Source organism: Crocodylus siamensis, chromosome 10, assembly GCF_052110815.1.
Source record: "Crocodylus siamensis isolate JL-2025a chromosome 10, ASM5211081v1, whole genome shotgun sequence".
Classification (NCBI taxonomy): domain Eukaryota; kingdom Metazoa; phylum Chordata; order Crocodylia; family Crocodylidae; genus Crocodylus; species Crocodylus siamensis.
Genome location: NC_143404.1, coordinates 28,095,497 through 29,248,929, shown reverse-complemented (window position 1 = coordinate 29,248,929; position 1,153,433 = coordinate 28,095,497). Strand labels below are relative to the sequence as shown.

The window sequence follows — 1,153,433 nt, the reverse complement described above, 5'->3', positions numbered from 1 at the left end:
TGTCCACCATTCCTCACTGATGGAAGTCTTCAGGGGCACTTCTGAGCTACTGCTTCACTCTGCTGAGCAGTTTGAGCAGCTCTTCTCAGCTCTTTTAAGCCCTGCTCTTCTCTCTTCTCTGTCCTGGATGTATTCCCCTTATGCTGGGCATGCAGCTCTTTTTATATGCTCTAGGGCTCCACCCCTGAAGTCTTCTGGACCTGAGTGTTGCAGTCTTCAACAGGTCCACAGGGGCAGGGGGGAACTCCTCTCCCACTCCCCTCAGGAAAGGGGTGTGACAACTCCTCTTGCTGCCTCCTGATTGAGGGATGACCTCCACCAATCAAAACAGCAAGATTTCAAGCCTGGGACTCAACCCAGGCTCCAAAAGGCAAGCTTCTACATAGAAATAAACATTAGGGCTGGAAGGGACCTTGGTAGATCATTGAGTCCAGCCCCCTGCCCCAGGGCAGGAAGTCAACTAGGGTCATAGGATGTGCTTCCTGGCTAGGGCCCCAGTACACTGTGGAAAGTCAAGGGCTTGAAAGCCTTCTACAAACTTCCAGGACAGCCTTCTTGTGGTCATATTGCCTGTCCCAAACAGGTGGCTGATGTAGCACAGGCTGACAGTCATGGTGAGGCCCATTAGCCTGACTTCTATCCTGGGGAAGATCTTAGAAAAGTTTATTAAGGAGGCCATCCTTGAGGGACTGGCCCAGGCTAACATTCTAAGGGACAGCCAGCATGGGTTTGTTGCGGGTAGGTCTTGTTTGACCAATCTCATTTCCTTCTATGACCAGGTGACCTATCACCTGGACAAGGGAGAAGAGGTTGATGTCATATATCTTGACTTCAAAAAAGCTTTTGATCTGGTATCCCATGATCACCTCTTGGCCAAACTGCCCAGTTGTGGCTTTGGCTCCACCACGATCCGCTGGCTGGGAAATTGGCTTCGTGGTCGGACCCAGAGGGTTGTGATTGATGGCAGTCACTCATCATGGTGCCCTGTGACCAGTGGGGTCCCTCAAGGCTCTGTCCTGGGACCCATACTGTTCAACATATTCATTAACGATGTGGACATTGGAGTCAGGAGTGGACTGGCCAAGTTCGCCAATGACACCAAACTTTGGGGCAAAGCATCCACGCCAGAAGATAGGCGGGTGATCCAGGCTGACCTGGACAAGCTCAGCAAATGGGCAGACGAGAACCTCATGGTGTTTAACACCGAAAAATGCAAGGTTCTCCACTTTGGGAGGAAAAACCTGCAGCACCCTTATAGGCTCGGCAGTGCTACGTTGGTTAGCACTACAGAAGAAAGAGACTTGGGGGTCATCATTGACCACAAGATGAACATGAGCCTACAATGCGATGCTGCGGCTAGTAAAGCGACCAAAATGCTGGCGTGCATCCATAGATGCTTCTCGAGCAAATCCCGGGACGTCATTCTCCCCTTGTACTCAGCCTTAGTGAGGCCGCAGCTGGAGTACTGCGTCCAGTTTTGGGCTCCACAATTCAAAAAGGATGTGGAGAAGCTTGAGAGAGTCCAGAGGAGAGCCACGCGCATGATCAGAGGTCAGGAAAACAGATCTTACGATGACAGGCTGAGAGCCATGGGACTCTTTAGCCTGGAAAAGCGCAGGCTCAGGGGTGATCTGATGGCCACCTACAAGTTTATCAGGGGTGACCACCAGGATCTGGGGGAACATCTGTTCACCAGAGCGCCCCATGGGATGACGAGGTCGAATGGTCACAAACTCCTGCAAGACCGTTTCAGGCTGGACATAAGGAAGAATTTCTTTAGTGTCTGAGCCCCCAAGGTCTGGAACAGTCTGCCAGAGGAGGTGGTTCAAGCACCTACATTGAACACCTTCAAGAGTAAATTGGATGCTGACTGCAGCTGACTTCCTGCCCTTTGGGCAGGGGGCTGGACTCGATGATGTCCCGAGGTCCCTTCCAGTCCTAATGTCTATGAAATCTATGAAATCTATGAAAATCTATGAAATCTATGAGCTTGAGGAGGATGATGGTCTGCACAGGGGGCAGATGCATGGTGATGGCCTGCAGCTCCAGGTATGGACCAAGCTGGTGGAGTAACTCCTGAAATCTGGCCTGGGTCATCCAGAAGGAGTCCAGCCATTAGTCATCATCCCAGGTATACTGGATGATGCAGCACCACCAGTCCCAGCTGGCAGGGTGAGCCCAGAAGTGACAGGGCCAGAGGCCCAGGAACTCATGGATGGCACCCATAGTAGCACCCATGTGGGTGCCATCAGTGTCCCTGCCATGATCCAGGAGGCAGCCCAGGGACTGGTAGCTAATAGCCCAGGTACATTGGGCCACAGGCAGGGTCATGAGCTTTGCCATGTGGTGTGGGGGCAGACAGGATTGAGGCCCACCTGGGCCAGGTGGCAGTCACTGTGGCTGCAGAATGTGGCAAGTGCAGCACCAAGCAGAAGCCTGCAGTGCTGGTAATTGCTGTAGGCATGGAGCAGCCATGGTGTGCTGGGCACAGGGTCTAGGGACAGGCTGCAGACTACTCTGGGCCAGAGAAGCATGTGGCCAGGGAACAAGGCATGAAGCAGCCTTGTAAACAGTGCCCTTAGCATTTGGACAGCTATTTCTGGGGCCTTCATCTCCCCCTGGCTGCTGCAGGGGGGCAGAGCAGGAAAGGAATAGGCCTGGACCTGCCTATTCCCATTGGGAGAAAAATCTGTGCCCAACAGGGCACATGTGAAAACGTGGGGAAAGTTTACTGTGCCTTAATTGCATAGTAACTCTAAGGCACATTAATAGCATGTGTAGATGCACCCACTTTGTAGTAGAATTGGACAAGCTTTCAACTGGAAGACCTTCTTTGTCAGTCACCATCTGAAAAAGACCTGACAAAGAGTGTCTTGCATTTGCTTGTCTAACTATACTACACAGTTGATCCAATAAACTGTATCATCCTAAGAAATCCTTGCCTCTCACATAATTTCTGGACCATCACAGCTACAGCATCATTCGTCTGCTACCAAAACTTTCCAGTGACTTTGGATGGTGCCTCAGGGCTCTCCTATTAAGTGATTGTCAGCACCTTCTGCACCTGAGGGCAGAAGAACAGCTCGGGAGAGACCCCTAGTGGCAAGAAGGGGGAGGCTCAGCTGCCAGTCACCAGGGCAGCCAGAGTCACAAGTGCAGGTTGTTAGGGCAACCAGTGGAGCCAGCTGACAGGAAGGGGCAGGGCCTGGCCCATATAAGCCCAGGCAGGAGGCTAGTTCCCCTCTGGTGACTAAGGGAGGAGGAGCTTGGCTAGTACAGACGGAGGGGAGAACTATGACTGTGTGAGTGTTCCCCTGGTTGCTGCTGGGGTTGGAGTGTTTTCCTGGTAGGGCTTGATTGTTGTTTGGCTGGATGGTCTAGCTTTATATGTTATAGCCCAGGGGCTTTGTGTTTTTGTGTTTACTGTTTTAACTGGAGGACTGGGTGAGACTATTAGGGGTTGGAGGAGGCCTCATAAGGGCTCCGCAGTAGCGTGGGGATCCTGGCACCAGAGAGGGTGCAGCACTTGGGGTGCATTGGCCCCAGCCCCAGAGCAAGGGGGGCAGTGAGGAGCCTGGAGAGAGACACGAGAAGCAAGGAGCCCCAGGGCAAGGGGGCAGTGGGAAGCCCCTGAGAGAGAAGGCAAGGACCACGTTAGTACCATCTGCAAGGCTTGGGCTGCTAGTGTAGGGGTGGAAAAGGAGCCACAGATAGCGCCTCCTGGTACCACGGCAATAAAGTGGGCCGCCTCCTGCTAATTACATCAGTCCATTAATCAATTAAGATCAAGGCATGGCAGGTGAGTAAGCAGGTGGTTGGTCCATAACAGGAAGGTGGAGCCACCAATAAAGATACTCCTGTCACTGTGATCAATGATTTACTCAATGGATTTCAGCTAATGTGAAATAAAGTTCAAGATGGTGAAGAGCTCAGTAACATAATCTACATCTAAGAACCTAGTTTTTGTTTGTGCTGTCCACCTACAAAAGAGAAAAGGTAGGGCTGTGATTTAAAATCAATTAAATTATTTCCTGGTATTTGTTTTTATGTTTCTCCTTCATGGAATGTTAAATCCCATAGAATCCCATGTCAGTTTGATATGATTTCAAGCCGCCTGTTTCAAACACCAGAGGAAGTGCAATATAAACTATGCTTTTGAAGTCATTGCAGCAGCTTGGTAACATACCCATTTGTACCCACTTTGCAGACGTGAAACTGCAGCCCAGAAGTTATTTACCCAAGATTTCACAGTCTTCAAAAGACAGACGAAAGAACATTATAAAGCATACCAGCCCCTTTCTCTAGTCACTTCTGCATCTGCTTAAAACTTTAATTTATACATAGATAGCATGTGTGGTGGCATAGAAGGGGCACTACTATGCAGAGCCACCCACCTCACTGTGCCAGGCCCAAAAACCTCACTTTAGAAGTCTCCCACGGGGATGCTACAGCCAGCTGTCCTTGTTCCTGGAAAACACCCACAAGCCTGGGGTAATGTTGCCACCACCCAGGCACTGGTCTTGGTTAGGGTTCTGTGCATCCTGATGTGCACAGATTCTGTGAACCTTGGGGCCTTTGCCCACAGTAATATTTCTGGGTGCCCACGTTCTCCCAAGATAACCTCGGGTAAGACTGAGAGAACATAAACAGACAAGCTCCGCTGGCCAAGATGGGAACAAAAAAAAAAGCTTGTCTCTTCCCCCCTCCACAGTAAAACAGTAAGTCATGCTGTAACCTGATACCTTTATTGAGCGGGGGAGAGGAAGGGGGCTAGAACAAGGAAGTCAGAATACACTTTGAACAAGCATAATCAATCAAAGACAGACTTGGACATAATAATCCTTTTGAATGTGTCTGGCTTAGACATAAATCCTAACTCCTGGCTAATTTGCAAGTTTTTATTTACGGAGAATCATCCAGCCAGCTGCCTCGAGGCACTTTGCTTGTGGCTTCTCAAAATGCCCACCAGAGGAGGACAGTGTTCCCCCGTCCCCTCAGGAATTTATCCAGCCAGGTCACCTGGTTGACCAGCCTGGAGAAAGTGAGAAAGAGAGAGAGGGGGTTCATTTGGAATGACCCAAGTGAGGGGTAGAGAGAAGGGGATTTCTTCATAGTATGTACATAACATCCAGCCACAGATCACCTGATCTGCCTTAAGAGTCCTTAAATACATCCTTTTTTTGGGTAATCATAGTACTAAGATTTTAATCAACTTTTCTATCTGTAGGCATGTGAGTTGAAATTCAGTATCTTTAAAATATTAACAGAGTTTTCACATGGATATTTTCTAATTTGATCCATCTGCTTCATGTAATTACAAAGAACAGTTACCCTGTGGTATGCAGGCAGTCTCTGCAGTGTACACTAATGGTTCCATTATCTGTTTCAAATTAAGCATGTGCTGATTTGATTCAGCAATTACTATCTGGCTTGAGTTGTAGTCATTATATTTAGATGAGTAATGGGGCCTGAACTAAGTATTTTGAGCCACACAGTAAAACAATGCAGCTATTAAGTCATGAGCCACTGGATGTCACTGTCATTCTATAGATGCAGAGCTCAATGTTAGCTTTTGGGAAGGTGATTTTGAATTTTGATTTTGGTTAGTTTTATAGCAAAATCAGCTGCAAGAGCTTGCCTTGTAATTAGCAATGTGGTTGACTTCTGTAGCATGACTAGTTAGCATCATAGGTAATTACTATACCTTGGACACATCTATATGTTGCCCCCTGAATGACGTGTGCCTCCTGAGGCTGGGGGGCACAGCAACCACCTGCAGGTGGTGGCTGTGCTGTCTGCAGTGAGGGCGTGGCGGAGGCAAGTGGGGACCTCCTGCAGGTGGCGAGGCAGTGTCAATGGTCGGGGAGGGGGGGAGGTGGCAAGCTGGGGGCAGCAAACAGGGACCACCTGCAGCCACCAGTGGCCATGTCAGCAGTAAGAGGTGGGGGGCAGCAACTGCCCACAGAAGCCAGCAGCAGCTTTGGGGGTGACCAATCTCAGGAGGGGCACATGCCCCCCGTGCCCCCCATGTGTCACCTATGTGTTGCCTTATGACACTATAGCAATTCATTACATCAACAAATGACATGCTACAGCAACATTGCAATCATGTGAGTCTACAGGTGATCAGCAGCTGCTTCACTATAGTGATACACTCCCCCATTTTAGCGGGAAAGGGGTGGCTGTATTGTCACCACTTCCCTTCGGTCAAATTTCCCAAGCTGCAAGGATTCCCATGGCCGGGATGCCACAGCTCTACAGGCTGTGTTTGGCCTGTAGGTCAAGGGTTGAGCACCCTTGGTTTACAGGACTGGAGCCTTATAGGTGTTGAAGCTGTAGCTGCTTCCTTTACACATGCCTCCCAGCATCAAAATTGTACTCTTCCTTTAGATCTTCATATGCTTCTAAGCAAAGTTGGTCTGGGCTCTCGCTAGACATTGCTTCTAGCTTTGAGCTTTTAAGTGTGCTTCTGGAAGATCTGCTATCTTGATTGTGATGTGGGCTTTTGCAATTTAGTTGTCTTAGGCTCCTACATATACTGTGTTACCAAGCTACTCCCAGTTGCAAGTCTGCTCCCTCCAGAGTATATCTCAGTGGGTTTCTCTGGTTTATGTTTCCCCTCTATAGAGGCATGGTAGGTCACACTAGAGGCACAGGTTTTGCACTTAGGTTTTTAGAACTGCAATGACTTAGTCTCAAAAGACACGAGTTCCTGATGTTTTAGAAGATATTTTAGAACCCCCTCCTTGATAAATCTATACTTGCCATAGATTCGATTCATGTGTTTTAGTTTCCTGCATATCTGCAAGCAGCTTCAGAGGCTCATTTGGGTGCTGAAAGTTTGATTCTCCTTTGAGATAAAATGAGAAGCACTTTCCTTTTGCCTAGTCATTCCTCTTAGCCAATCCATTGGTCCTTCAGGGGAAGGATTAAGCTACAGTGAATTAAGGCCACTATACTCTTGAAAGAACCTCTGCCTCAGAAGAGGAGCATACACTTCTGTAGATATGTATGAGCTGAAGGTGTTGCATTGGTCTGAACATTCTAAAATTGCATTGGTCCTAAACATAGCCAGAGCATTTTGGTCCCAGCTTTTAAATAGTTAAAGAAGATGTAATGGCTACCTGTTACAAGCATGGCATAAGATACAACCCAGATAAGACCCTGGAAGATCTGACCTTTTGAACTGCTGCAAGAGTTGTGCTTGCTGTAGTCAAGACCAAGTGCTTCACAGGAATATGCGGTGTATACTAGCCAATTGCCCATCAAGAATGATGGAGGGGCAGGTGGGGAGGGGGCTGGGATGGAGTGCCACCACCTAACACCCCATGCTGCCGCTGTTCAGCCTCTTGCAGGGAGTGGGGTGAAGGACCCCCTATCCGGTCCTCGTCACGGCTTTGGAATCATGGCAGCACTGCCCCCATGCTTGGAGCACTCTGATTGGCTGTTTCCATCAGCCAGTCAGAGTGCAAATAAAGCATTACGGACAGGCAGACAGACTTAGGCTATTATAATATTAGAATTCTGAGGTAAATGCGAGCAATTTCAATGATTGGCCGATGAATGTATTGAGTGTGAGTGAAGATGATTGGCAGATGCTTGGTAGACAGTGATTGACAGGCTCTTTACCCAGAATGATTGGATGTAAGTGTTGTGTTTTTGGGGAATAAAAGCCTGCTGGCTGAAGCAATCTGTGTGTGGGAGTGTGGTTTGAGTGTGGGCACGAGTGGGTTTGTCTGAGTACTCATGTCTGAGTACTCATGTAGTGGTGTTTGGTGATCTGTATCTGTGCTGTCTGGTGTTTGTGGATTGTTATACTTGGCTGTACCTGAAGCTCCATGGTATGAATTGTATACATGCTTCCCATGCCAGACTGAGCTGTGGTATTACTGCAAACACCCTGTTCCAGGGGTGACCTCTGATCCAATTGGATATTCTGTTTGACTCGATTGATTCTGACCTTGGATTGCTACCATTCGATTTCCTTTGTTCTTCTGGATTTGAATTACTGCTGATCACTGTTCTCTGTTTGCTGTGTCCTTCTGTGTTACATTTGATAACGCATTACCCTGTGCTATGTTACCATGCGTTCCAAGTTATTTTCTATTGTTACCACTGTTTTGTTTTTCCTTTCCTTTATTCCCTGGTGTCTAATAAATCCTTTCCTATTTGCACCCTCAACCTTGTCTCTGTGTGTCAAATACATTAATGAAACTCAGGCCAGGCATCCACCCAGTAACATGTTGGAGGATACTCTGTTGGTCAGCATGATCTGACCCAATCTTCTCTTGTTCCACTACCAAATCAAATTCACTTCTGCACAGTCCAGTCTCAAATTTGGCTCTTGCAACACTAACATTGTGCCCAGTCTAGGCAAGTGTAAGATAACTATAAATCCTAGGGTGCTTTGTCTAGATGACCAGGATCAGCCCTCGTGCATATGATCAGAATTTGTCGTGGCTATTAAAATGCGATGTGTCTTTGTGTATGTGCACATACACACACATGCACGCACACACAATCTACTATCATATATATGATGGTAAATTGTGGCTTTCTTTTGGTGGTTGCGATTATAATTTACCACACAGAATACTTTAAATATACTGGAATGTGAACGAACTGGACTTCTATTGTGTAGTGGAATAGTTTACATTTCTGCGTTTCATAGTAGAACAGAACTCACAGAGGCAAAAATTGAGGCATTTAATGGGTTGCATATACACATAAATACATGAAAACTGAGCAGGCCTATAGCATTTTTCTTTTCTGGCGGGGGACAAAGGGCAATAAGTTAACTTGCTAAGATCTACTGGTTTCAGTTTTATGTTTTTATTTATCACATTGAATTCCTGGTTTAGTTAGGTTTTTTTTAAGTAAATGTGTGATCAGCTTTCCAAAAAATTCAGATAACAAATGATGGCCTTTCATTCTTGTGGTGGAGTACATAAGTAACATAAATTGGAGCAAAAAATATTTAACCCTTAGTAACTGAGCAGTCAGTTACATCAAGAGCAAAGTAGTCAGAACTGAAGTCAGATGACAGGGGGGTCATAACCACGGCTCCACAGGGTCTGTTGTGGCTCTAGTGTTGTTAATAACTTAGATAGGAGCATAGAACAGTGTTGATAGACCATCTTTTTCAGCCCCCTGCTCAGGGTAGGACCATCCTGGCCACATGTCTGCCTAGTCTCTTGAAGTCTGGAAATAGCGATTCTATAACTCCTCTGGGTAGCCTGTTCCAATGCTTAACCACCCTCACAATGAAAGTGGCTTTCAAAAATCTGAAAAGCTGCCGTAAAGAAAATAAACATTGTCTTCCCTTGCCTCTGAAGGAAGGGCAGGTAGTAGAAAGTTCAAATTATGGTAAAGCAAATTTAGATCAAATCTTTGGAAAATCCTTCTGTTTTATAAGCATGTGGCCAACAGAACAGCTACCTGGCAGTTATAGAATCTCCTTCACTGAAGTTTCCCTAAACATCTGTCTGGGATGGTTTAGGAACAGTAAATCCTACATCTGGATATGGGGTTGGACTTGATTACTCTGATTTTTGTATATTAATTCTTTAAAACTATATAAGTAAATAAGACAGATGAAAGATTTCTTCTAGTAATCTAAGTGCTTGGGGAAAGTATTAGATATATTGGGAATGAAAAGGTAACATGTGGAACTCTAACAAGCACACTTCCATCAAATCTATTGCACTCTTAGATACCTAGGGTTTCCCTTCTTGCTTTGTAGCTGAATCAGCTCCATGAACAGTGGAAGAGCAGCTCAGGGCTGGCCAGCTGCCCAAACCAAAAGCATGAAAGGCCCTGACCTTTTCAGTAAGGGACAACTTTTCCATGATTAGTTGTTGAGTTATGTGTCTGCTTTTTTTGTTTGTAAGCTGCTTTTAGCTGTTTGAGGGAGAAAGGGATATGACTGAGGCAGGGCTTGGTTATAATCCATTCCTACCCTCCCATCTTTCTAAAGTTTCTGCCTTGTCAGGCCTACAGCTTCAAACACATGACTATCATGGTGTCTTCCACACAGTGCTGCTGTTCCCAGGGGCTGGATTGGGTCTGCCTAAAGTCTCCAACAGTGCTTAGACCGCCTTCTCACTGATACCTGAATGGCTGGCTCCTGTTATCTGCCAGCGTACTCCTTCCTATACAAGACTAAGGAGAGGAAGTGTCTGGGCAGAGACTGGATCAGCCCCCCCCACCAGGACCCCCGCAGGCTCCAGGGAAGATGCACCCAGGCCTAAGGTTAGTGATGATCTAGTCAGGGAACTTCTGGAGGGACTGAACATATTTAAATAATCTGGTCTGGACGATCTCCACCCCAGAGTGCTGAGGGAATTAGCTGAGGTCATTGAGGGACCCCTGGCACAGCTTTACAAGCACTTGTGGTGCTCTGGTGTGGTGCCAGAGGACTGGAAAAGGGCCAATGTGGTTCCCATTTTCAAGAAAGGGAGGAAGGAGGACCCAGGAAACTATAGGCCAGTCAGTCTTACCTCGATCCTCAGTAAGCTTTATGACCAAATTATCCTGGCGCATGTTCACGAGGGGCCAGCAGGGGAGATTATGCTCAGGGGCAACCGACACGGGTTCATTAGAGGCAGGTCCTGTCAGACCAACCTGGTGGCCTTCTACAACCAGGTCACCAGATCCTTAGACACAGGGGTATCAGTGGACATTGTCTTTCTGGACTTTCAGAAGACCTTCGACACTGTCTCTCACCCCGTTCTCATTAAAAAACTGGAGGACTGTGGCATTGACACCTACACAGTCAAATGGGTCACTAACTGGCTGGAGGTCCATACTCAGAGAGTGGTGGTGGATGGGTCATTTTCGACCTGGAGGGATGTGAGCAGGGGGGTCTCCCAGGGCTCAGTCCTCAGGCCCGCACTGTTCAACATCTTCATCAGTGACTTGGACGAGGGGGTAAAAATCACCCTGTTCAAATTTGCTGATGACACTAAGATGTGGGGGGATGTGAGCACGCTAGAAAGGAGGAATAGGCTGCAATCAGACCTAGACAGATTACAGGGGTGGGCAGATGAGAATAGGATGGCTTTCAACACTGACAAGTGCAAGGTGCTGCACCTGGGGAGGAAGAACCAGCACCATACCTACAGGCTGGGGAACTCCATTCTTATCAGTGCAGAGGCAGAAAAGGATTTTGGAGTCATCATTGATGCCAAGATGAACATGGGCCGGCAGTGTGGGGAAGCAGTTAGGAAGGCCAGCCGCACCTTGGCATGCATCCACAGATGCATCTCAAGCAGGTCCAAAGAGGTGATCCTCCCCCTCTATGCGGCACTGGTCAGGCCGCAGCTGTAGTACTGCATCCAGTTCTGGGCGCCGCACTTCAGGAGGGATGTGAATAACATGGAGAGGGTCCAGAGGAGGGCCACTTGCATGATCGGGGGCAGCAGGGCAGGCCCTATGAGGAGAGTCTAAGGGACCTGAACCTGTTCAGCTTCCACAAGAGAAGGCTGAGGGGGCATCTAGTGGCCTGTTACAAACTAGTCAGAGGGGACCAGCAGGCATTGGGAGAGTCTCTGTTCCTCCAAGCACTATCAGGAGTGACTAGAAATAACGGTCACAAGCTGGCAGAGGGCAAATTCAGACTGGACATCAGGAGGCGCTACTTCACTGTCAGGCTAGGATCTGGAACCAGCTTCCAAGAGAAGTGGTGCTGGCTCCTACCTTGGGGGTCTTTAAGAGGAGGCTAGGTGATCACTTTCCTGGGGTCATTTGACCCCAGTACTTTTTCCTGCCATGGCAGGGGGTCAGACTTGATAATCTGCTCAGGTCCCTTCCAACCCCTACCAGCTATGACAGATGGACTAAGCCCTTTATTATATTAGAATTGATGTATGACTGGCACTGCTCCTGGCCAATTAATTGGACTCTCAAGAGATTGACAGGAGTGATGGGACCACTGAGAAAGAAGGGGTTTGCACCTGTGGGTCTGTGTGCAGTATGTGTGTGTTGGGGTTCTCTTGGTGTGTGTCAGTGGGGTATAATTGTGAGGAGCTTCTGTGAATGTAGTTGTCTGAAGTATGGTGAGAGATTGTCTGCCACCATGAGGTGATTGAAAGTTGGGGTGTGAGTCTGCCTGGTTGGTTGTTGGATTGATGAATTCTGAAGAGGAAGCCTTTGGGAATTGGATCTTAGCCCAAGGAGACCAACCTGCAGGATCACCAGAAGGAGGGTAAAATATTACCTCAGCCTCAGTTGTGGAGAACCAAGTTCCCTAAAGGGATACAGGTGAAACTCCACTAGGGGGAAGGAGAGAGCAAAGGCAGCTGCAGTCCACTGACAGACTGAGACAGAGAGCAGCGAGCAAGTGCCCGCCATCTGGCAGAGCACAGGTCAGAGCTATTCTGCTCTCTGTGTGTTTGTGTTACTCAGGCTGCCTGTATTGTAGTGTCCGTAGACTCTATGTATGTATGTTATTCACCTGTTAACCTGTCAAGTTCATGTGTTCATTTTTGCCACTTATATTACAATATATTCTTGTTATCTAACTTAAGACTCCAGTGTGTGTGTGTGTGTGTGTGTGTATGCAATTTCGAGCTCTTAGTGGAGTCAGGCTGTAGACTAATACTAGCATTATAGCTCCACAAGTCCCCCGTTTTCTGGCTGAGATTCCTAGATTGGCTTATGGAATTAACAGAATCTTGGCCCTTTGCTGGAATCACCTTGAGTGGCCAAGTTTCAGATGTGTTTAGCTAAACAGTTGTCTATGTGTGAGGCTGTGTAGCATGTTGCTATACACCACAGGGTCACCTGCTTCTCACGTGACCCCATGAATCTGTATGCCTGCATGAGACTGCCCTGAGGGGATAGGGAAGTGCATGGGGTGATCCATGGGGCACAATATTGGGAGGAAACTTCAGGGAAATGGGGCACGGAGGGGGCAGTGGGTAAATGGTGCCAGGTATTTCCTTCTGCACAGATCCAACACTTCTGTTGGCCAGTCTGTGGTAGGGTGAGAGAGCACATCTGGTAGGCCAAGAACGGTCAAAATGGGAGGGCATCCCTGTTTTTCCCCACTGGAAGGAAATCTACCTTTCAGCTTTGAGGAGGTGATCCTGTTAGCCTCTTCAGAGGCCAGAGGTCCCTGGTTGCTCATGAGCTCTTTGGAAAAGGCATTTTTGTGCCCTGAGTTTGAGGGGCACTTCTGCAAGAAAATACATTGGCTGGGGCATTGCTTCCTGGTATGCCTGTAGGGAAGTGAAGAAGAACTGTACTGTAGGGTTGTGTACAATGTATCTTTCCCTCCTTCATCCCTACCTATGCTTTGGTCCCACTTGGGTTGTATGATGGATCACATATAGTTCTGGGCCTGATTTAAATGATCCCTTAGGTTTGTTGATGCAATGTATCCAGAGTCTGATCTACAGTCACTTTGTATACTGTAGCACTATAGGGAGAATGCTGTGATCTTCCTAGGTCAGGCAAGGATGTGCTCATGGGTACTTGCAAAACATGATAGCCAATGGAGCAAGTGTCCTTTTGCAATCTGTAGCAACAGTTACTTGCATCTTGTAGGAGCTGCTAGTGAGGGAGCCTGTTGTCTCCTGTGTGACTTGTGTCACTCACAGCATGTGGCTTTCTGAAGGTGCTGTTGGTGTTTCTGAGCACGCTGAAATACTTAGTGAATGCATACAATCATCCCCTTGCTTCTGTGGCAGAAGCTTAAATAGGGCAGGATTTGTTCATCTTCAGAGAGACATATTTTTCCCATCCTAAGACACTATGTGGCAATAGAGGTGCTATAGGATTATCCTTTTATTGTGGCCATTTAAGTTAAGATGTGGCCAGCAGCTACACTTCAGATATCTAGTGAGTAAAACAGAGCTGTTCTCTATATCTTTAAGTAGATTGCCTCTGTTTTCTAGTCCCTACAGTAGTGCTCAATCTGCTTATGTCAATTCACATCTTTATTTCTGATCACTAATGCCATCTAAAGGCCAGAACCCAAAAGTTGACTGCATTTGTCATCAGCCTGCCAGCAACAGCTTCAGTTTTTTGGGATAAGCCAGTGCAAAGCTAAGGGTGAAAGAAAAAGGACAGATGAAAAATACTCAGTGGAAAAAAATTGTGAAATGACTTAGCAGAATTGGTCAAAATATTCCAGAGCTCAGTTACATTTTATGGATGCTGCGAAGCTCTCCGGTTAAGAGTTTCTTCTATTACTGTAATGAATAAAATAAACAAAGACTAGTAGAACTTGAAAAAAGAGGTAACTGCCTTTTCTTATTAGGAGGGAAAAGGAGCACAGACAAAATCTGCAAAGGTTCTATGCGTGTTTAATTTCCCTGGTAAATATGTTGCTTCTAGGTGTGCCCATGATCAAATGGGTTAGGGGGACACTGGCCGCATCTACAGAAGTACTAAATGCCTGCACACTAGGTGGTGTTACTGTGCAGTAGCATCTCTGCATGGCTTCATAGTGACTCTGACTGTGCAGTAGCTTGTTACTACTGTGCAGTAGTTTTGCATCACAGTTTGTGCTCCAAAACACTACTGTGCAGTAGTAATGAGCTATTGCATTGTTGAAAAAGCTGGTTTTAGTCTTTGAGGGGTTGTCATACTTGGGTACTACAGTTGTTCAAGAAGTGCTGCTATTCAATAGCATGCATTTTTGCTTTTTCTTTAGCTAGTATATCAAGCACGATCTCCAATTTACCACAAAAATCCCATTTTATACAGAATCCTATAAATGCTTCCTCCATCAAGGTAAATGCTAGCTAGAATGTTAGTATTTGTTTCCCTATGTAACAGCTGTCATCCATTCAGTTGTTAATTGGCCCTTTATCACCTCTCCACTGTTTTCTTTCACCCACCATGCTGAGATGATGTTGAAACAAACAGGGGGAGGCAGATGTCCTATTAATGGGTTGAAATGACTGAAGTTCTCCAAAGATATTTACAGGGCTCTTCCTCCCTACACCCTGGCCCTAGCCAGGGGTAGGGCCAGGTCTGGGGTCTGGGCTGGCAGGAGTGTGGCATATGCTTCTCCTACATGGGAGTAGGTGGGGTTCAGCCCCATGAGGCATGCCATGGGAGCAGCTGTGGACCAGATGGGAGGGCAGACTGCGCCTGCACCTGTCCTCCACTCCCTCCCCCCACCCACAACTATGAGGCACAGAACGGTAACACAGTACCCTAAAATAAAAGGTGGTCCATGCTCCCAAACAACCTACTCCTGAAGTTTAAGGAGAAAGGCAAAGGGATGCAGGGAAACACAGGAATACAATGAGACAAGATGGGTTAGGATACTAAGTAGTAATACTTCAAAGCTTGGATATCATCTCTCCCATAAGCCCAGATTGCTTTTTCCTCTAGACCAATATGGCTACAACCTGGATACCTGACACACAGAAGATATCAAATTTTAGCCGATTTTTTAAAAATGAAATCCTCGTATTTTCCCAAGGAGGGAACAACTATGACCACCTGAAACCTGAGATACTGCTTCTGCCTTTGTTCAAGCTAATTTGCACCATCACAGAACCTCACAAGAGAGGTGAGAGACTAATAGCTAAGACCTACCTGCCCAGAGGGATTTTCTATTGATTCCTCTGTGAAATCCTATGAAATATGAACTTTCATTTCTACCCAGGAGAATTTTATAATCTTTTCTCCGATGCCTGATGAAGGCTGTTTGTGCCCCAAATCTTGCAATTAAAGATTTTTTTTTTTTGCAAAAATCTTGTTGGTCTAATAAAAGATATCATCTCTCCCATGAGCCCAAGTAGTAACACTGTCATTCTAAGTGTTCTAAGCTCTCAGGACTTAGCGCACAGGCAGCCTCCCACACACTTGCACCCCTCCACAGCCCACCTCACCTCCCCAGATACTCTACACCTTCATACACATGCCCCACAACTCCCCACACACATATACAATATACAAAAGTCAAAATTTGCTTTGAGTTAATATGCCAGACCATCCAACATCTTGACAGATGAAAGGAGACGTGACAAAGTCAATCAGTTAGTGGTGCTTGGCAGTGGTGTGGGAGAAGAGCCAGATATGCAAGTGGCCAACCTTCCTACAGTGGCTACAGGTCCATTCATCAGATGGAGGTTGAAGTACACACTGCTTCCTGGCTTCCCCACAGGCCTTAGCCTGGGCTCTCTGATGGTTCTCCACAGAGACTACACCACCCTTCACCTGGCTTCTCTAGACTGAGTTGTTGTGGACAGGGTTCTCCCAATTGTCAGTGGAAATGGTGAATTTTTTGAGACCTTGCTTGACCTTATCACAGTATCAGAGCTTTGGCCTTCCCCTGCATCACAGGCAGTTCTTGAGCTGGCCACAGAGCACAGCCTTCAGCAGACAGTCTTGAGGCGTACGTTCCATGTGTCCCAGGCAGTGAAGCCTGCAAGTGTCCAGTGTAGTCGACATAGACCATAGGCCAGTGCTCTCAAGAATCTTGTTGTTGGTGATCCATTGGTCCCAAATGACTCCAAGGATTTTTCTGAGATGGTGAATATGGAAGCTGTTCTATATCTGCTCCTGCTTGGAGTATATGACCCAGCTTGTGTTCAGGGTTAGCAGCTTGTTGTTCAAGACGTGAAGTAAGTTTGCCAAAAGTGACAGAGGCCTTGCCAATTCTCACATCAAGTTTGCTATCGAGGTTAAGTGAGCTGGTTAGAGTTGGGCCAAGATAGGAGAAGTGGTCTACATTATCCATAGCTTCATTACTGAGGTAGATTTTTGGGTCGGATGTTGGTGCCCTGTGACATGACAACTGTTTTGTTGATACTGATTACCATGCTGAACTTGGTACATATATCAGAGAACTTGTTCATCATTATTTGCAGTTCATCAGGTGAGTTAGAGATTAATGCAGCATCCTCTGCAAAGACTTCATTTCTGAGCTACTATGCAATCGGCTCTATATATGCTATTGAAAATAAACCAGAACAAAACTTATTTTTTGAAATAAAATCAAATTGTGTTACAGTAGATGTTTGATTTTTAGTACATGATTTTCTTCTGTAATTTCTCTAAATTATATCTTCTAAAATATTTTGTTTGTGGCCCTTGACAGCTCACTAAAACTCATTAAGTGGCCCGCTAGCCAAAGTAATTGCCCGCTCCTGATGTGTAGACTCTGTTTGTGTCATCCTATCAATGTCAAGTGTTTGAAGGTTTTGGAAACATGTAAATTTTGACCCTTGAATCACTGGCTGGAAATCTAATAAAATACACCAAATGGTTACCCCTTTCATTTTGTTACTTATTTTACCTCAGCACCTAGTCTTGGATCAGGAGTTCATTATGGTAGCTGCTCTAGAAAGGGAATCCTACATGAGTTACTCTACAGGGAAAATAGCAAAATTTTTCCCAAGACACATTGTCCTTCCCAAAATAGGTAAATTAATTCTGCAGTGCTTAGTTTAGTAGTGTTGATGTTGGCATGACTTGTAAGCAGTCTCTTCAGGGACAGAAATGAACCTCATCTCTCTATCTTATTTGCAGCATTACATTGGGTCACTTGAAAGGATTGTCAACATTAGGTTTACGGTGTTAATTTTTAGTTTTCAGGATCCATTGTCAAGGGCAACCAGCATGGTTTCATTAAGGGCAGGTCATGTCAGACCAACCTGATTGCCTTTTATGATCAGGTCACAAAAGTTTTGGATGCAGGTGTCACCGCGGATGTAGTCTTTCTGGACTTCAGCAAGGCCTTTGACACCGTCTCCCACCCCATCCTCATTAAAATACTAGGCGACTGTGGCATTAATGCCTACACAGTCAGATGGATTGCAGAATGGCTGAAGGGTCGTACTCAGAGGGTGGTGGTGGACGGGTCATATTCGACCTGGGGAGAAGTGGGCAGTGGAGTCCCCCAGGGCTCGGTCCTTGGGCCCACACTGTTCAATTTCTTTATCAGTTATTTGGATGACGGGGTGAAAAGTAACCTGTTTAAATTTGCTGATTATACCAAAATTTGGGGTTGACGTGAGCACGCTAGTAGGGAGGGAAAGACTGCAGCAAGACTTAGATAGGTTACAGGGGTGGGCTAACAAAAACAGGATGCGTTTCAATACTGACAAGTGCAGGGTGCTACACTTGGGCAGTAGCAACAAGCAGCACACTTATAAGATGGGAAACTCCCTTCTTGAGAGCAAGGAGGCAGAAAGCGATCTTGGAGTCATTATTGACTCCAAGATGAACATGGGTAAACAATGCAAGGTTTGAACAATGAATGGTTGAAAGGGCTAACCAGACTTTGTCGTGCATCCACAGATGCATCTCAAATAGGGCCAAGGAGGTGATCCTCCCCCTTTTATGCAACACTGGTCAGGCCACAGCTGGAGTACTGTGTCCAGTTCTGTGTGCCCCACTTCAGGAGGGATGTGGACAACACTGAGAGGGTCCAGAGGAGGGCCACCCTCATGCTCCAGAGACAACAGAGCAGACCCTACAATGAGAGACTGCAGGACCTGAACCTGTTCAGCCTTCACAAGCGAAGGTTGAGGGGGGACCTGGTGACCGCCTATAAACTTACTAGAGGGGAACAGAAGGGTTTGGGAGAGACCTTGTTTCCCCTAATGCCCCCTGGCATAACAAGGCATAATGGCCACAAGTTGTGGGAGAGTAGGTTTAGATTAGACATCCGTAAGAACTACTTCACAGTTAGGGTGGCTAGGAGCTGGAACCAACTTCCAAGGGAAGTGGTGCTGCCTCCTACCCTGGGGGTCTTTAAGAAGAGGCTTGATGCCTTCCTGGCTGGAGTCATTTGAGCCCAATTTTTCTCCTGCCCACAGCAGGGGGTCAGACTTCAAAAAATCTACAAGGTCCCTTTCAACCCTACTTCTATGATTCATTCCTGAGGCAGTCATTAGGAAAACTTTAATGCAAATACTATGATGTAACTGAACACTATATCACCTGCTTCTGCCTTGGTAGCATTTTTTTCTTTCACCAACACTAAGATTTCATATTCTTTTGACCTCATTACACATATGTAGAAGATTCTGTGTATGTCCTGAGTCTGTTCAGTAATGAAGGTGCCATGACACTGACCAATAGCAATTTGTGCTTGAACCTGAGTAATCTGATTCCTGTAACTAATAGTTTTTTTTAGTGATTCTTATTCCTCTCTGAATTTTTATCTTTCTTTCTATATTTCCTAAAACGTTGGTCATCTGGCTGCAAGTGGCTTCACCAACTCCAGAAATCAGCTGGAGTTAAGTAGATCCAGTCAATGTAGGCCTCTACATGAAAGATTTGCAAAAGTACTTTCAAAGCATCCTAGAAAGTTTGGTTTCTATTCCCTGCTCTGCAACTGGTATGCTCTGTAGCTAAGACCACAGGGCCAAGATCTTGCAGCAGTTTTAATTTCTAAGTTGGGTTGGGATATCCTTATGTTCTTGGTCTTGTGTTTTGATGGTAAGCTCCTGACCAAGAGATTTTTTTCCCCCTATTTTGTACAGTATACAATGGGGGACAAGTTAGTGCTCTTCAGTGATGGGATATTACAAATAATAAGTCAGTTCAGTATTCCTCTATCTAGATACAATATCTGAATTTGAGGAGAACAGTTTTCTCCTGAACAACAATTCAGTGTATATTCCTCTGGGGCAGCTTTGCTTCAACAATTAAGCAATTAAAGGAGATGAGAACATAACACAGTTGTATTTCACATTGAACATTGATGTTCTGTGTAAACTGAGAGGAAAGTTTTCAATTATGATTTTGTATTCTACTCAAGCTTCAAGTAAATATAAGCCACAATAATACAAGGGCAACCCTTTTTCTTATGTGACCTTTATCTGCTGCAAGTCTAAGATGCACGGCAGAATAATTAGTTTGAACATCATGTTGTGTATTTGTGCATTGAAAGGATACGAAAGTGTTTTATGTATACCGAGTAATGTTTTATTCAGGGCAGTATTGCAGAAAATGACTTGATGCTGGTAAATTAAAGCTGTTTTATATGAAATAAAACAAGGATTTTATCAGTTGATGAGATCTGTTTACAACCAGGTTTTTGCCATTCCAATATGCTTGCTCATGCAATAGAAGAAGAAACAGATGATTGAGAGCTTTGTGTTAAAGAGCCAAAGTTAAACCAGGTTTTATATGAATAACTTTCTCCATAGACCAGGCCAAATTGGTTTCAAACAAACAAACAAACAAAGCTGTGAAACTTGAGGTTTCAAAGATCTGCAAGAAAATCTTCAATGTTATCTATGAAGAGCACAGTTCTCTAACTTTAAAACTGGAAGTTGCAGGTTTCTTGGGAACCCACCTTACTAATTACTAATTGCTAGGCATTTTTCCAGTGTCAGTAGTTGATTGATACAGAAAAGTCAGTTGCATATGCAGGCTTGAGTAGGCAGGGAACCAGGAGAGAAAATGGTTGGGCAGCCTGATGTAGGTCCACTGACATTTAATGTAGCCCAGCTGGTGCCATTTGACACATTTTTCTTGAGTTGGGCATACTGTACTACATCCCTTTTAGGAACTAAGGAAATCTAGCATATCTATCAGTGACTGATAAGGACCTTTTTTGAAATTGCTGTATATAGTAGTCCATGTTCTCAAATATTCTGGCTGCTGTATGCACTTAGGAAATGGAGGCTCTAACTTTAAATGGCCAGGGTCTAATTCCCTTTTTCCCTCACCCCTTGCATTACATCTTGCCATTGTCCTTTGTGGCAATGTGTCCGTTGAGGTAGTACAAAAAACAGGCACCAGCTTCCACCATGTCAAATCTTATCAGAACAAAAAATGCTACTGTGTAATTCTATTCCACTTTTTCTGTTGGTTATTCTCATGCTTGCATTTGGGTTTTACCAAAAAAAAAAAAAGTTTCTCAATCTGTATCTATGTTATGGAATTTTAGGTGAAGTGTGTCTTTCATTTTTAAACAAAGATAGAAGTTGCTTATTTCCCCCTTTATTTCCCCTCCTCCCTTCATTAATTATTTTTTTCCCTTTTTACGCTTGATAGAACCATAGAAAATTAGGGTCGGAAGGGACCTTACAAGGTAATTTAATGCAACCCCCTGTTCAAAGCAGAACCATCCCCAAATATATCATCCCAGTCAAGGCTTTGTCTAGCCAGGTCTTAAAGACCTCAGAGGATGAATATTCCACAACTCTGAATAACCTGTTCGAGACAACTTGAGTTGTCTATGATCCATATCTGTGGACTTCCAATAGTATTCTTTTCATCAGTCTCTGAACTCACTGAAAATTAGAGAGAGGAATTTGATTGTTCAGGTTTAAATAGAAATTGTTGTTCAGTTCTGTGGCATCTTCATAGCTGTGGACTTGGAACACAAAAAGAAGCTTCAGTTGCATATCCTAAAGTCAGAGGAAGAGATCTCACTTTGAATTAACCTCTTCTTCTGTTGTGTCTTATTGCATTTTCCATGCACTGTCCCTTTAAGGCCAAAGCCCTTATTTTCAGCACTGCAGGGTTCAGTTTGTTTTGTAGCAGTTTTGCAGCACCAGGGACTCCATTTTCCCTGCCACAAGGAGCCAGGGAACATATTCATGTTTCCTGTCAGTCACCAGAACTGGGCCGGGTCAAGGTCAGGGACAGAGCAAGTATGAATCATTCATACATACTAGGGCCACTGTCAAGATCCACTCTGGATATGATTCCAGAAAATTATATTAATAAATACTTGTTAGTTCAACACAGGAGTGTCCAGAGTGTTGCTGCTGAACTCACAATGTAACACCTTCATTACATTGCTTCATTACATTACATTGGGCTCTAAAAAGAAACAAGAGGTGCCAAAACTAGTCCCTCCCCACCCACACATGGTTTCCCACTGCAATATTATTGACATCTTTGGAGCTATGCCAGTTTATACCACCTGAGAACCAGTTCAGGCCAGTTTTCTCATGGTATTTTTAGAGACTCTTTCCATATGGATTATATACAATGTGCAATTCATCAGCAAGCAAGTTTTGTTTTTATGCCCATAGCAAAGACTGAGGACCGAGTCAATATCAAATCAGCTACATTTTTTTCTTAATCTTGAAAACCAATTCTTATGAGCTTCAATGTATCAGTATAATAAATTAGCAGTCTATAGTATGTTGTTATAGACACCATGCTGTTGATACAGCCAGATCATTTTGCTGCTTGCAATAGTTTCAGATTTAGATAGATGTTTCAGCATGCACTTCAAAGATAAGATGTGTAAAAGCAAATCTGTCAGATCCAATGTTGCACCTTATCTTTTCAAATTTAGAGCAGAAAATTTTATTTAAGCATCTCACAAAGTATTTAAATCTGCACTTGCCCAAGAATCCAAACAACTATTGAAGTCCTATGAAACTCAAATACTTTAAGTTGATCACTGAAATTGAAGATAAGTATATTTCGGAGGCTTTCGGGTGTTTTTTTTAGTTGATATACATAGGAAACTGAAGAAGCCAAGAATTTGTAGGATGTACGTCCTTGCTAGGGAAGCTAATAACTTCTCATTATTATCCCCAGAATTATCCAAAGTAACAGTTAAAGTTATGGATGTGAGAAACTTTTAACTAGTTTGTTTGTTTTTTCTTGTTGCCTGCCAATATTTAATATGGCACAGGAGCCCTTGTTATGTTAAATGCTATATCAACACAGGGCAAGGAATACAAGAGTGGAAGTTTGGTAGTTTGTTCAAGTTCTCTGTTTGCAGGCAACTATTAACCAAACAGTCCAAAAAGCGTCCCCTCTAAATGCAAACAGGACAACAATGAAGCACAGAACTATAACACAATACCCTAAAATAAAAGGTAGTCCATGCTCCCAAACAACCTACTCCTGAAGTTTAAGGAGAAAGGCAGAGGGATGTAGGGAAACACAGGAATACAAGGGGACAGTCTGGGTTAGGATGCTAGGTAGTAACACTGTCGTTCTAAGTAGTTTGTTATCAGTGGTGATGTGTAGGGAGTGCATGGGGTGCCCATGCAACACCTGAGAACATTGGTGCACCCCCTTACAGCCAGCATTCTCCACTTTGGTGATGGGCAGGGGGTGCAGATGAAAGCACTAGTGCCCACCCTGAGAGTGCTGGCTGCGGAGTGGGGGTGCCAGGCACTGCTGACACTTCTGAGCCCACCCCTGGCCCTTTTGGGTGCACTGCTGGCACTTCTGGGTCAGTGTGCACAACTGGCAGGAGGGGGGCTGTGCCCCCAGCCAACATGATTGGCTGTGGGAAACCCCCCCATCACTAACTGGCTGGTGGGGGCCAAGTGCCCCACCCCCCCAACTCAGGAGGCTCCAGTCACCCATGTTGCTTATGACTTCTGAGGAAAGGCTGTGGGTGCAAACAGAAGTGCAAGTCCACGATGTAACTAAGAACGCTTTGCAGGAAGTGTTCTGAGTTACAACAGTCTCCTGGACCAAACAGAAGTCCACTGGGGAAAAAGGAGTGGAATCCAGTTGCTGGCTGCCAGATGGCAGCTGCTTTCCCCTAGCTATGGCCTTTCTCCTCCCTCCCAGCTTCTCCCTGTTTCAGAATGGGAGGCGGGGAAGGAAACAGAGGGAGCTCCTTCTAGGGGTTCCCCAGCTGGCTCAGGAGGGTTGGGTGGGTGAATTGGAGCCCCTCTCAACCTTGGGGGGGGCTCCAATACATCTGCCCCACCCTGCAATAGGGGCTGAAACCCCCCCAGACCAAACTCCCTCTGCTTCCTTCCAAGAGAACAGCTTGAGGCTGGGAGGCAGCACAGACAGAAGTTATAGAAGATGCTCTGTTTTGAAACATCTTCTTCTGACCACTCATGCAATGTGGGCTCAGATTTTCACCCAATCAGCATTTTCAAAGGTATATGCAACCATTCACTTGCATTTAGTCACAGATGTAAACTGCTTTCTGTGGCCAGATTGTGCAAAAATTGTCACTTCTGTCTGTGCCCTGTATGAGCTGAAGTTATTTAGTCTAGAGAAGAGAAGGCTGAGGGAGAATTTGTTAACAGTCTTCAAATACCTATAGGATGATTTAGAGAGGATGGAAATGGGTTTATATCTGTGGCTGTAGGGAACAGAACTCTATAGGAGCAATAGCCTTGAGCTTCTTCAAGGAAAATTTAGGCTGGAGATTAGAAGGAATTTTCTGATTATGCAGGTGATCATGGATTTGAAAAGGCTACCTAGGGAAGTTGTGGAGTCTCCATCCTTGGAGGTTTTCAGGAGCAGATTAGATACACACATAGCTGGGATGGTTTCAGACAGGGGTGATCTTGTTTTGAGCAGCGGTCTGGATTAAATGACCTTGTAAGGTCCTTTCCAGCCTTATTTTCCAAGGATCCCAATGATAATTATATAGTGGAACATGATGAAGTAAACATTCTGGTCCTAAAATAGGTCTAATGAAGTTCTGAGCTTCTTCTGTTTCTACTGCTTGAATTGTTAAGCTCCACAGCCTATCAACACCTGGACTTGGAGGTGCAGCCCTTGAGGGCCATCAAAAGAACCATGCTGGTGTCATCTCTGATGCCATACACAGCTACCCAGGGATGGAACGGATCCCAGGAGGACACCACAGACTATATGGTGCTGTGAAGTGAGGCCCTGGCTCTGAGGTCCTGAGCCAGTTTGCCTAGAGCAGGCACTCTGACACCGACATCTGTGAGGGCCTGGTGGGCCACATGCAGGAGCACAGACACAACCAGTTGGTGCCAGTGCCACTGTGGCAGAACACCTGTGGTGTCTGCCACTTTAAGAGCTGGACTAAGCAACTGGCAGGTATGGGCCTTTCTCTGATAAGCAGTCATTTTAAGATTCAGGTCAGCAGGGCTGGAGGCAGCAGTTTGCTGCCTGACACCATGGAAAGACCATCTCTTGGTGGAACTGCTGCTGCTACAACAACTCAGAGGTGAGGGAGAGGCTATGGGGAAGGAGGAGGCCTCTTGGTCCTGGGTTTGACTTGAAACTGCACCCTGCTGGGGAAGGGTGGCCTAGTGGGGCTCCTAGTGATGTGGGAGCCCCCAGGAAATGCAGGCCAGTTACCTCCCCAGGGAAAGGCGAGGAGGGGTGCCTTACCCCAGCCTCTGCCTTTAGGTGGGTTATTTAACACCGGAGGCAGTAGAGGGCCAGCACACCCACGTGTGGCATCTGAGCACAGTGGGTGTGAGACCCCAGAAAGTGTGTAGTGGGGCCAGGCATGGCTTTAGCCACCTGAGCCCATATGGGTTGCAAGACCCTGGAAAGTGAGTAGTGGGGCCGGGCATGGCTGTGGACACCTAAGCCTGTGCAGGGTGCAAGACCCTGGGGAATGAGTGGTGGGACCAGTACACCCAGAGGGCACCTGAGTCCCAGTGGGGTGTAGGACCCCAAAGTGTGAAGTGAAACCCTGAAAGCAAGGAGGCCAGTGTGAGGTGAATCCCTGAAAGCAAGGGTCTGCAAGGTCCAGGTAAGCCTTTGGGCACCTGAGGCCAAAGGTGGACCGGAGGCCAAGGAGAGGCCCTGAGAATGAGGGGCATGAGTAGGGGTCCAAGGAAGGGGCATTATATTTGACGGCCAGGGGTAAAATAGGCCCACAGTTGAGCAACTGTTCAGTCAATGTGAGAGATGCCCAAGAGACTGCATCAAGGCTGACTAGAGAGCTAGGCCTGAGGATCTCACAGAGTAGGGCAAGATGAGTGTGGCCCAAGTGGTCAGTTGGCAAGAGACTGGGTGAGAGATGGTGGCACGTAAGAGGGCCTGGTAAGAGAAGGGTGGTATGAGTGTGGCCTATAAAATGGCAGTGTGAGAGAGACACAACTGTGTGTTTGTTGGGCGTGGCCTTGAGCTGGCGACTGAACAGCATGCCATCTGCAAGGCTTGGGATTCAGTATAGGGGTGGTTGGAGCTGCATACTTAGGCCCAGGAGAACAGGGCATTCAAAGGGCAGCCTTCTGCCTAATTAAGATGATAATTATTTAACAACAAGGCATGGCAGGAAGGTAGCATGCCCAGAGGCAGGTGGGAGATCAGTACTGGCTGGTAAGGGAGTTCCCACTTTGCCAGAGTGACTTAAAGGTCAAGACCCTGTGGGCATAGTGGCTCAGTGTCACCAGCCACAACTGCTGGTCGAGGGCAGGCTGCAGAACCATGTCCTTTATGCAGTAGCTGGACCACATCCTCACAGGAGGCAGGAAGCAGTGTTAAACATTATTGAACAGCCAGTGCTCCCTCAGCTATGCAGGCACAGGCCTCTCACTTGTGGAGAAATGCATTGATGCCAGCAGTGAAATCATCCTTAGTTGCTGGGGGCAGGGATGTGTAGCATAGGCCAGGCAGCGGCAAATGTTGCAGGGAAGCACGGGCTTGGCCACTGCACCACTGAAGCAAAGGGTCCCATGCCAGGTTCTCAGGTGTGCCTGGGGCATCATGACAAGAAGCAGCAGGGCATAGTGAGTTGGGCACTGCTTGATAAGCACATATTGCTCCTCATGGCATGCCTGAGACACTGTCACCAGGGGTATACTCAGGGAGTAGGGCATGTATGGGGGGAGGGAGTCCCAGGGTGCCTCTCTGCAAAGGCCCCCTGTGGGGAGGGCAGGGGCACCTCCAGCTCCATGACCCAGTCAGTCAGGAGCCATAAGCCCCCCAATCCTGAGTGCCATAGGCCTGGTGACAACGGAGGAGACTGTCTGGCCTGTAGGAGGATAAGGGCGGGGGAGTGGATCTGGCTTAGTGGTAACAGGTGCTGCCAGGATTCAGGTCTGTCCTGGCCTGAGAACAGGGTGCGAAAGGCAGGCTGCCTGTGGCAATCACCAAGCAACCCACCTGCCCCTCTGAAGCAAATGGGGATGGGAGACATAGCTAGCAGCTGCCTGTGCTGTGGCCTGCCTGGATGACTTACCATGGTCCCTGGGCACCCATGCATGCACGACCCCCAATCTGAGGCCAGGCAGTGCCCACATCCTTAGTATACTGCATGTTATCTCAGAAATATTGCAAACTCTCACAAACAGCCTCTTTCTCCTGGCTTTGCAGGTCCAGCAGCTGCACGCAGTGGGAGGCACCAGCTGCCAGTGAGCATGTGCTGTTAGGGTCCCCACCAGTCTCAACCTGGGCCCTCTGTATACACCAGCTCCAGCAGTGGCAGACCCAAGGCAAGACCCAGCTGCTGGTCACCATGGTAGAGGAGTGGCTGATGGACTAATGGGCCTGGCACACAAAAGACATTGTGCACAAGTGGGAGAGGGCTGCACTCAAGGTGGAGAGGTCCTGAAGAGAGAGACCAGGCAGATCAGGAATTCAAGGTTAGGCTCCTGACCCTCAAGAAGAGACGCCCTTAAGAGGATAGCGGAGGCCCAGGAACAGCAGACCACCTTGGTGGCCAGAGCACTGGAGACCATGGAGAAGGACCACTAGGTGCTGGACACCATTCTGGCCCTGGCATCCATCTTCAAGAGAAAGAGTGGGGTACACACCAGTCCCCCTCCTGTAGGGCAGGGCCCCCCAAATCCCGGGCAGGGCCCCCCTGGCCTGAGAAACCAGCGTTCCCCAACGGCAGGCCCACTGCGCATGCACGCAGTTTAAAAGGGCCCGCCAAACGGAGAAAGAAGAAAAAAAAAAAAAAAAAAGGCTCAGTTAGGCTCCAGAGTGGTGAAGAGATGCGCGGGTGAAGCCCGCCGCGCCCCCGCTCCCCCGAAGCCCCCCAGACACCCCCTCAGCAGCCGCAGAGCCCCCTGCTGACCCCCAGCACAGCCGGAGGTAAGCGGGCTCGTGGTGGGAAGGCGTTAACTCCTCGCTCCCTGGGAGGAGGCCACTGCCTGGTGCCGGGCTGGGTCAAGCCCCCGCCCAGGACCCTACTTGGCCCAGCCCCCCAGGAAGCCCTGCGAACAGGCTGCGTAAACAGGCGCTCGAGTTAGCGTGGAGTTCGTGCAGGAGAGGGCGCGGGAGGGCACGAGACCCTGCCTGCGACCCCCCAGAGTAGTCAGCCCCAGCCATAGCCAGCCTACCAGAGGCGTGACACGGATGGTCACGCGCCGCACCCCGAGGGTCCCCTCGGGCTCTGCGGCCCCACCATTGGGCACCTCAGAGACGGCCACCCAGACAGAGCCTGTGGTTCTGGGCTCCACGCAGATGGAGCCCCTGGCTCTTGGCTGCGGGGGCTGCCTGTCCCTTTTTCAGGCTCTGGGGCCCGGGAGCATGGCCACCTCCCCTTGTGGGGTCCGCTCCCTACTGCGGTCTCTGGCGCGCCAGCTGGAGGAGCTCCAGGCCACAGTCCAGAGACTGCGTGCCATCAGGGACTGCGAGCAGGAGATAGACTCCTACTGCCAGGCCCTTCTTCCCCGGGAGCCGCAGGGGAGAGCACCGTCTCCCTCCATGACTAAGGAGGACTCTGGGACCTCCCGCTCTGCCCAGTCAGGGGCATGGACCAAGGTGGTCAAGGGCCCCAAGGCCCGCCACACCAAGGCCCCTCCCTTGCCAGAGCTTAGCAACAGGTTTGCACCTCTTGCAGCCCCAGCAGAGCCTGCTCAGTTGCCAGCTCCGGCAGGCAACCCAGTCTCGACCGCAGGTACTGGCCCCACTCTCCCCAAGTCAAAGCAAAAGGTGTTTGTTGTGGGAGACTCCATCCTGCGGGGCAGTGAGGGGGCAATCTGCCGCCCCGACCCCTTAGCCCGGGAAGTCTGCTGCTTCCCAGGGGCCCGCATCCGAGACATTGCGAAGAGGATCCCGCAGCTCCTCCGGCCCACAGACCACTACCCCATGCTCCTTATTCACATGGGCACCAATGACACGGCTCGGAGCACCCCCAGCCAGGTCATGAGGTGCTACAGGGAGTTGGGAGCAGGGCTTAGGGGTCTGGGAGCTCAGGTGGTGTTTCCATCGATCCTCCCAGTCTCGGGCTATGGGCTGAGGAGGGAGAGGAGGATCCACGCAGTGAACCAAAGACTGCGGAGCTGGTGTCATCGGGAAGGCTTTGGCTTCCATGACCACAGCCCGCTCTTTGGCAAGAGAGGCAGTGAGCTGCTGGGAAGAGATGGCCTCCACCTCTCTCCCCTGGGGAGGAGGCTCTTCTCAGCCAGGCTGGCTGACCTGCTCCACCCGCTGGGGGGATGGGGGGACTACTGCCACTGCTGGCCCGCTGAGCGACCCTTGCAAAGCCAGCAGACCAAGGCACTTAAGGGAGCCCACCCCTGCCCCAGCCCTGACACAATCTGTGGGCAAGGCAAGAGCCCCTAAGGGCACACTTGCCTGCCTGTACACTAATGCCAGAAGCCTGGATAACAAGCAGGAGGAGCTTGTCCTCCTGCTCAGTGCAAAGAATTATGATGTCATTGGGATAACGGAGACCTGGTGGAACTATACCCTGTACAGGAGGGATCGTGTTGACAAAAGGGGTGGGGGTGTAGCTCTCTATGTGAAGGAAAGCTACATGTCCCTGCAAGCTGATGTTCACGACTGGCATGGACAGCTAGAGACCCTCTGGGTAAAAATTCGTGGGAAAAATGGCACAGGGGACACAACGGTGGGAGTCTACTACAGACCTCCCACTCAAAGTCCTGAGCTTGACCAGGAGTTTCCCCGGGAACTGACTGAGGCCGCTTGCTCCAGGACCTTGGTTGTCATGGGTGACTTCAATTACCCGGACATCTCCTGGGAAGATCACTCAGCAAAATCCGAGCGGTCGCAAAGCTTTCTCTCATGCGTGGATGACCTCGACCTGACTCAAGAAGTCTATGGGCCAATGAGAGGCAAAGCGCTGCTCGACCTGGTACTGGCTACGGGGGGATGACCTAATTGGCAACCTAGTGATCGATGGGAAGCTGGGTGACAGCGACCACGAGCTGATCACCTTCACCATCCGCCGTAAAGCTGGAAAATCAGTCAGCAACACAGAAGTCCTTGACTTCAGAAAAGCCGACTTTGACAACCTCAAGAGGCTTGTCGGTCAGGCCCTCAGGGACCATGACCCCAGGGAGATGGGAGTTCAAGAAGAGTGGTTGCTTCTCGAGGAAGCAATCCTCAATGCACAAGCTAAATCTATTCCAACATGGAGGAAAGGCAGCAAGAAGGCACAGCAGCCCTCCTGGCTCTCCAGGGACCTAGCGGACCTCCTGCAGCTAAAAAGGAAAGCCTACAAAGGATGGAGGATGGGATTCACCTCCAAGAAGGATTATTCTGGGCTGGTCCAGTCCTGCAGGGAGCAAACCAGGAAAGCCAAGGCCAACTGAACTCCAACTAGCTTCAAGCATCAAGGACAATAAAAAGTCCTTTTTCAGATATGTGGGGAGCCGGAGGAAAAGCAAGGGCAATGTTGGACCCCTGCTAAACCAGATGGGGCAACTGACAACTGACGCCCAGGAAAAAGCCAACCTATTAAATAGGTACTTTGCGTCAGTCTTCCATCAGTCACACAGGATGCCCATGCCTGCTATGGGACAGGGAAATCTGGGTGATGGGGATCCCCTACCCTCCATCAATGCTGACCTCATGAAGGAACACCTTGAGAAGCTGGATACCTTCAAGTCAGCTGGCCCTGACAACCTGCACCCCAGGGTACTCAAGGAGCTGGCGAGCGTCATAGCCCAGCCCCTGGCACGGGTCTTTGAAAACTCCTGGCGCTCTGGTGTAGTGCCCGAAGACTGGAAGAAGGCCAATGTGGTGCCGATCTTCAAGAAAGGGAGGAGAGTGGATCCGGCTAACTACAGGCCCATTAGCCTGACTTCTATCCTGGGGAAGATCTTAGAAAAGTTTATTAAGGAGGCCATCCTTGATGGATTGGCCCAGGCTAACATCCTAAGGGATAGCCAGCACAGGTTTGTTGCGGGTAGGTCTTGTTTGACCAACCTCATTTCCTTCTATGACCAGGTGACCTATCACCTGGACAAGGGAGAAGAGATTGATGTCATATATCTTGACTTCAGAAAAGCTTTTGATCTGGTATCCCACGATCACCTCTTGGCCAAACTGCCCAGTTGTGGCCTTGGCTCCACCATGATCTGCTGGTTGGGAAACTGGCTCTGTGGTCAGACCCAGAGGGTTATAATCGATGGCAGTCACTCATCGTGGTGCCCTGTGACCAGTGGGGTCCCTCAAGGCTCTGTCCTGGGACCCATACTGTTCAACATCTTCATTAATGATGTGGACATTGAAGTCAGGAGTGGACTGGCCAAGTTCGTCGATGACACCAAACTTTGGGGCAAAGCATCCACGCCAGAAGATAGGCGGGTGATCCAGGCTGACCTGGACAAGCTCAGCAAATGGGCAGATGAGAACCTGATGGTGTTTAACACCGAAAAATGGAAGGTTCTCCACCTTGGGAGGAAAAACCTGCAGCATCCTTATAGGCTTGGCAGTGCTATGCTGGCTAGCACTACAGAAGAAAGAGACTTGGGGGTCATCATTGACCACAAGATGAACATGAGCCTGCAATGCAATGCTGCGGCTAGTAAAGCGACCAAAATGCTGGCGTGCATCCATAGATGCTTCTCGATCAAATCCCGGGACGTCATTCTCCTCTTGTACTCGGCCTTGGTGAGGCCGCAGCTGGAGTACTGCGTCCAGTTTTGGGCTCCACAATTCAAAAAGGATGTGGAGAAGCTTGAGAGAGTCCAGAGGAGAGCCACGCGCATGATCAGAGGTCAGGAAAACAGATCTTACGATGACAGGCTGAGAGCCATGGGACTCTTTAGCCTGGAAAAGCGCAGGCTCAGGGGTGATCTGATGGCCACCTATAAGTTTATCAGGGGTGACCACCAGGATCTGGGGGAACGTTTGTTCACCAGAGCGCCCCAAGGGATGACGAGGTCGAATGGTCACAAACTCCTGCAAGACCATTTCAGGCTGGACATAAGGAAGAATTTCTTTACTGTCCGAGCCCCCAAGGTCTGGAACAGTCTGCCAGCGGAGGTGGTTCAAGCACCTACATTGAACACCTTCAAGAGTAAATTGGATGCTTATCTTGCTGGTATCCTATGACCCCAGCTGACTTCCTGCCCTTTGGGCAGGGGGCTGGACTCGATGATCTCCCGAGGTCCCTTCCAGCCCTAATGTCTATGAAATCTATGAAATTCATACTGCCTGCTGCCCTGCCCCAGGCCCTAGCCTCACTTGCCCCTGGCAACCACTTGCTGCTCACCTGCAAGCCTCCAGTAGGCTTGGGCTGAGTTGCAGCAGCACCTCCACTGGCCAGATCCCCCAGCCCAGCACCTGCCCCAGGTCCCCTGAGAGCAGGCCCCCATGCATGGACCCACCCCTGCAACTCACCCTGGCTCCATGTAGTGTGAGAGCAGGAACTGCCCACAGTGGGACCAACACTGCACATGGACTCTTCTGGCCCTGGTTGCAAGGGGCATCCACCTGCAGGGGCAGAGCAGCTGACACCCTTGGCCCTGGGTGAGACCCCTACCCTCCAGCCTCACCACAGTGTGCACACCCAGTGGTGCGGCCAGATACCAGAATGCTGGGTGCCTGTCCCTAGGTTCTGCCCTCTAAGTGCCCCAACCACTCTGCCCCCGTCCACCCAACTTGGGAGGGCACAGAACACACTGTAAATAGTCTGCACAGGGAAGATGGTGTTTTATTGGTAGTGGTTAGGGTGGTTGGTGAAGGGGTTCTGTGGTTCAAGAGGGAGCAGAGATTGGGTCAGTTGGGGATGGAGGGGGAACGGGGACTGGTATTGTGGAGGGGAATAAAATGCTTTTCTGAAAATTGTCTACAGTGAGTGTGGTGCTGGTGTTGGCATAGGTTCTATGACCCATATATCCTGTTCTAGGTGGACCCAAACCTTCAGAACAGCCATGACCTCTACATTCAATAATAGGATAACTTTATTGATACACAATGATAGTAGATAAGAATAATGGAAATGATTCTATATCTATGAGTCCCAGGGCTATCATCAGAGTCAAGGTACATCTGGCTAGCATATGAATTTCACCCTGAGGTTCTCTCAAATTTCAGATGTCAGCATTCTGGGGGTTGGAAGCTGAGGCTCACCCAGTGAGATGAGTGAAATGGCCTGGTGATATGCTCTCTGTCCATCGTGGCTTTGGGTTCTCCTCTCAGGGACCTTTTGTTGCTCTGAAATCTTTCTTTTTGTATGACTCTTCATCTTTGGGCATCATGTCTGGGGGGGGGCTCAGTGGGGCCCTGGGGGGGCTAGTGGTCCCTTGTCTGTCCCTCCTGTGCACAACTTAGGGCCCTGGAGGAGCAGGTGAGGGAGCTCCAGGCTGAGGTGAGCAGGCTGACGGGGATCAGGGATGCAGAGGATGAAATTGATACCTATTTCTGTTCTCTACAGGCCTGGTCACCCACTGTACAACCCCCACAGGAGACTCATCCAACGCAAGACTGGCAGAAGGTGTCCAAATCCAGAGCTGCTAGGCCTAGAGTGGTGGAAGCTCCCCAGGTAAACCTGGGGAACAGGTTCGATGCCCTGGCAGCTGTGATGGAGAAAGACAGAGAAACTGGCTCCGGTGGAAACAATGCCACTCCCCACATGACAAAGAATGGGCAGAGAGAGAACACCAGCAGGAAGAAACGCCGGGTTCTCATCATAGGAGACTCTATCCTACAAGGACTGGAAGGTCCCATCTGCCGGCCTGACCCCATGACATGAGCAAGAGGTCTGTTTCATGCCTGGGGCTCAGGTTAGAGACATCACGGAGAGGACCCAGCCTACATCTGACCTGCAGACCAGTACCCCATAGTTGTCATCCATGAGGGGATGAATGACGTGACCCAGGGTAACCCTGACCGCATTATGAAGGATTTCAAGGCTCTGGGTGACAAGCTTAAGGAGACAGGGGCACAGGTGGTATTCTCCTCCCTTCTTCCAGTGAGTAGGCGGGGACAGCAACACACAGCCTGCATTGGCGAGGTCAACTGGCATTTATGCAGTTGGTGCCGCCAGACATGCCTTGGGTTCCTAGATAATGACCCATGCTTTCGGGTGGGGGACTTGCTGGGGTGGGATGGGCTTCACCTCTCTCCTAAAGGCAAGTGTGTCTTCTCTCCAGGTTGGCTGATCTCATACAGCAAGCTTTAAACTAGCCTCCCCGGGGGAGGGGACCACAGGAAGATAAGGAGATACCACCCAAGCAAGACAGGTGACAAAAGCAAGGAGTGCCCAGGTAAGGAACAGGGGTCCGGACAATCTCCCAAATCGGGGGGGTGGCACACACAGCTAGGCAAGGCCTTAAATGCCTATATACCAATGCTCTTAGTAGGGGGAATAAACAGGAGGAACTCGCTCTCAGAATAGCCAGTTCAGACCCAGACATAATAGGGCTTACAGAAGCATGGTGGGATTCATCCCATGACCGGGCTGTTAGCATTAGGGGCTTTACAGGCGGGATAGAGAAGGAAGGAAAGGTGGGGGTGTGGCGCTGTATGTCAAGGAGCAATACACATCTTTTGCCACAGAATGGGGTCAGGGGAGGGGCAAGCTGAAGTGCTCTGGGTCAAGATACGAGGGGGCCGTGGGGAGAGGGATCTAATGGTGGGGGTCTACTACAGACCCCTCAACCAAGGGGAGGAGCTGGACTGGGAATTTTCGGGCCAGCTTGCAGAGGCACTTAAGGCAAGGGATGTAGTTGTCATGGGTAATTTAAATTACCCGGACATCTGCTGGGAGGAAGAGTCAGCCAGGTCAGACCATTCCAGGACATTCCTGGCCGAGATACAGGACCTCCACTTAATTCATGAGGTGCACAGTCCCACCAGAGGAAATGCCCTGTTGGACCTGGTCCTGGCCACAGGCAACAACGATCATCACTTGCTGGAATTCACCATCCAGCGCAGGGTGTTAAGGGCCTGCAGCAAGGTGGTAGTCCTAGACTTCAAGAGGGCCAACTTCAATGAGTTGAGATTAGTGGGAGAGGCGCTGGGGTTCTTGAGAGCAGGGGAACTCAGTGCCCAAGATGAGTGGTCATTCCTTAAGGAGACGATACTCAGGGCCCAAGGGGTGACCATCCCAACAAGAAGCAAGGGGGGCAGGAGTGCCCGAAAGCACCCCTGGCTCACCAAGGCTGTTTGGGAATGCCTGATTGCCAAAAAGGCGGCGTACAACCGGTGGAAGGGGGATGCTATCTCCAGAGAGGAGTATACCTCCTCTGCTCGGGCCTGTAGGGGGGCTGTCAGGAAAGTTAAGGTGGACATAGAGCTAGGACTAGCATCCAAAATCAAAGATAGTAAAAAGTCCTTTTTCAAATATATAGGGAGGATGAAGAAAGCACCGGGAAATGCGGGACCCTGCAAGACTCTCCTCTGGCACAACCGCCAGATTGCCCAGAGAAAGGAGATCTCTTTAAACAATTCTCCACCTCCGTTTTCTTGGGCAGGGACCAGGACTTCCCCACCATGATGCAAGACGGACTTGAGGGAAATGCCTCCAGACCTCAGGTTGGGGAGGACCGGTTTAGAGAGCTTCTGGAGGGGCTGGACATGTTCAAATCAGCGGGTCCAGATGCTCTCCACCCCAGGGTGTTGAGGAAGCTAGCAGGGGTTATTGCAGGGCCCTTGGCATGGCTTTACAAGTGCTCAGGGTACTTGGGTCAGATGCCATATGATTAGAAGATAGCCAACGTGGTCCCCATCTTTAAAAAAGGGAGGAGGGAGGACCCGGGCAACTATAGTCCTGTCAGTCTTAGCTCAATCCTAGGGAAACTCTTTGAGAAGATCATCAAGGAGCACATCTGTGATAGGCCAGCTTCAGGGATGATGCTCAAGGGCAATCAGCACAGTTTCATTAGGGACCGGTCATGTCAAACCAACCTAATTATCTTTAATGATCAGGTCACAAAAGCTTTGGATGCAGGTGTCACCGTGGACGTAGTCTTTCTGGACTTCAGCAAGGCCTTTGACACCGTCTCCCACCCCATCCTCATTAAAATACTAGGCAACTGTGGCATTGATGCCTACACAGTCAGATGGATTGCAGATTGGCTGAAGGGTCATACTCAGAGGGTGGTGGTGGATGGGTCATATTTGACCTGAGGAGAAGTGGGCAGTGGAGTCCCCCAGGGCTCGGTCCTTGGGCCCACACTGTTCAATCTCTTTATCAGTGATTTGGACAACAGAATGAAAAGCAACCTGTTTAAATTTGCTGATGATACCAAAATTTGGGGTGAAGTGATCATGCTAGTAGGGAGGGATAGACTGCAGCAAGACTTGGATAGGTTACAGGGGTGGGCTAAGAAAAACAGGATACGTTTCAATACTGACAAGTGCAGGGTGCTGCAGTTGGGCAGTAGTAACCAGCAGCACACTTATAAGATGGGAAACTCCCTTCTTGAGAGCACGGAGGCAGAAAGGGATCTTGGATGAGGGGGGACCTGGTGACCATCTATAAACTTACTAGGGGGGACCAGAAGGGTTTGGGAGAGACCTTGTTTCCCCTAGCGCCCCCTGGCATAACAAGTAATAACGGCCACAAGTTGTTGGAGAGTAGGTTTAGATTAGACATCCGTAAGAACTACTTTGCAGTTAGGGCGGCTAGGATCTGGAACCAACTTCCAAGGGAAGTGGTGCTGCCTCCTACCCTGGGGGTCTTTAAGAAGAGGCTTGATGCCTACCTGGCTGGAGTCATTTGCGCCCAGTATTTCTTCTGCCCAGGCAGGGGATCAGACATGAAAATCTCCAAGGTCCTTTCTGGCCCTACTTCTATGATCATTGATTGGCCTCCCCATTGTTGTCATACTGTCTAAATTCTGCCTGTTAGGTTTGTGAAACAAAGGAATATGCTATCACATGCACATATCCTAATCTGGTCTATCCTGGTCGTCTCCTAATTTGATCTGGTCCCCAGAGCTGGAAATCTCTGGAACACCTTGAGAGGCTGGATACCTTCAAGTCAGCTGGCCCTGACAATCTACACCCCAGGGTACCCAAGGAGCTGGCTAGCATTATAGCCCAGCATCTGGCACGGATCTTTGAAAATTCCTGGCACTCTGGTGTAGTGCTGGAAGACTGGAAGAAGGCCAATGTGGTACCTATCTTCAAGAAAGGGAGGAAAGTGGATCCAGCTAACTATAGGCCCATCAGCCTGACTTCTACCCCAGGGAAGGTCTTAGAAAAGTTTATTAAAGAGGGCATCCCTAATGGACTGGCGGATGCCAATATCCTGAAGGATAGCTAGCACAGGTTTGTTGCGGATAAGTCTTGCTTGACCAATCTTGTTACCTTCTACAACCAGATGGCCTATCATTTGGACAAGGGAGAAGAGATTGATGTCATATATCTTGACTTCAAAAAAGCTTTCGATCTGGTATCCCATGATCACCTCTTGGCAAACTGGCCAATTGTGCCCTTGGGTCCACCACAATCTGCTGGCTGTGGAACTGGCTCCGTGGTCAAACCCAGAGGGTGGTAATTGATGGAAGTCAATTGTCATGGTGCCCTGTGACCAGTGTGGTCCCCCAAGGCTCTGTCCTTGGACCCATATTGTTCAACATCTTCATTAATGATGTGGACATTGGAGTCAGAAGCAGACTGACCAAGTTTGCCAATGACACAAAACTTTGGGGCAAAGCGTCCACACCAGAAGACAGGAGAGCAATCCAGGCTGACCTGGACAGGCTCACCAAATGGGAGGACAAAAACCCGATGGTGTTTAACACTGAAAAATGCAAGGTTCTCCACTTTGGGAGGAAAAACCTGCAGCATCCTTATAGGCTTGGCAGTGCTATGCTGGCTAGCATTATGGAAGAGATTTGGGGGTCATCATTGACCACAAGATGAACATGAGCCTACAATGCGATGCTGCGGCTAATAAAGCGACCAAAGCATTGGCTTACATCCATAGATGCTTCTCGAGCAAATCCCAGGATGTCATTTTCCCCTTGTACTTGGCCTTGGTGAGGCCGCAGCTGGAGTACTGCACCCAGTTTTGGGCTCCACAATTCAAAAAGGATGTGGAGAAGCTTGAGAGAGTCCAGAGGAGAGCCACGCGCATGATCAGAGGTCAGGAAAACAGATCTTACGATGACAGGCTGAGAGCCATGGGACTCTTTAGCCTGGAAAAGCGCAGGCTCAGGGGTGATCTGATGGCCACCTATAAGTTTATCAGGGGTGACCACCAGGATCTGGGGGAATGTTTGTTCACCAGAGCGCCCCAAGGGATGACGAGGTCGAACGGTCACAAACTCCTGCAAGACCGTTTCAGGCTGGACATAAGGAAGAATTTCTTTACTGTCCGAGCCCCCCAGGTCTGGACTAGTCTGCCATCGGAGGTGGTTCAAACACCTACATTGAACACCTTCAAGACACATTTGGATGCTTATCTTGCTGGTATCCTATGACCCCAGCTGACTTCCTGCCCTTTGGGCAGGGGGCTGGACTCAATGATCTTCTGAGGTTCCTTCCAGCCCTAATATCTATGAAGTCTATGAAATCTGTGACTAACAAGACAAGGATAGCATGATGACCACAAGGAAACCAGTCAATAGTACCTGGAAATGAAGAGTCAGAGGAGAAAGAATACAAAAGGAGTTTTCAGAACCACAAGTTTACATTAGCCGCTGATCTCTAAGGTTGTCAGATATTCAAGCAAAGAACCACAAGTTGGCACTCACATACTGGCCTGACACATTGCTTGCCTTACTTACACCCTGGTCACTGGGAAATATTCCAATAGTGTATTCTATAAACATCTTGCTTGCTTTGCCTGCATTATTCTTGTTTCCTATGACTGTATATCAATATAATTTGTCTATTGTCAACTGGGGGGGAGTTGTGGTCAGTCTAAAGATTGGGCTTGCCCAGAACAAGGGACCTGGGCTGGGGTGTACCAGTGCCAACACAGGGGGTCATTCATGTGGAGCACAGTGTGCCCCAACACATCTTGGAGGGCACCACAGACATCCAGGACAGCCTCCCTGGTTGTTGCCATGCCCATGCTGAAGTGGTGGCCAACATAGTGCAAGCTGGTGGGCATGAAAAGCTTGAGCTGAGTAATGTCCAGCTAGGTCTGTTCAGGAAAGGGTGGCCACATGGTGGTGGTCTGCCATTTCAGGTGCAGGTGGAAATGATTGAGGAGCTCCTGGAAGGTGGCCCAGGTCATCCAAAAGGACTCCACCCAGTGCTCGTCATCCCAAATGTGCTGGAAAATGTGCAATCACCGGTCCTGGCTGCCCAGGCAGGCCCACAGATGGTGGGCCTGGAACCCCGGGAGTTCATGAACAGCACTGGTTGAAGCATCCTCATGTGCAACATTGATGGCTATAAAAGCTTGGCCAGACCTACACATAACATTGAAATTGTTAAATTGCTAAAACAGTACATTTAGCACAAAAATGTAAGATTGCTGCTGGGAACATGTGAAAAAAAGCAATCCAAAATTGATCTCATTTCCTGTGTTAATTGTAAATCTACCCAATGTTTATAATGCTAAATCAGTCTATGTGACTTCATTTAACCTACCTACCTCACTCCCATTGTCTCCAGTGGCCTCTGATCCTCACTGCCTCACATTTGCATTCACTAATTAAGGCATATTTCACAAAATAGGCAGTCAATCTCTAAAATATTTATTATGCTAAACCAGTGTATGCTCCTGAAACTCACACCTATTGTATCCAACAACCTCTGATCCTTATGACCTCCATTTACATTTTAACAGACCTGCTTTGGTCTAATAAAAGGTATCTCATGTGTCCAAAGAACCTTGTAATATCTTCCCTTAATCAAGGCATCTGTCTCAAAACAGGCATTCAGTGTCTGTCATATACCTCCATAAACCATTTGATGCAGCTATTTTTATTAGGCTCTATTGTTAGAACATCTACTGAAAGATAGTATTCTGTGATCAACTTCTTAAAGGTACCTCATTCAATCAATATCCAATCCATTTGATTCCAAACTGATCAAAAGTTTGCAGAAATAAAACAAACACACAAACAGGATACAGTTGTAATATGTTAATTTTGTCCTTGCCTGCTTTGTTTGGACTTTGATTAACCAACTATCAAGAAGGAATGCTTTGAAGCTATACAAGTATAAGAAGGAAAGTATTGCCAGCAAAAAGTGGGCATCTTCTTCAGAGGAAAAGGAACACTGCAACCTTCCCCCAGCTGCACTAAGGTGATGGATCCACGGTTTGAGAAAGCTGAAGAGAAACTAAGCCTGCTTCTGGCCTGCATGAGTAAAGAATTTCCTATAGTTAATATGAGGACTGTGTGGTAAGATACCTCATTTATTAAATATTAAAAAGTGTTTTTTACTTTTATAGCTTGTTGGCAGTTATTAAAGCAAGCCTTTCTGCTGTTAATCAACCAAGTCTTGTGTCAATTCTTAAAGCATTAGGTTTAAAAATCCAGTTTGTAAGTGCAACAACGTTGGCATCCCTGTTGGGGTCCAGATGGTAGCCCAGGGGCTGGGTAGCAGCTACTGGTTTCAGGGGGTCTCAGACACCATGGTGAGCCTGGCCACAAAGCACAGGGGGCAGCCAGGGCCAAGACTGACCTGGGCTAGGTAGCAGTCACCCCAGTGGTGAAGTGTGATGAGCAGGGTGGCAAGTAGAAACCTGGGGCATGGGTTGTAAGTCCTGGAGCAGACATCATACAGTGGGCACAGACTCTGGCAACAGAGTCAGAGGAGGCTGTGCCAGCATGCTGCAGCCTGCTCCAGGCCAGAAATGCAGGTGGTAATGGAGCAGCACATAGGGCTGGCTTTTAAAGAGAACTCCTGGCCACAGGCAGCTGTGGCCTGAGCCTCCAGGTCCCCTGGCTGCTGTAGGGGGCCAGTGCAGGGCCAGAGGCGATCTGAAGCCAGCTAGTCCCATGAGGATTAAGTCTGCCCCCAAATGGCCTCACTTCAGGGAGGGTTTACTCCATAGTAAATTACTGTGAAGTAAATCCATATAGCACTAATTGTATGTATAGATGTGCCCTGTGTGTATCAAGCCCAAATATTTAAAACTATCAATCTTGGCCATACCAAACCAGCAATTATTTCCATCAAACTGTGAGGTAGAAAGAAAAAATATGCTTTTTTGTCCCCATAAGTATCTGATTCCAGAATAATCAGTTGTCCAAAAACTTCCCATAACTTACTGAGTAAAGGAGGAATGTAGATCCTCTAGATAGGGCAGACACGATAAGCATCAGCTTGATTTGAAGCTTTCCACCAAAATCAATCCTCTTGCTTGATTTGACTTAAAAATTATGTTGTTATCAGTGGGCCATGCTTTTAAAGCCCCATACCTTTAAAGTTGCTGCTTCTTTTTTTTTGGTGGAAGGGGGGAGGGGGAGGGAGAGGGTAGAAAAGTAGTTAAGGACATGTGGCCCAAAAGTATTAAAGAAGCAGTCATGTCACTGTATGGGAATCTTTTCCTTTGCTATTTAAATTTATTCTCTACCACTAGCTGTTTTATGTATGTGGAAAAAACTTACCCCAGCTGGGCGAGGAGCAAATAGGGCAGGATGCTGCATTTGAAGCAAAGCACAGTGAAAGTGAAACCGTGGAGGGTGAAGCCGCCGTGGGAAAAGATAAAAAAAAAATGGCCGAGTCAAAAGGAGCTGAGACTGGCTCCCCTGTTAGCATGGGCATGCTTTATGGCAGCGTGCCGGGACCGATTGGTTGACCAGGCCCCTGGATCTCAGATAAAAGACCCGGCAGAAGACCAATGGGAGAGACTGGAAATGAGGTCTCCAACTGGCTGGGAAGGAGCCAGAGCAAGAATCTAGTCCCAGTGAGGGGACCTGGTGGTTGCCCCAGGAAAGGGCTTCTGTGAGAGGTCAGGACCAGAGAGAGCCTGAGGACTTACCTATAGAGTCTCCATGGACAATGGATGAACACAGTGTGGACTGGAGCCTGGCAAGACCAAGTAGGACAAGAATCCATACATGACTGACCCACGGCAAATACCAAGCCCGGAGAGAGGGCAACATGCCAGGGGACAGAATGGCACAGAATCAGGGCAATGCATAGATGAGGCAAAGGGAGCCGTAGAGAGCACTCAGGTTAAAAACATCGTCCCGATCCTACAGCTATAAAATTCAGAGAGCCAGAGCACCAAAGCATATGGTATAACAACTCTGACAATACAAGTGATGACATTGTGCCTGTCTCTGTTTGATTATCTACTCCTGTGCTACTTTAGCATGTGCGTCTGGTTTTGAGTGCGATGATGCCCCTTACAATCCTGGAAAAGCCCCTCGGTCACTCCCGGGGAAATCCCAAAACTTTCCTGTCACGACTTTGGATGGATCTTCACTGGTGGGAATTCCCGTTGAGGGGACTTCCAGAATTGTTGTTTCCCGGCAGATGTATGTGGGGTTCAACCTCCCCAACACCCCATCCATACAGCAGCCCTTGAGATGAGCCCCAAGATCTTTATGTGGCTTGCCTTCTGGTAGTGTCAGTTCCGAACCTTCGCGCTCCTTATGCTCTTCTCAGTCCAGCCTTTTTTTTCCTTCCTTTTTTTTTTTCTTCCTAAGCCAGGGATTCTGGCTATCCCACCTTGCCCCAGTCAGGTTCTTCTGCAGCTCTTCACTGTGCCACCTCGGGTCCCATGCTCCTGTGCCACTCACTGCCAGTGTGGGACACTTCTTTTGATCCCATTGGTGCTGACACCAGTCTTTGCGTTGTGTCTTCCTAATCTTGCCAGCACTGGATGCCCTCGGCATGGGGGATCCTCACCACTCCTCCCAGCTTCCCCGCCATTCCCTCTTGGAGCCAGCTTTTGAATCCATGGGGCAGCATCTCCCACTGACGTCACCCAGCTCCAGCTACAGATAAGCATGGCTAACAAACTGTGCAGGTCTTTCTTCTGTCTCCCCAGATCATCGGCATCCTAAAAGGGGTAAGTTTTCTTCTTTTTCAGGGTTTTTCTTTAGGGGTTGTGTTCCCCTTGTCTCAGGTTCCCTGAAAGGTGGGGGTCCTTGCTGCCTTGTGCTTGTACCCCCATGACAGACATCTTTGGTAGGCATTAGGAGGGGTGTAGGGGAGGCAGAGCCCTAAACAGGCAGAACAGCTGAGACAACCAAAGGGAGGCACCAGGAGGGATGGGACTGAACATCTTCCTCCCAATTAAGATTATTTAAAATCAAAGGCATGGCAGGTGAGACCCCCTGCAGGCCCATCCTAAAGTCATCCTACTAACAGAACTATTTCTTCCCAAAAGCACTGGTGAGGTCAGAGAGGAACCCCCATACTCAATGGCCAGGTGAAAGGCATGGGAGATTACAAGGTGCTTGATAGCTTTTGCCAAAAAACATATGTATGTTGTTATCTGAGTTACTAAGACCCGAATAAGTTTGTAGAAGCCCCAACTGACATTGGGCTTCCACTACATTAGATTCTTTACATACTTAAAATCCCTGCCTTAGTTCTTTTACTAGAGGATAGAGAGAGAGATTAATTTACTTGTTCAAGATCACTACATGTTGATGGGAAAGCCAGAGTTATATTTCTAGCCTTGCGGATTTCCATTGGAGTACACTTCATTTTCCCTTCTCCCATTTTCCATCTTCGTGATATGTAAAAGCTTCAGGAAAGCTCATAAGCTAAAACAAAAATATAACAAGTTGCTAAACAACGTAAGCATAGAACCTTAAATAAAGGAGAGTTCATCCCTGGTTTGAATTTATATTAATTAATTTTGGTATGAATGGCTCTTGTACAAATGGATTAATCAAGTTTTAGCCTTTCTTTTCCTTTCCTCTGGAACTCTAGCATAGTAACTGAGGAAACTGTGCATTTACATACCCATCCATTTACTTTATTTTGTAGGAAATATAGAGGAATATCAGGAAGTTCAATATTTGGCATTCAGCTTTAAAAAATTAGGCTGCCTTCTTGAATTCCAGAGTAGGAAATCCTTATAGGTTCCTGCCAAGTGGAATGTTTACACAACAAGTGATGAAAAGCAATCATCTGAAATTGAAGATTTCAGAATGTTTCTCTTCAATGATCTGGCAGTCTCAGGTCTAGTCCAGATTTCAAGAATACAGCTGATGGAATGCATGAGGATACTTTAATCCTTACACTTAGTGGTTTGGATTTTTGCTCCAATAAAACTGCTGGGTCTACCTTCTTGTTCTGTGTCAATCAATGAACATCAGTGCAAGTGTGCAGCCTTTGTTCCTAAATGGAGAGGGAAAAATTCGCAATGTATTTTCAAGTCATGTATACATCCTTTCAAATCAGTAGACCAGCTCTTAAATCAGTCCAAAATCTATCAACTCTTCCTCCCCAAAATGCTACTGCTTTATTAGGAATTGATAGGCATGTCTACATGTGCCTTTCTTAAGTGGGCTTAGCCTAAAAATTGCCAGTTTTGAGGTATGTTAAGGGCACATGTCTACATGTGCACACCCTTAACGTGCCTTAAAAACTATGATTTGAGGCTATGTGAGCCTAAATTTAATACCTGTATAAAGCAGGTATCAAATGTGGGCATAAATAGCTAAGTTGCATTAGTACACACGTAGTCATGCTAATGTGCATTAACATGGTTTGCATCAAGAACACACTGCATTAATGTGCATTAGCATGTCTGCACATGCACTAATGCTACTTAGCTATTCGTGCCTGTTACAAGGTGGCTAAAGCACCCTGCCATGAGCACACAAAGACTAAAACAAAGGAAATAAACTTACCAAGGTATGCCGAGGAAATCATGGTGTGCCAGGGCGGGAAAGACACCACACCCTGACTAATTAAAGGAACCAGCTGGGGCTGCAGCAAACCCAGGTGTCAGGGTTTGAGTCTGAGATAGGTACAATGGCACGTCCAAAGAAGAGAGAAAAAGCCGCGCTGAAAAGTTAAAGAGAAAACAGCTGGGTTAGGAAAGCAGCAAATTGGACACTGCCATAGTGGACCCAGCTGGCCAGAAAGGAAATTTAAAGGGATGTCGAGGGAGTGTTGGAGGTCAGATGGAAGAAGGGGGAGATGAGATGAGAACAAAGAAGACAGTGGAGACCGAGGAGAGAGAGAGAACTGACCCCAGGGCTTAAAGGAAAGCTCCAGTCCCCTGACTTACCTGGTGAGAGCCTGCAAAGAGGCAGAAGAGGCTGCTACTCTCAGAGCAGAGGCACAAGTGCAGATTGCTAGGGCAACCACTGGGGAGTCAGCTGACAGGAAGGGGCAGGGCCCGGCACATATAAACCCCAGGGCTGAGGCCAGGAGGGGAGTTCTCCACTAGCAGCCAAGGGAGAAGGAGCTCTGCTGGAGCCAGCAGAATGGAGAAACCTGCCAGCACCAGCAGCTCCTGTTTCCTGTTACAGGGTGGAGATTTTCCTGGTAGGGATTGAATGATGTTCAGCTAGATGGCTTAGATTTTAGGTTATAGCCCAGGGGCTTGAGTTTTCTGTTTGTAGTTTTATAAGACTAGTGATTTGGGTGAGGCTATTAGGGTTTGGAAGAGGCCTCATAGGGGATCCCTGGTGGCATGGGGACCCCAGGGCCAGAGAGGTGCTCCTGTCACAGGTCCACAGCTCCTGCATCTGCCCTTATCAGCTGGCTGCAGCATTATAGGAAAGCAACAACATGTCCAGAACACCTGGAGTGGCTATGGCAGGGTGTTAACAGTGGTCCCTGATTTGATTCAGCAAAGATTCAGCCTGATTTGGTGGCCAAATCCCTGAATCACAATTGAATCAGGAGACCATTTAATCTCTCTGAATCAAATTGGAACCCTGCAAATAGATTTGGAGAGATTCAGTGATTCAGACATAGACACAGCTTTAAATGTTTTTTCTACACACCTCTAGGTAGCAGGCAGCTTGTGAATTCTGAGATGCTGGGGCAGATGGAGCATTGAATTGGGGACAGAGGCCTGAATCAATTAATTGAATCACTGTCCCTGACTGAGGCCAATTCTGAACCTGAATAAATACTGCCCATTTTGCACACTTATACAGGGGATGGGGATGGTGGAGCCCTGTGAAAAAAAGCCATCTTCTTAAGCCTAGAGCCAACACTTTTTTCTCCCAAAAGTGTTTTGGCACCTCTCTTTCAAACATCAAGGTGTGGCAGGAGATTTTTTGAAGGACAGAACACTACAATCCCAAGAGAGAGACAACTCGGCTCCATGTGGTATGCCACCAAACCCTTACAGCACCTAAATGTAATGAGCCTTAATGCACATTAGTGCATCCATATGTATAAGCATGCCTAAAGTGCCTTAATGGACATTAAACAAAGGTTTGTTAAGTTTAGGTGTGTGTAAATACACACGTGGACACACGCACTGTTAACTAAGGCCTTCAGATAATAGAGAGATTATAAGGAAGTAGGGATGTGTGCCCACGTGGCCTTGAACATCCGGTCACGGGCCGCTCGGGCCCAGATGTTCGGTGGTGTTTGTCTGTCCATCCCCGATGTTCTACCGAGTGGGTGTCTCCTTCCGGTATAGCCTTTCCTCAATCTCACCTGAGACCACTTTGAATCTTGTTCCAGTGGTGGGTGTCCGACTACCGGGGGTCTCTTGACTACAGGGTGTCTGTCTGGTGATCTTCTGTGAGGCTCTTACGCCCTGCCTTGATGGGCTCCAGATGTCTTTCGGCTGGTTCCCTGACTGCTGAAGCCCCGTGTACGCTTGCAGAGACAGGCTATAGGTCTGCCGGACTAACCCTAACTCCATCCACTGCATCTCATGGCTGTCTAGCCTTGCCTGAGGCTGTAAACCTCTTTTAGGTTTAAACAACACTCAGGTTCCATATACCTTGCCCTGCAACCCCTCCAAAAGTGGGAAACATAAACAAAAAAAAATACCAACAGAGAAATACAAAGATACTAAGAGAGGCCCTCTGCTCTCTTTACCGCCTGCTCCCTACAACAACAGGCTCCAGGCACGTGAGGTCCCTAACTAGCCCTGAACTGGGTCCAGGCTAGACTGAAGGCTACTGTGTCTTCCTCTCCACTCTTCACCTAGCCTGTGGGTTCGCTGGAACCTTGGTGATCCTTCTCGGTACGCTTTCCCCACATCCCCCATCGGGGTGGCTCTATACTGCTGGGGCCCATCTTCTGCAACCCCTCACACTGTTTATGCCCTTCATCCCCCACCTGGGGTGCCTCCTTGAGCCCTCCTGAGCCCACAGTGGTCCCACCTGGTCTGGTGTTTTGGCATCTGCTGGCCCCTCCGGCTCTTCAGTGGTAACCCCGGGCGTCCAGCTCCTCCTGCTCTTCCCTGTCTTCTAATCCGGGTCCCTGGTCTGGACAAGGTGCCTCTGATCCCTCACTTCCTGCGCTGCCACTGCATCCTCCTGTGCTGCAAGAGGCAGTTTCCCACACTTTCCCCCCCTGTGGGGGCTCTGGGAGAGACTTCCCTGCTGGTGCTCCCGCAGGTCTCTCACCCTCCCTCTTTGCCAGCTGCTTCTTTTATCCCTCCCGCCGGCTCCTGCATCTGCCCTTATCAGCTGGCCGCAGCTGTATAAAGACACAGCTAACTTGCCATCCGGGTCCCACCTCCATCTCCGGCTCCACCACAGATCCTGCCGCAGGTAAAATGTTTTTCTTTTCTTTTCTTTTCTTTTTGTTTTCTTCTGAGGGTTCCTGCCCTTGGGACTCCCCTGGGCTCTTTGGTGTCTTTCCCTCTGTTCCTCCCTGTGACAGGATGGAAGGGAATGCACAAGGTCATCAAGTCCAGCCCCTGCTCAAGGCAGGATCATTCCTGAGTAAACCATCTCAGCCAAGGGTCCATCCAACCTGCTCTTGAATTTTCCCAAGCATGGAGATTCCACAACTTCTTTAGGTGGCCCATTCCAATATTTGATCACCATCACAGTCAGAAAATTCCTCCTAATCTCCAACCTAAATTCCCCCTGGTGCAGATGGAGGCCATTGTTCCTAGTCCTGTCCCCTACAGTCACAGAGAAAATCCTATATCCATCTTCTCTAAAACTGTTGTCAAATCCCCCCTTAGTCTTTTCTTCCCCAGACTAACCCTAGTTATTTAAACCTTACTTCAGAAGTCTTGCCTTCAAGGCCCCTAATCATTTTTGTTATTCTTCCCAGGACTCTTTCCAAATAGTACATATTCTACTCTAAGCGGGAACCCAAATTTCACACAGGACTCCAAGCAAGCCCTCACTTGTGCTGTACAGAGCAGAAAAATCACTTTACTTGATTTGCAAGAGATACTTCTGTTAATACAACCCAGAATGCTGACTTTTTTATTTTTGCAGCAAGAACACACTGTTGACTCATTCAGCTTCTGATCCACCATAAGCCCCAGGTTCTTCTCTGCAGTACCACAGCCTAGCTAGTTGTTCCCCAGTTTGTTCCATCCTGTGGCAGGGTACTGTTGGTGCCTGCCACTTTAAGGGATAAGCCAAGTAGCCAGCAGGTGTTTGATTGTGGCAGCCATTTTAGATTCCTGACTGCCTATATAAACAGAGCAGTTCACTGCTAGCAGCCAGGCAGTAACATCATCTGGCTACAAGGCTCCATGCAACATCCTGGAGGTAAGGGTAGGAGCTGTAGGGGATGGTTTGGAGGTTCCTGGTCCTGGTGCTGACCTAAAACTTCACCCTGCCAGGAGTGGGTGGCCTGGTGGGGTTCTCAGTGGTGCAGGAGCCCCCAGGAAATGCCAGGCCAGTTATCACCTCAGTGAAAGGTGGGTAGGGGTGCTTTAACCCCAGCCCTGACCTTCACATGGGCCATATACCATCAGAGCAGGGTAGGCCAGCTAAGCTTCAGGAAGTGCCTGAGATGGCTCTGGGAGTGACCCACAGGGGTCCAGAAGCTTCCAGAAGCACTTGAGCTGGGAATGGGGGATCCCGATCCCTAAGTGCAGGCATGAGGCATAAACTCAACTGAGGGACTCGACTGGTCAATGCTGGGGCCAGGACTAAAAGGGTAAAAAGGGCCAGGGGCCCACCACGAAGGATGCCCACGATGAACAAAGAAGCTCAGGGTCCTGACTGGCCTGAGATGAGGCCAGGGCTTATATGGAAGCCAAAGGTCCCATGAGTGGAGCCACAGCTAATGGGTGAAGGGGACAGTTGAGCCAACTGTCTGAAATGCCATCTGCGAGGCTCAGGCCACAGTGTAAGGGTGGAATGGGGCTGCAGATAGCCCCCCCCCCCCCCCAATATCAGGGTGTAAAATGGGCAGCCTCCCACCTTAATTAACAACATAATTAATTACAACAAAGCATGGCAGGAAAGACACGTGGGCGGTGCACCCATAGGCATGTAGGAAACTAGCTCTTTGGCAAATCAGGGACCCCCACTTTGCCACACATCCCTAGTACAGGACTTTGTACTTGTCCTTGTTGAATTTCATCTGATTGATTGTGAACTGTTTCTCCAGTCTATCCAGGTCATTCCAGATCCTAGCCTACTCTCTGGGGTATCTGCAACTCCAGCCAACATGGTGTCATCCACAAAATTGTGAAGTGTGTACACAATCCCTTTGTCCAAATCATTAACAAAGATGTTGAACAGTACTGGACCCAGGCCAGGCACCTGAAGAACCCCACTTGATACCTCCTCCTAAGTAGACATTGAGCCATTGATGACTACTTGTTGAACTTGATCCAACCAGTTATGTATCCATTTTACAGTATTTCTATCTAGTCTTTATGTCCTTAGCTGGTTACTGAAAATGTCATAGGAAACGGTGGCAAAAGCCCTGCTAAAGTCAAGGTATATCATATCCACTGCTCTCCCGGCATCCACAGAGCCTGTTGCCTTATCAGAAAAGAAAATAAGATAGGTCAGGCATGACTTGCTCTTGGTGAATCTATTCAGGCTGTTCCTCACGATCTTGTTCTCCTCTGCTTGCTTCACATTAGGTTCCTTGAGGAGCTGCTACATGATTTTTCCAATTATGGAGGTCAGGCTGACTGGTAATTCCCTGGATACTCCTTTATCCCTTACTTAAAGATGGGCACTATATTTACCCTTTTCCAACCATCATTTGTGATGTTGATCTCAAGTTCATTAATACGCCAGCAAAAATCAACATACTCCAACAATAACATTAAGTGCCTATGGATTGACAAGGAAATTCTTCCAACACAAAATAAACCATTGAAGATTTGAGATTAGCAGGTATTTTTTCAAACAATGCTGTACTGATTTTTAAGTTATAATTTGTTTAAATTGTACCTTTTTATTTTCTTGTACTGCAAATACAGTGGGGTCAAAAGATTAAAGTTACTGACTAATCATTTCAAAATAAGATAGTTGATTTTCTTTTTCTTTTTTAATGTGAAAATTAGAATCCTCTCTCTCAATCATATTTTCTGAAAGTCAAAATGAATTGCAAGTGACTCAGAGTATTATCTTTGTGTTGGGAAGCCAGTGCACCATTTAATTCTAAGCTTTTCTTATCAAAAGAGTGAGAATACTCCCAAAGAATGCATATTTTAAACAGAAAAGGCAATTAAAGGCTATTGTATACTTGATCAAGGTCATTTCAAAAGTATGCAGGGTTGTTGGTTGTAACCATGTTGGTCTAAGGACATAGGCAGGCAAGGTTCTTTGGGTAGATGTGATATCTTTTATTAGACCAGCTAAATAGTTGGAAAAAAGTTCTTTGCAAGCTTTTCGGCAGAGTCTCACAATGCCTAAAGAAGGGTGTTTGTGCCTAAAAGCTTGCAGAGAACTTCTTTCCAACTATTTACTTGGTCTAATAAAAGATACCACATCTACCCATTCCAAAGATATTGTGCTCTGGCTTGTTGTGCAGTGGGAAACAAAAGGCTATGAATTCATGAAGTTGTGTAAAGATAAATTTTATTTTCATCCTTTTTTGTTCATTTTTAACTTTCAGTAAAAGTACTTTGTGGTTTCTGGAGAACTGACTTATTTTAATTCCATCATAATGCAGTGGTTTTATTTAAAGGTAGATTTGACTAGTGCTACAACACTATAATAAAAAATTGTTTGTATGTATTTCCTAAGAAGCTATTAATATGTAGTTGCAACAGGGGGCAGTCCTACCTCACCTGCCACACCTTGTTGTAATTAAATAAATAGATAGTTCTAGGCGAGAGGCTGCCCAGTTAATGCCCTAGTATTCAGGGCATACTACACAACTCCAGCCTTCCCTTATCATGTCCCAAGCCTCACAGGCGTTACTACTGTCATCAGTTCTATGCACCCCATTAGCACTGAGTCCTCTGGCTCCTGTGCCTCTACACCACTCAAACACCGAGTTCCCTGGCATCTGGCTCTCTGTGCTTCTCTCTCAGGTGCCTGGCTCTCTACACCCCTTTGGCTCTAGGGCTCTCTGCAACCCTCTGGATGCACCCTCTGGTGCTAGGGCTCTCTGGCCCTATGCCCTCTCTGGCATCTGGCTCTGCATGCCTCTCCTTGGCGCCTGGCTCTCTGTTGCCCCTCTGGTTGAGCCCATCTGGCACTAGAGCTCTCTCTAGCTCTATGCCTGACACTGGGCACTACCCCAAGTCATGTGCCCCTTTCTCTAGGCACTGAGGCCTCCAAACCTGCCCTTATAGCCTCATCCTGGTCCTCCAGTGCAATCTGTAACAAAAGCATAAGTCCCTGGGCTATAACTGAAACACTATCAATGCCAACAATGCTATGCCCCTTTAAGGGAACGAACTTCCATCCTCAGGCAACATGCCCCTAGCCTAGGTACCTGGGAGACTCCCTGGAGTCTTGCAGCACATGGACAGTAAAGCAAGCAGCACCTGGTCTCAGGTAGCTTCCTCATGCGGAGTGTCCCTACTAGCTACAGCCTTGGCTTATATGTCCCAAAACCCTACCTCCTTCTGGTTATGTGATATCTGCAGGTGCTCCCAATTACCCCCTTAGGCCTGTGTTAGGCTGTTACCCTGGCAACCCACAGCTGGGAGCTGTGCTTAGCCTGCAGAGCTCCCTGGCCAGGCTGTTTCAGCCTTAAAGGAACAGGCACATCTTAGTGCCCTGCTACATGTAGAATTTTAACTTTAAAATGAAGTATTTAAAAACAAAAGTTGTTTCTTTAAAGTTTTTACAAGGTTATGCTTTATAATTATTTGAAAAATGGTGTAATTAAAGCTTTAAGTGCTAGGAAATGATAAATTGTTTGAGACCAATAATGTTAGAGAAAATTGAGTATTGAGAGAACCAAGGCAAAGCTTAATCTTTCAAGGCAAGGTTTTCCTCTGCACTCCACACCTCAGTTTGGAGTAACTGTAACTATATTGGCTATGTTGTTACATACACATTGCCATTTGTGCCCTTCATACATTTTGAGGGAAGGAGATAGAAAAGCAAAGGGCACAAACTCAGTCTTTTAGACAAGTGCTATGTTGTATCAAGGGATATTCTTTTCCCCAGCTCTGAAACCTTCACATGAAGGAATGCTTCACTTTCTCAGTAAACAAGATTAAACTTCCTTTCTTGAGATCTTTTATCCAACATTTTGGTATATTAATTTTTCACTTTTTCCATCATAACTGTTAGGGTATAGTATATTTGAATGAATGCCTGATGCTTTACTCAAAGAGCATGTCTTCACAGACACTACACTAATTTTTTGACAATTATGGAATAGGTTTATAATTAAACTATTTTTTTCAGTTGCTCTGCCTCAGGTTCTGTAGGAGCTTTATACTGACTTCCCATAACCTAAAATTTCCAAAATTCTATAGTTTCCTTTAGGTTCTCCTTAGAAGATATAGTAGGCTAAGACAGAAAATTCCCACAAGGGGGAGCCGTTTCATTGATCTTCAACTAGTTTTTAGTTCCTTTCTGGACAGTATAGACAAAATAAGTTTGCTTCATGCAATATTTTATTAATTGTAAAATGTTTTGTTGTTGTTGTTGAGTGCTTTGTTCTTGTTTTTGTGGCTGTGAAAGTTGAAACTAATCTACTAAATTAGTTTTAAGTAGTTGTCACTTGTACCTGCCTTTTCCATCAGTTTAGAATTTAGGTCAATGCATTGCTGATAAATTTACTCAGGATCTCTGTTATGCAGACTTAAAAAATACTTGCAGACTTAAAAAAACTAGTTTACCAATATTTGTTCTGATTTTCATTCTTTATTCTTTTGTTTGTCAGACAGCTTATGCCAACTTTTTCAGCAGTACACAAAAAACAAGATGCCGCCTTGTGAGTACTACAGATTTGATCATCAGAGCATAAGTGACTTCTTAATATAACTTCAGAAGTGAAGTGTTTAAGGTAGCAATGCTGGGCAAGACAGTGAGGATTGTTCTTACAACAGAAGCTAGAGAATTCACTTTTTTCACACAAACCCATGTGAGTAAAAATTAAAAATACCTCTTTTTAGATAAGTTAAGCTGACTGAAGAGACATCTCCAAAAGTTCATGTGAAGCCTGCCTAAACTGAGTTTATCTTCTATCATTCATGTAAATTCTTCAGCAAAGCCCAACAAAATACTAAGGACCCATAGATGATTGCTGTGTAGAAATATAGTATAGAAATCACTTCAGTCTCTAAACTGTGTTAAAGAGTGACAAGTGCATTTTGAAGAACCTTGACAAAGTCTAGATGGCACTCTGATGCTCGTCACTAGAACTCACCCTGCCCAACTCTCAGGCAGTAAAGGAAGGGCTATATAATTGTAGGTTTGGCATTTCTTCCTCTGTAGAGTTCTAGAAACATTGGTGTTTCTGCAACAAAGGGTGCAGACAGAAGTTACATTTGTCATGCAATTGGTCCCCTGAAAGCACTCTACACACTTGGCTGCAGAGCATTTAAAAGTGGCCTATGACACATTAACCCTCATCAAATGAAGGCACTCCACTTCGGAGCACTTTTGGGAATTTCTGTTCCCTAGGGTTAATTTGTCACATGATTGGGGCCGGACTGCTGCAGCCCAGCCTCATACCTGGAGCTGTTTGCAGGGAAGGGTGGATGGAAAGAGGAAGAGGAGGGGGAGCTGTGGTCTGAGGGTTGCCCAGCCTGAGCTGAAGGGGGGCAGATGCAATCCCCCGACTTGCAGCCTCCCCCCTGCCCCACCTCCTTTAGTTCAGGCCAGGCAAACCCCGGCCCACTGCCCACTCTCCCTCCCCTCTTTCAGTTCCTTCCTGCAGACAGCACCAGAGCTGGAAGTGGAGATGGGGCGGCATTAGCCCAACCCTCATTGTGCAACAGGCAGACAGGCTGAATTCCACCCCCCCCCCCAACCCAACAGGCAAACATCTGTTGGGTTGGGAGACTCACTTTTAATCATGGCACTTTATGCAAAGCACCATGAGTTGGAGCATGGATTTGCATGCTTGTCAGCACCCAAAGTCAAATATTCCTCTTGTGTAGCTTTTGCAGCCATGAATTCTGATAATTTCATTGGAATGGTTTGTGGATGTCTAATGGTTCAGATTAACCAACATATAGCCCTTCATAAAGAGGGACCTACTGAATTTGGGGACCTACCCCGCCACACCAATTTTTCAGGCAGAATGCAGGGCCCAGCAGCGATTTCACAGGTGCAGCATCGCTCAATGCCTCTGATTAGTTGAGAAGCCCCAGTAGCCCTGTCCCTTGCCACTGATTGGCTGCCTGTTGAGGGCTGCCTGTCATGAGGCCCTGCATCTCAATTGGTAGAGAGGGGCAGACCCCCATGACAGGCAGCCCTTGCAGCCAATCATCAGTGAGGGGTGTGGGTGGCAGTCATTATTTGCTGGAAGCCTTTGAAGTGGGCAGGGGCCCCTTCCACCTTCTCCATCCCAGCCCTTAAGACTGACGGCTCCCTTTAGGGAGCCAGCATTTTCTTTTTGGTAAGTTTTTCTTTTTTTTTCCATTGATTTCATGGGCAACGACAGATTTTGCAGAATACACGAAACTGCAATTTCAGTAGATCCCTCTACATAAATGCCTCTTTCCCAGAAACAGCTGTGGGAGGGATTAATTTAAGTTATGACATTAAAAAACAAAGAATGAAACTGATGTATTTACGCAATGCTGCCATTACAGGCTTTGCTTTGGTTTGGTATGCCTCATTTATATTATAACCTCATTTATATTATAACCATAGTTGTTTAATATTGTAGGAATAACATCTCCTATGTACGGATACTGCCAGGCTCATCAGGTACTTAGAAGTGCAGTCAGGCATAGAAATGCATACTATGTTGCTTTGTTTTTTAAACCTCCAAGAGCTATAGGCCTGGATCTTTATAAATCTCTGTTTAACAGTCTAGTGTTTACTGGGTGTGAGGTATCCAAGTTTATAAAAATCTCAAAGTCTGCTACTTTGTTTTCTACGTACATTGTTGGTTTCAGCAGCCTTTAAGGAATAATAAAAATGCTCCTGTTACTGTTGCCTTGCTTGTTTTGCTTTCCTTAATCAGTAAATGCGGGCTCTTATGATTAGCTATAGCGATTAAGCAGAACTGTTAATTAAATTTAAATTTGAAATAGTTTTGATTTTTCTCTAGGCTGGAAAAATCTGAGTTCTTTCTGAGACCTAGAGAATGGAAAGGGGAAAAATAACATTTCCTAGTATGTTGTATTAATGTTGGGCCAAGTTTTGTTCAGATTCATTTTAATGAAAGATAGGAATGAACCTATTGAAGCTAGTGGTATTGTGTGTTTTCAGAAACAATATAGATCTGGGGACAAAGATAGTATGCACATTGAGAGCTTCCTGGGAGGGCAGTCTTATCAACTTGTGGCACTTCTCTTTGCAGTATCTGAAAAGATCTAGTACAAAGCTGAGTACCTCATTACCATTAATATTTATGGTTGTTCAGTGCCATATGGTTATGTCATAAATCTGAATGTATCAATGTTCTTATCTCTGATAAACAGAAATCAAAACTAAATGAAGTCCTAGCCCATGTATGAATTGCATCTGATTTGTAACTTGGCAGCTCTTAGCCACAGGAGATCAGGTAGCTATTGCAATCTTTTCCAGAAGAGTATTTCTTTTAAATGCTTCTCTTTGCTTAAAGGTACCTTTCAGATCAAATGCCATAGAGCTTGGAAAAGCTTGATTAAAACAGGATGCTGCATCACATTCCACTCAGAAGAGAAGTTTTTCTGGAGCCAGTATAACTGAAGGATAGATGTAATTATTTCACACTTTATGTAACATACTGAAATCCTGCCAATATAACAAATTACATGGGCCAGGATTCCTGAATATCAATAGCCACAGTGCAAGCTGACCTGCTGTCAATAACTCAGCTAATGTGCTCAGAAACTCAAGATAAGTAAATTGTTTTCCTGCTTAACTTATGTTCTGCTAGTCAGGCCAGCTGGTGGCCTTCTTTGCCAAACAAGAAGTTTACTAGTTCAACATTTGTATATATGCAGCCAAGACCTGAGGGAGTGCACTGTGGCACCATTAAGCTTGTCTGTCTATCCTCACCAAGTAGTTGGTCCAATAAAAGAGATCACCCACAAAAATCCTGGTGTGTTGCCTTTTCTCTACGTCCGGGGTTTTCAACCTTTTTCGGTTGGGGTACCCCTGGCGGGGAGCCCCCCAGCAATGGATTGATTAGTGGGGGGGGGGAAACAGCAGCCAAACAACACATACCCCTGATTGAAAACCCCTGCTCTAAGAACATCACAGCTACAACATCACTGCAGCAGTACCAGAGCAGACTCTATTTAGTTACTTACAACACTGTGGGTTGGATCCTGCCCCTGTTGGTGTCACTCAGTAATTAGGCTTTGATAGCAATCAGGATATAGCCCTATAGAAAGAACTTCGTTACTAGTACTTGCTTTTTACTACATTTTGCCTAGTGCAAAAAAAATTTAACATGACAAGTATATATACCTTAGACTAATCAACTTGTCTGGCCAGGAAGGTTGTCCTAAGTAGCTGGACATGAGTTAAGTAGAAAAACAATTTACTTACCTTGAGTTTATGAGCTGAATTAAGCTTTTGACAGTAGCCTGTAAATTTTACCATGTACTTTTTTATAATGCATTCCTTTTATTTTAGGTCTTGTAGCAGAAACACTGCTAAAATATACTAAAAAAATTAGTATTTTGGCACCTCCCCACAAGGCAGCAGAGCTGCTGCAGGCAGAGGCAGGCCAGCAGAAGCATGAAGTGGGGCTCAGTCTGGTGGGGAGGTAGAGCAGCACAGTGCACTAAGAAGGTGGGTGGGCAGGCACTGATCCTGCTCCCTGCATTGCCTGGCTCAGCTCCTCCTGAGCAGCAGCTGGAGGTGGGGGATGGTAGGTTGGGCACTGGTCCTCTTATCTGGGGCAGCTGCTGTGAGTATAGGCTGCTCGTGGGTGTGGGTGTGGGTGTGGGTGTGGGTGTGGGTGTGGCTCCCCCCTGACCATAGCACCCCAGGCCATTGCCCATGTCACCTACCCTGAAGGCTGACCGCATTTATTTAAAAACTTTCAATCCAATGCTAAGGACATGAATAAGCGTAATATACTCAAAGTGCATAGCTTCAGGAATAAGAAGGCAGAAACTTGTGGAATTGGGGCTGTTTCAGAAATCTTGAAACTGACTGCTTCTTCTCAGTTTACCTAATTATGCAGTTAAATGAGATACAATTAGGTTACAAAGGAAAGAGTGGGGCTGAAAGATGCCATTTATTCATGTAGTTTATGTACTTCACCAATAAGCAGATAATGCACCTCACCATATCTAGTGTGTGGAGTACAGGCAGGTCACTTAGGGCATTTTTAGATGTGTTTCTGATGCAGGACCAGGCAGTTTTAATCTGTGAGCCGTGCTAATTAAAAGCATCTGCATGTTGTCTATCAGCCGCACAGCACACCTTCACACTGAGAAAATGGTGGCAGTGCTTGAAATAAAGCACATCAAACATGCTTTAGTTTGAAGCGCGCTACTGCCATTTTCTCAGCACAGTGGCATGCTGTGCTGCTAATACACATGACACGTGAAGCTGCCAAAGTATATCAATTTACGTGTTCTAGCAGACTCAGTTAATCAAGTCTGCTCTGACACACTGGATTTCCAGTCCATCACAGCAGGCTCCCCACATGTATTTTAAGTGCTCTTAGTCTTAGGAAACAATGTCATTAGTATAGCTTAAACTTAGAGTAATTCTTATCTGCCCACCTCCCGTTGAACTTACTTTTCTTTATGATCTGGACTAGAGCTAAACACCCTTTCAAAAGATTTTGGATCATGACACAAAAGTTTGTCAGTTATATAGGGTACCTGTGTAGAGTTAACAAGGCCTAATAAGGTACTAAAACAAAGCCAGACCTAGAGGAAGTCTCCTTGAAAAACATGGCTTGCCTCTAAACCTACTGCATTAAAAAAAGTCCTGTTGGCATATCTAATGTGTTCAGATGTTTAAGTTTTTCTGGCATAAAAGGAAGCATGATATAGTACTGAGATTCAAGGGCCTGAGTTTTTTTTTCTCCCTTAGCCACATACTTGTGTGACAATGGACAAGTTACTTTCTGTCTCTCTTTGCCTCGCCTTCTGTAATGAGATGATAATGAGATTCATGGGCTTTTTCAATGTCTTGTGTGTAGTATCCTCATGTGGGTGCGTACACTATTTTTCTTTGTTATTTTTAGTCACCTTGAAGGGAAGCTGAGAGCTAGTGAATTTTCCATTGGATCCCAGCTTCCCTCAGTCATTGTCTTCCCAAAGCAGTGACAATGAATACTGTGTCATGGTAGAATACCCTGTTTATCTCAGACAAGTTTTCTCCCATCTTCCCCCAACCTATTTTGCAGCAGGGTCCCTGTCTTGCACTGTAAGCTGTAATTCCTTTCTAACTCTGGCCATTCCAAGCATGTAGTTCCAGTAGGTAAGCTGGCATAGTATTCATACATCTGTTAACATTTTAACCATAAACAAAGGAGGAAGAGAAGGCATATTCTAGCCTCTCACTGAGAACACACAAATCAAAATGATCTACAAGATTTTTGACTGACATATCACAAGGGAATTTGTGAGCACAACTGGTATTTAAAACAGAGAGAGAGAGAGGAGAAGAAGAGAGAGAGAAAGATGGGTTTTGTTACATTTGGAGGCAAAAAGTGTCATTGGGAAAGGAAACTAGTGTTTTCTGTTACACCACCCTCAGATTTTTCTTTGATCCAATGAATTGTTATAGTTTCCAAGTGAAATGTAATTATAAAGAATGTAGACCTCCATGTGGCGTAATCACAAAATATGTTTAGAAAAATAAATCACTAACAGACAGCTTTTTTGCTGTTGCTTTGAAATTTTTTAATTGGATTATTAGCAGATGTTGTCATATCTATTGTCTAGGCTTACAGCAATCTTGCCTGCAGAAGGGAACAAAAAGGATGTTTGGTGAATGGGACTGGTGGTTCATCTTCTTTTCAACCAATGTGATAGAGTAAGAGGACAGTTACTGAATAAGATGTCTCTCATATGGAATATTCCTCATAACTAAATTAAGAACCATTTAGGATTTACAACGATGGAACTTTAGCTTTGCCTGGGGGTGTTGTTTTTACTGCCTCTACTGTCAGTCAGTCATCTGCTGGAACTTAGCTGTATGAGTTAAAACTCATTGAACTGCCTACATGTTGGAGCATTTTGCCCTGCCCACCTGCTCTTACACAGCATAGATGAAGGCTCTGGAGTGAGACAGCAGAGAACAGCATATGCCTGGGTGCTTATCTGGACTCTCTGTTTCAGGCATATTTCTCAGCCAGTGGTCAGGACTAAGCTAACTATCCTGCTGAGTTTTGGGTTCTGGTTGGTGCAAAGCAGAAGTAAGCAGGGTGTTCTTGCCACCGTTGGCTCCAGGCATGCAATGTGGACATGGCCTCTAGGTTGATCACACCTTGTCTTAAGAAGTCGAGTTTGCTCTGCTTGTTCTGTGTACTACCTGTCATTTTAATCATCCATTTTTACTAACTTATCCCTAGGCTCTCCACTATGACACTTTTTTTTAAATATGGTTCCATTGTAGCAGCAATATCATGGCTTGCAGCCAGGGAAAGAATAAAATTGTATGCAATTAGTAACCATCACACAACAATAAGGAATGGATTAAGAATCTCACCTAGACTGTGCTTCTTATTGTTAAGTTTGGCAGTATCATATCCTTTGGCTGCTGACAGATGTTATACTTAAGATGGGATTAACTGGTTAATCATGTCTTGAGCAGTTACCTGGCTATGCATTCATTCAGCTAATGGCATGATAAAATTGGGAATCAGCCACAATGTTGTTACACAAAATATGCTTGACACATTGCTTTATATACATTTTGGGTGTGTCTACACATGCATTTAAGCGCAACTGAATTTAATGCACATTAAGCTAATGCGCATTAACCAATTTTTGCAAGATATGCAGGGTTAGTCCCAAGTCCCTGGACTTGGCACTAAAGTCAGTCCCAAGTGTCCCTGTGGCCACCAGGGTGAGCTCCAGCCTCCGGCCACATGGTTGCCATTTGGAGCCTCATTGAAGCCAGAGCCAGCTGCCAGCACCTGGCAGCCAACTGGTAAACTCTGATTCCTGGCCAGTCCCTTCCCTGGCCAGAAGCCATGCATCTAGCTCAGGGGCAGCACACAACAGCTTCCTCCTTGCCCACCCTGCCTCCCCCCGCCAGGGCTGGCCCTGCCCCTGCCAGCGACGCCCAGTGCCCTGCTGCTCCAATCCAGCCCCTGCAAGTGATGACCAGTGTCCTGGGCTCCTGCTGACCATGGTGCTGGCTTTACTGGCCCCAGCAGCCCTGCCCCCCCCCCCCAGAACCCAGACAGCTACACAACAGCCAGTGGGGGCCAGGACACTGGCTGCGGGAGACTCTGTCTGACTCCCTCCTCCTGCACTCCCCACTGTAGCCCACCTGCCCACCACCCACACACTCCCTACCCCCTGTTCACACCCAGGGCCACTTGCAGGACACACACATGGGTGAAACAAAAAAACTATTACCCTCGCAACACCCACCCTCATCCCTCTCCCTCCCCACTCAATGAACAGAACTCCCTCCCTCCTTCCCCCTCAATCAACAGAGCCCCTCCACCACCCTCCCCACCCACCAACAATAAAAAATCCACTTACAAGTAGGAAACTATATACAAGGGGAAAACTATATACAACAAGAAAACTATTTACAATATTATGGATCTTCAAGCCCAGAGTGGGGAGCTGTAGTGGTGGGGGCAGGGGTAAGACCTAGGGGGCAGGGCCCCAAGGCAGTTGTCCAGCACCCCAACCCCTGAATGTTCCCTGGGGCTGGGCTCAGGCTGACACCCTAGTGGCAGGGCAGACCCAGCACTAAACTTAGTGTCAGGTCACATCTACACATGCATTAATGTGCATTAACTAATCGTGCCTAACTTTGATGCCTGCATTTGCAGGTATCAAATTTCGGCATGGTTAGCCTAAATTAACGTGCATTAAGGTCACACACATATAGATGCTTGCCCATGACGCACATTAACTTAGGCTAATGCACATTAATGTGTCACATGTAGCTTTGTGGCTGGTTCCTTTCATACCTTTAATTGAACGTGTGGCCAGTGTTCTCAGCCTCCAAGGCATACCAGAAGCCTTAAAGATTTGAGTGTTCCAGAGGCTGGGAGTGCTAGACAGCTGATCACCTTGCTACAGAAATATTAGTAAAGAGCACATGCCACAACAGGCAAATGAATGCCATGATTTGAGATTCTTTTCCTCTTACAGTTCTTCCTTGGACTATCAATGCTTACCACAGTTAAAATTGATATTGAAGATTGTCTTTTTTAAATACATTTGGTGTTTTAAGATAATCAAGTTTTCACAGCTATGTACGCCATCCATTCCATTGACCCAATCCTATAGAAATGAAGTAGCAGTCTTTCACTCAACTCCCCAACCTCCCTGAAGACTTGGAGCTTGCGAGAACATATTAGTGAAAAGCAAAACTTTATGCAGAAGTCCAAGGCAAAGCTTTAAAGAGCCACGTTGCTTCTAGCACTACTATGGCCTCTGCCCAGTGAAGGGTTGTCTAACTGAAGTAGATCCACTGATGAAAAATAATTGTAGCTAAGAAAGGTAAGGTCTTTCTGAACATACTGGGCAGTGAACCAGGGATTGGCACTGAGAGAAGTAACTTGAGTAATGGCCTGGGATCATGACAGAGTTAGAATGTTACTTTTTTTTTTTTAACCTTCTGCATGACTTCACAAGCTTGGGCTCAGTTTTTCCCTTCACTACACTGATGATTTTATCTGGCTGTATGGTCTTTAGCCCCATGTCCTGCAATAAGAGTTAAACCTTTCAGCTAAAGCTAGTTCATATCCTTCGTAATGAGTTTTGCTTTTAATTATCAAAACTGTGCTACACCTAGTATTCCTACTCTAATTTGGTGTTATCAGGGAAAAGTTTTGCCACAAAGGTTTACAGGGGGGTTTTTTTTATGTGCTTTACCAGGACTTCCATTGATGGAGTTCATGCTACTAATTTTTTAGGTAAGGACTAAGTCATTTTTAAGGACGATATAAAGTTGCATACATGACAGGAGGGCATGACTGGTAGACAGTGCTGCTACTGGGTACCCTGTCTGGGTAAATGAGGGTGATTGGCATTCAAACAGGAGATAAATAATTACAGAAAAGTGGCATCTACTGGAAGGACTGCATAACCTAACACATTTTAGTACCTAACATCTACTATGCTGTAGACCTGAATTATTTTAACTGAAGTATCACAAGGTCCCCAGGTCCATTGTAATGGATGAAGTACCAGGTTAATTTTCCTGACCTTGGTTTCTTCAAATTTTAGACCCTTCCTTAGACCAGTAGATTTAAAACAATACACCTACAATTCTCATCTGCTCTGTGCTTTATTGTTGTGAGGCTCAGTACAGTTTCTCCAGGCAATGATGAAATAAAGATATTTTAAATGTTGATCTAGTTTTTGGAACACTATCCAAAACCATATCCAAGTAACTACTAGTTTGGGGGGCCATCTGCATTATTTTTCCACTCTACGGATAGGATGTTTGTTCATCTCTGGCATTTGAAAATTCATAAGGCCTCTTGACTCATTGCCTGACTGTGTTTTGGCACTGAGAAGCAAAGGAAACAAAGGCAACAGTTTTAGATTATCAGATATAGTAATATCTAAACTTTATCATGAACAGACTGTCTCACTAGGAAGTTCTCCCACGTGGAATTAAGAAACAAACGAGTGTCCTATTGCAGCCTGTTTTTTCCATTACAGCTGCTTTAATACACAGGGTGGTCTGGCTCCATCAATTCACTCATAGTCAAAAACTCCGACTTCTCTAGAGCTGGATGCCATGGAAGAGCCATTTCCCACCATGTGACGTAGTGCAAGGGTAGTTCTAGTATTAACAAAAGTGGCAGTGTTCATAACAGAGTGTATCACTTATCTATTCTGGCTCATCAATCTGTATGCTCATGACTATATGCTCTGGCTCATAAATCTATATGTTCATTAGCACCACATGACTAGGCACATAATCCTCCTTCTACTGCTATTATTGGAGAAAGCCATACTATTGCTAAGCAGAATTAGTGGGAAGGTCTCATATTTTCTCTGCATAGACACAGGAGCATTGGAAACTATAATGCTTCCACCTGCTGTACTAAAAGGCTCAAAACTAAAGACTTTTGCTAAGAAGAACCAAGAGCAAAACAAAATGAAAAAAAAGTTAAAACAATTGGTCTGCCATCTATTGATTTCCATGCCCAAGGTGCTAGCTCAGGGCTAGATTCTAGCTTTAAGAACACATTTAAGTTATATACACAGAGACAGTGCAATCACATAGAGAGGCTGAGCCACCAGCATCCCACAGCACATGGGAAATCTATTAAATGCATAGATTCAAGATAGGAATGGTGGGGGAGTAGCTGTTACACCTGTCTGTGAGATTACATTTTGACACAAGGAAGACAGTTCTCCTTTGGCACACAAAAAATACCTTCCCCTTCCTTGCCTCCACCTCTTCTGTGGGTTTGGATGGAACAACTACAGCCTCCTTACTGTAGACAACCTGGCAGGTACAGGTGCTAGAAAAAAGCAAGGTCTGAGATTTGTGTGTGGTTAGAAACCTAGCTGAAAGCTTTCTAGTCGGAAACATACATTCTTTTCTGATCTACCTCCTACACAGATGAGATCCAATTGCAAGAATGTATTATGTGGACATCACATATAATGGAAAATGTGTTTAATTCTCTTCTGAGCACAAAATCCTAGAGCTGGCTTTATGTAGATATGTGTGGAAGAAATGCTATCCAGAACCTCAAAACAAAGGACTAAAAACCAGAATCCAAGACTAAATACTAGGGGTGTGCAAAATGGAGCATATTCAATTCAGATTCAGCCTGAATCGAGAAAATGATTTGATTCATTGATTTGGATCACTGTCCCCGATTCAATTTGACCAAATCTGAATCTGAAGATTCGATGCTGATTCAAAGAATCAGTGATTCAGCCATAGGCACAGCTTAAAATTTTTTTTTCTACATACTTCAAGGTACCAGGCAGCGCTCATAAATTCTGGGATGCTGGGGTGGATGGAGCATCCCACAGGAGCGTGGGGGACTCCCAGCTTGCTTGGCGGTAAACCAAGAAGTGCTTCAACTCCTGCCCTCCTTCAATTCCAGGTCTGCTGGGAAACATGGTAGGGGCCCCCCCTCACAGCTCCCTGGCTCAGTGATCAGCCACAGGGGGGCCCCAGACCCAGGAGGCACCAGTCACTATGCTGGGGGGGGGCACAGAGGTGCCCCCCTGCACACTCCTCAGCCAACCCAGAAATGGACCAAAAGTGTTTCTGGTCCACTTCTGGGTCTGCTGCCAAGCATGCTGGGGAGCCCCCTGCATTCCTGTGGGATGCTCCATCTGCCCCATCATCACAGCATTAATGAGCTGCCTGGTACCTTGAGTTATGTGGAAAAAAACATTTAAAGCTGTGTCTATATCTGAATCACCAAATCTTTCCAAATCTCTCTCAATCTATTCAGAGGGTTCCAATCTGATTTAGAGAAATTAAAGGGACTTCTGATTTGATCTGGATTCAGAGATTTGGCCACCGAATTGGGCCAAATCTCTGATGAATTGAATCAGGGACCGAAGCTTCTCATAGCCCTACTAAACACAGCCATCTGCTCCATTGAGCAGTTTGCTGGGTACTGAAAGGGCTCCTATTTATAAAGAACCAGCCATATCCATGTAGGCAACTAATCCATCTGGAAATAGCTAGGTTACTGTCACCTAAAGCGCAGTTTACCTGGGCACTAGATTCATTAGTTTGGTGTAACCTGGGACGCCAGCAGCTGAGAGGCCATTCTGAACTTCAATATGTAGTGTGGGAGACACAGCAGTAATTGAATCCAGGACAGCAGATACTGCATAGGCAGAACTGAAACATTACATAATCTAGACTCATTCCCGACATTTATTTATATGAAACTAACTGCCTCTGTCATGGCACAGGGGAAAAGAGCACAATCACAAGGTTAAACTAAAAACCTTTAATTTATTGGCAGCTAGCAGTTGTGGCCAGAGTTAGAAGCACTTGATTTGTTCCCATGCTCAGCTCTGAGCATTTGACCCAAGGATATAGTTGACAGAAATCAGCTAAAGCTCCTTTGTTATGTAAATACATAAATTAAGTTTTTTTTCTAGGTTTACATTAAGTTGTTTATTTTTGATTTTGCAGCAAGCCCATTTTGTGTGTTAGTGCCACTTATGTAAACCAGCTCTCAACCATACAGTAAGAGCCATTACTTTTGAGTGTACTGCAAATCTAAGCATTTGGGCTAAAGGAAATTATTCACTTCATAATAAATTTGGGTTTTTGACAAATCTTGATTAATGTTTCTTTTCCCTTTAATAGGCAGTAGAACACGGGGGACTACTACATTTACCCCAGATTTAAGCCCATACTGCATAGCTTTCACAGATTTTCCAGTTAGATTTTGCCTTCTTTTACTTGGCTTATGTTGGGTTACCATGCATAAATGATTGCAATATGGTAGTGTCAATACTGTGAGATTAAGCCTAATATTCATAGTTTCACAAATTTCTCCCTGTCACTCCACTCACCCCAGCTGGGACTTCATAGTTAGTTTCATAGTTTCATAGTTAGTAGGGAAGAGACCCTAGTCCCTTCATAGTTTCATAGTTAGTAGTCAGAAGGGACCTGAGCAGGTCATCAAGTCCGACCCCTTGCCATGGCAGGAAAGAGTACTGGGGTCAAACAACCCCAGCAAGGTGATTGTCTAGCCTTGTCTTAAAGACCCCCAAGGTAGGAGCCAGCACCACTTTGCTTGGAAGTTGGTTCCAGATTCTAGCTGCCCTGACAGTGAAGTAGCACCTCCTGATGTCTAATCTGAATTTACCCTCTGCCAGGTTGTGACTGTTATTTCTAGTCACTCCTGGTAGTGCTCGGGGAAACAGGGACTCCCCCAATGCCTGCTGGTCCCCGCTGACTAGTTTGTAACAGGCCACTAGATCTAGATCCCCCCTCAGCCCTCTCTTGTGGAGCCTGAACAGGTTCAGGTCCCTTAGCCTCTCCTTATAGGGCCTGCCCTGCTGCCCCCTGATCATGTGAGTGGCCCTCCTCTGGACCCTCTCCATGTTATCCACAACCCTCCTGAGGCGCGGTGCCCAGAACTGGATGCAGTACTCCAGCTGCAGCCTGACCAGTGCCGCATAGAGGGGGAGGATCACCTCCTTGGATTTGCTTGAGATGCATTTGTGGATGCATGCCAAGGTGTGGTTGGCCTTCCTGACTGCATCCCCACACTGCCGGCCCATGTTCATCTTGGCATCAATGATGACTCCAAGATCCTTTTCTTCCTCTGCACTGATGAGAAGGGAGTTCCCCAGCCTATAGTTATGGTGCTGGTTCTTCCTCCCCAGGTGAAATACATTTCACTTGTCAGTGCTGAATCCCATCCTATTCTCATCCACCCACCCCTGTAACCTGTCTAGGTCTGATTGCAGCCTATTCCTCCCTTCCAGCATCCCTGCATCCCCCCACATCTTAGTGTCATCAGCAAATTTGAACAGGGTGCTTTTTACCCCCTCGTCCAAGTCACTGATGAAGATGTTGAACAGTGTGGGCCTGAGAACTGAGCCCTGGGGGACACCACTGCCAACATCCCTCCAGGTCGAAAATCACCCATCCACTACCACTCTCTGGGTGCGGCCCTCCATCCAGTTAGCAGCCCATTTGACTGTGTAGGTGTCGACACCACAGTCCCCCAGTTTTTTAATGAGAACAGGGTGAGAGACAGTGTTGAGGGCCTTCCGGAAGTCCAAAAAGACTATGTCCACTGCTACCCCTGCATCTAAGGATTTGGTGACCTGGTCATAGAAGGCCACCAGGTTGGTCTGACAGGACGTGCCTCTAATGAACCCATTTTGGTTGCCCCTAAGCATAATCTCCCCTGCTTGCCCCTCATGGACATGTGCCAGAATAATTCTCTCAAAAAGCTTACCCAGGAGCAAGGTAAGACTAACTGGCCTATAGTTTCCCAGGTCTTCCTTCCTCCCTTTTTGAAGATGGGAACCATGTTGGTCCTCTTCCAGTCCTCTGGTACCACACCAGAGCACCATGAGTGCTCGTAAAGCCATGCCAGGGGTCCCGCAATGACCTCAGCTAATTCGCTCAGGACTCTGGGGTGGAGATCGTCCAGACCAGCTGATTTAAATACATCCAGTCCTTCCAGAAGTTCCTAAACGAGATCCTCACTGACTCTTGGCCTAGGTGCGCCTCCCCTGGGGCCTGATCTGGTCCCTGCTCAGGAAAATGGAGGCAAAGAAGTCATTAAATATGTTAGCTTTGTCATCTGGTGTGATGACCAAATTTCCTAGCGTGTCTTGCAGGTGCCCCACGTTACCCGGTACCTTCTTTTTGTCCCCTAGGTATTTAAAAAAGAACTTGTTGTTGTCCTTGATCTGGGAAGCTAGTCCCAGTTCCATTTCTGCCTTCGCCTTCCTGACTGTCCCAGTGCATCCCTGAGCAACCGCAGTATAATCCTACCTGGTGAAGACCCCTCCCTTTCATTGGGTGTATGCCTCCCTTTTAGCTAGAAGACATTCTTGGATGCTTCTGGTGAGCCATGGGGGCTTTTGCACCCTCCTGCTCCCTTTGATCTGTGTTGGGATTACCTCTCTTTGGGCTTGGAAGATTATTTCCTTAAGGAACGACCACTCTTCTTGGACACCTGGCTCCCCTCCCCTCCGGGACCTCAGTGCCTCCCAGACTATTGTCCTTAGCTCATTGAAGTCCACCCTCCTGAAATCTAGGGCTGCTGCCTTGCTGCAGGCCTTTGCCACCTTGCCCTGGATGGTGAATTCCAGCATGCGATGATCGCTGTTGCCCAGGTGGTCAAGCACCTACAGTCCCCTCACCAGGTCATCACCCGAGGCCAGCACCAGGTCCAACAAGATTTGAACTCACATGGTAAGCAGAAACTCTACCACCCAGCCACCAGTGTTAGAGTATGCTAACATTTAACTAATTATTTGCTTTTGTTAACAGATTGCTTAGTATGTCTGCATTTCTTGTCTGTGAGATCTCCAATTGTAGATCACCGTATTTTGTCTACAGTTTTATTTGCTTTACTGGAAGTGTGTTATAACAAAGAGTGGACAGTAGGGAAATTGCACTGTAGGAGTACATACAAGCGTTGCATTTAGATTGCACAAACTGCTCACATTGATGTTACAACCTTCCACCCCTAGCCACTCACCACCGTCCCAGCACTCTGCTATTCCTACCACCCCAACTCAGCTATTTCCTGCCCTCCCTGCCCCAACCCAGCACCTTGCCTCCAAATCCTACCAGTCCCCACTCTCCCCCCACCAAGTTCTTTACCTTGGGCTGCCCATGCCACTCCCAGTGTTGGCGAATGCTTGCACATGCTGGTCCTGTTTTAGGATTAGGTGGTTTAGGAGAATGTGTCTAAACTTAAACTGGGCCCTACAAATGCTTATTCACACCCTAAAAATACCTAAATTCTCCAGTGCACCTGCATTTGTCATTGAGACATTGCATAAAAACATGTCAAACTTTGAATACAAGGAGTGCACAATTAGGAGGGGAGAACAAGCAAAAGGGAAATGCATGGTAATGAGACTACTCACCATGAATAACTAGCAGGATGTGCACTGTCTAACCACTTTTGAAGGCAAAAAGTGAATTTGAAGAACAGTATGATAGCTTTATGAACTTAGAGTCTCTTCCACACTTAAGGGAGGGGAGAAGTTGAAACACCAGAGTATTTACTAGAAATTCTGCCAGTTTTGCAAGCTAGAGAAGTGTGTGTACACTGACCCCACATGCGAGGTAAACATCTAGGATAGGGACAGAAGTTACACATAAACCAATTTAAGTGATCAGAAACTGGTTTAAACCTGTAACAGAACAAAAGTTCAGTACACATAAACCAGTTTCAAAATGGCCAAAACTGGTTTAAGATAAACCTGATTGAATGTAGTATCAGACTGAACTGATTTGGGTCAAACTGGATTATGGAACTTCTGTCCCAGATTCCTTCCCAGTTTAAGTTAAATCAGAGTCCTCCAGCATACCCTGCAGCCCTAGACTAGGGCTGTGATCTCTGCTCCAGAAAGTAGACTGGCCCCACCCCTCTGCTCTCTAGTCTGAGCAGGGGCAGGGGTGTCCCAGATGGGTGGGAGGAACAGGGATGTCATAGCTGCAGCATGGCCCAGTGTACCTGGATCAGGGTGCTACCCCTATGGCTTCCCTGCTGCTGTCTGCCTGCCTGGTGGCTGACCACAATTCAATGGCATGGGCAACTCATACCAGTATTGCCAGGGTGGGCCCCACTGATGGCAATGGCAATGGCTGTGGGGAAGGCACAGGGGTAGTTCCCTGCACCTGGCACCTGATACATGGGGCTGTGCTATGTATGCCACTGCTGCTGTGCTGGGGAACAGTGAGCAAGGCATCCCCAGCTCAGTGCCCAGTGGCCCAGGACACACAGGTAATAGGGCTTGGGGCTGAGAGGGTGAGCCCATACCATGCACTCCACTGTGGGGGTCAGGGCCATCCCAGACCCTGCTTGCTAGTGGGTAGAAGGGGCCACCAGGCAGGAACTTTCCTTTATGGAACTTTGCTTCTGGGCGCCTCCCTCCCCCAGTTGGGCCTTTGCTCTTGGGCTGTCCCAAGAAAAACCTGGCCCCAGCAGTTGGGAAGACACAGCAGGATCACCCACTAGTTGGGAGAGGGGCTCTGGGGATACCAGGCCATGCCGAGCCACAAACAGGGGGAAAAAGCTAGGCAGACCCTGGATGGGGTCCCTGAAGGCCAGGGTGGGGGTTTAAACCCCATCCCCAGTCATATTCAGACTGCTGGGGCCTGGCCATGCCAGACCCCAGGGTTCCCTGTAGCCTGACGGGAAGGGAAGGCTCACTCTAACGCCCCCAGCTTCTAGCCTGAGCCACTGCAGGCATGTGCATGCATTTCTGGAATCAAAATTGAATATCTATTCACTTGCAAATCAGTTCAATCTACAAAGGTTAAACTAACCTACAAAGACCAAATCAATTCAGGCTCTCGCTTTTTGAATATGTGTCCCTAAACACTTAGCTGAGTCTGACAAAATAGCCTATGGGGAGCCTTTAAAAAGTAAGGAAAAAAATGTGGTTTGATGAATTAGAGAAGGGGAAGGGATGGGGGTCTTATGCTGTCTAGTCAAGTCAAGAAAATAATATTCCTGTGGTAGTGCACATGTATTTAAATGAGGCAAATTAACTTTTCCTGGTGCATGAAGTTGTATTAATACAGATGAGGGGCTGAATGCATTTTAGCATCAAGACAAGTGGCTGTGTATTTGGATGTAGTTTAGCTGGAAACAAAAATTGGGCCTCAGCAAGTAAAATGGTGATTGAATTAAAAATTTTTTTTTTTTTGTAAGTGAGCTTAAGGTGGTCATTTCTGATATACATGATAATGTCAAAATGTTAGGTTAGGATGTTTGGTTAGCCTCTAGGAGCAAAGGAGTCAATCAGTGGTAATCTTGGCTATATCCTGCTAGAGCACCCAGGGATGTGCACTGATAAGAGCCTGTGCAGTAATGAGACCCCTGCTGGTCAAACAGCAATTGAAACTATAGGATTGGCATTTCTTAGCTTTGGAATTTCATGCTGATTTACAGCACTCATCTTTGGCAGGGACTAAAAGGGAAGCACTCATCATTAATGTTGGCCTATCATTTTTGTAGGGGATAGTTGTTGAATTTAGGTCAGCTTTATTTTGTGGATGTAGGCACTGTACACAAACCAAACAACATAATAATGGTGTGCTCTGTCGAATTCTAAAGCCTGGTTATTTGGGCAGTCCTAGGATGTAGGTTCCACTCCTGCTTTATTGACTCTTTAATTCTAATGCCCATTACCTTTAAAGGAAATAGAATTTTTACAAAAGCCCTGCAAAAAGTTCGGTTGCATCTTTCTCAAAGCACATTTGTATCCTAACTATTTAAAATAACCTGCTTTTTGTTATGAGCTAGGGTGCAATGAATCCTCTAATTAGACTACTGCCATGGACAAGGGTCAGATCTGCAGATTCAAGAACTGGTTTAAAACCAAAGAGTTATCTTGGTTTTTGGTGTTTTCCCTATGCTTAACAGGAGCACATTTTTCTATATTAACTGTGATCCACTCATGTTTCAGGTTTAAAACTTGAGCATAGATTAGTAAAGTTGGATACAAGTGTACTGTTTAATACTGGTATTTGAAATATCTGTGCTATGACTAAGGACACAATAGTGTTTTACCTTGATACATAATCATAGCAGAGGAATTTATAGGGTCAAATAACAAATCTGATTTCTCAAACTGAGTTATCAAAAGACAATTTCAAATCTTGACACTGCATTGGCATTATTTCAAAGTTTTCACTGCCCCACGCTCCTTGTGTAGTTTTAAGTATAATGGAAACTTGCATGACTTGGTGATTTGTTTGGGAATGATTAATTCACTAACATATATAAGCAGTGACTTGCCACAGTCTTTCTGTGCATTTACATTTTAATTCGGCTTCATGTTGGTTCCTATTATATTAATTTCTATACTAATTTTCAGTGCTGAATGTCTAGAAATTGTTGAACATCTATTTAAAATGCCACTGAACATCAGCACTTCATTTAAGTGGTATTACTTAGTCTATTTTAATGTATGAGTATGCAGACAGTATAATTTTACAACTACTAGTGTAGTTACTATTGTGGTGGTCTGTCTCAGAGGATTTTATGCTAAGTAATTTCTCTGCTGTAGGTCTTCCTTACTGAATAGTATTATTTTCACTTCCTTAAAGTCTCAAGGGGTTCAGAACGAAGGCATTAAAATTAAAGTTTAGCTCAGTAAGTTACCCATTGTCTGCAAAATAGTCTTTGGGTTTAGCAGTCTGGCTTTGTGAGCTGGCATGCTGTTCCTTTTATTCATATTTAAACTGAAGTCTAATCTACAGATTTAGGTCAGGAGTGCTCAACCTCCAGCCCACAGGCCAGATCCAGTTCACAGAGCCATGTCATCTGGCCAATGGGGCTCCCCACAGGTCTCAAAACTTGGCAGCAGGAAAGGGGTGGTAGGATTACATGGCCCTGCATGCTAGATAAGCTGGGCTGGACCAGCACAGTGCCTGATTTGGCTGCTTCAGGGGGCCAGAAGTCTGCTTTAGGTGGTCTGAGAGATTGTTTTAAGTGCTCTGACCAAGCTGTTTAAATTAAGGTAATTAAACATTAATTTAGGAAGAGATATCAAACTTTTAAATAGCCTCTTCCCATAAATTATCCAATAATTGTGCCAGATGCATGATCCTCTGAGATAAACCTGACTTAAGTAGATATAAATCTATTCTCTATACTATAAGTAGGATTTGTTCTATCTAGTTAATCATCTCTTTTTAAAAGAAATCAACATCTAGTCCGTCTTATTATGGAGGCATCTTTTGGAAACTGCTACATTGGCTAAAGTAACTTTCACATTTGAATATTTGGATGTAGATTTCTGTTCTTGGGCAAGTTCAACAATGTTGTTTTTCATTAAATTAGAAGTCCGTCAGCATTTTTGTGTCATCAGTTCATAGCAGCAGACAGAGGCTGTAACCCAGCCATAAAGTCTAACTTAGTTTAGCTGACAAAATGTTTCAGCTGGAGAAATCATCTATATTTTTAAATAAACAGGGTGTCCATTTAAAACGCAGTAAAACAAGTATTGTTTTGAAATTCTTAACTGCGCTTGCTGTAGGAAAAGTCCCTTGCTTTGAACACTGCTGAAAATATTTTACTGGACCATTAAATAAAGTTTCTTTTTCCTTTGTTCTGAAATACAATTGCTGACATTTAGTTGGAAAAAATGTATCCAACCACAAATATAGGGCATAGTCCTTGTAAGTGTAATTCATCTGACAAACCTTTATTTTTATGGTCTGTCTTATTTTACTTTTCATATCAAGCACACTGTTCTTCAAGCCATTATTTGGTGGACTGAAAGCTTTTTAAGCAGACTTTTATACTTGCTGTCAGGTATGTGTTGAAGAAAATAAGTGGCCATAGTATGGTATGGCTTAATATCCAGTAATTTTAGAGGCATTCAGATACAGTGTTAAACTTATTATACCTATGTTGTATACTCCCATTCCCTTTGTTGTACACAATACAGCAGGGGAGGTAAAGGATTCTAATCTTAAAATTTTGGAGGGTTAAAACTGCTAAAAATATTCATCCTCAGTTAAGTAAACCATAGAGCAAGGGTTCATTTAGGGCGCGGTACTGAGCAGACCGAGGTGAATCACCAAAGAATTGTTTATCCTAATGTGTCTATCACAGATTCCTTGCTCAAATAGTGTCTGGAGCCTGGCCTTTAAAATTGATTTCAGCTGGCTTCTGGCCTGTCTGACCACTGGAACAGCCAACTGATTTTCTGTAAGCATCAGTGAAAACATGAAACCCATATGGTAAATGTTTAGGCAGTTCATTTAAACAGATAAATATTCAGTGATGCTATTTGTTACATCTAACAGTATCAGTTTCCATGGTATGAACCAGGAACTTTGCCCCACCCCCGTAAGCCCCAGTGATATATATACTGAATATTTATCTAATTGTACAGCTGGGTCAATGGGAGGGGGGCGCGGTTAGTCAACTTCTACCAGATGATAGAACTCGCAACCCTACTGTAAAGTCTTGGCTAGCAAATATCTCTAGTGTAGACTGAGTTTTATAATAATGCCAATCAGGGATATGCTTTTTTTAATTATACCTTCTATGTCAGCAAAAGCCATAGTATCTATACATAGTTCTGATAACACATGCCTGTCGGTACCCAAGGGGTCACTTCTGTTTTTCCTTTCTCAGCTCTTCCTCCAATCCTTTCCTCTTACTTCTGTCCTCTGAACGCGTTCAGAATGTAGTGCCTGCAAGGAAATTCTTCAGAGAGATTAGACTGACTCATGCTTATCTCAGCCTTCAAGTGTATTCTCTCATGTTCCTGCCAGGCTAACTTTATTTCACTTGGGAATACCGTTTTTCTCCATTGACTGGCATTTCAGTCCAACCATCTTCCATTCATTCTTCCAGTTACTGGGCCCTTCAGTCAGACTGCCTTCTAGTCTACTGCATCTGACTACTTGTCTGGCCCTTTATCTATAGTTTTTGTAGGACTTGAGTCCTGGCTGGGAAGCGGCCAGCTGCCCAGCCAAACATTTCCTTTTTGGTCCTAGCCAAAGTTGATATGCTTCATCACATTCTATTTGACCCTGGAATCACCACAAGTGGTATCTGTGCTGCATGGAATAAAACGTTTACTGAATGCTTATTAATTTCCTTTGATTTCATGAATGCAGATCCCTATTTATTTTAACTAGTGAAACTTTGCCATCTGGCTGCGAAATCATAATTGCTTTAGGGCAGAAGGACAACCAACAGTCAACAACAGCAAAGTTGTAGATGATATTCTGAGCTGAAGTCTCTGAAAGACTAGGAACACAGTTAACCAGTGGTTAACTGGTCTGAACCTGAACTGAAGATAAAAATGATCCAAAAATTTGGCATTGGGGAGCAGTAGCAGTAAATTGCCACTCCCCTGCTGCTAAATTTCCAGAACCAGGAGAAGTCACATAGGAGAGAAGGCATGGGCTTGCACACTAGACTGGGGTGCTGATCCAGGCATGTGGGGCTGTTGCGGGGCTCAATAGTTTGAGCACCATTGGTTTATACCATGGAAACTTATACTGTTAGATGCAACAAGTAATTTGCTGTTTCCCAAAGTCAGTGTTAGACCACCCATAGTTGTTAAAAGGGCACTTCCAGCAACATTAAATTTTTTCTGAGAAATGTTTGTGCCTTTCTGATCGTACTTCAATGGGCATGTAATGGTAGCAATCCTTGTATAATAAGGAAATGATGAGTGGGATGTGTGGCCTGAACTTTGAACTTAGGGGAAAACCCATTACATAGAAATATTCTTGCTTCCAAAACTTCATGCCTGTTCCCCTAAAAATAGGAACCAGACTGAATCTGTTCTGTACCATGCTGGCTTTTAGAGCAAGGTAGTGATGTAGGCTGCTGACAGATGTGAAAAAACCCCCAAAATGTGCTTTACTGGAAGAAGCAGCACATTAGTTCAACCCAGCTTTGCAGCTTTGGGTGCTTCAGTGGGGCTTTTATCTAATAGCTGATTCAATCAGCTAGAGCACCCGATCTATATAGACATTGGGTGAGCTGGGTCCAACTAATGTGCTGCCTCTTCTGGGCATGTGCTGGGCTTAGTGTGGGAACATGTGGAGTTGAAAATAAAGTGCCATTTTGGGGTTTTTTTAATGTCTGTAAGTAGCTTTAATGCCTAGGGCAGTGGTTCTCAACCTTATTAGACTCAAGGCACTCTGTGTTAGACTCAGCACCCCTCAGAAAATTTCAGCTCTTAGTTTTCACTATTTTTTACTATAGAAGTATAGAAGAGCAATTTTTCTGTTGCAAAAAACTCAGAAAGATGACAGCAGTACAGAATGTTTTAACACTACGAATTCCTTTTTGAAATCTCTGGGTTTATCTTGTTAATCATGTTTCTGCACATAACAGTGCTAACATTGCATGACAGCCTGTGACAACCTTGAAAAGATCTCAAGGCATCCTGGTTGAGAATCTCTAGCCTAGCATCATAATTTCCTGCTCCAGGGACTAAGTGTTCAAGCCTCGCCTTACCTAGGTGAGATGTTTACTGCTCAGGATTGCCGGGGATGATGACAGATGACCCAGACTTGAGCACAGGGCTGTACTAGATGACTTCTTGAGATCCCTTCCAGTCTTGTGACTATGCCATGAATGCACACCTCTTCTGATTCTCTCTGTCTGTGGATTATAATTCCTTTTCATAAAAAATTTGCACAATTGTAACATAATAGCCACAACCTGAGTAAGTGCATGCTACTTTGGTGTTCTTGACTCTCTGTTTTAAAGTGGGATGTGATAAATGATTTTTTTTCTTTTATTCTCTTAGAGGTCTGATTCATAGGGCTCCTATACACGTGCAGGGAGCTGGCTTTGATGCACTGGAAATCCAATGTGTCAGAGCAGACTCAATTAATCGAGTCTGCTGGAGCATGGAAATAGATGTGTTCCAGCAGGCTCTAGCATCATGTGTATCAGCATCCCCACGCTGAAAAATGGTGGCAGGGCACTTTGAACTAAGGCTCATTTAATTAGCTTTAATTCAGAGTGTCCCGCCTCTATTTTTCAGCTTGGGGATGCTGATACACTTGACACTCTGGTGCTTTTAATTAGCACGACTTGCTAATTAAAGTACCCCCACCTAACCCCACCTCCTGGAGCACGTGTAAAAATGCCCATAGTTTGAGCTGTTGAAGGTGGCACATTCACAAAAGGACTAGGAGCTACAGCTGTGAGTGACCACTACAGGGTGACCCAATGTGCACAGGGGGAAATTGCTGGCCATGGGGAAAACCACAGACTCAGGGCAGAAGAGAGAAGCTGGGAACCCCCCTCTCCACCCCACCTCCCTCCCAGCCCTGGACCATCCTGGATGCACCTCCAGCTCCTGAAACACCTCTGGTCTGGCAGTCCTCCCATTTGATCCCCAGGATTCAACACAAGTACCACTGGTGAAAGCTCTCAAGGGTCTTAATGTGGTGTCAATAGATGGTCCAGGCTTCACTGCAGTAGAGGAAGGTGGTCAGCACGACAGCCTTATAAACCAGGACCTTCATCAACTTCTGAAGATTTCTATTTTCAAAGGCATGTCTCAGCTTGAAGAAGGTGGCACTGGCACTGTTGACCCAGTGCTGGACTTCTTCATTGATGGTAGCACATTGAGCAAAGTGGCTACTGAGATACGGAAAGTGCTTCACATACTCCAGAGCCTCCCCATCTATGTAGGTAGTGCGAAGGATGTTCAGCTGCCTAAAGTTACTGTGAAACAAGGCTGGTAGGGGGCAAGTGCTCAAGGTGGACAGAAGCTGAGAGAGGGGCTGAGGTCAAAATAGAGCCTTGAACAGGTCTCTGACTCAGCTGGACTCATGGGCTGTAGCTCAAAGGCAACAGCCTGGCATCAGTTGGGAACCCACAGTTGTTCTGAAACAGGGAGATGCTGAGGTCAGAATAGTGTCTTACATGGATCTGAGACCTAGCAGGCTGCATGGTTATAGGCTTGAAGGCAACTGCCCAGCACAGGTCAAGGATCCATGGGGTGAAGCCAAGGTAGAGTTTCACATGGGTCCAGGACCCAGCAGACGGCAAAGCTGATTACTTTCAGGCTGAAGGCAACAGCCCAACATGGTTTGGAGACCCCCTGGGGCTGAAAGAGAGGGGCTTGAGGCCAAGATAGCCTTATACGTCCAGGATGAGTAATTGTAAGTTGGAGGTGTGGGCCAAAGATGAGTAATTGGAAGCTGGAGACAACAGCCTGGGGTGGGTCAGGCACCCAGGGGCTAAAACAAGTCATTTGTTGGATCATCCAGCCTAACACTGAATGCAATATGCAAGGCATGAGTATGGCTGTGGAGGGCAGCTGGAGGCCACAATTATTGCTCTCAAGACAATCAGGACTTGCAGGGCCATGCTTAAGAGCAGTCAGGCCCAGTTTTTGACAACAGGAGTCCAGAGGGGTGCACAGAAAAGTAAGTGGTAGTTAGAGTCCAGTTCAGGGCAGCACCGGCAGAATTGCTCCAGGCCTCGGGGTTTGGGGGAGCAGAGGCAGTCTCCCAACATAACAGAACATTGACATCAATGCATAGCAGGTAAGGCACCAAAGAACTAAACTAGGGCAGGATTAAGGTGGCCTCTAGGGAGCATCACAGGCTCCCTCAGGGGCTGATCCTGTCACACACAGGTACATGACTCTACCACTACCAACTGTGTCAGGACACTTGGGATGCCTACCATTTTAAGAGGTTAGGCAGTTTGCAAAGCCACTGGCAGGTGAGGGACAGGGCTAATTGAGAGTCAGCTGACCTAGGCAGAGGGCAAGTGAGGCTAGGCTGGGTAGAGGAAGCCACCTAACTCAGGAGGAGGACTGGGCTTACTGCTGGACTTCTCTCTGCTCTAACATCTTGGAGCCTGCTGAAACAAAACCACCTTAGCGGGATGGCTGCAGCTGCAGAAGGCCAACATGCAGGGTAACACCTAAAGCAGTCTGGAGGTTGGGGAGGAACTAAGGGGAGGAGGAGGTTCCTAGGGTCCAGAGCCCGGATTAAAGGGGCTGATATCATGGGACTAGAGAGGGCCCAGGAGATCCCGAGGAAGGGCTAAGTAAAAAGAAAATAAATGAGGATGCTATCTGTGAGCCATGCAACTAGCCCATAAGGCAGTGACCATGGACAGGCCTCTGTGCCTAACTTCTCTTCTGTAAAATGGGGCATAATGCATAGGGCCATGCTTTGAGCTTGTTATAAGTTGGTGTGGCTCTAGTGACTTTCATGAAACTTTATTGATTTATACCAGTTGATGATTTAGTCTATGAACTTCCTTAGTTTTTGTATCTTCTTCTAAAACTTATTTCATATATTGAGGATCTCATTTGTATTGCTTGTTGTTGACTGAAATAAAATTACTCTTGGCTGGTGGTGTCTTACTGGCCACTATTCACATTTATAGGAGTTTGTGTTCCAAAGCTCCTTGATAAATCAGAAGGGGAAAAATGTTTTGTTTTGTTTGTCCTCCTCATACCATTAATCCATAAAGAACTGCTAAGTCTTGTAAAAGCTAAGCAGAGAAAAATCACAGGTGCTGTATTCTTCTGAATCTATTTCTATCTATCTGCTTTGTAGTCTTATCTCCTTATTTCTGGGTAACCTTTCAGGTACATTGAGTTCTTACAGGGAGAAAAAAGGTTATATAAAAATTTCTCAGGAGGAAGGTAGGAGACAATTACCAAAATCCATTTTAAAGATTTCCTCGTCTAATAACCTATTACGTACTGTTCATCCATTCAAACGCTTCTGCTCCCCGTAACCTAAATGTTTTAAGCAGGCCAGTTAACTCATTATGAAAACTCTTAGTAAAACCATTATGAGCAATAATTATAAATAAGAGAACTTGCAATGGAACAGGCTCCAAGTTACAAATCTATATAAGCCTTTAAACCAGTGCTTCCCAAACTTTTCCTCAGTGTGACCCCATTTATGGCCCCATTTCTGCAGCATGGCCACTCACTCCCAACCCACAGTCCCTCACCCCCACACTCCCTTCCACTGATTTGTGACCCCGTTTGGAAACTGCTGCTTTAGACTCTGTTCTGATCAGCTGTGTGATGGGTGCTGGTTATCATTAAAGCAAGGGTTTTCCATAAATGATTTAAGTTTTTCATTTTTGCTGATATAATTAATGTTACGTTTATTTTTGGTTGCCTTTGAATAATAGTCTTGAATTCAAGGGAGGAAGAAGGTTGGATTTGACTTGTTTCCTGTGCATTCAAGCAAAAAAACTTGTATAGAGCAATATTTGAAATCAAATTAATAAATGTTCCAGATGTTCACTTTTTAGAATATAATTTGGTATTTTTCTGGTTCTGAGATGGTAAAACCCCTTGCTGAAAGGAGTACTTCTGGGGGCAAGGGGAAGGACTTCTGGTGGCAGAGGTCAGGGGTTAGGGAGTGGGACTTCTGGTCACAAGATGGCGACCAGGGGGCAGGGCACCTGTCAAGGGGCGGGGCTACCCATGCAGCCCTTGACAACTTACCAAAACTTGGTAAGTCACCCTCCGCCCAAAATAATTGCCTGCCCTTGTCCTACATGCATATGCATGCTACCCATTTCTCCTTATACTCCTCAGCTGCATCAGCCTTTGAATGAAGGCAGCAAGAAGTCAACAATCAATTACCATCTCTGCTGCAAGTGGGAGAGTGAAAAGCCTCCCTTACTGTAGAAAAGTGGTAAGTGTGTGCATGATTCCCATTACTATTGTACTGAACAAAGAAATCTCCTGATGTGTTAATAAATCTAAGTAAATGAACCTCATCGTGTAACTTATATCCTTTTAATACAAATACTGTTCTACAAAACTGCTCACAGAGCCTAAGCAATAGTGCCAGTGCCAGGTAACATAAAATTCTTGCTTTAAAAAAAACCCTATTAGCCTGAAACTTCTTGCTCCTATAACAAGTAGTTTTAAAGGAGTAGTTCTGAAACTGAATTAATATGAAATGTATAGAGTGAAATCTTGGTGAAAAAACCCCCAGAAGTTGTATGAAGGGTAATGGACAGATGTCAAAGAACAGAGACCCATACTGGAAAGTATACCAAAGACCAGCTAGAAGCCCCCTCTACCCTGGTATCTATTTTTATAAACTAACTTATGTAATATTACCTGAGCATAAAAGTGTAGGTGAATCTCCATCACTTGCTGCTGGCATTGCTTGAATATATGTAATGAATTTTATAAATACAGATTTGAAAGTTGATTTTTCATGTGGGCCACCACACGGTCATCCACATGATCAACTGTCTAATGTGGTGAAGCCTGCACCTCTACAGACAGTGATCCATTTTGCTAGACATTTGGACTGGTACTGTATACAATAGAACTTAGAAACTATACTGAGAGAAGCAACATAAGTTGTATTGTTAAGAGAACAACTGGCTCATTTCCTAGAAAAAATGGGAGTTTGTTTAAAACTCAGCATACTGCAAAAAAAAAAAAAAGAAAAGAAAAGAAAAGAAAAGAGAAAAGAAAAAGAAAAAAAAGAGGACTTCTTCCTATTTCTCCTTCCTGCTTTGTGATTATGGAAAATTTATTCTTTTGGAGAAGAATAGCCACTAAGCTTGCATCTCCAGATTACAGTAAAGGATGCAGTGGATATTCTGTATACTAGAATTTGCTTCAGAGTAGTAAAAATCATGTACTGCTAAATCTTTTGTTGTGGCTTTAGGTGTACACCCAAATTTGCCTGCCAGTGTTAGCAGAAACAATGAGAATTTGGGTACTTATCAAATTATCTTTAAGACCAGCTTGCTGCTTCATGATCTATGCCAATGGGGGCCAACCTTCTTGGCAGGTATGACATAAATTAGCCCTGTGCCTTCCCTGAGTGCCACTCTGATCCTCTTACCCTGCCTGATCTTCTGTTCTATTTTCTGCTTCCTGTACCATCTGGCACTCTGCCCGTCCTACCTCCCCAACCCCCGCATCACATGCCAAACACAGAGCCCAATGTTTCAGCACATATGCTGCAGTTTGGCCACCCCAATCTATGCTCTTGAATGTGTAAGACCATTTTAACAAGGAACAAGATCATAAACAAATCAATCACTAGTTGAACTACCAGTATCTAGTGTTAGCTATTAAAAGTGACCCTAGTCTTTCACTTATGTCTTTTATCAAAAACCTTCTTACTCAACTAAACAATTTGAGCTACATTAGTAATATCAAATTGCCCAAACATTATGTTAAACTTGAACTACAATCTTCATACGCCTCTAAGTAATGCTCTCTACTTTTCCAAATTACTGTCATATCCAAATGGCTTGAAAGTAGCTCATGTCAGTCACATGTAATTAGCAAAGTGAAGCCTAGCATGTTGTAAGACAGAGTAGGACTGCATGAACAATTACTGTCATCAACACATAACCTTAGCATCAGTGGGCCTTAAGCCTAATTAGGCTTAGCATAAGTAGATGACAAAAGATAAACTTTAGTCTCAGTTTTTCATAAATGTCTTAAATGATAAACAAGTAACTGCAGATATTTTCTGTAAAAATAAGTTTACTGTACTATTTTTAAAATATATAAAATGGGAGGAGCATGTAACTGCAAAATTAATAGGAATAGCATGGCATATCAAGTCAGTCAGCATGTATTCACCAGGGGTAAGTCATGCCTGACCAACCTGATTGCCTTCTATGACATGAACGCCGTGTGCTCCGGAGGCTGCGGGGGCATGGCAGTGTCAGCAGTGGGGGTGTGGCAGTGGCAAGTGGGGAGCTCCTGCAGACAGCTACAATGGTGTCAGCGGCAGGGCGTGGTGGTGGTGAGCACTGACCAGTGGTCAGTGCCCACCCAGAGATGGTGGCAGCAGTTAGTGGTGATTGGGGACCACCCACAGACACCGTGGGCAGTGTCAGCAGTGAGGGAAGGGTTGCAAGAGGTGACCACTTGCAGGCACTGCCAGCAGCGGTGGTGCTTTTCATAAGGGGTGCACCGCCAGTCTCAGGGGGTGCATGTGCACCCACATGCACTCCCTACACATCAGTGTTCTATGATGAGGTGATTGGCTCTGTGGATGAGGTGAGATGAGTCAATGTGGTGTATCTTGATTTTTAGCAAGGCTTTTAATATAGTCTCCCACAGCATACTTGCAGGCAAGCTAAAGAAGTATGGGTTAGATGAATGTACTGTAAAGTGGATAGAAAACTGGCTGGAGCACTGGGCTCAGAGAGTAGTAATCAATGGCTCAATGTCTAGTTGAGCTGCCAGTATCAAGTGGAGTGCCCCAGCGGTCATTCCTGGGGCTGGTTTTGTTCAAGGTCTTCGTCAAGGATCTGGAAGATGGCATAGGGTGCACCCTCCGCAAGTTTGCAGATGACACCAAGCTGGGGGGTGGGGCTAGGATTCAGAGTGACCTAGAGAAATAGGAAGATTGGGCGAAAAAGATTCAGTAAGGACAAGTGAAAAGTCCTGCACTTAGGATGGAACAATCCCATGCACCAGTATAGGCTGGGGGCTGGCTGGCTGGGCAGCAGCTCTGCAGAAAAGGACTTGGGGGTTACAGTGGACAATAAGCTGAATATGAGCCAGCAGTGTGTCCTTGGTACCAAGAAGGCCAACAGCAGCCTGATCTGCTTTGGTAGCAGTATTGCCAGTAGGTCAAGGGAAGTGATTATTCCCCTCTATTCAACACTGGTAAGGCCACATGTAGAGTACTGTGTCCAGTTTGGAGCCCCCCACTACAGAAAGCATGTGGAGAAATTGGAGAGTCTAGATAGAGTAGGGCAGCAGAAATGGTCAGAGGGCTTGAGGACATGACTTATGAGGAAAGACTGAAAGAACTGGGCATATTTAGTCTAGAGAAGAGAAAACTGAGCAGGGAATTTTAATAGCAGCATTCAAGTACCTGTAGAAGGGTTTGAAAGAGGATGGAGCTAAACTATTCTCAGTGGTGGTAGATGACAGAAAAAGAAGCAAGTCTCCAGTTGCAGCAAAGGAAGTTTAGGTTAGCTATTAGGAAGAATTTTCTCACTAGGAGGGTAGCAAAACACTGGAACAGGTTACCCGGAGAGGTAGTGGAAGCTGCATCCCTGGGGGAGGGTGGTTGAAAACTCAGCTAGACAAAGCTTTGGCTAGGATGATCTACTTGGGGATGGTCTTGTTTTGAGCAGGGGGGTTGATTAAATAACCTTCTGAGGTCCTTTCCAACCTTAAATTTATCTGATAAGCTAAGAACAGAAGTTTAGATCACAAATTAGTTTTAGATCTTAGCAGCTTGAAGTGTGGAGCCCTAAATTGAGTAAAATGTAATGAATATGCATAATAACAAAAAGTATGACATCAAAGTTAGCATGTCATTGTCATTTGGAGGGAAACTTGGATGAGATGGCAGTCAAATTAGACTAATTTACACAAAATTCACACATCTAGTTCCCAATGAAGACTTCAAAGCAAAAAAAAAAAAAAGGCTAATTGAGTATTGTGTGTAAGGACTAGATTTTGACAATGAAATTGTTAGTCAAAAAAAACCCTGAGATAAACATGCCTATGACATTTTGGTTAAGAGTAACTTAGAGTCTATATCCTGAATTCTTCAGGTTTGTGTTCCCTTGATTAGAACTTAAAGCTAATCAAGGTTAGTTTACTCAGCTTTTAGTAAGACTATTTTTGGATAAAACTTGAAGTTTGACACCTGAAGACAACAAGAATCTAACCTTCACTATATAAAAAGCATGATGAAACAGTGAAGTCATCTCGTTTCTTAGCAATGTTTTCTTGCATTTCTACCTCCCTTCAGCATATATGCAATTACTTTACTCTCCATCAGATTTTGTAACCTTGATACAAAGTTATACAGTACAGTGAGCTGTTAGTATATTGAAGCCAAAGCAAATGGTTATGTGTAAAAGTTCCTTTCATCAGTGCAAGAGTGGAAGCCAAACCCTATGCCCTTCCTTGATGTGTCAAATTGAAGATAAACACAACTAGGGAGAAAAACGTCTGGGAAACCAACACAAACAGAGGTTGGTCATTGGAAACGTTGTAAGTTTACAAATAGTTTCCAAGCTTTAAGGCTGCAAACTTAAACAAACACAAGTCTCCCCAGACACTTGAAAGCATTTCCTACTAATTGAAGAATGGCCTGTGAGGACAAAGAGGAGAAATAATTAAGCTGCAAAATAAAACAAAAGATATGAAACTGAAATAAGCAGTGATTTGTTTCCTTTCAGTTTCTGTGCCTTATGCTTCAAAACTTTATTTTCCTTGGTCAACATCCCCATCCAGGCATTTAGAGGGTCTCTTATTTTTGATGTTTCAATATTGTGATATTTAGCACTATTGAGATTTGTGCAAGACTCCTCTTAAATCTCTGAACCCTCAGTCCAACATGGTCAGCAATACCAAAAGGTTGACCACAAGGTATTTTTTACTCCTCCATTTACTCAAGACAGTACAGTAAAAAGCACCAAGTCAATCTGAGCACATACATTGGTTAAGGACTTGAGCTACAGAGACCAAAACCAGACTTGATTTTATGTTGTAAGTATATTCCAGTACAGTGATTTTCAAATGCTTTCATGTTGCTTTTAGTACGACAGACCCCCTAAATCTATTCTCAAGACTGATGCAGAACCGGATGACCAGGCCCCACAATGGTGGCACACTGCTTCCTGGCCCACTCCGCCATTAACTGCAAACTCTTTGCTGAACCTTGGTCCAAGTACAAATTGTCAAAAAGCCCAAGGCTGAATTAATTCATTCTTTGCAGGTTAGTCTAAGCTGCAGAGATTAAATTGAAATAGAAGTGAACAAACATTTACCTTTGATTTGGGAAATGCAGCCACATGTCTGCAGTGGCTCAGGCCTGAAGCCGGGAGGTTCTAGAGCATGGCTCTGGTACACAGCCAGCATGGGCTGCGTGTTTGCTTCTTCTTCCTGATGCCCCCGAGGTTTTGGATTTGCAGTCCAAAAATCAGAGTAGCAGGACTCTGCATGGTTGCTTATCACTTCCTCTTCCTGTCTCCAAGTACCTCTGGGATTTGTCCACAATCACAGCTCACAGTAAGTTTGAACAGGGGAAGGAGGGTTCAATCCCCCCCCTCCCTGGCCCCAACCTCCAGCCCAGGTTTGCCTGAGTTCCCCCTCCCCCACAGAATGGGCTGCATCCCCAGCCCGGCCTGCCACCCCACCACACCCCCTTGTCAGCAGAGGTGTGGGCCAGCCCTGCTCTCTGAAGCAGGCAGCCCAGCCCAGTCCAGGGCTGCAAAATGCTGGTGCTGGGGGACTCCGATTTAACCAGGAAGCAGTCTGGGACAGAAGTTTCATAAAGTAGTTTGGCCTAAATCAGTTAAGTCAGAGTTATGGTTCAAAAGAATGTGTAGCACTTTCAAAACATAAGTTTAAATAACTGTAACCCCTGACTCTACACAGTATGATTAAAATTATATAACAGACAATGAAATAAACCACAATAAAAAGGTCACATGTGTTTAGTTTATATAAAGCAAAGTATTCAAAATAAGTACATTATATAGAATAAAAGCAGTTCATTTCAAGCATTTTTAATCAGATTAAATGAAGGACCAGGAAAATTCCGCTTCTGAACAACTAATCTGTTAAAGACAATTTTATCATCTTTCTAATACAACAGAAGTTGTGTCGGGGGTTTAATAGATCATGCACTTGTTTGTAGGATTACTACATCAAGGTTTCAAATCTTAAGTTATTACTAGCTTTCTTATGAAGCAATTATATTAATAAATCAGGTTATTAAATACAGCTAAAGTCTAGTGCTTGTAAGCAAAAATAATAGGTTTGTACGGACCATCAAGGGCAAATTGATCCTAAACCCTCCATTGTGTTACAAATATTAGAAGCCTTTTCAGTAAAGATCTCTGCTTCAGAGTATATGGAGCTGAAATGATAGTTAAAGTTTTTTCCACTTGGCCTTAGTGGGTGTGAACCACACAGAGGTCCAGCTCTCTAGTACAGCTGTCATGAGACTTTGGAGGACTAGAACATCATTGCCAACCTGGAGTATCTGTTGGCTTTTTTTTAGTTGCTGAAATCAAGAGTTGCTAGAGCAATACTGCAAGATGCGGAAGGAAAAGAAAGCCTGTTATGATCCATTTCCTGTATTTGAACTTACTGATGTCACTGTGTCTTTTAGAGCTGTGTGAATCTTTGGTAGCTGATTCTATTTGGAAGAGATTCAGGCCAATTTGGCAGCCAAATCTCCTAATCTGAATCTAATTGAAAGACCTAATAAAAGGTCTGAATTAAATCGGAAGCCTCCATATTGATTTGGAAAAAGATTCAGCGCTGCTTCAGAGATTTGGCCATAGACTAAACAGACAGCAGTCTTCACCACGCTGGACACAGATGCTTCTAGCTGGTAAGTCTGTTGTGGTGGGCAGAGGGGGGGAGGGAAGGTGCATGGGGGAGGGAGGGATTGGAGCTGGGGCTGGGGCTGGGGCAAGCTGCCCAGCTGGGGGGGGCATGGGACTCAGACAGGGGGACAGGGGGGCATGGGAGGTGGGATGCGGGCGCAGTAGAGCTGGGAGCAGGGGCTATGCCCTGTTGCCACTGACCCAGCTGGGAGTTTGGGGGACCAATGCAGATGTGGCTCACTCTGGATGGAAGGGGGCAAGTGGCAGCAGGGCCTAGCCCCTATTCCCAGTGCTGCCATGCCTGCATCCCACACCCCCCAGCCCTGGCTGGGCAAGGGGCAGCAGCAGCTACATCCTGTGGGAGGCGGGGTGCAGGATGCAGGCACTGCCACCACTTGCCCACCCAGGGTGTGGGATGTGGGTGCTGCCGCTGCTTGTCCAGCCGGGGGCCAGGAGCACATGGGATGTGGCAGCACTGGGAGCAGGAACTATGCCCTGCTGCTGCTTGCCCCCTTCCATCTGGAAGCAGTTGTGTCTGCATCATGCTCCCCCCACAGCTGGGCAGGCAGCAGCAGGGCATAGCCACTGCTCCCAGCGCTGCTGCATCCACGTCTTGCACCTCCCCAAGTCCTGTGCTGTCCTGTCCCAGCTAGGCAGCTTGTCCCAGCCCCAATCCTTCTCTCCACCCTCCACCCACCAGAACAGACTTACCAGCTGAAGGCAGCTGTGCCCAGAGTGGTGAGGACTGCTGACTGTTAGTCTATGGCCGAATCTCCAAACTGGCGCCGATTTTCAGATCTGATTCAGCCAAATCAAAATCAGGACAGCTATTCAAATCTCTGAATCAAATTGCTGCTCTTCCAAATCGGTCAAATCCGAAGCAAATACTTCCCTCTTTGCACAGGCTTACTGTCTTTATAGTACCCTATATAACTGCCAAAGAATTATTTATTTAAGAATACTTGGTGGTAGTCATAATGTGAAAAGTTTCCTAATAGTAGATCCTAAGCCAAGTACACTTGCATCTATGATTTGAACAGGACATAAGATTTCATAGCCTATCCATAGATTTTGAGTTTGGGAGAAATAAGGCTATTTACTTTAAGTAACTTTCCAAGGAGCTAATAAATTTACATCAAAGTCCTGGTGTGTCTTGGTTTAAACTGCTTTTGCTATGGTGTAACACAATTGAATTATTAATTCTGACTTATACTAACAAAGCAGGGAAATCAGACACTAAATACCTATTTTTCTTTTTTCATCATTGCATTAGATAGCATATTGGAACTGGTACAAAGCTGTAAGGTTGTGCCATGTCTCTTTTGGCCTGAAAGCCAGTCCTATTTTATTTCATAGATCATGAGTTGATACTTAATACTAAAGAGAGAAATGTAGTTAGTCATATTACTCTGAAGTCAGGTGGAAGCCAGGTTAGATTTGCACTTATGCTGTGTCCATGCATGCAGGCATGTGGGCTTGCAGCAGCTCAAATAGCAGTGGAATTTGTGCCGGAGATTTGTGCGTCAGCACACGTGTCTGCACATACACTTTGTGGGGCAAATTGTGTCACTTGGAGCAAACTAACCCTGCTCAATTCATCCTGGATCTGCAGCTCGGAGCAGCTGAAGGCTGGGGCCAGGACCTGTGCTGGCCCCAGCAGTATAAAAAGCCGCCCTAGTGAGCAGCTTCAAGCTACTTGTCCTCAGGAGCTTCTGAAGCCTGGACAGTGCCAGCTGGACTGCTGCAGTAGTCCTACCTAGAATTGCTTCTGCACCCTCTACCCACTGTAGGAGTCTGGCAGTGGGGGCTGTTGCCTGGCTGTGACTTGCTGACACTTGCAACAGCATCTGGCCCCTTGGACCTGCAGCCCCATGTCTGCACACCTGTCAGACCTGGATGGGGACTGCGTGGCTGTCTGGGCGGTGAAGCAGGCACTGCAGCAGAGCTACCTGCACCTCTGGGCCACCTTCCAGTGAGCCGTGGCTGCACAGTTGGCATTTGTGTGGCACCATTGCCATATGTCCTTGTAACAAAAGGGCATCCTAGAGGTCGCCATGTTCTCCCCTAACACCCCCTTTACCATGCCAAGTTAGGCAAAAAGCACCCTTGAGTCTCACCCACCGCGTCTTTGATATTAATGTATAATAGAGGGCTGCCTTTCCATCCTCTCAGATGGAGTTATCCTGTTATACACCGGCCCCATTCTGTAGTGGGTGAGTCGGTGCACCCTAGCCTTATGGGCTATGCATGGCTCCAACCACCCCTTTACCACACCCCAAGCCTTGCTGATGTAACTGACATTCTTCTGTCTCACTCCACCCCCTCTCTGGGGCTTCTCGCTGCCCCCGCTCTGGGGCTGGGGTTCCCACACTGTTGTGGGTCCCCTATGAGGCCTCCTCCAATCCCTAATAGTTTCACCCAAACCCCCAGTCAAACAGCAAAGAAAACACCAGCCCCTGGGCTATAGCATAAATTCATGCAGCTCAGCTAAAACATCATTCAAGCCACCCCAGGTGTGCTCCATCTCTCACCAGGATCAAGCTGCTTGTGCATTCAGGTCTCCTCCATTTACTTGCTCAGGCAGAGTTCCTTCACCCTTGGCTGCCAGCAGGGAACTGCCTGCCTGGCCTCAGCCCTGGGGTTTAAATGGGAGCCAGGCCCTGCCCCTTCCTGTCAGCTGACTGCTAACAGGTATGGGTCACTGGCTCCCTCCGGTTGCCCTAGCAACCCACACCTGGGCTCCTTCCTCACTGCTCCAAAAGTAGCAGGCACCTTAGTGCTCTGCTACAGTCCCCCAGGCCTGCCATCTGGGCAGCTATCACCTGGAGATGTGCTCATTGTGGTGGCCTGCTTTGAACTGTTGAAGCATGTCCTCCTGGCCTCAAATGGCCAGGAGGTCAGCCACCTTTTTTGCCCTCCAGCTGGGTCTCCAGTGCCAATCCTGGGCAGGCTTCTCTGCCTGGTTCCCAGCACTTTCCCCACTAGAAGGAATCCTGGTGTTCCCTGTTTAAAAATAGCAAATTCTCTGATTAAAAAATCCCAGATTCACTCATTTAAAATACCCCCAAATCTGTGTTCTTCCATGATTAAAATGAAACTCTGCTAAATTCTAAACATCTATATGCTTTGGTGTTTGGTTTTAGTTTTTTTACCATAAAAATGTCAGAGCTCCCCCTGACCCCTTCACTAACAAGGATGTGGGGGACCGCTGCCCCTGCAGTCACTGCTCCTGCTAGCAGGTCTCATCCTGTCTGGTGGCTGGGTATGCAGGGTGTGAGATGTGGACCCCTTGCAGGCAGAACCCCGTGGCAGCGTGATACTGCCTGAGACCTGGGGGCTGCACATGGTGAGTGGAGCTGGCCTGGTCCAGCCCACTAGTACATGCCTTCAGACAGGACCAGGTCAGCTCCTGCCACGTCCTGCGGCTCCTGTGTAGGTGGTGATCTGCAGGTGGTGGCAGAAGCTGTTCCAGTCCTGCACTCCATTTGCACCTCCCTTCAGCACACAGCAGTCCCAGTCCTGCCCGGAAGTACATGCTAGTGGGCGAGGCCAGGCCAGCTCCATTCACCATGTACAGCTCCTGGGTTTTGGGCAATGCTGTGCCACTGTGAGACTGTGCCTGAATTGGGCCATGCGTGCCCTGACAGCTCGTCTGGCTGCTGCTGCCAGCACCAGGGACTGTGCACTACAGGATGGTCAAGGGGCAGCCACATGGCAGCCCCGTTATCAAACTCCCTTCCACACACACAACCGCCTCCAGAAACCCCACAATCCCCCCCAACCTTATATCCCTGCTTACCAGGGACAGAGCCTGGATCCAGCTGCTGCTGCAGCCTTGCCTACTTCTATTTCATCCATCATGCTTAGCCAGTGTGCTGGAGCAGCAGGGGCATGCAGCAGCCATAGAGATGCTTTGGTGGGGCTCCCTTTCCCCCTTAATCCCCCATTCCAAAGATGGCATGGGGAGTAGGGCTCCACTGTCAGCTGAGGCCTGCTCCCAGCCATGCTGACAAATGTTAATGAAGGCACTCCACTTTGGAGCACCTTCATCTGAACCTCCATATAATGAGGGTTCTGATTCTCACACAATTGGCTATTTTTGAAGTGCTCTGCAGCCATGCACTTCTGTTAGTGCATGGCTGTAGAGAGCTTTCAGTGGCCGATCACACAACAGACTGTCACATCTTTCAGTGCCCATAGACTAACCAAAGTAGATATAGCACAAACTATAGCACGGATGCTGTGAAAGGAAGTGCACAAAGCTATGTATAAGAAGTAGAGAGAAAGCTGAATGCAAATTCCTGGCAATGCTGTGGGTTCAGTGAGGAAGTAACAGGGGATGAAATCCCACAGGTGCTTACTAATGGGAAGGGAATAGTCAAGGCCATTTATCTCTTGAAAGTCTGTAAATGCCATTTATCTCTTGAAAGTCTGTAAATGCATCTACTGTTTTTTTCCATATATTCCTTCCCCCTCCTCTTACCATAACATGTAAAAGAGATCTCCTGTTGGTTTTCACTACAGTGTCAAACCTATATCTTAATGTCATGCTCCAGTAACTTGATTCTTAGTCCTGCAAGGAACAAGTGTGTCTGATGTAAATGCAGTTCTACCAAGTAAACTGCTTATTTGTTTTTTATAATTGAATAATGGAAGGACCTTGTTACACGTTACTGTGAGCCACTCAAAATGTTGATTAGTGTTAGTGCTAGCTCAAGTTGGAAGCAGTCACTCATTTAAGCCAGCAAGAGCTTTGAGGACTAAAAGGTAAGAATCTCCCCTGCCCCTTCCCCACATACCTGTGGCTGCCTGCACAGTCTGTCCCTGTGGGAACAGGAACAGAAGGGTTAACCTGCCTGCCCAACACATGGCCACAGCAGCTTCCTGGCTGCTGCCTGGCTGTTACTCTGTTCCTGTGGGAATTGGTGAAAAACCTGATTTCTTTAATTAAATGGGGGTAAACCAGTACTGCAACTGACACACTGATATTAATAGTACCTGATCTTTAACAAGAATTCATTGGGATTTTTAAGACTACCTTTTAAACAAATGTTTTTGCATTGGCTTAAAATTGCAGGAAAAACTAAACTAAAATTCATAGAATATTTCTGGCTGATCCTGACACCTTTTAACCAGATTAGCAATAGGATAACAGTAGACTAATTAATGGTATTAATACTGATTGTCTTCAGTAGAAGTAAAGACAGGCCTGGAATATCAATGCGTAAGGTAGGATTACAAGCAAGATTTGAAAAGATTATTAGTGAAAAGATTATTAGTTCTACCAATAATTACCATCATAAACTTCTCTAAGTAGAATAATGTTGAGAAATAGAACTATTAATATCATATATGTCATATGGCTAATGTCATATTGTCAGTTAAGCAACTGAAAAGCCTATGTCAAGTTCACCCTATGTTACCGGTAGTTAACTTGAAAAGAAAAGCCTTTATAGCTTTATAGTAAGTCGCAGGGTCATAATAACATTTTAAATGTATTTAGAAATTGATTTTATTACCTGAAAATTCTTTCAGTGGTGGCACACTGACTAACTAGTTTGTCACTACTTCTGTTTTAAATGCGTATCAAATGAAAAACTATGAAGTACTAGTTATTAAACTATTAAAATTTAATTAGAAGACTTCATTAATAAAATGTTAAGAAATCTGTAAACACTATAAATTCAAGGTTGAACATTAGTAAAATTTAAAATTGCAAAGCACGTATTATGCCTTTGGACTGCTAGGGTATGTCTACACATGCAATTAATACAAAGCAATAAAGTCCAGAGCTCATTGCTCTGGCATCTGTTGTTCTTGGGCATGCCATTTGAATGTGCACCTGGGACCACAGCATATTGATCTGGGTTGGAGCAGCCCCATCTGGCAGGAGGCCCTGGTGGATCGCCTGCCAGACCAGGGCTGTTCCCCACCTGGTTCTAAGTGGTAGCTGGCAGGCTGCTCCCACAGTGAAGCACCCTTGTGCCACAGCCAACTGGGAAAGCATCTACACATGTGCTGCTACATAGTAAAATACTCTGCAGCAGGATAGCACTTGTATTTATATTTTATAAGTATTTACAAGTACTATCCTGCTGCAGAGTTAATTAGTTTGAAATTTGGCCTGTCCTTTAATGTCGCCAAGATGAAGGTTCTCCACCAACCCTCCCCAGGCCAGCTGAACATCCCTCGCTCTATCTACATAGATGGGGAGGCTCTGGAGTATGTGGAGCACTTTTCATATCTCAGCAGCCACCTCCCTCAATAAGCTACCATCGATGAAGAAGTACAGCACTGGGTCAGCTGTGCCAGTGCCACCACCTTCAATCTGTGACACTGTCTTCAAAAATAGAGACCTTCAGAAGCTGCCAAAGGTCCTGGTTGACAAGGCTGTAGTGCTGACCACCCTCCTCTACTGCAGTGAAACCTGGACTGTCTACCTACACCACATTAAGACCCTTAAGACTGTTCACCAGTGGTGCTTGCATTGAATATTGGGGATCAAATGGGAGGACCGCTGGACCAGAGCGTCCTCCATAAAGCTGTGTCTATCAGCACTGAAGCCTTGCTCCTGAGAAATCAACTCCGATGGATAGGCCACTGTGTCTGGATGTCAGAGTACCACCTCCCTCACCAGATTCTCTTTTCCCAGCTCTCCGTTGGCCAGTGCTCAAAGGGCAGCCAAAGGAAATGGTACAACGACACACTTAAGGTCACCCTCAAGCACAGAGGCATCGACACCAATGGCTAGGATGAGCAATCTGCTGACCATTCAGTGTGGCACCATCTGATCCACCAAGGTTCACACCACTTCGAGGCCTGACTCAATACTGAGGTGGAAAAGCAGCGGTGGAGGAAGGAGAAGGAGACCAACCTAGGGCTGCAAATCCCATTCCCCCATGCAACAACATGTCCTCATTGCCAAAGAACGTGTATATCCAGAATCGGGCTCCTCAGTGTGAGGGGCGCAAGCCAGGCTGTGGCTATTGCCCCGGTGGGTTCTATCCCCTGATGTTAAGTTGCAAGAGGGAGAGGTAGACTCGTAATGGTTCCAGAAAAATTTTATTTGATTTCTTACTTACGCACCACCGGTGTGGATATGGCTGCACAGGTGGTTACACTTGGATCTTTCTCGGTTCAGGTGAGGGATGAACAAACAGAGAACTGAATGCTGAGTTCGAAACTGAAGACAAAGATAAACGAGCAGTTGATGCCCGAGTGCATAATCGATTGCCGAAGAGTCCGGAGGCAGGAGAAACCGTGGGAAGCTGGCCAGGCCTACCCAATGAGCAAAGAACGCTCGGGCTTCTCTCTGGGTGGAAGCTCAACATTGCTTTTATAGGTCAGATGACAAACATAATTTCAAGCCCTGATTGGTCACATTTCCGCACTAAAATGTTCGTGGGGATTTTCCACAGGTGACGGGGTTTCACCGGCACATGGCCAGGGGCCATGCAGCAATTCAAATAGGGGCTTTCTGGATTGTGTGGAGAGTGCTGACGGCACCTGTTGCTGGGCAAAGCTGGCAGAGTCCAGCTGGAGTGTGACACTCAGTCACCTGAGGGCCCATCAAGCCTGATAGACATCATCTTTGACTCTGAGGGACTGCCAACAACAGCTTGCTGCAGGGTTAATTAGTTTACTCCTGCCTAATCTGGGTGCACATGTAGCTGTGCAACACTTACTGCAGAGCTAATTAGTCTACTCCACAGTAAATGTCTCATGTAGATGCACCCCAAGTAAACTACAAACTTAGAAAGAACCAAGGATCATCCTGGAAATAAACCTTACTATAGAGAGAAATGTGGATATTCCAGTTGAAATATCTACTACTGAATATTACAGAAATGTGATGGGTACACATCTTAACAGTAGCTCTGTACAGATGGATTGCTATTTTAATGGAAGTTATCTTAATTCCCCAAACCAGAAGTTGGCAATGTTTTGGAACCTTAGGGTACATGTACACACCACAATACTTACCCTTTCATGCACTGTAACTATGTGTCTATTTGCACAACCAGGATTTCCTGACATTTTAAAGTCTTAAAACAAAAAAAGCATTGAAGTAAAACTGCTTGGATGTAGTTTAGTTTGGCTCACTGCAAATTAAAGTATTATGTCTAAAGATTTGATGTGTACAAACACAAAGGCACTCAGAGGCATGTAATTGCCCTTTTTTTCCACCAGGTAGAGCTATGCTGTTCATTAGTTGCCACTTTGGATTACTGCTGCTATACTTTTTGGCCCCTGCTCATCCCGCTGCCCTGCTCCCAGAGCTACATGCAGGCAGGGCATGGTGTGGGGATCCCTGTCCGGGCAGCGTGGGGAAGCTCATCCCACTGTCCTGCACTGCAGGCAGTATGGGGGGGTATAGGGGGTGTGGTATTGGGGGGCAATATGGGGGGTATGGTATGGGGGTCCACCGGGCGGGGGGGGATAGCTCATTCTGTTATTCTTAGTGGGTTTTGGATGGGGCGCTTTAGGGGGGTCAATCTTTCTTGCAAAGCTCCCCAAAGGTGCTTCCCTCTCAAGTCTGGCTTGCCAGGATCCCTGTATGTTAACATTGAGGGTACCACAAGCATGGCACTTCCCATCCCCCCGTCAACAAAGAACCTCTCAAAGCTACTCTCAACTCTTTTTGCACATTTTTGGGGGGTCTCCAGCAGGGTGAGAGGGCAGCTGTCCTGGGCACAGTTTGGGTGGGGGGCACAGTAAGACACGGATTCCAGGGCACAAGGCATCTTAAGCTGCCTCATTCCCTCCCCTGCCCACCCCACCCAATCTTCCATGCTGTTGTTAATCAGCTTGGGCATTCCCTGGGGTTTGACCTTCTCTGCTATTTTGTGTGAGCATACAAAAGACAGGGGGCAGATCATTTATTCTCTTTTATAGAAAAAAATCCCTTAATGTTTTATTCACCATTTTTTATTTTTTCATTAGTAGTAGTAAACACATGAGTGATAATTACATTTGTAGAAATCCAAGCACTCACAGAACAGCACAAGCAGTATTTGACACATAGATAACTAAAATTTCTTTAAATCAAAATATTGTTCTACATTGACATTTATGTAATTAAATAGCTTTAGTCACAACTAGCATGGAATAGTTATAATACTTTAACTTGAGCAACAAAGACTTATTTTTGTAACTGAAATTTTAAAATGTATGGTGGTCAAGTGCTTGATAGTCAGTTTTTTACTTTTAAAAGTCACCAGTATTTTTATGAAGAGTTGCATTGTAGTTTCTGTGTTTGTTTGGTTTGGTTTTGTCTGATTTGTGGTTTTGCATTTCTGTTCTACACATTGTGATCAAGCACTAGTTGTTTTTTTCAACAGCACCTTCACACTGCAAGTATTTCCCCTTGCAATTTTGTATTACTCTATTTTATATTATTCTGATGATTTCTGATTATTACTTTGAACACCCAGCAGGCACTAGGAAGTATGCTAATTGCCTCCCTGGCTAATTGCCTGGGTGCTGACACCCAAGAAGCAGTAGGAAATATGCCAGTCACCCACCGCCCGGGCACTAACACCCAGCAGGCAGTGGGAAAGAGGGGACCCCACTGGGCGGTGATTACTCTGATTATTTCTGAGTGTTATAATTACTCTCATTGTTTCTGATTATTACATTGAAAACCCAGCAGGCAGTAGGAAAAACAACACTTGCCCACCCCCCAGGTGCTAACACCAAGCAGGCAATAGGAAAGAGGAGGGCACTTGTCCCCCGCCCCCTGGGTCTGTATAGTTTTGTGAATGCTTATTTATAGCAATAGTCACTTGATCAGAATGTATGAAAAGGTGCTCTACATTGATTTGTAGTAATACCTAAGGAAAAAAAGAGGGCACCTGCCCACCCCCTCAAGCATTGACACCCACCATGCAGTAGGATAGAGGGCACCCCCCCAGTGTGCTGATTACTCTGATTATTTCTAATTACTATGATTACTCTGATTATTACATTGAACACCCAGCAGGCAGTAAGAAATATGACAGTCACCCACGCCCTGGGTGCTGACACCCAGCTGGCAGTAGGAAAGAGGGCACTCACTCCACCACCCGGGCTTGTATGCTTTTGTGAATGCATATTTATAGCAATAGTCACTTGATCAGAATATATGAAGAGGTGGGTGCTCTACATTGACTTGTGGGAACACACATTGCTTGTGGCACACACTCAAGATGGGAAGGAAAGAGGGCACTCACCCACCCCCTGGCCACTGACACCCAGCAGGCAGTAGGAAAGAGGGCATCCCCCCTCCTACCCCTGGGGGCTGATTACTTGTTATTTCAGATTATTATGATTACACTGATTATTTCTAATTATTACAGCAAACACTCAGCAGGGAGTAGGAAAGAGGGCACTCACCCACCCCTTGGGGCGCTGACAACAAGCAGGCAGTAGGAAAGAGGAGGGCAGTGTTCCACACACCCCCTCCCCCACTGCCCCGGGTTTGTATGATTTTGTGAATGCTTATTTATAGCAATAGTTGTTTGATCAGAATGTATGAAAAGGTGCTCTGCATTGACAGGAAGGATGGAAGGAAGGAAAGAAGGCACTCACCTCTCCGCCCCTGGGCACTGACACCTGGCAGGCAGTAGGAAAGAGGGTAACCCCCCTGGACACTGATTACTCTGATTATTTCTGATTATTACATTGAACACCCAGCAGGCAGTAGGAATGGGGGACACTCGCCCGTTCCCTCCACCCCCCAGGTGCTGACACCAAGCAGGCAGTAGGAAAGAGGAGGGCACTGGTCCCTCCCCTGACACCCCTGGTTTTGTGAATGCTTATTTAAAGCAATAGTCACTTGATTTGGAATGTATGAAGAGGTGCTCTTCATTGACTTGTGGCAATGAACATTGCTTGTGGGAAGGAAGGAAGAAAGGTGTTAAACCCCAGACTTAATCAGTGCTTAATTAGCAGTGCTGAATCAGTGGGTGTCCCAAAGCCCAAATCAATGTGTGGGTGGGTGTTGGCCCCAGGCCCAATTAACAGACTAACCAGAGCATAACTATCACCATCCAATCAGCCTGGGCAATGTATTGGCAAGTGACTAATTAAAACCAATCACTCAAAATGCTTAGACACAGGATTAGAGGTGGATGTCATTTTCTTGGACTTTAGCAAGGCCTTTGATACGGTATCTCATCCTATTCTCATAAATAAGTTAAAAGGCTATGACATGGATGTTTACGAAGTTTGGTGGGTGGCAAATTGGCTTAGAGATCATACCCAGAGAATGGTAGTAGATGGGTCGGTATCAACCTGGAAGGATGTGGGTAGTGGGGTCCTGTAGGGTTTGGTCCTTGGACCTGTACTCTCCAATATCTTCATCAGTGTCTTGGATGAAGGTGTGATGTGTACTCTGTCCAAGTTTGCAGATGATACTAAATTGTGAAGTGAAGTGCACACTCCAGAGGGTAAGGGAGACAGGCAGACCTGGGCAGGTTAGAAAAGTGGGCTGCAGTACAACAAGGACAAGTGCAGAGTGCTGCACCTAGGGCACAAAAAATATCCAACACACCTACTGACTGGGAAGTGACCTTCTCAGCAGCACAGAAGCAGAAACAGATCTTGGAGTCGTAGTAGACTCCAAGATGAACATGAGTCATCAGTGTGATGAAATCACCAGCAAAGCTAACCGCACTTGTTTATGCATCAGCAGATGCATGACAAATAGATCCAAGAGGGTGATACTTCCCCTCTATGCATCATTGGTCAGACCACAGTTGGAGTACTGCATCCGGTTTTGGGTGCTGTACTTCAAGAAGGATGTTGATAGACTCAAGAGGTCCAGAGGATGGCCACTTGTATGGTCAGGGGCTTACAGAATAAGCCCTATGAGGCGAGACTGAGGGACCTGGACCTCTTCAGCCTCTGCAAGAGAAGGTTGAGAGGTGATTTTGTGGCCACCTACAGATTCATTAGGGGGACACAGCAAGGGATCAGAGATGCTCTGTTCACCAGGGCGCCTCTTGGGGTAATGAGGAACAACGGTCACAAATGGACAGAGAGCAGATTTAGGCTAGATATCAGGAAAAACTTCTTCACAGTAAGGGTGGCCAAAATTTGGAATGGGCTTCCCAGGGAGGTGGTGCTCTCCCCTACCTTGGGGGTCTTTAAGAGAAGGCTGGATAGGCGTCTGGCTGGGGTCATATGAACCCAGCACTCTTTCCTGCCTAGGCAGCAGGTCAGACTCGATCTGTTGAGGTCCCTTCTGACCCTAGCATCTATGAATTAGGGAGCCAGATGCAGGAAGACAGGGTAACATGAGGCTTATTGTAAGGAGCACCAAAACAAGTAGTGTTGAAGCCATCGGTTACTTAGACTTCTTTGCCTTTAACCCCCACCCATCCAGAACCAGCTCTGGCTCCCTGAGCAACAGTGGTGCCCACCTGGCCCTGATGGCATTAGTGCACCCCTCAGCTGACTCCACTGTGGTTCAGAGAACAGGCTCAGCTGCAGTGCTCTTGGCTATCTCCTGGACAGAGGCAAGCTGAGCAGAGCTACTTTGCCGTTTTTCGGGTGGCACCTGCTTTTTGATGCTGTGCTTCTGCATGCAATGCAGGACATCCTTTATCAACTTGTGTGGCTTGTGGGCATTGACACAGCACTGTATGGCCATGTCCAGAAACTGCCCTGTGTGGTCTAGCAGCTACTTCAGGAAGTCAATTGTGTTGTCCACAATTCAGTTCTCCCAGTCCTCATCTCACTGAAATGACTCCCAGATTTCATCCCATCAGCCGTCTGCAACTGAAATTTGGATTTGTGCTGCCTTGACTAAAGCCTCCATCACGCTGTCTCAGGACTATCACTGCCTGCAGCATATATACTTCTAGCACCCTACTGTAGTGCAAGCTGGGGTCTAAGGTTCGGAGGCATGTGCCCAACCAGCATCAGGTGTGGTAGCTAGTAAACAAATGAAAAAAAGTGTTCCTGGTTTGGTCACATTTCCTTCCCCTACCCGCCAAGCATTCAAGAGGATGCTGACAAACCTCCACCACCTCACAACCCCACCATGAAGGAACTGCTCGCAAGCTCCAAAACAAAGCCTGCAAGAGTGGCGCACATGGAAACCACTTTTAAGTTTACATGATATGCCTGACAAGGAAAATGTTTTTTTCTGAGAGGACATTGTTTTTATAGCCAGGAATGTTATTGCAGGTCAGGCCTTTTTTTGGATGAGATCAATAACCAGAGTGAGGAGGCACACACAACAGCTATGCTCCATTTTCTGGGTAGATTGTTCTTGGGTGTGGCTATCCATTGATATGGTATAAGCAGTTATCCTGAAGCCAGAGTTCTCCATGGTAAGTACCAACACACTGTAATGGGGAAAGGCTCTGTTGCAACAATCTCCAGTGCCCAGGGGTTACTTGTTGAAATACAGATAAGAGGTCACTTGCAATGGTAATCAATTGAATGCAGCTCCTTAGACAGAGTTCCAGGCCACATTCCCTTCTGATTGGTAGTGGTGCTGTGATTTGAGAAGCTGCTCTGCTGCATACGTTCAATCAACCTTGCTTGGGAAAATCCATAGGAGATGATGGAGGAGGACCAAATGGAAGTCCAGGAAGAAATGTTTGAGGACAGGGAAGTGGAGAATGGTGAAGAACTGAGTAAAGAATCCAAAATGGAGAACCTGGATGACATGGGTGAGAAGAAGGAGGAGGAGAAGGAGGAGGAACTCTTGCTAATTGCCCTGCTGCTGGCCTTGGACTTAATACAAAATAGGTGCAGCTAACGATAGCAGCATATGCACTGATCCTCTCTCTCAGTGCTTGTGATGAAGAGATGCCTGCATGCAGATGCACCTCACAAAAAAAGACACTTATATATGTGGTGAAGTGGGAGAGCAAAGAGGCACATGAAGAAGTGGAAGCTGATAGGGATTTGTGGATGAACCTCAGAGTCTGGGCCCATGAGAGTAGCTTGGATTTGTGGCAGCAAATCGTGCTGACCACTTGGAACAATCAACTGACTGGAGATGTTCTGAATGACCAGGGAGATGTTGAATCATATTATCTTGATGCTAGGGTCACAGATTGTAAGGCATGCATTGGGCCATGTCCATCATGAAACTGGCCACCCCATTCAGCTTCCAGTATATCATGAACTAGTTCGGTGTGGCTCCCTGCATGGCTGGGCTGGTGACTCGCAGAGTATTCCAGCTGCTGCAGGCTGATTCATGCACATTTATAACGGGTGGGCCAGCAGCACACATGATGCGCGTGTGTTCAGATACTCTCCACTGCCTGGCCTCATGGAGAAAGGACACTATGCACCTGGAGTCCCTAAAACAATGATCCATGGTGTTGCTATTCCCCTCCTTATAACAGCAGAAGCTGCTTACCCCCTCAAGCCCTGGCTCATGAAGCACTATGGAGGGCATGTTATGGACCCATAGAAGCTGGTTTTCAACTACCTTCTGAGCAAATACAGGGTGGCTGTTGAATGTGCCTTTGGCTGACTGAAAGCATGGTGGAGGGCACTTAACTGCAGGCTTGAACTGGAGCTAGAAAATATCATGGTCTTTATAGTGGCAGCCTGTATGCTGCACAACATCTGAGACCTGCAGAGAGGTTTTCAGCCAGTCATGGGCTGACAAAGTATAGGAGGAGGTAGACTTGGGTATACTGGGGTAGGGTGTGGCCTGGGGTAGGGCTTATTGTTTGCAGGCTGGCATTGGTCTGAGGGGGGAGTGGGCACAACTCATTGTACAACACTACCTAGACAGACTGAATCAGCCCTGCAAAGGGTTAATTAAAACTCGTATTGCTCAGCTGGGGGGCAGGCAGGGGTAGGATGTGGAGTGAGTGGTATGACCAGCCTGCAGAAGTCCAGTTTTGGTTTGTGTGTGGGCAGCAGGCAGGGGTGGGGGAGATGGGGTTCACCTCCATAGGTTGTTGGGAGGACCAAAATGTTCCTAGAGATGCCTGGTCTGTCCAGCCGCTTCTTGCCCAACTTCTATATCAAACTGAAAAGAGCACTCTTTGGAGTAAAGAAATGGTCTCCATTCACTACACCATTATTGTTTGTTGAGGTGCTGTGATGCTGACATAGAAAGATTTGGGGGTGAAATATGGGGGCGGGGCAAGCAGTCCATATTCAACACCAACATTCAACCCCAACCCCAACACCCCACCATTTCACCAACATTTCACAAATGCCCAAACATTTCACAACACCCCAACATTTCACAAAGCTGTATGCCATGCAAAACACACAATGCCATAGGAATTCATAGCATTACAGCGTCACTGGGCAGAGAAAGGGGAGAGGTGGAAGCAGCCCTTGTCAGGGGTCCCCATGGAAACTGTTCCAAGCCTGTACAGATGGGGAACGCTGAGAGATGTAGTCCTAAAACATGGAAAGCTAACAACTGTCTGACAGAGCCGTGCAGGAGGATGAGGAGCTGGGGCAGCACCCACTCCTCCCACCACATAGAAATGTATATTTCTTATATGATATATCATTTTAAAAAATCATATATACATTTACATTACTTTCTAACACAGGGAGGTGAGAGGGGATGATGCACACGGCTTGCTATTGGTATCCCCACCACGAGGTTACCTGCTCAAGACCAGATGAAGCCTAAGGGGCTGCAAGTGGAAGGGTTTTGGGGTGCTGTGGCTTGGCAGTGGTGGGGCGGGGAGTGGGAGGGATTTAGCATGAGGTTCCCAGAGACTGTGGAGGGAGGGAATTAGTAATACTGGGGCATTACTTACTGGTGCTGATGAGCTTGCACTTCCTGCTGTAATTCATTAGGAAAGACAGCACTGGGGTAGATTGGTATGTGGCTTTCCCTGCTGGAATTTACAGGGCATTGCACACCAGCCTTAATTCTTTCAAAAGCCCTGTACGTGCAAACACAAACCCAATGCGCCAAAATGAACAAGTTAAAATTTTTAAATCCCTGTTAAATTAATGAGGATTAAACGCCGTGGTGTGTACAAGTGCCCATACACTAGAATAACCCAGCTTGGGTCTGAAGCAATCCATACTTTTGACCTGGCCACTCCCCTGCAGCTGCCACTGCTTTTCCTTGAAGTTACTTCACCCTGTCCCTCACTGGCATTGTGGGTGCAGCTCTCTACTGCTCAGTCCTGGCATACCTCCTTGCCATCTTGCCCTGGCACAGACATGGGCAAAGCCCTCCCCAGCTTTGCAAGCTGAACCTGGCCTTCAAGCCATATGTTGCAAAACCCTGCACTAGGCTGCCTTGAAAATGCTAGTAGATATATCTTTTTATTCTTTAGTTCTAAGAATCAGTTTCAGGACCAGTGTTTAGTACACTAATGGGAAGAGAAAGTGGTTATTGGGGGGGGGTGTTTGCTGAAGATTAGATATGATTTTTTTAAGTGAGAATAGAGTTGATGAATTTTGAGTGGGGTGGGAGGGAGAAACAGTGATGTAAAAATTTTCCATGTTTAACACGTCAGTTAAGATATAGAATTCTGGGAACAGTCAAGATGGGAAGAGCTGCATGATTCCATTAAAATGTCTCCTAACAAGCACTGAGAGAAAACGTAAAATTTCATGCCTCTTAAACTCAGAGAACTCTGTTTTCGATATAAACCTAATAAGTAAGCTTTAATGATCACTCCTAAAACCCCAACTATGAAGGCTATGACCTATATTTGGATCCTTTGCCAAGTATTATGGCTTGAATCCATTTCTAGTTCCTACCAGTACTGAATTAGGTCATATCCTTCACTAAATTCTCACAATCTGCTGTGGTGCTCAGAGGGCAGAAATTAAGGCTTCTGAAATGTTCTTTGTAGCTGGTTACCTAATTTTGTGCTCAAACCTCCTGATCAAGGAAGAGCAGCTGCCTGCATTCCCACAGCCACATAGCAACATAGCAGAGCCATCTATGTTATGGCCTCTGTAGCTGCACTGAGCTTTCAGCCTGTCTCCCCTCTGCTGCAGTACATACAAGATGCAGAAAAAAGTGACAATTTTCACCTGATCTGGCCCCTGACAGCACTCTACAGTTATGACCAAACACAAGTGCATGGCCACAGAGTGCTTTAAAAGGACGCGATCCTGCAACAATCTGAGCCCTCATTGCATGAGGGTTTAGATGAAGATGGTTCAAAATGGAGCACCTTCAGTAATTTGTCTGCGTGCAGTGGGAGCAGGGATGGGTTGACACAGATCAGTCCTGCTTACAGCTCTGTCTTCAGAATGGGATGGGGGAGGGAGCAGAAGGATTTCAGTCTGGATTTTTTTTGGCCAGCACTGCAGGGTGGAGTAGGTGTACTGGATCCTACTCCCTCCTCCAGTGCTGGCTTAAAAAACCTCAGCTCGAACTCCCTCCACTGCCTTCCCCCACCTCCCATTCTGAAGACAGAGCTGGGAGCAGGGCTGAGCTGCATCAGCCCATCCCTGCTCCCATTGCAACCAGACACAAGTTACTGAGTGGGCTTTATTTTGGAGCCTCTTCATCTAAATCGTGATGCAATGAGGCAACCCCCAGAACAAGCTTCCCCCCAGCCCATTCTGAAAATAGCATCAAGGCTGGGAGGGAGGAGGAGCATTGCTAGGGGAGAGTGGCTGCAGGCTTGCAGCCACTCTAAACAGCATCTCAATTCCTTTATCTCTGGACCCAACAATGAATGTCTGTTGGGTACATGGGAATCATTGCAACTCATGGGGCTTCCTGCAAAGCACCGTGAGTTACAGCAGGAAGCTGTTCTTCTTTCTGTGCCTATAGTCTCTCCTTGACTGTCTGCATTCTGGCAGTTTGGGAGTTTCTCCCCTCTCCCCGACTGTCCCAAGGTATCAGGCCCAGGTCTCACACCATATGGCACAAGGGAGACAGAGACGCATACAGTTGTAGTGTCGATTGTAATCTGTCTCCTTCCCGTGACTGTCCAACTTTCATTACAGTATCCCTCATACTGCCTGTTTAGTGGCTGTTGAGGATGACAACTCTGTGATCACTCCACAAATTTTAATTCCTTCCAGGGCTGCTGAACTTCCAAACTTTCTTTATATTTCTACAAAAGCCCTGCTGGTGCTGTCATACTTAACGAAGGAGATCACAAAAGTTGCTAAATGGTAACTGATTCGTCTTATGGTTTGGCAGATAATTTAATCTGATACCTTTAAAACAAATTATTTAATGTTTACTTGTTGCTATTTTTATCTATTAGTTGTTATGTGTTGTATTGGTAAGTCTGCATGCAAATTGTTCTTGGCTTCAGAACAGATAGAAGTAAGGTGTGAGCAGAGCTAGGCAGGACTTTCAAAGTCAGTACATCTTCCAAAAGTGCAATAAAGTCCTGGCAAGGAAAACATCCGCTACATGTTATAAGTTCCATATGTCTAAAAACTGGTGACATACAAAAATTGTTTACGTTAAAATAATTGAGTAGAATAGTGAAAGTTGCACAACGATATAGAAAGTTCCTATTGGCTTGAATAAAAATTGGAGTATACTTTTGGAGACAATTGCTATTGCGAGGTAACAGTTGTTAAAATATATTCTCAATCTTATCATTCTTCTTAATTGTGTGCATATTCCTCAAGGGTTTGCAGTATGATATTATATTAAACTTGCATCTACATTTAGTATTCCTTGTTGAATATGGAAGTATTGTTAACTGATTAACTAACAATCCTGCATACTGAGTACTTGGCTTGTGTAGGAAGTTCAGTGTGGGCACTAGCCATGCTAGCTTAGTCATTTTGATTCACTAATTTTGTTCTGAGGATATCTCTACAAGAAGAGTAGGGCATTTAGCCTGACCTGAAATCTCTGAGAAGTCCTGGAATGTTTTTGACTTCTGCCAGCTGTAAGCTAAGATGGATGCTACAATACCAATATGCAACACACCTCTTTTATTAGATACCAGGCCAAAACAATTGTTCTGACAGACTGCAAGAAGGACTTGTTTGTGAAGATTTTGGTTTGCTGCTGGTTTGCATGTAGAAGGCCAACAGGTGTGTTCCAGGTATAAAGAAAAACCAATACACTCAGAGAAAATCGCTTTACTACTTACAGATTGTGTCTATTCTTGATATTTCTTTTTTTGGTTTTGGTTTTGGTTTTTTGGATACTTTTTCTTCTGACAAAGTTCTGACAAGTCATTCTCAAAAAGGTTTCTATATAGTGCATGTGTTTGTGTGAGAGTGGTGAGAGAGGGGAGTAATGGGGAATGAGGATATAGAGCACTCCAAAAACAAAAAGTCCATGTAGTTAGTTATATCAATTAGTAAAGGTTGGTCATAGCTGTATCTGTAACTTCATATGGCACAAGTAAAGTAATATTCCCTGTGACCTGAGGGGCCCAATTGTGCAGGCCTTACTCAAGTAAAAAGAAGGCAGTGCAGAGTGGCACTGGACTTCTGCCTGATTTCAGCCTAACATGGCTAGCTACCCCTCTCCTACATAAAAGTATAGTTCATGCATAAGCAGTGGTGGCCTTAGGGTTGTTGGGGCCTAAGGCAAGGACCCCTTTGAGGTACGTACTCAGGTAAATATTAACCCACCACAGTTATATCGTGGATCTTTTTAATATTCTTTGAAGGAATTAGATAAACAGTCAAATGTTAAAATGCAAATAGTCACTTCTTTGCAAAAACTTTACACCCAAAAACATTTAGGCCCCCTAAAGTGTGGGGTCCCAGGTGATCACCTGGTTTGCCCTCCCCTAAGACCACTACTGGCATAAGAACAATTTAATCTTAATTGGGATGTCCCATTTGAAATCAAACAGTGCTAACAGAAAATGGAGGGATAAGTTAAGGATGTGATTTCTAGAAGTTAGATCTCAGACTTTAATAGAAACTGTGACTGCTGACTATTTGGAAATCTTTGAACTAGCTGAGAACTCTAGTTCACATTGACTAAGGCGGGAGGTCATTATTCTACACTTCAGAAAATCAAGCTCCAGATGTTGCAGGTGAGACACTCAAATAGAGGTACTCAAAATGTGCCTACACAGTACATTTCTTCTGCATTTCCTGATGCTCTAAATAAGTACACTCCCTCTGTGTCCAATTTGGAAGTTAGTTAACAGTGAATTGCACTGTAGCCAATTACCGGTGTTGCCTCCACCACTCTTTCATGGTAACCAAGCAACTGTAAGAATCTCTGACTTAGACCCCCATTAAACATTATATCTACCATTTAATTAACATAAATTGCAATATGACACATGGTCAACAAATTCATCATACAATAAAATGGAATATCTTTGCAGTTGGAGGTGTGGCATGGAGGTCCCCAGTCCTCAGCAGCCCTTGCTGTGGCACGTGCGCAGCCAGCTGTATGCATGTCATTGACAGGTCCATGGTGCAGGCAAATGGGGATCCAGGAACTCCCTGATCCACAGCTGCCTGCAACCTAGTGCACAGGCAGCATACTATAGGTGTGCCTTTCAAAGGCACACCAAGGCTGCACATACAGCTTTTAAATATCTGAGCACCTGGGGAGTCTAGGGGTACCAGGTCTGTGGTGCCAAGCTCCTTGCATACCGAGAGCTTAAAGACATGCTTGCAGCCGGGCTGCAGGTGCACCTTTTGAAATGCCAAGGCACCTAGGGAGCCCAGGCCTAGAAAAGACACGCAAGCAGTGCAGAGCTGTTAGCAGTCATGTGCTTGAGATCTGATAATTATATCCCCAACCCCCAAAAATAATGTGTCCTGCTCTGTATGTCAGGCAGGGCAGGATGCAAGATTTTGGGGATCTGGGATAAAGTTTGTCAGATCAGTTGTGCAACGATATTAATGTCTGGCAGGGCTGTTAGTGTTCTATAAAACTGGTGAACTCTGGAGTTCTCTGTTACGCTGAAGGGTTTTTGTTTGTTTGTTTTTAAAGTATCTTCCCTTATTTGTTACATTGTATTGAAGATTTTCTCTTACATTAAAATCTATAAAACATGTATCAAACAAAAAAGCATACTCTATTGGTTTGCTAAAATACATTTTGCAGGAAATTCCTCAGATCTATAATTAATGATAATAAAATTTACAGTCTGTTAAACTATTTCTTTTCATGTAGTAAAGCAATGAAGCATCTTAAATTTTAGCAAATATTTTCATACGAAGTGACATGAGGAAGATAAGAAAAAACCTTAATTTTAATTTAGGATGACCTGATGTCAAACTAAGTTTTTTGCTTATATTTAAAAAAACCTTGAAACATGTTGGAGAAAAACACTGAACAGAGAGAAAAACATGCTTCATTTTAAAAATGGGATTAATGTACTGTCTCTATCTTAGATTTAGTCATGACGGTTGCAGACTGTTCCTAATTTAGTAACACAGTAGATGGATTGGATTTGACATTCAAACCCCTCTTTTGTTCCTGATGGAACTTTTCAATATCTATGACAGTTTTGTGAGGTCTGACTTTCTTTTGAACCAGTAGAGAGAAGCATCCATTTGTAAGACTGACTCAGCATCTTAGTCACTCTCCAAGGATTTTTAGCCTTTCATCAGTGTTTTGAGATCCTCCAAAACTATCTGGAGACAAAATAAAATGTTTGATTGAATTGTACTCTATTAAAGGAAAGAAAGTTTGCCAACTAGAATTTTAGAAAATGGTAAATAAAAGTCGATTTTTAAAATGAAGACAAAGTAATTGAATTAGGCAATGATGCCCTGCACAAGTAGAGGAGAAGACCACGAGCAAATACTTAGTCATCCAAAAACTATTTGAAGACCCTAACCTACTAGCGAACTACAGCCCTGCCAGATCCAGTGTTGAAATGCCATGTCTAGCTTAATCTCAATGGTATTAAGCTTCAGGTACAATCAATTTAGTCTTTCTGATACACTAACTTTAACTTAGCTTTAATTTGTGTTGACAGGGCCCTACTTTCCATCCAAGCCTTTGTCTTAACTGTCTTTATCATCTTTATAAGAGGTATAAGGAGGAAAAAACTAGCTAGCTATAAGAGGCCAACAAATGAGGGGGTTTTCTATTTAAAATGTAAATAGTTATATAGCTATCTTCTTTGCCTTATAGCTTTCTTTATATATATTAAAAGTACACTGGGGCCCTACTGTTGTCTGCACATGGCATGCTTTTGTACACTAGACACTCTTTTCCAGCATCTTCTGAGCTGAACTGAGCATGGTCCCAAGTAGGAGGTCATCTGAAGTTCAACCCACAACCTACTTAGGCTATATATATGTGCATATCAGCTACTCTTAAAAACAGCCACACAGGTGAGACTGAGTGATAGTTCCATGGACTCAGACCCAACCTCACCTCCAACATAGATTCAACAAATATTAGGCCTGTGCAAGTAGGCAGCTATTCGATCTGACTTCAGATCTGCCCACTTCAGATGCCATTTATCCAATCCAGAGCTCTGGACTGGGTTTCCGCTTCCATCTGGCCGAAGCAGCTCCAAAGCTTCATAGCCGCCTCAGAGATCTGGCCATAGGGTATAATGGGGAATCAATGAAACATCTATGTTTTTTTTGTTTTTTGTCTGATTTTGATGAAACCTGTAGGGATGGTAGACTCTGATGTGAGCATGAAGCCTGCCAAGTTTCAGGAATATTGGTGCAGGGGGTCGGGGGAAAATATACCCCAAATTCTTGAAAGCAAAACTCATGTCACTTGCATGTATTATACCACAGGGGGTTGAAAACTGCAAGGATAGTAGCCCTTGATGAGGCCATGAAGGCTGCCAAGTTTCAAGGAGATAAGTGTAGCGGTTTGGGGGAAAACTGTACCTCAAGCTGTGGACAAGCAAAGCTCGTGACATGGGTGACACAGTGTGTGTTAAAGTGCAGCAGGATGAAAGCTGCAGGGATGGTAGCCCCTGCTGCAGCCATGGCGCCTGCCAGTTGTTGAGGAGATAGGCAGCAGTCTGAGTGAGCAGCCAAGGAGGCAACATTTGACTGGGTTGCTCCTGTAGCATTTGGAGGTAAAGGGTGAGGCTTTGGGGAAAGAGGAGGCCTCATTTGCCCTAGGTAAGCCATGATATTGCACCATGCTGGGGGCTGGCAGGGCTCCTAGTGGTGTGGGATCCCCCAGGAAATGCCAGACCAGTCACCTCACTGGTGAAAGGTGAGTGTGGGGTGCCTCATAACCCCAGACCCCACATCCCTGGTGGGTTCAATCTGCACATGGGGGAGCCCAGGCTAACAGGAGCCCTGAGGCATGGCCCAAATTGGTGGAGGGACTTAGAGCAGTGCCCAAGCTCTTTGTGAGCCCTGTGGTCATGGAGGCCTTGAGAGGGGGCCAGACACAGCTGCAGCCACCTGAGCCTCACATGGTGCAAGACCCAAGGGTAGAGGGTCAGGCAGCACTACAGCCACCTGAGCTGGATGGGGTGGTAGATCCCAGAGGAGCCCCAGTGAAGGGTGGTGTGTGCAGCCCCAGCAAGGGGACAGTGTGGGGATGTAAGACCCTAGGGCCAGACATGGCTGTGGTCACCAGAGCCCCAAGGGGTGTATGATGCCAGTAGAGCCCCAGTGAGGGGGCCGAGGGCTTGGAGCCCAGTATGTGTCTGTCTGTGTATGTATTTGTGTGTATAAAGAAACAAGCAGGGCAAACCACTGGCAGAGACATCTGTGAGGCATAGGACACATAAGGGGTAGTTGGGGCGTATAAACATTTCCCTGTTACAACTCAGGGAATTCAAAGGGCAGCCTCCTGCCTATTTAACATCCAATTATTTAACAACAAGGCATGGCAGATGAGCAAGGTGGGTGGTTTGTTCAGACACAAGGGGTGGGCTGAAGCTAACATTGGGCCTGGTAGTTGCCCTTGTTACAGTACTTAACAGTATATAGAAGCAAATATTTTCAAGACATCTAAAGGTTTCAATCTCCATGTACTTAACCAACATAGTACTGGAAGAGATATTCAGGGTCACTTGATCCAAACACATGCTAGTCTTAATCCTCCCAGACCAATCCAGCCTCTTAACTTCCAGTGAAAGAGATTACACGGTTGCCTTTAGGTATTTGTTCTGTGGTTCTAGAGTTAGTATTTTTTTCCTGAGATGTAAAGTAAAACTGCTTTGCTGCAGTTTAAACCAATTACTTGTGTTCTACCCTCTTTAGTGAGAACAGTTACCCCACTTCTTTACAGCAGCTTTGCTAACATTTTAAAACTGCTATCCCGTTTCCCTTCCCCACACTCCTATCCTTTTTCTTTCCTGCCAAAAAAGCATGCCTAGCTTGCAATCTTTCCTCATTCTGTTTGCATTCCAACCCCTTTATTGCAGCACAAGCATAGAGGGTCACATGGCTTATTCACTCTATCTTGAGGCAGAGTAATGATTGGAACTAGTCTGAAAATCAACATCATGGAAAAAATTCCAGATGTAGACATACTTACCAAGAAAAATTGACTCTGCATAAACTTACAGCCAATCAGAAGATGCAAATGGCTACATAGTGACTGTTTCCTTTCAGCCAGACCTTTTCTAATTGGTCTCTTATATTTACTTTTCAATTATTACAGGGGGAGGGGGAAATGAAACATTCATGTAATAAAACCCTTCCTCAGACAAATGCTATTTTGTTTCAGTTACTCTATCATGTCAGAATACAGGTTTCCCTTGCTTTATGTGGGTTCTGTATGTGCAAATTCACTCTTAAGCGATTACCGTTTTTATACCAAAAATTTGTTATATGTGAGGTAAATGCACTCTTATGCAATCAATGTGGTGGAAGCCTGCAGTCAGCTGCTTTGTGCGGTGCATTGTGGGAGTGATTCACATCAAAATATAGTCCCTTGTGTGGATCTCTGCTCCCCACTTGCTGTCTGCAACGTGTTTCTGTAGTTTCCATCCCCATTATGATAACATTCACCACCACCCTGTACTTGTATACTGTCTGCTGTTGGTGAGCACCAAAGTTGTCTTGCAAAAGTGGTGGAAATGTGTCTGGGGGTCAGTACAGTCGAGGTCTTGGAATGTATTCCTATTTGTTACACTGTAGAGTGGGTTCTCTTTATGTGAATTCGAGTTATGCACCGTTTTCCAGGAACGTATGTACAGCATAATTGAGGGAAACCTGTAGTCTATTAGTATTTATTGTGAAGGAGCCTCCTTCATCTTCTGTGATCAGTTCATAAATTTGTATGTAATGTGTTAGCACTGAAGTTTAACTTATCCCTAGTGTTTCTTTTTCAGGTAAGTGCAGACAGTCAAGAAGTCCCAGGCAGAATCAGTTCAGTCTAGGCAGCTTCCTCTAAGCTGCATGGGTTGAACTGATAACCAACTGAACTGATGTTCACTTTTCAATTGGGATGGGCAGGGAAAAGCCTGCACTGACCCAGGCCAGGAGGTAAGGGGTGTTAGAGCACATCTGCCAGCCTGCTGGCAATTGCCAGCTCAGCCAAGTATCCCCAACGCCCTGCTGCCCCCCCACAAGTGTTTAAGGAGCCCCCTGTTTAGGTGCTGGCCTACTTTGGGGGAGTTTTCCCCCAAAGCAGCTTTGGGTTTCGGGAACGGAAAGCTTCTCCTCAGCTCTCTGAGGCTGCTCTGGGCTGGGGGGACCTGGGCTGAGGTGGGGGAAGTCCCCAAGTCAGGGGCTTCCCAATGCCCCCGTGCTGGGCTGCATGGGCAGGCACCTGGTCAAGAGGACTCCTCCCTCCTGTGGCAGCAGCTGGGAAAGGGAAAGGGGAGCAGGCTGGGCTGAAACCACAGGGGCTTTCCCTCCCTCCACATGCTGTGTAGACCCTGGCTACAGTGGGTCTGTTCCCCTGCCCATTCTGTCCCTATGGGCTGACAGACGCAGACTAAGGAGCAGAGGGGCGAGGCAGTCCCTGCTCCACTAGAACAAGCAGCATAGTGAAGGGCTACAAAGCATCCTGGGATGCTGGGAGATTGTGAATTAAGAGAAAGGGGTCTGGGACAGAAATTCCATAAACCGGTTTGACCTAAATTGGTTATGTCTGATACTACATCCATCCAGGTTTATCTTCAACTGGTTATGACTATTTTGAAAGCAGTTTACGTGCGTTGAACTCTTGTTCTGTTACAGGTTTAAACTGGTTTCCAATCAGTTAATGGTTTACGTGTAATTTCTATCCCTAACCTAAAATCAGTTCATCATTTTGATTTCATATGTGAGACACTTGACAAAACCGTTCATGTGAAATATTGTTAAAATCAGGGAATGTATGCAAACATTGGTGGCTTTTATTGGTTAAAATTCCCTGTCTCTTGGTGAAGTTACTGTGTTAAATGGAGATAACTGGGTTCTACAGCCTAAGCTTACATGAGCCTAGACTTTTCTTCAATCATCCAGACTCCGCCCTTTATCTGCCTAAATCTTAAGATCTCAGCCAAGGGATACATCACTGGAAGTTTTTCTAGTTGCACACCTGACAGAACTTCCAGGCCAGTTCTATAAGAGCAAATCATTGAACGAATCCTCAGCCAAAACTTCATGTAACATGCCCTAGATGTGGCCTGGGTGCACCTCTGAAACCTATTCCTCATGGTGCTCTCATCCCTTCAGGTTTGCTTTCTGCCCCAAACCTTTTCCTGCCATCTATTGCTTGATCACTCAGAACCAGCTAAGATGTGCCAGGAGCCAACTCCTTGGCCTGTAGCATCTTAGCCTTACCCCAGTTTCACCCAGCTTTTAGCAGAGGGGATTTTTCCAGCTAGAAGAATCACACCATTGTCTTGTTATGCACTCCGAAAAGATAAATCTCCCTCCCCCCTCCTTCCATGGAAGAGGCTTTCCCGTATGGTCAAAGGATCTTGACTCACTGACAAAAAATGGGTTAAAAGATAACAAAAAGATGTATTATCCAAAAAACACAACAAGCATAAGAAATCAGTACCCATATAATAAAAGAACAAACAACAAAAGATGATATCAGAACAATAACCTGTCCTTGCCTTGCATTTTAAATCCTAGAGCACAGGTTTGACTCAGCACCCTAGTGGATATACTCCAGTGTTTCCCTATGCCCCATGAAAAAAAAAAATGAAGAACCTCTTCTTCCCTGCCAGCCCTCTTCCCCCAAACTGTCCACCTCTGTGATTAAGGCAGAATTTAAGTACACTTTTTTTTTTAATCTGGCCACTTGCATACATCTCCCACTGCATTCTTTGAATGGCCTCCACTATGCACATAAACTTCCTGCTCACCAAAAGGTGCATGTTTACCAAACTAAGAGTTTTTTTCCTGATCTAATTAACACCAAGAGAATAAGAGCATCCTTTCAGATGTAAAGAATAGTAATCCAATATACTGTCTCTCTTCTCCCCAGTCTTCTGAATAGCCAGATGTTACTCTTGCCATCCTCTTATTTTAAAATGCAAATTCATCATTGCCTAGAAGAGCCTGGTTCCTGTGCCTCAGAGCACATCAGCAAGGGAGATGAGTAAACACTTTGTCATGTGTTTAATTTTTAAATGATTCTCCCCAAGAGTGAATAGATGACAAATACTGAAGTTAATCATTACCCCACTAAAACTTTTGGCTATAATATGAAGATGTATCAAAATGACTTTTATATAAAATATTGCAATGCATATGAACGCATGTGAAAATGCTGAGCATAACTTGAGGTTGCCTATCTGTGAAGACTCCACATGACACACCAGTGAGACATCCTCAAGAAATCACATGGCACCCTCACAAATCCATCAGATGATAATAGGGTTTGTGACACTGCTCATGCACTTTGTGTGTATTTCTGCAGGTTCACTCTCCAAGGAGGCTCTATTTCATTTATCAAGTATGCATATGGTTTATACTTGGGATTTGTTGAATGAAAATTTAAATATAAAATAAAATGCTATTAAAGGGTAACCAAAACCACCTACAACTGATGGCAAAGCCTGGTCCCGTTTACAGGAAAATAGATGTTTTCTTCATTTACCCTAATTTCTATGTTTAGTAGAGTACATCTTCAGAACCAAGGTGCCAGGTTGGGGCTATATATCTAAGGCATTTGTTATCGGCCATGGTTGAAAAATTGCTTTGAAACTGTGCCAGGAAAATATAAACCTAGCATGTGGAACACATGGGTTCCATAGGTAAAACCTCAAGGCCAGCTATAGTTTTGGAATTTTTTTGTACAGCTTCAATTCAGCTTGTTCAATTTGCATAATTATACACATTGCCACTTGGGAGGTCTGCCTCCATGTATGTACGAGCATTTAAAGGCAATGTTTTCAATATCTGAAGTAAATGTAAACACATAAACTTCTCCTAAGAAGTACCTGCATATGTAAAAGGCTGTCCAGTTTTTGTGTCTTTTTTCATATTTTATTCTAGGTTACTCATGCATTCCTTACAATGCTGACTCTGGAGATGAGAGGCTAAGAAGGGGGGAAAATAAATAATTACATTATTAATAGTTCATTCATGATAGATTTGTTTCCACTGTATAGTTTGTATTTGTTTTTTAAGAAGCTGGCTAAGTGAAAATGAGATCAGTGGATTTGTTGTAGTTAATCTGACCAGTAAATCAAGCACTCGTCAGATATGAAAAGTTTGTAGAATTAAAGTTAAAAATACATCATTCACCAGGCTCAATTTCCTCTAGTATCATATTGTCTTAATTAAGAAATATCTTCAATGCTGAAGCTAACTTAATAGACGCTTATACAGTAGGAAACCAGTTAAAGGCTTCTATAATAGTATAAATTATTGCCTCAAAATTAGTTACTTGATACTGCAGTCACAATATCATGCAACTTTTTCAGACTAAGTAGCATGTTAAGTGAGTTCAATATTAAGAAACTAACTTGATTTTATCACATTAGCATTACAGCACTGCTTTCATGACATAACAATATTTGTCACTAAGTTGTGTTGTAGGCGTACTATTTCATTATCTCTGATGGGAAATCATTATCTCTGATTTTTCACTGAAGTAAGCAAATAAGATGAAAGCAGTGTCAAACCCCCCACCTGTCACATTTGGGAAAATAATGTTGTTTTCCTGCGGTATCTTTTTCTTACCAAACCCTGGAAATTTTACCACATTTACTAATTTTTGATTTTTTGTGATCTATTCAGTTGTACAGTCACATCAGGAATGGGAATTAGTATCCAGTGAGTTTCCAAAGCAGTAGCAAATGCAGGCTTTTAAAGGTATTTTATTCCTGTCAGGCTGGTTAGGAAAGGACCTTTTTCCTTCATGGTCTTTCAATTACAATTTGTCAACCCAATGCACTGAGCTGTTGTTTAGACTTTATATATATTTTAAATTTTTTATACATCATGCCATCTATTGATGGCTAGGTTAATTTAAGGTGCATTGAGGCATTTCAGCACAGCAGGTTAACTTACTTACAGCCCATTGCTAACATGCCTATGCTGGTTCTGATGCTCCATTCTTTAACTGGGAAGCAGCATCTCCCCTGCCTGTCCAGGGACAGCTCCTGTGGGATCAAGTATGCAGAGAGACTAGGAGTATGCAACAGGGTTACTGCTGCATGCCCAGAGACAGTTTCATAGAGCCTCGATCTTGTATCCAAATGGCAGCGGAGGCACAATCTAGTCCCAGAACATACATTGAAAGCAATATGCTTTAGGGAGTCACACAAACCAGCCATGCTTTATCTAAAGCAGGAGCCTCAGTAACCTAGGGCCCACAGGCCAGATACTAGCCCATGGATGCATGGTTTCAACGACATTCAGTAGCTTTGGCTGTGGATGCTCTCGCCATGCTGTCGCAGGGCCAAGTACCAGCCCTAACTTGGGATGGCTCGTTCTAGCCTACATCTGGGAAAAGTTGCCTACCCCTGGCCTTAAAGGATTTGAAATGCGCAAGTACACATACTGCATAATACAGGAAGACCCAGAAAGTGTAACCCCTCAGATCTTCCCTCATAAGGCAATCACTCTTTCAAATCAATTTTTAAATGTGATTCATGTTTTAATGCGACTTTAATTTAGTTTGCTAATATTGTTTTACTAGTACTGGACTTCTCTGAACTGACCATCATATTTCCAGTTGTTTCACCAGGACTCTGTAGTGAGAGACTAACCTTTGTTACGTGTGGGGAGGTACTTCCTACCTGCAGCCCAGACCAACTCTTGTCTTTTTGTCATGCCTTGGAAGCTGACATTTTAAATTGCTCTCCACTTCTTCTACAAACTCTTAAACTGATGCAGCTTACCCCTACAACAACTAGGGGATAGTTGCATTTTGATTTCTAGTATTAAAGCAGCCCATATTGGCTGAACCTGTTTTAATGTGGTTAGCAAACTAGTTATATTCCCTTCCTTCCTCAACCCCCTATGAGTATTCATTCCTTCCCTAAAGTTCAAGGTATAAATAACATGTCAATATAAGCATACTCAGGGAAGACTAGAGCTGCTAGGAATGCTAAAACAACTTCATTTTCAAAAGGGACTGGAGTGGTGGGGACCATTAGTGCTATCCTCTTGGGTAAGGATGTAGCATCTGAAATGGCCTCAGCACACTTAGCAGAGTAAGGAAATTGCTTCCTGTCATGAACATAAACGACTTCAGGCTACATGTTTGCCTTTATTTGAGACTGCAATGCAATTTAAACAGCAGTTGGCTACTTTGCCACCATCCTTGTGTAGGAGAGAAAGATTCAGATTTGTTTTTCAAGCGAGATGATTGTCTCTTCTGTTTCTGCTGTTCATCCAAGAAAGCTTAGTCAGATGCATTTAATGGAGGTAAGTGACATTTGTTCTTACATTGCAGGTAAAAGTTTATACCAGACAGTCCAGGAACTGACAGGGTGTACCAAGCAAGAGAGCATGTTTTTCCCATTTGTCAGTCTCTGTGACTTACTTTTGAATGAAGAAGTAAAAACCAAGAGGAAAAATATCCAAGAAAGCTATATTTGTGCAAAAGAGAAGCTCCCTCCTGATTCGAGACACTTTTTTCAGTCATTGTAAATGAGTATCATAACACTGCCATGGGTCACTATTTTAAATTGATTGCCTTCCCAGGAGCTACACAGCTATATTGTGATTATAACTCTGCCATCATGCATCTCAAACCTGCATGAAGAAAGGTTGAGAGCAGGCCAGTCACTCATTCTCATATGACTTTCTTGTTTCTGTATGGACATAATACTAGGGAAGCTGTGAACAGGGAGAGTGCAGAGATCTCTCTCTTGGGGCAAGTTCTAAACTACAGAAAAAAGTTGTACATAGACTAAGAAGGATGGTACACCTGAGACCTGGAACTTTCTCTTAAGAAGAAAACAGAGATGATGGATTCTTCACAGGTTGTACAAAACTTCTAGATGTGCTCAATTTAGCAGTGTGATGAGAAGGCATGCTAGAAGTGAGTGAAACCAGGTAGACAGGAACAACAAGATGGTGAGGAGAATTTATATCAGAAGCCGTAAGCAGTAATATAATGGAAGCAAATAAATGAAAAATCAAAGGACTACACCCACAATTAGTGAATGCCTTGCAGAAATTCTCCCATGCCTTGACCTGAACACAGAACCATTTGTTATGAAAGAAATTAAAGCAATGAAAGAGCGAGGGATAGGAAATTATCTGACATGGACAATGCATGTGCTCCTACAATGAAAGGTCGGAGCTAAAGAATTGACTGGCTACTGAACATTAGCACCAGCATATGGGAAGACCTAACAACTAGAAGAAGGGTTAAATCTAACTGCAAAAGAGAGGAGATCTGACAGGTGGTAGCAAATATCACAGGGCAGTATAACTGTTGGTACGAGGGAAAAAAAAGTTTATAGCATGATGGTATTAGTGCAGATGAAATCAGAGATAGGTAAGTAGCTCAGAAAGGAGCAAGCAGGCTTCAGATAAAGTATATAATGTACTGGACAAAAATCAGTTTTGTGAAATACTCTAGAAGAGGCATGAAGATACAAAATGTCGTTCATCCTTACCCTTACTAATCCTAAAAACCCTTGGACTGAGATAGTTTATGGAATGTGGCAGTTAACTTTGCTTCAGTGATCTTTTGTGGTGTTTTAATAACAATCCTTTATGAAAACAGTGACTGTTCTATGAAAGTTCACCAAAAAACCAAGGCAGTTTAAGATGGTCACAGTACTCAGCACAGGATATGTGCTAGTGCCTTACTTGCTGGTTTGTTTGTTTCATTTTTAGTTTTGGACTGGTTAAAAGAAAATGTTGAAGGGGCAGATAATATGTTATTCCTTGGATTAACAATAGGGGCACATTCCTACAAGTGTGCATATAGGGTTTGTGGCACTGTAAACCTCTGTGGCACTGCAAACTGCACATGCACATGTTTTTTGACTCCAAGAGATCCCCATGTCAAAAAACCCACACCAAAAAAAGGCAGGGTGGTGCACACAGCATTCATCACCCAAGACTGGAGCTTTGCTGGCCAGAGCCATGATCCAGCTGCCAGCCAAGCTCTGTGCACCTGGATTGCTGCTGCTGCAGCCCTGGGAGACCCCCAGGACTCCAGGTAAGGCTGCTGGAATCAGCCTAGGTACTGGCCCCAGCCTACCCTACCCCACCCAGGGCAATTTGCTCCATGCCACTGTCACAAATGTGCCACTGCTAGTTGTCCCCAGGAAAATGCACATTCCCACTCATGGGGATGCACCCTAGGATACTTAATACCTACATTTTCACAGATGGCATTCAGGAAAAATCCAAAAACCAGCAGATGAGGGGCGAAGGGGAGGGGGCATGTAACATAGAAATTCACTAAAAATTACAGAACCATGACTGAAGAATAAACCCAATCTGTTGGTCAGGAACTAATGCAATAATGAAGAATTCAGTTTGAGTAGTCGTATTGTACTAGCTATGAAATCCATGGGAGCAGAAACCAAAGAAAAGAATATATGAACAGATTATGGAGAATCTTGAATAAGCATATTATCATTATAAACTTAGAACATAGCAAAGTAATACCCTTGCTAATATATGGAGCAGAAGCATGAACAATGCAAACTCTTCTTGTAAAACGAGTTGCTTCTAACTTGGTGTCTACAAAGAATACTAAGCATTTAAATGACATACAAAAAACTAGAACTCTTGGTTCCAAAATGATACCTTTTATTAGACCAACTGGAAAATGGCAAGAAAACTGTCCTTTCTGCAAGCTTTTGGGATCAAATTCCCTTCATCAGGCTCTGGGAAAAGTATAGATGGTACAAGATGGTAAAAAGTCCCCATAGGTAGGAAATAAACTTCATTTTTGCACAGAGGGAGCTGAAGATGGAAGACTGTCCTTCTGGGTCCATGACAGGGACTTTGTGAGCGGTGTTGAGTAGCTTTTTCATGTGTTGAACAGATAGAATTCCTTCCCTGGAAGTGTCAGATGATAGGCAGAGAGGTAAAAAAACTTCCGTGTTGTTCTGCAATGAAGTTTAAAATAAAAAATTGGCTAAAATTCAGTATCTTCCATGTTTCAGGGGTGTACTTGGTAGCTGTGTTGGTCAGAGACAAAAAGACATAAAAAAAAAACTAGAGTTCATTTTTCAAAACAGTTCTGTTTTGGTAACTTGAATCACACTATTATTATCTAAAATGCAGTGCTTTATGACAAAGTTTTGTTTTAAGACGGCAAATATAAATAGATGATTTCATGAAAGATATTGGTTTTGTTTTACCAACAGGGAAACATTTATGGAGGAAAGAATTTGAGGGCCCATTTCATTTTTAATGGTGGAAGGTATAGGCAGGGACTGATTTGCTGGTTTTAAGTGGAGGTGTAAGTAACATGTTGAATACACTACTTTGAATGATTTGAGTCTCTTGGGAGACAAATGCATTAAAGCAACCAGTAGAAATCTTTTGACTTGAAGATGCTAACTTTTTGCTCATAGGCAATTATTTGCAAAGGACTTGACATACTACAAATAACTGTTCTGGACAGTTGCAGTTTCATTTTAAAAGGAAATTGAATAGTTTGAATTCAGGATTAACACATCACAATTAAATTGACATCACTACTGCAATGGATGTAAAAATGTAGTTAGGAACACGTTTCTGGGTAGTTCAAGCTTCTCCATGGTCATGGTAGCAGATGGTGCTGATTCTGTCAGTGCCATATATACAATATGTAAGCCTTCTGCCAGGCACTTGTCAGCAGCAGCAAGGGCCAGGTTCAAATTTTAGGGTACCCGATACGTTTTCACTGTGACTCAAGCCCTCACCCAGAAATCTGGGCTCACTGAATTTGGCTGGGGTGTCCCACATAAACAAAACCCCCTCCTTGCAAGCAGGGTAAACACAAAGGACAGACTTATTACAGAAAACAAAAGCAAGGAAAACACCCATGCCCCGGCAGTCTGGTACTTGGGGGTTCCCTCAAAGGCTAGTTCTGGGGTCTATACCCCTATACATTCTCCAGCAATGGGCTGGAGAGAGGCCCACCCCAGAGAGTCCTGAGCACTGCTTATTGGGTTTGTTTCACTGTGGGAAGCTGCTAGGGAGCATAGGTCCTTCTACATTGCAAAGGGCCCCTCATTGCTCCCTGGAAAGCTGTAGGGTGCTGATCTCCATTTCCACATGGTGAATTTGAGGGGTTAACTGTGACTTCTGTCAGCATACTGCACTCCAAAATGCCTAGTCCCAATCCCCAGTTCTGCTGGGGCAGAAAACTGCAGAAGAACTCAAAGAAGGACTAGAACTTTCTTCACTGGGCCTGGACCAGGCCATTTTTTGCTGAGGCCTGGGCCAAAGTCTTTAACCTAACCCAAAATGAGCCAGGTCTTGACCTAGCCCCAAACTGTCACAGGCCTTTAATCCTGACCAAAAACCACCAGCAAAACTGCCAAGCTCCAACCCTGGTCAGCATCCTTCAGGGATTAATTCCCCCAGGATATTCTCCAACTCAAAACCCAGGAAAAACAAAACGGAACATACAATGAGGCCATCGGTGACTGGTAGGGGAGGCATGGGGCTGCACATGCTTCCCCTGAAGGGGCTGGTGCCCTTCCTGATGGCCAACATTAATGCTGTCAGTAGGGCTGGTGCCGCCCACCCCTCCTAATAGTGCTGCTGCTGGTGGCTGCTTCTGTGGGTGCCCTCCAGATTCAGGAGGCACCAGTCGCTAATGAGCTATGTTGCAGCAACAAAAGCTGCAACAGGAACAAAGTGTGCCATGCCCTCAGCATAGCCCAAATGTGCCAAGTCTCACCCTGGCCCAATGCATGCCAGCAAAACTGTCAGGCTCCAACCATTGTCAGCATGCTCCAAGGATGAATACCCCCATGGTATTATTCCACTTAAGGCCTTAAGCCTGACCCAAATTTGACAGGCCTTTAATCTTGGTCAAAACTGCAAGCAAACTGCCAAGCTCCATCCATGGTTAATTGGCTCCAGGAATTAATATCCCCACAGTATTATCCCACTCAAAACCCAGGAAAACAAAAGTGGAAAAAAAGAGGGAGGGAATAGGGGTCTGAAACCCTGAGACCCCAGCTTTCTCTCTCTCTACCTGAGGCATAGCTTCAGTTGGCTTCTCCAGTGAGGAAGAAGGAGGGGGAGGGGAAGGGTTACGATATTTCCAGTATCAAAAGAGAGGACACTTGTGAGGAGGAGTGGAGGGAGGAGCATATGATTGTGGGGGGGGGGTAGTGATACGCCTGTGCCCTGCCTCTGCCCCTCATTTCTAAGCCCCTACCCCCACCCCTAATCCTGACAGCCTCCCTCTCACTCACAGCCCCCTGGTCTCCAACCCTGCAGCCTCCTGCTCCCCAGTGCTGCCAGTCCCTGTCACTTCTGACCCACAGCCCCCTGCCCTGAAGTCTGCCAGTGCCCCACTCTGGGCCCACAAACCCCAGCCCAGCCAGTGTCCCTCACTCCTGACCTGCAGCACCCTGCCTGCGCCCCCCAGCCCTGCTGCCCAAGCAACTCCCATGTTTCATGCATGCATCCACACATACAGTGTCTCTTTACCTGGGAGTGTCTTGCTGGGACCTAGGCAGAGAGCATGTGACCAACAGCCAATCGCCTTGCCCAATGCATCTCAAGCAGGTCCAAGGAGGTGAGCCTCCCCCTCTATGTGGCGCTGGTCAGGCCGCAGCTGGAGTACTGCGTCCAGTTCTGGGCGCCGCACTTCAGGAGGGATGTGGACAACATGGAGAGGGTCCAGAGGAGGGCCACTCGTATGATCAGGGGACAGCAGGGCAGGCCCTACAAGGAGAGCCTACGGGACCTGAACCTGTTCAGCCTCCACAAGAGAAGGCTGAGGGGAGATCTGGTGGCAATTTACAAACTGGTCAGGGGGGACCAGCAGGCACTGGGGGAGTCCCTGTTCCCCTGAGCACTACCAGGAGTGACTAGGAATAATGGTCACAAGCTGGCAGAGGGTAGATTTAGGCTAGACATCAGGAGGCACTACTTCACTGTCAGGGCGGCTAGGGTCTGGAACCAACTTCCAAGAGAAGTGGTGCTGGCTCCTACCCTGGGGGTCTTTAAAGGGAGGCTGGATGAACACCTTGTGGGGTCATTTGACCCCAGTACTCTTTCCTGCCATGGCAGGGGGTCAGACTTGATGATCTGCTCGGCTCCCTTCCGACCTTACTGACTATGAAACTATGAATGCTCCCAGCCCCAAGGAGCCAGCCTGGGAAAGCAGAGGAAGAGCAAAAAAACCCAGACATTTGCTCACAGTTTAAAAAGTCACCTAGACATGAGGACAGGGGGCCAAAAAAAAAAAGAAAAAGAAAAAGTACATTTCTGGGAAAACCTGGATGTATGGTAGCCCTAGGGAGGAGGATGGGCCAGGGAGCGGGGGGTAAGACCCCTCCCCCCACCATGAGGAACAGTTTCTCCCTCTCCCAATTCAGCTTTTTATCTCTCAGCAGCCCAGGAGGAAAAAAAAGAGCCTTAGTTGAGTTGCTCCCATGTACCTGGTGTGAAATCAAAGCTTTTCCAACCAGGGCTTTTTTAGGCCTTCAGTTTTTCTTTCTAGACAATTTAATTTTTTTTTTTAAAAGAACACTTCTCCATTCAGCCAATTAGGCTAGAGGTCTGCTCTCCCCCTGCTTAAGTGACAAGAAGCCAGGTGTCCTCTTTACAGTAAGCAGCAGGGGGTGAGTTCTAAACAGAAGCCCAGACAAAAGGGCCTATTTGCCTCAAGTATCAGGGCATAGCAGGGAGGCTGTTCTGTCTACATGCATACAGCCCTGCATCTTTTCAGGTCACAAGCAGAGATGAGACAAAATTGTGTCTGCTCTATCATATATGGTACATACTAAACAATCTAAAGTCTTGCTTTGCAGTACAAAATGGCTTCGACATTTTGTGTGGTTTACAAGTGCAATTAATAGCGAATGTAATGCAATTGAGAATTTTTGAAGCTGAAGGTCTTCACTTTGCACACAAAATGAAGTATTCTTCATAAACATACTTTTACACCAGCAAAATAAATACTCAGTTATGGAAACGTGTCCCCTGAAAGAATAGTGTGCATCTTTATGTATAGCCAATAGTTTTACCAGGCAAGTAATATATATATAAATCTGTTAGCTGTTGTACCACTATATTTGGTTCTTTATAACTAAAGCCAACAACTCTATAAAGGTCTTGTTGAATAGAAGTTTTTTTGTTTTGTCATAAGCAAATCTCTCAGAACTTCAACAACAGGTTTGGAAGGTTTTTTGTCTGTTTCCATTTAGCTAGTATTTCACAATGTGCTGAAATTAATAATTCAGGAATTGATCTTGGACTTAGCCACTCCTTAGTTGACGTTTCCTGGAAAATGAGTTGGAAATGGTGCAACACTTAGTCTTGATTGTTTAAAACAATTTTATTCAGTTATGCTTTTCATGGGAAATTAGTTTGGTCTTAAAACTGTCACTGATGGTGGTTTGTTCAACATGCAGTAAAGGAAGTAAACATTCGTATTATGAAATAGCCATCAAGAGGCTGCAAATGTCATCTAATTCTGAGGAACATGGGGTAATGCTTCAGAAACAAATACTTATTTCTAACTGTGTAACACTTTACACCATGTGAACATAAGTGTCTTTATATAGTGATGAGTATCTTTAAATAGAAGTAAGTGTATGAATTAGCACAGAGGTTTACATTTTATAAGTAGTTTGGTCTCACAAGCAATAAAGACACAATGTACAGATTTAAAACTTTTTTTAACCTCTGCTAGAGGACTGCATTTATTTTAAGGCAGCAAAAGTTAACTTTTCACCTAGCAGCTTCAAGGTTTTTCATAATTACTAACAAACTACTTGATGCATCAATTGCCAGTTTGTATATTATCCACATTAAAACATTTGAAAAAAACAAACAAACTGATAGCAGAGTGTAAAATATGAGGTGTCAAAATTGAATAAGTTCCATATTACCAGAACCTTATGTTCTACTATTTTGTCTACATTGATTTTGAAATCTTGTAAAATGAGAAAAAATCATTAATTCTGCCATTAATTGAACACAGCCAGGGTAATGAAGCATGATAACCTTACTTAAGGCAAAAGTGCCAGTTATTTCTGGACTTCTGCTAGACAGAATTTGCATTCCTTGTAATGAAATTAATCCATTAACATAACATCCATCCAACTACCAAGGCAATCTATTACCCCAAACTCCGTAAGGCCTGAATTCTAGATGGTTGTAGTTAAAATACAATTTCATTACAAACAGAGGTTTGCATTAATAAGGTTGCATTAATACATTTTTATATTACCATTAAAACTGACAAGAGCAGAGGGGACCCTTAAAGCTGAGTCTGTTGAGGTAACAAGGTAACCGACCCATAAGGGATAAAGATCCAGTCTCACATGTAACCGATTCAGCCCCTCCTTTCTCAGTGGGGCATAATTAGTGGAGATATCCAATAGCTCATTTAGTTAAATCTGTTCAATAAAGAAAGCAAAAAGAAAACTTGAGAGAGGCTAGGTTGATGGCTTGTTGTTTGCCGCTTTAAAACAGGAGGAACAAGGATAGTGTTCAAGATACTTTGAGGAGTGAGGAAAAACAGCGTAAGTAAGCACACAAATGATGGGTGCTTTGTCCTGTAAATCCTGTGGGTAGATGAGTGAATAGCCCCTATGGAGGCAGACTTCCATTTTGTTGGAGCTAGTAGGCATAAGAGAGAATTGAGGAGAGGTAGGGATTCTCAGGTTAAAAACCCTGACTATTCTTCAGACCTTAAGGGCAGTCAAGCAACTGCCCTGGTATCCTCCAGGCCATAGGTAGGTGTGGGCTTTCCTAGCAGGCTAAAGGGTCCAGATCCAGTACATACAGTCTATTTCCAAATGAATGTAGGAACTGGTTAAGAGTCATGTTCTGTGTATGGAGGGGGATATGATGAGTACTATGGCTGGTAACAGTCTTGGTCTTTAGACTGTGGTATGTAGGAATGGTTTCATACAGATGCCTTGGGGGCTAGTAAGTTAGGAGGGATGCTTAACCAGATTTTCAACTACCTTCCCTTAGTAGAAAAATGGATGCACAGATGAATGTTGCTGTTGTTCAGTCTTCTTCAGCTGAAAGTGAAGAAATTTGGGCAATAAATTGCTTCGTGAATCTACAGAAGCCTCCAAAATACAGGCAACATCCATGAAGTTACAGCCCATAGTAAAGTACATTTGTTAGAGGATACACTTGAATAAATACTGGAGTACAGTACACTTGGATATTGGCAGACTCATTAGTCAAGAGACCCTTACCTGCCATCCTTGTAGACGTGGTACAGAGAAAAGAATCAGTTGATAAGACTGGAATACAGGTTTGTACCAAAGTGAAGACAGATCCCTGGAAAAAGGAGTGTCATAGCTAGAAAGGGGAGAGGGGTTTGGATGGAAACTCAGTTCCTTGTCCTGTTTGACAGAAGATAAATTTGGTCCAGGAGCTGCTGCTAATAAAGAATAACTTTTCATATGATAAGTTATAGATGAATTGCAACAAACCAGGTTGTGTCTATGATATTGCCTTCAGCTCCAAATCTCTCTCCACTCTTCTCCTGCGTGTCCACTTCTTATGCCCTTAAACCTTAGTCTGGCTTGTCCCAACCCAAGCCTTGAAGCTCCAGTAGATGAAGTATTAAATAAAACAAAGTCAATCCTGCTTTTTCATGGGTTCATGATATGAATACAAGACTGGGAGTTAACTCAGCATTACTGTATGTATACAAAACCCTGTAACAACCATCCCCTTCTTCCCACCCTGCCCAGGATTACTGAGTTAAACACAGGTGACAAATTTTCCTTTCAGATGCAAATACATGCACTCCTCAGGTAAGAATAATATAAATGTTTAATTTTGCTTTTTATATAACTTTTGGCAGCAGGGGAATGAGCCATGGGAGCTAATGTTTGGAACAGTAAGCACAGTATTGTACAGTAAGTTTACAGATAGCCATCTGGACCCCGGGGGTTCACAGCTGGGCCTACATGGTGAAGTAAGTGAGCTGTCATGGCAACAGGGGCATGCCCTGGAACCAGTTGATGCTAATCTGAGCTTCACCAACCATTAAGCAGCCCCATGAAATGATTATTGTATTCTTGAGTGAAAACAATTTGAAATTTTTAAGAAACGGACTTTAATGTGAAGGCAAAGACATGTAGGGAAAGCCTAATCATCTTACTGGGATGACTGTACATTGGTGTGAAATGCTGCATTGGAAGCTCTGTATATGAACAGGCAAGGCTAGAAGATGTATGGATTATGAATAATGGAGAACCTTGATAATTACCCCCTCCTCCCCTGGAAAGATCATAATTATGTAACAGCTGCAAAGGCTCCCTTGGCTGCAAGCTGAGCCTGAGTCATCCCAAGAGAAGCTGATTCCCCACCTAGGTCAGAGCTGTGCAATCATGTACCCAGGTACACAGATACCTAGAGAAAGAGTGGGAAGGGATTGGTACCCAGGTACCCAAAGAAAGAGTAGGGAGGGATTGGTAAGCTGACTGGGAGCTAGGAGAAGCTGCCTGGTCAGAAATCTGTGCAGGGACATCCTTTGTTTGAGCTGGAAAAGTTCATACTGCAGGAACAGAGACCTGCAGAGGGAATCCACTCTCTGCATGTGGAGGTGTTGGGGGACAGCCCAGACGGGGAGCAGGCTGTGAGAATCCCAAACCTGCATGAGTGTGTGAGGGGGCACTTACACCTCCTGCAAACACTAGGGGTTATTTTTCAGAAGGAGACTAAAGAAAAAAAAGCCTATTACCTGCAGCAACTGATTAGAGACCTGTTGTTTGCTGAATTACCAAGGAAGACCAAAGAGTCCACTTTCCCTGAAGCAACAGAAGCCTTGTCTCTGCCATCTAATGGTGCATCATAGGTAAAGATGTGTTATAGGAATTTATGGTTATAGGAAGGGGATTGTGACACAGAGGGAAATCAACCTAGGATATCGGAGGAAACTATTTTAAAGGGTTATCACCAGGTGTATGTAATTATTGAGGTTGTTTGATGCAAGTGGAATTATTCACCTAATCTTGCAGTTGTAAATTTTATTCAAATTGTTAGTTTTACTATTAACTATTGATATTATATATATCATTATATATATCTTCTTTTGATTAATCATTTATTTTCTGTACATAGTTGTATATACTAAAGAACCCAATGTGCTTATTGGGCATGGACCAAATTCTTGGGTGGTGAGAGAGACACCTATCCATGGGATGCCTAGGACCTAGGGTTAGTGAGGATCTAGTCAGGGAACTTCTGGAGGGACTGGACATATTTAAATCAGCTGGTCCTGATGATCTCCACCCCAAAGTGCTGAAGGAATTAGCAGAGGTCATTGCGGGACCCCTGGCACAGCTGTACAAGCACTCATGGTGCTCTGGTGTGGTGCCAGAAGACTGGAAAAGGGCCAGTGTGGTTCCCATTTTCAAAAAAGGGAGCAAGGAGGACCCAGGAAACTATAGGCCAGTTAGTCTTACCTCAATCCTGGGTAAGCTTTTTGAGAGAATTATCATGGCACATGTCCACGAGGGGCCAGCAGGGGAGATTAGGCTTAGGGGCAATCAACCCTTCATTAGAGGCAAGTCCTGCCAGACCAAACTGGTGGCCTTCTATGACCAGGTCACAAAATCCTTAGATGCAGGGTTAGCAGTAGACGTAGTCTTTCTAGACTTTTGGAAGGCCTTCAACACTGTCTCTCACCCCATTCTCATTAAAAAACTGCAGGACTGTGGTGTCAACACCTACACAGTCAAATGGGTCGCCAACTGGCTGGAGGGCCGTACCAGAGAGTGGTGGTGGATGGGTCATTTTTGACCTGGAGGGATGTGGGCAGTGGTGTCCCCCAGGGGTCAGTTCTCAGGCCTGCACTGTTCAACATCTTCATCGGTGACTTGGACGAGGGGGTAAAAAGCACCCTGTTCAAATTCACAGGTGACACTATGATGTGGGGGGATGAGGGCACGCTGGAAGGGAGGAATAGGCTGCAATTAGACCTAGACAGGTTACAGGGGTGGGTGGATGAGAATAGGATGGGATTCAACACTGACAAGTCAAACATACCTCTCTTGGGGAGGAAGAACCAGCACCATACCTACAGGACAGGGAACTCCCTTCTCATCAGTGCAGAGGCAGAAAAGGATCTTGGAGTCATTATTGATGCCAAAATGAACATGGACTGGCAGTGTCGGGATGCAGTCAGGAAGGCCAACCGCACCTTGTCATGCATCCACAGATGCATCTCGAGCAGGTCCAAGGAGGTGATTCTCCCCCTCTAGGAGGCAATGGTTAGGCCGCAGTTGGAGTACTGCATCCAGTTCTGGGTGCTGCACTTCAGAAGGGATGAGGACAACATGGTCAGGGGGCAGCAGGGCAGACCCTACGAGGAGAGGCTAAGGGACTTGAACCTGTTCAGGCTCCACAAGAGAAGGCTGAGGGGGGATCTAGTGGCTGTTTACAAACTAGTCAGAGGGGACCATCAGGCACTGGGGGAGTCCCTGTTCCCCCGAGTACTACCAGGAGTGACAAGAAGTAACGGTCACAAGCTGGCAGAGGGTAAATTCAGATTAGACATCAGGAGGCGCTACTTCACTGTTAGGGTGTCTAGGATCTGGAACCAACTTCCAAGCGAAGTGGTGCTGGCTCCTACCCTGGGGGTCTTTAAGAAGAGGCTAGATGAACATGTTGCCGGGGTCGTTTGACCCCAGTACTTTTTCCTGTCATGTCAGGGGGTCAGACTTGATGTTCTGCCAAGGTCCCTTCTGACCCTAACATCTATGAAACTATGAAACCTCAGTCAGCAGACCTGCCTGAGGGGCCTCCCAGGGCTACTGGCATCCTGAGGACCCAGAATCCGGCACATTGCCCAGCCTAGTATGCCGGCATGAGTTACAATTATTAGTTGAGTTCAGGATCAGCACAGTACATCTCTTCAATTAACAAGGAAATATATTTTGACTATAAATACTGAGGTTTTGCCCAGCCAACATCAGGGTGTTCCTCTGAAAGAGTAACTTGTGCTGTATTCCTGCCACAAGGAAGTCAGTGCATGTGTGTGTGTGCATGTGTGTACTGATATGTATCTTTGCTGAGGTTGGGAGATGCATCTCAGCTGGCCCCATAAATCTTGTGATATAAATACAGCATAGGTATAAACCAGATGTAGACTGGGCAAAGGCATCTATTTGAGAAAAAATCTAGGGGAGGGGGTTGATATGACAGAGCAAGAAGGGGTGTGCCCTCTCTGATTTAACTTTCTTGAGGAAAGAATAGTGGGGTCCCACCAGGTGGAAACAGTGGAGGAGAGAGTTGTGACCTATACAGAGAGTTATTTCCAGGCATGGAGTTAATAAAGTTGCAGACAGAAACCACATCCCTTGCATTTTTGTCTGCCTGCTTGCCTGTCCAGTATAGCTTTTCTATCAGAATTGCTATGCTGCTGTGCATGAATGTAAATAACTTTCATTCCAGTTTTTATGTTAAAGAAATGTTCTGGCTGGTAAGTAGTTTTGTCTGCAAAACAAATTCCGAACAAAATTCCTCTGGCTAGGGAAAGCTCTTAAATATCATCAAAGTGTAGAGCTTTTGCCTTGAGCTTCTTTTCAGTCATGCACAGTCTGTGTATGCTTTTTTTTTTCCAAAGCCCTTCATTTTCCCATTTGTTTTGGGTTTGTTTTTTCCGAGCTGTACCTGAAACTAACTTTGACTGTGCTTTCCTTCACTGCCAAAGTGAACTGAAGAGATCTAGCTTGTACAGGTCTCTCTTCAAAAAGCCCAGGTTTCGATCCTTCCCTATGACTGAGCTTGTACTAGCTTGTTTCCCCCATACTTATTGTGAATGATGGTTTTTTCCAAAATTTGAAGATTTAGCAGAAAAATGTCGGTTTTACTACCTATTACCAATTAATATGGTAGCAGATAAAGGGGCATGGGGCAAGTACTCAGACGTTGAAGATAGGAATTGGGAATTCAGGCTTGGTCATTCTCTGTGTACAAAATAAGGGAGTAAGCAGAGGGAGGACACTTAGTCATAAGTGTCAAAACCCTTGAGGTACCTCATCATCATTTATTTGTCAGAACAGCCCAGCATGGGAGCCTGATAATCCTTGATCAGGCTTCAAAAATCTAATTTTCCCAGTGACTTGAAGTCTTTGTTAGTGCATTATGAATAGGGGATGAGTGCCACACTTGTAGGGGAAGAAAAAATGTGGAAGGGAACCATGGAAAACCAAGCTGAATTCAAAAGTATAAAGAATATGATATAATTTGTATAAAACATTTCCAAATTAAATACAATGAATTGCTTTTTAGAGACACCTGTAACTTCAGAGCCAGTTGATTTTTTTGGCGTACTGGATTATTGTGAGAAATGACTTGAGTTTTTTCATTGATGAAGAAACACAGCCACTGCTTGACATAGAACCTTGAAATAGCTAAATAGAATAACTTAATTAAAAGTCTCAGGGCATTTTCTAAATAATATATCTAAGGTAACGTTACAGGTTGTGTCTTGTTCAGTTTAATTCTTGGAACTCTGTTAGGTAGAACTTGGTACTAAGTAGCTTCTGAAATTTGGGGAGCTAATGTTTCTCTCTCTATTGCTGTTTGAGTCTTTTTATGCTCGCTGAAAATGAGTGGGAAGAGATTTTTAGGGCATGTTCAAGAAGTTTAATAAAAAAAGAAACATAAACCCTTTTCCCTACAAAAAAAAAAAAACAACTTTGATTTTGCTTCTTGTATCTCAGTCAAAAATATGCCTGTCCGCAGTACACGTGCCGCAATTAGAATGTTGCTTAGGCCAGATCTGATTAACTGAATCTCTGTGCCCCTGCCTTAGCCACCTTCACAGCACAGTTCAGAGTATATACTGCATATATGTCTCTAAGCTTGTTGTGTAGGAGTGTCAAAGAAAAGGTATGAGAAAATCTACTGAACTAATCCTCTTTTAGGGACTTTCTTCTTGTGAGGTTATATACTCTCTAAGCACTGAAAAATTCTTTTGGCTACTTTCTGGATGATAGCTTTGAGTATTAGAAAAGGACACTAAGGCAGTGTGGCAACCAAACCTAAACTATCCTAGTTATTACCAGGGATCCCGGTTTTTATATCTAAAAATCACAAATTCTCTTATTAAAAAACCCCAAATCCATGTTTTTTCACAATTAAAATGAAACTCTATTATATATATAGGAATCAGTTGAACACAATCTTTTATTGATATATTTACAATTTTAAAGCTATTTGGAAGCCTACCAGTGTGTCAGTTATTATAATAAAATACATTCTAAATACCTATACATTTTGGCTTTTGATTTTGGGGGGTTTTATCATGGAAAATCAAAGTTCCCTCTGCCCCCTTTGCTCACCAGGATATGGGTCCAGCTGCAGCTGTCCGTCCTGCCCCACCTGCAACTGCTTTGTCACACTGAGCATCCCTGATATGCTAGTGTCCTGCCCGTGCAATTGCCCCTTACTTTCAAACCACAGCCCCTCAGGTACGTTGGTGACCGTCACACCTAATCCACAGCTACCCGGCCCTACTGGTGCTCCTCACTCCCCACCTACAGCCCCCTGGTCCTGCCAGTGCCCCTCACTCCCCACCCACAGCCCCCTGAGCTCTGCTGTTGCCTCTCACTTCCCACTAACAGCCCCCCACCCCTCCCAGCCCTGCCAGAGGGGGCCCCCAGCTACCAGGGCTATGGGGCCAGGGATCTGGGTCCACATCCCCCTACCCTCCACCTACCCCTAGCAGTGCCCGAGTCCTGGCTGCTACCTGTGGGAAGCAGTGGTTGCTACAGCAGAGTGGAGCTCAGAACCCAGCTCCCCCTCCTCCATGGACAGCACAGCCAGAGCAAAGCCCGTGGGGCCACCACCCTGGCTGGGCAGCAGCCCCAGCCCTGCCCAGCTCCCTCCCTCACTTTGGGGGCCTCAATGCCCTACCCGACTTACCTGTGGGGAGCTGTGGAAACTGCTGTCATGCTGCCTGGCTGCCACACACATGCACATGGCACTTTTTGCCTGATCTCCCTCCTCCCACTCCCCACAGCCCCTTGCAGCCTGGAACTCTGCCAGCCTGCTAGGGGAAACCCACTATTTTCCATGTTTTTCTCCTTAACAAGAGAAAATCTGGGTTTCTCTTCTTAAACTGAGAAAAATCTGTTTTACTGTGCTTTTCCATGGCAAAACCCAGATTCCTGGTTATTACACATCCACTGATAGGTAGTAGAACGCTCCTTTAAAGAAGTAAGAACTTGAAAGGTGTAAGAAACTAATGTGGTCATCCTGTATGCATTAAATCCTACAGACTTCCTAATTTAGCTAAAACTAGCGTTGGGGCTGAAGACAAGATTATACCAGGAGGAGAGGTGTAGGAAACAAGACTTCAAATAATGCCACTAATATTGTTCAAATTGGCTACATATGCTACATTAAGTCATTTATAGAGTGGCAATATATCATGTTCTGAAAAAAAACTTATGCTAAATACTGGTATTAGAATGAATAAACTGTACCTCATCCTTGGCACAGTATAATAATGCAACTGTAGAAATAACGTCATGATCTTACAAAGCAAAGTTAAAAGAAAAAGTTGCAAGGGTATACTGCAGGTTTTATGGTTAAACTCGCTAGGTTAAAATAGATGTTACCTTTGTGCCACCATAAAAAATGTTATGGCAGCACAAAGACCAAGCAAATAGATGTCAGTAACTCTTGTCATACCACAAATACCTAAAATTTGTGGGTATGATGAAGGCGGTGACATTTCTGTGACTGTTATAGCTGACATCTGTTTGCTTTATTGTGCCAGATGCTGGCAGCCTAAGGCTGCCCATGCTCTCCAATCAGGCACTCCTGGGGCTTGAGGGGCCCAATCCTGTGTTCCTTGAGAATTCCCATACAGGATCAAGCCTCTCAAGTGCCTTCCTGCTCAGCTTCCTCCCCACCCCTCAAGATACACCCCAAGCAATCTCCTGGGCATGTCTTTAAGTGGGGCACCCTCACTTTCCTTACTTATAGAGATGCACTTTGGAGATTCCTTGGGGGAAGTCATTGTAAGAAGAGAAAGATAGGTCTTCCTGGTTGCAAAGAGGCAACCTCTGGGGCACATCTCTAAGAAGGGATTCCAGCTTTCCTCTCTTACAGAGACATGCCTCTGAGATTGCCAGGATGAGTCTCTGCAAATGGTAAATCCTGTTTTTCCTCTCTTGTAGTGATGTGCCTTAGAAAATCTCTGAGGCATGTCTCTATAAGCAGGGAACATGTCATCTGTTGTCCTGCATGATTGATCCCCTGCCTACGGTGGGACAACGGGTGACATACATTCCACCCAATGAAGCAATTCAGGACATCTTTTTCATTTCATAGCTTCATAGACATTAGGGCTAGAAGGGACCTCTGAAGATCTTCGAGTCCAGCCCCCTGCCCCAGCAGGGGTCATAGGGTACCAGCAAGATAAACATCCAAATGTCTCTTGAAGGTCTTCAAAGTAGGTACTTGAACCACCTCCAATGGCAGTCTATTCCAGCCAGACCTTGGGTGCTCAGGCAGTAAAGAAGTTCTTCCTTATGTCCAGCCTCAAAAGGTCACAGAGGAGTTTGTGACCATTCGATCTTGTCATCCCTTGGGGCGCTCTGGTGAACAGATGCCCCAGAGCCTGGTCAGCACCCCTTATAAACTTATAGGTGGCCACCAGATCACCCCTGAGCCTGTGCTTTTCCAGGCTGAAGAGTCCCATAAAGCCTATTTTCCTGACCTCTGATCATGCATGTGGCTCTCCTCTGGACTCTCTCAAGCTTCTCTGCATCCTTTTTGAATTGTGGAGCCCAAAACTGGACACAGTACTCCAGCTGCAGCCTCACCAAGGCTGAGTACAAGGGGAGAATGACGTCCTGAGATCTACTTGAAAAGTATCTAGGGATGCAAGCCAGAGTTTTGCTCGCTTTACTAGCTGCAGCATCACAGCGATGGCTCATGTTCATCTTGTGGTTAATCATGACCCCCAAGTCCCTTTCGTCCATAATGCTAGCCAGCATAGCACTGCCGAGCCTGTAAGATGCTGTGGGTTTTATTTCCCAAGGTGGAAAACCTTGCATTTTTTGGTGTTAAACACCATCAGGTTCTCATCCGCCCATTTCCTAAGTCTGTCAAGGTCAGCCTGGACCGCCCTTTTGTCCTTGGGTGTGGATGCTTTACCCCAAAGTTTGGTGTCATTGGTGAACTTGGCCAGTCCGTTTCTGATACCAATGTCCACATTATTAATGAAGAAGTTGAATAGTACAGGCCCAAGGACAAAGCCTTGAGGGACCCCACTAGTCACAGCGCACCATAACGATTGACTTCCATCAACCACCACCCTCTGGGTCCGACCATGGAACCAATTCCCCAGCCAGCAGATCATGGTGAAGCCGAGGTTGCAGTTAGCCAGTTTTGCTAAGAGGTGATCATGGGATACCAGATCAAAGGCTTTTTTAAAGTCAAGATATATGACATCAATCTCTTCTCCCTTGTCCAGGTAATAGATCACCTGGTCATAAAAGGAAATAAGATTGGTCAAGTAAGACCTACCCACAACAAACCTGTGTTGACTATCCCTCAGGATGTTGCCATCGGCCAGTTGGTTAATAATGATCTCTTTGATAATCTTTTCTAAGACCCTCCCTGGGCTAGAGGGCAGGCTGATGGGCCTGTAGTTTTCCAGATCCACTTTCCTCCCTTTCTTGAAGATAGGCACCACATTGGCCTTCTTTCAGTCTTTGGGCACTTCACCAGAGCACCAGGAGTTCTCGAAGCTCAGTCCCTGGCATGGATTATGATGCTAGCCAGCTCCTTGAATACCCTGGGGTGTAAACTGTCAGGGCCAGCTGACTTGAAGGTATCCTCTCAAGGTATTCCTTCATGAGGTCAACATTGATGGAGGGTAAGGAATCTCCCTTACCTGGGCCTTCCTGTCCCGTAATGTGCAGGGACGTCCCTTGGAACTGGTGGAAAAGCAATGCAAAGTACCCTGTTAACGACTTCTGTTTAACTCCTTTGGCATAACTTGGCAAAACTATAGCTGGTGGAGGGTTTTCAAACATATGAAGAAATGTACCTTGTTACACACTCAGCAATGCATGAAACAATGTCTCTTTGGGTTGGGACTGGCTGAAATTCTTCCATCCTTTATGTCCAACTCTACCCAAACTACATAAGGGTAGAGTTGGTCCAATAAAAGATATAATCCCAAAAAACCCTTGCCTCTTGCATAATTTCTGGATTGTCATGGCTACAACATCACTCTCAAGCTAGTTTTATATTAAGTCTCATGCTTGTCTATCACTATAAAAGCTGAAATAATTCTAGCCAATCCCAGAAACAGAGACAAATTTCACTGCTCAGAATGTAAGTCCCTATGGACCTAGTCTGTGATAAGTTTAAATTTCCATTTGTAAGAACAAATAATTTCTCAAATATGTTCTGCTAGGGGTGGGGGGGTTTTCACCTCTAAGGGGCTCTGAGAGCTGCTCTAATGAAGGTGCCCATAGTGTCACATGAATTCGATGTCCCGCACTGCAAAATGTTGGTGGGGATGCTTTAACTAAAACTTTCGTGCCATTTTGAAGCATGAGGACATTGAATTTTGAAGAATGGGGATACTAAATACCCATGATGCAGAGGCTGTTGGAACATGCTAATTAGCCTGCTCCAGCAGATTCAATTAATCAATGAATTGAGTCTGCTCAGGTATGTGCTAATTAGCACATCAGAGCAGATGTCCGGCTGGTTTATAGGTGCCCCAAGTGATTTTATGAATCCCATAATGCCCACACAGAATAAAGTTAACATTAAGGCCTTTTTTTAAAAAAAGAAAAGTAGGGGGTTGATTGATGTAAATACGGTATAAAATTGACAGAACAATCTTTATATTCAACGAATATGCTCAGATCTATAGAAAATTAGTTAGTTTCACTATGAAGTTTGAAATGGCAGTGTACTGGATCAGGTCAGTTTTTGGATTTAGAAAATATAGGAATAAAGCCAAAAATGTTACTCCTTTTGATGGGATATTTTAGAATTATCCAGATGTCCCTCCATAAATAGAATAGGATCCTACTTTGTACGTAATTTCATTGACATCAGTGAAACCGTTCATAAGTAATACAGTAAATATGGCAGAATCTGGTCCTTCATTCATTATGCATGTTTCAGTCAGTCTGTTACTCTAATGTAGGATTACTCTGTAATAAAAACAGTCTATTGATTCCACCCCCCACCTTCCTCCAAGACAAACAAACAGGCTGTGAAATTCTTTCAGTGTTTTCATATTAGGAATCAATAGATGTTTTGATGGTTCCAATCCTTAAACAATTTGCATATTTAGCTTTAAAATAAAGCACATGCATGTGTGGGTGTGCGCGCGCGCGCGCGTGTGTGCGTGTATATAAAATGAGTTTTGGTTACTACCTAAACACAGTCTGTCTTAGGAAGTTTCAAATGACTAAATTAATGGCTTTTTTATATTATTCTTAAAACATTTCAAAAGCAATAAAAAGAACTGAAAACACGCACAGATAAAAGCAGTATCCTCCAGCCTCAACTCCCTCCTTCATTTGAACAGTTAAGACAATAAGGATAAACATTTCATACTAAATTTACTAGTTTGTAGGCTAATGCTTTCACTTGAATCAATGTTTTTGAGGGTTGACATTTTAGAGTGTAGGGACTCAATGTCTGATGTACACAAAAAGGTCAGAATGATTCTAACATGATTGTACTTTTATCAAGGACGGATTGTAGTGAACTCTTTTCTTCCTGTCAATGTATATTTTCAGTCTACTCCACGGGGGTGTTTCTGGAATGCTTCCCACTCTTGTCTTCTTAGTTATGTCTCCATGCTGTCACTAGGAATGGATTCATACTTCATTTGTGTTGTTAAGTCTTCTCAGAGTTGCAGATCATTCTCAGATTATGCCAAATGTCAGTTAACGCCTATGAAAACACTTTATGTCTGAAAATATATGAGAAGTGACAATTCTGGAAGACCATGGTGCACAGTAATGAAAAGGTTTACATGAGCAGCCAGCTGTAGGTAGTACCCTGGAATGTAACAGCAAATTAACAGGTCCTTGTTCTGATGGCTGGAATAGGTATGGGTGAACCCCATATACAATGGGCCTGTGCGAAGCGGCTAGTATTTTATTCGGATTCAGAGGATTCAAGGAACAGTGATTCGATTCAGTGATACAAATCATTGTCCCAAATCGATTTGGCCAAATCTAATTCGGAGATTTGGCTGCTGCTGAATCTCTGAATCATGCAGGCCCATCTCCTACCCGCTCTCTCAGCCCGGCAATGGCTGCTCCCCAGTTCTGGCCCTTTAAGGAACTGCCTCCCCAAGCCCCAAGCTCACCGGGTGCTGCCCAGTGAGGGGCAATCCCCAGTGGCCCCGCTGCCCCATGCCATGTGCTGGGGCTCTGCCACAAGCCCCCTGAAGCCTGGAGGCCACTGCAGGAGCTGGTGAGTCTCCTGAGTATTTTTTTTCTTACAAAATTTAGGCTTGCTTTTTCTGGCCAGGGCTGGGGCAGGCAGGGCAGGCATGGTGGGGTGGGGGAGTGGGCAGGGGTCAGGGGGCTTGTGACAGAGCCCCCCATGCAGTGTGGGGCAGTAGGGATCACCCAGCAGCACCCAGCATTTGTACAGCTATGAACCTGAAAGCCTAAGTGATTACTCCATTCCGAACATAATTTAAGAGGCCTAGAATGATAATGGTTGTTGTGATAGTCCCTGGTCCTTTCTCCTCTCCCCTCCATGCTACTGAATACAAGACAAGCTTATAGGACAGGCAAGAAATCAACTAGCATCCATTTTTTGTTCATGAGGCACAGTATCTTGCATTATGTGTCCTTAGATATTAAGAGTCTGCAAGGTCTATAATGACAGAGTAAAAGGTGGACGAAGGAGGGAACTTTACCAAGGCACAGAATTACTGCAGAGTTGCTTACTTCAGAAAAATTGCAATCAACACTTTAATGCTTATTCTTTCATACTGAAATGTTTCCAGGTCAACTTCATCAAGCTGGCTTAACACTGTGGAACACCCATGTTCCAAAATTATAAAACAGGTGTTCAGAAACACATAATTCTGGCACATAACTTAATTTCATTAAGAATTCATGCCTGTCTGAATTTTATTGTTTTTGCACAATATAGTATATATAACACGGATTGTGCGGATTTCATAAATATTTGACATAAAGTGTAACATGTAACTAGAGCTTAGTAGCAGTGCTATGCAGTTAAGAAATTGTCTGTCTGTGATTGGAAGAAGGGGCTCTGTGGCATTGAAAGATGAAGGCTCTATGGCATGCATGCTATCTATCTACTATAGGACCAGATTTGTAGAGATGTTCTACAATAATCCCAGGTCTTTCAGTATTGCCTTACAGTAACTGATCTTAAAACACAGTGATATCTGAGTAGCTGTTATGACACCTCAATGGGCTGTCTTCCTCATTCACACCATGGTAAGCACCAATGGACAGATTCCATGGCTAATATCACATGACACTACTAGCAACCTCAAGCTTGCTTTTTCTGCTGTGGAATTAAAATTTTACAATTTTATTTGGTCTAATTCTAGTTAGAGCTACTGATGGCAAAAAAACTGCTAAATCAGGGAGCAGAGTTCTAGACACTTGTCTTTTTGTATTTGACTGGGTGCTTTTCTTTTTTAAATCACCCATTAGTGCTTGGATTTATTATGTCTCTTAAAAGTAATGCATCTTAACTTGACAGGTATATAAATAGACCCTTACATATCTAACAATTGCAAGATATAGTACCTCTGTTACCCAAAAGTTTCCATCAACTTTTCTGCCAAATATAACTTCATAAATGAAGGTAAGCTGAACAATCAGTTGTTCATCTTGATACAGTTTGCCATATAAGGATAAATAAATAAACCTTAAGATGTGGGATACTGGGTTCAGAGACCTGAGTGAATTATAAATGCATAGCACATATCTAATCAATTTTGAGTTAAGTATTTTGTAAGAAAATACTTTACCATAACAATTTTTTCAAGAGCAATTACATCACAGTGGTGTTCAGCCAACATAAATATTCCCCTTTAAAATGTCATCAACATAATTTATTTTGCTAGAGCCATCGTTCAAAAAGGTGTGACATTTCTTCATAATTTTAGTTTTAGTCTGTGCTGGCCATGACCGTATTTAAGACTAAGCCTGTCAATAAGCAGTGATGTGTTCTTAGTTAACAAAGCTTTAGGCTTCCCTGGATGTCTTCACTTTATATGATTGTTGTTTTAACACTGAAAGAATATGCCATCTGATAATCTATTGGGAATTTGTGCGTACCAAGTAAGAAAACACCAGTAAAAGTGATTTTACAATTTCATGGAACATGCCGTGGTATGATACTGTTGCTAGAGTTTGAAACATCAGTCAAGCAACTATTTAAGTCTAAATTAGTATGGTAGTGTGGAACCATGGGCAGAAATACAATTCTATTTCCTTTTTGTTAGTCTAAAATACAACATTTGTTCAGGAAGACTCACTACAGCCTAGTCTATAGATTTTTTTTTTTTTTGACCAGACAAAACTATTTACATAGGAGCACAGGTTTTAAATTATTTTCATTTTGTCAAAGCTATTGCATTGCTTTAAGCTTTCTAGTGTGGAACCTATTACACTAGTGTACAGTTGCCCCATGCTACTACAGTTTATTTGGTGCATATACACCAATATATACCAGTTACTGCATGCCTAAACAGATATAATACCACACATTTACAGGGATGTTTGGCAGTAATTCCTCTGCTGTAGTTAAAATGGTAGACCATCTGGTATAGACAAAGGCTTTAGCCTATAGCAGCTCACAAACTCCGCTTAATCCTTTTGAGTTACTGTCTTAGCTAGAAGTGCACATTGTTTCTGTAACTTGAAGATTTCAAATTATTTGGGCCTTAAGTAAGAGTATTTGGGAGCATGCTAAGTTATTGGGTTTTTTTCTTTTAAGTAATTTATCATGTTAAGAATGGATTTGAGTAAATTAAACTTACATTTAATGCATGAATTGGTCTTGAACAGCTTTGGTTCCATATTAAGTTTAATACCAGCAAGGCTGCACAACCACTGCAACAGTTGAGCCTTTTGCTAACATGGCATGGTGCTCCAATGGCCTCAGTCTCAAAGAATACTTGGTTGTGCAATATGCTGTGAATGGAAGTGTAACTGCATTCCACTGTTTTACAACTGGAAGTTCAGAGCAGTTTTCATGCATGTGGAACAAATCTACAATACTTAAACTGAGCATGGAGAATGTCCACAGTGAACTGTGAGGCTAGTGATCATAAAACTACAGTATTCAACTGACAGGTATAAACAAAGAAGGTGCTACAGTCAATTATAATGCCAGCAATCCTACTTCAATTCTTCATTCTAAACACAAAGCTGAAGAAACAACGAGCTGTTGGTTGTGGGGATCATCCTTTACTGCCTAATTCTGATGCTAAGTGATCCCATTAACTCTTTTGGAAGGTAATAAGTAACTTTCCACTGCCAGTGATTCTTTCCTGGAAGACATGATGAACAGTGGCAGTGGTTGTTAGTAGCTTGCTTTATGTTTCTGGGAAAGAGCTGTTCTGCTTTACTGACTCTTTACTGGCAGGGCTCTAATAATGGGCTTCCTTGTTCTGTACTGGTTGCCTATTAATTTTTCAGGTTGGCTTTTAAAGACATTCTCACCACTAGTGTCCTAAATGTTTTGGGACCTGCCAGATTGAGAAACCATGTTTCCTATGAGGATGTTGTCTGAGCTGGCATATATTTATTCATAACTTTTCAGAATATACCTCTATTGCTTCCATGTGCCCCGGACTATTGCTTTCAAATATGTTCTGCACATCCACTCCTGTTCTGCAGACAGCAAGATTAGAAAAAGGCAACAAAATCTCTCTTTGGGTGCCTCCTGCATCCCCTCTCAAACTTGTTAGAGAAAGATCTTGAAAGCAGAGGTGAAGAACTTAACTGCTTCGTTGTTAGGTATAAGGCAAACAGGCAGGGTGTGCTTATAATGCTGCTGAAATGGGATAGACATACCCAAGGACTCTGTTAGCACTAATATAGTTAGGATTGGCTGGTATTCTCAAGGCTTTAAAACAGATGCTTTAAGAGCTGAATGGCATTAATATATTCATTATAAGAATCCGGTAATAGCAGGTGCCACAAGTGAAGATCTGTTGATTTAGGGAGTGACGTGGTTTCCAAACTAGACAAGGGATTTTCTTTTGGTCTCTAGGTCACTGTTCCAAAGGCCTGTATGGAGGGAACACTTTAATAAATGTATTTCATAATGAATACATGTATTTCATAATGAACTTGTCAGCATCTTAGGTGATATCTCTTCTCATACTTTGCAGTGTACAAGAATAAAATAGCCATGTCGCTAAATTGTATTTGCTTTCTTGAAAGCAGCCTCACAACACTTTACTACAGGGGTGTTCAGCCCCTGGCCTGCAGGATAAATCTGGCCCGTGGAGCCATGTAATCTGATCTGCAAGGCTCCCCGTGGTTTCAAAAATTTGGTGGTGGGGAAGCAGTGGCAACTCCCCTGCGGCCATATTTCCAGACTTGTGGGGAGCCCCATGGGCTGGATAGCATGGCCCTGTGCATAAGATCAGGTGTGCAGGGCTCAATCCTAGTATATTTGATAAGGGTGTATGGGGCCAGGTGGAGATGGCATAAGACTGATCCAGACACACATGGATCCAGCCTGTGGACTGGCCCCCCACCACTCATGTGGCCAACAGGGCCCAAACATTGACCACTACTGCATTACTACATTATGTAAAAAGCTTCATTGCTGCTGAAATACCTGTTTCTATTTGTGTTTGCAAACATGTGAATGCAGACCCTAGGATTTAGAACTCAGTCTTTTTCACAAGCATGAATGTAGCTCAAATATTGTACTCCAGACATGTTTTTGTTATGAATTCTTTGGATAGTAATGTGTAGCAATGAATCTGATTTGACAGTATAATGATTAACTACTGCAAAATGTTCTAGTATGAAAAAGCATACATTCTGAACTGTTCTTTTGAAAGCATTAATGTGGGAAAAGGTAGTCTTAGACAGGAGTGATGGGAATTTTAATATTCACACTTAGAAAAGAAGTTTAAAGAATCTGAACTGTTCTTTCAAAAACATTAAGGTGTGGAAAGCTGGTCTTGCAGACAGGAGTGATGGGAATTCTAATGTTCACACTTAGAAAAGAAACTTAAAGTAAACTGAGAGCTGAAAAAAATCTCAAGTAAGAATAGAGTTAGAGATCAACTTTGCAAAATGAGTGGAAAATGAAATAGCCAAGGTTTGGTTGTGCTGCGAATAGGAGTCTGGCTGGGTCACTCAGACAGTCTCTCAACATTTTAAGTGATGCTTACAGGAAAGCCCTACTGAGTACAATGTTTAAAAGAAAAGACCCAACCCCTTTTCCCCCAATACACACACAAGCCTTCTACAATATTTTTAGACAATTCTATCAGAGGCAATGGAAGTGTGTGCAATAATTCTATTGGGCCAGTCAGAAAGCCTACAGAGAGCTTATTTTTCTAATAGGTTATGTAGCTTTAAATGTGTGGAAGTAAAATGTGTGGAATTCTATCATTATGATTAGGTGTTGTGTAAATATATCTTCTGCATGGTGTGATAGCATTTATAAAGAGATTAATGCAATTGACGTTATAACAGCTTTAATTTTATCCATCTGTCATTTGAGCCAGTTTCCTTTTTGGATCGTCTAATAAAGTGCAAACTCTTGAGTAGCATTGTGTTGGTGCTGGTTTAACTTGAAAATTAGTTTAAGGTGCAATTATGTATAATCATGTTTCCTCCTTAGATCAAATTAGAGGTCCTTCCAAAAGATAGAGAAACGTTATGCTCATAGAACTGTTTTCTTTGAATTATCAGGCTTATTTTGATTTCATATACCAAAATAACATGTTTAAATTAAAATAATTTGTATTTGTCATGATTCAAGGTAATTATTAATAAGCTGTACAGTTGGAATTACAGTACCCAAGCAGATGGTTTTAAAGTTAAAATGGGAATACACAGGAGCCATACGTTTTTTTCAAAAGGTGGTGTCTTTGGCATTGATTGAGGAAATAAGAGCCTTCTGATTTGACTATCAGTTCTGCCCTATTTTGATGAATGTTTCAAAATGTCACCATACCAATCCAGTTTTATGATTCAGTATAACAATGTTTATAATTGAACAAAACTGTATTTAATGTGTTTTATATATTTCGTCATGATTAAACACTGGTTGTATTCAGTAAGTGTACAGTGTACTCCATTTAGACACATATCAAATAACTACATAATTGTGCCAGTTGCATTATTTTTATGTATTGCTTATATTGTAGTAAACATTGGTTATCTGCATGTTATGAAAGTGCATACCATCCTTTGGCCCAACAGTCCATGTTGTAATGTAATTATGTACTTGAAACAGAATACAATTAGCAAAACTGATTAGAAGCAATTTCAGGGCTTCCAAAGTAGCCTTGAACTGTCTTGGTCCTGTCCAAAAGTCATGCCCACAACCTAATAAATAATGCACCACTTGGAAAGGTTATCACTTCAGCAGGTTGACTGATGAAATCTCCACATGTGACTGTATTTTTTAGACATGACAAGCAGGACAGTGTTATGAGGATTCAAAACCATAACTTGGTGGAAGAGCTTTTTAGCTTTTCCACATCAATCTTGGTTTGAATAATACTTTTTTGTCTGTTACTTTATCTAAAATACTGGTAAATACCATGCTGAGTTACATAGGATGTGATAGCCCTTTATGTTTAAAACCAAAATAGAAAATGGACATTTCTGCCTCATACCTGTGTTTAGAAATATTGCTTCCCTGAGGGTTGGCTACATTTTTCCCCCTAAGCTGCAAAGGCAGAACAGGAATATTCATTGTTCTTCATGGTCTGTATGTTAAGGGATTGAAAGTTTTATAGATACTTGAGATGGGTGTCTGCTATAGACTATCAAACAAAGAGGAAGAGGCTCGTTAGGTTTTTCTTAAACAACTAATAGGAGTTTCCAGATAGTAGAAGCTGATTGTCATGACTTCAGTTCCTGTGACATATGCTGGAAGGATAACAGCTGTACACAGACAGTCCACTAAGTGTATGGATTACATCAGGGATAACTTGCTTTTGTACAGGTGTTAGAGAACCTAGTCAAGGGAGCTTCTTCTCTATTTGCAGTTCACAAAGCACATCCTAAGGAAAAGGAAGGTGTACAACAGAATAAAGACAGTGGACTTCAGAGAAACAGACTTATTTGTAAACTCTGTCAACTGGTAGGCAGGATCTCCTTCTGGCAAGTCTGTGGGGAAAAAGAGCCCAAGAGAGCTGGATGTATTTTAAAGAGGCCTTTTACAGGTACAGGAACAAAATAAAGAAAGAACAGGTCCCAATGCAAAGAAAGAATAGGAGGTGCAGTAGGAGACTGGCCTGGCCTGGCCTGGACTGGCTAAATAGGGAACTCTTGTGTTTCCATTCACTTAAAAGAATCTCACAAAAAGTGGAAATAGACATATTATTAGGGAAAAGTATCACATGCAGGGAGAAAACTAGGAGGTCAAGGTATGATTTTACCTCCATGCCTGATAAGAGTACAGGGCAAGTCCTCAAGTAATCTATTTCTAGGCATCTGAAAGAGAAAAATGGGATCAAGAACAGCTAGCATGGATTCACAAGACCAAATCATGCCTGACCAACCTGATTTCCTTCTATGTTAAGGTGATAGGTTCTGAGGATGTGTGGAGAGCAGTGGATGTGTTTATACCTTGATATAGTCTCCCACAACATTCTCATTAATAAGCACATTCTGGATGAAAGTAGTCTACATAACTGGTTTGATCATCAGGCTCAATGACTGGTCATCAGTGGCTCAATGTCTAGTTAGGAGGGGGTATTGAATGGAGTTCCCAAGGGGTCTGTCCTGAGTCTCATATTGTTTAATATCTTTATTAATGATTTGGAGGATGGGATTAAGTGCATGCTTAGCAAATTTGTGGATGACACCAATGGGGTGGAATTGCAGACCCTGGAGTTGGAGTGTAGGGCTAGGATTCAGAATGGCATGGAAAAATGGTCTGAAGTCAATCAAATGAAACTCAACAGGGAAATGTGCAAAGCCTAACGATTGTATGTACAAATACAGAATTGGGAAGGACTGGCTAGTCTGCAAAATGCCTTAGGGGTCACAGTGGACTATAAGCTGAAGAAAGGCCAGCATTATGCTCTTGCTGCAAAAAAGGGCAGTGATATATTGTATTAATAAAAATGTCATGTGTAAATCAAGGAGAATAATTTTCTCACTACATTTGACACATGAGTATTGTGTCAAGTTCTGGACCCCTTATTTTAAGAAATATGCACACATCAGAAAATCCAGTGGGGAGCAACAAAGACTATTATTTACCCTGAACAAGAGAAGACTAATGGGGGGGATTTGATAATAATCTTCAAGTACCTGAAGCATAGGGAGGACAGAGATGGACTATTCTCTATAGTGGTGTAATGCACACAAAATATACAAGCTCTTTTGTACTGCAAAGCTGTTCCGGTTTCGTGTTGTTACAGTGGCTATAGGAGATTAGGCAAGGGCTGGACTTCATATCCCAGCAGCTCCTGCCTGTGTGGCAGGCTGGTTTCCATGGAGACCCCAGCAACAACCACACTGTGATAGTGCAAGGCCAGAGTTTCCATGGAGGCCAGCCCCAGCAGCGCTGGCAGGGTGTCCAGCAGGACATAGAGCTCTGGAGCCCAGCTGGGATCTTGGAAAGGTGACAGCATGGTCTGGAGCCAGGGAAGAGCTGCAATCCGCCTGGGAGCATGCAGGCTGCAGATTGCAGCTGTGCCCTGACTCTGGACCAAGTTGTCACCACCACAAAATCCCAGCCAGGCTCTGGAGCAGCTCCTCACCATGTCATGTGCCCTGCCAGCAAGGGCAGTGCTAGGGGAGGGTTTGGGGGACTATAGCCACCCCAAAATTCCTCCTAGCCTTCCATAGCTCCCTCCCGGAAGCACCACCACTGCTACTGCCTGCCCTGGACAGGTGGCGGCAACTGACCCCAGCCTGCTCCCATCCGCATCACAGCCCCCCACCAACCCCCCCACCAGGAAGAGGCTGGAGCCACTGCTGCCAGTCAGTGCTGCTGGGACTGGTCTCCATGGAAACCCAAGCCACATACCATCACAGCTTGGCTGCTGCTGGGGTCTCCATGGAAACTGGCCCTAGCCATGGGGGCAGGAGCTGCTTAAAAATGGAGTCCACTGCTGGCTGGATCCAGCCCATGGGCCAGAATTTGCCCGCCCGTGTTTTAAACAGAGATGATCCTGCTATGAGGAGGGAACTGGACTAGAGAATCTCCTGAGGTCTCTTCCAGCCCTGTGGTTCTTTGAGTTTTTAAAAATTCTTGCACCTGAGTAGGAGCTGGCAAGTTCTGGTTTCTCCATATTCTGTATTCTAGCACTGTTTACAAGTCTTGCATTGGCTGGTTCATACTCACTTCATCACTTGTCCACTGTTCCCTGTTCTGCTTTATTCGTAGGAAAGAAAATAAAATAGGAAATCTCATGTTAGACATTTGAGGGAATGTAATTACTTCAGGAAGGTGATGGTTTCCAGGAACTTGGCTGAAAATAAAAATGACATATGCACATGTTCTTCATACACAGCAGATTACTTACCACAGATTGCAAGTAAGTGTGTAAAATGTTTGGACCCTTCTTTGGCAGAGGCAGCTTCTGTTGTCATGGCTTGCTTCTGTCATTTTTCCTTTTTCTTCATGTGAACATGGTCTTGCTCAACTTTTGTTGACATCATTTTGTCTGTTTGATACCTGTCATAACAGTTTCTGTGAGCTTGCATTAGTGTGATTTTTTTTTGTCATGTTATCATACATGTGTGAGTAGGCAGTTTTCTTGTTGTCTTAAAACAGAGGAATTTGACTTGTTCTTGTCACCTGTATCTTAATTTCATTTTTCTGTTGCTATTTTCCTTCTCATTCTTAAAGCCTTTCCCATTAAAATGGATGGCCACATCTACACATGCAATTAATGTGCATGAATAAACAGTAGAGCAAACTGCTCAACATTAAACTATTCCAGGGCCAGGAGCACATTGAGCCAGCAAGGAAAAGTTTAGGCAAAGGATCCTCCTGCCATGCTCTGCCCTCCTGTAGGGGGGAGCTCCAGGGGCCAGTACCTACATAAAATGACACCACTGGGCTGATGCTGGGGCTATGTTTATATTATACACTTCTGTTATGTTGGTCAGGCATGTGTTAGGTGAGAGTGTTGACCAACATAATGATGTTGGCCAGAAATTACTAAAGTAAATGCAGTTATACCAGTTGTACCACTTCCTACTTGTTTTACTTGGTGAGCACTGATTTTGCTCCACTGACACAAAGCATCATTTTGCTGAACTAGCTGCATCCATGCTCTATCTAGCACAGTTTGAGCAGCAAAGTGAAGCTAGCAATGTGTGCGGCTGGTTCAGGCTAAAAACTGGTATGCTTGCAGGAGCTCCTTTAAAAGGGAAGAGAGGTTGCTGCAGTGTGTAAGGGTGCTCAAAAGATGCTCTAAAATTCTCAGGGATAGGAAGACCAGCTTGAAAATTGATACCTTACATTGGAATCTGGTTTAGACAGCTGGGTGCCAGCCCCGTTCCATAAAAGGCTGCCCCATGCTTTGGTCCCCAGCCACATGTTTCTGTAGCACTAAGCAGTTTTCATCCTGCTGACACAGGCCTTCAGGATGCTGTCCTGGGAGTCTGTCTGCAAGGCACTCTTCCTCCAACCCCCATAGTAGGGCACCTGGGTGGCTGCCCACAGACCCCAGGCCCACAGTGCAACCCCAAGCACATGCACACTTCAGAGAGCTTGCAGCAAACCCCAACCTTTATTCCCCTGCACAACACAACAGACCCGCCTCACAACAACAGACCCTGTCTTCTCCTACCTCCTAACAGCAGATCCCCCGCAAACCCCAACACACACCACCAAAAAAGCATCCTGAACCTGTAAAACTATGTACAGTATCTATTTCCAACTGTCAGGTGGTGTCACAGAGCACTCAGGTGCCCTGCGCCTGAGAGCAGAAATGGCTCGGGAGAGGCCCCTAGTGGCAAGAAGGGGGAGGCTCAGCTGCCAGTCGCCAGGGCAGCCGGAGTCACAGGTGCTGGTTGCTAGGGCAACCAGTAGAGCCAGGTGACAAGAAGGGGCAGGGCTTGGCCCTTCTTAAGCTCCTGGCACGAGGCCAGGAGGGCAGTTCTCTGCTAGCAGCCAAGGGAGAAGAAGCTGTGCTGGAGCAAGCAGAGTAGAGAAGCCTGATGGCATGAGCAGCTTCTGTTCACAGATACCAGGTGAATTCCCTGGTAGGGATTTGAATGATTGTTAGCCAGACGGCTTAGATTTTATGTTATAGCCCAGGGGCTTGAGTTTTCTGTTTGTAGTTTTATAACACCAGAGGACCGGGTGAGGCTATTAGAGGTTAGAGGAGGCCTCATAGCGGCTCCACGGTAGTGTGGGGACCCCAGTGCCAGAGAGGGCACAACATTCAGGGGTGCACTGACCCCAGCCTGAGAAGGGGAGCAGAGGATTGGGAGGGGGCCAGGTAAGGCCGAGGCTGCCTGAGCCCTAAGTTCAAGAAGCCCCAGAGCGGGCAGTTGCAAGAAGCCCCAGAGCGGGCAGTTGCGAGACAAGCCAGAGAGTGCCAGTGAGGGCGTAGGCTGCGAGACAAGCCAGAGAGTGTCCATGGGGCATGGAAAGGGAAATCAACCAGACAACATCCGGTACATCTGCGAGGCTTGGGGCATGGTACAGGCGTGGTTGGAGCCAAGCATAGCCCATAAGTCTGGGGTGCACCGAGTCACCCAAGATAGAACTAAAACCGGGATACATCAGGGCACTGTGTCAGAGAGGACTAAAGGCAGCCTCCCTTAAACATTGTTAAGATCAAAGAAGTGGCGGGCAAGATGGTGAGGGTGCTTTAACACCTACTTGGCATGGTAGGGGGTGCTAGGGGAGATCATGGCCACCCCTAGGGCCCTGCTCGGTTACAGGTGGGAACAGTGGGGAGGAGGTGCCTAAGGTACAGAGCCCAGAGGGAGGCACCTGGCACCCTGGCCTCCACTGACACTACCTCCGGTCTGGATGCTGCAGCAAGGCCAGCGGGCTGGGAGCTGGGCTGGGAGTCCAGTCCACTCAACCCACTCCCCCTCCTCCTCCATGGGACTGGGGTTAGCAGGGCCCACATGGGGAGCCAGCCCTTCCATGGACACCTCCCACTCAGGTTGCATGGAGCCAGGGTGAGCGGTGAACAGTTGATGAAACAGGGAGTCTGGGCTCCAGATTCAGAATCCAGAGCAGGGGCTGGGGCCCATACCCACTGTGGTGCTGAACCTCCTGCCACACCCACAGGGTGGGCTGAGGCAGGCCCACTTGCGGCTGCCAGGGATCAGGTGGGGCTAGGGCTAGGACCAGGGTCTGGATACTGGGCATGGTGACAGACACTGCCAGGGTCAGCACTGTGTTAGCATGATAGTTCTCCAAGCTGGTGGCCACTGCCCAGTACACCACATCATGCTGTTTCTCCTAGGCCTCCACCAGCCTTTGCAGGAGGGCATGGTGAACCATGTGGTCCTTGCAGTCCTCCCATTACAATGCCTCCCATATCCTATGGAACTGATGGTGCCATGTATGACTATCTTCAAGCTGCTATTTGGAGAAGGTGAACAGTCACTAGAAGACAGCTGCCTAATCCTGGCTCTGGTGCTGACAGAGCCAGTGCATACAGCCCACATCTGCAGAGGCTGGAGCCATCCTTGGGGCTCCATTCCACTAGTGTTAAGTGCCTCTCCTCTGCCTGGTGCCGGGTCGGGTCAAGCCCCCGCCCAGGCCCCTACTTGGCCCAGCCCCCCAGGGAGAGAGAAGAGAAGGAGGGGGTACTCACCAGTCCCCCTCCTGTAGGGCAGGGCCCCCCAAATCCCGGGAAGGGCCCCCCTGTCCTGAGAAGCCAGCGTCTCCCGAAGGCAGGCCCACTGCGCATGCGCGTAGTTTAAAAGGGCCCGTCAAACAGGGGGGGAAAAAAAAACAAACACTCAGGTAGGCTCCGGAGCAGTGAGAGACGCGCGGGTGAAGCCTGCTGCACCCCCGCTCCCCCGAAGCCCCCCAAACACCCCCTCAGCAGCCGCCGAGCCCCCTGCCGACCCCCAGCACAGCCAGAGGTAAGCGGGCTCATGGTGGGAAGGGGTTAACTGCTCGCTTGCTGGGAGGAGGCTGCTGCCTGGTTCTGGGCCCGGTCAAGCCCCTGCCCACGACCCTACTTGGCCCAGCCCCCCAGGGAGCCACGCAACCGGAGCTGCGCAAACAGGCTCCCGAGTTAGCACGGAGTTCACGCAGGGAAGGGCGCAGGAGGGCATGAGACCCTGCCTGCGACCGCCCCCCCCCAGCCATAGCCAGCCCCAGCCATAGCCAGCCTATCAGAGGCATGACACGGATGGGCACGCGCCGCACCCCTCGGGTCCCCTCGGGCTCTGTGGCCCCTTCATTGGCCACCTCAGAGACGGCCACCCAGACGGAGCCCATGGTTCCGGGCTCCACGCAGACAGAGCCCCTGGCTCTTGGCTGCGGGGGCTGCCTGTCCCTTTTTCAGGCTCTGGGGCCTGGGAGCATGGCCACCTCCCCTTGCAGGCTCTGCTCCCTACTGGGGTCTCTGGCGCACCAGCTGGAGGAGCTCCAAGCCACAGTCCAGAGACTGCGTGCCATCAGGGACTGCAAGCAGGAGATAGACTCCTACTGCCAAGCCCTTCTCCCCCGGGAGCCGCAGGGGAGAGCTCCGTCTCTCTCCACGACTAAGGAGGACTCTGGGACCTCCCGCTCTGCCCAGTCAGGGGCATGGACCAAGGTGGTCAAGGGCCCCAAAGCCCGCCGCACCAAGGCCCCTCCCTCGCCGGAGCTTAGCAACAGGTTCACACCTCTTGCAGCCCCGGCAGAGCCTGCTCAGTTGCCAGCTCCCGCAGGCAACCCAGGCTCAACCGCAGCTACTGTCCCCACTCTCCCCAAGACAAAGCGAAAGGTGTTTGTTGTGGGAGACTCCATCCTGCGGGGGACCAAGGGGGCAATCTGCCGCCCTGACCCCTTAGCCCTGGAAGTCTGCTACTTCCCGGGGGCCCACATCCGAGAAATTGCGGAGAGGATCCCGCAGCTCCTCCGGCCCACAGACCACTACCCCATGCTCCTTATTCACATGGGCACCAATGACACGGCTCGGAGCACCCCCAGCCAGGTCATGAGGTGCTACAGGGAGTTGGGAGAGGGGCTTAAGGGTCTGGGAGCTCAGGTGGTGTTTTCGTCCATCCTCCCAATCTCGGGCTATGGGCTGAGGAGGGAGAGGAGGATCCACACAGTGAACCAAAGACTGCAGCGCTGGTGTCATCGGGAAGGCTTTGGCTTCCATGACCACAGCCCGCTCTTTGGCGAGAGAGGCAGCGAGCTGCTGGGAAGAGATGGCCTCCACCTCTCTCCCCTGGGGAGGAGGCTCTTCTCAGCCCGGCTGGCTGACCTGCTCCACCGGGCTTTAAACTAAGCCCGCTGGGGGATGTGGGGACTACTGCCACTGCTGGCCTGCAGAGTGACCCTTGCAAAGCCAGCAGACCAAGGCACTTAAGGGAGACCACCCCTGCCCCAGCCCTGGCACAATCTGTGGGCAAGGCAAGAGCCCCCAAGGGCACACTTGCCTGCCTGTACACTAATGCCAGGAGCCTGGGCAACAAGCAGGACGAGCTCGTCCTCCTGCTCAGTGCAAAGAAATGTGATGTCATTGGGATAACGGAGACCTGGTGGGACTCCACCCATGACTGGACCACGGGTATAGAGGGCTATACCCTGTACAGGAGGGAACGTGTTGACAAAAGGGGCGGGGGTATAGCTCTCTATGTGAAGGAAAGCTACATGTCCCTGCAAGCTGATGTTGGCGACCAGCATGGACAGCTAGAGACCCTCTGGGTAAAAATTCGTGGGGAATATGGCACAGGGGACACAACGGTGGGAGTCTACTACAGACCTCCCACTCAAAGTCCTGAGCTTGACCAGGAGTTTCCCCGGGAACTGACTGAGGCCACTTGCTCCAGGACGTTGGCTGTCATGGGTGACTTCAATTACCCAGACATCTCCTGGGAAGATCACTCAGCAAAATCCGAGCGGTCACAAAGCTTTCTCTCGTGCATGGATGACCTCTACCTGACTCAAGAAGTCTATGGGCCAATGAGAGGCAAAGCGCTGCTCGACCTGGTACTGGCTATGGGGGGACAACCTAATCGGTGACCTAGTGATCGATGGGAAGCTGGGTGACAGCAACCATGAGCTGATCACCTTCACCATCCGCCGTAAAGCTGGAAAATCAGTCAGCAACACAGAAGTCCTTGACTTCAGAAAAGCCGACTTTGACAAGCACAAGAGGTTAGTCAGTCAGGCCCTCAGGGACCGTGACCCTAGGGAGATGGGAGTTCAAGAAGAGTGGTTGCTTCTCAAGGAAGCGATCCTCAATGCACAAGCTAAATCTATCCCAACACGGAGGAAAGGCAGCAAGAAGGCACAGCAGCCCCCCTGGCTCTCCAGGGACCTAGCAGACCTCCTGTGGCTAAAAAGGAAAGCCTACAAAGGATGGAGGATGGGATTCACCTCCAAGGAGGATTACTCCGCGCTGGTCTGGTCCTGCAGGGAGCAAACCAGGAAAGACAAGGCTGCAACTGAACTCCAACTAGCTTCAGGCATCAAGGACAACAAAAAGTCCTTTTTCAGATATGTGGGGAGCCAGAGGAAAAGCAAGGTCAATGTTGGACCCCTGCTAAACCAGATGGGGCAACTGACAACTGACGCCCAGGAAAAAGCCAACCTATAAAATAGGTACTTTGCATCAGTCTTTCATCAGTCCCATGGGACGCCCATGCCTGCTATGGGACAGGGAGATCTGGGTGATGGGGATCCCCTACCCTCCATAAATGCTGACCTCGTGAAGGAACACCTTGAGAAGCTGGACACCTTCAAGTCAGCTGGCCCTGACAATCTGCACCCCAGGGTACTCAAGGAGCTGGCGAGCGTCATAGCCCAGCCCCTGGCACGGATCTTTGAAAACTCCTGGCGCTCTGGTGTAGTGCCCGAAGACTGGAAGAAGGCCAATGTGGTGCCGATCTTTAAAAAAGGGAGGAGAGTGGATCCGGCTAACTACAGGCCCATTAGCCTGACTTCTATTTTGGGGAAGATCCTAGAAAAGTTTATTAAGGAGGCCATCCTTGAGGGACTGGCCCAGGCTAACATTCTAAGGGATAGCCAGCACGGGTTTGTTGCGGGTAGGTCTTGTTTGACCAATCTCATTTCCTTCTATGACCAGGTGACCTATCGCCTGGACAAGGGAGAAGAGGTTGATGTCATATATCTTGACTTCAAAAAAGCTTTTGATCTGGTATCCCATGATCACCTCTTGGCCAAACTGGCCAGTTGTGGCCTTGGCTCCACCATGATCCGCTGGCTGGGAAATTGGCTCCGTGGTCAGACCCAGAGGGTTGTAATTGATGGCAGTCACTCATTGTGGTGCCCTGTGACCAGTGGGGTCCCTCAAGGCTCTGTCCTGGGACCCATACCGTTCAACATCTTCATTAACGATGTGGACATTGGAGTCAGGAGTGGACTGGCCAAGTTCGCCGATGACACCAAACTTTGGGGCAAAGCATCCACGCCAGAGGACAGGCGGGTGATCCAGGCTGACCTGGACAAGCTCAGCAAATGGGCAGACAAGAACCTCATGGTGTTTAACACCGAAAAATGCAAGGTTCTCCACCTTGGGAGGAAAAACCTGCAGCACCCTTATAGGCTCGGCAGTGCTACGTTGGTTAGCACTACAGAAGAAAAAGACTTGGGGGTCATCACTGACCACAAGATGAACATGAGCCTGCAATGCGATGCTGCGGCTAGTAAAGTGACCAAAACGCTGGCTTGCATCCATAGATGCTTCTCGAGCAAATCCTGGGACGTCATTCTCCCCTTGTACTCGGCCTTGGTGAGGCTGCAGCTGGAGTACTGCGTCCAGTTTTGGGCTCCACAATTCAAAAAGGATGTGGAGAAGCTTGAGAGAGTCCAGAGGAGAGCCACACGCATGATCAGAGGTCAAGAAAACAGATCTTACGATGACAGGCTGAGAGCCATGGGACTCTTTAGCCTGGAAAAGCGTAGGCTCAGGGGTGATCTGATGGCCACCTATAAGTTTATCAGGGGTGACCACCAGGATCTGGGGGAACGTTTTTTCACCAGAGTGCCCCAAGGGATGACGAGGTCGAACGGTCACAAACTCCTGCAAGACTGTTTCAGGCTGGACATAAGGAAGAATTTCTTTACTGTCTGAGCCCCCAAGGTCTGGAACAGTCTGCCAGCAGAGGTGGTTCAAGCACCTACATTGAACACCTTCAAGAGTAAATTGGATGCTTATGTTGCTGGGATCCTATGACCCCAGCTGACTTCCTGCCCTTTGGGCAGGGGGCTGGACTCGGTGATCTCCCGATGTCCCTTCCAGCCCTAATGTCTATGAAATCTATGAAATCCAGCAGCTAGTTCTGCAGAGCAAGGGCAGAGAGGCTCACTGTCAGTTTGCAACTTTTCAGAGATAACATGCACTGTACACAGGGGATGTGCACTGGCCACCCTCAGTTCAGGGGTCTTGTGTGCACAAGCACCCTGGGACTATGTTAAGTTACCCAAGTGGCTTGTTCCACAAGTAGCTGCCAGACAAGCCTTCCCTTCCCATTTCCACAATGGAGGTAGGTGGGCTTGCCACAGGCAGGCTGCCTTCGCCGTACCCTACCCAGGCCAGGCCTGCCCCCCTCCCAGCATCTCCTATAGTGGCTCCAGAGCAACTCCCATCCTTCACCTCCTGACAAGCCAGGCACTTTTCTTCTGTGGCACCAGGTTCTGGGGATCAAGAGCTCCCAGCCAACTGGCACGTGGACCTGGTGACACCTTCCCATCCCCACAAAGGGCCTTTCTGGGGAGGTGGCCCCTGCCACACCTAGGGTATGCCTCAAGCATGCCACTGGTCAGAATCACCTGGGTGCACAACTATGGGATGTTTGAGTGCTCCAAGAGCTGCTTAATCCACTATGCCCTGCTGCTGCTGATCGCAGTGGTTCCCCGGGTACAGCTGAGAACCTAGGGCAGGGCCCTAAGCTTTGAAGGCACCCCAGGCAAGCCTGCGCTTCCCTGCAACATGTGTTGTCACCTAGAGGGGTATCTCTGCCTACACTATGAGTGCCTGACCCCTGCCACCAAGGAGAAGATCACTGCTACTATCAACAAGTTTCTTTGCATGTGATAGGCCCCTGACTGCCTAGCTGGGAGCCCACTAAGCACTCAATAAAACCCCGAAATGCATCCTGCTTCCCTGCATGTTGAGGAGGAAACACTGGTGGATACTGTAGAGAGCTCAGCCAGTTAGGGCATGGAGTGGAGGGGAGGAACCCCCAACACCTCTGTATAGGGCCTCTGGATCCAGGCACACAGCTCAGAAGTGGGCAGGTGAGCTGGCATGGGTGGCCACAGTGTTATACAAATTGTTTTATCTTTCTACTTTATGTTATTGATCCTATTATATCATCTGTTATTTATTTAATGAATTAATTTGTCTATATGTCTGTCTACATCTGTTTGTCTGTATGCTTACATGTGTTTGTTTGTATAACTAGTGTGTCTAAACTTATATTTTTGCATTTAACAATCAATAAATGCGGCATTTTGCCTTATCCCCTTATAAGGTTTTGTTGTTTACACAGTTAAATTTTCTTCTTTTGCTTTCATGCAAAAATTCCCGTTCTTTCACCATTCACCCTCTCATACGTACTCTTATGTACACAGGGCATACAAAGTTCATTTACTCATGTCAAGCGTGGAACAAGCACAAAATGGAGTTTTAGTTGTTCATAAAAGACAAAAATAAAGCTAATACAATCATAGAGGTTTATTAATTTAATACTATTATCTTTTAAGCATAATTTAAACATTTAAACTAATATCTAAAATGAACTAATATGTAAAAATTCATACAACAGCACGCCCTACTCTGCAGCGCTTTAACCTGTGTGGGGCTTAGCAGGTGCATGTGGCAGCCACTCCTGGCAGTCAGATACTGCCCCTGCCTCTGCCCCTGCCCCTGCCCCTTCCCCTAGAGATGACGTCCGGCTGGGCAATGCATCCTGGGGTAGCAAGGCACAGCATGTTGTTGGTCGGGCAGTGGCCCCCTCTGCCAACAAATTGGAGCTGGTATCTACAGGGAACATAGCTGCCCTGTCCTCCTCTCTGGTGAACTGCTGCTAGAGTAGCTGGGGCAGGTGGTTTCCTGGGCTGCCCAAGCTTCTGGGTGAGGCCAAGGGCAGGAAGCACACCAGAACAAGCCCCAAAGTGCCCTCCAGAAAGTTTTCCTGGCCCACAACCCCTGGCTCTGGCTTCTGCAGTCCATCTGTGCTACTGAAGATGTGCAGGGCCTTGCCAGGGTCCACGAGGGCCAGGATCTTGTCTAGCTTCCAGATGAAGGCCATGGTTCTGAAGGTGACTCCAAACTGTCTGTTGTGGTCCCTGTCACGGGATGGGGTCCTTAAAGATGGCCGCGATCTCCCAAGGCCCCTTGTCTGTGTCAGTTCGGCCTGATGGGCACCCTCAGTTCTCGCCTGCCATATCTTTGATGGAAAATATAAAGTAGGGAAGCTGCCTTTAAGTCCTCTTGGACACAGTTTGCTGGACCTCTGACCCCATAGGCTCCTGGACCCCTTGTGGGTCCCATTTTACAATGGCTGTTTCAGGGCACCCTAGCCTTATGAGCTATATGCGTGGCTCCAACCATCCCTTTACCACGCCCCAAGCCTCACTGATGTTACTGACATTGTTTGGTTTGGGCTTTGTTATAATTTGGCCCCCTTGTCCTCCCTGGGCCCTCCACAGCCCTGTCTCACTCTACGCATCCCTGGTGCTTGGGCTCTCCACGGCCCTGTCCTCCCTGGGCCCTCACAGCCCCGCAAAGTGCTGCACCCTCTCTGGCGCTGGGGTCCTCACGCTACTGTGGGTCCCCTATGAGGCCTCCTCCATCCCCTAATAGCCTCACCCAAACCACCAGTCTTATGCAACAATAAACAAAACACAAGCCCCTGGCTGTAACATAAATTCAAGCCGCTCAGCTATAACATCATTCAAACCCCACTGGGGAATGATCCGTCCCTCAGCAGTATCAGAAGCTGGTCCTGCAGTGAGGCCTCTACCCTTTGCTTGCTTTGGGGGAGCTCCTTCTCCCTTAGCTGTTGGCAGGGAACTGCTTTCCTGGCCTCAGCCCTGGGGTTTATCTATGAGCCAGGCCCTGTCCCTTCTGGTCAGCTGACTGCTGGCAGGTGTGGGTCACTAGCTTGTTCTGTCTTCCCTGGTAACCCACAGCTGGGGCTTCCAACTCACCACTAGGGCTCTTCCCCTAGTAGTTTCAGCTCTTCATCAGGGCACCCTAATGCCCTGTGACAGTCCCAGATACAGACCCATTGCACTCTCAGGGCCTTGGCCTTCACGCAGTACTGGTAGTCAGTCTGCTGGTATCTGTGCTCCTGCATCTGCTGGCTCATGATATCATAGATGTGGGTACTGATCTGCATGGCATGGGAGAACTGCCAGTGTGTTGAGAGCAAATTACAATGCTCGTGGCTGGCTCATGTCAGGTTATGGGACCAGGACAGTTCAAGTTGGTAAAGTTATTCACAGATGAGACTGTAAGTAGGACAAATGATGTCATTCTGGTCCTCAGTTTTGTAATTTTTCATATGACACCCTTAGGTATAAGGGACAGAGTGCAGTGTGCACATTTTGGGCATGAGTGCATCATCCAAAGGGCAGTGAGCACCAGCCCTTTAAAAGGTTTCTGTGAGGGCGGGGCTTGGGCATCTGGTATGGCTGGTGTTCCATGTGTGAGGTGCAAGGGTACACTTGTGAGAGAGATTGTATAGAAATGCCTGAGGGCCTGTAAGGACTGATTGATAGAGAGACAGTGATTGAGGGGACTGAGAAAGAGTGATTGCTTGTGTGAGTGGGTCTAGATCTTCCGCAGAATCTGGGTCCTCTGAGGGGAGCAAGGATCCCTGGAGCAGTCCGAGACCACTCCTCAGCACACTGCTATACTCAGTCAGAGGTTGACTCCCTGACATTTTTCCCATCAGGTGCATAAGGGCTTTCGTAGCGGCCTTACTGAGTAGTCAGTGAGTATCCCCCCATACCTTGGGAAGGGACACTTTAGTGGGCTATCTTTTCTGTCATATACCCTTGTAAAAGACCAGTGACTGGTAATAAGGTAAGGTAAGCCCTGGCACTGGGTCTGAAGAGGCAGACAGAGCCACCAACAGCAGCGGTCCAATAAATCTCTCTCGTGATTGTTGTCACTTTGTTCTGGTTATAGGATTTATAAGACTTAGGAATACTTAGTATGAATGTTACTGTTGTCCTTTATATCTGTTTTATGTTTCTTTAATAAACCATTTTGTTCATGTACCACAAGCCTTCCTCTTACTGATTTTTAATTAAACCAGTGACAGATACAGACAGGGCTAAGACCCACCTTACCTTTTGGGGAGAGATCTGAGGAGAAGCAGTTGTTTAGGCCAGCTTCAAGATTTGGTTTAAAAGGTGTGATTTTTCCCCAATGAGTGGACCTCCATGCCCCACCATGGCCCAGCTGGACCCACAAGAAGATGCCTCTGGGCTGGCAGAGAGCTCTGGGGTCAGCCCCAGGCTCCAGCTGGAGGCAGAGGAGCTGGCTCAGGCTCCAGTGTCAGCCTTGGGATCTAGATGATGGCAGTCACATGGCCTGGGCTCTGGGGACAGCCCCAGGCTGGCACAGGGTTCTGTGGTCAGTCCTGGGCTCTGGATGGTGGTAGCCATGAGGCCCAGGCTCCAAGGACAGCCCCAAACTGGCAGGAAGTGGGGGGGGGTCAGTCATGGGCTCTGAGTGGCTCCTTTGCACAGCGGAGGAGCTGGCTCAGCCACAATGCTCCTGCAGCTGCTGAGCCATGTGGCTCGGCAGGAGCATGGTGCCTAGATCAGTGTCTAAATGTGCTTTTCTGTACAGTAAAGTATTCTGCAGAAGGATAGTATTTTATTTACAATTACTACCCTGCTGCAGAGTTAATCTACTGCGGCCTAATAGGGCCGCACATATAGATGTCAAGTAATTAGTCTACTACACAGTAAACTTCTCATGTTCGTGCACCCAATGAGTACTAATTTGCTTTTGCCTCAGTACACAGGGCCTAGAATCTTTTATTATTTTAGTGGGAAGTATTGTGGTGGTGATAATATGATTTCTGAAATTCTGTTTTTGTGCCTTGATGTGCTCTAATATCACTTGGCTTCAGTTTGTAGACTAGTAAAATCTCTTTTCTTTCCTTCATGCCCACTCTTGCATTGCCAGACATCTATCTTTATTTTATGTTAATTTATACAGACTTATACAGAAGAGCAATGGTAAATGTACACTGTTTCAGCTTTCTGAAATATTTGCATAATTGTTTTTTTAAAAGATGTGTGTAAAAGAACTTTACTCCACCCAGAAAATAAATAAAAATGAAAAGGCAGTGGTTGGCTCCTGCAGCCATAAAAGAGCAACTCTACAAGCCAAGGCCTATCTAATTTCTTCCAGATTCATGGCCTTACCTTTACAATTAATTTCCTTCCCTCCCTTTTTTCCCTCCTCACCCTACTTCCCCCAGCAGTTTCACATCACAGAAATATGCAGCAACTTTGACACATGACTTCTTAACTGTTAAAAATATAAATACATATCCATGAAAGACTTCAAGTGAATTTTCAGGATGCAAACAAAAATCACACTTTTAATTGCAGTTCAAACTGCCAGTGTCCAGACATACAAGCTGTATGAGAATATTTAGAACTCATGAACTTTTTCAAACAATCCATGTGGAGAATTGAGTATTATTTTAAACTGGTTCTCTATGAGACACTTTAGTGTTATGTGTGGGCACCCAGTTTTCTGTACGTTGTGTTTGGTTGGTCCTCCAAGCAACTGGCTGCTCTGGTATGCAGCCAGAACTCTACTGCCCTAACCTCTGTTGCCTCAGCAACCTCAGTGTTCCCAGGTGGCTACAGCTCTCTGCTGCTCTGAAAGAGCTGGTCAATTTCCTTCCCTTGTTGGCAGTGGAGCCTTTATCCCCAAATCAGGCTGGGATGCACTGAACCCTGGTCAAGTTACTGTGAAAGCGGTACAGAAAATTGCAATTGGGCTGATTACTTACTACTACCCCCTGGTGGAAGTTTCACAGCACTGCAGTGCTTACAAAAAGGTTCTCCTTGGAACCCTTAGTATAGGGGCAGGCAATTATTTTGGGCAGAGAGCTGCTTACTGAGTTTTGGCAAGCTGTTGAGGACTGGATTGGTAGTCCTGCCCCTTAACAGGTGCCCCAACCCCGGGTCACCATCTTGTGACCAGAAGTCCTGCCCTTAAGCGCCCAACCTTTACCAACAGAAGTCCCTCCCCTTGCTCCCAGAAGTGCAAGGGGCTTTGCCATCTCAGAACCAGAAACATACCAAATTATATTCTAAAAGTCGAACATCTACAGCATTCATTAATTTGATTTCAAAAAATATTTTTGTCCTGATTTACATGTGTTTGTGTAGTATACACAGAGATGATTGCACAATACCTTAAAATGAAGTCTTACTCTTGTGTATTGTGGGGGGTGGAGGGCATGTAGGGTGTGAGGAAGGGGGAGGGTGTGAGTGTGGGGTGAAGGAACATGTGGAGGTGTGTGTGGATATGTGCAGTCTGGATGGGTATGGGGGTCTGCATGTATGGCAGTGTGAGGGGGTGTGGGTGCATGTGTATGGTGGGGTGTGCTTGTGGGACTCACCCTATGAACACACACATGCACACAGTCTCTCCTCTTTTCTAGGAAGGCTAAAAGGTTCTCTTTTCTAGGAGGCTATCAGCTTGTCATACAGCCATGCACACAAGTTGTACAAATTAGTTTCAGAAGTACAGTCCTTATTATGCCTTTGTTTTTAATATGAGTCATTATATTCAATTAATTTTTTTCCATTTAGATCACAATTGGCAAAATATGGCGATGAGTCAGATGGCATAGCATTAAAAGCCTTGCCTGTAGGTTGGATTAAAAAAATTCCAGCTGTAATATGCTAGATTGCCAAAAAAAAACTGGCTGTCAAGTATACAGAAGTGACTTCAGGACAGTGTTGTTCACACATTCTTGGCTAGAATTAAACATTTGAAATATTTAGTAAACCAGTGGCTTGCTTGCAGAGGCAGTGCACCCAGTGCAAAAAGAATCAGACATTCAGAAGACCTTAGTTGTATTCCTATTGTTGTTGCTTGACTTTAGTCAGGTTGCTTAACTTCTTTGTGCCTATTTCCTCAAAAAGGGTTTAAACACCATTTTTGATTTGAGATGGTAGCCTTTTAACACAAGACCTTTCATTTCAGCTTTTGAAATACTTTATTATTCGTTAAGAAGTTCTGTTTGGGGAATGGCCGCCATGCTTTGTACTGTAAACAAGGCAACAAATTTGACATGAATAGTTCATGTTAAATTCTTGGGTATAATTACCTGTCTGTAAAAGGTGATACTAAAATGTGGAGATGTCATGGTAGCAGGCCTGCACTCACAGTGCTACCAGTGGCCTATCCTACCCTGCCCTAAGTGTGCTGCATCAGGGTCTACTCGCCTGCCACGACTTGCTGTTACCTGAGTTTTCACCAGAAGATGTTCAGTGTTTCTTGACAACCCTGGGACCTTTAAATGCTGCTTCTTCTGTGGAGCTCCTTACCTCCCCTTCACCCCACCACTTTCCACTTAGGTGATCTGGTTTGGGTCCCAACAGGACCTGTGTATGCTGCAGACACCATCCATTCTTCCTGGGACAGTTCTCTCTGTGCCTCTTAATAGGCCAGTAGTCTAGGCATCTCCAGTTGTAAAACTTGCAACTCAACAATACATGAGCTGAAATTCTTTCTGCGATGTAAGTGAGCATGGCAATGATGCTTGCTGTGTCTGGTGCCTCTTTCTGGTGCTCCCACCTATGTGTGGTGTGCCTTGTATGGCAACCGTGTAATTTCCATGCCAGAGTTATACCCCCAAGAACACTGGGCTCTGAATAGGTTGGCACCTGGCCACATCTTATAACGTCCAGTGCGGCATTCTCTCATGCCCTTGTGACCCCTAGGGGCCTGACGCAGCCTGATCATGGATTTCAGTGTCCAAGGCCAAATCAGTGTGGCAGGCTGTGCCACCATGCTCCCCTGGCAGGTCCTACCAATGCCTTCTGGGCTGCCTGCATCCTACCGTGGTTATCTTGCATGTACCTGCTGGCCATGTCCGGTGGGGGTGGAGTCTTGGTGGGATCTAAGCTCCTGGTTCCATCAGGGGCTTCTGGGGCCTAGTCTTTTTTTCCCAGGTGTCTGGTCTTCATCAACAGTGTCTGGTTTGTCAGGGCTCCTTGCCCCTGGTGAGTGAGGGCTCAGATGCTGTCAGGAAATCCCTTCCTGGTCTGAGTGGCTGTACTGCCCTGTGGTCTGCCTGCTTGCAATCCCACTAGCCTGTGCTGACTGGAAGACTTCCAGAAGCACAGCAGGTTCTCCCTCCTTCTCCCTGTCCCTGGGACACTACCACCAAGCTCCACTTGTCTTAGGAGCTTTGGGGGGCCTAACCAATCCATGGTCCCTCTTCCAGCTGCATGGTGCTGGCCAGGCTGCTCGCAGACCAGCAACCTGGATATAGGCAGCATGGTGAGTAGGCCCTAGCCTGCCACAGTCATCTTGGTGGTGAGTTAAAATTAAAACTAGTTCTTTCAAGTCAGTCCTAAAAAATTTCAGCCTAACATACTTAAGGTGGACACCTGAATACATAAATTGAGATTTTCAAATTCAGTGAAATCTTTAGACACCAACTGAAGGTGGTCATGTTGTACAGCTGTACTCTTACTCAGGCTATGCCTTTGCAAATGAGGAAGTGTGGCCTGGGAGGCCCCTGGCAGGGGATTCCTAGAGCACATGTATCATACTGCTGTGCCCCAGTGCAGGGCATGCATCTGCAGACAGGGGAAACTGGGATGTCCCACAGGATTAGGCTCCTGAAGCCTTGGGAGGAATAGAGACCTGGCACTGCAGTTCAGTAGGGGGCATCTTTCACCTTATCCAATAAAGCAGATAAGCTGTAGGGGTGTGCAAAGCAGGCCCTATTTGATTCAGATTCAGATTTGGCCCGAATTGGGGACAGTGCTTTGATTCATTGATTCAGATCACTGTCCCCGATTTGATTTGGCTGAATCCAAATCTGAAGAGTCAATGCTGATTTGGAGAATCAGCAATTCAGATACAGACACAACTTTAAAAGATTTTTCTATATACCTTGAGGTAGCAGGCATGGCTCAAGAATGTGGCGATGCTGGGGTGCATGGAGTGTCCCACAGGAGTGCAGGGAGGCCCTCCACATGCTCGATGGCGAACCCAGAAGTGGACTGGAAGTACTTCCAGTCCACTTCCAGGTCTGCTGCCAAGCATGCTGGGGAGCCCCCTGTGCTTCTCCATGCGCCCCAGCATTGCAGCACCCACGAGGCCCTGCTACCTAGAGGTATGTAGAGAAAACATTTAAAGCTGCATTTATGTCAGAGTTTCTTAATTGATTCAGAGGGTTCCAATTTAATTTGGAGAAATTAAAGGGTTCTCTGATTCAATTCAAAGTTGGAGATTTGGCCACTGAATCGGGCCGAATCTCCTCCGAATCAAAATCTGGGACTGAAGCTTCACACAGCCCTAAAAAGCTGTGCTGGAACACATCCTAGCACAGCTGATCCAGCCATTGCTATAATTTCAACCAGATAGTGTTGAAACTTAATGTGTCTAACCTAAAGCATAATTTTGAAATTAGTATTTATTTTGTGCATTTGTAGTTGTGGCATTGTTGGTTGAAACTAGAAGAATATCAGTGTCTGCAGCACTACTTACATTTAGATAATGTTAAGTTTCAGTAATGGCTGACAAAGGACATCTGGATAATAAACTGTATAACAATCAGGGTTCATGCTTCTTGGCCTATAACATATAGCCAAAAAACTGTACTGTAAAAACACAGTGTGACGGGATCATTGCCCCAGTGGCCTTACCGTTCCTGCCTGGCTCAAACTCTAATCCCACTCTCCCTAGTTACTCATCTGCCATACCTTGTTCTTAAATATTATAGGTTGATGTGGGGAGGCTGCCAACAGGCCTTAGAGTCAGCCTTAGTCTCAATAAGCTCCCACTGGGTGTCTCATGAGATCCCACTGGCCTTGAGCCAACCCTCAGGCTTGGTAAGTCCCTCTTAGCCTAACTATGCCACTGTAGGGCACCAAAAGCCTTAGAGGCAGATTGCACAGCTCCATCACCTCCCCTATACCATGCCTCAAGCCTCATACAAATTCTCTCTAGTTCATGTAAATTAAACTATTTATACACTCGGCCCCTTTTGGCCTTGGGACCTCCTGGTACCACATGCAGCCCCTCCTCTGGGTCCTCAGATCCCCTGGTCCTGCATGCAGCCCCTCCTCCAGGCTCTTGGACCCTCTGGTCCTGCACACAACCCCTCCTCCAGGCCCTTGGATATTTTAGTCCGGCTTGGCCTGTTCTGGGTTCAGGGGCCCTCTGGCCCAGATCAACCTTTCCCTGGGTTCTTGGACCTCCTGGTTTGAGTTTTCCAGGCTCCTGGGCTCCTCACTGGGCCCCATCCTCAGTCTGAGGGCTCCTGGGTTACTGGTTCTCTAAGTAGGCCTTGAGCCTGCCCCAGCAGGGCTCAAGGCTAAACTACCAGTCTAACTCAAATGAATAAGAAACATCATTGCCCTCTGGCAGACATCTCAAACCCTCTAGTGGTTTAATATAAACAAAGGCCACTTGCCTGTAACCCAATCTTCTCAGTCCAAGGAACTTGCCTCTGTTCCCAGGCCTGCAGAGTTCTTCAGAGAAAATCCAGGTCCCTTCAGGTTGCTGGAGAGAGACAACCTAACCAGTGCAGGCTCCTGGGTTTATATAGCTCCAGCCTGAGCCCCCTTCTAGTCAGGTGAGTCCCTCGTTAGCTCCCCTCTGCACCTTCAAGCAGCATTTCAGGGTGCTTGCTCATCCCAGTTCCCTGCTACGAACAGGCCTGAGGTGTAAATGTCTAATCATGTCACTGTTAGAAATGGAATATTGTTAGAAATGCACAGCCTGCATCTTACTCTTGATAAGAAAGAAATACTGTCCAAGGCTCCTTTCTCTCTCCCCCTCACCCGCCTTAATCTTTCTCATGCCTTAGTCTTTCTCATGCTGATTACAGAAGCTGGAATTCAATTGACTGTGGCCTTGGGGTATGAACTTTTGGCGAACTGTTGTAGTTTCTGGGCATGCTTAATGAACTGTTGCATATTCATCTCTCCACCCCGCATACTTAAGTAGCTAATTATACTATACATGCGATGTATGTAATGCTGTAACTACATGTATGCTTGTACATGTATGAAACGGAAGTAGCTGTAAGAGTTCCGGTGTCTGCACACGTACTCATGAGAGAGAAGATAAATTCCGCTTGCAAACACGATTAGTTTGTCAGAAGCTGATTTGGGCATCAATGCCCCACTCTGACCTTGTTTGCAAACAAATACATCCTTTTGTGCCGGCTGATGTTTGTGTGTCTGTGATCTTTGCGGGCCTCCAGAGAAACGAACCGCTTTTGTGCAACATCACAACCAAAGTTTCTCTTAGACAATGAAACATTCCAGTACACTACTTAATTTTTTAAAAATGACTTCTGCTCAATAAGTTTGGCAAAACAAATATGCCAGGACAACGGCTGAGTACTGTGCTGAACAACTTTCTGGACTGAAAATCTGGGTCAAAAAGGCTAATGCTTTTTACCCAAAGGGAAAAAGTTTAGGAGAAAGGCACACTGTCATAAATGAGCTTGGAATTCAGGAATCAAAGCACAGTAGTAATCTGCTTTTCTAACTGGGTAAAATCACCACTCAGCTATATTACCTATTAAATACTGATGCCATTAATTGCCTTTTCAAAAATTAAAGGCGGTGCAAGTATGCCTAAATTGCACTTAATAAGTCTACAGTTGCTTGGGTAAAATGTGTATATGCTCAGAAGACAAAATTCCACTCTCAACTTTCAAGGTTGTGTGTTCATAGAGAATACCTTTCCATTCTTTAGATGCAATTAAGATATCTCCCAGCTAGATATAGACTGGGGATAAAAACCTTGAAATCAAAATTGAATTTGTAAAGAGAAGGGAAGAATGATTTTTTTTTGTATTATTCACTCTTTTTTATTTTGTAGGCTTATCCTGTATAGTATTGTGGAGGTAGTTCAGCATCCTGACACTTGACAGGACTAAAATGGCCTCTTAGGCCTAGATTTGCCTTGACATAAGTAGGCTAAGAGTACATTCATGGAGTTATGCAATTATATGACAGAGAAAAGGGTTTGATGCAGCTTGTTTTTCTGCAAGAGTCTAATGATAAAAATACTTGTTATGGATAAAAGGGTTCATTATGGTGCATTCCACCCATATCTGAAGCAAAAGGTCCGTTACTAAAAAGAGAGAAACAACAATAAAGTGAAGACAAACCCCAAGATGTTGATGAAAAACAGAAAACTGGCTTAATTGGTAGCTACATGACTATAAATATTAACACCCCCCTACGTGCTTTTTCCCTTCCTCTCTCTCTCTCCTTCTCCTTCCCTTTTCCTTCCTGTCCCCTCCCCCCACTTCCCTTCTCCTCACCCTAATGATGCCTGAGAACTGAAGACATCTTTTCTCCCTTCAAGGAACCTTGTCCACTCTGGAAGTCTGGCCAGCTCCCAAGTCATGTATTATTAGGACTGGTAATATACAATTACTTGCTTGCTAAGATCGTATCTTGCTAAGATTACCGAAACTGCTAAGATTATATCTATATGCATGCTTGGAGTTAATACTTTATAATGCTCAATAAAAGTGATTTATTAAAGAGATAATTGGGTTCTTGTTTAGAGAAGATAAATAGATAACTGGGTTCTCATTTGGAGGAGATAACTGGGTTCTTGTTTGGAGAAGATAAATATGTAACTGGATTCTCATTTGGAGAAAAGAAATAGGTTCTGGTTTGGAGATGACTGAAGCATACTTTAAGGCAATATTGATCCTCCTGTTTGCTCTCTCTCTCTGGGAGGAGAACCAGATACCCCCCTGGTTCTTAGGTCAACAGTATCTTCGACTCTTGTAATAGGATCATTTTCTGATTTGTCATTTTTGTGGTTCTAAAACTCTAGCCGTTACATGTAGTATGATATTCACTACAAAAACAATAGCCTTCTCACAAGTAAAGGCAGTGCAAGTATGAAATCTATGACATCTAAGTAATGTAACGGGGGGGATGAGTAGACCCTCAGAATGGTGTCCACCCCCACTAGTCCATGGCATGAGAATATCAGCTGACTGAAGGGGCACTGTTCTACTGCTGTAGCAGCAGCAGCAACAGCCAGAGCAGGTTAACTGTAGTGCAGTAGCAGCAGCAGGGGATTCTGAGACCCTGGACAAGGTAAGACTTCCTTTTTCTCCTGCTGCCCCTATTCATTGGCAAGGTTTTGCCTAGGGTGCAAACCTTGCTGTTTTTGCCACTGCTTCTCACTCACCTCTAGCTATAATTCCTTTAGTTCTTCAATGTATCTAGAACCTCTTCAGTTACACATGTTGCATTTCGATTTATTCCTCCTGGTTCAGTGTACTAAAGGTAGTTAATTGCAGACTTAGAGAAATTGAGCCAGATGTACTGTTGTGCTCAATACCCATGAGGCGCATCTACATGTGTTCCTATGGCACTGTTGTTACCATGCCATCATTTAGTACTTCCTTTTGGAAGTATTAAATGATGCTGCAGTAACTGCCCATACTGTGCCGTACTGCTGGCACAGGTTGATTTTTTAAGTCACTATGTCACTGTTGTAACATGCTATAATGAGGGAGTGTGTTGCTGTGGCGACATGGCTATGGTGTCATACTTTGTGCCCACCAGTGCTACATTGCCATAGCACATTGCTATAGCAATGTAGCATCTCATGTAGATGCACCCACTAATGAGAAAATGGGTGGTGTGAAGGGCTCCACTGGGGTGCCCTGTCCTGAAGTTGCCCCAACATAAGATTACTTAGTGGCACAGTGCATAGATGCTACATCATGCCAAGCAGCACTTCTAAAAGGACAAGTCAGGCATGGCTGTACATAGGATAGGAAGAAAGGAGAGCAGCAGAGTATGGACCCTGGACTTCAGAAAAGTGGACTTAGACTCTACTGGGGAACTGATGGGCAGGATCCCCTGGGAGACCAACCTGAGGTAGAAAGGAATCCAGAAGAGCTTACTGTATTTTAAAGAAACCTTATTGAGGGTGCAGGGACAAACCACCCTGATGTCCAGGAAGAATAGCAAATATGGCAAGCGACCAGCTTGGCTTCGCAGAGAACTCTTCAATGAGCTTAAACACAAAAAGGAAGCTCACAAGAAGTGAAAGTTTGGACAGATGTCTAAGAAGGAGTATAAGAATATCGCTTGGCCATGCAGGGATGAAATCAGGAAAGCCAAAGCACAGTTGCAGTTGCAGCAAGCAATGGACATGAAGGGTAACAAGAAGGGTTTCTACAACTATGTCAGCAACAAGAGGAAAATTAAGAAAAGTGTGGCTCCCTTACTGAATGGGGGAGGCAACCTAGTGACAAATGAGGAGGAAAAATGGTGAAGTAGTCAGTGCCTCTTTTACCTGAGTCTTCAGAGAAGGTCAGCTCCCAGACTACTACACCAGCCAGCACAGTTTGGGGAGGATGTGAGCAGCATTCAGTGGTAAAAGAACAAGTTAGAGACTGTTTAGAAAAGCTGGATGTGTACAAGTCTATGGGGCCAGACGCAATGCATACAAGGGTGCTGAGACAGTTGGCTGATGAGAATGCAGAAAAGCTGGTCATTATCTTTGAAAAGTTGTGGTGATCAGGGGAGGTCCTGGACAACTGGAAAAGGGCACATATAGTATCCATATTTAAGAAAAGAAAGAAGGAGGATCCAGGGAACTACAGACCCGTCAGTCTCACCTCAGTCCCTGGAAAAATCATGGAGCAGGTTCTCAAGGAATCGATTTCCAAGCACTTGGAGACAAGAAGGTGATTAGGAACAATCAGCATGGATTCACCAATGGCAAGTCATGCCTGACCAATCTGATCACCTTCTATGATGAGATGACTTGCTCTGTGGATGTGGGGATAGCAGTGGACATGATATACCTTGACTTTAGCAAGGCTTTTTATTCAGTCTTCCACAGCGTTCTTGCAAGCAAGCTCAGAAAGTATGGGTTGGATGAATGGACTGTAAGGTGGACAGAAAGCTGCCTGGATCATCGGGCTCAACAGGTAGTGATCCATGGCTTGATGTCTAGTTGCCAGCTGGTATCAAATGGAGTGCCCCAGGGCTTAGTCCTGGAGTTTTGTTCAATATCTTCATTAATGATCTGGAATATGAGATGGAGTGCACCCTTAGTAAGTTCATGGATGACACCAAGTTGAGGGTAGAAGTTGAAATGCTATGGGGTAATGTTAGGATTAAATGCGACCTAGACAAATTGGAGGATTGGGCCAAAAGAAAGCTCATAAGGTTCAACAAGGACAGGTGAAAAGTCCTGCACTTAGAAGAATCCCGTGCACCACTACAGGCTTGGGGCTATCTGGCTAAGCAGCAGCTCTGCGGAAAAGGACCTGCGGGTTGCAGTGAACAATAAACTCAGTATGAGTCAACGATGTGCTCTTGTTGCCAAATAGGCTAACAGCAAACTGGGCTGCATTACTAGGAGTTTTGCCAGCGAATCAAGGGAAGTAATTATTCCCCTCTATTCAGCACTGGTGATGACACATTTGGAGTACTGTGTCCAGTTTTGGTGTCCCCCCCCCCCAACACACCCGCATGCTATAGGAAGGATGTGGACAAGCTGGAGAGAGTCCAGTGGAGGGCACCAAAAATGGTGAGGGGGCTGGGGCACATGATTTATAAGAAGCATCTAAGGGAACTGGGTTTATTTAGTCTAGAAAAGATAAGACTGAGAGGAGATTTGATAGCAGCCTTTAACTATTTGAAAGGTGGTTCCAAAGAGAATAGAGCTAGACCTTTCTCAGTGGTGGCAGATGACAGAACAAGGAGCAATGGTCTCAAATTGCAGCAAGGGAGGTTTAGGTTGGATATTAGGAAAAACTCTCGCACTAGGAGAGTGGTGAAGCATTGGAATGGGTTACCTAGAGAGGTGGTGGAATCTCTATCCTTCAAGGGTTTTAAAAAGGCCTGGCTCAACAAAGCCCTGGATGGAATGATCTAGTTGTGTATAATCCTACTTTGTGCAGGGTTTGAACTAAATGACCACCTGAGGTGCCTTCCAGTCCTAATTTTCTATGATTTTATGATATGATTACCCTTTTTCCAGCATGCTTCTGTAGTTTCCCTATATATATAATCAATTCTGTCATGAAACCAGAAAAATGAAGAGGGCAAAGGGATGAATTTTCATAAAAGAAAGAAAGAAATATACAAACTTAATTTCATACCATCTTGATAAAGACTTTTAAACAACTATTTTCATTAGATATGGCTTAATATTTATTTTGTATGTCATGAGAGTCTGTTTACATCCCATAAAAAACCCTGGTTTCTATATCAGTCTTAATGAAGAAGGCCTCTTGTGAGTCTACAGAATAGAATAATTTCGGTGTTGGCACTATCAGATGTGACTGTACATAATTTGGGTGATTTAGGGCTATGTAACTCTTTGATTTCTGCTTTCTTCTTCAGCTGAGCAGAAATAAGTTTAACTTTAACTATCCAGTAGGCTATTAATTCTGATGTTGTATAGTGCATTGCCTAATTTATATATCCTTTGCAGTTCTTAAACTCCAAATCTCATATTTGGCCTTCAGTGAAAATGAAAGCTTGACCTTTATTAACATTATTTCCTGTCTCACTCTTTGTTGTGGGGATGTTATGTTGGAAGACACATACTTTTCCTCAGTTAGTCTTAGAAAAATAGATCCATCTGTGGTATGAGTGCAGCTTTCCCTGATGTTTACGAGGCATGATAGCAAACATGATATGTAGTGAAAGAGGCACAGGGCCTAGTAGAGGTCACTGTAAAGGAAAAAAAATATTTACAAGCCTTAGTTGTCAGAGGAGCAATTGGTAGTTCAATAGGACAACCTAAAGAAGTAAGAGCTGCTCTAAAGTCACTTCCAACCTCTCCACACCTTTCTCAGGCCTAAGAAATCTCAAGTACAGGCACCACTTCACTTATAGGCTAAGTGTAAACAATTGAAAAGCCTGAGGCTGAATTGATTAGTCAGTGCTGCTTAGATTGAATCAATTAGCAAGTGAACAGACATTCAAATTGATTCTGGAAATGCAGCCACATGCCTGCAATTGCCTAAGCCAGAAGCTGGGAGGCTCTAGAGCATATCTCCCTGCTTGGCTGGACCAGACAGCTTGAGGCAAAGCTAGCTTGCCCATCCTGCAAGGGGGTTTGCAGGGGAGGTGCAAAGTATATTGGGATGCTGGGGAACTGTGAATTAATCTGAAAGGGCTCTGGGACATAAATTCAATAAACCATTTTTACCCAAATCAATTAAATATGATACTACATCCATCTGGGTTCATCTTAAACTAGTTTGGCCATTTTGAAAGCAGTTTTTGTGCACTGAACTTCTGTAATGTTACAGATTTGAACCAGTTTCCAATCACTTTTATTGATTTGTGTGTCATTTCTAGCCATAGACCATTCCTGAAGTCACAGATCTTTTCTTTACATGGCTTAAAGGAGAATAAAGACCATCTCAAAAAGAACTTTATGCAGCTTGTGAAATTTTGCCATTAAAGTATCAAAATATTCACTACTCCAAAGGACGGAGAAAAAGCTAAATAGCTTAGGGCTGTTGTACTTTGGCAGGCTTACCCTAATCAAAAAGTGGTTTCTAAAAATGTGGGTACAGATTCATGAAGTGTCATAATAGAAAAATGAAAGAAACCAATTTAATCCAAACAAAGTTGTACTGTTAGAATTGAAGTATTGTGCAAAAATCATGCCTGGTAAACAGGACCAAAACTGAAACATAATAGATAATACAAATTGGTGTATTGGAATTTAAGCCTCCTTGGTGGCCTAAGTAATGAGGAGATGATCTATTCCAGGGGTAGTCAACCTGTGGTATGTATACCACAAGTGGCACAGGAAACTTCTGTGTGCAGCATGCAGCAGATTGGGGAACACAGGGTGCATTTACACATGAAATTAAGGTGAAGCAATAAACTCCAGAGGTTTTTGAGCCAGAGTATACTGCTCCTGGGCACAGCATCTACACACGCACCTGAGATAGCAGTGATTTGAATTGGAGCAGAGAAGGCCTGGGTTACCTGAAGGCACAGGAGGTCAGCTCTGGGCTCCAGGTGACAGCATTGGCTGGTGGAGGGGCTGGCTTGGGCACGAAGGGTTGGAACCTGCAGTCATGCAGCTAGGCAGCAGCCAGGAGTCTGGCTCCCACCCAATCACTATCTACACTTACACTTCAGTGCAGTTAATTACTCCAATTAGAGTTAATTAGTTTACTGTACCCTAATACTGTTGCATGTGTAGACAGGGATGTTGTACTATGGAGCTAATTAGTTTACTACACAGTAAAGCACATGTATAGATGTACCCACAGTGGCAGATATGGCAAGGAGCAGAAAGCAGAGCAACAGATCACGCAGGAGGAAAAGAGTGAGGAGAAGGGTTCAGAGTGGCAGTCAGGGAGGATGTAAGGTTTCCTTGTGGCATGCCTACCAAAAAAGGTTCCCCTCTCCCAAACTGCCCCTAAGAGCTGTTTGATCCAGGCCCCAGGAGGATCAAATGGCATGAGGGACAGGAGGACTGCTAGAAGCATATCTTATCATCATGGCTGTTGCTCCCTCTTTCTATGATCCATTATGATGTCACTGGGACTTGATTTTCCTGACTAGAATAGGCTAGAAAAGGGGTGGACAAAATATGGCCCACAGGCCAGATCTGGCCCGCAGAGGGGCTTTGTCCAGCCCGTTGCAGGTCCCTTGGTCCCACCTGGCTGAGGTGCTGCCTGGTCCTGGGGTGTCCTGCCACCCCCTGGGCATGCAGTGGGGCTGGGGCAACCCTGCAGTTGGACTGTCTTTCTAGGCAGCCCAGGTGGCAGCAGCTCCTGCTGGCTGCTGCTGCTGGCTCCAGTGCCATGGTAGTGGCAGGGACCAGCATGTGCAACCTTGACCCTGTGCACCCTGCATCTGCTCTGGGCTCACCCATCCAAGCTGAGCAGCGACAGCATAGGACAAAAACTGCTGCTCAGCGTGGGGTAAAATTGGGCCCTCCCTCTTGCCACAGCCAGCACTTTGTAGTGTAGCTGCCTGGAGCCTGTGTGGGGCTTCTCTGCATCTGCACTGCATGACCTCTGCCTCTGGGCTGCCTAGTGGGGCAGCAGTGGCAGTGTAAAGCTGATGCAGGGCAGGCCCGCACAGGCTTTGGGTGGCTACAGCAGAAAGTGCAGGTAGTGATGAGGGGAAGGGGCCACTTTTACCCTGTGCTGAGCAGCAGTTTCTGTCCCGTGCCACCGCTGCTGAGCCTGGGCCCCAGCACCTGCTCCAGGCTCACCCATCAGAGCTGAGCAGTAGCAGGTGGTGTGGCAGCTGGGCAGAACCTGTTACTCAGCATGAGAGTGGGTGGGGAAAGCAGCCCCTCTTCCTTGCCACTGCTGGGCATTTCTATGTGCAGCCGCCCAGAGCCTGCGCCACACCAGGGTACCCTGTGTCTCTGTTACCACCACCTCCTGCCTGCCCAGTGCGGCAGTGGTGACAGTGCAGAGCAGCTGCAGGGCAGCTCAGAGGCAGCAGTGAAGGAGACACAGGGCATCCCGGCATGTCATGGGCTTCAGGTACCTGCACCAAGAACTGCCTGGTGGTGGCAAGGGAAAGAGGCCACTTTCCCCCTGCACCAAGCAACAGTTTCTGCCTGGTCACCACAGTTGCTGCTGCTGCTCAGCCCCAATGGGTGCTCCTGGAGCAGGCGAGGAGGAGGGGATGAGCAGGGCATGCCATGGCTGGGTGATGCAGAATGAGTGGGCTCAAGGTGCACTGGGGCTGCACACTGTTGGTGGTGGTGGGGAGGCACCACAGGGTGATCAGGTTCTGGGCTGTTGTGGTGGGGGGCAGGTTCTGACCAGCTCAGGTGGGCATGCGCAGGGCTCCCATACACACCCCACCATACCCACAAACCCTCTCCGACAAACCCCACAACCACACCCTCCCCTGCACACAATCACACACCTCACAAACACTACACCCACCCACACCTTTCCCCACACACCCCCTCTCACACCCGTGCATCTTTGAGGGTAGCCCCTCTCACTGTTACATGTGCACCCCACCACACACACCCATCCCAAGCCACCCTCTTCTTCCACACACCCCACATCCTTCCACAAACCCCATATCTACACACACAGACACCCACTCATCCCCACGAATCCCTCATACCCACCCACCCCATCCACACATCTCCCCACAGCATCCCCCACACCCCACATACATGCCCACAGCCCCCTCAAACCCCATGCCCCCCCACCCATATCCCCCACACCCCACAATATACAAGAGTAAGACTTCATTTTGAGCTATTATGGAATCACTTCTATATATACAGTGCAAATGCACACAAATTAGGACAAAAATATATATTTAAAATAAAATTAAGATATGTTATTATGGATGTTCGATTTTTAGTATATAATTTCTTTGGTTTTTTTCTGGTTCCAAGATAGCAAACCCCCTTCCCAAAAGGAGTACTTCCAGGGGGAAGGGGTGGGACTTTCAATATCAAAGGTCAGCGGCTAGGGGCAGGATTTCTGGTTCCAAGATGGTGACAAGGGGTAAGGTGTTTGTTAAGGGGCAGGGCCACTCTTGCAGCCTTCAACAGCTTGCCAAAATTCATTAAGCAGCCCTCCAGCTGAAATAGCTGCCCACCCCTGAGCTAGAGAGAGGTAACTGATGACATTGCCCTCTCTTTCAGTTTCAAATAGGACTTGAATTACAACTGAGAGCCTGCCTTACTTTCCTCCTGTTTTCTGTTTAAAAAGTTTTGACTAACTCAGAGAAGACATAGACAAAAAATGATAGATAACATCATGTACTATGTTTGTGCTTGTCCATGAGTCAGGTTGCAATTACAAGTCAGCACCACAAAAAGAAGCTATGTTTTCTATATTTTGTTTTTCCTATTCATCTGTATGTGTCCAATGCAAGCAAGATCACATTTTCACACTGCTCTGACTCTTGGAACTAATTTCTCTCTTTTTTCCTGAAAAGAGCAGGTTTTTACTCTCTATAAGATAGTCAAGCAGTATGTGTTCCTCAGAAAAACTCTCTACATTTAGGTGGAATAGAAATATGATGTTTGCACTGAAAGCCTTAATCCTTCTACTTTTTAAAAAGCTTTAATCATTTTTCTATATGTTTAATTATAAATTAACTTTTTTCTTAGTGGCTGTTACCAAGGCTCTAAGCAGACAATGCTCTTTGTACTAAGATTTCTGAACCAAGTTTAACTACCGTACAGTGACACTCCAATGTATGCCACACCCCTGACTCGCTGCAACCAATTTCCTCAGTGTCCACTATCTAACTTGCCCCGGGAGGTTACTAACACACACCTGCAGCCTCCTTCCAGGTCTTTGCCCCATTTCTTATCTAGTTATCTCTGGTGCTGAGGGACTTCCTGCTTCCTTATCTCTGTCTCCTGTCTGCCACTGGGACAGACTTTGCTTCTGTTGGGGCTTAGTGGCTTTGCCTTGGGATTGACTTTTGGGATTGACTAGCAGCTTTGCCTTGGGATTCTGCCTTCTCGATCTCTCTAGGTACCTGTTCCAGTTTCAATCTTTGGGTCTCTAATCTCCTTTTCTACTGCTGCTTTCTTCGCCAACTCCTTCCTGTGATCTTTACTTGCTGTATACTGCATCTTGGTTCAACCTGCCGTTGTTCTCCAGTCTCTTGGCCTTGGGCATTTCACCCTCTGCATGCCACCCTGGCAGGGCCGGTCACAGATCCTGTTTCATGTTCTAGACTGTTCTCTCCTCTGCTTAGCAGCCATGTCTGCCCACTTCCTTTCCAGTTGCCCAAGATGGTCTGTCACTGTCAATATTCTGGCCTCATGCCTGTTGGTGAGTTCTTCCAGATTTCTTAGTATACTTTTCATTACCTCCTGGTGCTTGCTCATCCACTTGTCCCATTTCTGGTCCAGGCACTTCACCTGCTGGGTTGGTACTGTCTCATCTCCTGGTTTTGAGCATATAGATTGATCTCTACTCTCTTGGAACTGCAGGACTTCCAGCTTCACGGCCTCAATATGTTTTTCAGCCTTGGTTAAAACTTCTATCTCCCAAAACTGATCCTAACACTCAGTTCTGGCTGCTGCTATGTGTTCTGTTAACTGTATTTCCAGTGAAGCCACCTTTCCTTTCAGCTGATCTGTAGCTTGCAGCTCCCCCCACAAGGTCTCTCACACTTCTTCCAGACACTGTGTCCAGTTGTGAGCCCTTTGGAGTTCTTCTCCAGCCACTGCCAGTCTGGCTTCCAATTGCTGTTCCTTTTCTCCTAAGGTCTCCTGCAGTTGTGTGATCTCCCATTCTAGTGTCAGTACCTGATTTACTTTGGTTTGCACACATGCCTGTAGTTGATCTCTCTCCACACTTATAGCCCCCTCTCTGGCCATGCCTGCTTTCAGGAGGGTACTCAAAGACTGTATCATTCCTTCGAGTTGGTCCTTTTCCACCTCCACCTTTTATACCTGGGCCTGTAACCTGTCACCCACCTCTACTCTGCCTCTCACCTCTGCCTCAAAGGAGATCATCATGACCTGAAGCATTTTGATCTCTTCCACCCATTCATTGGCTGCCACTATCTCTGTTGACATCACTCTCTCTTCAGTCTCTTCTTATTGGAAGTACTTCTGTTGCAAGCTTTCTAACTCCTCTTACAGCTCTTCTACTTGGTCTTCTCAATGCTGCAGTTGCTTTTCTATGGACCCTATGAGATTTTTTGATTCGTCAGTGCATTGTATGCACTCCACCTTTTATGCCATCTGGGCTATACTGGTTTTGGGTGGCTTTGTGGTCAACACTACTATCGCTTTCTGCATTTTGTATAACTTCTCCTCCTGCTTTCTATTCTCTTCCACTTTGCTCAGGATGAGTTGTTCTAGCACTCAAGTTTTCTCAGTCTCTGCTGCAATCAGGTACCTGACCTCTTTGGACCCTCCTTCCTTCTTCCCAGATTGCAAACACAGCTCCATGCAGCCACTTTTGCATTGGTCTGCTCATTTTTGGACTTTACTATTTCTAATTCCCATTGTAAATGGGCTGCTCTCTCCTCAACCTCATCTGCCAGCAACTGCCAGGTAAGGTCCTCTTGCTTCCAGTCTTCCATGGTCTCTGTCTCTGCTATGGTTATCTCCCAGCCTTACTCTTTCCTGGCCTGGACCTGAAGTCTTTCCTCCTTCAGTCTCCTGCAGTGGTATTTTCTGTTCTCAGCTCCTTCTCCTGAGCTCTGGCACCACTATCTTATGATAAACCTCTCAAGGATTCTATTCTGACCCAAGGTTTTGTTCCCCTTCTAAGGAGTGTGGGATTCTTCCCTGTGCATAGCTGGTTCCTGGCAACCAGCCATGCCAGGAACCAGCACAGTGTGGGGTCCCCAGGGATGGCCATGATGCCCCTGGGGTTCTGTGACCATGCCAGCTCTGCCCTGAGGGCACCTTCTAATCTCACCTGCCATGTCTTGTTGGAAAAGTAATAATTAGGGAGGCTGCCCATGAGTTTCTGCACAGCCATGGTCCTGTGGAACCCTCCTAGACTCTACTGGTCTTTGGGGCCCTCACCAGGTCCCTCTCCAAGTTGGTGCCTCACAGGATACCTTAAGCCTTATGGGCTAATTGCATGGCTCTAAACCTCCCTTATGCCAAGCCCCATGTCTCATGGGTGTTATACCACTGTTGTCACCTCAGTTGGGGCCTTGGCCTACTTTGCCACTGCCCCGTTAATGTGGCTAGGCCTTCTAGTCCAGGCCCATGGTGTTGGACCTGGATTTGAAGCACTAGCTCCATTCCCTCCTTTCCTGTCACTGGGCCCCTGGCCCCTGTCTTCTGTGCACCCGTGGCACTGGGCTCTCTGGCCCCTGTATTATTGCACCCCTCTGGTGCTGGGCTCTCTGGCCTGTATGTATCTGTGCCTCTCTGGTGCTAGGCCTTCTGGCTCTCAAGTGCTGCATCCTTTGACTGCTGCACCCCCCTGGCACTGGGCCATCTGGCCTCTATCTGTTGCACTCTCTCTGGCACCAGACTCTCTGCCCCTTGTGTACTCTGTGCTTTTACAAACCCTCCCTTTTACAGGCTCTATATCTAGTTGATCCCCAAGCTGCCTTTTGACGTGGCCCAAGGCAATCATGTGCCTCCTCTGGGCACTAATGAGGCCTCTGTACCTCCCCTCAGCCTCATCCCAAACCACCAGTTCAGACAACAATACAGACATCCCCTAGGCTATAACATTTTCATATAACATAACAATAATGATAGGGTAACATTCTGTCTCCTTAAGAAGGCAAACTTCTCCCCTAGTCTAGCAGGGTACCTTATGAGTTCCAGGAACCTTGTGAGTCCTGCAGGCAGCAGACCCGACAACCAGACATCTCCAGGAAGCTCTTTAATGCAAGCACTCCTTTCCCTGGCTGTTGCCAGGGAACTAACCCCTGCCAGCCCCAGCACTGCGGCTTATATGTGCCCAGGGTCCTGCCTCCTTCTGGTCAGCTGACCATGTGCAAGTGCCAGCTAATTCCATCATTAGCCTGCTGCTCAGGCAACCTGCAGCTGTGGAGCTCTGCCTAGCCTGCAGGGATCTCTGGATAAGCTGCTTCTGCCCTTAAAGGAGCAGGCATGTCTTAGTGCCCGGCGACAAAGTGGTTTGATTATTTTCAAAATATGTGATTGAATGTTTGGTATTTAATGGGAATTCCATGTGAGAATGATGGTCATGCTTGGAAGTTTAACTACCTTTACAAAGTTTAGCCTGTTTCTTGGATGTAGACTACTGCATATTATAAATCTTTATGAGGTAGTAAATGGAAGCACAAAGGTTGTGACTTGAATTAAGTCAGACCCCAGAAGGAATAAAAGACAGATTTCCTGACTCCTGCTGTATTGAAAGGGATTTTTCAGTTTAAGGTGATGATCTAATAAGAACTTCATGACTTTAGGTAAGTGAACAATGAAGACATTTTATGCTGTTTATCACAAAGCTTTTCCTCCAAAAATCACTCTGAGTCAAAGTCTGAAAACTCTAACACCACCCACATGTTAAATGTAATTATGTTCTTTTTGCTACCTTTCAAAAGAAAAAATGCAGAAAGCTGTGTATATCTGAGCAGAATAAACAAATTCATACACTGAACTGCAAAACCAACCACAGTTCAGGTAATGAAATGTTTCATATTAATTTAACACTATTCACTGTAATTTGCACAAATAGCAAGCTTAACCTAAGCAAAAGCCTTTACTGGATTTTTCCAGCAAAGTGGTAAAAATACACCTGCCACAGCTGTTGATGGGCCACAGGCATACCCTGTCCCCTTGGGTTGTGTCGTACCTGCGCCTACTTTTCTGCCCCGGCTTGTTGTTTACACAAGGTATAATTTTGCTTGCCTGGAGGTGATGATCAGTGGTCACTTGAGGGTCCAGGTGCGATTCTGTTGAAGTCCCTTCTTTGGGGTTGCTCCTCCCCTACACCCCACCTCTTTCCACTGAGGTGTTATGATCAGCCCTGGCAGCATCATGGCATGGTGACAGGGCTTTTCTTTCTACACTGGGTTCCTGGTCAGAATGGAAAATGTGAGCATCCTGCTGCTACTTTGTAGTTCATCAAAATCACAATGAAACCAGTAACTTAAATAGCTCAGACTGGGCAGTGGGCAGAGCAATGATGCCTCCTCAACAAACAATCCCTTTCTTGGCTGTGGGTTGATTCAGTGCCTAGCACACCCACCACTCACCCATCTTTGGGCCCCCTAGGCTTCTTGGGGGCAGCCTTTCTGGCCATGGGTTCCTCCCATCCTGGCACTGGACCAGCTATGACACTGCCTCACAGTAGCCACTGCCATGCTTCTCCAAGGTTCGCAGTTTCACCATCCTTCTGCTGGTGTGTTCCAAACCCATGGGCATGCCAGCTGGACGTGTCGTGTTGGTAAGTCCCCAAGCTGGGGTTTCTCCCTGATTGGCCCCTGCAGGTCCCACTGGCATGCCCTCTCCCAGCCCCACCTGACCTGGGTCCTTCTGCGCCAGCATATGCATGTGACTTGGGGTCCTGTCATGCCTAGGATGAGCTTATCACTGGCCACACTGGGAGAGCTAGCTAGGATAGAAGTCTTAAATGTTAATACATGTTAAAGCATTGGAGCAGGCTACCCAGAGAGGTTGTGGAATTTTCATCCTCAGAGGTTGTTAAGACCTGAGTAGACAAAGGGTTGTTTGGGATGGTATAGCCGGGACTGGTTCTGCTTTAAGCAGCGGGTTGGACTACATGACCTCCTGATGTCTCTTTCAACTCTAATTTTCTATGGTTCTATGATTTTTAGACTTTTCTTTGAAAATGTGTGGGATAATACTTAATCCTGCTTTGGTATAATTACAAGTACAAGATAAACTAGATAACTCAATATGTAACATGGGCTCCTTAGCTAAATTTTGGCTTGACTTTTCTCCCTCATTGATTGGAGAAGGGGAGCCTGCAATTACTACCTATAACATCTGCATATTGTTTCTGGCATAAAATAGTGGAACCTGAGATGTCCTAAATACTTTAAATTATGGTGACAGTTTTCTCTGACCAAAGGGTTAGCTTCTATCTCAAAGTAAGAGCTGTTGGTCCTTGGCTTCCTTATTAATAAGGTCAAAAAGGAAACTTTAACTTCCTGCCTATGCTTCTGGATATTGTTTCGAATTTTCCGCTTCAGGCCTGTGAAACTTAGTCATCAATTAGCTGTGAAACTTGTTTTTTGAACCACATGTTACTCCTTGTATTGTTTTTCTATTTATCTTTCCAAGAGCTGACTGCCTCAGCCCTTCCATACTAGCTTATTTGTGGGACAAATGGATAAACATGACATAGTTCAGAACCAGTGAAATTCTTAACAAAACTTTTTCTTTTTTTGTGGAATAAGTGGAAATGGCTTTTTCATTGAAGACATTATCATCAGCTTTATTTTTACAGGACAAACTTATATTGTTTTAGATACCGTCACTTCAGATTAAACTAAGGGTCAAAACACTTCCAGCTAGCACATCAAAAGCATATTTACCTTAGCAGTTTGATCTTCTTGCTCCAGTGTAATAATTAATTAAATGTACAGTGACTTCTCCATTGCTTGGAAATTTTAAAGATGAGTTTTATTCTTTGAAGCATAGTTTGCCAAACCACCAACAAGAAAGATGTCTGTTGATCCAGTAGAAAATAGTTTCATGTCAAAATAGTTGGGAAAATGTAATGCTTGGGGTGGGGGACAGGGATGGATATACCCCTAACTTAAAATGGATCAGCTGTTGCAAGACATCAGGAGAACAATGGCTAAGAATTTAGACTACTAGTAGAAACAATTACTAAAATGTTGCTATGTGCCACATAATGAATTTGTTTTTTTAATCTAATTTTAGGACTGGAGCACTTTATTATTTTTAATTTTGTACAAATACTTATCTTCAACACAAATGCCTTCAGTATCTCGTGTAGTGACTTCAGTATCTCGTGTAGTGGCAGCAAAAAGAAAAACCTCCTTAGTCTTTTGTTTTCCACAAATACCTTTTCAAAACAATTTAAATTTTCTGTCTAGTTCAATACCCTATCTCAAAAGCCTAGATGGTCTTGCAAACAGACAGCAAGGTATAATTAACACTACCCAATATGCAGGACCTGTGCACACTGATAGTGTAATTTGTTGATTTTGGATTTAAATGTGTTTATAAAGCTTACAGTAGAAACAGGACTCATTTGGCAATTTCTCACTTAAATTAGTATAATATAAACATTAAACATTAGCATTGCTTAATACTGTGTGTAGACACAATGAAAAGCCACAGAGAACCAACTTTGGAAGAGACACAAGACATGAATAACTAAATAAACAGTTTACAGCATAAACACTCCATGGGTCACAAAACATGTTGTATCTTATATGACTCATAACCATGTGTTAAAGAAATGTGTCCAGAGGGCTACCAGGGTGGAACAAATTTAATACAATAGAACTCGCTTGCATTTGCAATGCTTTAATAAAACTGCATTTTTTCAGTTTCTTCAAGGGCAGTAACTTGAAGATTTACCACACTTAAAATACTTTCAGTCAGAGTAGTGGGCATGGCCCATCATGGATTTTAGTTTGTTAGCCCTTTCTTTTGGACTTGAAACTTTTATGCAATATTATGTAAAAGAAACAGGAATGAGAAAAGGGGTTAACTTTCAACTGTTGATAAGAAATGAACTGATAGGAAAAGGTTGATTCCCTTTTTCATGGAGAGCAACATGGTTTTTATCTCATTAAAAAAAAAAGGCTAAAGGGGCTTTTAACATAGCTGTGATTCTTAAGGTGTTCCTGAGGGAAGGCCCAATCTTGTTGGCCTACAAAGAAATCCTGGTAAATTTTGTAGCACTTTTGCCTCGTGTGTACCCTGTGTTTCTGCTGGTACTCTATTTGACACTGGCTCTTTTTTAAAATACACAAAATCATCTTTGGTTTGCCTGACATCTCAACATTTAAATGCACTAATGCAAAGTAATCCATTTGTTAACTACATATTTTTGTTTCATGGTTTGTAGGACAGCATAGCATGAACTGAACTAACGTAGCTGATGTTAACATAGAGTGTAATAATAGTGAAATATAACCATGTTAATCTTGTCCTGTAAGCAATTTGAAAACTCCATTTCATGTCCTTCTGCTTGACATAAGTGAATGAACTCTGCATAGGCTTTATGTATGACTGCATGTAAAAGGGTGAATGGTGAGAGAATGGTATAGGGATGGGAGAAGAAGATGTAACTGCTTATGTAAGCAACAAAGTGCCGAATATAAGTTACCAGTCTGTAAACTAATTAATAAGTGGCTGAAGAATCCTTTTTAGGCCTAGGACACAGAGAAGATGAGTTTCAATACTGACAAGTGTAAAGTACTGCACCTAGGGAGGAAGAACCAGCAACATACCTACAGGCTGGGGAACTCCCTTCTTGTCATCACAGAGGCATAAAAGGATCTTGGAGTCGCTCTTGATTCCAAGATGAACATGGGCCGCCAATGTGAGGACATGGTCAGGAAGGCTAACCACACCTTGTCATACATCCACAGTTGCATCACAAGCAAGTCCAAGGAGGTGATCCTCCCCCTCTATGTGACATTGGTCAGGCCACACTTGGAGTACTGCGTCCAGTTCTGGGCGCTGCACTTCAGGAGGGATGTGGACAACATGGAGAGGGTCCAAAGGAGGGCCACTCACATGATCAGGGGGCAGCAGGGCAGGCCCTATGAGGAAAGGCTATGGGACTTCAACCTGTTCAGCCTCCATGAGAGAAGGCTGAAAGGAGATTTGGTGGCCATTTATAAACTTGCCAAGGGGGGCCAGCAGGCAATGGGAGAGTTCCTGTTCCCCTGAGCACTACCGGGAGTAACAAGGAATAACAGCTATAAGTTGACTGAGAGTAGACATCAGGAGGCACTACGTCACAGTCAGAGCAGCTAGGATCTGGAACCAACTTCAAGGGGAATTGTTGCTTGCTCCTACCCTGGGGGTCTTCAAAAGGAGGCTACATAATCACATAGCTGGGGTCATTTGACCCCAGTACTCTTTCCTGCCCATAGCAGGGGGTCAGACTTGATGTTCTGCTCAGGTCCCTTCCTACCCTACCACCTATGAAATTATGAAGATAACAGAAGAAGAAATGCAGCCATGTGGGCAGCAAAAACACTCCAAGGCTAAGAGAAGCTGAAGACAAAAGAAGAACAACCGCAAAAACAGAAACTGGGCATGGAAAAACCCCAAAGCACTGAAACAAAGGATGCCAATCCCTATAAAAGAACACTTTGAAAACGCCAAGTTGGGTGAGTCTCTTTCTCTACTGCTGTTTCACTGGAGCACATATGCATCTGTTCACCCCACTCCAGCTGTTACCTTCAAATCTGCTCTGTTCAAATCATCATCATCTATTCAATAAGCCCAGGTGGGCCACCCTGGGCTGACATTGAGCAATTATTGCTGGTAACTATATCTGGTGTATCCATAGATGAAATGGTTGTTTTGTGTACGTGTATGCCTATGTGTAATGATGTGTATGATGAGCTGTGTGTGTTTGTATGAATGGTGTGCCCAAACCTCTATGTCTAACTCGTGTGATCAATAAATGTAGCACCTTGCCTTATTCCCCTTTATAAAGTCTTGCTCATGATTTGAACAATTGGCAATTTGAGTAACAACAGCATATGGAAATAAAATTAGTGTGTGTGGATGATTGATAATCAAGGATCCTGCTTTTCTCTGATAAAACAATCCCCAATTTTTGGATTAAAAAAGTAACCAAACATACACATTTTTCCATTATTAAAAGGAAACACTACTATGTGTATATCTATATATTAGTGGTGTTTCATTTTAATAATGGGAAAATGTGAATTTTGGGTTACTTTTTTAATGCAAAAATTGGGGATACTTTTATCAGAGAAAACCAGGATCCCTGGTCATAACCTTCTTAAACTATTGTTCAATGTCAAATAACCTCTGTTGATAAGCAAGGACCAGATTTTTGCACAGCTTCTTGAACTGATTTTTCAATGATACAGTTATATTTTTCATCTTACAAAAGCCTAGCATTTAAAGGCAAGTTCATAACATATAGAGCTGTGTGAAATTTCACCGCCCATTTTGTTTCAACGCTGTTTTGAGCTGTTTCAACCTTGAAACAGCAAAGTCAAAACAGAACAGGCAGGCTCAAAACAGGGTCGAAACAAAACAGGGCAGGTTGAAACATTTCAAAAAATTCAAAAAGTTTTGAGTTTCGACCAAGAAGCTGGGATATGGGCTTGTCCCGGGAAGCAAAGCAATGAACAGGACTCACCTGCAGCTCCGGACGAGATGCGCACGAGGAGGAGGGAGGAGCTTGCGCAGTTCATTAGCCGCCTTTTTGTTCGATTGTGACAAGCTGGTGATGTCACAGACAAACGCTGGCCAGCAGCAATAAAAAAGGTGGCTGTGGCTGCGGAGGGGGCAGATAGCCCAGGCGAAGAGGAGCAACCATCACCACCAGCAAGAGGAGCATCTGCGGCAAGAAACGTGGAGCCAAGAGAGCCAGCTGGGACGCGGACAGAGCGGAACCAGACCTCCCGACTGGAGACTGCCTCGGTCAATGCTGGAGCTGGAGGCACGGCACCTGAGGATGAGGTTGGAAGAGTACCAGGGGGTGAAGTGACCCACAGGTGGGGTGCCGGGACAACGGGGCACAAAGCCAGCCTCACCAGGGAGGAGAGACCCTGGGAGACCCCCAAGGGGGTACAGTTGGGGTGGGCATCGCTGCCAGGCAGACAGAGTATTGAGCAGGAGGGAGGAATGCTGGAAATGATTGGTCCAGGTCGGGCCAGAAGGGAGCCAGGGAGGGCTCGGCGCAGACTGCTTAGAGGATAAGGAGACGCTGGGCGGTCAGCATTTTTTTGGTTGTTTGGTTCGTTTAGGCAACCCTGGCTAAGGGAGAGAGAGCTAGGGGAGTGCGCCCACAGATTGAGTTTGAAGGGAAGCCTCTGTAAAGCCATGGTTTCCTTTGATTTTCCTTTCCCCGAAGGGAGAGGTGCAGGCGAAGAGGGCTATGAGGCCGAGCCTGCTGGTGATCACCACAACTGGAAGCTGTGGTCACTTGGACGCAGGCCAGGTGGTGTCGCTCCAAGGCTGGGAACAGGACCAGCAGGTGAGGGACGCACCATGGCGTGAGGCCAGTGTGTAGGGGTGGCAGTGACTGCTGAGGGACCCTGGGCCATGGGTTATCCCATAAACCGACCCCTCACACTGAGCAACATCAAGTCGTGGTGGGCGAGAACGGGGTTGGGGACATGGTGAGAAGAGAGCTACTCCGGCACCGACAAGATCCCAACAGGTGTTTGACATCTACCTGCAAGGCAAAAACCGCTCGAGAGCAGTTAATTGAAGCCCGGTGGTCACAGGGCTTATCTTCAATGGCTTGGCTTGCTTCCCTGCAGGGAAAGAGAAAGTAAACTAAGGGGAGGGAGGAGAAGGAGAGGGGAATGTGGTGGGGAAGGAGTGCTTTCATTATTGACATGTGTAGCTAGCCAATGACTGTCACCCTCCCCTGAGGTCCCTTCCAACCCCAGTGCTCTGGGGCAGGGACAGAAAAACTGCATAAAAGGCAGCATTTTTTGAACTTGCTTTCTGCCTTGGGTGACTTACTGAGCTGTCTGTTTTAGCAGCTCACTGTCAGACCACTATGGCTAGCAGCACTGATTTTCTAAAGGATTCCCTGCTTGTTACCCTAGCCAGAGGGATTTCAGAATACCTTTTTCTTGTAGGTGCTTTTATTTTATTATTATATTCATTGATTTATTCTTTTGAATTTTATACTTATTTTGCATAGGGTTGCTATAGAATTTACTCTATATAGGAATTTACCACATATATTTGTTTAAATACATTAATTCTTTGCACCACACCAACACTTGAATTTATATACACAGACACATATATTTCTGTCACGTTCATAAATCTCTTCACTGCACCAGACCTAGCTTGGAGTTTATATACACAGACACATATATTTCTATTGCGTTCATAAATCTCTTCACTGCACCAAACCTAGCTTGGAGTTTATATACACAGACACATATATTTCTATTGCGTTCATAAATCTCTTCACTGCACCAGACCTAACTTGGAGTTTATATACACAGACACATATATTTCTATTGAGTTCATAAATCTTTTCACTGCACCAGACCTGCAGTTTTGAGTATATATAGGAACACAAATACACTTATATATTTCTTAAAAAGGAAGACCTGGAACACCTCATGAAATGTGGTGAAAAGGCAGGTGGCCACACTGGCCAGCCTTCAGGGAGGGGTGGAAGAGAGGGTCCCACCCGTACCAAACTAAGACACAACCTCTTTCTTCCAGCTAAAATGGAGGAAATAACAAGGAGAGGGGAGCAGAGCTACTGCCACTGCCTGTGCCCGAGACTACATCCGCTCCATGCTCAGCATCCATAACGCCCCCACCCCCACCATGACAACAACCACAACCGACAGCACCAGCACTAGCACAGCAGCGTACTCTACCCCTATGTCACTTCCCATGCTGAGACTTCCACTGCCAGAAGAAGAGCTGGCACTGGATCTGGACCTCAGTGCCCTAGCAAGGGAAATTCTAGGGGGAGGGGGAATCAGCTGAGTTTGTGCTCACCACCCCTCAAGTTTCCCTTCAAGCCAGATCTCCTTCCCCAGAAGGCACTTTGGAGGAGGTTGATGAAGAGGTGGAGGCAAGAGGCTCAGCTGAATCCACTTCTCCTCTTGCTGTGCCTCTGCCTGTTAAGGAGGCAGAAAGTGCAGCAGCATCCACAGATGCACCTGCATCCCAGAAGTGAGCAGATGGTATGATCTGGGATCATTTTGAGCTGGCAGACGGTCCCACATACACTATCTGCCTGCACTGCTGAGCCAAAACTAGCTGGGGAAAAGGAACAAAACATAAGAGCACCTTGGGGATGCTGATGCATCTCTGCAAGCACCAACCCCTTGCCCTTGCTCCTTCTCAGCCTGGCACCAGTAGGAGCATGCCCAAAGGGAAGTCCCCCACTCACTCCAAAGTCCCCCCAAAGCAGAGGCAGGCCACCTTGGACCTGTGGGAGAAAAGCGGACAGAAAGGGGGGGCGCCTTCCTAAGGTGAGTGAGCTCACCCACACAGCAGCAGAGATCATGGAGGCCATGAACTGCTTGGCGCTGGGGTGGCTCACTGGGCAGGGTGAGCTCACCCACAGGTTCATGTTCACTGACAATGGGGGCAATATGGTCAAGGCGGTCCGTGATGCCAACTTTGTTGGCATCCACTGTGTGGCACACAAGTTGCACCTTTTTAGGGATGCCTTGGAGGGGGACAGGGCTGCCAGTGATGGCACTGCCACTACCATTGCAAGCTCATTTCAAAATGCAGGAAGGTGGCAGGCTACTTCCGCCAGATCATCAAGGGGAGAAAGATGCTGTGGGATAAAAAGAGCTGAACATCCCACAGCACAAAATCATGCAGGATGTGGAGACTCAGTGGAACTCCACATACCTGATGCTTGAAAGGCTGGTGGAGCAACAGAAGGCCAACCATGAGATGGCCTTGCCCGGGGAGATCAGGATCAGCAGCCCCCTGAACAGAGCTGAGTGGGATACCATCTCCCAGATCTTGGTGGTCTTCAAGCCCTTCCTTGAGGCCACCAAGAGCCTCAGCACTCTGATGTCCTTCTTAGCTAGGTGATTTCCATAGTGAGGGAACTTCAGATCCAAATGGAGAGCTTCCAGGGGATCAAGGTTCCTGGCTGGGGCAGGCCACTGTCACCAGACATGCAGATATTGGTGAGGCTGTTGAAGGAGGGCATCAGGAAATGGCTTGATCCCTTGTGGTCCAGTACAGTCCATGTGCTGGCTGGCATGTGTGACCCAAGGGTGAAGGGCACCGTATGTGGCAGTCAAACACTGAATCAGTGGATGGAGGTGCTGGTAAAGGAAGTCAGGGAGGCAGAACGGTGGAGGTGGGGGAACGTGGAACAGGGGGATCTACTGTCTCATGCTGGCACGCCATCCACAATCCAGTCTTGTCCTCCACCACAGGTGCTGCCAATATGGGTTAAGGACATGGCTTGTATGGTGGGGTCCAGAGCCACCAGACCCCAGCATCAGGCAGGTAGCACTCACACCCTGGTGGCTGCCTATCTTGCCGAGGATGTGGCGCTCCTGCTGTGTGACCCCTTGACATACTGGGCAAGCTGCATCCAGGTGAAGCTGGATCTGGACAAAGTTGCCCGGGAACACCAGTGCTGTCCACAGACCAGTGTGCTGAGAGAGAGGGTGGTTAGCATCACTGGGGATGTAGTGATACCCTACCGCACCTGCTTGGATGCTGGTTTGGTGGAGCAGCTCGTGTTCCTAGAGGTGAACCTCCCACTGTTGAGGTTCCCCAATCTCCAGGTGCAGACAGACTGGATGCCACCCTTTTCACTCCATCCACACCTACTTTCTTTTTTCACTTTTTTAAAAACCAGGTAATGCCCTGTTCTCAGCTGGAGGGGGCACTAACTGCATCACCAGTCAGCAAAGGAAGAACATGTTCCTGCTGAGCTCGTTCCCCTGCCAGTATGAACTTGGAGGTCTGGAATGGAGCTATGGGGGAGGAGGCCCCAGATCCTGGGCATGACCACTAAAACTGCACCCTGCCAGGGTAGGGAGGTCTGGTGGGACTGCTGGTGGTGTAGCAGCCCTATAAATGCCAGGACCAACAAGGTGGGTAGGAGGTGCCATAACCTCCAGCTAATGTGTGCACGTGCGCGCGCACGCACGCATGCACGCACGCACACACACAGAGTCCTGGCTGGGGAAAGCCCAGACCTGTCATGTCTTTGATAGGTTGTCATGGCTTGCTGGTTGTAGTGTAGTTGTGACGCTCCCGGTATGCTTGGCTTAGCTGCCCGGGATGCCAGCTTTTGGGTTGGAAAACCCTTTGTCAGGTTGAGGAAGTACCTGCAGTTGGTGTGTCTCCTGGTCCTGGATGGAAGGAATAGTAAAGAAGCCAAAGGCCGGCCTGGCCTCTGCAATGCAGACAAGAAATCCAGTCAGTGAAAATGGAAATGGAGGTATCAGGGGGTCAGGGGCAGGCTGGAGTGGTGGGTGGTGGGGAAAGGGGGATGTAGCAGTGCAGGTAAAAGTTCAGAGGTGTCTGGGGAGTCAGATGTTCGGCAGGTTGCAGTGTGTTAAAATTCCACTGCCTAATCTAAATTGAGTCCATAAGTTTCTATACCGAGGAGACTGATGAAGTGAAGTTCATAGGCCCAGCTATGAAAAGTGGTTTGTAATTTGTTCTCTCTCAGGATCAGGCCTGAGAGACTGGAGGAAGAGTGTTTTTTTGGCGAGGAATGTGCCCCCACAGGTAGTTGGGTTTTGTTGTTTTTGATAGATTCTGGTGTGTAGTTTGTGGGGGTACTAGACATAGTTGGCAGGTTTTGTGTTTTGAGCTGTAAGAAGTTGGCTTCAGTTTTGGTGATGGGGTTAGGTGCTTGTTTGAAAGTACAAATCACTTTTCAGAGCTGGGCCTATGAACTGCACTTCATCAGCCTCCTAGGTAGTAGGTACAGAAACTCATGGGCTCAATATACAAAGTAGAACTCTGGCAGCCAGTAGGTGCTTGATTGTGACGGACATTTTAGATCTCTGGCTGCCTTTATAAGCAGAGCAGTTTGCTGCTGGCAGGCTAGGCAGAAACATCGCCTGGCTGCAAGATTGTATGCAACATCCTGGGGGTAAGGGCAGGAGCTGTAGCAGGTGGTTTGGAGGCTTCTGGCCCTGGGCATGACCTAAAACTGCACCCTGCTGGGAGTGGGTGGCCTGGTGGGGCTCTCAGTGGTGTGGGAGCCCACAGGAATTGCCAGGCCAGTTACCACCCTGGTGAAAGGCAAGTAGGGGCACCTTAACCCCAAACCTTACCTTAGGGTGGGTTACATGAACCATCTGATCCAGGAAAGGCCAGGTAAGCTTCATGAAGCACCTGAGCCAGGAATGTGGGACCCCAATCCCTGAGTGCAGGCAGGAGGCATAGACCCAACCAAGAGACCCGACTGCTCAATGCTGGGACCAGGATCCAGATAGGAGTCAAAAGGGCCAGGAGCCCACCATGAGGGATGCCTATATAGAGTGAAGAAGCTCAGGGTCCCAACTGGCCTGAGACAGGGCCAGGGCTTAAAGAGAAGATGATGGTCCCAAGGAAGGGTCCACAGGTAATGGGTGAGGGGGACAGTTGAGTTAACTGCCTGAAATGCCATCTGCGAGGCTTGGGCTATAGTATAGGGGAGGAACAGAGCCACAGATAGCACCCCCTGGCATCGGGGCAAGAATGGGCAGCCTCCCATCTAATTAACACCTCAATTATGTTCCATCAAGGTGTGACAGGCAAGACAGGTGGGCGGCGTGCCCAGAGGCAGGTGGGGAAACTAGCACCGTGGCTAGTCAGGGAGTCCCACTTTGCCACAAACATAAAAACACAAGATAAGCCATCACACACACCGTGAATAACATATATCCATCCAATACAACTTCTTTACTTCTTGCTGCCAATTCCTTTATAACAAGAAAGGCTCTGTGATAGTTCTGTTTGGCTACCTTAGATGCTGCTGGTGCTGCTCGTGCTATGTTATTTTTACCTGCTGCCATTTACAGTGGTGGACTCAGACGAGGCTGTAGGGGAGGAGGAGACCTCACTTGGGCACACTGCCATGTTGTGCAGAGGCCCCAGCACCAGGAAAGGGTGCACCTGAACACAAATATACCCACCCACACCCACGCATCCACACGCAGAGTTGCACAGTGAGGGCACACCTAACAGACACACACTATGTGTTCCTACTTGAGGGGAAAGAAGGGTCTGACAGTTCCATTTGGCTACCTTAGATGCTGTTGGTGCTCTTGCTGTTGAGTCACCTACTTTAGTTTTACCTGCTGTTGTTTACAGTGGTGGACTGGACTGAGGCTGTAGGGGAGGAAGAAACCTCACTGGGGTACACTGCCATGTTGTGCAGAAGCCCCAGCACCAGGAAGAGCGCCTGAACATACACACAGTGTCATCCACCCATGTTACGAGTTTTGCCTGTCAACAGCCAGAGGTGCAGGGCCCCAGAACCCAGAGTCCCCCAACACCTATCTCATTGAGAGTCAGCAGGCTTTGTGCCCACAGCAGGGCCTAGCATCCAGGCCTGCAGTGATTCCCCACCTCCTCTGCCCGAAGACTAACACAGTTGCACAAGCAACCATGTCGCAAGTTTTGCCTGTCAACAGCCAGAGATGCAGGGCCCCAGAACCCAGAGTCCCCCTGCACCTATCTTGTTGAGAGCTGGCAGGCGTCATAGCCACAGCAGGGGCTAGCATGCCTGCAGCTTTCACCCTGATGTGCCTTAACACAAACAGTGTCACCCATGTCAGGAGTTTTGCTTGTCTGCAGCTTCAGGTGCAATTTCCCCAAACCCCCTGCACCTGTCTCCTTGAAACTTGGCAGGCTTCGTTGCCTCATCAGGGGATAGCAAGCCTGAAGTTTTGACCCTGCTGTGGCTTAATGCATACACGACACAAGTTTTGCTCTCAAGATTATGGGGTGCAGTTTCTCCAAACTCCCTGCACCTATCTCCTTGAAACTTGGTAGGCTTCATGCCCTCAGAAGGGGCTACCATTCCTGCAAGGTACATCAACATCAGGCCAGAAATGACAAAGTTATAGCCTGTTTTGACTTTCCCCATTATATCCTATGGGTGAAATGTCGAAACAGGCTCAAAACGTGAAACTGTTTCGATGGAATGATATGGAACAGCCGTTTTGACTTGAAATAAAGTCAAAACAAAACACTTCCATCGAACTGTCGAAATGCTGGTCGAAATGGAACACTTCCATTTTGCACAGCTCTAATAATATACTTTTATCTGGCTATTCCAACTGTTAGAGAAAATATTGGTTTCTCAGGGGTTTAGTTAAAATAAGCATCATGAAATTATAAACATAATGTTAAACTTGTTTCATTCAGTGGTTTTCCTGTAAAACACTGACCATTCCTCACAAGCTAAAATCTTAGATACCATTTTTTCCTGAAAAGAAAATGAAGATCCCTAAGAATCCAATAGACATTGTAGAATCAGCATGTTTTATGGATCATGGCTCATTGTTGTTGGATGAAGCATGCAGAATGAATTTAGCATCCTTTTAATTTGTTGTTGTTGTTTGTTTATCAGTGGTGTACTGGCATATCTGGGAGTTGTCATTGAAATATGCAAATTTAAGTGAGATAAATAGCAAACTGAATCTAGAATCTTATGTTCTTGATGCTTTAACTGAAGTAACAGTAACTTAGTGATGAGATGCATCTGTTTCACCTAAATAAAAGGCCAGATGCAAGTTAAATGCCTGGGGACCTGGATAAAACTTAGTAATTGAAACCAGTAACAGAGGCCTTAGCAACATTTCAGGGAAAGGATAGCACAGTGGGTTAGATCCCTGAAATGTTTATATGCTAACACAAAAAATATGAGGGCCAAACAGGAAGAATTGGAGGTCCTAGTATACAAGCACAGAATGGTGATGTAATTGGGATTATGAAGATATAGTAGAATAGTCCACACGACATGGATGAGTATAGCTTGGTCAGGAAGAATAAGCAGACGTTAAAAAAAAAGGGGAGAGAGTGGAGGTGTTACCCTCTATATAAAGGTGCCCACTTCTTTAGAGGCACAGTAAAAGTGGAAGATATGTCTATTGTTAAAAACTAATGGATAAAGGTCAGAGGGGGGAGCAGGTCCTGATGAGCATGTGCTATAGGCTTCCAAATCAGGAGGAAGAAATGGATGAGGCCTTTTAAAACAATTGTTGGAAGCTTATGAATTACCGGACCTGGTTCTCATGGAGGACTTGAATTACTAGGACATCTGCTGGGAGGGAAACACAGCAGTGCATAAGCGGTCCAGCAAATCCCTGGAGTGTGTTGGAGATAACTTTTTGATACAGATAAAATCATGGAGTCATAGTGTAGCAAGGTGCTGACCCTGGACCCTGCTACACCTGCTCCTTGAGAGGTATCTGGTTGGGAAGTATGGCTCCTGGTATGCCTGAAGCCAAGGGAAAAATACAGTCCGGTGCCAAAGTTGTTTAAGCCAGACACAGTGCAAGCAGGTGCAGCTGAGGCTGGATCCCATAGGACACTGGGAGTTAGCAGTCTGGCTTATGTGAGCCCCTGAAAAGGGGAAAGTGAGGGGAGCAATTACTTTACTGCTGGCGCAGAAGCATGAACTGGGAGTGGAGACTGGGGAAAGATTCCAACCAGAGAAAGGAGAAGGTGAGAGACTGACACCAAGGCAGCTGCCCAAACAATAATCCGTAAGGGTATTGGGCTCCCCACAACCTGACAGAGTAGAAATAGTGCCCAAGAGGGTGAAGGGAATCCCAGTCCACCCTGAAAATGAGCATGTGCTGGGATTGCAAATTGATTTAAAGAGACAGGACAAAGAAAATGAGAAACTGATAAGAATTGATGATAACTGCAGACTGGATTATTTCAATTGTTAAAATTAATAGAAGTTTGATTGAGAGAAGATTAATTGATATTAGAGATCTATCAAACTAATGAGGACCAAGACTTGATCAAGAACTGTGTGTGTATGAATCAATTATCCCAGAACAAACCCAATTGAGAAGACCAGGCAATTAATAATTGATTTGAGCTGACTTAACTCATCAAGGACTAATAGTTCCCTGTTTCGTCAAGGGACTGGAGAGACCCAAAGCTAGGTGGTAAAGACCCATATAAGTAGACGTAAAAAGGAGTAGGCCTATAAGCTATTAACAGATTTGGCGGGAGGAATGAACCAAAGAGAGAATCCCAGGTGAAATCCCAAAGTGAAACCCTGTTCCCCAAAATCTGATTAGGTGTGTGTTGGACCAGGTTGTAGGCGAGGAGAAGCTCTGTGCATACACCTTACAGGCTTCCACCATTTCGACCCCCTAACGAGACATCTGCCTCTCTTTTTCTTTACCACTAGCATCCTAGCATGGCAGGTGGAAAAAAAAAAGAGAAACAGTAGAGAAGTGAGGAGGTGGCAAGCAACGGTTAAAAGAGTGACTGCTTACACAAAGAAAATTAAGTTTGGTAGGAATCTCAGGAGGTCATTTAGTCCAACCCTCTGCTTAAAGCAAGACCATCCTCAACTATATCACCTCAGCCAAGGATTCGTCTAACTGGGTGCATATACACAAGACACTTTATTGAGCATTAGACTAATCTAATGCATAGTAAAGCATCACCGTCTACATGTCCATGGCAATTACTGCACATTAGTTAGTATAAAATGCCATTTGCTAGTACCAATGCATACAGCTACTAGAAAAATGGCACATTAATTAACATGCATTAGTGCGTGTTTAGGTGCTGACCAGGAGCAATTTGCTCTCTGTCTATCAGCTGAGGCAGCAAGGGGCCACAACTCTTGCTTGGGTAAGCCCCAAGCTCCAGGGACAACTGTGCCAAGCTTGGCATTTGCAAGGGCTGTCTGAGGACAATTTGTGGATGAACTGAAGGGGCGAAGGCCATGGAGATCAGTGTGATGGCAGGCACACTGTGCCAAGAATGGAGAGCCAGGATCTGTGCCTGCTCTGTTCTCCCACCTTCTTCAAACAGCCTCATGGCATGTTCTGGGCTCATTAATCTGGAGGTGGCTGAGAACATTTCTGTTCCTGCAGTTGAAGTGAAAACCAATGGGCTGGCCCCTGGCCCAGGGCAGCTTCCCAGCTGTGAAGCCAAGAGCAGCTCCTCCTGCCCCTCAGGACTGCAAGCCCATCCCTGGGCTGGCTGCTCGCACACACCAAAACACATGAAGCCGCCCATGCAGCACTTGGCTAATGCCAAGATGCCATGGGAAGCCACCCGGGGCTGACAGTACCTCTCCCCTGCCTACCTTCCCACACCCTGGAGGAGCATCAGGCTGGCTATCCTGCTGAGATGCGCTGATTTCTAGCACCTGTATCTACAGGTACTAGAAAATGGTGCATTAAACTAATTTAAAGTGCAGTAATTGTTGCACATGTGTAGATGGTGATGCTTTACTGTGCATTAAATTAGTTTAATGTGCAGTAAAGTATCTCGTGTAGATGCACCTGGTTAGACAAAGCCTTGGCTGGGATGATATAGTTGGGGATGGTCCTGCTTTCAGTAGAGGGTTGGACTAAATGACCTCCTGAGATCCCTTCCAACCCTAATTTTCTGTGTCTAAGCAGTCACTCCCTTAACCATTGCTTGCCACCTCATCACTGCTCCTCTGGAGTGCCATTTCCCTTCTTTGCAACAAGGACGCACTGTTGGCTCATATTCAGCTTATTGTTCACTATAACCCCAGGTCCTTTTCTCCAGAGCTGCTGCTTAGCCAGTTGGTCCCCAGCCTGTACTGGTGCATGGGTTTGTTCCATCCTAACTGCAGGACTCTTCCCTTGTCCATATTGAACATCATAAGATTTGTTTTGGTCCATTCCTCCAATTTGTCTTGATCTCTCTGAATCCTAGCCCTACCCTCCAGCATATCTACTACTTCCCCCACCTTAGTGTTATCTGCAAACTTGCGGAGGGTGCACTCTATCCTATCTTCCAAGTTGTTGATGAAAATATTAAACAAAACTGGCCCCAGGACAAACACCTGTGACACTCAACTTGATTCTGGCTGCCAACTAGACATCAAGCCATTGATGACTACCACCTGAGCATGAGGATCCAGTCAGTTTCCCATCCACCATTCATCAAACTCATACTTCCTTAGCTTGCTTGCAAAAATGTTGTGGAAGACCATATCAAAAGTCTTGCTAAAGTTGAGGTATATCACATCCACTGCTCTTCCTGCAACTACAGAGCCAGTCATATCATCATAAAAGGCAATTAGATTGGTCAGGCATAACTTGCCCTTGGTGAATCCATGCTGACTGTTTCTAATCACTTTTATGATGATAAATGATAGAGGTGATAGATGATAGAGAGGCCAGCTTGGCAGGAAGCTCTTGATTAATTGCTCGAAACAGGAAAGATTGCATTGAGAATGTAAAGGTGGAACATAACCTGGGTGACGGTGACCATGAAACTATGGAGTTCAATATTCTAAGGGGAGGAGGGAAAGAGAGCAGCAGAGTAAGGACAGTGGATTTGGAAGAGGAAACTTCAAAAACTCAGTTGACTGGTGGGCAGTATCCCTCGGGAGCCAACTGTGAAGGGCAAAGGAGTCCAGGAGAGCTAGCTGTACTTTAAGGAGTTCAAAGTAGTGTAGTTTTAAGGATGCAAGAGCAAGTATACAAAATATAATGGAAGAATGAGAAGTGCAACAGGATATCCACCTGGCTAGACAGTAATGTCTTCAATAAGTTGAAACTCCAAAAGGAATCCTATTAAAAATGGAAATGTGGTCATAGTACTAGGGAAAAGTATATCAGTGTTGCATGGGCACAAAGACAGACAATTAGGGAGACCAAGGCCTGATTTGATATGCAGCTGATAAGGGACATAAAAGGCAATAAAAACGGATTCTACAGGTATGTCAAAAGTTAAGAGGAAGACAAACCATAGATCCCTTATGGAATATAATCTAGTTATGGATAATGCAGAAAAAGATCAAGTATTTAATGCCTTTTTTACTTCAGTCTTCACAAATAGGGGTAGGTACCAGGTAACAAGCCTACTTGGCAGAAAAGGTAGGCAAGGAGATAAGACTATAGTAGTAAAAGAATAGGTTAAGGATTGCTTAGAGAAGCTAGATGACTTCAAGTTGGCAGGGCTAGATGGGATAGATACCCCCTAGAGTACTTAAGTTATTGGATGAGGTGATTTCAGAGCCAGGGGCTAACATCTTTGAGACCCTTTGGAGGTCAGGTGTCCATCTTTAAGAAAGGGAAGAAGGAGGATCTACATACCAGTCAGTCTGACCTCAATACCTGGAAAGATAATGGAGTAGGTCCTCAAGAAATCTACTGTGAATCACCTAGAGGAGAAAAAAGTGATTAGGAACAGCCAACATAGATTCACCAAGAACAACTAATGCCTAACCAGCCTGATTTCTTTCTTTGATAAGGTGACAGGCTTTGTGGATAGGGAAAGAGTTGTGGATGTGATATGGCTTGACATTAATGAGGCTTTTGACACTGTCTCCTATGACACTCTCATTAACAAACTAAGAACATATAGACAAAATGAAAGTGCTTTAAGCTGGATATATGACTGGTTGGATCATCGTAACCAGTCACCAGTAGCTTAATGTCTAATTGGGAGGAGGTATCAAGTGGGATTTCCCAGGGGGTCTGTCCTGGGTCTGGTGTTGTTTAATATTTTCATCAATGATTTAGATGATGAGATTGAGTGCATGCCTAGACAATTTTTAGACACCACGCTGGGTGGATTTGTAGACACTCCTGGGTTAGTAGTCAGAATGATTTCAATAGACTGGAGAAATGGTTCACAATCAATCAGATGAGATTCAACAAGGATGAGTGAAAAGTCCTGCACTTAGGATGGGATAAATGCATGCAGAAATACAGACTGGGGAATGACTGGCTAGGTTACAACACTGCAGAGAAGGATCTGTTGGTTACAGTGGACCATAAGACAGACTAACTCTTCCATCTGCCTCTGTCTCAGAGGGCTGTCTGTCTCTCGGGGCTTTATGAAAAGAGGCTGAGAGCCATGGGACTCTTTAGCTTGAAAAAGTGTAGGCTCAGGGGTGACCTGGTGGCAGCCAATAAGTACTCCTGGGGTGTGCATCAGGATCTGGGGGAATGTCTGTTCACCAGAGCACCCCAAGGGATGACAAGGACCAACAGTCACAGACTCCTCCAAGACCATTTTAGGCTGGACATAAGGAAAAACTTCTTTATTGTCCAGGCCCCCGAGGCCTGGAACAGACTCCCTCCAGAGGTGGTGCAAGCACCTACTCTGGACTTGTTTAAGAGGTGTTGGATGCTTATCTTGCTGGGATCCTTTGACCCTACCTGACTTCCTGCGCTTGGGGCAGGGGGCTGGACTCAGTGATCTCCCAAGGTCCCTTCCAGCCCTAATGTTTATGAAATCTATGAATATGAGCCAATAGTGTACTACTGCTAAAAAACAAACAAGCAAACAAACAAAAAAACCCATCAGCAACTACTGGGTTATATTAACAGAAGTGTAACTTGCAAATCAAGGGACATGATGTATCCACTCTATCCAGCACTGGTGAGGCCCCCCCTAAGTACTGTGTCGAGTTTGGGGCCTCACACTTCAAGAAGGATGTGGACAGTTTGGAAAATGAAGAGCAACAAAAATTGATTAGGGGCCTGGGAGAAAAGACTTATGTGGAAGGCAGAAAGAGCTAGGGCTATTTTAGTCTGGGGAAGAAAGATTGAGGGAGGGATTTGACAACAGTCTTAAAAATCCTGAAGAGCAATTACAGAGAGCATGGACATGGGCTTTTCTGTGTGGCTGCATGGGATAGGACTAGGAGTAATGTCCGTCAGTAGTGGCAGGGAAAATGTAGGTTGGAAATTAGGAGGAACTTTCTGACTATGCAGGTGGTGAAGCATTTGAACAGGCTACCTAGAGAAGTTATGGAATCTCCATTCTTGTAAATTTTCAAGACAGTTGGGATGGTTTAGTCAGAATCTTGCCTTGAGCAGAGGGGTGGAGTACAGGAAATCCCTTTGAACCCTACTTTCCCGTGATCCATAGATCCGTTCTATTATTTTTCCATTGTTTTCTATCTTTCATTTCTATTATGTCTCTTAACTGTCCTAGAAAATGTTATATAGTATGCTAAACTCTGTCATACTGTCATACTGTTGACATCCCATGCAGTGCATAGAGTTTAGTTTGCCCAGTATGCTGTATATTATCTTGGGTGTTTCTCTTTACAAACAATAAAAGAAAGGGACTACGTCCAAAAGATTTTGGGTACAGTTGCTTTTTTCAGTGGGATTAAACAGCTGTAAATAAAACAAAATAGAGCAATCCATTACCAGTCAGATAATGACTGTAGTTTGCTTGGAAATTATACCAATTAGAATATTAGAAACTAAATAAACACAACTTCTGCATATTAGTGTAGTAGTATGGTAAGTATAACACAGACTCCTTTCCAGCATGTCACAATCCAGATTAGATAGGTCCTGTTTAAGGTCAATAATGTGAGTCATTTTCTCGCCCACAATGTTCTCGGTGCCTTTGATAGGGAGTTTGTGATGTAGGAGCATAGACTCTGTTAAAAGGTTGTAGTTGTAGATTAGGCAAGTAGGTCATCTTCATTATAGAATTTTCTACCCAGCCATTTTTGCGACCTCCTGTATATGCATTATGAAACACTTCACTTAATCAAATGGCATTTATTTTCTTCATGTGAGTTGTCAGCAGGGTTTGAGCCTCTGACCTTAACATCTTGAAAACAGACCTCTTCTGTATGAACTGGAAGAGTAACAGCAGAACTTTTCTAACAGCCCCAATTACCACTAGAGGGCAATGTGACACAGTTTGCCAGGGGGTTACACTACTAATGATTAGCAGTATTATGTTGAAAGTCAGAATGCCAGTGTCATATTCTTTGGAAGAGATGTCCAATGGCTTGAACAATGGTTACAGTTAGCATAGTTAATTGCATGCATTTCACATACTCTGAAATGGTGTGGTAAAGCTGTCAAGACTTGTGTGTTATACTAAATGTAAAATCTGTTTCTAGCTTTTGTTAAAGTAAGACTCATGCTTACTCCTGTTACGATTCTTGGTAGTGCTTTAGCTTTGTTTCTTTTTCTGTTAAAGTAATATCCCAAGATACTATATATAATTTACTATGCTGTAATGAAGTTGCTGCTTCCCAGACAATTGAGTTAAGGGTTTCAAACTTAAATGGCCTCAAACAGCTGGATTTAAATAGTATCCAGACTTCCAATGTGCACATCACTATCCTCAGGTGCCAGAGCAGTATGAGGTGTGGAGGATCTGCTCCTTGAGTTACTCTGAGCACCTCCTCAGAATCATAAACTGATCAAGAAATGTACAAGAACATGAACCCTACCAGGTGAACTATATAAACTCCACTATGATTAATAGGTTCAACATTGTGGCTGGGTTCTACCAGCTATATGAACTTGCCAGATGAGGTCCTTAGGTGGAGCCTGGCATTGACTGCACTGCAAACTAAGCTCATAGAATATACAGTGTGTGGGGGATAGCTAGCAGTAAAGTATTTTAAAAATACTTTTATCATTTCCAAGCTATAACAGGGAAAAACAAAGTTGCTGGTAGCACATTATTGGGTTGTTTTGTTTTGTTCTGTTTTGTTTTGTTTGGGGGGGGGAGCTCTCCTGAAAAATGAGGGCCACATTGTGCAAATGTACACATAATACATGAGTGCTGCCATGAAAAAAATAGTATTTATTACTTTGCCCTGTGCCTGTCACCTGTTGCTCACTTTAGACCTCAATTTCCCTCTCTTTTGCAATGACCTCAAATTTTCATTGCTGTCTATATTGTAAGTAAAGCAAACATTTCTTTTTCTTTTTTTTTTTTTAAAAGCCAGATAAACCAAACTGAGGCTTAGGTTCTACTATATAGTGTTTGTGAACTGATATTTCTAGTACACATAAGTCATTGATGCTTCTTTGCCATAGGGGTAGGCAAGTATGTGCTATCTTTGACAAGGCCTACAAATTTTAATTAACTTGAGCAGTATTTCTTTTGACGCATTGCCAATGGTTTTAGCTTAATCAAGAAGCTCCATTCATACCGCTGGAGTTATACAGTATATCTACTATAGCGGTGCCTACTGTTTGTAATCATAATGAATATGCTTGTTTAACTTTAAAGGTGATGGGAGGGTGGGGGATTTGGGGAAGTTAGGCATAAATGTATTGGCCAGCATGTAAACAAATTTCAAACTGCTAGCTATGTTCCTTCATTCCAACAAACTTGTACTTTGAACTCTTTTTCCCAGGTCAAAACCTGAGATTCATTTTTAATTTTAGAGCGTAGTGCTAAGCTTATTGGCTTAGGTCTAAGCTTTAGAGAGGGATTTATAAATATGCTCTAATCCTTGGGAACCTGTTTCTAACTAATGATGTTTCAAACGTGATGAAAATCCAAAAGTTCTTAGAAAGAAAAGATGTCAAAGCTGAAACAAATGAATAAATGATTAAATACATTGGTTGCGTCTGTCCCTGTGTTGTTATAATTATATTTCTAAATGATGAAAAAGATTTATTAGAGGAAGATTTTGCAGCATTTCCTAAGGGTGTTCAAGACCAGAAATCATTTAATTTCTCCTAAACCAACACTTTGGGTTTGTAGTCAATCAAATCATAGTCCTAGAGATTAGGATGAAGGTCATGTATAGTGGCATTGAAAAAAGTCAGCAACATGGTATCTGCAGATGATTTTATGCTTCAAGTAGCTGAAATGACTGAGAAGGTTAGGAGCTACACTGGTACTGGTACTTAAACATACAGCTGTAGACACAGCAAATTCAGCAGTCTCAGCTGGAGGTGACACCTCTGTAGTCAGGTTCTCATCTGGGAAGAAGGGGACAAGGTTGCTAGCAAACTAGAGGTGAAAGGTCACTTTGAGACTGCTGTGTAGTCATTTAAGGAAAGTGACTAGTCAGCCAAGAATCTAAAAATACAAACCACTTGGTGAATGCATGTCTTAATGTGTTTATGGGATGGGGGTAAAACAACATCATTTTGGCCACGTCTAAATGTAGAGTACCCTCGCCTTCCAACCAGGGTAACTTCCACCTTGCCTGGATTGAGTTTGAGCCAGCTGTTTCCCCGACTATCACTTCAGTAGTGATGGCTCTTGCATCAGAGAAGAGATAATGGTGAGTGTCACTGACACACTGCAGCTGAGCCGTCTGTTTCTGAAGTGAATACTTAAGGGAAAAAGTGTAGTATGGATCCCACTGGTGAAAAGCAGTGCTTACTTTCTATGCTTTCAGTCCTGAGGGGGTAGCTGGCAGAGGGAGGGGGGAGCTGAGTGCAGTGCCCTGTTACAAACAGCAGAGCTGAGGAGGCCTCAAAATTGTAGACAGGCATAACTAAGAGTGAGGTACAGACAGGTACACTCTGCATGTCCAATACCTGACTCCATGCAGATTTTAAAGATAGGACAGTGTTGTAGAGCTACTGAACCATGTCCTCCTGCAGGGGACTGGTGCCTTCCCCTGATTCTGGAGTGTAAGTGACTTCCCAGCCAACTCCTCTGCCGGCACTTGAATTCCTTATTGAATCTAGGCGTTGTGGCCAGTGTTACGCAGGCATGAGCCCACTTGTCCATTATGCTCATACATAAGGACAATGCAATTGGCTGTTTATGTAACATGTCAATATGTCAGCACACCAGGACTTGATCAGTGTCCCAGAAGTGGATATCATATGAAAATGACCAACTGTATATAAAGTAACTCAGTATAAAACCACAGGAAAAAAAAAAGTTTTATTCTAGACAAATTGTCAGCCAACTTGGGATGCCTTATTCCCAGGCGGGGGTTGGATTTAGAATCGGACTTCACATGCACGAGCTCCTCACTTGCAAGCCAGTCTGGTAACTTGCATGTTGAGCATAACTACAGTGGTTTTTGATAGTTTTCATGAGGGAGGAGGTGGCGGTGGCAGTACCGGTTCTGTAGTAGATCTGGGCCTCCAACTATCCAGAACATTGTAAAACAAAACAAAGGAGTGGAAACTGCATCTAGTCCATACTACTTGGTCCAGTCCACTCAGATTTTACTAACTGAAGTTAAAATCTGTTGTGGTTATTTCCAGCCCTTCCTCCCTTTTTTAAAAAAGCCCTTACTTATGGATTGGTTTGGAAAACTGCAAATTTGACTTACACTCGATTTTTCATGGAAAAGTTTTAAAAAGGGCACACGGGCTGTCAGGGTCAACTTGAACCTGGCTTGCGGGCGGGAGCTGGAGCTAGGCTCTGGTTGTGCTCCTCAGGCTGAGCAGCAGAGTGGAAGCAGCCCCATTCTTCATGGAGGCCCCGGTTGCGGAGCCCGATCCCGCTGCACAACCTGAGGGGCAGCGTGTGGGAATGGGCCTGGTCACCCGCTCCCACCTCTGCCGTCTACAGCTGGCTCCTGCTAAGAGCTGGCCCTTGACCCCTGCTGGGGCCTCGGGTGCCAGCTCCCAGCCTCTCATTTCAGCCTGGCTCGCCGCCTCATCCCTGCTGGGGGCTCAGGCCGTTCCCTCCTGCCCTGCCCGCGCCGTCACCCCCCGGTGGGAGGCTCCTGGGCGCGCAGGTGGAGGCGGGCGCGGCGGCCCGGGTGCGCTCCGGGAAGGCGGTCCCGTCGGGGGGGGGCTCCTCGCAACAATGGGCGCGGCGCGCGGGGCCGGGAGCGCGGCCGCTGCCCCCGCCCCGCTCCCCTCCCTCTTTTCCAAAAGTTCGGAACTTTGCCGACGTCAGTGGGCGGGCGGCCAATGAGCGCGGGCGCTGATATTTTGGGAGGGGGGAGGGGCGGCGCGCGGCGCTGCGGTGCCTGCCTGGCCGCCCGCACACTGCATGGGGAGGCGGCGGCGGCAGCGTCGTGCGCCCCTTCCCGCGCCGCTGTCTTCCGCCCGCGGGGCTCCGCCTGCGGCGCCGGGAGCGGCGGAGAGGAGCCCGAGCCGCAGCCGCCGCCTGCCCGCGCTACCTGCCCCGTCCAGGTTGGCGGCTGTAGCGGCGCGGGGACTTCGCTGGGCGGGAGCCCGGCCGGCGCCCGTGTGAGCCGCGGCGGCGGCGCGGGGATGGTGGGCGCCGCGCTGCCCTGAGCGGTGGCGGGACGTCCCCTGCTCGCCGGAGCCGCTGTCCCGCCGGAGACCATGGTGCCCGGGGCCTTTCTGTGCGTGGGGCTGGCGCTGAGCGTGTGGGGCCGCGCGGCCGGCTGCCCGCACAAGTGTACCTGCAGCGCCGCCGCCGTGGACTGCCACGGCCTGGGGCTGCGAGCCGTGCCGAGGGACGTGCCCCGGAGCGCCGAGAGACTGTGAGTACCGGGCCGGGGGGTTCGGCTTCGCGCTCCTCTGCGGCCGCCGGCGGCTCCAGGGGCCGCAGCCGCTCCCGCGGCCGGTCCGCGCTGGGAGCCCTGCAGGGTCAGGCAACGGACTGGCATTGCCCGCCTGGGTGCCGCACCTGGGGGCGCCTGTTCGTTCCTGCCGGGCACGGTGACCGCATCCCCATGGAAACCTGCTCTCCTGCCCTGCCTTGAGTGCTGCGGGCTGGTGGTGGCATTGAACCATCTCCGGTTTCTGCCGTAAAGTGACAAAGCCGAGTGGTGGTGCAGGGAGCCCAGCTTCACCCTGTCCTCGCCTCACCCCTCGGTATGCCCCAGGCAGGGGCGGGTTGTGGGATGTTTCAGACACTTGAGGGGAACAGGTGAGCGCTGCCAGCCGCGTGAGGAGCCCCGCGATCTCGCAGCCCTGCTTTTGTGAGCATCAGCTGCTCGGGGGAATAAAGCAGCAGCGACAAACTTCACTTCATCTCGAGTGAGCTCACTTGAGATGCAGTGGTCCGCTTCTCTGATGTTGCTTAATATGTTGCACGTGCATTTTTCAGCTAGGCAGTGCTATAGAAGTGCAGTAGAAGGCTTTTCTGAAACTCATGGCAACTCCTTACCTGGGTTCCATTGACAACACACCAAAGTGCAGTTCAACCTGCTTTGGAAGGTGCAGTTAATTATTCCCAAAGAACTTTGAAAAAACCGAGCATGGTGCATGGAGTGACTGCCCACTGCATTTCGTTTTGGTCAGTGGTACAGTTTTATACGAGAAAGCTTGCTTTTAGACATTTCATCTGATTTTCATCTGCCAGACTTAGTTTGTTGCTAATTGAATGTTAGTAATCAGCTATTTACTTTCTGGAAAGGGTTAAGTTTGATTATTGAACGAAACTTTGACTTGAAACTCAGGGAAGTGGTCAGCAATAGAAGGAATTAAAGAAGCTAAGAAGTTGGATCCCCTAGATTACTGAGACAGTGAGTAACAGTATCTCTCTGTGTGGCTCTAGATTCCCCAGAACAGTTCTCCTAGCTGAGATAAAATGCAAAGATTCAAGAGCTAGAAGTTGAAGCTTGTTCATTTCAGGCCAGAAGTAATGTTTTGGTATTAGAAAGTTCTGTGTCCATCAGAATGATTTGCCAAAGGGTGGGGTGGATTTGCTGTCACTTGAAGCCTAAGTCTAAAAATGTTTTAGCTCAGTTGCAAGTTAGAGTTTAAGCAGGTATTATTGGGTGAAATGTAATGGCTTGTGCTAAACCAAATGTTAGGTTGAATGATGGTAATGGTCCCTTTGGGCCTTGCTATGAATATAAATGTGTAAAGGAACAAAATCTGAGAAGCAGATGACATGTAGGAGACACCATAGCTGAAATTTCTGGTATAGAGTACAACTTGAGAATATTTTAGCTTTCGTATATCTTTATTTGTTGTATGGAGTAACAAGCTTACTTCAAATAGTAAACTATTGAGAATCCATATTGCTGGAAGCTAACTATTTAGTTAGTCACAATGTCTAATTTTGATTTTTTTTTTTTTTTTATTGCATAGTGTGTAAACACAGACTTTTCCAAGTGGGATGTATGTTTCTGTTGAAGTGGGATCCAAGCTTGCAAATTTGTCATGTAATAATTTACTCATGTACAGTATTTACTAAAAGCATCAGGTGACTGCCAGGTAAAGAGGAATTTTTAGGATTGTCTACTCAGTATATTAGTCCATCTATTTTACTGGGGAATGTCTATTGTTTATTCTGGAACTCAGTCTTTTATGACTCTTTCATTGGTTGCATAATATTTACAGAAATGTGATGTTCTCAGAACTAAGTTTTATCTCAAATCCTAATTTTAAATTGCCCATAATACAATATCTTTCTAAAGGTAGACTTTGTAATTACATTAACTTGAAATTCACTGACTAAATAAGTTTTATTACAATAAGTTATGCATCCAAATTCCTTCAGGAGCTTATTCAGATGCCTTATTTTTTCTGCTTAATGCTTTTCAGTTGTTTCTTTTGACACATGTATTCTTCACATTAGGTTATTGTCCGGGGCTTGAAATATCCTGTTAACATGCACATGTATCTTAGAGTCATCTTTGGCAGCTACTATTGGTCTTAGCTTTTCCATTAAACTCTAGAGCCTATCAAGGGACCTGACAGTGAAGCAGCATTGAAATTTCAGTGGCATCTCTGGATAGTCTCATTCAGATGTGTAGTCTTCATGTAGTATCTTTCACTATTTTGCTATGAAACTAACTTATGACTAGAGGAAGCATAAATGGTGCTTAAATGGTTTTAAACTTTAAATGATAATGCTATTCCTGTTGCTAAGAGCAGGATGCAAATAGCTTTTGTTTTTCAAGATGCCCTGAGAAGTGTTTCGTGTACTTCTTGATGGCTGAGTGCCACTGTAACTAATTTTGCATAAAAAGAATGCTTTGCTCTTTCTCCATCCAGGTAAGCTGTAGGCTGCACATGTCAGTTTTCTTGTTTTCATTTTAAATTAGCAGGAGATCTAACATTACCACTTAAGATATTTTCCCACCAAGCCCTTAGAGTTATGGTTGTACAAGCTTTCCAGAATATTTGGGTTATTACGGCCAAGCTAAATATTATTTAAATTTGCGTGTTTAAAACTAAATCCAATGAAAGCTGAACTAAAAATATAATGAAGTCCCTGCCCTAACATGAGAGCAGTGCACATCATGCAGTTGGGGGGCGGGGGGGCGCTAGGCTGGATAGGATCCTTTTCCAGTACATCTATGTTCAGGATGGTTGGCTAGTACAGAATAGGAACCTAAAACTGAACACTTGTACAAGCTCTGCATAAGGTAGCTCTCAATTTTTTTCAAGGAGATTAGGATAGTTCTTGCCAAACAAAAACTGTTGCTTATACGGAACTTCTTTAAAACTGCACAGTATAAGTCTTCCTGTATCAAAAGAAATGTGAAGTCACTGGTGTTTTTAGGAAAGTCAGTGCTTTGCCATTTCTAATAATGAATGTGAAACATAGACTTAAAAAAATAAAGTCTGGAAACTGCTTCTCTTGGAAAGGAAATTGTTGTTGGTAATTCTTTCCAAGGGCTACAATCTGCAGAGCAGAGTGGCCGCAGAGATGATACGATCCTGAGAGCTGGACTGAACCTTTTTTTTTTTAACAATTTCATTCTCCACAGCATTTAAGCATAATATCATCAAGTCTATATAATACAGCACGAAATGCAGAAATGCCTCACAACAGTCTATGCTAGTCCCCTTTTCTTAGTGGTCTTGCTTTGTTCCTGTACAAAGCGAAAGTAGCAAAAGATTTCACTGTGCTTATTTTTATGGTGTAAAGATGTAGCTGAACAGAGAAAATGAGTAATACCTGAAATGAAAACATTTACCTTGAAGTGCAGAGTAAATAAGACTGGATTTATCTTTGTGCAGTGAAAAGAGCCCACATGTATAACATCCCTTCGATTTAAATCCAACAGGGGAAAAACGTGACAAATGATGTTTGACAATGGTATTATACAAAAATTAGAAAGTGGGTTGTTTATTTTTGGCTTTGGTTTACCCATAGAAATTTAAAGAATACCAGTGACTGGGTATACCACTCACATGGTGGAATGCCTTGGATTCTTTCATGTATTAAGTAGGCACTGATCCCTCCCATGCTTAAATGAACACTTTCTGTTTGCACAGAAACATGAGCAAATCCCCCAAAAGTGAGTTTACTACTTGGGATACCTCCATGACAGGTATCCTAAGTAATGGAGTGAAGTACTTGCTTAACAGCTTAATTGTTCGGCTGTTAACAAGTATTTGTGCAGCATGCTTGACCTTTCTAAATATGTGCAACTATTATTCAGCCAAGGACAAGTAATGTGCTTAACTCTAATGAAGTATTATTATAGTATTTCTCTGGTGATGTTAAGTTGTTCCTTACATTCTATCTTTTCTCCCGAACGCATCTTGGTATTACTTCGTATATTTAGCTGACCGGCAGAGTGTACTTCATTTTCAGCAGTACTTTGTTTCTGTATTCAGGGCTATACCTCATATTATTTTCTCCGTAGAACCTTGACTGACTATTCAGGCCCTAAGAGGAGAGGTGGTGCTATACTTGAAACTTAGTTGTTCAGACAAAACCATTCACAAAGCCAGTTTTGGTGTGAGGCGATCTGGCATTCACTTGCAAATTGTTTTTTACTGAGGAAAAAACATCTCTGCTTGTTTGCAAGTTTACCCTTTGTATAAGGATCATGAAAGCAAAAGTTTTACAGTAAATCAAAAATTGCCTTGTAACACCTTTTGCATAGAGACTTGACTTGGTTTCTCATGGGGATGTGTCTTGGGAAGCTGTTCATTTGAGATACACAAATGATTTATCTGCATGGTATTCCTGAAGATCATTTCCACGGTTTTGCTTTTTAATGCTGAAAGAATTGGAACAGATTACAGGCAACAGTTACAGGTGATGGATTTTATTAATTTCCTTTAGATAAAATTAGAACTGATTATGCACAGTATGAAACTGGGCTCTGTACAGTGTCTAATAATAATAATAATGGCAATACAAATATGAAGATGGGGATCCTGAGGCACAAGTGCCTTGACTAGCTGAAGGTCAGTGGATCCACCTGACTGCATGGTACCATTTGCGGGCTGTTACCTGTAAAAACATAAGCCTGTCTGAACCAGTTAGTTTCTAAGGTGCCACCTTGCCCTGCCTTCTGTTCCTAGTGGAAGACAAATGAGAAAGCTGGCTACAGCTATTTCAGGCCAATATCCAGCTTCTCTGAATGTAGTGCCTGAGTTCATTTGACCATTCTTAGTGGTCAGAATCTCCCATGAACGAATATGTATGTACAAGCACATCTTAAAGTGAATTCAACACTGGTGAACCGTTGGCTGAATTTATAGCAAGGAGGTTAGGGTCTGAACTATTTGGTGGTGATCAGGTATTGGTGAGTGTGTGTTCTGGATTGGTAGAGCAGAGTGAGTTTATCCTCCACAGTGACGCTCATCACTCTTACGCTATGCTTAAATATTGACATTCAAATTAACTACTTAGGAACAATTTGGGCATTTAATCATCTGTTTATTATGGAGTGTTTGTATGGCCTGGGGTCTCTGTTATGTAATCATTAGGGACCTACCTAATTCACGGCAGAAGTGCAGCAGCTCCTTTAATCTTGGAAATTGCCCCAGGCACCCTCCCCCCTCCAGCTGAATGGTGGAGGGGCCCAGATGCTCACTACTGATTGGCAAGGAGGTGAAAACTGGTTTTAAACATGGCACTGCTTTGTCTCTCAGCCAGTTAGCATCAAGCTGCAGCAACACTGGGGCCCCTCAGCCAATTGGCCTCTGGGGGGTAGGTGTGTGGTGAACCTGCAAGATTAAAGGAGCTACTGTTCAGCCTGCTTCCACCGTGAATTTGGTAGGTCCCTAATTATCGTGGTATTTTTGGTTTAGGAGTGGAGTTGCTGAAGTTGTATTAATTTTTCACCTGCTTCATTTCTGTTCTTGCTAAAGTTAATCTAAGCTCTTGTCTTGAATGTGTAACTGCAGTGTGTGTTTTACACACATTCAAGTATTCTAAATACAGAATATAGATTCTGTCATGTTAATGTTCTAGCTCTTACAAACTCTTCTCAGTAAGAATTTATTAATATAGCAGTAGTGTCTCAAACGTTTTAAGTCTCCTTTTTGTAGACCATGTTCCAGCTTTATTAGACATGTGGTTCTGGCTGAGAGAAACTTGCTATCTGAGGAACTCATCCTGGTGGGGGAAAAAAACCTCTTTTGATGTGCTTAATTTTACTGCCCTGACTTCCCCACGTTATCTTAAATGGCATACTTGTGCCCACAGGAAAGCTCTTGCATGCTTGCTGGATCAGCTCTCAGCCTATTATATTAGGTGCTTGTTGCTTAAACAGAAGAAGGGGCAGGAGGATTAGCATTGTGGTTATAATACCAATAATTATGAGGGGTTAGGAGTGTGCACAGATGTTCTTCTGAACAAATACTGAAACTTCAATAGGCATCCTAGGTCAACAGCAGAGTCAAGGTAGTCTGCCATTGGTATGGTATCTGTGTTAGAGGAGAGTGCATCAAAAATGAAGTTGGCGTAGATGCATTGATTTTATTCCAGAGAGAATTTATTCTGTAGTAAGGAGCAGGCGCGTTATTTATTCTCTGAAGCTGTTTGACTGCAGTAGGTGCTATGCCTGGCTGCATGTGGCAGAGGAGCAGGTTTGTGGTAGGCAACGAGCTATTCTGAAGATGAAACTAAGGGTATAGACTTAGACACATTTGAATTGCAAGATGTATTGTGTTAAATACTTGTCCAAATCTATCCCAACCATGTACTTGCTCAACTAAAATATATCACCCCTAAAAGTACTTGGGTCTGACACTGCTGAATGGTGACTCTGTACTTTCTGACTTGTAATTTTATGTGAACTGAGTAACTTACAGCAGTGTAAGGCCATGTCTTGTGTGTCTGCTCTAGTTCTACCCTGGAGTAAAGGATACTTTCTCCAAGGTAAATGTCTTTCTATGTCTGCTCTGTTAAAAACATTAGGAAGTATCAGAGCTATGATGCTGCTTGTTAGAGCTGTGCAAAGTGGTCCTGTCCTGTTTCAACTTGAGTTTCAACATTTTGACGGAGCAGCATTTCATTTCGAATTTCATTTTGATTCGAAACTGCTGTTACGTTTCGTTTTATTGAAATGGTTTTGCTGTTTCAACGCTGTTTTGACTTTTTACCCATAGGCTATAATGGGGAATCTTGAAACAGCATTGTCATTTCTGCCCTGATTTGGATGAAATGTGCAGGAATGGTAGCCCCTTCTGAGGGCATGAAGCCTGCCAGATTTCAAGGAGATAGATGCAGGGGTCCAGGGAAACTGCACCTCAAAGTCTTGAAAGCAAAAAACTCATGTCACGTGTACGTGTTAAGCCACAGCGGGGTCAAAACTGCAGGCATGCTAGCCCCTGTTGAGGCCATGAAGCCTGCAAGCTTTCAAGGAGACGGGTGCAGGGGTTTCTGGGACCCTGTACCTTTGGCTGCTGACAGGCAAAACTCGTGACATGGGTTCTTGTGGGACTGTGTCTGTTTTGGGGCACAGGGTGGTGAAAACTGCAGGCTTGCTAGGCTCTGCTGTGGCCACGAAGCCTGCCAGCTGTCAAGGAGACAGGTGCAGGGGGAGTCTGGGTTCTGGGGTCCTGCACCTTTAGCTGCTGACAGGCAAAACTCATGGCAAAAAGACATGGGTGGGTGACAGTATGTATGTGTTAAGGTGCTCCCTCACTCAGCTGACACCAAGGCAGAAAGCAGAGCTGTTCAAACAATCCTGCCTTTTATGCAGTTTTCCCATCCCTCGCCCGGAGCACTGGGATTGGAAGGGACCTCAGGAAAGGATGACAGTCACTGGTCAGCTACACAGTCAATAATGAGAGCACTCCTTCCCCTACCTGCTTATCTCCACTTCTCCCTCCCTCTCCTTACTTTAGTTCCTGTTTCCCTGCAGACAAGCCTAGTTTCAGCTTCGGAATTCAAAATGTTTTTAAAAAAGTTGAAACGTTTTGACTTGCCTTGTTTTGTTTTGAGGCTGTTTCAAAGCTCTCTGTTTCATTTTGATTTTGCTGTTTTGAGCTCAGAATGAGTTGAAACAGTGTCAAAACGAAACTGCTGGTGAAAGTTTGCACAGCCCTACAGTTTGTGCACTTGTGCTTCATTGAAACTGCTAGCTTTAGAGCTCCTTAAATAACTGTTGCTTCATACAAAAAGAATCTGTTGTATGAAGCATGATTAAGAAGCCAAGAGTCTGTCTTCTTGTATAGAACAATTCTCTCTCTTTATTTTAGGCATTACCCAGAATTTAAAATATGTACACTACATTTTTGATTGTTGGTGTGAGAAAATAAGGGTGCAACTAAATAGCCTCAGGTTATCCCCATGCAGGCCTGAACTGATTGATGCAAGTGACAAAAGAACATTTCGTAATGGACTCTAAAGTGAATCTTTAAAATAGAGAGAGAGAAAATGAGAAAGCCGACAGTAATGGGATAGTGTACAAGTAAAGAAAAACTTAGCAAGTTCTACAGAGAAGGATCCAGTCATTATTCAGTGGTCTGCTACTTGCTGTAACCAGCGTAAATCACTAAAAATTGAATTAAATGTCAAAGAATCATATAGAAAGGAGGACTAGAAGGTCATCTAGTCCAGTCCTTTGTTCAAGGCAGGATGGTCCCTGACTAAACCATCCTAGCCAGGAGTCTATCCAACCTGCTTCACAAAATTTCCAGGGATGGGGATTCTACATTTTCTCAAGGTAGCCTGTTCTAGTGCTCGACCGTCCTCATAGGACTTTCCTTGTCATTGCTAATTTAAATTTCCTCTGCTGCCGCCAGCTTATAATTCTGTCCCCTGTGCCCACAGAAATTGATCTCATAGGGATAATGGAGACCTGGTGGGACTCTACCTATGACTGGGCCACAGGTATAGATGGCTATGCCTTGTACAGGAGAGATTGTGTAGACAAAAGGGGTGGGGGTGTAGCTCTCTATGTCAAGGAAAGCTATGCATCCCTGCAAACCGACACTGGCAACCAGGGTAAATGTCTGGAGACTCTCTGGGTTAAAATTTGTGGTGAACATGGCACAGGGGACACAATGGTAGGAGTCTACTACAGACCTCCAAACCAGGATCAAGGGCTCGACCAGGAATTCGCTGAGGAACTGGCTGAGGCTGATGCTCCCGGTGCGTGGTTGTCATGGGAGACTTCAGCTACCCAGACATTTTGTGGGAAGAGTACTCAGCCAAATCCAAATGGTCACAAAGCTTCCTCATATGCGTGGACGAGCTCTGACTCAAGAAGTCTATGGACCAACGAGAGGCAAAGCATTGCTTGACTTGGTACTGGCAACAGGGGATGATCTAAACTGTGACCTAATGATTGAAGGGAAGCTGGGAGATGGTGATCGTGAGCTGATCACCTTCACTATCCACCATAAAGCTAGCAAGTCAGTTGTAGCAGGGCACTATTGGTGCCTCCCACTTTAAGAGCTAAGCCAACCAGCCAGCAGATGCTTGATTGCGGATGCCATTTTTTATCTCTGGCTGCCTATATAAACAGAACAGTTTGCTGCTGGCAGGCTAGGCAGAAATATCCTGATTTTAAAAAAAGCCTTTGATCTGCTGTCCCATGATCATCTCATGGAAAAATTGGCCAACTGCGGCCTCGGCTACATCACAGTCTGATGGCTGGGGAATTGGCTCCGAGGTCGGACCCAGAGAGTGGTAATCGCTGGAAGTAAATCATTGTGGTGCACCGTGACCAGTGGTGTCCTCCAAGGCTCCATCCTTGGGTTTATACTCTATTAATAATGTGGACATTGTGTCAGAAGCAGACTGGCCAAGTTCGCCAATGACACCAAACTTTGGGGTAAAGCGTCCACACCTGAGGACAGGATGGTGATCCAGGGCAACCTAGACAGGCTTAGAAAATGGGTGGATGGAAACCTGATGGTGTTCAACACCAAAAAATGCAAGGTACACCATGTTGGGTGGAGGGAACCTGCAGCATGCTTATATGCTTGGCAGTGCTACGCTTGCTAGCACCGTTGCTGAAAGGGACTTGGGGATCACAATTAAGTACAAGATAATTTTGAGCCACCAATGCAGTGTCACAGCAGGTAAAGTGAGCAAAACTTTGGCTTGCATCCATAGATGCTTCTCAAGAAAATCCCAGGACGTCATCCTCCCGCTGTACTTGGCCTTGGTGAGGACACAGGTGGAGTACTGCATCCAATTCTGGGCTCCACAATTTTAAAGTGATGTGGAGAAGCTTGAGAGAGTCCACAGGAGAACCATGTGCATGATCAGAGTGCAAGAGAACAGGCCTTATGATGAGAGGCTGAGAGTTATGGGACCCTTCAGCCTGGAAAAGCGCAGGCTCAAGGGTGGCCTGGTGTCTGCCTATAAGTATATAAGGGGTATACATCAGGATGTGGGGGAATGCCTGTTCACCAGAGTACCCCAAGGGATGACTAGGTCAAACGGTCACCAAGTCCTTCAAGACCATTTCAGGCTGGACATAAGGAAGAACTTCTTTACTGTCCAAGCCCCTCGGGTACTGGAATAGACTGCCTCCAGAGGGGGTGCAAGCACCTACTCTGTACTCCTTTAAGAGACATTTGGATGTTTATCTTGCTGGCATCCTTTGATCCCAGCTGACTTCCTGCCCGTAGGGAAGAGCCCTGACTCAATGACCTTCCGAGATCCCTTCCAGCCCTAATGTTTATGAAATCTGTGAAAAACCCCATCTCTCTCTGTAATCACCCTTCTGTACATGGGAATAGGCGTTAAGAGGCGAGACAAGAGCCATTGATTTTGTGCAAGTGTAGATGGGTGTTGAAGTTCCTCTGATAAGAATTTCCGCTGATAAGAATGGAAAAGATTGACAACTAGAGGCCCATCACCCTCAGGGGTTTACTTGTAGTGACTTTTTAAATAACTTTATGCTCCAAGGTCAGGATTGCTGCACAATATTTAAATATCATCTTCTCTCTGAACTTTTGAGTTGATAGAGCTTTGCAAAACTAAGTCATCTTGAGATCTAGGATCTCCTGAAAAGGGGGTTTGGTAATTCCTAATTTTGATGCAACTAACTTTGCTTCTTTTTTTTTTTTTGATTGTCCTGTGAATCTCTAAATGTAGATCAGTAGCTCATTGCAAAATAGTTTCATAAGCATGAGTGGTTACAGTAACATGTCATGCCAGATATGCAGGTGGCGCAAGTAGTGTGTGGGGGGAACAAATCTTGTCTACAAGAACTTCAGTTGCATAGTAGAATTTATAATTCACTTAGTGCACACTGCAGAATTAGTCAATTCAGCAGCATTTCATCAAATTAAGCACCCGAAATGGGTGGGTGTGGGGAATTGGTAGGGTCCAAAAGGAGTTGGGAGGAGAAATAAAGGGGGATCAATGGAGCAGGAGCCACGTGAAAGTTTACAGGTCATGTTGGCTCAATATTGTGCTCCTCAGTGCCTGGTACATCATTCTCTTTGATCAGATCAGTGGGATTGTTTTTCATAAGATCAGTTTGATTATTAGAGTGCCTGAATATTAGTTTCCCATAGTTGTTTGCTTATTAGAAGATGTATTTGCTTGTGTACTGTCTTACTGGCAATGGCATGAGGTTGTACAAAGTGTTCTAAGGCAGTGGTTTGTAAAACTATAGGAGCAACCAGACTTTATCAGAGAATTAATTAAGTGCTTAAGTTAATGAGATTCCAGATGCTTAAAATGTAATTGAAAAATCTCCAAATGGAAATATGAAATGTTGGAATAGGGCAGCACATACTTTTGTAAACATTAAGGAAGGAATTAAAGATTTATTATTTTTTAAAATAATTATCCAAAGCTCTCACATTTCAAGATATTTGTAAAACCATTTTGTAGCCATTCATAGGTGGCCCCAGCCTCTAGTGCATGGGTGGGCAAACTCTGGCCCGTGGGCTGAATCAGGCCTGTAGCAGGTTCCATTTCCCAGCGGCCCTTGCCCACGTTGCTGCAGCAGGTTTCCTTGGAAACCGCAGCAGTAGTGAGGCCATGACAGCATGGGGCCGGGGTTTCCACGGAGACCAGCCGGAGCTACAATAGCAAGGTGCGCAGCTGGATGGGGAGCTGCTCCAGGGCTGGGATCTTGTGGTGATGATAGTGTGGCCTGGAGCCAGAGTGCAACTGTGATCTGATGTCCGCATGCCAGGCAGCAGATAGCGGCTCTGCCACAGCCCTGGACTGCACTAATGGGGCAGCTGATTCAATCAGCTATTAGATAAAAGCTCCAAAAAGCCCCGCTGAATCATGCAAATGATACAGATGGTGGGGAGCTGGGTCGAACTGATGCAATTCCTCTTCTAGTAAAGCACTGTTTTTTGTTTTGTTTTGTTTTTTTCCCCTACATCTGTCAACACCCCTTATGTTTAAGTGAAGCAAGTTCTGAAATGGAAATATATATGCTTGTTAAAATTACCAGTGGGTAGTTGGGTGGAAATATTTCATGAAGCAAAGATCCTCATATGTTACATTTTTGTTTACCACTGTTTGGAGTTCTTTGCTGACATACTGAATTGATGCAGTACAACTACATGCATATATGTCTCTGGAACCAGCTAGTACATGTTGAGTATAGAAGAGGAAATAAGAACTGTTGTTGCTTATAGGGAATAAGCAGCAACAGCTTATTTCCTAACTGCTGTAGAAAATGAAGTAGGAATGGCTAATTAAAAATTACAATGAAATGCAGAAAGAAATAGCAAGAAGTTTAAATGAAGCCCAAAATTGAGCAGCTTTTTTTTTCGGACGTCACAGTAGATCTCCTCTGTGAATTTCTCAGATCCGTGGAAATGGTGACTAAAATGATGTAGATGGCTGCAGTTTTCCCTTTCTGTCAGAGAACCAGTGCATCTGATATTCTGCTTGTGAGGTCATGTTCTATTGCAGTTATAATCTTTTAACATATATTTTTCCATTGTGGCATGGTCTTAGACTGTCAAGCTGAACTGCTGGTTTCTTTCCTCCTTCGTATGTAGGAATTATAAAGATGCCAGCATAAAGTTTACTCCTTGGTGAGAACATTTTGTATCTGCTGCAGTTCTCTAGGAGTTCATGGAGACTGGAAAAATCATCAGAATTACTTAAAATTAATGGAGCAGATATCTAAATAATTTGGGTGCTTTTGTACACAGTGCTGCTATCTGTGTGTCTTGCAGATTTGATTTGTCAGCATGGGACTGTCTGGGTCAGGATGTTAATAGTGTACAGTTAGGAACAGAATTTCATCCCAAGCTGTTTTTGGTTTCTTGGAGTTTAGCATACGAAGGTCTACTGCAAGTCGGTGTTGTAGCTTCATAGTTATGGTGAAGACAAGTATATATAGTCTGTAAGCTGTCTGAGACCACATAATATTTTAGATATGAAATAAGTAACTAGTGGTCTTGTACTGTTTTCATGAGGCCTCTGAATGGATGAACTATTGAGAAGAATAGGCAGCTAACATGAAAGGCTATTTTTCATATTGCTTAGACAGCAAGGAAGTTCTGCATTGAGTCAGATTTGGAAGTTAATTGTAACCCTGAGGGACCAACACATACTCCTTGAAAGGAAACCATAAGTTATGAAACTGTGATGGCTTATAGATTTGGCTTATTTCAACCCATAATGTAATGCTGACAGAACTATGCAAGGTTCTTTCACACACTCTAATGGAGGCCCTCCAAACCAGTTAAATATAATTTAATTTGATAAAATTATAATGAGAAAATAAGCTTATATCTTTTGTACAATTAGAAATAAGTTTCTTTCTAAGAAAATTCTGTATAGCCTGTAGTAGGATGCATTACCCAAAGCATGGCTTCAGGTCCTCTTGTGAAATGGATAGAAAGCTACAAAAATGGCATGCCAGCCTTGATGTCAGACCAAGGTGGAGCATGGGCTTTGTAGCGGAATGGGATTCAGGATAGGCAAAAGCACTTAAGAAGGTGCGGAAAGGTTAAAATGATGCCTTACTATCCCCTGTGTTAAGACCTACAAATTCTGTGAATGTGGCTCAAGAACTGGACTCTCAAGTTGCCTTGAGACTCATCAATGAGCTGTGGTAGAGATTGGCATCAAATTGAGGGTTTGCTGCTGTTGCCGATGTTTGTTTCTTGTTAGGAGTCACAGTATCAGGATGGAGTAAAACTGAGGGTATGGACAGGCCTCTGCACATTGCACCACAGTGAAAATGTAGCACTTTAAGAGCTTACAGGTATTCTAGCCCCATGGCTGGAGAGCTAAAATGTTGCCTCAAAGGTGACTGCTCCAGCCAGGGGGCAATGGGTGGCTGCCTCCTTGTGTCCCCTGCCCCCTGTGGGAGCCTGGTTACTGACAGTCTGCATGCTGCCAACTATCAGCTGGCAGCTGCTGAAAAGCAGGAGCTGCCAAAAAAGTCCCATCATGCTGGGGGGGCAGAGCCAAGGAGAACCTCACTCCTTACCCATGTTGTTCCTGGTATTACCTCTGCTACTACCAGAGCCCCAATAGTGGGAATTCTGTTGTCACCACTGCTGTTTCAGAAGTCCTTACTCTTTCCCAAGCTCTTGAACCGGTGGTAGGAACTGTTGCTGCTGCCTTAAGAACCTGGACTCTTGCCAGGGCTCTGGACTAGGGAAGACTTTCAAAAAGCCTGAGCCTGAGTTGATTTAACCTTTGCAGGTTAGTTTAACCTGGCTAGGATGAACCAATTTGTAACTGGAAAGACATTCTCTCTGGACTGAGGAAATTCAGGCACATGCCTGCAGTGGCTCAGGCTAGAAGCCAGGGGCAGGGTGCTGGAGGAGCCCTGCCTTCCCTTACACAGTGCTGACCTGAGGGGAGCATGGCCAGGGCCCGATGGGATGTTCTGATTAGGGAGTTCTGCCTACAGTATTCCAGGCTTTTTCTCGCTTGCTGCTCAAGGGAGCCAGATCCCAGCCTCCCCCTAGCACTCTGAGGCAATGAGAGGTGTGCAGTGCATACATCCATTGATATGGAGCTTTTCAATGTCCCTCCTTGCTGCTTTATACTGTCTGCAGCTAACTGACAGGCAGGCAAGACAGCAGGGGGTTGATAACTGTGTTTTATCACTCCATCAGCAAAACAACAGTCTCTCTCCATTAGTTCAAAGTCTTCTTAAACAACTTACCACAGGGGTGGGCAAAATACGGCCCACAGTCTAGATCTGGCCCATTAGGCCATTCTGTCTGGCTTGTGGGACCCCTAAAAAAATTTAGAAAATATTCATCTGCTCCTGGATGCCTGTCAAAGACGACAGGAGACAGGGGCAGCAGGACCCAGGGGAAGTCAGTAGCAGGAGACAGGAGCCCAGCCCTGCCCCACCCCCAGCCATTTCCCTGATTTCTTGCCCCTGCCCTGATCCAGCACCACATGGCTCCCAGCTATATTGCTGGACTGGGAGCAAGGGGCTGCTCCTGTATCGGGGGGGTGGGGGTAGCAGGGTAGGAGGGGAGTGTAGGGAGAAACTGTGCATGTTTTTGTGTGTATGTTCATAGGGGAACTCCCACATGCACACCCCACCATACACATGCACCCAGACCCCCCATACACTGCCATTCACACACCCCAGGCACCCTTCTCCCATACATATCCCCCCACAAACCCCATACTTCCCACGTAGCTACACTACACTCCCCCCACACATCCCCCCCCACTCCCCATACCACCCACATCTACTCTCCCTCATCCCACAGCCACATACCTATCCATTCCCAATAGACATGCACAGCACCCCACAAACCTATACCCCCCACAACATGAAAGAACAAGACTTCATTTTAAGCTATTATATACAGTCACCTCTCTGCACACTGCATAAACACATGTAAACCAGGACAAAAATATTTTTTGAAATCAAATTAATGAATGTTTCAAATGTTCACTTTTTAGAATATAATTTGGTATTTTTCTGTTTCTGAGATGTTGAAACCCCTTGCTGAATGGGGCACTTCTGGGAAGGAACTTGTGGTGGCAAAGGTCAGGAGTTAAGGGTTGGGACTTCCAGTCCCAACATGGCGAGCAGGGGCTGGGGCACCTGTCAAGGGGCGGAGCTACCTATGCGGCTCTTGACAGCTTGCCATAACTTGGTAAGCGGCCCTCCACCTGAAATAATTGCCTGCCCCGGTTTACCAGCTGACCTGTTGATTAGCTCCAAAAAGCCCTAAGCAGTTACTGTTCTGTCTCCCTGTCCCAGTGAAACTGGAGACACACACACACACACACACACACACACACACACACACACACACACACAGAGATATCTCTTGGCATTAGCTAGCATACCACATGTCTAGGGTTGATGAGGATGGGGTCTATGCTGTGGGAGATGGGAGGGAGGGAGGGAGCAGGGTGGGTTTCCTGATTGAGTAGTGAGGGGAGGTAGGGCAGGGGGAAGCCAGGTAGACCCTGCTGTACCTGCAGTCTGCTGGAGCTCCAGCCAGGGAGCAGAGGGGAGGGGCCAGCTCTGTTGTGGAGCAGAGAGCTCCTCCCAGCCCAGAGAGCATGCTGGGATGCTGGTCGAGTCTGGCTTATCTTAAATCAGCAAGGGGTCTGGGTCAGATCTTGCATAAACCAGTTTGACCCAAATCAATTAAGTCTGATATTGCATTCAACCAGGTTTATCTCAAACTGGTTTCATCCATTTTCAAACTGGTTTATGTGCACTGAACTTCTATTCTGTTACAGGTTTAAACCAGTTTCTGATCACTTAAACCGGTTTATGTGTAATGTCTGTCCCTAGCCTTGAAGTGGCAATGAACATAGCAGGTTTGTAACAGGGCTTCCTGACAGCCTGCCCAGTAATGAGCTATCAGTGAGTTAGCCATTTGCCCTCTCTTCCTTTCTGTGGAGGAGGGGAAGAACAGCAGGGGACTGAGAGATGCTGGTGGCTCTAGAAACTCCTGTAGCATTGTATTTAACTATGCAGGTGTTACATAAAACATAGCACTACCAAGAAGTTCCTCTTTTCAAGAGGTACTATTCTGTAACACCTTATTTGTAGTGTTTCAAATGACTAGACTGGCTACACACTCCCTTATTGTAGTGCTCCAAGCTATGATGATGTACATACTGTCACAAATGTAATGCTTGTTTCTGGTGTGCACATCAAAGCAGTTCTAGAGGTACAGGCAATATTGCTGCTTGAACACTTTTGCTGAAGAATTTCTTGCCTCAGATGCATGGAAACCATTTATAGCAACATAAAGCAGAGAGACTGATTTAACAGTCCTTAAATAATTCCGTATCTACAAGCAGAGAACTTGCCTACACATGCTGTTAGCCTACCTATTAAACTCCATCCTTACGACCATTCAGTTGCCCCATGCTTACATGCCTGGGCATTTTGCGTGATTAGTAGGGGTTTAAAAAGGAAGCCAAACAGGATTATTGTAAGTGATGACTCAACTGTCATTCTAGAAGGTGGCTTGATTCAGCAGAGTCCTACAGTAATACACTAAAGAAAGAGTAAAAGCTGCCTTTCCCAAGAATTTGACTTGCCTGAGTTACTTGGAGGAATTGACACAATGTGAAACACCAGTATGTCTTCCTGTTTATCATTTAATTCTCATCTGATGGTTTGGCAAGGATTGCTGCTCAGCTGATGTGGCATTTAGGGAAAAAACAAATTATACAAATTGTCTGAAATGGATTAGGGCATCTCCACAGTGAATTCATGGTATGTTATTTAATTTTAATGCTTGCTCTTGAAGCCTAAATAAACTAGAGTCACAAGCTTGCTTCCTGTGCCTGAGAGCTCTCTTAGTTCCTGGAACTGAATGCTGAGTGAAATATCTCAACGTGCACTTCGGATGTGATTGGATTTAGGATCCTATGGACAATTTTAAGTGCTGACCAAGTACTTGATATTGTGCAAGACTTTCTGTAGACTGAGAGTGGGGAGTTGATTCAGAATTTAAATAAGCTTTTTGGATTATATTTTCACTGTTTAGTTTAGCTCTAATATAAACACAAAATGTAGAGGCATAGGCAGTATTACAGCTGGATGTGAGTTTATTCATGTGGCATACACTAGACACACTTTTAAGAGTTTAAATTATGTTTGGAATGGCACATATGATAGAGGAAAACCCCTCAAATACTATGTAAAACTCAGTTTTCTTAAGTGAATGATAATTAATTTTGCTGACACTCTGTATATACGGTCTCTACAACGTTGAGATCCTGATCCTATCCAGGCCAGTAGAAAAGGTTTCTTTGACTTCGGTAAGGCTGTAATTTTCACCCGTTGTATTTTTGTCTTGTGATATTGGGCTGTTTTTGCTTTATGTAGCTTAGCTTTGTATGGTGGCTTCCCAAATTATAGAGACCAATAAATGGACCAATAAAGATGCTTCCTTTTATGAAAAATATATTTACTTGGATGGACACATGGTGCTTATCAGTGAGATGTACAATCAACCACATGAAACATGAAATTACAGGGGTCTGGAGAAAGTCTTCAATTTTGATTTTAAAAAAGGCAACAGCATTGGCTATTCTGAGCTTTCATGGAGAGTTCTCCAAAAGGTGGAGTAAAATGTGCTACTAAAGCATGATATTATGAATTGTAATTATAGGGGCAGCTTAGCTTGACAAGAATGTAGAGGAGATGCATGGCAAACGGATGTGGTCTTGGAAACCTCAAGAGCATTGATGTAATCTTAAAAACCAGAATCTGGTTTTCCTGGGTAACCACTCAAGTTAAATGTTGCAGGTCAGCCTGGGAACCTTGTTTGCATCAATACAGATTTGTGTAGCTTGTTTTCATTAGACTAAATCAGTGATTCTCAACCTTTTGGACTCAAGGCACTCCTTGATGGGCTCAAGGCACCTGTCAGAAAATCTCTGCTTTTGGTTTTCATCTGTTTTTTTACTACAGAAAAATACTAAAGCGTTGTTTTTTTGGTTTCAAAAAACTCAGAAAGACCACGATGGGGCAGAATATTTGTAATACTGTGGATTCTTATTTGAAATCTATGCATTTGTTTTGTGAATTGCTTGCATACCTAACATTGCTAACCCTGTGTGACAACTTGCAGCACACCTGAAAGGATCTCAAGGCACCCCAAAATGCTGTGGAACCCTGGTTAACAATCATTGGACTAAACTATTCTGGGAACTAATCTAGAAACGCTGCATGTGGGAGATGTCAGGTTGAGAGAAGGATTTGTTAGTTTAATTTTGGTTCTGTGAATGTTATATTGTGTTTAATCTCTCTTTTGTATGTATTCCTTCAGTGTGGCTTCGAGCACTAAGCTTTGTAGCATGAACTTAGCAGCTACAGTTCTTGAGAAGTTCTTGTGTTGACATCGAATAACTCTAATGAAACAAAGAGTTTTCTACCTGCAAACCACTGACTCTGATTAACTCTCTCTTGAGAAACCTGTGAGGCTTAGCTGATACCTAGAAATTCCCTGCAAAAGTATACAGACAGAAAAAGTTGGTTTCAGATGAGCAGTGCTCTCATAGTTTGGAGTCATTGCGCAACTACAAACAGGAGTGATGAATTTAGAAAGTAGAATCCTTATTGGCCCGTGTACCAGTACCTCGGCCAAGTTTGACAGTGTGATGAGGACACTGATGCAAATTTCACTGAACCTGTTTGTTCTATGCAGATCTATAATTTTTTCCCAGTACTTTTTAAAGAGTGAAAATATTTGTGGTTAAATAATTCCTATGCTACATTGTTATTTGCTTTGCTGCCGTATAGATTCCAAAGGAGTCAGCTGGGAAACTAGCCACCCCCATTGCCTGGTATGATCATGGAGGGGAAACAACTGGAGCCTCAGAATGGCTGAGGTACTTGTTCAGGGCCTGAAGGTTGTCAGACTACTGTGTTTTAAAGCCGAAGATGGTTGTGGTTCAAGCTTGGGAGTGTGCCAGAGCCGGGAGAGGTGCTATAGTTCTGGATTACTACCCAGCTCAAGAGTATTAAGGAAATGTTTGGGATTTAGTAGTTGGACTTAGTGGTGGCCATCCAGTGAAGGGAACTGGGAAATGGCTTCAGTGGAAAGTGAAGGCTTCAGTGGAAAGAGAAGTCTATTGGGAGTGTAACAGTCTGCGGGAAGACTACTGGGAGTGTCCAGCATCCGTGGGTTGGTAGTTTAAGGAGGAGTCGATCAGAATTGTTCATGTTCTACATGTTCTGTAATTAATAATCTGAATCTTGGTGATTTGAATTCAAGACTGAGGCAAGAACTCCAGTTGTAATTATCTTGACTTCCAGTTACTAGGTATGGCATAGCTTGAAAAAGATGCCATTTCTGATGCTTGAATGTAAACTCTTCCCTTTAAAGTGCTGCAAGTCCACAGAAGTTAAAGATTTTCCAAGATGAGCTATTTTTTTTAAGGGAGTATTGGGACTAGAGACCAAAAAGGAGTGAGTGAACTTGAGCTTAGTTTTTATTGTAATAAATGCCCAGTCCCACAATAATATGTATATGCAGTTCTCACAAATAAGGTGGATTCTGGTGATAACAGACTTAAGATTTTTTTTTTCAATGTGTGCGGGACAGAAGAGTAATTGTAAAGTTTTTATTGTTCAAACAGTGCAGCAGGACAAAAAATAATACAAGTACTTCTAAGGGTATTTGAAGCTGCATTATGCCATGTATCAAGGAATGTTGGAGACGCTTTAAAAAAAGTATTCAAATGTCTGGCTTAAGTTCACTAGATTGTCTTCGGAGAAGAATGTAGGATTAAGCAACTCTGAGGAATTCTTGCTATGGAGTGGGGTTTGCTCCAATTGCTTGAAATATTCCTGTTTGCAATAAGCATGCACATTGTGTAACTTATTCTTCAGCATATTTACCAAATGTGTATTAAATTAAAGAGTTATTAGAGCATAGCAGGGCATCTTTATAGTTAAAGCTTCCTTTACAGTAATAGCTTAGCTTGAATTCACTTTATTGATGTTTATACAAAGTATGCATTCCATACCATTGCAATCCATGTTTATATTCCAGTTGAAATAATTACATTCCATTGTCTATTTATTCCTATATTCTTAAAGCTGCCACTATACCTATGTTAAAAAGTTAATAGTTCTTTATTTTTCCTTGCTTAAGTTATATGCCAAAAAGAAAAATAAACTGACTAGAGAGTTATAAGAACATTTGCTTTACTAAAACTGGTGTGCGGGGAGGTCACAAGTTCATTTTGTTTTCCTTTTTGTATAGGTGAATCGTAGTAACAGAAATACTTAAACTAAGACGGAAGAGCTATACACCCACCTTCCAGTTTCTCTCTCTTCTGTGTTCCTTGCGATAACATTCTTTGAACAACTAACACCACACAGCAGGAACAGGGCTCTTGTATACATTGGGGTAAAAATACGGCGTGACGGCCCCAAATGCCAGGCAAGATGCAGGACTTGTCTGCTGCATTGAATATTGTCTATAACAACATGTTCTTGTGTGAGTCTTTTTTTAAACAGTGGAGGTAATTTTAGCAATAAATTTAAACAATTTTTAGACTTGGTTTCCAAATGTCTTAGGAAAATATGATATAAAGAATTACTATTTCATATTCAGGAAAGGTCTGTACCAGTTCTGGTTCATATTGATGTATCTGAAAGCCAATGTAGATTAGATATGAACAGCTAGATTTTTTTGTAGCTGGAACCAAACTAATTCATAGATTGTAAGGCTGGAAGGGATCTCAGAGCACTGTCGGGTCCAGACCCCTGCACCCAGCAGGAAAGACCATCCTGGTCTTCTCCTTGAAGATTTCCAGGGTAGGCAATTGCACCACCTTTTGAGGGAGCTTATTCCACAGTCTGGACACCCTAGTTGTGAAGAAGTTTTTCTTAATGTTGAGCCTGAAACAGTCTTCTAGAAGTTTGTGACCATTACTCCTAGTTTTCCCCAAGGGTGCCCTGGTGAACAGTTGCTCACCGAGCCCTTGAGGTACACCTCTGATGTAGTGCTAAGCTGCTACCAAGTGCCCTCTCAGCCTTTTTTCAGGCTGATGGGTCCCAGATCCCTCAGCTTTTCCCTGTATGGCTTGCTGCGCAAGTCTCTGATCATACGGGCGGCTCTTCTCTGGACTCTCTTAAGCTTTACCATGTCCTTGTTAAAGTACGGTGCCCAGAACTGGATGCAATACTCTAGCTGCGGTCTCACCAATGCAGAATAGAGTGGAGAATCACTTCCTTGGTTTTGCTGGGGATGCATCAATTGATGCATGCCAGGGTATTGTTAGCCCTGCTTGGCTGCAGCATCAAATTGCCAGCTCATGTTCATACTGTGGTCTTTTAATACCCCCAGGTCTCTTTCATTCGTAATGCTGGTCAGGTTGGTGTTGCCAAGCCTGTAGGTGTGTAGGGGATTGTTCCTCCCCAGGTGGAGCACTTTTCATTTCTCGATGTTGAACTTCATCTGGTTTCAATCTGCCCAACTTGCCAGTGTGTCTAGGTCCGTCTGTATCTGCAGGCTTTCTTCAAGCATGACCATACTTCCCCATAATTTGGTGTCGTCTGTGAACTTGGCCGGTGAACTCTTCACCCCCACATCCAAATCATTGATAAAGATGTTGAATAGCACTTGACCAAGCACTGACCTCTGTGGGACACCCCAGTCACTTCCCGCCAAGATGACACAGATCCGTTCATTAGAACTGTCTGGGTTCTACCCCGTGGTCAGCTTCCTACCCACCTGATTCTCTTGCAATTAAGCCTACAGTCTTCTAATTTTCTCATGAGAACATTGCTGGATACCAGATTGACATTATACACCTCAACTTCCAAAAAGCTTTCAATGTCCTCTCTCTATCCAGGTGGCGAGTGACTTGATTGTAAAAGGAGATGAGGTTGATAAGACAAAACCTGCCTGCGATGGAGCCATGCTGGCTGTTGTTCAGAATCCTACCTTCTGCAAGCCTATCACACATAGACTCCTTAATGAATTTTTCCAGGATTTTTCCCTGGGATAAAAGTTGGGCTAATTGGGGTATAGTTACTTGGGTCTTCCCTCCTCCCCTTCTTGAAGATGGGCACAACATTGGCCCTCTTTCAATCCTTGGGGACTTCCCCAAATTGCCACAAGTTTTGGAAGAGATTTGCCAAGGGTTCTGCGATTTACTTTGGCCAACTCCTTCAGCAGTCTTGGATGAAGTTTATCTGGTCCTGCTGACTTATACATCCAGTTTCTTTTAATTAATCACACACCAGTTCTACAGCAATAGTATGAAGGCCGTCATTTGAACCCTGCTTATTCTGTACCCTAGCTGGTGTGATTTTTTCCTTTTGGCCCAGTGAAAGACTGAAGCAAAGTAGTCATTCAGGAGTTCAGTTTTCTGCTGAGTGCTGGTGACTAGCTGGCCTGGGTTGTTGAGCGATGCCCCACACTCCCATTAGTTTTCCTTCTGTTCCCTACGTACCTAAAGAAGGACTTCTTGTTGTTCTTGATTCCCAGTGCTAATTTTTGTTCAGTTGTTGCCTTAGCTTTTCTAATGTGGTCCTTACAAGTGTGGGCCATTGCTATATAGTCTTCTTTGGGGGCTGTTTCTAGCTTCCGTTGACTGTACTTCTCTTTTTTCTTTCCTAAGAGGACCATGATATTTATGTTTAGCCAAGAGGGCTTCCCAGCTCTTTTGCTATGTTTTCTCCATATGGGAATGTGTGACGCCTGTCCCGAAGAGGCTTCTGGGAGGAAGCCAAACTGACACCCCGGGGGGAGGGGGGGGTCAGCTTCGCAGAACCTAGAAGCCATGGGATTGTGACCTAATGCATCTGCTGACCTCCTCATATTAAAAAGGAGAACAGCTCTTGAATGAGCTAACGGCTCTGGAAAGTACCGAAACTAACGGCTCTGGAAAAGGGAACTGCGGCATAGCTTGAAGTGACCTTACCTTGCTTTGCAACATGCGACAAAGCTTGCTCTAACCTGTAAATGGTGATAAGGCTAGAAGCTTTTATGTGATTGGAAGATCCAAAGGGAATAGGAGGGAGTAAAGGTATAAAGGTTATGAGAACTAGGCCCTGGGCAGAACTACTGTGGGGAGGACAAGGCTGAGGACCCAATAAAGGAGGTAGTCTCACCACCCTGGATGCAGGGTGGAGTTCCCAAGACCCATCGGGTAATTACTCAGAGCAGGGTGGGGGAGTGCCTTTCCTCTAGCCCGACGCACTTGTGGCTTGAAAGCTTTTGGTACTGATTTAATGTGTGCTGTTTTGGTTTTCTTTCAATAAAGTTATACTTGTTGCTTTGCCTTGGCGTGCGACCTGTGGGTTACTCACCTTCCCTGGGAAAGGGAGGGAGCCCTTACAAAATGGACTTCCTTTGTGCTTCAAGGATCGCATCCTTTAGGAACGACTACCCTTCATGCACTTCATAGTTTCATAGTTTTGTAGTAGCTAGAGTCGGAAGGGACCTAGGTAGATCATCTAGTCCGACCCCCTGCCTTGGCAGGAAAGAGCACCGGGGTCAGATGACTTGTTTCGCCTTCAGTCCCTGGTCCCGCAGCACATTCCCTACTAGTTCAAAAACCTGAGCTTTTTGAAGTTTGCATTTTTGAAGTCCAAAACTTCAAGCCTGCTATCCAATTTGACTGCCTTGTGACCAGACCATGAACATACTGGTTTCATAGTTACTATCACCAGGCTGTCCTCTATGTTTAAGTTGGTCACCAGGTTATCCTATAGTCAACCACTAAGCTTTGTATAAAAAGAAACCTAAAATGTTACTTTGTCACAAACACCAATAGCAAACCACTAGCATATGAAGCAGAATAGTGACTTGAAGTAACAAAGTTTAATTGACTAACGAGACAATTGGTGGAAAAGCTCTTACTATTTATTTGTGGTGGAGAGCCAGGTCCTCATTGGCCTATGGCAGAAAATGGAAGGTTCAGCTAGAACATTGGTTCTCGACTTCTTTAGATTCAGAGCACTCCCCACAACTTCATTTGAATTTGGCAGTACCCTTGAGAACCAGTGTTGTGCTGCTCAGCTTACCTCAGCGGTCTTTGTGAGATGGGAATGTGTGGGACGTGCACATTAGAAACCAACTGAATGTTGAATCTACTGATAGCATCTACTTCATAGCTTTACTTTATGTTCCAAATGTATTCAGTGTTGGCCAGCATGCCAACACTTCTACCCACCCTTCTGGTTGGAATAATTTTATTTCTGAATGCCCTAGGTCAAATACACTAGTTCTCAACTAGGGTACTGCTGATACTACCAGATGAAAGTGCCCCACACACCTTGTGTACAGCCAGACCAGGAAGGGTTGGGACATGAATGTGTGCTTTTGCATCCAGTAAGGTTTTCTAAAGCAGATGGGAGTAGGTACCTTCCATTCCCAGTCCAACCTTACACCATGTCTTTCAGAAAACAGACATGCGGGACAGGTATAACTGTCCCATCCCTCTGTTTCCCAGAGAAGTGAGAGTATGCGTGTGGTGGACTGGGAAAGGCTGAGGCAAGAATTGGTGCTCCTTCCTTATTGTGTAACCCTGCTGGAGGCAGGAACATGTGCATTCCACAGCCCATCCCAGTCTGGCTGTCCATGAGGCACAAGGGACACTTTTACCTGGCTGGGGTGGTGGGATCTGCACTGCAGCACCTCCAGAAGGGTTTCATGGTACCCCAGGGTGTTATGGCAACTCTGTTTGAGAATCACTGCTTTGGAAGATGGGGTTTTAATCTGCTATTTCACCAGCAGAAAAGTTGAACCTGGATGCAGAGTTCTTCTGCAGCTGGTAATGGACTGAGCTTAGTGTCTAAAGGAGAGGAGACTGAGGTTGGAGAAGAGAATAAACTGTTGCTGGATAATAAGAGAAAATTACTATAGCTTTGAAAAGAAGGATTTGAAAGCAGCCTAAATTTATTCTACTTTCTTTCAAGCTGTATCTTGAAAAAGAAGGATGTAGCTGAAATTTGAATCTGCAATCTGAAGCTTGTCTTCCTATAAAGCTTTGCTGTAAAAAACAAACCCTAAAACCATAGTAAAAACTAAAAATGAAATGTTGCTGAAGGCAACTGATACAATGCATTCATATCCCCAACCTTTGCTGTAAAAAAACAAACAAACAAAAAACCCTACTTTTTGAGCAGGAAGGTATGGATTCTTTATTTGAAAGTACCATGTCTGTTTTAGATGATGTTTTTCAGTTTGGCAGTAGAGTACTTTGATTCTTGATACTGGAGCCAGCACAGTTTGAGAATTTCAGTGCATCTTTTTCTTTCTCCAATTACCAAGGAATATGGTTTCAGGTTAGAAATAAATAGATTGTATTATATGGGTCACCTAGTACAATACTTTTAAATAACTAACATCCTGTTTTAAAAGTTGTTGTGCTTTTTTTGTTTTTTTTTTTTTTTAATAGCAGTAGATCTTTCATTTGTCTTCAGTAATCTGTTTTATGTGCTTCATGGATATGATTCCTGATATTTAGCATTCACAATAAAGATCTCCAGCAAAAGGATGATGTAATTTTTGGTAGGTCAGGTAGTATGTAGGTCTAATTCCAAACTGCATTCCTTGTTTAAGGTTTTTAGTGTTGATGGTAAACCTTTTAATCAGTCTTTTTAAAAATATTGTATTTTACAATGATGCATAGAAAGCTCAAATGTAAAAAATGTACTAAAAGTGAGTTGTTAAAAGTCAGATCTTTTAAAGGCATTCTTTGCTTTGCTTTGATATCCCTGAAAACCCATAGGTAGTTCATAACCTTCCTGTGTGTCATCACAATGTCGCTTAGTTATCTAAATAATGTGAGGTTTGGAGTAGCAAAAGAAAGAGTAGAGTTTGTTACGAACTTTCTTTGCTTTTGGTGGACATGAAGCACTCCATAAAACCTTAAAAAAATAAAACCCAACATTTCTTTTACATTACATAATTGTCTTTTGGGAGTGATTATGATTTGGACTAGAAAGCGGAGAAGTTTGCTATGGCAGAAATTCTAGTGAGTGCTTTAAATAAAAATCAGTTCATGGCCACAGAACAAGAAACGTATGCCCTTATCTTAAAAATAAAATGGAAATATGATGGAGGAGTCTGTCTGCACACTTGAGAAACACATTGGAACTTATCTCTCTCCTTAACTTTAGATTTATGCTACTAATAAGGCCCAGAGTGGGGTGAACAAGGTTCAGCATAACAGGCATCCATACCAGATGGCTTGTGTGGCATCTGTGCGTAGGATAGGAAGTTGCTGAGAACAGTGCCAGTGGCTTCTCTTTTCCTCTGCAAATGCCATATGAATAACTTTCAAGAGATATGTTCAGTGAGGTAGATCATTAGAACTTTCTCAACACTAACACTTCATTTTTCATGTTGTGAACACAGTGCTACTACATACACACTGAAATGTTGGTCCTGGGTTGTGAATATACAGTACAACTTCATTATAATGAACCCCAATTTATAGCAAATGCCTACTCTGAACAAATCCAACAGGATAAACCATTTTCTATTATAAAGCAGCAAAAGGACAAGCTGTATTATAGTAAACACCTCTTCTAATGAACTTTACTCCTAATCCTTCCTGCCCCCTCTGTTTAGCAGGACCTGGGTCCAGCTGTGCTCCATTCCACTCTCCAGCCAGGCTCTGCAGCTGTGCATTCTGGCCTTGGACCCCCATGTGCCACCCTGGCTGGGTAGTGCCCCTAGCTCCAGTCCTGCCCAACTCTCTCACTGTGGGGGTCTCAATTACCCACCCCTCCAGTTTTACCAGTGGGGAGCTGCTGTCCATGCTGCCTGGCTGCCACATGCACGTGTCTGCGTTCACTTATAAATGGTGCCCCTTGCCTGATTACCCTTCTCCTACACCCCCCAGCCTCTTGCAGGCTGGAACTCAGCCAGCCTGCAAGGAAACCCACCATTTCCCATGGTTTTTCTCCTTTAAAGGAAAAATCCACATTTCTGCTTAAAATGAGAAAATCTGCATTTTTCTGTGGTGAACAGAAAACCCGGATCCCTGGTTGTGAAGTTGTACTGTGTTTGTCTTTTAGTAGCATGATATTAATAACACCAAGGTCACAGGTTTGATCCCCAGTTGGACTAGATGATCTACTGGAGACTCTTCCAGCTTTACTTCTGTATGAATAATGGTCAGGAAATAATTGCTATTAGGACATTCCCAATTACCACCTCCACACTGACTTGCATCTCTGTAGTTAAAGAAATACTCAAACTATCTTTCCAATGAAATATTAGGTTTCTTAATGTTGCAGACTGATGCTTGGTTTTCACATTTTAAAATCTGACCTTCTGGAGCCTCAAATTTTGTGAATTTTGAGCTATTTCTTATAGCCCTTGGTGTGCCATAATAATGCTTGAAAATACAAACTTTAAAGATAAGAGGGTAAAATTAATAAAACATCATTTACTGTTTAAAGTTGCAACATGTTTTAAAAATGACTATCTTGACTTAATTTTGTAGATTAGGACTTTTTGTATAGACTTTAACTTTATTACTGAAGTAAAGAGAAGAAATTGTATCCCAAGAAAAGGATGCCTTTTCATGTAAAAGAGTAATTGTTTCTCCTTGACATTCAAAATGAATTAGAGGAAAAGCACTTCCAAGGTGCATTTTTACCAGGTTCCCCATATTATCCCATTGCTAGATCCATGTTGCTTGAACAGAAAGGGACGTGACTTGCTGAGAATAGCCTTTGAGGCTGAAATGGAAGGTCAGAGGCAACGACTTCTCATTTGTCTACCATAGAGAGATCCTTGAGCAGGTATTTAGGGTCTAAAACATTGGGATGTGATTTGAGGACACAGGAACTGGCTGACAAAGAACTTAGAAATGGGGTTGGAGGAACAGACAAAGTATGAGACTTTCCAGAGCAAGCCCATCCACAGTCTGATGGCAGGATCTTCAAGTTACCCGCTGTTTTGTCATCTGCAAAGAGATGAGCTGAAGTTGCCATAGCTGAAGAGTCCAGGGATACCTAAGTGATGGCTTTGCTTGGCAAGATTGTTCTTCATGCATGAGTAGAGAACGGATTTCTCTAATCAAATTTGAACCTAATGTTTTCATTCCATTCTGCTAGTCCCAGCATAACATTCTTAATTAGTATTGTACTTAGAAGTGCTTATTTTTTATTGCCTGTGCAGTATATTGTTTTGTCATGAACTAGAGTAAGGTTGGTGTTTAATGGATGTGCAAGGCTGTTCTTGCTGACAAATGCATAACTAGGGAATTTAGTGCTCTGGATAGGCTGCGGGGTGTGGGCATGTGCGAGGTGCACAAGAGTAGCAGTTACTGTGGTTCCCTGGAGGTTGCCTTTTGGCACCTGCTGTGGTTTCATACCTGGGCTGGTTCCATGGTAGCCCACCCCTACTTTTGTTGCTGCTTGATGAGGAGGCGCAGCACACTACTAGAGTGGTCTGGAGTACCCAGGCATTTAGTTCAATTGTAGTATAGTGACTGACTATTCTTAAAACTACTTGGGTCTCCTTAGAAATCCCAACAGTAAGGGTTAGGAACTCAAATCTCATTGTATTCCCATCTCCAAAAATGAAGGGAAAAAGCACCTGATATAAGGGAGAAGCGGGGCAAGACCAAAATGCATTTGATTCGTTATTTACCTATTCAGTTTTTAACTGAAAATATAGTTTGTCCAGCTTGGGGAGATGATCAACAAGTTTCTAATTTTACAATTTACTTTGTCTTAACTGCATTTTTGATATTTACTTGAATACCTTAATAACAGATTTTCTGTTTATTTTTATTTGCAGTGATTTAGAAAAAAATAATATCACAAGAATTGCTAAGACAGACTTTTCTGGGCTGAAGAACCTCCGTGTTTTGTGAGTATCAGACTAAGTTTACTTGAAAATTATTTCATAGACTTTTAGTCTTCAAAATATAAGTACCTGAAATGACACATAGTGATAATTTATTCTATTTTTGTCTTCTGTAAATATAGTCTATGATGGGCAACTACACAACTGCACTGAAACATTAAAAAAATAACCAAAAGCATTAATTTTGACCCCATACTATACTGTAGAGAAAATTTACATCTGAACTTAAATTCAATGCTATTTCATTGGTAGCTTCTTGCTTTTTTTTTTAAATAAGCATTTATGATAAAAGCTGTTCTTCTACTCTAGAATGTTTTGTAATTAATTAAATCAATTTATCTCTGAGCTATCTTTGGTGCTTTGAGTTTCTGAATTGTTTACAGAGATGACTACATGTGGAAAGGGCGACTATGGAATACTTGACAATTAAAAAGTTCATATCTAAAGAAAGCAGTCCAAAGCTCCTAGCCAAATATTTATGATAAAAACCCTAGTCATGGCTATAACCTGATCAGTTGGTAACCGTTCAGGTTCCCACTATTGATTGTAACCTTACTTGTGAATCTTTGGAAACATAGAAATTTCCTGGGGTAGGTGGGAGACTGGGGGATAAGTGGAAGTTGTTTTTCCTGAAGCTGGTGTGGGAAGGATTTGATTATATTTTTCCAGTTCCAGAGAAAATTCTGGTATAATTCTGGTTCTCCCCAAGTTCATTATAATATTTAGTGTCAGTGAGTTGTCTGTCTTGATGGTTGAGGATGACTATAGTTCCACCTTTGTTTAGTAGTTTGATTACTATTTCAGTGTTGATCTTAGGGACTGTCTAGCTTTTCTCTCTGAGGGAGAAAGCTTGTTGTGGTCCTGGCTTTTGTTGAGAATATTACTGTGAGCTTTTTTCCTGAAACAGTTGATGTAGTGGTCCATCTGGTGGGAGGCGTCCAGTCTGTTTCAGTATTGTTTGTCTTCTCAGTTGTGGCAGCAGGGTTGTCAGAGGTGGTTTGAGTGAGACTGGAAGAGTGCTTAGTAGCAATAAGTCGCACAGTGTCAAAGTATCATTAGCTTTGAACGGGGAAAATACTCTTTAGTTCTTGGATTTTCATAAAGTTTATTAAACTGTCAGTTTATTAGCTTTCTGCCGCCGCCTTTTGACTGGAACAAATTGATTGAAAACATGTCTCTCTTTTTGTAGTATGTCCAAGCTTTTCAGTAAAATTGGGAAACGCTTAAGATTTTAATGGGCATTATTTTTTTTCCAAGCCTTTCTAGCCAAATTTTGCAAAACTAAATCCAAATAGTTTGGACAGGTTTCAGATTAATCTAATACTGGGGACTGAAGTGCTAAAGTTTTTATCCAGATCAGTAGTTTCCAAAAAGGAAGGTAAGGAAGGTGTTATGGGGGAGGATGGCTGCAGGAGGGTAAAGTTACTGTTTCCCTGTTTACCTGAACAAGCAGCAGTCAGCAGTGCATGTATAAACCAAAAGTTAAAAGAAATAAGTCTTCCAATTTCATATACTTATCCTCTACAGCTAACCTAAAAGGCTGATAGCAGTTTTTATTCCATTATTTTAAAACTTCATCCTATATCATGCAAATCATGTAGCTGTTACACTGATTTTTCTAACATTGCAAACTGATGAACAGTATTGAATACTAGCATAATGAAAATGCATATGTTGTCTTCTGTTCCTTCAAAGTGCACCAGAGATTCATACTGTACTACAACCACTACTTCCATAATAGTGGTGTGCTTCCCCATAGGATAAAACTAATTGATTGGAGTCATTGGCATGTATCCCAGCTTTCAGTAGTACTGTAGGGTCTCTCTCAAAATGATATGACATGGTAGTATGATTGTCGATAACTGATTATTTTGAGTACTATATACATATTGGCTTAATGGTACCATTCCTGTAATGTAGTTGCAATCCGACAAAAACAATGTTACTTACATGTATAATTTCTCCATTTGAGTGTTGCTTCACTTCAATCGGATTACTATTTGAATGGTCATCATATTTCATTAGCTGTAAGCTTTAGAGCAAAAAATTCATCTGTGTCTGACATGATTGTGCAGCCATTTAATTGACTAGTATTTATTTAGTATAGTAGACCCATAAATGTTGTGAGATCTGCTTAGATGCAGAATCAGACCCAACATGGTGTTTGGCACCAACATTAGACTGCGTGTATTTTATCCTGGTCTATTATTCAAATATATAAGGAGAACAAGCTTTACCAAATTAAGTTTAAGAATATGTATATTTTCATAAAAAATCTATTAGGCAAAATAAAATTCCAAGTATCTTTGCAGTAAGACTTTTATATAGACACTAATCTATCTTAAAAGTAGGAAGACTACATATCAGATTTTTCTTCGTCATTATTCCCATTTCCATAACTTCTGTTGTGAACAGTAGGAATTCTTGTGCTTTAAGGGCTGCAAGGTTAAATGTCACTGCTGAAGATGAAAGAAGAACTCTGAAAACTAGCATTTCTAAAGAAAAGTGAAGTAATTTCAGTGGGTTTTTTTTCATGGTTCCATAACTTAGAGAGGCATCGTATTTAGTTTTATTCCAAGAATTCTTCTGTGTATTGTAATGTTAATATTGTGAAAGATGGATGGCAGTAGCTCAAACTGGATACTTCAAGGCCTGAATGGTCTGGCTGCAATTAAGTGTGCACTGGAGCTCATACAAAGGCTGACTAACCACAAAGAAAGAGTATATGCTTGCTTTTATAACATGCCCTTGTTTGCTTTGGTGGATCAGAATCAGAGGGCTTAGTACCCTGTGGCATCCAGTTCTGTGTACTTTCTTTTAACTTCAAGAAGGTTCAGGGCTTGGTCAGTCTATAAGCATCTATATGAGGGAACAGTTGGTTTTGTTGACTTACATGGGATGCTACTGAACCTGCTGGAGACAAAAAACCTTTTTTTTTTTTTTTTAAATTAATATATACCGATTGCTGTGCCTTAACTTTTGGTTTGCAGCCTTCCTATGTGTAGCACTGGTATGTGATACCTACATGAGCCTAGTCCATGATCTCCAACTTCGCCTTCTATTTCTGGTCATTGTGCCTCTCTTTGTCATAACAGTAACATCCTGGGATTTATGTTGTTCCCCTGCCTCCCTTCCTCAGTTTCTTGGGCACTTCTAGGTCTTTCTTGCATTTCTGTGATTTTTATGGGTATGTACAGGTGTTAAATTTAGATCAACCCAACTAGGGTTAAGTTAGGGCATCTGAGTAGGTGCACTAAATTTAGATGGAGATAGGGTTAATACAATGTCCTGAATGCCTGTGTGTGTTTGCAGTGCAGCCCCAGGGCTGGGAAAGCCTTGCTGCTCACACCAGCCTTGGGGCTGTACTATTCTTCGCACCTACTCTGCCTTCCAAACCCTGACTGGGCTGCTTTCATTCCCCTTCTCTTCTCTTGCAGACCCAGCAGCCCCTCCCAAACTCACCAACTCCACTGCAGACTCCCTAGTCCCCTCTGATGCCTCCTGCCCCTCCTACCACCCTGGGCTCCCTACATGGCTCCTGGGAGGAGCAAATGGCTCTTGGCAGTGGCATATTCCTACACTCACCTGCTCCCAGTCTAGGTGTAGGTAGCTTAAAGTAAGCCACCTACAGCTGTACCAGGTGTAGTGAACTCTGTTTGCACCCTATGAAGCCCTACTCTTAGCCTGTCTACAGGTTTTCAATCATTATTTTCCAGTTTTTTGGATTTTTTTTTTCTTTTGTTTACTTCTTCCCAGTTCTGGCTCCTTGTCCTACTTGGTTCACTTCACGTTTTGGCTCTCTTTTCTTCTGCTGCTCTTCATATGATATACTTGGAAACAAACCTTCCTTTTGGGGGTATTAAAGGAGAAACTATGCAGTTTTGGTGTTTGTAAGGAGTTTAAAGAAGAATCATCCAGCACAGGAATCTGTGCTCCCTGTACTGCCAGCGTGGGTGAAAAAAACATTCTTTGCAAGTATTTGTTCACCTACTCCTTGTAATTTTGCCTTTGTTCCTCTTACTCGTTCAGTTTTTTTCCCCTTCTCCCTTACAGTTTGCTCCATCTAGACCAGGTGTCAGACCTTGATTTTTTTGCCTACCTGTAACATGCAGTCTCATTGTTGCTATTCAACCAGTATCTCTTCAGTTACCCATTTGGCTGTCTGTTTCCAAGATCCACCTCCTAATTATTTGAATAAATCTCCTGAGATGGGCTAGGTGAAATGGGACAGCTGCTAGCAGTAGGATAGTGGTTAGAGCTTCAATTATAATTGCTTATAGTCCTTTTTTTTTGCCCAGATACCATAGAATTTATTTATTTCCTTTCACTTCCCCTGTAGATCCATGTGACAGGAGACAAGTTAAGATCTATTACTGCTTTGAGCATTCCTGTGGGAGCAAAGAAATGGATACCCTGCCAGGGGAGCTACTTTTGGAGCACAAAAAGAAGCCAGAAAGTTGTCTTAAAAGGATCCACTGGCTTCTGTACTCCCTCTCTTCAGGCCTTACCGAGGGACTGCTTTTGTACTTGGAGTCTGGCTGTTCCTCATACCCATTTCTGTTCTGTATCCAGTGTTGTCTGGTACCTCCACCTCTCTGAAGTCTTGTTGAAGTTAGTGGGAGACATGGTGTGGAAAACAGGAGTTCAGCCCTTTGTTTGGCACCTCTTTCAGTAACTCATACTGCAGATAGACTGTTTTCAGTAGCCACAAACTGCTGGATATTTGCATGCTTTAGAAGTTCAGACGAGTGGGAATCAACTAACTTATGAGCCACTTCTAGCCAAGTCTGACAACTTGTTCACATGCAATGTACAAGTAGTCTTAATGCTTGGTCTTGATTCAGTGCCATGCATTAATCACCTGATGTCAACTGCAGGCCTCAATCCTCTATCCTTATATAGAATATATAAATTAATGGAGTAGTGGTGGTAGAATTTGGCCTATAAACAAACCCATTATACAAAATATTAATTGGCTTGGATTATAAAAATTTAAAAACACTTATGTGGTTACCAGCCTTATCATTTCTAATACAATATGTAGCCATGTGAAATTTAGCAGTTTTTTGTGCTTTCTAGATCTTAAATTTGTATCTTCTGATCATGGAAAGATACCAAATAGTTGTATTCTGTAGAGGTCTCTTTTATCACTCTCACTTTTCGTGTAACTGATATTTGCTGTAAACTTCACTTTAAAAAAACATGAAAAGAAATGAGAGAACTTTCTATCTAGATAATATTTTATTCTATTATTATGATTAACAATCAGTATTTCTGTTATCACAGGCATTTGGAAGAAAATCAAATCAGTGTGATAGAACGTGGAGCTTTTCAGGATCTAAAGCAACTTGAACGGCTGTAAGTGTACTTCTTTTCTTCTTAAAAAATCTGAAGTCTTCTAACTTCTTTAATATTTTTAAAGCTTATTTTTAATATTGTAAAACTATCATTTGAACAGGCCTTCAGAGAAAATATGGCTGTAGACTTGCCATAACTAGTTGGAGGCTGTATTAAACGTAATTGTCATTGTTTCTTGTAACTTGAAATAAATTAATAATTGTTTTCATTTTCCTAGCACACTTGAAATTTCACAATTGTTTATTCTAGATCATAAGATGCCAGTCTAAATTTCAGCTTATTGTCTGATGTTATCAGGGTGACACTACTTTTTAGTATACTAGTCCTTATTGGTTGTCTTTGGCAGACCTTGTTACCTTTGATGTAATGGATGCTGCAGTTGTATAAATGTTCCCCATGTTCACATGACAGCTCTGTCTAGGTCTTAATTTTTTAATGTTAGATCTATTATATGCAGGGCCACTGATACTACATAACAGGTCTGCTCTTGCATCTGAAAATAATAAATTTACTTCCAAATTCCATTGTTGTTGACTGTTATATGATTGTGAGTATTTGTGTGTATTAAGGCATAGTATGGGAAAATAGCCATCTAAATCAGGGGTGAGCAATTATTTGGTCTGGAGGGCCATTTATGGAATTTTGGTGAGCTGCTGCCGGGGGAGAGGGGTGGGGTGCTGATCTGGCCCAGCACTGGGGTACTGACCTGGCACGGGGTAGAGGGTCACAATTGATTCTATTCTGTGATCCTGGCCACCCATGGCCCCATCCCATCTGCCCAGCCAAATGTGTCCTGCCCACAGGGATCCCAGGCTGGTCTCCATGGAGACCTAGTGGTGGCTGTGTGGTAGTGTTCCTGCCTACGTGGGAGATCTGGGTTCAAATCCCAACTGAGATGACTTGGAGTGAGTGAAATAACAAGAAGCAAATCTTCTCTGGAATTCACCATCCAGTGCAAGGTGGCAAAGGCAAGGCAGCAGCCCTAGATTTCAGGAGGGTGGACTTCAATGAGCTAAGGAGAATAGTCGGGGAAGCACTGAGGTCCCAGAGGGGAGGGGAGCCAGGTGTCCAAGGAGAGCGGTCACTTAAGGAGATGATCCTCCAAGCCCAAAGAGAGGTAATTCCAACATGGATCAAAGGGAGCAGGAGTGCAGACAAGCCCCCATGGCTCACCAGAAGCATCTGGGAATGTCTCCTAGCAAAAAGGCAGGTGTACACCCAATGGAAGGGAGGGGCCATCACCTGGGAGGACTATACTGTGGTTGCTCGGGGATGCAGGGGGGCAGCCAGGAAGGCGGAGATGGAACTGGGACTAGCTTCCAGGATCAAGGACAACAAGAAGTCCTTTTTTAAATACATAGGGGGCAAAAAGAAGATTCTGGGTAATGTCCCTACAGGACACGCTAGGAAACTTGGTCATCATACCAGACGACAAAGCCAACATATTTAATGATTTCTTTGCCTCCATTTTCCTAAGCAGGGACTGGAACAGTCACCCCCCCCCCCCGGGATCCCCTTACACCCCAGGGGAGGCACACCTAGGCCAAGGGTTAGTGAGGAACTAGTTAGGGAACTTCTGAAAGGACTGGATGTATTCAAATCAGCTGGTCTGGACAATCTCCACCCTAGAGTACTGAGGGAATTGGCTGAGGTCATTGCAGGACCCCTGGCATGGCTTTTTGAGCACTCGTGGTGCTCTGGTGTGGTGCCAGAGGACTGGAAGAGGGCCAATGTGGTTCCCATCTTCAAAAAGGGGAGGAAGGAGGACCCGGGAAACTATAGGCCAGTTAGTCTTCCCTCAATCCTGGGCAAGCTTTTGAGAGAATTATTCTGGCGCATATCCACGAGGGGCCAGCAGGGGAGATTATGCTTAGGGGCAACCAACATGGGTTCATTAGAGGCAGGTCCTGTCAGACCAACCTGGTGGCATTCTACAACCAGATCACCAAATCCTTAGATGCAGGGGTAGTAGCAGTGGACATAGTCTTCCTGGACTTCCGGAAGGCCTTCAACACTGTCTCTCACCCTGTTCTCACTAAGAAACTGGGGGGCTGTGGTGTCAACACCTACACAGTCAAATGGGTCACCAACTGGCTGGAGGGCCGCACCCAGAGAGTGGTGATGGATGGGTCATTTTTGACTTGTAGGGATGTGGGTAGCGGGGTCCCCCGGGGCTTGGTCCTTAGGCCCACACTGTTCAACATCTTCGTCAGTGACTTGGAGGAGGGGGTAAAAAGCACCCTGCTCAAATTTGCTGATGACACTAAGATGTGGGGGGATGTGGGCACACTAGAAGGGAGGCATAGGCTGCAATTGGACCTAGACAGGGTACAGGGGTGGGTGGATGAGAATAGGATGGGATTCAACACTGACAAGTGCAAGGTGATGCACCTGGGGAGGAAGAACCAGCACCATACTTACAGGCTGGGGAACTCCCTTCTCATCAGTATAGAGGCAGAAAAGGATCTTGCGAGTCATCATTGACATGGGCTGGTAGTATGGGGATGCAGTCAGGAAGGCCAGCCACACCTTGTCATGCATTCACAGATGCATCTCGAGCAGGTCCAAGGAGGTGATACTGCCCCTCTGTGCAGCACTGGTCAGGCCGCAGCTGGAGTACTGCGTCCAGTTCTGGCAGGGGGTCGAACTTGATGATCTGCTCAGGTCCCTTCCAACCCTAGAAACTATGAAACCCTGCCCACCTGCTCTGACTGTGGTGTGTGCAAGGTGGATGGGGTGGGTGCCTGGGTAGTGGGGCTGGATTCACTGGTAGTAGTGACACTGACAGGAGAATCCAGAAGGAGCTGCTAAAACTGGGGCTGCTGAGAAGCTGAATCCAGCTACCGCATTGCCTCAGCCCTGCTGTGCATCTGGTAGTGGTGGGACTGGCTCTGCATCCCACAGCTCAGCCTCCTTGTGCCTGGGCCAAGCAAGGTGAAGAGACCCACAGCAGGCTGGATAAAATCCCTTGGTGGGTCGCATTTTGCCCACCTGTGATCTAAATGGGGTGCAGGAGTGGGGGGTGGAGAGGGTGGAGGGCTGTCTGTAAGGTAGGGGTGGTCTGTGTGTGTGTGTGTGATATTTTTTATTAGATCAACATAGTAGTTAGAAACTCCATGCTTGTCACCAGTGCCTTGTTCATGTTGGGGGAGCCCCAAAGCTATGCCTCGCAGGGGCTCTCCAAAAATCGTGGGCTGGCCCTGTCATTAAGAGGAGACTGGACAAGCACGTGGCTGGGGTCATCTGACCCCAGCACGCTTTCCTGCCCAGGGCAGAGCGTCAGACTCGATGAGCTACTAATGTCCCTTCTGACTTAAAAATCTATGAAATCTATGAAAATCCTTAAGATACTCATTTTTTAAAGGAATTTCAAGAGTTTGTTACAGAGAGTTATGTAGTACTTAACCATGCATTGGACTACTTTTTTTTGTTTTAGGCCATCATAGAATGCCTCCATAATTCGAATATTCAACTTGAATTCAAAGACTAATTTTCTAGTTAAAAATATTAACTGCAAAATAACTCATCATTGACTCTCCTAATGACAGAATAGTACATTATCTTGGATTACCTCCTTTGGAATGGAAATATGAAGTTATACTCCCTCAGTAAAAGATACCTTGTAATAGTACTCTGCATTCACTAGTTAAGATTTGTTAGGAGAAGAATAATGAAATGGTGAGTTTGTACATTGTGTTTAGGCAGTTCTTTGGGCAGAGCTGATAGATAAATTTCTTGATGTTGCATTCTTCAGAAAAGAAAACCTAAGCAGTAATTCTTGACATTTTTTAAATCATTACAGATGCTTGAAGGGAAAACCTTTGTTTTCCTCCTATCTTTGTTCATCTTCCTATCTTCAGGTAGATAAAGAATCCCTTTAAAATGAGAAACAAAAAGAATATTTGGAAAAAGGCAAATGGCATGGCCTAGATAGTTGCTCAGGGACTTTCCTAGTGTTTTATACTTACCTTTTCAAGGAAACATGTCTGGATAATAAATATAAATTCAGCATCCTGTGAAATCAGAAATAAGGAAATTTGATACTCTTAACTGCTAGAGTATGTGATGTCTGAATTCTTCTCCATCTCTTCCCCCCCAAAAAAACTTTTAACTTGGCCAGTTACATGTACTGTATATCTGCTTTTCTTTTAGGATTACCTGTCATTAAAATATTTTCTAAATGAGTGCACTATGGATAGAAGGCTTGGAAACTCACAACTTTTTGGTATTTCAGTTTAAATCATTTTTAGGTGATGACTATAAATTATTTTTTTTCAACTAGTCAATGGACTTTGGAGAAGGAACTGCGGAAAGTCTGGCATAACTTAGAAGGGCTAAATTGCAACATGTTAGGCAATATTTAAAAGCATTTTATTAACTATTGTCAAGCACTGCAAAAATGTTAATACAAAAAAGTATGATGGCTGAATTAAAACTGGCCTTTTCCATTTTATTTATTTAAAATAAGAACTAAAATATCATTTATACTACTAGTGGCTTACACAGTTGGCTTCTGATCTCTTAAAGTGGATGTAAAAGTAATCATTACCATTTTTTTTTTTAACAAAGCAGCTGGAGTGGATCAGACTTCTTTTAAAAACCAAAAAAAAAAAAAAAAAATTCCTGGCAAAATTTATACAAAATAACAGTGAAAATACAGCTTTTTTTTTTTTTTTTAATGTAGATTATTTAAAAGGCATTGACTGTAATCTTGAATGAATATTAACTTCTCTTGATGTTGCATTTATCTATATCTCAAACCAAACCCATCATTTGTTAGCTAAAAATAGAGAGAATTTTTTGTGAAATGTAGTACTTGTATTGTCCATCTTCCCCACTTATAAATAGATAAGCACCATTTATAGGTACCAGCAGCTAACTGTTGACAGTTTTTTTTTCAGTTACTTTTCTTAGAATCATAGAAAATTGGGACAGGAAGGGACCTCGGAAGGTCTAGTCCAACCTCTGCTCAAAGCAGGGCCATCCCCTTCTATATCATCCCAGCTAAGGTTTGTTTAGCTGGGTCTTAGAAACTTCCAAGGATGGAGAGTCCACAACCAGGGACCCAGAGTCTTTTGACATTTATTATTTTTACTGGACTGTTATAATACCTAGTATAATGTTTGTTATTGTTCTTATATTGTTTTTTCTTCATTGTACAAATTGTTAGTTGATTAATACATTTTAAATGGTTGTTTAACTACTGGTCTGTTATCATCTATTGCCAATACTTTGTTCAAATCAAACCAGGCTGGCGGGGGGGTGGAACTAAAGTTGAAGTGACTGCACTCCCATGTGTGAGAAGTCTTTGGTAGAGGCTAGCTGGATAACCACATGATTTTTGTAGCAACCTATTCCCACACATAACAGTTAGGAGGTGCTGGATGATTGAAAAAGAGCAAATATAGTGCCTGTCTTTAAGAAAGGGAAGAAGGAGGATCTGGGGAACTACAGATGGGTCAGCCTCACTTCACTCCCTGGAAAAATCATGGAGCAGGTCCTCAAGGAATCCATTTCTAACCACTTGGAGGAGAAGAAGGTGATTAGGAATAGTCAGCATGGATTCACCAAGGGCAAATTATGCCTGACTAAACTGATTACTAGGGCTGTGCAAAATTTCACCGGCTGGGTGATCTGTTCCAGTGCTTTACTATCCCCCTCATGGGAGAGATTTTCCTATTATCTAACTTAAACTTCCTTTACTGCACCTTCACACAGTTGCTTCTTGTTCTGTCATCTGTCACCACTGAGAACAGTCTGGCTTCATTGTCTTCGGAACCACCATTCAGGTAGTTGAAGGCTGCTATTAAATCTCCCCTCAGTCTTCTCTTCTGCAGACTAAATAAGCCCAGTTCTGTCAGCCTCTTTTCAGAAGTCATGTGCCCCAGCCCCCTGACCATTTTTGTTTTCCACTGCTGGACTCTCTAGTTTCTCCACATCCTTTCTGTAGTGGGAGGGCTAAAACTGGATGCAGAACTCCTGATGTGGCCTCACCCATGACAAAAAGAGGGGAAGAAACCCTTCCCTTGATCTGCTGACAATACTCCTTCTGATGCAACCCAGCATGCCATTAGCTTTCTTCACAACAAGGGCACACTGTTGGCTTATACTCAGCTTACTGTGCACTGTAACCCCCAGGTCTTTCTCTGAAGAGCTGCTGCTTAGCCAGTGAATCCCCAGCCTGTACTGGTGCATGGCACTGTCCTGTCCTAAATGTAGGACATTGTACTTGTCCTTGTTGAACCTCATGACACTTCTTTTGATTCAGTCCTCCAATTTGTCTAGGTCTGTCTGAATTGTAGTCCTACCCTCCAGCATATCTGGAGGGTATCCTCTCAGAATCCTAGCCCTACCTCATCTTTGTGTCATCTGCAAACTTGCTGAGGGTGGACTCCATCCCATATTTCAGATTGATGATGAAGATATTGCACAAAACCGGCCCCCGGACCTACTTCTGGTGCACGCCACTTGATACCGGCTGTCAACTAGACACAGAATCATTGATTACTGCCCTCTGAACCTGATGATCCAGCCAGATTTCTATCCACTTTACAGTCCATTCATCCAACCTGTATTTCCTTAGCTTGCTTGCAATAATGTTGTGGAGATGGTATCAAAAGCCTTGCTAAAGTCAAGGTAAATCATGTCCATTGCTCTCCCTGAATCTCATCATAGAAGGTAATCAGTAGGGCTGTGTGAAATGGCACTGTTCCATTTCAACTTCAGTTTTGAGGTTTGGATGGAAGAGTGTTTTGTTTCAAATTTCATTTAGAATTGAAACAGCTGTTCTGTTTTGCTTAATCGAAACAGTGAAGCTGTTTCAATGTTTTGCCCGACCATCAGGCTTGGGAAAGGAACTCAGCCCAGCTGGGCTGAGGCCCCAGCCCCAGCTCAACCATCACGCTTGGGCTCTGTTTCTTTCCCCAGCCTGTTCTCAGTGCTTGGGAGGGGAACTGAACCCAGGCTCAGTTCCTTTCCCCTGCTCTGTGATCCGCTTCCTGCAGCCTGGCGGGAGATGGGGAGAGCCAGAGCTGCGCTCCTGAGTATTGCTGGGAGCACAGCCCTAGTTCTCCGCTGTTCCCCGCCACCTTGCTGCTGGCTGCTTCGAAACTCAAAATGTTTCAAAACTATTGAAACATTTCAACTAGCCTCGTTTTGTTTTGAGAATGTTTCAAAGCCCTTTGTTTCCATTCAATTTTGCTGTGTTGAGCTTGAAATGAGTCGAAAAAGTGTTGAATTGAAACAGCTGGTGAATTTTGTCAGGCATGATTTGCCCTTGGTGATTCCATGCTGAGTATTCCTAATCACCTTCTCCTCCAAGTGCTTAGAAATGGATTCCTTGAGGACCTGCTCCATGATTTTTCCAGGGAGTGGGGTGAGGCTGACTCATCTGTAGTTCCCCAGATCCTCTTTCTTCCCTTTCTTAAAGACAGGCACTATATTTGCTCTTTTTCAATCATCCAGCACCTCCTCACTGTTATGTGCAGGAATAGGTTGCTACAAAAATCATGTGGTTATCCAGCTAGCCTCTACCAAAGACTTATCTCACACACGGGATTGCAGTCACTTCAACTCTAGTTCCATTCCCCCCCCAAGCCTGGTTTGATTTGAACAAAGTATTGGCAATAGATGATAACAGACCAGTAGTTAAACAACCATTTAAAATGTATTAATCAACTAACAATTTGTACAATGAAGAAAAAACAATGTAATTAATGGATAAGAACAATAACAAGCATTATTATAAGTATAACAGTCCAGTAAAAATGATAAATATCAAAAAACTCCTCTCCTTCTGCTACTTGCAACATATACAGGCTCCACTTAACAGTGTGCTCATTCGGGAATCTGGGTTCTCCTCCTCTTGCCAATTACTTCAGTCAAGTAAACCACAATCGAATACTGGATACCAGTTGCACCCCAATCAAACACTGGACTCGTTTATATGGTTCAATCACACCACGCTGTCAATCATTACATGAACCAGTCTCATTTGCTAGTGTGCTGTCAATCATTCACTTAGCCAGTTAGGTCCAGGCAACTGTCCAACAGTGTCCATCTCCTCGTGAAGCTGCTGCTGTCCTTTTGTGCCAAAACTATAACTCTTTTTTGCCGTCCTGGGCATGTTCAGCTACTTTAAGTGGGTCATGATGTCATGACAGGTGACAAGTTCATAAGGCCAGAATGGTCTGTTTCTGTTCTGTAGTGAGTATGCTCAAACTCAGTGTAAACAACGTAAGTTATTGCCTTAAGCAATGAAGTTAACAGGCTGGGGACAATGTAAACTAGTCTAACACAACTGCCACAAGTTTTTAAAGTTAATGGGCAGCGACTGCAGTCACATCAGCCAACTCTCTCAGCACCCTTGGATGCATCACATCTGGCCCCAGGCACTTGTACACATCCAGCTTTTCTAAACAGTCCCTAACCTGTTCTTTCATCACTGTTGCCTGCTCACCTCCCCCGGCAAACTGTGCTGCCAGGTGCAGTAGTCTGGGAGCTGACCTTGCCTGTGAAGACTGAAGTAATTTTAGTAATTGAATGAATTCTAGTTTTTGTTACATGAGTGGAACACATCAAGGCATTTGTTTAACAGGTGTCAAACTTTTGTCCAAAACTGCATAGTAGCTGAGAGAGTGTGAAGTTGATTGGTAAAGAAAGCACTGAATACAGGTCACAAAGTGGGGAGCTGCACGGCAAACTTGAAAATCAAATGTTATTGCAGATGGAAACTAGTTATTTCTTAATATGATATATTTTGGTTCATCTTTCCAAGTAGACTGGGTTTTAAACATACCAATTAAAGAGAGGATTAACTTTTATATCCTTACAGCTATTTTTCATTAAAAGCCCAATCTTCAGAATTGGTGAGGTCTTGCAACTTCAGTCTCATCAGAAATATAATTTGAACAAGCACAAAATGGGCCCTCAGCAAATCTGAAAAACAAAGCCGTTTCTTGTGCTTTTTCATGAACAATAAGTAGTGTTATACTGCTTTCTCTGAATTCCTAGATACCAAAACAAGAAGACTATGTACATGAATGTAACTTATGTACATAGCCTGCCTGTCTTAAATTTCTTTTGGGCTTCAGTTGTGGCCCAGATCCTGCAATCCCTGGCTCCCTGTGGGTGAACCCTGCATTTGTGTAGAGTCCTGAAGTTGAGGCTCCATGAGCATGTAGGTATACTGATGCTGGGACTGGGGTCCTTTAAACAATATCAGTATGTCTGCTGTCAGGTTTGACAGGTACTGATGTTATAGCATTATGAAATATGTACTATGGCTTCACTGTGCTGTTTTCCAAAATGTGCAACTAACTTACATCAGCTGAGAGACTTGTTGTGGCAATCCCCATGTGTCCCTACTCACTCAGCAAATGTTTAAATAGCAATTTTTACATTTTACAAAAACATGACTTGCCCGTCAAGCTTCTATTTAATTGTGTCACAGTGAGTTTTGCTCATTTATGCAGGTAACACTTTATAACCTCTTGAGTAAATTATTCAAATCCTTGTTGGTATGTAAAGAGTCTCAAAAGATGATGTCTCTTTCTTAGGTCTGTTCCTTACATGCATGTCCTATCATCTGATTCTTCATGATTGTGGATGTGCCTTTGGGTGCCTTGAGTCTCGCTGGTGGGCAGGATGAAGAGTACCTGCCACACCACCTTGCTGCTACCTGCATCTTCCAGAATATCTGCAAGATGGGTGGGAGTCTTTTGTGAGGCATAGGAGGAGGAGGCGCAGCATTCCAGTGTTCCCAGGACCAGACAGGGATTATCTGCTCATGGGACATCAGCAGAGCTTTCATGCCCCCACTTTCATTACAGAAGGGAGCTCTCAGTGCATCCTCTGTTCCCAACCAACCTGTGCTTACAGGAGCAGTCTTTTTCTTTTCTCAGTGTTTGCATGGTACAAGTCAGTTGGCATTACAGGGATGACATTTACCACTATTGCTAGGGGCCCCTGCCCTGCATGCCTTGCTCATATTGCAGGAGATGGTCCCTCAGGAGGTGACTGAGTCCTGGAAGGGGTCTCTTCCTTTGGCGTAGCTGAATAAGCACTATATTTGGCTCTGTTATGATGACCTGATGCCCAAGGTTGCCGTCTTGATTGGGGTGGTTATTGATGCAGCAGTCATGTCTTTTTGAGGGAGAAGGGAAGTTGTTTTGCAGGGTTGGGGCAGGGGGGCACTGTTTGGGAACCAGACTGGGCTGTGAATTGGTACTGGGTAGGAGGGATAGTTTGGGGCAGTGATTGCTGGCACTATGAGACTCGGTTACCATGCTCCTATGGAATTTCCCCTGTGATTTGCCAGCAGGACTGCCCAGATGCCACCTGCAAGCCTGCCCAGATGCTTGACCTGGGTGTCACCCTGGCTCCTGGATCAGGTTAGCTAGTATTATTGTTCCCTTGTAGGATTCCTGCCTTCTCATCATTGCCTGACTCGGAGAGGGTTAATGGGTGGACTGAGTGGGGGAGCTTGGCAGAGGGCAACTTTTTTCTGGTTCTTCCTGTGTTGGAGCTCAGGAGTGTGGGTATGCCTCATTTCCTGTCAGTGCTTAGGATGGATTTGGAAGAGTGTTCAGTTGCTTTTGTTAGCTGAGGATAGCCCTGGGCTATATTGAGGATGGTGTGACAGACTGATTTATGCCCCTCATGCTGAGTGATGGGCTAAGAAATGTCCAAGGCAGTGGGCTGCATGCCTCAGGTGCGCTCATGAGGAAAGGAGGGAAGGTTGGAGGGTGATTTGTCTCTGAACAAAGAATTCAACAATTAGCACCCTGGACCCCGTTCTTTGAGCAGACCAAGATGGGGAGTGTACCACCTCCACCATCCACCCCTTGCTGTCTATCCATTGGGATCCCACTTTTGGAGTTTTTCATCACAATGATGAAAAACTCAGTAGGCACCTTCTGGAGGCAGGGCTGTAGAGAAGGCTTGGGGCTGGTGAGGTACCATTGTTTCACTACCTTCTCACCCTGCTGACTATGGATGTGACCCACCTTCCATCATTGCCCTCTCCCCTGGGGACTTTTTATTTCCCTTGGTGCCTGGGTTTCTGTCACAGCTTCACAGTGCAGGACACAGCTGTACCTGCCCAGGTGATGGGCTATAGTGGCTCAGTCCCAGAATGAAAGCTGGAATTGGGAGGAGGGTAGGCACAGGAGCTGTACGACTCCCTACATTGGGACCAGGACTGGTAGGTAGTCTGGGCATTTGTGATAGGGCCACCAAGGAAACATTGAAGGAGTGGGAGCAAAATACCTGCAGTACTGACCCAAGAAATGGCATCCCTGGGTACCTGAGTTATCCCACAATCAGCAGGGTTAGGGACCAGGGTGGGGTAGGGGGAATGTTTCTGTTGCAGAGACCCACTGTAAAATTGCTCCTGGGCCTCCTGCTTGCACCAGAGGGAGCTGAGTTTCCCCATCTCCATGACTACTTAGTTCTGTGTCCAGGCTGGGTACTGTAGGAGGATGGGAAAGGGTCTTCTATGGTGTATGGCAGGGGGTTTCTATGCGTAGATGATGTTCTAGATGTACATGGTTGTGGGTTCCTCTCACTCTATCTGGGTGTGGCCCCTTTTCTGGAGTGACCACAGCTGCACGTACCAGGCTGCTTCCTCACCCTTCCCCCTCCCTCCCTACAGCCTCAGACTTTCCAGGGACTTCTACCTTACATCTCTGAGATACCAGGAGTGCCATGCCCCCCATTGGACTCAAACTTTCCGGGGGCTTCTACCTGGCAACCATGAGGTGGCTAGCCATACCTTACCTATTCCCAGAGTTTCTATCCCCTTCTGGGACAGCCATCAGTCTTTGTCACACCATCCTCCTTATAGCCCAGGGCTGTCCTCAGCTAATGAAAGCAATTGAATGCTCCTCCAAACCCATCCTACTGATTTGGGCCCCTCTTAGCCTCAGCCATCTCTTGGTATTTCATCTCCAAGCCCCTTGGGCTTGTCTTAGGTCTTCTGTCACCCCCTGGTGTTTCTGACCCTGGGCAAAGCTGCTCGTGGTTCTGTCCAGTCCTCCCAGCATCCTTGACCCAGGGCAAGGGTGCTTTTCAGGGACATATTTCTGCTAGTAAACAACCTCTCACCAACAGCCTAGGTTGACGTGACCCAGGTAAGTACCTGCTGGCAATGAACAAACCCCAGAGGCAACAGGGTCCCTGTTGGAGGAAGGGCCCTGGGGCTGCTGGGGTGCCCCCTAGGGCCACCCTAATCCTGCCTGCACTCCCAGTCCTCTATATAAAGCACCCTTGTTTGTTACCTGCCACACCTTGATGTTACTTTGTTATTGAGTGGGAAGCTGTCTCTGAGTCTGGAGTGTTCTTACTGTCCTCTACCAATCTAACTGACACCTTGACGTCCTTGGCTTTCTAATTCTACACTACTCCATTCCCTGCAGGTGTCTCCCTCTGTCCTGGCATACCTACTGGTGCCCAGCTGGCAGTCTGAGCCAGTGGTCACTACCTGTGGGTCAAAAGGCTCTTATTTAAGCCTTAGGGCTTTTAGTTGTTGCCTCCTTCCATTCCTACAGCCACAGCCATGCCTCACAGGGGTTAATCTGGTCACAGGTTGGTTCTTTTGAACAGACCTCAGACCACATGGTTTTAGCCCCTCTTTTCTCGGGCTGTAGTCTTACAGCCATGGCCTACTGATTTGGGCCTATCCCCCCTAGCCTCAGTCTTCTCTTTGGTATTTACTAGATTTAGTATACCGTGGACATGTCCAAAGTTTTGGTCATGTCCCATTTTTAGCCCAACCTAGGTGCTCTCACATGCCTATGTGTTTGGCTTGAACTAAGTCCATTTATGTCAGTCTAAAAGTAATGCCTATATGTACCCACAGTGTGTATGTTAGTGTAACATAAACATGGCTATAGAACTACTGAATTGCTTCATAAGAAAAAAAATGGCTTTTTGCTTGGGCACTGCAGTATTTATTATTGTTACATGTAAGACAATGACCTAGAAAAGCTAGCAGGCATTAGGCAAGTAAAATAAGGCACACGATGCAGAATTAGAGGTATAGTAACATTATTAGATATGTTGTTGTTGTTAGAAATGTATGAATAGGTATGACTGGCCCAAAATACAGATTAAAATCCCTCCCACAGCCAGATGTTGTACATCTCGGTGGAAAAAAAATCATGATACAAGATGGTCAGTAACTTTGACTTTTAAACGGCCATCTGTCACATAGCTCTGTTATCTTCAAAAGGGTAGACTTTGGCTGATTGTTTCTTCTTTCTCAAATCAGTTTCTTTAGCTAGAGTAAAGAAGCTCAACATCTGCAAACACTAAACATGTATTCTTTGGGGGGGTTGTTGTTGGGTTTTTGTTTTGTTTTGTTTTTTTAATAAAAACTATATGGTATGGCCCAACTGCATCTCTCCAAACTTAGGAAGAATAATTAGCTCTTGGGGTAAAGAACTTGGAAGCTATGTTTTAATCCTAAAACTTATGTGACGGTGTTTTTGTTTGTTTGGGTTTTTTGTTTGTTTTTTATTTGTACTGAGATAGAGGCCAAATTGAATTTGACATCGAGCTGGAGAGATACTACTGTGTGTTCTGTTTCTATAAGCTGAATTCCAAACTAAGGTATAAAGTTTGGCATAATGTGCTGTGTAACCATTATTAGTAACCTAGGAGGCTAGTGGAGAAGAAATAATAAATTTTCAAGAGGGTTCAGAATCTGGATTTCATATATTAGGATTGAACAGCTTTAAATAACTCATGCAATACAAAAAGCATCTTCCATAATTAATTTGCTCAGTGGAAAGATTCTTTAGTGCTTCAGAGTAGTGGACAAAATAATAACTATATTGGACACTTTTTCACTATTGTAAACAAAAGCTTATGGCAGCTCTGTGGAAGCCAAGACAGTTATGTGGTGTTTATCCAAGGTTTGTGGAGTATGCAGTTTAAATATTCTTGGAGCTCTATGCACTATATTTATTCTTTCATTTTACCAAGCCATATGAACAAATGGCCAGTGTAAGGCTGGGAAAGAAGCTTATCTGGTTTATGCCTCAGTTTCTCCATGTCTCTTCCAGAAATCTTAAATAATCTGGATAATTTTTAGTTCTACAAGTAAATGAACATAAAAATCTGTGATCATGAGGTGTAGTAGGACATATACATGCATTTGAATGGATTTTAGACTGCGGCCTTCATGCACTTAAGAACCCCCCTCCCATATCAGTGGCTTCAGTTGCAATAAATCCCTGGTATCCTTTTAATAAAATCACACATCTCAGTATAAGTTCAGTTGAAGTTGATAATACATCTTTGTTAAGTCTCTGATGTTTTTAGGGAGGAAGTTTTCTTGTAATGGTTCAGCGTTCTGTGCTGCTATACTGGTTCAAACAACCAAAAGAAATGTTTTCAAGCTATGACTTTGCTTCTCTGTCAGTATTGCAGACTGGTTGTCCTGGAAAATTTCACTCTATGTTATGTTGCTTATGTTCCAGTAATTTAGCAAAGTATTAGTCATTTCTGTAAATGACATACCAGATATGGTCAGGAAAATCAGTGTTACACAGGAATCTTTCCCTAACTTAGCTGTTCCCACAATTCGAGTACCAACTAGATAAAAAGTTCCCCCCTCCATAATTTTTATTCATCCAAAATGTTCTTGTTGGAAAGGCATGCTTTCATCTCTTAGGCATAACTTCCATATAGAGTCAAACTTTTCAGAACAATTGTGGAATTGGTGGGTGGTGGGGGAAGCAACACCAAAAACCTGAAGTACAGCCCCATTCATACAACATTCAGTTTGCATAGTGAAAAATGCCACATGTTGACTCTCATCCATTTGAGAAATGCCAACTGCACAGGGATTTATGGATGTTAATAGAGTGAGTATTGTCCAAGAAAAATCACACTTCAGTGTAGAAATAATGGTTGGTGGGCAATGTTATGTATAAAGTGCACTGAATGCTCTTGTAAGAAGCCTTTAAATGAAATACTCAACTGCTTAAGCATTAGTCTCAGTTTGCCACATGTAATGTAATCTGATGTTTAGTTTAACTTTTACTTTTTCACCCATTATTGAAATAAGCTACTTTTAATTTTGGGTATTTTTGCTGTTTCATTTGACATCATAGAACTTCATAGAGTGAGCATGTTGATGCAAATCAATTAAAAGACTTAAGTAGAATTCCATAAATAAAATGTGTGTGTCAAATTTAGTAATCCACAAGCTAAAAAACACCAAGGCAGCAGAACCCAGATTGTGTAGTAGATAAATGCACAAGCAGGATAATGTTTGTTGAAGAGCCTAGAACAGAGATGGGTATTACAATGTGCCCTGTTTTTTAAACCAAGCAGAAAACCAAACTTTTCCTAAGGGGCCTCAGGGGAACCTCTTCACACCATAAAAACACTGTTGGGAACCTTGATTACACACTGATTTTATTCAGTTCCTGGAGCTCTCAATCCCTGAATTGTCCATATATTTAACACCTGAAACTAGTTTTAAGTACTCTTTAGGCTGCTTAAACTTACACCACTCTCTAGTCAAGGTTTATCTCTAATCTATGCTGTCCAGCTCATGTTACACTAACATGTAGACTCTCTATGCTACACCATTAGTGTAAACACCCCACCCCATCACTCTGCTGGCCTGGATCAGGCCCAGTGCCCCCCAACCCCTCTACCTTCCCCAGCACCCCAGATCTCTGCTCACTACCTCCCCCTCCCAGGTGCCCTGCTTACTTGTAGCTGCCTGCACTCTGTTCTGGGGAAGCAGGCAGGGTTAACCTGCTAGCCCAGCAGCTGTTGCTCTCTGGGCTGGGCTCAGCCTGGAAAAGAGCAGCAGACTGAGGGCAGCCTGGAGTGGGCAGGCAGGTTAACTTTTCCTTGCCTGCTCTCCGAGGACAGATAGTGTGGGCAGCCAGAAGTAAGTGGCAGGGGGGCAGGGAAGGAACCCAAGGGAAACCAGGGGAACCCTAAGGGGCAGAGGAGGAAGCCCAGAATGGGAGTGGGAGGGACTTGAGCAGCTCACAGTAACATGTGACAAGGCCCTTACAGATTTGGTGATAAGCCTTGAATGCCTGAGATGATAATAACTGTCACTGTGTGGCACACTCTCAAGCACTGCATCAAACTCCATGACAGCTGAGATTCTTTAGGGAGAGATTTCAAATTGTGCTGGAAAGCAGTGGATCAGATGCAAGTAGAAATTATGGAGTTCTGATGTGATGGGTGGTGGTGAAGCAACCCTTAAATTGAAAGCAACTTTCTGCACCAACTTTTGTTCCTGAATTAAAATCTTATTGTGCATTACCATGCACAATATTTTGTGCTGTCTTCTGTCTTTACATGTTACAAGGCTCCATTTTAAAAAAAAATGCCTTTGGGTGCAGTTCTGTTTCGAGTATTGAAATAGAGAAATCCCTTTAAAGAAATGAGTAAATATTATTGAAAAGAAGTAGTATTGCCAACCTTAACAGGAGCAAGACTGATTATCTGTGCTAGAATTCACTTTAAATAGTGCCCTAAAAGGCAGAAGATAAATATAAAGAAGAATTTGCTGGTAGTTTGGCATTACATATCTCTAATACAAGAATATTTATTTCCAAGCTATGTCCTGTACTTGCACTGAATTTGGTGTTAAGTCATGGATTAAAGGTAGCATATGTGATGATGAACAAATACCTCTTATTTAAATATAGTTATATTTTCATCTGGGGACATGCAACTTGGATTAGCATATGTATAGATGTTACGTAAGTAACAGTATTGAAATGAGGATCTATTGCTTTAATACACAGACAAAACTTTATTTGAGAAGTTTTAGGTTGGCACTTAATAGCCAACTGAGGGAGGGAGAGAGAGGTTTTTGGTCAATCACAGCATCAGGGAAATGAATGAAAATGTCTGTCTTCTTAAATTTGGTACCCTAAACCACCTATGTATCACTAACACTTACTTTGCAGGCAAAAAGCGTCATGGAGACACCCAAGATTTGGCCACTGGCATCAATTAGACCTCACGATCTTGAGGTGGCAAAGTAAAAATCACTGATGAGAACAAGCAGATATCGTGCTGGGTCAAACATTACTTAGACTTTTACTCCCATGAAACAGACATTTCAGAAAAGGCTCTGGATTGACTTTCAACTCTTAAGTGTACTGGCACAGCCAGAGAAAAAACTTAGAGCCAAAGAACTTAGCAAGGCCATAGACTCTCTAGCAAGTAGAAAAGTAGCAGGGGGAGGATGGCTTCCCAGCTGAAGTTCTTAAGTGCTGCCACATCTTCATTTATTTCTAGTGTGCTGCTGGAAGCAAGGTTTAATACCGTAGGTCAAGTACCCCGGGACATCTGTGATACTAACATCATCACTCTTTACAAGAACAAGGGAGACAAGGGTGACTGCAACAACTGTAGGGGAATCTCTTTCCTCAGTGTCACAGGGAAGGCTTTTGCTAGTCGTATTGAAATGCAACAACTTGCTGATTGTGTCTACCTGGAATCACAGCATGGATTCAGAGCAGGGAGATGAACAGTGGACATAATATTCTCTTTATGCCAACTGCAAGAAAAATGCAGAGAACAAAATAAGCCGCTGTATATAGCATTTGTTCACCTGACAAAAGCCTTCAACACAGTTAGCAGAGCAGGTTTGTTTAAGGTCCTGGTAAAGATTGAATGCCCCCCAACATTACTCTGCATGATGAACTCCATCCATGACAGTGTGCAGGCCACAGTTCAGTTTGAAGGATCAACCTCTGACAGGTTTGAGATGAAGAGTGGAGTGAATCATGGTTGTGTTCTGGCACCCACACTCTGAGATCTTCTTTTCTATTCTGCTGCACTACACTTTTGATAGCTTGAGGAAGGCATATACCTTCACACAAGATCAGGTGGCAAACTTTATAATCTATCACATGCAAAGGCCAAGACACAAGTGAAGCACATACTTACTAAGGAGCTTCTTTTTGCTGATGATGCCGCACTCACTGGCCATGAAAAAGGGCAGCTACAAATACTCATGAATGACCTCTCCCACGTTTGCAGGATGTTTGCCCTGACCATGAGCATCAAGAAGACTGTGGTCTTAGGGCAGGATGTTTGCCAGTCAGGATCTATCAGGTTTGACAACACACCTCTCAAGGCAGTGAACAAGTTCTGCTACTTTGGTTCTGCAGTAACTGACAGCCTGTCACTGGATGAAGAATGAAATGTGCACATTGGAAAAGCAGCTACCACTTTCAGTAAGCTTTCCAAATGAGTCTGGAACCATACAAAACTTACAACCTAAACTAAGCTGCTTGTGTACAGATGCTATGGTCATATGCATATCAAGAAAAGGAGCTGAACAGCTTCCACCTACATTGTTTACAGTGTGTCATTGACATCAAATGGCAAGACAGAATAGTTAACACAGAGATCATTGCCATAGCCAACCTGCCAACCATCACCATGCTACTCGAACAGCGGTGCCTATTTTGGCCTGGTCATCTTTGCAGGATAGAAGATGAGCGCATCCTGAAACACTTCCTGTATGGGCAAACTGAAGGTGGGGAGAGAAGAGTAGGGTCCTCAAAATTGCACTTCAGATATGTCTGCAAGCAGGATATGAAGGCTTTAGGAATTGATCCAAATCTTTTGGGAGGTTTTTAACAGCAGACCAGACAAAATGGCACTTGCTTCTCAATCATGGAGTCCAACATCATGGCAAGAAATGGTCACTTGAATTACAACAGAAATGTGACCAAAGGAAACAGCCTGTCAATACTGTAGCCCCTAAGGCCATGTACACCTGTGACCACTGTGGCAGGATCTGCAAGTCTAACATTAGTCTTTACAGCCACAAGAGAAAATATACTACCAGTCAGTAGAACATCTTAATATCCACCATCACTCACTGGTGAACGGATGCCATATAGGTTTATGGTTGATTCCATTTACCGTTAAAATTCTTCACCTTAGTTCTAGATTCAGCTTCCAGCAATCTAATCTTTTTATATCTTTGTTTGCCTGGCTGAGGATTGTTCTTTGATCAAAATCCTGGTTTCCGTATGGGTGCTTGATGACACAGAGAGAGTCATCCCTTAATCTCCTCTTTATTCAGCTGAACAAACTGAGCTTTTAAGTGTCATTACAAGGCATATTTTCCAGTCCTTTAATAATTTTAATGCCTTTTCTCTGAGCCTTCTTGAATTTTTAGGATGTCCACAATTGTCAAAGGATTCTGATAAACTTAGTATGGTATGTATTCCAGCAGTGGTACCAGTGCCATTATATAACCTTCACGCTTCTTCTATTCAGTAGGGCTGTGTGAAATTTCACTGGCTAGTTCATTTTGACACTGTTTCAACTTGTACCAAGCTAGAAACAGCCAGTGAAATCAAAATGAAATGAAGGGCTTCGAAACAGTCTCAAAACAAAACGAGGCTTGTTGAAACATTTCAAAAGTTTCAAAATTTTGAGTTTTAAAGCAGCCAGGTGTTGGGAGACAGGGGAGAACCAGGGCTGCACTCTCAGCAGGTCCATGTGGCTCAACTGGATGGGGAACACAGCCTTGGCTCTCCCTGTCTCCCACAGCTGGGCTGCAGGAAGCTGATCACAGTGCAGGTGAAGGGAACTGAGCCCAATAGCTCGGTTCCCCTCCTCACCCCTACCATTGTGTTGGGGAGGGGAACTCAGCTCAGCTGGGCTGAGTTGCCTTGCCCAGCAGGATTGTAGCGCTGGGGAGGGGAACTGAGTGATCAGGTTCAGTTTCCTTCCCCAGCTTCCCATCCCAGGCAGCAGCACCTGACTTCCCTCCTTTATCTGGCAGGCAGATTGGGCCCACAACCCCAGGAGGACTGGCACAGCCCCCACAGCCCTCCCCAGGTTGTGGCCCCTGATCTGCCTGCTGGATGAGAGACACTGTTTTGAGCTTCCCCATTATATCCTATGGGTGAAAAATTGAAACAGCATTGCTGTTTTGACTAAATGAAACGGAACAGCAGTTTCGAAGCAAAACAGAATTCAAAATGAAATTCTGTTCAGTCGAAACCTTTGAAATGCAAGTCGAGATGGAATGGTGCCATTTTACACAGCCTTACATTCAGTATCCCTCTTTTAGTACATTGAAGGATTGCACATTTGGCTAATCTCTTGCACAGAGAGGTCATGTTCCATTGTTTATCTGTCATGATGCTTAAGTCTATTTGGAGTAACTGTTTTCCAGAATGGAGCCACTCCCTGCACTTTTGAGATGTGTGATACTTTTGTGGAGTCAATATTTTTCTTCTAGGTTCTATTTAGTTGATAATTTGTGTATTTGAAGACTTCAGAATATACATGCCATTTAATTCAGGCCTATTTCTGGTATAATATAAAATTCAGGCCTATTTCTGGTATAATATAAAATGCATCCTTGGAGCCTGTCATGGGGTGGAGTCTTCAGGGCCATGTAACCGTGCCAGCTTCGCCCTGCTGCTGCCTTCTGGTCTTTCCTGCCACGGAAAATAATAATAAGGCTAAAATAATAAGGTAGGAGGTTGTCCACAAGCTTGTGTGGTCATGGTCCTGCTGAACCCGACTAGATTCTGCTGCCTTTGGATCCCTTGCTGGGACTTACTCAAAGTCCATGCCTCTTGAGACATCCTGAGTCTTATGGACTAGATATGTGGCTCTAAAACCGCCTCTTTATCATGCCCCATGCCTTGCAGATGGCTTTTAGACATTGTCTGTAGTGATCAGGCCTCAGTTTAGTTCAGCTTCTTGTTGTACCTGGACCCTTAGCCTCAGTAACTGCGCCCTCTGGCACTGACGTCTCCTCACCTGCTGTCACTATGCCCTTTGATGTTGGGGCTGTGCACGGCAGTGTGCCCCAATGAGGCCTTCTCCTCCCCAGTACCCTCAGTCCAGCCCACCAGATTAAACAACAAAAAAAATATGAGCTGCTGGTCTATAACCTAACAATAATAATGCTGCTGACACCGGAGGCCACACTCTGCACCTTTAAGAGGGCCAGTTTCTCCCTCAGCAATGTGTGCCTCCTATCCCCAGGAACTTCAGGACCAGCAGCCAGACAGGCAGCCAAGCATCTCCTTGGAGCTTTTATGCATGAATGCCTTCCTGTCTGGCTCTTGCCAGAGAACTAACTGCCTTGAGCCCTGGGGCTTATATGTGCCCAGGGCCCTGCCTTCTTCTGGGCAGTTGACTGGGTGCAGGTACAGGCTAAGTCCCTGAAGCAGCCATGGAAACCTGCACCTGTGGGGGTTTCTTCCTGGCTCGTAGGGCCCTCTTTCTAGGCAGTTTCTGCCCTTAAACAAGCAGACACACTTTAGTGCCCTGTGACGGAGCTTAACCTGGAACTTATGTATTAGAAGTCCAGCATAATGCATCTATTGAATGTTGAGTAGCTGAGAGTGAACAAAAGCTTTTAGGGGAAAAATTGTTAACCTAAACAACTTCTCCTTGGGCAGCGTCCTTTGGACACTGATTAAAATAGGCATACCTCAAATTGGATACCACTTGTCATTTATTCTGTGCAAAGATGTCAGTTTATTGGTTAGCCTTTTTAGCTGGTCTTGGTAAAGGAAATCATGCATGCTGTGTTATATATCATGGACTATTGGAGGCCACTAATGCCCCTTACTATGTCTGTCTACAGCTAATTAAATAGTTAAGTACTGATTGGCCCTACAAATCTTCAGTCTCTTTCTTTTATTGCTGATGTGAGAGTGGGGTTTTTTCCTCATTTTCTAAACATTCAAAAAGTTGGCGCCTCTTCTGCAGAGGAAACCATTAGCAGCTCTGTCAACAGGTTTGCACAGGAGGATTCCAAATACAACAAGAGTGGAAAAGAGGCAAAGGGCAGCTAGGAAGAAAGCAGGACACGTGTTTCAGTAAACTAACTCAGTTTGTATTAGTCCATCTGTCCAGGGCTGCAAAACAAAATAGTTTATTTTAGCAAATTTCATAATGAACAATCCTAGCCTCATCAAAAACATTTTTATAGCAGGTCAGTGACCCATAAGAACTCAAGGAAAAACAATTTTTTGATCAGGCTTAAATACACAAGAGGTTTTTAGCTACAGAATCCCTAAGCCTTCAAAAGCAGGGGTTATAAGAGTAAATGAAGATTCAGCATAGTTATAAAAAATTCCAAATGATTTCTTAACATTTATCACTAATCAAGGATATTAAACATGGTTCTGCTGTGGTTTCTTTGTTTAATCTTTATTGTACTTTAAGGGGATTAATAAAATGCTTTCATAAACAAAATAATGTGGGCTTCAACATCATTGCTCTGTTAATTATGGAACATTTAATAGCTTGTCTTAGTAATGCGTAAACACTACCATATTAATGGACTGGATGCATATTCAGAAGTATGTTGTTTTAGCTTAGTTTAAATAACTTCACCCACAGAAATTCTGCCTCCTTTTCTTAAGATGATTGACATGAGTGAGCTTACCTTGATATCCATCACAGAACTAGCGTGTGTTTGATCAGATGAATTGCATCCTTTCATGAGTATCTGCTCTCCCTAATCTATCCTAAACAATTACTCCTCCTTTAATGATGCAGTGTGTATGGTTAAATGTATGATGTTTACTGTGGAGCTGCCTAACTAGCTCTGCAATAAAAACTCAGTGTCTACATGTGCAGCCCTATTAGGCCACAGTAAATTAGTTAACTCTGCCGTAAATTGGTACTTGTAAACACAGGCTTCTGACAGATGTGGAAAAAAATGCACTTTACAGGAAGAAGCAGGAAGTTGTTAGTTCAGTTCAGCTCCATAGCTTTTGTATAGATCAGGCACTTCAGTGGGACTTTTTATACTTATCTGATTTGCTGATTCAATCAGCTATTGGATAAAAGTGCCAAAAAAGCTCCACTGAGGCACCCTATCTATACAGATGTTGGGCAACCTAGGCCCACCTAATGTGATGCCTTTTCTGGGCATGCATTGGGTTTGGTGAGTGGGCATGCCAAGTTTAAAATAAAACACCATTTTGTGGGGGGGTGGAGAGGAGTAGGTTGTCATTTGTAGATAGACACAAGTACTAACCTGTGGCGGTGTGTAAATACTGATGGGGCTGGCTGGGGCAGGAAGGTGCTTCAGTATGGGGGCTGCCTGCCAGCTAGCCGTGCACTGGAGCTCCCTTTGTGCTCTGGCCAGCCCCTTTGCAGCATGTTGGCCAGGCTGGGGGCAAGGTGGGGAGCAGACCTGGGCTGGCAGGCTAACCCTGGGTTCCCCAGCAGCTGAGGCTACTCCAACCTTGCTCAATGTACTGTGGTCCTGGGTGCATGTGTAAATGCAGTATCTGGGAGCAATAAATTCCAGCACAATAAGTGCCAGAGTTTATTGCTCTGTGCTAATAGAACATGTAGATGCACCCAGTGTCTTTTAATTCTTTCTTAAACCAGCTATTGATGTTAAGCTCTTCAAGTCTTAGCTTCTTAAATCACATTTTTAAACTTTTGAATCCTGTGTTTCCTCCCTTAGTCATGTCCAGTTTGTCCATATATTTATGGAACGGGAGCACCTGAAACTTAAATGTTGCAAAAGGATGAAAAGATTTCATTTCCTAAATTGTATGAGTTTTACAACTCACTTTTAACCTCTTAGGGCACATCCACTCATGCAGGCATATGTGTTTGCAGCAGCTCAAATAGAAGTGGCACAAATTTGAGCTGGAGATGTTTTTCCTCAGCGCATATGCCTGGACATGCACTTCTTTGTGGGTCAAATTGTGCCACGTGGGGCAAAATAACCCTGCCCAGCTCCTCCTGGATCTGCAGCCAGGGGGAGCTGGAGCCTGGAGCCAGCACCTGTGCACTTGCCATGTTTCTACTTGCCCTGGCATGTTAAGGGTGTGTGCCACATGTGTTGGGGCAGCAAACACATACAGAGACGCTCTGGCCAGAAATCGGAGCGTCTCTCAAGAGGATTGGCTTCCTGCTTACCTCAGGGAATGGTTCGGGACTATGTCCCACCCCACTTTTTTTTCCCCTGTGGGAAGCTCAGCACTGTACTTAACAGTGGACTGAGACTCATAATAGGCTGCACAGCTTACACACACACACACACACACACACACACACACACACACACACACACACACAGTTGTACTTGCTGTACTCTAAGGCATTAGACCAAGTGATATACAAAGACAGACCCTACCATCCTTTCTAGGAATAGAGGTAAGAGATGATGAAAATCACCTGCTCCATCAACTGTTAAGTGAATACCTGAACAGATGGAGGCTTAAGAGGCCTAAAATCCATTAATCATTTATACATGAAGCCCACAAGCTCCTTGAAGAGTTTGGGAATGCTAAACAAAACCAGTGGGCAGCAATGGAGTGGGCCAACCACTAGGAAAGGTCAGACCTATTCTTACAGTATTCTATACCGACACCAGACAAGTCCCCCATTGGGCATGACCTTAACGGTGAAGTAGGGTCAAGCTGAACAGACTGAGATTTGGATATCGATTCTTGAGAACAGCACTTCAGAAGAGGAACTTCTTGGGCAGCCCCCTGTATGAATGCGGTTCACAGCACTTAACTGAAAGCTGCACTCTTTACAAATGCCCAGATGGGGCAGATGGAATATACATATTGAGCGATAATACCAAACAGTGGCTCATAGATTTGGAACTTGATATCTGACACCATATGTAAGAAGAAATGTTCTGACTGTGATAGCTGCCTTGTTTTTCTGTTTCTGGATTGGAGGAAAAGGATGACATAGAATATATCAATATCCAAGTTTTCAAAAGGGCCTAGGACTAACAAATTAGCAGCATGCTTCTAGAGTTTACTATGCTTTTTGAACATGATGTGTTTTGCTACTCTAGCTAAAGGAAATGGGAACTATTTAGTGCTTGGGTACTATTTTGTGATGGGTACTTCAGGAAATAAGCCTGTGCATTTGATGCCCTTCTGGGGTTGGTCAGAAGTAATTATTTATATTGAAATGGATCACAAATTGGATTTTTTCAATTGTATATGATAACATATCACAAAATAGACACACTGTACATTTTTATACTACAACATAATGGTTAGTTCAGTTTCAGTCATTATTTTAAAGCACTCTTATCTTTGGGTTATTCTTAAGGAAGAATCTCTTAATAAAAGCGTAAGTCAGGATAAATGTGATTTATCAATTCATACTTCTCATTTATTCACAGTTGTGATCTCTCTCAACATAACTATGTTAACAGTATGCAGTTAGGTACTAGTCCGGATTTTGTCTCCTTTCAGCTCTCCTTAGAGGATGTGTCCTTTCTGAAGACCTCAGTTTAATTTGAGGAAGGAGATGGTTCTCTTTGTTTTATTTAATCATTAATTATTAATACCAGGCTTACTTCCCAATGTTCTTCATCTATTATAAAAAAAAGATCTATTTATTATTCCCTCCACTAGCGCTATTTGCTATCAATTGCTACCACTGAGATAAGGAAAATAAATTATCTTTTTCAGAAACAAAACAAAAAAATAACAAAAGAAGATTAAAGCTATGCTGGCTATATTGCAAGTGTTCTTGATCATTTTCAGTTCTATTTAGTGCTTCTAAAAGGGCCAGCTTGATTTGAACTGGATTTTTATCAAAAGAAGTGACAGAACTTGGGAAATATCAGAAGCAGTTGACCTATTTAACTTCTGGTGCTTCAGCCCTGGCGTAAAGTAACTACTTATTCACATGATAAAATAATTTGGTGACCATGTCTTTTCTGGCCTTTGCACTTCCAGGCTAAGCCCAGACAGTCAAAAAGCCCAAGGCTGAATTGATTCAGTCTTTGCAGGTTAGTTTAAGATGCAGCGATTAAATTGAAACAGAATTGAACAGACGTCTACCTTTGATTCAGGAAATGCAGCCACATGCTTGCAGTGGCTCAGGCCAAAAGCTGGGAGGTGCTACAGAACAGCTCTGGCATGTAGCCAGCCTGGGCTGTGCATTTGCTTCCTCTTCCTGGTGCCCCTGAGGTCTCTGGGATTTTAGTCCAAAACCACAAGAGCAGGACCCTGCAGGGTTGCTTTCTTTTCCAGCTTCCAGGTGTGTCTGGGATTTGTAGTCCAGTCACAGCCAGCATTAGGTTTGAGTGGGGGAAGGGGTGTTTTAACCTACCTCCCTTGCTCCAGACCTCAGCCAGGGTTTGCCTGGGGCAGGGAGCAGCCCCCTTCCCCCTGCAGCCTGGGCTGCATCCCCACCCTGGCTTGCCCCCCACATTCCCCTCCCTCATCAGCCAGCCCTCACTGCTCCAGCTAAGGAACAGGGGGGTGGAGCCAACCCTGCTCTGGAGCAGGTAGCACAGCCCAACTCAGGTCTGCAAAACATGCTTGGATGCTGTGGGACTGTGATTTAACTTGAACCAGGAAGGGATCTGGGACAGAAGTTTTATAAACTGATTTAAGTATCTGATCACTTAAACTGGTTTATGTACAACTTCTGTCCCTAGCCCTACTGAGACTGGAGAGGGATCGAAGGTTATGGACTTCTGATGATGTTGAAATATCCTTTAGGAATTGGGCTGAACTAACCAACCATTTCTGTGTTTCCTATTAAAGAAGCATAAGATAACTACTGATATCTATTGGTTTTTCAGATGGAACTATTGAAAAATGCAAATTTTGTGAGGACCCTCCCAAACCAGGATTTTTTTTGGGGGGAGGTGTTTTGTTTGTTCTTGTGTGGATTTTTGGGTTTTTTTGTTTGTTTTGTGTTATAAAGACATTTGCTTTACATCTTTGAATAAGCAAAATGTAGTCCTTAAGTTTACGAAAGGCATTGTAAGAAATTCAGATAGCCTGGGCCAAACATCAAGCATGCCCGTGTGTGTGATGGCACACTACTGAGGTAGCTTGTTTTGAACAAATGAATGTAAGTTTTAGCAGGCAGTGATAGTAGGCTAGAGCTTGCACTATATTACAAGCTGCCTAAATTGTTAATTTCTTAAAGTCTGTAAAATTAGGCAAAGCAGGTTGAACTTAAACCTCTGAGTTTATGTAATCAACTAATTTAATTCTGTGAAACTCAGAGGTACTTAAACCTGGGATTTTCCTTGCAGTTCTTTTTCCTATTTCCTGGTTTACAAGATTTTTTGAGGGTGTTCAGCTTGTTAGTATCAGTTATTTATTATTATCTTCATTATTTCTGCTTGTTCTTTTCCCTTCAGTTTTGATTGTCCTCATTGCATTATTTTTTAAGGAGAGATGGGGAGTTAACTTGGAATGTATGTAATGGCTGGAAAAAATGCTTCAAGAAGCAAGTTTTTATTTTGGTGATTGTATCTTGTATTGGACCAGCTGTATAGTTGGAAGAGATGTTGCATCAGCTTTCAGCCCCAAAGTGCCCTTCCTTAGGTCTTTGTGCCCAAAAGCTTGTCTAACATTTCCTCCATATTACATAGATTGTACAAAGAGAAATATCAGTAAAAAAAATCCCCTGCTTCTCGCATTTCCTTGACTATCCTGTCTACAGTACTCTCAGTCCTACAACTTAATGCATCAAAAGTTTATGGTAGAGATTTTCTCACTTGGGTTTCATAATTCATAAAACTCAGACACCTAGGCTGCTCAAGACAAGTTAATAAATATCTATTGCTATTAGCTTGAGAGTACATGCAGGAATTTTAAACTTTTTTCATAGTTATAACTCAGATGAATGATCTGCTCTCAGACAGAGGAAATTGAAGCTTAACATTTACAGCCAGCATTGCTCCCTTTCTCTATAAGATACTGCATGCGTTAGGAGCAGCCAGGAAAACTAAGAAATTCTTGAGTAATTCTGAAATTAAAAATTGTAAATTATATGTAAAGATGTAAATTCTGTGTGTTAATTCTTTGTAGAATGATTAAGTTGGCTAGCCTTACTTATTTGTTATAACATTGATATGTTCACTAACCAGAATCCTCCAATGGAGGGTGGTGATAACATTTTTTCCATCTTATGAAGCTTAACTATTATTTTTGACAGCTTTCAAACTGTAAGATTAAGGCCACCATTCTGTAGCATACGTAATGTAATGGAATTCATGTAGACATTGTTGTTAAACCACAACTCCCTTTAGTGAAGTACAGTCCTGTTTTTTACTGTTGTGGGAAAAGCCTATGTAGTAACATTTGCATGTACATAGACAAGCTTTCATTTATTTCAAACCATAATCCTATGTTTTGGACCTCATGACCATCTTGGCAGAGTAGCTGAAATTCTGTTGCATGTCGTTAACCTTTCTCTCTTCTTGTAAGTAATACAAAGATGTGGTAATGGAATATAATGGACAACAGTGACTCTTTTCTTGGATTTCAACTAGTGTCTCTTTTAAAAAAAAAATGCTCATCAGCATAAAATACTAGTAGTAGTAGTAATAATAATAATATTAGTAATAATAAAAATGACAATTAGCAGTGTGTTGCTCCAAGAGCCTTCCAAATTATGTTGATGGAACTTAATGTTTCCATTTTATTCTGTTTCCGAGTTCAGAAAATGCACTACTTTTAAAGGATAAAAAACTCCTTAGTAACTCCTTACAGTTCAGTAACTACTGTCTTTTTGTCTGAATTTTCTTTCAAGTTCTCTCTCATTTTTATGGCTTCTTGGTTACACCCAAGCCTGTCACCTGACTGCTTTGCTTTTAAACCAGCTCTCACAAAACAGTTTGAACTACATTGTGTTCCCTGAGGCTGCTTTCCAAGAGAAATACAAGGATAGTTTTAGTAACAAAAAGAGAAACCAAAGTTTTCCCTTTGCTCTAGTTTGTATGTGGTTCTACAGCCTCTTCTTCATGCTGCCCCCACCCCCTCAAAATTAAATCAAACGTTTTTAATGTGGAATAAAATAAATGGCCAAACTGGGTAAAGAACCCAAGGTCCCCTTGGATGGCTTTCAGGTGTCAGTAGCTGGACTCTCAGGTCTACCCTTAAATATTCTGTAGGTAAAAAATTCAGAGCACACTCCCATTTTTATTAATTTGCAGTTACAGCGTAATGGATTCCACAGTCGGTAGCCATTTAGAAACTGGTCCTAAACAGAAGCCAAACATGCTTTTGCTGTGTTTAAAGTGTTATCCTTTTAAATGTGGCATAGTAACAAATCTATCCTATCTATCTGTCTCTTGAGGAAGATTTATATCTAATTTCTTGAGATGGGGATCTCTGGCAATAGCTAGCATCTCCTTCAAAAGCAGCTTTCTGCAGATAACCTTACCGGCATTAAAGCAATTAGAATTTTTTTTGTGAAAATATACTTTTTTTGTATCAAGGGGCAGTAAGTAGTTAGTGGCAGAAACTATATGGGCAAAATCTTGAAGGCAGTGGGAGTCGCACATATGTAACTGAGATTAGAATTGAGTCAATAATAGTAATAATAAGGCTTAGTACAGCTTGAGCCATCATGGCTTGCATTCATCAAGGGTCATATAATGTAAGTCATTGTTATTAGTTAGCCCAGCTTAGATGATACTTGAAAGGAGGTAAGAGAACATACTTATATATTTATTTTCTGTTTCATTGAGGTTCTTCTACTGATAATGGGCCAGGCTTGTTTATAAAGTAGTGACCTATTTATGGCAGGGTATTAAAACTTTTCTGAAGTTGCTCTACCTGGGGAGGCAGGTGGGGGAGGAGAGAGAGAGAGAGAGAGAGATTTTTTTTAAAACTAAGATGAGAATGAAACAGAAACATCAGTGTTAAAACAATATTATAGTTGAAGTTGTAGGTACTCAAGACGTCGGCAAATAACTCACTTGGGGCACATCCACACATGCAAGCATGTATGCCTGAAGCAGCTCAAGTAGAAGCGGTGCAAATTTGAGCTGCGGCTTTTTGCCTTGGCGCATGTGCTTGGACATGCACTTTGGTATGGGGCAAATTGTGCCACTTGGGGCAAAGTAACCTTGCCTGGCTCCTCCCACATCTGCAGCCAGGGGGAGCTAGAGCCCAGGGCCAGCACCTGACCTGTCCCCAGCAATACAAAAATTTGCCCTGTCCTGGCCCCATCAGTACCAAAAGCTGCCCTGTCAAGTAGCTCAGGGCTACTCATTCTCAGGAGCTTCTGGGGCCCAGCCAATTGGTACCTGGGGATACTACCCCTTGTGCCAACTGGACTGCTGAAGCAGCCCTGAGAGTTCCCTGCACCGTCTACCCACTGCAGCAGTCTGGCAGTGGGGGCTGCTGCCTGGATGTGACACCCTGCGCACCTGCCAGACCCGGATGGGGACTGTTCAGCCAGTAGAGGCCCCTCTGGGACAGCTGCTAGTGGCCTGTGGCTGCAGGGTTGGTTTTTGTGCAACACTACTGCCATGTATGCCCCTTACCTGGCCATCTGGGCAGCTATTGTCCAGAAGACGTTCTGGGTGTGGTGGGTTGTTTTGAACTGTCAAAGCATGTCTTCCTGGCCCCAGTTGATGAGGAGGTCAGCCACTTCCAGCTGGGTCCAAGGTGCCAGCTCTGAGCAGGCTCCTCTCCCTGAGTCCTGCCACTTGCCTCTCTAGCAGAAATTCTGGTGTTCCCTATTTGAAAACTGAAAAATCCCTGTTTAAAAAAATCCCGAAGTCACTCTTTAAAATACCCTGAAATCCATGTTCCTCCACAAGTAAAACAAAAGACCACTATATGTATATATAGAGAGAGAGAGTGAGAGACGGACAGAGATTAGTTGGGCAATGTTTAATTGATATATCCAAAGTGTTAAAGCAGTTTGGAAGCTACCAGTGTCTCTATCAACATAATAAAATGAAATGTAAATACTTATATGTTTTGCTGTTTGCCTTTTTGTTTTTTTTTACTATAGAGCAATTAGAGCTCCCTGCGACCCCTTCACTAACCAGGATGTGGGAACGGCTGCCACTGCAGCCACAGCTCCTGCCAGCAGGTTTTATCCTGTCTGGCAGCTGGGCATGTAGGGTGTGTGCTGGGAGGATGTGGAGTTTGCAGATGGAGGGTGGGAAGGGGGGTGGATGGATGTGGGTGGCTGTGGAAAGATGTGGAGGGCCATGGGGTGTGAGGGGACTGAGTGGGGGGGCTACTCAGGAGGGGTGAGTGGGGCAGCTATCGGAAGGGTTTGGGGGGCAGGAGGGGGATGGGGCTGGGCAAGGCAGTGATCCGGGGGGGAGTGAGCAGGCCTGGTGGCTGTCCCCCATGGTCTCCTTCCCCCTCCTCCAACCCCTACCCACCCCCTACTTACCAGGAAGAGCCTGTGTCCAACTCCCTGTGGCTGGCACTCTGCACGGGAAGGCAGCATGCTTCAGTACTGGGGTGAGGGCCAGCCATAGAGACACTCTGGCTCGCTACCAGAGTGTCTCTGTGGAGGACTCAGCCTCTGGTTAACTTGTTCTGGTGATTTTCCCCTCTATGGGTTTTTGTTTGTTTGTTTTTGTTTTTGTTTTTTTTATCTCTGCATATCCAGGGGTTTGATTTTTGCCCTTGCACTATAGATTTGCAGTGCTGGGAACATTTTTTTTTTTGTTCCTGCATGTGCCTCTTGCAGCATCTCAAAGGGCTTTAATATGGTGTAAGACACTCATGCATGCTTGTGTGGATGCACTCTTAAGTGTCACCACCCCATAGTTAAGGGGGAATAAATAGTCTGATAGGATAGGGATTAAGGTTTGCAGCATATTTGTGAGAAACTGAAAACTTTCTATATATTGATTTGTTGTCCCAAGTTTTCAGTGGCTATAAATTTAGTGGTCTCCCTCCAACTGAAGAAAGATTATAGTAGGGGTGCACCAATAAAGATTTTGTTTTTGGCTTATGCTGATGACTGATTATAACCAGCCATTTCAGCTGATATGCAGCCTGGCAGCTAAAAGAGCAGTGTCTGGTCTGTAAGTCTATGGGGGGAAGGAGTGCAGGGGGTGGGGGTAGGAGTGAAGCCCCTATAGGGAGGAAGGGAGTGGGGTAGGGGCAGGCGCTGCCTAGCCAGGGTGGAGTATGGAGTGGAGCTGCAGGCAGCTCATTCGGGGGACAGATTGAGGTGGGAAGGGGGCGCAACTCCACGCTGCTGTGTGCACCCCTGGAAGAGGTATGGGGGCATGTCCCTCCCCTGATTTTGTGCATAGGGCAAGGGGTGGGCTGCTAGTTGCAGGCTTTGGGTTAGGGGCTGTGCTGGCTTCTTCTCAGTGGGGTTGGGGCTGTACTCAGGATGGGTGGCGACAGCACTGGAAGTGGGTAGCTGCAGGGTGGGCTACAGCCACCTTAAAATTAATCACAGCCACTCCTTCCAGCAGTACCACTGCCCACCCCAAGAGCAGCTTGGCCCAGTTCCCCTGCTGGGAAGAGGCTGGTGCAGCCCTCATCACCAAGCGCACAGTGGGTAGCTTCCCTTCATTGTACCCACAAATCCAGGGGGGTTTGGATGCCTCCCCCGGGGGGGGGGTGCAGCAGCAGGGAGCTGTCCCCATCTGCACCCTCTGGACAAGCTGCCTTCAACTTTGCCCTGCTTCTGGGGCTGCATTTGCAGCCGTGGCTGGGCAGTGTTTGCCCATTCCCCACTTCCTTCCTCACCATGGAGGCTTTCATCTGCCCCCTCTCCACCCTTTCCCTGCCCTGTGCCCCTTCCCTCCCACAGATTTATCAGCCAGATGCTGCTCTCCAAGCTGCCGGGCTGCATTCCTGGCCATGAGCATGCTGTGGCTGTGCACGTGCACGTGGCATTTATTGGTGATGTTGTCAGCTACATCAGCCAAAAAAAGCCAATTGCTGATAATGTCCATTTTCCTTTTATCGGTGCTGATACAATATATGACCAACATGTAGGTGCACCTCTAGATTTTAGTTTTCTTGGTGGGCCTAGTCGCACTGTTTCTGTATAGCAAATAAGCCTTACCTGCAGAGCAGCTCTTACACTTTCAATGTGGTAGCAGCGTCTCTCACACAACAAACAATTCAGGACATGACAACAAGTATAGTCTCTTCTCCTGTATGTTTGATGCAGGGGCTGGCTACTGGAGACTACATGGGAAGCTCTGGGTAGTAAGAGTATGCTTGGCCAGGGGCAACATGTAGGGGGTGCACAGGGGTGCACATGCACCCCCTGAGAGCGCTGGGGCATCCCCTGCCAGGCCGCACTCCCTGTTTAGCCAGCAAGCAGGGAGGCAGGCGAGAGCACCAGTTCCCCCTCATGAGTGCTGGCTGGAGAGCAGGTTCACCAGCACTCTGGTGGCCACTCTGCTTCTGGAAGTAGCTATGGGAGTTCCGGAAGCGCCTGGCCACTCTTACGGTGAGTGAGGTTAGTCACAAGGACCCCCCCTCCCCCAGTCAGTAGGATCAGCTGCCAGGGGAACCCCCCCTGGTTGCTGACTGGTGTCGGGGGGGCACGTGCCCCCCAACTTGAGGCACCAGACACCCATATGCTTGGCTGAGTGGAAAGAGGCAGCGAACAGACTACAGGAGAGCTGTTCAGTTCCTGGCATGTATGCAGCCCTGAGCACCCTGCAGCTCAGAGTCTCTGTGCCTGTCCCACTATGGCTCCTGCTTCTCCCTGCATTGCTTCCTTGCGAGCAGCTGTAGTTTGTTCTCCACATGCTGGTCATCTCTGACCTCTTCATGGACACCTGAGAGCTGCCACTACCATCCAGTCCTGGCAGGGCTGACTCTGCTAGACTATCCTTACAGCAAGCAGTTCCATGAGACTAGTTTAGGGTGGGGATCAATCATGCCAGGGCACTTCTGGGAGATCTCACACTCTGTGCCATCCTTAAAAGTATGTAATGAAACCCATCACCTTGTTGAAAATCACTGTACTATAGTTATACATTTAGGATCATGCTGTTTATTCTGATGTACCTCTGAAACACCCTTAAGAACAGAATGAAACCCTAAAATTTGGTTTTGGAAAGTATGTCAGTACTCTTCTACTGTGGTAATTTTATTAAAGGAAATGAGTGCAATACATTGTCTTTGAGAGCAAATAAATAAATAAATCATGAATTGTGCTGGTAGGTATCTCTTACTGCTATACATAAAGAAACATTATTCTGTTTCATTTTTTGCTGTTCTTGCCCATGTAGTGATAATTTCTAATAACAATTTCAAAATAGCATCTCAATATTAATTTTTTATTCACATCTAAACTAATCAGAAAGAAGAGTTTATCAACAAAGTTTACTTTTTGTATCTTTTAGAAAACTCATGAGTCTGGAGAGGAACTTAACTGAGACAATAGGGTAACTTTTATAGGACACTGTAGTTTGATAGTAACACAGCTGCTGAAACACCTGGAAGCTATTCAAGAAGATCATTGGATTCAATCCACAAGCTGGCCATTTTATTTATTTCTCACTAAAAAAGAACATCTGTATTTTAGTTTGATGGGAAAGCAGGTTTTAAGAATTTGGTTCTTTTAGAATTTACTTAAATTAGCCTGTTTTTTTTTTTTTTGCCAGGCAAAAATAAGGTGGGTGAATAGGGAAGGGTGCATGATGCAGGAGATAGAAACTGGTATGCAGACACTGGTTCCACTGTAATGTAGGGAGTTAAAAAACGACATGAGCAAATGTAATTGAGAAAGGAACCAGACTCTGGTAGAAAGCCTGATTATAACAATAGTGAGGTTTTGTAATCTGGCTACTTAAATGTGAAAGTTTAATAACTGTATGGTTATCTTTACTTTTTAGCATGCAGCTCTGAAAAATAAGTCTCTGCTTATTTATAGTTGAGGATTTGTCATAGCTGCAAATCAGGGAATGTCTGGGTATCTGGAAAAGCTTAAAGGATCTTTATATGTATATTTATGTGCATGTGCAGTCTGTGATCCATTGGAAAAGAAGAATGTCAATGAGATAATCTGACATTCTGTTTGAACTTGCTTGCAACAAAAGCAGAAGCCACTTGGTCCAGATCATGATTATCCAAGGTCATTTTAAAAATTGCGGGTAATTATCTATGAAATTATATACTGTCTATAAGAAGAGTATGTTCTGGTATTTCCTTAACAATGTATGCTTTTCAAGATTTTCTTCAATCCTGTTTGGCTAGCTAAACTAATAAATAAAAGCAGGAGTAATATATAAATCATATTCCAAGAAAATAGATATTTGAGACTTCACCTCAGTCTTAGGTGTGGTGAATGCATAATAGTAAAATAATTCAATATAAACTGCATTAAAACAGTGATATGCTTGCCAGATGAATCAGTTGGTAAGGACGTGTCAGAATTAAGGCCACCTGCCCACTGCAACTTCTTCCCTGAGTTAGCTTTCATTCAGTAGTCTTTAATTTCATTCACTGTATCTTCACTCAAAAACAGCAAGGGCCCTAATGTAGATATTGGCTTGTCTTGTATATATTCCTCCCATATATTATGTAGAAGCTGGATCTTCAAAATTCCCTTGCACTTCAGTTGTTTGCTGTCACAGAATGTCTTGTAACTGCATTCTAATATAATAAAGGACTTTAGTCTGTCTGTCTGTTTGTAACGCTTTTGGTCAATTGTGCATGTGCCGCTGAGAGGGTGGGTGACAATTGGCTGCGTGGGCCTGGATGGGGAGGAGGTGGGCACACGCACCCAACAGCTGGCAGGGAGTGGGAGAAGGTGGGGACAGAGGGGAGTGGGGAGGGGAAGGGAGGCAGGGGAAGCCCCATTGCTCATGGGAGGAGGTGGGCAGGGGGAGGGAGACCCCCACACTGTTGGCTGGAGGAGGAGGTGGTGGTGGTGCAGGGAGTGTTTACATCGCCAATGCCAAAGGGTGAGCAGGGGTGGGGCAACCTTGTAAACACTCCTTCATTATTTTAAATCCATCATTCATGACAGGCAATTGGCTATTATTATAATAAAATGTACATGCAGATTACACCAGCACTTATAGAGCACTAGAAACTATAATAAAACTAAACCAGAAGTGTATGGATGACATGTTCCTAAAATGGATAGTGTTAGACCATAATGAAAAGATTTCTAACATACATGCAGTTGAATTCCTGCCTGTGAGGGTTCTTGAACATAAATCAAGCTTGTATGGAAGCACAACAATGTATAACTCCTCTGAAGTATTAAAAATTACAATAGTGAATATGTTTTTGTGGGTATCAATGAGTTTATGTACTTATAGCATGTGTACAAGCAATACATTTACATTGCCCTAACCCAGGGGTGGGCAATTATTTTGGGTAGAGGGCTGCTTACAGAGTTTTGGCAAGCCATCAAGGGCTGCATGGGTAGCCCCTTGATAGTGCCCTGCCTCATGGTCACCATCTTGAGCAGAAGTTCTACCCCCTAACACCTGACCTTTGCCACCAGAAGTCCCTTTCCTTGCCTCCGGAAGTACTTCTTTCAGCAAGGGTGTCTGCCATCTCAGAACCTGAAAAAATACCAAATTATATACTAAAAATCAAGCATGTACTACAGCATTCATTAATTTCACTTCAGAAAAACTATTTTTGTCCCGGAGCTGGTGTGGGGCCCAGGCTGAGCAGTGGCAGAATGGGAGAAATTGGCACTCATCACAGAGAAAGGTGGTGCCTCCTGCTCCTGCTGAGCACCAGTTTGTTTTGTGCCCCTGCTGCTCAGCCCAGATGGACAGGAGTGGGGTTTGGGCTGCATGTGCTCACCCCACCTTTATCACAGGGCTGGGGGACTTGGAGTCAATGGGCATGCAGGAGCCAGTGGCAACTGGGCAGCAGTGTGGGGCCCGCACCAGTGTCCCAGGGCCAATGCCAGCAGAGCCCAGAGCAGGGAGGCAGGAGCATGGGGTCCTGGCCGGCAGGCCCAGCTAGGCTGGCTCCCCTCTCTCCTTGCTGGCACAGCCCAGCCTAGCTTCACAGACCATGGCCAACTTACTCCCGACACTCCGGCCACCCCGCACAGGCCCTGCACGCCCACTTGCTTCCACTCTCTCTGTGGCCCTGCTACAGCTTTCCTCACTTTCTGCCCACTTGTCCTCTGCTCTGGCATCACGTGGCTCCTGGCTGGACTGTGGGTCTCAGCAGGAGCCAGTCCAGCCCCAAGGACTGGGGCAATTCCTGTGGTCCTCTCCTGCCTCCCTGCCCGCCTGCCTTCTTGCCTGAATGTCCTGCTTTGGTGCAGAAAGGTACGAACAACCCCACGGTCCCAGGCCAGAAGCCCCTGCCAGGCAGAGGCATCCAGCAGGAGGGAAGGGCTTGGCAGGCCTTCTGATGCAGGCTTCTGCCATGACTTCCGCTGGGTCCTACTGCCTCTGGCTCCTGTCATCTCTGGCAGGAGTCCAGGAGCAGATAAACATTAATTTTCTAAATTTTTTAAGGACCCCGCAGGCCAGATAGAATGGCCTGGCAGGCTGGATTCAGCCCATGGGCAGTATTTTGCCCACCCCTGCCCTAACCAGTCGAAATGGCTGAGTGTACAAGTGTTTACAGGGCTTATGTCATCCTAAAATTGGTGCTTCTAGTCTGAATTAGCTTTTGTCAGGTGAGAACTAACTTTAGATTGGCATAGGGTTAACCTGATGTAACATGGGTTAATTTGGCCTAGTAAATAACTTACATAGATTTCCAGCACAGTTCCATGGATTGACAGCCAGGCATTCCCCACAACCCTGGGGCTGTGTTTTGTTTTGTTTTTTAATGCCCCTCTGACCAGCTCACCCCAGACCAGGCAGCTCTTCAAATCCTGTCAGCATCCTCCTGCTTCTGCACCAGTCAGTGGCGAGGCATTGCAAACCTCATGTGGCACGTGCACCTGTGTGCCATGCTAAAAAAAGCAGCACCAGCAAACAGTGCCTGGCTGAACAGAGAAATGCTCTGGCTGTGGGCCAGGCTCTCAGTGGCCAGATCACTACCAGTGCTGCCCCAGGAGGCCCCCAGGTGCTGGCCCCAGCCTCCCCTACCCCACCCAGGTCATTTTGTCAACATGATGGAGTATGTGTACAGGGATATGTCCTGGGACAGAAAGCAGTGGCAAAAGTATGTGCCACTACACCTTTTCCCATGCATGTGTGCAAGGCTGAGAATGCATCAAAGGAGCTGTCTTTGGATTGTGATGACTTTCTTCACTGAAAATTTTGATGACTGTCAATAAAATCCAACAGAGATTATATATATATATTTTTACAGATTATATCTGCTCACACATTTAGATAAAAACCTTTGCTTCAAGCACTTTAATATAAGATTGTATATGTAACAACATGCTCATCTAAGGGGCTATTTAGTTACTATCGGAGCATTTTTTGGACATGTTGATGGCCCTTCATTTTCTCCTTCATGGCTAGCTACGTTTGTAGCAAAAAATAGGTTGGATCTCAATGCCCAAAGGTTGGTTCATATTTGTTAGAGATGCATGAGGTTGAGTATTCACAGACTTCTGATATCTTAAAAGAATGGTCTTTTGTCCATGTTTATGGCTTCAGAAGAAGGTAGAGCCCTTGATGGTGAAGGGAATCAGTAACTAACCTTGCATGGCAGCATAAATTGGAATTTTCCTTTATAAATTGTTCAAGTAGTTACTGGCTTTCATTTTTGCTTTAAAATGGGTTGGAAAGAATGCAAGCTGCTGGTATGCAGACTTTTAATGAATGTGGCTAGAGTGAGTGATGACAAATTAGTTCTGTCTTTAGGAAACTGTTTACCGTATTGCTCTGCTAATATACAGCTTGACTTAAAAATGCAGGGGCCACCATTGGAAATTTGTTTGCATTTAGTCAGATAGGTAGCTTGGTGGCAGTACTTTGATTTCCCGATTTGTGCTTTTCATTGGTTGCAGTGAACGTTGTTCTGAAAATTGTTTAGCAGCAGCAGGGGTAATGAGTCAAGAAATTGCCAGATAGTTTCTGATTATAGATTGTCAATTTTTTATTAGGTAAGTTCAACTTACAGTTGATTTTTAGTCTTACTTGAGTGCACACTTCAGAGAGCAAACTAGAACCCTTCACTTTTCTTTGGAGTGATCATTATTGTCCAGTAATTCCCAGTTTAAGTATCTGGTTGTAGCCCCTGTTTCCTAGTTTTGTAAACACAAAGCCTAGGGACAGAAAATACATGTATATAAGTGATCAAAAACCGGTTCCAATCTGTAACACAGCAGAAGTCCAGTGCACATAAATTGCTTTCAAAATGGCCAAAACTGGTTTAAGATAAATCTGGATGGATGTAGTGTTACTGATGTCAGTTAAACCAGTTTATTGATCTTCTGTCCCAGAGCCCTCCAGATTCAAATAAGCCACAGTCCTTCAGCATCCCAGGATGTTCTGCAACTCCCTGACAAATTTCCCCTCATGGGGTGGGTGGGCTAGCCTTGGCCTAAGGTGTCTGCTCCAGCCAAGCAAGCAGGGAAGTGTGCTGTAACACCCCTCCAGCTTCTGGCCTGAGCCACTACAGGCATGTGGCTTCATTTCCGGAATCAAAAGTAAATCCCTGTTCACTTGCTTATCGGTCCAGTTTAGACTAACCTGTAAAGCTTGAATCGATTCAGCCTCAGACTTTTTGACTGTACTTAGCCAAAAGGCACAGCTCTATTTGCTATCTCTGGGAGTCTGTGAACAGCAGCTTATTAAAAAGTTGAAGAGAGTTGAAACTGTTTAATCAAAATGTATATGTTGTTTGTTTGTTCATCCAAAGATATGTAGGGAAAATGGGTGAAACATCACAAGCTTTCATATGCCTGAGCCTTAGCTATGCTGCATTTATTACCTTCCAAGTGCTGGGTAAGCTCTCTGGTAATACTTGATAATGTTGACTGACCCTGAAGCACTTCGGCTCCTCTGTCTGCCTTAATTCCAGCCTAAACTTGGAAAGAGTGAATATGAAAGGGGCAGGGTAGCTATCACAGGTGCAGCTCTCCTCAGAACCATTACAAAAAGGGTGCACTGTGAATGTAACGTGTTAAGGAAGACTGAAATTTGAAACCATGTAATTGAACGAATACAAAGCACATGGGCATCTACCTTGAATACTCTGCCCTGTTTTACCAATACCTCCTACAATCCAGAAAATATATCAGGTTATTGCAATAAGTATTCTCTTAAGGGCCTTTGGTATTTTCCCTAGAGATTACAAATTTTTAATTGTTTTGTTTCCTGCTCTTTCTTTTTCTTACCTCCATACAGTCAGTCAAATGCATATTTAATAGATAATTTGAGGTATGTACAATTTATTTTTATAATATTGATCCTAGTATCCCACAGTAGGTGTTGCTGTTTTTTATATTTGTGTACTGAAGCCAGAAGTGTTTTGCATTTGGCACCGCATAGCATTTTCGGAAAAAGAGACACGTGTCCCTGTTCAGGAATTATTTTCTGAAAGAGATGTGTGATGTCATATGCACTGCTTCTGGGTTCACTCAGCAGCACCTAGTGTGGGATACCTGGCATCAGTTTTTTCTCAGTGAATAATAACAACACAAATCCAAAATTATCTTTGTTTTTTTTTACTATACTCACAAGCACAATACCCCCTGCACTGCTCCCTTGAAGCGCAGAGAACAATTGAATGTGCAGTATGTGGCACTGCAGGTGTGTCTGCAGTGCCACATATCGTACAGCTGCGCTTACCTGGATGCACCAACATGACCATCAGCAACCACCATTTTCCCACTGAGCATGTCTCACTGACTTTCCCAAGACAGACACATTTTGAAAAGCTCCCTTCTAAGTACAATGGGGCTAGACCTGCAGCATTACAGGAAGGAACTAATAAAAAACTGGGGATGTATTATATAAAGCTGTCATTGAAAACCATTATGGTTTACACAAAGGTGCAACCAAATTGTGTGTAGTCATTTGTATGTAAATGCTCTCACGATGCCCAAGTACCACAAGTATAGACTTTCTCTTAGTATTGCTCTGTAATGTGACTATACGAATGAAAGGGTTGAATGTTAAGAAATGTATTTGACAGGTAGAAGTACACACAAATAAAACTCTTGTTCTGATAAGCTTGAATCTGAACCTGAGTTCCACAGCTCAAGCTCTATTTGCAGAGAATGTGATGGATACCAATGTAATGATTTTTGAAAGAACTGTAGTTTAATGCAGCAGTAACTTTCCTGTGAAAACACTGAATCATAAGCAGGCTAGAGCAGAAAAAGTCATGACAAAGACATTTAAATGAATATGTAGACTTATATAGAGTTACTTGAATTTTTTTTTCCTTTTTTTTTTGGTACACATAATTACCTGCAAGACTTGGATGTTTGCAGTCTTTCTGCATTAAAAAGTGCATGCTGTAAATGGACTAAAAATTTTAAGAAGTTGTGAGATGCAAGGAAATGAACCAACTTTGGATATAACCTTGTGGTTGCAACTCCTTGCCAGTGGCTTAGTCAGATTTAGACATATTTTGATTTTCTGCTCAGCAATTAAATATCCTGACTATTATCCTTGCTAGGAAAAAAAAGTAGTTTTACTTACTGAAAGTGGAGCATCCTTAAGATACATTTCAGCATTCAACATTTTACTGAAAGTGATGGCACATAAATCCTTCTTAATGCTCTAGTAATATTGGAAATTTATTCTTTCAGTAAGTGAATCAAAACACTTCTCAAGATGTAGACAATACAGGCAGAATAGGTATAAAGTTATTCTAGAAAGCTGTGCTAGAACCTCCTCGGTCTTTCACGGCAAGTAACACAGAAACATGATTTTTGGAAACAACATATTTGCTCTGTAAAGGTGAATGTAGTGTCCATTGCAGAACTAATAAAATATTGTCTGTAATTCATTGTTTCACCTGTCATCTTTTATAATTACATGAAATATCCCATCCCTAATTTTAATGTAGTATTTTACTTTTATGTTACTTTACATAGTGAAGTTACAAGGGAAGTGTCTTCATAATTATGATTTTTGGCTCAGATTTTCTCTTTGTGGTCATTTCAGTGGCTTTGCAGCAACTTTATAATCTGGACCTTCTATTGGGTGTCTTCATTACTGTAGTCAGAGATGGCCTCAATTTTCTATAAAATGACTGCCTTTGGCAACAAAATTAGAAGTGGCCATAAAATGCCATAAGGCATCTTTTTTTTATTAAGAGACTTTTTCTCTGCTGATTTCAGGGGTGTATCTTTGCTACACAGTTAGACCCATCTCATACATGGATGTTTTATCAATTTTTCTCCACGTGCAGATATCTAGAATAAAATCTTGCTTTTGACTAGGATTAGCTGAGGGTGTAGACTAGAATGCATGCTCTGTTCTTCACTTGGACTTAAAGTTCACTCATTTTGTTGTGAGAATGGAAGATGAATCATTTGCGCGTTGGCCATCCTTCTGTACCAGCCCACAGTTTTCCTGTCCGTGTACAGGGCAGAGTTCTCCTTCTGTTTGAGTGAGAAATATAAAGCAGCAGAACCTGGAACTGAAATCAGGATAACTTAATTTGGATAGTGCTTGCAGAGGCCTGCTCTTGGCTGGCATGAGTGAAACTTGATTCTCAGCTAAGTCTTTGGCCCAGGTCTATAGTTAGGACATACACCTAGAAACTTCTCCTATTGTTTGATGTTAATCTTAATTCTATTCTTATATAATAAAGGGTTTAGTCCTCCTTTCTGTCTGTCCATAATGTGCTTGGAGCACTCTGATTGGTTAGTGAAACAACCAATCAGAGTGTGGAGCACCACCATGACAGCAGGGATGGAGTGGGGGGCAAAGCCAGCTGTCATGGAGGAACTCTGCTGCCTCCAAGGAGCAGGACTGAAGGAGGGGGAGGCGGAGGCCAGAGATGCTGGCAGCAGCAGCAGTGTGGGTTGCAGGTAGATGGGGATGGGGGGGCAAGCTTCCCTTCCCCCTTCTCCCCTGCTCCTGAGAGGTAGCAGCATGCAGGGTGGTGGGTAGCAGTGCTCTGCCCCTTTGGCCCCCCACCCCCACCCCTGGGTCATTCTTGACGGGCAATTGGTTAGTTTCTTAAATACATTTTTAAAAAATGAATGCCTCCACTCTGGATGCCAGCTATGCTTTTGGAAGTTCAGTGTGTTCACTGTCTCCCAGGAGGAATTTATCTCATAGCAGGTCTAGGAGAGGACGTAGCAATAAAGCATTTAGTGTTGTTTGAAATATAAACATAGTGCAGTTTTATGTTAAATAAACTTGACCTTGAAAAGTTCATGAGATAAACTAATTTATTCTTCTATTAAATAAATAGAAACACAGCATCCAATATTATGCACTGGTATCCTTCTTTTCCAAGAATGGGGTGACATCAGTATAGCTGCCAAACTTTGTATTGCCTGTTAAAGGGAATGCATTAGGAAGAAGGGAGCAGATTCCTTAATGTTCCTCTCAATTTACACAGAACTAACCAATACAAACAGAATGGAGTCATCCTTCTCAGTGGCACTGTCCTGCCAATGTTTGCATGCTGGACTCGTCCATTAACACCATCTCTTTCACTTAATGGCTGTGCAGCAGTACAGGCTACAGACATGACATGCTGTCACAGATAAAAGGCTTGGCCCTGCTTGTGGAATTTCAATCCCCCTCTTCACCCGGGAAGTTTGGTTTTGAAGAGAATGCTTCTCTTGTGCAAATGTTATAGTGAAATGTGTACTGTTCATGCTTTCATGTTCCACTTTTGGGGAGCTGAAGAGTGGAATTTGTCCTGTCCTGTAGTGGCATTTTTAATATTTGCTTCAGCTTCTCACTTCACTCTGAACTTAGAGTTTACACTGAGCTTGCTTTTTTGACTGACTGTCAAAGAATCTACTGACATGTTGCAGTGAAGTAGAGTCCTCAGAGATATGGTGTGTTTAGAATAATTTAATTTACCTTTCATTCAAATTTGGCACTTATCTGTCAAGTTGAGGAAGTAGCATTAATAAAAGGCCCTTTAAACTATATATTCTTCAAAGGAATTATGAAATTTAAACACTTACTTAATTGACTCTCCCCTGTATAAGATTTACAAAACTCTACTTTAGAATGTTGAAGCCCAAGATGCAGACTTTCTTAATGACCTTTCATGGATATAGGGGCTTTCTCTCTAATGAAAAAGAAGTGTGAAATGAATGAATTTGGAAATCAGGTGGGGAAACTTTTTAGGCCTTGCTGTCAATGGCATCCTGGTGTTCAGTGAGTACTGATGTGCCAAACTTCCAAATTCAAATGCATCCAAGTTTATAGATGTCAATCATTTTGTTTTTGGAGATATTTTAATAATGTGTATTTCAACATATTATGCAGTGTTTGAAACTCTGTGAACTTCTGGTACCTTATTATATGCTATTAAGAATCATAATAGGAGTAAGGGGGAAAAAAAAACCTTCTCAAGGGTAGGCCAACATAATCCTGTAGGATAAAGTAAAATCTTTTTATACAGTGTGATAGAGATGACCTGGGAAGAGAACTTATTCCAAAGGTTCAACCAAGTTCATAGCATTCTTGATTTTAAAAAATGTTTGATATATTTGGTTCCTGTGAATAATACATGCAGTTCTAGCCACATACCCTATAAGATATGACAGAAATACTTCAAATTATTAGTGCCATGAAGTGGCTCTCTGCTGCTTTGAAAGTCATACTTGAGTTAAGACAAGGTCATGAAGTGGTTAAATTTCATGGAGGAACCAATTTGCCTAAAACCAGGGCACAGAAGCATAACACTTGGCTTGGATCAGGGGTATCAAATTTATCAAACCATTTGGGTTAATGTAACCATAGAAAGTAATCACAATGAGTATAAAATAAAGTGAAATGTCTAAACATTTCTATGATTTGTCATGGAACAGCTTTTGTAGTCATTGCTTAGTTCTCTATATTAAAAAAAAAAAATCAGATGAAATAGCTTGAAACTGGTGATGGGATATGGATTCTTGCACCTCTAGCCCAGCTGGAATTACATCAGAGGTAGGTTTAACCAGCAGACAGGCCTGTGTGAAGCAGCTAGTATTTACTTTGGATTCAGATTTGGCCAGTCGGGGAGAATGATTTGATTTGGTGATTTGAATCACTGTCTTGAATCGAATCAGTGTATCTGATTCAGAGATTTGGCTGCAGCTGTATCAGATGAATTTCTTAATCACACAGGCTGCATCCCCCACCCGCTCTCAATGATGGCCTTGCCCAGCCCCAGCTCCTGGCTCTTGGAAAAAACAAAGAAACCCCGCTCACTGGCTCCTGCCTGGTGGGGGGTGATCCCCACTGCCTCGTGCTGCATGGGGGGGCTCTTCCATGAACCAACCCCTGCTCGCTCTCCCAGTCCCTCCCCCCATGCTGCCCTGCCTACCCCAGCTCTTGGCTCTTTAAAAAAACCCAAAAGAACAAACACCCCCCCGGACTCACTCCTGCCTGGCGGGGGGGGGCAATCCTTGCTGCCCCCTGATGCCCTGCACTGCACAATCCCCCTGAAGCCCCAAGGCCACTGAAGCAGCTGGTGAGGTCAGGGTTTTTTTTGTCTGTTTGTTTGTTTGTTTTTTTAAAGGGCCAGGAGCTGGGGTGGTTGGCACAGCCACTGGGGGGATTGGGACAGTGAGTGGGGACCAGGGAACTCATGGACGAGCCCCCCGCACAGCATGGGGCAGTGGGAGGCAGCTGAGATCACCCCCCCACACCTGGCAGAAGCTGGTGAGGGGTGGCTTTTTTTTAAACAACCGGGAGCTGGGGCCAGGCACGGCAGCCATGGGGGGCAGGCTGGGGGAGTGGGCGGGGGGTACTCAGGGGGGCTGGAGAAGCAGGCAGGGGATGGGGCCTGGTAGGGGTCCCCTCAATGGTTCCCTCCCCCACCCCCTGCTTACCAGCATAGAGTCCGGGTCCAGCTCCCTGCCGCATCTAGAAGGGACTGCCTGAATCTCTGAATCTTTTCCAAATCAATTCAGAGAATTCCTGAATATTTTCCAAATCAATTCAGTGAGCTTCAAATCTATTCAGACCTTTTCATTTGTCCCATGATTCATTTCGGATTTGGAGATTTGGCCACCAAATTGGGCTGAATCTCCTCTGAATCGAATCAGCACCCGAAGCTTCGCACAGCCTTAGCAGACAGCTGTCAAGTACATGAAAATCATTGGCAGTCTCTCCTGTTTTTAGTAGATAAATCATCTTGGCATAATTGCCATTAATCAAGAACTGCTGGTAATCTTCAAATAGAATGTGGACAAGAATGGCGCTAAAGATTGGATCCCTCTCTGAATTATAATGATTACTGATCTGAATCAAAGCTGAGGCATGTTGATGGAGGAATTTTAGAAGCCATTCTGTGATTAAACAGGACTTCCAACTCTGGCATGGATAATCTTGGACTCTTCACACAAACTGGTTTTTTTGTTTGTTCTGCTCCTGAAGTTTTGTAAAATGTGAATGAAATCCTGCCAGTGATGTGAGAGAAACAAAATCTTAAGGTTAAGTCAGAAAAAGAAGGAAGGAGGAGGAAGATCCTTCCATCTCATGTTAAGGGTTCCTCAGGCATTCAAGCAGGTTGTATTGGGATTGCACCCAGACACTTAGGTGCTCAATAAGTGGAATAGGATCTGGGCCACTACAAAACCGGAAGTCTAGGGTTAGCTTCTTCATTTTGTTAATAAACCACTGTTTCCTGACTGCATATTATCTTTGGCTCTACTAGTTATTTTTTGGCTGCAGACTACTCTGCACAGTTACTTGGGAAGCTTAATTTGAATGACCAGAAGGAATGATTTTTAAAGAAGATGGACCAAAGTGGACTACACCTTTGTATGAACTCCTGCTCAGAATTAAGGGGTCTTAAATATTTTTTAGTTTAATTTTTCAAGTGTTTTCAAGTTAACTGAAAAAGCCATTGCACTTCTTAGTAAGTGTGTTTACACCAGGATTGAATGTGGTTCAGTTAATCTACTTTACTTTAGGGCTGGGGACAGACATTACACACAAACTGGTTTCAGTGATCAGAAACTGGTTTAACCTGTGACAGAGCATAAGTTCAGTGCACATAAATCAGTTTCAAAATTCCTGAAACTGGTTCAAGATAAACCTGGTTGAATGTAGCATCAGACTTAAATGGTTTGGGTCAAACTGGCTTATGCAGTGTCTGTCCCAGACCCCTTCCTGGTTTAAGTTAAATCAGAATCCCTCAGAATCCCAGAAGCTTTGCAGCCCTGGGCTGGGTTAGGCTGGCCTCGTCCCTCTCTCTGCTCCAAAGAACAGGCTGGTCCTACACCTCTCCTCCATAGCCAGAGCTGTGGAGGAGACTGTAGGGACTTCACTCACTACTAGCTACTCAAGCAGGGTTTTCCCCTCTCTCCCTCCGATCTCCCACAGCTTGGACCCTAGCCCCACAGACCCTAGGCATGTGGTATGATAGCTAATGCTAAGAGGTGACTGTATGTGTGCATCTCCAGTTTCACTGGGACAGGCAGACAGAACAGTGTCCACTTAGGGCTTTTTGGAGCTAATGAACAGGGCAGCTGGTAATGTGCCTCCATTCCTTCCTTGGAAAAAGCTGTTTAAGAAGAGCTTGAACTAATGAGAGAGGCTTTGTTTTGCTGATGGGCTGATAACACAGTGGTTTGCTAATGGGCTGATAACACTGGTTTTATCAGCCCCCCTGCTGGTTTGCAGCCCTGTCAGATTTGGAGCCAGGGAGAGGGGGATTGAAAAGCTCAGTATCATCAACAAAATCGTGCATTGCACACACCCACTTTGTCTCAGAGTGCTAGCCCAGGGCTGAGGTCTAGCAACATTTCTGCCCCTTGAGCAGCAAGCAGGGAAAAGCCTAAGAGGGTGCAGGCCAGGGTGAGGTTTAAAACCCTAAATCAGAATGTCCTTCAAGGGTCTGGCCATGCCTCCCCTCAGCTGATCATTGCGGAAGAGAAGGGAGGGCTGCTCTAGTGCCGCCCCCCCCGTCAACCTGGCTTCTAGCCTGAGCCAATGCAGGCATGTGCCTGCATTTCTGGAATGAAAAGGGAATGTCTATCTACCTCCAAATTGGTACAAGCTTTGCAGGTTAGAAAACCTAAATATCCTCCACTTGCTAATGCATTTCTTTACAATGATATGTCGTACTTCATTTATTACTGTGTTTAGTTATTATGTTCAGTAGTGAAATGAGGTGGGTGATTTGGGATTCCAGCTCCAGGCAACCACTTAGAAGGGATACTAGAATGGTAGCTCCCCAAGAGGTCTGGTACAGCAGCTCCATGCTGTGGCTATGGAAGCAGCTGCTGGGTGCAGGGACTACTGCTGTAGCAGCAGCAACAACTGGGGCTATGTGCTAGTAGTAGCTGAGGACTCTGACTTCCCCAGGAAGACCATGACCCTTTCCCTCACACTCTGGTGCTCAGTATTCCTGCTTCCCCTCCAACCATGCTTTGCCCAGGGTACAATCTTGATATTTATGCCTCTGATTAATAGTATTCAGTTGCCTCTGGAATCAGCTAGGGAGTTTAGTACTTAAATGATTAATTGATTAATTTTAACTTTTTTTAATGGACATGGCTAATACAGAATACAAGATGTGTCAAAGCTTCCAAATTCAACTACTTGTCTTCCTGATATTGGGAAGAGAATACATATGACTTATTTTTTTCCATTCTGTTTCAGAATTTATTCATATGGTAGCCATGTGAAAACTCTAGCATTTTAGTCCCCATGGCCTTACTCTGATCCCTGAGGAAGACCTCTGGGGCCAAAACAATGGAGGCTTGCAATGCAGCAAAATCCTGAAAAACATAGAAAATGATAGGAGTGCTTACCATGAACAAAACTACAATATAGTTCCTGGAGGCTGTCCCTTAAAGCATCTCTTAAAGGAACATGTAGCTTTTTGGGAACACAAACCACCACAACTTGTTATTAGATCTGGAAACAGACAAGACACCCCCTGAATGCTGTGGCGGGGGAAAGAAGGAAAGAGGTGCTTAAAACACTTATGCTTTGTGTTATTTATGAGTTTAAAGTCAGTTTTTAGTTGTAGCTCTTGCATATATTTTAATTGAGGTCCGTCAGTACATTTACATTACATTTTACTGAGGTTATGGATAAGCAGATAAATGCTTCTGCTGTAGACTATGCTATTTAACCTGTGTTTTTAAAATGAATTTATTTGTCTGCATTAAGCTGATTTTAAGTTTTGCATGGTTGTCTTAAAGACAGATATTTTTGTAAATTTTAGACTGGATGATGGACAAAAATGGTTTTATAGCTGGCATCCCAGGTTTGTCAATATCACTTACTAAATGCAGTATAGTTAACTAGAGAGAGAAATTAAAACACTTCTCCAAAAATGTTATCAAGTACTTTTCATAGAATAGGTTCCATTCTGTAACATTCAATCTAGATGTTAAAGACGTATTAGAGTGTTTACGTACTTTCCATGGTAGCGCTTAGATTTCCAAAGTTATTGTTTACTGTCCAGCTTTAAAAAAACCTCCAAAACAACTTTCATGTATCTGTGAACAGTAGACACAACAGGTAGTCTGGAAATCATTCTTGGCTAGCTGAAACTACATGTTTAGAAAGAAAGATAAAATTCAGATATCTTCTGGGAACTATTTTTCAAAGCACTGACAGTACAACATGGTGGCCATATAATTCAGATGTTAGTATCTAGGAGAACTTTTAAAAAGTATTCAAAACCACTCATATACATTATAGTACTTAAATTTAGCATTTTCTATTTCACCTTTTCCCAAAAAATGTAGACAGGTGGCCTGGCCTAAAGATCATATGATATACTCATCTTCTATATAATTAATATACATAAAGTCTATAACATTCTGTATCAGCTTAATACTATAGCTTTTTCAGTCCTTTTTTGGGGGGGGGGTTGCATGTGTTTTGGGAAGATGGAATAAGTTCCTTGGCTTCAAAATAATTCTGATATGTTTTTTGTTTTAACTTTTATTCTCTTTATTTATTTAGGCGTCTGAACAAGAATAAATTACAGGTACTTCCTGAGCTGCTTTTCCAGAATACGCAGAAGTTAACCAGATTGTAAGTAGAGTTTGATTTTTTTTTTTAGCATGTACTTTATGTGCCTGGATTCATTGTGTGGGTTGTCTGTGTGTTTTGGAGACTTCAGCTGGTTGCTTTTAGTTATATTTAAGATATTTCTCGGTTTGAGCAGTTGAAATAAGGACGTTTTTAATCATGATTGTAGCTATGTGCTGGAAAATAAATATTTGAAGGAAGGAAGCCACAGGTTACTTTTCTTTGTTTCATAGTGGATGAAGATTCAGTGTGATGGCATCAGTGTTAGTATATTAATAATAGTCTATGTAGAGCTGAAGAGTAAGTTCAGTAATGGAAAATCTTTGGGCTTGGTATAGTAACTGTCCACAGAAAGAAAGTCTGTTCTTGTGGTATTTTAATGGTATCATTGAGCCAAAGATAAATGCAGATAACTTAGGTTGGAGTTGTGCTTTTTGTATTTGAAGAACAAATATTTTCCATTTCCCAAGGTGCACTGAAGATGCCAAATGATAAGCTATGTAGATGGGAATTAGTTTGCTTCAACACAAGGAGAAAGAATAAAAGAAATGAGTTTAGAGTTGGTGTGCTTTTCTCAATCTAAGCCTAGTCAGCAGAGTGTGATGATGGCAATGGATATTTAAGTTGTGGGTGAGCAATGGAGTTGTTGATGGTTCTTCTATGTAGGGAGTAGGATTGCATATTTCTGTGAAGAATGCTATTACTATATTAATAGGGAGGCAAAACCTCTTCAAAACAGTTTTACTTTAACCTGCAAAAGCTTAATTGCCAATTCATTTTCACTGTTTGAGAAGTTTGCTGTATGGTTATTTCTGTTTCTCTCTGTGTGTATGTACAGGTGTATATGTATATATATTCTTTTTTTAAGGGGTTATTTAGGTTTATGGAAGACTTGGTCTTACTGGTAAAATTGTAAAGTTACTATTAGGCAGTTGAAAGTGTGCTTTATCCATGTGGTATTGTAAAAATTCTGTTTTAATAACTCTTTGTAATCAAACAAAATCAACTCAACCCCACAGTAACTTTTCCTTCTTGTAGAAATGTGAAACTCATGGTGATGAAGGTGGTTGATAAATGGAGGTTTAGAAACGGATTCACCAATTAAAAGTAGGCTATATCAGTGTTTTAAAGCAAAAGAATTGGGTAGTGTTGAACATGCTTAATTCAAATGCAAAGACTTCATTTCACATAATGAATTCCTTCATGTTATATTTCCAATGTGAAACACTTACCCACCTTGCTGAGAGCCCTTCCATTGACTTCTAGCAGCAGCATGGTTCTAGCAATAAAACCTCATAAATGATGCCTGCTTTTTAGTTTCAAAATCTGTCTGCAGAAATGTAAGTCCTGTTGCATCTCACCTGGTCTTGGAATTAGTTTTAGCACAACTTTTAAACACACTGGAAAAGATCTGCTGAGTGGAATTTCTAAGTCTGAATAGTACATGTGCATGTGTGCTAAGATCCTTCCCGAAAGTTTCTGTAAATTCTGCATGTTGAAACTGCTCTTCTAATGTAAACTATACACTTCATTTTACCTTGCAGATAAAGCCATCTCCATTATATTTATACCTGACTTTATACTTATTTCCTAAAAGGTTGATCTCTCATACCCTCTGTATACAAATGGTAGAATTTTAATGGTAAAACTCTGTAGAGCTAATCCATAGGTTTTAACAAAGTCTCAGTTATGTAACATGCATAAACCTCCTTCATGGATAATTGTACTGCATGTGATTATCATTAGATTTAAAATACCCTCTCCCAGGTGTATGTTTAATTACCATTTCAGCATGTTGATTTGTAAGTAGGCTGAGCATATCAGGATCTGACAAAGGCTGGTCTCTTGACTGAATTCTGGCTTCCTACATCAAAAGATAAGATAATTACCATCCTTTTTCCTTGATTTCAGTTGTCAGTATAACAATTTTGAGAGATTTAATAGCTGTGTGTATGTCAGTTAGCATGTACTTGTATTATGAGAAGTAAACCTTTAATTTAAGGTTCCACGGAAAAGTAAAAGTAGTCATGTATTTTGAAACAGAAATATATTTATTTGATTGTTTAAATTTTATAAGGTAAATTTACAATATTTACTCAAATATAAGACAACCCTGATAATAATACAACCCCCCCAATAATTAGATTGTACATATGGAAAATTTATAAATTTGTTATAATTTTCCAGGTATAGAATCGAATTACTGAACGTTTGCCTTGAATTTTTCCCCCTCTCACTACTATAGAAGAGAAAAAACATCTGGGGGAATCAGCCCCATTTGCCCTATGCACCCTTTCCCTTGCAGTCCCATTCCATCAGACCCTGCTCTCCCTGATCACATGTAAATGATAACAAAATTTTGAAAACACTGACTTTGAAAAAAACATGCCTCTAGTAATTTGCATATTATTATGCATACCCATAGGCTTGGTTTATCCAGTATTGATGCATTTTACCTTTTCTGAAACTGCTGCAAGTTTTGGTACAGGTACTCCATAAACACACTTTTAAGCAGCACTTGGTACCTATGTATATCTAGTACAGACCAGGTGTTCTCAACCTTTTTTAGCAAGTGTATCCCCCTGGCCCTGTTCCTGGGAATGAGCACAGAGACTGAGCTGAGGTGGGGGTGGGGAGACGCTGCGGTGTGCCACATGGAGCTGGCAGTATCTGGCATGCCCCTCCCCCTCTTCCAGGTAAGAAGCAAAGTATAGGAATGCGCCTCCATGCCCCAGGGTGTGCTCTGTCCCTGCTCCCATGTACCTCCTATGGCCTGTCTAAATACCCGTGGGGGTATGCATATCCCCAGTTGACAACCCTTGGTATGGACTTTTTTTTTTTCTATATGCCTGGTATTAGACTATGCATGATCTTGATCCAAAGGGCTCATGCTTTATCATATAGTTCATTGGACTTGGCCCCATTAGAGTCAGTAGTATTTCAAGCCAGGGTGACTCCTCAGTATGTGTGTACTCCAGATTACCCTTGCTTTCCCAAAGCATAAATGTATTAATTAACCCCCCAATTTATGACTGGAATTGGGTGCTCTTGTCTCAAGTCCTGGGAGCCTTCAAAATATTATATGCAGATGAGGCAAAGGGCAAACTGGTCTGGCTCCACTCATAGAGAGGAGCAGGGCCACGCTAACCGTATGTGACAGGCTGAGAGGGGGAGTCGGGGATTCTGGGTAAACTACTTGGGTTCCCATTTGGTGATTGCCAAACATTTAAGGCTGGTGAAGAAACAGGAATACTTGGAAATGGGAAGGAACAGCTTAACTGTGGGAGTGAAGAGGAAGTCAGAATGTATTCAAAGTAATGGATCATCATGACTTGAAAAAGATTCGGGACTGAGGGGAACTGTACTCACTGACCCATATACTTTATTCAGATGAACTGCACTAACCTATCCTTGTAGTAGGTTCCAATCAGTATGTTTGCCTAATATGGACCATGTGTTTTATAGTCATGCTCAGTTTTGGCTATATTTAATCAATTTCATAATTGGTTTTCATTGCTGAGTGCAGGCTACTTTTAACAGCAGTTTAATGATAGACAATGTATTTAATGAGGTTTCTTTGTGTATGAATGTAAGAGGGATTTTTCTCCCATGCTGACTGAGGGGGATGATGCACCTCGTTTTGTGATTAAATAAATATGGAGCTGCATTATTATGTAAGACAGATAAAAGAATATCAGTTTTACCCTTGTATATTGCCTCCTATCAAATTATATTAAAATGTTGTACCTGTACCTTCAATGGCTGAAGACACTCAGGGTTTTGGTGAGATAATCAGATGTTCTGCCATGGTCTTTGTTATTAGTAGTAGTTAGATGTTTTTTCTTTTTGTAGTGTCCTTTAGCTAGAAGGCAATAGCTTTTTTAAAGGGTACAAATGTTAACAGAAATATCAGATTTTAAGTGGAACATATAAGGTACACATGTAAACCACTCAATATTATTGCTGCATCCAAAAGTAGCAATGTAGGTCTGCTGCATATGCTTCAGTAATACAGGGCTCAGCAGCATCTACCTACAGGGGAACGCCTTGATGAAAGATTTCCTTTTACATTTAACTACTGATTTACACAGCAGTTCTGATCCTGCCTGCAGTAGAATCCAGGAATTTGGAGCCTTTCCTCCTCATTTTCATCCTGTGAGTCTGAGCAGAGTTCAATAATGCCAGTCAATTCCACTTGAAATAGGATCTGTGGGTAAAATGCTTCACTGGAGAGGCATAATGATAAAGCCTCTTCTTTTCCAGCAGCTGATCTGGACTTTCAAGAAGAGAGAGTGCTTAAGATAGTGAAGAAGGGGAGTAACATAAGGGAGGTCAAGATAGAAACGAAATTGGAAGAAGTGATTAGGCTCAATATGGAGTAAGAGAAAAGTAAAAGGGGACAGATGGAAGAAAAAAGAAAAGACAGTAATACTTAACAGATGAATTTTACTAGTTCTGGTTATTGACAGCACTCAGATACATACTATGTGGGCTATCACTGTTTTACACTGGGCAGCCCACTGGGTTACTGAGCTATAAATAAATTCAGTTTTTAAAAGTTATAACCTATACAGTCCATTAAACGTCCAGATAGGTAGGTTCATCTCACTATAGCCAACTGATGCTTCGAAATCTAGTGGGTCAAAATTACATAACTCTGCATAGCACCATAGGGCAGAAGAGCTTGCAGGCTCATACATTCTATTTGGATGAAAGCTCAGTCAGTTTGAATCAGTGTTTTATCTCACTTGGGTTTGAATGTGGACCTTTGGCATCTCCATATTTAAGCCCAGGCACCACTTCAGTTCCAGCTCAGCCTCTGCCATGAGGTCTCCAATGGAGGATCACATGACTTGGTCATCTTGTCCCCCATTGGCGCTACAAGCCCCTGATTGGAAGGCTTTAAACCCCTCCCACTTGCTGCAGGGTTTTGTCCCTGCCATGGCACTACTGGGTGCAGTCCTGCTCTGACTTCAGTTAAACCTTATCGCTGTTTTGAATCCCCTGGTCTGCTTGTACTGACCACAACCCTGTCTCGATCCTTCGCTTCACGTTTTAGAACCTGGACGGATTCCTGTGGCCTTGGATTCCACTCAGGCAAACCCCAGACTTACTGCAAGCCACTATGACTGCCTTTGCCACAGTCAACCCTTATACCTGTGGCAGATTTTTTAGGCCTAAGAAAAGGTACAGAAAGGTGCCACCCATTTTTTTAAAATCAACTAGCAGTTGAGGGTAATAACTCCATAGTAGATTGCAGTTTCATCTGCTTAGAAGTAGCATTGGTAAGAACTGCTGTAGATGGTCTGTCCAACCCAGTGTATACTTTGCTTATTCTGGCCCCAGGTATAGTTTCATGAAATACTTTCAAATGTGTTCAAAGTTAGCCTAATGTAAGTGAAGATTTTTTTTTCTCATAATCATACTCTGGAGATGTCACTGAAATTTACAGTCTTGAATTTTGCCAGTTAGTTTAATGCAGGAACAAAGAGTTTGCAGGTAGATGTGTGTGTGTGTGTGTATGTGTGTGTGTGTGTGTGTAAAGACATGGTAAATATTTTTTGTAATACTGTCAGTTACTTAAGAAAATCATTATCCTACTAAATACTTGCTTGTGTTCCCTAAAGTAAAGGAAATGCAGGCTTCTTCCATTGTATACATGCCAACAATAAAACCCAAGTAATTGCTTTGGACACCATTGCCTTTTTTCTGTACATGGCAGAAGAATCTAGTGCTTCCTTGTAGTTCTGAATTCTCAAATCGGGAATAAAGGAATTAACACTTATCTCAAAGTAGGTTTTACCTAAAAGAAAAGTCAAAAGACATTGAAGTTCATTTCTAGGGAAATTTCATGTAACTTTTCTACAAAGGCCATGTGTAGACAAAATGAGAGATGTGTGTGAACAACACTTTAAAGCAGGCTAAATGCTTTGCAGTGCTTTTAATGGTGTTGGTGTTTGGTTTGCATGCCTCGGCAGCGCAGTGCGTATAAATTCCAGCCACTGTAGGAAATCCAGTGGCGTAATGCGCTTAAAATGACTTGTAGCACCTTTGAGAAGTTTTAGTTTGATGCCCCTAGAGCTGCGGGGTGAAGCACTGGGCTCCGTGCAGCTCCACACCTCTGCAGGAAGCCCTGCAGGCAGCCTGGGAAAACAGCTGTACCGAAGAAAAGTGGTGAGCCTGATTTCCCTGCCCTGCCCTACCCCCTCCGGAGCCTGCCTGCCTGAGCTGCACGGGGGCCTGAGGGCAGGTGCCACTTGTGGTGGAGCTGCAGTTGCCATAGAGGGAAGCACTAGCACCCCCCTGCAGCCCGTGGACTGCACCTCCCCCACAACATGGGGGTTTAATCAGCCCTAAATTGAAGCAGTATTTTTTTAAAACCCACCGCTTCAATTTAGGGCCCCCATTTCATCTACACACACCCATAGGTACTCTTTTAGTAATAATCAAATGTTTCCAACTATCCAACTTTCCACTGGTATTCATGATGGGAAGAACTTTTTTTTTTTAAGTTTCTTCTTGCCATTGATAACTTGAAGCTGTTTATCACTATTGAGATTTGCCCAAGCTGCATATGAAAATTGGAGCCCTCAAGCCTGCACTTGTCATTAGGTGTAGTTAGGGCTGATGGCCTTTATGGAAAATCTAGTGCAGGTGTTGGCAGTGTATTTGGGCAGAGTGCCAAAACACCCACTGTCTTGACTTGTAAAATGTTGGCATGTCAGGGGCTGATGGGGGAGCTGCAAGGGGTCAAATCCTTGTTGTGGCAGTGCATCCCAGTAGTGTGCACCAAGAAAATGCCTTTGCGTGCCACACTCTGGCACCCGTACCAGGGGTTTCCTGTCCCTGATCTAGTGAAACATCCCATGTTGGGTGCTCATTAGGCTACTGTGTTTGGATCCCAGCACTGATTCTTTGTGCATTTTAAGTTCTCATGAGCTTTTACTCTATATTTCAAAAAGCACAATAGGTATATACAGAGCTGAGTAAAAACAATACAGTGCTTTATTCTCTATGTCTTTCTTCTAATTACTTTGGGATTTGGTCAGAGTCCTACAGGTTCTAATATATTACTTTTCCTCCAGATTGAGTCCCTTTCACCCTTTCTTGACATGCTTAAAACTGATTAAACTCAGTCTTCCATAAATAGATTTTTGTTGTTGCTAATTTCAAGTAATATGCTTGCAGTTTCTTTCATTCCTCCTCTTAGTAAGTAATCTTTACAGTCCATTCTATTCAGATCTATAATATTTTTTTGAATAATATTTTTATGCGTCTTAAGGAATTCAGGGACTAAAAGCTAAAATTATATCAAAGTGAAAAACTATGTCATTTGTATATAAACGTTTTACATGTCTGTTGTTGCTTGGATCTCTTCTTATTTAGATCTCTCTTCAAAAGAAAATGCACATTTAATCTGAAAAATGATGTTCTATTAAGAAATATACTTCATACATCAATTTTTTTTAAATGGTATCTGTTAAAAGCTTTGAAAAGAATTTTATACTTTTCCTTTTTAGGAAGCTGTTTCATTTCTCCTTTTGTATAATCCTTCCTTTCCAGATGTCGTTGAGTTAGGCTTGGTCAAATTTTAGATGAAAACCCCACAGAGGAGGAAACCTGACTTTATACTTGAAATGAATGCTCGGTCATGTTGGGAGGCTGGAGACAGGAGGTGAATGAACAGGAGCCTGGACACAGCTCTGGAGACATTCCTCTGCTGTCCCCTGCTCTCCTGAGGCTGGAGATGAGCAGGGGGCTGGAGACAGCGCTGGAGACATTCCCCTGTTGTCTCCAGCCTCCTGCTCTTTCCCCTGCTTGTCTTCAGCCTCAAGAGGGAGCAGGAGGCTGCAGACAGCCCCTGGAGACATTCATCTGTTGTCTCCAGCGCCCTGCTCCTTCCCCTGATCCTCTCCAGCCTTGGGAGGCTAGAGACAGTAAGAGAAGGAGCAGGGGGCTGGAGACGGTGCCAGAGACATTTTCCTACTGTCACCTGCTCTCCTGAGGCTGGAGACAGCAGGGGAATGTCTCTGGGGCTGTCTCCAGCCTCCTGCTCTTTTGTTGGTACTGCCAGTGAGTATTTGGGCGTTGGAAGAGCCAGCAGGGAGCTAGGGGAACAAACGTGGTACAAGGGGAACTAATGGGGAGTGGAGGGAGCGAGCCAGGAGCTAGGGGGATGAATTGGGGGTGGGGAGAACAAACGGAGGTAGGGGAATGAACAGGGAGTTGGGGAAGATCCCTGCCCTCCAACCCCCTGCTTACTTGGCAAAAGCCGGGTCCAGGCCTCTAAAGCTTGCACTGCTGCCTGCCCAGCACGGGCAGGCAGCATGCTTCAGGACTGGCAAAAGGACAAATTACAGAGACACTCTGCCAGAGCATCTCTGGAGGACTGAGCCTCCAGTTGCCTGAGGGCACGGTTTTTTCCCTTGGATTTTTGTTTGACCCCTGGATAGCCAGGGGTCTAATTTTGTCCCCATGCTGCAAGCTTGCAGCACAGGGAACATTTTTTCATTCTCTTACATGCCTCTTGCCCCATCTCAAAGGGGCTTGAGACGGGGCGAGAGGCATGTGCGTGGTTGTCTGGACGCACCCAATGAGTTTCTTGTAGATTGGTATATAAAAGATTTTGAGGCATCCATTTTGAAAAGGAAGACTTTGGAATGTATTTATTTAATGTTTACTTAGCTTAAAGGAGAAGAGCTTTAAGGTAATGCTCAAGATAAAGTCTCATGATTAATTAGTATAAATAATATTAATTATTCTAAAGTATAGATGTATTAAGCTATTTAGCTTTGTGTTCCAAAGGATTTTTATAGGAACCTACATACCCACTGTTGAAGCTGATATGCAAATTATGTGGATCTACAAATCCATTTAAAGTTAGACATGTGGTCTAAGGACAGCCATTCAACAACCCTGAGCCTGAATTGATTCAGTCTTTGCAGGCTAGTCTAATCTGCAAAGCTTGAACTGATTTGGAGGTGGATAGACATTACTTTTTCATTCCAGAAATTCAGGCACTTGCCTGAAGTGGCTCAGGCTAGAAGCTGGGCGGCACTAGACCAACCCTCCCTTCCCTTCTTCAGTGCTGAGCTCAAGGTGGCGGGTGTGGCCATGCCCCAGAAGGATGCTCTGATTAGGGAGGGGTTTAAACCCCCACCCTGGCCTGCACTTTCTCAGGCTCTCTCCCCCTCTGATAAAATCACAGTGTTTATCAGCCCATCAGCAAAGCAGAAACTTCTCTTATTAGTTCAAGCTCGTCTTAAACAGATTTTTCCAAGGAGAGACTGTACCAGCTGACCTGTTGATTAACTCCAAAAAGCACTAAGTGGACACTGAGAATGCTTAAAGCCAGAAATCGAGGTGGTCATCAGACAAACAAAGAGTCCTCAGAGTTTGGGCCACTCATAACTAGACAGAGAGAAGAGAAGCAATGTAAACATTAAAAATACACTACTAGTAAAGGGGGGGAGGTATTAATAAAAAGGAAAAGGCAACAAAACTTCCTTAAGCCCTGCAAAAAAAAAAGATGCCCATAAGCTCATTTCACACTGTGAAAAATGTGTTTTGATTTGTAATATAGTATTTTTAATACATTAAACAAAACTTAAAATTCCAGCGGTTTAGAATTTTTCTTTTTGTAGATTCCAAGGGGGTGGACAGTTTCTGCCTTCAGTATGCATAATGACACTTCTATAAATGGTCAAAACACAATGGCATAGTAAAGGCTAGGTATTTAAGGTCTTTGGGTGTCTACACAAGTTTTAAAAAATCTGGCCCTAACAAGACAACAGATACACTTTGGTTTGTTTTGCTTTTCACACCTGAGGGCAACCCAAGGTACAATACTGAAAGAAATATTTCTTAGGATGAGAAACATTAGACAAATAAACAAAATTAGTGTTTCAACCAAGATTGAATCACTAATTACACTTGAAAACTGACAGTTGGCTTGGTTGGAGTGTACATGTTGTGTTTCACCCATAATGCAATATTACTTAGTCATCAGTCAACAATGCAAGACAGACACTGCAAAATGGATAGTTCAGATTAGATAAGACTATGGAGGTCTGGCATACTAAGGTATGACAACAACAACATCCTGCAATGTGAGAATAGAAAGATCTTGACACTTAAAAAGTAAGCATGACAACAGAGAGCCTAGAGTATTTGGACACGGGTTGATTGGGGGCAAAACTTTATGTATGGCTATGTGCATATAGCAAGAGACAATAGCAGAGTTAAGATATCTCACTTCAGTTCTGGAGGTATATGTTTGAGCCTGGCTCTGAGCTCGTGCTGAAGGCCCTTGTTGATCTAACTGTAAAATGTATGTCTGGACATTGCAGCTGTAGAGTCAGAGGTTGCCAGCTACTGCACTGCCTTTTGTGCAGCTGGTTATAAAAATGGGTGTCTTAACCATGCTAGCTCATGAGTCTTAGGAGGACTTCTGAATTTTTATGTACAACATTTTTTCAAAACCAGAAAAACTTAGTTTTGCAAGTGTTTAAGCAGCACCATCATTTATAATTAGTGACTCTCTTAGAAGATATGCAAGTAAATCATACAAGTAGAAGGTAATGTTATAGTTATTACATAGTTACTTTGTGCCAAAAAGAGACCAGATCTAATTAGTACTATGGAATTGTCAGATACCAAAAGGTAGAGGTTACTGAATATTGTCTTGTATGATCTGTAACATATACCAAATATTTTTAGCACAGATGAATTTACCAACACAATTTATCTCTTGGGAAAATGTCTTTATTTCCTGTGTAACAATTAGACTAGTTTGTATGTTATTGCACACTAGGTTATCGAAATAAGACAAGTTAGCATTTCTTGTAGCATGCAGTATTCAACTAACTAAATGGTCTTGAATACTGATCTCATACTGATACTCTGGGAATATTTTTTTTCTCAATGGGCAAGCTACTTAGCCGTCTCACGTGAATGAGTATATGTAATAAATCTAGTAAGTTCAGGTTATTTGCATTATAGCAAGGTACCTTACACATATTTGTCTGTGAAAATCATCTTTCAGTATAAGAAAATATATTCAGAATGAAACCTGTGTGCTATTTTCTCCTTTATTAGATCAAGGCCCTGCAGCCTTAGTCATTAACAACATAATGTGTTGGTTACAAGGCTTATAGTCCCCGCTTGGCACATGCAATGCCAACTGTAAATCACCCAACTGTAAACTAATGCATTCCATTGAGTTTTCACTGTGGTAGCAGTAATAGCAGTAGTTACATTATGCTTTATGTTCTAAAAGCACTGTAAAAACATTAACTACTCATCAAAGTAGATGGAAGAGGAAAGAGCATTATCCCCAATTTTTATAGATTAGGAAAATAACAGAGGATGAGATTTGAACTAAGACACTTGGTTGGTTGTAAGAATTAGATTAGAGTCTTGCCTTCAATCTGTTCTTTGTTATTTTGTGGTAGAGTGACAAATAAAGCTGGCAGCAGTTGCACACATGAAATGATGGCTCAGAACAGTAAAGAAACTCTTAGAGTTTTTGTTCACTTATTTATTTTAACCTGTGTAGTACATTTGTCTGCCTATCTGGTTGATTTATTGTTTAATGTTGAAAACTATGTTTAAAACTACTCCCATGTTTTTTTCTTTCATAGCAATTGTAAACTAAGGACTTGTAGTCCATATAATATTTTATTCCTCCCCAAAGAAATCTGGCTTCACCATTCACTTAAGCTTCTTGCAGGGCGGGGGGGTTGAATTACCCAGAAACAGTGGGCTCAATCTAAGTTAGTTCATATGAGGATGTGAACTAGCTTAGATCAGGAACAGGTTAACCAAATCTATCAAACACCTGTACACATTCAGAATTGAAACCTGGGTTGGGAAATCCCAGTCACTTGCCCCAGGTCCAGAGCTGTGGTCTTCCTAACCACTGACTCTGATTGGTTGACTTTTAGCCCCCTTGAAGTCCCCCAGTTGTGGACAGACAACACCCTCTCCCAGCCCCAACTGCCCAGATCCTGCCAACCCCACCCTCCAGACTCACAAACCCCCTAAATCCCACCCATCCCACTCCCAACTCTGAGTTACACATACCAGGTTCCCCACATGGCTCCTGGCACTGGTGAATGGCTCTGTAAACCATTCCCAATCTATATTCAAGCAACTTTAAGTAAGACACATGAACATACACTGGATGTGGCAAATGACTGTACACACCCAGAGAAGAGACACAATCTATAAAAACAAGACAATTAAGCTTCTTCTAAGTTTCTCCTTGAAGTATTAATACATTTAGGTCGATCAAAAAGTAGCTTTAGGTCGATCAAAATGCAACAGCTGTACATACATTTTACTGCTTCTTGTACAGACTTAAATAAGTTCAAAGCAGGATTTTCTGAAAACCTTTAAAAATACTTTTAAAATAGTTTAGAATCTTGATCTTTGAATGTCTAATTTTAGCCTGCATCATGATCCTGTGACTACTTTAAAATCATCTTGAAATGAGGTTTATAATAGAAATGTTGACACCTGCTGAAAAACCTGGTCATCACAGAACCTAGTTTTTCTGTTTGCCACAGAAAAATGCAGAATCTACATTATTCACATTATCTGTTGAAAGTGCAGCAGTGTCCCATGGCGAGCTGCACCATTTTTGCTCTCTTTTATTTTTTCTGCAGTTTTTGCCTCGGCCAGTCAGCAGCAAGGGGCCATGATTTTTTGTGTTCTTTAAATGGAGATTTTTTTTTTTTGGCTTTTTTTCAATGGAAAAGTAGGCTCTCTTCTGATTACAAATGTGTGGTATATCAGAAATCTAGATGCTTCAACAAATTTCCTTTAAATGATAATTTTATAATAGGCACTTGAGGTTCACTGTTGTCTTTTTATTTAATGCATATTTTACATTATAATCTTTGGAATTTCTTTCCTGTTTATGTTCCAGTTTTCCTTCCTGTGTTCTGAATTGGTTTGTGATGTGCAATTCCAAGTGTGTTATCCATTTGTTCTGTACAGAGAGGGTTATAGGTCAAATAATTTCCAACAGCATTTACTGGAATTATGCAGCTGTAGTTCTGCTTATTGAACTGACACATGTATGAGGGCTGGGCTGGACTATCAGGTTTGATATGCCAGATTCTGCCATTCAGTTCCACAGCAGATCTCAAGCCAGATATTGGTGTGCCAGCCTCTCCTATTTGGAATTTACACATGCTCAGTATAGATTTAGCAATGATTACTTACTCAGCAGAGTATGGACCCTGGACTTCAGAAAAGCAGACTTTGACTCACTCATGCAACTCATGGGCAAGATCCCTTGGGAAACCAGATGATGAGGAGAGTTGTTTAGGAAAGCTGTCTGTACTTTAAAGAAGCCTTACTGAGAATGCAGGAATAAAACATCCCAATTTGCAAGAAAACTAGCAAGTATGGCAGAAGACCAGTTGGCTTAGCAGGGAAGTCTTCAGTAAAATAATTACAAAAAGAAAGCTTATAACAAGTGGAAACTTGGGCAAGCAACTAGGGAGGAGTATAAGAATATTGCTTGGGCATGCGGGGATTAAGTCAGGAAGGAGCTGTAGCTAGCAAGGCATGTGAAGGGTAATAAGAAGGTTTCGACAAGGATGTCAGAAACAAGAGGAAGATTAGGGAAAGTGTGGGTCCCTTACTGAATGGGGGAGGCAACCTAGTGACAGAGGATGCAGAAAAGGCTGAAGCACTCTGTATCCGCCAGGCTTTGCTCCCTCCTGAGGGCAAAATGGATGTTCTTTCACCTCGTCACCGCCCCGCTCTCTCCTGCCATGTCTTGATGGATCGCCAATGATGGGGAGTCGTCTGATGGGTTCTCTTTGCTCGGGTCCACCCGATGGTCGTACACGGGGCTCCAGCCACCCCTGCACCCCCGGCCTTATGCCACCTTCTGGAGCTGGCCCTGCGGAAGTGGCACGTGGCTCCTCTTGCCCCTCTGCTGCCTTCCTTTGCCCCTTTTCCCTATCCTCAGAGGGTCGAGCCTCTATAGTTATGGATCTGGCTCCAGACCCTCAGTCCCTAGGATCTATGTTTCTCAATGGGCTTGGGCATCTGCAGTCCCCGCGATGGCCCCGCCCCAATCTGGCTTCTTCTTATGGGCTCTTGCTGCCTTACCACGCCCCAAGTGCACCTGGCTCCGGCGGGTCCTCTGTGGTGACTTTCTTTCGCCGCGCTCCAGTCCTGCCACCTCCTGTCTGCTGCCAACCTCCTGGCACTGCCACCGGCTCCTTTTATCCGGCTCCTTCAGCTCTGGCTCCTCGTTCCTCCTCGGATGCCACGGGGTCTCCCCTTCCTCTGTTGGCGGACTTCCCTCTTCAGGGCCATCCGCCCCGATCTTCGCAGCTGCCACCGCTTTTATCTTTGCTGGCCGGCGTTCTCTGCTGACGTCACTGGCCGGCTGCAGCTGTATAAAGAGCCAGCTCACAAGCCGCGCGGCTTTCCCTGGTGCGTCGATTCCTGCTGCTAGTAAGTTTTCGGGGTCACCCCGGCCCCCGGGACATGCTCAATGCTTTTTTCACCTTAGTCTTCACAGGCAAGGTTAGCTCTCAGACTACTGTACCTGGCAGCACAGTTTGGGAGGAGGTGAGCAGCCAACAGTGGTGAACGAATATGTTAGGGACTGTTTAGAAAAACTGGACATATACAAGTCTATGGGGCTGAATGGGAGGTACACAAGAGTGTTGAGGCAGTTGGCTGATGTGATTATAGAGCCACTGGCCATCATCTTTGAAAGCTCATGGCTGGCTATGAGGAGAGGTCCCAGATGATTGGAAAAGTGCAATGCTCATATTTAAGAAAGGAAAAAGGAAGATTTAGGGAACTACAGACCAGTCAGCCTCACCTCAGTCCCTGGAAAAATCATGGAGTAGATGAGGGGCAGGCAATTAATTTGGGTGGAGGGCCGCTTACCAAGTTTTGGCAAGCTGTCAAGAGTAGCTCCGTCCCTTGACAGGTGCCCTGCCCCCTGGTCACCATCTTGGAATGAAAGCCCTTCCCCCTAACCCCTGACCTTTGCCACTAGAAGCCCCTCCCCTTGCCCCCAGAAGTACTCCTTTCAGGAAGGGGTGTTGCCATCTCAGAACCAGAAGAATACCAAATTATATTCTAAAGAGTGAACATTTAAAACTTTCATTAATTTGATTTTTTTAAAATATTTTTGTCCTGGTTTACATGTGCACATGTAGAGCACATAGAGGTGATTGTATACAGTAGCTTAAAACAAAGTCTTACTCTTGTATATTGTTGGGGTTGGGGTGGGTATCGGTTTGTTGGGGGATGCGGATATGTGGGTATTTGGGGAAGGGTGTGGGTGTGTCTGTGGGGGGTGGATGTAGGTATGAGTGTGGATATGTGGGATGTGGGTGGTGTGGGGTTTGTGGGGGGTATGTGTGTGGGGGAGGGTGGCTGGGATGTGTGAGGGGGTGTGGATGTGGAGGTCTGCATGTATGGCAGTGTGAGGGGGGTGTGGGTGCATGTGTATAGTGCGGTGTGCATGTGGGCCTTGCCCTATGAACACACACACACACACACACACACACACACACACACACACACACACACACATATATACACACATACATTCCCTCCCTATACGCCCCAGCCCCCCGGTACCGGCATGGCCCCATGCTCCCAGTCCAGCGATGCAGCTGGGACCCATGTGGTGCTGGAGCAGGGCGGGGGCAAGACATTGGGAAAATAGCTGGGAGTGGGGTGGGACTGGGCTCCTGCCTCCTGCTGCTGGCTTCCCCTGGGTCCTACTGCCCCTGGCTCCTCTCATCTTTGACAGGCAGCTAGGAGAAGATAAATAGGAGAAGTAGATATGCTGGAGGTTAGGGATAGGATTTAGAGTGAGCTCAACAAATTAGAGGATTGGGCTAAAAGGAATTTCATGAGGTTCAACCAGGGTAAGTGCAAAGTTCTGCACTTAGGACAGAACCATCCCATACACCAGTACAGGCTGGGGGTGACTGGCTAGGCAGCAGCTCTGCAGAGAAGGATTTGGGAGTTACAGTGGACAATAAGCTGAATATAAGCCAACAATGTGCACTTGTTGCCAAGAAGACTAATGGCATACTAGGCTGCATTGGTAGGTATATTGCCAGCAGGTCAAGGGAAGTGATTATTCCCCTCTCTTCAGCACTGGTGAGCTTACATATGGAATATAGATTTCATAGATTACATAGACATTAGGGCTGGAAGGCATCATGGGAGATCATGGAGTCCAGTCTCCTGCCCCATTTGATGCTCAGTTTTGGGTCCTCCACTACAGAAAGGATGTGGACAAATTGGAGAGAGTCCAGCGGAGGGAAGCAAAAATGGTGAGCAGACTGGGGCACATGACTTATGAAGAGAGGCTGAGGGAACGGTGCTTATTTAGTCTATGCAAGAGAAGACTCGGGGTGTGGTGGGATTTAATAGCAGCCTATTGAAGTGGGGTTCGAAAGATGATGGAGCTAGACTGTTCTCACTGGTGGTAAGGGATAGTGAACTGAACATTATGTTAGATATTAGGAAGAATTTTCTCAGTAGGAGCATATTAAAACACTGAAATAGGTTACCAAGAGGTGTTGTTGAATCTCCATCCTTGGAGATTTTCAAAACCCAGCTAGATAAAACTTTGGCTCGGATGATATAATTGGGGCTGGTCCTGCTTTGAGTAACCCTTGCTTTCTATGATTCTAGGTCACTATAGTGCCTAAAGGGATTGCTATACTAAATAGTCTCTTAAGGACACCTAGAATTGACAAAAAAAAATAGATTTTGAGAGAGTTATCACAACCTCAGTTCTTCAGCAGTCAACTCTAGCTTCATATGAAGTTGTAAATCTGAAATCCTGGCTGTGTGTCCTAACTGGGATTTTTTTCCTTAATGAACATGAACAGATGCTGATTTTTGAAGAGCCAACCACTTCATAGGTACTCCTAACCACCTAATTTCTTTCCCACTGTAAAGAAAACAGACAGACAAACAAATACGTCACAGGCTGTTGACTAAATATCCACTATCATTTCACATTAAATCAAGACCCTGACAATTTAGCTGTTAAATTAGTTTGAGTTACTGGGTATTGCCATGGCAGAATAGTATGGGTCATAATGGTGTGCTGATGTGTTTTTTTTTCCCCCACATACAATAATTGTAGTTTTAGCATTTATAGATCATAGTGGGTCTGTTCAGAAGACAGTAAATAATTACAATAAATGCTTGCTGGTCTCTCGGGAACACTTGTGGCTTGAAAAGATGTGCATTAGTTCAGAAGCACATACTGCAGATTGCTGGGTGACATTTATTCCATTTATCAAGCTGGAGCCATTTTATTGCTTGCTTGTTGCTCTGGTGGTAAATGGCATATTTAGAAAAATTGTGTCTGGAAATGAAGTGTCTTAGGTTTCAGAGCCTAATGGCATCTTTCTTTTCTGTCTTTTTCCCAGTGCAGACATAGGGCTCTTTTTCTTTTATTTAAATGAAAAAAAAAGATTTTTCATATTTTTAGCACTGATGAGAACGAAAAACAAATGAGGCAATGTCAGAAAGTAAGTAATTGAGGCTCCATCCTGGATTCCCTTCTCTCCCTTGTGTCACGTTAGTTATTTAAAATGAATTTGTGCAGATGTCTTGTTTTTCTAAACAGAGAAGGGGGTGGAAATCAGTGTAGAGGGCGTACTACATGAAAATTTTTCTGTGGTTTTAGGGCTCCATTTCTTTTAAGGGCCACCTATTACCAAGTTCTCTACTGAGCAGGTCATCCAATTACGTAAACATTTAAAGCAGTTTGTGGTAAAGGATTGTACAGTTCCAGAATAAACATTGCATACAATAGTTAAATAAATGGTGGTTTATTGAATGTAAGCTGTTCTTCACTGACAAATGTAGAACCAGACTGTTCTGTTCGGTCTCCCCTATTTTTGAAAACAGGAAAATTTCACTGTGTTTTCTGAGAGACTCTTCTGAGTTGGAATACAGTGCTAGAAACCTTCTTGTTTTTAACTCTAATTTAGCCCCAGTGTTCTTTGTGGACTTGGCCACGTTGAAATTTGCCTCAGGTTTTCCGCTTTAGGAAAGGGCAGCTCAGACTAAAATTTGAACATCAAAATTATTGAGTACCACAGTTGGGTGTGTCTTTTGAAGGCTTCAGATTGAGAGGTTATATTCTCACTATCTTTGCTTGAGGCAGAAGAGTCTCACTGTTTTCTCCTTTAAAGCTCAGAGCAGTGTAGTGGGCAATTTGCTAGCTTCTGAAGGCTGTGTGCCTAAGCAGAACATGCTTTGGTGTGTTTTTGTGCTCTCAAGCCTCTCAAAAAGGGTGGTTTTCCTTCAGTTTCCTGTGTGGAAATGAGCAAATACCAATAACATTCAGTACGCAGTTACTTTCCACAAAGTTAAACATCAACTTCCATCTAATTATCTCTAAAACCCAAGAACGTAAAAGCTTCTTGGAAAATGCTGTGCCTAGTGGGTCAGCAAAGCTAAGCTACTTTGGATGAAGATTAGGCAGGAGTTGAGAATGTTGATTGGAAAACATTCTTTTTGTGTATTTGAGCTTTGGGTATATTTTGTAATAAATTCGACTGCATTCTAAACACTGACATCTAACTGTACTTCTTCTGGGGTTATGTTATGAAACAAAAATACTGCAGTGCAATATGCCCTCCCCATTTTTGTTCAGAGAATATATCTACACCCTCAGAATAACCAAAGCAGGTAAATTGCATGAGTGACGCTTTGATTGGTACTGAATGATCTCCTATGGTGTGTAAACAAAGCAGGCAAGAATCCTTGATTTTTCAGTTTGTGTTACCACATTAACTAAACCCAGAGCTGAAGGCTGGCTTCCAAAAGGAATAAATAATATCATCTTTTCCAGTGTTTCATGCAGTGTTTAAGTTTGGACAGAAACAGAATAATTGGCAAAACCATTTCAAGGTGCAGGTGTATCTCAGTATCTCAGCACTTCTAGGTAATTATTTTGCTATAACTTACCACATTATATAATGACTAGCCAATTGCCCATCAAGAATGGTGCAGGCCTGGGAAGGGTTAGGGTTAGGGCCTCACCCCTTTGCTCCGGCCCCTCAGTCCCCGCTGTCATGGTGGCGCTTCAGTCTGCGCAGAGCACTCTGATTGGTTGTTTCAGTAAACATTGCGATTGGCTGCCTGGATAACCAACCAGAGTGTGAATAAAGCATTACAGACAGGCAAACAAAGTAAGGCTTTTATAATATTAGAATATTCAGAGTGTGTACAAACCATCTCAGTTGAGTTTAGAGGTAATTTTTTTGTTGTAATCCAATTTTGGCTGTTTGGAACTACAAAGATAGACTTTTTATGGCAGCTGCCTTGCTTCAGTAAAATATGAGCAAAGCGTAAGAAGTTCTAATTATCTAGGACTGAGATACCATTTTTGCTGTTAGTCTTTACAGGGATAGTAGATTAATAGAAATTAGAACTGCAGGTAAAGTACATGATTTGATTGACTTTATTAATGGAAGACTAAATTAGCTGGGATCAGGGAAGTGACGCGTAAATAAATATTACAGCCCTAAGTATTAAGGAGAAACTTGAATAGTTACTAAGGAAATTAAACCTGCTCTATCTTAGGTGGTGGTAGATTATGGACCTATGCAGTGAGCCATTTTCTATTGTTGGAAGGAAATTACTATGTTTGGAGTTTTAATTGTTTGTTTACGATATAATCGTGTACACTTAAAACACTTTTCTGGTTTAAACTAAGGGATGTAAAAATCATGTGGGCTTTTTTAGAGGCTTAGTTTGAAAGCGTCTTCTCTGCAAAGTTCAGTAGTCAGCAGGAACAGTTGCCTTCACCACTGTCTTTCTGTGTTTCCCACTATCTTACTAAATACGATGAAACCTTCCACTTTGACAGACTGGAAAGCAATAGGTCAAAGCAAAGGGGAGTAGCAGCTACAGCTGATTTACTCTTTAGTGCTCTACTGACATATATACATAACCCAGCAGGCTTATCATGCTTTTATATGTGACAATTAAGTGCACAAAAAAGTTTGCTCGATAAATGTGTAACTTGTTTCTGGTTTTGAATCCCTGCCTTACTCCTGAGATGATTCACATATCAAGGCTGTTATATTGGTGTCTTTACTTGAGCAGAACCCACCCCCCACCCCCCAGATCTCATTTGTAAGCTAACAATATAGAAGGGAATGGAATGAGTTCTTTAGAATGGTGGCGTAATTCCATTTTTCCACTGTATGCATTTATTGGCTGGCTACCTAAAACTAATTAACAGAGCTTCAATTTGAGTGTTAAATTCCTATGCTAATTAAGATGGTTCTTTTCTCAGTGCATGCCATGATTACCTATGCCAACATGAAAAACTTTTATTAATAGTGTATGTTTTAGGTATCACTTGCTAACTACTTACAGAGTTCTTGGTCAGACAGTTTTGTATGGAAATTTACATTAGAGTACTGAAAAGACTAAATATCATGGTAAACATAATCTGTTGTGTTTATTTACTGTGCTTTATTTGTCTTAAGTGTAAATGATTAATAGTTTGAATTCCTACCATTCTACTAATAAGCTAATATATTTGAAGATCTTAAATTTGCCTTGTTATGAGGCAGCTAATGGCTTATGGTTAATATATAAGCAAAACCTATATTTTTTGCCACTATGGGCTACTGCTTATGACCCAAACCCTGCTATGAGCCGCTGCCCCACACTCCCCAGCAATCAGTGGATGCTGGGAGGAGAATAGATAGAAAAAGGCAGGTGCTAGGACCCCTGAAGGGATGGGGGAAAATGAGTAGGAGGCTCCTCTGCAGCATCGGAGAGGATCAACTGATTGTGGCACATATGGAACATGCCTGAGGATGCCTCTTCTGTTGCTGTGGTTGGAGCATTGTGCCAATTCCCTGAGCTGCCAGAAGCGTTAGGTTGCTGACCGCTACCACAGTCCATTTATTGTAGTCAAAACCTTATTCAGGAAAAGGGCAAACCCATTTACATAGGCCACATATACACATTCAAATGACCTGGGCGAATTCTTCTTGCTTTGTTCTCCTGCTAGAAAAACTTACCTGGAGATGACTGAACAGACCTTTGAGTGCTGAGCCCTTGAAGAGCAGACAGCTTGCAGTGCTGATGCTGTGCAATCAGGGGGACCCTATGCATATATCTGAACATACTTTGCAGGCTTCCTCTGTCTGCCTGGAGACAGATGGCAGCAATGCACAGGGCAACCTTGATTGGCTGACCCAGACTGCTCAGAGTCAGCATGTCTGTCTCTGTAGCCTCTTGTGAAGAGGCATGTTTTGCTCCCTGCTCAACTGGAGTAGTAGAGTCTAGTTGGGGGGGTGGGGGAGGGAGGGAAGAGGAAGAAAAGCACCCTGGAATGCTGGAGGACTGTGGTATCTTCTCTATGAAAGATAAATTACACACACTCACTCACTCAGGAGCAACTTTTCTGGGACCTGGTTGTTCCCAGGTTATTTTTCTCTTGGAGCTGCTCTTGTTGCTCTAGGAGAAAAATCCTGAACATCTGTACACTCGTGGTTTGTCCTGGGAGAGCAGTGATGCATGAATCTAATCATTTTTCTCTAAAGATAAGCAGGTTGTTTCATGAGACAGACTTAAGCTTTCCTTCTGTCAAGACAACATTTGGTTTAAAATAAAAGAGTGCCTGTGCAGAATACTGTGGCTAGGTTTCTTGTTTAAATTTGAAACCAGATCTGGTATCTGCTGCTGAGCCACCAGTTTGAAGCATCCTCCTAATGCCCATATCATCTGGCCCTGAGTTGTTCCAAGGGGAGTTCTGTCTTGAATGCATTTGGAAGGTGAGATGAATTGACATGAAGAAAAGAAATTGTAAACCTGTGGATGTAGAAAATTGCCTCCAGAAAAGGAGGAGTACTAATGAGAACAAATAAGAGCCCAAGAAACCTGGTATGTGGTTAGTTCCGCGTGTTTCAGATATATTTCATAAAGACTTGAGCCTTGTCAAGTCAGATCCATTTCAGAAAGCATTAATTATTTACATTTATGTCTTTCTAAAATGAGTAGATTACTTGAGGATTCATTTGAGACTTTCACGTGTAACATGTGACCTTTATGCAAATGTAGCTGTCCACTCACTAGGTTTGTAGCATCTATTCTCCACAGTCAACCTCTAGGAAGTGTTAGGTGATAAGAAAGTAGTTTGCTTAAAGAGTGAAGCAGTGTTGCAAATTCACTTCTAGAGTGGTGGAGCTATTGGCACAACTTGCCCTGTTTTTCCTACAAGGTGTATTCATACTGTGTTACCTAAAATGTCATTGCTTGAATACAGCTTCCAAACCAAATCTCAGTGAGCAAAAGAAGATCATTGTGATGACCAATGGGTTGCATAGATGAGAAGTAAATCTTTGCACTGGACACATCTATGTAAGAATCCTCTGCAAAGACATGTAATATTTGTGTAGGTACTTCTAAATAGTCATACTGCTAAGTATTGTAACTTGAAGGTGTTGTCATGCCCAGTAGGGCTGTGTGAAGCTTCGGTCCCCGATGCGATTTGGTGGAGATTCAGCCCAATTTGGTGGCCAAATTTCTGAATCCAAATTGAATCGGAGGACCCTTTCAACTCTGAATCGAATTGGAACCCTCCAAATTGATTTGGAGAGATTTGTAAAGATTCAGCGATTTGAATGTAGACACAGCTTGAAATGTTTTTCCTACATACCTCTAGGTAGCAGGTGGCTCATGAATGCTGTGATGCTGGGGTGCATGGAGTGTCCCACATGCAGGGAGCTCCCCAGCATGTTCAGCAGCAGACACAGATGTGAACCAGAAACACGTCCAGTCCACTTCCGGGTCAGCCGGGGAGCATGCTGGGGGACTCCCCTGCATCCCCTGGCTTGGCAAATGGTGCCTCCTGGGTCTAGGGGTGCACCTGGGGTCCCCCCACAGCCAATCACTGAGCTAGGGGGGTGCAGGGTAGCCCCCACTGTGCTCCCCGGTGGACCCGGAAGTGGACTGGAAGTGCTTCCGGTCCACTTCTGGGTTTGCTGGCGAGCACATAGAGGCCCCCCCCATGCTCCTGTGGGACGCGCCATCTAGCCCCGTGTCGCAGTGTTCACAAGCTGTGCTGATACCTCAAGGTATGTAGAAACATTTAAAGCTGCATCTCTTTTCGAATCCATGATTCTCTGAATCAGCAGCAAATTTTCAGATTCAGTCGAATCGAATCAGGGACAGCGATTTATATCAACAAATTGAATCATTCTCCCCAATTTGGGCTGAATCCGAAGCAAATAGGGCCCACTTTGCACACCCCTAATGCCCAGTAGTAAGCATGCAATATTATATTAATACAGATTGAAAGGGAGTGGTATGACTCAACATGGCTAGGCAAAGCTTCCTAGCCAACTGTTGGTATAACAGATTTCTCATTGATTTGGCCTGAGAATCCAGGAGCAAAGAGAACTCCAACAGGACACTCTGGTGACTCACTACCTTGATAAACAGACAGATGCTTTCAGAGGGTGGTCATGCAAGCTCTGCCAATTTTTAATAGTGCCTTTTTATCAACCTTCACTTGTGTTTTACAGTGACAAAATAAAACTGTGGGGAAAATGCTGTGACTCAGCTTCTCTGTAACCAGGACAAGCTCAGATGACTATCATATGATAAGAACTATGTATAGAACTCTCAAAACTCACTAATTGTGGGCAGTTGGCTTTCCATCTTCTAAATCTTAGACCTATTCTGTTAGCACCAAAGTGCTAGAGGTATTTAGTCCCTTGCTGTTGAATTCTTGGATTTAGATTTTTCTGGCTTTTATTTCTATGAATCTGAGGTTGGTGAGCCATTGTTTCTGTTGCCCTATAAAAGAACTGGCACATCTCTCAAGGTCCGTGTGCGTTTTGTTGAGCTATGCAACAGGGAATCCTGTAGGTGACTGGCTTTGCAGTTGCTAGTAGATGTCAGTGTGAACAGAAAAGCCCTAGTTCTCTTCTATTTGGCTTGCCCAACAAAGTATAAATTAATTTTTTTTTAAATCAGTGGCTACATATCTTATATTTTCTCTCTGGAACTTTTTCATGGGCTGCATTTTTATGGCAGTTGAAAATCATTGTGGAAGACACAGTTGTATAATTGGTCAAAAATTGACTGGAGGTCTTGTGGCTAGTTTTAGAACAAGCAGTGAATTCAATGCCTGCAGAATTTAATCACTGCAATTATGGGACAGCGTGGAGTAAATTCTGCCTTTTGTCTGTTAGAATGGGCCTTAGTAGAGTAGTTAATTTTATACATTGAGGAGATTGTCCTGTTTAAATATACTGTACTTAAATGAGATATGCACAGTTTCCTTCTCGAACATGCTGGACTGACACCGCTGGAGACAAATTTTTAATCTCTGGGCCAGACCAAGCAAAGTAAAACATACCTTGATTGTTTAACATGCCTTTAGTGAGATATGCCTTTAAATTTCTCTTATTTAGTTCCTTGTTCATCTTAAGAAGAATTTAGTGAGGAGACTAATTTTGGGGGCTAGCTGTCCTCATTATTTTCTGATAAGCGGTGCTGAACTATAATGGAAACTTATTCAGACACTAGAACACAGGTCTGAGTTTTAAACCACCGTTTCAGAATGAAAGCCTGTTTCCCATCCACATTCCCCTTAGCCATCTAATCATTTAACTATTGCGTCTCAGAACAGTAACAAACCCTGTAGACCTGAATACAGTAATTTATTTATTTGAAATAACCTTAAGCAGAGGTTATTTTTGATAAAGTGATGTAAGGCCAAGTGCTTCCTTGTGGTGGTTTGGTTCCATTCTAGAAACTAAAGTGTATTCAAAAGCAGGTTTAGAAAGCCTAGGTTGGATTTTTCTGGAAGTCCTCAATATATTTCTCTAGTCTAATGTGACATAGTTGATTAAATGCATTTCAGGAGTTTGAAGGTCACAGAGGTAAAAATTACTATCCCTACAAAATATTCTGTCATCTGATAAGCAGCCCACAATCTTAGTATGGTTTGAATGTTTAGCCTCAAAGATGGAACATGATTTATTTCTGATTTGGATGTGTTACTTTCAGAAAGGTGAATATGCAGCTTGACCTATCATGGAACTGGTAGGGCGGGGCGGGGGGAGGTGGTAAGGACCATAAGTAGGGCCAGAGGACTGTGGGAGGGCTGGGGAAGGGAGTAAGGGGCACCAGCAGGGCCGGGTGGGCTGTGTGAGGGTAGTGAGGGGCTTTTCATTTTAATCACGGATGTTGGGGTTTTTATCAGAGAATTTGTAAACTTCTTATTTTTTTTTAATCAGAGAATTTGCTATTTTTTATCAGGGAAAACCAGGATCCCTGCATATAAAACATTGTGTGTGCTATAGAAATAAAATAGCTAAGAGAAAACTTGTTGGCTCCTGGTAAAAGAATGTTCTTCCAGCAAAGCCATTGAGCTGTTTTCATTACTTTGCACTGGGCTACAAAATGAAGTAAAGTCACATGGCACACTTTAGTAAGATGATTGATCTCGATTCTTTTGCTCAAATAAATAATTCTTTTGATCTCAATGGGACTGTTGGAGTGAGGATCATTTGCATTGTTAAAATTTAGTGTCCTTAAAGCTCTTTCTCCTCCTCTCCCAGAAGACAGATTTTTTTACGCGAGTTGCAAATATTTTTCAGTGATTTAAGAAAAAAAGTGTTTAATGCTCACAAGCATTCTGTTGCTGTGTTTTCTCTGTTTTCTAGTATGGTAATCTGCTTAAGGGTCTGTTCTTTGGAGATGTAGCTAAGGGATATCCAAACTCAGGAAATAGCTTGAATAGGGACTGGCTTTATTCCTGTCTAATTATGTTTGTGGGGGTTAATTCTGATGCTTGTTATGAGCAGTCAGTATGCCAACTGTACAGTTTCAAAATGATTCATGAACTGCAAGAAATAAATCTTAAAAAACAAGCATATAAATCACATAAATACCTCTTCTGTATGTAGTTAATTGAATTAGCCAGTATTGTGGCATTCTTGTCACTTTTTACTACAAAATCACAAGGAGGATTTTTTATGCAGTATTTCATTACTGCTAATGACAGCATCAAGGAAAATCCTGCATCAAATTGTTGTTTCCTGTGTGACTGGAAGTCAGTGAAGTTGCTGACTACATTTGAAACATTGTTCTTCTCCAAGACGTAGAACTAGTTCTACCACAACACATTTTTGTGTGCTGTGATCATTGTGGATACTGGTTTTCTCTGTTTAAAAATCCCAAATTCTCTGATAAAGTCCCCTGCCAAAGTCTCTGATTAACCTCCTCACCCCCAGTCTGTGTATTTCTGTGATTAAAATGAAATGCCACTATACATAGATATCAGTTGAGCAGCATGTTTTATTGCTTTATTTACCATTTTAAAGCAATTTGGAAGCCTACTAGTGCCTCAGTCATTATCATTGTAATAAAATAAATTCTAGATACCTATTTATTTTGGCATTTGATTTTGTTTTTGTATCGTAGAAAATCAGATCTTCCCTGCCAGGATTTGGGTCCAGCTGCAGTTGTTCCCTGCTGTTGCTTTGTGGTGCTGAGCAGCCCTGATAAGCTGGTTCTCTTCCCCTGCCCATGCTTTTACCCTTACTCACAAGCCATAGCGTCCTCAACCCTGCTGGTAGCCCTCACTCCTGACCTGCAACTCCCTGGCCCTGCCAGTGCCACTCACTCCCAACTCACAGCCCCTACCTCCAAGCCCTCCTGTTGCCCCTCACTCTTGACCCATAGCCCCTGGCTCTGGGTCCTCACTCCCAACTCACAGGCTCATAGTTTCATAGTTTGTAGGGTCGGAAGGGACCTGAGCAGATCATCTAGTCCGACCCCCTGCCAGAGAGCTCGAGGGGCTCTCTGCCCCATTGCCCTCCCTCCGGGGGCCTCTATGGCCCAGTGGGTAGGGCCCAGCACAGGAGAACAAAGAGGCCCAGTGCTGCTGCTGCCACTGGGAACATATACCAGCTGTGCTATAGTAAGGAGCCCCCTATCTGCCCAGCTGCTGACAGGAAGTTGTGCCCCCTGCTGCTGACAGGAAAGAGGGGGGTGCCTTGCCAGGGGCTCTCAATGATGGTGGAAACTTTCCACCCTCTGGCACTGGGTCTCACCTGCTGAGCCACAGAGGCCCCTGGGAGAGGGCAGCAGGGTGGGGAGCCCTGAGCCCTGCAAGATGCAGCCCACATCTTCACCCACCCAGCACACATATCTAGGGGTTGTATGTACCCCCTCCGTTCCCCTTTCTCCAGGGCTAGGGACAGACATTCAAAAAGCCTGAGCCTGAATTGATTCAATCTTTGCAGGTTAGTCTATACCAGGTAGGCTGAGCTGGTAGAGACACAGACATCCCCTTTGGACTGAAAAAATGCAGGCACATGCCTGCAGTGGCTCAGGCTAGAAGCTGGGGGGTGCTAGAGCAGCCCTCACTTCCCTTCTCTAGTGCTGAGCTGAGGCGGGGGGCATGGCCAGGCACCCGCAGGATGCTCTTATTAGGGAGGGTTTCCCTCCCCCTCTCCTGACCAGTGAGGGAGCTAGCATGGAGTTGCACAGCATTTATTTACACAGCAGGGAGTTACATAGTGTTTATCTGCCCATCAAGAAAAAGCCTCTCTTATTAGTTCAAAGTTCTTCTTAAATAGTTTTTTCCAAGGAAGAAATGGAGGAGCATTACCAGCTGACCTGTTGATTAGCTCCAAAAAGCACTAAGTGGACACTGATCTGTTTGACTTTGTCCTGTCTGACTTACACAGATACCTCTCAGCATTAGCTAGCATACCACATGCTGGCTATGGTCCATGCTGTGGGAGAGGGGAGGGGGAATCCCTGCTTGAGCAGTGAGTGGTGGGGGGAGAGGTGGAGGCCAGGCAGACACTGCTGTGCCTGCAGTCTGCCAGAGCTCCAGCCAGGGAGTAGAGGGGAGGGGCCAACTGCTGTGGAGCAGAGAGTCCTGCCCAGGTCTGTAAAGCATCTGGGATGCTGGGAGACTCATTTAAGTTAAATCAGGAAGGGGACTGGGACAGACATTGCATAAAACGGTTTGATCCAAATCAGTTAAGTCTAATACTGCATTCAACCAAGTTTATCTCAAATCGGTTTCAGCCATTTTCAGACTGGTTGATGTGCACTGAATGTCTGTTCCATTACAGGTTTAAACTAGTTTCTGTTTACTTAAACCAGTTTATGTGTAATGTCTGTCCCTAGCCCAGGAGTGCAAGCAGTGGTGAGGAGCCAGTCCCCTTTCTGCCCCCTGGATGAGCTGCCTATAGCGTCTTCCTCTTCTCCCAGCTGGGTCCCATGGCTGCGCATTCCTACCGTGGCCCTAGGCCCTGGCCACTGTCCTGGCTGGGCAGGCAGAGCCTCCAGCCCCACCCCCAGCTGCCAACCTGCCCCATTCTCTCCCTCAGTGTGGACACCTCAATTTCTACCCCCCCCCCCAGACTCACAGGCAGCTGGGGGAGCTGTTCTTCATGGCAAATGGAAAGCCCAGATCCTGGTGATCATACTTCCTCTAGTATTGAGACACGGGAGTTTTGCCTGCCTTTTGCTTCTGCTGCCTTCATACACAATTCTTACAGGCTCTTAAAATAAACAGTGGAATTTTTTTTCAAAATTCACATTGTGACAAATGTACTGGACTCCTCATCTTAATCTTTCTGCAGTCTGAGTTTGCATATTGGTCCACAGGAAGCACTTGAAGCAAGTAGCTTTATCCCTCCCTCCCCTTTAGACTTTAATATATTTCCTGTGCTTTTTCACATTTCTGTGAAGATTGTGGAACATTAAAAAAAAAAAATCCAGGGCCCAGGTACTTTGCAGCATGGTGCAATTGACCACATTTAAGACATTTAGGTTTCCTATGTAGTTTTACTTCTTGTGCTGACAGATTTTGTGTTTACAATATTATTTCAGAAGGAAATAACTTCTCCAAATGAATTTGTATATATTTAAGTTGTATGCTTCCAGTGCACATGAGTACTTTGCAGATTTTCCGGAAACCATAAAATTGGAAAAATTAACAACAACAAAGGCTTAATAAAAATAAAATGCTGGCTTCCCAGTGGGAGCCAGCAGTCCTCACTGACAAGAGGGGAAGGCGCTAGCAGGCAGGGCACATGAAGGGCAGCAGAGAATATGGCTGCTGACCTGTGGTCCCTCCCTCCCCCTACTGCAGCCTCTCTGCCAATCAGTGATGAAAGGTGGGCGAGATGAAGAGCTTCCAGAAGTCGAGATGGAGGCCTCTTCCTTGTCCCTCCTTCCCCTCCAGGGCCGCCCTGCCAATCAGCATCGAGGGGCGAGGGTTCTCTGCCAATCAGTGCCCAGATGCAGGGCCACTGTAAAATGTCCACAAAATCTGCTTTGTACATCATGGGTGGGCTGTGAAAAACCCTTTGTCTTGCCATAGTTCAAATAGGTCCTTACACATGACAATGTTTCCAGTTACACTAAATATCACTGAGTATATCTGATTATGTTCAGAATGGTAGTCTACTAGAACCATATGAATCTTTTTAGTTCTTTTTTCCCCCATCAGTTTTGCTACATGAATACAGGGGCAACAGTGGTATCTTGGCAAGACCATAGGAAGGTCTTACAGTGCCAAGACCTTTGAGAAAATTGTTAAGGATCACATTTGTGGGAGACCAGCAGGTAAAATAATGCTAAGGGGCAACCATCATGGGTTCATAGCAGGCAGATCCTGCCTGACTAACCTTGTTTCTTTTTACGACCAGGTCACAAAATGCTTGGATGAAGGAATAGAGGTAGATGTTATTTACTTAGATTTTAAAAAGGCCTTTGATACAGTGTAGCACCCAATTCTTATAAATAAACTAAACAGTTGTAATGTAAATTATTACACATTCCAGTGGGTGGAAAACTGGCTTATGGGATGCACTCAGAGAGTGGTGGTGGATGGGTTGGTTTCCACCTGGAGAACTGTTTGCATCAGAATCCCCCAAGGCTCTGTCCTGGGACTGGTGCTGTTCGATATATTCATTAGTGACTTGGATGAGGGAGTAGAAAGCACCCTGTCCAAGTTTGCAGACAACACCAAACAATGGGTGTAGGTAAACAAACTAGAGGGCAGGAGCAAATCCAGGTGGATTTGGATAGGCTTGGGAAGTGTCTGGAACAGAATAATAGTATGTAGTTTAACAAAGATAAGTGCCATGTGCTGCACCTAGGAAGGAAGAATCATCAACACTCCTACAGCCTGGGAGGAACCATTTTAAGTAGCACAATTGCAGAAAGGGATAACCCGGATAACCCGGAAAGGGTTCAGAGTAGGGCCACCCATCTGGCTAAAGGCCTAGACAGAAAAAACCCTATGAAGAGCGATTGAGGGATCTGAATCCCTTCAGCCTCCACAAGAGAAGGTTGAGAGGCAATCTTGTGGCCATCTACAAAGTCATCGGGGGGGGACAGCAGGAAATAGAGGATATGATATTTACCAGGGAGCCCATCACAGTAATTAGAAACAGCGACCACAAACTGAAGGGGAGCAAATTTAGACTGGATATCAGAAAAAAAATGTTTACAGTGAGGGTTGCCAAAATATGGAATACACTTCCAAGGGAGGTGGTGCTGTCCCCTTCCTTGGAGGTATTTAAGAGGAGATTGGACAGACACCTGACTCGGGTCATCTGACCCCAACAGTCTTTCCTGCCCAGGGCAGGGAGCCAGACTCGATGATCCAATAGGTCCCTTCTGACCCCCCTCCCCCCCCCCCCCCCAAACCACTTCCCACTAAACATCTATGAAATCTTGGGTAAAGAATATTATTTCTCAGGTCTGTACTCTTTTAAAGTCAAATACTATAATCAGTGAAGATCATGGCATTCTCCTTAACAAGCTAAGGAAATACAGACTAGATCAGTGGTTCTCAACTTTTTTTTAGAGTCAAGGAACCCCTCTGAGGTTGCTAGCTTTTGGCTTTAATTTGTTTTTTGACTATGGAAAAATAATAAAGCATGGGGTTTTTTTGTTGCAAAGAACTCAGAAAGACCACAACAGATCTAAAACCTTTTAGCACTGGAATCTTATTAGAAATTGTTGGGTTTAGCTTGTTAATCATATTTGCACACCTAACACTATGTGGCACTCTGTGGCACCCTTGAAAGGCACCACAGTACCCTGGTTGAGAATCATGGGACTAAATGAAAGTACTAAAAGGGAGTATAACTGATTGGATCATCATGCTCAATGAGTAGTCATCAATGCTTCAATGTCTAGTTGGGAGAAGGTATCTAGTGGGTTTTGCCTGGGGTCTGTCTTCGGTCCAGTAATGCTTAACATATTCATTAATGGTTTGGACTGTGGAATTGAGTACAAGTTTAGCAGATCAGCAGGTTACACCAAATTGGGCGGAGTTGTACACTCTGGAGGGTAGGGTTAGGATCCAAAATGGTTTAGTTTTGGGGCACTAACAACCTAGGCTGGGCTGCCTAATTGTTGGCTGCACCTGCCTGGGGCCTGGCAGCACTATCCCAGCTAATGAACCAGCTGGCCACTGGTAGAGCCTTCTGAAGGCTGCTGGGGAGAGTAGCCTACCCATTTTGTTCTACCTGTGACGGCAGATGGAAGGCCAGCTAACAGCTCTTCTGAAAGTCAGCTCTGAAAAGCCTTTCTGATCCTGTGCTCTCTGGTCTTCTGGTTTTCTTATCCTGCTCAGCTATGTTCCTGTACTCTGGCTTTTTGAATTTCCCCAGGTAATTCAGTCTCTGACTCTTGAATGTTACCTGTGATTCAGACTCTGCTCCTGGATTTCCCTTTGGATTTGGTAACTTAGCATTTGCCTTCTGAACATTGACTAGATCTGTATTTTGGACCCCTCCTGGATCTGGTTATTTGGTCCCTGATTCCTGACCCCTTGCTCTCCTTGTAATCTGGACTCTGCCACTAGCTCCTGACAGCACCCCATGGCCTAACTACTAGGCCAGACTGTCTGACAACCCAGTCTTTACAGCTAAACTAGAAAAATGGTCCTCAGTCAATGAGATGAATTACAACAAGGACAAATGCTAAGTTCTGCACTTGGGATGGGATAATTGCAGTTGAAATAAATGCAGACCTGGGAAATGAGTGACTGGGCTGCAGTCCTTCAGGGAAGGATATGGGAATTTCAGTAGGCCATAAGCTGAATATGAGTCAACAGTGTGCTGTTGTTGCAAAAAAGACAAATGGTATACTTGTTTGCATTAACCCAAATTTCCGTCCTTGGAAATTTTCAGGAGCAGATTGTAGTAGTATTAGAATTATGTTGTAGACCTTGTGGTCCAGGAGTTAATGTGAAAGATAAGGATTTTTGGGGGGTGATAACTTTTACTGGACCAACTGCATGATTGCAATAAAGTTATAGAATCTTTCAAATGCAAGGCATTCTTCCTCAGGTCACTTGTTCCACAGTGAGTCAAGATAAAAAGTGGGACTTGAAAGTTATAAATGTTGAAGTAATATAATGAAATGTTATAGACTGGAAGAGAGTCTCTGGGGAAGACTGGGCTTTGAATTCCTTGTATATTAATGGGATTGTCTCTCAGAAATGAGAAAAGGAAATTCAGGAAAGTTATTTTCCCCTAAGGCACTGCAATTGTGTTAAAAATTCTGGAAGAAAATGTCAACAGCATAGACCTGAATCTAGAGTACCCCTTGGAAATCAGAAGTGAGTTGTCCAAGTAGAAATGTGTCTGGAGAAGGTCTGTTGCATTAATTAATATTGGCCAGTGGTTCAAAGCCAAAGTTTGATCGTACCCTTGAGATGAATATGTTAAAGCAAGCAGTTCTTTGGGCTTTCTACTTGGATAATAACTTTAGAACACGATCACCCTTGATGTTTAAAACACTTGAAATCTTATGCAAGGACGTTCCATTTCTCTGTCAAAGCGAAATACTCAGATTTGAAACTGTTCCCCCTCCAAATCTGCCTGCAACCATTAGTGGGTGTTCACTAAGGTGCCAAAGAAATACGTGTATTAATACCAGACTTGTGGAAAACATCTGCTGAACTTTGAAACTAGCGGCACACCAGTTTTTGTCAAATTTGGACACCAGTGTTTTGAATTATATAGCAATGATAATGTGTTGATTGCTGGAGTAATTCATTGAACATACAGCTGGCTGTATCCTTTCTGGCAGATACAATAGAATGAGTTGGCTATTATAGTGACAGCATGAGTTGACTACTAATTTTTCCGCTCAAATCATTCTGTTAATGTTCTTAAGTTCTTCGCTTAAGATTGTAAAAAAGCTAGTGTCTGTTTTCTCTTTCAATTTATTTTACTGCTACCATATGAGAAAGTTGAAATCTTTCTTTAATCAATACAATTTCAGAATTTGAGAAACAAGCATATTGCTTACTCTTTTAATCTTGATCTAATTAACTTTGTTCAATATTAAAAAGCATTTGCAAGTAACTACTTAGGTACTACTTATCAGTGTACTGGGTTGCCTAAATTGAATGAAGTTTTGGGCTGTCATAATTAGCTGTGTAAATTCAGATTAATAGTCACTGTTGATTTAAGCTGTGATGCAATTAGTCTGACCTCTTTCCAGTTATAGGCTCTACTCTGTATTTGATATGGTGGTTTTGGGAAGTAGGAGAAATGATTGGATTCAAAAGAACTACATTCATATTGAAGAGTGTATGCTGAAGGGCAAGTGTGTATACACGTGGAAGGAATTTCACACCCTCATTTCATTTGAATGCATCAAAAACCAAAATGTTTTCTTTCAGAGCGAGTTTTTGGATGAGTAACTATTAGTTCAAGTGCCCTTTCTTACTTTGGACTTGTCCTAAAACGGTGATAGCCAGCCTGCGGCATGAATGCTACAAGTGGCACAGGCAGCTTTTTGTGTGCCATGGGGTAGTTTAGGGTGGGGATGGGCAGCACAGTGGTAGACAGGACACAGAGCAGAATGAAGAGCAGTGGGTAGGGTATAGAGCACAGGGAAGGGAGCAGGAAGCAGTGGCTCAGTTCAGTTAGGAAGTACATGTCAGGGAGTAGAAAGCAAAACAGCAGACCAGTCAGGAGAAAGGGACCAGAGTAGCTGTTGACAAGGGCACAGGGCTTTTTGTGGTGCACCTGGTAAAATAGGTTGGCTCCCACAGTGCTAAAACACCAACATTGGAAAGAATAACAACACTCATCACCTTTTATTAATATCAATAAAAGTATATAGAAGGAAATTGGAATCTTTATTGACATCTGAAAATGAATGTCAGCAAACTAGTAGAGAGATTGATATAATTAATTGGTAGATATGGATAAGGCACTAGGTAAACAATCAGGAGGCTTTGGTTCCCTTTCCAGCATTTGACCTTCCTCTGAATTGTCAGTAGCATGATCTAATACTTATAAAACAAATACATTATTGTGAATGAAAAGATAGGAGCTCTCTTCAAGACTTCCACAGCTATTATTGTTTAATTAATGAGCAGTGCTTAAAGGCTGTGTGTGGGCTGTACACTATACAGACACAGAATAGTACCACCTGGAAATTCCCCTGCTGCCTTCTCTTCTCAGTCAGTGTAGCCTTGGTGATTTGGTTATATATATATGCAGAGAATGGGCGATGGCCGTATACCCAAGAAACTCTTGTATGGAGAACTCTTTAGTGGGAAGACCATGTGGGCATCCTTATTTCCATTTAGGAGATGTTTACAAGAAAGATATGAAAGCAATGAACTTTGAGCTGAATGACTGGGAGAAGACTACTGAGGAATTGAGTGCTTAGAAATGGTCTTTTAAGTGTGGAATGAAGATTTTCAAGAAAAGAAGAGCCCAACATGCAGCAGAAAAAAGAAAACTCAGGAAGAATCCTGCACCATATTAGGGACTGTGAGCTATGAACTTCACACATGACAAGTCCAGAAAGGACTGTCACTCAAGAATTGGGCTCCAAAGCCACACATAGATGTTTAATGAACTGATGCTTCTCTCAATGTAAATCTAGTATCTTGAAAGACAGATGGATGCCTGCTGACAAATAGCTGTGAAAAGTGGGAGAAGGGAGTACTATGTTTACTTGAATTCAGCAGCGGCTTGGGTTAATTTAAGATGATCCTCCAAAAATTAGATGCTAGACATGGATAGTTATTAGAACTTTACAAATTTTCTATGTCTGACATCTAAATATTGTGGGTTCATCTTATATTCACAGTCATCTTAAATTTAGGTAAATACGGTAAACTGGAATATATGCTAGTTTTACATGCAAAAATCTAGAACTCTTGGTTCCAAAATGATACCTTTTACTAGCCGAACTGAGAAATGGCAAAAAATTATCTTTTTCTGCAAGCTTTCAGGCTCATGTGCACTTCCTCAGGCTCAGGGAAAGTTCAAGATGGTAAAAAGTCCCCATATGTAGGATATAAACTTCATTTTTGCACAAAGGAAGCAGAAGCTGGAAAACTGTTCCTCTGGGTCTCTTCGAGAGCTTGCTCTTTGTTGTGTAGATGAAGCAGGATTTCTTCCCTGGTGGTGTCAGATGGCAGGCAGGGAGGTGTAGAAACCTTTCACTGTTGTTCAGCAATGAAGTTTGTAGTTCAAAATCGGCTAAAATTTGGGATCTTCCATCTTCTAGTTATACATTAGGCCTATTGAATAGGGAAATATTCAATTCAGATTTAGCTGATTTGGAGGACAGCGATTCAATTTGGATATTCAGATTACTGTCCTGAATTGATTCAGTCAAATCGACTTTGGAAGATTTGACTCTGTTTCGGAGAGATTTGGTGATTCAGATGGGCTGGGGAGAGGCAGGTGCAGCTGGGCAGCTCCTCCGGCTGTGACTGCCTCTCCCTGGGTGGGGGGAGCTGTAGGAGAAGCCCCCATGGATGCCCTGCCCAGCCCCATCCCCCTGCCCAGCACTTAAAAAATCCCTGCACTCAGTAGCTGTAGCAGTGGTAATTGGGGCCTCTGGGCACTCATGGCAAAGCATCCCTGTGCAGCCCCCACTCCCTGATCTCCCCCCCTGCCCATCCCCATCCCTGGTAGGGACCCTCTGCCCAGCCCCAGCAGTCTGGAAATCAGCAGTAGCAGGGGCTTTGGGGCCAAGTGCCAGAGCCCCCCTGCACACAGCCCCACTTCCCAATCTCCCTCCCCCTGCCCAGTCAGCCCTGCCCCTGATGGATGCCCTGCCCGGCCCCAGCCTCCCAGCACTTTAAAACAAACAAGAACACAAAAGCCCCACACTGCCGGCTCTGGCAGCAGTGATTGGGGTCCCTGGGTGCTCATGGCAGAGCTCCCATGCACAGTGCAGGGCAGTGGGGATTACCCCACCTGCCTGGCACCTGTGCTGCCTGGCACCTGCACTGCAGGTGCCCCACAGCATGGGTACAGCATGGCTTGGCAGGGCACTGCACGCTGTCAGTGGCAGACAGTGGGGATTGCCCCTCCCTAGTGCCAGGCAGGGGGTATAATTCCCACTACCTCCCACTGCCCTGTGCTGCATGGGGGTACTCTGCCATGAGTGCCCAGGGGCCCCAACCACCACTGCCAGAGCTGCTGAGTGCAGGGCTTTTTATTTTATTTTTTTTTAAAGTTTCATAGATTTCATAGATATTAGGGCTGGAAGGGACCTTGGAAGATCGAGTCCAGCCCCCTGCCCGAAGGGCAGAAAGTCAGCTGGGGTCCTAGGATCCCAGCAAGATAAGCATCAGATTTACTCTTGAAGTCGTTCAGTGTAGGTGCTTGAACCACCTCCGGTGGCAGGCTGTTCCAGACCTTGGGGGCTCAGACAGTAAAGAAATTCTTCCTTATGTCCAGCCTGAAATGGTCTTGCAGTAGTTTATAACCATTCAACCTAGTCATCCCATGGGGTGCTTTGGTGAACAGACGTTCCTCCAGATACTGGTGGTCACCTCTGATAAACTTATAGGTGGCTATCAGATCACCCCTGAGCCTGCACTTTTCCAGGCTAAAGAGCCCCATGGCTCTCAGCCTGTCATTGTATGGTCTGTTTTCCTGTCCTCTGATCATGTGCGTGGCTCTCCTCTGGACTCTCTCAAGCTTCTCCACATCCTTTTTGAATTGTGGAGCCCAAAACTGGACGCAATGCTCCAGCTGCGGCCTCACCAAGGCTGAGTACAAGGGGAGAATAACGTTCTGGGATTTGCTTGAGAAGCATCTATGGATGCAAGCCAGCGTTTTGGTTGCTTTACTAGCTGCAGCATTGCATTGCAGGCTCATGTTCGTCTTGTGGTCAATGATGACCCCCAAGTCTCTTTCTTCCATTGCGCTAGCCAGTGTAGCACTGCAGAGCCTATAAGGATGCTTCAGGTTTTTCCTCCCAAGGTAGAGAACCTTGCATTTTTTGGTGTTAAACATGATCAGGTTCTCGTCCACCCATTTCCTGAGCTTGTCCAGGTTAACCTGGGTCGTCCTCCTGTCTTCTGGTGTGGATGCTATTCCCCAAATTTTTGTGTCATTGGCGAACTTGGCCAGTCCACTTCCGACTCCAATGTCCACATCCTTAATGAAGATGTTGAACAATATGGGTCCAAGAACAGAGCCATGGGGGACCCCACCGATCACAGGGCACCATGACTATTGACCACCCTCTCAGTCCAACCACGGAGCCAGTTTCCCAGCCAGCAGATTGTGGTGGACCCAAGGCCACAATTGGCCAGTTTCGCCAAGAGGTGATCATGGGATAGCAGATCGAAGGCTTTTTGAAATCAAGTTATATGACATCAATCTCTTCTCCCTTATCGAGGTGATAGGTCACCTGGTCATAAAAGGAAATGAGATTGGTCTGTGCTGGAGGCTGGGCCAGGTGGGGGATGGGGATGGGCAGGGCAGCCATGCGGGGTTCTCTTGTGGTTCCTCTAGCTGTGTCTGCTTCTGCCCTGGTGGAGGGGAGCTGTGAGGGCTATGCCCTGCTGCTGCTGCTTGCCAAGCTGGTGCAGGGGGAAGTCCTGATGCAGGTTTGGCTCGCTTTGGGCAGCAGCAGGGCATAGCCTTCACTCCCAGCACTGCCACTCCCACATCAGCACTGGGTGCAGGGACTCTGCCCTGCCACCACTTGCCAGCTGGTGCAGGGTGCGCAGGATGTGGGTGCGGCAGTGCTGGGAACGGGGGCTATGCCCTGCTGCTGCTTGCTCCCTACCGCCCAGAGCGAGCAAAGTAACAAGTTTAAACAGCTATGAGTAGCATATACGTGACATTTAGATGGGAAAAGCACATAAGGTACATCAAAAGGTAACTTTTAATATTTAACTTGATAATGCGGTTTTTCTACTCTATAATTATCCATATATTAACAGGCTTCGGGGCTCTTCTTAATGCTTGAAAGAAAATTCCAAAACTGGAAAATGGTTTTTGAAAAACATTTGTATGTCTGAGTTTAATTTCCTTCGGTTTCTAAAGACAGAGAATGAAGCAAATCACACAAGATTTGAATTATATAGACTCTTTCCAAAACAGGTGACTAAATTCTAATTCCTTTTGTTCCTGTGAGTACAGTGAATTTAAGTTCAGCATATACCCAGGTGCTGACACTTAAATATGGTCATACTGGCCATATCTACATGTGCAATTAATGCGCACAAATGTAAGTTCTGAAGTTTTTTGCTTCCAGCCAGGCTGTCCACAGAACATGGACCCTGGTTAGAGCAGCCTTGGACTGACAGGACCCAGGGGTCAGGGTGACCTTCCAGGGCTGCTGCAACTGGGTTTCATGTGCTGTGGGTCACCTAGTTGAGGCACAAGGGTGTTTAACCCAGGGTCTGCTCATGTAGCATGTGGAGCCCAGTCAGAGAAGCCCTGAGCTGACGAGCTGATTCCAGGATTCCACTCTCAGCCCAGGGTTGCTGGAGCCAGGCTCTATGTGCTATGGAGGGGCTGGCTGTGGCATGAGGGTGCTTCAGCATGGGGGCTGCCTGCCAGCTAGCCCCATACTGAAGTATCTTTGTGCCCCAGCCAGTCGCATCATAGTCTGTGCATGCACTGCAGCGCATGAAACAATGCCGCCACCGGGTAGTTCTTGTGTTTAGCTTGACTACCCTGCAGTGGCGTTTGCTTAAAGAGAGACAGAGAGAGTGAAAGAAAGAAACATGAGTAAGCCCTGTGAACTTAAAATGATAAAGCTACAAATGTTTTTATGTTCATTCTGACAAAACCTGAGTAAGGACACAGCAACAGAGATGAATGGGACCATCTGGACTACATATTAAATGTAGAAGATTTTGCACTGTCATTATGTGGCCCTTAAGTAGAAGTGAGTAGACTGGTGAAACACTTGAGAATGCTATTAGGAGCGATTTAAAACTCTGATTCAGAAATCCAGAGGTTTACTGGTTGAAAGGTTACTAATTTAGAGCTTTCCTAATTAAAAAAAGATTTAAGTTATTGCCAGTTCCGTTTACTGAAAAACAGAAAACAGATCAGGTTGAAGTTTTCATAGTTTCTAGGGTTGGAAGGGACCTGAGTAGATCATGTAGTCTGACCCCCTGCCATGGCAGGAAAGGGTACTGGGGTCAAACGACCCCAGCAAGGTCTTCATCTAACGTCCTCTTAAAAACCCCCAGGGTAGGAGCCTGCACCACTTCTCTCGGAAATTGGTTCCAGACCCTAGCCGCCCTGACCGTGAAGTAGCGCCTCCTGATATCTAACCTAAACCTACCCTCAGTCAGGTTGTGACCATTATTCCTGGTCACTCCTGGCAGTGCTCGGGGGAACAGGGACTCCCCCAGTGCCTGCTGATCCCCCCTGACTAGTTTATAACAGGCCACTAGATCCCCCCTCAGCCTTCTCTTGTGGAGGCTGAACAGGTTCAGGTCCCGTAGCCTCTCCTCATAGGGCCTACCCTGTTGTCCCCTGATCATGTGAGTGGCCCTCCTCTGGACCCTCTCCATGCTGTACACATCCCTTTTGAAGTGCGGCACCCAGAACTGGACGCAGTACTCCAACTGCGGCCTGACTCTTGCTGCATAGAGGGGGAGGATCATCTCTTTGGACCTGTTCGAGATGCATCTGTGGATGCATGCCAAGGTGTGGTTGGCCTTCCTGACTGCCTCCCCACACTGCCGGCCCATGTTCATCTTGGAGTCAATGGCTGCAAGATCCTTTTCCACCTCTCTGCTGACAAGAGGGGAGTTCCCCAACCTGTAGGTATGGTGCCGGTTTTTCCTCCCCAGGTACATCACTTTGCACTTGTCTGTGTTGAATCCCATCCTATTCTCATCCACCCACCCTGTCTAGGTCCGATTTGAAGCCTGCTGCTTCCTTTTAGTGTGTCCACATCCCCCCACATCTTAGTGTCATCAGCAAATTTGAGCAGGGTGCTTTTTACCCCCTCGTCCAAGTCACTGATGAAGATGTTGAACAGTGCGGGCCCGAGGACCGAGCCCTGCGGAACCCCACTGCCCATGTCCTTCCAGGTTGAGAAGGACCCATCCACTACCACCCTCTGGGGAAGGTGCGGCCCTCCAACCAGTTGGTGACCCATTTGACTGTGTGGGTGTCAACACCACAGTCCCCCAGTTTCTTAATGAGAATGGGATAAGAGACAGTGTCGAAAGCCTTCTGGAAGTCCAGGAAGACTATGTCCACTGCTACTCCCGCATCTAATGATCTGGTGATCTGATCATAAAAGGCCACCAGGTTGGTCTGACAGGACCTGCCACTGATGAACCCGTGTTGGTTGCCCCTAAGCATGCTGTCCCCTGCTGGCCCCTCCTGGATGTGTGCCAGCATAATTTTCTCAAACAGCTTGCCTAGGATTGAGGTAAGACTAACTGGCCTATAGTTTCCCGGGTCCTCCTTCTTCCCTTTTTTGAAGATGGGAACCACGTTGGCCTTCTTCCAGTCCTCCGGCACTACACCAGAGCACCATGAGTGCTCGTAAAGCCATGCCAGGGGTCCTGCAATGACCTCGGCCAATTCCTTTAGAACTCTAGGGTGGAGATCGTCCAGACCGGCTGACTTGAATACATCCAGTCCCTCCAGAAGCTCCGTAACTAGTTCCTCGCTAACCTTTGGCCCAGGTGTGCCTCTCCTGGGGCCCGAGGGGGGCCCAGCAAGGAGGTGGCTGTTCTGGTCCCTACTTAGGAAGACGGAGGCAAAGAAATAGTTAAACATGTTAGCTTTGTCGTCTGGTGTGACGACCAAATTTCGCAACGCGTCCTGCAGGGGCCCCACATTACTCGGGACCTTCTTCTACCCCCTATGTATTTAAAGAAGGACTTCTTATTGTCCTTAATCTGGGAAGCTAGTCCTAATTCCATTTCTGCCTTGGCCTGCCTGACTGCCCCCCTACATCCCCGAGCTACTGCTGTATAGTCATCCCTGGTGATGACCCCTTCTTTCCATTGGGTGTACGCCTCCCTTTTAGCAAGGAGACATGCCCGGATGCTTTTTGTGAGCCATGGAGGCTTGTGTGCTCTCCTGCTCCCTTGATCCTCATTGGGATTACCTTCCCTTGGGCTTGGAGGATCGTCTCCTTAAGGAACGACCACTCTCCTTGGACACCTGGCTCCCCTCCCCTCTGGGACCTCAGCGCTTCCCCAGCTATCCTCCTTAGCTCGTTGAAGTCTGCCCTCCTAAAATCTAGGGCCGCTGCCTTACTGCATGCCTTTGCCACCTTGTGCTGGATGGTGAATTCCAGCAGGCGATGATCGCTGTCGCCCAGGTGGTCGAGCATCCGCAGCCCCCTCACCAGGTCATCACCCATGGCCAGCACTATGTCCAACAAGGCGTCTCCCCTGGTGGGGCTGTGCACCTCCTGGGTTAGATGGAGGTCCTGCACTCTGTCTAAGAACCTACATGAGCGGTCAGACCTGGCTGACTGCTCTTCCCAGCAGATGTTTGGGAAGTTCAGGTCCCCCATGACTACCACATCCTTAGACTTCACTTCCTCTGTGAGCTGACCTAAGAATTCCTGGTCAAGCTTTTCTCCATTTTTGTCGTATTGTCGTAGCTGTGATGATCCAAGAAATATGCAAAAAGCCAGGATATTTTTGGTGATGATCTTTTTATTGTAGGAACTGTATACTCCAGAGAGATTTTAGACAAGCCTTTTGGTGCAAAGTGATCTTCCTTAAAACAGGTAGTTTATGATTATAACCAGAATGTACTACAGTATAAAGTGTCCTTTTAAAATGAAGCAGATTAAAATTAAACAGGGGAATCTTGCTGGTGGGAGAAGAGGAGAAGCTAGGGGGGAAACTAGGAGGAGGAAAAAACCTCCATATAGAATTAGAAAAGATGTCAACCATTTCATGAATAAAAAGGAATTTTGGGTAAATTATTAAGTAGGAAACGTGAAGATAAATTGTAGGGGAAATGATGGGTTCTGATCCATCAGAACCACAACAAAGGTTCCTGCTGATCTGTGGTGTGGTGGTGGAAATCCTAGTGGTATGGTTAAGACACCAAATATTGCCACTACATTACATTTCCTTGTGAAAGGATTATGAACTTAGCATATGACAAATGGTACCTGATGGTTAGAAGATGGTATTTAGAGGTTTGTTCTTGGGAATTGGCTTGTAGGTAAAGTAGATATGTATTACAACAATGTTCCAGGACAAAGGCAAAGGCTAATTCGTTTCTAAAAGCCTGTTTGTGATGCAATTTCCTTCAAGGTCCACTTGTCTGATATAGGCAAGCAGCAAGGAGATGCACAGGCCGGGAAATTGAAGACATGTACAACACTGTTCCATAACACGAGATAAGGTGGCATTAGGTCACAGTGCCCAATTGCAGAGCCCTTGAGACTTCTGGTCTTGGTAAATGGACCAAATTAGGAGGACACCAGAAACAACCAAATTAGCATCTGTTGATATGATGGGTTTGTGAAACAAAGGAATATTCTGACAGGACAAAACATGGATAGTAGGCCTGTGCAAATAGGGAAGTATTTGATTCGGATTCAGACTTGACCAATTCAGAGGACAATGATTTGATTTGGAGATTCAGATAACTGTCCAGAATCAATTCGGCTGAATCGGCTTCAGAAGTTTTGGCCCTGATTCGGAGAGATTAGGTGATTTGGCCTTAGACTATAATGGGCAATCACTGAAATACCTATAACTTCGTTAGATTTTGGCAGATTTGGATGAAAACAGGGACGGTAGCCCCTTCAGAGGGCGTGAAGTCTGCCAAATTTAAAGGAGATAGGTGCAGGGGTTTCTGGGAAACTGCACCTCAAACTGTTCAAAGCAAAACTCATGACATGTGACTTTGTGTATGTGTTAAGGTTCAGCTGAATGAAAATTGCAGGGATGGTAGCAGTTTATATGTCCCTCCCCCAGAGCACTGTGATTGGAAGGGGACTCAGGGAAAGAACACAGTCACGGCCAGCTACAGATGTCAGTCTTTCCCTCCCTCCTGCTCCCCCTCCCTCTTCTCAGTTTCTGTTCCCCTGAAAGACTGCCTTCCAAATCTCTGAATCTTTTTCTGATACTTTTCCGAATCAATTTGGAGGGGTTTTTTTGTCTCCCAATTCAATTCGGATTCAGTGATTCAGGATCCAAATGTGGCCAAATCTTCTCCAAATCAAATTGGTGATGAAAGCTTCGCGTACCTCTAATGTACAGTATGATGACCACAGGGAAACCAGTCAGTGATGCCCAGATATGAAGAGTCGTCAGAGGGGGAGAAAGGATACAAAAGGAGGGATTTCAGAGCAGCAAAGGGTCTCTGAGAAGGGAACCTGTGGCCACCATGGACAGAGGGCACACCACTAGCCCATCTCACCCCCACCCCGCACTGATTGGGCCTCAGCCTCCAACCTCCAGGCTGCTGACATCTGACATTCAAGAAAGAACCTCAGGGTGAAGCTCACATGTTGGCCAGGCGTACCTTGACCCTGGGACAACTCTAGGACTGGTAACTATAGTATTGTTTGCATTATTCTTATCTACTATCAGTGTGTATCAGTAAAATTTGCCCATTTTCAAATGGAGAAACTGTGGTCAATCTGAGCATTTGGTTCAGCCTGGAACAAGGTATCTGGGTCATAAATCCAATGCCAACCGTACCATGAGATTTTTCTTCACTTCCTTAGCAGTTTCTGGTATTATCAATTTTTGTGGCAGGATATAGAATGGCGTGGATGGATCTTTGCTGTTATTATTTTGTGGTTATTTCCATTTTTTCTATGGCAAGTTTTTTGTCGTTGATCAGAAAGAATGAATACATTTGAATTTCTTTCTCTGTCTCTGAATAAATTGCTATAGTAGGTCCAAGGAAGCAGGAATAGCAGATTAAGTGTTGGACTAACTTAGGCCTTTGCATTATCAACTTGTGAATCAGAAAATTACAGACTTTTCTCTTAGCTGTGTAAAGAATTCACTTTTTAGTGCATTTAAGAGTAGACTGTTTGATTTCCGTTTTGGTAAGTGTTCACGGGTGTCACTACTTAAAAGGCAGCTCTTCAGAGCAAATTGCTCATCTGGGGGTGTTTTTACTTGTGGTTGTGGGTCAGTAATAAAAATGTAGAAAGGTTTGCAGCCTTGGTGGGTCTTACGAGACTGCGGTATTTCAGAAGACTGTCTAGGGGAAAGGTGCTATGATTGACAGCCTGGGGATATAGCAAATAGTTTCAGTATGGTTTGGTAAGTGAAGCTGAGAGGGCAAGCAGTGGGAAAATTCCAGCTATGTCATGGGAAATGGCCATGGCCAGCCTTCTGATTAGCAGCAGAGTGAAAATTCTCTGGGTCATTGCCAGGGTTCAGGAGGGCAATGTGCTGCTGCAGTATCACATTAGTGCCATATTTCATTTCTTTAAAAAAGGAGGAGAATAATTGCATCTTATTGAGGTTAGGCTTGCTATCATTGTATTGATGCTAACGTGGACAGACAAAAACTTATAAAGGGTGGTGGGGAAAGGGAGTGGGTGAAGGATATAGGAGTACATGTGGTACACACTCAGAGTAATCACTGGTTTGCCTTTAATGTCGTCTTTAAAATTCCCTCATGATAATTCCTGTTTTTTTCCTCTTGAAATCTTATTATGTTAATCCATAACTAAAGTATTGATCTTGTATATTGAGACACCAGAGGAAAAGCAATTTGGGAGTATTTGTTATCAAGTATTAATAGGATAATCCAGCAATAGTTATAATCAAAATTGAAAACGGGATCCAAACTAAATAGATAATTGTTTTAAATCATCAAGTTATGTTACATTTTATTTATCAAACATGGTTTGCAGGCCAGATCTTGCCCTCTGTGCTATTCTGTCAGCCTTGTACTATCCCATGCTGTTCCACAGGGCCCCTGGAAGCAGTGGGGTGAGTGAGAGCACTGTCAATATAGACTCACTCTCCCTGAGACTGTCAGGCTGTTGCTGCTGGAGCCCCATTGCAGCTCCCACCAGCCCCACAGATCCAGCCAGGGAGGAACCCCAAGATCAGAGTGAGTTTGACACTAGGGATGTGATAAGTGGTCAGTATTCAATTAGGATTCAGATTCAGCCCTACTTGGGGGACAGTGATTCAATTAACTGATTTAGATCACTGTTTCGATTTGATTCGACTGAATCTGAAAATTCAATTCTGATTTGGAGAATCAGCGATTCAGCCATAGACATAACTTTGTATGGTTTTTTTCTACATACCTCAAGGTACCAGGAGTGGCTTGTGAATGCTGAGATGATGGGGCAGATGGAGTGTCCCATGGGAGCATGGAGGGGTTCCCCTGGTGCCCCCCCAGCCTGGTAATCACCCATGGGGGGGACCCAGGTGACCGCTAGACCCAGGGGGCACCAGTTGCTGAGCCGGGGGGGGATGGGCCGGGGGGTTTCCCCTGTGCACTCCGCAGCAGATCTGGAAGAGGACTTCTGGTCCACTTCCAGGTCCGCTGCCAAGAATGCAGGGTTTCCTCCCATGCTCCTGTGGGTTGCTCCATCTGCCCCACCTTCTCAGCATTCACAAGCTAACTAAACTTTGTAATATCTTCACACAGGTGCATAAAGCACAATCTGTTTCAGATCTAGATGTGAATGTAACTGTTAACATAATGGGAATCATTTCTATGCCCTGATGTCCATATAGCGTAAAAGGGAAATGTGGCAAATGAATGACAAGCCTAGGTACACTCTGAAGTGGCAAAGATTTAGACTAGATGAACAGATTTTGTGTTTTATTTATTTTGAAACTGCATAATAGAGGGGTGGTTGGAGGATGCATGTGCCAATGTGTGAGTGAAGTGAAGGACTGCATTGTTCCTTCAGGAAACTACAAATATATTTGATGTGAGAAGAAAATACAATGTATCTATTTATAGCAAGGTATCATGTCTAAAGTGAGGAAGAAGACTAAAGAGTAAGCTCTTTCACATCAGAACCGTATCTCTCTTTTGAAATAAGTAACTATTATGTTTATCTTGACAAGAGCTGAGTGAATATGCAGCAACAAAGATGAATTGTATCATTTGTACTATGTATTAATTGTGAGGTTTTGTACTCTCATTAGGGTCTCAAGTAAGAAAACTGAGTAAATTAGGGATTGGCAACAGCGTATTAATCTCCTGTCAAGTTTTAATTGGTAGATATTCTTGAAGTCCTACTACCACTGCTATAATTATTTTTGTATTATTGCATATGTAATACTGAGGTTCTGGAAGTAAGTTAGAAGCGTGTATTTGTTCAGCTAAGGAACTGCAGACTCCAAAAGTAAGCTACAGTGGTGTATGAATGAGGTGAAAGAACCTTCCTAGTATATTGTGAAGGAATTTAGGAGTAAAAAAAATAAGTCTTTTGCCTGCACAGAAGAGATTTTAGCTCAAACAGATTTCTGACTTATTTAAACTACAGCCACCCTCCTTTTTTACTTAGATTTAGCCAATCTCGGTGATTTATTTTTAGATGGTAGGATTGTTGAGCGGGGCTTGTTTTTGTTTTTCTGCCTCCATACGATGAATCTCTCAGTTGACCTTTTTGGCTTTTTTGGTTGCCTTTTAAAATGTTTGTATTCATTCTTGTAAAAGACAGCCAAGCCAGGCTGATTATGTAAAGATGGTATTCCAGAAGGGTTTTCATTTGACTCTAAAGGTCATATATAGTCATTATTCATGTTTCAGTAGATAGCTTTATGCTACCTATCAGTTCCACATCTTATTTGATGATATTAACATCTCTAGAGATTTGTCTTGCCCAAAGTCCCTGTGACTTAAATGTGAAGACTTATTCTTAATCAATTTGTTGTATTTGTGGCAATAATTTTACTCTGTGTAGCAGCAGCTGTCCTTCCTATTCCGTTAATACAGTTGTGCTCAATGCTTTGGTCCCCTGATCCAAATGAGTGACATGGGACCAGTTGGTGGACCAGACCAGAGCCCAGACACTTGGATCCAGACCATGCTGCCCCAACTTGGGCCCTGTGTACCAGGACTAGGGCGTCAGGACCCTATGCCACCATTGCATGCAGGGATCAGGCTCCAGTGTCTTGTGCCATCTCTTGCCCGGGACATGTGGGAATTGGGTCCTGGGTCCCTATGCTGCCTCCACCCAGCCTGGCATGCCTGCATCAGACTCTGTGCCACCCTGAACACTGGATGTAGCACACAGGGCGAGGGCCCACAAGACTTCCTGCAGACCGGTGGGATGGTCCATGAGCTGGAAGAGAAGGCATCAGTGGCCAGATCTGGCCCCTGGACCGAGGGTTGAACACCCCTGCCTTAGTAGTTCTTCAGAACGCTCAGCACTGTCTTCTTAATCTTTACATGATTAAGATAAAGTAAAAATTTTCTCAGGCTTCTCCTTATAATCTTTTATAAATCCCAGGTATTCCTGTTTTCGTTACGTGTTCTGACCTCTGTAAACCTCTTATACTAGGACAATCACAAGTGCCTGTAGTATTTCATTTGTGACAACTAATTACACACAGTTTAACTTCCTTTGTTCTGAATTAAATACGTGTTTAATGCAGCCCAGAATTTTGTTTGTTAAAGTGCTAACTGTGAATAGCAGATTTGATGAACAAATGAATAATTGAAGATTTACTTACAGAAGTAAGTACTGTATTTGAGGACACGATATAAAAATATGTACAGTGATGGTATTCTTATTTGTACTAGTAAAAAAACCAAACCAAAACAAAACAGCCACATACAACAAATGTTTTGTGGAGGGCTTCTGTATTGGGTTTAATTTGGTACCACTGGATGTTCACTGGTTGAAATCAATAACCTTTGTGTAGCCTTAGAAGGAAAGGAAACAAAAGGACTAACACAGTTAGTGTTTGTGATGAGGTTTCATGTATATTGTCGTCATGCCCAACAAATATGTGTTTCCTAAACTGGGAAAGATGTTGTATGTGCCAATATTAGCCCAAGAAACCAAAGTGCTGAGCAATGCAATGCAATTGGTGTCTGTGGCCTGGACACTGTTAGCAGTTGGCTTTCCTTTCACTTTTATTTTGTGCATCCCTACAGTTCTAAAGCAGTGAACAATATTGGTATTATTACTTTAATCCAGATCTATGGTATGCTTCCTTGCTATCTCACCTTTGGTGGTCTGGCCTCTTCTGAGCCAATGTATATCCAGATTAAATAGGTTTTGGGGAAAAATCTTGGCAGTTTAAATATGTGGATGGAGCATGTAGGGGCAATAAGTCAGTGTGGGAGCTCTTAAAGTGCATAGTACTGCAGTAAAGAGGTTGATTACTAAGGCGCAATACAAAAGCATCAGAGACCATGTGTAGAAAGGAGTTTCCTAGAAGTCTTTGAAGCTGTGAGGAGAGGGCCAAAAATCAGGTGCTATTTAGATATCAGGTTTAACTCGGGCGATTAGTGGTAAGTAGAAGCCTGTAGAACATCCTTTTTGAAGTAGCTCAATCTGTTTGTAGAGAATCAATCTGTTTGTTCATCCTTGTTTATAAATATATTTAAAGTAGGGGAATCATCTCATTGCTGTTGACACTTCACGTAAAGAACTAACTTTTGCTTTTGTGAAGTTTGACAACCAAGTGTTTGTGGGACAGTATATAGTATACAGCTTTCTATAGATGCATATAACATAATCCATGTAAATAAGTTTCCTATTTTAATTGTGTGAATCACATAATCAGAATTCAAAATTTGAGCACAGCTGATTTAAATTTATCTAGTTTTTTGTATAATATTATACATCAAATATTTTGATCATAGATAAGATAAAGAAGAGAATATGTCGGTAATAACAGAGTGAACAACTCAGTGTGAGACAGCTTGTCAATGTCTTTCTGTGCCTACAGAAATTGGCACTTAGCCAGCCATTGACTGAGATAAAATCTACAGGAAATGTGTAGCAATTGAAAATTGCAAAGAAAATGTGAAAATATCCGCTTGGTAAAAATCTTACTACAAGTAAACTATTTTCCCTTTTAAAGACAGTTTAATTCTTATAATGCTTCGAATTTTTGATCAGTGGATAGGAAAATAGAATTAAACATTACCCAGCTAAGCAGTAGTGCCCAATATGGCTCAATTGTAAACTCACAAAAATAGAATTTTCTTACATTTGTCAAAATGTAGCAAGGCTATAAAGCCTTGCTTTTTTTTCTTGCTCCCAAACTTGAAATATAGAATCTAATATTCCAATATATATCAAATGACACATCACATAAGCTTTACCAGAAAGTTTGAAAACAATTCCAGCTTCCTTTGTTTAAAACCCTGACAAGAAAGCTCGTGCATTGGAGAACTTTTGATCATATTTTCATGTCAGCGGTGCCTGCACGTTTTTATTTTTGGTTAGTTTTTAAAGAGAATGAGTGTTTCAGTGTAATGCGTCTTCAATGAAATGAAACTAGTAAAGTTCAATTTCTGGGAAGATGGAAAGTGATGTGGGCTCAAGGAGCTATTACAAATAAAAACATGAGCCCTTAAGCCAATGAAAAGTTTTTTAAAAAGGGGGAGAGAGAGCATGGGAAGGGGAGACTATTTCACAGAGGGAGATTTGCTATAAATTGTGCATTTAATGAAACTGCATGCTGGGCTCAGAGATAGATATATATTGGAGACTGAAATAGTATGTCACTTAAAAACAAGAAAAATCTGCTTCTGTTTAAATATAAAATCACTTCGCCCTAGCTACCTTGCTGTAATTGTAGTTGTGCTGTGCCAGGCTTCCCAATCTGTCTTCTCAGCAGGAGTGTTTGCAATGTCCGTTAGAGACTCTGTATGGGATCCCTGCAGTTTTATGTCGTATTCATTCCAAATATTCAGAATTTCTGCTCAGCATTTCTTGAGACATGTACAGCCCATCAGTGCAAGATATAATCTCCCTTCATGCTGAACCCAGTAAAGGTAAATAATTGCCCATTCACAGTAATAGCCACAAATCATAAGGGCTACTTCACACAGTTTAGTTTGAAGGAAGTGCTCTTAACTGTACAAACAGTGTTTGATAAAATGAGAAACACTGCATCCTGTCCAGGTCTCTTATTCCAAATACTTCCTCAGACCTGAGGAAGAATGTCTTGCATTTGAAAGCTTTTCTAACTTTATCCCAACTACATAATTGATGAAATAAAAGATATCAGCCTAAGAAATCCTTGCCTCTCACAAATACTAGAAAAAAAAGCTAAAGAAAGGCCAGGGCCCCCTATTTCCATCTTGGAAAGTGTGGAGCTATTGATATCCTCAATGAGACATAGCAGGTAGAGCTGTTCGAAACGGCTGTGTTTTGTTTAGTTTTATTTCAGATTCAGCGTTTTGGGGGGACAGCGATTTGTTTTGGTATTTTGAATCACTGTCCTTTTTCACTTCGGCTGAAACTGTTTTAGAATTAGGACGGTGTTTTGGCCATAGGGTATACCAGGGAATCACAAAACTGCCTATAACCTGTATTATAATAGTCATTTACACCAAAATGGCTTAAAGGGAGTCATATATTGCTTTTTTGCCTTTTCCCTGAGATCAAGAATAGATTAAATGATCAAGAGGTACCTTATAGTATCTGACACCATATTACTGCCCATCACTAGTACAAAGAGAGCCAGCTGAGACCATCTGCTGTAAGTGAGGTGGGGGGACAAGACTGGACCCCCTACCCCAACGTCAGAGACTTGCAAAGACTCCTTGAACATTCCCCACCCCAGCAATTACATAATATATGCTAAAGCCAATAGATTTCATAGATTTCATAGAGACATTAGGGCTGGAAGGGACCTTAGAAGATCATCAAGTCCAACCTCCTGTCCCAGGGGCAGGAAGTCAGCTGGGGTCATAGGATCCCAGCAAGATAAACAACCAATTTTCTCGTGAAGGAATTCAAAGTAGGTGCTTGAACCACCTCCGATGGCAGGCCATTCCAGACCTTGGGGGCTCAGACAATAAGGAAATTATTGCTTATGTCCAGCCTGAAATGGTCTTGCAGGAGTTTATAACCATTAGACCTTGTGGTCCCTTGGGGCACTCTGGTGAACAGATGTTCCCCCAGATCTTGGTGGATACCCCCTATAAACTTATAGGTGGCCATCAAATCGCCCCTGAGCCTGCAGTTTTCCAGGCTGAAGGGTACCATAGCTCTCAGCCTGTTGTTGTAAGGTCTGTTTTCCTGACCTCTGATCATGTGCATGGCTCTTCTCTGGACTCTGTCAAGCTTCTCCACATGCTTTTTGAATTGTGGAGCCCAAAAGTGGATGCAATATTCCAGCTGCCTTTTATGACCAAGTAACTAAATCCTTGGATGATGGTGTCGCCATGGACATAGCCTTTCTAGATTTTAAGAAGGCCGTTGACACTGTCTCTCACCCCATTCTCATCAATAAATAAGGCAACTGTGGCATTGATGCCTACACAGTTGAATGGGTAAAAAATTGGCTGATGGGGCGCACCCAGAGAGTAGTGGTGGACGGGTCATACTCAACCTAGTGAGATGTGAACAGTGGGGTCCCCCAGGGCTTGGTCCTTGGGTCCACACTGTTTAACATCTTCATCAGCAGCTTGGACAAGAGGGTTGAAAGCACATTGTCCAAGTTTGCTGATGACACTTAAATGTGGGGCAAGGTGGACACATGTGAAGGGAGAGAGAAGCTGCAACTAGATTTAGACAGACTACAAACATGGGCAGATGAGAATAGGATGGGGTTCAGTGTAGAGAAATACAGGGTACTGCACCTTGGGACAAGGAATCCACAGCATACATACAGGCTGGGGAGTTCCCTTCTTGAAAGCACAGAGGTGGAAAGGGAACTTGGAGTCATTATTGACTCCAAGATGAACATGAGCTGCCAATGCCAGACCTCAGCCAGCAAGGCCAGCCATACCTTGTCATGCATCCAAAGATGCATCCCAAGCCCATCCAGAGAGGTGATACTGCCCCTCTATGCGACATGGTCAGGCTGCAATTGGAGTGCTGTATCCAGTACTGGGTGTCACACTTTAAAAAGTATGTGGCCAGCCTGGAGAGAGTTCAGAGGAGGGCCACCCATTTGGTGAGAGGGCAACAGGACAGGCCCTATGAGGAGAGACAGAGGGACCTGAACCTATTCAGCCTTGGCAAAAGGAGGCTGAGGGGGGACCTGGTGGCTGCCTACAAACTCATCAGGGGAGATCATCAGGAAATAGGAAGAGCCCATTTCTCCCCAGCACCATCTGGGGTGACAAGGGACAATGGTAATAAGCTGATGGAGATTAGGTTTAGGTTAGAGATCAGGAGACAATATTTTACAGTTAGGGTAGCCAGAATCTGGAACCAACTTCCTAGGAAAGTGGTCCTTGGCCCTACCTTGGGCAAATTCAAGAAGAAGTTAGATGATCACCTGTCTGGGGTCTTGTGAACCCAGCATTCATTCCTGCCTGTGGCAGGGGGTCAGGCTAAATGATCTGATCGGGTCCCTCCTGACCCTAGCTACTATGATACTATGGCCTCACCAAGGCCGAGTACAATGTGAGAATGACGTCCTGGGATTTGCTTGAGAAGCATCTATGGATGCAAGCCAGTGTTTTGCTCACTTTTCTAGCTGCAACATCACATTGAAGGCATATGTTCATCTTGTGGTCAGTCATGACCCCTAAGTCCCTTTCATCCGTAGTGCGAGCCAGTGTAGCACGACCGAGCCTATAAGGATGCTGCAGGTTTTTCCTCCCAAGGTGGAGAACCGTGCATTTTCAGTGTTAAATACCATCAGGTTCTCGTCTGCCCATTTCCTGAGCCTGTTGAGGTCAGCCTGGGTCGCTCTCCTGTCTTCTGGTGTGGATGCTTTACTCCAAAGTTTGGTGTCATCGGTGAATTTCGACAGTCAGCTTCTGACACCAATGTCGACATCATTAATGAAGATGTTGAACAATACAGATCCAAGGACAGAGCCTTGAGGGACCCCACTGGTCACAGGGCACCACAACGATTGGCTTCCATCAACCAGCACCCTCTGGGTCCTACCACAGAGCCAATTCCTCAGCCAGCAGATTGTGGTGGACCTGAGGCCACAGTTGGCCAGTTTTGCCAAGAGATGATCATGGGATACCGGATAGAAGGCTTTTTTGAAGTCAAGATATATGACATCAATCTCCTTTAGCTTGCCCAGGTGATAGGTCACCTGGTCATAAAAGGAAATGAGATTGGTCAAGCAAGACCTACCTGTAACAAACTCATGCTGCCTATCCCTCAGGATGTTGCCATTGGCCAGTCCGTTAAGAATGGTCACTTTGATAATCTTTTCTAAGACCGTTCCCGGGATGGAGGTCAGGCTGATGGGCCTGTAGTTAGCCGGATCCCCTTTCCTCCCTTTCTTGAAGATAGGCACCACACTGGCCTTCTTCCAGTCTTTGGGCACTTCACCAGAGCACCAGGAGTTTTCGAACATCTGTGCCAGGGGCTGAGCTATGATGCTAGCCAGGTCCTTGAGTACCGTAGGGTGCAGTGTGTCAGGGCCGGCTGACTTGAAGGTGTCCAGCCTCTCAAGATGTTCCTTCACGAGGTCAGCATTGATGGAGGGGAAGGAATCTCCCTCACTCGGGCCTCCCTGTCCTGTAGGACTGATGAAAGGAATTTGCCAAATGACTTGGAAATTCTTACAGTCTTTCAAACTTTGTACCAATGCAGTTAATTTGCATGAGGGCCTGTCTTTTTCTTTATGTAATCTTGTATTGAGACTCTCTAAAAACTTTACCTCTGGCTAGCATAGTCTGCATGACTAACTGTGTCTCTTAAACTGTGCCAATATACACCAGCTACGTGCCTGTGTATCTGCAATACATAGAGCCCTGTATTGTCTTGCAACTCCACTAAGTCATGCAATCAATGACTGTAATTTTAACATTTTCCTAATAAAGTTTTATTTACATTGTGCTGTTCTGTAGAAAATAGTAACTGATTTGTCTAATGATGTGTCTTATCTAATAAAGCCACATTAAAGGACAATTGCAGATAAAACTGAGTTAGAAATATATTAGGATTTTAATTTTGATAAACCATGTGAGAGGTGCGTTTTATATGCTTTCCTCATTGTAGTTAAAACCATGCTAAATTGTAAAATGCATGTTATGAACAGTTACATTGAGAATATTTATATTTTCCATACAGTATTTATTGTTCAAAGTTAAGAAAATAATTTTCAATTTTTAGGCAGAAATGTTACTAATATTGCCTTGTAATTGAGAAGAAAGAAAAGATTTTATGACTGTGTTCAGTGTGTTAAGGGCGGCATGATGCATGTTTTTTTAAACAGTTACATTTTTCCAGCTAAGAGGTACATATTTGTAAAACTGCTTTCCCCTTAAACTAAACTAGCTTAAACTAAATTAGCTTCCTTTTTTATCTATGGATTCATGGCTGTTAGTTGCAAAACTATTTCATTAAGAGACCATTAATTTAGCTACTCAAAGCAAAACAGTGATAATTATAACCTTAGGACAAAAGTCTCTGATTAAACATAATTATTTGGTGCATAAAGACTGCACTCCTGCAGATCACCGGGACAAGACTGGAAATAACACAGAGTTTTACACACACACAGGTTCTTAGAAGCTATTAGTTCTGTCTTTTTCCCTTTTTTTTTCCTAGAAAAGGTAACATTTTGGTTTCATAAATGTCCATTCCCTTGTAAAATGGGTACAGTTATTTATTTGAAGGGCTTATATGGTGCTGGTGCTGTTCATTTTTGCAAGTTCCAGATCTCACTGTGGGGTAAAACTTGTTTGTTCCTTTACTGTGTGTCTTGGAAGCCCTTGGGTACTTAAGCCTCTTGATAGGTTTACTGCCTTTTACTAAAAAGCAATCAAGCTACATGGTTTTGACAATTGAGATGCCAGGAGTCATGCTTGTTTTAATCCCAAGAAAAGTGTGGAAAATAAGATGACAGAGAATATGATGTTATAAATGGATGTTATAGTTGAGAGGTCCCTGAAAATATAGAATGAACTATGATTTTTGTTTGAAAAGTAAAATATCACTGTTAGTAGATAATAGATCTGGTAAAAAAAAAAGAAGGTAAAAACAAATTATAAAGCCTTTATAAAGTGGCGTCCATAGGGCTAAATTTAGGACAACATTTCTATTGTATTGTGGCTGTGTTGAATTCCCATTATGAAGCAAAGCATATAAATATAAAGGGGAGATTTTGGATATTTTATTAGTTAAGCCTCATCTTACTCCAGTTGTTTGTTACAAAGATTATGCAATTTGGATATTTTAGTTTCTGACTACTGGCAAAGATGTTGTGTAGATACCTTTGAGAGTAAAAATTGTTACATTGGCCCAGGGATTGCAGGAGGGAATAGCAGATCAATAGGTTAAGAAGGCTCTATGAATAAAGAAGCTTTATTGCTCTGTAAGTTGAAATCCTTGCTCTTTTGAGAATAACACATGGTACTAGGAATGGGGTGCGAAGAAAGACAGAAAAATGGAGCTTCTCAGAAATCCAGAGGAGTTGAAGCTGTCTAGCTATGGAGCAGAAAACCGTAAGAAATGTAAGCAGAACTTCACCATATCTATGACGGCTAGCAGAGCTACAGAGAAAGAAGATGCACTCAAGGTAGCTATTTTTTAAAACTATAACAGGCTCAGAAGTTCTGTCTTTGTATAATTGCCTACAACTGTCAAAAGCAGATCAAAAAAGCTATGGCACAGTAATAAGAAAGTTTGAAGAATATTGTATACCTAAACAAAATTGAACTTTTGAATGGTATAATTTCCATATGAGATAGCAGAAAGAATGTGAGGCAATAGAGGAGTTTATCAAAGACGTCAGACTGCTGAGTCAGACATGCAACTTTGGAGACCTAAAAGAGGCCATGATCAGAAACCAGTAGTATTAGTTATAAGGGATACAACCCTCAGGAAAAGATCGCTAGAGGATCCTGAGCTTAATTTGGAAAAGGTAGTTAGAATGTCAGGCTCCAGAAGCTGGAGGAAAAACTAGAACAAGCTTTACTAGATAGGATTGCAAGACTGCAAAAACCTAAGGTAACACACAAACAATACAAAAAGGAGGAGCTTGCTATGAAGAAGGCAAGCAGAGGCCAAAGAGAGTTGCTTAAAGAAACAGTGGTCAGCTACAGATTCTGTGGTGGTTACTACAAACCCATGCAATGCCCTGCATTTGGTAAGCACTGTAAGAAATGCAAAAGATTCAGTCACTTTGCAGGAGTTTGCAGAAAGGAGCAGGATGCACTACACAAGGAACAGCAGGTGCATGCTACATGCAACAAGGAAGAGGATGAATTCCTCATTGGCACAATGCAAGAAATAGTTCATTCTTCTGAGAATTGGACAATCACCCTGGACACCAATAGACTAACGGTAACTTTTAAATTAGGTACAGGGGCACAGGGCAATGTAATACCACAATATATTATTAAAAAAATGAAAACTAAGCTTGTGTACTGTGAAAATAGGAAAGTGAAATTTGAGAGTATATAATGGGAATGATTGCAACCAAAGGTGTTTGTGCACTGGATGTTAGACAGAAGGGTAATATAGTAAATGTTCAGTTTGTAACAGTCCCAGGAAAGCTAGTGCCAATTATTGGGTTGTAAACATGTAAAACTGTAGGTTTAATTAAGAGAATGGATGCACTGAGGAGCAAGAACATAGAAGAAGAGTTTTATTATGTGTTTCAAGGCATAGGGAAACAAACTATCAACTGAATACAAGAGAGAATTATGAGAACCAAATACTCTCACCATACACGCTCCAAGAAATGTTCCCCTTGTACTAAGGGAGAACCTGAAAAAGGAATTAGGTAGATTAGTTAACATAGATATAATAGAGGTCATAACAGAAAAACCCCCCAGTTTTCTCTTAACACTGGTCATAACAGAAAAAAAGATGGATCCTTCAGATTGTCTGGGTCCTAAGAAAATGAACAGATACATTAAAAGGGAGTATTTCCCCATTTCCTCTAGAGAAGAGGTTTTTGGCAAAATGGGAGAATCTAAATATTTTTCCACTTTGGATGCCTTTTCTGGGTTTTGGAAGTTCCCTTAGAAAAGAATAGCACTAGATTATACACCTTCAATAAGCCCTTCAGAAGACATTGCTTTTGTAGGCTTTCTTTTGGATTGTGTTCTGCGTCTGAAGTATTTCACAGAAAGGTGCAACAGATTTTTGAAGGTCTTGGTGTAACTATGGTTTTTATTGATGTATTAGTTTGGGGAAATACTGTGGAAAAACATGACTTGAGGCTAAGAAAGGCACTGGAAAGAGCTCGCAGAGCAGGTTTGAAACTGAACAAACAAAAATTAGATTCCTCCTACAGAAGAATGCTCAGTGGATATGGGAACATGAACATGAAGCTGAATTTAAAAACTTGAAGGAAAAAATAATGAAAGCTCTGGTACTAAAACACTGTAACCCTAAAGGACCAATTAAATTGTCAACAGATGCTTCTAAAGAGGGCATTGGAGCAGCTTTGCTTCAAAAACATGGAGATAGATGGAGCCTAGTGGCATATACGTCTAGGGCACTCTCTAAGTCAGAGTGTCTATGTGCATAAATTGGGAGAGAACGTTTAGCTCTGGTATATGTCTGTAAGAAATTTCATATATGCATCTATGAGAAGCCTGTGATAGCTGAAACTGATCATAAACCTTTGGTAACTATAGCAAAGAGAGTTATCAGACATGCCACCCAGATTTCAAGACAAGGTTCTTTGGGTGAATCTGATATCATTTATTAGACCAACTTAAATAGTTGGAAAACAATTATTAAGCAAGCTTTCAGGTTCAGAAACCCTTTGTCAGGCTAAGGAAGTTTCAGCAGTTGGTGTGTGCTCTTCCTGGATGGAATGAAAAGTAAAGCAGCCAGAGGCTGGGCTGGTATGCATGCAAGACAGGCAGTCAGTGAAAATGTAGCTTGAGGAGTCAATGGGTGAGAGACAGGCTGGGGGGAAGGGGAGAGGAGATCTAGACATTATAACTTGCCTGGCATCTGACTGCCCAGGTATCTCTCCACTATTCATCCCCCTTCTCTTTCTTCCTCCCCCCTCCCCCCCAGTCTATGCTGGTTGGCCTGGAAAACATACACCTAGCCCCTACTCTCAGTTCAAGGAAGAGCTGTCAGTAGTGGATGGCATTTTGTTCAAAGGCTCACAACATATTGTTCCAGCAGTGCTAAAGAAAGACATGTTAAACAGAATACATGAGGGGCATCTAGGCATTCAAAAATGGAAAAGGAGAGCAAGGGGTGTTTTATATTGGCCCAACATAAATAATGACATAGAATTATTTACAGATGCTGTAAAGGCTTGTACAACATGCCTAAAGTACCGATCAGCACAAAGGAAAGAGCCCATGATGATTATGGAAGAGCCTGTAGCTCTGTGATATCAAGTGGGCATTGACTTAATGCATGCAGGAAAAACATTATGTATTAGTGCTGGATTATTAATCTCACTATCCTGAAATTCCACTGCTCAAAAGCACAACAGCATACCATGTCATAATTCACATTAAATCAATTTTTGCTAGACATGGGATCCCATAAATTGTAAGAACAGACAGTGGGCCTCAATTCAACTGTCTTGATTTTAAAGAGTTTGCAAACAAATATAGATTATGTCTCAACACTTCAAGTCTTAAGTACCCACAATCCAATGGTCTGGTGGAAAATGAAGTACAAATAGTGAAGAAATTGTTGAAAAAAGCTACAGATTCACACACCAATGTTTACCTATCACTCTTAAATTACATGGCAACACACATGAAACATGGATGGTGCCCCAGCAGAAATGTGGTTTAACAAAAAACTCAAAACCAGGCTGCCAAATTTTGTGGATGATGCTCATCACATGAAAAGCAAAATGTGAAAACATTTTTTTAAAAAAATGACAAACTCAAACAAAAATGATACTATGACATGGGTTCCAGGGAGTTACCACAGCTACACAACAAAGATATAGTGCTTATTACAGATGGATGAATGTAGAAACAAAGCACTAGTATCCCATCAAATAACTCCCAGATCCTATAAAATAGTCGCACTGGAAGGACACGTATTAATAAGGAACAGATGACACTTGCAGCTCATAAAGGGGAGAGAAGTAGCATCACAAGATTCACCAAAGGAAACTGAGCTAACAACAAAGCAACAAGAAATAACAGAGGAGATTGAAAGTTACACAGAAATAGAGACATTTGAACAAGGAAATCAAACAAGAACTGAACCAATAAAGATTGAGAATGCAGAGAAACTGAGAAGATCACTTAGAGCTAAAAAGCCAACACAAAGGCTAACAGACCTGTTAAAATGTGCTTTTTAACAATGGGTTGAACTAAACTCCCAATGTTCATATTACATGGGGAGTGTTATATGTAAGGAGGGAAGTTATGTGGATACTTTTAGAAGTGCTATGTATAAGTTATTACTTTGGCCTGGGGGATTGAAGGAGGGAACAACAGATCAGTAGGCTAAGAAGACTCCCTGAATAAACAAGCTTTATTGTACTGTAAGTTTAACCCCTTGGTCTTTTGAGAATAGCACAGGTCTCTTATGAAAAATAGCAAACTAGAATACAGTGCCCAATATAGCTCAATATGTCATGATCAAGTAGGTCTGGGTATCTGCATCAATCAGGAGGTCTGCTGGATGTGAATTTGATGCTGAGGCTTTTAAGAGATTGCAAGCCTTGGAAAGATTGACTTCATATTGTCTGCATTAAAGGAAGATGATAGCTATTTATCTGAACCAGCTCCTAGTGACACAGGTAGATATAACTTTAAAAATCAAGCAATTTACAAGAAATTATGCTGCATTTTTCTGTGTAGTCCACACTTGTATACCAAATAATGTTCTGTGCAGTTGTCAAAACCATGTTGTAGGCACATGACTTGCCATAAAAAGAGTATACTTGAGCTTTGCAAGAGACCCGCAGTGACATAATTGTAAATCATAGTGTTATAAGATAATAAGTTTAAGGTATCTTTGATTACCTGATATCAGGCCAGACAAATGCAGTATTTTGCAGATGAGTGCTGCAGTACAACACTTATTCTGGTGGATTTCTGTCCATTATATTATTTGCAAATAAATTCATTTGGCAACATGTTTTTTCTTAAACTGTATCTCTTCTCTGTAAAGAACAGTTAACTTACTAATTTGTTGTTGGGTTAATGTGTTGGCTACAAAGGACCAACTGACGGGATCATCATAAATTCTAGTTTATTGGATGGGAAGTGAAGTTACCAATAAAATCATGAATGCAAACTTTGAGTTATGGGTAGTACTGGCCACCTTAGCGCACATGCGCGCACACATGCACGCACACACGCACACAGGCACATTCAACGCCATGTAGTATAGTGTGTGGTGGCTGCTGTAGTGATTGTGAGCACTGGTGTCAGTATATCTACCTCTCTGAGGCCCTGGAGTCTGCTGTTGATGGTCAGCTTCCTTCAAGGTGATGTCTTCTCCAGAAGGGGGTTGCCTCCTTGTCCTTCTGTCTTGGTAGGTGAGGTGCTGGATGAGAGGGCACCACTGAGGGTCACGCTTCACTGCCTTTTATCCCTTTCTGGAAGACTTGTGTAATCCCCTATCATCATCTTGGCTACCCAAACTGGAGGTTGCTGTCCCATGTGGGTCTTGAGTAGTACCTCACAGCTGTTAGTCACAAGGGTCTCTGGCTGCTGGTACCTGAAGTTTCAGGAGTCCGCCCTTGACTTACTGACTTAATGGTTGTATTGTCGTGGGTTACAGGAATAATCCATAGGGTGAGTGCTCAGTTCCAGGAATCAGTTCTTTAGTTTGATTAGCTTAAAATGGAGTTCCTTTGGCTAGGTTGTTGTCTACTGATGATCATCATTCACTCGCATTCACTCAGCAGATGTTATCACTTTACAATTACAATTTCAATGCAGTTTTAACAATGGTCCAGGGTGTAACTTCATTCTAGGGGGAGTACATTCCTTAACAGTTTGAAAGTATAAAATATAAAATACAAAATGCCATGGTAAAGATGAGACAGATTAAATATGAAAATGCACTGTGAGAAATATATAAAAATGCAATGTGAAAAGATTGGGAGCTCTACATATGGTAGTGAGGATCAAAGGCTACTGGGGACAGTAAGTGAGTTAGGTTAGTACAGGATATATTTACAGACTTTGCAGTGGATATTTTTGTTCTTTTGTTTTCTTTAGTGACACTGAGCTTAATTGATATGTAGATGTAGTTTCTAGGTTTCTCCTGCAGAAAGCCACTTCACCTTTCTGGCTTGCCCTGAGTCTTGCCACACCCAAGCAATGAGTATGCTAGGTCTCTGTCAATACTGAGAAGGAAAAGAAATGCACAAAATGAGGAGGGAGGGGTTTCAAGCAAGAAGGGGCTTCTGTTATATACATGTCCAGAAGGTAGATGTACAAAGGGGGCTTTCTGCTACAAATGTAGAGCCAGAAGTTCAGCATTTGATCTGCTTAGCTATATACACAGCTCCTGTTAAAAAGATTGGGAGCTCTACATATAATCCCACAAGAGATTAAATGAAAACTAGCCAGATCATTTTAACTTGATTATAGCGGACTTAAATTGTTTGCTAGGATGGTGTTGGCAGGAGCACCCAAGATACTTGTTTAAATCCCTTTGTCCTTGGGCATATGAGAAAGAAACATATTTAGTAAATAATTACTTCAGCAAATTATTGTCAGATTTTGGTTTTCTGTAATTCATTCATATTCAGATTTGATGTATACTTCCCCATAGATGTTGTACAGTGGATTGTTTTGAATAGTTACAGTTATTTACACCATCAAATATCAGTGCTGTTTGGTGGTTTGGAACCATAATCTTGTTTGTGTTGTGAATATTTTCACTTACCCTCCCATAACCTGCTCTTTGAAAATTCATTTCCAGTATTTGTATAACATTGACTGTTTCCTTGAATGTGTCAGTTGGTGGAGTTACTAGAGGACTTGCAAAACAGTTACAGGAGAGAAAATAAATTTAAATAAAGTATTTTTTGCAGGAAAACATAGGCAGCTGTAGTAGGAGGGGAAGAGAAACCCGTGACTTCTCTGTTAATGCTCTGACTGCAGGACCTAGTAGAGAAGAGGGGCCAGGCAGTTTGGTTCTGAGCTGGACTAGGTGGCCTCTCTCTCCTCTACTCTCCTTTCTTCTTGCCAGATAGGTATCCAGCAATGCCTATTGAGTCAGGTGGCGGGGGGAGCACATGACTCGATAAGAGGGGCCATGAAGTTTGGCTCCAGAAAGATCAGGCTCTCAGCTGGCTTCTTCTGGGGGTGAACTGCTTGGCTCTTAAGTCAGGTGGGCCTCAGCCAAACCTGACTCAGTGGGCAGCTTGTCTACCACAGGCCCTCTGCCTTGTGCTTTTCTTCATTTAAGACATACACCCCAATTCAATTTCCAGCTACTTTTTATTTTTGTTTATGAATGACATATGCAAGTAAATAGTTATTCAAGACGGAGCACACATTCAGTTCAGAGTCAAGAGAGAGCCACTGTGAAAACTAACAATGAAAAACAAGAATCTAAGCTCTAGCATTACATGAGGTGCCTGATTCATGCATGTGGTGAAGTGTTGATTGTTAGATAAGTCGTTGGCTCAGTCGAGCTGTTATCAAAATTTACCATTATATATTGTTATTTAAATAGCATGATGGTTTCTCTAGAATTACTGTCTAATTGTTAGTTATCTATGAAACTTACCTTCATTTTAATTTTTAAGTCTCATTTAAAAATCATTGTTTAGATGTAGGGGCTCATTTTTACTGTAAATAAATTGAGGGATTTGGTACTAGTTACTCAGTTTTTATAAACATAAATTTCAGATTCTTCATAGAATGTCTGTTCATGACTTTAATAAAATCTTTCAAGTCTTTAGGTGCTGAATTACCCTTTCAACTAATGACGTACTTAAACATAGCACAGAGCATATGCAATATGGGTACATAGAAGGGACCCTGTCCTATATCAGTTAGTTGCCTAATAACGTTTGTCTTTCACTGACTGAAAATCTCTTCTATGCATCACACAGGGGCATTAATTCAAGTCATTTTTGGGTGATTAAACTGTTGCCTGACTGTTTGCTGAGTTAAGCAACACTTTGTGCTTGTTCAGGAAAAAGCTGTCTTTTTTTGCTCAAAGGACAGTGTATGTAATCTTGTCAAGATTTTGTCTTTGTAGGACAGTGGAGTAAATTTGCATTAAATGGTCAAAATGGTAGCAGCCTGTCACAGCAGGATCTATTGCAGACAGTTATGTGATTATTAAATTACTTATGTGATTAGAAACCAACCCCAGTGATTTAATACCCTTACTAAACTGGAAGTTAATGATGTGTTTGCAAATGATTACTTTTGAATAATCATTAATGTAACTTGAGTAGAAACATTGGAATTGTCTTACTGGATCAGAATGTTAGCCAGTCTTATTTTACTATTCTGTCTGAAAGTAACCAGTGTGGACCCTTCTGAAGAATATGTCAGAGGACATAGCGGAAAATAAACTGTTAATATGGCCAGCCTTGGGCATGAAACCCAAGATTCTGTCTGCCTTATTTAGTATAAATATGAATGTTTTGATTCAGAAATGCGTATCAGGTGCTATGTGCTGCAGTTTAATCCTAAACTATGGAAAAAATATTTCTTTTAATGTTTTGAAATTGATTGCCTGTAGATTTCATTGGATATACAGCATATCTGAACTAGCTTTCTCTGGCAGTCTTAAGACCAAATCAGATCTTTCCATTGCATTTTTTTGGGTTTTGATAGTTAGTTTTTCTTACCTGAACTGCTTCTTACTGAAACCAAGTACGTGTTGAGTGGAGACAGAGTGGAGAGACTGTATTTAAGAGTAGTTTAAAGTAATTATCCAGAGAGAAGGAAAACCAGATTGCTCTGACTTGGTGTACTAGACTTAGAAATATGGTGAAACTACAGTGTGTAGAGTTTGCCAATTTCTTTTGGGTATGTGGAGGCATGTGCCACAACTGATCTACGATCATGCAGCTTGCTTTAAGCCATTTGACCATAGATTGGGAGCAGCTTTCGTACATGTTCACTGGTGCTAGAAGCCCTGCCAGTAATCGGATCTAAGTAACTTTGGCTGGGGGGAGGGCTGAGTGAGATCGGGAGGGGGCCAATAGCTCTGTGGTGGCAGGTTGGGCGGGGGATTGTTCATCCAGGACTGTGGGGGTTGAGAAGCTAAAAATAGCTCAGTCAGGTTTGGGGTAGGGGATAGGAAGAGCACAGCCCCAGCACTAGGGGCAAGTGGCTGGGCTTTTCCAGCCCCAGGGATATACTCCAATTGTGTGCAGATGTTCGGTAGGTTTGATTAACATTGTAATCAATGTACATTGTAATATCAATTGATTACATGCAGCACAGTGAACTCAAGGAGCAGCTCATAGGACTCTGATGTGGGTCTCGCTCTGCAGCCTATTGCTAAAGGGCAGGTATAGTGGTGCATGCTCCTAGAACTACCCATTTGGGAGCCTCAAGTCCCAGACTATCTGGCTATGGTGAAGCCTTCCGAAGAGGGTGACACTGTAGACTTTGCTTTGTAGTTAATAATGTTTTTAAAGTATATTTAGCATTTTCTTTTGTTTTTTGTTTCTGTTCTCTGTAATACATTGAGTTTTTGTGGTTATACTGCTTGTGAGGAGAGGTTTTGTTTATATGGGTCGTCCCAGCAGATTTAGTGTTCCCAGATGTCTGGGTGCAGGCTTGAGCCACTGGTATAATTTATGGGGTAACTTGAAATGTGAACCTTGGCCATTTTTGCTGCCGACCAGTGCCTGGCAGAAGGGTTACACCAATAAATGACACAATTTGCTTCTTTGGTTCCTGATTTTAGAATATATCCCAACCCCCACCTTAAAGAAAGGATGAGCTCCTTTAATATTATACCTGTAGTGTTACCCAAGTGTTTTTGTATTTCAGTATCTGTATTTTGGTAGTATCACACTTGCAAACATCTGGGCCAGTTCTTGTTGCTGTCCAAGATACACCAAAAAGTTCCTGTTGCCTCACCTAGGTTCTGGGTATGGTTCCTGGGATGCCACACATCCTAGACACTTCATGTTTTTAGGAGGACTTAATCTCATACTTGGCTATGACTTTGGAAAAAAAAAATCCTACATTCTGCTTTCCAAAAGCAGTTTTATTTGGGGCAGGTGGTATGTAGGAATATGCAGTATATTTGATATTTTTTCTTATAGCATAAGGTACAGAAGTTATATGATCATGATGTCATAGGTCTCATTAAAAAATAAGTTAAATTGCTAATCTTCCTGATATAGAGAAGTGTTTAAAAATTATGAGATTAAAAGTAATCAATTGAAAAAATTCTTACGTAATTTCTATTGTTAGAGTAGTGGGGACCAACATTTTTGGCAGATGTATAACAAGGTAAGCTCTGTTCTTTTTCTAAGTGCCACTCATCCCCTTTTCTGACCTGAACTGCCTTCTGCTCCCTGTCCTATGCTCCTTGCCTGGTCTGTTGCTTTTTATTCTCCCTGCCTGATCTGTTACTTTGTTCCCTGCTTCCTCCCCTGTCTGCCATGCACACAGGCTGCTTGTCACTTGTGGCATGTGTGCGTAGGGTTGGCCACCTCCATCAAGTGCAGACATTCGGAAGGTTAAATCACGTTCAAAATGGTGGCCCAATTTAAACTTAGTCTGTCCTAGTGCCGACTTTACACTTACAGAACTGGTCTCAGTGACTGGCAATCAGTCTAAGCCTGTAGCAGAACAGAAGTTCCATACGCACAAACTTGTCTAAAAATTGCAAAACCTGGTTTAAGATAAACCTGAATCTATGTAGTATCAGACTTATTCGATTTAGATCAAACTGATGCATAGAATTTATGTCCACTTCTCTTGTGCAGCCCCAGGGTTGGGAAAACCCAGCCACTGGCCCCAGCCCTAGGGCTCTTCTTTTCACTGCCCCGCTTTGTGTTTTCTCACTGGTCTATTTTTTGCCCCCTAGCCCCTTGGCCCCGCTACCTCTCCAGCCAGTGCTTTCAACTCTCATCCCACAAGCTGCTCCAGGTGCAATGATTTTTCTGAGCATTTGCCGCTGCCAGAGCTGAGCACATAAGTCCTGGGGGGGGGGGGGGGCAAGAGTGACGGGAGTGTAGGTTCTCTGGGGGGGAACCCCACCCCTCTCCACCCACAGTTTGTGCCTCCCCCCCACTCCTTGTGGGTTGTGCCTGCTCTCCCTACCCCTCATGTGTTGCACATGGCCCCCTCACCCCACCCACGGGTCATACCTGCCCCTCTTACTCCTTGCAGGTTCTGCCTGCTCTTCCACCCCATCTGCAGGGTGCACCTGCTCCCTCTACCCCTTGTGGGTCATGCCTGCTTTCCCAACCCACCCATGGGTCACACCTGTCCCCTACCCCACCCACAGATCATGCCATCCCCTGGCAGATTCCCAGCCCCCTGGCTGGCCTGCCACTTCCTGACTTACCTGATATTGGGTAGCCCTTTTAAATTAAGTTAACCTCCTCATGCCCTTGAATGTCTGTATGTGGCTCTCTAGGTTAAAATGTAGCAGGAGAGGTGTTTTGCTGGGTTGAGGTTAAATTTCTGCTGTGATGTGGCTGTGTTTTACCAAGAGTTTGGTTCTTTTGATGAATTTATATGTTTACTTTATCTCGTATCAGGAGATATTTCCTAAGTGAAGTGTGTATATATATGGCTGGGACATGACACAGGCAGAAAGGTTTTTGTGTATGCTTTGAGGTAAAAATAGGTTAGAAGAACGTGATCTAACATACTAGAATCCTTGATCTGTCATACTAGGATCATTGGACAGCTTGCATCAGCTTCAAGAGAGCAGAGAAGAGCTTTTAAATGATGAGGATGACAACAATAGACGCAGTATATTTAAAGAAAAATAGCATTTTAGAGGAAGCTTGATTTATGTGTTCAACAGGCAGCAGCTTAGCCAGATTCATCATGGTTGGAAACAGCCTGAAAAATAGTACTTTTGTACAGTTTTTAAGTACAGTAAAAGCTCTGTTATCCAGCTTCCACCAGGAATATGAGATGCTGGTTAATCAAATATTCCAGTTAATCAAATGTCCACCGTCTGGTGCACTCCCTGGCATCAGTGTGCCAGGGGACAGGGAAGGGGTCTGCGCTCAGGCTTCTTTTTCCTGTGCAGGCTGCTTTGCCATGGGCTGAAAAAGTGGCAAAGAAAAACTTAGCTTGTGGCGGCGAAATGGGAAGTTCCCCAGAAGTGGTACTTCAGGTTTCATTTTTGCCACGTCGCTTGGATGCCAGTTAATAGAGTTTTCTGGCTAATAAAGTGCTGGTTAACACAGCTTTTACTGTATTTGTTTCAAAGTGGCTAAAGAATTGCCAAGAAGATGCTTAAGACTAGATGCTTAAGATGCTAACAAACTAGTCGGGGGGATCAGCAGGCACTGGGGAAGTCCCTGTTCCCCTGAGCACTGCCAGGAGTGACCAGGAGTAACGGTCACAAGCTGGCAGAGGGTAGATTTAGGCTAGACATCAGGAGGCACTACTTCACGGTCAGGGCGGCTAGGGTCTGGAACCAACTTCCAAGAGATGTGGTGCAGGCTCCTACTCCGGGGGTCTTTAAGAGGAGGTTAGATGAACACCTTGCTGGGGTCGTTTGGCCCAGTACTCTTTCCTGCCATGGCAGGGGGTCGGACTAGATGATCTACTTAGGTCTCTTCTGACCCTAGAAACTATGAAACTATGAAGATGCTTGAAAATTTGCCCCCAAAAGTACTTTAACTGTTGACCATCATCTTTGTGTATCCTGTAAAAAAATAAAAAAATAAAAAAATAAAGCAAGTGTCCTTGAGCAAGGATTATAATTTCAGCAGTATTGCACAATGCTGTAGTGTACTCAGGTTCATACCACTGGTTCATTGTAGCATGACATGCTATCAGAATCATGGACTATCAGACACCTATCCAAGCCAAGAGCTGGTTTTATGTTGAAGTAAAATAACCGGTCCAATTAATTGTTCCCTTAAAATTATATTTCTAAATAAAATACCATTAACAATTGAGACATCATTAAGTTAACAGAAGTCCAATATTTTTCCATACTCCATACCCAAAAGAATATCACAGTACGTATCCTTAAATAGCTAAATAGCACCTTGACATTGATTAGTTGCATTTCTGTCATTAATGAGAGATAATGACTGGAATGGCACATGTCCAGGAAAAACAATCTACTATAAAGAGGTATTTACTTCACTCAGAGAATTTGAGCTGTGGTTAAAATATCAATATTTGTACAGGAAAGTATTTGGCATGGTGTGTGTCCGAAATACAAATAGAAACCTTATCTTGTATGTGAGCACTTAGGTATTTTCATTGCTCATCACAAAGTTATTTTAAAACAAGTAGCTATGGTTCTTAACCTGTTCAGCCTGTAGTTATTAGATACACTTTTATGGAAGAGGTTTAGGTAAATCTGTAAAATTATTGGATAAGTGCTGTGCGGAATTTGGTCGCTTTTAATGGATTTGTAATTAGTTGATTACAGTAGAGCTAATATTTGGAGAGACATTAAACCTTTGTCAGCAGCACATTTGACTACTCATTGAGTGTTATAGCAGAAGCTCTTCTGTACTTTGATTAAGGCTACATCAGTAATTGTGTACAGTCTGCTAAAAAGCCCATTTGTGGCCCCTGGCATATATTACACTTAAGATCTGATTAACCCAGTCACATGTTCATACAATAAGATGCACAATAAAACAAGGAATAAACCACAGAGTTATTACACATATTTTATATAACAACTTTGTGGCTGGTTGCCATCACAACGTACATAGAATATGTAGCCAGGCAGATCAGCTGATTGGCGCCTCAACCACCAGGCACACCAGAGCCCTTGACTCCAATGCATTTCTTACGGTAGAGGCCCCAATTGGCTGACTGCTGCTTTGAACCTCAGGGGTGCACCAGAGCCCTCGACTCCAATATGCTCATCCTGGATTGGTACTTGCTGGTGCAGGGGGAGCCCGAAAACATGATAGGGCATCAGATTGTGGGAGCTGATTCTTGATCCTGCAATCATGTCTCATGCCATGTTTGTGTAGCTTGGCAGGAGATATGGTTGTTAGAATTGGGGGAAGTAGGAAGCTGGGGGAAATTAATAGATATGCTGGAGGGTAGGGCTAGGATTCAGAGAAACCTAGACAAATTGAAGGATTGGGCTGAAAGAAATATCATGATGTTCAGTAAGGACAAGTGCAAAGTCCTGCACTTCCAATGAAACTCGGTACAGGCTAAGCAGCAGCATCAGAAAAAGGACCTGGTGGTTACAGTGGACAGTAAGCTGAATATGAGCCAATAGTGTGCCCTTGTCGCTAAGAAGGGTAACAGCATACTGGGCTGTATTGATAGGAGTGTTGCCAGCAGATCAAGGGAGGTGATTATTCCCTCTGTTCAGCACAGGTGAGGCCACAACTGGAGTACTGTGTCCAGTTTTGAACTGCCCACTACAGAAAGGATGTGGACAAATTGGAGAGAGTCAAGAGTAGGGCAACAAAAATGATTAGGGTCCTGGAGCACGTGACTTGTGAGGAGAGGCTGAGGGAGCTGGCTTATTTAGTCTAGAGAAGATAAGACTGAGGGGCGATTTAATAGCAGCCTTTAACTACCTGAAGGGTGGCTCCAAAGAGAATGGAGCCAGATTGTTCTCAGTGGTGGTAGACAACAAAACAAAGAGCAATGGGCTCAAGTTGCAGCAGGGAAAGTTTAGGTTAGATAATAGGAAAATCTCTCCCATGTGGAGGGTAATAAAGCAATGGAACAGGATACCCAGAGAGGCTGTGGACTCTCCATGCTTGGAGGTTTTTAAGACTCAGGTAGACAGCCTTGGGTGGGATGATATAGTTGGGGTTGGGGGTTGGATTAGATGACCTCCTGAGGTCCCTTCAAACCCTGATTTTTCTATGATTCTGTGATCTGCTAGGGTCCCATGGGTGACATTGTCCTTTTTTTTTTATCACCTATTTAACAGTTAAGATTTCTCTTTTATTGGTGTCCCAAGTACAAAAGGACTACTTAAGTATCATCTCTTAATATAAAGTTGTGGTGTTCAACCTTTTTGACCAGGCAAGCTGACTTTCTTTACATTTTGCATTATATTGGGTTTTCCCAAATGCTCCCAGTACCCATAAATCTTTTCGTTATAGAAAACCCCAGAGCCAAGCCAAGTGATTTTAAGGTATTTGTTATTTAAAGTCATTGCATGTTTTCTATCCTTTAATAGGTTGCTAAATACTTTTATAGAACCCTAATTTTGTCAGTGAGTACTTCAGCCTAGATAAATGGGAGGTTGCATAGTTTCTACTATCTGCTTTTGCATAGTAAAATGGTAACTTTTCATATGTGCCTGAGTTCCAAATTGACCCTCTCTACAGCTTTTTTTGGAAGGTGTATTAATAATGAAACATAGTATCTCAGGCACTGATTGAACAGGACTGTTGCATGTAAGAATTAAAGTCAATTCGTTTGAACAGCTTGTGTTGTACGGGTACAAATTGCTTGGCACATACACAAGGCTCCAGCTCTGTCTGAATGGTAAGAAATTATTCTGTACTAATTATTTCCGTGCATTGTGCATCTGACATTTAGTTGCAGAAATAAAAGTTTGTATTGTTTTTCCTTTTTTTTTTAACCCCTTTTGACTGCCTGACAGGTAGCTTTATTTCCATTAGCTCTTATTCACCTGCATTGTCTTTATGCCAACTTGTCATCTGCAATAAAAATGTGTTTCCATGACAGCTTTCATCTGAAACATTGCCATCAAGTTGCAGACAATAAGCAATGTAAACAATTGACACGGATGCCAATTTCTTTCAGTTTTTTAGTCTTTAAAATAAAAGAGTTCCCCTGTCACCCTTGACTGATGCTGAGCTGGATTTTTTTCAGTAAATTCTGATGTGACCTTTGTGTTCTCCATGGAAACTATCATCCTAGTGACACTGCCATACTGGAGCTGCTATTACAGCGTATCTGAATCTATATGAAAACAATTAAAAGATCCCTATGAATATAACAGTGACAATATTTTGCAATCCAAAGAGATGTTAAGGTTTTTGGAGGTACTGAGTTAATGGTAGCTATGACACTAAATGAAATCTCTATTACAAAGAATCAATTAGCATTTGTTGAACTGAGATGTCAGCTAGCAATGGATTGATGCTGCTATAAGAGTCACTATCAGCAGACTGACAAACTTTGTAATATGATATATGTTTGATTTTGCAAGATGTGTAGCAGTTAGCATGCTTGTATTGAAAAGCAGAATAGGGAGCTCAGGGCATGTTTGTTATCTGTCTGTATGGCTGAGGTGTTGCACCTCAGGTGAAAATATTAGGCACCTGTCTGGGTGCACTGTTGCGTAATAGCTGCTGCAAGATGAGCAAATTAAATGTGGATGCCACCAATAATTTGAGGCCAAATGCAAATTAAATTGTATCCAGGTGCAAGTACAAATCAGAAAGAATACATGAAACACGTTAAAAAGCTATTTTTCTGCAGAAAAAAATAAACTTAATCTGGGAAACTCCTGTTTCAGCTGAAACATCTTCCTAACTGAATATGGGTGGTAGATTTGTGAGATGGTTAGAACAGTGCCTTTCTGTACTGACTAGGAGAGAAATGAAGTATGGATGTAGTTTAACTGGGAGTGCAATATAACAGTCTTTGTGATCTATAGAAAATGTATTTATTCAGGACCCAAAGTAGGGCAAAGATTATTTCTCAGCATCTTGACTGCAGGCATTAATATTTAAAATGTTAAAGCCAAGAGGGCACATGATGCAGGAAGGATTTTGCACTACAGATCTGTTTAATCTAACAAAATCAACAGAAGATATGCTGGCATTTACATTATTATGTGCTGGATAAACTCTCTAGCTGGGGTAGTTCCTGCTGTCAAAATACTTGGTAAACTGAAGCCCTTAATCCATTATAGTTTTATATAACAGTAATTTGCCTTCAAAATATTACATTTCCATTGAACAGTCCTATGGTTAATAATGAAGCTTCACACACATCTGCTGCAACAGGCTTATGTCTAAAGAGAAACTGAGGTGTGCTGAGCAGATTTGAGATGACAAGCTGTTGGTAAACTTATTGGCTCATTGTTTTGCACCTTGGATTCATTGTGTTGACATGTGTGAGTATTTAAGCACAGCACAGTGGCAACAGAAACATGCCAGTTAAAATAATTTAGGGGCATACAGGTGCAGTGCCAAACATTTTCAGTTCTGTGGCAGGAGACTTACTCAAGAACACTTGATTTTCAAGTAAAGTTCATCTGCCGGTTGATGTGGCAACTGAATGTCTATTATTTCCACTTAGAGTTAGCAGGGCTATTACAGATTCTGTGGGCTGCAATAGTTTTTCCTATAGTTCCTTCTGTTGTCAGTCATTAGTTGTTTTTTCTTTGTCATTATGGAGTACCTGCCTACTGCTTGTTGGAGCTGTTGGGCTGTCATGGAGATATTCAGCTTCTCCTATGAGCACAGTCATTGGAAAGAGATTATTTGTAATTGTTTCACATCATTAAGTAGAGCTGGTTAAGAGGAAAATTCTAAGCATAATCTGCCAGCTGTTTTTATGTGCTTAAAAAGCTACTGATGCTGTTCAGCTTCCACTAGCCAAGTTAACACAGAAAAATAAGCGAGGTCTGAACAGCATACTTCATTTGAATACTTGTGTTTAATTTATCTATCAAAACTCCTTAAGTTTCAAGTCAAGTTAGGATAGTTTGCAGTAAACTCTTCTAGTACAAACCTCCATTTCTTAACTGTACATGAGAAGTCTGAACTTTAAGTGCTGTGCTAACTGAGTGTGTATAAACAAACCAGCTTCTGGTTTATATTTGTAATATTTTCCTACCATTTTGAAAACTACATTTGACTTCCCTGCTATGATGGTTTTGTATGAACACCTAGAAGGAGATGGGTATTTGAAACCAATGTCAAGAGGCAGTCGCTCTGGTGTAGGATGTTGTTATGCTTTCTGAGGATCTGGGGAGAGAAGCAGACTTTATTTTTTAGGAGGTGATGTTACTCTGTGCAAAACCCATTAAGAAGTGGGACTTTGAGCTTCTGGATATGGAGTTTCTGTTCAACTGGCTTACTGGTTTGTACATGAAGAAGTGATAAAACAGTCACAGCATCATAGGTTTTATTGGTCATGTCAGTCAACCTAAGGATAGATATCAACACATCATTAGTTACAAGATTATGCCTCAAAACAGAGCTGTGCATGACATTGTAGCTACCACTGTAGGGTATCAGCAGCTTCTCAAAAAGGGGAAAGAAGTGAAAACAGTACATGCCATATGGATAAGAGCTGAAGAATTTTACCTTGGAAAACTGTGATGTATGTTCATTGAACTGTGCTCTTGTATTTCAAAGAGGAAGGAAGGCCTTTGACACACAAGCTCTGTATACCAAAACCATTTTAATTAAGGTCATGCTGAAGCAAGAAAAGGAAAGGTTGTGTAATAACACTGGTGAATTCTCAGCTTTTTGTCTATCCATAAACTTTGAAGAAGGAAAAGATACATTAGGTAAGGGGTTCGCAAACTATCGTATGCATACTCCTGGGGATGCACAAGATATCTTTGGGGAGTACACAGAAGAAATTATATAGTGATGAATTTAATTTTCATTATAATAATTAGCATTTAAGCGGTTAAAAACATATGCTGGTAGGGGCATGTGGGCAGCTGGTAAATATGGAAGGGGTTACGCAAAAAGAAAAAGTTTGGGAATCTCTGCATGAGGTCACCTAACCCATTGTCCTGCCAGTTCAGAAAAACACAGTATTGTATCAATGAATGTTTTGCCCAATGCAGTTGTAAATGAGCTGTGTGTATTTTGTCAAAATGTTGCTTTTTAGAGAGGATATAAGGTTGTTTTTTGAACATTTTAAGCATTTCCACTTTTAGAATCAGCTTGTACATAGTAGTGGGAAATAATAGGAAAGCTTTCTGAAATGAGAGAAATGGAAAGAACTACTGCAGGAAGTTAGCTATCATTAGGCCACAACAAATTGGACAAAAATATGAAATGCCGCATGGCAACAAAAATAAGTAATGCTATAAAGGGCAATATCAATGTAATCTTTGATATGCTGTATAAAGAAAACCATTTAATATGGTGTACTTTAATCTTTTTTTCCCATTTGAATTGATGTCTAAAGCTTTATCCTCTTCATTTCCTTTTTCAAAGTCTATGGTTAGGCAAAGCATAACTTTTTCATCTTTTTCATAGATTTAAGGATCTATAAAGCTCTAGTTTGTCTTTTATAGAAGATCATTTTATGATAAATTAAGAAATAGGCAGTAAGTATGCTAGTGGGTGGCTATGCATTGTTAGGGTGAACAGATAATTAGGACTCACTGAATCTTGTATAGATCTGTTTGGGCTATACAAAAATGATGCCCAAAGCAATAACATTGGTTCCACCAAATGGACTAGTAGCTAAACAGTAAGTCACGTTGGATGGCAAGGATATTTTTTCTGGCTGTCACTTGGAGGAAATCTAGAAGCTATGAAGGAGTCTCCAACAGGTGATTTGGTCAAAGGAGAGGTAGAAGTTTCATAGTTTCATAGTTGGTAGGGTCAGAAGGGACCTGAGCAGATCATCAAGTCCAACCCCCTGCCATGGGCAGGAAAGGACGCTGGGGTCAAACAACCCTGGCAAGGTGTCTATCTAACCTCCTTTTAAAGACCCCCAGAGTAGGAGCAAGCACCACTTCCCTTGGAAGTTGGTTCCAGATCCTAGCCGCCCTGACTGTGAAGGTGCTTTTGTAGTAGAGGCATTTTTGTTTAAGGTAAGGACCTGCTGAGTAAGTAGGTAATGAATAATATAGGAGAAGGAAATCATTTTGGGACTACCTGAAGCAGAAACTGAGGCAAAAAACGTACATCAGATTGTTTATTTTGTCTTGATGTATATACCTCTTTTGCCAGCTAAAGCAAAAGTACACTAAAAGCTTTGTTATCTGGCATGAGTGGGGTAAGAGGGTCCCGTTTATCTAAAAATTCCAGGTATCTGGGTTTCCATATGCAGTGGCAGCATGGGGTGGTGGCATCTGCCGCCGCATGCAAACTCCTCCCCCCACCCATGTCCAGCCATCTGAGTGGCACCTGTGCAGCCCACAGAGGGGAGCTACTGCCCTCACCCCCAACTCCCCAGGCCCTGCTCAAGAAATACCTGATGCGCTTACTGGAAGTTCCGGTTAATGGAATATTCTGGTTAGTAAAATGCCAGTTAACAACTTTTGCTGTAATTTTATTTAGAAACCCTTATAAAGACTTTGCTTGATTCAGTATTCTACTCCTGGAAAGAAAAATTGTAAGCAAAGTGCCAACAAAAGAAGAAGCTCTGGGAAAGTGCCATGCTTAAGTTATTTTGTAGTGTGGCAAGTAATCCTGAGTTCTTAGAAAAAATAGTCTCATGGTCCTTTCATACCTACTCAAATCCAATAAAAGTCCATTGTGCCCCCCCCCCCCCGTTAACATGGGTGGGGAAAAAAATCTCCTCATCCTGAATTTGAGGACAAGCCCAGCTACAGGCAACTTCTACAGCCTTTACCAAGGATCGGGGCAGAGTCCCAGCTGCTCGCTCCCCTCCAGTTGCCTCTCCCCTACTGCCTGCTACTGCTTCTTACCTGTCTTCTCCCACAGCTGTTGCTTACCCTCTGCTCCAGCCCAGGGCACAGAGCTCATACTTGTTCCAGCCCCTGCCCACCTACACATCAGTGTTGGTGGGGTTGGGGCCAGGGCTGCTGCAGCTGCTGCTGCTTGGCTGAGCAAGAGCTGGTACAACCATGTGCTCTGTGCTTGGACTGGAGCATAGTTAGAACTGGGGCCAGGGGATAAGAGGTGAGGGACAGTTCCAGGGAGTGTGGGCAAGGGGCACAAGTGCACGGGGGGGACACAAATGGGGAAGGGCAGCAAGTGCTAGCAAGGGCAGACACTGTGGAAAGACAGGCATCAGGATGCCTAGCTAGGCAGGTGGCAGGGCAGGTACAAGGGACAAGCTACTTGATTCTCCCGCCCCATCCCCCCGACTAGATTTCCTACCACTGCTTGCCCTAGTGCAGTGGGAGGAACACGATGAATTTAAGAGGATTGTCCAAAATTTGATTCTGTACATGGAAAAATGCCACCCCATTGGTTGGGTTGTTTTAAATTCAGAGTAGTCTTAGATTCAGGTAAATATAGATATCTGTGGAGGGTAATAGTCTGTGCCCAAAAAACATAGTCAGAGTGGCCAAGGGAAGATGTAGCTACAGTCCACTGTATCCAAAGATGTTAAAGCACCATCACTCAGTCATAAGAACATAAGTACTGCTTATTTACTGGATTTTTCCATAGGTCCATCTAGGCCAGTGGCCCACTCACAGGGGGAAAATGAATTTCCTGTCTTTTGCTTCTTAAAAATTTTCTACCTCTTGCTCTTTTGCCTCTCCAACTTCCAGCCTTCCTAGGTTTAAGAAATTCTGCTTTAGTGGTTGTACCCTTTTCAACTGTGTCCAATTACTACCGATGGACCTTTCATCCACGAATGTGTCTAATCCCTTTTAGAACTGGGTTAAACTATCAGGCTTCCACCTCTTGTAGGAATGTGTTCCATGAGTTATTTATACACTGTGTAAAAAACATTTAAAAAAATCCTTTTGTTGTTTTTAGACCTATTACCTAATAGTTACATTTCATATCCCTAGTTTTTAGTATAGCGAGGAAGAAAATAAGTGCCTATCTACATGCTGGGCAGTGTTTAGTAATTTGTTACCTTTCATTGTCCCACAAGTGTCTTTTCTTCTAAGCTGAAATTTTAGTCTAAGTACCATTTCTCATTTGACCCTGCCCCTCCCCCCTGCAAACACTGTCCTGATCATCCTTATTGCCCATTTCTGTACCTTTTAAATTCTATATCCTTGTTGAGATGGGAGAACCAAAACTGCTTGTATTATTCAAATTGTGGATGCACCATACTTCATACATTTTTACAAATTTATAAAGTCTTATAAATTTACAAGTTACCATATATTTATCATGACATTTGTATTGTTTATAATTCACTTAATAATTTCTGTCATTTTATTTGCCACCTTTGTCTGCTTCTGAGGTATGAGGTTGTTTTAAGCAAGCGGTCCACAATGGCTTTAAGATCTCTTTCATGTGTGGTAACAGTTACTATAGAGTCCATCATCATGTATGCATACTTTGGGTTATATTTCCCATGTGCATCACTTTATACTTACTGATGTTGCATTTCATCTAGCATTTTGTATGTCTGTGTAGTCTTCTTTGGTTATTACCACTTTGAGTAATACCACTCTTGTTGTCTGCAAATTTTGTTACTTTACCACCCCTTTTCTAGAACATTTATGAATATATTAAACAATACTCATCCCAAAATGTATCTTTGGGGAGTCGCACAGTTTTTTACCTCCTTTCATTCTGAGAAGTGATGCACACTTCAAGGTAGTAGCGTGCGTTCATAACAATTGTTTTATGACCTGGAAGCAGCACTAGCATGAGTGCCCCGGGGACTCCTGCTTGCTTCTGCTGCTGCTGCCAGTAGCAAAGGCTGTGTGCCGTGGGGTACAGTGTATGGGGGGGGAGGAGTCCACAGGTCCCCACTGCCCGTACCCATCCCACCTTCCCTCACACCTACACTCTCTACCCGAACTCCACATTCCTGCCTCCCCTTGAGCACATGCTCCCTGCTTCCGCCAGCCCCATGTTATCTGCTCCCACCCTGCTGCTTCCCTACCTGATACCTAGAATGAGTGCTGCAGCAGGGAGATGAGGAGATGCTGAAGGTCAGGGAAGCCAAACAGGTCCCCTGGCAGCTGTAGCAGTGCCAGCAGCAACCCTGCCCGGAAGCTGTCTGCTGGCTGGGTCACCCTTCCACACACCCGGGTGGGAGAGAAGCATGGGGGATTGGTGAGATACAGTTAGTTGGTGGGTGCCTGCAGGCCAGATGGAATTTCCTGGCTGGCCAGATGTGGCCTGCAGGCTTTATTTTTCCCACCCTGCTATAGGGTGTAAGCAAGTGTTCATTGCACCTAGTTTAAGTTTAGATGACTTGCTTTAAGCCTCCTAAGCCTAAACAGGGAGTGGCCCATTCAATCATTTATCTTGCTGGCAGTGGTATGGGCAGCCTGAGGGTACATAATTCAGGGAAGGGAGGGAGGCTGACAGGACTGCAGAGAGGTTTGGTTGGTTCATGGTGGGGGTAGGTTGTCCAGTCCAGAAGTGGATAGCTGTGCAGGTTAAAAATAGCCCAGTCAGGGTTGGTGGGTGTGTGGGAGGGGGGAGGCTGGCACAGAGCAGGAATACCACAGTCTTAGGGCTGGGGAAATTGGCTGGGATTTCCTGGTCCTGGGGCTGGCCTGTAAACACATGTGGGCATTCACTAGATTGGGTTAACCCATTTTAGATCAGGTTAAACAGGTTGGTCTAAAGTTAGTTCACCTCCTGAAGTGAACTAATTTTCAACTGGGTGCACCATTTTTGGGGCAATTTAAACCCTGTGAATGCTTGAACTCCCACCCATTTAGATTGACATAACCATGGTCGATTATGGTTAATTTGGCCTAAATGTAATGCTTGAAGGTACCCATAAAATCTAGTATCTTTTTTACTTCTGACAGTTCCCACTAACAAATCAGTGCCATGTGATAAACGTGATGATTGGGCACTTCTAATTAGAGCGGCTCACTAATTAAAGGACCCTCCCCTATGCCTTCCGGAGAACATGTGAAAATGCCCAGAGTTTGCATATCTTTCTACCACTAATTGAATCTAAATATTCCAACTATTTGAGTCCCTCTGACATAATTCACTCAAAGATGTTGAGAAGAAGAGAGTAGGATTCTCTGTCATACATGAATGTTGAATTTAAATTCTTTACTTGAAGTACCTCCTACTCAGAACCAACAGTGATACCATTGAGGTCTTAATGGCATGTGGACTGACATAACTTAAAAGGAAATGCTGAAAGAGCGAGGACTGTTTCGCCTGAGAAGAGAAGACTGAGGTGAGAAATTGCTAAGTCTTCTACAATACCTGAAGGACAGTTTAGAGAGGATGAAGATGGGCTTTTCTCTGTGGCTGTAGGGGACAGGATCAGGAGCAATGGCCTCAGAATGCATCAGGGGAAATTTAGGTTGAAGATAAAGAGGAACTTTCTAATTTTGGCGGTCAAGCATTGAAACAGGCTGCTTACAGTAGATGAATCTCCATCCCTGCAAGTTTTCAAGAGCAGGTTAGACAGATAATTGAGTCGGGGATGATCCTACCTAGAGCAGGGGGGTGGAGTAGGTGACCTCATGTGCGGTCCCATACAACTGTTCTTTCCTGGGACCCTGTGATTATGCTTTGCCATAAACTCCCCTCAAGTTTCATACCAAATACAATCAAAAGAGGGTTGTTTTTTTTTAAACTATAAAGTTGTGATGCAGCTCTATTCAGTGAAAAATATACTGACTGTCAAGTATCTCAGAATACAAATCGGTTTGGTTGTGATGCCTTTGAAACTGTTATATAATTTCTTTATCTGTGATTTCAGTTGACTAAACAGGATGTGTAGCAGTATCATTCTCCGGTGAATAAGGAAGCTTTTAGTTCTCTAATTACTGTATTCTGTGTAAGTAACATGTCTAGCTAATTGGGACTAAAATCCATTAGCCTGGAGAGTTTCATTACCTAGCAGTCCCTCCCAGCAAGGAAGAGCTCTCCCAGAGCTGTACACCAGCTACTCAGAGATGGTCGTTGAAGATGTTTGAAATTAAAGCCAGTGTTTCCTCTTGCCAAATCATTAGGAGCTCCCTAAATTTAAGAGATCATGTAATGTTATTTTTCTTAATATATTCTGCTACAACTGCTTTTCTGTCCACCAGATGGGCTCTGTATCCAAGCAAATGTGAACAAATGAGTTTTGACTCTGTCTTTATGAGCTCTGCTTAACCATTTTTTGTTCACACAAATGTGAGAGAGGCTGGTAGTTCATAAAAAATAGGTGCTAGTAAGAAATAGGGGAAAACAAACCACAGTTTTGATTCTCCAGGAGGAATAATAATAGTCCTTGCACTACTATAAAAAATACCTGAGGAACACAAAGGTCAATAGTGTACTGTAATTGCAATCAGGCTCAGCTCACTTACTGCCATTTTCCTTTGAATGGTGTATCTTTATTAAGAGATCATTTCTGCTTCCGATGACTCCAAATAGAAGGCTTTCTTTTGTCACAAAAGGATTAGTGTGAGCTTACATGCCCAGAGTTCTTTGATGCTGTCATTTGAGAGTATTTTGTAATTGCACTTTTTGGCATTGCTGTCCACCTGGAGATATTGTAGAATAGGAAACACTCCTGTAAAACAATATCCTGAATGGGCAGCAACTCATTTGCTTCATCCTCAGAGCGACTAGTGGAGATTTAACTATTTCAAGCAGGTGTTTTTGTTTTGCCATCAAGATAGATACATAGATATAATGTGTGTGTATCTTTTATTAAAGAGATTGAGAGCTGGTAACTATCTTCATAACTATGACAAGTACCTGCAACTTTTATCTGTTAAAATGAGCCCTGCCTATGACCCTGAGCTAATTTTCTATTTTTACCCTCTTCAGGAAAGTAAAAGTCTTACTGAAGTAACAACTGAAGAAAAACAATGTTAAGACTTAGATAAGGTTCTTCTGGAGATGCTGTGATTCTCTTGGAAGAAGTATATCAAAGTTATCACTGAACTGAGTAGTAGCATTTACTTGTAAAGTATCTTAAATGGATAAAACAATGGTGTAAACATGGAAAGAAAACAGGATGTAATGTACACTATGCTTACTCAAAATGCAAAGGTAAAAATAAGGTTTCCTGTCAAAAACCAATTTCTTAAAAGGTTCTATCAGGTCCTTTGAAAGGAAACCATATTGTTAAAACCATTCTTTCTTACTTGTGATCTTTACGAGTCCTTTGCAACAGAATTGCTCTATTGTTTTTCTCTAGTCAAAAAAAAAGTAAAAACTAAGACCTGGCATTTTCATACAGGGTATCTTGAGTTAAAAAGGCTGAGAATCAATTTGTTAGTCTCTTAGGGTATTTCTGTGCCACAAACCTTGCCAAAAAGGCTCTCAGATGTGCCGTGCTGTTTAGGGCAGTCTGTCTTGTGAACCCAGAAGCATTATTGCTAAGTTTTCATTGCACTGGGGATAGGGTAATTGTCACTGCTGAGTGATAGTGCCAGTTAGCCTGATTGCAGTATCCCTTAAATGTGACTGATCCCTGGCCAGCGGTTCAGTTAACTTTTGTTACAGACAGCAGATGAGGCTTATAAGTGATCTCACAATGCCTTTTAATAGCAGGTAAAAATCTGGAAGAAGCATATCTGTGTGACTGAATGCCAGTTCAACAATCAATATTATGAAGATTTGGAAATATAATCATGGTAGAATTGGAGTGATGCTGTAGCTGTAATGATCTAGGAATTATGCAAGAAGTAAAGGTTTTTGTGGGTGATATTTTTCATTGGAACAACTACATGTCTGGGATGGACATACACCAGTTTTTGAATGTGAAGCATTCTTTATCAGGTCCAAATCTGACCTGTGGGACCATTGGATCATCCAACCCAGACTTGGGGCTTCAGTTGCAGGCTGTCTCCCAGTCCTATCTGCCTAAAGTCAGAAGATGCTGGCTGTATACTACACTGTTTTCATACTTCCTGTATAAAATGGAAAATGTTCATATTTTTGATCCAGTTATTACATTTTTACGGCTTATGTTCCATGCATTTACTAAGAATAGAGTACTGAAGAAGAAAATGTTTTAATAATGGAAAAATGTTATTATAAAAATATATATATAACAATGTTTTGTGCTCAGTTTTTTTTTTATGATTTGGATTATGCTATTTAAATGTATATTAGTATGAATTAATTAAAATCATCCAGTGATCTGTGTGTTAATGATCAAGTGTGTGGAATTGAACACTTGTCTTTGTTGATGTGTCCCTGAAAAGACGGTATGAAAAAATAAAGTATGGCTTTTGTTACTACTTCTTAAGCCTATACAGAAAATAAATCCCAAGATCTGAAGTAGGTAAAAAATTAGTCTAGCTCATATTCATAGTAACTCTTTAGGAGACTCCATTTATAGAATAAGTTTTGTAGTTGGATCAAATTTATGGTCTAAAGGGACCTTGACTTCCTTTATATCACAGACCATTATTTCACCCAGTTTTTCCAGTACTGAGTAACTTTCCCAACTATTTCAGTCTGCAAAGAACTAACCTGAATGTTTGGGGCCAGAATAGAAGAAGATATCACCAGTACTTGAGGCCTATTCAGTAAAATAGTGATGTTAGTACCTATGCACTGTGTCACAGAAAAAAGTGCAAAAACAGAGCAACAAATTACCTTTGTATGGTGTTAAAGCATTGCTCTACCTTATTCAGCATCTTGCCTCCAGCTGGGGCCAGTCACTGAGAGAAAATTGTGTGTTTTGGTGGCAGAGGGGGGAATCTGACCACCTGCAGATGACCATTTGAAGCCCAGATTTTAAGCATGAGATTTTATTGTAGACATTGTCTTAATACTAACATAGAGTGCTTACCATAAATTTATAATGCTGGTTATTTAAAGATAAAAATCTTTTGAGTGGAGCTGGTTCAACCTGTGCATTAGACAAATTTGTGGCCAGGTAAACTGTAGCAAATGTTCATTATGGCTAAATACAGAAATTTGGGGCCTTAGGGGTTGGTTAAATTGATTTAGAATGGCTGCCCAATATCAGGTAAATCAGGATGGGGGTACTAGCCAGGGGTTGGGGGTCCAACAGGCTGGAGGAGTTTGGAAATCTGGGGATGTGCGACCTGCCAGGGGGGAGGGAAGCAGGCACGACCCATGGGTGGAGTGCAGGGAGGTACGTGCAACGCATGGGTGCGTGGGGAGAGCCCCACAGTGAACCTACGCACTCATCCCTCCTGCCACCAGGACTTACTTGTTCAACTCTGGCAGCAGCAAGTGTTTATAAAAGTGGCTGCACCTGGAGTGGCTCATGGGATGGGGACTGACACTGCTAGCTTGGGTGGGTGGGGAGCAAGGAACCAGGGGGCAAAAAATAGACCAGTGCAGGGGAAGGAGGAAGTTAAAAGAGCAACCCCAGGGCTCTTGCCAGTGGCTAGGTTTTCCCAGCCCCAGGGCTGCGCAGAGCATGGGAGCTTGGTGCCTCCTGAGTCTGGGGGGGGCACCCACAGAAGCCAACAGCAGCGTCAAGGACGGGGCTGGTGAGCACACACAGAAGCCTCTGGCAGTGTTGGTGATGGGGACGGCCCTGTCATGGGGGGTATGTGCCCCCCCCCCACATGACCCTCCCATTGGTCACCTCTGGCACGGGAGTAATGGACAGAAGTTCCATACACTGATTTGACCTAAATCAAATGAGTCTGATATTACATCGATCCAGGCTTATCTTAAACTGGGTTCTGCACTTTTTAGATCAGTTTGTGCGCATGGAACTTCTGTTCAGTTACAGGCTTAGACTGGGTCTGTAAGTGGAAGGTCAGCACCAGAATGAGCTAAATTTAAATTGGACAGCCATTTTGAACCCAATTTAATCTCTCTCATGTCTATACTTAGCCTCAGTGAAAGAACTCGACTACTTGAGACTGTCTTTGGCCAAGAGGAATGCTGAATTGTACCTGTAGGCTGTTGACATGAGATGAGAAATCAATGAAGGAGTAAATGCATTGTCCTTGGTACCATTTGTTTTGACGATATACAATGAGGCTGCATCTTAACTAAAGAAGTCTACATTTCATTTTGAAATAGTCAATTTGAGATGGCTATCTAAAGATAAAATCCTAGAGATAATGAGGTAATGGACTTTTTACCTTGATGTAGCTAGCTGATGGCAACCCTGCCCTGAATCTCAGCTAACTACATTGAAAAGAAAAACTACAGTGACTTGTCTCCATTAGGATTTTACTTGTTAGCTTGCTAAACCAAAAGCTGTGAGGACAGCTTCAAATCCTGTTTCATAGATGAGCTGTTAGACTGTACAGCATGCAGGCTTTGCAGAAATCTCTAACGGGAAGCTCAAGCCTTGTATTCAGAAATGCATATTTCTCTTTGTTTGCTTCACGAAAGGGTCATGCTACAACTATTTCTGTTCACCTATACAGCATGGAACCAACACATCCTCCCCTTATTATCTCTGTTTATTCGTCTGCACTCTGTCAGTGCATTGTGTAGTCTTTCTCTTTCCGTTTTAGCTCTTTCCTTTGTATCTAGCTGTTTTGCACTTCAAGAGTTTTCCTGTTGGGCTTATAGGAGACTCTGTAGCTCACCCATATATTTTAAGAAGACCTGTGATTATTGTGCGTTCAAGATTGCAGATGGTTGGCATGAGAACCTGTGCCGGTTATCTGCTTCACTTTCTCTTTATTTAGGAGCTCCCTTGAGATCTGTGAATGATATCCAGCTTAAAGAAAATGTACATACATTCATGAGCTCAAGTAATAGGGAAAAGTACAAATATCCTATGAAAAATAACCTTTACCTATCTTTGTTTTGAATTTGTGACTACTTAAAAAAATTATTAGGAATTGATCAAAATCAGCTTAATTCTGGCTTTACTTTCTCTATGCTGCAACATAGTTTTTCCCATTCATTCTTTTAAAATACTGTCCCAGACATACTGTGAAGAAGAAGGGTTGCTCATGTAGAAAATATGTTGAAATGCAAACCTGGACTTAGTCAGAAAGAGTTACTGGACTCATTTTTACCCAGGGTTTCAACTCATTGTAAGCAATGAACACCTGGGCTCCTAGCCAGCTGGCCAGACCTATATCATCTTTGTGTCTTAGCAAAAGCAGATGGTGTAGTTGCACCTCTTTTTTGGAACTATTAGTCATATAATTTAAGGCACTGAAGGCATTTACCCAAACCTTGGTTGATGGTTGCTTTTATGAAAGTTCATAATGCTTGTAAATGAACGGTTAGACTGAGTTTTCTGATCGAGAGGATTCAGGTAGTGTCAGACACAGATGTAGCCAATCACAGTGATACTCAAGTGTGAGGCTATCCATTTAGTACAAATGAAGCTTTGAAGTATGGAGTGTCAACTTTAGTCCTTTTTCCTAATATTTTAATCAAATCAAGTGGACCAAAGTAGATGCTATTTAGTTAGCACAAGTGGTTTTTACAGATGGAAACAAAAGGACAGTTTTAAGATTAAAGATGAAGTTGGGCTTGGATCTGTTTGGTTTTGATTATACCACAGACTTGAATGTGATCTCCATTGATTTTCTTTATCTGTATGGTTAGGGTGACCAATATGTCCTACACTGGCTGGAACAATCCCAGATTTCGGAGGCTGTCTCAGTGCTCTGTTGGAGAAAATAGAAACAAAAATCCTGGGTTGGTGGGCACCCACCCACATGTGCCTGGCTCTGAGACAGGAGCTGGGCACATACAGGAGGGTTTGGGCTAATCCAGGATTTTTGCTTCTGTTTCCTCTAGAGAGCCCAGCCATTGGGCTGCTCCCTGGTCTAGACTCTACTGGGAAGACAGCTCTGTTTGCAGCCCATCAGAGTGGGGGGGAGAAGTAGCTTTGAGGTTGTTGCCCAGCCCTGCTCTTGAGAGCTGTGGGGTTAGGAGTTTGTGTGTGTGTGTGTGTGTGTGTGTGCACGTCCTTGGCCCCATCCTGCTCTTGGGAGCTGCAGAGTGAGGGGGATGTGCGCTCATGAGACATGCTGTCCTGTCTGGCCCTGCCCCCTAGTGTCTCCCCTACCTCATCCCAAATTTCCATCACATTATTATGGTTACCCTATGTATGGTAGATGGGAAGTTCATGGGGAGTGTCATTTCTACTTATTTAAGTTTTTATGTGTCCTACCCACTCTATATTGTAATGTTATCTCTTCTCCAGCTTGGTTGAGCAAAGTTTTTGCTCAAAGCAAAGTTCTCCAATGCAAAGTAATTTGCACTTCTTAGGAATTTAAAACGTATAGTATAAAACTTCTCTTCACATTACCTGGCTGGCTGGGATCTTATGACCCCTCCCACCCCCAGTGCTCATTCCTGCCCATGGCGGGGGGTCGGACTCGATGATCTGTCCAGGTCCCTTCCAACTCATTGATTCTATGATTACAGTAATCTGTTTGTACAGTCCTGTGAGATCAGAGTGCATCAGTAAGTCAAAGCTCAGCCAGGCTGTGGACTGCTCAGTGTAGATGAAATGTCTAGAGATACAATCCATACGATTCTAAAAAAAATAAACAGGGTATTTTACAAATGGTAGTTTTTAGCGGTGTTTAATTTGACCAAATTAATATGAGTGGATTCTTCATAGACAGCGTAGCGGACAGATCACCGCCTTTCCTTTCCAGTTTCTCCAGCCTCCCCAGCAAAAATGAACCACTTGCAGAGCTCATCACTACATTTTGATTCCAAGCAATAATGGCACAAGAGCTTTTCAAATACTTGGAAAAAACCTTTATGTCAGTTTTCACTTTTCTGTTCTAAGAAATTGCTGAATAAATTTGAAGACATTTTTTGCTCTTTTTTTAAGGGCATGCAGCAATTAGTCTTAGAAAACTTCGGCCCAAATGCTCATTTTAGTCAAGAAAACTCAGAAACATTTCCGTCTTACAGGTGGATGTTACTACCAGCTCTGGCTCTAAGATGAAGTGTACAGTATATCACTAAATTAGGATGTTTCTTAACTGAGTTATAGGAGTTTTCCCCTCCTTCCCAGTCCATAACCTGTGAATAATGATGTATGATTTAACATGACCTTGTGAGGGTTTAACAGTGTGAATGATAGCCGATTCTAATCAACTCTGTAATATTATATTGTAATGAGAGGGTCCAGCTGGGCCTTGGTCATGCTCTCCTCTGATCAGCTCCCTGTGGAAGGGAAGGCAGGGCTGCTCTGGCACCCCTGGCTTCTAGCCTGAACCACTGCAAGACATGTGCCTGAATTTCCTCAGTCCAGGGAGAATGTCCAGTTTCAAACCAGTTCAGAACCTGCAAAGATTGAATCAACTCAGGTTCAGGCTTTTTGAATGTCTGTCCCTCGTCTAGCTCACTGAACATCTGTGAATGTGACTGTAGAGTTAGAGTGACCATATGGGACAATGTAAAATACAGGACACAGTCCCTCTCGGCACCTCTCAAGTCAGCGGTGCTGCTGCAGGTAGAGGCAGGGGTGGGGCAGTGTGGTGCGGTTCTGATATTACTATTTAGGCGGCTGTTGGAATCATAGAATGATAGAAAACAATTCGGGTTGGAAAGGATCTCAGGAGGTCATCTAGTCCAACCCTCGGCTCGAAGAAGGACCATCCCAGGTAGATCATTCCAGCCAGGGCTTTGTCAAGTAACCTGTCCCAGTGTTTCACCACCCTCCTAGTTTGAAAGTTTTTCCTAACATCCAGCTGAAACCTCCCTTGCTGCAACTTGAAATTGTTGCTCTTTGTTTTGTCACCACTGAGAACAGTCTGTCTCCATCCTCTTTGGAGCCACCCTTCAGATAGCTGAAGGCTGCTATCATATCCCCCTCAATCTTCTCTTCCGCAGACTAAATAAGCCCAGTTCCCTCAGCCTCTCCTCGGAAGTCATGTGCCCCAGCCCCCTGACCATTTTTGTTATCCTCCTCTGGACTTTCTCCAATTTCTCCAAATTTTTTCTGTACTACAGCCCAGGTCTTCAGTGACAGTCCTTTCTGCACTTACCACATTTGAAGTTCATATCACAAAATTGTGAATATGATGCAGGATTCTTCCTGAGTTTCTTCTGTCCTCTGTAAGTTGGGCTCTTTCCTCAAAAAATGAAACAATTACAGTGAAAAAGGCATGTTTCATCTTAAAACAACATTGTGCAAAACTTTTCTCCTGAAGAATTTTGAATTTTTTCCCAAAATTTTCAGATGTCATTCTGACTTGAAAATGAGCCACGTTTTGCAACACTGAAATCTGTTAAAAAAAGGAATGACTATTTCTTACATATATATTTTGGCATGCCAGTGAAATAAAATATAAAAACAAAAGCTGCTTTTAAACACTAGCCCAGCTTAGCCTGGCTTGCTAGACACCTGTACAAATTGAAGGGGCTTCTGGAAGATGTCCAAGCTTGGGCTTCAGTGGGCCTCATGGGTGACAGGGAGTTCTACAACCGGAGAGGGACTACCAGGTTCTCCACACAGTTCCGCTAATTACACATCTTAAATGGTTTCTTTTTGTTTAAACATGGTTAGCCACTATGTCTTTCCTCTGCAAATGTAAGCATCTCAGTTGCTATGATTTGGGTATTTGACATTAAAACCTACTATTCCCAAAGTAAGATTGTTGCCTGTCAAAGCTATATTTTTTCCTTAGCACAACTGTGCTATTCTTCCAGCTGAACTGATTTATAAAGGTTAACTGTGAACTATTTTTCAGAAGATAGTTGTACCTGCTTTGAAAATTGCATTTTTTCAGAAATGCCTTTTAGGAAAAACAGCATTAAAGAAATTCATACTAAATTAAATCACATTTAAGTGTTTGTTTTCGGCATAACTTTTCTTGGCAGTGATTAGCCAGTTAATTGGAAGTATCTGTAGTTTTGTGTGCACATCCAAATATGTTAGAATTTTAGTTTATGCTGCTGAAGTAATGGGAAAGCAGGAGTTATACACTCAGTGGAGTTCAGAAACTGGTTCTAGGCTTAATTTTACCATGTGATAAATTGATATGGAAAGAATGCAGATGTCGAGGATTCTTAGGATTAGAAACCTTGTGCAAATCACACTATCAGATTGTTTTTGGGTGGAGCAAGCAGTTTCATCTTCAGCTTTGTGCTGACTGGTGAAAAAGGCACTAAAGCAGGGACCCCATCTGTAAATTGGCAGAGTTAACCCTGGTCAAATCAGTGGGTGCAGTTTATATACTTTCACTATATAGTTACTTATTTTCTGCTCTGGCACACAGGCTGTGTTGCATGATATCTTACTTCTTCCATAGTTTACACTAAAAATGTAAAGGCTTTTAAAGTTCCTAGCATTTTATAATCCCTGAAGAGTCATCTGGTTTATAACCCACTTCTAAGCCTTTGTTGGTTAAGAATTTTTTGGTAAAAACTCGGCACTCCTGATGGCACATCTCTGGAAAAAACATGCAAGTAAAAGGAATGGTGTAACAGAGTCAGTATGCTTAGGGAGATAATGGGAGTAACATTGTACTGTACAAGTGGGTGCACTGCTGTGACTTATACTGTGAGTCCTTTTCTAAAGGCAATAATAGCAATGTATTTCCATGAGTCTGTGTAAGAGTGTATGTCTATAAGTCTAAAGAATGGAAGCTTCCAAAAATACTACACCAAACTCTTACTGAGACAGTCTTGTTTTAATTTTGGTGGTTGGAATAATGACAGTTTAAAGAGCAACAAAATAAGCAGTGTGAGTTCAGCATGCAAGATTGTGGTTTGAGGCCTCTGTTTTTGTAATCAAAGCATGTAATAGAATCTGATTGTGCACAAAATTATACTTCTGACAGCCTTCATTTTATATTCTATTTAAAAGGATCTCTGTATCTGAAAATGAATAACAGTATAACCCAAAATAAAACCAACTTCAGATGTAATATTGTTTGGCAGAGCATTCCACAGCCATTCTAATCAGGGACTTAAAATCAATAAGAAAATGGGATATACCACTAATTAGAGATGGTGGTAAATTCTGCCATTGGGATGTCAGCACAAACGCATGTTGTAATAATGCCCTCACTTGCTGAAGTTACTTTTTCACTTTGAGGTAGGTGTGCTTTTAGGAAGCAAATTCATCAAATGGGTGAAGAAAAGTCAAGAGTTCATTCTTGCTGGCTTCTAACTTGGATAGAAAAGTAAAATATTCTTAGTAACATAAACGCAATTTTTATGGACATGTTGCCTGAGTAAATCTTCACTTAAGTGATCTTTATTCACTGACCACTTGTCTCTGCAGATTCATCAACCTGTCAGGTGAAGAATGGCCATTGAACATCAAAACAACATTTTGTAATATATTGTTAGTGTTGTTTTGGAAGCAAACAAAAAGCAGAGGTTTTTGTAAATTAAATTTTGCAAAAGTTTAAATGTAATTGGAATTTAGAATTGCATATTTCTCTCTCATCTATACCTAAGTTACATAACCAGCAGACATCAACTCCTGGAAGTTATGTCAGAGCATAGTTATCAGTGTGCTTTAGGTGAGCTTTTTTCTTTTTTTTAAGTACAAGCTAAATCATAAATGTTAGATTTTTTATTAATGTATTTTATTTCTGTTTCTAGAAAATGTAAATATTTCCCAAAATTCAGGACTGTAACTTACAGTACAGAGTCTAAAATCCCTGTTATAGCCTTACTGTTAAAAAAACTGTCATCTTAGTATAGAAATGCTGGTTTAGTGACCAACTGAAACCTAACATTGAAGGGCCACAAAGTAAATCCTCTTCTATTTTGGAAATTACTTAATTTTAGTCTCTTATGTTGTGGGTCTGTAAATGATCTGCATCACATTTTAGAAACACCTTTTAGGTAAAAATTGTATGTGACAGGCTAAAAAAGAATCTAGAAGAAATTTTCTTATATAAAATAACTCATTGATGTCAGTGCTAATGGGAAGCCTAAAATCTAGAGATGACAAATTCAGGTTTGGATTAGAGATGTGCGTTTTCAAAGATTAGAGATGCTTGGATTTTAGTTTTTAAATAAGTCTATCTCTGATTAAGCTGCTGTTCCTAGTTACTGCCTCTCTTGGCTATCCCAGCAGAGGTTGTGAGGACATGGAGAACAGGCGAGGGAGAGGGTGTGCCTAGAAAGGGTTGTGGGGGCAGGATCTCATTTCAGTCTTGGGTGCTTTCCTCCAAGGTTAATGCATGTTATTTAGGGCATGAGTAACATAATTTTGAGATAGTCTAAAGAGGCACTGGAGTCCTGTTGGTTTGTACAAGGAACTCAGATTCTGGACCTGTCTGCCCAACACCTTTCAGAAGCGTTATCTTAACTTGAAAGGTAATAGGTAGAAGGCCAGGATGAATTGGAGGGTATAATAATATGCTATTTTGCCCTCAGCAAGTGCTTTGACTCATGCAAAAATCAGGCTCAGTATTTAGTCTGTTATGGTGGGAGCAAGATAAAGAGTGTTATCACCTGAGAAACCTTAAGCACCACTGCTCCTGTGTGGAATCACATATCTGACTTATACGAGAGATGTCCATTACACTTGATTGTCAATTTGAGTTGTTTTTTGGTTGCTCTTCAGTTAGTTATCATCTTGCTAAATTCCTGAACAGCCTTCAGAAAACACAGAATCATAGAAATCATAGAAAGAAGGATCAGAAGAAACCTGTAAGATCATCAAGTCTGGTCCCCTGCCATGGGCAGGAGGAAATTGATCTCAAATGAGCTCAACAAGGTGCTTGTCCAGCCTTCTCTTGAACACCACCAGGGATGATGACTGCACCACCTCTGCTGGAAGTATGTTCCAGATTTTGGTTTCCTGTACAGAAGAGAAGTTTCTCCGTATGTCTAGCCTAAACTTTTCCCAAACTAGCTTGTGCCATTGGTCCTTGTCCTCCCAGGGGGTACTTTTTGCTCTCCCAGATCCTGGTGTTCTCCTTTGACATATTTGTAGGTGACTATCAAGTCACCCCTCAGCCTTTTTCTTTACTCAAACTGAACAAACCCAGATCCCGAAATTTCTTCTCATAAGCCCTATCCCCCAGGCCCTTGATCATGCGGGTGGCCCTTCTCTGCACCCTTTTGAGCTTGTCCATATCCTTCTTGAAGTGCTATGCCCAGAACTGGATACAGTACTCCATCTGTGGCCTTACCAATGCCGATTAGAGGGGGAGGAGCACCACTCTGGATCTGTTGGTGACACATTAGAGTTCTATTTGCTCTGTTGGCAACTTCATCACATCAGCAACTTATATTCATCCCATGATCAGTTGTCAATTGTCACCCCAAGGTGTTGGTTGTCACCAACGTTCCCTCTAAGCTGTGTGGCGTGCGCAGCCGTGCTCATGTCGTGCTGCCAGAAGTGCCTGTGTGGCCACGCACGCCACGCAGCTTGGTGGAACGCTGGTTGTCACCACCAACATCTATTTGTGTTTCTATTTGTGTTTCATAAGTGGGGGCACACGGCGTTTATGGATCTGTTCATGATAGGCTGTAGTGGAAATAATGACAGGCCAACCTCACACGTTTTCTAACATATGGAAGTTTTATTTAAATTTTATTGAATGTTCTTAAGTATCCAAAATAGGCTTGTAAATGTCAAAAGCATGAGGTTTCCTGAACAATGTGATCAAAAACGAAGTGAGGGAGGCTTTTGGGGTTTTTTTTTTTTTTTTTTGGTGGGGGGGTTATTCTTTGTTTTGTTTTTTAACATTCCAGAGAAAGCTATGAACTCATTATCTAGAAGTGGGAAAATGGTACTTTTCTTTAGTTAAATCATGTGTAGCAATCTTTTTTTTTCTCCATATATGTGTATTAAACTGAACTACAGCAAAGACTTTACATGCAGAACTTCAAGGCTGTACCCACATGAGCATGAACATTTGTTTCTCTGGGGACAAAAAGCAGTGGCACACCTTGTCCCTCTGGTGTGCAGCAGATTATTTGGGGCGGGGTAGGGGAGGCTGGGGCCAGCAACTGTGCTGATCCCAGTAGCCTTACCTGGAGTCTTGGGGACTTTGGGGAGCTGCAGCCATGGTGATCCTGCTGCTTGGAGCCTGGCCAGCAGCTGAAATGCATCTTTGCCTGGCCAGGCTCTGGTTTGGGGCGGTGTGTGCTGTACCACTTTTTTTTTGTATGTGTTAGATCCTGGGGTCAATGCCCCCTCCCTCCCTTGCACTGCTACCTTGCGGGGCAGAGACTACCTGAATGTGCGGTGTGTGGAACTGGAGATGGGTCTGCAGTGCCACATACCGCATGACCGCACTTGTCTGGATGTGGCCCAAGAGTTTAAAACACAGGGTTCCTTATTTTAAAATATTCAGAGATAAAAGGCTACACTAAGACTAATTCCAAGAAGGAACTTGGGTTCAGACATAATTCTTTTCCTATTTCCTGGGAAAGTTCCTCCTTATAGTTCCTTATTAGGTGCACTTGTTTCTGCCATTTGGGTGCATTACTTTTGTTGGATCATATATGGGAAGATGGTAATTCTCCATTCCTTGCTCACTTGCTCCAGAGTCACATGGACGGTAGACCAATTCTGAATTACTCAATTTTTAAGCAGTTCCATTTGAAGATTTAAAATGAAATATTAAGACATTTTGAATACAGCACTGAAATGACACAGAGTAGGAGGTTTATGCTGGCACATATTATTTCACATGTGTTGATAGGCTTGTAGAGGATGCCAGGCATGTCACTTACAATTTACTGGGTATGCTGTTTATTCATGTTCTTTACTAGAAATGCAGAAAACTTGGCATCTCAGTTAAAGGGCATCTTGTTAATTAAGTGAATTTTACTGTACCTGCCTACAGCTTGTTCTTCTTCCCAAACGAAAACTGACTATTCTCAAGCTTTTCTCAAACTTCTGATTCTTTGTGCATTTTATTTGAACACACAAAAATGATCCATATACTCATATGACCATTATGCAGCACAAGCGCTAAAGAGATGTTGTTTGTTAGAGGAAAAAGAGACAGATGTTTTTTGTAAGAACTTTTTGAACCTCTTATAAAAAACAGAGCAGTATTACTTGGCAGTGTAATCTGTGCATTGTCTTTTTGTTTATAACTGCATATACTCTGGTTGCTCTGCCAGTTATTTGGACACTTCACTAAGAAAATACAAAATAAATAATTAATTCTATAGTCAATGGTGCATAAGAGTTAACACAAAACAGTTATGAAACACTTGTGCTGAATCCCAGAAATCATCTTGAAGGATTTTGAGTCTTACCTTGATTCCATTGAATCCTTTTAAGTTTGTTTGTTTGTTTGTTTTTTGGTTATACCAGTGTGGAAAATATAGTAGGTCTCTGATTACTAAAAAAAACCCCCAACCAAATTGAAAGCGATTATGTGATTAAATTTAAATTATTAGAATACAATGGGTCACAAAATATTTGGGACTTGTAATGCTGAGTAAAAGAGCCATGAAACTTTTTGTAGCATCCCATGGCCAGTGTTGATAATGGTATCATTTCTCATTTCCAGGTGAAAAGGTTTTCCCTATTTTGGATAGCACAGCACATACACACTGGCCTATCCAGTACAGCGAATGTCAAAATAGACAATATTAATAAAGTTCTTAATGCAGTGAAATAACCCCTCTATTTATTTCCTCAGCAACCTCCTAGGATGGATAATGTTTCACTAACTGCTTAATTGGGAGAATTAGACTGGAAAACTGCCATATTGTTCTCTTTTAAAGAGTGCCAGGAGTGAAGAGATACCAATTGTCATGTCAGTGGCTTAATCAGAGCTATGTCTGTACATCTGGGAGATGTTCATCTGTTTTCAGTCTCCTCCCCAGGTGGTTAGGCAAGAAACCAAGCTCCCTTCTGTTCAGAAACCACACACACAAAAAGAGCTGCAAACATTGATCGTTTGTTCCCTTTATTGTTCAGTCACCAACCAAGGGTAGTTAGAGGAAAAAGAATATTTCTGGAATATTGAGGCTACAATTTAGTGGAATAAACCACTGCTCTATATTATGGCCATCTTTAAAACGTAATTTGGCATTTCCCTAAAATACAGTATAAGAACTAAGTTTTGGCAGAAAATGAATGCTATACTCATGACTGAACACTGGATACATATGTATCCCTGGATGTTGTAGTATTTAAACTTCTTCATAAAAGAAGTTTTGCTTAGCAAACACGTGTACAGACTGGGAAGTAAAAAAAATCTGCCAATTGTCTTATTGGTGACAGAACAATAAAGGGAACATGTCTACTTCCTTTTAGCTACTGATGTAATAATGGACCAAACATCTTAAATGTATGCATCAGGTAGCTGAGATTTATCTAAAGTACATTTAATATGAATACATTTAGTGTGAAAATGAGAAAATGTTCGATTAGGGTCCACCTCCCTGCCTTTTTTTACCAATGAGTCTTTCACAATGTTTTGTTGCAAGGACTGTTTTGTGTGTGTGTGTGTGTGTGTGTGTTTGTGAATAGATATGTACAGATAAACTAGTAAATGTTTTCAGATACCTACTCAAACATACATCGCATGATGGATAAAGTAAGTGTATACCCTGTTAATTATCTTACTGTCATTAGGCTATTGCAGGGGTGGGCAATTATTTTGGGTGGAGGGCTGCTTACTGAGTTTTGGCAAGGGCCGCATGACAGGTAGCCAGGGGAAGATAAATGTTAATTTTCCAAAATGTTTAGGGGCCCTGTGGGCCAGATAGAATAGCCTGGCAGGCCTCATCCAGCCCACGGGCCACATTTTGCCCACCCCTGGGCTATTGTATCAAGGTAGTTGCTTTTTATCTGAAATTCAATTTTCTTCATGGTATTGTAACTTTGAGAAGCAGTATCTTACAGTTGATAGTAATTGGTTTCATTTACGTGATGCACGATTTAGGAATCATGGCTACCCGAAAAACCTTTCCTCCTTTTACATGTTTTCATTAGAGGGGTGTACATTCTTTCTGTTCCTGTCTGGGGAATGCCTCCCTTGGGAACAGGTGACCTTTGTTTTCCTGCATTAGGTGGGGGGGGACCTTAGCGTTGATCGGAACTGTTCCTGTTGGATCCCCATTACCTCAGCTGGGATGCTCTGCTGCCCTTCTGCTGCAGCCTCACCCTGGCCTGGCAGGCATACCTCCAACAGAGACCCCTGGGCCAGAGCCTGCCATTTCCAGAGGTGATGCAAGAGTGCCTGGTTCATAACTTAGCCTTGCAGCAAGGGGCATGGAGCCTCATTGCTTCCTTGGTCAAGTTGCACATAATCAAGCTGACCCATCTCTTCATCTTAGCTTGTTTGACCGGGGCTGGGCTGGGCTGTCTGCTTTAGCAGAAAAGGCATGGGGGAGAAGGTAAGGCAGGGACTGTCCCCCACCCCCCCAGGCAAACCGCAGCTGGGGTCTGGGGCTAGCGAGGGGTTTAAACCACACCTTCCCCTGAGTACAGAGCTACCCTGCCCTGCTAAACTTACTGAAACTTACCGCTGGCTGTGACTGGACTACAAATCCCAGAGGTACCTGGAAACAGGAAAAGGAAGTGATGAGCAACCCTGCAGAGTCCTGCTGCTCTGAGTCTGGACTGCAAATCCCAGAGACCTTGGGGCAGCAGGAAGAGGAAGTGAACACACAGCCCATGCTGGCTATGTGCCAGAGAGTAATGCTGTACCACCCTATGGCTTCTGGCCTGAGCCACTGCAGGCATGTGGCTGCATTATCTGAATCATAATGCTTGTCCAGTTGTTTCTCAGTTTAATTCTGCAGCTTAGACTGACTTGCAAAGACTGAAACAGTTCAGCCTCAGGCATTCTTAGCCACAGTCTGTTCTGTCTGCTGCCAGATTTGTTTGGTGTAGTAAAAGGCAACAAAACTCATTTTATAAGTATGCTAGAAGTATGAGGAAAACCGAACTGAGTGTAGATCTCTTGTTGAAGTGGAAGGACAATTTCATAATAGATGATGCAGAAAAGCATAAAGCCTTTTTTATTTCAGCGTTCACAAATAAAGTTGTTTATGAGATGATGGTTATAGTTAGCAGCAAGGACAGGGAAGGAGTGCATAGAGTAAGTAAAGAAGGTTAGGGATAACTTAGACAAACTGCATGGTTTAAAGTCTGCAGGGCTGGAATGGATGTATCCTACAGTACACAAAGGACTGTCTAAGGTAATTGCAAATTGTTGACTATTATCTTTGAGAACTTGTAAGGCACGTCCAGACGAGCACACATATGCCTCTTGCCACATCTCAAACCCCTTTGAGGTGGGGCAAGAGGCATGTGTGGGAATGAAAAAAATGTTCCCTTTACTGCTGTGGCCCTCCAGGGGCAGCTGAGATCCTAGGTAGGGGGGCTGTGACCCTCCAGGGTTCCTGGGACCCTGGGGTGGGGGGACTGGGGCCCTTGTGGCCTTCTAGGGGGGAGCCAGAATTCCATGTGCTGTGGGGGCAGGGGACCTACCCCTCCTGAGCAGGCCCTCCACAGGGTCCCCCACACCCACAGTGCCTCTAGCAATTACTCCACACCTACCAACACACCAACCCACATCCCTACACACACACACACAGCTTCCCCCACACTCCTTCCCACCCCGTTCCTGCAAATACCACACCCATCATGTGCGAAGAAAACCAAAAGTACACATCAATACATAGGTATTTAGAATGTATGTTATCATGATGACAGAGACACTGGTAGGCTTCCACATTGCCTTAACATTGTAAATATACCAATAAAGCATTGCCCAACTGATCTCTCTCTCTCTATATGTGTGTGTATATAGAGTGGTCTTTTGTTTTAATTGGGGAAAAAAACATGGATTTTGGAGTATTTTAAAAAATGGATTTGGGATGCTGCTGCAGCAGTCCAGCTGGCACATGGGGTAGTGTCCCCAGGTAGCAAGTGGCCAGGCCCCAGAAGCTCCTGAGAGCGAGTAGCCCTGAGCTGCTTGTCAGGGCAGCTTTTTGAACGGGTGGGGCCAGAACAGAGCAGCTTTTTGTATTGCTAGGGACAGCACAGTTGCTGGCCCCAGACTCTAGCTCTCCGTGGCTGCAGATCCGGGAGGAGCCAGGCAGGGTTATTTTGCCCCAAGTGGTACAATTTGCTCCACAACAAAGTGCATGTCTGAGCATGTGCACCAAGGCAAAAAGCCCCAGCTCAAATTTACACAGCTTCTATTTGAGCTGGTGCAAGTGCACATGCTTGCATGTATGGACGCACCTGTGGGCCATGTCCAGATGAGCCTGCCTTAAACTCCTGTGAGGCAGGGCAAGAGGCATGTGCGCGAGTGAAAAACTGTTCCCTGCGCTCCAAGTTTGTAGTGCAGGGATAAAATTAGACCACTGGATACCCAGGGGTCTAAAAAAATAAAAGTTTAAAAAAGCAGAGTAGGGCAGAGTCCCAGACTATGCCCTGAGGCAACTGGAGGCTGGGTCCTCCACAGAGACAGTCTGACTGCCAGTGTGTCTCTGTGGTTGACCCCTCCCCCTGGTGATGAAACATGCGGCCTGGCTGAAACGTGGCACCAGGGCTCCAGTGCTGATGAGTAAAGGGTTGGGGGGGGGGCTGGAGGAGGTGGGAGGGGACCATGGGGAGGCCTCTGCCCTGCCCAACCCCACCCCCCACCACCCCCTGAGGCCCCCTCCCTCTGCCCTGGCTGGCCCCTCCTCCCGCGAGCCCCCCCGAGGCCCTGAACCTCTGCCATACCTGGCCCCATCCCCCTGAACCCCCCTGATCCCTGCCCACCCCATAGTTTAAAAAAAACCCAATCCCCCACCAGCAGTTACTGGCAGCTTCAACTGCCATCTGGCTGACTGGGGCCCCCCCTGCACAGCGCAGGGCAGAGGTACAGCCCCAGTGGCCCCAGCCTGGGCCCTCCTGCCCCCTCTGCTGTCCTGAGGCTTTTTTTCCATTTTTTTCTATTTTGTTTTCTTAAGTGATGGTGCCTGGGGTAGTGGGGGTGAGGGTGGGACTTGGTGGGGCAGCAATTGTGGGGGCTGCAGCTGGTGGGGGATGGGGCCAGGTGGGGCAGCAATTGGGGGGCTGGGTGGATCATGTGGGCCTTGCGGGTGGGGTGGTAGCCCCTGTTAGGGTGCTGTTTCCTTTTTGTGGGAGCCATAGCCCTAATGGGGGGCTGTAGCTGTTGTGTGGGGGTTGAACCCCTTGTGTGGGGGTGGATCTCTTGGGTGGGGGCTGAATCCCCTGTTGGGGAGCCAAACCCTTTTGTGGAGGCCTAACACCCTCTTGGGGGGCCGTAACCCCTGTGCGGGGGTCATTGCCTCTTTGGGAGGGCAGCAAAATATATATTCATGAATTCATGAAACATGTATTTAGAGTTCACTTTATTATTATGATAAGAGACATGGTTTAAACACTGTAGCTATATCAATAAACCATTGTCCAACTGATTGCTGTCTCTGTCTCACTCTCTCTCTCTCTCTTTATAGTGGTCTTTTGTTTTACTTGTGGAGGAAGATGGATTTGCGGGTATTTTACAGGGTGACTTTGGGATTTTTTTTTTATCAGGGATTTTTCAGTTTTCCAATAGAGAACAACAGAATTCCTTCTAGGGAGCCCAGTGGCAGGACCCTGCTTGCTCAGAGCTGACCCCTTGGACCCAGCTGGCTGTGGCTGACCTCCTGGCCAAATGGGGCCAGGAGGACATGCTTTGACAGTTCAAAGCAGGCCACCACACCTGGAACCTCTTCTGGGCGATAGCTGCCCAGATAGCCAGGTAGCGGGCACAAATGGCAGTAGTGCCACACAAAGGCCAACCCAGCAACCACAGTCCACTGGCAGCTGGCCCAAAGGGGCAGATGCCTCTGCTGGCTGTGCAGTCCCCATCCGGGTCTGGCAGGTGCGCAGCAGGTCACAGCCAGGCAGCAGCTCCCACTGCCAGCCTGCTCCAGTGGGTAGAGGGTGCAGGGAACTCCCTGGGCTGATTCAGCAGTCCAGCTGGCACAAGGGATAGTGTCCCTAGGTACCAATTGGCTGGGCCCCAGAAGCTCCTGAGACCTAATAGCTCTGAGCTACTTACCAGGGTGGCTTTTTATACTGCTGAGGCCAGGACAGGTACTGGCCCTGGGCTCTAGCTCCCCCTGGCAGCAGGTGTTGGAGTAGCCAGGCAGGGTTATTTTGCCCCAAGTGGCACAACTTTCTCCACAACAAAGTGCATGTCTGAGCATGTGCACTGGGGCAAAAAGCCCCAGCTCAAATCTGCACCGCTGCTATTTGAGCTGCTGCAAGTGTACGTGCTTGCATGTGTGGACGTGCCTGTAGAGTCCAAGTGATACAACTGAAAAACATAGTGCCCATCTTTTTTTAAAGAGATAGTAGAGGATATGGGGCATGTGGTCAGTTTGATCTGGAAACCGTTCAATATTATGGAGCGGGCCTTCAAGGAATCATATTTCTAAGCATCCATCACTAAGCAAAGTGATCTGGAACAATCAACCTAGGTTTGTAAGGAGAAAGTCATACTTAAACAACCTGATTTACTTAGAAGACAAGGGAGTGGGCTTTAAGGATGGATAGACCATTAGAGGTGATAAAACTATATGATATACCTTGAGTTCACTAAGGCTTTTGACATTCTCATTAGTAAGGTAAGCAAATACAGTCTAGATTAAAGTACTATAACCTAAACAGTATATAAAACTATATAACTGATTAGATCACTGTCCTTAGAGTAGTTATCAATTAGCAGGAGGCATTGAAGTGGGGATCAGGGTTCCCCAGGGATCTTCTGCTCTGAATTTCAGTACAATTTAGCATCTTCATTAATGACTAGGGGGATGGGATTGAACAAAAAACACCGAAAGAAAAGCCAGTAATATATTGGTAAAAATTATAATAGTCTCACAAGTCACAGGAAGTGGTTCTTCCATGGCATGCTACACTGGTGAGGTGTCATTTGGAGTACAGTATCCACTTTGGGGTATTGCATGTCAAGGAAGATGTACACAAATTGAAAGATTCCAGCAGAGAGCAACAGAAATGTTTAGAGAAAAAATGGGAAGAACTGGGATTATTCAATATGGAGAAAAGAAGGGGTAGAGGGAAGGGGGCGTATTTTATAAATAGGAACCTACTAAATTGCCATTTCACAGATTTCACAGAAACCATGAAAAAATGCTTTGTGGAATCAGTGGGAAATCCAGGATTGGCTACCTGCTTTTACTTGCATAATACCATAAGTACAGGGGAGAAACATTGGTGAGGACCCATTATTTGTAATGCTGGAGTTCGAATTTGATTGTTTTGTACTCATTCATTGTATATACAACATTGAACATGCAGCAACATTAAACATATCAAAGATTTGTACATAGCTAAGTTCATGCTAACCTGAAAACAAAGCAAATTGCTTATATATTTCATAGTTTCATAGTTTCTAGGGTCAGAAGGGACCTGAGCAGATCATCTAGTCTGACCCCCACCCCTCCCGCCATGGCAGGAAATAATACTGGGGTCAAATGACCCCAGCAAGATGTTCATCTAACCTCCTCTTAAAAACCCCCAGGGTAGGAGCCAGCACCACTTCTCTTGGAAGTTGGTTCCAGATCCTAGCCTCCCTGACCGTGAAGTAGCGCTTCCTGATATCTAGCCTAAACCTGCCCTCTGCCAGCTTGTGACCGTTATTCCTGGTCACTCCTGGCAGTGCATCGGGGGAACAGTGACTCCCCCAATGCCTGCTGGTCCCCTCTGACTAGTTTATAACAGGCCACTAGATCCTCCCTCAGCCTTCTCTTCTGGAGGCTGAACAGGTTCAGGTCCCGTAGCCTCTCCTCATAGGGCCTGCCTTGCTGCCCCCTGATCATGCGAGTGGCCCTCCTCTGGACCCTCTCCATGCTGTCCACATCCCTCTTGAAGTGCAGCACCCAGAACTGGATGAAGTACTCCGGCTGCGGCTGGACCAGTGCTGCATAGAGGGGGAGGATCACCTCCTTGGACCTGCTCGAGATGCATCTGTGGACGCATGACAAGGTACGGTTGGCCTTTCTGACTGCCTCCCCACACTGCCGGCCCATGTTCATCTTGGTGTCTGTTATGACTCCAAGATCCTTTTCCGCCTCCGTGCTGACAAGAGGGGAGTTCCCTAACCTGTAGGTATGGTGCCGGTTGTTCCTCCCCAGGTGCAGCACCTTGTACTTGTCACTGTTGAATCCCATCCTATTCTCATCCGCCCACCCTTGTAGCCTGTCTAGGTCTGATTGTAGCCTGCTGCATCCTTCCAGTGTGCCCACGTCCCCCCACATCTTAGTGTCATCAGCAAATTTGAACAGGGTGCTTTTTACCCCTTCATCCAAATCACTGATGAGGATGTTGAACAGTGCGGGTCCAAGGACCGAGCCCTGCGGAACCCCACTGCCCATGTCCTTCCAGGTTCAGAAGGACCCATCCACTACCACCCTCTGGGTGCGGCCCTCCAGCCAGTTGGTGACCCAATTGACTGTGTGGGCATCAACACCACAGCCCCCCAGTTTCTTAATGAGAACGGGGTGAGAGACAGTGTTGAATGTCTTCCGGAAGTCCAGGAAGACTATGTCCACTGCTACCGCTGCATCTAATGATCTGGTAATCTGATCATAGAAGGCCACCAGGTTGGTCTGACAGGACCTGCCACTGATGAACCCGTGTTGGTTGCCCCTAAGTATGCAGTCCCCTGCTGGCCCCTCCTGGATGTGTGCCAGCATAATTTTCTCAAACAGCTTGCCTAGGATTGAGGTAAGACTAACTGGCCTATAGTTTCCCGGGTCCTCCTTCTTCCCTTTTTTGAAGATGGGAACCATGTTGTCCTTCTTCCAGTCCTCCAGCACCACACCAGAGCACCATGAGTGCTCGTAAAGCCATGCCAGGGGTCCTGCAATGACCTCGGCCAATTCCTTTAGAACTCTAGGGTGGAGATCGTCTGGACCGGCTGACTTGAATATGTCCAGTCCCTCCAGAAGCTCCATAACTACCGTATTTTTTGGACCATAAGACGCACCTGACCATAACACGCACCCAGTTTTTATGGCAGGAGAGACTGTGTGCCGGTGGCCGGCCATTTTTATTGCCGGCTCCCGGCCACTGGCACGGGCGCCGGCTTCGGGTGTAAACAAGCGGCGGGTGTCCCCCTCAGGCTCCGCCGCCTCCGCGGGCAAGCTCCGCCCTGTCTCCCCGGGACACACACCTTCGGACCATAAGATGCACCCTCGTTTTCCCCCCACTTTTGGGGGGAAAAAAGTGCGTCTTATTGTCCAAAAAATACGGTAGTTTCTCGCTAACCCTTGGCCCAGGCGTGTCTCTCTCTGGGGCCCGAGGGGGGCCCAGCAAGGAGGTGGCTGTTCTGGTCCCTAGTTAGGAAGACAGAGGCAAAGAAATCGTTAAACATGTTAGCTTTGTCGTCTGGTGTGACGACCAAATTTCGCAACGCGTCCTGCAGGGGCCCCACATTACCCGGGACCTTCTTTCTACCTGCTATGTATTTAAAGAAGGACTTCTTATTGTCCTTAATCTGGGAAGCTAGTCCTAATTCCATCTCTGTCTTGGCCTGCCTGACTGCCCCTCTATATCCCTGAGCGACTGCAGAATAGGCATCCCTGGTGATGACCCCTTCTTTCTATTGGGTATACGCCTCCTTTTTAGCAAGGAGGCGTATACCCAAAAACTCATGGTTTTAAAATATTTCCTTGATGTGAGAAAGGGTTTTATTGCAGTTACCTCTAGAATGCCTGGTTGGGTGGCTCATTGCTGGTGATTAAATTTTAGTGTTTGGCTAATATTCTTGCCACCTGAGCACTTAGTACTTTGGCATTTAGCTCTGAGAGAAGATAATTTCTTGCATCAAGCACCAGTAATTTTCAATTGGAATGCTAGATATGACCACATAGAATTTAAATTTTATATGTATTGAATTTAACTTCAGTGAAATTAAGTTAAAATTTTGTGCCACTGTGAAAACTATGTATGGAGGATCTGTGTGGCATAGCTTAGGAGTAGCTCCTTAGCCATAAATCAGTTTTCTTCTCTACTCAGTTCAGTGGTTAATACTGCTCTTTCTGCTTCCCACGAAGCACAGGAAGCCCATATAATGAATGGAAACTTAATGTTGGTAGGACTTCACCAGTGCAAATCTCAGAGGCTGCAAAGATTCAACTTCTATGGATATGCAAAATTTAAGCCAGGACTTTTTTATGGGTGAATCCTAAAAAATAAGTAATATCACATCCCTATTTAATCCTACTCTATCTTACCTCTTTTTCGCTTTCTGTACAGGCAGATTGTGTGCTTTAGGCTGCCACTTTTATTGTGCCTCTTACTGTAGTTGCCATGATATAAGCCACAATATAAGAAGCTGTAGCTCATATTACCTTGATTTAAGTCATTTGAGGCTGTCTGTCACGAATGGTATTTTCAAGTCCACCTTATTTTATACTTTAAATCCATCTTATAACTATTCCAGGTGCTGCTCCAGAGCTGATTTCTGTAATTCATAGACATACCAAGTTTTTTTAAATGTGGTGCTTCTGGTTTTAAGGGGCGGTCTGATTTGAAGTGTAAGTTGTTCTTTGAGAATTTTTCCACAGCTTAAATTGCTATATATTTACAGTGATGCATATGAGTACTGGAAGTAGGGCCGATATCACAGCTTTAACGTAACAGTTACTTTATTGTGATTTGTTCCTAATATAAAATTGTGAGGTCTGTGAAAAATGAGCCAAGCAATAAAAACAAGTTTTTCTATATATAATGTGACAAAATAATGACTACTTATGTTCATAACTCCAGTATCTGAACCTCTTCCAGTAAGATACCAAGCACTATAACTTGGCATGACTGCTTTTTCTTATCTTCTCCTCAGGAGGAAAAATATGTGAAGTACTTTGGGTATTCTGTTTAAAAATATAAGTATTGGTGATAATTCGTTTAAGAAAGTAAAATGAAAGAAACCCAATATTACACTTGGAGGGGGAAATAGTGAGTTTGGTTGATGTTCATTCTCTTCTGAGTTTATTCTACAGCAGTGATTCTCAGTTGGGGTGCTGTGGCAATTTTAAGTGTGATGAGATTACCATTTATTCCTCATCTGTACCTGGCCCCTGGATGGGGTGGTAGGTGCTTGATTTTTCCTTCCTGCCCAGTTTCTACATGAGGAGGTAAGTGATTGCTCTTCTCCAACATCCCTCTCTCCCAGCTGGCTCCTCTGAGGAGTTAAGTGGTGTATTAAATTAATTTTTACAGTGGGGTGCTGCTAAATACAGAAAATTTATGGAGGTACGGTCTTGAGTCTAAAAGGTTTAAGAAGCACTGTTCTACAGTTTCCAGTCATAGCATCATGGAACAGAAGGGCTGGAAAATTGCTCAGGAGGTCACCTAGTCCAGCCCCTTGCTCAGATCAGGATCATCCTTATCCAAACAATCCTATGCAAGTGCTTGCTTGGGAAAAGTTTTACTGTGCACATGTGGTCAAGTAGTTGACTCTAGTCTTTAACATTGGCTTTAGGCAGTTTTGTAGAAAATCTAGGTCCAGACCAGAATGCTCTTTGAAGATAAGAACTTTGAGCCAATATAGAGTGGGGACCAAGTTTGTTTTATTTAACTTTTCTTAGATGATAAGACCAAGAAAAATAACTGCAATCATCTAGTGTCTGATTTCCTACATAAGGAGATGTTCCTGTCTTGCAAGCCACACAGGAAGGCAGAAGATGGTGGAAGTGAACTGCTGATTAAGTACATGGTGTAAGATGAATAGTTTTGATTTTGTTAGATGTTTGTTCTATGGAGATGTAGGGGTGTATGCAGTTTGAATGACATCTGAGTAAAAAGTGAACGAATCTTATAGGGAACAGGCTCCCTGTAGAGTTTGTACCCTTTGATCCCCTTCCCCTTTCATAAGTTTAAAGCCCTTCTGACCAGAGTAGTCAGAGGGAACCAATGAGCACTCTTAGCATATCTTTTAAACAACCATTTATAATTTATAGGAATGAATGTGAGGAGGCTAGTGACAGAGCTAGAGTTTTCTGTCACTCCACACTGACTGTATGTCTATAGGTACTGATTCCAAAGAGGTCATTGTTCCTTGGCCTGAACTATTTTAGCCTTCAGAACCTTGCAGGGTTGCATTAATTAAAAAGATAGTAGTCGGGTACTACTTTAGTGCTATCCCGTTTGTGTACACAGAATCTACACCAAAGCCTGTCTCACTAACCACAATGTGAAGAAACTTCAAGCAATTCCTTGACAACCATTACCCTTCCTGTTAGTTCTGTACCCCAAGTTGCACTGTCTTTCTGCTCTCTCTCAAGGGTGGGTCACGTTCATGACCACTTCATATGGAATCTGCTTGCCTTTCTTTCTGACATGCCAAATAACCTCTAGGCCCACAGGGCTTACCTTTGCATCAGCCTTGAACCACAACTTTGAGTAGTGACTTTGATTGATTGTTTCACATTATATCATGATGAAAGGGCTTAATTATTTCTTTGATTTAGTTTGAGGGAAAGTGCTTATCGTACTGTCAGCTTTAAGTAGGTCTGATTGTTCACAGACCTACTTCACAGCAACCATTAACACCTTCCTCATAACATCCTTCCTGTTTTGAACATTGTTTGGTCTAAATGTTGTTGCAACTGTTGAATTACTACTGCAGGCAAACCTGGATCTTTCATATCTGAATGGTTCGAAACCTACTTGCTTCATGGTAGATTGCTGAATAAAAAAAGGATCCACCTTGCTATTTGCCGCAGCTATATGCAAACCTTGTTTGCGCACTATCATATTGGGGAGTGGGGGGAGTGGGGTATGTTAAGGAGCCTAAACTTAGGGAATAACTGGGTTTTACCCTACTACTACCACCACTACTACTACTATAGTGGTCAAAATTTTATTATTCTGTGCTTGTCAAGGCTTACTTCTTTTGTTCCTTATTCTAAGTAGTGGATAAATAATAATGATTGCAGTTATAATTTAGTAAATATTGACCTACGAATAGTGAACACTACAAATTAACTGAACATTTTATGTAATATGACAGTCTTATCTTAAGGGTTAAAATTAATTTCCTCTATGTTGACAGTTCTCAGGGATGTTACTGTATTTGTCTTATTAATTGAAATGATTTTTGGTAAGGAAGAGAAAAACAAATATCCTTCAAAAGAACTATAATGTGTAAAGTCACTAAATGTTTCAAGTATTTACTAAGAGCTTGTACCCTCAAACTAAAATAAATTATAAAGTTGTAATATACGGTATATAAGAGGTATTCAGGTTGTTCACTGTCTGCTGTAGAATTAAAAATATATATTGTTAGACCCCAGTATCCAGAATATAGGAATTATTTTCTTTAAGTGTTTTTAGCAACTGTGTATGCTATAAAATGGAAGATAGATCATAGCTTTCTAATCTTTTAGCTGTAGGAAACGTGGTGTTCCTTGTTGCTTTACACAGGTGTTTCAGTAGAAAGATCCTTACTGTTTCATTAATGAGAGACTCATGTTATATGTAGGTTCAACCGAAGATTTATATGACTTCTTAATAATAACATAAATAAGAGCCATTAGGACATGGATGGGTCCTAGGGCTTTATAATGACTGAGAAGTATCCATCCTAACTTCATACTGTTTTTTGTCCATTAGCACAAAATAAGGATTCAACACTGCATAATTTCCCTTCATTATATTGTCTATTTGACAAATAAATCGTTCTTTTAATTTTTCCCATTTTATATTATATGATTTTCTTCCTGAACTTTTAAAAAGGATAGGTTGGCAAAATTTTTGGGCAGAGTGCCAAAAACACCTGCAGCCTCAACTTGTAAAATGTTGATGTGCTAGGGGATTGGCGAGGGGCCTGATCCTTGTGGCAGCACAGTCCTGGTCCCTATCCCAAGGTGCAAGTGCCAAGCAAAATGCCTTTGTTTGCCACACACTGGCATGTATGCCAGGTTGCTTTGCCCTTTTCTGGCTGGGTGAAAAAAGGCTGTATTAATGTGAGGAAATGGAAAGCAAGAATGAGAATATTATAACTCCTTTCCAAACTGCCACTATTTTCAGAGGTAGAATATATTAACTCAGGCCTCCTATAGAATTTTCCTCTTCCTCCTTGCCTTTTTAAATAGACTATTAATTTTAACTCTCCTAAACAGAATGAAAATGCAGTGGAAGTTTGAAACAGGCTTTCAAAATATGATATTCACTTGAGCATGAAATTAGGCAAAAGTATTTTTCTCCCTGCCAGTGAAAAATCTTTTGTAAGAATGAATGTTGGTTTTGGGGGAAATGCTAAGGAATTCTGAAAGTGAACTCATTCAGTATTTCTTTCCCTGAATCTCTCCTCAGTATGAGCCAAATTATTTGGCTAAAAAAAGTAATCTCTCTGTCTCATTTCCTTTTTTTTCCTAAACTTTTTTAGAAAGACTAATAGAAAATTTTCGTTTGCATCGTTTTGAGTTTAAATCAATAGGAGGCAGATCCCAGCTGCGGATGGGAGTCTTTTCTATGGTTAACTACTGTATTTACTTGAATTTAATATGACCCCCCAATAATTAGATTCTATATGTAGAAAATTTATAAATTTGTTAAAATAGTCCATGTATAGAGTCTAATTATTAGAGGACCATCTTTAATTCATACCTCCCCCATTGCTGCAGGGGGGTAGGAAGTTGATGAGGGGGTCAAGCAGCTTGCCCACTGTTTGTGCCAGATCCCCTACCACTACTGCCCCCTGCTTGCCCTTCCTTTCCCCACCCCCTTTTGCTTTTGTGCCCCTCCCCCCAGCCTGTGTTCCTCGCTTCCCCCCCCATATCTTCTTCCCAACTTTGCTTTCTCTGCCCCACCACTCCACCCCATTACCCTTGATCTACACTGGCAGACTCTGTCCCTGTTCTAGCCTGGGGCACTGAGTATGGCCCCAGCCTGGCCTTGTAGGAGCCAAGCCAGCTGCATACTGCTGGTACATATATAGACTGGCCTGGCTTAGTGTCTTAGGATGCAGTGTGGAGGAAGCCTACTGGCATGGAGCAAGGGTAAGGGGGGAGGAAGAGGGGCAGTCAGGGGAGCAGAGGATGTGTGAGGGGTGAGGTGGAGCAAAGAGACTCCAAGGGAGAAATGGCAGGGTGCAGGCAAGGGTGTCAGACAGTGATTTTGGCTTTGGCTTTGGCCCTGACCCCAAAATTGAAGCCCAGATTGCAGAAGCTGCCTGCCTTGGTCTCCCTCCTTCTCCTCTTCCACCCCATACCTGAGTCTAAGATGAGGGACTTTTCCCCCATGCTAAGTGTGGGGGGTCATCTTAGAAGTAAGTAAATACTATAAATTATTATTACTGGCTAAAATATTGAGCAGTCTGTATTATCAAAAACATCTTTGACAAGAATCTGATATCTATATAGGAATCTTAAAAAAATCCCTGATTAGTGAAGAAATGCCTGGCTATTTGAACTAGTGTGAATATCAAAACTTTTAAAGAACAACATTGTTACCTATTTGTGTCACAACTAAGCAGGTATAAGAAAAGCATATTAGAAGTATTTCATATAACAGAAAAGTCTTTCCATAGTAAACCTTTCTACATCTCAAGTTCTGGCTTTCTGTGTATAGAGAGAGCCTCAAATATCTGAAGACTAAAGAACTGCTGTAAGTATGGGAGGGGAGAGGCAGGGGGGAAGGTAGATAGGTAGGAGCTTTGAATACTCCTATGTCCCTTGTGGTAGTTTTGCTAGGTAGAGTTGACACAGATATGGGGATGGAAGCAAGGTAGGGTAACATATTCTGGCATAGTATGTATTGTGTTTTAGGGATAAATTGTGAATTGTCTATTTCAAGTTAGTTATTCTACTATAATTCATAATGTAAACTTCTTTTTCCAAAGAAGGATAGCAAAGAAACACAGTAAAAATGCATCATAAATTTTTAAGGGCAAGTACTATGAATTTTATGTTGGTAAAGCACCAAGTACAGCTATTTATAACCATAATAAATCAGCTTCTGTTGGTTTTACTTAATTGCATGGCTTTTTTATTAGGAATATATGCTAGGTCAAGCTACTTTGCAACCTTGTTATGAAATGCTGGTGTTGATGTGTACAAGAACTGTTGCTTTTTAACCATCACATTTGCAAAGTTAGACGGATTTCTAATTAATTTTTAGATGTGACATTTGTTACGAAGAAAGTGATTTTGATCCAAAACTAAGTTGGTTTAACAAATGTGTGACGCGTACTGTAAGTTTAATAGGCTCCTTCTGGTTATAAGAAAATATTACCTGAAAAGTTGTGGTAAAGATTCTAAAGTACATTGGAAAATGTGACTTAAGCATACAGTTAATTCATAGTTTAAATCAGGGGTTGTCAACCGGGGATCTGCCTACCCCTGGGTTTACTTGACAATAGCAAGGGGGTATGCATGGGCAGGTGGGGATGGAGCACCACCCCATGCTGCTGTGCAGGTGCCACCTGCTCAGCCAGATTCAGGGAGTGGGAGAAGCTCGCACACAGCGGCTCCTGCTGTTCCCTATCCGGCTGCATGCCACCCCTTTCCCTGTTGGTGGCCAGGGGTACACTGCTCCACATCCGGCTGCCTGGGGGTACAATGATCAAAAAAGGTTGAAAACCCCTGGTTTAAATAATTAAGCCAATCAATGATATAGATAGGGAGTATCTTCTACGTGTTAACTTTTTGAGACTAAAATAATTAGGGGGGAAAAACCCTCTTCTGTTGTGTATGTTTTTAAATTATTTCATCTGCTGGTCATACAAATATGTGTTTTAGGGACATTATGATTCACTGAATTGGGTGTTATATGTTTCAGTGTTAATAATAAGAATTGAGAATAATAAGAATTAGAAAGCATGTATTATAAGTGAATTAAATGCAGTGTATGTTGTGGGACAACCTAATGATGTTCATTATATTAAAACTAGTATTATTTTTGGAATTAAATGCTGAAGAACCAAGATGTATGACAAGTTATGAAACTGTCATTTCAGTATTCAGACTAGACTCAAGGAAATAATAAAAGAATAGTCAGATGTTGTGTACTGTGGTGAAGGCTAAATACAGTTAACAAAAACAGATCTCATGACTCCCCTGGAAACTCAAAGTAGGCAAGAACAAATCAATTCAGGAAGTTGTATACTGAGTGTCATTTCAGTGGTGGAACTCAAGAGAGCCTTAGTTCTTTAAGGAGAAGAAGGTAATGCATATATAGACCATTCCTTTATAGGGGTGTAGGTTGTAGGTGTGTAGGTCTAAGGACATAGGCAGACAAGGTTCTTTGAGTGAATCTGATATCTTTTATTAGACCAACTTAAATAGTTGGAAAAAAAAATTTAGGAAGCTTTCAGGTACATCTTCACTGACTGCCTGTCTTGCATGCATACCAGCCAACCTCTGGCTTCTTTATTATTCATTCCATTCAGGAAGAGCACACACCAACTGCAGAGACTTCCTGAGCCTGACAAAGTGTTTTTAAACCAGAAAACTTGCTAAAAAAAATTTCCAACTATTTAAGTTGGGCTAATAAAAGATACCAGATTAATCCAAAGAACCTTGTCTGCCCATTACTTTCTAGAAATTTCTTCTATATAGTAGTATAGAACAGCTATGTATTGACACTTCTGCTTAATAACAAAAAAGTGATACTTGTAGCCCCTCAAGGACATCTTTTTAGCAAAGTTCAATCAACATAGGTACTAAAGATTTAAGCATATCAAAGGATACCCTGTAGAAAAGGTTTGGTATCAAACTCTGGAGAGAGACTCTAGATGCAGCCTTGATGCATGACAAGAAGGAGAAACAGGGGTCCGGGCAGACTTCCCCCATAGTCAGCCTGGGTTGCTGTGTACTTTGGTCATGTGCAGACAGTAGATGCTGGAACAGAAGAATTTTGGTGTATGAGCAGTCCGTTGCCCCTCAGTGATGGAGTGAGATGTGGAGTGGTGCAGTGTGGGATGCATTTGAAGACTGACGAAGCAGTAGTCACAGAAAGCTTAGTGTCTGAACATAACGCTGAAGTGGTTCATGGAGGACTGGTTCAAAACAATATCTGATTAACCAAGTATATTTCAAAAGTAATGTTCTGAAAGGTTTAAAACATTCTATTTTGGCTTGGACATCTGGATGCATGTGTTTTAAACTCAGTTTATAACAGTCTCAGTATTATGCATGTCTGCACCCTTACTTTTCTTATCTATCTTTAATATGAATGGAGTGAGATATGATTGTTAATTATATATTTTAATAGCGTATTCATCTAGATCAGAAATGCCAACAAGAGAACTCTTTGCTTCCACCTGGGTGTGTCTACCTGGCCATTAGATCTGGGAGCAGTTTACTTGCGAGTAAATGCTCCTGGGCAGGCATCTAAATGCGTAGGGAAACAGGAACAGATTTGCTGCTAATAGCAGTAAACTGCTTTCCCCTCCTGTGGCCCTGCAATGGGCCCATGCCACCACCAAGGCACTAGCCCAGTTTTGGAGGGGGTGGGTTGTCTGTGATTGGGGCAGGGGACTTGGAAAGAACTGCAGAGGATGGGCAGCTATTCCCATTCCCCTGCCCCAATGTGCTGGTGGGGCAGCTAACAGCGAGCCCCCAACTGGGCAGGGGTTCTCTGCCCAGGTGGGGGCTCACTACTAGCTGCCCCACCAGTGGATTGGGCAGAGGGCTGGGACCTGCCCCACCCACGCAGCTGTTTCCAAGCCCTGTGCCTTGATCATCCCAGTCATGGGGCTCAGGCTGGGAGTTAAGAATCTCCTAGCCCCCCACTCCCTGATCACAATGGCAAAGCAAGGGCAGGGAGATATGGATCTCCCAGTCTCCTGGTCCCCAATCTCAGTCTCAGAATGTGGGGCTTGGACTTTACAGTAGGCAGCTCCCAGGGGCGGGGGGCAATCTTCCATCCCCTGGTGGCCAGCTGTCGAGGAGCGGATTTGCTTCCAGTCAGCGTCTACATGCGCGCTACTGTGCAGTTAGTAATTGGAAGTACATTTCCCACTTGCATTTTCAGGTAGTAAATTTATTTGCAATAAATGAGGTTTACTTTGCAGCAGACTATGCTACTTCACATTAAATCTTCTAGTGTAGATGCATCCCCTTTTAAGTTGATATGGAATTAACACAATTATTTCTGGAGTTGCAGAAGATATTGAAGCACTTGAATAGAGTAGAAGACTGCTTTATCTCTCTGCAAGTTTTAAAACAATAAAAATGCCAAAAGGAATGTTTAACAGGTAGATTAGATAAATGGGATTAAAACTGCAATTCTTTTATGTCTCCGTGATACCGGTGAAAGGGCAGTCCTGTCTTGGTCAGTCATGCTCTAGTTTAAAATAATATAGAAAGCTTTATTCATCATGGATTAATCTGGTCATATGATCTTACTTGTAAATTGGCAAAAGCAGCAATGAGAAAGTTTAGTAAAGAAGATAAATTATAAAGCGTAATCAGAAACTTTCTTTAACATTTAAATAACCCTCTTTTCTGTTTGTTCTCTGGGTTGTAGCAATGTAAAAATGCATAAGCTATTTAGTAAAAACACAAACTGAAAAGTGAAAGTAACATAACACTTTGAACAGAGTGTTTTCTAGCATGTTAACTTTAGTTAATAAGTTAGAATGGGAAATGACACAATGCTTAACTAGAAATACTTCATTCTGGTGTCTAATCCTTGTCCCAAGGACACCACGGGTGACATGAAAAATGCCATGAATGTAGCAAACCTTTGACCCTGCAGAGGTGGCAAGCTGCCTGGATGGTTTAGCTCCAGGCTTGACTAGTAACTGTCAGACCTGCCTCTTGACCTTTTCCATGTTGATTTTTCTTTTGAGCTGTGCAGTACTGATGCAGGTGTGTAGTTCCACACTGGAGGCATTTGGGAAATGTCATCTGCTTCTTTTTCTGCTCCTATCCCAATAAAAAAAAGCATAGGAGAAGAGGGGAAATTGGAAAATATGGTTTACCAACTTTATAGTAGAGTTTTTTACAATTAGTAACCTAATATTTAGGTAATTGTTAGATTGGGCCACTGGCCATACATTTTTTTCTACCACTAATGAGTTTCTTAATATTCTTAATCAGAGAAAAATGGCAGGTTTCGTGTTTTGTTATTTATAATGATTGTCATGCACATGGAAGTGCATTACATTGATAATATTGAAGCAGTCAGCTTGTTCGTTGTCCATTCATCATCTTTGGAATAATTCAGTTCTTCTGAAATTGATTTGTATCTTAACTGTTTTTCCATGGTTGGAAGCTAGTGACATATATGCACATTTTGTAAGAATCTCTGATCAAGAATATGCTAAGCAAACTGGATAAAGCCGAGTTCAGTTACTGGTAAAACAGATAGGGGTGTTTTGTAAGGGAAGGTCTATTTGCAAGAGTGTGAGCCTTCAAATGGGGTTATTTATGACAACCGCATTTTTCATTCAAAGTAAAGACTCCAAAGCCCCTGACAGATGTTACATACATTACACTTAATCATTTAATTGTGACTTAATCATGTGTTAAGTAGTTACCTGGTCACACATTCAATCAATTAATAGCGTGATAAAGCAAAAAATAATCACTAAGTAACTTACTACACAAACCATGTGTAACAACTTTGTGGCTGGTTCCTATCTTGTGGCCAGTGCCCAGACTCTGGAGCATACAGGTGCCTTTCCAGACTCTTGTGTGCTCCAGATGCTGGGCAAACCCCCCACAGCTGACTGGGGCTCTCAGCTTCTCAGCTGAGGGCTCCTGATCAGTTGATCAGAGCTCCCAGTCAGGAGACCACAGGAGACAAGCTTACTGCTTGCAGTGCAGGTGAAGACTGGGATTCAGCTCTCTCTGGACCAGCAATATAGGGCCATTAGAGCTGATGTGGCATGGCAGGAAACACACTTGTTGGGATCTTGCATCAGAACTCACAGCACCTTTATTTTAATGTCTGACAGGGGTGTGAACGAAATAAAACTGAAATGTACTAAGTAACTATTAGGAAAATGCAGGCAGTTAAATATTTGGCTGTTCATTAGGACCCATTCTCAAAGGTACTCCTCACAGTTGTTGGAAAGCATACTGAAGGTAAAAGAGGACAAAATCATGTGGAAGGACAGAATCATATTTGACAGGTTAATACCACTCACTTTTGTATTTCTAAACAAGAAGCTTTTAGTAAATTTCATAGGTTAACTTGGCAAGAAACTAAGACAGGCACTTGATAGTTTAAATGATCATTTTGGAAACTGGAGTTGGATCTTGTGCCATGTACACAAGATAGGTTGTTTGTTTTTTGGGTTTTTTTGGGGGGGGGGGTTCACTTGTCCCGTCCTAAGGGGGTCGGCAATCAAGAACTGTGAACTATATTCTGTCAAACTGACATAACCTTGAGCCTTACATTTCCCTACATATGTTGTGAAATGTTTTCCCAATGATTTTCTTAGCCCCACGTGTGTCTGTAGTTGTTAAAGTTGCAAAATATCAGTACTTGTGTCTTCAAAACCTGAACATTTCATGTATTTCTTATTTTCTAAATGGTCACTCAGTATAAAATTCTATTAGGGAATCAGAAATTAAATGTGTTACAAAAAATTTTGAATGATGAATTTGAAACTTGAGTATTAAATTATATTTTCTTGGGTTGTGTTAATAGGCATGGAATAAAAAGTTCAGTGAAATCTGCAGCTGTTGGCTTAGTGTTGGAAATATTAGATTGTGGGGAGGAAACGGGGTTGAACTAGATGACCCTGAGGTCTCTCCAACCCTGTAATCCTAAATTTCTGCCAGGAATAGGAGAAAATGTGTGAAAAGAAACAATCTGAAGTCAAATTGTTGACCAAAAAGCATGTGAGCTACCTTTTAGTATTTTGTCCCTGTGATCTTGGCGTTTTTTTATTTATTAACAAATACTAAATTGAGTTGATCAGTTTATGATATCTGAAAATGAATTGTGAGGAAGAACAACCCTAACAAAAAGTTGATAAAAATCCACTGTTGAGATGCACAATGAGATCTTTATGATCAGTCTTTAAGTCCTCCTTAAATGGAGCATTTTACTGTCATGAAATGTACTATGGAAAATGATGAAAACATGATTTTTCTCCCCTTTTTGCTAGTGCATTTATCATTTGGGATACTGCTATTTAGTGAATAAACAGTTGTCTCAGTAATTTTGTTAAACAGTAGAAAACAATAATTAACTTATCAAATTAACCATGTAAAATACATGTTTACAAACATTCATAACCATTTTACTTTTGTGACCTCTTTTTTGATGAAATCCATGAAAATGAAAAAAGGTAGCATAAAGGTAAGTGGAGTTTAAAATGTAACAAGACCAATTGTGTATTTGAATGTCAGAATTTTTCTTCTCTTTAAAACTTATATGTGGAGGTGTTAGCCAGTCTGCAACATTAGAGACCTAGGAAATGTTCCTAATGCTGATTTTATGTCCAACTTTTCTTTGTTTATCTTAAGTATTGTAAATGCAATTCAATCTCTTATTCAGTTGTCAGACCTGTGAAAGTTATGTAAAGCACACACTAGCAGGTTAGGAAGAAATTGGAAATATATGTGGAATGATAACTAATTATTGGTATGATTTAGGAAATATTTAAATAATGTCTAACTTTAAGAAGGTAAATGGTAGGAAGAAGAAACAGAAAAAGCTATAATTCCTGTCAAACCTGACCTTTTGTTTCTTTATTTTCATTTTTCTGTTGACTCCCTGGAAACTGTGATCTAGTCCCTCTTCCATACAGTGCAATGATGTTCTCTGCTGCATTGGGAGCCATAGAATCTTATTCTCTGTCTTTATTTATCTTCATAGAGGAATGGGTAATAGGATCATAAATAAGTTGAACTGGAAGGGACCTTACAAAGCAGGATCATCCCTGACTAAGCTATCCCAGCCAAGTGTCTGTCCAACCTGCTCTTGAAAACTTCCAAGGGTGGAGATTCCACTGTTTCTCTAGGTAGCCCATTTCAATGTTTGACCACCTCCATAGTCAGAAAGTTTCTCCTAATCTCCAGTCCAAATTTCCCCTGCTTCAGCTTGAGGCCATTGCTCCTAGTTCTGTCCCCTTAGCCACAAAGGAAAGCCCATCTCCATCGATGCTGCAGTGGCCCTTTAGGTATCTGAAGACATTTAACAAATATCATATAGGTCTTCTCTTTTTGACTAGGGACATACATTACATGTAAACTGGTTTAAGTGATCAGAAACTGGCTTAAACCTGTAACAGAACAGATGTTCAGTGCACATAAGCCAGTTGGAAAATGGCTGAAACCAGTCTGCGATAATCATGGTTGAATGTAGTGCCAGACTTAACTAATTTGGGTCAAACTGGTTTATGTAATGCTTGTCCCAGACCCTTGCTGGTTTAAGTTAAATCAGAGTCCACCAGCATCCCAGCATGCTCTCTGGGCTGGGCAGAGCTCTCTGTTCTATGGCAGAGCTGGCCCCTCCCTGGCCAGAGCTCCAGCGGAGACTTGCAGACTTAGTGGGTTCTGCTGGCTTCCCCGTGCTCCCCCCCCCATACCACTCATTGCTTAAGCAAGGATCCCTTTCTCTTCTTTGCCCCAGCATGGACCATAGCCAGCATGTGGTATACTAGCTATTTCTGTGTAAGGCTTCAGCAGAGACTGCTTCGCCCTGCCCTACCCCTCTTCACTGCTCAAGCAGGAAATCCTCCCCTCCCATCTCCCACAGCACAGACCCCAGTTCCACAGACCCTAGGCATGTGGTATGCTAGCTAATGCCGATAAGTGTCTGTGTGCATCTCTCTCTCCAGTTTCACTGGGGCAGGCAGTCAGAACAGTGATTGCTTAGGCTGTTTGGAGCTAATCAACATGTCAGCTGGTAAGCTGTTTAAGAAATTTGAAGTAATAGAGAGAGGCCATTGTTTTGCTAAATGGTTGATAAAGACTGTTATCACTATCAGCCCCCAGCTGGCTTGCTTGCCTGTCAGTTTGCTGTATGATAAAGCAGGGAGGGAGATTGAAGAACTCTGTATCATCAACAGATGCATGCACTGCATCGCCCCCTCTCCCCCTGCCCTTACCTCAGAGTGCTAGCCCGGGGCTGGGGGATGGCAACACTCCTGCCCCTTCGGGGGCCTGACCATCCATATCCTCCTCAGCTCAGCTCTCTGTAGAAGGGAAGGGAGGGCTGCTCTAGTGCCCCCTGATTTCTAGCCTGAGCCACTGCAGGCATGTGCCTGAATTTCCTCAGCGCAGAGAGAATGACTGTCCAGTTACAGACCAGTTCAGCCTAGCTAGGTTCGATTAACCTGCAAAGATTGAAGCAATTCAGGTTCAGGCTTCTTGAAAGTTTGTCCTTAGCCTTCCAGACTCAATAACCCTAGTTCATTCAGGCTTGCCTCTAATCATTGTTTTTGCTCTGTGCTGGACTCTTTTCCAACTGCCCACATCTTTATAAAACTCTCTGCAGAAGATTTTTTTTTCACATGGATTTTAACACAGGGAACCCAGCTACTAATGTTCCAGTGCAAAACCAGAGATAATATACCCAGAATTATTTTGATACATAAATATTTAAAAAGCATTTTCCCCTCTCACATGGTTTTATTGGTAAGTGAAAAATACAGTTGTTTCTTAGCTTGTAGAGGTAAACCATGTTCTGCTCCGGTTACTTTGAATTAAGACAGGTATTTTTCACTTACTGTTGTTACAAAGATCTACATTCCCATGCAAAGTATCCTGTGTAAAGCTGATGTTAAACAGATGACTTTTGAAATTGATTTGCTAATTTACATTTTGTGGTATTCAGAAGACAGTCAATTTGTACTGAAGCCATCACAACAGGACATCATGTCAAAAATCTTGACATATAAGGTACCATATATATAATATATGATTGTATGTGGCTTTAGAATGTAGTGGCTTTAGATCAACAGTTATTTTCTGAATTAAGTTGTTAAAGACAAACACCATTTATCCAAATGTTAAGTGTGTAAAAAAAATATGTAAAAATCAAAGGATGTCTTTACACATGCTCCAACGTGGAGAGGAGCATTTTAATTAGAGGTGCTTTGGGAGCCACTCTAATGAAAGTGCCTTCAGTATCTTGTGTATTCAGTGTTCCATGTTTCAAAAGTGCTTCTGCCACCTATTTGAAGCACAGGGACTCTGAATACAGGAGAAGCCAAGGCCACTGGAGCATGCTAATTAGCATGCTTTAGCAGACCAATTAGCACACATCAGAGCAGGCATTGGGCACCTGTGTAGGTGCCCAAAGTTAATAGACAGGTGTCAACTGCCCTTTGCCCCTATAAGAGGCTTTGCCTTTATCTTTGGCTGTTTAACATTATAAATAAGTACTTTACAAGCAGGGTAATTCCTAGATCAGTATTTTGAACAGAACAGACTTAAAGTGAATCAAGGAAGTTCAGGTATAACCTACAATATGGTTATGTATGCACTTGGCTTGGCATCACCACCAAAACGCAGATAATAGGATCTGCCACCAATCTCAGTCTTTCACAATATTTGTGAACTGCTGTTTTCTAATATGAAACATTTTTAACAGCATTGAACTTTGGGGATCATTTTCCTGATACATATATTACTATTTCTAAATTCTGCATCATCTTGGTGTTATTTTTATACCTTCAGTACTGTTAGGAGATAATCTGAGCAGCTTCTCCCTACTTTTAGTGTGGGAAAATCTAGAGCAAGAATTTAGAGTGATCACAAGCCAACACAAGGGAGTAAGAGCAGGAGCCTAAGGCTACTTTAAAGTGTACCAACCAGCTCAGCTGGTTAGTTTTGCCACTAGGACTCATGGAGCACAGACTGTATCCAAAGTGTATTGGTTTTCTTTTTATATAATGTTTATGTTTTAGGTCAGTATTTACTTTCTGTACCTTCTTTAGACTTAAAAGCTGATAAATATTTTCTGATACTGGTCAGTTTGTTTTATATATTGCCCAGCAGAATAGCTGTTGTGTGAGAACTTGTCTTCATAGACCTGAGGATTTTCTAACTGTTTACTGAGATTCTACTGTTCATTCATATAAATTTTATGCTGACACCTTATGATCAGACCTGAGGAAGAATATCTTGTAGTCAAAATCTTGTCGAACTTGTCCCAACTACACAGTTAGTCCAGAAAAAGATATTCCCCATAGAAAGCCTTGCCTCTCACATAATTTCTGGACCATCACAGCTACATCATCCATCACCCTTATACTATTAATTACACCCAAATATTAGCATGTGTTGCTAGTACTTACTGAGTACAGAGGAATAAATGGACAAATATGCAGCCAGGTATTCTAGCTGTCACATCTACAGGTGTGTAACATCTTGCTCTTCACTGATGGTAACAGAAGATTTGAGAACCACTAAGAGTAGTACCTTGTTGGCATTCAGTGTGTGTGTGTGTGTGTGTGTGTGCGTGTGTGTGTGTGTGTGTGTGTACACCTTCACACCTAGCTTCTCCAGACCTGAGGGCTATTTTACTGACACATTTTATTCTGCTCTTTTCACGTTTACATTTTTGTGTCGTTCTTTCCCTTAACTCCTTAGGTTCAAGTCTGAATATTGACTAATCATCAGTTAACTGCAAAGATGAATGGGAATTTTGTTGAGAGATGCCACGAAGTAAAAGTTACCTTGTGTACTCCAAACAAGTAGATTTCCTTACGTTTGTAAAAAATTTAGTTCTAAAAATCTAGTTTATTTTCCTTTGTTTCCCCTGTGGCCCCCCCTAGATAAGACTCTCCAGATTGCCTGAGGAATTGGGATTACTGACTCTGAAAATGCATTAGCTAGCCATGAAAACATCTCACCTGTATTGTATATATTGTTCTGTGCCTACTTGCCCCCATTAGAATTTGAGCTGAATCTGAGTGCTAGGCTGCATACAGAGACAGCCTCTTTTTTTGAAGAGGCTCTAAAATAGATTGTATTGATGTTCTTTGCTTTCTTATTCTTTTAACTTGGGACAACTAGTCAATTAAGTGTTTCACTTTCACTTATCAGATTCAGTACTAAATGTCACTCTACTGTTAAATAAATGGGTCAGGGAGCCACTGCCACAAATCACTACTGTCTGTCAGTGTGGGAGGGACACAACTTCAGGGAAAATACTGATTTTTTTTTTCTTTTTTGTATGTCTTCATAGGAATTCCAGAATAAATACATTTGTAGTCCTAATTCTATGGGTCTTTGCATAAAAGTTTGTTTTTACTAAAAGTCATACTTTGAAGTGACACAACCTTTGAGGAAATAATCTATAAATCTGTCAGAATCGTAACAAGCAAAAAATGAGATTTAATCTTTACAGTACTAAAGCACAAATTAGGCAGGCCCTGATTAATATTGTTACCATGTATTTCTAATATAAAACAGGCCCTAAAATTAATTAGATTTCTCTTTGAGGAAGTGGTATCTACTATAACTCCTTATAAAAAATATACCAGAGATTGGAAAGGATAGTTTTTACTTTAGGTTGCTGACTTTCTGTATACTGCAGCCGTTCCTGTAAGTTCATAGATTTCATAGGCATTAGTGCTGGAAGGGACCTTGCGAGATAATTGGGTCCAGCCCCCTTCCCAAGGGGGCAAGATAATCATCCAAATGCTTCTTGAACATGTCCAGAGTAGTGCAAGGACCACTTCTGGGGGTAGTCTATTGCAAACTCTGGAGACTCAGATGGTAAAGAAGTTTTTTCTTATGTCCAGTCTAAAACAGTCTTCCAGCAGTTTGTGACCATTTAACCTTGTCGTGTCTTGGGGTGCTCTAGTGAACAGATGTTCTCCCAGATCCTGATGTACACCCCTTATGTACTTATAGGCTGCCACCAAGTCCCCCTTGAGCCTACACTTTTCCAGGCTGAAGAGTCCCAGGCCTCTCAGCCTTTCCTCATAAGGCCTGCTCTCCTGACCTCTGACCATATGTGTGGCTCTCCTGTGCACTCTCTCAAGTATCTCCATGTCCTTCCTTAATTGTGGAGCCAAGAATTGGATGCAGTACTCCAACTGCGGCCTCATCAAGGCTGATTTAAGTGGGAGGATGGTATCTTGGGTCTTACTTGAGATGCAAGCCAGGATTTTGTTTGCTTTGCAGGCTGTGGCATTGCATTGGTGGCTCATTGATTTTTGTGGTCAGTCATGACCCCCAAGTCTCTTTTGGTCATGGTGCTAGTGAGTGTAGCACTGCCGAGCCTATAGGTAAGTTATTTTTTCAGTGAATGTTAAACTTCTGTTCTCATAGTGAAGACTACCATCAAAGAGAGATGCTGCTTTGTGGAAATGCTGCTTTTTGTTTCCCTTCCCAAAGATGTGTAATTCTGTAGGATACTACAGACAGGGTTTTTGTTTTTAACCTTTCTCTGTAATTACTTTTCACTAAATTTTCAGAATGAGATTTGTTTTTACTTTCTTCCAGAGCTGATTTCTAACTTCTTTTAAAGCAGCAACATAGCGACATTGCCAGGTACCCAGGGCACAGTCAACAATTCAGTCCAGTAGCTGCTGACAGTAGCGGGGTGGGGCTTGCCCTCACAACAGTATTATTACAGTTATATTAAGCATACCTACCTTATTAAGCATTTTGTTAAATGCTTGCCAATTTATAACTTGTTTTTCACATTTAAAAGAAGCTAAATTAAAAATGGTTTATATCTTTTAATAACTCTGACTAGTCTCAATTTACAGAAAATAGCAGATCACATTTTAAAAAATAATATCATAATATCCTATCTTGTACTTAAATATTTCACAGTTGATTATTTAAAATAACTACTAATCTACAGAAACATCTAATGAAGAAATGATGTGGGGTGCATATAAGAAAGACTATAATTTCTGTACAATTCTACTTAATGGTAGCAATTAAAAATATATATTTTTAATATTTGGCTTCAGGGTTAAGTACAGATCCTCCAAAAGCCTGAGGCTGAATTGTTTCAATCTTTGCAGGTTAGTCTAATCTATATAGATTAAATCAATAAGCAAGTGAACAGAGATATTCACTTTTGATTCCAGAAATGCAGCCACACGCCTGCAGTGGCCCAGGCCAGAAGCTGGGAGTTGCTATAGCAAGCCTCTCTGCTTGGCTGGAGCAGACAGCTCAGGTCAAGGCTAGCCCACCCACCTTGTTGGGGTGGGGAGGAGGGGGCTCCAGGGGAGGTGCAAAGCATCTGAGGCTGCTGGGGGATTATGAGTTAATTTTAATCTGGAGGGGATTTGAGACAGAAGTTAAAGCAGCAGATTTAACTTAAATCGAAAGTCTAATACTGCATCCATCCAGGTTTATCTTAAACTGGTTTTGGCCATTTTGAAAGCAGTTTAAGTGCACTGCACTTCTGTTGTGTTACAGATCTGAACCAGTTTCTGATCATATATACTGGTTTATATGTGATTTCTGTCCCTCACCCAGGAGAGTTTTATGGGTGTGACTGAGAGCCAGCAGTATGTTAAAACTATGCTGCTTAACTTTTTTGTGCGTGTTCTAGCCTACTTAAGAGAAAGCTAGTATGTTTGCTATATAGAGAGAGATTCCTGAACACTTTTGATTATTTGTCAAGGGTATGTACAGATCCGTACAAGACGGTCATAAATATAGAATCAGTGCTTTAAGAACATAGAATATTAATTTCTATCTTATGTTTGGGGGGGTGGTAATAGTGCCTGCAGCCATGTCCACACTTAAAGTTTTTTATAACTAAAATATAACTGCAAACAGAGCAAACTGACCTGCCTTCAGATTTTTCTGTAAAATTACTCTGGAAAGGCATTTTTTTATCTACACAAAGTTGATTTAAGTTAAGTAAAATGATTTCAAGTTCATTCAGCTTCTCTTTTCTAAATGTGTCAGTGCAGTTTCACTTATCAAATTATTACTGTCCTATGGGTCTCCTTGCCCTGCAGAGAAAACAGAAATCTGAGTCACTGGGAGGGTTCTGCGCAAAATGAGCACACACTTTTGCAGGGCAACATAAACAGAAACTCAGATACCTGCCAATTGATATTAGAGCCCTTAATTAATTTGCCTATATACACTTAAAATGTTTCTTGCAGTGGCAGATGATAGTTACTGTAAAACCTGTAAGATTTCTTACTATATTATGAAAGCTGAATGAATTTAAGAAAAGGATTTAGCTTTACTGGGCTGGAATGGGTTATAAGTATCCATGGAATGGTTTAGGAATGCCAGGCTTGTCAATAAAGAGGGGATGCTGTAAGACTGGCTTTATGTTCTCCAGTAGCCTGTGATGTTTCAATGCAGTCTTGACAGTGTTTTGTCTTCCCTGCTGTGCACAGATTGAGTGCATATAGTTGGGTAATTAAACTTTGAACCAATAAACAGATTTGAGAGGCTAATGCTTTGAAGACCTGGAAATCACAGGGACAATTTCCTGTTTCTTTACTTCAGATAAAGCTCAACATGGAATCTCAGCGGTTTAAGAATGTGTTAACTTTAACTAGACCCTTTTCTGGGGTCCAACAGCAATTGATTACTGTTTGATGAGCAAATATATGTGACCACACATTATTCTCTCCTTTTGTTGCTCTGTAAATCTATTAAATGTGACTTTTTAAAAAAGTTTAAATGGTGCAAACTATAGTATAATACGAATTTTGTTTCTTCCCACACCAGCAAAAATTCTTATAATTTTTGTTTGAATAGAAGCTACAAGATAAACCTAATTTCTGTTACTCTGTGAAGGTTAAAGCATCCAAAATAGATATCTATATTAATACAGCAAAATGAGAGTTGAGACTGGCATTTATGAAGTTTCATTTTGAGGGTTATGTGTTTGTTTGTAGGGGGGAGGGGTTGACTCCTTTAGCTGCAAATACAATAATGGAAGAATTTGCAGGCTTGAGTTTGTTGTGCTAGTTACTGGATTTGCCCTTGGTATGACCACTTTGGAGGCAGTAGATCTTTGAAAGGATTGCCAATTTGTGAATATAGTTTAATATATCAAGTTGCTATTTGTCATGGAGGCCTAATGGTTGTTTTTTAGTTATTTATGTCAAAGAATGTACTTGGCTCAGCATCAAAACTGAGCTTCCAAGGTCTCGTATATACTTCCTATAGGAGGAACAAATCTGAACAATATTTCTCTGATAGCATAATAAAGTAGAGTATGCCTTCAAAGTCATTGATTAAATAACTTTGAACTGCACATATCAGAATCAGAAACAAATGAATGTTATCAGGACAAGCTGTAGATGTGATATCTTTTATTAGAAAAACTGAGTCGTTGGAAAAAAGTTGTCAGCAAGTTTTCTTGTGAAGAACTTTTTTTTCCTACTACACAGTTGGTCTAATAAAAGATATCACATCTACTCGAAGAACCTTGAGTGCCCATGTCCTTAGACCGAGATGGTTACAACTGAAAACCAGCATCATGACACATTAGAATTTGCTGTGAATGTTATCAGTTTCAAGTGGTGATATTTGATGGTATGCTTTTGGGATTTTGGTACTGTCTCAGGTGTGATGCCTTGCAAAAGATTTGCATTACTCAGTGTCAAGAACTATTATAAGGTAATACACCTTCCTGGAGAACTTCTCCCTTCTTCCTCAGAAATATCGTGCAGACAGAGGTATCTGTGTAGATTAACAAGTATTTCCTGTTAAATGTGGAAAAGGGGACAGGTGTACAAAATATCTTTGTTACGAAGAATTTTTATCTGTTTGGATTATATTTGCCAAGTTTAATTTAAAAAAGAGTCCCTTGATAATATCAGAACTCTGCGTTTCTACCTCTTCTTTTCCTTGCTCCACTTACTTTTAATAATAGAAAAAAGGAAGCACACCCCTCAGGAGAGATCAGGAGCCGAAGGTAAATTTCAGAAGTAGAAAATTTTTTTTGTAAGTGGACAACACCTGGCTGACCCTGGGTTCTTTGAATTTGGCCTGAACATTCTTTGCAGTTTTAGTGTAACCTATGGCTGCTTTTGCCCCCTGGCAATTAACAAGTCAGCACCAGACCTCTAAGATTTTTCTTCCCAATAAGTGAGAAAGTGGGTGGTGTGTGTATTTTAAGCACTTTATATTATCCATTGTTGTTCTTGCTGTTAGAAGCAAGCAGGAGGTCAGCATGGGGCTAGCCAGAGTGACAAAACTAACAAGCTGTGGGTCATCCTGCTTTAAAAAACATGTGTGCTCAGAGAAAATTAGGCAGCATTTTGATTCTGCCTTGATGGGTATAATGCGAAGAGGACTGATATATATCTACAGGCAAATTCATTCAAGGGATTGGTTCATCTGAAATTAGTTGTTTTGCTACTACATGGTAGACCTATGTATCTGCATGTATATTTGTCAGTGTCTTTGACCTTGGCATGAAATAGATTAAAATAATTTCATGGCATGTGGAGGTGGCTTAAAGGGGGTTTCATTTTTCCGTCTTTCTTTTTTATTCTTTTACTGTAGTGATAAGACTTTACCTTTTAATTGCCTGAAGCATTTTATCTTTATACATTATTTTCTTGTGGAAAAACCAACATGGTAAACAGTAATTAACCTGATAAGAGAAAATATCCTCAGGTACTATAGTATTTTAGTTTTTGTAGCAAGTAATTGATATTACGGGAAGAATATAAGATGGCATGCTAATTACAAGGTTTCTTTAAATTTTTCCTACAGTTGTTTAAAATTAATGTTTTCAAAGACCACAAAAGAAGCCTCCTTGAATAGATTAAGTAAAATGCCACCGTTCTAACATACTAGTGGTTATGTAGGATATTTGGTGTGCTCATTACTGCTTAAAAATCATCAAATGCTGCTTCTGGAGTCCATATCTGTTTAGATTTAAATTAAATAAACCTCTAAATATATAACACTTACAAATAATAACTCTCCAGTTTTCTGTCATGTTGTTAATTTACCCAAGTGAGATGTGTTAGGTTCTAATTGGTGTTAAAAAATAAAGCTAATCAATGTATTTAACTTGATTTCCATTTCTGAAAATCATTTAAATTCTTTGGTAACTCTTAAAAGTGATTAAGAACTGAACTATTAGATGAATTAAAAACAATACTTTGTGGATTTTACAACACATGGTAAAGAGGCAATTTCACAGTTTTCCACATTGTCCCTGATCCTGAAAGCGCATGACATGTTGCCAGACCTCTGTGCCTTTGCCTGGCCCATCCAGCTTGAAAACTCTGTATGGGAATAGAGTTCCCTTTTGTTGGTGTTCTAACACAGTACTAGGGGGATTTTTTTTTCAACTTTGATCTTATTAGCATAGAACTAAATTGAACTGTTTTGTGGGTTTTTAAAATAAAATACAGAAGTGCTAGTATTATTCCTACCCCCCCCCAAAACAGGCAACCCCTGCTTAATGCTGTTTCACTTAGTACTATTTTGCTATAACACTCATTTTAAATTGATATCTGATTTCACTTAGCGCTCAGTGAGTTTCCTGGTAAATCTTGGAGTCACCATCTTGGGTCATTAAAAATGATGTGGTCATCAGCTTGGGTCATCAAATACTTTCGGTTTCCCTTAATGCTCGTTTTACTTAACACTCTTTTTTTCAGGAACCCAGGTAATCAGCCCTGAATTTCAATCCCGCTGAAACCTGGAAGTACTCGAAATTTCATAAGAAAGTCTACTCTCAGACAGCTTGCAGACCACACAGCTTTAGATAAGCATTGAAGTATCTGAGACTTGGCCAAGCCAAACCTTCCAAATGGCAAGTGTGTACAGGCACACAGGCAAAGCAGTTCACACTTTTTGGGGTGAAGCCTCATCAGGAACTTTTCCCAAAATATAATTTGGGCGCTAAGTGGGGGTTGCTTGTATCCAAGAAAAGTAATCAATTTTTAAAAAGCAGTGTATGTGAAAGTTGTTTCATAGTAAATGAAAATGAACGTGGAAAGGAGAAAGAGAGGAGATTATTTAAGTGCCAACCCCTCCTAAACTATTTATAAAATATTAGGTTTGTATTATATAGCTAAAAGAATCTACAAAACATTAAAGCTGCAACTAAAACCAGTGGGCTAGGGCGTTTGATACTCAAGGTAGATGGGAGCTGAGGGAATTGACAGTAAAGCATTGTAAAGTTTTTGCAATAACTTAGCTAAGAATTGCTGTTTAAATAGGGAAAAGGGAGTTAAACCTAAAACACAAACTACAGTGCCACCGGGAAAGTGAGATGCATGGAATGTTTCCTTTTGGGAGAGCTCCTCCCTTCTTACCCTTTCTGCCCAACCCCTTCTGTTTGTCCAGTTCTGGTGAGACTGCAGGTACTTCAAGAAGTAAATCAGGTCATTATTTCCAAAGGGGTGAAGAAAAGTGAGCAAGTGAGGGTAGGACAAAGGAAAAATAAATATCTGGATAGTTTAAAGGAAAGTCTTTCAAAAATGGATCATACCAGTTCTCAAACTTTCACAGCATTGAGTGAAAGATTTACAATCTGCAGCCCCTGCAGAACTAGCTCTTGCAGCCTATAAATCTTTGCACTTTTCCCAACAATAGAACCATTGGTGCATATTGTTTGTGCACCTATGCAAAGCTTGCTAGAATAAATTGATTTCTGTGTTAACCATTATGCCTTCTTGCATATAGAAGTGTGTAAGACAGCAACACTTGCCGGCTACCATGCATTTTTTACTCATTTCCCTATTCATAGATGAAGAAATTGTTGGGAATATCAATATACTAAGCCATGTGTTAGTTAAAATGTTGGCTAACTCATATAGAAGGACATGTAAATATGCACACATTTCATAACTATATTTTATATTTCTCTTGATGACTTTGCATGTAGCAATAAGAGGACCGGTAGTTGTTAACTGCAGTTGTTATTAACTGCAATCTCTTTTGATTGGATAATAGGCATGGATAAACTTAGATAAATGAGCAGTGTCATCAGCTGAGATGCTTTGCAAGCCTTTTAGTATAAAAAAATTCAAGCAATTGTCAAGTAATGACAAGTTATTCTTCTATAGCAAAGAGCTTTACAAACCTGCTAACTGATGAAAAACAACTAGGTTCAAGAAGTGTTGTGTTCATTTTGCAGAAATGAGGAGGTAAATGAGTCTCAGTTCAGATATGCTTATTGCCTGCAGTGCCTGTTGACAGCAGTGAGAACAACAGCTGCTCAGGAGTTCTGACTATTTGACCCTAAATTACTTTAAAAGGTCATACAGAGCCTCACTGGCATAACTACAAATAGGTCCTACCACTCCTGTTTCCCATATCCCTGTTTTAACAAGCTTATCAAGTCTTTTTTCTATAACCGTGTTTTACTTTCTCTTGCCCTTGAAAGAAATGTGGCTTCATACAATTAAGGACAGAAGGACACACATACACGTACCCACACACTGGAAAGAGGCATGTACAGCTAGCTATTGAACATATTTTATAATTGCAGAAACTGATAGAGTGAGGAGCTCTTTATAAATATTTAAAGTAACTGTAAATACATACTACTTGGGTGAGGGGGGGAAAGCTGACTGATTTTATGTTGAGGGAGGAATTATCAGTCTGTGTTCTCGGTAGGCTGAAAGTTGGTTAAAGAACTGTTCCTTGTTTATGATATTTGATTCTTTTCACTCTACAGAAAAGTTCATCCTCTTAAAAGAAAGGAACTCTGAGTAGTTTCAGTAGATTGTAAAGAAATTGCTGATTGCTGCAACTCCACCAGAATACATAGCACAGAAAAATCCTTACTGGCTGCCATTCATCCAGAAACAAACCCGAGTTTGTGAAGCACTTAAAGGGATCTTTGCTTTGCACAGGAACATCACTATTGCCATATATTGTAGAACAACCACTTCACCCTATTAACATCACTAAGGTTTTATGAGGTATAATGAAGATAAATGCTTCCAAGTGAATCTAAAACTGTGACACGTAAATAACCAGGTGGGAAATGTTCTCCAAAAAGTGTCTGTAGAGCTCGGATGAGAAATATTTTTTTCACACATGCCTCTCAAATTAAAACTCCTGTTTGAGTTGCTTAACTAATAAAAATCTCTGACATACCTCAGAGGCTCTGGAATATTAGGAGCAATAACTGTCCTGAATTATTGTCTTTTCCTGTTTACAGTGTTATTTTTGAGTATCTTACTGTGGGTAGAGATTTGACTACAGAGCAGTTATTAACCATTTTGCTGATTGTGGAACTCAAGGTTGAACAGAGGATCTAAAATACTTAAGGTGATAAGTAAGTTTGTATGTATTAAGATGCTGGCTTTAAGGATATGTAGAAACTAGACTGCTGTGCTTTCTAATATTTGAGAAATTATGAAGGATTAGTGCACAGATGTGATGCCTATTACGAGGAAATACTCAGCAGAACCCATTTGATACAGAACTAAATGTTTGTGGTAGAAAATATGCTCTGCTCAAAGTATTACATTGCCTTCTCCAGTCTTTAGCTATTTCAATAAAAATAGTATGTTATGTTTTTCTGAGACTGCAAAAATCAGGTGCAAAAGTATTTGTTGTTAAGTCAGAGAGAAGCAGCATTGTAATACCCATGAGAACCGTGCTCTGAAATACCATAAAGGTTATATTTTTCAAGTTTAGTTTTAAATGTTTGTTTTAAATCAGGGTGAATTTAAAAGTAACTTTCTGAGTTTTTTGCCTCAGAAAATGCCATCCATTTTTTTAAGGCAATAAAAAAAAATAACGTCTAGAAGGACATCATGGTTTTCTTGTTATCACAATATGAATCTAGAACTTTCCATGACATAAAAAACAGACAAAGAACTTTATATTATTCCATTTTAATTCAAGAAAGCAAACTTTATTAAAAAGGACATGAGATACTATCCTTTGGCTCTTAGCCTATCTTGCTAAAGCAAAAGTTTTTCTTAAAAGCAATGAAACTGAGTTGGAACCACAGCAAGTAGATCAATCTCAGTTAATGCAGGTTATGAAATATGATCCTTCCATTACAAGAGTTTTAAATGATGTATTGTTCATAGAGCAGGATGTTGGTTCTTGACAGCTTTTGTTCTGTGGTTTGCTTTCTCATTACTAAAGTTTTCCAGATGTTAGAGATGTTTAAAATGCAAAATTCCAGTTAACTTCAAGACAGAATAGTGATTTAAGAAGTCAGTACTATTGTCAAAATATACCCCTCCGCTGGTTTGTACTGGACTATACAAAGCCCTGTTAAGCTACATGTTTCTGCTGAGAGGTAAACCAGTTAGTCCCACTTGACTGCAAAATCTGTTATAAAGCAATCTCTTTTAGCATTTATAATACTCTGTGTGTCTCTGTGTATGTCTGTCTGTTGGTGTTTAGCAAGACAAAAGCTGTAGGCTCAGACTTGTTGATTTGCTGTAGGAATTTTTACCCTGAAAGCAATTAGTGTCTCCAAACTTGATTAAAATCAGTTTGGCAGCTTCAGATTCCACAACTGTAGGCACGTGTGTGTGCAGGTAAGGGTATGGAAAGGCAAGTCACTGAATGATGCATTTGATGGGAATTCTGCTATTGTAAATAGCAGGAACAGGACTGGTTACTTAATCTTCTGTGCAAAATTTGTTATCCTTCACTGCCTAGTGTTTGTAGAGCCAAGTTTGTAGATACATTTAACTTAGGGCACTGTATTTTCACTTCCTACCACTCTAGTTGTTTCCCCAGAGGGCATGTGGTTAAATGTAGGAAAGGCAGCTTTTACTACCTCCTGCACACACTAATATTTATTTTTTAAATGTAGCTAGTATGTTCAACTATTAAAACAGTCAGTTCAGTTTTTTAGATGAATTACTCTTGTTTAATAAACTATAATTAGGCTTGGCAGGATTAGATTTTTATTGGGAAGAATCGATAAGCATCGATTTCACCCCACACTCAGACTGACAAAAAATACTTCCATCATTAATAATCAAAATCTATGATGGCAGATGGAAAACTGTGCTGGATGTAATTTGGACTTCATGTCCCAGAACCCACAGGGGACTGGGAACAAAGGTAGAGGAAGTGAAAAAGTGGGCGGAGCTACAGGTGATCAGAGCCAGGACTGATGCCAGCTCTTCTAGTCAGGTGGGAGCAGTCCTACAGTAGTTATATTTGTCATTAATAAATTCTCTACCCCCACACTCCTAATTTTGCACAATCAATAAAAAAAAAAAGTTTAAAAATAAACATTGATGTTATCCATCAAAATTATATTAAAAAAGCTAAAAGTTAAATTCTGCCAAGCCTAACTATAATGTTAAATATGTGTTTGGGATACATTAACAAAATATAAAATAAATGTTATTTGGTTGTGTCCCGGGGCATTCAGATAAAAGATCCCCAAGCCACTCTCTGTGGGTTCCGGGGACAGGAACTATGGACAAAAGCAAAAAACCAAAAAAATTACTTACCTGCAGCAGGAGACATGTTGTGGCAGGAAAGAAGAGTAGAACCTGCACAGGTTATAAGCCGCACCTTTATCCAGCTGAAGCCAGCTGGTGACGTCACGGCCACTGGCCGGCGGAAATAAGAAGAATTGCTGCGGGAGAAGCGGTGGGAGCAGGAGAGGTGACGGAGGCCCTCCATATCAGCAGCAGCCGGTGCTTGTATAATGTGGAAAGATCTGGTCAGGGAGCAGCAGCAAAGTCTCCTTGCTCGGACAAAGGAGAACCCAAGCCCTGAGGGCTAAAGGACACTGCAGGCACGCCAAAAGAGGACGGCACTGCAGGCTGTACTCAGCGACGTGAAGGGAGCAACAGTACAGAGGAAGGGTCCATAGCAGACCCAGGGGAGATGATGGGTCATCCTCCTGAATACTCTGAGGTACCAGGTACAGAAGACAGGTTGGCGGTAGCACAGCCGAAGAAACCCCCCAGGAGGGGGGTTGAGGGGACCCCATTGAATTTTGACATTGGGGCTGGTAGAACAGCCCAATAGGCCACCCAGACTCTTATTTTGGTTTTTGTTCAATTTTCTTTTCCCCTTTTTTGTGAGGCAGGGACAAGGTGTGCAGGCCTCATGAAATGAGTGTCTTAGTTGAGAAGAGCCCTGGCATGGGGAAGGGAGTGTGACCAAGGAAGGCCGGCATTGCAGCTTTCTTTCCCTTTTTTTTTTTCCCCTTTGTTTCGCGTTCCTGTTTTTTGTTGTTTCCCCCTCTCTGGGGTTATTCCACAGGGGGAACTAGTAGGTCTGTGGGCCACTGCTCATGAAATACACACAGGACACTGTCACAGGATGGGGTCCCTAAGGATGGCCGTGTTAACCCTAAGGCCCTTCGACCATGCTAATTCAGTCCGCTGGGCACCCTCAGTTCTCGCCCACCACATCTTGATGTATTTTTATAATATAGGGAGGCTGCCTTCATGTCCTGTTGGACATGGCCTTGATGGATTTCCCTGAACCCCGTGGGTCCTATTTCAAAATAGGGGTCCCAGGACACCCCAGTCTTATGGGCTATATTTATGGCTCCAACTGCCCCTTTACCATGCCCCAAGCCTTGCAGATGGCACCACTGTTGTCCTGTCTAGGCCTTTCTGTAATTGGCCCCCTTGTCCTGTCTCTGGGCTCTCCGCAGCCCTGTTGCTGTGCCCTACTGTCACCTGGGCTCTCCGCAGCCCTGTCACTGCACCTCACTGGCACCTGGGTCTGTGCACCCCAGATGCCACGCCTCTCTGGCATTGGAGTCCCCATGCTGCAATTGGCCCCCCAGTGAGGCCTCCTCCTTCCCCAAATAACTTCACCCAAACCACCGGTCTTATAAACAGAAATCAACCTGGAAGTCCCAAGTCTATAACATGAACTCAAGCTGCCCAGCTATAACATAATTCAAGCCACACAGAGCTGCTCTGTCCCTCAACAGTACCAGAAGCTGCACTTGCCATCAGGCCTCTCCCCTTTGCATCCTCTGGGAGAGCTCCTTCCCCCTTGGCTGCTGGCAGAGAACTGCCTTCCCAGCCTCCGGCCTGGGGTTATATATGAGCCAGGCCTTACCCCTTCTGGTCAGCTGACCGCTGGCAGGTGTGGGCCCACTAGCTCATTCAGGCTGCCCTGGTAACCAGCAGCTGGGACTCCCAACTCATTGCTAGGGCTCTCTCCCTAGCAGTTTCAGCCCTTTAAAGGAGCAGGGCACCTAAGTGCTCTGCTACAGACACAGAACCAGAGAGAGGCATTGAGATCAAGGAAACATCTACACCGGAGGGATGGCCGCCTTGAGACCTGGTGTCCCAGGGTAGGTTGGGGTGTAGGGAGGTGGATCCCCACAAATGATCCTCAAGCGGAGTACCCACCCCAGAGGGACCTCCGGCGGCTCATCTCTCCCACTGGTAGTACATTCAGAGTCATGGCAGGCAAGTTTGGGGGTGGCCACCAAGGCGATATAGACCTACTTTAAGGGCTGACTGAGTCCGTCAACGGCTGCTCAGGAATCTTGCTTCATTCAGTGCAAAAAATGTATCTGCTCCAAGGAGTCAGGTATCCAGGTTGTAGCCGTATTGGTCTAGAGGCATAAAGAATCAAAACTTGTGGCAGAAGTAATATCTTTTATTAGACCAACTAGATATGTGCAAAAAGAATTGCAAAAAAAATTAAAGGTAACCTTAATTAAGTGAATTAAAGTAACCACACTTAAGGGGTAACCTTAATTGGTAGTGCTAACACTACCTATAATAACAAAACAGTGTAAACTTAAAAGGCCTTATGAATCTTACACGGTATGCCTCAGTGGAAGGGAGCAGCAGTACAAGGCACTGGCGTGGGATAAGATCATTTGAGTTCTGTTCACAAGGTGGTTGTTTTGTTGTACTCTTACATGACCTTGTATAAAGTATGGTACCTCTGAGATGCTTCATTTTATTCTCCGAAGTTCTGTCTTCTCAGTTGTGAGCCCATGTAAGCTTGAGCTTCTAGATGTTACTGAATTATAAATAAGAAATGATAGTAAAAAAATTCAAATAGATAACTGTGCATGCTACTTCAGAGAACCACACCTTTTCCTGTGGGATTTCTGAAGTAGCTGGGGGTTGGGTTTTCTTTTGCAGCTTCAGTTTGGTGTGTTGTGTTCTGGCTTCATAGTGACTGAATAGTGGCACGAAAGGGCAAGCAATATACTACTGTATAGATTTTGGAATGCGACTTATGCAAATCTGGGAATGGGCACTTAACTGTGTAGTTTTTATTTGAAACAAAATGTATGTTACAGTGGCCTCTTGCTTCTTGAGTTTTCAAACTCAGGTGTGGTTAAGCATCTGTGTTTTTGGACCCAGCTTGCACAGTTGCTTATTTGTCAAGTGTAGTAAGAGCCATGTAGCTTAATATTCCCAGTTGGATGCTGTGACATTTGCTGCTTCAGAAAGAATGTAGCCATTAAATATGCTTTAAATAAATTTCAAACAAAGTGTTTGCTGTGCCCTGAAAATGAATTTTCACATTAGTAATACCATATTAAAACTACTTTTCCCCAATTATGTCTGTAATTTCAGCAAAGCATTTAAATATCTCATTTCAACAAATGTGTTTGTGTTCATAGAGCATAGTAATTTCCTTTATACTGTGTTGATCCTAGAGCAAAAAAAAAGTGGGGGGGATGATGAATATTTCCTGAGTCATAATAAAACTAAATATTGTGGATAACCTATACAAATAGGAGAGTAACCCCCACCTCTCCCTTTTTCCCCCTAGTATGTTCTCTGGCGAAGTGACTATTCTTAAAGCAGCAATAAATACTTCTCAGTTTTTTTTCTGGATGCTTCATTTTTTCTATTTGTTGTCTGGTAGTAAGAATAGGTAAAAATGTAGGTGAACTGAAGGAATTTTGATTCATTAATGACCCTGACAGAAGCAAAGATCCACAGGTGAGAGCAATATCCTCTTGTCATGTACCTTTTCAGTGTGATATGGTAACTCATCACAGTACTCTATTCTTTGCTTTAGTCAGTCTTTTATGAGCTATGTTTCCCTTCAAGGCAGCATTTTGCTTCTGCTTTTTTCTTGAAATGTTCTATTAAGCCTGAGACCAGTCAGGTTATTTTAAAATCATTGCTGAAGTAATTCCTCTTCCATGTAGAATTGTGAACTTCTGTGTGATTAATAGGTTTACATCCTGAAAAGACCACATTGTGTGTGTTTTTTTCTGAGGTTCACTTCATTCCTGATGAAGTGGCTTGAATGGGCATTGATGATGTATGAAGGTGTTTCAGAGCACAGATATCCAATGCTGGTAAAATTTTCCAGGATTTGTCTATATTTCAGGTTCTACTACTTTGTGCTGGTAGTGACTCATTGGACCCGAGTCCTGGCATAGGTATAGCCTAGGTGCTCTGTTAATGAACATGTGTACACACTATGGGAAGTTAAAATAGACTTAATAGCTTCTCTTCCATTTGAATTCCATTTACACACTGGAGATAAGAAATCCTTTTTTTTGGTCTCTGCAAAATAGAAAGTTCTCTTAAAGCAGGATTTATTGTAGCTGTACAGCCACAGGAGAAATAGTGCTTACCAGCACTAATGGTAGAAATTTCCCAAGCTGCACAGTTCACTAGTTTATATTACCTAACAGAAAGATAAGCCATGATTCTTCTTAAAGAGTGTCTTTTAATTAGCTTTTTAATGGCTTCCCATTGATTTTTCTTCTGCATGAGTACTGTTGTATTAGTTCATTACTGTGATTTAAAAGCCGCTAATAATGATCATAACTAAACAATTACTTCTACGTATTTCAGAATAGTGTGATCTCCTAAGTGTTATGACTTTCCAGGCAAAGATGCCTGTCACCTTTTCTTCACGTGGTAATAAAATAGCCCTTTCATAAATGGCAGAATTGAAAGTTATGCATGTTTTCCTCTCTGTGAAACATAAGTGAAAAGTTGAATAACAATACACACCTTTTCCATAGCTTTGGACTTTCCCAGTCTAGTGTCAACGTCTTCATTCTACAAAAGAGCAAACAGGAGTGCTGGTCTCACAGTGTATGACCTTGCTCAAGACCATACTGAGACATGATCAGACCTGGGACTGCCTGTCTTATGTTCTACCACACCTTTGTGAGAAACAGATATTGAAAATGGAGCCAGCACCATTTTTGTTGAATAAATTTAATATTTATGAGGACCTTGGAAGCACTGAATCTTGTACTATGACTGTGTGAGGAAAAGAGATGTAACTGAAGAAGGATTTGAGGGTAGGGGATATCCTCAGGACAGAGGATGTAGTAACCTCTTCAGGATTGTGGTGGTAAAAGAAGTCATGTTATGGAGAGTCTGATTAATCAGTTAAATTTCAGAGCAGAAAAATGATTCTTTGATTATATTTTGGGAAAAGTTGCTGATGAGACTTTACCTCAAAAAGTGTGAACTGCTTTGCCTGTGTGCCTGTACACTTTTGCCATTTTGAAGGTTTGGCTTGACCAAGTCTCAGACACTTCAATGCTTATCTAAAGCTGTGTGGTCTGCAAGCTGTCTGAGAGTAGACTTTCTTATGAAATTTCGAGTACTTCCAGGTTTCAGCTGGACTGAAATTCAGGGCTGATTACCTGGGTTTGAAGAAAATAAACCTTCTGAATAAACTTTATCCCATGTGCACAGAGACTTATTACAGCACAGTTGATATTGAATGCTAGTGTGTTGACGTAACTTTATTTTTGTTTTAAGGCATAATACTTTTAAGCGAGTACACATGATAATGAAGACTAAAAAGGCAAGGATTTTTTTAAGAGTTGGTCACAGTTCAGACCTCAGGCATATAAATTTTTACAGTGTGTATATAAGACAAAAATTTGGAAGGCATTAATCTTCCAGGCAGAAGTAATTTGGCTGAGGTAACATTTAAACTGGCTGGGTATACCATACTTGTTCATAGCCCTTACATATTCATATTTGTATTCTTAGTTAACTTATTTTATTTGATCTATGCTTTTGTACAACTTTATAGGGATGGAGTGCTAATTGGAGTATATTGCTCCTTAAATAGAAAATAAACCAGTGTCAGGCTACGAAAATGCACTTAGATCTGTTTGTCCATTTGTTCTGAACAACTGCCCTAATGGATGTATGTACAATAAAGTACTAATACCTGTACTCATTCTCAAAACCTTTACACAGTTGGACAGAATTTACATATGACAAAGCTGTACCACAAATAAGCAACCTGGCCACTAAGCCCTTGGTATTCTGTTGGTTTCTGTATCCCTCATGCTGTAATACTTAATATTCTTACTAGTTCTAGACAATCAGTACAAAATTTGTGAACTTCAGCTTCTACACCCTGAGTTTCTAATTTAATTGAACTAACTTGGTTTTATTTTATGCTGTTTCAAAATTCCTCTTCCTCTAGTAAGCTGTTTTAGCTTCCTTTTAAGTTAAATTTAGTTTTATTGGGGCTATTCAACATAAAGCCAAGAAAGTACGTATTGTTTTTAGCAGTAAGGCTAAAGAGGAAAAAATGTCAGTAAACTTGAGGCATTTGTGTATAGTTCAAATTATAGCCTTCCTCACATTATACGTTAACTAGTAAAGTGTCAGTCTATATTTTGAAAAATGCATAGCTTATTACAGTTTAATATAGAGCCTTCCTTGAACTGAGCTCAGCCACTTGCCATGATGACTTCAAATGAAGGAAGAGCAATTAGATCCTTGGTAGGCAACCTTAGCAGACTTCCCATAAAGAATTATTTATTGTTTCTTTCCTCTGAAGAAAGTTCTAACAGAAGTGGTGCAGACAAGTTTTCTGGAAGAAAAATAATCCAAATGATCTGTGGAAAATACAGTGAACAGCAGAAGGACAGAAGTCTGTATAGTACTCTAAAGTGTTTATACACATGCTCCAGGATGGAGTGGAAGGCGGTTTAATTAGAATGGTTCTAAGAGATGCTCTAATTAAAGCACCCACAGTGTCGCATGTATTCAGTGTCCCATGCTTTAAAAATGGTGGTAGGGGTGTTTTAACTAACGCTCATTTGATGTTCTTTAGTTACAGCTCCCCTGCTGCCATTTTGAAACATGGGGATGCTGAATACGCATGATGTAGAGGCTGCTGGAGCATGCTAATTAGCAAGCTCCAGCAGACTCAAAGTAGACTCCATTAATTAGCATACATTGGAGCAGAGTTCAGTCACATGTATAAGTGCCCCTAAATAACAAAGGGCTTCAACTGAAAACTTTCACTTCCATAAGACAAGACAATGCTACAAAATATACGCTAGGCTTTATCTGATATGAACAAACCAGGAGTATAGGGCAACTACTACATATTAAAACATGTAGCAGATAAGTTTCACTATAGTGCATGGAGGTGGCTTATTATTATTATTACATATTATATACTATATATAACAGCAGCAACAATATCAATAAACAATATTACTCTTTGTATTAATCCCCAACATATATATTCCTGCTACTCAGCTGATTCACCTTTCAGCAGTTAAGCTTGCAATTACTTTTCATGTCTTAAATCTAATTTTAATTCCTTTGTTCCTTATGAGTTCAGCTCAGGGAATAAAGTTGTCCTTAAAATTGTCCAGTTATTTTAAAGAGAAAGATGCCAAAGAAATATTTTTTTGGCACTTAAAGAAAATTTACTAAACTTTTTGATCTAATGATAATTTAACATGTTACCAGATTTGCCCATCCCTTTGGAGTATGCTCATTTACTGCGGTTATGTTTCTGGGGTCTCTGTAATTCTATCAATGTACTGCTTGTGTCACTTGTGTTTCTATACGGAACTCTATCTCTCTGTTCTGCAAGTCCTCACCCCCCAGTGGAGCTACCTTACAGGGTTTAGTTTCAATGGGACTGGGTTCCTTCAGCCACCGGACTCAGCACAGGATCGAAGCACACCTGAGCCGGGCCAGGTCAGTCAGCATTTACAAGTTGACACCTCATATTCCGCAGACTCAGCACAGAGCTTAGTGCAGCCGGGCAACAATCAAATGCAGTCAGACACAATGCACACACACAAGTTAACAGAGCAAGTCTGAGAGGTCAGGGTTACTCAGCATTTACAGCTGACACCTTCATGTGCCCCGGACTCAGCACAGGAACAGAGTATGTCTGAGCTGGGCCGGGTCAATCAGCTTTTGCCAGCATATGCCCCAGCTCAGCACTTCCCAATTTTTTGTCCCAGTTGTCCTGGTACTAACTCCCTTGATGAGCAAACCCCATGGGATTTTTGGGAATTACAGGGATCTTTTGTCTTAGGTAAGTGGAGCGTTGCTGCAGAGCAAATGGGGAAGTCGAGGACAAGAAAGATTAAATGAGGTTTGGAGAGAGAGAGAAAGAGAGTATGGCAACTAGCTTGACCATAAAAGTTATTTTATTGCCAGGTATATTAAACTTGTAATGACACTAGTAGTAATAGCCATACAAAATTTCAATTGGGTATTTGGGGAATTGTAGCTCAAGTTTGATCAGCAAAAGTCAGGTTAAGAAAGCTGTCAAGGGGGAGAGAGAGAGTTGGAGTCTCGCCACTCAGTGAGGAATGAACTGGTGGAGGTTCCCAGGTGTTTGTTGGAGCTCGTAGACAAGCTGCTCAGCTTAGGGTCCAGACTGCTTGAGATAGGCAGAGCCCCCAGCACTATCAATGAAGATATTCCAGGCAGAAAAAGGAGAAGGTGAAGTCCCAGTAGAACTGGTGCAGCTTTTGGATCCAAGCACCAGAGCAGAAACTTGAGTTTGGGTAGGGGCTTTTGTAGAGAAACAACAATGGTTCAAGGGAGAACACGGGATTTGTTTATGGCTCAAGGAAGTATACAAGAGTTGTTTTGTTATGCTGGACAACGAGAGCTGATCATTCCTAGCTACGGGCAGATTTACCCTGAGGGATATCACAATACAGACAGGCAGATTCAGTGTTTTGGGTACCAGTAAAGGAGTCATCACTAGAATTGGTTTGTTAAATGCTGAACTGGGTGTGTGCAGATGTGGGTTGATTAGCATTTGGAGCGGGGATCCCCCATCATGCAGTGCTCCACTGCCTCTGGTCCCAGAGTTCAGTACGGTCGGTTTTCCATTCTGAATGCTAATAGAGGTGCCTCTCTTTCCCATCTCTGATATGATTGGGACTAGGCGAGTTGCCACCCTGTTTCATCTCCAATGCAAATGAGACTAGAGAAGTTCTCTTAATCCTGTCACCCTTATCTGGAGGGATTTAGGTGCCTCAGTCACTGCATCATCATTGCCTTTTGTAAGTCCTTCTGATCAGTTCTGGTTCAGGCAGAGGTGGGGGTGGGGTGAGAGCCCTTTGTGAGTCAGACAGGCTGGGTACTGCACCAGGGTTACCCGGGAACACAGAGCTGACAGGTAACACATGTTAGGGTAATAGTTTTAGCTTGTATTTGTTTTAATGTTTTTCTTGTAGCTGCAAAATGATATTTTTGTGCTTCCCCACATTTTAATTAATCTATGAGGGTGTTTTCTGGAGGGGGGGAAGAGGTTTTGTTTGGCTTTTTAACAGAAAGAAAACAAATTGTAGTTAAGCTATAGGCTATTCTAGGTGTGCCTAGTTATAAATCTGCTTCTCTTCTGCATTATATCAGCGGTTCTTTTGCCACAGACTTCAGTGAGCAAGTCTTTGGTTGATAAGAGACTGTGTGCATAGGCATATCTAATAAATTGCATTATAAGTTGCTTTGGAAATTAAAGGATTTTGATTTCTTTTTGTTATAACTTTTAGAAAGCAACACAGGTAAGTGTCACAGCTTATTTAATATGTTTTAAAATACCATTTGCAAATATCACTTTCCAAAGTTATAAATCGTTCAATAGCATAAGCTAGTATTACTGATTTTCAATAGGCTTAACTAGACCTACTTTTTACTTTTCTGTATCTAACTATGCAGAGTGATCTTGTCAAGGCTTCTGTCATTTGGAATTTTTAATTTTTTATTCAATAGAAACTATAGTCTCTCTTGTGAGATCTACGGTTTGATCCTGATTAGAGGAGAGTAGAAGCCAATCAGATTAGAGGCTGTTCATTTGTACTATACAGTATTATTCACTAGTATTTTAAGTACTTCTCTTGCCTCTTCAAATAATTTTCTTGCAGACAATCTTTTTCCTTTGGCTTTCTTAATTATTTCAGTATCATTGATTTAAAGGAGCATTGTTAGTGGTCCTTATTTGATGTCCAGCCATAATCATGATCAAATGTGAGACTTTTCCTTTTAGCATCCCACTTACCTGCAGCCAAAACGGACTCTCACTGCATACATTGGAAGCTTTTTATGTGATGTCTTGCATTGTAAATCTGAATTTCTGTCAGTGTTAAAAACCTCTGAAATGCAGAGGGAATTTAAATAATGATTCAGTCGTGGGGGCAGGTGGTTGTTCAAGTTGCTGAATGTTCATCCTGCTGTTAACAACTTGCACATTTATATTACAGTTCAAGAAACAGCAAGGCACCTGGAGAAGGAATATAAGGTGTTAACAACCACTACAAAATATTTCTTTAAGGGTACATTTCCTCTATTTCCTGTCAACATAAAATCTGAAAACAGAAAACTTTTATTAATCCATACAATCATTTATCTTTATAAACTGTTTTTAATTTGTGATAAGAACCTGAATTTCAATATTAAATATTTGCATAATTTAAATTTAAATTTAAGTGATTCTTACGTCTAGTCCTTTAGGTTCTTAGTTTCCCTGTGCTAATTTAATTCTTAATATATTTTAAGAATAGATTTTACTGTAGATTTTACTTAAAGGTGGATTTTGCAGGAACACTTCCATTTGCATCTCCGTAAGGGCAATAATTTATTCATAAAAGGGGCAGCCTCAAGGCTATAGACAGGCATTACACACAAACCAGTTTAAGTGATCAGAAACTGGTTTAAATTTGTAACAGAACAGACATTCAGTGCACATAAACCAGTTTGAAAATGGATGAAACTTGAGATAAACCTGGTTGAATGTAGTGACAGACTAAACTGATTTGGGTCAAACCAGTCTATGCAACATCTGTCCCAGACCCCTTCCTGGTTTAAGTTAAACCAGACTCCCTCAGCGTACTAGCATGCTCTCTGAGCTGGTTGGGGCTCTCTGTTCCACAGCAGGGCTGGCCCCTCCCCTCTTCTCCCTCACTGGAGCTCTGGCAGAGACTTGCAGGCACAGAGCATCTGCCTGACTTCCTCTTGTTCCCCTTCTTTCACCCCCCGCTGCTCGCAGCTCAAGAAGGGATCCCTTCCTCCTTGTCTCACGACATGGACCCTAGCCAGCATTTGGTATGCTAGTTAATGCTGAGAGGTCTGTGTAAAGCAGACAGGACAGTGTCTTTAGGGCTTTTTGGAGCGAATCAACAGGTCAGCTGGTAATGTCCTCCCTTCATTCCTTGCACAAAGTTGTTTAAAAAGAGCTTGAACTAATGAGAGGGGCTTTCTTTTCTGATGGGATGTTAAATGTTGATAACAGAGCTGATAAATGCTCTGTTATCAAGTGAGGGGAAACCTCTCCCTATTTAGGGTGTCCTGCCAGGGCATGGCCATGTTCCCCCTCAGATCAGCACTATAGAAGTGAAGAGTGGGCTGCTCTAGCACTCTCTGGCTTCTAGCTTGAGCCACTGCAGGCATGTACCTGAATTCCCATAGTTCAGAGGGGATGTCTGTGCAGTTACAAACTTTTAGGTTAGCCAAGTTAGATTAACCTGCAAAGATTAAATCAATTCAGGCTCTGGCTTTTTGAATGTTTTCCCCTAGCTCCAGTGTCCATACAGCCATGTTGATTGAACCATATTAAACCTCTGTCAAAGCTAGTATGGATCCCTAGATGTACGTTTATTATTGAGAATCTCCAACATACGCACAAATGACCAAAATTACAAGATGCCAGCCCTACACACAAGTTTTTCCACATTCTGTCATCTGAAGCAGTATTTCAGTACATTATATTTGCACCCTTTGCTGAAATGAATAGCACATGAGCCTTCACAGATGCAAATTTCTTAGAGATCTAAAGAGATATTTGGGGATAAATGTGTATACCTTTCAGATAACTCTTCAAAATATAAAATTGGTAACATCATTTGGAAACTGGACCCTTGTTTGGAAATTCTTTATTCCATTCCTGGTGAGTCGATTACAGAGGTACACGGTATTATCTTAGGATGTGTGCAATTGTTACGCTTAGCTCAATAGAATTGAGTTTAGTGCAGTAGAAACTCTAGGTGTGCAAGTGTTTGTAACATCTAATTTGCTCTAAAAATGGCATGCACAGTTCAAAGTTAGACCTTGTCTGTTAAAGTCAGACAACCCTAACTCTAGACTGAAAGGAGTTATACAGGCAAACCCTGCTTAACGCTGTTTCACTTAGCACTGTTTTGCTGTAATGCTCATTTGAAATTGATACCTGATTTCACCTAGTGCTCAGTAAGTTTCATTATAATGCTTGCAGTCGTCATCTTGGGTTAATAAAAACAATTGCGGTAACCGTCTTGGGTTATCAAACACTTTCGGTTTCATTTAACAGTCAGTTTTTCAGGAACCAATTAAGAGCCCTAAGCAGGAGTTGCCTGTATTAGGTTAACGAACACTTTTATTCCCTATTGATACAAGTTACTCCACTTTCAGCCAGCATCTCACCATGCATTAACTCTCACTTCCTCTAAATCTCCTTTTTGTCAGGGCTGCTGTTCAGGCAAGTCTGGTTTGGCTGAGCACCTGAGTTGTTACACCTGGTCCTGATCCTTGGCTAATGCAACTGCCTCAGTTCTCTTCAATTGGATTGGGTTGTGAAAACAATATTCACCCCTTATAAGCACAACTGCAGCTACATGCATGCTTTCACAGAGCCTCAGTGTATTCTGGAAAAAGCCTCATGATCACTCCTCTCTGGTTTCCCTGACATCCTGACTCAACTTGGCTTCCATGACCCTGACTTTGGATTGTCTGTGGAGCTCAGCACCAGTTCTCTGACTTTTGGCTTTTGATCTTGGCTTATGTCTTGGACATAACCTGTGTCTTTTGGATCTTCCCTCTCACCTTTGGTAACTTGTGCCCCTGCCCTGCTGAACCACAGGTTGCTTCTAGTGGCCTAGCAGAGGCCCAGCTACCTGCGTCTCAGCCAAACCTTCACAGCAAAGCCTGACTCCTCACCCATAGTGGTACAGGGCATGGATTTACCACTATGGCAGATTTCTGATAGTGGGATGCTGACTGCTTTTCAGGGGCTACAAACCCAGATTATGACTCTGCAAGCCCAATGCTTCTAGGTTCATCAGGGCAGCCAGCCCATTCATCTTACCCTGAATCCCATATTGTTACCTGAATAATTTGATGGGAATCCCCACTGCTTCTGCGGATTCATTAATCACTTTTTATCTTTGCCCCAGAACCTACCCATCAGATGTGGCCAACCTGGGACTGATCATCAATGATTTGAGTGGTGACACCCTGGCTTGGACTCTTTCCCACTTTTGCAGTCAGCAGAACCCCTCCTTGACCAAGTGGAAGACTTTATCCCACCCCTTCCCCCTGACCAGAAGGATAGAAGAGAACATCACCTGGCCCCTGGCCCCTTCACCCTTGCACGCAGAGCCCTGTAGTTATTTTTGATCTGCTTAGGCCTGGCAGTATCATTTGTTCCCACATGGATGAGCAGCATGGAATATAAGTCACAAGGTCAGATGAGTTTTGGTAATCTCTCCATGACATCTCAGATCTACGCAAGCAGCAGACCCCCGAAGACAACAGGTCGCGCTGGCAAAATGGATGCCTCTGTCCCCTACAGAAGGGAGTCTTCAACTACCAACATTCATAGCTTCTTCTGGGTGGATATAGACCATTGCCTTCCAACTTTTGGGATGCCTGGCCTGGCATCTTCTACCAATAGAACATGCTTCTTCTGTTCTGTTGCTAGGGCTCTATATCTGTTCTCCAGGCAAACCACTGCATGTGGTTATGACTTCTGGTTGCTACTAGAGGTCGCAAGCTTCCAGCTTCCACCATCCTTGGTGTTCATGTCCTCTTTCTTTTCTAGTGCTGCCTGTGGTGGTACTTCTTTCGGTGTCCTACACATCTCCTTCAGCATGGACTCGATGAAGTCCTTGTGGTGGAGATGCTTTGGAGCCTCACCACGTCCTCCTGTAGCTATCTTGCCTGCTTCCTGAGGGGAACCACCAGGAGGCACTGCTTATATCAGACACTTCCCCACATAGCTGTCACTGGAAGGAACCTGCAAGCTGCAGTGTCCAGGGCCAAACCAGTACCTGGGTGGAAGTCGTGGTGGTGAACCGTCCTGCCTGACAGCATCTCACAGGTACAAGCAGAGGATGAGCTGGCAGTGGGATTTCTGGGCCTCTTAATCTGCCATCTCTCTCTTCCTGCCCCTCTTTCCAAACAGACCTTCCCTAGCAAACTCCCTTGTATGTGGTCTGTTCACTGTTCCTTGATCACAAAAGGTGCTTTTTTCCTTGTTAATGTGCTTCCTCCCAACAAGCTTACCATGAAGGCAGGAGAAAAGAGAGTTTCTAGGCAAACTCCTTAATGAACTCCCCCTCACATACCTCTTTCTCTGAACTGTTTTTAAACAGGGGACTCAAGTATTAGCTTAACTGCTGAGTTTTAGCTACTTACACTAACTATATGTAGGTTAGTTACTCTTCATTAAAAAATAACTTACTTTAAAGGGTTCCCTTTGAAGAGGTGGGCAATGAATTCACTTGCTAGCTGCCATTTGCTTCCTCTGGTTGCTTGCTCCCTGGTCACTGTGGGACCTTTTATACCTTCCTGAGACTGGCTCTGCTCCCTTTTGTCAGACACAGGCAGCAGTTACGCAGTACTTACCCAGCTATCAGCACTCCCAGCTGCTCAGAACATGCAGCTAAACACAGAGCCCACCAAACAAACAGTAAGCCAAATACACAGGCAGCCCTGGCTCACTTACCTTCCTGGAGCAGGATCTGGTGCCTGGCTCTTTTTCCTCTTCCCTTTCCTTCTCTTGCTCCCAGTGAACTGCTTGCAAACCACCCTTTTTGCTGCCCCTGTTTGCTCTGTTTGTTGCCCCGGTTCACTCTTCTATTTGTGATATCGTCTCAGTCCTCAGGAGATACAAAAATTGTCAGGCATAAAATTTGGGAAGTACTCTTCCCTGACAGATGGAGCCAAGGCCATTACATTCAGACCACTGAAGTTCAAAAGCTACTTTGCCCTTAATGGAGTGTTGCAATCTCTTTGAACAGGAATTATTGGCTGCAGAATATGAGTTGTCAGGAATCTATAATGGTAATCATTTTGACTTGCAGTTAGGAAATGATTTGAGCTCTGCAGAAGTAGGTGCCCAGATAATCTGCCAGATTGGCTTGCTGATTTTGTAAAACTTAAACTACGTTTTTCATCCAGGTAAGATCAATAGGTAGGGTTTTTTTTTTTAATTTTCCTGAATGGCAGACTTTAATTTCCTAGAGCTTGTAACATTTTCTGTTTGGTGTTTACAGAGCTCCTACATTCCATCTAACTTAATAAGGTCTTACATTTTTGAAGATAAGCCTGATGAATCTATGATTTCCTTAAACCAGATAACATTGCTTTGGAGTGTTTGATATATCTTGCCAAATATACCTGAGCTGTTCATAAATTCCTTGAATCAGATAGTCTGCCTTATGGAAAGTAACAGTTCTGAAGGGTATATCAAGGGCATTTTGTAATTTTAAACCAAAGCTATTAGCTTTACATAATTTAGAAGTTTATAAACCCTGCAAAGTTGATAAATTATCAAGTTGGTAAATATCCCTGAAGTTTAAATGGCACAATTAACCACTCAGCCTCCATTGGAGAATCTTGTGTGGGCAGACAACTATGAGAGCTCTGCAGATAGTTGCATTAGCCTGTTTTGGAAGGCACCTAGAGGAGGGGTGAAGCCTTCACGGTGTGGGTGATAGCTAGCAGCAGTGCTTCCTAGTAGAGGGTTGTTTGTTACTGCTAGCCCCTCTCTACATATTACATTTATGTCAAGATGAACATGTTAATCATGGCATAACATATAAAGGGTGCTACATGTGCGCCTAGTTTAAGGTGCAATAAAATGGGAAATTCCACATGTATTGTAGGTAGAATGTTTTTATGGCTCACTTGTATGGTATCTTGGATTGAATTTGTGGCTGGAGGCTGACAATCAGTTGGTTGTTGGTCCTGGGGCCCAGACTGAACTTGGGCCTAGAAAGGCCCTGGGACTGACAACTGATGATTGTTGTGCCTGGTCAGGGAGTAGAGGAGGTGATTGGAGGGTTTCCTCCACTGGGGACCTTAAAACGCCTACTGGGCAGCTTTAGCTGGATTTCCTGGCACAGGGAAGTAGAGGCTCCTGGAGGGTATCAGACGGGACATGAGACTGCCCAGGAGGTTGTTAGCCCTGATGCAGGCATCTGTCTTTCATCTTACCAGGCAGGGGGAGCTCAGGCGGCTCCCCTTGGCAAGTAGTAATAATACTACTGGGAAGTGATTCCTGATCCCCAAATTGCACTTCCTGCTATAAACATGCAGCATAGCAGGAGGCTCTGTTGTCAGGGATAAGATCCCATCACACTATTAAATGAACATGTGCCAGGGGTCTTATTTTTAAATGAACTGTGTTATAGTTTCTGGACTCTGGCTCTTTTACTTGATGAAGCCATCACTAGATCTCATTAATGTAACAGGTTTTGAATGGCTTTTTTTGCATATGATAATTCAGAAATAGGAGACTTTCCAACTTCATCTGATTGTTCCTCCCCTCTCTGCTTCACCAAGACAACTCTGAAAATGAAAAGGTATGCAGCAGGTGCTTTCTGTTAACAGAAGTTCTTATTGCTCAAGGACCTACCAGTGGAACATTACTAATTTAAAAACAAAACCAAAAAACCCCCTCTCCTTTTCTAAAAAAAAGAAGTGATGCAGAATCACAATTGAACTTCTAATCATGTTTCCTGAACTATAGATGTATCACAAGTGAAAGTTGTTTGTTTGTTTACTTGTTTTTGTCAACAGGACTTAACGTGTTCAGTTTTAAAAATTGGACTTGTTGACGGGATTTTGTTTGTTTTTCGTGGCAAAGGTATCAAGAACTTTTTCCCTCTTCCCTTTTACCTTCCTATGAACGTGTTTTATCTTGTGTTAGGAGGAATGGCTCCAACTTACCTGAAAACAGCTCCTTAACTAGATATTTGGGAGGATAAAAATCTCAGCTGAAGATACTTCAGGGGAGGTTGCTTTCCTAGTTAGAACCAAAATATGCAACATCTTTTGGTTTTCCTGGTGCTGATGAAATTCACTTTGCTTTTAAATTTTCAAGTTTAGCTAGGCCAGTTCTGTCTTGCCTGTTGAGTTCACTTTGGTTCATTAGAGAAAGGGAGGTTTTCTTCGGAGTAAAAGATGTATACTGTATGTGTGGTTCATTATTCTGGAGCCAGCTCAGCCTGCCTGAGGTTTAACACCTTTCCTTTTAGCCAGGAAACTTTGAGTTGGTAATAGTAGAATGTCTAAATCTATGCAGACAAGCAAAAACTGTAATTTATAGTTTGTATACACCCATGATAAGTCGGAAGGGACCCAAGTAGTTAACATGGTGGTTGAGCTGTAGCTAGTCAAATAATTGTATCACACCCGAATGTACACATAACACTCTTGTGTTTACTTAAGCTCTGTTGAAAGCTTACCCTTTCTCAGCTCTGTTTCAAGTCTTCCTTTAAGGCTGCAGAAGAAAGACAGGAACTGGCTATGACTGGATGATGAGTGTATCAGTAACCTAATAACAGCTTCATTTTTCTATTTTAGATCCCCGTTTGGGCCCAATGTGTAATTTTTGTGGTTTTGGCCAAGGAGCTTCCACGGGACATTCATGCCTTGGCTCTCATAGTTTCTAATCCTGTTTTTGGAGTCACAACCTTTTCAGCATTGGTCCCATAGGGCTCTGTTTTAGGGGTTTTGCAATCAATCCTTTTCTTACAGAGAAAATGTACTTAATGTGCTTATAAATGGAGGGTGACTGCAACCCCCACAGTCTGTTTCAGGCTTAAGTGAACTGTGGACATATTCAGAGACTGCAGAGGCTAAATATCATATACAGGGGATGTCTCTGCCATACTCGTTGTCCCTAAAAGTAAAACAAAAAGAAAACATGGCCTCAGCTAAGATTTATTGGCTGAAGGCACAAGGATCATAGAATCATAGAAAATTGGGGTTGGAAGGGACCTTAGGAGGTCACCTAGTCCAATCTTGTGCCCAAAGCAGGACCATTCACAACTAGACCATCCCAGCCAAATCTTTGCCTAGCTGGGTCTTAAAAACCTCCAAGGATGGAGAGTTCACAACTTCTCTGCATAACATGTTCCAGTGCTTAACTACCCTCCTAGAGAGAACATTTTTCCTAATATCTAGCCTAAGCTTCCCTTGCTGCAACTTGAAATGGTTGCTCCTTGTTCTGTCATCTGCCACCACCGAGAACAGCCTAGCTCCGTCTTCTTTCAAACCCATCTTCAGGTAGTTGAAGGCTGCTATTAAATCCTCACTCAGTCCTCTCTTCTCTAGACTAAATAAGCCCAGTTCCCTCAGCCTGTCCTCAGAAGTCATGTGTCCCAGCCCCCTCACCATTTTTGTTGCCCTCCTCTGGACTCTGTCCAATTTGTCCATGTCCTTTCTGTAGTGAGTGCCCCAGTTGATACCCGAGTGCTACCTTTTAATAAAGAAGTGTGAGCTACTCTTTAAATCCCACCCTCTACCCTCCCTATCCCTAAGTCTTATCTCTGGGTGAGGTGGAAGAAAAATAAACCCCAAAGACCCATCTTTCTCCTCTTTTTCAGGGTTAATAATAAAATACATACTCTCAGAAAATAATTTCTTCCTGAAATGTAGTATAATTTTTACCTGCTTTGTTGTTTCCTGGGTTGCCAATTTATGTTTATATTTGCTGTCCTCCATTGGTCTTTGGGAGCTAGGCAATCAGTGATGTGTAGAGCAAAATCTGCTGAAACTGTCTTAACTTGCTGGCAAACTAGGAGCAAAAAGAAATCAGCATGGGTGTCCTTACATTAGTTAAATGGGTCAGCAAAGAGCCAATTGGGTCCTGTGACAATGGGCAAGCTCAGGGCCAAGTCTCAAGTTCGCCTGCCCGCCTGTCTGTGGGGCAGTCCGCCCAGTCTCACATGCCATGACTTTGCTGTAACAACAAACTGGTGGTAAATGTGGGAGGCTTTCCGTTACATGCCCCGATGCCAGGGGGCACTATCTGTCCTTGGATGGCTCTGTACCATCCCTACATTGTGGCCCATGCCTTGCAGATGGTATCATAAGTTCTTAATGACTCTGGCCCCAAACTGGGCCCCATTACACTCTAGTCTGGATCCCAACTAAATCCCTCCTAATCAGGCAGCCTACTCTGCCTTCATCAGGCAGCCAAGCTCCCTGACCCCTTCTCCCCCTCGAGTGTGGCCCCCCCAGGACCTTTGGCCACACTGACCCTGGCCTCACCTCCAAGGCCAGTTGGAACCCTAGGCCCTTGGCTCTGCATGCCTTGTGGTGGGCCCCGGCCTTTCAACCATCCTGTGTGGGATCGTAGAGAGACAACAGCAGGGCTCCAGACCACCAAGTGTTGACCCTGAGATAGTGCACAGTCACTTGGAAGGACTGGATGTGTTTAAGTCAGCAGGCCCAGATGAGTTCCTTCTGAGGGTACTGAAGGCACTGGCAGATGTCATTGCACAGCCACTGGCAAGAATATTTAAGTACTCGTGGCACATGGGCCAGGTCCCAAAGGACTGGAAAAGGGCCAATGTGGTCCCTCTTTTCAAGAAGGGGAGGAAGGAAGATCCAAGCAACTACAGGCCAGTCAGTTTCACCTCCATCCTTGGTAAAGTCTTTGAAAAGATTATAAAGGCTCATATATGTGAGAGCCCAGCAGGGAAAATTATGCCGAGGAGAAACCAGCACGGGTTCATAGCAGATAGATCATGTCTGATTAATCTAGTTTCTTTTTATGACCAGGTTACAAAACACCTGGATGCAGGAGTAGGGGTAGATATTGTTTACTTAGACTTCAGGAAGGCCTTTGATACAGTATCACTGGCTTGCTCAAGCTGTCTACTCAGCACCTTGGTGAGTGGTGCTTCTTGCTTCCTTAACACTTGTTCAGCATTCACTTTGATTTTACTTTTAATAGCTGATAAACTGTCACAAGACTATGCCTCAAGACTTGCAGTTTTAAATGACTCATGCTTAAGTAGGCAGAGGAGTAATATTTTGTCTAGACACCTCTTTTCATGCTTCAGCTCCATGTCATTTAGAGACATGGAGCTCACTCTCAACCTGTTTCCATTTCATTTATAGAAATGTAAATTCATGGTCTGAATTTCATGTTACTGGGCAGTCACAGCTTCCATTAACTTCAGTTTGGACTATCAGGGTGTTTATACACGTGCTCTGACACGTTCTAATTGGAGCGCATTGTAGCAGACTCAGTTAATCAAGTCTCACCATCATTAAGTGTCCCATGTTTCAGAATGGTGCTGGGGGCACTTTAACTAAAACTCATTGAATGATCCTTAGTTAAAGTGCTGCGTGGCCATTCTGAAATGTGGGATGCTTAATCTATGTGATGCAGCGTCTTAATTAGAGTGGCTGCCTGGGAGCCACTTTAATTAAAACACTCCTTCCCACCCCAACCCCAGAGCACATGTATAAACACACTCAATGCTTGAAAGGCTCTTTGTTGTAGTGTGGTTAGCAGGTACAGTTCTTTGTTCTCTAAGTGGAGGGGAGGGAGGAGGAACATGGTGGATTGCTTGGACTGGCTCTTTTAGTATCTTTACAGCAAAAGTTCTATTCAGGTGTGGATTGAAAAGAGACATTACTTATGTTCCTGTTATACTTACTTTGCATGAAATTCTATATTACAGCTTTCCAGTTTTTAATTGAAATTAAAAGTCTAAAATTAGTAAGTGCTCCTATTGTAGATTCATTTGACTAAAAAAAAGACAATCCAGTCAGGTTTTATGCAACAGATCAAGTTGTATTTAATTATACCTAAACTGTACCTTGAAAAAGCAAACCTATTTTTATTGTGCATAAAAACCTGTAATTGTTTACCACAATGGAAAGAATGCTAATGCCCTGTATTAATATTTTGCATTTAATGAAACCCAACATTTTTAGTGGAAATAGTTTTAAGTATTAGTTAAGAATATCAAGTATTAATACTACTCGCATATAAAAACACGGGTGCTCTTAAAACAAAATATTAGTTTTGATTAAAACCAGTTGTCATGTGGGAACACAAATCCTCCCTGCTTCTTATAACTAAGAAGACAGGGTTTCTAGAAAACATTTTAATAGTTTAATTACATTAAGGTATTAAAATAAATTTTAAAAGAGTGTGTCTCTGAAGCTTGTAGCATGCTTGAGAAAATTTGCATATCATTCACATATACTTGCAATAAATTATTCCCACGTGAAGACTAAATACCACAATATTTCTTTAGTCTTGATTTGACATAAGGGAATAGTTTATTGCTTCATATTCTGAATTGAAGTGGATATTATAACAAGTAGGTTTTTTCCTAACTCCACTAGTGAAATTGACATTTCCAACTTATTTAACTAATCTGTACTGCAGTCAAGACCTTCTTTCTCTTGTTCTCTTTTTCTTTCTTTTTCTGTAAATATTTTTGAGATAAATTGAGGCTACTGTGCAGTGGTTACACAGTGATGCAGAAAGTGTATTTTTTAGTTGCAGCTATATGTGTTGATACTGTTGCCAGTGCAAGTCTTCCCTGGGAATCTAACATAGAATCATGTGGATACTTTGTTTCTCACCTGGATCAAATTGGCTGTCATTATAGAGGCTTTCTCAAAACTTACAGTGCTCCCTTCAGTGGGAGTGGTTGCCTTGCAGAGAATGGAAAGCTTTGTTCAATATTCACCAGGCACCATCAGCCTCTGCAAGTTGTTGATTAGGAAAAAACCCAAAAAACATAGGTCAGAAAAAGGGCCACACAACTAGTGCACCTGAAATTTGCTGTTACACATGTATGAGCATGAAGCTGGAGAAAACCAAAATGCTGGAGCTGCTACAACCATTGGTTTGGATGTGTTGCCGTCAGATGCCACAGATCTTGACGCGATTGTTGTGTGAGGGGGATCTGGGACAGAAGTTCAGTAAACTGATTTAACCTAAATTGGTTAAGTCTGATACTACATCCATCTATGTTTATCTTAAACCAGTTTTAGCCATTTTGGCAGTCAAAAAGGAGGCTGAACCGACTCAATTTTCACAGGTTAGTTTAAGCTGTGTAGATTGAACCAATAAGCAAGTGAACATTCACTTTTGAGTCTGGAAATGCAATCATTTGCCTACAGTGGCTCAGGCCAGAAGCAGGCACTGGTTTCTGGCCAGTGGGAGCTGGTGGGGAGGATGAGGGGCTGCTAGAGCATTCCTCCCTGGTTGGCTGGAGCAGACAGCTTGGGCCAAGGCTAGCTTGCCTATCCAGCAGAGTTGGGAGGGTTATGGGGGAGGTTCAAAGCATCCTGGGATGCTGGGGGACTGTGTGTTGGCTTGAATCTGGAGTGGATGTGGGACAGAAGTTCAATAACCTAATGTAACCTAAACCAATAAAGCCTGATTCTACATCTATCCAGGTTTATCTTAAACTTCTTTCAGCCATTTTGAAAGCGGTTTATGTGTATTGAATTTGTGTTACAACTTTGAACTGGTTTATGTTCACTTACACAGGTTGGTTTATGTATATTTTTTACACTGGTTTATGTATGGCATGTTTCCTACCTAGCCAAGAAGGTAGAATGGTGATTCCTGATATTAGTTGTCTATGTGAATTTCATCTGCATATTAAAATGAAGATCATTCTGGGCCCCATTGATCTATGTTTCATGTTACATTTGGCCTGTTCAATGCACTTTGGCCATCTTTCGGATAAACAGTGGCCACAAGGGAGAATCTAATGTATTTTGCATGTGTTACCATCCCAGTGAGATATTTAAGCAGCCGTTTGAACTTAAGAGCAAGTTAGTCTCACAGAGTTCATGAAAATAAGTTATCATTCCACAGGATGAAAGGCTAAGTTTCCTGCTGCCTTCATCCAAAGGAGTGTTGAAGCTGGCAGTGCAGCTCCTTTAACTTAACAGATCAATTCTTCCATTACCTGTCAGAAAAAGAGTTATAAAACTGAAACTATGAAATGAGCAGCTTCAGTAACCAGCATATCTGTTCCAAATAGGAGTTGTTCCAAATAGAGATTTGTGTCTGGAAGCAGATTAGGTACTGAAGCCAATGCAAGCTTCATTTATACTTAAAAAAAACCCCCAGAAAGGCATACCACCTATGCCAGCACTTAACAGTAATATTTGAGAGGAGTCCAGGTATCTGCTATATTTGCTGGATATTTGGAAGTTTAAAACTCTGTAGTGGATTGATAAAATAATTCAGTTTTATTAAACAGGCTATAAAGACAAGTCTCTTAGTTTGGTCTCTGAGTCTCCTCTTGGAAGGTGATAATTGTGTGTGTTAAACATTTTGAGTTTGTTGATATGGCATATGTGCATAAAATAGAGTTAGACGCTGAAGTGATATATTAATACTATGCCTGCTGCTTTGCATTTGATGGCATAATTTAAAGATTAAATTGTGGAATTCACAAACCCAACATAAAATCTCTCTTACTTTAAAATGGGAGGAATAAATCCTCAGAATTATAGTTCAAACAGTCTACATGGTAGATAAGAGTGTGGGGTCAGGGGTTAGGGTTATAGTTGGGGGTACTTAATCCAGCTAACAGGAAATAGTATAGGGAGATTTGAAATCTTATGTACCTCATAGATTTAGACTGCTGGGATTCCCAGTCCAAGCCCCTGCCTAAGTTGTCTCTCAGGAAGAGATGATTGGTTCACTCTTTTCTCATTATAATACACAGATAGAAGGGGAGGAATTTGAACAGGGTAACTAGTGACCAGAACCCAGGATTGGCTCTCTTAGTTTCATAGTTTCTAGGGTCAGAAGGGACCTGAGCAGATCTAGTCCGACCCCCTGCCGTGGCAGAAAAGATTACTGGGGTCAAATGACCCTAGCAAGATGTTTATCTAACCTCCTCTTAAAGACCCCCAGAGTAGGAGCCTGCACCACTTCTCTTGGAAGTTGGTTCCAGATCCTAGCCGCCCTGACCGTGAAGTCGCGCCTCCTGATATCTAGCCTCCTGATATCTAGTCTCCTGTTATCCCAGAGGAATATTCTCAGCACTGGGTTACAGAGAGTTATTCCTTCTCATTGGTCTTTAATTTTGTACTTCTGGTTGTGCTGTGGCTCAGCTTCAGTAGGGAGTATGGAGAATACCCCTGTCCCATCTTGGCCTCTAATCTTGTGGTTACAACACTTTCCTGGGAGGTGGGAGATGTGGGTTTTTACCCTATCGCATTGAGAGGCTTAGAAGCAGAGGGAGTGGGGCTGGGTGTGGTTAAATGAAGGTGCCCATGCTCCATTTAGAATCTTACCCCAGGTACCAAGACAGGCATTACATGCAGCCTTTCATCTCAAGATTACAGAGAATTTTAAAAACTATTGATAGATACAGCACATTTTTACTGAGGCCACAGACTTGCTCTAGCTTGTGCTGTGAATCACTGATGGAGCTGGGAATGAAATCTAGAAGACTGACACCAGACTGTAGCTCACATAGTGTAATGTGGAAAAAATGTTATGCTTGAGGAGACCTTCTCAGGAAGATGCCATGAGCACCACAGGGATACCAGGACAGAGCAAACTGCTCTATGAAGAACAGATTGTCCCTCAGGGTAGGGCCTACTGCTCATGATTAGATAAAGGAGCTTAATAATTGTCCAAGAAGGCCTGGATAACTTCACCAAAATTGAACTGTTTGAGGTACCTGTTTACCGGGGGGGGGTGGGCAATGTTACTTTCTACAGACATGCCCAGAACCTTCAGTAAGCCAGTATTTTGCAGAAAAGGCTTATGTTGGAAACTATCCTAACGCCTAGCTATCATATTTATCAAATTAACAATATTAAAAGGCAGTGCCATATAAAAATTGATAGAATCCATCTTTTCATCAATAAAAAACCTTTTTCAGGTGTCAGAAAATCTTAAGCCTGTATTCTTGGAGAAAGCAGCTTTCTCTGCATCAGATAATCGAAGGTCTCTTTTCCTGTTCTTTGAAATGTAGACATGTGGGTGTTTGCATTAAGACCAATACACTGTAGCTGGTATCCCTTACAAGTGAGCAAAGTTAATAAAAGGTGATGAATTGGTATTTCAATGGTGACACTTGGCAGAAATTCAGGAGGCATGGCTGTGACTTTAGGGAGGAAACCACCACTTTCCTTACACTTAAAACCTCCTTTAATATCTTTGGGTTCATACAATGTGATCATTATCAGGACTGGTGACCAGCACATAGAAGAAACCATGTGTATTTGACTAGCTCAGCAATTTCAGTGTTTACTGATTGTTGACAGAAGCATGTTCTGATTGCCTTCCTCTTCATCTTGTTTCATATTACTATTTCTTCATTATATTGGCTGTTATTTGGAGATTACCCTGGTGTTCCTTTTTCTATGGAATATCTTCTCATGGTTTAAAAAACAAAATTAAAAATACACCTTGAAGTGCTTAACTGGACTTAACAAACTGTATGTAGAACTAAAGGGAAATAACCAGCCATTCTAATCTACTCCTTTAATTAGTCAGTGTAACTTAAATGGAAAAGATAAAAAGACTATAGATGCCCATAGATTTTATATAAAGTTGCTAAATACCTTTTGACCTCTGTGTAGTAATAAAATACTGTGCAGCTGTCTTAGATGTATTTGCTGTAGCTGAAGATATGAAGACATTTCACTAAAACATCTGGCATTCATTGTATTTCCTACAGAGAGAGCAGAGGGGAGATATACAAGGCTTTTGGCCAGAACTTCATTTGCAGCCTTTCATAGTATTACATAGGTTAAAAAAAAACCCCAAACCCAAACTTCTGTATTAAAAGTGCCGGCTTGTGAAGTATGAGAAAAGTAGCAGAGTGGAATCTTAAATAAAGGAAAATAAATACACACCCATGATTAAAACATTTTAAGTAGTGGTATGTGGAAATCATCAGTCAACTCTTTCTGGAGAGGTGGGAGTTCTCTGTATTGCGATTCAAGTTTAATTTCATGGCATTTAGCCTTTTGAAGTAAATGGTTGACTTTGATTTCCCCTCAATACAGTATAACCAGGGATATGTAAATAGAGTCTATGCGTTAGTGATTAAAAGGCACAGATATATATTTTTTAGTTTGTGTAAAATCTTATATCACATGTTTGTCTAAATTTTATTGCTGGAAGCTTCAATTTATTTTTGTATTGTTTTTGATCAACCTAAATGTTGATTTAGTGTCTAAAACTCTTTTAAAACTTTTAGAATATTTGTTGCAAACTGACCTATATATGCCAATTAAGTCAGAGCATTGGAGATGCTTGTTGGGTTCTGTGCCAGATCCAAATTGTCACATGTATGATTTTACTGTCTAGTTTTTTCTAAGAACTGATGAGTCTATATCTCTCTGCTTTGCCTAATTATCCCATGCCCCCTTAACTGCTTTGTATTGATTCCAATTACCAGGACTGACATCTGCAGTAGAAGGTAAAACTAATCAGCTAGAAGATCCCCTGTTGTGAATTCATTTCCTCCTTAGAGCCTGTCCAGGTCTGTTGAACACTTAAATAGACAAGTATAGATACAGACAGCATGGATAGGTTTAATTTATACTTTTCATGCAAGTCCACGCTTAATGTTTCAGAAAGTAAGGCAATAAATTTTAAAAAAGCATGTCATAGTCAAGTTGAGACAATTTTTAAGTCTTTGTGACAAATTTGAAATAAAACCTGTTCTTCTATTCCAGCTTGTGTATTGTCCTCTGGTGCAAATCAGCAGACTTTGTTAAACTCTCGTGTTTGCAATTTACAAAGTGCCTGAGAGCAGGTAATGGGGATTTATATTTGTATTGATGCCAGGCTCCATTTCTGGGTTGGGTTGAGATTCTTTTCTGCAAAATCCTAAATTTCTGAGAATGCTGTTTCTAAAATAAGAAAGGTAAGGATTGATTAAGTGCCTACAGTGATACGTTATATAAATATGTAACACAGACAGTTATTTTTGAATGAAAAGTTGACCACCTCAAACTGAAGTCACTTAACTTGGAAGACATTGAAGTAACAGGAATTATCACACTAACTGCAGTAGGATTGCTGGTGACGGACAATATCTGAGCAAACAGGCCCTTTAATTTTGCTGCCTAAACAGGACAGCAACCCAGCCTAGAAAAAAAGATCCTTAATGGTTTATGTATTTTGGTGTGAAATAGAAAGATGAAGAAGCAATAGTAGTATTAATGCAGTGATACAGCCTTAGTTTTCCATACCAAATTAGAAATAGTGAGACAGTGGGTGAACTACCTTCTTATGAATTTTTACTGAAGCAGAAATTCAGAGGCATAAGTAATATGCTGTTCTCAGTGGTGGCAGATGACAGAACAAGAAGCAACAGTCTCAAGTTGCAGCAAGGGAAGTGTAGATTAGATATTAGGGAAAAAACATTTTCATTAGGAGGGTAGTAAAGCACTGGAACAGGTTACCAAGAGAGGTTGTGGAATCTCTGTCCTTGGAGGTTTTTGAGACCCAGGTAGACAAAGCCTTAGCGGGGATGATGTAATTGGGGGTGGTTTGCTTTGAGCAGGGGGTTGGACTAGATAAGCGGTTCCCAAATTCTGAAAGATTGCACACCACCAATTTAAAGCAACACAACATTAAGTACCACCAGCAACTTTTTGTCATATAATTATAATCAATCTGTTAACATGTACCATTAACAAGTTGTCTGCATAACACTGGTGGTACGTGTACCACGACTGGGAACCGCTGGACTAGATGATCTCCTAAGGTCCCTTCCAACCACAGTTTTCAATGATTTCTAGTATAAGGTTTGTGCTGTGAGTTGATGTTCTCAAAACTGGTGGGCTCTGTTGCACTCCTGCCTACTGCCTTGCCATTGATTACCATTGCTGTAGCTGCTGAGTGCTGCTAGCAGCAGTAGGCCGTGGAGAATTTGCCAGCAGGAGAAGCAGCAGCTGCAGTATGGGAGACAGGAAGAGAAGTCTGGAAAAGAGAAGGCTCAGGGGGATTTGCTAAGTCATTTTTAATTCTTGAAGGGTGATTACAGAGAGAATGGAGATGGCCTTTTCTCTGTAGCTGTAGGGGACAAGACTGGGAGTATGGCTTCAAAATATAGCAGGGAAAAATTAGGTTGGAGCTTAGGAGGAACTTTCTGACTCTGAAACTGGTTATGCATTGGAAAGGGGTACCTACAGAAGTTGTGGAATCTCCATCCATGGAAATTTTCAAGAGCAGGTAGAATAGATACTTAGCTAGGATGGTTTAGTCAGGGATGATCCTACCCTGACCCAGGGACTGGATTAGATGATGCTATGAAGTCCTTTCCAGCCCTAGTTTCCTAAGATATTATGACAGGCCTTCATTCTGGCACCTCCTCTAGGCCAGCATTTGGGACAGATGCCCATCTCCCCTCTCAGTTCTGCTATTGAGTATATTACTACAATTTTTAGATGCCTTACTGAAACTGATAGCTCTGACAAAAAGGCCCAGCAAATGAAGAGAAAATACATTTCTGACTAGAGATTACGGACAACATTTTTCCCTAGAGAACTAAATATTGCATCACAACTTTTTGCAGTATTGTAGCACACACAGCATTTGTGATACCTCCAAATCTTGATCAATTATGGCTTTTTGTCCCAACTACATATACACAGAGATAGTGGTGCATAGCTTGGCTCTGATGCATCAATGAAAATGTTAGTTCAACTTATTTTTTGCTGCTATATTTAATTGCTTTAATGAATCTAAAGACATTTTTAAACTCTTTGGTATCACAGGAGGAATATGGAAGTCCAGAAGCTTATTTCAAATTCAGCCTTAATTTTGGACAATATAGTTCTAGTAGTATGGTGGAGGAACATTTGTACACAATTTAGCTTGCTATTTTAATTCACTTGCAGAAAATGTCCTGGTAACTGCAGTGAAATTCAATCCATAAAGTAAACAGTGTTTTGAACAGATCTCTAAAACTAGCTCATTTGTATTTACCAAATTAGGGTTGGCATTCTGTTACATTTCCATCATGATGGATTAATTCTTTGTCTTAACATGCTAGACAGACATGGAAATTTGGGTTTTATTCTTAAAACTGAAATGACCTGGACAGCAAGAGTTGTTATTACAAGCATCTACCACACTTACTTAAAAAGATCATTTTCTCCTTAGTGCAAAGGGGGAAAGCATGATTTTGTTTTATTGCTTATTGTCAGTAATTTGTGCCTCCTTTTAAGCTTATTTTAGCAAGGGATAATCAATGTAATGATGGTGGCAAATAGGTTTCCATGTAGCAATCTGTGTGTTGTAATCTTTGTTTTTCCATGTTCTCAGCATTTCATTTCACAGAGTGAAGGTGCTGTTGGTAGGAATTAACTGTCTTTGAATTAGTACTTTTGGTTTTCATTTATGCTTTTGAATGCCCATCACAACTGAAAGTGAAACTGCTAAAGGATGAAGGGTGCAGCTACTCTAGTAGTTTTTGTGAAGGTCTCAGAAATCTCTCAGAGCATGTTCATATGACTTCATTCAGGATGTAAAGATTTTACCTAAGTCCTTTACAGAGGACTTAAATACATTAAGTGAAACAAATATGGAATGTGAAAGAAACCCTCCCATGAAAATACTCCCTTTAGGAGAAGTCCATATCCTTGTGAATTAAGAAGAGCTTAGACATGAAGATTTCTACAGGGTTATTGGTCTTGGATCCTCTGGAGGTGTGCTGTCATATACCATCTTATTAGAATAGCAGTCATCAATATTTATGTTTTCCTGTCCTTCTGTCATGATTTCTTTTGGTTTCACAGTATTCTAAGTACCAAGACTTGTGCAGTGGTGTAGATATGTTGTGGGGAGGGGTCAGGAGAGAGAGGGAGAGAGAGTTGACCTGGTCCACCATTTGGTTGGTGTTGCTGCCCATGGCAAGGCAAGGTGCCTCAAGATTTTTCCCCAGCTCTACAACCTCTCTCCCTGCCCCTGCCCCTGCCCTGTCGTGCCCCCAACCTAACAGGGTATTTAGGCCTTTGATCACATTTGGAATTCTTTCATGGATGTGAGAGAACTGCAGTGCTCATTATAGTTTTGCCATCTAAGGACTACCTAGATACGTCATTCAGCAAGCAAGGAATGATTTTCTAAGTGAAGGAATGGGCAAGAGCTGGTCAGTGGAATATCTACTTCACTGTTCCATGAGATACGTGAATTGTCAACTAGCAAGTGACCTGTCTCTATTACCCTTTCTTTTGGTGGTGGGGCGATGAGGAGGAGACATTTCCCTTTCACCTGAAGATCCCCAGTCCTTGTGAAAGAGGATCATAGCACACTCAGGAGGTCATAGAGTTTAATTCTGCAATCAAAGTTTTCCATGCTGCTCTGACATTACTGACTATAATTGGCAAAAAGGAAACACAATTTTTCTGACTGCATATTTGTTCCTTGGAAAAGCCTTGTACCATACTGATATTCCAAGTGTCTATTTAGAGCATTGACTTTCATTAGTTAACATTTGAAATGATATGGTAATGGAATGGTAATTATGGTTATTTTGCAACCAAAAAGCCAGATGCAAATGCCTGTTTATTTTTAAATAAGAGCTTAATTTGTGCAAAATTGACCCCTTTCTGTATTCCCACCATTAGTGCCACAAAGAAATTCCTACTTACTACGGAGGAGTGAATTTTGTTTACGTTATTTGGTTTACCACTTCTCTTTCCTCATCCCTAGCTTGATCTACTGTCATCACCTCAACATGGATGTTTCAGTATAGGAGTCAAAATGTTAGTGAGCATATGGATTTAGGCATTAAAAGGAAATTAAAGTTGGTATGAGTAAGGTATAATATAGATGTCCCCTATTCCTGCAACATTAATTTCAGTTAAGTAATCTGCAGGGTATCAGTCTTGCATTTCCTGGCACAGTCCCATATGCATTGGTTCCAGGGGATTTCAGAAGGCCATCAGTGGATTATGGGAAATATAGTAGGAAGACTTTCTTTTTCTGCTACTGTATATCCCACATATGCTAAAACATCGTAGATTGAACTGGTTCTTAAAATTGCTGACATTTTAAGATGCTACTGAAGTGCTTTCATGCTAGATGTGAAGACACATGCTAGATGTCAGGGATTAATGATATCTTAAAATGCTAAAATTCACCATTTTAGGCAAGACTTAAAAGGTTTTGCAGAGAAGGAGCTTTTGCAAGCTGAATTTGTGATTAAAATTATTTTTCCTATGACTTAGGCATTGATTGGGATAACAATATGAAACTGATGAACAAGAAGATTTATTCTCCTGTCCTCTTGAACAGAGGTTTAGGAGGCAGGATTACTGTAATTGTGGGTTAATTCACAAAATATATGTAATGAAATACAAATACATAATAAGTATAAGAAGCCTTCCTATAGTTATCTCACAATTTATAAAGATTTTTCTCTTCATACTAGTCTTAAATATTCATTCAGGATCTGCTGTAAACAATCAGGAATATTTTGTTGCATTTTCCAGAAGCCAACAATCAAATATTTTTTACTTGGCTGTAATATCTAGGTCTTCTGTTTTCATGTTCACCTTATTGGCTAAAGTGAGGTCACATAATAATGTTTCTGAGACACTTCTGAGGGATTTAATGCTTGATATATTGAATAATGGGAAAGCATTTTCCATCTACTTACTGTGCTACAGTAATACATATATGTAGATAGATACAGCTTTTGTTTACCAGCACTGAAATTATGTATTTTAACAACATAAGCTGAGTTTCATAATGGGAGTTCTCATCTTAGTCTTCTCATAGAGAAGAGTCCTTATTACATTCCTGATATAAACACTGTAGCTTCCATGGATCTTTAACAGAGGAACTATTCATTTTTAGGAGGATTTGTTTTTCTCAAGGAAACCTTAGTACTTCCTGGCTAATAGGTCCATGACCAGTTTTTATTACTCTTGTTCAAAATAAGGAAAACTGCCATAGTGTGTCAACTTCCATGTCACAACTTGTGAAGGTAAGATGCTACATAACATAAAGGTGGCACATCAGAGTTAGTCTCGTGCTCTGAATATCTTTGAATACATAGATAGAAATTTAATAGTTCTGTTATTTTTTAACCCCAGTAGAAAAATTCTATATGGCAGAGAGCAGAAATTAATGTCAGAATGTGGCATTAAGTGCCTATATCTAGAAGGCTGCAGTGAGTTCTGCCTGGAAGCACTCTGAGTAAGCATGGTCAAAAGGGAATAAATAACAGGATTTTTTTTTCCAGTAGGTAGTGCTGTGAAAATCTGGTACCAAGTGGGAGACTGAATAGTCAGTTTCTCTAAGCCTTGTTAACACAAGGCAAGTGAGAAGTCTTTAGATAATTTAGTTTGCTCACAAAATATGATAAGAGCATTTCTGTAAGAATCAACAAATGAAGAATTCTGGCTGATGAAATGTGGTAAAAAGGCTTTGACCTATTATACTCAGATGGTAAAAGAAAGCAATTCATGATACGTGTCCAGAAACCATTTACAGGCCCATTGTGGGCTTGATAAATTGAATAAAAATCTCCCCAAGTAAGAGGAAGGGAAAAAAATCTGTACTAGCTGATGTACAAAAATGGTGGTTTTGGGGATTTTCTTAGAAATTTGTCCTGGGGTGGAGGTATGCCTGAGTTAAGAGGAGGGCTCAGAGGTGTATAATAGATTGATACTATGTTTTACTGCACTCAAATTTGGCAAATGTATTTGGCTTCTCAGCCAAAAACTTGTCAATTTGAGAGCAGCTGTGAAAGGCTTAATAGTGGACTTCACCTCTCCTGCTTCCTACCTGAGAGAGAAGCTGGTAGGCCTCTTGCAGAAATATCTCCATGGCTAAATGCAGACAGTCAAAAGGCCTGATGTTAAATTGATTCAATCTTCACGAGTTAGCTTAAGCTGTGTAGATTGAACTGATAAGCAAATGAACAGACATTCACTTTTGATTCTGGAGATGCAGCCACATGCCTGCAGTGGCCCAGGCTAGAAGCTGGGTGGCAGTAGAGCATGCTTCCTTGCTTGTCTTGAGCAGACAGCTTAAGCCAAGGCTAGCCTGTCCACCCTGGAGGAGGGGAGAAGGTTCCTGGAGAGGTTCAAAGTATCCTACGGTGCTAGTTGCTAGTTAACTTCAAACTAGAGGGAATATGGTGACAGGAGTTCAACCATCCAGGTTTATCTTAAATTGGCTTTGGCCATTTGGAAAGCACTGAACTTACGTTGTGTTACAGAGCTGAATGAATTTCAGATTACTTATACTGTTTTATGTGTAACTTTTGTCCCTAGCCCATGTGTCTGTTCTTCCATACTTCTGTTGCAGCCAAAAACATCACCTTTTCTACTCCAATTTTGGAGGGCTAATTTTGGGAAAGTATTCCTATGGTAATTATTCTTCTGAATGTATAGTTTGTGGAGTATGATGTTCCTGTGTCTCAGGAAATCATTGAATAACTCTGCCTCTGGGAAACTTTTATATTGAATATTTTTAATCAAGTTGCTCGAATAATTTAGGCATAGACATCTGAAGATGATCAAAACTGATTATGGATTTAGGAAAGAAGGAAGAGAATATTTACTTAGAGAAAAGAACTGTTAGAATATCAATTCTGGAAACTAAGAACCATGGACATTATAAAGGCAAACAGATTGATATTTCTTAGTTTGAACACCTTTTCTTTCCATTTGACCTTGCCTCCCAGAAAGATTTCAAATATTTTTTTAACTTTTCTTCTTCCCCTGAAAGCCTACTAGTAAGTCCCCTGTGCTGTTAATACAGAAAGACTATGTTAGACTCTGCCCCAGAGCTCATTGCAGAGTGTTGTACTTTGTTGGTTGTTCAGCCTGCTATTGAGACTGAGTATTCAGGGTAACTTTTACAGTAATATTACTTGTCAGGTGATGGACACAGGTAAGTTAGGGAGGGATCAGCTAAATGGAAAGAAAAATGAAGGTAGAAAGGATGTTGAAGGGAAGGAAGGTGGAAGACCAGGAGGGAGAGAAGAGTCTTAAACTGTGTGCAGACATTCAGGGAGGTTAGATGGAGCAAAAAATTGCTGGCCTGATCTAAATTAAATCACTTGGGGAGGTGCACCATGTTAGACCAGGAATGGGTTAGCCCATTCTAATGAATTCATGCATGCATTTGGAGCACAGTCCTGGGGCTTGGAAAACCCAGACACTTGCCTCTGCCCCAGGGCTGCATTCTTCCTCCAATGTCCCCCAACTTGACCGGGCTATTTTTACCCCTATTCCCCCCAGATGGGCACCCCTCACTGTGGACCTTCTGCCTCCACAACGCCCTGTGATCCTGCCTGCTCCTCTCCCTACCCTGACCGATTTACATCAGGTTTCCAACATACATGTACACAAGTGGGACCTGATCTATGATCATGTGGCTTAAAGTAAGCTACTTGACTGCAGATCAGGTTCCAGGACCATCTGCACATGTCTTTACGGGTTTGGGTGTGGAGTGAAGCTGAGGTAGAGACTAGGAGAGAGAAGAATTGATGCAAATTGCCAATCAGTACAGGGCAAAGAATCCACTCAAAACTGCAGACTGTTGCCTGCATTTGTGAAGTTCCTGCTTTGGCTACTTTTGCTGTTAGAACTGCAGTTCTCAATCTTTTGAGATGCAAGCCATCCCTTGGAAAATTCCAGCTCTTAGCTTTCATTCATTTCACTCATTTTTTGGTTACAGAAAATAGAAAAAAATTATGTTAGAAAGAATTCAGGAAGCCCACAAAAAGTCAGAATGGTTTGGACCCTGTGGATTCCTTGTGAAATCTCTGGTTTATCTTGTGAATCATGTATAGGTGTTTTTACTAAAAGCTATAATATTGCATGACTTTATGGCATGCTTAAAAAGATCTCATGGTTCTCTGGTTGAGAATCACTGAGTTGAAGTTTCTGGTTTGAGTCACACTGCAATTTTTGTGGGGATCATGCGGGAGTGGAAGGGAAGTAAGATACTGCTTGTGGAACCCAGAGTAAAGGGATTTCCCCTGCATAGTTTTGGGTTTGGGAGTAGTGTCCTCATTTTATTTCCTTATCCAGTATGGTAGACCTTACCTTGTCTGTGTCTTCAGCTACTCTCACCAGTTGGAGTGTCTGGCCTCTTTGTACTCCCATGTACCCTATTTACTCTAAAACAAGACAAGGGTTTTTTCTGCAATCAGCATAGGAAGAAATAAGGTCCTCTCCTCATCATGTAAATGCTGTAACAAGGTGACACTGCAACCCCATTACTGATGTGTTCCAGAGTATCCCTTCGGGGTCAAGGATGGGGCAAGCAGAGAGAGATGCCTGCCGTGCAGGTGAGGAAAAGCCGGCACTGGTGATCAGTTACTTTAATTTTCACATGCAAAAGCCTGGCTTTCACAGGTAAACCTGCAGGGCTGTGGGATAAATGGAAGCCGCTTGAAGCAAGTACCTGCCCCCAGGGGCACAGAAAGGAAGAGAAGCTGTCCAGAGGATTGGGCAGCAAGACCCAAGATGGACCAGAACTGGTGAGAAAAAGCCCAGCCGGGCAAGGAGGACATGGGCCAGTGAGATAGGCACTGCCAGATCCTGATATCCAGGAGAGGTGAGAGAGAAATTTTATTTACTGGGGATAAGGTGATCACTGGGACGCTGACAGGGAGGCAGGAGCCAAAACCCCGGATGCGTAAAGAGCAGGGTTCAGAAGCCGGCTCTGGAACACTGGAAAAGTGGCAGTGTGCCGCTTAAAGAGAGTTATTTAATAAAAAAGAACCTTTGTAACCAGTTAAAACTACCTGCATTTTTTTGGGTACTTTGTCAGGGGGAGGAGGGTGTTAATTACATTTTTCTCCCATCATAAGTTATGGCAGGTGAGTCCTCCAGACGAATTTGAGGGCAACATTCCAGAGCCTCCTACAAATGCATACAAGAAAACTTCATTGAATACATTGCCTATTTTTAAACTGCTGTTCAAAGCAGCATGTGCTCAGTAACTATGCAGTTGATTAAATGAAACCAACACTGAGCACTACTATAAAATACACGGCCTATATTGGGCAAACACGCTGATGGAAACCTACAATTTTTTAATGTTGCGAGTGTGTGTGTGTGTGTGTGTGTACACACACAGTAAAAGCTCTGTTATCTGGCATCCCCCGGGAATGGGGGATGCCAGATAATAAAATTTGCTGGTTAATTGAGTGGCCCTGGCCGCTGCTTCTCCCGCCACATCTGGGGCATCCTTCCACCCCTCCCGCTGCATCGCCGCCCCTCCCTCCACATTGCCACCTGTCCTGCGGGTCCTGCAGGAAAGGGAGGTGACCCCACACAGCCCTGCACAGTCTGTTATGTCCCCAGACCATGAGGGCTCTGAGAGACCAGAAGTGCCGCGGTGGGCACTTCCAGTTTCGCTTTATCTTACAAGTCGGAATGCCGGTTAGTAAAGCATGCCAGCTTGTAAGATGCTGGATAGCTCAGCTTTTACTGTATAAAAACTATGTACCTCTAACAACCTGTCAAGTGAATACTGTTTCACTTGGCAGATCAAAACATACTTTGACAGTTAAGCTATTGCAGTCCTGTTATACAGTTTGCATCATGTACCTGCACACCTATCACCATTCCAGTGCTATCGCTTCTGTTCTTTCAGAGGGTTTGCCTCTGAAAAAAACTATGCCAGCCCCTCTCTACCATATGCATTCTGCCATTTCTTTCCCATCATCCTTTTCTGTCTTTCTGTAGTAGTAGTACATTTTACTCAGACCCATTTTAATATAGTCCTCGACTGTGAGGTCTGAGTATCTATTTATGAGTAGTTTCCTGGCTTTCAACAGGGCATACCTGAAGCAGGAAATGAATTGGTTGAAGCAAGCTGTTGGGCCCCTTGTTGTTTGGTCAAGTGCCCATAGAGGACTGTTTCTCTGGTCTGGGTTCTGAGGCATGTCACTACCAAGAGGAGTTCACGGACTTTCTTCCACACCTAACTCAGATCACAGGGGGGTATAGCAAATCTTGGGGTGGCCCACTCCATAGCCCCACCTCCCAGTGCTGCTGCCAACCTCACCCCTGCTCACCTTGAGCACAGCAGGCGGTCCACCCTTGCCCAGCACACAAATCAGGGGGGTATATGCCCCCCATGCCTCTCATGGGGGTGGAGACCCACACCCCTCCCCACCCTCTTGTGCCCCCGCACACAGCTGGGCAGTACGTAACCCTTCCCCTGCCCCAGTCCCACTCCCTTCCTCCCTGTGGGAGCCTCAATCTGCACCTCCCCCCTTCCAGACTTACTGGCCAGACACTGCTCTCCAAGCTGCCAGGTTGCATATTGACTATCAGTTTGGTATCAGCTGATATGGCTGTTTAATAATTGACAATTAGTATCAGCCAAAAAAATCTTTATTGGTGTACCCATACCTAAAAGTGTGTTTATGGAGCACCTGTGCCAAACCTTGTAGCAGTTCCAAAAAAGGTAAAGTGCATCATTTCTAGGAGAACTAAATCTATGAGTACTATATGCAAATTACTGCAGCTATGTTTAATTTCAAGGTCAGCATTTTCAAATTTGCTTCTCACTTCTGTGCACTCAGGGAGAGCAGGGTCTTATAGTAAACTGTGTCAGGGTGGGGGGAAGATGGAGAAAGGACTGCAGGGGTGAGAAGCTGGGGAGAGGCAGAGAGCAAGGGTGGATACCTGACTCCCCAGATTTATTTTTTCTGCTGTAGTGGTGGGAAGGAGAAAAATTCAAGGCAACCCTCCAATGGTTAGATTCGATACCTGGAAAATTATAACAAATTTATAAATTTTTCATATATAAAATCTAATTATTGAGGATTTGTCTTATATTTGGGGTTGTTTTCTGTCTGAATAAATACAGTAAATGGTAAGTGCCTAAGTCTACCTTTTCTGTATAAATTCCTGTCTCCCATGAGCTGGGAAATGCACTCTCACTCTCAGTTTAAAGAAAAATGATCTTACTTGTGACACTGCTTTAAAAATAGGAATAAATGGCTAATTAAGCCATTCTGTTGACCAGTGGAAAACCATGTCTCTGTTAAATATTGCCATAGTTAAGTTCTACCGAAGGATTCCAGATGAAGTTCTCTTTATGGGTATTGAAGGGTGGTATTAGCAAGGCACTGTGTAAGAAGGGTTCTTGATTTCAAACATTTCCCAACTCCATCCTCTAGAGCCCACAATTAAACTTTTCAACTGTACTTCAAAATACATCTTAGTTAAGGCTGCTGAGAAGGGTGCAGTTCAAGCTGTAATTTTTAATTTTAGAAGATACGCTCCCAGAGGATTGGACAGACACCTAAAGAGATGTAAAAGTTTTGAAGAAATAGAGTTCAGGGATGTTGGCAATGGGAACAGAAGGCATAAATGGAGTTTAGAAGAGTGTTTGGGGGTGAGAAGGCACTACTTACACTGACATTTTCACTCTCCATGAGGCTTTTTTGAGGAATTTGGCATCGACCATTTAGATTAAAATGACAACATTTTAATTTAATACTTAGGCTGATAAAAAGCATTTAAATTATAACACTGGTAGAGCAGATGGGCACTGCATTTGTTAGAAGGGTTCCTTTTAGCACATCTGTCTTTGATAACTTCTAATGCAGGGAGTCAAGCCTTTTGAGATTAATTGATCTCTCAAGCAGTGTTTTTAATAATGCAACTGAGGACTTTTTTGTTATGTAGAGCAGTCTGTACTGGTCTTGGCTTTGACGATTAAATTAATTTTTCATGAGTTTTCAATGCTTTAGGCTACTGTGAAACCTCTTTTAGCTTCTGAGGATTTTTTAATGTGTGGGGTGAACAGTGTTAAGCTCTTCCATAATCAGAAAGGTAATCTAGGCATTTTCCCATGTTTTTATGTTGAGGTTTTCTCTTGAAGAAGGGGTTTCAGTGGGGCTTGGAAATCTCCAAAGGCTCTTACACAAATGACACATTCTGCTTTCAGGTAACACAATCTTTTCACATTTTCTCTCTTTGCATTCATTGACTGGTGGGTGGAGGGAGAGTAGGTTTGTTCGATTTCCACCCTACAAAGGGACTTTATTCAGTTACTCAGAACAACTGGAAATGTTAGTGTTTAATGAAAATGTGCCAGAGCAAACTTTGCAGATGCACTGTTCTAGTATACTGGTTCCCAGCTGCTCATGTGTACTCATAGTAGTACTAAATTGGTACATTAAAGCTGTATCTTTATTCCTTATTGTAACAGACATGTAAACAGTTTTGCATGTAGTTGTACATATAATATATAATGTGTCACATTTTTAAAAAAATAAATAAAAATATAAAGGTGTAACTTTTAATAAGAATCTGTGTGGAGACCCAATAAATAATTGCTGGCCAGGTGTTATGTCCTAGTGCATGGTTGGAAACCTGTAGTCCATGGACTGGATCTGTCCCACCAAGCCATTTTATCTGGCCTGCATAACTGGGGGCGGGGGGCGGACTTCATTAGCATTTGGTGGTGCTGCCTCCTGCTGATAGGTGGGTGGTTCGCCCACACCACACTGCCATCTGGATCATGGCCTGGTGGTAGGAAAGAATGGCATGGTCATGGCAAAAAGGTTGTGGTGACCCCTTCCTAGTACTCTCTCAGCTATTCAGTAAAATGTGGTTGCTTCAGACTCTGGTCTTTTGTAGCACAGCTCCATTGTGGGTTTGAATACACATCCTTGAATGGGAGTAGCCGTGCTCTGGCCTGTTTGTGGGAAATCTATTTCAGATAGGCTAGTACCATAGGATGTGAATTTGTGGGATCCAGGTCAGGTTTGGGTGACTTAGTGTAAACCTTAGTTGGGATCTTGTGCAGGCAAGCGCGTGTCACTTTCTGGAGGGAGGGAGATGCAGGTAGCTGGCCGTAAGAAGTTGCAGAGGAGAGAGTGGCAGATTTGAGGGGAGTTGGTGGGTCCGGCAGCTCTGTCACAGGGAGGGGTTGGCAGTCTGGGGAGGATAGTCAAAGGGATGGGGAATAGCACAGTCAGGGTCAGGAGTGTTAAAACAAAACAGCACAGACTCAGGACTGTGCTAAGCAGCTGTACCCTTGCTAGATAGGATTAACCCTTTTCTGATCTAAAATTAGTTCATCTCTGAGGTGAATAACTTTAGATCAGGTGTGTCATTTTTAGGGTCATCTAAGCCCCATGAACGTTTGCACACCAGGGCATTTAGATCACCCTTGATTGATTAGGGTGATTTAATGCAATGCTTGAACGTACCCATAGTCTGCAAAAGGCTACTGCTTTTTTGCAGTATATTCATAAGGCAACTAATTACTTTAAAATAAAAGTGAAGGTATAGAGAGATATATAGAACTGAAAATGTGAGGAAAATGCTTGGACATTGGAGAGAGCAGGACCTTATGAAGAGAGAGTGTGTCAGGGGAGGAAATGCTTGGCAGCTTTAACAGATACTAGGGTTAGAGAGAGAGTGAGGGGGAGAGAAAATGAAGACAGTATGAAGGAAGACCTAAGTTCCATGATTAATTTTTTAGGAGTGGGAAATTTGTAGAGAGCAGCTAGGGAATGGGAATAAGTTTCTGACAATCTTTATATTCTGCAGAGGATAGACTTTGGTAGGCCAGTCATAAAATAGACAGACTGACTACATCACAGTCTACCTCTTTCTTACCAAAACAGAAGAAACCTGTTAATTTAATTAACTGTATGTTGCTAGACTTAGCTTTTCTGTAACTGTAATAGGTATTTGTTATGGAGGATTCCACAAGGAACTGGAAAATGCAATAGTCATAAAAATCCTAGATGGAGTCCAGACCCCAAAGGAGCCTTCTGATCTTAATCTTACTCTACTGATTAAATTAATGTTCAGCTTAGGCAACCATTCAGCCTGAGCGTAAAAGAGAGAGAGTGTGAGAGAGGCTCTGCTGACATTATTTCCACCACTGGAATGAATTCACCAAGGGCATATAGGGCAGTATGTTTTGAGCAATATGCAACTGTGTTACTTTTCTTCCATGAGGCACTCATCTGGCTTCTCCAGGAAGCACCACTTTAGCTGCAAAGCTACATAAACGAAAGGGAGAGGACCAGCAAGGAGCAAATAAGGGTTTAAATTTGCCTGAGAATTACTTCATAGTTTCATAGTTTCTAGGGTCAGAAGGGACCTGAGTAGATCATCTAGTCCAACCCCCTGCCATGGCAGGAAAGAGTACTGGGGTCAAACGACCCCAGCAAGGTGTACCTCTAGCCTCTTAAAGACCCCCAGGGTAGGAGCCAGCACTACTTCTCTTGGAAGTTGGTTCCAGATCCTAGCCGCCCTGACCGTGAAGTAGTGACTTCTAATGCCTAATCTGAATTTACCCTCTGCCAGCTTTTGACCATTATTTCTAGTCACTCCTGGTAGTGCTCAGGGGAACAGGGACTCCCACAGTGCCTGCTGGTCCCCTCTGACTAGTTTGTAACAGGCCACTAGATCCCCCCTCAGCCTTCTCTTCTGGAGGCTGAACAGGTCCAGGTCCCTTAGCCTCTCCTCGTAGGGCCTGCCCTACTGCCCCCTGATCATGTGAGTGGCCCTCCTCTGGACCCTCTCCATGTTGTCCACATCCCTCCTGAAGTGCGGTGCCCAGAACTGGATGCAGTACTCCAGCTGCGGCCTGACCAGTGCCGCATAGAGGGGGAAGATCGCCTCCTTGGACCTGCTTGAGATGCATCTGTGGATGCATGACAAGGTGCAGTTGGCCTTCCTGACTGCATCCCCACACTGCCGGCCCATGTTCATCTTGGAGTCCATGATGACTCCAAGATCCTTTTCTGCCTCTGTACTGACAAGAATGGAGTTCCCCAACCTGTAAGTATGGTGCTGGTTCTTCCTCCCCAGGTGCAGCACCTTGCACTTGTCAGTGTTGAATCCCATCCTATTCTCATTTTGCGGGAGAGAAACACTAAGGTACTGAGACAGCCAGCAGGTAAGGTTGTAAGTTATAAACAATTTATTGATGAGAATGACCAGGTAAAGTAAAGCATTTTTTTAGAGGTAGATAATATGGGGAAAGGGGTTTCTGCAATTCATCTGTTGCCCATCATTCAGTGACAGCTGTGAGAGTTCAGAAAAAGACAGTACAGTCTTCTGGTGACAGTGGTATGTAGTGGGGGGATTTGCACTTGTGTGTCCTGTGTTGTCATGTCCCAAGAGTCAGTGTCCTACTGTGTGGCCTGTGGGTGATACTGAGCAGACTTGGAGTTGCATAGCTTTTTGAGACCTGACTATATTAGACTATAATTAAATCTTACAATCCAACATGAGGAAGCATACCTGGCATGCTGTTCCAGGAGTTTGGCAGGAGATAGCGGTGACTGATAGCTGTAATAGAGACCTTGCTTTTCCCTTGCTCCCTGGGGCATTAATCCGCTTTCCCCTTTTTCTTGGCTCAGCTGTAGTCTTTGGTATGTTGGAGCTGATATTCTGCCCAGCTACATAGGATGAGGAGCAAAGTCCCTTTTTGGTGTGTGGTTTGCTCATCACACACAGAGGAGAAAGGGCTGTAAGAGGATTCTATCCCTCTCTTGGTGCTGGGCTGGGGCAAATGCAGCTATATTCATGATGGAGCCTGTCCTGAAGTAGTAGGGCTGCAAGTTGCAACAAGCAATGACTGTGAAAGCCCTTTAAGAACATCTGGTTGGAAAGTGGATAAAAAGTCTGTATGAAAAATGAAATAATTTTTAATCTCACAATGTTCTGACTAGCAGTTCTTCTAATCATGAATGAATGTCTCGTTGACAATAAGGCTAAGCTAGTGGAGAACAGCTTTAATTTCCTTTAAAAGTTTATTTGATATTCCTTATGAGGGTTATGCTCCAATAAGAAGTTCCCAGGCTTGGGCAGTGGCTAAAATATGTTTTGCACAAGAAATTTCTGTTCCTTTATTAAGAGATAATTGATTGAGGTCATAAGTTTTGAAGAGTCTTCAGAGATTTTTAATCCAGCACCTTCATGTGAAGCTCAGTACATCAATGAGACACTCTCCCATAGGAGAGATGGAAGAGTAATTGAGATGCTGTACCAGCTGGAATCCAGATGAAGAATGCATTTGGAAGCTTAATCACAATTATGTTCTACACTAAATATTCATCTGCTTGTCTCCCAAAATGTGCAGGAAATGAAGTTGTCAAGGGAGATGAGAATTTTTTTTTTATAGAAAAGGAAATATACACCTACATGATCTTAAACTGATTATGCAAGAGAGATCAAACAGCATTCAGCAGTTTATTTCCAGTTTAATTTTCCTTGAAATTTTCTAAGTATTTTTATGCTGTGTAATAACTTTCATAGTTTGTAAGATGAAGTGCTCATGAATGCTTGGGTTTATCTACCATGAGATAAAAGATTAACCTTCTTATATAGGCATGGGCTTTATTAAATATTTATGCAGAGATGGTGGAGGTGTAAAGAGACCAAAAATATTTGGGCTCTCTAAACTGAGATGACAGGTCATGATTCTTGATCTGTTTCTTTTGCAGTGCAACTGAGAAACTAGTATAAACACTGTGGGCACGTCTACACATCACCCTACAGTGACAGAGCAACATACTGCATAGCCGTAGTGATCATGTGGGTCTACATGTGATCACCAGCTACATCGCCATAGTGGCGCACTCCCCTAGTATAGTGCGCTGCTACAGTGACGTAGCAATGAAATTTAACCATGCGTTGCACGCATAGCACAGTAACCACTCATACTCTGTCATATTTTAATACTTCCAAAAGGAAGTACTAAAACACAGTGCCATAGCGATGTTGCCTGTATACAGTGACATGTAGACACACCCTGTGTGTACTTAACAACAGTTATATTGCATTAATTTGTAATTAGAATTGTGACTACTGAGCTTCTCTGGAAAGTAGGCCTAATATCTATGCAGCTGCAGGTCTAGAAACTGCTGCATCTAAAATCTTTATGTGCATTTGAAACTAATTTGATGTAATCTCATTATTTCAGTTTACTGTAGCTCCAGAACCGACCACATGACCACTTTGCATGCATTTTGACTTCTTCAAAAAGTTACACCATGTGTATATGCAATGTAGAATGACTTGCATGAAGTTGTGTTAATGTAGCATAGGAGAATATTATTCTGGGTGCACAATAAATTAGATGAACTTTCTGATTTCTATTGTGACAATGTTTTGAATATATGTGGTGTCATTACACGTAAACTTAGTTGTTCTGCTCTTATGAAATGGATGATCATTAACAGAACTTGCACACCTGGAAAATATGAAAACTGTATAAAATTCTTTGTATTTTTCAAAGACACCTTATAAGCTCCCTTTAAAATAATATTTAATGTTACATGCATTCAGAAGATTTAAGTTTATTATAAATTCTGACTAGCTTGGTTTGTATTTGATAATGCTAAAATAAGTGGCTAACTTAAAAACTTGGCTATGTGACATGCACAGGGCCAGCCTGGCAAGCTTTTGTAAAAGCTTAGTTCAGAAAATATATGGGAATTAGCCAAAGATTTTATACTTTCATGCTTGTTTTAACTCCTCTATTAATATGAACCAGAGCAGTAATGTAAATTAGCATAGCTTCTCTGAAGTCAGAGGTGCTGTTAATAGTTTCCATCACCTGAGGAACTTCCTTTTGTGTGCAATGTTTCCTTTCCAGCTAATGTTTTTGGTAAATTTTTAAATTTGTCTTAATGTGATAATTTTACCCATGAGTATAACTTATCCCACCTTATCAGCCTTTGCTGAAAGTTGTATTTTCACAATTACAAATAATATCTCATTAATATCAACAGTATGCAGTATAGGGCATGAATTCTATACTATGCTTAAGTTTGAGTAATACATTTGTATGACATTGGGTGTTTGATCTGTAGTATGATTTGCCTGTTGCATATCAGATTGTGATAAGTACTATTTCTGAGTACAGGAAAAAAGTTCAGGTTAATGAATTAGTTTGTTCTAAACCCTTTCATCTATTTTTAATTGTATTTTTACACCCTAAAGCTCTAAATGTAAAATAAAACTGTGAAGTCAAACACACAGAAATTAAGAAATGCCAAAATTAATCTTGATATATAGTGTTGTCTCTTCACCAAACCAATCCCTATTTCTTTCCATCTTTGGTGTATCTCTAGTTCCTCATCCCAAACCCAAACTCTGTCTCCTTTTCTAGTCAGTACTGGTCCCTTATTGTCTGCTCCTTCTCTCAGTCCACTATCTTCACTGCCAGGCCATCTCATGGCACAGATTTGGCCCCATTGAAAATGAATTGAGCTATTTTCTTCTTGGCACTACTTGGGCACCAGCATTCTGAATGCTTGAAATACAGGATAGACCATCTTTCTACTCTCAGTTCTGACCCTCAGTGTCACAGTGGGTGCATCTACATGCCCAGTTTTTGTGCCTGAAATTTCTTCAGTGAAAATTCAGGCTCATTAATGCACTCCAGGGCACACATCTACAGGTGCACCCCTGTCAGGAGCAAATTGCATCTGACAGGAGCAGCCCATTCAGGGATGCTCCTGTTTTACTCTACCCCCTGCAATAGGCAGAGGGAGCTCCAGGCTACCCTGGGTGCCAGCCCCAGAGGTAGCAGGGGGCACAGGGGCCAGTCCTGATCCCACACATGGACAGGTAAGGTAACTCTACTCAGTGGGGATGCTGCCTGCTAGCCACATAGGGATTAGGAGGGTCCCAGCACCCACATGAACAGGAGAGCTGTTCCTGCTTGGGAACCACATGTGGCTGGCAGGCAGCATCCCTGCTGAGTAGGGATCATGTGAAAGGGAGACAGCTTCCCCTGCAGCTGGCACATTACTGTTTCATGCACCCCTACCCACCACATTGGAGCTTAGTAAGGTAGTAGCAGACCCACTACTGCCTGGGTTGACTGGAAGCAAATTGTCTGCACATACACTACTGCACAATAACTAATGCTCTGTTTATCTAGTACCTGTATTTCCTGGTACTAGCAAAGGGCACATTAGCTTAATTTACTGCACAATATGTTCTGTGCACATGTAGATGATGATGTTTTACTGTGCATTAAGTTAGTCTAATGCACAGTAAAACATCTTTTGTAGACATGCCCTGTGGTTCTTAGCAGCAATTACAGGGAAAGTCCTGTTCAGCTCCAATAGCCCTGGACTGGGAACATGCCCAATGAAACTCGGCTCAACTCTAAACAATTTTCTATAGTTTGCTACATGCAAGAAGGCTCATAAAATTTGCAAAATGTAGGTAGTTTTTAATGGAAACAGTAAAAAACTATGTATCTGGCATCCTAGCATATAGGCACTAGAGGTTCTCATCAAAATTACTCTAGGAAAATTTTGAGCATTGGCAAAATATTATTCCGTAACATTTAAAAAATGGATCAACCCTTTTTACTGAAGATTTCAAAAATCAGCAAAATGAATTCAGCACAACCAGTTTGGTGAAATTAAAGCAACTGAAAAGTGGGGTCCAATAACAGGAAACGTTTGTGCTTCCTTAACCACTTGGACTATGTCATCATATGTTCTGTCAGCTGAGTTTATTTTTTTGCTAGTTGCATAAACCATGGTTTCAAATCAGAACCCTACCTTTTAATTCTGATGCACTACTTCTGATCAGAAATCTGAAATGAATGTACAGTTGCTAGTTGTAATGGATCTTTACCATCACTTCTCCCAAAGTGATTGGTCACCAGGATCCCTGATTCTGTCATTTTTTTGGTCTTGAAATTAAACTACAACACTTGGCTGGTATAGCATTTCATGTGCCCTGCAACTACCTCTTGATAGATAGTATTATTTCTTTATCAGTATGCAGCCTCCAGATTGTCATCATTTACTCATTCCTCCTTTTTTTTCCAATTAAAAAATGAAGAGGTTCATTTACCGGGCTGTTGAGTACCTTAGCTAGACTGTGATTTAAGCTAACCACTTAAAGGTACTCTTATCTTGAATGGGACAGGTTTTCTGCTCAGCCTTGAAGTGATTTGCTAGATCAGGGTTTAATATGGAACTGTATTTTTATAAAGATGGACTTATAAAGGAGCCCTTTTAGTCTTTAAATATTTTCTCAATTAAGTGCCTGCAATTACAAGGCAAAAGCCCAAAAGATATGGTTTTGCCAAGATTGCTTTTTATGATACTACTGAACTAGACAAAAAATTTTAACTGTGCCCAGATTTTAATTGAAAGTAAATAGTGCCATAATATATGATTTTTTTTGGTTTCTTAGGATTTTTCTGATATGTCTCGTCTTAAAAACCCTGATCTCTTTTATTAAAGAAAGAAGTGTAGGTACACACACAAGCACATGCACACTGGAAAGTTTTGTAGTGAAAGTAGTATGCATATGAGAAAAGATGGGCATTGCACTATTAAGATTAGAAACTGTATCAAATACCAGATCTGGCATTTGGAAAAATTCTGATTTGGGTCCATACCCATGCTTTACATTTTGGGTCCATTCCTAGCAAAAAAACATTTGCCCAAGATTTCTGGTGTTAAATGTAAAAGAGCTGAATAGTTGGCATTTAATATTGTTTTTAGAGGTGAAGTTTCTTTTTAAGAGACTTGCTGAATCATTTTTTTTTTCATTAAGTTCCCTGTCTTAGATACTGGTTTTCTACCCATGTTTTCCATTCATTTGATTGGGGGTAGTCTGGATGCATATACATGTTATGCTACAGTCAAGTCTGGTACTTGTAAAATTACTTTTCTGGATGGGGAAGTGTTAAAATAGTTACCAAAGTCATCTGACATTTTTGCCAGTAAAAGACCCTGCTTGAGTTGCTCTTAATTTTGCCATCTGTTTGAGCTGAAATTTACCATGCCAGGTGTCTACCTCCAGCTTTTTTTTAATGCCAGCCAAAATGAGACAAATGAGAAAAATTGTGTTATGAAATGTTTGTGTCCTTTTTTCTCACCAATTTTAGCATCCTAATCCTTTACAGAAGGACTGTCTAACTTCAGAATGACTGGGGGCACCATACCATGTGGGACCACAGTTGGACAGCTCTGCTTTAGAGGAAGGACTATATATTTTGTAGAGACCTTGTTTCTGAAATGTGCCTTTTGCTGCTCTACTTAAACTACTGTAGTGTGTCCCAATTAAACTTTTCCAAAATCCGTTTGCAGTCATCTTTACTTTTAGTAGCAGAGTTGTTCAAATATGCCAGGTACACATGGCATAACGCAGCCCCACACTGGGAAGTACTTACTCTGTGATTGTAGCTCCGGCTGCTGGTCTAGACTCTACCAGATCTGGTAAAGCCAGAATTGAGGTCAGGGAGCCAAGGCATCCCTTGGTTATGTCCAGACAGCATGGAATAGAACACTATCTAACTAAAAAGCAGAGAGGGTGAGCACTGCAGAAGAGTCTGGAAGGAAATGTTGAGACAAAGGGTAGATTAGGAACAGGGAATGGAATTTGGGGTGTAGTGGAGGAGGGGAAAGGGAATCTGGGACTGGAGACTAACATGGGAGGTAAACTAGAACTAGCTGGCAAGGACAATGAGTGGGTAAATGAGGACTGCAAGTAAGGAACCTTTAACTGGGAGCAAGAGAGAGCTCAAGGAAGGACTTAGAGCTAATGTATGGTTGAGAGACCATAGTCAGGGGAGGGGTTTGGTGGAAGATTGGATTGGCTAATTTAGATGACTGCGGCTAAAAACCAAGGAAAAAAGGGGTGAAAGAGGGAAAGGAAAGAGACATGAGAAGGAGCTGTTGTAGAATTGGTCCTGCCTGAGCTGTGCGGAACAACTTGTTAACAGCATGCCAGAGCATGTAGATGGCATACAAGAGCCCTTGCGGAGAAATGTGTTCGTGGGGATCAGTAGGGATAAAGAACCCGGATAGAGATCGTGGATAATGTCTGAAGATTACAGTGATAGCAAGACTTAGGAAGAGAGGCCAACAGATTGAGAATGATGGCAGCTTGGGTCTGAGTGGGGCCTCTAGAAGGTCGGCATGCAGCTTAAGATTCCAACCCTTGTGACTAGCAGTATCAGCTTCCGCATGATTTCAGTTGATTGAATTTTGATTTGTTTTTTGTTTGCTCTTTTGAAAAAAGATCTAGAAAATCACAGTTACTTGGCTGATATGGTTTAGTCAGGAATGATCCTAGATACTAGACTAGATGACCTTGTGAGGTCCCTTCTAGCCCTACTTTCCTATGAGCCTATGATTGCACATGCACACACACACATGCACACATACAAACTTCAGAATAGTGTTAAGGTTTTAAACACACAAAAATTAACATGTCAGAATTAAGGAACCTCTGCAATAGTATTTCATCCTCCTTGTGCACATGCACTACAATATAGCCTTACCATGATAACAATGTTTTCCCCCAGGACTCCTGCTTCATTCAGTGCACAGATAGACAGACACTGCTCACTAAATAAGCAGATATTCAATATTTTGTCTTTTTTATGTCTTGTTCAATTTGTAGTCCCAGGCCTTATTTAATGTTTATTACTACACTGCTTTGGAAACAGAATGATGATATTCTTCATATCTGTTCTCAAAGACTAGGGAAAGACATTACACATAAACCGGTTTAAGTGATCAGAAATTGGTTTAAACCTGTAATAGAATGGATGTTCACTGCACGTAAACCAGTTTGAAAATGGCTGAATTGAATTTGAGAGAAACCTGCTTGAAGGTAGTATCAGACTTAACTGATATGGGTTAAACTGGCTTATGCAATGTCTGTCCCAGACCCCTTACTGGTTTAAGGTAAAACAGACACCCCCAGCATCTTGGCATGCTCTCTGGGCTGGGTGGGGCTCTGTGCTCCACAGCAGACCTGGCCCCTTCCCTCTGCTCCCTCATTAGAGCTCCAGCAGAGACTGCAAGCACAGCAGGGTCTGCCTCGCTTCCCCCTGCCCTATCCCCCCCTTGCTGCTCACTGCTCAAGCAAGAACCCCTCCTCCCCCATCTCTCACAGTATGGATGCCAGCTCCATAGACCCTAGGCATGTGGTATGCTAGTTAATGTCGAGAGGTGTCTTCTGGTTTCATTCTTAATCTGAACAAAACTGCAAGCAACCTACTTTGCAGCTGAAATCCAACCTGCCCTGGGCAGTTGCCTAACCACAGGCCATAAGTCCCCTTTGGTCTCTCCCTACAGCTCTTTGGAACAGCTTGGGTGCCAGCCAGTCTGTCTCCTGCAGCCATCTCCCTCTGGAGCTCCACTCCCTGCCACTTCCAGGGCCAGCCTGACTGCTTTCTCTCAGCCACTGGTCTTGTGTGTCCCAGAACCCCACCCTGTCTTGTCAGGTGGCTCTCCAGGCACACACATGAGTTTCCACTTTATCTTGATGGCCAGCCTGTTCCCACTTGCTGCATCTTCGCACACATGCTTTCAGCCTTCACTCTTGTGCTGCCTAGATGTCTGCCCCTGGGCTGCTTATTGCAGTGCAGTTTGCTCCCTACATCAAGTTTACCCTGAAGTGCTCTCCCCTCAAACAGGAGCCTCTGGATCCCTGTTACAGCTGGTTCTATCTTTTAGCTGGCTTCCATGTTTTCTACTTCACCAGAAAAAAAAGTTAGTAGTAGTACAGAATGGCTGAGTGCTTGCTTGGCTCCTGGATTTTGTCTGCTGGGGTGGGCTTGGCCTGCCACACTTTACACATGCTACAAACACTCTCCTGCACTGAACTGAGGCAGAGCAGTGGGGCTTGGCATTAACATACTATTGAAATACCTGGGACAGTGCATGTTTCTTAGAGCTATTACTTCAGGATTTCTGTAGATTCAGAGAGACAAAGCTCTTCTGATGTTTTGGGGAATCTATATACAGCTCGTGAACTTGCTTTGATGTTGAACTGTATCTCTATTAGGCTACAAAGTCCCTTTTGGGGACCAAATGGGTGGCTAGAGAGTGATGTCTCTGCCTTCCCTTTCTTTTTATCTCCTAGTTAGATTGAAATTCCAAAGGGTGGTGACACATCTAACATTAAATTTCAGTGGTTCTAAATTCATAAGGATCAGAAGAAATATCCCTTAGACCAGGGGTGCAGATCCAGCCATAGGTGCTTTTTCATCTGGCCTGCAGGGCTCTTCACAAATCTGTGGAGAACCACATAGGCTGTGGTCCTGCATACTAAATGGGGCACTTAGAGTTATATGGGGCCCAACCCTTGTCGGTCTGCAACTGCAGGAGGAGCTTGCTGTTCCCATCCACCACCCTGAGATGCTGCCGCCACGTGTAAGACACCCTGCTCTGAATCTGGCCACCTCCAACCCCTCCACACAAAGGGTATGCTCCTTAAAAATGTTGAAAACCCCTGCCTTAAACTAATGAGGAAATTGAAGCAGAGAATTGCATGTAGGTGTTTTCATTTTGTTTGGCTCTGCATATTTCTTGTACTAACTAAAGGCATGCAGAAGGGTAAAGTTGCATCTTATAGACTATTTCACAGATGCATAAGCTTTTGTAAGAAATGAAGAGTGACATTTTTTTGAGGGGTGGGGAGAGGAGACCTTACACAGTCTTTGTATCTGTTGCCTAACCTATCACATGCCCTTAAGGAGAGAACTGTTAAACCAGAATGCCTACATGGTTGAAACCTTAGAAAAGAGAGTACTTAAATTACTGGGAGGAGTCTGAATTATCAACACAGGTCCTATTAACCTAAGGCAGCTGGCCAGAAAGGTTCCATATCAACAAAAGCTAATGGAGAGTCCGTCCCATGGAAGAACTCCAGAGAGGTCAAGGAAAAAACTAGTACTGTTGTTTGTTCAGACCAAAGTAAGTTTATGAGCACATGGGCCCAAGGTCTTTGCTAAGGCAGTCTGACTGCTTCTGTGGTTACTCTTAGGTCAGGTTCTTCAGATTGGGTTAACCACAATGTTAAACAAAATTAATGCTACTTAAAATGATAGTGGAATTTCTGACGGAATTGCACAACTCAAGGAACTTGTCCAGACCTTCAGCGCTTGGGTCTTAAACCAGATCTCCTTTGTTATTAGGGGCACAGACAGAAGTGACAATTTTCACCCAATCTGAGCACAGACAGTAGTCTATAGCTGGACCAAACAGAAGTGCACAGCTGCAGACCACTTCAAAATGGCAAATTGGGAGAAAATCTGAACCCTCATTGCATGAGGGGCCAGATACGCTGTTTTGAAATATCTTATCTTCTGTAACTTGTATCTGCACTGTAGGAATAATGATCTGTCTGAAAGGAAGTAATGGTGTGTCCAGGTCAGATTCTGTCCCTCACCTTCATTCATAGGTTTGATAGTCCAGAGTGTTTTGCCTATGAAAATATGGTAACACTGGTTTGAACAGAAATGAGCAAAAAACTGAATAGGTTCACAGTATAGAATTTTGAATCAGAGCAACTGTAAACATGCCTAATGCTTTGTTGCAACAGCAAATTCACTGTAAGTATTCGCTTTTCTTGCTTTGTTTGCTGCCAAGAAATAGCTTGACATAAGCTTTTTAGATGTAGACGGCAGGGTAGAGATGCACCTTTATAGTGACAGAATCAGATGCATCTTTTTCATGAATACTTATGCATTTCTCATTCAGTTAGTCTATAAGATGCATCTCTGCCCTGCCTTCTGCTTGACTTAAGCTTAACATGTCTAAAGCCCCTGACAGATGTTACCCTTAAGTCATAATTAACTGGTTAATCACATGTTAAGTAGGGATGCACGAATGTATTGGTTGGCTATTGGATTGGCACCGATAAAAGGAGAAATGATGCTATTGGCTATAATCGTAGCCAATAATTATGGCCATGTTCCAGGAGCACACAGGTGAGTGTAGTGCAGTCCCTGTGTCCTGCCACCAGCCCAAACCCATGGCAGGACTACAGGTCCAAGTGAGCAGTGGGAGTGGGAGGGGATGTCAGAAGCCACAGGGCACTGTGCTCAATAAAAAAGAGATGGTTACTGGCTCCTGCTGCTGCTGGCATGGCAATGGTGTGTGAGCAGCAGGAGCCTGAGCACCAGGGCTGCCATGCAGATGGGATGCATGTGGGCAGGGTAAGGTGCCATGTGAGAGGACATTCCCTCCACCAGGTGCCTTTGCAAAAGTGGCTTCTTCTTAGCAGCCACAGGAGCTCGGCTGTGCAAGGCCCTCCAGTGCTGGGACAGTGGCATTCTCTGGAGCTTCAAACACACCTAGCACCACTGTCCACACAGGGTTCACCCTGCCCTCCTGGGATGGCAGCTGGGACTACATGGGAAGTGGGACTGAAGATAGGAGCCATGGACAAGGGGCCAACATGCAAAAGAATAAGGCGGTCACCTCATCGAGGGCTGGAGCAGGCAGGAGGCATGTGTGTGTGTTTGTTTATAAATGCAAAACAAACAATAAAAAGGTTTGCTAGTAGTTTAAAATGCCTTGCACTATAACTAAATATCAATTATTGGATTGGCATTGGCCAATGTGGTTGGGTAATCATTGGCTATTGATATCGGCCAAGAAAGTCTTTATTTGTGCACCCTTAATCCTAAGTAGTAACCCAGACATGTGTTTAAATAATAGTGTGATAACATGGGAAATAAGCTGCAAAGTTATTACATAAAATATATGTAATAACTTTGTGGCTGGTTCCTACCATGACTCTAACTGAATGTGTGACAAATGTCCCCAGCCTCCAGAGCACCCCAGGGAGCACCTTTCAGATGATTGGTGATCCCAGCCAGCTTGCTTGCCAATGCAAGAGGAGCCCAGAAACATAATCCAGCTATAGGGTGCTAGGGGATCTGGCACACGATCCCACAGTTGTACCTCTTGCCATGCATGTGTGTGGCATGACAGGAAGCGCAAACGTTGGAAACACATGAAAACCCATCATGCCTATAATTGGGCTGCCCAACTATAATCAGCAGCCCAACTGCCCCTCTTTGTTTGGAAGTAGATACAAATGTTTTAATATTGATTGTTTGCATCAGCTGGAAGAACAGTAGATACTCAGTGCAGTTATTGTTTCCTTGTCAGATGCAGAGTTAGAATGCAAAAGTCTCAAATTATAGTTGGAGTCTCATAAAATGAGGCAGTATTTTTGTGCTGGTCAGAAAATTCACTTAAAAAAAGGCAATGACTTTGGAAAGACTCATGCAACTGAAATGCCCATGTTAATATTTAGGCTTAAAATGTGTAGCTTCTGGCAAAAGCTATACAGATCTTTTGAATGAACATGACATTTAGGAGTTCAAAGATGAGCTTTTAGTTGCTGGTGAATGTTGTTCAACTGTAGTTCAGGCATCATTAAAGAGAAAGTAATGAATTGCATTTATTTTAAATGACAAAAGCTGTGTGTAATTAAAAAGATCTAATTTTGAGGAAGTAACTGAAAAACCGACGTTATGCCAAAATATCCCATGATGCATCAAAAGACCCAAACAGCTAAAGATTGAGTTATAACCTATTGTGTTTCTAATCCCTGCTTAACATTTCACATAAAAAGAACATTGCCCTATTCAGAAATTAAATGTTTTGTATTTACATTTTCTTTATGCAATGAGAAGGAATGAAGTCATTCCACTGCATTTTCTTTTGCTTGACTGACATCTGATTTCACGCTCTTTAGTCAACTCTGAAGTAGTATTTTCCATAATAAAAAGGGATTTGTTTTCCTTTATATGTTTAGAACCTAGCACTTTCCTTGCATCTCCAGCCAACATTTTAAATGTGTTTTTAAAAATTTTATAGGCTCTAAATGTATTGTGTTGAATTACATAACCTAGTTAGGTTTTGAGAGAGGTTGAGGCTGCCTTTTTAAAATTATCAGAGCAGTAATAAATGCTGTAAAGCTAGGGTGACCATAATAATCTTAAGGGAAATCCAGGACGGAAGAGGGCTCCAGGAGGCAGCAGCGTGTGCACACACCCACAGATCCCCTGAGCGGGTTGGGCAGGACAGTGCAGCCTATGTCCATACACCCCCCCTACCCTATAGTTCCCAGGAGTAGGGCACAGCATGCCCATGTATACATGTATCCCCCCCACATAAGCGCAACCCCGCAACTCCTTCCCCCCCAACCTTTCCCCTTCCTGACTCTACTGTGCAAGCCACTATTCACAGACCAACATAGTCTGGACCAGGGCTAGACTTCCTGGAGAAAATTGAATCAAAAGTCCCATATTGGTGCAAACCCACCTGCACATGCCTGGTTCCTGACTCAGTTGTGCCAATCTGCTTCAATTTTCTCTAACACCCAGGACATTGAGACAGTCTCCCAAAATCCAGGAGTGTCCTGGCCAATCCAGGACATATGGTTACCATACATAAAGTATTTTGTCTGTTATCTCTGCATATTTGCTGTCAGTAATATCAGACAGAGCATTAAGATATTTATATTTAAACTGGCTGTTACACTATGAAAATCTGGTGAGGAAGACACTATATTTTTGCTCAGGCAGATGCATCCTATCTCAATCTGCCTTGTGGAGTATTATGGCTAAGTCCTTCACGTTTTGCTGCTTTTTTCTTTGGTTTTAAGGTAGGGTTAAAATCAGATAGGTGTTCACCTTTTTCTCTTGTGGGAGTAAGACTATAGCTAACCTTTTCAAACGTACCTACCTGTACCTAGGAACCTAAGTCCCATTGCCGTTCAATGAACTTTCAGAAACTGGCACAAAAACAAGTTTCCATGAGGTAAACCAGTGTTTGGATTCACAGCATGTCAGCAGCACAATAATAACTGTCCATGTGCACACTTGCATTGTGGTAAATGAAAGCAGACCTTTTAGCTGTACTGTTCAGTGGATCAGCTTTCATTTACCCTTGGGTGATAACCTGCACAGAAGCAGATCAGCTGTAAATCCTCACCCTTGGTTGTTTTGCGCTGTCTTGTTTGTGTGCATATTAGGCTCCTAAATGCTGAAGACTGTCTGCATGGTAGACTTACCAGGCCTGGCAGCAGCACCTAGAAGCATACTGCATCTTCATGAGAAATAGGGTATCTTTATCCATGAGGCACTTTGGGTGGAATGATTTGCACAGCTGAGTCAGTGGGCCTGCTAGCAGGCTCTGTGCTACTTTGCCCATGTGAAGCGCTGTAGAGAGGTGATGCTTCTGGTTCAAGAGGCAGTACAGACCCTGATAGCAGATATGAGGACACTGCTACTAGGCCTGGGTAAGTTTGCTATAAAAATGGTTGCTCTCAAAATGGGACATAAGAACCTAAATAAGTAAAGTCCTTTGGAAAAAGTTACCTGTGAACTCCATGTTCCACTGTCAGAGGAAGGCCTCTTTTCTGTGTCAAGTGGGCTAAATGTTTTCTGCTACAAGATTTTTAACACATTAGCTCATTTTGGCCTGCTATGGCTATTTTTTTTCCTCTTCATCCCCGTGGTCCCTCATTTGTTGCTCGGTGATACAGTTTCCCTCCATCTACGGGCTTGGCCTCAGAAACTTGTTTTGGAGTGCATAGTCATGCCGCTGGACATTGGTATGACCATAAACTGCAATCTGACTGGAGGAGTTGGTGGCAATGTGGTAAGGGAGGGTAGCTCCTATAAAATACCACAATGTTGCATCCTCCAGAGTAAGGTGAATATAGAGGGTCTTAAAACCCTAGTCTCCACTGCCTTGTGCATACTCCTTGGTTGGAGAAAGGCTAAAGGACATCCCCTAACAGAAATGTGCCCTAGCTGAGGCATTAGGCAATCAGCAGAAGCTCTAATCTGTTGCTCTGTGGCAGAATCTACAGCCATCAAGGCTGTCTCAGTGGTTAAAGAGGGGGTGCAGGCTCCACTCCTCCATACTCTTGCCTAGGTATACGTGCTGAAGGTCTTGGTGTGGTGGTCTCATAGATGTCTTTTCACAGATGTCTTGTGCATACACCACGATTCAGAGGATCAACGGTTGCCAAATATGATATCATGCTAACTTAAGTCCAAAATATAGCCGGTTGTTCACACTCTACCTACCTAATGGAAGACTAATGCCATCATACTTATTTTGTCCTTAGGAATGTTGTGTACAGTCTTGAGGACCTCAGACTTTAACAAATTAAAAATCCACATGTTTATATAACATCTTTCATCTGAGCATTGATTGTTTTAGAGAATTGAATGATTGGAGCTCCTGTGCTTAAGGATGCAAGGTGCGAACCAGGTACAAGGATAGAGACAAAATACTAACTTTGAACAACAGCCTTGCAATCTAATTTTAAACCTCATCATTTATTTTGCATTCCATATCTTCTGGCTGTATGTGCACTTTCTGTTTGGGTAATAGGTGAAATGACAGACGCCATCTTACTGAAATAGGGGTCTAGCTGCTGCTATATTTTTCCTGAATTAAGGATGTCCATCATCTTCAAGGTTTTGTCCAACCTCCATTATAACGAATGTAGCTTTGATTTTTAGAATGGCACATTTTTCTTCTTTCCCCGCATAACACTTTGGTCATCCTCTTCTTTGTTGTTTTTTATATCTCTTATCTTTGTCACTTCATGTGCTGTTCTTTTAATCACATTTTATGCACAGCCCCTAAACCTACTGCAGTAAAGTTTTATATTCCTTTAGATTACTAAGAGAGAAAACTATACACTGAGAGGCTTGGGTAGGACCCTGAACAGCCTGTTGCTTCTTTCCATGAAAAAATATAATATGCCAGAGCAAACTCGATGTCAGTGGTTCTCAAGCTTTTTAGACTTCAGGCACCGCTTGGAAATGCCAGCTCTTAGTTTCCATTTTTATTTTGACTACAGAAAAATAATGGAGCAATTTTTCTGTTGCAAAGAACTCAGCAAGTCCACAGCAGGTCAGAATGTTTTAACACTGTGAATTCATGTTCAAAATCTCTGGATTTATCATGTGAATCACATTTGCACACTTAACAGCACTAACGTTGCATGGCACCCAACAGTCATGCAAGGCACCTCAGGATCTCAAGGCATCCCAGGGTGACATGACACCCTAGTTGAGAATTACTGTTTTAAGTAATATACAAGAATATCAGTTTAGGTAGCATGTTTCTCTTTTTGAATTTATTTATATAGTTATACAATGTTCAAAGTAATGAAAATACTATTAATATTGATAAATATAGTTACAAAGAATAAAAAAGGATTTGATTTCCTGCTTGCTTTAAAGCACCAATCTCTTTATTCTTTAGAACACGTGTTAATTCTTCCTACATATTTGTTTACTTTCATATCATCCAAGCTTTATGTCAGAGACAGAGAAACAAATAAGGTTTCAGACTACTCCTTTGAATTTAAAGCACTTCTAATAATTGTTCATCCAAGGTCCCCTTGTACCAAGGTACATGATCCCTATTATTAACTAGAAATATGTGGTGCATTTCCTTTGACTTCCTTAGTATGTAAGGAACTTCAACCTGCCTTATTACTTGGCACTTAAAAATAGTTAGGTTTTCTTTAATTATGACTTTTGAGATGGTATGTAGTTGACTATGCTATAGATAATATACCCTCTTTGCTTTTTTCTTTCATTTTACTTGTTTACATAGTTGTACTAGTTACAGTGGAGGGAGAAGATCTTGTACTTTCAGCTACATTACTGCTCAGCTAGCATCAATTTCCAGTGAACCAACTCATATTAGAAATCCCCAGCTTCAGAAGATTACTCTTCAAGGTTGGAATAAGACTATACATTTAAAATAGTTCTATCTGAAAGTGGAAGTCTGTCCACAAAAAAGGAAATAACTATCCAAAAAAAGAAATATCTTGTTGTGCAGAATGTGCAGAGTTATTAGAAATGGCCCTTTATGTGATTCTTTCTTTATAGTAAAAAGTGAACAGGGCTCATTGATGTTTGCTTGCTTTCCTCAGTCCCCAGATCTCAGGTACAAACACTGAAGCGTTTATGAAAAATAATGTGTGTGGGGAGGTGAATATGATATCAGGATTTTTGAAAAGCCTTCCTGTGAGGTCAAGTATCACTCTCATTTCAACCAGTTTGGAGTAATAGGAGTTCTAGCATCAACTCTTACTTCTAAGTGAGGGCACAGATACTGCGGCTGAGGATGAGTGACTGCCTTACACTGCCTCTGCTCAGCCATGGGAGCCAGGCAGCGCACCATTGCACCGGGCAGTGCATCTGTGGGGTGGGGGGGTAAGTAGAGCAAGTGTAGTGATGCTTCCCACTGTACTCTGGGAGAGGCATGCACAGCCATGCACCCAGGATTGGCTCCCAGGGAATCATGTCATGGGGCTGCTGCTGCTGCTGCTGGAGTAGACCTGCTGCTGCTGCAGCAGCAGTAGTAGGCCAGAAGGTAAACCTTCCCTTCCGCTCATCCACTGTTCCCTTTCCCTGCCCTTCCCCTTACAGGGGTTGGCACATCTCAGTGACTGCCCCCCACTCCGGCTTGCTGCACCTCTTGGCAAACTGTTCTAATGTAGTATTTTGAAAATACTGTGGGAAGAGCATAAAGTTACCAGGGGTATAATTCCCAAGTGGTAATCCAGGCTCTGACTCTAAAAAGCTTCTATACTCATTTATGCAATATTATGAATTATAGCATCCCTCTGAATCCATGGCAGGAAATTGAAATCAGAGGTACCTCTGAGCAAGGTTAAATTGCCAGGAGGAAGTCACCAGGAGAAAGAAGGAACGGGAATCTCTGTTGGAATCAGTGCCTCCGTGTCTGTGCGGAATTTTAAAAGCTCTTTGTCTTGTAACATCAGGGAATGTTCCCAGCCTCCGTGCATTTAACTGAAATGTATAGCTCCTTTCCTAAACACAATTTTACTTTGCTTCAAAGAATTTAGGAAACACCATCCTGATCTTTAAGACTAAGGCTTCTAAATAATTTAATTTGTGGATGTGAGGTAGTGGGAATAGATTTTTTAATTCACTGTAACTTGACTTTTCATTTTCACTATTAAGTAGTCATAATTAACTGACACTCTGGGGCTGTTTTTCTTATCTACTTCTCTGTTTTTTCCAATCTCTTGGGCACAATTTTAATCAGTATGGTAGGTTGTATTGGGTTTTCTTGTCTCAAGAGCCCACCCCTCCTTCACCCTTCAATTTTTTCCAACCTCTTTATTTTGCATGTGAAGTGGAAGATTTTATCCAAGTTACTTTATGGTTTTCATACTTAATATACCGTGCAAGTGTGCAATTTCTACTAGCTTTGCTAAAGGGAATTAGATTAAATCATTATGCCCTGTAGGCCTGGCCCATACAGAATTTATCTGTATCTATTTTTTTTATATACAAAAAGTGTTGGAAGCAATAATTGCATCTAAAGTTCTGGCTGGGACTCATCTTCAATGTGAAGTTTCATCTGAAGGCATGACGTTTATAAGGAAAATAGCCACCTGCTGAAAATCTGAAAACAAACCTACGTTCTGAATTATATAGCTTATTAGTATGTTTCTATAAACACGAGGGTTTTCATTCTAAAAGGCTGTTATTTTAATTCCCGTCTGTTCCAGTGTCCTCATGTGTAATGACTTAAAGCAGAGGATTGATAATAAGGAATAAAATCCATATAATAGCTAAATAAACAATGTTTTGTTTGGATTGTGCTTGATTATTTTGCTGTCTCCAGTTGGTGGTGGGCACAAGGATGTGTGTTCTACCATGTCTTCTAGTACAATGTGCTCATTTGTTTGGGGAAGAAAAGTAAATCTTAGCTCTGAACATGAAACTAAATTGAACACACAGTTAGCTATGCATGTTGAACAGACAATCCTTGTCAACTATCTGAGGCATTGTATTGAAATTAGAGCAAATGTAATGCTATAAAGATAAATAACTGGTTAAAAGAAATGCATAGCAATTAGGTAGAGCAGTAAGCATTCAGAAATTATTGTTTTTAAACTGATCTTTTAGCTTAATGTTTACTGAAGGTACCAGAATGCCACTTCTGAAGACTGAAGGTCCTTATTCTTTTAATCAGATGCAACACAGAGAAATACTTAAGTTCCTACACACTGCTGTAAAGGTTTTCATTAGTTTTGAAAGGACACACTTTACGCATATTTAATCTGTATTTTTTTCTACTGATACAAATAACTTGTTTGTTGGTTCACGTGCAGTAGCTGAATTGAGTCAGGCATATGTCCATTAGGGTGCCTATAGACGTTGTTGTTCAAGTCCCAATCGGAATGCTCCATTGTTGCCTCACTGTCATGTGTGTTATGCCCTGCATGTTTCAAAATGGCTGCCAGGGCACTTTAAACCTTATTGAATGAGCTTTAGATAAGCATCCCATGGCCATTTTGAAATGCGCAGGGGCTTACTACATGTGACAGTGAGCCATTTTAATTAGACCAGCTGTCCGGGAACCACTCTAATTAAAATGCTGCCTTCTCCAAGCAGGTGTATAGGCAGCCCTAGAAACTAATCCAAGAGCGTTAGACTTATCACACTCATTTCTACATGGGGGAAGGGGTAGATATAGTAGGACAGAGGGGTCCATGATATGGAAATAAATTATTCTAACTTTGAACTGAAAATGTGGAAATGAAAAATCATTTGTCCCACCACTAGTCCCCTGAGTCATTAAGCCTTGGATGCTACTCCACCTATTACGTATCTAATTGTAATCCTATTCCACCTTTTCTGAGTCCATGAAAATCCATTAATGCTTGTAAGTGGTATCACCTCAACCTCAAAGCTAAGATGCAAAAAAGTAGCGAGTAGAAGGAACCACCCACCCTTTTCATTTACAAGTTTTCAAGGACTTGAGTAGGATGGAATAGTATCTCATTTCAGTGCCAAAGTCCATTTAGGCATCTAATAGTAGATGGAGTGGGATCTGGTCACAGGTATCTTTAGACCTGATTCTTCAGTGAAACCATCCATATTTTTAAATAATTTAAATATATAATTCTTTCATATGCTAAGTTCTGATAATACAGTCAAGGTATTATGCAACTAGACCTAGTAATAAAATTGTTTTTTTCTTCAATGCATAGTGATATGGAGAGAGAATTGAACTGCTGTTAGACAAAAAGATTAGGAAAGATGGTGGGAGGCATTTTACTCAAAACTTTTAACTAAATGTTTTTAGCTTTTGAATACCAAGGGTTAGAACTGCTGCTGAATTCCTTTTGTCTGTCTATACACTAGGCACTCATCCATGCTGACTACCTTGCCAAACAGACTTCAGTTTTAATGTGAGGGGACCACCCTGCCTGTTGGTGAGGTGTGTAATTCTGTCTCAAAGAAAAGATGCTGAGCAGAGGCTGCTTATTATGTAGAAGTGTATGTGGTTTTCTGACAAGAAATACTTGGCAGTCTGCAGAAAATATTAAACTCCACTTTACTTGGAAAGACCAAGAGGACTTAAATCCATAGCAAAATGTCTGTGCTTCATCTCCTCTGCTCTGTGTTTGTATTAAAAGTCTTAATTCAGTGAAGGGGGAAGTCTTCCCTGAAGCTGATGTGTATCTTCTTGTCTGGATACTAACAAGCCACCCCTGCTAAGAATTACTGTCATTTCTGGCTTTTAAAGATGCTGGTATTTAAGAAGAACACATCAGTTTGAATTAATGTGACACGTGGTTTCGAGGGGGAAAAAAACCCATTTCGGAAAGATACTTCCTATTAAAGTCCATCTGTAACCAACCCTCCACCTTCACAGATGATTGTTTGGTAATTTCTTGTACACACAACTTCTTTCTGCCTTTATAAAATATAAAACATTAGTGTGTTAAGTGCTGTAATAAGCAAGTTAAAGGAAGAAAATTCCCAGTATTAAAAATACACAATTTCATGGTCACACGCTTAAGCCAGTAATGGAGCAGTTATTGTAAATGTCTTGGCATCGGGTGTTCACTTTAAACAACAGTTATTAGGGCTTGGAATAGTGCCACTATAAAGCAGGATGTTTCAATTCTTCCATTAAATCCTTTTTAAAAAAACATTACTGGCCCTCATATTGGCTGTTTCAGAAAGGTGGTATGGCATGAGAAGCTGGCAATGGAAGGTTTGGCCTCAAAGTCATCGTCTTTTCTTTTTTATGTTTGTAACTAAGATAACCTTAGCTTTCAATTACAAGTTTATATTTACAGTAACATAAAGCAGTTACACATTTTCAAAATCTTGCCAAAAAATAACATCCTCTGGCTTCTCAATGCTTTCTAATTGTTGCTTTAGGCTTCCAAACAGATTAATTTTTTGAGAAATGGAATCTGTAGCTAGATTGTAAATCTGTAATTACCTAGTCATGTGAGTTGTTGGTTTTACTTCTTTTTCATACAATCATTTTGTATTAAAGAATAACTATTAAATATTTAGAAATGCGGGATTTTTTTTTTTATTGTGTCAGTTATTAGCAGCATTTTGGCCCTTGTGAAAGGGGCTTGATTGATGGCTCTGCAAACTGAATTCTCAGCAGAATGAGTGTAGAAAAGGTAGCGACCCTGAAGATTCCACCAATGTTCTCCAACTCGACTAGTACGGGGCTTGTTTCCAGATCCTACCTAATACTTTGCTGCTTTGCTGACATTGCCAATGTTTGGCAGTTAGGAGCGACTGTGCTTTGTAGTGTTTGTCCTTTGGACCCTTGCCAGCTAGAAGTTTGTCCGAGATAAGTTCACTTTGCATATGCAGCTAACTAACACAACATGGAAATAGGGAAAGGTGCTGGCAATGTCAGATAATTCTTGTAATGTTACTTAAGTCAGCAGCTGTTGAGGAACTCTTTGTCAGTAGTTCTGAACTCCTACTTTGCACTGAATGTGAAGAGCAGAACTATGTTTCTGCTTGTTACACTGATAAACTATTGTTCAATTACTAGTCATGCAAGTGACAGTCAGTGCATGGTTGTATTATGATCACAATATATTTTATAAAAATTTAGAGTACAATATTCAAAATATTCCTAAATCACTTCCAGTTTTTAGGCTTCTACATCTGATTTTCAAAAGTGACTGTGGCATGTATCTTGAGGGCATGAGCACATGATTGAGTTACCAGGAAGAACCAGAAGGCAGGGATTTACAGAGTAGCAGCTTCTCCACAGCCTTGTGTGCACATTCTTACCCTGCAGCATATGTGAGTTACACTATAGTAAATTCCTCTTCAGTTAAACTCATTGAAAGTCAAAGAGTCTTTGGGGTCCTCTTAGGGTTAAGCATTTTTAGAAAACTAACTATTTTCTGAAGCTGTTACTGAACTTCGCTTGAAAACAAAGTATTTGCTTTCTTCAGAAGCTAGTTTTCAGGATACTAAACATAGTGTGAGAGCCTGCCTCTTAACCCTGTATCGCTATATTCTGCTGCAAATAAAAAATATTCACAAATTCAGAGAAGTTATTCACCATTTTGCAAAGCTGTATATTGTGGCTTTTACCTATATAGGTGTTTTGTTTCAAAGTTTCTATTGTCTTTACAACTCACCCTAACAATTGTACTTTAACTTGGGAAATGTTATGATCTATGCAAGCTCTAAGAGGAGACAGATTGCAGTTCAAGGGCTATAGAAGTCTCAGTGCAATTTACTGAAACTCTTCCAGCTAGCCAGAGGGGAAGTAGCCAAGGGACAAGGTTCCAAATTTAAGGAAACAATGATAAAAGGCCGTGCATCATTTTATCCCGTTTCAGGTATGACACTTTTTTGGAATGAGATAGTACATTTGCACTGAAATCATTTACATTGGCAACTCCAAGCATTAAAACCCCCCATGTGATTACCTATAAAATCATGGTATGTGTGTGGGGGAGGAGGGGTATCCTTCAGGGGAAATTGGGTAATAGGTTACATCTTTTCTCTGCAAATGTTAGGGCTAGATCCTTTTTTCAGTGAAGTGAGATTCTCATATAAGGATGAGACTCCTGAAAGGTGTGTATTTAAGACACCAAATATGGAGAGACATGCAGTAAAATTGCTATAGCTGTCAACACTGAGTATCAGTGTGTACAGTACTTGAGTGCTACTTCTTCTCCAGATGAATCAGTGCTAGTTTGAACTGTTCAGAAGGAAAACACTTCAGGATATGCTTCAAAGCCAGCACTATATGGCACAGGAACTGAATAAGTAAATAGAAAGCAATTCACTTTTTGATGTGTTTTGATATGCCTCTAGGAATTTACAGCTGCATATGAATTTTGTGTTTAGTGTACTGTATGTGTTTGATTTAAGGGCAGCATCATAAATATTTGTGTGTGTGTATTTACCCATTTCTGCATTCTTTGTTTCTCTGACTATATATATTTTCTATTTATAAACTGCATATCACTTTTTTGCCACGTTGATTGGAAAACTAATTTACCATCTGGCATGGAAACATCAGTGTGTCCAGGTGTGGATAGGAAATATCACTGAACTCCTGCTGCATTGTATAAGTTTCAAACTCAAATGATGCTGTGGAAATAAAAAGCATCATGTTTGTGAACCAGTTTTTAATTCCATCTCCCCTACCCCTCCCCAGCCAAAAATGCACAAAAGCAGCAAGGGTTGAGTCACATACTCAGTTATGCTGCTTGGTTGCCTGGCAACCTGCAGAAGGGGGCATAATAAAGAGCAGAATTGCCCGCATGAAAGGTCAGAAGTATGGATGGCAATTTCAGATGAAATAAGGGAGGCTTGCCACGGCATTTCAGTAATTCTTGGTTAAATTAGAGATGCACCTGAACCAAAACCCAGGATCTGCACTTCATTTCTATTCCTTATAAAAAAAACCCAGAACCCTGCATTCATCTTGAGTACCTGACTAAACACTCTGAGATGTTGTTTAGCAAGACATACCCCAAAATGGTAGGCATTATTCGTTGTGACCCTGTCATCCTTTTACACTGAGTTTCCCCTCTCTTCTCAGTGGATACCCCATAGTCCAGGAGACCCATATTTTTGCTGTGGCTCTGGCAGGTCTTACCTATAGGAATAAGTTACCTGGATGTGACTGGGGAAGAGGTCTGTTTGCTATTTTGTGGCCAAGTGTGAAGCCCCATATAGGTCACTATAGGAGGAGAATCTGTTTTTAAAAGTCCCCTTGGACTGAAAGCAGCTCCTAAATTTAGGAGGTGCTAATTGCCTTCTTTCCATTCTTGCCTTGTCTATTATGTCCTCAAGTATCTATGGCAAAGTTCTTTCTTTTTCTGTCTGTTCCAGTATTGGAATACTTTGTCGTGCTGCTCTAGCATTTCTGAAGAGAAAAGCAGGGTATAATTTTGGTGTTATAACTGTATAAATCATATGACTCTAGGAAGAGTTGTAGGTGGTGTCACTTAGTTCAGTAATTATCCCTACTTTTATAGTATCTGATCTCATCACTATGTAGCATTGAACACCTTCAGGCAGATAACATGCATGTATGGGTATGGATGTGTGGCAGTGGTGAATTATGTTTTCTCAGTGGCTACACTTAGACCAGGCTCTTCCATAATCTCCCTGGGGTCTCTGTCAATGGCACATGCATAAATAAGATCCTGGTTTGGCCAAAACAGTCCCAGATTCTGTAGGTCAGTCCCAGCTGGTTGGTCAAATGTCCTGGGCCGGAGTCTGGCGGGGAGGTGGAGTGGCATGGTTTACCAGGCAGGTGGGCAGGCAGGCACCACTGCCACTGTGTGGGAGCAAGGTGGGTGGATGTGTGGTCACCCTGTCTAAGATGACATATCTGAGGTCCCTACTTTCTTTGCTCCTGTACGGTGACAGCAGTGCTGGCCTCTGCAGCTGACTGGAACACCATGCCACTCCTACTCCCTGCCAGACTCTGGCCTGGGACTTTTGACCAACCAGTCGGGACCAGTCTATCAAATCTGGGACTGTCCTGGCCAAACTAGGACATATGGTCACCCTATGGAACATATCGGGGGTGAGGCCTCACTCCTGCTCCTTTCACAGGGCTCTGAGCAAAATGACTCCCATCTTGCAACTTCTCTTTCCCACTTCCCCTCCTGCTAGACCTCAAAGCAGTCAGGAGGCTGTAGTTCAATCCAGCTCTCTGGTTCTGGTTTTCCTAGGCCTGGAGTTACCTCACCCCTCTTTGCTTAACCCCTTGCAACTCAGGGGCAGGGGTTACATATGGTTTTGGCATTGTTTGCTTGGCTAGAATTTTATTAATTTTTACAAGAGTAAATTTAATTAAATTGCTATACTTTTTAAAATCTAATTTGCACTGAATATACAGGTTTCATGCATTGGTAGCTTTGCTTGTTTACTTAGCAATTTGTTAGAGTAATTTAGTTCGTGATTATTTTATGATTACTGACACTTTGATGCTGTGCCACTTTCTGTTGACAGTCAAAATCATGTTGTTGACTCTGGGGTTCTCTAAACTTTCCAGTCTTTGAACCATTTTATGCATTAAAAAGCTCAAGCAAAAACTCCCCTTATTGACCTGCCAAACCTTGACATTATGATTGTTCTCATTCCTTATGCAGAAAGCAGTAACACCTCCTGTGTTATAGGCACTTTCCAAGTATAGAAGAAAACAAAGCTCTTGTCTTGAAATATTTCCAGTATAAAAGCAGATGAGGATAAGAAAGGTGGAACGTACCAGCCACGTGATTGTGGGGGCAGGGGGCGTCAGACACATGCATCTTATTAGTCACATATTTGTGCTTCCTATTGTCAAACCTTCTGTTCTCCAACCTTTCAGAATTTATTTCTTTTATCTTACTGTGTTAATTCCAAGTTTCACACCCTCGTAGCCCAGCGCTGTCCCGCACAGCTGGAGTCTGCAAGGCACAAGGCAGGGAGCCCCCTCTAAGGCTGGGGGTCTGGCCAGCATTGTGCTGGGGGGGTTGTTCCTTCTCCCACCTGTGAGGGCAGGGACAAGCCCTACGGGATCATAGTGGGGAGGGGGGAAGGAAGGAGGGGGATCCTCTCTCTGTGCCAGGGGCAGAGATCCCCTACTGAGGCTAGGGGACATAGGCAGCACCTGGCTGGAGGGACTTCCCCCCCACCCCCCGGGAGGGTGTAGCAAAGGGTTGGGGGGAGTGTGGTAGGCAGCCAATCAAGGATGAGCCCTGCTTGGCTGCAATTGAGTGCTTTTGGCAGTGGCCGGCAGACTGGGAGGCATGTTCTAGTCCCCCCTGGCTACTGGTATGGGCCACTGCAGGGATCCAGCTGCTTTTCTAGTTTCAAAAGTGAATGTGAGTTCACTTTATTATTAGTTCAATCTATGCAATTTAGAGAAGACTGCAAAGATTGAATCGATTCAGCCTGGGGCTTTTTGACTGTCTGTACTTAGCCTAAGTGTTTAGACTGGCATGTGTCCTCATGCTAAAACTCATTTCTTATAAGAATAGAGTTAGTGGAAAGAATTATTAAAAGCAATTTTAAAGGTGTAAAGGAATCAAAAAGAAAATGGCGAGAAAAAAGTACTGTGTGGATGTCCATAGTAACTTAAGTCTGTTACATGTGTATTTCCTTGGTAAGGTTTCTTAGTATTACATATTTGGGGAATGTCTCCAAGAATAAAGAATATCAAATACCATGGATTTTATGATATGAGACTTCAGGTATATGTGATGCTTTATTCTGTTATTCTTGGTATAATATACATTTATGTATATATGGACCTTTTCATTAAAGGGAATGTCTTCTGTTTGGAGACTGATTAATATACAGTGGGCATGACTACAGTATAATTGTTTAAAAATATTTTATTGTTTTCAGTACCTGTTACCCTGAATCAAAGCAACTTTCACCATATAGATCTGTGCAAAGTTAAAGTTGTAGTTTAACTTGCAATTTGCACTTAAGTTTCTGCTTGGCTTGAGAAAAGATACTAAGATTTGTTTGCTTCCAGTTTTCCTTTTGCTTCCACTTCAAATTTTTATTTCATTAACGCAAGAAATTATTTTTACCCAAATTTTTCCGTTGCTTCTGAACTTTTAATAGAACTTTCCTTTAATTCCAAATTGTTCTATGGGATTATCTAAGGACTGCATTGTGGTGTACATTGGTTAAGTTTCTGCCTGCCTGTTCTCTCCCAGAGTAGAAAATTACAGTATGGGGGGGAGGGGGCGGGGAAGGCCACAGGTAGCAGTGATTTAGGGTTGCCAGTGTCCCAGGACATAATGTATAATGAAGAAAACAGACTAGACTACAGCAAGTCTGAAGTTCCTCCATCTGCTCCTCTGTTTTAAACATTGTACAATAATTTTGCGTATCTTAACCATTGAAACAATGTCTTTTGCAGAAGGATCAGATAGTGTTATAGTGTTAGAAATGCTCTACACACTTGAATTTTATGTGGCTGCATAGAAAAAAATTAAAATGTGATTTTTTTTTTGGCTCTGTTTTGTGTTTTTGTTCCAGAATGTTAAATTGGATTCCCCCAGCATCCCGGCATGCTCTCTGGGCTGGGTGGGACACTCTGCTCCACAGCAGGGCTGGACCCCCCCCTTCTGTTTCCTGGCTGGAACTCCAGCAGAGACTTGCAGGCACAGCAGGGTCTGCTGGCTCCCCAACCCCTCACCACTTGCTGCTTAAGCAGAGATCTCTTCCTCCTCTCTCCCACAGCACAGACCATAGCCAGCATATGGTATGCTAGCTAATGCTATGTAAAGCAAGTAGGACAGTGGAGCTAATCAACAGCTCAGCTGGTAATGTCCCTGAATTCCTTTCTTTGGAAAAAGATGTTTAAGAAGAGCTTGAACTAATGAGTGAGGCTTTGTTTTCTGATAGAGTACTAAACGCTGACAACACAGCTGATAAATGTTCTGTTATCAAGCAGGGTGTGGGGGAGACACCCCTTCCTAATCACAGTGTCCTGCCAGGGCCTGACCACACCTCCCCTCAGCTTAGCCCTCAGAAAGGGAAGGGAACTCCACTCCAGCACTACCCCCCCAGCTTCTAGCCTGAGCCACTGCAGGCATGTGCTGACATTTTTTTCAGTCCAAAGAGGTTGTCTTTGCAGTTACAAAATGATTTAGCCAACCAGGTTAGACTAACCTGCAAAGATTGAATCAATTCAGGCTCAGGCTTTTTGAATGTCTGTCCCTAGCCCTTATTAATTCCTTTGTTGTGGTCTGGGAGGAAAGTATATAGTATATTGCTCTGATTACAAGTATACCCTTTTCTCCATTAAAAGAACCATAAAAATTGTACTGCACGTGTGTGTAGAATAGGCCTACAATTTGGATTCCTGCAGGATTTCAATACTTTAGTATATGCAGTAAAAATAAGAAATATTTTCAGCGCACTTTTTCTTGTAGTGTTGTAGTGTATTTAACTCATTGTATCCTTTTCTTGGTTATTTGATTGTCCGGTAGGATTTTGTAAGGGCAATAGAGGTTCAATTTCTGCATCTATTATTATTCTCCTATATTATTGGGAAAAGCTGTTGTTGTTTTTTCTAAACTTGGAAACATAGTGCCCACTTATATGCAAGGGTCTGCTTATGATCCAAAAATATGGTATTGGAATTTCTCCATATTTTATAGGTGTTTTGATTTCTGAAGTTGATGAATAGAGACATATATTGAAGTGTCTGTTGGTCCACTATGGCATTTTGGCTTCCCATTAGACTTGTTATATCTTTTTAAGTGGTACAAGTGAAACATTTTAAAAGCAAGGGTGCAATTAGGTTTCAGGAATTTCTGTCAAACCAAATTTCCAGTGTGATGTCAAAGGTTTAGCTGTTCAACTTATGAATGAAAAATGCAGAATTGTGTGGTTATTTCCTACATATCCTATTCCCATTTTGTGTCTGAATGTAAGTATGTTCAATTCTCTATTTTTTTCTTAGCCCTTACTCGTCTCTGCAGGCACATTAGAGACATTAAGGCTACAATTCCAAGCTGGTTCAACCAGTTTTTGTTCTTTAAAGGTATGCACAGATCAAATTATTGTAAGTATTCTAAAAAGTTTGTATTTCTGGTTTTGTTCATATTTACAAGAAAAGCTTTGTCTCTGAATTGAGTGTTTTTGCATTCAGGACAGATGGAGAGAGGCTTTCACTGGTTACAGAACAAGCTAGGATTGTAAGTGGGGCTCTCTAGGATGGGGCAATGAAGGAAACTATGAGGGACTGAGGTTTTTCCTCAGGCTTCTTCAGATGTCTTTGCTTGGCAGTCTTCCCAGCAACTAGAGTTGACTTCATGGGTTCCTGAAGTTAAGCTTCAACAACTAAAGAGACTACAAAACTTGTAATGACATTGAAGCTTCTTCATCCACTTCTAGGTAGAAAGAGTCTATTATTCAGCAAACACTGGTTCAGTGACAGGCTAAATATGAATGGCTTCTTTAAGAGTCCATCTATATGGGCAGGTAAAGGTATGATTAGATTGAGTGCACAATCCGCATAATCACACCTCCTGCCATGCCACACATGCATGGCAGGAGGCATGATTATGGGTTCGCAAATCAGATCCCATGATGCCTTATTGCTGGTGCAGGGGCCTCTGTACAACCAACCAATGTGTTTGTCAAGAGAAGCAAAGCACAGATCATCTCCCGAGATGCCCTGTAGTACCACAATGCACCCCACATGATCTGGCAGCACAAATACCAGAAGCAGTGGCTTGGGTAGAATATTGGAAACAGACCATATAGGAAGGTTGGATTGGAGACGTGACAAAGAAGTTGGTGGAGAGGGAGCTTGGGATCAGCCTCCCTCCGTCCCAGCAAGAAGCAAGCTCCCATGGCTGGGAGCCACCTCAGTTGATGCATTATTTTGTGGAATAACTATGTAGTTTATTCCTCTTTTTATCACATCCTTGATTGATTGAAGAAGTGTCCCAGGTGACCACTTAAGGTTTAACTAACTGGTTAAGTGTAACATGTAGATGGAGCCAGCATCATCATAATGCTAAATTAATTTCTGAAAGAGTGTCTTATTTTAAGCTGCATTTTTTTGTGATGTTAACTATCAGTGAAGAGATAAATAGTGGTGACTCATTAATGCACTATCAATACATAGACTGTGTATTACAAAGTAGTAGCAGAAAGTCTAACTGCTATGCACAAATGCAGTATTTTGTTTCCATAATAAAATAAAATGGGAAAACCTAGTGTATCCAGTGCATGCCTGTTGGCAGAAGGACCAGAATCCCAGTTCCAGTGCCCTTGCATGTGTGATTGATTGATGTGTCTGTTGTAGGAAGTCACTGGGCAATACCATGCTTATTTTTTTTTTAGACTAAATAGTAACAAAACCTGAAAATCACCAATGAATAAAGGAGCTAATATGGATGAGTATTTTGAGGTGGCCAATATAGTCCTACCCAATCAGGCAAGGTTTGAGGTTTGAAAAAACACAACTGAAATACTAGTACAATAATGCATAAGGTTGTGTGGGATTTGAAAGGATATAATAGAAGCAAACAAAGATGGTAAAAGTAGAGATCAAGATTGGATTGGAGATAGTGGAAGGTATATGTTGTCCACAAAAAAACTAGAATTAAATGTAAAGGTCACAGGATAATATTATACATTAATGATGCAGTAGCTTGTGAATAAATTGAGTTGAGGTCAAAATAACTTTGAGAGGATAAGAAAAGTGGTTCTTTTGGAATATTGCTAGAGATCTGCTATAGATGCTTAGGATTGTATATGGTGTCATGGGATGGGGTCTCCAAAGATGGCCATGATCTCTTAGGGCCCCTCGACTGTGCCAACCTGGCCCGATGGGCACCCTCTTTTCTCTCCTGCCATATCTTGATGTAATTATTATATAGGAAGACTGCCTTTGCATCTAGTTGCACAGGCTCCAGATGGACTTCGCTGAACTCTGTGGGTTCCTGGACCCCTTGTGGATCCCATTTCAAAATAGATGTCTTGGGATACCATAGCCTTATGGGCTACATGCGTGGCTCCAAACCACGGGGCAGGGCATGGTCCCCGACTGTGCCCTCAGGCAACTGGAGGCTAGGTCCTCCATGGAGATGCTCTGGCTGCCAGAGCATCTCTGTGGTTGCCCCTTGCCCTAGTGCTGAAACTCATGGCCGGCCAGGTTGGATGTTTCAGCACCAGGGCTCTATTGCTGGTGAGTAAGGGGTGGGGGGGTTGGAGGAGGGGGAAAGGGACTGCGGGGGAGACCTCCGATGGCCCTGCCCACTTCTCTGGTCCCCCCCGAAGCCCCGAACCCCTGCCATGGCTGGCCCCTCCCCCCACCAGCCCCCCCGAGGCCCCGACCCCTGCCACAGCCGGCCCCTTCCCCTGCCAGCCCCCCAACCCCTCCCCTGTCCAGCCCCATCCCCCCAAGCCTCCCCATCCCATCCCTGCTCACCCACCCCGTTCTTTAAAAAACAAAAAAAACAAACCCCAGCACTTACCCTCAGTTGCAACTGCCGTCCGGCTGCCAGGGGCCCCATCGCACAATGTGGGGCAGGCTGACATCCCCAGCGGCCCCAGCCAGAGCCCTCCTGCCAGGAGGACCCAGAGTGCCCCTACCCCTGCTTCTCAGGTAAGCAGAGGCTTTTTTTTTCCTTTTTTTTTTTTTAAGTGATGGTGCCTGGTGTTGTGGGTCTGGAGGTGCAAGTTGGGGGGTGGGACTAAGTGGGGAAGCCATTGGGGGGGTCTGGGGACGTGGGTGGGTGGGATTGGGGGGCAGCCATTGGGGGGCTGCAGCAGTTGGTGGAGGGTGGGGCCAGGTGGGGAAGCAAGCGGGGGGCTGGGGTGGGGCATGTGGGCCTTGCAGGGGGGGTGGTAGCTCCTGCAGGGGCCACTTGGCTATCACATCTTCTGGGTGATAGCTGCCCAGATGGCCAGGCAGGGGGCACAAATGGCAGTAGTGCCGCACAAAGGCCAACCCTGCAACCGCAGTCCATTGGCAGCTGGCCCAGAGGGGCAGATGCCTCTACTGGCTGTGCAGCCCCCATCTGAGTCTGGCAGGTGTACAGCAAGTCACAGCCAGGCAGCAGCTCCCAGTGCCAGACTGTTGCAGTGGGTAGAGGGTGCAGGGAACTCTCAGGGCTGCTTCAGCAGTCCAGCTGGCACAAGGGGCAGTGTCTCCAGGTTCCAATTGGCTGGGCCCCAGAAGCTCCTGAGAGCTAGTAGCCCTGAGCTACTTGCCAGGGTAGCTTTTTATACTGCTGGGACCAGGACAGGGCAGACTGTCATACTGCTGGGGACAGCACAGGTGCTGGCCCCGGGCTCTAGCTCCCACTGGCTGCAGATCCGGGAGGACCCAGGCAGGGTTATTTTACCCCTAGTGGCACAATTTGCTCCATAACAAAGTGCATGTCCGAGCATGTGTGCTGAGGCAAAAAGCCCTGGCTCAAATTTTCACGGCTTCTTTTTGAGCTGCTGCAAGCGCACATGCTGGCATGTGTGGATGTGCTCTGTGTGGTACTACTGCCATGTGTGCCCCCTGCTTGGCCACCTGGGCAGCTATCACCTGGAAGCTGTTCTGGGTGTGGTGGCCTGCTTTGTACTGTCAAAGCATGTCCTCCTGGCCCCATTTGGCCAGGAGGTCAGCCACAGCCAGCTGTGTCCAAGGTGTGAGTTCTGAGCAGGCAGAGTCCTGCCACTGGCCTCCCTAGCATGAATTCTGGTGTTCCCTATTGGAAAACTGAAAAATCCTTGATAAAAAAATCCCAAAATCACTCTGTAAAATACCCCAAAATCCATGTTCCTGCACAATTAAAACAAAAGACCACTATAAAGGGCGAGAGAGAGAGGGAGAGAGGCATAGACAGTGAACAGTTGGGCATTGTTTTATTGATATATCTACAGTTAAAGCACTGGATGTTGGGGGGCTATGGCCACACAAGAGTTACAGCTCCCCAACAGAGGCTAAATGGCCCCCACAGGGGCTACTTCCCCACCCCCCGCAAGGCCTACATGCCCCACCCAGTCCCCCAGACTCCCCAATGGCTCCCCTGTCCAGCCTCACCCCCCACTTGCATCCTCAGGCCCCCATGGCTGCACCCCCAACCCCAGGCACCAGCACTTAAAAAAAAGCAGTCAGAAAAAAAAAGCAGCCAGAAAAAGAACCCGGGAAAAAAGCCCCTACTTACCCCAGGAGCAGGTGTGAGGGGCCTCTAGGGCCTTCTGGCAGAGCACCCCGCCCCCCCCGGGCAGCAAAGGGCAGGAGGCCCCAGGCTGGGGCAACTGGGGCTGTCCCTCTTCCCCCTGTTGTGCAGGCAGGGCCCCAAGTGATTCTGACGGCAGTTGGAGCTCCCGGTAAGTGCCGGGTTTTTTTTTTTGTTTTTTTTTTTTAAGTGAGCATGGTGGGAGGGACAGGGAGGGGGGGCTGGGGTGGATGGAGCTGGGCAGGCCAGGGGTTGGGGGGGCTTGGGCAGTAGGCAGGGGGTGGGGCTGGGCACCGTGGGGCTTGTGGGGGCTGGGGCAGGCACTGCAGTGATCAGGGGCCTTGGGGGGTAGGTGGGGGTGGGGCTGGGCACTGCAAGGATCAGGGAGTCAGAGGTGCTGGGGGAGCTGGGGCCGGGCACTGTGGGGATCGGGCTGAGGGAGTGGGCGGGGCTGGTGGGGGAGTCCCCCCATAGTCTCCTCCCCCCACCTCCAGCCCCCCCGACCGCTTACCAGCTCTGGAGCCGTGGTACTGAAGCACGCTGCTTCTACACCAGGGCAAGGGGCCAACCACGGAGATGCTCTGGCAGCCAGAGTGTCTCCCTGTAGGACCCAGGCTCTGGTTTCCTCAGGTCACAGTCATGGACCGCTTTTTTAAACTTAAGGTTTTTTAGACACCTGGATATCCATGGGTCTAATTTTCTCCCCGCGCTGCAAGTTTGCAGTGCGGGGAACATTTTTTTGTTCCCACATGTGCCTGTTACCCTGCCTCAAAGGGGTTTGAGGCGGGGCAAGAGGCACGTGTATGTTTATCTGGATGCGGCCTTAATGTGCAAAAGCCTACATTAGTGTGGTGGGCAAATCCCATGCTGATGTGCAGTAGATTTCATCTAATGCTCATTAACGTCACTATTAAAACATTTATGTCTGCTAAGGCGCAGTAGCACTGATTATAGTTAATTAAGTTATTACCTGTCATTACAGGTACTAAATTTAATGTGCTCTAATTACAATGCATTAGTGAATGTGTAGACTCACCCTTTAGGTATATAAGAGAAGGGTAACGTCATATATTCACTGTGGTTATTGTAAGAGTCTGCAGGTGAAATCAGGGATGTTGTGCCTTGCAGATGTACATATGTATATATTGGAGGTGATTGCATGTGGTTAGGTAAATAAGTGGATAAGGGCAGCAGTATTCACAGGAAAAAAGCAGAAACAACAACTTATCTTGAAAGTGGAGGAGAAAGAGAAGCATGTTTACATCAGGCCTTTGAAGGTGGCGGCAAGCAGCTTAAAATTTAATCCCATAGAAGTTGAAGGATTTAAGGCAAGGGAGGTGAAAGGTAGGAGACAAGCATGGAAGGCAAGCTTTGTGACTGCATTTTTATGGACTAAGAAAGGCAAAAATGTATGTATTTGGAAGACCAGAGATGAGAGCTGCAGGGATCATGAGAGTAGCAAGGAAGTAGAATGATGGACCCTGAATGAAAGTTGTCAATGGTAACAGAAAAGAGGACACATAGGTGAGGAAAAAGAAATAAGGTTGGAAATGACTTGGATGCATGAGAGAAAGAAAATACCTGGGAGGATTTTGAGGTTATATATAACTGCTAATTAACAATAAATACCTCTCAATGAAAAATTACAAATTGTAGGAGTATAGTAAGTAGGGCTAGAAATTCCAAGAGAAATTATGGAGTTTTACGAAGTGGCTTTACTGTATCATCTGATGAAATTTTCAGTCTGCAGTGATCTATTGCATATTCCTGTATGCCTGTTATGACAGATTGAGATGTTGAAAACTCATGAGTCTGTTGTTCCTTATGTGACACTCTTCAACAACCTCTTGTATTGCCAGGGGCACGGCGCTGCCATAGACCTAGCCGCAGGTCATGTATTAAGCAAGCAACTGATTCAATTTGGGTATTCGCCTAAGACAAGGAATAAGTAAAAGAAGTCAAGCAGCCCTTGAATGTTGAGTAACGTGATACTTTGGATAGGTTAGGATTTTAATAAACATCAAGGTACCCAGTTTGAAAGCTGAGCTTGGAGTTAAGACTCTAGAAAGAAGGGTTGAATTGCAGTTTTAATTACAATACTAAAGGGACCTCTGTCCTTATGCTTTTGCAAAATTTGGAAATCATAATGCATTATGTTCATCTTTGTTTCTCTGTCTGGGGATATGTTTCAGATATAGATTGTGGGGTTTTAATGAATATTTATGAATTTTACTTCGCTGAAAAGAAGTGCAATCTTCATAAAAGCAGAAAGTAAAAATGGTTTGTACTCAGACAACATAGGCTATCCATATTATTAAACCTAATACAGTGATCAAGCAAGTTTTTCATTCTGTGTCTCCTCATGCAATGTCTGGCTTCTGCTTCCCCACCCCGCTAAGCAGGTATTCCCCTGTCCCTCACAGACACCTCTCAGCATTAGCTAGCAAACCACGTGCTGGCTACCTCCCGGCTGTGGCAGACAGGATAAAGGCAGAATCAACAGATAGCTAGCTGGTAATGTCCCTTGATAAACATTCCCTGCTGGGCTGGTCAGGAGGTGGGGAACCCCTCCCTAATCATGGTGTCCTGCTGGGGCCTAGCCACACAGCCCTCAGCTCAGCTGAAGGGAAGGGAAAGGAGGGCTGCTCTAGTGCCCCCAGCTTCTAGCCTGAGCCACTGCAAGGCATGTGCCTGCATTTCTGGGGTGTCTGTCTGGTTACAAAATTGATTTAGCCTAGCCAGATTAGACCAACCTGCAAAGATTAAACCAATTCAGGCTCAGGCTTTTTGAATGTCTGTCCCTAGCCCCAGTGTTAGTGTCCATGCTCTGTGAGCACTTTAATGAGTTTGGGCCATATGCAACCATCATTTGAACATTAGTTCCCTTTCGGTTTAGGATTCAACTTTGAACCCAAAACCCAAGGATTTTAGCAGTTGTCAGCCTTATTATGCAATAAGCAGTAATCTGTCCACAAATAGTTTGAATGCTGTGTTGTTCTATTGAGCTTGTCAAATGGAAGAAGAGAAGGAAAAATGTTAACTAGTGGATGGTTATGTGCCTCACCTGTTTGATGCTGAGGAAAGGAGGGAATATTTGATGATACTCTCCAGATTGTCTGTAATGATCCCTATTTGGCTTGTGTAAGATACATATGATGCCAAACTGTCTGTTTTGTTAGTCAAAATGTCCATTCATGTAAAGGTCTGTTTAAATGCATTTTTAGTTAAAAATAGCACAGTTTAATTAAATAATTGTATATTGAATGCAAAGAACGAACAGAACCTGTAGCTTGGAGGATTACGTGCACATAAACATATAGGCTCACTTCTCATGAATATGCTTAGCAAAAATTCCTGAAAATTTTAGTTTGCAGGGAGTTTCCAAGGGTCAGGCCATGTGATCTATTGTGAGTGTCCTTTTAGTCAAAGTTAAATGATTTTAAATCTTACCATTGATTAATTCATTTTAATCTCTAGATATGTATTGGAATAAATAAGAAAACTACTTTCAAAAGCTTGCTTTTCTCTTTATGTAACTGTTGTAAATTTTAATGAGCCTCTTAATGAAATCTGAGCATTTAGTAATGGCTTTACATTTACAAGTTACCGGTTGCTATGTTGGCCTCCAGCTAAAGTCTTTATTTTTGTTCTGGTTCTACATTATTACCTATTGACCTTTGCTAAGGTCAGGTTAGTTTGATCTTTAAGTCCCTTATGCTGTGGGTCATGTTCGTGTGATACATTCTAGCTCAGCTAAAGTTACAAATAAATCTTGACACTGAAATGAAAACAGTGGAAAAAGGCAGTTCTTGGGAATTACAATCAACTGTTTGCCAGTCAAATATCTGAGGTCAACAGCAGGTTTGCATATTGAACTTGGTTGTAATTTTCCTTCATCCTTTTTTTGGTTCCGTGCATCGTTTGAGTTGGTTTCCTAAGCAGTTCCAAGCAAACTGTTATTAATAAATGCTCATGTCTCTTGCATTTTTCAATTCTGTCATGAACAGAAATTGAAGAAATGAAATTGTGTAGTGTCTGCAGCAACTTCTTATTCTCTCTAACCTCAGGTGTGCAACTAAAATGAAATCAGACATGGAGCATTTGTGTAGTTTTTACGGTGACCATCTCCTGCTCAGATGACATAGAATATGTTTAACATGAGTTCTTGTGCTCATTAAAGAGGAACAGGGTGTTTTCTGCTTCCTACTGGATTAAAGATTTGTGTGTCTGGTTCCCTGCTGTGTGCAAAGCTAACATCTTTTATAATTGCAAAAGCAGTTGTATCAAGATTGGTAATCACATAATATGACATCGTAAATTTGTGCTGTTTGACTTTGGTTTTCTAATGAAATTTAAAAACATGATAAGGTGTAATGGCAAGAGCAACAATTCAAGCTGAAGCACATAGATGTACTGGTTTTTAACTAATCCACATTCCTTATCCTTTTCCGTGGCCTAGCAAACAAATCACAAGGGGACAGTCTCTTTAATACTTTGCACAGCTTGCTACTTCATAAATCACAGTCAGCAGGTCAACTTTACTCTGAGGTTGGGCAGTCAAGTGAGCTTATTGTCTGTCAGTGGGTGTCCTAGGGACAAAAAGAAGATGAACAAAAAAGCAGTAGCCAGGCCAATAGGTCCTATGTTCCAGCTACTACAAGCAGTGAAGATTTACTAGTGTTCTCTTGTCTATGTGAGATTATTTGCTGTCTCAGGTCTTATTTACCTAACTTGGACTAAGGAGCCTAAATTGTTCGAGGAGAGGGTGTTAGTTTTTCCTTCTCTCTCTCTCTTTCTCTGTCTAAACACTTTTAGTAACTAGGATCTGATATAGGACATAGTGACTTAAAATTAAGCAGGCTTCTCAAGAAATTTTTAACTATACCTGGGCCAAACTTACTATTTGGATGTCAAAGCATTGACTTCAGTTACTGTCACATTTCTGCTTCCTAAAAATTGTTTTAGCATTGCTACATCCTTTAGATCCCCCCCCAAATATATTATTTTCAGTGGTCAAGGAGTAATAAATGATACCATAGGTTAAACAATTTACAATTCTTTGGAATACAACTTGCATATTCAAAATCACACTCTAGTAATATTATAATTCAGACAACCAGTGGAATTTATTCTCACTGGAATATGAAACGCCCCAGGTTCAAGCCATTGTACACATCAGCATAACTATTTATTATTCTATCAAGTAATAAAAGATGCTGTACATTTACTGGCACTCTATCATAGAGATTCGTATGTTGACTGCAGCCTTCCTGCAAACCAGTAATAAATATTTAATAATATTGGAGTATAGATCATTTTTCTAAGTGAAAAATATTTATTCTTCCCACTCAATGGTGGGCAAAGAAGCTGATTTGATCTAGCTCAAACTTCAGAGAATCTGGCCAATGGGAGAAGATTTAGTATCTTCAGCATCAGAATATGTTTTAAAAAAGTAGGATGCAGTAAAAGAAATAAAGAACATTACTGAAATCTGTTTATGACTTTATCTTCAACATACTTTACCGTAAGTTCTATAAATCTACTCAAATACTATAAAATATTTGGGCAAGTACCTGAATTTTGCAGTTTGTCTCCATGTTTGGAGTAACAATGGCAGGTTGGAGAGAGTTACCACAATCCTGTACCGTTGACACTCAACTTGATTTCAGAGTTTAGCCCATTGATTATGTTCCAAATAAGATAATAGCAGCCAGGAGAACAGGTCGGGTAGTCTCTAGTGTTAACCATAAATGTCAGAAAAGCTCATTTACAAAAGAAGTGCTCCTGGTTATGCTTCCCAAGAACTTCAGTCTCTTAAATCCATCATGCTGCAAATAGTATTTACGTGATACTTTCTGGCTTAGCTAAAATTGCAGTGGAAAATGGTTATTTAAAATGGCAAAAAGCCAATGACTGTGATTTTAATGCTAGTCTCACAATAGTTGATGTTTTTCTTGAAGTTGCAGTTGTTGTAATCTGGTTAGTACTGGAGGATTTCAGTTTTCATTTAAAAGGAAAAATAAGAAGTATAGCTCTCAGTAATTTAACAAAAAGCTCAAATCTGAACTAAATATTCCAAGGCTGGAAGGCAAATGCAAAAAAAGTGTGTTTGATCTCATGGTTTTAAAAGTCAATTGTAACATTTTTTGTGGCTTGATAGCCTAATTCAATTTGGGTTGGCAGTATGGGAACTAAGTCATATTTATCTCAGAAAAATAATGGAGAGAAAAATCATTTGTGGGATTTCAATAGGTCCATCTAGAGATCAGAATTTCATATAAAATGAATCTGAGTGGAAAAAAGAGACTTAATGTTTAAAAAACTGCAATCCAAGGAAAAAAGCGCTTGTAAAATCTTTAAGTCCAGTTTTTAAAATGATGTTCTGTAATTAAGTTCTCCTTTAGATCTTGTCTCTCACAATTTTATCCAATATATTGCTTGTCTTTCCTTTCTCTGATGTTTGTTTCATTTTTCGTGAGGGATAAGAAGTAGAGGTGACCTAGTATTCAAAAGCTTCAAGGAATGTTGGACCTGGCACTAAGAAGAGAAAATGGCTGGTAGTGCAGTGGGAATGGTGTGGAAAGCTAAATCCTTTGAGTGCGTCTTAGAAAGGAGAAAAATGGTCAGCTTTTATAGCATGCTGAAAATGGAGAGAGAACTTACGATGTATTCTTTTTTAAAAAACAATTCTTGATGATTATTGTTTAAGTTTATCTTTGACGTATCAAGTATTCATTACATTACAATTCTGAATGCGTCCTTTCCGTGTGGGAAAAAGTAGAATTGTTAAACTAGTAAATAGATATTATCTGCTCCCCCCCTCCCACACACACAAAAGGCCATAGTTTGGAAATGTGTATTCTTAATAACTGAGGCCCATCTTTTTTTCCATTAGATGTTTTAGTGACAGGATACCATATAAACATATGGTGCATGCTGTGCACTGTGTTCCAGTTCCCTTTTTTTGGGTATGTAGTGCATTTCTAGAGCATGCACAAGCAAATGAGGAGGGCTTTAAAGTAGTGAGAAGGACTTTAAATTAGGATCACCAGAGGGATGGAGAACAAAGCCCTGAAGTAAGCTGGGAAGAGGGTGACCTGGAGGAAGCAAAAGCAGGAGTAGGGAACAGTGGGAGCCTCCTTATTCTTCCTGAGAAAGTTGGGCAATCAGCTAGTTACTTCAGGTGTCTGTACATGAATGCACAGAGCCTGGGAAACCAGCAGAAAGAATTAAAAGACCTCACACAGTCAAGGAACTATGATGTGGTTGGAATAACAGAAACCAGGTGGGATAGCCTACATGACTGGAGTATTGTTGTGGATGGGTATGAAACAGGGGTGGGCAAAGTCCAGCCTGTGGCCTGGATCTGTCTGGCAGTGGACTCCATTTCCCAGCAGCCCCTGCCTGCAAGGCTGGGACTGGTTTCCATGGAGACCCCAGCTGCACCTGCACTGTGATAATGCAAGTTTGGGGTTACCATGGAGACTGACCCCAGCTACGCTGGCAGGGCAAGGCGAGGGACTACTCTGGAGCCATTTGGATCTTGCAGCAGGGGCAGCTTGGTCTGAGGCCAGGGCAGAGCCGCAATCTGCAGCCTGCATGCTCTGGGCAAGGGCGCACAGGCAGTGGATCACAGCTTTGCCCCAGCTCAGGACCAGGCTGTCACCTCTGCAAGGAGCTGGGGCAGAGCTGCGATCAACTGCCAGTGCACCTCTGCCCAGAGTATGCAGGCTGCAGACTGTAGTTTTGCCCTGGCCCCAGACCAAGCTGCCCCTGCCATAGGATCCTAGCAGCATTAGAGCAGCCCCCTGCCCTGCCCTGCTGCATGACCTGCCAGTGTGTCTGGGACCAGTCTCCATGTTAACCCCAGACTTGCACTATTACAGTGCAGGTGTCGCTGAGGTCTCCATGGAGAATGGCCCCAGCCATGGAGATCCCAGTTGCACCTTGCACCTGGGCAGGGGCTGCAGGGAAATGGAGTCCAGCTGTTGGCCAGATCTGCCATTTTGTCTACCCCTGGTATAAACTATTCAGGAAAGACAGGCAGGGGAGAAGAGGAGGAAGAGTTGTGTTCTATGTAAAAGAGTTGTATGATTGCTCAGAGCACCAGTATGAAACTGAAGATAGGTCTGTCAAAAGTCTCTAGGTTAGGGTCAAAGGGGAAAGCATCGAGGGTGATGTTGTGGTGGGTGTGTGCTATAGGCCACCAGATCAGGAGGATGTGGTGGATGAGGCTTACCTCAAACAGCTAGTGGAAGTTTCCAGATCACAGCCCCTGGTCTCATGGGAGACTTCAATCACCATGGCATCTGCTGGGAGGGCAACACAGCAGTGCACAGTTAATCCAGGAAGTTTTTGGAGTGTTTTGGGGACATCTTAGTGCAGGTGTTGGAGAGGCCAAGTAGGTACCATGCTCTCCTGGATTTGCTTGCTCATAAACAGAGAAGATTCATAGTAGTGGATGACAACTTGGGCATCACTGACCATGGGATGACTGAGTTCAGGATCCTGAGGAAAGAAAGGAAAGAGAGTAGCAGAGGAAGGATCCTGGACTTGAGAAAAGCAGACTTTGATTCACTCACGGAAACTAATGGGTAGGAACCCCTGGGAGGCCAGTCTGAGTGGGGAAGGAGTCCAGGAGAGCTGATTTTATTTTAAAGAAACCTTGTTGAGGATATAGGAACAAACCATCCCGATGTGCAGGAAGACTAGCAAGTAAGGCAGAAGACCATCTTGGCTTAGCAGGGAACTCCTCAGTGAGCTGAAACACAAAAAGGAAGCTTTTAAGTAGAAACTTGGACAAACAACTAGGGAGGAGTATAAGAGTATGCTTGGGCATGCAGGGATGAAATCAGGAAGGCCAAAGCACAACTGGAGTTTCAGCTAGTAAGGGACCTGAAGGGTAAAATGAAGGATTTCTATAAGCATGTCACCAAGAGGAGGAAGATCAGGGAAAGAGTGGATCCTTTACTAAATGGGGGTGGCAACCTAGTGACAAATGATATAGATTTCATAGATTTCATAGACATCAGGGCTGGAAGGGACCTCGGGAGATCATCAAGTCCAGCCCCCTGCCCAAAGGGCAGGAAGTCAGCTGGGGTCATAGGATCCCAGCAAGATAAGCATCCAATTTACTCTTGAAGGTGTTCAGTGTAGGTGCTTGAACCACCTCCGCTGGCACACTGTTCCAGACCTTGGGGGCTCGGACAGTAAAGAAATTCTTCCTTATGTCCAGCCTGAAACGGTCTTGCAGGAGTTTGTGACCGTTCGACCTAGTCATCCCTTGGGGCGCTCTGGTGAACAAACGTTCCCCCAGATCCTGGTGGTCACCCCTGATAAACTATAGATGGCCATCAGATCACCCCTGAGCCTACGCTTTTCCAGGCTAAAGAGTCCCATGTCTCTCAGCCTATCATCGTAAGATCTGTTTTCCTGACCTCTGATCATGCATGTGGCTCTACTCTGGACTCTCTCAAGCTTCTCCACATCCTTTTTGAATTGTGGAGCCCAAAACTGGATGCAGTACTCCAGCTGTGGCCTCACCAAGGCCGAGTACAAGGGGAGAATGACGTCCCGGGATTTGCTCGAGAAGCATCTATGGATGCACGCCAGCATTTTGGTCACTTTATTAGAAATGGCTGAAGTACTCAATGCCTTTTTTACCTCAGTCTTTACAGGCAAGGTCAGCTCCCAGCCTACTGCATCTTGCAGCACACTTTGGGGAGAAAAAGAGCAGTCAACAGTGGCAAAAGAACATGTTAGGGAATATTTAGAAAAGCTGGGTGTGTGCAGGTCTATGGGGCTCAACACAATGCACTTGAGGGTGTCAAGGGAGATGGCTGATGTGATTGCATAGCCACAGGCTGTTATCTTTGAAAACTCATGGCAATTGAGAGAGGTCCCTGATGATTGGAAAAGGGCAAATCACATAGTGCCCATCTTTAAGAAAAGGAAGGAGGATTCAGGGAACTACAGACTGGTCAGCCTCCCCTCAGTCTCTGGAAAAATCATGGACCAGTCTAAGCACTTGTAGGAGAAGAAGATGATTAGGAACAGTCAGCATGGATTCAGCAAGGGCCAGTCATGTCTGACCAACCTGATTGCCTTTTGTGGTGAGATGACTGTCTCTGTGGAAAGAGGAAAGAGCTTTGGATGTGATCTATCTTGACTTTAGCAAGGCTTTTGACATGGTCACAAGATTCTTGCAAGCAAGCTAAGGAAGTCTAGGTTGGATCAATGGACTATAAAGTGGATAAAAAAGTGGCTGGATCATTAGGCTTAAAGGGTAGTAATCAGTGGCTCAATGTGTAGTTGGCAGCCAGTAACTGGAGTTCATATCTTCATCAACAACCTGGAAGATGTGATGAAGTGCACCCTCAGCAAGTTTGCAGATGCTACAAAACTGGAGGGAGTAGTGGATACACTGGAGGGTAAGGCTAGAATTCTGACAGACCCAGACAAATTGGAGGATTAGACCAAAGGAAATCTCATGAGGCTCAGTAAGGAGAAGTGCAAAGTCCTGCACAGGATGGAACAATCCCTTGCATTGGTACAAGCTGGGGACTGACTGGTTAAGCAATCGTTCTGCAGAAAAAGACTTGGGGGTTACAGTGGACAAGAAGCTGAATATGAGCCAAAAATGTCCCCTTGTTGCCAAGAAGGCTGCATACTGGGCTGCATTAGTAGGAGCATTGCCAGAAGATAGAAGGAAGTGTTTCTTCCCCTCTATTCAGCACTGGTGAGGCCATATCTGGAGTACAGTGTCTAGTGTGGGGCTTCCCACTACAGAAATGATGTGGACAAATTGGAGAGAGTCCACTGGAGGTAACAAAAATGGCTAAGGGACTGAGGCACATGACTTCTAAGGAAAGGCGGAGGGAACTGAGAAGGGCTTTAATAGCAGCCTTCAACTACCTGAAGGATAATTACAAGGAAGATGGAGTTAAATTGTTCTCAGTGATGACATACGGGAGAACAAGGAGCAATGGTCTAAAGTTGCAGTAAGAGATGTTTAGGTTAGATATTAGGAAAAACTTTCTCACCAGGAGGGTAATGAAGCACTGGAACAGGTAACTCATAGAGATTATGGAATCTCCAATCTTGGAGGTTTTTAAGTCCTAGCTAGACAAAGCCTTGGCTGGGATAATCTAGCTGAGGATGGTCCTGCTTTGAGCAGAGAGTTGGACTAGAAGCTCATTGTTTCTTAACCCATGGGTTGTGACCCAAAAATGGGTCACAAGAATATATGAAAGGCTCACAAACAAACTTTAAAAATGGATCAACAAACTTAAAAAATGGATTCTCCTTTGAAGGAGAAAATTGTGGGAAACCGTGACTTTTTCCTTCCTGAGTTCTATCCTGCAAAGGGGCTGCTTTGGGAGCTTGACTAGGCTGGGGTAGGAGGGGCAATGAGGCAGCCCGGGAGCAGGGCCAGGCTGAGTAGGGGTTTGGGGAGCAGGGCTGGGCTAGAAGGAGCAGAGCTGAGTCGGGGTCGGGGGGGCAGTATGTTCTGGCTGGAGGGCAGTGGTGGCCCCTCCCCACACAGAACCAGGGAGGGCTTATTTTTCCTTCTGTGCAGGTCAGAGGAGCAGGGCCAGGCTGGGCCAAAGGGTAATGGCAGCCCATGTGTCTGCTGATTGCCCCAGGAAATCAGCGATGTGGGGGGAGGGAAGGGGCCATAATCTGCCCACAAAATTTGAGCCTGTGGCTGTGGTGAGCCAGCAAAATTTGGTCCTGGGCTCCACGATTTGAGCACATCCCTATATATAACTATAGTAGCAGTACGTTTGGCTTAAACATACATGTCACATATATGATAAAATAGATGCATAATTACAGTTTTATAATTGATAACTCAAGCATTCCTTAGACTAAAATTGATTTCTAGTTCACATTAAAACTATTGTGTTCATCTTTAGCAGATTACAGTGGACCTAGATTATTCATATCCAGGCAGTTTGCAGCAGGTTGCCAAGTAAAGGGCAAGCTTTGCTAGTATTTGCTGTAGTCCTTATTTATAAATCAGCACATATCAAAGATCTTTGCAAATCTGAAACTTATATGCATGACATAAAAAAGGAAAAAAAAATATTTTAAAGTTTGGGTAGGATCTCTTGGCAGCTGCTGTTTTGGTGATGCCTTCTTTAACCATAATTCCTCGGGTGACATAGAAAAAGCTTTGTCAGGCTGGACAGTGGCTGAGGTTTTTTTGATTCTCAGATGGGGCTTATTAATCTGAGAGAAGCATTTCTACCTTGGGGCTAATTAGTTTCAGGTGAGTTTACCTAGTTTTGGCACCTTCAGGAAAGAAATGGGGTTTTGCTAAGCAAAAGGTAGCAAAGAGTTCTGTGGTTGAGTTTGTATGTTTTATTTGGGGAATTGAGTGCTTGTAAAATTGCATGGCATGAATACAGCAGCTAGATTAAGAAAGACCCCTGAAATAGACCCATAGATTGTAGAGTGGTATTGGGTTTCTGTCATGCATGATCTGCTGATCATAATAAGAGTCCTGTAATATAATGCAGTGTAGACTAGGCTGATAATGAAAAGTAATTTGTTCTTGTGACATCATTGGAGATTTGTACACATGGTTGCACTGCAGTGCCAGGCACTTTTAAAAGAGATTGACTTTGTTTAGAAGAAAAGCTACCCAAGTGATCTACTAGGGGAGAATGGGCCACCAAACAACAATGAACTTATTTGCCCATGTTGACACAACAAGTGGACTCCAGGCCCAAACCTGAAGAAACTCCCTACTGTCTCTGGTGGCAGGAAGGAACTTCACAGAAGCACTAAGGAAAGAAATCATTTGGAAGACAAAGAACCTAAGACAAAAAAGGGAGAGGGGGCAAGAGAGAGAGGCAGGACAGAAGAAGCCTGAAAGGCTTGAGAGAACAGCTGAGACTGTTTTCCAGGGTATTTGATTGCCTTAGCTTCCAGGCTAAGGACTCTGCCAGTTGCATTGTTATTAATCAGGATAAGTTATTTTTACTTAGGAGCTGCATGTGATTTTGGGTGCACTCCATCCTCGTGCAAAAGTAAGTCATGCTACACAAACAGCTCAAAAGTAGGCTTCAGAGGGGGCCACAAATAACTTGAGACTGAGAGAGGTGGGCAGGACCAAAAGGCCAAGTCTCCAAGTCACAAGACCCTCAACCTCTCTAGAAGCTGACTTTAGGGAGTGGTCTAAGGCTAGGTATAGACAGTTAAAAAGCCTGGGGCTGAATTGATTCAATTTTCACAGGTTAGTCTAAGCTAAATAGATTGAACTGATAAGCAAGTGAGCAGGCATTCACTTTTGATTCTGAAAGATGTCCCACATGCTTGTAGTGGCCCAAGCCAAAAACTAGGGGGTGCTAAAGCATGCCTCCCTGCACAGCTGCAGCAGACAGCGTGGACCAAGGCTAGCCTGCACACCCCATGGGAGGGAGAAGTGGCGGGGGGGGGGGCATTGCATGGCAGGTGCAAAGCATCCTGAGGTGCTGGGGGACTCTAATTTGAATTTGGAGAGGATCTGGGACAGAATGTCAATAAACTGATTTAACCTAAATCCATTAAGTATGATAAAACATCCATCCAGATTGATGTTAAATCAGGATTGGCCATTATAGGCACAGGCAGAAGTGACAGTTTTCACCCAATCTGGCCCCTGAAAGTTCTCTATAGCCATGGCCAAATAGAAGTGCACAGCTTTTAAAGGTCTTGAACCTGCAAAAATCTCAGCCTTCATTGCATGAGGGTTCAGATGAAGATGCTCCAAAGCAGAGCGACTTCAGTAACTTATGCCTGCATAGCCTTCCAGCCCTGGCACTTTTTTTAAAATGGGGGAGGGAAAGGGAGTGCAGGGAGTTTGGTGTGGGTTTTTGGTACTGGGTGCAGCAGGTGTATTGGATCCCCTCTGAGGTGGGTGGGCTTCAGTCCCTCCACCCTACCCTCTAGCACCAGCTAAGGGACCCCAAGAATAAGTTCCTTTCCTCCCTTTTTCCCTTCCCTTTCTGAAAACAGTGGCAGGGCTGGGAGAGAGGAGGGGCATTGCTATGGCCAAGCAGCTGAAGGCTTCTAGCTGCTCTAAAGAGCAGCTGGAATTACCAGTCCTCATGACCCAATAGTGAATATCTGCAGGAAGCTCCATGACTTACAACAGGGAGCTACTCTTCTGTATGTGCTTTTTTAAAGTAGTTTATGTGCACTGAACTTGTGTTGTGTTACAGATTTGAACCGGTTTCCAGTCACTTATACTTGTTTAAGTGTAATTTTTGTCCCTAGCCTAAGAGACTGAGAGGGTGGTCCCAAGCAAGGCTTCACTTGGGGAAATGATAACACCAATATCTCTTTCAAGAGGGTCTTTAGTAACCTGTATTAGTGGTAGAGCTGTGCGAAATGGCTGTGTCTCATTTCAATTTTGGATTCTTCCCTTTCAGAGGACAGTGATTCATTTTGGCATTTCAGATCACTGCTCCATTTTGATTTGGGCAAATCTGTTTCAGAGTTTCAACACTGTTTTGATGCTGATTTGGATCAGCCAGGGAGAGGCAGGCACAGATGGGTGGCTTCAGGTTCTCCCACAGCTCCTCTGGCTGTGCCTGCCTCTCCCTGGGCATGGGGAGCCAGGGGAGCAGCCCCCATGGGCTGTGTTGCCCGGCCCCATCCCCCATTCAGCCAGCCACAGCTTAGTCCTGGCACTTAAAAGCCCCACGCTCACCAGCTCTGGCAGTGGAGATCAGGGCCTCTGAGGGCTTGTGGCAGAGCCCCCTGTCTGGGAACTGGGGCTGAGTGATGCTGGGCTCCAGCTGACTGCTGGAGCTGCCCCAGCTCCCAGACAGCATGTGGTGCCCTACTGAGCTACACTGCACCTGTGCCATGGGGCAGCTGTCACAGGAGTGATCCTCTCTGCCCCACACTGCACAGCAGGGGTCTGCCATGAGCCCACAGAAGCCCTAGTCACTGCTGCCATAGCTGGTGAGTATGGAGATTTTTTTTTCTTTAAGTGCCTGGATGCTGGGGCCATGTGGGAGGAGGGGGCATAAGGGGTGGGACTGGGAAGGGAGAGAGATCAGGGAGTAGGAGCTGCACAGGGGGGCTCTGCCATGTGGCCCCAGAGTCTCCACAGCCCCTGCTACAGCTGGTGACTTTTTATTTTTTTAAGTGCCGGGAGGCTGGGCTGAGAGGAGGATGGGGCTGGGCGGGGCAGCCATGAGGGCTTCTCCTGCAGCTCCTCTGGCCGTTCTTTGCTCAGGTTGTTCTGAGCAGACTCGGCTGCTGGCACTGGCTCCAGCCAACAGTGGCAGCATGCTGTCATCCCACATACAGGTCCAGGGGCCTACGCCACCGGGAGGGCTGCAGGGTTGTGCCAGATTCCTCCTGGGGGGATCTGCACACAGAATGACATCAGGCACTGGGATTGAAAGGGACCTCAGGGACAGATCGCAGACACTGGCCAGCTACAGATGGCAATATCAGAGCAGTCCTTCTGCCCCTCTTCCCTCTCCCTCATCTTAGTTTGTTTCCCTGTAAGCCTGGCTATGAAACATCCAAAACATTTTGGATGGTTTCATTTCATTTCAGAGATGTTTTGGAATCTTCTGTTTTGTTTTGAATTCCGTGTTTCGGGCACCAAAAAGGGTCAAAACACTTCCAAAATGAAATAGCTGCCGAAATTTCACACAGCCCTAATAAGTGGTTGTTCAAGAAAATAATGTTAGGACAGAGCAATGAAAATTTGCACTCTTTTGCAGCCAGTCTTTACCTTTGCACCACCATGTGTAACGTAGCAGGTATCAATGATCAACCATTTTTCCACAGTTTAATTAGCAACAGTAAGATTTCCCCTGACCCTTAAACCCAGTAGAGATGTTGAGTAAACTACAGATACCACTGGAATCAATAGGACTTGTAAGTGGTCACCATTTCTGAAAATGAGTCACTTTATACATGAATTAACATTTTGTTTCTATGGGGAAAAATGTCTTTTCCCAGAATTTATCCTCATAAAATGAAAGTAAAACAAGCTGCAATTCTCCACCTGCATTTAATTTCATTTATAATTTCACTAGATATGATCTTTTATCACCACTGTTCCCAAATTCCATGCATCTAGGGTCTACTGAATTCACAATTGCACAGTTTTCATGGAAAACAGAAAATTAGGTGGGCTCTGTGAAAAACAGTGCGCTCCACGATATTAGTGGGCTTGCTGTGAAAAAGAAAATAAATAAAAGAATTTACTGTGTCCTGGGGAAAGAGAAGGAAGAAGTAACAAGGAGTACTCACCAGCAACAGGAGACACAGCACAGCAGGCATGGAAAGAAGAGCCCGCGCAGCTCGTCAGCCACCTCTTTATCCAATTAAGGCCAGCCAGTGATGTCAGCCCCAAACGCTGGCCGGCGGAGATAAAAATGGTGGCTGATGCCACGGAGGGAGGAGGAGGAGAGAGCAGCGAGAAAAGGGAGCTGCAGCTGCCTCTAGGAGGGACGAGGATCTTCCCCACGGGACCCACAGAACTCAACGAGCTGGGGGCAGACACAAACATTGTGGGGCAGAGCGCCCCATCGGGAACACGGACGGAAAGGTGAGTGAGTGGCAGGCACTCCAAACTCAGAGACGGAGTCAGAGCCGCAGCCAATGCTCGAGCAGACCCCAGGTAGGAGTACTGGGATGATTAGGGTGAGAAGGGAGCCATGCCAAAGGGAAAAGACCCCTGGGAGAGCCCCAAGGGGGTTACAGTCGGGGCAGGTATCGCCACCAGTCCCGGTCAGGTCGATGGGAGAACGGGAGTGAATCCCGGAGGTGACTGGCAGTAAGAAGAACGTCCCCAAGCTAGAGCAAGGGGAAGGATAGTAAGGGGACAGGGCATAGCCACGTCAGGAGGTGGCTCATCACTTCAGTGTTTTGTTGACGCGTTTCTGTTTGGTTGCCCCATGCAAAGGGGGAGAGTAGAAGGTACTGGGAGTATCCCTGAGGAACGGGGCCGAGGGAGATCCTTGGAGGTTTTTTTGTGTTTCCCCAAAGAAGGGGTAGAGGCGAGGAAGACAGAGGGGCAGGCCCGCGTGGGCGAACCTGACCACAGGCAACGAGTACACAGACGTCAAGCCATGAGATACAACTCCACAAGAGGGGACGAAGCCGACGGAGGGACGACACACACAAGGGGGCATGAGGCCGGGGTCTAAGGGTGGCAGACCCCCGTGAATGACCGCTGGGTGAACCATGGGCCGCCGAGGAAACCCGATGACCAAACCCATCTACTGAAGAACAACAAGTCATGGCAGGCAAGAATGGGGGAGGCAGCTTGAGGAATAGACACCTGCCTGGTCAACGACACGAGCCTGTAGGATGCCCAATGTTTACTACCAGGGTGAAGGTCGCACGAGAACGTATATTTGAAGCCGGCTGAAAATAGAATGTTGGCACCTTAGAGCCAGCTGTCTCCATGGCACTGCAGCCTGGCTGCACAGCCCACCAGGAGGCAACAGAGTAGGAGAGCTGCTGGCAAGATTGCTGCCTCCCACTCTCCTTGCAGCTGATTGGCTGAGATGGCTGCCTGTTATGTGTCCCCACTCCTCTCCACCAATTGGCAGCAGGAGGAGGGCCACATGACAGACAGCTTTGCAGCCAATCAGCAGTGAGGTGCCGGGTCACTGGGGCACTTTAGCCAATCAGAGGCATGGGGGGGGCCCTGCTGTGCTCAGCCTACAAAAATGGTGTCTGGCCATGGGATCTGCCTGAGAAATTGGCTGGCCACTGCCTCAAGTTAGGTAGACCTCCTACCTATATCTAGTCCAAAGACTTGAGTTAGACTAAAGTATTTTGGCTTTTTAGGAGTTGAAATGATGCAATTGTGTGAAATACCAGAGAAGTGATTAAAACTGTGTACAGGTAATCTCAGCAGAAGAACATACCTAGGTTTGCTAAGAAAAATTAAACTTTTCTCAAGGTCCCTGCCAGTCTGGCCAGGACTATTCCTCCTCTTGTCTCAGCCTGGCAATCAGTATGACTTGAGTATGTGAGTGTGCTATCCAGGTATCCAAGGAAGAAAATTTTGTGTACCATTTTGGAACACTGACATGCCCTTGCAAATGTCCCTTCCATAGCCAATACTGATCTTGAATGTTCCAGTGGAAATTGAGTGGAAAGGAATAAATTGAATACTTACAGGTAATTCTTGCAGAAGGAAGAATCCCTTCCTAAATCATCAGCTGGCCAGCAGAAGCCCTGAAGCATGAGATTTTTTAGCATAAGTATTCTCTTAATGTAAAGATTAAGTTATGAGTGTGTTGAAGCTATCTTCTTCTTCCCAATGCCTATGACGGTAGAGAATAAAGAGGGGAATTCTTAGATTTACACTTTTCAAGGCCAGAAAGAATCATTGGGATTGTTGAGCTCATCCCCTTTCTTCTGTATGTAAACTCATTGATGAATTTCTTCAAAAATCTATAATAAAGCATACTTTATCCAATCCCATTTTTAAGGAAAATAATTGATGCAGCATAAACAGCTGAGTTATCCTTGCTATAATCCCTTTAGTACAATCTAGTAATGTTGAATCATCTGCCTCTGTCTTGGGAATTATTATTTCTTCCTGACCATATTAGGAGCATAGGGCATTTTTACATGTGGAAATGCAGCTGTGACACTTACAGTTGCATGAGTGGCAAACTGCGCGTCAAAGCATAGAAAATGGTGGCTGTGTGCATTTGAACCTCAGAGGTGCTTCAGTTCAAAAGTGCACCACCACCATTTTTGCGCATTGACGCCCAATTTGCCACTTATACATCTACATATCATGCAGCAGAGTGCACATCAGCTTGTGTATGGGGAAGACCTAACTAATCGAGTCTACTCTGAAGCAAAGGATTTCTGGCACATCCCGGGGCAAAGAAGTATGTGTATAAATGCCCCATAGAGCCTATGCAAAGCATTTAATTACAAACCGTTATGAAGGTGTGTAGAATTGTTCACAAACAGACATAATGTGGTAGACTGGGTGTTAGATGGATTCATTTTTAGGAAAACTGAGCCAAAAACCATTCTAGTTTTCTGGTGCAAAGTGATGAAAAGCATTATACAGTTTCTGCTTCCCTTAAGGACTTCATTTAGGACTTGATTCAAGCACTGAACTGTGGAAGAAGTTCAGATTAAGTTAAAAAGGATAAATGTGGTTTCCATTTAAATTGTGGGAACATTGTACCAAGGAGGAGGTTTGTTTCTCTTACATGCTAGTGAAAAGTAGAGTAATCCCATTGATATGTGGTTACCATGCTGTCTGTCTTACAATAACATTTTACTGATTTATGTTCCTTTTCTCTTTTATTTTCTTACATTGTGAGGAAGCCAGTATCATCTTTTCCAAAACCAGCATTTTTCTACACAGAGCAATCTTTTGTCCAGTTACAATTGTTCTTTTGAGACAAAAACAAAATACGTTGTTATATAGGACGTTATCTAGATTTTAGAACAAAGGCTTAAAAGATGCAAAATTACAACTTTTTCCTCAGTTATTTGAGGTTCCTTTTGAATACTTCACAGTCATAACTGCATGAGAGAACTGGATTGGTATGGCATTAAGATAGATATATGTCTAATATAACGATCATCATAAACTATGACAGATAGTTGGAAGATGACATATTTGTTCACTGGAGTAAGATGACAAAAGAAAGTTATTGATATTATAAGCAAATAGATGTGTATCTCACAGTTAGGGTGGCCACCATACAGGACAGTCTGGTTGTCATCTGTCTTGTATTGATACAAAACTGGACACCTTTATATCCTTTATTTTTATCATCAAGAGAAAACAAGAAGACATAAAGGCAGCCGGTTTCATATCAATACAGAACAGAGGACAGAGTAGCAGAAAACTAGAATGTCCTCTTTGATAGTCACCCTACCCACAGTCCATGCAGCACCAATTGGAAAGAAATACAAGGTAGCTTTTATGAAGGCCTTGAGTAAATATTTAGGTGACATCTATTTGCTCTTTCCAGAACACATATCACTTTAGTGTTTCAGTTTTTTTCTTATGTTTGTAACAAGGTTGAAACCAAGATTATGTTAAGGTAATAGGATAGCTGGAGTGTATGTTGAGAAAATGAGAAACAGATAAGAAAGAGGAATCTTGCTTCCAGTGCAGAAATAAATAATTCCTGGATTATGTTGATGATTTATCAGTGTTTTGCTAATGTGAGAATTGGTTACAGGGCGTTCAGGCTTTTTATGACTGCGAAACCTCTTTTGAGCAGAAAGTCATGTGCAATTGTCAATAAAAAGTTTTCCAGTGGGTCCATAGTCTGCACAATAAGAAAGTCAGAGGCTGTTTATATAGTGTGTGCTTCCCAGTAACAATTTCAACATTAGTTTTTTCTTGGCATATTATTCACTTCATATTTACTGATATTATGTTTGGTAAGAGTCTCCTGATGGAACATGCCAGCTGTGGAAGAATACAAGTTGTTTGATCGTATTAAAAGGATCTCTTTCTGTTTTGAATTTTACAAGTTATTAGTATTTCTGTGGAAAATATGCAAAATCCATCGTTTTATCCTTGTTGACTTGCATAGGCCTTTCAAAAAATAAAATGTTTCTAGCCATTTTTATTCATGTGGTAAATTCTGAGGATGGGATTTTCAGGGCTAGGGACAGAAGTTACATACAAACTGGTTTAAGATAAACCTGGTTGAATGTAGTATCAGACTTAACTGATTTGGGTCAAACCAGTTTATGAAACTTCTGTGGCAGACCTCTTCCTAGTTGAAGTGAAATTACAGTCCCCCAGCATCCTAGGTTGGGCTGGGCTGGGCTGGGCTGCCTGCTCCAAAGAGCAGAGCTGGTCCCACCTAGCTCCTAGGTGGAGCAGTGAGATCTGGCTGACAGAGCGGGGGGGGGCCCAATCTGCAGAGGGGGGCTGCCCCCCCCAGGAAAACCCCTACTGAGGTCTGGGGCCAGGGAGGAAAGTAAAACACCCCTTCCGCCACTTGCATTTACTTAGCTCAAAAGTCTGCATGTGATATGGTTTAATTGGCTTAAAAGGGAGTCAGTACATCATGTTCTGAAATGTAACACATAGGTGGGCCTAAGGAGAGAAAACCCTGTGAATCTTCTTGTTGACTGTTTTCTTCCTGATTTAATTTCGTGAAGTGGTTTTACAAAGGGCTGCAGATAGATCCTTCCCTTCCATATAGTGGCAGATCCTCTGTAGGGAGGCTTTATTCTTTCACTTACATCAGAGTTTTCCAAATTTTTGATACTGGGGGACACATTTTTTTCTGTATTAAAATTGGTGGCACACTTTACTCTTACACATGAAAAGGGATGGATATGTAATATGTATGTATGTATATGTTTCAAAACATGTATTCCATCCATTTGCCACATGAAATTATATCACTGTTCCAATGTACTGTAAAAAAATAACTCCATAACTTTTCTGAATTTTGCAGCACCCTGGCTAAAAATCACTGAGATGGATCTAAATTGAGAAAAGTTATGCAGAGGGACCTTGAAGCTAAAAAAGATGGGGATCACTGATCTAGCTGGTGGTGCTTAAGAGCTACATGGGCAGGACTTCACCCTGCTGTTTTCTGCTTTTTCTACTGTCTGCCCCCTTCCAAGCCTTGGTCGTACCTCAGAGGGAAAGGGCAACCCCTGCAGCTGAGACTGCTCTTGCAAGGTTTCACATGTTGGTCACTATGCCATGACCCCTCCTGCCAGCCCTGGAAGCCTGGGAGGTTTGGAGGTGATGAGCCAGCCTGCAAAATGTGGCTTTGCCTGTTTGTCTACCTGCCTACAAGCAGAAGAGCATGCTGCTGAGTGCATGGTGGGGACTGGCACAGAGGCTGCCTGAGGACAGAGCAGGGGAAGGCAGCAGCAGCAGTGACAGTCTCTAGATGAGCAGCTGTAGGCACCCCAGGGGCAGAAACAGGGTGCCTATGGGGGGGAGAGTGTTTACCACCTCACACAAGGGGATCTTGTGGCACAATGCCATTGCTGTTCTGCATCATGCCCTTTGGGCTGCATGGCTGGAGGATGATATTGTGGCTGGTACTAGTAATTACCCAGTCAAGTTTATGTGGGAGGGAAATGCCAGCCACAGAGGAGACAAGTATGTGGGGGCTCAAGGACCATGTCCCTCGTCCCCACCAGGAAAAGGGCTGTCACCTGAAATGCATAAAACGTTCCACATATCCATCATTTTAGGCCCCCTCCCTGGCAAAAATAAAAGTTGGAGCCTATGGCCCGCCCCGCAAAATCACTTTCGCTTATATCTGAGGGACCAAATATGCCACATGTGCTGTCAGTTGTTTCACTGAGCTGCAGCTGTGCAACTGGATCAGTGATTCTCAACTTGGATGTTTGTAAGGCTGCTTCAGGGTGCTGCTCAATATTAGCATATGCAAACACCTAAACATGATTCACAAGATAAACCCAGAGATTTCAAATAGGTTATCCAGAGTGTCTGAAATATTTTGATCTGTTGTGGTCTCTCTCAGGCCTTTGCAACAGAACAATTGCTGTAGCAGTTTTCCATAGTTGAAATATAAGGGACACCTAAGAGCTACCATTTTCCAAGGGGTGCCTTGCATCTTAAGAGATGGAGGACCGCTGAAACAGATTATGATTTGCAGCCCAGATCTGGAGGTAACCCCAGGTTGCTATAATTTGGGCTGGAGACCATGTGCTTCTTACAGCTGAAGTTGCCTTCACCAGTCTCCAGTTTCTTTCTCTTGAACATCTCACAACCTGTGGTCCAGCTTCATGCTCCTTGACACTTTTATATAGGACTTTCAAGTAGGCTTAAGTGGTATAGAAGCACATCACTGAAAACCAGTAGCACCGTATCCTCTTAAGTCACTCTTAAAAAAATCCTACTGTCTACTACTTCCCATACTCAGTCACAATCCTCTTTCTAGAAATCTAGCCCTCTTATTCAGTCTTAGAACATTGCACTTTCCTAGTTCCCCTTCAGTTATGGGTTCTCTTTGGTATGTCTCTTAGACCTTCTGCTTTGCCAATACCATTTTCCTGTTGGTAAAGGAGTGACAGTGATTGAACAAGTGGTCCATATAAATATTTCTTGTGCTTGGGACTTAGCCCTCACTGGGTCTTTAATCGATAGTGTAGCTCCACTTGCATAAACTTTGGTTCATACCACTACAACTGAGCTTTGTAGTGAGTGGTACCAGTGTCATTAAATACATTAGCTTCAATTCCATTGCATCCAGGGCCTGAGTTTCTGTAGTGTCTTGATTTCTGTTCTCTTAAATGTTGTTAATTCTATGTATTTATTTCTTAAGGAACTGAAGAGGGTCAGAAAATACAGGACCAATTTTAATTCTTACTTAGTTTACCTATCTTTGGATGAAGAATAACTTCCTGTACCTACTATTCACTGTTGTTTCATCTGTCTTGAAATGGGAATGTTAGGAGCACTGATGAATAGACTGAAAGGTCTGCCTTGCTTTACTTCAGCTTGTGAAAGTGTCTCTCATTCCTTTGATAAAAAGGTGCTTTATCATATCTCATAGCAATACACAACATATTCAACAGCCATCTCTTACACTTCTTATTGCTTAATTCTTAGTAGACATTTCCCTCGACATTTTCAGACAGGAGAAGAACTTAGTATCTCAAAGCTCTGTTAAATCAGGATTCTTGCCTTTTCTACACTGATACTAATATGAATAGGTCCTGAACTTGTCTGATGTAAAAAACAGATACTTCATCCATCTGAAAAAGGACAAGGTACTTCCTTTGTCCTGGTTTCTTTTTAACAAAAAAGAAGGTATTGTCCCATAATTGTGAAATTATAGCATGCCACACAGAGACGGGCTTTTGTTGCTGTTATGCCCCCTGGGTGCCATTAAGGCTTTTATGGTCATAGTACCTGGACTGTCAGAGTGCATTATTTTCAATTTTCCCTGGGTGCCTATTACAGGTGTTTGTGGTAAGGGGCATTGTGCCAAACTGTTAACTGGAGCTAACTGACATCACAAAGGTCACTTAAAGATTCATTAACGTCTTTGCCCTTTTAACAGTTACCAGGTGAATACCCATTATAGGTATTTGCTACAAGCAAGGAGAATACATTTTTAAGAGGAGAATAGCAGACAGGATGATTAGAACTCAAATGCAATTGATGATGCCTTAGCTTGAGTGAAGTTTTAAATGGTAACGTGCCATTAGGATGATAAAGACCACAGTAACAAGTCACTTGGCATCCCATGTACCAAACTGTGCTCATCTTAGAGTGATAAGCAGTATCCTCCCATCTTTAGCTGCAACTATAAAGTTTTCATTTGGTACCACTTTGTTGATGTTTGGTCTGTGTTTCAAATATAGTTGGTTTGACATTGATGCAGATAAATATACCACCATTGTCTCATTTCCTTCTCTGCCTAACTTCCAGTCATCTTATTATTAATGTGAGCTCTCTAGACATAAATGTATGAGCTATGAGTGAAATGGAAAGATTGAAATGCTGTGAATGAAATGGATGCATGGGGGTAAAAATTAGGTTTCAGCACTTTTCCCCCACCCCACTTGCTGCAATATTGACAATCAAACTCTACTTTATTCAGTCACACTTAATTTTCTCTTCTTGGCACTTTATCTGAAATCTAAAATCTCATTTAAGAAGCAGTCACAATACAGTTTAGAGTGACAACACTATTGCAATGAAAACAGAATTGAAAAGCCTGCTTCCAGTTCAGAGAAAAAAATTCATGTCACTGAGTTTGTTTTTATGCACCTGAAAATAACATGCATTAACAACGGTGTAATTTACATTACTTTTGTACACTAGTGTAAATTACAGTAGTGTCTGGAGAAGGTAGAGGACCAGGTATCCTGGGGAGACTGCACAGTCTCCTTACCATAAGGTGGCAGGAGAACTGGTAATAGACTGTATTGACTAACTGATTACTCCAGGATGCTACTGGACAAATGATACTTATGGGGCAGATCTACACAAGATGTTTACTACACAGTAGACTAATTAGCTCCACAGAAAATGGCTCGGTATCTATACATGTGACCCTATTAGGCCATAGGAAACTAATAAACTCTGCAGCAGGATAGTACTTGTAAATACAAGTACTACGCTGCTGAGTTTTTTACTGTGCAACACCACACGTGTAGATGTTGACAGGGCTGGCTGGGGCACGAGGGTGCTTCAGTGTAGGGGCTACCTGCCAGCTAGCCCCTGCCGGTTAGCCCCACACCCTGGTACCCCAGCCATCCTCCCTGCAGCACATTGTGCTGGGTGAGAGCTTCCCCAGACTGTCAGGCTGCCCTCTCAGGTCCCCTGCCAGCCAGGGCTGCTCTGACCCAGCTCAGTGTGTTGTGGTCCCAGGCACACATGTAAACGTGGTGCCCAGGAGCAATAAATTCCAGTGCAGTAAGCACCAGAGTTTATTGCATTGCATTAATATGCATGTGTACATGTGCCCATGGTGGTGTAATTTGCACCACTGTAGTTTTACCCCTGATTTTTCCTAGACTAATTGTACAGTGAGTGTTTACTACGAGCTAGTGTCTAGTATAGCTAGCTATTTGTAGGACTATCGTTTGTATTCATTACATTTATATATCTGTAAAAGGGAAAGTTACAGTAGTGTAAATGTGTGTTCAGGCTCTATCTCCCTTGGAGAAACTTAACTTTACTGGATGTAAACATTTTGGTTAAATGTTTATGAAGTTGTTAGAACTGTTTCAAATCATGTGAAAAGGGCATTAGGTCAGTGGCAGTCATGGCATTTAAAGGGTCTTGTTGCTTATCTCTTCACAGAGAAATTGCCACTGTAGCATAGTGTCTAGTCATTGCTTGTTGCTCCCTCTAGCAATAGCATCAGTAATAATTTTTAACACAAAATAGTTTTTGTTTTGCATCTAGATTAATACTACATGTCTCAGAAAGCTTTAAGACTTTTTGGCTTAATTCAGTGCTGATGCATTTTAACTGAACTCTTCATGAAATTACAGTCCAATTCTTCCCCTCAAGTAACTCAGTTACTTTCAGAGTACAGGAGAAATTATAGGCCATAGGAATCTGACAAAACCCCACCATTACTATCATGCAATATGGGTAGCAACAAGCAAATGTATCTGCTAAGCCATTTGTGGGAGTGGGAATGGGTAATGGTGATAACAACACTGTTTCCGGCATCTCATCTAGTTTAAGTAACTCGTAAGCAGAAATTTTAAAACTGGTATCAGTGCTGGCCTGTCAGTATTGTCCAGTGCTAAGACAGTGTTGCCAGGACCACCACTGATGGGTGACTATTCCTTGGGTGATGGACTTGGCACCTTGTAGTTGTTCAGTAGTGCCTTGGAAAACTGAGACTGTGGGAGAGCTTAGTTCATACGTTCAGTTCGGTCCTCTTTTTTGAACCGCATGAGTTTTAAGAGGCCGGACCTTGAGCATGGAAATCCCAGTTAGTAGAACTTACTAAAACTGTACTGGAAATATAGTAGAATATACAGGGAACAGTACTGAACAAATAAGAGAAAAGGAAACAAACTCACCTTTCTCCCCCTCTGTCAAACTAACGTCAAACCTACTAGTTTCTGTAGGAGATTCTGCAGAAGAACTTTCTAACTGGTCTGCTCAGTGTAGCTGTCCAGTGTCTGCTTTCCTGATTAACCTGGATTTAACAAGTCTTAATTATTATAGAGTTCACTCTCAGGATAGGTAAGTGTTTCCTATGTTAATGTTGGCAAGCCTTCTAAACACAGCGAGTTTTATAAGCAGGTTTAAAAGGTGGGCATTGTAGTATAGAGCCACCTACTGGCTATTTTTGAGATCTGTGTGTGAGTTTAAACAGGATATGGAGCTTGAGTCTGGAAATCATGAAGCAATATATTATAGTGAATTAGAGTTTGTTAGTGTTAGAGATTAACGTTACATAGGTTTTGAGGTGCATAAAGCTGTTCATGCAAAAACTACAAATGTATCATCTGTATTCAAACCGTGAAATACTCAGGGTAGTGTGATGGTCATGGGAATAAATGCATGTCTTATGGAGGAAATGTTAGTCTGTTCTTGGGTTGTTTGCATGGCTTCTTTCTTCAAATGTGACATGTAGAATAAATGAAATGCATAGGATAGTTAACACAAAGTAAAATTAGTGGTACGTTGAGACATTACATAATAATCTGTAAAAATGATTTTCTTTATTCACTGTGAAGTGATTTGGTGGCAGAATATACTTGGTTATGAGTATATAACATTGGGCTTACTGCCTTTTGCCTGAAAAACATTGATGTGGGCTTTGGGTGTTGCAGTTGGTTAAAAAATGGAAGGGGAAATAATGTATCAAAATGATGAAGTTACTACTTTTACACTGGATTCAAAATAGAACAATTCCGTTTTTCATATTTTCATTAAGTATCTTTGAAAAATTTTCAGCATTTTCTACCATTTATTTTTTCCTTCCCCCCTCCCCTTTTGCCACTGCATATAATGAAATAAATTATATCGCTTGGTTTTTTTTTTTTTCCATTATTTTTCCTCCCATCTCCCCCACCCTCAACTTTTCCTTATGGTCTTTTAAAAGTTAGGGCACTACATTGGCTGACATATTTTAATTTCTTTCTCTAGAGTCATTCCCAAATTTAGATGAGGAAAGAGAGAAAAAAAAGAAATCTAGAAAAAAGGAAAAATTAAATACCATTCTTTTTTCCCTGTCTTTCTGTTCATGAAACTGAGGGGAAATCTGAGATTTTATAATTTTTTAAGTTTACAGGAGGCAACAAAGCTGTCAGAAATATTCATTCCAGACTAAAACGAGTACTTATATTTCATTCTTCAATTTTCTCCCCAAAAAAGAAAAAAAAAAGTTGCCTGATATTTAATAGAAAAGGGGTTTTGGAGGAGCAGGTTTTTTTTTTAAGGAATTTTTTCCCTACAGAAAAGCTTTGTGAAGCTCTACTATATGCATTTCTCTTCATAAAATGAAATAATCATCTAGTTTCAATTCAGCTCATGTTGATGATGCCTTTATTCTGTAGACTGATTGTTCATATACCTTGGACATCACGGAGTGGCTCCTGCTGTTAAACTTGCCAAAACGTTCACTTGCAGCAGTGAAAAATGAAAGATTAAACAATTATCAACTGCTTTACCATGTAATAAAAGGTAAAGCATTGACATTAACTTCATTTATTGCACAGGTCCCTTTAAAAAAGAGAGAGAAAACATGAGTGAATAAAATTCTAAGCTGATGCTCAGGAGTGTACAAGTGTCACATTTTATAGTACAAAAGTTTTCTTTCCATACCAGTGATAGTGAAGAATTACCAGATTATTTTTAAAAAACTTATTTAAGATGTCTCCTGTTGTACTGGTAAAATAAAAAGGGTTTTTTTAATAATCTGATAATTCTGAATTTTAACAAGGGTGAAATATAAGGAATTTTTTTTTATAACACACATTGGAAATTATTTTTTCAGGCTCTTTCTGCGTCTGTTACTTTTGTGTTGTTAATGTAGCTTGTTTGATCTGTTGAAGTAAAAGCAAAGTTTAGAAGAAAGGATGGCATGTTAATCTGCTCTTTCACTAAATAAAACCTTCCCCCAAAGTTTTAATAAGAACATTTCCAGAAGAACTTACAACAGGGTGTTATTGGAAGCTAAGCTTGGTTTCATAGCTTGTGGGTTGTCATTATTTCTAAAAACTTTCTTTTTTTTAAGAAAGGTGAAGTATGTTGAAATGTGTTCTGCTTTTTTGTTTTTATTCATATTAAATGTTGCAGTCTGTCTCACAACTGGCTGTTAACTTTCTTCAGAGATATGCATCATTATTATTCATTTCTGTTTTGGATTAAACTTTTCCTTCACTGTGATCCTGCATGACAACTAGTGTATATTTGGAGTGTCTGCATATGATATAGTGATATCTATCAATATATATATGTATATCTTGCATTCTTTTGTGTTCCACAGTGTCTTTCAAAGAAATACACAATTGGCTGCAGCTTGTTTGTCACAATACTGAGGAGCCATTGGTTAGGGGAAAAGTTACCATAACAGTATGGGGGGGGAAGAAATTGGATACCACATTCTCTTGAGCTTCATATAGCAATACCTGTGTTGTTGGAAATTCTTCTGAATTCCCTTATATTTCCTATTTGTATCTCTAGCTTAGAAAGAGTGCAGAAATATTTCATTAGGGATTAATGAAAAGCCTTTTTATATTACAAGTCGGCATGCCTTCAAGCTACTTACTGTATTTGGAGTCTTAAAATGAAGGACTTGAATCAACATGTGATATTTTGATATCTAGTAAAGGTGAACTATATAATGTAACATTTGGACTGTACACATTTATGCAAGATACTCTTCCAGTTTAGCAAGGGTCCGTTAAAGGGTTAATTTAGCGTGTTTTAGTTCTCTCATTTGTTTGTTTCTTTTGGCGTTTAAAAGGCATTTTACCTTGGAAAAGTTTTCTCCTGTAATCTGAGGTTGTTAGTGAATCCAAAAGAGCATTGTCATTTTAGGAAAAAATCATAATTTACATTATTCAATATTTACAGCTCTATGTTTTACCCTAAGAAGTACACCCACTGGTATGAGAAGACATATGCCTCTTCAAGGTTAAACATCTCAGCATGTAACTGTACCAATAAAAAGTGACATATGGATCAGTTCAGCTACAGCTAGTTTTCCTGAATTAATTTGCATTCATTTAACCTACACTTGAGATAATAAAAGTAAGTGGCTGGGTCAAACTAATTTACTCAGATATGGGATCAGGTGAAGTCAAATTTACCAATCATGCCCCCTGCTTTCTCCCAACCTAAAATATACAGACATGGGAACTTTATCTCTGGTACATACCATAGCTCTGAGCAACCATTTCAAAAGATTTTTTTTACAGTTAAAGTGGAATTCCATAGTGTAAAAGCTGTGATTGTATGTATACGTAAGCCCCCATTCAGAGACCGTCTTCATAGATCCCCAGAGGTATATAAGCAACCCTAGGCATATTCATTAGTTATTTTGTTTCATGAAAATATTTATTTGCCTCCCCACTCACTCTCTTGTTAGTAGGGAAACGCTTGCATCTGTTACTGGACTTTTGGTCTCAATAACGTTGTTACAGAGTTCGGGTAGAATTTCTGTGAACCCTCACTAAGAGGGAGTGTGTGTGAAAAACACTTTCTCCAAATAAAATATGTATAAAATATTGTGATTCATTAAATGTCTTCTTACTCGCCCCCAAATGGCAACCTTACAGCTATTCAGCTGAGCAGCACATACCCCAGAGAGGACAAAGCCAGCAGAAAAAGATATGGCTTTGGTCCAAAGAGCAAAATGCGTGTTTTCAAGAAAATTAGAAATTTTAACCCCAGGCAGATCCCAACTTGCACGCTGAGCTTGTTATATAGGTTATGGGATTCTCCTGCCCCCTTCCACCCCGCCCCCAATTTCAGTTTACTTTTGCTTCTAAATAAGAAATGAAAATGGTAGTAAGTATCATGTCATAGGCTGCCGGGAAGGAATAGTGCAGGTATCGGCTTCAAAGAGTTGCTGGGGAAATATGTTTTGTCACTGAAGTCTTTAAAGTTAAACTAGTTCAAGGCCCAGTTTCTGATGGCTTTATTTTGCTAGGAGAAATTTATATGAACTTTCTCCTCTAACCTTGCAACTTTTTTTAATTCTCAGAAGTATTAAAACAAATGGATAGCAAGCTAAAATGTTGTGGTTGTAGTATCTGCTGCATGCTATGGTTCTTAACCAAATGTTTGCTGCACCTTGTTTAGGTTAGGGAGTTTATTTTAAGCCATCTAACCCAGGAGCAGTCTATGCAGGCATGTGTCACTGCTGGGAGCAATGCTGGGAGCCCAGGGTAAGTAACCTGAGGTAGGAAAAGGGGAAGGGATGATGGAATGGGTGGGCTTGTGGGTCTGAGGGGCAGGTTGCTGGGTCTGTGGGATTGCCCAATCTAGGGAAGAGTAGTGGGGGTTCCTCAAAATAGCCTTGTTAGGGTTGCTAGGGTAGGAACAGCACAGCCCAGGGGCTGGGGCAAGTGGCGAGTCTTTTCCAGCCCCCTTTATAGATCAGATTAACCCTGTATGGATCTAAAGTTCACCTCCTCAGGTGAATTGATTTAGATTAGGCATGCCATTTTTGGGGTGATTTAAGCCCAGTGAACACCTGCACACTTAGGCATTTAGATTTACTTAACCTTGGTTAGGTTAATCTAAATGTAATTTTTGTGCATAACCTAGGATCACTTGACTGTCTTTGCCTAAGTAGAAATATAGCTCTCATCCTCTCCTGTGAAAGTTTCAGGGATTTAGTATTAGCTGCTAGCAACATAAGGACCATGATGGACTACAGATCAACTAGGCTGTAATCCAGGAAAAAAATCAGTTAATGTCAGATACACAGTTGAGGACAGTAATTTGAATGATAATTTTCCTGTAGCACATCATAAATTCGAGCTGCTGTATTATACTTTACACAGGGGAAAAGTTTTATATACAGTCTTGATTATTGCATATATATATGAGTATCATCATTCTGCTAATTGGAGACAACTGTAAACTATCTAATTTAGAGTCTTTCTTTATTTCTGAAATGTCCAACTGAACTGAATGTTGCATAGAATATGTGCCTTGTCTGCCTGAACTGTGGAGATTAATGGCATTGGAAATAATAATACACATAGCTATTGTTCATATTATTTTTTTTTATGCTACTTATGTTCAAGTCTGGATGTAATGGAATATACAACTCATTGTCTGAACTAAATCATTGGTTAAGAAGAGATGGTAGTTTCTTTGTATTTAAGACTTAATGGATTATGTGCTTGTTTTAGATATGGCTCCATCCCTGTGCTGCAGAAAGCATGTTAATTTTGTCCCCTTGCTTTTTGGTATCTGTGTTATTTATTAAATAAATGTTTTGCTTTGAGTCTATTACCCTTCAGATTGCTTTATTTAAAATGCAGTTGACTTTTAGAAAAATCTTCCTTTTACATCATTAACCTGTATTTCCAATATTGAGTTCAGTTCATAACTTTTTTTTGTTTGTAATCATACAGTTTTTATTTATCCTTACTGTCAATATACAGCCATTTACAAGGCATTGTGCCATCTCTGATTTAAGTTTTCAAAAGAACTACACATTTGCTATCTAACTGACAGGCTGCAGAACTAGCTGCCATCTACTGGCCATCAGCAATGCTTGTACTATCATATTAATTTCAAATGAAGTCTAATCCACTAACCCTGAAGATTGCTGTTATTTACTACTTGAGTTTCTTTGTACACATATGAAATAATGCACGTGAGGTTATATGCTGTGTGTCACTTTTCCAAAACACTTGGAGCCTGATCATCATGTAAGTTTGCTTTGCAGGTTAGTCTAACCTGGCTAGTCTAAACTGGTTTGAAACCACAAAGACATCCCCTCTGGATTGAAGCAATGCAGGCACATGCTTGCAGTGGCTCAGGCTAGAAGCCAGGGGGCCCTAAAAAGCCCCCCCTTTTCTTTGACAGTGCTGAGCTGGTGGGGTATTGCCAGGCCCCAGGAAGATGCATCCACAGGGGTTTTCTCAGAGCATTGAGTTACACAGCAGGGAATTACAGAGGTAGTTGGTAACATTCATCAGCCCATCAAACAAAACAATAGCCTCTCTCATTAGTTCAAGCTCTTCTTAAACAATGTTTTCCAAGAAAGGAAAGGAGGGAGGTTACCAGCTACCAACTGGTTAGCTCCAAAAAACTCTAAGTAAACACTGTCCTGTCGGCCTTTGTCCTTTCTCCCATACCACGGACCGTAGCCAGCATATGGTCTGCTAGCTAATGCTGAAAAGTGTCTGTGTAAGGCAAAGGGAAGGGGGGAATCACTGCTTGAGCAGGGAGTGTTGCAGGGGTGTTGCAGGGGGAGCAAGAGGAAGCTAGGCAGATGCCTGCAGTCTCTTCTGGAGCTCCAACCAGGGAGCAGAAAGGAGGGGCAGAGAGCAGAACCCCACCAAATTTGCAAAGCAGCTGGGTTGCTGGGGGACTCTGATTTAATTTAAACCAAGAAGAGGTCTGGGGCAGACATTGTATAAACTGGTTTGACCCAGATCAGTTAAATCTGCTACCACATTGAGCCAGGTTTATCTCAAACTAGTTTCAGCCATTTTCAGACTGGTTTATGTGAACTGAATGTTTGTTCTGTTACAGGTTTAAACCAGTTTCTGATCACTTAAACCAGTTTATGTGTAATGTCTGCCCCTAGCCACTGACACAAAGCAGGGCACCAGTAAGCTTGCTGAGCCAGGCATTGTGCTAAGGCTACCACCTTACATCCAGCTTGGGGGTTAGCACATGTAGATTAAGCATGCGTCCTTCACTCTAGTGCTACCTGCCCACAATCCTGTATGACAGGGGTTGTCAGCCAAGGGTACACGCACCCCTGAGGCTACTTAAGAAAGCCCTGGGGGGTACACACAGGCAGGTAGGGACAGAACGCCTCCACGCACCATCCCACACTGCTGCACAGGTGCCGCCTGCCTGGCCAGATGTTGGGGGTAGGAAAAGCTCGCACGTGGTGGCTGCCATCAGTCCGCTTTTGGCTGCACGCCACCCTGCCTTCCCCCCCCTTTCCATTCTGCATCCGGCACCCTGGGTACACTGCTTTGTGTCTGGATGCTGGGGGTACACTGATTCAAAAAGGTTGAAAACCTCTGCTGTATGGCACTTGATGCTTGCAGAAGACACAGGAGAGTGATAAACTGTTAAAGAGAGACCGCAAGCCTAGAACTTTAAACAGTCAATTAAAATTGACTGTGGCTAACATCACCCTTTTGCTACACAGCAGGTACCTGCCCATTTCAGGCTAACAATAATGGACTGCACTACAATGTTGTCATTAAAGGCGAAGAAATCTAAACCCAGGAATTTATACCTGCAGCCACATTCCTTTGCTGTTCTATGACCCACAAAGTGGAACTTCATCCTTTAAAATCTACATCCTGCTCTACTTATTATACCAAGGCCTCAAGCTGTCCCAGCAATTATCAGCTTACCAGCTGGCCCTTGCAAACACCACAATAACTTCTGCAGGATTTACTGCATGAACATTTTATATAAAATGCAAAAAGGCAAAGCTCCTCATTTTGGGGAGGAAATAAAAATACAAACAGTATTGGCCCAGTTTTGCATTATGGCGAAAATGTCATTAGCTCCAAAAGGCAATAGGCAAAAATCTTAATTATTTCAGGAAGTATAAAACCAAGTGAAAGCAGTGAAAACAAACCACAAGAAGGGAATGTGAGTAGCAGAAAGCTCAGACTGGCTTCCAGCCCTGAGGAAGCTAGTTTATAAGAGAGATATTTACAGTTACTAGACACTTAATGTCAAATGATGGTCTTGTGAAGTCTCTGTTAAAATGAGGGTAGAACTTGCCCTTTGATGCTTCTTATCTGTTATCAGAGACAACAAGGGATACCACTTCTGATGTTGATTTCAGGTGAGAAACATTGCCTATGTCACTCCTTTTGCAAAGCTGTCTCTAAACCGTAATTTTTTTTACTCACTGTCAGATTCCTATGGGGCTTTTGGGCAGCCTTTTCCCCTATTTTTCTTCCCACCCCTCCTGCAAAAATAAAAGGTTCAGAGAGTTATTTCAGGGTTTTAGAATAACTTGTATATAGTATGTTGCAGCACCCACATCATATTCAATCACACACTGTGTGTATATTTTTGGCAGGCGGAAGTTCACATCTGTTTTAAAATTTTTGGATCTCTCTAAATATAATAAAGATAATGTTTATGAGCCTTTAAAACTGTGGTGTGGGAAAGGGTCGGGTGACTGCTGAAAAGCTGGTGTGATGATAGAATTGAAATGACAAGGGTGGACATGGTCTGTGTTATTAAAGCATGTCTGCCATGAAAACAATGGCTTCTCCTAATCTTTTAAAGCTGTGACTATGGCATGTCCTGTAGATATTGCCTTCAACTTCATTTGACTTTGGCTTGGGAAGAGAGGGTTTGTGAAAACAGAAAGTTGATGTTTGGTGGAATGGACTGTAACTTCACACTGCTACTAAAAGAAGCAAGTAGGCCAAAGCATAGCTGTAGGGCAGTATTTCATCAATTGTGACTGGAATTAGATGCAGAGAGGTATCCAGATTTGCCTAACTCTACAGTTCATTTGATAGAGTAGATGGAGCCAGTGACCAAGGAAATAGACTGCAACAGGTAGAAAAAAAATCTGATTATCAAGTAATTTCAATGGAACCTTTAAGTACATTCACACATTTGTGGACAGTTGAGGTATTTTTGAAGGAGTTCATTCATGAGGCTTGTTCCATTCGTGTGACTGAAGAAAGATTTAATGGTAACATGAAATAAAAAGCTAAATAAACAGCCCACTAGATTTTATCATTAAGATGTATACAAAATATGCTATAAACCTACCTAGTTGTTAGCTTGACAATTCATTTTTGCAACTATATATATCCTTAGTAATAAAATTTAGTCTGTCTACTCTTCTTCAATATCCTGTGTTGATTAAGTAAATATCTGAGTTGTCCTATGTTAATTGACTTCTTGTTACATTTTGCTTATATAACAGTGTTAGTCCTTGTAATTTCGGTTTCCTAGAGAACTAATTGCACTGCTGAGACTTGAGTTACATACACAGTTTAAAAGTCATATAGTTGCTGTCAAAAGGATTAAAATGAATTTTGACACAATAAAAGCAATTTCCACTCCATATTGATGTGACTGCTTAACCTTCAGGAAAAATATGAGAAAATGTGCATATGCTTACTGGGAAGTAAAGTTGGATGGAGTGCTTTAGAGACCTGATCCTAGCTTCATTCAGAGTCCGTGGAATGTTTTTCATTGATTATTCAATAGCAGTTCATTTGGGTCCTGAATGAGGCATGCTTAGTTCTTGAAACTCACTGCAGGGATCCTGTGCGCTAGTGTTTAGAACTTTTTCCTGTGAGGCCAGGGAATGATTTTTAGTTCTATGACTTCATGGATGATGTCTGCAGAACCTCCACCACCTTGCCACCTGGTATGGAAATCAACATGGGTATTGTAAAAGTAAATAAGAACTTGTGAATAACTGAGCCGTTGCTAAAAGGATTTTGCCTGGAAAGAACTAGAACCATTTTCATATATACAACTTTTCTTATTTGTTGTGGAAGTCTTATGGTATCTATTTCTCTATATAGACATGCCTCAGGTTGTGTCAATAGGATTGTTATTTTCAGAACTTTTTTTAAAGAATATATCTCTCTAGAAATACCTTTTTCCAATGTAACAAACAAAAGCCAGAGTATAAGGTGTAGAAATGGTGAGGTTGAATAGCTAGCTAGATGGCTCTGAGCTCAGCATTGTGTGGGTATATGTGAAGGAGTGAGAGAAAACTCACAACATGGAGGGCCGGCAGGGCTGCAGCTGGAGACTGGAAAGGAAGGAAAATACCCACCCAACTTCTGGACCAGCCTCTCACTGAGGATTGGAGGAGGCAGGCCGTCCAAAGGTATTTCTGGGCCCTGGAGAGGGGCCAGTTCCCTGTAGGCCACAGGGAGAGAGGAGCAACTGAGCCTCTCCGCAGGCAGAAAATGTGGAAGGTGCCTGAGGAAGGCTGCGGGAGGGACCCTGAGGCAGGCAGAGACCTGCAGACACACGGCTAGTGGTAATCTCCAGAGCGGAGCTGCAGCTGAGGATCTGGAGCAAGGGAGTCCACAACGCCTGAGGGAATCTCCGGACTGGAGTTTTCCAACAGAGGATCTGGAGGAGGCCTGAAGGAAAAACTCCAGCTATGGGTAGAGCCTCCCTGCACATGGGGGAGACCCCAAAGAGACTGTGAACGTTCATAGGCGTGCAAGGCAGGCTAGGACATAGCCAAGAATGGACAAAAAGATTTTTGTCTGGATTATGGTGATTGAGATGTTGAGCACCTGATGACGAGTAAAAGGGACATTGCCGGAGCCTGACAAGAAGGCTAAGAAGCAGCCGAAATTTTCTGTGGGGTTTTTTGCTGTTTCTTTTGATTTTCTTGAACACAGGCTGAGACCAACCCCTGGAAGGGTGCACCCAAAAGAAACCCAAGGACACCCTGGGGTAGGGGAGCCAAATAAGGCCACAACAGGCAGCACTGTGGCCTGGCTGGCTGCAGAAGAATATCGTAAACACTATCTGGAGAGGCTAGGCTGGGGTGAAGGGGAGGTTTTGGAGCCCTACAGAAGAAACAGGGATCAAGACCAGGCAGGATCACTGCGCAGTGCCTCCTGGGAATATACATGTCATCAAAGTTGTTGCAGTTGAGAAGACATAAGATCCACTTCCTGGCAGACCAGGTGATCCAGAGCTGAGGTCCACCCTGTCGCCACCTGTAGGCAGATGAGTTCAGGGCAGTGCCCTATAATACCTACCGTCGTCCCAGTATAGTAGATGTTCTGGCTTAGAATTTTGGCCTGTGTATACTCTGTGTGTGAATGCTGCATTCAGATTCTTTTGGAAAGTTGGGGTGCAGAAAAGAGTTGCTGTATAGAAAAGTACCACAACCATCAGTCACTGCAAGAGCTTGTCATAAAGCCCTTCATCATCTTAAATGAAACCCATTCTGCACAGATGTTTAACCAGGATGGCATGTTACTATAAAGGGAGGAATAATGTAACAAAATATATTGGAATTAAATGTTCTTCTTGTTCAATTGAGGTTCTATCAGTTTCCTGGAAGTTTTCTTTGTTTAGGTTTCCTTCTCACAATTGGCTCAACTGAAAAAAAAATTTAGAAATGAGATGCTGGTGAGGAAAGCTGGCCAGTCCCATCACAATTATTTTATACTAGTATGTAAGCCAACTTCAATATGACATGGGTGCCTATAATTCCAAGATTCAAAATCTCTTTTGGTTTTGGAAATAGTACATCTGTAGTTCCACAAGACAGCATCAAGCACAATATTGCTTTACTTTATTACGGTGTGGAAGTTTTTGCTTGGAACCAAAATAACTAACTACTAACATGTCAAGATTTTCTGGAGCAAACCACAATTAAACTTTTCTTCTAAAGTTAAAAGCTTCACCCCAAATACTGGACTCCCGTGTGGTTTCTAAAAACAAGGCAGCAAAATATAATACCTGTAAAATATAGAATGACCAAAACTAAATAGTGACAGGTCCATTTTCTAATTCTAAAAGAAAAGATGCTATCTGTGTTTGTCATATAAAACACAACATATATCAGTAACAAGCTTGTTCATTCCAGAGAGACCCAGTAGAAAAGGAGACATCCTAATATAGCTGTCAAATGATAAATGTTAGCAATAAACAGGTGGCCTCCTACATTTGGAGTATTTTGTGATCAGGTTTGCTTTGCCCATGTTAAATTGTAGACCACCATGTGCTAGAATGAGGAGGTAATACCAACAGAAATGCATCATTTTAGCCTACAGCAGTCACAATAGCCTCACTAAATACTTATTGAAAAAAACTAGAGAGCAATACCAATCTCTGTACGTGGAAACCAGAAAAAAGTGTTGTGTCAGTTAGTAAATAATTCCTTGACTGGCTGTGAATATAATTCTTTCATGCACATATACTGAATGTTTCTCTTTACAAACTGTATTTCAGTCCCTGATGAGAAATGTCCATTCAGAATGAGGCTTACCTGTTTTTAAGCTTATATTTAAAATACCTTCTTTAGAGAAAGAAACATTTGCACTGATGAAGAGGGCTAGAATTGGCCTGATATGCTTTGGGGGCACAAGGCCCTCAGGGCAGAAAGTTGTGAGGAAAAGCCTCAGAATATTCATCTTCTCCTATGTTATGGTCTTAGTATTACTCACATTAGTGAATAGGGCTTGCCAACAACAAGGCTTTAGTGTTGGGGACCAATTGAGTCAATGCATTGCTAATCTATTACAAATAATGAGGCTTCTGTTTTTTACACCAACAGTCTGGTGTAAAAATTAAACCAGTTCTACCTTCTAATCCAGAAATTTCTTGTAGAAACACTCCAAAAGCAAATCAACTTTTCTTGGGTAAATTTCCTGACTTGTAATAAAAGCAAATTGAAGTAGGGTGTGTATTGAATAGTCTGCTTGTATCATCAAAGAAGTCCCTCACCCTAACTATTTAAAACAAATCCTAAGGCTTTTTTGCATGCAGCATACCCATCCTACTTAGTTTTCTCTGCCTTTCACTCAATTATTAATGTTTGTTAGGATGAGATTGACATCAAAGCCATTACATGAATTACTCTATTACCTTTTATTTGGTTGTACTGTATTTAAACTTATATCATCTGTTTCATTATGGATCCTTATTTCACCTACACAGTACATAGTTTATGTACAAAAAATTTCCCTTGTCCCAAATGTGACTTAAGGTGTCACCATAAGTACATTTTAATCTTAATGCAATGCAGTAACTGGGGCACTTATATGGAAGTGCCAAAAAAAAAAATTCAATTAAAAACTTGGTGCAACTTCTAAGCAGGTGGGGGACCACACCAACGGCAGCCGCACACTTCATGGATGTCCCCTCCTCCTCTCCACCACAGCAGTGCCTACCAGCACAATCCCCACCCTCAGGATCACCCCTAATTCCCCTGGCTATGCCACACTGTACTTCCTTACCCCTTGCGGTGGGGTCAGGCAGCAAAAGCTGAGTGGGAGGAAGTACCTGAAAACACTGATTATTATTGCAGCCAGAGCGATGTGATGGCTAGAAAATGCTGTTTAGAGGCTTGCTTTAGGGAATTGGCTTGTAGAGAAAGTAGATATGCATTAAAACAATGGTCCAAGGCAATATCAGGGGTTAATTGATTTCTAAAAGCCTGTTTATGACAGTTTCTTCAACACCGACTGTGTTTGATACAAGCAAGCGGCAAGGAGACACACAGGCTGGGAAATTGAAGACATGTACCACACTCTTCCATAACAGAGGCAAGGACTCTGCCATGTTGGCCAGGTCACAGTGACCAAACTGCAGAGCCCTTGGGATTTCCAATTTTGGTCTGAACAGACCAAATTCAGAGAAACCAGAAAGAACCAAATTAGGATGTATGCATGTGATAGGTTTGCAAAACAAAGGAATATGCTGATAAGACGGAATGTGGACAGTAGGACGATCACAGGGAGACCAATCAGCAATGCCCAGAGAAAACGACTCATCAGAAGAGAGAGAGACTACAAAAGGAGGGATTTTGGAGCAGCAAAGGGTCTCTCAGAGGGGACCCCGAGGCCACCGTGGACAGAGGGCACACCACAAGCCTGTCTCACCCATCCCATTGGGGTGGTGGGGGGTGGGTCATGGCCTCAAACCTCCAGGGTGCTGACATCTGACATTCAAGAGAGCACCTTAGAGTGAAGCTTGTGTACTGGCCAGACATATGTTGATTCTATAAACCCTGGAACTAGTAGATATAGAATTGTTTGCAATATTTTTATTTGCTATCATTGCATATCAATAAAATTACTCTGTTATTGAATACAGAGGTCATGATTGGTCTGAGGGTTTGGGTCTGCCTGGAACAAGGCATCTGGGTCATAAATCCAGTGCCAACATGATGGGAAGAGTGGTGGCTGGATTGGAGCCCAGGGGCCTCAACTTAAAAAGTTGGACAGCCTGTCCTATAATACAGAATGCTATTTGCTTTCAGTTGATGGCATTAAAGTTCATACACTTCTATTTATATTCCCCATGATAACCCCTTCCATCACGGAGTTCACTGTGGATGCAGAATTTTGGTCACATTGCATCACATTAAAATGTACTTTTCTATGAAGTGGAAAACATTATGTATGAACCACAAAGATCCAGCTGAACACTGTCTACATATTCACATTGACTTCAGTGGGTTGCGAATCATGCATAAACCAAGGAGGATAGTAACTTTCCCCTATTTTTTGATAGAACTCATCTTATCGGATTGTGAGTCCATAAAGAGCCAAATGAGCCAAACTGCTGCTCCTACTCCACCAGGTCTTTTCTACCCATACATTCCATTTTCATTAGCAAAACTGGGGGGTGGGAGGGAGAGGTGGTGGTGGCATTGAACTATTGTGAGTGGAAACAAAACACCTGCTCAAATACTAGTTCATTACCAATTAATAAATTTAAATGACTTGAAAATAAACAGTTTCAAGAGGTTCCATGTGGCCTGATGCATTTATTTCTGCCCTAATAAATTCCATTTGTGGAATGTGTATGCTATTAATTGAATCGCTCTGTTGATAATCATTACATTTACTGACCTTTGAAAGAAAAACTGAGTAGGAAAGCTCTCTTATTTTCTTCTTAAATCGTACATCAGTGGAAGTCACACAGAGAAATGACCAGTGAGTCTGGTTGTATTACCCACTAATTTAAAGAAGTTGGACTGCTTTTTTAGGCAGTTTGGTTTTCATTATGATATTGGAGATCTCATTTTTCAAATGTCATCTAAAGCCACTAGGATCACAACAGTTCCTCTTTGGTGGATGTATATTTTCCAAAACAAACTAAAAATGCTTTTTTCCCATTAAATTGGCCACATCTGTTACACGGCATGTATTTAAACAAGTTCTTCAAATACATGAATATTATTTATTACAACGATTGGCAGAGTCAACATGTCAAATATAAGTGTATGTGAATGGAAGCATCTCTTTGTTTTAGATGCCGGCAGTAAAATAGCATGTTTGTACATGACATTTCAGTGTTCAAGCTTAGTATGTTATCCAATGATTTTTTAGAAAATAGTATTTTATATTACTGAATAATACAGTTATGGATATAATTGCATAGGCATTTTAGATGGCATGAATTACCTGGCATCCAAATGAATACTAGATAATTCAGTGTCACAGTATGTGGTATTTATTTGTCTTTAGAAGCATCGGTGAAATATAATTAATGAGTTAGCCATGAGTTAGTTCAAGGGCTAACAAAAGTCATAACTTTATAATAAACTCTTGATTTGTAGTGGGTCTTATGCCAGATTTGTAAATTTACTATTGCTCATATTATTTCATCAGGTATCTGTAAATTTCTTAAAGCCATTCACCCAAAGTTGGTTGGCCCTAAGGATGTAAATATCATTTAAAAATTACTTGTTTAACCATCTCTAATTATATCCGTTAAATGGTCCCACAGCAGTGGCTGGGTGGCACGGGGAGCTGGAGCTGAGGATGATACATGGGATTGAGTGAATTCTGCCACTGTTGACCTGTGGGGTCAGGCCAACGCTCAGGATCTCAATATTGTGCTGTTAGACAGGAGGGCATGGTGTACAATTGCATGTATACAAACACACAAATCAATTAGGTACATACACACACACTACCAACTCAGGCACATACACATCCAAGATTACCAGCCTAGACACATGCATACCTATCACCAATTCAAGCACATACACACTCTAATGATAATGACATGAAATCATACATAATACATACATACATACACATATACACACAGGTTAAACACTGGCTTAGGTGACTGCGTGTGTGTGTGTTGGTGCCTGTGGTACCTCTGCTTGGTAACTAAACAGCGGAGATCAGGGGAAGAGACAGTGGGGATAAAGCAATAGCAGTGGCAGAGATCAGGGGAAAAGGCAGTGGAGATGAAGCAACAACAAAGAAACAGTAGGTTGCAAGCAAAGAGGAGCTCAGGACGGCTGGAGCCACAGGAGCATGGGACAGGTGTTAGAGGTGGCAGTGAGCCAGAAGCAGGAGAGGGAGAAATGAGACAGAAGTTAGAGGGGCGAGGACCAGAGAGAGATTGGAGCAGGGCTGGAAACGTAGAAAAGCAAAACCCAACTCAGGGGTCCAAATAACAGGTTTCTTAAATGAACACTGTACTGTACAGCTTGGTTCCCACACACACTCACACAAGCACTCCCATACACTCTCACACAATGGTAGCAGGAGAAAGAGACTTAGTGGAAGGGTTGGAGTCCAGGTAGGGAAGAGAAACAGTCCAAGTCCTTGGTTGAAGACAGGATGGGGATGATAGCTACCTATCCAGGCTGGGAGGGGGTCCTCGATGACCAGTCGGGGTGTTTCTCCAGCAGGTGTTGTCCAAAATGGGGTCACTGGCAGGGCCTCTGGGTTAATAGGCAGCATAATGCAGAGCAGGTCTGGTCCAGATGAAGATGGGGTCCCAAGGAGTCAGTTTTCACTACCACTTTTTATGAGGCAGACGACCTATGATCTCCTATGGGGAGGGCATGTCCGGGTGAGGTCAGCCCTGTTCCAGAGGGTTCCAGGTGTTCTTACTGAGCATGTGCAGCCTTGGCACAGTGCTGGGTTGCCTCATCTTTTGTTTCTTGAATGCTGAGGGTGGTTCCGATGGCTGGGTCATTGGTCCAGGTATTGGTCTTGACGGTGGGGTGATTTAGTAGGGGGTCCTGCTATCGTTGTATTTCACTCATCCATTCACTCTTTTGTTTCAGGCATTCAAGGAAAACCAATTGGCATGGGAGAGGTTATAGAATTGCAGCATACTTACACAGCAGGGCATGGGGACAAGATGGGAACAAGATAGGAATGAATACTTGACATCACTTTACAGACACAGGCCTAAACCATACAATATTAATATGAAACAATAAAAATAAACGCACAAGTGATAGAAAAACAGTAAAAAATCAATACAAACATAACAGAGCACTATTTACAATGTATAAAAAAGGGGCTTATTACAATAATAGTATATAAGAACTTAGCTTACCTAGTACTACTTGTAATCACTTATAAGAGATAGAGAGGGCAGAGAGAAAGTCAGAAATGGTTGGGGAAGGGGAGGGAATGTATTTTTAAATAAAAAAAAGAAAAACTGGGGGTTTAGCTATACCACCAGATGGGACTAGAGCCCATGGCTAGAGTAGGTTCCACATGGTGAGTGTGCAGGAGAGAGCAGGCAATGGCATCAGTGGTAGCAGCACAGGGCGGCAGGGTCTGGTGGGATCCCTGCCTTGGTGCTGGCTGCTGTCAGGGTAGCGGCTCCAGCAAGGACTGCCTGGGAGGTGAAGCAGATCCAGGCTGCAGCAGAGAGGTAACTAGCAGCTACCTGGGAGAGCAGAGCCAGGCAGAGTGGCACAGCAGAGTCAACAGGGCTTAAATAGTGAGTGCACCAGTGGGGCTCCCATTGGGTGCTCCCATAGCACTGACAGGGGCTCCTGCCTGTTGGGACAGCTGTACCTCACCATGTCCAGGTGATGATTCCTGCCTATCTGTCACCCCTCTCCTTGGGCTCCAGTAGCTGCCACTCAGCAAGGACCCGCAGCGGATGGACATGCCACAAAGTATCATACCCAAGGAATCCACCTGCGGGCTGAGCGCCCTCTGTTTAGGAGCCACGGTACTGGGGCAAGCTCTCAGCCAAGTGGCAGGAGCATAGCGCTGGCCCAGCTGCTGGCTGCATCTGGACAGGGCAGGGACTGCCCCTTCCCCATCTGGATGCAGCTAGCAGCTGGGTCAGCACTGCACTCCTCCTGCTTGGCTGAGTGCTCACCCCAGTGCTGTGGCTCATAGCAGAGGGTGCTAAGCCAACAGGTGGATGCCTCGGGTGCAATCACACAACCTTGGGCTGGAAGATCCGCTGCTGGTCTTTGCTGAGTAGCAGTTGCTGGAAACCAGGAGGTGGGTGAGAATGAGGTGCCACCTGGGGCTCCAGGCACATGCAGACTGGAGGCACACCTGGGCATGGCATAGTGCAGCTGTCCTGGCATGTGGGAGCCCCTGTGGGTGCTATGGGGGGAGGGATGCTCCTGGCTCTGTGCAGCCCAACCCTGCAGCACCCAATGGCAGCCCCACTTGCTCCCATTTCAGATCTGCTGGCTCTATTGTATCACACTGCCTGGCTCCATTCCTCCAGGGTGCTGCTAATTGTATCCCTGCCACAGTAGCTATGTGATGCTGCAGCCTGGGTCCACCCCACCTCCTGGGCAGCCCCTGCCAGAGCGGCTTCCCTGATAACGGGCAACACCAAGCCGGGAGGTGAATGGTAAGCATTAAGTGGTATACATATAATTATTGTTTAACTGTTTAATCTTTTACATCCCTACTTCAGCCCTTCACTTTTTTGCAGGTAGGGAGGGAGGTGCTATTTAAATTGCAACAGTTGACAGTTATTGAGGACCAGGAGGGAAGAATAGGTTAAAATAAAAAGGTTAAAAGAGTTAAAAAAAATGGAATTTAGATATCACACATTGCTTGTGCAGAGAATTTGTTTGACTTTTGTTTTGGTTTTTTTGCAATGCCCATACATCATGGAAAACTTGGCTTCATTTCAGCCAAAAGCCTTAAATGATGATGATGATATATCATTGATACAGAACTTTTACTGAATTAAAGTGTGTTGTAATGTTTTCAAAGTGGCCTCAAGAACTTCTCATACTTGTTTAATAACTGAACAATTGAAACTCCATGAGCATATGCAAAAGAAAAGCCCCACATCTAGACTTTTTTTTTAGTTTCTGGAGTAAGTGGGTGAATTATATATTTGAGGAAAGAATTCCGGCACTGGATGACTACATGCTGAGCCTTCATTTACTTTATATTAAAGGAGGAGAAGTTGGCAGGGGAGGAGCTTCAGGTTTGGTTTTGTTTTGTTTTGTAGGGAGTAATATGTGTAAGAATCTCTACTCTGTGTTTTGCTTCTTTGCAGAAGAGTTTTCAATCAAGGCCACTTTGATGGCAGCCAGTTCAGATCACAGACTCTTGTTGAGTTATTCTAACTGATCTTTTAGTTTAGATTCATACTGTATTTGAGTATTATATATACTTATCTGGCTTTCTCTCTAGGACTTCACTTGAACCTGGTTCCTGCAAAAAATGGTGTAAAAACAGTATGTGCATTTTATTGACATATTCTTGTTTGAGTAATATAGCTTTAAATGAACATAAAGCGCTCATCATGTTTTTGAAAGAAAGAGAGAAGATACAAAGAAAATCCAAGCCAAAATTAAAATATAAGGTCTATAGTCAGAATAAATTAACATGATCCATCTTTCTTGCCCCAAAATCAACTAATGTCTGAAAACAGAGTCCCAGTCTTGGAGTCCAAAAAAATAAAAGTTCATTTTGAAAGAACTTTCCAAAGCAACAATCCAAGCTTTGGATTGAAGTGAAATTATTAAAATGTAGCTAAAATTGTTTATCTGACAGCTGGGGGACACAGCACAAAAAATCTTAGTCCTGAAACTAAAACAGTTCTCTGTGACTTACTGTATGCTGCTTAAACAACGATAGCTGACAGCCAGTATAAATCAAAGATATTAAAAGCAATATTTCTGTCATTTAGTTTCTGTTGATTTTTTAGTTCACTGTGTCTTAAATTTGAAGTTTGACTTATTTGGATGGTGTGATTCATTTTTTGTTTGGGGTTTTTTTTTTCTTGTTAAATGAAAATCTTGCATTAAACACATGGCTCATCAAAATATTCATGAAAGCTGGGCAGGAACTCTTGTTTAGTCTTCCTATTACTAAGTGAAATGATAATGTATTCATTATAGATTCTTGTAGGAAACAGGAACAAGGTATAGACAGAATATATTTCTGGGCAGTTTAAGCAGGAAATTACTGACCTGAAGGGGGAAAAAAAGGATTAATATTTTCTTTACCTGAAACGTTAAGTGTCCTGAATTTTATGCACCACAAAGCTCCCTGAAACCATGGGCATTTGGGTCCAAGCAGTAGTTGGTGATTGGCAGGGAACCTGGTTTTCTCTGTTTAAAAATCCAAAATTATCTGATTAAGACCCCCCCAAATCCGCATTCTTCCACAATTAAAATGAAACACCTCTATATATGTAGGTATCAGCTGAACACACCATTTTATTGATATATTTACAATTTTAAAGCAGTTTGGAAGCCTACCAGTGCCTCAATCATTATCATAAAATGACATCTAAATACCTGTCTATTTTGGCATTTGATTTTGTTTTTTTATCATGGAAAATCAGAACTCCCCCTGACCTCTTTGTTCACCAGGAAACAGGTCCAGCTGAAGCTGTTCCCCATACTTCCCCTCTGCTGCTTTGTGGTGCTGAGAAGCCCTGATGTGCTGGTGCCTCTCACTCCTGACCTGCAGCCCTATGGCCCTGCCGGTGCCCCTCATTCCCATCCCACATTCCCACCCCCAGGTCTCCTGGTGCCCCTCATTCCTGATCTGCTGCCCCCAGCCCCAGTCCCCCAGCATGTGAGGAAAGGGATGGGTGTGTGAGGAATGGGGTGGATGTGTAGGGAAGGAGGGGTGTGGGCATAGACAATGCATGGGGGGGCACAGGGGGCATGTGCTCCCCCAGATTTCTGTGCCCACAGTGGGGCGCAGGATGCATGGCATGGGACTGAACCCTGGCCAGACCAGCTCTGGGCAGGAGCAGGCTCCAAAGGTTAGCAGGCAGCGCCCAGCATGGGAGGGAGCACCACCCTGCCATGGCCACCATGGTGAAGTGTAGTGGCAGCATTGGCACAGAGTTGTGCCCCCCACTGCTACCAAGCAGGCAGTGGTGGGGTCTCACGTTGGTGGCCATGGTGGCACAGCACTCCATTCCATGCCATGTCTTACCCTCTGGGACCGTGCCCCCCTCCACACTCACAGACTTACTGGGGAGAGCTGTGAGAGGTGCTCTCCACCACACTGCCTGGCTAACTCATGCACGTGTGTGCGTGCATTTGCATGGGGCACCCCCTGCCCTTGTGTCCTGCTCCTCCAGCCCCAAGCAGCCCCTTGCAGGCTGGATCTCTCCTGGCCTGCAAAGGGAAAGCTGTGGTTTCCCAGGTTTTTCCTTTTTATAGGAGAAAATCTGTAATTTTCATCTTTAAAGGAGAAAATACGTGTTTTGCCACATTTTTCTGGAAAGCCTGGATCCCTGGTGATTAGTAGTGGTCTTAGTCATAGATGAAATTCTAATTTGGTTACCCCTTCTTTGATTCAGGGTTGGGAGTCCAGCTTAAGCCTATGGGGAAGAATGAACATGTTATCTGCAACTAATATAGTGGTGACCTTTTGGGTTCCAAAGCATGTCTCCACTGAGTTGTATTTGAAGGAATTATTATTTTTTTGTTGTCCATTAATCTATTTTGAATTTGTGAAGTTTTATCCCTCCACCCCCTTAATCATATGGCTTCAGATTTTTTCTGGGCCCATATTTCCACTGGACTGGTCATGACCAAAGATCTTTTACGGGTTTCACCATGGCCTCAAAGGACAACTGCACCACGAGTAAAAAGTTCCTCTGGGGCTAGCTAAGGATTGCTGGAATAGTCACTCTAAGCTAAAATTTCCCCTTTCCAAGACCGCTAGAGGGAGGAGTGTTGTGAAGAAAGCTGATGATGTCTGTTGGGGCTTATCCCTGACCAAGGAATTCTTAACTGGTGAGATGCAGGCAACTTCTATGATGGTGGGATTGTGAATATCACATCTTTAAAACCTCTGGATGCAGGGAGTGGTGGGGTTGGTTGCATTTTCCCGTTTTTTTTAGTTTTGCAATGAAAGATCCATTACTGTGTCACTTACCTCTTTATTTTTAGGTACCAAACACTGTGGTTTTATGTAGCCTCCCAAGGCTATTCCTATTTTCACTTAATGTAATTAACATCTGAACATTTTCTTTCAGAGAAAGACAAAATCTGTAATGTTCCTGACTTATTTTAGAAGATTGGTGGAAGCTATCCAGGTGCAGTGTCCGTCCTAAGATAACACAGGCAATTTTATTAGTCACTAGATTTTGACTTGCAATAACATTACCTTATCCAAAGTAATGGTGGATTTGTGCAGTTTTGTTCAGTGTTCAAAGTATCCAGGATTTTTTTCTGGCTAGAGGTGCAGTGGTTTGTTCCACAGAGAATAAGACTTACAGACAGAGATGTGAGAATGCGTTAGGAAGATCTTGGCAACATTGTTCTGCTTAGTACACCTGCAAGACAGAGCAATGTGCATGCATGCGTGTCTAGTGTATGCTGAAGCTGAGTGTGATTTACGCATTTGGCCTGTCCACATATTCAGGTCCACCTCTTTCTTAACCTGCTGACCTAAGAGCTGCATTTAAAATGGCATCTTTGTACGGGGTGCAGAGATAGATCATTTGTTGGGTGTCTTACATCATGTCCCGTGGATGCATTACAATCAGGTGGCACAAAGTATACTGCTGGTTACTTATCAAATGCAGGAAGACTGAAGCAGTTTGCTTTATGAATACAATGGTTTCATGTGGTCTTGAGCTTTTGACTACCTAGATTCTTATGTTCCTTTCTTGTTTTTCACTTTTTGTGATGCCTTTCTATTCAGATAGCAGCAGGAAAAGTGAACATACAGGGGATGTTTATAGTTCTATACCTTTCACATTCTTTTTTGCCTTTTGGAGAACAGTCCAATTGGAAAATGAATGTTGTAGTAGAATGCTAACTTTGTCATTTGGATTCATTTCTCAGTCTCTTTAGGTCCATATGTGGGATGTACTGTTTTAAAAAGACACTTACAAAGGGGACTCAAACTGTACTGGAACCATAAAATGCAGTAAAATTCAAATGCAGTGAGAACCTTACTCAACTATGCTTCTTTTTCCTGATGTAAGCTTTTCATAATAAAAGCTAGCCTATAGTAAATCTCTGTGGGCCTTTGTAGTTAACTCTGGGCCTGAAATGAAGCAGTTTGAAAGATATACTAGATTCTTCCTTCTTATGGTCCTTAATTCAGAAAGAAAATCTAAACAAAGTATATATTTCTTTTGTGTAAATAGACAACTGAAGAAATGAAGATTTGGGGATTCTGTGATTAAAAGGATGGGGAAGGGGTTTACAGAAACATACAGTAACTGTGTTGCTCAAGACTACACTAAATTAAGGGTACAGGACCATATTTGAAGTGGGGAATATAATTCTATAATGGGCCCTGTGGAAACTGGACAGCAGTTATAAATAGGGGTGTCTGCATAAACTATTTGTTACAGAAACTGACCATTTGTAACAGAAAATTGCCACCTGAATTAAAAGGAATGACATGGCCTAAGAGCTGTTTATTCTTACTCCAATAATCAGAGACACAGCATATGCTATCGGTGACTAATTCTTGAGCACATTAAATTAGGAAGGTACAACACAACTCTTGACAAAGAAAATGTAAATGGACTGCAGAGATTAAGAACCTGATAGAACAGCAAGGAGTACTTAAATGATTTCTTGAAAGATGCTCAAAAAAGCCAACCCCCCCCCAAAAAAACCCAGGAAAAGGTTGGGTGGGGAAGCAGGGAGGGAAAAACTAAAACTCAATCTGACCCACCACCCATTCCTGGCAAGTGTTTGCTTGATGTTACTTGTGAAGTCTTTTCCCTCATTAGGATCTAGGATGCTAGCAATTGCCCTCTAGCCTGTATTCTGTACTGCATTGCTCTTTAAATTCTTCCTTACTGGTATAGTATTTCTTTCCCCCCACCCACCTCCTTTTTTGTTTTGCCTTGGCCTGATTCCTTGGTCTTAGTTTCCCATGTGCAGTAAAACCAATAAAGAAATAGTGAAGAGAGGAAGGGGGAGAGGAACTGCCTAGAAAGTCTGGCATGTGTGCTTTTTTATGGCATTTACTGAGAATCCCTGCCTTTGCAAATAATTTCATGGACCTACAGTTAGACTAAACAGCGTATTAGAAATACAGTGTTGTATGGAAGATTGTTTCTTCCTTGGTAAACAATGAAAGGGATAGAATTGCTTTTTGTTTGATGTATCCGTTAGCTTTTTTACTGAGACTCCTGCTTAGAAATTACCACTGCAGGTTTTCCTGGATGTCTGCATTTAAATTACAGAGATATTATTAAGCAAACCTTAAAAAATAAAAAAATTGTACTATAAAGTAACTATAAAATTGCTGCTCTTCAGAAAAAGACAAAACAGTTTCACTTTATCCTCTCTTCTCTACTGCCAAACCATTCCTCCCCAAAAACGCTCCTAGACTCTACACATCATGGTTTCATTAGCTGGTTGATTATACTCATGCTTCTTTCCCGCCTACCCACACTCCCCTTGTTTGTCTGTTAGGTTTATGCACCATCAAACCCCTTGCAGAACTTAGACCAGAAAGCAGCACTGGGTTTTGAGTGGGTTTAAAGCTGATAGGAAAGAGCATCTTGGATAGCACTTTAGGGAGACAGTTAAAAGATTAGATGGTAAATTTACTTAACAGAGACTAATCTACTGGGACTGAACTTCATATCCTGTTTGGGGATAATATATTTCTTTCTGTGCTCTGGAATGAATCTGTCAGTTCAAGTCTAATAATGAGAGGCAGAGGATTTTTAATCTTTGACCCTCTTCCATATAATTTAATAAAGACTGGTTTCTTTTTCTTTATCTTGTTTAGAAATTAACTGATATGAAACTGGCTGTTCCCCCCAGTCTGGAAAACACAATGTAGGGTTTTGCCATTTGAAATTTCTAGTAGAACATGTGAGGTGAAATTTTATTTTATGAAAGAAAATAATATATTTGTAAGGTATTTTCTGCTGGCCATTATAACACAATTGTTCATGCCACAGTATCTCTGGCTGTGAACCAAAAGATGAAAAGCAGAGCTTTGTGTCATTCCAGAATTCCGTCTACATGTGGCATATTGCAGAACTGGGACCCTAAAGTTGGTATTTGTTTTACTAGAAGTAGATTAGTTCTGGGAAAACTGAATGGATACTGAAAGCCAAAGGAAGGTGACGTACCAGGAAGTTACCGAGGAATCTAAGTGTTAGGGTGGCTGGAAAAATAAAGGTCCAGTTTTGGTAATAAAAAAGAAATTATCTAAACATGTGCCTAAAGGCTAAAATATAAATTGAACCTTTCTTAGGGCTTTCAACATTTTGAGATATTTTTGTTTAAACTACTGACCTGCATGTACGCATGCATGTATACCTTGATGCCTTGTATGCCTTGGTTTCATTTGGCAGAAAAGCTGAGAATGCTGTTACTATTGTAATAGCATTATTATGTTCTATTATGCACACTAGACATACAGATGTATGGTCCTCATCTCTAGGAGCTTACAAACTTCTAAAGGGAGGGTTTTTTTTTAAAATTCTAGTACTGATTATTTAGTATTTTGTGTGGGCAATTTTTTTTTTAAAGCCAGTTTCAGTTTCTGTAGGTGCACAAATATCCAGCTAAGTGATCCAAGCTTGAGAGTTTTATATTAATTATGAATATTTACCTGCCATTATAATTTATATGTATTACTCTGATAAATGTATGTATTGTTTGGAGATATTTTTCCCATAAGACAATTTTTTCCTGTGGGCCAGTCTTTATTGCATATTGGCTATTTAATATTTTTATTATGTATTTACAAATTCCTTCTTTAACTATAAACCTCTTTAAGTGTAAATAATGCTGTAATCCTGCATACAAATCATGTCCACTTCCATTTGGTGCCTTTCATTTGAGGCATTTGACTGGACAGTGGAATGTGTCATGTTGAATTATGCTCTTCACTCACAGAAGAGTACAAAAATAATATGCTGGCCAAGAGGCTGGTCACTAGGGCTGTGCAAAACAGCACCGTTTGGTTTTGACTTCCATTTCGCCCTTTTGAAAGGACAGTGTTTCATTTCACTGTATCGAAGCACTGTTCTGTTTCATTTTGTCAAAGCTGTTTTGCTGTTTCACTGTTGTTTCAATGCCCTTTGATGTTTCGCCCATAGGCTGTAATGGAGAATCATGAAAATGCATATAACTTTCTCATTTCTTGCCTGATTCAGATGAAAATTGCAGGGATGGTAGCCCCTTCTGAGGGCATGAAGCCTGCCATGCTTTGAGAAGATAGGTATAGGGGTTTTTGTGAAACTGCATCTCAAAATGTTCAAAGCAAAAGAAGTATCACTCCTGGCAGCAGCAGCATGCTGTCATCCTGCACGCAGATCCTGGGGCCTGCTGCCCCTGGGAGGAGTCTGGCGCAGGCCCCTGGATCTGCATGTGGGATGAGAGCATGCTGCCACTGTTAGCTGTGGCCAGCGCCAGCACTGGGTTCTTCCTAGTGCTTGGCACAGACTGCACCGGGCAGACTCGGGTGCTGGCTTTGGCCCCAGCTGGCAGCATGCTGTCATCTGCATGCTCTGCAGCTGATGAGTACAAAGGTTTCAAAAAAAAAAGCCCTGCACCCACCGACTCTGATAGTATTTGGAGCCTCTGAGGGCTTGTGGCAGAGCCCCCTCACGCAGCACAGGACACCAATGATCGCTCCCCCACATGGCACTTGCACGACAGTTGCCCAATTGTGCGGGTGCATCACGGCTTGGTAGGGCTGTCCTGGAGCTGGGGTGGATCCACCCATCAGCCGGAGCTCCTGGTTCAATTCCTCAGGTCTCTGATCATTCCTCCAGCTCTTCCCCAGAGGCGTGACCCCTGGATTAGTACATAGGGTTTCAGCAGGGTGCTGCTTCCGGCTGGGGAAATAACCCAGAGCCACCACTATCCCCAGCTAGCAGCGGCAGCCTGCTGTCATCCTGCTTCATCTTGGGGGGCAGGGGTAGCACACACCCTGGGAAGAGCTGGGGGAAGTAATCAGAGAGCTGGAGGAAAGATTAGGGAGCTGGGGAATCGAACCAGAAACTGGGGAAATGTTCAGGAACCTGAGTGTTCCCCCAGATCCTGGCTGGATTCCCCAGCCCCTGGCTCAATTTCCTCGCTCCTGGTTTGATTCCCCAGCAATCTGATGGCTTCCCCCAGCTCTCTGATCATTTCTGCAGCTCTTCCCAGTGGGCTGCACTGAGCGGCTGCTGCTGGCCCCAGCCTACCTCAAAACTCAAAACATTTAGAAGCTTTTGAAATGTTTCAAGTGCCCTCATTTCATTTCGAAGCTGTTTCAAAGTCTTTCATTTTGTTTTGATTTCACTGTTTTGAGCTCAAAATGCATTGAAACAATTTCAAAATGAAACACCCACTGAAATTTCGCACAACCCTAGTGGTCACGGAAAGATGCTGGACCAATCATAAGCATGATGGGTACTCACTTTTTGTGAGGGTACCATGCCAGTGTTGGAATTTCAGCAGGTTCCTGTTAAGAAAGGGAGAGTTCATCGTTTTCTTGTAAGCGAGCCTCTGCATTTTTTACTTCCAAACCAGTGGGAGTTTTGCAAATAACACTTAATGGTAGCCAGAGCAAAACTGCTGTAGTGAATGGACTGTTCCACCTGATACTGAGCATTTAATTTCTGAGCTAGTGGTGTTGAAGATGGGTGAACGTGTGTGGTTCTGCAGTCTTCATGAGTGAATGATCTTTTTTATAAAGTCAATATGAAATTAAAAGAAAATTAGCAAACCTTAGCTTTGAAAGTAGAATTCAATTGGGAATGTCAGTTCTCCATGGGAACAATGATAAAAATGTTAATATTGATGCTGCTGTTGCTGCTTCTCCTCCTCCTCCTCCTCCTCCTCCCATATGGTGACAGAAATTGCTGCTTAATGTGTGGATTCCATCTACCCCATCTGGGCATTTGTAGAAATTGCAGCATTCAATTAAGAGCTAAGCTTTTTGTTGGACACTTGATTCACACAGGGGGCTGTCCAAGATAGTCATCTTGTGTTGTTTTATAGCGTCTGTATCCAGATCTCAGTCTTTTCAGCTTGACTCTGCTTCTCTGTCAAGGTCATGCCCAATAGGGGACTCATTTCATGTTAGTATAAAACACTGTAGGACTAGGTCTGATCTTTCCTAACAGTTGACCACTCCATTGCTGCCCGTAGTTTTTGTTTAGCATCCCCAGTCTCTTCCAGGAGCTTGTGAGCTTCATGTACAAATGGTTTATGGTGTTGAAGCCTCTTAAGCCTCCATCTGTTTGGGTTGTTAGTTAGCAGTATATGAAGCAGGTGAATTTCATCATCTCTTGACTCTGTTGCCAGTAATGATGTTAGGGTGTGTCTTCTTATGTCACTTGGTCTTATGCCTGATAGTACATGGAGTACATCTGTACATGTAAATGTTTTGCAGCCAGTTATGAGTCTCTATGCACTGTTAAGTACAGTGTTGAGCTTTTTAGCATGACAGCTTCTGGACCACACAGGAGCACAATATTCTTCAGGGGCATATACCATTGCAACTGCTGTGGTTCTGAGGACTTAGAAGTTGCCACCCCATGTCATGCTGACTAAACATCTTAAAGCAGCTACCCGTGCAGACCTTCTGAACGTGGTGTTTTTTAGGTTGGGGTTTGCTCATGGGGAAGGATGTGGTTGCCTACTCTGATATTCTGCATGCTCTTGGCTTGACAATTGTCCAGGTGAAAGAGTGATGATATTGATTTATTGGTGCTCAATTTTAAGTGACACTTGTGGAGATAGTGAACAGCGAGCTCCATGTCAGTATTCAGTGTCTTTTCCAGTTGTGTCATGCCTGTTCCTTGGGCTACTATGGCAATGTCATTAGCATACATATACAGCTTAGCTGTTGTATGCAGGAAGTCTGAGGTATACACATTGGAAAGTATTGTTGCTGAAACTTGGGGAACTCTATTCTTCAGGGTACTCTGCTTTTTTCTCCTTGGCTGGTAGTGAGTTTGAAGGATCTGCTAGGAATCATGTTCATGATGAAAGTGCGCAGCTCGCAGCCAGGTATCACAGAGTGCAGTTTTTATTTGAATTCTTGATGCCATACAATGTCATAGGCAGCTACAAGGTCAATAAAGATCGCACCTGTTTTCTTCCTCATTTTATATTTTCAAATACATTGTCTATGTTGGATGTAAGTAATTTAATTTGGTCAGTGGTACACTGCTTTTTCTGAAAGCCAGCTTGTTCTTTTGGGAGCCATGGATCACTGATTTTCTCTCTTCAGAATTATGTGCTCCATGAGTTTGTATGTAATGCAGAGTAGTGAGATGGGTTGGTAGTTCTTTGAATCCTCTGGTGGTTTATTGGGTTTCAGGATAGAACCTCAGCTTTTCTCCAGATTTTTGGAAGTTTGTTACTTTCTAGGTATTTATACATGAATTTCTAAAGCCATCTTTTCCTTGTGGTTCTGAGCTTGATAATAAATTCTGGAAATATCTAGTCCAGCAGACTGGCTAGTCTTGATTGGTTTAATAGCTATGCCAAACTCATTATCAGAGATGGGGGCACTGAAGGTTGTTGGTAGGTGATTTAAGTTGTTCATGAGTCAGTTGTCTAATTGTTTCTGTGTGTTGCTAACTTGAGTTACTGCACTTGCTGTTGCTGCACAGTGTTTTTGCAGTGGAGTTTACTGACAGAGGGCAATGTCATTTTTTGGTGCCTGTCCCTGTAAGGCTGGTAATGGTGCGCCATGCTCCCTCTTCCCCCACCCCCCCCATGGGAACCGCTTTTTACTTGTGTGAGTTATCCCCAGTTCTTCTATGGTAGTGAGCCATCTCTCCTTTTTGATATTATTCAGTGTATGGTAGCCAGGTATTCTGTAGTTCTTTTTACAGCTGCAGGGTTACTGCATTGTTTGATCATCTTCTTGCATATGGCTTCAGAAAGTCTACTCCTTCAACCATTTAAGAGTAGATCCATCAAAATTTCTGCAGTCTTTCAGACTGTTTGCTCACTCTGGTAGACCATATAGAGGATAGTCAGTATATGTTGGGCAGTCTGATCTCCTTTACCACAGGGGCATGATAGTGAGTTTGTAAGGCCCATTTTATGTTTGATTTTGTTGAAGCCTGATCACAGTTGATTCAGGTTTACCTATGTCTTATGTGGGAGCTTGTGACCCGGAGAGTGTGTGGATGGTAATTGTGTGTACTTGTATAGAGGGGTATGGCTGTTATTCCATTGGTTTCCCAGCTTTTCGAAGGCCATGATGGCAGGATGGTGTCTCCTGCTTCCTTTATGATGTTTCTGGTGGATACAGGTAGGGGGTTTCTGCTTCTTAGACATTTCTGCACTGGGTATTTTTCAGTCATGTCATGTAGGGGATGGTCTTCCTGTTGGGCTTTCATTAGCAGATCAAGCAGAATTCCAGACCTCTTGATGTCAGTGGGGTGTGGATTTCTGCCAAGATGAACATGTTTTCCTGTTCTGTGTATACTGGGTAGCCACTTATTGTACGTAGTACAAAATTCAGGGCACAGTCCAGTTTGAAAGTGTGGACACTATTTGCCCACACAGGGAGACAGTATTCCACTTGTGCAGAAACCATGGCTAGTGTAGTTGTTCTCAAGATAGAGATGTTGACTCCCCATGTTGTATCAGCCAGTTTCTTAATGGCTGCTGCCCTTGAAGTTACCGTGTGCTTTAACTTCTCCACATGGCTTCTATCTAGAGTTACACCCAGGTAGGTTGGTTGATGATTGCTTGATGATGATAAAGAGCTATTTATACTGCTCATCCCAGCATGGCATATAGTGGCTTCTGTAGTTTCTAGGGCTAGGGACAGACATTCAAAAAGCTTGATCCTAAATTGATTCAATCTTTGCAGGTTACTCTAACCTGCAAAGCTTGAACCGATTTGGAGATGGGTAGAAATTCCTTTTAAATTCCACAAATACAGGCACATGCCTGCAGTGGCTCAGGATAGAAGCCAGGGGGCACTGGAGCAACCCTACCTTCCCTTCCACAGTGGTAAGCTGAGTGGGGCATGGCCAGGCCCCAGCTGGATGCTCTGATTAGGGAGGGGGTCCCTGTCTGCCCCTCTTCCCCCCACTGCTTCTGACTAGTGATGTAGCCAGCAGGGAGTTACATAGCATTTAGTTACACAAGGAGTTGCTAGCATTTAGCACTCCATCAAGAAAATAAAAGCCTCTCTCATTAGTTCAAGCTCTTCTTAAACAACTTTTCCCAAGGAAGGAACAGAGGGACATTACCAGTTGACATGTTGATTAGCTCCAAAAAGCCCTAAACAGACACTGTCCTGTCTGCTAACACAGATACCTCTCAGCATTACCTAGCATACCATATGTTGACTACAGTCCATGCTATGGGAGAGGGGAGGTGGAGAATCCCTGCTTGAGCAGTGAGTGGTAAGGGCAGGGGGCCATGAGGAAGCCCGGTAGACACTGCTGTGCCTGAAAGTCTCTGCTGGAACTCCAGCCAGGAAGCAAAGGGGAGGTGCCAGCCCTGCTGTAGAGCAGAGAGCCCCACCCAGGGCTGCAAAGCATCTGGGATGCTGGAGGACTCTGATTTAAGTTCAACCAGCAAGGGGTCTGAGACAGACGTTGCATAAACCAGTTTGACCCAAATCAGTTAAATGATACTACATTCAACCGCGTTTATCTCAAACCGGTTTCAACCATTTTCAAACTGGTTTATGTGCACAGAACATCTGTTCTGTTACAGGTTTAAACCAGTTTCTAATCACTTAAACCAGTTTATCTGTAATGTCTGTCTTTAGCTTAGATATGGAGAGTTTGGCTATTTCAATTTGGCAGTTTGTAAATATATTGTAAATCTTAATCAGCATTGATTTCTGATGGATCCTCTAATGGGTTTGTTCTCTTGCTGGTCAGCCTTTGGTATTTCTGCCAGTCCACCTTCCAAAAGACTCATCTTGCAGTTGGTGTGAGCTAGAAAATTATACTAGCTGACACTATGAGTGACTTGAGGGGTTTCCATCATCTCAACATATTGCACTATAATAATCATAGAACTAGGGTCAGAAGGGGCCTTGTAGATCTTCAAGTCCGAACCCCCGCCTGGGCAGGAGAGAATACTGGGCTCAAATGACCCCATCAAGGTAAACGTTGAACCTCTTCTTAAAGACCCCCAGGGTAGGAGCCAGCACCACTTCCCTTGAAAGTTGGTTCCAGATCCTAGCCACCCTGATTGTGAAGTAGTGCCTCCTGATGTCTAATCTAAACTTACTCTCTAACAACTTATGGCGGTTGTTCCTTGTTACTCCAGGAGGTGCTCGGGGGAACAAGGTCTCTCCCATTCCTCTAGTAAGTTTATAGATGGCCACCAGGTCCCCCCTCAGCCTTCTCTTGCAAAGGCTGAACAGTTTAAGGTCCCATAGCCTCTCCTCATAGGATCTGCCCTGCTGTCCTCGGATCATGCGAGTGGCCCTCCTCTGGATCCTCTCAATATTGTTCACATCCCTCCTGAAGTGGGGCGCACAGAACTGGACACAGTACTCCAGCTGTGGCCTGACCAGTGTCGCATAGATGGGGAGGATCACCTCCTTGGTCCTACTTGAGATGCGCCTGTGGATGCATGACAAGATCCGGTTAGCCCTGCCAACCGTGACCTTGCATTGTCAGCCCATGTTCATCTTGGAGTCAGTAATGACTCCAAGATCCCTTTCTGCCTCCTTGCTCTCAAGAAGGGAGTTTCCCATCTTATAAGTATGCTGCTGGTTACTACTGCCCAAGTGTAGCACCCTGCACTTGTCATTATTGAAACGCATCCTGTTTTTGTTAGCCCACCCCTGTAATCTATCCAGGTCTTGCTGCAGTCTTTCCCTCCCTATTAGCGTGCTCACCTCACCCCAAATTTTGATATCATCAGCAAATTTAAAAGGTTGCTTTTCACCCCATTGTCCAAATCGCTGATAAAGAAATTGAACAGAGCGGGCCCAAGGACAGAGCCCTGGGGGATTCTGCTCCCCACTTCTCCCCAGGTCGAATATGACCCATCCACCACCACCCTCTGAGTACGACCCTTCAGCCAATCTGCAATCCATCTGATTGTGTAGGCATCAATGTCACAGTCGCCTAGTTTTTTAATGAGGATGGGGTGGGAGATGGTGTCAAAGACCTTGCTGAAGTCCAGAAAGACTATGTCCACGGCAACGCCTGCATCCAATGCTTTTGTGACCTGATCATAAAAGGCAATCAGGTTGGTCTGACATGACCTGCCCCTAATGAAACCGTGCTGGTTGCCCTTGAGCATTGTCCCTGAAGCCAGCCCGTCGCAGGTGTGGTCCATGATGATCTTCTCAAAGAGTTTCCCTAGGATTGAGGTAAGACTGACAGGCTTATAGTTGCCCAGGTCCTCCCTCCTCTAAATATGGGGACCATGTTGGCTCTCTTCCAATCATCTGGCACCTGGCCCGAGCACCACGAGCGCTCGTAAAGCCATGCCAAGGGCCCTGCAATAACCCTGCTAGCTCCCTCAACACCCTGGGGTGGAGAGCACCTGGACCTGCTGATTTGAACAAGTCCAGCCCCTCCAGAAGCTCTCTAACCCGGTCCTCCCCAACCTGAGGTCTGGAGGCGTTCCCCTCGAGTCCATCTTGCACCACGGTGGGGAAGTCCCAATCCCTGCCCAAGAAAACGGAGGTGAAGAATTGATTAAAGAGGTCTGCTTTCTCCTCTGGCACAACCACCAGATTGCGCAAAGAATCTTGCAGGGGCCCCACATTTCCCAGTGCTTTCTTCATCCTCCCTGTATATTTAAAAAAGGACTTTTTATTATCTTTGATCTTGGACGCTAGTCCTACCTCTATGTCCGCTTTATCTTTCCTGACAGCCCTCCTACAGGCCTGAGCAGAGGAGGTATACTCCTCTTTGGTGATAGCACCCCCCTTTCACTAGTTGTATGCTGCCTTTTTGGCAATCAGGCATTCCCGGACACCCTTGGTGAGCCAGGGGGGCTTTTGGGCACTCCTGCCCCGCTTGCTTCTTGTTGGGATGGTCACCCCTTGGGCCTTGAGTATCATACACTGATATAAAACTGATTGTATTGCAAATCAGTCTAACATAGACAATAATTTGGCTGATAAATATCTGTGCATGTGCACAACTCATCTTGGGCACTGAGTTCCCCTGCTCTCAAGAACCCCAGTGCCTCTCCCACTAATCTCAACTTGTTGAAGTTTGCCCTCTTGAAGTCTAGGGCTACCCCTTGCTGCAGGCCCGTGACACCCTGGTGAATTCCAGCAAGCGATGGTTTCTATCACTCAGGTGGCCAAGAACCTGGAGGCCCCTTACCAGGTTGTCGCCTGTGGCCAGGACCAGGTCCAACAGGGCATTTCCTCTGGCGGGACTGTGCACCTCCTGAATTAAGTGTAGGTCCTGTATCTCGGCCAGGAACCTCCTGGAACGGTCCAACCTGGCTGACTGTTCCTCCCAGCAGATGTCCGGGTAGTTTAAATCACCCATGACAACTACATCCCTTGCCTTAAGTGCCTCTGCAAGCTGGCCCAAAAATTCCTGGTCCAGCTCCTTCCCTTGGTTGGGGGGTCTGTAGTAGACCCCCACCATTTGATCCCTCTCCCCACAGCCCCCTTGTGTCTTGACCCCGAGCACTTCATCTTGCCCCTTCTTTGACCCCATTCTGCTGGCAGAGGATGTTTATTGCTCCTTGACATAGAGCGCCACATCCCCACCTTTCCTTCCTTCTGTATCCTGCCTGTAAAGCCTGTAGCCCCTAATGCTAACAGCCCAGTCGTGGGATGAATCCCATCACGTTTCTGTAAGCCCTATTATGTCTGGGTCTGAACTAGCTATCCTGAGGGCGAGTTCCTCCTGTTTATTCCCCATACTATGAGCATTGGTATATAGGCATTTAAGGCCTTGCCTAGCTGCATGTGCCACCCCCCATTTTGGGAGACTGTCTGGACCCCTGTTTCTTACCTGGGTACTCCTTGCATTTGTCACCTGTCTTGCTCGGGTGGTGTCTCCTCGTCTTCCTGCAACCGCCTCCCCCAGTGAGGCTAGTTTAAAGCTTGCCATACGAGATCAGCCAAAACTGGAAGAAAAGACACACTTGCCTTTAGGAGAGAGGTGAAGCCCATCCCACCCCAGGAAGTCCCCTGCCCAAAAGCATGGGTCATTATCTAGGAACCCAAGGCCTCCCTGGCGGCACCAACTGCGTAAGCACTGGTTGACCTCGCCAATACAGGCCTTGTGTTGCCGTCCCCGCCTACTCACCAGAAGAAGAGTGGAGAATACCACCTGTATTGTAATTTATATAATGTAATTTCCATAGCAACAATTTTCTGTGGACTCGTCATGTCTCCAACTTTTTCTTGCACTATATACCACTACTTTATTGCATTCCAATCTCCAAAAAGCCAACATGGAATTTATAATCATTGCTGAAACGTCACCCTTTTGTCCAATAATGTGAACTTTTCTTAAATCATGGTACAGATTTTAATTACTGAAATACAGATATGGTATTAACAGCTTTGAATGCATATGAAATTCCACTCTAATTCTGAATAATGCAGAAATGAATCTAAATAGCATATAGAAATGCGTGCTGCTTTGTTTTATTTTTATGTCACATCACATTTTTGTATTGTGTAAGTAACCCATTTTAACTGTAACAAAAGAATGAAGTGTCCTACAAGCATTTTCATATAAAATATATTAGGAAGATGTTCCCACCTTTAAAAAGGAAGAAATTGGCCATGCAGAAGAAAACAGAGTTGGAGAAAAGGGATACAACTTCACTATTTATGTATGGTGTTAGAGACAATATGAGTGGGCAAAAGAAAGATGGCTGTTGATATTGGGAAGATGGAGGCTACTTTAATATAGATGCAAGAAGCAATAAATTAGAACAGTTAGAAGGATTGTTTGATAATATGGATACATTTTTAAAGGACATTTCCTTGTAGTTTATTATGAGTTATGCGTACTTTTTCCATTTTAGACCCATGCATTTTTAAGTGCCTGCTTCACTATGTTTTATTAACTTTGCCACAAACGTAAATATTTTTTTTTAAACTTATATATATGTAGCTAGAATTTCAGGTAATATAAAGTCTGTTTTTAGGAAAAGATAAATTAATCTAAATTTATCAGTTCTTTGCTTCTTTATAGATAATTACAGCTACCGTATATCCTCTGAGATAACTGATATGGCTTTATTGTAGGAGCAAGTGCAATAGAAGAGACCGTTCCTGTCCACATGCCTAAAAATTCCCAGAACTGCCAGTAGCTAGTGAATTTGTCTTTAGGGGTGCACTGATAGCGATTTTGGGGGCCAATAACAATAACTGAGTGCTGGGAGGAGGCTGAGGATCTGGGGGAACGTCTGTTCACCAGAGCGCCCCAAGGGATGATGAGGTCGAACGGTCACAAACTCCTGCAAGACCGTTTCAGGCTGGACAGAAGGAAGAATTTCTTTCCTGTCCGAGCCCCCAAGGTCTGGAACAGTCTGCCAGCGGAGGTGGTTCAAGCACCTACATTGAACACCTTCAAGAGTAAATTGGATGCTTATCTTGCTGGGATCCTATGACCCCAGCTGACTTCCTGCCCTTTGGGCAGGGGGCTGGACTCGATGATCTCCCGAGGTCCCTTCCAGCCCTAATGTCTATGAAATCTCTGAACTGATTTTTAAGGAGGCATATCGACCTATACCGATCTGATTTATGATACAACTACAAGCAGCTTCTAAGTCTGTTGTGGTGGATGAGGAGCAGGCAGGGAAGGGGTGTTGCAGGGGCAGATCAAGGTAGGGAGTGGGGCAGGGGCTGGGGCAGATGCTGCCTAGCTGGGGCAGGGTGCAGGATGGATCCACAGCTCACCTGGCTGGCCATGAGAGGTAGGGAAGCTCCCTTTTCTGCATGCAACCCGAGGGGCCGTGGGGGGTGGTGTGCCCTCGGATCTTCATGGGGCGGGATGGGGTGGGCTGCAGTTATGGGCTGTGCTGGGCTCTTCCTGGTGGGGCCTAGGCCAGGCAGCAGAGGTACTGGGAGGGGGGCTATGGAAGGACTGCAGCCACCCCAAGTTTTACCTCAGCCCCTCACAGTCCAGCCCAGCCCCCATTCCCCCATGTGCTGGGAAGAGCTCAGTGCCACCCAGGCTCAGCCTGCAACAGCAGCCCTTCCCTCAACCCCCATGCGCTCTCAGGGTGTGTGCAGTGGCAGGAATAGCCCTCCCTCCTGCACCCCCCTGGATGAGTCATGGCTTCATCCCACACCCTGGCCCAACTGGGCAACACCTGCCCCACTCCCTCCCTTACTGCAGGGGGCATTGGTTTGCCCCTACTCCACGTCCCTTCTGTTCGCCCTCCCCTTCCACCACAACAGACTTACCAGCTGCATGCAGCTCTCCAAGCTGCGAGGCTGTGCTCCTCAGTGCCTGAGTGCTGCGCTGTGGCTGTGCACATGCACAGATATTTATCAGCCAAATTATTGTCTATGTTAGACTGATTTGCAATACAATCAGTTTTATATCAGTGTATGATACTGGATCAGTGTATTGGTACGCCTCTATTTTTCATCCTTTGTTTAAAAGGAGGGTAAAAATAGAATGAAGGTGGAGAGCAAATCACATTTTTACCTTGGAAAGTGGTCTCTCCAAGTCAGCACTGAGACATGTTTACCTGGGCTCTCAGGGAATGCTTGTGCTGTTGTTGCTTATTCTCTTGACAAATAGATCACTTCAGTCTCCAGGGCCATCTCCAGCACCTTTCACCACAACTATAAGTTCTTACCACCCTGGCAAACCCAAAAAACAAACCCCACATTGCATAAAAATAGGAGTTTTTCAAGGCAAAAAAGTAAAGCAGAAATAAAGCCCATGGAGTTCAGAAGCTCCAAACAGCTTTTATCTATATAGATGTGTATGTATAGTCCAGGTAGCACTTTGAAACCTTAATTTTGTTTTAAATAAAAAGATTGGTTGCTGTTTTTCCACTAGCAGAGAACAATCAGTGACAGTTCCTTCATGTTAACAATCGACTCTACAAAAATAAATGGGGCAGGTTGGGCAAAGTAAGTGAACTTGACTGTATGAATGGAATAGTTTTCAGTTTTTGTAAGTGGCACTGATTAAAATGTATTTTTAAAGTGATTTACCTGGAGAGTGTCTAAGAAGGAGACAGAACAAAATTCAAGTTTTGTTTTGTTTTAGATTTCCCCACTAATGGCAAAAATCATAAAAGTATAGTGAGAAGACGGTTCCCTGATTCTTCATGCCATTTTCTTCTACAAATGCTGTTCTTATAGGCAAGAGTTTTTGCCTGCTCTTAGTTGAGCTTTTAAGTTAGTTCAACTGTTTTAATAGTAGTAAATCATTCTTCAGGCTGTCCAGCTTTAAAGGAGGTCATGGGCTAAGCTGAGTTAAAGCACTAGCATGGTAAACCATTTGAGATAGCTTTACAAACATTCTCTCCCAGAGTTTACATTGGTTGTGTTCTGGGTGTGTTGTGCACAGCTGAGGAGGTTTAACATTTTGAGCACAGCAGCCTACGTTTCTAATAAATCTGGAGGTCTGACAAAGATGGTTAGTAAGTTGACTATCACTGTTTTGTTTGGAAAAGAAATGAATTAGGACAACTATAGTACAAATACTCTAATGAATAGCTGTAAGAACTGTAGCCTAAGAGTTCATAGGCTTACTTAGAGGGGACAAAGAGGAAGTGATATTTCAGGCAAAGGATCTGATTTGTATTTATTTCAGGCCCCCCTTATGCCACTCTGGCAATGTTGAAAGGTCCTAAATAAACAAAAACCAGGCCTCAAAATTTTAATTAAGGAAAGAGATTTTTGGCTTCTATACAATGTCAAAGTAACAGCAGTAGAACACAACTCCAAGATATTCAGATGAAATTTCAAGGAATTAAAAAAGAAGTGAAGTAATTTTCAGTAGGCATGCTTCTTACTTTAACTAATTGAGCTTTACTATAAAGAAAACCATTCATCATGCTTCAGGAATAAGATGATCACCATCTGGAATCTGTAAAAAAAAAAAAAACCCAACCCCCCCCCCCCCCAAAAAAAAATTACCGTTACAGTGTTATGGCATTTGCGAGCCTACTTTAACGATTTTTCACTTCCCTCAAAGGCGTAGTGTATAGGCCACCACCTGAGACAGGATTAAAAGAACAATTTAAATTTAATCTGATATGTCAGTTCACCTGTTCCTTTGATAAAATGATTATTTCCAAAGATGGCAAAGTTTAGGTTGATAGCAGAGAATCAAATGATTTATAATTGTATCTTTGATATTCAGAGCACTGAAAAACAGAAGTGGAAAATCAGTATAACACTGGTAGTGTAACTACTTGTGTGGAGTTAAATATTATGTTGAATTTCTTGCAACTCATGGGACTTTTTAACCCTGATTTATATAGGGCAGGTGCTGCCGTGGTGCAAATTGCTCCAGTCATGTTTTTTTCCTTATGTATTGAACTTTTTTGTAGTTTGTCAGCAGATTCTCTCTTTCTTATAGGGTAACCCACTGACAAAGGAGATTTGTGTTTAATCTTGTATTGGAGGTGGGGGAAGGCAGAGGAGAAAGAAAACAAATGTAAGGAGCCTACAGGGATAGAATTTAATTATTGTAGGTTTGCCTTGAATTGTCTCACTCCCACTGCTACAAAAGGGAAAATAAATCTCAAGCCCATGGACCTTGAAGCAGCCATGGTTTTACAAGGTCCTGAAGGCCTGGAGCTGATCAGACAGAGGGCATTGGAAAAGATTGAAGCTAAAGTCAAACAGAGACTGGGACTAAGGCAAACACATGCCCTGTCAGTGAGGAGGCATATAGCACTCATGAGACTGGTGTTGCTACTGGTGCTTCTGTCTTCATTGACTGCACTTGTTGCACTTCATTGACTCTCTTCATTGACCTGCTCAGACCAAGTTATCCGTAGAATCCAAAGAGCCATGCACATCTTCTGGGGCTCCAGGTGGGAGAAAGTTGTGAGAACCATACTGTACAAAATGCAGTGAACTGGGAGCAGAGGCATACCTGATGTCCTGCTGTTCCTCTGGACCAAGCATATGAGCCAGATCTGCAAACTGGCAACTGGGGCAGAATCCAAAACAGTGTGCTTCATAAGATACTTTGCAGGGTACCTGCTGTAATATTGACAGGTTTACACATTGCCCAACTCAAGCCCATGGACCTTGGAGCAGCCCTGGTTTTACAAGGTCCTGAAACTCTTCTGGAACAAATATGAACTGCACAATCAGACCCCACTGACCCTGACAAAACATCATAAAATACAGGAGGTGTCAAGGGCAAACAATAGTTTGTCACCGATAGACTTACTACCCAACAACAGCTGCCAAGCTGTGTGGGAACAAATCTTCCACAAAGACCTGCAGAAGGAGCACAGGGATTTGAACTGGCAGGTAGCCCACTGGCCACCCTCTGTGCAGGCACTCAAAAACAGGGGAGCAGAGAGACCCACCAAACTGTCCCAGGCAAACCTCCAGGTGGAAGATGGAAACAATTGAGCACTTCCTTTGGTACTGCCATATGCCAGAGAGGTGTCAGGAGGACAGTATGCATACTCCTCCTGATGGTGACAGGGTTCACAACCCTGACCAGAGTGGCGGTTTTGTACAGGTACTTAACCAGGCAACAAGGGATCCTGACAGCCTGCTTTGGCCAGCTCCTCTCCTGCTTTAGGAATGTCCTGTGGAAGATCAGGAACCTGCTTGTGAACATACACACAAACCTCTGTCAAGAACTGCATCAAAATGGGACTGAGTGAGATGCAGGGGTACTACAGAAAGACAGTTGAGGATGATGGGGAGGAGATTGTGGAGATCATATGGAAAACGAAGGACTTGCACAGACTGAGAGACAGGACCACCACCACCAGAGAGAAGGACTATGACGATGGAGATGATGAAAGTGACATCGACAATTACAGCCGTGAATGAAAGGACTGGGGACCCAGCAGGGGATTGGTAGGAAGATGAAAGAAATGGGGGGGTAGGGCAGAGGGGAGGGGTGGAAGACGGGCACCTAGGCAGTCCTTTGTGTGATTGTGATGGTTAAAGGTGATGGTGACGGGTACGTGGACATGTGGGAGTGTGTCTGCACGGTGAAGTTATGGTAATTGAAATGAGAATAATGTAACAGTAAAGGTGTGGTTTAGACAGTTGAGTGAACTGTATCAGTCATGAGACAGATTTGTATAGGGTGTGTGCGTGTGTGTGTGTATAGAGAAAGAAAGAGAGAAACAAATAAATATTTTTGAAAAAAAAAAATTAGTACTTTGCCAAATATGGGCCATGTATTTTATAGTCATGCTCAGTGTTGGCTGCACATAGTCAGCTTCATAGTTGATTTTCATTTCTGAACACATGCTGCTTTTGGCAGCATTTGAATCATAGACATTGTATGTAATGTGGTTTGCTTGTATTCAGATATAAGACAAGGAGTTTTCTTCCCCATGCTGATTGAGGAGAAAAATCCATTCTTATAATTGAATAAATACAGTAACTCAAAAATAAATCAGGGCAAATGTTGTGCATCTGATTACTGTTCAATAATTTAGTTCTTCTTTTGCATCTATTAAAATAACTTGTCCTCTCTGATAACTAGCCCTTCCTGAAAAGTTTCAATAATATAGAAACAAAAGCACTTTAAACTGCATGAAAATAGAAAATTTGTATTTTTTAAATTTTTTTAGTTCCATCCTTCCATAATTGGGGGGAAATGACCAAAGAGATTTTCTTCAAATATGTTATCAAAGTTCAAGCATATACAATTTCATAACAAAACCAGTAACTTTTTGGAAGTTTTAAGGATATGAAATCAGGACCTTGGAACAAGGACTGCAATATAACCTGACTGTGAAGTGCAGCCTGTTTTATATAATACAAAAATATTTTTAAATATTTTACAGTCATTGATTTATTTACTTTCCAAGATGTTACCTTTCATTCATCTCAGGTTCCTGTTTTAACAGGCTGGGTAGTAAAAATATAGGAAATCCACCCTCGCTATTCGCAGATTCGACATTCATGGTTTTAAATATTCATGCATACTGAACCCACATTTTAAATACACTTTATACACTTACAAGAGCTCCTTGGGAGCTCTGCCCTTGCTGCTGCCAGGCTCCTGCTACCAGGCTCCCACCACTACCACTGTGCTGCTGCAGGAGCTGTGCCCCAGCCCCTGGCTGCTGGGGGCACTGTGTTCATGAACGTGGTGCCTTATTTGCGGATTTCGCCATTCGTGAGGGATGTGAGAATGTATCCTCCATGAATGGGGTTGCCTGTATCAGTTTACATTTGGAAAAGGTGATGTCAAATTAGCTGTTATTCACTTTCACTCATCTCCGCATACAATTGTACTATGGCTACTGTGTGAGAGAGATTCAATATACAATTTAAGTATTTGGGTATTAATTTGTGAAAATTGTAGACATACATTTTCCTGTGTGGCTTGTTTGAAGTAGTTTGGATCTCAATCTCATCAGTTTGTAAATTTCGAAACAGTTACACTAAAGTTATGAGATTAAGTTCTGATATGTGGCAGATGATGTGGTGTAAAGCTTGTGAAAAATCACATTAAAGATAAAAATTTACTTGTGATGACCTGTGGATGGACAGATCTGCTAAAATAATCTCTCTTTACTTGAAATACATATTTGAATGCACATAGTACAACACTGTGAAGGGGTAACTAGTAAGCTCTTTACAATTGGTTTTACAAGTAACAATGTTATCATAATGTTCCCTATACTTTATATGGAAATTACTATAAATTCTGCTAACCTTCCTTGGTGACTAGGTCAAAAATTATATAGATTATTTTGTTACTTACTGAAATAACTGACAATATAATGGGAAATCCAAGAGTTGATGTAGGAGATCCAAGAGTTGATTGACCACAAGAACAAAGTCTTTTTTGCGTGGCAGAACAACACCAACTCTGAGCAAAAGAAATTGAATCTCCGACAAGCCAAGGCAGAAGTCCAAAGGAGGACCTGCGATATGAAGAACAGGAGGTGAGAAGACAAGGTGAAGGAGATTCAACATTACTGACATCCGTGGTATGTACAGTTTTCTTTCATTGCCACCAGTTATCTACAGTCTGAACACACAGAGATCATCTCCCTTGGGAGCTAACGATGGAGGAGACCTGATCAAGGAAAGGGGACCCATCAACACCCAGCGAAAGGAGCATTTTGAAGACCTTCTTAGTCAAGTTCTCTACTTCATCTCACAACACCCAGTCAGAAATGATCTTAGGAGTCCCTCCAACCTTTGATGAGGTGAGGAAAGCTATCAAGCAGATGAAGAACGACAAAGCATCTGGAACTGATGGAATCCCTGCCTAAATCTTCAAGCAAGAGGGAGATGAGCTCAGATCACAGCTCCATGCCCTCATCTTAAGGATTTGGAATGAGGAGGAAGTCCCAGATAACCCCAGGAACACCATTATTGTGACAGTCTTCAAGAAGGAAGACAAGTCCAACTGTGGAAATTACAGAGGGGTTGCCTTTCTGTCTACCACAAGAAGGATCATTTAGGGAACCCTGCTGAACCATCTCCGTTCACTTGCTGAAAAACTCCTCCTGGAATCTCAGTGTAGGTTTAGGGCATCAAGAAGCACAGCCAATATGATCTCCATGGCTTGCCAGATGCTGGAAAATTTCTGAGAACTACATAAATCTTTCTACATGGCTGCCTTTGACCTCACAAAAGCCTTCGACTCTGTCAACCAAGAAATGCTATGGGGCATCCTTCTGAGGTTCAGATGCTCACTGAAATTCATCACCATTCTTTACCTGCTCCATGACAGTATGTAAGCAGTTGTTTTCAATAACAGATCTTTCAGAAATCCCTTTGAGGTTAAAATAGGAGTTAAGCAAGACTGTCATTGCTCCAACATGTCTCAGTATTTTTTTATCATGATGCTACATCTGACCACCAATAAGTTTCCACTCAGAGTGGAGCTGAATTACCAAACAGATGATAAGCTGTTTAATCTCAGCTGACTGAGCAAAACCAAAACCAAAACCATCTCCCAGCTCAGTCGAGGCTTATGCTTAAAAGGAGAGGGAAAAAAACACTTCAAGAACATCCTCAAGGCCAGCTTGAAAAAATGCAAAACTGACATCAGCTCATGGGAGACTATCACCCTGTACCTCCCCAAATGGAGGAAGAGTCTGTTACAATAACAACAGGAGACAGAAAATCAGACTGGTAGCAACATAGTGTCGGGGACCAAATCAAGAATCCAGAGCTATCCACCCCGCACAGAAACACATGCCCAAGTTGCAGCAGAGTCTGTTGATCCTGGATCAGCCTCATCAGCCATCTTTGGACAAACAGATAGGACAATCATGGAAGACAATGATCCTCAACTGCAAGGGTTTGCTGTAGAAGAAGACTGAAATATGTGCATGTCCTCGATGGGCCTTCTTGCATCACTCCTGGGAGCTCTGCTTTCCTGGTTGGTGGCTATTCCCCGACCGGACCGGTTTGTCTCCGTGAGTGTTCGTTCTCTCGCGTCACCAAACCCTGCTCTCGCCTGCCACGACTCGGTGTTTCCTTAGTGGGGCGGGGCTAGTTCACGGGTCCCTCGGTGGCCCGGGCTTGGCCCGCCGGTTGCACACAGGGCTCCACCACCCCTACACCCCGGCCTCACGCCACCTCTGGGCTCCACTTCCCTGAGCCTGCTCCGCTGCTTCTGCCGGCTTCTACCACGGCTTTCTTACTCGATCCCAAGGTCCATGGGATACCACTACCTTAAGGTCGACCCCCTCACAGTAGCTTGCACTGGAGCCTCAGCTGCACCCTCTATAGACCCCATGCCACAAGCCCTTCACCCAGTGTGACTCTCCCCATGTGTAGTTACTAACTATATTGCTATCCCTCCACCAGATCCTTATTAGCCTGGAACGAGAGGGGAAGGGATTCCCCCTTAGTGGCTTTCCGGTTGCCCCACTCCTGTCCCTTTACCCGACATCCACTGGTCTTGGCGGCGATCCCGCCCCGATCTCCCTTCAGCCCGGTGATTCTCGGTCCTTCGCCCCTCTTCGGCGTGTCCCGCACCCACCATCTTGGAACTTACTTCGGGGTCCTCGGAATCCTCCTGGGTCATCCTGATCTTCTGTCGCTCACCTGATCCGTCGCTTCTGGCACGATCTGGCATCGCCGTCGTCGGGCTTCCTTTCTGGGTCGCTTCTCCTTCATGCGCTCCAGCTCGGTGTGGCCTGTCCTGGGGATCCCTCGCCAATGCTTTCCTGGCCCGCCGCTTGATCTCCAGGCGATCCACCGCCTCCGGAGCGGCGGCCACCATTTTTAAATCCCCCGGCCAGCATTTTACACTGCCATCAGCTGCTGGCCACAGCTGTAAAAAGACGCAGCTAACGAGCCGCGCTGGTTTTCCCTCCGGCTCTTCCTCTCTCCTGTCCTGGGCTTCAGGTAAGTGTCCCTTGTTACCTTGGCCCCCGGGACAATGCAATAGTTCTGTGGTATTGTTAAAACTGAAGCCCAATTCTTTGTCGTCTTTGATACTGAAAATGATAATGATAATTATGTTTACAGGGAAATAAAGTACTTCCTATAAAACAAGTACTTTTTTAAAGCTGGCACTTAAGTTGCCAATAAAACACCTTGATTTGCCTTCAGTAAACACCACTGTGATATTTGAGATGACATTATTTATTTATTTTTTACTTAATCTGGTTTGTATGCTACCCTTCCCAAAAAATATGCATGATGCCTGATTCATGTCAATAGGTGAAGAAAGCAGTGGAAGGAAATGAAAAATAATGTCATAGTCCTGTTGGCAAAACTACACTTCAAATCATAGGTGAACAATTGTTTCAGCTGGAGGGCCACTTAAAGAGTTTTGATGACTGCAAGAACAGCCCCACCCCTTGACACGTGTGCCACCGTGTCACCGTTTGGTCACCATGGTGAGATCGGAAGTCCTGCTCCAACCCCTGACTTTGCCACTGGAAGTCTCTCCACTTGCCCCAGAAATATTCCTTTTGGGAGGAGGTGGGTTGCCATTTTGGAACCGGGGGAAAGTTCATATACTAAAAAATCAAGCATCAACTCTAACTTATTTTAATTTTATTTCAAGAAATATTTTGTCATTTTTATGTGCATTTGTATAGTGTATGTAGAGGCTATTGCATAATAGCTTAAAATACAGTCTTACTCTTGTATATTGGGTGTTGGGGAGTAAGGGTGTGGGTGGGTGGCATGTGAAGTGTGTGGTTGGGGAGTGGGTCTGTGTGTGTGGTGGGATGGGAGGGCTGTGAGTATGGTGGGTGGGGTGTGTTGATGTGTGGGGAGGTGGCTGTGGGTGTATGTGTGGGTGTGGTGAAGAGTAGCGTGTGGAGGGGGGGTAGTCCCCAGAGTCCCCTGACACACTACATCACATCTTTTCTCATGTGGGCCTGGTTGCTGGTGGCTACAGTGTCAGGACTGTGCAGCTGCAGTGCCAAGAGGAAGCCAGGCAGGGGGAGGGGGTGTGGAGGAGTCTGAATGGGCCAACCCCAGCTGTGAAAGAGTAGAGCAATGTGGTGAAGGGCACAGCCCTCCCTCGTGAGGCTCTCAGTGGCAGCCAGTGGGCTGGAAAGGATGTGTTGGAGGACCAGATATGGCCCACAGGCCATATTTTACCAACCCTTGGTATAGTGCCATGATGCTCTGCTTTTTTTTGTTCAGTGTATAGTTAAGTGGTCCATCTTTGCAAGTGGCTTTCTCTGAAGCCATGCAGAGAGCAGCTATTGAAAAGGCCAATAAGACAGCTTAGCTTTGCTCAGTTTGGTGTTTGCCATGTAGTGAAGATCTGGAATTAATATTTGTTTTGGTTTGAGAGGCAGAAATCCATCTGGTATCTTTCAAGAAAACATTTTAAATTAAATGAAAAAATAGTAATACAGTACTTGAAACATAAGGACTCACTTTCCCCTGTTTTTAATGATCTGACCATCATATGAACTGTAAATATTTAAACGTACTTCCCTAAGTTTTCTATAATATTTGATGTGCAGTCTTTCTATAAGTTGTCTTTTTAAACCATTTCCTAGTACATTAGGATAAAAAGTTTAATAAAAATGTAAAGTAAATATATTTCAAGCTTTCTGCCATGTGGATGTAACATCAGTCATTCTACTTAGTCAATATATTAACTTTTACTGAACATCACAAATAATTTTCTTCCTAATTTGTCTCAGAGTGCTAGCTTTGGCGTAGTTAGATGAAGGTATTGTCTACTGCTTACAACAATATATGGCCAGTGGGCTGGATCTGGCTCATGGAGCCACTGGTTCCAGCCTGTGGAGCTGGAAGGTGTTTCCTCTGCCCACTCCCGGGCTGCTTGTGGGCAGTAAGGAGCTGCATTAGGGTCAGGCAGCTGGAAACTGCACCCACCTCACCACTGTTTCTTCTGTCCCCTGCTCCCTGGCTGCAGTGTGGGGACACTTTCCAGTTTGTGAGAACTGAGCCAGAGCTGGGCAGCTTCCTAGTGTGCTTGCACTGCCACCAAGAAGTGGGAGAATAGGACAAGAAGAAGTGGCAGCAGTGTGGGCACAGCTTCCCAGCAGCTGGAAGTTGTGCCCCACACTGCAGCAGGGGACTTGCAGGGCTGGGGAGTGGCAGCATTGGCATGGACGCAGTTCCTAGCTGAACTTTTACCCCAGCACAGGGAGTGGGTTACTGAGAAAAGCAGCGGTGGCTCTGGCACAGATTGATATTGCCTAGCATTGGCACAGGTGCAGGCAACCCCCCTTCACTGCTGACACACCTCTGAAGCCACCCAGAGCGCACCACACTGGAGCTGGGTTGTTCTGGCCCCCATTTGAAAAGGTTGCAGGCCCCTGGCTTAAAAGGCAGTGATTATAAGCATTGGGAAGTTTGCATTTAACTTGGGTGTTCCTGAAATGTCTTCTGTCTCGTGGAGGTGTGGGATAGGAGCATTGACTGAAATTTGCAGTCCTTTGAAGAAAGCATTCCAAGATACAGAACTCCTAATAATGATCACTTTTATAAATTGCTGCTATCAGCTTTTTTGTTTGTTTTGTTTTGTTTTGTTGTTAATTTTTCAGACCAGGTGTTTGGGAGCCCAGGTTAAGGTTGAATCCCGCAGCCATGTTTTACTTGATCTAACCTCCTGAACTTCTAAGTATAACATCTGTACACAGCCTTATTTTACTGCAGAAGTGACATATATATTAGTGACATGTAAGTGAACAAAGAGAGGAAAGATGAAAGGGTTCACCCTGAATAATTGGACTGAGCAGGCTCAAAGCAAGTGCATCAGTTGACCAAGAAGTTCTTGATATACTGTACAATCCTACCTCCCTAACATGAAACTTAGAGGGAGGCAGAGATTTGAACTGGGAGGGAGGATGGAGTGTGTTGGAGCAGTACAAGGGTGGGATTGGGAAGCTATAGGGTGACTGGTACTTTGCACTTTATGGCCTTACTTCAGGAAAGCTACTGAGGGCCTAGTCCTGGGCAGTATCTTTTAGTAGCACAGCGGTCATTAAAAATATACCATTTTTGGAAACCCCATTTGATGACAGGAGTATTGATGGAGAACCTGGTTTCTAAAGATGTACTTTCCTGTAATGCTTTGACAAGTAAGTTTTCTTCGAAGGGATTTTTCTGATCTTTGAGAACTGAGCACAGTTTACAGAACCATAAGGCAGGACATCCATGTTGGAAGTTGGGTAGAGACACCAAGCTATCTGCATCATTCTTCTTGTGGCTGCACCATTGCGCCAAGAGAGCGGGTTCCAGGGGGGCTCCCTTTCCCTTCTCAGCTCACAATGTGGGGAAGGCACACAGAGCTCTTCCCTTCCATGCTGCAACCCACAAGATGGAAAGGACTCCAGGCTCACCCTCCCTCTCACCAGTGCTGCTACTTCTAATGGAAAAAGGGGATTAAAACAGAACAGAAAACAATGGTCAATAAAGGAGGTGTGTCAGAGTTGTGCAGAAGGAGAGCTTCAGGTCTGGTCCATAGTGCTGTGGGAGGCCAGAGTGTATTGAAAATAGGCAAAGTCGGTGCAGTGTCACAGGCTTGCATTTCAGAGACCAGAGTGAAAGGCTGAGAAGAAAAGCTTTCAGTGCATGGCACGGTAGCAATACTGAGTTTGTAGGCCAGATCAGAGAAGTATCCAGTGCTATAAAGAGCTGAGCATCAGTCTGTTTGAGGCATGGTAGAGGCCCGCAGTGCTGCAGCCATGGGAAGGAAGATGAGCAGGCCACTGCTTTCAGACTTATTGTGAAGTTTCAAGGTGCTTGGTTAATGTTATGATTGAGTCCATGTAATTCCCTTCATGCCTTTAGGCTACTTTCGTCCTAAATCAAAATCGTAGTAGTCATATCTGGCCAATGCTTTGGTTGAACTAAATACTAAGTGCTGCTGCTAAGTGACAGTGCCAGTTAGAGCACCCTTACACTAACTAGCGTCTCTGTGGAACTGCACAGAAGTGGCTATACTGCTGATTTAGCAACCAACCCACATGCTGCTGCAGTATTCGCTTGAGGGAATTGCTACCAACGTGGTGAGTCTGCAATGTAGTTATGGCGGTAAGTGGATAGTCTAGGAATCAATTAAGCATGTTTTTGAGTATTTAATTTTATGTATCAGAAAACACTTGTTTCCTGACCTGACAGTCCATAAAATCGCAAATTGTTCATGTCCATAGCATTGCAATATAGTCCCAGCTTGAATACTATAAGTATCTGCAATGGAAACCTAATTCTAAAAAATATGCTTCTTGGGAATAGGATCACACCGCATGGTTTCTGTGTCCAGCTGGAACCATACTCAGCTTGAATTTTAAATATAAAAAATACTGGGCAGAAAGACTCTCACACTGCAACAGATGAAATATGTGTAGACGTAATCAAGAGAAACATTAGCTATTTATGGATAATTAAGATACCTTGTTTGCTAAGAATTATCATCTCGGCTTATACGGAAAACCTGATAACCTGAGTAATGCAAACACTCATCAAAAACAGGAGTGCCTAGCCATGCTGGATCACAAATTGTGATTAAACTTGGAAATTCAGACAGGTTACTGTAACTAGATTTAGCCTTATATCTAGTTTTGGGCTTAGGATGCAGATGTGTCTGTAGTTCAGTATATAAAAGGAGAAGTAGAACAATTTGATGCATGATGACTAAATATGTAGTCATTGATTTTTATTTAGACCAGAGAAGAGGCAGGTAGCAGCTCTGTCTAATGAGTTTGTCCAGACTGCAGTAGCAGGAGCAAACTACCAACAATGCAATTGATCTCATATTACGTATATATTAGCAGTCCAGGATGATATTATTGTATAATGGAATTTCGAGGCAGTAGCAGTAGAGAAGTGGGTGCCTGGGGCACTGATGTTGAGGGGTCGCAAGAATGGCAGCTGTCCCTGCTACCAGGGCTGCAGCTTCTGCCACTGCTCCTGGTTCCACGTCCACCCAGGACGCAGGAAGTGCTTGTTGCACCTCCATTTAGAATGCAAAATGCATGATGTTTTAAATCACAGAACTGGTCTGAGGTTTTTTACTTCAGGGGAAGAAACGACAGTGGAAAAAAGCCACAATCTCTCCTCTTTTCTCTAGGTGCCTTCAGCAGGCCAGCACTACTTGACTCAGTGCAGCTCCAGAAACTGGAGTGGCCGTGGTAACTAGATGCTATTAGTTATCCTCTCAGCAGCAGTGGACAGTAGATAACCTGCAGATTTCCTGGCACAAATTATAGGTACCTCCCTCTGTGTATTTAAATGGTCTTTTTCTTCCCTTGTAAATCTTCCAGCATCATAAGGCACCGAGGGCTCTCTTTGTGCAAAGAAAAACAGCATGCCTGAATGTGGCCAGTAACAAAATTAACAGAAAAAGAGGAAAATATTGCAGTTTATAAATGCACAGAATAACTAGAGTAGTGTTCTGTAGTGTTGTGTACACATGTTTTTGAATAGACTGTGAAATGTTCTGTGGTCAGCAGAGGGCACCAGCACTGCCTACATGTTAAAAAATATGTGCAGTATCCTTATTTCTCTTACTACTTTTTAAATACTTTTCATTAGGTGTTTCTGATCTGAAGCAGAGATTAAAGTTCAGTTATTTTCAACTGTGATTTGTGTTGCTGCTTTATTGAAATGTCCTAGCTACAAAGTAAACATAGTTTGAAAATTCCAGTATATCTGCTTGAAAAGAATATTTAACACAACTGTATAGTTAGTTTAGTTTCTCTTTTTTCAGAGGTTAGCTGAATATTTACAGGGATTAAAAATATTTTCTCTATCTCTTGGGGATGGAGAGTATCACTTAGTTGCCATTTAACATTATAAAGCTAAGAATTGGTATCTATTTTCAGTTCTTTAACTAGGCAAAGGTTAAAACTCTCTCAAAAACACAGAACCAGAGAAGATAATAACTTCAAAGATGAGCAGTTAGGCAAAATTCATTCCCCTGACCCCTCTGTATGAGGAGATGTATTAGAAGGTTAATAAACTCATATTTTCATTAGGCACCCTTTTCCATTTCAGGTACAATCAGATTATATTGGTTGACACATTGCTGGATGAGCTGGAAAACAGCATGACATTTTTTATAGAAATAAAGTGTTTAGCTAATAAAGCTCATAGGTTTAACTAGAACTAATGGGCAATGCAGAGATACGGTTCTCCCCCTCTTTTTGTGGTTTGGTGCAAAGCAGTGTGACGTCTTCAGCGTAACATAAACAAGTAAAAAGGGGGAACAAAACTTTGGAGCTCGTCAAATGCGAAGAGGGGGAAGTGTGGGGGGCACACTTCTCACAGGTTGATCACTCCCTCTCTGATCTCAATTCTAATCCTCAAAGGAAATTTACCAAACACCTTCCATAAACGAGCTTACGAACTTCACTTCATAAATCTACTGTGTACAAAAGATCATGGACTCAATATAGACATTGGATTCATGACACATTTCAACCTGCCTGACGTCTGATTCACCAGGTATCTGCCTAACCTGACCTTTTACATTCTTCTTTCCCCCACCTTTTCTCCCCTCTTCTCCCCTACTTTTCTGCCCTTTGTCTCCCTGATTGAAAACTATTTCCCTTTTCACTTTTAGCCTCTTTTTTAGCTTGTATTATTACCACTGTAGTGTTTCCCTTTGGCCTGATTTCCCCTGCTGTCTTCCCCTTCCCTTCCCTGCTTTACCTTTTCTTTTCTTCTAATTTCTACCTATTTTTTATTTTTACGTTCATACTGTCACACTTTTTGTTTCTCTCACTTCTGTTTTCCTGATCTCCTACTATTTCCTTGGTTACAGGCAGCCTCTTTTCTACCTTGTATTCTATCACTACAATGTCTCACTCTGACCTTTTTTCCTGCCCTGCTATCTTCCCCCTCCCTTACCTGCTCTACCTTTTGTCTTTCTAATTTCTATCTGTTTTCATTTTCACTGACATCCTGCCACACTTTTAGCTTCTCTCTTTGGAGTCACAGACCAACAGAGACTCCCTATAACTTAAGAAGGGTGACTGCTCCTGAAAGCTTGCTAAGAACGTTTTTCCTACTACTCAGTTGGTCTAATAAAAGATATCACATCTACTCAAAGAACCTTGCCTGCCAAGAGGAAGAAAAGTAATGGAAAAGGTTTTATGTCAAACACTTAGCGAAGTCTAAAATTTCAGTTTTAATCCCTCTATGTCTAGAAGTTAATTCTGGTGTTTTCTCTTTGGCTAGGGACAGAAGTTGCTCATAAACTGGTTTAAGTGATCAGAAACTGGTTTAAAACCTGTAACAACAGAAGTTCAGTGCACATAAACCAGTTTCAAAATGGCTGAAATCGGTTAGAGATAAAACCGGTTGAATGTAGCATCAGACTTAAATGATTGAGGTCAAACTGGTTTATGGAACTTCTGTCCCAGAACCCTTCCTGGTTTAAGTTAAATCAGAGTCTCCCAGCATCCCAGTATGCTCTGTACTCTGGGGCAAGACTGTGCTGTATGCTCCAGTGGAGCAGGGTTGACCCCCTTCCCTGTGCCAGAGCAGGATGGGGCATGGCCACATGCCGGCCCCCCTAAGGCGAAGGGAACAGGTTTATTCCCCTCTCCCTCCCCTGTCCCCCAGCATGGACCCCAGCACCTTGTCTGGCATTTCGCCCCACTCCCTGCTTGAGCCTGGGAGCAGTCTCAAGTGAATGGGTGACAGAGTGGGATTTAATTCCCTAGTCCCTCCCCTATCCCACCAGCATGGACCCTATCCTACCAGCACAGCAGCCCCTGTCAGGCATTTCACCCCACTCACTGCTGGAGCAGCAGGCTGGAGTGGCAGGTCAGCTTCAGTAGCAGCCTCAAGTGAAGGGGCAGATGGAAGGGGGGTTAATTCCCCCCTCACTCTCCTGTCCCATTAGTATGGGCCCAAGCCATGGTCTGCTTGGGGATGGAGAGGGCAAAAAATCCCCTCCCTGCCCCTTTCACCTTTGGGAGCTATGCTGGGCTGGCGTCTGCAGCAGTGAGGGTTGGGGGGGGGGGGCTGACATGGGCTGGGCTGGCTTGGTTAGGCAGACCCCAGCTGGGGTCCATATTGGTGGGACAGGGGAGGGACTTGGGTAATTAAACCCTCCTCTATCTCCCTATTCACTTGAGGCTACTGCCAGGGCCAGCCATGCCCCTGTCTTTCCAGTGGCGAGGGTGGGAAATGCCTGGCAGGGGCTGCTTCCCCCTTCCCTCTCCAGGCACACCCTAGTGGGGTCCCTGCAGGCCAGGGTAGAGGTTTAAACCCCTCCTCAATCATACTCAGCCTGCCTGGGCCTGGCCATAAAACCCCTCAGCTCAGTTTCCCTCCAGCCAAGGGCTTGCTCTAGCACCCCAAGCTTCTGGCCTGAGCCACTGCAGGCACATGCCTGCATTTCCAGAATCAAAAGTGAATGTCTATTCACCTACTTGCTGGTTCAATCTACTCAGGTTAGACTAACCTGCAAAAGTTAAATTGATTCAGGCTTGGCCTTTTTGAATGTCTGTACTTAGCCTTTAAAGTACTGCCATTATGTTTTCACCGTAATTCATGTAGTTTCTCAGTCTGTTTGTCTTTTCTGATGATGCGCTGTTATTTTTCTGTAATTTGTTACGCTATTGTGTGGTAGATTCATTTAGTGACTTAGCAGAAAAAACAGTTGAAAGTTGGCTAGGATTCTCTTCCCTGGAGGTAGAAGTCAGTTGCCCTAGGTGAGAGACAGCAAACAGTTTGCATTTTTTCCTGGCAGTCTTTCAGTGCATTTTTTAGCCATTTGTGAGTGTAAAAGGTCTTTTTGTTTATTCTTTCTGTGTTCCACCTTGTGAAATGCAGAATGCCTTTCATTGGGAATCAGTGAGAGTTGAGAACATTTTGCACCTTCAAGGATCAGGCATTCATTTTTAACCAGTGTGCATCGTTGCTGCAGAAAAGTTTGTTTATACTTACTCCTCTGGCAAAGAAGATTTAGAGCCCTAATTTAATGTAACAGGAGCTTTGCAGCTCGTTTCAGTGAGAGGAGGATCAGGCACAGCTAATAATTCAGAAACGTTTAATTTGCTCTTTTTTGAGAGAGGGGAGGACATGGATGTAAAAAGAAAGCTCTGTTCAAAGGAGATGCTATGGTATTATTTTGATACATTAGCATGGTAGTGTTTTAAGAGACCACACTTAATTAATAATATATAACACTGTAGATAATTCATTGGTTAAATCAATGAGTTACTCAGGTCAGTGAACTGAAACTGGTGTTAGAGGGAACTGAACAGAAAATTAATAATTTAAACTGTACTGTATATCTTTTTGCAACTGAAAGAAAATGAGACAGATAAATACAGTATGATGGATAGATGAGGATAGAGAGAGACAGATGATTCATTTAATTCATATGGCTGTCACTTACTGTAAATATGAAAATCTGTTTTCTATCCTAAATCAGCATTTTTTGTTATAGGGCAGCCTCATTAGCTCTTCTGCTGCATGTTTTATTTTTTGCTTTCTTGGAGGCATTTCAAGTGATAGGCTAACGATAGAATGCTTTAATTTTGGGAGTTAAAAAGCTTTTTTTTTCTTTTGTTTTTGGTGAGCTCTATCAGAGGCATGCACAACTATTCTTATTTTATTTTCCTTTTTCTTTTGCTTTCTTCTGTTTTCTTTATCCTTCATTGTTGTCACTCAAGAAAATAATCTTCCACGGAATGGCAAAAATTAAAATATTGTCTTTGGAAGGTTTCCAAAACGGTGCTTCATGGTGCCTGCTTAGCACAAAGTGCTACAGGTTAAAGGACACTTTTATGCTGATGATAGAATCACTTGGCAAGTTAAAAATTTGGAGAGAAATTATATCACATAACACTGTCCATTTGGGTCCTGAGGACAGCATATCTGAAAAACTTGTGTAAGGTGTGAAGAATTTCTTAATACTCCCCTGACTACTACAAACAAATGGAAGTGACTGGTTCAAAATCTTGAAATGCTATCAGATTTTTAAAGAGAGGAAAATGCAACCAAGATATTGTTTTCTGATGCTGTTTCTTCCATACTAGCCAAGTTTAATGTAGAAGTTTGTTTTTCTTAATTTGCTTTATGATGATTGTTTGTACCTGTAACAGAAGGGCCAGTACATAACATTCTCAATTACATTAAATTATATTGTTACTACTTTAATTTTAAAAATAAGAACAACTGCTTGAGGGCTTTGGAGGCTGGTCAGGATGTACATCAGGCTCTTAATACATTGCACACCCCTGACATGAGATGCATGTTTTGGAAAGAGAGTATTTGTGTACTGACTAGATGCCTTTTCTTGTAGTCCCTGCTCTAGTTGCAGTGACATTGACACTTGCAGCGTGTCTCCCATCTGGGATATACTTTATGTTGTGCATAAATTTGACTTCACTTGGTACTTAGACTAAGTACATTCCGAATGGGAAAGCAGACAGCATAAATCACAACTGTACTCAGCCTGCACATAGCGTAGAACACTTTTAGCAGGCTTCTGAATGGCAGCGTACCTGTGGCATCACCAGAAAATGATAAAACTAAAATATTTGATGTTTCCATCTAGAAACTTCAAATGACTTTGCAGGCATCTGTGAATTCACATAAGACCCACAAGGAAGGTAATTAGTAATATTTCATGTTGTAGTAAAGAGAGGTTGAGTCATATGCTTTGGCTAAACTCACTAGAAATTGTCTGAAGTAGAAATATATGTTCTATTCAAAACTTTATGTTCTCCAGCTCTCCAAGCATCACATTCTGTATTCTCTGATTGATAATGACTACTCTGGACTTATTTTTGATAATTTGCCTAGTTGTAAAATTACATTTAGGGATAATCCATCCACTGTTTCCTTCCTGAGATCAAGCAGACAATTCAGTATATGCCAATATTGTCTGAATTTTTGGAAATGAGGCTGCTTGCAGATATGGAAAAAAAAACAACCCCAAAATGGCATTTTACTTTGGCACACTCCTACGCCAAGTCCCACACATCCCCAGAAGAGTTAATGCATTACTTGCACCCAGCTTTCCCAGCATCTGTATAGATCGGGCACTTCAGTGTGGCTTTTTTGGCACTTTAATAGCTGATTGAATCAGCTTGAGCTAAAAGTGCCAAAAAGCCCCACTGGAGCACCCGATTTATGTAGACGCTGTGGAGCCCAGTCAAAGTAATGTGGTGCTGCTTCCAGTAAAGAATGGCTTTTTGGATTTCTTTTCCATATCTGTCAGCACCCACAGTTGGTTATATATTGTTAAGTTGTATAGTTGTGATTTTCAGTAGTCATATGAGATTTCTTTAGGCAATAGCTTATTTTTCCTTAGCTGCATAAAGATGAGCATCTGAGATAAACTAAGAGGCTTCCTGTCTTCATAAGAAAATTATTCACCTATTTAAAATCCTTTCTCCAGCTGGGGAATGATAAAGTGTCTTCCAGGAGAAAGTATGGCTATCTTGGCTACAGATAGGTTGGAATGGAAGTGGTACTTCTGACTAAATATACCTCTACTACAACATTTTAGGAAAGAAGGGAAAACTGTTACAAAGCATTTCTTCAAATATAACTCCTTTCAATCCATCAAAAATAACTAAAACTCCAAACCTATCAAGCAAATCATCAAACTTGTGTTTGCTTAAATACAGTATGTTCACTGGACCTAATTGAAAAGAAATTCAGTGGAGAATTTCCTAAATCATTTGTGCAGTTTCCCACTAGTGATTTGGATACCCTCCAGAATGTCTTACCCTTTCAGATTTAAATGGTTTGCTGAACTACATGAGTGCAAGCTTGCATGCTTACTCCCAGGAATCACTGGGGAGAGGCAGAGAAAAGCAAGGAGGATTTGAATTTGTACATACCAAATGCATGGGTATGTATAGGGACAGAAATTACACATGAACCTGGTATAAGCAATCAGAAACTGGTTCAAATCCATAACCCAAAAGAAGTTCGGTGCACATAAACTGCTTTCAAAATGGCCAAAATTGGTTTAAGATAATCCTGGAAACGTGTAGTATCAGACTTAACTGATTTAGGTTAAATCAGTTTACTGAACTTCTGTCCCAGATCCCCTCTAGATTCAAGTTAACTCACAGTCCCCCAGTATTCCCTTGGCTTTGCACTTTCCCCCTAAATCCTACCCCTGGCAGGGTGGGCGGGTAGTCTTGGCCCAAGTTGTTTGCTCCAGCTGAGCAGGGATGTGTGCTCTAGGGCCCCCCGGCTTCTGGGCTGGGCCACTGCAGGCACGTGGCTGTCTTTCTGGAATCAAAAGTGAATGGCTGTTCACTTGCTTATCTGTTCAATCTACACAGTTTAGATTAACCTGCAAACATTGAATTGATTCAGCCTTGGGCTTTTTAACTGTACTCAATCCTAGACATTAAATTGTAAACAGCTATATTCCTGGCTCTCCTCCCCAAAAAGCGTGAGTAACAAAGATGTATATCAAGGGAAATTAACAAGAGAAAACAAAAAATTAATACTGAGAAGTAATGGACAGCGTTCAAGAAAGCTTTATGTATGACCAAAGCAAGAGGTGAAAACTGATGTGGAAAGTTAAAGTGCCTAGTAAAACCCTCTAAGGCAGTTTTGATACAAGGCTCCATAGGTTTTGATCCCACTTGTTTAGACACCTCAACAGGATGAACTCTGGAGAGAAACTCAATTGTCTTGCCTTCCAGTCTTCTTGAAATTCTCATTCCTCTTCTCTTTCTGTTTCTTGAAAGAGGCTGCTTGGAACTATTTGAGGGGAACACAGTTTGCTTGGTAAGGGACGGTAAGTTGTGTGGTGATGGCCAGTGTGACAAGCAGGTAAATTATCACCAAGCCATTTGGAAATAACAGCAGAGCAGAGAATTTGAGAGAAGGCTGGTAAGGAAGTGTGAGAAGAAAAGAATAAGAAATAGGTGGAGTATGTGATTGTGTGTGTACATTATATATGTATATATCCTCAAAGTGACTTTAAAGGCATTTTTACACATGCTGTGGGATGCGGCACTAGGTGCTTTAATTAGCAAGCCACTCTAATTATAAGTGGCCATGTGTCATATGTATCAGCGTCCCTGCACATCCCCATGCTGAAAAAGATGGCGGTGAGGTGCTTTGAACCACCCACTCAGTTGCCCGCAGGTGGCTCACTGAATGTGTTTTATTTCAAAGCTTCCCACCACCATCTTTTTCAGCCCAGAGATGTTTCAGGATGCAGATACACATGACCTGAAAGGAGGCTGAAACACACCAATTTCCATTGGACTTCCAGCATGTTGAAGTAGGCTCCGTACACTTGTATAGGAGCCCTAAGTGACTATATCACCATTGTGTCTTGGAAAGGAAGACATTCTATTTTTATTTCTTTTAATGAAGTTTAGCGGCTGGGAGAAAGTGAGTCCAGTGTAGTATACCCTGCCAGATCTCTGTATACCACCAGCAAGTGCTGCTTTGCTAAATGAAGGTCCACAAATAGAACATCAGATACATGGTACAAGTGGGCAGAACAAGACAGGAGTTTAGGGCAATGTGTTAATCTACCTTGTCACATAAATATTGATAAATTCTTGATAAGCTTCTGAGCATAGGAATATATTTTTCTTTACTGAAAGATCTCAACAAAGCATAGTAATTTACTTTCAACAGGATTTTTTTACAAAATGTTTTGGATTTTATCAAAAAAGTATTTTTGGGTTAAATAACTTATTTTCAATTTTTTTTAGTTAAACACATTTTTCACTTGTTTGAATGTAAATTTTTGACCATCTCTAGCTCTGTCATCATTTTTGTTGTACTTTTGTGGTCATGCATCCCTGCATTTTTCCTTCATTATAGACTATACTAGAGTGCAGGGTTAATGTGTTCCCAACCATGACCAGTAGTATTGAGTAATCTTGTGGGAAGATTGGCCCACCTGGGACTGAGAAAATGACCACTGTTGGCTGAGTAATTCATCCCTAAAACACTATCAAGCACTCAAGCACTATACGTCAGCCACTAGAGTTTTACCCGTTGTAAGTATATGCAGAAGCCAGGTTCAGTGAGGTGAAAAACACTGTTATCTGCTCCTTTGTCAAGCTTCTAGTAAGGGTGACATTACACATTACGCTTAAATGATACTAAATCTCTTGGATGTTAAGCAGTGTTAGAGTTAGAGCATGTTGAGTGCAGTCACACTTTAAGGCATTTATTGCCTGCATGCCTCTGATTTGCCAATAGAGGGCTGGTGAACAGGGGCATGGCAAGGAGTTAGGACTTCTGGGTTCTGTTCTTGCTCAGGGGTCAGAGATGGTACATCCTGCAATGCTAGAGAACTGCACATTGCTCATTTTATTGTCATAGAACAGATTGAAATTACCCTCCCATAAGCTAAGTAGCACAACTCAGAAGTGGCATAACTTTGAGACACTCAGAGAGCACTTAGCATGAGTTAATGAGTTTCAACATGTGGAGGCTTGTGCTTTAAGTGCCTTTAGTATGGTCTAAGGCAGGGGTGGGCAATTATTTGGGCTGGAGGGCCATTTAACAAGTTTTGGTGAGCTGTCGAGGGCAGCACACACAAAATCTTTTTGAAGATATAATTTTAACAAATTATAGATAAAAAAACAAGTAATATGCTAAAAATCAAACATCTACTATAATGAATTTTAATTTTATTTCAAAAAATATTTTTTGTCTTGATTTATATTTTTTGAGTAGTGTATACAGAAGTGATTGCATAATCATTCAAAATAAAGTCCGACTCAGAAGGCACCAGTTACTGAGCTGGTGGGACATGGGAAGGGGCCTCTTGTGCGCTCCCTGGAGGACCTGGAAGCGAACAAGAAGTGCTTCTGGTCCACTTCTGAGTCTGCTGCTGAGCATGCTGGGAAGCCCCCTGCACTTCTGTGGGACACTCCAGCATTGCATCATTCATGAGCTACCTGGTACCTAGAGGTATGTAGAACAAACCTTTAAAGCTGTGTCTATGTCCAAATCTTCAAATCTTTCTGAAACTCTCCAAATTGATTTGGAGGGTTCTGATTCGATTTGGAGAGATTAAAGGGTCTCCTGATTTGATTTGGAGAATCAGCCACTGAATCAGGCCAAATCTTCGCTGAATTGAGTCAGGGACCAAAGCGTCACACAGCCCTAGTGTGCATGCCTGTGTGTGAAGGGCTGCCTGCATGCTAGGGGACTCTTCGCAGGAGTTGGCAGGGGTTGGGGGGAGGGGACACATACAGCAGAGTTTGCGCAGGCGGTGCAGTGCAGGTGAAGCGGTGGTGTAGTTCATCCAGCCTGTGGCTGCCCTGTGGAGCTCTGCATGGGGCTGAACCTATCCACCCCTCATCCTGTCCCCAGCCCTAGCTAGTGTGCACAGAATTGCAGTGGGGCTGCTCCCAGTGCAGCTTTATCCACCTGGGCTGCTTAACTCTCCCCATCTCCAGTGGCTCTTCTTCCTCCTCCTTCTGTCCCTGCTGTGCCACTTGTGGGGGGGAGAGGAGGGAAAGAGCTGCAGCTGAGTGACTTCTGCCCCAGCATGTGGGGCTTCAGCTCCAGCTCCCATTCACCTTCCACCCACTCAGCTGCTTGCAGGTGGCTACTCATTATACCAAGCAGCTGGAGTGCATGGAAGGTGGTTGGGAGCTGGATCCCCCTGTGTTGGGGCAGCAGCCATCTGACTGTAGCTTCCCCCCTGCCTGCCTGGGCATGTGGTATTCAGTAGGTGTCCCCACAGCTGCTGCCACCACTTCCCAGCATTACCTGCTGCCCAGAGTGGAGTAGCAGGGACAGGAGGAGGAGAGGCAGGAGGAGCTGAGCAGTATCTGGGTGGCTGCAGCTGCATCAGGAACAGCCCCACCAGGAAACTTGGCATACTGGCCAGGACTGGGGCCATTGGGGAGCATGGGTGGGAACGCAGCATGGGCTGGCATGGGCTGGATGTAATCAATTGGTGGGTTCCTGCCTGCAGGCTGGATCTAATCAGTTTGCAGGCCAGATCTGGCCTGTGGGCCATATTTTGCCTACCTGTGGTCTAAGAGTAATAGATGTTGAAGTGTTCACAGTAGTAATAGGGCATCACAAATCATTGCCAGTTTTTGTGGGTATTGGTGTTGTACTATTTCTGGATGGTTAATATGTATTCCTGTTCACCTGTCAGAAACAATTATTTTCATAAAGACGGACTTTTTTTGAAGGTTCATAATCTTATTGGATATTTTTTCCCCATACGGTACATTCACAGAGATACATATTTGAACAAAATCAAGGTTGAAGTAGCTGAATTCCAACTCTGGTATCCCAAGGGCTTATTATGTGGGGCAGTAACATTTATGGGAAAAGAGGGTCATGGGAGGGAGAAATTATTCTGTGGTGTATGCCATAGTTCTGTGCTGCCTCGGGAAAATGAGAGGCTCCTCTCTACTTGAGTTCAGAAAGCATTAATGGAGAGTTTGTTCCTGTGGACACAAAAAGAAAAATCTTTCAAAATCTGATTATAGTAATATAATGCTTCCATGATCCCTTGTCCATCATGGGCAGTGAAATCTATAATTTGTTTCTTGATAGCACTAATATATATTAGAACGCTGTGAGGAAGAGCCTCAAAAAATAAAATCACATTGCACAGGATTAATAGAAACTATAACCTACTAACTACCTCAGAAACCTAGTATCTTTTTTTAGCCTGTGTGACTTAAATCCCTTTCACATGTATCCTAAGCCAAGAGACTATAAATATTCTTATGCTCATTTGCTATTACTTCCCCAGATGCTGTGACTGAAGAAAAGTTTCCAGGTTTGCTTCTCTGTTATGTGGCTAATTCTGCTAAACAACTAACAGTAATGGTGCCTTTTCTGCCTTGGCAAGGGCATATCTTCAATGGTTGTTCTATTTGAGAGTCCTTTCTTAAAAAGAAATTCTGAAGGCAAGAAAGTGTTGACTCTGGTATGTTACTGTGGCTGAGAGTGCCAGTCAGTTGACTGGTGCTTCTATGCCACAGACACAGCAGTGAAGGGCTCTGATGATACTCCCATGACTAGGAACACCGATCAGCTGATGGGCAATCTCAGCCTCCGGAGGACACCAATCAGCTGATTGATGCTGGACATATGCTTATTTTAAGGTGCAATGGGAACTAGCCACAAAAGTTATTACATGCATTTTTGTACAGTAACTTTGTGGCTTGTTCCCTGTTTATTGTGCCATTACTTGTGTGGCCATGTGGCTGGATTACTTCTTAAGGCATGATTAGTAGGGGTGTGCTAGGCTTTGGACAGAGCTTCGGATGTGGAGATGCTTTGGGGTCTGAAACAGCACATCCGGTTCGAAGCGCTGGCCTTGTTAGGCCTTCTGAAGCACTTTGGAGCTTCTGAAAAGCTTTGGAGCCACCTCAGAGATGCGGCCATAGGGTATAAATGGGGAAACAATAAAATATCTATAACTTTGTTGTTTTTTTTCCACTTTGGATGACATTTTCAGGGATGGTAGACTCTGCAGAGAGGATGAAGCCTATCAAATTTCAAGAAGATCGGTGTAGGGGTTTGGGGGTAACAGCACCCCGAATTCTTGAAAGCAAAACTCATCTCACATTTAGCAGGGTGAAAACTGCAGGGCTGGTAGCTCTTACTGAGACCACAAAGCTGCCAAGTTTCAAGAAGATCAGTGCAGGGGTTTGGGGGGAACTGCCCCTCAAGCTGTGGACAAGCGTAACTGGTGCCATGGGTGCTTGTGGGACTGACTGTCTGGCTTGGGGCGGAGAGGGGAGACACTGCTGCAGGCCTGGCTGCTGAGCTGCTGTGTTACCACTTACCAATCAATCAGTCATGATTCACTCAGGGACCAGGGACTCAGGGACCAACTCAATACACAGGACCTAGCTACCACATAATGAATTAATGAGCATCAATTAGCACCTACAGAACCAGGCTAAGGAGAGGGAAGAATCAATACAGATAGTCAACTACTGCAAGACAGACACAATCCTGACTCGGGTTTTGTCCACCCCTGCAGTTTTCATCCCCCGCCCCCCCCCCCCCCCCCCCCCCCCCCCGTGGTATGACACACAGCTGTGACACGAGTTTGACTTTCAGGAATTTGGGGTACAGTTCCCCCCAAACCCCTGCACCAATATTCCTGAAACTTGTCAGGTTTCATGACCTCATCAGAGGCTACCATCCCTGCAAGTTTCATCCAAATTGGACAAGAAATAACAAAGTTATACATATTTCATTGATATCCCCTTATACCCTATGGCCGAATCTCTGAGGCAGCTCTGAAGCTTCAGAGCCGCTTTGGCCAGATTGAGGCGGAAATCTGGTCTGGAGCTGCGGTTCGGATCACAGCCATCCAAAGTGGCCAGATCCGAAGCCGGATTGGATCGCTGCCGACTCGCACAGGCCTAATGATTTACAGTTTAATCACACTCTACTTCAAGTCTGTCTCAAAATCTGTTTCTAAGGTTTGTTAGTCCTTGTTAGCTAAATGCTAACTCATCCAAGGACATCAGTAAAGGAATCTGTCTTGCTTTTTATCTGTCTTCCATGCTTGAAACAGGAATTACCTGGCTTCATGAAACAACCAGTCCAGTTTTCCAGTGCACATTTTTGTATGAGTAGCAGTAGTTTTACTTACAATCATATTGCAGTTTGTCTGTGTATACTTGCTCTAAGACGATACCATACAGATATCCGCAAAATGACAATCCAGATGCCAAATTTCATTAAGAGATGATGAGATCTTTCATAAATTGAGTGCTACAAAATGGAGGTTACTTGATGTTTGCCAGTAAGGAATGTAACATGCAGTAGTAACACTTTAAAAATTTAATTGAAGAAATTTTTCAAGTGACAGCCTGAAGTAATACATTTTGCAACTGGAATAAAAAAATCTAGCTTTGCAGAATGTTTGCCTCTGCCTAACTTGCTCATTTGTCTTTTTACATAAATTTGAATAGTACAAAGATACCCAACTGTAAACTGATCAAAAATACCACTTTTTATATTCTAGCCAGCAGAGAAAATATCAGTTTCCCCATGTATTTTCAGAAATGTTCAGGCATTCAGAAATTGATGAAAATGGCATCTGTCAAGTACCATTGCAAATTGTCAGCTATTACATTTTCAGGAAAATACATGAATGTTTTGGTATGCTATCTCTATCAAGTGGCTAAGGCAAAAATATTATTTGTTTGTACCAAAAATATAGGTAAGCTAGTACTTTAATTGCTGGTTCGACTGAAAGGTATTGGGTCAGTAGAACTGACAGCAGAACAAAGATTAATAATGCTACTCTAGTAAAAACGTTTAATAGTAATTGCACTCTAAAAATGTAACAACTTAACAACAGAAAAGTGATTTGTATTGTTCTTTCAACTTGTTTGCATTGGGCTAAATGTTCCTTCTGGATTTAGCTAAAATGCTTAGCTACTACAGATATTTTCTGTTAGTTGAGAACAAATGTATGTATAACTTGTTTATCAGAGCCTAAAGCTGATTCACTGCTCATCTTCATTTTATTTAAATTCATTAACTATCACCATAACACCAGAACCATACTGGACCTGGTATTTTTCTTTAATACTTGGTATTTTTTCTTTATACCTCCTTGTGGGCCAACATCGGCTCCAAAGAAGAGCAGTTTGAAACCCTCTGGGTCAAACTAAACTGAGGGGTGGCAGGGGGGAGGTGAGAGAGACCTAACTATAAGTGTATACTACAGACCGCCAAGCCAGGGGGAGGAGCTCAATCTGGAGTTCTCTCAAAAACTGGAAGAGGCTGCGCATGCATGGGACATGAATGTCATGGGTGACTTCAGTTATGCAGATATCTCTTGGGAGGAACACTCAGCTAAGTTGGATTGGTTGCATTGCTTCCTGACCTGTATTGAAAAGCTCTACCTGACTCAGGAAATGCATGGGCCAATGAGAGGTAAAGCTTTCCTAGATTTGATGTGACAGGGGCAAGCTCCCAGGCCCAATCTCAGTATCAGCCCACCTCCTGTCTATGGGCATGCTGCCCACTTTGCTTTCCTACCACACCTTGTTGTAATTTAATTAGGGGAAGATGCCCTTCGAGTGCCCAGCTGTATCATGCATAGTATATACATTCTCCGACCTCCCCTTACATGTGTCCCATGCCTCCCAGGTGCCTCACTGTGTGTTAAACCTCCGGCTCAAGGTTAGGTCAAACTGGGCATACAGTTGAGTCTCTTGCACACTGCCCTCTCAGGCCACACATGCTGCTCCCTCTCACTGGGGCCTCTCCCACTTTGCCTGCTCTGATCCAGACCTCTTTCACACATGCTGCCCTCAGGCCTCACTCAGTCTGTCCTGCTCCTTTGACTGGTTCCTGTAGGCCATCAGTTCTTGCTCTCCTCTCTTTGGCCAGTCCTAGCTCAGACTTTTGGGTATCTCCCATGACCTGCATCTGAACTAGGCTGAAAGATTAACTGACTATGAGTCAACTTTGCCCCCTAACCCCTCACTGGGCCACTTCGCTTCTTCCTTGGGCCAACACTCCACTCCTATGCTGGGGCCTGGGGTCTACAGGCTCAGGTGCTCCTCTCTGAACATACCTGGTCCCACACCGCCCTCTTTCTAGGGCACAGGGTCTTACACCCCTTAAGGCTCTTGTTATCAGGGAAATATATCAAAGGCTCGGTGAACAACTGTTCATCAGGGCACCCTTGGGGAAAACCAGGAGTAATGCCCACAAACTCCTGGAAGACCATTTCAAGCTTAACACTAGGAAAAACTTCTTCAGAGTTAGGGTGTCCACACTGTGAAATAAGTTCCCCTCCCCGCCCCCCCAGAGGTGGTATAATCACCTACCCTGGAAATCTTTTAAGAAGAGACTTGATGGTCACCTTGCTGGGGTCACCTGACCCCAGTTGTCTTTTCTATCTAGTGCAGGGGGCCTGGACCTGATGATCTTGCATGGTCCCTTCCAGCCCCTTACAATCTATTAATCAATCTATGAACAAATAATTTTTCTACTGTTAAGGTAAAGCATCTATGTAAATCAGTGGTCTCCAACTTTTTTATTATAATGATGATCACTTTTTGCAGGTAAAGGGCTCCCCAAGATCTACCACGCCTGCCCCACCTACCCTACCTCACCCCTACCTCCTCCACCCTCTTTCTGGACTGCGGAGTGTCCTAGAGCCAGCTGGGATGCAAACCAATCCCACTTTTATGCCACAGCTGCGCTGAGCCATGCCCACCCAACAGCTAGGCTAACATGCTGTCAGGCCCTGGCCTGGCTGGGTCTGGAAGTATCTGCAGTCTAGAAGTACATATAGGGGGCTCCTGCCACTGGGCGCAGCCCGGCAGAGGCCCTGGGGGCTGTGCCCCCCCACCTCTGCTTCAGAGACCCTGGGGACGCATGCTTCCCCCACCTGTGCTCCAGGAGGTGGCGGCTGCTGCTGCAGGCTGCCCACTGTGCCCAGAGGACAGGTGGGGGAGGCACAGGCCCCTGAGGCCTCCACTGGGCTGTGCCCAATGGCAGGAGTTGCACCCCACAATCCCGTTGGCTCTGGAGACTTCCAGACCCGGCCAAGCTGGGGCCAGACACCAAGCTCCTCTGGCTGCCGGGTGGCCATGGCTCAGCGCAGCATGCTGGTGGCACAGAAATGGCATTGGGTCCTGGTCTGGCCAGGTCTGGGACTCTCCATGGTCCAAAGATATGTGGGGGGAGGTCTTGCTGCTGGGTGCAGCAGAGCAAAGGCCCCAGGGGACCATGCCCCCCCACCTGTGCTCTGGGTGTAGTGGGCAGCCCACAGTAGCAGCCACCTCATCCCAAGCACAGGTGGTGGGGGGACATGGGCCACCGTGGATCTGCACTTACTGGTGGGAGCCCCCCCACTACGTGCCCCTGGGCCACAGAAAGTCCAGTTCATCTGGCTGCAGGGGGGTGTGGCTCAGTGCAGCAGCAGCACACAAGTGGGGTTGGGCCCTGGCCCAGTTGGGTCTGGGAAGATCTGGTTTTTCAGGGGTGCGTGGGGGGTGTGGCTTCCACCGCTGGCACAGCCTGGTGGAGACTCTGGGGCCCATCTGTGCCCCCCATACCTTTGCTTGGGATAAGGTGGCTGCTGCTGTACCCTGAGCACATGTGAGGGGGGGACCCCTGGGGCCTCTGCTGGGCTACGCCCAGAAGTAGGAGTGCCCCCCCAATATACCCCTAGAGGACCAGATCTTCCCAGATCCAGCTGGTCTGGAGCTGCCCCCGTGTGAGTTCCCACTGCCGAGCTGGGCCATGCCTGCACATGGCCAGCTTGCAGTGAAGCTCAAGGCACAGCAACAGCAGCATCCACCTCTGCTGCCTCCACCTCCGTAGAGATGGGGAGGGATTCCCCCACACCCCGGCAGAGCTCCCCTCGGCTCCAATCCTCCCACCACCCAGCCGGTGTGGGGCCCTACTTACCTTCCCCTGCTCCTGGCTGGGCCACACAGCCAGTTGTTCACTGCATAGGCCTCGATCTGGCCCCCACCCTTTCCCTCCCCCACAGATTGACCTGCTGGGGCTGGAGGGGACAGATGTGCACATGCACGTACACACAGCTGTTCCCCCAGCCCAGGATCAACTCAAAGAGGCTCCAGGATCTACTTGTCAATCGGGATCCCCGGGTTGGTGACCACCGATGTAAACTAATAATGGAAATATACAAACTGTCCATCTCAATATTTTTCAATTTGTAGTAGTAAATCAGGCCCATTATACTTTGATTCCTCTGCATAGATAGCTACTTATTTAGATATTTTTTATGATACAGTTATTGTCACCACCTTAAATGAATATTTAAACAAAAATCAGAGGCTCAATTCTGAAAATGAAGTGTTTTTAGAAATGTCTTCAAGCCTATTGACAGTGAATAATTAGGCTTGAAATATTCCCTGAGTATGTATTTTGGAAAGTTTTCTCCCGTCCATAACCAGAAGATATTAGTACATGTAAAGATTCACTTGAAGAAATTATTGGGATGGTATTTCATCTTCACTCTATATGTTACAGTATGTTAACTAAGGGCAACCATAACCATCAGCTGAAATATTTTCAGTGAAATACTAAAGAGGTGACTATGGTCTTTCCAGTAAATGCAAAAAGTAATTGTGTGAAAGAACAGTTATGAAGAAAGGAAAACAATGTAAGATGGCATCCCGTGCCTCCCCATCCTAAAATGATTTCAGTTGAGAGTACAGCAATATTTAATTTAGAAGACATGTTGAATTAAACTGTAGCCTACTTGTAATTTTTTCAAACTCATTGTGGTACTACATCAAACTTCATCTGAGTCTCATTTGCAAAAAAAAAGCAGGTATATAAAAATCTGACAGAAATTACAAAGATAAGATCAAGTGCTCACCTGGGGAGACTTACAAGCGTTTCATATTCAAAGCACATGTTCCCAATGCTAATCAGGTATGGATAGAATTAAACTCTTACATCTGGCACTGTACTCCTTGCTTTCATCTTCCTTTTTTTCTCCTGAAAGGTAATAAAAACTCACAATCATATCTCATAATCAATATTGCATATCTTCAGGCACCCTTTGCACATTATATTCTTCTAAGTCCTGACACGCTGAGATAAGGAGAACATATAGTTTATTTTGCTTGTGGATATATTGAATGTACAAGGCTTGCATCTGGATCCCTTTGAAAATTAATTCATGATCTGCACTGAAGGGAAAAAAAGAAAGAAAGAAGTTCACACCCAAACAAATATAGAGTGCTTTGTATGCTAGGGTGCTCAAATACTCAAATGTATAACAGAATTAGCTAATAAAGGCATGTAGGAAGTTCTGGAGCATATTGCTGTCCCCACAGTTGTGTTGAACACAATGGAGCAGTGACAGTTTAAACCAGCAAGGATCTGACTCGTTCTTTATTAGCATAGATGAGTTAACTCTCATGGAGTAACAGAGTAGTAGGCATCTGTCTGTTTCTCAAGTCAGTAGAATTATGCCAAGTGAGACATCAGCTTGCTGAACATAATCCTTTTGAAAGGTCAGACGAAGCTGGAGTGGCCTATCTAGGTTTCAAAACCTTGGGCATTGTATATGGAGACACTGAGCTACCCATGCACCAATGTCCCTTTCTGCCTTGCTATTGCTCCAGCAATGGGAAATGACTGAGCTGTCACACAATTAAAATAAATAAAATGCAAGAACAGGCACACACACGCAACAGCACTGAACACATGTTGTTACTTCAAGTTTTACAATGTTGAATCATTTCTGCAAATATGGAAGTAATTTTTAATAAGGTTAGAAAACTGAAAACAAATATACCTGAGGCTTTACCCGTCTTTAACTCAGTTTTTGAAACAAATGTTAATTTTGGATTGTTTATGATGAATTGTCTCTAAGTTATTAGGACCGTAAGGAAAGTATTTGGACAGGAAATGTTCCAGCATCTTGATGAGCTTATTCCTTTCAGAATTAATCCCAAATAATGTAGCTCTTCTAATTCCTTGTTTTCTTCATAAAAATGTCTCTCTCAAATCTAATTAGATTAAATTGTTTGGAGGCTAAATAAGGCAATTTGTTTTGTGTATTTGTGTCTCAGTGGAATGAATCTGCTTAGGAATTGGTGATTTTGAAGTTCTCACTGGTGCACCAGGGTATTTTGCATTTAGCTTAAAACCCTTTCAGATTCTTCAGGCTGATGCTTTCAAAGAAGCCTTGGGGAGCTGAGGTTCCAGATACTGAGGCACCTTTTTGAAAATTCTCGTCAGAAATCTTTAATGAGATGATCTTAAGTTCATCTTCCCTCTGTTAAATTTAAACAGCTTAAATTACTTTCTCCATTACTGATATTCTTTTGTTCTACAATCACCCAGCTTGTGCTAAATAACAGCGTCTGTAATGAAAAATATTTTATTAAAAGGAGCCAAATCTTACTGCGGTCTCATAGAAGCCTTCATAATGCATTGAAAAGAAACAAAATCATGTTTGGATTTGTATTGTTTCCACAGAGAGAAGCATCCTGTTTGCCTTCTTTCTGATGACTCTGAGGACTAGCCTGCCATAGCCCAAATCCTTTTCTTTTTCACAATATTCATTGTGTACCTAGTCCATCTAAAATGATTGGTTTTCTCCTGGCTTGTTACATATCTTGGTCAAACAACCTAGAATGACTGTATTGCTGTTTGGATTAGTACTTGCCAGTTAAATTAACAAGCAGTAATTTTTGCCTTCTTTCTACCTGGGGAAGTGTTGAAGTACTTTGCAGGCATTTAAAGAATTTCTAATTTTGCTACCAGAGTTTAACCTTCATATGCTCCCATGGGGTCATTTCCTACCCCAAACGCATGTTTTGTGTAGTATCTTAAAGTTAATTAATTCTAAAAAAAAATATTTTTAGGACATTGTCACTAGCACCACAGTGCATGATAGCCCCAAAGGGCAGCCAGCTTACATGAATGGGTGGCTGTCTGTGGATGAAAAACTGCCCAGGGTAACATGTTACCCTAGGCGTGAATGTGTTTCTCCATAATGGGTAACAACTTAACCCAAGGCCGTGTTAATGCATTGGGGTAACTTGTTACCCCAATACAATTTCTGTATAAATGACAGGCCTAGACCTGTTTGGGTGGATGCATCTGAAAGGTCAGCATTCAGTCACACCTCATTCATGTCCACTTCAGGTATCCATGGTAATTAATGGATGGCCATCCTCCACTTTGCTTTTGCATGTTGTAATCCGTTTTATTACCCACTTTGTTTGCAGGCTACAAGGTCATCAAAACACCCTGTGCTTGTTGGGGGGAACAAACCCTTTGTAACACCCAAATACACATCTGCACTCTTTTCTCAAGACAAAACTCTTCCTCACCTGCCCTTTTCATAACATACAAGATAGTTTGCCTTGCCTTTCTTGGAAGTGAGGACAAAGAGCAAAGGGACAGCAGAGAAGAAAAAGAACAACATTATACTGCAATACAGCTTATGCTATGGAGTCCCCTTCAACGGTAAGGGCTTGACACCCCCCATGCCCCTTTCACCTGCTCTCAATAAGCCCCTGCATGTGTAGTTTCCCAACAGCATCCACCCACATTTGGCTTGCTGGCCTCTGGCTTCTATGCCCAGGAGGAGAGGGTGCTACCTGTGCTGCCATTGGACAGGTCAGAGTTGCTTCTGTGACAGCATAGGTAGACAGGCTTGTCTTTGATTGTTATTTATATGAACTCAGAAGTAATCATTTTTTTCTTTTTTTTTCTTTTTTTTTCTGGAGTCTAGGATGAGAAGACAGTAGATATTTAGTTGCTGAAGCCTGTCTTGCACTGGGGGATGATCGGGGATGACGGCAATACACTCACTAATGAAATCTTATCCCAAGGCAGTGAGGATGCTGACTTTGTTCCAGACATGGGACATTGTGCAGAGCAAGAAGACCATGTGTCTGTGGAAGTTTCATCCAGCTCAAATGAGGAGGAGTTGGTGCCACAAGCAGAAGTGATGCCGACATTTCTAATGGGAAAGGGAAGAGGACCAGCCTGGGGCCGCTGTGGAAGACTAAGGAGAGCTACAGCAGGAGGTGGAGCAGGACCACTTCCACCACCCCCAGGAAACAGAAAACATTGTAGATGATGACACCAGTAGAGGAAGGAATAGCAGAGTGGGGAAAAAAGGTCCACAGCTAATATGTCATTGGAGATCAGCCAAGGACATAGTCCATGAAAGTACTGGGCCAACAAGAGAAAGTAGTAAAGACACAGTGATGGAAACATTCTACCTGTTTCTCCCACAGGATATCCTGACTGTTATCATAAGAGAAACAGAGAAGAAGAAAGAAGATTCAGGGAGTGAAATTATAGCCATCCTGAAAATAGAAAGGAGTGGAAAATGCTGGATGAAACAGAGCTGAAAGCCTAGATTGGCTTCCTACTGCTCAGTGGTCTATACCATGGTGGTCACAAGGCACTGGAGTTGTGGGAGCAATGCACCAGGCGTCTTTGCTTCCGTTTCCCCATGAATTTAAAACAATTTCGTCAAATCACCAACTACCTGAGATTTGATAACAAACTGACACGTGACGAAAGGAGAGCTGTGGACAAGCTCGCTGCCTTCAGAAATATTTGGACACAATTTGTGGAGCAGCTCAGGAAATGGTATATTCCAGGAATACAGCTGACGGTTGATGAGCAGCTCATTGCATCCGGGGTTCGCTGTCTCTTCAGACAGTATATGCCCAGCAAGCCTGCCAAGTATGGCTTGAAAATTTGGTGCTGTGATGCAGCAACATCATTACCCCTGCCTGGAGACATCTACCTGGGCAAGCAACCAGAAGCTCCATGCCAAGGTAATCTTGGTACCTAGGTCATTGAAAAACTAGTTCATCCCTGGTACGTGATGGGAAGGAATATTGTGGGTGACAATTTCTTTACAAGTACTTACCTGGTACTGACCTACAGCAGGACTTGACTTTTGTGGGTACAATTTGGAAAAACAAGGCCGATATCCCAAACAAAATGCAAGCAAATCGAAGAAGGGAAACTTTTTGGGGGGTTCAAATCATCATAAATACTCTTTCAAACAATCTGTATGTTTAATAAATAGTTTTGGGTATATTTATACTGTTGTCACTGGTTCCATTTTGTTCATGCAGGTGGTGTAACAAGTTAGCCCATGCGAACAGCAACAGTTACCATTTCATGAGAACACATGAAAGTTAGCTTTCCCATCTTTTTGTTTGTGGCCCGTTGTAGAAAATCTCTCTTGTTGAATTTGCTGCTAACTTTAACATAATTTGGATCACACAGTGAGTTGTTTTACACCCACAAGCACAATAATATGTCAAGTAATAGAAATATTGTTACATCGTGCTTGTCTCTTGCCACTGTTGGCTGTGTCCAGATGAGCTCAGCTGTGTGGTATGTGGTACTGCAGACCCATCTGCAGCACCATGCATCACACATTCAGGCAGTTCCTGCCCTGCTACCTTGCAGAACTGTTTTTTGGGGTTTTTTTTATTACCTCGGGAGACTCTGGGGCCAAAAAAACCCATGCAGAAAAAAAGCAGGGTGGCGTACATGGAGGCAGCATGTGCCACCCAAAACCAGAGCCTGGATGGTTGGAGCCAGTTTCCCCAGCCCCCAGGACCCCAGGTAAGGCTGCTAGGACCAGCACCGTTGCTGGCCCCAGCCTCCCCTCCTCCACCCGGGGTAACCTGCTGTGTGCCAGAGGACATGTGGCATGGGTGCTCCCCAGGGACAACCAGCAGCAGCACAAGGTGTGCCCTGCTGCTAGTTGTTCCTGGAGAATCAAACATCTGCACCCATCTGGACATAGCCATTGAGTATTATAGTTTGACTCACTCATACTCCCATGATGACCACTGCAATAAAATTATGCTTTTTAAAGTGTTAAATTATTACATCAAACTGTATTTCCATAATCTTTTTAAAAACATTCACAGTACTTAGTTTTCTTTTATCAGGTCAGTCATTAATACATTCCCAATAGCCATCTAAGAAAAATACAGACATACTAATGCCTTATACCTGGCTATTCAAAAACAAATTGTAATGTCACTTCAGAATATTTTAGTCTTAGTTCAGAATGCTAGCTAAATTTTAAGCTTTGAAATAATTTAGTGCTAAGAAACGTGAACTTAAAATGTATGGATTTTTTCATACGTCTGATCCACCAATGACTGTCATGACAGCGGTAGACTAGACAGGATCAAATATATTTTAGGTAATTTATTTACAGATTTCCATATGGCAGGATTACCTCTTATTCAACTTTCTGGCTTGAAGTAGAGACTCAAGAATTCTTACGCTCATAATGTTTTATTAAACAAATATTAAAGTAACACTAGAAATTACATAATGGAAAATAAAGGTAGCTAAATTGGGTATGTAAAGATTCAAAGACTAAATATAACTTAAAATACTTGGTCTTTAGTAAGAATCCATAAATTAAAACCATAAAATTAATATTTTTCATAATAAAACTTACAATATAGTAGTAAATTATTTTAATTATTGTATCTAACCAATTATGTATAGATCATTTGAAAATCACTATATAAATGTGGATTCTGAGTAAGGTCCTTCATTCTCCAGATAAAGTTATTATATCAGTTTTAGGTAATGTGACTTCGCTAAGTAAAATCAAAGAAAACATTTCAAGTTTGAATCTTTATGTGTTCATTTAACTCAATATTACAGTTCAGTCAGTGCAAGCCATGTCTTTTAATTCAGACACTCATAAATTAGGCCTGTGTGAAGTGGCTAGTATTCACTTTGGATTCGGCCGATTTGGGGAACAGTGATTCAATCTGGTGATTTGAATCACTGTCCTGAATCGATTCGGCCGAATCTGATTCAGAGATTTGGCTGCTGCCAAATTTCTGAATCTCCAAATCACCCAGGCCCCAACCCCGCCCACTCTCCCAGCCCTGGCAATGACTGCCCTGCCTGCCCTAGCTCCCAGCTCTTTGACAAAAAAAAGCCTGCACTCCCTGGGTGCTGCCAAGCAGGGAGGTGGGTGATCCCTGCTACCCTCCACTGCTCCATGCTGCAACAGAGGCCCTGCATGAGCCCCATGACCCCTCCCTGCTGTCCTAGCCTCCCCCTATGGCTGCCCCACCTGCCCCAGCCCTTTAAACAAAATGAGAAAAACCCTGGGCTCACTGTTCCTGCCGGGCAGGGGGCAATCCCTGCTGGCCTCCACTGTCCCACACCATGTAGGGTGTTGTGTACAAGACCCCTAAAGCCCCGAGGCTGCAGCAGGAGTCGTGCGTCCCTGGGGTTTTCTCGGTTTTTTTTTTTTCTTGAAGGGCCAGAGCTGGGCTGGGAAGCTATGAGGGGACTGGGGGAGAAAGGGGAGGGGAGGGGGGCTCATGGTAGAGCCCCCCATGCAGCATGGGGCAGTGGGGATCACCCCCCTGCAGCACCCGGAGAGTGGGGCTGTTTTTTAAAGCACCAGAAGCTGGGGTTGGCGGGGCAGTCATGGGGTAGGGTTGGGGGAGGGGCAGCGGTTGGGGGGCTGCAGAAGCAGGCAGGGAATGGGGCCTGGCATGTGTCCCTGTCCCGATCCCCTCCCCACTCCTCCAGCCCTCCCTCCCTGCTCCTTCTTACCAGGTCTGAGTTCGGCTGCAGCTTCCTGCTGCTTTCATCAGGGACTGTCTGAATCATCAAAGCTCTCCAAATCTTTTCTGAAGATTCGGAGAGATTTGAATCTATTTGGACCTTTTAATTGGTCCCCTGATTCAGTTCGGATTCAGTGATTCAGCCACCGAATCAGGCCAAGTCTCCTTTGAATCGAATCACTACCCGAAGCTACACACAGTCCTATCATAAATATACCCAGCACCAACCCCTCAATATGCTGATAATGACACTAGACTACTTTTTCTTTAAATACACTGAGATTTTGAATTTTCTGGAGAGTTTCTAACTTAAAATAATTTAACTGTCAACAGGATCATAGTGGTTAGTCTTCCCAGGCCAGGCCCTATATGTAAGTTTTTTCTCAGACATTTTGAACTGAAAGTTTAGGAATCCTCACATTGACGTCCAAGAAGTAATGTTTTGACATGTATGAACAGCCTTTAGGCATGCTGCTGTTTGTCAGTGTTTCTCCTAATGCCTTCCTTAATGTCTCTTTGGGACGTCAACCTTAAATTTAGTTTGGAATAAATTGGTGCTAACCAGCGAGGGTCCATATTTAGTTTTTGGTCCAGAATGTTGGAGTGGGCAGACCTCTGTTATACATTCTAATATTTTTGTAGGTCATTTGTAATTTTAAAATAGTTTAGAATCTAGAAATTAACCTACTATGCAGAAGTGATTTTGGTATTAGTACCAGTGGGTTCCAAAAATTATTTGGTTAACATGCATTAATAAAAGTGCACATAGTTATTATGCTGACTTGATATCTGGAGTCAACAAAAGGATACCTAATATGATTACAACAAATCAATTTTAATTTACCTTTTGACCCCAGGTCCTTATTTCATATTGCATCTGTTAGCTAGTCTGCACCCTCGCTGTTCCAAACTGAATAATAATATTAATGTTTATAATGTTAATGAATGTGTTTAAAATGATCAGCTGGCATTTTCTAAGGAATCTACAAGGAGTAACAACCCAAATGTAATTAAAGTCTCTGAGAAAGGGGCAACATTTGGGATCTTTTTCTAAAATCTCACCCTTAAAACAGGATGCTCACTAGCACATTAAGGATTAGTGTTATGACATTTTATAATGTTGATGATGCCTGAGTGCATTTACATTCTTTCTGTTTCAATACTGTATTAGCCTAAATACAGGATGACCCTGAGTATAAGATGACTCCACCAATAATTAGATTCTACATATGAAAAACTTATTAATGTATTATAATGTTCCATACATGGAATATAATTATTAAAGAATCATCTAACATTTGTTACCCCCCAATACTCCTGCAGGTTGTGGGGGAAGAGGTAATGATGGAGGCAATAACTGGGCAGGTAGAAGACAGACGATGGGGGAGACAGTAGAGGGGGTGATATGGAGGGCAGGTAGGGAGTTAGTGGGGGATGTGGCGTGGCAAAAAGTTTGTCCCCTGCTGCCTGCCCCCCCCCACACACACACACTAACCCCTCACTGTGCTGACCCCCTGCTCCTGCAGCTTCAGGCTGCCCAATTCCCTGTTCCCCCCTCTTTTCCTGGCCATGCTGCTTCTGCCACCTGCAGCCTCAGGACCCTGCCTCCCCTTCCTCTTGTCTTCCCCCCACCAAAATCTATTGCCCCGCCTACCCTTCCACCCCTCCCAACCCTTACTTTTGCTCTGCACCAGCAGACTCCATCCATGCTACTGCTTGAGGCACGGAGCATGGCTTCATCCCAGCCACATAGCAGCAGGGGGTGCCAGCACTGTTGTTCCAGCTTGGCCCTGTAGCAACAGAGTCAGCGCAGAGCAAAGGTAAGGAAGAGAGTGGCAGAGGGGGAGAGAGAGGGAGAAGCAGCATGAGGAGGGAGACTGGGGACAGCAGGGGAGAAGTGGTAGGTACATAGAAGCTGTGCGGAAGGGCAGACGGCAGCTATAGCTCTGGCTCCAACTCCAGCTCCACAGGCCCAACTCTAGGCTGGGCCCAGAGCTGCAGCAGCTGCCAGGACCCACCCACTTCCATGACAGATTGTAAGGTGAGGGGCTTTTTTCCCTGTGTTAACTGGGGAGAAAAACGTCATCTTCTAATTGAGTAAGTATGGTAATTTTGTCCATACGATAATTTCAGATCGTGTATTCAGAACAATAAGTAGTTTTGCAATAGCAACTTACACTCTTGTTTTAACTAGCCCACGCTCAAGAGATTGAACGTTTAGTCTGCAGGCCTGTCTTACGAACCACATTAGGAAAAGCTTAAAGCTATTCAGTCCTAATAAATTACTTTCATTTTAAACATTTTCTGTTTTTTAATGATAACAAGAAGGTAAAAGTTATCACCATAATTATGGAAGTGTCTTTCCTCTTCATAGTTGATCTTGAAATAGCACAAGGAGGAGACAATGGAACGTCTCTCTCCACAAACAAAAAAGGTCCAACATTCATTGCTACTTTTACTGAATGTGGACAACTGATTGGAGTATTCTGTTCCACAGTACCCTCTTTTAAATTGTTACTAAGATTTTCCCTTCACAGGGAAATTTTGACAGATTATTGTATTAAAAAGTGGTTCTCCCAGTGCTTTACTAAATTAATGTCTAACTGAGTTTATACCATCTATCATAGAGGGATTTTTACCATCTTGAAGAGAAATCAAGCAGATCTTATTACTCAGTCTGTGCATTAGGAGCCTATATCACTCAGTTCAGGAAGGGTATCCAGGGTCATTAGCTGCTGTTATGACTGAAACACTAATGTATGCCTCATGCATCAGAGCTAATGATGCTTACAGTTTTGTGTTTGCATTCAAATACTCTTCAAAAGCTGGCCTTCAAATTCTTTTGTGAAATAGCGTGTCTGGGAAAATAACTGTCACGTTAAATTGTTAACTTTACTACAGACGTAAATGCAGAAGAATCATCTTATTCACCAAGAAGGAAAAAAAATATGATGCAAAAGACCCTCTTCTCATATACCATATTTACTTGAATATAAGATGACTCCACATTAATTAGATACTATGTATGAAAACATTATAAATTTGTTATAATTTTCAGGTACAGAATCTAATTATTGGAGATTTGCCTTGTCTGTTTCTCCTTTCCACTACTACAGCAGGGAAAATAAATCTGGGGAGTCAGGTAGCCACCTTGCCCTCTGTCCCCACAAATTCCACCCCCCTAAAGCTGCTTCTCTCCCTTACTGCTGAACCCTACTTTCCCTCTGCACATGGAAGTGAGGGACAAATTTGAAAATGCTGACCTTGAAATAGATATACCTGGACAATTTGGATATAAACAAGTTACTTCAGGTATCCATAGACGTAGTTCATCCAAAATTGATGCATTTTACCTCTTTTGAAACTGCTGCATGTTTCAGCAGAGGTGCTCTCTATAAGCAAATTTTTAACCAGCAATTTTGTACTTATGTATAGTACAAACTATGCATGATATTAGTTCAGAGCCAAAAAGTTTATAATTTACCATATACTTAATTGGACTTGACCCCAGCAGAGTCAACAGTTTCAAGCCATGGTGACTCCACAGCTCAACACTGCTCAGTATATGTGTGTATACCAGATACCACATACAAAGGATCCTTGTGCTAATTAGAGTCCCCCCATCATGACCAGAACTGGGTGCTTTTGTCCTGAGTTCCTCCAGAAATTTGTATGTAGGTGAGATATGGGCCAGCCTGGTCTTGATCCACCTCATGGAGGGTCAGCTGAGACAGGGGCCAAGAGAGAGGTACTGGGTGAACTGTTTGGGGCCACATTTAATAATTTTTGCTGGACATTTTAGGCTGGTGAAGAAACAGGAATCAATGGACCTGGGAAAGAAAGGCACAGCTCAGCTGTGACAGTGAAGAGGGAGTCAAAATATATTCAGTATAGTGGCTCACCATGACCTGAAAAGAGTTGGTGCTGAATAAATAGTGGTTTCAAGGCAACAGGCTACACTAACCTATCCTTGTAGTAGGCTCCCATTTGTATGTTTGCCCAGTATGGACTATGTACTTTATAGTCATGGTAATGTTGGCTGCATTTAATCAACTTCATACTTGGTTTCCATTCCTGAGCACATGCTGCTTCTGGCAGCAGTTTAATGATAAGTAATGCAATTATAGTTTCCTTGTATGTGAGTGTAAGGGGAGGGACCTTTTCTCTCATGCTGATAGGAGGAAAAAAACTTGTCTTATATTCATATAAATATAGTAGCTCAGTTGAGACAAGCATATTCCCTGCTCTCGTAGATTCCTTGCTTTCTTAGTAAACTGTGAGCTCTCTGTTGGGTGAGTAGAGCAAATTTTAGTTTCCTGTCACCAAAAATGGAGAAAGGAAAGGACCCTGAGGTTTTCATCAGGAATGGCTTGTTATCAGGAATTAGCTGATCAAGACAAGGGTTAACAAAGTTCCTCCAAAAAACATTAAGTAAAAGCACATGCCAAATCTTAGCTAAGTGTATGAAATGTCAGAAACAGGGTCATAAATCATAATGTCTCTGAGAAATGAGGTCTCCACTAGTCATGTTAGATATTGTTTTTTATTCCCAAGGAGGGAATCTCTTTGTCAGGATAAATATTAGGTTAGAATACTAATGATAACCCATTGAGATCTGCAGCTTAAATTGGAGATGGGTGGCACTACTACGAATTAGTGCTCTGTTAACCTTTCTCCCAGATGTGAGGGTTTACACCTGTCTCAAAGCAAATTCACATGGCTGACATAATACATTAATCAATTGGGGTGTGGGGCACACAGTGAAAATACACTATTATTTTTGTTTGTTTAAAATTGTAAATACAGAGGAAGAGGAGGTTATTTTTAAGAAACATTTCAAATAGAGATTTTTTTTCAAGTCATAGTTTGTATTTTCTTTTTTAAAAAAGGGCTTTTGGATGTGAGGGTCTCAGCACTCAGTGAAGCCAAATAAAATGAGGCAGACATTATGTTAGCTTTTCCACTACACTTTAAGTCTAGACCCATGCACACATGTGATTCCAATCCTGCAAGTCCTCTGAGTAGACAGCCAACTGTGCCTAATGGCTGTAGTGCAACTATGTATACGTATAATGAAATATACGTGTTTTGATACACATCTATGGAAAGTTATTTTGTGATTTTAACAAATGTCTGTAAGTGCCTAAAATGAGATCACCAATCTGATTTTCATGGGTGGTGTATATTAAGAGTTGTACTTTAAGCTCTAGGTATTATAAAGCAGTGTAGTTTCCTCTTCAAAACTGCTTTTCTTCTTCGGCAATGTCTTAGGAACCAGTTTACATATTTAGTATCATAATAGCAAGTCAGGAAGAATACTGCCTAAAGGTGTAAAGGAAATTTTGTATGTTGATAGAGAAGCTTTAATTCAAGTGCATCAAGTACCACACTGACACTGGCAAAAATGCAACTGTTGTGGCAGTATAGCTGTGTTAATTTCTGCTGTTATGTCTGGACATCCGATAAAAGATAAAACACGATCAGCCTGAATGACTTAGAGTGTGTGTGGGTGGACATTTTCATAGTATCTTCAGGGGCTTCCTGCACTGGTAGATAAGCATATGAGGTGGTAAAACAGCAATCTCTGCTACCCTGGCCATGGAGGGATTGAGAGAGTTTTGGAACTCCAGAAGAAGCTTTTTTGCAATCATGTCAGAAAAAACCTAAAACGTCATTAGAATCTCCATAGATATTAACAGTTGCCCATATGAAACTTTTGTTTATTTATCCTGTTTCTGTTTCTTTCAGCATTATGTCCTTTGTAGGCATAGATTTATGCCTTGAGCTGCAGAGAAGAACATGGGATTATTCATTAGGTTACCAGATAACTGATATGTTGAATAAGAGGGTTTTAACCTATTCTTCTGTACAAGTTTTGGGAATAGCCGTACCAAACCTAGTTACTCATGATTCAAACAACCTAAAATGTTCAAAACTGCTTATAAATTACATGACAGTTAACACATTGAGACTACCTGCTATCAGGCCATTGTCCTGCTGAAGTTCAGAGACTGTCCTGTCTTTATTTTCAAATTCAGGCAAGAGACATAAAATTTCACCCATCTAGCATCTCTCAGAACAGAGGAAACCTTCTTTACCTATGTATTCTCCTAGCAGATATAAGACAGTTCTGTGCTCATGAATCAGAGAAAGTATCGCCACAAATCTGCCTGCAGTCTGTCAACATTGAATAAATAATAGTCTCAAGACAATCATCTACATAAGTGTGAAGGATTTTATAATTTTACTGCAAAATGTATTTCAGAATACATTTTAGTAACTTCTCATAAATAGAGACCAATTACATATTTTTCTGTGGAAGGCACAGAGCACATTTCACTGGTTGGCACAACAGTTTTATAAACATGATACAGGCTACAGATTCTTCGGTCATAAACTCAGACGAGTAAAATTGCATAAATGCTTCAATTTCTTGCATAAAATAGCATAAATATGAATCTCTTGCTTTCTTGAGAACACACGGAGGGGAGGGAGAGGGGTACCTCCTTCATTTGGTGGGAGTATGGGTATATGGGAAAAGGGTCAAATTTTGGATCATGTGTTAAATGTAATCTTTTCAGTCATGAGACCCAGGCTGCTCTTCGGCCCTTGTGTGGTACTTTTGGTCCTTCCTACAAAATGGCATTGTCTAATGGAAAATATAAAGCTTATGTCTCCTGCCTTGGTAGCAGCAAGTTCTTTCCTAACTACTGTAAAGCTGATAGGCATAAGTGTCAGGATATGTCTATATCACATATTTATTGGGCCCATTAGAGATATCCTTGGGCATGCGGAGGGGTAGCATGGTCACATTGCTTTTACATGACTCAATATGTCAAGGGTGAGTCCTACCACTGCTTGTCCCATCCTTTCTCCTGCTTCTGAATTCAGTGGGGAGCAGGAGGGCACATTCTGCTCCATGTCAGTTGCCTCCTGAACTGAAAGTCTTGTCACTGTATTTGTGTGGCAGTGGAGCAGGCTCATTAGCACTGTTGGGTGACAGTGAAATTTAGCACAGCCTCAGCCTTGTACAAGTGCTGCTGTGGGTTGAGGCAACAGCTCTTGTGGAGAAATGCAACAAGTTTGAGGATGCCACTTCCTGGTACAGAAAGTTTAGTGGCAAAGATCTAGCTTTCATGAATTCAGTAGAGTCAGACATTCATATCTCCACTCTTTTCTTTGGGAATATGGTTATTAAATTGTGATAATTTTTTGTCTTCTATGTTTGCTTTGTTTTTATGTTTTGTCACCTGCTTTTTACATCTCCAGTTTTTAACAGGCAACTTTCCTCTAGTTAGGCATGATATTATATTCCACATATGTATAGTTCATACCGTTTGTGTAGGATTTGAAGAGAATCTGTTGCATTTAGTGGGGGGTGAAGAGGGAAATTATTGTGGAAGAGTTAGACTTGCATCTTCTTGATTTAGGTAGCTAACGTTTAAAAAAATAAAGCATGTATATATAATGCTTCAGGATACTAAGTCTTTCCTAGTGGGTAGTGCGCTGAGTTGGTACTCAAGAAGCATGAATTTTACCCCTGGTCCTAAGGCCTTCCTGCTGAATGATCTTTGATCAAGTTACTTCACCTCTTGGTCCCTCATTTTCCTCATCTGTAAAATTGATATGGCTCTTCTTGAAGCAATTTTAGATTTGAGGATGAAAAGAACAGTTTAAGAACTTATTGTTTGTTAGTCAGTTAGGTATATTTTCCTATTTCCCCCTTGGAACAAAAAATCTCTTGAAATTTTACTCAAACTCTAGATTGGACAGCACAGAAAGCTTGGGTATGATATAGCAGGTAAATATTGGACTGATTAGCACTTTTATTTATAAAATGTTGAGGCAAGAAGTACTTTAAGATACTATAAGCAAGGTGTGTGTTATTTCTGCGGGGTGTGGGAAAAGCAGTTCTGTTTTTTGTTGTTAGTTGGGTAATTTTTCATTGTAATGCTTTTTTAGCAGCAACCGATATTCTTGTCATACCCGTTTGCCTTTATCTCATGGATATGGATGGTGTCACCTCGAATAAGTTTTCTATATCATGACATGACAAAATCTTGATACAGAAAGCATGATGTCAAGGATTTATTTTCTGTCATTTCAAATACGTCTCCATCCATAGATGACTTGGCTCCCTGCTGGCAGCAGAATTACAGTGAGCTCTGTCAAAGAAGAAAGTAAAAGCAGATGAACTGCATCAAATCCAACTATCAGGAGACAGGCTGAATGGTTCCAAGGCATGTCAAATATTTGAAAAGACAAAAGGGACAAGATTCTGACTAACCCTTCAGAAACATTGTCACCCAGCAAGATAAAGCACTTGAAGGAAGTTCTATGACTACACAAGGAACTGTATCTGGTAGGGTGCTTGTACATGAGCATGGAGGCTGCTCCCACATGCTGTGATTGCAGCATGTCAGAGCAGACTCAATTAATCAAGTCTGCTGGAATGTGGCAATGACTGTGCTCCAGCACCCTCTTGCATTTCATGTATCAGTGTCTCTGCATTTAAAAATGGTGCGGGGGGGTGCTTGAACTAAAGCTCGTCAAATGTGCTTTAGTTCTCGAGTGCTCCCACCACCATTGTTAAGTGCAGGGACACTGATACACGAGACAATGCGGGGCTTTAATTAGGGTGGCTCTCAGAGCTGCTCTAAACTGCTCCCTCACCCCCAGAGCACATGTCAAAGTGTCCTTAGTTTCCATACTAGACCTCTTGTTAGTTTTTTACTCTTTCAGTGACCACGCAAGTTTGCATTGGAGCAAAAAGTTTCACTTATTTTTATAAAGTCATATGAACACTTGGTAATAACCACCCATCTCAAGTGCATCTGAAATGGGTTCCAAGTGTTACTTTTAGTTTAAGAATTGTGGTACATGTAGTAAAGTGGACATCTATGTTTTTTAAAAGTGTATCCTTGTTGCAATCGTATTACATGAAAATTCAGGGTTAACTAGTGCTCAGGTTTTGTATTTTTTTAAATTTCTGTAATTCCTCCACTGAAATGATCAAGGTTGAGTGAAGTTTCGTGCACTCGGGGTAGAGAATCAGAAAACTGCTGCCATATGTTTCATATTGTCAAAACTGTTATTATATCATTGTAAGTGAACATGCTCAATATGCTTTCCAGATTTTGAACTTATTTTAGATTGCTCAGTAAACTGCAATGTTATTTGTTAGTACAATATTCACATTCTCTTGCTGGATACACAAATGTTAAGATATTTAAAACATTCAATCCGGAACACGAAAGGAATTTTTAAAGATGGGAACCTTTAAAATACCAGATAAAATGAGTTATGCAACTGCCTTCTGTGTAAACTTATTGCCAGCAGGGCTCCCTTTTGCCTCAGTCTGAAAGAAACCTATCATTCTGTGAGTCAGTGTTTCCCCTTTTCATTCCTATCCTTTCATCACAGAAAAACATACTTTTGGTCCCAACTGCCAGTAACGTAGCACTTTTTGTATTCTGAGTATGCAGAGAGCCATGTCTTTTACCTCCATAGATATTGTTTATTCTGTTTATCTAACCAAGACTAGTTTTATAAATAAAAACATTAACTATAGCATACTCAGCACAATCCAGTATCATAACCTTCACTGTTAGTATATTGTCACCTGTGATTTTCTGATCTTTGTGATAAATGGACCATAGACTGTAACGCTAGGGACAGAAGTTACTCATAAATTGGTTTAAGTGATCAGAAACTGGTTTAAACGTGTAACAGAATAGAAGTTCAGTGCACATAAAACAGTTTCAAAATGGCTGAAACTGGTTTGAGATAAACCTGATTGAATGTAATATCAAACTTAACTGATTTAGGTCAAACCAGTTTGTGAAACTTCTGCTCCAGACTCCTTTCTAGTTGGAGTTAAATCAGAGTCCCACAGCACCAGCATTTTGCAGCTCTGGGCTAGACTGTGTTGGCTGCTCCAGAGAACAGGGCTGGCCCCACTCCTCTGCTCCTCAGCTAGAGTAGTTAGGGCTTGCTCACTGGCCTTTCTGGCTGGCTCACTGGCCAGCTCATCCCACCCCCAGGCAAACCCATGGTGGGGTCTGAGGTAAGGGATCAAGGAGGGGGGTTAAACTTCCCTTCCCCAGAGTACAGAGCTACCCTGCACTGCTTACTTAGTACTGGCTGTGACTGTGGACTGCAAATCCCAGAGGCACCTGGAAGCAGGAAGAGCAGGTGATGAGCAACCCTGCAGAGTCCTGTTGCTGTGATTCTGCACTGCAAATCCCAGAGATCTGCAAATCCCAGGGCAGCAGGAAGAGGAAGAGAACCCACATCCCATGCTAGCTACGTGCCAGAGATCAGTACTCTAGCACCCCCCGGCTTCTGGTTTGTGCTGTTGCAGACCTGTGGCTGCTTTTCGTGAATGTGTGTTTATTTGCATATTGGTTCAATCTTTGCAGCTTAGACTAACCTGTGAAGACTGAATCAATTCAGCCTTGGGCTTTTTGACTCTCTGTACTTAGTGTAAGAGAAGATGTGTTTGTATAGTTTAAACACCTGGACACTAAATTGCATTACATGAATAAAACAAGCAAATAAACAGCATATATTGTGCCAGCTAAAAGCAAACAAGTTATAATACAGGCAAGAATTTACCGTAGCTAGAATAAAACTAAATCAACTTGAAAATAATGCATAGGTTTTGCCTACGAGATCAAAGATCTCATTTTAAGGACACTTCTACTGACAACTTTGTTCATACTGATACATCTGGAATTTTTAAGCTAAGATTAAGCGAGCAGCTTTTTTACTATTTATCAGGAACAAAGTTTAAATACTGCAAAATTATATGAATAATTTTCAGTTGTCTCTCCTTATGAAAGTTTATAATTCCCTCAGACTAGACATCACTTCTGATGTTGACAACACTTTATTTTGGGGAAGGCAAGCAGAGCACCCAGCAGGTCTGTTTTACTTGTCTTACAACCTTTTTCATTTCCTTTATTTTTGATATTTGGTATAATTTTACTCATATAGTTCCAAGTTTTATTTAAATATTTAATAACACAGGCAGAATAACTTGTTAATTAAAGGTGAACTTTTAGTTGTATCATCTTAAAGAGAGTAAATAAAGTATTGAAAGAGAGCTGCCATGGAGGGATGTACCATCCAGGGTCATGCCCCATGCAGGCTATAACAGTGTGAGCCATAGGTCCCCTGGGCCAGTGCTGCATGGGCAGCCTTCTCCCCACTATACCCCACCCAGGCAGCCCCTGCTTTACTGTGTACAGGGCCCTCCCCTGCTCAGCTTGCTGGCTCTGAGCCCCTCAACTAAACAGCTGGTTGTAGTCTTCAAGCACTTTGTTGGTGATAAAGTACAAGCAGGATTAATAGTTCTGCTCATTTTGTGTCTCAGTTTAGTCAGTGTGCATACGTTTGTGTATATGCCATTCAAATGATGTAGCTTTCCACTCTGAGGAGGGGATAGAAACTCTGTGGCTACTAAGCATTTTACATGTACTTCTTTACAGGTAGTCAAAATAGGCCTGGCTTTCTTTGTAGATAACATAGTCATACTGAGTTGCTTTGAAAAGAGCTGAATTAGTTTCTCTAGAATAAGTTTAATTGTGTAACCTGTTAACAACAAACAAAAACAAACAAACAAAAACACCTTCCCTACTGATCTGTTAACATGATTTGGCAGCTCTTGTATAGCTTCTAAATCCATACAGACCACCAGTGACAGTGTCATAGTTATAAATCTGTCCTGTTAAAAACTGCACATTGGTTTAAATAAAAAATACCTGGCTATTCTGGCTCATGTTGTCCTTCCAAAGACCATGAGTGCCACTAAGTGGCAGGAATAAGTAGGATGTCAAAAGCTAGGCCTTCTTATAATATACTCATGATGTGTTTAAATCTATAGAAATCTACATCAAAAAGAGTTTTGCATTTTTGGTGCCCTGAATCTTTTAGGAAGTCCCATTTTTTAAAGAAACATTGTTAGCTTTGCAGATCCAGGAGAAGAGTTTGAAACTGCCTTAAATGCTGCAGTTATCTCAGGTTAAATAGTCTCTCCTTCCTCCACCTTGCAAGACATCCTGCAGTGTACCTGTACTGTAACAGATTAAATCTTCAGAAGGAATCACCTCTACATCCTTTAATCCCCCTAAGACTACTCATGTTGTTTGACTGTAAGTCAGCGTGCTAGAGCTCACCAAAGCTATTTTCACCTTTCCAAAGTTAGAGATTTGTTTTATTTATAAGTCTGTTTGTTTCTCTCTTAGCCCCATGTCTGCAGCTGACTCTAGCATATCTGTGCTGGTGTCCACTGAATACTGGGCAGCCACAGTTCATAGTCGCTGAGTAATCTTCTCCTGCCACAACTAGATGTAATTTTGAGAGATAGGAGGCTACACCTGATGTCTATGTGACTGTGACCACATCTCTACCATGGGTTGTGCTGCTGGGGGTTTTCTGCAGAGTCCCTCTACCCCTACACTCCAATCTCTTGCCTCTTGCTAATAATTTAAGCTGTTGTCTTAGGGATTGACACCAGTAAGGAAAGAGAAACTAAGTAGGCACAAAAGGGTAACACACAAAACACAGCAACTGTCCTCAAAGACTGTCAGGTTCCCTCTTTGAAATGACCCCTTTTGCTCGAAGTGGGTGCCCTGTTTCAGAGCTCACCTCCCCAATCCAAATTTCCATGTTCTGCATCCTGGGCTTTTCCTCAGCTGTTGTGGTCTGCTTAATTGGCTGCCCTGGGCCCTCGCCCCAAGGTATCTCTCACCCAGTTGAAGATCAACACAAAATAAAGTTTATCCACCTAGGTATTTGAATGGAAACAAAACTGGTCCCATCTCTCTCCTCACTCAGTCAGGGTGCACTCTGAGGTTTGATCCCTCATTAATTCTGCAGTGCTGGGCCTGAGCCTGGCCTCACTCTGCATTGCCTGTCTCCTTCCCCTCCACATGACCATCAGTGGGTGGTCATTCTCACAGCTGCCACCTAGTAGTGCTCACAGTTAGTTGATTTGTCTCGGAGGCTTCTCTCACCTTTCCTGGCCATTGTGCTGTCCATGTCTCGCCTGTCTCCAGCACCTCTTGGGCAGTTTTCCTCCGAGCCTCTGCTTGGAGGGTGATTCAGAGTGCCCTTCTCTCTTTCTCTCTCTCTCTCAGCATGCCACCTGCCAGCTTTTGTTTCCAGTCTCTGCCCTTCTGAGGCCACTCAGCTTCCCCATTGCTGGAGCAACAGTTTTTGGTAGCTTGAGTTCATCAATCGAGTTTTGGCACTCCTGTTGCCAGCCATGCTCTCAGGTAAATTGCTGACTTGTCTATAATTCCTGTTATACCCCTAACTCCCACTCACCCCTCCCTCTCCTTTCCCCTGCCTGTAATATACTTTTTATGGTGGGGGAAAATTTTGGAGATCAGAGGCAATCTATAGCTTCATGTAGGGCTTTATGAAACACTGAACCCGTCAAAAGCCCACAGGGAAAAACATACAAGTTTAAGTTCTAAGCTCTTTAAGACAGAAAGTGTTACTTTCTAGGACAGTGACATCCTGACCCATAGCTTTTCCCCACCTGTTCCTGTGCTTCTGCTTTCTCTAAACCCTTGTCCCTTCTTTTTCCTACAGAGTCCACTGAAACATCAGGGCTGGTTTCCCCCCCCCCCCCCCGGATTTCTACGGTTTTCGCAGCTAATACTTGATTTTGCATTTTCTACAAAAAATGCAAAATTGTGATTTCAGTACATCCCTAATTATAATAGATTCATAGATTCATAGAAGTAGGGTCAGAAGGGACCTTGTAGATCTTCTAGTCTGACCCCCTGCTGTGGGCAGGAGAGAATACTGGGCTCAAATGACCCCAGCCAGGTAAACATCGAGCCTCCTCTTAAAGACCCTCAGGGTAGGAGCCAGCACCACTTCCCTTGGAAGTTGGTTCCAGATCCTAGCCGCCCTGATTGTGAAGTAGCGCCTCCTGATGTCTAATCTAAACTTACTCTCTAACAACTTATGGCTGTTATTCCTTGTTACTCCAGGAGGCACTCGGGGGAACAAAGTCTCTCCCATTCCTCACTGGTCCCCCCTAGTAAGTTTATAGATGGCCACCAGGTCCCCCCTCAGCCTTCTCTTGTGATGGCTGAACAGGTTAAGGTCCCATAGCCTCTCCTCATAGGATCTGCCCTGCTGTCCTCGGATCATGCGAGTGGCCCTTGTCTGGACCCTCTTAATGCTGTCCACATCCCTCCTGAAGTGCGGCGCCCAGAATTGGATGCAGTACTCCAGCTGCGGCCTGACCAGTGTCTGCCACTGTACTTTCAAGAAGGGAGTTCCCCAACCTATAGGTATGCTGCTGGTTCCTACTGCCCAAGTGCAGCACCCTGCACTTGTCAGTACTGAATCCCATCCTATTTTTATTTGCCCATACCTGTAACCTGTCCAGGTCCTGCTGTAATCTGTCCTTCCCTTCTAGCATGCCCACCTCACCCCAAATCTTGGTGTCGTCTGTGAATTTAAACAGGCTGCTCTTCACCCCATTGTCCAAGTCACTAATAAAGAAATTGAACAGTGCAGGCCTGAGGACTGAGCCCTGAGGGACCCCACTGCCCACTTCCCTCCAGGTTGAAAATAACCCGTCCAACCACCACTCTCTGAGTACAACCCCTCAGCCAATTTGCAATCCATCTGACTGTGTAGGCATCAATGCCACAGTCACCTAGCTTTTTAATGAGAATGGGATGCGAGACAGCGTCAAAGGCCTTCCTGAAGTCCAGAAAGACTAGATCCACTGTGACACCTGCGTCCAGTAATTTTGTGACCTGATCATAGAAGGCAACCAGGTTGGTCTGACAGGACCTGCTCCTAATGAAACCATGCTGGTTGCCCTTGAGCATCATCCCCGCTGCTGGCCCATCACAGATAATCTTCCTTGATAATCTTCTCAAAGAGCTTCTCCAGGATTAAAGTAAGACTCATGGGCCTATAGTTGCCTGGGTCCTCCCTCTTCCCTTTTTTAAAGATGGGGACCACATTGGCCCTCTTCCAGTCATCCAGCACCTGGCCAGAGCACCACAAGTGTCTGGTAGAAGTGAGTTTGGGCAGTGGAATAGTTGAGGCTCACCATGGTCAGAAGGGGGGCAGTGAACCAGTTCCCATGAAACAGTTTCCTGGGAGCTTCCTCTAGGGGCCTTCGCAAACCAATCACAGATTCACAGAAGTTTAGGGCTGGAACATACAGGGTTTGCACTTTTTTACCCATCGATTTTTAAGGGCAATTTTCCACTATCGTTTTTTCCCTTCAGCTTGATCTCATTAATTTTTGTTGTGAAAAGTAGAAACCAATCATTTTGCTAGGTGTACCACAAATTAGCCCCGTACCATCCCTGAATGCCTCTTTGATCCCTTCCTCTACCCAATCTGCTGCTCTGATTTCTGTTCTGAGCCCTGTTCTCCCTGACTGATCCTTTCCTCTGTCTTTTGCTTCCTGCCTGTCTGCTGCTGTGCTGTCTGTCCCCTACCCAACCTGCCATGTGCCACATACAGAGGCTGCCCATTCCACTTACAATACTCATGGTGCAGGGTAGCCACTGCTGGTTTAAGCAAGATCTGGTTATTTAGCTGCCCAGCTGCTCTGAACAATGTCTGTTGTTTAACTCCAATCATGAAAGATGCACTCAAAACTCATTTGGCAGCAGGTGGATTGCTGCTCTCATGTATATGCCATGACGCACACAGCTATGATTTAGTGAGTCACCTTGAACCCACCTTCAGCCAGCGAAGAGGCATAAATATGTGCCAAAATACCAACTGATCAACCCACAAGGGCCCCGCAAGTCCCAGAAGTCAGTGTTCAAGAGGGTAGGTGTAGCGAGAGAATCATCAGTTGTTAAAAGCTAAGTTGAGATGAAAAGTGTTTTTGCTCTGGCCTGAAATAGTGTGAAAAAACAGACTTCACAGATCTCTGCAAGGCCCTGGAAACTAGGAGCATAGCAGGAGCTGCTATACCAGATCAGACCAGAGGCTCTTCTAATTCAGTACACTGGATTAGGATTGACCTGGGGCCATCCTTGGAAAGAAGTCACCCCCTTGTAATTAGTGGTTCATGTGAGAGTGTTGGATGCTTTCTGTTCTGTCCTGTCCTGTGGTGAGTCACAAATGTGATTATTCTTTATTTAATTATAATTTTTTTAGTTTTTAGAAGAACAAATGCTGGTCATTGTAACAGGGCTCCCTTTGGTTCCCATTACAAAGAAAGTAAGGAGGGAATAATGGAAGGGTCCTTAAAGGGGCACAGCACAGACTGGGAAGCCCTGCCCTTACAGGGATGCCCTAAGCAGGGATGGGGTGCTCTGACAGCAGTAGGGGGCAAAACTCCTGCAGGGGAAGGATGCAAAAAGTGTAAATGGTCTTTGAGAAGGGCCAGAGTGAAGACAAACCAAACTCTGGCAAGCAGGCTGGAAGAAATACCCCAAAACTTATTAGAAAGACCATAAAAGGGACCTAAGAAAAGGCCAGTGCTGGGAACAGTCCAGTGGAGATGGAGTAACAGAATGGAACTAGTCCTGAAAGCACCCCAAAGGACTTTGAAAGGTGTAGAATAATTGTTAAAAAGTTACACAGAAAGAGACCCAAAAGAAGCTGACCCATGAGAGGTGCTGTGTACCTGTAAGCAGGACCCTTTCTCCCAAAGAGCTGTCCTTTGAATTAACATGACAGCAAATGAGGAGGGAGGGAGGGAGGGAGGGGGAGGGAAAAGAGTGGGGGCCCTTTGAATTAACATGAAGGCAGGTCAGGTAGGGAAGGGAGAGGGAGGGAGGGGACTAGGGACCATAACAACACCTCACCCCAAAAAGGGGCATTAGTGCCTAGTCACAGTCTTGAACAATGTAGACCTTTCAAAACCCACCAGGCAAATTTGGTACATAATGTATGGAATGTTGGTCAATTATCTTATAGCAACTAATGAATAATTTATATTTCTCTGTTGTTATTCTGTATTCTTTTATTAAAATATATCCTATGGTGATTTTGTGGGCAGATAAAGAAACCTGCTGGATATGTGTAAAAGAAGTTGTAAAAAAATGCAGAAACAGCATGTTTATCTTGACAAAGACTAATTGCACAAAAGAATTTTAAAAATTATAGTGGCTGGTCAGAGTGACTAAGGTGGAGGTTAGAGTTAAGGTTATGATCTTAATCCTGGATTAACGAATAGTGAAAAGGCAGAATCAGAACCCTATTTTTTCTCTAGGAGAAAGGAGTAGATTAGAACGTTCCAAGTTGTCATTACTTCCTTTGAAGAGAAGGCCTCCAAAGCGTGGGACTTGGAAGAGGAAGAGGGATATAGGCAAGATTGATCTTTGAGAGGCTCAGGGAGTGGGGAAAGTGTGTTACAAATAGTAATAAGGCAAGTTAGGAAAAATGATACCATATGTGGCTATAACGCCAACAATCAGCAAAAAATGTAAACATATATAAAGCTCCAGTAATAAAGCTGTTACAGCTGTAATGCTCTGAATGAAAAGGAAAATGAGCTTTCTCCTCTCAACTAAAGATTTGTCAAAATCTAGCCTCCAGTTATATATATTTTCCCTTGTCCTATTCATATTTTTAGAACAGTGATCCATCTTCCTTAAAGTTTGTTAGAGATGATTTCCATTGCATGCATGCGCATGCGCGCGCGTACGTGTGTGGGTGTGTGTGTGTGTGTTCATGAGCAATTAAATTTCAAGTTCCTTGGGAGCATTTGAAATTTCTTGCCATTCAATTAAAAAACCTCTAAAGATCCAGCTCTCTCTATAACATGACTTCTCGATCTGTATTTTCTAAGGGTGGTGCAGTATTGGTTGATATGATGATGCCTCCTGTTTATAGTAGTTCATATAAAATTTATAGTTCCCTAAGTAATCATAGGCAGCCCTTTAAATGTGTTCTTGAAATGAGATTGTTGGGCAGTGGCCTGTCTTGCCTGCACTTTGTAAAATCAGTTTACTGCAGAGAGTTGTGGGGCAAGTTTTATTTACTTACTGCATAATTTGGAAGCCTACATCAGAGTTTCTCTTTACTCTTACTTTTTTTACATACAGCTCTACCTGAAGAGCATATAATTATTTCCATAATGCAGTTTGTTAAAGCTGCACCACTACTAAGCCAGGTGTAAACATTTTGTTATCCACTGATTAAATTCACTTGTATAGCATGTGCAGTGTGATGTGTCAGCAGAAAATTCAGCTTTCTCTTTTGAATATTCCATGCTGCACCATAGCTATGAATTTGGTATTTAATCAGATATTTATTTTTAATTATATACATCCTCCTGGGTTTAACTATTGAAGTCATGTGACCTATGTTTTTATTAACATGTTTTCACTTTGGGGAATACAGTTTTCCTTACTAACAATGCTTCCTGTTAATTGCAACATGCATGCTGTATCAACCTCAGCCCTTTGGCTTTATCAGGTGTAGCACTAATATGTCTTGAGTGTGAATTAGTAATGTACTGTATTGCTGTTGTAAGGGCTTTAAATTTTGCACAAAACTAGGCACTCAGTGCCAGAACTGGTAGGATTGGTTCAGAAATATTGAGCTTTTCTGAGTATGTGCTTTGGTCTATTGGAAGGACAGGAATTATTTGTAATACACAACAAATATGAAAAGCCTTATACTTTTGGTATTATTGTGCAATCAGTGCATACCAGGATATTCCAAGACACTGGCCAGACTTGAAGAAAGTATCTTGAGAGCCAAAGTGATTTTTATAATGCTTGAATTTCATTATTAACATGCAGTGTAAAAAGGAATTCATTTGTCAAAATCTCCAGAAATTGTATTTATTGTATGTGTTGGGAGGGTGGGGGGGTACAGTTGTTAAAGATGTTACACTATACAGCTTGTAGAGGAGGCTTTTTTCTCTTGCAGTTGATTGCTTTATTCTCGTTCGTGAATTAGACCATATTCTTCCAACCTTCACTTTTAAATTGATATAATTATTTTCAGATTGATTTCTATCTATAGTTTTTTTCCGTCCTGTAACTGCCTCATTCATCTAAATGAGAAAAATTCTATGGCATGGTATTAGGATAGTTACCTTCAGGAAGGATTCAATGAACTAGACTTACTTCTGTCAGTGTTTGTTAAGATTTAGATGACTGTAGAACATAAGCATGACAGCAGTGGATTCTTACCTCCCTGTGCTTAAGGAAGTATTTTGTCAAGAAGTGATTCAGAGAGAACAACATAATCACAGATGCTGTATATTATTTGTCTTCCTTTCTCCCATGCCAGTCTGTCTTACTGTTTTGGGTGATACAACATAATTATTATATCTTAATTTTATTTGTCACATAGAAATTGGGTATAATATTTTCAGCATCTAAAGCTATGCATTATACGTTTCAAGCAGATTTCTTTATTTACTCAGTCTTATGCAGAGCTTAGGTATTAGTTACTTATATTTTGTTTTCTGCTTTGCAATGGACTGATTTCTTTTTCTTTTTTACAGTACTTCCTACATGTTGTACTATCACCACTCTATGTGGCTGAAATGACCAAGTCTGCCTGTCAGTCTGTCCAAACACCTGCATTTTTCTTCCTGCTGTCCAAAAGGCATTTACAAAGAAAGCATGGGTATGAGCAAATGCAGATGGGGTAAAATTAAAACTGGCAGGCTTGGGATCCTAGAGCCTTGGCCACCATTTCTTTCCTTAGCAGAAGTGTCACAGTTCTTTTTGTACAGCAGAGAAGAGCAGAAGTAATGAGGAGCCACACTTTTTTTTACTCCAGCTAGAGCAGTATAAAAATATTTAAACCAAAATAGATATACAAAGGATAGCAGAACAAGAATTGTAAGGGGTAAACATTTGAAGTAGAGCAAGGTGATGATGGCCCAGCTCTGTATTATATTTGCACCAAATTCTTTTTGCCAAAATAGTTTACACTGTAGAAGAGGAAGAATACTGTGAAGGCTGTTTGCTGTCAGAAAGTGGCCATTGCAGTTTGGCATTCAGTTCAAGACAGGAAAAGCTTCTATCTCTGTTGTGGGAAAAATTCTAGAGATGGTAAATCTGCACAATACCTGACAGTGAAATTACGTTAGAGAGAAACTAGCTGATTATATTGTCCAGGGGCGATGATTAGGGGGTGCATGTGCACCTCCCTGAGCATGGCGGTGCACCCTACAAAAAGGTGCTGCTGACACTGTCGGCAATGCCTGCAGGCAGTTGCTACTACCACCCTGCCTCCGACACTGACTTGCTCCTGCTAGGCAAAGCCCGGCTGGGGTTCCATGCTGGTGGGAGTGCAGGAGGAAGGGTATTAACCCCCTCCCCTCCCCTACACATCAGCATGCTGGCCAGGGTCTGTCTGTATCCCCTGCCCCTGAGTGGGGTAAAGCCTGGCAGGGGCTGCAGTGTTAAACCCCAGGCAGACCGCAGCTGCGGTCTGAGTAGGGTTTCCCACCCCCTCTCCCATCCCCATCTCCTTCTCAGGCAGCCGAAGCAGTGACAGTGCTTTGGTTAGGGAGCAGAGGGGTGGAGCCAACTCTGCTGGAGCAGACATCACAGCATAGCCCTGCCCAGGGGTGCAAAGCATCCTGGGATTCTGGGGGACTGTGAGTTAATTTAAGACAGGAAGGATGCCTCTTTTTCAGTAGGAGAGCACAGTGGATCTCCCCACTAGCCCTGAGTTTGATAAAGGAATTTTTTCCTGTCTGCCGGTGTGGTGCAAGAAAAGGGGGACAATGTGATATAGATATGGTCTATGGCAGCAACTTCTTTGCCAGGGGAAAAGATTGGGCAAACTATGGAAACGTGCTAAGTAGGAATGCAGCGACGTGCAGGATTTGCCAAAAACAGTTTTGTTGAGGGGGGCAGGTTAGAAGGATAGTTGAGAAGCTGGGCCTGTACCCTTGCATGTGCTAACCTTAAAAATTGAATTTCTGTATTAGCACATAAATTGGTAATTAGCACAAGGAGTGTGAAAACCAAGAAGATGAATAAAAAAGGTCATATTCTTTTTTTAAGCCTCATGTTTTTAATCCAAACTGATGATTGTGGTGTTTGATTTTGATTCATGGGTTTTAAACTCCTTGGCATTGGAAATCTAAGGGATCAGGGCCTTTCAAATCAAACCAGCTGTGGTAACAGGAAATGAAAGCTCACTTGTTTTAGAGAGTGCGCACTGTCTTGTAGCTTCACCACTTCAGGAAAAGGCAATATCCGTAGAGATGACATGGAAAGTATTTCAAGGGGCACTTTAAGTTGAAGACTAAAACTGGAGAATGTAATGCAGACAATTCATAAATATATATTTATTCAAATTTTTCAGTGAACTTGTTTTGACCATATTCATGGCCTGTTGGTATTTACTTTTCTGGAAAAATGATGTGGTTTTGTTTTACTAGTAAGAATATTTGTAGAAAGGAAATGTTAAAATTGCATGTGGCTGTAGGTACAAACTGTTTTCAATTTGCATATGTGAATATCCAAACTTGAAAAAAATGCCACATGATTTAACAGGTCCAGCAAAGCAAGCCAACATAACTCCAAGGCCAAACACCAAATGCTAAGGAATTTTTCAATAAATCAACAGCTAGAGTTTAAAATTTGCTGCAATTTAAAAAGGGCTGATTTATATAATAAATATATGCTGGAAGCAATTCATCAGACAGGAAGGCTACATTTATAGAGTATGTTATTAGTCACAAATTATTTGCTCAGCTGTACTTGAGATGTTTAAGGAAATTGAGCTCCTATATTGATACTACCTTTCCCCCAGATGTCACTGTTGTTCCGTATAAATGAAGATTAAACAACATTCATCTGGCTATATTATCTGTCCCTAGTATGCCTGCTGTCTTCTGTGTGTGTGTGTGTGTGTGTGTGTGTTTTATGTACATGCATATCCATATGCATACACACACACACATATATGCATCTACATCTGTAGCTCATTGGTTCTCAGCCAGGGTGATGGAAACCCCTCTCAGGGGAGCTGCAGCACATGCACTGCTGCCATGGCATTAGCCAGGTTAAAGTGCCCTGTGTGTACTCCTCCTGCATTATGGCTCTTATGAGCCTAAGCATGCAGAAGCTACCTCGGTGGTAGACATTCGCAGTCCAGCCCTCCTATGCTCCTCTTGGAAATAGAGGCACCTGGGACAATTCCAGCTGTGCACCTCTCTTTCCAGGAGGAGCTGGAGGCAAGGGGTGATGGTGGCCAGGGAAGGGCTAGGCAGCATGAGGCAGCTCCTACCTGCTTTAGGTTGGTCCCAGCCCCAGTGCAGCACGAGTATGTATGCATGCCACTGCCCTTCCTGGCCTGTCTGTGCAACAGGTGCATGGGGCAATTTTATTTGGAAGCAGCAACACCTGGTTATGAAGCACTGAGGTAAATTTGAAGCTGCACCAACAGTGCTTTGCAACTAGGGGTGTTTCCCCATTCAAAACCATAGCTGAGGGGTGTTGTGGTTGGAAAGAGGTTGAGAACCACTGCTCTGACTCTTCACCTGTGGAGTTAGGCAGATTGCAATAACTGGGGTAGAGGAGTAGAACAACATTTATTATCTTAAAGCAGAGTTAACCAATTTTTTTGGCTGAAGTGTAAGAGTAATCCATTTGTAAATCAATCATTACTTTAATTTAGCAACATAATATCAACATTTTGGACTGAATTAACATGTGCGGTAACTGAAGTTACTCTAGGTGCATCATACTGTTGTTAGCTTTGAGTCCTTGGGAACAACTTATGATCTTAAAAAAAGGAGACAATGGCTACTTGTGTGACTGCTGCTGCTTAGAAAGTCAGCTGATAGGATGCCAGTCAGTAGGCATACAGCTTTAAACAGTGTCTGCCTGAATTATGAAATAATTACAGAATCTCAGACTGTTATCCAATTACTTTGACATTTAGCCATTCTTTGCAGCTAACTGGATTAAGTTCATTGTAAAAAGATTAGCTCTAGAATAAGAGCGGAACATAACAAAGTAAGCCTTCAGCATGAGACCCAGTAGAGCAGGCAGGCATGTGTGTTGGGGGAGAGGGATGGATGTCTATTTGTTGTAACACCCCACAGTGACTGTAAGTAGATTGGAATTATTGATTATTTAAAATAATCCATAGTTCTTAAAATCTTAGACTTTTATTAGAGGAATCCTGATAATTGCCAGCAAAATTAAGATTTCTTTCTTTTTTATTAAGGGACTATTGCCTCCAATGAGTAATTGTGGGTGCTGAATAAGAAAAATACTTCCCTGATCGCATCCTCTTCCTAGTTGTTAACCCCATTGCACCCATTAAGCTGAAACCATGAATTTTCATTTTTAGTGCAATAGAATGAAATCCTAAATTGTTTTAGTATGTAACGGTGCACAAATTGCAATTCTGCTCATAATAATTGGCACTTACATTGTGAAGAGCTCAGTGTTTTTAAAAGCAATTAGACTAAAATAGAATTATTTTTTCTTACTTAAAGTAAGATGAAATTGTACAATTATTAAGTGTAAAACCACACTTTTTTCCCCCTCCCAATTCTGGTTTTCAGTTCTCTTTGGTTTCTGACTTGGATTTTTCCATAAACACTGTGAATGACAGCAATTATAAGATAGTTGTAAAGCACAGATTTAAATTTTCAGTTTACCATTCTTTCTCATTAACCATACTGTAATTATGAAATCTCTACTTTCAATGCTAGATTATGCTCTGATTGGCCTCAGGCCTTGTCCAGATCCACAAAAGTATTTATAGACTAATCATACTGTGCCTTAGTGCAGTGGGTAAAACCCATGCTAATGCGCTAATGCATGATAGATTTAGCCTAATGCATCACAAAAAACACCTGTTCATTTGTGCTAATGCGCAGTAGCATCAATTATGGTGCATTTAGTACCTGTCATTATGGATATCAAATGTAATGCACTGTAATTACAGCACATTAATGAACACGTAGACACATTCATTGAATTTTTATCTGCACTGAAATTACTATATGGGAAAAAGTGATTACCCCAAGACATGGTGTTTATATTTGTTTAAACACTTGAATTTTGTTTCTAAATATGAGGTTCTCTTAGTAAATCTGATAGGAATAAAACTTTTCTCCCAATCATAAATAAATTATAAAATTTAAAAAAATTGTTTTGAAAATATCTATCTGAAACTTTTCCCCCCAAAAACTTATTGTATTTTCCTGTGACTAAGTAGCAGTTTTTGATGTTCCCAAGTACTAGATGTAGTCTTTCCCAATAGAATTACAGGCCTGTATTGCTTATATGGGAATTAGAGTTCCTTATCATGAGACTCACAGCTCTTGTAAAGTGCTTTACCCAGGAGATCAAACTTGAACAGCCTTTTTTCCCCTAGGTGATCTGCCATGGGACCAAAGTGGTGTTCCTGTCAGCTACCATAATGATTTAGGTTTTGGAAAGTCAGAAGTGCAGAAACCTTTTTGCTGTGTTCTCCCAAGTTTTTCATGTAATCTTTCTTAATAATGTATAACTCTTGGGACAACAGTTGGAAAAAAATGGGATAGGCCAAGTAAGAAAGCCATGAAGCGGAGCAGGTTTGGATTGTGATTTCCTCCTACTGCAAAACCCCACTTAGCAGTAGCCAAGTGATGTGGGCTAGTGAAGCACATTAGAGTCAGTCTTGTTATGACCATTTAATTTCTACCACTTTTCCTCCAGTTTCATGTTTCAATCTTAGAGGAGTTTTCTTGGCCATTTACAGAGTGTCTGTGGGACTTGATCATTATATGAATAATATGGCCAGTAATGCAGGCTCATGATGTGTATTAAAATGTAATACAAAATTTAGACACTTCTGCAGATCAGAGCTGACAAACCACATTAATTCTCTGAAGAACCTCATGGGATCCCTAAATTGATAACATGTGCTGGGTGTTTTATGTAATATTAATTAGGGCAGTATCCATTAGTGCTTCTGTAGCTGAGGAGTCTTTTTTAGTGCTTCTGTTTTCAGGAGTTAAAATTCATTTGTTTCCAATCTTTTACTCCAGGTTAAAATTTGAAGAACATTTTTATGGCTTTTTGGAAACAGGTAGCTTAAACTTTGAAAAAAATACAGAAGTGAAACAAAAGGTACAGTAATAATTTCTTGGAGATAACAAAATTCTGGTATTTACCCTTTCTCTGCTCTATCCTCCTCCCACACTTATGTGTTTACTTTTTAGTTTTAATTTTAGTTACCAGATAAACATTTTGTCTATTACTAAAAATTAATACAAAAAATACAAGAGCCAAGGATTTCTTAGGGTGATAACTTTTATTGGACCAACTATGCAGTTGGGATAGACAAGCAATCAAAATACAAGTCATTCTTCCTCAGGAAATTATTCCCCCTGGGGAAAAATGTCTTGCATTCAGAAGCTTGTTGAACTCTATCTCAACAGTAAAATTAGTTCAATAAAATACATCATCCTAAGAAATTCTTGCCTTTCTCCTAATTTCTGGGCCATCATGGCTACAAATCAACCTTATGCTGCTAATAAAAAAACACACGTTTCTGAGGTATTTTGGAAGTACTTCAGTACTGATAAGAATTTTAAATGTTTAATTGTACTGCCACTGATGTTATGCCTACAGTGCTACTATAGCATAAATTATGCCATAGATTGAAAATACCTTTTCTGAACGTAGGATAACTAATTTTCCTGATACTGTATACCTTAAACATTGAGTTCTTTGGGGGGGGGGGGGAATTCAAGCTATCAAAGTCAAAGCACTTTACAAGCATATGTAACCATTATCATGGAGTGATTAAAACTGAAAATAAAACCTGAGCTTCCTGACTTCCAGTTGCCAGGTTTAGTGTCCTTTTTACATCTGCATCTTGAGTAAACATGTTGTAATTGTTTTCAATGGTGTATTCAATAGCTGCTGAATTGGACATTAGTATTCTTTACTGGCCAATTAGTATGGTTAACATTTCAGATTCATTAGACTTGCACACAAAATTTGTTCTAACGGTTCTCTGCTAAAATCTGGAATAACTGTTCTAGGGCTGATTTAACTTGGACCAAGAACTACAAATATTATATGTTCAGGTTTCACATCATCAAACTTCCCCTCTTTCCCAAACAAACTAATGAAATAGCGGATGGCTGTAAAACATGACAACGTGCAAAGAAATCAGAGGTCTCTCTTCACTCCCTACAATGTATTAAGAATTAAAAAAAACATCAAAATTTGTTTTGCCAGTGAAGTATCTGATTGGCTGGCAGTGATTTCATTCCCAATGTGACTAATACCCAGCAAATTCACAGGTTTGACCCTTTCCCTTTTATATATAATTTTCAATTCATAACAGCAACTAGCTATGTTAGACAAGGGAGTTATGTTACTTCCTAGGCTATTAAAGCCTCATGGCTTTCAGTCACGATAGTCTTGCAACTTGACTGATTTGCACAGTTGTTCCCCACAAGCATAATACTTAGGACTTATTTGTTACATCCAGTTTAATGATATTTTTATATGAAGAGGTTAACATTTTAACACACATCATGTAGAATTTTTACCTGTGGAATTGTTAGTGGTTCCCTGTATTTCTGCTGATAGCACATAGTCGTGCTAAACATTAAATGTGGAATTGCATTCTCCACTTATTTTGTTTCATTATATCCTGTCATTAAAGGACCTATAGATTCTGCTCTTTTTTCCTGTGGTCTGCATCTGTTTTCTCCCAGTGTTATGTTTAGTGTGACATTTGTAACTGTTGTTATAAAAAAAAAAAAAGATTACTGTAAAGAAAGTCTGAAAATAACATTCTGCTAATTCATTTCTAATGGTTTACTTTTGTTTCCAACCACATACATGTGTTTTCACCACTAGCAAAATGTTTAAAAGCCCTGTAGATTTTGAATTTACAAAAGAAAAGCCATAAAACCAAGTAGCATCAATATTTTCAAGATGGGATTAAATTGGTTTCTAGGCAATTAGGATATGAGGAGACAAAAGAGGGAGAGATAAAAGAGCATGAGAAAAACCGAAAGGGACACAATGGTGACCTTAAAAACCTTTTTCTTCAGTCGGTATGAATTTATGTTGATTGGTTCAGTTCTAGTCCAGAAAAAAATCATACCTGGGCTTCTGGTCAGGATTTGCTTTTGTGTTGTAGAAAGTAAATTTGTCTAAATCCAAGAAAACAGCTAGGCATTCAGCTACTCATTAATTTTGCTTCATAAAAGTGGAGCCCTCTCCAACCCATGAGTCTCTGATGTGTGGTCTGTTTTGTCTCTAAATGGGAGTTGTTCAGCCTCTGAAGGATACAGTAGTGAAAATTCTTTTGTTTAATTAAGCTGTAAAAGGTCTTGATTTTAATTATTTTCAATAGCTTTCATCTTTGCAAAGAGAGCCAAAACCCACATGGGCTTCCCCCATTCTCATTGCTTGCTTCCAAGTGTCATCTTGTTAACTTCACTTATTTGTGCAGGGTAGTAAAAGTTATGCTTGGCTGTAGTTGTCCAGGTCAAGTTCCAAAACTGACTTAATACAGTGAGCTGTTGTGTACATTAACATGTAGTTTTGCTTGTAATGTATTACAGTTTGTATTAGAATTAAAATAACTTTTAATACTTAAAATGTAGGGACGGTGGCATTTAGACATGAATTGTTTAATAAACTTTTGAGCAAAAGTATTTTTCCCTTTCTTATCAGCATCGTAAGGGTGGACAAATGCTTTGCTTTTTAGGGTGACCTAATTACTGTGAATTCTAAAATATGTGACGATATATTAGTTATCAGTCTGCTTGGCAGTATTTGTTTTGTGTTTGTGTTTTTTACATTCCTAAATACCTAGAGATCTTGGGGATATGAATATACATCCATAGAAGTCTTTCTGCTGTGTTTTCACACAACTGCTGAAAGCTATGTGTGCTCATTGATCTATATTTAATACTAAGTAGTTATTTTGGTTTAGGGTTACCATAAGTCCAGGTTTTCCTGGACGTGTCCTTTTTGGGTCTTCTCGTTTCCTTCTGGGGAGTTTTTTAAAATATCAACAAGTGTCCAGGATTTTGCTCTGCTTAGCATTGAAGTTTTTCCAGCACTTATGGGGCTGCTGGGGGGAGCGGGGGAAGGGCAACTGGAGGCAGGGGGCATTATGTGGATCTGCATGCACACACACATATAGCCAGCATGCGGCCAGACAGGGTGGTGGGAGGAGCCCCAGCAGCTGGATGCAGGGGTTGGAGGGTAAGGACTATGTGGACAGGGGTTGGAGGGTAAGGACTGTAAGGGGGTGTGAGGGGGAAAGGTACCTGCTGGCTCTGGGGAAGCTGTCCAGATGCTGGGGCTGCAGCAGGGCAGAGGGAATGAGGAGGGAGGCACCAGTCCCTCCACTTGGAAAAGGGGGCAGGAGGCCCTTCGGGGGCAGCAAAGAGCTGTGTGGCCTGGCCCGTGGCACTAGAGCCAGTGCCTTTGCTCACAGGGGCAGGGCAGCTGGGAGATGCTGACGGGCTGGGGGGAGCCAGTGGATTTTGGGTCAGGAGCGAGAGCCATTGGCAGGGCTGGGGGAGCTGTGGCTTGGGAGTGAGGGGCGCCAGGAGGAGCACGGGTCTGTGGGTCAGGAGGATGGGGCATAGGCAGTGTCAGAGAGCTGCAGGTCAGGAGTGAGGGGCACCAGCATAGTCTGTGGGGTGGGGTACTGTGGGTCAGGAATTAGAGGCAGCAGCAGAGCTAGGGGGCTGTGTCTTGGGAGTTAGGAGCAGGGCACGGGCATATCGCTGCCCCTCCCCCCCAGTCATATCCCCTCCCCCTCCAACAGGTGTCCTCTTTTTTGAAACTGGAAATATGATAACCCTATTTAGATTAAGAAAAGCCTATTAAATCAAATACATTATTTTGATTTGTTAATTTAACCTCAATGGTTAATTGAAGTGCAGACCCTCTTTGCTGTGTTTTAAATGTGGTCCTTAATTATTAAAATAAATTATATGAAACTGAGGAATTAAAAGGAATTTTAAGCTTCTGGGACCCTCAAAAAAGGAAACTAAAAACCAGAATTTACAGTCTTTTACTCTTAGGCATTTTTCATAAGATCAACACTTTTTTAACATTTATTTAATTAACTCACAAATATAAACAGGCATCGTCTTTTTGATACAGAAATGTTTGTTAATATGAGAGGGTGAAACTACTACAAAAATATACAGAATATTCTGATAGCATTGAATATCTTACACCACGGGTTCCCATAGTTTTTATGCCATGGCCTGGAAGTGGCTGTGGCCTGGCAAACTGTGGTCCAGCAGTCACGGAAGACCGCAGCCAAAATTCCTGGCCAGAAGACAGGTACGGATACCCCCACCCTCCAGGCGGGGGTTAGGCCAAACCCTGCGCTGCCACGGGCCCTATGGAAGGAGCTGCAGCTTCTCTGTCCGGCCCTTGGGGGTGGGGGGGGTGGTTTGCCAGACTGCGGCCACTTCCAGTCCAGCAGCCAACCGTGCTGTGGACCATCAAGCAACCTGCCATGGCCTGGCACCAGGCCATGGCTTCGGGATTGAGAACCCCTGTCTTACACCATTTAAATTGGGTATGTTTCCAACAATTTTTTTTCAAAGACTTCCCAAGTAATTCAGGAAGACTGGCTAACACATCCCGGTGAAATTTTGTACGCAAGAGTCTCATGACTTAAAGGTTTTATCTTCAAGGTGTTAGTTTGTTTTTTTGTTTTGTTTGGCTGGTTTTTTTGGTTTATTTTTTTCTTGTCATTATTTTATTTGTTGAATAAAAGCTGTTTGGTTTTAGTATTCCTAAAAAATGCTAAAACTGATTAAAAAAACATCCATCAAGTATTTGGATGTTTTAAAACTCCAGTTCACAAATAAACTCTTAAAAGTAGGAATGAACTTTGTACATTATATCTTTGATCGTCATTTGGATTTTCTCATTACCAAAAGGTATAAATAAAATGATTTATTTGAATTTTCAGATTATTCATGTTCTGTGGTTGTAGTTATGCTTTAAGAACTGCAGTACAATAAAACAAGTTGAGTTGATGAGTTAACTAAGGTCATAATGGATACACTTATAAATAGTGCAAAATTCTACAGCAGTGGTGTCCATCTTTGCTGCTTAATCTTACTTCAGTATTTTGAGCCACTTCTATAGAATATTTTAATATATTTTCTGCAAGGATTCTATTCTTTACTGTTAATCATGTAGACCAGAAGTATAGGCAGGCATGCTTAAAAATCTCCATTTTTCGCATTCTTTCTTTTCTCTTAACATTAAGAAACTATAATCCACTTAGATATTTAAAAACAAACAAAAAAAATGATGAAGGCATAATTTCCATGGAATGAGAGCAATTACCTTTTTGTATTTTTTTCATTACTGATTCTTAATAGTAACCACCACCACCAGATTTTTGTTGGCATTGCCAGTCATCAGCCAGACTGCAGAGGGGGGTAATTGTCTAGTGAGTGATTAAAAAAGATTTTAAAAGATGTTGTAAAGAAAAATATTCCTAATTGTTCTGGGCTTCACTCCATTGCTATTTATGTACAGGATTATGCCTTGCAGAGCCTTTACCATAAAACCCAGTGGATATGTAGATGTTTTAATCATCAGGTTTAATGGGATTGCTCTTGCATTAAATCTACTGCATGGTTGGTTGTGTGAACTGTATCCTACTGTGAAAAAAAAAACTTTTGTAATAAAAAATTTATTGGAAGTTATCAGAGAGTGATATGAAAAGGTAAAAGCCAGTTTAATGATCTACTATTTAAATAATCAAAAGTTTTTAAAAGAAACATTAGGGTCTTACTCTAGAATTATGCAAAGAATGGGCATGAATATTATATTCTATTACTACGAAGTTTGTACTTAAAATCCTTTTTCATTCTTCAGGAAAGCTTGCTTTTCATAAATATTTTTCCTCCTTTATTACTGGCACTTAATGCATCCAGTATCTAGGGCTAGGGACAGACGTTCAAAAAGCCAGAGTCCAAATCGATTCAATATTTGCAGATTAGTTTAACCTGCCTAGATTGAACCAATTTGCAAGTGAATAGATATTCAGGAAATACAGGCACATGCCTGCAGTGCCTCAAGCCAGAAGCTGGAGGGCACTAGAGCATACTCTTGGCTGCAGGGAGGCTGTGTTGGGAGGGGTGGCGGAGGCTTGGCTATCCTCAGGAGTAGCCTCAAATAAACTGGCCAGGGAGGGGGTTTAATTCCCCCTCCCTGTCCCACTGGCACAGACATGAAATAGGATCTGTCTAGCATTCGCCCCTTGCTGCTCCAGCAGCAGAGGCGGGGTGTGGCCAGAGGCTGGCCAGTATGACACCTGAGGCAGAGGGGGCAGTGAAGGGATTTATTTCCCCCTCTACCCCCCATCCGCAGGGGACCACAGCCAGTGTCTACCTGTCCCAACTGCCGCCAGTGCTGATCAATCCCTGCATGGGGCAAGTGACGTGTTAAGCTCCTTCCCTGTCCCTTCCACTAGATGCTGAAGGGGGCAGGAGAATAACCAATTCCCTGCTCCCTTGCTTAAGGAGGCCATGCAGGTCGGCCTCTGGCCATGCCCTTCCCCCTGCCACTGAAGTGGCAAGGGAACAGGAACCCTGAATTTGTTCTGCTACCGGTTTAAACCAGTTTCTGAACACTTAAACCAGTTTGTGTGTAACTTCTGTCCTTAGCCTAGATGTATTATGACACATTTATCTATAGTTCCACATGAGGTTTTCTAATATTTGTTAGGAAGAGAAAGTGTGTGGGTACTGAGGTGTCAAGAAACCCCCAAAAGGGTTGGTTGGCTGCTAGCTAGTTTGTAGTTTATCCTTAAGATGCATCATCTTGGAAGGGTCCTAGCAGTACACTCATTATTTTAGAAGCACATCCTTATTGGAGTTCAAATGGCAAGGAAAACTTGAGGAAGTAATGGAAGTCCAAGATTAACCCTTAGCTAGCACACTCATTATTAATTTTCTTGTATGCTTTTCTAGAATTTGTGCAATAAGTTTCCATTTTTATACTGTCTGAGGGAGAAAAAATATAAAATTCCGATTTGCTGTATGGCTGAACAAAATTATTACTACAGGTTTCCCTCGCTTTATGCTGTACATGCGTTCCTGGAAAATGGCGCATAACTCAAATTCACATAAAGGAATCCACTTTACAATGTAACAAATAGGGATATGTTCCAAGACCTCAACTGTACTGACTCCCACACCCATTTCTACCACTTTTACAAGACAACTTTGGTACTCACCAACAGCAGACAGTACACCCAAGCAAAGGGCGTTATCATAATGGGGATAGCAGCTACAGAAACATGTTGTAGGGAATGAGCAAGGATCACAGATCTACGCAGGAGACTATATTTTGGTTCATATCACTTCTATAATGCACTGCACAAAGCAGCTGACTACGGGCTTCCACCACACTAATCACATAAGACTGAATTTACCTCTCATATAACAGATTTTTCATATAGAAAGGTTCATCGCATAAGAGCGAATTCGCACATACAGAACCCTCATAAAGCAAGGAAAACCTGTATTCAGTAATGAATACTTGATTGTTAAGAGACATTATACTTTTAGTAAGGTAAACCAGTATTTTACAACTAGTCTGTTCTCAAGAAAAAATGCAGTTTCACTTATTCCAAAAATTTGTGTGTCAAGGTGAGTCAGATTTGCTGAATAATTTCTACTGTTTTTTTTTCCCCTGAGCTAGATTCACCAAGGAAACAAGGAAGAGGTAGTAGTGCTCTTGCCATAATTTCTAACAATTAGTCCTCATTTGTGATATGTGAAACCTAAGTTCAGTTTCTTCTTCTCAGGGCCTTTGAATCCACTTCTTCCTGGAGAGCACCCAGACCACCAGACAGTAGGGTATCTGGGAGTGGGTTACTCTCAACATTTGTAAATTAAGGTATTCCTCTTTGAATAGAATATTTAACTATCAGTTGAAAAAGAATTACTTTCTGGCCTGATAGGGCAGTAAGCTAGGATATTGTATACCTTGTTGTAAGAAATCAAAGCACTATTCCAGTGCTTATCTACATATTTGATAAAAAGTGGAGCAGTATCAACAGGAGAGAGATCCAGTCATTCTCATTCTTGCTCTTACTGGCTCTTTTAAATATTTTATTATTCCACAAAAAGTTGAAGAGTTTCAAAAGAATAGAGATCCACCTCAGAGGATGCATCTACATGTGCAGTTACGGCAAGTGAATGAACTATGAAGTTTATTGCTCCTGAGTGTGCTGTCTGAATGTGCACCCAGGAGCAATTAACTCTGGAGCAATAAACTCCACAATTTACTCATATGCAGTGTGTGAAGCCAAGACAGAGCTAGGGTCAGCTTGCCAACCTGGGGCTGCCTCCCCCAGCTCAGTGTGCTACGGAGTGGTTGGCTGGGGCACGGGGGAGGGACTGACTGGGACTTTAGTACAAGGCTAGTTGGCAGGCAGCTCCGCTCTGATACACCCTCGTGCCTGAGCCAGGCCCTCCAGCATCTACACATGCATTGCTGCAGAGGGACTACAAATATAGTAAATTTGTAGTTCCTGAGTAAATGTACTTCACTTCCTGTAATTTCAATTTAGGATGTGTTATATTTATATTAATTTAGAGGAGTGTTTTGTTTTTCAGTCTGAGTGGCAACAAAACAGTTGCAGGTGCTGGCATTTAACTATATAAAGTATAGTTTAAGACCCTCAGGCTGTGTATTTTGGTTTTCAGGCCGGTGACTTTTACTTTTTCTTATCAGTACTTTAACACATTACCCTTCCTTGCGTCTGCCTAAGAAAGATGTATTCAGCAGAGATATGGGTGATTAGGTGGAGTCTCACTGGCATCTTGTACAATGAATTTAATGCTTCTCCATCTCTCCTGGAAGTACCTCACCTGTAGATATCCTTTTTTATATTTCCCTTTTTTACAGTCACCTCACATTAGTGGCACACCATCACCGTGCAATTAACCAATCTATAGCCTCTTTTTTTTTCTTGCTTCTAAGTGATGTGCTCCCATCCTATAGTAAATTCGTAGTCCTGAAGTACATGAGCTTGCACTTTGATCTATTGAATATCATGCCATTTCTGTTACCTCACTCCTCAAGGTCATCCAGTTCTTTTGTATGATGTTCAGAGATTCTTCTCTATTAATGAAATCCTGCAAATTCATGTCATCAGCAGATTTCATTAGCACACTTCTACTTTTTGTGCCAAGGTCATCAATGAAAATCTTGAGAGAGAACTTTGATGAAATCCAGGGGTAACCTCTCTTCAGCCCAATACTTCCTTTTTCAGCTCAGCTTCTGCAGCCACTTCCTTTCCTACCTTATTATTTGTCTAGTAATCCTACATGTTAGCTGATATTTTTGCATCCTGCACCCTATGAGATGTTTTACTGAAGTCCAAATAGAATGCATTTATTGCATGGTTGTTAACTTGGAAATCAGTATCTACTCAGAAAGATGTCAGGTTAGTCAGTACAGTGTATCTCTGGTAAATCTGTATTAAGGAATGTTGTTATAGCCATGATGGTCCAAGCAATGTCTGAGACAGAAGGCTTTTTTTGTGATATCTTTTACTGAACCAACCATATAGTTGGCTACTAACTCCACTAAACTAAGAGAAGTAAACCCAGAGGTATACTTTGTCATTATGTAACAGTAAATTTTTATTGTATTTTTATCATTTTTACTTTAGTTCTGTATCTGAATTGTTTCCTTCAAAATATTCTAAAGCTTTGCATAACATTGAGATCAAATTGTTTGGTCTGTACTTGAATTAATCACATTTTCATTTTTTAACCATGGTATTATGCTTACTACATTGCATGTGGTAAAACAGCCATATGGTATCTTAGATAGGTTTATCAAAAAATCATAGGTTCTGCACTTCTTTGCTGTCCCAGTTATTATTTATATTGTCACTTCTGTTATTGTTATTATTCATTAAATTCATATAATTTTGGTTCTAGCCTAAGTGTGATATTTTCCATTACTCTGCACTCTATTCCATTTGTCCCTTGTTCAGTGTTGTTCTTTAGATTCCTATGTGAACTTCACAGTTGGCTGCAATGGCATTTCCAGCTCTTAGATGTTCTCTTCCATTTTCCCTGCCAGCTGACCATTCATCCATATAGTTTTCATCAGACCTTCTATTCTATAGAAGGGATGTCAGACTCACCAGGGGACCCCTGGCCACGTCTGGACCACAGGGCTTCTCATGAACTGGATCCATTCTGGGGCTCAGGGGTGGCCACCATAGCCACTGCCAGCTCGGGGTCCAGCGGTGTCAGGTCTGGAGGTGGAAAGGGCCTTGGGACGGTGGTCCCTGGAGTGGTGGGAGTGGGTCTGGGGATGTCAATAGTGAACCAAGCTCACTTCCAAGGACCGTGGCCAGTGGAGCAAAAGGGCCCTGAATTTTGTGGCAGACTATACCCCACAGTTTCCGGTGACCCCCAGAGCCTGGTGGAATAAACAGAGAAGCTTTGCAAGCCATATGTTTGGCACCTATGTTTTGAACATGTCCTGCACATTCTGTATAGTCACCTTTGTGGTCTCCTTTCCTTGGAACACCTTAAGTTGGGGTGGGAAAAATAAGACCTGTGGGCTGGATCCACCCATGGCAGGTCCCTAAGTCCTGCCTGGCCCAGGCACCAACCACCCATGGCACATCCTGTCCACTCCCTCCCCCCCCGGACATTCAGGGCTGGGGAGGCTCTGCAGCTGGATTGACTTTTGTAGGCAGCGCAGGTCATGGCAGTTCCTTCCAGCTGCTGCCAGCGCTGGCCCCAGCTCACAGTACCAGTGAGGACCTGCACACACAACCCCAACTTGGCCTGCCTCTTACCTGATCTGGACTTGCCCACCCAGGCTCAGCAACATTTGCTGCTGGGAAGAAACTGTTCCTTGGTGCAGGGGAAAAGTGGCCTATCCCCCTCACCACTGCTGTACCCTTCCTGCTGCAGCCATCCAGCTGCTCTCACTGTCACTGCTGCCCTGCTGGGCAGACCAGAGGCAGCAGTGACAGCAGTGAAGACATAGGGCAGCGCAGCATGGGCTCTGGGTGCCTGCAGCAGGAAGGGCTCAACAGCAGCAAGGGGGAGAGGGCACTTCTCCCCTGTATCAAGGAACAATTTCTTCCTAGAAGCTGCCACTGCTGAGCCTGGGTGGGTGAGTCCAGAGTGAGCATGGGGCAGGCCAGGTCAGGGCTGTGTGCATGGATCCTTACTGGTACCATGGGGTTGGGGCCAGTGACAGTGACAGGCAGAAGGAGCCACCAGCACCACTTTGTAGGTTGCATAGAAAGGCAGTCCAGCCATGGAACCACCCCAGCTCTGCTTCATGTCCAGAGGGTGGCAGGACATGCCATAGGTGGGTGGTGCAGAGGAGGCACAAGGTGGGCTGGGGTTTGAGCTATGCCTGCAAATTCTGGCTGATCCGCTCCAGTGGAGGTGAGTCTGAAGCGTGTGTGGGGTGGGATTGGGGCTGCACACTGTTGGCGGTGGCGAGGAGGTGCTATAGGGCATGTGAGCTTCAGGCATTTGTGGGCTGGGGATAGGTGCTGACGAGCTCGGGGGGGCGCGTGCGGGGTCTCCCATGAACACCCTACCATATGCACAAACCCTCCCCTGCAAACCACACAACCACACCGCCCCCCCACACAATCACACACCCCACAAACCCCCACCCACCCACACCATCCCCCCACAACTCCCACAAACCCCACACCCCTCCCTACATGCAACCCCCCCACACACTCGCATACCTCTGGGGGGAGCCCCACTCACTGCTACGTGCACACACCCCATCACACATGCACCCACACTCCCTGCACACCCCCCACACATCCTACACACATGTCCCCAGCAATCCTCCCTTCCACACCCCTCCAGCCACGCCACAAGCCCCATACCCACCTATGCACACACTCACACATCCCCACAACCCCCCCATACCCACCCACCCACATCCACACATACCCCCACATACACATACCTACAGTCCCCCAGAAACCCTGTGCCCCCCACCCACAAACCTGGTCGCACCCACCACAAATCCCATACCCACCCAGTATACAAGAGTAAGTCTTCATTTTGAGCTTTTATGCAATCATCTCTATATACACGATGCAAACACACACAAATCAGGACAAACACTTTTTTTAAAATAAAATTGCAATATGTTATTGTGGTTGTTTGATTTTTAGTATATAATTGGGGTTGTTTTTTTCCAGTTCCAAGATGGCAAACCCCCTTCCCAAAAGGAGTACTTCCAGGGGCAAGCTGGGGGAAGGGTGGACGGGAATTCCAGTGGCAAAGGTCAGGGGTTGGAGGCAGGACTTCCAGTCCTATGTGGTCACCATGAAAACACACTTTTCTTTCTTTCTTTGTTGTTTGCTTGCTTTCTTATTGCACAGATTTCATAGACGTTTGGGCTGGAAGGGACCCTAGAAGATCATCGAGTCCAGCCCCCTTCCCCAGGAGCAGGAAGTCAGCAGGGATCATAGGATCCCAGCAAGATAAGCATCCAAATGTGTCTTGAAGGCATTCAGAGTGGGTGCTTGAACAGCCTCCGTTGGCAGTCTATTCCAGACCTTGGGGGCTCAGACAGTGAAGAAGTTCTTTCTTATTGTCCAGCCTGAATCAGTTGTGGCAGAGTTTGTGACCGTTTGATCTTGTCATCCCTTGGGGTGCTGTGGTGAAAAGACGTTCCCCCAGATCCTGATGAGCACCCCGATAAACTTATAGGTGGCCACCAGATCACCCCTGAGCCTGTGCTTGTCCAGGCTGAAGAGCCTCCTACCTCCCCTTTAGCATGCCCCAAGCCTCGCAGCTCTTCCTGGACGTTGTCTGGTCCTGCGCCCTACTGGCGCCCCCTGGGCTGGCCTACAACCAGTGCCCCTTCTCTGGTGCCCCTGGGCTTAACCCGCAATCCGCGCCCCTTCTCTGGCACCCCTGGGCCTAACCCACAACCAGCGCCCCTTCTCTGGCGCCCCTGGGCCTAACCCACAACCAGCGCCCCTTCTCTGGCGCCCCTGGGCCTAACCCACAATCCGCGCCCCTTCTCTGGCGCCCCCCCGGGCTTGGCCCCCTTGCCTGGATTAACTCTCTATATCAACTGGGCTCAGGCGGCCTAAGCCCTACCTGGCCCCTTCTGAGTCCTGTCAATGGTGACCGTCCAATTGGGCTCAGGTGGCCTAAGTCTTACCTGGCCCCTGCTGACCCCTGCCAATGATGGTTGTCCAACTAAGTGTGTCCCGGTAGGCTCAGGCAGCCGGAGCCCTACCTGGCCCCTTCAAAGTCCTGCCAATGATGACCCTGACATAAAGTGTGTCCTGTAAGGCTCAGGCAGCCGGAGCCTTACCTGGCCCCTCTGGTTCCTAGGGCTCCCCTGCTGGTACGGGGACCTTCCAGACCACTCTTTAGCCCGCACCTGTCTTGGGTGCCTGTCAATGAAACCTGCCGCACGCCTTGGGGTGGCTTGATTTAGTACGTGGCCCACCTAGGGCCTCTGCCGCGCCTCCCGCGCCTGTTGCCCCCTGTGGGGCCTTTGCCGTGCCTCCCGCGCCCGTTGCCCCCTGTGGGGCCTTTGCCATGCCTCCCGCGCCCGTTGCCCCCTGTGGGGCCTTTGCCGCGCCTCTCCGGCGCAAACTGCTGTGCCCCACTGGCACCAGTCGCTGTGCCCCACGGGGCACCGGGAACCCCCAAGCTGCTGGGGAGCCCCTGTGAGGCCTCCTCACACCCCTACAGCCTCACCCGGTCCTCCAGCGTAACCATAACAAGCCGTGAGCCACGCAGCTACAACACAAGCAAAAAGCCCACCGGCTTATAACACAAACCACACGCAATGCTGGCTCTCACCAATACCTTTCTCAGGGCTCTCCCCTCGCATCATTGCAGCGGTCAGACTGCCACCGTAGGCTCTGCTGCTCAGCTCTCCACCGCAGAGCTCCTGCTCGTGCAGTGGCCGGAGGGGAACTGCTCACGGGCTCCAGCCTGAGTTGTTATAAAGGGGCCCGGCCCTGCCCCCTTCCGGTCACCTGACTGGCTGGTTGCCACAGCAACCCGCAGCTGCACTGCTCTGCTGATTGACAACTCTCCTCTTATCCTTTAAGTTACAGGGCACCTCAGTGCCCCTGTGACAATGGCTTCCTTGATAATCTTTTCCAAGACCTTCCCAAGACCTTCCCAGGCTAGAGGTCAGGCTGATGGGCCTGTAGTTTGCCATCTCTACTTTCCTCCCTTTGTTGAATATAGGCATGACATTGGCCCTCTTCCAATCTTCGGGCACTTCACCAGAGCACCAAGAGCTCTCAAAGATCCATGCCAGGCACTGAGCTATGATGCTTGCCGGCTCCTTGAGTACCCTTGGGTGTAATCCATCAGGGCTGGCTGACCTGAAGGTATCCAGCCTGTCAAGGTGTTCCTTCATGAGGTCAGCTTTGATGGAGGGCAAGGAATCTCCCTCACCTGGGCCTCCCTGACCCACAGTGGGAAGGGGTGCCCCGTGGGACTGGTGAAAAACTGACGCAAAGTACCCATTTAGCGAGTTTGCTTTTTCCTGGGCTTTGGTTGTCAGTTGCCCCATCTGGTTTAGCAGGGGTCCAGTGTTGCCCTTCCTTTTCCTCTGGCTCCCCACATATCTAAAAAGGACTTTTTATTGTCCTTGATATTTGTAGCTAGCTGGAGTTCCATCACAGCCTTGGCTTTTCTGGTTTGCTCTCTGCAGGTCCAGACCAGAGCAGAGTATTCCTCCTCGGTGGTAGTTCCAGTCCTCCATCCTTTGTAGGTCTTCCTTTTAAGATGCAGGAGGTCCACCAGTTCCCTGAAGAGACAAGGGGGCTGCTGTGCCCTTTTGCTGCCTTTCCTCCAAGATGGGATGAACTTTGCTTGTGCATTCAGGATTGCTCCCTTGAGGAGCAACCACTCATCCTGAACTCCTCTCTCCTTTGGGTTGTGGCCCTTTAGGGCCTCTCTGACAAGCCTCCTTAGCTTGTCAAAGTCAGCTTTCCTGAATTCGAGGTCTTCTGTATTACTGACTGACTTGCCAGCTTTACGGCAGATAGTGAAGGTGATCAGCTCATGGTCACTGTCACCCAGGTTCCCTTTGATTGTTAGGTCACTGATTAGGTCATCCCTGGTTGCCAGTATGAGGTCAAGCAGCGCTTTATCTCTCGTTGGCCTGTAGACTTCTTGCATCAGATAGAGGTCACCCACGCTCAAGAGAAAGCTTTGTGACCGCTCGGATTTGGCTGAGCACTCCTTGCTCGAAATGGGTAGTTAAAGTCTGGGTAGTTAAAGTCTACCATAACAACCATACACTGGGAGCATGCGGCCTCAGCCAATTCCCGGGTGAATTCCTGGTCAAGGTCCTGACCCTGGGTAGGGGGTCTGTAGTAGACTCCCACCATAGTATTCCCTGTGCCATGTTCCCCATGGATTTTAAACCAGAGGGTCCCCATGGATGCCAATGTCAGCTTGCAGGGATGCATAGCTTTCCTTGACATAGAGCGCTACGCCCCGCTCCTTTTGTCCACTCAATCCCTCCTGTACAGGGTATAGCCATCTATACCTGTGGCCCAGTCATGGGTGGAGTCCCACCAGCTCTCTATTATCCCAATGACATCGTAGTTATTTGCATTTAGCAGGGGAACAAGTTCCTCCTGCTTATTCCCCAAGCTCCTGGCATTTCTGTACAGGCATGCAAGTGTTCCCTTGGGGGCCCTTGCCTTGCCTACATTTTGTTCCAGGGCTGGGTCTGGTGTGGGATCCCTTAACTGCCTTGGCCTGCTGGCTTTGCAAGGATTGTTCTGCAGGCCAGCAGTGGCAGTAGACCCCCATCACCCAGCAGTTCAGCCAGTCTGGCTGAGAGGAGCCTCCTCCCTAGTGAGAGAGGTGGACGCCGTCCCTTCCCAGCATCTCGCTGCCTCTCTCTCCAAAGAGTGGACTGTGGTCATGGAAGCCAAAGCTTTCCCAACGACACCAGAGCCGCAGTCTTTGGTTGACTACCTGGATCCTCCTCTCCCTCAGCCCATAGCCCGAGACTGGGAGGATCGAAGAAAACACCACCTGTGCCCCCAGACTCTTAAGCCCCACACCCAAATCCCTGTAGCGCCTATCCCTATTTTAAGCTTTTGGATAATTAAATTAACAGCAGCATTTATTAACTACATTCACAGTATGAAATATTACTTTATATAGAGATTAAATGTATAAAATAAAATAATATGAATGATAGAGACAGGCCTGACAAGGAAAACTCCCAAGATTCAGGTGTGTCTGAAATCTGAATCAAATATTATAAATCTTTCTGTTTGTAAATCTCTGACCCAAGCCAACCCAAACTAGAATACTGCATCATAAAGCTTTGAAACTTGGGATGTCTGAAATCTTAATCCAGATGAACATTTTACATCTTGAGACCATTTCTAATTAAAATTAATGGATCTTAATTGTAAGAGAGGCTGACGTGTGATATCTGCACTGTTACAGATATCCTCAAATTGCTCAATTTAAGCCAAGTTAAGCATAGCAGAATGATTTATACTAAGCAAATGCATGCAGTGGCAATAATTATCATTATAGTTCTCTTTTGTTTCCTAATGGGTTTCAGCATATCCAGTATGCTTTGGAGAATGGTAATAGGAAAGGTAAGATACTCCACTTTGAACAGAAGGTGTGTAAACTTTATATTATTCTTTTGGTAAAACTGCTTTCCAAAGTGACACTTCCATGTTTGGAGATATGTTACATCTTTAATAATATCTTTTTTTTCTCTCAGACTGTCTAGCAAGCCATAAAGCATCCCTGAATTTTAGAGCCTTTTATAATGTTGTAACTAAGACACATTGGAATTTTGGGCCAGACCAAAGGATTATTCTTTCCTTGTCAGCTAAGACATATCTTTCACTAGACGCTATGTACCTTTGAGGAGTGTGAAACCTTTCTCAGCTTAAATGTGTTTCTAAACATGCCACTGCCTTCGGGAGGCAGGGAGGGGGGAAAGGTTTTTACTAATTAAAAAAATTATAAAGGCTAGTTATGATAAATATTCTTGTTTTTTAAATAGCATTTCCATAGATATAAATCTCTATTTGTTTTTATGCTCCATGCTGAAATATCTTTGCTGTGATTGCATCTAGCTTGTTAATGTCACTCACGTAAAGTGACTTACGGTGAGCATGACACATCATAGCACGTGACATGACTGATGTCGGAGTGCAGAAAGCTTCTGTGTGGAAAGAACTGGTAGCTGGCTCATCTCCTGTTTCTGGCTCTTATAGGAGATGAATGAGGGAAGCAGATGGAAAACAATGTGATTTTTTGCAAATTTGGCAGAAGTTGAAAAATGAGCAAGAGAAGACTAACATTATAGAGATTTTTTTTTAGAAGGGGCAATTCAGTGACTTCCATATTTTGAGGTATGTAAACAAAGGATAACAGAAGAATTTTTGTTATATAAGTATTTTCACAGTGATACTAACAAGAGCATGTGCTGCCATCTGAGCATCTGTAATATCTCTGTACTCATGAACACTCTGGGCCTGTCTGATTTCAAAAGCAAAACCAGGCTTTAGTGCTTAGTATCAGAGAATCCATTGTGCTGAGGAGAAGGCAACACAAGCCCCCTGAAACTCCCCCTGCTCTTGGGATTCTGCTAACTACTGTACAACTTGTAAAGAAACTGTAGGGACTGCAGTATCTGGAGCATTATCTCATCTCCCAGGCAGTCTCTATCTGAGAGTCCTGCCTGGGATCAGAGTTCATCTTTTCCAGAAAACCCATGCGGAAGATTTTAATCTCTGAAAAAGGAGCAGGGATGACCTGTGCTCCTACAGTCTGCACTTAGCTGTGCAGTTGCCTAGTTGTGTCCCTCAAAGTATAGTCTAAAATGGGAACCAGTTGTGCTGCTGTTATCCCACAATCCTGCCCAGTCGTATGGAAGAACTAACACAGAGAAGCAACTAGCTGATGATGATTGAGCAGGTGTGCATAGCTTTGTACTTGTTTTGCTCCCACATTCGGGTTATCACAAGTTCAGGAACAAAACCTACTAGCATGTCTGTTATGAATGAGATGTGAATACCTTTATCATGCATATTGTGCACATAATATGCATAATGCAAGTATTCACATCTCTTTCTCTGAAGTCATTGAGCCATAGGACATCTGGGGGATTTCCAAATCTTTCTGTATAGAACTCTATGGAATAGCTGTCTCCCTTTACTTAAGGAAAACCATGAACTATCTTTAAACCAGGTGTATTGATTTTCAGATCATGCCATAAGCCCTATCCTCATTTATTCTTTGTGCCTGGTAGTATTGCTTTGGAGGGTTGGAAGAGATTCTTTTGCTGTTCAGAGAAGTGTTTGATGTGTCTTGAGCTGATATTGGTACAGGGTTCAGCCTCACAGATTTCTATCACGGGTTAGAAAGACTTGATGTGTTCTAATTTTTATTCATACTTGGTTTTCTCGTAGGAATCATTGTGTTTTCATAGAAAGAAACTGTATAATTTTAATGTGTAGATTTTTGTTTGGTTTGCTTGCCTTTCGACCCTTGGTAAATACTAGTGAAACATACTAGTGAAGCACTTACTTGGCATGTCAAAGTATTTAGCTGAAGTTCTGATTGTAGCTTTTCCTCTTAATTTTGGTCAGTCAGCAACTCTAACTGTGGAAATGGAAAAAAATATTTCTTTGAAGAGATAGGAGATTTTTATCTTTGTAAAATACTTTGAGATCCTTAGACAAGTGGTATAGGAATGATGTAATGATTATTAAAGTTATAATATTTCATATCTTGTATAGCACTTCATTTGAGAAATCCCTATTAACAGACATGTTGCTGTAGTCAACAGCATTGGAGAACTGCAGAGAAAGCAGATGCAATAGCAAGTGTGCCAATGTAATTATACAGTGCTCTTCAGTGCAGTTACTCCTAGGGGAAAGGGAAGCTGGTAATTGAAATGATTCGGTACTAGTATTATTGTGGCTAGCTGTCTCACAAACTGTACTCATGGCTTTGCTGCTTTGTAATGAAGCCTTCTATATATGTTCCACTTGAAGAAGAAGTATTTAGAGTGATTAAAGGAAAATGGGGGTTATAAGAATGTAACTGTGTAGAGGAAATAATGAACATAGAGAATCAGCAGAAGCTGTTCTAATTTGAGATGCCTGGAGATGCTCTGATCATCTTTTAGTCTCTCTAAAGGTATCACTAAAACCCCCGCCTGTTTTGAAAGCAACTGTCTGCTTTCTCTAAAAGACAAATTTTATGCAGCCAAGTGCCTTCTGTTTAACCTCTGGTTGTGTTTGCCCTTGTTTTTTCTAACCTTGAGTAAGTGATTGTCATTTTATGATCTAGTCAAAGTCCTTGAAATGTTCCTCCCCAAGAAAGGACTTCAATATCACTGTTATGCTCCCAGAAGATTGCTGGGTATGGTATGGGTGGAAACCATTTGCTATTACTTAATGAAAAAATGCCTTCCATAAATCACCTCTTCAATTGGATCCCACAGTGAAACAGTATGACTCTTTAGCACTGCCAACACTCTAATAGACTTGTATATCCTGGGTACTCATTATTTGCTGGTTTTTAATTATACCGTGTGCTTAAAGCAGGAAATTTGGTGTGCTTCCTGAAGAAAAATTAGCATGTCCTATCCTATTCTTTAAACTGGCTGTTAGCTATTGCTACCTTGAGACTTAAACAGGGAGGGGGACTGGGGGAGCTCTTTTCTTTCATTTAAAGGAGCAAGGTGTGAAATCTCTACACACCAAAACATAGCTGTTAGTCTGATGAATATAACTGGATAGGGTTTTTTAAATCACCTTTGTAATGCTTTGTCCTGAATGTTGATGAAAAGGGAGTTTAGGGGGGCTAGCAATGTCAAAATGTCAGCAAGGCCTTATTGGCAAGTCATCCCTTCGGCTTGGCCTTGTGCTGAAACGCCTGTTTGAATATGCGTGACCTGAGACCAAACAATGGATCTTTGTCTGAAAGTAGTGGTTCTTCCTCCTCCTTTGTTCCATGTTGAATCAAATTAAGTGCCTCAACCATCACTTTTCTATAGAAGTGTGAAACAGAAACAAGTCTTCCTGAAGTCAAGGGAATTAATCCAGTGCACTAGTCACATGAGATGAGGATTAGGCCTAGTGTTTATGATAAAAGTAAATAATGCACATGGACTTCATAGCACTGATGTTACCATAATGACTGACAACAGTGGACTTCAATTTTCTTTACTAATTTTATGTATCCATAGAACCAATATGGCCCATTTGTTATGGTATTAGTGCATCTTGCAATTCCCAAGCACTTATCCTTGCAACTTCTCTGAAGTAGAAAAATGCTTTTGTCCCCTTCTTGCAGATGGGAACTGAGGTACAGAAAGACTAAAGGCTAAATTCACAGGCAGATTGATTCCCTGAACAAAGCTCCCAGCCGGCAGTTAGGTATCCTTAGGTCCCTATACAAAACATAGAGTTAAAAACTGTGGAATGGGATTCATAAGAGCCAGAACATTGAGCAGGGAGCTGCTTAAGCTAGGAAATGCTGCTTAAGATAGGAAATGCTAAATAAAGTTGATGTCTTAAATCCTAGTCTAGTTTTGGCTTAAGATCCTAGTCTTATCTGCAAAAAGTCCCTCATGTCACAGACAAAATGCCTTCCTGGCATTCCAGCCTGAAATATGCCTTTCCAAAACAGAGAAAGGGTTAATGCCTTCCTTTTAAAACAGGGGTATCAAACCCATCTAGCCCCACAGGCAGAGTGAGGGGCCCAGAGCCAGTCTTCAGTCTGGATCAGCCCCACAGACCAGCCCCACACAGAGGATCCAGTTCACAGGGCTGAACCAGCCCTTGTGTATGGAGCTGCTATAGGATGCACACTGCACACATGCACAGACACTGAAGTGTCTGTGCATGAGGCCAGTCGTGGGCCCAGTTTGAACTGGTTCTGGAACCAAGATGCAGAGCTGGTCTGTCAGGGCACTATATGCTGTATGTGGCCAACATGGGCTCCCTGTCTTATATGCAGTACGTATGCTCAGTTTAGCCCCTATGTGCTTTATGCAGCAAGTACCAGCCTTGGTTCAGGGCTCACACTGCATACTGCATGACGGTCTGGAATGCGGTGTACATGCTACATGTGGTGCCTGCCCTGGGTCAGCCCTGTTTGCTGACTCAAGCATGCAGGGACAGTTTGTGGGGCGTGATCGGGACTGGTCCTGGAACAGTGTGCAAAGCTGGTCCAGCATGGGCGCTGCAAGCAGCACATGCCCTGGACTGGTCCCTTGTGCCATGTGCAGCACCCATGGGGTTGGGTCTAGCCCCACACACTGCATGAAGTGCAGACTATTCTGCCTGCAGTGCAGAGCTGGAGCCAGTGTGTGCCACATGGCACGCGGGGTCATTCTGAGACCTGCAGGCTGGATTGTAGGTCTCCATAAGCTGTATTCTGCTCATGGGCCATATCATTGATGTTTCTTTTTTTTTAAATATGGCTGGAAAAAAGGAGACAGTACTAGGGGTGATGTTACTGTCCCTTTCTTTATGTAGTAAATCAGTGGTTTAAATATACTAGATGGTGGAGGCCTACATGTACATCACCTGCCTGTGTCATATAGTTTGAAGGCTATAGGCTCTCCTGGGTGAGATCACACTGCATCCCACCTGTCAGAGCTCTGTCACTGTGCACCAGAGAATTCAAGTTATTTTGAGCCAAGAACAGGGAGCAGGATTATGCAGCTAAGAAATGAGGGTACACACCTGGTAGAAGGGAAACCTCGGCCCATCCCTTGCTCCTGGGACTATTTATGTATTTTACCCAGTGTGAAATGCATTAATAATCCATGTCCAGTGGCTGTATTAATGGCAGATGCATGAATCATCCATGTACAGTAGCATAGCACAGGAGAAGTAGCCTCACCCCAAACATTAGTTTAGGGATTGCACTGTGCTGTTTCTGCTAGATTGCTTCCAGTATCTGAACTAGCTTGGCTATCTGTATGCTACACTTCAGCACAGACCTCCCTGAAGTCCTTTTGTTGCTCTGATTGAGGTGTCATACACAGTGAGTACGTGGAAGACACCGAAGTCCGGAGATCTCCAAAGTCCTATGTTAGCATCATTACCCCTGAAATGCCTTTTCTGTATCGTAAAATATTTATAGGATATTGGCTGCAAATAATGGCCCCCAAATAGAAGACTAAAAACAGTATGAAGGGCAATAACTGACTGAAATCTACCTGTTTGTGAGCTGATGTTTGTCAGCATATTATGCACTGTGGACTGAATGGCTTCCAACTCCAAGCCAGCTTTTTAAGTCCCAACTCTGATTTATTGAGACTTTGTTCTCCAAATCCTTCAGCTCAAGTGTTCTCATTTTAAAAATAAGATAGTGAAGTAAGTGCTGGATGCAAAGTAAATATTGATGTGGTTTTAAAATAGTGCTTTTACCTTATTGCCAAATTCATTGCATTCTGGAAAAGCTGTCACTTACTGGTATAGAGGATTAGAACATCCATTCCCAGGTTTGAAATCTTGTACCTGGAATTGTCACAGTAGCAGGAGGTAAGTAAGGAATTGTAATAACAGATTCCCTTCTGTCTGTCTGGTGGCTAAATATCCTATGCCACTTGTCAAAATGTCAGAGAGAGGTCCTGCTTTCCTGACCAAAAATCTTTCTAAATTCTAATTTCTAATACTGTGTGAGAGTAATGGTTGAGTGCATAATAGCTGTCAACATTTTCTTTCTTCCTTTCTAGGGCACTCAGGAATGGGTTGAGCATGAAGACAATACCTAAATCAGAAATATCTGTTCTAGTAGCTTTTGCGTCACTAGGCTTGCCTAACAAATATGTTATTCCCTCTGGCAATTAAGAGCCATTATAAAGCTTCTTAGAAAGTCATACTATAGATGCCTGCATATTTACTCCACTGAAACTTAGGTGCCATACACTTGCTATTTTGGGTTGTGCTAAAATACCTTCTAATTGTCTGTAAAGCAGCATTAAATAAAATTGGCTCAATGTTTTACTCAGCATGACATCTTTATTAAAGTGCTTTGTTTTCATATTGTCTTTAATCATACTTGTTACTGAAATCTAATTACACAAATAAACTGTTAGTTTCCAAAGACTATAACTTTAAGGATACCACTTCAAAAAGCATATTTTGCACTTTTATATCATCTTTTATCAGAAGATCTTTGTTTTAAGATGTTTTAATATAAAGTAGCAGTGATACCAGTTTTATAGATATGAAAAATTTCTGAGAGATTAAGACCATGTGATGAGACAGCAGCAAAGTTGGGAACAGAATCTCTTGCCCTAGCCAGGGTCTTGGCTAAATGATTGAGACAGAACCAAATTTAAAAAAGGAGGATTTTTAAATAATTGTGACAGAACCAAATTTAAGTTAAACATCTTCCATAGTGGTTATAGTATTTCATATTTCCACACTGTCGTATGTGTGGCAATATTCACTGGAGATTGAACAGGCATGGTGAATACTGCAGTTATTATAGAATACCTGTTTTGCAAACTGGTGCTCCTCGAGGGGAAGTATAGTAGGAGTATATGGTTTCGTAGATCTGTGATAACCAGCAGGACTTGTGTGTAAAGAAGCAGACCTCCATGGACTGTATGAGGAGCTTGCTCTGACCCTGATGCCATACCACTTAATTGAGGCAGCCTATATCATTATATAAACTGGCTTTTAACTTTATCAAAAAGATGACTATACCATGTTGCTATTAGTGTGCTGTAAATATATTTGGTGTTGGTAGTGATCATAGAGGTTTACCAGGAAGTTTTTATTTTTTTGTTTTACCTATGGGTGGCAAGTATAAGAACTATGCCTGAAGTAATATCTGGCTTTTAGGGAATGGAGTTCTTAAAGTAGGCTAGGGACATACATTCTAGCTGTTTGCTCATCAGAATATATCATCCACAAAAGGAACTAATCTGTGGTTCTGAAGCTCTTAGCAGGCTTGTGCACATTTGTGGACACCAGTATAATTACAGAAAAGCATGCATAGCACCATTGTATAGAGCAGATATGATATGCATGGGGAGCTTTAAAGAGCACCAGTGAGGCAGCTTCCCCACTGAGGAATTAGATCCTGCACCTGGAAGCTCTGGCCAGGCTGCTCAGTGCAGAGGATCAAAGGCTCCCAGCAGGTTTAAAGTCTCCAGAGTTAGAGTAGAAGTTACACGTAAAGTGATTTAACTGATTGGAAACCAGTTTAAACCTGTAACAGAACAGAAGTTTAGTGTACATAAATCACTTTCAAAATGGCCAAAACTGATTTAAGATAAATCTGTATGGATGTAGTATTAGACTGAACTCATTTAGGTCAAATTGGTTTGTGGAATTTCTGTCCCAGATTCCTTCCTGGTTCAAGTTAACTCACAGTCCCCCAGCATCCCAGGATGCTTTGCAGCCCTGGGCTGTGCTGTCAGCTCCAGTGGAGCAGGGACTATCTTGCCCCTCTGCTCCATAACCTGCTTCCTGCCTGCATCTGTCAGCCCACAGGGATGGGTGGCAGGGGAATAAACCCTCAGACCCTCCAACCCCAGGTCTACATAGTGGGGGGAAGCTGCTTGCCTTAGCTGCTGCCACAGGAGTGAGGGGAAGGAGTTCCCGAGAAGCCCCCACCTCAGGAGGCTTCCCCCCTCCTCTGCCCAGGGCCCCCAGCATGGGACAGCCCCAAGGAACTGTGGGGAATTCTTCCCCTCCCAAACCCCTCAACCTCTTACCTCTGCCACTGCAAATCTCACAGATAGTCTGGGGCAGCCTCAGAGAGTGGAGGGAAATTCTCCCACTCCTCCTCAGCTGGTTACCTCAGACTCACAGCAGCTGGCAAAACCAGTTGTGGCAGACTAGGAGAATTTCCCTCCAGTCCCTGAGGCTGCCCTGGCTGTCTCTGAGACTTCCAGTGGCTGAGACAAGCAGTTGCGGAGAGGAAGAATCCCCCTGAACTCCCTGGGCTGCCCTGGGCTGGGGAACCCTGGGCTGGGGTGGGGGAAAGCCCCCAAGGCAGGGGCTCTCCAGTGCCCCCGTGCTAGGCTGCATGGGCAGGCACCCAGTCTGAAAGACTTCTCCCTCCTTCCTGTGGCAGTGGCTGAATCAATTAGCAGCTGGCTAGGAGGAAGGTGGGGATTCCCCTTGTCTTCCCAGGGCTGTCTGGGCTGGGAAGCCCAGGCTGGGGAAAACCTCCTGAAGCAGAGTCTTCCCCAAAGGTGGGCAGCACCCAGACAGGGGGCTACTCAACCTCTTTTGCGGGGACAGTAGGGGGCTGAGGACATGTACGGGGGAGCCAGTTGGGGATGGCCCCACTTGGCTGGGTTGACAGTGGCTAGCAGACTGGGAGACATGCTCTAGCACCACTTACTGACTGGCTTGGGTCAGTGCAGGCCTCCCCCAGCCTTTCTTGATTGAAAACCGAATGTCAGTTGGTTATCAGTTCTATGCAGATTAGAGGATGCTGCCTAGATTTATCAATTTTGCCTCACACTTTTTGACTGTCTGTACTACAGGTTGGTAGTACAGAGGCAGAAAAGGATCTTGGAGTCATCATTGACTCCAAGATGAACATGGGTCGGCAGTGTGGGGAAGCAGTTAGGAAGGCCAACCATACCTTGTCATGCATCCGCAGATGCATCTCGAGCAGGTCCAAGGAGGTGATCCTCCCCCTCTATGCGGCACTGGTCAGGCCGCAGCTGGAGTACTGCGTCCAGTTCTGGGCGCTGCACCACACTTCAAGAGGGACAACATGGAGAGGGTCCAGAGGAGGGCCACTCACATGATCGGGGGCAGCTGGGCAGACCCTATGAGGAGAGGCTACGGGACCTGAACCTGTTCAGCCTCCAGAAGAGAAGGCTGAGGGGGGATCTAGTGGTCTGTTACAAACTAGTCAGGGGGGATCAGCAGGCACTGGGGAAGTCCCTGTTCCCCCAAGCACTGCCAGGAATGACCAGGAATAATGGTCACAAGCTGGCAGAGGGTAGATTTAGGCTAGATATCAGGAGGTGCTACTTCATGGTCAGGGCGGCTAGGGTCTGGAACCAACTTCCAAGAGAAGTGGTGCTGGCCCCTACCCTGGGGGGCTTTAAGAGGAGGGTAGATGAACACCTTGCTAGGGTCGTTTGACCCCAGTACTCTTTCCTGCCATGGCAGGGGGTTGGACTAGATGATCTACGCAGGTCCCTTCTGACCCTAGAAACTATGAAACTATGAAACTACTTAGCCCAGCAGGGTAAGCCCTTCAGCTCTGCCCTCACCTGCACTACAGCAATCTGCAGGAACCTCTGGTCCTCTGGACATGCCAGACGTGGCCACAGTTTTGACAATCAACTGATAGTCAACCTGGCCAGGACAGCCCTGGTCTGGAACTGAACCTGGACCAGAAGCTGTGCCAGACAGGGCCAAAAATCAGCTGATTTTCAGCTCCAGCCTCATAACTGCACTGGGATCTCAACTGTCCCTGGTGCAATCTGGAACCAGGCCAACAATCAGCTGCCTTCTGCAGACCACTTTAGAACTGTTTTGAGTCCCAAGTAGGGTCCCAGGGGGGCAGCTGATAATCAGTTGATTGTCAGTCCAACTGAACCTGCAGCCACTTTTCTTTCAGCCTGCTGGTATGGGAGTAGTGTAGGGGAAGCGTAGGCTCATAATCCTAGGCTTGCCTGCATAGGCAAGTAGTAAAGGAATCTGACCCTTGATCCCAACAGTCACGCCTCCTGCCATTTCAGGCACACATGGCATGGCAGGGGGCATGATTGTTTGGACAGGGAATCAAATCCATTCTACCGTTAAATGGACATGCGCCAGGGGCCTGCAGCTGTAGAGTTCTTAAGAAGACTTTCAAAAAATACTTCCACTTACATACCATATTTATTTGCAGAACAGCTGTATTTACGTACACTCATTACTATTGCCACAAAAATTTGCACAATGAATTATCTGTGTAAGGGCTGCACCCCATTTTTTTAAAAAGCCAATTAAAAGGTGATTTTTTTTAAAAAGACGCAATTTGCCAAAAAATGGAACACGCCTATAAAGGAAATCTTTGTCACTGTGTACATTAGTTCTGCTTTGCATTCAGTCTCATCTATAAGGTTAGGAAGGATGAGGAAGAAAAAATGGTTGTTCAACACGGGTTTACAGGCTAAGTACAAACAGTCAAAAAGCCCAAGGCTGAATCAATTCAGTCTTTGCTAAGCTGCATATACTGAACCAATAAGCAAGTGAACAGACATTCACTTTTGATTCTAGAAATGCAGCCACATGTATGCAGTGGCTCAGGGCAGAAGCCACGGGGTGCTAAAGCACTCCTCCCTGCTCAACTGCAGCAGAGAGCCTAGACCAAGGCTAGCCCACCCACCCTGCGAAGGTGGGATTTGTGGGGGAGATGCAAAGCATCCTGGGATGCTGGGGGAGTGAGTTAACTTGAATCTGGAGGGGATCTAGGAAGTTCAATAAACAAATAAACTAAAATCAGTGAAGTCTGATACTACATCCATCCAGGTTTATCTTAAACCAGCTTGGGCCATTTGAAAGCAGTTTATGTGCACTGAACTTGTGTTGTGTTACAGATTTGAACCAGTTTCCAATCATTTATACACGTATACTAGTTTATGTGCATGGGTGACTGGTGCCTCCCAAGTCTGGGGCAGGGCACCAGATCACCGATCGGGGGGAGGGGGAAGAGAGGGGGAGTTTTCTCCCAGCTGCTGATCACCAAGCCAGCAGCGAAACCAGAAGTGCATTTCTACCAGCGGGCTGACTTCCAGGGGGTGCACAGCTGATCTCAGGGTGTATGTTCTATGTAGAAAAATTATGTTCCGTGTAGAAAACTGTATGTTCCTTATCTGTTTCTATAAATACTGTTCCCCCCCTCAGCATTTATCTTCCAGTGATATGCTGTTATAGTCACAAAGTTCATTCTTACTGACATCCTTTTTAATTAGTTTGACAGTACTGAGATGGTCTCTGTTAATTGTTTAGCAGTTTTTGTTTGGTTTGTGGTTTAGTGGCTGTGCATTTCTGCTAGGTAACAGAAGTCGTCGCCCTTTAAAACTGTGTTGTTCTATGTTTATAAAATATTTATTTCTAAAAGATAAACCAGTATTACAAGGAGAAGTGTGCTAGAATTCTTCTGCCATCTAGTTATTAATTGTTCCTTGTTCTTTTTTGATTTACTACTAATGTTTATACAGTAAGTTGAGTACTGTTTGTAGACTCATGTTTGCTAGTACCATTCTGTTACTGCCATTCCAATGGACCTGAAGTTCTCTTGCTGTTAAGCTATCAACTTCTGAAAAACTAGACCCTAATTTAAAAGTCATGTATATCTGCAGAGTCCTTAAACTTCCTGTTTTAAGGTTGCATGCATTTGCCTAACGGCTGTTTCTAGTTAAAAAATAATGAAGTCAGCACAGAGTTTTTAGTGGGCATGCATCCATACCGTGTGTGTGTGTATTTCCCACCACCAGTAATTGCCCATTAGTAAGGGCAATAACCTCATCAGAATAGGCAAGGAATGCAATAGGTCTTGCAAACTGAACTACTTTTATTCCTAGAGGTATTAACTCTGTGTCAAGCTTTAGGACAGTCACAGCAGCCATTTAATTTATGGATACAAAATTGACTTCAGAGCTGGTGATTCAGCACCTTTGCGCCATCACTAAATGCTGTCGTGTGTATGTAAGAGAGTGGTGTAACATATATTATTAGATTCCATATTATATACACACAAGGTTTTTTATATGTGTGTATATCACACATACACATGCATGGGTACATGTGTGTATATAAAACAAAATATAAGTTTATACTTCCAAATACCAAAATCCAGCTGCGGGCCCAAGCTGAGCCATCTGCTTGTTTAGAGAACGTGTCTCTTTTGAAGAAAATTGAGCCCCACTCTTTTCTGATCATCTTATCTCCTCACTATTGCACCAAAAAATAAATCTCCATAAAGCACATACTTGCATGCTCAGTAATGAAATGGTGAAGATTATTGCAAAGAACAAAACTCCTGAATTACCTTACTCCTGGTAAGCTGTGTTGACAAACTACAGAGGAAAGATAACTGTATGTCTTGTGGAACATTTGATACCCTTAAGAAAGTGTTAAAATTACTCTAGATAGGTCTGCCTTTTTGCTGTTCTGTGGCATACCTGACATACAAGGTGACATTGTGGCTTTCTCAGCAGTATTTCTGTGTGTCTGGTAGTACAGAGGCGTATGTTGCTAATTGACACATACCTTTATGTCTGCAAAGTTTCAGCAGGAGTTATACAGCTTCTGTTTCTTAGCAGTGATCTTTCACAGTTAAAAAAAGGCATTGCTCTAAAAGATACCACATAATAGCTACTATGGGGCATCATTAAACTGCCAGAAGCAGACTGCTAAAACTGCAGCTGTGACTTAGCACATTAGTTACTACCTAGAGGTGGTGACAGCTCTATGAGGCTGTTGTGTGGCTGGGATGGTGGAGGGTCGAAGGTCCCCCATGTTTGGATAGCCTGTGTTTCGTAGTTGGCAATGCAGAGAAGTCTTGTAATGCAATCTTCCTTGCAGTCCTCATGCACAGGGGATGCTTTGGCAAAGATAAGGAAGTTGGATATTCAAGCAGAATAGGGAGTAACAAAACAATAAGCTCCAGCCCCCATAATCCCCCAGCTCTATGCAGAAGATTGCAAAGGCAAGCAGGCTCATGAACTGAAATGGATTCAACAGAGAAGATTCACAAAGCGGAGACTTACAGCCTCCCAACTCTGCTGGAGATGATCTGTGTTTTATAACGGCTCCATCCCAGTGGCCGTTCTGTCAAACAGAAAAGGCCATATGTCACCCAACAACAGGACACTTATCAGACTGAGGAACTTGGGTGGGAGTGACTTGGGTTGTTAACTGAATCCTTGCTCCATAACAAAAATATGTATGTCTATAGGCTTATAAAAATAAGAGGATCCTTTTTTCTCACCCACCAAGAAAGGGGGGGTCTCTACGAAACGGAATGGGTATCAACAGCTATAATACTACAGTGCCACCACAAGGAGGCCCAGTGTCCCTTTCCCAGTCCATAGGGCCCTTTTGGAGACTACAGGATTGGGCATCCCTCCTTCCAATTAACTGCTTTAGGAAAGAAATAGCTTGTCATGCCAAGCCTATCATGGTGAGCCTTTGCACTCTTATTCTGTCATTATCTTAACAAGCTTCTGAGAGATGTACTAGTATCTAACGAGAACGGTAAACATAAACTAACCTTCAGAAGTCTCAGATATGCCCATATACTATGTTTGTTATGTTAAACATTTCTGAAAGCTGCTCTTGCAGAAGAGATAACCTTAACAATGACTCCTCTTCTTTTCCCAATGATGTTGAATTTAAAGCTGCCACAGCTTTCATTTAGATCTTCCTGAAAAGGGGCTGAATGATTGGAAAAATTAGTGGTGAAATGATAAATTGTCCGTAAGTCCCTGATGCAGTATTTGACATGTCATTCTAAAATAACTCTCTTAAGGGGAACTTTAATGTCTTTATTTCTTAGCTACTCTAGTTATTAGAGTAGCATTTCACAGTGGCATATATCACCCTTTTATTTTAATTAAACATGGCTCTGGAAGGAGCTTGTAAAAACGTAGCCAGAAGATCTTTTATAAGACATGAACTTAGGGTCATTTAGTCCTGTCTATCTTGAATCCGCATTCAGCCACTTCTGCCATTTCTGTGTGCATACAGGGTGGTAAGGCAAGGAAGAACCACATTATACAAAGATTAGATTTTTTTGCAAGGCAGCAGAAAAGATATCCACAGGACAATTTTCACTTACAAAAACTGATATCCTTCATACTTTTTTATCTTCTCTAGGTCTCGCTGTAGAAATCACCACCTCTGTTTTATGAGGGGCAGTCTCTATTTCTTTTAATATTTTTCACATACTCCCAAAAAGTAAAGTGATAATAGTAATAAAATCATTCTCACAGACTTGTATTTTCCCTTGCAAATCCCTCAAGTTTCAAATTCTGGTGGGCAAGTTTCCTGCCATACTTTAAAGCCTCATTTATGTGGTCTTTTTCCTTTTTAACATTTTTATTTGGATCTGAATAAAAAGCTGGCAGGTAGAGGCCTAGTGGTACACAGTGCTTTACCAACCAAATGAAGTAAGGCTCCTGTTCCTGAATGTCTGATTTAGATGTAAATCGAATATGAGGTAACAGCCGAGATGTGAGAGTCAAGAAAAGACTGGGGAGATCAGCATATCAGACACCTATTTCAGGCACCCTTGGTTTCAGGATGGATGCACTTTGTTTCACTCGCATAAGAACTGTCACCTATCTGCACAAAAACGTGTTGCACATAAATTTATAATTCCTTGTAATTTTTTCTATGAGATTCTTTAATAACTCTTCCCTTCCCCCAGTTTACATTAGAGTGTATTGCTTTTAGGTTAAAACTATATAAGGAAAAAACAATTTATGTATTAAACCATTGATGTACTACAAAAAAAAATGACATCATAATGCAGAGTTGATGCACAGATTAGTCTCCCTTGATTACTGCCATGTAAGACCAAAAAAAAAAAATCTTGTGATGGTATTGATACTTAGATATTCTAGGGTTCTGAGTGTCTAGTTTCTTCCAGGGTTCCTTCAGTCTTTTAAAACAATTGTTGTAAGCCACATGTGGCATGGCATCAAACAAATTGAAGCTCCCTGTGTTAGAAACTGACTTTGCTTTGTACAGATAAATTGAAAACAGACCAACTTCTAAAGTAAATGCTGAAAATGCTACTAAGAGGTAAATTGAATATTAAGGCTTGAGCTTTGTGTTCTCCTAAGATATACATAAATGCTATTAAAAGTAAAAGAAGGTGTTATTTCTTCAAATTATAGAAAAAGTTCAGCAGCTGTGGAAGTCAATGAAAGTTTTGTCATTGAGTCGACCATTATAGGAACAGACTGTATATATTTATGCAGATGTGGCATGACTTTTCTTAAACGCTTATTTTTGATGGCAGTAATAGTTTTGATTTTACAGGACACAAGATTTAAGGCACCCAAGATTCATTGCAGATATTATATTCCATAAATAATGACATGTCTCCATGATACACAGTTGTTTCACAGTGCTTTTCCAAGTAGCACGGTAGAACCCAGATTTTTTGTGTGTGTGGAATGTGACAAGCCACTTATTTCACAGCTGTTTGCTGTGGTTTTTACTTCAAAGGGAGTCACTTCTCTGCTCAGCTGGAGCTCGTCAGTGGTCCCCCACAGCTGATCAGAGAAGTAGAGTCCTTTGAAACAAAAGCTGCAGCAAATATCTGGAGCGTGTCAGCAATCCTGAACATCTGTTTGTTGTGGCTCTCTAATGCCACCAGCTGATTTGCAAACTTGCATCTTTGCAGGGGCTGTTGAATCTAATCCTGTGAAGAATCCAGGTTCTACTCTGTGTGTGTGTGTGTGTGTGTGTGTGTGTGTGTGTGTATGTTACATACTTCTTGAAATCCATTGCTCCACCATAGTCTGTGATTTTCTTTATACTTTGTTTTTACTTTTAATGTAACAAAGTATTATCCAAGGAGAATGCATGTATGCTAGGGACATCTTCAGTAAGCACTTTCTCAGTAGTGATCACCATTTGATGGATCTGAGGGCATAAGAAATGTCTCATACTAATAAATTTAGATAATTCTGATTTTATTTCTTGAAGCAGGAAGAAGCAATTTACTGATAGTGTCATTTTTTACTGGTACTACAAGCTACAGGTAATGCATTTTCTCTGTCTACCTCTATGAGGTCTAGAATGCTGACCATGATGATATTAAGTGAAGATGAGGCTTAAGAAGTAGATGTACATTATGTCAGCCCAAACATGTGACCATGACACCTGGTTATTTTCAGTGCTTGGGAGGATCCTTTGAGGAAAAGAGGCATTTTTAAGTGAAAAGGGGGATTACAGTATTTTTTTATAGTTCATAGATTCATAGATTGTAAGGCTGGAAGGGATCTCAGAAGATCATCGGGTCCAGCCCCCCGCACCAAGGAGAAAAGATAACTGGGATCAGGTCACCCCAGCAAGGTAGTCGTCCAGTCTCCTTTTGAAGATTTCCAGGGTAGGTGATTGCACCACCTCTGGAGGGAGCTTATTCTGCAGTCTGGACACCCTAAATGTGAAGAAGTTTTTATTAATGTTGAGCCTCAAACAGTCTTCCAGGAGTTTATGGCCATTACTCCTTGTTTTCCCCAAATATGCTCTGGTGAAGAGTTGTTGACTGAGCCCATGATGTATTCCCCTAGTGTAGTAGTAAACTGCTACCAAGTCCCCTCTCAGCGAGTCCCAGATCACTTAGCCTTTCCTCGTATGGCTTACTGTGCAAGTCTCTGGTCATATGCGTGGCCCCCTGGACTCTCTGAAGCTTTACTACATCCTTGCTAAAGTGCAGTGCCCAGAACTGGATGCAGTACTCCAACTGTGGTCTTACCAATGTTGAGTAGAGTGGAAGAATCACTTCCTTGGTTTTGCTGGAGATGCATCGATTGATGAATGCCAGGGTATTATTTGCTTTGCTAGCTGCAGCATTGCACTACCAGCTCATATTTATATTGTGGTCTATTATTACCCCCAGGTCCCTTTTGTTCATGGTGCTGGTCAGTTTGACACTGCCAAGCCTATACGTTTGTAGGGGGTTGTTCATCCCCAGCTGGAGCACTTTCCATTTTTCAATGTTGAACTTCATCTGGATCTGACCTGCCTAGCTTGCTAGATCCACCTGTATTTGCATCCTATCTTCAAGCGTGACCATGCTTCCCCATTGGACATTGGAGTCAGGAGTAGACTGGCCAAGTTCGCCGATGACACCAAACTTTGGGGCAAAGCATCCACGCCAGAAGATAGGCAGGTGATCCAGGCTGACCTGGACAAGCTCAGCAAATGGACGGATGAGAACCTGATGGTGTTTAACACCGAAAAATGCAATGTTCTCCACCTTGGGAGGAAAAACCTGCAGCTTCCTTATAGGCTCGGCAGTGCCACGCACATGATCAGAGGTCAGGAAAACAGATCTTACGATGACAGGCTGAGAGCCATGGGACTCTTTAGCCTAGAAAAGCGTAGGCTCAGGGGTGATCTGATGGCCACCTATAAGTTTATCAGGGGTGACCACCAGGATCTGGGGGAACGCTTGTTCACCAGAGCGCCCCAAGGGATGACGAGGTCGAACGGTCACAAACTCCTGCAAGACCGTTTCAGGCTGGACATAAGGAAGAATTTCTTTACTGTCCGAGCCCCCAAGGTCTGGAACAGTCTGCCATCAGAGGTGGTTCAAGCACCTACATTGAACACCTTCAAGAGTAAATTGGATTTTTATCTTGCTGGGATCCTATGACCCCAGCTGACTTCCTGCCCTTTGGGCGCGGGTCTGGACTTGATGATCTCCCGAGGTCCCTTCCAGCCCTAATGTCTATGAAATCTATGAAATCTATGAAATACCTTGGTGTCATCCACAAACTTGGCCATTGAGCTCTTCTATCATCGATAAAGATGTTTAAAAGTACTGGACCAAGCACTGACCCCTGGGGGACACTGCTGACCACTTCTCATCAGGATGACACAAATCTGTTCATTAGGACTGTCTGGGTCGTACCCTACAGCCAGCTTCATACCCACCTAACTTTCTCGCAGTTAACCCCACAATGCTCCAATTTTGTCATGAGAATGTGTGGGATACCAAATCAAAAGCTTTTTGGAAGTCAAGATATACAGTGTCGACCTCCTCTCTCTTATCCAGGGGGTGAGTTACCTGGTCATAAAAGGAGATGACATTGGTGAGGCAAGACCTTCCTCTGATGAAGCCATGCTGGCTATTATTTAGAATCCTACCTTCTGCAAGCCTATCGCATATAGACTCCTCAATGAATTTTTCCAGGATTTTCCCTGGGATAGAAGTTAAGCTAACTGGCCTGTAGTTACCTGGGTCCTCCTTCTTCTCTTTCTTGAAGATGGGACACAGAATTGGCCCTCTTCCAGTCCTCAGGGACCTCTCCAGAGTGCCATGAGTTTTGGAAGAATTTTGCCAGGGGTTCTGCAGTGACTTTGGTCAGCTCCCTCAGCACTCTTGGATGGAGTTAACCTGGTCCTTCTGACGTATATGTGTTTAATTTCTTTAATTGATCACCCACCAGTTCTGTGGCAATAGTAAAAAGGCAGCAATTCCTGCCCTGTTCATTTTGTACCCTATGTGGCATGATTTTCCCCTTGGCCTGGTGAAATACCGAGGCAAAATAGTCTTTCAGGAGTTTAGTTTTCTCCCAAGTGCCGGTAACCAGCTGTCCTGAGTTGCTGAGCACTGGCCCCACACCTCCATTTGTTTTCCTCCTGTTCCCTATGTACCTAAACAAGGACTTCTTGTTGTCCTTGATTCTCCTTGCTAATTTAAGTTCAGTCTTCACCTTAGCCTTTCTAATTTGTTCCCTACAAGTGTGGCCCATTGTTGTATAGTCCTCCTCGGGGCCTGTCTCAAGCTTCCATTGTTTGTACGCCTCTTTCTTCTTTCTTAGGAGGACCGTGACTTCCCTGTTTAGCCAAGAGGTCTTACTTCTGGTACCTTTCCTCTGCATAGGAATGGACTTCCTTTGTGCTTCAAGGATCGTGTCCTTAAGGAATGACCACTCTTCATGCACTTCTTTGCCTTTGGTCTCTGGTCCCACAGCACTACCCCTACTAGTGAACTGGGCTTGTTGAAATTTGCATTTTTGAAGTCCAGAACTTCACTCCTGCTATCTGGTTTGTCTGTCTTGTAATGGACAGTGAACACAAAAGGTTTCATGGTTGCTATTGCCCAGGCTACCCTCTATATTTAAGTCATTCATCAGGTCATCTCCTTTGCCCAGGACCAAGTCTAGGAGAGTGTTAACTCTTGTTGGCCCGTGCACCTCCTGAGCTAGGAAGAGCTCTTCAATGCAGGTCAGGAAGCAACACAACTGCTCTGACTTGGCTGAGTATTTTCCCTAGGAGATGTCTGGATAATTGAAGTCACCCATGACGACCCTGTCCCATGCACACATGGCCTCTCTCAGTTCTTGGACAAACTCTAAATCAAATTCCTCCCCCTGATTTGGTGGTCTGTAGTATATACCTACAGTTAGGTCTCTTTCTCCACACCTCCCTCGCCCCCTGCCACTTGACCCAGAGGATTTCAAGCTTTCTTTGGAGCCAGAGTTGGCCTTGTGTATCGCTCCTTCACATAGAGCGCTACACCTCCACCTTTCTTCCCTACCCAGTCCCTTCTATGCAGGGCATAGCCCTCTATGGCTACACTCCAATCATGTAAGGAGTCCCACCAGGTCTCCAGAATCCCATTGGAGTCCCACCAGGTCTCCAATGGTCATTATGCCCATTGGAGAGTAAGAGGGCTACTTCCTCCTGCTTATTCCCCATGCTCCTGGCATTAGTGTACAGGCACCTGAGTCCTCCTATTGAGACCCTTGGCTTCCTGTCATGCTGAAGGAGAAAAATTCCCTCAGCTCCTGCAAGAATGGCTTTCCTAGTGTCCCTATGTATGGAATTTTCTTGTATGTCAGTCCCCAACTGGAGGCAAGCTCCAGTTAGTGTTTCCCCATTCCCCAGCAATCTTAAAGCCCTGTTTAGAACATTGGCCATCCTGGCTGACAACAGGGACTTACCTTTCTGGATGAGGTGGATGCTGTTCTTTCCCAGGAGTCCTCTCTTTCTGACGTGTGTGTTGTGGTCAAGGAAGCTGAAGCCCTCTCAGTGGCACCGCTGTTGAGGTCATAGGTTCACTTCCTCAATGCATCCTTTCCTCCTGGGACCATGCCCTGTAACTGGGAGCACAGAGGAAATGACTACCTGAGCTCCGGGCCCTTTGAGCCCAGCCCCCAGAGCCCTGTAGTCACTCATGACCTGGTCTAGATTACTCCTGGCCATGTCATTTGTTCCCACATGGATGAGGAGCCTGGAGATCCTCTCTGAAACATCTCATATGCGGGCCCCAGGGAGGCAGCAGACTTCATGGGCTAGGAGGTCCGGATGGCAGATGAGTCCCTCAGTGCCCCACAGGAGGGAGTACCCCACCATCACCACCTTGCGCCTCCTTCTAGGGGTGGCAGCATGCTGCTTATCTTCCTCCTCCTCCAGTGTCACCATCAGTGCCTCCTTGTGTGTGGGGAGGGGAGCATACTTGTTGTTTAGGGCCAGGGGAGGAGCAGCCCTGGCCCTGCATTTCCTGGAGTGTGTGGTGACTGTTGTCTGTGTAGCTCCAGATGGGTCTTTTTGGTTAGCCTTCTTGTTGGCCACCATCTCTATCTCCTCTTCTTGTGTCTTCTGGAGAAGGGCCTGGCAGTAGCCTTCAACGAAGTCTTCTACCTGGCACAGCCCCACATGCATACATGCACAGCCCCACATGCATGCACTCTCCTGCGGCACCCTCCAAGCACCCCTGTGCTTGCCCACCCTCTCCTGGCCCCAATACGCTTACCTCCTGTCTCTACGCTGGGGGGTCTGTGGAGTATGGGTCTGGGTCTTTGGCTCCTGGGAGCACAATGGGCATTAACCAGTGCATCTTCTCCGGGAGTATGCCCAACAGACTAGACAGTTGCAGGCATCCGGTGATTATTTTATGGGCATGTCTACACATGCTTTTACATGCACCTAAACTTAATGCATATTAGTCTAATGTGCATTAAGGTGATTTAGGTGTGTATCCATATGTGCACATGCTAATGTCCATTAACAAGGGTGTGTAGACTGACTTGGAACTAAAGCTAGCCCCAAGTCAATGGACACACGCCGTGTTAATGTGGATTAATGTGTCTGCATGTTCACTAATACGATTCACTATTTGTGCATAAATAAATTGTGTTTTATACAGGTATCAAATTTAGGTTTGAATAGCCCTAATTCACCCTTTTTAAAGTTCATTCAGGGCATGCATGTGTAGACATCTGCCCTCAATGCACTGTAAATCAGGCTAATGTGCATTAAATGTGCACGTGTAGACACAACCCTATGTATTTGCCATTTCATTAGCCATTTACTTTCAAGGACTTGTCCAGTTCCAATCAACCTATCACAAAAGTATACCAGGAAAAAATTACAAGTAAATTCACAAAACACTTATTGAGAAAGTAATAGTAAGTTCTTAATACCCTACAGTTTCTACAGATATCCTTGGAGTAGTGTTAGAGTTAGTTAGAAGATTTCACTACTACAAATGTTCATCTTGTAGAAGTGTAAAAGTGAACTTGAAATAGCGTTGGCACCTGTAATGAGCACATACACCCTCTTTGGTGTGATTTCATTGTTTGTAATCAAGAGACCTCTGGAAGCCAGTTTGTTGTAAATTAATCAGAGTACCTAACAGCAAAGTATTTAAATACCAAATTTCAGCTTAAGAAACAGTGTGGTAAACATTTTAATTAAGCTGGTCATTTGTTCAGATTCCCCAGAAGCAAATGAGTCTCTTGTCTGGGATCTTTACTGGAATATAGATTTATTTAAAGTCTTAGCAACTCTACAGAAAAAGAAATACCAATTCACCAGGTTCAAATACACAAATATGATGAAGGCAACATATGAGTCTAGCCACCTGTTTAAAAGCTCTCAAAAACAAGTTTGTTGAATTAAAACAGATATCTTAACTGTCATTACCTGAACTTGTGTGAAAACCTTTGCATGCCGTTCCTTTTTTTTTTTTTAATCTTTAGATATGGCATTGCTGTTTGCTTGTTATCTGTCTAATTTCATTTGAAGAAAATAATATGTTTGAAAAAACCCCAGAAATATCACCATTAAAACTAGATGGAATTTGTGTATTTATCAATAAGTTTTAATTTTTCCTCTGTATGAAAAATACCTTGAAACTGAAATTTTTTATATATGCTCTAGTCTATGTAACAGGGAGCATACTCGGGTCCATGTCTCATGTTGGCCCCTCCACCTGTCTAAATAGGGCAGTCTGCCCTGTCTCGCCTGCCATGATTAGCTATTTCTTAACCTGGTATAAATTGCGGGCGGCTGCCCATTTTACTGCCCCGATGCCAGGTGGCGTGTTACATGGCTCCATACTGCCTCTACACCATTTCCCATGTCTTGCAGATGGCATCCAGATTATTATTACAGCTTCAGTTTAAGGCCAGGGAGTGCGCAGTGCCCCCTCCCCCCGGCTTGGTGATCAGCCATAGGAGGACCTGGGTACCCCCCTAGATCCAGGAGGCACCAGTCACCAAGTGGGTGGAGGGGGGGGGAGCCTGTGCACTCCCTGGTGGACCCAGAAGTGGACCAGAAGTGCTTCTGGTCCACTTCCAGGTCTGCTGCCAAGAGCACTGGGGAGCCCTCTGCACCCCTATGGGATGGTCCATCCACCCCAGCATCGCAGCATTCACAAATTACCTGGTACCTTGAGGTATGTAGAAAAAACATTTAAAGCTATGTCTATGTCCAAATCACTGAATCTCTCCGAATCAATTCAGAGGGTTCTGATTTGATTCAAAAAGATTTAAAAAGAGTCTCCTGATTCAATTTGGATTTGGGGATTTGGCCACCAAATTGGGCTGAATCTCCTCCAAATTTAATCAGGAACCAAAGTTTCGCATAGGCATAATGTTTCTGCAGCCTTCATAATGTAATATTAAAGAAATTTAGTGTGTTCACTGCATCTAAGATACAACCTGATGGGTCTTCAGTACAAACAAATCAGTTTTCATTCTCTTCTTTGGAAAAGTTGTAAATCCTCATGTAACACATAGTTCTATGAATTGCCCAAAGTGGTCAGGTTTATAATGTTCCAAGAAGAAAACTTCACATGTGCACAAGGTGACAGGCCAGAACACTTGATTAGCAATTATACCTAGCAGTTAAAATCATTAAGGCTATGGCAAAAAGAATATGCTGATAGAATAATACACAGACTAAGAGAAAATGTCTATCATTTCCTTTCTGTTTGGACACCTGTGCACTATCTCCAAAACATTGGAAATAACTAATTTTGGGTTAAATATTGTTGAGGGAGGTAAGCAGTGCTGGTAAGAAAGTCATTTCGGCTGGCTAGAGCTGACCTTGGAAGGAATGGAATTTAAATGAATACAGATCAAGAAGGCAGAGTCCTGTTATTTTCAGGTTCATTTTACAATGTTCTTTTTCTGTACAATTGAATGATACCATTTTTTAAAGAAATGAGGATTTCCTACCTTCTTATTAACATCCTTTCTAGTAGCAGATTATTGTTCTGCTATTAAATCACTAAAAAAGGTTGCAAAGTGTCCTATTTGTGTCGAGAAGGGTCCGGGCAGCTGGCTGAGCCAAGCTCACGGTCTCCTCGGTCACGATGGGTTGGCCAGGTGGGGGCAAATTGGATGCGAACAGGTTGGGATTAGTGGTGGTCGAGTCGGGGTGGCACAAAAGCTTGATGCTTGTAAACAAGTAGATTTATTGACTTACACTTTGGTGGCGCAGGTACAGATGCTTCTTCTTGTTACAGTTATACAACAAACAAGGGGGTCTGTCCACTCACGAAGTTCGGCAAACAAGCCCTTGTTTTCTACCCCTGGGACTTGCACAGGGATAGATGTGGCAGCCTGATGCCTAGTCCCAGAGTTGGGAGACAGCTCATGAAAAGGGATAATGAACAAACAAAACTGTAACTGAACACGGAGAGAGTTGGTGGTCCAGTGGGTAGCCGAAGTCGGTAGCCGGTCGAGAGATAGCGGGAGTCGATGAGGTGATCCGAAGTCATAACCAGGTCGAGCAGGCCGAAGGTCGAATGCCAATGGGTCGAAATGGAGAAACGATATCGATGCAAAGCGAGAGGCAGGTGAGGAGGAAACCGGTAGGCCTAAGGGCCTAGCTAAGAGACAGCGCTGTGATGAGCAGTCACTATCTCTAGCCAAGTGGGCTGTCTCTGAGACAGTCTCTGGCAAGCCAGTCTCTGTCACAGAGTTCCCAGGTCTCCCCCGCAGGGAAGGGCTCAACAACTTTTAAAGCAGTCCTGTGGCCAATCAGGCTGCTTGACTGAGTGAATTTTCCAGAAGGGTGACCTCATTCCAGTTAGTCTCTGAGCATGCCCAGCTGCAAGCTCTGTGAGGCAACTGAGTCTGCACCAGAGAAAAACTAGGTCAGGCCTGAGTGACAGGCCGACAGGTCATGAAAAGGGCACCTGCAAGGCCCATCGCCATGGCGCATGCCTGGTAGCTTCTGACTTGGCAGCACACACAGAGCAAATTTCTCTGACAATTTGCAGAAAGACATATTTTATACCTTATTTTTATAAAGCTGAACCAGACAGTGAATATGATGTGTTACAATCTCCACCTGGATAACCATTATATTGCTATGCTTGGATCCACATGCTTTGGGGCTGTCTAGGATGGATAGAGCAGTGGTTCTCAACCACTTGAGACACCCCTTGTTTTACTTGAGGCATCCCTTCATAATTTTTGTGAATTTTCAGCACCCTATTTCAAAAATCAATTGATTTACTACACTGCTTATCTCCTTGCAGGGTGGCTAGGCAGTGGAGGTAGGGCAGTGGCCAGGTGAGGCCAGAGCTTATTTGAGCCTGCGCTTATCTCCTTACACCCTTCAAAAGATCTTGCATCACTCTGGTTGAGGATCACTGGGACAGAGTCTAAACACTATTTGTCTCTGTTACTCTATATATGCTCTGGTGTTGTAGACCCTCTGTCCATTACCCCTCCCTGAGAAATGGAGACTATACATAAACCTGGTTACCCAAGAATCCTAGTACATCTGGATTAGGGCCCTATTTGCTTCGGATCCGGCCTGAATTGGGGACAGTGATTTGATTTCTTGATTCAAATCACTGTCCCCAATTCAATTTGGCTGAATCTGAATCTGAAGATTCAATGCTGACTCAGAGACTCAGCAATTTGGCCATAGACACCACTTTAAATGTTTTTTCTACATACCTTGAGGTACCAGGCACAGGTCATGAACAATGTGATGGTAGGGCAGATGAAGTGTCCCACAGGAGCTTGTCACCCCGCCCCCCCCCCCAAATGCTCGGCAGCAAACCCAGAAGTGGACCAGAAGTATTTTTTTTAAAGATGTATCAAATAGTGGGCATTGTTTTGTAGGATCCATCATGTTTTCACACTTCCTTTTTCTTCTAGTAATTGCTTTAGGGATGAATTTGATCGTTATGTTATATGTCTTATTTTTCCCAACTTATACAAGCCACTTGGAAGCCCTGTGTGATGTAGATACCTAGCCAGAAATATCTACCCAGGAATGTATTAGGTCAAGAACCTCAAAAAACTCTCCAGGTCCATTTAAGTAGAATTATGTCCCTCCCAGCATATAATCTCATTCAGTTCCTATTTTATACTCCATTGTCCCTTTACCTACTTAGCCCCTTCCTCTCTCTCTTGATTCCCACATCTCTGTCCATTATCCTTAGCAAAACCTGTAAGATAAATGACACTTGCAGTTCATTCTGAGGGCTATCAAAGTAGGGCCAGAATGGAAAGTTAGTTCCATGGTCAAACCTTTGTCCAACAGTAATTTGCTGTTGTTTTGTACCGATGTTCCTATGTGTTTCAGTTCTACATCTTGGCCTCCTGGAGATGAGGAGCTATGTAAGAATGCACACAAAAATCTCCCTTTATTTCTTCACCTACATCTCTTTTCCTTTTGTACATATCTCTGAACCTAGTACTGTTTGTTCTGTATATGACAAAGACTGTGAGGTTATTCTTAATACTTTCCAGCTGTTCTCTGTGAGAAAGGAGAGGAAATGAGAACTAAAAATACAAAAGACATACTTATTGATGGAAGTGTACCGCAGGAGGTGGGTTGCAGCATTGTGGTAATACCAGTATTCCCAACAGAGGCTTCATAAACATGCACTATGGGAGGCCACAACATGGAGAAACACAGCAGGGCTAAAAAACTGAATATTGATAAAACATGTCATAAGCTATAAACTGCCCATAGGAAATAGATAATCTTGGTTAGCAAATGTAATTGCGCAGATTAGGATCTAAATCAATGCAATTGATAATATTTTTATCTTTTAAAGGTTAACTGCATTTTTGACACTTCTACTCTCCCCAGAAACCTGCGTAAAAGACATTGGGCAGGCTGCCTTCAATACGTTTTATTTAGAATGGAAGTTTATGGCTGGTCATTGACCTTGGAATTCCATTAGCACTAATGAAGGGTGGTGTGTAATGCTTCCTGCACAGAGTGCAGTAAATGATGCATATACACAGCTCATAGCACATCTCCTTTTCTTCACTGTTTTAAGATGCACCATATTATGGTAGCTGAATTAGTGGTTCCAGCAGAATGAAATGAAGCAGTGGTTTTAGTGCCAGCCAAGCTTCTCTAGATGACTTCTTTTAATGGTGTGGGGTAACTCACCATCAAAGGCAAACTCAGAATTTCTAGAGGTTAATATCAAATTTACTTTGGCTACCTTGCAGTTGAGGCATGAACCCTTGTTCCATTATGTACACATGTAGGTCATGTAATCAGGCTGCTCATATGAGAGAGAAATGATTCAGATCAATCTGACTCGGATATGTTCTTAAGGAGTAAGAGCTGCTGGAAGAATAATTTTACACTCTGGTTAGTTTTGGCTCTGGATGACATTTAGGGTCAGATCCTGCTGTGCCTCTTAGACATCTAAATGGATTTAGGCTCATAAGTGCAATTATACTCCATTTGTTTATGTCCCTGAAAATCTATTAATGCATCTGGTGTGTAACACACTGCTATGCTACTCTTATGAGTGAGTCACTGAAAGAGCAGAAGGAGATGGAGAAGGACCCACCCACTTTTTTGTAATAACAGGTTTTCAGGAGCTTGAATAGGGCAGAATAGGATCCGTTACAAGTCCAATAGATGGAATAGAATCTGGCACTCAGATGGAAGCAATATATTGATTTAGAGGGTGGGAAGATTAGGTATTCACATTTAATCATTCCAAAACACCCTGTATTTTGAGGGACAAAAGTAAAATTTTATTTTTAAAGGAGGAGTAAAACCATCAGTGCTGCTAGCATTTCAAATTTGATTTTTCAACTGGAATTCCTGGGTGTACTTATGAGTTGTGGAAGACAAGTTTCCACTAGAATCTTTAGTATACCATGAGCACTTCTACGCTCCAGAGCTCATCTGTTGAAACATTAATGGTGATTTTCTATTTCTACTAAGTATTATGGTATTGGATACCACATCTTACTTTAAAACATTGTAGAGCATATAGATGCATCACTTTCTGCACTGGATTTTTTAATATCCATTAATGCAGTTGACATAAAAATGTTTGTTTCTATGGTAAATGGTAAAAGTGACAGTAGGATGGTGGCCTTGTAGTGATCTGTAACAGAGGGCCTGCTTTCTAGTGGTTGGAACAAAGAAATCAGAGTCAAGACTTCTGGGTTCTCTTCCTGACACTGCAAGTAATTCACATTGTAAGTTTGTATTTGTTAAAAATATATTTTTTTTAACAAAAAGTATATGAATATAATGCACTGCCTTGTGAGACACCAGCTTTTAATGTCTGATTCTCAGCATCTTGGTCTAAGTCTGGTTAGGACTCTGAGAACTCTGGAAATACATGAAATTAATCCTATGAGTTCTTTCAATCCTCAAGCCCATTAAGCTGGTTGAGTTCCATTAATAAGTCTTAGTTGTTATAAACCAAAATAATGGTGGCCGTGATTGAAATTGGTCTGAAGATGACTTCAGTACATAGGAATATGGTTATGTTTTTATTAGCTCCAGAAAGAATCCAATCCAATCCACTCCAATCCAAGAATTACTGCCGTCTTTGTTGTCTTTAATCTTGTTAATATATTTGTTATCTTGGGAATCAGGTTGCTCTTCATCAAGTGAACTGGAGTAGGTACTTCAAATTAAAATGCCATAGGAAAAAGTCTTTATGTATTCACTTAAAGTTTATTCAGGGTATACAATCTGTGTTTCAAATAAAAAATCCACGCATGTTATACATTCATATGTATAATTTCAAGAATTACACCCAGTGGATGAAAGGTTTAATGTAATCTCCCCGAAAAAGTATCTTGAAAGAAATCAATCAAGGATAAAAACATAAATCAGATTTAAATTATGGAGAGCGTGGTTATGATGCTTAAACATGATCACTAAAAATGAATTCTGGTATACGCTGAAAAACAAGAGTTATACAGCTGACACTGAAGTGAGTGAAGTGCAAATGTTTTCATCTGTTTTTATCCCCTGAGCCCTAATGGTTGCATACCCACAATGTCAGTGAGTTTTATGTCATGTCCAACTGCATTAGCCACAACAACTTCAGGAACAATGTGTTTAGCATAATAACATGCTGGAAGAATGCAGAGCCATAACAAACACATGGAGCAGGGTGGCTCCCTTTTCTTGTGCCCATGTAAAAATGTATCAGGTAATCATATGGAACCAAGTCTTGATTTCTTGCTGAACCACGAGAAAGTCTGAGTGTTGGCATTGGCAGGAAATCAAAACCATAATCTTATAAAGCATCCACACTGGAAAAAACCAACACATTTCAGACATTACCACTAGCAACTCAGAAAGTATGCTTAGGTTTTATTGGGCTGGGTTGTTCTTCCTTTCTGTCTACCTGTCTGTCTGTCTTCAAATTCATCCCTTTACAGAAAGAAAAGAGACTTTCATGAAAATTAGTCTCCATAGCAAATATTTTTGGTATATTTTGAAACCTTTATTAAAACTCTGACCCTTTTCCCTCCCTACTACATGGGACATGAGGGGAGGGAATAGTCACCCATGCTGTAGGATGGAGACAGTATATTACTGTTGACTGTTAGGACATGTCCACACACACAAGCACGTGCACTTGCAGCTGCTCAAATAGAAGCAGTATAAATTTGAGCCAGGGCTCTTTGCCTCAGTGCACGTGTGCGGACATGCACTTTGATGTGGGGCAAATTGTGCCACTTGGGACAAAATAACCCTGCCTGGCACCCCCTGGATCTGCAGCTGGGGAACCCCCCCCGCACACCTCTGGGGACAGCTCTGGGGCTGCCACATGCCTTCCCCCCCACCAGGCAGCCGTGGTGCTGACAGTAGCAGGTAAGCAGGGCTGTGGCTCTACTTCAGACTTAGTGGGGAGCAATGCAGTGCTGTGTGACCTGGGTTCTGTACATGCTGAATGAATCCAGCCCGTCCAAGGCCGTGCACTAGTGGGCCAGGTCGGGTCCACTCAGCATGTTCGGAACCCAGGTGTCACACAGCCGCGTCACTGCCCACTGTGCCTGCAGCACAGCCATCAACCATGCTGCCTGCTGCTGACAGCACTGCAGGGGCCGGGTGGGGTGGCAGGCATGTTTTGTTCCTGCATGTGCATCTTGCAGTATCTGAAAGGGGTTTGAGATGGTGCAAGACACATGTGCACGCTCATCTGGATGTGCCTTTAAGGTGCAGACAGAAGGCACAATTATTGCTTGATTTGGCCACAGAAAACAGTCTATATCCATAGGCAAACACAAGTGCATGGCTGCAGACACCTTCAAAAATGGCAGATCGAGCAAAAATGTGAACCCTAATTTCATGAAGGGTCAGATGAAGACATTTCCCAAACAGAGCATCTGTAACTTCTGTATGCACTGCCTCCCAGCCTCAAACTGTTTTCAGAAGGGGAGCGGGGAAAAAGGGAAAAGGAAGTTTGTTCTGGGTTTTTTAGTGTTTGTTTGGCCGTTTGCTTAGGCCATGTGCTCTGAGGAGTTAGTGGGTGCTGCTAGCAAGTGATTGCTGCCTGTGTCTGGCAAATGCCCTAACAAGGGAATGGAACCAGTCCACACCTAGGAAAGCACAAAAGGAGACCCTTTGAGAGACCAGGGGAGAACAAACAAAACAATTTGCAATCAGTTCTCCTTAGTTTGCAGGTCAGTTTGTCTCCCCCTCCTCCCCCCCCCCGTTTGGAAGACAAGTTATTTCTTTAATTAAGAGTAACTAACCTAGATATTTAGCACAAGTAGCTAAAACTGCAGCAAGATCAGTACTTAAGCCCCTTGTTTAATAATAAGCTGTGATTAGGGTAGAGTAAAGCTAAACAGAGCATAAGTTCAAAGTTTGTAGTCTAAGGAGAACCCATAAATCAAAACCTTTAAAGGATAAATTGAGTTTTAACACCTTTTAAAAATATGCAGGTAGAAGTCTAGCTGTGGTGGGTAGGAGAGGTGGGCACATGGGGACTAACATGGTTTATTGTACTGAATGCTACATGTATGACTGATTACTTGCCTGGGGGCAAGTTTCAAATATGTGCACCCAGTGCAAGGAACTCCTAGCTCTGAAAGAGAAAGTACTTTCTTTAAAGGTTGGGATGGCAGAACTAGAGCAGCTATTGGAAGCAGAGAGGTTCATAGATGAGGTTTTCAGGGACATTGTAGAACAGTCCCACCTCCCTGCTCACATGCTGCTGAAGAGTATGAGAGCCTTGGGAATGGGGGGCATCAAGCTGGGAAGGAAGGAAACTATCCTTTAGATAGAATCCACACTCCAGCTGATGTTACAGTGTTCACTTTCACCAAGGATACTCCTCTAAGGGAAGGAACCCAGCAACATAGGAGGAGGCAGGTGGTGGTAGCTGGTGATTCAATTATTAGGCATAGATAGCTGACCTTGTGAAATCTAAGCAGACTACATAGTGACTTGCCTGCTGGATTCAAAGGTAGCAGACTTTGTGAGATAAGTAGATAGTATGTTAGGGAAGTGCTGGTGGTCATGGTCCATGTGGGTACCAACAACATAGGTAAGTGTAGCGGACATATCCTGGAAGGTAAATATAGGCTGCGAGGAAGGAGTTTAAAGTCCAAGCACTCCATGACAGCATTCTCAGAAATGCTTTCAATTACATGCACAAGGCCAGCTAGACAGGGAGAGCTACAAAGTCTCAATATGTGGCAGTGAATGGTGTAGGGAGGAAAGATTTAGGATTATTAGAACAGGGGGAGCCTGTACAAAAGGGATGGACTCCACCTGAGCCAGAATGGTACCAAACTGCTGGCACATAACATTAAAAAGATGGTAGAACAGCTTTTAAACTAAAAATGGGAAGGAAGCCAACAGGTGCAAAACAGCACACAATTTGGATTGACATAATCCAAAACCATGATGAAAAAACAGGGTGAAGACAAGCACAAGCGAATAACTTTAATGAAGAAAAGGTTGTACAAAAGTAGCCAAGCAGGGAACAATAAAAATTACACATGCTTTTATACTAATGCTAGAAGCCTAAGATCAAAGGTGGGGGAACTTGAATGCTTAGCAGTAAATAATGATATTAATAGGTGTCTCTGAAACATGATGGAATGAGGGATGTTGTAATACCAGGACACCAATTATACAAGAATGATAAGATAGGTTGTTCTGGTGGTGGAGTGGCACTCTACATCAAAGACTGCATCAAATCCAATAAGGAAGATTTTTCTTCTGATAAGAGAGGTACCATATACTCTTTGAGGATAGAAATTCTGGGTTTCAATAGGAAAAAAATACATCTAGGGATATGCCATTCACCTCCAGACCAGGATAGCAGCAGTGAGCTAGAAATGCTAAGAGAGTTGAGAGAGACTGCAATAGAAGAAAAAACAGTAATGGGGGACTTCCAACTATCCATAAATCAATTGAGTCAATCTAACATCAGGCTGGGATGCAGAGACCAAATTTATTGACATTATAAAAGACTCCTTCTTGGAGCAGTTGGTCCTGGGACCTAAAAGAGAAAAGACGATTCTTGATCTAGTCCTAAGCATTACATATAGTGAAAAGAGTGAATGTTACTAAGCTGCTTGCCAGTAATGACCACAATGCATTTGGGTTTGACATCCATGTAGAAGGGGAGACAAGGAAATCTATCACTGTATCCTTTAATTTTCAAAAGGGAGACTACACTAAAAAGAGGAAGCTAGTTAGACAAAAATTAAAAGGTACCCCTGAGGAGGTGAGGGACTTGCAAGCAACAAGGGAATTGCTTAAGACAACCATATTGGAGGCATAAATCAAATGCTTACCACAAATTTAAAAAATGGGAAACTGGGCTAAAGAAAGCCAGTATGGTTTAATGGCAGAGTTGCAGAGGCAATTAGCAGAAAAAAAAGCTTGTTTCAAAAAGTGGAAGTCAAATCCTGATGAGGAAAATAAAAAAGACCATAAACTCTGGAAATGTATGAATTTAAATCTGTAATAAGACAACTAAGGGAGAATTTGAGAAGAAACTTGCTAGAGACATAAAAGATAACAATAAAAGGTACTTAAAGTACCTTAGAAGCTAAAGACATGCCAGGGAGTCAGTTGGGCCTTTGTATGATCAGTGTGTAAAGGGGGTGCTAAAGGATGACAGGGACATTGCCCAGAAACTAAATGCATTTTTTTGCATTCGTCTTCACTGTGGAAGATGTTAGGAAAATCGCCTCACCAGATCCACTGTTCTCTAAGGATGAGTGAGTGGAGCTGACCCAAATTGAGGTTTCAGTAGAAGAGCTTGTAGAGGAAACTGATCAACTAAATAGTAGCAAATCACCAGGATCTGATGGCATTCAGCCTAGGGTCCCAAAGGAGCTCAAACTGGAAATTGCCAAGCCCTTAACTGTAGTTTGCAACCTATCACTAAAATCAGCCTTGATACCAGAGGACTGGAGAGTTTCCAGTGTAACTCCCGTGTTTTAAAAAAAGGAGTTCTAGAAGGGATGCAGCAAGCTACAAACTGGTGACCCTAACTGCTGTTCCTGGAAAACTGGTAGAAACAATAATTTAAAAAAAGAGAATTGTTCAGCCCCATGGGTGAACAAGACTTGCTAGGGAAGAATAAATACAGATTTGTCAAAGGGAGATCATGCCTCACCAACCTGCTAGAGTTCATTGAGAGTGTCCATAAGCAGACGGATCGGGGTGTTCCAGTTGACAGAATATATTTAGACTTCCAAAAAGGCTTTAACAGGGTCCCCCATCAGAGGTTCTTAATTAAATTAGGTAGTCACAGGATTAGAGGAAATGTCCACTTATGGGTTAGAAACTGTCTCAAACACAGAAAGCAAAGATCAAGTCTAAATGGCCAGTTTTTAGAATGGAAAGAGGTAAACAGCAGAATCTCCCAAGGATTTGTGTTGGGACCAGTGCTGTGTAACATATTCATAAATGATCTGGAAAAGGGGGTGAATGGTAAAGTGGCCAAATTCACCAATGACACAAAATTATGCAAAGTGGTAAAGACCAAGGCAGACTGTGAAGAAATACAGAAAGATCTGGCATGATTGAGCAATAGGCAACTAAATGGCAGGTGAAATTCAGTATAGATAAGTGTAAAGTGATGCACCAGGGCAAAAATAACCCAGACTATATCTATGATGGACTCTACATTAGCTGGTACCACATAGAAAGAGATATGGGAGTCATTGTGCCAGCAGCTGTCAAAAAAAGGCAAGCAAAATGATTATTAAGAAAGGAATTGTAAACAAAATAGGAAGTATCAGTCCCCCTTATCAATCCATAGTGCATCCACACCATGAATACTGTGCCCGGTTCTGGTCTTCACACCTCAAAAAGGAAGAACTAAGGAAGATCCAGAGAAGGGCAACAAGGATGATAAGTAGTATGGAGAGGCTTCCATATGAGGAGAAACTAAAGAGGCTAGGCCTATTCAGTTGAAGAGATGCTTGAGGGGGAACATGCTAAGGGTTTTCAAAACAGTAAATGGTGAAGAGAAAGGAAATAGGGATTTATTATTTGCTCTCTCACAATAAAGGACCTAGAGGTCACAGAATGAAAGTAGTAGGTAGTAATTTTAAAACTAACAAAAGGAAGTTCTTTTACACACAGAGTGTTATTAAAGTATAGAAGGCATTGCCATCAGATGTTGTAGAAGTTAATAGGTTAGCCAGACTGAAAAAAGGATTGGGTGAATTCTTGGAGGAAAGGGGCATAAGTAGCTATTGAGCACAGGAATTAGGTTACAGCCTCTGAATCAGAACTTCTTAGGCCTTAAATGCTGGAGGTTGCAGAGGAACTGTGGAAAAAAGCCCTGGTTATACCCATCTCCTTCTCTGTTTCAGCATCCATTCTGCCACTGTGTGACACAGGGTGCTGGGCACGATGGTCTGACCTATAGTCAGATTCAATAAATGGAAATTTTTATGTTCCTGTGACATTTGGCGAATTGTAGGGTTTTCTTCAGTCCAAGATTTTTGGATACAGAGGGTGTGTCCGAATGAGTGTGGGCATGTGGTATGCGGCACCACAGACCTGACTATGGTACCACATACTGCACACACTGCACATACAGGCATTCCCCCATTGCTACTTTGCAGTGGGGGGAGAGGGTTCACTCCAGCAGATACCAGGGTCAAAAACCCCCACACCTAGAAAAAGCGGGGCACCACATGCCGTGGCAACACACACCGCCCAAAACCAGAGACTTGCTGGCTAGAGCACCACAACTGCAGCTCACAGAGGCCCCCAGGACTCCAGGCAAAGCTGCTGGGGCCAGCACAGTTTCTGGACCCAGCCTCCCTTACCCCACCTGGGCTAATATGCTGCACGCAAGGTGTGCTGCTGCTACTTGTCCCCAGCGAAACACATATTCCCACCTGTGGGGATGCGCCCAGAGGGTTTGGGGTTTTTTTTAATGTTCTAACCAGTGTAGAAAAGCAGTTTGTAGCAAAAATAGCTTTTTTCAAATTACAAAGTAATTTATAAGCCTAGAAAGTTTTGGAGCAAAAATGCCATTTTTTGCACTAAGGGGAAACAAATGTATTCTGTTTTCATAGACATTAGGGCTGGAAGGGACCTCAGAAGATCATCGAGTCCAGCCCCCTGCCCAAAGGGCAGGAAGTCAGCTGGGGTCATAGGATCCCGGCAAGATAAGCATCCAATTTACTCACAATTTAATATTGTAGAATGTAAATTATTTGTTTAATTAAGCCTATCTTATGACATTTACATGGAAACAAAAGGAAGATTAAGAGATCATGTTTTTGAAAAGGGATTGGCATCCAGAATCTCCCATTCCCAGTAGTGGGCATTATGAGACTTGGAACTTGGTTGCCCCAGAGGAGAAAGCAGACCTCTTTAACCAATTCTTCACCTCCATTTTCTTGTGTAGGGCCCGGGACTTCCCCACCATGATGCAAGATGGACTCGAGGGGAACGCCTCCAGACCTCAGGTTGGGGAGGACCGCATTAGAGAGCTTCTGGAGGGGCTGGACATGTTCAAATCAGTGGGTCTAGATGCTTTCCACCCCAGGGTGTTGATGGAGCTAGCAGGGGTTATTGCAGGGCCTTTGGCATGGCTTTACAAGCGCTCGTGGTGCTCAGGCCAGGTGCCAGATGATTGGGAGATAGCTAACGTGGTCCCCATCTTTAAAAAAGGGAGGAGGGAGGACCTGGGCAACTATAGGCCTGTCAGCCTTACCTCAGTCCCAGGAAAACTCTTGGAGAAGATCATCAAGGAGCACATCTGTGATGGACCGGCTTCAGGGATGATGCTCAAGGGCAACCAGCGCAGTTTCATGAGGGGCAGGTCATGTCAGACCAACCCAATTGCCTTTTATGATCAGATCACAAAAGTATCGGATGCAGGTGTTGCCGTGGATGAAGTCTTTCTGGACTTCAGCAAGGCCTTTGACACTGTCTCCCACCCCATCCTCATTAAAAAATCGGTCAACTGTGGCATTGATGCCTACACAGTCAGATGGATTCCAGATTGGCTGAAGGGTCATACTCAGAGGGTGGTGGATGGGTCATATTCAACCTGGGGAGAAGTGGGCAGTGGAGTCCCCCAGGGCTCGGTCCTTGTGCCCGTGCTGTTCAATTTCTTTATCAGCGATTTGGACGACAGGGTGAAAAGCACCCTGTTTAAATTCGCTGATGATACCAACATTTGGGGTGAGGTGAGCATGGTAGTAGGAAGAGAAAGACTTCAGCAAGACCTGGATAGGTTACAGGGGTGGGCTAACAAAAACAGGATGCGTTTCAATACTGACAAGTGCAGGGTGCTGCACTTGGGCAGGAGTAACCAGCAGCAAACTTATAAGATGGGAAACTCCCTTCTTGAGAGCACAGAGGCAGAAAGGGATCTGGGAGTCATTATTGACTCCAAGATGAACATGGGCCGACAATACAAGGTCACAGTTGGCAAGGCTAACCAGACCTTGTTGTTCATCCACAGGTGCATCTCAAGTAGGGCCAAGGAGGTGATCCTGTGCAACACTGGTCAGGCCACAGCTGGAGTACTGTGTCCAGTTCTGTGCACCCCACTTCAGGAGGGATGTGGACAACATTGAGGGGGTCCAGAGGAGGGCCACCCGCATGATGCAGGGACAACAGGGCAGACCCTACAATAAGAGACTGCGGGACCTGAACCTGTTCAGCCTTCACAAGAGAAGGCTGAGGGGGGACCTGGTGACCATCTATAAACTCACTAGGGGGGACCAGCAGGGTTTGGGAGAGACCTTGTTTCCCCTAGCGCCCCCTGGCATAACAAGGAATAACGGCCATAAGTTGTTGGAGAGTAGGTTTAAATTAGACATCCATAAGAACTACTTCACAGTTAGGGCAGCTAGGATCTGGAACCAACTTCCAAGGGAAGTGTGGTGCTGGCTCCTTCCCTGGGGGTCTTTAAGAAGAGGCTTGATGCTTACCTGGCTGGAATCATTTGAGCCCAGTTTTTTTCTCCTGCCCAGGCAGGGGGTTTGGACTTGAAGATCTACAATGTCCCTTCCAACCCTACTTCTGTGATTCTATGATGTTATGATTAGAAGCAGGTAGATTGGCATTTTACCCATTTTATAGATAGAAAAACCCAGGGACAGATTACCACCACAACAACATCTTAAAAAAAGGAAATGAGGTGTACTCTTTTAGAACTAGTCCCTTCCTTCCTCTTGTTTTTTCCCTTCTTCCCATTATTTCCCTTTGTTTATACCATGTTGTATGATCTATGTTGTATGAACTATGTTCTATGGTTTTTGGAGCATGTGTCACTATTTTAATCCTTTTGAGATGCAGCTATATGCAATTCATGTTGGAGGTCAGGGTTTTGATATTTTGGTTCTGGAGCTTTACTTTCCTCAGAAGCTCAGTAAGATGACCTTCCAGTTACCAAGTTTGGCCTGCTTAATTGCCTATTAATCTAGGGTACTGTACAAAAATATTAATGCAAGGAGATGTTATGCAACACAACTCTTCCACTGATTCTATTCACACAGTGTTTTACCCAAGCTTAGTTTATTTTCCATTAAAATATATTGCAAAAAAAGAGTATATATTCTGCAGACTGACTCATGAGTGATAAGGCAGACAAAGATAGAAGGCTAGTTTCCCAAATGTATATATACATACTGGAATACGAGTAACCATAAGAATGCCTTTAAAAAAAAAAAAACTTTAGAGCAGCAGGACATGACAACATACTTGTCCACTGAATTAGAGAAAAAACACCACAAACTGCCTGGACACTCTAATAGCATTTAATAAAACAGTTAAAATAATAAAATTCCCATTAACCAAGTAGTCTATGTAATGCTTGAAGTCTATGTAGTGAGTATTTACAGATTATTGCTAATGGGAGACTTAGGGAATTGAGAGATGGGTTTAGTAGCTTATTGTCAGAGAGCAGCAAAGGGTCTGCAGAGTGGTCTACTGCTCCACCATTCAAGTTTGTTCTTTCCATTCTTTGTATGCCTGTATCTATGGCACCTGGTGATAACAAGTCAGTTTGCTTTTCAATTGATGTATTTTCCAAGAACAAATCTACAGCCTGCACTAGCATGATGATCTTCCCGTTTGTCTCCCTTCTGGATTTTCAGTTCAGTACACATTTAAAAAGTGAAAGAATAAAACATGACTTACTGACCTTTCACAATTATTAGAAGGAGAGGGAACAAGTTATGTTTTGTGTTCTAGAATTTAAAATATTATATAGTAGTTGTGTATAAACACAACTATTGCATTAATTGTACACAAATACACCTTTCCATATTTATTTCACATTTCCTCCCCCTCTCCCCAACCCCTGCTTTGGCATATATTTCTGAAAAATAAAAGGTCTGATCATGCCAATGCTCCTGGGCAAAATATTTTAATACCATGTGTAATCCTGCTGATATTTCTTAGCTTTTAGCTCCAAACTGTTTATGGGATGAGAACTAGCATAATCTGGCCAAAATTAATTAGCAATCACAGTACTTAAATTAATATATGTTTCCAGTGGACTTGTAGGACAAGTGCAGATGAGCGTACATGTGCAGAGGCATGCATTTCCCATGGCACAAATCACAGTGGCATATATTTGTCCCTCTGGTTTGTGCCCCAGAGCAAACCCCTGCATGTGCACTCTGGCACATGCTAAATTGTCCCAGGTGGGATAAGTAGGTGGGTCCAGCAACTGTGTTGATCGCAGCAGCCTTACCTGGGGTCCTGGTGACCTCCCAAGACAGCAGCAGCACTGATCAAGCCACACGGAGCCTGGCCGGCAGCCAGCGTGACTGTAGATGGGAAGGCCCCATTTCTAGCAGCACACACTGTTGCTTTGTGCCATGTCACTTTTGTGTGGCGGGAGTTTTTTTATATCAGGATCTCCCAGTGTCAAATTTTGGTGCCACATTGCAAATTAGCAGCGTGGGCAATGGTTGCATTTGCACCTTGTGGTTTGTGGTGCCTGAAAAACCTGTTAGGCACCACAAACCACACATGCACACTCATCTGGGCTCACCCTAGACTCTAGAGAAGCATGTAGTACAGTGCAGTGGGGATTTCTGTACCAAGTACTATCATAGAATTGTTCTGTGATCTTTAAGAAGTAATTTCTTTCTTTTTTCCTCAGTTTTTCCTTTCTCCTTTGTCAGCTTTTTGTATTTGGTTTGAAACACTTACACTTTAAAAGGTAGTTAGAGCATAACTACCTTTGATTTCAATGAGGAATTATCTGGTCCTTAGCTAATCGGGGCAGAGACCACTCTTAAAATGTGTTTATTCATGGTTCCCCTTTATAGCTGGGTATCAGTGTGTACTAGATTATTAATAAAAATCAGAAGGATTTGGGAAAAAATAATGAAACATTGAATTTAAATTTATAGCAGCATTTCCCATGATAAGAAATCATTTCTTTTACATATATTCTTGTAATGACCACAAATTGAAGTCAAGAGCAGGGCCCCTTTGTGATAGTTTCAGTTATTGGTGGCAGCAGCAGTCCTTTAATTTGAAGATCATGTCCATCACAGCTCATTAATGAGTCTTGAGGTGACTTAAGAATCCAATCCTTGAGCCATATACCTGTCTGCAGAAGTTGCATGTCTTTTCTCAGGAGAGAGTAGGCCGTTGGCCAAGACTTCTCGCCTTTTCCTTCCTCTGCGCCCTCTTTTTGCTTTGAGGGCAAGACGCTGTACCTCGAAACAGGCTGCTGCTTGGTTGAGACTGTGGCATGATTGAAGTTGGTCAGCAGCCATCTCCTACCAAGTGTTGATGTCAGCATCTGTTTTCTTGATGTATGCCTCCAATGTGTCCTCATCGTGTTTCCTGTTGCCACTGTGAGCTCTCAGACCATTACTAAGCTGGGAGTAGAGCATTTGTTTTGGGAGTTAAGAATCAGGCATCCACACACAGTGTCTAGGCCAGCAAACTTGGTGCATGAGGATCAAGGACTCAATGCTAGCAACATTGGCTCCTGCAAGGATGCTGACATTTGTGCAGTTATCTTCACAACTCCAATGATGCAGCACTGCTCAGCAGGAAAACTTCAGAAAAACTTGAGATGAATCTGGGTATCTTCCCAGACATTATACAGTATACACAAAAAGACTACTGAGGATTTATTACACCATCCATCCAATGCAAAAAGAAGAAATAGAACCAATTACTACAGGAACAACTTTCCCAGCCACAAAACAAACCTCAGAAGAACACCACCAATACTGTACATCAGTCCAACATCATACTTGATGAAACAGAAGAAACCAATCAACCCTCTAATATTATCAATCTGTCCATGGACACACTTACCAAAATTGACAAATTTGTCCTTTTCAGAGGCCTTCATTTCTCTCCAGAAAGACACCCCAATAAGGCACTACAATGTGGAGAGCAAGAAGGATTTTTGATGCCTCCATCTGGAGGAATATTTCCACGAACAAAAGGAATCCATTTTCAACACAAATTCATCTGGTGACAACATGGATGAAAAAATAGATGTCCACCACTTGGTATGGAAAGCTAGAGGAAAATCCAACTCCCCTTTTTGCCTCAAAACCACCATCGCATCATTCCCATTGGAACTACAAGAAAAACTTCAGACCCTGATCCCTCCACTACCCAAGGGACTATCCAGGGACTTTTTACCTGCTCCCTAAAATACACAGACAAGGAAACCCTGGCAGACCTATCATTTCCAACCTTGGAACTGTAATGAAAGAAATATCAAGTTTCATCAAATCCATCTTAAAACCACTTATCACCCAAAAGACCGAGTTTCATCCAAAATATAACAGACTTCCTGCAAAAAACTCAAAAACATAGACCACCTTCCCAGCAATACGCTCCCAGCCACCATGGATATCACCAGCTTATACAACAACATCCCACAACAGGATGGCATTCTAGCCTACCACACATATTTACAAGAATGAGAGTACAAAGCTCTGGATATCACTGAATTTGTGTACTTCATCCTCACACACAACAACTTCAGTTTCAACAGCTAACACTTCCTCCAGATGATGGGTACAGCTATGGGTACCAAAATGGCCCTACAATATGCCAACCTTTTTATGGCCCACCTAGAAGATTTCTTCAAGAACTGTACCATCAAACCCTTACTATACCTAAGATATATAGATGACATTTTCATCATTTGGATCAAAACCCTGCAGGCTCTGACTGATTTTCACCAAAAATTCAACAATCATCACCCCTCCATCAGACTATCACTTGAATACTCTAACACCAGCATTTTCTTTCTGGACACTGTAATCAGTATCCAAGATGGTAAAATTCAAACCACCATATATAAGAAACCCAGAGACCAAGATACACATCTACATAGAACTAGCAATCACCCTAAACACACCAAAAAAGCCAAGCTCTCTGATACCACTGAATTTGCAGTGAGGAGAATACCCATGATTCAGGACCATCCCTGGGAGGGGTGGCAAATTGGGGTGACTGCCCCAGGCCCCATGCTTTGGAGTACCTTGTGGAGCTGGCCAGAGCTGCATGGCAACTCCAGGCTGCCACCAGCTTCACGTCCAGCCACTTGGCACTCCCTCTCCCTCCCCCACACCCCCCACTAAATCCACTGCCAGCTTCCTCACATCTGGGGGCAGGGCCAGGCTGATTTGTCCCCGTACCCTACTCGGGTCATCTCTGCCCATGATCACCACCTCACAAATCTCAATAGGCCCTCCTCCAGAGAGATAGATTGCACTTTTGAAAGAGTCACCTGGATACCACATGAAGAATTGCTGCAGTGCGAAAAGAAAATCGCCACAAATCGCACACCATTAGTTATTATGACATATCACCCTTCTGCGGAACCCACATGGAAAATCGTCAGACAATTACAACCCATATTAGATGACCTCATTCTTAAAGAGATCTTTCCAGAACCACCTGTTAGACCCTGACTCCATGTGACGCCCAATGACTAGGGAGATGACAGTCCTATTGCCCATGGATCCTGCTACTCATTAGCCAGAGCAAGCAGGGAGCAAACACCAGCACACTTTGCTTGCAACAGTTTTATTTAGAATGGAGACAGCTTCAGACTAGCTCCCAAAAAAACAATGAACTGGGAAGCCGCCCTGAGTAATAGTCCTTTTCACATTTTATACACCTTGGTTCATGCATATTAACATTTACTCCACCTATGTCCCTCCTCGGGTTCCACCCATTTCTCCTCCCATCTTAAGCTCCACCTTGGTTTATGGTTTACTTCATTAGCATACAATTGCCTATGCATTTCATTCATTTACATGCCTCTCTGCTAAGAGCACGCGCATAAGGCCATGAACTCGAGTACTCTCGGTCACTTGCTGGTTCTTTCTTGTTCTTGCTGATTTCAGCACCATCTCCAAGGTCTTGCTTCTGTTTTATCTCCTGATGATAGCTGGTGGGCTGCATTTTGTTCTTCTTACACAATGGGCCTTAACACTATGACTTTGTTTAGAAAACTGCTTGCCTGAACATTTGCAAGGTTAGTCTTAATATATTATTCTGCCTTGTGACCAGCAGGTTTGCTGACACAAAGATTAAAAGCCTTGTTCGAGCTGCAGATCCAGTGCTCCCCAAAAATCCACATTATTTTCACCCTAACACCACCCATCCTAGCCTTTAAACAAGTATTGAACCTTGCTAGCCTCATCACCAGAAGAAAACTCCCTATGACCCAAACCACACTGAGTGGATCCAGACCATGACAGGACAAAAAATGCAAAACCTGCCAAGAAATGCAAGACCAGCAGAGACTCCCTATGCTTGAAGAAGGGTGACTGTGCCTAAAAGCTTGCTAAGAACTTTTTTCCAACTATTCAGTTCGTTTAATAAAAGATATCACATCTATTCAACAGAACTTGCAATTTAATGTGGAGGATTTTCAGGAGGCATCATTGGTGATACCTCTCCAGGGTCTTGAGATGCCAATGGTAGGTCACCCTTGTTTCATATCCATAGAGGAGAGTGGGGATAATGACTGCATTGTAGGCCCGGACCATGGTGCCTTTATGGAGATTGCAATGAATAAAAACATGGCAAAGCAATTTCCCAAAGGAGTGAACTTGTGTTGAATCTCCTCATGAAAATTCACTCTCTGAGAAAGTTGGCTAGTGAGGTAGGAGAACTGCTCAACTACCTCCAGGGCCTTTCCCTCAATGGTAATTTATTGAAGGGTGTCACATTCATGGTCTGGGGCAGGCTCGTAAACCACTTCAGTCTTCTCTATGTTGAGAGAGAGGCCCCAAGTTTGGTAGGCTTTTCTAAAAAAATCTAGCACAGTCTCAAGGTTTTCCTCAGTGTACACAAGGATGGCATAGTTATGGGGATATTGATGGTCAAGGATGTGATTTTCTTAGTACTTTGATCTTACAGTGAAAACATCCCAGATGGAAGAGCTTTCCATCCATTCAGTATTCAATGTTAGTTCCAGAAGGAAGGCAGTCCTTAATAAAACCCAAATTATCAGAAAAATGGAACAGAGTTGGGGTGATGACATCTTTGTTGACCCTAGTTTGGGAGACAAATGGATCAGTCTGTGATCCCCTGCATAGAATGGTGGCAGTCATTTGGTTGTGGGAAAGCCTCAGGACCTTGATATACTTTTCCAGACATCCAAATCTGGCCATTATTTTCCACCATGCTTTGTATTTGATGGAATCAAAGATTAAGTGAGGTCAGTGAAGGCCTTATACTGGTGCTGATGTTGTTCCCAACACTCTTATTGGGCCTGGTGGGCAACAAAGGTCATGGTAACTGCCCCACCAGATGGTCTTAACCCACACTGATTTTCTGGCAAGACTTCCTCAGCAAGAGATAGAAGATGGTTTAGAAGCATACAGGCTATTACTACTATGAAAAGGAGGGCATTACCTCAGTAGTTCCAACATGCAGACTTATCACCTTTCTTGAAGACAGTCACAATGTTGGCATTCCTCAGGTCCCCAGGAACCCCTTCATTGTTCCAAATGCATAGAATAAATTTCTGTAGTCTCAGTACCAGTTCCTCACCACCAACTTTATAACTTTCAGCAGGTATGCCATCTGGTCTGGGGGTATTTTTGTTCTTAGTTTCCTTTGATGTCATGCCCAACTCTAAGATAGGAAAGTTGGCAAGGGATCCCATTTCAGGATCTTAGGGGATGGATTCGATGGTGGTATCCACCACAGTGGACTCATGGTTCAGGAGTGCCTTAAAGTGCACTTTCCATCTAGCTTGGATAGATTTATTGTCTCTGAGGAGCATTGATCCATCCTACTTGAGGGAGTAGGACAATAGGAAGCTAAGCCATAGGTAGACTTCATTGTCCAGAAAAACTTGTGCATGTCATGTTTCTCAGCATAAAGCTGGATCTCTTTGCCTTAATCCTGCAACCACCGATCTTTGATTTCCTGGATCCTCCTTAGAGCTTTGGTTTTGCAGAGCTGATACATCATCATCTGCTGAAATTAGGTGTCACCTTGCTAAACAATGAGCCTTTTTCTCCTGGACAAAGAGAGCTTGGATCTTGGCACCACTCTCATGAAACCAGTCCTGATGTTAATAGGTGGTATAGCCAGTGGATTCAGCACAGACCATAGGGATGGTGGCTTTAAACCCCTTCCAGAGTTTGTCTATGTTGCCTTCATTTGTGGACAAGGCAGAGAGCACTGTTAGAGATCCTTATAGAGACTTCTGGGTTTTTAAGAGTGAGAGTCCTTCACATTACTTTTTTCTGTGTTTGGTGTTTTGGAGCAAGCCGATGTTCATAAAGGATCTGACAAGATAGTGAACTGTCCTGTAGTCTTTAGCTCCTTGCATGGCTCAAGTGATATGGATATCCACTTGATCACAAGCTATAACAATAACATAGTTAAGAAAGTTTATGTGCTTAGAATGAGGGTGTCTGTAGGCAGTCTTATATTGTCATTCTATATGAAGATGATGTTCATCATGAAAAGACCATACTCCATGCGTTTGCTCAGGAGATGGATGTTACTGGAATTGACTTTTCCCATTCCTTCTTTCCCAATGGTGTCACTCCAGAGTTCCAGATGACATCTGACTCTGGCAATGAAGTGATGAAGGAGAATGATCTTGTCCTCCTTGCAAATGTTAGTCAGTATATAGTCAAGTTTGGACTGTTCTTTGACATCATCATCAGTATGAAGCATAGGGGTGTACAAACTAATGATGGTAGTAGGCTGGTTGTTGGAGAGCTTAAGACAGAGGGTCATAAGTCATCTGTTAATGCACACAGGAGCTGCATAAGTTGACTGGAAAGCTGATTCTTGATGGTGAAGCCAAAGCCATGAACATGTCTGTTCTGGGTCAGTTTCTCCTTTCAGAAGGAAGTGTAGCCTCTACCTTCTTCCCTTAGGTGACCCTCATCTAGTCATCTTGTCTCACTCAGAGCTTTAATAGCAATGGTGTATATCACTAGTGCTGTGGAGAGGATAGCAGTTCTTCTTTCTGGTCTTTCATTGCCTCACTTACCCATCAATGTATGAACATTATATGTTGTCAAAATCATTGTCCTCTTATGATATTTTGGACAGCAGAGAGAGTGATCCCACTGAACAGAGTTATCCAGCCAAGAGCAAATAGTTTCTAAACAAAAATAGGCTCTTCTGAGACAGTCTACCTCATATATCCAAAGAGATACATGCATATAATCATCAGGAACACAGGAAGGATCAATTTAAGAGTAATAAGAATATGCAATAATTTGTTCTTACAGTGTTCCAAACCATGTAGGAATAGGCTAATTTGGAACATTCTTTTCCAAACTAGTAGAAATAATTAAAGCCGGGTTGCAGCAGACAAGAGAGGAGACTAGATGAGACTGAGAATACAGCTGATTTATTTGCAGAACAGTAAAATATAATTATTTACTTGCAAAAAATAAAATCTATTTGTTTTCATTAATTGTTCTGTGTGATGAAAAGCACTATTGTCGGTCTTTGCTGTCTCGTTGGCTAATTCAGTGCAAATGTGAATCTTCCATATGGTAGTGCAGACTCATATAGTATGAGCATTGAAGCAGCATTACATTAAAAAATTGCTATGTCAACAAAACTTGCAAGCCTCCCACATGGAGGAGCAAACTAATATCTTATTGCCTGTTTTCGATTTGGTGTTCATATATGTTAATATTGCATACATTTTGCATGCATTCGGCCACCATTTCCTGTTTTACGTGTAAGGGTACTTTCAAAACTTTATATCATTTCACTAGACAAAGGCTAGCTTATGTCAAAAAATCACATTTTCAAATAGTAGGGCATAGGAACATGGTTGTTCCTTCCCACTACTGCACAATACTGAATACATCTGATATTTACCACAGCATTTTAAACAGTAGAAGTTAATATGTGTTCTTATGATTAAATCTCTCTTGGTTTTTCTCTCTCTCTTTATGCCTAGTGTTACTGAGATGGCACATACTTAATATACACCACAATTACTTTGTACAATGTAGAGCGTGCTGATAGGGTGCTAGTGTTTCCCCCTTATTCCTTCCCATTCTGCTTTCTTTCTCAATACTCTGCCCTAAGTAGAAATGTAGGATCAAACCAGCATGAATTGCCTCTCTGCTGCCTTTGCTCAAGTCTTCCTCAGGATTAAGAGCCTTAGCCCAGTTGTTTCAATCAGTACTCTGAGCAACAATACTATTTCAGCCATGCTTATTTTACAAATGCAACTCTTTCATCAGAATCATTATTTCTAATTTCTTAAGAAAAATGAACATCCACATAGTGGAGGTCTTCTGCTTTTATAACCTTTGTGGATCCTGCTAATGAAAGTTTTGTGTGCATATGATTGCTGTCAGTCTGGGACGTGAAATGTCTCCAGTATGCTCATCTAAACTTGCCTGAAAGATTGTGTATATCATCTCATGTCTTCACTACCTGTTGTCAGTCGTGCATACTATGCCGTACAGGAAACATTTGAAAAATCTAGCTTTTATACATTCACTACACATTAAATAAACTAATTGGTTGTTTAACATCACTTTATTTGATTAAGAACCAGATTATTTAGAATTCATTATACACATTAAGAAATATGTTCTTAGTTTTAACAGATGTATTTGGAATAATTATATCTGCTGCTTAACATGAAAAATTCTCATTAAAAGAATAGATGGCCGTTATATGTTAAACATCCCATATGTTACTAAAAACAAATGTACTCTGGTGTAATACGGTACTTAGCCTTGGATAGACATCTTTATTATTTTAATATAAATACATACTCAGTTCTACATATCCATTGTGGAATTATTCTCCTCAAACAAATATGTTTTTAATAATTATTTGGCTTTTAATTACCGTTTACTTTTTCATCTTGTAAAACTGAAGTGAATTGCCAGTTGAGACAGTTGAATGTGTTAGGTGAAGAGCAGTTACTATCCTTGGAATGTGTATTGTATTTGGATGTAAAATATGTTTATACTTTTATTGTTTCAGTAGATGAAGCTGGAATATTATTCCTTTTTATGCTCTCAGTTTCAAAGTAAACAGCCTCTCATGTATGTTGAGGGTTTTCTGAGGTTTCTTTTTCTGGCAAAGATGTTTAGTTAATTTTTTTCTGTTTTTCACAGTGGACTTTTGGGAACATACTTAGAATTGAACTTAACAAGAAAAAAGACATGTTGTACTTTATTGCACTGTCAAGCCACAGTTACTTGCACCTTGTTATGTGGAGAGAAAACCCTGCTAAGGTACTTGCATACACTGTTATGCCATTTAAATAGTCAAGTTTCATGTTGCAGTTGTCAAGGTGGTCAAAATTCCCCTCCCCGCCCCCTTATTTCTTCTAAGGAACTGTGTAGAAGCTAAAAATTCTCCTTATTAGGATATTCTACAGTAGATATTGATAATTTCTAGGACTTTCAGTAAGCTACATAAACCTTGTGTCTTATTAGCATTTAAGTAAAAAATCTTTCTCTTAATATCATATTTGCTAAAATATAAGATGACTGAATCAAAAATGATCCCTCAATAATTACATTCTATATATGGAAACATTATAAATGTGTTATCATTTTCCACATATACAATCCATTTATTTATTAGAGGTTTGCTTTGAATTTGTCTCCCTTCCACTGCTGGAGCAGGGAAAATAAACCTAGAGGGGTCATGTGGCCCCCTTGCCCTGTGCTCTTCAGCTTCTTCCATCTGCAATCCCTTCCTCATCTCCCTCCCCACCCGGCTTCCTATCACACCTTTCTGTCCCTGAGCATATAGAAGTAAGCAGCAAATTTGAAAACACTGACTTTATACTAGGGGTACCCATAGACTTAGTTCATCCAGAATTGATGCATTTTACCTTCTTTTAATCTACGGCAAGTTTTAGCATAAGTACTCCATAAACACACTTTTAAAGCACCACTTTTGTACTTACTTATAGATAGGACAAACTATGATATTAGTCCAAAACCAAAAGCTTATTTTTTACCATATAGTTCAATAGGCTGGGTCTCAGCAGAGCCATCCGTGTTTCAAGCTATGGTGGCCCCATAGTTCAGCAGTCCTCAGTATGTGTATCTACTCCAGATATCTCACACAAAAGATCCATGTGCTAATTATCCCCCACTCATGACTGGAACCAGGTGTTTTTGTCATGATCCCTGGGATCTTCCAAAAATTATGTGGCTAAGGTGCAGGGCAACTTGGTCTGGCTCCACCTCATGAAGGGAAGGGCTACACTAATCATATGTGACAGGCTGAGAGAGATGCCAACAGAGGGATTCTGGATAAACTATTTGGGGCCCTGTTTGCTGATGTTTGCCAAATATTTAAGGCTGGTAAAGGAAAAGGATTTATTGGAAATGGAAAATAAATTCACAGCTCATCTGTGGGAGTGAAGAGTAAGTTGAAATATATTCAATGTAGTGGCTCACTATGACTTGAGAAAGAGTCGCTACTGAGGGTGACTGAGCACACTGGGCACCAGCATATATCTTATTCAGATGGCCTACACTAACCTGTCCTTTTGGTAGGTTTCCATCAATATGTTTGCCCAGTATTGGCCATATGTTTTATATTCCTGGTCAATGTTGGCTTTATTTAATAAACTTCGAAGTTGCTTTCCATTACTGAGCACATGCTGCTTTTGGCGTAGTTTAATGATAGACATGTATTTAATGAGGTTTCCTTGTATGCAAATGTAAGATGAGGAGCTTTCTTCCCCATGCCGACTGGAGGGAAAAACCTTATCTCATATTCAAGTACATATGGTAAGTAGAATCAGTCAAACATTTACATTTTTTACTAGGATTCTCCTATTAAGGATGGCTGCCAATTATTTTAAATGATTATATCTAACCCAGATGGTTTGAATATTTGTTCCTCCTTTTACATAAAAGGACACAACTCATTTTCTAAGTCGTTAATGTAATAGATTTAGAGCAAATCTATGAAGGGCACCCTAGTTTACCCTTTAGCACCCATGCAAACAGGAACTCTGTGGATACCACAGGTATAAATTATTTTGTCACTTTCTAGGGTCTTCCAGCTTTGCTTTATAGAGATGTCCAAACTTAAACTGAATAGTTCTGACTTTCTTAGATTGGTATTAAGAGAAGAAAATAGGTGATAAATGGATTAATGAAGTTACAGCAACCTAGGTTTGTTGTCAAACTTGATTTCACTATTAGGTTTTGCTTCTTCATTTTTATTAATTTGGTATTTCCCAGGATGGAGAATGTAGTACACTTCTAGAGAACATAAAATAGGAAGGAATGGAAAAGCTGAAAGGAATAAGGAATTATCAATGGAGGCAAAGGCTGAAAAATGTGGGACAACCCTCAGGTTGCTGGTGGGATATAGCGTGGTTGTATTGACATAAGGTGTTACTTCTTCATTATCAGTTGCATAGGGTGATGGGTATAAACAGTAGTGTAATACACTTTTAAACAAGTAACACAACATCAATATGTTGAGCTTAACTGCTTTAATGTCAATCTCCTTTCCTAGTTTTAGATCTTCCCAAAAAACAAGTTAAAATTGGAGCTATTGCTAATAGTAATTGAGAAGCATGAGTTATTCCCCAGTCAGCTGTCTGGTTACAGTTGACAGTTGCATTACGTATATTCAACAGCCTTCTCTACTTTAAATTAGTGCTTTTGAAACTGTTTTCTGCAGAATCCTGCAGTAGGTCATCAGGAGTTCTGCCAAGAGGTTGGGGGTAATGGCATAGAGAGCTAGGAGATGGTGTGCTGCAGTTGCTGAGCCAGGTCACCTGGGTACGTGTCATTTTATAGGAATAGTGTGATGTAAAAGGGTTTTGTGCTTTTAGGAAGTTTGAAAACCACTGCCTTACATGAAATCTTGGTTGCACTGAAGTCAATGGCAAAACTCCTGTTGGTTTTATTTGGCCAGGAATGTCAACTCTAGTGTCCCCAATTAGCAACACAAGTGTGTTTTCAAACTGAGGCCCCAAATGAACCATTATGTTGACTCGGTGAAGAGAGAAACAGCTTGAAAACGTTCAGTGGGATAACATCCAATAAGAATATCATTAATGCAGGCAAAGAACAAAGGAAGTATTTTTGAGCACTGAGAAATGGACAGAACCCTGAATAGTGCAAAAGAGTTTTACAAGCGTGCATGTATACGTAATTTCTGAACCATCACAGTGACAATCACACCTAGCCTACCAAGTATACATAGTAATGTTTTTCTGAATAACTGTGTAGACAGACATATGAAAAAGTCATACTTTCCCATCTTAGCCACAAAATCCACACCTACAGCATGACAGAAAAACTGTGGTGAAATTGGCAAATCTAATTATATTTAACTCGCTGTAATTAAAATTCTAATTTTTACTAGGCAAGTAGACTATTCTAAAGCTGCTGTATGTTACTATACTGCTGTACATTGTGATGCTATGCTATGTTATACGGTGCCTTTAGAAATATGGATAAAATGTAATCACTTTTCATATACAATGAATTTATAATATATATCAAGTATATAAGTATATGAGTGTATGTGTATATATTTATTTTAAAAGGTAATAGAAATGAAGCCTTGGTACTATGTATTTATGTGGACATTACAGGAGATAATGGAGATGAAAAGCATGTCTTGCTTTGTATTAAATACATTTGCTTTCTTTAGACCATCAGATTGTAGTAACAGATTATTCTTAACTGGACAGTAATTTATGGGAGATAGTTATCATGATATTTATTGCATACTTAGCAACTCCAATTTATTTAAAAATTAAATTGCAAATTGGTTTTCAGTATTTCTTTACTGCTGGAATCAGTGGGCGAAGCTTACGGGGAAAAGTTGCAAAAGTATTCACTGTGACTGTAGGTATTTGAATAGTTCATCTCAAATAATACAATATTTTAATAAAAATAATAGGTTGTAATTCAAATGTATGAAGAATATGGTGGTTAACTCTAATCAAATAATGGGGTATTTTACCTTTTATCTAAAATAATGATACAATACTGTGAATATAAATTGTTGCTATAAGGACTTAGTGCTTGTCCTAATCAATTGAAATTCAGTTTAGACTTAATTTTTTGTAAGGACACTGGGGAAAATAGCACTGTTCCTGTACAATTCTTTTCCCCTCTGATATTTCAGCAGTCATTTTATTAATATATTAACACAGCAAACTGATTTATATGAGGGAGTTTATCCGTCACTGTCAAGGAGTCTGATGCCATGGTATCTTTTTAAAGACATTGATTTAATGGTTTGACGGGGGAAGAAAAATTAGATCAAGCATTACAATGTGACAACATTTTCATAAAAATTGAAACTAAAGTCAAGGTAGTATCTGCATTGCAAATGTCCAGGGTTTTTTTTAGTATATTGGTTAACAATGTTGTGACATGTGAAAGGGCCTAGTGTTGATATCCAGATTTTTAAAAAGCTTCTGTTTTATTCCATTATTTTCTTAGTCATTTTAACTGGACATTGCCAGGTCATACTTGGCATTTTGTGGGATTTTTTTTTCAAAGCTGTAGACAAGTGCAATTATTTTCTGTTCCATCAAGTGGCAGAAAATACTGTTCACTGAAAATACTTCAATCTTGGGAGTTATGTGTATAAATATGAATGGTAAATTACTTCAGGGCTTCAACTGTCCAACTTCTAAGCAGCTGGCAGCTATATGCCCTATGGGCTGCACCAGGGTGAACCACGGGCTTCTGGTCTGCACGCTGCTGTGATTCCCTCCCTCCTCACAACTGTACCATGTGCCCATGTGGGCACCTCCCCATTTCCCCGACCACTGCTGCAGTCTGGAGGCATGATTCCTCCCCTGTCCTCCCCATTGCACTGTACGCCCATGCAGCCTTGGACTCAGCGTCAGATTCCCTGTGCTGTGTCCTGTACTGCCCACACCTCGGGGCAGGAACTGGAAGCAGCAACTGGAGGAAGGAGGCACAGTCTGGAGACTACAGCTGTAACACAAGGGCAGTGAGGCAAGTGGTGGCTGGGTGAGAGTCTGGGGGTCTTAAATTAGCCCCTTGCAGGCTGCCAGTTGGACATCCCTGAATTAGATAAAGACTTGGATGATGTGCTGTTTTTTTCAGTCAGATTTGGCGACTGGTTTAGGCTGAAGAACAACGGAAGGAAAAATACAGATTTTGAAATTGCTTCAGCAGCTCTCAAAGGGAAGGATTTGTGCTTTCACACTGGAGTCAGAACAGTAGTGAAGAGGAGGTGGCATAGATCCAGCATTCCCAGTGGCTAGGGCACATACCTGGGATCTGAGAGATCGTAGTTCAGTTCCCTTCTCTACCACATTTAGAGAAGAGATTTGAAATTGCATCTCCAACCTCACAGGAGAGTACCCAAACCACATATGTGGCAATAGGACATATTAAAATGGGTGGCTTGATTTCTCAAGTTGAAGCTGTTGTACTGTGAATAACTACACCTTCAGAGCTGAAGACAATGCACGGCTGATTGTTACCTTGGGCTAAGGTTATGCAGAGATACTTCAGTTTCAACCTGTGTTTTATTTCAAATTGAAGTGTTTTATGCAAAGTGGAACAGGATCAATAGGAGAGATTCAGGGTGACTCGCATCTGAATGCCATAATACCCAATGGTTAGTGTCCTCACCTGAGACATAGGGGATACAAATTCAAGTTACATATGTCTGACTGAAAATAGGGATTGTAACCTAAGTCTTCTTGTCTTTAATGAAAGGCTTGCAACAGGATAAAGGTTTGGGACATACAATCACTGGCACTCAGCAACAGGATTTCGCAGCATTTCTGACGTTCTATTATTCCAAAGTCTTCCCATGTTTCTCAAGAGCTAGTCCTTACCTTTAAAACATATATGGGAATTGATTGGGGGTACCTTTTCAGATGCTTTTGCCCTTTATTTATTCAGTCAGAGGTTACTTTCAACCTATTTAATCAGAATATAGAGGAAACGGGTACAAAGTATGTGGTTTAACTGAGTGACTTTATATTAAAATAATTGTTTCCATGTGCAAATTCCTTCATTCACTGCAAAACTAGTGTACACCTCATGCCAACACTTGACTGGCTTTTTTTTCATCTATGAAGTTTCACTGCTATTTCATAACTACTACTCTTATTAATTTCCGTTTATTCCTTCTGCCAATGGAAAATGACAGAACAAAACTTGTTTCAACAGAACAAAAAAGTGTTTCCTTGATGCCTTTCCATCAAGTAATCTATTTCCAGTTGAGGAGTCAGTGTTCTGTGCTTTCTCTGCACTGTGGTCTGTTTTGACAGCTTAGTAGAAATTCTATATATGGCACTTCCATAACAGTTTTCAATTGTGAAAACTATAGCAGTTAAATAACATTTTACAAAAGTTAAGTCACACAATCCATATAAGGTATGTATTAATGATTCCAATTGCATTTACTAGAAAAATGAATTACTGAGAAGTTTAGTGACTTTTCAAAGTTGCAAAGGGTAGAGGCTAGTCGTACAACTAGAGGTGAGTGAATGGGACACCAGGCCCAGGTGCCACCTTAGAGGAATGTCAAATGTGGAGACACTGCCATGGCTGCAGTGGTCTGGAGATGTAGTACCTAATCCTTTTCTCCAGCCAGTCAATTATGCTGTCTCACTGGTCCAGCTCCAGAAGAATTGGTTTGTTGAGGTCACTGCCAGGTTTCAAGCCAAGTACTGGCCTATTTTGAGCTTACCTTTATAAATGACCTCATGATAAGTCCAATTTGGAATTCCTTATTTTAGTATCACCAAAGAATTTCTGACCACAGGTGCCCAGGCTTGATTCAGCCATGGAAAGGCCAGTGAGCTCTGAATGTCATTGGACATCAGTTTGTAAATATGGTATTCGTGTTTCTTTGACTGTCAATACATCTTCCACGCAGTGGATCAGTAAATTTGTTTCCCCCTGCTATTTTTGGCAACATTGCCTTTATAAGTTTTTGTTAGGCTGCAATGGAAAGCATCATGAAAAAGGAAGAGTTTACTCTCTAAGAATTTATTTTCTCGTACCCCATCTCTTCTGTTCTTCCACCCTCCTATAGACACTAGGAAGTTATATTTGATCTAAGCTATGGAGGGTGAGTGAGATTCGGTGAACTGAGGGTAAGTGTTGCTGTCACATAAAAGGTTAATTTTAATGAATGGATGGGGCCAGAGTATCAAGACTTGTTCTCTCTATTTTTGATACCGGGTGAATGAAAGGCATTATGCTGTTCTATATTTGTACTGAAGACTACCAAAGTTACGCTTTCAGGTGAGAATACTATGACTTCCATTGTACTAGAGGACAAGGAATAGCAGTAAGCCTTGTAGGAAAAAATGTATATAATAGAAGATGAAACATGCCTTAATTCACATGGTATTCTACTTAGACAGAGAATTTGATAAGAAAGATTAAAATGAGAAAAGAAAGACATTTTAAAAAGCAAAGCTATTACAAGGTTCATTACTTTATTTATATGTTCTCCAAAATCACATGAATGAAGGGAAAAAATGAGAGAGAAAAAAATACTGGCTTCAGTTCAGAATGTCAATTACTACTTTTTTAATCCTCTTTTCACAATTTATTTGACGTCTTGAACAGTAGCCAAAAAAGCTATTATAACTATAAAATATATTCATTGGTATAAATCTCATTACGTTGAGCAATTTAATTAAGGTATTGACATGCTTAATTGATACGTGCTAGGAGAGACCATTTTCATATCTAATTTCCATACGCTTTCTGCTTTTAAAAAAAACTAGCTCCGTAAAAATGTTATAGATTTAGCTAAGCCCTGTCATCCCAAAGGAGCACTTGCTACCATTTACCTTGATTTAGAGCCAACTACTTTCCTAAGTGGAGCTCCATTAAATGGATCTGATATATGCCTGACTCAAACATGCGTCAGCTTCTCTTATGATCAATAGTGGAATATTTATATTAATAAAGCACCAAGTTAATTAAATAAAATAGTCTTCTGGGTAAACTTAAGATACTAGGGGATGGGCAGAGAATCAATATATTCTGCCATTTGAACATTAACTATGTGCCTTGAAATTTTATGTTAGCTCACTGAAGATGCTTGCAATGTGCAAGTTTGAGACTCATAAGAGAGCCCTATGAAGAATGCATTTATGCTTTCTACTTTGAGGTTTCTTTGAGGGTCACTAAAATGTATTCTGAGTTTTTTTCCTCTTTGACTTCTGTCTTCACTGTATTTGTAATAATTCTTTCTTTTGCCATGCAGCACCCTAACAAGGGTTAGTTTCACATTGGGAGAACCTACACTTAGGCCAAGTATGTGCTGGCCATGAAAGTCATTTTAGTTAGCAACTTTCTGTGGATAACTTTGTGAAATATATGTCTGATAGAAAGTTTTAAAGCATGGAGCTTTTCTTTTGTAAAGAGGATTTCAAACTAGTTAATGAATAAGCTGTCCTTTAAATCATGTGAATTGGTGGTTCATGGATGTTTTTAAATTTAGGGTAGGTATACACTAAAGCAAAAATGCGAGACAGCTTGTGTAGCTATCTATATCTTAACCTATTTTAAACTTGTTAGCTTAGGCACTGCTTGCAGTGTGCCTGCGGTGAAACGTAGCTCAGCCCAGGAACTGAGGTAGATACTCAAGAACCCAAGCTGTGCTGAGGTGTGTGCTGCTACAGTTATACTGCTAGCTGTGTTAAAACTAAGTCAGGGTATCCTACATGACCTGCACTCATACCTAGACTGCAGCATAGGTATAATGTGTTGTGAACTTTGCATTTACTTCAATATTTTGCTCTAAGAATGAAAAATTCTACTGTCTTAAATGGTAACTGTATAATTTCTGTAACCTACAGACGATCTTCCTGTCAGTAACATTAGGCTTTTTTTTGGCGGGGGGAAGGGAGGTTGTTTTTTTAAAGAAGTTGTAAGGGTCAGTATGCAGGACAATAAACAGGTTTACATTGAGGATTTGCTTTCACTCTAGAAATTCCTCTTTTAAAGATTATCAAAATCTGACAATAACTTCTGAAGGCATAAGTGTATCCAAACTGGAAGACGATTTAGTTCAAAAGCAATACATTATTCAGTCAAGCCACAGCTGCTATAAATTAACATGTTATCATGCATTTATGTAGCATCACTGCGTTTTGGACGGTAGTGCACACATCTCTGGTTTAAGCACCAGATCTTTGTATGGCCTCATTTTCAAGGACAGCACTGCAATGCAGTGTTGTAATAGTGCCGCATTGTTAGAGGAGCCAACCTTTGAATGAGAGGTTAAACTCTCTTTCAACCATTACTTGTAGTTTTCAAGGTCAGAGTAAAGCTGCCAAGAGTGTGTCAAGGAAGCCATTTTGGAATAAATAGCAACTGTTGCATTTCTCAGTATGACAAGTCACTATGTAGAACTGGGGTGTTCAACTCACAGGCCACATTTGGTCCACAAGGGGCTAATGTGAAACCCCTGAGCTCTTGCCTGGCCACCATTGCTCCCCTTGATCTGGCTCATAAAGCAGTGGCCAGATCAAGGGGAGCAGGGGCAGGGCAGCACAGCAGGAGGCCCAGTAATTTCACTGCCCACATAGCAGCTGTGGGGGGAAGGAGAGCACTCACATAGCAGTCGTGTGGTAGGATGGGGAAAATTGCCTAAGTGGTGGTGGTGGTGGTGATGGGGGGATGGGAGGCAGGGGGAGGAGTCTTGTGCTGCTCATGTGACATCAGCGTCAGGGATAATCGCTGGCTTAGTGATTGCAGTGGGGGCCTTTTGTGGTAGAAGGAAGAGGCTCATGCTTCTCATGCAGCAGTGGTGAAGAAGAGAATTACGTATGTGGTAGTAGCAATGGGACGAGGAGGGCTTATGCTCTTTGTGCAGTGGGGGGTAAGGGAGAGGGGTCTGCACACAGCCAGGGTCCCGGTGAGTGCCTGCAGCCCATGTGGTTTGTAACCCAGGACTTGCAACCTGTGCAGCATGTGGCTCCTAGCCACTCTCAAGTTGGACAGTCCTGATCTAGAACATTGCCCCTTTGAATGACTTAAGTATATGAAATCCTACCCAGCACATAGACCTAGTCAAATTGCATTGTAAAGCAGAGTAGACTGACCTACTCCTAGTGAGTAAATAAATACATAAGCCATCAGAAACTGGAAATGGATAGTTCGCTATGTTTGACGTATTTTTAAATGGTTAAGCATGTCTGCCAAACTTTGGAGAGAACCTGGAAAATAGTCTCCACCAGCTCTACCACATACCCTAGTTCTATCTTTATACAACTAGGTATACATCATACTAACGGTTTATTCTAGACTATGGATACGTGTATTATAAATAAGCACATGCTATATTTTTATCTGAGTACTGTGTACATATGTATATTTAATGCTTCCACTTGTTATCCATGAATTAGAACCCTCCAAAAAGGATTTATGATGATCCCAGTGTAACATCACCACCTGTAGCACGTATGTTATATGTATAAGTTCTAAAACAACTAATGGCTCTTAATTTTTTATTGCATCTTATACAACTTTACTGGGTTTTAAAGCCTCGTCTTAGCCTTTGATTTTGCTTGGCACTCCCTTCTTTTTGATAACTTACATACAGTGTTGGAGAGTTATATTAGCAGATCATCCTTGCACTTTCTGGCTAAGTACAGGCATTCAAGTAGCCAGCAGCACAAGTGCTCTAATTTGCAACCTTTACTCTAAGCAGCCCTGTTTAGGTCGGGAGGAAGCAGAACACACGTTGTTGGGCAGGGCTCAGAGCCTGCCTGCATGGCTTGAGTGTAGCAGGTAAGGAAGGCACTTGCATGCCTCCCCGCAGGTTCCCCAGGCTGCTGAAAGTTCCTGAGTGGAGCTAAATGGCTGAGCAGACCCTGACTGGCTGGTGGGGACATCACAGCCACCCACTTTGTCCTAATGTGGCAGCAGCTCATCACAGCCATCAGCCAGCCATCCTGTGCATGCCCTCTGTGCCTGCCATGCGTGTATGTGCGTGTGTCCTGGATGCCTCAGTTCTGTATGTGTGCATGTCCTAGATGCCTGTATTCTCTCCATATTCTGACCATATTGGTGGCCCCAGCCCTGCACCACAGCAAGCTGTCTGGATCCATGAGGCCTTGGCCAAGTAGCTCCTCACCCATGTGGACCAGGAGTTCTCCCTGGATGAGTAGGGCAGGGGGGGGTTTACTGCCCCTGCCCTGGCACTGGGCCATGGGGTGGGTCTCTTGCCACAGGCTCCTCTGATCTTGCATCACAGACACCTCTGCCCACAACCCACACTTTCCCCCTTCCCCTCTCCAACCCCAACTCCCTCTGGAGCACACATTGAGGTGCAGGGGAATGTAGTGCAAGGAAGAAACTTGCCTCATTTTAATCAAATGTTGAAGCTGCCAAACTTTTAGTGTGTTTATTAAACAAAAACTGTGCACTGTTGTCCACTCTGGAACTTGGAACTTTATTCTCAGGAATAAAGACCCTGGCTGTACTAGGTGGTTATGATCTTGAGGGGGAGAGGATGGTGGGCAGCTGAAGGAGCTCAGCTTAGGAAAACATGCAGCTTTGGGGCAGTAATAGTACTGCCATGCATGAAACTAATGCCCCTCAGCTTAATTAAATGTTGCAGCTGTCAAACTTTTAGTGCATAATAAATAATAAATAAAAACTGTTGAATGTTTCTCACTCCAGAACTTAGACCCAAACCCAGGGGGCTGTCTATCTTAGCAGAAGCTATGCTACTCCCCTGCAGCAGGACCCAGGCCTGCAGTAGCCTGGCCCAGTGGATTTGTGGTCCTCCTCCTCCCCCTGTTCCTAGTGCTCCCACACTCTTCTGGGACTGACCTGAAACCTCTTTGGGGCCATGCAGCTATGTTGGCAATTACCAGTAGCTGGGGTTAGCAGGTTGGCCCTGGAAGGAGGGCATAGCCAGTGCCGGCCATGGCATCAGGTCTGGGGCAACCTGGTTGTCTTCTCCTCCCTCAGAGTTGCTTCCTGGAGCAGGCCCTGCTGGAAACCTTTCTGGCTCCTTGGATTGTGGGTCAGCAGCTGCCACACACCATATCTCCTCTTTCAAGGCTGCCTCAAACCCCAGTAGCTCCCAATCATTGTGCAGTGTGGAGCACTCCCCTAGGGCCACCATTGAGGGTCACCCCCATGGGAGTCTTAGGCATGTCGTCCCAGGGATGAGTCCCTGGACCAGGGCTCTCCATGGCAAGGGGAGTGGGCAGCAGCCTGCCCCACCACTCCAGCCTGGGAGGGAAACAGTCTCCCCAATGGAGGTGATGCTGTTACCACTCAGGGGTGTTGTAACTGGATCTCAAGCAGTCTGTGCATAAACAGCATATCCTGGCACTGCAACTCTCTCAGTTCCATAGCAGCATGGATAGCCTTCCTTGGGCTATGGGGGGCCAACCATAGACCTCATTCTTTGACCTTCATGGTGCCTTCCTGGGTCTGGATGGTTTGTTCAAGTTCCATCTAAGTATGTGTCTCTGGTACTTTGCAGGGGTCCAGGCAATCATCCTGGATCCAGAATCTTGGCAGGCTTCCCATGCACAAATGCTGAGCCTGCAGACCAGGGAGACACTGAGGGACCTCTGGTGAATCCCGTGTCCAGACCCTTTTGCCCACCCAGGGCCAGAAGACGCCCTGCTCCTTATGGCCCCAGTGCTGACCACAGCAAAGAACGCTCGTGTTCCACATCCCAGCTGGGAAAACCCTGGGTTCCCTCTCCCTGATGTGGGAGGTTGCAGCATTGGGAAACTGGAGCATCAGGGCCTAGAGTGATGCATCTTTTCTGGTTCTCTGGAAGGAGAGTAAGGAAGGGAATGGTTGGGGTTGCTAGGGAGAATTCCCATTTCCTGCTGCACCTTACCTGCAGTGGTGTTCATTCACAGCTGCTCTGCCAAACAGTGCCCAGAGGATCACTAGCAAAAATGTACAGTTTCATCTATTGGTTACTCTTTGACTGTAGGACTTGTAAAAAGTTTTCAGTGCATACTGAGGTCTCTTTGAGTTAGGGTTTGTCTCACGTAGATCTGGGTAAACATGCTGGTCTCTGTCAGGAAAGCAACACCAACTAATAAGCCAAAAGTAGGAGGGACTGAGCCTGGTGCCATACCTTTATTCCAGGCCAGTGATACAGGGGTTGGGAGAAGGGGTTGTTTTAGAGGCACGAGGTCAGTGTGGAACATCAGTAAATCAGTTTCATTGTTCTACTAAGTGGACAATCATTGAGCCAAGAGCATGCTGAATATCAGAGTAGGTAATTATATCCTTCTCCATGAGTATACCCTAACTTACCAAGGAGTCATATTAAACCTTTTCCTCACCTATAAACAGTACATTCAGGAGGTCTGCAGTAAAGTCCCTGCACGGGTATCTGCCTTCAGATGTTTAGTCAGCACGACATGGTGTGCCAACTTCAAAGCACACAGAACCATCACACCTGAAATGGTATATGCCCCAGCAGATCATTGTGCTCCTGTATGGTCTAGAAGTTGTTGCACTGAAAAGCTTGATGCTATACTTAACAATACTCAGAAACTCATAACAGGCTGCACAATGTGCACATACATAGATGCATTCCTTGCACTCTAGGGTATTAGACCAAGTGACATAAGAAGACAGACTCTATCCAATCCCCTGCTGCTGAGTTGCTGGGCCCACAGAGAGCCCAGCAGGCCATGTACTGTGGCCTTATATGTTGTGCTAAATTTAGGGAAGGGGTGAGGTAAATGGAAATGAAATGATCGTTCAAAGTAATCCAGTCTGAAATCTTATCACTACCACCTTTTATACCAACACCGAATGAGTTCCCCATTGGGCACGACCTTGACAGAGAAGTATGAGTCAAAAGGTGAACAGACAGAGATGTGGACATGATGCTTCAAAACAAAACTGTGCAAGATGAACATCTTGGACAGCCCCCTGCATGTATGTGGTGTCCGGAAGGCAGCATAGCACAGCACTTAATCGACAGCTGCAATCTTTATAAATGTCCAAATAGGGTAGAGGGATTCTGTACACAATGATAATACCAGACAGTGGCTCATAGCTGGCTGGAGGAACAACCAGGGGTGGGGAAGGTTGGAAACAGGGTCTTCACTGCCTTGGGTTACTGAGAGCCTGGGGGTGTGGCCAGCCTGCTGCTTGGGCAGAAGAGATGAGCACTGGCCTAGGCTAGAAAGCCACCCCGCAGAGGGGGTGGTAATCAGGGCACTGCAATGCTTCATGGGATGTTGGCAGAATATGACCTACTGTGAGTTGCAATGCGATGTAGTAGAGATGTTCATTATAGTGCTCTAATCTACAGCACTGAAGTCTGAAGCCACATCCATCCAGGGTTATCTTAGAGTGGGATCTGCATTTTTATTTTTTTTACCAGTGCTCTATATGGCCTGACAGTCTGTTTAGCACTCTGGAGTGCTTTCTGTGCACCTGCCGCTCAATAAGTATAATTTCTGTGCCTGGCCTCTATGATTTAGATGGACCAAGGCAAAAGTGCATACCAGCTGCCACATCACAACCACTCAGATTTATAAGTGTATAACACTAGGTAGGAAACACATAAATCTACAGTTCTAGCATGGTCCTTCTAAAAATTGCAGATTGGTTTTGAAAAAAGACAAGTAACTGTCTCACTCCTTAAAATTTGGAATTTGATACTTTAAAAAAATAGTCAGAAGTTAACATTTAAACTATAAGCTTAGCAATAGCAAGAAGAGTTTAAATGTAATGATTATAAATTACTGGATTTGTAAATAAGCTGTGAAAGAACATTATAAACTCCTTAAAATACACATATGATGAAACCTATTCTATACAATAAAAACAGCTAATAAGGCAAAATACCTCTGTACCTAATTTTAGGAGTGGCTTTACTATTAGGTATCTTTCTTCCAAAGCTCAGAGAATATTGCTCTTGCTAAATTAGTTTACTTCTTGGGTATAGACACTAGAAAATAATTTTGAGTCTCTTTGAAGTTGCATTGATTTTATTGAAAGAATGTTCTTGGATAATAGCATTCTCCAGCTCAGAGGATTTACTCATGAAATTACTGTACCAAAAAAAAATTTAAAAAATCCTTGAACAGCTGCATTATAACTTAAATTGTACATATTTTCTTGGAAAGTAATATGCAATGTAAGGTTGTGAGCACCTAAACATCTGGTGTTTTGAGGTTACAGTTGCTCTCTCTGTGAATTTGCTGAACATTTTTGCTTTTCATGGAACTGAAGGTAAAGCAAACCATTCAGTTATCATTGTCTAGTGATTCTTTACCTTGTTTCTGCTATTTATACTGATAGGTTTAAGAAAAGCTTGGTAGCACTGGCTTTTTACCAGTTACATACTAAATGTCATGCGTTTTAAGCTTAGGTTAATTAAAAACAAGGTATTATTGGTAGGAGTATGCTTTTCATATAGCTATTTAAGAGTTTCAACTTAAATCCAAAGCATGAAGCCTGAAGACATCTGATGGTGTTGTGATACAGTGGTCTTTGTTTTTGGAGGGTTTTCTTACAACACAAAAAGGAGAAACAGAACATGTGGACTCCTGTTCTTCTCTTTGAGTCTGTCATGCAAGGGGCCTTCTCCTCCCAAGTCATCCATCAGTTTCTTTTACACTTAATTGAATTTTCTGAGCTGACACTGTCAATCTGAAATCCTGTAACATGTTTGACAGTGACTCAGAGGAAAGTCGAGTTCATTTTTGGAAGTGGCTTTATGTAAATAAATCCTCTTGCAGAGCGCTGAAGCAAGACATTTGCTGATTAATCAGAGTAGTGCCCTTGTTTCCTTGTCATCTCCAGTATGAAGTTTGAAATGTGTCACAAGATCCTTTTCTTGTTGTTTTTAATAATATGCACATGACTGTATACTTATCTCTTCCCAGAATTATTAGGTGGGTTCAGGGTGCGGACCTTAATACAATCTATTGAATATAAGCTAAAAATAGACCTTTTCAGACCATACAAAGGAAACCAATATCAAGCAATAATATTTGATCTGTTTCATACATTTTTCTTGTCTCTGATTTTTGTCTCCATCCTTCTTTCACATAGTTCTGAATAAGTTTTCAGAGTTCAGGCAAACACTCACTGTCCAGATTTCCTTTGCAAATAAATTGCAGTGAAGTTAGCACTGAGGTCATTAATTCTTGAATAGCTTGCCTTGATTTTCCTTGTAACTTGATCTAAGACATAAGTATTACTATATCTGTTGCCTTGTGGGGTCAGACCAACTCCCAAGATCTCAATATTCCGCTGTTAGACAGGAGGATGTCGCATAATTGCAGATATACAAACACACAAATCAATTGGATGCATACACACACACACACACACACACACAACCAACTCAGACACATACACATCCAAACTAGCCTAGACACATGCATACCTATCACCAGTTCAAGCACATACACTATACACCCCAAAAGTTAGTCAAAAATCAATTGTCCAAACCCACACACTCAGTACACACACACAGATCACTAATTCATACATCATACACACAGTGACATATATATATACACACACACACACACTCTTACCAGTTCACACACATACAACCCACCTACACATAGGTAAATTCCTAACTTGGATGGCACGGTATATATGTGTGTGCTTGGGGTACCTGGGAGAAGGTTAAGGTGAGAGAGAGAGATAAAGTGTAGGGAGTGAAAGTTACTACAACTGAGATTAGAACCAGTGGACTAGAGAGAAGCTGGCTGAGGAACTGAGGCTTGGGGTTACTTAAGGTAGATTGGGTCTGGGAACTGAGGCAGACAGCTGAGATATTGGGTGGGGGGAGCAGATAAGTGGTGACAAGGAGGAGACAGCCAGGAAAGAGAGAGAGAGAGGCAGAAACCTGGGAGTTTGGGGCTGGAAACAGGCTGACAGCTTAGAGACTGGGGGGGAGCAGATAAGCAGAGGCAAGAAGGAAACAGTCATGAAACAGACAAAAACCCAACTCAGGTTTCAAAATAACAGATTTATTAAACAGACAACACACTACACAGCTCCATGAAGTTATTGGTTCCAATACACACACACACACACACACACACACACACACACACACAAAAGCACTCACAATGGCAGCAGGAGAAAGAAGAGACTCAGTGGAAGGGTTGGAGGTGGGGAAGAGAAGCAGAGTCCAAGTCCATGGCTGAAGAGGGAGTAGGGGGTGATATTCAGGCTGGAAAGGGGTCCTTGTCCATTAGGTGTTGTCCAGAGGGGGGATTGCTGGCAGGGCCTCTGGGTGGATAGGTGGTGCGGTGTGGTGCTGGTCCAGATGGAGAGGGTGTCCCAAGGAGTCAGTATTCACTACCTCTTTTATGGGGCAGACTACCTCTGATCTCCTATGGGGAGGGCTTGTCCAGGCAAGGTCACTTCTGTTCCAGATGGTTCAGTGTGTTCATACTGAGCATGTGCAGTCTTGGCACAATGGTGGGTTGCCTCATCTTTTGTTTCTTGAATGCTGAGGGTGGTTCCAAGGGCTGGGTCATTGGTCCAGGTATTGGTGTTGATGGTTTGTTCATTCAGTGGGAACTATTTTTAGACCTACTGCCATTGTCTCTCAAGCACCCTCATTCATCCCCATTCATTCAGGAACCAAGTTACATAGGAGAGGTAGGTGTGAGTCATGGGTTACACAGCCAGGCCTGGGGACAGGATGGAGACTTGACAAACAAAATGGAAACTTGACATGACTTATGCTAACTTACATATGTAGGCCTAAATCATACAGTACCAGTAAAACAGTTATATAGAACAGTAAAAATCAATATAAACATAATAATTATACAATATAAAGAAGGAGAAAAAACAAATACAACTTGTTACCAAAATAAAATGCTGAAGCTTATTCTATGTCTTAGCTCACTTATACTTATCTATAGGGAATAGACAAGGAGAGAACAAGTCAGAAATGGTTGGGGAAGGGGAGGAAATGCATTTAAAAAAAAAGAAAAAGAAAAAATTGGGGGTTTTGCTACATATTTACTTGAAGTCAGGTCTACCAAAATATTACAGTAACAGAATATTCAATAAGACTCCCTTTGGGCGCATCTACACAAGATGCCATGGCACTGTAGCTCGTTGCTTTGGCAATGTAGCATGGGCAGGAACAGACTGTGATGACAATGCTGTGTCACCGTGACAAGCTACCTCGCTATAGCCCATTGTTACAGTGATGTAACTACTAAAAATAACTGTGTGCTGGTGGGACAGCACAGTAATAGCTTTTACTGCACCATCGTTTAGTCCTTCTTAAAGCAAATACTAAATGACCGCACAGTAACAACCACACCATGGACGGCACATACAGATATGCCCTTTGTAATTTACTATCAGCCCCATTTAGACATAAAATTTGATTTCAGGGAAGACTAAAGGCAGTCTTCCAGTAGACTTGTTATAACTAAGGTACCTACTTCTGTCTTGGATTATTTTATATGCAAGTGCATGCTGAAAGTGGAACTATTTAGACTATATTAACCTTAGTATTTATTAGCAGTTAGGCACATTTGGTAAAAGGTCTCCTAACACTTTGTAGTATACTATAACATGTACTATATTGAAGACCTCTTTTTCTCCCTTCTATTTTACAAGGGAAAAAAAAGCCAAGAGATATTGAATGATAATTTTTCTGTAAATCCACTGAAGTTTTGTAGGTCTTTTGTGTCTTCTTAGGTAATCTGGGTGATCTTGAAAAGAACTGGCATGGTAACACTTCAGTGAATGTTTGCTCATCTGCCTTCCTGGAGAAAATACTGGAATTAGCTTTGTAAATTTTGTGTAGACTTAAAGATGAGTGCAAAGATGCTAGACCTGATTCTCTTTTCTGTTAGAAGTGAAATAAGTGAATAGCATATGAGGATTGGTGTTTGAATTTGTGCAGTCTGACATATGAAAAAAGCAGCTATCTCTACTCACAGTATTCCTACTAGTTGATTTTCCTTTTTCTGAGAATAACCCCAATAAAGAAAGGCAGCATATAATTCAAACAAAGTAGTAGTAGTAATTAATGATATTTTATTTGATTTATATGCTGCTTTTCCTTATTGGGGTTATTCTCAGAAAAAGTAAAACCAAACAGTAGGATTACTGTGAGAAGAGATGGCTGCTTCTTTCATATGCCGGAGTACACAAATAATAATAATTATAATTATTAATAATAGTCAACAATAACAATTAATAATTATAATGTAGTGGTGGTGATGAGTGGTGGTAGTTTTATAAAGGCCACTACAGATGATATCCTGGTTTAATAAACCTAAATATCATATTCACATGAAGCAAGCAAATTAAAAATGCCAATAACTTCAATGCCTTTTAGTATTTGGTATTAATTGTAAGTGTCTTAACAGCAGGGTTGGTCAGATAAATAAAAAATAAGTGACCCCCAGTAAGAAAAATAAAAAGGGTAGGTCATAAAATCTAAGACTTTCACGATAGAAACAGTACAGAAAGCCTGTTTTATATTACTTCCCTAGCATTCTGCTAGCCAGTACAGGAGACCGACTACTTAACATCCCTGAAGAAGGTATTCTTGGTCAAAGATTTGTTTTATGTTTTAAAAATTCTGTTGTATCCAAAATAACAGCATTGATATATTGCGAGACCTCTACTGCTGATAGTATTTTTGTCACAGAACAGCTTCACAATAATGAGGTTTAACTATAGCCAGTATTTTAGTTCTTTAGCTTGTAATATACTAAAACAATTTGAGACTCATTACTGCTGTTCTGTTGCATCTCACTGTCTTCAGTTTCACTGCATTGGATCCTACCGTAATTAAGCATTTGTATGTATTTAGCACCAGAGAAGTTATCTCATATTTTTACACACAAACTACACGATAACGAGAGAGTTCGTGGTCCGAGTGTTGTCCTGCAGATCTTTAGTCAGGAGTCAGGAGTGTGTTTCTTACTCCTACAACATCAGTATGTTCTCATGATTAAAGGTTTGCAGGACTAAATTCATATTAATAAAAACTGCTGTAGCTAGTTTATTTTACTACAGTATTTTATCTGTTCTGGGCACAGCGACTTCAGGAAGTGCCGCTCTAAACAGGCTGTTACAAAAGAGCAAAACTTTCTAGGTGATTAAAAAATCAGTGCCAGTTATGTATATTAAAAACAGAACAAAACAACTTCTATCAGGACTTAGTCAACAAAGGACATTAAAGGACAACCCTACCTCCATCTGAAACAGTAATGATGACTGTTAAATTTTAATATGTCATGCTTCTCTTTACCATTAAAATTCTCAGCTATGTTCATTTTCTGACTGTTAAAAAAATCTGTCCATAAAGATATGAAACATTTTAAAAATAATCTGTTTAACTGAATCGCATCCTGGGCCTTATGAGGTATCATTCTCCTTTTGTGTAGCTCAAAGGAGAGTGATACCGCATACTGCTTTGTATTTAAAATCTCTTAGAATCTCCTGCAAGTGCAGAAGGCTTTTCTTTAATATAATTCAACAAAACAACCCCGTGTTATAGTTGCTACTATTTAAATGAACTTAAGACAGAAAAAGCAGGATTTTAAAAGACCCCATATTGTTGATTTGCTCCTTTTAAAAAAAAGTAATATGAAGGCAGCAAGAGATCTTTATGTGTTGCCATTACTGTAATATTCATAAAAAATTATTAAGCAGTGGGCAGTTATTTTTCCTGCTACTAAGGTCAGTACCTTGAACCTAGCTCACTGAGTTATATATGGTTCTTTCTGGATAGTTTTTGTACTTTTCAGATGTAATTCGAGTTGGAGAAAGGAACCTGTGTAGTGGAAATGCACCGGTAGAAATTTATACTTTCTAACTCCAGTATATGCCTTAAACTCATCTTGCTTTGGCAGTGATACAATGGCAAATATATGATAGTGTTAATGTGATAAAAGATATTTCCCTATTAAAATTAATCCCTGTTAAATGTTTGCATCATATAATAACTGAGCCACATAAGAAAGGCTTGAATGTAAGTAGAATTGAATAGAATAGCTTGAAAAGATGTTTCTTGCTGAGTATCATTGTCACTTCTGCCAATGCCCAGCTGGGTGACCTTGATCAACTCACTTTCTCTCTCTGCACCTCAATTTCCCATCTGTAAAATGCACATATGACCCTGATCTCCCTGCTTGAAGTACTTTAACATGTCAAGAACTATATAAACTGTACATCTTATATATCAGTATATGAAAACTAAATATTATTAGTTTAGGATTATTCAGAAATTTTACTATCACTCTGAGGGAGTGCTTTTTTGCTTTAAATGTTTCCTCCTATTTGCATAAATAAGGTTCCCGTTTCCTTTGTTAATCATCTGTTCACATTCCTGAACTTTTGCTAAAGTTGTATATAAAGTGGAGTGGATTGCAAGTGGAATTCAAGTTGTGTATTGATGTGCAAATTTCAAAAGGTAAAAAAGGTTTGAAAATAGTTGTATATTTCAAGTCTGGTGGTTTGAAATAAATGAGTTGCACAAAATAGTACCTTACCAGCATCCCTGGATGGTGTAGGGAAAGGGGACGATTTAGAATAATCCTATTAAGAATGATGAGACATGATAAAAAAAAAATATTTAAGGACCATTGCCATGTAATTTAATCTTAACTAGTTTTAAATAAAATACTTTACTAAACTTTATAATAGGTATCTTTTGGTGGCCTTTGTATTTCTTTGATTTTTTTATTGCACATTTATATTCTTCCATAGTGTACACTTGTACTCGGCCTTGGTGAGGCCGCAGCTGGAATACTGCGTCCAGTTTTGGGCTCCACAATTCAAAAATGATGTGGAGAAGCTTGAGAGAGTCCAGAGGAGAGCCACGCACATGATCAGAAGTCAGGAAAACAGATCTTACGATGACAGGCTGAGAGCCATGGGACTCTTTAGCCTGGAAAAGCGTAGGTATAGGGATGATCTGATGGCCACCTCTAAGTTTATCAGGGGTGATCACCAGGATCTGGGGGAACGTTTGTTCACCAGAGCGCCCCAAGGGATGACGAGGTCGAACGGTCACAAACTCCTGCAAGACCATTTCAGGCCGGACATAAGGAAGAATTTCTTTACTGTCCGAGCCCCCAAGGTCTGGAACAGTCTGCCAGCGGAGGTGGTTCAAGCACCTACATTGAACACCTTCAAGAGTAAATTGGATGCTTATCTTGCTGGGATCCTATGACCCCAGCTGACGTCCTGCCCTTTGGGCAGGGGGCTGGACTCGATGATCTCCCGAGGTCCCTTCCAGCCCTAATGTCTATGAAATCTATGAAATATTACAGCATTGTTTCTGGGATAGCAGTAAACAGTGAAACCCAAAGTGATTCTTTTATAGTTGAATTGAGTAAAATAGAGAAAACTGAATAAAGTCCATGTGTGGTACAAATAAACGTAAATGTAAACATCTTGCTGTTTTAATAAACTACAGCTCTTGTATTTAAGGGTTAATCTTATGCATTCAGTAGTCCTATAGATTACAGTGGGGTTAAGTACAGTGCTTAAAGTTAAGCATATTCAAAAGTTTTTCCATATTGGACCTTGTGCAAAGGCTTTTATTAAGCAATATTGTTTTATTTGACTGTAACACAGGAGGAAGATGTTAATGAAAACATGATCAACTGCTTTGTTTTGTTTTTACTTGTTTGACTTTGATTACTCCCTTTCCCTATCTCCAAGCTCAGTGTGGCTAGGGACAGACTTACATAAACCAGTTTAAGTGGTCAGAAACTGATTTAAACCTGTAACAGATCATATGTTCAGTGCACACAAACCAGTTTGAGAATGGTTGAAACTGGTTAGTGATAAACCTGGTTGAATGTACTATCAGACTTAACTGATTTGGCTCAAACAGGTTTATGAAATGTCTGACCCAGACCCCTTACTGGTTTAAATTAAATCAGACTCCTCAAGCATCACAGCATTCTCTCTGGGCTGGACGGAGCTCTCTGCTCCACAGCAGAGCTGGCTCCTCCCCTGTGCTCCCTGGCTGGAGCTCAGCAGAGACTGCAGGCATTTGCCTGGCTTCTGCTCCCCGCCCCCTCCCCTCCACTCTCTGCTAAGTAAGCATTCCCCCATCCATCACAGATACCTCTCAATATTAGCTAGCAGACCACATGTCGGCTACAGTCCATGCTGTGGCAGACAGACAAAGGCAGAATGAACAGCTGGCTGGTAATGTCCCTCTGTTTTCTTAATGGGGTGATAAATGCTGAGTTAGAGGTAATAAACATTCCCTGATGGACTTCCCCCCACTGCCCCACACTGTGTCATGGGCTCTGCCACAAACCCCCAATCCCCACCCCCTCTCCCAGCTGTGTCAATGGCTTCCCTACCCAGCCCCAGCATCCTGCACTTTAAAAAAAAAAAAAAGAAAAAGTCCTGAACTCAACTGTTGCAGCAGTGATCAGGACCTCTCGGGGCTCATGACAGAGCCTCCGACATAGGGCAATTGGGTGCAGCAGGGACCGCCCCCCCTGACAGGAGCCAGTGAGTGCGGGGTTCGTTTGTTTGTTTTTTAAGAGCCAGGATGCTGGGGCCGGGCAGGGCAGCCATTAATGGGATTGGGAGAGCAGGCGAGGGATGGGGCCTGTTTCGTTCAGAGATTTGGCTAATTTTGCGGCAGCTGAAGCTCCAAATCGAATTCAGCTGAATCTATTTGGGACAGTGATTCAAATCACTGAAACAAATTAGTATCCCCTGAATCAGCCGAATTTGAATCCAAAGCGAATACTAGCCACTTTAGACAGGCCTAATGTCTACCCTATTTTCTGCTTGCCTTATGGAGCACTGTTCATGTTCTGTGCTAAATATACAGCAGTGGCAGGAACTTGTATTTCTTCAAAGCAGAAGTGACACTTTGCTTCCATAAAGTAACCTGTACAGAACTCTAGTTCTTAAGATCTTGCCATATAACTACATCCTCAACCAGACTTTTCCATGCTTCCTTAAAATATGAAGAAAATTGTGGTTACTCCTTTATGATATTTAGCTATCATCTTTTCTGCTCAAAACTTAGTGGCATAGAGTCATTGTTTTGCTGATTGTGCATGGCCCTTTTAAAATGTAGAGGTTCTCCCTAGCATGAGTGACAGATTTGCTTTGATTTGCTTATAATGCAATTGTTGGAAAATACTTCATATCAAAAGTACATATTTACATCATTGGAAACTCTTAGCTTATTCTGAATAGTTGACTCTATTTCTATACAATGGGAATACATTTACCTTTCTATCTTCAAAAGGCACTAGTAATATAGGGGAACATGACATCTAATAATAATTATATTTAACTGTTGAAAGTATTATTTTAGCCTTTAAAAATCGTCATGAAACTTTCAGATGAGGCAAAAAGCCACAGTCTCATCTTGCATCATAAAGCTAGGTAAATATTTTTTCTTCACCAGAAGATGTATTTTTGAAGGACTATTCATGAAGTTAGGTTGTATTTCACAAATAGTTTTGGCTGAGAAAAATGGGGGAAAATTGTGAAAACATCAAAACATTTAATTTTTCCATTTTCAGAGCAAGCTATTTGACCTTGAGTTTCCAAGTGACATTTGTGTTTATAATTTAACCTACATGTTAAAATAAAGACTTTAAAAGGGATGAAATAAGATGAAAATGAATCAAAACTTTTTTTCAGGTTTTTCATTTCTGACTGAAATAAACAAAATTATTTGTCAAAAAATTGAAAAAATATCCTATTTCTTAGACTCAAACTTTTTTCCCCATGGTTTTTGGTTTGATGGCAAAACCAAAAACTATACTATTTGTTCATTTCTAATAGACACACATTCTACTCTTGCATTATTACCCTTTATTATTAGGCCTCTGAATGTAGTGACTCACATGGACTTTCTGTCTGTGGTGCGTGTCCTTGTTATATGTATCCTTTGTTGTAGGAGGAGACTGTTGTAGAGGGTGTGAGAAGCAGGCTGTTCCAGTTTCCAGGTGGCCGTGCAGCAGTGCTCTAACATTGCTTTAATCCTCTAACACAGAAATGACTGAAGAACTAAAAGAGACGGCAGCACTTAGAATGGAATTGTTGCTGGTAGCTGTGTATGACATCTATTTTGATGTTCCAAGTTTAGTGATGTTTGAGAGAGAGACTGTTGAGGTACTTTGGTTTGTTGCATGCTGTAACAGTCTTCCTTGGGAATGCAGATCCCCAAAGTGTATAAAATAAAAGTACAAAATCATTCTTTATTTTTAATATACTCAGAGTTATTTTTACAGTGATAACTGACCAAACTCCATTCTCTTTTGATGTACTTCACATTCTTTCCTTCTTTTCTCTTATTGGCTAGCATCCTCTTTCCTCACTCTCTCCTCCTGCTGCAACTTATTTTGCAAACCATTTACTTATGTAGTACTGGCCTTTTTGACATTTCAAGTAATACATCTATCTCCTCTGCAGCCTCTGCCATCTGAAAGAACCTTCTTAAATCTTTCCCTCTTTCACTTATTTACATCTCTTTTATTATATGTTGCTTCAAAATGTACCTTTTTTATTATATTCTTCTTCATCTGTTACTATGTAAATCCATAATTACATCATTTAATTCAGCAGAGCATTGCGGAATACGATTCATCTGAAAGATGCTGTGCAAAATAAAAATAGTTCAAAATGAGACAAATTGCTATGACCAAGTTAATATTATTAAGGGACCTTTCCCAAACTGCCGTGGCTTGTCTTTAGTCTGGTCTGTGAAAAAAAAGCAAAAACAAAGCATAATGTAAATGTTATTTTTTATACTTGTCACAATATAAGAAGTTCAGGAAAGCTGAAAATCTTTCTTTTTTTTCCCAAAAAGCAAATGTCTAAAATGATGGAAAATCAGTGATCAGAAAATCTTGACAGGATAAAATAATATAAAAATGCCACAACCAGATCTAGCTAATTTTCATTTTTCTAATCTGCAAATACTACTATTCTCTTAAACCCTGAGTCTTTCCCAGTTGAATCAGTAAAGATTTAATAACAGAGCGTGATTGTGAGACTGTGTTATTTCTATCTTATGGAACTGTAGTTCTTTATTAGACTATTTAATATTAGAACTAGACATATTAGAACACTTTGACAAACTAAAAAAGTTGAAGCAAAATAGACAAAAATCTCAAGCCAAACTTTATGTTTTTATTGCCAGTTTTACTCAATATACTGAACTAGAAATAGGTAAATATCTGTGTACTTTATGTTGGACTTGCTTCCCCATTGCTGGTCTCTTAGTTTTATTCAGCCTGGCAACTTATTTTCTTTTTCTGTATGAGACAGGAAGTTAGAAAGCAATTTTCATATCAGCCTCCCAGTATAATGCAGTCTTGGAACAAATCTAGATTAATTGGTTTTATTAAGTTTCACCTATTCCTAATACCAGTGTCAGCCTTGTTCACCATGCTATCATTTGTGATGCAAAGTAAAACCAACCACTATAAACTGTGTAATCTTAACATATAAAGATGAGAATTGCTCATTCAAAAGGGAATGAATCAGTTATTTGTACATTCAAGACCATGTACTCTTCCATCAATCTAGATTTTGTTTGTTTTTCATTTCAGCCAATCAAGAAATGTTGCTGTATGTTAGCTTTTCTGCCTGAATTCTAGAGGAACAATGGGATTGTGGATAAACTAGAAGATACTTTAAGGGATTATATTGGTTTACCTAGATTTTCCTTCTATTTTAAATGTACTGTAACTTCATTGTTTAGCTCTGTTTTATTATGTGATCAACATACATATAGTAATGTAGCATGAAACATATATGTTCAGATAAGGACTAAAGTTTTCTTGATTTTTTTTTTTAATCTTAAGAGTGCTTCTGGACTTAGGCTTCTTAGTATGAGCTGGTCACATTCTTAAGGGGTACATGCAGACGTTCACTTCAGCTGGTCTAGAATCACACAGCTTGCTTTAAGCCACTTGAGCGTAGATTGGGAATGGTGTGTGCATACATCCACCAGTGTTGGGACCCATACCAGGAACCCAGTGGAAGTAACTCAGGCTGTGAGGAATGGTGAGTGGGATTTTGGGATGGTGGCTATAGGGTCTGTGGTGGGGTTTGGCAGTTCTGAGGGTGGGTTTGGTGAGATTTGGAAGAGTGGGAGGAAGGAGTTGGTGAGTGAAAAGGAGGGGGGAGTTGGGGGTCCTCAGTGGGGCTTGTCTGTAGGGGGCACAAGGTTCAAGGGGAGAAAAATAGGCCAGTCAGAGTGGGCAGGGGGGCAGGGGCTAGGAAAAGTGCAGCCCCAGGGCTGGGGTGAGCAGCTGAGCTTTTCCCACCCTGGGGCTGCACTCCAAACATGTGCAGACATTCATTAGATTGGACTAACCCATTCCCCATCTAATTTTTTCACTTTAGGTGAACCAATTCAGATTGGACTGGTTTTTTGCCCAACTTAACCTCCCCAGAGTGTTTACACAGTTTGGCATTTACTCTAGTTTGGTTGATCTAAATGGAAGGTCTGCACATACCCTATTAGTTGATAGTCTTCCCTGTTATCATTTTTTCTGGCTTAGAAATAAGAATAGTAAGGGTAGCATACAACAGCAATAAATATTCCCAAGACCCCCTCTACATGTGCAGGTAAAGGCACAATGAGTTCTAATGTGTGATTCACAAAATCGTGCTTCCTTCCATGCCACGCATGCATGGCAGGAGGTTCGATTAGATCCCATCACACCTTGTTGCCAGTGCTCCCCCTGTCCCAGCAAGCTGCTCCACGCAGCTGGTTGAGGGGCAAAAGAGCACCCCGCATAACCCCAGTAGTGGGCTTGCAACCACAGGAGAGACCCTGCTACACATGCAAACTAAAGCTTGATAGCAACAAACTATAAAGTTAGTGCACATTTTTAGGTCTAATTTGATAGCTGGTTGGAGCTGTTTATTGTGCAATAGCTACTTTGCATGTGTAGCTGGTCTCTGGGTAATTTGCCAAATTAACTGTGTGATTGCATGATACCTGTAATTTGTAGAGAAGGCCTAAGTCAAACATCTTTTCAGTGGATTATTGGTTTAATATGAGCCTTGTTAATTTTGGGTAGATATGTATGATAAAGGATTGGAATGTAACTGTTTAGTGTGGAGAGAAATTGAAAAAAGGGAAAATGACAACTATAGCATGTTATCGTTATATGTGAAATCAAAGTTTTGGTTGGGACGATTTATTTTGGGGTGGTCTTGTTATGAGCAGGGGGTTGATTTAGGCCTTCTGAGGTCCCTTCCAAACCACATATTCTATGATTAGAGTTACCATATTTCCAGTTTCAAAAAAGAGGAGACCTGTTGGGGGGAGGGCACAATATGCCCGTGCCCTTCTCCTGCCCCTCACTCCCTAACCACAGTCCCCCAGCCCTGCTGCTGCCCCTCACTCCCAACTGACAGTGCCCCAGAGCCCCGGCCCATGCTAGTCCCTCATTCCCAACCCACAGGCTCCCCATCCCTGTTGATACCCACAGCTTCCTGGCACTACCTGTGCCATGTGCTCCAAACCCCCAGCCCCCTGCCCACTTCCCAGCCCTGCCAGTGCCCACTCCTGACCCACAGCCTCTTGCTTCCCTCAGTCTTGAGAGTCTCCCAGCTGCCCCACCCCTGCATGCACAGGTACTGGCCCCAGTGCCACCAGCTCAGTCATACAGCTCCCTGCTGCCCCAAAGGGCCCCTCCACCCCTTTCCCCCGCAGAGGAACAAGCACCTCCTCTGCCTTTCTGCAGCCCCAATGCCATGTGCACCCTTCCTCTAGTCGCCTCTGCCCCAGCATCAAGTATCTCCTTGCTAGGGCAAACCAGGAAGTGCCAGGAGAAACTTCAATGCTGAGCAGAGGCAGAGCAAAATCCCAGACATTTGTTGATATTTTAAAAAACTACCTGGATGGAGATGGGAGGACCCAAAAAGAGAACATGTCCAGGAAAACCCAGATGTATGGTAACCCTAATCAACATACATCAGTTTTCAGTTATATTAACATTAATATTGCAAGATATTCATGTTTAAGTTTAGAATCTAACTATATGCATAAATATGAATCTGTGTTTCAATTAACTGACTAATGTAGTTTCATTGTTGGCAAATATAAAAAAATCCTAAAGTATTCTGGTGCTGTGGAGGGCACGTGACACCTCACTTTGGATGCACTAAGCAGTGTTAAAGCAGAAAGCTAGAAATCAGCATTATAGCAAAGATACAGAGCCACTTAGAGCCAACATTTTTTTTCTTTCTAATCCTTTTATCAAAGGTCTTGCATTTACCATTTTGATATGGGCAAAGCAGCAATATGCTTGCAAAGGGAGTTAATCTATGTCCAAAGCATTTTAGTAAATTAAAATAAAAAACCTAAAAACCTATTGACTTATGCCAAGTCTTGTTTGAGTCTAGTCTAGACTTGCATGTGGTCTACTGAGCAGAACAAAGGCATGGGAGCCACAGCTGTGCAATTCTGTTCAGCCACTGATGCACTATGCACCTTGGAGTTAAGTGACATAAATATCTCTGAGGGTCTGTTGCCCTGTCCATGAAATGGGGATGTGTCTGATTTGCTAGTGTAGGTGTGGTAGGGTTAATATTTGCAAAAGCTTTTAGTGTCAACCGTTGTCACTTCTTTAGTCCAATGATTTTTCCCATAGCAAGTGTCTCCCCATTTTCCAACATCCTTCACTGGGCATAGACAGCTTTAACTATGTCTTGATGAAAGACATTATTGTCTGGTGGAAGGGAGAGATCTGATTCCACACACTGTTTAACCTTTAGCACGTTTCCTTCAAAGTGGCAGGGTTTGTTTGCTCCTTAAGGACAGATCGGGTAAATGAAGCTTCCCCCCACAAAAGCGTAGCTTTTGATTAAGGGAAGATTTATTATAAACAAGGATCAAAAGAAGTAATAAAGTAAAAAAGAAACAGTTTGTTTAATGTAGCTGTAGTTCCTCAAAATGTAAGCAGGTGGGAGCCATTGTTAGTTCAGTCGTAGATAAGAATCTTGCTCTTGCAATAAAGCAGCTTCTGGTTGTGGTGTCAAGTCAGGCTCTCACCATCTAGAGCTCTCCCTGCCAAACAGCTGGATTATCAAAGACCCCTTCTGGAACAGCATCTGTGTCCAGCCCACCTCTCTTAATGTAACTGCTGTCTCCCCTCTTGTCCAAACCCGATTTATCTAATTACACACTATATGTATCTACTATTCAATTCAGATTTGGATTTGGCCAATTCGGAGGACAGTGAATCGATTTGGAAATTTGGATCACTCTCCGGAATCAATTTGGCCGAATCTGCTTCAGAAGATTTGGCAATGATTCAGAAAAATGTGGAGATTCCGCCGTAGACTATGATGGGGAATCACTGAAATACCCATAACGTTGTCATTTTTTGGCCGATTCAGATTAAAACAGCAGGGATGGTAGCCCCTTCTGAGGGTATGAGCCCTGCTAAGTTACAAGGAGATAGGTGTAGGGGTTTCTGGGAAACTTCACCTCAAGGTGCTGACAAGGAAAACTCATGACATATGTGACTTTGTTTGTGTGTTAAGGTGCAGTGGGATGAAACCAGCAGGGATGGTGGCCTGTAAAAGGGGGCCTTTCCAATGCTCAGGCAGAAACAGATCACAAAAGGGACTGAAAGGCTGCAGACAGAGGCTTATGTGCTGTTTCTACGTCACACCCGCAGAGCCCTGTGATTGGAAGGGGACTCAAGGAAAGATCACAGTCACTGGCCAGCTACAGATGTCAGTCCCTCCCCCCCCCCCCCTTCTCAGTTTCTGTTCCCTTAAAAGACTGCCTTCCTATTCTTTTTCTGAATCTTTTCCAAATTAATTCAGAGGCTCTGAACCAGTTTGGAGGGGGTGTTTTTTTGGTCTCTCAATTTGATTCAGATTTGGTCATTTGGCCTCTGAATCAGGCTGAATCTTCTGTGAATCGAATCAGCGACCAAAGCTTCACATACCCCTATTATCTACAGCTGTGCTCTGGGATTGGGTGAGAGGGGGAGCATTTTAATTCGAATGGCTCTGGGACAGCTGCTCTAATGGAATGCTACAGCATCACATGTATTCAGTGCCCCGGGTTTCAAAATGACTGAGGGAATGTTTTAACTAAAGGTTGTTCAGCAAGTTTTAGTTAAAGCACCCCCACTGCCATTTTGAAATGTGGGACACTGAATAAATGTGATGGTGAGGCACACTGGAGCATTCTAATTAGATTAATTGAGTCTGCTCCAGTATGTTCTAATTAGAACACATCAGAGCACATGTATAGGCACCCTAAGGTTATAGATTTTCAGCTTTCTCAACACTATGATCGATTGTGAATGCAATATTTAGAAGCTGCTTTTCAGAAGCTTAGTAATTCTTCTTAGAGCCCACCTACTGCAAACCATTAAGTAGAGTAGTTTTGATGATCCACACCAATTGTCCACTGAGCACAACTATTTAGATGTGTTTTAGTTCCTAAAGTGAAATTTAGTTCACTTACCTTTCTTAGTGGTGCATTATGAATTGGGTACCTTGACTTCTGTGAGAGCGTATTACAGGTTGAATTTGTATTAGTCATTTTTTCCTTCCATTTCCAATTCTCTTTTATTTACTTTTTTGTCATGTGTAAATTTAGCTATTTTTTTTTCCCCTGTAGTTACTGATAATATATACATTTTAAGGTTTTGGTTTTTTAAATCTAGTAAAGCTTTCAATGATTGCTCTGAAAAAAAAAACAAAAATAGAGAATAAGAAACAGAAACTTAAAATAAGCTGTGCGAAAGAGTGGCTAGAACTAGGCTTCTTCACATTAGAGACAGATTTTTGTCAAGTGCGTGGGTTGAGATTGGGTGGTAGCTTGCTTGCTTCCTTATGAAATATGCTTAACAATAGTTTGGCACATTGGTATCAAGCAGAGATAAACACACTATTAGTAACCATCTCAAAAAGGCCCTTCCATGATTGTGAAAGGGCAGTTATATAAAATGAAACATGCAGTCCTGAACTTTCCTCCATGCTACATCAGTAGCACCATAAACTGTCAGTTTGTCAGACCACTAGAGGTATTTATGAAATCAATACACAATCCTAGAGATTTATAGAGGCAGTATTGTTAGCTAGAGGAAAGTGGCTCAATGAAAAATAAAATTAATACAATATACAAGCAGATTGTCATAGAAAATGGATGAATTTCCTGCAATCTGCTGTTTTTTGCCTGACTGTGGGAAATGTTGTTGAAGCATAGGGATAAATGGGAACGCAGCAGCATATATTAGCCTTGTTATTCTGTAATGCCATTAGGAGGATTGCTGTAAACTGGGCTTGTTTTTGAAGGTGATTTGAGGAAATGGCACAATAAATAATTGGACAGAATGTTAGAATATGAATTAAGTTTTTCTACATGCATTTTATATGAACTCATAATTTTACTTATTCAGATACTTTTTAGTTTGACTTCCAGCTTTTATTTATTCCTTTTTTAATTGCAGTTTGCTGCTCTTTCAAGATTAGCTCTCACCTTGCCTTATGTCATTCATATATCAAAGCTACTTCTCAGGGAGGTGCTTGAAATTTGTCTTCTGAAGAATTTACATTCATGTGGGTCTGAAACATTCTTTAGGTATTTTCTTTCCCATGCTGGTTGCATATTCGTTTGCATATTTGGAAGGTCCATTTCCAAAGAACTAAGATTATGTCGCTGGACAGAGATAAGGAAGGGGGAGGGAGGGTTGTGTGTGTATCAGTGTCAGAAAAACGTAGAAAGTCACAAATAATTTGGAGCTAGTTTGAAAAAGAGACTTACAGACAACAGCACATTTTTTGTTTGTGAGAGTCTGAATGAACAATTGTGGCTACTGCAAGAATTTGGTGTAGACTAGATGACTGGTAGAAATTGAATTAGTCTGATGACAAGGACATAGCCCCCTTTTTTTTCCTATCTGCCTGATGGAAAACAGAAGAAAGCCTTTGGTGACACAGCTTGACCTGGAACATCAGTATGCGCTTTGTGAAATGCTCTGATTCCAGCCCAGAACCCCTGTCATTCACTAAAGCCAATTTGGTGGCGACTGGCCAAGGGATCTCAGTGCAATAGAAAATCTTTTTGAAGAAGAAAATATCTGGTGGTCAGCACTCTGATGGTTGCCACTTAGCTTTAATCATCATTTGGAATGCCAGACTGTCAGCCTTAAAACAGGGCATATTCCTGACCTAACACATTTAACAGAGTCATGATAATGGCCATGCAAATTGATGATGACATTGGTAGCATCCTGTTTCTGTTCATTTCTTGCTTGGATGATATCCTCCTCCTCTTCTTCAGTCTTATCTTCACCCATCCCTATAGCCTACCCCTCTCTTCCCTTGTTCTCATCTATCACACTCATAGCTCATGCTCCTAATCTTTTCCCCACAGCAACATTCTCCCCTCCCTGCCGTATTCCTTTGCTTTTAGCCAGGTTACTTCCTCCTCCTCCATGCTGACTGGGTGCCACCAGGGGGAGCATTGAGAGCACAGGAGCAAAACTCTCCTTGTTCCCAATTCCAATACCCAGTTAGGGTATATACAAGTGTTACATTTTGATCACCCTAACCAAGCTTAGGATGATCTAAGTGGCCCAACATGCAAGTGTTTAAAGGACTTAAAGGCAAGGGCAAGTGTTCAAAGGGCTTAAGGGCTCAGAATTCAGAGACAAACTAACTTTACATTGGCCTGAGTTAACCCAGTCTAAAATGGGTTAACTTGGCCTAATGAATGCCTGCACACCTTCACAGCATAGCCCCAGGACTGGGAAAGCCAAGCCATTTGCCACAGCTGGGAGCTATGCTGTTTTTATTCCCTCCCACCCAAACTATCCCCACAGACACACCAACTCCACCCCACTTCCCAATCCTTTCCCCCAGTTTACTTGCAGCTGCCTGCACAAAGCCTGCTCATGACAGGTTTAGGTGGCTCAGAGTAAACTGCCTAACCTGGGTGGGGCCATTCAAACATTTGTTTGCACCCTTACAGTCCCCAGGTTTAGGAGGAGCAGTCACAGGACTAAGTCTTGCCCAAGCCTCCAGGGTTAGGCAGAAGTCTCCTCTGCATGTTTGTATGGATAAAGTGGAGGTTGTTGTTTCCATTTCAGTAGCTACACAAAAACTCAAAAAACTGAGTTTTGGTGTACGTAGACCTCGAATCATTTATTTCTTGCCACCCTGATCCCCAGCAAAACAAAACACCAAAACAATAGCAAAGCAAACAAACAAAAAAAGCAGCCATTTTGGCCTGGCCTGAAGTGTTTTGTTTTGAGCTCTGTAATTTTTTACCCCTCTTTTTTATCCAAAGTGTATTCAGAGTTAAAATACTGTTGTGCTTCCACATTAACAAATACGTTTCTACATTTTATTTCATCAAAACTGTTCACCAACTTCAGCCTGAATTTGAAAGTCATTTTGCTTCCCCCAGAATGGCATTTTTGGCTAATTTGCAATTTGCCAACAACATTTCCTCTTGCTTCTATGCAGGCTACTTTGTGAAGGTGGTGTATGCATACTCCAAAATCTAAAAGAGTTGTGAGGGGATCAAGGCAGATGCAATTTTTTTTTTTAAATTGCTGATAGGCCCTAACAAACAAGTTTCTGAAATATGCACACTGCCTTTTGATGGGGCAGGTTTAACAGCAATAAAATAGGTTTGATATTTAATGGGTCTGGTAAAATACAAATCACCCACCAGGATCCCCTTCTGTATTTCAAGTCCCTGTTCTGTGGGAGGGGGGAATTGGACCTTCTCTATTTTTTCTTTACTTTTATTCTTCAAAATAGTTGGACAGCTTTAGCTAAAATTTCCCTCAGACTTTCCATTTAAGATGTATACTCTGGACTTTATCTTGGTTTGGTAAAGTTAAAATCAGCTTATTAAGAGCCAAAAGATATTTGCTTCAGATTGTAAGCAAATTTACATTATGTGCCTTGCTACCTATAACACTTAAGGCAAATTTTATGATTCTAAGTTAATCAGTTTTGCAGCATTTTAAGGATAATGAAAAATGGAGAATGTTCTATAGTGAACACATTTAAACTGTTTTATTGAAGGTTAGAAAATGCTGTATTTCTAATTGGCATTTGGCATATTGCCTCCTAAAGGAAGCTGTTTAAATATTTATCGGCTTAACTAGGAATATACTTAAAGAATTTATTTGGAAAACTTTTTTTTACTATACCCTCCCCCAAATTCTTCCTATGGTAGTATCTCCAACATAGAGCAGCATATGTTCAAATCCTATATTTATGTGATCATTGAAAAGTTCAGCATTTTTTTTTTTGAAAGAGCTATTAAGCTATTAGAAGCTCTTTTAAAATATTAAAAAGACATTTAAATTACAAGACTAAAAATTGCTACAAATTTTGTGGCAGAAAATCACATTGATATGACAGTTTGTAAAAACCATGCTTGGCCATGTACTGGAATTTCTCGCACTTCCCAAATTCTCAGAGTTTCAGTATGTATATGGTCATTTTTAGCAAATGCCTCTCCTCATTTAAAAGGCAGGGAATAGTGTATTTATTTCATTGTACTCTGACAAGTCTTAGGGAGACCTAACTTGCCAAACATTATCACAAGATAGTTTTGCGTTCTTTTTGTTAATATGATGTTTTGTCTTTTCTCTCATTTAGAGATCTAAGTGAAAACCAGATAAAAGGAATCCCCAGAAAGGCCTTTCGAGGAATCATCGATGTGAAGAACTTGTAAGTGACAACTTCATTAGTGTTTCTTGTGAAGTGTATTCTCTGTGGACCTCACACTACTGCTGTTATTTATTTGAGCATCACACGTGTGCTCAGCTCTGCACAGACTACAGAGGAAAATAAGAGTCCTGCCCCAAGAACCAGGTTACAGGCAAAGAACAGTCATTTACTGCTGTAACTCCCATCGTATCAGTGGGAGTGCTGAGCAGAGCCGCAGATTATATTCTTATATTTAAAGGCTCTATTATGCCAGCAACACAAAATCTTACTCTGAAATCACAAGCTACGTAGTGAAGTGTTATCTGCCTAAGGGAAAAAAAATTCAGTAGATCAGTCTGAGATTGAAGGAGAATGGCATCAGGGTTTCAGCTGAAATCTTTCATTCTACAGCTTAATTTGGAAAATGCAGGTAATTATATTACAGGGCATAGGTCAGGGCTACACAGATCAAGCATAAATTTCAGAGCAGGGAAGGTGAGAAGATGGTATGATTTTGTGAGGCATAAGAAATTAACTTGATGAACAGGTTTATTTTTCTTTCTGCCATTTGCATTCCCATCCTGTGCTTATAATAAAAAAGCCATTAAAGGGGGAATGTGTTTTTGTTGTTTGGTAATAAATTAGTCTGAATTGGTTTGGCCCTTGCCTTTCTCTAAAACATGTAATGGAGAAATGTGGTTACATAAAGATTTCCTGTTCTACATTCCCATGACTGCAGCAGAGTTACCCATTAGCCATTTATGCTAAGTTGTCATTGTGTCAAAATCATACAGAAGAATCACCCAGTCATTGCCTCTATTAAAGACAACACTAGGACATCCTGAGAGAAACAGTTACATGGAGCAAGTTAACAAGGAGGCAGGGATTCAGCCTGCACCACAATGGAAGCTGCTTTCTACACTTTCGGAGGAAGGATTTTTAATACTTCTAGGCTAAGCCCAACATGTATCATATTTTATCATTATTAGTGTTAGCATGTGGATAATGCACAGAGGTCCCAAGCAGGGATCATGGTCCCGTAGTCCTAAACATTGTAAGCATATATAATGGAAAAGCTAGGCTTCCTCTGAGAGCTTTCAATCTACAAAGATGATGAGAGACCACAGGTGGATACAACAAACAGATGGGGGCCAGTATAAGGTAACACTGCGCTCATTATGCTTAATGCAATAAGCAGCAGTCGCAGCACAACTATATGATGTTATGAAGTGTTTTTGTGTCACTAGATACAGAGTAACTGTGCAGTTTGAGTTTAAGCATGCTCAAATAGCAGCTTCTTTTCTAGAGACCAGACTTGAGCTGTGTTCAAGTGATCTGAATGGAATTAGCATACAGCTGGCTCTGAGTATAGGCATAGGTCCTAAAACTGGATTTTATGGATATTTTGGTCTTCATTAGGGCCTACTGCTATTAGGAGGTTTTGATTTCTAAGAAATTTAATTATATTGTAATTTTGAAACCTGTCCTCTGCCCAGGTCAATTTAGAGGGAAGGTAGGGGGCAGCCAAGATGTGTGTGAGAAATTTATGCTACAGAAAAGGAAAGTAACAGGCTGTGTGTAACCACATGTGTGGAACATGTCATAAATCTAGAGTTTTTGGACAACTGGCATTTTCAGTTTCCATATCAGAAATTCACTTGTAGTAATTTCTGAATATTTGTCCATGCAAAATCTGCAGAAGGATAGGCCTAACACAGGTATTTATAGCCCCAACTTTGCTGCTGTTAGAGACCACATTTTTCACCTGCATGTATTCCATAACTGACATCGAATCACTTGAAGATTTCTGATTTCAGCTTCTTCAGGAAATTAAGGAATTAGCATGGAAGACAGCTAGTATCTTCTACCAAGAAATACCGCATGGTATCCTATGTGGAGAATGCAGTGTTGTCTCTGTTCATGAAAATTCAGACAACCTGGTGACAGGGTGTTTTAAGCCTTCCCAGAGGCAATGAGTGTTGGCTACAGCCAAGGCTAGGGACTTTGACTGTAGTGTGCCAAAGGCTCGTGTTGGGACCAAAGCTGGAAGTTTCTGCCTAGAGGGTTTTGCCTCTCTGCTCAGAGTCAGGAGATAGGGACAGACGTTACACAAAAACAAGTTTAAGTAAATAGAAACTAGTTTAAACCTGTAACAGAACAGATGTTCAATGTGCATAAACCAGTTTCAAAATGGCTGAAACCGGTTTGAGATAAACCTGGTAGAATGTGGTATCAGACTTAATTGATTTGGGTCAAACTGGTTTATGTAACATCTGTCCTAGACCCCTTGCTGGTTTAAGTTAATCCAGAGTTCCCCAGTATCCCAAATGCTTTGCAGCCCTGGGTGGGGCTTTGCTCTCTGCTCCAGAGAGCTGGACTGGACCAGCCCCTCTGCTCTCTAGCCCGCTCAGGGGTGGGGAAGTGGTCAGAAGCATGACTCCTGAGACAAAGGGAGTAGGGAGGGGGTTTATTCTGCCCCCCCCCCGAGGGATTGCAGCCCCTGACACCTATGCCCCCTCTCCCCACTCCAGTGGCAGAGTAGGGAGCATGGCCAGAGCTGGTTGGCATGGTCATTACCATCCACCTGCTTTGCCAGTGGCTGAGGCTACAGGGCTGAACCCAGCTGGCCTGTGACTGCTGTTGAGGGTGGAGTCAGAGGGGCCAGCCTGGGCTGGTCCACCAGGGAAAGGCCCTTCCCAGTCGGCTGCAGCTTGGGCTAGGGCTGTGTGGTTCCCTGAGCTGGGCAGGGCTGTCATGGAGCCCCAGCTGGCTGGGAAGTGCCCTGTGAGGCCAGCCCGTGGGGGCGGGACCCTTCCCAGCCCGCTGGGGCTGCATGACAGCCTGTCCAAGCAGCATAGGCAGGGGCTGGCTGGGGAGCAGGCTTCGTGGGTCAGCCCAAAGGTGCCAGTGGGCCCTGAGCTCAGCTGCTACCACCACACCCCCTGTGCTGTGCAGCAGCCAGGGCTGCAGGCGCAGAGGCAGTTGTGGACTGGCCAGGATGAAGGTCTGTTCTGCCTCGCTTGCCTCCAGCTGCTGCTGCCATACCTTTTGGGAGGGGAAGCTTTAGCTCTGCAGCTTCTGCCCAGCATGTGAAACTCAGGCTCTAGCCCCTGGATGCCTTGGAAGGTGTCTGGGTGGAAGACATCTGGGGACTGCAGCCAGAGCTACATGCACTGAACAGAAGCCACCAGGCCCAGCAGGGCTGTTTTTTCTCCCTGCACCTCCAACTGTGGCATGTGCTTCTGCCGTACAGCGCAGCACCAATCAGGGTGGGGGAGCTTCCTTCAGCCCAGCAGCTTCAATCTTAGCTGAGCTGATGAGCTTTCCCTAGCCAGATGAATGACAGTATTTGGGGTCAGGAAGGAATTTTACCCTATGACCATATTGATGTGGGCTGGAGTTTTTTATCTTTCTTTGTAGGGGAGGGCATGGCCCTCCATCCAAAATCTCTTGAGTGTATATTAACACATTTGATAGAAGCAGGATGTTGGTTGCCATGGTTCTCCTGCTTTACCTGTAGGAAGTTAGCATGTCAGGTCTTTGTTGTGTCAGGGTTGATGGTAGTTTTATGTAGAGTTTAGATTAGGGTTTGCATGGGATGGTTTGAATAGGGTTGGTCAGGCAGGGGGTTGGACTAGATGACCTCTGGCAGTCTCTTCCCACCCTACTTCTCTATGATTCTATGAATCAAAAAGATTCTCTGGGTTCCAGTTTACAGTTTTTTCAAGGCATAATATTGAATGCGGAAAACCCTAATCAGGTTATGTCCAGGGGCTGAGGAAGTTCACATCCAAATGCCAAACATAACAGCAAAGCTTTGGAGCAAAGGGAAGAGGAAGCAAAAGAGAAGAAACTGAGTACACTGCTTTCTCAAAATATATTAAATAGTTGCAGAATCTTATTCTTAGTATTTATGGCATGCTTGCTGTTTTCCTTTTGTTCACAATACTGGGCTCCCTAACTTGAAATAAAGAAATGGAAGATCTAAAGAAATGTTATGGGTTATTGGGTTTATAACATGAACAAGCGTTTTTAATATCCATTAAGGCTAGGGACAGAAATGATACACAGATCAGTATAAGTGATCAGAAACTGGTTCAAACCTGTAACACAGCATAAGTTCAGTGCATATAAACTGCTTTCAAAATGGCCAAAACTGGTTTAATATAAACCTGAATGGATGTAGTATCTGACTTCACTGATCTAGGTCAAATCGATTTATTGACCTTCTGTACCGGATGTCCTTCATATTCAAGTTAGCTTGCAGTCCCCTAGCATCCTAGGGTGGGCTAGCCTTGGCCTAGGCTGTCTGGCATGTGGCAGCATTCCTGGAATCAAAAGTGAATGTCTGTTGACTTGGCTATTGGTTCAATCTAGTCAGCTTACACTAACCTGCAAAGACGCTATCAATTCAGCCTCTGGCTTTTTGACTTGCTGTATTTAACCTAAGACTGTGTTTCTACAATGATTTATCAGCACAATACTTGGGTATCTGCTAGTATTTAATAGGTGGCAAGTTATTTGCTGCCTTGATTTCCACTAGTCCAGGACTTTTCATCTTGAATAACTACTTTCTCTTGTGGCAGGTTTTTTTTTCTTTTTTTGTGTGGGAACCTCCATACACACAAACGGGCTTGATGTTTAATAAATTTCACTACAGGTAAACTACTATTCCCACTAATCTTACTTCCTCTGCACTTTTTACTCTATAACGAGTTTTTCATTATTTTTTGATGAAATCTGTTATACTTACCACAAATGACATGGGAGAATTATTTTTAATGTGCCATCTTTGTAGCATTTTTTTTACTATATTTCTGGGATGTTTAGTGTTTATGAGAATGTGGGGGTGGTTTATGTATGAAAGAGATTCTTCTGGTGTGAGCCAGATCAGTGTAAAACACATCCTTAAGATAATGAAGAGGTTGTTTTATTTTTTCCGTTATAAGTAATGTATGAATTGTATGTCCACTAAGGTACATTAGTGAAGATGAATACTGCTTCCAGACACAGATCACTGGCTCCTGAGTTACTGAGAAAAATGTCACCCAAGCCTTATGAGCCAAATTGTGACTGGAAAACAAGTTAAAACCTCTTTAAAGTGATAACTTTAAGATGGTCTTGTATCTGAACTAAGTTAATATTTAATGTTTTAAGGAAACATGCTTGTTGTATTCAGAAACTGGGCACATCCTTCTGTTGTACAATATCCATAATGTTCCCCTCTGCATCACAGAAGTGAGCATGCCAAGTTTGTTCAAGTATCAAGTTCACGATTCTTTGGCTTTCAGAGCCTTCAGCTGTGCTAGCACCTGCATTGTTAATCTCATGATAGTTCCCTACACATATATGCACTGATATCAGCTAGGATTGTTATTACGATGACTGTTGCTTTTCAGCTTTATTGTGGGTTTTTGTCAACATTCAAGCTATTTCCCAATAGATTTTGGAACATTTTAGACATAAGAGACAAAGTTGTAGCTTCTCACTGGTCTGCTCCCCCTGCCATCCTCATTTCTTGATCAAAAATAAATATGTGGAATGACTACCACTCAACTGCTCCTCTGCATTTTGTAACTTCCAACCTCATGTGGCCTTGAGTCAATTTAATCAATTTATAAGCTGCAGGGAAAAATAATATCACAACAGTTTTTGTAGCAGAAAAATGGCAGTTTACAAACCCCTTCATCTGTTTAGCCCATCTTATCTCTAACTGCAGCCAGTGGTTACATGCCTTGGTATGGGGGGCAGAAGGGAGGGAACAAAACAAACAAAAAAACCACCACACAAGTTGGCTTTAGTGGGATATATAAGGCCTTATCTTAAACTTCAAGGCTAGGGACAGACATTGCATATAAACTGGTTGAAGTGATCAGAGGCTAGTTTAAACTTAGAACAGATGTTCAGTGCACATAAACCAGTTTGAGAATGGCTGAAACTGGTTTGAGATAAACCTGGTTGAATGTAGTATCAGACTGAACTGATTTGGCTCAAATCAGTTTATGCAGTGTCGGTCTCAGACCCCTTGCTGATTTAAGATAAACCAGACACCCTCAGCATCCTGGCACGCTCTCTGGGCTGGGCGGGGCTCTCTGCTCCACAGAAGGGCTGGCCCCTCCCTTCTGCTCTCTGGCTGCAGCTACAGAGACTGCGGGCTGCTTCCCCCACTCCCCCTCACCACTCCATGCTAAGCAGGAATTCCCCCCTCCCCTCTGCCTTATGTGTGTGTGTGTTAGCTAGCAGACCACGTGCTGGCTACAGTTTGTGCTGAAAAGACAGGTAGAATCAACAGACAGAATCAATAAGACTTCAGGAAAGCCAACTTTGACAAGCTCAGGACGCGTGTCAGTGAGGCCGTAAGGGACCATGACCCCAGGGGGAGTGGTTGCTCCTCAAGGGAGCGATCCTCAATGCACAAGCTAATTCTATTCCATCTCAGAGGAAAGGCAGCAAGAGGGCACAGCAGCTCCCCCAGCTCTCCAGGGATCTAGCAGACCTCCTGAGACTAAAAAGAAAGGCCTACAAAGGATGGAGGATGGGATTCACCTCCAAGGAGGAATATTCTGCACTGGTCCAGTCCTGCAGGGAGCAAACCAGGAAAGCCAAGGTTGCAACTGAACTCCAACTAGCTTCAAGCATCAAGGACAATAAAAAGTCCTTTTTCAGATATGTCGGGAGCCAGAGGAAAAGCAATGGCAGCATTGGACCCCTGCTGAATGAGATGGGACAGCTGACAACTGACGCCCAGGAAAAAGCCAACCTATTAAATGGGTACTTTGCGTCGGTCTTTCATCAGTCCCATAGGCCGCCCATGCCCACCACAGGACAGGGAGGTCTGGGTGAGGGAGATCCGCTGCCCTCCATTAATGCTTACCTCATGAAGGAACCCCTTGAGAGGCTGGATACCTTCAAGTCAGCTGGCCCTGACAATCTACACCCCAGGGTACTCAAGGAGCTGGAGAGCATCATAGCCCAGACTCTGGCGTGGATCTTTGAAAACTCCTGGCACTCTGGTGTAGTGCCCGAAGACTGGAAAAGGCCAATGTGGTGCTGATCTTCAAGAAAGGGAGGAAAGTGGATCCAGCTAACTATGGGCCCATCAGCCTGACTTCTTTCCCGGTGAAGGTCTTAGAAAAGTTTATTAAAGAGGCCATCCTTAATAGACTGGCTGATGCCAGCATCCTGAGGGATAGCCAGCGTGGGTTTGTTGTGGGTAGGTCTTGCTTGAATCTCATTTCCTTCTATGACCAGGTGACCTATAACCTGGACAAGAGAGAAGAGATTGATGTCATATATCTTGACTTCAAAAAAGCCTTCGATCTCGTATCCCATGATCACCTCTTGGCAAACTGGCCAACTGTGGCCTTGGCTCCACCACAATCCGCTGGCTGGGAAACTGGCTCCGTGGTCGGACCCAGAGGGTGGTAATTGATGGAAGTCAATTGTCATGGTACCCTGTGACCAGTGGGGTCCCCCAAGGCTCTGTCCTTGGACCCATATTGTTCAATATCATCATTAATGATGTGGACTTTGGAGTCAGAAGCAGACTGGCCAAGTTCGCCAATGACACCAAACTCTGGGGCAAAGCATCCTCACCTGAAGACAGGCGTGTGATCCAGGTTGACCTGGACAGGCTCAGCAAATGGGAGGATGAGAACCTGATGGTGTTTAACACTGAAAAATGCAAGGTTCTCCACCTTGGGAGGAAAAACCTGCAGCACCCTTATAGGCTTTGCAGTGCTACGCTGGCTAGCACTACAGAAGAAAGAGACTTGGGGGTCATCATTGACCACAAGACAAACATGAGATTTCAGTGTGATGCTGCAGCTGGTAAAGCGAGCAAAACGCTGGCTTGCATCTATAGATGCTTCTCAGGCAAATCCTGGGATGTCATTCTCCCCTGGTACTTGGCCTTGGTGAGGCCACAGCTGGAGTACTGTGTCCAGTTTTGGGCTCCACAATTCAAAAATGATGTGGAGAAGCTTGAGAGAGTCCAGAGAAGAGCCACATGCAGGATCAGAGGTCAGGAAAACAGACCTTACGATGACAGGCTGAGAGCCATGGGGCTTTTTAGCCTTGAAAAGCACAGGCTCAGGATGATCTGATGGCCACCTATAAGTTTATCAGGGGTGACCACCAGGATCTGGGGGAACGTTTGTTCACCAGAGCGCCCCAAGTGATGACAAGGTTGAACGGTCACAAACTCCTGCAAGACTGTTTCAGGCTGGACATAAGGAAGAATTTATTTACTGTATAAGCCCCCAAGGTCTTGAACAGCTTGCTATCAGAGGTGGTTCAATCACCTCCACTGAACACCTTCAAGAATAAATTGGATACTTATCTTGCTGGGATCGTATGACCCCAGCTGATGTCCTGCCCTTCGTGTGGGGGGCTGGACTCGATGATCTTCTGAGTTCCCTTCCAGCCCTAATGTCTATGTGTATGAAGTAGCTGGTGATGTCCCTCTGTTGTTTTCTTAATTGGGTGATAAACACTGTTATCAATTCCCTGCTGGGCTAATCAGAGCTCCTGTGGGATCCTGGCCATGTCCCCCTCAGCTTCGTGCTGTGGAAGGAACGGAGGGGCTGCTCTAGCACCCCCCACCTTCTAGCCTGAGCCAGGCATGTGCCTGCATTACTGAGATGGCTGTTCGGTCACTAATCTGATTTAGCCTAGCCAGGTTAGACTAACCTGCAAAGATTGAATCAATTCAGGCTTAGGCATTTTGAATGTCTATCCCTAGCCCAACAGTTAGAAAATCTAGTAGAGAAAGTCATGACAAGAGCCAGTGTTTGAAAACTGCAGCCAGAAAAATTAGAAGTGGTAAAACAACTACATTTTTAGAAGTGAAGTGGATTAACCAGTTAAAGTAGTAGTTTTTTTTCCATCTCTTGATCTTTTTGGGTCACAGGTTAATGACTCTCTAGAAGGTATGCTTTAGTTAAACACAAGTCATTGGTCTCAGAAGAGAAACAACCAGGTGACATTTTGTGGCCTGTGATATCTGAGAGGTCAGGCCACATAATCTAATGATTCCCTTCTGGCTTTAATGATACCATTCCACTCACTTAGGAATCAGAGCAAACTGAGATATCCCTAGACCATTCCAAGAACGTCACTGTTTGGGAACTGGTTCATAGTTGTCCCTGGTAGAAGTGTCTATGAATACACTGCTAAAGGTTCTAAGTAGAACCATCACCTTTTAGGGATTGCATTGCTGCCAAAATACACCCAAGGGGTACTAGAATATCCAGATCATCATGCCTTCCAGTTTCCCCAGGATTCCTCTAGAAAGGGAAGAAGACCCAGATTGGGGGCAGAGGGTTGGAGTGGAGGGGTTAACAGGTTCTGGGGGGTTAACAGCCCCCTGGTTCTGGTCCCCTCTTTGCTTTGGGAGTCCCCTCCTCCCCGCAAGAACTTCCAAGCTCTTTCAACCCCTGTCCTGGAAAGCCACCTTATCAAATTCACTTCCTTGCTACAGATCTTGGGGAGTGTGGTCCCAGGCTCGATTAGGGAGGAGGGATTGGAGGGATCACCAGGTGTTTCTTCCCCCCTGCTTCTGGGCTACCACCCCTTCTTCCCACACAGCTCACAGTGCATGCCTCACTTTCCCTGCTTACCTCACCTCCACAGCCCATGCTTGTACATTACTGAACTCTGCATGATGATACGCAAGTAGAAGTCCTTTGCTTCTTCATTCCAGGGGCTCTTTCCTTTGGGACTTTTCACAGTCGCTGCCTAACACTGAGGATTTAAAAGGTAGAAACTGCAGGGCAAGGCTGGCTATAAGGGTATATAGCACAGAGGGTGAGGAAGAATTAACAGTTAATGGGCTAATTCCTGTCATATTGAGCATTGATTTGACAGCCATTTTTGTTCTATTAAGCATATATTGTCCTGTTTTTCTACTACCACCACCCAGCAATTATCAGGTAAAGATAATTGTTTACTGATAACTGTTACAGACATAAGCACCCAGCCACAACAAGTAGGGGCACCAAAGCCCTCTCCTCTGCCCTAGAAACTGACTATCCCACCACCCCAAATAAGCCTAGGACCCTGCCCTGGTTCCCTGCAGGGAAGTGAAACTGAGAGAGGCTTTTTGTTTCTCCCACCCCCTGTGCTCTGTGGTTTCTGTAAGCAGTACATCTTTGGGCGGTAGAGCCCTGGTTGAATCCCAGATCAGCCTCATTGCCCTGCATGGGTTTCAGTGGCAGGGGAGAGATGAGGAGTTGTGCAGTTTGGGATGCCTGGAGAATTGAGCAGTCACCAGGCATGGTATGTTCTGTGTCCACACATAACACTGAACCGGTTCAAAGAGGACCAGCTCAAACTAGTACTTGATTTTCCTGGTTTTCTTTTTGAAACATTCCAGGAAGTTTAAGCTGGTCTGAAGTGGCCTGTACATCTAGACCCGGGGTTGGCAGTCATTTGGGATGGAGGGCCACTTAAGGAGTTTCAATGAGCTGTTGAGGACCTGAATGGGGTGAGAATGGGTACTGACCCAGCCTCACCCCTAACCCACCCATCAGCTTTTTACACAAAGCAGTGGGGTAGGGGGGAAAGAGATGTCAGTTGATCCTGTCTGATCCAGGCCCATCTACCCTGCACCCATCACCAGGGGTGCCAGATGAAGTGAACAGGTGGGCAGGCAGGCGGTGTCTCCATGGAGAGTGGCCTAAGACCCTTGGCTGGGAAAGCACACTTGGCTGGGCAGATGGGATGGGGCCATGGGTTGATAGGGTGTAGAGTCCAGGAGTGGGCTGAGCAGGCAGGCAGGCAGGTGGAGCTGGGACCGGGATCATGGGGAGGTGAGAGTATGGGGCATTTCTGCAAGTCATATTTAATTAGAGCAACTCAGGCCACCTTCCTGAGGGCTGTACTGCTAAGTATTCTCCCACAGGTGGAAATATGCAGATGCCTCCTCAAAGAAGAAATGTCACTTTACAGCAGTTCTTCTATAGTGTTGCCTTGATATTCACACTGTTCTTCCACCTTTTCTTCTTAGTTATCGTCTCTGTGTCACACAGTCTATGGGATTTAGTAAAGGAGCTGAGGGGTTCCTGTGACTGAAAGTCATTTTGTAATCTTGGCCCTAAAGATTGGCTTTCATGAGGGGTAGTTACTTTGCCCCCAGATACAACAGTGTTGGGGACAGCATCCCATCAGGGTGAATGTGCAGTGGTAATACTCTCAGAATCACAGTAACTTGTGAGTTACCTCCCTCTCTTTCCTGGCCTTCTTTTGAAAGCAATGTGTTCTTTTGTTTGGCATCAGAAGAAGCACTGCAGAGAAGAAAATCACTAAGTTAAGTCTTGCCATCCTGCAAAGTTTGGAATTGAGTGACTGAAAACAAAGATGGCAAGACACTTTGTGTGTGCTCCCGGTAGCCTTTCTTCTGTTGCTGCCCATTCTTGCCTTGCAGTTTTTCAGCCTAATAGTCTGTCAACCATTGGTGTAACTAGGGGTACACAAAAGGGGCACCTGCCTTGGGTACTAAGGAGGAGTGCCAGAATCACCCACCGCCCCCGCACCATTTGTGCCGGCTGCGGCTGCGGCTGCTTCAAGAGCAACAGCCGGGGCAGACAGAGCATGAAGCAGTAGCAGCAGTACCTCAGCTGGGGACTGTGTGCTACCCACACCCTCACTCTTCTGCAGAGTTTGCCCAGGGCACAAACCCTGTTTGTTATTCCTCTACTGCCAACAACGATAACCAAAGTGTGGGCCTTGTATATATATATTGGCACATTCAAAGTTGGTGTTGCTGAAGGATAGACAGGAAGCAGGCACCATAAGGCTGTGGTTATTTACATGATTATTCTATAAAGTTAAGACTCAAGAAAATATACTTGTCTATGAGAAATTGCTGGCATTTGATTTTAATTTACTGACTATGGAAGTCTGCATTTGTCCAGCTTTGATTTCATTCTCTGGCCAGCTTTGCTCTCAGATACCATTCTGCAGCACTGTGATGCAGAAAAGCACATGCTTCCAGGTTCATCTATCATGATGATATGGGCTCATTGCATTCATGTCACAATATTTCAAAACAGTGTATGTGCTACTGCTTCAAATTACTGATCTTGCAAGCTGTTTTTGAAGCATCATGAAGCCTCTTGGGTAATCAGCTGCTTTACAGCCCTGAAGGTTCTTTTAGAAATAAATTAAACATACAGAATTTTTTTAATATTATTGCATAATTATGTCAGCCGTGTTGCACATACATGGTATTTTCTACCACTGTAAATTAACATACATTTAGTTTGCTTAAATACATATCCTTTAATACCTACAAGATTAGAGCTGTGAAAGTAATGTTGAAAACATTTCTGTGAATATTGTTTCTATATATTCAGTCGGTTGTCTTGGGACAGGTTCAGACCAGTTAAGATTTATCCAATTAATTAATTAATTATCCAATTAATTTTAACAAAAGTAGATTTTAAATGATCTACTCGAGGTTTGTTGAAAGATGAATTTTCAGTCATATGAATGGGTACCCACCTCATCCAGAAACAGTAACTGCCATGTGACTTTTCTTATCCATCACCACTCAGCAGTACAATGTTTATTTCCAATGTTCACAATCCATCCAGAGAATACCAAAAAATTTGAAACCCTCCTTGTCAAATGTACTAAAATACATTAAAATACAAATCCAAGAAAATGGTGATTGGATTGCAGATATTGCAGAAGTGGAAAAAGAGTAAGTGGTCATGAATTATTTATCGCACAGTAATGTTGCATTAGAAAACCTTGATACCTTAGGCTGAGACTTTTAAAAGAGTCTAATTTCTTTGTGCCTTTTGAAAAGCCAGGCCTTATTTCATGATATATATGGTTGCCTTTTCCCACTTCTACCACTGCAATTTGCACAAAACTGGGAAAGGAAGGGAATCAACTGGTAAGACTGATTTAAGAAGGTGTAAAATCTGAAGTGACTATATTAAAGGCTGTAATTATAATGGTCTAAAACCATTTAAACTGAGGGAATTTGATTTTGCTTGTTTATATTTGCATCTTTGCTTACATGCTTTTCACAGAGGTTGCCCAGTCAAAGTCAGTTTCTGATGATGTGAGAGGCTCAATATATTTTAAATATATTCTAATATATGAACATTTAAAAGGTGAATACATTTATATTGTGGAATGGATTCCAGATTGCTTTGATCTTTGAATGCTAGTATTTCTTGAATGTCTTTAAAGGTGGCAAAACCATTCAAAGATATGGAAGCATAACCATTTATATGAGAAATATATGCTGGAGACAGGCCTCATGCATCCTTTAAGGGATGAATAGATCATGTTATTTATAACTAAAAATCTTTTAAAGGATTTTCCCTCTCTCTATTCTTAAACTCATAACTACTTTCAAAGTATTTCAGTGGATTAAATATTTCTAACTCCTGTAATTGGTATTCATTGTAATATTGACCATAATGAATTCAGGTGGTATCTCTATGGCTGTCACATTCACTTTCATAGAAATTCCATTGTAATGCAGTGTTATTATACTATTAAAATAATATGTTACCAGTTTAGCTCCTTCTATGGTGAAAAATCACCTGCAGTATAAGTTAATTTAATGAATGTATTAGTTTAAGCTTTTGCCATCTGTTCTACCCCTTATTATAAATGCACAAAGAACATATTTCACAAATATATCATTAAAAATATGTGATTGATTGAAATGCATGTTCATGATCCCTGTACAATTCAACATACAGTTAAGGATATTTTTCTCATAATTCACAAAATAATCAAGTATGTAGTTTATGTTGGTATTGGGCATTCCTTGATACGGAGATTTTTCATGTATTTCATATTGAATGTGGCTGCTAAGATGATGGCTCTTTCTATCTGAGAATTTAGTTCACTGTATTTGCTTTCTGAGAATTATATGCCTCCCTGACATGAGGTTTGACTTCATAGAACTGCCCCATCTCTCTTAGGATAATGTTCTATATCTACTTCCAGGCTTGAGAAATAACTCTGTAGTCTTTTCCCAAACTGAGAGTCTGGCAGTGCAATGGAGCACCTGCTTAGGGTACAGACAACCCATACATTTTAGCTGTTTTAAAAGAGGGGAAGGGGCTGCTGCTTAGGAGCCTGTGACAGCTGTTAGAAACTGTTACATCCTATAGTGATACAAGTTTCTGTAATTTTGACACTGGATGAAGCATGGTTAAAGCTGCAGTGCATCTCCAGCAAAACCAAAGATGTAATTCTCCCACTCTACTCAGCACTGGTGAGACCACAGCTGGAGTACTACATCCAGTTCTGGGCGCCATGCTTTAACAAGGATGTGGTAAAGCTTGAGAGAGTCCAGAGAAGGACCACCCATATGATCAGAGACTTGTGCAGCAAGCCATATGAGGAAAGGCTGAGGGATCTGGGACTCCTCAGCCTGAAAAAGAGGTGGCTGAGAAGGGACTTGGTAGCAGCTTACCACTACATCAGAGGCGTACATCAAGGGCTCGGTAAGCAACTGTTCACCAGGGCACCCTTGGGGAAAACTAGGAGTATTAGTCACAAACTCCTGGAAGACCATTTCAGGCTCAACATTACAAAAAACTACTTCACAACTGGGTGTCCAGGATGTAGAATAAGCTCCCTCCAGAGGTGGTACAATCGCCTACCCTGGAAATCTTCAAGAGGAGACTGGACAGTCAACTTGCTGGGGTCACCTGACCCCAGGTGTCTTTCCTGCTTGGTGCAGGGGACTAGAGCTGATGATCTTCTGAGGTCCCTTCCAGCCTACATTCTATGAATCTATGCATCTATGAAACCTGACTAGACAGTTTCAGTCTTACTAACATTTGAACATAAAAGCTTTGCAGGGGCATTAGGTCATCTCCTCTGGTACATTACATCTCATCCTGCAGGCCAACATCTGGTCATATTTTAAGGAGAATGTTGCTTACCCAGAGCAGCAGCAAGGACTACAAGAAACATGGCCAAACTTGGGAAAGTGCAAAGAATATAAGGATGCAAGGATGGGGGTATATGCGTACTATGCTGCTTGCAGATGTTAATCCTCCCCACCCCCGCAATGGCACTTTACTTCAAACTCCACATGCCCCTGCAGCAAGTTCAGGGCATGCCCAAAAAAGGTATGTCAGGCACTTTTACATAATAGCTGATTGAATCAGTTTTAGATAAAAGCACCAAGAAGCCCCACTGAAGTACCCCATCTATACAGACACTGTGGAACAAGTCAAAGTAATGGGCCACTTCTTCAGTAAAGTGCATTCCTGTGACTGACTTCACATACTGGGATGGTAACACTGAAATTTACAAAATAACTATGTCCACATTAGCAAAAGTGGGCCCTAATATACATTTGCATTAACAAAAATATTTGTATTTTTGACTTGACCAACCATGAGGGATCTTTCAACAACAAATCATTAAAAGACAAATCTGTAACCCTCAGAAAATGAATTTCCCCACTACCCAGCTGGCTTTAGTTCCCTTCCTAAATTCAATATGTCAATTAGATAGGAGCTAAAATACCTCTTGTCTACTTTAGTGTACTCTATTTTCAAAATACAAATAAATAAAATGACAATACATGTTAGTTCCAAATATCTCTTGGTCACATTTCATATTTTTTAAAGATTTAATATTTAGAATATTTTGTCAGATTTCTTATGAAACCCCAGCCCTAAGCCACTCTAAGACGACTCATTTATAATTAGATTTAATGGTAATGATTCTTATTTTATAACTCCAATATCCAATATACACCATTTCAGTAGTCCTATCTTCAGTTTATCCATGCCGTATTATTTTTCTGTTTGCCTAAGCTGGAGAAAAACATGGACTATATGGGTGTTTATACACATTCTTCAGGAGTTGAGGTGTGGTACTTTAATTAGAGTGGCTCCAAGAGCCGCTCTAACTAAAGCGCCTGGAGCGTCTTAGGTATCAGCTTCTCTGCTTTTAAAAATGGCAGTGGGGTTGCTTTATCTAAAGCTCATCTAAAGCGGGGTTGCTGATACATGAGTTGCTGGAGGCTGCTGGAGCGTGGCAATTAGCACATTCCAACAGACTTGATCAATTAAATCTGCTTCTGTATAAGTGCCCTTTATTTTTAAAGAAGTCTTTCTCATCTTCAAAGAAGATGCATCTGCCTGATTCTTGTAGTAAAATCCTGATGATGTTCATGGAAAGGACCTTCACATAAAAAGAGGAAGTATTGCATATGGCCCAATTTGCCTTTCTATCTACCTAAGTCTTAGTTTGCCCTTCCCTGCTATTTTAATTTTGCATTTAATTTACTATCTTTTCCTGCCTTTAAAGGACAGATGAATGCAGCCTAATGAGTTTGCTAGCAATGGGCATGCATCACAAGGAGCATGCATCTGCAGCACTATGATATAAGCAATTTACACCAGCTCAGGGCAACAAGAGAGGCCTAAATTTGAATGTGAGAATCTTGTGGACATCTGCAGTTTAACAATGGGAGGCTATTCTATGGGTGCCTTTCAGCTAAAAACACAAGGAATTGGTTGCTATTTGGCAAAGTAGGATTGTTCTGCCAAATCCTTGCTGGTTACCATATCCCCATCCACCCTCTGACTTCAATTCATGATTAACCTGCACTTCGTGTATCACAAAAACAGGGTTTTTTAGAATAGAATTCAGATTCTTGCTCTGATATTACTCTGTACTAATACATCAGTTTATGCCATCTCACCTGTGGAATGCTAAATTTGAATACAGCTTAAGGGCCAAAGACCAAGAAATATCACCAGGGGATATATGACATATATTCTCAAATATAACAAGCCACAGGATATAATACACACCTTGTTTTGAAAGACAGGATGAAGAACTAAAACCAAAACCCTAGTTTCTGCGGAAGACTCGTCTTTATGGGGAAATCTGTTTTATTTCCAAAAAAAGTAAAGTGTCTCCAGAGATGTGGAATAGCAGGAGAGACACAAGGAACAGCAAAAATGCCCTCATACATTTGAGCTTGATTAATTAAACATCAAGATCCGGGAAATGGAGAGACAATCACTAACCCATATGAAGAGTCAAGTCAATTGACTCCCTCAGCTGTCTGAATAGTAATGCAACAGCTGCTGCACTGTAGAGCAGGAATCAAAGCAAGGTGCTTCTGTTCCATACAGAAAATTAGCTTCCCCATGCAAGATGCAGTCCCCAATTTTGGCAGGGCGGATGAAGGGAAAGGGCATGTGTTGTATGTGAGAAATATCAGTAGTGCTCACTCATTTGACTAAGCATTGCAGGACTCAGCTCAATTCTTTATTGATTCAATAAGATATAGATAAGTCTGTCCTCACTCTCATGGAGCTGTGTCAGTACCTGTGAGTTGAGAGTGAAATGTAACAAAGGACAAATTTGGCCTTCTGCAGGTTTGCGGAAGTCTGTTTGACAAACATAGTTTCAGAAGTACATTTCATTTCAAATGAGATGTGCTGCATCCTCATGTCCTTTCCCTATAAACACTGATTAAAAAGGAAAGTGGTGCCATTTCAAAATAGTATGTAACATCAAATTCCTGTTATTCTGTACTTTTGACTCAGAAGTCTCTGCATAGAGGGTAAGTTTTAAAAATTTATGCTGTCTTTGTACCATACATTAATTTTGAATATATTTGTTGAAAATTTCCTGTATCATTCATCTGTGGTTGTCAAAAGGGCTTTTATTCTGAAAAAAATGGTACTGGTTTTAATTATAATTCCAAATAGCTTCATAACCACCATGAACTCTGAATTTATATCATTTTTATGATCGCCGCACCATTTCTGGTTTATTGATTTTGTCATTTGCTTCATTACGTTTAATGCAAACCTTTTGAATGGAATTATTCTGGTGCTGTGCTGGGTGCAGAGGGGTCAGTGCATGCTGTCTCTAACCAAAACAGCATAGCAATATCATTTCAGCATAGACCCCCTGCAAAAAATAAGAATTGTAAATATTTCCCACTGCTGCTGTCAAAAAAGAGTTCGCCTGCTGCTGACCTCTCTGTTTGAACCAACTTAAAGTGTTCATTTTGTTTCTTTTGCTTTTCCCTCTTGCACTGTTCCTTGTTCTATACAGTGATCAATCAAAGAAGGGCCAAGAACCATGTTTGGTTCAACCAAGAAACCTAAGAAGTATGCTGCTTTTTGGCCAACAAAGAGCCATGGACAAGTAGTTAAACCCTAGGACCACAAACCAGTTCTAATTAACCCTGGCTTTCTTTGTCACTTCTCTCATTACTTGTTTCCCATCTCTTATTTGATGATTATGCCTCTATTACAAAGGAGGATATAACTATTGCTCTGAATATAAGCTGCAAGTTTAGAAGAGGTATTTTTCTGTCTAGGCCAGTGATTTTCAACCAGCAAGATTCTTTTAAAGGTGCCATGGGCTGCCACAGAATATTTGTGCTGCTACATGTACAAACATCTACACATAATTTACAAGATAACTGTAGAGATTTAAAACCATGTTGACTTGTTGTGGTCTTTCTGAGTTCTGTGCGACAGAAGAATTTCTCCATTATTTTTACATACTTGGAAAAAAAAGGAGTGAAAGATATGAGCTGGTAGCTTCCAAGAGGTGGCCTGAGTCTAAAAAGATTGAAAACCACAAATCAAAACAATATTGTAGTCTCTGAGACCCAAGTTGCTGCATTGTTTCGCTGGGCTAAATTTTGTAAATTAATTTTGCAAATAGTCAGTACTGTTCATATCTTTACACTGCTTTTAAAGACATATGTTTTGCAGGGTAGTTCTAACATAATATTGAAAGAAAACATTGTTAGGGCAATGTAATGATTTATCTTAAAAATTCAAGATGCTTTAAAAAGGTTCATGAAAACACTTTCCTTAGAAAAGTAGGGGTATTTCTGCTTCACTGAAAAGGCAATGGCTTACTGAGTGGCTTATTCAGTGGACCAAAAAGAGCACATTAGATCAAAACTAAGAACAGAATCTCTTTCTTCTGACAATCATTTCTTTTCTTTACCCAAAGACAAGCGATAGAGGTCCATAATGATAAGGCCAGGCCACTTTGAAACTTCAGTATGGTTCCAGTACTCTCTGCGACGAGGGAACTACAAATAAAAAAACAATGTTGATATTTTCATATTTGTCAAACAGAAATGAAAATTTGAGTATTTTGTTTCAGATTTCAACTTGTGGTTCAGCTTGTTCAACTTGTTGAATATTTTGCCAGACTGTAACCAAAAGATTTAGTCAGATGTAGTAGCTGTAAGAAAATTAAGTAATTTCCACATGTCTTCAAGCCAAAGTCACTTCGCATTGAACTGAAAATGTTTTCTAAGGAGAAGTGTACAAAACTTTAATGCCTTTAATCATAGCTGTTCATTTATTTTATTTTTTCTTGCTTTCATATATACCTTATATTTTTATTTACAGCATTTGTGGAAAGAGTGGTAGCAGTTTACATCTGATTTCAAAAGAAATTCAAATCTTGTAGGCTTTACATAGACATTAGGGATCTCAGGAACGTTCATGTAAGAGTGTGTTTTTGCATTTGCAATCAGTCCCTTTTGACTCACAGGGTTAGGCTGAGACCAAAGAAATATTTGTAAAATATCTTTGACAGAATTAAAATCCTTCAGTTTTTAGCATGAAAATACTATATAGCACTGTTGAAAATGGATGTCAAAATATGCATTTTACAGTTTATTTCCAGAACAAAATGTGCTTTTGGGGACTTTTTCATTAGTAAAAGCCTGTGGGAACAAATTCTGCCAGTGTTTACTCCCTACTATTCCCGTTTGATCAATATGCATGTAACTGATGGTGAAATGTGACCCATCTGATCCTATATTTTCTGACATCTTTTTTTTTAAACTTTCTTTATAGTCACCTTTCCAAAGCATCAGAAATGAGTACAGTAATCCATTGATAATTTTGAGCTCAAGACTTGCACACTGTCATTTGTAATAAATAGGATCCTTTTCTGCTTGTTACCTAGTAGTAAAAACAAGTTTGTATTTTATTTTACAGCATCCTAGACCTCCTAATGTGATCTTGGTTATTTACCTGTGCAAATCTCCGTCTAACTAAATAGGCAGTTGAAACTGAGACTGTTAAGGGTTAATAATAATGTTATATCATTTTTTTTATTTACTTTTCATTTAAATAGAGTGAGAAATACTGGTAGCAGGGCAACACACAAGCTAAGACTGTGGCACGGTACATACACTTTCTTACAAAACTCATTTACTGGAAGCCCAAATGCATGAAAAATAATGCCCTATAAGCCAGCCACTCATCAGTATAATGTTACAATAATCTTTTTGATCTATCAGTTTCAAAACTTGCCTCGGTTTAGAATAGGAAACTGTCTATTGTGATGTGGCAATGAATTTTATAGTAAGGTTGAATTTTCATCTCTCTCTACAGTTGCTGCATGACCCTTTCATCACCCCACAAAAGGTTTTTGCCCCTGTATTCACCTTTGAGCTGACTTTATTTTGTATGTAATTTATTTACTTAGGGAAGCTCAGCTGAGATGCAGCATTGGTTATCGATTAGGTCCTGCTTTTAAAACCACCCCTGCAGCTGGGATGACTGTTTCAAGGAGGTCAAGTGATTTGCCCAGGATGATACAATGAACAGAAGCAGTTTAGCTGCTATTTGAACAGGCTGCTTTCCCAGACTTTTGCTTGATGCATTTGCCTCATATGGCCTGTCTAAGGAGTGATGTTTTCTCTTGAGTAGCTATAGAGTATAATCAAGGGTTAACCTGTAGGCACTAGAGAGGTTAAGCAGCAAGATCCTGTCATCAATAAGCTAGGCAAGCAGCCATTCTGACTGTGAAGGATTGGAGAAATATATTATCAAGCCAAGGTTGAACAGGTATCTTCCATAAAAAATTTAAAAAATTGTTATTCTAGTTAACAAGAAGAAGAGAAATACTCATTTAAAAGATTCAAAGAAGATCTCTGCATATTTGATTAAAGTGCTTTCACATTTCATCTTGAATCAGACCTCAACTAAGGTTACTGACAGGCCATTTTGATCCAAAATGTACCAGAATAGTAGAGAATAGCACCTATTTTCCTTAAACAAGATTACTTGAAGGCTGGTCAGCAGAAAGACCTTTTCTCTGTTTATAGATATATTTGCAGATTGATTGAAAAAAAGAAAATCAAGCAATCAAGAATGGTTGAAATAATTACTTTGTGGGCTGAATTTGTGTGCTACATTTCAGTTTCTTTAACTTCATTTTCTTGAGGATTTTGGAATAATTATTTCATTGCTAAGAAATAAATATGGATGGTCAAATCATTTATGTGGTTGCTCACATTTAAGATGTCTAAGAGAGGCCAAAAAATAAAGTTATGCTTACTTTAAGTTTACTTAAATTAGTTAACAAAGTAAACATGAAATAAATTGCATGGAAAGTTATTAACTTCTACTATAAAGAGAAATATCTAAATGCAAACCAGTGTCTGTGATGGTCTGTGTCAGCAGTGTAATAAAGTGTCAAATTTATTATTTATATTAACATATGTCTCCTGCAAATATACCATGTCTATCTGTATTCTTCTTTTTCATTCAGACATAAAATTGCATACTGGAAGAGGGCTGGGGGTTTTTTGTTGTTATTTTTATACATTCCAACACCTTCTGCAGTAGGTGATTCTTCTGCCATCCTTCTCTTAAAAATAAAAGGATATTTTCTAATCATCTTATTAGAACAATTTCCCTCTGTATAACGGAGGGGATAAAGCCACCTGGGGCTGCCCCATTCTCCTGGTTTGATAGTGTATGTTTTTCTGGGTTGTTATGGCTGGGTTATGGTTGTTCGTGGATATCTGGGTTTCTAAACTGTGACGTTTCAGATGCAAGGTTGAGAAATTCTTGGGTAAGTCCACTAACCTCTCAATGCTAATAGCGATCCAAAAGGAAAGCTGAATGAAGTATATTAGTAACCTGTTAGAAGAATAAGGCTTACACAATGATATCAGCTACCAGTACTGATGCTTGATGCTCGTATTACTTTTATTTAGAAACAGTGTGTTTCAATAAAAATTCTTAATGCTTTAATGCCATTTGTAATTTTTTTTCCATTTCTATCTTAATAAATGTGCTGTGTGGTGATTAATATTATCAATATTCATTCATTGCATTATCCGACACAGGCTTTCAGTTTTTCTGCAATAAAATTCTCCAGTTTTCTTAACTGTGGGATAATGTGTGGTGTAAGCATGCTGAGGAATACATTGGGTGGGGGGCAGCGTGGTGTTGGTAGATGTAGCAGTTTTATACAGGTTTTATACAACTTCAGCGTACCCATAGCTATGTACCTGCCACATAGATAAATAGAAAGATTTTAAAATGATCAGATAGGAACTATAGAAATACTTAAAATAGATGTTGATGTTTTGAATTAAGTAAAATGGTCACATGATTTCATGTAGAAAGAAAAACAAATTCTCTGTGCTGAATGTGTACAAGATGCCCTGTGTATTTAACTGTGCCATAATGGCTCTCAGGATCACTACTCATATAGGATCCGTGATCTGCCAACAAATATTCTACAAGGTGTTTTATACTCACTAGGGTCCCTGTGCCTAATGGGAATTTTCAGGTAAAAAGTGTTAGTTCCAAGGTGCTTGTAAGACTGAAGCTACATGGTGGATTGGTATCACTGGACTGTTCAGTGTGCAGAACATTACACAAATGATCTAAATGTTAAAGTAGGAGTTTTCTTTTTGTGTTGATCAGAGCACAACTCAATTTATTCTTTTATGTACATTTCTAATGTACCCAAGAGTGCTTTGAGTTCTGAACAAAACATTTCAAAAGTAGTAAATTCAGAAATAAAAGGCCAACAGCAAAAGTAAGCTCATATTTAATAGATTAGCATGCCTCAAGGCAGAATGGTGCCTGGAACCCAGACCATTTCAGAATATTTTATTGTTAAAATCAGAATGTTTGACTCCGTTCGTGCCCAAGCTGGCAGGCAACGAAGATCATAAAGTCATGTATCTTTTGTCCCTACACTCATTTGTTTTCAGCAGTGCAGGGAGATAGTTGTTGGGGGGTGTTGATAACCCACAGTAAAGCTTATTAGAATAATCTAACCTCAGAGGCAGAGTCACTGTTGCCACGTCAGCTCACAAGAGATAACTGCATTCTGTTGGTGTTCTGAAATGAGTAAAAAGCAGCTCCACCCATGAGTGGCACCTAATCATCTTAACGTTACACCCTACACATGTAGTACAGACTAAAATTGCCCTCTGGAGCTCTGTAGGAAGGATTGCAATGCTTAAGCCTATGCTAAGCAGGATCAGTATCGGAAAACCCTGGCAGAATGATTTAAAGCTAAAGCAGTTTGAAATGTAGAGCCTTCACTGTGAATGCTCCGTGACTGTGGATTTAAGTCAAATTATTATTTTAAGAGAAGGTTCTGGTTGTGAAGGAACTAATTCCATTTATGTGAAAAAAAAAGGACTGAGAAATATTTAAAAAAAATTTTTTCCCCCTTTGGTACTAGTTGAGCTGTTTTTAAGAGATTTTATAACCTGTGATTGCTTACAATAATATTTTGCTTGTCGATCCCAGTTTGTAACTCAACAAAATGTAAAACTATCAAACCACGGACTTGTTTTCTTCCCCCCCCCATTATAGTTGATATAAAATCTTAACGATTATGGTGCAGTAGTGCTATGAGCTAACTCAGAACATTTACTATTTGCTGTGATTTACCTCATCTTTTTATCTTCTTATAAGCCGAAGAACAATTTTGGTATGCTCTCAGACTACATTTAAACATTTTAATGGTTTTTGACTGCAAAATGTTAATATGAAATATACTAAAATATTAGACTAATAAAATATATGTCATTTGAACATTTAAATCTTGAGATTGTGTCAAGATTTCAGTCTTATCCATCTTAGTCTTGAAGAGAGGTAGGCAGTCTTTTGTGGCTGTGTGTCGAAATGACCCACCCCAGGTCAGAGGCAGGAAGGCAGGTACCACACTGCCACCGCCACTGCGTGTCTCCCTGGCTACACAGGGAAAGCACCCACAGTCAAAACTTCTCCCTGTGAAATTGGGAGAGCACTCGCAGCCAGTGTTCATTGCCACAGCGGTATGGGGAGAGTGCCCACAGCAGGTGCCTCCTGCTGCAGAAGCCCCACACCTATAGGCTGGAACCAAAGTTTGCATTGGTCATTGCTAGCCCCTGCTCTTGACTCTCTAGAAGAAGTAATTGTGGGTGACTGACCCCTGAGTGACTTGTCTTAACAGCTAAGACAGTAGTTCTCAATTTTTTAGACTCAAGACATCCCTTGGAAAATGCCATTTTTCAATTTTCATTCTATTTTTGACTACAGAAAGGTACTAGAGCAATTATTCTGTTGCAAAAAGACTCAAGAAGACCACAGTAGCCCAGAATGTTTTTAATTCTATGAATTCCTATTTGAAATCTTTTGGGTTTATCTTGTGAATCATGGTTGGACATCTACCAGTGCTAACATTGACCAGCACCCTTGAAAGGATCTCAAGGCACAACAGGGTGCCACACTTCCTAGTTGAGAATCACTGAGCTAAGATCTTTCCCATTGCCCATCTCCACCTATCATGATGCCCTCCTTCTGTCTTCCTTAATATCCACCAAAATCCTTAAGCATTTGAAAGTATGGATGTCCTATTTTTCCTCTCAAATATTTATTAAGATAGCAACTAATACAATGAAGGAAATAGTGAAACATAAACGTAAAAACAACCCAGCCAAGTACCTTAGTTAAATATTCTTGCTCTGCTACCTCCAATCATATGTCCTCTCACCCTATTCTTATCACAGGGTCATTAACCTACACCCTGCTCCGAGCTGGCAGAGACACAGGAACTTTCCAGGCGTTCATTCGGCCAGGAGAAACTCTCCCAGAGATGACAACATCCTGGTTCAGGGTCATGGAACTTTTTACCAGATCTACTATTTTTCCTTCATGAGAACCCACAGTGCTTATACATTTGGTCAAATGACATGTCTCCCACTAGAGGTATAACACATATCCACAGCCTGAGTCAGCTGCCACTATCTTTTTACTGTTATATAATGGTAATCTGACAAGGGTTTACTCAGCCCCCTTTCTGCCAAGAGAAAGAGGTTGCATAGATCCAGAAAAGAGCTCTTCGTGTGATTTGCCTTTTGGGGCATGTGTGTAAAGCCATGCTGCCCCATGTAAGTATTTTGGCTTATGTTTTTTTGAATGTGCTTATGATTATATGAGAGGTAATGATTTTTTTTTTTGGACGATATTTTTTTTGGACCAACTCCACAGATGGAATAGAGTTAGAGGAATAAAGTTTGTTTATTTATGTTTTATTTGTCTAACTTCAGCCCAATCATAGAGTTGATCTATAAAACCTATCACCCTAAAAATTCCTTGCCGCTCACATAATTCCTGGACCATCAGGCTACAACATTATTCTAACACTTACTACTGTGGCACATGTATGAATAGGCAGTATTACAGATGTAAGTAAGTCCAGAGGCATGTAAGCTATATTTGATGCATTAAGGCAGCAGTTCCCAAACTGTGGGTTGCGACCCCAAATGGGGTTGCAACATTAGCAGATGGGGTTGCAGGAGAGGGGAGCTGTGGGTTGGGAGTGACGGGCCATGCTGAGGAAATAGGGTCATGCTGAGGAAATGGGGCCATAAATGGGGTCATGCTGAGGAAAAGTTAGAGAAGCACTGCATTAAGGCGCTTAACTCTGGAGACTTATTTGCTTTTCCTTTTGAAATGGGTATGATCTGCTTGTCACCAGTCCAAAAAACTAATGCCATATTATAGCATTTATACATGTACATATACATCCTATGTCTGACATATATCGTAACATTCACTTAGCAGCACATAGGTGATGGAAGGCCACACATATGGCGGTATTACCACAGTGCTGCCATCCATGTAGGAGAAAGATCCCTGTGCATAGAGTACTACTCTCCCAGTGCAGAGTGTATCTGGATCCTGTACAGAGGTCAGAGTGGGGGTGGGGGCTGGAGTTTGGCCAGTCTGATTTATGCAGATCCTATGGCTTCAAACCCCTACACAGAGGTCAACCCCCCTGCTCCAGCTCATAAGACAAAACTATCAGGAGCAGAGAGGCTGCATGCTGTTTGCATCCTGCATCCACTTCCAGCCTATGCACTACATTCTTTGTAGTTTCTCTGCACTAATGCTATGTTGAGGTTTTCTGTAGGATCACAGATTTCACCCAAAATCTAAGCGTGAAATTTTATCAGTATTATTAATGACTTGTAATTTTTTGTTGGTGACATTTCCTGCTTGGGATTAGGGTCCTCCTTCACAGACATCCATTTTGTTCACAACTGCTGAAAGTAAAAGAAGAAAAAAATGGAACCCAAATAAGCACAAGTCCTTTTGAGGATTTAAAAACCAGTATAACAGATAACTTTTAGTTTTTACTAACAAACACCCATTTTATCTTCCTGATTTCTCCTTCTCTTCCCCTTTGGGTCTATGGCAATGAAGAACAACAGATGGTTATCAGTCAAGAGTAACTAGGGAAACTGCAAGACCTACCCAAATTGCTATGGAGACAGCCATTTATGTCTTTGGTATGCACTATTTGTTACATCAGCAACCAGAGACAGTAAAATAAGGATGTTGTAAAGACTGAAATTGAAAGATGTTGGATGTAGGGGTAGAATGGCTTTCCAGGTTCCCGTGTTGTTTGAGTTTTGCATCAAACTTGTATGTCTGCTTAAAAAGGTGATTGTCTTAAAATACTAAAACCATACAATTAAAAATATGTATAAATTAAAGCAAAGATCCTGTCATTTTAAACAGCATATGGTCTGCAGAGTAATTGTTTTAGAGAACAGTAACACAGAATGGGAATGAGAATTTAGCAGACCTGATCCTCACCAATTCCTCCATGTAGCTCGGCTATTTCTGCATAGTTGCCATCATCGAAACATTTGAAATCATTTTGGAATGCTATCAGATGTGGATTTCAGACTGAAAGCACTGTCACCCAGCTAGTGATCTCATGTCAGCCTTTTGATCTTCTTCAGCCTTTTTATTATTTTGCAGTCAGTTTATGAAATCTACAGATTCTTTAATAAAATGCTTAGTGGTTGTTAATGGTCTTAGAGTAATTCTTCAAAGGCAACATTAGAAGATATAAAAAAGGTAAAATGTTAAAAAAATTAAAGATAAAAATGTAGAGACCAAAAGAACCGAATAGTTGAGCCTGCTTTTTCCATTTAGAGCATGTACTTTTCTATTGAACATTATGAAGGGACATATGCCCAAGGTTCTTAGGTATAAGAGAATATTACTTAGTCACCTTTCTTTCAGTTGTTCATGTACTTATATGATTGAAGGATTGGTTCTTAATTGAGACAATGATAATATACTAATATTTTTGGTTCATGTGAACTATCAAAGTGATGAGCTGTGGGAGTGCTAAGTATGATGGCATACAATCCTGATCATGGCTCTACTAGAATTGTAAGGAAAATAATTCTACAAACAATTCTATCAAAATGTGCTTTTTAAGGGGGCAGATTAATGAAACCTAATCTTGTCCTAATTTATCCCACTAAGCAGTAGACTCATATTCTCACTAACTGCCCATAAAATACTTTAATCTAAAATACAGTAAAATATTTTAATATGACAATGCACTTATTATTGGCGTTTCCCGTGGATGTATGAGATACCCTTTCATTAGCTAAGGCATGACATGTGTCTGTGATACAACCTGCCATGTGTGTTTTTACTAGAGTGGAGCTCTTAAACAAGCAACTATTAGAATGTAAAAGTATTCTATTTAGGAATCACATATGCTAAATAGAAATGTACAATATAGGAAATAAGAGATACTGAATGAAAATAACTGCAAAGTATGAGCAATAGTACTTGTTTTAACAGATTCATGCTTAAATATTTAACTAGAAGCCAGACAAAGCAAATATATTAAATTAACCTAATATTATATTAATCTTGTCTTCAGTTGAGCTTTGCAGTGATCAGAGCACTGTTTGCACATTTTAAAAAATCTCCCCGTAATACAAATAGAATACAGAAAATAAAATAAGAATTTAGTTTATTATTGCAAAATGCTTACTACTTGAAGGTCTACTTTTCTGTATAGAAGTATGGTTTGTTAATTGCAGAAAATACAGCAAATTCTATTATATCAGATTGTAAAACAAAAGACTAGTCTTATTTGCAGAGTAATTACCAATATTATATATTCAGATGTGGGACATAAAAGGATTTTTTATATGGAGAAAGGAGATCAAGTTCTTGAAATCCTGTTTATTTCTGTGATGTTATTTGAAGTTTCAGTCACACCTTATAATAGATAATATATAAAACACAAATAAGTGAACAAAAGCAATGTGCTATCATCAGAAAATTATAATCTTAAAGTCTAGATAAGTCTCTTGGATATGTAATTGTTGAAATATAGTGATTTACTAGCTGTGGTGAAGCAGCATTTTTTTAGTAAAAGATATCCTAATTTTCTGGATTTAAAATGCTAATTTTGAAGATTAATTTTTTTCTCAGTCTGTGGATGTGTTGCTTACAAATAATGCATTTGACACTTTTTAAATAAAAGCAGTGGTAAGTGGATAAAGACATACAAGCATAATAATACATTTAATGTTCTCTGTAAACAAAGTTAGTTGAAGGAGGCAGATCTGTAGAACAAATCATTCATATCTTTTGTCATCGGTTTACAAGTCTTCATTTGTTCAGGATTCATTCTTGACCCAAAATGTTTTGTAGCTGGTAAATCTTTCTTGATGTCACATTTCACTCCTTTTTCCTCAGATCTTCTCACATTACTCTCTGTTGCTGTTAGCATGATCTAGTAGTTAATTGTCTGTCATGGAAGTCTCAGATTCTTCAAGTCTCTTGAGTGAAGTCAGAGCAGTAAATTCAATCACATACAATCATGTTGTAGGGTTTCCCATGCTTGCAACTCAACTCACTGATGTCAGAACAAGAGACCACTCAGGCAAAAGTTGCATAGCCAAATTCTAGTTCTGTCTCTCATATATGAGGTTATGTACAAGAGTTTAATATTTAAATCCAATAAAGCTTTCATTCAAATTAACATGGGAAATTCATTTTAATCTGACAAAATTCTGGAAGTTTAAAACTAAGGCCACATACAGATGTTCAGTTTCTCCTGGGAGAGCTGCTGCTGTACAGTGCACAGATGTTCAGGATTTTCCTCCTAGAGCAAAAATGGCCACACAGGAACAAAATAACCTGTGAACAGCCTGAATTAAAACACTCCTAGGAGTTTCTCCTGGGAGAGTTAGTGTTTGTACAACTGAACTTACCCTTTTGAGAGAAGCCACAGCAGTCCCCCAGCAGATACTTTGCTCCCCTCATTCAATCCCCTTCCCCTCCCCATCCCAGACCGTGTGTTGCTTGGGTTGGACTCTACTTTTTCAGCAGAGCAGGCAGCAGAACATACCCCTTTACAATTCTACATTGTGCTGCAGGCAGCCACGGTATGACAGGATGAGGGAGGCTACAGAGTTGCTGAGTTGTATGCACAGGGTTCCCCTGGCTGTGAAGTATCAGCACTGCAGGCTCCCTGTTCTTCAGGGGCTCAGCATTTGAATATCTGTTCAGGCTTCTCTGCATAAGTTTCTCTACCAGGAAAACAAGCCTAGGAGAATTCTCCCTGAAAATGTATATATGTATACACAACTTAAGTTTGGCACTCCTCCCTGAATTCACTACTGTCTTGCTAGTTATTACAGTAAATGTGCTGCATACTGCTTAGAGCAATTGTTCTCAACATTTTCAGACTCTAGGCACCACTAAGTAGACTTGAGGCACCCCTTGGAAAATGTCAACTCTTAGTTTCCACTCAATTTTTGACAACAGAAAGGGAATAGAGCAATTCTTCTGTTGCAAAGAACTCAGAAAGACCACTACAGCTCAGAATAATTGTTTACATGTTTTTGCTATGGATTCTTTCGTGTTACCAGAATACCCTTTACCAACTGAATATGGGTAACACTGGGTGAATCTACACTGTCATGGGGTATCCCCCAAAAATGTGAAAATTACCCTGCTCTGAGGGTAGTTTGCCCTGCTCTTGCCTACCATGCCTTGATGTTAATAGATGTATATATTGCAGGAGGCTGCCCTGATCTTACTATAATGACCACCCAGCTTGTGTTTCTGGATTTATGGACCAATCACATGGAGTACCTCCCCTACACCATGTCCCATGCCTTGCAGATGGCATCCTTACAGATATTCAACTGATTGCTCATACAGCCCCCTCATTGGGCCTTCTGACTCCTCAGCCTCTCTCAGCCCCACTCCAGATCCTCAGACCTCTCAGTCTCTCTCGGCACCACTCAGGTTGTCAGACTCCTCAGTTGGAAGGGACCTGAGCAGATCATCAAGTCCAACCCCCTGCCATAGCAGGAAAGAGTACTGGGGTCAAACAACCCTGGCAAGGTATTCATCCAACCTTTTAGTGGGCAGTAGGAGCCAGCACCACTTCTAGCCACTCTGACAGTGAAGTAGCACCTCCTGATTTCTAGCCTGAATCTACCCTCTGCCAGCTTGTGACTGTTATTTCTTGTCACTCCTGGTAGTGGTCAGGGGAACAGGGACTCTCTGAATGCCTCCTGGTCCCTCCTGACTAGTTTGTAAATGGCCATTAGAACCCCTCTCACCTTTCTCTTGTGGAGGCTGAACAGGTTCAGGTCCTTTAGCTTCTCCTCTTAGAACCTGCCTTGCAGGCCACTGGTCATGTGGGTTGCCCTCCTCTTGACCCGCTCTATGTTGTCCACATCCCTCCTGAAGTCCAGTGCCCAGAACTGGATGCAGTACTCCAGCTGTGGCCTGACCAGTGTCGCATAGAGGGGGAGGATCACCTCCTTGGATCTGCTTGAGATGCATTTGTGGATACATAAGGTATGGTTGGCCTTCCTGACCGCTTCCCCACACTGTCAGCCATGTTCATCTTGTCATCAATGAGGACTCCAAGATCCTTTTCTGCCTCTGCACTGATGAGAAGGGAGTTACCCAGCCTACAGGTATCCTGCTGGTTCTTCCTCCCCAGGTGCAGTACCTTGCACTTGTCAGTGTTGAAACCCATCCTGTTCTCGTCCGCCCACCCCTGTAACCTGTCCAGGTACAATTGCATGCTATTCCTTCCTTCTAGTCTGCCCACTTCTCCCCACATCTTAGTGTCGTCTGCGAATTTGAACAGGGTACTTTTTACCCCCTCATCCAAGTCGCTTATGAAGATGTTGAACAGTGCAGGCCCGAGGACCAAGCCCTGCAGAACCCCACTACCCACACCCCTCCAGGTCGAATAAGACCTGTCCACCACCACTCTCTCGGTGCAGCCCTCCAGCCAATTAGTGATCCCATCTGACTGTGTAGGTATCGATGCCACAGTCTCCTAGTTTTTTAATGATAATGGGGTGAGAGACAGTGTTGAAGGCCTTCCTAAAGTCCAGAAAGACTACATCCACTGTTACACCTGCGTATAAGGATTTTGTGACCTGGTTATAGAAAGCCACCAGGTAGGTCTGACAGGACCTGGCTCTAATGAACCTGTGTTGGTTGCCTCTAAGCATAATCTCCATTGCTGGCCCCTCGCAGACATGTGCCAGGATAATTCTCTCAAAAAGCTTACCCAGGACCAAGGAAAGACTAACTGGCCTATAGTTTCCTGGGTCCTCCTTCCTCCCTTTTTTGAAAATGGGAACCACATTTTCAAACCACATTTCATGGACGCTGCCCCACCACAGGCAGCTTCACCATGCTAACCAACCCCAGTAGGGTGTAGTTTTAGGTCTTACCCAGGACCGGTCTTCAGGCCTACAAGCCCTTTCTGGGCTTCTCCTAGGTGTCCTACACCCCTCCTGGGCAGCTAACCACTGGGTACTTTGGCCCTGGCTCTATCTCCACTCAGAATCCTCCATCTCTGGCCCCAAGCTCACTCTCAAACCCCTGTCCTTGATCCCTCTTCCTCAGACAGCCTAGCACCAGCCATCATCATCCTGGGCTGCCTGCAGCTTGGCCGTTCGCTTTCAGCTTTGCCTTCCCCCCCACCCCACAACAGGGATCTCTGGCCTCTCCTACACCCTGGCCCCACCTCTAGGCCAATCAAGACTCCAAGTTCCTGGTTCTGGAAGTTTCTCATGGTAGTCTATTTCACCCTTCAGCCTTTCCCGAACTCTGGCCCCAGCATAGACCAGTCAAGGTTCCCAGGGTCAGTCCTCCAGCTGTCAGCCTTCTCAGGCCCTTCACTAAATCATTCCCTTTCTCTGAGCTCATCCAGAGACCCCCATAGATTTGTAATGCATCCCATTTCTTTTTCTGGGCTCATCTGCGCTCCTCAATAGGCTCCCAAGTTCTGCCACACTCACTGGGTTCACCTAGCATTTCCCTAGGTCTCTCACTCATCCAGCCCTTCTCTCAGGGCTCACCTAGCTCTTGAACAGGCCCACTAATTCCCAAACCCTCTTCCAGGGCTCGCCTGCTCCTTACCCAGCCCTTGTGTAGTCAGCTCCTCACACATTGGACATGCCTGGCCTCTCACTAGACTCCTTCACAAACAGCCCCTCTCTCTCTGGCTCTGGACCCCACACTACGTCCCCAGGAACCTGCTCCATCCACTTAGTTCCTATCCAAACCTACAAATGTTATTCTCTATGCTGGCATTCAGGAGCTTCAGGCTTCCTGCTGGATGATATTCCTCCACCAATTTCCACAATGTTACTCCCAACCCTGCTCTCAGGCTCTGAGCTTATATGCTGTCTAAGCCCAGCCCTCCTCCCTTGCAATCAAGTGACTCCCTTGATCAGGCCTAGCCTCACCTGCTGGCACCTGGGTCAGCTGACTTTCAAATTAGGCCTGATCCCCATCTGCCAGTGGCTCAGAAGGCTGCCTGACTACATAAAGTGGCAGGCACACCACGTGCCCTGCCACATACACGTGCAATTAATGTGAAGCAATAAACTCTAGCATATATCTGCCAGAGTTTATTGCTCCCAGGCACCACATTTACACATGTGCCCAGAACTGCAGCATCTGGCTGGCAGGGAATCTGGTGGGGGTCAGCCTGCCTGGCAGGCCAGAGCTGCTCTGACCCAGTTCAGTGTGTTGCAAAGCGGCTGGCTGGGGCATGAGGGTGCTCCAGTGTGGAGTTAGCAAGCAGGCAGATCCCACACTGAAGCATCCTTGTGTTCCAGCCAGCCCCATCAGCATCTACACGTTTTGCTGCACAGCAAATAATGCCATGGCAGGATAGTACTTGTATTTACAATAATGCCACTATGGGATAATACTTGTATTTACAAGTACTAACCAACAGCAGCATTTATTAAATTACTACAACCTACGAAAGCTGCAAATGTAGGTGTAGAGACTTTACTGCAGAGCTAATTAGTCATATCTGCAGTAAATGTCTTGTGTAGATGTGCCCAATGAGGAGAAAAGCTTCTTCTACAAATATCTGGAAGCTGTCATATTAAATTGTTGTATGAATCTCAGTGAACACTACCATTAAACCTATCTATAATATTGCAATAACTGACAAATGTGGTATGCAGTACTTTTAAGCATGTTTTTAATACTATTTGCAGAGTGAAGCAATAAGAGAGGAGAGACAAGTGTAGTTCATTATTTATCTCATGAAAATATGGGTCCTAGCTTTCCTCAAATGCTGGTTTGTTTGTTTGGGCTTTTTTAAATACAAATTCTCAGTTTTGGCTATCAATGAATACCATTGGTTTGGTTTTGTTGTGCCATTTATAAATACTACAATTTTTTATCTGATAGAACATGAAAGACAGGGGATGTGTTCACCACATAACAAAGGTATAAGTGTAGCATGTGCAAGCATATTTGTCCTAACTTAAACTAGATAGAATGGGCAAAATTAATATTTAAGACAAAGCAACATAAGCTATATGCCATATGCATTTCAGAGTACAAACTCTTAGGTATATGCTGATTACCAGCACATGTTAACGACCTTGCTTTCATATGGCTGTGTTACCAAAAATAACTAAATGGAGCTAGTATGGAATCATCTGGCATATGGTACCGTCCAACCTTGTTCATGCTGGTTAGACGTACCCTATAATATAGTAATATAATATAATAGTTCTTGAAAGTGACATGTTGCTTTTGAAGGTAAGATAATTATCTAGGTTTTCTAATCATTTACTGTATGCCTTCAAATCGTCACACAAGCTCTGCTTAATATCTAGCACAGTACCATGAAGTATAGTATAAGTAGGCAGAAACTGAGTAGAGGTGAAGTGACTTGCCCAGGTTAACACAGTTTTCCCTCAGTTAGGCACACACATGTTTTATTAAGATTTTAAGACTATCAGTAATCCTGGTAACTTCAGAGGGATAATTTATGTGTATAAATGTGATCAGGGCTGTTTGCAGAAACAGGGCCTTATATATTACCAGAACTTACAATAAACCAGGGATGATGCGTAGGGGTGCACACGGGTGCAAATGCACCCCCTGAGCGTAGCGGTACTCCCCCTACAAAAAGGCACCACTGACACTGTCAGCAGCGCTTGTGGGCAGTCACTGCTTGCCACCCTGCTGCTGACACTGCTGACACCACTGGCGGTATCTGTAGGCAGTCTACAGGTGGTCACCGACCCCTGGCTGGCACTCGCCACCCCTGGCCCCCCCACCACTGACAGTGCCAGCAGCATCTACAGGAGATCCTGCTTATCACTGCTGTGCTACCCCAGCCGGCGGGGGCATACATCGTTCATGCAATAAATTCAGGAGACACGTGTCCTGGGGTCTTTTTAGTCCATTTTATGGCTGGCTGTCAGAGACCATCACCTATAGCTTGTTTGTTAGGAAGATGAAATTATCCTTAAAGTACAAAGTGCTTTATCCATATGGAAAGCTTCCTAATTTAGGACCCACTCTTAAATCTGTTAAAACTGTTATATCTGTAGTGCTTGCCTTCTTTTTCTGAATGGCCCCATCAATTCATAGGACCTTTATTTGTAGTTAATGTTGGCAGGATTGGATTTGCATAAACTAGATCTTTTACTAATTACCAGTTACACCTTTTAGACTAAACTCAATCTATGACAGCAGTATTTTTTTTAAATAAACACACTCTGTATGTATGCTGTAGCATAATTAGCAGAAGGTTTTATGATGCTAAATATCTATAATAATCTCTCTGAGCTTATATAGTTGTATCTTTGCATATCTGGCAAAAATTGACAGCACGCTGTACCTCAATTAAAATGAAGCAATGCATTTTAATGAGTTTTAAAAGGAAGAACTAGGTAGTACTCATGTCTAATGAGTTGTTCTTGATTTTTCTTTATCATAAAGTATCAAATGGAAAGTACACATGAATTAGATCAAGTTTATACTTGATAAAACAAATTGAAATGTAAAATTTTAGACATGCAAGTAACAAATGTTGGGATTTAAAAATATACTATTAAGTTAAAATCTTTCCTGGTCCCTAAGAAATATGCAGAATTACAAATATGTGTGTTGGGAGTATAAATTAACTTTCTGACAGAAGAAAAATCCCTTTTGGATGATTTTACATCTCCAGTTTCTGGATGAGAAACATTGCTGAAAGTTTTGCCGAATTCAGCATATTCTCTTAAGTTATGTGAGCTATGAGAAAACTTAGCTGGGTTTATGCTTACTAAGGTTTTTTGGTAGCCTTTATGGTCTACATGATTTTTTCATAACCTTTAAATCAGAAAAGGCTTGATGTTTACTGTGATTGGTCTATTTGGATGAACCCACACCAGCTTGGATAAACTTTGCATGGGTTTTAAATAAAAAGAAGTTCAACATTCTCAATGGGCTCAATTTGTACCTATCTAGAGATTGATAAATAAGATTTTTAAAAGTGGTACTATTATTTAGAACTTAAAATGGACATATACATTCTACATAAAAAAGCCTCTTGCTATTTAATATTTTTTTATATTTTACTGTCCACTTCATGGTTTATTTCTAGTTGATTAAATGGGAAAGTTGTTGGGGCAAGGAATGTTCTATCGATGCTTGTACCACATAGAGCACAGACAACGCAACAAATAATCATAAAAATGACTATGACAAACTTTCCACCACATTACTTGAGCATATCTGTACCATCGTGTAACATGTGGGCATCCTGGGGCTGGTTTGAATGCTAGCCTGCTCACTTGCCCGAGGACAAACCACCTGCCTCCTTCTGGCGTGCTTTGATGATACTAATTGAAAGATGGTACCCAGGCAGGAGGCTGCCCATTTACTTTCCCTGATGCCAAGGGCCTATACACACAGATCTGACCTGCCCTAAACGATGTTCCTTGCCTTGCAGATTGAATCCATGGCCTAACACCTGACCTACAACTTGTCTGGCCTAACACCTGGCCACTCAATCAATCTGGGCTCCCAGGCCCTCCCTGGTCCTTGGTTTCCCAGGCCAGCTCTCCACCCCATCCACTCAGGACTTCCAGCTCCTACCTTTTCTCAAGCTCCGAGCGCAGCTCAGGACCCTCATGGTCCCCTCACACCCCACACTGGGCCTCAGCAATACACTTATCCCTTAGCCTGAGGAGCCTCATATCTAGCCCTCTTGGCTTAGGGTCCCACCCCCCTGGAGTGTCACATCTGACTCGTTAATGCCACTCAGGTCTTGCAGTGAGCCTGGAAGCTGCCTCATTTCCCTTCCTGACCTGAGCCCTGCCTCAGGACAAAGCATGATCCTGGGCTCCTGCTTTCTGTTCGGGGTTTGCTCCCCTAGCCTTTCCCCTCCATGGAGTCACCTGCAAGGCAGCAGGGGCTGAGGTTTTCTGGTGTGCCATACCCACCCTTCACTGGGTAGGCACACGTGTGGCATTTCCTGGAGACTGCCCTGCCCTTGGCAGTCTCATCACACCATCCAGCCCCAGCAGGGTATGGTTTTAAGTCATGCCCCGGGACCAAGAGCCTCCAGCCATCCCCATAGCTCCTACCCTGTACTTCCAAAATGGTATGAGCAGCAGCTCCAGCCAGGTGGTATTCTTCTCCCAGCTGCTGGCAGCAGACAGCTGGCTTTACTGCTCAAGGACCCTGCAGGCTGCTTTGCTGAATGCTCATGCCCCTGTGAGAGACACCCTGTGCTCTGTTACACATTGCAAATATGTATAAGCATATTTCCTATGTACATATTATTTCCATAATATTGTTTATATTGCTGAAGTACCTAGAAGTCCCAAAGAAATCATAGCACCATTGTTCTACATGTCTTACAGACATATAAGGTGTTATAGACATGTTCTGGGATGGAGAGGGGGGCATTTTAATTAAAGCAGCTCTGAGAGCTACTGTAATAGAAGTACCCACAGCATCATGTATATTCAGCATCCTGTGCTTCAAAACAGCATTGGGGTCACTTTAACTAAAGCTCATTCGACAAGCTTTAGTTAAAGCCCCCTGCTGCCATTTTGAAATGAGGGGTTGCTGAATACACCTGATGCAGAGGCTGCTAGAGTGTACTAATTAGCACACTCCAGCATACTAGCAGGAAACTCGAGTAATTGAGTCTGCTGTGACGCATGCACGTGCTAATTAGCATGCATTGGAGCAAAACTCCACCACATGTATAGGTGCCCATGGAAGTGAAAGGGCCTGCTCCACCAGGCTTATAGTCTAAGCAAAAGAAAAAGGAAGGATACAGGACCAAAGGGTGTATATTCACATATTATGAATTGTCTCCCCAGTTTTTAAATGCATATAAAGTTTATTTAGGAGCACATAAATCCCTGTGTCTTACAATATAAATAATCATATTGTAGCAAGTTAAATATTAAACTTTTTAAAGTAAGATACGAGCATAACCCCCCAGTTTTCTGCTTGAAATAGAGACCCATGTGCCTGCATGTTCCCATTCATGCATTAATATACATTTAAAACATGCATCTGGAGACAAATAAAAGAGAAAAGTCAATATTAGGTATATTAAATTACACTTGTTTTCAAGCAAAGTAATATTTTTAAAGCCACGTGTGTAGAATGTTTTCTATCAATGGATTTCTCTCACTGATGCAGTTAAACAGAATGTGTATTTGGACAGAAATCTTTCAATAGAATGGCCTACCAGATGGGACCAGTAACAATGCAGAAAAGCATCGAACCACCACAGACATTTGGTGCTTAGAATAATAAAAAGACTATAAAATTAGATTAGTTGAGTCTAATTTGGAATTGGTATATTCCCCATGCACTCTTGCAGCTCTTGGGCAGATAAAGGCTTGAGATTTAGTACTGTCAGGACAGAGAACTGCAACTTCCAGTAAAAGAAAAAAAGGCATTCTGGGAGGTCACAGAGGGCAGAGCAGTGACCTGCAATGATTTACAGGCCTTTAGCTTAATGAAATTGTTTCAGTGACATGACGGTAAAAGCTCATAATGGATTGGATGCCCTAATGTAATGAAATTACTCCCTTCTGCCTTAAAAAAAAAAGCACAATTAATATTTACTGAGACCTGACAGGCTTCAGTGTGCTGTACTGTGCCGTTCTTTCAGACAGTCAGTGAGAAGAGACAGAGCAGCGTGGCAGACTATGAGCAAACCTCCTCCTGGGTGACGAGCAAAGACTGCAAGGGGGTGGAGGGACACCTTAGTGACAGGAAAGCCTTGGAACCCGGTGCTCTAAGGCAGCTTGGTTACCCAGCAAGCCTTCACACTTTCCCTTCCTTCCTGCAGGCAACTGGACAACAACCAGATCAGCTGCATTGAAGATGGAGCCTTCAGAGCCCTGCGTGACTTGGAGATTCTGTGAGTTGACTTTGTGATTTCTTTTGTGTGTATGTGTGCATGTGTTTCTTTCCATGCTGCAGTGCTATTTAAATGTAGAGATTGTATATGCCCTCTTCTTACTCCAGACGAAAGTGTTACCACCAGTAAAGTGAAATTTCTCACCTCCCCCAGGCTGGGGTTTTTGCTAATTAAACTACAATAGATGACTAATATCCTGATGCTCCTGAGGAGCATAGAAATTGCCATATTTGTTGCTGTGTGAAAGGGATGGGGTTCACCAATATCCAAAGCTCAGGCAGTATATGCTCTGTAGAGCCAGAAGCTTATTCAAGTACATATAATGTGGAGTAAGGGATGGGTAACAGGTTTGGAGAGAAGATTTAGAGATACCTTGCAATAACCTGGAGAGAGGATTTTATTTATTTTTAAAGGGGGTGGGGGGCGGGGTGTGTAGGGGCATCAACAAGACTGGTCAGTGAATTGACTGCGAGGGGAGGTCCAATTCTAAGAACTAAAATAATATCAAGTTTTGTTCAATATGTAATAGGAACTTTATCCATCAGCTTTTAAACCTGCAGACAACAGCTTTACAAACAGACAGACAAGCTTGAGCCTTTGATATTATCTCAAGCTTCTATAAAGTACATCCTTTTGAATGCTTTAAGTGAAATAGAATGGCAATGAGCATAAATTTCATAATTTTTAAATAGGATTCAGCAGTGAAGCCAGTATTTGTGATACAGACATGTGAACTAGGTTGTGTGTAGTACTCATTTTCTGTAAAATTGAATATTACACATAGTTAAATATCTAGACCGAGAATGATTTGACTGTTTCTAATGTGGTTAATTATTTGAGCAAAGAGACATTTTCTAATATACTGCTTGACTAAATAAGCTGATTCAAAGCCTTTCTTGTTATCTGAAAGTTAATTCTTCAAAGCACAGTGCATTAACATTTCTTAAGATATGCAACTGTGGCAAAAAAGTGGGGGAGGATTGAATACAAACCTCTGATTTACCACCTGAAGCAAAGGTAAGAGTGGTCCAGTACAGAAAGTATATGCAATGAAATACAGGAAAGAAGGCCCCATCCAGACTACTAAAAAAAGTAGTGCTTATTTAAATGATACGAAACCATGGATGGTTGTTACACGTGCCTCGTGCAGGCAAGCTAACCTGGAGATACTTCAGAGGCTTTTGAATTCTGAGTCCTGGCAATACAAAGGACTATACATGCAGAGCATAAATTAATAACCAAAAGCCTAAAAATGCCTGTATAATGCTATAGGAGTTCTTACCTGAGGATCCTCTCCTGCTCTCACTAAAGCCAATGAGAGTTTTGGCTTCAATTTTGGCATTAGCAGGAACATTCTTCCAAATTACTTAAGGCTGTTTTCATGATCATCTCAGATAATCACATAAGTACTTATGGTCTCCTCCTGTCAAATCCTGAAATCCCTATACATAATAAATATATTGCTATTAATCAGAAATTGTTTCTTGCTCACACTGAGCTCTGTTAGGAATTTAAAGGATCACTTAGCTGCAAACTTGTTTTATAAAGAATACAGGCTAGAAAGAAAGGACATTTATTGTGAATTAATAACATTTGTAGAAAAGGTAATGAAATGCCAGAATGAAGTTGTCCAACTCTATCAGATCAAAAAGACTATTCTATTTTAAAAAAGAGGAAAAAACAAAACAAAACAGAGATCAGTAACTGGCTATTATAAAACTGATCCAGTTATTCAAAAGCATATGTTCAGTTCTCATGCTTTTTCTGATAGCATTAATTGTCATCTGTGGAGTGTGTCTAAGTCCTCTACTAACATTAGATTGTGCTATAACTTGCACCAAAATGTATTGATTAGCCAAATATATTAATTTTTCAGCATAACATTCCAAATTCTTTTGGTTCTAGCATACTTGATAGATGCACTTTTTTGTTCCCTGTTGTTTCCAGACCCTATTAAATCTTGAATTAGTTTACATAACCATTTGTGCATGATGGCTTAATTCTAAACCATTCCCAAATCAATACAGTTGTTGAGAGGCAAAATTGTTCTATTCTTGCTCAGAGTGTAAAATTAGTCATAATCATTCAATCTGTGAATTTTTAATTTTCAACACAGGCATGCTGCTATGGGGAAAAAATCAATCTTAATTCTAAGAGATGAGAAAATTGGTTGGTACTAAATATTTCTAATGGGATCTTCCTTGCCAAGACAAAATCCCAGCTGTATTTTTCCTCCCTAGTTTGAATTGTTTACCTTACTAATTTTGAATACTTCGGAGAGTCTCTGAAATAAAACACAGCACTTCAACTTGTAAGAGAATGTCACACCTTCAGCTTTAAAATACAAAGAGTGAAATATTAAAACATTTTGAGCCAGTGGAAGGCATGGTAAAAGTGAAACTGGGAGTACCTCAAGGGAGCACAGACAGTGTTCCAAAAATTCCAGGGAAGTACATTTGCACATGTAGTGTGTCACAAAATGAGTGTATAATAATTTTGGCAGCTATCATTTTGGAACTAATGAGTGTTAATAATTTGCAAAGATACCCAATGGATTGAAACCTGTTCATTTCATTTATCTACAAATTAAAAGCTTTCAGTCTTTTTCAGACAGCGCACATGTGTGCGCACATGTGTATGTGCACTAACACACGCACATGTTTGCATGAATGCAAAATTTTGCTTGCATTGCAAACTGTTCAGGGCAGAGAATAGGGTCTTCATGTTTTTTATGGTGGGGGAAGGGTTCCCCTCTGTTGGTAACCTGCCTTGCTCATTTTTAGTGTTATTCAGAAGATAAATAGCTACACTTAGTTTTAACAAGTCCATTTCCATGTTATATTTGTCTCTTAAATGAAGAGAGGCAAAAGAGGTTCTACAGAAGCTTTGCAAAATACTAGATTTAAAAGTGAGAAAGAAATCATGTAGGCAAATTGTCCCAGAGAAAGGAGAGAGTCCCATGAACTGTTAATGGCTCTTAGTTGTCAGGCAAAACTTGATGCATGTATAGGCACCTACTTTAGTTTCCTAGTTTTTCTTTTTCTCTGGTTGTGAAGACAGCTGTTTTCCAGCAAACTGCAAATTATGCAGAGCCAATGATAAAATTGGACCTAAGGTAGTAGTTAATTACACTACTCCAACATTATAATGCCAGCTTCTTTGCCACTGTCAGTCACCTTTGGGGTAGTGCAATTAATTTGTAACTGAAGCTACCAGTCTGATCAAAGAACAGACACTGTGTATGTCTCCCAACATCACTTACTTCTTTTGATCACTACCCTGTTTATCAGTCTCTTTTTGATGCCTTAGAGCTCATGCCCCCAGTGGCCCCAATCCAATAATTTTATAGGCAAATGCTTGGATCTGTGCAGAGTCCATTGTCCATAACAGGATACTAGACACAAAGGAACGCCTATGAGACTCAGATTACAGGCTCTAGGCCTGAAGTTGTTTCACAAACTCTTAAAAATGTTGGAAATAAAGAGAGACTTACATTTGTCACCTTTCTTTACTTCTAAATCAAGGCATTGATAAATGTCTTTGCATAGACAAGAACTGACATAATTACTTTTTAGTTGTTTCAGTTTTTTTATTGTTTATACAAATGTTTATTTAGAATAATGCTAGTATAATGGTTGAGGATTTTTTTTTTCATTTCTCACTGTTCCTTCTGCATATTTTTTATTATTTTGTCCTTAACTCTTAAGCCGTAAGAAAAAAAATGCATGAAAACAATAAAATCATAATACAATATAAGCTTACCATGCATTTATAAAGTGGCGCAACAAAAATATTTTGTGAATGATATCCTGGCAGGAAGTAAACATGTAGAAAACTTGAGCAAAATTTTGTGGATTTTCCACCCAGAAACTGTTCGTTCTGTGAGGAGACGATTATTCAGTTCTACTACAGTGAATGTTTGGCTTATGGTGCCAAGATATTAACATAAGACATAACAGTGTTTTGAAAAATATTTATTAAGGTGTTAAACTGAACCAGCTTAGCTGGTGACAAGCTAAAATTCATTTAAAAAACAAAATAACTGCAACCCCCCCAAAACCTCCTATCCATATTTGCATAGCTATTGACAGCATGCCATTCATTTTTTTTCAAAATTAGAAGGATATTAGCAAGGATCTTGATTTTTTAAGATATCAGAAGGATATCTGGTCACTAATAAAGCTGTTTGATAACAATTTTGTCATTGATTTTTTAGAACTTCCTTTCAAAAGAAGTTCTAGAAAGAGGCATAATGAATGATGACATGAGTTCATTATGTCCAGCCAAAATGGACAAGGATTGACAAGCTGGACTTTTCGGCTGTTGCCATCAGCAGTGAAATGCTAAATAATCTGGGTATCTTTAGTTATCCAGTTATTAGGATGATTGCTTCAAAAAAAGATATGGAGAAGAAGTGATTGCTTTTTGGTTTGTTTAGCCTTTGCGCTTTAGGAATTTGAACCTATACAAGGAAATCTCCTATGCTGAAACCGTTTACATGTTCCAGTCTTGAAAACTGACAGCATGGTTGTAGTGTGGGCAAGAGAGGATTAATTCTAAATGGTTGTAAAAAACTGGCGTTGGAGGGTTTAATTTTTTTAAAGCTGGTTGGGGGTGGCAGGGCATTTTTTGTTCATTGGTCCTCATTTATAACATTTCCTGAAAAGCTTTCTGAAATTTAAGCTTGGAATTTTAATAACTGAAGTTTTCAAAGGTGGAAAGAAACAGAATGACCTCATACCAAGAATTTTCCTGAAAGAATACCTAGAAATGTCATTCCAAAAATATCTATTAGTCTTTGCACCACTAACAATATTTGTTTGTTCTTAATACATTATAAACAATGATATTCACTAATTTATTGATCCACAGTAATATCCTACTTCTCATCTTGGTTTTTCCAGCTGTGTTTCATACTGTCCAAATAGGGATAAAGGCTGAAAATGCCATCTTCCTATGAGTAGTTCTACTTGTGTGAATTATCTTGTTGAAGATATTGGATATTACTTTATAACTTAAGAGTCTGCTGCTACCAACAATATAGATATATATATAAAGCATAGCCATTTCTAGTGTGTTCATAGTAAATTCACAAATAATGTTGAAAACCATAGTTACAGCAGTTCTAGTGTAAAGCAAACATAAATCTAACCCTAGTGAAATGAGCACCAAAAGCTCAAGTCCATACTTCAGTTGTTGTAGTCTGCCAATTTGTAAAAAGCATGTTAATCTAAAGACAAACTAGCAAAATATTTTCTAGATCCTAAATGAAAATGCTTTAGCCCTTCAACTGCCAAAGGCCATGTTGAAAAATGTTGAATTTGAATTTGTCTGCCTTCTATCGCAAATGAAATCCATAATACGGACTAAAATACACAGATACACTGTAGTGCAACTAATGTACATGACTTTTCTGTTAAATTTCCTTTCAATAGAAGCTTATATTCTGATGAACACATTGTAATCTACAAAACCAGCCTATATTTGGATCGTACAGTTCCCTGGACCTTTATGTAAACATCCATTGACAGTCAGTGAAAGTTTCAGAAGTGCAATGTGATTCCCATCATATACCTTAGATCCTTAGATTTTTTCTTCTATACATTTCTGTTGCCATGGATTATGATAAACTGGTGCCTTTACCTTTTGTTGCTAATTACCATTGGAAATATTGTGCCATGCAAAGTAAGACAGTGTTCCACAATAACTTATGACATAAAGTGAACTCTTGAATACAATACGTGGTGTGTTGTTGTTGTTTTTTTCAGCTGAGCAAAGTTTTGGACATTTTTATTAGCATGAATCAGGATTTAACTTTTCCTCTAGTTTTCTTCTGTTTACTGTCTTACTCCATTGTGTATAAAGTCAGTTTTATTTTTTTACACAATATTTTTCACAGGTGGGTCTGAAGTAGATGGAAACATTTTATTTGGTTCTACTACCTTGAGAGGCAGAGCTAGTCATGACAAAATTCTAAATGTATGAGATGTCATTGCTTAATGAAAGCTTGCAAATGCCACAAGAATATGATTCCTTGCTCTAAATTGTGATCAGTTCAGGCAATCAAGATTAAATTTGAAACCAGGATACAGTAGGAATTAAATTTCACAAGAATTGTGTGTATACCTCTTTGTTTTAGTCATGCATACTTTTGTGTAGTAGAAATAAAATAATTATCCTCTGCTTTATTTAAGTGAATGTGCATTTTAGCTCAAGTAAACAAAAAATAGCAAATTTAAGTTGATACTGAATCTGGGTTACAAATATTTCTATAATTTTGTTAATGGATAATAATATTAATACCAAATACATGTGATAAAAACAAAAAACTAGCAGCCTGGTCTGAGTAATCATAATGGATGGTATGGCTTTGTATAATTCTGTTCTGTGTATTCCAAAACAATGTAGAATGCTAGTTATACCTTTTCTGACAGAAGCACTAGCCATTTTCCCCCCCAGGATCAGCACATGGGAGCTAGTCTCAAAGAATGGTCAAATTATGCCAGAGATGGAATAAAGGTAGGCTTGGCTATAGTGAAGTATCTATGCCTCCGTGCATAGAGGTATCACTGGACAGATGGCTACCTCCACTTTTCTCTACTTCATTAGCTATCTGGATCAACTCCAGTGATAAGTATTATGAGAATGACCAGTCATTTTTTCCTTTATCAGTTCCTATCTCAGTTTGGTCTTGATGATGAGGAGGGAAGCAATATGCCTTGAGAGCATGATTGCTGTTATTCAACATTCCATTATAATCAAATATGAGATAAGATGAGTCCAAGAAATGTCTTGTAAACTTGTGCTCTAGAGGACTTTTAGAAAGCTCAAAGACCTTGATAGAAGCTGAAATCCTGTGTGTGAGAATAGTAGGCTTTATAAATTGAAAATGAAGAATGATACATGTAGTGGGCAGGTAGAATGTTTTAATGCTTGTTTGCTAAGAAATGTTTTTATTTGCTGAAATTGTCATTGAGAGATCTAGTATCATTGCTCGTAATCTAGAGATGGAATTGAAGAGAATCTTGCTTCTATAAAAAATGCAAAATATGATGTTCAAAGTATAGCATAGCAGCAGGGACACTATCCAGATGGCACAAAGGTGACACGTTTTGTATCCAAAACAGGCAAAGACAAAATAAAAAGAGGGAAGAGAGAGTCGTAGTGAAAACCCTCAGTGCCCATTAAGGATGAAATGGTAATCGCTTTTTGGTGGGAATCAGTACATTTGCATAAATATGTTTATTACAAGTAGTAGTTTTCTTTCTCCTGCAGTATTCCAGCCATTCACAGCAAATTATATTGATTAACATTTCCATTGGACATAAATGTTATCATACATATATCACTTATTTACAGAGGATTGTTTTCACTTGCTAAAGCATTTAGTATTTGAGTGCTGTGTCCATTCTGCTCGTCCCACATTCCTTTCCCTTTTTCCCTTTTAACAGTACTCAGAAGCTCTTAAGACTGCAGAACTCATCAGGACAAGAGCAGTACCCTTTTGGAACTATTATTTCTGTAAATCATTAACACACACGTACATTTTGTTATCTGTCAGAACATAAACTCTCTTTTGGTGCTGTAGATATTGTACTAAGAAGCTTGCAGGTCAAGTCTCCAGTAATACATAGGGATCTCTGCCAACCTGCTTTCCCATGGTATGAATTGTTTTACTTGCATGCAGTATTTGGTTCATGACTGCCTTGCTTGATCTTCCTCCCCTGTGACTAAAGTAGTATTGCTTTCAGAACTATAGGCAATTTAAGGTGAACATTTAGCTTTGACTGCTGATCTTAAGGAAATCAACAGTGTACCTCTGTTGACACCCAGCTGTGTATCTTTAACTCACCCAACTCAAATGATGCAGCTCAACATCTTAGCTAAAACTAGTTGAAACATGGCTGTGGTGAGAGTGAGCTAGGTGAAACTCAACCTAGGCAAGATTTAGATGACAATAATGTATTGGACTGAATATGTCTTATAAATGTAATACCAGCCTTTTGGACTGTGGAAGTTAATTCACCATGTGTTATCAGGATCTATAATTTGGGGGTGATTTGTGCAGTCAGTTGTCTTTCACTTGCTTGGCTAGAAGGCTACATGCTTTTTTCAGATGCTAATCTTGCCATGACTACTCAGGCCATTGATACTTTAAGATTAAATTATTTCAGCGTGTTATTTCAATATGTTACTATTCAGAAAAAAACTGATTCAGAAAGTAGCAACACTTGCCTCATGAGTGGGGCATGTTGCTTACTGAATGGGAAAAACAGGACACCCATACTCCTAGAACTGTACAGACTTACCTTAGGTCTTCAGGTGCAACTTAAGGATTTGGTCATGACCTATGAAGCTCTCGATGTCTTTAGAACTGTTTTTCTTAGAGATTGCCCTATCCCTGTGCTATGCGGATGCACCTGTGTCTAACACAGATGCGGAGCTGGATCTCCAGCATAACAAAAGAAAAACCTACTGGCGGGGCAAATTCTTTGAGGGCTCTAAGCCTAAGGCACAAAATAAATCCATTTTCTTCAAAATTAAAAGGAAATTTTTCAACATGGTAGAAAAAAATGTACCTTGGCTGATTCTCCATATCTGTGTTGCTGATTAACCATTCCCTGTGCGCCATATTAAATATTTATTTTTCAACTTAAATTGCTAGGATTCAGAACGTCTGTTTGATGTTTTATATTTAGAATTTTCCAAAAATTCCAGATTGAGAAACATTTTGCATTTAAAATGATAGAATGTAGATATTTAATTTTCATTTTTATGAACAAATTGTGCTCACATAAAAAAATTACATCTATAATTCTGAGATTGGTTTAAAATTGTATATACAGAATTAGAGGCTGCTTTTAATCTAAAAGTAGACATAATCACAGATCTTCTAGGGTTTAATTTTGTTTATTTATGACTGTGTAGTATAAATATATCTAAAGAGCTATCTATACAATGAATCGAGGTACATGATTGAAAGGAACTGAGGTCTTATGACACAAACAATCTTAGGTTGTGATTCAATACAAAACAAAATACTAAAGTTACATTTTTAATAAAGGCAGCAATGATCTTTGTAAGTCAAGCTTTCTTTGCTTAATGTGCAATTTCATTATTAAAAGGTAAAGTAAAAGAGCATTTATTAAAAAAGGAAGTATGACCCTTTATTTTAAAATAACTGAGTGCTAAACCTTTAAAAACATTTTATAGACTGAGCTTATTGAAGTGTTAGAAATGAATACTATTAAGGAGCTAACATACATATTAGCAAAATTTTATCTGTTATATACTGTATAAGTTATGTACTAATATCGATGCTGTTGACTTTTTCATTTCCATAGAAACCCTTGACTTTGAGCTTTTGTTAGATCAAACATAAACCTTAGGATAGGTTGTATTGCTTTTAAATAATTCTGTTCTACTCAGTCACAGAGATCTCAAAGGGTGGATTTAGGCAATTTCTAATTTGTCCCGATTTCTAATTTGTCCCGAGGGACTAGTGAAGTGAGGCTTTACAAGGCTGTTTTTCACTTATGAGGCCTTGAAAAAATTCAGAAACCTCATACCTTCATCTCATTTTCATCGAATGTAGAGGCTGTGATATAACTATTGTGTTTGCAAATCTGGCAGATATTAAGATTCCAATAAAAGCAAGATAGATCAAACTCAACACAGGTGAGGTGGGTGGGTTGCTAGAAGAATCTAGAATATAATGAAGAAGGACTTTGTTATAAAGGTTCATAGTTTCAAATTGCTTTTACACTTTCTGGTTCTGGAATCCAAGCTCGTATCAGACACCAATAGTGCCCGTTTCCGTTTCTTTTCTGGGGAGGTGCTTGTGGCGATTTACCTCAGATTTGGACTTGACCACCATAATCAATGGACTGCCGCAATGCAGCATACACAAGACTACCCTTGAAGACTACTCAGAAGCTCCAGTTGGTGCAGAATGAGGTTGTCTGATTGCTGGGCGGGGTCAGGGGGAGGGGAGTGCTTCTTTCTTCAGTTCTTGACTGATGCAAGCTTCCTATTGGCTCTTCTATGTTATTCTAGCTGGGTTGGTCTGTAAAGTTCTATAAGACTTGGGTTCATTATATCTCAGAGACCATCTCTCTTCTACTGTCATGGTGCTTGAAACCAGGTGAGGTACTTGAACTAATACAAGATACAATGGAAAGATACAATGGAGATTGTATCCTGTTGTGCATGTGTACGTGCAAATGCCTGTATAATTTGTAGGGAATAATTGATACAGTTTTATTTAGAAGCTTTTCACATTTGCACAATATTCACAGGCAGATAATGATTACTTCAAGTTGTTTTGAATTTTGTTTTGAAATGTTTTTACTCTGTGGACTGATTGCAAATGGATAACTGTGAGTATTTGACATTCAAACTATGTTGGCCTCATGGTTACATCGCATGGTAGTGGATGAATGTAGCTTGTATGTACAGTTATTGACTTAAAGAAGCCTTATGGCTATGATCTTTTTTGAAAAATTAACAGCTTGGAGAAATTTTGCAGATATATAGGATTTTAAAACCTGTAGCATTTTTTTTTAATTTTTCCTTTCTAGGTTAGATTCAATTTGTCACTGCTAGAAAAAAATGCATATTTTTGGTTTATTGTTGAAGCACAGACTCTTGCATGTTAAGCCAAAAGGATGGGGATAGCATATATACAAGAGGTGGGCTTAGCCATCTTAAAATAGCTTTGCCTCCTATATAAATAACTTCTAATGAGATTTATTTGAACATGCAACTTCTAAATTTGCAGCATGCGGGTTTCATTTTTGCCCCTATAATTTGTACATATGGATAATAAATACAATTTTTCATATAAGGTATAAATACTACATTAGAATATAAAATACTGTAAAGGGAAAATATCCTGTCTTTTCTGGCAATACAAGTGACATTCCTTCATTAAAGAGCTTGTGTTCTTTTCTCCTTCTGAGTCCCTTAAAACAAAACAGCTAAAAGCTTAATATGTTTTTCCTACATCTGTCATATCTATTAATTATTTTGTTGTTTGCTTCTTAAGGTACATCTTCCCAAGTGTAGGCATGTAGGTCATAGTGGGTAGCTGTGGAAAGCAAACCTTCTCTTTAGCGTGGAGGGACAATTGCAAGTAGAGTTATGGGCTCCCTCCAAATACCTCCTCTTTCAACTCATGATGTGGCTGTGTAGACAAGCAATGATGTGAAGAAATGAGAATCTAAGAACAGGCTTTAGTAAAAGTTAGTCACCTATATTACATACCCAGAATGCAAGACAAGCTTGTAATGCCTGCTACACAGAAACCTGTGATTGTGGGCATGTCTACGTGTGCATTAATGTGCCTTTGCTTCTGTGCATTATGTTTAGCACCTCTAATATGAGGTACTACATAAATGTGCAATAGCTGGTGCTAATGTGCAGTAGTAGAGGCACGTGGTCTTTTTGTGAAACTGTGCATTAGTGTATTAGCACAGTTTTTGCATGATGCGCTAATGTGCAATAGAGTTAGTCTACTATACATTAAGTGTCTTATGTAGATGTGTCCTGTGGCTACCCTGTTAGCTTTGGGTATACAAGATGCCTAGGTTAACACTAGAAAAGGGAGGTCTATATATGCTAATGTCATACCTCTTACTGCAGAGTAGACATGCCTTTAATGGAGTACTAGCTTGGACCCCACCTCCAGCTCATTGATATTCTCAGGCTCGTAGAGTAGTTGGCAGTGTCATATGGGGGATGATTAGCCTCACTCAGGTTACCTCAGTCATAGCAGGCAATGCCGCATTGCGGCAAATGGCTGCGTGGCAACAGCTGGCACAGTGTGAGACATGGAGAGGACTGAAAATGTTAACAAGCAAAGCCAGTCATAAGATTAGAGAACAGGTACACAGAACATTTTTTATCAACCTTTTCCATTCCCAGAAGGATAACTCATTTCAGTCTACTATAGTCATATCCAGGGGTCCTGGTTTTCTCTGTTTAAAAATAGCAAATTCTCTGATAAAAATCGCAAGTTCTCGGATTAGAACCCCTCAAAAACCATGGTTAAAATGAAATATCATAATAGGTATCAACTGAACATGTGTTAATGATATATTTACAATCTTAAAGCGATTTACAAGCCTACCAGTGCCTCAATCACTATAATAAATTTGAAGTATCTATAAATGTTGGTATTTGATTTTGGGTATTTTACCATGGAAAATCAGAGTTCCCCCTGCCCCCTTTGCTCACCAGGATGTACCTCACTCCCCACCCACAGCCCCACAGCCCTACTGCTGCCCCTCATTCCCCACCCACAGCCTCCCAACCCTGCTGGTGCCCCTCACTTCCCATCCACAGCCCCCTCAACCCCCAGCCCTGCCGGAGGGGGCTCCCAACTGCCAGGGCTACGTGGCCAGGCCAGACCCAGGTCCACAGCCCCTTGCCCCCCTCAGCAGCACCCGAGCCCCTACTGCTACCTACGGGAGGCAGCAATTGCTGCAGCAGAGCACGGAGCCTAGTTCCCCTGTCCCATGAGCAGCATGGTTGGAGCAGAGCCCATGGGGGAATGGGGGCAGGTGTGAGTTGCCTACTATGGGCTTCGACTCCCTGCACTGTTGCCCTCCCCTTGAGGCCTCCACAGCCCAGTGGGCAGGACCCAGCTTGCAAGCCAGAGTGGAGCCGGGTGGGAAAGCTCATTGCTGCCACTGGGAGCTCCATGCCAGCATGGCAAGGTGTCTCCTGCCTGCCCGGCAGCAGTGAGGGGTGCAACTATGCACTGCCACCTCCACTGCTGCCAGGTGCTTTGCCCTCAGTGCTATATCGGGGTGGCACAGGGCTTGCAGCAGTAAGAGGCTTCCCTGCCCAGCCCCTCTCTGTCCTGCCATGCTGGATCCCACCTGCTGAGCTGCAGAGATCTTGCAGGGAAGGTAGCAGGGTGGGGAGCCTGAGCCTGCAGTGGGCAGCCCACTCCTGCCCCAGCCCCTGCCCCCGCCCCCGCCCAGACCCCTACCACTGCCCCTGCCTCCGTACACAAATCTTGGGGGCGCATGCCCCTTTTGCCTCACCTCCAGAAGTGTGCACAGTGCCAGGGAGCTAGTCCCACCCCCCTCATCCCCTGAATGAGCCACCCATGGCTCTGTCCTGCTCCCCTCCATGGCCCTGCAACCACACATTCTGGCCCCAGGCCCCAAGCCCCACACACTGGCCCAGCTGGCCAGCAGCTCCAGCCCTAGCCCTGCCCAAATCACTCCCACCCTCCAGCCCTCCTTCCCTCTCTCCTTATGAAGGGGGCTCAATCCCTCCCTCCCTCTCTCCCCCCCCCACCCCTATACCAGGCTACCTGCAGAAGCTGATCTCCAGGCTGCCTGGCAGCCATGTGCATGTGTAAGTACAGACATACACATGGCACCCCCTGCCTGATGACCCTTCCCTGACTCCCGCCAGCCTCTTGCAGGCTGGAATGCTGCCAGCTTGAAGAGAGCTCCTTGAAAAAGTTAAAAATCCCCGTGTTTCTCCATTAAAATGAAAAATCTGCATTTTTCTCAGTTAAGAAGGAAAAATCTGCATTTTTTCCCATTTTTCCACAGGAAACAGAAAACCTGGATCCCTAGTCATATCACTATGCACAAGGCAGGCTTCAGAATTTTGGCTAGCACTTCACTTAACTTGGTTTATAAAAAAAAGTCTGAAAAAATGTGTACTTCAAGGAGGGGGAACAACTCCATAAGAGGATAACATTTGTTAGGATGGATTCAGATCAGAAACAATCGAAGAATATGAGGTCATTCTCTCCTGAATTAAATTATAAAATTAATTTGTTTTTTGTTTTTTTTTTTAGAATTTCTTTTTATAGAGTTCTGCAAGAGCCTGTAGCACCTTGGTGATGTTATATGATAAGACTTTACCTTAGGAGTAGGGAATGAAGATCATTGGATTCCCCCAATCTCTTTCTGAAGATGTGGAGTCCAGCTGCTTGTTCCTTCCAGCCCCCACAATTGGTTTCCATTAGTTTGAATTGTTTTAATTTTTTTAAGGCTGTCCCTGTAATGGGAAGCGTTGGGTAAAACATCCTTTTAGTTTGGAAGCAAAAAATCAACTTCATATTGCCCACAGGCTGATGTTCTGAATTGAAGATTTATAAAAGTTCCCTCTGGTTAATAATGTTTTCTTGCCTTCCTTGGGATTGTGTAAGGTCTGCTTTCAGTGTATTAATTATATGTAGAGTACCTGATCCAGTTTCTGTTATCTTCCACTGAAGCTAATTTGGACCCATAAAGTAGAATACATGATGAATTGTAGAATAAAACGGAGACCTCTGGAAGCTTAGCATTTGGTAAATGATCATTCTGTAAAGTTAATTACTGTGCAATATAGAATATGATCTATCAGTGTTTGAAATATGTATTATTATTAAAGACTAGGATTTTTAAAGGCACCTACATGATTTAGATGCCAAATTCCATTGAAGTAAAAGAGGAATTCAGGTCCTAATTCCCTTTGGCTCGCTTGGAAATCCTCTCCCAAGTAAATAAGCTGTAAGGGCCTGACTCAATAGTTTCCAGTTGACTTTAATGGGCATTTAATTGGGTACAGTGATGGTAATTGGACTTGATTGTTCAGATTTGTTTTAGTGAGTAATAACAAACCTGAAAATTAGATGTCATAATGGAAACAACAGTGCCATTTTAGCTGTTACAACATAGCTTATTCAGTGTTTGCAGAAACGGCTTTCTTTTCCATTGTCAGAATAATTTACAGGAAATTATTAACATAGTAGGGCTTGCAACTACAATAAGATCTCTCCCAGCATGATGCACTGAAGTACTTTTAGCCTTTAGGCAGAGATTTAATTCATAACATTTTGTGAAGATAAATAAAACCGGTTTCTATTGTGTTGTTATTGAAAATACTAATACCATTTGACAGAGCACCCTGTATTTATTTATTTATTTTTAAAAGCAGTAGTAAAATAACCCCCCCAAAGCTGTTCTCTTGCTCTTGTAATCTTCCTTCCACCACTGAATTTTTTTATTTATATTGCTTAAAATGTTCAAGTTTTAAATTCTGTATAGAAGAGCAACATATAAACTGGCAAAGGTAAAACTAAAGCTTTCTATAGTGATTCTTGGGAACAAGTATTTGGAAGAGGACAAAATTGATGGATTGCAGCAGTATGGAGGGGAGGGAAGTTCAGAGCAGGTTTGACTTAATGTTAGAGAGTACATAGTACACCATAAGTTTTTTTAGAATAAAGTAGCAATCAATGGCATTAAAGATTCTCAGCAAAAGGATGGGGCAAGTGCTCTTGTCTTAATAAAACTATCAGAAATTATATAAAGTAAATCATTAACCTACTTTATACACATGGAATGGCTTGGTATTAGCTGAACAATTCCTAATGACACTTTTCTGGAATCACAGTTTGAATAAGGTTTTAAATCGAAATACTGAACATCACCTTGATCAATTGTTGTTAATAGTAGTCTAGAGTAAAAATATTTGTGTCCTTAACCCAAAGAAAGGCTGTTCAATAAACTAGGTGCTTAAAGAATCACCAAAAAATTGAGATAATGTCTACTTTTAACCGTTTTTAGCTGCCCAATTTGCTTAAGCAGAATTACTTCACATCCTGAAAGCAACAGATCTATAAATAGAACACACCTCTACTACTGTCACCCCAGATTACAACAGAGAACTTTGTGCAATACAGATTCTGAATATTTTCAATGGAGGTTCACCACCTTTCAAAGTGATGACGTATTGAAAGATGAAAGGTATTTGATGACAGTAGCTGAGAACATGTAAGTATTGAAATACTTTAGCAGCAGGAGGTGCTTGGTTTCCCACACACGAATACTCTTTTTCTTGCCTAAGAGGTAAGAGACATGACACACTCGTGTCTTAAATGGAGAGGGATAGCTTGTAAGACTGCCTCTTTGGGAGTAAAATGCTTGACAGTGGTAGAATGTCTATATCATATAGTTGAGCATCTTCTTGATTGTAGAATAAAACCAAAACATATAGAAATAAACACTAATAAGAAAATGCAGTCATCCAAAGTTAATCAGATACCTAGAAAAAGCACTGGATCTTTTTTACTATATTCTTTAACGTAGTTACCCTGAAGAGCTTTATTTAAGAACTAAAAGTTTCCATTTCATCCCTGTATCTCAAAGTCTTGAACCAAGTGTGCCTAGGATTTAGGGGTATCAATAAAATACTGTCCAGCTCATTAGGGCTGAGAACCCTGTTGGATGGAAAGCCAAAACCCAAGTATTTATATGGCCCTAAATAAGCCATTTTCCAATATACTGCTGAGGAGGTTTTCTCCTTCTATACAGGAGAAGGCACATACATTTTTTCCAGCCCATTATGTCTCTTGTGCTAGATATTGTCCAATATTTTCATGAAAATATTTTATATGAAAGCTGAAGAGAAAACCTTTCTTATAATACAAGAACATATAGGCTTGGATTAAATTGGCACCATGTACACGATGACAGCTTCCTGGTTTTTTTAAAGCTCTTTCTTTCAAGTTCAAAACTTCAAGAATTTTTAATAACATTTTAGTAGTTCTTTATAGACCTAGCAAAGAATTACCCATTTTGAGATGGCATTGTAGTCTCTTTACCACTTTATCCATGTCCACCAAGAATGAAAATCGTGTTTGTTTGTAATGTGGTTTTATGGCTAATATGAAAATGACAGTCCTCACATAAGATTATCTTCTATCTTGAGAAAAGTCTTTAAAGCATTGCTGAGGAAAACAGTTCTGAGATTCTACAGAATATATAACAAATAATAGTCATTTTTATTGTAGCAGCCACAAGTGTTAACAGCTTCACAGGAAATGTTTGGTTTAGTTAAGTTTAAAATTTAATTAATTTCCTATCCAAAGTGTTTAATCATATTATAATGAAGAATTTAGAAAAGGAAGTCATACCTGTTAATAATTAATAATTAAAAACATGGTATATAAATACATAAGATCTAACTATAAACTTGCAAGAGTTTCATGTGGCCTCCTTCCCCATCACAAACCTCCATGGAAACAGAACATAGGTTACTTACAGACATTAAAAAAACCCAAAATGGTACTTAACTTTAAACTCAGCCCACTCCTGCGCTGAGCACAGCGCATGCCCAAAAGAGACATTAGTTGGACCTTGCTCATCCAACATCTGTATAGATCAGGCACTTTAGTTGTCCATTTTGGGCACTTTTGTCTAACAGCTGATTGAATCGGCTATTTGGATTAAATCAGCTGTTAGATAAAAGTGCCAAAAAGCCCTACCGAAGCACCTGATCTATATGGATGCTGCTTCTTCTGGTAAAATGTGTTGGTTTGGGGGTTTTTTTGGTGGGGGCTTGTTTTTTGGGGAGGGAAATAGGGGGTGTTAAATATCTATAAGCAACCATAGGCCTTTAGAAAACCCCTGGTAGCTGAGATTTGCTTCACCTCAGACTTAACTTAAACAGTAACATAATGTTGCCTCTAACACAAAATTGTGAATGTGAAAAGGTAGACTATGTATAGCCAGTGAATGGGCATTGTACATGTATAATTTGGTTAGCTCTGAGAGTGGTAAGAAGCTTGATCATCCTTAAAATCTTAGGTAATTTTTGCTAACAAACTACAAGAAGTTTCTATTGAGTATGTGTGACCTATAACTTAGTCAAATTTGGCAGATATACATGGCAATTGCAAAATGCACAGCCTTGATACAAAGGCTTCTGCCTAGCACATTTTTTTCTCTTTTACCTAAGATAAGCCGTGCTATAGAGACACTAGAAAGTGACCACCACTGCATTTTTTTCCTTGGCTATATTCTTGAAAAAAGACAAGCTTATTTTGGTTGAAACTTTGAAGGGAAATCAGTGAGAGAGAGATACCCGTCTTGTAAAATGTCAGCCTAAATGGATAAAGTTTGCCAAAGTTACAAGCAACTGAAAACTAAATCAAATGCATGAAATGCAAATGTGAAGCATTAAATAACCAAAAGATTAGGCAGTACTACTATTCTTGCAAATAAAAGCATTCTGCTTATTCATACAGTTCTGACAAAAATGTTTTCCTTTTTTTCTAGTTTCCTTTGGTTTGTTATTTTTCCCAAGTTAGACACCTGAGTTAAAAATGCCAGAACCACTTGTATCTTTGATAACATTTTTGGGGGCAGAGGCAGGAGTGGTTGAAAAATAGATAAATAGTGAATTTGTTCCTAAAGATAAAGGAAGAAAAGAACCAAAAATTGGCAGCTAATTGTTTTTATTAATTTCTGTAGATTTTACATGACACCTGGAGACCATTTAGAATGTTACTTGCCTGTGCTAATGTTGTGTTTAAAAATAACATTTGCATGGTGCCAAATCACTTCAGAGTTTGGTACAAATATTGAGACAAAAAACCCAGCTGTTATTGCTTTTGCTGCTAATTTGAGGTGTCAAATTAGAGCTCAACTGCTGTACGTCAGTGAATAAAGCCCCTTGTGAGATCATTATGTTTTCCAGCAGTCAAGAGTAATGGATTAATCAGTGCAGCATCAGTTGTTTTCATTATATACCCACACAGTGGTTATGGGCTTTAATTTAAATGCTCTTTGGGGAGATCAAAGAATTTAGTACAGGAGGCACCCAGAACTGACCAAAAATGTGAAGGGATTCAAGGAAGCTTTGGATCATGCTTGGCAACAGCTGTTCTTGGCAGCTTTGGAAGCAGAGGCCAAGGATAGTTAAGGCAGCTCAGCTGTGAGTTAGTCACTGCCAGAGCCACTTTGTTTTGTTCAGCAAAGACCCTTAAGAAATACTAAACAGTTTATTTAATTCTAGTATATTTTGACCTAGGCTAAAAATACCAGCACTTTACAGGTACTGAAAATACAAAAACTTGCACCCCAGGACCCAAAAGTCCTGCCAAGGAGTAGTAATTATAATGGTGTAGAAAATGCAAGTGCACAAACTGGGTATTTTAGCTACTGAAAATAAATGTAGGTTCTGATTTTTGGAAGTGCACTTTTATCCTGTCTCCCAGTGTAATTAGGAGCTGCAGGTACTGAGCACCTTTGCATATCAAGCCATTACTAAATACCTCTACAAACAGCATTACTAAAGCACCAGGGACAAGACCTGGAACATAAAGCCAGGTACAGGCATTACATATTAACCAATATAAGTCATCGGAAACTGAGCTCAACCTGCAACAGAACAGAAGTTCAGTGCACATAGGCTGGTTTAAAAATGGTGGAACCTGCTCCAGGATAGACCTGGAAGGATGTAGTTATCAGACTTAATTGATTTAGATTAGACCAGTCTATGAAACATCTGTACTAGATCCCCTCATCACTCAAGTTAGGTCTCAGTCTACAGCATCCTAGACGTCTTTATGGTTCTCCCATTTCCCTATCCTCACTCAGAGTTCGACTTGAACTCAGCTCCGACTCAGCTGCTCTGAGCTGTCAACCGCAGGTGCAGGGAGGAGGGAATGGAGAATCTGTAACTCTTGTATTTGTCTATCTTTATACGGTGGGGGGAAGAGGGGAGCAGTCTGGCAGTGGCAGGACAGGGTAGGGCAGGGCACAGCTACAGGCTGCTGTGTCCTGGGTAAGCAAGGCCTGGCAGGGCCCTGGCACAGGCAGAGGGAGGAGAGCGGGGAGCAGAGCTGCAGCCGCTGCCTTCCCCTGCCACTGCTGCTGGTGCTTGAGGGGGATTTGGAGGAGGGGATGTCTAGCTTGGGCCTGAGTGGCACTGCTGCTGCTCCTTGCGCTGGCATTCAGTGGGGTGTGAGGCTTTGGGGGGCGTGGGGTGTCCAACCTGGCTCTAAGCAGGCACTGGCACTGCTGCTGGTGCTTGGTGGGACTTTGGTTGGCAGGGGTGTTTCCAGCCTGGCCCTGAGCGGCTGCTGCTGAAGTGACTGGCATGGGCGTTTGGCAAAACATGGGGCTTCGCTCCCTGGGAAAGTGGAGGAAGCCATGCCCTTGCAGCTGCAGGGGAAGGGGTTTCCAATATTGCCAACTCTCATGATTTCTGACATTGTTCTTAAAGTCAACACTTCAGGAATGTTAACTTAGCTCTTTCTTTTATCTGTGCATATGGTACATTTATGTACTTAAATATAAACTTAGATGTTTAACTTAATTATAGAAATGTAACTATTTTAATCCATACATTATTTTTTTGTCCCTCTAATATTTCCAAACCCACCCCCCCTACCTCTGTTGGCAGAACTAACTGCCACAGCAGGGGAGGTCACATCACAGCTCCTGTATTCTGGTTCCACTCTGATCTTAGGCAAATACCTTTACCCTTCTTTGTCCTTGTTCACCCATCTCTGAACACGGATAACCTTATCCCTACTTCTGTTTAATTCTGATTGTAGAGTGCTTGGAGGTTGCTAGGCAAATTCTTACTTAATATTTCTTGTTATCCTGATCTGGTGGGGAAGGAAGGGTGTTTCACCATTATTTACCTTTCCACTTTAAATTGAATGTACTCTTGCTTCCAGGACAGGAGAAGCAATAACCAGGGTGTATGATAGTAATTCACTCCTGGGAACACTCTAAGCCTGCAGATGTACCATTTGTAGCCAGGCATTGCATGCACATAGATAATAATGCTGCATTAGGGCCAATTACATGGTGTTACGGACACACAACACACAGATTACACACATAGCCAAAAAAGCAGTGTGATAAAGCAGTGGTCTAATCGAAGGAGACAGAGGGAAATGTTACACTTGTTAGCACGACTAGTGCTGCAGTGACTGCTACTGCGGCTCCAACCAGCCTCAAAGGTTCGCTTTTCAACCCCAGGTCCAGTTCAGACATTTCAGAGACCCGGTTTCAAAGGCTTTTTGCCTCAGAACTTGAGTACTGAACAAATTGGCCTTTTGGGGGATGGTTTGGGGGGCAGCAAAGGGGGAGAGCATTAAGAACATCTGTCTGATTTAGATCACAGTCCATATAAGCATAAAGCTCTAAGTAGCTTGTTATTTGTAGTATTCACACCATTCTTTTTAAGCATAAAACTCTGGCAAGCAACCATTAGCTATTAATCTGTAGCACTGAAAATGAGGAAGAAATTCAGACAGCAACACAAACACAGGATACGAGTTTCCAGATATCTTTTTTTCCAGTTCATTTCCATTCCCCCTGCATTATATGATGTATATTTCTGACCAGAAGTGTGTTTAAACCTATCTCTTTCTGTGGGAAATTATTTTTATGGATGATCTGATCACCTAGTTCTTCACAGCTGAAAATTCAGCAAATGTAGTAATCTCCATATATCAGCAGAGCCAAACGCTTCACAGAAGAAGTCTGGTGTGTTTCAAATGACTGAATGACCAGCAGCCCCCTGGTGACTCTGGTAGATGCTTGTTATGATTTAGAAAAAAGTGCTAATCAAAATGTAATCTACTATATAATTTTGCAATTTGATTAGCTGTTTGTGGTAATCAGCTGCAGAAGTGGAATCTAAAAGAAAATCAGACTCTCTATTATATTTTGAACCCAAAGCATGTCCTCAGTTCTGGCCCAGTTTGGGGCATGGTTTCTTTTTCAGTTGAAGCTGACTGAAAAAATATAAAGGCTGCTAAGATTGTTGTCATTTCCTGGCCTAAATGCTAGTGTTAAAATAATCCTTTTATGTTGTTTAACCTTCTGATGCCATTGCCTGAAAATATCCTTGGTCCATAACTGTAGGATGGATGTGTGTGTACTTTATTAACACATTATTATAGACATAGACAAAAAAAATCAGTCAGTTCTAGGAAAGATGAATGAAATCATAATTTTCCACTGTAACTTGAAGGCTTGCGGTGGGGCGAAAAGAAATCTCTTTTGGCCATTCTGCAAACAGCCCTTGATTTCTCAGCTCACAATCAGTCCAGCAGAATTGGGAAGATAGGCTGCTGAGTCTTGCAAAATGATTTCAAATATTAGGCAGCTTAGCAATCTAAATCCTTTCCATTTGGGTAAAGCATTGGAGTTATCTTGAGAAGCTAATAGTGTTTGTTTTAATATTTGTGAATAAAAAATTCTTTATATGAATATCAGATATTCATGACACCTATTTTTCTACTCAAAATGATGGGAAGGCAATAAGGGAAATGGTACCAGTGTGGAATTAATTCTTTTTGGATCACGATAGTGTTTTTGCGTATATGTGTCAATATATGCACATATGTTTATATATAGGGCCTTTCATTTCAATACATTCTAAAGCACTTTACCAACTATCGTAATAAACGAATCGAGTCATTTATCAGAAAATTACAGCCACCTTTATGGTGGGATGTAAGCAAACTTTTTATCTTCAATACTGCAAATAATTTAGAGCAGGTAGGAAATCGATAAGCATGTTGCATGCAATTGAATTTGCATGGGAAGTTTGGAGAAAGAGGGAGCTTATATGTTCCAGATTTGGGAGTTGTCCAGGATTCCTACTTTTAGAAAAGTTGTTAAGGCTTTGCAGACTTTAACAGCTACAGGGCCCCTTTTGTATCTCACCTAAAAACTGGTACCTTTAAATATGGTGCCCCTTTAACCAGATAGAGGTTAGAAGCGATTTAGTAGGGTAGTTCTTCCAAGGGTATAAATTAAAGTATGATACTTGATGTCAGCTGCCTGAAAGACAAAAGTGCTACATCCAGGATTGCTAACCCTACTTTATGCAGCTCATAGTAGTCCTTGGAGGCACCTAAGTACTGATGCAGCTGGAGCTTGTTTAGTTTGCAAGATCTGGCAGGATTGCAGCCCAAGGTGGGAAGTCTGTAGGTATAAATAATGTCTGTAACTTTTGTTTCCTGATTCAGCATTTTTGGAAGTGAATAATTTAGATTGATATAAATGACAGGACAGTGTGTTTTCTATGGATGAGGAAAAACTTGGCTCTACAATAAGCAACAGGTGAAAATATGATGTTAGTGAGAACCTGGCATGATGTAAGTTTCCCCATATACTGCTAAAGGAGCCCGAGGCTTCAAGAGCCCTGGGACCCTCCCAGCTGCCTGCCTTCTGTTCAGCCTTCTCCATGGATTTATTTCTTAGTCTGAAGCAAATATGCAACATGCTTCATAGCAGTTAATAGAATATTGTGGGAGGTGATTTTCTCCATCACCTTCATTTGAATATGTTAGTGAATTTTATAGGTGTACTTGGTAGCCATGTTGGTCTGAGACAATTAGACATACAAAAACCTAGAACTCCTGGTTCCAAAATGATACCTTTTATTAGACCAACTGGAAAATCACAAGAAAATTGGCCTTTTCTGCAAGCTTTTGGGATCAAAGTCTTTTCATCAGGCTCTGGGAAAAGTATAGATCAGGGGTTAGCAACCCATGGCACGCATGCCGAGCAAGGCACGCAAGGCCATTTTGCTCAGCACACCACCACCGGCCCGGGCTCTAAGCAGCTGCTGCCAGCCACAGAGCCCAGGCTGCTCCCAGCAGGAGGCTGGGAAGCTGCAAGCCTTGCTGCAAGCAAACCGGGCTCCTTGGGTCTCCTTGGGTTGGCTGTAGCCGGGAAGCTACAAACAGCTGCTCCGGGCTCCAGCATGTCGGCACTCCGGCACCTTCAAAGGCAGACAGTGTGTTTTTTTCCGGCACTCCAGCCAAAAAACATTGCCTACCCCTGGTATAAATGGTACAAGGTGGTAAAAAGTCCTCATCCATAGGAAATAAACTTCATTTTTGCACAGAGAGAGCTGAACATGAAAGGCTGTCCCTCTGGGTCCAAGTTTATTTCCTACCTATGGGAAGTTTTTACCACGTTGTACTATCTATACTTTCCCCAGAGCCTGACAAAGGGACTTTGATCCTGAAAGCTTGCAGAAAAGGACAATTTTCTTGCAATTTCTCAGTTGGTCTAATAAAAGTTATCATTTTGGAACCAAGTGATCTAGCTTTTTGTATGTCTTAGTGAATTATATTCCTTTATTCTTAACAAGACACACAGGGTTAAAATGGTCTCTGTGGAGGCAAGTATGGGCAGCTTGGAAGCTGCTTTATGTGGCTGGTATGCAGTTTGTAGAATGTTTCTCCAGCATTTCTCCATTTACATGGAAACTCCCCCTATGCCAGCCCTAGCACTCATACAAAAAAAAACCAAACTGATGTGGTAGAAATGAATATGTCAAAGTAGAGCAAAGGGGTTAACATCTCCCAACTGAAAACATGACTCATAATGCAGACAGTTCACTGTCAATTAGTAGCCTTTGTAGAACAATGGAAGCTTTACTGCAGTATTTGGCCTTCTTTGTGCTGAAATAATTACTATTATCATAAATGCTTTATTGCCTTCATTACAGTTAACATTTAAATATCAGTGGAATAATATATTAATAAGTCATCTGTGCAGTAGTTATCTGCTACAATTATACTTGAAGTTTGTGCTTAAGGACTATGTTAATGAAATGGAGTTTAATTCAGTGTTGTGTTTCTTGTTTGTTTGTTTTTATTTATTAGTGGCATATGGGAAAGTTCTTGCTTATTTCTATTAACAAATGGGCTCTTCATGTGAGTATGTATATGTAACAGTTCTGGGATTTGGCTGTCTAGGATTTTTTGACTATTAATTATAAATAGCTAGTTATTTTTAAATATATATTTGATCCTATTAAACAGTGCAAAGATTGAATTTTCAGGATCTAAATGAATAATTGTTCTGGCAGATAACTGAGAGATTTTTTTTGTATGCTATCTTAGAAAGCTGCTTTATTTTTATTTTCTTAGCTTCTTTAAATCTAATCCATGGTTTGTTGATGTCAAAGGAAAGCCTTCCTTAAATTCAGTAGGGCTTGGACTGCAGTCTTTAGTGCTCTTGCTGACCAGTTCACTTATCAACTATGAGTATGGTTTAATGCTGAAAACTAACTTTCCACACAATTGTTTTCATGTTATTTTCCCCACTTCTGAAGTACTACCCTGTACTAACACTGAAATGTACATCACCTGCACTCGGCCTCTGTTCTTCTTGAAGACAAGTGGCCAATATGAAAACACAAGTGTAGCAACAATAAAAATGCTTCCCATGTCTTCAGGCACATCCAGGGATGCTTTACATACATGAATACTCAATATTTTAGTGTCTGTGTAGATAAGTATTATGCTTCTCAGTGTATAGACAGGGAGACCTGAGGTTTAAAATCTTGAATCATGATCCTCTGCAATGGACAGTTCTTGCAGTCATATATTCCTATATAGTGTTTTATTTTTGTGTTTGAAATTTTTCTGAGGTACTTCTTTGGGCAAACTGTCTGACACAACCTTCCCGTCCTGCACTATTGATGGCATACAGTAACTAAGCAATGACTGATATTTTTAAGAGACACTCGTTTTAAAATGCAAACTAGTGTAGTAGGAAATTTGTCTTGCTATTATGGTACCATCAGATAGGCTATGTAAGAGGCAGGCTCCACTGAGGGTACATGGAGACATTACACTTAGATCAGCAGTTCCCAATCTGTGGTACAGGTACCACCAGTGGTACACAGGCAGTTTGTCAGTGGTACGCATTAACGGATTTATTATAATTACTTTATATGACAGAAAAATGCTGGTGGTATTTAAGGCTGAACTGAAAAATTTGCTGGTGGTACTTACGGTTGTATCATTTTAAATTGGTGGTGCACAATCTGTCAAAATTTGGGAACTGCTGACTTAAATCAACTTTAGGGTTAAGTTGATCTAAGTGTCAAACTGTGCATGCATTCCGGGGCTAGGGACAGGCATTCAAAAAGCCTGAGCCTGAATTGATTCAATCTTGGCAGATTGATCTAACCTGGACAGGCTAAATCACTTTGTAAGTGCACAGACATCCCAGAAATGCAGACACATGCCTGCAGTGGCTCAGGCTACAAGCCAGGGGGTGCTAGAGCAGCCCTCTCTTCCTTCCACAGGGCTGAGCTGAAGAGGGCGTGGCCAGGCCCCAGCAGGATTAGGGAGAGGTTCCCCGCCTGCTTGATAACAGAGCATTTATCAGCTCTCTTATCAGCATTTATCACCCCATCAGAAAACAAACAGCCTCTCTCATTAGTTCTAACTTTTCTTGTTATTTTAACAAAGAGAGAAAGGAGGGACATTACCAGCTGCACTTTGATTAGCCCCTAAGCTGACACTGCTGTCTGCCACAGCACAGAGCATATCCAGCATGTGGTCTGCTAGCTAATGCTGAGGTGTCTGTGTAAGGCAGAGGGGACGGGGGATCTCTGCTTAGCAGGGAGTGAGGAGGGGAGGGGGAAAGCAGAAGGAAACCAGGTGGATGTTGCTGTGCCTGCAAGTTTCTTCCAGAGCTGCAGCCATGGAGCAGAGGGGAGGGGCCAGCCCTGCTGTGCAGCAGAGAGCCCTGCCCAGCCCAGAGACCATGCCAGGATGCTGGGGGAGTCTGATTTAACTTAAACCAGAATGGAGTCTGGGACAGACATTGCATAAACTGATTTGAGCTAAATCAGTTAAGTCTGATGCTACATTCAACTGGTTTCAGCCATTTTGATACTGGTTTATGTGCACTGAATATCTCTTTGGTTACAGGATTAAACCAGTTTTTGATCACTTAAAGTGGTTTATGTGTAATGTCTGTTTCTAGCCAGGGAGTTTAGATTGGGCAAAAGATGACTGGCCCAATCTAACTTAGTTTACCTGATGAAGTCACTAAGTTGGGCTAACCCATACCTGATCTAATCAAATGTGCATACACCTTCAGAGTGCAGCCCCAGAGTTGGGAAAGCACAACCACTTACCCCAGCCCTGGACTATTTTTCCTACTCCCTCACCCTCAGAGACCCTTTCACCCCCAGATGGACTACCCTTCTCTATGGACCCACTAGTTTCCAGTCCTGCCCACTAATCCCCCCAGTCTGACTGAGGCTGCCTGCACTTTACATAAAATACCATGAGTTAGAGCGACCCTTGCCCTGACTCAACAGACATTTGCCTGTTGGGTTGGTGGGTGAAGCTCAAGCCTTCCAGCCCTGGCCAGCAGACAGGGATACTCTGGAAGCATTTGAGGAGGCTGCCAAACCTCCCCTCTCCCCTCCAGCTCCATTCCATACCCCACAACTCCAGCCATGGCAAAGCCAAACCAGCAGCTGTGAGCTGCCCCTGTCAACAGGCTTGAGTAGAGGGTGAGAAAAAGGGGGCTTCCTTCTCCCACCCTGGCTCAAGCCAATTGACAGCAGCAGCTTTCAGCTAGAGTGGCCATCATAGAGGACATTCCGGTTTTCTGCTACTCTCTCCTCTGTTGATACAAACCCCAACGCCTTTATATTTCAATAGAGAACAGAGGACAACCGGACTGTCCTCTATGCTGGCCACCCTAGTTGCAGCTGCCAGCTTGGTTTTGCCACAACCAGGGGTCGGGAGGTAAAACAGAACCCCTTGTTTCATGGGCATAGCCTGGCTCCCCCAGTATCCCATCTGGGGTAGCTCGACGGGGACTGTGAGGCATGGGGGCTCCATTCTACCCCACCATGGCTCTGGCCATGGCAAAGACTGCATGCTGCCTCTTCTTCCTCCCCCCTCTCTCTCTCCCGCTGACAGCCCAACAAAGGCATGAAAAATTAACCCTCAAGGGAACCTGAACACAGGTTCCCTAACATACTGTGTTCTATAGTGCCTTCAGCTAATCGCTGATTTATCGTGGGTTAATGTTTCACGTGATCAGCCATTTTGAAAGCACTCTGCAGCCATAAATGTATGTTATGTCACAGTTGTACACAGCTTTCAAGGACCAGAATTTGTGAAAAATGCAACTTAAGTAAGTGTCCTTAGATCATGTTTCTGGTGCAGCTCCAAGCACTGGTAAACATATGCACAACTGGGACCTGATTGATTATGCATACCACGTAATCATAGATCAGGTCCCAGGACTGTGTGCGCATGTCCTGAAAGACATTGCAGTTTGTGTCTTGAATAGTTCTTCGAATTGGCACTAACAGCAGATCTGAAGTTGGATGTCTAATTTGTAAGCAGACGTCAAGACCTGGCCTGCAAACAGAGCTTGTATCCAGAGGAAAGCACTTGATAGCAGTTTCCTCACTCCTTCCTTACCTTCCCCAGTGTTGTGGATTTGGTTTAGATTTCCAACAGTCCTCTGCCCCAGAGTCTGAAAATGTTCAGATTTCATAGTTTCACAGTTTCATACTTGGTAGGGTTGGAAGGGACCTGAGCAGGTCATCATGTCCAATCCCCTGCCATGGCAGGAAAGAATACAAAAATTGACTTTACCACTTACCTGATTTGAGCTGTAGTGCTGTATGCTGTGATCTAAGTTGCAGCTCCTTCAGGATATGTCCTGACCATAGAATTCTGCTGCCACAGCTGTATTGGTCAGGGTTAGGATTCCTGAGAGGCATGGCTTCATCAACAGAAGGCCCTTCTGTTGTAAATTAAGGCAAAACTGGTGTAAATTTACACCAGAAGGCTCTTCTGGTATAAATTAAGGCAAAACTGCACTTTTTCTGGGACATCTTCACTGAAGACCTCGGAGTGGGAGTGGTAGTATAGTATTATACTGATACAAGAGTGTTTGCTGTGGCTGTTGATTTCCAGTCAAAAAAATGGCTGTGACATTAGATGACAGTGTACTTGGGGTTTTAAGTAATTTAATTCTTCTAAAATTCTTAAAAATATTTTGCTGAAATCCTCTGCTCAAAAGTTACTCCTGAACAACTGAAATGGAAGTGACAATGGTGGTGACCCTAAAGTAAAGAACGTTAGTTTTCTCTTGAGCCCAAACACAGATCCCTTATTTAAAAATGAAACAAAAATGTTGTCTTCTGGAGAAATAGCCTGAAAAACTAAACTACAACTCTAAAAAAACTACAGATTGTTGGGCCACCATTACAGATAACTGTAGTTTATAAATAATGCTAAATAGCATATTTGTTCCATTTAGCAGTAGTACTCAGTGTAGAATGCTATGTAATCAATAGCCAGTTTGACCACGTCTTTTAACAAACTGGTTTGCTGTAGTTGCAATTTCTGAACAATCTGGATGTGGCAATTATGCCCCTTGGTGCATTTTCTATTTCTCATGCCATCGCTGATAAACTTTATCGCTTTTAATTTGCTAGGGAGTCATTGATATAATTAGGAACAGCATAAATGAGGGCAGCATATCCCAGCTGATGATGAACTAGTCAGTTAATTTATCATAAGAAACTGTAAAGGGTTCCTTCCAGCAGCTGAAATCACTTTTTATCCAAGACTAGCTCTGATGAAATGCCTGGTGCATAGACTTCTCATTTGGGACCATTATATTTTTTTTCTTATGGAAAATTCTATGCTCCACATATTTTTTCATAAAAAAATGAAACCTGTTCTTCCATGTTTTTCCAAAGGGACAATACGAGCATTCTTTCCCTTGGCAAACTCACTGTGTTAAAAAGGTTTATGAATTGGCATCTCTCCTTTTACTTATAAACAAAATCTTTGGTTTTAGGGTTCCCAAATTGTGACGCATCAGCTTGATGCTCTGTCCAGTCATTCCACAATAATTCTTTAAAATGTATTAGGAAAACTTGTAGTTAGGGATCTGCTTTTCCGCTAGATTAAATCTTGTATTCCACAGACCTTGCTGCTTGGAATAGAACATGTTAAATGGTAATCTTTATCCATTTGTGTGCACTCCGTGCCTATTTTGCCCCCAAAATATTCTCCATGATAAGTCCCAAATTGCTTCTGAGATATTTGTCAGCATGGCTTACTGTTTGCAGCATTACAGACTTACAGACTTACTACCAAGAGTTGAATCAGTTTGGTTCTGCAAATAGTGTGTTTGTGAAACTATGTAAATAATTGATCAGTCTGTGTGTTTCTTTCTTTCTTTTTTTTTACAGTACTCTCAACAATAACAACATCAGCCGCATCCCTGTTACCAGCTTCAACCATATGCCAAAGATCAGGACACTGTAAGTATTAAATTTAGATATAAATAGCAATCTAGGATGATAATAACTGTCTACAACTTGATTATTTATCCTTTTAATCAATAACGGTATTAAAATATTTAAAAAAAAAAAAGATTGAGTGAACTTTAGTAAAATCCTCCAAAACATATTTGAAGCCAAAAAAGGCAAAACTTTAAGTTACCTCATTGCTGTTTTATAAAGGATTATCTTCTTATTGGGTGAGAGCATATTTCAGTCTTTACCTAGTTTAAAAGGATCATGGTTCTTTAGGGGAAAAAGATCTAACAAGTAAGCCTAGCTGCTGTTATACTGGTATGTCAGCTATGAAATTTAGCTGAGCAAATTTACTGTAGGGTAAGATCAGATTCAACCTGTTTTTATAGCATCATAAAATGACCACGTATAGTCATTACACTTTTACCAGTATAAGTGACTGGAACCCGATCTAATACCTGTAACAAAACAGAAGATCGGCACACAAAACCAGTCTATACCTGAACAGAAAAAAAGTTTGGCACACAAAAACCGTCTATACCCCCAACAGAACAGAACAGAACAGAAGTTCAGCACACAGAGACTGGTTTAAAAATGATGGAACCCAGTCTAAGATTTGCGCCCTCCCCTCCCCGCTCCATCAAAGGGAAATATGTGCTCTGTTCACTACCAGTCTAAACTACTCCACTTACAGAAAACTGTGTAATTTAGATCGATTCCACCTTGGGCTTTTTGAATGTCTGTACCTAGCCATAAATAAGTAGAGCTGGAAGGGACCTCATGAGGTCCTCTAGTCCAGCCCCTCCCCCATACCGATCACAAAGTGCCAGGATTATTATAAGTTTTAAATGAGGACGTTATTTGACCCAAGTTTTTGATCTGGGCAGGAACTTATTTATTGTTTTGCATAGAACAGATATCTCAAATAATTTCAGCCCAAAATTCAACAGAAACAAAAATATCAATGTGATGGCAAAATGATTTTTTTAAAAGAAAAACAAAGTAGTTTGATGGGGAAAAGGGTAGCTGATCAATATTTAATTTTGGTAAGATTGGAATGTTTTGGGTAAGTTGATGTTTTAAAATATTTGTTCAGTTTTAACATGAAAAGTGACTTAAAATTAAAAACACAAATCTTCATTTAGGATTTCTTCTGAAAAAAGTTAATGAAATGGACATTTCCACAATTTTTTCCTCAAAAAATCATCATTTTCCAATAGAAAATTTCTAGTGAGAAAGTTGTGACGGGCTCTCATAGGAGCTAAATTAGACATGATGTATTTTTTGGAGGAATTTAGAGCAAGGCCTTAGAAATGAAATACAAAAGCTAGTAGCATTAGCTTTATGGCTCCTTCCCACCTGGTGATGTCCAAAATATTAAACAAACAGTTTCAGTGGAAATCGCATTTAAACAAAAGCCTGTTTGGTTTTACTCCAAGTACAAAACTAGCCAAGATGTTTTTACTCCAAGGTGCAAAGCAAGCCAAATAGTAGCAGCTTGTTCAAATTAGCGGGAAGCAGAATGCTATGTGTGTGTGTGTGATCACACTAGATAAGTTAACTGAGGAAAAATATCTCTTAATTGTGTATATTGACAGGGCTGGTATCAGCGATAACCATTGATTTATATGTATTCTTTTTCTTCTTTAAAGATTGGACATTAGCATATTATAATATAACTGATTGATTAGAAGTTATATTATTGTCCTTTGGAAGTATGTTGTGGGAGGCAACATATTGTCCTATCCGTCTCCCTTTCCATGGTCCAGAATATTTGCCTGGCTACTTCCGATCAATCAGTCTTGTCTGTTACCAGAGCTCAGTGCCTGCTGCCATTTTCCCTTTAGTTTAATTTCGGAGATGGCTTTGTATATAGCTCCCTGGAGACTTACACTGACTAATCCCCTTTCGCTGTAATTAAAGAAAAAAAAAGGAAGGAAGTCATAAATGGGATTTATAAAGGGAAGCTTTTATATTGAATTCTGAGAGCCACATTTTATAGAACATGAATGCTGACCCACTCTAAAAGGATTTGCTGGAAATTTAATTTAGAGTCTGTGACTAAAAGGGCACCTTTAAAAACTAGCATTTGTATTCATTCACCTTATGTTCTATAAAGGTAGTTTCATCAATATCAAGTGGCATGTTTCAGTCTCCAAAGGCTGCCAAACAATATGCAACACCCTTCTAAACAGTTCAGTATAAGAACTGCATAGGAGGGTAGAAATATAATAAAACTGTTTAGTTTTTCATTTTTACCTTCCATCTGTCAGAGGCAGTAAAACCATCAAAAGAATAATTAATGTAAAATAAACATATGAATTGATAATATTTCTTGATGTCTTTCAGCTCAAAGCTGGAATTGTTCAGTTTTTCCCAATCACCACCATCATGTCTCACAAAAATGATTTCTAAATAATAAAATAGCTTGGCATAGCCTTGAGATTATTAAATGTTCTTGAACATCTTTCATTCCTATTTCTGGATAATCTAGCTTTAATATTAAACGTCTGTTTCACTGAAGTAAGTGGTAATGCCCCTTTTTAACCACAGAAGTAATACATCTCTGCACAATCAAGTTAAAAATAATTGGCTTATTGTTCTGTGGGTAAAATGTTAATATGAAGATATTAATTGGGAGAAGCACAATATTTTCTCTTGTATCATGTTCCTGATTTATTTTTCTTGGTAATTTCTTCCTTTTATATTGTACATAATCTCAACAATACTGTTGAAAAAAAAATTATTAAAGAAAACATGTTTTCCTCTAGGAATGATGGCTTGAAGTAGGGAGGATGAATTATAGTACTTTAATTCGTCAATTATCGATTCAAATACAGTCCATATGTATAACCCACCCACATTGTTGCTGTCACTGTGCACTATCCTGTAAAGTGAATTTGGTCTCAGTGTAGTTCTGGCTGGCAGAAATATCATTGCATTGAGCCATTTTTGTTAGCACGTTGAATACAGAGTCCAGGGACTGAATAAGCCTTGAAAATGACATGCCCTACACCCCTTAAATATGCTTTGCAGTTCCCTATAGATGGGGTTCCCTAGATAGACTTCCCTGTTGGGCAGTTGGGGGAGCTTATACTCTAGATGACTGTGTATTATTTAGCCTATGGATAAGTAGCCCTTTTTCTCTTCCCTTTTGTTTCCTGTCAAGGTGTTCAGTCCAGCTCCCTGTAAGAATGAGACTCATGTTTTGTTTTTTAAGGAAAGAGTCCATCCCATTAGGGTGGATGGGTGAGGGAAATTAAGAACCTGTCTAACTAATGTGACCTTTAAGGAAAAGTAAAATGTACTAATGTAATTGTAGTATTTAACAAATTCTTTTTAAAAATCAGCTCTTGTATGTTGATCTGTTTTACCTAACTCTCTCTTCTGTTGTTAAGTTTTATTGATCTTTTAGCCTTGATTGGAACCGACAGGAATTAGTTTGCATTGATCTGCTTTCCTTTGCTTTCAACAGCTTTATTTATGCTAGGCATGGTCCCTGTATTCATTTCCTTAATAGTGAGTCCCCTGCTGTCTCTGCATCTGTGAGTGACTGCTGAAGTAGAGCATTACATTTTTTTTAGTTAAAGGGATACTAAACATACACCAAATGACTTCAGTCTTCTTGATGCACACAAGGGACTGATGTGCCATACTTCCCAGCCACAATGGAAGGAAGACTTTTAAAAACATTTTTACTATATTTGTTAATTTATTTATCAAAGTTATATTCCTACAGGCTACTTGGTTAAGCTTGACAGCTTTGTTTACAATGGGTTCCCCTCCAGAGGCATTTCCATTCAATCCACAGTTTTATACGCTGCAGAATTTCAGTGCAAATGATACAAACTGTGCTAAAGTCAGGGTTCAACTAGAGTAAGAGAGTGGATTGAAGAGGGATTCAGTTCCCACTGTTAAAATACTTAAGTCAAGAAACTAACTATACAAATGTAGTCATAAAGCAAACTGGGAGAGTGGAAGAACAAGATGCTTCCTTCTTTCTTCGACAGATTTTTGTTTTATGAGCCCTTTCTGTAATATTGCCCTTTCTATAACAATAACAGTAGACACATGAAAAATAATAAAAATAAAAATATTTTCCCAAATATTTGGTGGACAATTGCGTCAAAGTTTTGCAACCTATAAGAAGACTCCTTCCTCTTCCTTTTTAAAATCTTAGATGAATAGATATGTTTTACTTTGTACTCTGAAGGTCAGAATATATAAGCACTACTGAGCAGAGCAAGGGAGTGAATTTGAGACATGCGGTTCCTTTACTGAAAATATGTCACTGGCAACCCCCAGACATACAAATCTAGGGACTGTCAGCTCAGGCGCCACCACTGATCTAAACTGCTGCCATGTAATATGAAGATCTCTCAGACTGATAGTTCATTTGTTTTAGAGGCAGACAAAGCTAAGTTCTGTGTGCACCAATTGTATTTTAAATGTAATGTGTGGTATATGAGTTAATAGTGCTTTGTCTAATCTGATCTTTGCAGGGTTTCAGTATGTTTTATTTATTTGGTCACATTACTACAAATGAATGACTCATTAAAAGGAATGACATAATTAGTTTTGACCTAAAGTTTGTAGTAGTTTTAAAAATGATCAGATTTGTCCCTAGCTGCATCTTACCTTGAAGAGGTGTGGGTTTTTTGTATTTTAAGATTGATAATGTTTCCAGGAGTCTTTAGCGCAAATGTATAAATGTATATCTTTTCCAATTGATTGCCTGGCTGCTTGTCTTGAAATGAAAAATCCCTTCCAAAACCATAGTAATTACATGAAATTATAGCATGTTAAAAGATACTGGTTTCGGGGTGGGGGGAAGGCACAGAAGCATATTTAGTTGCTTTTGGGCAAATTAATATATACAAGAAACCCAGTGCAGAACCGAACACAATATCAGCTATACCATTGATAAATACATCTATGCGGCAAGTTTTCAGCCTAGTTTTGTAGCTTCCTCTGGTGACTGCATAAGCCTCCATTCTTTTGGATGTACCCTTAACACTACCTCTTATAAAGTTCACACAGTCCATTTCAATGTAATATCAAAAGCTAAATGATCAAATGGAAGCACCTTCAATTCGCTGTCTCTCTTACCCCTAATCCTGGAGTAGTCTCAATTGCTACAACTCCCCTGTACTTATTTAACTTTCTCCTGAAGGAAAACCAGACTAGTACTAGTTTGCTCTGTTTTACCACTAGAACACGACATGCAGCTGTGATGTGACTCTTTCTCTCTGTTGCAGGCGGCTTCACACAAATTTCCTGCATTGTGATTGCCACCTGGCGTGGCTGTCTGACTGGCTGCGTCAGAGGCGCACTATTGGGCAGTTCACGTTCTGTGTAACACCTGGGAACATGCGGGGTCAGCTTGTGGTGAATGTTCAGAAGAAGGACTTTGTCTGCTCTGGTAATGATGCTAATTATTCATTTATCTATCTTCTGCCATTTTCATAATGAAATTCATACACAAACAGTGAATGGAGTATTATTATGTTAGTCCTATTTAAATGTCATTCAGTGGCAGAACTGGTTTGGTTTACATCACTGCTAAATTGTTTGGTAATATGTTAAATTATTCTGATTTGTTCCATCTTAGATGAGCTATTGGGCTCTGTTAATGACTTGATTCTCAAAATCTTTTCAAACTGTTCTATTAGAAATTATTTAAATGTGGAGGAACAATTAAGAAGTAGGAATTTGGCATTTCTCAAGGGAACATCTCTCCAGTTTCTACAGTTGACTAGAATACAAAGGGGATGAATTAAGAAGGTCTAATCTGTGTTGACTGATGAAGGTGCAGTCTACGAGTATATGTTTTGTCTCAAACTCCAAAACAGATTTTTTGCATGCCTCCCAAGCCATGATACTTAACTTCATCATCTAAATTTCCTTGTTGGTAACATGAGGTTGATAATACTTATCAAACTCCCAAGTGAATTGTTTGTGCATGTGTGGGTGAGTATATGCACACGCACATGCATATGCACATAACCCTATATAAATATATATTAAGTAATTTAATAATACAGAATTCTATAGATATCATTATTTATTCAAAGGAAAATTATTCAGAAGTTGATTTTTGTGTCCATATGAATTTGCACCTTTGGCTGAGTGTGATTCTTTGGCATATGAGATTATCTCGGTTTAAGTGATAATTACTCTAATAAAATATAAAACCTGCTGTAAATGTTAACACAATTCTATCTGGTAAGGAGGTATCATTTTCCCTCAGTATACAGGTGAAGAAACTGAAGTTATAAGGAGGGTGAGTGCCTAAAGTCTCAAGAAAAGCTGTTAATGCTAGGAATAGAACACTGATTCTTGATTCAGTGCTCAGACTGCTACATGCCCTGCATTACAAAAACCTTCATTATATTATCCACAGTTGCTGGCAGCATTGGCAGACAGGCTAGCCAAGGACTGAATGAGCTTACAAAACAAGTTTCCCCTCCTCCATTAGAAGTGAACCTTGAAGAGTGAAGGATGTTAGTGTGAGAGCATGCAGGACCTTGAAATGGCATTGGTTACAATGAATTGGTTCTCTTGGCTTCAGTCCTCCAAACTGTCCATTTAGCCCCTTACAAGTAGTAGTAGTATATGGGAAGGAAGGAGGTGTTTTTATGACTGCATGAGTATTTCTGATGACATTAGGGGTTGGGAAAACTCCCCTGATTCAAAAAGTGATATGTGCACAAAGGTTTACAGGAGGAAAAAGCCACCAATGAAATTGATGTCATAGTGTTTATAACTGTCTGCAGGTGGTGAGTCCTTTTTTGTGTGTTGCTTGCCAGTCAGCATAATCTTGTGGAGGTGAACCACATTTTTTTAAAACATAAAAGCAACTGTGCCTATCTAAGTACAGGACTGAAGAAGGAGTCCTCCTGGGGACTTAAAGACTGAAGCAAACAGCAGGAAAATGATTTTATTAGCAGTCTTTTTCTGCTTTCGATACTTGATGCCTGACTGTATGCCCTTACATAGTTACAGTACAAGTACCTCTGATTATAGGGCTTTCTAAACAAAACCAAGGAAAAGTGAGAACTATGTAATGGAGAAGGCCCCAAAATTCATGGCACGTTACTGATGCACAGAAGAAACTGTGACCTGATTTTCACAGGCCTTGAGCACCTGATGTTTCTGTGAACTCTGGGATGTAATAAATTACAATCTAAAGGAGAAAAGGGTTAGAAAAGTAACAGGCCGTCATAGACGGGGGGGCGGAGAGGTATGAATAAAGGTGTGTGGGTAAGAAACCATTAGCAGTTAACAAGGCAAATAACCAGGGTCACTCCTTCCCTGCAAAGAAAGAAGTTTTGAATGAGTGAAGAATTCAACCACTGGTGCTTCAGAAGAAAAACAATACTGTGCAGTGACACATAGAGATGTTTACATGAGGAGAGCTTAGTTAAAGCTGGGGTGTGTGGCATGCTACGGGCCAAGACCTGCCAAGTAGACGGCAGAGAGGGAGAGAGAGAGAGAGAGAGAGAGAGTGTGTGTGTGTTGTGGGGGGAGGGATTGGTCACAGGTGCATGGTGTGGTGAGGGGGAAATCTAGGTGGTATGTGGCTGGAGAGACCCGTGACTCACCCTGGAGCAGTCCATAGGCCTGTGGTCCCCACTGGTGCAAACTTCTGGGTTCAGCCCCTGCCCGGAAACTCAGAAGTTGAACTGAACAGCCCTGAGCTATGCAGTTCTAAAACTGGAGGAGTTAATTCCAAGGGAAAACTGAGCGGTGACCTCCATTTAATTTTCATTTGTTTCACAAAAAAATCTGTGAATGTAATTTTCTGAAAACTCACCAAAGTAAGAGCGCTAAAGGGCATCTAAAATTCCAGCTCCACTGTGGAACAGGCCAGCTTCCCTTCCCTGAATTTACGAGCTAATTTAATTAGTATTTGCCTATGAGGTTACCAGATCTTTACATTGAGCTATTTCTGCTCAGGACAGCGCTGCACAGGGCTTATCCCTCTGAGAATACATTTTACATAATTTAAGGTGATATGAACCACCGTTACAAGCCACAAGCTGGTGCTAAAAGGCTTTTGTGTATCACAGCGACAAGCTTAGTGATGAGATAAAATACACTGAACTGTTGTGTTGAGGGTATATGTTCAGGGTTTGTTTTATGGCAGTAGGCAGTTCTTCAGAGAAGAAGAAAAATCTTTATGTTTCTTGCCCTTTTTTGTCCACTACATTAGCGATTTCATCACAGGATTCCCAAGCTGGGTGCTCGTAGTGGCAAGAGTAAAAATTGATGCAGACTAAAAGCAAGTTAAGAAAATAATTTAAAAAATAAATGTTAATTTGGAGTAGAGCAAATTACTTTAGACTGATTCTGAGCACTTTTGCGTGGCCCACTTCCCATTGCAGAACACATTTTAAAATTTGCAAGCTTGTTTTACCAATAAATATGGAATCTGCCATATTTATAAGAAATGAAGATATACTTGGAGAAACCACATTATTGACATGCGAAATGCTGCCGGATGTTTGCAGCATTGCTACTGCTTGAACCCCAGTAGTTTGACTTTCTCTCTGATGACTTTTCTATAGCACCATGTTGCCTCTCCCACCTGGCAAACATTAATACCATTAAAAGATTGGCAGGTGGGTTATAGGGACTAAGATACAAATGCACAAAGGTATGTACACACTCAACTCTCATTGATATCAGTGAAAGCTAGTGCCTAAATACTTTTGCAGAACGGGGCCTAAGGTTTCAAATCAAAGTGCACAGTTTTTGCATTTTAATTGAAAGGTTTGAAAATAATGGTATAGCTCCAGAAAGACTTGGTTTGGTCACACCCATGAAAGACTGGTTACAGCATAAGAGAAAATGTGGAAGATTCATTTGTGCTTAGCAGCATGGAGGCAGGCTTGCAAATACAGCTCAAGAAATATCTAAGTGGCTTTGTGGTACTGAGAAAGGTAATTAACATGATGTGAGCACGGCTCACGCTCCAGTGGCAAAAATATTTTGGCTTTCTTTCCCTCTAACGCTTCATTGTGAGAAATCAATGGAGAAATGTTGGGCGATTTATTAGCCGTCTCTTAATCTACCACGCACTTCTCTCTGGCTATTAAGACAACCTGTCTACTCATCATGGGAGGGTCTTCTCCTCTGGAGCATTTATGTTGGAATAGCCTTCCTGGAGCTCTGCCTTAATGCCATCTGTTCTCAAATTAATCTGGAAATGCATCCTTTCCCCCATGCAGCTGCTTTATTTAACTCCACAAAATGTTTTGTGATTCAGTTAGCACTTAAGGCACTACATTAAAGAAGGGAGTATTGTATTTTCAACCACAGGGTGATTACACAAATTGATGAGTTACAAATAGTATGACAAATTTCTCCTATCTCCGTCTACCACAACCCTCCAACTCACTGCCACATTATGGAGGTAAAGACATAAAACACCATGCAAAGACTTTCTGTCAGCCAAAACATCAGCTTTGTTTAGATGCAAGGGAACTGGTTGTTTTGTTTTTTTTAATAATCTTTGAGGCAGTCACAGAGGAGGTGTGTGTGGGGGGAGAGGGGACAGCGGGGTGGGGTGGCTTTAGCTTAGTTTATAGCACCTGGTTGAGCCTAACAGTTCATGTTTAGGCCCCAAACAATGTTTAGGTGGTACACAGCTGAATTATTTCTTTCTATCCCTTTACAGTAGCTATTCTGTTTCCTTCCCCTAGGCCCTCTGAATTAATTCTTTATGTGAATTTGATTTGTGGATCTTTGATTTCTCTTCTACCTGCTCTTTGCTCATTCAAGGTGAATTTAATCTACATACTGATCAGTTACATTAAGTCACAAAGCTTTTAGTCACCAGCTTTAATGCATTTGTCAGCCGTTGCAATCTGACATACAATGGTTTTATGAAATAACACAGGCAAAGGGGTATTGCCCTGCTCTTGTCAGTGTTCTGTGAGTGATGCACTAAATGACCACAGCTCAAGTGATTTTATTTTCATACTTTAATGGATCATTCAAAATTTCTTATTGGGTGTATCTACACAAGACATTTGCTGCACAGTTGATTAATTAACTGCCGTAAATGTCTCAGCATCTACATGTGTACCTTTATTAGGGCACAGAAAACTAATAAACTTTGCAGCAGGTTAGTACTTGTAAATACTGAGTAGTAATTGTAATGCAAGTACTACCCTACTCTGGAGTTTTTTCATGCAGCAGCGCACATGTAGACGCTGACCCATCTGGCTGGAGTATGAGGGTGCTTCAGTGCAGGGACTGCCTGCCAGTTAGTCCCCCTCAGTGAAGCAGTTTTGTGCCTCAGCCAGCCCCTCTGCAGCACATTGATCCTGGTCAGAACAGCTTTGCTGCAACCCAGCTGAATGTGTGGCGGTCTGGGTACATGTGTAAACCAAATGCCTGGAAGCTTAATGGCACATGTAGACAAGTCCATTGTTTTTAAAGTGCCTGTGTGAAGAAAATATAAGGAAAAAGGTCCAAAGAAACAGTGTTGCATATAACAATTAAATAACTAAGAATAAAACAGCTTCGATATAAGAGAATTGAACTGAATATTGTAGATTAATATAATGAGCTGACTAGTATGTTTTTGCACCACTGTCTTCAGTTGAATAGAATCAAAACTGCTCAGGTGTGTGACCTCGTTCATGATTTGCTTATTGGTAATTGAGATAGGTAATGAAGGAGTTCTCTCATTAACTTCAATGAATGTCAGAATAAAAGGAATTTTTCTATCCCAGGAGCTGGTACCAAGTTCTAAATAAAGGTGTTCTGAAGTACAGCAATGACCTTGGACTCCTAGGTTATTGATGCAGTTTTGTTATGACACTCGCCATGCATAGACATTCAGTTTCTCCTAGGAAAGTCTCTGCTCTCTCAGTAGAAACCACTAGTATACATGTGTTCAGGATCTTTCTCTCAAAGCAAAAATGACTGCTCCAGAAGAAAAATAACCTGGGAACAACCAGAGTTAAATCACTCTCAGAAGAGTTTCTCCTGGGAGAGCAAAAGTATATATAAACTACACTTCTGAGAGAAGCCACAGCACAGCCCTTCAACATCTCATGGTGCTTTGCTCCCCTCCGCCCTGCTGTCTGAAGACAAAATGTCATTCAGGGTGGAACAGAACATGTTCCCCTCATAATACTGTGTTATGCTATAGGGAAATGCAGGCTGACCCTGAGCAGCTGGGTCAGCTCATCAGGACTGCCCTGTGCCATCTCTCTCCAGGCAGACTGAGAGAGCAGCACAGCAGGCTGGTATGTAGCAACCCCTGGCTTTGCAGCCTCAGCACTGCAAACTCTCTGCTCTTCAAGGGCTCAGCATTCAAATGTTTATTCAGGCATCTCTGGGTAACTTTTTCTACCAGGAGAACAAACCCAGGAGAATTCTCCCAGATCACTTGAATGCATGTTTGCAGCCACTATTTGTTACCAGTCTCTTGAAATCTATTTTTAGTGGGGGACCATTAAAATCATAAATATAGGGTGAATTCCTTTCTCATAGAACCAGACATACATTTTCAGGGGAGGAATAGAAAGAGTTGCTAATATAAGTAATACCAAATCTTCATCAGTTTCTAAGATCTCTTTGAAATTAATTCAGAGTTGATTTATGACTTCCATCTTCCAACGGAACAATAGGAAATTTAATAACATGTAAATTTAAATATTTAATTTTGAACTGCCTCTTCCAGGACAGATTTTCCTTAATGAATAATGAAATGGGAGTTTGAAGGGAGGGAACTTGAATTCATAAATTGTTTCCCCCTCCCCCCCTTCCATTAAGATGGTAAATGTTTTTTCTGGTTTCTGATCCTTAGCCCCGTCCTCAGGGAAGACTTGATTTCTGTTTGCATACTGCTAAGAGTGCAAATAAGGAATAACCCAGTCTCAAACTTCTATGGGCGGAGAATCAAGCTCAAAGAGTTAAACTTTCAATCTGTTTTAGCTAAAGCAGTGGACACTGATTATAAGGGAATATTGAATTGATACAAATCTAATTTGAGAAGCTAAACTTCCTGGTTTGGATGCTAAAACTGCAACTGGAGTTTAAAGAGAGACATACATTATGATCCTGTTGCCTGACTTGCACCAAGAGTCCCAGTAGCACGGGAATTAAGATGTTTTTCTTCTTTTTAGATGAGGTCAAACAGTGCTAAGAACATGGCTATTAATTTCTGATCAGGACTGCTAAAGTCCCTAGAGTAACTTGATCGGTTTTTTTCCTTGTTCCTTTGTGATGTATTGTGGATGAGAAAAACAATGAATAACTACTACAAATGATTTCTCAAAAACAATCCTCAGGCCAGATAACATGCAGAGAACAGTTAGGAGATACCAAGAGGGTTTTCATTTAAATCCCTCTGCGCCGCTTCATAGCTGTATAATCACAAGCAGGTCCACTCATTACAACATGGCAACATGTTGCTGTGGGGTACTGACAGCTGATAAGGAAGAGGGGTACAAACCTATAAAGGAAAGGAACATACCAACACAGGAAAATAAAGGCGGCGTGATAATGGGAAGGACAATTGCCTGGAGATTTCACTTTATCTTGCAGGCCTTGCCACTACTAAGCAGCAACAATCCTTTTGAGGGAGCAATGAGGGGAAGGAGAGAGTGTAAGCCCCTCAGTTAGTCAGTTTAGCTGCATCCAATAGATGCCCCCTACAAATTACACGGTTGTTAATGGCTGGAGAATACAGGGGAAGGTTGGGGAGGACAGGATCTTTTTTTAAAACATAAGGTCCTCTGACATCCTCTGTGTAGAACTTTCTCAACTCTTTCATCAGTGACTTTAACATTGGCTCCAACTTTTACCCCTTTCCATGCGTTATCCATATCGTAAATTGGAATAAAGTGTTTCTATCACTGCCAGATTGGATTACTCCTTTTGAGAGCAACAATGTTCCACTTCCTGAGAGCCATTTTAAACCTGATCCAGTGCAAAGTTGAAGGATTTAATAGTGTATTTGGCTTTTGTTTTGAATTGGCTTTTTTTGAAAATTAAGATCTAAATCTTGTCTTGACCATCTTCAGTGCCATTTTGATATGATTTTGTTGCCAGTATCTATATAACTTGGCTCTAATTTAAAGACGCCTTTCAGTGCTACTTATTCTTCACCTTAAGAATAAGCCTTGTAAAGATCTCACAAGATATTATTAGTGTACTTGACCCAGGAGATCATTCATAGAGACTTTTCATCTTAGGAACTATGGAGAGACTTCTCTGGCAGAATGACAGGAAAACCTACTGGAGGGTGGGTAAAACACTAAATCATGTTTTGTGCTTGAACTGTTACTAATATTTTATGAGTGCTCATTTTGCTTTTTTGCTTTCAAGTATGTGCTAATAAAATAGCTAGATTTGACTGCAGACAGACTTGGACGTATAAAAATTATTTGGCACAAACATTGTTGGTTTGATCCTTGACCAGATTTTGGAACTTCTAATATATGGAAATAATACCAAGTGCAAAATTTGTACAAGATGCAGGGCTGTGCTTTGACACCCAGCTCAATAAGCTGTTGCTGGAGTGGCAGAAGTTTCTGGCCTCTTGTTCCTTCCTTCATGCAAAGCCCTAAAGCAGGAAAAAGGGTATTATTAGGAAGAAAAATAGAACAGCAACAGAAAACACCATTTCTGTGGTGCTTCTTCGTCACTACCAGGGATCTGGGTTTTGTGTTTGCTGCAGAAAAACACGGAGGAGTGTGATTGGAGGCAGGGGACACCAAATGCCTGTGTGCACACAACCACGCGTGGCCAGCATACAGCCAGGCAAGTGGGTGGGAGCAGCCCTGGTAGGTGAATACAGGTAAATCTGGGAGATGGGGAGGGGATTGGCAGGCCAGGGCTAGGGGACTGTCCATGGGGCGGGCAGGCAGGTGTGCACACGTGCGTGTATGTATGTGTATGTGTGTGCCTGGCAGGGATGTACAGGGGGGATGTGTACATGGAGAGGGTAAGGTAGGGGGCGGGTGCCTGCTCGTACCTCCTGGCATTGGGGAAGGTGTCCAGGCACTGGGGCTGTGGCAGGGCAGGGGGGTCTGAGGCTGCTGGCAAGCCCATCCCTGTGCTGTTGCCAGTGGGACCACCCAAAGGTGCCTGCCCCTCCAGCCGAGGAAGGGGGTTGGGCCTTCAGGAGCAGCATGGGGCTGTGTGGCTAGGCCAGAGACACTGGGGACAGTGCCTGTGCTCTTAGTTTCATAGTTAGTAGGGTTGGAAGGGACCCAAGCAGATCATCAAGTCTGACCCCCTGCCATGGCAGGAAAGAGTACTGGGGTCAAACGACCCCAGCAAGGTGATTGTCTAGCCTTGTCTTAAAGACCCCCAGGGTAGGAGCCAGCACCACTTCACTTGGAAGTTGGTTCCAGATCCTAGCCGCCCTGACAGTGAAGTAGCGCCTCCTGATGCTACTTGGGCAGGGCATCTAGAAGATGCCACCCAGGGTGGGGATTCTGTGGCCAGGACACCTGGTGTAGCATGGAAGCCCCAGCCTGGGGTGGGGGGTGCCACAGGTGTCTCCCTCTCTTTCCTCCAGCCTGTGCTGGGGCTGGATTCACTCCACTGCCACCCACACAAGCCAGAGCCACCGCAGCTGCTGCACTCCAGCCCCAGTGGGACGGAGGCTGCGTGGAGCCCCTTGCCCTCCACCTGCTGCCCACAGCATGGTCTGGGCCAGAGCCATGCTCTGCTTCATGCTACTGCTGTGGAATATGGCACTGGTCCGCCCAGCCCCAGCATGTGGTAGCCCAGCCTCTGCCTGTACTACTATATGAGGTACAGTGTATGTATATCATGCTAGAGGCTGTCCCCACCATGTCCCACAGACCACCATCCTGTGAATCTGCATGGAGCTGGGCAGGGTGGGGAAGCAGCTGGGGACCCCTTTTGGCAGGGCCAAGTAGGGGCAGAGAGCTGCAGGTCAAGAGTGAGGGGCACCAGCAGGGCTAAGGGGGAATGGGCTGTGGGTTGGGAGTGAAGGGCACTGGCATGGCTGGGGGGAACAGGGGGCGGACAGGGGACAGGGTCAGGAATGAGGGGCACTGGCAAGGTTAGAGGGACTGTGGATTGTGAGTGAGGGGCAACAGCATGGGCAGGGTCCTGGTATATCAGGACAACTACAGCTGGACCCACATCTTGGTAAGCAAAGGGGACAGGGGGAGCTCTGATTTGCCATGATAAAAACACCCAAAATCAACTGCCAAAATATATAGATATTTAGAATTTATTTTATTATAATGATTGAGGCACTCATGGTTTCCCAAATTGTTTTAAAACTGTAAATATATCAGTAACACATTGTGTTCAATTGATACACGCACACACATATATAAGTATTTCATTTTCATAATGGAAAAATGCAGATTTGGGGTTTTTTTAATCAGAGAATTTTGCATTTTTCAACAGAGAGAACCAGGATCCTTGCTCACTACCAAGCTTTATCTCTCCCATTTAAATTGCAAAGACATGTCTAACACTATTGAGAGCAGAGAATGCTGTGATGGGAGTATACATTAAAAAGGATTGAAGAGCTCAAGAAAACCTGGTGTTCCAGACTCATTCATTAGGTTCAAGTGAAAAACTGGACAGAAATGCCTGAAACCTGGCCAGTGTACAACACTCTAGGCAGTGAATATTTGCCCATGTAAATAAGAATATTTTTTGTGGAAATAGGTAATTAATTTCTAGTGGATCAAAGTAAATATTCTTTTAAACACCTTGCAAGTATTTGATGCATCTAAAAAGAGTAACACATTGGTACTTATCAAACATCTTTCAGATTTCAATGCTGATATATTTCTGACCTGTTGTAAAGGTGACCTGTTTCAGCCTGTTGTTATTGTGGCAAACATATCCTTGTCTAAGCAGAAGTATAATCAGCAATCTATTTTGTAACTGTCTTGTCCACATGTCAACTTTGGAACTAGAATAACAGTTGATATAACTTTTTCCTATGCCCTTAATCTGGACCATCATTAGAGATAGGCTACTTAAATTGGTGCCTAGTTCTTAGGAGAAGTTTCTACTTCGCAACCTAATGTATTCCACCCTGAGATGGTAGAGTCTGCCCATTTTAAATTATTCGTCCATCTCTATCATTAGCAGCAGCCGCCTAAGAAGTAAAGCCATGATTCTCAAGCAGGATACCACAATATTCTGGGGTGCTTTCAAGGGTACTGTATAATTCCCTACATGTGAGTTACAAGATAAGCCCAGAGATTTCAAATAGGAATCTGCAGTATTAAAAATATTCTGACCTGTTGTAGTCTTTCTGAGTTCTTTGCTACAGAGGAATTGCTTTATTATTTTTCCCACGTTATTTTTTTAAATGGGGCCCTGTTAAACTCAGAAAAAGTTATGCTGGCATGTCTTAAGTCAGAAAAGGTTGAGAACCACAGCACTAAATTATCTATCCTTAACAATGGCCTGCATAATATGTTGTTGGGTTTTTCTTACAGTTTTATGTTAATGACAGCTAAGCCTTGCATGAGCAAAAATATGATGTAGTGAAAAGCAATAGAAATACTTCCTATAAAATGGCAAAGTTGTTTCTAGGCAAGGAAGCCATTCTAGTCCACACTGTACTAGCCAGGCTCTAACTTTAAAGATGCACACATTAATTTTGTTGCAAGCCACATGCACCTTGCAACCCTTGGTCTGAGGTAGACTGCATTTACTACAGTTTCTCAGATTCTGGTGGTGGAAATATACTTAGCAAAGACACTTTGGTTTTTTTGGCAATCAAGGCTGACAATCATTCTTGTACTGTAGTAAATGTATGTGTATTTGAATAGCATCATAGTAGTCTCCCTCCATATGTCTTCCTCTTACTGTTAGAATCCTTGTATCTGCCATAGGTGTTTCTTAAAGAAATATTTTAAAAGTTGTGTAGTTGCTTGTTTAATGATGCAGGATTAAAGTATTTATACAGGAGGTCAGCTTTTGAACTATTACTCTGAGTACTAATGTAATGATGTTTTGTATTGGTGTTCAGTCATAATGGTGTATTTTATTACTAATACAATAATAGCATTTCAGTATACAGCAGGAGTGCAACATGTTATTATAAAATGCCAGTCTAAACTGCCATTCACCTGGAGTAATATCTTTATTAGCATCTTTATTAATGATGTGGACACTGGTCTCAGAAACAGACTGGCCAAGTTCTCTGATGACATCAAACTTTGGGGTAAAGCATCCACACCTAGGGTAGGCTGGTGATCCAAGCCGACTTTGACAGGCTCAGAAAATGGGCAGATAAAAAGCTGATGACATTGAATAGCGGAAAATAGCGAAAAATGCAAGGTACTCCAGGCCTCGGGGGAATGCCCCCCACATCACACTTATAGGGATGAGAAAGTCAAACGGTCACAAACTCCTCCAAGACGGTTTTAGGCTGGACATAAGGAAAAACTTCTTTACTGTCCAAGCCACCAAGGCATGAAATAGACTTCCTCTAGAGGTGGTGCAAGCACCTACTCTGGACTCTTTCAGGAAACATTTGGACACCTATCTTGCTGGGATCCTTTGACCCCAACTGACTTCCTGCCACTGGGGCAGGGGACTGGACTCGATGATAATCCAAGGTCCCTTCCAGCCCTGATATCTATGAAATATTGCTGAGTACAGAAGAATAGGGTTGGAACTGAGGACTATGGCAAGCATTTACCTTAAACCCAGAGACAGCCTCTTAATTTTATTCACCTTTGGATTAACAGACAGTTTTCTGTATACCAGTTCCATCCACTTTCCTCAGAAATGTGATCTACGGTGGCAAGCCATGAATGGGAAGTTAGGCAAAAGATGGTTGTATTAAAATGTATTCAGATTTTGACACATGTTGGATGGAGAAACATTGAGTTATGTGGAATACCTGTTAGCACCCTACAAGTTTCTGTTTTGACACTGAAGTTTTAAAATTCAAAGCATATAAGTGAAACTAGATGCAAATCTGGAATAATATTTTACTAAAATACATGATGCCACAGAGTGAAATACTTAGTGGTGTTTTGTTTACATGTGATAGTGGCCAAATCCTCCCAGCTTGACAAATGCAAACAGGGTGTGTTTTTTTTAATGGGTTTAGGACAGGGGCTGGCGAAATATGGCCCACAGGCCAGATGCACTCCTCCAGGTGATTTCATCTGATCCCCCGCCCCCAGCCTCCACTAATTAATTTTACCCCACCCAGTTTGCACACTTCACTCTCACTTCATGCATGGCAGGGCCCCAGCCCAGCCCCAGCCAGCATGCACAGCTTCCAAGTGGGGCTGCTGCAGCCGTGGGGGACTTCCTCGGCTTCCTCCTCCTGTCCCTGCTGCAGTGCTTGTTCCATGCATGGGTAGGGAAGCAGCAGGTAAGTGGGAACGTGGAGCATGAGGCTGGCAGGAGTGCAGAGCCTAGGGCCTGTGCCAAATGGGGCAGCGGGAGCATGGTGGGTATTTGGGGTTTCTGGGGTGTGAGGGGCGCTGTGTGGTGACCCTCCCCTACATGCTCCTCCATGGGACATAGCTCCCGCCACTGACAGCGGGCTCTCAGGGTGTTCATGGCCCACACAGGCACAGCTGCCTACCAATGCACAGCTCCAGCCAGTTCCAGGAGCTGCACGTGGTGACGAAGAAAGAAGCCGGGCTGGCTCACCTCTATCATGCAGGGCTTATATGCATCTCCAAAAGCTGCCAAAAACCAGGAAGTGGGGAAGGCAGCTGGCTCCATCACATGGGGGCTTTCTCCCTGGTGCCGTGCAAGTCCAGGGAGCTGCACATGAGCCCCCCACAACACAGGCAGGCCACCCTGGCTCCACTCCTTGCCACCATATGCAGCTCCCAGAACTGACTATAGCTGTGTATCACCAGGCAGCTGCACCTGCACGTGCCAGAAGCACCGCAAGGGTCTAGACCAACTTAAAAACTGTTTGTATTTGTCAAGCTGGGAAGATCTGGCCAATGCCACATATTGCTGCACCCCCCCACACCCTCCTACATACCGTACACCCCTCCACACACAGCCACACTCCATCACAACTCCCCCCACACACCCTCTTCCATATATATACCCCACCATACACATACAACCCACCACACATAATATACAAGAGTAAGACTTTATTTTTGAGCTATTAGGCAGTCACCTCTATATACACTATACAAACACACAAATCAGGACAAAAATATTTTTTTAAATAAAATTAAAATATGTTATAGAAGACTTTTGACTTTTAGTATATATGTTTTTTTTCCAGTTCCAAGATGGCAACCCCTCCCTACAAAGGAGTACTTCTGGAGGCAAGGGGAGGGACTTTCAGTGGCAAAGGTCAGGGGTTAGTTGGTGGGACTTCTGGTCCCAAGATAGGGCCCTCGACAACTCACCAAAACTCATTAAGTGGCCCTCCAACCAAAATAATTGCCTACCCCTGGTTTAGGGTCATAGGAAAATAGGGCTGGAAGGAACCCCATAAGGTCATAAAGGTCAGCCACCTGCTTAAAGCAGGATCATCTTTCACTAAACCATCCCAACCAAGTGTCCATCCAATTTGCTCTTGTAAAACTCCAAGGATGGAGATTCTACAACATCTCTATGTAGTCTGTTTCACTGCTTAACTGCCTTCATATTCATAAAGTTCCTCCCAGTGTCCAGCCTCAATTTCCCATGTGGAAGCTTGAGGGCATTGATCCTAGTCCTGTGTCCTACAGACACAGAGAAAAGCCCATCTCCATCTTCTCTAAAATCACCCTTTAGGTATTTGAAGACTGTTATCAAACCTCCCCCTCAGCCTTCTCTTCTTCAGACTAAATAAGCCTAGCTCTTTCAGGCTTTCCTCCTAAGCATTGCCTCCCAGGTCCCTAACCATTTTTGTTCCAATCTGCCCATATCCTTCTTGAAATGTGAGACCAAAAACTGGATGCAGTACTGCAGGTGAGGCCTACCAGTGCTGAACAGAACAGAAAGAGTCACTTCTGTTAATACAACCCTGTATGCTGGCTTTTTGGCAGCAAGAGCACATTGGTGTTCATATTCATTTTATGGTCTACTGTAACCCCAAGGTTTTGTCTTTGTAGTATTGTAGCCTAGCTATCATTCCCCACTCTGTATTTTTCCATAGAGCTGTTACATCCCAAGTGCAGGACTTTGCACTTGCTCTTGTTGAATGATTGTGAACCATTTCTCAAGTTTATCTAGGTCATTCTGGATACTAGCTTTACCCTCCAGAATATCTGTATCTCCACCCAACTTGGTGTCATCCACAAATTTGCTAAGTATGCAGTCAATTCCGTCATCCAAATAATTAATTAAAATGTTTGAACAGTACTGGACCCAGGTTGGACCCCTGGGCAACCTGAGTTGATACCACTTCTCAGTTAGCCATTGATGACCACTCATTGAGTATGATTATCCATCCAGATGTGTGTCCAATTTAGAATACACTTGATGCTCTGGCCACTTTAATTAGCACGGCTCTGGTAGCCGCACTAATTAAAGTGACTCCCACCTCCCAGAGCACATCTAAAAGAAAGGTTTTTTTGTGATGCTTTAGTTCACATTAAAATAGGCTAATATCCATTAAAGCACACATGTAGACGTGCCCACTGGGTAGCAATTTGGGTCTGTAGTGGGCAGCACCTTTCTTATATTCTTAGGCCTTTTCTCCTATCACTCCTGGACTGAATAGAGCCACAGCAACCCACTTTCATTCAAACCTTAGCTTCAGCTAGATTCTAGGAAAGCTCCAAAAGCATATCACCTGGCTTGTGGACAGGGCTATTAAGTTACATGCCATCCTTCTCGGGATGGTGTAGTAGCCAAACAACCTTGGTGTCTCTCTGACCTGATTCCATGTAACATGCAAGAGAAAGGACAAATGGATAGAGCCCTATAGAAACCTGCACAGCAAACTCTGGAATAGGTGAAGCCATTGTAATATTGGCTCTTTAAGTGCATAACCCTATGAAAAAATAAAACAAAGGATACAAGGAACATATAAAATTGAGAAACTGGTTTCAGCTACCCCATGTCAGCTATGTGTTTCTTTTCTGTTGTACATTTGTTCATTACAAACTGAATTTGCCTGTTCTGAAGTCAACTGAGGAAGTGATTCTAACCCCTCACCCCCTGTTCTGAGAGAATTTGAGGGATAAGGGATATAGCCCCTTCCTCTAGCAAACTCAGTGGATAGTCTTCACCAAAAGAAAAATTCTAATTGCTGTTATTTAGAAAGCACTGCTGTGAAGTTGTTCTAGAGCAGTGGTTTCCAAAGTGGGGTACACGCACCCCAGGGGGTGTGCAAGATGATCCATTGGGGTGCAGGAAGAAAATTTTAGAACTTCTATTTCTATTTCTATTTCTATGAATATACATATATTGGGGGTGCGTGCTCAAATTTTTTACTGATAGGGGTGCGTGATCAAAAAAAGTTTGGAGACCACTGTCCTAGAGGACTGTGTTACATGTATTCCATTAGTCCTTTGATAAGCGAAGCTTCACTACAGGGATTCAACTGTTAAAGCTGAACCTCTTCCTTTGCTTTGTTATATTCCATTTCATTTAGCAATGAAACTCCTCTGCTGGTTTGTAGGTTATTATACTAGTGACAAAATTACAGGTGTTGATCCTTTAGGATAGGACAATTTCAAGTAATATGGTATTTTCATTAGGCTTTCCTGTGAAAAATAAGTTTTCTTAAATATGTGAACTAAGTGTGGGCTTTTTTCTAAGGAATCACCTTTTGCAGGTCACTGAAGTTATATATTTTAAATGTATTCTCAAGTGCTTGGATTTGTGGGTTTTTTTCCAAACAAATATATTTGCTGTGACTGTCTACTACACATATGTACTCACATTTCAGAATGTTTTAGCAAAAAAAATGTATTCGTGCGAATGTCCAGCAAAACCATGAATGGTGAGTAAATCATGAGGACTTTCCTGAACAGCAAGGTTTGCATACCATGAACTGTCCAATAACAGACCAAAAACCTCAGTGAGCTATACATCCTATCAAATAAGTCCAAATCACAAACACTGAATACTCAACACTGCTCAGTGGAAAGTCTGTAAGGAGCCTTCTGGCTGAAATACATGCATAAATCATTACTGATATAATTTCATGTAAAAAAAGAATTTGTGGAAATTTTGCTCCATTGCAATTTGGAAAAGATTGCTCAAGTCACAAATACAGAGCAAGTTGTGAAAGGTTCATTCAAATGTGCCTGCAGTTATTTCATGTGAAGGGATATCAGCTCACTAGTAGGATGCAAAATCAAAATCAAAAACATATCTGTTTTTGAACTGGCAATGGAAACGAATTTATCCTTTAAATTACAGGGCATCTTATGAAAATAATCATGTAGTTGCAGTTGAACTCAAATGCCAGAGCTGATGATTCTGTTCTTTTGAAAAAAGCATTAGAGAGTCATTTAATTAGTCACAGTCGATCAAGGACCCTTGTTTTCAATATGTATCCAGAACTCTGCAACAGTCATGTACTTTTTTTTATTAATCACTAATTTAGCATCCTTCATGCTTAAAATGATTTAAACTCAATATAGAGCCCTACCTAGTAAATGTGTTTATATTCAAACCAGCAACTCTGCTGGAAAACAAATAGCATTTTGTTCATTGCTCTCAAAACAATTGGTTAGGTGAGGCAAAACTAAAAAAGAGACATTGTCATTGTACTTAATTAAAAGTCCCATAATTGGACATCAGTAAGAATGAGATTATTTAGTTTATTTAGTCATTACAAAATATATTTAAATGCCCCTGGCATTTAAATTATGCATTTATTATCTATAACTCTTCTTTTCTAATTGCAATTTTAGTGTATTAGCTACTCTCAAAAGGCTAGAGGCCAATGAGATGCTTAATTTGAAAACAGAAATTAATTTATCTCAGCAAACTCTTAGGTCCTACGTCTCCCTTCTTTCACCAGCCCCATAGGGCAAGTTTCCAAAGCAGAATGCTGTAATGTAATGCCATACAAAATACTAAATAAAAACTTAGTTGGCGGTGTCATTCTCTGTCTTCAGAGGTAGAAAAGCACAATTATTTTTGTCAATTGAAAGCTAGATCCTAGTGTCTATGTTTGGTACAAAAGGTATTGATTTTGTGTATATATATAAAAAAGGAACAAACTGAGAGTTTTATTATCTCTGAAGTTAAAGTGAAATTAACTTGGAGCAGCAGAGCTTCAGTATGTCTGAGCAAAGGCTAAAATGACATGATCACCACGGTTAGTAGCAGTGAGAATCCCACAACAGGGAAATACTGTGGATGCAGCTCAGTATTACTCAGTCATGTCCTATGGTGACAGTCACGTGATGCATAGCTAACACTAATAGGCTCAACATTCTCCTAGTCAAGGTTTCTTGGATGCATTCTCATAAGACCTGGGAAAGTAACTGACAGATTTTGAACATTTGTTGTGCGATGCTGTTGTGATCAAGGCCTTTTGGCCTATATTGTATATATATACTTTTTTGAAATTCAGACCTAAGTCTGAATTCTTGGAATGCCAAACTTTACAGGTATTCAGATTTGGCCTCTTGATTAACATTCTCATTAATCTGCCCTAAATCATCAAGCAGGAGAGTATCTGATTAAATCAGTTCCCTTTGGCATTGCATTAAGCTGTGGATGCTTTAGATTAGACTGCAGTGTAGATTACATGGACCTGGTGTGAAATAACAAAAACTTTCACATCGCTAGAGCTGTTTAACCTCAGTAATGCCAACTGTAGTGAAACCATCGTGAGACTTGAGATTTCTAAGTCAAAATAACTCTGATCAGATCTTCAGATCTCCAGATTTTCCCAGCTGGTAAATCTGTAGGGAGGGGAGGGGTGGAGCTGGGGTGGGGTGTGACTGACGACCCCACAGCAAGGGAGGGACTGGGGCAGGAGTAGGGGCTGAGGAGAATGGGGCTCCAGGTTGTTCAGAGGTGCAGGGGAGCATGGCTCCCCACAGCAGCATGCACCCCTGGGGAAGGCATGGTGGGGCATGTGCTGCCCACAGGGCAGAGGCAGGCTGCTCACTGCAGGCTCCGTGCCCTGCTGAAGTTGCCCCAGGAGCTCAGCCACACAACACTAGTGTGCTTCCCGCTGCTGGGCAGGTGGCAATGGCATTGCACAGCTGAGCTCCCAGGGCAAAGGCAGCAAGGCACAGAGCCACCAGCCCACAGTGGGCAACCTGCATCTGCCCCAGGGGGACACATGCCCTCCATGCCTGCCCCAAGGGTGCACACTGCTGTGGGGAGCTGCCCCCTCCGCCAACACACACACCTCTGGACAACCTGCCCTGACCACATTCACCCCAGCCCCTGCTCCTGCTCTACTCCCTCCCTCACCGCAGTGGTCTCAATCCCCACCCCCAGCCCCTACTGTCTCTCCCCCCACTCCTTCCCCTCCACTTACCAGCTGAGTGCTGTCTGTGTCTCTGTGCCTGTGTGTCTGCTCCTCATTTCAAAGCCACAGCCCCACGCCCAGCCCTGCTGCTCCCTTTCACTCCTGCCTCACAGCACCATACATCCTAACAGGGTGTGCGGGGACTCTCCCCAGGCTCCAAACCCCCCCACACACCCACAGCCCCCCACACCTTCACAAACAACCGCCTCTACACACACACTTCAAAAATAGCAATCCTTTGATTTTTTTTAAGAGTGCATCTCACGATTTTTGGTATGGTGGGGTTGGCAGTAGTGTAACCCATATCATTTTGCACATTCTGTTTCCAGCTTTTTTTCTTTTTTTAAAATTAGGCTCACCAGTTGCCTTTTGGTCTGAATCTTGGTGAAGGTCCAGAATAGAATGCTTTTACATATACATATGTAACATAGTGTTTGTGTTTTGCAAAAATACTTAAGTGATTTAATTAAAATGGCACTGCAACTTACGTATAGAAATCCTTTGGTTAGGGCCTTGTTACATCTTACACTGTGAGCTGCACAGAAGTTGATCAGTGTTAGTGCTAGCTTGAGTTTGGAGCAGTCAGACTTCAGGCCAGCAGGGCCCTGGAGGACTGAAAGGTAAGAATTGAACCCCCATTTTGGGCTCCACCCCTATGCTCTGGGGCTCCCCAAGTTCTCGCCCCCTGCCCCTCTGGGTCCCACCTGCCCCTCCCATTCCTACTTGTAGTTGCGCAGTATGTGCCAGGAAGAAGGTCGGAAAGAGTTAACTTGCCTGCCCAGTTGTGCCTTCAGGGCTACTTCTCTTCTTGGGGCTGAACCTGTCCAGAAAGCAGCAGGGTTTGGGCTGGGCAGGCAGGTTAGCCTGTTCCCCTGGGACAAACAGTACAGGCAGCTACAACCGGCGGGGGGAGGAAAGAGGGGAACCTGGGGTGCTGGAGAGGATGTGGGGAGGGGCAGTGGACCAGCAGGGGAGTGGGAGAAGGGTGGGGGGGGGTGTTCACACTAAGTTGCAGCCTACAGCGGTTATACCTTAGTGTAACAGAAGCTGGGTAGCACAGTTCAGAGATAATCCTGCCCTTGAGTGGTATAATTTTGAGCAGCATAACAGTTTCAGCTGTTCATGTATGGACAATCCAGGTGTTAAGAGCTCCAGGAGACACCCAAAATTACCATGTAATAAAGCCCTAAATTGCACTGGAAACCAGAAAAGGAAACCTTAAGCTAAGGTGTGCTGCTGCTTCAAAAAAATGCTGCTTACCAGTATATAATAGAGCTGGATTTCAACACAGGATCAAAGGTTCAGCACAAAAAACTGTACTGTATTAGTGGGTAGCATCTACCATTTTTTAACACCCAGACAGAGTATATTAAGCCAGGAAGAATAATGAGTGATTGTATGTACTGTGCATATTCCAGTTTCCAGGGTATTTTAATTGAAAGGAAAAATTAATAATTGGTATTTGGGATAAGGGGATGCCATGCAGAGACAACTTCTTTCCTTGATATTTCCTTTACTTCACGGCTTTACTCTTTAATGAAGGTTTTAGGTTGTGCAAGCTAGAAAACATTGATAGTGGGTTTTCTTTTATTCCGCCTCTGTTATATTTGTACAAGAGTAAAAACATACTATTGCTTTCTCTCTCTTTCATCTCTATAACTGTCTGGTTGGTTAACTTAGTGGAAGTTTTTTACTCCCCGTCTATCCACAGAATATTATTCTGAATTTCTGGGGGGAAAAACTTTATTTCCTATGGAAACAGACAGATAAATGCTCTTTGGTTCTATTCCCAAATCAGTGGAAGATCTCCCATTTTTGTCAGTAGATCTCCCACTTTGGATCAGGGCTTTGCAAATTGTCATCTGAAAGGAAGAGCGAGGACATGGAAAACAGAAAAAGATCACTTCTTAATTCTCACTGTATTCATTTACAGAGCTCGCTAGGCAACATGTATTCTCTCTTCAAGCATCCTCACTGGCAAGGCTAATAGAAAGCTGCTTGCTTAGGTGTAATGGAGATATTAATTAATGCTTTTATTTTTTTTCCTCTTAAACCAGAAAGTTCTGTGTTTTTGTCCCCTATAAAATCTCAATCTACCGTATATCCCCTGTCCATTCAGACCACTTCATATAATGTTCTGTTTCTATAATATCCTGCATGTCACAAAACATTGAATGGAACGGTTGAACTCTAAGGCTAGGGACAGAAGTTATACATACACCGGTTTAAGTGATCAGAAACTAGTTTAAACCTGTAACCGAACATAAGTTCAGTGCACATAAACCAATTTCAAAATGGCCCAAACCAGTTTTAAATAAATCTGGTTGAATGTAGTATCACACTTAACTGATTGAGGTTAAACCAGTTTAGGGAACTTCAGGGGGCTATGGGGACCATAACCCCGCCCCTGCCACTGCAGCCGTAAGTGGGGAGTGACCCTGAAACTGGCTGCAGCACCCTGATCAGGCAAACCCCAACTCAGGTCTGTGCTGGTGGGACAGGGCAGAGAGAAGAGAATTAAACCTCCTCCCCCCCATTTGCTCGAGGCTACTGCCAGGGCTGGCCATGCCCCCCGCTGTTCCAGTGTTGGGGATGGGGGGTGGGAATGTCTGACAGGGGATGCTATGCTCCAGCCAAGCAGACCTCAGCTGAGGTCCTGGGGGGGGGAGAGGGCAGGGAGGGGGGAATAAACCCTCTCCCTGCCTCCTTCACCTCAGGGGGCCATGGTGGGCCAGCACCTGGCCATGCTTCTGCCCCTCCCACTGCAGCAGCAAGGATGTGTGGGGGGGACCCTGACACAGGCTGCTGCACCCCAGCCAGGCAGATCCTAACTTGGGTCTATGCGGGTGTGAAAGGGGACAGAGCGGGGAATTAAACTCCCCTCCATTTCCATTCGCTTCGTGCTGCTGCCGGGGTTGGCCACATCCATTGCCACTCAAGTAGTAAGAGTGGGGGTGGGAAATGCCCAGCAGGTGCTGCTTCCCCGTTCCCTCTCCAGGCAGACCTCAGCTGGGGTCCCTGCAGGCCAGGGTGGGGGTTTAAACCCCTCCCCTATCATACTCAGCCTGCTGGGACCTGGCCATGGCCCCTCCTCAGCACAACGTCCCTACAGCCAAGCATTTTCTATAGCATCCCCTGGCTTCTAGCTTGAGCCACTTCAGGCATGTGGCTGCACTGCCAGAATCAACAGTGAATGTCTATTCACATGCAAATCAATTCAGTCTACACAGGTTAGACTTACTTGCAAAGTTGAATCAATTCAGGCTTGGGCTTTTTGAATGGTTGTACTTAGCCTAATGGAGCTCTTAGTAGATGTTGAATTGGATGCAGTCAGTTAAATGTATCATCAGGCTTAGATTCTTGAACTGTTACTAGTAATGCAATGTTGGGATTTTCTGATGTCACATCCTAATAAAAAGAGAGTATATTATTGCTCCCCCAACCTGCAGCAATATATTGCTGGTTTGTCAGAAGCCTGTATTTTTCACTGCTCACAAATCCTCTTCTGAGACACATCACTTGTATCATAAAATATGTCCAAAATATTTGAGCTAACTACCATCCACCCTTCTCCTGATAGGTAGCGATCTTTTTCCCAATGCACATCTTCTCAGTTTTGGAATTCTGCCTGTCTCTAAATCTACCAACAACTTTACATGTTCTTAGGCCTATGTTGGCACTTCACACCCAAAATGGCAAGGGAAAAAAAAGAACAAAAGTATGACATAAATGTCCATCCTGAGAAATGTTGCTCTTACAGAAAAACAATGTCTCACTTTGGGACAACTAATAGCAGCTGTGAATGTTTTCAATGTGCAAAGATGTAGTGGGACAGTAAGGTCGTTTGAAGTCTCCACATTTAAGTCAAGTCTTCTGCTGGCATTATATGGTACATCTCCATTGACTTCAAAGGAGCTATGCTTATGTGCAACAGCTGAGGTTCTGCTGAATATTTTTAAATGAGAAAAGGAGTTGAAGAGGGAAGACAGTTGTCCTTTTTATTTTAAATTTAAAGTGTATATTCTTTGAGTTTAGATAGCTATCACAATGAAGTCCCAATGTGTTTGACATGCAGAGGTGATAATGCATAATAAGTTAAACAAAAGTTATGGGGAAGATTATCCATGTGCAATCTTAATTCTGCTTCCTTAGGTCTATGCTGGGGGTGGGCCACCTGCCCACTTCATCTTGTGCCCCCAGTGGTGGATGTGGGGTAGATGGGCCAAGGTGCCTGGGCAGTGGGACTGGGACTGGCAGTGCCAACACTGGCAACAGCAGCAGCAACTGGAAGGAGCCACCACTGGTGCTGGGGCAGCCAGGAAACGGAGTGCGGCCACCATGCTGGACCAGCTCTGCTGCGCGCCTGGGGGTAACTGGACTGGCTGCATGCATTATGGCCCAGGCTGCCCCCTGGACCTGGGCCACAGGGGGCTGAAGGTCCCACTGCGGGCTGGATAAAATCCCTTGATGGGCTAACAGCCCACAGCCATATTTTGCCCACCCTTGGTTTAGGCAATATGTTTTTAAATATGTGATCTCAGATTGATGCTACTTGTGGATATGAATCAGGCCATACAGTAAATAAGCCTATTGTCTGTAGAGCCCCCATTTCATTCATGGCAGAAGTTGGAATATGTGTAGTTAACGAAGCAATTTGAGAGGGTATGAGCTCATTGTTGAATCAGATAAATGATGTCCTAGGGAAATGGAGTCTATTTCTTCCCATGCCACAGAGATTCCTTTTGAAGCTGGACAAGTGACTTAACCCACTTTTTTTACAGGTAGCCAATAACTGTGTTTCTCATTTTCTGGGTGTCCAATTTGTTGAATATTCACAGCTGCATCTGAAGTCAGTGGGACCTCTGCTTTAAATACAGAACATGTGAAGTACTATAAATTGCGAAATAAATAAATAAATAAATCTGACAGAAACCTAGTATGGAAAATTTCATCCCAAATGGTTACTTTCACAAAGTTATATACAAAGGAAAGGAAAGCCTTATAATGGGAAATTGAAACTAACATCAATTATAGATGGTTCTACCAGTACTGTCTATCATGATGATCATCAAATGTGAAAATTAAATGGCATGTGTATATTGTTTTCAGTTTAAATAATCTGATGTTCTTGTAATGATAATGTCCCTGTCCCTTTAAAAAGCTTAATGTGAGGGAACATGAAATGCACAAATGTTTGAGAAGTCCCTGAAATAAACTTTAACTCACTTCCAGAACTATTGAACCTGCTCTTAAGGTTGGATCGCCAGTTTTCTTACACAATTTTAAGACTCATATCTCAAAATATAAGTTATTGTTGATACTGTTTCTCTCTCTCCCCTTCTTTTCTGACACTTCCTATACACATAATATTGGCAGATCAAAAGAGGGATGACCACTTCAACACCATTTTTTGAGGTAATGGAAATTCAAGCGCTCAGGCACAAATTCTCAATGGACTCCCTGACATTTCTGACAGAAGGCACAAGTTTGCAGTAATTCTCATTTGCTTTTGTCAAGAGCCATCAGCCCTGAATGTGTAAGGCTCGCTACTTGCAGTTTTCGTTTTCTAGACATTGCGAACTATGGGATCTGACTTTAAAAACTTGGTTCTTTTAGCCATATTAAAACATCGGCCTCATGTAGAAGGCAAGTAGGTTGCCTTGTGGCATTTCTGTATACATCATTACAATTAGTCAATGTTTGTAAATAGCATGCAGTTTCACACATACTAGTCCAAACTACATCTTGTACTTTGGGAGCATTTTGAGCAGTCTTTCAGCTGCTTGTGAAAATCTTATGGTTTAAAGTATGGTAGACAATCCAACCAATTCTAGCAGAACGTTCCAATTTAGCATTTTATTGCAGTTTAGCCACAGCACTCTGAATCAGCACTCTAGAAATTATTCTTCCCCAGATGCAGAAAAGCCTCCCGGCCACTAGTCATTAAAACCAGTTTTTTACTGCATTAAGTGCTGTACTTTGCATAATAACATTGCCAGCCACCAGGTGTTTGAATTACATTCAAATATTTTCCCTACAGTAATGGTGTGTTTCCAGAATGTACTTGCATAGATCTGATACATTTCTATTGGACTTGCTAAAGGGTGTAGGCTCTGACACAGTGTTCTAGTTAACTGTTTACATTGCACAGGTCACCTGTTCATATGATCTAAATGGTCTGAATGAAACGCCAGACATAGGTTAAGAGCTGTTCCTAATGAAGCTGGATTGATGGGAAAAGAATTTTTCAAATGTTTTGGGCCAGATTGCCAGCTGCAGTTCCAATCTCTGATTTAATATCATGCATGTTTCTATTCCAACATAACCCTAAAGAAAATACAGTTTCATTTATGGCTTCCTCTATTTCCTCCTTAGCTCATGATTTGACTTGAAGTTTCAGTGTTTTGTAACAGAAGGACTGGAATTTGCTTAGTGAATGTGATATACTTATGTTTTATCAGTCTGTGTCTCCCCACAATTTTTGTTGTTGTTGTTTGTATCACAGCTGTGAGGAAAAAGAGGTATTTTTGCACATTTTAGCCATAACTGGGGAGCTCTAGGTTTTGTGATAGATAGATAGAGTGCAATCCACCATACAGAGATAACTAAAACCTGCTAAAATTAAAAGATCTTGGTACAAAAATGTAAGTATGTTAACTGTAATCTTTGGGCTGAAATTGGTAAAAGTAATACACTTTTGGAAACTTTATGGAAGGGTAAATTAAACTTGGACTTAGTGAATTTTATTCAAAATGTGTGCAGACTGAGGGCCTAAGGGCCATTGCACTTTGAACTGTTCAAAGGTTGATCCGTTTTAGTGCTAGCTTGAATTTGGAGCAACCACACCTAAAAACCTTCTGTGTCTCCCACCTGCACAGCTGGGACTTGCCACTAGAAGGCCAGTGAGCAAGGACCTGACTAGGAGTTACATCTGTAAGTTGCCAGCCCAGGGCTGGTGAGCCAGGATAAGCCACTATCCCTGCTGTGGGTGGGGGGGGGGTGAGAGATGGGTTGGAGAAGGAAGTGGTAACGTGAAGTTGGGAAGTGGAGAGTTAATGGGATGGGGATGGGTAATGAAATGGAAGGTGGAAAGGAAATGGGGGTAGAGGAAGGGTGATGAAATGAAGTCAGTCACTGAAGAATAAAATAAAAAGGAGTATAACTTTTTTTTAAAGAAATGAAGAAAAAGTAAATTAAATAAAGTTTCATATTTTAATAGATTGGGATTTGGGATTGGAGTGTGGGGGCTGTTGGATCTACTTTCTGGGGCGGCTGACAGTTGGGAGCAGTGAGGGAAGGCGCCTTTGGGAGAAGTACGGCCCCTGTCTTCTCTCCTCCCTCCTCCCTGCATTCTCCCCTACCCCCAGAGGCAGTGGTGAGCTGTCATCAAGTGTGCTGAGCACTGAGGCAACACTAGTTAACTATCCATCCTGCTTTTCCTCCCTCCACCTTTGGACTGTTCAGATGTTACATTTGGCACTACAAAACCAAGTGCTACAGAAAAGTTCGTGTGTTATCCAGGAACATTTCTTTAGCCTTTCCACCATTTTCGTAGCCCTACAGGGGGCATACGTGTCTGTCCTCTCAATTTTTATTTTTATTTTTGTAGTGCAGCAAAAGCCATTTGTAGCACTACAAATGCAATGTTTGTCCATGGCCTTTTATACATGTGAATAGCTTCCTGGACTTCCACTGGGACTACTGGCTTGAGTAAAAGCTACCAGGACTGAGATCATAATTTTTATGTATTTTAGTATTATTTTTCTCTTTTCCATAAATTCTTTCACCATATGTTGTAAAAATACCTTACCACTGCATCCTTTGTGCTATAACAATTAATACAATGGTTTGTTTCATAGTGGTATATGCAAACTTCAGGAGATGTGTAGATTTGTTACAAACTGGAAATAGAAAAGACCTACTGGGTCTGCAAGTGTTTTCCTCAGCAAGTGCTGGATTGTGACTTCATTTACTTCAGATTGAAAGTTCATTGTCTTGTCTTTACTTAAATGACTCCAGAGATTGCATTCTTATTATTTTCCTGGCAAAACTATTCAGTTCACCAACAAATCTCACACTTTGGAAATATTCCTCAATCTTCAGCCTTTTAATTTTCCAATTAAGGTTCAAATAATTTGACCTTGGTGGCCAATCCAATAGGTAGTGGGAGGGGAGCAGGGGAGGACATTAATAAATGGATATACAAAATAGTAAGACCATAGTAACCTCTAAGTTTTCTTTGTAGCTTCTGTAGGTGATTTATATTAGAAAATAAATACATGGAATCAAAAGAGATTAACACAGTATATACAATGAAATTGAAAAAAATCAGTGACTGTTTATTTTCTAGTTGAAATAGTAAATGATCAACTAGCAAACCTAATTTTTGGTACTGTCTTTGCCTTCCTAAGGTTCCCAGTCTGAGCCACCATCCTGCAGTGCCAGTTCCATCACTTGTCCGTCTGCTTGCACCTGTAGCAACAATGTTGTGGACTGTCGAGGAAGGGGCTTAACAGAAATTCCTGCTAACCTACCAGAGGATATTTGGGAAATGTAAGTGTCAGCATCAAATTATCTCATCTGTGATATTCCAAGTCTAATTGTTTTCACAGTCTCACTTTATGGAAGTGAGCCAGAGTTTTTTTGAGCCCCTTCAGTTGATAACCATGGTCATTTGTGGGCTACATGGCTATTGTCTCCATACTTTTGGGAGGGGAGTTTGGTCTTATGACTCAAGTCATTCTTAAAAACAAAATGAGATAATCTGCAGCAAGCTCTGGCCTGAGAACTAGATCAAGTTCTCAGCAAATTCATTTCAAATTGTATTTTCACTTTCAGAAACCAGGGCTTGGGTCATATACCTAGAGACATGTATATTTTCCAGTAGAGGAAAATATATCATGTATTTCTCGTAACCGGATTGTTTTCACTCTGAGCTACCTTGGTGATTTTCCCTAGAGACTGGGAGCTTTTCATGTTAGGCAGGCAGGTAGTGGGGGTCTCTTGCTGAAGACTGACATTGAACAGATTGTTCCCAATTATTTCCCCCTCTTTTCTCTTCCATTTCATCAATCCCAAATCTTAACACTTAGCTGAATGCTTTCTCATGTCACCATTTCAGATATTAGTCTAACTGATTTACTTGTCTTTACTAGTTTTATCTGATGCAGTTGTCTACTTTTGTGTCTACAGTTTTATAGGAAGGTGTACAATCTACCACAGTTATGAATAGTGTGACATGAAACTAAATTGCTTTTGGTTGTTCCACAGGGAATGGTGAGCAGTTGTTTTCCTTGTGAGGTTGTTATATTGCAGACAGTATCCTTCTTGCAACCAGCTTTAAGAGCCTAAAGATTATGAATTCAATTGTATCCATGTAGTAACTGGACCAATTTAGCTTTTCACTGCTGCAGAAATATTTCTGGACTGCAAGATTCATTGGGATAAAGCTCAAGCACAACTCTCATTTCTAGGCAGGCCTGTTGTGATTTAGTATCTCACTGCCAAGAGTTTGACTGAGACTTGCATCTAATCTAAAATGCCAGGATCACTGGTTTCATTGGTGATTTGTTCCATGTGGCACTTGCTTAATGGCTTCATCAAAACTTTTGTGATTACTATCCCAGAGTAGTTTTCTGAAGCCTGTGCTTGATTGAATAAGTTTCTACTTTTTGCTCAGATTTTACAATTATATAAAAAAGTTATACTGAAAACATTAAAGTTTGCTGAACAGAAGTTAGATATAAACACTGCCTTAAAATAGTACTAGCCAAGGTACCTGGGGCATGTAGAATATTTACAGGAAATGTAAAAATAGTCACACGCTTGACCTCACTTGTAAAAACATGGGATGCTTCCCTGCTTTCTGTCAAAATATAGGCATAAACATCCTTATGTTGGGGTCAAGGGTGGACTGTCCCCAGTAGGGGAGGTGGAATGAATTTCCCTCTGCTGGTCCCATGCTTTGGAATGAGTTTATAGCAGCTAGATGGTTGCCAAGGCTGTTACCAAGCTACATATATGTTCTCTTCCTTCCCTCCCCCCCACCTCAAATTAATAAGTTACCTGTCCATTCCTGGTTGAATTTGTAATATTTTATATTACATGTCACCTGGGCACAGGCAGATATTTGGAAATTTTCTACCCTTGGAAGTGACAGTGTAAATTACATCTAACTTTTATTTTTAAGAAAAATTTTGTAGTAGGAAATAACGAAAGGTTGAAAACAGAAGGAGAAATTTGTTTGTAATGCAACTTTTCATGTTGTTTAGCAGTCAGGATTTGGAGGGGGTGGGGGGAGATTTGTTTGGGACCTGCTGCTTCAGGTTTGTGGTGTGTGGGAGAGGATGTTCAGATTTCTGTTAATATGAAAAGTGACAAGGAGCCAGGAGAAATTTTATTAAACAAATTTGGTAAGAATCTATTGCCAATATCTGTAAAAGCCAGAAGGACGTGTATTTTGGAAACTCTGGTGAAGGAAATTACTCTTCCTTACAGTTCGAGGAGCATACTCAAAAGTTTGAAAGCCTTTAGTGGAGGTGCTGGGTACATACTTACTAGCCTAATTTTGGTGTGCTCACATTTTTAAAATTCTGACCTGTAAGTTTAGATTCTGGATTTTTGTATGCATTTTGTTATCTGTCCTTGCCTTTTCCTTCTCTCTCACTCTCAAAGTGGTTTACTTGATATTACAATGGATTATTAAAGGAATTTTGGAAGAGTCTAGTTGGTAAGAGAGTAAATTATATTCATACATAAAATTTCATCTTCTTAAGGATTTTTCAATATTTCACTTCTTGATGGGTCTAGGGAATGAGCAAGTGTCAGAAATAGGAAAATATTAGGGAGGAATGCCGCCTTCATTTTCTATTTGGCTTAAGGTTATTCAAGTAGGAGTTCCTATAGCAACTCTGTCTGTCATGGTATGTGGCATTATGTGGTATAGAAGGACAAGTCTTTGTGAGGCAGAATGGGATTGGTAAAAAGGGTGGATGAATGAGTTTAGATGCCTGAGATCTGAACTTTCATATTAAGGGGAAATGTAATCTTCTGGAAAAACAAAATACACCCGTGGGGACACACATACAGGTAAAGAAGAATACTCTTTTGTTAGTACTACACACGCGCATAGAATGGTGGGCTGGGGATTCCCCGCATGCCTGGAGGTGGACCCAGAAGTGGATCAGAAGTACTTCTGGTCCACTTCTGGGTTCGCAGCTGATCACACTGGGGGGGGGGCGGGGGGAGGGAGGTGCATTCCTATGGGATGTTCCATCTGCCCCAGCATTGCAGGGTTTACAAGCTGCACCTGGTACATTGAGGTATGTAGAAAAAATATCGAATATTCAGATTCAGATTCCACCGAATTGAATCAGGACAGCGATCTGAATCAACAAATCAAATCTCTGTCCCTGATTTGGGCCAAATCCAAATCGAATACGGTCTGTTTTGCACACCCCTAATGTCAGTTAATATGGAGCATTGTCCAGCTGAAATCTCCCAACTGTCTTCACTGCTTCAATTAAATTCCTCGTGGATTTTTTTTCTAGAACATGTCTTTATTGGGACCAAAAATCATCACTTTCAAAATTATTAATCTTTTGAATTTCAGTGGTTTTCACAACCCTGCTAGTCGTACCACCAAGATGTTAACTGAATTGCCACTAAAGGCACAATTTTAGGTACATATATAGATAACTAAATAGATATAATTATTTGACCAAAATGCTTTTGCTTGTTGTAGTTGGAAATTGAACTGGTATGATGGCAGCTAGTGCATTAAGAGGAAATGATTATAAAGTTGTCTTGGGTCCTATAACCTTTTGAGAGATACATGAGGGCAATAACTGAGACCATGGAGCAATTGTGTCCTTTGACAGCACCGTGAGACAGCACCATGAGGACCAGTCCAACCAGATTCACTGTGGCAGTATATAGGCTACTAAATCTTTGGTATGGGCACGCTTGCATTTTTAGCCACTTTAAAAGGGGAGAGCTACAGCTTGGGATTGTGCATCAACTGTTATGCTGTAACTGTTAAATTGGTATAGTCCTGAAATGGTGCAAGTTAGGTAAACCCCACTAACTTTGATCCTGAATGAAGCAGGGTTAAAGCTAGGGGAGAGGGGTTTCTACACTAGTGCCGCTACAAAATCATGTGGATGGAGCAGTTGCATCCTGTGCCTTGCAAGGCAACCTGGAATATGAAACATGCCTTGTTTCTGGCAGTATTCTTCATTTAAGGATTTCATAGGACCTTAAAAACATTCAGAGTCTAGTACTTCTCCCCTTCAATCGTGGGAATTTGCCATATCTTATTTTAGGCGTAGCATCATTGCCTCCTAAGTAATTATATTTTTTTTCACCAAGAGATTAAGAAAGTCACATTTTAAGTTAGTTGCAAGGCTAAAACCTGATCCCATGATTCTCAGGAGCCTGCTCTAGCAATAACCAGTACCAAGCCAGGGCAGAAAGGATGAGGAATTGGATATTGTGGAAATATAGCAGATACGAGTTTAGCAGATCTGGGGGGTTGGCTTTGCCTACTCTACTTTTGTCTTAGGATGGTCATGTGTGTCTGTATCTCTTTCTCATTTTTGGTAGACTTGGGAGCATCACAGTGTCCACACGATGTTCTGTTGCACCTGCAGTGAGCACAGGCACACATGGTTTGATTTTGAAAAGTAAAGTTTAAGACAAACTTTTGTAAAGTGCCTAAATTGCTCTCAGGCTTAGTCTCCTAATTGTTACTTAGATGTCATTGAAAATCGTACCAAAATTTGAAAGGGAACTCCACTTCAACTGGGATTACAGAGTTCACATGTATGCCAGTGAAACCCTGGACAGTGTCCTGTTAGATATAGGTATAATAAGTGAACAACTGTAAGGAGACAGCAAAAGTCTTTTTAAAGAAATAACCACATGCTTTTTATAATGTTATAATGTGGGTTTGCAATCCTACATTCTTCTAATTTCTCCTTCCCTACAAGGACTAATGCCTTTACTTGCTGCAAAAATGAAATATGCGAGTACTCTCTGGGTATGTACAGCCGTTACAGTTAGATTGACTTACCCAGGGTTAGGCTGATATAAATACCCAAATGTGCAGGCCTTCAGAGAACTTAAATCACTCAAAAATGTTTTGCCCTATCTAAGGTTGTTTACCTGAGGAGGTGCACTAACTGAGATCAAGACTGGGTTAACCCTATCTAGGAAAAGGTTAACTCAATTTAGAGAATGCTTGTATGCATTCACAGTGCAGCATCAGGTCTTGGAAACCTTGTCATTTGCCCCAGCCCCAGGGCTGTGCTCTTCCCTACTTTCTCCTTTCCCCTGACCAAGTCTGGGCTATTTTTAGCCCCCTGGATCCTCCCCTGACTGGGACTCCCCCAGGCCACTAGCCTCCCCACTCCCTCAGTTACTTGCAGTGGTTTCTCTGCACAGCTTCTGAGAGTTGCAAACAGCTGTACACACCCTCTGGGAATGGCCCTGCTGGCAGGGGGGTTACAAACCACGAGGTAAAGAAAAGTCTGGGAGACCTTAAAGTTATATGGAGTGGCAGCCAGTCAAATTATGTGTAACAATTTGGAAAACTTTCTCACAATTGGACATAAACCTGCCAGCTAAATAGAATATCTGATTAAACTTTTAGTGCTCTATTTAATGGTTTAGACACTTCTGAATCTTTACATTTTAGGGAATATAACTTATTCGACTTTTAGTCTGAAAATAAGTCTCGTAAATCACTTTAATTCTACATATATCCTCATCAATTCCTAGGCATTTCAGGTGGGAATAGTTTTTAATAGAAAGAATCAGTGGTAATAAGACATTTTTATGGTAATGTGAGATAAAACCCTGAAGAAATGTTTATTACTCATGTTCTGTTGCGATAAATCCCTGTAAACATTTCATTTTTATGGAATACATATTAAGAAATTTAACTAGACGTAGCTGAATGGGTTTTAGCCAGGGTTGAACTCAATATGTATCTTAGTGGTGACATATCTAACATCTAGGGCATCTATACATGTGCTTTGAGGTGGAGGCAGGGCACTTTAATTAGAGCAGCTCTCACAGCCGCTGTAATTAAAATGCCTGCAGTATCGTGTATTCAGCGTCACGTGCTTCAAAATGGCGGCAGGAGGGCTTGAACAAATGCTTGTTCGATAACTTGACTTTAATCTCCGAGGCATGACTTTTTTCATGTTTTATACCAACTTAACTAAGAAAGATAGTGTTAAAGAAAAGTGTATCCAGAAAAGTTTGTTTTGGGTATCCCCTGCTTTGGGATGAGACCACTTGGTCCATGCCTGAGGTCAAGAGTCCTAGTTTTACGTACCCAGAGCTCCGTTTTATATCTCTAGCTAGCAATCTAGATGTAGGGCAAGTGAGCCCCATGTGGATGCTCTGCCTTTCCTATTTCTACCAAGGTAGTTGTGCTGGAGCAATACTTTTGTTGCCCTCCCTTATTTCTTCCCTGTAGTTAGGATTCCATCAAAGTCCTTCCAGTGAAGGCTGTCATTGGTCTGTTGCTTCTTGCTCTAATCCACATTTTCTTTTAGGGCAATTCTTTCCAAAATCAGGTTCTTCTATAGAGCATAAAATTGGAGCTGCTTAGTCTGCACTACCCCTACTTCTGAAAAATTAATCTACCAGGAAACCACAAAATAAGTTGAACCAGGAAATATAATTTGTTGCAGGAAATCCTAGTTTGCATTCAAATAGAAGCACAATTGAAACTGCTGCAATTGTTACTGCATCTGTCCCTCAAGTATTGTTTCTAGCATGGCATATACAATTATTTTCTCCATGGTAAATAAATTGATGCCCTTTGGGTGTCAATAATAAATTACCATTCTTCCCTCAGTCTTGTGCCCCAAGTGTACATCTCTAGATATTAGTTGTGTTCAGTAATGGTTTTCAATTCCTGTCTCCATTAATTCAATATTCCTTGGTAATCCCATTCATATCAGATATGATCCCTTGACTGACAGTAGCTGGTTTGTCCCACATAAAATTAAACATGTAGCAGCTACTTTAAAACATGGTTATCAGAGATGACCTACATTCTGCTGTCTGTTTCACTATTAATTAAAAATGTTATAGACAGCTTTTTTCTTGCCTGCCTTCCTTGGTATTCATAGACAGAACCTCTCTGCTGTGTTTGCCAATAAGTGCTAATTGTTGGGTTCAATGATAAGTCAAGCCTGCTATGAAACGGGCTGAGACCAGCCACTCTCTTGTCCTAGGCCACCAAATGGGTGCGATATGGTAACCATTTTTACTTGCTATTGACCTTGCTGCTTGTAGCTTGGAGATGAAAAACTCCTTAACCCAAGTTTCATCCTCTGTGCTGCCCTGTAATTTTTTCAGAAGCCCCTCCTTGTAATCCTGCCCCATCTACCAAGCAGAAATTAAGAAAAAAATAAGCTGGAAAGCTGTATTGAAGCCTTTTTCCTCATAAAAAATATAGTAGGAGAGTATAGTGCAATTCGTGTTTTACAAAGAATCATTTTGATCCTGGAGCTGACACCAGCAGCCAAATTCACTGAGAAAAAAAAAGTTAGAAGAAAATGAAACTGAGGGCTACAGACTATGTGTTGTAGTATGTAATAAAGACCCCACTGCTTATAACATGGCTTTCTTACAGTGTGATTCAGAGCAAAAATTCTTCTCAAAGCAGAATCCCTGAAAGGGATGGCAAGAGAAAGCTTAATAAGCTTCTGCTTGTCTCCAGTGGTAATTCAGATGAGAACTTAAGTGGTTAAGCAGCTGGAGGAATTGACTTAAGAAGAAATAGTAAAAAAAATTTAACTTGGCGAATTGCAGATGAATCAAAGATAAAAGGATTTTAACTGTATTTAAGCAGTACCTACATCACAGGTATGTAGGGTGAGTAGCAATATAAAGAAAAGGAATTTAGGATTGTAACAGGGTCCTGCCCCAGGGGGTGGCTGTGAAGCCCCTGGAGACCCCCCCTAGCCCTTCTCTCCTATACTTTCTTCAGGCAATCTCCCCATCCATTCCCCTTGATGTGATTATGTCTTTAGAAAAGGGATGCTGTCCCAGGGCTTCTCAGGCCTGATCTCATGCTTCTGAGCTCAGGTGTCTCTGCTGTCCACCTTAAGGCTCATTATGTGGGGCTCTGTCCTCCCCAGTACCCACACCCAAGCCTCACAGATGTCACACTTACTAATCAAATCATAATGTCCCTACTGCTACGGGCTTCTGGCTCTATCTCTCCTTACACCAGCCCCTCTCTAGGCTATGGACACTTTGGCCTCCTTAGACTCTGGCTGTGGCCCTTCAGTCCTTCTCCTTAGACCATGGCCCCACGTCTAGGCCACTTAAGACCACTGGGCTTTCCAGCCCCACCAGTCTTCAACTGTCGCTCTTCTTGGCCTTTGGCCCTTCCTGAGCCATGGTTCCACTCCTATGCCAATGAGACCCATGGGCACCCTGACCCTGCCTGCTCCCTGGACCCTCCAGCCCTCTGCTCTCTTTCTGAGCTCTCTAGCCCCTGCTCTTTTTCTGTGCCCTCTGGTCCTCCATCCTCTCTGGGCTCTGTGGCCCTCTGGCACACCTACAGACTGGTTCTCAGATGGCCTGCCTTCTCTTAAAGTAGCAGGAGCTCCAAGCCTCCTTGTACAAGAATACAGAAGGAAAATAGCCTGACTGAAAAAGATTAGGTATTAGAGTAAGCTAAGTGGAAGTGGTGGGCACTTCACTGTTTGGGTTAGGACAGGCATAGCTGCAGACTGGTTCAAAAATGGCTGATTGGGTGAAAATCTAAACCCTCATTCCCTGAGAGCTCAGATGAAGTAGTTTCAAAACAGAGCATTTTCTGTAACTTATGTCTCTGCTGTATGCCAGGCTCAAGCTGGTTTCAGAATGGGAGGAGGGGAAAGGGAATAGAAGGGAAGAAGGAGGATCCAAGGAACTACAGACCAGTCAGCCTCATCTCAGTCCCCAGAAAAATCATGAAGCAGGTCCTCAAATAATCAATTTCTAAGCACTTGAAAGAGAAGATGATGATTAGGAACAGTCAGCATGAATTCACCAAGAGCAAGTCAAGCCTGACCAACCTGATTGCCTTCTATGATGAGATAAATGGTTTTGTCGAGGTGGGGAAAGCAGTGGACTTAATATACCTTGATTTTAGCATGTTTTTGATACCATCTCCAACAGCATTCTTGCAAGAATGCTGGGTTGGATAAATGGACTATAAAGTGGGTAGAAAGCTGGCAGGATTGTCAGGCTCAACAGGTAGTAATCAATGGCTCCATGTCTAGCTGGCAGCTGGTATCAAGTGGAGTGTCCCAGGGGTCAGTCCTGGAGGTGATTTTGTTCAATATCTTCATTAACAATCTGGAAGATGGAATGGAGTGCACCTTCAGCAAGTTTGCAGAGGATGCCAAGCTGGGGGGTGTAGTAGGTACACTGGAGGGTAGGGCTAGGATTCAGCATGACCTAGATAAATTGGGGGATTGGGCCAGAAGAAATCTCACGATTCAACAAGGACAAGTGCAGAGTCCTGCACTTAGAATAGAAGAGTCCCATGCACTGCTACAACCTGGGGACTGACTGCAGCCCTGAAGAAAAGGATTTGGGGGTTACAGTGGACACTAAGATGGATACGAGTCAGCAGTGTGCTCTTGTTGCCAAGAAGGCTAACAGCATACTGGGTGTAGTTAGAGTGTTGCCAGCAGATTGAGGGAAGTAATTATTCTGCTGTACTCTGCACTGGTGAGGCCACAGCTGGAGTACTGTATCCAGTTTTCCCCCCTCCCCCACTATAGAAAGGATGTGGACAAGTTGGGAGAATCCAGCAGAAAGCAACAAAAATGGTTCTGGGGCACATGACTTATGGGGAGGGGCTGAGGAAACTGAGTTTATTCACTTGGAGAAGAAAAGACTGAGGTGATTTGATAACAGCCTCTGACTACCTGAAGGGTGGGTCCAGAGAGGATGGAGTTAGACTTCTCAGACAGAACAAAGAGCAATGGTCTCAAGCTGCAGAAAGAGAGGTTTAAGTTGGATATTAAGAAAAACTTCCTCATGAGGAGGGTGGTGAAGCACTGGAACAAGTTACCTAGAGAGGTGGATTGAATCTCCATCCTTGGAAGTTTTTAAGGCCCTGTGTAGCAGGACACTAAGACATGCCTGTTCCTTAAGGCTGAAGCAGCCTGGCCAGGGAGCTCGGCAGGCTATGCAGGGCTCCCCAGCTGCAGGTTGCCGGGGTAACAGCCTAAGGAAGTAATTGGCCCCACCTGTCAATGTCACCTGACTGGCAGAAGGCAGAGCTCTGGGATATATAAGCTCAGGCGGTAGCTAGTAGACACATACTCTCTCTGGTAACTGACAGGAAGGAGCTCCTGTCTGCTGAAGTGACTCGAGACCTGGTGCTGCGGATGTAGCTTTCCCTCCTACTCCTTACTCTGCTCTCTTGGTGTTACATGACTACAGTGAATCTCCTAGGTACCTAGAATAGGGGCACGTTACTCTGAGTGGAAGGTTGTCCCCTTCAAGGGATATGGTACTGCTGTTATTACTAGTATTTACTTTATAACCTAGGGGCTTGTGTTTGTGTTCATGTTTCCTCTGGAAGATTGGGATGAGGCTAGCAGTGGAGATTTGGAGGCCTCACTAGTGCCTGCAGAGAAAGGGCATATGATTTGGTGGAGCCCAGTGTCAGGCACAGTGACCAGAGCACATCCAGAAAAGTGCAGTGAGCCCAGAGCACCAGGAAGGCACAGACAAAAGGACTTGGTGAGCCCACAGCATGAGAGGGGTGTAGGTACAGGGTTGGGTGAGCCCCTACCTAATGCCAGAGTGACACAGCTAAGGGGGCACAGAACCAGGTGCCCAGGAGAGAGGCACAGAGTCGGGCATCTGAGAGAAAGGCACAGAAAGCTTGCCTGTGTGTTGCAAAGAGAGAGGAGCCAGAGGTCTCAATGCCAGGGCTGTATAGAGTTGATGACAGGAGTAACACCTGCGAGACATGGAACATGTGTAGGGATGGTTGGACTGAAGAAGTCAACCCTGAAGGCAGGAAAAGGCAAAGGAGTCTGTACCTGCTGAGCAATTCCCTTCCAGGGCTTGGAACAGAATCTAAGATCTGAGGTACTCGCCACAGCGGCAGACTTCCTGTCCGTTCCCCTTCTAGTGCTGGTCCTTATAAATGGTAATAATCTACAGTTGTTATAATTTTACTCTGTTGGTTGTAACGAAAGATTTGTGTGGTTGATCTGAAAGTTTCAATTCTGCTGATGTCTCATGGGAAAGTCAGTGATGGGAATTTGGGCGGTTTTTTTTTTTTTTTTCAGTTGACTCTTTTTGCACACATGAAATACTAAAAGAACGTTATGACTGCAAATTCAAATTTAGGAAATGCCAGAATTAAAGTTGCCTTTGACTCATTTTGGTAATGAATCAGTGTTGGAAAATGAAGAAAACTGTCTGTGGGCCCTCTTACTTTGCTGCAGAAATACGGTGGTGTGTCATGAATGAGGCAGGTAATTGCAGGAATGAGAAAAGATGGTCCTGTGATTGAGGCACGTAAATGCTGCCCTAGAGATCTATATTCTATTTCTGTCTCTGCCACAGAGTTCCTACATAATGTTAGCTGAGTCACTTAAACCCAGTATTTCACAGGTGGTTGCTTTAATTTCCTTATTTTCTGACAGGCTTAATTGAGACTCTGGGGTCTGCTTTGCAGAAGCACTGACTCACACCTGTGACTGAAGCTTATAACACAACTTTCATTGACGTATAAAGTTCAGTAGAATGCTGGGTACTCTGAAAAATCAGTTCCCAAGTATCTAAAATTTTGCATCCAAAATCAGTGGGAACTCTTAAGCCCTCTCTCTGTGCTTCATGCCTAAATTGGAAATGATATCCAGCCACTTACTCCCAGCGTGGTACTGTGAATAAAATGAATTGTTCGTAAAACTCAAACTTTCACTCGAAGTGAAAAGGGCTATAGAAAAGGATGTGAAGCATCTAAGGCCCCTGACAGATCTTCACTTTAAGATGTGATAGGATCTAACCCTCAGTTCAAACAATCAAGTGTTGTGCTATGCTATACATGCATAGCAGGACGCAAGATTTTGGGATTGGGGGTTAGATCCCAATGGTGCCTTACTTGCCTGGGCTCCCCCTGCACCACCAAGATGACACCAACTGACAGTCAGATGGGGCTGGGAACCAAACTGGACTCCATCCCCAGCTAGCAATTGGCTTTGGGCCTCAACAGCCAAGCTCCACATGCGCCAGGAGCTGCAAAACCCTGTGTGCTGCCCATCTTAGTGGCATATGACGTTTTATAGCTCCCTGTGAATCCTGCTGATTGTTGGCTGATATAAGCTGGGTGTCACACAGGGTTTACACTGCTTTTGGTACATGGGAAGTGCAACATTGGGCTGTGGCAGCTGGGTGGCACACAGGGCTTCAGTAGGTCGTGGTGATGGGTTCAATTTAAAGTGAGCCACAAAGATATTCCATGTTATACATGGGAAGAACTTTGTGGCTTGTTCCAGATTATGACATGTAAAACTGAGGTGCACATGTGGCTGCTTACTATTTAAGGTGTGATTAACCTTTTAATCGCATCTTAAAATTTACATATGTTGTGAGGGGGTTGGAGGAAGGCTTATTTACTAAGCCTTCGGCCTTATTTACTAAGGCCTAGAGCCATATGTTGAACAACTGGGGGGGAAAAAGCAAAAGGTTGACGAGCTGTTCATTAAGTAAGTATAATCTATTCTGTGCATGAACTAAGGAAGGACTGCCGTGGAAAGAATAATATGTGATCCAGTAATGTAAGACTGTTTTAATGCATCCATGAAAGGATGTTTGCACAAATTAAGATACTACAGAGTAGTGGGGGGGCCAACTGTTTCAGTAGGCCTGCCATAAATTAGCCCCAAGCTCTTCTTGGGGCATTGGAAGGGTATCAGAATGGTACTCATCTGCTGCTCTGCTTTCGGCTGCATGATCTGAGCTCCCTATCCAATCTACTGTTCTCCTTTCTGCTCCCTGACCTGTGCTCTGTGTTCAGGCTGCTGCTCTGCCTTCTGTTCCATGCCCTATCTATTGGTGTGCTGCCTGCCCCTTCCCTGATCTGTGGTGTACCACCCACGGAGGCTACCTATGACACTTGTGGCATTTGTGCTGCTGCTTGACCACCCCTGCTGTAAATAGTGTTACATAAATAATGTTCTTTTCACACAGTTTTTTGTGTGTGTTGGACTGGAACACAGAAAACATTTAATGGGGAACAGCTCTGCACTGGTCCACATGGCAGACTATTAGGTCTCTTCCATCCCTGACATGTGCTTCTATTCAAGATTATGAAACCCAGGGGTTTCACACTTCTATCATCAACATCATGACTCACCCTCCAGCAACCCAAAATGTATCCTTAGTATATTAATACCTTATTAAGCTTTATACTTGCAGTACAATTATCCTTGCATCTGTCATTGGAGCTTTTAACCTTGTACTCTGCCTGTGTTGGATTTGAGTCACCATTATGCTGATCCAGTTTTACACCACTGTAGCCCATCTGAAATTGAGAGGGAGTGACTTGCATAAAATTGGAGTAATGAAGTGTTGGATCTGGGCTGATATACCCAAGTCAGAAATGGCTAGAAGTCAAAATTTTGGAGGCTTGTTTTTGGATGCAGATCTTCTCCTTTCAGAGTGAGAAAACAGGCTAGTAATCCCTGAAGAAAAAGCCTTTTGCAAAATTCCCAGGACTGCTTGATTTTGATCAGCTCAGAAATATAACAAGAGCCAGTCTTGCTGAGATCAGGTATTTGCACTTCCAACCCATGCCAATATCAATTACTGCACAGGTGTACAGAATATTTAAGAGTTAAACCAATTTTTTCAATCATAAAACTGATCCTTGACTTAGTTCAAAGTTAGTGAGAGCCTCAAGTCATTTGGGTTTTTGTGAGCCTGTTTTACATATCGTTTGGTTCTGCTGATAACCAACGTCAGTGGATATCATATGGAATTTACTTTGGTATGTAATGGCTTCTTGTATACTGAGGAAAATCATCGATAAGTTCACTTGGCATTATGGAAAAAGCAGTTGCTATACATAAATGCTTGTTGTCTCCTACCCCTGTCAGGGCAATAGTAAACAAAAATAACTTTCCTTGAGAAAACTGCTTTAACTTGGTAAACTTCTGTTCACTGTACCTTTTAACGAATGTGCTGCTTGGCCAAATTTTGTTTTGAAAAAAATTAATTGGTGCAAGAGAACTACTGTGTTAGGAGGAATGAAGGTATAATGGGTAGAGCAGACAAGTAAACATCAGAGGTCTTTTTATTCTTTATTTGAAGCTTTTTCGGGCACCTTTAGTATACTTGGTGACTATTTTAAAGATATAATTGAGTAATTTGATTTAAACTGTTGTGATTGTAAACATGCAGGTGTAGAAAAGCTGCCTGCCTAGCTCTCCCTGCTCTTGCCTGCTCTGCTATCTAGATGTTACATGACTACAGTGAGTCTCCCAGGTACCTAGAATAGGGGCATGTTACTCTGAGTGGAAGGTTGTCCTCTTAAAGTGTATTACAGGAGCAGGTTCAGGAAAAGTGTATTACAGGAGCTAGTTTTTCTTAAAATGAATAGCTATGCTAGTGTTTCCAAAATTGATTTTGCATATGACCAGCATAAACCATTGTAGTAGGAGGGGCCTATAGTAGCTCTAGTAGAATAAATCCACTGTATTCAGTAATTTAAAACTGGACCCATAACCATTTAGTCTGCATTAAAATGTAGCTTTGAAAGTCTCTTCTTTTTTTTTTTAGTGGCCAGTGTTTAGAATTATTTTCAAAACTAATTTCAGTTTTAATAAAAGTAGTACCCATCACATTTGGGGGAAGGAAAAAAACAATTCTGTATTTTACTTTGTACTTTCCTCTGCAAGGTAATATAACATTGTTTTCAGTTTTGCAATAAATAATGTGGTTTAAGGCAATTTTTTATAACATCTCTAATAACTGCTCTGTAATTACCACTGGTTGGTCCTTAGGGTAGGAAAGAAGAGTTTGCCTGTCCTTTTTTGAATCGTATGGTTTTCACTGACTGATGTCAATAGGCTCTGGACAACTTTACATGTCAATTTTGTCTACTGCATTCTAATTTCATTAGGCAAACTGTGCCACTGTCTGCTTATGGTTTCTATCAAAATATATTTCTACTGTCCAGGCTTGTACTAGAGGCTCCCTCCACTGAGTAAAAGGAAATGAGAATAGCAGGGAAGATATTTCAGATTAACTGAACCATCAGTGGAGAAGATGTAAATCAGTGATTGTTGGTAAGAATAAAGATGCTTTCCTATACAGAAGCAGCCAAAGAAGAATAGGTGGTTCTTCTTTGTATGGGCATTGAAGTGTGCAGTATGAACAGGAGTATGCATGACTAGCATTGCCAATGCATACATTTTTCTTTTCATAGTTTTTGTTAAACTCCATAGGGAGCGAGCAAGAACAATAGGTCAGTATTTCCAGAACTCTTGAAGGAAATTATTTGACATGGAAATCGTTTGGATATTAAAATAGGTAAATAATAGTTTTTTCTTTTAAACAGAATTTTTACAAAGTAGTAGTCATTTTAACTGTTTAATTAAGCCATGCTATGTGTCTTAGGTATTTCCTTATTTTCTGATTTCTGCCATGTGATTCTTCTGGCTGCTAAGCATGCGCAAATGTGCTTTGTTTTTAATAAATCAAAACATAATACTATTATAAGTGTATTCACTCTTCTGCCTGTATCATTTTTTGGCTCTTTCTGTCCAAGGTAAACTCTGTAAGAGCAGTCTTGGGAGTGTTTTCTAAGGCATCATGTCAGCTCACCAGGCACACAAATCTGGCTCTGTATAACCAGTAAGGACTATAACATAATACCACATAATCAAATTGGCTAATTTACTATAAAAGAAAGCAGATGAGAGAATTCAGAACAACAAAAAGACCAAGACCCTTTTCTGTCTATTACAGGTGTCATTCAAATATAGTTTCTAACCTTCTAGTTTACCGAGCAAATCATAGTCATATTTGTAACTTATAATTGCATCTTATTCTGTAAGCCACAATTTACAAGGTTGGCTAAATATTGCAAGGTGATGATTATATTGTATCGTGTGTGTATATGTCTCAAAAGTTCATTATGCAAATGAAAAGAAATCAGGAAAAATAAAAATATGGAATAGCAAGGCGTGAATATTTTTAAAATGTACTAATCAGTTTTGTTGTAACAGGAAGATGTTCTGTTGTGCGATTGGTATGTCTTGCACGGTTTTTCCTGCTAGCTTTTATTACATGATGGATGTTTCCACTGAAAGATATACAGCACATAGAACCCAGCTTTCAGTCCTGAAATAATATTATGGGACCCAAAGGTTGGCTCTGTTATCAAGGGGTTTGTTCAGTCTGTAAGCCTTTTCCAGCTCAGCAGTATTTGTGGATTCTGTTCCATCTGAAGCCTAGTATGTACTCAATGAAATATTAACAATAACAATCCTTTATCAATGTGGAAAACTCTTTGCACTTTTTCCATCTGTCCTTGTCTTTCATCGTTTCTTCTGAATCCTTTTCTCTATTTCATATTTATAGTTTGTACTGAAAAGATTTTAGGGAACCTTTGGCATCATGTACAAGAAAGAAACTAGATTATATGACGACTTTTTTTTCTTTCAGTTACTTTTATGTTAGGGGACACTTCCAATAAATCCAAAAATATCGTTTGGCTTAGAAAAAGGAGCATAAACCTATTTGAATGTAGTATATTTTGTGACATAATTGGCAGAAATATAAATTTACATTTTAACACTCTGCATTGCTTGTGTTGTTATCAAGAAATTTGGGATCTACTGTTCAAGACCTACATTGGAGGTTTCTACCTCCATGTACAGAGAAGTAGCAAACCTTTAGGATCAGATGGGATGCCAGTCCACTATGGAGTTAAAGTATAATGAGATTCCCATGTGATTTACTAAGGAGTGAGATATTCTTCCTATAATGGGGCACAATAATAAAAACAGAGATGAAACTAAATACCATGTATGCAGTATAAACTTGATTAATTAAAAGCCGTTGCTTGTTCACATGTATGAAATATAACTGCAGGCCAGTTTGTACACTGCCAGTTGGCAATTACAGGCTATGTGTTTCCCAATAGTAGGCTTCAGGTGGAACAGTATCCCCACATAATACTGAGTTGGAAAGGGCTCAGAGACTGAACAAACTCCTTGTTAACAGAACCAACTTTCAGATCCTATAAGCATTTCATTTTTTTTAAACAAAGCACCTGATCCTGCACTAAAAACCACACAGGCAGACTCCTCTATTGCCCTATTGAAATCACTGGGGTACCCCATGAAATGAGGAATCTCCTGTAAAGCTTTTAAGGTTGAAGTGGGATCTGAATGTCCCTTGCCAAAGCATTCTGAACACACAAACCTGTGCATACTGATTGAATGGAGCATGCAGCTTCTCTTCATGCTTCAGCAGCAGGGACTTGGGAATTGCCACATCTCCTATTAAGCATGTCTCTTTCATTCTCAGATCTTCATACAGATGTCCTTCTGCCCACTGGAAGGGTAGAAAATAGGGTATAGAGGTGTTCTCCCCTATGATCTTAATTTACAAAAAGACTAAGTCAGGTGAATCTGGCATTGTCACAAATCATCCTTTGTCTACTCCACCAAAAATCCTCAGGGGAACTCTGAAAAGAGTGATTTGATGAACTTGGTCAGAGGTTCATTTTACCTGATGAGAGAAGTGGCAAAGCATTATTATATCATACCTAAGAAAGCAGAATTTGGCCCTGTTTAACATTTGCCACCCTCTCTGTAAATAACTACTGCTGCTATGACCACAACAGTTAACCTATGAGAGATGTTTGAGATCCCCTCCAGTGCCCCTGCCTGCATATAGAGAGAAATCACATTGATCTTTTTCCTGCCTGTTTCCACACCTCTCCTGCAGTACATGAAGAAGAACATAGGTGAAGCCAGAAGACCGCTGCACTGAGCCAGGAGTCTTGCAATCCCCTGCAACCTTCCCCTCAGTTGCATTCTTATTTTCTACCCCATCCCAGAAACTAATAGTTGATGGTAGGAGATGATCATGGTTCCTCTTTCCCAGCCTACCAGCCAAAGAAGGGGAAACCCTTCTACCACTTCTGCTACTTGGGGTAACAGTACAAGGGAGGTAGGTGTCTAGAATAGCCTCAGTAAGATACCGAGAAGGGTTTAAGGTTGAGACTGGAAAAGGGCTGTAGAAATGGAAGCGTCAAGTTTTCTAAATTTGGAAAATGCAGTTATTAGCTTTTTAAAGCTGTAGTGTGGATAGGAGCAGGAGGTAGCTAGCTAATTTTTAAAACCGATTGGGACAGGGAAGAGAGGTACTAGCTGCCTTTTTGTATTAAGTTGAGAAGACGGATCACTAGCCACAGCTTCTCTATCCCTCAACAAATTCTGAAATTGGAAGGGACACTCTCCAGAGAAGTGGTTATCAGGACAAAAACTTTATGGAGTTGTTATGATTCATAATAAATGTTATTGTTTTTATTTAATAGGTGCTCAGACTGTACTGATGGTGATTGGGCTAAAATGCAACCAACCATATAGACAGTCAGTGCCTTCTAATGTTAATAACAGCAGCTTCAGTTAGGAAGGTATTGAAAGCTTTAAGTATGTATTACCTAAAACAAGAAGAGAGTGTAAGCAGCTTGATTCCCATGTATGCCAAAACACACACAAACATTAAAGCATTTCTGTTGTCTTCCTGATTGGGGGAGTTGGAGAGAGAAGATGGGCACAAAGAGAATCGTTTAGCAGTAAAGCGCAACAAAGGATCTTGAGAAACAGGATCGTGCATTTCTTATGGCCTCAGACTTGGCCTACAAGCTGCTGTCCAAATTATTTATTGGACTTGCTTTGTTGTGTGCTACATTAATTCCATAGTAACATTTTATTTTCTTCATTAAATTAGTAACTAAATAGTAGGTTCTGATTGTATAAGCCCAGAGTAAAACCCCTTCTGCAACCAGAGGACATTTTAAATGGTGCTTACCTTTGGATAAACAGTTGAATGCTTTTCCCTAGTAATCAGTGATGTGTAGTTATCATGCACTTAGTCTAATAGAATGGGACAGGTCACTGAAGGCAGGAAAGAGTTCAGAATCCCTAAATCAGGCCTCAAAGCCCATATGAGAGAGTTTTTGTAGGAAGAGTAAATCTAAGGCATGTTCTGTTCCTATATTAAGACCAAATGTCCAGTAGAGCTTCCTTCATCAAAGTCCTAGTGTCGGGTGAGACATGCTTATTTTTCTCACTGTTTCAGGGAAAATATTGTCCCTTGTTGGGCCTGATGCTTTCTAGAGATTCCCATCATCTAGATATAGTCTCTTGTTTCTAGCCTCAAGCTCTTTATCCCACTGGATAAGATTAATTAATACATTTCCCACAACTAGCCTTGACCTGCCATCCTGCAAATTCCTGCACTCCATCCTTTTAGGCCACAGGAGTAAAGGTTGATCATTCCCACTGACCTTTAGACAGGCTCTATCTTTTCTGCCAAACAAATGAGAACCAGTGAAGTACTGATGCACAGTCATTTGATCCTTGCTGCTGCTGCTTCTACCCAATATTGATTTCAATTATTGGCCACCCACATGCTGTAAACATTCAAGAACCTTGGCATTGTAAGTAGAGCAACACTGATCCATGGAGCAGATTGGCTGTTTTACTTACTTTCACCCTTTTCCAGCTGGGAAGTTCATGACTGCCCAGTGCAAAAGGGACATTTCTGACGCATCTCAAGCAAAGCACAACAACACTGGTAGTAGAGCATGGCTGTCTGATTTGTAGACCCTATTCATTTGACAGCTAAGAATTATCCATACTGATGCTTCACTCCTTCTCTCTTTTTTCCAAGCTAGTGATTTGTCTGTGTTATGGGTAGGCTTGACAAACCATTACACATTAGCAGCTGAGATGTTGTTTGAAATGGGAAAATTGCTAGCAAACTGCTCCATTAGTGAGCCATGTAACAAATTCTTTCTTTCCCTCAATGAAAGAGAGATAGCTGAGGTCCAAATTAATATGGCTGTCTCCCCCACTCTGCAGTGGGAATTACTCTTCAAGACAAATAGCTTCGTCACTCCGAAGAATGTGATCTGGCTCTATGAAAGCTGCATCAGGCTTTTTGTTTTTTATCCTTTATGTTTTCCCGCCGTGGGTGTCAGTTGTACAGGCGCCAGATGAGGAGGTGATGAAAAGATTTGCACCTAAGTGAACCTTGAGATGGATTAAGATGAGATTTAAGTGCTTATTCTTTGCTAAAAGATCATTTGTCACCTTTAACTGCATCCTCTTCCATTTGCTTTCTCTGTTTTGTTTACTGACTGATTCTGGGGCTACAAAGTCATTTGAGAAAAAGGTGGTGAAAGGATTTGATACCCTCTACCATATCATGTTACTAGAAGAAAAATGCAGTTGTCTAAGCTTTAAAAACCAGATTTTGAAAGGCAGATAGATCCATGCTTCGTATCTGAATGGAGGAAGGAAAAGGAAAAGAGTAACAGCAAAACTACACCTAGGAGATGCACTTGGTGCTTTTAGGCAGTAGGTGACATAGCAGAATGAAAGTGGTAAGTGAATGGATGAGCAGAAGCCCATGAGAGGGATGTACAATACCTTTCGGAAGTCTATTTATCACATCTGTCTATGCAGCTCATTCTCATGAGTTCTACTTGTTGAATGCAGTATCTTTTAAATGGCAGTACTTTAGAAAGTCAGTAAAAATGAAATATCAGCCAATAATGGAGACAAATTTTCTGGAATATTCCATTCATTTTTCAACTATTTAAAATATTGAGTACAAAGCCAAACAAAGCTTAGAAACTTGAAATGCAGAAGTTGGGCTTGCTTGATTCATAGTAAAGTCTTTCCCTTAGACTCATCAGCACCTCTTGTGCTGGAACCTGATTGTTCCTTGGAGGTGTCTTATCCCATACTAAGCATTTGTGTTGTGTCAGTGTGCTCCACAGCAGCAATGTGAATCACTTGTTTTTACATTTCTAAAACTATAACTGAATTGCCATTTTCAACTATTTCCATAACATAAATTTATGAATAAAAATTGTAAAGACCACATTTTTATTTCCTAATTTTCAGTTACTCATTTATTACTCTACAGTTAGGCTGTGTTGTTATGACAAGGTATCTGCATACACTCCAGAAATACATCTTGACTAAGCCTGTCTCACTGCAATGTGTACTGCTTGTTTCTATCCCAATAACATTTAGCACAATAAGGCTTACTACACATCAGTTATTCTGCCTAATTCCTCACAAAAGACCTTCTTAAAAACCAAGAGCTTGTTTTGGAACTAAACTGAAAATGTTCCGGCAGGTGACACCACCCTTGACTATCTATTTCAATCACAGCCCATCTGCTGCTCATTTGTGGCAAAGGGCAGAGAATTCATGGCTGTATTTCAAGTACTGCTGGCCAAATCCCTGTAAAACAACCCCCTAGAACCCCAGATTTTTTTTTTCTTTCTTTTCCTCGATTGCTTTTTCCATTATTCAGGAACTCTGGACTTCAGTTCCCAAATGGCTGTTTCATTTTCTCTGTGTGGGTATTTTTTTCCTTATTTTTCTTCCTTTCTGGGTCCTTATATTTGCATTTTGTGGATTAAAGAATTATTATTCAGTGACGCTCTCACACTTCTGTTTTGTTGATTGTACGTACCTGTTTATCACATACGAAACTGCAATCTGAGTGCAAAGTGGATAGATAGGCAAATGGCACCTCAGCCTGTTCTTAGAAGTTTCTGTATATGTTGGACTTTGGGATGTGCAAGGACACAAGCTTAGTTAAGATGTCTTAAATTCTGTCTAGGAGAGGCCTGTTTTCATGCCAGCTCTTGTTGTATACATTATTAATCCTCAAGGGCAGATCTGGAATTTTGAAAAGGGGGGTGCACATGGTGAGGCACAATATTATATGTAAAACAACACATACTGTCCTCAAGTTAAAAAAAAACTAGAAGCTTTACTAATATTCTACGGGCCTCGGGCTTTATTACCAGTTTAAGTTTTAAGCAAAAACAAATATAACTTCATTAAAAACAAACTACAGAGCTATGAAATAGGAGCTTCATTACCCAGAGCAGCTAAGAGACAGGAGAATGGCAGGTTGCTTGGTGAAATATCAAAAAAGAAGAGAGGGTCATTAACACCTGTGGAATGAAGAGTTTAGAAGGGATCAAGTAGATGGTAATGGGCCATGAAGTCAACTGGCTCTCTCAGCACTGCCTGACTAAAACTGCTGCTTCCACTGCCAGGCAGTTGATTTTAAACTTTGGGAACAGGAAGCAAAGTAGGCTGCAAGTGCATCAGTGACCCCCCTTTCTTCCCCCCAATATCCATCCCTGTTAATCCTCTAGTTGGCTGATTGAATAATTTGTGGATGCCAGTGGATTTGTGGACATTGCTGTACAGATCAGGAGTGTATCGGTATATTTAGAATTAATTGGGAGGGTAATCTCATATTGTCTCGTATACTAAGTAAGAAGTAAAGACTGTTGCTTTTGACTACACAGACACTAGTTTACTCGCCATTCAAGTCCATTTAGTAGCTTCTTGTAGGACGACCAGTAGAGTGAAAAGTATGTTGAAAGTGGAATATTTGTTATGCACTGTAAAAACTGATCAATTTAAAGGTATTTTGACAAGTAAAGAACCATGGCCCTTATAAGTTCCCCATTCATTTTCCCTAGATCACTTAAGGCACACATTGTGCTTCTTGCTTCATTTGATCTCCTCCTTTCTCTCTCTTCTTTTCTATTTTGTTGAAACAATAGTGAGTGTTTTGTACCTTCATCTTCTCAGGCAATTTAATTTTTTGGATTCAAAGTAGGTGCTTGCTAGGGCTGTGAGAAACTTCACCGGCTGTTTCGTTTCAACGCTGTTTCAACTTGTTTCAAGCTCGAAACAGTGAAATTGAAACAAAAAGCTTTGAAACAAGGACAGTCAAAATATTTTGAAAGTCGTGAAACATTTCAAGTTTCAAAGCTGAAGTTGGGCTTGCTTGCAGGAAACAGAAAATAAGGAGATGGAGGGGGGACAGGGGAAAGGACAGTTCTGATATTGACTGTGTAGCTGGCCAGTGACTGTGATCCTTCCCTCTGGGGAATAGATGGAAAAACGGCATAAAAAGTAGCATCGTTTGAACTCAGCTGCTTTCTGTCTTTGGGTCAGTTACTGAGCTGTGTCTTCCAGCGGGTCATCAGCGTCACACAACATAGGCTATCATTCATTTCCTACTTGCCAGCCTAGCATACCTTTTTGCTTTCTATACCTTTTTGTTTTATCATTATATTTATTGATTCCTTTCAATTTATTCTTTCCCCAAAATCCTCTTTTTGGTTTTGTTAGTCTATTTTTATTCTTTTCGAATCTCTGCTCTCTCTCATAGGGTGTATTCCATTCACTGTGCAGGAAAGCACAGCATATATTGTGTATTATAATATAGAATTTATATAAGAACACATGCATACATTTATATATTTTCATTTTACTTATTGCATAAATACATATACAATTATCTGCATCTATTACATACATCAGATAACATTATAGAAGATCACCAAGCTAAAAACACTATGAAACACACCATGAAGCATGCTGGAAAGGCAGCTGGCAAGTCTTCAGAGAGGGGTGAAGAGGGAATAGAGGGAGAGCTGTAAGCCCCCCCCCCCCCCCCCCCCCCCAAAAAAAAAAAAAAATGAGACACAGCCTCATTGCTACAACAAGCAGGCATGAGGCTTCCACTAAGTTCTGCAAGCAGAGGCGATCAGTGCTGCTGCCTGTGCCTAAGTCTGCATCCCTTCCAAGAGCACTAGCCATGACTCCCACCGCCATGACAACATGCAGCCACACCAGCATGACCATCTCCTCCCCCCCATTTCATTTCCCCTAATGAGCCTTCCAGTGCCAGAGGAAGAGGTGGAGCTGGATCTGAGTGCCATAGCAAGGGAAATCCTGGAGAAGTAGGGGGAATCCTCTGAGTGCTCTACACCTCTCAAGTTTCCTCTACAATCAGGTCTCCTTCCCCAGAAGGCACTTCAGAGGAGGTTGAAGTAGAGAATGCAGAGGCAAGTGGCTCAGCTGAGTCCACTTCTCTTGTTGCTGTGCCTCTGCCTGCTGGGGGTGGAAAAGGCAGCATCTGCACATGCACCCACACCCCAGAAGCGAGCAAGTAGTGTGGTCTGGGATCACTTTGAGCTGCCAGATGATCCCACATAGACTATCTGCCTGCACTGCAGAGCGAAAACTAGCTGGGGCAAGGGAACAAAATACACGAGCACCACAGGGATGCTGATGCATCTCTGCAGGCACCACGCTCTTGCCTTTGTTCCTTAGCCTGGTACCAGTGGGAGCATGCCCAAAAAGAAGTTCCCGTCTTGCTCCAAAGCCCCCAGCCCCTCGAAACATAGGCAGGCCACCCTGGAACAGTGGGGAAAAAGGTGGACAGAAAGACGAGCGCATTGCAAAGGTGAGGGAGATCACCCAGACCACCGGGGAGATGCTTGCTATGGATGGTCAGCCCTTCTCCTTAGTTGAGCAGTCAGGATTCAGGCAGCTCATGGCGCTCATGGCCCTATCATGCCTGCATGAAGCACCTTCAGCAGGACCGTGGTGCCCTTTCCCTGTATGAAACATGCAGGGAGTACTTGAGGGAGGAGCTGCACAAGGCAGGTCTGCAGGTGGCCTTATACTTCACCTCAGACATCTGGAGCAGCTGGGGTGGAGATCATGCCTACCTCTCCCTCACAGGGCACTGGTGCAACCAGTCAGGCCATCAGTAGGCTCTTCTTCAAGCTAAGGTGATGGATGAGTCCCACACGGCAAGGGAGATCATGGGGGCCATGAAATGCTTGGTACAGGGGTGGCTCATTGGGCAGGGCGAGCTTGGCTGCAGGTTCATGTTCACCAACAATAAGGCCAGTATGGTTAAGGTGGTCCATGATGCCAACTTTGTTGGCATCTGCTGTGTGGCACACAAGCTGCACCACATAGGAATACCTTGGAGGGAGACAGGGGTACTGGAGATGGTGCTGTCACTACCACCCAGCTGATTGAATGCCATCAGGTTTTGATCTGCTCACCTTGTAAGCCTGTCAAGGTCAGCCTGGATCACCAGGCTATCCTCTAAGGTAACCACACTTCCGCATAGCTTTGTGTCATCAACGACCTTGCTCAGTCTGCTTCTGACAGCCACAGTAAATTGGTAACTGTGTCATTACATTTATAATCTCCTTTTTCATTAAATGTGTGGGGCAAGACTGGTAGAGGGACCAACGTTTTTGAAAAACAAGAGCTTAACTAAGAGTTTGGTTTCAATATCAATCTGGGTAATTTTGGTTGATCATATTGCAGTTTACTTTTACTCTTTGAACTTTTAAGTTCATTGATCCTCTTTCTGAGCAATCTAGGAGCATTTTTTAAAATCTTAGACATATTTTTGTGAAGAAACTGAAATAGATCCTTATGCTTTTCCAAGTCTGTTTTGCAATTATGTGGTTTATTTTACTGATAATCTCACCTATGGTGTTTTATTCAGAATACCTTTTTCATTATAGATCCTAATAATTTAAGACAGTAAAAAAGTGTTCTTTTTTTTGTTTTCCTTCATCTTGTGGGGCCCTGCTTTCATTCTTTAACTAGCATAAAAAGAGGCAAATAGTCTATATATTTTATGCAGCATTATAATTTTTGAAAGTATATTAGAGATATTAATTCACTTTGGGCAGGTACAGATGTTATACTTTAATCAATATAAGTGGTCAGCAACCAGAAGTTTGACACACACAGACTGGTTTTAAAATGGAGGAACCCAGTCTAAGTTTTGACAACCTGTCCCCACCCCCACCACTCCCCAGAAAGTGCAGATATGTGTTCTGTTTGCTACTGATCTAAACTATGCTGCTTACAGAAAATCGTGTAACTTAGATTGACTATGCCTTGGGCTTTTTGAATGTCTACCTAGTCTTTACGTGTTAGGCTGCAGGTGCTATTCTGACTTTATGCATGGCAGAACAGATATAGAAACTAAAGGACTTACCTGAAGATCACATAGTCAGGTCTGCAACTTAACAGTTCCTTGCTCCACCACTGACATCCTTACCAATGAAAGAATATGGTCTTGTGGTGTGCCCCTGGAGGCAATATTCTGTCTTTAATTTAAGTGACCATGGAAAATAGAACTTGAACATATTACCATTTCACCTTGCACTCAGATGCAGCTGCACCTCTCACAACACATAGGCTGCTCCTCCCACCACTCAAACAACACAGCAGCAAGCACCCAGACACTCACCAGGCATGCTTCTAACATGCAGAGGGGATATTGGTCACTCTGAGCCCTCATTCACTCTGTACTCAATCTCACCCACAGCTGCTCCTCCATGTCCGTGCACATGACACTCATGCCCCTTTCACGTGGCGTGCTTCAATAGACATGGCCCTTAGCTGAGCACTCAAAAGTAACTGTTTTATCTCACAGGCTTCCCACCCTAACTGAGGCATTACCATGCATGCTCCAATCTCAAAACTAGGTCATCTCTTCTCCAAAGGTGAAGAGTTCACCTCTTCTGTTCCACCAACATACAGAGCATGTGAGAGACCTCAGTTTCCCCTGGCCTGTTTAGACTTCAGTCTGCAATTCATATGTAATAACTATGTAGAGGAGGAATTGACAATATTCTGCTTTCTCTTTGATTAGACAGCATATTCATATTCATATACTTACAAAATATTTTATTTCTATTGGCCCTAGAAATGCATGTAGTAGTTTGAAAAACATCTATTGTGAGAAAAGGAAACTGGACTTAGATCCCACAGAAACTAAATTTTCCTATTTATATTGAAATACACTGTAGGTTGGTCTTCCTTTTTTTTTGTGTGTGTAGAAGTTTAATTTGGCCAGCAAGATGAATGCTTCCAAAAAACAAGAAGGTTATTTGTACAATTTTAGTAGCTTTCAGAAGAAAATCTGTTTCAAATGGAGTTTTATCTTTGTACAAAAAGTTATTAGAACATTTAATGTTATTTAGGTTTCGCAGTCTTATAGTTAATGTTTTTATAACTCTGTTTGTTTTTAGACGCTTGGAACAGAACTTCATCAAAGCCATTCCCCCAGGAGCTTTTTCGCAGTACAAGAGACTTAAGAGAATGTAAGTTTAAAAGCAGGACTAAACTTTCTAGATTAATACTCATAGCTTGTACTGTTTTCAATTTTGCCATCTTTATTTTACAAACACAGGACCAAATGCTGTGCTAAAGCCACTGGGAGTTGAATAAGTAATCTCTCCTAAGTGTAATTCTGCAGGGAATTTAGGCTGCTTATCAGTGCATGATATCCTTAGTAACACTCAGATTCGCTTCTCTGTCATGTAGCATATGAAGTAATTAGTTGTTGTACTCATTCTTTGTTTCTAAACAGACTCCCTTTCCTCCAAGATGATTTTAAGTTATAATTATGTTGCTGGCATCAGATTGGTTTATTTGCCACTGTCTATAGCATGTAAAATGTTTCCTTAAAAAAGTTTGAATTTTCCTGTACTAAACGTCCTTGTATTAAAAATATTTTTGTGACAATACATTATCCCAGAAATACATCCTCTCTCTCATACCTCGATCTGCCAATATAATTCAAGACGCCTATTCTATATACCAGGGGTTGTCAACTGGGGATATGTGTACTGCTGAGGGTACTTTGAAAGGTCCCAGGGCGTACATGGGGCCAGGCAGGGACAAGGTGCAGCCACCCCATGCCACTGCCTCACAGGAGCAGGTCCGGGGCAAGGTGAGAGCAGGGCCATGGAGAACCTGCGTTGCCACCACTGACCGCACCCCTGCTCCACATCTAGCCACTGTCCCCCCCACCGGGGTACACTTACTAAGAAGGGGGCTGCTGTGGGTATAATATTTTAAAAGTTTGAAACCCCCCATTTTAAACTGAAGCCTTATCTATAAACTTCAATGTAATTACCATGGGTTTACATCATTGGTAAAACAGACCATAATTACTCCCTATAAACACACACACCTGTGCGAGCACACAAACTAATAAAAGTGAGGCTTTCTTCACTGTTTAAAAATCAAATGGTAGTTGCTGCTCATCCAAGAGGTTTGAATTTGACAGTGCTGGAATCTTTAATCCTCTTCTGACGGTAATATTCTAAAGAGACATAGTTAGCTGTGTTAGTCTGAAGGCAAATGGAAAGCAGGGTAGATTTGTTCCTTATAGACTAACGAAAGTAGACCTATAAATCTATTTATAGCACAAGCTTTTATGAGCTAAAGTTTACTTCCTCAGATGCTGTGAAAGGATATGCAGAAAGCAGAGTATAAGGAGGAGAAAGAATTTAGAATACAAAAGACAAGGCAGGATGTGAGAGAGAGGAGGAAAGGGAAAGAGGGGCAGTGCTGTCAGAGACAAGCAAACTAATATTAAACCCATAGGAACAAAGTGATCACCAAAAGTAACCTAGGTAATGGGATAAGAATTCATGGTCTCTGTTCAAACAATACTTAACACAATCCAGTCTGTAGATGTTTTCTTGTTCTGCAATTTCCTATTCAAATTTGTTTTTAAAGAAGTTTATATGAAAACAGCTACCCTCAGGTCAGCAGTGTCCAGGGAGGTTAAAGTGTTCCGCCACTGACTTAGATGTCTTTCTGCAGCTGATCTCAAAGCAGTGGTCACTCATTCTGTAACATGGGGATCATTCAGTCTTTTCAGTGTAGACAGCAGAGGGAAGCGTACTGCAAGCAGGTGATATTGCATTGGTGGAGTTACAGGTGAATGAACCTTGGATGTTATAATCTGTTATTCTTTTTAGTGATGATGTCATCCAAATTGATGCTTGAGCACAGAAGGCATTTGGGTCCCTTGCAAGTTCTGGTGCCAAAGTAAGACTTGGAGTTAGGTAGACTATTGCTTGAGAGATACCATTTCAGGTTGGAAGGCTGTCTGTAAGCCAGGACTGGTTTGTCCTCCATGACTACTTTGAAATGGTCATCCTTTTGCAGGAGGGTTTGGAGGTCATTAATGATATGTCTAAGTTGTTCAAGCCAGGGCGTGTAGATGATGAGTAGATTGTCTCTGTCCCAGAGTTGGTACAGTAGCAGGTCATAATGTGGTTTGAGTCTGACTTTGTTGATTTGAGTGGTTACAGTTTTGGGGTTGTATTGAAATTCTAAGAATCCCTGATCTGTATCCTTAAGATATGTATTAGGGCTGTGCAAAATTTTGCTGAGTGTTTTGTTTCGAAGCTGTTTTGATGTGTTTCAAGCTCGAAACAGCGAAATCGAAATGAAACAAAAAGCATCAAAACAGCTTTGAAATGAAATGAGGGCACTCAAACCGTTTCAAAAGTTTTGAAACATTTCAAGTTTTGAAGCAGCCTGATGGTGGGAGAGGCAGGGGAGAGCCATGGCTGCGCTCCGAGCGGCTCTGCAGCCCCATGTAGTTTAGCCTGCAGGAAGCACAGCTCTGGCTGTCACCGCCTCCCGCGACCAGGCTGCACTCGGCAGGGCTGGTGGAGCCGATCAGAGCGCAGCCCTGGCTCTGGGTTGTGCTTCAATCAGCTGTGGCAGCCACATGGAGCTAAGCCCAGTGGCAGGAGACAAAGTGCAGCCCCAGCTATCCTTGCCTCTGCCACCGGGCTGCACTCCATGGGGCTGGTGGAGCCGATCAGGGTGCAGTCCGGCAACAGGAGGCAGGCAGAGCCAGGGCTGTGCTCTGATTGGCTCCACCAGCCCTACAGAGCACAGCCTGGTAACAAGATGGGAGAGGCAGGACTGCCCTCCGATCAGCTCCACCAGCCCCATGGAGTTCAGCCTTGTGGTGGGAGGTGGGTAGAGCTGGGGCTGCCCTCTGCCTCCTGCCACTGGGCTGAGCTCCATGGGGCTGTGGAGCCGCTTGGAGCACATCCCGGCAGCAGTAGGCAGGCAGAGCTGGGGCTGTGCTTCACCTCCGGTCGCCATACTGAGCTCCATGGGGCTGGTGGAGCTGATCAGAGTGCAGCCTGGCGGCAGGAGGTGGGCATAGCTGGGGCTGCACTCTGATCAGCTTTGCCAGCCCCATGGAGTGCAGCCTGGCAGCAGAAGGTAGGCAGAGCCGGGGCTGCTCCACCTTCCGCCACCAGGCTGAGCTCTATGGAGCTGTGGAGCTGCCTGGAACGCAACCCAGTGATGGAGGCAGGCAGAGCCAGAGCTGCACTCTGCCTCCCACTGCTGGGCTGAGTGCCATGGAGCCCAGTGCCAGGTGTGGGCTGTGCCAAGTGCCAGTCCCAGGCGGCTGTGGCAGCCTCCTGTCATCCAGTACATCCAGGGGCCTGCACCCCCATGAGGAGTCTGGCATAGCCCTGCAGCCTTCCCAGAGGTCCAGGCCTCTGGATCTATGCCCAGATGGCAGGAGGCTGCCACTGCTGCCTGGGGCCAGTGGCAGCATCAGTCTTCCCTGGCTCTGGGTGCCTCCTGTCATCTAGCACAGATCTGGGGGCCTGCACACCTGGGAGGAGTCTGGCACAGCCCCGCAGCCTTCCCAGGGGTGTGAGTCCCTGGAACTGCATGCCAGATGACAGGAGGCTGCCACTGGCGCTAATGTCACAAAGGTTGCTTTCAAGACTTTCAGGTGCAGTCTCCAAGAAACCTCTCCACCTATCTCCTTGAAACTTGGCAGGCTTCATGCCTTCAGAGGGGGCTACCATCTCTTCAATTGGCATCCAAATCAGACAACAAATGACAATATTTTAGGTATTTTCATGATTCCAAATGATAGCCTATGGGCATAATGTCAAAACAAGTCTAAACAGCTAAACAGTTTTGACAAAATGAAACGGGACCACGCTTCGAAATGAAATGATGAAATGAAACACTGTTCTGTCAAAATGAAATGATGGTGTTTTACACAGCCCTAATATGTATCGCATTCAGTGGGATCAGAGCAGATACAGTTGTAACACAGAGCTTGGCTGTAAGTGATGGATATAGTTGTATGCTTAGGATGCAAGCTGGTGGCATGAAGGTAGCTGTGGCATTTCGCTGGTTTCCAATACAGTGTTGTGGCATGTGGCCACAAACACTCACTATAGTATTGTTGGGTTGAGTCTTCCAGGAGTAGTTTGATGGGTGGTGTAGAAGTTACTAAAGTCTTGATGATATTTCCCTAGTGATTCCTTCCCATGTGTTGTCCATACAGTGAAGATGCCATTGATGTACTTTAGGTAAATTATGGAGATGAAATGGCAGCTGTGGAGGAAACAGATTTCAAGGTCTGTCATAAACACTGAGGGGCCATATGTGTTACCATTGCAGTCCCATTCGTTTGCAGGTATAGAGAGTCCTCAGACTGGAAATAGATGTGTGAGGCGAAACCAGGAGAATGTAATAGAAACTGAAACAGTTTTCTTGTTGAGGAAAATGTACTTTATGGCTTGTAATCTCTCTTTATGAGGAATGTTGGTATGACATCTATGGTAGCTAATCTGTTGTTAGCTAGAAGCTTGTCAATGGAGGCCAGTTCTGCAAGACATCTGTGGTATCTTTTAAACAGTTGGTAGCTCTGGTGGCATATGAGAAAAGGATAGAGTCAACATAGCCAGAAACTCCTTCCATGATGATGTCAACACTAGAGACAATGGGACATCCTGGGTTGTCAGTTTTGTGTATCTTGCATATTAAGTAAAAGTTGCCTGGCCTGGGCTCTGCAGTAATCCTCTCCTGTGTTTCCCGAGGTAGATCCTGTAAGGGTTTATCCAGATCCTTCTGGTATTGAACTGTGGGGTCCTCTGTCAGTACAACCCACATAGTGGCAGAACAAGTTGTTTCTAGATTGCGTCACTGTCACGTCAGTGTATAGAAACACTTCTAGGAATATGAAACATAATTTAGTGGCCCTGGCCCATTCCAAGATTACTCATGAAAGTACTGCTTATCTTTGTTTCCATGAGAAGAGCACTATCTAAGGGTAAGATTGACCCCATCTGTTCACTCCTGCTAAGATACAGAACCATCAGTTAGCTGTTGCTTTTGAATACTGAAATGTTGGCTTTGGGTATGAAGCTAACTGTCTTACCAATCCAATCACCCTTCCCCATAGTTGAGGAGTTGTAAATATAGATCTTAATATTTAAAAGATCAAGTCTTCAGTCTCATAGATTTTCTATTCTTCTGTCTCACTTTCAATATAGCAGTATGTATTTTTAAAGCGGTACTGTATTAGATAGCAAGACAGTAATTTCAATGACAAATGACAGATCCCTTCTGAGTGACCTAACCTGCCACTCTTTCATTATTTAAGTTACTACTTCAATTCTTTCTGAGGTATAATTAATTTTAGAACTTGACAATGTTTTACTGTCCTTTAAGTTTTCATGTTGGGTGAATTCCAGCTTTATAGGACTTAGGGAAAAATCATTTTCTATATCTTGGCTAGCTATTCAGAATCCAGGGTTATGCTTATTATGAAAAAGATTAACAGTAAAGGATTTATCTGCTTACTGCAAGATTCCATTAGCAAGATACATTAATAGGGTTTTGGAACACTATTGGCATAGGCTTTGGGATCTTCCTTGAAAATACTATTAAATAGCATTATTAAAAGTAGGACTTTGCCATTTAAATTTACATATAAATATAAATGTATTTAATAAATACAGAGAAGACCACCCTTACTGCAATTCCTGGGTTTAGTGCTGGCCTTATTACTATAAATGCAGTTACAGTTAGACAATGTGTCATGATGCCAGATGACAGTGTTACATAATTTATCCACTTCCAGTCAAAAAAATCCCCAAGTGATCCACACAGTATATCAGTGCTTACATAAATGATGATAGCTCAAAGAAAGAATCTAAGATCAGTAGATGTTTTGGTCAGACATCTATAGCAAAAAATGTTTTATTTCTCTGCTTAACTATTGGGTTGGGCTGTCTCCTGATCAAGGCACCAGAGCTGTTGTGAAATGCTTGTCTGTACCACTCCATGTTCTCTTCTATACAATTTAGTAGAAGGATATTTGTCCCACTGTTGATGGTGGTTACCTACATCTTCCTTTAACACTGCAAGATACCAGCCTTATGGAAAGCAAAAATATGGATGTACTTTTGTCAAGAAATAGCTCTTAATGCTGAACATTTCAGCAATCATTTCTCTAGTATTTTGCCCCTACAAGATTGTGGTAAGGCAACTCTGGCATCATCACCGTCTTTGTTTTTTCTTAACCCTTTCATACTCATTTTAGACCTGTTAATGATAGGGCATGAAGACTATACTGGTTTAATTGGCTGAGGATGTAATTTAAGGAGAAAAGTTAATGGGTTCTTGTTGGTTCTTTATATCAAGGGTCTTTGGGCATGTTTACATGTGCTCCAGACGTAGGGGGTGGGGTGCTTTAATTAAGTGACTGCAGCATCTTATGTATTAGCATCCTCATGCTTTGAAATGGCAGAGGGGATACTTTAACTAAGTGGGGATGCTGATAATTAGCATGCTAATTAGCTCCAGCAGACTTCTGCTCCAACGTGTTATAATTATAGAAATTAGCTCTTGTGTTAGAAATAGCTGGTTAAGGCTTCTGCAGTTGAGGCTGAGACTAACACCTGAAATGACGGTAGTTTTATATTGTGGAACTTTTATATGGTATTTATGTTTTTATTTCATTAGTTTGCTATTTAGACTGCATATTCATAGTTTATGTGCCTGGTTATTCAGGTTCCATCAGTACCCAAAAGTCAATGTCCATTGGCAAAAAGAATCCCATCTTTCATCCTTGCCTCCACACAGAGTAAACAACACAAAGCTCCGTTTATCTCTGCCCCTTCTTGAACTCAGATATATGGTTGAATGATCCAAGGGATTCAAAGTTTATGGCAGCCTCACTAAGCTTTCTCCTCCCAGTTTATTTGTTCTGTTCAGTTGCTTTGACCACCAGTATTTATAGCCAAGTGTTTTCATCCACCTGAAAGGTGGTATGTCTATCCCACGTATACTCACTGCTTGCAACAATGGTGTTTGGTGTTAGCACTTCTTTTGATAGCTGAGCAGTAAATCCATCAAGTTTTTAACAATGACCCAAATAGTATTGCAGTGACTATGTCAAATGTTTGGTTTAGGAAAAACAAATAATGGCTTAGGAAAACCAAATCACCTTATGTCCTATTTAGAATGTTAAAGCTACTCAAATGTTGTTCACACTTTATCAGTGGTTTTGAATTCAACTAGGTCTAAAAATGATCTCTGGTTTCAAAACCTCTTTGGCTAGGGACAGACATTCAAAAGGCCTGAGCCTGAATTGATTCAATCTTTGCAGGTTAGTCTAACCTGGCTACACTGAATTACTTTGTAACTGCACAGACATCCCAGAAATGCAGGCACATGGCTGCAGTGGCTCAGGCTAGAAGCTGGGGGGGTGCTAGAGCAGTCCTTCTCTTCCCTTGCACAGAGCTGAGCTGGGGGTGGGGCATGGTCAGGCTCCAGCAGGATTAGAGAGGGGATTCCCCCCTCCTTGAATGATAACAGAGCGTTTATCAGCTCTGTTATCAGCATTTATCATCCCACATCAGAAAACAAACAGCCTCTCTCATTAGTTCAAACTCTTCTTAAACAAAGAAGGAACAGGAGGGACATTAACAGCTGAGCTTTGATTAGCTCCAAAAAAGCCCTAAGTCAACACTGCTGTCTGCCACAGCATGGACCGTAGCCAGCATGTGGTTTGCTAGTTAATGCTGAGGTGTCCGTGTAAGGCAGAAGGGATGGGGGATCCCTGCTTAGTAGGGAGTAGGGAGGGGAGGGGGAAAGCAGGAGGGAACCAAGAAGACCCTGCTGTGTCTGCAAGTCAGACTCTGCCTGCAAATCTCTGACAGAGGTTCAGCTAGGGAGCAGAGGGGAAAGGCCAGGCCTGCTGTGCAGCAGAGAGCCCCGCCCAGACCAGAAAGCATGCCGGGATGCTGGGGGACTCTGATTTAACTTAAACCAGCAAGGGGTCTGGGACAGACCTTGCATAAACCAGTTTGACCCAAATCAGTTAAGTCTGATTCTACATTCAACCAGGTTTATCTCAAACCAGTTTCAGCCATTTTCAAACTGGTTGATGTGCACTGAACATTTGTTCTGTTATAGGTTTAAACCAGTTTCTGATCCCTTAAACTGGTTTATGTGTAATGCCTCTGTCCCTAGTCTTAGAGACATAGTAAAGAAACTTAAAGCAGTTTCACAAGTCATGCAATAAAGCAGTGGGTATCATTTCTTCCCTGCTGCAGCAGCAGAAACAATTTGTACACCTATCAAGTAACAGTGCAGCTACCCTCAGAAGTGTGTTAAACAACTTTTTAAAAAAAAACAACCTTTTCTGTCTTGTTATAGGCAGTTGATGAGAATATGAGGAGACTAATGAATTCCCTGCTTGGGTGGAATCCTGATCAGCTGATTAAAATCCTTGCTAAAGAGCTACAATTCCACTGAGTGATTCTAGTGATATCCTAAACTAAGGAAGTTAGCCTTGTATGACCTACATTGACTCATTAATGCAAGGTTAGGAAAACTTGTACCTGTTCTTTCTTGATGGAGATCAAGTACTAGGGTGGGATGAACTTACCAGAGAGCAGCAGACCATAAAAGAGGAAAAACTTAATTGAATCCTCATGCCTCAATCAAGGCATGAGGAGATTCAGCCTCGCTATCTGTGCAACAGCACTGGAGCTTTGTCTCTAATGGAAAGGAAATGATGTGTCTAATTATCTTCTAATGCTGAACATACAGTATCTGCAAAGAGCGGGTGAATTGCATCATCCAGCATGGCATTTATGCAAGTTCAGGCACCATTTGTTATATTCTCTACTAAAATGCAGAGGAGGGGGGCTCCTTTTTCACTATAAACATGGCAAGTGCAGAATAAGGCTGGATTCAGATGTTTGTTTCCAAAATTAGGCATCCTGTTCAGATGTTTAGACCTGATCAGTTAATGCATTGCTTCGTACTATTGTAATGGTTTTAAAATTATTATCTAACACAGGATAAAACAAGCCTCATACCAAGAAGTATGGCTGCTCCTGTGAAATTTTCCATTTGAATATGTATTACTAGTCAAAGCAGCAAATATTAACAGACTTACTAAAAAGATTTGAGAAAGTAGGAAGCAAAATAGTTATTTTATTCCCTGTTATCAACTTTTGGCTATTAAAACTGTAAAGAACTACATAAACATAAACTCTCCCTGTCAACAAAAATTAAAAAATGCTGAAACTGGAAACATTACTAAATCACAGAGTTTGTGTCTTGAGATCCTTATAAGAGAGGCCCACAGAAAAATCAATTATATAAGGCACTATATTTGAAAACAGCTGTAAGATTTGTTAATTAAAATGTTTCTAATATGAGGTAAGCGGAGGAAGTTTACCTAATGTTTGTTATAATTTAAATACCTGTAAAATGGAAGACCTTGTTAAATGCATGCTTCAGTGTAGACGTTACAACACTGCAGTATTAATTTCAGAAGTCCATCCATGGCTTTGAGTTCTAGGAGACAGAATAACAGTGGAAATGTAACACATGAAGAACTACATAAGCTGGTAACATAAGCTGGTACCAGCATCAGTGGAGTGGGACTGCTTACATGATAGTCATGCACATACATGCATAAGTTATGTGTATTGAATATGGCCTTGTTAGCATATTCACTACATGGTTGTGTTCTAATTGGAATAAAGCAGTAGCTTTCAACCTTTTTTCATTTGCAGACCCCTAAAACAATTTGAATGGAATTGTGGGCCCCTTTGAATTGTAAGTGTGAGCAGTCACATACTTTTGATTGATCCTACTCTTCTCTCACAGACCCCTTAGACATAGTCTGCAGAGCCCCAGGGGTTTCTGCAGTCCACTGATTGAAAACCATTGGAGTAAAGGTTTTTTGAGTTTTGTCTTTAACGTTTTAGCATAATTTGGTCCTATATGAAAAAAATGGAGCTACCTTCATTTTTTAACTTAACCTTTTCACAACAGAAGCACACTTCAGAAGCTTGTTCCTACTCTGAGACCGTGGCCTTTGGTCCTTGCCCCTCCATGGTTCTCTGTGGCTCTGACTCAGGGAGGTAGCATCCAACTCAAACCCTGAGAGAGGGCCCTCATCTTGGGGTGAACCAGTGCAGCCCACAGCTGTTCTCTTTCTAGTCTCTCCAGCTCCCCAAAGCTTCTCCATTTCTCTCAGTTCCCAGACTTTTCTGGGATAGCAGCTTTCAGGCTTTTCTTCCAGCCTGCTCTCCCTTTTGTCATGTTTATCCCCTCTGGATACCTCCTGGGTGTCGACCATCTCACCTTTGTTGATAGGTCAACAAAACTATTCAAGACTGTTGATGCTAAATGTCCAACAGGTCTCAACCTGTAGGTAACCAGCATTGGCACTTATCCCCTCCTCTGTATGCAGGCTAAGGAGGCAAACTGAGTTGCACAGTCTTATTGTAACAACAGTGTGAACACAGGGCACTGACAGATGTGCAACTTCCTACTCTAATTCATGGCGCTTCACAGAAAGCGGGGAAGGGTGGAAACTGAGCTCCACTTTGGAGCCAATCAAGTGGAGGATCTGCCTGCCTGCAGCCCCTCTCCCCTAGTCTCAGTCCCCTCCCCTCCCCGCCCCCCCGCTAGCTCTGGTACTGTCTGCAGGAAGGGAGAGGGAATGGGGGAAAGGAAGGGAGCTGTGGGTTGGGGTTTGCTCAGCCTGAGCTGGACAGGGAGGGTGCTTGGGATAGGCCATGAGGTGGGTGTGCTCCAATCCACCCACCCTTGCCTCCAGCTCAAGCTGGGCAAACCACAGCCTGCAGTTCCTTCCCCATGCCCCATCTTCCCTTTCTGCAGACAGTATAGGGGGTGGGGATGGGCTATATCAACCCACCCTCAATCATGCACAGAGATTGACAGAAGTTCCCTGAGGTGCTCCACTTTGTACCTCATTAGATGAGAGTTAATTTGCTGCGCCATCAGCAGGGAACCTGGTTTTCTCTTGTTAAAAAAAATCCCCAATTTTCAGTTTAACACCCCCCCATCCACATTTTTCTGTGATTTTAAAATGAAGCACCACTATATTAGTGGTGCTTCATTTTAATCGTGGGAAAATGTGGAATTTGTTATTAGTTTTTTTTAAATCGAAAATTAGGATTGGGTTTTTTTTTAAATCAGAGAAATCCAGGATCCCTGGTGATCAGCCACTCTTGAAACAATCTCCAACCATGTACGTGTTATAGCACAGCTGTAGAGCTCTTTCAGAGCGCTGATCACATGACAAATGTCACTTCTGTCCACAGTTAACTCAGAAATACCAAGTAAAGCATATAGTCTGCCACACCATAATGGCAGCCTCACATGCCAGCTTGTTATATTTTCAAACATGCACTTGTGTGCTTTATCTCATGCTGCCTGTAAACATCCACAACACTACTTCATTATTATACTTCCAACTTCTCATTTAAACTTTCCTTAATTACTACAAAAAAACTTTACAGTGGTTAAACTACTAAAAGGCAAACACCACAGCCTACCATGCTGTCTCACACTGGCTAGTTGTTTCTTTTTCTTATATTTTTGTCTCTCTTCTTAAGCTTCAGTTGTGTGTGTTTGTACAACACCCAACACAATGGTATTGTGGTCTGTGATTTCTAGGTTCTGCATTAATGGAAAATAATAATAGAATAAGTAAAAAAGTGCTCATAGAATTGACAGTCATTTTCAGGACAGTTCTATTTTTTTAGTAACATGGCATTTCCCTTCGTGTCTTTATAGAGACATCAGCAAGAATCAAATATCTGACATTGCTCCTGACGCATTCAAAGGCTTGAAATCTCTCAACTCATTGTAAGTAGAGGGTAAAGGTAAATGGGGAATTTGGGGAGCTTCCTAGGGAAGTAAATGATGATGATGATGATGACAGTAATAAAACAATAGCAGGTGATTTGGTTTTGCACAGTTGTCAGCTTGTGTGAACAACTTAATCTTTCATAAATAAAAATTTGATTGTGTAGAATAAAAGGAGGAACTGTTTATAGAATTCTAAGCTCCTTTACAGAATGGCACTCTGAAGAGTGCTTATTTGAGTGCCTCTTCAAACAAATGCTCTATATCTATCTTCTATGTGGATATGAAAGCTTTTCCCGCCAAACTCATCTCAGACCCAAAAGAACATGCTACATCTCAAAGCATTTGTGGTGCTCTAATAAAGCCCAACCCCTCCCCGCCCCGCCAAAAAAAACAAAACAAAACCCTTATGACAGAAATCTCTTCCATTTTCTCAGTAGAATTAAGATTGTATTTTCTCTGAAAACTGCATGTGGAAAAACTTCATTAGTTAAGAAAATGTTCATATTTAGCTGTAATTACTGCTTTTGTTGAATGGGTAGGTGGATTAAAATACTACTTAATACAGAAACAAAAGAGGAAGGCAGGATCTCTTGACAACCATAATTTTTCTTTCTTTAAACACAAAAGCTGTTCATAGTATCAGGCTGAATATGAATACTGCAGTATTTCAGCCCAGCTCACAGGACTGTTAGAACCATGAAGCTTGTAATGGCTAAAAGGAGGCAATACAAGGTCAGAAGCTGAATACAGAAAATAAAGCAAAAACAGTGTGTTGGGAAGAGGTCCAAATACAAAGAGGAGTTTGAACTTGACTGGAATAGCATTTACCTGAGTTAATTTGAAATATGGTTTTAAACCCATTTAGATTCACTTGGTTTAGAGACAATTAGCCCAGCCATTATGGACTTGGCTTAAACCCAGCTTGTTTATATATTTTTAAATGCTGCCATCACTTAATTTTCATGTGTTGAACAATATTAGTAAATAACCTACTTAATTTGTTGACCAATGGCAATATTGGAAGATTCAACAGCATTGTACTGTATATTGTACTATTCCCCTTAGGCAAAATGCTGAAAGATGGGCCTTAGCTGGTGTCCTGAATACAGCTGGTAGAATGCCAAAAAATCAATATGAACTGTTGCTAATGTTTATTGAATAGTTTTGAGTATTATTATTCATCCTGCTAGGGAGCTGGTCAAATCCCACAACACTTTTTGCAAATGATTCAGTGAAAGAGTGACATTCAGTGAACACTAATTTTGGCACAATATGAGACTACCACTACTCCTGCAGCTCCACAGGCTTGTGCTCTGGGCAAACAGAAGCATGTTTCAGAGCCAAGGCGCCTCCACTGAGGTTGCCATGCACAGCTCAAATACATTCAGATTTGATAAAAATAACATGAACAACCCAAGTTGGCCTCAGATGGTGTGACAGCACAGTGGGAGACAGGCAGGAAGCCAGAATTTAAACCAGAAGGATCACATGTTAACTTGGACCTAGAAGTAAATGAGGTGAATGTGTATACTGGGGGCCATTATCCAACAGTCTGCTCCAACTACGTAAGCCTGAACTGATTGAAAACTAGTTCAAACCAGTTCAGGTAAAATGGCACCCAAGGTAGAAGTAGCACATAATGGTCACAGGGTTATAAGATCATAGGAAAGTAGATCTGGCAGGGAGCTCATGAGGTCATCTAATCCAGCTCTCTGCAGTATTGTCCCAGACTAAAAACCATCCCAGTCAAGTGTCTGTCTACCCACTTTTCAAAGTTTCCAAGGATGGAGATTCAGTAACTTCTGTAAGTAGTCTGTTCCAATGCCTTATAGTCAGAAAGTTCCTCCTAATCTCCAGCCTAAGCTACCTGTGCAACCACAGAGAAAGCTCATCTCCATCCTCCCTGAAATCACCCTTCAGGCGTATGATGAGTGTCATCAAATCCCTGTTCAGTCTTCTCTTTGCCAGGTTAAATATCCCTAGTTCTTTCAGCCTTTCTTCATAAGTCATGTTTCCAGGCCCCTGATATTTTTGTTGACCTGCATTAGACTTTCTAAACTGTCCAAATCCATCCTGAAGTGTGTGGCCCAAAAGTGAACATACCACTCCAAGTGAGGCCTCACCAGTGCAGAGTAGAGCAAAATAATCACTTTCCTTGATTTGCAAGTAATACAACCCAGGATGCTACTGGCTTTTTTTTTTTTTTTTTGCAACTAGGCTGTGGTCTGTTGTAACTTCAAGGTCCTTCCCTGCAGTACTTCAACATAACCAGTCATTTTCCAGTCTGTATGGGTGCATCCAGACAAGTGAGCATGTGCTTCTTGTAGCATCTCAAAAGAGTTTGAGATGCTGCAAGAGGCATGCTGGGAACAAAGAAACGATGCCCATGCTGCATATTTGCAGCACGGGCTCTAAATTTGATACCTGGAAATCCAGGTATCAAAAAAAAAAAAAACCTGGTGGGGAAAAAAACCTCACAGGGCATGGTCCTTTAGTGTGCCCTGAAGCATCTGGAAGTTGGGTCCTCCAGAGCAGTGCTCAGCAGCTGGCCCGTGGATGCCTCTTGCCCCAGTGCTCCAGCAGGCTGCCTCAGCATGCAGGGCAAACAGGAGTGGGGCAAGGCTTCAGCAGTGACCCGGACCCAGATGCTGTCCCAGATAAGTAGGGATGTTGGGGTGGGGGGGGCTTTGAGCAAGGTTCCCCCTAAGCCTTGCACAAGAAGTCTTGCAGTAACTTTTTAATGCTGAGCACCTGCCCGGAGAGGAGCTGGGTTGCAGCTTCTTGTAAACTTTGGGCGTGGAGCACGGTGGAGGCACTTGCTGGCAGTAAGCTTCTCACTCCTCTGCTCCTCTCCTAACTTGGGGCGGGCAGTGGCTCCTCCCCAAGGTGAGGCAGAGGCAGGGGCTGAGGTAGAGCTGGACACCTGGTGAGCTCCGCTGACTCCAGGGAACTGCTCTGCTCCCCAGCCCCTTTGGGCAAGCTCCTGTATAAAGTGGAGTCCTTCACTGTGGGCATATGCATATGAGAAGTGTGTGCAAATTCTTACTAAGGCATATGCTGTAACACAGTAGCTTCTCAATAAAGTATTCAGCATACGGTCTGACTGTATTGGAGCCACTGCTTCCTTGTAGTGAGAGAAGAGAGGCCAAGCAGCAGTTGAAGGCAAAACCTAGCTATTTAGTGAACAAAAGAAACTTGGAAACCAACAAATCCTTAAGAAGACTTGGGGGTAAGAGTGGATAGATAGCAAGTTAAGTAGGGTTTACGGTGTAACCTGGCAGCAGGCTACTGTCATGCTGGGATACAATGCATCTTCTCGGTATAACTTAGCTATTGAGCTTCAGTTAGTTGCCTGCTTCAGTGCTGTTTTGGTTGCACAACTTTGTGCTTCATTTCCCTGCAGTTTATGGGCATGTACAGAGAAACGCACCAACTTGGCTAAATTGCATCCAGTTTGGGCACTAGCTTGATTAAAGTGGGCATGATTCTACCATGCAACATAAAGTGTTGTTTTTTCTATCATTCTAGGAAGGCCAATATCTTCCCTGCAGCCTCTGTAAAGGATCATCTTTATATTCATTGCACACAGACCCATCCCCTTAGTAAAGGACCCTTACTGCATCTTCTAAGTTAAATCCTCAAATTTTACTATGTTATACTGTGGGGTGGACTGAAGCAGCGTGCAACGAAAGGAGGAGGTGGGAGGCAGGATGAATTTCGGAACGGACTGAAGCAGTACACTCACAGACTAAAGCAGCATGCTCACGGGTTGCTACACCTTAGAGGGAACATTGGCTTTGAGGGTGTGGGGGACTGTGTGTGGGTATGGGGGGGACTGCTCAAGAAAGGTGGGTCCCCTGCCTGTCCCCCTCCCTCATGGCCCACAGCCCCTCTGCAGCTGCAGGAGCCATGGGGAGAAGCAGGGCCTGATCCTGGCAAAGCCCCGCGACAGCATAGTACAGCGTGGTGTCGCCTCAGCTGCCTGGCACCCAGCACCACCTGTGTCACATCCCAAGGGTCCAGCCTGGCCTTGGAGTGTATGCAGGACCTGGTTTCTTTTGCTGTCACCCAGGGTCCTGGCACCGCTCACAGGGGCTGCACAGCCTCAAGCCAACCCAGGTCCTGCCTCCGTGGAGCCAGGCAAAGGGTACGCGGCCCCTGTGAGTGGTGCCAGAACACTGGGTGACAGAAAAAGCAGCCCAGTACTGCCCAAAGGTATATGCCACCAGGCTGGGCCAGGCCCACACAATGTAGTAGAAGCTGTGCTGAGTGCCAGGTGGCTGGAGCCATGCCCTACTGCTCCATGCCACACCATGGGGGGGCCTGTCAGAAGCAGGCCTGAGCACCCCCATGGCTGCTGCTTCTGCAGGGGGGCTGTGGGCCATGCGGGTGGCAGGCAGGGCACCCCCCAAGCCGTCCTCCCACCCACAAGCTCCACCCCCAAACCACCCACATATCCAGCCATAAACCCCACCCCCCAACCCATGCACAAGCCCCATACCGCTCCCCACAAACCTCATCCCCACAACCCCTACACCCATCTATAAATTCCTCACTCCCCTTCCCCCCAAACCTCACATCCCCCCACAAGTCACATCCTGCATGCCCAGCTGGCCACATGGGATGGTACAGGACCTGCTGGCAAGAGCCATGCCTGCAGAGGCAACTTCCACACTGAAGCCCTGCCCCATGCCCACACCAGTGCTGGAACATGCAGCCCCAGCCTCAGGGGCTCCTGGTCCCAGGAACCGCTTGGGTATGTGATGGACTGTGGAGAGGAGTCGAGGTGGCAGCAGAGTGCATGTTCAGGCACCTATGCTGAGGCAGAAATCTGACACAAATTTGTGCCACTGCTGTTTGAGCTGCTGGAAGCACTTATGCCTGCATGTATGGATGCGCCTTATTTGTGCATGTAAGTATTCCATCCCAAGGACAGGACTTTGCATTGTCCTTCTTGAATTTCATCTCATTGATTGTGGACCATTTGTCCAATCTGTCTAGGTCATTCTTGATCCTAGCCCTGTCCTCCAGAGTGTCTGCAATTCCACCCAACCCGGTGTCATCCACATATACCAGACCCAGGACAGACCCCTGGGGAGCCTCACTTGATACCTCCTCCCAACTAGACATCAAGCCATTGAGGACTACTCACTGAGGATGATCCAACCAATTATATATCCACCTTACAGTGCTTTCATCTTGTGTATATTTCAGTTACCAGGGATAAGCAGCAGCTAAAGGAAGATAGGAGGAGAAAAGCTGCATCTAAAGAGGTCTTCCTTTATCTAGCATGAGGCACTGTCTCTCTCTGGATTTCTTTCCTCCTTCAACTACCCTGACGTGTGCTGTCATTATTCTCCTTTAAGAGGAGTGGTTTAATAAGTTAAAATTAAAGCTAGAATTTACCTGTTTCCTTCTACTAGGCCAGCAGTCCATTATTCTCACACTTGCCTTTTAATTCCTTCTTAGAAGATTTGCTTCTGCCATTCTCCTTAGGCGGGCCTCGACAAGCTTTTTCTCTAACTAATAGGGAGAGCTAGTTGGATGTGGAACCCTTGTAGATGTTACCCTGCAACCTTACTTCTCTTTATGTCCTCTTTAGAGTACATTTGATCCTGTCTTTCTTTAGGGAGGAAAGATTTACTGAGTTCACTCCAGTATGTGGCCTGATCTGGGGACAAATCACCTAGATCTTTCTGAAATTAAGCTCCATCCCTGAACTATCATAGCTTGGTTCCTGATCACTAAATCCAGCTAACACCCTAATATGTCAATTGGGCTAGGGACAGAAGTTGCATATAAACCAGTTTAAGTGATCAGAACTTGGGTTAAACCTGTAACAGAACAAAATTTCAGTCCACATAAACCAGTTTCAAAATGGCTGAAAGTGGTTTAGGATAAACCTGGTTGCATGTAATATCACACTTAACTGATTGAGGTCAAACCGGCTTACGGAACTTCTGTCCCAGACCCCTTCCTGGTTTAAGTTAAATCAGAGTTTCCCAGCATCCCAGCATGATTTTCAGCCCTGGGCTGTCTGCTCCAGAGCGGGCCTGGCCCTGCCCCTCTGCTCTCTGGCCAGAGCAGAGGCAGGGGCATGGACAGATGCAGGCCTGGCATGGCCCCCTGAGGCAAAGGGGGCAGGGAGGGGTTTTATTTCCTCTTCCCGCCTCTCTCCCCTTGGGACTTCAGTTGGGGTCTGGCTGGCTGGAGGCACCAACCCCTGTTGGGGTCCCTTCCCCTTCACCACTCCAGGGGCGGTTCAGGTTCAGGTCAGCATCTGGCTAGGGGCTAGCCACACTCCTTGTCCTCTCCCCCAAAAGCCTGCTGTTTTCCCCCCTCTCCCTCCAGGCACACCCTGTCTGAGGTCGCTGCAGGCCAGGATAGGGGTTTAAACTATCCCACTCATACTCAGGCCTGCTGTGGTCTGGCCGTACCTCCTCCCTCAGCTCAGCTTCCCTTTGGTCAGATCACTGTGGAAGGGAAGGGAGAGCTCACTCTAGCACCCCCTGTCTTCTTGCCTGAGCCACTGCAGGCATGTGGCTGCATTTCCAGAATCAAAAGTGAATGTCTATTCACTTGCTTGCCAGCTCAACCTATGCAGATTAGACTAACCTGCAAAGATTGAATCAACTCAGACTCAGGCTTTTTGAATGCCTATACATAGACTTGGAGGCACATAACAGGTGAGACTAAGATAGCTCTTACAGACAGCCAAAGGATAAATAAAAGATGGGACAAAAGGAAAGGGCAAAATTATCTCATTTGTGGGGGTTTGGGGTTTTGGTTTTTTTTTGAGCCCTTGGGCATGTTCCCATGAGAGGGAATGTGCGTTTCCCAGAGACAAACAGCAGTGGCACAATGTGTGCCACTGCTGCTTGTCCCCAGGGAATGCCTATGCAATCCGCACTCTGGCACATGGCACATTTCCCCTTGTGGGGTAGAAGAAGCTGGGACCAGCAACTGTATTGGCCCCAGTAGCCATACCTGAGGTCCTGTGGGCCTCCAGGAGCTGCAGCTGAAGTGATCATGTAGCAGGCAGCCTGGCTGGCAGCTGGAGCAAGACTTCAGCTGGCCAGGCTCATTTTGGGCAGTGTGCACTGCCCCAGTGTGCTGCCCCACTTTTTTTAGGTGTGGGTTTTTTGACCCTGGGATCTTCCCTGCACTGCAAATTAGCAGTGTGGGGAAAGCCTGCATATGCAGCACTCATCTGGATGCGCCGCTTGAGACCCAAGCCAGTGATGTCATTCTTCTCTTTTTTTCTGCATGGACGCTACCTTGTGTCCTATGCATAAATTGAACCAAGAATAATTTTTCCATATTTCATCATTGTCGAGCGTGATTATTGTTAGGAGACAATGTTTGCCAGCAATGAGGTTAAATCTGTACATCGCACAAGTGAGTTAAGACAAGGACAAAAGGAAGGAAAATAGTAATGCAGAAATGGAACCTAGCAATTTGGTTGCCATGAAAATGGATCTTTTTTTTTTTTACCTTGTAGATTCCCCATTTTCTACTCTTCCCTTCACTCCACACTTGACTGCAATTGCAATGTATTCTGTACTTTCAGGAGAATGAAAGTGCCTATCTGGAAGACTGCCAACATTTTTTTTAACAACTGGCTAATGGGGTATATGTAGTGAGTTACCTATCCAAACTGTTCAGCATTCACTTAAGTTTCATGTCACCAGACTTCATTGCTGATTCAGGATCTCTGCCTAGCATAGTTATAGTAAGGCAGAAAAAAATAAGAGTGGAGTAGTTTTCAACACATAGGAGTACTTTTACATCAACACACATATGCACAAAACCAATCCCTTAACTGTTTAGGGTCAAGTCATTAGGTTTTCCTTGATATAAATATGCTATTCCCATCAAAAATCTCTTATCTGTAAAACTCAAAGAGATTATCACATCACAGCTCCCTAAAACAACACTTCCTGCCTTGGCATAGATTTTTCTTTAGTACTTGCCAGAAAAAAGATGAACCTGTCTTATATAGGGCATCAAGATATTACCATTCCCAACATAGACTGCAAAAAGCAGGCATACTAGTTTTTTTTTTTCCCATCCCCCTTAATACATTATATCAGTAGAAATTTGTTCCTCAGCAACGGGGAATCTATAATCTGTTTTTGAACTACAGAGATTTTTCAGTGTTTAGGGTGTTATTTAACCTCACCCCACACCCCACCAATACCCTTCTGTAAGGGTTTAGGATCTGTGGCAACAGTCAGGAAGAATAAACTGCATTTCTGAGGTTCTCATAAGCTGTTCTCCATCTATAATCTTTGGTCAGTGATTGCGTATACTTCTGGGATGGTCTGTAGGATTGTTTCTGTTGCAATCATGAGCCTTTCTGGTGCAATGTTTGTAGAGTTCAGAGCTCCTGTGAAATATTATAAGCTATTTTTTTGGTCACCAAATACACTTAAAAATAATCATAACTATCATGCAGCTCCTTTCAAGCTATTTTATATTCCAGGATGTGCACTTGATTTAAATTCAAGCATACTGCTACTTCTGGTCAAGATGGAATCCAAAATGGAAGTTGACCTAGAGCTTGTGGCTCAGCCTCAAGAGGAGGGTGTTAGATAATTCATGACCTTAGTATGGTGGTTAGGACACTGTGGAGTGTACATTCAAATGCCCTCTGGTGGAGGGGAGGCTAGAACCTGAGTCTTTCATATACTAAATAAGAGGTCTAACCACTAAGCCTTCTTCCTCTGGTGTCTAACATCTACTGCTTATCAGTTTTTGACCAGCTACAGTTTCATAATTTTTGCTTGCACAGGTACACACATACAGAGCCTTGCATGTACAGAGACAGTCTGCTGAGCAGGTTCAGTTTCCATGTGGATGCATGTGCATCCACCCGGGACACTGTATGTAAGTGCCAAAATAGCACTTGTGTGGTTGTGTAAGTCAAAGTGAAATAGGATGCTATCCCTGTTTTCTCTTCATTTTCCCACGTATAAATAGGGTTGTACTACCCTACCTCACAAAGCTCTTGAGTAATTATATGAAAATCTTATGAGTTACTCGCATCCTATAGTCCTGGGGCATTTTTATATGTGCTCAGGGGGGTTGGGGACATTACTTTAATTAGAGTGGTTCTTAAAGTCTAACCAGGTCACATTGGACAAGCTTTAGTTCAAACACCCCCACCACCATTTTTTAAGTGCAGGGATTCTGATACATGAGATGCAGGAGGCTGCTGGACCACAGGGATTCCAGTGTGTTGGCGCAGCCTTGCTGACTATATATAGGCACCCCAGTGACCACAAATATACCCAAGATAAATAGAAATAACGTCTTGAAAATAAGAATTGATAAGGAACAGTTATGATCAAATAAAAGGCAGTAACAATTAAACCATACCATTTGTGGGATTCTTGCCATCTGCTTAGTTCATAGTGTGTGTGTGTAAGAGAGAGACCAAATACCCCAGTTGTTAAGGGAAGTTAAGTGGTGCTGTTGGAGCATTGATTGCTATTTGAGTTTTAAGTAAAAGTTTAAGCCACAAATATTGTACCTTTTTAATATATTCGATTTGCAAACTGTATTAAAGTATTATATTGCTTCAATTAGGTTTTTGTTAATGAAATGCAAGTTTCAGGCACAGCTTTGGAATATGGAGAATAAGTTAAAAACAGTTTTCTTTTTCAACTGCTGTATGCACTTTCTACAGTAAATTAATTTTTGGTTTATCAAGTGAAACATCTGGCTTGAATATCAGAGAGGGGTTTGGATGTGAGATTAGTGTCTGCTTATTGTATGCAGTATCAAAAGATATAAGGGTATTCTGGGAGCCAGTAGGCTTTCCACACAGTTAATTTGTCTGTGCCAAGAGTTCAAAAGGCCTTATCCAGACAGTCTGGAGACATTTTGTGTGATATGACAAACTACCCTAAGCCCTTTAGGTTGCTCAATTGTGAAGGAATAGATTTCAGAACAGTGCAAGATGAAAAATCTTTCACCTCCTCCCTTCTGAATTAGGCCCATAAGCGATTTATAAGTTTAAATCAGCTTGGATACACGTACAAGGCTAGGCTTAGAGTTTGGCATGGCATTCATGTTTTATATCATCACATAATGTTTGGTGATATATCTAGTGTCATTCTTGGTGAAATCTGCATTAAATAAGTGCTGAACGTAGCTTTAAAGTAACAAACTGCATGGAGTGATTTTACTGTGATTTATTTGCCATAATTTATTTTTCAGAACCTTGAACCAGAGTGGGAAAAAATGCCCATGTTTCCTTAAGTTTTCACAAACGTAGGGTACAATTCCTGGCCTTTTTGAGATTCCTGAACCCATGCCATTGTTGTCATTATTTTGGAAGCATAAGTCTTTATAGTGTATGTGGCAAAGCGGGTATCCCCACTAGCCGCAGCTAGACCCCCACCTGCCTCTGGACATGCCACCCACCTGTCTTGCCCACCATGCGTTGTTGGAATAATAATATGCTGTTAAATAAGGCGGGAAGCTGCCCATTACTGCACTCCCATATTTGGGGGTGTCAGTGGCTCCGTACCTTCCCACCACCGTGGCCCAAGCCTCACAGATGGCATCCAGATGTTACAGTGCCCCTGGCCTACAACCGGAGCATGCTTAGGCCACACCGTTAAGCCTCAGTCACACACACAGTCATACTGCCCACCTCTCACTCGGGCCTCACTCACTGCATCCTCCCTCACAGGGTCTCTTTCTCACATCAACAACTTATGCTTCCTTGCTCCCTCTTGGAGTGGGCACCCTTTAGCCATAGGCTTAGCTAGTCCATTCCTTGGACTACCATCTGTTGGGCCTCTCCCATGACCCTCACCAGGGTAGTGGCCGTCCAATTCCCTGACTGGGTCTAAGCATACTCAGACCTCTTTTCGGGTAACGCTCAGGGTCTGTATGTGTACTGGGCCCTCAGCCTTCTATTTCTTCTCCCCCTCTACTCGGAGCTCCACACCACCCCCTCTACTCAGGGTGTCAGGACTTCCCTCCTTGGGTGGGCTCATGTGGTCATAGCTGTACCGGGCCCCCTCTACCTTTGTTGTCACTGACCCACCCAAAGGTGGGAGCTGGGGTTAAGGCACCCCGACTCCCCTTTCACTGGGGTTGTAATTGGCCTGGCATTTCCTGGGGGCTCCTGTGCCACTGCGAACCCCACCAGGCCATCCACTCCTGGCAGGGTGCAGTTTTAAGTCATGCCCAGGACCAGGAGGCTCCTAAACCGTCCCCTACAGCTCCTCCCTTACCTCCAGGTGATACCAGCAGCCTTGCAGCCAGGCAGTGTTGTTGCCTGGCCTTCCTGCAGCAAAATGCCCTATTTATATGGGCGGCCCTGAGTCCAAAATGTCTGCCTTCAGCAGGCACCTGCCAGCTGCTGCCTTCAGGCCCTTAAAGTGGCAGGCACAAACAGTGCCCTGCCACAGTGCAAATCATTTTCATTGCCTGAAGGAAATTTAAAAACATTTTGAGGACTGAAAAAACTATTGGATTAAGCCATGATTTGACATGTCCATCAGAATCTTACAATCAAGCCAAAATAAGGGAACTGGAAGCTGAAAAACTCATGGTCCAGAGCAGTGGTTCTCAACCTTAGTAGGCTTAAAGGCCCAGTCATTAGATTTGAGGCACCCCTTGGAGAATGCCAGTTTTCAGTTTTCCCTTGTTTTTTTAACTATGGAAAAACAGTAGAGTAAATCTTATGTTGCAAAGAACTCAGAAAGACAGCAACAGGTCAGAATATTTTAGATGCTATGAATTCCAATATCTGCCATTCTTTAGAACATCAAGCACAGTAGTTTTTAGCAAAAAGTTGAAGTAAACCCTACATTTTCATGCTCTGCTAAATTTTTGTTGTTTAACTGGATTTTGCTAGACATATATCATTTTGAAGGGTAAAAGTGTGTGGCCAGTCAACCTGAAGCACATAAACATACTTCATAGAGGGTGCATCTACATGAGATACTTTGAGCGCAATAGACTCATTCTACTACACATTAGCATGGTGGGCAAGACCCATGCTAATGTGCTAATGTGCAGTAGAGTTAGTCTACTGTGCATTAGCATCACCAGAAAATGTACACCACAGCTAATACGTAGTAGTGCCAATTACAATAAATTAAGGTAGTACCTGTAATTAGGTTGACTACAAAGGACCAACTCACAAGATCATAATAAATTCTAGTTTATTGAACAGGATGTGAAATTACCAATAACATCATAAATGCAAACTTTGAGTTACAGGCAGTACTGATCACCGTAGAGTGTGCGCACACATGCACACACACACACATGCACATGCATTCACTCATTCAAACCCATGTAGTATAGTGTATAGTAGCTGCTGTAGTGATTGTGAGAGTACTGGTGTCAGTATATCTACCTATTCGAGGCCCTGAAGTCTACTATTGATGGTCAGCTTCCTTCAGGGTGATGTCTTCTCCAGAAGGGAATTGCCTGCTTGTCCTTCTGTCTCGGTAGGTCAGGTGCTGGATGAGAGGGCACCACTGAGGGTCACGCTTCACTGCCTTTCTGGCAGACTTGTGTGATCCCCCAGCATCATCTTGGCTATTAAATCCAGAGGTCGCTGTCCCACATGGGTCTTGAGTAGTACCTGGCAGCTGTTAGTCGTAGGGGTCTTGCCGGCTGGTAGTGCAGTTTTGGGAGTCAGTTTGTGATTTTGATTAATTAACAATGGTATTGTTAAGGGTTGCAGGAATAGTCAATAGGGTAGGTACTCAGTTCCAGGAATCAGTTTTTTAGCTGCCTTATCTTAAAAATGGTGTTCCTTTGCTAGACTATTGTCTACTGATGATCATCATTCACTTGCATTCATACAAGGGACCACCCAATATACCAGATTTTATCACTTTCCAATTAAAATTTCAATGCACTTTTAACAATGGTCCAGGGTGTAACTTCATTCTACAGGGAGTACATTCCTTAAGAGTTTAAAAGTATAAAATGTAAAATTATATATATATATATAGAAATGCACTGTGAGAAATATATAAAATGGCAATGTGAGGTAGTGACGATCAAAGGTTACTGGGGACAGTAAGTGAATTAGAACCAGGATATTACAGACTTTGCAGTGGATATTTTAGTTCTTTTGTTTTCTTTAGTGACACTGAGCTTAATTGATATGTAGATATAGTTTCTAGGTTTCTCCTACAGAAAGCTACTTCAGCTTTCTGGCGTGCTCTGAGCCTTGCCATACCCATGCAATGAGTGTGCTAAGTCTCTGCCAATACTTAGAATGAAAAGAAATGCACAAAATGGTGGGGTGCAGGCAAGAAGGGGCTTCTGTTATATCCATTCCAGAAGGGAAATATACAAAGGGGGGGGGGTTTTGGCTGCAATTACAGGTACTAAATTTAATGCACCATAATTAAGGTGCATTAATGAATGTGTAGACATGTCTAATGACTACCTTTAATAGAGTTTCTGTTTGTTTTGTCTTACCAGAACAGATACTTTGTGATGAATAGTGGAGTAACAATGTTTTCCTGTCATTTGTTGTGTTTTAAATATAATGTAGGGCATCAGCTTAATAGACTGATTTCCCCAGATTTCTGCTTCAGTGCTTGTACTGCAGCCAACCATGGTTTTGAGGTTTTACATGCATTGTCCTTACCAGGGTTTGGAAGGCTGATGACAGCCTGAAAATTGTTGCTAGCTGAATCCCAATCTGCCAGGTGCTTTAAGAATTGCACCATGTGGGTTACAGCCATGCTGAAGGCATTTAACTGTGAACTGGCAGGCCAATGGCTCTACATGCTATCAAGAATATAGCCTTCAGATGGCTCAACTGCACATATGCCACAACAACAATCCACTGACATTAGAAAGCCACCTGCAGAAATGTGAGAGGTTATTTGACTAAAAAAGATAGAGAACAATGCTTTGGAGCTTATCATAGTGGCATTACCCTAAGCAGCCTTTTCAGGGATGTGTGGATAAAATTTATGTGCTGGGGATTTGGAAGACAGGAGTGTTTTCATGACTGTTCCAGATTGGCGTCCACCTTTGGCAGAGAAACTACTGATGTTTGTAAATCATGAGGAGAAAGATGTGGGGCAGAGGGAAAGAAGAGAGAATTCTCCTTGCTGTGTAATCTAACTCACTTTCAAGGTTTTAAATTTCAAAACAAAGTCATAGGGATCTGAGTTGTGGAGAGAGAGTTCAGCCACAGCTTGTATCTTGCTGTCTAGGGGGAGGCCTATATTTATATCCCCTTCTCCCTTCCCCAAAGAACAATGTCTTCTCCACTTGGAGGTAACTGGCAGTTATAAAACCCTTGAAAGCAACCCATTTATTCTGCCAATGGGCCTGGAAAGCACAGGGTGCCCTCACTAAAAAGCACTAGCACTTGGTCTTTGTGGATTCATGAATTGTCTCTGGGCGCTAGTTTCTTTGTTTATTTTGCTTTTATTGTGTATTTACTGTGCCACTGCATTTTTAATGCAAAACACTTCCTAACTGATTATCATGCATTAAGGGAGGCAGGCACATGCATGTTTGTGTTCCAGATTTGCCCATATAGCTAGCACACCTGCATGCACAAATGGCCTATGTGTAAATTAGGAAGACAAATGAACATGTATTTTACAGCTCTTAATACTGTAGCTAAACAACCAAGAATAAGTCTGTTGATGAAATAGGCATCTTGAGGGTATGTGGAATCACTGAAATGATCAGCTGGGTCTCTGCAAATGCTGTCTTTTGGAGTTAATCTATAATTCAGATATTCCAGAAACATTGGTGTATGCATGCCTATAAGAGGAGGAGTCCAATAATGATGCATGATATTGGCCAATGTGAGGTATGGCTATACATCCCCTAAAAGTAACTCCTAGGAGCAGTGATTTCAAGAGGGCCTTAGACACTCCTACTATTGACAATATAACTTTGGAGAAAGAGACTGACAATAATCAGACTGACAATAATTGATGTGGGCATTTCAACACGTGTCTTCCTCACATAGAAATAATAAAAGTGCCTGTGTGTGCAAATGTTTTTGTGCTTTCAATTAGAGAGAATAAATGGAAATGTAGGATGTAAGGAAATAAGATGCAATGTCATGTGCTTCTCCCATCACCTCTTCAGTTCCCCATATGGAAAGGTTTAACTTCCACTGTGACATGGTGGGCAGACAACAATATTAGTTAATTTGGCTCTGTGTAGTGTTGAACGTTAATGTGAATTACAAATGCGTGCCTGAGCAATCATACTGACTTTTATTTAGTCATTAATTTATCCAAACGTTAATGTACCCCATACACGCAGACACAATTAGACTTGGAAATACTTGTTTCCTTTTTATGGATTTTTGTTTTATAACAAAAGAGTTTAAAATATTAAAATGTTTAAATATGTCCAAGTTTTCAAATTCAGGAGAGCAGTATTTTTTATGACTTTTCTACTTTTACTTGAACACAAATAATGAACTTCCTCTAGTCACAGTCTTTCAAGATGCCTTTGGGTAGCATGATCAGTGTTGAGCTCAAAATCTATGCAAAATGTCTTCAGTGATGAAGGAAATTGACATTATGAGCCATACTGCCAAGATAGTCATTGGTTTGTAGCAGTAATTTCACTCCCTTCCACAGCTATACATCTGCTTTTAGTTGGTTGGAAATCTTTGGAACTCCTTCCCTAATACTGCAACATTAGTGCTTATTGAGTATCATTGATGAACTTTACAAATCTAAGAAAGAGGTGATCTCTGCCTCCTAGAACTGATAGTTGAGGTCACTGGGCAGACGATTAAGCTTCCTAGGGCTTGGATAATATCTTAGATTTTGAGGTTCTTATCCAAATGAAATCTCTAAACCCAGTAAACTTTACTTCTCTTAAGTAGATACATTAGCAGCTAGTGTCTAGGATAGAAAACCTATGTAACTAGGATGGAATTGACAAGAAGGATAGAAGTGATGAGTGTGTCTCAGTTGAGAAACAGTTGTTTGTGTCAATATAACAAAAAGTTTTGAAGATTAAAAAAAGCTGGAAACTTAAAATAAAAAAAAATGAGTTAGATGCAGCAGCCCATTACTTAGCAGTATCCACCAACATAACAAGTCGTGTCAACTTTATAAAATATATAATGCTTGTTTATTAGGTAGCTGTTCAGTTCCCAGAAAATGCAGCAGTAGAGACAAGTGAATGTTGGGTTTAAAACATTTACAATATTAGGGAATTATTTTATATGGAGGCATTTTTAGGCTCAGTAATTGGCTAATCTAGAAATTGTTCCAAATGCCTAGTGTATGTTTGAAGAATTATAAATGATTAAGCCAATGTAGCTGTGCTCTAGGCTTTATTACCTACGCCTGTGCAAAGCATTGGTGGCTGATTCGATTCGGAGGAGATTTGGCCCAATTCGGCAGCCAAATCTGAATTGAATCAAGAGAACCATTACAAGGTCTGAATCAAATTGGAAGCCTCCAAATTGATTCAGAGAGATTTGGAGATTCAGAAGGCTTGCAGCAAACAGAAACTGAGAAGAGGGAGGGGGATGGGGTGATCTTCCATATATGAAAAAGCCTCGGGGAGGGGGAAGGGGGAGGAGACTGCTCTGATGTTGACATCTGTAGCTGACCAGTGACTCTGATCTTCCTCTGAGTTCCTTTCCAATCACAGTGCTCTGGGGGAGGGACGTAGAAACAACATATAAAACTGTCTGAAGTGATCTGTGTTTTTTGTGAGCTGTCTCTCTCTTGGAGCAGCAGCATTTGAAAGGCTCTGGCTTGCTAGCTGGTCTCTTGCTAGGTAGCCTTTCTTCTTGTAATTTGTATCCAATCCTTTCCTACGTACCCTTGCCTACCATCCCTATTGTTATCCCTATCCATTGCTTTCAACTTATTCTTCTGCCAGAAACCTCTTATTTGTTCTTGTTAGTCTGTTTCGATTCTTTCCCCCACAGAAAGAAATCTGTGTTTTCCCTGACAGTATGCCCTCACTGTGCAGGAAAACACAACATATATTACACATGCACACACATTTTGTAGTACACCAAACATTGTGAAGTGTGCTGGAAAGGCAGGTGCCAGGTCTTCTGGCAGAGAAGGGAGAGGGGGCAGAGGGAGAGCAGCAAGTTCACCCCACTCCAAACATAGATGTACCCTCTTTCCTGGCAGCAGTGAGTCTTCTGCTGCTAGTGAGAGCAGGAAGTCAGTACCAGTGCCTGCACCTGCACCACCAACACTAACACCACTAACCAACAGCAGCATGACATTCTCCACCCCAATTTCAGTTCCTAGCATGAGCCTCCCAGTGCCAGAGGAGAAGCTGGATCTGGAAGTAGAAGAGCTGAGGGCTGTAGCGTAGGAAATTCTGGGGAAGGAGGAGGAATCTGAGTTTGTGTTCCACACCCCTCAAAGTTCTCCTAGAGGCAGGTGTCCTTCTCTGGAAGGCACTTTGAAGGAGGTTCTGGGGTCAGGTCTCAGCTCCTCCTCCTGTTGTGCCTCTGCCTAGTGAGGAGGGTGATAAGGCAGGATCCCCACCCTCAACCCAGAAGCTGGTGGGTAGCGTAGTGTGGGATCATTTTGAGGTGGCAGATGATTCCAGGTATGCTACCTGACAGCACTGCCAAAGGCAGATAAGCTGGGGCAAGGATGTGAAACACTTCACCACTACAGCGATGCTGCTGCATCTCAGGAGGCAGCACCCCCTTGCCCTTCTTCTTCCTCAGCCTGGCGCCAGTGGGAGCGTGCCCAGAAGGAAGTCCCCCTCTCACTCTAAAGCCCCCATCCCCATTAAGCAGAGGCAGGCCACCCTGGACCAGTGGGGGAAAGGCAGAGGGAAAGGGGGGTGCATTCCCAAGGCAAATGAAACCACCCAGGGCATTGGGGAGATGCTTGCTCTAGAAGGCAAGTCCTTCTTTGTTGAGCATCCAGGGTTCAGGCAGCTCATGGTGCTCATGGCCCCATTGTACCGAGTGGCCACACGCACCACCTTTAGCAGGATGGTGGTGCCCTCCCTGTATGAGGCACGCAGGGAGTAGTTGAGGGAGGAGCTGCGCAATGCAAGGCCACAGGTAGCCTTGTACTTCACCTCAGACATCTGGAGCAGCCGGGGTGGATATCATGCCTACCTCTCCCTCACAGAGCACTGGTGCAACCAGTCAGGCCATCAGTAGGCTCTTCTTCAAGCTGAGGTGATGGATGAGTCCCACACGGCAAGGGAGATCATGTGGGCCATGAACTGCTTGGTGCAGGGGTGGCTCTGAGCGGGGCGAGCTCATTTGTGGCTTCATGGCCAGCGACAATAGGGCCCTGTACCACTCTGCCTGAAACCTGGCAGGCCTCATGCCTGCACTAGGGGCTACCATCCCTGCTGCATTCATCCCACTCTGCCTTAACACACATGTTTTGCTTTCAAAAGTTTGAGGCATACTTTCACAGAAACCCCTGCACCTATCTCCTTGAAACTTGGCAGGCTTTATACCCTCAGAAGTGGCTACCATCCCTAGCATTTTCATCTGAATCTGCAAAAAAATGACAAAGTTATAGGTACTTTAGTTATTCCCCTTTATAGTCTGTGGCCAAATCTCCAAATTGGCTCCAAGTCTCCAAATCTGAATCAGACGAATAGAATCGGGACAGTGATTCAAATCACTGAATCGAATCAGTGTCCCTCCGAATCAGCAGAATCTGAATCTGAAGTGAATACTTGCTGCTTTGCACAGGTCTGTTATTTTCCACTAGATCGTAATATAATAATTGAAGTGAAGAAAGACAAGAGGAGTTAGGATTTGGGCCAGCAGCACTTCAAGGTTCAGGTCATTTGATTTACTGACAGTGAATGAACTATTTCAGTGCCATGTATATTTAGAGTCTCAGGCAAGAGTAAAGGAATTGTATTATGATAACAAAACTGGTATGTTCTTTTACATATTGATTTTACAGAAATAAATCATGCTTAACTTCACGATTGTATGTAAGTTATTTATTTAGCTTATCACAATATTAACAACTGATAGCAAATGCCATGCAATATCATTCACACCTTAGTTTTTTTCCATCGTCTGTGTCCATTAATCTGAAAACATTAACCAGTTAATCTGCACAACACTCACAGGCTGCGTCCAGACAGCATAGCCGTGCAATATGTGGTGCTACAGACGCATACGTGGCACCACGTACCGCACATTCAGTTGTTCTCCACACTGCAAGGGAGCAGTGTGGAGGGATTTTTTGATCCGCTACATGTGGGAGTCAGAAACATCTATGGAATAAAAAAGAAGAGTGGCACATGTGATGGCAGCACATGCCACCCAAAGCTAGAGCCTGGCTGGCCAGAAACACACTCTGCTGTCGGCCAGGCTCTGCACAGCAGGATCACTGCTTTTGCAGCCCTGGGAGGTCCCGAGGCAATGCTGCTGGGGACAGCCCAGTGCTGGCCCCAGCCTTCCTTACCCCACACAGAGTAACTTCCTGCACACCAAAGCATGCATAGCACAGCTGTTCCCTGGGGACAACTAGCCGCAGCACAAGGTGCACTGCCTTTAATTGTCCCCAGGGAACCAAATGTCTGTGCACATCTCGATGCAGCCACGCTGTTTAAATATTGTTTTCCCATTTCATGAAATGCTGTATGTGTGGTATGTGGCTAAAAATGTATTGAGAAGGGTGCTGTTAAAAATCTTAGTCCCACCAAGTCCCACTGGATTTAAGTATGATACATGAAACATTTAACTGAGGTATTTTTGAAAATGTTACCCTAAGTCACTGAGACAAAAGGCATACAACAAGAAAAGTGGAATATAGCCAGGATAAGAAATCAAGAGGTGGGTTTTGTCTGGTGTGTAAGGTTACGATCTAAACACTAGCCCGGGAAGGGTAGTATAAGAATGGCTTTATTTAAATTTTTGTTTTGTTTTTCTCATATAGTGTCTGTGTGTGATGTGGACATCTAATCTGTCCTTCGAAAATTAAAAAAACATTTTTAACTAAGCTGTTAGTCCATGCTAGTTTATATAACATAATTCCAACCAATGCCTCTGAATCTTTTCTCATTTTTGTTACTGTACTCTTAACTGATTTGCAAGGAATTTGAAATATTTGGATAATCTTATATTCCCCGTCTGTTCTCCTTTATACTTGCTAGTTCAAGCTAAGCTTGTAACTAGTGAGGTCAGAATACTGTATGAGATGCTTCTTGTGGGAAATTTCATGCCTGGTTGCTTAACTGAATGTCTTATGCATTTCCATTAAGCAACTGAATTTACTTTACCCGACTAGAATGCTATATCTTTTAAAGTTTGTGTCTGCACTTGTGATTTGTTCTTACTTCAATACTGTTGAGAAACATACAAGGCCTTTTACATCACATACAATGACTCTAGATGAACAAAACAATTTGTAAAGGGAGAACAGAGAAAGCAAGGAATGAAAAATAGTTTAGGTGCAGTTTTTGGACAGTGTCCAGTTTCTGCATTAATAATGCTTTTCAACACCAGATGAAGCCTGAATCATAACAGCTCATTTAATACCATGTGCCCTCCTGAAAAGAATATGAGATTAGTAGTTAAATGAAATGCCCACAAATCCTGGGCATGGTACACAAAATCAATAAAAATTATAATGCAGGCAGGCAGGAGGATAGTAAACTGGACTGTTACTTACAATTTCTTTTGTCTCCCCAAACCTTTCAGAGTGCTCTATGGAAACAAGATCACAGAGATTCCCCTGGGCCTTTTTGATGATCTTGTCTCTTTGCAGTTGCTGTGAGTATGATCCCTTTCTTTTTTTATGATACAGTGTAGCCTGAATTATAGTTTTTTCAGCTTCTATCTTTAATTTCAAGCTCTTGTTGGTCCATTTTGCATTGAGGCATTTTAATCTGTTCCTTCCTTATGAGGATAGCAGTGAAACAAGAGATAAAAAAAAGAAGGTTCCTGTTGTTATTTAGCTCAATGCCCATATCATATAGTTAATTCAAAAGGTTGAGTTTAAGGATGGAAAGAATAGGAATGAATTAATTCTAACATGGGAAGCAGAGTCATCACAAAATGTAAGGAGGATGATGATGATTTCTTCTCTTCGTATAAAATATTAATTGATTGCACATGTGACTGAGTATTTGGATCCTGCATTACAGTTTCATGGCACATAAGCAAAATAACAATATCTAAGGATATTATCTTCTCCCGTTATAGTTGATATGTATACATATATATTCTGTATTTTTATTACACTGATTATGGCTCAACTGACATACAAATTATCTCTAGCCAGTGCCATTAATATTCACATAGTCATATACTTTAAATTGACAGGTTTGACTTATTCTAAAATGCAATTATAATCTGAACAACAGTGTATTCTGAATTATAAATAGTTTCATTTTTGATTAACATCTGGGGAAAATGTTCATGGACAAAAGAAAAGTTTCAGGTCCAACTGTTTCCCGCCACCTTACCACTTTGAACCCATCCCCAGAGAGATAATCCAGCCACTATTTTAGCCAACCAGCAGAGGGAGTAAAAGTTAAATTAATTAAAGTAATATTCCAGAGCTCTGCTTAGCCTCAACAATGATGAACCTATGTAGACAAGGAAATAGAAAAAGCTCACCCATATTGACTAACATTATGTAAAGCACATAAAAGACATATGATAGAAAATGTGGAAATGAAGTATTTGCTTGGTGGGAACCAAAAAGTACTAATTAGACATCTTATTTTTAAGCTTATCAGGCTGCTTCAGCAAAAAAATAGATTTAAAAATCTAGTTCCTAATTTCTTTTGCCTTTAATCCTGCATTACTCAGTAATATACAGGGATCCAGGTTTTCCATTCCCTGTGGAAAAACATGGATATTCCCCTTTAAAGGAGAAAAATGCGGATGTTTCCCTTTGAAGCAGGAAATGCTGGGCTTTCCCTTGCAGGCTGGCAGCATTTCAGCCTGCAAGGAGCTGCTTGGAGCTCAGGGGAGTGGAGGGAGGGCAGCTGGAAGCAGAAGGTCCCATATGTGATTGTCATGTGCACACACATGACTGGCAATACAGGTAGGTAGGGTGGAGGAAGCAACCCTGGCAGCTGGATGCAGGTAAGTCTATGGGACAGGGAGTTGCAAGGCCAGGGCTTGGGGACTGTCTGAGGCAGGTGGGCTGCGTGCATGCATGCATGCCTGCATGTGTGTGTGTGAATCTGTTTGTGGGTGCTGGGTAAAGCAGTCCAGACACCGGGGCTGTGGTGGGGCAGCAGGGTCTGAGGCAGCGCTTGGTATGCCAGTATGCCCACCTCAGCATTGTTGTCCATGGGGACCATCTGCACAGGACTCCAGCAGGTGCAAGAGGTAGGGGGATCCTTTGGGGTAGTGGGGAGCCTGCATGGCTGGGCCACTGGAGGCCAGTGCCCATGATCATAGGAGTTCATTGGAGTCCGGTGAATCTGCACAGGGCTGGCTGGGGCAGGGGGTAGTTAGGGGCCCCATCTGGCAGGATGGGGGGTGGGGAGGGCAAGGGCCCTGGTTCAGGAGTGAGGGGCACCAGCAGGGCTGGGGGGCTAGGGTTTTCGGAATAAGGGGCACTGGCAGTGCTGGGGGGTGAGATTCAATGGCATGGGCAGGGGCAGGGCACTGGCATATCAGGGCGGCTTAGCTGCACAAAGCAGTCGGGGTGGGACAGCTACAGCTGAACCTGTGCCCTAGTGAGCTAAGGGAGTAAGGGGAGCTCTGCTTTTCTATGATTAAAAAGAACAAAATCAAATGCCAAAATATCTATATATTTAGAATTTATTTTATTATAATGTTTGAGGCACTGCTAGACTTCCAAATTGCTTTAAAATTGTAAATATATCAATAAAAATTTGTGTGGAACTGATACCTATATATATAGTGGTGTTTCATTTTAATCGCATAAAAATGCAGATTTACGGGTTTTTAATCAGACAGTCTGGGACTTCTTATCAGAGAATTTGGGAATTTTAAACAGAAAAAACCAGGATCAGTGGTGATCTCCATCTGAATAGTATCTCCTTAATGCTGTGCTCTGCAAATGCACACATGCTTTCATTACAACTCTTTAAAGCAGAGCTGAAGATCCAAAATTATTTGTTTGTGTTGTAAGTGATAATTTAAAGGGATTATGCCAGTGTATAATATAGTTCCTACTGTTTTCAATTGCAAATGTGGGTCACCTTTCTCTGGAGACGGGGAGAAGCAGATATGGTGTGGTTAGAAAAACGTTCGAGTCATCCAATTATTTCCTCTAGTCCTTTGCACTATTTCCTGCAAGCCTCACTGTCTCATTCCTACTTAATACCACCAAGCCCATTTCTCTCTTAAATGCCTTCTGGTCCCAGCATGTATACCAGGAGGAGACTGCATAAGAAAGAATTTTTGTTTTGTCATTCAAGAGGACAGGCAGACACAGAGGTCTGAAGTTTGGGTATCATATGGATTGATTCAGGCAGCATGTTAGTCATTGTGGCATTCAGTTCAGTAAATGAGCTGCAAGAAAAGAGAGGGCTTAGTAGCAAATAATCTCATTACTTACGTTTTATTTCGCTGGAGAACAGAATATGTGAATAACTCTGCTTTGTCAAACTGTTCAAACAGAACCTTTTATAGTTGTGTGATTAAAATGATGCGCCGTCATTCTGTTTAAAACTGAACTCATTACAGGTGGGAACCTTCCCAGTAGCCAAACAAATAAACAAAAACAAAACCATTGTAGCTCACTAAATTTCATATAAATATGTGGATATTTAAGCTTTAAAAGTGCATAAAAATAATCATGCTTGCCCAACTTAGATTTATATTGTAGTCCTTCTTGGCATTTAGAATAGTATTTTCTAAGTAATTTTTTAAACCCACATGTTGTAAGTTTACTATTCAATGAACTCAAGTGACTTTTTTTGTTAAAGGAATAAAACCCTTGTAAATACAAACAATTCAAAGCTATTGTAGTTAAATCATTTAAGCAACTTCAAGCTGAGAAAAGAAGATAAATCTCAAAAGATTGCCCAAGTCAAGGCATTCCCAGTACAAATGTTACTTTGGAGGCTTTTCAATATTTTAAGGGTATTCGGAATGTAAAATAGCTGCTGACAAAGATAATGGTGAGTGATCATGCTTAAATGCAAACAAATGTGTGCACGTTTTCAGACCATGGCTTTAAAGCAGCTATTGCAGGTTTGCTTGTTGTATTTTAAGAGAGGTCTAAAACATAATAGCATGCACTGGTTTTAGACCTGCTGTTGAACAGTTGGAACACTGCCCTCTAATTAGGTCTAATTTAGCGTTCAGTGGGCTCTAGATTGGATTTCTTCTTATTAGTCTGGAGACATACTGGTAAGAATGCTCTGATTAAAATACGCTGGTTGCCAGTGTAATTTCCTAAACTTAGACTGAAGCAGTTTTGAAAATGCCTTGGTGCATGATAAAGCAGAATGTAGTGTCAGAAAGGGTGTTTTTGAAAGTTTGCTGATTTTGATTTAGGAGAAAAATCTTATCACTTCGAAATAGCACAATAGATATTACTGTTGTCTGCCCTCTATTAGTGTTCTTAAGCTTCACAATAAACTCAGTATCCTTGTGTTTAATGTACAGTTTCATAATCTAGGACCAGATATTCCTACTCTTGCACAGTCAAGTATTACCTTAATTCTGCCTGTAGTCCTGTTTAAGTCAATAAGGCACAAGGCTTAAGGCACAAGTTAAAACTGAGTTTGATATATAATATCTTAAAGTGTCTTATTTGTTGGGAGAGCATGGGAAAATGAAAACTCATGTCTAATTTTAGGTTAGTTATATGCACATTAGAATTCTGCAGTTTGTTCCTGCAACCACAGGGACGGCTGTGACATAGGTAAGAAGGTAGGCATATGTAGTTAGATGTTTTCTATTACTTCCATTTATTTTTTAATCTAGCTGGGTTAATCTAAATTGGGAAGAGAAATAAGAAATAAAGCTCTACTATAGATAAGCACATTGGATTAATTTATAAATAATCTCACTGGGACTATATACAGATATTGTTTCTACTGAGAGAGTCATTGCTTTTCCAAGAGAAACCACCAATGTACAGATGTTCAGGATTTTTCCCCAAGCAAAACTTACCACTTCAGAAACAAAATAACCTAGGAACATGCAGGGTTAAATCCCTCCTGAGAGAGGGAAAGTCTGTATACATTCCTTTCTAAGGGAAGCCACAGCACAATCCCCCAAAAACCAAGGGTTCAGCCTTCCCTTCACCCCCATGACCTCATCCTGGAGACAGTATGCCACTCAGGCTGGACTCTACTTCTCCAACTGAGCAGAGAGACGACTATGCTGCCTTTCACAATATCACATTATGCTATAGGGAGACACAGGCTGCCACTGAGCAGTCTGGCTCAATCAATAGGACTGCCCTGTGCACTGCTGCCAACTGTCTCTAGGCAGACTGAGGGAGCCTGCAGAGCATGCTGAGGTGTATGCACAAGGCTCCCCTGGCTGTGCAGCATCAGCATTGAATGCTCTCTACTCTTCAGAGACTCAGCATTCAAAATGTTTGTTCAGAGGCCCCCTGTTAAGCTTTTCTACCAGGAAAATAAACCTAGGAGAATTCTCCTGGATCATTTGTATGTGTATACACAGCCTGTGTTACAAGCAGAATTCCTCTCATGAGAGGAAGTGCACAGCCACTGGCAAGAATATCTGAGTACTCATGGCACAAGGGACAGGTCCCGGAGGACTGGAAAAGGGCCACTGTGGTCCCTATTTTCAAGAAGGGGAGGAAGGAGGATCCAGGCAACTATAGATCCAGTCAGTCTCACCTTCCTTGGCAAAGTCTTTGAAAAGATTATTAAGGCTCATATATGTGGGAGCCCAGCAGGAAAAATTATGCTGAGGGGAAACCAGCATGGGTTCATAGCGGGAAGATCATGCCTGATTAATCTAGTCTCTTTTTATGACCAGGTTACAAAACACCTTGACACAGGAGTAGGGGTTGATCTTGTTTACTTAGACTTCAGGAAGGCTTTCGATACGGTATCCCACCCCATACTGGTGAACAAGTTAAGAGGCTGTGACTTGGATGATTACACAGTCCAGTGGGTGGCAGATTGGCTAGAGTGGTAGTGGATGGGTAGGTATCTACCTGGAAGGGAGTTGGTAGCGGGGTCCCGCAGGGCTCAGTCCTTGGACCAATACTCTTCAATGTCTTCATCAGTGATTTGGATGAGGGAGTAAAGTGTACTCTATCCAAGTTTGTGGATGATACAAAACTGTGAGGAGAAGTGGACACACTGGAGGGCAGGGAACAACTATAGGCAGACATGGACAGGTTGGACAATTGGACAGAAAACAATAGAATGCAATTTAACAAGGAGAAATGCCAAGTACTGCATCTAGGGAGGAAAAATGTCCAGCACACCTACTGCCTAGGAGATGACCTGCTTGGTAGCATGGAAGCAGAAAGGGATCTTGGAAACCAAGATGAACATGAGTCATCAGTGTGATGAAGTCATCAAAAAAGCTAACTATACTTTATCATGCATCAGCATCAGCAGATGCATGACAAACAGAACCAAGGAGGTGATACTTCCCCTCTGTTGCGCTCTGGTCAGACCGCAGTTGGAATACTGTGTGCAGTTTTGGGTGCCACACTTCAAGAGGGATGTGGATAACCTGGAGAGGGTCCAGAGGAGGGCCCACTCGTATGGTTAAGGGCTTGCAGGCCAAGCCCTACAAGGAGAGACTAGGGCACCTGGACTTCTTCAGCCTCCACAAGAGAAGGTTGAGAGGTGACCTTGTGGCTGCCTATAAATTCATCATGGGGGCGCAGAAGGGAATTGGTGAGGCTCTACTCACCAAGGCGCCCCTGGGAGTCACAAGAAATAATGGCCATAAGCTAGCAGAGAGCAGATTCAGACTGGACATTAGGAAGAACTTCTTCACAGTTAGTGGCCAAGGTCTGGAATGGGCTCCCAAGGGAGGTGGTGCTCTCCCCTACCCTGGGGGTCTTCAAGAGGAGGTTGGATGGGCATCTCTCTGGGGTCATCTGAACACAGCACTTTCATGTCTATGCAGGGGATCAGACTCAGTGATCTATTGAGGTCCCTTCTGACCCTAACATCTATGAATCTATGAATGCTCTTCTCCTTCCATGACTATTAGCAAGTGTAACTAGTTAACTTTTGATTGCTGTCCATGGTATCTGTTTGTGTGTGTTCCCCTCTCTTCTTGGATTGTATCACCTTCATTGTTTTATATTTCTAGCAGCCATGTTTTTAAATGGTCAAGTTTTTAAGAGGCTGTCCTTTAGCCTGGATCTCTTTTGTGAAAGTGAAGATCATGTATTTTAAAGAGGCCTTACTGAGTGTACAGGAACAAACTATTCCGATGTGCAGGAAAGCTAGCAAGTATGACAGAAGACCATCTTGGCTTAGTAGGGAACTCTGCAATATATTAAATCACAAAAAGGAAGCTTATAAGAAATAGAAACTTGGACAAATAACTAGGGAAGAATATGAGAGCATTGCACAGGTATGCAGGGATGAATTCAGGAAGGCCAAAGCTCAATTGGAGTTGCAGCTAGCAAGGGATATAAAGGGGAAAAAGAAGGCTTTCTAAAAGTATGTTGGTAGCAAGAGGAAGATCAGGGAAAGTGTGAGTCCTTTACTGAATGGGAGAAACAAACTTGTGACAGAGGATGCAGAAAAGGCTGACATGTTCATTGCCTGGCAGCACAGTTTGGGGAGGAGGTGAGCAGCCAGCAGTGCCAAAAAACAGGTTAGGGACTACTTGGAAAAGCTGTATGTGTGAAAGTCCATGGGGCAGGATGGTATGCTCCCAAGGGGGCTGAGGGAGTTGTCTGATGTGATAGCAGAGCCATTGGCAATCACCTTTGAAAACTCATGGCTATCGGGAAAGGTCCTGGGTGACTGGAAAAGGGCAAATGTAATTGTATGAGGAGAGATTGAAGGACCTGAATCTCTTCAGCCTCCACAAAAGTAGGCTGAGAGGGGATCTTGTGGCCATCTACAAATTCATCAAGGGGCAGAGCAGCAAGGAATAGGGGATACTGTGTTTACCAAGATGTCCCTTGGGGTTACTAGGAACAACAGCCGTAAACTGATAGAGAGCAGATTTAGATTGGACATTAGGAAAAATGTATTTACAGTGAGGATTGCCAGAATCTGGAATGGGGCTTCCAAGGGAGGTGGTGCTCTCCTCTATCTCAAGAGGAGACTAGACAAGCACCTAGCTGGGGTCATCCAACCCCAGCGCTCTTTCTTGCCCATGGCAGGGGGTCAGATTAGATGATCTACTGAGGTCCCTTCTGACCCTAAAAATCTATGAAATGCAAAGTCCTGTACTTAGGATGGTATAATCCTATACACTGGTACAGGCTGGGAGTTGACTGGCTGGGCAGCAGCTCTGCAGAAAAGGACCTGGAGGTTACAGTGGACAATAAGTTGAATATGAACCAGCAGTATGCCCTTGCTGCCAAAAAGGCTAACAGCATACTGGGCTGCACTGGTAGGTGATTTGCCAGTAGCTCAAGGGAAGTCATTATTCCCCTCTATTCAGCACTGATGAGGCTACATCTAGAGTACTGTGTTCAGTTTTGGGCCCCCCACTACAGAAAGGATGTGGAGATATTGGAGAGAGTCCAGCAGAGGGCACCAAAAATGGTGAGGGGCTGGGGGTCATGACTTATGAGGAAAGACTGAGGGAACTGGGCTTATTTAGAGAAAAGGAGATGCAAGGGGACTTAATAACAGCCTTCAACTACCTGAAGGGTGGTTCCAAAGAAGATGGAGCTAGATTGTTCTCAGTGGTGGCAGATGATAGAAAAGAAGCAATGGTCTCAAGTTACAGCAAGGAAAGTTTAGGTTAGATATTAGGAAGAATTTTCTTATCAGGAAGGTAGTAAAACACTGGAACAGGTTACCCAGAGAGGTAGTAGAAGCTCCATCCTTGGGGGTTTTGAAGACCTGGCTAGACAGATCTTTGTCTGGGATGATCTAGTTGAGGCTTTGAGCAAGGGATTGAACTAGATGACCTCCTGAGGTCCTTTCCAACCCCAACTTTCTATGATGCTATGTACTCCCAACTCATTTTTATTTGTCTGGATCTAGTGCCTGCTGTGTGATTTGGCTGACTGAAGTTTAATGTAGAGAGCTATTCTATTTCCAGAAAGGATAACTGGAGTGTGACTTTATTAGAGTGAACTGTAACTTTTGTTTCCAGTTTGGGGCAACAAGCCATACAAGGAGAGTGCAGCTGGGAAACGACATTTGCTTAATTAGCATTGCTTGTCTGACTTGCATATGAACATTACAGAAACAGTACATGTCTCAGTTTGAGATGGAAGTTTTCATGTAAACATTGGCCAGAGTCAATTTTAATGCCTCTCCAGGAGGCTTTAAGCTAATCTTGGTCTGTCTAGAGGCTGGAATAAATTAAAGCATCCTAGTCACCTGTCTTTCAGTTTTCTTGGAATGTGGACAAAACCTTTCAAGAATCTCTGAGTTTGCCAAGTAACGTGCCAATCACAATACAGTAGGTAAAACTTAACACCACACAGCTCATGTTTTCTCTGCAGCAGTTTGACAGATAAGCCTGATGGTTGCTCTGCTTACCACCCCTCCTGGCTAAATCTGCAAAGCCAACTTACAGCAGAACAGAGCTATAGTTCAAGTCAATGAATTGTGGATAATGAGGGTAGAACTTGTTAACTTTTCTGTTTATATTTAAGTAACACACTTTTTGCAGCCATATTAAAACCATATTTCCAGAGCATTTTTATTATAGTTAAGCAACAGATGCTTCATAGTATCCTTATACTTGGCACCAAAAGGTTATTATAACATCTCCTGTGTTTAAAGAGAGTATGTAACAAATAGTGTAGGAAATGCAATGTATTTTTTTCAACTTCTCTAACAAGTATCAGCTTCCAGGAAACCCAGTTCCTCAAGAAAATTTGCCTTGTACATTCACTAATCAGGGTTGTACGAAGCTTAAGTCCCTGATTCAATTTGGTGGAGATTCAGCCTGATTCAGTGGCCAAATCCCTGAATCTGAATCGAATTGAATCGGAGGACCCTTTAATCTCTCTGAATTGAATCAGAACCCTCCAAATCGATTTGAAGAGATTCGGAAAGATTTGGCAATTTGAACATAGACACAGATTTAAATGTTTTTTCTACATACCCCTAGGTAGAAGGTGGCTCATGAAGACTGCGATGCTGGGGTGCATGGAGTGTACCACAGAAGCACAGAGGGCTCCCCAGCAGGCTTGGCAGCAGACTTGGAAATGGACCAGAAGCACTTCCAGTCCACTTCCGGGTCTGCCGGTGAGTGTGCCAGGGGGCCCTCCTGTGCACTCCCAGCTCAGCAACTGATGCCTCCTGGGTCTGGGTGGGGTACCCAGGGTCTCCCTGTGGCCTGTTGCTGAGCCAGAGAATGTGGCAGGGCCCCCAGTGCACTCCCTGGTGGACCTGGAAGTGGACTGGAAGTACTTCCAGTCTACTTCCAGGTTCGCCACCAACTACGTGGAGGGTCCCCCTCCCCCTCCCCCACACTCCCGTGCAATGCTTCATGTGCCCCATCATCACAGCATTCATAAGCCACACTGGTACCTCGAGGTATGTAGAAAAAAAACATTTAAAGCTGTTACAATGTCCAAATCACTGATTCTCTGAATTAGCATCGAATCTTCAGATTTGAATTCAGCCAAATTGAATCAGGGACAGTGATCCAAGTCAACGACTGGAATCACTGTCCCTGACTTGGGCTGAATCCGAATCTGAATCGAATAGGGCCCACTTCGCACACCCCTACTAATCATACTAGTGCTTTGGTTTTTGATCTAAAATAGTATAAGTAATCTAACCACAGACCATTGAACATGAGTTTGCAAGCAAGATATGTTTCTCATAGTGGTTTATATTTTGATGTGTTTAGACCTCTATGTGTACTGTGATGAGGTGCTGGTACTCAGAAGGAAGTGATCTTTCGTAGTTCCTTCTTCATGAGAATATCAATTTTCTCTTTTTTTCATATGTAGTAATACCTGCAGATATTAGTGGATGCATCTACACATGCGCTTTATTGCAGAGTTGCTTAATTAGCGTTGCAGTAACGTGTCACTGTCTGCATAGGCACCATTATTAGGGTGCAGTTGAGTACAGTAATATCTTACAGTGAAGTTATTTATTGCATTTCAATGAATGTGTGGATGGTGACTGGGACAGCAGCACTTAGAGCTGGGTGGAGCAGTCCTGGACTGGTAGGAAGTTCAGGGGGTCAACCACACAGTTCTGTGGTTTTGGCACTCTTGTGTCTCAACCAGCCCCTCCACCAGAGCCCAGGGCTGACCTGCCAAGCCTGCTGCCAGCCAGAGTTTGCTGTGCCCTGGCTCAAAGTGCTGCTGTCCCAGGCACATGTGTAGATGCATTAATTGTATGTGTAGATGCACATAGTGAGAGTTAAATATGAGCCCTGAAGGTAAAGGAGATTCATAAGCAAAGCAGCAACTGCAAACTGAAGAATAAACAGATAAAATGCATTTTAAAGGCATTCCAAAATCAGAAATTGGCTCAAGCCAGGTTTAGATTAGATATTAGGAGGCGCTACTTCACAGTCAGGGTGGCTAGGGCCTGGAACCGGCTTCCAGGGGAAGTGGTGCAGGCTCCTAGCCTAGGGATTTTTAAAAGGAAGTTAGATGAGCACCTTGCCGGGGTCATCTGACCCCGGTGCTCTTTCCTGCCAAGGCAGGGGGTCGGACTAGATGATCTTCCTAGGTCCCTTCCGACTCTAGCTACTATGAAACTATGAAGCCAAAGCCGTAGTCTCAATCAACTAATGTTAGTGTAGTTTGGAACTAGGTTTAAACATTCCAGCGCAGACAGATCTCCAGTTTTCATAGATTCATAGATGTTAGGGTCATAAGGAACCTCAGCAGGTCATTGAATCTGGCCCCCTGCCCTGGGCAGGAAAGAGTGCTGGGGTCAGATGACCCCATCTATGTGCTTGTCCAGTCTCCTCTTGAAAACCCTCAGGGTAGGGGAGAGCACCACTTCCTTGGAAACTCATTCCAGATTCTGGAAACCCTTACTGCAAAGAAGTTCTTTCTAATGTCTGACATAAATCTGCTCTCCATCAATTTGTAGCCATTGTTCCAAGTTACTCCAGGGGTGCCCTAGTAAATAGAGCATCTCCTATTATCTGCTGCCCTCCGGTGATGAATTTATAGGCAGCCACATGATCACCTCTCAGTCTTCTCTTGCAAAGGCTGAAGAGTTCTAGGTCCCACAGTCTGTCCTCGTAGGGTCTTGCCTGCAGGCCTCTGACCATATGAGTTGCCTTCCTCTGAGTCCTCTCAAGATTCTCTGCATCCCTCTTGAAATACAGTGCCCAAAACTGGATGCAGTACTCCAACTGCGGCCTGACCAGTGCTGCATAGAGGGAAAGCATCACCTCCCTGGATCTGTTCTTCATGCATCTGCTAATACATGATAAAGTGTGGCTAGCTTTGTTGATCACTACATCACATTGACAACTCATGTTCAGCTTGGAGTCAACTATGACTCAGAGATCCTGTTTCTGCTGCTGAGAAGGTCATCCCCCAGCCTGTAAGTGTGTTGGTAGTTCTTTTTGCCCAGGTGCAGCACTTTGCATTTGTATTTGTTGAACTGCATCCTAGCTCATCCTGTCCACTTTTCCAACCTGTCCAGATCCACCTGGATCTGTTTCCTGTCCTCTAGTGTCTTAACTTTGCCCCATAATTTAGTATAATCTGTTAATCAAATCTGGCCAAATCTCTTCAAATTGAATTGGCTACCGAAGCGTCACACAGCTCTAACATAAAGTAATTTTGTTAAGATGCTGGTTATTTTCAGTTTGGGTATCCTGCTGAAAATTCTATTATTTGCACAGTTCTAGTTGAGACTAAAAAAATCTGGTCCTAGAAGAGCACGTCTACATATTGCCCTATGGTGACATAGTGCCATAGTACGGTGAAGTTGTGATCACATAGGTCTATACATGATTAGCAGCTATGTCACTGTAGAGGCATGCTCCCCTGGTATAGCACACTGCTACAGTGACATAGCAGTGAAATCTAACCAGGTGACATGTGCATGATGCAGTAACCACACATACTGCTGTGGTTTACTACTTCTTTTTGGAAGCACTAAAACATGGGACTGTAGCAACGTCATCATACAGTGACATATAGATGTGCCCAAAGTTGTTTAGTATTTCCCAGGATCCATTACTTTCTTGGGAGTTTAGAATGCTTTGAACATCATGGATTTGGGTCTTTTGAGGTGTTCCACGAGCAGTGGAGCATATAATTTTACAGCAAACCTTGTTAATAAATACTCTTAATAGGGGTGTACAAATTTGATTTGGATTCAGCCCAAATCAGGGACAGTGATTCAATTAGTTGATTCGGATCACTGTCCTGATTCGATTTGGCTGAATCCAAATCTGAAGATTTGATGCTAATTTGAAGAATTGGCGATTCGGACATAGACTCAGTTTTAAATGTTTTTTCTACATACCTTGAATTACTAGGCGCGGCTTGTGAATGCTGTGATCGTGAGGTGGATGGAGTATCCCACAGGAGTGCAGTGGGGGTCCCATGTGCTCAGCAGCAAACCTGGAAGTGGACTCAAAGTACTTCCAGTCCGTTTCTGGGTCTGCCACCAAGCACATGGGTGAGGGGGACCCGCACCACCTGGCTAAGTGATCGGCTGTGGGGGACCCTGGGTGCCCCCCAGGCCAGGACATGTGGAGGGCCCCCCTGCATGCTCCCTGGTGGACCAGAAGTGGTTCTGGTCTACTTCCAGGTCTGCTGCTAAGCACGCTGGGGACCCCCCTGGTGCTCCTGTGGGACACTCCATCTACCCCACCATCTCAGCATTCACGAGCCGCTTGGTACCTTGTGGTATGTAGAAAAAACATTTAAAGCTGTGTCTGTGTCTGAATCATTGAATCTTTCTGAATCTCTCTGAATCAATGTGGAGGGTTCCAATTCAGTTTGAAGAGATTAAAGTGTCTCCTGATTCGATTTGAATTCAGAGATTCGGCCATTGAATCGGGCCGAATGTCCGCCAGATTGAATCAGTGATCGAAGCTTTGCACAGCCCTACTGCTTACCGTGATACCAATAACGGCATTTTCTATATGGGGCAAATTATTACATTAAGCTTTTAGCAAAACCACATAGGACTCTTTTCTCCTGTTATCTCTTAAAGTGGTAGGAAGAAAAGAAGTATTATCACACCAGTAATCTTTCTAGAAACAGTAAAGATTCATTGTTTAGATCCATATAATAGGTTTATAATTATTTTTAGACTGATTGCTAAGGTTTTTTTAATTTACGTTTGTTTTTCTTTTACCTTTTTAATGTTTATCTTAGTAGACTCAACAACTATTCTTAAAGTGAGGGAGCAGCATCTGTCAGGCACAGAAATATAATTAGAGTCAAACATTAATGAAAGACTCCAAAAGCATCTGTCTTTTTTGTGTTACTTTTATAATCCATCTGCATGCAGCTTCCAAAACAAACTCCTAATTTGTAAGTCAGCGTGTAATTCATTAGTTGAATGCTAGCACTCAAACCTGAACTTACCTGACGCTAACTCTCCTAACAATTATGGAGTGAGAGAGATTGTTCTGATAACTTACAATACTAAGAACATGTGCTCTTTACACTGTGGATATGAATTGTTGTATTGCTGTCCAAATCATGTTATGCTTCCATTTGCTGTCAATAAGATGAACAGACTCAGCATGAGACCCCTCAAAATACCCAGGTTCTAGAGCAAGAGGTACTCAGAATTCAGCATGTCACAAATGCCCCAGCAAAGTGATAGAGACACTGTTCAAAAGTCTGCCATCTTTTGGATGAGAAATAAACCCAGGACCTGCATCCATGGCAGAACATGTCCAACTGTGCCATAGCCGAATTCCAACTGGAATCATTTAGTCAACTTTCTGATTTTTCCATTTAATTTACTTTAGATCAATTCAGCATTAGCATCTTCTTTCCAGAACATTTGAGAAAACATCATACATTACTAGAGGAAAATATAGTTTACATCTGAACAGTAGCTGACCTTTTAACATATCCCAAATATCAGAAGTGTTTACCACTCCTCACCAGTGGCAAACATGCCTCACATTACCCCTGAAGTGTAGATAAGTGATGTAATATATCCATTTTATATATGGCCAAGAAGTGGCACACAAGGTTGTATTTTGCTCTAGGATACAGCCAATCAGTGACAGATAGGGAAAAGGCCGAAGTGTCTTGATTCCTAAATATTAGAAGGAATGCTTGAATATTAGCTGTTCAGGGGTTCTTCCCTACTAAGTTGAATTAATTCAAAGCATGGCTGTACTAGTTCATTTTTTAACTTCATGAAAAAATAAAAATACTGAAAAAGAACAAACTGAATTAAATGCATGTTAATTGTGGGTGTTCTATTTCTTTGGGTATCACTAGGGAACGTTTCTGGTGTCAAAGCTCTTTCTAATGTCTCCTGCATGGAGCCTTTAAGTGTAGGTGAAGACTTTTGGCTATGGATATTTAGTACAAGTTGCATACAACCAAGTTCAATTCTTCTGTTACCTGTGCAAATAATGTCAGTTCCTCACCTCATTACAAATCTTATACATTTTAAGCCTGCCCCTTGCTAGCCTGTTCTCATTTTCTCCTGTGAAGGCTCTTGTGTGGAGCACTTCAATCAATTCAGAGAATAGCATGTGTAATTCTTGCCCATATTGTCATTGTTATCTTAATACAAAGCTACCTAAAAGGAATAAGAAATAGCTTCACACTGGTTCTCTACAGCTTTTTGCCCTGCTACTTTCTCTTGGTTTAATAATGAACTTTAGAATGATTTCTGATCCCACCAATAGTAGCAAAAATCAGCCTGCAGTCTCTCAAGTGCATTAAGGTTGCTAGCATGCTATTTCAGACTTTGAGTTAAGTAGTTATTTGCTATAGTTTGTGTACTTGTCATCATGGCACAGAAAATAAAAATGTTGCAAAAGGTGAAAACTACATTAACATGCCCCTTCTCTCTTAAAAACCAATTATTTTCAATCATTTTGTTTTCCAAGTTCAAATTATTATTACTTAAATGCTAATCACTTGAAGCTGTGTTCATGTATATAATTCAATTAGGAGACCATCTTAATTATACAGATGGAGCTTATGAGCATCTGATACAATTACTGTGCCAGCTCGGTACACATTCTTTCAAAGGGCCTAGCTAAAACATTATTGTTTCAGCATGCATGGGCGGATCCTCTCTTTCAGAAAATGGGATCATAGTATTGTAATACACTTGTGTTCTGTTTGTGGATTTTAATAGTGTATAAGTCACAGGTCTTAAGCTAGTTGTCCATATCTTATATAGATATGATGAGCTTAAACTTGCAAGCTATTTCTTGAATACTTTGTAACGTATGAAAACAGAGTTAATCCGACATTTCTCTGCAGTGCATGTGTTTTTATTTCTGCTTGAATTTTTAACCTCTCTTAGAACAATATACCACATCTGGAAGCAGTGTATAAATTGCAACTAATTATGCTGATAACACAATGAGGAAAATTATTAGAAATTATTATCACCTTAATTTGGTGCTAGAGAAATAGTTTTGCCTAAAATGCAGCTGCAAAATACACTGCAAACACATCCCTTTTTCTATACTTATCCAAGGAGAATAAAACTCAGCTGTTGAGTTTCTTAAGTGTTAAGTATCCAACCAAGAACAATTTATTTTTGCTTCTGGTATATCTGGTTTTCTCATTTGCAGTATTGGAGGAATTTTCATCAATTTTCATTATATAAACTTGATACATATGTGTTGAATCCTGGTTGATCTGTCTAATTCAGATGCTCAACCCCTGGCCTGTGAGGCCATGTCATCAGACCTGTGGCTCCCCCCACATGTCTGAAAATTTGGCAACAGGGGAGAAGTGGCAGCATTAAAAGCTGCTTAACTGCTCCCTAATTTCCATACCTGTGGGGAGCCCCTCAGGACAGACGATGTGGCCCTGCGTGCTAGACCATACTCGTGTATGTGAAGTGACTCCATGGTCAGATCTGGCCCGTGGGGTCAGACTGGTATACATGACCTGATCTAGTGTGCCAGGTATGCCCCACGAACTGACTCCACATGCTAATCTCATGCCAGATCACACCCACAGACTGACCCTGTGCTACTCACAGGGTCAGCAATTTAAGCACTGGTGGTCTAATTAATACACTGATGTAATTATTGAGGTAAGGAATTTATCAGGGTTCAAAGAAGAACTGGATTAAGGAGCATCCAAAATTGTATCAGAGGGATTAAAAATATTAGAAGGGAGTTTCAGAAGGGTTTATTGTTTGTTGTTTTTCCATACTGATTCTTAACATTATCAAAGGTAGACTAATATACTCCTTTGATGCTTATTTGGTAGTCTGATCAATTATAGGAATATTAGTGTTTCTAGTCAATAACTCTGAATTAAATTTACATCTGTTTTGTAGAGCTTCAGATGCTGCAGGTGTATTTCAGAGGTGATATGAATTTTTTTTGTTGAGAACTGCATCTGGTGACCATTGAAAAAAGTTGTATTTTAACTGAACTCCCTCTTCTAAATGGTAATGTGTGTTTTGACTCCAGTTTACATATGCAATCCCTCTTTCCATTACTTTCAGTGATTTTTAGAGTAGGAAGTATGTCTTTATATTTATGAATATATTTATATAAAATCAATCTCTCTAGGTTTTTTATGTATTGCCTTCCTCAGAACTATTTTGTGCTGTTTATGACTGCATTATAATGTAACAAAAATTTATACCAGGAAAATCTCCTCTCTGTTTGTATATTCTGTTTCTTAAAATAGGGGATATTCATAATTAGTTCAAAATGGGTACTGGGATTTTTCTCTACCAGGTTTCCTCCATCCTTTATTTTTTTGTTTGTTTTTAGTTAAGTGGTGTCACATTGTTTTGTAAGGGGATACAGAGCTGTTCTTTTCCCTAAACAAAAAAACTTCTTAAGATGTCTCTGAGGCAGTTCTGGAAAAAAACCTTGTTTAGGGGCATTTCTAATTATATATCATGTTATCTATATAATCTGCATTTCTTTTCAAATATGTATTCTTTGAGAAAATAGAATACTTTAATTAGGGAAATTGTCTGCTTCTCTTGTCTGTTTCCTGTCTGAGATGATAGTTCTGAAGTAAAAGAGAGGCCACATAGAAGGAAATCAGTATCTTGAAATCCCTGTCTTTGGCAACTTGGTGTGCCCTGCCCTTGAACTAAGGCACACTGATATTTCCCTGTGCCTCATCTTTCACATTACAAGAACTTGTTTTTAGTGCTTTATGTTTCTGCTGATTTTTAATTGTTAAGTGAAGTTTACCATGTGGTCCATGGAGGCACTGAGGGCCTAGAAGATAGAGGAGATGGGAGTCCATGAGGATGGTCGTACCTTAAGGGGGCGATCCTCCAGGCCCAAAGGATAACAGTCCCTGAGAGAAGCAAGGCGGGTAAGAGTGCTCAGAAACCCCCTTGGCTAGACATTTTAAAATCTGCAGGTCCAGATCCCTCCACCCAAGGGTTTTGAGGGAGCTGGCAGGGGTCATCATGGAGCCCATGGCCCAGCTGTATGAGCATTCGTGGTCATCTGACCAGGAGCCGGGGTATTGGAAACCTGGGTAATGTGGTCCCAATTTTCAAGAAAGGAAGGAGGGAGGACCCAGGTAACTATAGGCCTGTAAGCCTCACCTCAGTGTTCGGGAAGATCTTGGACAGAATCATCAAGGAGCACATCTGTGGGGGGGCTGCAGGCAAGATCATGCTCAGAGGCAGTCAACATGGGTTCATCAAAGGCAGGTCCTGCCTGGCCAACCTGGTTGCCTTTTATGACCAGGCGACTAACTCCTTGGATGATGGTGTCTCTGTGGTTGTAGTCTTTCTAGACTTTAAGAAGGCCTTTGACGCTGTGTCTCACCCCATCCTCATCAATAAATTAAGTGACTGTGACCTTGATGCCTACACAGTTGGATGCATAAAAAATTGGCTGATGGGGTACACCCAGAGAGTAGTGGTGGACGGGTTGTACTCAGCCTGGCAAGATGTGAGCAGTGGGGTACCCCAGGGCTTGGTCCTCAGGCCCGCACTGTTTAACATCTTTATAAGTGATTTGGACGAGGAGGTGGAAAGCACGCTGTCCAAGTTTGCTGACAACACTAAGATGTGGGGCAAGGTGGACACACTTGAAGGGAGAGAGAGGCTGCAAATAGATTTAGACAGACTACAAAAGTGGGCAGATGAGAATAGGATGGGGTTCAACATAGACAAATGCAGGGTGCTGCACCTTGGGACAAGGAATCTGCAGCATACATACAGGCTGGGGGGTTCCCCTCTTGAAAGCACAGAGGCAGAATGGGATCTTGGAGTCATTATTGATTCCAAGAGGAACATGAGCAGCCAACGCCCAACTGCAACCAGCAAGGCCAGCCATACCTTGTCATGCATCCAAAGATGCATCTCAAGCTGGTACAGAGAGGTGCTACCCCTCTATGCGACTTTGGTCAGGCCATAGCTGGAGTACTGTGTCCAGTTCTGGGTGCTGCACTTCAAAAGGGATGTGGCCAGCCTGGAGAGGGCTCAGAGGAGGGCCACCCGCTCGGTGAGAGGGCAGCAGGAAAGGTCCATGAGGAGAGACTGAGGGACCTGAACCTGTTCAGCCTCAGCAAGAGGAGGCTGAGGGGGGACCTGGTGGCTGCTTACAAATTCATCAGGGGAGATCAACAGCAAATAGGTAGAGCCCTTTTCTCCCCAGCACTACCCGGGGTGATGAGGAACAATGGTAATAAGCTGGTGGAGAATAGGTTTAGGTCAGAGATCAGATGGCAATTTTTTACAGTTTGGGTGGCCAAAATCTGGAACCAGCTTCTCAGGGAAGTGGTCCTCGCCCCTACCTTGGGCAAATTCAAGAGGAAGTTGGATGATCAACTTCCTCTTGATCTGGTGTAGTGCCCGAAGACTGGAAGAAGGCCAATGTGGTGCCGATCTTCAAAAAAGGGAGGAGAGTGGATCCGGCTAACTACAGGCCCATTAGCCTGACTTCTATCCTGGGGAAGATCTTAGAAAAGTTTATTAAGGAGGCCATCCTTGAGGGACTGGCCCAGGCTAACATTCTAAGGGACAGCCAGCACGGGTTTGTTGCGGGTAGGTCTTGTTTGACCAATCTCACTTCCTTCTATGACCAGGTGACCTATCACCTGGACAAGGGAGAAGAGATTGATGTCATATATCTTGACTTCAAAAAAGCTTTTGATCTGGTATCCCATGATCACCTCTTGGCCAAACTGGCCGGTTGTGGCTTTGGCTCCACCACGATCCGCTGCCTGGGAAATTGGCTTCATGGTCGGACCCAGAGGGTTGTGATTGATGGCAGTCACTCATCGTGGTGCCCTGTGACCAGTGGGGTCCCTCAAAGCTCTGTCCTGGGACCCATCCTGTTCAACATCTTCATTAACGATGTGGACATTGGAGTCAGGAGTGGACTGGCCAAGTTTGCCGATGACACCAAACTTTGGGGCAAAGCATCCACGCCAGAAGATAGGCGGGTGATCCAGGCTGACCTGGACGAGCTCAGCAAATGGGCAGACGAGAACCTGATGGTGTTTAACACCAAAAAATGCAAGGTTCTCCACCTTGGGAGGAAAAACCTGCAGCACCCTTATAGGCTCGGCAGTGCTACGTTGGTTAGCACTACAGAAGAAAAAGACTTGGGGGTCATCATTGACCACAAGATGAACATGAGCCTCCAATGCGATGCTGCGGCTAGTAAAGCGACCAAAATGCTGGCGTGCATCCATAGATGCTTCTCGAGCAAATCCCGGGACGTCATTCTCCCCTTGTACTCGGCCTTAGTGAGGCCGCAGCTGGAGTGCTGCGTCCAGTTTTGGGCTCCACAATTCAAAAAGGATGTGGAGAAGCTTGAGAGAGTCCAGAGGAGAGCCACGCGCATGATCAGAGATCAGGAAAACAGAACTTACGATGACAGGCTGAGAGCCATGGGACTCTTTAGCCTGGAAAAGCGCAGGCTCAGGGGTGATCTGATGGCCACCTACAAGTTTATCAGGGGTGACCACCAGGATCTGGGGGAACATCTGTTCACCAGAGCGCCCCATGGGATGACGAGGTCGAACGGTCACAAACTCCTGCAAGACCGTTTCAGGCTGGACAGAAGGAAGAATTTCTTTACTGTCCGAGCCCCCAAGGTCTGGAACAGTCTGCCAGCGGAGGTGGTTCAAGCGCCTACATTGAACACCTTCAAGAGTAAATTGGATGCTTATGTTGCTGGGATCCTATGACCCCAGCTGACTTCCTGCCCTTTGAGCAGGGGGCTGGACTCGATGATCTCCCGAGGTCCCTTCCACCTCTAATGTCTATGAAAATCACCTGTCTGGGGTCTTTTTAACCCGGCATTCATTCCTGCCTGTGGCAGGGGGTCAGGCTAGATGATCTGTTCAGGTCCCTCCTGACCCTAGCTACTATGAAACTATGTCAGGTTCATCTGGTTAGATTTTTGTATAGGTTTTAGAACAAATACTATGTGATCATGTAATTAAAGACAGTATCATCATAATGCAAATGTACAAGGGATGTATGTACAAGCAAGTCTGATTCTGCTAGTTCATAATTTTAAGTGCTTGATTTTGCAACCATAACAGTGTTTTTATGTAATGTGTGTTCATTCTCTGCACAGGAGTGAATACAAAGCTTCTGTATGCAATGTGGTCAGTTTTACAAGAGGCAAGGGATGTTTAGTACTAGGTCCTCTCCATAGGATAAATTGGATCTGTACAGGACAACCTTTTCCACTAAAATCAGGTTTCTCTACCTGTGAAGCTGTATTTAATAGCAGATGCTTTGATGAGGTCTTATACAACCAAGATCTTTTAAATCATTTTTGTTGAACAGCAAATGCCATATTAATAATTTCCTAATTCTAGCACTAAGAACTGAGGACCTAATTGCAGCTAAACGACAACTAGCAAAAGACACAAAGAGCATTTTACATTGCCTTTTCCCTACTTTATAACTGGCCTACAGACTTGTCAAAGTCAATCATTCAGTGAGCTTCTCAGTAAATTAGTATCATTCTTCTGTATCTCTTTTTGTGTGGTTCTTTTGTGGACCGGTTAAGTGGGCTCTGAAGCATGCGCTTCTATCTTAGTTTTACTTGAGGTTAGAGAACTTCCTTTAAGATACTTTCTTTCCTGTGTTGATACTCCCACTTCTCATGCTACGGTTGCTGTAGTGCATGCACTGGTTCAGGGCTTGTTTTGAATCTGTACAAGTTAATGGAAGAAAATCATTTCATTCATTAATACAGAGCTCCTAATGCAGAAAATCAGTAAAGTGTGGCATGCATGAGGATGGAGAAGTATCTTAATTTATATAAAAAAGATCATTTTAGCTAATAGAGTCAAAAGCTGACATCAGAGTGTTTTTTGAGATGATCAGATAAACGACAATCATTGTCATATTGCACAAATGAAGAGAACATTTGCACAGCTATGGGAGTCCCATATCAGCATCAACTTCATAGTGATTTAGCAGAACTCAGTGGCAGCAAGCATGGAAGTTTTATAGAGGGCTATTAGAGAGATTCCAAGAGAGCCAGAGGAGTGTCAGAAAGCACAGTACAGAGGCTCCAAATTTGTGTCTGAAGACAAATTAGTTCCCTATTACAAAGAAAAGGGGCTCACCTATATTGCTGTAATCCCAGTTGGCCTCTGCATTATGGTAGAATTCCATACAAGCGTAACTGACAGTGAATGTTACGTTAAAGAAGGAAAATGGTAAGTGGAGAAGTTAGGCAAGGACAGAGAAGAGTTCAAAAGAGTAAGTGCATACTTGGAAGAGTAGTTTGAAACTTAAATTCAACCTATATTACACTACCTACTATAAAGTATTGACCTGTGTTTTATAAAGAGACCATCATGAAAGAGAAAGACATACTGTGTGAGAGCTCAGAAATCATGGAGATTGCTTTGTCTTGGATGTATGAAAGACCATAAGAAAAAGGTCTTATAGGTGATATAAGTGCCTGCTGTTGAAACAAAGTCTCAACAGGTCTAATATGCTGGAGAAATTATTCAGGTACCTTAATGTGAGAATTATCTTCATGTTGGGTAATGTGGCTAGAGTCAAATAACATCTTGGATTTTGTGCCACATAACTGCCAGCCACAGAACTCTAAGCTGCTGAGGGTCAGACTGGTCTTGTTTTCTGAGACAAAGATCTTGATTTCATAAAATACTCTAAGTTCTTTGTTCATTCAAGAACTGACTGCATTTATCCTTCAGTTACTTCTGTTAGACCTTCTCCCATCCCCCAGGCCAAGTAGTCTGCATCAGGAAGAAAATCCAGGTGAATTAATATTGATTTTTTTTTCTCAGTTAAATGGGAGAGCTGTGTTCTGACATATTATTGCACCAAAGATCTATACACTATAAATCTCTGAGAAAAGAACCCACCATTTCCAGGTATTGCAACCAAGTATTTTGTAACAAAACTTCTGTAGCTTCTCAGTTGCCAATATCATGACAACACCAAAATAAAATTGGGAGTATTGAGTAATGATGAGTGTGTTCCATATGAAAAGCTTCATACAGCTGAAAGATAAGATGGCATTAAGCATGCACTGCCAAGCACACTTTGCTGAAATAAAAGAGCAACAAGGCCTGCTTCTAAATTGCCTATTTTTCTCATCTGTCGGACAGTGCTCAGCTGTGTTAGTTGTGAGACTCTAGTTGGATTCAGACTCCCCTATTGCCCTCTCTCAGTCTATTTAACAAATAAGAAAGTCATTGATTAGTGCATTGTATTTTAGCAGGCTCTGATCATTTAGAAGTTTTGCAGATAACTTTGATAGATCCTTTAAGTTAAACAGAAATATCAATTTCATATAGGTTGGATGCCAAATACTAGGGTTGGAGTTTTGTTGTAGCTCTCATGATCCACAAAATGTAAGAGAGGCAAATGTTCTTTTGTGATAGCTTTTATTGGACCATTGTATAGCTGGGAGAAAAGTTTGGCAAGCTTTTGAGCACAAAGCACTAAGACCCAAAGAAAATTCTACTGAATCATTTCTATATAGATAGACATCTGTTCAAAAAATAGAAAGCTGTCACATTCTTTGAAAAAATAAGTATGTGGAAAAAAACTTAGACTAAGACACCCTGAGGTTTTGAAGGTTCTGTATCAATTTGAAAACTAGAAGAATTTTTTTTAAAGAAGGTACTGATTGGTACTGACTACCATGATTTTATATGTAAGCCATGGTCTGGAATCTGGCTCAGGATAAGAGAGAGGAATGTCTGAGGACAGATGAGCAGGCAGTCTCACTCCAGTTCTAATAGAAAAGCATCTATTTACACACAGTGGACAATGATGACATGGATGAGCTTCTGTTTGGCAGTCACAGAAGGGAGGCCAGGGACTGAATGGAAATAAAGACTTATTATGCTAGTACTGATGGAGATTGTCCCTATGTGTTAGAGTTGATGGATGGTGAAGAAAGCTTAGCTGGATGATGTGAGGATGCTTACAGAGCTGTTGTCCACACTGCATTGATGTTATGGATAAAAGGACTAAAATTCTGATTATTTTGCAGCCTGTGTAGGGTATAAATGGGAGAGGGAAATCAGATGCTTTTTCCACAATATTTCCCTTGCACGTCTGCACAGGAACCTGACATAATTAAAGAAAGAAGCTGTCATTCTAACATGGGATCTGTGTATGAATCCTAGCTGTCTTTATTTCCACTGCTGTTTGGTCCTCTCCACCCGTGCCCCACAAATGCAGCTAGTAACTTAAAGCCAGATATTTTACTAAGAAAATGCTTGTTGTAGACTGAAAGCAGTAACAGTGAAACTTAATAAACATAATGTTAATCTTATATTTGTTTGGTAATGAATATATTCTCAATATTCATGCTACACACAGCCAGACAGAGAAGAGTGGCACCCTAGAAACTAGCCAATTAGTCTTCAAGTTGCCATACTGCCCTGTGTTCTGCCTGACTTGAGACTAAAATGGGTAACTACCTCTCTTTACTCATGTGTTGTTTCGGAGTTTCATGTATTCCACACTCCAATTGAAATAGCTATGCCAGCAATATTTTGTAATGGAAACCTAACCGACCACAACAAACACTAAGTGAGCTTGACTCTCCCCACAGGAGGTGGCTATGTTTTGCAGCAAGGGGTTTAGTTCCAAGCATGGGTTGCTTCCAAACTGACCTTTGCTATTGCCACTGGAGCTGGAGCCAGAGTCTCCGGCACCATCACTGCTCCCTGCCACAGTGCCACCATCACTGCCGCTTCCCATCCAAGTAAAGACCCACACAATAGAAATGCCACCAAAACTCTATAGTTCTGCAGACCAAATAAAGTGACTCTGTGGGCCAGGTCTGGCCTACAAGCCATAAGTTGCCAACCCCTGCATAATATAGACTTTAATTCCAGATCCTACTATCCTAGCTTTCTATTTCTCAAGAGAGACTCCAATCTTTTTTATTGTCTCAATGGGGTTAACTATTAGGGGTGTGCAAAACAGGCCCTATTCAATTCAGATTTGGATTCAGCCTCAACTGGGGACAGTGATTTGATTCGTTGATTCAGATCACTGTCCCTGATTTGATCTGGCCAGATCTGAAGATTCAGTGCTGATTCAGAGAATCAGTGATTGGGTCATAGGCACAGTTTTAAATGGCTTTTTCTACATACCTCGAGGTACCAGTGTGGCTTGTGAACACTGCAGTGCTGGGGCAGATGCAGTGTCCCACAGGAGTGCGGGGAGGGGGTCCTTGCGTGCTCTGCGGTGTACCTGCAAATGTACTGAAAGTACTTCTGGTCTACTTATGGGTCCACTGCTGAGTGTGCTGGGGGGCCCCTGCACCCTCCTGGCTTATAGGCCATGGGGGGACCCCAGTTGCCACCCCCCCAGACCTAGGAGGCACCAGTCACCAAGCTTCTGGTCTGCTTCTGGTCCACTTCCAGGTCTGCTGCTGAATGTGCTGGAGAGCCCCCCCCACTTTCCTGTGGGACACTCCATCTCCCCAGTATCACAGCATTCACGAGCCACCTGGTGCCTTGAGGTATGTAGAAAAAACATTTAAAACTGTCTATATCCAAATCGCCAAATCTTTCTGAATCTCTCCAAATCGATTCGGAGATTTCCAAATCAATTTGGAGGGATTAAAGGGTCTCCTGATTGTATTTGGATTTGAAAATTCGGCCACTAAATCGGGCCAAATCTCTGCTGAATCAAATCAGGGACCAAAGCTTCACAGAGCCCTATTAACTACCCCATTACCACACTGAAGTGTTAGAACTTCAGCAGCTTCACATGGGGTTTTAACAACTACGGAAGGACTCGGTTAAAAGAAGTGCCTTGTCATCTTTTTTTAGTGAACTTCATGTATAAAAGGTATTGTATGGAGTGAGGATGCTATTTGCTTCTCTCTCGCTCCCTCTCACGTGCTCTCTTTCTCTTGGTGGGGTGTTATATAACATGATGTGGGCAAAAACCTTTCCCTGGGACCTAAATAATTGTACGGAATTCTGTAGAGATTGTGTGGACAGTATTTGCACAAAACATCTTGGTAAATATTTTTAGTTATCTAGTGCCATAAATTTTAGTATGATCCTGGATTTGATGATTTGTTTCTTTCTTTTTCTTGCCTTTAAGGTAGCAGGCAAACCAAAGCCCTTATACTTGAAAAGACTTGTTTTCACTGTTTTTGTATTTTTGAGGTTAACCCCAAAGTTCAGCCTCTCTTTATTTGGTAATTACAAGATTAATGAATTATAAACCTTTCCTCTGCTTTCAGGCTTCTCAATGCCAATAAGATCAACTGCCTGAGGGTAAACACGTTCCAAGGTCTGCATAATCTCAACCTGTTATCTCTTTATGACAACAAACTACAGACCATCAGTAAAGGGCTCTTTGCACCTCTCCGATCGATCGAGACTCTGTGAGTATACAGGCAACTGACAGCTCCCCCTTTTCCCCAAAGATTTTCCTTGTCTTTGTAGACACTTTTCATCTGGCATTAAGACAATTCTTAAGAAACCCAAGGCCAGTAGCTTCTCATTTGTGTCAGAAATAAAAGATACAAAAACCAGTAAAATACAGAATTGATTCACTACTGCCAAATACTACTGGGTTCTGTCTTCCTTTCTATCATATAAATGTCCTAAGTGTATTAAATTATATAAATGTTTCATTCAGGGACATTTAGTGGTTTTCTATAAGAAGGGCTGTAAATATATGCATTTAACTATGCACAATATATGCACTGCAGACTACCTGCATTCTAAAATATTGCATAATGGTTTTTTATAAGCTAATGTATTCAATATTTATCCCTATGGAAGGCTAACATAAGCTGTACAACTTGTGAGTGTGGAAAATATATTTAAATGGACTTTCCAGGTATGGAGTAACTTCGTATCACTGCCAGTCATTAATCCTTCTCCCCATGTAAAAAGATTAATTTTTAATATATATCTATCAGTTATTTTATTTGAGTCTTTGACCATTAGCACATAAAGCATTAGGACTGTGAGAGGGGTCACAAACCCCTTAGTTTTCCTAAATGCAAAACAGATATTTTGTAGGAGAGCTCTGACAACTTGCACAAAAAAGGTAACACTCCTCTACAGTACAGTGGTGGTCACATTTACAAAAGGTTGCTGCACGTGCACGCATGTGTGTGTATACATATATCTACATTGCAACACTGAAAATGCATTTTGTGTATGCATCTGCTCACCTAAAAACCTAAAGTACAATGATTATTTCTAGCAATAGGCCTCAAGGAACCATAAGCATAAACATAATTTGTCTCTAATAAATGGCCATCATTTTTGTTCCAAGCTGTGGAGACTTTAATATAAACATTTAAACAATATGTATATGCATGTGTCAGTTTTATATCTCTAGAAAGCAAATGCATATACATAAACAGGAGAGAGAATTTAATATAAAGAAGTTTACTAATATGACTCTGCAGCAAATAGGAGAGGTGCATACAATCCAGTGATCTAAGTAAATTAGATTTAATGAATCTGATAAATTTTAAGCTACAAAAAATTGCCTCCCAGATTTTGTGACTCTTTAAACAATTATTAAGTCTTTTAGGACTCCTATAAACATGTAGCAAGGCTGCTCTGATGTGCTGTAAATCCAGCATATCAGAGCAGACTCGATTAACCAAGTCTTCTGGAGTGTGGAAATTAACGCGTTCCAGCAGCCTCCAGTATCAGGTGTTCTGGCATCTTCGTGTTGAAAAATGGTGGTGGGGCGCTTTAAACTAAAGTTTGTATAATGAGTTTTAGTTCAAAGCATCCCACCACCATTTTTCAGTGTGGGGACGCTGATACATGTAATGCTTAGGTGCTTTTAATTAGCATGATTCACTAATTAAGGCACCTCTCCCCCTCCCCTGGCCACCTCCTGGAGCATGTCTATAACAACCCTTAGAAGGGGTTATTCAGCTGTCATTGCATCCCAATGAGGCCATCTTCTATCACATTTCAGGTCATTTTCATGGTGTTGGTATTCTAGGTGACTGCAACTTTCTGTCTTTTTAAAGCACTGAGCAGGTCCTATTTCCTGGTCATAGTGTGTGCTCTGCTTAGCTTTTGGAATTTCCAAAACCCATGTAAGGCTTACTCCACATCCTCAATGCAGCAACAATATTTACTTTTTTAAGCTATTTCCGTCAAGCATTTCTTTTTCTCCCCATTCTTCATACCAGTTTGCTTTTGCTCCCTCTGGCTGCCACAACTCTGTTATGTTTGTTTCATTAAACTGCAGTTCCTAAAAATACCTGGCAATAGAAAACAATGTAAGTTTAGTATGGGTGGAATATGAGATGAAAACCTAAAACCATACATACATAAAAACTTAGGACTCTTCAGAAGAATTTCCTCCCATCTGCTTAGAAATAGCGCTTTTCCATACTCTGTTCCCCCATCAGACTCCTTGACATTTTGTCCTTCACCCTGTGAAGAAAATAGGAATTTTGCCATTGATTTCAGTAGAAGCAGCAGCTTATTCAGAGAAAGCCCTGAAACCTCGTTTACTTTCTGTTTTGCTGAGACCAACACCAAGGAAAGACAACAACAGAAACTTTGGGTTTAATTCTGGGAGCCTGAAGGGAAGAGTGGGGGGCTTCTACCTACAATACCTATAAATGATCCAGGGGACCGCTAGCTTCTATTCTATTCCATCCAGGAAGAGCACAGACCAACTGCAGATGCTTCCTCAGCCTAATGAAGGATGTTTGTACCCAAAAGCTTGCAAAGAAGAATTTTCCCAATTATTTTAGTTAGTCTAATAAAAAATTTATCCAGAGAACCTTGTCTGCCTATGTCCTTGACAAGCATGGCTACAACCTATACCCCTGGAACCAGGGGACTTTTATCACTTGAGTTTGTATGTCTGGGAAAAAAGGCCTCGCTATAACTTGAATTTTGAATTGGACTGGTGAATTTCACAAGGACTTTGGTGAAATATAAACTCATGGCCTCTTTTGCATGATCAGCCTGTCTTGAAAAGTAAAAAATTTCAGGTCCAGAAGGAAAGAGATGCCAGAAAATTTCTATTAGCGTATGCCAATATAAATTTTACTCTTGGGAGAGAACCTCCTTCATTTGTGGCTTTACCTGCTTATTCAAGGCCTTCTCCTTTACTTATTCATATTTTGATCCCTAAGAAGCTGAGCTGGTCAGTAAAACTTCTTTTTAAACAAGGACACAAAGTATTCTCTAAAGTCAGGTGTTTCTAAAAAGATGCATTTCTATTAGAGTACATCATGTCAGACTTTCAAGAGAAAACACTGGCCTTTGTAGACAGAAGGTCTGTGTCCTTTAAAGCAGGCTTTGCTATATTAATTTTTGTTTCCTCTGAGAGAGGACTTGCAGCAGGCTTAATGAGCTACGAAATACGATAGCTCACAGAATTTCTTCCATTCATGTGTAGCTCCATGTGGCTTCCGCTAGGCCTCGGTTTTTGGAAGCTTATTCAATTACTCTACTCTTCAGGTTTGCGTTTGTGAAAAACAATGATGGAATACAGTGTCACAGGTCACTTCTGATTAAACATCCCATCCTTCTTGCAGACATTTAGCTCAGAATCCATTTGTGTGCGACTGCCATTTGAAGTGGCTGGCTGATTACCTGAAGAATAATCCGATAGAAACCAGCGGCGCTCGATGCAGCAATCCGCGTCGCCTTGCCAACAAACGAATCGGTCAGATCAAGAGCCACAAGTTCCGCTGCTCAGGTAATTCATTTATCTAGGCTGTACTGCACTTTCAATTCAGAAATAAGCAGGTCCAGAGAGCCTGCTAATCAAATCTGCAGGACAGTGTTTGCTATAATGGATATTATGGAGCATCTTTTAAAATTAAATTTGGGAAATTCAGTTAGTGCTCCAGAAAACTGATTACCTTATGGATTAAAAAAAGAGCTCAGTCTGTAGCTTGGCTTCCTTCTGTGTCTCTCTCTTTCTTTAGTCTTTGATATTTAACTTAAAAAATGCTGGATTATAAAATGTGTAAGAAAAGCTGTGAAAGATGTAGATGAATCAGTGGATGTATTGGATGTGTATTGGGCAAAAATCCTAGGGTCCTTGTTCAGGCAGAACTTCCATTAACTTCAGTGGGAGCTTTGCTTGAATAAATAGTAAAACTAAAATCCAAATAAACTAATGTACAAACAAGGAGAATAACTTTAATGATGAGACCCTATAAAACTGGCAGTGGACAGCTGTACCCAGGGGCATGGGGTGTATAGCCAGAGAGACTGAACCATATGAATAAGTCTTTGCCCTCTATAACCAATTTCTGCACACTAAATCCTCATGTTAGTGCTTATTCATTCAGTCAGCCCTGCTGTTGAAGTCACTTGGATTTCTGCCCTTTGTAACAAAACTGCCCTAAAGGTTTTGTCCTGAGATGTTGTTATGTACTGTGTGTAAAACTAATTGATGATCCTGAAAATAACCTGGAAAATGAGCATACCTAGCTTACCTCTTCCCCCTGCATCTCTTCATAATCTATACTATTAGTTAATTCCTTTCTCCAGATACTAACAAAGGGACATTATTGCCTTGTGCAGCATATATTAGCAGATTCTGCTTGTTGGTGTGAGAGCTGAGCTGACTGTGTATGTTTCAGAATTACTGTACTTCTGGTATGCCATGGTAGCAGACAGGTTTTCAGTGTAAGAAAATCTGTTACTATATACTGAGAAGAAAAATGACTGTCATTGATGGAATACCACACAGTACTTTCTATAAAAATTACTATCATTTTTGCCTTTTTTCCCCTGAAAAACCACCGTGATTAATTGTGCTCCTAGTGGTACAAGATTGATGGCACTAGACACAGATGCAGCATGAGACTGAATGGCTGCAGCCCAAAACAAGCCATGGTGCTTTGTGTGTCTCAGCAAGCAATATGCTCAGATAAGCTATTCTTTAAGAGCAAAATAGAATAAAGATAACTTCATTTGCAATCAGACTGTCTTGTAAACAGTTGTTAAAGTCTTCAAGCAATTTTTGCTATGGGCTGAAGAAATGCAATTTAGTTCCACTCTGCAAACATGGGATGTTTTAAGTTGGGGATCAGGTTTAGGCTCCTTAATGGTACTATAGCAATAAGTCAGTAATTTTCATCTTTAAAGAAATTTGAAATAAGAATGGAAAAGTATGGCTCAGTTATTTAGAAAACAATGCATGATCTATACCTAATCTGCCATTGTTGTTTTGATCTGTCTTTATTAATAGGAACGAGCAATGAACGTGGTTTTATACATATAGGAACATGCATCTTCTGCATAGTGATATACCCCATAGGAAAAAATTGATATAAATTGTGAAGGGAAGTAACACCAATTCACAAAGGGTACTGAAAAGAATGTTTTGTATGGGTTCTTCTCTTGAGCTCTTTTTCAAATCTTGTTTCTTCAGTCCTTCTGTTTCTGCCCTTACTTCCCTACTTTAGAATATCAAACATACCTGAAAAAGGCATAGAAGTCTAGCTTTCTTGGTAAGTGGCTAAGGGGAAGAAGGCATGGATTGTGCAGATTCAAAATAAGGGTTTAAGCTGACTGAAAGCTAGTACAATTGAAAAGCTCAAGAGATTTGTCCCTGTTTGTAAAATCTCCAAATGGCCATAAGCATCATAGATCTGTACTCATTATGCCTTTATTTAAAATATAGAGAGAGTTTTTGCAAGTTCATCCCTTCTGCAAATTTGATGAATCATTGCTTGTAAGCTGATCCACAGTACCTTCAAGCTGGCGGCACCTGTACCTAACCTGCTCAACTTCCTCCTTCATTAATTTTTATTGTTTCAGACTGACTATGGTGCAGAAAAATATAATTTTCCACTTTCTTCCCTTTGAGGAATATAGTTTCATCCTGGGCTTAACCCAATACATCTTCATGCGGCAAGATCAAAAAGTATGAGACCTTGTGTGGATAAAGCAAAAAACATTGGCATGCAATGCATCTCCTTTCCTAGGTACAGTCCTGCATCATCTTACGAATGTGGTGAGAATACTTAGTGGCCTCCCCATATATTTTCGCTGATTCAGTGATCCTTGCCATGGCTCTCTCACACATCTTTTACTTAGTGAGGGAAAAGAAAAGTTGTTTCTGTTGTAATTCTACAATTATACTTTCTTGCTCAGAGATAACGCAAGTAAGGTCATATGGAGTTACTGGTATTTTCATTCCATTTATTTAAGTCCTTTAGCACACTTTAAAGGTCAGCACATGAGCTTATCCATGGGGGAAAACTGGTAAAAATATTAATAGTTCTTTTTGGCAGCTGGGGTGGAGGAAATCCCTGATATTGTACTCAGCTGGCTGGATCTGAATCCTGAGATATGTAGAGAATGCCCAACCCTGAGGTCTGTGGGAGTTACAGGTGTCAATATTGTTTAAGATCACACCCATGATTAATCCTCCTTCAGTGCACTTAGTACTTCTCCAACCAAGCAAGAAATGGTCTTGTCTATTTTAGATAATCCACTAAACCTAATCTTGAAGCAGAACAGATATTTTTTTCTTTTCATTTGAATTCTCCAGGACTTTAAAAAAAGGGTGTTTTCAGGAGGGATATGAGTGGAAAAACTGATGTAATTTGGCATCAGAGGCAAGGGGATTAATTGGGGAAGGAGAGATTTAAAGGGGGTGGTGGGAGGACTCCAAGCATAAAGTTGACCTGGAAGAAGAAGTAGGTGAAAGGGAGGATAACTGAGTTGTTAACAGGGAAGGGGAGGGAAGAGTTTGGCAGGAAAAGTAACATGTTGAAATTTTTCCAGTTTTGGAGTTCAGTGGTATCAGGGTATCATATGGAGAAGTTCAGGCAGACAGAAGAGCACAACAGTAATCTTAGATAGTTAAAATGGCATACAGTGCAGGAAAGAATTTATGGCAGCTTTTTTTTTGACCTAGTACTTTGTTCTTTTCCCCGCCCCTCCACTGCCATCAAACACCACCAGGCAGGACCCTAACCTGAAAACAGTTAGGAATGGTTAGGGAAGAGGATTCTGTGCATGTGGTAACAGGTAGGTAATGCACCTATTTCCTTTTAAGAGGAAGATTGTAGAGGTATTGTGCCATGAAATGAAGGGACACAAAGAAACCAAGACTAGTAGGTATACTGCCTGCTAGGTTTGTAATTTTAAATTTTGCTGCATATTAATTTCTCCCTTCTTGATATGCATAGAAACCATTTGCTCCACACCCTCCACAACTGTGAAGTATGGAGCTGCAAATCAGGAACTAGATGAATGGGGCAGCCAGAGAAGTGCACTCTAATGTACTGTTTTCAGTAGGAGCAATAAGGGAGCATGATGGTGATTTTTCTTTTCTTAGCAGCATCTGCCTACTATCCACTGAGGATCCAGTAGGACTTGCTACTTCCCTTAGTAGTGATGGAGGATAGAGGAAAGCTCTTCTGTCTTGTAGTGTTCGATTACGTGAACTACGCTGCAGTTTTGTTTTCTGAAGCAGCCCTGGTCTTTAGGGGACTGAGAAGGTATCCAGCAGCAGATTGTGATGTCTCTGTAGTAGCTCATTGTCACTTCAAGAGCTGGTAAAATCCTTGATTACTGTGTGACACTGATATATACAATAGCTGTTGCACAGAGTTGTCCCCTGCATTCACAACTCTTGTTCTCTCTCTGGTAGATTTGTGTTTGTCGCCTTTTTTTGTACATTTGAAAACTGATGAAAGTCCCACCTGTCCTGCTCCCACAAAGTGGTGTTGGTGATAGTCAAAGCATATTTATCTCTAAACATTTCATATCACAGAAGCTTTACTCTCTTACCCTGTGGAAATACAAATTTGTTTCCCAGCAGGAGCCCTAAGAACTAAACCTGTCCCCTTCTTCCATTGGGCACATGTTCTAACTCCCCGATTTTAATTAGGTGCTAAGATACAAGATAGTTCTGTAGAAAACAAACAATAGTGAACAAAAGGAGGAGGACACTGGACCATCTGCCAACATAACTCTCTTCCTCCCAGATTCTGCCTCTCAGTAATTCAATCCAAACTGAAGGCAGCAGCTCTGATACAGATGTGGAAAATGGAGTTAGAAGCTACTTCATATTTAGGGATAGTTTAATATCTCCTGTGTACAAGAGTTATCCCCTTTATGCCTTGTCATCAGAGTAGAAAATGATGTGTCTGAGAGTATTTGGTTTCATTTATCAGGAACAGTGTCAAAGACATTTAATAAAACCTGTTCATGATATTTTAATCTGTCTTTTTGTGTCTCTGTGTTCATATTCAGGTTCAAAGCAATAGTTTTGGTGGTGAACAGATCCAGATTTCTTGGACATAATTGCCAGGCTAGAGATTATTTATGATTGGGGTAGGTTTTTCCTGGATGCTACTTGTTAACCTCACCCTTTATGCCAGTGGTTCTCAACCTTTTTAGACTACTTGCAGCACTCCTCAGAAAATGTCCCCTCTTAGTTTTCACTTCCTTTTTTGACAACAGAAAAATAATATAACAATTTTTCTATTGTAAAGAACTCAAAAAGACCACAGTAGCTCAGATTGTTTTTAACCCTGTGAATTCCTATTTGAAATCACTGGGTTTATCTTGTGAAGCATATTTACATGCCCAGCAATATAATGCTGTACACTGGGGTACCATAAAAAGATCTCAAGGCAACCCAGGGTGCTGTGGTTGAGAATCACTATTTTAAAATATGGTCCCATTTCAGTCTATGTAAACTGAGACAAAAATCTCTTTGCCTCAGGACTGGACCTTGTGTAGTGAACTCTACAGAGGGGACAGAGCTGTCTTGTGATGAGCACAGAGACTGGAATTAAGATTCTTTTCCAGTAGCGTTGCCAGGAAACTGATACACCTTAGATAAATGACTTGTTTTGCTAAGCTTAGGTTTTTCTAGATGTAAGTGGTTCTAATTCCATCTGTAGTGGAGCCATATAAATATGTATTTTAAAGTTTTTCAGATCTTTAGATAAAAAAATGCAAAGTAGTATTATTTTGTTTTTGTTTAAAACTCATGCAAGGTAAGTGACTATAATTAACACAGGTATACATGATTTATCCTATTTCAGTGCTCTCAGTTGCTCTCATAATTTGTAAATCTCCATGACACTTTCTTTGAAAATTCCCCCTATTTTTATTATGCAAGGGTTTTCATTCACATCCTGTGTATTCATAGTCTTATCTTCAGTAGTCCTATCTTTCTTCTGATGATAAATGTTGATATCCCCATGCCTAAATCTGCCTAGTTACAGTGTTGCAATAACACCTGCTCGGGGATTTGCTGTTCAGTCTGTCCTTATTCTGCTGGCCTCCAACAGCTCCAAGCTGGAGGTGGAGACTGAAACCTGACAGCTGTTATGTTAGCCCTTACTGTACTTGACAGTGCTGGGGATTTTCTGGAACTGAACAGAATGCTCTGAGGCCTAGTCACATTTGCAGAAAAACTAGCCTGAGGCCAGGCTCCTAGTACTTCTGTTCACCGGAGCTTTTGCTTGAATGGAGCAAGGGAGAGAATTGTGAAATAGTGCCATATGATCTGGGCAACTGCAAAGTAGCGTCATGGGGATTTCTTGTTTTTTGCTGCTGCTTCTGCTGCTCCTTTTTTTTAAGATGAATTGAATCTGCTGTCTCCTACCATCTCTTCTGAAAAAGGCAAATGAAACTGCAGCTGAAAAAGCCTTCAGAGGTGTTAGGACATAATGAAGCCAAGAATGTTGTTTATTGTTACTTGTCACTGAATTCGCTGGAAAGAAATCAGAGGGGAAAGGGAATTATAAATTAGTCCAAGTGAGCATTCATATTAATGATATCACTATATACATTTGTTTTTATAGAATGGGAGAGAGGCAAGCAAACTTAATCTGAGTGCTTCTTCAAACTTAAAACATTGATGTCTTTGTAGCAGAGTGTAATTGTCTGTTTTCCAGTTTAGGTGCATACATGAAACTACACTCTACCATCTCTGATGTCTAACTATGTAGAGAGATAAAAACATTACTGATATTGGCTGTGACCAAAGATAATTGATTCCCTTTTACTCTAGAAATATTACCAGGGCACCCCTTGCAGTTACTAGAAATAATGGCCACAAACTGACAGAGAGCAAATTTAGATTAAATTAAACATCAGGAAGAACTTCTTCATGGTAAGGGTTACCAGAATCTGGAATAGGCTTCCAAGGGAGGTGGTGTTCTCCCCTACCTTGGAGGTCTTTAAGAGGAGATGGACAAGCACTTGGCTGGGGTCACTTGACCCCAGCGCTCTTTCCTGTCCAGGGCAGGGAGTCAAACTCAGTAATCTACTAAGGTCCCTTCTGACCCTAAACACCTATGAAATCTATGAAAGTTTTCTACTCTGCATTGTAGATATTGGCTATAGGCCATCTGCCCAAAGAATATCAAGTCTATGTTAGAATAAGTAGCCCTATTTGCCTGAGAGCTATTAGTAAGAAAGTAAAATATAAAGGTATCCAATTAAATATCTTTTTAAGCACAATCTTCATCTTTTAGATCATAGTAATTCCTTCAACAGAAAAAAGAAACTACCAGTTTGTGCAGAAACTGCACAAACAGAAAGGGGATGGACACTGAGTTCTTTGCAACCCAGCCAGAGTTTGGACTCTTGAGGCTGGGCCTCAGCCACATTGCCACTGTGTGTTATGTTGCTCCCCAGAGGTATGAGCTTAGTGCCTTTTTATGCATGCAGAAGTCTATTTAAATAGTGGCAAAAATTAAAGGGACATTGGCATAAGGCAAGCCACCCCACTAAAACAAATGCAGTAATATTTGAGCTTGCATTACATCAAAACATCTATTGTCAGGTCTGATACCTAAAGACTGTGCTGAATTGTTACAAGTTCATTGGAAAATGTTAAACAGACCAACCGCAACTCTTGTTTGTCAGACAAAAATGCTGGTTCAAAGGCAACTGCTTACTACAGGTTGGGTTCAACTTGATCAGCAGATCATACAGTTTGACCCTGATAAAACATCTAACATTATCTATTAGAACTGGATAAAGGACAGCAATTTGTGCTTTTCAATATTTCAGTTGCAAACCAAATTTTGACCTTCTGTATCAGTCTTTGCTTTTTAAACACTTTTCATAAACTTCATTTTGTTTTGCAAACATTACATTTTGTTCATGCAGAAGCTCCTGAAAAATGTGTTTTTGGGATCCTAATTTGATTAATTTAAATTGTTTAACTAAATATTATGAGACAACAAAATTGTCATTGAGCCAAAGCAGGACTAATAAGCATCCCTTGCTTTCCTAGTCCATTTGACCAAAAAGGTTCCTGTTTTCCATTAAATTTTTGCCACAGGCTGTCACAAACAGAATTGCCAGAAATTGCCTGTGGAAAGTGATCCTTGTGATCTGGGACAGAAGTTCCATAAACCGGTTTGACATAATCAGTTCAGTCTAATACTGCATCCATCCAGGTTTATCTTAAACCAGTTTTGGCTATTTTGAAAGTGGTTAGTGTGCACTGACCTTCTCTTCTTTTACAGGCTTAAACCTGTTTTTGATCACTTAAACTGGTTTATATGCAACTTCTGTCCCTAGCTTTCACTTATGGTATTTTGGCAGGCTTTTTCTTCTCTTCATAGCTAGCTCTTGTTCATTGTGCTTGATGACTAGTGCAGACAGTTATAAAAGAGAGCAATACTTAATTAACACAGTAGAAGAACAGGTCTTTGTTCTGTGTTCCCAAGAAACTTGCCAGAAAGACTGGAATGTGACTGTTCCCTTCCCTAGTAGGACTGAAAGTGTTCATTCAGAATACTTAGTTTGACATTTGCTTAATATTGGAAGCTATTACACCAAATAATAATTTAATAGAGATTAATTCTTTTGCTTCTTGTTTAACAGAGCAGCTTGAAGTCTGTGTCTGGTGGGGGTGTGGGGATTATTCCAAAAGCCAGAGCCAGAACACACGCACACAAATAAGCAGGAGGTGAAATAAGAGTATGGGACTTTTCAGCCATCAGAGCTAGAACCTTGGAAATCATTGGCAGGAGCCCTGGTATAGAAGCAGTTTATAAATATGTCAGATATTAGGCCTGTACGAATAGGGAAGTATTCGATTTGGATTTGGCCAATTCGGAGGACAGTGATTCAATTTGGAGATTTGTATCACTACCCCAAATAGATTCAGTCGAATCAGCTTTGGAAGATTTGGTGCTGATTCAGAAAGATTTGGAGATTCGGCCTTAGACTATAATGGGGAATCACTGAAATACCTATAACTTTGTCATTGTGGGGTTAATTTGGATAAAAATTGCAGGGATGGTAACCCTGCTGAGGCTATGAAGTCTTCCAGGTTTCAAGGAAATATGTGTAGGGGTTTCTGGGAAAGTGTACCTTAAGCTCCTTACAGGCAAAACTCATGCCATGTGACTGTGTGTATTAAGGCACAGAGAGGTGAAAATTGCGGGGATGGTAGCCCCTGTTCTCACCCTCACAACTTCACTACAACCACTAAGCCTCAGGCCTCTCAAAGATCTTACAGGTCTGGGCTTTCCCCAACCAGGACTGTGCGGTGGCTGGAGGTTATGGTGCCTCCTGCTCCTACCCACCTTTCACCAGGAAGGTTCATGGTCCTGGCATTTCCTGGGGCTGCTGCACCACTGGCAGTTCTACCCATGCCTCCCTACCCTGGCAGGGTGCAGTTTTAGGTCATACCCTGAATGATGTGGAGCCTTCTCCTCCCCATATTGCCCCAGCCCTTATATCTCCAAGTTCTTCCTGGCATGGGAGCTCAGAAGGGACATGTTCTTCCCCTGCTGGCTGGTGAGAAACTAAACTGTCGCCTCCAGCTCTAAGAGCGGGGCATTATATGGCCACCCTCATTAGCACCTGTCCTGCCACATACATAGCTTCTCGTGCGGGCAAAAGGGAGGCCTGCCAGGTTTCAGGCAGAGTGGTGCAGGGGTTTCTGTGAAACTACACCTTGAACTGCTGAAAGCAAAACTTGTGTCACTTGTGTGTGTTAGGGGATGTAGGTTGTAGCCATGTTGGTCTAAGGACATGGCCCAGACAAGGTTCTTAGGGTGATTCTGATATATTTTATTAGACCAACTGAATAGTTGGAGAAATTCTTCTTTGTAAGTTTTTGGTTTTAAAAACCCTTTGTCAGGCTGAGGAAGCATCAAGTTGGTGTCTGTGTTGTGTGCTCTTCTTGGATGGAAGAAATAGTGAAAAAGCCAGAGGCTGGCATGCAATGCAGGCAAGGAAGCCAGTCAGTGAAAACGGAAATGGAGGAGTCAGGGGAAGAGAGAGGCAGGCTTGGGTAGGGGAGAAAGGGGAGGTAGCAGGTAGAAGTGGAGAGGTGCCTGAGGAGATGGATGTCAGATAGGTGGTAGTGTATCGTAAATCCAATGTCTGTATTGATCCATGAGTTTCTGTATCCAGGCTGATTAAGTGAAGTTCATAGGTGTGTCTGTGAGAAGTGGTAAATTCAAACAAGCACTGAACCTCAGTAACCTCATCACCAGAAGCCAACTCCCTACAGTCTAAAACACACTGAATGGATCCAGACCATGCCATGCCAAGGCACGCAAAACCTGCCAACATATCTCCAGTACCCCCACAAACTGTGTACCAGATTCTATCAAACACAAGAATACCCAAATACCTGTGGGAGCACATTTCTCACAAAAAAGCCACTTTATCTACAGTCTCTCAGTCCTGATCCTCAAAGGGAATTTATAAACCTTTGAATCGGGCTGAATTTTCTCCAAATGGAATCAGCAACTGAAGCTTTGCACACCCCTATCAGATATAGATTCAGTTCTTATGGATACTTTGTGCTACTTTGCAGGGGTTATGAAAGATAGTTAATGACATTACAATAGCCTAATTTTTTCTTTTGGTCATATCTCTGGCTAGAGTTCAAAGTTTGTGACAGCTTCAAAGTGTCAAATTACCTGATTCAGCCACTCTAATTCACTCTTTGAGAGAATCTAAAAGCCAGTCTGGGGCACCTTTTTAGTCATCCAACTAAAAAGAAAGCTGAAATGCCACCATGTGAGTAAAGCAACTAGTCAAACAGCTTTAGTGGTGACCAGCAAGTACACTGTTACTGTAGTTTCCATGTAGTCCACAAATTGAAAATGTAGCCAGTTTACAAGCAGTTCTGTAAAAACAAATATTTTTTATCACAATAAGTACAGTTTCCAGTAGTTCATCCAGCTCTGCTACTTGTCAGGCGTGTAAAAACCCGTACTCTGTTCTGCAAAGATGCAGCAAATGATCTATATTGACACTGCTCTTTTCTGGCCAGTACAAACACTTTCCAAAGGAAAACCTTCTTATCCAAAAAGGCCAACACCAGCTTTGCCTGAAATCCAGTGGCATGCAGCTTGCCTTTGTTCAGGACAGATCCACTCTCATCGCACTGGTTTGCTAAGCCTTTCTTCTGTACATGCATGTCTAAGAAGCACTCAGTGTTGGCCTTGCTGTGCGCTAATGAAGTCAATATGCGCGTCATGCTGAGTTGTAAGTAGCCAGGTCCAAGGGTTACCTCAGAGTCAGGAGAAGCAGCTGAGGGGAACGTGCTGAGCTGGAGTATAGGGAAGCCAAAGGTGGATCAGCCTGAGAACGAGGTTGAATCTTGTTGCCTATATGCTTCCTCTTCTGGACCAGGGGGTTTATATTGCAAGGGGTGAGGAGTCAGTTGACCCTGACTAGCCACTCTGGTTGCACGGAGTGGGTGTAACTAGGCCCAGCTGGAGGGTTCTGGCCACACGTGTCCACCCCAGTGCTCTGCTGAGGAGGTGGCAGACCAGGATGCGTGGTTGTGCCCAGCAGGCTAAGGTCTTCACTTCAAGGGCACAGCCTGACTTGGAGCTTTGCATTAGTGGAAGTAGAATATGACCCCCACTAATTACTTATGAAAGCTCCAGCCTAAATGGTAAAAAAGTACAAGGATGAGTTATAAGAAGTTCAGCTCCAGGTTTTCTGTTTCCCATGGAAAAACGAGAAGAAAATGCAGATTTCCCCTTTTAACTGAGAAAACTAGATTTTACATTTTAACAGAGAAATACATGGATTTTCAGCTCTTGCAAAGAGCCCTCTACAGGCTGGCAGAGTTCTAGGCTGCAAGGGGCCAGGGAGGAGTAGGAGAAGGGCAATTAGCAGGGATCTTGGTTTTCCCTATACAAAAAATAACAAATTCTCTAATAAAACCCCCAAAATATGTGATTAAAGGCTCCCCTGGCCCTGCTTGTGCCATTCACTCCCCAACCAAAGCCCCCACAGGCCTACTGGTGGCCCTCACTCCCCCCTCCCCAACCCCCGTAGCCCTGCTAGTGCCCCTCGCCCCCCACCCACAGCTTCTGTCCCCCTAGCCCTGCTGGAGGGGGCCCCCAGCTGCCAGGGCTATGGGGACAGGGACCCAGGTCTGCAGCCCCCTGCCTCCAGGTGCCCTTCCCCAGGGCCTCCACAGCCCAGTGGGTGCAACCTAGCTCTACAGGGAATAGTGGAGCTGATCAGGAAAGCTGCTTGGCACTGCAAGCTCCATGCTGCCCTGGCAATGCATCCCCTGTGTGCATGGCTGCAGTGAGGGCAGTGGCGCAGGGTTGTGACCCTCACTATGCCACGCATGCACAAGATGCATCACCAGGGTGGTGCAGGGCTTGTAGTGGCAAGCAGGTTTCTTGCACGGCTCCACTGTTCCTGTAATGCCAGGTCACACCAGCTGGGCTGCAGAGGCCCCAGGAGAGGGCAGCAGGGTGGGAGCCTGACGCGCAGCCTGCACCTGCCCCTGCCCTGCACACATGGGGATGTGGGTCCCCCCTACTGCATGTGCAGTGGCGGGGAGCCAACCCCACTCCCCATCCCCTGGACAAGCCACCTGCAGCCCCATCTTGCTCCCTACTGGGACCCTGCAGATGCACATTGCCCGGCTGGGCAGCAGCCTTAGTCCCAGCCCTGCCCAACTCCTTCCCTTCCTCCCTATGGGGGTCTCAATCCCCCCCTGCCTTCCCCACTCCTCCAGCTTACCTACAGGAGCTGCTCTCCAGGCTGCCTGGCAGCTATGACCTGGTACATGCATGTCGTACCCCTTGCCTGACCACCCTTCTCCCACTCCCTCCCAGGCCCCTGCAAGCTGAAACATTGCCCACCTGCAGAGGGCTCATTGCGAAATTGCAAAATGTGTGTATTTCTCTGCTAAAAGGAGAAATCCATGTTTTACCCTGGTAAGGGGGGAAATCCATGTTTTACACCATTTTTCTGTGGGAAACGGAAAACCTGCATCCCTGGCAATCAGTCAGGAGGCACCATGATCATGTGCACATTACTGCCAGGCTGCCTAGAAAGCAGCTCCTGCAGGTAAGTCTGGAGTGGGGGGGGGATAGAGGCCCCCTTAGGGAGGTAGGCAGGGAATTGGGCAGGGCTGGGGCTAGCTGGGGTGGTGCAAGGGGGTTGGGGCCCTGGACCAGAACACATGACCGCAGGACCCTAGCAGGGAACAGAGCAGAACCACAGATGGCTCGTCCAGGGGGCAGCAGGGATGGGGCTGGCTCCCCACCATTTCACACACTTCTGGGGAGGCATGGGGGCACATGTCCCTCTGATGTGTGTGGGGGGTGGAGACAGGGGTGGTGTGGACTGCAGGATTGGGCTCCCTGTCCTGTTACACTGCCCCTGGGGCCCAGAGGGCAGGACCTGGCATGGCAGTGGAATGGGGCTGGGCATGGAAGCTTCTTGCTGCTGCAAGCCCACACCCCCCTGGTGAGGTATCCCCTGCCTGCCTGACAGCAGCAGCGTTAGTGGTGCAGAGTTGTGCCTCACTGTTGCCAGGTGGGCAGGGGGTGCTTCACCTGGCAGCACCGGGCTCACAGAGGTGGCACTGAGCTTCTCCACCTTAGCCCAATCTTCCCTGCTGCACCGCATCCTACCTGCTAGGCTGCAGATGCCCCAGGGGGAGGGCAGCAGGGCAGGGAGCCCAAGCCCACAGTGGGCAGCCCGCATCCGCTCCTCCACCTCTCATGGGCTCTGCTCCAGCCATGGTCCCCATGAGGGAAGGGGAGTCAGGCTTTGCACTTCAGTCCACCACAATAGCCATATCCCAGCAGCCAGGACTCAGGCACTGCTGTGGGGAGCAGGGGGCTGCAGACCTGGGTCTCTGGCCCCACAGCCCTGGCAACTGGGGGCCCCCTTCAGCAGGGCCTGGGGGCTGTGGGTGGGGAGTGAGGGGCCTGGACCTGCATCCTGGTGAGCTAAGGGGGCAGGAGGAGCTCTGATTTTCCATGATAAAAAAGCCAAAATCAAATACCAAAATTTATAGGTACTTAAAATGCATGTCGTTATAGTGATTGAGGCACTGGCAGGCTTCCAATTTGTTTTAAAATTGTAATATATCAATAAAATTGTGTGTTTAATTGATACCGGTATATATAGTGGTGTTTCATTTTGATCGCGGATTTTGGATTTTTTAAATCAGAGAATTTGTAACTTTTAAACAGAGAAAACAGGTTCCCTGCATATCATAAATATTACATAAAACAGCAATAGGAATAGGCTCATTTATGTCTTAATATATAATTATCCTTCGTTGTGTTCTTTTAAAAACAAAGACAAATGATGATTACACATGATTATTGTCAATATACCACATGGAGGGGGAATTACATTTGCAAGAATGTCTTGCCTAAACTTCCAATTCACAATTTCCAGTAACTTCAGGGAATTGCATTTGATTATTTGAAGTCATACCTTGAATACCAAGCTGAAAATCCTGTATTGCTAGTATGTACTCTGGAATACTTGAGAACATCATTTTTACCTTCCAGACCTATTCTTTAAATGGAATCAGGAGATGTTATATAAACACTTCCATTATATCTATGGAAAGAAGATACAAGAAGAAAGTTAATGGCCTAATGAAGATTAGAACAGATAAAGCACTTAGTATGTTATTGTGGCTCCACATACTTGTCCCATGTACTGTCAGCACTTTTTGGAACAAGCCATTTGCAATCTTTTGGTTGTGTTTTCTGTCACAATAGCACTGCCTTTAAAATCTCCTGGTCCTGATTCTCATACACTAACAGATTGTGCTATAGAGTATTCTTACAGTTATAGCATAATATGACAACCTCTTGTACTCCAGTTCCTTCTTGCATGGGTCAAGTGGACAGCAGCTCTCAGTGAAATCTCCAGCTTGTGCTTCTCCATGCTGCTTCCTCTCAACGCTCCTCTCTCTTTGGCACTGCCTAACACTGACTCTGGCTGTTAATGGGGTTTTCCTTTGTGCTTGATCTAACCATGTGGTAGAACAATACAAATTGAACATGGTTCTGTCAAGCACCATGGAAGGCTGCATACTTTCCTGCAGCATGGCATGCTGGGATACTTCTGCTGTTTTCAGAAGCATCAAAAGGTGAGAGATTCCCTTGTTCTCCCAGGAAAAGTGAAAAAGGTTATTTGTGTTCTATAACGAGACCAGTGTGTAGCTAAGAGGCTGACTGTGATTTGGAGGAAAAAACTGTGAATCGTAGTGTGTGGAAATGATTTTTCAAAGAGCCTGCATGCCAAATAGCTGTTCCTAAGTAACTCATTTGATTAATAGCTAGTAAAGTGAACAAATTGGACATCTCATTGATGAATTAGATTAGGCTTTGGCTTCAGTGACAGTTCTGGACATACCTACAAAGATCAAAATTCATGTACCCATAATTAGCTAAAGATATTGTACATTGAGTAATTTGGGTTAGAGCCGTCCTCTGGGCCATACTGCAGGATCTCTGTGTTGGAAACACTTCTGAGATTTGATGTCTGTTGCTCAAACATAGTTTTGGAACTAAACTAACACATATTGAAGTGCCATATCTCTAACCATCAGGAGGTTGCATTGCAAGAGAATTTAAGGGAAGTTTACACCACAAATCTTATGTCTATTAAAAGGAAATGGAAAATAATTTCTAACCTGAAGGTGATATTGTCTGTGATAAGACCTGAAGACTGAATCAGGTTATTATAGTTTTTCTCGATCTGATGCTTGACTCTGACATTGGCAAGTCAATTTGCTCCTCCCTGTCACAGCTTCCCTGTATGTAAAACGAAGATAATGATAAATTAATTTTATAAAACCTTGCAAAGAAATTCACTATCAGGGTAGCCCTAAATTTTGTACTGAACTATTATAGTCTAATAATATGCCACCTGGAACATGGCACAGAGTGCACCCTCAACAAGTTTGCAGATGACACCAAACTGGGCAGGGGAGTAGTAGATACGCTGGCAGGTAGGGTTAGGATTCAGAGATACCTAGAGAAATTGGAGGATTGGGCCAAAAGAAATCTTATGAGGTTCAATAAAGACAAGTGCAAAGTCCTGCACTTGGAACAGAACAACCCCATGCATTGCTACAGGCTGGGGTGGTACAGGGGTTACAGTGGACAATAAGCTGAATATGAGCTAACAGTGTGCCCTTGTTGCTAAAAAGGCTAATGGCATACTGGGTTGCACTGGTAGGTGTGTTGCCAGTATGTCAAGGAAAGTGATTATTCCCCTCTATTCAGCACTGGTAAGGCCACGTCTGGAGCACTGTTACCAGTTTTGGGCCCCTTTACAGAAAGGAGGTGGACAGATTGGAGAGAGTCCAGTGGAGGGCAACAAAAATGGTTGGTGGGCTGGGGGACATGACTTAAGAGGAGGGGATGAGGGAACTGAGCTTGTTTAGTCTAGAGAAAAGAAGACTGAGAGGGGATTTAATAGCAGCTGTCAGCTACCTGAAGGGGATGGAGGATGGAGCTAAATTGTTCTCACTGATGGCAGATGACTAAACATGGTGCAATGGACTCAAGTTGCAGCAAGGGAAGTTTCTGTTAGATATTAGGGAAAACGTTTTCACTAGGAGGTTAGTAAACCACTGAAACAGGTTATCCAGAGATTCTGTGGAGTCTCCATTCTTGGGGGATTTGAAGGCACGACAAATCTTTGGCTGGGAAGATCTAGTTGGGGATGGTTTTGCTTTGAGTAGGGGTTGAATTAGATGACCTCCTGAGGTCCCTTCCTACCCTGATGTTCTATGAGTCTATGGTTCTTTGTATAGGAAACTTGGTCAGGACTACTGACTTTTTTATGTTCTCTGCTGTTCTGATTTTCAGTAAAACATTTAGGATGAAATTTTACTGTCTCCCCTAATTTAGGGTTCCAAATTTGAGAAATGTGGGTATACAACATTAGCAGCTACTTGAAAATTCTGCATTCCTTTGCTTTTGTTGTGTGCCTGCTTTAAGACATTGTGATATCGGGATGCTTTCAGGTGTTTATAAAAGCCTTTTGAGAATGTCAGATAAAAATGCTCTAATAAGAGCTAGTACTTCAGTTAAGTGCAGCCATTCTGTTATTGCCTTTGGCAGTTCCTGAAAATAACTTTAAAAGAATTAAGTTTTAATATTGAAAATTACCATAAACACTCAAAACACATTTTACATTCAGGCTAGTTCCACAGGTCTCCCATATAAAATATGCACATACTTTTAGGTATAAACAAAAAGTGATTTCATGGTTAGTTTGAAATGAGTAACGTCAAAATATTTCTTTTGTATTGGCTTTTCCTCTCACCTATGTGGTTCACCAAAGTTGCCTTTTTTTAACAGAGGAATAATATTTGCATGTTATGTTTAATTGTGTTTCTTGAATCATGCTGTATCCACTCAAAACTCTGTGGTAGTATACTGACAAAGTATTGCATGTAGGGATGGATATACACATTTAACTAGTTCTGCAAGCAGATGGCTGGATTTCATATTAGTTTCCCTGGTGGGAATAACTTAATAGAGCAGCCACCTGTCCAAGTGATCTCAAGGCTCGAATCAAATAGTAAATTCTATCTAGTCTTTTGCAGCTGATTCCTGCTGTCTTCCAGTCTAATGGATGACTGACTCCTTGATGAGGATGTATATGTTATTTATCACTTTCGACTTCATGCTTTCCTGATAACTCTTATTTAAATTCAAAGAAAGCCTTTTGCTTCCTTCCTCTCCTGCTGTGCAAGAATGGGGCTTCACCTGTTCAAAGCATGGAAGTGGTGGACTGTTGCCCAGGCTGGATGAGTTTCTAATGCAGTGTAGGTAAGGAAGTTTTACACAGTGAGAGAGTTGGAATTTGAAGAGGCGTAGTCACATATGGCAAATTTTCTTCCTATTTGTGCGAAACGGTTTGAGAGAGAATGTCTAGAAATTAATGCCCTATGCCTTTTCAAAGCTACCTACGCCTCTGTGCTCTGTTTTCCATTCAGTCACCATCTCTTCTTTGCCCCCATGACACTGAGCATTATACATGCACTAGACAAACTGTCATACCTAAATTAAAAGCTACTCACTACAACTTTGAGAGCTATAGCTATTCTTCTGAGGGGTGGAGTGACAATGAAAATTATAAATGCAAGTTTTAAGAGGTTACTTTGATAGATTCTCAAACCTTTTTCTGATCACTGCTTAATTCCTCGCTATTGTTTAATATTGGAATAAGTTGTAGTACAGCTGACAATAGTCCTATAGTTCTAATGATTTCTGAGCTAGAATCTTATACATTGTGTAGGGTGGAATTATTTCCACAGGAACCATAAGGAACCAGAACTGCTGTTTTATGGACTGACAAAAAGAATAACTGGATTTTATGGCCTGGAGCTGTAATGTTTACTTGCTGCGATTTTAACCTGGGCTACAGTTACAGAATTTTCAGACCTGAGAGTTGGTTGTTTTTGCTGAAAATTGCAGAATTTAAATCCTTTTCTAGTAGCTATTAATAAAAGCCCACTAGCATGTATAATAGGATGTTGCTGGCTTTCACTGAATAGGGTTGCAGATGTCACATGGATTTCCTTTAAGGTAACATAACAGCCAGATACAACTGTAAATGAATTTACTTTTGCAGCCAAGTGGTGACTTGTCTTTTACACAGAATTTAGCACCATGGGTTTTTTACTACACAAAGTGTATGTCTTACTTCTGATTCTTTACCAGTTTGAATTTCCATTATAAATGTATCAGTGGGGCTTTAACCTGTTTTTATGATGGTCAAAATGTTATATTACTGGGGGAACTTGATTTCACTAGATTCATATGCGGAGAGAATATGTAATAATTAAAATGGTGGTGTCATTGGATGATTTTTTCTACTCCTCTTACAAATAATGATGTTTTTTATCTGTCTGGAATAGCAAAACAGCATTAAAATGACATCATCTCTCTTGGCTTAGTTTTTAGCTTTTACTGGTGTTTTTAGAATCCTTTAAAATGAACTTAGTCCAGTCACTCTGACAAAAGTATGGCCTGTTTGAATTAGCCCTTTTCAACTAAATAATTGTGGCAGTGACAAATCCATTTTACAATTGCAATCGACTTTAAAGCCCTAGAAAATTTAGAAATACTTTTTTTGGTTATTAGGATCATTGGGCATAGCAAATTGTTCCAGAAACATTTTTGGTGTTCCCATAATGAAATATGAAGTGAGTGGGCAGGTATTGCATGACTGGATCTGTCTTGGCAACCATTTGATCGTATAAATATTTATTAATAATTTTGGCTCCCAAAAGCATAGAGATCAAGTTTCAAAACCCTTATTTGAAAAAACTGCAAAGTACAGATTAGTTCATTGAACCTAATTGGAAAAGCATTTCATTAGAATGGGTCAAAAAAATAGTCAGAGGTCTGGCATTTGCTATATAATGGCACATTAGGGAGTGATTCTCATGGAGTACAGTCTCTGCCTACCTTGATTAAAATGAAAATGATTTAAACTACCATTACCTTCAACTGCTATTTGTTTAAAGAAGTTAATGAAGATATTTTAATTGTTGCAAAATTTAGTAGGCTCTTTTACCCATGCTTAACTCTGGTTAGTAACTCCAGTAGCTGAAATCTTTAGACCGCTTTTTAAACATCTTTGCATAAAATTACTTGATCTAGCTTACTTGATGCCATCATTAAACAAATCTTATGTTGAAGTGAGTGCCGTGTGACTTAGGTAGGTGTCCACCTCTCTAGACTTTTGAGTGTTCCCCATAGTGCTAAGTGGAAGTAGGTAAGTTACCTTAACAAGGATGCTTATTAGACTGTGAAATAAATGCCCAATGGGAAAGGGGAAGTGAGGAGCCCAATTTCTAGTGCCATTTTTAAAGGAACTACACAAAACACTTTGACGTATGCTGTATGGAGTAACACTTCATGGATTGGGGATAAGCACGACTGAAAGGCCCGTTTCAACTTCTAATTTTTGTTATTATTAATTGAAAATCTGTTTACCCAAATACCTTTCCATCATCCTACAGGTTCAGAGGATTTCAGAAGTAAATTCAGTGGAAAGTGCTTCATGGACCTTGTCTGTCCTGAAAAGTGTCGCTGCGAGGGAACAATTGTGGACTGTTCCAATCAAAAACTTAGCCGATTACCCAGTTACCTTCCTGAATATACAACAGACCTGTAAGTGCTGCCTCTTTGAGAGGTGGTTGTAGGGGATGCTGCTCTAGAGTGCCTCGCATATTTTCTCTAATTTTTGTCTACTTGACCTCTCAAGAGCCAACATTCCTGTTTAAGATATGGTTTATTCTTTGGGCCTACAACTGTGCTCATGGCTGTTAAATAATTGATTCATTATATTCAGAGGTGTCTGCACAAATCAAAAGATGCCATGATTCCATCTATATTATTAATATGCCCATTTATAGGCATCCAGTTTTGGAGATCTTTTTGGCTCAAAATTAAAGTATGAAGTTTAACGTAATATAAGACAACATAGAAGGTTATGCCATATCTTCAGTATTGGGACTTCTTCTGGCATAGTACATGCTTTAAACCTTTATTGAATGTAAAGTAATTTATTTATATTCACTTGCCTTGAATAGGGGGAAAAAAAAGGTGTTGCCCAAATCATTTATAGAATAAAGAACCACACCACAGCATAATAGTGCTGGTGTAGAACAAAATCAAATTAAACATAACCAAGTGAGAGTTCAGTGAGGGAAAGAATATAGCCTCGTACCCAAGCCATAAATCTTCCCTCATAGCCCTTGCTAACAGTCTTTGTAGCTTGTCTAAAGTTCAGGATACCTATGCCAGGGTATTTGCAACCAAATCATGGTAAGAAAGTCACAGATCTAACTGGCCACATAGAAAAAGCTCTGCAAGCTATTCCTACTCGTATACCATTCATCTGAGGTAGCACTTTGGAGAGAAAGATCACCCAGGTAGGTAGGGATCTAAACAATATAAGGCTTGCAGTCCAGCTAAAAGCAGTGCCAGGCCCTGCAATTTGGAAACTAAAGGGAATAATGCTCCCTACTTCATCACTGATTGATTAGATCATATATTAGACTTAATGCCACACCTCTTAAGGAAATTCTGACCTTTGAACACAAATACTTATACATGCTTAGAAAGGCTCAAAGTTTTCTGTGGTAGGAAGCTCCATAGGTGGTAGATATTGGGATGACAGATAATATGACAGATGTTCTTTTGTTTACCCTAAAGTCAGAATACTCTGTGCAGCTATTTCGAATGTTGTGGAGAAATATGTGTAGAAATCAATGAAGCATTAAGTGCCTTTTTTGTTTGTTCTCACCAGGCGTCTCAATGACAATGATATCTCAGTTTTGGAAGCAACTGGACTCTTTAAGAAATTGTCCAAACTAAGGAAAATGTAAGTCCAAGTGTTTGTCACTTACATATATTATAAACCTTCTACTTGGTACTGCGAAGAAGGAAATGAAAGTTCTGGTTTAGATATTAAATCCATCCTGATGAATATTCTGCACAGGTCATCATGGCTACAAACCCAATTGAAAGATCTCTCATTTGAAAGGATTTTTCACCAAAAAAGTATCATAGAAAGTATCTCTTAGTAGATCTTATTGCTGACCTTGCGCAAGTCCCCTCTGTTACTTCCACCTGATCCAGTCAAACCAGTTTTTGCAGAAACTGATGTTTCTGTCTATTACACAAATGCATTCAATTTTCTCTCTGACATGTTACAACCCCCCCTACCCCTCTCAAGTCATTTCAAGGTAGGTGGGGATCTATTATCTAGATCCCTACCTACTTGGGCAAGCTTTCAGGGTCTGGCATACAAGTCTGGCATGGATCCTTTACCTCCCTTCTAATCCAGCCAAAGTATCAGATGTTGTTTATTGCGAATAGTGGACCTCAGGGTAGAAAGGGAACATGGGTAATTAGTCATCTCAGTAAGCCTAGAACTTCATGAAATATACCAAGTAGTTAGGATAGTGCTCTGAGAAATGTAGTAACATTTGCCCAAGGACCTGATACCATTAGGGGCCCTAGCAAGTACATTAAGCAAATGGGGCTGAAAAAAATAATTGTGTTGTATAAAACTATGTAAAAGTTGCAAAAAAATTTCAGGCAATCAGACCATCATATTTTAGTTATTGAAAATAAATGTGATGATATAGTTGGACTCATTTCATTTGAGTCTTAAAGTAGACTGATAGAGCAGCTGTCCTCCTTGTGCCATGGATCTGTAAGGAATGAGGGCATTTTAGCAAGCCTGTGTTGTTATTCATAAGTGTAGCATGAAGCAGTTATGGTTTTTTAAGAGCTTGTTTCCTATAAAGCAATAAATCCTCAGTGCCCTATTCTTGGCAGGAGATAAGAATGTAAGAGTACAGGTGCAGTTCAGATGTCTGGATTCTGGCAATGAGACGTAATTGTGCCCTACAGTTCATAATAAAGTGTTGCCTCATATAGATTTTCAATAGCTGCCTTCTAGTAGAAAACTCTCAAGCCACCCTTATTAGCTGGGCTACATTTTCCCCCTTACTTTGAAGGCCCCTTCTTTCACATTATGAAAGGGTTGTCCCCATTCTGAGGCTGGGATTTTTGAACCAAGCAGAAATTGGTACTGAAGACCATTGCCTTGTTTAAAGCCATTTAAGTTCCGAGCAAAACCTCACTCAATTTCACTTGGTTCCTTAAAGCATGAATCAAATTTGATTGTGCCACCTCTTCCTGTAGTTTGAAAACTGTAGCCATTCATTGTCATAATAGACATAGAAGCATCCATAAAACAACCAGGCTGCCGGCAAAACGGCTGGAATCCAGAGTCCTGCAGCTATGAATTCTGTGTGCCAGCAGTGTCCTGTGGGATCAGGATCCAGAGTCTCCCAGCTGTGGGGTGCTGCCAGGACCCAGAATCCACAGCTGTGGGACCTTCTTTTTATCCCCTATGTATTTTTTAAATACACAGGGGGTAAAAAGAAGGTACCGGGTAATGTGGGACCTTTGCAGACACAGTAGAAAATCTGGTTGCCACACCAGACAGCAGAGCTAACCTATTTAACAATTTCTTTGCCTCCCTTTTTCTGAGCAGGGACTGGGTCACCCCCCACCACCGGGACCCCCATAGGTTCCAGGGGAGGCGCACCCAGGCCTAGGGGCAGAGAGGACCTAGTCAGGGAACTTCTGGAGGGACTGGATGTATTTAAATCAGCTGGTCCTGACGATCTCCACCTCAAAGTGCTGAGGGAATTAGCAGAGGTCATTGCGGGACCCCTGGCGTGGCTTTATGAGCACTCATGGTGCTCTGGCATGGTGTCAGATGACTGGAAAAGGGCCAATGTGGCTCCCATTTTCAAAAAAGGGAGGAAGGAAGACCCAGGAAACTATAGGCCAGTTAGTCTTACTTTGGTCCTGGATAAGCTTTTTGAGAGAGTTATACTGGCACATGTCTGCAAGGGGCCAGCAGGGGAGATTTTGCTTAGGGGCAACCAGCATGGGCTTATTAGAGGCAGGTCCTGTCAGATCAACTTGGTGGCCTTCTACGACCAGGTCACCAAATCCTTAGATGCAGGGGTAGCAGTGGACGTAGTCTTTCTGGACTTTAGGAAGGGCTTTGACACTGTCTCTCACCCCATTGTCATTATAAAACTAGGGGACTGTGGCATCGATACCTACACACTCAAATGAGTCACTAGTTGGCTGGGGGGCCACACCCAGAGAGTGGTGGTGGATGGGCCATTGTCTACCTGGAGGGATGTGAGCAGTGGGGTCCCCCCAGGGCTCGGTCCTTGGGCCCGCACTGTTCAACATCTTCATTAGCAACTTGGATGAGGGTGTAAAAAGCACCCTGTTCAAATTCACAGAGGATACTAAGATGTGGGGAGAAGTGGGCACGCTAGAAGGGAGGAATAGGCTGCAATCAGACCTAGACAGGTTACTGGGTGGGCAGATGAGAACAGGTTGGGATTCAACACTGACAAGTGCAAGGTGCTGCACCTGGGAAGGAAGAACCAGCACCATGCCTACAGGCTGGGGAACTCCCTTCTCGTCAGTGCAGAGCCAGAAAAGGATCTTGGAGTCATTATTGATGCCAAAATGAACATGGGCTGACAGTGTGGGGAAGTGGTCAGGAAGGCCAACCGTACCTTGTCATGCATCCACAGATGCATCTCAGGCAAGTCCAAGGAGGTGATACTCCCCCTCTATACAACACTGGTCAGGCCGCAGTTGGAGTACTGCATCCAGTTCTGGGCATCAGACTTCAGGAGGGATGTGGACAGCATGGAGAGGGTCCGGAGGAGGGCCACCCGCATGATCAGGAGTCAGCAGGGCAGGCCCTATGAGGACAGGCTAAGGGACCTGAACCTATTCAACCTCCACAAGAGAAGGCTGAGGGGGGATCTAGTGGCCATTTACAAACTAGTCAGAGGGGACCAGCAGGCATTGGGGGAGTCCCTGTTCACCCGAGCACTACTAAGAGTGACCAGGAATAACAGTCACAAGCTTGCAGAGGGTAGATTCAGACTAGACATCAGGAGGCGCTACTTCACCGTCAGGGCGGCTAGAATCTGGATCCAACTTCCAAGAAAAGTGGTGCTGGCTCCCTGGGGGTCTTTAAGAGGAGGCTGGATGAACACCTCGCCGCAGTTGTTTGACCCCAGTACTCTTTCCTGCCATGAAAGGGGGTCAGACTTGATGATCTGCTCAGGTCCCTTCTGACTACCAACTATGAAACTGGATGCATGAGCCAGAACTGGATTCAACTTCCTTTCCTCTAGCTATATCATCTCTGAAAAGCCTTATATCCTTATAAAGTTTGGTGAATGATGTAAACTAATATAGCTCTGAAAAGTAACTGTGAAGAAACAATGTCATTGCCTTTATATTTCATAGATCTTTTCCCTTTGTATTCAGTCGCATCTGAATGTATATTCATTCTCCCAGCAGTTTCCTGTTTTCCCCCTCCCTGAAGCTGTAGGGCTGGGGTGGATTTAAACTTTATCACTAGACACAAGTTAAAGTATTTGGAAAGCAAAATCTTTCCTGACAACTTCTGGCTCTCTCTGCATGATGTCAAAAGACATCAGGGGCACACACATACAAGTCTCAAGACCTGTTCCCTCTTCAGCAGTCCACATGGATTTTCTTCCATGGTAGCAATGGACATCAGGAATTGTCATCACTGTGTAAAAACAGCAATATTAACAAGACATCTTCAGAGGCAGAGCATTTAGTCTGCTACTCTTGTGGAGTGTGTCAGGCTCTTTCACCCCAGTGGAAGAGTAAGTGGAAGCTATGTGTGAACACAAATGAGGTTAAGTGCCCTAGGATTAGTCTTTGCCAAAGAGCACTGGTAATTAGTAGCTTCAAACCCGCTGTGACCCTTCTCACTTATGCACAAGGGCAGGGTGTAGGCAGAGAACGGACGTGTCTGTGGGGACCTGGACTTAAGTGATCTTTATAGTAATGAAGCTCTTAATCATGCCTTCCTCTTGTAGGTCTCAGTGCTGCAACTGTGAGGTAGGAGTAAAGCTAGCAGCTGCACAGCAGGGAACTCATTAATGCAGGGTCAGGTTCCTTTCTGTTCCCTGTACTTCTTGTTTTTTACCTTATATGTCAGACAGGGAACCAAGATAGTGCAGAATAAACCCTTGCTCAAATGCTACTGGTAGAATGAGTCTTGCTTCTAACAATAACAAAGTAAATTTACCCTGCTCCAGCTACCCATTTTATGGCCAATTTCCATAATATTTAACCAGTTCACAATCATTAGTATATTTATGCCCATTTGCATTATGATCATAGAGCAAGGTAAAATAATTTATTCCTAGGGAGAGGCATGGCAGTCACATTCTCTTCCCTACATATCTTAACCCATTTGTATTCAGTCATAATGCACATGAGCAGCTTTTAGCTTGGTTCCGTTGCATGATCTGTCAATAAGCTGTGCATTTAAATAGTCCCAAAGGAGCCACTGACACAATTGATTTGGGGGTTCAACTGTGTCCACTTTCTTGGAAATCCCTCAGTATAAATTTACATGATAGCTCATCACAGATACCAAAAAGTCATTGAAGGCCTGTCTCATAAACTTGTAGTGCATTCTGTTTTTTTTAGAAGAATACAATGCTGATGTGGGGTGCATACAGGCTTGGAGCACTAACATTTTATAGCACCGTCAGTTATTTTCTTTGCATTTGTCTTGTATAGAGGTGTCACTTAGGCACAGTGATAGTGACATTTTGAGATTAGCTCAGTTATCAGTGAAAGAGGTGAGAACAGAACTCACAACCTCCAACTGTGTATTGTAGCCACTAAACTATAGTCTGTTCCAGAAGGTGTGGCTACACCAGTGAGACTGTGCAGAGGAAATACGACTGCAATAGTAAATACTATTACTACATATATTCTATGATTGTACCCCATACAATCATATAGGTGACCCAGCACCAATTCTACCAACAAATTCACTTAAAAGAAAGCTCATACATCTCTCTCTGTAAAGCAAATCCATAATAACAGATGGAAAATAAGATTCAGGTGGAAGGTTGCCAGGGTTGTTCTAATATTATTTCAAAGCCTTTATGTCAACTAATCCTTGGGATAGAATCTTAGCATTCCTGCAGGACACAACTTTTAATGTTTGAGATAGTAGGTCTGCTGCAGAGTCGGGGGTTTTTCAGAAGTCTGTTCCAGATCAAAACATGATGTTTTTAATGTAAAGTGTTGTCACCTGTGGAAATGGCAATCTGTTGTTTTGGGTTTTTTGTTTTGTTTTTGTTTTCCTGCCCAAATTGTGAGACAAAAAGAACAACATTTGAACTGTTTTTTTTCTTTTAGCTGTTGCCAGTAGTTCCTGAATGCAAAGTGCATCATTCCAGGGCCTCACATTCTCACTACATCTTTCAAGATTCCAAATAGTACTTAAGGACGCCGTCACAGAATGTGAAATATCTTTGTACAGAACAATTGCTCTCTTGTTTGTTTTTATATACTCTAATGGGAGTAAAGTTGAGTTCTGGAAAACAAATAAAGGAGCCCATGTTGGCAAGAAGTCCCAGTGAAACTACAGAGCAGTCTCTTACTTATTTATCTCTATAAAGCACATCTTTCCTTATTCCCATTGTTTGAGTCATTTTGTAATGTTTTATATATAATTTTAAGTTATTTTGGGCAAGGTCAATCTTTTTGCCTTAAAGCAGCTAGTATCTTTCTTGGATCCTTCAATTAATGATTACTTGATTCTGAAGAAAGGAGAGGAGCTAGCAGCCACAGCAGGGATGTCATCTATCTACAGAAACAACCTTGATGTCAGCAAAAGAGCAGGCTTCTCTAATCTGACCAGCTCAAGGGATAGAGGACAAGTCCTGTAGCTTGCACACCTAAGTGCATTTGGTCTGTGCAATCAGAATATATGACTGTCCACTAAGAAGTATACTGCAGTCACTCTTTTATGTACATGACATGTATTAATTATAAGCCATAGGACCAAATTATTTTTTGCGAGTAAGCCTCATTCCGTGGTTAACACTAGAAAATGTCCACATGAGCAATGCAAGAAATAATATAACAGATACAAAAAAGATGCTAAACTATAAATTACTTCTATCAAATAACAGTGCAGCTGAAAATTAAATTCATATGTCACTACATCCTGCCTAGGCTAGCCTTGACACTGAACATAAAACCTGGTCATCATATCATAGATGAAAGTACAAAGCAGAAAACTTTGGGAAAAAGAGAAAAAAAATGCTATATCCATAATTATTTTGCCTCATTATTGGCATTCTTTCCCCTGATTTCTGGTTACAGAATTCATGAAGGGCTATGGGTTACATGTTATATGGTCTAGTATCTGACAGTTGTTCAGGATACATAAACCATAAACCAGTGGAGATTACCACATGAAAGCCATCTTCAGGCTTCAACATTCCTTTTATTCAGTAAAAACCTTTTCAAAGAGCAACCCCCCTGCTGCTTGTTTTCAGCTAAGAGCAAAATTATCCTGTTGCCATGTGTTCCATCAACTCTTATCCAAACCCAAACTATCTCCTCTTCCGAATGTCATGGTTCAAACTTCAGCGTAATATTTAGTTGTTTGCTTCCTTTATTCAGGGTCAGATCCTGATGCCATTACTCATACTGAATTAGCCAAGGGACCATTTTGGGTGTAAGGTCCTACTCAGCAGTCTCAGCTTACTCCATGTGGCATTAGAATCTGTTCTGGATTTGTAAGCTCTTTTAAACAGGGAGAATCTTGTATGAGTGGTCCTTTACTTCAAACCCTTGCTGAAAAGAATAGTGCTCTGCACCTAAATCTGTAGTCCATAGAATAAAAATTCCACTTTGTACTGTAGGGAAGGAGGTGAAGGGTCTAGTCCAGGTAGCTTAGTATCACAATAGACAGATGTCCTGTTTTGGGGTGGGGGGGAAGTTCCTATTTGAATTTAAATGAGCAGGTAACAGATCACACTGACAGCAAGATCAAGTCCTCAGTTTAGTCATAGATGGCACTGCACTGAGCTTAACAGTGGAAGTGACCTAAGGAAGAGCACTTGACTGCTGAAAATTTGTCCAACAGTTCTCCCAACTATATAGTTGATCCAATAAAAGATATCACAACAAAATTCTTGTCTCTCTGAGTTTCACAGTAATTTTTAACAAGGTAGAGACCTAAAACTAAAAAAAAAAATTCTGGCATTTTATATACATATTTTTTATAATTAGAAGTTGCCTTCGTTAATACATTTCTAACAACATTTTATCATTTAAGCTTTCATTTCATTTGGCCTTTTCACAGAAGCAACATATACAGAACAGGTTTAATTCTGCAGTTTATTTCAATATTCTTCATTTTTTTTTTCTTGATTTATGGTTGAGGCTTTTCAGATATGAGCGATATACATTCTTAAACTACTTTCAGGGTAAATATTTAGAACATAAAGCTATATACTGTGGTAAACATATCTAAGAATATAATAATTTAAATCATATTTAAATTATTAACAGTGTGCTTTATTGTTTATGAACTTAAATGTTGGAATATATCACTAATACATATGTGCTCACATCATTAGCTATGTTTCTGGATTTCATTATTGTTCAGACACCTAGCATAAATGAAACATAAATATAGTGGATTTCTCAGGACTTCTCTTTGTTCACTTGGGATTCACTCTGTCTGCTCCTTGCCAAAGTCATAAAACTTGATCTTGCCAGGTGCTGAATGCTCAGGCCCTGCAAAACGTATAAGCAGGTGCTGAACTTGATACACAAGAGTAGAGTGCTGGAGTGTTCTGCATCTCGCAGGACCAAAACCATTAAGAGCCAGATTCAGATCATGCACAACTTCATTGACTTTGCACATGCTTACATCAACTGTTTTGCCTATCCTGATATGATTGTCTTAGTCAGAGATGGTGTAAAAGGGGAAGTAAATGTGCATTTGAGGTGATGCTTGACCTCTATTGCAGACTGCAGATTTGTCTGTGTAATTTCTTTAAGGCACAAAGAATTTCTTAAGCCTCTCTTTATCTTGTGCTGATTAATGTTTGGAGCACAACAGTAATGTTTTTTCCTATTACCATTGCTTTCCCTCTGCAGAAACCTGACAAACAATAAGATCAAGGAGATCCGTGAAGGCACATTTGATGGGGCATCAGGGGTGCAGGAACTGATTTTGACACAGAATCAGCTGGAATCTGTGCATGGACGAATGTTTAGGGGCCTCACAGGACTCAAGACATTGTAAGTGCAAAGTCTGTGTTCCTCTGTTGAAAGAGTACTGTTTGTGTGTCACCTTGGGAGCTTGATAACAACACTGTTCTTGAACAGAGGGCTCACAGGACAGGGAGTGCATCACTGTATCTGAAATGTATTCTGTATATTTATAGTTCAATGAAAGTGTTCAGTTGCTATTTCTTTATAAACCAGGTTTTCAAGGGTTGGAAACATGACAGTGAGATTGAGTTGGGCCAGAGCAGGGTGGATTTAATTGTTTGCAGTTTAAAGTTGTTACATTGAACAACCTTTTAAAAATTCTACTAAAACTTTAACCACCACATTCACACATGGTGACTTTCTTCCATAATGCCTTACAAATGTTAATTATGAATTGTTATAACCATTGTACAAATAGGAAACTTTGAGTTAGGAGTTATGCACTTAGGGCTGGGACTACGACACAACAAACATATATACATGAGCTTTAAGCAGACATCAATCTAGCCATGGCAGCATGGAAGAGGACACAGGTAAAGCCCAGGCAAGAAGCTAAGGAACTACTCAGCCTGAGTAGTTATACAGTGACACAATTATGACCAGTCCAGAGCTGACCAGTTTAATGCTAGCTCTGATATATCAGAATAGTTCAGACCAACACATTCAGTAACTTGGGAACTTAAAATAAACACCTGAAATCCATATCTAATCATATTATGGTGGTGCTCACTCCTAAGGTTCTGGAGATGTACCAGCACAGGCTCCAGCAGCCACATAGACAAGCCAGTGTACTCAAAATACTTCATTGTACGGGTACCACAACTAAAATGGGGTGTGGCTGCAGCCCTCTTCACTTTGGGTCTGCCCATGCATATGTAGTGGTGCCTAGATAGAGATAAAAAAAGGCTGGGATCACTGTTGGCATCTGCTACATCCCTTAGAAACAGAAATTACAGTATGTGTAGGGGGCTAGGGACAGAAATTACACATAAACCAGTTTAAGTGATCAGAAACTGATTTAAACCTGTAATAGAACAGAAGTTCAATGCATATAAGCCAGTTTGAAAATGGCTGAAACTGGTTTTAAGATAAACCTGGTTGAATGTAATATCAGACTTAACTGATTTAGGTCAAACCAGTTTATGAAAGTTCTGTCTCAGACCCCTTCCTTGTTTCAGTTAAATCAAAGTCCCCCAGCATCCCAACATTTCTAGGTGTGGGCTGGGCTGGGCTGGGCTATCTGTTCCAGAGAGCACGGCTGGCCCCACCCCTCTTCTCCGTAGCTGGAGCAGTGAGGGCTGGTTCAATGGCCTCACTTGCTGGCCTAGTGCTCCTCCCTCCCCTTCAGACAAACCCCTGCTGGGGTCTGGGGCCAGGGAGGGGGGTTAAACTTCTCTTCTCCCAAGTATGGAGCTGCCCTGCCCTGCTTACTTAGTGCTGGCTGTGACTGTGGACTACAAATTCTAAGGTACCTGGAAGCAAGAAGAGGAAGTGATGAGAAACTGCAGAATCCTACTGTTGTGAGTCTGGACTGCAGATCCTAGAGACCTCAGGGGCAGCAGGAAGAGGAAGCAAACACACAGCCCATGCTGGCTATGCTCCAGAGAGCCATGCTATAGCAACCCCCAGCTTCTGGCTTGAGCCACTGCAAGCATCTGGTTGCATTTCCTGAATCAAACATGAATATCTGTTCATTCGCTTATTGATTCAATCTTTGCAGCTGAGACTAACTTTTAAAGACTGAATCAATTCAGCTTTGGGTGTTTTAATTGTCTGCACTCAGCCAGTGCATCTGGTGAAATCAGAAAGAATGATGGCACATGGTTGATAATGTGATCTATACTTGATAAATATATATATATATTTTTTTACAATCTCCCTATTCTAAAGGACGAGATACCTAAACAATACAGCAGAATGGCCTCAAAATGCCATTTAAATACTATTTACAATGGTCATTTTATACATGACAGCAAATAGCTTCTTACTTTGCAAAGTCTCATAGTACCAATTCCTTCACTCCTCATTGAAGACAACCCCTCAGTTAACTTCACTTACTGGTTTGCCTGCATAAGACCTTGACAGATTAGCCTAGAATGAGAAATGGAGACTTTTCCCTTCACTGTTCCTTTAACATATATTTTTTGTGGCATAGTCCATCTGTTCCTTAATTTGGTGCATGCATTTTACTAAGGAAATTTTAAATACTGTCTGTGGATACTAAATTAACTTGTTATACTATAAAAGTAGCCCCTGGCAGTGCTTCCAAACTTGATTAAGTATTTTTTTTCATTAAAAAAAAAATTTAGCTCAGAAGCTGTCCTGTTGTTCTGACCTGCATTTTCCCCCAGCTGCTTAAGCAGTCTAAATATACTCAGCATGAAATGAAAATCTCTAAGTATAAGTGTTCCTTCAGGAAGGGCACACAGTGTGTGGTATGTTCTGGTATAAAACTTAATTTTTTGGCTTGAGAGACATATATTTTTATCTATAAGCCTACTTTCTTTGGACATAAAAACTATGGCATAAACCAAGAAGCCACATTGGAGGTATGCTAATTTTAATATCCTTTTTCTATAAACATATTAAATGATTATTGGAGATGCATAGGCATTTACATTTCCAGTCTTTCTGGTGAGATTCAGCTACCCTCTAATCCTTGCTGAATGGAATCCAGAAAGGGCATCATACTGATATACTGCTGTAGTATGCTATTCTTCCAAAAGTTTCCTAATCCTAAAGTGACCCCAGCAGTTTTCTTATGTATTACTACATTCCTTCTAGAGCTTAAAGCATAGGTGGAAATACTGTGTGGCATGATATGATGGTTCCCCTTAAAGGTGGTATCTTCTTAAGCTCTCCCTCTGAGTGCCTATTGATCTCAGATTTTTACATGGTTTTGAATGCCTGAGGAAGTAGGACCCATGTATTTATCCTATAGGTGGTTGGGATGATAACTGGATTTAGTAGTGTGTAAACCCAAAAGCATGTAAGTGTCTCTTATTAAAATGTAACCATCTCTCACTAGCATTTTTGAAGTGTCTGTCAGTGCCTTATAAGTACTCAGTATGGGGTGTAAGCCCAGGCATCCAGTAGGATTGAATTCAAAGCAGACTGAACATGTTTGATACCACAGAAATGCTTGCTTTCATAGTAGATGATCAGACTTTTGGAGCAGATGCACAAATCTGTGCTTGTTTTGTAGCCTTCATATGGTACATTTAAGTTACTGAATGGTATTTAACCCAAAGATGAATATCACGGCTACATTGGGCACATTTACACATTTGGTAATGCACAGTAGTTACTGTGCATTTAGTTTAGTACTAACTAAATGTGCAGTAACTACAGTTACTGCGTAGTAGTACCAGTTTATGGGTTTTTTGTGATGCTTACTGCGCAGTAGCCTAACACTACTGCGTAGTAGTGTATTAGCACATTTTTGCCCGGCACCCTACTGCACAGTGCATTAAGCATCTCCTGTAGACATGTCCACTGATATGTAAGGACCCACATCTTATTTGATAGAAAATGTGACATATGCCTCATGTAGCTCTAAATCCTTTGTTGCTATGAGAATAAATTAGGTGCTACACTATTTTGGATTAATTAGGTTTTAACACCAAGTTCATTGTTACCATAACAACTCAGGACACCGCATGTTCCAAAATACAGCTCAAATTCATCTGATCCAAGTGCTGTGCAAAAAGGTTTCAGAGGTTTTGCTCTAAAAAGTCTTTTCCTATAGCAAAGATTAGCTTCTGCCACCGTTGTTTCATTTGAAGATGTTTAAATATGTATGTAAAGAAACTGTTTAGGATGGGAATGTTGTTAATGCAGTTTGTTTGTTATTATGGTCAGAAGGTACTTGTTTGTTATTATGGTCAGAAGCTGAATCATGTGGTCTCAGAAATCCGTTTTAGGTTACATTTATGCTTAGCAAATTAATAGCTGTTTTAATTTTACTGAATGTCTAAATAGCAAAGGTATCTAGACACACTGTATTTTCAGATGCATGGCATCGACTGCCCGTTAATGCTATATGAGAGAAATGAGCTTTACATTCATGACACATTGTAGAGATGTGAATTTGACCCTTTCTTGGCTTTTGACCATCAGAAGGACAGAATGAAGTCTAGTCCTCACCTAGCACCTGTTACAGCCCTGTATGAGAAACAATGTTCTAATCTCTGTTCTAAACTTCTCTCCCCTTTCAAGCAATACAAACAAGTATTCTGATGTCTGAATTTTTGCAGGATGCTGAGGAACAACTTAATCAGCTGTATAAGCAATGACACCTTCGCAGGGCTAAGCTCAGTGCGGTTACTCTCACTATATGACAATCACATCAGTACCCTCACACCAGGAGCCTTCAATACACTTGTCTCTTTGTCCACAATGTAAGTCATCTTTTTCTTTTTATTTATTTATTTCAATAATGCCATTGCTCAATCCTTTCATTTTAAAAAAGAGGTATTTTCATGTGCAAAATCACAGTGGTTAATTGTTCAGATGGGGAAAACACAAATTTATCTTACGACCTACTGGAATTAGTGAACTGGAAAGTCTAGACCTGCTGCTATAATCTCCATCCTAGACTATCAAAGCAATTGACACATGAAATGGTAATACCTTCAGCCCAAGCCATTACTGAATTTGTCAATTCAGAGATGATACCCTATGACTGAAAAATAGGATATTTAGTACCTACTTTTAAAACAGAGAAAGTATAATCTGGGCACTTACGAGCCTATTAGCTTGTCTTCAACACTAGGTAAAGTCTTAGAATAGATGCTAAAGAAAGAAGTAAACAAAGGATATAGAAGCAAATGGAAAATGGGACAAAACACAACAGTGCTATAGCTGAAGGAGATCATGTTAGACTAATTTAATATCTGCTGTGATAAATTAAATGATCTGAATAGCCCTATCCAGGCAGTCTGTCTAATTTATCTAGATTTAACCAATGCTTTTGCTAGATTTAACCAATGCTTTTGCTATCATAACTCATTGGAAATGTTTAGTCAAAGTGGAGAGAATGGGGATCAGTGCCACATTTGTGAGGGGGGATAAGGAGTTGGCTGAAAGGGATGCTATGCTACATTATGTTGCAAGGTTTCATAGATTTCATAGACATTAGGGCTGGAAGGGACCTCGGGAGATCATCGAGTCCAGCCCCCTGCCCAAAGGGCAGGAAGTCAGCTGGGGTCATAGGATCCCAGCAAGATAAGCATTGAATTTACTCTTGAAGGTGTTCGGTGTAGGCGCTTGAACCACCTCCGCTGGCAGACTGTTCCAGACCTTGGGGGCTCGGACAGTAAAGAAATTCTTCCTTATGTCCAGCCTGAAACGGTCTTGCAGGAGTTTGTAACCGTTCGACCTCGTCATCCCTTGGGGCGCTCTGGTGAACAGACGTTCCCCCAGATCCTGGTGGTCACCCCTGATAAACTTATAGGTGGCCATCAGATCACCCCTAAGCCTGCGCTTTTCCAGGCTAAAGAGTCCCATGGCTCTCAGCCTGTCATCGTAAGATCTGTTTTCCTGACCTCTGATCATGCACGTGGCTCTCCTCTGGACTCTCTCAAGCTTCCCCACATCCTTTTTGAATTGTGGAGCCCAAAACTGGATGCAGTACTACAGCTGCGGCCTCACCAAGACCGAGTACAAGGGGAGAATGACGTCCCGGGATTTGCTCGAGAAGCATCTATGGATGCAAGCCAGCATTTTGGTCGCTTTACTAGCCGCAGCATCACATTGGAGGCTCATGTTCATCTTGTGGTCAATGATGACCCCCAAGTCTTTTTCTTCTGTAGTGCTAACCAACGTAGCACTGCCAAGCCTATAAGGGTACTGCAGGTTTTTCCTCCCAAGGTGGAGAACCTTGCATTTTTCGGTGTTAAACACCATGAGGTTCTCGTCTGCCCATTTGCTGGGCTTGTCCAGGTCAGCCTGGATCACCCGCCTATCTTCTGGCGTGGATGCTTTGCCCCAAAGTTTGGTGTCATCGGCGAACTTGGCCAGTCCACTCCCAATGTCCACATCGTTAATGAATATGTTGAACAGTATGGGTCCCAGGACAGAGCCTTGAGGGACCCCACTGGTCACAGGGCACCATGATGAGTGACTGCCATCAATCACAACCCTCTGGGTCCGACCACGGAGCCAATTTCCCAGCCAGCAGATAGTGGTGGAGCCAAGGCCACAACTGGGCAGTTTGGCCAAGAGGTGATCATGGGATACCAGATCAAAAGCTTTTTTGAAGTCAAGATATATGACATCAATCTCTTCTCCCTTTGTCCAGGTGATAGGTCACCTGGTCATAGAAGGAAATGAGATTGGTCAAACAAAACCTACCTGCAACAAACCCGTGCTGGCTGTCCCTTAGAATGTTAGCCTGGGCCAGTCCACCAAGGATGGCCTCCTTAATAAACTTTTCTAAGATCTTCCCCAGGATAGAAATCAGGCTAATGGGCCTGTAGTTAGCCGGATCCACTCTCCTCCCTTTCTTGAAGATCGGCACCACATTGGCCTTCTTCCAGTCTGTGGGCACTACACCAGAGCGCCAGGAGTTTTCAAAGATCCGTGCCAGGGGCTGGGCTATGACGCTCGCCAGCTCCTTGAGTACCCTGGGGTGCAGGTTGTCAGGGCCAGCTGACTTGAAGGTATCCAGCTTCTCAAGGTGTTCCTTCATGAGGTCAGCATTGATGGAGGGTAGGGGATCCCCCTCACCCAGATTTCCCTGTCCCATAGCAGGCATGGGCATCCCATGTGACTGATGAAGGACTGACGCAAAGTACCTATTTAATAGGTTGGCTTTTTCCTGGGCGTCAGTTGTCAGTTGCCCCATCTGGTTTAGCAGGGGTCCAACATTGCCCTTGCTTTTCCTCCGGCTCCCCACATATCTGAAAAAGGACTTTTTGTTGTCCTTGATGCCTGAAGCTAGTTGGAGTTCAGTTGCAGCCTTGGCTTTCCTGGTTTGCTCCCTGCAGGACCGGACCAGCGCGGAGTAATCCTCCTTGGAGGGGAATCCTGTCCTCCATCCTTTGTAGGCTTTCCTTTTTAGCCACAGTAGGTCCACTAGGTCTCTGGAGAGCCAGGGGGGCTGCTGTGCCTTCTTGCTGCCTTTTCTCCGTGTTGGAATAGATTTAGCTTGTGCACTGAGGATCGCTTCCTTGAGAAGCAACCACTCTTCTTGAACTCCCATCTCCCTGGGGTCATGGTCCCTGAGGGCCTGACCGACTAGCCTCTTGAGCTTGTCAAAGTCGGCTTTTCTGAAGTCAAGGACTTCTGTGTTGCTGATTGACTTGCCAGCTTTACGGCGGATGGTGAAGGTGATCAGCTCGTGGTCGCTGTCACCCAACTTCCCATGAATAACTAGGTCGCCGATTAGGTCGTCCCCCGTAGCCAGTACCAGGTCAAGCAGTGCTTTGCCTCTCATTGGCCCATAGACTTCTTGAGTCAGGTAGAGGTCATCCACGCACGAGAGAAAGCTTTGCGCCCGCTCAGATTTAGCTGAGTGATCTTCCCACGAGATGTCCGGGTAATTGAAGTCACCCATGACAACCAAGGTCCTGGAGCAAGCGGCCTCAGTCAGTTCCCGGGCGAACTCCTGGTCAAGCTCAGGACTTTGAGTGGGAGGTCTGTAGTAGACTCCCACCATTGTGTCCCCTGTGCCGAATTCCCCACGAATTTTTACCCAGAGGGTCTCTAGCTGTCCATGCCGGTCCCCAACATCAGCTTGCAGGGACATGTAGCTTTCCTTGACATAGAGAGCTACACCCCCACCCCTTTTGTCAATACGATCCCTCCTGTATAGGGTATAGCCCTCTATACCCGTGGTCCAGTCATGGGTGGAGTGAGTTATCAAACTGGAGTGTGGTTACCAGTGTTGTTCCTCAGTGACAGGACTATCTTGTTTAATATTTCTGTTTATGACACTGGCACTGGAGTTAAGTGTTCTCATGAAATTTGCAGATGACAGTAGGATGGTGGGGGTTGCTGCTATGGAAGTGAATATGATTATCATAGAGGAATATTTAGATAATCTTATGGAATGGAGCATTAGAATGAAATTTAATTATATGAAGAGCAAAGGCAAGCAGTTGGGGATCAGTAACAAGGACTTTGGCCATCTGACATGTGCATAGACTAGAGGCAACTGAGGAAGAGAAAGTCCTGGGAGTACTGGTCAGTTGTGGGAAGACCGTGAGCTTCCAGTGTAATGCAGCTCTAACAAAGGCTGATATGCAATCCCAGGCTATATTCACTGAAGGATATTGAGTAGAGACAAGAAGTTACTAGTATCATTGTACAAAGACCTAAGAAACTCCTGCAAGACCGTTTCAGGCTGGACATAAGGAAGCATTTCTTTACTGTCCGAGCCTCCAAGGTCTGGAACAGTCTGTCATCGGAGGTGGTTCAAGCACCTACATTGAACAACTTCAAGAGTAAATTGGATGCTTATCTTGCTGAGATCCTATAACCCCAGCTGACTTCCTGCCCTTTGGGCAGGGGGCTGGACTCGATGATCTCCCGAGGTCCCTTCCAGCCCTGATGTCTATGAAATCTGTGAATGCTGCATGTGAGTCTAGTTATGCCTATTCAAACAAAGTTTAACTGGAATGGTTTCAAAGGAGGGCCACTAAGGCAGTTAAAGGATTGGAGACCCTTTCTTATGGAAAAAAAAAATTAAAGGAGTTTTGCTTATTGAACTGAACTAAGTAAGATTGAGAGGAAAAACTACATTCATGGGGTGAGCGTTAGAGAGGGAGAACAGCTTTTTAGGCAAAAAATAACACACTTGCAAAATCAAGTAGCTGCAAACTGGCTACATATTAATTTAAATTGGAAAGAAGATGATTTCTAATGATCAGAGAACTGACATTTTGTAATGGTCTTTTAAGTCAAACAATAGAGGCAAAGAACCTCTTTGGCTAGGGACAGGTAACACTTTGGGTAAGAGCACTTTAGCTAGGGACAGAAGTTACACATATACTAGTTTAAGTGATCAGAAACTGGTTTAAACCTGTAACAGAACAGAAGTTCAGTCCACATAAACCAGTTTCAAAATGGCCAAAACTGGTTTAAGGTAAACCTGGCTGAATGTAGGTTCAAACTCAACTGTTTTGGGTCAAACCACTTTATGCAACGTCTATGTCAGACCCTTCCTGGTTTAAGTTAAACAGAGTCCTCCAGCATCCCAGGATGCTCTGCAGCCCTGGGCTGTGTTCTGTGCTCCAGAGACCAGAGCTGGTCCCTCTGTTCTCTAGCCCAAGCAGGGGTGTGGCCAGATGCCAGCATGCCATGGCCCCCTGAAGCAAAGGGAGCAGGAAAGGGGTTTATTCCCTCCTCTCTCCCCTCTCCCTCCAGAAGACCACAGCTGGGGTCTGCCAGCCTCAGCCAGCACCTCTGCCACCGACTTATAGCCAGACAGGGGAGGGGTTAATTCCTCCCCTCTGTCCACTCTCCCCCCAGTGACTACAGCCAGGGTCTGCTAGCCCTGGCTTCTGCCTCCACTGATCTCTCCCTGTGTAGGGCAAGTGGTGGAATAAGACCCCTCCATGCCCCCTTCTCCAGACACCAGAGGGTGGGAGGATTTCATAGATTTCATCGACATTAGGGCTGGAAGGGACCTCGGGAGATCATCGAATCCAGCCCCCTGCCCAAAGGGCAGGAAGTCAGCTGGGGTCATAGGATCCCAACAAGATAAGCATCCAATTTACTCTTGAAGGTGTTCAATGTAGGCGCTTGAACCACCTCCGCTGGCAGACTGTTCCAGACCTTGGGGGCTCGGACAGTAAAGAAATTCTTCCTTATGTCCAGCCTGAAACGGTCTTGCAGGAGTTTGTAACCGTTCGACCTCATCATCCCTTGGGGCGCTCTGGTGAACAAACATTCCCCCAGATCCTGGTGGTCAGCCTTGATAAACTTATAGGTGGCCATGAGATCACCCCTATACCTACGCTTTTCCAGGCTAAAGAGTCCCGTGGCTCTCAGCCTGTCATCATAAGAGCTGTTTTCCTGACCTCTGATCATGCGCGTGGCTCTCCTCTGGACTCTCTCAAGCTTCTCCACATCCTTTTTGAATTGTGGAGCCCAAAACTGGATGCAGTACTCCAGCTGTGGCCTCACCAAGGCTGAGTACAAGGGGAGAATGACGTCCCGGGATTTGCTCGAGAAGCATCTATGGATGCAAGCCAGCATTTTGGTCGCTTTACTAGCCGCAGCATCGCATTGGAGGCTCATGTTCATCTTGTGGTCAATGATGACCCCCAAGTCTTTTTCTTCTGTAGTGCTAACCAACGTAGCACTGCCAAGCCTATAAGGGTGCTGCAGGTTTTTCCTCCCAAGGTGGAGAACCTTGCATTTTTCGGTGTTAAACACCATGAGGTTCTCATCTGCCCATTTGCTGGGCTTGTCCAGGTCAGCCTGGATCACCCGCCTATCTTCTGGCGTGGATGCTTTGCCCCAAAGTTTGGTGTCATCGGCGAACTTGGCCAGTCCACTCCTGACTCCAATGTCCACAACATTAATGAAGATGTTGAACAGTATGGGTCCCAGGATGGAGCCTTGATGGACCCCACTGGTCACAGGGCACCACGATGAGTGACTGCCATTGATTACAACCCTCTGGGTCCGACCACGGAGCCAGTTTCCCAGCCAGCGGATCATGGTGGAGCCAAGGCCACAACTGGGCAGTTTGGCCAAGAGGTGATCATGGGATACCAGATCAAAAGCTTTTTTGAAGTCAAGATATATGACATCAATCTCTTCTCCCTTGTCCAGGTGATAGGTCACCTGGTCATAGAAGGAAATGAGATTGGTCAAACAAGACCCATGCTGGCTTTCCCTTAGAATGTTAGCCTGGGCCAGTCCATCAAGGATGGCCTGCTTAATAAACTTTTCTAAGATCTTCCCCAGGATAGAAGTCAGGCTAATGGAAATTAACTGTTTCCCTGCCCCCTTCACCTAAGGGGGCCATGGTGTCCCAAGGTGCATAAGCCTCTTGCCAGTGGGAGGACTGCTTTGCAGGCTGGAGTGGGGCAAGCAGAGCTGCCTCTGAGTGTGTGGGATAAGCAGTGACACCAGGGATCAAAGGGGTGGCCATAGCTCCCTAAGCCTTCTTTAGTGCACTGCCGCTGTTCTCCCCACACAGTCTGTGGCAGCTCTGCCTGCCCCACTCCTGCTCCCACCTACAGTGCAGCCTCGCTGCTGGGAAGAGGCTTGCACTCCCTGGGAAATCATGATAGGGGCTGCTGCCCTGTGAAGGTTGTTCCCCCCTTGCTACTCCAGTGGCAGGGGCAAAGGCGTGGCCAGAGGCTGGCTGGAATGGCCCCCTTAGGCAAAGGGGACAAGGAGGGGGTTTATTTTCCACCTCCCTCTGGCTTCTGGTGAAGGAGGAAGGGAGGGGGCTTATTCCACCACTCACCCTGCGCAAGGAGTGATTGGCAGAGGTGGCGGCCAGGTCTGGCAAACTCCGGCTGTGGTCCTCCAGAAAATAAACCTCCTCCTTGCCCCCTTTGCCTCAGGGGGCCCTGGCAGCTGGCCTCTGTCCATGTCTCTGCCCCTCCACTGCAGCACTGAGAGCAGAGTGCCAGGCAGACCCTGGTCTGGGTCCGTGCTGTTGGGACAGGGAGTGGGGAATTAAACCACCTCCCTGGCCAGTTCATTTGATGCTACTGCCTCGGCCTGGCCATACACCCCCGGCATAACTTCTCTGAAGCTGAGGGCATGAACTAGCACCTCCTGGCTTCTGATCTGAGCCACTGCAGGCATGTATCTGTATTTCCTGAGTCAAAAGCGTATGTCTATTCACTTGCAAATTGGTTCAGTCTGGGCAGGTTAGACTAACCTGCAAAGATTGAATGAATTCAGACTCTGGATTTTTGAATGTCTATCCCTAGCCTTTAAGACTGAACTGGATAAGCCTCTGAAAGGGAAGTTATGATAGGACAGGAGTTATGGCTTAACAATCCACATGTATGGTATGCAAAATCATGGATTTGCAGTGTGAATCTTAGGGTATAGAAGTAACTCACTTGTAGTGTGATAGAAATCACTCACTTGTAGTCTCATAATCCCATGCTTTAGGCCTTTTGTTGATCATCGGTTATGGCCTAGAAGGATTCTCTCCCCTCCCCCATGAACACTACAAGTGTCTGGAGCGTTTTTTACCTTCCTTTAATTTGGGGTGCTTTTTTTGTACCTTGAAATCTCGGAAGTTCCTGCATTTTTTCCCATAGGTCAGATTGTCAAGAAATGAGGAAAGGTAAGGGGGGAGAATGCTCCCTTTGTAGTGTGTGTCCTTTTCCTAGGATTTTCTTCAGCTACTTCCATGGCAGTGCAGTTGCTGGGCATTGGCCATGCTCTCATCTCCCATGCTTTCAGCTATGGGGGGTGCATCTATATGAGGTGTTTGCTGCAGTTGCCTAATTAGCTAAATGTCTACATGTGCAACCCTGTTAGGCCGCAGAAAACTAGTAAACTGCAGAAGGTTAGTACTTGTAAATATAAATACTGTCCTGCTTCAGATTTTTTTCATGAACAGCAGTGCACATGTAGATGCTGACTTAGGTGGCTGGGGCATGAGGGTGCTTCAGTGTGGGGGGCTGCCTGCCAACTTGTCCCTTACTGGAGCACTCTTGTGCCCCAGTGAGCCCTTCTGCAGCACATTGAACCACATCAGAGCAGCCCTACGCTGATAGCCTAACTGCCTGGGCCCCCTGCCAATTGGGGCTACTCTAATGCAGCTCAACATGCACATGTAAACGTGGTGCCAGGAGCAATAAACTCTGGGATGATATGTGCCAGAGTTCATTACTTCACAGCTATGAACATGTAGATGTGTGCAGTATGTTGTAGGATATACTGCTTTAGGTATTCTGCCTTGTAGTTGTGTGTGAGCATTTGAAGTTTATTTTAAGGATTCCTTGGGTAAATAATTGCTTGTGAACACAGGGAACTGGACTTGATGTCTCAAGAAGTTCCTTCCACCCATACGTTCCTATGAGGCTGTTTTAGTGTATCCATGCCCAGACTCATTTTGTCAAGAGGGAGGAGGAAAGGTGATTGTTTGGTTTTGTTTTAATTCAACTAAATAGTGAAAGGTAAAAAGAAAATGATACTGTAAATGAGTCTCCAAGGCTAGGATTTCCCAAGGAGCTGAGGACAGTCAGGGGTAGAGTTCTTGTTGACATGGAATTTGAAAATCCCAGCCTAAACATCTTCACAGAGTTCTCAAGACATGCCTACAGCATCACTGTCTTTTCTCTTCTACATTTTCTGGCTTCCTATCTATTTTAGCACTAAACATAGACTGATAAATATAGAGGGAGTCTGGTCTGTGTTCCCAGCTGTGAATGGGAAATGGGTGTAGCTGTTAATGAAAGTTGTCTACTTAGTCCCCTGCACTCTGCCCTGAATACACATCCAAACTGTCCAACCAAAACAAATTATTTGCTGTTCTTGCATTTTTTGGCTTTCAAAGTAACCCCTATGGCATTTTCTTGCTTTAAATTTATCACAAGATATTTTTGAGGAGATAGCAGAGATGCTCTGTTGCACCTTTGTTTATTTTATTGTCTCTGCTGTTTGTTAACCATAACCTTTGCCCAGCAAGTCTTCTCATGCTGTGGTACTATGGAACTAGGACAAGAGCCACAGCTCCCCTTTCTTCCCCCTTCCAGAAAATACTTCTAAAAACTTAAGAAGTTTAATGGAACTGTTCTCCATTTGCAAGGCTCCTTCATATATACTGGTTAAGTCAGACTTCCAAAAAGCTAGTCCACACGTGCTAGCTCATCCCCTGTGCTGTGAGGATTGCTACTTATGTCTGCTTGGTTATTTGCTTTTTGCCACAGTCACTTCTTGCCTCTTTCCATGGATACTCCATACGTGGCAACATCCCCCAGAGTTAGCCTACAAGGAAATTCATGCCTGAATTTCACACTTCTAAAAGGCAGCTGTACTGTGCTGCCTACAATTAATGTATTTGTTTTAAAAAAATTCACTCAGTCATTGCTCCCATCCTCCTATCCTCTACATGCCCTTACAAGATATCTGCTAAATGAAGGAACTAGCTCTTAAGTACTTCTGAATGTCAGGAAAGCTAGGTCATTTGTGCTTTCCTATAAAGAAATAAAGCTGGTGTTTCACTCATTTTATCTTGGTTCCAAGGCTAATTTTTGTTCCTGTAAAGTTTCAGTATCAGGGAAGTTTTTACACCTTCCTGTATATCATTCACCTGCAAGTAAAGGATATTATAACTTCTAGTAGTATCTGTTAAAGCTGGTGATCATTTGATTGCACTATTGGTCCTACAGTTCTCAGTAGTAACCATTTTGGCTATGGAAGATGCATGCTGTTTCCCTGAAAATACCAAAGAATTTTATTCAGCAGATTTTGTATATAGCTTGACTCAACATTGAAAGAAGTCAAAGAAAGGCTCCCTTTGACTTTTATGGACAGTGGTTGAGGCTACAGTGACCTTTCAACTATAAATGCAAAATGAATAAATGTGTTTTCTCAGCTTTCTTTTCATAACAGAATGCCATTATGGAAGAGTATACCTAGATGATGACACTATGAAAGATCAAATATATTGCTTCTGTGACTCAGCCAGTTCAAGCTTTCATTATCCCATTCACCCCAAATTATGAGAGTTACTTATTATTTGTAATGATTTACTTTTTTGCATTTGTTAATCTGAAAATATGAACCAATCTGGGAGTTACAAGAACAAATATTCACAATTGTCAAAATCTGTATTGCCCCATTCACCAGAATTAAAAAGCAACTGGTCTCTTCTTCTTACTGCTGACATCAGTGCCAGCACCATTGATGCTATCAGAATGTTTGCAGCTCTGAAAATAGCACTCAAATGAATGGTTTCCAGTAGAGAAGTGCATACCTTTTTCTTGAGTCACAGTAAAATCACAGCTATTTTTATTATTCCTTACTACCAGAGTGTTAAATTAATTAGTTCATTGGAGTCCAAATATTTCAATGTGTTTGCATTTATGCCTGCATAATGCTCACTACTTGACTCCCAGTCCCCATGCACTCAGGGAATCACGTTTTACACACAGGAAATTTCCCATGAATTAAGCATACAAAAAGGCCTCATTGACTTGTGATTTTGAATGAGTTTACCTAGATTTCTGAGGATATTGCCGAGCTGATTTTAACAACAACAAACCTAGTTACAATTCAGACCTCTAGCAAATTGCCAGTATTCCTTTTAATATTAAAACTTCTGGCAATTTAAGCTGCTTGACAGTTTTCAATAATGACATTTTTATTTGACTGTCTGCTTCTTTACTTCAAGGTCTCTATGAACCTTTCATTTGAAAAGTATTACTGAAACCTTTTAGAATTAAATGCTCATTGTCCAGCTCTGCTAAAATCCTGCTTGCCTCATTTCTAAGTGAATGGTTCTGTCACTAAGTATAGAAGATCTGATTAGTTAATTTTATACCACTTTAACTGTCAAACATTACTTCTTGTGATCTGAAAATCTCCACTTTAATGGCCTCAGTCAAACTACACTGTAATACCACTGCTATTTATTGTCCCTTCCAGGCATTTGGGTTACTTGTTGTCTAAAAGAATTTTGCAGTGAAGCTTCTGCTCCACATGATGCTTTGCTATTGACCTCATGGTCCTGTTAAGGGTTGCATCATAATGGTGCCGTGGAAACAACCTGAGCTATGTTATGGTGCTCAGAAATCTGTTTGTTTTTTAGTACAATTAGAAAGAAACTACTGAAGGTGTCAGTTTATTTAGAAAAAAATATGATTCGTTGATAACTCATTTGTAAATATATTTAATGCAGCACACTTAGAAAATCAGACTTCCTAAAACAGAAACAATAAAGAAAGGTTTGGTTCCAACTGCTGATCATGCAATGAGATTTAACTGAAAAACCCAAGCTTCACTAATACTATTAATAATAATACTAGAAGCTTGCTTTCTGGAGAAATTGGTCCTGGAACCTACAAAAGGAAAGGCTGTTCTTGACCTAGTACTAATCAGCGTGCAGGATTTGGTGCAAAGGTTAATAGTTATGGAGCTGCTCTGCAGTAGTGGCTACAGTGCAGTTTGGCTTGACAGCCACGTAGGAGAGGAGACAAGAAGAGAATCTACCACGGTAGCCGTTAACTTTCAAAAGGGAGACTACACCAAAATGAGGAAGCTAAAGTTTCACACAGAAGTTAAAAAGGGTCCCGAAGGAGGTGAAGAATTTGCAAACAGCATGGGAAATGCTTAAGAACACCATATTGGAGGCACAAAGCTAATGCATACCGCAAATCAAAAAAAAAAAAAAAAATGGAAAGCAGACCAAAAGAAAGCCAGCATGGTTTAATGGTGGAGTTGCAGAGGCAATAAGCAGAAAAAAGGCTTCTTTCAAGAGATGGAATCCTGATGAGAAAAATAAAATGAGTATAAACTCTGGCAACTGTAAGACCATAATAAAACAAACAAAGAAAGAGTTTGAGGAGAAAATTTCTAGAGACATAAAAGGTGACAATAAAAATTATTTTTAAGTATGTTAGAAGCCAGAGACCTGCCAGGGAGTCAGTTGGGGCCCTGCATGACCAGGTTGTAACAGTGTGCTGAAGGATGACAAGGCCATTACTGGGAAACTAAATGCATTTGCTGCATGCCCCCCAGTGGCCATTCATGGATCGGGGGGGAGGGGCTCCCTCTGTAACCGATCCCGCTGGTGGGTGCGGGGGTCCCCCTTGGCAAGTCCTGCCAACTCTCAAGTGGCAGCGGTGCACCGCTGGCACATCCAGGCACACTGCTGGCACTTCTAAGTGAGCCCTCACTATCTGGCTGGTGCTCTGGGGGGGGGGGGGGGCACCAGTGCTCTCACCTGCCCCCCTGCCCAGAACACTGGCTGACAGGGAACCAGCGCTCTCAGGGGGTGCATGTGCACCCCCTGCACATCGCCACTGATTTGCTGCATCTGTCTTCACTGTAGAAGATGTTAGAGAGATTCCCTCATCAGATTCACTCCTCTCTAGGGACAAGTCAGTGGAGCTGACCCAAACTGAGGTTTCAGTAGATGAGATCATAGAAGAACTTGATAAACTAAGCAGTATCAAATCACTACAACCTGATGGTATTCAGCCTAGGGACCTGAAGGAACTCAGATCAGAAATTGCTGAACTCCTAACTGTAGTATGCAACCTTGGTAGCAAAGGACTGGAGGATTGCCAGCCCTGGTACCAGCGGACTGGAGGATTGCCAATGTAACTCCAGTATTTACAAAAAGCTGTAGCAGGGACCCCGTCCACTGAGTCTAATTTGTGTTCCTAGAAAACCAGTAGAAGTAATAATAAAAATAAGAATCGTTCAGTATATTGATGAACATTATTTCCTGGGGAGGAAACAAAGTTGTTTTGTCAAAGGAAATTCATGCCTTGTCAATGTGCTAGAGTTCTTCGAGTATGGCAGTGGGCAGGGGATCAGGGTGATCCAATTGACATAGTATATCTGGACTTCCAAAAAACTCTTGATAAGGTTCCCCGTCAGAGGCTCTTAACTAAGTTAAGTTAAGTCATGATTTTAAAGAAAGAAGATGTATTCATGGATTAAAAATTGGCTTAAAGATAGAAAAGAATGAGTATAAATGGTCAGTTTTCAGAATGGAAAGAATTAAAAATCAGGGTCCCCCAGGGATCTGTATTTGGACCAGTGCTGTTTAACATATTCATAGATGATTTAGAAAAGTGGGAGAGTAGCAAGGTGACCAAATTTGTGGATGACAAAATTATTCAGAGTGGTAAAAACCAAGGTAGACTGTAATGAAATACAGGAGGATGAGACAATTAAATGACACATGAAATTCAGTATAGATAAGTGTAAAGTGATGCACATGGGGAGAAATAATCCAAACTGTACCAACACTATGATGGTCTGTACAGTAGTTGTTACCACACAGGAAAGAGAACTGGGAGTCCTTTGTGGGATGTTTGCTAAAAACATCATCTACATGCTCAGAAAATGTCAAAAAAGTAAAGTAAAGGACTTATTAAGGGAATTTTAAAGAAAAAGGAAAATATCATTATGCCCTTTATGTCTCCATGGTATGTCCACACCTTGAATACTATGCCCAGGTCTGGCCCCCCAAACCTCAAAAAGGAGATAGAAGAACCGAGGAACATACAAAGAAGAGCAACAAGACTGGTCAGTATATGGAGGGGCTTTCATATAAGGAGAGACTAAAAAGGTTAGGCCTAATCAATTTAGAAATGAAAAGTTTGAAGGGGGACATGATAAGGGTTTACAAAATACTAAATGATGAAGAAAAAAATAAATAGGGACTTACTATTTACTCACTCTCACACTACGAGAACTAGGGGTCATAAAATGAAACTAGTAGGTGGTAAGTTTAAAAGTAACAAAACGAAGTTATTTTGCACACAGCTTGTAATTAAAGTATGGAATTCATTGCCACCAGATGTTGTGGAAGCTGGCAGTTTAGCCAGATTCTAAAAGGGATTGGACAAATTCTTGGAGGAAAGCCGCATCAGTAGCTCTTGAGCATGGGAGTTCAGGGCCTCTGAATCAGAACTTTCTAGACCTTAAATGCTGGAGGCTACACGTGGCAGAGGAGATGTGAAAAACCATCCTGGTCATTCTCCATTTCAGCATCCACTTTCTGCCATTGTGTGATGCAGGGTACTGCTCAAGATGGGCCTATGGTCTGACCCAGTAAATGGCTCTTCTTATGTTCTCACATTCTAATGTTGCATATTTGAATAACAGAAACATCAATTTGAACACAGAACCAGCTTTTAACATTGCCAACTCTGTTCATCCAAGACTTTTGGTTTAGACCCATCACAGATTTACAATAAATGAGAAGAAACTGGAGCCAGTTTTTCAGTTCATGAAATGACATAAATGAAATGTGCCGGTGCTGTTTCTTTCTTCGATTAAAAAGGAGACATTGGATTCAGGTCCCAGGGACTTGGTGCCAAGCTGGTTTAGAGCAGTGTTCCTTTTTTAACAAGAACATTAAATAAAATGCAGAATTGCTTAAATTACTGGATTTGTTTGTGAGGGGGCTTGTGTTCATGTTTCATATTAGACAGGACATTAAATTTGCAGTAAAATTCATTCCTGTGCAGGGGAATAGTGCAAGCCCTCAAAAACCTGAAGTTAAGAGAAGACCTGAAGTGGATAAGGGCCATATAGTCTGATTAGAAATGAATGTTGTCCTTGGTGTTTAATTGGGTAACTCTAGTTGGGTAATGCCCAAGTTTGGCTAGCAGCTATGAAATCCCCAAGATGTCTAAGAAGGGATCACCTTATCCAGAATTTCATAGAGTGTGCCCCTGTAAAGATATGTTTAGAGTTTCGTTAACTTCAGCATGCTGCAGAGAGGATCAAGAGGCCCCTGAGCTTGGACAGACTAGCAGTGTTTAGGCGTCAGAACATAAGACACTTCCCTGGTCCTTAACACCCATTTGGGACGCCTCACTCAATCCTTGTAAACCCTGCAAAATACGCGAAAAACCTAACATCTTCCTCCACCCTTAATTTTTCTCTTTTTGGATGCAGCTAATTTATCCCTACAGGCTAAGGAGCTTATACCACCCCCCCACCCAATGCAAAGGTTTATGGCTATAACAGCTTTCACCTTTCTACCCACAGCCATTCCAGATGTAGGTCCTTTTTGAAAAGCATCAGAAATCCTTCTTTGATTTAAATATATATTTATTTATTCTCCATCTGGACCACATTGGCTTGGCCATTTTTATCAGGTCTCTTCCCTTTCAAAAATCCAAAAAAAAAAATTAAATAAATGTCACCTTTAGGTAGAAGCCAGGAATGGCACATTTTATTCCCAAAGCATCAACTGAGAAGAGGAACATAGTGTAGATTGTTATACAATCTTAGCTAAAGCCATCCCTGCTAGGAGTTGGTTTGTATATTAGATGTTGCAGGTGGGCTCTCTGGGCTGGAGCAGAGTACCAAAGAAATAAGGTGAGTTGCACTGGCGATGCAGAAGGGGTGCACGCGGGTGCACTTGCACCCCCTGACATTGGTTATGCACCCCCTGGAAGCACCAGCCACACAAAACCGGAAGTGCTGGCTCAGCGATCGGCTGCTGTGAGACCCCCTTGGTTGGCAAGTAGCCGCTGGGGAACCCCCTTTCCCCGTCGGCAATCTGGTGTCCCCCCAAACTTGGGAGGCACCAGTCACTCGTGGATAGGGGTGCCTGAGAAACCGAGTTGAATGTAAATATAAAAGCAGCTGCTAAATTTCAACAGTATACATGAAGAGACGCAGAGATGCCTTAAAGCCCTGTGCATGCCACTTGTATTAGAAATACGCAACACAACACAATTAGTTGCACTGAAGATGTTAGGCCTGCCTGCATAGCAACTGTGCTACTCCAGGTGAATGAGAATTCTCTACCACATAAAAATGCGCAAGAGATTTTTGCTGTTTTTTACTGTAATGATGTACTGATTAGAGTACAGTACAGTTTGAAAGTTTGCAACTTGTAATGTGAAGGTACAGGAAAAAGATATGTTTTTCATATTTCCCCCATTTTTATTAATGAATTAGAGCCCAAATTAGTACAGCTTTAGCAAATCTGGTCATCAAGGCTGTCTCAACAAAGAGAATTTATATTTAATTTGTTTGGATGTGATACTGGGATTAGGAATCCTGAATTCTCTTCACAGATCTTCTACTGCACTGAGGGTGAACAGTTTTTGGTAGGTGTGTCACAAGTTAACCTGGAACTCTCCCCGAGTGCCACTCAGATCTTCATCTCTGCCTAATCTGTTGCTCTGTTTTTTCCGTCCCCCCTGTGCTCCCTGCCTAATCTGTTGCTGTGCTCTCTGCTTCCTCCCTTATCTGCTGCTGTGCTGCCTGTCCCTAATCTGCTGCATGCTGCACACGGAGGTTGCTCATGCCACTTGTGGTACCCATGCCTCAAGTTGGTCACCCCATGCTATTGAATCTCTGTAAATCCAGACAATTTCAGTAACTCTTCCCTGGCACAGGTTCTCTCTCCATAAAATGAATGTAACTGCTGAGTAGACAGGACAATTTTGTGGATTAAACTCTTAGCGATGGTCTGCATAAAGATGATCTAGATGTTTGAAATTTTCTGTAAGTTCTTTGCAGCTATTTTTCCAAGAGGTTGATTGTACATATACAGATAGAAGTGATAATTTTTGCCCAATCTAGCCACAGAAAGCTGTTTCTAGCTGTGACCAAACAAGTGTATGGCTGCAAACAGCTTTAAAAAATGGCTGATTGAGTGAAAATTTGACCCCTCATTGCATGAGGTATCAAGTAACGATATTTAAAATGTAGCATCTTCTGTAACTCATGGCTGCAGCGCTACCAGCCTGTCACTGTTTTCAGAATGAGAGCAGAGGGAGTTCAGTCTGGGGGTTTTTTCAAGCCCCCCCGCCTTGAGGGAGGGGCAGGTGTATTGGAGCCCCACCAAAGTGGGGGGCTCCAATTCACCCACCCCCTCCCTTGAGCACCAGCTGGGGAGCCCCAAGAATGAGCTCCCTCTGCTCCTTCCATCTCCTGTTGGCAGAGAGCCTAGCCATTGCTATGGGAACCTGGCTGCAGGCTCGCAGCCCGTGGAACCAACAGTGAACTTTTGCTTGGTCTGGGGTAACCTTGTAACTCAAAACACTTTGCAGAAATCATTCTGAGTTACAGCTGGAAGCTGCACTTCTGTCTATTCTCAGGTGTTCTCTGCTTTGTTCTGAGGATTCATATCATGCAACTTTATCTCTGACCATGACTCAGACTTTTCACTGGCAGTGGAGTAAATGGCCTTTGCATACTGGCTGCATTCATTTTGTAAATGTAAACACTTGGCTCATGGCAATATTGTTTGTGCCAAAGAATGTGTATTTGCAGAATATGCAGGATATTTTTATATGGTCCTATTATGGATGAAAGAAAATGGAAAACATTTTAATAAAGTTACAAATACAGTGATGCTTCCAATGTCTTCATCTGCCTTCATCTGAGTGAAGTTGTATGATGATGACATTTTTTAAATCTAAAAGCTACTCCTTGTCTTTTATATTTTGAGTGTTGTATGTTAGCAACATGGTTCACATTTCCAGTGGGTCATAGTAGAGATAAATAAAATTTGGGAATTTTTGTAAGTCATTATGAGTTTCCCCCTACCTCCCATTATTTTTTGCTTTAAATTTAACTTTTAGCAGTTAGTTCCAGACCAACTTGTAATTATACACCCATTGCTCTAGAATATTGCAAACAATAGGGTACTAAATATATTAGCTGACTTGCTGTCTGTGACTATAAAGCATTTTGTAGGTATGGGGTGTTGGCCTAAAACAAAATAGCATGGACTCTGATATGATTTTATTTTCCTTGCTGCCACAGTTTCATTACACCAGCTTTATGCACTGCCATAGATTCATAGATGTTTGGGTCGGAAGGGACCTCAATAGATCATCTAGTCCAATCCCCTGCATAGGCAGGAAAGAGTGCTGGGGTCAGATGACCCCAGCCAGATGCCTATCTAATCTCCTCTTGAAGACCCCCAGGGTAGGGGAGAGCACCACCTCCCTTGGGAGCCCATTCCAGATTTCAGCCAATATAACTGTGAAGAAGTTCTTCCTAATGTCCAATCTAAATCTGCTCTCTGCTAGCTTATGGCCATTATTTCTTATAACCTCCAGGGGCACCTTGGTGAGCAGAGCCTCACCAATTCCCTTCTGCGCCCCCATAATGAATTTATAGGCAGCCTCAAGGTCGCCTCTCAACCTTCTCTTGTGGAGGCTGAAGAGGTCCAGGTGCCCTGGTGTCTCCTCATAGGGCTTGGCCTGCAAGCCCTTAACCATATGAGTGGCCCTTCTCTGGACCCTCTCCAGGTTATCCACATCCCTCTTGAAGTGCAGTGCCCAAAATTGGACGCAGTATTCCAACTGTGGTGTGACCAGTGCCCGATAGAGGGGAAGTATCACCTCCTTGGTTCTGTTTTTCATGCATCTGCTAGTGCATGGTAAAGTGCTGTTAGCTTTGCTGATGACTTCGTCACACTGATGACTCATGTTCATCTTGGAGTCCACTAGGACTCCGAGATCCCTTTCCGCTTCCGTGCTGCCAAGCAGGTCATTTCCTAGGCAGTAGGTATGCTGGATGTTTTTCCTTCCCGATTCAGCACCCTGCATTTCTCCTTGTTAAATCATATTCTATTGTTTTCTGCCCATTTGTCCAACCTGTCCAGGACTGCCTATAGTTGTTCTCTGACCTCCAGCATATCCACTTCTCCCCACAGTTTTGTATCATCTGCAAACTTGGACAGAGTACACTTCACTCCCTCATCCAAGTCACTGATGAAGACATTGAAGAGTATCTGTCCAAGGACCGAGCCCTGTGGGACCCCACTGCCCGTGTCCTTCCAGGTTGATACCTACCTGTCTGTCACAGAGCAGGGTCCTAGGAGTGGCTGTGATCTCCCCTAGCACCCCCTACCATGCCAAGTTTACTTCAAGCACCCTCAAAATCTCGTCTGCCATGTCTCGATCTTAAATATTAAAGGGAGGCTGCCTTTCGTCCTCTTGGACACTGTTTTCTCCTGTTGGCACTCATCTTGTTCTTACAATGGGGTTTCCATGCACCCTGGCCTTATGGGCAATGTGTGGCTCCAACCCACCCCTTTACCATGCCCCAAGCCTCAGTGATGTACCAGATGTTGTTCCATCTGTCTCACTCTCTGCTCCCTCTCCGGCGCTCGGGCTCTCCGTGGCCCTCGTCTCGCAGCTGCGCCCCACTGGCACTCTGGCTTCTTGCTGCCCCCTTTGCTCTAGGGCTTCTCACTGCCTTGGGGCTCAGGTGGTCATAGCTGTGCCTGACCCCCAAATCTCTTCCTTAGGGTCTTGAACCTTCTGCAGGGCTCAGGCGGCCTCGGCCTTACCTGCCCTCCAAGTCTTCTCTCCCCTTCTCGGGGCTGAGGTCAGTGCACCTCTGAATGCTGCGCCTTCTCTGGCACCGGGTCAGTGCACCCCAAATGTTGTGCCCTCTCTGGCACCGGGGTCCCCACGCTACCGTGGATCCCCAATGAGGCCTCCTCCAACCCCTAATAGCCTCACCCAAACCACCATTAGTAAACAGCAAAGAGAAACTCAAGCCTCTTCACTACAACATAAATTCAAGCCACTTGGCTATAACACTAGTCCCAACACATCAGGGGTGCTCTATCCTTCCCCCAGTCTCACAGCTATACCTGCGGTCTAGCCTCTCCTCTCTGGTCAGTCCAGCAGAACTCCTTCCTCTATGGCTGCTATCAGGGAACTCCCTGCCTGGCCTCAGCCTAGGAATTATATAGGGGCCAGGCCCTGCCCCTTCCTGTCAACTGACTTCTACTGGTTGCCCTGGCAACCTGCAGCTGGGCTCCTTACTTACTGCTTCCTAAGTAGCAGGCATCTCAGTACCCCGCTACACCGTCTACCACCGCTGTCTGCGTATGACCCTCTAGCCACTCACCGGACTGTGTAATCATCCAAGTCACAGCCTCTTAATTTGTTCACCAGTATGGGGTGGGATACTGTATCGAAGGCCTTCCTGAAGTCTAAATAAATGATATCTTACCCTACTCCTGCGTGCAGGTGTTTTGTAACCTGGTCATAAAAAGAAACTAGATTAGTCAGGCATGATCTACCTGCTATGAACCCGTGCTGCTTTCCCTTCAGCATTATTTTTCCTGCCGGGCTCTCACATATATGAGTCTTAATAATCTTTTCAAAGGCTTTACCCAGGATAGAGGTGAGACTGACTGGCCTGTAGTTGCCTGGATCCTCCTTCCTCCCCTTCTTGAAAATAGGAATAATAATTGCATCTACAGGTGAAAAATGTCCCAGGATAAGTACCTGATACAAAGTCTGTATGTGGAACTGTCCTAAATCTGTGTCTATAGTGGGTTGAGCTCTCACTGAGAACTTGAACAGAAGCCTGGAGCCCTAAATCCAGGGACCTTTCTTTAGTCATTGGATTTCTGTATTTGTTCACCATGTTTTAACCATTTTTTCTTAATTCCCTTTCAGTAATTTGCTGTCCAACCCTTTTAACTGTAACTGCCATCTGGCATGGCTAGGAAAATGGCTGATGAGAAAGAGAGTTGTCAGTGGAAATCCCCGTTGCCAGAAGCCTTTTTTCTTAAAAGATATTCCAATTCAAGATGTGGATGCCAAGGACTTCACCTGTGACAGTAAGAAAATCAGATGGGTTTGGTATTGAACTTGTACACTAGCAACTTTCCTAGGGTTCTCTATCTCACCTACTGTGTTTGAATAAAAACAGCTGAAGTAAAATGGTTCACAAACAAGAGACAATATCTCTTAGATGTTGTTGTCCCATACCAAAAAATTAATTTTATCCCTGTTGGTATATTAGCTGGGCTCCCCTCCCCTCCAAGCATGGAGATAAACATCTGCAGACCTACAGTGAGATGCAGAACTCATCCCAAAGACCTTACAGTCAGGACATCAATAATGAATGGGTATCATATATAGATTCAGAAGGTTGTGTGTTTGTTTGCAAAATCAGTGTGTCATTTAACATAAGATACACAAATTAGTTTAATAAACACCGAGGGAGTGGGTGGCAGAGGCCATGAGCTATGGTAAAAGATCACATAGTTACTTAATTGAATTATGTGCATACCTTGATTGCACTGTCACATAATAATAGGATTTTTTTTCCCTTTCCTGTTTTCCCCCCTCCATCATTCTCAATACAGATTAGCACTTCTTAGAAAGACATGTTCATGAATAAAAATTGCTTGGATAATTTCACAGCTTTCTAGCACGAGAGTCAGTCTTGTTTATACCTAAAGGTCGCATCATACATCTGGCAGATTTTTAAGGTCAGGAGAAAAAAAGCATGTGTGCTTCAGTTAACCCTGGTGCTGGCAGATATTCAAAGGGAATATGACCACACATTTTGAAACTGTACCACTTTATTTCAGTGTTTAGGACATTCATTGTACTTGCATTCATAAACATTTATATTTTTTTATCATTTACATCTAAAATATGCACCCTACACATTCTTTCCATATGCATCTCAATACTACAGCTTGCATTTTTCTTTTGTTTTGTGAAGGCTGTTGTTTCTGAGTAAAATCCAGAGTTGAACATTCTTCACTTCAAAGACTTGGTTTCTTCCATGAAAACCCTGTTGTTCTTCACTTATGAGATGTAATCTGTTGTTTATGGAAGTTCTGAATCCAGTTTAGGGGCACTAGATATTTTATGTATGCACAGATGGATCACCATCTATTCTGTGTATGTTGCTCAGTTTGTTTGTTTTTGCCTGGTTATGCTTGTCAAAAGCAACAAGGCTTTTCAATGAAAATGATAAATGAAGTGTTATGCTGACTTTAAAAGTCACACACTTAACTAAAAGTTGTGTTTAAAAAAGAAGATTATTTATAAAACATGAAGTAGGTGATGATTGTCTTATGTCAAGATAAGCTTGAGAGTAACATTCTGTTAAACTTCTCTGTTTCAGCTAACACGGCAGGGAATGAGAGTGTCTGTCTAGTTGAAACTAATTTGTGGTTTTCTTTTGGCTAAAACTACTTCCTTTTAAACAAATTGCCACAGAATTTTACAAGACATTTTTGCACCCTGAGTCTAGTGTTCTCTTTATGCTCACTAAACCCTAGATGGGGTCAGAGAGAGATTAACTGTTAGGGACCAGTTTAAAACCTAGTAATGGCTGTCATAGATTTATGGTTGTCACTGTTTTGAGCTAGATGTGAATGTCTCTTAGAAGCAAACTCTTCTAGGCTGTGAGGCGGATTTCTTTCTCAAGTGTCAGAAGTCCTCTCATGTTTCTTTCTTTCTCTAGGTAATGATGAAAGCAGCTGTCTCCTTTCTCCTCCATGTCCTGCCCAGTGTACCTGCATGGATTCAGTGGTACGCTGCAGCAATAAAGGTCTGAAGATCCTGCCCAAAGGCATCCCCAAGGATGTGACTGAACTGTAAGTTATATTTTATGTACTCTTTTATTTTATGTATTCTTGTCTTTTCACAAGAACTAAAGCGTACAAGTTCATGAAGCTATACAGACAAAGGTAGCTGCCAGGCATATTTTGGACCATGGGCATTTTGCTACTGACTTCCGTGAATGAAGGGGTAATCCTTGTACTTTGATATGTTCCATGTATTTCAATTTTTGTTCACTTTTTCTTATGCCCCATTAAGCTGAAATTTTGTATAACACTTCGCATAGGGAAGACAGGTCATTTAAAATTGTGCACCAGCCCATATAGGTGTTTCCTTTCATTCTACATATGGAGGAAAAATGAATAAATCAATACTGAATTCTGCAGTACGTTTCCAGCCTAAGTTAACAATGGGCAGTTTGAAAAAATGATGAAAAATGTATTCCCTACATGCACATCTGTGAGGTAATTATCCCACCACATGACATTTTTCAAAAGAAACAGCAGTGAAAACAAACAGTGGATTCTTTTCTCTAAAGCATATGAAATGACTAAAATAACAGATAATTAGATTAAATTGTAAAGTAAACTTGCATGTATTGAGGGTAGCCTTTCTATCTTTTTTTCATTTTCTATGAATTTTTATATTGGTTTTTCATTCTTTACATTGAAAGAAAACAATATTGGAGGAACCAAATAGATTAAACAGTTTGGTAGTAGGAATATAGAGCTTTTCACCGCAAGGCCACTGAGACTGGGTGAGAAGTTACTGTCCCCATATGATGACTGTTTATATATGAATAAAGTTGGGCACCAACTGATGACAGTGTAAGTAACTTGGTGGTTTTTAAATTTATTTCTCATGAATAGGCCAGTGCATCTGATTGACACTACTTAGCATTATCGTTGGTAGTCAGAAAGGAAGAAAAGAATGCAATTTGAACACTTCCGCTCTCAACATTAGTTCCGATAGATCTGGGAAATAAATTGTGCTGTGCTGATGCACATGTTGTACCTGTTGTGGAGTCTTTATTCTATAACACTAGGTGGCACTTTTAATGGGCATCTTGTGTGTAGGCGTGTTTATACGAGACATTTACTATAGTTGACTAATTAGCTGCACTGTAAATGTCTCAGCATCCACATGTCTGCCCCTATTAGGCTGAAATAAATTAATTTACTCATCAGCAGCATAGTATTTGTAACTACTATCCTGCTGCAGAGATTTTTACCCCCCACAGGTCCTTTGCTAGCCAGGGCTGCTCTGACCTGGCTCAACATGCTGCACATGAGTAAACTGCAGAGTTTATTGCTCCTGGGAGCATGTTCAAATAGTGTACCCAGGAGCAATACGCTTCAGAGTTTATTCATGCACCGTAATAGCATGTATAGACGCATCCTGTATGTGGTAACACATATTAAAGGAGATTGTGGGTCCTCTGCATAAATACATACAATATCAAGAAACTACTTATCGACTAAAATGCTTAGAGTTACTGTTTACTTGCTAAAGTTCATAGTGAATGAAAAAGAAGCCTACTTTGGAAGGTGACTTGGTGTTTTGTGGAATTTCAGGTTTATCATGTCTGAATTATTCCAGATCAGATTTGTCCATTATGAGTAAAATGGTTTGAGCTGAAAGTCAGATTCATTCCTATTCTTCTCATTTCATCACCAGGGATCCAGATTTTCCATTTGCCACAGAAAAACACAGATTTTCTCCTTTAAAGGAGAACAACCTGGGAAACCACAGGTTTCTGCTTGCAGACTAGCTGGGTTCCAGGCTGCAAGAGGCTGGGGTGTGTGGGATGCAAGGGGCAGGGTGAGCCACGTGTATGTATGCATGCACACATGCACATGACAGCCAGACAGTGTGGTGGAAAATAGCTCCTGCAGCTCCCTTCAAGTAAGTCTATGGGGGCAGGGAGAGGGAGGCTGTCAAGTACAGGCCATTGGTGTGATGGGGGAGATAGGAGCACATGCGATGCAGTGTGGTTGGGGGTATGTGCCCCCCCACCCAGATTTCTGCATCCACAGCAGGGTGCAGGGCTGTGGCCAGGCTAAACCTGCACAAGGCAGGAGCCACCTACATGGCCTAGCAGGCAACACCCAGTGTGGGAGGGAGCACCATACTGCCTTGGCTACCAAAGTGAACCCTCCCTCCCCCCGCCTGGCAGCAGCAGGGTGCCACAGCTGCACCTCACCTTGGCAGCTCAATGCCCTCTCCCATGCTGGGTCCCACCCGCTGAGCTGTAGAGATGGCTCCTACATGGAGCTGGTCCAACCTGGCTGCAGCCCCACTGTGGGTACAGAAATCTGGGGGGGCACATGTCCCCCTCACCCCTCCCATGCATCACCTATATCCCTCTGCTCCCCTACATGTCACCTGTGCCCACACCAATGATTTCCTATGTACCCACCCCATTCCTCACATACTGTGGGGGCTGAGGCCTAGAGGCAGCAGGTAAGGAGTGAGGGGTATCATCAGTGCTGGCAGGGCTATGGATTGGGAGTGAGGGGTGCTGGCAGGGTCAAGCGACTGTGGGTTGGGAGTGAGGGGCACCAGCAGTGTTGGGGGGCCTGTGGCTTGAGGGTGAGGGGCAATGGCATGGGCAGGGACACTGCATCAGCATATCATGGCTGCTAATCATAGAATCAAAGGACTGGAAGGGACTGTAAGATCATCAAGTCTGGTCCCCTGCCATGGGCAGGAGGTTATTGGGCTCAAATGAGCTCAATGAGGTGCTTGTCCAGCCTCCTCTTGAACACCTCCAAGGATGGTGACTGCACCACCTCTGCTGGGAGTGTGTTCCAGATTCTAGATACCCTTACAGAAAAGAATTTTTCCTTATGTCCAGCCTAAATTTTTCCTCAATTAGCTTGTGCCCATTGGTCCTTGTCCTCCCAAGGGGTGCCTTTCTGAAGAGTTGCTCCCCTAGATCTTGGTGTTCACCCCTGACATACTTGTAGGTGGCTATCAAGTCACCTCTCAGTCTTCTCTTACTCAGACTGAACAACAGGCCCAGTTCCTGGAGTCTCTCCTCATAGGGCCTATCCTCCAGGCCCCTAATCATATGGGTGGCCCTTCTCTGTACCCTTTCAAGCTTATCCACATCCTTCCTGAAGTGCAGTGCCCAGAACTGGACACAGTACTCCAGCTGTGGCCTCACCAATGCCGAATAGAGGGGGAGGAGCACCTCTCTGGATCTATTTGCAACACATTGGCTGATGCACGCCAGAGTTCTATTTGCCTGCTGGTGACTTCATTGCACTGTTGGCTCATATTCATCTTCTGGTCAATTGTCACCCCCAGGTCCCTTTCAGATGCAGTGCCAGCCAGTGGACCACCACCCATTGTATAGTTGTGGTGAAGGTTCTTCCTACCCAGATGAAGGACCTGGCACTTGTCCCTATTGAACCTCATCTGATTGCATTCAGCCCATAGGACCAGTCTGTCAAGGTCATCCTGGATCCTTACCCTATCCTCAGATGTGCCCACATTTCCCCACAGCTTGGTGTCATCCTGCAAACTTAATCATTGTGCTTTCCACCCCTCATCCAAGTCATTGATAAAGATGTTAAAGAGCACAGGCCCAAGCACTGATCCCTGGGGGACACCACTGGAGACAGCCCTCCAGGATGAGGCCATCCCATCAATTACAACTCTCTGGGATCAGCCTCTGAGCCAGTTGCCAACCCACCTCACTGTAGACTGGTCTAGGCCAGTACCCTCCAGCTTAATTGAGAGAATCTCATGGGAAACGAGTATCAAAGGCCTTGCTGAAGTCTAGGTAAATGATGTCAACCTCATGTCCCTTGTCCAGCTGGTTAGTTACCTGGTCATAAAAGGACACCAGGTTTGTTAGGCATGACCTCCCCTCAACAAAGCCTGTGCTGGTTGCTTCTTAATACCCCACCAGTTACAAGCTTGTGGTTGATGGCCTCCTTGACAATTTTTTCAAAGATTTTTCCCAGGACTGAAGTCAGACTGACCAGTCTGTAGTTTGCAGGGTCATCCCTCTTCCCTTTCTTAAAGATGGGTACCACAGTTAGCCCTCTTCCAGTCATTCAGGACCACTCCTGAGTTCCACAACTCTTCAAACAGCTTTGCCAGAGGCACCTGCTATGAGCTCAGCCAGTTCTTTCAGGACTCTTGGATGCAGGTCATCTGGCCCAGCAGACTTGAAAACGTCCAAATGTTCTAAGAGTACCCTCACCTGTTCAGGACTGATTTCATGTGGACTGTTGTCTTCCCCATATTCCCTGGGCCTCTGGACAGGTGAACAGTTCCTGTCTGATTTCAGGAATACTGATGTGAAGTAAGTATTTAGGAGCTCTGCCTTTTTGGGGATCAACTGTGGGCTGCCCCACTGTATTCAGTAGGGGTCCCACAGTGGAGCTTGATTTTTTCTTGCTCCCTATGTACCTATAGAAGGACTTTTTGTTGTCTTTTATTTTGGTTGCCAGCTTGATCTCCATGCATGCCTCAGCTTTCCTGTGTCTCATACATCTGCAGACCCTGGCCATATGAGTGTACTCCTCTCTGGATGCTGAACCATTTTTCCATTGCATTATATGCTTCTTTTTTCTTTTTCAGAAGTTCCCTAATGTCCCTGTTGAGCCAAAGGTCTCTTGGCCCCTTTCCCTCTTTTTGACTGCATGGGGATGGCCTCTTTTTGAGCAGTGAGAATTGCCTCCTTAAGGAAGCACCACTGTTCCTGAACTCCCAAATTCATCCAGTTGCTGGTTGCAAAGGCCTTTCTAACTAGACTCCTGAGTTTACCAAAGTCTGCCCTTCTGAAGTCTAGGACTTCTGTTCTGCTGACAGAATTCCCAGCCTTTCAGTGGATGGTGAATCTAATCAGATTGTGATCACTGTTGCCCAGAGTACCTCCAATCTTCAGGTCACCTACCATGTCTTCCCCTTTGGTCAGCACCAAGTCCAGAGTGGCTTTACCCCTAGTTGGTCCCTCCACAGCCTGTGTCAGGAACAGGTCATCAATAGCTGCCAAGAAGTTGGTTGACCTGCTGGAGCTGGCTGAATGGTCTTCCCAACAGATGTCAGGGTAGTTGAAGTCACCCATGACAATCAGGTCTTTAGTGCTGGCTGCCTCAGTCAGTTCCCTGGAGAATGCCTGGTCACTCTCCTCTTCTTGGTAGGGAGGTCTATAGTAGACTCCCACCATCAGGTCCCTTTCTTCTGAGCCCCCTTGTATCTTGACCCAGAGGTCTCAAGGGGCCTTCCCTGTGCAATCAAACATGACCTGCAGGGAGGGGTACTGCTCTTTCACATAGAGGGCCACCCCTCTCCCTTCTTCCCAACCCAATCCTTCCTATAGGAGCCTATAGCCTCAATGTCCACTGCCCAGTCATATGTATCATCCCACCAGGTCTCCATCAACCCAATGAGGTCAAATCCCTCATCTGCCAGAAGGAGTGCCAGTTCATCGTGTTTATTGCCCATGCTTCTGGCATTCCCATAAAGACACCTGAGTTCACCCCTAGTTGTCTCAGGTTTTCTGTCACTCTGCAAGTGTCTCAGGGTGTTGGCACTCATTTGGATGTCCCCTATTTGAATACCCTCCCCTGGGTCATCTTTACCGAGAGGATTACAGAGTTGGAATCTATCCTCAGTCCCCCGGACATGCCTAGTTTAAAGCCCTCCTCAGCAAGTCAGTGATTCTCATAGAGAAGAGCTTCTTCCCTCTGCCATGAGGTGGATACCATCTCTTGCATGCAGACCAGTACCATTGAATTGAATACCAAAGTCGAGGAATCCAAAACCAACACAGTGACACCATCTCTGAAGCCTTTGGTTGACTTCATTGATGCATTCTCCCTCTGACTACCATGGCCTCTAACTGGGAGGATTGAGGAGAAGACCACTTGTGCTCCTAGTTCCTTGAGCTTGAGCTTCACCCCTATGGTCTTGTAGTCACTCATGATTCTCCAGGGTTGTTTCTCACTGTGTCATTGGTGCCCATGTGGACAAGGAGCATGGGAGTAGTGGTCCATAGGATGGACCAGCTTTGGGATCCTTGCTGTTACATCTCAGATCCTGGCTCCTGGAAGGCAGCAGACCTCTTGGAAGGATCTGGATAACAGATGGCACCTTCTGTCCCCCACAGCATGGAGTCTCCCACAACAATCACTCCTTTGTTGCTTCTTCAGTGGGGGTGGCTGTTCCTGTCCTGTCCTCAGTGTGGAGAATGCAGATGCCTCATCCGTCGATGGCAAGGGCTGTGTAGTTGTGCAGAGCTATTGGTGGAGCAACTGATGTATGTTGTGGCTTTGGGCCTCAATGTGACCAATTTCCACTAAGCTTTCGGTTGGGGCATCTTGCTGAAGCTCACTCTTCTGCCTGGTCTCTGTGGCATTCTTCTCCAGGTGCAGGGCCTGGCAGTAAGCATCAGTGTCCTCCTTGTGTTCCCTAATGGTTCACAGTCTGCTCACCTTCTCCTGGAGTTCCCTCACCTGGTTCTCCAAGTGAGTCTCCACAAGCAGGAATGCCTGTACCCTAGATCTCAGCATCCAGCAGACATGCCAAGCAGCCTCTGCAGCCTGGGGTCAGGGGCTCTGTCTACATGAAGGCTGGGACCATGGGCTCTGTCTGGGTAAAGATCTCTGAGGTACCAGGTGTGGGTGGTCCATCCAGATTAAGAAGCCTAGGCATACACCATATGGCAGGGTGGGCCCTGTTCGCATGGCTCCTTAGGTGCTTGTTTGAGTAGGAAACTAGGTAGGTATGATTACTGCCACGTGGCCCCCTCTACCAACTGTTGCTGTTGCTGCGGCCTGGCAGACAGGCTTGAGAAGCTGCCTGCAGGGGGGGTCCCCTAGCTTCATGGGGATTCATGTAGTTATGTCCTGTTATTTGATCCACAAACCTCCTAATTTGGCCGGATGTACTGGATCCAAAAACTCAATGATAGAAGTCTACCCAACTGCACCTCCTCTTGCTTCTTTCAACCCTGGATTTTTCATGTTTCAGTAATAAACCCTGAATCCATCTCAGCTGTATCCAAATTCAGTCCTGAATTCACTCTGTTCTGCTTCTTTTCAACCAGTGCTGAACTTCCAGTTTGTCAGTAAACTGAAACTGAGGGAGAATTTTCTTGGCTATAGTTCTTAAAGCAACGATTGACTCAGTTTTGGCATGTGTTGTTTCCAAAGCATCACAGGTCTAAAATGAAAAGAATATGATCAACCTTTACTCTCAAGGTGTTGAGTAGGATGTAGAAACTCTTGCATCATTTAGGACTTAGTTATCTGTGAAAACTCCAAAAGTTTTTGGAGATTGAAAGGTGGGGGAGGCTTGTTCGTTTGTTTTAATTTTCCATTTCTGGAACAAACCTACTTGAACACTTTGATTTTCTTTGTGGCAAACAGTGATTCTTTTGTAGTCTCCATCTTTTTTACATATGTTTAATATGATAAAGTGTAGTTTAACCATTATGGCACTGATATCCATTGTTCAGATATTTTTAAATTGTCTTTGATTCTATACCAGCATATTCTAACACATGGCAACATCACAGATTAGTTATCTGCAGATAGAGACAGTAGGAGAATAGGGGGCATCAAAGCTGCTACTATTATTATTGTTGTTGTTGTTGTTTGAAATAAATGTCTGCTGGGCTTAATTTCTCTAGGTAGCTGGTAGATTTGACAGAATAGGGATGAAGGAGACTTTCTTCAGCAAATTACTAATTTACAAAGAAATTAAATTTTAGTGTAAAGTCTTGGGGATGATTTCCATCCCCCCACCACCCCCTTTCCAGTGCAGTCTGATGTGTTAGTGATATTCACTGGTTTGTATTCAAGCCATCACAGGATATATCCTGAACCACTGATGACACTAAATACCACTGGTGAGTGCTGCAAATGCTAGAAATTGTTGGGGACCAGCTTCAAGACCAAACCAGAAACCACTTAGCTTTTGATTGGCTAAGCTGTGCACATGAAAGTAGGGGTGCACCGATACATCGGTCTGATAATAGATCGGCACCGATATTAAGAACATTGATTGCACTGGAAATTGGCCTGATGTGGCCAATAATTTGACTGATAAATGCCTGTGTGCGCACACAGCTACAGTGTAACATATAAGCAGTGAGGAGCACAGCCTGGCAGCTTGGAGAGCCACGTGCGGCTGGTAAGTCTGGTGTGGTGGGAAGGAAGGGGAAAGGGCGGGGAGATCAACACCCCCTGCAGTGAGGGAGGAGTGAGGCTGTGGCTGGGGAAAGCACTGCCCAGCTGGGGTGGGGCGGGTGCAGGACGGAGCTGTGGCTCATTGGGGGAGCATGGGGAAGGCAGAAGGGAGATCCCACCACTGCTCACCACTTGTGCAGGAGCTGCTGGTCCAGCACTCGCTTGCTCATCTGGCAGCTGCTGCCACTGCTGCCACTGCTTGCTTGGGAAGGCAGGGGGAAGGCATGTGCCCCCAGATCTACATGGGCAGGGCAGGCTGGGAAGGGCCCCATGCAGCCTTGGCCGCAGCCCCCCCCGCCCCACACAGGTCAGGGGGCACATGCCCCCCCATGACCTCCCGGTTGAGCATCAGGAACAGCAGCAGCGGGAGCTGCATGACCAGCAGGCAAGCACCAAACCAGTGGGTCCCACACAAGCAACACACAGTGGCAGGAGCTGCTCCCTCCCCTCCCCACACCCCCTAGATGAACTGCAGCTCTGTACTTGCGCCCACCCCACCCCAGCTGTGCAGCCTTGTCCCAGCCCCTCCTCTAACCCCAGCCTCCCTCCTCCCTCACCACGGGGGCCTTGATCTGGCCTCTTCACTCCCCTCCCCCCTCCTCTTCCACCACACCAGACTTACTAGCTGAATGCAGCTCTCCAAGCTTCTAGGCTGGTATCAGAGATTGGATCTGCATCGGCTGATATGCTTCCTTTAAAAACTGGCTACCAGTATTGGACCCAGAAATCTCTATCAGTGTGCCCCTACATGAAAGGGTCTGCATGGCAAGGTTTTCTTGACTTTCCAGAGCAACATGGAACCTATGAATGCTACTATAGCCACTGAAACTCTACTACTCATTAAAAAGTATAACTACTTGCCCACAATTGCAGCAAGCATTGGCTTCTTACAAGGGGATAATTGCTCGTTCATTAACATTTTCCCTATCTTCCCAAACCCAGCTCACAGCATACTCAGTTGTAGTAAGACCTGGAGAGCAATGGGTCTTTTGTGCTGAGGGTCTAGATCCTGTCCCTCACACACTGTATTAGAACAGCAGGAGTTTCACCATAAATAGAGTCCTTGGCAATGGCTGGAGTAAAGGTATGCAGTTAATTGTCCCCATAGCCCATGGCTCATTCTTAGGGAAGGAACAGATTTGCCATTCTGATGCAAGAAATGAAGGGGGGTATTTTAGTAGAATTTTTATGAATTCTTACATTTTTAAACTTTCATTTTCCAAGTGACAATGGCAGCATCAGTAACAAGGCATGTCAGCTATAATACTTTACATTAAAATGCAACATATTTTTTATATATCACCTTTTAATAAAAAACACTTCCCTGCATCTGAGCCAGTAACTTAGAGCTGCATATAAAGTTCCAAAACATTCCCACAATAGGAAATTTCCAACTGCAACAGTTACTAAATAGCAATGTGCTGAAATGATCATGCCTTTTACTTTGAAACCTAGAGCAAATGTCATTTTCCAGTGGGTAGAAGTCTACTCTCTCCAAATGAGGCATACAGCACTAAGTAGAGCTTCTGCAGTGTTGTTGTTGCATGCAAAGTTAAGACCTTATGCTCTATTGATCTCCAGTTTTCTTCCTGGGATTCTGTTCTGTACTGTTCTGTATTGATTACAGAAATTGGTAAGAAGATTGAGCAGAGACCTTTTGTCTGATGCCCCTCAAATCCAAAACTTAGAAATAGCCATACCATCTCAAGTCCCTACAATGACACTGTTAATCTTAGATTTACAGCTCTAGTCTTTGCCATGAATCCTTTTCACACATGAAATATGCTTCAGAAGGTATCCTTTGTAATTTAGAAATTAATTCAAGTTTGATTAAAAACAAGGTAAACAGCATTGGACAGAGCCTGGTATTTTGCAAAAGGGTATTGTTCAACCTTTCCCACACTGCTTTGCCAGTAGCCTCCAACCTGCTGTTCCACTCCTAGGCCTTTTAAAATGTTGCACTTGACAGGTGCTGTGAGCAAGCTGGTAAGTTTTGTGATGTGTAGAATTGTGGTCTTGTGCAGGAAGGTTCAAGTCCTGCAGGAAAAGATCACACAAGGGATAACATTGATAATCATACATTGATAATCATATGCTGATTTTTTTTTTATCAATGATTTGACACAGGGAGCAAGAGAGGGGAAAGACTAGAAGCATTATGGGAGGAGAGGTGGTACCTAGGACCACACAACACACAAGCAACTTTGGGAGGAAGTACAGGGTGAAAAATAGTCACTGGAAACTCATCATCTGCTTGACATTTGAAGACAAGCTGCCATGAAAAGCATGTGGTCTAAGCCTGCTTTTGGGAGAAGAAGGGCCGTATGGTGAAAGTTTCTATAAACAGTCAGATGCATACAGTATAAGACTTCTGGCCTCTAAGAGGAAAAATCAAGAGTCACTGTTTCCTAGTGCCACCTTTACAAAACCCTAAGCAAGCTTTCCACTGATTTCATAAGAAGAATAATGCTATTTTCTCTTCATGCCCTTCCCTTCTGGTATGCAAGCATGGTTTTCCTGTGCTCTGTACATTGCTCAGAATGGAAGACATGGTCCTTTCAAACTGTAGTCATCCAGCTGGCCAGAAGTATGCAGCCTAACCTTCCTCTGCTCAGTGTATTAGGAAGTCTGTTTTTAATTGTCTGAAACAAGTTTCTCAAGCATGCTTTTGAAATCTATCTGTTATGTAAATGAGTGCAGTTTTGTTCAGTTTTATATGGCCATAACTAGCTGCTTTCATAGGTCTCTGGGATGTGAGATTTTACGCTTGGTAGAAAAAGTTGCAGGAACTTCTGGACAGAGTGCACATTATTTGTATTACGATGAACATTTTTTTTTAATTTTAGCTTAAATAGGTACTAATCATGATGTCTCCAGTCTCAAAATATTGTTACAATACAAAACATTGGGACACAACAATTGTTGCATGTGTACATCCGTATTTTAGTGTTTAGTTTTACATGTATTTCTAAGACTATATACTGAATTGCAATTTACTTCTGACTCTTCCTCTTCCTTTTTAGTCTCAGTCTCCAAGTCTCATCCTTGGTAAATTCAGTACACCTAGCTGTACCTGATCCCTTAGTTGTATACTTTTTCATTTAACCTGTGGCCTTTGTTCAACCCTAACACTTCTGAAAAGAGAGATTCCCTTGACTTAATCTTCAGCAGACACTGTTCTCTATTGCTGCGTTCACCTCTCGGTACACCATCAAGTTTGGTTCAGCTTCAGGTCTCTGTCTTGCATTGTCACTTAGCTTCTTTGTGATTTGGTGTTGATGACTTATTGTTTACTCTCAGCCCTCTCTTCCATGTCTAAACTTCCTTTTATTCCATAACCCAATTCAATCTCTGGTCCCCATTTTCCCCTTCTTACTCACTCTTCAAACCCTCCATTTTTCCTGCCTCCACTCTACTCTATGCACAGGATCTTGATAAAACTCAGTATGATCTCAGCTTGCTTTCATTCCCTTCCTATGATTCTCCCATCCTCCTTCCCTGTCAGAGACTGAAGGCTCTCCTCTCCTCTCCTCTTCAAAACTCTCTGTTCACCCCAATATTGATCCTAACCCATATCCTAATGTTCACACCCACTCTCATCTCCTATCTTAACACTATTCCTCAACATCTCATTCCCTTCTGCCTCTTAACCATAACATAAATGGTATTCTTTGGTCTCTTCCATCTTAACACTCTACCTTTGACTCCATGGCCAAATCTAGATGTGGAGGCACATGCAATTTGTGGTGCTGCAAATCTCTTTGCAGTGCCACAAACTACACATCACATGTTAAACCATGCACAGCACTATGAATTAGCAGTGCTGGGGCAAAATTTCTTACCAGGATTTTCTGGTAGAAAAAAAAGCCCCTGGAAAAAAAATGGCACAAAGCACCCCAATAGTGCTGTGTGATAGGACAAATGCAGAGACCCAATGCTGAGGCATCCTGCGCCCCAGCCAGCTGCAGAGGTTGCAGTGTGCCTCAAGATGGAGGAGCAGGCAGCCCTTATGCTGAGGCACGCAGAAACACAGGAGCAACCAGGCAAGGAGCAGCTGGCTGGGGCACAAGGTGGGGGCTTTGCTGCATGTGGAGACAGGGCTGCCTGCTCCCGTCTCCACGTGCCACTTGTGGGCTGTCTGGGGTACAGGGAGCCTCAGTGTGTGTGCTGCCTACCCCACACTGAGGCACCCTGTGCCCCAGCCAGCTCCCCTGCAGCACATGGAACAGTGGGACAATGCGTTTCACTGCAAACCACACGAGCAGGGGCATGCACTGCAGTACAAAGTGATCACACAAATTGTACTATTTGTGCTGCTGCAAACACATGCTGCTGCTCACATGGGTGCAGCCCACTTGTCTCTCCAAATACGACACCATGCCACTTTCATGAGCCAGCCCTTTACAATTGTTCTCTGGAGTTTAACTCTTTCAGATCTGTCATAGGCTCTCTCCAGATTCCTTCTTTCCTTTGCTGCTACCAGGATTTTCTGGTAGAAAAAAAGCCCCTGGAACTGCTGCCTCCGGTGTCTCTAATAATATCTTTCTAGCCAAAGCTGAAACCCAGTACTCCATCTTCATCTTTGTAGATTGAAAAGGTTATCTTTCATTTACCTCCTTGACTGGTTAGCCTTTCATGCCTTTCTCTTCAAAATCTTTCCATTTGGCTTCCATGATTCTTTGGTCCCCTAGCTCAAATTTCTCTATTTCAAAAATGTCCACTGTCTAAATTAAAATCTCAGTGTGGCTCTCTGACATATCCTCTTGGATTCCTGTCCATGAGCTCATTCTTACTTCTTTTCTTCATCATAGTGCACAATGCTGTCCTCTGTCACTTAAGCCCATCGTTTTTGATTTTAAATCTTTTATCTTCTTTTTCCATAACATCTCTTAAGATGTCTGCCCATCCATACAGATAAAATGGTTAGTCAGGCTGTCATCAGCTCATGTCTTGATACGGCAATATGTCTTTCTTTCTGGCTTTGACAAATGCAACCTTACCCCACTTCTATCAATTTAGAAGATCACTAGATTGAACTTTCTTTCCATGTCTCCATTGGCTTCCCCATCTCTACTACATTGAACACAAGCTTCCTTTTTTCGTGTTCAAGAGATTTTGTGGTTTCTCAACCCTTACCTGTTGTCTCTCGTTTACTATCAATGTAATATATAACACCTCCCATTAGCATATGCTGGCATCCTCATTGCAAATCTGTTGCATATTCCAGCAAACCTTTTTGTTCTTTCTCTCACAGTGTCCTTTATACTTGGGAGGAGCTCCTTATAAGCATGCCCAAATCACCTTTCTCCCCCAAATCCCTCCTTAAAACTCTCCTTTGTTACAGTACCTGCAAGGACTCAACCATGTTCAGACCACTAGTGTACTAAGATAAATACCTATAAAGGTAACCAAAACTATCATTTCCCCCCACCTTTGTATGTGTAAATCTGTTGTCTTAGATTTGAATTGTAAACTCCCAGGAAGGAAGGCTATCTTTTTGTTCTGTGTTTGTTTAGAGCTCTGTACTGCAGTCCTGGTTCGTGTCTAAGGCTCCTCTTGTATGTAGTAATAATACAGTTCCATCCCCAATTCTCAGGGTACTAGAATCCAGGTAGTACCTCATCTCTTCTACTCACTATGGGCCTTGTTATACATTAATTTTAGGTGGCCCCTGGAGTTTTGGCCCCTGGATTGTCCACACAATATGTGAAACTGGTTTTAAACACACTTTAGGCAGCTTAAAATTATGCCACTCCAAAGCAGGTTTATCTGATCTGTGTTACCAGGCTCATGTTCCATTAATGTGTGGCCACTCCCCACAGATAAACCACCCAAGTTGCAATCCTCCAGGATCTGAGGATGCAGTGTTCTTCCCCTCCTCTCCTATTCTTTGTGGACAAATCATCAACCTCCTGAACTCTACTGTCATGAGGGCATTTTGGCACCAAACCAAATCCCCCTCCTGCTCCTGGGGTAAAGGGGGTGGGGTGACCTTCCCACTCCCGGGGGTTGCAGTCCCATGCAAACAGCCTGCAGAGCACATGCCAGATAGCAAGTCACAGGGCACAGAGGGTCCAGGAGTGGGGTCTAGGGGCTGTTAGGGGGAACAAAGTAGAGGTCAGATTGCGTCCTCATGAGCTAGGGCTCCCTTCCCAGGGTAGGGGCAGTAGCTCCCCCTAAAGCACCTTCCCTCACTGTTCCCACCTTGAAGCTACCCCAGAAAGCATAATCAGCAGCCCCCACAACCCAATCCTAGATACCAATCTATTAAAACATGAGACCTCCTTTATTTACTTTTTCCTTATTTCTTTTTTAAGTCCTTTTTTGTGTTACTTTTTTATTTTATCCTTCAGTGGCTGGCTTCCTTCATTTCACCACCCTTCCCCCACCCCATTTCCTTTCCACTTCCCATTTCATTACCCATTTACCCATCCCCATCCCATTAACTCTTCACCTTCCAGCTTCATGTCCCTGCTCCTTCCTCCCAAAACCATGTCTCGCATATCCCCACCTAGAGGAGGGGTGGAAGCCTGTCCTGGCTCACCAGCCATGTAGTGGCAACTCACTGCTGTAACTCCGAATCGGGCTCCTGCTTACCAGCCCTCTAGTGCCATGTCACAGTTGTGGCAGATTTTTATCCTTAACGTGTGACCGCTCCAAACTGAAGCTAGCACTAACACTGATCAGCATTTGAGCACTGTGAAGTGTAACAAGACCCTGTGTGGCTTCAGAGAAAAACTGAAGGGAACAGAAACAGCCAAAGCAGGAAACTCCCCCCCCTTTAAAGAACGTTCACAGTTAGAACTGGCCTCGGCCCTCGCTGCTTCACTCTTTGCTTCGCCCCTCTCATCACTGCCTCTGCAGTCTGTCTGCTTAGCTTCACTCCACACCTGCCCTCCACACTTGCTTTCTTCTCCCATGACCTATCTCCTTTCACCCATCTTCCTTGACAAGGGGTAGAAGGACATGATGCTTACTGCCATTACATTATTCACGCTGTCTGTGTATTATACTAATTCTTCCCATGTTGTTTCTGTATAGTAGGCACTAGTAGGGTACACTCCCTCAAAAGGAAAGATTTAACTTCTTTTATTATACCAAGTTTATACTGAAGAAAATCCACCATCATCTCACTAGCTTTACTTGGCCTGAGCTTGTCATCTGTCAGGGATCCTGGCAGGCAGCCCAGCCTCAGTTAATTGCCTAGGCAGACACACCTGCCTTGGGTCTGTGGTTGATAAGCTCTGTCCCCACTATTTAACCAATTGGCTTCCTGCCTGGCTACTGGGAGCTCAGTCTCCCCATTTAATTCCATCTGCGGCACCAGCCTCATCAATAGTTTTGACCCCAGTTTGCTTTGGCAGCTGCCCCATGCTCTCTGGCTTTCCTGGTTCTTGTTTCTGATTTCAGCTCTGTTCCTGGGCTCCAGCTTTGTATTTCCCCATGGATCTGTTTCTTGGTTTCCTGACTCTGCTTGGCTCTGTTCTCAGACTTTGACCTGTGGCTTATCCCTTGAACTTGGTAGCTTGGCGTCTGGATTTCTTAATTCTTGCCCTGGCCCTGACCCTGGCCTGTGTTGTGGACTCTGCCCCTGGATTTCCTTTCAGATTTAGTAGTTGGCTTGTGAACTCTGGCCCCTGCCTCCTCTCAGTGGTCTAACCATTAGGAAAGACTGCCTACAACCCAATCCCTTAAAGTCAGGTATGCGCTAGTCTTTTGAGGCACTGAACCACTTTACCTAAGTCAAATAAGAAAGCTCGCTGAAAACACCATAACCAGTTCAAGCTTTCTAACCCTCCTAATAGCCCCATATCCACATGGAACTTGGTAGGTGATCGAAGTAGCAGTTCAGGCACATAACTTCAGCAAGAGAAGCAGTTGTCCACAACCAACCCAGTGAGATGAGAGTAACAAGAACAAAGCTTCTGCAGACTTGTCTGTGCCAGCACCAGATCTGTACTCAAATTGCCAAGGGTTAATGAAATAAAATACAGCTAGATCCTGAGAGTTCTTTCAGCACATCACAGTATATCTATCCTTGGCTCTATGCACCTGGGACATGTCAGAAATATGATTCAGCATAATCTCTTAATTTATCACTAAATATTCTAGTAGAAACCCCACTGTTTTCTTTATAACTCCTCTTGAATAAATATAGAAGTACATATGTTTGCTAATTTATTTTAGAAGTGTCTGTATCATCTTCCATGTATGGAATTACATGATGTATTTCAGTTTTCCAATGAAGGGTCTTGCAACATTCTTCCAGGCTTTGGATTTGATAGTTTTTTAAATAGTATCCATTTCCCATACTGGTTATATATATGGGGTATATAGCTCCAGGACTGGGTCCTGACAGAGCTCCACATGCATTAACAAAAGGCTGGCTCTGAATCCTTTTGAAGAGATAATAGAATTATAGGATTGGAAGGAAATATCACTAGAAGGGGTAGGGCTGAAAAGACCATAAGTGGGCCGTGAGAATATATGAAAGGGTCACAAACAAACTTTAAAAATGGATTCTCCTTTGGAGAAAAACATGGGAAAGCATGGCTTTTCCCTTGCAGGCTGGCAGAGTTCCAGCCTGCAAAGGAGCTGCTTGGCACCCTCCTGCCCCATACACCCTCCTCCTGCCCTACACACTGAGGGGCTGGGGGCAGGGGCCAGCCCATTAGAAGTGAGGGACACTGGGTCAGCACTGGCCACCGATGTTTACAAGTGGGTCCTGGTACCTAAAAAGGTTGAGAACCACTGGTCTGGTCCTATGCCCTGCTTAGGGCAAAAACACCCCTGACTAAACCCTCCCGGAAAAATGAGCGAACACTGATGTGACATCAGCTTCAGAATGACACAAAGACCTGTATCAGAACCTTTAACCACTCTGGAAACTATGTGTGACCTCAGGGTAGCTGTTTTTAGTCAGCAAGCCTTTAAAAACCAATTCTAACAGGAAACCGTGGTGCAAGAAATCATCCACAGACCAGATTTTGTTAAGTATATTTTAAACAGGGACTATGGTTTCTTATCCTATTATTAGGATTAGATTTTGTGACCCCTTGTTCTTATAGTATTTAACTTGTCTCCCTCTCCCAGCACAACTTCCCTCTCCTGCCCCCTCCCTTCCTACCTTTTGTATTCAAATCACTCTTTGCATTCTGTCACTGTGCATGTCCTTTCACGGCATCTGATGAAGTGAGCTCCAGCTCATGGAAGCTTATGTAATATATATATGTGTGTGTGTGTATGTGTAATATCTATATAATTGAATCCATAAAGTGTAAATCTACCTAGCCTTCCAAATGTCTGTCTTACCGTAAATCACCATGATCACTAAAGAAATTTTTCCCTTCTTACATTTTCCCTATATTCTTCTTATCCTCTAACCTGTCACCAAAAACTGATACAGTGTCCTCCAAAGTGCATACTTCATATCAAGGATTAAATGACTGCCACCCAACTGGTGAGGACTTAGTCCTATTTTGTTCTACTTTAAACAGCAAGATGAATATAAAATCTGGTTTAAAAGAGCATTTTATAGTTACCAGCAGTAGCAGTATTGTGTGTGCAGTATTTACAGTATGCTGTAGTATGCCTTGTTCAACCTATTGTGATCAAGTAGGCACAGTAAATATGTTCTAAGGAGTCAGTTGAGATGCATATAGATTTCCTAGCAAATTGTGTGCTATTTCCTAGTGTTGCTTTATTGCCATCTGCCTCAGTGATGCTGATCAAACTGATAACCCAGAAGTGGAATATTTGATAGAAATATCTGCTTGAAGATGCAAGTGCCTGTACTTTTCTGGCAGTCAGAACTACTTATGCACTAACACTTAACACACAATTGAGGGAATTTTCTTTTTAATAATAAAAAGAGAAAAACAATTTAGCTGAAAGCTGAGACTGACTCGGCTCTTTGCCTGGTTCAGTCAGAAAAGATTTTGCAGGCTGCTTAATACACTGTAAATGGAAAACTCTCAATTGAGAAAATTTGAATTATACTATAAAAGGATATTTTCATTACAGCTAAGATAGAGCATTTAAATCTGTATTTCAAATCTGACAACTTAGAAAAAGGAAATAGATCAACAGTATCAAATGATGTTTTGAGTGAGTAATACAGTTCTAATATATTTCAGAAAGCTGACTTCATCACTAATAGAGAATGATGGTTAAATTTAGCTTTGGAGCTCTCATTTCTCTCTTTTAAACAAAGCCATATTTTTACTTGTCATGATCTTACATCACAGTTTTACTAGAGCTGAGCCCAACATAAAACCCTGGGTTCAAGTTTACCAAAGGTAAGAAAAGTTCAGAATCCAAGTCTGCCTGTTTTGTTAGTGAACTGTACAACACCCCAACATGTAAGGACCCTTGAACCTTCTTATCTTTGAAACCAAAAGTTTGTTAGTGCTTTTCATATTTTTGCTCCCTTATTCTCTATCTCCTGAGCTAGTGACTGAAGTTACACATAAACCAGTTTAAGTAATCAGAAACTGGTTTAAACCTGTAACAACAGAAACACATAAACCAGTTTCAAAATAGCTGAAACTGTTTTAAGATAAACTTGCTTGAATATAGTATCAAACGTAACTGATTTAGATCAAACCAGTTTATGAAACTTCTGTCCCAGACTCCTTCCTGGTTCAAGCTAAACCCCAGTCCCCCAGTATCCCAGGATGCTTTGCAGCCCTGGGCTGGGCTGTGCTGTCTGATTGAGCAGAGCAGGATTGGCCCTGCCACCTCTGCTCTCTAGCCAGAGCAACGGGTTGGCTGACAAGGGGATGTGAATGGGAATCCAGGCTGGGGACACAGCTCAGTCTGCCTCGTGGGGGTGGAGCAGCCCCTGCAGACATTTATCTACTGGAGTGGAGGGGGCAGGGGCATGAACCAGCAGGCTCAGGCAGAGGGGGGGAGCGGGGTTTAAACCCCCTCCAAGGCCCACGAGTCCCCAGCCTAGGCCTGTATGCGGAAGCTGACAACACCCTTCTGCCCTCCCCCACCTCAGTCCCTGCTCCGGTGGAGAGCAGGGGGTGTGGCCACACCTGGGCCAGGGTGGGTAGGGTGAGGCAGGAAAGGTGGAGTTTAATCCACCCTCCTACCCCACTTGCACCAGCATGGGACCCCAGCTGGGGTCTGCCCAGCTTTTCCACCTTTTGCCACTCAAGCAATGGGTGTGTGACCAGATGGTAGCCCAGGCAGTGCCTCAGATGAAGGAAGGGGGAGAGAGAGGGATTAACCCCCCCTGCCTCCCCTTTCCCACCAGCATGGGACCCCAGCCAGAGTCTGCCAGCTTTTCCCCAGCAGGAGGGAAAAGCCGGCAGCACCTGGAGTCCCATGCTGGTGGGACGGCGGAGGCAGTAGGGCTTAATCCCTCTCTCTCCCCCCCTCTTCACAGGAGACTGCTCCCCAAGCTGGCATCTGTCCCCTGCCACTTGGGGACAAACCTGACAAGGGCTGCTTCCCCTCCCCGGTCATATTCAGTGGCCTGCTGGGGATGGCCACCCACCCCTCTCCTGCCGGGGCCTGGCCACACTTCCCTCCTGCCTTCCAGCCATTACTGAAGGGAAGGCAGGGCTTGCTCTAGCGCTCCCCAGCTTCTAACGTGAGCCACTGCAGGCATATGGCTGCATTTCCAGAATCAAAAATGAATGTTTGTTCACTTGTTTCTCACTTCAATCTATGTAGGTTAAACTAACCTGTAAATATTAAATCGATTCATGCTTGGACTTTTTAATGTCTGTACTTAGCCATAATCTTTTTTTAGAAAAAGAAAATTGTCTTGATTTCAAACAACATTTAGAATATCCCCTCAATAAAGTTTTGAGGTTGACTTAATTTTAGACCTTAAATGGATCACTGGCAAGAGGCACCTATTTTTCCTTTAAAATCCCTTAATTAAAGTGCTTCCCTACCCTGCAGATTACTATCCAATTCTGTGTTTTCTTTGTGGCTGCTTCCCTTATTACTGAATGTTGTGTTGGGTTTGCTTGCATAGCTAAACAGGCATGGGTTGTTTTAAATAAAATAAAAATAGTTATGTAAAGTTATCTGTTACCTCCTGTTGTTGCATCACATCAAATCTAAGTGTTCTTAGAATGAAAAGTTAAGGAAAGAGCAGCTACCGTATCTCCTGCATGGGTTTTGTGTCTCCCATTTTTTTAAGTGAAATTATTGCCTACGAAAGGTACTGAAGTGAATTTCTTGTAACTAAGGTACCATGCCTAAGCTTGGTGCATTCAGCTGTATGGCAAGACATGGTAGCATGACACAACAGTGAGCTGAAAGGGCCAGTCTCAGGGATAGAAGAGATTTCCAGAATGAAGAAAATCTCTCTAAGATTTCCAGAATGAAGTTCATTATTCTTTACTGATAGGGTCCAGGGCATGTACTTCAACCCCATCTGTGTTTTATTGCCTCCAATAACCATCTGATGGTAACAACTTAAAGTGAATTCTGACCCTGCAGGATTCAGCATTGATCTGGAAGTGAAACTATTGTACTTACTGTATGTTGTCCTTAGAGCACAGATATGGAAATCAAGAGTTCAGAGATCTTCCTTTTGACCACTGTCTAATTTGTTGTGTGACCTTGAGCGTATCCCCACTTCCAGAGAAGAGAACAGATGTTTCCCTACATCATTTAGGGGAGGGGCTGGCCTTCTGGTTTACACACTGCACTGGGACTCAGGAGACAAGTCTTTTCTGTATCACAAAATTCCTTTGTGGCCTGTGGAACAAGCAGAGTTTGTGGCCTGGGCGAACCCTGTGGGACAGTGGGTGCAGGGTGGCTCAAAGACCTGTGGGGAGGGGGTTCCTAGAGCAGTGGGTGGTACATAATTTTGAGAATGGGGCTACAGTATTCTTACCTATTCTGGGAATCCCTAAAGAGTCTGTGGCTGAGCTGCTGCCACTGCCATGGAGTGCTCTGCCTGCCCCAGCTATTGCTTTTAAAGTAGCAGCAGCAGGAGCAACCAGGGACTGTTTTGGAGTCCCTGGCATGGGTAAGCCATGAGGCTGTTCTTGGTACCTGGGTATGGACTCAGGGAACATGGAGTGATTCCAGTGCCCCTCCTAACCTGGCACCAGGAGTGGTGCCCCTTTCATTCACCCTTACTTACATCATTGGGCCTGTAGACGTTATTTACTCTGAGTTTTACCTTTGTTAAATAGGAACTATCCACTCTTGCACTCCTGATCATGGAGTAGATTTTGTCTGTGTGTTAATTTTAAGTTCCAAGAGTTAAATTTATTTTGTGATGTTGTTTTAACAGTGTGTAGTACAGCCAGCCCTAATCACTGTAATGCTCTTTGAGATCACTGGATGGAAGAAGCTAGGAGTTCAAATGTGATTTTATTAAATGAGTTAATATGCAAATACTTAAGTTATTCAACACATAATTAAACTACATGTTAAATCCATATTTAAGAGACTTGCATTAGAAATCAATGGTGGAGAACATTACCAATGGCTTCAAGCTGCAGAGTCTAAGGGCATTAGGAATCTAGAGATATTATTTTGGCTTCTAGACAGCTGGCTTTATTATAAGGCTGCTGACAGGCACTGTGATCAGTGGTTTGGTAACCATTTGAATCTAGGTGATAAAAATTCAAAGTGCTTTTTCAGTTCAGAGCAGTGTTTCTTTGAATAGCAAATGTCACTTTACTTTATATTTTGCTGCTTTGGCTAAGCATTAAAAAAAGGAAAAAGACGACTTTCTTTTACATTAACTTGGTTATAAGTACATATAACTTACATATAACCTTGGGCATCAATACCCGGGTTCTGGGGGTGGTGCTTTAATTAGAGCAGCTCTGAGAGCCGTTCTAACTAAAGTGCCTGCAGTGTCACATGTATTCAGCATCCCATACTTCAAAATGGCAGCGGGGAGGATTTAACTTAGTTAAAGCACCCCACCACCATTTTGAAATGTGGGGACACTGAATACACATGACACAGAGGCTGTTGGAGACACTAATTAGCACACTCCATCAGACTTGCAGCCAATGCATGCTAATTAGCATGCCTCACAGCAGAGGTCCATCATATGTATAGGTGCCCCTTATGTTCATCATTGTAATCAGTGAGGATGTTGAGATTTTTAACAGCAAAATCTAGTATTACCCATCTGGTACTATATGATTAACTCCTTTTTGTTTAAGCAGGTTCTCTTTTTAGATGAAGACTAACCACTAAGGGAAGACATGATTGTTCAATAAGCCCCAATTCACTGAAGCATTTAAAATCAGGCTTAAGTGATTTATTGAATTGGAGCCTGTATTAAATTAGCACTGTATGTCATAGGAATAGTTATATGATTTGGACATATCCATAAGTTCCCCATTTAGCTGAGTCCTACATTGATGCTGTTGCTTTTTTTAAACCAGCTCAAGTGTATATTGTTATGCAGTAAAAAGCTGTGGTGATTTTGAATTAATGGAACATAAATGCATTTTGGGGAGAAAAATGTTTCCCAGCAGTTGTAGCTAACCCTTGTATAATGTGGTTGAATGTTAAATAGGTGACCTTTTTCATCTACCTTCAATTGCCATGTGTGAAGAGTATATATTAAATACTTTTCTTGGTTAAAAGTGTTAGGAAGCCAGGCAGACAAGGTTCTTTGGGTGAATCTGATATCTTTTATTAGACCAACTTAAATAGTTGGATAACAATTATTAAGCAAGCTTTTGGGTTCAAAACCCCTTTGTCGGGCTAAGGAAGCTTCTGCAGCTGGTGTGTGCTCTTCCTGGATAGAATGAAAAGTAAAGAAGCCAGAGGCTGGGCTGGTATGCATACAAGATAGGCAGCCAGTAAAAATGTAGATTGAGGAGTCAGTGGGTGAGATACAGATGTTGTGGGGGAGAGAGAAGGGGGATGAATAGTGGAGAGAGACCTGGGGAGTGAGGCAGGTTATAATGTGTCATAAATCCACTGTCTGTATTTAGTCCATGATTTTTAGTATCCAGGAGGTTGATGAAGTGGGGTTAATAGGTTTGTCTCTGGGAAGTGTTTTGTAAGTTTCCTTTGAGGATGAGGACTGAGAGATTGGAGAGAAAGTGGTTTTCTTGTCAGAAATGTGTCCCTACAGATAATTGGGTATTCCTGTCTTTGATAGATTTCCGGTGTGTGTTCATTCTGGTGCGCAGTTGTTGTTTGGCCTTACCTACGTATTGTCCATCAGGGAATTTGGTGCATTGGATGAGATGTATTACATTTCTGGAGGTGCAGCTGTAAGATACGGGAATGCTGATGGCTTTGTTGTGGGGTGTAGTGATTGTGGCGGTGGTGGAGATGTGTTGCCAGGTTTTGCATTTCTTGTCATGGCATGGTCTGGAAGCCAGTGTGTTTCATTCCACTGGCATAAATATTACCACTCTGAGTAAGTAGCTTACTATAACCAGGGACAGATCCAGGGGTGGGGTGCTTTGCCTGTGCATTGCATGTGCAGTGAACTCTCTGAGCTCATGAGCATGTCAGCAGAGATCCTGCTGGGAGCATCTTATATGCTGTGAGTTCTATGAGCTCACTGGCTGGTTTTTCCAGTCCCTACTCTGAAGCAGCTCTGAAGTTTGCTGTTTTCTCTTCCCCTCCCTCCTTGCCTGCCACTTAATTCAAGAGCAGGGAAAAGTATGGGAAAAGCGGCAGAGACAGTGACGCTCAACCCCTGCTTTCATGGACCCCAGAGGCTGCACTATACCAGCACTCATCCCCTCCTGTCCTCCACTGCTGAATTCAGAATGGAGGGGTGAAAGAAGGAGAGGGTCCACCTCCACCTTTGCCCTATTTATTTATCACTCCCTTGCAAGAGTTTAGTGTTATACCAGCTGATGGTGCCATCTTATGACCTTTGTGCAAGAAAGGATATAACTATTAAAAAGGGTTTTTTTCCATTTAGGAAAGGATTTTGTCTTTGTATAAACAGTCAAAGATACCATGGTCCTGTTGTCTAACTTAATCCAGGCAGGAGTTTTGTTTGTTCCGTATCTCCTCTATATATAATTCTAGCTTTATGGAGGACCCTGTTCACTCATGTTTACTTTTACATAATGCAAACAAATAAAAGCTAGCTGTCTATGTTTTAGACTGGGTAGTTTGCACAAAAATCTTTGGCAATGTAGCAGTCTGCATGGAGACAGACACTGTAACATGTCAGTAACCTATTATTATTGTTGTTTGCTGTAGTAAATGCAGAGTAAGTACATTTGCTGCCAAAGAAAATGAAACTGTATGTATGTGATACAGATCCTAACATGATCGTTGCATTATAGTTTCAGCCATACATGCAGTACACTAAGCATTCCACTGTTTGTTAGTATGTTCTCCCTGATGATATTTGGAAACCCTTTGAAGGAAAGCATATTGATTGCAGTGACCCACATCAGTCTTTTGGGAACTCAAGCCGCGGGGCCTTAGAGAGAAGAAATCTGCATAGTTTGCTTTGTAGAGAACTTTTCTCCCATCCATTGGTCTGGCTAAGGAAGTTGGATTTGTTTGTGGAAAAGGCTTCTGGGCCATGTAGAAAATTGGCAGAAACTTGTGGGGTCAAATGAAGGGGCAGACCCTTCTGAGGTTGCATCCCTCCACCCCCCTCCCACTACCTCTTCCGCTGCTGATCCTGGCACTGGTCTCTGCTGCACAAGGTGTCACACTCAGCATGGAACAGTGGCAGAAGATAGATTTCCTCTTCCTGCTCCTGCTCTGTGCTGTGCCTCCTACCATAATCACCACTAGCTGGGAGCAGGTTCTGGAAGGAGGAACCTGCTCCCTGGCTACTACTGTCCCTGGCTGACAGGGGCATGGGGGGATCCCCAGAACTGCTTATGTCCTGCTTCAGCTGTGGGCTGTGGGGAGTGACCCTGTGGAGTGCTGGGCCTGCATGGGGACAGCATAGCAGCATGCATCCTTTTAGTGCCTGCTCTCAGCCAGCAGAGGGTATCGGTTAAGGATACAGGCAGAGAGCAGGAACAGGAAGGAGGAACTTGCATGCCTTCCCCTCTGTCCCCAGCTGAGCCTAGCAACCATACAGCTGCTCTCTGCAGCCCTCAGCTAGAGCAAGGGAAGAGCAGCTTTGGGTCTCCCTCTGCACCCGGTCAGCTGGGGACAGTGGCAGCATCAGGGTCCTCCTCCCTGCCTGACTGGCTACCCAGTGTGCCCCACAAGCCCAGGGGCTTCAGCCACACTTTGCTCCCATCTCTTCTTAGTCTGAGGGATGGTGTACTGTACCCTGCCTTTTAGTAAATCCTGAATCTGACCACGGTCACATTGGGCAACATGTACTGTGTCAATGGGGTTCTACACATCTCTTTTCCTTGCCACTGGACTTTCCACCTCAGCACCAGTTCCACTGGAGCCTCACTACTATGACTGCTGCTCCCCATCACTGAGAAAAGGAGAGCTTCTTGGAAAAAAATCAAGGTGTAATATTTTAACTGATTTCTGGACAGCCTAAATAATAACATTCCCAACTTATCTAGTCATAGCTGCTTCTTTTCACTACTGCCCCTGGACAACCCTCCACAGGTTTCTGGGGAGCAAGATGAGAGTAATGTGAAGGCGGCAACCCCTTCCCCTGCCCCCCTTTCAGGGCAGAAGGCCTCCTATTTTAAAAATCATCTGGCTTGGTGATTTTTTAAAAAGCAATTGTGTTTCATGACAATACTCTTTACAAAAAAAATGTCGAATGAGTTGATCCATTACTTCTACAGGGGTTTTCAGTTCTAGAATGTGACCATTTCAGAGTTACAGCAAGAAGACTTAGGACTTTGTTACACCATATATTGTGAGTCACACGAATGTTGATCAGCATTAGTGCTAGCTTGAGTTTAGAACTGGCACACATTCAGAGCTGGAGGAACTTGGGGGACTGAAAGGAAAGAACCACCTGTCCCCAATTCCAGGCTTCCCCCCTGCCCCCTGGGGCTCTTCCAGGTCTGCCCATCCCTCAGGGTCCCCCCACCTGGCTTGTTTACTTGTGGCTGCCTGTGCTGTCTGTCCCAGGAGAGCAGGCAAGGGAAGGGTTAACCTTCCTGCCCAGCCCCTGCCTCACTCCTGGGCAGATGCTTTTTTCTAGGCTGACCTGGCCCAGGGAGCCACAGGGCTCTGTGGCTGGGCAGGCAGATTAACCCTTCTTTGCCTGCTTCCCTAAGGAAGGCAGGATTTTAAATATGAATATGAAAGGTCTGATAGAAGGGAAAGACAATCCATTCAGATTGCTTCAGCCCAGCTATTAAAAGTGAATGCACTGTTTCCCACTCAATGTTACTATCTGCTAGCTATTTGAAGGACGTAGTCATCACCACTGTTTTTGTAATTCTTCCATATTTGCTCTTTCCCCACCCCACAACTATTTATCCAGTACCAGGCTTAGCTTGCCCTAACAGTGTAAAAAAATATATTGGGGAAAGGCTTTATAGGACAGGACATAATGAGATGCATGAACTTCTTGAATGTGTGCAGGGTGAATTTGCACACAGATGTGGCTAGGCATGTTATTGACATGCAGCTTTTTATGATTAACCATGGAGAGAATTCATTGACGTTGAAAAGGGGTGTCCTGGCAAAATTGTAGAATTTTTAATGTCTTTTATCGGACTCTGAGCTAATTGATTACTGGAGTGTCACTAGTGTGAAGCCATGTGTAATTTTTCCAAAGAGATTATAATATTGAAGTTGTTTTAGATACTCTAATGACTATGTTAAGGAGTAAATTGCTCTGATTTCAGAAAAGAGTATCAACATACATGGGATATATATACAGCTGTTGTTCAGAGATTCAGAAATGTAATTGAATAATGCCAGTTTGAAATATCTTCATATCTTGACATGTGAGTGTTTCTGATCATATCCCAAAATTAGAGTTAAGGGATATTACTTTCTCAAGATTTTGCATGTTCTCTAGTATAGATAAATATTTCAACATTTGAGCTAAAATATTGTCATGTGTAGGACCCTACCAAATTCACAGCACAAGTGGGCTATGTTGCAGGTCCTTGAATCTTGCAGGTTCCCACATGTGCCTCCCCTTCCCCCCTCCCCCAGCCACTGATTGATGGAGGGGCCCCACTTGCAGCTCAATCCTGATTGGAGGAGAAGCAAACACCATGGTTTTAAACATGGCACTGTTTTTGCCTAACTGCTGGTCAGCAATGGGGGGCACTGGGGCCCCTTGGCTAATCAGCATCAGAAGGGAAAAACGGTGCCATACTTAAAATAACTTTGTTTTGCCTCCCCGCTGACCAGGAGCAAGTCGCACGTGGGGTCCCTCCACCCGGTTGGGGGTGGGGGGGACACGCATTTGGAACCTGTAAGATTAAAGGAGCTACAGCACAGCCTATTTCCACCGTGAATTCAACAGGTGGAATATACTTGACAATATAATATGTACTTGACAATATAATATGTACATCAACATGTACATGACAATATAATATGTCATGTACTTGACAATATAATATGTACATCAACATGTACTCCTGTGCAGAGCAAATTGCAGTGAACAGACTGAACTCCTGTGTTTTTTTTAATTAAACAACCCCCTTGTTTAAATGATCCATGAGTGTAACTAACTTTAAAATGCAGTATACTGTATATTTATAATAAATAAGCTTACTGAATTTTTTTAAAGATAGAAATAGGTGTTAGACATTGAATGTTGATACGTGTCTCTGAGGGCCCCTGTAGATATGCAGGCAAAGATGCAATAGGATTTGATGCATGATCCACACAGTTGCGCTTCCTGCCATGCCACACATGCATGGCAGGAAGCGTGATTGTGGGATTGTGAATTAGATCCCATCAAATGTTATTGCCAGTGCGAGGGGCTACCAGCCATGGGGGCTGGGATCCAGTGTCATTTGGAAGCTCCTAGGCTTGGGGATACACGTCTCCCCCCACCTCCTCCCTCCCTTCCTTGGGAACTTCGATCAGCTGACGGGGCTTCTAGTTGCAAGGTCCCCTGGCCGCACATTCAACTAATGGTGTGACAGGAAGCAGCTACCTAATTATTCCACATTTATGGACTAGCTTTGTAATTTATTCCTCTTTTTATCACACAATTAATTGATTGAGCATGTGCTTGGGTGACCACTTAAGGTACAAATAACGGTTAATCAATCCTTAAGTGTAATGTTTAGATAGGGTCTGAAGTTCTTCCTCTGTTGCATTTTGCAAAAGAAAGGGAAAAAAAAAAGAAAAGAATCCTGAAATAGATGCTTCCATAAAAATTTAAATGAGATGTGGGGTGAAAACAATCAAGTGTTTCAGTTTGTACTGGTGAAGTAAATGAGGTTCTGATGTACAAATATGAAACAAAGCAACATATCAAACTAGCATTTGTTTGAACTCTGCCTATACAAGAAATTCTCAGTCAGAGGACAGAAACTGTCTTAATGGGGTCAATTAGCATTTGGAGTTCCTAGTAGAAACGTCAATTAAATATAACCTCATAGCAAGGACAGACCACATATAATTTTTTCCCTTCTTCTACAAGTATCTTTTATGAAGGCCTAAATGATGTTTCATGGTCGTTGTAGGTCAGAGGTCTTTGCTGTATTCACTTCAAATGTGTGGAGTAAACAACACCGGCAAGTTACTCTGGTGCTTTAAATGTGTATATAATGTTAGTTTTGGTATGCCAATCTAAAAGATTTGAGAAGACTTTTAGAATGATTTTAAAGCAGTGATAAGTCAAAAAATTCAGCACTATTTACAGGGTGGGTTTTTTTAAGTGTTGATAAATGTTAACTGTCACTATATGTTGAAGTGATGCAGCCTCATTGGGCAAAAGTTCTTGTTACTATTTTTACCTAATTATCAAAATGTGACACTTTTCAGATACCTGGAAGGAAATCATTTAACAGCTGTACCAAAGGGACTGTCCAGCTTCAGGCACCTCACACTGATGTAAGAAATTCATGGTTTTAATGCCAATAGAATTTGATGATTCCCTCCATCGTGTCATGAGTGAAATCTAAAGATTTATGCTTCTGAACTCATTTCTTGGAGCTTATCATGTAGGCCAGTGGTCTCCAAAGTGGGTGCATGCACCCCAGGGGGGTGCGCAAGACGATCCATTGGGGTCCGGGAAGAAAATATTCGAACTTTTTATATTTATTGTTTATCTAAAAAAAATAAGAAAGAAATTAAGCTTTACTAATATTTAAAATATGGATTGACACTGGTGCCTCACTCAGTCCGTATGTCAGGCGGTCACGTGTCATGTGTTTATAATTTATAAATAAATAAATATACATATATTGGAGGTGCATGCTCAAAAAATTGTTACTGATAGGGGTGCACGATTAAAAAAGTTTGGAGACCATTGATGTAGGCAACCATTTCCTTTGGCTGTTCTCAAAACTGTTACATCAATGTGCAACAATGTGGCTTCAGCTGAAATTGGCAGGTTTATCCATACAATACTGAGTTATAGCTGGAAAGACTATCAACATGGCAGAAATCATGAATCCTTTAAGCCAGTGGTTCTCAAACTTTTTTTTTGTGGACCACTTGAAAATTGCTGAGAGTTTTGGCGGACCACTTCATCTCCTTTCTGAGAAAAAATAAATCAAGTGCAGGGCCAAATATAAACATTCTTAATTGTTCTGCAACCTTTCTGTGGACCACCTGAATGGAGTTTGTAGACTAGTTGTGGTCCACTGACCACAGTTTGGGAACCTCTGCTGCAAGCAATTGTTTTGGATATCATGGCACTGAAAATGAAGGAGATAAGCAAAACCTTTTTTACTGTAATTTATGAGCAGTGGAGTAGTTGTGCTTGTAGGTTCAAAACGGATCCAAAAAAACTGTTCACCCTGTTATACCCATGACAGAACTGAAATGTTTGTGAATAGTTTTATTTGGTCATATTTGACACACTGTTTTGAGCAAAAAGAAAAATAAGAAAAGAAAGGGGGGGACATATTTTGAAATAATCTAAACATTTCATTTGACTTTTTTTTAAAAACAAAATGTTTTACTTTTTTAAACCATGAGAAAAACCCAAAAAAGCTTTTTTCTGATTTTTTTTTTTTCAGTTCAGCCATCAAAATGAAAAATCAGTTATCTATACATCCCTGCTTTAGGGATCTTCTGTTCATATGTGTAAAATATATACACACACCACATACATAGAAATGGTAGCCAGGTAAATTGAGTGAGCAGCTGTTTTTTCCTCATCTTTTTACTTCTGCATCTCTCCTGGAATCTTTTTTCCCCTGCCAGTTCTTGCTCCTGTGCATTGGCATTGTTCTGCATCCTGAAAATATTTAAAATAGCATCTTTGGGAAATAGTCCAAGGTGACTGGCTTTAGCACTCTTCCAACATTGATTATGGAAGATGATGGTAATTGATAATAATGGCTGGCTGTGAAATTGCTCAAAGTAATTGGTTCTGGGGTCTGATTTAACAGTTTTAAAAGCCTTGTATTTAAAGTCATTTGTATAAATGACATATCTGCTGTGTGTATTTCTTTAGTGACTTGAGCAACAACAGCATCAGCATGTTGGCCAATTACACCTTCAGCAACATGACTCAGCTATCAACACTGTAAGTAATCGGAAGTTTGCCATCAGTTCTATTTTCTGTTTGTTACATTATCAGGTGCATTAAACAATGAATGCTTTTCTAGTTTTTAAGTTGGTGGCTTTCCATGCTGCTTTTTAAATGAATTAATAGCAAAATAATCAAAGAAAATATAACGTTGCAACCACATTATCTGATTCTCCTAGGATCTTGAGCTATAACAGACTCCGGTGCATTCCAGTCCATGCATTTAATGGGCTCAAGTCTCTTCGAGTGCTGTAAGTATTACTTATTTAGTGTGTCTGGGTTACAGCTTATTAGGATGCTGTAGATGACAGCAGGGTTTTTAATGAGCAGATGGCTTTTACTTGATTCAGTACACCATAAATATTTTCACACAATTAGCTTCAATGTACTTGTACTTAGATGCAATGCATCCTGTACTGATTGATGCAGGTGAATACTAACCTTGTCCATAAGCAAAGAGCAACCATATACTTCCAGGATGAATGCCCTCACTTTGCTATTATGGGGTTATGAATGAACAAGAAAAGGGTCTCTGTGAGATGGCATATAGCATGCTTTTTCAATAGCAGATTCTATCCGAAGACCAAGTGGTAGCTGCCTCCACTAAATGGAGGAATACATTTCTTTCCATTTATTCCCATAGGTCTTACAGAATTAATTGAATAATAGCATTTGTATATATTTTTATATTGGATGCTTCAGAAAGCTAAAGATGGAATATTGATCTGATAAGGAATTAGGATTTTAGTACAGCTTGAACTTCTGTCAAGCCATATAAATTTTCAACCCCACAGAATTCTATGAAAGCATGAAAAAGTAAAGTACCCAGAAACCAATATAATCCAAAACAAACTAAAGGGGAAAAAAGGGAAGGGGTGGGGGGAATGAAATTAGTCAGGCTCATTAATCAGGGTTGTAGTGCTGTCAGCTGTGAGAAATACAAGATGTGCCTGTTCTGTCATGCTCAGGAATGTCGACTCCAGGAAGGTGGCTCTTTTCACTATAATGGTTAAGCTGGCCAGCTGTGTGATAATGCAGATTTAGAGGTAACTGTCTAACTCCAAACTGCAACTGTTGGTTGCAAAAATGCCTGTGTGTCATGTTATAGCATATTGGGACATGATGCATACTATGGTGCCATCTTGTACCTACTGTGGCTAGTGTAGGATTGAAATCATTGGCTCTATAGTGACTTTAGGCTGACTGAAATCTGAAGGCAGGTGAGCTTTTTTTAAAATTTAATTCCCATAGCTCTGTCACACAAGACATTTTGTTTACCTGGTACTCAGTAGAAAACAAGAAACAGCAGGAAAATTCAAATATCAGGAAAAGAATGGCAACAGCATCTGGTTGTGTCCTTCATTTTTTGTTGCACAATTCATTACCTCTGACCTCCATGAATTACTGTGACAAACAAGAAAACCTTCCAGGTCTGTTAAGATCAGACAGAAGTGAGGATCCACCATGTAGATAATGACATTACAATGTTTGTTGCAATTTTATTGTGCCAAGCAATTCATACCTCTCTTCCTCTTGCCCCAGTTTAATGCTTGTCACCTGAACTTTATTACTCTGCTTCCTTGCTATCAAGTGCAATAAAAACATTTTTTTTTCTGTTTAGAGTATATTCTTGTGATCTTACCTCATTTAAAAGGATGTCCTGCACCTGATATTTATTATCACCACCTATAAGCCTGTATTTATCCCCTCTTTTATTATCGTAAATTACTTACTAGCCATATATAATCATGAATTAGGCATTATAAAATAGAAGTCCTCAAAATGTTTTATAATAAACACATATGACTGCCCATTTGCAGCCACACCGACCACTTACTTTTCTGTCCGTCGTTGTATAGCTTATTTGTGCCAAGCAAAGCTACTACTTCCGTGGAAAAGTAACACTACAAAAATACTAATATAACTTTGTAGTAGCTTTTAATGCCTGAGTATAATGTTTGGAAAAATTGTTGGGAGTCCATGCAAAGTGACCAGCATAGTGTATAGAAAGGAAGCAGAGTTTTCTTTTTTTTTTCTTACTTTCTTTGTTGTATAGATGCAAATGAGAAGCCCAGGAACAATCAGCAAAACTTTTCTATTGATAATGAGTGATAAGGTTACAGGCCTTTCCAGGACAGTATTTTTTTCCCTTTTGGATAAGTTCTCATGCATAGGGAGCAATATGACATTCAAGCTTAATTTGAGAGCAGTAAAGATATGTAGCTTTATTTTTATTCTTTTTAGCAGAGGCTCTACATAAACAAGAAAGTGATTGCAAATAAGTTAGTGTGTGAATTTAAAGCAAACTAACTATTCCACACTGGTACCCATTTAGCTGGGCCATCTAGACCAGTAGCCTGGCACTGAAAAGCTCCATCTTCTGTTGTTTATCCCTCAGGCAATCCAGTTGCTGTCTTCTGCTCCCAATTACTTGTATGCAAGCTTCTAGTATATTTACCTGGTGTGTTTTTTGCATTCTGCATCATAGAGGGGATGAAGTGGAGAAATTGTAGTCTCTTCTTTACTTTGGTACTGTGCCCTTGTAGATTAGTGTTGTATATTGGGGGCCAGAAACATATGACCAGGGCCAGATCTGGTCTGTGAAGGTCCACTCTGGCACAAACGATTGGTTTTACAGAGCTCCTCTGTGCCATCCCCGCCACAGCACTCCTTTTTGTTATAGACCATGCTGCTCTGCTATGTCTGTGCTTACTCTCACCGCAGAAGGGATGAGCAGCGAGGTTAAGTGCAGGCAGCTGGCTGCTCCAGAGTGAGGGGAGGGGCAGAGACTTGCGGCCCATGCTGGGGGCTGGGTTGTAAACTGTGGCCACTGTTGACAAAAGGTCACCAACCCTTGTGGTTTATGGTTATTCTTGCATTTTTGGCATCGAATATTAAAGCTAAAATGGGAAAAGGAAAAAGATTAATGGTTGAAAGTTGGTTGTTGTAAGGGTTTCAGACAGTGTTTGTGGGTTCACTTGGGGATTAAATGAAGCGGGGGTGATTGATGTTAAGGCACATTTCTGGGTATCAGTTTCTAAGCCGTGTCACAGATTTCCTATGCGACCTTGAGCAAATTTAATCAGTGTACCTCAGCTTCCTCATCTGTAAAATGGGATTAATTCATAGCTATATCACTGGTATACTGAGGCTTAATTAAGTGAGGCCTGGGTCTCAGAGGTACTGAGCACTTGCAAATCTCATTGACTTCATTTAGAAATGTGGGTTCTTGGCCCTGAGTATCTGCAATGTGCTCAGAGAGTGCTGTGCTGCAGAATTGCTGTAGAAGAGGTAAATATTACTACACAGCAAGTTGTGAAAAGCTCAGGTGGCTGAGGGTGAGTGCTTGGATTCATAACTGCTGGAAGCCCTTTCTGACCGTTGGGAATGTACTCCTAGCCATGTTTCTATTCTCAGTTGTTGATGACTCCAGGGAGTTTAGTAGCTGAGTTAAATTCTGTATTAGCTCCTGCAGGCTAACCTGGACTGTGACACAAACAAAGGATAGATTTTAGAGTCTCAGATGCTAGCTCTTGACTTTCTTAGAAGACCTGCTTAATCAAATCTTAAAAGAGCCTCCTGCTTCAAGGGAGATAACACTGAGCCCTCTCAGTCCTGTGCAGAACAACACCAGTGAAATGAAGCCCAAATGGGACTCTGTCTGTGCTCTATACATTTGGAAACCTCCAGATTGATTTGATTTATTATGGCCTACAAAACTCTGGTGTCAGCTACAACTCTTGCCACATGTCATCTATGTTGTTATTAAAAATCAATTCTCCAGAGGGGAAAAAGTGCTTCCGAGTGACAGTGTGCAATCTGTTATTGTCACTTATTTATTATCCATGTTCTCAGGAGAATTTAAAAGAGAAAACATCAGCAAAACAATTTCCACATTTTCAATTTTTATTTTATTTTTTTAATAAAAAGTACATACATATCTCCTCGTCTTGAACCATGCTTACTTTTAAAGATAACGAACCTCTTTCATGCATGCACCCAGTGTCTTCCCAATTCCTCCTGCTTTCCTTATCTTTGCTCTGTCAATAAACAGAAAACGTGCATCTGAAAAGCAGAATAACCGTGAATGGACGATCTAATTACATGAGCTTCTGGTTCTGCTTCTCTCTCACCTGCTTCCTTTGTCTTTCCTCCTCAGACCCCTGTACTGCAAGTGTATATGCATATTCTCTTCTTTAAGTATATGAAGGGTCCAGCTGAGGTTTATGGGACTGTTCATATCTTTACTGTTAAGCTTGTCTGTTGGTCTTTATAAAACTGGGGCCCTATAGTCATTAGAGGCTCAACCAAATTTTCAGTTAAGGCCAAAAGAAACATTTCCATGCACTGAAAAATAGTTTATTGTTTACTGACTTAACTTTCCCCTGCAGGGATTGCCACCTAGCTAAATAAAACAACAAACATGTGCGTGAGAACCTGGAATGAACGATAAACAAAAACACGTGTTTTGTCGTCTTTTGCTTATTCAAGGACCCTGTAAAAAGTTAGTAAATGCACATATGTAGGGAAAAAAAAGAAATTTGGATTTTCAGTTTTATTAATTAAGGATGGTTTTCCATACTGTGCGATCTGTTCAGATGCAGAACATAACCATCATCATGAGGAATGTGCCAGTCTTTAATACATATTTTCCAGAAAAGTATGGAGCTCTCTATTGTGGTTCCCCTGTCTTTAAAACATTTTTGTCAGTTTAGTTACCCAGGTGTTAATAATGTTGACATAATTTTTCTATTAAGATGTGCTTTCTGGTATCCATGACACATACATCAGCCTTTCCAATGCACACTTAGAGCATCCCATTGGCAATCCAGATCTTAAAATGTTAATTTTTTACATTTTCCTAACTAAATGGATCTGTCATTTGCTAGCTTACCTGTAGCTTACTAAAGGGGTTCAATGATATAGCACAGAAGTGAAGCAAAATGCAAATATTTACAAAATAAGGAGAACTAAGATGTCACCAGAAATCATTCTAAAGGTTCTATTTGAACTGCAGTGTTGCCGGCAAATGAGATGGAAACCTCTCATAGGTGCCTAACAATAATGGCAGAGATCAGAATGTAACATCAGAAGGAGGCCATTCTTATTTAAATATGGTAATTAATTCTCTTCTGGGTTTTGAGTAGATAAAGCTATAAGGAGGCCTCATTTTGCAGTCTCCGCACCAATAAAACTATTTCTTATATAAGGACTGGAAGGTAATGAGCTGCTGTAATATTTTTAATGTGTTCCCAGCACTGGTGTGCTCATTCCTCCAGGCAAGGTAAATATTAAAGGTCTGTCCCTGCTTATTCATGCCAAAAGTGATCCTTTGTGAGCCAAACTCTTAACACTCTTCCAGTGATGTTTCAGCATCAAAGCAGTAGAAACACAGGGCTATTCATTTGTAAGATCCTGAAGCAGCAAAAAGTGAAGGTGGAAGGATTATATGCCTCTCTGTGTGCTATTGATGAATCTTCTGTTGCAAATCTTTGCAAGGCAACAAGATAGGAATTGCCCTGGAATAGCATCATTGTGAATGTCTGGATGATAAGTAAACATTTTTTAAAGGTGCACTGCAGGCTATGGTTGTTTTTTCACCAGCGCTACTACGGGAAGGGCAGGATGTAAAAAGAGACCGTTTGTTTTAATTTAGGGATACTGTTTTCTCCTTAGGGGCCCAGATAGCTCTTTTAAGTGAATTTTATATGCAACATAGCTAACATCTATAAACCAGCATGGTGAGAAAGAGGAAGCAGTCACTGTATACCATAAATATCAGGACAAATTAGAAAAGAAATAAGTCCTGTATAAGTATTATTATAAAATACGCGCATACTAACTTTCTGTTCTGCACACCATTACAGAAGATTATAGCAGACTTTTTGATGTGAAAGGTATTTAAAGCCTTTTTTGGTCCTCAAGGAAGAAGTCCATTAATACTAAACATTTATGAAGGTGGGGGTACAGCAGATATACTAGTCACTGTTATACATTTAAAATAAGTATTTAGACATTGAACCATTGAAGCAGTGCCATAGATAGAGGCTTTTTCTACTCGCACCTTCATTTACTTTTACTTGCCGCGCTCATTTGGGTCACCTTTTCCAATTAAATTATAAGCTCCCTTGTTTAGGAGGTGGCTTGTACTCTTTCTGGGTTTTTTGGTTTGTTTTGTATAGGACTTAACACCTAATGTCCAACCAGATTGGGATCTTTGATTAATATCTCAAACTACATATACCTGTAATAGTAAGTAATGATACTTTCATTGTAATGCCGTTTATCCTGAAGGATTCAAATAGCACATTCATCAGACAATCAGAAAATGCTCCCACCTGTACATATATTTTAAAAAGATATAGTTCTTAGAGTGGCTGATAAAATGCCTGTTCAAATGGTCTGGGCAATAACTGAAAACCCTCTGGGAAAGGTTGTGTTTAAACTCAGTTCAAACTCAAAATGTGCTAGCTTCCTTGTTTATCGCGGACGAGTACGTCAAGCAGCTGAGTTCCAAGGTTTTTTTTTTCCTGGAAGTGTAAATGTGTCCATCTGTACAGACTGGTATTTTCTATTGCTGGTGTGGGAACTTGGGACCTGAAACTGCTAATATATGTGCCCACGCTGGTCCTTAACTCCCTCCTGGAGTTCCATTAAAGTCAATATTTAATTTCGTCTTTCACAATTTGTGCTTTTTGCTCCCATCCTTCCTTTGTGTTTTCAGCCAGAATTATGTGCAGGAACGAAGATCTGCAGTTGCGGGTAATTTGAAGCAATGCTTTTTAAAGGAAATAATGAGCAAGAGTGCCTTTCAAATAACAAGCTAATTTTAACAGCTTTAAAGATTGGTAGAATTCTTTATATCAGTGTCACATGGAGTAGGGCATAAGAAAGCATGAGCTCTAGTGGGTGATTTCACTAGCGGGGTCTCTGGAGAAGGGGCAGTTCAGTTTCCATTCCAAAGCTCACTCTCTTCGAAGTGGCAGAAGCGACACCGGTGGCACTGCATTGTTCTGACATCTTGCTTTTTACCTGTTCTAGAACTCTTCATGGTAATGACATTTCCAGCGTTCCAGAAGGTTCCTTCAATGACCTTGTGTCCCTTTCACATCTGTAAGTACTTTATCACTGCATTAGTCTCACTGTTGATACAATCACTGAAACAGCATAGATTATGTCAGCGACCTGAAGTTGCACAGCTTTTTATAGTTCTCATTTGAAAAATTTCTTCAAATTCAGTCAAAGAAATACTTGAACATGTGGTTGTTTGTTGTCAGAATATTTTCTTAGGACAAACTGATTGAACAGAGGTGACAATTTCTTCTTCTGTTAATTGTATCAACTCTCAATCTTCTAGCACTGTGTATGTGAATTTTAGATTGCCTTATGGTCCAGTGATAGATATATGGATAGATAGATAGATAGATCACTATCCATTCAGGAGTGTGAAGTTTTTTTTAAAAACAGAGGAACACCGATGTGTTCTGGACACATCTCCTACCACGTATCTGCTTGGACCTCAGCATATAAAATTTTGTTCCTTGATAAAGTACAGGCAGCCCTTGCACTTACAGCGGGTTACGTTCCTGGAAAAGCGCTGTAAGTCGAAAGGATGTAAGTTGAATCTGATTTTCCCATAGAGACAATGTTATAATAGGGGATTATGTTCCTGACCAAAGGCTTGATGAAACTGCTGTGCACTAAGGAACATCAGGAAGGCACTAAGCAGAAACCCCTGCACTAAGAAACATCAGGAAACACAGACGGTCATACAAAATACAGTACAGTATATGCAATTCATACACAGCACTTCCTGTTTCTGGAAAGGTCCCAAACATAGACACTCTCCAGAGACATGTCAGTACCAGGGAAATCTATATCACTTCATTTCCAATTTCTTACGATTTTGTTGGTGACTCAACTTCTAACCTGTTAAAGGCATCAATTTTCTTAGTGCTACAGAGGCAAATGTTTGGTTCAGCTAGTAACTGAGACTCCCACAGTTATGTAGCTGGTACAAGATTCAGTTTATCATGCTGCTGCCTCAGAAACAGCAGAGCACAACTGTAAAACTCAATTGTCCACAATGCAAATTATACCCTAGACAGGTCTTATTTATTTTATGGATTCTACTTATTACCATTCATTTTTGCTGTGTGTATCTTACACTTTTGGCAGCTCATACTTCTCAACAGACAGTCTGCAATGATTATGTTGGGCCAATGTGGCTTTTATGACTCCCTAAGGTGAACAGTTTACCTAGGAAAACCATATCTACACTTTATTTAAAGTAAACTCTGAGGAAAACCAGAACAAATGGTGTGTGGCATGTTTATCTTTTGAGTTCTACATATACCTTTTGAAGCCGGTCTTCCCAATATGGAAGGTGTCATTTCATTTCCAAGTGGAGATAAAGGACTCTGATTCAATCTCACTTATGCTGACCATGTATTTATGCTGACCAAGCAGTGTATAACATACATTTAGTATAGTATAAGCACAGTGTAAAATATTTACTGGAAAATAAATAATTATACTTAAACATTGTATCTGGTATAGGATATAGATTCAGTTTTTGATCAGAAGCTAAATCTGGGTTTTAAATTCATATGAGATTATGTTAAAACCTTTGGGGTCCATATACAGATTTTGTCCATAGTAAGGTAAGTATTACTTTCCTATTTGGTATGGGGGTGTTGAGACAGAGAGATATAAGTGACTTGCCTCCCAGAAACCACAGACCTTGGATTTATTCATTGGACCATGCTACTTCTATATTGAATGACAGATAATTCATAAAATTTGCAAGATCTTACAAAATTTGAATTTTGGATAAGGCCTGGAATGAAAACACAGGGATAAGCTTTGAACTAAACACTGAAAACTAGTCCCTCAAAAGACAAGCAATTCAGTATTCAAATTTTGGTCTGGGTCTAGATAAGTGATTAAAGTATTCAAGTTCTCCATGAACATGAAATACATTTGGGCTTTCCATATGAAAATGCAATCTAAATATCTGTTCTAAATTCTTCATCACTTTTCCCTCCTTTTAAGCCTTTGAGAAGACCAAAGGACAGAACTTGAATACTTTAATCACTTATCTAGACCCAGACCAAAATTTGAATCTGAGGTCTGTGGTTTCTGAGGTCTGAGGTGGCAAGTCATTTATATCTCTCTGTCTCAGTGTCTCCATACAGAACAAAAATATACATATAACTATCTTATCTATCTATATATAGACCTATAGACAGACCTATAGATAGATACATAGGTCAGTATCTGTCTATCAGTTCTCACTTCTGAATGGATCCTGGGGTCATGCTACATTATAAATGACAATCTTGCAAATGAACTATTGAAGTTGGAAAGTTGCATTTTGTTAGCATAAACAGAATTAGTCTTTTCTTTGTTAGTCAAAGCTTTTGTAATAGCTGCAGCAGTGGTATATTTTGAAATGGAAAGATCAACAGCTGAGATCTAGATAGGTCTGACTTCTCTTACAGAGCTGCTGAAAATACATGAAAAGATGTTTTTACTAGAAGTATTTTGCATTTCAAATGTAGCACTTTTTAATGTTGTTTTCAGTAGGATTGTGTAGATATTGTATCTCCAAAGACATGTGGAAAAGTTTATCTATTTTTTTATTACTTTTTTTTAAATAAAGCCAGTGTTAGCATACTATCAACCATCCTAAACCAAATACTCTTCAAGTTGGCTATGCCCGTGTTAGGAAATTTAGTTCTCTTTAAAGTAATGCTGTCCAACTTGCAGTTCATAGGCCACATGCAGATTGTGAGAGGTTAAGTTACTTCCCCTATCACTCCAGCTGCAACAGCACCCAGAGTCTCTGGGCTTCTTCTCCCTCCTTCCTGCCCCTTCCCAGATGGCATGACAGTATGGTGTGCACAGCAGTCAGGGAGGTAAATCTGGGGGCTGCAAAGGTATGGGCTGCAGCAGGGAAAGGAAAGAAGGGGGAGAGAGGAGAAAGGAGGAGGCGGATGGCCAACAGGGGCTGAGATGGCTGTGCATGCATGCAGAGCACTACAGGGCCTGTTGCTTGCCCTGGTGCCGCCTATGTGGCATATGGCTTGCAGTGCTTGACTTCTCCAGACACTTGGAAGTTTCACAACCCCGGTGTAATGCTAAAAAGTCTGAGCACTATGGCTAGGGACAGAAGTTACACATAAACCAGTTTAAGTGATCAGAAACTGGTTTAAACCTGTAACAGAACAGAAGCTCAGTGCACACAAACCAGTTTCAAAACAGCTTAAACGGGTTTAAGATAAACCTGGTTGAATGTAGTATCAGACTTAAGTAATTTAGGTCAAATCAGTTTATGAAACTTCTGTCCCAGACCCCTTCCTGGTTCAAGTTAAATCACAGTCCCCCAACATCCCAGCATGCTTTGCAGCCCTGGGCTAGGCTGTGCTGTCTACTCCAGAAAGCATGGCTGGCCTTGCCTCTCTGCTCCCTATCTGGAACAGTGAGGGCTGGCTCACTGCTTCCTCGCCTCACTGCTTCCCTGCTTCCCACCAAACCAAGGCAAACCTCAGTTTAGGTCTAGGGCCAAGAAGTGGGGTTCAACTCACCTTCCCCTGAGTACAGACTGGCCCTGCCCTCCTAAAAACTTAGTGCTGGCTGCAACTGTGGACTGTAAATCCCAAAGGGACCTGGAAGCAGGAAGAGGAAGTGACAAGCAATACTGAGAGTCCTGCTGCTCTGATTGTGGACTGCAATTCCCAGATACCTGTGGGGCAGCAGGAAGAGTAAGCGAACAGGCAGCCCAGGCCACGTTTATAGCTTTTCAGTGTATAGTTTTTCAGAGAAAGAGCTATTCTTGTTCAAGCTTTTATGAATTCAATGGTACTACCTTCCCTGCCCAGTCAGACCATGGCCTGGTGCCTGGCCATGCCCCCTCTGCTCCAGCAGGGTTTCCTCTCTTCCTTCCCCTTTGGCTCTAGCTGGCAGATGTGCTCTAGCACCCCTGGCTTCTGACTTGAGCCACTGCAGGCATGTGGCTGCATTTCCTGAATCAAAAGTGAATGTGTGTTCATTTGTTTATCAGTTCAATCCCTGCAGATTAGACGAACCTGCAAAGGCTGAATCAATTCAGCCTCAAGCTTTTTGACTGTCTATGTTTACTCTGTTGTGTACCTCCTATACAAGTTCTTAAAAAAGCACTGTATCCTCTAGCTAGGGTGTAACCTTAAAGTTGACAAAGCAAACTTAAAACTCCCATGATTTTTTTCAGTGCCTCTGCTTGCTACCCCAGTCTACAAACCAGCCACTTGAACCATTAGACTACCAGCCACTCACACTGGTGATGCTGGTCCCAGAAAACTTATCAAACAATGCCCTTATCACTTGCACCATGTATATCTCACAGATAAACTTTTATTAAACAGCTCAGATTTCTAATCCTATTGACACATCTTTTCTTTACCCAAACTTGTGTCTGATTTATATAAAAAATAACTGTCCTCCATAGTGCTGTATAATAGGCCTGTGCAAAGCGGCTAGTATTCGCTTTGGGTTCAGATTCGACTGATTCAGGGGACAGTGATTTGATTCGGTGATTCGAATCACTGCCCCGAATTGATTTGGCAAAATCTGATTCAGAGATTTGGCTGCCACTGAATCATCCGAATCTCCAAATCAGACAGGTTCCATCCCCTGCCCGCTCTCTCAGACCTGTCAATGGCTGCCTCACCTGGCCCCAGCTCCCGGCTCCTTAAAAAAAAAAAAAAAAAGAAGCCCTCCACTCATTGACTCCTGCCAGGTTGTGGGGGGGTTGATCCCTGCTGCCCCCCCATTGCCTTACACTGCATGGAAGGCTGTGCCACAAGAAGCCCTGATGGCTGCTGCAGCAGCCAGTGAGCATGGGGCAATTTTTTTTTTTTAAGGAGCCAGGACACTGGGGCCAGCAGGGCAGCTGTTGATGGGGCTGGAAGAGTGGGCAGTGGATGGGGGCTCATGGCAAAACCCCCCATGCAGCATGACGCAGCGGGGATTGCCCCCCCGGCAGAAGCTGGTGAGTGTGGGGCTTTTTAAAGAGCTGGGATGCTTGGGCAGGGCAGCCATTGACAGGGCTGGGAGAGTGGGCAGGGGTTGAGTGGTAGTTAGGGGGGCTGTGGGAGCAAGCAGGGGACGAGGCCTCATGGGGGTCCCCACATGGTCCTCTCCCTTCTTCTCCATCCTCCCCTGCCCTCTACTTACTGGTATGGAGTCTGGGTCCATATCCCTGCGGTGGCGAATGGGGACTGCCCAGATCTCTGAATCTCTCCAAAGCTCTCTGAATCTTTTCTGAATCAATTCAGACCTTTTTATTGGTCTCCCAATTTGATTTGGATTCAGAGATTCGGCCACCAAATCGGGCCAAATTTCCTCTGAATCGAATCAGCACTCAAAGCTTCGCAAAGCCCTACTGTATAATTCAACTTCATCTTGTTCATGATTATCCTAATTTTAAGCTGGTTCAAACAGAAAGATGTGCATCTGAGAGGAGAAAATGCGCCCCTCATTTCAAAGACTGTTGTTTTGCAATAGTGTGAGATGGAGGGATGCAGTGCTGGACTCAGCTGTGGGGCAGGAGGAGAAAAGTGGCTGCAGGAAGCCCGTGGTGGCTTTTTTCCCCAGCAGTACAGAGCCTCCCTGGCAAGTGTTCTCTGTTGTGGGCACTGCAAGCAAACCTTTTATGGGAGGGTGTAGTCAGGGCTCAGGCAGGGGCTGGACCAGACACTAGAGGACCTCTGGAGGTCATGCTTCTCTGTGATGCCCCCATCGCCTCAGGCCCAGGGCCAGGGTCTGGCCATGCCCCAACTCTCGCTGCTCAAGTGGCAAGCAGGGTGAAAACCCAGAAGACCCTTGTTGGGGTCCCGTGCCAGTAGGAGATGGGTGGGAGAGGAGATTAAATCCCCCCTCTTTTCTCTCAGGTGACTGGCATCTGGCCTCACCCCCCTCCCCACTTGTGCCACTTGAGCAGCAAGCGGGCAATCTGGAGAAGGGTTTTCTACTGTTACCTGTACCCCTACTCCTACTCCCACCCCCACCCCCTTCTCAGCCAGCTGAAACAATGATAGTGCTCTGGATAAGGAAAGGAGGAATGGAGTCAACCCTGCTCCGCCTGAGCAGACAACACAGCCCAGCACAGTTGGGCTGTAAAGCATCCTGGGATGCTGAGGGAATGTGAGCTAACTTAAACCAGGAAGGAGTGTGGGACAAAAGTTCTATAAACTGGTTTGACCTAAATCAGTTAAGTCTGATACTACATTCAACCAGATTTAAATGAGTTTCAGCCATTTTGAAAGTGGTTTATGTGCACTGAATTTCTGTTCTATTACACGGTTAAATCAGTTTCTGATCACTTAAACTGGTTTATGTGTAACTTCTGTCTCTAGCTTTTGTCATCCCCATTTCCCATTATGTGTGTTGGGGTGTTCTTAATACTAACCAAGTACATGCCCAAACTGGAAAAGTTCGATTATGTGTAGCCTCGCAAGAGTCATTCAGTTGCTCACAGATATGAAGTCAAAAAGTCAACCTCATAGTTTATCTTTTGTAAGCAATGGTGTTACAGAAAGACATGGCTAGATTTTAGTTTTTCTAGGTGGTTTTGCAACACATTTAATTTTGATGAATAGCCCTGCCCAGAGATTGAACCCATGAACTCTCAGTAAGAATCTGTCTAGAGCAGAGTGGTTTCATTAGTCACTCCCATTGAAATGTATCAACAAATTTTGCATTGTGTATGAATACAAAATTTATATCCTATGTGAATTCTTTTTTTTTATCACAAAGAAGTTTAAGTTTAAAATGCATTGTTTATAATTATGTTTAATACGATTCACTAGGTAAAGACAAAATCTAAAAAACAGTTTGCATCATTGTTTTGCTGCAGTAATTCTTCCCCAGACAAGAATCTCTTTAGATTGTTGGTACCTTTTAATTACTCTAGCTAGTTTGCAATGTTTTATCTGTATGGCTTCCTATCAAAAGTGTTACATAATTAAATCCCATGCTACTTTCAGGAGAGTAATTCCCAAAGATTTTTCAAGGTGTGTTTCTTCACACTATTGCCTTTGAAGGTCAAGTTGTCCCATTTTGTCAGGGATTTTCAAAGTGTAATGGAGCAAAGTCCCCAAATTCCACTAAAATTACAGTGGGAGTTGAGCACTTGGGCTTCTGTTAAAATCATGGTAAAGGCCAGAATTTTACTTCCTCCCAGTCTCATTTGTGATGTTCAAGTCCTGGTCACTGCTTGTTACTGCTTTTCACTGCTTCATAGGCATCTTGCATCTAACAGTGATGCACTTCTACTTGCTCTATAATTTAATTAAAATGGAATAAATGTTGATATGCATGGTGAACTTGCTACATTCCTGAGACACATGCTAACACACTTCCCACTTCCCTAATGAAGATGCTTCTTAAACTAGAAGCAATGTAGCCATATGTATGTGGCACTTTATTTGGGATAATCACTACTGCTGAGTGACAGGACAAACTAGCCTATCCCTTACTTGTCTTCTTGCATGGTTTAAGTGATCAGAAACTGGTTTAAACCTGTAACAGAACAGATGTTCAGTGCACATAAACTAGTTTGAGAATAGCTGAAACCAGGTTGAGATAAACCTGGTGAAATGTATAGTATCAGACTTAACTGATTTGGGTCAAATTGGTTTATGCAATATCTGTCCCAGACCCCTTGCTACTTTAAGATAAACCAGACACCCCCAGCATCCTGGCATGCTTTCTGGGCTGGGTGGGGCTCTCTTTTCCACAGCAGGGCTGGCCTCTCCCCTCTGCTCCCTGGCTGGAGCTCCAGCACAGACTGCAAGCTGCTCCCCCGGGATCTCCCCCCCTCACCACTCCCCGCTAAGTAGGAATTCCCCCCTCCCCTCTGTCTTGCTGAGGAGGTGTCTGTGTATTAGCCAACAGACTATATGCTAGCTAAGGTCCTGCTGAATCAACAGGTAGAATCAACAGTCAGAATCAACAAGTAGCTGGTAATGTCTCTCTGTTTTCTTAATGTGGTGATAAACACTGTTATCAATTCCCTGCTGGGCTAATCACAGTGACCTGCTAGAGCCTGGCCACACCCCCCTCAGCTCCATGCTGTGGAAGGAAGGGAGGGCTGCTCTAACATCCCCCAGCTTCTAGCCTGAGCCACTGCAGACATGTGCCTGCATTTCTGGGATGTCTGTCCACTTACAAAACTGATTTAGCCTAGCCAGGTTAGACTAACCTGCAATGATTGAATCAATTCAGGCTCAGGATTTTTGAATGTTTATCCCTAGCTTTGGTGATAGGCTGTAGCTGGTAAGATGCAGACAGGTTACCTGGCTTTTTGGTTGTACTAGTGTTGGTCTAAGGTCATAGGCAGGCAAGGTTCCTTGAGCGATATCTTTTATTAGACCAACTGAGTAGCTGGAAAAAAAGTTTTACAGGTTTTAGGCAAGGTTTCAGGCTCAGTCACCCTTCTTCAGGCATAGGGAGTCTCTGCTGGTCTGAGACTCCAACGAATGAGAGAAGCTAAAAGTGTAACAGGACCTTGTATTCTATCACTCCCTTTGGACTTTTCCCCCCCTGCCTGAATCCCCCTCCCTTACTTCTTTTACCTTTGTCTTTCTAACTTCTACCTATTTACATTTTCACAGACATCCTGTTACACCTTTAGCTTCTCTCATTCCCTGAAGAAGGGTGACTGCTCCCGAAAGCTTCCCTTTGGCACACTGGGAGTTATGCTCTAGTGCACTCCCTACCCCCTCCCCCTTCCCTTCTCCCACCCTGGCTTCTGGCCTGGGCCACTGCAGGCATGTGGCTGCATTTCTTGAATCAAAAGTGAATGTCTGTTTACTTGCTTCTCAGTTTAATCTCTGCAGTTTAGACTAACCTGCAAAGATGGAATTGATTCAGTCTTGGGCCTTTTGACAGTCTGTACTTGGCCAGTCTGCATCACACTTTAGATAGGGCTTTGTTGAAGGGGACTCCATGGCATTATTAACCCACTGAATGAGAAAGAAGAAGGGTGAATGTGAGTGGCTTTAATGCTTCTGATGGTATCACACTTATGCAGAAGATGACCCTTCCTAGGGTTTTTTTCTGAAAAACAATGTTTTGCCTTTTTGTTTTCAATCCTGTTTTCCTGAACAACCAGTATTTTAAAAATAAATGAACCTACTTCAGTGCCCTTAAAAGGACTTAAGCCATTCTACAAATTATCCAAGCTTATAATTGCATGTTGTTGTGCAAAATATAAATGTGTCCATCAAAGTACAGCTTAAAATAAATTTGTCTCCGTGGACCTGCTGCTTCATACCTTGGTTTATGAGAAAATGGTTTTGATTCAGTGGAAAAACCTTAAGATTTCCCCACCTCCTGTGTAGGCATATGAGAAGGAGATTTATCCTAGCCCAAGAGAAATACCAGTAAGTGCTTTGTTTGTTTAAAAAAAATACAACCTCATCTCACACTGATATGATTTACTCATGGTTCCACAGTCTAGTTCTATATGCTATACTTACCAGCTCAGCCTCAGCACCCTCTAGGATGCTGCCCTGCTGCTTTTTCTAGCTGGTTGTGTAGTCAACGCTGCACGGAGCTTGCAATGGGGCCCACAGGCATAACTGGGCACCTGGCTGCAGGTGCTCTCAGAACAGCATCTTTGAGTGAACTTGCACCAGTACAGCAGCAGCAGCAATACTGGTAGCATTTGGTGTACTTTTTATTTAAAAGTAAGTCTTAGAATAGCATGCATCTCTTAAAAAGACAACCAGGGATCTTCACACTTCATCACATAGAGATAGTAATTGATTTTTAACAGGTAACTGAATAACTCCATTTCAAATTTAATAGGAATAAGTTTACAATTATAATCAAATCTAGAGCCTACTTCCTTTATTTATGGAACAGAACATCTAATGTGATATTGTTACTGGGTGTATCTACATGTGCTTTTAAGTAAAATACTGCACAGTAAGCCTTCCTGGGATCATGTCTACACATGCTCCCTCTTGGGAGCAGATTTGCTCCCAATAGGAAAAACCACTACAAGGCTGCTCCCACCCTACTCTGCTCTTCTGCAGCAGCCTGGGGGAGCTTCAGGCTTCTCTCAGTGCTATCCCAAGGGCTGGCAAGGGGCACAGGGCCAGTCCCAGTGGACATGAGGCCAGAAGAGCTCTTCCAGCTGCAGTGGCAGCTGTCTTCTGGCACATCGGGTAGGGACCTTACGTGCACAGGGCCAGGAGTGAGCTGCATCTGCAGCCAGCAGAGCTCTTCTGGCCCCATGCCCACTAGGACACGCTGCTGCCAGCAAGTCCCATGATGGGCAGGTCTTCCCTGCCAAGGAGGGAGTTGCTAGGAGCTGCCAGTATGCTTCCTGCCCAGCCCCCATCTTCCCCACTCTGGCAGCTGTCCTGCCTGAACAGAGCTGGCTTCTCTGGGAGTGGGTGGCAGCTGGGAATCCCAGCCCCCACCTGCTCCACAGAGCATCTATCTCCACATGGCATGGAGCTGTTCCAAGGAACAGGTGAGAGCTGGATTCCTAGCCCCCACCCACTCCATGGAGCAGCCAGCTCCATGCTGGGAAAAGATGCTCAGGGGAACAAGCAAGGCCTGGATTCCCAGCCCCCACCCATTAATTACTCTGCTGCACAGTAGACTATCTCATGTAGACACTCCAATTGGTCAAACATATAACCACTTATTTTAGATGCATTTTCATAATGGGTTCTCCCCTTGGTAATATTGTCTATATACACTGCTAAGTTTTTATCTCTAAAGGTTTTTAAGGTGTAATCCAACATTTGGCAAAAGCAGTCTTTCATGAATAAGCTTGACTGCTCAGGACAATTTAAGGCACAGTTTGATAAGTTTAAAATAGATTATGTGACGTGGTTACCTGTGATAGAAAGGAACCAGGTTAAATTCATTGCTTCATAGGAACTGGTTTAACCGTATGCATATTTTCTTCAATCAAGGTAGTATGTACTATCAGAGCTATAGGTCTGGTTCATAAAGTATACTGTGTTTAATACAAAAGTTGCTTTATTCTTTTAGTGTCCCATAGGATTTCTTGCAAAGAATGTCTTCAAACGTGTGTTGTGGTTGACATTGTTACACTGTTTAAAATTCCCAGGGACTTTTCAAATTGTCATAACTAAGCACTTCTTTATGGAAATAGTTCCTTGTTAGTCAGTGAGGGTATATTTACAAGAAAGAGTTTTCAGAGGCAGGTTGATTGAGGAGTTTTAATTCCCATTGCATTCCTTATTTCAGAAAATTCAGGCTAAATAATCTAGGGCTACAGTTAAGGATCGGGTAATTGACTGGTATTTGTAACAGAATTCAACAAAATAATGAAATAGTTCCAGGAATGATTATTTCAGTTTTTAAATATGTCTATTTTAACCACTCTCATTACTGTTTTACTGAATCCATCCAGCAGACACGTAAGAAAAAAATATTTACTCTCTAATATTAGTCAGAAGTGATTTTCAGTGTCACATGAACAAGTTTTGCAGAAAACAAGGTTGCATTTTGAACATGCAGGTTGGTATCCTTGGTGGAAGTGTTTGCCTGCTTAGGTAAACAGCCACTTGAGCTATCTGATCAAAACTAAGCAGAACAACTCAAGCTCTGTATGTTGGGTCATAAGGTAAAAAAAAAAAAAGTGTAAGGTCAAAATGAAATAAACAAATTCAGTGAAACAGTAGTTGGCTTCTTGACACTGTTGTAGCAGAAAAGGGATAGTTCTTTGATCTACTGTTACTTTTCTGTTAGCCTTTTGGTTTGCTTTATAATTGGAAGAAGGGAAGAGGGGATTGAAAGAAGCCTTTTCACACAATCCATTTAATATTCAGAGGGTTTTCCTCCTTCCTTCTTGAAATAAAGGCTTAATGTAGAGGAGCTGGATAAAATGAACACTTTTGGTGGAGTTGGGGGGACATTATTTTTGCTTATAAGCAAAGGAAATATTGTTAATTGTTTTCCATCATTAGGGCTCTAGGTACCAACCCCTTGCACTGTGACTGCAGCCTGCGCTGGCTTTCTGAATGGGTGAAAGCAGGGTACAAAGAGCCTGGGATTGCACGCTGCAGTGGGCCAGACAGCATGGTAGACAGGCTGCTGCTTACCACACCAACCCACCACTTCCAGTGCAAAGGTAGGAGCAAGCCGTAAACTCTCCTATTGCCTATTGTTGCTTAATAAACAGGTTTATTGTTACACTGCTACTGAATTTTAAATGCAATTTAAAAATATATATAGCCTATTCCTTGTTTGCCTTTTGGTTTCATTTTGGTTGTGCTTTGGGTTGCATTCTAGTTACTCTTTCAGTTTTTTCCACATAGCCTAAAGCCAGATATTTGCTTTAATTAAAAAAAAGAAAGAAAGAAAAATTGGAAGCTCAGATTATCATGTAATTGTTTTACTAGAGGGGCTTTAATAAAAACACCAATCCCTGGTATAAATAGCAAGACTGCTGCCATATCAGGCAGATGACAACCTGCTCCATGGGATGTTATTTCACAGCTATTTTATCAAATAATTTATTTCAGACACCCCCAAAAAACTTGGTTAAGCAAAGTTTAGTGTAGTAGGTAACACTAACATCACAAATGTAAAATACTGTTATATAGATAAGCTTGAAAGCTGTTGAAATTGAAGGTTTTGTTTGAAAGCCAGCATTCCAATATTAAAAAAGCCTTAACCTGTCTGCTTGTCTGTCTGTCCGTAACACTTTACTTGCATTCCAACACAGCAGCAGCTGGGGAAGAGGAGGACCAAGCCTCCTCCCCCTCTTGGGTCCGGACCCACTTTTCCCCCACCCCCACCCCTGTGTTGGCCCTGAGCCTGCTCCTCCCATACCCCTGCCACCACTGGATCAGCCTGGGCCTGCTGCTTCTCCCTCTGCTACAGGGCCTGACTTCTCCCCACCCCTAGGCCCAGTCCTGCCCCACATCGGGCTCAGGCCCAGGCCCGGGCCCGCTCCTCCCATCCCTACCCCCTGCCACTGTGGTGGGGAGTGGGCCTGGACCCCAAGCAGCAGGAGGGAAGGGGGGAGCGGGCCTGGATGGGGGGGCACAGGGCTCCTTCCCCACCCACTCCTCACCCCCCATCATTCTTGACAGGCAATTGGCTAGTTTGACTATAAGAATATTTGTACATGACACAACTTTAACTCAAATCTCATGTCTGTTTAGTAATGATCACTAACTGAATGCAGTGGATCAGTGTTTTGTGTCCTTAACTAGAGTGTAAATTCAGGAGCAGTCTAGGTGCAACTGTAATGGTGAGCGTTATGAGCAATTATGTTGCATTCCAGGAGCTATATAAATAGACAGCAATTGTGGATGAACCTACTTCCTGGCTATTTGTGGAATTGTGGATAAAGGACATAGTTTCAGGCATGCACATTGAGACTGTAATCATGATTCTTACTTTCAAAACTTGTTGGAGTGCAGAAAGTTTATTCAGGATACTAGCCCACATGTGAAGTTGGAGGTTTGAAGATGTCTTTTTGCAGCAATGGAAATGAGGGTCTGTGGTCTCTGTTAGAAATGCTGATGAAGGCATTAGGACATTATCTTTTTATTTGTCTGTGAAGAACCATGCACAGTTATAATATGTAATGATAAATTATATTAAAGTTCCTGGCTTGGCATGATAGTTGTATAATGGCTGGAATTAAACTGCTGAATAGCTAAAGATGGTGTTGATATAGGAATAAAGCCAAGTTTGTTTCCCAAACCTGAATAGAATTTCCTGATTTTCATGCTACACTTTTAATGAGTGGCATTCTAATTTAGTTTTATTTAAACTGATAATAATTATATGTGTTCTTAAAGCTATCAAAATGCGCTGCTTTTTTGCTGAGTTTTTAACTTCATGAACAAGAGGTACAAATATCCCTAAATAAACCTCCAAAAATAGGCTGACTCTCAGACTAAAAATGAAGGAAGCTAACATGGAATTCAAAAACATCTTATGTTATAAATACAATAGTAGAATTGAGATTTATTTATTTATTTATTTATTTATTTTTTAGTTTTGAAACTAACATATTTCTGTAATGCTTTGACCCCTTGATGTCAAATTCTCCCCAAAATATTCTCTTGGAGTTTCCTACTACTAGACTCAAATTTTAGTCTGAATAATATGAGATAGTTGGTAGGGCCAGAAGGGACCTGAGCAGATCATCAAGTCTGACCCCCTGCCATGGGCAGGAAAGAATGCTGGGGTCAAATGACGCCAGGTAGGTGATTATCTAGCCTCCTTCTGAAGACCCCCAGGGTAGGAGCCAGCACCACTTCTCCTGCAAGTTCGTTCCAGATCCTAGCCGCCCTGACTGTGAAGTTGTGCTTCCTGATATCTAGCCTGAACCTACAGATGTTTTTTCAAGAAGTTGCAACTTACTTTTTTGGGATAAACAGAACATCAAAATAAGCATATATAAGAAAGCAAATTGGTTGGAGGATCCATTGTTGGATCCACCTACGCCAAGTCGTATGAAGTGCCTCTACAAACAGAGGAATTTTTCCACACAGATAAGATTGCAGGATCATCCTCATAGACCCTGGTAGATCTCCATAAAAATGTCCACTAGGTCCAGTGGAATGAGACTAAGGTGCTATTTTTTCACTCTTCACTTCGAATATACATCTTGTGTTTGAATAGCGGGCTAGTAATAGCAGTTGAATATTGTGCATATGTGTAAAGTTTGTTCTAAGTTTGAGCAGCTTTATCCTATCTTTGGCATATTTCTAGCTGCTTTTCTGGGCCCCCCTGTACAACTGGTGTATAAACGTACTGCCCACAGGTCAGATCTGGCACAAGCCACGGCAACACCACGGGAAGGAGCCCAGCACTGTGGCTTGTTTCCATGGTGGCAACAAAACACCAAGGATGCCAGGCATCTGGTCCTGGACCAGAACCGGAGGAGGTGTTCATGGTCCCGGTCTGGCCATGGAGCCTGCCCCTGCACCTTTTATCTTGTCTGGGGATTGATCCTGTACCACTCATCTGGCTTATGGAGCCAGACAAGTTTGATAACCCTGCTGTACAGAATAGCAGTGCAGCAGGGCAGAGAAGAAAACAGCACTGATCTAGCAGCAGTGTTTGGACAAACAAAGCAGTTGTCTAGAACAGCAGTTGGCAACCTTTTCAGGTTGTGGCCAGAATTACTTTGCTCTGATGAAAGTCAGGTGGTTAAACTTGTGCTAGCCCTTGGGCAACTGGTGTCTTTTGGGTCAGGGTGGGGCACATCAGTGACACCAGTCAGCAATGGGTGAGGCAGGGTCCCCTGGAGGCCAATCACACTGATGGGGAGGAACAGGTACCACTGATCTCACTCACCAAAAAGTGGCTGCACCACTTCCAGAAGTTTTGCGGCCACTTCCACAAGCAGCACAGCCACTTCTACTGGTGGTCCTGCTCCCCGGCCAGCGCTTGCAGGGGGGCACCGGCACTCATGCCTGCCCCCCAGGTGGTTGCCTAAACAGGGAGTGTGGCCTGACAGGGAGTGCACCAGTGCTGTCAGGGGGTGCACATGCACCCCTGTGCACTCACTATGCCTCACCACTGGCTAGGTCTCAGCCATAGATTCATAAATGTTGGGATCAGAAGGGACCTCAATAGATCATTGAGTCCAATCCCCTGCATAGGCAGGAAAGAGTGCTGGGGTCAGATGACCCCAGCCAGATGCCTATCTAACCTCCTCTTGAAGACCCCCCAGGGTAGGGGAGAGCACCACCTCCCTTGGGAGCCCATTCCAGGTTTTGGCCAATATAACTGTGAAGAAGTTCTTCCTAATGTCCAGTCTAAATCTGCTCTCTGCTAGCTTATGGCCATTATTTCATGTGACCCCCAGGGGCACCTTGGTGAGCAGAGCCTCACCAATTCCCTTCTGCGCCCCCATAATGAATTTATAGGCAGCCTCAAGGTCGCCTCTCAACCTTCTCTTGTGGAGGCTGAAGAGGTCCAGGTGCCCTAGTCTCTCCTCATAGGGCTTGGCCTGCAAGCCCCTAACCATACGAGTGGCCCTTCTCTGGACCCTCTCCAGGTTATCCACATCCCTCTTGAAGTGCAGTGCCCAAACTGGAGACAGTATTCCAACTGTGGTGTGACCAGTGCCCGATAGAGGGGAAGTATCACCTCCTTGGTTCTGTTTGTTATGCATCTCCTGATTTGCTGATGACTTCGTCACACTGACAACTCATGTTCATCTTGGAGTCCACTAGGACTCCAAAATCCCTTTCCGCTTCCATGTTGCTGAGCAGGTCATTTTCTAGGCTGTAGGTGTGCTGGACATTTTTCCTCCCTAGGTGCAGCACTTTGCATTTCTCCTTGTTAAATTGAATTCTATTGTTTTCTGCCCATTTGTCCAACCTGTCCATGTCTGCCTGTAGTTGTTCCCTGCCCTACAGTGTCAACTTCTTCTCGCAGTTTTGTATCATCTGCAGACTTGGACAGAATACACTTCACTGCTACCACTTATTCTCTCCATGTTGGCACCAGGAGAGCTGCACAACAACCACTTCTCCATGTAGCAGCATGGGGACAGCTCTTGCTGGTGAAGCCCCGTGTCTGCAGGAGGATCAAATGGGCCATGGGTTGCTGACTCCTGGCCTAGAGGATGACAGTCACTGCTGTACAGCTTGTGAGCTTTCATAGAATTCACCTCTCTCCTCTAGGAAAAAATGTAAAGATTTGTTAGTTAGCAAGAGAAAGCCCCTGCTCACATTTAAGTCTCTAGTGCCAGTACAAAGTCCAACTGAAGTTAGTGCACCTCCTTATATTTCATAAGTAACAGGGACGATGTGTAGGGGGTGCATGCAGATGCACATGCACCCCCTGAGCATGGTGGTGCACCCTCTGCAAAAAGGCACTGCCGACACTGTTGGTAGTGCCTGCAGGCAGTCACCGCTCGCCACCATGGCAGTGCATGACCTGCCGTGCATGACCTGGCAGTGTCTGCAGGTGGTCCATGATACCTATTGGCTGCTGTCACTGCTGCCGGCAGTGGCTGTGGGTGGTCGTGACCCTTGGTCAAGGCTTGCCACCCCCTCTGCTCCCTGCTACTGACAGCGCTGGCAGCATCTTTGGGAGCTCCACACTTACCGCCTCCACGCTCCTGCCGCCACCGCCATACTCCTGTCACTGCCATGACCCCCCCACCCACCGGGAGCACACGCCATTCATGGTAAGTAAAATCTCAAAACATGTTTACATGATTGCAGTTGAATCCTAATTATAAAAAGATCTTTTCACTCTGGCCTACCACCTCCTTATCACTGTTAACATGCTTCTGCTGGCAACAGTGAGACACTCTCTGGGTACATCTACACATACAATTAACCCACAGAAATAAACTCCAGCACAGTTCATGCTGGAGTTAATGGCTCCCAGGCGCAGTGCATACACATGTGCCCAGGACGACAGCAGTTAGAGCTGCGGTAGGGCATCCCAGGGTGGTGGCATCAGGTATCAGAGACTGTCTGGGGCACAGGGGTGTTACAGTGTGAGGCTCGTTGGCAGGCAGCCCCTGCACCGTAGCACCCTGATACCCCAGCCAGCCCTGGTCACTGTCTATATGTGTTTTGGTGTGCTAAATGACTCTGCCATAGGATAGCACTTGTCCCAGACAACACTGTCCTACAGTGGAGTTAATTAATTTACTGTGCCCTAATATGGGTACAAATGTAGATAGTGATGCTTTACTATGGAGCTAATTAGTCAGTGCCACAGTAAAACACATGTTTAGATGCACCCTCTGAAGAGAAGCATGCAGTTCTGTCTACAGTGCAGTCATAGGTCTGGCTTTCAGCTCCTATAATGATACCCAAGCAGGTTTCAAACTAGCCAACTCAGGTACTTGTAGTAGTAGCCACAGTAGCTGGAGCTCAGTGCAGGCTGTAAAACCTTCCTGAGAGACTGGGTGAATATTTAAGCAAGGTAGCCTCTCTTTGATCACTGTGTGGCTGCAGCTAATTTTTAGCCACACCAAAGTGTATTAATTTAAAGATAGCCTGGGTATGTCAATGTAAAATTCAGTTCTGTGCCACTGACTTCAGGGTAGACAGACAATTACTTTTGTCAACCTGTGTTTTAACCTTGCATTTTGGCAAAAGTCAAATGTCCATGTGTTACGGATGGTGTGGTTGGGAGCATATATTTGTAAGTACAATTCACATAGACCCACACAGACCTTTTATTAAGTTCCCCTTCTTGTCAGCTGCAGTATTAGAAAGGACTGCACTAGACTGGGAACATTTTGCACTATGGTTTATAAATCAAACCCCCAAGGGCACAGTAATAAGCTAGTTAAATGCAAGGAGCTAACACTGTTCTTATTAGCTCCTGCATTGATTGGCTTTGATCAATGCCATAGGGATAAATGGAATGTTTTCAGGTTTCTACCTGAATATATCTCCATGAATTTATATTATGAAAAGGTATATTATATTATGAAAAGGTATAAAATCAGACTTCAAGATTTATGTCTTATAATATGAGATCTCTGTTAGTGTCATTTCTCCTGAGCTACTGCTAGTCCCAAAATAGGTACTGTCATATACTTTAGAACAAAGTAAGAGAAAAGTAGTGAATGGGGATAAAATGACAGGACAAAAGAACAGACTTTCACATTATTTTCTTCTGTTGAATTTAGGCAGGTATCAAACTAGAAGTTAATGTTAACAGGGAAGCATCAAAACAAAGTAGCATGGGGTTAAATTTTACATAGTTTTAACTAGCAAAGTAATAAAGAGGGCCAAATTCTGTTTCACTTAACACACCTAAATTACTTTTTCCCATTTTTGCCATTTTTGAATGGTTTTCACTTCTGTTACCCATGAAAGTTCCCGTGGCTTTACAGCAGGAACAATAGGCTGTGCACTGGCTGAGCACACAGCTATATACCTTCATATGCATGTACCTGAACATAAGTCCTGGAAATATGAAGAGGGTCATCACATGTTGCAGTTCTAATAGTTTAATGGTTATGATGACACTTGCCCAGAAAGCAGCAGACCCGAATTCCAGACTTCCCACACCCAGATTGTAATCAGCAACTTTCTGACTTCCTAGCCCAGTGCTCTAATCACCAGGCCATATATCAGGTGTTATCCAGACCCCTCTCCAACCCTCCTTTTGAGTTTGGGCCCAGAGGTCGTCTGGGTCAATTCTTTTGTGGACCTTTTTCCTTAATATTGCTAAGTCAGTTAAACATTCTGTACAGTTAAACATCCCTTGCTTTAGGGTAATAGGACTTTACTCCACATTTTACTCCACTGTTGGAGTTACAAATGGGTAGCAGCCTTTAGTACATATATATTTTGTTCAGTGATTTTTGTATGGGTTCATTACTGTGTTCCATATTGGTACCGTTTAAATAATAGATATTAATAGTGACTTGGGAGGGAAACCTTCAGCTGAATTGCATGCTGTCATTCCTCTTTGTAAATCCCCTCCACTGTCAAACACAAGCTATTTATCGTCATTTTCTGATTTCTTTACAACCTACGCTCATCTTACCTAGCTTCTCTCATACGCTATTGTGAAATCACTGTCTGCCTTCAAGGTGCTGTTATTGTGCTTTTCTCCCACGCTACCCCTCAAGCTTGGGAGAATTTCCTGTAAACATCTGCAAAGCTACCTCCTAATCTTCTTCTAATGCCTCCTTAAAATTCTTCTTTGCCAGGATGCCTATGAAAAACCTTGACAATTCTTAGGCCACTAGTATGCTGAGATTTCAGAGATTTCAAGCTAACCAATGGTGTCTCGTTGTTTTCCTATACCTGCTTCTTCAATGCTAAGATTTTTCGAACAGAGGCACTTTTTTTTAATCTTGTATTTGTATAAATCATTGTGCTATAGGATCCTTAACTAGGGATTCTACATGGTACTGTAATACCTTCCAGGGGAAAGCAGAGCACTGTGGGATGCTGGTGGAGTAGAAGACCACCTGTGGTGCTTCATGTAACTGTACAAAGCTTTTCCAAAACCTGTAACTGTTATATGTGGTGCTTAAGAATGCAGTGCTACATATAAGTTCCTGCTTCAGACAGGACATGTTTTGTAGCACTTGTGCCATTTTTGTAGCATTGCAGGTGGGGGGCATGTCTACACCCATTTTATGTAACACTGCAAGGGTGTGCATAGTGCTACAAATATAATGTCTGTCCTTACTGGGAAATGCTAATATGTACAATGATAAAAAAGCAAAATCCCTCCTTCTTGAGTAATATTATTTGTCTGCTGCTTTTGTGTGACTCAGTAGTCTATCCAATAATTAAAAGCCCCACATGTTTTTCTAATATTCTATATGGTTTTTCACTCATACATACCCCAACTGTGAAAATTGAACTTAGACTACATATCAGTATGGGAACAGTAGATTTTACAGACTTGCTACTGACTCCTCATATCACCCCTTCCCGCACACTTGTGCTGTCCTACGTTGTTTAAGCTTTGAGGGTACGTTTGTGCAATCCTTGCATTTTTTTTCTTATACAGGAGATAAAGTAATTAAAGGCTTTAACTACCTTGCTTAAATTAGGGTTTTTCTCTTTTACTTTTACCGGTACTGAGTTTAACCTTTGAGTCATTAATATTAGACAGTCAACAGCTACAGAATAAAATTTTCTTTTCTTTGTTTTGTTTCTTTATTAAAAACTCTGTAGTATTGATTGATTTCTTACCTAACTCCAGGCAACATATAAACATAATAGACCACTAGTTGTCAAAGGCACCCCTTGTTAGATACAGATGCCCCTCAGAAAATGCCAACTCTTAATTTTTACTTTTTTTTTTACTATAGAAAAGTAATAGATAAATTCTTCCATTGCAAAAACTCAGAAAGACCACAGCTTGTCAGAATGTTTTGAACTCTATGGATTCCTATTTGAAATCTCTAGGTTCATCTTGTGAATCGTGTTTGCACACCTCACAGTGCTAACATTGTGTGGCACCCCATGGCACCTTTGAAAAGATCTCAAGGCACCGTAGAGCACCCCCGGGGCTCTCAAAGCACATTCAGTTGTGAATGTTCCAGTGCAGTAGCCTTGACAAACTGAGTTGCTTTGCCCTTCAGATGACCTGGTCAGTAAATAATGATGTGTTTTTAAAACAGGATAATTCTGTGTTAACACAGCAAACCATGAGGTTTTTTAGGTCTTGGCACATGAAGGGCTGGATTGGGGAAGGAGATGCTAGCATCTGGGTTTGTTTCAAGTATTTGTTTGCCTCTAGTTTTGCTGACATTTTCCATAGTAATTTTTAATGCCATAGGGAGTTAAATCAGGGATGTTAAAAAGAAATGGAATAAAATCAATTTACTGTCTTCCTTGCATGTCTTGAGTGCTGGGTTTCCTGTTTATAACTCAGGATGTTTGGAAAAAACTTAACAGGGCCAATTTGATTCTTCACTCCATGTATTTGAATATGCTCATATGTACCTTTACTGTCATTCCCTTCTCTATATCCATGATGACCTTCATTCATACTTAGGGACCTACTTAATTTGCGGAAAAATGAATTTTCCTGGCTTGGTCTCAGCATGAGGAGCTGATTTTTGCAGGCATCTCCCAGCACTCCTGCCCGTCATTGCTGATTGCCAGAGAAGCCCTGGTGGGGAGGAAGAACAAGGGGCAGCCCCCACCTTGGCTGCTGGCTACACTTTGTGCCACCCTGCCCCTCAGTGCTGATTGGCAAAGAAGCCCCAGGGGAGAGGAGGGATGAGAAGACAGCTGGCATCTTAGCTACTGGCTGCCCTTTGTGCCATCCCACCAGCTGGCACCTTCCCCTCTGGGCTGGGCTGTGAGGCAGCAAGGACGGCTGACTCCTATTGGTGAACCAGCATTTAATTTAATTTAATTTAATTTAATTTTTTAAGTTGATTTCGTGGACAATTGCAGATTTTTCAGTTACCGCAAAATCACAAATTAAGTAGGTCCTTACTCATCCTGTATTCTTTCCCTGCAAATAACTCTTCACGACCCAGCTGCTCACTCTTCTTCCTCAGCAGCCCTTCCCCTTTCAGGCAGTCCTTTTGTTCCCCAGACAGAAACTAAGTAGAACATCCAGGCTCTGCAAAGAGCAGGAAGGTCAGCCAACAGGAGCATATGACTCAGCAGAAGTTAGTGGCGTCTCAGTGGTGGCTGCAATGGCAGCTGGTGGGCTGTGAGCATTTATCTTCAGTCTCCAGATTCCAGTGTCTGTTGCAGCACTGACACAGTCCTTTCCCTGCTCTTTGGAATGGTTTCTATCCAAGCATGGGGATTATTAAATGGCTTAAATATGGGTTTGCATGTTTACCTGGGACTGAATCACTTCCAATATTGGTGTTTATTGCCCTTGTTACAGTCAGAACCAGAAGGAAGTCAGTCACCAACTCTATTAAAATTAAGGATAATAAAATATTTCTAGCATGAGCCTTCTCTATAACCCCTAACTGAACTTTCCTTGAGGTCCACAAAAATGTATGTCATTTTCCTACCTGTTTTTCTTTTTTGCTGCTGCATCATTTTGGAGCCAGCCACAAACTAGAAATACCAGAATATTATGCAAGGGGGACAGCTCTTGCAGAATTTCTAGCACAGAGGCAGCAGAAATTACTGAAGAATAAACATGTTTTTTGATAGTGTTGAAGTGATGTTGTAGTTAAGATGGTCCAGGAAATATTCATTCTTCTTCATTCAAGGCATTCTAAAGCTTGTTTTAGTCTATCCCAACCATGCAGTTGGTCCAATAAAAGATACCACCCAGAAAGATCCTGGCATGGTCTTTTGAGAGAGGTTGTTTTTGTAGGCCTGGGCTTACTTATTTAGAAAAGTCTCTAAACATCAGAGAGTTGTCCAAGACACAAATTCAAGCATTTAAAGTTTGTGTAAAACTGTGGGGATCCTGTGCTATCGAATGAAGTTCCACCAGTATCATCTATGTTTGTGCCAATACAAAGAGGGTGCCACAAGGGGCACAAAACACAGAGTGGTGATGACCTGTGTATAGGACCCTGTATGTAGACTGAAAATAAATTTTGCAATCCACATATTCTCATAATACTTTCTGCTTTCATTTTCCAGGGCCAGTAGATATCAATATTGTTTCCAAGTGTAACCCTTGTCTCTCTGGTCCGTGTAAGAACAATGGGACATGCAATAATGATCCAGTGGAGTTTTACCGGTGCACTTGCCCATCCAGCTTCAAGGTAGGACTATAACTGAACTGTGTTAAAAGTCACAACATTTTCTATTATCAGTGGGTCATTTCAGTGGTGTACTACCTGAGGTCAATTTTACAGACAATTGAGCTCATAAATTCTGTACTTAACTTTGCACACCAAAAATCATTCACTCTGTGTGACAGAAAATGCACGTATTTGTTTTTTAAGATGTGGATGTACTAGTGAAAAGATTGAGGAGAATATAGAACAGCAAATGACTTTTGGCACTTGCAGAAAAAAAAAAAACCTTACTTTGGAGGCAGTCAGTTCTGAGGAAGGGAACTGGAGTCTAAGGATTTAGGATTCTTTTAGTCCAGCTCCTGGCTTCGCCACTGACTCTCTGTAGCCTTAGCCGAGACACAGTCTGTTTCTCTCCCCTTTGATTAAGAGTGATTGGGTCTAATTCTCTAATCTCTTGCACCTTGTGAAGTACAAGATGCACAAACCCATGCAAGATGCAACCACTTGAAAGATTCTGAATAAGTGGAGTGTTCTGTGTGTGATAGCCTCCAATTCACACCCGTTTTGCACAGATGTAATGGACTACACAAGCTGGTGAGGAATCAGGCCTATCAGAGTTGTGATTGTTAATATCTGTACTGTAAGTAGATCATGTGAAATCTTATAGATGTGAAGTTCTATTACCCCTGCAAGGAGAATATAGCTGTATCAGAGACAGAGAGAGAACAAGCTTGTCAGTTCCTAGGGAGCATATTGGAGCATCTCTTGAGCAGTATCATGTCTTCACTGCTGCCATATAATTTCCATTGTCAATCCCAAGAAAAATGTGCTGTTAGAACAGGAGTGGGCAAAGTCCAGCCCACAAGCCAAATCAAGCTTATGATGGACTCCATTTGCCAGCAGTCCTTGTGGCACTGTCTCTTTCTGGCTGCTGCTGCCAGACCTAGCCCCAGTACCTGAGCATCCCGGCCCATCTACCCCCCACTCGGGGAGAGACCTGCACAAGCAGGATTCGTGGCCAGGTAGCTGGGATGGGGCCACAGCCAGGAGCAAGATGGGCAGGCAGCACTGGGGAGACCATAGGATTTTGGAGTAATAACAGCCACGTGACTGCATGGGGCCGGGGCTGAGGCCAGGGCACAGCTGCAATTCACTGCCTGCACACCCCTGTGATGAGCAGGAGTTCTACAGGCAGGGGTGTGCAGGGACTGGATCAAGGCTCTGCCCAGGCCCCATGTTGTCACTGCCACAAGATCCTGGCCCCAGAGCACCTTCCCACCCAGCTGTGAGCCCTGCCTATACCACTCCCAGCCAGTCTTCATGGAGACCCTGGGAGCACAGGGCCATGAAAGTACCCTGATTCTGCAGCCCCATGCTGTCATAGCCCCATGCTCCCAAGGTTTCAATGAAGACAAGCTGGGAGCAGTGCAGGCAGGGGCTGCTGGGAAATAGAGTCTGCCACTGGCCACATCCACCATTTTGCCCACCCCTGCATTAGAACATAAGGCTACATGCTGCAGTTCTTCCCAGTTGTTGATATCATTGGGAGCTTAATGCAACCAATGAGGTTAGCGTAAGGAATAAGGTATGAGTTGGAGCATAGTGCAGAATGGGGTGTCCCTGTTTAATTAACAGGTGGGTGGGCATTAGTCACAGGCTTTATATTTTGTGATGAAAAGGGGATATCTGACTTAGAAAATGTTTTAGTCAGGGTGGATAAAAATCAATGATTTTAAAAATATATTTATTTTAAAATTGCATTTTGATTAGATTTTTTAATGGTATTTTAATGGAAATTAGATATTTTAATGCTATGTTTATTTTTAAGATGCTTTAAAAAAATAAACATATATAAAGATAGTTTTAATTTAAGATATGTTAAACCTCAAAGATATCATCATGGAATAGGGATTATAACTTCTCATTATATACTATTTGAGACAATATATTTATAGAACCTTTTAAAAACTTTTATAAATAGGTCACAACAAGACATAGACTATATTAGGGGCCCAATCTTACAGGGTTCCCTGAGGCTCCTGTATAGATTAGTAAAGATTAAAGAAAAACACTCTACCCAGTTGGACTCAGTGCTCATTCTAGAAGATCCCATTAAGTGTCTCTGTAATGGTTAGTCTCAGTTCTCAAACTGGTTTTGTGTCTCCAGAGATCATAGAAGTAGACCAGGCTCTTTGAGTAGATATGGTATCTTTTATTAGACCAGGGGCGGGCAACATATGGCCTGCAGGCCAGATCTAGCCTACCAGGCCATTCTATCTGGACCACAGGGCACCTACAGAATTAATATTTATCTACTCCAAGCTCCCTGTCAAATCTGACAGGAGCCAGGGGCAGTAGGGCCCAGGAAACACTGGCAGGAGTCAGGAGAAAGGCCAGCCCGGGCCTGCCCCCAAACCCCTCCAACCTCCGCACCCCCACACACAGAAGTGTCTGCCTGTGCTTGATTTCTCTTCATGCGGCTGCTCCAGCACCACGTGACCCAAACCCCATACCTACCCACACCCTATATATCCACACACACCCCCACATGCTTCTTCACCCCGTACCCATCCTCCCCCACAAACCCCCCTACTCACACCCACAGCCCCCCCACACCCACACAGTTTACAAGAGTAAGACTTCATTTTAAGCTATTGTGTGATCACGTCTATGAACACTACACAAACACATGTAAATCGGGACAAAAAGATTTTTTTAAATCAAATTAATGAATGTTGTAGATATTTGATTTTTAGAATATAATTTGGTATTTTTCTGGTTCTGAGATGGCAAAACTGCTTGCTAAAAGGAGCATTTCTGGGAGCAAGGGGAGGGAGTTCTGGTGGCAAAGGTCAGGGGGTTAAGGGGCAGGACTTCTGGTCCCAAGATGGCAACCAGGGGGTGGGGCACCTGTCAAGGGGCAGGGCTACCCATGAGTCCCTTAACAGCTTGCCAAAACTCAGTAAGCAGCCCTCCACCCAAAATAATTGCCCACCCCTGTATTAGACTAACTAAATAGTGGGAAAAATTGTTCTTTGCAAGCTTTCAGAGACAAGCACCATTCTTTAGGCATAGGGCGTTTGTTGTCTCCAGAAACAACATTCTTGTTAACAGCAGTATATGGAAATGAGAGATAACAGACATGATTACCTACCCATCAGCCCTCTTGTCTCTGCAAGTTTGTGTACACACAGCCAAGCCCTTACCTTTCTCTAAAAGTGCAAAGTTTCAAGAAGTTAAATGAACAAAGGATATCAAACAACAAGAATGTACTTTTTACAGAAAACAATGATTAAATCGAGGCTTCCTGACCAGTGATTTAAATTGTGATTTAAATCATGCATACAGTTAAGTGTGGTCCAGGGATTCCTGTCCAGTTAGTACTGGCTTATTCACATTGCAAAAACAACATTAAAAACTTCTTGGACTTTTATTAAACGTTGCAGGGAAAGAAGGGAAAAACAACTCTAAAAATATTCTTGATAGCACATAGCTGTTTGATAGCTTTTTACATTATATTAAAGATTGTATTAACTGCCTTTAAAGGCAAAAGAGAAAAATGAGTCTATTGAGATAGTTTGGCTGCTCCTGTTCAAGTCCAGTCCTGTTTCCTTGAAGACAGAGTACCATACATACACTTACAGATGCCCATGCAAAAAACGATAGCAAAAAAGATAGTGAGAGAAGCTTCTGTCTCCTGGTGGTGATTTTTACTGCTCTCAGTGCTGGAAAGACAAAGGCCAGCACACTGTATAACCAGTTATTCTGAGACCTGACAAACTTGCTTCAGCAGCAGGCTATGAATTTAGTTTTTTCACAGGTCACTGGCTCAGAGCAATATTGCAAAAGAAATAGCCTTGTCCAGCTGAATCAGCCCCTTCTTAAACAGAAAGCAAAACAGAGGGAGGGAAGAAAAGAAATGAGGTGGGGAAGAAAAAGAATAAATAAGGAGTATTGTGACAGCAAGGATCTGAATTTCACAACCCACATGCTATTGAAGATGTAGTAGAAGCTGATGACATCATTTCCCTTTCTGGCCTCATTTGGTCAGGATGTCTTTCAAAAACAAGGTGATGAAGGAGCAAACACATCATGATGAATTCCACAAAACACTGGGAGGCAGTAAGGCTGCACACTCTTTCCAATCCAACCATTATTATGCTTATTTATACACAAAGTCTGGGAAGGGGTGGCTTTTTGACAATAACCAGTCAAAACATATCAAAGTAATTTCAACTATAAATAATATGTCCCATATCCAGAACTTTTCATCTCTTTGTCATAAAAACTGATGACTTAGCCAGGATCCCTGAAACATCTCTTCTTGTAATTCTTGTAACTAGAACAGTTTAATTTGTACCAATATATTTGAATTCAACTTTTAGTGATTTTTAACAGATTTACGTAGAAAAAGTTTGAGTTTGACATTTTTACCTTGGACAACTGAAAGTAAAAGTCTTTGTAGAACAATCTTCCTTATCTGTATGTTTTACTGGAGCCTCTCTCAGGGAAATTATCCACAACAAACTGCAAGTTCCTTTGTGTGGTCATTAATAGTAGCCTCATGGCACTAGTTGATTGAGAAAAATACCAAAACCAGATATTGAACCAGGAAACTTGTACTGAGTAAAAGAAGTTCTAGTAGGTCATTACTCTCTTGTAGCCTGCCATAGCACTATTCTTCCTGTCTAAGTTTCCTAAAGGAATTGCAATCACCCTTGCATCAGGGCTTTCTGCAGTGAGCTAACTTTTCTTTAAGGAGGCTTTTGACAGTCAACCATTGCCTTTTGCTGGTAACAAACTTAAAGATTAGTACCAGAGAAAATACAATACAAAAGAGTCTTTCACTTCTTCAAGACTATCTGTCTACTCTTTGAAATATTCTTACAGAGGACTGACTTTCAGAATCTCTCCCTGTTGGAAGGCATCCTTCTTCCAAGCACAAATCGAGGAGCCAACCCATCCGTCTGCAGGTCTCCTCTCCTAATGAACAGTCCCAGGCCTTTTAGAAAAACACATGACTCCTCAGCTCAATTTGATTCCCAGTCGATGAGTATCAGGCTGTGGGTACGGGATAGGGATGGACTGATCCTGCTGGAATTTGTCAGTAATGGCAATTTATGGCAGCGTTTTGGATAATACTTCTGAGGGGACTCTGTGGTTATCTTATCTCCACATGTCAATGGAATGCAAAAGATTAGTAGGTCATTTTAAACATGCCAAACTGTATTCTTGAAATACAATGAAGCTGGAAGAATTTTAATAAAAGTCAAGTATTTTGATCAAGCTGGTAGGAAAATATATAGACTTGCCTCTCCATATTCTATATGCTTTACCCTAGAAATTGCATATTGTGCAGTAGCTCTCTGAATCAGGCTAGGTCAATTATAATGTTGATCAGGGATATAGTTTTTCTTCTGGTATTTTTGTCCTAGCTAACACCTGTAACATGCAAGCAGTTACATTGGCATTTTTTTGGTTACAGCTATGTCTCTATCCTTATCACTGTATGGAGGGCCTTGTTACACGGTACTTTTAGGCAAGGCTATGCAGCTGGAGTGGGGTGGAGCTTGGCAGTTCAGCAGCTGCAGTGTGGTAGCCCAAGGCCAGTTCCTGCTGACTCTGTGCTCTGGCAGGCTGTGCAAGGTCTGAGCGCTGGCTCCCCCAGCCTGGCTCACCCAGAAGCAGCCATGGTTGGCAGGCGCCTGAAGCCTCTGAGCCCCCGGAGGGAGAGGTACAGGGACAGGATGGGACTTCCTACCCCCACTGGACAATAGCGTCATGTAGCATGAAGCATGTTGTGATGCTATTGTGCAGTAGTAACGAACTACTGTACCATCATTGTCACCTAAAAGCTGTCCAGCAATGGTACTGCACAGTAAATCTGGTTAATCATTTAGTACTTGTGTATGCATGGACTAAATGACTGTGCAGTAACAACTGCACAGTCAGCATTTTGTGTAGGCGCAGCTACTGTGTGACTCTTTCACTAAGCCAGACAACGCTAAGATGATTAATATTTGTTCAGCTTACAGTGTACGGTGTAACAAGGCCCCAACAAGTCTTTTCTAGATTAGACTTCAGTGTAGATCAGTGCAGGTGACGGGTAGTCAAAGCAAATTTTTCACCTTTCTGTGTGACTGCTTCACTAAGCCAAACAACACTAAGCCAATTAACATTTGTTCAGCATATAGCATAATGTGTAATAAAGCCCTGACAGACCTTTTCTAGATTAGAGCTTAGGGTAGATCACGTGTACCTAGACAGGTCTTTGTAGTTTTTGCAGTGAGTTAATTTAAACATCTTTACAATGTTTAGCCTTTCTTCTTCCCCTCCACTCACACTCACATTCTCAGGTGACATTCAGTGTATGAACCTCATCTGGGCCAAAACCTCTTCTATGCTTGCAAGCACCAAAATGTCATCCAAGCGTGGCAGAGAGCAAACAGACCTAGGCATGGCATTTAAACAAAGCTGACAGTTTAAAAATACTGACTGGTAACTAGTACAAGGAGAACTGGGGGAAATTTAATAAGTAAAATAAAGAACCCTCATCTTTACCACAGGTTTTTGAGTAAAAATGAAATTTGACAGGTCCAAATGTAAACCATATGAAGGGAGCACTCTATCTCCATGAAGCTGTTCTCCACCAGAGATTCATGCTAATTCAATAACAATACCTTGCTTCCTTCTCACCAGCCAGCACCAAACAACTCTGTCCATCTGGAAGCTATTTCCCAGGCCTTGATAAATTGCCCTAAATCTGCCCTCTCAGCATTTGTTTTTCCTTGTTTGATGTAGGTTTGAAGAAAATCCTGTGTGGAGGAGTGCATCGATGAAGTAAAAAAAAAAAAATCTCTTATTTCAAATATAATGTCATGCCATTGAGCTAGAGGGTTTTACAGTGTTCCCTGAGTTAGGATATACATTTTTCTGGGGTTTCAGCATTCATGGCAACCTTTAGAAAACCCTATGTACTACTTCATTGAAAACTGAGTGACCAGTTGCCCATCAGTTTATGGTATCTTCTTCTGGTTGCTGTGGAAAATATGATCATGGAAGTAATAGACCCACAATCTCTTTGCATTACCAGGTGTAAGGGTGGTCCAAATAAAACTTCATTTGATGTTCTTTGAAGTCTTTCTCCTTATTGAAATGCACATCAATCAGTTGCTTGTTAGAAGTGTACTTTCTTGTAAAGCACTGTATATTTCAAGTTTGGGAAGCCTTAAAGTCAGGTAACTAACAGATTGTTCAAACTCCACATCTGAATTGACAGACCAGTAGGCAAGACAATTCTGTTTAATGAAGACAGAAGTATAGATTGCCAGTTTTAAAATGGGCAAAACTAAGTGCTGATAGTTATCTCTGCTGCTGCTCTCTCCACAGGTTCATTGATGAATGTGTTTGTTATAGATAAACCATGTAGAAAACCTTGCCTTCAGGATTTTCTCTTTAAAAAGGGTTTCTGTGTAGTCAGTGGATAGTATAAGAGTGCCACCTGTGGGGACCAACAGGATTTACTAGGAATAGCTTCAGGATGTTATACAAGCTATCTGAAGCTATGGAACTTAAGTTTACTTAATGCAATTTCCATAGAAATCCTGACACCTTACACTTTCATACTAAATATACATACATATTTACAGTTTTATCACCTCCTCTTTTCTGTGTAGAACTATGAGATATTTAAAAAAAGATGTTCTTGCTAGGACATGGGGGATGAAGTGACATAAAATGGGTTCTGAACTACTTCTCTCTGGTTTTTCTTTGCCTCAAATGCTGAGCTGTGTCAACTAGAAAATAGCAGAGTTTTAATTCACACATCCTATTGAGTAAGTGCTTTATACAATCACTATGAGATGCAGCACAAAGGATGTGGATAAGTTAGAATGAAATATAATGACAAGCAAATTGGGAGGTTATTTGAATGAGTTCTCAGAGTAGGTATAGTAGGAAAATCTGAAGAAAATGATGGTAACAATAACCAGATGAAAAATGTTCTGCATTTAAAAGCTTGTCTAACTCTATTCCAAATATGCAGTTGGTCCAATAGAAGATATCCCTAAAAAATACTAAGAAATCCTCGTCTCTTGCTAAAAATAAGTGCATTCTGACTGCTGTTCTCTGATAACAATATAATTGGATATGTATGACATGGAGTCTTTTATTAATTCTTTTTAGTATCTTCCTTCTAGTCCAAGCTTAGGCAGAAATCAGAAAAAAAGAATCATCAACATGAATTTAGTAATAATGTTATTAGCCTCCCTCCCCCACAATTAAAGGAAGGGCAGAACATGCTGTGCCTAATATGAAGGAATAAGTCAAAATAAGGATATTTAAGGGAAAGAGTATCTCTTTCCTGCCATTGTGCTCTCTCTAAACTATGATTGCTTGACTAGAATGAAACCCAGATCGGAGTCTAACCAAGCTGTGTAATCCAACTCTTTCATCACTTTGCAAGTCACTCTCTCTGAGGGTGAAGGTGAATATTATTTAGAAAGTACAGAGCATAAAACACACAGCCCATATCTTAAGCATCACTGATGTTACTGACACTATGGTTTCACAAATTCCACTTGCTTTCAGTTCCATTCTAGATTTAAGTTCAAGGAATATCCTAATTTACACATACCATATCATCACATACCTGTTGTGCTGTTGTAAGGCCCCATTTGCCATTTATAATCCAGTAAGAAAATACTGAGCTGGGACAGAGGTGCTCAACCTCCAGCCCACATGACATAGCTCTGCAAGTTGGATCTCGCATCTGGCCTGCAGGATCCAGAAATTTGACAGCAGGGGAGTACTGGCAATTAACACTGCCACCACTTCATTGCTTGAAAATTTACAAGTCAAAAGGGCCGGATGACATGGCCCTATACATGGGGCCAGAGCTGCAGGCAAAACCCAGATTGGGACCCAGTCCAGCACAAAGGGCCCAGGCAAGACCAGGGGCCCAATCTGGTGCGGGGGCTGTGCCATGCACCAGGGGTGTGTGAAAAAGGCCGTATTCAATTCGGATTTGGCCCAGATCAGGGGACAGCGACTCTATTCATTGATTCAGATCACTGTCCTGATTCAATTCAGCTGAATCTGAATCTAAAGATTTGATGCTGATTTAATTCAGCCCTACCATACATTAGGTTGGTCCCTCACCCAACTTGGGCTCTGGCTCTGCACACTGGATCAGGTCCATGGACTGATCTGGCCTGCAGGGCTGAGATGCTGGGCACCACTGATTCAGGAGGACAGTTCAACTGGAGAAGTCCTAGATGAGGCTCTGTGACATCATAGATGAAGCAGCTATTGAGACAAGACCCTCACTGTGGCATATTTTAGATGTGAAATTCAGATACTAATCCGATCAAAATTTTGCTCCGGTAACTATTTTTTCCCTTCACCAAAATCTAAGCTGGAAACATAGAATCCTGGAAGAGGAAATTATATGTTTCTTGAACACATGAAGTGCTAAATAAATAATTCCTAGGCACAGAGCAGGAAGTGCCTTAGAAATATTGTAAAATTAACAAAATTAACTCAAAAGCAAACAATTTAATGAAACATTTGCATACACCATCATTTTCTGAACAGCTTGAGTAGCTAAATGTTTTTAAAAATCTGGCCTTGTTCATCCTGTGTTTGTCTAACTTCAGTTAGACAGACTTGAGAGGGGTTTGGATGGAGTAAGTGATCAGAGTTTAGCTTATGAGGTATGTCAGCTGTATGAGATAACATGTCAGGTCTCATTTCTTAGACTAATACCATTTGGAAATACAATTCCTTGCTTTTGTTTCTTTGGCTCTATTAATATATGTGTATAAATCTCCCTCTGCATTAGTCAGTGCAAGAATAAATCCACTAGTCTGAATTCCAGGAAGAGGAGACATTGGAAGGAACTCTTAAAGCTAGACTGCCTTCTTCCATATACGAAGGAGAGTTCAAACATGTCAGTCTTTACATGTTATCCTATCTGGGCCTCTCTTTCCATTAATGTGTCAGGATAGAGGGGAGAGGCAATGGAATGCAAGTATCTTGCCAAGTTTTATTAGTGTGAAGAAATCAGTGCAGCAAAACAGTGCTGCTGCTAGGTGGTTCTGCCTTAATAAATTAGACTCACATCCTCATTGTGATGCCATCCTTGGAAGCCAAGAGTGTTGTTTTTTTAAGTTACAATACTTAGAATGGTTATTAATGGATGTGGGAGAAGCATTTCCTGCTCGCTCCAAGATAATGAAAGCTTAAGAGGTTGAGAGATAAGGGAGTAGTAATGGTTGGCCTTTCAAAATAAAAGTCGCTGTATGTGAATATGAATTTTGTAGGCAGGGGCCAGTAGGGGTTGTAATTTCATACAATGCCCCACAGCAAGAATACTGGAAAGGGAAGGGGTAGTGTAGTGTTCCTGTACACTCTTACAAAATTTATTCAAGCTTCCCAAGATAGTACTGTGCATCAGTTAGCTATTGATTTTTCTGTGTGTCTTTTTCCCTATTACACAAGGTTTAGACAAGGTGGGGATTTACATCTACAGAAGCATAAAAATGAAAAGCTTAAGGAAGGATTACAGGCCACAGTTGCTGGCTGAAGGTACTGAGGCATATACATACCCACCAGGAGCCCTGTAATGCATTGTGGCATGGTCTAATGAGGAGTTTTAATAATGAATCCAAATCTGAGGAGGTGCTTCCATTTGCATTAGGGCTGCAAGAAAGCAGATGTTCAGCAGCTTGAGGCATTCACTTTGATTGTTCAATGTTGCATCAGAAATAAGAGGTGAGCAGCTAAATAAAGGTGACTTTAAATGAATTAGTGAGCTGGGAAGTTATGGCCCAGAATCTAGAGAAACAACTTACTGAATCATCTTCCACATCCTTCTGTCAATGCAGGACTGCTCCCCATTGTACCTTTACTAGCATTTTGTCCAATTCGCTTTATATGTCTGAAGTAACGAGGCTCCCCTCCTTTCTCTTTCCCATTCCACTCTCAGGAAGCTTTTATTCATGTTGAATTTGAATTTCCCTTTATGCTTAACCTAGTCATTGCCTTTGTTATTACACTAGGTATAAGTTCCTTTCCCTCCTTTGGGGTCCTTGTCCTTCAGCTGTTTATCAACTGTTCTATTCCTGCTTAGTCAGGGTCTGTGTATTTAACTCTTCATTTTTTTCTTAAAAATTTGGCTCACCAAATCCCAAAACCATAGTGAAGCAACTCAAGCAGATGGTCACCCAACACAATGCTCTGATATTCGAGCCTCTTGGGCTAGGCTCTCAACTGTTACCCTTAGGCTTTTCATGTTTAGCCTTGGTACTGACTATCTAAAGGCTAGGGACAGGCATTACACATAAACCAGTTTAAGTGATCAGAAACTGGTTTAACTCTGTAATAGAACAGCCATTCAGTGCACATAACCCAGTTTCAAAATGGCTGAAACCAGTTTGAGATAAACCTAGTTGAATGTAGTATCAGACTTAATTGATTTGGCTCAAACCAGTTCATGCAATGTTGGTCCCAGACTCCTTTCTGGTTTAACTTAAACCAGAGTCCGTCAGTATCCCGGTATGCTGTCTGGGCTGGGCTCTCTGCTCCAGCAGAGCGGGGCTGGCACCACCCCTCTGCTCCCCAGCTGGAGCAAGGACAGGCAGGGGCAGGAGTCTGGCCAGAGAAGGGTTTAATTCCCCCCCTCCCTATGCCACCAGCAAGGACCTGAGCCCAGTCTGCCAGGTGCTCCCCCCTCACTGCTGCAGCAGCAGGCCAGCATGGCCCCTGATACAGAGGAAGCAGGGAAGGGGGTTATTTCTCCTCTCTACCCCCAGGGGATCTCAGCCAGGTCTTCTGGCCCCAAGCACTGCCACCACTTGCTCCCTGTTTGGGCCAAGTGACGGAATAAGTCCCACTCGGACGCTGGAGGGAGGGGAAATAACCCCCATCCCTGCCCCCTGCAAGGGACCCTGGCAGTGACATCCATGTTCTGCAGCAGCTTTCCTCACCCTGCAGCCTGCTGCTTGGAATAGGCTCACACTAAGGGATATTGTGACAGGGGCTGCTGCCTCTGTCATGGTTGCTTCCTCCCCAACCACTCCAGCAGCTGGGCAAGGGTGGGGCCAGATGCCGGCCGGCAGGGTCCCATGGGGAGGTGGGACAGGAACAGGGGTTATTCCTTCTGTCTGGCGTTTGGCGGAGGGGACAGAAGGGACCCTATTCCACTGCTTGCCCCAAGCAGGGAGGGAGCAGTGGCAGTGGCAGTCAGGGCAGACAAACCCAGCTGCAGTCCCCCGGGGGCAGTGGGAGTAGAGAGGGAAATAACCCTCCTCCCTGCCCCCTCTGTCTCAGGAGCCATGGTGGCCCGCCACTGCAGCAGCAAGTGGGGAGTACCAAGCAGACCTGGCTCAGGTTGCTGCCAGTGGGACAGGCAGGGGGGAATTAAACCCCTCTTTGGCCAGTTCAGTCCAGGCTGGCCCTACCCGTTCCCCCCAGCACAGCTTCCCTGCAGCCAAGGGCATATTCCAGCACCCCTGGCTCCTGGCCTGAGCAACCTGAGTGCGGCCTGAGTGCCTCAGTCCAAAGGGAATGTCTCTGCTGTTACAAACCAGTTCAACCTAGCCAGGTTAGACTAACCTACAAAGACTTAATCAATTCAGGCTTTGGCTTTTTGAATGTCTGTCCCTAGCCAAAAGGGTACAGCCCTCTAGCCAGTTCCATTGCTGAGTAAAGTTTGGTAGTATTACCTGTACTTTGAGGGTAATTGCTTATTTTTGCATTCCTTGGGAATGACTTAATTGATGAATCTGCTATAGGCAGTTTAAGTCTGTAAGGAAAACAACTTTAATTAAAAAGTCAAAGTAAATCACTTACCGTCAAACAGAACTAGTAGGTTAAGGATGTATCTAACCTAAGACTGAACCATTTGGTCCTTTAATTAATGACCAATTGGTACATCGCACAAGTGATATGGTTGTCTCCAAGCTTCTGCCTCTTTGACTCTCTCATACTGTCTGTTTTTGCCAACCAGCATCAGTAGCAGTTGCTAAGCCTTGCACAGGTTGTATAGACTTTCTCCAGTGGAAAAAGTGTGTTGGCAAAAGCATGTTAAGTCAATTTACATTTACACTAAGGCTTTAGCAGAAGTAGAAATGTATCAAAAAATAAAATCATATGTTAACAAAAGATTCTAGGATATAGCTGGTCTCAGCAAACTGGACTGGCATGGCCGCTCTGAATGAGCTAGCTTGGTGCTAGAAGCGGTGAGCAAGACCACATTAGCACAACCCTCACCAATACCAACTCATAAGAACCATGACTTCTTGATGGGCAGTATCTAGTCTTTAAAAGTTGTTTTTGTATTTTATGCATTAAGAAGAGAGGTTCTGGGTTTGGATGGAAAAGAGCGAAATACAAATTTTCTCAGCAGCTCAAGGGGAAAAGCATAATGGCATAAGGTTTGTTTAATTTGCCCCCGAAGTCATGGTGAGAGAAACTATTTTCAAAGCTACCAGCAGTTCCCATTCAGTCAAGCACGAAGTTTAGGCTTTAGAGTCAAATTGCTGAAGCTTAAGTGCATCAGTGGGTACCAGTGGAATTTTTCACATAGGTAAGTGCCTGGCTAAATTAGAGCCTAGGAACATCTCAGTTTAAGATTCATATGTTTTGAACAAGCCCATGTTAAATTTCAGCTCCTGTGGTGGTAGCTAGGCTGCCTTCATACAACAAAAGTGCAGTTACTGATTTTGTTATTATTCTTAGTTTTAAAAGGAGAAAAAGTGGTTATCTTTTAATTTTTTTTTTTTTATTATTACTTGCTGTTTCCAAAATGACTTAACCCAAGTGATTTAACCATGCCCATGCCCAGCAATGGAGTGTGACACTACCTATGGCCATCACTCATCACATGGTCTTTTGTGATGTGGTAACATATTCTGATGTTACAACTTTTATGAGAGAAATGAATCACACCAAAGTAGTATTTTTTTCAGCATGAAAATCACATTCTTGTCTGAAAATGTTGTATCTGTTATTCCTGGTGGCATCTACAGTCACCTATAATAAATAAGGCTTTAAACTAAGATTGCTGGGGGATGGGGAAACACTCACTGGAGCATGCCCGGGGACCAGCACACAAGAAAGCTTCAAAGTTGGGGACACTTGGAGAGCCGCTCTTGCAAGAGCTGAGGAAATGGTTCTCAATTGGAGGACTCAGGTGCCTGTACACTAATACCAGGAGCATGGGGAACAAGGAGGAGGAGCTATCCTTTCTACTCTCCAGTGGGCATTACAATTTAGTGGGGATTCTGGAGACCTGATGGGACTCCTCACATGATTGGAACATAGCTATAGAAGGCTATGCCCCGCATAGAATAGACCGAACAGGGTATAAAGGTGGAGGTGTAGCTCTCTATGACAAGGGACAGACATTCAAACAATGGCCAGCACTTTTAGAGAGCAGATTAGAAAAGATAAGGCAGCAACTGAATTTAAACTAGCAACAGAAATCAAGGACAATAAGAAGTCCTTCTTTCGGTATATAGAGAACAGGAGGAAAACAAATGGAAGCCTGGTACCACTGCTTAACAACACAGGACAGCTGGTTACTGACACTCAGGAGAAAACTGAACTCCCGAATGACTACTTTCCTTTGGTATTTCACTGAACTAAAGGGAAAATCATGCTAGATAGGGTACAAAATGGGCATGGTGGGAATGACCGCCTTCCTACTGTTGATGTTAAGCTGGTGCATGATCCGTTACAAAAGTTAGACAATTATAAGTCAGCAGGACCAGATGAACTTCATCCAAGGGTGCTGAAGGAGCTGGCCAAAGTCATCACAGGACCTCTGAGGAAACTTTTCCAGAATTCATGGCAGTTGGGGGAGGTCCCTGAAGACTGGAAAGGCCAATGTTGTGCCCATCTTCAAGAAGGGGAGTAGAGAGGACCTGGACAACTATAGGCCAATTAGTCTAACTTTTATCAAAGAGAAAATCCTGGAAAAATTAATCAAGTTATCTATATGTGATACACTTGCTGAAGGTAGGATTCTGAATGACAGCCAGCATGGCTTCATTGTGGGCAGCTCTTGTCTTACCAACTTCATCTCCTTCTATGACCAGGTAACTTGCCACCTGGATAAGAGAGAAGAGGTCGACACTGTATACCTGACTTCCGAAAGGCCTTTGATCTGGTATCCTATGATGTTCTCATGGGAAAATTGGAGGATTGTGGGCTTAACTGCTTGACAGTTAGGTGGGTAGGAAGCTGGCTGAGGGGTAAGACCCAGAGAGTCCTAATGAACTGTGTTGTCCTGGTGAGAAGTGGTTAGTGGTGTCCCTAAGGGGTTGATGCTTCGTCCAGTGCTTTTCAACATCTTTATCAATGATTTGGATGTGGGGGTGTAGAACTCACTGGCCAAGTTTGCGGACAACACCAAGTTATGGGGGAGTGTGGTCATGCTTGAAGATAGGCTGCAGATATAGATGGACCTAGACAGGCTGGCAAGTTGGGCGGATTGAAACCAAATGAAGTTCAACATTGAAAAATGTAAAGTGCTCCATCTGGGGATGAACAATTCCCAACATACTTACAGGCTCGGTGGCGCCAAACTGACTAGCACCATGACTGAAAGGGACCTGGGGGTAATAATAGACCATAGTATGAACGTGAGCCATCAGTGTGATGCCGTAGCCAGCAGGGCAAATAATACTCTGGGATGCATCAATTGGTGCATCTCCAGCAGAACCAAGGAAGTGATTCTTCTGCTTCACTCAGCATTGGTGAGATTGCAGCTGGAGTACTGTGTCCAGGTCTGGGTGCTGCTGTGTCCAGGACATGGAAAAGCTTGAGAGAGTCCAGAGAAGTGCCACCCATATGATCAGAGACTTGCAAGGCAAACCATACAAGGAAAGGCTGAGGGACTTGGGACTCTTCAGCCTAAAAAAGAGAAGGCTAAGAAGGGATTTGATAGAAGCTTACCACTACATCAGGGGAATACATCAAGGGCTCGGTGAACACCAAACAGGAGTAATGGCCACAAATTCCTGGAAGACGGTTTCAGGATTACCACTAGGAAAAACTTCTTCACAGTCAGGGTGTCAAGACTGTGGAATAAACTCCCTCCAGAGGTGGTGCAATCAGCTACCCTGGAAATCTTCAAGAAGAGATTGGATGGTCACCTCGCTGGGGTTACCTGACCCCAATTGTCTTTCCTGCCTAGTGCAGGAGGGTCCATTCTGGCCTTTTACAATCTATAAATCCATAATAGAAAATGAAAGCACTGGCCCCTCTTTAATTTTTTTCTATTACAATTCTGAAATTTTAATGAAATCCTTCTTTGTCCATTTGTTATAATTTGTACATAGTATGTCTGCGAATATCTATATAAGGGCATTCAGGAGTACTGGATTTATTTTTAACAGGAGCTAGGATATTGATTAGCTTAAGTAAATTAAGTCTTTGGGAGTATTCCACAGGTGTTAGTCTTGGATTTAAAGCAGACTGCTTCCTGTCCATTAGTACAGTACACATACCTTCCTTTGTAGACTTTCCTTTCTCCTGATTGAAAGCCCTGAAACCGTTTATCCATAAGAAATGTTGCAGTGCAGTGGAGGTCCAAACACAAAATCTGGATTTACACAAGAGCATATATTATTGATAGGTAAAACTCAATTACCCCCAATAATCAAATTTCCTACTGATAGAGTTGGTGTCAGAATTTCTTTTGCTAATAGCTTACATCTTTACACCTTGACTTTGACAGTCATATTCTGCATTACTAGCTACTAAGATAACGATAGGTGTAGCATACCCTGGAGAATCATAAATCTTTTTTATTTAAATAAAATGAGGCTTAAGAGAGCAGAATTGGCCTAATTTACTATGAATTGACAATTGTGATTTATTAACAAGGACAAGGAAGTCACTAAAAAGTGCTGCTGCCATGGCCAATTATTGTTTAATCAGGTGCCAGATGAAGCCAAACTGGTACAGAAGATAACTATGCAATGCTGAAGACATGGGGATATAAATAACTTTGCGCTGTATTTTTACTACAGTCACTAGTGCTGTGAAAGTTTTCAGAAGCATGTAAGTCATCCAAATATGATGGTGGAACAAAAATGAAATAAATATATTGATTTTCATCTTTTCTCCTTCAATCACTTCTGGTGGTTTTTCCACTAATATTTCTCACCATGTGTTTGAACAATCCTGGGAATAATTTAAATTGGATTATTATGTCAGTGAAGCTTATAAGCATATATATAAAAAAGAAAAGAAAAATGTCTGGCTGGCTGGGTGAACAAGCTGGTCCAGTTGACATCAAATCCATTCTGAAACTTAGTCCAAAAGCCAGAGGTGACCAGAATGATTTTTTGGATACATTTTAAGTTAATTAGATTATTAATAATAACTGTCTTAAAATACGACTTTTTAATAGTTAGGATAATTAGACATTAGATTATTTATCACCACAAGCAGTAATCTCATCTAGAGGTGGAAAAAACATGAAAGATTGTGATAGAGTCGGCATTAACAAAGAATAGGTGCTACCTTTTTGTAACAGATGAACAAAATCTGTAGGAGTCACTGCTTCTACCTGGCAATCTAAGAACAATCAGGGCCAAAAGTAGTTGGCTATTGTCCATGCCAAATAATTTTTGTACATGCCTTTAGCAGATGGATCAGGCACAAACCCTGCCAAGACTTGTTGTTGCTTAACCCTGCCAACTAACATCATCTGCAGTTTATCCAAGCTGAACTTCAGTCACTGGATTTTGGGTAGATAATATAGGGTAAACTAGGAAACTGCATCACCTGGATGTGCTGAAAAACAGACATCTATCTGAGTGACTTTAGTTTTGTGAAGTGCAGTGATGTACGTGCAGTACCTCCCACAGCAATGTAATTTGCCATAAAATCCTTTATCTCAAGAGGTTTCCGTAGTAAAATATTAGTGGGACAGAATAGTACAGTGAATAAACTATTTTTCAGCTCTATATTTCATATCCATCCTTTCAAAGGAATTTTGATTAATCATGTATTGTAAAGCTATTTTAATTGTTTTATATGGAACATCTCTGATTATGTCACTGAGATCCAGGTATTTTCTTCACACAGAGATGCACCCAGTTTGATCCTCATATTCCCTTCTTTGAAGAGGTCCACCTACTTTGCAGCAGTTCACATTATAGGTTGACATGCTTTTTTAATGAGATTTTATTTGTACATTGCATTTAATTAAGTTCTCTTTAGTCTCAACACAGATAATATTGGTTTCTTATATAATTCAACAGCTTAGTGATATAACAGTTATAAATGGGACTTCATAAACTTACTTACCAAATGTATCTGTTAGCTATACTGACTGGATAGCTGACTTGATCCCATCATTTTGCTTAGCCGTCTTTTGTCAAACTCCTCTTGCTTCTCCTAATGTCTACTTACCATGCATCTTACCTCACATAGGTATTAAAAGGAAGCTGTTGTATACTTTGTTTCTATGTTTTTTCCCTTCTTAATGTCCTTTCAAAAGTTTGAACTTAATTTCCCTTTCTCAGAAAGGTGAGGGTTTTATGTTTGTTTGTTTTTGTTCGTTTTCTTTTTCATTTACTTGCAGCTAGATTTTTTTCCTCTTCTCTCACTCTGTCAGCCTATCCTTGGTTCTTATACAGGATAAAGACACATAGCTTTGTCTTGTTTTAGTTACCTCCTTGTTCATATATTCACTGATGCCTTCACCCTAAAATCATATCTGTGCAGGGGGACCTCTATGTCTTTGCTGAGTCCCACTGCCCCATGCAGGTATAGTTGCAAGACCAGAGCAATCAAAAAGGATATCACAGACATCAGCACACTAATGAAAACCAAGCTTAAGAATCTTGGGGTTTCCCTTACCAGTGAGATGGCTCTATGGCAGTGAGTAGAGTCATGCATTAATATCTGTCCTTCCTTAATTTCACAGCAGCAGATATTAAATTACTAAAACCAGTAGATATTGCAGATTTGGATGGCATTTCTGAACTAATAAACATGTAAAGGTAGTGTAAATTTTGGATTATCTGCTTGTAAGTTGCCCTTTAAGCTTATCCTGTGACAGATTTATTTAGTCTTCCCTTGTGCAGTAAAGATGGTTTATGACGCTTTGTTCTGAATATGGGTAAGTTGAGTAGAATGATATGAGGTTGTTAGTTGTGGGATATGTGTGTGTTACTTTGATATTTGGAATATTAATGGATTCTATTATCAGTATGGCATTTTTGTAACTGGTGTTTTGGTGCATTATCTTTCCAAGTGTTAGAACTTCAATATAGGCAGTGTGGCAGAATAAATCAGAGCTCCAAAAGACTGAAGTAAGGAGCTGAGCTGAGCCAGGGGTCAGGATCCAGAGGGACTGAAGTGGGAATAAAGTTGGGGTCTGCGATCCAGAAACTGTTGTCAGAACAGTCCCCCAGACCAGGAGATCTGAGATACTGGAGGCTGCCAGGCAGGAACATAAGCCAAGCTGAGGCCAGAGCAGCAAATGAGGCAGATGCAGGAAAAACAGAGCTGAAACTGTGCTGGGTCAAGACTGAGGTACATTGAGTAGCCAGAATATAGCTGCATAAACTGTCTTTAACTCTAGGGCCACAGCCCATCATGCCAAGCAGGTTAAACCACTAGCTTGCTCAGCCCTAGCCAGGACAGACCAGCTTTACAGGATGCTGAGCATTTAATTGATTGGTCTCCGTTGGTCTTCCTAGATCATATTTAAAAGTCTTTGAATTAGCTTTGAATTTAGTATCTGCAATAATATATGAAAACTGTACCATCTGTTTTCTGTATATTCAGTTTCAACGTGGTCTATTATTTATATAGTGAGAAAAGTTAAGAATTTGTATACATTTGCATGTAAACCTTTTTGTTTGTCCCTATAGTTCATTCTTCTAGATCGCTTTTGTGTATCAGTAAGAATGCAGTTATCTAGAATGAAGCTTTATTTTCAGCTTATGGAAGCCTTATAAATCTCTGTATCTCTCTGAGGCTGTGGAGTTCACTGTTCCTCTCATTCAAAGGGCCAAAAAGTACAGTGTTGTCTCCTGCTCTTTTTCCTGTTTCTCTGGATTTTGCCTACCTGAGTACTCTGAGCTCCTTTAGTCTCTTTCAATGGAGGCACAAACTTCTCCCTAACTTCTTGTCATTGGTGATTATCTTATGCCCACTAAGGAATTATACTGTTGTTTTTTTAACAAAATGATCTTTTATTGACTGCAGTCACCATATGTTACAGCTACAGGAAATTTCTCTTACTTACAATGTAGTTCTCCTGTTTACATGGAACAATCATTTTTATGCCGTCTGTTTTATCACTTTCTTTACCCTGAAAATATTGTCTCTGGTAACATTTCAATAACCTTTAAACTCAGCATGACTCAGTGAAGATTAATGTTACAGAGAACAGGCCAAGGAAGGATGGTGGGATTTTTCATCCTTTTATAAGAATAATTCCAATATTTCATTCTTAAAACAACATAAGGAATCAGCACTAGGTCATGTAACTTCATCTTTCTGCAGATAGTAGTTAGTGGGCATCCTCTTGATTATTTCTGGAGTTACTTACATGTCAGCTACCCCATGATGAAATGCGTTCAGTAGGTTTTTCCACATTTTCAGTAGGTAACAGTCTTTAAACCAAATTTGATCTCTGTAAATGAAGTAATTTCAACAGAGTTACTTCAAAGCTGAGGCAATTGTCCAATTTTTCTCTCATGTAACTAAGTTGAATTGGGACCCTTGCAAGATTTAAATAAAAGGGATTATTATATTTAGTTGTTTATCTCTTGACTTAACAAACCTCCAAATTTTTCTACTTTTCGGAACAAACACAAGTTTTCTTTTTTGTAAGTCACCTTCTAAAACCAGAGTAGAAAATGTAGTCCAGTAAACTTAGCTTGTGAGGCAGGCACATGCCTTTCCTTAAGAAAACTTATTACTAAATTGAATAATTCTGAATAGAAAACTTATCCAGGATATTTATCCTCTTGTTTAGGAACTATATGAGAACTGACTGGGTTCCTCTGTTTCTTTCATCTGTTCTTCATTTTATAAATTCTGAAAATTCCTTCGTTATGAATGTGAAGAGCTTTTGAAGAATTAGGTGTTTGATCTGTATGTACTGATAAAATGGGACTTCAGGCATTTACTCCTTTGGTTAGTCAAAGGACACAAACTCTCATGGCAAAAATACAGAAGGAAAGTCTAAATTCAGTTTGTGCAAATTCTTGTGTACACGATTTTGAAATTTACTTTCCCAGAATATTTATGCTATTAAAATGCAGCTGGGCTATTTCACGTTTATGAAATATCTGAGTAGGGACAAATCAAGGTAGTTGAAAATATGGGCTACATTTTGATGGAAACACGTTTTCTTGCATACAACATACACATTTTTCCAAAATCAACTGCTTGAAATTGGAGTGTGCATTCTAAATAAAGGAAATACAGTGGGTGCATCCACACGTGCTTTACTGCTGAGTAGACTAATTAGCTCCATAGTAAAGCGTCACCATCTACATGTGCACTGATATTAGGACACAGTAAATTAATTAACTCTGCCATAAGATAGTACTGTCGGGAACAGTACTATCTTATGGCAGAGTCATTTCCTAAGCAGAAACACACATGTGGCAATGACTGGGACTGCAGCAGTTTGAGTCAGGACAGAGCAGGCCTCAGGGTAGCAACAGTCTTGGGGGTTTAGCCACATGCCTCTGCAGTTTCAGCACTCTCATGGTCCAGCCATCCCGTCTGCCGCACAATGCCGCCACATGGACCCTGGGGCTGGTCCCCACCCCAACTCTGCTGCCAGCCTGGGGCTGCTTCACCCCCACTTAAACTGCTGTAGTCCTGGGAGCAGCTGCCTGTGGTGCAAACTGCATTTATCACGTCACCTTAATAACATGGGTAGATGCACCCAGCAAGAGCAGCTTTTGTTGCTTTGCTGCTTAGTGAGATTAAGCAAAAGTAAAATCTGCACACGATCTACACTGTTAACAATGCCTTGATTTGAGGATGATCTCTACCACAGCTCATTGATGGGCTCTGTGGTGACACACAATCCACAGGGAACAAATCAGTGAGTATGCTTGGCTCTTTAGATGTTGCTACTCAGTTACTTACTACAAGGAAAGTTCCTTTTTCTTAAATCTGTCTTTCAAAAACAAGGTGCAAATCTTATCCAGATGTGCATTGTGTATGATAAAATACAGTGATATTACAGTATGTGGAATAGGTTCCTTAAATATTGTTATATATAGTAATAGTTTCTGTATCAGTAGGCCCTTATTCTTCACTGGTGAAAGAAAGCTGCCTATGACTTACGAAGTAAAGCAGAGCCAGAGAAGTAATTTACAGGAAGTAATTTGACAAATTTTGGCTTTCTTTTTGTTTAAGAATTATCACAGATAATCAGACTTTTTTGTCTCTTGTAACTGTTGAGACACTTCATATGATAGCACTTCAGGCTATGGAGTATCTGTGAACTGCTTGATCTGAGGTTGCCCTTGTTTCTTCAGTTTGAAGTCTATCCTAAACCCATTGTGGTCAATGGTAAAAGTGCCACTGATTTTAGTAGCACAGGATCAAGCCTTCTTTGTGGCATGTGTTACATGCTGCTCCCTGCTTGCCTGACTCTTAGAAACAGGTAGAGGAAAATGCAAAATACCAGAATGCATAGCTAAATGAGTGTGCTGCTAAACCCTGCGTATGACATTTAAGTTTTCCATAAACAAAATAATCATGCACAGAAACCAGTTTAAATGATTAACATGTTGTCAAAAACTTGTGTTTTTGAATAAAACAAATGTTTGCATCGCCCATGTTTGTTCTTGCCCTATTGTCCAACTCTCTATTGGCTTATGCCAGTTCTCAGTGGCTTTTTGCTGTTCATGCCATAACATTTTCCAGGACTAAATACAAGTAGAGGCCAGCATTGGATTCCAAAATTTCAGACGAGTATAGTGAAGAACAACTTGTTATGTATAACACAGTCCAGTACAATCGATTTTATTCAATGTAATCAATTTCAATCAGTGTTGAGTCTAAAACAAAGGAGTGAAGCTTTCTAAGTACCTCAGGTTGGGTTCTGTTCCCAGTTAGAGAAGTTTTCAACCAGAACAGTTCTTCTAAAGTTGGAGCAAATTGAGGTCAATGCAGGAATTCCAGCTTTACATGGGCACATGTGAAGCCAATATATGGATGTGAATGTGTTTTGTCTGGCCAGCTGAGAAATGGAAACCATCATCAAAAATATTTCTAGGGTGTTGCATTTTGCCTTATCATCATTTATAGCAGAATTAGAAGCTCCTAAAAAGAAAGTATTTTAGTCAAAGACTAGAGGGATCCCCCAACCTATGCGTGTGATTTGTGTTTACCTTTTGAGGGCTTCTACCTCTTTCTCCAGTCCAGTCTTAATTCACACACCATTAGTCTTAGCACAAATGTTCAATATGAGCTGAGCTGAGACTAAAAGAAATTCCTTGTTTCCCTATTCTCATTGTAAATTGGAACCAGAGAATTGCCATAATTATTTGAAAGATATTTTCAACATGTCTTTAGGGCTCTTCTATGTGGAAGACAAATTAACTAAAGGTGTGAAGGCACATTAAAGCACATTATGAATGATGTTATTCAGTAGTAAAGGAGCCTTAGTTTGCTGTGGATTAATCAATACCAGTATTTTAAATAGTCTCATCTGTCTCAGAACAGTCACATATTTTCACAGTCTTTTATGTAATAAAATACTTCACATATATAGCACCTTTTTCTCAAGGACCTGAAGGTGTTGTGCAAACAATTGACTCATGTTTGCAAGAGAGACACAGGTGTCCTACTGCTTTCAAATGGGTTAAAGTAAGGTAAGATGGCTCTGGTTTACCTAATGCCATATAGTAAATTAGTGAAATAACAGCCTGACACAGCAGAACACATTGTTCAGTTTCCATGTTGCCAGAGGCCCTGGAAAACCAGCAACACAGGTATATTCAGTAAAAGACTGGGAACTGACTGCCAAATATGTGAGGTTAGAGGATGCCTTGGAAAAGAGATGCTCTCATCTTAACTTTGGTTCTTAATATTTTTACTATAAATCTCAAGCCAGTCTGCCTAACTGTATTAAAAGTAATGGGATTATGCTACATTGACTGTTTGAAAGACTGCTCTAAGGATGTTTTTAGGACTTTTAAAAAAACCCCCAAATGCTAGCTTTTTGTTTTGCTTGTTGCTATGGTTAGTTAACTCACAGAGTGTTTGCAAATTGTGATGCCAAGAGAACAGAGAGAGCATGTGAAATTGCAATGATATCTACAGTATTGAATCATCTGCAAAATACTCAGTTTACCAGGGATATGGAAAAGCATTTGCGTTGAACGTTTGAGAAATATTAAAGATGGCATGTTCCCAGCCTCCCTAGGGTAACACGACAAGCACATAGGATTTGCAACACAGATGGACAAAGGCATAGGCAACATTGCAGTGGGTGGCAGCCTATTAGCTCTGTGTGGCTGGCATCCCCTAAGTGCTGTGGAACACATGGTGCCAAAACAAAAGCTGCATGAGCTTCTCTCTTCACTTTCAACTTTCTCCCCTGAGGCCTCTGAGACTCAGTATTTCAAATGGAAGATACCAAGATTTTTGGCAGATGCTTCAGTATGTATGAAGCAGAAAGAATCTGTGCCAGCTCCTGAGTAAAGCACTAGTATGTCTGCTCCTCTGATACTTCATTTGGGGAGTGGCCTCTGCTCGTCCCCAGTGATTCCAGTATTTGATCAGGTCTGTCTCTTCCTTTTTGGAACTTGATTTCCTGGACCCTTCACTTCAGATTCTGAACATCCAAAGAGCATTTCTGTTTTTTGACTGGAAGAACCATCCCCAGTCCATGGAGATCATCTCTACCATATACAAGGGAGGGCAGCTTCCTCTGGTCCTGTTCTACTGTCTGAGTCTAATCTCTCTTCGGTTTCTCCCTCTGTAAACATTATTTCCCATCTGATAGTGTAGTGGCATTTCGCAGATTTCATAGATTTCGTAGACATTAGGGCTGGAAGGGACCTCAGGAGATCATCGAGTCCAGCCCCTTGCCCAAAGGGCAGGAAGTCAGCTGGGGTCATAGGATCCCAGCAAGATAAGCATCCAATTTACTCTTGAAGGTGTTCAATGTAGGTGCTTGAACCACCTCCGCTGGCAGACTGTTCCAGACCTTGGGGGCTCGGACAGTAAAGAAATTCTTCCTTATGTCCAGCCTGAAACGGTCTTGGAGGAGTTTGTGACCGTTCCTCCATATCTCCAGTGATTGGGAATGTGAGAGTATAAAGCACCTGGATGTAATGCATGTGATTAGCAGCATGGACAGAGAGTTGTCAGCTAGCTTTCTGTTTCTCTGCAGCTTTCACATCTACAGGTGGTCTTTGAAAATGTGTCAGCTAACTAAAACAGGTTCTGCAGCCATCTGAGGTTGACAAGCCTGAAACAATTTGGGCTCATACTGTTTGCACAGAGATTGCACAGCATCTATGATAGAAACTTCAGCCACTGTAGAACACTGGTCCCTACCCTGAGGAGCCTCATATTCAACCTGCAGTTGAATCTGTATGTATTGAACTCAGTATCCATCAGGAGCAGGTCCATTTTACAAAATTGCAGTGTAAGGGTAGCTTGAACTTTCAAAGACTTAAAACACAAAGAGGAAGCTAGGGAACTTGCACAAGGTAGAATTTGCATTTTGTTCTGGATTCATCCAGAACAGCAAGATATTAACCTAACTCCATTCAAAGACAAAGCTGTGACACCTGCTCCTAAATATGTTAAAGTAGGAGTCCCATTCTCCTATATTGTACACAGCTACTTTTGGATCATGGAACCATTCTGTTCTTTTAAAGACTATTACACAAACTTCATTATTATTGTAACTCATAGCATGAACCATGATGTTAAACAGGGAAAATTCATTTAAAAAAAAACAGATATAATTGAAGTACTTTACTTACCTTTGAATATGGCCTTTAATTGGCAGAATTGGCTTTGTCAGTCAGTAACCTTTTTAGGTTGTGGGCCAGAGTGACCAAATCCGGGTCAGCGGCTTGTGGGGAGGGCAAGCACTACAACCCACTGTCACTACTGCTTTTCTGTGCAGTTACACAGAGAAGGTGTCTGCCTCTGGCAATTGTCCCTGCTACAGGAAACTGAATGGAGATAAGGTGCAAATGGAGAAATAACAATAAGACCTGAAAAACAAGATAGACTAGTCCAGATGGTATGTATTACTAACTGAATTTCTATTTAACTTTCCCCAATAGGGTCGAGACTGCAGTATGCCCATTAATGCCTGCATTCAGAATCCATGCCAGAATGGAGGGACTTGCCATCTCACTGAGACAAATAAAGATGAATTCAGGTAATAGAAAGTGAATTGCATGTCAAACAAGATAATGAGCTGAATTTACCTTGCACTTGTCTATTTTACATTAATGAAGCCTAATGGGCTTTTTTTCTTGTTACAGAAACTGCTGTACAGGACAAATGATATTTTTTCACTAGACATTAAATTAATTTGGTCTCATTGGTGACACATTGTTTCCTCTGAAACAGGCATCCTTATTTTGTCTTAATAGGATGCATACTAAAAGCCGTTTTGTGTAATCCCCCAATCTGCTTTGTGTTATCCATAGGCTAATTTTCCTTGGGGCATTTCAAACACACATACACACTCCCTTTTTTTATTTGTAAAATGAGCATCTGTTGCTTGACAACCAGATGCAAAATGTTTTTATGCTGAACAATCTCATAGTCCAGTAGGCTTTAAGGAAACAATCGAAAAATGTGGGCGATTATGTCAGATCTTGGGCTTAGTGCCTGTAAAAGAACAGCCTTCATGACTTAACATCTTGCATTTTGCCCTCCTCACGAAAGCAGGGTCAGCCCAGTTGTTACTCAGATTGGACACTTCCAAAGGAGAACCGTGAGGCTGAGTGAAGTGATGTGATTTAGCAAATAGATCTCTTCCTTCTGAAATAGTTTTCTCCAATTCCCTGTGTATTTAAGGGACTTTGTACTGTTCATTGAGGTTATTTTCAGCTGAAACAACAGGAATGTTCTATCTACTTTTTGCATCAAGTTTCTGGGATGACATTTTAGAAATCAGTTGCTAAAACCTTGACCAAACTGTTAGCCTACGCTGCAGTGTTGATGCTGCCTTAACTATAGTAGCGGTGCTATTGTGGTTGGACTTCCTGGTGTAGACATCCCCTGAATGAGAGAATGGCCACTTTAGAGTTTTGTCATCACAGCTACATGAGCTCTGGGGTTTCACACTGTCACACTCCAGAATTAAGCTAGCTCTGTGTCTTAGAACAGAATTTGTAACATAGACAAGGGCCTATTCAGGTATTTGTGGTATCTTTTACTCAAAAGGGCCCTGGTTTGTAGCTTCTACTGCATATGTTAAATCTGTACTTCCTCTCCCAAAACATTTGTGAGGTGTTCTGATTGTAGGAATCACTCTCATCTCATCCCATAGGTAGCTGCATATCACTGTTGGCTAGGTGAGACAAAGAGTTGTAAGTTTTAGAGACTGTATAAAACCATTTTGATTGCCCAGAACAACTTCAGTCAATGTGGGATCTTATAATTTAGTACATCCTAAATGTCATATCCACTGCAGTTTTAAATTACTTGCTCCCTCAGTTAGAGTTGGTGGAAAGAACATTGATACAGTCATATTCTGTCAGAACATTTTGCAAAACTGCATTCACAAACTTTTACAGAACTGGGGCTCTCAAATTTTGAGAAGATGTAGAAAGAGCAGGGACAGGCTCCCGTGGCATCTGAATGCCCTTTTTGATTATATTCAGGGGGAAAATGATTTCAGCATTTCATTTTGAAGCAACATGTATAGCAGCCTTTTATGTGGTGTCCTGTTATATATAACTATACGTGCAAAATAAAAAAAAAGGCAAATATAGACCAAATATTTAAAATGATATAGAAATAGAGGTTTCATTGGTGGAATTTTTTAAAATTTGGGTTCCTGCTCTGTTTCAGAATAAAGGCTTAACATCTCAAAATCTTTTGCAGAGTAGACCTTTCACCGTTAAAGCCACAGAAGCAGTGCTATAGTGGCTGTGCTTCCTGGTATAGACATCACCTGAAAAGTCAGACTGGCCTGCAGGCAAATGTCCACACTGGGGTTTTGCTATTAACCTATTGAGTTCTATCTATCTTCTTTATGTTCATTTCCTTTTATATATCTAATCAGTTTAAGTACCATGGACTCCACTTTTTTCTGGAGGAGCAGAACTATAAAACTTAAACCATTAACGTTTGTCTGCACTAACAGAGACTTTCATGGGGCAATAGCCAGAAAAGAAAAGATAAGGAAAAGTTTCAAGCTCCTTTTTGAAGGGAAGTCTCTTCTCCAAAGGATGGCACCAGTTGGAGTTACATGTATATAAATCTATGTGCATCAAAATGAGAAAATATCCCCTTAGATTATATGCTGTGAGGAAGTGAATGTCAAAAATGTTTCAATGAGAGGCCTCCTTGGAATTTTCTGTTGTGTGGCCTGTAAAAGAAATTATATCTTCTATATATTTTCTTCCCTGGAGAAATATATTAATACACAAACTCAGCTGCCAAACTTGTCAAATCTTTACTCTTGTAAAAGGAAACTTAAGCCAAAGCTTTCCTCCCCATAAAATGCCAAGCAGTTTAACTCTCAAGTTTCTGTAGTCTCAGACGAGCAAAATTACCTTTTAAATAATGGTAAGGTGATGACATAAACCAGCCAAAGGCAGGAAATTCACAGTTAAGGCTGAGATTCTATCCTCTCTCACCCCTGTCTCTCCTGCTGTGCCTAGGTATCACAAGGGGGTCTACACAGCAGGTGATTTCAGTTTTCATATTTGCTGTAATAGCTAGTCGCAATGGAGTGGGTGCATACAAGAGTTCAGCTGGAGTTCTCAAATCTGTTCTCTTGTCAACTTTTTATTTTGTAACATATTTTACTCTGAATCATTGTCATGGTTTTTAAAATGGCAGGTTTTTTTTCCTTGCAAAAAACAGATAAATGACACTGCATGGCTCAGAAGGGTGGTAATACAACATGAAGCCCTTCTTTTCTCTAAATTGCTGATTCAAATCCCATCCAGGTCAGCTGTGACAAAGGTCACCCAGTCAAAGCTTCTTAGTGAGATTCGTAAAATGAGATGATAATGTCAAGCATGTGTCCCTGTCATTTAGCACCCCTCAGAGCCTTTGCTGAGAGTGTGACAAAGGAATGCATGGGTCACAGTGACAGAGCTATCAACTGCCTCACAGAGCTAACCCAAGGCAAACAGCAGATCATTGTATTCAGTATTCAGTGTAGAGAAACATATATATTCCCCATATCATTTTATCTGATTAGATATAAAGAGAATTTCATTGTCCAAAGCTGTTACTCCAGTGCCATCCACAAACTTTAAGCTCACTTAAAAATGTAAAAACTGGAAGCTGAAAAGTCTATTGCATGCATACCTCCTAGTCCAAGGATAGATGAAGCACCTGGGGACTAGCAAGTCATTCCATTGTTTTGCAGGTGCACAGAGTTATCTGCCAAAGGGTTTGTTATAGGTTTCTCGAAAAGCTGTTATTTAAAAATTTCCAAAAAAATCACAACAGCTGATTCTGAAGTATAATCTGTTATGTCTGTATTTATTTTGTTATCCAGATACTAAAGAATTTGATCTTAGCAGAGAAAAAATACAACCAATAACTTTGGGTTTTCATTCGCTACAGTTCAGCCCTGAAAAAATTATTCCAGAAATGTCATCATTAAGTTCCTTAATCATCTAAAGAATACTCATAAAACTGCTAACTGTTAACAAATGAAAAGATGCACATTTCTAATAGCCAATTCAGAAAACTCAAACTGGGATCTGAAAATCCAGGTTTTTTTTCTCTTATGCCTCAGTGCTTCTAATAAAAGGTCCATGTTCCGACCTCAGTGCCTGTTTTGCAACGCTGTTGTCCTCAGACTATGCCCTTCTTTACATAGCTGAATCTGATTGGTCTAGACATGGAACTGAGTAAGTTATTTCTGAGTTATTTTGGTGGTGCACAAGCAATAAAAAAAAAAGTAAGAAAACATAAAAAGCAGCAGTGATTTACTTTTTAGTCACTAAATCATATCCGACTCTGAATAAACAGAAGAGGCAGATCCGTTATATACTAACAACTCTCTAAGAATTTTTGTTTACTCCAAAGCCCTCTTCATACCCCTCTGAAAGGCAGCCACTTCTGGGATAGGAAATAGCAGCTAAATAGTTCTCAGCATACTGCAGAACAGTGAGGGGAAATTCTGGCTAGGATCAACAGTCTTTACGAATGAGACTGCTGCAAAATCTGGAAGAGTAGGCAGAATTCTGACATATAGGTCGTTTAAGATTCAGTGCATTAGGTCTTCTCTATTTTACCTTGATGCTAAGCTTTGGAACACCTACAAGAAATAAGCTCCACCCCCTTGTTCCTGTTTTGTGAGTGGCCAAGCCCAACAATTAGGTAGCATAGGTGGCTAAGAGTGCATGCCCCAGTCTGTTTTCAGGCTTTCCCAGGATGTCTCTAAGAAAATATGATATCTGAGATCCAGGGGAGGTGCTCTAACAAATAACCCTGTAAATTAATCAGTAGGGGATTTTTGCCAGGGAGTTCTCACTCTTGGGAACTCAGTGTCCTGAGCAGTCAGATGAAACTCACATTTGGTGACCTTCAGGTCATGCTGTAAATCTCATTTTTTCTTCTAGGCTTTTTCTGGGAAAATATGTACAAATCCTCCCACACTAGCCCTCTTTCACCATTGTGTTCAACCTAAGGCCAAGCTTTAGCATTTAATTTCTACTTGCAGACTTGTGTATTTGAATGCAAATTGAAAAGAAGAATGACATAGAAATAATAATGCAAGAACTTACCAAATAATAGGGTGGAAAGGTAGCCAAATGTCATTGATAATGTCGACACTTCCCTTTCTTACAAAAATTAAATGCACCCTAATCCTAAAATATTATTTGTTAGCAGTTCCATATTCCGTAATGTCACTACTGTAAATCCTGGGATCGTGGACAATGGCTGGCTAAATAACTGGCAACATGTTCTCTTGTTGTTGTCTTTTAAACTGAAAGAAAGATCCATGCTCCCAAACTGAGACCTTGGATGCCAAGTTGCAGCCTGGAGCTCATTTTTATGGCTGAGTTATAAACCCTTGAAAATGGGGTTTTGTAATGGAAAGGGGTGACATGATGAATGCACCACTTTATTTAATTAGACTTCTTTACCCTCCTCCCCCTCCTCTTGCCACAAAAGATGCTGTGCTAGCTCTTCTTTCTTATATGCCTTCTGCAATCACCTGGATCATTGCAGGGTCAGAAAGAGGACATTTTTTATTGATACTAATGAGGTAGAGACAGGAAAAGAAAATATTTCATATTGATTTATTGTGTTTTAAATTGGATTGATCTGAGCAGTTTGTTTTCAGTCGTTCACTGTGAAGAGTTTCCTCTTCCATCTAGCTCTCCTACCCTATGAATGACCAGTGTAGGATTGAGAGAATGTAGTTGCCAGTGTAACTTAGGTTTCTGTGCTGTTCCTCATTTGGACACTTCTTGTTGTGACTGGTTGAGACACCTGCCCCATCGCCCTGTTTCCTGTGCCATTTTTAATTCCTTGGATTTCTAATTAAAGTGAATATTTAGGTAGCCCATTTTATAGGAGAACCCAGTGTCACTCCTTGGGATCATGTTCAGGCAGGTGTAGATTGTGCATGTGCAGCCATCTGTGGTCTCATAGTTTGGGGCTTTTGTACCAGGTCCTCACTCCTTGGATCACAAAAGGAGAAGACAGAGCCAGCTTCCTACCCTTGTATCTAATGTTATCGTCCCTGCATCTGTGGCTCTTCCAGCTACCAAACCCTTCTGTTTCCTTGATACAGAACCCCAACAGTATCTACAAATCACAATCGTAACCACATAGCCATGCTGATGGCTTCATCTCCAGCCTGGACATCCAAGATATTAAACCACATACACTAGTTTTGCCTACCTTAGGAAATAGTCTTGACTCGTCCAACAGTGGTCAGCGATTGGTATAGTTGCACTGCTTCTTTCCCTTTTAAATGATAATAACACCCCCCCAACCTTTCCAAAGCACTTTTCATGTTTAGATCTGACACTTTACAACCTTCCCCCCACCCTCCCCCACCCAAGTGTCTTTGCCTAAAGCAGTGGTTCTCAATCTTTTTAGAGTTCAGGCACCAAGGTTAAACTCAAAATACCCCTCAGAAAGTCCTCATTGTTAGTTTTCACTCATTTTTGACTACAGAAAAATAAGAGCAACTTTTCTGTTGCAAACAACTCAGAAAAAGCACAGGAGGTCAGAATGTAAAAAATCACAAGGCTGAATCAATTCAATCTTTGCAGGTTAGTCTAAGCTGTGTAGATTGAACCAATAAGCAGGTGAACAGACACTCACTTTTGATTTCAGAAATGCAGCCACATGCCTGCAGTGACCCAAGTTAGAAGCTTTGTGGGGTAGAGTATGCCTTCTTGCTTGGTGGGAGTAAACAACTTGGGCCAAAGCTACCCCACCTGGCCTGTGAGGGAGGGTTTATAGGGGAGGTACAAAGCATCCTGGGATGCTAGGGGACTGTGAGTTAGCTTGAATCTGGGATAGAAGTTTAATAAACTGATTTAACCTAAATCAGTTAAGTCTGATTACTACATCTATCCAGGTTTACCTTAAACTGGTTTCAGACATTTTGAAAGTGGTTTATGTGCACTAAACTTCTGTTGTGTTACAGATTTGAACTGGTTTCAGATGGCTTATACTAGTTTATGTGTAATTTCTGTCCCTAACTAAAAGATTCCTGTTTGAAATCTCTGGGCTTACCTTATGAATCATGTTTGTACACCTAACAGTGCTAACATTGTGCGGCACCTTACAGCACCCTTGAAAGGACCTCCAGGCACCCCAGAGTGCTATAGTACCCTGGTTGAGAATCACTGGCTTAAAGAGCAGCCCATAGGCAGCTAAGCTAATTGTTAGGTGACTTTCTGACTTGGTCAATTCACAAGGCTTACCAAAGTCTGGCTAACACCTTATTCAGCTGACTCTACATTGTTCCCATAAAAGCCACATTCTGCTTCTTGCTAGGGCTGTGCAAAGCTTCAGGCCATGATTCTATTTGGCAGAGATTCGATGCAATTTGGTGGCTGAATCTCTGAATCCAAATTGAATCAGAGGACCCTTTAATTTCTCCAAATCAATTCGAAACCCTCTGACTCAATGCAGAGAGATTCGGAAACATTCAGAGGTTCAGACATAGAGACAGCTTTAAATGTTTTTTCTGCGTACCTCTAGGTAGCAGGGGGTCATGAGGAGTGACCCACAGAAGTGTGGGGGACTCCCCAGTGTGCTCAGCAGCCGACCTGGAAGTGGACCAGAAGCACTTTCGGTCCACTCCTGGGTGCCCCAGGAAGTACACTGGAAGGCCTCCCCGCACCCTCCCTCTGGCCCAGTGACTGGTACCTCCTGGGTCTAGGGGGGTCCTCCTGTAACTGATTGGCAAGCTGGGAAGGCGCAGGGGGGGCCCACAGCATGCTCCCTGGCAGACTCAGAAGTGGACTGGAAGTACTTCAGGTCCACTTCCAGGTTCACCGCCAAGCACATGGTGGTCCCCCCCACACTCCTATGGGACAGTGCCTGCACCCTAGCATCACAGCAATCATGAGCCACACCTGCTACCTCAAGGTATGTAAAAAAAACTTTTAAAGCTGTGTCTATGTCCAGATCACTGATTCTCCAAATCAGCATCTAATCTTTGGATTTGACCAAATCGAATCAGGGACAGTGATCTAAATAAATGAATCAAATCATTGTCCCTGATTCTGGCCGAATCTGAATCCAGATTGAATAGGGCCTGCTTCACATACCCCTACTTCTCACCAAGAGCATCTGGAATTATTTTGTTTTTTCTTGGTCTTCAAGCTGTTGATTTGAGAAAAGCGTGCAATTCACAGTACGCTAGATAAACATATCTCAGTTTTGGACTTGGAGCCATCCCTTCAACAAAATGAAACTTGTCCTGTCCCCTTTTAATCTTATCATATGGTGTTAAAAGTCTTCCCAAACTGACCTATCACACAGAATAAATAATGTAGCTTTCCGTAATTTCCACATAGGCCAAAATTTGCTTCACACCCCATTAAAGCTAGACTTCTTAATCAAATGAAAGCTGAGCTTGAAGAAGATAAAATACTTAGCAAAATATTTCTCAGCTGTGCTCAAGTCCTTGTAAATACAGGTTTCACATTAATACCTTTGTTTTTTTGGTTGGTTGGTTTTGTTGGGGGTGCCAGGAAGGATTATTGGTTATTTAGCTATGTTGCAAAGGGTTGAAATACCTATTTAAGATGTGAGCTATAACAATATCAGCAAGGGGTACAGTGTGATGCACAAGAGAGGATTTCATCTCCCCATGTTATAAACAGATGACTGCAGGCTGCTGGTGTCACCATGCACTCACAACTAGGGCCAAAAGCACTAAGTAATGTCAGTTCTACAGAACAGCAGACATTTACAGCTACGGCGCCTTTGGCTACAGCCATTCATCTATGTTACCTTACACCTCATTTTAGTACTACAACAAAAGGAAGGGGGAAAAGAATCTGAAATCCAAACTAATCTTTGCTTTTTGGGGTTTTGTTTGTTTGTTTTTCTTCTCTGCTAAGCTGTTCTTGTCCTCTGGGATATGAGGGGGAGAGATGTGAAGTAAACCCAGATGACTGTGAAGATAACGATTGTGAAAATAACTCTACATGTGTGGATGGGATCAACAACTATGTCTGCCTCTGCCTACCGAACTACACAGGTAAGAAAGAAGAACCACAGCCAGAGGGACATAGGAATCCCTTGGCAGTAGTTCAAGGAATTTCCATATTTTCGGGTACCCAATGAAAACTGACTGATCTCATGCATAGAATTAAACCAGGTTCTGGGTAGACTATAACATAACTAAATTTATTTGTGCCTTCTCTGTGGATTATGAAGAAGTCGTATCTCTCTACCAGGGCTGTGCGAAGCTTCAGTCCCTGATTTGATTCAGCGGAGATTTGGCCCAGTTTGGTGGCCAGATCTCCAAATCTGAATCTAATCAGAGGGCCCTTTAATCTCTACGAATCAATTCAGAACCCTCCAAATCAATTCAGAGAGATTCAAACAGATTCGGACATAGATACAACTTTAAATGTCTTTTCTACATACCTAGAGGTAGCAGAGGCTTTGAACACTGTAGTGCTGGGGCAGATGCAGCATCCCACAGAAGCACGGGGTGCTCCCCAGCATGCTTGGCAGAAGACCTGAAAGTAGACCAGAAGCACTTCCAGTCCACTTCCTGGTCCACTGGGGAGAGTGCACCCCCTTGGCTTGGCAACTGGTGCCTCCTGGATCTGGGAGGGCACCCAGGGTCCCCTGGTGGCCAATCACTGAGCCAGGGGACATGGGGGACCCCCCCAGCGTGCTCCCTGGCAGATCCGGAAGTGGACCGGAAGTATTTCTGGTCCTCTTCCAGGTTCACTGCCAAGCATGCTGGAGAGCCCCCTCGCATTCCTGTGGGATGCTCCATGCATCCCAGCACCGCAGCAAGCATGAACTGTGCTGGTACCTCAAGGTACATAGAAAAAACTTTAAAGCTGTGCCTGTGTCCTAATCACTGGTTTGCCAAATCAGCACCGAAACTTCAGATTAGGCTGAATCAAATCAGGGACAGTGATCTGAATCAATGGATCGAATCACTGTCCCTGATCTGGGCTGAATCCAAATTTAATAGGGCCTGTTTTGCACAGCCCTGCTATCTATCCTCTAAATCAAAGAGTGGGGCAAAAAGAAGGAATAGCTTTGCAAGGATTGTGCTTCAGCAAGTACAGCTGATCCCCAATTCAGAAGAATCAACTATCCCCTAACTAATAATAATTCATTAGAATGATGAGATTTTTTTTCAGGGAGTAGAAAGGGAAGTCTATGCACTTATTCAAGTCGGAAGTACTAATTTCCCATGTCAGACATACTAAGCCACAGTTACTGCAACTACAGATGAAATATCTTTTAAAAGAAATACTAAGCTTGAGGTGTGGTTATATAAATGTGTACCTGTATGCCTCTTTCTTTAAATGCCTCATAGAAGTGTTCCTAGTACAGAGCTTAGCTTGATTTTCATCCGCTCCAACTTTCAGAGAACAACTATAGTTCCTGTTTCAAATTACAGTATAATAATAACACTTGTAGAATAAGCTTCATCAGCAGATCTCAAGATGAGATCTAATGAAGTGAGCCTGATGCTATTCCATCTAAATTATCTCCGGGTTATGGATGGGGAAACTAAGGCTCAAAGACCCAGAATCACAAAATAAACTGGGAAGCAAATCTAGATCTCCTCCTCCCCTGCCCTTCAATTTAGATACATTTTTACAAACTTTTCTGTAGGAGTTGGAACTTCTTAATCCAGAAATCTAAAAATGTTTCCTTCCAAATGACTATTGGAGTGAACTGTTCACTAATCACAAGCTACCTAAAACCATCCTCCTCAGTAGTATACAGTGGTAAGAAAATACCCACATTAGTTCCTATTTAGATGCCTTGCACTGGGATTTTTACTCTTTGAGCATGGAGCACTTAATGAAGGGCTTCTCATACGCTGGAGTATATTACATATCATGGGATTTATGAAGTATCAAGTTTGAGTGGCTTAGTAAGTGAGAGGGAAGTCTTCTAGAATTTCCCAAACTCTTAAAATGCTTTTGTGGCCAATATGAGAAGCCTGTGTAAATCTTTGGCTGGGAAAATCCTTATGACTTGAGTGAAAATTTATTAGAGTTTTTAACCATCTTTCTGCCAAAGCCTCTGCAAAGCTTAGGCTTACTGGAGCAAAGTTTGGGGTTTTTTGTCCACCCCAGAAGGTTGAATCCAATGTACTCCCTTAAAGTATACTTATATGAGCTACGCATTGGTGATTTTAGTTAAAGTTCTTTATCTAGAGAGACAAACTTTTAATTTACAAAGGGAGATACACTGGGATAGGCAAAAATGTCTGAAGAACTGAACCCGGTGCACAGAAGACAATCCTGGTCCCTTTTTACAACTTCACAGGAGGCTGTTATACTCTTAGGCAATGGTGCTGAATAACCAGCCTGTGGGGCCGTGCCATCCAGCCCACAAGACTCTCCATGGGCCTGGCAATTTGGCAGCAAGGGAGCAGTGAAAGCTTTAATTGCCTTGGCTCTGGAAGCTGCAGCAATGAATGCCACCACCTTTCCCTTGCCATCAAATTTCTGGATATGTGGGGAGCCCTGTGTGCTGGATGACATGCAGGGTCACTCCAAGACTGAATCCAGTGCACAAGCCCAGATCAGTACACCAGTTGTACCTGTTGACTGACCCTACACAACAATCCCATGTTGGATCTGGCCCAGGGATTGACCTGCAGGACCAGAAGGTTGATCACCTCTGCTCTTATGGAAATTACTGTAAAATACCAGGAAAGGGTAGATAAATGGCACCTATCAGTCCCTGGCTTTGATTAAGAACAAAGAACATTTATGACATGTCAGCATTAGTTTGGAAATATTTCCTATTACCTTGCAGCTCATTGTTATCCACATGAATGACCGAATATTGCCTTGTTATATAAACTGTCCCTTGGTAAGAATATACAAGTTTATCAAATAGCCGCACATATTAAGTCTTTGGACTAAATTCGGTTGGTGGATGCATGACACACATTACATATTGTGCATTATCTGTGGTATAGAATATTAACCCTTGTTCCTACAGCATGGCCAATGAAGTAGCTTTGATCATAACTGGGGACCTACACAATTTGTGGAGGATGCTTAAAACTGTTTAGGGAGTACCTGTGCTAAAACTCGCAGCAGTTTCAAAAAAGGCAAAATGTATCTTGGATGAACTAAATCTATGAGTACTCGTAGTAATTTGTGAGAGTAGGGTCACTTAAATTACATTGAGGTCAGGTTTTGAACAAGCAAGGAAATAATCATGCTCCCAATAATCACCTTTGACAACTCACTATAGCAAAAACTCTTAGGGTGAAATGCGGTTATGGTAGTTTAGAAGCCCATAGGTATCATCACTGCCCTTCTTGAGGGTAATTGTAAGAAACAGTTAAACTCCTGTAAAGGATAAAATAGCTGAAGTAATATGAGCCATCACTCAAAAGACAGGCTACATATACAGCCAGGTAGAATTCAGGCTGTGTAGGCAGAAAAAGTTTACTGGGGCTGGATGTACATTTGAGACACTGGTTATTGTTTAATAGAGCTCCTTATGTGAAAGAAAAACAAGCAAAGAAACACTGAAGACTACAGAGCGAAAGCAACAGGGAAGCCACAGAACACCATTCAGAAGTGTGTGTGTGAAAGAGAGAGAGAATGTTTGCAGAAAAGTGCTCGCTCGAGGTTTGAGTTGCATCTAAAGAAATACTGTGTAGATTCTTCATAAATACAAAGAGTTGCATCAAAGTAATACCTTGGCCCTTTGTCCTTTTTTAGCCCTAATGGAAACACTTTGCAAGACCTGAAATCCTGGCTTACAGCTTGGGTCTAAAGGGGTAACAATGGTGTCAGTTTGGCTTTAAGAAATGAGAGATGGGTAACTTTCTAACTGGTAATGTAGTTATAATTAAGATAAGAGCAATGAAATCTCATGTTTTAAAAAGTAAGTGAACTCTGTTTCAGTTGGGAAGGAATTTTTTTTCTCATATTCAAATGGTCCAGTGAGCTACATGCATTTCTGGTATTTGACTTCCTGTCAGGCATGATAAACAAGCAAATACTGTGTTTTTTAATGAGGCCAAATATAAAGGAACTAGCCAGTTGCCCATCAGGAATGACAGGGGGCCATGTGCGGGCGAAGCGGGGGGCAGGGGAGGAGTGGTCCCAGGCCCAATACAGGGGAGGCCCAGGCCTGAGGGTGGGGAGAAGCTCACCTGCCGCAGTGAGGGGAGCAGTGGGACTGGGCTCAACCAGGAGCGGTGAGGAAATGGGAGGAGCAGGCTCGGAGCCAACAGGGGGGAGGGGCGATGGGGAAAGAGTGGCCCTGGGCCCAAGGAGGGGAGGAGGCTCGCTCCTCCCCTCCCCCAGCCACTGCCATGTCAGGCCTCATTGGGCTGGGCCTCCTCCCCTCCCCCCACTGCCGCTGCCACTAGCATGCCCACTCTTCCCCCAACCGGCCTCGGGCCCACTCCTCCTCCCACCATCACCATGCCATCCTGCATTGGGCCCTGCAGGTGGCGACGATGGAAGGGGGAAAGGGTGGGCCGAGGCCACAGCCAGTGGCCTGCCCCTCCCATGGTATCCCAACCCTGCTCCCCACACCCCGCGCTGCCTTCACCACCATCTGCAAGGAGCACAGAGGGGACAGGCATGGCCAGCTCCGGTGGCCTCGCCCCCCCCCCCGCTCCATCATTGCCACCTGCAGGGAGTAAGGCAAAAAGGAGTGCTGTCCTCACCCCCCGTTCTGTTCGCTCTGCTGTCCCTGCCTCCAGGGAGCAGGGCAGGCGGGGTGAGGCCAGCGCAGCTGTTCTCGCCCCCCTTCTCTGTCCCCTGTGTCCCTACCATCATGGCAGCACTCCACCACTGCCAGCTCCTGTTTGAACACTTCTTAACACTCTGATTGGCTGTTTGTCAGCCAATCACAGCGTGAATAAAGCATTACAGACAGACAGATTAAGGCTTTTATAATATTAGAATGTATTGCTCAGAAGAAATGCAGAGCATACTTTCGGGGACTCTATTGCGAAAGCAGTAATTGTGGAAAAGACATAGGGGTCATAGTGCACAATCAGGTGAACAGGAACTCTCAGTATGATGCTGTTGGCAACAGGTCCACTGTGATCTCTGAATCTATAGACAAGATTATCAAGAAGGACTAGGTAGGTTATGATCCCCATGTATTCAGGAATGGTGTGACCTATGCTGGTCTATTGTGACCACAGTTCAAGAAGGACATTGATAAATGGGAGAAACTTCAGTAAGCAGCCAAGAGAATGGGTAAACACTGAAAGATAGTCCTTATAATGAAAGATTTCAGGAACTTGATCTGTATTACTTCACAAAGTGAAGTTTCAGGAGAGATTTAATTACAGGATCCAAGTACTTCCATGGCGAGCAATGGGCATCTTTACACGTGCTCTGGGGTGAGGAAGGGGACGCTTTAATTACAGAGGCTCTCAGGAGCATCCTGATTAAAACTCCTGCAGCATCACATGTATGCAGCGTCCCACACTTCAGAATGGAGGTCGGGGCAATTTAACTAAAGCTCGTTCAAAAAGCTTTAGTTAAACCACCTCTTCCACCATTCTCAAGCAAAGGAATGCTGAATACGTGTGACACAGAAGCTGTTGGACTGTGCTAATTAGCATGCGTTGGGACAGATATCCGGCATGTATATAGGTGACCAATAATTTGATCATAGAGGACTCTTCACTCTAGCATATAAAAGTATAACAAGAACTGAAGGCTAGAAGTTGAATCTAGAGAAGCCTGGTCTTGAAACAAAGTGCAAATTTTTAACAATCAGGATAAGTAATTATGGCTTACAAATGGCTGTAGTGGATTTTCCATCACTAGCAGTCTTTAAATCAAGACAGAATATTTTTATTAAAAGTATGCTTTATTGAAGCAGGAATTAATTTAGGGATGTCATGAAGTTTATAGTATATCAGAAGTCTAATGCAATAGACCTTCTGGATTTTTAATCTTCGATATTCAGTGCGTGTGTTTCTTCCGTTAGAGGGACTTGTGTTCCTATGAGGTTTGCTTGACCCATGGCTAGACCACTACTTTATATAAATATATGCATTTATAAAAATATAAAATTAATAATTAATGTGAGTTGAATGTCTTAGAAATAGGAACTGTTGAGAGAGTTTGACAGTGTCTCTTGTTTTCTTTCCCACCACAGACGCTCACTGCTTTGCTGACTTGTGTGTGTTTTGTTTTACTTGTGTACTTTCATTGGGTAAAATAACATAGGCCAGAAATCTTTCCTCAAAGACTAATTTTCTCAGTGTTTCTCCTTAAAATCCCTTGACAATTCTTTCCCAACAGTTGATCCTAGATGAAGCAAGACTAATTTGGTGAGAGAAGGAATTTCCCACATTCAATGTCTGATTTCACTTTGGTTCAACAATTCTTTGCTCCTTTGCATAGTTCTTTTCCATTCATGGATCTCAAAGCACTTCTGAAGCATAAATTAAGCTTCGTAGAACTTCAGCTTAAGCTTCATAGGCACATTCTATCTACAGATAACAAAACTCAGGTACAGGAAAGATAAGTGATTGGCTACACATCATCAGGAAATTCTGTGGAAGAAATAGAAATCCAAGACTTTCATTTCCTCAGTTAAGGCTCTTGCCACAAGACCACATTTCTTTATTATTATTTATTAGTGGCCGAGTCAACCTTCTCAAATATGGGTGCCTTTGATTAAGCACTTTGGCTCTGTGACAGGGTACTTTGTTTCTTTGGTTATCAGGAAATGCCCCTGGTTCCCCCTGGGCAGCTGTCACTTGATGGGCAGTTTAACCCTACAACTAAACTGAAAGATCTACTTCTTCCAGGATAATTAGGGTAAGTTCAGCCCAGACTTAAAGCCAATAGCAGACTATACTCTGTGTGAATAACAAAAATAACAGCTTGCTTGAACCCTGTGTGGGCCACAACCTTCTCTTGATGCAGAGGAATGAAGTTCAGTTCCTAGCTACAGACTTCAGGACAGGAAGCTACCAGTTGATTTGCTTTTTGTCTGTTGGCTCTTTTCTCATCCTCCTGGTCTCTTAACTTCTTCCTGGAGCTGATTTACATCTGGTTGTCTGGTTTAACACCTCTAGGGTGCTGGCAGATGTGGGGTGGGGTGGGATGGGGGGGAGGTGTATGCTCTACCAGAAGAGGCAGTGCATTACTATGACTCGGCTCCACAGTGTCTGTATAGATTGGGCTCTTCAGTGCGGTTTTGGGGCTTTTAGCTAAAGCTGATTCAATCAGTTATTAGATAAAAGTGCCAAAAAGCCCCACTAAAACACCCAATCTCTACAGATGTTGGGAAATCTGGGTACAGCTAAGGCGCTGCTTGTTTCCGGTCTTGTGCTGGGCTCGGTGCCGAGTTCAAAGTAAAACCCTGTAGGTTTTTTTTTCCCCTATGTCTGCAAGCAGCCTTAGTTTCCAAGTACTTCAGAAAAAAGCTAACTATTAGCCCCCTAGCTGTCTGTCTCAGGCCTCCATGACAAGGTACGTGGGATTCCCTCCCTCTGGGGCTCCTCCGAGTTTATCGTTCTGGCCACCTGCTTCTTCAGCCCTTTGAAGGCCAGCGCAGAGACTTGTTCTCTGGTGTTTTTATGTGGAAGGACACACAGCTTGCTCAGGGGGAACGTCTGGTGCTCTTCTCGTGTTGTTTTAGTGAAAATGCCCAAATACTGCCATTCATGAAAGATTGACAGCTCAAAAAATTGAACCAAACCCAAACTGCTCTTTTAAAGTTTTTTAAATATTTTGGTAAACGTCTTTCTTTTCTTTTTAAATTTCTCACATCTCTTCCTTCTCTGTTTTTAACCAGAAGCAGGAATTAGCAGTTGCCACAAGGAAGTGGAGAAGTGTTGGAAATTTTACTATACAGTCTGCTGTAGCACATTTTATTAAATGTATCCAAACCTCCTTGATCTAGAAACTGGGAAGAGATTTGAAAATAATATCATGGCCTACGTTGAATAAAGGTTTGGGGGGGTTTTTTCTCCTAAACTAGATGGCATCCCAGGAGGAAAAACCTCTAAGATTATTTTTTTGGAAAGGCAAGTGTTTTCGAATAGTCTATTTCCTTGGGAAAAAAACTGCCCCAAGCAACTTATATCACAGAAAAGCAACTGGAAACCATTTCTGGAATCATATGTTTCGAAGAAGAAAAAATGCAATTTTACCTTGCAGCCTCCTGGGATAGGCGGTATCACAGAGTTTTTTTATTGTTTTGCTGCTTTTAGATTGAATACTCTTCATTGTTTGTGCCTTATGGCAGCTCCTTTTCCTGGCATGTCTGATTGTGGTACTGCTGCCTGTTTGAGGCCAAGTACTTAGTTAAGCAAAATTACTCTGAAAGAAAGCTATCTTGTGGTGACTTGTGGTTGCCACCAGTTAATGGAGCTTTGCTAGCCTACTTCACATAGCTAACCATTGTGGTAAAACGGTGCAAAACAATCTCCATAAGGGACTCCAATCACAGCAGAGTTAAATTTAGTTGAATCATGGCTCTGTAGATCCCCGCCCCCTCCATTTTGTGTGTTTTCTTAACTGCATGTGTAATGCATACAAACAGGAAGCTTTTGGATAATGTGGTTTCACATATTTCTTCAGTAAGTTCACCAAGGATTTGGGCTATTCATTGTGTATCTGTGGCCTTAAACAAGTACATAACTATTAGCTTATTTTATAACTATGGGACCCTAGCCATAATTAGCTTGAAAGAGTAAGTCATAGTTAGGGTTTAGTGTACATATCCTTTCATCCAAGAGTTTTACTCTTGGTGGAAGTTTCCCAATTTTACTTACTTGGCTAATATGAAACTTTTTTGCTTTGCATGCAGAAAGATTTTTTTTTTTAAAGAAAGAAATAATGCTTCCCACATGCAAAATGAGAGTAGTGGGGAGAGCTGGATACATGTAATTGAGGCCAGGATCTTGGTTCCATTGCTGCTTCCATTGAAATCAGTTTGAGGTTTTCACTGAAAAAAAATCCACACATTTATCACTAGCTGATCAGAATACTGAAATTCATTTTCCTGAGCCTAGAGGTGGAATAAATGATGTGCCTGATTCTCTGACAGTCAGAAGTAATGGGTAGTGTATCTCCTTAGTGCTCTGCATCCTTCCTCAGCTTTTGCTTGCTTCTAGTACTTGTTTAAGTCATGTCTGCAGTCATATTCTGTAATGTCTCACAGAAGTTTTCCTTCCTTTCATGACCTAGTAAGACAAGTAAGACCCTTTGGAATAATCAGTTTAGAAGATGAAGAACCTGCTTACTGAAAATCAAGGATTGTTGGTATTTGGGACCTAACTTGTGAAACAATTTGTCAACAATTTGTGCCCAAACACAGTTGCTTTCAGAGCAAGTTACTTACCCTTACAAAGATGCCAAATATAGGAGTATGGAAAGTCTGCTGCAAATCAACAGAAAGTTATTGAAGACTTGGACACTATACTGAGGGGCATGCAAGAAATTCCATAAAATAATAAGGAGGTCTTTCTAGGAAAACCTCTCTGTTTGAATAAGTTGTCAAGCAGAAATGGGCTATAATTTATCTTCTGGAGGTATGATGACTACCAGAGTGTAGCATAGCTGCTGCCAACTTCAAAGGAAAAGGAGTAACTAAATATTTCTGTGACTTAAACTGACAGGTGAGCAGAATTGGGGCAAATGTGTCCAGTGTCTGTTGGGACTGTGTCTTGGTCTGAAGGAATTAAATATTTGAAGAAATCTCTATTAATTTTCAGGTTATTGACTTGTAACCTGGCTGAGAGTTGTTTGCTCTAATTTTTTACTAAACTTCTAGGATGAAAGGGATTCCTGATGTGCATAGGCATTTTGTCCCTAATTGGGTTTTTTGGACAGAGGTAAGTAAAGCATTGATTTGTTGGCCCAGTTATGTAGTATCAATTTAAATGTGACCTTTTCTCTAGCTAGCTTGGAATAAGATTGTTTGTTTTATTTTTATATTTCATTAAAATCATTTTGCAAGACCCTGGTTTCCAGTTTCATTACAATTAGGCAGACAGGAGTGAGAGGTTCAACAAACACAAAACTTTATTAAGCTTACTGCACAAACCAGATGAGCAGCATCAGTTTGGTCTCTGAACTGGATCTAGTCCGTGGGCCCAGTCCGGTATATGGGCTGAACAGAGTAGGGCAACAAAAGCTCAGGGACCTATCCCAGAACATGACCATAGCCCATCCAAGCCCAATCCCAGCCCTCAGCAGTGGCTGGTATTGGCACACAGCAGCTGCCTGCTTGGGCCCAATCCCAGCATTTGACAGCCACTCTCCCGGGACCCAGTTCAGCTATGTGGCAGCCACCCATCCAGGCGATCGACATGTCTAGGACTGATCCAGCTACATGGGGCTTGGAATTTGGCAGCCACTCCCCCCCTGCTAAATTTCCGGACCTATGGGGAGCTCTGCACCAGATTACATGATTCTATGAGCCAGGGGTTGAGCACCTCTGTTTAAAACTATTAAGTGCTTTCCTTCACTTGCATCACTGCAGTGAGCAATAACTGTTGGTTTCTCAGTTCTTGTGAAAATCAGGTGGCTTGTTTGTGTGCCTAATTTACACTTTTCCTTTTGAAATGTTAAGCCCAATTTTAAAGATGAAAAAGATCTTCCTTAGATATTTGTGGGTGTCTTTACATGTGCTCCAGAGGGAGGGAGGGCAGGGGAGGCAGTACTTGGATTGGAGTGGCTCTTGTATATTCAGTGTCCCGCTGTATCTCATGTATTCAGCACCCCACACTTCAAAATGGCAGTGGAGGCACTTTAAAGCTTGTTTGTTGAGCTTTAAAGTGTCCTCACCGCCATTTTGAAGCATGGGGATGCTGAATGCATGCGATGTTGAGGCTGCTGCAATGTGCTAATTAGCATGCTCTAGCAGACTCTATTAATTGAGTCTGTTCCAATGCGTTGAAATAACAGTGCATTGGAGCAGTCATCCCGTACATCTTGAGGCACCCTGAGTTCTTAAATCATTGACATAGGACGCATGGTCTTTACATTATTTTAAAACTAATTATTTTCTCATGCTAGAACTTCTGATTTCAGGGTTCTCTGTTTTTCCTGCACAACCTGATTTCTTCATTAACAGCCCAGAAATGAGTGGTTTAGAAATTAGGTACTGTGCATTCAGATTAAATTTTTGCACCAAAGCCTCTTACATTTTTAACAGATGGAGCTAGTACACTTTCATGGCAACTGACTGGAGAATGTGCAGAAAGGCTTTTGGCAGTGAGATGTATTTTTGTCCCACTTCAATGAACAAGCTGAATGTATTGGGGCAAAGTCTGGAACATTATGTCTAAATGTTTGACTCTGCCTGGCAGAGTATCACGTAAGAAGAAGATATAAGTTCTATGGACAAAGATTTTAAATCCTTCCCAAATACATTGCTTCTGCTTAGAACATAATAAAGATAAGGGCTAATGCACCATGAAATTCATCTCCAGGTTTCATTTCAAAACTTCATCAGGTATTGGCAAAAATCTTTTCCATAATTTCTCTGCACTGTTTATTCTTCCAGTAGTCTCTAGTACTCTAGTATTGTGGCCCAATTACTTAATGCCCTCCTGGTTTAACTTTTTAGTTTCTCATGTCTAGAAGCACTGTTGGCCACAAGCCATAGGCTAGGTTCACTGTTCTAGGTCATATCTATCACTGGTGAAACTAATCCATTCCAGTTTCTAATGACATGTTCCTCTTAAATGGATGGCAACTTGGGCAACAGTGACCGCAAGGTGACTGAGTTCAGGATCCTGAGGAAAGGAAGGATGGAGAGCAGCAGAATAAGGACTCTGGACTTCAGAAAAGCAGACTTCAGCTCAAGGAAACTCATTGGCAGGATCCCCTGGGAAGTCAGACTGAAGGGGAGAGGAGTCCAGGAGAGCTGGCTGTACTTCAAAGAAGTCTTACTGGGAGTGCAGGAAGAAACCATCCCTATGTACAAGAAGACAAACAAGTATGGCAGAAGACCAAGTTGGCTTAGCAGGAGACTCGTCAATAGACTAAATCACAAAAAGGAAGCTTATAAGAAGTGGAAACTTGGACAAATAACTAGGGAAGAATATAAGAGCATTGCTCGGGCATGCAGAAATGAAGCCAGGAAGGCTGAAGTGCAATTGGGGCAACCAGCATGGGTTCATCAGGGGCAGGTCCTGTCAGACCAACCTGGTTTCCCTTTATGACCAGGTCACAAAATCCTTGGATGCAGGTGTCATGGTGGATGTAGTCTTTCTGGTCTTTAGGAAGGCCTTCAACACTGTCTCTCACCCCGTTCTCATTAAAAAATTAGTTGACTATGCCGATGATGCCTACACAGTCAGATGGGTCACAAATTGGCTAGAGAACCACACCCAGAGAGTGGTGGTGGGCAGGTCATTTTTGACCAGGAGGAATGCGGGCAGTGGAGTCCCCCAGGGCTCGGTCCTCGGGCCCATGCTGTTCAACATCTTTATCAGCGGCTTGGATGAGGGAGTGAAAAGCACCTTGTTCAAATTCACGGATGACACTGAGATGTGGGCACGCTAAAAGAAAGGGACAGGCTACAACTAGATCTGGACAGGTTACAGGGGTGGGTGGATGAGAATAGGATGAGATTCAGTTCTGACAAGTGCAGGGTGCTACACCTAGGGAAAAAGAGCTATAGGCTGGGAAACTCCCTTCTCATCAGCACAGAGACAGAAAGGGATCTTGGAGTCATTATTGATTCCAAGATGAACATGGGCCGGCAGTGTGAGGACATGGTCAAGAAGGTTAACTACACCTTGTCATGCAGCCGCAGATGTATCATGAGCAGGTCCAAGGAGGTGATCTTCCCCCTGTATGTGACATTGGCCAGGCCGCAGTTGGAGTACCGCATCCAGTTCTGGGTGCCGCACTTCAGGAGGGATGTGGACAGCATTGAGAGGGTCCAGAGGAGGACCACCTGCATGACTGGGGGGCAGCAACCTCTCTCTATGAAAAGAGGCTATGGGACATGAACCTGTTCAGCCTCCACAAGAGAAGGCTGAGAGGGGACCTGGTGTCCATCTGTAAACTTACCAGGAGGGACCTGCAGGGAACGGGAGAGTTTCTCCGGGCACTACCAGGAGTAATTAAGAATAACAGCCACAAGTTGATTGAGAGTAGGTTCAGGCTAGACATCAGGAAGCATTGGGCTGAGAGAGTAGTAATCAATGGGTTGATGTTTGGTTGGCATCCGGTATCAAGTGCAGTATGCAGGGGTCAGTCCTGGGTGGGCTGGTTTTGTTCTAAGCAGCAGCTCTGCAGAAAAGGACCTAGGGGTTACAGTGAACAGTAAGCTGAATATGATTCAGCACTGTGCTCTTGTTGCCAGGCAGGCTAACAGCATACTGGGCTGCATTGATAGACGTGTTGCCAGCACATCAAGGGAAGTGATTATTCCCCTCTATTCAGCACTGGTAAAGCCACATCTGGAGTACTGTGTTCAGTTTTGGGACCCCACTACAAAAAGGACATGGACAAATTGGAGAGAGTCCAGCAGTAGAACAGGTTACCCAGAGAGGTGGTGAAAGCTTCATCCTTGGGGGTTTTCAAAACTCGGCTAGGCAAAGCTTTGGCTGGGATGATCTAGTTGGGGCTGGTCCTATTCTGAGCAGAACGTTGGACTAGATGACCTCCTGAGGTCCCTTCCAACCCTAACTTTCAATGATTTTATTATTCTATAATTGCTAAGGGCTAGTTACATTTTTGCATAGGCACTAAGTTTGTAAAATGTGAGGGGGAAGAGGACAAAGCAAAGAGAATATAGAATCACTTTTTGGAGCATTAGTAGCTAGTAGATATCTAAAGAGTAACTTCTCACTAAAACTACTGCAGTGTAGTCATTTCTTGTGGGTGTAGCCAGAAGTGCTAGGATCCCTTTGACCCACCCAGAACAATTTTAACAATTTAAATATATTTATTTTCCCTTTGTAGGCTGTAAAAAGGAGGATAAAGGTTATTCTGGGTGTTGTTACATGTTACAGATTAGCACATGCTAATCTCTAAGGAATGATGCATAGTATTAAAGTTAGCACATGCTGTGAGCAGTTGCATGTTAAGGGTTAATACTGTCTTGAAGTGCCCTCCTATATGTGCAGGCAAAAGCATGATGTGGTCTAATGCACAATCCACATAGTCAGTCCATGCTGTCACTGCTGCAAGATCCTAGCCCTGGCCCTGGAGCAGCTCTCCACCCAGCCATATGCCCTGCCAGTGCTGCTAGGATTGGTCTCTATGAAAACCCTGGCCCCATGCTGTCATGTCCCTGCTACTGCTGGGGTCTGCATGGAAACTAGGTGCCGTGACATGGGCAGGGGGTCCTGGGAAATGGAGTCCGGCCACCAGCTTGAGCCTCCATTTTGCCCACCCCTGAGCTAGAGTAATTTTCTCTTCTGGGTTTGACATGATCTTGATCCAGTGCTCACTAAAATGCACTTCAAATCCCATTCAGTCTCCCACATCTGGATGAAAAGGAAGGATTTTTGCTTTGGAGTAGAAGACTTGTGCTTGATTGGTGTCAAGATTAACTGTAACTGATTTCGTTTTTGTTTTTTAATACCTGTTTGCACCTGGAGATGGTATTTGCCTGGAGGAGGCTGGCTGGAATGCCGTTGTTTGTAGTTGTCTGTGATTCATGTATTTTATAGGCCACTAACTGATGTTCAGTTCAGTTAAAGGCACAATGGGAAATGATCTGCAATTCCAACAGTCGCATTTACTGCCGTGCCATTTGTGCATGGCAGGAGGCACAATCATAGGATTGGGGATCAGATCCCAAACCTACCCTATTGCCAGTGCAGGGAGAGCCGGGAATCATGATGTCCTGCACCAGTAAGTAGTAAGCCAGGTAGTTGGTGCTCCCATAGCTGAGAGCACCTGTCATCTGATCAGTGCTCCCAACCTTTCTCTCAGGTGGATTGTCATGACTGAGAGCATCACTCAGCTGATTGGCACTCCCGGCCTTTGGAGCACACCAGTGTCTTGAAGGACTCCAGTGTGCTCCCTAAGCTGGAAGTGCTGAACATCCCTGGTCACATGTTCAATTTAAGGTACTATGGGAACCAGCCATAAAGTTATTACACAATATATGTGTCATAACTGTGGTTTATTCCCTGTTTTATCACACCATTAATTGCATGAATGCAGCTATGTTGCTACTTAAGATGTGATTAACCGGCTAATCACGTCTTAAGCATAGCATCTGCTAGAGGCTTTAGTGAAACCTAGTGAAACCCTGGTAACAGGTTTTTTATAAAGTTGTGTGATGCCCTCACATGTCTGTCTAGTCTTAGTGTCAAAATCGGAATAAATAACAAAATGCTAAGTATTATTTTGAACCCAATATAGCTATTGAAAGAGAAACCTGGAATAGACCTTTAATTGCTATCATTAACTAAGCCACTCACAAAAGAAGGAAGGGTCAGATTTTTCCTTCAGATGCACACAGGGAAACGGCCAGTGAATTTTGTATACCCATTTCTGAGGGCAGATTTAGATCCAAAATATTTTGTGACTGAAGGAAAGATAAGAAACACTTTGTAAAGCTCTTGCCATGGGTACTGCTATTTAGGAGGTGTTTTATTTCCTTACCATGCTGTCTGCCACCCTGAGAACGTTGGGAATGCCTGCTTTAATGTATCCACATGATTTTTCTTCCCCAAGATGAGGTTGCCTCTGTTGTACAGCATACCCAAAGGAATTGTGGAAATGTCGACATTTGTAACAGGATTATTAAAAACAACAGAAAGGAGCCTAAAACACTCCAAGTTTTCTGTGAAAAACAATAAATTTTTTGGACGCTGTATCTGGTACCAAGCCTGAAATCCTCCTAAATTTTGATAGTGGAGAAATCAACATGGCATAATGAATCTTATTATTTGACAAGAGTATACATTTGGGGAGATTTTTTTCTTGGATTTCAATGCATTTGTCAATTTTCCAAGCCTGCTGAGAAGAATACTTTCAGAAGAATTATTTCCCTTTGAGAGCTTGCACCATTATTTTGATTTTTCTCAAAAGTCTGTTTTTCTTTGAAAAAAAAGCTTTTATGTATCTTTTAGCAAAGTTACAGCTGAAGAAATCCATTTACAATTTATTCTATTAACAAACGAAAAGATACTTTACAAAAGCTTCTAGGCTTTAGATCTTTGAGTTCCTTTTAAGTCACCATCCAGTTAAAAATTCTGTGGTCTTTATTTTTTAAAAATATATGTGATATTTCATGCTGACTAGAAAGACAAAGAAAAGGAACACTGAGGAGATTTGAACGAGCCCATGGCAAGTTCTGACCTGCCCACGTTATTTTTTTGTGTCTGCTGTCTAACTTAGGTTGTGGGTTTGCTTTGTTTATTAGGGATTTTTGAAGGTAAAAGTAAACCTGTTCTGTTGCTTATAAAAATGTTAGTAAATGTCCTCAGCAGTAATTTCAGTCAGGCTGGTGACATGTTCTTACTTGCTTTAAAGGAGGAATTAAGTACAGTAGCAAATGTCCAAAACTCAAGCCCAGCAGAAAATTTGCATCCATTTTACCAGTTTTCTAAGTATGCAAATATAGGAAATTTTTTCACTGGAATATCACCCTTCCCAAGCTGGATTGCAGATTTTTTATTTGAGTAATTTATTTCAAATTCAGTGCTGTAAAAGAGCCAGGTAAGAAGTAGTAGTAATTGTTAAAATGACATTCAGGGGTTCCCCTGTTGCCCCTTCTGGTTAGGGACAGACATTACACATAAACCGGTTTAAGTGATCAGAAACTGTTTTAAACCTGTAACAGAACAGATGTTCAGTGCACATAAACCAGTTTGAAAATGGCTGAAACTAGTGTGAGATAAAGCTGGTTAAATGTAGTATCAGACTTAACTGATTTGGTTCAAACTGGTTTATGCATTGTCTGTCCCAGATCCCTTGCTGGTTTAAGATAAACCAGACTCCCCCAGCATCCCGGCATGCTTTCTGGGTTGGGCGGAGCTCTCTGCTCCATAACAGGGCTGGCCCCTCCCCTCTGCTCCCTGGCTGCAGCTCCAGCACAGATTGCTGGCTGCTTTCTCCCTCCCCCCTCCCTGCTAAGCGGGAATTCCCACCTCCCTTTTGCTTTGATGAAAGGTGTCTGGGTATTAGCTAGCAGACCATATGCTGGCTGTGGTCCATGCTGAGTCAACAGGTAGAATCAACAGGTAGCTGGTAATGTCCCTCTGTTGTTTTCTTAATGGGGTGATAAACACTATGTTATCAGTTCCCTGCTGGGCTAATCAGAGCATCCTGCCAGGGCCTGGCCATGCCTCCCGTCAGCTCAGTGCCCTGGAAGGAAAATGAGGGCTGCTCATGTGCACACCAGCTTCTAGCCTGAGCCACTGCAGGCATGTGGGATATCTGTGTAGTTACAAAGTGATTCAGCCTAGCCAGGTTAGACTAACATGCAAAGATTGAATCAATTCAGGCTTAGGCTTTTTGAATGTCTGTCCCTAGCCTCTGACTCCACGACAGCTAATTCATCATAGGGTTACAAATTTTTGCCATTTAAGGGCTCCTTTACATATGCAGGGAGGCTGCTCCAATGCATTGTAATCACTTGATTAATCGAATCTGCTGGAGCACACTCCAGCAGAATCTAGCATCATATGTACCAGAATCCCTGCACTGAAAATTGGCAAAAGCAGTGCACTTTAACCGATAAAGTGCCCCTGCCACCATTTTCAGTGCGGGGAAGCTGATACACATGATGTTCTGGGCACTTTAATTAGTTGGCCATGCTCATTAAATCGCTGCTTCCCTCTAGCCTCCTAAAGCATGTCTATAAAAACCCTAAGAGCTTATCATATCATGTAATAGCAATGCCAGATTCTCCCAATATTCCCAGTCCAGTCAATTGCATATCATGAGTCAGTACCTGCTCTCACCCCCTATGTCACAAGACTGGCTTTGCAATAAATATTCCGATTTGAGGGATTTTTTACCTGCAAGGGTCATATTTTCAAACTTTCAATGCAAGTGTGTGGCCTGAAACTAATTTTGTGAGGAAGCTGAGATTTTTTTTTTATCACCTGTTTCCAGAAGGGGCTGGGCATTGAATAAAAATACTGTTGTCCAGTCTTGCAATATTTGGTGTTTTTATTCAAGCCCATCTTGGAGACAGGTGATTTTCAGAAAGTTTGGCTTACCACAAAAAAAAATCTTGTTCTAGTCATGCCTCCCATATCATAACTTTCACCATTTGCTGTTACTTTAAAAAGTCTCCTATTCATATGTTCATATGCATATGTGTGTGTATGAGAATATGCATATGCACACACAATTATACACACGCACGCGCGCACGCACACACACATTTGAAATTGTGCAGATGCCGTCTTCTGATATTACTGCAAAAGGGACTTTGGGATTGTATTTGGTTTGAGGGTTTCCATACTGAGAATAATTGACCTGCCCTTTTCCTGCAAGAAGGGGTTTTTTTTTTAATTCCCCCAGAGGCAAAGGTTTCTGCTTAGTCTCTGGCAGAATCTCAAGTCCTGAGGTACTGAAGTGTAACCTAATAATTTAGGTCTCAGAAGAAGGATGGTGCTTAAATAAACTATCTGGTTTTGAACACTCTGGAACTGTTCACTATTAAAATTTAAACAAATCCAGGGAAGTTCACTGCATTTCACACACCATACCTTGAAACAGCTGAACTGAGCTTGCATTTGAGAACCTTTTACTAAAAAGACAGCACGTCCAATAAGAATGGCAGAGTTAGTGCTCTTCTTGTAAATAGTGGGTGTTATATAATTATAAACAGTTCTAAATCTGGTTCTTGTTACTGCAAAGCTTTTTTTAATCTGAATGATGTAAAATCATCTTCTAGGGCAATAAAGTATTGGTTGTGACTAAAATATGGCTTGGTATGCTAAGTTTAAAGACTCCCTTAATGAGTAGGGCCATGTGTGTTACTGGCTGTCTTTGATGCTAGAGACGTGAAGTCAGGATCTGATCTTACAGTCCTTACTCAGTCCTTACTCTGGCCAAACTTTAGCTCAGGGTGAAAGGGTTTGAGTGTAAGGAGTTTTGAATCAGGCCTCTCAGGTTTGTATGACACAGTAATCCCACCTTTTGTAGCCCAGTTGGTGAATATTTATTAAACATAGTTGTTGATCCTATTGTATTCAACAGTCCAGTATTGAAGAAGCTCACTACAGTGTAATCTGACTCACCATCACAAAAAGTACTGTCATGAAGTGTCATGCTAAACTACCAAGTTGCTGCAGTTTTGCCCAGCCACCAGTCACAAGGGCAGGTGAACTTACCATGCTGGATATTGTGGTTGAAACTCTTTCACCAACATCATTGCTATGTTGATAGCAAGTTTATTGCAGCCTTATTCCTTTTCTTTTATCAGGTGAGCTTTGTGATGAGGTGATTAACCATTGTGTTCCTGAGCTAAACCCTTGTCAGCATGAGTCCAAATGTCTTTCCCTTGCCAGAGGATTCAGGTAAGCATTTTTACCTTCCTGTATTTGATAAAATTTGTTCCTTAACCTGAAAGGAATTGTAATGTTGATTTGATCAACTTAATGAGCCAAATACAAAAGGAGTGCCCGAAAGGTGGTGTACTATAGACCATTTTAGGAATGTTGTTAGTATACATCTTTTTTGCAGCTCCTCAGTGTGTAAGGTACTTCATTGTGAAATAAGTTGTGCAGTTCCAAAATGGAGTAATTATTCTGGAATAAATTATACGTTCTGGAATTGAGCATCAACATGTCGTTCTAAAATAGCTATTGCAGATTATCTTATTCTACAACAGCTTTCAAGGCATTTTTACTGTATAGATAAGTCCCTGGATTTAGATTCCTGTAACCATCTATATAGGTAGTCTAAATATAGTAAGATGTAACAGATATTACCATTGGCATCATGCCAGAATAGTATCCACTATGGAAGCATTCCTCTTCATTTCTGACTTCTGTTTCTCACAACTGACTCTGTCTTCATGTTAGTAAGTGAAAACATCCCACAGCAATGAGATTTTTAGGAATAGCACACAACATTGTAATACCTCCACACTAGGTCTTGTCATACGTTGAAGCTACCGGCAGAGTAAAGTACATATTCTTTAAATATTTCTTCTAATAATATAACAAGCATTGCAAGCACTGAGACAATAGGCAAGATGTTAAGGATGGCTGCTATTTAGATAGGCTGGCTTATCAGCATTTTCCCCTTACCTGTTTATTTGGTCTCTTTCCCCACTCCCTTATCCAAGCAGAGCAGGTTTCCTCTCACTGGCTGACCACTACATGGAGGACATTTCTGAACACATTTCTGTGTTTTGAAAATTAGTAATTTAGGAATCATAATTATGGTTATTGGTTGTGTACAATTGGTTATTATTATGATTGGAAAAGACCTCCTATCTTTATGAGCAATGAGATATTATCAGTGTATCTAACAAAAATAACAACTAGAAGGTGCATATGCAATATATGTTGTCAACATCATCCCATCTTGGCAGAGTAGATAGCAGAACATAATTGAATATAAACTGATAAGCACATATTTTGAGTAAAGTCTAAAGTCCTCTTTCCCCCCTTATTTCCAAAAAAAAAGAAAGAAAGAAAGAAAATCGCCCTAGAAAACTGAATGTCTGGATTAGATTTGTTTTCCTTTAAAAGTTTAGGTGTAAGAAGATTTGTCTTTGGAAGAATATGTCATGCCAGGATAGAATGGGACAAGTGGAAAGATAGTAATATGTTTGGAACCTATGCTGAAGTGTTTGTGTAGTCATTGCAGGCTGGAGACACTGCAAAGAGGGTACATGACAGACTGCACATTCCAACAGAGGTCCTGAAAAAATGTTGCTGAGACACATAATGATTTGGTTAGGACCAGCCTTCTCTTTAAAAGAACAAGTTAATGTTGTTTTACTTTGATATGAAGAATGATCTCTCTGACACTCCCCAGTGACATACATATCCTGGAACAAGAATCGTTTGAAAACTAACTCCCTCTACAAGCACCCAATTTAATTCCCTTGTACTGCTCAGTTGCAGTTTTAGTAATCAAAGTCTAGTTCTCATTATTAAAAGGAGAAAAATGATCTTATGTGGCTACAGTATGTGTCTGGAAGTCAGGAGGTCTGAATTCTGTTTCATGCGTGACCTTAGGCAATTCCCTTTTCACCTCTGCCTCATCTGCACACCAGCATCACAGTGGTGAAGTGTAGCTTAATTCACTTGCAGATCCTCAGGTGGAAGGTGCTTTAGAATGCTAGTTTTCAAAGGTAAGAAGAAGGAAGCAAGACAAGAAGAGACATTCCACTCATTGTGGTACTAGCAGAATACCATGAGGTTGAAAAATAGAGATAAGGTTGTATTACAACCTGGGACAAAGCAGGTATGAGAAGAAATTGCAAAAGACCTTAGATGGATTTAGGGGCAGATCCAGGCTTTCCAAAGGGGTGGGGTGCAGGAGTGAAAACCTGCACTGCAGGGGTGGCTGGACCCCTACCTTTCTGCTTCCTTCCCCACCAATGTGGGCAAGCTACCCTTGAGAACCTCCAGCAACCTTTTTTAAGTCCCCTAAAGCAGATAAAAATGCCCCCTCTCCTTCCTTTTCCCTCCCCACTCCCCTAACCATTTCTGCCTGTCCCAGCTGGACTGTGCCAGGGCTGGGCTCATCTGGGGAGCAATAACAAGGTAGCTGAGTAGTTCCCCCTTCCGTGCCTCTTCCCCCAAAAGGAGGCACTCATGCTTGCTGCCACTTTCCTTGTACCCAGCTGAGCCCAGCCCACATGTAGCCTGTCTGGGGAGGACGGGAACAGCTCTGGCACTTTCCCCTTCCTTGGAACAGCAGGGAAAGCAGCAGTAGCAGGCAGGGGATGTGGAGTGGGGAAGAAAGGAAGTGCGATTTTCACTTCCTTTAAGGACCTACAAAATTCCCCAGAGGCTCCCATGGTGTGGTCTGATCCCAAAATGGGATCAGATCATGGGGAGCCATGCCACTGGATCCACCCCTGGCTAGACTGTAGCACTGAAGCCAGCCTGATTACATAGCTCCCTCCCATAGCTGTTATTACAGCCATTTTACTCCTTTCTGGGTGATTCTGATTTGCCACTGAGAATGTGGGGATTGGAGAAAATACGGAGCCTCTAAACAAAGAAGCTGTCTGCCCCAATCTGGAGCAGAGGAGAGAGAGAAATAACCTGTACTACTAATCTGGGCTTCACTGGTAACACTGTCTAGCATGGCTTGTGTTCTGAGCAGTGACTGTGTCCTGTGAAGCACCTAACACACTGCTACAAAGTATAAAATAACAGTAGTACATTCAGCCCATAAATTTTATCTCGGAGAAAGCAAGCAAGCTCAGCTTTCATGAAACAACATAGCAGCTTCCTAGGGGAAGGTTTCTTTTGGACACCTGGATCCACACTAGCTAAACAACCTGTAGGGTCATATGGCTTGTTACCAAGTGAAGGACTTCAGGAAAGAGTCATTTCCAGCTCTGGAGGGAAAGGAAACTGTTAAACAATTTAGGACAGTTCTTGAAGTGACCTCCTCTGAGTAGAAAGATGCATACCCTAGTACTTGCTGATTCCTTGACATTCCTTCAGGCTTGCATTTTCAGCTAATCCATCACTTGGCTAATCCATTAGTTACAGCATGTTGCGAGACAAAGGTAGAATGTCAGTTCTATGCCTGGTTCAAAGTTCTCTGATAGGTACCAGCACTAAACATTTATAAATTAACTCCACCTGTCCTGTGTCACTAGAAGAACAAGGGGATGGAGACAGCATTTTCATAGTTTCTAGGGTTGGAAGGGACCTGAACAGATCAAGTCTGACCCCCTGCCCTGGGCAGGAATGAGTGCTGGGATCATAATACCCCAGCCAGAAATCTATCCAACCTCCTCTTGAAGACCCCTAAGGTAGGGGAGAGCACCACCTCCCTTGAGAGCCCGTTCCAGAGCCTGGCAGTCCTAACCATAAAGTAGTGCCTCCTGTTATCCAGCCTGAATCTGCTCTCAATCAATTTGTGGTCGCTATTCCTTGTTATCCCAGTTGGTGCCTGGGGAAACAGAGCCTCACCTATTTTCTGCTGGTCCCCCCGGTGGGTTTATAGATAGCCACCAGATCCCCTCTCGGCCTTCTCTTGTGGAGGCTGAATAGATTTAGGCCCTTTAGTCTATCTTCATAGGGGCTGGCCTGCTGGCCAGTTGTACCTGTGACTGGGACACAACCGCCCACCTGTTACCAATTCCAGCACTAAAAATTAATCTACACCTACTTTTTTTAGTTCACTCCTTTGCAGGGTGCTGACATGTAAGCTCTTTGGTAAAGGGAACATCTTTTATTATGGGCCAGTTTGTCACACAGTGGAATCCTTGGACATTTTTACAAGTACAAGCACTACAACGCTGGGTGCTTTGAGAAGTGCCCAGCACTGCAACACTTGCAGGTGTATAAGTGGCAAAATGCGCATCAGTGTGAAGAAAATGGCAGCGGTGCACTTTTGAACTAAAACACCTTGGAGGTGTTCAGAAGCATACTGCCTCCATGTTTTTCTGTGCTGATGCACATTTCCCTGCTTATACAACTGCAGGCAGTGCAACATGGTGTGTGTCACCTCCTGTGCGGCGAAGACTCGATTTATTGAGTCTGCTCCAAAGTGGTGGATCTCCGGTGCATCCAGAACGACAAGGTACATGTATAAATGCCCCTTAACTCTGTTCAGGGGTCTAGGGCAGTCCTGTAAGAAAAAATAGTAGATAATAACAAAAAACTCCCCACCTTGTATGTTTACTTATTCTTGCCTGACAAGGGCCTATTCCTGTAATATGGAGGAACCATGCTAGCACTCCTTTGCCCCACCAGTGCCCAGCCTCTAAACAGGATGCTGGGTTTGCTTTTGCTCTTTGCAACCTGAACCTGCCTAGCACAGGGCTTGGTAGACTTTTGTTTCTTCAGGCTGAAGTTTGTGACCCATCTTTGGCTGTGTCCTGCTCTCCCCCCACATCCCTCTAGCAGCTAGCTTCCTTACTAGACATCACAGTGCTTCCCTTGCTGCAGATTCCCAGCCCCTCTGGAGTGAGGGAAATGCAGAGGTGGTGGAACAGCAGGCTCTGCAATGGAGGGGAACGCTGCAGGGGGGACAGCTCTGAGTCACTATTCCCCTATTCTTCACAGAGCAGATCCAGCCCACAGATTGCCAATTCCTGACCTAGTGATTTCATATGGATCATCTTTCAGCTTTTAAACCATTTGGTCACTACTGAGCTTGTCTGGATTTAAAAACAATAGCAGAAAGGTTGAAAATTTCCTGTCCTTTTATCAGTCTCTAATATGTCTTAATATGTTATGGCTTAGTGTGTTATGACCTGTGTTATGCCATGTATTAACATGATGTCATGCAACACAACATACAGAGTGAATAAAGGATGCAGAAATATTTGTTTATGATGCCCCATACACGAAATACTCCAGGTGCCTGAGAAAATACCAGGTTTAAAGCATGCAACCACCAGCCTAGTCTGGAGATATTAACCAGGCCATTGGGATGTGAGGTAGCTGATGGTCTCTCAGGCAGGTTGCTCTTTTACTTAAAGACTGAGTACTAAAATGTATCAGCCTGATTGTTAACTTGTGTTTTTTGTGGTCACTTTCACCCGTGCAAAGCGAGTGAAGTTTACAGCTAAAATGCTGGCTTTCTGATCCAGCAAGTGAGAAGAGAATCAGATCCCCTGGTCTTGCCTGCACAACATCAGTTTGTACCAAGGAGCACTGCCATACCATCCCCCTCCCTCCTCCTACACACTGAGTGCCAAAAAGCTGCTATGTAACCCCTAAGACTGAAAGTGATACTAGGCACTCTCCAAAAAAGCAGCTCTATGATTTCATAGATCCCATAGATTTTCAGGGTCGGAGGGGACCTCAGCAGATCATCAAGTCTGAACCCCCTGCCCTGGGCAGGCAAGAGTACTGAGGTCAGATGACCCCAGCCAGATGTTTGTTCAGTCTCTTCTTAAAGACCTCCAAGGCAGGGGAGAGCACCACCTCCCTTGGAAGTCCATTCCAGATTCTGGTAACCCTTACTGTAAAGACATTCTTTCTAATGCCCAGCTTAAATCTGCTCTCTGTCAGTTTGTGGCCATTGCTTCTAGGTACTCCAAGGGGTACCTTTGTAAACAGAGTATCTTGTATTCCTTGCTGTCCCCCCACCCCCGCACCCGACAAATTTGTAGACAGCCACCAAATCTCCTGTCAGCCTTTTCTTACAGAGGCTGAAGAGATGCAGGTCCCCAGTCTCTCCTTGTAGGACCTTTCCTGCAGGCCCCTAATCATACAAGTGGCCTCCGCTGGACCCTCTCAAGGTTATCTGCATCCCTCTTGAAGTGCCGTGCCCAAAACTGGAAACCATACTCCAGCTGCAGCCTTACCAGTGCTGCAGAGAGGGGATCACCTCCCTGGACCGGTTTGTGATGCACATGTTAATGCACGATAGTGTATGGTTAGCTGTATAGATCACTTTGTCAACTCATGTTCATCTTTGAGTCAACTGTGACTCCGAGATCCCTTTCTGCTGCTGTGCTGCTTAGAAAGTCATCCCCCAATCTGTATGTGTGCTGGTGATTCCTTCTCCCTAGGTGCCATACTCTGGACTTATCCTTGTTAAACTGTATCCTATATTGTTCTGCCCACTTTTCCATCCTGTCCCAATCTGCCTAAATCCACTCCCTGCCCTCCAGTGTGTCTACTTTGCCCCATAATTTGGTGTCATCCATGAATTTGGACAGTGTGCTCACTACGCCCTTGTCCAAATCACTGATGAAGATATTGAACAGCACTGGCCTGAGGTCCAAGCCCTGGGGGACATCATTGCCCACATCCTTCTAGTTTGATACCGACCTGTCCACCACCACTCTCTGGGTGCATCCCATTAGCCAATTTGTCACCCACCTGACTGTATAATCATCTAAATCACAGCCACTCAGTGTTTTTATGAGAATGGGATGTGACACCGTATTAAAGGCTTTTTTAAAATTCAAGTATATGACAACTACCTTGACTCCTGTATCTAAGCAGTTTGTGACCTGGTCATAAAAAGAAACTAGGTTTGTCAGGCAGGAAGGATCTACCTGCTATGAATCCATGCCAGTTGCCCTTCAGCATTACTTTTCCCGCTGGACTCACACAAATGTATTCCTTAATTTTTTCAAAGGTTTTCCCAAGGATCAAGGTGAGACTAATCAGTCTAAACTTACCCAGATCCTCCTTCTTACGCTTTTTGAAAATAGGGACCACATTGTCCCTTTTCCAGTCCTGTGGGACCTGCCCTGAGTGCCATGAGTGCTCAGACAGTTTTGTCAGTGGTTCTGCTATGACGCCAGCCAATTCCTTCAGCACCCTTGGATAACGATCATCTGGGCCTGCTGACTTGAACACATCAAGCCTCTTTCCAAGTGCCCCATCACTAAGTTGACACTAACCATTGGTGGGCTGGTGTCCTTCCTGTGATCTTTATCAACACTTGGTGTATGGGCAGTTGGAGCAAGTGGGCAGGGTATATTTTCATAGCAGTGCTCCCTAGTGTGAGCTGATGAAATGTAGACATGCCCTAAGAGGCTGGGAAGGTATAAAACACCATTACAGAGGACAAATGTTTCTTGAACAGGAGTGTCACCTGGGCCACAATAACTATACTCCAGAAGTGCTTAGTATAGAGGTAGCTTCAAATTATCCAATCTAAACCTGTCACAGTTAACCTGAATTTTGAAATACTGGGAAGTATTGAACTAAAAAGAATTCTCTGCTTCTAAAGGGCATGGCCATATCTCAGCTTGGAAATGAGCTGTAATTTTTGAATGTGCTCTTGGCTGCACAGAGCTCTCTACTTTCAGAGCAAAAATTGCAGGTGGTTTTCCTCACTCTTAACCTCCAGCTCTTTATTATGTTTTGATTATTAAAGGGTAGTATTTTGTATTCCAAACTAAAAAAAAAAAATAGCTAATGCAATTAAATGCATTTTGAAAGCACAACTTCGGGAAAGAAGCATGTTTTTTCATTCACTGTGGCTGTGTTAGAGTCTAGTATAAATATGTTTTATTATTCTGAAGCATAGAATTATTACCTGACGGCATAACATGCTGATTTAATGCAGCCCTGCAGAGAAAAGTGGTGGTTCTATCATTACCGTGATAGCCAATACACATCATAAAAGTGATACATGGCAGCTTTGAATAAGGAGCTGCACATCGTTCATTAGTACATCACTTTATATTAGGACAGCAGGGATCAATAAAAAGCAACAGGATTAAATGCTCCCATTTCCCCCTACAAAGTCTTTTGATGGATGATATTTGCTTGCAGGTGTGACTGAAACATTGCTGAAAAACTTTCCTCAGGCTTAGCAAAGTTTGGAGATAGAATAGCCTTTGTTTTGTCTTGTTTTTTTTTTTAAATCCAATACTATGTTACTCATGATGCTCCTGCAGCCCCCAAGATGTAAGAATGTGATTCAGCTGTACAGATGTGGCATATCAGCCAAACAGTGGCTGTGCATGTTTGTTACAGGAGGCCCTGCCCTAGTGTGAGTGGAGAAAGAAACTGGTCAGTCTGCAGAAAAACAGATCATTTTGCTACATGCAACCTATAACCTCTCTGGCCCTTGAGTGCTGTGATACAGACATCCCCTCATTAGGAAGTGGATTTATTTCATTCAGCTAAATCTAATTGATTAGATTTCACACTTTTTACTTCTTTCAGTCTCTCATATGGGTTACTCAAATAAATGATATGCTACCAGTTGAGTTGAAAATTGATAAACATCTTTTTCCCCCATAAATGAAGCATATTTAGATATGTTGTAGAAATTGCAGAAGCCTAAATACTGTGGTGATGACTGCCTTACAAACCATGGATTAGATGTATTTCAGAAGAGCAAAGAGAATTAGCACTTGCATAAACTAAAATATGAAATTATTTCATGGCAGAGCTACTGCTGCCAGTGCTGAGCTCCTGTGCCTTCAGTGGGAGGCACAAAGTAGGCCCATAGTCCCCCTGGTTGGCAGCCAGCCAAACTGGCCAGAGAATAGGAGGTGTCCTTATTTGCTCCATCTTTTCCATGCAACAGAGGAGTTTCTCTGCAGTGAATTTAATCCAGTCACTGAAATACTCTTTTAATGTGTTTGGTTCTTCTAACCCCATCAGATGTAGAGGAAAGAGGGTGGTTTTATCCATGTAGCTGCAAAAGTTCTGGTGTCACCTCTCTTGGCTTGTCACTGTCTCACCTCCTGCACACTTTCTCACTGGGATCACATGAGACTGGACAGCGGATCCACAACCTTCCTGTATCTGTCCTATGTACAGCTCATGCACAATGGAGCTGCACCCATTCTACAATCCCAAGGGCCTTCCTAGCTAGAGGAAGAAGCTGGACTTGCTCTTAAGAGAATGAAGACTCTAATTACTTCAAGGAAGGAAATCTGGACTTCAGGAGGGCATGGATCCATACCTTATAAAATTCATAGTTGGGGAAATTAAGGAGCTTCCTTTTTTCTTTGTTTTTAGTGAGATGCTTGTTATTTTCTAGTTGTGGAATAAAATCCAGCTGGGAAGAGTGAAATGCGGCTTATGGACAAAAATGCATTCGAGCCAGACTAGAATTTATTGTCAGAAAGAGCTTGTTCAACTTTCCAAAAAGATCTGCTCCTGGCCTGAGACCTTGGAGCACATTTTTGTATGGTCAAGTTACAAACCTCTGAAAATAAGATTTATAATGGAAATGCTGACACAACCTTAATGCTGCAAACTTAACATCTACAATAAAAAAACAGCCGATGTGTGCAGTTCTTGGTGCAGCCTGTGTCATTTCTTCCTAAGATTAAGTTGCCACCTAATGGCAGGAAAGTAGTATTGCACCATATGTCAACAGGAGACAGGATCCAAAATGTCCAGCTGCTCCTGCTCCAATAAAGTATCTGTAACTAAAAGGATAATGGGTGGTGAATTAAAATTTGGTAGTTACCTCGTTTAGATTTTCTTTTGCCTTTCCCAGTTGTTTCCAGGGCTGGGTTCTGTGGCTTGTTTGTACTTTCTCTTCAGGAAAACAAAGCTTATTGTGTCCTTTGAAACTGCCATGAATGAAGCAGAAACCAAAGATAGTATGCAGGAGTCAATATCTTATTTTCCCTTTCTTGCATAGGATGCCTCTGTGTTAGGTCTGGCCTCCCCTAGACCACCTAACAAGATTTCCTAGGGTGGCATGAAAACATGAGACTGCTCTATGTCAACCTGTGTGTCCTGTCATGGCCCTAGGGCTACAGGGCAGATGCTATTAAAATGGAAACTAGGCTCCTTCTAAATTTTGAGTCATCAACACTTTCAAAATCTTAGCTGAGGAAGCCTAGTTCTTTCTCACATTACATGAAGTCTAGGACCTCATTATACAGCTTCCTTCCTAGCAGCTCTGGAAGAGAAACAGGATAAGTTATTGCACTTTCTTCGAGAGCCACCAATTTATAACACAAGCAGTAAGAGGATCCAACATAGTTCTGAAAGCTTAGTTCTTGTGTTTGTCTGTTTTTAGATTTTTATCTCTAATGCTCTTAAAGCCTGAACCATACACTGTGATTGAATTGGAGATTGCCCAGTGTGTGTGCATTATCACTGGGATGCTAATGAAACAGCCTGTTGATGATGATCTTCTTGTGTTTCAGATGTGAATGCCTACCAGGGTATAGTGGCAAACACTGTGAAACTGATGATGATGATTGTGTGGGCCATAAATGTCGCCATGGTGCTGTGTGTGTAGATGCAGTCAATGGCTACACCTGTGTCTGTCCCCAGGGATTCAGGTAAGCAGAGTCACGTTCCTCATTCTGCCTGCATGTAGTCAGTGTATATTATCTAGTCTCTTTTATTGTCTTTTGACTCAAAGTTGAATAAACTCTAGCTATTGTATTTATTTGGCTTTTACTGTGTGAACTGATGGCTCGGTGCTCTGAATCTTGCAGATGTGTGGCTAAGACTATAACCAGTATTCTGTCCTTACCTTTAAAATCAAAAGGATCTCAGAGACTGGCCTTTTGTCTGCACTTTCTTTGGATGAGAGCCAGGCATCAGTGAGGGACCAGCAGCAAGTAGAAGAGCTAAAGAGGCTGTAAGCTAAGCCCAATGGGGAAAGGTATCTTGTATTAGTCTGTAATGACACCTATGGCTGGTAAAGACCCAACTTTGCCATCTTTGAAGGGATAGTGCGTTGAGTCCTATCTGTCTGTCAGTACTGTGTGGGGTGTGAAAGGGATAAGGAGAGAGCAGAGAAGCTAAAAAAAATCAGTACCATGATGAGAAGTCAATGTGGGTTGGTGGTTTCCTTCACTCTTGCTCACAATGAGAGCTGTGTTCACACAGTGTATAAAAGAACTAGGCTTCCTATCGCAGCTTGTTCTGACAGGTTGAAAGCCTTAGCTCTCACATGTTACCCAATTTCCCTAGAAAAGGGCTGGAAATGCATTTTAACATACTAGAAATCAGTAAACACCTCAGGGGGAAATTGCGTATATTCCAACTAGGGACTCTATCCTTTACCAAAACAAAGAGGGCTAAACTTGAAGGCTTGTTACGTGGGTACTTCCTGTAGCCTCCACTTAAACAAAAATCTTTATGTTTTACTATACAGTGAATGGCAATTGTAGTGGTACTATTTGTTCTGTAATGGCTCCATTACAAAACTTCACTTTGGAAGGTTTTATAATTAACTTCAAGTAAAATCTTGTCATATAAAATTCTAACCAAAGATAGGTGCTTCCTTTTCTATTTTTTACATACAAGCCTTGATTCTGATCTTGCTTATAACTATGGGGGTCCCCTCAGATGAATTTGCTTCTCATTTATGGGCCCACATATACTTCAGGCATGGCTAATACTATTGATATAGTTCTTCACATACCAGACAAACATTTAGTTCCCTCCCAAAAAACTTGTTATCTACAGACACACTGACTCTGGCAATGTGTGTGTCCAGTGCAGCCCTTAATATTGTGCTTTGTCCCTTCAAAATCAACACGGCAACTCATGTGAGTAAATAGTGCCAAGAAGTGAAGATGTGAGGGATCAGACCCAAAGCTCAAGACAAATGAAAGTCACTAAAGCGGGGGAGTAAGAAAATGAAGCTGTTATTTGGAGTATGTCTACACAGCACAATGCACAATACCTTAGCTAGTGGAGTACTGGAGGTGGTAATCACGAGGTCACTATGCGGCTCTATTCAGGCTAGAATATATGGGCACCTATACACATGCTCCAGGGTGGGGGAGGGGAGTTGTTTTAATTAGAATGGCTCTTGGAAGCCTCTTTAATTAAAATGCCTGCAGCATCTCATGTATTCAGTGTCTTGTGTTTCAAAATGGCAGCTTATCATTGGACAAGCTTTAGTTAAAGCACCCCTGCTGTCGCACTGAAATGCAGGACACTGGAGTGTTCTGATTAGAATGCTCCGGCAGACTCGATTAATCAAGTCTGTTCTGACACATTCTAATCAGAACATGTTGGAGCATGTGTAAAAGTGCCCTGTGAGGCCAAGTGGAGCACTGCATTGGTGTTGGTATATGTAACAAAGCACAGGGTGCTCTGTTACTACCAGGGGCCTGAGTGGCAGCTTTGCAGCCTGCAGCTGCCTGCAATACCAATTAGGCACAGTTGCCTGATTGGGAACAAGGCCCAGCTGTGCTCTATGAGAGGTGAGCCCCGAACTGCAAAGGGGCAGCAGTTTGCTGTGGCAGCCAAAGGAACAACATTCGGCTGAACTGTTGCCCATGGAACATCCTTGGAGATAAGGACTGGGGCTATGGGGAAGGAGGAAGCCCCATGGTCCTGGACATGACTGAAAACTGCACCCTGCAGGGGACAGGTGGCCCGGTGGGACTGTGTGTGGCAAGACAGGCCCCAGAAATGCCAGGCCAGTCACCGCCCTGGTGAAAGGCGAGTATGGGGTGCCTTCTAACCCCAGCCCCACATTCCTGGTGGGTGAGTGTAACAGGGGGAACTTCTTGGAGCCCGTCTGTCATTCGCCCACCTGTTCCTGGGCTAACTGCCCACCTCGCTCGCTTGCCATGCTTTGCTGTTTCTTAATTGATTCTAATTGGGCAGGAGGCTGCCCATTCTTGCCCTGATGCCAGGGGGCGCTATCTGGCTCCGTTCCTCCATACACCACAGCCCAAGCCTCACAGATGACATCCAGGTGACACAATGCTCCTGGCCTACAGGCGGACCAAGCTTAGCTCTCTTTGTCAGGCCTCAGACACACATGTATTCATACTGCCTGCTGCTTACTAGGGCCTCTCACACTCCACCCTCTCTCACAGGGTCTCTTTCATGCATTGACAACTTATACCACCTTGCTCCCTCTCAGAGTGGGCCCCTTCAACCATAGGCTTTATCTAGTGTACACCTTGGGTGGCAGGTGTACCATCTTTTGGGCCTCTCCCACAACCCTCACTGGGATAGTGGCTGGCCAGTTACCTGACCGGGGCCAAACTTGCCCTGGCCACTCCTGGGGCAACTCTACACAGACACACACACACACACACACACACACACACACACACACACACACACACACACACACACACACACACACACACACACACACACAGCTCCCAGCCCTCTGGTTTCCCCCTCACTGGGGCTCTCCATCCACCCCCTCACTCAGGCTCCACATCCACCCCCTTGCTGGGGCCTACCCTTACTGGGGCTTCACATCTTCCACCTCTTCACTAGTGCTATGGGTCTTCCCTCCCTTAGGTGGCCATAGCCATAGCCTGCCCCAACTGTTACCCTTGGTTATGTGGGGATTAGGGATTAATGAGGTGCCCCGACCCGCCTTCCATGGGGTTGTAACTGGTTTGGTATTTTTCTGGAGGCTCCCGCACCACTGGGAGCCCCACCAGGCCACCCACTCCCAGCAGGGTACTTTTTTTGGTCATGCCCAGGACCAAGAGCTTCCTGCTCCTACGTGTAGATGTTCTCTTGCAGCAGGTCAGCCAGGCGATGTTTCCTGCCTGGCTGCCAGCAGTAAACTGCTCTGTTTATATAGGTGGTCATAGTCCCAAAATGGCCACCATAATCAAGCACCTGCTGGCTGATTGACCCGGCCCTTAACGTGGCAGGCACCAACAGTGCCATGCCACAGGTGAGAGAGAGCAGGGTGAGGCCAGACTCACTGAGAGTACTGAGGCAGGGCCCAAGTCAGTGGAGGGACCTGTGGCAGTGCCTTTAGGCCTAAGGCTGCATATAGAAGCTAGCATAAAGCTCCAGCAGGGTGGGGCCCTGAGCCTTGGGGAGCTATTAAGGAAGCTCCCAGGGTCAGGGATAAGGAGTATCCCAGGGAGGGCTTGGGGACAGGGCTCAGAGCCCTGATCCCAGAGAAGGGGTTGGAGCCCTGAGAGTGTGTATGGGCTTGGAGCCCTGTGTGTGTGCGTGTGTGCATGTGTGTGTGTGTGTGTGTGTGTAAAGAGAGAACCCAGTAATAGCTAGCTGGAGGAAACATCTGGGTGGCATGGGATATGATAAGCAGAGGTTGAAGTTGTATACATAGGCCCTTGTCATCAGGGCAGATAAATGGGCAGCCTCCCACCTAATTAACATCAGATAATTAGTAACATCAAGGCATGGCAGGTGAGGAGGCTGGCAGCTGGCCCTAAGATGAGTGGGTGGGCCTATGTTTAGACTGGCCGTGGGATGCCCACATGTTACAGTATAGTGTTCCCAGTACTCAAGTTAGCTAGTATGAGTATCTCTACACAGTCCTGGATAATTAGTGCTTCTGCTTTAAGGACAGCTCAGAGTAATTTTATTATGTTGATATGGTTATATACCTAGAGACAAAACAATCTCATCCTTTCTCTCACTCACTCACTCACTCACTCACACACAGAGCAAATAAACTGTTTGTGTTATGGTGGGATTGGAAATATAGAAGTTTTCACTTGTTAAATTAGAATTTGTCCTGTTTCTGTAACATTTTCCATACGTATGTGAGACTGTTTTCAGGACACTGTTGTTCAGATTTTTATAATTTTTAATGCTCTTGTTGCCAAATAAGCTCTTTATGAAATTTCACAAAATTGCAGTATTCCTGAGGAATAACAGGAATTGCAACAAAGCTGAGAGTTTGCTGAAATGATTCTTGTTACACCAAACTATAATGAGATCTCATGAGATTCTAGCTCCATGTCCTGGATGCACACCATGAATTAATCATTCTCTGTCAGATTGCTAAATGGGTTGTCAGGTCAAATGATAGCCTGCCTTTTCAGTTGAGATGTTTGATAGCTAAATAGCTAGCTAGCTAGCTAGATAAATAGATAGATTCTCTGTGTGTGTATATATATATGTGTGTGATTATAAAATACACATACATACAGACACATCATATCTGGTCCCAAGAAGGTAGGATTCTGAATGTTTTATGATGTTAGATCTGTGCTGTTGGTGAACAAAGCTCAGCACAAGTTAGCCTGTAAATTTCAAGTCTCCATTCCTGACAGCTGCCAATATATTAGACTTCTGGAAATCTCCTGTCTGTCAAAGATAAGAGTGCTTCTCACAACGGATTCACTAATCATTGCTTGAGGTTAGGGTCTGGCTCCCTTCCAGCTGAATGTTTTCTGTATGTGAAACAAACAAGTACAGAGAGAGAAAAGTATGAGTATTTAGAAACCCTTTTCTGTGCACTGTACATATGATGGTTTTTCATTCTATTTTACCCTTTAACATTTTTTTCCTCAGCAAGTATTTTTATTGCAAAGCAGTTAGTCTTGCAGGCATTGACATATACCATGATGTAAGTGCACCCTTTCAAAAGATGAAATCCTACAAAAATAAAAGAAACACATAAGTTTCTTTCTTGAACTTTTTCCAACTTTGTTTCATTCCCTGTTTCAGTCCCCTGTTGGCCACATTAATATTGAAGCTGGCTGCCCAGAAAGGGTAACAAATAGATAATTCCTTGGTAACATTTTAGTAACAAAATGGCATAGGTAAGTTTTAGAGTAGTCAGTAATTTGGATTGCCAAACAATGTTCCTTTGGTTTCAAACCTTTTTATCCCAGCTGTCAAGCAGTAATAATATTCAGAGGCCCATCTAGAGATTTCATATACCCTGCTTTTTAAAGGCACGTTCACCACTTGGTAACTAATGTTTAGTGACATGTATTTAGTAAGGACATACTAAGTATATGAGATAAAATATTCAGTAGAGATGGCTAAAAATTCTCTGACAGAACAGTATTCCCTTGGAAAATTGGAGATTAATTAAAATGAAAATGGACTACTTCATTTTTTTTACTAAGACGCAGTGCAACTCAGGGTTCTTTCAGACATATATACACCTGGCTTCCTGACAGGAAGCCTCAGCAGCCCTTCTGGCAATGCTAGGGATCCCAGGTGCCCAGCTTTATAGCATCCAAAAGCCAGAAAGCCCCAGTTTCCAAGGTCCCCCACAGCTCACCTAACAGTTTGTTGTAGAGTGGGGCTCTGCAGGATCCAAAGTCTTCTGCAGTCCCCTGTGCCAACTGATCTGAGACAGAACCCCAGGCTTTCTACATGAACCCATATAGGAAGCCTGAGGTCCTGGCCCAGATCAGTCAGCATGGAAAATATTTCAATCTGTGGTATTCACTCCAAATCAGAACAAGTCATCCAATTCCAGAAATGGAATTGCCTTTCTGCACACTGCTCTAACACTGGCATATATGGAATACTTCCAGCCAAAGGGAGAAAGGAAATGGTACAGAAAGCTTAAGGAAATTCCTACAAGTAACACTGGGCACAATCTACTTATGTATTTGATCTGGTGGTATCAGTTTACTCATGAGTAAACTATTCACAAATAAATGCTCCCACGTAGGAGCCTACACACGCAGGGAACCGAGAGCAGATTTGCTGCTAATGGATTTCCTGGGGCCCCTTTAGGCTCCCCCATGGTGCTAGCCCAGGGGTTGGCAGGGAGCAGTGGGCTAGGAGACAGCTGTCTCCTGTCTGGTGCTGAGACATTACACCCTGCCACTGGAGGCTGCCTGCTGCTGGGTCGGGGACAATGTCTCCTTGCCCCAGCAGCAAGGAGCTCCTAGTCCTGGCTCCCTGATCAGGCGCAGGGGACTTGGAAAAAGCTGCAGGGGAAGAGCAGGCCCCAGCCCCCTGCATCAATGTGCTGGTGGGGCAGCTAGCAGCTAGCTCACTGCTAGTTGCCGCACCAGCATATAGAGGCCTGGGGCTGGGACCTAGCCCATCCCTTCAGCTCTTTCCAAGCCCTATGCCTTGATCATCCAATCGGAACACGGGGCTAGGACTTGCCCCTGATCAGGACAGTTCCCAGCCTCCACTGGGGAGCCTGTTTCCTGCCTAGTTCTGCAAGTGCAGAGCTGGGGAACAAGATGGGGAATTTGTCCCGCACTCAGTTCCATGAGCATTAAACCAGGTTAGGAACAGGCTAGGGAGTTTCTTCCCTGCTCAGCTCCACAAGCACAGAGCTAGGTGGGGTACAAGCTGGGGAACTTGTTCACTGCCCAGCTCTGCAAGAGTGGACCTGGGTGGGGAACAGGCTCCCCAGCCTCCAACAGCAGGGAGCCCCCAGCACCAGCTCCACACCACAGGGCTGGTGCTGGGTGACCCTTCTCTCTCAGCCCAAGCTCCATGGTCACAGGGCTCAGGCAAAGAGATCCTTATCTCCCAGCACCAACCCTGTGACCACAGGGCCAGTGCTGGAAGACTCTTATCTCCTAGCTCCCCAACCATGATGGCAGAGCCGGCAGCTTGGAGCTCCCTGCTGCCAGTCCTCACCTGGGCTCTGGTGGTGGAGCCTGCAGCAGCCAGCTCCTGAGGACAGGGAGCAATCTCCCATCCCCTGGTGGATGGCTGACTAGGAGCAGATTTGCTCCTGGTCGGTTGTTTACATGAATCCTAATGTGTCATTACTAATCAAAAGCAAATTTTCTACTTGCATTTACAGGTAGCAAATTTACTCGCGATTAGTGAGGTTTACTGTGTAGTAAGCATGTGCATGTGTAGAGACACACACTGACTTCACAATAAACTACACTACTGCACAGTTAAGCGTCTCATGTAGATGTGCCCACTGTGGGTAAGTGATGGAGTGAGGATTAGGTCCCAGATCTGCTTAATTTATTGCCTAGATAACACCAGTCCTCTAAGCTTTGATTATGAAATTCTATCTGATTTCTATCTGATTCTGTTAAGAATAAAATATGTGAATTAGGCTTCCTCTGCATGTTACGCTTAAGGCATGATTAAATAGTTAATCACACTGTTGTGGGATATCAGCTTTCTCAAACACAGTCTTTGTTTGTTCTGGGCAATTTTGCCATGCAGAACACAGCAAACCCCATAAATAACAGCACATAACAACAAGACAAAACAATGAAGAGTCAATTCAAACCCTGGAGTCTCTTCCCACACCCCAAGAGAGTGCCCTAGTTGGTGTTGCAGCTGCTAGCTTGGTAACTCTCTCTCATTCTCTGAGCTTTAACTTCTTCCTCTGGCCAGCCAGTTATCTCCAGCAACTGGCCTAGTCCTCATAGTCAGCTGTCAGGGCACTGGGATGTGCCTGCTCCTTTAAGAGGACTAAGAGGCTGCCTGCAGATGTGTTGCGGGGGAAGCTAATGAGGGACTCCTGACCAGAAGAGGGCTCAGACTTGAAGTATATAACCCCAGAACCTGCATGGTTCAAATAGTCTCTTCTCCAGCACAAGGTGAGGAGCTCCTGGCTGCAGGGCTCCTAAAGGGGCCTGGACAGAGCTAAACAGCTCTTCAGACCTGAGAACAGAGGCAAGTTCCCTGAGCAGAGAAAGACTGACTTGTAGGACAATGGCTTTTGTTTTATATTAGCCCAGGGAAGGGCTTAGCTGGGACCAGAGGGTCTAGGAGTCAAGGAGGTCAAGTGTATAGGTTTGGGTATAGCCCAGGCTGGAATGTATACTCACTGGAAGATAAGGAAGGCTTGCTCTCTTAAAGGGGCAGAGGGGTGCTTCTGTTATATGTGTGTTTTTGTTGCATCCCAGGGGCTTACGACCTATGTTACTAATTAGTTTGATGATTTGGGATGGGATTATAAGGGGTGGTTACAGATCTCCCATTAGTATCCAAAAGGGGACACAATCACCTTGAGCCCTGTCAGAGGCAAGTTTAAGGCTTCAGCTTCTGTTGAGCCCAGAGACGGGCATAGTGCAAGGCTGCAGAGCCACACAAAGGCCAGGGGCCTGACACCCAAGCGAGGCGCAGCCACACAGAGGCCAAGAGCTCTTCACCTGAGAGGAGCACAATCATGAGATATTGTTGAGCCCAGAGTAGGCACAGGGCTGCATTAGGACCACAGGGCCACATGGGCGAAGGGCCTGGTGCCGGGGGGCACAGCCACACAGGGGCCTGGGCCCAGCAGACATGATCAAAAGGACCATTGACCAAAAGGACAAACGTGAGCTAGAGGCTCATAGCCAGGTCCGACGTAGTGGGGCTAGGCTAAAACACCTAGCAAGATAAATGGGGCAGAGGCCAAGGCCCCAACAGAAGGAACAACTTCATTGTAACAACTATGAGATATGGGGCATGGTGTAGGGGAGGATTTGGAGCTCACAATTAGCTCATAAGATTTGAGGTGCCCTGTGCAGCACAGTTTCAGAGTGCAGCCCAGCGAAAGGCCTGAGGACCAGTGAGGATTAGTGGGGGATTAGCAGGACCGGAGCCATGAAAAGGCCTATGGGCAGCTTCCCTATTTATTATTTTATCATCAAGGCATAGCAGGCAAGACAAGAAGGCACCCTCAGGGTGGAGCTGACGCAGGGACCCTGGAACCCTGACTTGTGACAGCAGCCATCACCTGCTTACCACCTACAGCTAGGCTGAAATCTCTGCCTGCTGCATTCCAAAACCTGGAGCCTGCTACACACACCTTAAGTTGTGACCCAGCTACATGTTCAACCATCTAATGACATGATAAAACAAGTAATGAGCTACAAAGTTATTCCCCAAGAATGTATAGTAACATTGTAGTTTGCTATAATCATGCCATTAGTTGAACATGTGGCCAGGTACTGCCCTGTGGCTGGGAGCCCCACCAACTAAGGGGCTCCCAGCCACAGGGGTGCATCATCCACTGCCAACCCCACAGCTGACAAGGCTTCCAGTGGTGGCAGTGTTCCTGGTGCTGCCCTCAGCATGAGCCTCATCAGCTGTGGAGTTTGCAGTGGAGCAGCATTGGCAGCTGCAGGGCTTGCAGCAGGGGCAGCAGGGAAAATGCTGCCATCACTGTGAACCTTGCAAGGTGCAGGGCTTACAGCAGAGGCACTGCGGGGAATGTTGGCCCCACTGAAAGCCCTGCACCTCACACAGCTTGGAGCAATGGCAGCATTCTCCCTGCTGCCCCAGCCATGAGCCCTGCGGCTGATGAGGTTCACAACAGGGGCAGCTTTCCTGGTGCTGTCTCTGCTGTGTTGTCTCTGCTGTGCCTCCATGTTGGCTGTGGGGCTTGCAGCAGCAGGTGCTGGTGTAGGGGAAGCCTGGGATTGTAATCCCAGGCTACCCCTACACTGGCAATACAGTGCAATGGGCTCTAATGCACAATCCATGCATGTGTGGCATAGCAGGAGGCTTGATTGTGTGGATCACACATTAGCTCTCATTGTACATTTACCTGCATATGTATAGAGGCCCATAGGTGTCTTTTATCAATAGGCCTCTGAGATTTTTCATATAGATGTTATAGATTTCTTTGAGTTGTAGATGCAAAATGACCTGAAGTAAATGTGGTGGTTTTAGTCCACATCCTACCAGTTTCTGTATTACGGTGATCCCTAACTGGTTCTCATCCCAGCAGTCTCACATGAAGCCTGAGGCCCTGGACGTCTCAGAAATGGTCTGTTCTTGCTGTCCATACAGACCAGTTCTTGGTCTTGTTCAAAATAGGATTAAAATTCTGCTAACAAAAATGATATGCTCATTATTCCTCTCATAACTCTGGCCTTTTATACTTTTCAAAAACACTGTTCTGATGGGAATTCTGATTTTTTTGTTAAGATTGTAAACGCAAACCTGGTGAGGAACAGAGTTCAGATCTGTGATGTGCAGGCATGTAGAATCAACTTCTGTGCATTTACAAGATGTGCAGTGATACGTGCCTCAGGCATTAGACTACTAAGAGGAGAAAATAACTTTGCAAGTACTTGAGATGTAAGTACATATTGATGAGCAGAAGAGAACATTTGTGATGGCCTCAGGAATATAACTAGGAGGTATGAGATGAAACCAAGCAAAGACATGTTTGGCTAACTCTCAGGAAATGTTTCCAAACAGAATTGCCAGAACAACTTCTGAAGAATTTCATAGCTATGCTGTTCTAATAAATGCATGGCCACCTAGCAGTTTTTCTCTATCAAGGACACTTGAAGCAGCACAGTAACAGCAAGGTTAAAACCCTTTTTCTCCTGCTCAGGGAGCATACACTAGCTGGTACCAAGATAAGCCTCAGATGCAAAATTAAGTACCATTGATTCCATTTAATGGAGAACTGTAGTACACATACACACCAATCATTTAATTCCAGGATTAGCTATTCTTTGCTAATTTGTTATTGTTCTACATGCAGCACTTCAAGCAAGCTGCTTCAAATACTTGACATACTTTTCTCCCTGAAATATTTTCTGTGTGTTTTCTGTCCAAGCTATAATTTGTTTACCCCCTATGTGAACTCTGTTTCTACAATTTGTGAACCCCTATTGGGTAAAACCTGACTTGTCAAACCTTCCCTTTAGCAATCTACCTAACAACAGTGTTGTTCTGATAAATGTTGCTCTAGAGGGGAAGCATATATTAAGACTGTTGAGCTCCATATAAAACATGCTATTTTATTTCTCCATTGTGTGATGTTTCAGGGCTCCCCATTGTGATATTTTGCTGCAGGAAACTCAATAGTGATTATTTAAATAAAAAAGGATTATACAATCTTGTTGAATCCAACCCTGTGGGCCCAGGCAGTTCACACAAGCAAAGCCAGACCCTGGCTTCTGATTGTTGGGTGTACAAAAAGCTCCTGATAAACCCTTGTGGGTAATGTAACTTTTAGATGCTAGTAGTTGAACAGCTATGTCTCATGGAACTAGCCAGTGAATGGAATGGCATTGCAGGGGGTAAAATTCACAGGATTTCATGTCAAGATGTTGTCATTAGAGCTCTTTAGAAATCGTTTAGACTAATACCAACCAGAGGCAAATCCACTTCCTACAGCCCCTGTACTTTGTTAGTGAAGGCCTCTGTCATGTAGGTGATATTTTTGTAAATGAACATGAAAATGTTTCTATAACAACAACTTTAGTTGGTCTTTGCAGACAAAACACAAATGACTAACAGTAAACCAGATATGGATTAAGGGCTAGGATACTAGTGTCACTTTCTGCCATTTATGTGTGGGAGAGTATAAGGTATTTAAAGAGCTGGTTGCAGCTGACATCGGGTTATCAGAGATTGCTTCCTGCTGACTCAACCATGCCTAGAGTTGGAGGGCTTGAACACATGATGAGTTCACATTAGTATAAGCCAGGAGCAGGCAGGTGCCATAAACCTGTACATATGTGTAATTCACTTGAATTCTAGTGTAGAATCAATCTAGGAAAATAAGGGGTTTCATTTTGCTGACATAAGGTACGCTGGTGCTGGGAGCCATGTGTCCACAGCTATTCCAGAGTAGCTGTTTGCTGTGGAAAACTCAGGTTTATTATCTGCTCTCCACCTTCCATCCCCCAGTGATGAGGCTCTGTAATTGTGGTGTGAGCAGCTAGCTTCATGTATGTCTGCTTTTATATCATTTGTCAGTGTATGACCCAATAAAAATTATACAAGTGTAAATATGCCATGTGTTTGGGCCCTTATTTCTGCCTTACCTCACAGAACAAGTCACCAGTCAAATACAAAGATCTCAATTTGTGACAGAAATCACATGATAATGTAACCAGTCCTTGGATAGAAAACTGCCATAATTGGACAAGTGCACTCTAGTGTCTAGCTAGCAGCTACAGAGGCTGGGATTAAATTCTGCTTTAATGAATGCTTCAGTTTTCATTAGCTATATAGCTGCATCTGACAAGAATGCTAGTAATCAGTCAAGTCTTTGTATCTAGGGGTATTAGCTACTCTAATAACTAACAAAAATTGGCTGCCAGTGTATCTAAGTTAACTTCCAGTAAAACTGTTACAACTTTGTTCCCTTTGTTTTTTGGGAAAGTGCCCTCCCCCCCCCCCATGATTTTATTGTTGAAAATTATGTGACTGCCCAGTGAAGTAAGGGAAGAGGGTTGTGAGGACTTAAAGAGATCACTGGGGAAACTCTGCTGCTCCAGTGATGAACAAGAGTTCCTTCCCATATCTGTCTAAACTGTATTTGAACTTTTTTTAGCTCATCAGGAATGGTTGTGAAAACAATTTTACCTTTGACATCTACCAAACTGAATCAGGCACCAGGCAGTGATGGTGATAAAACTGTTTCCTCAAAGATAGTACCCCAGGAAGTAATAGCTGGACTTTCTCATTACAACTGATGACAGCTGAACCCTCCTCTGTATTATCCATATACTCAGTGTATTCCTCAGTAGCAGAATGTGATAAAGCAGTGTAGTGATTGCTTAGTGATGCAGGTTCCTAGATTATGGTTGTGAGATATATTTGTTTAACTGGGAAAAATAGTAAGTTGGCCAGTTTCTCAGCAAAATCATTTTCTTCTGGTGGAGGAGGTTTTCTGTAAACTGTGGGGGAGCATTCCTCTGGGAGCCCCATGTTACACTATTAGCAGCATATGATTGTGACCACTGCAGTGCACAACACATCAGCTCAGAGAAATGGGAAAGCAATAGATTCCTAATTACAGTTACTCTCCTCTACTTTGCTTCATGGAAGTACTCGCTGTGAGACAACACTGCTGTAGAAATATGGAATCTGGCTGTGTAACACTGCTGAGTTTCTGTGGTGAATGAAGGAAGTATTTGGTAATACAATAAGAAAAGTGTTGAAATGCAGTTTGGCCTGAGAAGCAGAGTTTGATGCTGGCTGTGAAGGAAAGAAGAATGTTTATTTACATTAGTACATTTTGATTTTACGTAATGCTAAGCTTTGGAACAGAGCAATTCCCAGGGGTGACAGACATAAAGTAGGCAGAGGTGAACTGAGCACTACAGCCCAGGCCTGTGAAACAAAATTTTGCTGCCCTTTCCCTGCCTGGCACTCCACAATTTGGTGTAACAGATTTCTGCTTGCCAGGGCCAGATCCCTATAGGCAGAGCCAGCCTGTGGATCTGGGGAAGAGTTAATGAGCAAATTCTGTGGATGCTTCTCATACTTTATAAATTCAGCATATATAAAAAGTGTGCATCTGTATGGTGCACCGACCAGATACCTCATGCAGAAAGTCTGAGCCCAGCTGCTTCCTTCCTGTAGCACTGGCTATTGCCCTGTGCCTTCAGGTACACTTTCCCAAGAAAAAAGGTGGGAGAAGGGAAGCCAAGAACTTCTTTGCATCTGTAATTCCTCCAAATCAGGAAAACTCTGAGGCCTGATATGAAAGCAGAAACACTGTAGAATTAGGTTCAAAAGAATCCAAATATAAATAATAGGTATGCTTTACTCTCTCTTCCTTGTATAAGGTACCAATTCTGCTCACAAACATGATCTAAATTCAGAGTCAGTCCATCAGTTCTGGTGGCATATCAACGTTTTCTGGGATATTAACAGCTCTCTTATATAGTACCAAGAGTTACCAGTTGGTTGTTACCAGAAATTTGCTAACTTTTAAGTTCCCTGCCATGAATTGGTACCCACAGGTCCCTTACTAAATGTTGTCGCAAAAAACCCAGGTTCTGATATCCATGGTTAAGCTGGAATTGTTGCTATAATAGCCAATGTAATTCCCAGGCTGGAAACAGACATCTTAAATAGAATGCGACTCCAAGGACATCTAAGCTAGGGACAGACATTACACACAAACTGGTTTAAGTGATCAGAAACTGTTTTAAACCTGTAACAGAACAGATGTTCACTGCACATAAACCAGTTTGAAAATGGCTGAAACCACTTTGAGATAAAGCTGGTTGAATGTAGTATCAGACTTAACCGATTTGGGTCAAACTGATTTATGCAATATCTGTCCCAGACCCCATCCTGGTTTAAGTTAAATCAGAGTCTCTCAGCATCCCTGGCATGCTCTCTGGGCTGGGCAGAGCTCTCTGTTCCAGAGAGCTGGGCTGGCCCCTCTCCTCTGCTCCCTGGCTGAAGCTCTGGCAGAGACTTCACATACATTAGGGTCTGCCTGGCTTCCTCTTGCCCATCTCTCCTCCTCACCACTCCCTGCTGAAGCAGGGATCCCCCCTCACACGCACGCACTTTACAAAGACACCTCTCAGCATTAGGTAGCATACCACATACTGGCTATGGTCTGTACTGTTGGAGATGGAACAAAGGCAGACAGGACAGTGTCAGCTTAGGGCTTTTTGGAGGTAAGCAACAGGTAGGTGGTAATGTCCCTCCACTCCTTCCTTGGTAAAAGTTGTTTAAGAAGAGCTTGAACTAATGAGAGAGGCTGTTTGCTTTCTTAATGGGCTGATAAATATTGACTTAGGAGTGATATACACTGTGTTATCAACTCCCTGCTGGGCTGCTCAGGAGGGGGGGCTGATAATCCCACCCAACTCAGAGCATCCTGCTGGGGCCTGGTTATGCCCTCCCCCACACACACACCTCAGCATTGTGGAAGGAAAGGGAGGGCTGCACTAGCTCCCCCGGCTTCTAGACTAAGCCACTGCAGGCATGTGCCTGCATTTCTGGAATGAAAAGGTAATGTCTATCCACCTCCAAATCAGTTCAAGCTTTGGAGGTTAGACTAACTTGCAAAGATTGAATCAATTCAGGCTCAGGCTTTTTGAATGTCTGTACCTAGCCCTACAGGCATCTCTGGTTGTTGAATCCCAATTTGAGGTGTGTCTGCAAGTGGGGGGATACCCCAGCTTGCAGATGTACCCCCCATCTCAGGAAGCAGAGGAATCCCCTGCAGGAGATTTCCTCCATGCACTTGCAAGCATAGAGGGGGGAAATTCCATCTACATTGCAGCCTGTGCCCCAGGTGGCTACCAGGAACACATATCTTGTTAGCATGCATTTCCAGGAGCAGCATGGGTCATAGGCTGCCCCTCAATGCTTGCAGGCATGCCAAGGGAAATCCCTTGTTAGAGGGATTTTCCCGCATATAGCACTGATGTATGGAGCACATGTCCGCAAATGGGGAACTCTTGCTTGCGGGTACTCTCCAAAGCCCTGACTTCCTCTGAAGACATGCATCTGGGTAAGCAGGGACATCAAGACAGGCAGTCCCAAATTTGAGGGAATTCCCAAGGTGTGCAGGACCAGACCCATAAAGCCCATGGGGCCTATGCCCAGGGACAGCTGGAGCCTAAAGACAGCTTTACACTGCCAGTGCTGTCTCACCATAAACAAACTGAGGCAGGCTGTAATAAAGTAGCCCAGTTTATTTCTACCTTGTCTCATGGACACAGATTTGAGCACGTGTGTTGCGACAGAAGGTTTGGACGTCTGTTTGCTTTCACTTTGCACCACTGTGAAAATTTTTATGGTGGCACAAAGGTTACATCTCTTTCCACCTTCAGTGTTGGCAACAGTTACTGCTTGGTAAAGGGCTTACAATTCTGTTCTAATTTTAGAGAGGTTGTCTACACAAAGCCCTGGAGCCTGCAAGTTTCAACTGCTTGCAGTAACGGAGTGTATTTTTAAAGAGCTCTGTTATTCAGTGGAATTTTCTCTCCAGATCAGGAAATTCCCAGTAGGGCAGGTGGAATTTGAAGGCTCCAGGACTGTGGTGGGCATTATAGCACTTTGTGCGAGCATATGTGTCTGCCACAACCCTCTTATCAAAAAGGCCTGTGATACCATGGTGATGAGTGCAGTACAGACTCTCAGATAACTGAACACAGAGTGCACAGCACAGCAAAGCCTTGTTTACATTCTCTATGCACTGAGCAACGATTCTTCATCATTTCCTTTGTTATTTGCAAGCTGCAGTGGTTCCAAATGATCACAGAACTTTGTTACACTCATTAGCACAAAAAGGTTTTGTTGGTTTTGGAAAGCTATCATAATTAGAAACTCTGCGGCATACAGCAGGTGCACTGATGGGCTTTTCTGCCTTGAACCTCTCTGTGGGATTAGCAAGATTGCCTGCTAATGTGGTAGCCTCACAATACTCCTGGATCATTTGAGTTCACTAGATATATTGGGCAGGGTTTCCAGTTTACTTTATACAAATCAGTTGATCAAGTAACATCACACTAAAAGAACACTGCATTTTTCTTGGTTTTTCTTCCTCTGTATTATTTAGCACAGATCAGTAAAGTTTCATCATCCTGGCCTGCTGTAGAAGGCAAATAGTCTAGAAATATTTCTGATTCTATGAATCAGAAAACCAACACAGAAAGGTGAACCACAGCCAGTGCTAGAAGATATGGCCCAGTCCTCAAAGTTCCTGTGTTAATATGCATGCTTTTGCTTGTGCTATTAAACAGCTAAGTGTCAGCCACAGAGTACAGGTCTGGACCTGAACATCCCCCAACCTCAACCTTCATGAGTGCCCAGATCTGGCTTTTTGGTTTTGAGCCATCTCTAACTATCACAGACCTTACTTTTCACTGAGCTCATTCAGTTTGATGACATAACCAGAAGCTCATCTAAACAGTGATCTGATGTTCCTGCTGCTGCTAGAAATGGCAACATTGGGTAGGTGCCCAGGAAGCAGCATGATGTCAGTGTATTAATCCTCTATGCTTCAGAAAATGGAAATACCCTGAGAGGGAGGAAACCTCTTTTGGACTTTATACATATACAAGGAGACCTTTAAAAATGAAAAAAACACAGAAACAGATTTTGCCATGTATCATCTGCTTTGGTAAGATGTCATCAAGGCCCAAATTTTAGATCTGAAATTTTAAGTAAGGAACATGTGTGTCTGGGTGTATGGAGGGTGGAAAATCAGTTCTGGAGCTTTGGTTCATGCCCACACTGTAATAAGTTACTCTATTTTCATACATGTAATTTGAAGTGCAGGGGGTCACAATGCCATCCACTGTGCAAATCTCAGGGATTCAGAGTACTGTACAAATGCTTGAATCTCAGGTCTTGAAAACACTTCCTGTTTGTTGGATGGAGATAATCACAGGTGCTTTTTCTTTCTTTTCCCATTAAAGTGGACTCTTCTGTGAAAATCCTCCACCAATGGTTCTGCTGCAGACCAGCCCTTGTGATAACTATGAATGCCAGAATGGGGCTCAATGCATTGTTGTGCACAATGAGCCAGTCTGCCGCTGCCTGGCTGGTTTTGCTGGCCAGAAGTGTGAAAAACTCATCACCGTCAATTTTGTTGGGAAAGATTCCTACGTTGAGCTGCCATCAGCCAAAATCCGTCCTCAGGCAAACATCTCCCTCCAGGTAAGTCACACAGGAGAGGCTCTACCAGTGTAGTGTCCTTCTCAGGGTCCTTCCAAGAAATAACCATTTGATGCTTTTCATTCCATGGATTTATTGACCTAGGTAATTGATCATTGAACATATTTGGTCCTAACTGCTGCTCTGACAACAATGTTACTTGTGTGACCTCCCCTACCAAATTCCCTGCTCTTTTATCCCCTGAGATATGCATCACAAAATATTATTGGCCATTTAAACAGAGATATCAGCAAGTTTCCCTGTCTTGCTGCTGATTTATGGAATAGTCTTTCATCCTGCATAAATGAATGCTTGATATCAAAGGACAGTGTTTGTAAAAAGATACTGCTCTGAATAGCTTTTCCAGAAATCATATGGATTGCTCATTTACCATACATGTACACTTAGAAGGAGATTTTAGTCAAGTGATTACTTGGTTCACTGGAATTTAGTTTATTTTATGCATTTCAAAAGACTATGAAAAATTAACATTATGGTTACTATGTGTTTTTGCACTATTTGTATTTGCTGAATCACAGATGCTTTGGATTGGAACCACTAAGTGCAATATTAGATGCAGTTTGGAAGTTATTTGAAATCACAATAAGAAGATTAAAATATTCATGTATCCCTTGAATTAATCATAATCATTTTCTACTGGCCATAAGTAACTGAGGGGCCAACCTGATATTTTTAAATAGCTTCTACTTAACAGAAGAGAGAAACAGAATTGATCTACATCATTTCTGTCTTCCATATATATACCAACCATTGTGCACCTGAACTACTTTTAGGCCAGCTTTACACTGTAAAAGCATAGGTTTAAAGGAATCAGTGGGCACGTTTACACGTGCAGTTAATGTGGCTGAATAAACTAAATAAAAGTTTTATTGCTTCCAGGCGCCCCATTTGCACATGAGCCCAGGAATGCAACACATTGAGCTGCTCCACCCTGACTCAATATGCTGTGAAGGGCCTACAGTGCGGGGCAACCTGATAGACAGCCCCCACACTGATGCACCTTCCTGCCCCAGCTAGCCCATCAGCATCTACATGTCATTGCAGCAGAGTAAATAATTTTGCCATAGGATAGTACTTGTGTCTGTCAGTACTGTCCTATGACGGAGTTTAGTTTAATAGCACTGCACATGTGGCTAGTGCCATTTTACTGCAAAGCTAATTGGTCAACTCCACAATAAACGTCTTGTGTAGCCAAGCCCAGTAAAGGTGTGAGAACGAGGAAGTACCTCACCTCACATTATTCTTCCTTAATTTTGCTTTATTTTCTCAATTTAAAAAGCAAATGTTTTGGAATTGGAAATAATGTTCCAAGCCTATTTGTTAGAGCCTAAATTTAGTATAATCAAAATACCCGAGGAAAAGACTTGGAAGAATGCATTTTAAAGGCTTATTTAGATGTTTTTAAAAGGTTTTGAATAGTTACCTCTGTCAAAAAAGACACACACATCTATTCACAAAGAGTATTACCAAAACTACTAATGAGCGCAGTCAGAAGCCCACTGAAGTTAGTGCATTTCTTTTTGCTAATTTTTAACAGGATTTTTATATCAAAGCCAGTATCACCACCATCTTTTTAAACTTAAGTCATCCATCACAAGCAAATGTATTTCAAACAAAATGATTATGAGATCAAAATTTGGTATCTACCTTAAAGATGCATCCTTATCCAAAGGTCTTATATCCTAGAGATTTGTATAGTTGAAAATAGATATATATAGATAACTATATATAGATATATATCTGTATACATGTAGATATATATATTAATATTATATATTATTTCTTTGTAATATATTAATGTTATGTATTATTTCTTTGTATTATTTGCTTCCAAGAATAATAATTATTTTATTATGATGTAATAATGCAGAAGCCAAGTCTGAATATACAGTTTTTTATGAATCATGACTCCATTCCATGTGCATACTGAACTTTCCGTTTCTCTTCTAAATGTCCTTGTATTTCAAATCATCAGAGTCTCTGCAGTACACTGAAAGGTCAGACATTCTCAGTGGCCCCACTGTACCATAGGTCAAGTTCAGACCTGAAAACTTGACATTTTCTATTTAAGTAAAATGAAAGAGGTAAATTTTAACTGGCACTAATTTGAAGGCCAAGCCTGCCTATTACAAAGAACACATGGCCACGTGTTCTCACATTTTAGTTTTCATACTAAATTTTGTTTCTATATCTGGCAATTAATTGCCAGTAAAGTGAAAATAGATTGCTACAGTAACCATTCAAAAGAGAGGTTCCAATTAAAAGCACATTATAAGAAAATCAAACTGGCTCTTTCTTAAAGGCCAATGAAATGTTTTAAACAAAAATCAATTAAAACATGTAACTGTTCTATCTTGCCACTTAAGTGCCATTTAAAAGCCTTTGAAATGTTTGTTACAAATTAACTCTAGATAAGGTTTTGTTCATAGTATCTGTTGTTTTCTTCACTCTCATAAGCGGCACCTCGTAGGCAGGTATATGCCTCCCTTATGAAGTTTAGCCTTTTTGCATTTTTAAGGTTGCTAAAGTTGGAGCAACTAGAGTACTGTTATACTCTGTGTTGACTTCTGAATTGCAAGTAATATTGGTCATAACCAGGGATCCTAGTTTTTTTTCCAATAAAAAAATCCCCAATTTTGGGATTTAAATAAGTTACAGAAGAGCCACATTTTTCCATTATTAAAATGAAACAGCACTATATAGATCTATGTATTAGTGGTGTTTCATTTTAACCACAGAAAAATGTGGATTTTGGGCTACTTTTTTTATCCAAAAACTGGGGGGGGGTTAATCAAAGAAAATCAGGATCCCTGGTCATAACTAGAGTTTAGTGAATAACTAATAAAGTGTCATCTGTTACGTACACTTTTTCTTTCCCTGTTCACAAAATATCTATAAACAAACCACAATTTTCTTGCTTTTATTTTTGCTAATTTTGATAAATTCCATTTACTGCCTTCTAAAGACTGCCATTCAAGCTGTTATTTAGTAGTGATTTTGTAATGAACATGAGTTGCTAATAAATGACAAAAAAGTATTCACAGAAATGCAAGAAAACTAATTCAACTGGCACTAGAATTATGGCCCTTTGAGTCCAAAGAACCAGCTCGCTGCCACTTGAACTAAAGGAAAGATGCCTTATCTAGTGGTTGTGGGATTTGTGTGGGGCCACCTACTAAATGACACCTCCTTTACACCTTTGCACAAAGCCAGTAGATTACAGTTAATCATACAATCTGTGGTGAGTGGTGAGGTCTTTACACTTGGGTTTTAACTTCAGTTTCCATTAGTATTTGAAGGTGAAAGGATAAAATTCACAGGCCAGGAACATTTGCTCTGGTGAGCCCCCTTTTCTAGGATACTAAACTAATGCTCAGAAAGCATTCATTACAATATGAATGGAGATTTGCAATATTCATCATACTTTGATGCCCAAAAACTCTTGCCTGTCTGCTGAGTTTGGTGAGTCCTAACCAGAACCCAGCATCTGCATTACCATCAATATTAACTTGTACTTAGTATCTGCATTACTCACCTTTACAATAACTTAAGACAGAGACCACGGACAAAATAAATGTGGAAAAGGAACTACCACTTTAGCTAAGGGGAGGAATTTGCATTGCCAGTTCTCCTCTAGTGCCTATAATATCAGTAGCACTGTTAGTCTAAATAAATGATTTACTTAACTCTTAAGCAGCTTAATTTGACTGTTGATGTTTTACAGGTAGCAACAGATAAAGACAACGGCATCCTATTATACAAAGGTGACAATGATCCTTTGGCTTTGGAGTTATACCAAGGACATGTGAGGCTTATTTATGACACAGTGAACTCTCCACCTACCACAGTATACAGGTAAATGCCTATATTATTACAAGATGTGTTGCCCCCAAAGATGGAAAGGTAGGATTTTCTATGAAAAGTGAAGGGGGAACACATGCACCCTTCCTTCTTCCCAGGGAAGAATCTCATTTTGATTTACAAATATTGTCAACTATTATTTAATGAGCCAGGATAGCTTTAACTGTGCTGGTGCAAAATTAAGATGCATACATCACTATAACAAAGCAGCCAGTATTGTCCATAAGTTACCACTCAGGGTGTTGGAGCGATTGCAGTTATGCGCCGTTGTAAGTGTGAAGAAATACTGTGATTTCTCAGATATCGTAGTAAATTTGTTCTTGTTAAATGCCGGCTTTGTAAGTGCCCATTTTAACTGGTTTCCTCCCATTGATTTTGACAGTGAACACAATCCTGAGAGTGAGAGCAGTTGAATGTAATGCTAGTATTACAGGACTGCACGCTTTTGAAATGGGAAGAAAGGGATGGACTTTGCTGGGGGGCAGAATATTTTTGTAAGCAGTGATGCCAGCATTAGCACCACAGATATTAGAGGTAAACAATAGGGCTAGATGACTCTGTTGTCCACAGTAGCCTGAGGTTTGGAATTGCAGAGACTCCAAGGACACAAGTCTGTACCTTTTTAGCCACAGAAGTGAAAATATGGAAATATAATCCATGTCCAGAGTGGGTTGCCTTTATTTAGGTTCCTGACTGCACAGTCTGGAAATCTTTATTTCACCAAAGCCTGTCCCAGACTGACTTTACTCTGGTCATGTTCAAAACCTTACTCTCTCCAAGGTGTTCCCTGTAGGGGTAACACTGTATCCAGACATAGCCCTGATGATTTGAGTGGAGTGCCATGTAAGTGCTACTGTCTGATTGCATGAGTATTCTTACAGGATCAGGGCCTTATTTTATGTACTTGCTCCTAAAGTGACAGTGCACTATCACAGCAAGCATAAAGATAAAATATATACATGGAAACAGGATGTTCTTCAAACTTTTTTCCTAAAAGATTGCTTAATACTCTGGGATTCTAGCCTCTCAGAAACAGGGTAGTTGCATCATGGCTTTGTTAGTAGCTGCTCTTTCTTCCATTTAAGGAACTGTGATGTATGTAACAGAAGAAGAAAAACCAGTAGGCTGCTTCGTGTTCTTATAGTGTGAAGGCTAGCTGAGTAATGAAATGTCATCAGCCAGCCAGTCGTGTGTTGGAATGAGAAGAGCAGCGTTTAGATCTGTGCTGGTGCATCCACCCAGGAAGGAAGAAAGAGCTTTGTTAGTGGTCTTCAACAGTGATGCAGTCTTAGTCGGGTAGGCGGGAAAATGCATTCTTTATTCAACTGCTAATCCTAATTGATTCCATGTTAGAGCAAAGCCAAAGTTGTTAAACAGTTTTATGCCACTAATTAGAACATAGCGGAAGGCTCATTATCTGCAGGCAGCACACCAGGTGACAGATCTGAGTGGGTGCCTGCTCTCAATTGTCAGTGGCAGAATGATGCTGTGACAGGAGCTGCTTCCGACAGCAGAGTGCTTTATGGATCTGCTACCTTCTGGCAAAGTTGCCTGGAATGGCAAGCATCAGTGTCCTCATTATTCCTGTGCCCTTCATATTGATCAAGGAGGAGGTCTCCATTCAGAATGACACCTCATTACCATAAGATTAATGGCCTGCTCACTACATTTTGTGCTGTGTGATCTGTTGAGATGGGAAAGCTGCTGTTTAATACGATGCCCTTTCTGAAATGTCACCCTAATCTTTTATTAGTTTAAGGAAGATAGCAGAATAGGATTAGCATGAAGCTTTATGGGAAAAGATTAGGCTGATTAAAAAAACTGCAGCTAAAGAATGTCAAAAAGGGACTTCTAAATGGATTAAAAAGCTTGTTTTCCTTAAGGGTCAGGGCTGAGGAGTAAGGGAAAACCGTTCCTTGTCCAAAAGTTTAAGGCCAGAAAAGACAAGTACACCTCTATTCTGATCCCTTCTGTATTACCAGCCCTTATATTTCACTCTGCTGCTCTGATATTGAGCCCAGTAACTTGAGGATGGCTAAAATGTATCTCTAGAAAGGTATTCCGCCTTAATCTGAAGACCTTGAGAGATCATGAGTCCACCCCTTCCTTGGATAATGGGTTCCAGTGCTTAATTTCTCATTTGACTTTATCTGGCTTTAGCTTCCAGCCACTGCTGTGTCTTTCTTTGCTAACCTCTTTAGTACCTTGTATTTTCTCCCATGAATTTACCTATAACTATAATTAAGCCCCCCTAAAGTCTTCTCTTTTTAATAAACTATTCTGATTGAACTCCTTAAACTACCCAATTTTCTGTAATCTTAAAATTATTTTCATGGCCATTTTCTGCACTATCACCATTCTCTTAAAATGTTGATGCCAGACTTGCATGTAGCATTCCAGTATCAGTCTCAATGATGCCATACAACTCTCTGCTTCTGCTCCTCAGTTGGATATCTAAAGCCCTTGAAAAATCCTACTGCAATACCACAAGTGTTTTTTCTGGCTTTGAGGTGCTTGTCTAAACATGAAAGTCCAGATTGTTTCCCACTGGCACAATCAAGAGTTGCTGCTTTTTAGGGGGATCCCCTGGAATTTTACCCTGGCAAAGATGAGGGTAAATTTTACTGCTGCTCTTTTTTTAAAAGTATTTTCTGGAACATGGAAAAGCTATAAATACTGACCGGAGCTTTTCTGTCCAAACCACACTGGTAGAGACTGCACACCTGGCTTTTACTGGGCTGGCTTCTGTTGTAATCTGTGAGCACTGGGTCTGCACTGGCTGTTTCTAGATCCTCAGTAAATGGGATGCAACAGGTCACAAGCAGTCTCTTCATCTGTGGTTCTGTGGTAGGGTCTAGCTAGGAGAGTGAACATGACCTGGAAGATTTATAGAGAATATTGAAAAGTGATGAAATAAACATGATTACATGGCTAACACATTTAATGTTCTATAGGGATCAAATGAGATCTTAACTTTCAGAGGTCACAAAAATGTGTCTGAAGTACCTCCAGGTGCCATACAGCCTTAATACCCAGCCGGGGTTAGTTTTTATACTTCACTATAATAAGCTGGATGGATTTTGCCTGATTTTTGTACCTTGTGCTTCAGGGAGTGTATTACAGGCCTGTTCTTTGGATCATTAAACCAACCCTCTTGCTAATAATGATGTTATTGAGTGCTAGAGCTAGAAGGATGGATGTCGAGAGCAGGCTGGGTAATGTCACAAAGTTAATTCCCATCTTGTTAGTATAATGCCGGGAACAGGTTGTATCCTTTAAGCAGCATTAAGAAAAAGGGAAATCTGCATTTTTATATAGGTTTGAATATCATCAGTTTTTAAGTTTTCAGATGATGGGTGTCTTGCGTGTTGTTATCCTGGAAGAGTAATCAAACAGTGACATGAAATGATAGCAGATTGCTAGCAGGCCAGGTGAAAATAACTCATCTTGCTTGCTCAGTGTCTGCTTAGGTTGGGGCAGTGGGATCTTCTTTTGCTCATTTTACTGGATTTGTTGGGAGCAGAACTGCAGCCAGGAGACATCCAAGATTAATCAGCTGTTCATTCTGATTTACTTTAAATTTCTCTACTCTGGCAGTATGTTTTGGATGGAAAGGTCAAAGTTTGAATTAATGTTTTCTTGAGCACTAAGCATAAAGTCTGATAAAAGTCAGCAAATATCTATTGTAAGAGATTACACAAAGTGCATTGTCATTTATCACCAGGTTGCGGATGAGAGTTAATATATGAAAACTTTAAATCAAAAATGTCTTTTTTCTAGAAAACCTGACTACCGTATTATAAAAGGTGATTGCTTCCAAATGGCATATTAAAAGCTATCTGAACTTCAGTATCTTCCCCAAGACTCACTTTGTATGGAGACATTCCTGTTTGTTTCTTCTCTCTCCTTTAATTATTGCTAAGGGTATGTGTATGGAAGCAGAATTTTCTTTCTTGGTCAGTCTGCCAGTAGATTTTTAAAACCCTGTAGGACCCATATAGTAGTTCAACAATCTGCATAACATTGGCTAGAAAATATAACCCTGTAATTTCTGCAATGCAAGGAATTTCCCTCCCTACTATGTTAGTGAATAATATTGGAGCATAATCATTGGTGATTAAATTAGAACAAATCTTCTAGATGGATATCCAATCCCAATTTTAAGACCCCAAGTGATGATAAATGTACTGTCCCCTATGGCTAAGTACAAACAGTCAAAAGTCTGAGTCTGAATTGATTCAATCTAGGCAGCTTCCTCTAAGATACATAGGTTGAACTGATAACCAACTAAGCTGACATTCAGTTTCCAATTGGGAAAGGCAGGTGGAGGCCTGCACTGACCCAGACCAGTAGACAGGAGGTGCTAGAGCATGTCTCCCAGCCTGCTGGCCATTCCCAGCCCAGCCAAGTCTCTCCAACCCCCTGTTGTCTCCCCACAGGAGGTTAAGGAGCCCCCTGCATGAGTTGCCCACCTTGGGGGAGCCTCCCCCTCAAAAGCTTTCCCCCAATCTGGGTTCCCCGGCCCAGGCAGCCCTGGGGAGCTGAGCAGAATCCCCCCTTCCCCCTTCTCAGCTGCTGATTGCTTCAGCTGCTGCCACATGGGGGAGGGAGAAGAAGTCTATCGGGCCAGGTGCCTGCCCATGCAACCCAACATGGGGGCACCAGGGAGCCGCTGCCTTGGGCTTCCCCCCACCCCAGGGTCCCTCAGCCCTAAGAAGGCCCAGGGAGCTGTGGGGAAGTCTTCCTATCCCCAGCCTTTTGCCTGAGCCTGCTGCAAGTCTCCAGGATACCCCAGGGAGTGAAGAGAAGTTCTCCTGTTCCTCTGCAGCTGATTTTGCCAAAGCTGCTGTGAGTCTGAAGCAAAACTAATGCAAGGGAGCAGAGGAATTTCCTTCCACTCCCTGGGCTATCCCTGAGACTTGTTGCAGCTAAGGCAGAGGGTTGGAGAGGGAAAGACTTCTCCTTGGGACCATGGGCTAGGGTGGGAGGAATCCCCCCACAAGGTAGGAGCTCCCAGTACCCCCACGGACAGGCACCTGGTTTGGAGGACTTCTCCCTCTCTCCTGTGGCAGCCACTGAAGCAATCAGGAGCTAGGAAGAAGGAGAGGAAAGGGCTTCCAGGGTTTGAAAAGCCAGCACCACAGGGGCTTTCCCTCCCCCCACATGCTATCTAGACCCTAGCTAGTGGGATTGGGGGGCTGTTCTCCTGCTCCTCATCCCTATGGGTGCAGACAAAGAGCAAAGGGGCAAGGCAGTCCCTGCTCCACTGGAGCAGGCAGCATAGCCCAGGGCTGCAAAGCATGCTGGGATGTTGGGGGACTGTGAATTAACTTGAACCAGGAAGGGATCTGGGACAGAATTTTGACTTAAATCAGTTAAGTCTGATACTGCATCCAACCAGTTTTATCTTAAACCAGTTTTGGTCATTTTGAAAGTGGTTTATGTGCACTGAACCTCTGTTCTGTTACAAATTTAAACCAGTTTCTGATCACTTAAACTGGTTTATGTGTAAATTCTGTCCCTAGCCTATATGAATTCTTCCTTCCTCTGCACATAGGAACTTTTATGTTCAGAGGAGAGGATTAGAGACAAGATTTCCATTTAATCATATCCCTGTACCCTGTGAGTGTTTGTCTATAAATGGAAATAATGCTTCTTTGCCTCCCAGAGGTTTATTAAGCTTATTTCATTAATGCATTTAGTTCCTCAAAGAAACGTACTGTAGGAGTACAAAGTATCAATTATCATTAGAATCACTATTAAGCCTTGTCAAATACAGCATTTACCAAAGTCTCATTGCAGACAGTTCAGTGTACGATTGGTTTGTTTTTCTTTTAATACCTTTATACCCTGCAGCTTGTGCTGTTTGTTCCTATTGGGATTTCGACTTGATGCTGCTGAATGGTCTCTAAATACACTGTTTTTCAGAGATTTCTATGAGACATCAGCAAATCCTTAAGTTATGAGTATTTGCAATTCATTTTGTTCTCTCTACTGTGCACTCTCATTTTTTTTCAGCCCCCCTTTGAGATTTTGCATCAAATATAATGAAAGCAACTGGCATTAATATCTGACCTGCACAGTAAATGTGGTAAAATTTGAATGTACTTATACATCTTGCATGAGCGAAAGCAAAGAATGGGTGAATTATTACTTGCCTGTATAAATGTCTCCACACTTCTTTGTGAATACATTTGAATGGGATGTTAAAAACAAGTGACTGAAATCATATCAGACAGAAGACTAGCTCTCTTTGATTTTGTGTATGTGCATGTGTGGTTGCTCTTGTAACTTTTAAATATCTAGCTACCATTTAAATCCTTAAATCATGTAATGTTTACCAGTAGGGCTAGAAATTAAATATGTGATTTCATGTCATTCAGAAGAATTGAACTGAAGCTTTGTAGGCATAATCTTGTCTTGTAAGGGTGTCTGGGGATGTATAGGGAAAATCTTGTTAGGGCATATGGAAGTTTTGCATACAAAGCCCTCAAACAACTGTAGTAAAAATGTATACTTTAATGGAATTGGGTTTTATCACATATCACATCTAGCTCACATTCATCATTATAGTATTTGAACACTTAAAAACAGTAGCACCTTCTAGAATAGATCCAGAAGTTCCATGTTAGTGTGCTATGGTTTTACTTCTAACCTCACTGAGCATATTGAATATTATATTAGATAATGAAAACTAGCACTTTCATAGCACTTTCATCAGTAAGTCCAAAATCCCTTTACAAAAGAGGTTAGTATTGTTATCCCCATTTGGGAGAATAATGGAGAAACAGAGGCATGGAGCAGTAGAGTGACTTTCCTGTGGTCACTCAGCAGGTGATTTAAAATCCAGGAATAGAACCAGGGTCTTCTGAATACCAGGATGTTTCTCTCCTCCCTAGCAATACACTTTAATTATACAACAAGAGCCAATTTTAGCACATGGTTCACCAACCTGCACCCACATGTCTCTACCAGTATGGCTAAGAACAAACAGTCAAAAAGCACAAGACTGAATCAGTTCAGTCTTTGCAGATTAGTCTAAGTTGCATAGATTGAACCATTAAGCAAGTAAATAGACCTTCACTTTTGATTCTGGAAATGCAGCCACATACCTGCAGTGGCCCAGGCCAGAAGCCCGATGGTGCTTGAGCATACCTCCCTGCTCTACTGGAGCAGACAGTTTGGACCAAGGCTACCCCACCCACCCGGCAAGGGGGTGGGGGGGTTGCAGAGGACATTCAAAGCATCTTAGGATGCTGGAGGACTATAAAGTTAAGTTGAATCTGGAGGGGATCTGGGACAGAAATTCAATATACCGATTTAATTGAAATCAGTTGAGCTTGATACTATATCTATCCGGGTTTATCTTAAACCAGTTTTGGCCATTTTTGAAGTAGTTTATGTGCACTGAACTTCTGTTATGTTAGAGATTTGAACTGGTTTCTGATCACCAGGGATCCTGGTTTCCCCTGATAAAAAATCATAAATTTGCTGCTAAAACCCCTAAAATCCATGATTAAAATTAAAGGCCTCCCACAGCCATTTCCCTCAAACCCTGCTGGTGCCCCTCACTCCCCACCCACAGCCCCTGCTCCTCCAGCCCTGCTGGAGGGGACCCCCAGCTGCCAGGGCTATGGACCCAGGTCCACAGCCATCTGTCTGCTCCCCCTTTCCCCCACTGCAGGCTCAGGCAGGGTGGCTTCCCGGGGGCAGGGGGGATCTGTACTCAGGGCAAGTGCAAGCTGAGACTGCTGCCAGCTGGGTGGGGAGGGCTAGTTCCCCACTGCCGCATGCACTCCTGAGGAGCAAGAGAGACCCATGCCCTCTAGATTTGTACCCAGGGCAGGTGCAGACTGCGGGCTCAAGCTCCCGCCCTGATTCCCTTCCTCGGGGCCTCAAGAGCCAGCGGGCACAAGCTGGCATGGCTGGAGACAGCCGAGCCGTGCGGGGAATTCTCACTGGTATGAGCTCCACCCCCTCCATGCCTTGGTGATGCATCTCCAGCGCCTGTTGCTGCTTTGAGGGGAGCAGCCCTGCACCACTGCCCTCACTACAGCACCGTACACAGAAGGCATGTCGCTGGGACAGCGGGGGGTGAGGGGGTGTAGGCAAGAAGCAGCAAGGAGATTTTCTACATGGCTCCTCTGTTCCGTGCCATGCCAAGTCATGTTGGGGGAAGCAGGGCAGCAGGGAACAGCAGTGAGCAGACCCATCTACAACATCACAAACCTCACATACTGTATATGTAGGTGTTCGCCGCACTGCTAATTTGCAGCACAGTAGGTTTTTTGACACCGGGAGATTCTCGTGTCAAAAAAAACTCATGCCAGAAAAAAGTGGAACAATGCATGTAGCAGCAGCGTGCACTGCCTGGAACTGGAACCTGGCTGGCCAGAGCCACACTCCGGCTGCTGGCCAGGCTCCACACACCTCAATTACCTCACCTGAGGCCCGGGGAGGCCCCTGGAGCCCCAGGTAAGGCTGCATGGGCCAGCCCAGGTTTTGGTGTCAGCCTCCCCTACCCCATCACTGTGTGGCAACCTGCCACTCACCAGTGCATGCGTGCAGGGGCATTCCCTGGGGACAACTAGCAGTGGCACAAAGATGTGCTGCTTCTATTTGTCCCCAGGGAATTCATGTTCCCACTCATGGGGCTTCACCCCATGACATTTCTTTTGGTCAGATCTTCCAATTTGTCTAGACCTCTCTGAATCCTAGCCCTACCCTCCAGTCCTATTCCCCCAGCTTGGTGTTGTCTGCAAATTTGCTAAGGGTGCAATCCATCCCATCTTCTAGATGGTTGATGAAGATTCAGAACAAAATTGGCCCTAGAACTGATGCCTATGCCACTCCATTTGACCCTGGCTGCCAAATAGACATGGAGCCATTGATTATTACCCTTTGAACCTGACAATCTAGCCAGTTTTTTTATCCACCTTATAGTCCATTCATCTAACTTCTACTTCCTTGGCTTGCTGGCAAGAATGTTGTGGGAGACCACATCAAAAGCCTGGCTAAAGTTAAGGAATACCATGTCTACTGCTCTCCCCACATCCACAGAGCTAGTCATCATGTCATAGAAGGAAATTGGGTTGGTCAGGCTTGACTTGCCCTTGGTAAATCCATGCTAATTATTCCTAATCCCCTTCTTCTCCTCCAAGTGTTTAGAAATGGACACTTTGAGGGCCTCCATGATTTTTCCAGGAACTGAGGTGAGGCTGACTGGTCTGTAGTTCCCCACGTTCTCCTGCTTCCTTTCCATAAAGTTGGGCACTATATTTACTCTTTTCAGTCATCTGGGACCTTTCTTAATCACCATGAGTTTTCAAAAATAATGGCCAGAGGTTCTGCAGTCATATTGGCCAAATCCCTCAGTACCTTTAGGTGCATTATGTTTAACCCCATGGACTTGTATGCATCCAGCTTTTCTAAGTAGTCTCTAACCTGTTCTTTCACCACTGTTGGCTCCTCACCTCCTCCCCAAACTGTGCTGCCTGGTCCAGTAGTCTGGGACCTTGCCTGTGAAGACTGAGGTAAAAAAGGCATTGGGTATCATCTGTCACTAGGTTGCCTCCCCCATTCAGTAAGGGACCAATGCTTCCCTGATCTTCCTCTTGTTGCTAACATACTTGTAGAAGCCCTCCTTGATACCGCTCACATCCCTTGCTAGCTGCAACTCCAGTTGTGCTTTGACCTTCCTCATTTTATCCCTGCATGCTCAAGCAGTACTCTTATACACTTCCCTAGTTGTTTGTCCAAATTTCCACTTCTTGTAAGCTTCATTTTCATATTTTAGCTCACTGAAGAGTCCCCTGCTAAGCCAGGCTGGTCTTCTGCCATATTTGCTATAGCTCAAACAACTCTTCCTTGTATGCCTTGGTGAGGGCGTGGAGGGAAGGAAAGAGATTGTAAGCTGTTTCAAAGTATGCTTGCCTCAAAGTATATTTAGGAATAGCCACCTTCTGGTTCGCTAGCTGCTCAGCAACATTGTATCAAGGTATTAGGCAAAGGAGGAAACTACAGTATCAAACATACACACATTTTTTGTATAAGATAAAACTGCTTTCTCTAATCAACAATAATTATAATAGTAAAATGTAATGGGGTCAAAAGAGTAATGGACCCTGTGTGGGGTCAAAAGAGGGTCCAATACTTAATTACTCTTTTGTCCCTACATAGAATAATTAAGAATAATTAAGTATTGGACCCGCATAGGCAGTACAGAACACATCTAATGGAACTGGGATGTTGAAACAGGTTGAATTCATTTGCAGTTGGTCAGGATCTGATGCTGAGCACTCAGAATTTCATTACATTCGTGGCAATTCCAAGAGCTTTCCACTTTTCCCAGTCAGGCCTTTCGTTCTTATGTGCTAATGAGAAACTGATTATAAACCAGAATACTACAATTTCCTTTTGCTACTGTGGCATTTTACTGAACAGAGAAAAGGTTTAACATTTCCTACACTTTTTGAGACTTATAAAAAATACTTTTATAGCCAGTATTATTCTTGAATGGCCACTTGTAGATACTTGATAGATTTTCATGTCAAAAGAGGCCAAAAATTTATATCAAACTGGTTGCCAAAATCAAAATTGTTCTTACAAGTGACTGATAGAACTAAAAACAATAATACAAATCTCTGATTAGCAGAAATTGCTATTGATGTGCAAAAAATCCACTTTGATATAAGAGGATAAATTCTCTATTTGTCCTATTTTTTAGATTGGAGGTCTGAGATGAACTGTGATGAGCTGAAAGGTTTATAAGAGGGATTTCACAGCCACATAAGACATAATTGTCATATGATAAACGCTTTTTACGCCACAGCAGATCATGGATTCAGTCTTCACTTTATGCATGATACTTCACTGTCTCCTTAGTGTGAAGGTGCTACATAAAGCACAACAGAGGAGAACTAAGTGTTTCTGACACCCAGTGAGTTCCTGTGAATAACATTAACTTTAAATCAGCCCTTAAGGAACCAGTTCTACTTCTGCATGTTGGAAACAAAGTCTCACTATGAACTCCATTTTCAGCAAGCATATGAGAGGCAGAGAGGGATGGAAACCTAACCCTGTTTAAAAAAGTATTCTCTTGTTTTCTAAAGATATATTTACACAGCTTCTGCAGTGTTCCTGATTGTGCTGCTCAGAAACACAGTTCCTGCCAGCTGCTTCTGCTTCATACAGGTCACTCCTGGAAATGGGGCAGTGAATGAAGCTGCCAGAGAAACACCCCGCACCGCTGCTGAGCATACTGGAGATTGTGTGCGCCAAAGCAGCAGCTTGGGATGACTCTACAGAGACTTCAATTGCCTCGTTTTTGCATTTGGCCCTTGAGACCCACTTCCATTCAACAAGGCAGGGTTGCATGCAGGACTGCTGCAGAAGGGGTACAGATACCCAAAATATTCTGAAAGTCCACTTGTCGTTTGTACAACGATCTGTTGTGACAGGTGGGCAATACCAGATTTTTAGAGGAACGTTTAAATCACTCCATGGATTCAATTATGAGAGAAAGCTGCATGTAGGTAAAATATCTCTCTAACCTCCTTGATCACTAATGGGTAGCTTTTAACTGGAAGTATGAGTCTTTCCCTTACAAAAGTTTTAGCTAGTATATGCAACTCTAAATATTTTCCTGTATATTAATGTCTAAGAATTATGATGGTTTATGCATGGTGTTATATATTCACAAATACAAGCAGAGAGTGATATAGCTACATGTTCACAGATATATAGAAATCCAAGCCCAAAAATATAGATACAGATTTATTTTACAATAAGCCTATGCTGCCTCTGTAACCATAAGCACATTTGTTTATCTGGACATTTTAGATTTCTGTGCTCAATTATGTAAAAAATAATTGTACAAATAATGGTATAACAATAAGGTCACCACTCTTTAGGGCTAAGGACAGACATTCAGAAAGCCAGAGCCTGAATTGATTTAATCTTTACAGATTAGTCCAACCTGCATCAATGGAACCAATTTGCAAGTGAATAGACATTCACTTTTGACTCCAAAAATGCAGGCACATACCTACAGTGGCTCAGGCCAGAAGTCGGGGGGGCGCTAGAGCAAGCCCTCGGCTAGAGGGAAACTAAGCTGAGCAAAGTGGCATGGCCAGGCCCAGGCAGGCCCGAGTATGATTGTGGAGGGTTTTAAACCTACACCCTGGAGCTGGGGATGCTTGGCAAGGGCTGCTGACACAGAAGCACTCTGGAGCAGGGTTTTCTACCCTCACCCCTTTCTCAGCCAGCTGGAGCAGTGATAGGTCTCTGGCTAGTGAGGAGAGGGGTGGGGCCAACCCTGCTTGGCTAGAAAAAACAACCTAGCTGAGCCCAGGGATGCAGAGCATGCTGGGATGCTGAGGGACTCTGATTTAACTTAAACCAGGAAGGAGTCTGGGACACAAGTTCCATAAACCAGTTTGACTTCAGTTGGTTAAGTCTGATACTACATTCAACCAGGTTTATCTCAAACTGATTTCAGCCATTTTGAAACTGGTTTATGTGCATTGAACTTATCTTTTGTTACCAGTTTACACCATTTTCTGATCATTTATACCACTTTATATGTAACTTCTGTCCCTAGCCTAGTTCTCACGATCACCTGATACCTTCTTAAAAGGTAGGTTAGACATTTGCTAATCTTCAGGTCTCCAAATAGTGATGGAGTTTTACTTTCATAACAAGGAAGTATGTCCCTATGGATATAGTGCCTCCCTGTAAATAAAGTGGAAATTGGCTCATTTCCTGGTTGAATATCTGTTTCTAAATAGACACTAATTCTCTTTCTTATGGCCAGCTTCCAATTTCAGCTGAACAGCTTCATCTACTGCCTGTCACTCAAACAAGAAGCATTTTTAATTGCATTTGAGCAGCAACAGTGGTGACTGCCACCAGCAAGTGCTAGTGTATGCTATGCCCCTTCCCATTTTCAAGAGCATAAAAGAAGGATTGTTCTCTTTTAACAAATTCTTTATTTCAGAATAATAGTAAAGATGCTTGCTAGATTTTTGTGTCAAATAGGCCAAAGGCTTATGGTGAGCTGAATGCTGAAGCAAGCGCTGTTCTCAATGATTTGATACTAGAACTAAACATTCGATCCATCTGCTATCGTTTGTTCTGAATCATAAATGTACATGTCAGACTAGCCCTCTGCTTGTTCTTGTGATGGATGCAGATTCTGAGATGTAAAAAGTCTTATTTCCAGAATTTCAGTTCTTACCTTCTACTGGTTTCCTGTTGTGTTGTCCTTGCTCCCATTTTATAAATTCTGTGATCATCCTGATTTTCTCTATGGGAGGCTTGGAAATACAGACATCACTTCCAAATCTGTAGAACACTGGGTCATGGTACTGTTTTCAATCATGATGCCCAGTGAAGACCCAGTCTATTGTTAGTGCACTGATGGCAGCATCAGGACCCAATGATGAGAACTCTGACATACAAATTTGTTCCATCATATTATTTAGAGAAGCAACAACTCTTTGATTTGGTATGCAGAATCAGGCTGTGACTTGGAAAAGTACTTTAAACTGGCTTGGTTATGTACACTGCTCTCTTTCTTGATTTTTGTGATTTTTTTCATTCTATATGACAAAAGCATCCAACTCTAGGGATATAGCTAGTGGGTGCTCCAAAGACTGGCACTAGGCCCAGCCTCCCTAACATTCATGGGGCAGATCCGTGGCTCATGTAAATTGTTTTAGCTGATTGGCTTGAAAACAAGGACGATTTATACCAGCCATGGATTTGCCCTATACTAATAATCTGGAGAAAGGGGTCAAGAGCATGTTAATTGCGTATTGCAATGGAATAAAAAAGTCTTGTTTTTTTTTTTCCTCTCAGAATGTTTGTAGCTCAATAGCTTTCATTGTTGGCAGGCATGCTGCAGGGATCAAATTAAGAGTGGAAATTAGATATGCACGGCTTGGCCAAATGATCATTAAGGGAGATATAGTAATCAGTTGTAAGTGTTCAAAGGGTAAACACCAAGGAGAGAAGAGAATTATTTAGGGTGGTCCAGAGAACCAGAACTGTGAAAAAAGAAATGAAAACTCAGATATCAAGGGAGAAAAGATTTTCGTAGGTGGATTTGCCAAAATGTGGGACAAATTGGAAGCCCTATCAGTAAATTTATTTAAAATTGGACTGTACAAGGAAGATTACATTGGAATAATACTGCACTGGCCAGGGGCATAAACTTAAGATATTTTATAAGTCGTTTACACCAGTTATCTTCCTGATTATATGTTTCATTAATGGCAATGTTTGCCTATGAAGTAGTTTTTAATTTGGTTTCAGACCATGTTAGTGCTGGCGTGAGAGTTTACTGCAGAAGTGGCTTTAGGCACAATTTGGAATTCATTCATTTTCCTTCTATATCCACGAGGAGGTTTATGTTTATTGTAGCCTGTAGACTGAAGAAAATTCTGATTGGAATTAAGGAAGGTGATGGGAGGCTGTAAGGAAAGCTCACTGGCCCTAAATCACCCTCCTCATGCTGTAGTTGAAGTAGGTCTCACCAGTTGAGTTCTCTGTACTCTCTTATCCCCTACCATAGCACACCTCATTGCAGCATCCAAACTGTCTCTCTTATGGTACCTGTCCTCCAGAGCTGGTCTGTCGTGAGCTCATAGGTTTCGTTGAATAGTACTTTCTACTCGCTCACTCTTCTTCTGTGGTTTTGAAGATTCCTTTCCTGTAGTCTTTTCTTTTGTTCACTAGGGCTGTGCAAGGCTTCGGACAGAGCTTCGGATGCCTCGGGGTCTGAAGCAGCATATCCGGGTCAAAGCACTGGCCTCGTTAGCTACCTCAGAGATCCGGCCATAGGGTATCATGGGAAAACAATAAAATATCTGTAACTTTGTTGTTTTGTGTTTGGTTTAGATTAAATTTTCAGAGGTGGTTGGCTCTGCAGAGAGGATGAAGTCTGTCAAGTTTCAAGAAGATCGGTGCAGGGGTTTGGGGGAAACAGCACACCAAATTCTTGAAAACAAAACTCATGTCATATCTAGGTGTTACAACATAGCAGTGTGAAAACTGCAAGGCTAGTAGCTCTTACTGAGGCCACAAAGCTGCCAAGTTCCAAGGAGATCGGTGCAGGGGTTTGGCGGGAACTGCCCCTCAAGCTGTGGACAATCAAAACTGGTGCCATGGGTGCTTGTGGGACTGACTGTGTCTGGCTTGGGGCAGGGAGGGGAGACACTGCTGCAGGCCTGGCTGCTGAGCTGCTGTGTTACCACTTACCAATCAATCAGTCATGATTCACTCAGGGACCAGGGGCTCAGGGACTAGCTCAATACACAAACCTAGCTACTACGTAATGACTTAATGAGCATCAGTTAGCACCTACAAAACCAGGCTAAGGAGAGGAAGGACTCAATACAGACAATCAACTGCCCCAAGACAGACGCAGTCTTGACACAAGTTTTGTCCATCAGCAGCTAGGGGTGCAGGGCCCCAGAACCCCCCTGCACCGATCTCCTCCACAGCTGGCAGGCGTCGTGGCCTCAGCAGGGGCCACCATCCCTGCAGCTGTCACCCTGATGCGACTTAACACACACAGGATCACCCATGGCACCGGTTTTGCTTGTCTGCAGCTTGAGGTGCAGTTCCCCCCAAACCCCTACACCTGTCTCCTTGAAACTTGGTAGGCTTTGTGGCCTCAGTAAGAGCCACCACCCCTGCAGTTTTGATCCCCCTGTGTTGTAACACACAGCTGTGACATGAGTTTGACTTTCAGGAATTTGGGGTACAGTTTCTCCCAAACCCTTGCACTGATCTTCTTGAAACTTGGCAGGTTTCATGCTCTCAGCAGAGGCTACCATCCCAGCACGTTTCATCCAAATCAGACAAAAAACAACAAAGTTATAGATATTTCATTGATTCCCCCTTTACACTCTATGGCTGAATCTCCGAGGCAGCTCTGAAGCTTCAGAGCCGCTTTGGCCGGATCGAGGCGGAAATCTGGTCTGAAGCTCTAGGTTGGATCACGGCCATCTGAAGCAGCTGGAGCCGAAGCTGGATCAGATTGCTGCCGACTCGCACAGGCCTATTGTTTACTTCCTCAGTTGCTTGCTGGCTTCACTTCTGCCTGCTGCTGCCCTCAAAAGGGGGATGCACCAATTAATACAGAAGGTCAGAAAAAGGGAAGTTTCTGATAATTAATTAATGCCCTACGTTGTGTAATGAATGGTTATATGTTACCTTCTTTATCTTTTGACTGCTTTTATTGTTACCTTCTGGTTCCAGTTCTCCCGAAGCATTAGTTGCTCTGCCAGGTACATTCTGTGTCAGTAAAATGCAATGAAGATTTTAATGATAAAGGTACTCCTTGGCCTGTCTCTCTCTCAGGTTGCTGGATTGCTGTATCTGACAGACCAGACCAGATTTTTTACAAGCTGGAACTTAAGAGTGCCTGTAGACATACAGGATGCCTGCTCCAACATGCTGTAACTATAGTGCATTGGAGTAGACCTGATTAATCAAGTCTGCTGGAGCATGCTAATTAGTTCACTCCAGCAGCCTCAGCATCTCATGTGCTCAGCGTCCCTGCACTTCAAAATGGGGGTGGGGGTGCTTTAACTAAAGCTCATCAAACAAGCTTTAGGTAAATCAAGGGTTTTCAGCCAGAGGTATGCATACCTCTGGGGGTATTTGGGATGGCCTCAGGGGGTACTCCCACTGCTGCACCACTGGTACACTCGCCCGAGGACCTCCCCACCCTCATCACTGATCGCCCACTGGAGAACCGCCCCCCACTGCCGGGTTACTCCAGCCTTCTCAACCAGCCACTGGGGATACACTGACCCCAAAAGGTTGAAAACCTCTGATTTAAAGCATCCCTGCTGCCACTTTGAAGCACAAGACACTGAATACATGAGATGCTGCAGGTGCTTTTATTAGGGCAGCTTTCAAGAGCCAGTCTTATTAAAGTGCCCCTTCCACCCCTGGAGCATGTGTAAAGATGCCCTAAGTGACTGTTTTCAAATTTGTCTCTGCAGTTGTTACCTAACAGCACCTCTGTCTTCTTGCCATTGGCATAGTTCTCACTTTGAAAACTCCCACCTAGACCAGAGAGGGGAACTAATGTACAGCACCCAAATACATCCTCCTGAAGCTCATAAGTAATGATGGGAATACTCTATCTGCATATGGGACTCTTCAGCCTGGAGAAAAGAAGGTTCAGGAGGACTTGGTGGCAACTTATAAGTGTATACAGGGTATACATTAAAAACTGGGAGAACATCTGGGCACCCCAAGGGAAGACAAGGTCTAACAGTCACAAACTGCTAGAAGACCGTTTTAGACTGGACATAAGGAAAAACTTCTTTACCATCCGAGTCCCAGAATCTGGAATAGACTCCCCCAGAAGTGGTGCAAGCACCTACTCTGGACACGTTCAAGAAGTGCTTGGATGATTATCTTGCTCGGGTCATCTGACCCCAGCTGACGTCCTGCCCCTTGGGCAGGGGGCTGGACCCAATGATCTCGCAAGGTCCCTTCCAGCCCTAACTTCTATGAAATCTATATGCTTAGGAGGACCCGATTCGTGTCCATTAAAGTCTGTTACTCTTGTAACACAGTGACATCTTAGCTTTTAGACCATGTCACCAAAAAAAAGGAATGAAGAGGAAGACCCAGGCACCTTTAATATTAACAGTTTGTCAGGGACTCAAGCAGTTTGGAAAGGGATTGCATTTAGACACTTAAGAGAGAGAATAGGAATTTGGCCCCCAGTTTTTGTGGTCTCCGGTGAGTAGGTGAGGTGATTTCCCAGATTTTAAGAGGAGTGTTTCCATTTTGTATAAAATTAGTATGTCGGCACTTTCTGCTGTTTCTTTTGGGGCAAGTTACAGTATTAAATTTAATGCATGGAAATCCTTGCTCACCCTTCAAATGTTTACATTTTAAATATTTCCTTCCTTACTTAACAAGTATACAATGTAAACACTATGGTATTCTGTGGTAATGGCCCAAAATACTGTGATTGGAAGCTGGCCCAAGCTGAAAAGTTCAGCACTCTTTTTTAATGGGTTGGAAAATCTAAAAAGCCAGAGGTTGGTTTTTTGTGAATCCCGCAGAAGAGTTGATTCTGATCCAGATTATGTTTTATCCTGCCTCCTCCCCCACAACGCCCAGTACCAGGTATGTTCAGATAAATTATTCTGGCTTAATCACTTGACATAATAGTCTATTTCAGAAGGGACAAATTGTGTTATCTCAGGTGGGCATCAGGTGTGTGACTACAAAAGCCTATTTTAGCAAATACATTATGTAAAACAAGCCAAGACAAACCTGGAGCCCTCTCCTATAAAGTTTATTTTTGTATCACTGTATCCTATGTGAATAAGAGTGCAAGATTCATTTGTGTACCAAGCTCTTAAAATTCTAGTACAGGGTAAGGAATGGAAATGATACAAAAGTACCACTGGTATTACAAAATTTGAACAGTGTTTCCATGATGTTGCAGCTCCACCTAACGGTAAAAGCTTAAAGTATATATATCACTGCAGCTGCATTTTTGAGTTCTTGCCTTAGGGCCTTGCAGATCCATAAAATGTTTACACCTTACTGTTCCTGTCTTAAGACTACAACTCATGTTCACCGCATCATTGCCCGTGTCAATGTGGCAGATTTAAAAGCTTACATGCTTGTGCCCTCTGGCACTGCACACAGTAGCAGTGTACTGTAGAGTGAAAATACTGATGAAATGCGATAAATCCCTGATTCTGAGGTAGGTATTTGCAAGCTATGGGTGTTTCAAGAGGATGAGCTGTAAAACCAACTGATCACCAATAAGAATTCAATTAACATTTTAATAGAAATCTTGTAGCAAGACAGGTCAGGAAGAGGCCCCTTGAAAAGAGCAGAGCACAGCAAGTTTGAGCCCAGTCGTGATGTACTGTTCAGCGTTTGTGGCTTTCTTCCCTTCATCTCTCGCCAAGCCACTGTCTCCACTGTCTCAGACAATTGCTGAGTCTCCTAAAGGCCTAACAGTGTACCAGGCTTTAAGGAAGAATTCACATAGCCCTTCCCTCCCCCTCCATGTTGTCTCCATGTGTCTCTTAGGATCCAAAGACTGCTTAAAGTCTCTTGTCAAAGCATCAGCAGCAATTGCTGGAAAACAATATCCATTCTCTTATGGCTTTCTGAAATTCCACTTCCCCCTGGGATGTAGTACTCAGTCCCTCCATCAGCTTTTCTCTTCCAAAATGATGCATAGTTGACCTGGTTGGACTCTGTCAGCTTTGCAAAACTGAAATATTTGACGATGACAATACATTATTTTCCATTTCTCAAAGCATTAAAAGTTTTGGTTTTTTGGGGTGCAAAAAGAAAAAGGACTAGATTAGGGATCCAAGAATGTCTTCCTACCTCCAGTTTGCTACCTTCAGTTAACAAGTTAACCACAGATAAGCTGAAAACATTGAGAATTAGTGGTTGATTCTTGGCTGCATCAACAAGATACATGGGCCTCCATTTGCCTATTAATCAAGGTACTTAAACCCTAATCTGGGAAAACCATATGCTGTGGAGGAGTTAATGATTAATGCTTGTGAAATCCTGGCCCAAATAGGAACTAGGACTGCCAAATGTGATAATGTTGTTCTCTGACAAATAACCATAGCTCAGCCTTCTTCAGATAAGAATGTAGTTTTGTGTTTCAGCTTCAGCCATTGATCCCACTATAAGGGGGGTTCCTTGTTAAACAGCCATTCATCCTAGCCCCTCAATATGCATATGTCACAGCCAACATTGCCTTGCTATTCTTTTCTCATTAGCATATCTGCATAGCTTAACAATTACAAATATGCCTTTTCATTTATCTAGTACCTCTCAGCTGAGAATCTATGTACTTTATACATATGAATGAAGCCTCACAACAGTCCTGTCAGAGAGCCATTTTCCAGCAGTGATATCTGTATATCCCCTGCCTATCTCCTAGATGTAATGTGGCAGATACTTAACAGCAAACAAAGACACGTAAACAGTAGTTTAGAGCACTAAGTAGATATCCTTATAGTCAGATGAAACGGCAAGGAGAAATTCACTGGGTAAAACAAGATCAAATAGATTTGGAAACAAATCTAATATATTTTATCTGAACTTTGAGAGTTAGATAGAAACAAAATTATTCCTCTATGTGCTGTGAGGTTTCTTTTCCCTAAAAAACACTTGTGGGCCTCAGAGAAAGCTGTGGCAGCATCAAGTACAAATTTCCAACACCTCCCCATTAAGAATCCTCTAACCAGTCTAGGAGTGTTCACCACCCACAACACATGACTCACTGGAAATACAACTGCCAGAGAGTATAGCACTAAGCATCATTTCCATGGGAATTGTTCTGTGCTTTCACATCATTTCAGTGTGTATTGACTGTATGTCTATCCATGTATTTTTATATTGGTCATCACCATGGTATCTAAAGACCTCCTAGTTCATAAAATTGGCCTTGATCTTTAATAGACACATCAGCTTATGGCTATTTTCAACTGAAAGACCATTAGCTGCTTCCCGCAGAATGATACAGGACATCAGCTCAGTCTTTCAGAGAGCTATCTCCTGAATGAGCGGCAAACCTCACTCATCACCAAGAATTCTGGTTTTCCCTGATAAAAAACTGCAAATTCTCTGATAAAACCCTTAAAATCCAAGGTTAAAATGAAAGGCACCTCACAGACCCCACAGCTCTGCTGGTGCCCCTCACTACCCCCCACAGCCTCCTGGCCCTGCTTCTGCACCTCACTCCCCTCCCACAGACTCCACAGCCCTGCCAGTGCCCCTTGCTCCCCCAACCCTGCCAGAGGGGGCCCCCAGCTCTCTAGGCCCCTGCCCCTGGCAGAAGGTGGCAGCTCTTGTAGCTGAGTGGAACCCGCCTCTCCCCCCCATTGCCGGCTGCCTGCCTGCTGCAGACTTGCGGGCCGGGCTGGCTCCCTGACATGGTGAACACTCCCAGGGGGCAGGGGGACTTGTGCCCCCCAGATCTGTGCTTGGGGCATGGGGCTGTGTGCTGCCCACTTCAGGCTCAGGCTCCCACCCTGCTGCCTTTCCCTGGGGCCTTTGTAGCCAAGCATGTGCAGCGAGGTGCTGCAAAGCACAGCAGAGCTGCGCAGGGAGCTGCCTGCCACTGCGAGCTCCATGCTGCCCTGGTGATGTGTCCCCTGCCTGTACGGCTGCAGCAGGGGAGGTGGTGCAGAGTTGCATGCAGGGGCCAGGGCAGCAGGGGGCTTGCAGTATCAGGTAGGTTCCTACGCAACTCCACTGTACCCTGCAGCACCAAGTCACACATACTGGGATGCAGAGGCCCCAGGGGAGGGCAGCAGGGTGGGAGCCCAAGCTGAAGCAGGCAGCTCACAACCCTGCATGCTGCACACAGATCGGGGGGGCATAGGTTCCCCTGCCCCCCAGGAGTGCACTCAGCAGCAGGGAGCCGACTCCGGTCCCTGGATGAGTCGCTCGCAGCCCCGTCCTCCTCCCCTCCCAGGGCCCTGCAACTCTGCATCATGTCCCTGGGCCTCAAACCCCAGCCACTGCCCATCTGGGCAGCAACTCCAGCCCTGCCCAAGTCCCTCCCTATGGGGGCCTCAATCCCCCCTGCCTACTTACCTGTGGGAGCTGCTCTCCAGGCTTCCTGGGGCCATGTGCATGTACATGCACATGGCACCATCTGCCTGACCGCCCTCCTCCCACTCCCTCCAGTCTCTGCCAGCCTGCAGGGAGCTCGGTAAAATCCACAGTCTACTCTGTTTTTCCCTGGGAAACAGAAAACCCGGATCCCTCCTCATCACCCTGGTCTTGCTCAGCAGTCCATGTAATTAATGCTGACTTCTGCCTGACATGGCTAGCATGTTATCTGTAATACCAGGCCTGTTGTAATAACGTTATATCATTGAAATTATTTCATAAGTACATTTTGGTCATTTCTTCCTTCAGGCATCTTGTTCCATGCAGATCTGGTACTGTTCCCACTCAAGCTAGTGCCAGAATTCCTCTTTACATCAGTGGCTCAATTACCTTTAAATTAGTCAGTTATGATGCTGGGTGTGTGGTCCATTTGAATTGGAATAAAAAATTAACTAACTACATTTTCACTTTTTTACTCCCTGGTGCATGTTTTTTGTGAACAGCCCCAAAATCCATTTTCTAAACTAGGCAGTGTTTCAGAATGCTTCACTTCCATGTCTTGTATTTTTGTCTATAAAATAACAGCAGAGATACCACAAAACTAGTGTGCCTGCTAAAGAGAGGTGTGGGACTGGAAAAGGGTTTTTGTAGGTCAAGGATAAAATGCATTGGTCAAGCAGCAGTGGTGGCTATGTGGTAGCGTTTCTACCTGTAGTGTGGCAGATTTGAGTTCAAGTCCTGGCAGGATCACCTAGGGGTGAGTGAAGTGACAGGGGAGAAATTCTTATTGGAGTGCAGGGAGTCATTGTGTTCCCCCCTCCAGGTACCTATGCCCTATATGTCTTGTCATTTTTCTCCTGCCCAGGCAGGGGGTGAGACTTGAAGATCTGCAAGGTCCCTTCAGACCCTACTTCTATGATTCTATGAAAGCTGACTGTATGGGAAGTTTACATAGTGTATTTCAACACCTGCTGTAGCCACTGCTGTCATTTTCTCCTTATGTATTAATGCTTACATGTGTGTAGAGACTTTAAATTTAAAGCACCAGAAAAATCCCTTCACTTCCATAACAATCAGTAGATTTGGAAAATCCTCTGATTTTTTTTTTATAGACCAGTTAATTCCTGGGCCTTGTTGCCCCTATCTCATTCCTCTCAGCCTGTTCTTCGGTGTAGAATGAAGCTACTAAATGGTTTTGAGGGATTTTAAAGGTGCAGCCTAAAGGCCTTAGAGCTGAAATTGCTCTGAAAATAAAGTGGGTGTCACTACATTTAATGAATGGGCAAAGTTTTAGTGTATACCTATGCTCTTAATTTAAGTACAATTGCTCTGATTTTATGTGGTCATCTGCCTGTGTAAATACTTAAATGATCCCATGCCTAGCTTACATGAAAATCAAAGTACTAATCACATGTGAACCCATTAGTGTAACTAGAGGAGTTAGTGGGGCACTTACCCTCAGTGCCAACTTAAAGAGATCATCAGAAACCCCTTCCCCCTCTGGGAGACTGTGCCTCCCTCTACACGTTACGTACATCACAATTGCCAACATGATGACACAATTAATTTAGACCACCTACACATGCTAATTAACTGTTGTGCCATAAAAAACTGTAAAGTTATTGCTGGAAAATGTGTAATAACTTTATAGCTGGTTGCTCCCAGCTTTAATTTGCATATGTAGCAGGGTCTGCCCTTGTGGCTGGGAACCCCATTAGCTGACTGCTCTCTGCCACAGGGATGCACCATGCACAGCTGTGGCTTGGAGTCCTGTAGCTGAGGGGAGTCTCAGACCATCCCTTGGCAGCTGAGCACTATGCAGCGCCACCTCCCCTTCTTTCCTGCAACTGAGAACTATGCATCGCTGCCCCCCATCCCTCCCCACAGCTGCCAGGACCTGGAGTCCACAGCTGCTGGGTGCTGCCAGGATCCAGTATTCCGAGCTGTAGGGCTCTTGGTCATAGGACACTGCTGTGATCTCCCAACCCCAGGGATGCATGGAACACTCTGCAGCTGGGAGATCACAGCAGCAGCAGTCTCCCAGCCATGAGGATGCATGGGGGCTCCCAGCTGTGAGGAACTTGCTTCCTGCTGGTGCAGAGGGAGCCCAGGACCGGGCTGCCTCCAGTCCCAATCATGCCTTTACCTGTACATGTAGAGGGTCCCTTTGCTAAAGCAGGCACAGTCCAGTCATAGAAGCCAGGCAGCCCTGTGCCCAGTAGTGTAAACAAGGCACCAAGGGCATCCTCCTTAGGGAGCACCCCCAGGGGGCTGCTGCGACAACACCACTAAGCACAGGGGTGCCTAGCTTCTATGGCTGGGCTGTACCTGCCATAGCAAAGACTCTCAGGGGACTTGGGGGGAGAGAAAGGTACTCTAATACCCCTGCTGCAACTTGTTCCTCAGCAGCAGCTCTATTGCCAAGACACCCCCAACACACATCCCAGCTCTCCAGTGGTCAGCACTCTGCCCAAGGCAATACAGGGGTTCACTACACCTCTGTCAGCTGCATACTTGTATATACATGTTGAATTTTGGTGTCATGTTAATTTAGGTGGCCACTAGTCCTCAACCCTACATTGAGTATCTTCTCCCTTGACACCTTCCTTTTCCCCACCTCAACCCCTGAAGTACTTTGAACAGAAGGGCATCATTCCCTCTTTGACTTGCATTTGCATTAGGATGTTTCTTTATGTAAATGAACAAATGATATTTTAGTTATTTGAGCAGAAGAAATAGTGGGCATGTTTACAAGTGCATTTACTCTGGCTTAAATTTACTGCTCAATAAATTACTGGACAGTAAGTGGGAATAAGTCAGCATCTACATGTACAAGCATTAAAGCATATTAAAGCTGTGTGTGGACTGACATGAGACTAAAGTTAGTCCCAAGTCAGTCTACACACACAGTGCTACTGCACAGTGTTACTGTGCCATAAGGCATCTACACATGTATTACTGCACAGTAACTAATTGGGCTTAAATTGGTACCTGCATCATGCACATTACAGGCATGCACGTGCAGACATGTGCCTGTACTGTGCAGGAATTTCTGTTACTGCACAGTAAATGTGCATATGTAGATGCACCCACTAAGTCTTTCCCACCTCTGGCATTGGGTATTGTAGCTTGCCTGTCTGTCTAAGTCACTTGTCTCTTTTGGGGAATACAGGGACTTAATAGTTAATTTCCCTACTTCACAGGGGAGTTGGAAGGGTTACTTGGCTATTGGCAAAGCATTTTGGCCATATGTTTAAGCAGGTGTATTCACTTGCCAATCAGTGTCATGAGTTGTCCCAGCATTCCCAAATCTAAGTTAGTCAGTATCCTAACAGTTAAATCTATATGTACTGATTGTATGAGAGATGACATAGTCTTTAATTTGTTCCTTTGAGATTCTTGTATCCAGGACATCTTCTGGCACAAAATGCAACCAATCACAAAGTGGAAAGTAGTATGAGATTTTCTTTCTAAGGGATATAACAGAAGCAAGCAGATCATAGCAAGTTGCCTTTTCTGGTTCTTTTCCTTTTTCCTTTTTCCCTTTAGTGTGGAAACAGTAAATGATGGGCAGTTTCACAGCGTGGAGCTGGTAATGCTGAACCAGACTCTGAACTTGGTTGTGGATAAAGGAACCCCTAGAAGTCTTGGCAAACTGCTGAAACAACCCTCAGTCAACCTTAACACCCCTCTCTACATTGGAGGTATGTTTGGTCAATAACTGAGCAGTTAACTTTCTAGGGATGTCTGCCTCTGATAGAGTTGAGTTCTGGCAGTAAAAAATCTCTATTCATTATATAAAAAATGATTTGCCTGGAATAAAGACTATAAGAAATTAAAAGGAAATGATTCCAGTAGTATGTCCCATCACATTGTTAGCAACTGTGTCCTTAAATTACCAACAGGTAGAGTCTTGCAGGGCAAGCACTAAGATCCTATGATGTTCTGAATAGCAGGAAAACTTGGATGGATAGGGACCTTCCACTCTTCTGAAGTGTTTTTGTCTCTCCAGAGGTGCAAAAGAAATTAGCTAGTTTAATACAGGAACTTCTAGACCAATTGTTTACTTATTCTAAAATGCCAGTTTATCGAAAGCAAAAGTGTTTATAGAGACATGCTAGGCTTGATTAAACTGTTGCTGAGCAGGCTCTTTAGGCTTAGTATCTCTGGTTCAGTGTGACGGAAGTAGGGGGAGAGAGCCCAGAAAAGTAAATAGTCAATTGACCAAGGAACACATGTTGAAATCTCAACTTTTTTTGTGATATGGAAATCTTGTTTTTCAGTTGGCTCTAATGTGAACCAAACACAAATATCTGCAGGTTCCTGATGGATCCATAAAGCCTTTGAGCCTGGCCCAAAGCCCACTGAAGCCAGTGGTAAAAACTTCTATTAACTTGAGTGGCTCCTGAACTTAAGCCATTTGTGCATAATCCTTTTTAGTGCTCCTTTTCTAAACAACTTCTGAATGATTGCCCACAAACATGGGTAAACTAGATAAACTTGCCTTGATCAGAGCTGAACCTTTTTATTGATTTGTATTGAGAATGTCAGGGATTATTAAAGTGCATTGGGCAAATGAAATTATCTGGTAGCAGGGTGCAAGAACATCTCACATTTCCAATCTATGCATCCTTAATATATTATTTTTAAAAGTGGAATCATATGTCTTGTAAGATGCTAGAAGTCAAACGACATGCAAGAACTAAAACAATTTTTTTCATTAAAAAGTGACAATATAACACAATTTCCATGACGAATCAAAAAGAATCATGTTTTAAATCAGATGCAAAATAGCTTTACCTGAGTTATGCTTATCAAAGCTCTTGAGGTACTTGTTCAAGTATTAGAGTACTAGATCCTCCTAGCCCATCTGGATTTTATTAGATGCAACACTGTTAATTCAATACCATGTTACTGTTTCCTTGCTAATTAATTCTTGTGTATGGTGGAGTAGTGTTGACTGTCTTGTATCTCAGAGGTTGTGGCACTTCACTGGCAAGCTAAGACATTCTTAATAGTTCCTAAAGTGCTTTGGGATCCTCAAATGGATGGTGCTGTAGAAGTTCTAGACATGGTTTCTTATTGTAAATGCAAGATAGTCCTTAACATTTTTTTTTATTTGAAGGGATCCCAACATCTACAGGGCTATCTTCATTGCACCATGGACCTGATAGGATGCCAAATGGCTTTCATGGATGCATCCACGATGTCCGAATTAATAATGAGCTGCAGGATTTTAAGGATCTACCACAGCAGTCATTAGGAGTCCTTCCTGGATGCAAATCTTGTAACATCTGCAAGCATGGCATCTGCCGGTCTCTAGAGAAGACAAGTGTTATCTGTGAATGCCACCCAGGCTGGACAGGTCCACTCTGTGACCAAGAAATTGGAGACCCCTGCCTTAACAACAAGTAAGTTCACCTTGGTGCTGGCAGGAGGGCTTTCTGCAGTGAGTGGATATTTCGCTTTTCATCCTATCAGTCAAAACCAAATATTTTCAGAGGTGCTGAGCTCCTACAATTCCCTCTGAGAGCATTAGGAGAGGTACTTTCAGATATTTAAGTAGTTAAAGTTAGTTTCACCCATAATCCACAGAGGGTTAAACCCCAGCAAAATGGGTTCACTCCATTTCTGAGCAAGAGCATACACACTTGGGCTTAATATACTTCACACCTTCATTTAAGTTAGCTTAACTTTCCCCAGACAGACACACCCTGCATGTCCCCTACAGAGTGTTAGGGATTTGACTCCCACACTTCCAACCTACGTGGAGGAATATGAGTATGGACCCAAGAGCAGTTACAGGGATTAATACCAAGGGTTATTAATCCAGCAGTAAGAGTTAGTTTAGTAATATTGAAAATGCCTCTTTTTTTCTAAGGGGATTGTGACCCCACTAATTACTACTTTCTTCTATTTTCCAACCTCATAAGAGGTTTTATTTTAAGCATTTCCTGCTTTGTACAGATATCCAACTGGCTAGGTGTAAATATGAATAATTTAAAATACCAAGACTACAAAAATGATCGGGCAAAGGCTTATGTAAAATAGTGGGCAAGGGGGTTTCTATATAAAATATTTGTAGGCTTGGGTGACTCTTCCTCCTCTGGCAAAGATGCCCCCTCTCATTTTCCCTGCCCAATTCCAAAGTCTGATCCAAGTCTGTTCTCTGAATGGGAATCTATTCTGCTTCCCCAAACCAGCTCCAAAGGAACATCATCTCTTTTGCCCTCTCCAGAAACACCAAAAACCCACTACAGATCTCCTGAGTCATGAAATCATTCAGCTAGAACTACATGCACAGTTTTTTCTGAGGTATTTAACCTCTTTTCCCGTTTACAGATTTGCCACCAGGGCATTGATTTTTCTTACATATATTCTTCATATGAAACTATTTGTAAAATAATTTCCCTGAATAAACCTTGGCACGTAGATTGTTCACAGGCCATTTGTTTTAAGGACTAAAACAATGAGCTGCTTTGTTTGCGTATATTGCACTGTTTCATCCCTGAATGGGGAAAGTATACCATTTGCTAAGATTCCCCCGAGAATGTACCTGATCACTAATTTCATATTTGCTTTCAGTAAATTTTATCCGGTGTTCTCTAAAAATTTGCAATTTCTGCAAGTATGCCCATCACAGAACTACAGTTCTTTTGAATACCGGCCAGAACCTAACTAGGAGCTCAGGCCTCCAAAACAAATATTCTTAGAAGATTTTGAGGTTCAAAAGCAACAAGTGCAAGCCAACTGTAAACTTTTCTCTTTTCTCAGGTGTCTCCATGGCAAATGCACAGCCACCAACTTTGCTTACACATGTAAGTGTACAGAGGGTTACTCTGGCATGTACTGCGACAAGAAGAACAACTCCTCAAACCCCTGCAGAATTCTGAAATGCAACCACGGGCAGTGTAAATTTTCAGAACGTGGGGAACCTTACTGCGAGTGTGATCCTAACTATAGTGGAGAGCACTGTGACAGAGGTATGCCTGGCCATAGTGCCTGGGATGTTTCTTTGTTGTAAATGTTTCTTTTGTGTTTGTCTTTACCTATATTGCACTGAACACTTGTCAGTGGGACAAAGGCAGGTGGAAATCCCATGAGGCTAAATCAGTGCAGCATAGCAACACAAAGTGTTGAGAGAGAGAGCTGGCCAGAAATGGTCCAAATGAATGGAAGAACATAGCTCTGTGGTTACATGCTATACCTCCTGCCTCCTGAGTCTTGCAGTTCTGCAGAATCTGGCTGGGATATTTGCAGAGAAAGCACCTAAAGGAATGGACCCTTTTGCTGTGTCACCATCCCTTTCATCATTTTTAGAGATTACCCACCCCTGTGATAATGTTGCTTTTCTGCCCTGAATACTGACATCTCCCTTTTGAACAGAGATGTTCAGATGTGAAAGCATGATTCCAGGGATGAATTGCTCATCTCTGGCAAGTAACTAGAATTGTACTCCGTTGTTGCTTATAATATTTTATAAAGATAGCAAATTTCATTGGAAAGGGTCATAGGCTGTATGTAGATGAAATGAGAGGCGTGTGTGCATGACACTTTAAAGCGGGCTAAATGCTTTTGCACCACTTTACTGGTGTTGGTGTTTGCATGCCTCGGAGGCATATTGCACATTAATTCCAGCCACTATAGGAAATTCAGCAGTGTAATGTACCTTAAATGACTTGAGGCACAGCGAACTAAAATTCCTCTGAGGAGTTTTTGTTTGCTGCCTTTACAACCCCAGAGTGAAGGCCTGCAGGCAGCCTGGCAGCAGCCAGGAAAATCAGGCTCCACCCAAGAAAAGCAGCGAGCCTGATCTATTTTTTTTCCCCCCCTGGAGCCTGCCCGCCTGAGCTGCGCGGGGACCCAGTGCTTCCCTCTGCAGCTGTGGTGCAACCTGGGACCGCCCATGCCAGGTGCCTGCAGGCGGGTGCAACCTAGGAGGGAGCACCAGTGCTGCGGAGGGAAGCACCATCACCCCCCCCACAGCCCAGGCACCACTCCGCCCACCAGCAGCTCGCCCTCCCCTCTCCGCCAGAGAGGCAGGTAAGTCAGCAGGGTGTGTGCATGACACAGGTGTTTAATCAACCCTAAATTGAAGCGGTGTTTTTTAAAACCCACCACTTCAATTTAGGGCCCCCGTTTCATCTGCACACGCCCATAGACTTTCCCAGTTGTATATCGACAATTATAAGCAGACGGCCTCTGTGACATGTATGTGACTGGGGGCCCTGGCAAACATTACATTTATGGTGTGACTGATATGTCAGTAGAGCCATAAATTGTAACATGATTATGCACTATCCTTCCTGCTTCCTGAATCCAACATTGCTGTAGATGTTCAGCCAATGGACGGCGAAATAAAATGGCAAATGGCAACCCAGACACATTTACTTTTTCAAGTGTCCTTGGACAAAGCCCAGATTATTAATGTCCATGTAGAGTAGCATTGTTGAAGCATTGCTAGATATGTTGAAGGAAGTCACTGGGCTTAATTCTTTACTGGCTTGCACCTTGCATCATACATCACACACACCGTGTTCTGCAAGCAGATGCAAGGTGGTGGAGAACTGCAGTCCTGTACATTATGGTTGTGTTGTTTACTTTAATTAAGTATTATATGTACAAGGCTGTTTTTTAGAATATGAATTATCATCCTCCCCATCTTTTGTCTCCATTGTCTTCAAATAGAGAATCTATGCCAAGGCGAGATCATTAGAGAGGTAATCCATAAGGAGCAAGGCTACACATCATGTGTTACTACCTCTAAAGTGCCTCGCATGGAATGTCATGGCACCTGTAGTAATGGCCAGTGTTGCGTTCCCCTCCGGAGCAAAAGGCGGAAATACATCTTTCAGTGTGCAGACGGATCCTCCTTCATGGAAGAATTGGAGAGACATGTGGAATGTGGTTGTTCAAAATGCTTATAAGCCATTTTTTGGTCTCTTGCCACTTTAATCGACTCAGAAGTGATATCAAAATGGGACCTATTTACTTGCAGAGTGAAGAAGAAGAAAAGAATATTAAGTATATTGTAAAATAAACAAAAAATAGAACTTATTTTTATTATGGAAAGTGACTATTTTCATCTTTTATTATATAAAGTATCACACCGTTTTGGGTATATGTATCATATAGTGAGTTATTTTTACCATGAATCTTTTTTAACAGTTGTAAAAAAAAAAATTAAAAATATATAAAGAAAACATAGCCTAACAGGATAAGTGGGATGAGGTTTAAGTATGCACAATGGCTAAATGTGAAAGTATTTCAAGGACTGGCCACAGAAGTACTGATACGGACTGAAAAATCTTCTCCAAGGTTCTGGGTGGGTACAACAGGAAAGATGACTCCTACAGCTGATAGCTGTCTCTCCTATCCACACATCCTGAATATGTCTCCTTCTCAATTGCTAACCCTGCCTAACAATGCTGGTTGTGTTTTACTTCTGTACAGTAGCTCAGCTTGATATTCTTGAACCAGTTCTCAGATAGCACCTAGGCATTGCAATAGCCTAAGTCTAACTCTGTTACTTAAATATTGTAACATTTTAATGCATTTCTGTTTTGTATGTTGTATTTAGCTGTGTTCACAATATATTCTGTTCTTGAGCAACTGTATCTCTATAGCAAAGGCAGCTTTATCCAAAAGAAATGGATGGGGGAAAGAATGTGGGAAATATATTTTGCTTTGGAGCATTTTGGGGACAAAGGAGAAGTAATTGCTAAGTTACATCTAATAAATAATACACTCATTTCTTGTTAACTACTCTATTTTTCCCAGGTTTGTGCCTTATTAATCCCAGCTTTGAGCCCTTTTTATATGAAATAAAGGGGAATACACTGCTGTACAGTTTGCCATACCCGGGCTGTTTCACGCTCAAAGGCAATATGTAGATCCATTCTTCAAGAGCAAAAATATATTGACAGTATATTGCTTTTATTCTCACTTTCACTTTTTTCAGCTGTGATCATTGCCTTTGCCACATAAATATTTCTAACTGCTGCTTATCAAATCAGTATGAATTGCACTATAGCTATTTGGAGTTCCTGAGCTCCTACTTGGTCCATTTTAACCAAGCTTTCTTCTTTTCTTACAAAACTTTTTATACCTGCATACGCTTGTTTTCACTTTCCAACATAGTGATCTACACTGAAAGATTTTTCACCTGCGCTGTTTATTCTTTACCTGTTCCTTCCCTAGGATTCCCGTTGACTTCAACAGTGTGTACAGCATGAATGCCGAGTAGGAAGTAAAAATGATTGCAGAAGATAAATTCTCAGTATGAATGAGGCAAATTTTAGTCTAAAGGAGTTGGAGGTTTTGGCAGGGTTATCTTTTAGAAACGGGGATTATAGGCAAAGAAAAGTACTAGGAACTCTTTGTAATTTTTGATTCTCATGAATTTCAAATATTTCTCTCAATTATTGCTCCCTTCCCCCCTGCTAGTATATAAGATAAAGGGGCCCTTTCTTCAAATAGTCCTTTTCTGAGAAAATGCTAAGACAGAGCCTGTTCCCAGCAGCTTGGGCATGAATCAGAGCTCACTGATATCAAACAAAAGGCTTTCGATTGGGCCATTAATGACAGAGAGAGAAAGTAAATCTATCACTGAAAATGAATTAGATATATCATTCCTATTTTTGTTTGCTTTGAATGAGACTTTGAAAAAGAACATGGAACTAAATCATTCTGTGGCTCATACAAACTTGCAGTTTCTTCTCCATAAAAGAAAACGTACTGGCCAATGCTATTGGAAAAATCATTGTCACTTTGGAACCAAAGCCATACGATGCTTTTAGTTCTAATTAAAATATATTTCACCCCACAGGAGAATATTCCAATTTCTTTGTGACTCCAGGGATAGTTCAGTCAGAAAGCAAGTAAGCAATACAATAATAAAGACTAGTACATGGAGTCTGCACTCAGTTACACAGAACACTCCCTAGATATTGTGCCAAAAACTCACTGAAATAATATAGCTTACACGCCAAAAAAAGCAGTTAAAAATAGCATGGGTTTCTTTTTAATGTTGAGTATAATATATAAAGATAGAAGCAGCTGGAGTTTATAACATGTGAAGAAAGGGGGAAAAAACAGTTTATAAATTCTAAGTATTTACAAAAGCAACTGCACAGTTGCATAAACACAGGCCTGGCACAATAATACTACTTGTCAGTGCTACATGCCTTGTGAATCCCTTTTATTTCTAATGCAAAAGTCACCTTTATCCCAGGAAAGTGGACTCCAGGCTTTATCAGTGGATCCCTGAGTTTCAATGCTCTTAATGTTTTAAAATTTCCTTTGTATGATTGACAGCCAGTTAACTGCTAAATCATGAAGGGATATTGTGCCTCAAAATGTGTTCAATCATTTCATTCAAAGAACAGTTAAAGCTTCCTCTTGAATAAACACCTGAGGGGATGGGGGGTGACCCTCATGGCCAGCACAGAAGTAATCAACTTCCTGTTTAAAATATCTAAGACTGAAATATTAATCGAAATCTCACAGCAAAATGACATTAGCCTTAACACAATAAGGGATGGGAGGTGTGCTGTCATTGTGTTCAAATGCTAAGCACTCCGATGAAAAAAATGAGAATTTCTATTTTTTATCAAAAAGTGCATTTTATATGATTTTAGGCAGCATTTGCCATTTAATGGTGACAATCACTGCCATTGTCCATGTCAGTGATTTTACTGGTTTGATATGGAACCAATTTTCTTGTTCAAGGAAGAAAGATTCAGAGGTGCCAAAAATGCAAGGTTAACTCAAGTGTTAGCTAACTAGAAGTTTCCTCTTACCTGCCTAATGTTACAGTAGATTTCAGCTACTGTTGATACAGTACAGTAGTTCTTTTATAACTCTATAAAGTTTTTAATATAAAGTAAAGAGAGATGCTAACTCTAAAAATACAATGGCAATGCAAACTGGTGTGAAATAATGTATTTTATTAACAGACTCTCATTGTGATTCAATTTTAAATAAATTGTTGGGTTATGGAAGACTGTAACACACCCCGTGTCGTCTTTACTCTGTGCTTCATGTGTCAAGGTCTGGACATTTTCTGGATGTCCAATTTCTTATGATAGAGAGGGTATTGTTACACATTCATTTTAGGCAAGTCAAGGAGCTCTTAACCCCTGGATTGTCCACATATTAAAATGTGTAAACTAGTTTTAGGCACCTTTTAGGTGTCTAAAAGTTACACCACTTCAGGGCATGTTTATCTCTGATCCATGTGTCCCAGTTCATGTTCCACAAATGTGTGCCCAGTCCCCAAAGGGAAGCTGCCCAAGTTTCAGTCCTCCAGTATCCCACGATACCATGTCCCCTTCTCCCATCTTTCTGTTCTGTGTAGGCAATGCACAACTGTAGCTCCTAGTCAGACCCCTGCTGCTCACCAACCCTCTACTGGCGAGTCATAGCTGCGTGGGTAGAAACCATCAGAGCAGGTTTTTAGCCTGAGAGTGTAACTACTGTAAATTCGAACTAACACTAACATCGCCCAGTATTTGAGAAGCTTAAAATGCAACGTGTAACAAGGTCCTGAGGTGGCTGCCACAATGTGAGTGATAACGTCATTCGCAATGCACACAACTGCATGGCATGGGCGGGGCTGGTAGTTTCTTCAGCAGCAGAAGTAAGAATATTATTGATATTATGGTAGCAACCAAAGGCCTCACTCAAGGTTGGGATCATATGCAAAAGGTTTTGCCACCAAAACCATATTTATTTTTGCTAACCAGCATGCATGAATAAACACCCTACCCACACACTTTTTCAGTAAGTATATTTCTTTCAGCCACATCTTCCTCGTTCCATTTTATTCTCTTAACCATATTGAAAAAATGTTGAAATGTGCCTCCTAAGGTTAGTCTCATCTTTGCTGTTGCTTTGACTTCAGGAACAAGAAACAGATTTAATAAGGGAATGGTGGGAATTCAGGGTGCCTGTACATGAGCCAGGAGGCTGCTCTGACATGCTTTAATTACAGTGCTTTGGAGCAGGCTCAATTAATTGAGTCTGCTGGAACATGGTAATTAACACACTCCAGCCAGCCTCCACATTGCACCCAGAGAGTGGTGGTGGACAGGTCATTTTGGAGAGAGGGGTCCCCCAGGGCTCAGTCCTCGGGCCCGCACTGTTCAACATCTTCATCAGTGACTTGGACGAGGGGGTAAAAAGCACCCTGTTCAAATTTGCTGATGGCACTAAGATGTGGGGGGATGTGGGCATGTTAGAAGGGAGTAATAGGCTACAACTGGACCTAGATAGGTTACCAGGGTGGGCAGACGAGAACAGGATGGGATTCAACACTGACAAGTGCAAGGTGCTGCACCTGGGGAGGAAGAACCAGCACCATACCTACAGGCTGGGGAACTCCCTTCTTGTTAGTGCAGAGGCAGAAAAGGATCTTGGAGTCATCATTGATGCCAAGATGAACATGGGCTGACAGAGTGGGGATGCAGTCAGGAAGGCCAACCATACCTTGTCATGCATCCACAGATGCATCTCAACCAGGTCCAAGGAGGTGATCCTCCCCCTCTATGCGGCACTGGTCAGGCCGCAGCTGGAGTGCTGCGTCCAGTTCTGGGCGCCGCACTTCAGGAGGGATGTGGACAACATGGAGAGGGTCCAGAGGAGGGCCACTTGCATGATCGGGGGCAGCAGGGCAGGCCCTACAAGGAGAGGCTACAGGACCTGAACCTGCTCAGCTTCCACAAGAGAAGGCTGAGGGGGGATCTAGTGGCCTGTTACAAAC

General features: G+C 42.9%; 1 protein-coding gene across 1 annotated transcript; it reads left to right on the top strand.

Annotated features, from left to right (window-relative positions):
* The first annotated feature begins 205,660 nt into the window (after nt 1-205,660).
* On the top strand, nt 205,661-1,151,681 carry SLIT3 (slit guidance ligand 3). Its single transcript, XM_090064655.1, has 36 exons — nt 205,661-206,108; nt 235,405-235,476; nt 240,760-240,831; nt 290,537-290,608; nt 724,203-724,274; nt 762,996-763,067; nt 792,885-792,956; nt 798,209-798,372; nt 825,768-825,909; nt 852,551-852,622; nt 864,228-864,299; nt 884,962-885,033; nt 911,173-911,316; nt 914,470-914,633; nt 934,179-934,329; nt 935,471-935,545; nt 943,744-943,887; nt 948,117-948,260; nt 968,928-969,091; nt 970,738-970,870; nt 999,875-999,943; nt 1,001,517-1,001,588; nt 1,001,771-1,001,842; nt 1,008,633-1,008,704; nt 1,020,590-1,020,753; nt 1,031,672-1,031,796; nt 1,058,085-1,058,182; nt 1,066,545-1,066,684; nt 1,086,010-1,086,103; nt 1,096,324-1,096,461; nt 1,113,910-1,114,150; nt 1,117,893-1,118,023; nt 1,143,221-1,143,375; nt 1,144,797-1,145,082; nt 1,146,446-1,146,654; nt 1,148,360-1,151,681. Exons 1-36 carry the CDS (start codon nt 205,948-205,950, stop codon nt 1,148,596-1,148,598), a joined length of 4,539 nt encoding a protein of 1,512 aa, XP_089920781.1. The 5' UTR covers nt 205,661-205,947; the 3' UTR covers nt 1,148,599-1,151,681.
* The last annotated feature ends 1,752 nt before the right edge of the window (nt 1,151,682-1,153,433 follow it).

Coding starts and splice junctions, on each gene's coding strand:
- SLIT3 (XM_090064655.1), top strand. CDS start 205,948: ATGGTGCCCGGGGCCTTTCTGTGCGTGGGGCTGGCGCTGAGCGTGTGG. Junction 943,888..948,116: donor CTCACAGGACTCAAGACATT/GTAAGTGCAAAG, acceptor GAATTTTTGCAG/GATGCTGAGGAACAACTTAA. Junction 1,008,705..1,020,589: donor CTTGTGTCCCTTTCACATCT/GTAAGTACTTTA, acceptor TTCCATCATTAG/GGCTCTAGGTACCAACCCCT.